This window comes from Amblyomma maculatum, chromosome 2 (assembly GCF_055883805.1).
Source record: "Amblyomma maculatum isolate TAMU_Amacu chromosome 2, ASM5588380v1, whole genome shotgun sequence".
NCBI classification, from domain to species: domain Eukaryota; kingdom Metazoa; phylum Arthropoda; class Arachnida; order Ixodida; family Ixodidae; genus Amblyomma; species Amblyomma maculatum.
This window is the reverse complement of record NC_139345.1, coordinates 223,205,750-224,344,629: the sequence shown is the minus strand read 5'-3', so window position 1 is coordinate 224,344,629 and position 1,138,880 is coordinate 223,205,750. Positions and strand designations below refer to the sequence as shown.

Here is a 1,138,880-nt window from a genome sequence, read left to right as displayed (position 1 = left end):
TGCATTGATTCTAAGTGGCTTGTGAATGGAGGGCCCAGGAGCTGCAGCTTCACGTCTGCCTCTTCGCTCAGGTACGCAGGTGCGTATTGAAGCAAAATGGCTTATGCATAGAGGGACCAGGAGCTGCTGTGTGGCGTAGTCTGCGTATTGAAGTACAATGAAAAGGGGGGGGGGAGCTCATGTGTAAAGGTACCATGAGCTGCTGCGTCATGTCGTCTGCCTCTTTACTATGGTGCGCAGGCATGCATCAAGGCAAAGGGGCTTATGCATAGAAGGACCAGGAGCTGTTGCTGCACATCTGCTATGATGCGCAGCTGCGTATTGTGGGTGGTGGTGGAAAACATTGCCATCAGGTACAAATACAGGAGGTTACTCACTAGCTGACCCTGAGGGGGCCTGTCCTGACAAAAACAAGGGGTCCCTAGTTTGGGACCCCAGTGGTGGTAGAGGGACTAGAGGCTGGTACTTCACGCTGTCTGCCTCTTCGCTACGGTGTGCAGCTGTGATGGATGCAGTGGCATCTCAAAAAGTGCATGCCACGCACTCGCATGTTCAGCCTGAGTGGACGACTGTGTACCTGCTTTAGCTTTGTTATTCATAGAATAAACCTAGGCCAAGTTGGATAAATTATAGCTCACCTCATATGTGGTCAGCAAAGAAAAGCCACTCCAGAAAATCTGATGTATTTACTGTCATAGGATTCTTATTCATATGCATGCTACTGACAAGTCAGATTCTTCACCCTCAGAAATGCCAGAAAAATAACCAAGGGTGCATCTGCAATAGTCTAGCTTGCTCTTTCTCTGCAGACTTGAGTCAGATGTGTGTTCCATTGTTGTGGGTGGGACAGGTGTGAATCTTTGATTTTAAGCTTGCAACAAGTATGTTATTGTAGTTTAAAGGCAAAATGGTACTAATAATCGCAGCCCCCCGTGGCCTTTATCCCCTTTTAATAGTGTTGCTAGACACTGTATTATTAGTTTACTCTGCACTGTTTCTTTCTAGTTAATGTGCGGAGATGTACATATATTTATATGACTTGGAGTTGTCGACTTTGCACTTAGAAACATTGTAGCGTTATCTGATGTGTTGCTTTCATTTCTTTAATGATTTCTGTAAGGGATCGGTGGGTATGCTAGGCACCATTATTAGTCTGCTCTTTTTGGGTCACCTGTTCAATGCCCAGCTGCGGCCGTCTCCCACTTGCCCTCGGACAGGAGGCGGAGAGACTCGCACAGAGAGGCAGCTACAGCAGCTACAGTGCTTAACGGAAATGTAGGCAGAGAGGGAAAGAAGTCCCCTCTTCCGAGGACTTTGCTGTCGCACTCGAAGACGCGGGGACAGGCAGTTTGTTCTCGTTGTTGTGTCATGTAGGGGGCTCATTTTTATTTAAGGAGCTTTACGAACAGTATACAACTAAGGGGTCCTTAGTACGCTGACTGGACCCATCACCCGGAGGCAGCACAGCTTTGAAACGAGCACCTCTTTTGGAAGAACTGCTTATCGTTCAAAAAAAAACACTGTCAGCTTGAAGTGTGTAAGGTCCTCTTCCTTGTTGGGGAGCCCATAAAAGTGACAATTATTCAGTGCAGGCGCGCTGAGTGGGGTCTCGTTGAGGATTCCAACCCTGGATGTCAACAATGGTGGGAGATGGCGGCGTTGAAAAAGGGCAAGTGTGTAACAGTGACGGTATGATGCGGAGCGGGAGGATGTGGGTTGGCTCTTCTGATGTGGTCCGCAATGGTGCTGACTCGGACGCCAATAATTGCAATAATTGCCCTGTAAAAGGAGCTGCCAAGGATGCAAGCTCTGGGCAACAATGGTTGCGCACGTGGGACTCTGTTTTGATGGGTTTTAATTTTTTCTTTCTTTTTTTTTCCTATGGGAGAGAGTTTGGCATGTGACCTAGTGAGCCAATCATTTCGAGGTCCATTCTCTAAATTCTGTTTGTTGTGAAACGAATTTGTTGTCCCTTTTGCATTGTTTGTATTAGGGAGAGGGTGAAGAACCTTATGAAAGTGGAAAGACATGCCAAAATGTTTGTTAGCCAGTCATGTGTGAGTTCGTTGTCATTGGGGATGAAAAATGTGGGCGGAGTCCCGAAGTTAATGAAACGGCCCCGCGGCCTGGAGAACTCGTTCTGAGCTAGATTTTGATCTTTTTCCTCTTCGGCATAGATCATGGTCATTGTTTCACCTGTTGTAAATACGTACATTCATGTATAAAATTTTCAGTTCATCTTCCTCTCCGTGTGCAAGTTGTTGTGGCCAGATGCAGTAAATTCACTATTTTCATTTCTATACAACGTGCCATTCTGAAGATGGTGAGCTCATTTGTCCAATCCTGTAAAAAAGCAGCAAAGCGCTCCCAAATCTTCCACAAAAGTGTGTGATATCTTTATTACTAACTGCGGCTTGGTGTCACTCAAAACATGTAGTTGAGGTAGATTTCGTCCCCCCCCCCCTCTTTTTGTTCTTTCGAATGAGGACCAGCGGACACTAACTCTTGCTTTTGTAATGCCCTCCAGCAGTACTCCAATGTCAATACCATTTTTATGGCTATGGCTGTCCAACAGCACTAATGTCTTTTATACACTTCTTTTACTAATCTCTTACCCAAGTGGTGGCTTATACTGTGGGGGCGAAAGTCTCTGGACAGTATGTCTAGATTTTGGACTAGAATCGCGATGTAAACGAATTGTGACCTTATTTCTTTTGCACACATGAAAGAACTAACGTTCAACTTTCACATCGACAAGTATGGTCAGAGTTTCCTGGTCGATGTGAAAGTTATGTGCTTTGATTGCAGTTTGTGTAGTCCACACACTTGTCCCCGATATTACATAGGGGCAAATTAGGCGCCTTTACAGGGGCAGTTTCTTTGGCGCCCACTACCTTCCCCATAAAAAAGCTACAATGTTTTTTGTGAACAGCTGGCTGCATTTATAAATACCATTATTCTTTTTGTAATTTGTTGTGCGTAGTTGAGAAATCCATGACATACATGCACAGCTGGTTGCCAGAATTATGCAACCATATTTCAGTAACTAACATCCATGCTGCATGCTGCCGGTAATACATCAAGAGCTTGTGGTTGTCAGCTTTTTGTGTTTTGTGTAACTATAAGCCTTGCTATTGTAATGTCACATATAGTGCTGTGGGTAAACAACTTTACTTTTAACTCTTGTAGAAGCATGAATACTGCGCAATCACTGCGGCGGGCTATGCTTCCCCATTGGGCTTTAGCCACATGTCAAATGTCTATCTTTATTCTGCTGCAGCAGCTTGCATGTTATCAGATAAATTACTTCGTCGCAGTTGCTCTAAGGAGACGCTTTCTAGACGCTTGTAGCCTAGATGTTGATGTCGATATACCCCCAACACGCCCAATGAATGTCTTCGGTAGAGGGTACATGGAAACCAGCGAAATGTGCAGTTTACAGAATAAAAAGGTAACAATTTTAAATGATGTTATTATTGATCACTTCTTTTCAGAGCAGGAACAATGACTTTAGAAATCTGCCTGTTGAACCGCTCAAAATGCAGGTTTCTGCCGCCAATGCGTACCTGTGTAATACTGCAATGCTCTGGCTGTGCTTTATGTTCATATACAGCATCCTTTATGCTTAGTTTCTCTGCATGTGCACTCCATGTCTTGGGCATTGCTGAGGGCGCATAGCAGCAAGCATAACATGCCATGTTTGGTCAGAGTGGCATGTTCAAAAAGACGACATAAAAACATTAAAATACTGAACGCCAGGTTCTGGTCAAACTACGTTTGTATCTTTTGTTGTTCTGCATGGGTTTTGCTGCAGTTATATGACCTTTCTATATAGTATGTGACAGTTCTGAATGGAGGTGCATGCGTACAGTGCCATCTGGAAAAAGCAATTGAGAGAAACTGGCAGTTGCCTTTGGAGATGTGTAATCAAAGTTCAGCACAGATAACTTGAATTTCGTTTTCCCTTCTATTGCAGGAGGAGCCCAGCCTGCTCTTTCCATCTTAGGCCTGAAAGACCAGCAACAGCTGATCGAGCAAATGCACAGAATAGTAACTGCTCCTGGAATCCCGGCCTGCAGAGGCCACCCACAGAGAACTCGCTCATCTCCTCGCTAATTCCGAAATGTTAGGTTTCAATAAATACCTTCTCCTCCACCACCTCCCCAAGGAAAGAGCTGTCACGGCCAAGGATAATTAAAATTATTCAAGTAGATTCTTAATACTCCAGTTGGCCTGCATTTTACCATGCCATTCCTTAACATCGATATTTTTTTAGTGTAGAGTATTTATGCATGCAGTTTTTGCAATAAAGCCAAAAAAATGGTTTTTTTACAACCTCGCATGCTGGTATGCCTATGCACTTAGCATGTTTTCAGGAATGGTGCATTTGTGTAAAGCTCAGCTAGCATATGTGTCTCTTTGATGGAAGTTTTAATTGCACACTACTGTTCAGTGCTTTGTGTGTGAAAGTAAAGCAGACAGCAGGAAACTTGAACATGTTGCATATTCTATTGTCTGCTTTACTCTCACGACAAAGGCATTGAGCACTAGTATGTGACTGAAATTTCCATGGCACATGCTTGCTGAGCTTTACACGAATGTTATTGGCAAGTTTTTACACCAATAGCGGGCCCTGCAAGCATGTTCCGGGAAACGTCCGAATGTCCGCCTCCGGCTGCCCGTCGGACGTCCGTGGGACGCGATCCGGATCCACGAACGATAGTCCGACGGACGTCCGCTGTACGTATATCGAACATAACCGGACTTCCGTCGGATGTCCGAAGGTCCGAAAACGGACGTCCGTCGGTCGACCGTCGGACGTCTATGGCCGTCTGGGGAAGTACTACCAGAAATAAGCTAGCCTGTGAGGCCTCCTTTGGAGGTCATCTATGCTTCGTTCTTGAGCTGTATTCGACCATAGGAACGAACCAATTAAGGTAAAATAAGAAATGAAAGCGGGTATGAAAAATAAAACGCTCTGTTTTACAGTTTCCTTGGCCCGGGTGGTTTTTCACTCTTCACAAGTTTCAGCGAGGTACTTTGACGATACCATTGCTTCCGTGCAGCTGCATCCATGCTTAAGCAACAGCGCGAAAGGAAGAGTGGAAGGAGGTACACAACGAAGGCGCTGAAAAGGACAGTGCCTTTCCTTTTGCGCTGTTGCTTAAACATGGATGAACTAGCCCCACTCTTCAGGCTGCGTGTTCTTTGGAATGGTGAAATCCCCCCGTGTTCCCCCATGCATATCCTTAACTATCTTTTTTTCACCCCAACAAGACCAGCAGCCGAATTTGTCGCTTTTTTTTGCAACGGCAGCGCTAAAACACACTGCGATGCGCCTCCCTCCTACGCCGCGTAGCGAAGCAGACGGCCAACTTTTCTCCTCCAGTATTCGACAGCAGCGCCGAGCGCGGCCAACAGCTTTTTTTTTGCCTCAGCGCTTCCGAAACGCGCCCCGCTCTTGCCACTACTAAGTCTTCTAGAACACTGTAGCTTAGCAATCAAAGCGGCTTCCACTATTTCGCGTGTAAGCTTGTTATGTGATCGGTTTAGAATGGTCGTTTTCTGAAAGACAGGGGAGCATTTTCTATTGCGGTCGCATGTGCGACAATGCACTGGCAGGTTTTTGGACGATGACCCTGAAAAATCATTGCTATGCTCCATTAAACGTTTATTAATACATCAGCCGGTTTGGCTTTGATTGCTAAGCACAAGGATGAATGCGTCACCACATCCTCAGTTTTCCTTTCGAACAAAGAAATTGATTTTCTCTCTGATTGTGCTTGATTTTATCTTTGATTTTATTTGCACTCTTTACATGCCTTCGATTTATACATTTTGAATTGCAGTCAGTCACATTATTTAATTCATTGTTGGTTTTTGTTTTGCAGTGGTAATTGTTGGCTTTCAATTTTGTTTCAACATTTGCATCTCTCTCTCTTGTTTTTTCATGTTTAACTTATTATTTTTTGTCCATCTCATATTTTTCTGCGGTTTTTAAACAAGTTCTTATATAAAAAATGTTTCTGCGCATCCACCTTTTTTAGCCATTATTGATTGTTAAGGACTGGGAATTTTTGTTGATTTTTCACGCACCTTCACTACGGCTACTATTATCATGTTATGTCATTGTTTCATGTCAATGGTGTGTTAGGCATTTAGATTTATCGATTTATTATACTCGTGTTTGATTTTGTTGCACCGCTTTTCGCCACGTGTCTAGATTTGTTCACAAGCGTTTCGGGGTAGCTCGGCTGGAAACGCTGATTGGCCCAAAATTTCTGACGTCATATATGACGTCACAAACAACGTCATGGGTCACGTGATATTTTATGATGTCATGTCCGGATGGAGGGCACACGTGTTTTCATTAGACTGTCCCTGTATTCCCCATGCTTTTCAGAGCGCCCGGACGCGACCGCGGTGACATTCCGTTTCCAGCCCAGATGAGAGCAGACGCTGACGCCATCGTCGCCGTCACGCGACGTCAGTTCCTTCGTTCTCGGTTGTCGAGGCAACAGCTACGCGTTTCAAAATGCATATGGCGTCACGCATGTTCGTCGTCTGCCTAGGACTGGAGGAATGCGGTTCACTTGGCGTCGGCGTGCCAGCAATGATGAACGACACGCACACCACGCACAACGCAGCAAACAGCGTGCTTGCAGCTGTTCATGGGTCTCACAAGGTGAGTATATTATTAAAGCGTGTGCTTTTCGGCTCGAACCGAGTTTTTGTGTCAGCGAGATTTGAGAAATGCCAGTCTGTTACGCTAACAACATAAATACATACGGAAATAACCGACTAGTGTGCGTTAGGACCTTTCTAAATCAATAACTCTGGTGGCAAACATTGTCTCGTTTCTGGGCAAGCCGCCGTCAAGGGGTCATCGCTCGATCGAGCGATGCACTAGACAGTCGTAGAGTTTTGTACTATAGTTAAACCGTTTTTCGCGGCGTTGTAATCAAGACTGCTGGTATATAATGCGGGATGAACATACAATTTCGAGAAATGCACGAAACCTTGAGGCGCAGTTTCAGCCTTTCGTGGCGCGACTATGTGTGCAACGGAATACTGCTGCGACACTGGCGTCTCATTTAATTCATATGTGCGATCCAAATTGTGAATCAGCTGCAGTGCATTGTTGCGGAGTGTTCTATAGAGAACGCGGAGCCGTTTACCGCAAGTAATGTGATTTAAAGACAGCGACTGGAAATGACACTGTGCTCTGTATTAATTGTACCACTGCTTGGTAGTAGCACTGAAGTAACTATGTATATCGCAAAAACATTACTACTATAGCAATTCATTTATTTCACCATATATACGATAGGAACTCCTGAGTAAAAATCTTTTATGGAACTTAAAATGGTGCATTCTAGATAATGACTGCATGTTTTGTGTGCATGTTAATTAATTGGGCTAAATGATCGCTGTTAACTGGGGGACTCGTGCTGGTTAGAAGTTTCTGAAACGGTTTCTTGTACGGAAGTCTTCTAATGAATGCATTAATTCATCCTAAATTACAGTGTGCCTTGCTCAGAATAGCTAGTCCATGGGATGGTAATGGTGTCGGTGACAAGACTGATCAGCCTGCTCAAGAAAATGGTGTGACACCAATGACAACAGTGACGCATTCTATTTTAGTGCTTTCAGGCATTGTACATCCCCCATTGTTCTGAACCCCAAGGCATGCTGGTAAGCTTGTTGCATAGGGCGCTCAGCTACTATAGGGCAGGCGATCTGGGTTTGATCCTGGCTGAATGCAGTGCGCATCTGTATGTATGATATCAGTGCACATGAAAGAACCTCAGTTGGTTGAAATTATACGAAGCCCTTCACTGCGGCGTGTCCCTCATAGCTTGAGTCGCTATAGGGCAATAATTAAACCCCATAATGGGGCCAACTCGTTGCCAGCTTTATGGGTATCTCACCGGAAGGTCTACTGTGGGCACCTTCAGTAGGGACATTCTGCATCCAGAGTACTATACCCAAACAGCAGAGCCTTACTTAAATAAAATATTGAAGAAAATACTCTTGAGAGGCCCCTATCAGATAACAAGTCAGTAAACCTTATGTACTGTGGAAATCCTACTATACATCATCATTTTGCTAGCATGTTAGCACTCATGGGGCAGGAATGCGCAGCTGGTAGTTACAAGTTGTCGAATATTATATAACGTTGGTATTGTTGCCGTAAAATTTGATCAGGCAGGAAGGCAAGTGCAGCTATACATTGTATACCAGGTGACTTTTTGTTATATGGTGTACAGCTCCAGTAGTGTAGGCCAGAGCAAGTGGAAGCACACTGATCGAGTGTTTTATTCAGTCTGGTTTCACCGAAAGGGGCATTTTCGAAAAGGGTGCAAGTTAGAGAATTTGTGGGCCCTGCTCTGCCACACTATCAATGTGTGTGGCTGCTCAAGGTAATGATGAAGCATACTGAACCAAGAGTGCAGGACAAATCGCAAAGGGAAGAAGACTGCTATCAACCAAGTGCATATGTTTCTTGAGCATGATTAAATGCATGTGAAATGAGCAAACACACATATAAAGCAAAATCAAGACCAAGAGCAAAACAGAGACCTGTCTTTTATGTATCAAGCTGAGCAATGTTCTGGTGAAAGAAAGGAATTGAAGGTTTGGTAATGCAAGATGCCCTTTGCATTGCCCTCAACGGTGACCTGTTTCAACAGTGTGATGTACGCTGAGGTACTACTTCAATCCATGGAAATAGAAAATTTTCTAGGTATGCGTTATTACATATGAAGGCTGAGGTGGTACCATGCATTAACAAATCTTTGGTTTCTTTGTCGTGCCATGAGATTGATTATCTTTATTCATGATTGGCAAGTGTCTGGTGTCTTACTCTCGGTAGTCATCAGTTTTTTTTTCTGAATTTCCTCTTTGATATGCATTTAATGTGCTCACACAGTAAATGGCTTTGGTTAGTATCATTTGACACCAGGTGCATTGCCTCAGATGCTATGGCTAAGCGAGTGACTTCGTTTAGCCTTTGCCTAACCTTGAATACGATGTCAGGTTTGGCTGCATGTTATTCTCTCGACTTGTTTTATTTCCTTATGTGTTGTGTGCCCATTGCAACGGTAGTCTTTAGCATGAGCAGGATTTGCGATGCAGCATTGCTGATGTTCACAGTGCTTAGCCAGAATTTAAAGCACACAGGAAAGTGAAGGAAAAAAGCTGCCCATCGGCAGTGCAGTGGATGCATCTCATGTCCTTATCGACAATTATTATCTTCATCAAGGGCTTGCAAAAAGTTTCATCGAAGTCTCAAGAGCTGCAATATTATTGTAAAGTGGTTTGAAATTATTAAAGGCCTAAATGTAAAAAAAGGCTCACTGGCCCATATGATGGGATGCCCTGGCATATCTAGTTTTGCACATCTTCTGTTGGTGTGCAGTACTAGATTTCATTTCATTAAAGGCCCTAAAAGAGATAGTAAAATTAAAAAATACATATCCACAGTTACAGGAAAGCTTTTACGTCTACAACAAAGTGATGTGAGCAAGTGATTATAGCAGCATTGTCAGGAATGCCGTTCCAGTCTGCATACAGATAGCGCACAATGTTGGTGAGGAGCATGTCTGGAACCTTACTTTCCTTAGTTTGCTTGGCTTTTGCTGTTTGCTTATAATATAAACTAGATGGAGATAGCACTCAAATATATCTAGATTTCCAGATTTGTTATAAGGTGGGAATCTCTGTGTGTTGCCTTTCTTCTCTCTTTCATCCTAGCCTTTTGCACTACCTCTGCCACGATTCTAGACTTGGTTCAAGGACTGGCACAGGAACTTTGTCTGGGTCCCTGCAACTGACGCCTCACTGCATGGCCAACCCTCGTGCTGAGATAGCGGTGAAGAAGATGGAACATTAAGGGGCTAGTCCTCCTGACTTGTTCCTGTCGGCTGAAGAAATCTAGTCATAGGGCACTTGTCCTCCAGTGCCAGCTCATGGCAGGTGCTAACACTGAGCTGTTAAGGAGCTGCCAAAGGCTCAACAGCTTGATACTTGCAGAACACGCCCCTGTAGCCTGCCCAGTAGCTGCATGCTTAGAGGTCAACTGGTACCAGGTAGCTTAGAGTCGTCCCCAGTAGCTGCATGCTTAGAGGTCAGCTGGTACCAGGTAGCTTACAGTACTGGTGGATTTGGGCATATGGTATGCTGTAACTTCATTCTGAGGCATGCTTTATTTAGAGATTTCAGGCACGCAATGAAGCAGGTGCTCGAGACCTTATTTTATGGGCTAATTCTCTATGGTGTACATATGTCTCGTTCAGCAGTTGATTTTGAAAATGGCACGCAATGAAGCATGTGCTCGAGACCTTATTTTATGGGCTAATTCTCTATGGTGTACATATGTCTCGATCAGCAGTTGATTTTGAAAATACTGCTACCAGTTATGTGTCACAAATTCGACCAGTTGTATGTTTGTGAAACATTAGGCTTATATCTTTCAATGTTCAGAATGTTGCCTCGGAATAATTAATTGATGATGAATCCTGTATGGTACATACCATGGAGTCATCATCAATTATTACATTATTAGTACGTATCTGTACTAATAATGTTTTGAATGACTGCGCCTCAACCTTGCGAACATAGCCTGAATTGGTGTATCTCTAGGAATCTCTTGTTGTATTTCTAGCTCTAGGAAGAGGTAGAGTACAGGACCTCCTTTGCTTGTTCTAATTGCTCTGTTTCCTTTGCATACAGTATATGCATATAACATGAATGACATACTTGTGAGGTCATTATGATAATCATGTATAATTAGACAACTTGTCTGACTATCCACACCGGAGAATGGACTTTTTTTTTTGCAACGAATCTAAATCCTTAGAATTACAAACCACTGGTTAAAAATACACTATTTTTGCTAAGCGTCTTTCACAGGTGTCGCACATCTCATACATGTACTGCAGTTCAACTGCTTGCTCATCATTCAACCAGAAAGAGTGAAATAAGTCTTGCATATAAGTTGTGATTTCGGCGCACACATACCGAATATTGTTTTAGTAAATTTGAGAGCTCGTATTTGTATGTAATTTTTTGAAATAAATAAACAATTTATATTATTATTATTATTATTATACCATTTTCTTTATGTCATTTTGTGAACTGCAAATTTTACGTCTCTGTTCGCTGTGGCAGTTTCTGGCCGTGAATCTACGCGGTGAATCTGGATGAGGCTGTATTATGGGCTTCATGGACGCACGGCTCTTCCATGTGGTGTATTATAGCTGAAAGTGGCAAAAAGATAACCCGTAACTAGTGGCAAGAATTTTCTTAGAGAATAATAACCAGCCAAGGGACGAGGACGAAGAAAGACTATGTACACGCTACCATGTGTACATAGTCTTTCTTCGTCCTCGTCCCTTGGCTGGTTATTATTCTCTAAGACAATGTACCAACTGACCCAGATTTCAACCCTCCAAGAATTTTCGTCACGAGCGCACGCAAGCTCAGCAGCAGTAGCAGACAGTAGCAGTAGGGCGCGCCCTCTGCGGTGGGCTTGAGCGCCAATGCCTTCACAGTTTTCGCCACCGGTATTCATATATTTAGTTGCTTTTTACTGTAAAGATAATTAGTTGAACTTATTTGAGCTTATTTTATGCTTGAAAAGTTTCAAAAAGGTTGTGTTCAAAACAAGCAAACGTTTTGTCCATAGTGATTATCATCATTAGCTCAAGTTTGTGTGTCATGGCGCTGTCCTGAGCAGTACCGTGGTCCGTAGCTTGTGCCCACTTTTAAGTGGTTCGACCGCGTACACATCTTCGCCAGAGGTTTAATGTAAAGTTGCTTCGGAATGTTTTGCGCATCATTAATTGAAAACTAAGGATTGGCATAAGTAAAGTGGTAACGGTATGTTGCGCCTTCAGGGAAGCACTCAGGTTAATTCAAGCGTTTCAGCCTCGTAGAGATCGCTGCGGTTCGGCTTTGACTAGAGTTTACTTGAATATTGTTGCTACTGTAAATGATAAAATACGGTACCGGATAGAACTTTGGTGATGTTTTGTAATGCCTGTTCCCAAGTACACTGAAGCAAGCTTACGCGGCTACTTTGGCGACAGCCGTTCCCACCCTTCTACGCACAAAGTCGCGATACTGGTGCCTTTCAATAGCAGTATTAGTAGTAAAAACGAAAAATTCTCTTAGAAAGCAATGCCTAGCGTCTAAGGGGGTGGCCAAGGAGCGATAGTGAGCGGCAGGAGCGCGATTTTGCACCTGACTATCAGAGGGACATTGTGTCAAACAAGCATCATTGTTCAAGTGAAGAGAAGAAGCACCACCTGATTTCAGCAGCCGTCTGCAGTCTTAATGCATGTACAGTTACTTCCAATATGAAAGGCAATACATTATCAGCATTCAGCAAACAAATGCCTCATATTAAAACAAGCACATTTTCTCGTGTGTTCTTTGTAATCATGCTCTCTTAGTACGGAAATAGCAGACTTTTTTTTTTGTTTTTTTGTGCCTTATGATGATACCTGTGCATTTGCAGCATTTTGAGATTTGATAACAAAATATATATAATTCATAAGCATTACAATTCTTGCCAGATGTTCACATTCTTTGCTCTAAATTTGCATAATCTAAAATTATCCCCCAAAGAAAACTGCTAGTCGTAGCCCTAACAAGCTTTTCATGTAACTGTGAAATGTGAAGGAGCAGTCGTTTCTATGCAAGGTAGAAGTGCCAATAGTTGGCTCAACGAAATTGATTTTGGCCGCAGCCACTGGCATCACTAGAATGCAATAGGCATGATCTTTGAAATTTGTGGCTGGGCAGTCACGAAATTATTTAATCTGCAAATCGTTCAGTTCAGCTATCAATGTAATGGCAGTTTAGTTAGAGCATATCCGTGGCCGTATAACGATCCCACTTATCCTCCGACAGATGTGGTCCAAAATTGAATGCCTTCCAAGACAAGTTAGAAAACAAGCATGCATGGCTTAGGAGGTGATCCTAAGGATAAGGGCTGTTAGTGTTGACCAATGTCACCTAGTTACTGCTTTTCCCACTAACTTTAATTTGTTTTAATCCTGTTTAGCAGGCAAAAATGTTCCATTGAAGGAGGTGGGGTTTTAGTGATTTGTAAGTCCTGTAGGCTTCTTTATGGGTGGTGTTTGGTGGCCATACAATTTTTGTTTAGAACAGTCGCTGTTTCTTAAAATGATATTCATTTTTGGAGGAAAAGTTTGCTGCAAGAGCATGGTCACTGCGATGTCAAGGTGGCGAATATTAGTTGCCGATTACGCCTTGAATTGGATTTTGCAGCATTTCTAATGCAATATTCTAATCTGCTTTCAAGCTTTTTGTCCGATATTACTAGAACCTGTGAAGTTTGTGCAGAAGTTTAGGAAAGGATGGCTGAAGGACGATCAAGACTAAGTACTGGAAGTTTCAAATTGAAATTTGTGCAGTTACAGAGTCGCCAGTGCCCGTAATGGAAATAGGTACACGTGAAAAAATTGCTGCCTGTCCAACTGCAATAGATACTTTCATCAGCTGAAACAGCCATGAAAGCTGAGCTTTATTATTGCGTTAGCAATACTGCGCCAGGTTTCAGCCCGTCACGTCGTCCCGGAAAGGGCCACGTTTGACCTTGAGAGACCCAACTTGGCAGTTCCTGCCAGCCCACATATAAAGCCCTTCTTTAACCAAGCCGTATGAATGTGCCTTAGTGGCCTATAGGGGTAATGTGACTGCCAGGGTCCTAGCAGGCTAATTCTGACATAATCGTCCCATGTGAAATGAGAGACCCAAGTTGGCAGCTCCGGCCAGGACCACGGACACGGACTAAAAACAAAAAAAGACAGAGAAGGAGGTACACTACATGCTGAACCATAAGCGCAGCCATGGAGGTATTGCTGACACAATTCAACCCAGTTTAACCAGATCTAAACCACAGCCAATTTTTTTAGATGAAGTGAACTAGTACAGGGATGCTTCCAACCAAAATCCCTTCTTCGAGCAGGCCGAATTTGCTTTCTCCATGCTGATGCTACTCTGGTAGAACATGACGTATGTTCAGTACCTAAAGATTTTGAAATGTAAACACAGTGAATAGATGATTCTCATCTTAATTATTCCAGCCGGACTCTGAAGGCGAAGTGTAAATGCTGCTTAAACTGCCAACTGCTCGCAAATCTGCAAAAAATTGCGGAACACCTTATAAAACTGTTGAATCAATTGACCACCTTAGAAAGCAAGCTTTTCATTGCTAAAAAAATTGGGCACTTAAAGTTCAGTTTTTGATCTCTTTAAGATGTGTTGTGCTAGGTAATGCTCAGTGTTGCCCTGCTTTCATGACAGGCCTAACTGCCTTAAATGAATAAATTGCATGCTTCCTGAGCAGAATAGTTAGATATCCTAATTGCTACCTAGTCTTTGCTAGTGCATATAGCTACACAAAATGCCGACTTATGTCTTGGAGCCGTGTGACGAATGTAGGCTAGAGATTCATTTATTTGTCCCTTAAAGGCCCGAAGGCATTACATAAGGGGGGGGCGTACATACAGGTTGGAGGGTAGTAGCAGAGAACACAAAAGAAAGAAAGGGGGAAAAATACACGGGGTACCAAAAAAAGTGTAAAATAATATACAAACTAAAAGCAAGAAATAAACATACAAAAAGAAAACAAGGAACAGTTGGCACTTCGGTGTCGCAGTATGAATATGTTTATGAGAAGTGATTAGCCAGTTTCTCGCGGAAAAGGCGGCCATTCCAGAGCACTATGGCGTCGGGAAAAAATGAACTGCTCATTGCGGAGGTGCGGGTTTTAATGCGTGCGATTGGGTTACTGTGGTTTAGGCGGGATGACGTACGTGGGGGTGGCTGCAGCAACAAATGTCTTGGTGAGCGATAAAAGAAAGCGTGAAAGAGGCATAGCCGGGACATAACAGGGCGAGTTGCTAGTGTTTGAAGGCCGAGGGATCGTTTAAGTAATGTTACGCTGGTATTTCTTGAGTACTGCGATGTAATAAAACGGGCGGCGCGATTTTGAATGGCTTCAAGGTCTGAGATGAGATACGATTGTGATGGATGCCAGACAAATGACGCGTACTCCAATTTAGGACGTACGAATGTTATGTATGCCAACTTTTTTACTTCAGGTGATGCAGATTTTAGATTGCGCCGGAGAAAACCAAGTGTGCGTGATGCTTTGGAACAGATGGTCTGAATGTGTGTTGTCCATGACAGCGATGATGTGATGTGTACTCCTAGGTATTTATAAGATGATGTTCTCGTGACGGCGACCGATTTTATGTTCTAAGTGCTATCAATAACTGTGTTTTTGCCGGAGAATGATATGTATTGGCATTTATTTAGATTAAGAGGCATGTACCATTTGTCACACCACGCTGAGATAGTGGTTAGATCCTGTTAGTCCCGCAAAGTCATACCAACTGCTTAAAAGAGTTGATTGGTCCTATGGGTGGATTGTAGTCTCACTTTTGAAGGTCACGTTGGTTCAATAATTAAGTCTATCACTTCAAAGTGGGCATCCCCTAAAATTTTTGTTGCGACTTCATGTGCAAGCCAGGCTGAATACTCGTTTTCTGATGCACATGGGTTCCTGCATTACTTTGCCGAAACATATTCGTGACTAGAACATAACCATTCTACTGGATCTGCTGTATAGACAAATACTGAATGTGTAGAAATTACATTTAAGAAGAAAAAGCTTCTTAATTGCAAAGACAGGTTAATTGCATTGGTCAGGTTGTTTCATGAAACTACAGATATCCCAGCCACAAAAAGAACTATCCATGGCAAACTATGAAAACTATAAATGCCTAGAAGGACAATGCTTCAAAGGGCAGTGCATTACCGTGGTCATTTAATTTATCGAGGGAAATGCAAAGGAAGTTTATTTGTGGGAAATAATTACTGGAATAAAAATGCAGCTGCTTTGATTTTTTTGTGCTCGTTACCCAGTCCATTACTTGAAATGGCTTCTACTTTGCTGCATTCAGCTTTCGCACAGCAGGTTATGACAAGTAATTTTTCCTTTAAGTTATGTGCTGTATCCTGTATTTTGCTTCTTTTGAATTCAGTGTCATGTGAAATGACCTAATGAAGCACTCAACACTTACACTGTTCCAGTATTATTGTTTTGATTGTGTGGCTTCATGCTGGTTTCTTTTTTTTTTTATCTTCCTGCAGGTCATTCCCTCAGACATGTGTCAGCAGATGGTCATCCTGGTTTCCCGTGCCTGTTTGAGAGTACCGGTTGGGTTCGGTGACTGTGGAGTCCCTTTCCACGGGTAACTGTAGTGAGCCCAAGTGCAGTAAACAACATATTTTAATGCAGTAGCATCAAAGGCCCTGTTATACAGAAAATCTGGTATTGGCATTGTTAGTTAAAAATCACGGGCATGGCTCTGGCTGGTGGTAGTTGCCCGGTGACATGGTCGTGCACTGATTGGTTGTTGAGTGACGTTATGAGGCGACATGACACGGCTGAAGTGGCAGGTGCTGCCAACTCTCGCTTTTGCCTTTAAGGTCGGAGGAACTACTTTGTAACTGCGTTGAGACCAGAGATTATAAAAGAGTGCCTGGGTTCCTTTTCTGCTCATTAAAAATGGAAGTTGCGCTTCTGTCCTTTTGTGTCTTTCTTCCTGTGGTGTTTCGTCAGCGCTATAAGAATCAAGATCATGTACCAACTAACCCGTCAAAAAGCCCTGCTGCAGCAAATTAGAGCGTGCCATAGTAGGATGCAACTTAACAGCAGTTGCCAACTATGCTGCGACTGCTGGCGCATGTGTGAGCCATGATGATGGTGTTTTGTACAGTAGCGTATATCATACAACACATGGCACCCAAGGTGCTGTTTTTTTAAAGAAAAGTTTGGTGCCGCCTTGGTCCAAATTGCTCAAATTTCATAATGTGGCAGCATGGGGCAAGGTAAGCTTTGTGACTCAGTTTAGCATAGCACTCTCATCACTACAGTCTACTTTCTAACATGTTGTGCAGAGCATTCAGGATTTTTAGAAAAAGTGGCTTCAGTACAGAGTCTGCACCTTTCTACCATTTGTTGAGCATTCAGATTTACGCATTATTATGGTCTTGGTACATCCGCCTAAAAAATGTCTCATGTTCACTAATTTCAAATGGCTCGGAACAATATGAATTGTATTTCTTTTTTTAATGTAGTGCAGACCCCTTTTTGTTATGTTGTGCACTTGATGCATATCATTCCTTAAAGGGGGCATGAAACGGCTAGAAAGGTCACTGACAAACGTTTTCAATATGTACAACAAATGCTTCCGAGCATTCGTTCAAAGTAAAACTCATCCGAAAAAATCCAGCGATTTATTATCAATTTTTAAAAACAGCGTTTTTTGAAATTCGCGGGCTGCGCCATTTCCGCGTGGCGGCGAGATTTGGGACTATTCTGCCGTGATTACCTACGTCACCAGTCACAGAGTGACAGGCTACGACAGGCTGCCACTGGCTGCAGCCGCGACGCCCTCTACGTCACTGACACACTTCCGGTAGCTGCGAAAGTCGTCTGCTCGAGTGCTGCAATGCATGCGTGAACCCGAGCTTGGCGCTTCGGTTCGCGATGTTAACCGAAAAGGTGGTGGCGTCCGACTGAAAGTGCGCGTCGGTGCGGGAGTGCAAAAAGAGCACTAGCTGGTCCGATTTAACACCGTACCGATTAAATAGGCAGCATCAACCTTTATGTACCGACCGACGGCGCAGCAGCGTACTGTAGTCCCGTCTCGTCTTTGCCGCATCGACCGTTTGTGCGGCGTGATAATAATTAAATGGAACGTGTGTCAAAAAAGGTGTACCCCCAGCTTCATCGCGAAAGTACACAAATTCGCACCGCTTAAGTTCAGCACCCGATGCCGCCAGGCGCGGGCGCTGCGGCCGACGGCACTCCGGTCGTGCGCTGCTCCCTGCTCGTCGCTAGGCCTTGTTTCTTTTGAAATAAAACAGCGCAACAGTGCAGTACCAACTAGCCCGGCATCTTGCACTTTGTTTCTTTTGCATCGCAGCCACGGCGGACGGCATTTTAGAATCGCTGCGTCTCTAGTGTAGTTGCTCGCGTGCTCCTGTGCACGATTCTTGGGTGTAGCTTCGGAAAACAGTGACAACCTGCGCTGCCGAACTGCATGTGGCGAGCTGCTTTGCTCATGTTTTGCGCCGTTGTTTCTGGATCGGCCGATGCGTACACATGAGATAAAACACGCGTGCACGTTACGCATTGGCACTTCCTAAACTATGTGCGTCCGACTGAAAGTGCGCGTCGATGCAGCAGTGCGAAAAAAGCACGCAGGTCCGATTCAACACCGTACCAATTAAAAAGGCAGCATCAACCTTCGTGTAAATGAGATGTGCGTCAAAAGAGGTCTGTCCTCAGCTTCATCGCGAAAGTACACAAATTCGCACCGCTTATGTGCAGCACCGGATGTCGCCAGGTTACCGCAAAGATGCAGTCCGCGGGCGCTGCGACCGACGGCACTCCGATCGTGCGCTGCTCCCTGGTCGTCGCTAGGCCTTAGTTGCGTCGAAGCCACGGCGGACGGCGTTTTGGAATCACCCGCTTCGCTGCGTCTCTAGCGTAACCGCTCGCATGCTCATGTGCGCGATTCTTGCGTGTCGGTGCGAAAATCAGTGACAACCTGCGCTGCCGAACTGAATGTGCCGAGCTGCTTTGCTGATGTTTTGCGCCGTCGATTCTGGCTCGGACGATGCGTGCACATGAGATAAACACGCGTGCACGTTGCGCATTGGCACTTTTTAAACGATGTGCGAAAGGACGTCAAAAAAAAAAAAAACACTACACTATCCTTTTTGTTAATCTCAGCGATCATCAGTCCGTGCTCTCGTCGGTGATACGTACGCGTATACATTCCATTCGTTATGCACAAGAGATGCCTCTCGCCGACCATAATGAAAGCAGCTCCGGACTAAAAGCGACGACATATGCTTGCACGCGGGCAACTCGCACGCTCGATCGTCTGCCAGCATCCATGCAGAGTCGATGCTATCGCGTCAACTAATTTGCGCTGAATAGGACAGGGATATGAAGGAAAATGCTCCCTCCGCGGCGGCCGCCGGTATGTGTGGACTCCCACCTGCAGGTATGCGCCCGCGAACGACCCGAGTCGTTCGGGCTGCTGTCGCACACAATTCCGAGAGGTCAAGAAACGGAAGACACCGGCGGCCGAGGAAGACAGCAGACAAGGTTGAAAGCTATGCAAACGCAGACGGGACGGGAAAGGCAGACCATGAATGCATGGGCGACGCTTGGGGGAAAACAGGACCAGACCTTCTTTATTGGAATGCTCCGTCGCTTCTGCGCATGCGCCAGCTGAAAGACGTGAGGAGGAATAACTTGCCGGATGTGGCGTAAAACTTGTTTTATGTTTTGTTTGTAAAATGTCTGCCGCTTCTCGTCGCTGTTTCTAGCGATAGGCCGATAGCTGGTCGCTAGTGTCACTGGCTCCGTGATCGCTCGCAAGCCGGACTTGGCTGTGGCGCTGGTGGCGGACGGGTTTCTTCGCATCGTAGTTTGAATATCGTAGCCGAGTGGCCGTGTGTGGCCGTGTTCCTTTCCACTTGTTATAATACTCCTTGAGCTTCGGCCTCGCGTACTGCTGTTCGCCAAGCGGCATGCTGTGATATTCCTATGCGTTCTCTTAGTTACAGATAGCACCGTCTCCGACCTGTGGACTCTGCGACGCTAGTTCACGGCCGGTCTCGAGGGAAATGCGCTCTCCCTCGAGACCAGCCGTGGCTAGTTCTGCAATGCGTGTCAGCCCGCCCTTGTCGATGGAACATGCCTGCAGTATGTAGCAAGTAACTGGTGTGGTCAGCATTCCATGTACTTACTTGCATTTCCCGAAATTTATACGAGTCACTTACTTTGGATCATCCTGAAGTACGTATACAATCGGACTGAGGTGTACAGCGCAAGCAGCGCAACACATGGGATGCGAAAAACTCGTCTCCGATCGAGTACTTGAATGGAATCTCGCTGTCATTTTTATCGTTGTCCTCGACTTCGACACCACTATTCAGCAGCAGTGGTAAACTTTAATCACCTCGAAAGTTTTGTTGAAGTTTTGTTAAACCACCTCGAAATACCAGTATAAAAAGGCCGGTGGGAGCCTGTAATTTGTACGAAATTGCCTCTTTATCCTGGATTTCAACAGGTCGGTTAGTGTATCCTGTTGTGTATCGTGGTACTGCCGCTCCAACTGTGTATCGCACATGCTGCCGCTCCAAGCGCCGCTTCCCGTGCTGTACTTTGTCTGGCCTGAGCATCGTATTTCGCTCAACACCTCATCCCCGCGGCTCTTCGGTCCTAGCATGTACGAAGCTACGCGAGGACACTGAACTCTCTTTACTCCCTCTCTCTCTCTGTCTGGACTGTCTACCCTGCTTGTACGCTTTCGCTGGAATAAACAGTTTTGCCTCAGACTCTGACGTGAGAACACTTCACTGGCGACGAGGATGGGATCGCCGCGATCCCGAGTGCGCAAGTTCAGTCAATACTGACCGCCTCAGGCAAAGCTCCTGGATCCGCTCCAGCCCTGCACAGCCGTCGACATGGCAGCGCTTCTGCCTTCGGTCACGATCGGAGAATTCTCGCCCGCCGAGCCTTCCTCCTGGCCAGTTTACTTAGAACGCCTCGAGTTCTACTTTCAAGCCCACGACATCCACTCCGATGAGAAGAAACGGGCTTTCCTCTGCAGCGTATGCGGTGTCGACGCGTATACCCTGCTTCGCTCGCTCTGCGCACCCAAGGCACCTTCGGAGGTTCCCTTCTCAGAAATGGTTTCCAAGCTCGACAACCACTTCATCGGGAAACCTTCCGTCACTATGGAACGCTTCCGCTTCAACAAGCGAGACCAGCACCCTGGCGAATCGGTACCGGATTATCTCGCCGCTCTTCGACTCTTGGCCCGCCACTGTGAGTTCGGGGATTGGCTGGATCGACTTCTTTGCGACCGCCTAGTCTGTGGCCTGCGTGAAGAGCCTATTCAAAGACGTCTCCTGGCTGAACCAGATCTAAAGCTCTCTAAGGCCATCCTACTGGCACGTGCTGCAGAGGAAGCGGCCGCCAAGACAGAAGAGGTTCGCCGCTCGAGGGTCCCCTCGGAAACGCATCAATTGCAAAGGAACCCCAAGCGCCCGGACGTCAAGCCAGCCAACCATCCTCCGAGTCAGCAATGTTGGCGTTGCACCGGCGAGCATGACGCTCGTACTTGCTCCTACCATTCCGCCATCTGTCACTACTGCGGAAACAAAGGACACCTCGAGAAGGCCAGCAAAAGAAAAAACTTCCAAGCCTGTTCAGCATCGAAAGGAGTTTTCCCGCAAAAACAAGCACTCTCGTGGACGCAACCACCAAATCTTGCAATCAGCTGATCCGGCTCAAGACGTAAATTCTACGACTTCGGTCAGTTTTCATCGCGAAATCCAAGACCACAGGTCTACGGGTAGTGCCAACAACGTCACTTCTCCGGCAGTCTGCGTGGACGTCTTGATAAACAGTAGGCCTCTGACTATGGAAGTTGATTCCGGGGCCGCCTGCAGCATCATCAGCCAGAACACCATGCAGAAACTTCGGCTGTCAAGGCAAGACCTAAAGCCATCTTCTCTACAGCTGCGCTCTTATACAAGGGAATGCTTAGGGATTGCGGGATCATTGGAAGTCACTGTCTCATACAGAACGAAGAACGCTCGCCTACACCTTCTCGTTGTCCGAGGAAATGGCACCAGCCTGTTAGGGAGAGACTGGTTTTCGGCGTTGGGCATTTCACTCTGCGGAATAAACCACGCGTCTCAAATCGAAGTTCCGCTAACCTTGTTGAACGCTGTCTCTGAATACCCAGAAATCTTCGCTGAAGGACTAGGGAAGAGCAAGGGACCATCCGTTCGCATCGAGCTCAAGGCTGAAATCAGTCCCATCTTCATGAAAGCTCGTCAAGTTCCGGTGGCTCTACTGCTCAGAGTGGACGAAGCCATCGACGTTCTCGTACAGGAAGGCATCTACCAGCCCGTGCGATCCTCCAGATGGGCGACACCGGTAGTCTCCGTCGTTAAGAAGAACGGCAAGATCAGGCTTTGTGGTGATTACAAAAGCACCGTTAACCAAGCAATCAAGATGGAAACTTATCCTCTTCCAACCATCGATCAGCTTTTTTCGAACCTTGCTGGATGCACTGTGTTTTCACAACTAGACCTCAATCAAGCCTATCAGCAGCTTGCCGTGGACAACGAAACAGCCGATCTCCTGACAGTCAATACGCACCGAGGACTGTTCAAAGTTACTCGCCTGCCGTTCGGAGTGTCGTCCGCCGTAGCCATATTTCAGCGCTACATGGAAGAGCTCCTCTTGGGACTACCTGGAGTTCACGTGTACTTGGACGATATTATAGTGGGAGGTCAAGATGCCTACGAGCATAACAATCGCCTGCGAGCTGTGCTGAAACGCATAAGGGACGACAACATTCGTCTGAGCCGAGAGAAATGCACCTTCGGCACGCCGGAAGTCACCTTCCTTGGATACCGCATTGACGCCGCCGGTATTCATCCGACCGAAGAAAAGGTCGAAGCACTTAAAGAAGCTCCCGGTCCAAAGAACAAGCAGCAACTTCAGTCTTTTCTCGGACTGCTAAACTTCTATAACAGATTCTTGCACGGTGCAGCTCACACCCTCGAGCCTCTATACCGCCTGCTTGCAAACGATCAGTCGTGGAGATGGCGCCAAGAAGAAGCCGACGCTTTCAAGCGCGCCAAGGAGCTCATACAGACATCCGATGTCTTAGTCCATTACGACGTGCACAAGCCGCTCACGCTTGCCTGCGACGCATCTGCCTACGGCATAGGATTTGTCCTTAGTCACGAGGACACTACCGGACACGAATCTCCTATTGCCTTCGGTTCCCGTACTCTCAGCTCGACCGAAAGGAACTATTCTCAGACAGACCGAGAAGCTCTGGCTGTCGTTTCCGGCGTCAAGAAGTTCCATCAATACCTTTATGGAAGGCATTTCAAGGTCTACACGGACCACAAACCTCTGCTGGGTCTGCTGCATCACAGTCGTCCAATACCTAGCGTGCTTTCACCGAGGATGCTTCGATGGAATTTGCTCCTTGCACAGTACGACTATGAGCTGATCTATCGACCAGGGCGTCAAATGGGCAACGCTGATTCACTCAGCCGTCTTCCGCTGCCCTCGACAAATGCTGAAAGTCCCACTATGGCAGACGTCCTGCTGCTCGAAAACCCACCAGAAGCCTTCGCGGATGCATCCAGGATTGCTCAGCTGACAAAAAAGGATCGTGTGTTGTCGCGAGTACTCAAGTGGATTCGTACTGGATGGCCAACAAAAGTAGAGGACCAGTTCCAACCTTACTTCGTGCGCCGCGACGAACTGTCCGCTTATCGTGATTGCATTCTGTGGGGCTCCCGGGTCGTGATTCCACCGCAACTCCGCATGGAAGTGCTTCAGCTACTTCACTCATCACACCCAGGAATCGTTCGCATGAAGGGACTCGCGCGAGGTTACGTGTGGTGGCCGAAACTCGACAGCGATGTGGAGAGCACCGTACGTGCGTGTGAGACCTGCCAAGAATCCAGGAACGCTCCACCACGCGCTGCAGTCCATCCCTGGGAGCAGACTACGAGACCGTGGTCTAGGCTGCACGTGGACTTCGCTGGACCAGTCCAGGGCAAGATATTTCTTATTTTCGTGGACTCGTTCTCGAAATGGCTAGAGGTCTTTGTGGTGAACACTACTTCAGCTGCAGTCGTTATCCGAGAACTCAGAAGGCTGTTCGCCACACACGGACTTCCTGACGTCGTCGTGTCCGACAACGGTTCTGCATTCACCTCAGCTGAATTCCGACAGTTCCTCGCTAGCAACAATGTTCGTCAAGCTTTAGCCGCGCCATACCATCCATCTTCTAACGGACAGGCCGAGCGCTTCGTTCAGGAAACAAAGAAAGCCCTTAAACGACTGAAAGGAGGCGACATCGAACTTCAGCTGAGTCGTTTCCTGTTCCAGCAGCACTTGCTGCCCTGCACGACTACAGGAAGAAGCCCGGCGGAGCTACTGTTCTCACGTCAGCTAAAGTCTGCCCTAGACAACTTGCACCCTGATTCCCAGGAGGGCGACCCGCGGCGTGACCAGCTGTCACAGAAGTTCCGCGCTACACCGACCCGCAAGTTCGTGCCCGGTGACTCAGTTTTCGCTAGGAATTTTTCGCCATATGGGTCTCGGTGGCTTCCCGCTATCATCTGCTCCTCCAAAGGGCCTGTGTCCTATGAAGTCAGACTCCTCTGCGGTACGTTATGGCGCAGGCACGTCGACCACCTTAGGAAGAGGGACTACAACCTACCCGATCTTCCTCGCCGTGCACCAGAACTCGAAATGCCTGAGCCGCGCTCCGAGTCGGAAGAGCAGAACGAACAACCTTCTCGCACTTCCCTGCCCGAGCCAGACGCGGACTCACCAGAACCCGAGCACAGCCGCTCCGACTCAGAGAACGCAGATGCCTCCGACGGAATTCCTCCGGCAACCGGCACCGTTCTTCGACGCTCCGCCCGTGAAAGAAGGTTTTCTTCTCACCTGCGAGACTACTACGTCTAGCAAGGGGGGAGGAGTGTTGTGTATCGTGGTACTGCCGCTCCAACTGTGTATCGCACATGCTGCCGCTCCAAGCGCCGCTTCCCGTGCTGTACTTTGTCTGGCCTGAGCATCGTATTTCGCTCAACACCTCATCCCCGCGTCCCCGCGGCTCTTCGGTCCTAGCATGTACGAAGCTACGCGAGGACACTGAACTCTCTTTACTCCCTCTCTCTCTCTGTCTGGACTGTCTACCCTGCTTGTACGCTTTCGCTGGAATAAACAGTTTTGCCTCAGACTCTGACGTGAGAACACTTCAATCCGCAGGGCAATTGTTTTGCCATTTTCGTTGCCTTTATCGGATGTACAAACAGGAATTCGGTGTCCAATTGATGCAGGCAGCTTGGCACAGCTAATCTATTATGAAGCTCCGGTGCGATAGCCAGCCCGGGACTAACCGGGAAATAGAACCTCAACCGGGAAGGCCAGCTATTCATCACAGCTCTCAAGCGACTCGCTGCCCGCCTACTGAACTAGTCATGCAACCCTGGAACCCAGGTATATTTTCAAGTAAACTTCTGTACTTAGGAGTGCCGGGAGGTAGACCGCCCGCGCAAAGAAAAAATGCTCTCCACATCACCCGACGCAGTCCTGCCTCTAGTTTTGCTCCTAAAGTTGAAGGCTCGAAGCGCAAGCTGTGAAAGTCCTGGTATTTTTGCACAGTATTTATCTTCCAGCTGCTCTAGCTCTAGACAGTTCTTGTATCGAATTCCTGTATTTTTTTTTGTCTCAGAAAACATCCCACGACGTCCTATTCGATCGATGTTATTTCTACCTGCCCTGTTGTGCTTATCATTGTAGACAAGCATCCCAGACGGCCATAGACGTCCGACGGTCGACCGACGGACGTCCGTTTGCGGACCTTCGGACATCCGACGGAGGTCCGGTTATGTTCGATATACGTACAGCGGACGTCCGTCGGACTATCGTTCGTGGATCCGGATCGCGTCCCACGGACGCCCGACGGACAGCCGGAGGCGGACATTCGGACGTTTCCCGGAACATGCTTGCAGGGCCCGCTATTGGTGTAAAAACTTGCCAATAACATTCGTGTAAAGCTCAGCAAGCATGTGCCATGGAAATTTCAGTCACGTACTAGTGCTCAAAGCCTTTGTCGTGAGAGTAAAGCAGACAATAGAATATGCAACAGGTTCAAGTTTCCTGTTGTCTGCTTTACTTTCACACACAAAGCACTGAACAGCAGTGTGTAATTAAAACTTCCATCAAAGGGGCACATATGCTAGCTGAGCTTTACACAAATGCACCATTCCTGAAAACATGCGAAGTGCATAGCATACCAGCATGCGAGGTTGTAAAAAAAAGCTTTTTTTGCTTTATTGCAAAAACTGCATGCATAAATAGTCTACACTAAAAAAATATTGATGTTAAGGAATGGCATGGTAAAATGCAGGCCAACTGGAGTATTAAGAATCTACTTGAATAATTTTTTTTAATTATCCTTGGCCGTGACAGCTCTTCCCTTGGGGAGGTGGTGGAGGAAAAGGTATTTATTGAAACCTAATATTTCGGAATTAGCGAGGAGATGATCGAGTTCTCTGTGGGCGGCCTCTGCAGGCCGGGATTCCAGGAGCAGTTACTATCCTGTGCATTTGCTCGATCAGCTGTTGCTGGTCTTTCAGGCCTCAGATGGAAAGAGCAGGCTGGGCTCCTCCTGCAATAGAAGGGAAAATGAAATTCAAGTTATCCGTGCTGAACTTTGATTACACATCTCCAAGGGCAACTGCGTTTCTCTCAATTGCTTTTTCCAGATGGCACTGTACACATGCATCTCCATTCAGAACTGTCACATACTATATAGAAAGGTCATATAACTGCAGCAAAACCCATGCAGAATAACAAAAGATACAAACGTAGTTTGACCAGAACCTGACATTCAGTATTTTAATGTTTTTATGTCGTCTCTTTGAACATGCCACTCTGACTAAACATGGCATGTTATGCTTGCTGCTATGCGCCCTCAGCAATGTCCAAGACATGAAGTGCACATGCAGAGAAACTAAGCAAAAAGGATGCTGTATATGAACATAATGCACAGCCACAGCATTGCAGTATTACACAGGTACGCATTGGCGGCAGAAACCTGCATTTTGAGCGGTTTAACAGGCAGATTTCTAAAGTCATTGTTCCTGCTCTGAAAAGAAGTGATCAATAATAACATCATTTAAAATTGTTACCTTTATGTTCTGTAAACTGCACATTTCGCTGGTTTCCATGTACCCTCTACCGAAGACATTCCCTGGGCGTGTCAGGGGTATATCGACATCAACATCTAGGCTACAAGCGTTTAGAAAGCGTCTCCTTAGAGCAGTTGCGACGAAGTAACTTATCTGATAACCTGCAAGCTGCTGCAGCAGAATAAAGATAGACATTTGACATGTGGCTAAAGCCCATGTGGAAGCATAGCCCGCCGCAGTGAATGCGCAGTGTTCATGCTTCTACAAGAGTTAAAAGTAAAATTTGTTTACCCACAGCGCTATATGTGACATTACAATAGCAAGGCTTATAGTTACACAAAACACAAAAAGCTGACAACCACAAGCTCCTGTTGTATTACTGGCAGCATACAGTATGGATGTTAGTTACTGAAATATGGTTGCATAATTCTGGCAACCAGCTGTGCATGTATGTCATGGATTTCTCAACTACGCACAACAAATTACAAAAAAAAAATAACGGTCTTTATAAATGCAGCCAGCTGTTACCAAGAAACACTGTAGCTTTTTTATGAGGAAGGTAGTGGGCGCCAAAGAAACTGCCCCTATAAAGGCGCCTAATTTGCCCCTATGTAATATCGGGGACAAAAGTGTGTGGACTACACAAACTGCAATCAAAGCACATAACTTTCACATCGACCAGGAAACTCGGACCATACTTGTCGATGTGAAAGTTGAACGTTAGTTCTTTCATGTGTGCAAGAGAAATAAGGTCACAATTCGTTTACATCGCGATTCTAGTCCAAAATCTCCAGACATACTGTCCAGAGACTTTCGCCCCCGCAGTATAAGCCACCACTTTGGTAAGAGATTAGTAAAAGTGTATAAAAGACATTAGTACTGTTGGACAGCCATAGCTATAAAAATGGTATTGACATTGGAGTACTGCCTTAAGGCGGGGCCTAGGGCATTACAAAAGCAAGAGTTAGTGTTTGCTGCTCCTCATTTGAACGAAAAAAAAAGAGAGGGGGGGGGGGAAATCTACCTCAACTACATGTTTTGAGTGACACCAAGCTGCAGTTAGCATTAAAGATATCGCACAGTTTTGTGGAAGATTTGGGAGCGCTTTGCTGCTTTCTTACAGGATTGGACAAAAGAGCTCACCATCTTCAGAAAGGCATATATGTTATATAGAAATGAAAATAGTGAATTTACTGCATCTGGCCACAACAACTTGCACACGGAGAGGAAGATGAACTGAAAATTTTATACATGAATGTACATATTTACAACAGGTGAAACAATGACCATGATCTATGCCGAAGAGGAAAGAGATCAAAATCTAGCTCAGAACGAGTTCTCCAGGCCGCGGGGCCGTTTCATTAACTTTGGGACTCCGCCCACATTTCTCATCCCCAATGACAACGAACTCACACATGACTGGCTAACAAACATTTTGGCATGTCTTTCCACTTTCATAAGGTTCTTCACCCTCTCCCTAATACAAGCAAGGGAAAACAAATTCGTTTCACAGCAAACAATTTAGAGAATGGACCTCGAAATGATTGGCTCACTAGGTCACATGCCAAACTCTCTCCCCTAGGAAATAAAAAAAAGAAAAATTAGAACCCATCAAAACGGTGTCCCACGTGCGCAACCATTGCCCAAAGCTTGCACCCTTGGCGGCTCCTTTTACAGGGCAATTATTGCAATTATTGGCGTCCGAGTCAGCACCATTGCAGACCACATCAGAAGAGCCAACCCACATCCTCCCGCTCCGCATCATACCGTCACTGTTACACACTTACCCTTTTTCAACGCCGCCATCTCCCACCATTGTTGACATCCAGGGTTGGAATCCTCAACGAGACCTCACTCAGCGCGCCTGCACTGAATAATTGTCACTTTTATGGGCTCCCCAACAAGGAAGAGGGCCTTACACCCTTCAACCTGACAGTGTTTTTTCTTTGAACGATAAGCAGTTCTTCCAAAAGAGGTGCTCGTTTCAAAGCTGTGCTGCCTCCGGGTGATGGGTCCAGTCAGCGTACTAAGGACCCCTTAGTACGCTTAGTACTAAGGACCCCTTAGTTGTATACTGTTCGTAAAGCTCCTTAAATAAAAATGAGCCCCCTACATGACACAGCAACGAGAACAAACTGCCTGTCCCCGCGTCTTCGAGTGCGACAGCAAAGTCCTCGGAAGAGGGGACTTCTTTCCCTCTCTGCCTACGTTTCCGTTAAGCACTGTAGCTGCTGTAGCTGCCTCTCTGTGCGCGTCTCTCCGCCTCCTGTCCGAGGGCAAGTGGGAGACGGCCGCAGCTGGGCATTGAACAGGTGACCCAAAAAGAGCAGACTAATAATGGTGCCTAGCATACCCAGCGATCCCTTACAAAAATCATTAAAGAAATAAAGCAACACATCAGATAACGCTACAATGTTTCTAAGTGCAAAGTCGACAACTCCAAGTCATATAAATATATGTACATTTCCGCACATTAACTAGACAGAAACAGTGCAGAGTAAACTAATAATTCAGTGTCCAGCAACACTATTAAAAGGGGATAAAGATACGGGGGGCTACGATTATTAGTACCGTTTTGCCTTTAAACTACAATAACATACTTCTTGCAAGCTTAAAATCAAAGATTCACACCTGTCCCATCCACAGCAATGGAACACACATCTGACTCAAGTCTGCAGAGAAAGAGCAAGCCAGATTGTTACAGACGCACCCTTGGTTGTTTTCCTGGCATTCCTGAGGGTGAAGAATCTGACTTGTCAGTAGCATGTATATGAATAAGAATCCTATGACAGTAAATGCATCAGATTTTCTGGAGTGGCTTTTCTTTGCTGACCACATATGAGGTGAGCTATAATTTATCCAACTTGGCCTAGGTTTATTCTATGAATAACAAAGCTATAGCAGGTACACAGTTGTCCACTCAGGCTGAACATGCGAGTGCGTGGCATGCACTTTTTGAGATGCCACTGCATCCATCGCAGCCGCACACCGTAGCGAAGAGGCAGACAGCGTGAAGTACCAGCCTCTAGTCCCTCTACCACCACTGGGGTCCCAAACTGGGGACCCCCTTGTTTTTGTCAGGACAGGCCCCCTCAGGGTCAGCTAGTGAGTAACCTCCTGTATTTGTATCTGATGGAAATGTTTTCCACCACCACCCACAATACGCAGCTGCGCATCATAGCAGATGTGAAGCAACAGCTCCTGGTTCTTCTACGCATAAGCCCCTTTGCCTTGATGCATGCCTGCGCACCATAGTAAAGAGGCAGACGACATGACACAGCAGCTCATGGTACCTTTACACATGAGCTCCCCCCCCCCTTTTCATTGTACTTCAATACGCAGACTACGCCACACAGCAGCTCCTGGTCCCTCTATGCATAAGCCATTTTGCCTCAATATGCACCTGCGTACCTTAGCGAAGAGGCAGACGTGAAGCTGCAGCTCCTGGGCCCTCCATTCACAAGCCACTTAGAATCAATGCACGGCTGTGCACTGTAGTAAAGAGGCGAAGGACGTTAAGCAGCAGCTCCTGGTCCCTCTACACATCAGCCATTTTGCCTCGATGCGCATCTGCACCCCGTAACAAACAGCCAGATGTGACAAAGAAGCTCCTGGTTTCTCTACACATAAACCACTTTGCCTCAAGGCACGTCTGCACACCGGAGCAAAGAGGCAGATGACGTGAAGCTGGAGCGGCTGGTCCCTCTACGCACAAGCCACTTAGCCTTGATGCATGGCTGTGACGGATGCATTGCTATTTTGCAAACTGCATGCCACACATTCCCATTCAAGCTAAGAGTGGACGACTGTGTAATGTAAAATACTGGATATTTACTTCAATGGACAATGACAAAAAGTAACATGGTGGACAATATAAAAAGAATTTGCTGCATAAAGTTTGTTGAAACCAGTTCTACATCCTACATGTAAACAATCTAAAATCTTTATGTCGAAGGGATGTCCTGTGTGTTTAAAATCATCACCCTCAAACAACTTAAACACTGACAATCATGATTCAATATTAATAATATAGATAATGATACAATACTCACTTTTAGCCATACCAAAGAAATGAGAATGCAAAGGGATGTTGCTGTTTTTCCCCCGTGGATGACAGTTTTCCATGCTCAAGGTGCTGCTTCCTGTTGGCCTACGAAATCGGCTTGGCGGCGCCGGCGCGAACAGAATGAACAATTCACTTCTCACCCTTCTCCAGGTGGTGGCCTATTCTGCACAAGTTCTACCGGAACATGGCCTCGTCAACGTATCGTGGAACACGGCTTTCCTTTGCGCCGCACAAGAAACAGGAGCGGCTGCAACAAGCTTTGACGAATGGCAATTGACCGGCAACCGCTGCGTCGGCACAGCACCAGGAGCATCGACATTATCAGCGGAGGCGTTTTCCTTGAACCAGCCTGTCCCTGATTTCGGCAGTGGGCTTGGCGGCACCGGCGCGAACAGAATGAACAATTCACTTCTCACCCTTCTCCAGGTTAGTGAAAAACGTTATTACAGCAGTATTAGGGACGACTGTCCTGGTTTGCTAGTGCTGCCGAGCCCACATGCCCTCTTGTCTATTGCTGTTGGGTGTTGCGATGTCATTTCTGGCATTCTGCTGTGTTGTGGCGATATTGAAACGAACCCGGGGCCCGACACGGCGGCTTTGTTACAAACTATTCTTGATGGTCAAAACGAAATCAAGGCGGATATATCAGAAATGAAGCATAAGCTGTCTAACATGGAAACGGTGGTATCTCATGTGACCGAATTGGCTAAAAGGCTTGAGGAGTCTGAGAATGGACTATCTAGTTTGCGTGCAAGCATGGATAACATGTTAAGAAAGATCGACGACCTCGAGAATCGTTCTCGTCGAAACAATGTTGTTATTCACGGTATTCGTGAGGTTCCAGATGAAACGTACGAACAGCTAAAAACCAGTGTAGTAAGCGGTGTTTTTCATGAAAAACTGGGCGTTTCCGTGGCGAGCACCGAACGTATTCATAGGATAGGACGACCAATTTGGAAAACTTTGAAAGAGCGCAAACACACACAACCACTAAAGACAAGAAACGAGACACAAGCGCCGACTGTCAACTGATTATTATTGGAGCAAGGTAACAACTATATACACAGCAGCTTACATAAGATAAGAGGTTTCAGTAACGCACGTGCGAGCAAGAGACACTGGGAAAAACTCGAAAAACTAAAAAACTTTTTAGTTTTTCGAGTTTTTCCCAGTGTCTCTTGCTCGCACGTGCGTTACTGAAACCTCTTATCTTATGTAAGCTGCTGTGTATATAGTTGTTACCTTGCTCCAATAATAATCAGTTGACAGTCGGCGCTTGTGTCTCGTTTCTTGTCTTTAGTGGTTGTGTGTGTTTGCGCTCTTTCAAAGTTTTCCAAATATGTACCAACTCGCCCAAAAAGAAGTGTTAATGGAGGACGACCAAGCACAGAGCGTCCCAGGCCTGTAATTGTGCGTTTTGGCAACTACAATGAAAAGGTAGAAGTACTAAAAAATACCAAGAAGTTGAAGGATACAAATTTTTCCGTTCACGAAGATTTCTCAAGTATCGTCAGGAACAGAAGGCAAAACCTTTGGAAGAGTGCTGCAGATAACCGAAAGAACGGACAAAAAGTGGCTTTAATTTTTGACAAGCTGGAAATAGATGGTGTCATGTATGCTTGGAATGACGTTACAAGCGAACGTTATCAGGTTCATCAGCCGCTATCAAATGCTTCCACGTCTGCCCGAGAGAGTGCTTCTACGCCTACCCGGGGGAGTGCTTCTCCATCTGTTCAAGACTGACAGACAAGCGGAAATGAATTTCATATACTAAACATAAATGCACGCAGTCTTGTTAATATGGTAGAGGAGCTTGAGCACGTTTTATTAGAACACCAACCTGATGTCGCAGTTGTCACGGAAACTTGGCTTCACCCTGATATTTTGGATACGGAGATATGCCCCCCTGGGTATGGCGTTATCAGATTTGACCGCAGCAGCCGAGGGGGAGGCGTAGCTATTTTCATTGACAATACGATACAGCACACGGTTATTTCAGGCCCTCATAACATCGAATCCGCTTTTTGCCGAGTCTATCGCGGAACACATGAAATTTTAATTGGAGCTGTGTATCGTCCTCCGGGCGCAACTTCAGACGTCATTGATGCATTGAACGACTTTCTACACCATTTGCGAATTCAAAACAAAAACGCGATAATCGCGGGGGATTTTAACGTTGCGGATGTGAAATGGGATGAAATGATGCCGGGGCAACGTGAACGAGAGGCAGCGCTCGGTCTTCTAGATTTGTGCTTTTCTCATGGGCTTCAGCAGGTAGTACGAGAGTACACAAGAGTACAGGGTAACAGCAAATCAGTCTTAGACCTTCTTTTTCTAACTCAAGGTCTTTTGTCACAGCCGGTGGAGGTAGAAGTTTTGCCTGGTCTTTCCGATCATTGTCTAGTTAGTATGAAATTGTCTTTTGCCTCTTTTCGAAAGAAAACGATTGAAGTGTCATCTTACAGAGATTTTAACAGGGCAGACGACACCGCCGTACTTGACGAGCTAGATTACTGCTGTGGCCCGTTTGAAGAACTAAGCTGTAACGAATCAGTGACTGTTAATGAACTATGGTTAGAATTCAAATCTTTAGTCCATAGGTGCATAACTCGTTATGTGCCACTGGTCACAAAAAAGAAACGTGCGTGCAGTCCGTGGATAACAAGGAACATTATTCAACTAAAAAGAAAAATCGGCAGGCGTAGGAAAAAGTACCGACGCACACTCGATCCGGCTGCGTTGAGTGACATGCTAGCTCTAAGTAGTAATATGAGGTCACACATAAAGGAATCTAAATTTAAGTTTTATAACGTTACATTGGAAAAATTTCTACGAGAATCACCTCAAAAGTTTTGGAGACACTTGGCAGTACCGAAGAAAAAAGTCGCGGAGATAAGCTCAGAGAGCGGACCTATAAGTGAAAAGACTGAAATGTGCGATCTTTTCAATAGATACTTCGCAAGTGTTTTCAGTGAAGACGATAACAAGCCAGCGGATACTAGGTTCGCTGCTGAAACACGCGCAATTGACGACATAAGCTTATCGATAGAAGGCGTACTGAATTCATTGTTGAGCCTAAAAACATCAAAATCAATGGGCCCTGATGATATTCCTAACCTGTTTTTGAAGCGATACGCAGAATGGTCAGCTAGATACCTCGTACTAGTGTTTAGGAAGTCACTATCAACAAGCACGGTTCCCGATGATTGGAAAACTAGCAAAATAGTTCCTATTCTCAAGACTGGTGATTCAAAAACGGTCAGTAATTATCGTCCCATCGCACTAACGTCAACCTGTTGTAAGCTTCTAGAGCACATTGTCTCAAAGCACATTCGACAATACTTAACAGATATTGAATTCTTGAATAGGTGTCAGCATGGTTTTCGACAGGGCATGTCAACGGTTACACAATTAATAGAAACTTTGCATGATTTTAGCGAAATCATTGACCAGAAAGGGCAAATTGACATAATATTCCTAGACTTTAGGAAAGCCTTCGATCAGGTAAATCATAGAAAACTTTTAAGCAAATTTCAATCAGTACTCAAAAACTCAAATATAGTTCGTTGGCTGGAAAGTTTTCTTGTGGGCCGCAGGCAATTTGTAAGTATTGACGGGAGCGCATCCCAAGTGTGTGACGTGACATCGGGAGTGCCACAGGGCTCGGTACTCGGACCGTTATTGTTTCTTGTTTACATAAACGACCTCATTGAAGATTCAGAAATCAAGGCCAGATTATTTGCAGACGATTGCATTATTTATACTAATGTTAATTCAGTTGAAGATCAAGTTAAGCTTAATGGTTACCTGCTCAACATTAGCGAATGGTGTAGAAAGTGGCAAATGTCTTTAAACCCCAGTAAAACAGTATGTATGACAATCACACACAAACATCAGCCACTCGAATTTGACTACTCATTACAAGAAAACAAAGTTAATCGAGTAACAGAATATACATACCTGGGAGTGACAATTACTTCAGACCTGCGTTGGAACACTCATGTACATAACGTTGTTGCTAAAGCAAATAAAAGATTAGGATTCATTAGGCGGTCACTTAAGCATGCTACACAGGATACTAAACTTACGGCATATAAGATGCTCGTACGCCCGATAATGGAATATGCGTGTGAGCCCAGATAACCATGAATATTCAGAGGATGTCCACAAATAGTCCTAATGTCCAATGTCACTTGTCGATATTGTGTGGATATTGAGAGGATTATTCGATGAAAATAATCATTTAGTGGATATTCTAAAGATATTATTTCGTGGATGTTCTTTCAGTGTATAGAAATCTGGGAAAAGTGCTTAAAAGCTTTGAGTGGATGTATATTTAACTTGGTTATAGCACAAACATATTGCGCATGTGTCGTCTCATACAGGGGACAGATGTTTACTTAATGTTTGATGCTTTTTTTTCTGAAGGAATTATTTAGGCTATCGACTGGCGCATTCCTTTTTTTTTTTTTTTCATAGATGCCAACACGTTCGGAAGGCCAAACTTGGTAGAGACTCCTCAAGTTGTGTTCACAGTCCCAAACGTCAGAGTTCCGAAACGAGCGCAGTCACAAACGCCAGAGTTCCGAAACGAGAACCAACAACAGAGCTGGCAGCTTAGTAGCCACCGTCATCGCCACCGGCCGCGCCGCTAGCGCCACCGCCAGGATTGCTGTGGCAGCCGCCTCAGTTTGCTGCGTTGTTGTGGTGGTTCGTTCGCTTGTTTCTTTTTTTTTTTCTTTCGCGTGTTTGTGTTGTTCTCGCAACGGCGGCCTTTTTGTTGTGTGCTTCACGTAGTCCCGCGCCCAAATTCGGCCAAGCATCAGACGACTGTGCGGGAGAACAGCTAAAATGGTGAGTGTTGATGTTACTGTTTGGCAAACAAAGCGTTAGGGTTCGTTTCTGGTATTGTGCAATTTTAGTGGCGGTGACTTTACCAGTCGGTTATCATTTCGGTTGAGGGCATACATTGCTAAAAATACACGACGTTTAGTTCGAGCTGGGATGATTGAACCGTCCATGTGGGCAAAATACACAGCGCTGCTTCTTTGCCTCTAGAAAGAAGCATGCGTGTTGGACTTATTCAATAGGGATGGCAGCCAAGCTAGAGGCAATCAGATGCGATTTTGGGTGTCTAGAACAGCCTGAACTTGAATAAAACACTTTGCAGGGCAGTCCAGCCGCCTACCATATACATTACCTCTTATTAGCAAAGTGGACAGCTTCCTAGCGCAGCTCTAGAAGGCAGTTCCGGCCTTGTCTTGTGATGGTGAAAGACTACCAAGAGCCCATCATTCATTGCTACTCTCGAATATATAGCAGGCATTCAAGGGCTTGGGTTTTGATAGCTATTAAAGTTCTTATCTTTAAATTTGCTATGTTTTTGCTCTTGTTTGGGAGTCAGCTGCAGTTTTCTGAATTTAATCATTTTTTAACATTATCTAAAATTTTCTTGTGTTGATTCCTTGAAATTTCCTTTCATTTAAGTTGCCATACTTAGTGAGATCCTGGTGGTCTTGTATGTTTTTTCTTACACATGTTGCTTTTTAATTTAAGCTGAATGTTGCCCCGGGAACACTGGAAGATTGCATCAAAATCCTTTCCACTGTTTGCGAGGCCCAGCATATGTTTATGTTGTATGTATGTGTATATTGTTGGTGTAATTACACCAATGAACAGTTTCCTTCCAGGATACCCACCATTTCACTTTTTTTTTCCCGTTTATATTAAAAGGGCTGTCTTTACCGCTTCTTGCAGTGTGCTTACAATATGAGCTTTTGCCATGGATTTTCAAAATATTTTGTGAAGAATAGAATGCTGTCTCCACAAGTGTGCTTGTTTAGGATATACTGCCAGTGCATTCCGACTGCTGCTGAGTTCATTTTACCAAGCTCAGATTGCATCAATGAACATGCTTCATTTGCATCATACCCACCATTCTACTTTTTTCAGTTGTGATAAATGTGCTGCCGTTACTATTGTCATGTATTTATATATGTGCATTTGTATATTTGCAGGTCGTCAATGTGACCCCCGGACCTGATATCACAGAGGCAAAATAAAACAAATGACCAAATAAACATGACTGTACAACAACAATAATTTTTCTTGGTGATTTTCAGCAGTTGCTGCAAAATATGAAATCAATTACTTAGTGCACTCTAAATGTATTTAGGGCATTGCCCCCGAAGAGAAGTATATTTGCAGGATGGTAGTAGCTGCACAGTTACGCCCATTCACCCTACTTTATAATAAGCCAGTAATTGCTCAATAATATCCACCCAGGTGGGGCCATATGGTGCTTGGGTGGACATTATTGAGCAATTACTCGCTTATTATAAAGTAGGGTACTCCTAATGCACAACTCACAGCACCAAAAAATATATTGGTTAATATCCACACAATATCATTTAATGTCTCATCAATATTGTGTGTGGACATGCTGTGGGCATTATATGGGGGTCCACAAGTGTCAAAATGGGCATTCAATGGATGTTATGTCAACATAATATGAACTTCTGTAAACATCATATGGACATCGGATATCTATTTATGGATGTTCATTGAATATCCATTGAATATGATATGGTTCTCTGGGAGGTTTGGGATCCCTACACTCAAACACTTGCAGCTGAACTGGAGCGAGTGCAGCGACGTGCACTTCGCTTTATCTATTCTCGCTTCCGAAGACAAGATCAGGCAACCCCACTTTACACTTTAGCGAACTTGCGCCCTCTTCAATGTCGCCGGAAACAAAAAAGACTCATTCTTTTCTATAAGATTATGAACAACATGGTACATATCGATAAGCAGCAATACATAAGCGAAACTACTTCACGTATCACTCGGGGTAAACATTGCAGACACGTAAAAGAACAAAAGTTTTCTAAGCACTGCTACAAGCATTCCTTCTTCCTGTCCACAGCGAGAGAATGGAACAAACTGCCAGAGAATGTGGTGCTCGCATCAGATGTGGATGTGTTCTCTGCCGGAGTTCGTGATTGTTGGTATAGTGCCTGATATAATGCGCCTTGGATTTGTGTTGGGCATGGTGTTTTCACATTGTTTTCTGTTTCGTTGCAGCGATATTTTTGCGCATTTTTATTTGTTGCTTAGAGGTCAGTTCCATTTTTGATATGTTAAAACTTGGCACCGACTGGATGGTACTGGTGTTTTGTTTGTCGTGTTCCGCCTTTGTAATCTGTACCCTGTATCGCTCCTATCTTGGTCCTGACCGGACTGATAGTATCACTAATAAATAAATAAATGGCATCTGAAAAATTTTTGGAAGCCTCATGCTAGTCTTCAACGAGAAAAGCATTGCCATACAGAAGCAGAACACAAATACTTTTACAACACACTAAAAGCACCAACTGCGGTGCTGTTTTTAGGATGACTAGGTACAGGTTTTGCTGTAGCAAGCCAAATGTTAGCCTTCAATAAGGAAAGCATTCCCATACAGAAACAGAACACAAAAACTTTTACAACACATTAAAAATATCAATTGCACAAATGCTTGTAAGATGACCAGGCACATGTTTCTGCTATAGCCCACATCATGTGACCAGCGGTTATCAGAAGCCTTGTATGTGAGCATGATGCCCTAGATTCAATTTATGGCTATCACTGTATTAACAAGCATGGGTTTAAAGCTACTTTAATATGATAATCTAAGAACATGGTAAGAGCTTTCAGTGCGAGACATAAGCTCAGTATCATGCACTATAAGGCGCTGCATGGCTCTAGTGTAGCTTTGGCATTATCTCGCTGTCAATAATGCAGTGAAGTTCTGAGGAGCCTTTGAATATCTGTAAGGCCAAAGCAACAACAATTTTGTTTTCATCTCACTTTTGCTCAGCTCGTTTTTTTTTTCTTTCTTTTTTTTTTTTGAGCCCGCGGCTTGCATGGCCTCCCAGTATGCCTGTTTTGCATAAAAGAAGGAGTTGCAGGCACCAGAGCTCACAGCCCAACTGTATCGCGGCGGCGGTATGTCAAATTCGTGCCAGAACAGCGCAGAACAACGGGTCAAGAAAAAGACAAGTGCTGACTTTTTTTTTCTCATCTCCTTGTCCGGTTGTTCTGCGCGGTTCGGTCCCACATGCATAATCAACATGCGCAAGGTGCTGCCCTGGTTTGTCAAAGCTGAAGGAGAGTACTAAACCTTTAGTTATTTAGTAGCTACAGCCGTTCCTTCTAGAAACTGTAGTTGCCGTAAAGCTCAAGAGAGAAAGATGAGCGGCTGTCCATTAAAAAAAAAAAAAAACGCGACGTTTTCACAAGTGTAGGCATGTCGCACAATAGGCTCGAGGAGTGCAAAAGTTTTCTCGTATAGTTTTTACAACTCAGCACGTTGCGCATGGTTAACAAATTAACTCCTTTAAAGCTCGGGCAGGCACTCCTTTATCAGAGACAGAGAAGTTGCGCGGCTTACTGGCTCAGCGTCCAGTAATGCCGAAAAAGATGGCCCTCAGACTTGAGGCTGCACTTTAGTTAGTCGGCGCGGAGCCATCCTGTCAGTCTCGCCTAAAACACTCGACCGTTCGGCTGCTGTACAGAGCTGTTTCCTTACCCAAAAGCTCAGCACCATCGGTGCATCGAAAAGTTGCACTAAAGAAACAAAAGTTCGGTGAAATACTTACTTTGGAATCGGCGGGTGAACAAAGTGTGCCAGCCGCACCAAGCCACAGCAAAAACAATGCTAGCAGTGCATTACAGCCGTAGGTATTTGTAACTGCGTAAAAAATGCAGAACACGGAAACGTGAAGCCATCTTCCATGACTAAACTTCAACTTGTCAGGTGGATTGGATTGGCTCATTTCATATTTTTTTGAGGATAGGTTCGGTTTCGTTCTTTTTTATCTTGCTGCTTGCTGCGTCTATTCAGCCACTGATTAAAATTTCACCGAAGCATCATGCTAGAAAAATGTTTAATGGTCATTTAACTTTTAATCAAAAATTTTTGATGGAAGAATTCAGCGATGAAACATGCGGAAAATAAAAAAAAACTGTTTAATGGAAACGCTTTCTATCGCATCGATTCGCTCTGGCATCATATAATGCAGACTTTGCGGCATTACTGATTTATACGCAGTTCAGACGAGCACGACGACTACAAACTATATCATAGCTGTGTAAAAGCAAATCCAGTGGCGGACGTACGGCGGCTGTCCGCTGGGCGAACGGATTCGACCATCCGCTTTCGTACGTACGCCGGAATTCCGGCGGACGTCCGAAATCGGCCGCCGAGTTGCGGCCGAGTTCGGTTGTCCGTCGGACGTCAGTGGCCGTCTGGGATGTAGACTAGTGTCAAAACAATAAATAAACAGTGCTGCGTTCGTGATTCCATCTTTGTCCAGTCATTGCCCTTGCGACTAGTTGTAGCATGCACCAAAAACAAAGTTTGCCAAGTAATTATTTCCTCTGTCTTAGGAAACTGCAAAGATATGGACCGATATCCCTTCATATTGTTTCACACAATCATGCTAATGATGTGTTGTATTTTCAAAGACCTGCTTGCCAGCGCAAGACGGAACATTTATTGCGGACTGCATATTGGTTGTGGTGTGTCAAAATACACACATGCATCTCGATTTCAGGACATTCAATACCCTCGGGTGGTTGCAAAATATTCCAATTGTCATGATAGCCAACTGCAGCTATGGGATAAAAAAGGTATAGGGACACAAATGATTGCAAGAGTAACAAAACTGCGTAAATTTGCACTGTTAAAAATATTAAACACTACACAGCGAAAATAGTTTTGCTAGAACCATTCCTGTGACTGACATGGCACACACTGCTTGTTGCCTTTAGTGATGTGTTGAGCACAAGGCCTGCATGGAGATTTTAATTCTTTCAGGTAGGCAGAGTTATGTCCTGTTTTTGTTGTGTTATCATACATGCAGGCCAAGGTAATGCCATATGCTCCTTGGTTCCAACACTGCAATTCTGAAAAAGTGACTGCCAACACAGGTCCGATGTACACCGTCCCACTGCTGACCGTGTATATTCCTAAGTGATGTCCAAGTCTTGCGCAGACACTAATCGACGCAGCTCACAAAGCAACATTCCTGCCAAGGTGGTTGCCTACCATAAAATCCGCATGCCATAGCTGCCATTCATGGCAGCCCAGAAGTAATGAAGTGCTGACGAAACATATTTGAGATGTTCAGCGAGTTTACACAAGAAGGAGTTGTTAATATGGTTATTTAGTCATCCAGTGAAATTTACACTGTATTTATTTTGTTAAACAAAGCTTCTTTTGTTAAGTGAAACAAGCTCCTAGTAGCCACAGGCAAAAAGTAGGCAAATGGCAATACATATTTAAATACATATTGTGAATTGTGTTTTATTGTCGGATTCCTTTGAAGGGACACTAAGGAGGATGGAAAGCAGTTTTCCTGTATCGCTAAGATACAGTGTTCTAATCTCAAAGAGACCACACCAGTCGCTTTGGGACGTTAAACCCCACAAACCATTAAAGAGACCACTTAAAATGAAAGCAGAGGTTTTAAAAGGATGGAAAGACCAAGAAACAGAACAAAGATGCTGCCATTGCTGGCCAATTTTGCAAGTAAAATGCATGCTTCCACACAGAAGTTTTGGTTCAGATTACTGCAAGATATATTGTGTCATGATCCACTCTAATGTGGCAGTGACACGTCCTTTTCAGCAAGGTCATCATGAATCGACTCATGGGAAGGCTTCTAATTTAAATTTTCTCACCAATAAATACTATATGCCACGACTGCTGCCAGACAACACAGCCATAATGAGAGAAATAATCAAATATTTACTGAGACCAATGACTCAATGGAGTTGTACTCAGTGTCCCTTTAAAAGGGTGCACTGAAGCATTCAAGCAAAGTATGCACTGATGCATGTAAGAAAATATTCTGAGGTAACACAATCTTTGCTCCAACAGAAGACTGACAAATTCACCACAAAGAGGGAAAACAGCTGCCCAGGTACACTGGTACAGCATATACAGCAATCGCAATAATTAGCAGACATGCATTGCATTTCACAGAATGTCACGAAATGTGTTCGCTATTTTAAATGTAATGGCATTAAATGTGCAAGCATATTTTGCAGATTGCAGAGATTTATTTGTGGCTCCAATTATTTATTTCATATATACGGCCACACCTTCGGTCAACAAAAAAAAGGGCGTGTAGGGGTCAGATTAGATGTGCTAGGTTTCTCTACTGGAGGAGCGAGGAGAGAATCATTCTCCTTTAACCTGTTGACGGTGGATTCATCCAAATGTGAAGGTCCGATGTTCGACGACCCAAAAGTTACCTAAACGGGCATCTCTGCCAGCCGTCGACCAGAGCATATGCAAGAGAGGTGGTCATGTGTAGCCTAAGCACGGACATCTGCACGAGAGAAGGCAAAAAAAAAGAGCTTACATTTTGGGTATCACATCAAAAATATGTGTAAGCCCACTCAGCAACCAAAAATGACGAACATTGTGCATGCATAACACACATGAATATGTCAGCGCAACTTAACAGTGTTGGCTGTTCATGTCATATCGTAATTATGGTGCAGTGAGGCTTGCTGATGAATTAAACAGGCTCTGCTCATCACAAACCTCTCAACAGCACCTTCCCACAATCACTGTCCTGACCTTTCAATAAGACAGCTTTCTCCTCCTAGCATTGCTAGAATGTATCAGAACGTTCTTGCTCATAGCATATAAATACGATCAATATGACAAATACCGGTATGAGGATACCGGTATGCTGTCTAAAGAGACGAAAGATTTGATTAAGAAACACAAGAGTATGAAAGCTTCCAATCGAACAGACCAGATCAAATTTGCTGAGATATCAAAGCTAATCAATAAGCGCAAGGTGGCTGATATAAGGAAGCATAACATGGAGAAAATTGAACATGCTGTAAAGAACGGGGGAAGCCTTAAAGCGGTAAAGAAGAAATTGGGCATAGGCAAAAACCAGATGTATGCGATAAGGGACAAGGCGGGCAACGTCATCACGATTATTATTTAAAGTCCCAAAGCGACTCGTGTGGTCTCTTTAAGATTAGAACACTGTATCTTAGCAATACAGGAAACCTGCTTTCCATCCTCCTTAGTGTCCCTTCAAAGGAATCCGACAATAAAACACAATTCACAATAAGTATTTCAATATGTATAGCCATTTGCCTACTTTTTGCCTGTGGCTACTAGGAGCTTGTTTCACTTCACAAAAGGAGCTTTGTTTAACAAAATAAATACAGTGTAAATTTTACTGGATGACTAATTAACCATATTAACAACTCCCTCTTGTGTAAACTCACTGAACATCTCAAATGTGTTTCGTCAGCACTTCATTACTTCTGGGCTGCCATGAATGGCAGCTATGGCATGTGGGTTTTATGGTAGGCAACCACTTTGGCAGGAATGTTGCTTTGTGAGCTGCGTCGATTAGTGTCTGCCCAAGACTTGGACATCACTTAGGAATGTACACGGTCAGCAGTGGGACGGTGTACATCGGACCTGTGTTGGCAGTCACTTTTTCAGAATTGCAGTGTTGGAAACAAGGACCATATGGCATTACCTTGGCCTGCATGTATGATAACACAACAAAAACAGGACATAACTCTGCCTAACTGACAGGATTAAAATCTCCATGCAGGCCTTGTGCTCAACACATCACTAAAGGCAACAAGCACTGTTTGCCATGTCAGTCACAGCAATGGTTCTAGCAAAACTAATTTCACTGTGTAGTGTTTAATATTTTTAACAGTGCAAATTTACGCAGTTTTGTTACTCTTGCAATGATTTCTGTCCCTATACCTTTTTTATCCCATAGCTGCAATTGGCTATCATGACAATTGGAGTATTTTGCAACCACCCGAGGGTATTGAATGTCCTGAAATTGAGATGCATGTGTGTATTTTGACACTACACAACCAATATGCAGTCCGCAATAAATGTTCCGCCTTGTGCATGCAAGCAGACTGCTTAAATCTTTGAAAATGCAACACATCATTAGCATGATTGTGTGAAACAATATGAAGGGATATCAGTCCCTTCATATTGTCTTCGCTGGATCATGGAAAAAGCATGGAGAGTTCCAGAAACCCATTTACTTCTGCTTTATTGATTATGCGAAAGCGTTTGACTGCGTAGATCACAGCAGATTGTGGCAAGCTCTCCAAGAGATGGGAGTTCCAATTCACCTCATCTGTCTCCTCAGGAACCTTTATGAAGGGCAAGAGGCCACAGTCAGAACTGGGCATGGTCTTACTGATTGGTTTCCGATTGAGAAAGGGGTGAGGCAAGGCTGCATACTGTCGCCCTGCCTATTTAACCTATATGCAGAGTGCATCATGAGGAAGGCCGGTCTGGACGAGTCTTCAGCTGGAGTGAAGATTGCTGGAAAACGTATCAACAACCTTAGATATGCGGATGATACCACTTTAATGGCAGAAAGTGAAGTGGAACTCAAGAGACTTCTGATGCGCGTACAAGAAGAGAGTGAGAAGTTTGGGCTTAAACTGAACATTAAAAAGACGAAGATCATGGCGTCTTGCCCTATCAAGTCCTGGAGCATCAATGGACAAGAAGTGGACGCTGTGACAGATTTTCTGTTCTTGGGCGCCAAGATTACCTCGGAAGGAGACTGCAGCCATGAAATTAGGAGACGCCTGCTTTTGGGAAAGAGAGCAATGGTTAGCCTTGACCGCCTAGTAAAGAGCAGAGACATTAGTCTGCCAACCAAGATCCGTATAATCCGTGCTATGGTCTTTCCAGTTGTGATGTATGGATGCGAGAGTTGGACTGTGAAAAAGGCTGACCGCCGAAGAATTGACGCGTTTGAATTGTGGTGCTGGCGAAGACTCTTAAGAGTTCCTTGGAGTGCCAGAAGATCAAATCAGTCGATATTGTCGACCATAAACCCTGACTGCTCATTGGAGGGTCAAATTCTAAAGTTAAAGCTCAGCTACTTTGGTCATCTGATGAGAAGAGAGGAGTCGCTGTAGAAAGATTTGATGTTGGGAAAGGTTGAGGGTCGCCGGAGAAGGGGTAGGCAGCGAACGCGATGGTTAGATGGCATTCTCGAGGCATTGCAGATGAAGCTATGTGATGTTAAGAAGATAGTGAGAGACCGGAAAGCGTGGCGTGACATGGTCCATAGGGTCACGAAGAGTCGGACACGACTGAACGCCTGAACTGAACTGATCAGTCCATATCTTTGCAGCTTGCACAGCTAGCCTGTTTTCCCTAAGACAGAGGAAATAATTACTGGCAAACTTTGTTTTGGTGCATGCTGCAACTAGTCGCAAGGGCAATGACTGGACAAAGATGGAATCAAGAATGCAGCACTGTTTATTTATTGTTTTGACACTAATCTACATGCTTGTCTACAATGATAAGCGCAACAGGGGAAGTAGAAATAATATCGATTGAATAGGATGCCGTGGAATGTTTTCTGAAAAAAAAAAAGAAAGAACAGGAATTCGACACAAGACCTGTCTAGAGCTAGAGCAGCTGGAAGATAAATATTGTGCAAAAATAGCACGAATTTCACAGCTTGCGCTTCGAGCGTTTAACTTTAGGAGCAAAACTAGAGGCAGGACTGCGTCGGGAGATGTGGAGAGCATTTTTTGTTTGCGCGGGCGTTCTACCTCCCGACACTCCTAAGTACAGAAGTACAGGTTTTTCAAACTCAGGGCCATGCTGCATATCACTGATGTCAACAGCCCAAGGGACCCTACAACAGACAAGTTTTGGAAAGTGAGGCCAATAATCAAAGCAGTACAAACCCGGTGTCTTGACCTCCACCCGTTGCCCGTTCAAAGCATCGACGAGCAGATAATGCCATTCACCGGAAGGGTTGCCGCGAAGCAATTTATCAAAGGGAAGCCAAACCCGGAGGGAGTCAAAATCTTCGTTCGTTGCAGTGCTGATGGCTTGGCGCACGACTTGGAGCTTTACCAGGGGAAGGGCACAGGCATAAGTGAGAACCATTCCCATCTTGGTCTTGGGGGTTCTGTTGTCATGCGGCTTGTACAGCATCTTCCACATGGGCACAACATGAAAGTGTACATGGACAACTATTTTTCATCTGTGCCTCTCTTCCGGGAACTAAAAGAGGTTGGAATTTTAGCCACTGGAACCATCCGATCGAACCGACTCCTCGGATGCCCTTTAAAAAGTGATAAGGATCTGAAGCGAATTGGGCGAGGCAGCTACGACCGAAAAATAAGCGAAGAAGAGGACATTGTCATTGTCAGGTGGCACGATAATGGGCCGGTGAACATGGTGTCGACTACTGTCGGCATTGGGATGATGTCAAAGGTGAAAAGGTGGAGCGACTCACAGAAGCAGCACATTGAAATTGATTGCCCTGAAGTCATTGCTCAATATAACAGCTTCATGGGGGGCGTGGACAAATTAGATTTTTTAATGTCCTTGTATCCCCTGAAAGCCAAGACAAGGAAGTGGCCCGTCCGTGCTATCTCACATTTTGTGACATTTGCTATTTGCAATGGATGGATAGAGTATGTTCGGGATGCCAATGAAGAAGGAATCCCCAAGAAGGACATAAAAGACGTCATGGCCTTTCAGACGGATGTAGCCCGCAGTCTCATCGAGGCGAACAAAAGCGAGCGGCCAAAGAGGGGCCGGCCGAGCAACGCTGCGCCTCGAAGTACTTCTCGGAAGGCACATAACTGTAGCCCAATGCCCACAAACTCCACCAGGTATGATGGCATCAACCACTGGCCAAGGCACATGTCTACTCACTTTGCACAACGCTGCAGGAATGATGGATGCAGCTCGAGATCCCGAATCTGCTGCCGCAAGTGCGATGTTTTTCTTTGTTTGTCTTCAGCAAAAGACTGCTTTTATGAATTTCATAATAGAATGTGAAATTCTGTAATGTAGGCCTCAAACCTATTACAAAATGTGCCTTGTAACCGCAAATTTGCCAAGAAGATCCATTTTTCACTGTTAAACATTGACCAAAACCAAAACCTGGAAAACTGCCATTGGGGCGCTCTGTGCACAATTGTGCACGCGAACAAATTTTTTCTGAGTTGCAATAAAATCTATTTTGTCGATTGCAATGTGTTGCAGTGACTTATAGAAACATGCTGAAATGAAATTAAATTTTTTTTTCTACTTAATTCTTAATTCGCGCCTGAAGGGGATATACACGGTTGCATGACTAGTCCAGTCGGCCGGCAGCGAGTCGCTTCAGAGCTGTGATGAACAGCTGGCCTTCCCGGTTGAGGTTCTATTTCCCGGTTAGTCCCGGGCTGGCTACCGCACCGGAGCTTCATAATAGATTAGCTGTGCCAAGCTGCCTGCATCAATTGGACATCGAATTCCGTGTTTGTACATCCGATAAAGGCAACGAAAATGGCAAAACAATTGCGCTCCGGATACAATAACCGACCTCTTGAAATCCAGGATAGAGAGGCAATTTCGTACAAATTACAGGCTCCAACCGGCCTTTTTATACAGGTATTTCCAGGTGATTAAAATTTACCACTGCTACTAAATAGTGGTGTCGAAGTCGAGAACAACGATAAAAATGACAGCGAGATTCCATTCAACTACGCACTCGATCGGAGACGAGTTTTTCTCATCCCTTGTGTTGCGCTACTTGCGCTGCACACCTCAGTATGATCCAAAGGCAGTGACTCGTATAATTTCGGGAAATGCAAATAAGTACATGGAATGCTGACCATACCAGTTACTTGCAACATGCTGAGGCATGTTCCATTGACAAGGGCGGGCTGAACTAGCGTCGCAGAGTCCGCAGGTCGGAGACTGGGAATATCACAGCATGCCGCTTGACGAACAGCAGTACGCGAGGCCGAAGCTTAAGGAGTATTATAACAAGTGGAAAGGAACACGGCCACACAAGGCCTCTCGGCTACGATATTCAAAATACGATGCCAAGAAACCCGTCCGCCACCATCGCCACAGCCAAGTCCGGCTTGCGAGCGATCACGGAGCCGGCGACACTGGCGACCAGCTATCGGCGTATCGCTAAAAACGGCGACATGAAGAAAGGAAACAACTTAACGGCGACGAGAAGCGGCAGCCAAAACATAAAACAAGTTTTACGTCACGTCCGGCAAACTATTCCTCCTCGCTCCTTTCTGCTGGCGCATGCGCAGAAGCGACAGAGCATTCCAATAAAGAAGGTCTGGTGAAAACAGGCGCGACTACCGGAAGTCTGAGAACCGAGCGTCACCCGATGACGCTCCGTGGGCGGGGCTAGCGGGGCGGAGTTCCCGAGCTGTTTTCTTCGTTTTTCTTCTGGTGTCTCGGAGTGTTGAGTTGAGGGGAACGAGGAGGAGCGCCATTTTTAATCGCCGATATCTCTGGTGTTAAAGGGCCACTGTCCAGGGAAGGCCCTTTTAAGCAAAGGAGCCCAGTGTTTCGATCAGGTACCGGAAGTAGTCTGTGCAAAATGCTACAGTGACACGCGCGCCGCAAAGCATCGAAAATACAATTCAAAGCTCTCTCATGTTCTCCTCTGGGAAGCCAGCTTCCCCGTTTCCTGCGCTGGCTCGACGGGCCACAGCAATGACGTACGTACCGGGAACGAAGTCCATTGGTCCGTCTCGCTGACTGACGGGATAAGGATGGGTGTCTACCGCTCGCAGCGCGCTTTTCCCTCGCCACGACCGGACAATCCAGCGGCGCGCGCTCCCTCGACCGTTTTTTTTTTTTTTTTGCGCTCGCGGAGAGCCACGCCCCACCTCCCGCCAAACGCGGAGGAGGAAGGGGAATTTGTATTGCGGAAGCTAGACGACCTCGGGCAGGAGAGTGAAAAACCTTTGCGAGGGAACGGAAGGAGAGGCATGAGAGAATCGGATGATTGCGGTGGCTGTAACTGCGTTATTAGTTACTCTTTTCAAAAACATTTTGCGGCCTTGCGTTCTAGGGGCGAAGTCTCACAGTCACCGGGGAAGAAAATATTTTCGACCGGAGGGTGGACAGTGGGCCTTTAATGAAGCTAGCTAAAAAATTCTTGCGGTGAATTGACCTGTGAGGGAGTACCTATCTCTCGACCGATTTGCTTTACCCCGTTTTAGGCATTACATGACCCCTTTAATGACTTGGGCCATTTCCTTGAATAAATTCATGTCAATCCATGGATTTGCTATTTTTGGTAAGTACTATACTTGTGCACAGCCGGTCTCGAGGGAGAGGGGACGCTCTTTCCTGTGGTGTTCTCAATCGCCGCAAAAGCAATTGGAGCGGTTCTCTTTTAATTACGCTCCCCGCCGCTGTAAGTTGTGCCACCAGCTCACCGTTCGCTTTGCACCTGTTGCAGCAGCAGCGGGTGGTTTTTCCCTGGTTTCACGCTGTCATTCACTGGTTTCGTAGAATGTGCAACACTGTAGTTGCTTTAGCTGCATGTCTCCAGTGTATTCCACATGTGAATGAAGTCCTTATAACAAAATCTGCCAGTTAGAATCATCAAAAAGACGAATCATTCTTAAAAAATATGACGTGCGTATATGATGGATACTCCTCTCTTAAATGCAGATCCATTCTTTGCAAATAGTCATACTGGGCTGACAAGTACTATAAGTAAGCTTCTTAATGCAAGGTTAGCTTGGTGGCATGTCTATGTGGTTTAACACTGCAAAGAAACTCTGGCTATGAGAGGCGCCGCAGTGGAGGTCTTGGAAATTTCAATCACTTCGTGTTCTTTAATTTGCACTGTGTTGTGTAGAAGATGGATGCCTTGACGATATTGCTTCCATTGAGATGTGGCCGCCGCTGCTGGAATCGAACCCGAGAGAAATGAAAACCGAAGCTTTTCAAGCTCGCACTCCTAGATATCGCCCTGTAAAAACATCTAGGACGACTACGGCTACGAAATTTCAGTTTTATTGACACCAGTCATAACTTTATATTCTCTATTATGCATGCTGGCAATTGCTGTCAGAATTGACCTAATTTTCGTGGACACCACATTTTTTGCGAGTTGCGCATAGCTCATTCAAAAATAGTTCTTTCAAATAACCTGTAGAAATTACAAATAATAATTTAGAAAATAAAGTGCCTCCGAGACTAACATGCGTCTTCTGATTAGAACTTGAAATGCGGTTTCTCCCGTGGTGGGTGTGTATATTTAGATGTTTTATGTTCAATAAATCCCTTATGCCCATATGGAGACGCTATTGGCGCATTAAAATCTCTTCAGCGCGGTCAGGTGCTCGATGAGGAGACTCGCCCCGCAGGCGAGCTGCTTTCGAAGCCCTGTGCAAATATGATTGCAACAACGCTAGAAGCGATCCCCTCCCCAAAACGCGCACACACGTGCACACATGCCGTCCTGCCACAGATCATACTTAAGTGAAATAATGGACAGAGCTATAAAGGATTGTTCAGTTTCTTGAAGTAGAATGTAATTTTCTCGTTCCTTAAATTTCCTTAAATAAGGGTCAGCTTTAAAGGAGAATGATCTTCTCATCCGCCGCTCTCCTTACTTCTGCAGACCAAATATTCATGCCCGACGTCGTGATCAAAAGTTGTGTCAGTCGCGAGGCTACATACTCTTTCAGCCGATTGATATTGTTCTGAATGTAACATATTCGGAACTTAGTGAAAATTTCACTGCATTGCACAGCCGCAATTTCAACTCTGAACAAATTTTTGCTCTTTAAGCTCAATCTGTGAAGCGCCAGGAATGATTGTTAATGCCGCTTTTTACCTAGCTAAATAAAACGGCATCGATTGAGATTCCAGGATATTATTTGAACTTCATCATCATCATCAGCAGCAGCAGCAGCAGCCTGATTATACCCACTGCAGGGCGAAGGCCTCTCCCTTATTTCTCCACTTAACCCGGTTCTGTGCTAGCTGCATCCACTTGGCCCCTGCGAACTTCTTAATCTCATCCGCCCACCTAACTTTCTGCCGCCCCCTGCTACGCTTTCCTTCCCTTGGAATCCAGTTTGTTACCCTCAGCGACCATCGGTTATCCTCTCTTCGCACTACATGTCCTGCCCATGTCCATTTCTTCTTCTTAATTTCTACTAGAATGTCGGTAACTTGAGTTATTTATCTGACCCACTCTGCACGCTTTCTATCTTTTAATGTTACCCCTACCATTTTTCGTTCCATAGCCCTCTGGGTTGTCCTCAACTTAAGTAGAACTCTCTTGGTTAGCCTCCACGTTTCAGCCCCATAGGTGAGTACAGGCAAGATGCAACTGTTGTATACTTTCCTCTTGAGCAATACTGGTAAGCTGCTAGTCATAATCTGCGAGTGCTTGCCTAAATGCCCTCCATCCCAATCTTATTCTTCTTGTTATTTCCTTTTCGTGAACTTCAGAAGCCAAGCAAATGCTTTGATGATGTAATTCAACACACTGCACATGACATATAAATTTTATGTTTGCTCAAAATGTAGGGGCAGAAAGCTGTGATGACAGTAGATCAGGAGGTTCATGCGACCATGCAGTCGCACTGAGGGGAGCGCCTTTTCACAGGATTTATCTGCATTTTATATCTCATAGATCACAAATCTCACAACGCTGGCTGCGCAGTGTTTGTATGAACTATAAAGATTGAACTGTAAAGACTTGCAGGTTGCAAGTGATGCGGGTGGGGCATGGAGTGGGGGTGCGTGCTTTCCTTGCTCGTGAACAGCGCTAGCTGAAGTGGAGCGGTGAGGTAGTGGCGACCCTCCGAGATGTGGAAACAGACCCCTTTGGGGAAGCCGTAAGAAGCACGCTTTCCCTTGAGACAGGCCATGACTTGTGTTGCTACGTGGGTAACTGGCGTGGTCTAAATAGAGAGGGCAGTGTATGCCCATTTTTTATCTTGATGAAAGCTTGAATAAATTTAATTTAAAAGTTAGCATTCATAGCAAAATTCTCCTACTTTGTCCTCCGTTTTTCACTGTGGTGTTTTCTTGAAGTGAAAGGGAGTGACAGCAGAATAGTGCCTCCACTGCCAGATTAGCTTTCAGTTAATGTGTTGCTTTTGTTGCCTTACACAAAAAGATGCTGTATATAAAATTTCCTAGGAATGATTGTGGTTTTTATAAAGTTCAGGTGTACGTGCCAGCCATATTGGTTTGTACACTATATATTACAGCCAATGCCAATGCTGCAGGTGAGTTGGCATAGCCCTACCACTGTTCTACTGCAAGAATAAATACATAGAATGGCATGCAATATTCTTGCCATGGCAGCTATGCTGGATGCATTGAAAGAGTATCATATGTGAATGAAGAATTACAAGACGCAAAAAAAAAAACATTTAGAACAGACAAGTCTTCTTTGTGCTGTGTATTCCTCCATTCACAATACACTAATTAGCATAGAACAACTAGCTTTAAGCAATATTCTAGGGATCCTACAGGTGGCACCTAATCGTAATTATGTCGCTAGGCCCACTGCTGGAGTCTACACAAGGAGTAACATTGACTGGGTGGGCCACTGGTTGCTGATGCAGAGACAGGCCGAAGATAAAACTCATTTATTAAAGCAATAGCTTACAGTCCATATGAACAGGAAAACGTGGTGTTGACAGGAAATGTCTTGCTTGATGGAGAGGTCAAGTCATGTATATAACCAAGCGCTGATTGGTTGGCGAGGAGTGTGATTTCACAAGACTGCGTCTTGATCTCCCCAGATTGGGTGCAATCTGCATTAATTCACAAAAGTTCTATGCCGGTTATGTATTATGTATTTGACTCTGCCCTTTTTTATGCATTGTGCAAAGTGGTGCAGGCAAACTGTCACCGAGTCCGTGGGTACTTCAAAGAGATAACAGCAGAATCCAAGGCAGTTTGTGTGCATTAAGGTTGTTGCTGTTCCCATCCAAAATGTGTCACCAGTTGCCTGTCAATTAAAAATAGTTAACTTTTAAACTCCACAACTTGGGCTTTCTGTTGGCAAGCAGTGGTGGAAGAGTGATTGTCAGACATTTTACTGGCAGGCATGGGCAGACTAACGGGCGAAGGTATAGGCTGACTAGCATTCTTAAAACCAATCGCTACTCCAAGTGGAGGTACCACTGATGCTGATGCGGAGGACGCCTTGTCAAAAAGAAATGGGTCTCCGCATGTTGTATCACAAAAAAAATTATAATAAAGCCCCTCCCGTCTGCTACACATTCACACTGACTGGCTATATGTGACCACCATAGTCATTAGCACATGGAAAGTGTGGCAGGAAACATGGGAAACACTTTCACTGAAAAAAGCATAACTACAGAGTAGTCTGCAATGGAATAAATCAAGCAGATATTTACACGAGAAGGAGACTTGCAGGGAGGCTGGTACAGATGGCACAAAACCGCACTGACAAATTGTACTTGAGTATGCTCTCAACTGGTGTAGAAAGTGCAACCTAATGGAGCCCTCTGGCCAAATTTACAGGTGTGCTGGTCGAGTCGTATGGCCAAGAACAGTGGCTGGCTCATAGTCACCTTCAATGCTGTCCATGTCTACTGTAGCAGAAAAACAACTCAAAGTCCCTGTCCAGAACCTACTATAAGTGGTAAAAATTTTTGAAAGTACAGCAATGAGCATGTCAAGCTGAAATGACAGAAACCTACAGCAAGCAATGTTGCTTGAATGCTGTCGCATTCTATTCTTAAGGTGACTTAAGAATCCCCATAATTTTTCGTCATGGCAGAAAATGAAGAGCTTTTATGTAGGACAGAGTACATGCTTTGTATGCTGTGCGTTGACTACAGAAGTCCTCCATTCCTTGTGGGGAACATTTCAAGATTTCGAATTGTATGCACGAAGCCTTGCCCCTTCACACGCTGACAGCTTGCGCCCTTTCAGGCCACATGTAAATCAGCTGCTCCGCGTAACTGGCGTCACACATTCCTTGGCTTCATTCTTGTCCAGCTGGTGACAGGTGAAGGCCTCAGGCCTAAAGCAGTAGCTCTCCTTTGCTCAGAAGCCCAAATTTGTGGAACTGGCTCCAGGACTTTTTTTGAGAAGTTCTAGCAGTTGACCTATGCCAATTTTTGGTGTGGCAGTTTGCTACTTTGCAGATAGGAATATGAAAAATGCAGATGTTCAACACGCTACCTTCATATAGTGCATGTGATAAAGCAGATGCTAACCTTTACCATTTTATGCGATAGCTTTAAAGCCTCGTTACCCAGAAAATCATTGTGAAGAAAACATTACGGTCATGGTGCTAACTGGCAGCTGACATGGCCGAGCACCGATACTTCCATGGTTAGTGCAACTTAAGAAGATCACTTATCAGAAAGGTGGGAGGAGCTGCCAACTCTGGTTGCTCATTTGGGGTGGGAAGGTGGAATAAGAATCAGCCTTCCACTGTTCTTGGACGGCTTGGTTAAAGCGGGGGTTTACATATTGGATGGTTGCCTACATCCAGTAGATGGATGAGGTGATAGTTTAGTACTGTAGCTAATAATAATGTGTATATTAGAGGCACAGACCAAGAGGCTGGTAAATAAGCGAGGACTACATGTATGCAAATGAACTGTAAGGGGAGCTGCAGACGCTATGTAGTCATATGCTTAAAGGAAGAGCTTACGTGTCCCCAGAATTTGCTGTCTTCTACACAGTATCAGAGATAAATTTGTTCTAGAAAAATGCGCCAAGAGACAATTCCATCCAAATTTTGGTTGAAAATGAATTTGTGGCTCTTTCTGGCTATGATGATGTTTCGCCAGCAGCAGAAAAAAAAAACAAAAAAAAAAATTACAAGGGTTCAACGCTGCTGAACCAAATATTCAGCGAAAGAATTAGCTGCGGGTGACTGAGCATTCTTCTCTTTCTTCTTCCTCAGCCCACATATAAAGCCCCGCTTTAACCAAGCCGTATGAACGTGCCTTATTGGCCTATAGGGGTAACGCGAATGCCAGGGTCCTAGCAGACTGATTCTGACATAACCGTCCCATGTGAAACGAGAGACCCAAGTTGGCAGCTCCTGCCGAACGCTTGAGTTGGTAGCCTAGCTCTCACCCTAGTGTCACGTGGGGTGCGACGCCACAGCGTCACGTGGGTAAGACATGGCTACCGGCCGTGCTACGTTGAAGTACAGTGGCTATGTAGTTGAAGGCTCGAAACCTAGAGTAGTACTGCTTTCACAATAAAGCTCATAAACTGAATTTGAAAATTTCCTTGACACTCAATTCAAGATTATGCCACCAAACTGATGACTCCGCAATCACCACATGAAAGTGAAAGGTGATGTAGCCTAGTCTCAAAGGTGTGCAAATAACGTTTTCTTCTTGTGGCCCACCTAGGCCACTGCTTTGCTAATAAATGGGCTGCACATCGACTTATACAGATTTAAATTTGAAAGTGGGACAGTATGAGGCCCTTTCCACAATCACTTCAACCCCCCCCCCCCAAAAAAAAAACGTTGTCCACTATCGTGAGGAACTCTGCACGTGAGGCAGATGCTTGAGCCACTAGGCCATCACTGTGCACCTCAGTTTGCTTACAGGAATTGTCAGTAATGTTGACAACTGTATTTCATTTGTAGACATTTTTATAGCTTATAAAACCCTTGTCTAGGAGAATATGTACCCATGAATGTGAGACTCTGAAACAAAGAACTGCTTATCTATGTTGTTGATTAAACTACTAGACAGTGCTGAGGAGCAGAATTCTGAATGGTCCATAAAAATACCATTGTGTTGTATAGTCCAGAATGAGATCTCATTACTTCAGGACCTTGATCACACCATGCATCAAATTGTGTATTCTGCAGAACAGCAGGCGTTCTCGTTACAGTTGCCATTTTTGTTGGCAAGTAGGTGATGATCACATCAATACTAATTTCATTATTGAAGTCGTACCTAAGTTTGAAACTGCCACAGTCGAAAAGACAAAAATGCAGACTGCTGCTAGGTGTGCAGCATCCCCATGAAATATTCAATGCTTCTTAAAGTATCCTATTTCACCTAGCTGGGTATGTGGGTTGGGCAACTACAGCTAATCCATCTTTAGTAGGCAACATTAAGGATGGATACAGTGAGTTTATTTATAATGACAAACCACGGCCAATACCTACCATGTTCGTGACTTGTGTTTCAAAACTTGTGCTTATATATTAAATATGTGGCAGCCATTTACTACGCCACATACCAAACTTTGCCCGCTTTATCAAGCATACTGAACCTGTGCTTTTTCGATCCTGTAAGTACAGTTTTTATAAGGACAGAACCAATGCTACCATAATAGAGTTGAACGTTGAGCTAGTTGGTCACGCATCTCTTGGAAGAAGGCAGCAGAGCAGGTAACAACACAAAACATAAGAAGCACACACAAACAAACACAAGGACAACGCTGCACTGACAACTACATTGACCAGAACCCGCATATCTTCTCCCTTCACTTCAACAGCACCAAACAGAGCTAGAGGGATGTGTGTGCGGGTTAGCAACCAGGACTTCAACTCTGGATGCAAAACTTCGCACCGGACTAGGTACTCCAAGTGTATTCAGGGGATTGTTTATCATATTCCTTTGCAATATGGTAAGAAATATATTGTACAGACAGGAAGATGTATCAATGACAGGATTAGAGAACACGCTATGGCAATATCGGACAAGTCTTGCACTAATCTCGCGGTGCACTGCAAAGACTGCGTTGTTTGTAAAGACCAAAAATGTCCAGCTGACCCTCACAATGTTAAGGTTATGAAAAGGATGAAGGATAAGTTAGCAAGAGAGATTTATGAAGCATATGCAATCAGTGACTCGGGAGACCAATGTGTCAGTATGCCTTCAGTGGCATTGTTGAAGAAGGAATTAGAATTTCTACGCAAGTCGGCAGGACGTTAAAGACAAGGAAGAAGTTGGCTGCAGACGTGAAGTGAAGGCAGAAGATGTGCGGGTTCTGGTCAATATAGTTGTCAGTGCAGTGTTGTTCTTGTGTTTGTGTGTTTTTCTTATGTTTTGTGTTGTTACTTGCTCTGCTGCCTTCTTCCAAGAGCAATGCAACCAGCATAATTTGAGTTGCCAAACTTCAGTGTTTCTCTGGCTCAGTAGAGGCTGCAAAGTGGCAGCCTCTAGAATTGATCTGTGAAGCTTACATTATTACAAGGGCACTTCAAAACATACCTCCACAGTTGAAATCGTCAATACTTCAGCACAGAAACCTAGCCCTACTTTGGCATTGTGAAGTGGCATTCATGTGGGAAAGAGTGCTCTTTAAAAATAGGCTGTGTGACATGTTGCAAAAGAAACAGTATGAAGGAAATGACTACACCCTTAGATTTTTACCCTGTTGGGGTGGTGAAGTGGTTAGGGCACTTGACTACTGTGCCCAAGGATGTGGGATCATATCCTGGCCTAGGCGGCTGCTTTTCGATAGAGGCGAAAAGCTAGGCGCCCAAGTGCTGTGCGATGTCAGTGCACGTTGAAGAACCCCACGTGATCACTATTTGCGGAGTCCTCCACTACAACGTCTCTTATAGCCTGAGCTGCTTTGGGACGTTAAACCCCACAAACCAAACCAAACCTTAGATTTTCAACAAGGATTGTGGACCACGTGCAAATTCTTTTAGAAGTCAAAATAAGACCTCGTACAACTTGCACAGTAGTGAAACAAGGGATACTAGTGTCAATGAAACATTTGAACATGGCATCACAGAAACTTGTAATGCTAAGTTTCCAATATGCAAGGATTAGGGCACAGAACAATCTTTATGCCAACAATTTCTAGTAAGATTCCTTGTATCTAGTTTTTTGTGATAACTACTACTTTGTAGTGCAACATGGAGCAAAACTGAGCACGAATGGTGATGTCATTCACTGTGTACTACATAACTTATTTTCCTGAGTACATTTCACAACTGTGTTGCCTCCAAATGTTGGAAGTCTGAGTATTTATGTTTGCATTATGTTGGTACCTAGGAGCGCTTTCGAGTAATGCGCAAGTCAGTGCGACACCCTGCAGGTGTGCTTCTGCTGTGAACTGAACAGCATTTCCTTTTTATCTAACGACCCATACACCTACATCAGTATGATTGACCAGCAGAGCTGCACTCTGGTGGTATCTGCAGAGTGGCACTGCAGGCTATATGCCAGCACAAAAGGTATTTCCGTGCATTCCACAGATTCGACGAAGTGCAAGGCTGTTCATGCTTATATGAATGCTCAAGATTATAAGCTTCAGATAGCACTGCACTATCAGACAAATGCAGCACCCTTTCTTCCCTATAATTCGCTCTACACCCCCATGGTGGAATCAAATGCAATGGAATGGATGGTAAAGTACTGCCACCAAAGTGCCCTCAGTCTCCTGCAATGAGAGAGCATGTGTCATTCATGGTGGTTTCATAGCATGAACAGCAGCAAACCACATCACACACTACTGCTATGGCATGCAATAATTAATGGCTGCATAAATTGCGTGCATTGAGAACCACGGTCCCTGCTTATTCTTACTATCTGTAGCAAAACATTGGCAGTGTTGCAGAGGCAAGCAATTAACGTTTAAAACCGACAACGTTCTCATGCGTATTAGAAAAACCGGCAATAGATACAAGTGTCGCGACCTTGAACTCTATCTACTCGTCCTTAACTGTGAGCATACACAAAGCGACCGAATCAGAGTCGACACTGACCACTGTTTCTGCAGCACCGAAGCTGTTCATTAATATGTCTTGACACCCCAACCAACGCGAGCAGAATTGTTGCGCTGCCCCTGGCCAGCAGCTATTGATAATACATAAAATACAAAGGTAGAGCAATGCTGAACTATTCGCCGCGAGGTCGACCTAGAGGTGGTGCCACCGTCACTCCGGTAGTGTGGATCGGCGGCCGGCGGCGCTCGCAGAAACGCACACTGCGTAGGTCTGCTTCCGAGTTTACGGCGGGTTTGTTGGCGATGAAAACGTGTATTCTGCAGTATTTCTGCAATATTGCAGAAAAAAATCGATGGATTTTGCCAATGCAGCAGAAGAAGAGCGGATTTTAGGAAAACAAAGCACGCAACCACCAGACTTCTAGATTTACCTTGCACGTTTCTTGCGCTGTACCGCGCTCACGCGCCTAATGCTTGGGCCTGCTTAATGACAGCTTTGTTTTTCTTATCGACTTTTAAACAGTTTGCGCGTGCCTCATGCAAGTGAGACGCAATAGATTAGTAAGAAAGAAACCCATCAACGAATTAGCGGTCAGGGGTAGGTCAGAAGAGTTCAGGATCTCGCTAAAGAATAGGTATTCAGCTCTAACTGAGGATGGCGACATTACCCTAGAGGCAATGAACAATAATTTCAGAGATATCATTACTGAGTGCGCGGTGGAAGTAGGCGGTAGGATAGTTAGAAAGGATACCGGTAAGCTGTCTAAGGAGACGAAAGATTTGATTAAGAAACGGCAGAGTATGAAAGCTTCCAATCCAACAGACCAGATCGAATTGGCCGAGATATCAAAGCTAATCAATAAGCGCAAGGTGGCCGATATAAGGAAGTATAACATGGAGAAAATTGAGCATGCTGTAAAGAACGGGGGAAGCCTTAAAGCGGTAAAGAAGAAATTGGGCATAGGCAAAAACCAGATGTATGCGATAAGGGACAAGGCGGGCAACATCATCACTAATATGGACAAGATAGTCAAAGTAGCCGAGGAGTTCTATACAGATCTCTACAGTAGCCAAAGTAGTCAGGACCGTAATGAGATTGGCGGTAGAGAAAAACAGTCAGACGTTCCACCAGTAACGAAGGACGAGGTCAAGAAAGCACTATAAACTATGAAAAGGGGGAAATCAGCTGGAGAGGATCAGATAACTATAGATTTGCTGAAGGACGGGGGGGATATCGTGCTAGAAAAACTGGCCACCCTGTATACGCAGTGCCTGGTGTCATCGACGGTACCAGAAGCATGGAAGAATGCAAACATTATCCTCATTCACAAGAAAGGGGACTCTAAGGACCTTAAAAATTACAGACCAATCAGCTTACTGTCTGTTACGTATAAGGTATTTACTAAGGTAATCGCTAATAGAATCAGGACAATTCCTTAGACTGCAATCAAGCAAAGCATCAAGCAGGGTTTCGGAAACGGTACTCTACTATCGATCATATCCATACCATCAATCAGGTGATAGAAAAATGCTCGGAATATAACCAGCCCTTATACATAGCATTCATTGATTACGAAAAAGCATTTGACTCAGTTGAAACCTCGGCGGTGATGCAGGCATTGCGAAATCAGGGGGTAGACGAGCCGTACGTGAAAGTGCTGGAAGATATATATAGTGGCTGCACAGCAACCATAGTGCTACATAAAGAGAGCAACAAAATTCCCATAAAGAAAGGTGTTAGGCAAGGAGACACAATCTCCCCAGTACTATTCACAGCTTATTTAGAGGAAGTATTCAGAGACTTGGAATGGGGGCAGTTAGGGATAATGGTAGATGGAGAATACCTCAGTAATCTGCGATTTGCTGATGACATTGCCTTGCTAAGCAACTCGGGGGATGAACTGCAAATAATGATTGATGACCTAGACAGAAAAAGTAGAAAGGTAGGCTTGAAAATCAATATGCAGAAGACTAAGGTAATGTTCAACAGCCTCGGGAAGGAACAGCAGTTTACATTAGGTAGCGAAATACTGGAAATAGTAGGCGAATATGTCTACTTAGGACAGATAGTAACCGCAGATCCGGACCATGAAAAGGAAATATCAAGAAGAATAAGATTGGGATGGAGCGCATTTGGCAAGCACTCGCAGATTATGACTAGCAGCTTACCGGTATCGCTCAAGAGGAAAGTATACAACAGTTGCATCTTGCCTGTACTCACCTATGGGGCTGAAACGTGGAGGCTAACCAAGAGAGTTCTACTTAAGTTGAGGACAACCCAGAGGGTTATGGAACGAAAAACGGTAGGGGTAACATTAAGAGATAGAAAGCGTGCAGAGTGGGTCAGAGAAATAACTCAAGTTACCGACATTCTAGTGGAAATTAAGAAGAAGAAATGGACATGGGCAGGACATATGCAGTGCGAAGAGAGGATAACCGATGGTCGCTTAGGGCAATAAACTGGATTCCAAGGGAAGGAAAGCGCAGCAGGGGGAGGCAGAAAGTTAGGTGGGCCGATGAGATTAAGAAGTTCGCAGGGGTCAAGTGGATGCAGCTAGCACAGAACCGGGTTAAGTGGAGAAATATGGGAGAGGCCTTTGCCCTGCAGTGGGTATAATCAGGCTGATGATGATGATGATGCAAGTGAGACCAGCAAATTTAGTGTCAAGCCCATGCAGATACCTGCAGTACTTTAGATTGAATCGAGAAAGCCTGGTTCATTATATCGTACTTGACTCGAGGATTAAGCAGGTTAAATGTAGCACTGGCAGCGCACTGCATGGCGAGTTGCTTTAGACTGAGTGCACATCAACTCTGGGCCAGACAACCACGCGCAAGTATTCCCCAAAAATGAGATCACGCCGACACTATACAGGAAACCTCGCCGCACAGGAAAGCTGATTGTTCACGTGTACAGCGCTGAGGGGATTGAATTTGCCGATGTGCTTTTTGCGGCCACTGTCATAGAATGTGATAGCGTATTACTGCATGCGCCACTAACTGTAAATGATTTCCTGAAACCAAGGAAAGTATAAGGGATTTCTGATGTTTGTGATGTTAATATATAACGGTAAATTAGTAGTCTAATTATTTTGTTTTGCAATGCCAATAAATTTCACCATGTGAGAGAACTTTTACACACTTGACAGAATTTACAATAATCAGCGATTAATTTTCAGTAACGTTAAAGTGCAAGCTAGGAATTACTCGCTGCGAAGACATCGTTATAAACTGCGCATGGGCACTGTCATGTTCTGGGAAGCCCTTTTACAGGCTGAAAATTTCTTTATCACTAATTATTTAGCAGTGATTAAATCTTACTCGCAAGAAGACATCGTTATAAACTGCGCATGGGCACTTTCATGTTGTGGGAAGCACTTTTACATGCTGAAAATTTATTTATCACTAATTATTTAGCAGTGATTACATCTTATACGAAGCAAAAAAAAATTAGCGTTGCTTCCAAAACAGATGCCGGATATAAAACTATTCCGAAAGAAATGGAGGTCATCTTATCATGCGACTATAAAGATGTATTTATTCCCGAACTAAACACTGATATTTAAAGGGGTCGTGATACGAAAATGTAGCTGCCCAGTTGCAATTTTCCTTGCTTCGGTAAACATCAGGCATGCCGATTCCAAAATATCTCGTCGAAATATTGCTTCTGCATTTAATAATACCATTCTGAAATCACAGCATTTTTGCGTTCCTGAAGCGACCATGCGACCCTGTAGGCCGGAATTAGAAGTACTCGCCTACGTCATGTTTAGCCGTAAGATAATAGGTTTTTGTTAAAGTTAGCAAATAAAAAAATAGTGTATCAATTATTCGCTCACGCAAACACATTTCTTTAACAATCTGTACCCGGGCAGTCTCTCGTTGCTGTCACGTGACGCGCGGTCGGCGGCGGCGGAGGAAGACGGGTGGTGTCTGCTTCTCGCTGCGCGCTGGAACAGAGCGAGAGGTGACACTCGAGTTCATTTTCGGTAACGACGACTAACCTCGCTCCGCCGGGTACTCCAAATGACCATGGTTCCAATCTTATTTGTTGTTGTTTTCTTCTTCTTTTTTTTGGTGAAGATTTATGATGGAGCACAACAACGTCTTGAGCAGTCACATACCACCGGTACAACTTGGTTGTGCGGCCGCTGCTGTAATTTTTTTTCTTTATTCTTGGCGTCATTAACGATACGATGTAAATACGGTTTCAGGTCGAAGAAATCGACAAGTGTGTTCAATCCGAGTGGTGGGTGGAGTGTTTCAGGAGCGGGCGCCACGGCGCGTACTAGTATGTACACTGCTCGCCTCCGCGCTGCATCGTTGAGAATAGCGTGTCGAGCTTCGCTTCCTTTATTTCGGCTCGATGACTTGAACTATGGCACTACACGGAAAGCGGGAAACAGGAAACACCCAGACGGCTGCTTCAACTACGTAGTCGCCGCCGGGATCTCGCCAGATGCTCTCAAGAGCAGTCGGCATCGGCACGCACCGTCCGCAGCTGCACCTGTTCGAAAGCTTCGGTTAGCGATTGCGCACTCTCGCAACGGTCGAACGTAGGCTAGGCTGCAAGACTCGGACATACATACCAATGCTATAGTGCTCTAGACCAATGCGTAGTTCCGAAACGGCTGGGATTGGGAGGCTGGCGGTCGGGGCTTCTGCAAGCCGGAGTTGTGCCGCGGTTACCGTGGCCTCTCGTCGCAAGTGTTACTGTACCGGTCGCAGGCTCCATCTTCGCCGACCTGGCACCCGAAAAGCTGCGTCGGCGTAAGGCTCAAAGCCCACGATGTAACCATGTTTTAACAGTAGCGACTATATAGCCATAGCAGCGACGCTGGAACCTGGGACGTCGGCATGGACGTCGGCCATATTAAAAAGCCTGTGTGAGCGTAGAGTAGGGCACAATTAGAACCTCTAAAATACACCGAGCTCTGTCAACTTTGGCTCGCTCCGACAACGGGAGCTTCTCATTCCCAGACGGCCATAGACGTCCGACGGGCGACCGACGGACGTCCGTTTTCGGACCTTCGGACATCCGACGGAAGTCCGGTTATGTTCGATATACGTACAGCGGACGTCCGTCGGACTATCATTCGTGGATCCGGATCGCGTCCCACGGACGTCCGACGGACAGCCGGAGGCGGACATTCGGACGTTTCCCGGAACTTGCTTGCAGGGCCCGCTATTGGTGTAAAAACTTGCCAATAATCGTGTAAAGCTCGGCAAGCATGCGCCTTGGAAATTTCAGTCACATACTAGTGCTCAATGCCTTTGTCGTGAGAGCAAAGCAGACAACAGAATATGCAACAGGTTCAAGTTTACTGTTGTCTGCTTTACTTTCACACACAAAGCACTGAACAGTAGTGTGCAATTAAAACTTCCATCAAAGACGCACATATGCTAGCTGAGCTTTACACAAATGCACCATTCCTGAAAACATGCGAAGTGCATAGGCATACCAGCATGCGAGGTTGTAAAAACAGCATTTTGTTTTTTTTTTGCTTTATTGCAAAAACTGCATGCTTAAATAGTCTACACTAAAAAATATCCATGTTAAAGCTGCATGCAAACATAGACGGAATGGCATGGTAAAATGCAAGCCAACTGGAGTATTAGGAATCTACTTGAATAATTTTTTTTAATTATCCTTGGCCGCGACAGCTCTTTCCTTGGGGAGGTGGTGGAGGAAAAGGTATTTATTGAAACCTAATATTTCGGAATTAGCGAGGAGATGATCATGTCCTCTGTGGGCGGCCTCCGCAGGCCGGGATTCCAGGAGCTGCTACTATCCTGTGCATTTGCTCGATCAGCTGTTGCTGGTCTTTCAGGCCAAAGATGGAAAGAGCAGGTTGGGCTCCTCCTGCAACAGAAGGGAAAATGAAATTCAAGTTATCTGCGCTGAACTTTGGTTACACATCTCCAAGGGCAACTGCCAGCTTCCTCAATTGCTTTTTCCAGATGGCACTGTACGCATGCATCTCCATTCAGAATTGTCACATACTATATATAAAGGTCATATAACTGCAGCAAAACCCATGCAGAATAACAAAAGATACAAACGTAGTTTGACCAGAACCTGGCATTCAGTATTTTAATGCTTTTATGTCGTATCTTTGAACATGCCACTCTGACCAAACATGGCATGTTATGCTTGCTGCTATGCGCCCTCATCAATGCCCAAGACAAGGAGTGCACATGCAGAGAAACTAAGCATAAAGGATGCTGTATATGAACATAAAGCACAGCCAGAGCATTGCAGTATTACACAGGTACGCATTGGCGGCAGAAACCTGCATTTTGAGCGGATTAACAGGCAGATTTCTAAAGTTATTGTTCCTGCTCTGAAAAAAAGTGATCAATAATAACATCATTTCAAATTGTTACCTTTTTGTTCTGTAAACTGCACGTTTCGCTGGTTTCCATGTACCCTCTACCGAAGACATTCCCTGGGCGTGTCAGGGGTATATCGACATCAACATCTAGGCTACAAGCGTCTAGAAAGCGTCTCCTTAGAGCAGCTGCGACGAAGTAACTTATCTGATAACATGCAAGCTGCTGCAGCAGAATAAAGATAGACATTTGACATGTGGCTAAAGCCCAATGTGGAAGCATAGCCCGCCGCATTGATTGCGCAGTGTTCATGCTTCTACAAGAGTTAAAAGTAAAGTTATTTGTTTACCCACAGCGCTATATGTGACATTACAATAGCAAGGCTTATAGTTACACAAAACACAAAAAGCTGACAACCACAAGCTCCTGATGTATTACCGGCAGCTTGCAGCATGGATGTTAGTTACTGAAATATGGTTGCATAATTCTGGCAACCAGCTGTGCATGCATGTCATGAATTTCTCAACTACGCACAACAAATTACAAAAAATAATGGTATTTATAAATGCAGCCAGCTGTTCACAAGAAACACTGTAGCTTTTTTAGGTGGAAGGTAGTGGCCGCCAAAGAAACTGCCTCTGTCCAAGGGCCGTAATTTTCCCTATGTAATATCGGGGACAAAAGTGTGTGGACTACACAAACAGCAATCAAAGCACATAACTTTCACGTCGACCAGGAAACTCCGACCATACTTGTCGATGTGAAAGTTCAACGTTAGTTCTTTCATGTGTACAAGAGAAATGAGGTCACAATTCGTTTACATCGCGATTCTAGTCCAAAATCTCCAGACATACTGTCCAGACTTTCGCCCCCGCAGTATAAGCCACCACTTGGGTAAGAGATTAGTAAAAGAAGTGTATAAAACACATGAGTGCTGTTGGACAGCCATAGCTATAAAAATGGTATTGACATTGGAGTACTGCCTTAAGGCGGGGCCTAGGGCATTACAAAAGCAAGAGTTAGTGTCCGCTGGTCCTCATTTGAACAAACAAAAAGAGGGGGGGGGGAGAAATCTACCTCAACTACATGTTTTGTGTGACATCAAGCGGCAGTTAGCATTAAAGATATCACACAGTTTTGTGGAAGATTTGGGAGCGCTTTGCTGCTTTCTTACAGGATTGGACAAAAGAGCTCACCATCTTCAGAAAGGCATGTTATATAGAAATGAAAATAGTGAATTTACTGCATCTGGCCACAACACCTTGCACACGGTGAGGAAGGTGAACTGAAAACTTTATACATGAATGTATATATTTACAACAGGTGAAACAATGACCATGATCTATGCCGAAGAGGCAAGAGATCAAAATCTAGCTCAGAACGAGTTCTCCAGGCCGCGGGGCCCAGTTTCATTAACTTTGGGACTCCGCCCACATTTCTCATCCCCAATAACAACGAACTCACACATGACTGGCTAACAAACATTTTGGCATGTCTTTCCACTTTCATAAGGTTCTTCACCCTCTCCCTAATACAAACAATGCAAAAGGGACAACAAATTCGTTTCACAACAAACGGAATTTAGAGAATGGACCTCGAAATAATTGGCTCACTAGGTCACACGCCAAACTCTCTCCCCTAGGAAAGAAAAAAAGAAAAAAAAATTAAAACCCATCAAAACGGAGTCCCACGTGCTCAACCATTGCCCAAAGCTTGCACCCTTGGCGGCTCCTTTTACAGGGCAATTATCGGCGTCCGAGTCAGCACCATTGCGGACCACATCAGAAGAGCCAAACCACATCCTCCCGCTCCGCATCATACCGTCACTGTTACACACTTGCCCTTTTTCAACGCCGCCATCTCCCACCATTGTTGGCATCCAGGGTTAGAATCCTCAACGAGACCCACTCAGCGCGCCTGCACTGAATAATTGTCACTTTTATGGGCTCCCCGACAAGGAAGAGGGCCTTACACCCTTCAGCCTGACAGTGTTTTTTCTTTGAACGATAAGCAGTTCTTCCAAAAGAGGTGCGCGTTTCAAAGTTGTGCTGCCTCCGGGTGATGGGTCCAGTCAGCGTACTAAGGACTCCTTAGTACGCTTAGTACTAAGGACCCCTTAGTTGGTGTATACTGTTCGTAAAGCTCCTTAAATAAAAATGAGCCCCCTACATGACGCAGCAACGAGAACTGCCTGTCCCCGCGTCTTTGAGTGCGACAGCAAAGTCCTCAGAAGAAGGGACTTCTTTCCCTCTCTGCCTACGTTTCCGTTAAGCACTGTAGCTGCTGTAGCTGCCTCTCTGTGCGCGCCTCCCCGCCTCCTGCCCGAGGGCAAGTGGGAGACGGCCGCAGCTGGGCATTGAACAAGTGACCCAAAAAGAGTAGACTGTAATAATGATGCCTAGCATGCCCACCGATCCCTTACAGAAATCATTAAAAGAATGAAAGCAACACATCAGATAACGCTACAATGTTTCTAAGTGCAAAGTCGACAACTCCAAGTATATAAATATATGTACACCTCTGCACATTAACTAGACAGAAACAGTGCAGAGTAAACTAATAACTCAGTGTCTGGCAACACTATTAAAAGGCGATAAAGGCCACGGGGGGCTACGATTATTAGTACCGTTTTGCCTTTAAACTACAATAACATACTTGTTGCAAGCTTAAAATCAGATTCACACCTGTCCCACCCACAGCAATGTAACACACATCTGACTCGTCTGCAGAGAAAGAGCAAGCTAGACTATTACAGACGCACCCTTGGTTGTTTTTCTGGCATTTTTGAGGGTGAAGAATCTGACTTGTCAGTAGCATGTATATGAATAAGAATCCTATTGCAGTAAATGCATCAGATTATCTGGAGTGGCTTTTCTTTGCTGACCACATATGAGGTGAGCTATAATTTATCCAACTTGGCCTAGCTCCTAGCTTTATTCTATGAATAACAAAGCTATAGCAGGTACACAGTCGTTCACTCTTAGGCTGAACATGCGAGTGCGTGGCATGCACTTTTCGAGATGCCACTGCATCCATCGCAGCCGCACACCGTAGCGAAGAGGCAGACAGCATGAAGTACAAGCCTCTAGTCCCTCTACCGCCACTGGGGTCCTAAACTAGAGACCCCTTGTTTTTGCCAGGACAGGCCCCCTTCAGGGTCAGCTAGTGCGTAACCTCCTGTATTTGTATCTGATGGAAATGTTTTCCACCACCACTCACAATACGCAGCTGCGCATCATAGCAGATGTGAAGCAACAACTCCTGGTCCTTCTACGCATAAGCCACTTTGCCTTGATGCATGCCTGCGCACCATAGTAAAGAGGCAGACGACATGACGCAGCAGCTCATGGTACCTTTACACATGAGCCCCCCCCCCCCCCCCCCCCCCCCATTGTACTTCGATGCGCACCATAGCAAATATACAGACTACGTCACACAGCAGCTCCTGGTCCCTCTATGCATAAGCCATTTAGCCTCAATACGCACCTGCGTACCTGAGCGAACAGGCAGACGTGAAGCTGCAGCTCCTGGGCCCTCCACGCACAAGCCACTTAGCATCAATGCACGGCTGTGCACTGTAGTAAAGAGGCGAATGACGTTAAGCAGCAGCTCCTGGTCCCTCTACACATCAGCCATTTTGCCTCGATGCGCATCTGCACACCGTAACAAACAGCCAGATGTGACAAAGAAGCTCCTGGTTTCTCTACACATAACCCACTTTGCCTCAATGCACGTCTGCACACCGGAGCAAAGAGGCAGATGACATGAATCTGGAGCGGCTGGTCCCTCTACGCACAAGCCACTTAGCCTTGATGCATGGCTGTGACGGATGCATTGCTATTTTGCAAACTGCATGTCACACATTCCCATTCAAGTTAAGAGTGGACGACTGTGTAAACGTAAAATACTGGCTATTTACTTCAATGGACAATGACAAAAAGTAACATGGTGGACAATGTAAAAAGAATTTGCTGCATGAAGTTTGTTGAAACCAGTTCTACATCCTACATGTAAACAAGCTAAAAACATTACTGTCGAAGGGATGTCCTGTGTGTTTAAAATCATCACGCTCAAACAACTTCAACACTGACAATCATGATTCAATATTAATAATATAGATAATGATACAATACTCACTTTTAGCCATACCAAAGAAATGAGAATGCAAAGGGATGTAGCTGTTTTTTCCCCGTGGATGACAGTTTTCCATGTTCAAAGTGCTGCTTCCTGTTGGCCTACGAAATCGGCTACAGCAAATGGCATCTGAAAAAATTTTGGAAGCCTCATGCTAGTCTTCAACGAGAAAAGCATTGCCATACAGAAGCAGAACACCAATACTTTTATAACACACTAAAAGCACCAACTGCGGTGCTGTTTTTAGGATGACTAGGTACAGGTTTCCGCTGTACGAAGCCAAATGTTAGCCTTCAATAAGGAAAGCATTCCCATACTGAAACAGAACACAACTTTTACAACACATTAAAAGCATCAATTGCACAAATGCTTGTAAGATGACCAGGTACAGGTTTCTGCTATAGCCCACATCATGTGGCCAGCGGTTATCAGAAGCCTTGTATGTGAGCATGATGCCATAGATTCAATTTATGGCTATCACTGTATTAACAAGCATGGGTTTAAAGCTACTTCAATACGATCATCTAAGAACATGCTAAGAGCTTTCAGTGCGAGACATAAGCTCAGTATCATGCACTATAAGGTGCTGCATGGCTCTAGTGTAGCTTTGGCATTATCTCGCTGTCAATAATGCAGTGAAGTTCTGAGGAGTCTTTGAATATCTGTACGGACAAACCCAAGCGGCAAACCTATGGTTGGCCCGCGCTCGGCCCTTGGCAATATGGCCGACTGAAACTCACCGGGCCAACCTAGGCGACCAACCTCAGCCCGAGGTCGGGGATTGACAATGGCCTAAGAATGGCCAATCATCGGCAATCGACCTCGGGCCAACGAGTATGGCCGACTTGGCCAGCCTACCGCCGCGCTAGGGTCATGCATGGGCCATGGCTTGCAGACTTGGCCAACCTACTGCCGCACTTGGGTCATGCATGGGCCATGGCTTACCCACACATGGCCCAACCTTGTTGGTGGTACCCGCTGGCAGGTGGTTTATCCACCATCGGCAGTAGACCTCGGGCCAATGAGTATTGCCGACTTGACCAGCCTACTGCCACGCTAGGGTCATGCATGGGCGCTGGCTTACCCACATGGCCCAACTACTTCGGCACTACACGCTGCCCAGTGGCCTATCCATGTGTAATTAGTGATCTACTCATCCATGGCCTATCGTTTACCCATTAAAGCGTGCGCAGTGCTATTGTTGCTGAAAATTAGCGCTGCGGCAGCATTTTGAGATGCGCATCTTCTCCTCCAAGCGGGCTCTAACTTTGTGGCATCAGCAGTGCTGTTCTCCGGGCAGGTGAAAAGCAACCCATACGTATGTAGCTTGAAAAAGCCTGTGCATCGACAAATGTAGGTTTAAACAGCACTTTTTATTGGTCTTTCTTAAATATTCGAAAGGCTCAAAGCCCTCCGAATAAAAAAATGGCACTTACAGCTTACTAAGTTTGTGAGGCTTCACAGCAATTTATTCTGGCATTCAGCTTCTAGGCTGAGTTGAAGATGTCACGTTTCCCTGCTCATTGTGCCTGCAGTCCCATTACTTCACTGTTACGAGCCATCGCTTGACTGCTGCCGCGGTCTTCCTGGAGAGGACGTCACTCAGGTACACGCTGCCTCTCCTCAGGCATCCTAGAAAATATACGAAAGAAAATATCAGCCTTCATTCCGTATTCATGTGAATTTTCTAGCCTGTTAAAGTGATAAAAGGCTGTCACTCAAGCAAATATAAGGACCTTCAGTGGGATCAGTGGTGATGTAGTCATCGGATGATATATTTTTACACATATACTGCTTGTGTAAGCAAATTTGATCCAAGGGGGAAAAAAGACATTTCTGAGGCAGGGGAAGGAAACCAGATACATATCGCTGGAAGCTACCTTGAGCGCCACAGAAAAGGTTTTCTTTGGAATCCTTAATTGACATTATTTACCTAAGTTACTGATTAATGACTTACACATTAAATGGTGTTGCTACTTTGAAGAGTACCGGCACAAACCACGTTTCATTATTTGCGATAAAGAACCCTCACGTCTGTATTTTGTTCCCCAGTACAATAGGAAACCCCGAAAATACATCCCTCGTTCCCCATTGTCCTGACGCTTCCCCTCCTTTGGTTCCAAAGTTGCAGCAGGTCATCCGCGAACAGGTCACAGTACTTCCCACGCTTCCTGAAGCTCCTGCTGTCGCTCCCTTGACATACGTCGGAGCACCACTACAATATAGCCAACCTTCTGTCCCAGCCCCTTTGACCTACGCGGCCTCCGCCTGAGCCGTTACCACCCGTGCAGCCTGTCCTACGCTATACACCGCTTCATCCTGCGACTCCGCGCTATTACAACCCGTAGCACACTTCGGACAATCGCCCAAGTTACTACTGTGGTTGCCCTGGACACGTGGCCCGTCGGCGCCGTCGCCGCATGGCTGCGCGTCCCGAGCCTGCGTCTTCGAAGTACTCCCCACCGCTGCTTCATTCTGCTCCGTCTTCACCTGCATACGCCGCCGAACAGCGTTCGTACACGACCCATCGTTCTCCTTCTCCACGTCGCAGGTCACTGTCACCAATGTGCCGGCGACCACCCCCTGCTGATGAGGGAAACTAAGTTCCGCGGTTCTTGAGGCGAGAACTGCTTGCTCTGCGAAAAGCTCAAGGCCTCATATTTCGCCCCCGAACGTTATAGTCATCTCTAGCGATGGTCTGCCTGTACATGCGCTGGTCGATACAGGTGCTGCAGTGTCTGTGATTCATGAGCGACTTTGCCGACGATTACGAAAAGTTACAACGCCATTTAACGGTTTTTCGCTCCGCACTGCCAGCGAAGAGAGGATTGCACCTTTAGCAGCATGTACAGCGCGTGTCGTCATTGAAGGTCTTTTATACAGTGTCGAGTTCGCAGTTTTGTCGTCTTGTTCTCACGATGTGATCCTTAGATGGGACTTCGTCTAAAAATAACGCCGTGATCGATTGCGCCCGAGCTGAAGTGGAATTTTCTGCACTGTGCGACGTACTGCACGACGACAACCGTTCAGTGTGTCCTCAAAAGCTTACCATCGCTGAAGATGTCGACATAGCTCCAGAAGCTTGTGCCCTTGTGCCTCTTTCGTGTCCTGCCGTGTCAGCCGTTAGTGTTCTATTTACGCCGTCTGCATCCTTCATCCACCGCAAGCACCTGCCGCTGTCGTCTGCTGTTCTCAATGTTCACGGTGGCTTCACGAAGCTACTCATCTACAATCCGTCTCCGCACCTGATTACTTTGCTACGGGGGAATCTCCCAGTTCCATTGAACCAGCCCACCTTCTGTCTGACCTGGATGCCTCCAAGACCAAATGTGGTAACTACATCGATGCTCTGCAGTCTGATCGACGCCTGATTCGTTGCCAGACGACTTCTTCCGAACCGCCATCGATGACGCCCTTCCTTCCACCTACCGAACGCAGCTTGCGGCCCTTTTACAGACGGTTTGCTCCGCGTTCGACGCCGCCCACACACCTCTCGGCCGCACTTCCACAGTCGCACATCATATTTAGACTGGCTCTAACGCCTTTTCGACAGCGCCCCTATCGTGTGTCAGCGGCAGAGCGTCGCGTGATCAATGAGCAAGTTGAGGACATGCTACAACGTGGTGTGATCCGTCCATCTCAAAGCCCCTGGTCTTCACCAGTGGTGCTAGTAAAGAAGAAAGATGGCTCAGTTCGCTTTTGTGTTGACTACCGGTGCCTGAACAAAATTACCCACAAGGACAATTACCCCCTGCCGCGTATAGACGAGCTCTTGATTCCCTCCAAGGTGCCGAGTACTTTTCACCCCTTGATTTACGTTCCGGTTACTGGCAAGTACCGATGGCCGCCTGTGACAGAGATTAAGACCGCATTTGTGATGCTGGATGGCCTTTATGAATTTAATGTGATGCCCTACGGCCTGTGCAATGTGCCCGCCACATTCGAGAGAATGATGGATAACATCTTGCGGAAGTTCAAGTGGCACATCTGCCTCTGCTACTTGGACGACATTGTTGTCTTTTCCACTGACTTCGCTACGCACCTAGAGCGCTTGCGGCAAGTTTTGGTTTGTCTTACTGACGCTGGCCTACAATTGAATCTTAAGAAGTGGCACTTCGGTGCCCAGCAGTTGACAATTTCGGGTCACATCGTCTCTAAGGAAGGTGTTCGTCCTGATCCGGCCAAGCTGCGCGCAGTCGCAGAGTTTCCTAAACCGTTCTTATTCAAGCAACTTCGAAGCTTCATAGGTCTGTGCTCGTATTTTCGACGCTTCATACGGAACTTTGCTTCTATTATTGCACCCCTGACGAAGCTACTCGGGAGAAACAGTGAGTTAAGTGATTCGTCAGCCAAGTGCGACGAAGCGTTCACCGCATTGCGCCATCTTTTGACATCGCCACCAATCCTTCGCCACTACGACCCGACAGCACCCACTGAGGTCCATAGTGATGCGAGTGGCATTGGCCTCGGAGCTGTCTTGGCTCAACGAAAAAACGGCTTTCACAAATACGTCGTCGCCTACGCGAGTCGTGTTCTCTCTAAAGCTGAATGCAACTACTCAGTTACAGAAAAAGAGTGTTTGGCAATTGTGTGGGCACTAACGAAATTCAGACCCTACCTGTACGGTCGCCAGTTTGAGTCGTCACGGACCACCACGCGTTATGTTGGCTGTCCTCTCTTAAAGACCCGTCCGGCCGCCTCGCAAGATGGGCCCTCCGCCTTCAGGAATTTGACATTCGAGTTGTATATCGTTCTGGCCGTAAACACATGGACGCCGACACTCTGTCTCGTTCTCCCCTATCCAACGAACCTGCTTGCTCCACGGCGGCTGATCCCGTCCTCTCGACTCTAACCATCGCCGATATGCCTGTGGAGCAGCGCAAAGACCCGTGGCTCGCATCTCTTATCGACATCGTGTCCACTTCTCCCAATGCTGCGCCTTCTCGGACTTTACGCCGTCAAGCACCACACTTTGCCCTACGAGACGGTCTTCTCTACCGCCGCAATGATATGACTGATGGTCGACGGTGGGTTCTCGTCATTCCCCGCCATTTACGACATGAAATTTGCGCCTCTTTCCATGCCGACCCTCAGTGTGCCCATCCTGGTGTAGTCACGACGTTTCAAAGAATTTCTCAACGCTACTATTGGCGCGGAATGTACGGTTATATTCGCGAATACGTCCGCTCCTGCATCGCCTGTCAGCGCCGCAAGCCATCCACACCTCGTGCTTCTGGCCTCTTACAACCCCTTCCATGCCCGGCCCGTCCATTTGATCGCATTGGCGTTGATCTTTACGGGCCACTTCCCCGCACGGTCTCTGGGAACCGCTGGATTATGGTCGGCATCGACCACCTCACCCGATATGCGGAGACCGCTGCCCTTCCTGCCGCTACTGCCCGTGAGGTTGCCCTGTTCTTGCTTCATCATTTTATCCTTTGCCACGGCGTGCCGCGTGAGCTGCTTAGTGACAGAGGCCGAGTCTTCCTTTCCAATGTCGTTGAAGCTCTACTGGCCGAATGTCGCATCATACATCGAACCACCACAGCCTATCACCCTCAAACTAACGGGCTGACAGCGCTTCAATCGTACTCTCGGAAATATGCTCACGATGTACGTTGCTGCCGATCAGACTAACTAGGACGCTGTTCTTCCTTTAGTGACGTACGCTTACAACACCGCCACGCAGTCAACCACTGGATTTAGCCCTTTCTTCCTCCTTTATGGGCGTGAGGCTTTGTCCACGATGGACACTATATTACCATATCGACCAGACTCCTCCGAGTGGACTCCACTTTCTGACGCTGCAAAGTATGCGGAGGAATGTCGCCAGCTGGCCCGCAGTTTAACATTGGAATCTCAAGACCACCAAAAGCATCGTCACGACAAAGATCAGACGCCACATGTTTTCCCTACAGGGTCCCTCGTTTGGCTCTGGGTTCCTGGCACCCCACCGGGATTGTCATCGAAATTTCGAACTGAATACCACGGCCCCTACCGCATCGTTCACCAAACCTCCCCTGTAAATTATATCGTGGAGCCACTCACTCCCTCTTCGGACATGCGTCATTGCGGCCGCGAAACTGTGCACGTGAGTCGCCTCAAAACATACTACGACCCGCTCGTCTTGCCCTCGCCATAGGTCGCCAGGGTGGCTCCTCTTCGCTCCCGGGGAAATTGTAGTAAACGAAGAGCAGATGTCACGAAGCACGAGGAAGAGAACAACGACGTGCCGCTGCGCTGCTCGAGCTCGCTGGTTTGTGCCTAGACGGACTGTGTTCCTGTGCTATCGCCGTGCAGCTTACAGAGGACTATATTCCGTTGAACCCTCAGTAAAACCCATTTCACACTCATTTATATCCTTACCGCTTTGTAGTCATTATCCGCATTGCAAAGTTCAGCGCGCTCACTGTAACTCGCACCTTCATGTGTGCCAAAGGGCCGACGTGAAGCGACCATTGCCAGCATATCGCCCTTACTCATGCATGGGGCCAGCCATCATAGCGGCAGGTTGTTTCGTCCGCTCAAAATCATGTTGAGAGCAGCGCAATTGAGGTGCGCGAATGGGCTGGTAACGGTTTCGGTATCTACATAACCCGGAATTTTTCTGCAGACGGAAAAAAAGGTACACATGAGGTTTCTAACCGCAAATATCAAAACGGGTTTCCGAATGTGCTCACCGACTCTAAGTCCTATTTATTGTCTAAAGTGAATATTTAGTACTTGGAGCAAATAACCTCACTTTCCTATGCAGAAAATAAAAATGTACTGCGCTGTGCAAAGTGGCTGCCAGCAATGCACCCCCGGTTTCCATCGCCTGTTTCCAATGGTTTATTTCTAACCCTTGTCTCAAGCTATCGGGCACAGCAGGTGTAATGTACTGTGCATAAAACCTGCATGAGAGCATATTAATGGGTAGATTTGTAAGCTTTACAGATTTCACTTACAAATACTACAAGAATCGCGTCACTGCAGCCTATCTTAAAATTGACATGCAACAGCGCAATATACGTGGCTAAAATAAAGTACTCAACGTATTAATTCAGCTTCGCAAGTGCAGCTGTAACAGAAAGTGAGGGCTGGAGACACCGAAGGTGCGCCTAGCTTTCAAATTTTCTTAGATGGCACAACCGTTCGAAATATGTAATTTTAAAAATAAGCCCTTGATAGCGGCTTTCCCACAGCGTATATATGGGTGCCTTAGATAAGAATTATAATCGAGGTCCCATGACCATCTTTAGTTTCCAATTAAATTTTTGTATGTGATGGGCAAATATCAGAAACAAAGGAATTAACCTTAGCTTTGCAAGATATGGCGTAGTTTCCTTGAAAACAAAAAAATTGTACGGTATATCTTTAGAGGTAGAAAATAAACGCTGTTTTTGCCATTTCAAAATGTTGCAAGTTTGGATACCACGATTTTGTCATCTACTATGTTTTACTCACTAAATATATGCAGGTTTTACATTTACAAACACTATTAGAAACCAGTCTTGTTTTTGAAGTTGAGTTATTAAAAAATCGCAAACTTTGCTTCAAGAGCAATGGGCTGCAAAAATATTCATTTTGAATCTTATATACTGGAATATGATGCTTAGGTTGGTTGCACTAAATGTTTTCACTTCCTAACACATGTTCTTAATTCCAAGCAATTTTTGGAGCTCCAGACCGCTAGGTGTGTTCTCCACAACTTATCAAAATTGCCCAAAATTCGAAAACAGCAGTAAAGTGTAAATTTGCTGCAAATAAAAAAAGGATCATATTCGATTTTCATTCAAATCTCGGTCAAGAATCTTCAGTGCCTCAAAAATATCACGGACTAAAATGTGTTGCGTTATATTGTTTAAAAATATAACGTTGAATACTAAACCGAGTGCTTGTCCTGATAATGGCCAAATTCAGTCTGCATTCTTGCAAGATCCAATAATATTGTGGCACTGAAACTATCTCTAGATTATCTAGGTTCCATTCTTTATTTCTAAAAAAATTTTAAGCTCTAGATTTGTTTTTTTCTGCATATTATATTAAAATCGGGCAAAATTTTAAAAAATGGTAAAATAAGGAAAACTGATTAGAATTGAAGAAACTGCCGCAACATCGATTTGTATCAAAATCTCTGGAAACAATGCAAACTACTTTGTTAATACGAGTCAGTAAATATATTCAATTCTGCAAAATGAATTATTAGAAACATAAAAATGCCTGTTTTTATTCTATAAATGTGCTTATATGGCTCCCTCATGGAGTAGGCATCAAATCTTCAATTTAGTATTTGCTGAATTTAGTTACATTTTACCTTAAGTAAAATTTAAAGCCTTGTCAGAGCTTATAAACCCTTTTTCTGCTTGTCGGCAAAGACTTAATATAGCTTAAAATTGAATTATTCGCTATTTCTGTCAAATTCATGACAGAACGCAAGTGAAGGCTGAACTTTTTCTCTGTCCTGCACTCTTTTTTTATTGCTAGGTGCAGTAGTATTCAATCAAGTTTATTAATATTGTATTCCATTCCTCTGCTTTGACCATAACTAACAATACTATAATCTTGAAGGGGAAATGAGGGTGCTCGTTATAATACATGAAGGAAAGAAGCCAACAGTCGGCGAGGCCGAGGAAAGCGTTGGGGATGGTACTTTTATGTATTTTTTTTTTAATGTTTACTCGGATAATCACAGAAATTATTAATGTAATCTGATTAGGGGAAAGATAATTAAACACGAAGTAGAAGAAAAAACAACGTGCCGATGGTGCGAACTGAACCCAACACCTCCAAATATTGCGTCCGGTGCTCTTCCAACTGAGCTACATCGGCCGCTGTCCCCCCTGCTACTTTCTTGGGTATTTATGTTGTCTGTATACGAACCTTGAGAGTGTTCACCAGCGCCACCCTCAACCATAGCGGCGGACGTGGAACGTCCTTTGTTACCGCCAGCGTCACATAGAACGTGATCAAGAGCGAGGGCGAAAGCTGTGCTAGAACCCTCTTACGCTACCTATGGCTTCAAGACTGCCAGAACCGAGACCCCTGTACGCTACAAGCAGATCAATTAAAGGGGAATGAGGGTGCTCGTTATAATACATGAAGGAAAGAAGCCAACAGTCGGCGAGGCCGAGGAAAGCGTTGGGGATGGTACTTTTATGTCTTCTATTTTTTTAATGTTTACTTGGATAATTGCGATATTCGGAGGTCGTGGGTTCGGTTCCCACCATCGGCACATTGTTTTTTCTTCTACTTTGTGTTTAATTATCTTTCCCCTAATCAGATTACATTAATAATTTCTGTGATTATCCAAGTAAGCATTAAAAAAAAAAAAGACATAAAAGTACCATCCCCAACGCTTTCCTCGGCCTCGCCGACTGTTGGCTTCTTTCCTTCATGTATTATAATGAGCACCCTCATTTCCCCTTAATTGATCTGCTTGTAGCGTACGGGGGTCTCGGTTCTGGCAGTCTTGAAGCCATAGGTAACGTAACAGGGTTCTAGCACAGCTTTCGCCCTTGCTCTTGATCACGTTCTATGTGACGCTGGCGGTAACAAAGGATGTTCCACGTCCACCGCTATGGTTGAGGTTGGCGCCGGTGAACACTCTCAAGGTTCGTATACAGAAAACATAAATACCCAAGAAAGTAGCAGGGGGGACAGCGGCCGATGTAGCTCAGTTGGAAGAGCACCGGACGCGATATTCGGAGGTCGTGGGTTCGGTTCCCACCATCGGCACGTTGTTTTTTCTTCTACTTTGTGTTTAATTATCTTTCCCCTAATCAGATTACATTAATAATTTCTGTGATTATCCAAGTAAACATAAAAAAAAAAAGACATAAAAGTACCAGCCCCAACGCTTTCCTCGGCCTCGCCGACTGTTGGCTTCTTTCCTTCATATAATTTTGAAGGTCATTTTTCAATGTGTAATTTTTTATAATTATAATCATAAGCAAATCTCTTTCCAGCATAATAATTTTGGAGGCGTTACAAAGAACACACATACCAGCATAGAGCTCCAGATTCTGCCTTAAATTAACAATATAACCTGCGTAATAAACACAGAATGTTTTAGTGCAAATAACGTAACGCATTACGCCAGTATGTAAGGCCGAAAATTAACATTTTTGTAGCGCGTTAGTCCTGAAGCAAAGTTTGCAATTTTTTACTAAATCAACTGAATCAATGAAACAAGCTTTTAATACTTCTTATACAAATAAAAGTTATGTTGATTTGGTGAGTAAAAAAACAATGGATGACAAAATTTTAGTGCGCAAGCAGGAGGCCTCCAAATGTGCAACTTTTTGAGATGACAAAAAACGGTGTTTTCTTTAGTGATAGGCGTTTTTTTTTTTCTTTTTTCAGGAAAACTACGCCGCATCTTGCAAACCTAAGGGCCTTTCCTTTATGTCGAGAGATTAGCCCACGACATAGGAAAACTTAATTAAAATAAAATGGTGATGGCACCACGATTACTGTTCGTGTCCGAAGACATGCATATTTGTTTTCATTTCGTCTCTTTAAACAGGCTCGTTTAGGCAATGCGGTGAATAAAAATATCATCGCATATATTAAAGATTTCTGCGCTACACGTTATACCTAAAGCCACCTATATTGTCACAACTGTTATTTGTTATTTGTAGCTGAAACAACATCATAAAAGGAATTCGATCGCAAATTGTTCGCGAGTTAAATAGATGTACAAGATGACACACGTATACTTTGTAGAATGCAATTTAAGAAAGAGCAGTTACAAACTATAGGCAAATAATGCTATGATATGGAGCATATGTATTACTCCGGTTAACAGTAAAAAAGGCGACTTTTAATATATTAATATATTCGACAAACTATTGCATGAACACAATTATGGGGTCATCCACGTATGTAATGTCTATGGGCATTAGATGTGCGGATGACTTCGTTTTAATCCAATTTGTGCGTCACTCAAAATAATTGAACAAGGAAAAATTTAGTGTCTACACAATTTTCAGCGAGTATACCACAAAATATACTAAGGTGCTTCATATACAGTCACATCACATAGCAAGTGAAGTGGGATACCAGAAGTAATCACTCACTCTGATCAGCATTTCGCTTTTGCGTCATCTTTGTAACTTTTTAGGCAGGCTTTTTCACTGATTAACCTCTTCTTTATTCCCCTTCCAACCCCAGGACACAGATCTTTTGGGGGTGCCAAACTGTCTGTTTTCGCGCCAGTCATACAACTCAATCGATTCATTTCTATGTAGAAAACACTCCCGATGCGCATCTAAAAAAAAAAAAAAGCATCTATGTATAGGCTAAATCCTTCACATGTGATAAAACAATACGATTTGAACAATGAAATCACATGATCACACCCGGAGCAACAAGAAAGTGGTGGAGATAGAAATTGAAGCAATGAAAGACGATTGCTTACTGAACAAAGCAATAGCAAGAGGTCATGTGTCCATAAGAATAGGCAATAAAATTAAGGCACGTTTAAAGGTGCATGCAGCAGTTACAGTGATGCAGTGTTACCTTTTTTTTTTCACTGCAGTAGTTGGTATAAATATTACAGCAATCGCTAGGTATCAGAGGTAACCCCATTGAAAACCTCATCCAAGGTACCAAGCAGCAGTGGCACGTTTGTACCTTAAATGAAAGCGACTGAACAGTGGGTGTTGTAAGAGGTGCAGCGTCCCTAGGAATAGGGACCAAAATTAAGTTTGCTTGTAATAACCAAGTACAAAAAGGAGCAAATATGCTTGCAATAATATCATGATGGCCTATGTTTTCATGAACAGCTGTAAGCAACCTGTCACTACCAGTCGGTTCTTTGGATAGAGTTGTCAATGCCAGAGCTTAAAGCTAAGAGCAATATGAGTAATATTTATTGCGGTCACGGCTGTAAAGAATTCTAGCACAACACTTTATTACTGTAACTATTCAACCGTCCATTTGTATACATATTGTTCATTTAAGAACCATGCACATCTTATTAAGTTGCTCTTTTCTACTCCCAAATGGTTTCCTACAGAATTAGAATACGTAGATCGCTGCTTCGGTTTCAAAATTTTTGTACGATGGCTATGATGTGCACTTCATGCATACAGTACGTTCATTATTTCCTATTCTTCTCCCATACTCATTCTATCCTTCTCGGCCGCTCAACTCTCCGCAGCTTTCTTTTTTTTTTTTCCCGCAACCACCCTAGCTAGGGACGTTCTAGGTTGGCCTTTGTGAAGCTGTGCCACACTTGAGAGGAAGGGTGTTCGCCACAAATGTTTTTTGTATTTATCTTCATTTTTACCATGTCTTTTACGGCTCGGCTGCCATCGTCTATCGACTTTCGCCAGAGCTAACAAAGGTTCCACACGTGGCTGCACTACAATAGACGCTATCTCCCTTGGTTCATTCGGGGACACGGTGCCCGATTCCCTGCCTTCTAAGTCCTCTCTGTCACTGACCTGAGCCACTCCACCAGAATCTGACACTACCTTGGTTTGCCACTGCCTGGCCCATCGCGAGAGAAAGCTCATTCTTCTTTCGGCTGAGTTCAGCTGCAATTTCGCGGGCTTTCAATCAAGTGAGCGCTTGGACGGCTCGGTCACCGAAGCTACGACCTTCCTCCTGCAGCATCTGCTCTGACCTGTTCGAAAAGAGGTACGGAAACTGCTCTGGCAGGTTCCGTGATACCGCTGCCTCTATTTCCAGAATGCCAAATGGGCCTATTCACGTGCGACCGGCACACATGGGCTATTCTTTACGGGAACCTGTTTAATACATGCACAATCCCCCGTTAAGTCAGCTGCCTTCACGTATGCTGGGTGGATTACGTCCATGATGGCCGCGGAATCTCTCAGAACCCGACAATGCTTCCCATTAACCTGCATCTTTTAGGTATGGCTCTAGCAGGCGCATACTTTTTTCATCTGCATCTGCCAAAGAGAACAAAACCAACTTCCTATGTGTTGGCAAAGTGAACGGGTTCGTTGCATCGGAAACAGACTGATTTTTCTCTCTGTTTCCTTCCCTTTGTCGGCTGTCACTTTAGGGTAGTTACTCGATACTGCCCTGTGGCTTTCGTCTCGCTCCAAGGTGCCGCTTGCTAGGTTTCCAGTCTGGGTTCGCGGAAACTTTTAGTTTGCTTTAGGGTTTCCCCGAGAACGCGATCACTCTGTTTCCCACCTAGCACGAAATTCTTCGGCCAGCTCTGCTGCACGTTCTAAGCTTTTATTTCCCAGCCTGTCTTGCACCCACACACACGTTTCTGCTCCTAGACAGCTATAGAATTGTTCCAGGAAGATCACTTCTATTAAGGAATTGAACGGCGGCACAACACGGAAACGGACACAGACAAGAAGGGGACACCACATGCGCACACTACCAACTATTTATTAAACGGAAAGGTGGCATATTTATACGTCCATCTCAAGCATCAGACTCATCGCCACAGTCCGCTCCAAACCCAACACGTGAATGCCGAGCACCACCAACAGGAAATCAGACAAGATATTTCTGACCTCAGTAGATAAACTATCAAAAACGGGGAAAAAAAAAAAACTTTTTTTTTTTTTTTAAACGGAAGGCAGGCCATATCTCATAGCAAATGCAGTGTGGACCGAAAACAGCATAGTAAGACATAAGAAGCGACCAGCCCGAACCCTAACAAATAAAAAATAAAACGATAAAACAATCGTAGCAAAAGCAGAGTCAAAACAGTTAAGCAAAAGCAGTCAGAACCCTAAGCCAACAACAAAAGACGATCGTAGCAAAAGCAGAGTCAAAACAAAAGAAGCAAAAGCAGTAAAAAAAAAAAAAACTAGGCCAACAACAACAAAAGACGATCATAGCAAAAGCCGAGTCAAACAAAGGAAGCAAAAGCAGTCAAAAACCTCAACCAACACCAACATTCGTAGCTCAAGGAGAGTCAAAGAAATGAAGCAATTCTATACCAAAGGCATAGTCAAAAAAAGGGGGAGCAAGAACAGCCAGGAACCTAAAAGCAAATAAAACGATAGTAGCAAAAGCAGAGTCAAAACAAAAGAAACAACAGCGGTCAAACCTAAAACAACAGCCTAAAACAACAATTTCCTGACTGTTTCTGCTCCCCCTTTTTTTGACTTTGGTATACGATTGTGTTTGACTGCTTTTGCTTCATTTCTTTGACTCTGCTTGAGCTACGAATGTTGGTGTTGGTTGAGGATTTTGACCGCTTTTGCTTCCTTTGTTTGACTCGGCTTTTGCTATGATCGTCTTTTGTTGTTGTTGGCCTAGTTTTTTTTTTTGACTGCTTTTGCTTCTTTTGTTTTGACTCTGCTTTTGCTACGATCGTCTTTTGTTGTTGGCTTAGGGTTCTGACTGCTTTTGCTTAACTGCTTTGACTGCTTTTGCTACGATTGTTTTATTGTTTTATTTTTTATTTGTTAAGGTTCGGGCTGGTCGCTTCTCATGTCTTACTCTGCTGTTTTCGGTCCACACTGCATTTGCTATGAGATATGGCCTGCCTTCTGTTTAAAAAAAAAAAATGTTTTTTTTTTTTTTTTTCCCCCGTTTTTGATAGTTTATCTACTGAGGTTAGAAATATCTTGTCTGATTTCCTGTTGGTGGTGCTCGGCGTTCACGTGTTGGGTTTGGAGCGGACTGTGGCGATGAGTCTGATGCTTGAGATGGACGTATAAATATGCCACCTTTCCGTTTAATAAATAGTTGGTAGTGTGCGCATGTGGTGTCCCCTTCTTGTCTGTGTCCGTTTCCGTGCTGCGCCGCCGTTCAATTCCATCATGCACCAACTCGCCCCCCAGGCCGTTATTCATTTCTATTACTTTGTCATGAGTTCCGAAAGCCTGTTCTCCTCTTTTACCATTCTGTCAGGTCTGCCTTTAGATTGTAAGCGAAATGCGGAAACAACTGATTACGTTGTTACCTGGTTTCCCTGAAACGGCGGCAAAACGCATCTGAGGGATAGGCGGTACTTTTTGAGAAGCGCTGCCTTTGCTTTATAATAGTCGGCTGCTCCTTCTTTTGTCAGCCGAGCAGGCACTTGGGCTGCCTCACATGGGATGGTCAGCAGTTTCTGGGGCCAAAACTCGGATGATAACTCAACATTTTCACACGCCCACTCGAACTTTCCGAGAAAAAGCCCTATGTCTTCTCCTAGTTTGTACGGTAGCAAGAGGTTTTTTGTTTTAACACTTGATGCTTCCTGACTCACAACGGAGTTTGGTGTGTATCTCCCAGTGTATTTTGCCTCTGCTAACTGCAGATCGAGCTGTTTTTTTCTCGATCCCCCTTTCATTCTACTCGTCTTCAAGATCCTTTTTGAGTTTCTCCTGTTCCTCAGCCTTCTTTAACTCTTCTTGAATAAGCTACCAACATTCTGCTATCTCCTCCGCGTCCGCACCGATGTCCTCAATTGCCCTAATCAGTTCTGGTTTTCTGCGGATGGGCCCACAGTCAATGCCCAATTCCCCAAAGATTAAAACCAGCTCCGGTTTGTGCAACTTTTTTCAGTCCATGACTACTGCAGCAATGGCAAGTCCCTGCACTATGTGGTTAGAGGAAACCAATCTGCCTCTAAAACCACCCTTCATTTGCCGAAGCTTACAAATATCTACAAGTTGTAAAACCTGGCAATGTTCCAAGAGAAGGACCGTGCACTTACTGTACCAGAGTCAGGACTGGAGGTGCAGACCATTACACCGCAGCCATCCACTTGATACGATCAGGTTCGGGGCCAAGGTTCTGGGTAGCGTGATCAGGCGGACAAGACATCGGACGGGGAGCAGCAGGTAGAGCTGGCAAAGAAGTTTTATATACATTATTTACATGTCAAAACAGGAAGAAAAACTCAGACGAGGAGAGCAGAGCCGAGCTGAACTCCTTAGCTACCGTGGATAGCTCCACACATTAATAAAGCGTCCGCAATCTCCAGTTCCCTAGCTGGGGAAATGAAGGTCAATTGGGCCAGTCAGGGGGAGTACAATTATGCTATATCCAGCTTTTAACACTAAACAGCATGACGTATGGTAAAACGGTGATGAATGTTTTTGTAACGCATCGCGTGTAAAAAAAAAAAAAAAAAAAAAAAAAGGTCACAGCTCAGCGGTGCGCTACTACACTGCGATGAAAGCAATGACTTCCTCTTGCTCCTTTAGAAAATTAATATGCTATTCTTTAGAAAATTAATATCTACCCACACTAGCATATTTATTTTCCTTTACTACCCTACCAAGCTTTTACTGAATTGTCTCGATGCGCTCATATATGCACGGATCAGACGAAGTGAGCGTCTGCAGGTTCTTCACTCAAATCGGACTAGGAAAACCAACTTCGCTCACAAAAAAGAAAAAAGAACTAGGACGGAAATTGAGTAGCCCAAAGCCTTCTGCAATTGGCTGCCTAGCGAGCTGCTTCTGGGTGATACGCGAAATTTTCTACAAACCCAGAACCTGAGCGCGACAGCGCGGAGCGGAATGCTTTGGCGGCCCTCGGCCTGTCACGCCTGTCAACGCTCCACTGCACTAAGGGAGCTTTTGTAATAAACGGAAAAGAACTCTCAGGAAAAACTTAACTTTATGATTTTTGAAGGAAGAACTGGGTAATGCTTGCCCGCTTCGCGTTGGCATTCTGCCCGACAAAAGCGTCCTCTAGCTGCTAAACGCATCGCATAAGCCGTTGGTTGCCGCCGCTGCATTCAACTTTGTTGCGGACACCACATATACAACAAAAATCAGTCAACGCTTCGTGAATATGGCGCAACAAAACAGAACCACACAATCACTAAATTGCTCTTGCCGGTATGCACATGCGGAGGGCAGCTGAACGAACCACGCCCAACAAGACCCATCAGCCCCCGTGTGCGATCGGTGCTTACGTGACTGCTCCCAAGGTGAAAAACGGCTGCGTCTGCGGGAATTTCGTATTCGCTCTTTAAACGTGACTGCGTTCAGCACTTAATATAAGAACAAAGCACTCGCTTGGAGCCCCTATCACTTTTCGGTAATGACCTCTGTCTTCGATCTTTGCGGTCGAAATTTCGACATATTCGCATTATGCCCGAAAAATGCTTCGATATAAACTTTTTACTCACATACCTCACAGACTCCAACTGGAGTATTATGTGAGGGGGGTTACATAAAAACCTGGGGTGCGAAAAGAAGCAAATAGAACACAGTTACTAGAAGATTATTATACAAATAGTTAAAAGCCAACCAGAAAGTTGAATGCAGTTAGAAAAGCTTCAGATCAAGAAATGAGCACCCCAAAAATCAGCCACTCAAATAACACACTAAGCAATGCATCTTTAGCAAATAGAGTCACTAGCCGCTATTTACAACACTGAAATTAAGAAGTGAAGCTCTCATTTCCTATTTCTGTTGATTTATTTGGCCGTGCAATGCAAAAGAAAATACTCTTGGTAATGATATTTTTACTTCCATGACCACAAGCTATATAAACAGGTAATAAAAGGAAGTGAAGGAAAAGCCCTATGCTTATGTGTAGCAGACTGCACAAAATATCATGCAGTGGAATGTTTACTTCATGTGCCTACACTATGTACAAAGGTACTGTCCATGTCTACCTTCTGGCTTGTTAAGTGTTACGGACAGAAGTCTGCCATCAAGGACAAAATTTACTGGACCACTCCACAGCAGCATATCATGCACACACTCATGGTAACACACCAGGTGACGAGACTGGCTCTAGGACCATGCGTGTCCTTCGTTACCAACAAGCATGCTATTTTTCTGTCACTGAGTAGCTGCTTATTGATTGCCAGGGGCATGCTGCAAGGCACTGTTGCAGCAGTGGCATTCTGCTGACTCACCAGTGCGAGCAGGTGCCTATTGTTCCCTTGCTCGGCCACTTGCACACCATTGTGATAATGCACATCTTCGGTACTGTGCATTAGCATAAATACACTGTCCCATGCAACGCATTCATTACAAAAAGTTCCAGTCTGCACGTCGCTGCTTCTTTATATTTGCACAGGCAGACAAGATGTTGCAAACTTGAGCATGCACTGGGGAGCACCTATACACAATAGCAATGAATCAGTAATATTGTAGATGAAAACAAAATATAGAAAACTAGCTGTGTGGGTATTGCTCATACTTGCTAGAGATATCAATTGCATATGTCCATGAGTTATCACTTATGCAAACACCTGGTGCCGAATTCTCTAAGGTGCTGTATGTTTGGTGACGACCCCTTAACTGATGCAATAAATATACCAACCATTTTCCTTGTTGGTAGATCATTTAATATGTAGCTCTATTGCAAAACTACATTCATGAGAACTGTGGCAGTGTCCATTCATATTGATACGCATGGAGTGTGGTGGCTCATAAAGGCACAACTGCTTTTTGCGACATTTGAATCAAATTAGCAGATAAGGAAGCTTGGGCAAGTTGGTGACAGTATTCTTGGTACCAGTGGCCTAGCCAGAAATATTTTTCGGGGGTGTTATACAACAGAATACAACAGACAAAACAGACCAACCGGAAGGGGAGAGCGGGGAAAGGAATGTGGGTGCAATGTTCAGAGAATTTCTCTATTGTTCTCCTCAACGTTACACTAACTTATGGTTTCTGCTTGTATATAGATCCCAAGTACTAAATCGAGACCACAGTTCTCACCTGGCCCTTAAAATGTAAGGAGACAGTAAATTACCATTTTAGAAATGCGCTGTTTACAGCACTGCATTTGTTGTTTTATTTCCTAATATGGCCTTTTAATAAGATGCGGTTAAAAGTGCTAAAGGCAGCATAATCATAATTGCATAAAAGCTCCCGGGTAAGTGCATGAGACGCGCCTGACCATGCCAATTAGTCAGCGGGGTGCCAGTAGTGCAACAAGAACCTAGAAGCACATTCTTGACGACCAATAAGAAGCAACCCGAAGCATGAAAATTGGCATGCTTTAAGGGAAGGATTGGGCATGCTCCCAACATTGGCCTTGTCACAAGGCGTCTCACTGTTAGAGTATGTGCAGACATCTAATTAATGAGCAGCAAGTCAAGTTTAGGAAAGTAACCAACATCTTCAATTTCTTTTCGACACTGAATATTGCTAAGGACAATGAAGATGAAGCGAGCAGTGGCACAGGCATGAGCACTTGCTCCAGGCCTGCTCCCATTATTAAAAACCATCCCATCCCATCATCGGTCATGCTCTTTCTTCACTAGCTTTCCATCCTGTAACAATGTTTTTCTAATCTTTAGAGACAGGTAAAACTCAACACTGGGGCCCCAAAAGCCCTTCAAAAGAGGTATCCCAGCTGTACAACATCATGGCTTAGCCAGCTGCCAAGCAGCTCATCTTTGGGACTGCTGCAGGTACCACTTCTTACATAACAGCAAAAGCAGAAGGCAATATTCAGATAAACACAGGGGTTTCAATCCTCAGTGCCTTTACCTCTTGCTTCTCCCTGCCCTTCCGCCATGTGCAAGGTGGGTATCCAATTCCATTTCAATATTCTCTGCGAACACATGCAAACAGAAACAAGTCAAGTAGAGTTTGCAACCTCGTTATAGGTAATTAACAAGAAGCTGATGTTTGCCAGCTTACTTCATGCACTGCACTGCATCAATGCCAAACACTTTTTACAAGTGACCAACATTTGACAACTCCTTGCATGTAAGCTACAATGAAAAACATTGTTTACAGCAAAGAGAACGCCTTAAAAGAGCTTCGAAATGCTTGTTAAGCACATTGTTCTGCCTTTTGGTTACGTAGATAGTGACACAATAACTGCTGGTTGTTTTGTGTATTATCCAGCATTTAATGCTTTAAGTTGCTCGCGAAAAATGAGTTAGGGCCACTGAGGGTGCTGGCACACAATGGCCGTTTTTGGCAGCGGATGTGTTATCACTGGGTAGGAGTTTGATGATTGGACAAACAATAAATTCACAGCTAAAAGGGCTCATAAGTAGATATATGTTCTGTCATATTTTTGTATTTTCTACAGTATCTACAAAACCAGCATGTTTGCTTTCGTCAAAGTACTCCAAAGTATTACAAAAAAGTAATTATTGCTACAGGCTCTGGCTATTGTTCTGCCTCGGGGAACTCTGCGTCTCTCTACATAAATGGCTTTGGCAAGTATAGCTACGTTCTATGCACATGCAAACTCTTGCCTAAACAGCTGGTTTCTTGTAGGTGATATCTCGTTGAATTCTGCGCTGCCATGAGAACGAAAACTAGGCAGCACCATGCTACTCGAGCAGCGAAGGCAGTGGAAAAATGTCTTTTTATATATTTCCCTCTCAGAATGAGCGAAAAAAATATGGATGGAAGCTCTTGGCATTCACGAGCCTGACGCGGCGGGTGTGCTCGGCACATTTCACTCGAGCACGCATTCGAAACTCCTGTGAAGGTTCACCAATTCGGCATTCGCTGGCTACAAGCAACGGCAGCAACGATGCGACGCGGTGCTGGCGGTGGCAGGCACTCACACAAAACAATTGAAAAAAGTAACTATCGTGCCCATTAGTTGAGCAGTGAAGGCTCGTTCCGATCGGAGCCTATCCATGTTCATACATAATAGAGTTTGCAATGTTTTCACTGCTGTTCTTTTCTCAAAAACTCACCATCACGAGTAACGTCCCTGGCAGCAGCTCACTGTGCTCTCGCCTGTCGGCTTAGTTTTCAGTCAGATTAACGCGCGTGACCACACTTATTGAGAGCTTACATCCCTCTGAATTATTTATAATATTGCGTTACCATCGGATGCATGGATTGTCAGCGCCAGGTTACAGTGGAACACAGGAAGGTCAGCGAAATTTACCGCAAGTGCACCATTCCTTTTTTTTTTTTTTTTTTTGCTTCATTGTCACTAGGAAAAAATACTGACGTATTTACATCTATGGGACATGCGTTTCCTTTTTTCTTGCCAAAGCGTCTGTTGACGCAACACAGATAAAATGTATTTTCAGCCAATCTTGCTGCTGTTTTTTTTCAATGACTTGAACTAATGCATACCAAATGGAATTGATCAAAAACTAAAATGGGAATTTATCACCTGCGTGCTGGGTGCTTTTTTTTTTTTTTTTGGAATGTGAACCTTTTGATTTTCCCTCGCAGGACGCAAATTCGGAACGCATTCACAGGAGTGAACCAGGCTGTATTCTATTTGAAGCAAGAAGTCTTTTGAATGCATCTTTGCAATAGTTTGATACCTTGCTTGAATTTGAGCAACTGATTTAAGCGTCATCCTCAGCATTACTGGAAATGTCTCACTGCCCTTTGAGGTGTGCAGGCAATTTAAATATTAAGGCCATGAAAGATGAATGTACACAGACAAAGCCTCTATTCACTGAAGATGGCCGCATCAAATGCAAAGCTGGTGGCACATCTGATGATGCCGTGGGCTGTAAATTGTTGGAGACTCCATCCTCCCTCCTTCCCTCCCCCCCCCCCCCCCCCCCCTTTACTGCTGCCTTAGCACAAACCCCGATAGGACATACAGCTGGGCGCCGTGCGCACCGCTCTGAAAAAGTCGCCACAAGCCACCAGCTGACGGCCACTTACCCCCCAGTGCTACGTAACGTACGTCCCGATACATACAACTAGGCGCCGTAAACAGCGAGCCACCAGCTGACGGCTACTTGGCTCTTCCACTAGGGTACCCCGTAACTCAGCTTCCGACAATAAAGTTTTGTTTCTCTAGTGACGCGCAACTGCCGATACTGCTACTGCTAGCCCTACTGCCATTGCAATGAGAAACAGGAATAGGGAAAAGGTACGCCCGTGTAAACATAGTTACAGCACTTACCTGCCAATTCTTCACCATTTCCATGATAAAATTTCTTCTCTTGCGGTCATCTCCTGGCATGCCAACACCAGTAAGCCTGCCTTTCGCAACATTCTTTGTAGTCTGTGGCTTGTATGCTTTCACAAGCGATACGTTCACGAAAGCTTTCCCCCGTCGTCGTATACCGCATAGGCTATTGTGGAGCTTCCATGCCACGCGACAGACTGCTTGCAGGCAGCGACTGGCAGATATGAAACAATGAATACTTGCGTACAACAAGAGCACCGCACACCGTGACCGCGCACAAACACCGCCATTAACGCAGCCTCCCAGACTCCCTTGGCTAGAGGAATGCCTAAAGCTTTGGATGGCTCTGGCTTCGTTCGTTTTGCGACGTGATATCGTCTGCTAGTAAATTATCGTCTTCAGACAGGAAAACCGGTTAGGTCAGATATTTGTCACGTAGTTTTAACAGATAGGAAGCACTTGCTGCTATTTAAAGTAAAGAAAATTACCATTTTATTACTGATGTCCACCGTGGTCATATGGCTAAAGGAAACAAATATACACTCTCATAATCAAGGAGGTTAACATGACCGCGCGTTCACATTACCCCATTTTCTATGCGCTTTGGTGGAGCAGCATAGCAGCATACATACTACCGCGGTATTGTTATATCACGTGATGCAAGTTTTGGGCTATTGGAGATTTTTTTCTTTTTTTTTTTTTGTGACCACCACATTACTGCGAAAGGCGCGGTCGCGATTCTACTGTACATTATACCATATATAGTGTATATATCTCTATTTTCTTATTTTTGCCTACCCTGTCCTTTCTCTCTGTCGCTCTTCTTTGATTTCCTCTACCGCTTCCTTACTATCCTTTTATTTTCGCCGCCTCAGCCAGGTGCTGCCGCGGGGATAACAAACATCTTTTCCTTCTTTTTTGAGATCTAATGATAAATAACCACATACTACTGTTTAATTTTTGTGGCACAGTACGTCGATCTAACGTCGTTACCAGCGTAATTTTGCAGTAAATCTAAGTGCCCCAACATATGTTAAGTTCAGTATCCCTGCATTAAATATACAGTCCAATACCATCACAGCTAAAATCGAAGGGTTGGTCCCCAGCATGGTCTTCAGAATGGCGCAAACTGTAACGAGGCCCGGAGACGAAGTGTTGTCGCGTTTCATGCCTTTAATATATAGCTTTATTTGCATGCAATGCTGCTATGTTCAAGTCCGACTTGCAGACTGCCACTTGATATACGACTTGATTCATACAGCTGCACAAAAATGAAAGTTTGAAGCCATATCAAGCCCTGTATGCCCGATTATATTAGCACACATTTTTTACCATAGGTTTCCTCTGCAATTATAATGACCATCACATTAAATGCTCCTACTTCAATTTTGTCTCATTGCATTAACTCAGGAAAACAAAGTATGCAGTTACTATACGTCCTGTTACTATACTTAATCCCTCCCTCATAACATAACGAGAGAGGTGTCCCTCACAAGGATTAGGGCCCTTACCCCGTCGGTGACGTGCCGACGAGGCTCTGAAGAGGATGCAGTGCACAGCACATGCCCTAATAAGTGTACAAGGCCAACTGCCGAGGTGGATCTTCGCCAGCTTTTATGGACATGCCCAGGAATGCAGCCGTCAAGAATAAGACAACTACAAGAAGTTGGACTGTCGGCTACAAGGGAGGAACATTTACACGCGTGGCTAATGGACAATATTAAGAGCCGGAGCTTGCTCCGGTTTCTTGAAGAAAATAGACTGCATGACTTCCTTTAAAAAACAGCCTCATTCTATGCCACATGGCAAGTCTTTGAATAAAAAAAAAATGAGTGCACTTCTGGGTGACCATTTTCCTACTAGTGAAATGCAGGACATGATTGGGGGGGGGGGGGGGGGCATGGTCAAAAATTGTCAAATTTACAACAATTTCTCAACTTTTGGTGTGAAATTTTCTCTTGCAATATTTTCACATCTGTCTTAAACAAGGCAAGGGAGCAAATAATACAAGTTGAAGTTCATATACATATATGTAAACAACACTGTTTTATACAACTCTGTTATCATTATAGTATATACTCCGACACATTATTGACCTGAGATGTACATGCCACTGCCAACCGGTGGCGAGATGTGGCTCTTATTTTACACTGTGCTGTGCTATTCAGGCATCCTTCCCTAACCGAATTTAAAGCATTTCATGCTGTTTGTTGATGCAGTATTCATACTACTTTTAGGAGAGTTGAGTGAAGAACAGCTACAGCATACTGGTAAGTTGAAAAATTTTATTCAGCTATGTTGTTTCAATATTTTAATAGTTCATTCTTTTCTAACAGTTATGCATGACATAACAGAGATTAATAAGAAAGATACATATGACATATTTCGAAATGTACAAGGATTGCAATCACTGGCTTCAATTAAACTAAGTGAGAGCTGTAAGTATTGCCATTTACACATTCCTCAGACAAAGCAGTTGCTGGATGTCACAACATAATATGTCAGAACATACGATGTCACAAAATAATAGTAGCTGTTCAAATACTATATAACAGTTGAGCTTGCACTCTTGGTGGATTTGCCCCTCTGCAAAGGATCAGTGGTTAGGGCACTTGATTGCTGTGCCCAAGGATGCAAGTTCAAACACAGGACATGACTGCTGCTTTTCATTGGAGATGAAAAGCAAGGCACCCGTGTACTGCATGACACCAGTGCGCTTTGAAGAACCCCAGGGGGTTGAAATGACCCGGAGCTGTTAACTGGTATATGTCTACCATTGTGGATATTGCGCATTAAATAATGCAGTGCATTTTACAAGGCGTGATTTCAGTTAACAAGGTATCACTTCATTTTAATAGGGATAAAAAATTTGTTAAGCCATGCAGCGTATCAAATTTGATATCTGTCGGACAATTGAACTAACCAGAATCCATGTGAGATTGTGCATGAAGATGCTGATGTATGCTTTATAGTCATATTTTAGCATATAGCTAAAATGAATAATATTTCCCAGGAAAATAAAATGGGCACCCAGTCAAATTCAGCAGATCCTATCACAACAGGCTGAACAAACCCAACTTTCCTGCCTTTGCAATTGTTTTGCTTATTGTACAGAATGTTTTGCCAGTGCTAATACATGCTTTATTTGTTCTTTTCTGTGGTGCAGGTCACTTCCTACAGGAGTTTGTTGGATGAAGACTCTATAACTGGCAAATGATGATATTCAATCTGCATCAATTGCTTCACCTTGTAACAGCTATTAGAAACTTTGGATATCTGTGGGGACATAGTTTTTTTGTTTTTGAGAATGGGAGTGGCAGGCTCGTTAAAATGATAACTGGTGCAAAATGGGTGCCAAATAAGGTGGTGGAGAAGCTAGTAATGCTGCAACAGCTGTAGCTCAACACTTCATTCCTTTGAGAGATAAGTGAAAGACCACATTAATGCCATGCTGGCTAATCCACTGACTGCTACAGCTACACACATATTGATGGAGCATGTCTTCTTGGTCATGCCAACTGCACACCTAGCCTGTCAGCAGAGGCCATCATTTTTATGGTACTAGTACTATATTTTTCTTTGTAAGAAACTGGTTTGCATTGATAGTAGACACAGGCTGCCAGGACACATTACTGAGTACTTTTTGTCTCTTGTGACGGCTCTGTCAATATTGAAATTGAATGATTTGCAGCATCATGCCTTCTCATTGAATTTCCAGCTGATGACACAGCATATATGTATGCGATTTTCCAAACCTTATTGAGCGGGATTAAGATATAATACTTTGCTTGTACTTTCAGTTTGGCTTATAGGGTTTAACATCCCAAAGTGACTTAGTCTATGAGAGATGCTGCCATGATGGGTTATGGCAATGTTCAAACATCGTTGCTCTTAAGAAAAACTGACATAAAGAATGACACGAAACACAAGAGCGCAAACTATCAACTGAAATTTTATTGCGATGAACACACATATATAGCATTACACATACTAACATCACAAAAATCGACAAGTCAGCAAAGTAGCTATCGTCTCAAGGGTGACCGTGATATCTCCATCTCAAAAAAAAAAAAAATATGCACGCTCTCATGCGGTCGTGCATTTGTGGGGCAAACAGGAAGATGCCTTTACGAAAGGCTCAGAGAGCATAGGTACAGCGGTAACCAAATTAGTGTATCTGGAAATCTGGTGCCACACTGCGCTAGATGCAAAGATTGTGCACCATTTTTCAATGAGACGGCGGTTCTTCTGAAATCTAAAGACAAGCTAACAAGGGAACTGTGGGAGGCCCACTGTATCGAATCCGGGAATGGGACATGTGTAAGCGACCCTTCGGTCCCCCTATCGAAAGAAGAAAGGGAATTCTTGGAAAATAAAGAAAAGGAGAGAAATGTTTTTTTTTTCCTTTTTTTTTGTGAAGGAGATATCACATTCACCCTTGAGACAATAGCTACTTTGCTGACTTGTCGATTTTTGTGATGTTGTTATGTGTAATGCTATATATGTATGTTCATCGCAATAAAATTTCAGTTGATAGTTTGCACTTTTGTGTTTCATGTCGTTCTTTACGTCAGTTGTTCTTAAGCGCAACGATGTTTGAACATGTCAGTCACCAACTAGCCCAACTAGAAACCCTCTCGATGGTTATGGCAATTTCAATCGCCTGTGTTTTTTATTTAAATGTGCAGTGGAATTGTACAGTAGACAGGCACCATGCTTTTCACCTCCATTGAAATGCAACCACCGTGGCTAAGATTGAATTCGTCTTTGGGTTTATATCAAGCCCCATAAGAACTGAGCAACCATAGTGAGCATGTGCTTTGTACAGTGCACTCTGACTAGATTATGGTGAAATGTCACTCAGTATGGCCCACAATTTTTAAGACGCAGCTACTGTTAATAAACGTGGGAGTGCAGTGATGGCAAAACTTTGCTGCTAGCGGCTAACAGAATATTTTCAGTGTCTTGCTGTTTTGTATTTAGGTGCATTCAACTACTCTACCGTTCAAGCTGGTTACTGTTTTCTTGAGCATGTTGTAAATCACATTATTGTCATTATACTCTACAGGGTACAGGGTGCTTCTAACTGTGGCTAAATACCAGCTGCTGCTTTCTCTTTAGTTGTACCCAGCAATAAATATGCCATAGATATTTTGAAGTGCCTGCAAAATGAAGCTTATACACTTAGCTAAACAAAACTACACTTAAGCAACTAAATTAGGTCTACTAGAAGAAATAGGGGGCGTGAGGGATTGGCAGGATGCTGGTACACAATGCTATTGCCTTGTGGGATTAGCAAAGATTCACATTGCTTTCCTATTTATGAAGTTATTGTCTGATATCAATGCTATAACTCAAAAAGCAGATGCCTCCAGGTCAATAATAAGCTTTCAAAGGAAGTCATGCAGCACCTTAGCATCAAGTTGTGCCACAGGTAGGATGTATACGTCTGTTTGAAGAACCCCTGGAGCAGGAATATGTGGACGGCTTTCGCAGGGCTTCACAACTAAATAGCAGCCAAGCCAGCTTTGCGATCAAAATATGCTTAAAGTTGCATTTCATCTATCATTAAAGTTGCTGTTTATTCATTGCTCTGTATGTGTTCAGAACCCCCTTCACTTAAGAAAGTTACATTCCTGTTTTATGTAGCCGGACTTGTGTTTTGTGATAACATGCAGAGCCATTCTGACTGTATCAGTGTGAGACAACCTGCCTTCAAACGAGCTTTTCAGAAACTTATGAGCGAGAGATGAAACTGTGAATTGACTTGCAAAAGCTAAAGAACCTGGGGGGCATCAGAGTATTGTTTAAAACAAGATTGACTTTGTTTTTGAAGAATTTTAGCACCTCCAAAATGCAAAATGCTCATCACTCACTTAATCCAGTAAGTTCAGTTCAGTCGTGTCCGACTCTTCGTGACCCTATGGACCATGTCACGCCACGCTTTCCGGTCTCTCACTATCTTCCTAACATCACGTAACTTCATCTGCAGTGCCTCGAGGATGCCATCTAACCATCGCGTTCGCTGCCTACCCCTTCTCCGGCGACCCTCAACATTTCCCAACATCAAATCTTTATCCAGCGACTCCTCTCTTCTCATCAGATGACCAAAGTAGCTGAGCTTTGACTTTAGAATTTTACCCTCCAATGAGCAGTCAGGGTTTATGGTCGACAATATTGACTGATTTGATCTTCTGGCAGTCCAAGGAACTCTCAAGAGTCTTCGCCAGCACCACAATTCAAACGCGTCAATTCTTCGGCGGTCAGCCTTTTTCACAGTCCAACTCTCGCATCCATACATCACAACTGGAAAGACCATAGCACGAGTTATACGGATCTTGGTTGGCAGACTAATGTCTCTGCTCTTTACTAGGCGGTCAAGGCTAACCATTGCTCTCTTCCCCAGAAGCAGGTGTCTCCTAATTTCATGGCTGCAGTCTCCTTCCGAAGTAATCTTGGAGCCCAAGAAGAGAAAATCTGTCAAAGCTTCAACTTCTTGTCCATTGATGCTCCAGGACTTGATAGGGCAAGTTGCCATGATCTTTGTCTTTTTAATGTTCAGTTTAAGCCCAAACTTCTCACTCTCTTCTTGTACGTGCATCAGAAGTCTTTTGAGTTCCACTTCACTTTCTGCCATTAAAGTGGTATCATCCGCATATCTAAGGTTGTTGATACGTTTTCAGCAGTCTTCACTCCAGCTGAAGACTCGTCCAGACCGGCCTTCCTCATGATGCACACTGCATATAGGTTAAATAGGCAGGGCGACAGTATGCAGCCTTGCCTCACTCCTTTCTCAATTGGAAACCAATCAGTAAGACCATGCCCAGTTCTGACTGTGGCCTCTTGTCCTTCATACAGGTTCCTGAGGAGACAGATGAGGTGAATTGGAACTCCCATCTCTTGGAGAGCTTTCCACAATCTGCTGTGATCTACGCAGTCAAACGCTTTCGCATAATCAATAAAGCAGAAGTAGATGGGTTTCTGGAACTCTCTTGCTTTTTCCATGATCCAGCGAAGGTTGGCAATTTGGTCTCTAGTTCCTCTGCCCTTGCAAAACCCAGCTTGCACGTCCGGAAGCTCCCGATCCACGTACTGCTGCAGCCTACCTTGGAGGATTTTCAACATCACTTTGCTAGCATGCGAAATAAGCGCGGTCGTGCGGTAGTTGGAACAATCTTTGGCACTGCCTTTCTTTGGAATGGGGACGTAAACTGACCTCCTCCAATCCTGTGGCCACTGCAGGGTTGCCCAAATCTTCTGACATAATGTATGCAGAATGTTAACAGCGTCATCATGGTTGAGGTTTTGGAGCAACTCAGCTGGAATGCCATCAGTTCCGCTAGCTTTGTTCTTAGCAAGGCTGGCTAAGGCCCATTCAACTTCACTCTTCAGGATGCCCGGCTCGAGATCAGTAATCACAACCGTCTTATGTTGGGTTTGCACATTCGGGTCCTTCTTGTATACAGTTCTTCTGTTATTCCTGCCACCTCTTCTTTATCTCTGAGGCTTCAGTGAGGTCCTTACCTCCAGTAAAGTTGCTACCAAATCATAGCATTGCACGTATTAACGGTTGTACCTTATTAGCACTAAATTCTTCATTTTTCCAGACGCAATATGTGGAACGCCCTGCCAAACACCATCGTATCATGTACTGATTGTAAATCATTCAGGGTAAAACTGAACGACCAACTTTTGTGAAGGCATCGATGGTGACGTCGGCGGAATTGTGGGCGCGGGGGGGGGGGGGGGGACAAGGGACAGCGCTTACATTGTCTTGCCTTTTTTCGCGTGTTTAATACTTCATGCATATAACATAGATTTGTATAACAGTTTCGGCATCATTTACTTATGGTATGTTGTTATTTTTATTTTTCATATTGTTCCGTTTAACCCGGCCATGCACTATTTCTCTAGTTTCCGTTTTCTTGTTGTTCCAATGTTTTCCCCTTCTTATTCGCATTGCATATTGAGTTTGCTCCCCCTTATGTAATGCCCTCGGGGGAAAATAAATGAAATTAAATTGCAGAAGACGAACCCTTTCAGAAGGCTCATATGCATGCCGATATTCTTGTGAATCTCCTAATAAAACACATGTAGCACTGCTTTCAAATCGCTTCGGTCACTCAGCTTTTCAGGTACAAGCACTCATCACAATTGCGCAGTGTCACCAAAAAAAAACGCTTCTAAGCGAAGATCGGCAATGACACAATCACCCGCGAGCGGATTGCGGAGAAGAATGAGTATATGAACATGCTATTTTTTTCTTCCGAAGTTCGCGGTAGTTTTCGGTACATATCTGTGCGTTCAATGAACGCTGATAACATGCAAAGTGATAGCGGCCAAGGCGTGGCGATCGTTCATGTTACCCTAGTAGCACAATATGTTTCTGTAACATTGCAGCAACATTGTCAATGTTGTACAATGTTGCGATAACATTGGACTACATTTATCCAACATAATGCGAAAACTTTCAACATTCGATAACGTTGCTGCAATGTTAACAAGTAACATACTGGCAATGTTGCTCTAAAGTGGTCTTTCCACATTGCAGCAATATTGTCAAATGATGTATAAATGTTGAACCACATACGATGACATTGCTATAACATTTACTTTATTGGCTAACTGTCGTTCTTTCAGACTATTTCTGCAGCCCAAACAGAAAAGCCGGTATTAGGTCACTCCAATGACCTTGTCACTTCCCCGCATGGCAATGTTTGTTTATTTTTTAGTTTGAGTGCAACCTTGCATGTCATGTGCATGCGATGAACAGTACAAGTGTACTGAACTTTGTTACACTTAGATAGAAATATATATATATATATATATATATATATATATATATATATATATATATATATATATATATATATATATATATTTATATGCAATATATTTAGACTGCTGAAATTGCATTATCTTTTAATTAAACATGCGGACTAAAATTATAACTGCTGAAGAAATTTAGTTTTGTTTTCATTAATGCCCCGCAGTCTAATGGTCATGAAGATCGTCGCGAATCCAAGTCAAGTCGAAATCGCGGCCGCACCGAGAGCCATTCCTGCCAAACCGCGTGTAAGCGGCGATCGCGGCAAATTCTTCATGTGCATGGAGCATTTTCCTTCCTTCATGGCTCACGTGTGTTTCCCTTATTCTAGCATAGTTTTCTTGTGGTCGCCGTGTTCTTGCTGCTGTGTTGCATTGCGGCTTCATAAGAATTCAGCTGAAATGACGGAGGCCTGCACAGAGGATAACATCAGTGGTGAGTGGTTCCTAACCTACGTTGTTGAGCTGTGACACGTGTTGCCTGGCACAAAGCCAGTAGCGCATATATGCATGTGTTACCCATGCCCTTCGTGATAGTTTGGTAAAGTGCTACATTCATTGTATCATGAAGAGAGTGAAGTGTTCGCTAAGCGAAGTGTCGATCCGGCAATGACGCCGAAGAATAGCAGAGGCTGTTAACGACGACTAGAAAACTGTTCGGCAGATGTCAGTCCTGATAATGGTCGTGACAGCAGATCATGAAGAGAGTAAAGTGTTCGCTAAGCGAAGTGTCGATCCGGCAACGACGAAGAATAGCAGAGGCTGTTAACGACGAACTAGAAAACTGTTCGGCAGAAGTCAGTCCTGATAATGGTCGTGACAGCTGTCCATGTCTGTATTCATAGAGCAGCGTAAAAATTTTGTAATTAGAGATGTGCCCACCAAGATGCTTAGCTTAGCAATTCGATCTTTTTTTTTTTCAGGGAGGCAGCTTTACTTGTGACAACATCATGATTTGGAAGAGACCCTCATCGTGACCAGCTGGAGGCTACCAGGGCACAAGCATTTTTAGACCTGCTAAATTGTTCCGTCAAATGCTGACAATACTTGTTTGTAGTTTTCCAGTGCAATGGCGCATGTCCAAAGAAGGAAGGATTAAACTAGTCGTAATGACTCTACTGTTCATAATACGTCTGCTTGTTTCTAAATACCGAACTAGGTGGTACTCCTACTTTGTATATTTGTGTCAAGTTTCTGCACAAAATAGTGCTACACTGTGCTTGCGTAAATAGTGTTTGCGTAAATAGTTTACTGAAGTGTTTTATATTTGTAAGCGCAAGTTGGGGGTGAGGGGTGGTGGGTGCATTTTCATGCTATGCTATTGTGCCCAGTAACTGTTCAAAACATTATCTCTGGTTCTTGTCCCTGAGTAGCCTGTGTGTTGTTTTGTAGCTTTGTTGCAAGTTACTTTATAAAGTAATTAAATAAAATAAATCTTGTCTGTGAAATATAGGCCCATGTGGCACATTTTTCAATCTATGCCAATGTGCCTGTGTAAATGTTCAGTATGTTATATATCTGCTTCCTTTTTCTGAATAGGCAGTACTGCTGTTTTATATTTTGTTGCAAGTTTCTGCAATTAATAATTTACTAAAGTGTCATGTTTGTAAAACTCAAGTTGAGGGACATGCACATTTTAAAGCTATGCTGGTGTGCTTAGTAACTGTTGACATTATTTGTGCTTCCTGTTCTTGAGTAGCCAAATCGACTGTGTGCTATGTATGATTGTTGCAAGTTTCTGCATAAAACGATTGTCTTGAAGTAAATGTCTTACATTTGTGAGACTAGCTGCTGTATGTCAAGCTAATGAGTATACTGGAATCAAGCTTGCTGTTAGGTTAATTGAATAAATTCTTGACGTATAAAATACCGCTAAAAAACAAATGATGGTTATTTGTAATGCACATGCATATATATAAATCATTCTAATTGCCAGAATAACCACTTTCAGTGCCATTTTCAGGTCACAGCAGCTTATAGCATCTAAATGAGCACTGGTGCAGAGCTGATGAATATTACATTTAAGGTCTCATTCAGAGCAAGCGGCTTGAAAAGTGGGGAAAAGCTGTGTTGTCCCGTGCAGCCTTTTAGGTATTCATACTCCTCCGCACCGCACTGCCGTGCGGCAACGAGTAATGTTCAGTTGCTCAGTCTTGCGACCTTAAGCTACCATAACCATTGTGGTACGACGATACCATTGCACATGGTTTAGCCTTTCACAAGATAAATTTATTGAACAGCAAGCATCGATAGCTAGTGGCCATCAATGCGGCAGAATATTTCAGTAGCTTGGAATGCTGCCTGAAAGTTTCTGAAACATTACAGTAGCTTTGCAGCAATATTGTACTAACGTTGTCATGGGAATGTTGCATGTGTGCGAATAAAATGTTGTACCAATATTAAGAAAATGTTGCAGCCATGTTGCATTAATATTGTCTTCAGAAGTGGCTTAAACATTGACTAAAGGTTGTTGTAACATTGGTGCAATGTTGCTTCAATGTTGTCTTATGTATGTTGCATCAACATGGCAAAAAGAGGACACTAGCCACGTTAAGGCAATGTTGAAAGCAAACATTGCGGCCACATTGAGGCAACAAAGTGTGCTACTAGGGATACCGCCGCGCGAGCCATTTTTTGGTGCGTCTTAATTGTCACCGCGAGCCATAGTCTTTACATGGCATATACATACGTATGATTCTCTCAATAGATATATAAAAAGTGAGCGAAACACCCTCATTAATTATTTGCAACAACTGCGTTCGGGACGTACGTGGCTCAAGCGAGTAGCTGTGGTGAAGTCCGTTTCTTCCGAATTTGCCGGCCTGTACAGCGAGGTTTCCGCTTACGCGGAACGGAGTATCCGCATTAACCGTACGCACTCCGTAGTTACCGCATCATATCAGTGAGGAATCCGAATGCTCCGCACACATCCGTCCGCAATCGCCGTACAGGCTCCGTACACTCCAAATTAGGACATCCGTATCAATCGCATGACGTCTAAATGTTCTCCGCACACGACCATCCGCATCCGCAGCATGAAATCCGTAAGTTCCGCAAGGACTTCCGGAACGAACGTATGAAATCCGCTCGTTTTCTGTAAGTGTGATGCGGAAAACGTACGGAATCCGTACATTTTCTGTACTGCTGCATACGGAGTCATTTCAATAGGGGCGCTTGTCATGCTCGCAGTCTGCGCGAAAAACTGCCATTTTTTCTTTACGACCGTGTGAAACTAAAATGGCAAACTCGACAGTCTTCCGGCTTTTCATTTTTCAGGGATTGCGTCTAGAAAGTACACACATCGTATTTGGTCCTTTCCCCAGGTAAACATACGATGCTGCGCGTAGTTCCTGCGCGCAGAAAACGGTCATTTATTCGATCAACTTGCGGCAACGTTTTCTTTCTCGGCAATGAAAAAGCTGTCTTCTAATCACTAATTTAATGTCACATGCTCGTGCTATGACCTCGCGGTTTTGTTTTGTGTGCGCGTTCTCACTGACAACTGGATTTGTACAAGAGGTTAAGTAGATCCAGGGAGGTAATCGGCGTCTACTACAGGCATATTGGGTCGTGAGTGCTAGCCGGCTTTCTGGCCAACGTGGCACGCGGCCGACCGTGAGCAGCCAAATGCCCGAGCAACCGTTGCCAAACAGGTCGGCGTTAAGTCGGGGTTACAAGCTCGGGCCATGGATGCTGGCCGACTTCTGCCCTACCTAGTACATGGCCGACCATGGGCCGCCCATTGGCCGAGCTACCGTGGCCGAATCGGTCGGCGTTCAGTCGGGTGCCCGAGCTTGGGCCTTGGTTGATGGCCGACTTCCGTCCTACCTGGTACATGGCCAACCATGGGCCGTCATTCGACCGAGCACCGAATGCCGGCAGGTCGGCTGCCGACCAGCTGCCGCTGACCGGCCATAGGTCGGCAGTCGGCCAATGCTGCCTGGGAAGCAACAACAATTTTGTTTTCATCTCACTTTTGCTCAGCTCGGTTTTTTTTTTTTTAGAGCCCGCGGCTTGCATGGCCTCCCAATGCCTCTTTTGTATAAAAGAAGGCGTTGCAGGCGCCGGAGCTCACAGCCCAACTGTATCGCGGCGGCGGTATGTCAAATTCGTGCCAGAACAGCGCAGAACAACGGGTCAAGAAAAAGACACGTGCTGACTTTTTTTTTTCTCTCATCTCCTTGTCCGGTTGTTCTGCGCGGTTCGGTCCCACATGCATAACCACCATGCGCAAGGTGCTGTCCTGGTTTGTCAAAGCTGAAGGAGAGTACTAAACCTTTAGTTATTTAGTAGCTACAGCCGTTCGTTCTACAGAGTCTTGAATATTTGGGGGCTGTAATTTTAAAAATTCCTATGCAAAATATACTACCCCATTCGAGCTGAAATAACGTTCACAAAGTAGCAAAATATCGTCTACGTTATCTGATAAGTGATTCAACGTCGGTACTTGCCTAAATTTTCCGAAATCGAGAAAAAACTGCTCTCGGCGGCGTGCACAATTTTCGCAGAAGAGAGTCGAAAAGCTATTTTGACATGGTGCGTCATCTGTCGGGCAGCGAGGCAAGCGCGCCAACGGCCGGGATGGAGCTTGTTTCAATGCTCGACAGATGACGCATCATGTCAAAATAGCTTTTCGACTTTCTTCTGCGAAAATTGTGCACGCCACCGAGAGCAGTTTTTTCTCGATTTCGGAAAATCTAGGCAAGTACCGATGCTGAATCACTTATCAGATAACGTAGACGATATTTTGCTACTTTGTGAACGTTATTTCAGCTCGAATGGGACAGTAGATTTTGCATAGGAATTTTTTAAATCCCAGCCCCCAAATATTCAAGACCCTGTAGAAACTGTAGTTGCTGTAAAGCTCAAGAGAGAAATATCAGCGGCTGTCCATAAAAAAAAAAAAAAAAAAAAAAAAACAACCACGCGACGTTTTCACAATGTAGGCATGTCGCACGATAGGCTCGAGTGCTAAAGTTTTCTCGTATAGTTTTTACAACTCAGCACGTTGCGCATGGTTAACAAAATAACTCCTTTAAAGCTCAGGCAGGCACTCCTTTATCAGAGGCAGAGAAGTTGAGCGGCTTACTGGCGCAGCGTCCAGGAATGCCGAGAAAGATGGCCCTCAGACTTGAGGCTGCACTTTAGTTAGTCGGCGCGGAGCTTTCCTGTCAGTCTCGCCTAAAACACTCGACCGTTCGGCTGCTGTACAGAGCTGTTTCCTTACCCAAAAGCGCAGCACCAACAGTGCATCGAAAAGTTCCACTAAGGAAACAAAAGTTCGGTGAAATACTTACTTTGGAATCGGCGGGTGAACAAAGTGTGCCAGCCGCACCAAGCCACAGCAAAAACAATGCTAGCAGTGCATTACAGCCGTAGGTATTTGTAACTGCGCAGAAAATGCAGAACACGGAAACGTGAAGCCATCTTCCATGACAAAACTTCAACTTGTTAGGTGGATTAGATTGGCTCATTTCAGATTTTTTTGAGGATAGGTTCGGTTTCGTTCTTTTTGAGCTTGCTGCTTGTTGCGTCTATTCAGCCACTGATTAAAATTTCACCGAAGCATCATGATAGAAAAATGTTTAATGGTCATTATCCTTTTAATCAGAAATTTTTGAAGGAAGAATTCAACGATGAAACATGCAGAAAAAAAAAACAACTGTTTAATGGAAACGCTTTCTATCGCATCGATTCGCTCTGGCATCATATAATGCAGACTTGACGGCATTACTGATTTATACGCAGTTCAGACGAGCACGACGACTACAAACTATATCATAGCTGTCTAAAAGCGAATCCAGTGGCGGACGTACGGCGGCTGTCCGCTGGGCGAACGGATTCGACCATCCGCTTTCGTACGTACGCCGGAATTCCGGCGGACGTCCGAAATCGGCCGCCGAGTTGTGGCCGAGTTCGGTTGTCCGTCGGACGTCAGTGGCCGTCTGGGTTTGCTTAGCGCTATGACGTATCTGTTGAGTTGAGAAGGACGCGCGCTAGGAAACCGAAATTCTGTTTTTGTCGCTATTAAATCAACGCGGGCGATGAAACGAATCGAGGTATATTATATGATGCAGGATAAGGATTCCATTTAGGCAAGCCGTGCAAAATTTCCGGAAAACGTTTCACGACCCCTTTAAGCTCGCATGAGGCTGTTTTACTCCCCTTGTCAGAAACGACGAGTTTGCTCGGAAGACAGCACTTAGACGAAAAGGGATTATAATAGGCTACCAGTAAAGTACATTAATCTAGGTGTATTATGCAATATTTAGGGTAACAATTAGGTGCAGTGAATATGTTTCCCAAACATTCGAGCATTTCTCTAAAGCAAAATGTGCTCACTAAAACTTTTACGGATGCACAGAAGCCAACAATGCATATTGGCCCAGGTTTAACACATGAAAGCGGCAACGGCTATGACGGATGATTGCAGAGGCTGGTTTTGGTGTCGTTTTTTTTTTCATTATTACCATGTGGGATTGTTAATTGTGCAGTCAAATCCAACAGTAGAGGAGCGCCTTTCGAAACGTATGTGATTGAATCCCTCGTTCTCGAAATCAGCAGTCGAGCGCCCTTACCATTGAGACACCGCGACAGAGGTTTAAAAGCACAAAAAAGAGACCAAAGTACTCCCACAACTCTATCGTGCACACAGACGGCATAGCAGACATAGAGTGGCCTGTTCACACGGCATTCTACTATATGAAGCAGTCTGCGGGAAATGCGATTTCTGAGCGTTTGCATTAACTTTTATTGACGGCAGCGACCTGTTTTGCTTTGACACGGCGGTAACGACAGTACCACTTCGTTTCAGACATTGCATGTCAAAGGATCTCAAGCGCCGAAGACCACTACAAGACCGCGATGGATGATGTCCTTATCGAAGCATATGACATGCTCGATATGGACAAGTATATATATATACAGTCAAAACTCGATTTAACGAAACCCGATTTAACGAAAATCTCGATTTAACGAAGGTATCCTAATTCCCCCTCAGACGCCCATAGGGTTCAATGCTTTGACTAACCCGAAATAACGAAACCGATTCCGTGATCTGTCCCGATTTAACGAACCTTTTTTCGAGAAATAAAGGTGGAAAAGTGTTAATTTTTGGTCTATTTTGTAGACAGCACCCCAGAAATCGGTGCGGCCGTTGCTCACAAAGCGCACGCAGGCAAAGATCACCGACTTCTTTGGCGGAAAATAAATTTGTAGTCCCCTCGGGCCTTTCTTGTCGAGTAAGAATTTTTGTTGTTTCTTTTCATACGCGCTAGCGGCGCCGGTCGTGGTGTTGGCGCTACCCACTCGAAAGTAGCGCGGGGGGTCATGACGATGACCATACGGACCCCCAAAGATTGCGCTAGTTGTATGATTACCAACTTTGGCGCCAATTTGTCATTAGCTGTGTGGCTTGCCGTCCCGTCGGCGGCATTTAGGGAAGATTGTCGCGCCGCTAGCCGAACCGTCCTTTGGGTCGGTGCTACCGGCGTGAATTCGTCACGCGCGAGTGCGACGAAAAGTGAAAATGGTACGTGCTAACCGATACGACCGCGATAAGCTGGTACGGTTTATGCGGATGCAAAATGCATTATGTTCAATGGGTGCTCAGTCGGGGACTTGACTTTACTACTTTTAAAACGAAAGTACTGTTTAAGCGGGTACGTTTTAACGAGGTTTTACTGTAATCGAATGTACTGAATTATGTGCCCAAGAAATGCCTCATTCAATTTAACGAAGTTCTCGATTTAACGAAATAATTCCCGGCTCCCCTCAACTTCGTTAAATCGAGTTTTAACTGTATATATATATATATATATTTTAATGAAGCGTAGGGTTATAGAGTGTTCATATTTATTTTGCTGAGGCATATAGGTAAGCAAAATCTCACAGTAACCGCGAAACAAACAATAACACTCCTGTACACGCCGCATGCGCGTGCGTAAATCACTGCAGGCTGGCATGCGACGCGAAAACGCATCCACACTGACTAGGTTTCGCCGCTGAGCTGCAAGGTGGCGACTCTCCTCGATCTCGAGGTAAACAGGGAGGTACATAAAGCAGGTTTTGGTAGGGCTTTTCAGCGAAATGGTATTCATTTCAACAGAAGGGTGGGAGCAGAGATCGGCTGGTGCCTGGCACTCAGGGCTGTAGCTTTTTTAGGGGGTCCGCGAGGACTCCGTGCACAGAGGTAGTTAGAAGTGAAGCAGAAGAAAGTGTAATAATGGAGGCTGAGCCCCCCAAAATGGCAAAGAGTAGGTCGAGAAAGAAAAGTACAAAAAAGAAATTTAGCACTAGGATCAGCTACATAACCATGCAAGGAGGTAGAAAAAGAGCGAAATGGCTAGAGATAGATCCATCCATCCATCCATCCATCCATCCATCCATCCATCCATCCATCCATCCATCCATCCATCCATCCATCCATCCATCCATCCATCCATCCATCCATCCATCCATCCATCCATCCATCCATCCCGAGGGAGTTGATAAATGACAGCCGTGTGGTGCGGACGCGTGTTCCATCGCTCCTCCGATTGCATGTGACTACCGGAAACGGACGGACTGGCGACAGCGGGAGCTTCCGAAGCGTCAAATAGATGAATTCTTTCTTTTATTAACTTTATTTCGTTTTCAGCTAGTTAGGTTAGGTGCAGCCTAAAGAATAGATTTTAGCTCTTGGTCCTAGCGGCCTGGTTTTTCGTGCCGGCAGCTAGGTTTTCTTGGCGTTCATTCTTTAACTATCTTGTTTAGATAAATACTTTTTTCTAGGCTATTGGCATTCGCAGAATTGGTTTTTAACGCGTGTTTGCTATTCGTTTCTTGTGTCTTCTTTTGGCAATTTGTATATTCTGAGAATTCGTAATAGATATAGTTCAGTTGACGACCGCTTAAGATGTGCAATCAAAAGAAGGTAAAGTTTATACTCGGTGTGAGGCGCAGGTTAATCTCAAGGAAACGCGTTTTGACTCTGTAGGTGAAGCGGAAGGCAGCGACTTTTTGTGTCGGTGTTGCGTAGCATCGAAATGGTGTGGGTGTCTTTGCAACTAAGTTATCGGAGAATAATCCTAGGCGCATGCTACCGTCCGCCAAATGCCCATCCCACATTTGTTGCCGAGCTTCACGATGCCATTAATACCGTCGTTACGCGCTACCCTTCATCTCCAATTTTTTTATTAGGTGACTTCAACTTTCCGGGTATCAATTGATCTCTAGCACAACCTTCCACGTCTTCGTCTACATGCCAGGAATTCGTTAATTTATGCTCGCTGTTTAGCCTTACCCAAATCGTCAATCAACCTACGAGAATTACTGACGTTCCCGCAAGCACACTAGACCTAGTACTAACCAATTGTCCGGAATTGTGTTCAGAAATAACCTACGTGCCCAAATGAAGCGACCATTCTTTACTAAATTTTTCTGTAAACATTCCTATTGGGAAACCTGTCACTCTAAAACCATACGTTTGTATCATCGCGCTGACTTCAACATAATTAATAACGAACTAGGCTCGTTCTTGGAAACATTTTTCGACGGATTTGACTTCCGATCGGTGAATAAAAACTGGCTGTTATTCAAGAACAAAATCTTAGATCTCGCTAATCGCTATATTCCCACTCGTGCAATATCTTATCAGCAGCACGCACCATGGTGTAGCGCAGCATCGCCATCTATGAGCCCTAACTGAAAATAAAATTATGAGGGAAGCCTGCGCTGATGTCCGACAGGTGGAGCAACAGCTCTAACTATATTCGTTGAATTTAGATGATTACATTATCTCTTAGTTTGTTGGGCGCAGCGTTTATGTAATATGAGGGTATATGAGAGCTGGCAGTTATGACGAGTAGAGTAGAGCCTCGGAGAGTAAAGAGGTTTCAGCCTGCGCTACCAAATAATGTAGCGCAATATAGGAGGACAGTTAAGTTACATGAGGCCTCGAGGAGGGATTAAGAATGAAGAGGAAGAAACTCTCACATAGAGTAAAGCAGGTTTGATAGGGAAGGGCAGCCGGGAGCCAAAGGAGTTCGTCGAGGCCCGGGGCTACCGGGAAGAGTAGGAGCAAACACCTCCCCTTCCGTCAGCTTGCCGTGGTCTACCGGAGTGAGCGTTGTGGCACTGATAGCTATCAGAAGCCCTCACTGCTCCGATGGATCGCGGCTTAGTTAGAGTAGCTTAGTGGGGCCGGCATCGCGGACCTCGGCGTAGCGCCACTGGTGTACCACCAGACGAGCCCTCGCTATATCCTCGCTTCCCTCAGTTAGCGCTCTGAGTGCAGTGGCACTGGCTTCATGCCAGACGAGCCCTCGCTTCCCTCAGCTAGCGGATCAGCCCCCTAGCGCCGTGCAGTTGTTGTCGCCCAGGCAAAAACCACGCTCCCCTATCAGACTCACGCTGCGCGCTCCTTCAAAAACATCGATCTGGGTGTTTGCGTGTTCAGTATACTTGTTCCCAGCGTGTCTGTGAAAATCGTACTCGCGACAAGTGGTGGAGGTGCGGGGTACGACTACTTCCCGACCATGAACAGCAGCTGTAGCGAAGGAAAGTCGCGTACATGGCAACGCCGCGACAGAAGGAAGCAGGCGAAGGCGGCCCAACACTCATATCGCCGATTGACCCAGAAGAGAAGTGGCAAGATGTGGAATTGGAAGATAAACCAAGGTCACTGAACGACCGCTTCGCGAAGATATTCGAAATTGCAAGCGCCGCAGCGACGTGGAAATAAAAGAGAGAGAAAAAAGTTTAATGATCGGGAATAGTGACGAGCGGGTCTTACGGAGTCGTAGCATCAAAAACACGATGGAAGGCGCCGGAAACGAGCAAGCGTCAAGGCTCTATGGCCCCCCTCCACGTTTTTCTGCAAAATCTGACGAAGACGTGGAAGACTGGGTGCGCCTATATGAGCGCTACGCAACGGCAGTGGGATGGAGCGACGCCCAAAAAGCCAGCAATTTGATTTTCGCCTTCGGCGGCGAGGCCAGTCGGTGGTACAGCGCCATCTTGAGGGATTCACCTGCACGGCAGCTGGAGACTTGGGACCAGTGGAAAGGGGCTCTTCGCGAAAGTTTTGCCGGGGAGGACGTCAGGGATTAGGCCTTCATCCAACTACACGACAGGCGGCAGCAGCCGGGTGAAACTCCTCGAGAATACGTGTCGAGCATCCTTCACCTTTGCGCTCGGGCGAACACCACCATGACAGACGCGGAGAGTGTGCGTTGCCTGCTGCGCGGGCTGCGACCGGAAATGATGGAGAGGGTGGCCATCTCAAACCCCAAAACCCCGTCAGAATTTCTACAACACCTGCAGCGATTAACACACGTAGGTGCCATATGGCGCAGCATGCTGTGGCGGCCATGCCAACGCACCCCCTCCCAGGATTTGTAGCGGCCTCTCTATTTCTAGCAGCAGACCCTTACCATGCTGCGGTAGGCCCGCCCGAACATAACTGGGAGTCGACTCCGAGGCATAACGCCTCAGCAGCACAGGTCGTAACGACCGAAATGTTTGACGCTCTACAAGAGAGCGTGAAGGCTCTGACATATGCCGTTGAACAACTTGCTCGACCAGGTCCACGCAGGTTCCCGGGCCGACAGTCCCGGAATCAGGCCGCGCAAGTTATGGCGATTTCCACTGGTCGATCGGAGCTGGGCGCCCGAGCCGACCTAAAGCGCTACAGAGCGAATCAGCCTTGGTCGACCAGCGGAACGTGTAGAGCGCGCGGCGGAAGTAAAGCTGAGCCGGTTTCAAAAGTTGTAGCCGCATCCCAGCGCCAAAATGTTTGCGGTTGATAAATAGGCAGGAGTGCGGCCCTCAACAACTTGCTTTCTCATTTTTTTAACGCTGCAGACGTTTTTCGATAGACGCACTTCGACGTATTCGCGCAAAAAAACGGTGACATCCAGCGTCCTCTGCCGATTTCGCTGAAACGGTCAAAAACAGCCAAAAGAATCCAGCAGCATCCGGAAGTGACCGCGTCAGCGACTAGGACTTCCGGCGAGATCCGACTTCGTTCGGCGGATCGAGCTGGAGCGTCCCGAGCTGCCCCAAACGACCAGCGGAATACGCGCAACCTATCTTGGTCGACCAGTGGAAATCGAAATCGTCGTCCCGGAGCAAGAAAACGTGCTCCGTAGCGACCAGTGGAAATCGCCATTAGATGCTCCCGTTGCGGCCGATCCGGACATATAATGCATCAGTGCAACATGCAGCTAGGGCCAACAGGGGCACAATTAAGGCGCCCAGCCATCGGGAAACTAGGACGGCGGGGTCCGCGAGTTCCCCCCGAAATGAAAAAAGGTAACTCCCCAGGAGAGGCGGCCTACGCATGCAGTTCTCACCTCGTCACCCTCCCTGTTTCGGTGAAAGGCCGGGAAACGACAATGATAGTAGACACCGGCGCATCGGTGAACATTGCCTCCCAGAGCTTCGTGGCCAGGATAGGTGCAGAAATGGGCAAAACTACAGCCATTGTCAGGAAAGTCAATGAAAAACTTGTCAGTGCAGCAGGCGGAGTGAAGCTCAATGTACATATCGGACCAATAGAGCTGCAAGAATCATTCCTGGTAATGGATACACTGCCGTATGACCTCCTCGGCGGAATACCACTGTGCGCGAACTCTGAAATGACAATCAGTTTCCCAAACCGAACAGTCACGCTGCGGGGACACAGCCTGAAGCTCCGTCTGGATGATTTCGACACAGACATGGTAAATCCAGAGGTCATTTACTGCCGGCAACATCTACAGATTCCACCCTCTACGGAGGTTATGGTTCCAGTTACGGTTGGCAGAAACGGACCATGCCTGGTAGAACCCTTAAGCCCTACGCCAGACAGGCCCCATCCGAGTGTAGCCCGAGCCCTGGCTAGCATCCAGAACAACATGACGTATATCCGCATCGCCAATCCGGGACCCTACCCCTGACTATTACCAAGGGAACAGCACTTGGGAAAACCACGCCCCTCCTGAACGTTGAAATCTGCGTAAGGCCTCCGACTCAGTCTAGGTCTGGAATAGACAAAGTCCAGTACGGAACCCAGTTAGACCAAGGCCAGCGTCAAGGGTTCCTGTCCTTACTGGAAGAATATGAGCACCTCTTTGTCAACGCAAATGAAGGCCTCGGCCGTACAAGCATAGTTGAGCACGAGATCAACACCGGTGATGCGAGACCAGTCCGGCAGAATCCATATCGCCATTCGGCAACAGAAAGAATCCAAGACCAGGTTTCGGAGATGTTGGAGAAGGGAGTCATAAGGGAGTCCAGCAGCCCATGGTCATCCCCCGTGGTTCTCGTTCGGAAGCGAGATGGGACTTCGCGCTTCTGCGTAGGCTACAGGAAACTCAATATGGTCACGAAGAAAGACATACATCCGCTTCCTCGGGTAGACGACGTTGTGGACCGATTGCAAGGCTCCCACTTCCTTACAACACTAGGCATGGCGTCTGGGTATTGGCAAGTCCCCATACAGGAGGCAGACAAAGAAAAAACTGTCTTTTCTACAGGGTACGGACTATACGAGTTCAATATGTTGTCCCCTTTGGCCTCTGCAATGCCCCTACCACTTTCCAGCGCATGATAAACAAAGTGCTAGCAAGCCAGCTCTGGAGAGTGTGCCTCGCATATCTTGACGACATCATTGTTTTCTGCAAGACCGCTGGCGACCACCTAGGGGACCTCAGAAATGTTTTCAACGCACTGGATTTAGCAGGCCTTCGCCTGCAGCCCAAGAAGTGCCACATCGCGACCGACAGAATTAAGTACCTGGGCCACATAATCGATGGACGTTCGGCAAGACCTGACCCTAGCAATATCCAAGCAATCGAGCAAGCGATGGCACCCAAGAACGTTAAGCAGGTACGCAACTTCTTGGGGCTCTGCAACTACTACAGACGCTTTGTAAGAGATTTCGCTCGCATCTCACGGCCATTAACCGAGCTCACCAAGACAGGCAAAGGCTGGGACTGGAGCATCGAATGCCAAAACGCCTTCGAAGAGCTGAAGCAGCGCCTTACCAATTCACCAGTGCTGCTACTCTTCAACCCCGAGTTACCTGTTGAAGTCCATACGGATGCCTGCGGGTATGGGATCGGCGCAGTACTTGTATAAAAGAACGGCGTGGAAGAATATGTGGTCAGTTACGCCAGCCGACATCTGAATAAGGCCGAAAGAAATTACAGCCTCTCCGAACAGGAATGTCTCGAGGTAATATTCGCGGTCAGGCAATTTCGTCCGTATCTATTTGGCATACCGTTTACCATCGTCACCGATCAAGCCAGCCTGACGTGGCTCATGACCACCAAGTGGACGTCTCACGCGATGTAGCTTGCTCCTTCACGAATTCAACATCAGCCTCAAGCATCGCTCAGGTATCAAGAACTCAAACGCAGACGCGCTATCTCGTCTCCCATATGACACAGAAGGCACACACCGGTTATGTGAAGATATGCCGCTCTTCCTTGCGGACGACCAGAGGGAAAGAATTGCTGAACTCCAGATGGAAGACCACTTCTTCGGACCCATCATTGAGCACCTGAGGAACCCGAGTGAACCTGTCCAGAGAAAAACCCGCCGTACAGCACGAGCCTTCAGCTTACAAGAGGAAGTCCTGTTCAAAAGAGCAAAAGGCTTCAAGGAAGACAGACTGGCCTTGGCAGTCCCTGAACCACTCCGCCGAGAGATTATGGCGTCCTGTCACGACGACATAACAGCAGGGCACCTGGGCATGAAGAGAACCCTAAGCAAGATCAGCCAATGCTATTTTTGGCCAAAAATGTTTGCCGACATAACCAAGTACGTCCGCTCCTGTCCAGACTGCCAAACTCGCAAGACCCCTCCAGCTAAGCCATCTGGCCTATTGCATCCCGTCCCGCCTGCTCGGAGGCCTTTTCAGCGGCTCGGAATGAATTTCCTGGGTCTCCTGACGCAGTCCTCAAGCGGAAATCGACATGTACTCGTACTGATCGACTATCACACTAAGTGGGCGGAAACCGTCGCCGTCCCCGAAGCCACAGCTGCAAGCTCTGCGAAAGCATTTTTGGAAGCAGTGGTTCTACGGCATGGGGCACCTGAACAGGTGATCACAGACCGAGGGCAACACTTTGTGGCCGACATGATCGAAGAGCTGTTCCGTCTCACTCAGACGAACCACACGCGCACGACGGCGTATCACCCTCAGACAAATGGCCTCTGCGAACGTTTTAACCGGACACTCGCTGAAATGATCAGCCAATACGTCTCGTCCGATCACCGCGACTGGGATCAATTTCTTCCCTTCGTGCACGTTCGCATACAACTCATCCGTGCATGAGACGACTGGATACTTTCCATTCTTTTTGCTGTACGGACACGAGCTAACATTCCCGATCGACGTAGCCGTAGGGGCAGCCCCGGGGGGCGCTATGGGCCTGACAAGCGAGGAGACGATGCGCCGATGGAATGACGCTAAGGAACTTGTACTAGAACGGGAACGAAGGTCACAGGAGGCAAATAAGCATGCGGTACGATCAAACGCGCCGCATGCTGCCACTAACCCCTGATGATCTTGTTTACGTGCGTATGCCTACATCCAAACGTGGTCACGCATCAAAATTTTTGCATCCTTACCACGGCCCCTTCCGCCTCGTGAGACAAACCGCGGAAAACGACTGGGAAATAGAAAGTCGCCGATTGTGAACATTAACAGGATTAAGCCTTATATAGACCGGGATAGTGAAGTGTTCTCACGTCAGAGTCTGAGGCAAAACTGTTTATTCCAGCGAAAGCGTACAAGCAGGGTAGACAGTCCAGACAGAGAGAGAGAGGGAGTAAAGAGAGTTCAGTGTCCTCGCGTAGCTTCGTACATGCTAGGACCGAAGAGCCGCGGGGACGCGGGGATGAGGTGTTGAGCGAAATACGATGCTCAGGCCAGACAAAGTACAGCACGGGAAGCGGCGCTTGGAGCGGCAGCATGTGCGATACACAGTTGGAGCGGCAGTACCACGATAAACAACAGATAGTAACCCAGAAGTCGGTTCAGAAGAACACCCCCCCGTCGGGGCAGAAGACACAACAGAGCCATGCCTAGAGGTCACTGAGGACGAGCAGCCATTCGGCATCAGTAACGACGAAGAATTCTTCGACGCATCCGACACGGTCCCGGACGAAGAGTTCTTTGATGCATCAGACACAGTCCCGGACGCGTATTGACAAACCATATCCCGTAGGAGCACTCGAGCAGACGACGCTCTGACGCGCAAGCACGTGACACGACGTCACTTCCTTTAAGTTGTTTTTTGCTTGTTTCAATTTTTTTTCATGCCAAAGGAAGATGGCGGCGCACACGCGCGTGCTGTTGCTTCGCCGACACTGGCGTTGGGCGTTGGTTAACCAGACAAACGCGTATCCTTCTACCATGGCTTAATGGTAGTGCCTGTGGCTTAAGGGGTGCTGCGGCCGCAGTTTTGAGGCTTTATAAATGCAGTGGCCCAAGCCGTGCCATTTGGATGCTCGATACTGTGATGTTTGCAGTTCGAAACAAGTGTCTTGGCCGTCATCTCGAAGTCTGGTGTTTGACTCTGACAGCAAGCGATTTTGTGAAGCCACGACTGCTGAACTTTTGCTGCCTAAACATGCTGGATGCCGACTGTGCTGGTGCTGGATGTGCAAGTGCGTCGATTCCAAGAAAGCTGCGCAGCGCCGTTGGAGCTCGCCTTGGAGCCACTAATCGTTGAAAGTGCCTTGGTTAGTAGCACTGCAATATTTAGATAAGCACCGCTGGAATATGGGGGGTAAAAAGGGGGGAAAAAAGAGAGAAAAAAAAACGTGGTTACGTGGTGTATTTGTGAAACATTTGCTGTGATGCTGCATCGCTGCTCGGGGGTCTTCGCTAAGGATGCTAAAGCTACTGTCCTACCCAAGGGCAAATGTAGACTACTACCGATGCTAAATTACATCTCAAAGGCCGTCTCTCATTTTATGCTACCTTGTGAGCAGCTGTTTTCACTCAGGATTTTTTTTTTTCCCAGTTTCCGGCATTTCAATGCGGAAATGTTTCTATATGGCAATATGCTGGAACAGCGAAGCCAGTTTTCTGAAATTAGCGGTAATAATCCTTGAAATGAAAACATGCTCTCGTTTTGTGAACGCACGCATGATTACGACGCCCTGGTCATAGCGGCAACCACCCTTTTCTGAAGCCCATAATCTGGCGACGTCAAACTATTGATTCTGAAAGTAGTGGGATATTAGGTGAACTCGATAACCAAGTACTCACACTTCTGTGGCTAAAAACAGCGCTGACACAAGACGAAGCAGAGGGTACACGACGCTGTTTCGTCTGCTTCGTCTCGTGTTAGCTCTGTTTTTAGCCACAGATCATGCACCAACCAGCCAGAATTTCCACCCTCTTAAAGTACTCACGCTTGTTTGAGAGCACTGCGTTGAATAGGCATTTGTTGAGCGCAATAGCTAACTTAACTGCACCTGTTAAGCAGAGGCAGTGGCATAGCATGCTGTGCAATTTGTTTTTTGTAACTCTTTATGTATGTGATTGGTATTCTGCTCAAGTGTCATGGCAAGAAGAAACAACAGTGTTTATTTTTGAAGTTGTGGGCACCCCATAACATGCTTATGCAGAATGGTGCAGTTCAATATTGAGTCAAATAAATAAGTGCTGGTTTTCACAACTGTTTATTCCTTGTATACATCTCAAAGTGACCTACCTTGGCTAACTTGAATTCCAAACTATCTTACAGCCGCTTCAAAAGCTTCTGAATTAGGTGACATGTTGTACATGCACCATTATGCCTACCAATCTTTTTAAGAAGGAATCATTGCTACAAAATTAAAGGATTAAGCTCACAAATTATAGCAACACTTGAAGAGGGGAGAACCAGAGTATTTTGACATCACTCCCTTATGGTTTGCACACTGGTCAGCTAGCAATCCAACATTTCAAAGAAACGCTTGTTAATGTCATCATCATGTGCCACAAGTGTGTTTATAGTAAATTAGGTACTACAAGGACTTGTGGCTATAGTAAATAAGGTACTACAAGGCTACCCCGATGAAAGTCGTCTAGGAAATAATATGAAACAACCAATTTTAGGCATTTAAATTTGAGGAACCTGAGTTCGATCCCAGCCATAGTGACCATGTTTTGATAGAGAAAAATGTAAGGCACCCATTTACTGTGTGATGTCAGTGCATGTTAAAAAAAAAATCATTGGTCAAAAATGAGCCGGAGACCTACACTACAGAATCCTGCAAAGCCTAAGTCAATTTGGGACACTATACTAAACAAAACTGAAATACACTGCTTCTAAATTTAGGTGAAACAATGCCTTTGCTGTTTAGTAAATGCACGGCAAGCAATACATTGTAAATCATTTATGCAGAAGCAGTTTGTTTTACTGGCAAATGCCTTCAACTTTTTGGCAGGAAAAAGTGGCAGATGTGACTTCAGTTCTACAAATGACACTGGGCAGCCATGCAGCCATCAAAGAACCTACTTTGAATTGCAAATAGCCACATTTGTGTTTGCAAGGAGGCCCAAAGCACAGTGAATAAGCAAGATAGCGATGAAAATAATTCAACGAAAAGAAAGGTGTAGAGTTCAGCCAGCAGCAATATGACCCTAGCGTGCTGCTCCACACTAGAGAAGGGAGAAAAGGGAAATAAAAGGAGAATGAGGATACAAATGGTTGATGACAATGTTGTAGTGCAGTGAATTGGTTCGAGTTATAGAGAAGACCACGCACACAGTGGATTGCACTTGTCTCGCATAGTCGACATATAACACATGAAGTGCATGTTCTCCACATGCACCAGTTGTCATTGCACACACTTTCACTCTCATATTCTGGTCCAAATGCATACACAGGCTCGCCACGCACTGATTCTGAAAAAGCTCAAACTAGACAGAAACATGATTGATCGAACTGTAAGCAGCTGTATAGCATGCGAAGCACAGCACTAACAATTTGTGGTGTGTCACATATGGAATGGTTTGACTGTTAAATTGGCAGGGTACCATGCCATCAACTAATGTCTAAAAGCTGAGATGATGGCTTTGGTTGGAAGTAATCTGAGCCCTTGGCGATGCAAGTACACAAACGTAATCCAAATGCATTGTTCTTGAATGGCTGCTTTCCAAATTGTTGATATTTAAATTAAAGTAGTGTGGTGCTGTATGTTTTTCTGAAAAAATCTTGCTGTGCAGCTAACTTCATCGCAACATCTGATTGAAGCTGGAACACCTGCAGCAGTACCACACAGCAAGACAAAAGTGTCCACGCAGATTGCAGAACTTTTGTAGACATGGAAAATAATAAAGTATGATTCATACTTATGAAACCTTTGCCCTTGTCTTCATTTTGATAGTGCGGCCCTAGGCAGCTGCTGCACCAAGATTTTCATAGGTCAACAGGCCCACCAGAACCAATGCACCCAACCGACCTTCTGCAGGGAGACCCAGCCGCTACCGATTCCAGTGGCTATGGGGAATGTGTTAATATACCAGTACTACTGGTATAGGTCCCGAATTAGCCTAAATCTGAAGAAGGAACGCAATAGATTAGTAAGAAAGAAACCCATCAACGAATTAGCGGTGAGGGGGAGGGCAGAAGAGTTCAGGATCTCGCTACAGAATAGGTATTCAGCTCTAACTGAGGATGGCGACATTACCCTAGAGGCAAGGAACAATAATTTCAGAAATATCATTACTGAGTGCGCGGTAGAAGTAGGCGGTAGGATAGTTAGAGAGGATACCGGTAAGCTGTCTAAGGAGACGAAAGATTTGATCAAGAAACGCCAGAGTATGAAAGCTTCCAATCCAACAGACCAGATCGAATTGGCTGAGATATCAAAGCTAATCAATAAGCGCAAGGTGTCCGATATAAGGAAGTATAACATGGACAAAATTGAGCATGCTGTAAAAAACGGGGGAAGCCTTAAAGCGGTAAAGAAGAAATTGGGCATAGGCAAAAACCAGATGTATGCGATAAGGGACAAGGCGGGCAACGTCATCACTAATATGGACAAGATAGTCAAAGTAGCCGAGGAGTTCTATACAGATCTATACAGTAGCCAAAGTAGTCAGGACCGTAATGAGATTGGCGGTAGGGAAAAACAGTCAGACGTTCCACCAGTAACGAAGGACGAGGTCAAGAAAGCACTAGAAACTATGAAAAGGGGGAAATCAGCTGGAGAGGATCAGATAACTACAGATTTGCTGAAGGACGGGGAGGATATCGTGCTAGAAAAACTGGCCACCCTGTACACGCAGTGCCTGGTGTCATCGACGGTACCGGAACCATGGAAGAATGCAAACATTATCCTCATTCACAAGAAAGGGGACTCTAAGGACCTTAAAAATTACAGACCAATCAGCTTACTGTCTGTTACGTATAAGGTATTTGCTAAGGTAATCACTAATAGAATCAGAACAACCTTAGACTGCAATCAAGCAAAGGATCAAGCAGGGTTTCGGAAACGGTACTCTACTATCGATCATATCCATACCATCAATCAGGTGATAGAAAAATGCTCGGCCCTTATACATAACCAGCCCTTATACATAGCATTCATTGATTACGAAAAAGCATTTGACTCAGTTGAAACCTCGGCGGTGATGCAGGCATTGCGATATCAGGGGGTAGACGAGCCGTACGTGAAAGTGCTGGAAGATATATATAGTGGCTGCACAGCAACCATAGTTCTGCATAAAGAAAGTAACAAAATTCCCATAAAGAAAGGCGTTAGGCAAGGAGACACAATCTCCCCAGTACTATTCACAGCTTGTTTAGAGGAAGTATTCAGAGAATTCAGAGACTTGGAATGGGAGCAGTTAGGGATAAGGGTAGATGGAGAATAACAATTACATACATAACGCAATAACGTACATAACAATTTCCACCAGGTTTCTGTAAAAACAGCCAAGGTCAAGCAAAGGGCGATATCCCTTCTCGAAGAAATGAAACTAGATCGTCTTTCGACTGCAGTTAAGGCAACTAAGGCATTTCATTTAGACATTTTTTTCTCTGTAAAAACACATAAGCCTGACTAACCCTTCCGCGCGATTGTGTCCGAAGCTGGTTCGTGGCAACATGTCATTTCGGGTTTCCTGCTCAGGTGCCTTTCAGCTTTAGCAATCGATGACCCTTTCCTAATTCCCAATTCAGAAAAAATTGTCCAGCATCTACAGATTTCCGACACGGAGGGGCTGCGGGCTTTCAGCATAGACGTAGAAAATCTTTATTATGACGTCCCCCACAACGCCCTTATGCAAAGTGTGAGGGCGTGCATTTCTGACTTTAATGATGAAGCACGGTTCATAAATCATTGTGGCATTCCTGTAGAATCTTTTTTAGAATTAGTTTCTTTTTACCTTAAGTCAACTTTTGTTGGGTGGAAGGGTTCTTTATACTTACAAAAATCTGGCATTTGCATCGGTTCGCGTGTAGCGCCAGTTCTTTCAGACATTTTTCTTAGCCAAATAGACAAAGCTATTCAAAAGAATCTAGATGGCTTTTCATTGAGTATTTTTCGTTACGTTGATGATTATTTAGTCCTTCTCCCTTCCAATCGGTTCAATCTTTCTGTTGTTAATATTTTAAAGGTTTTCAAAGAAAGTGCTCATGGTTTGAACTTTACTTTTGAGTTGCCCAATGATGATGTTCTACAATTTCTTGACTTATCTCTTCATTTTGGGAATAAGCATGTGTGTTGGGGTTATCACCCTAGATCATCTAAGCCTTTACTACATTTTCGCTCCGGACATTCCAAAGTGGTGAAAAACGCAATTGTCTCGTCTTGTTTGCGCTCTGCTTTAATTAAATCTTGCGAGCATAAAATTTGTGAAAGTTTTCTCGATCAAGTCAATAGATTGAGCAATTCTGGTTATCCGCTTTCTTTAATCAGTAGCAGATGCAATAAACTCCTGCTTTGGGTGAAGGGAAAGGACACAAAAAAGTCTAAGTGTTGCAGCAATAGAAGGAAACCAGTTGTTCTGCCGTACGTGCACCGTTTTTCACATGGCTTGCGGAATGTCGCCAATCGCTATGATGTAGGCACAGTAATGTCAGCCCCCACGAAATTGTCAGGTGTGTGTGCCTTGGTAAGAAGAAAGGCAGACGCGTTAAAAAGTGAGCATCGCTGCTATGTCAACCATAAATCTAGGTTTGTACAGTGCAGAACGCAGGTAATCTACAAAATTCCTCTTTCTTGTAAAAAATTCTACATAGGGCAGACTGCCCGTTGTCTGAATATCCGGCTCTTCGAACATAGAAATTCTTTAACCCCTACATCACAAGATAATTTGCCTAAACATTGCACGAAGTGTAAATGCCGCCCCATTTTCGATAAAACTATCATTCTTGGCACATCGCGCAATCAACGCACACGAGAAATTATAGAGGCATACCATATCATGAAAGGAGGGGATAAGTGTGTTAGCGAAGCTTCTATTAACTTAACAAAAGTAGAGATTACATACCTAGAATCAGTGGTCAAGTAGTTTTTTCACGTGTGTATCTTTGCAGACTTGCCTTTCTCCACATTTTTGTCAATTTCTTGTCAATCTCACCACTTTATTAGATGTATTTGATAATATCTTGTATCCTATATATTCTGTTTGCTTTTCGAATAAAAAATCAGTTGTGAGTAAGCGCTCGTGTGTGTTTCCTTCTCTTTTTTGTCCTTGTCTTCTTTGCGCTACGTTTTCCTAAAATGCGAATGCACCAACTCGCCCAATTTAGCATTCTTGTGTAGATGGAGAATACCTCAGTAATCTGCGATTTGCTGATGACATTGCCTTGCTAAGCAACTCGGGGGATGAACTGCAAATAATGATTGATGACCTAGACAGAAAAGTAGAAAGGTAGGCTTGAAAATCAAAATGCAGAAGACTAAGGTAATGTCCAACAGCCTCGGGAAGGAACAGCAGTTTACATTAGGTAGCGAAATACTGGAAGTAGTAGGCGAATATGTCTACTTAGGACAGGTAGTAACCGCAGATCCGGACCATGAAAAGGAAATAACAAGAAGAATAAGATTGGGATGGAGCGCATTTAGCAAGCACTCGCAGATTATGACTAGCAGCTTACCGGTATCGCTCAAGAGGAAAGTATACAACAGTTGCATCTTGCCTGTACTAACCTATGGGGCTGAAACTTGGAGGCTAACCAAGAGAGTTCTACTTAAGTTGAGGACAACCCAGAGGGCTATGGAACGAAAAATGGTAGGGGTAACATTAAGAGATAGAAAGCGTGCAGAGTGGGTCAGAGAAATAACTCAAGTTACCGACATTCTAGTGGAAATTAAGAAGAAGAAATGACATGGGCAGGACATGTAGTGCGAAGAGAGGATAACCGATGGTCGCTAAGGGTAACAAACTGGATTCCAAGGGAAGGAAAGCGTAGCAGGGGGCGGCAGAAAGTTAAGTGGGCGGATGAGATTAAGAAGTTCGCAGGGGTCAAGTGGATGCAGCTAGCACAGAACCGGGTTAAGTGGAGAAATATGGGAGAGGCCTTCGCCCCGCAGTGGGTATAATCAGGCTGATGATGATGATGATGACTACTGGAACTAGTAGGATCCCCGCAAGAAACCAGTAGGAAATTTTTACCTTGGATAAACAATTATCTTCTTTGGCACTTTTCAGCATTGCTCTGATCCCTAAAAAGATGTTGGCTACATATCTACAGAATATCATTTAATATCTCATCAAGAGATGTGTGGGCATATGTGAGTATTCGGTACATGTCCACTTTCTACTCTCTTCAATGTGGACATTATAATGTATACTATAATGATATATTATTAACATTTGTGGCAGATATTCACTAGATGTTCACTCAGTATAAGTTCTTTGGCTAACACTTTTTTTTCTGTAAACTGATTTTACGAACGTTTACAAGGGAAAGTTATCAGATTGACGGCATGTGACTAGCACTTTGTGTCATCATTTCTACAATTCCAATTCTACAATTGACTTCCTTCAAAAGTCTCTTCTCTCGCGCTTGCCAGCTAACTGCATTGGTCTGCATGGAAACTATCGTCTAATATATTGCGCTCGTGTACTTTCGACTCCAGCATAAGCGAGAAATGTAGCTCCACTTTTTATTAAATTGACTGAAATTCAACCCATATATAGCACTAGCCGAGTATAAATTATTTGACAATGATTGAAATATACTGCTATGAGCAATACTGGCTGATCGGCAAAGTACGTATCTTTCTCCATCCTTTTGAACCTTTTGCACAATCCAAGACTTGTTGGTTTCGACGCTGTAGGCTTCCAGCCATTCGTTGACGGCTGCCTCGTTTGTCAGGTTCGCGCGATACACTGATCCGAGCCCTTTTGACGCGAGCTTATCTTTTACGAGCTCGAGCGGCTCTGGGAGCTCGTCCATCATCTCTAGTTATCCGCAATTGACATACAAGTTCGCCAAGCACAAAATCGCCCTGGTTAGCGCAACGGATGAGCCAAGTGCACGTGCGTACAACCCAGAAGCACCGGACGAAATGCGTGGAGCTATGCGGATGGGGAGAAGTGCAAACTTCGGGGTGTAGCCGAGCCGAGCGACGATTCCAGAAAATACCAGAACAAGAACAGCCGCGCAAGTGACCCCTGGACTGAAATTTACGTAACACGTAACACGTGACCGGTAACCGACCGACGTTTACAGAACACCAGAGCAAAAAGCCCGCGCAGTGGTCACTGGACCGAAATTAACGTGATCGCGTGACCGAACTTTTAGCCGACGGCAATTCGCGTTATTTTTAAGTGAACTTCAGCCGACAGCCGTGCGAAAAAACGGGCGCTGCGCGAAAACGACACCGAAACATGAGTACCTTTGACAAACACCAGCGGGAAAAAAACGTAAATGCGAGCCCTGCGTGAAACGAAACCGAAACCATGAGTAGTCTCGTCACAAGGCGCTAGGGAGAAACAGCGTCGCTGCTACTCGCGGAAGTGACGTTGTGTCACGTGCTTTCGCATCAGAGCGTCGTCTGCTCGAGTGCTCCTACGGGATATGGTTTGTCAATACGCGTCCCGGACAACCCTCTTCCAACCAGACGCGAAAGAAGCGGCCGACGTATACTACCTCCACGAAGAGACGACTTTGTGTACTATTAGGCAAGAAGTGCGCGCGCGCGCGCGCGTGTGTGTGTGTGTGTGTGTCTGTGCCTGCCACACTGAGGGAGCCTACCTGAGGACAGCACGTTACGGGACTTAACGCATGTGCGCAGTGCGTGTGTACTAACAAGTACTTCCACAAGAGAGTGTGTGGTAACGCGTGTGCTAAGGTGAACTAGACTGTACGAGTGCAGTGTGTTTCCAGACAGCTGGAAACTGACTTTTGTGGAAAGCAGACTATGAGCCATGGAGGTGAGCTAAGGAGACGGACTACTACCGCCTTCTCCCTATAGTGACTGCTGGAACAGTGTTTCGCAGTAACGTTGGACAGTGCATCATCAAAGGAAGATCGTCGCATGTGCAGCATACAGTATTGCAAATTCTGTGTTTTCTTCTGTTATAACTTTGTATAAGTTAACTGACTCTGAGATTGTGAGTGAGGACACTCACCATTGTTGTGTACCGGGAAGGATGGATGGATGGAATATAGGAGCGTCCCCTTTGAAACGGGGTGGTAGCAGTAGCTATCATGCTCATTTTTCTCCATATATCTTAATTATTTATTTAGAATGGTTAACTAAACCATCATTCTATTTATTAAATTTTGCTCCTACATTACTAAGATTATGTCACTTCTCTGCTTTTAAGCCACCAATCTTCCAGCCGTTTTTTGCTAGTTTCCACCGCCGGTTTATTCACCCGGCCACTGTTATCTCTAAACCCCAGAGCTTCAGGAACAGTGATTGCACCTGCATCAACTTCCGGATGGATACCATTGCATTCGAGTATAATATGGTCAATTGTTTCACTGGAGTTTCTACATACAGCACATGCGTCATCTCCATTGTTAAACTTCTTTTTGTAGCTGCGTGTTCTAAGGCACCCTGATCTAGCTTCAAAAAGTAGGGCACTGCCTCTTGAGTTATCAAAGAAATCTTCCTTCCTGATCTGCATTTTCCACTTTCGGTATAATTCCACAGTTTTTTTTTCCATCGAATTTATCCAATTTTTACCTTCTGTGTTTTTCACCTGTTGCTTAATGCTCTTTATTTCTCCGTCCTTGTTACTAACATACTTACTAGTTAGATTCCTAGTTCTTTTCCTCCATTGTGAGTCAACGCTTTTTAGGTACAGGTATTTAAATACCTTAGCTGCCCATCTGTTACTGTCCAATTTCCTCAGGCGTTCCTCATATAATATTTTACTCTGAGCTTCCCGTACTTCGAAAGATGCCCAGCCCATATCTCCCTGTACCGCCTCATTTGTAGTTTTGCCGTGGGCACCTAGTGCTAATCGTCCAACGGATCTCTGATTTGTTTCTAATGTCGAATGTACCTCTGATTTTAGGCACAAAACCGCATTTCCGAAAGTAAGTCCGGGCAGCATAATTCCTTTCCAAATACCCCTCAAAACCTCGTACCTATTGTATACCCACAATGCCTTATGCTTCATTATCCCGGCATTCCTTCGCCCTTTGGCCTTAAGTGATTGCTCATGCTTTCCAATGTATGCCAATCCTTCGTTTACCCTGTGGGGCCCCACAGCCCCTTTTAGCGTTTCGAACCGCGCGCGCTTTTTTCTGTTTGTGTTGGTGTCCGCCCGGGCAGCGCGAGTACGCATGAGCGAGCTGCCCGGAGCGGGGGCGGCATGTTATCGGCGCGAGACAGAGGGTAGATAAGCGCGTCGGAAGCAGGGCTCGGGGCTTTTTCGCCGGGAGGCCGGCCACAGAAGGGCGGCGTGGCAGCGTCCCAAGCCGGCGGGATGTACAGGGTCGTCCACTTTAAGTGCGAACACGGCTCCGAGTGGCCGCGCTCCGCGGAGCGCCAGCGGATCCGGCGCGTTCGCGCATCGAAGCAAAGCCGCGCAGGCGCACAGGGGTCCGGGGGAGGAGCTTCTTGTCGTCTGCTACAGCGCTGGCGCGCAAATCGCTTGCATTGCTGGAAAGCTGACGACACGAAGCTCCTCCCCCGGGCCCCTGTGCGTCTGCGCGGCTTTGCTTCGATGCGCGAACGCGCCGGATCCGCTGGCGCTCCGCGGAGCGCGGCCACGCGGAGCCTTGTTCGCACTTGTGGACGACCCTTTACACGGACGACGGAGCGGAGTCCTGCGAGGCAGAGACTGAAGCGGCGCCTACAAGAAAGCCTTAGGAGTGTTAGCGTGAGTGCTGCCACACGAGTAGCAATGCTTTTGTACCGTAATCAACGCTTTGTACTCGCCCTATCCGCGCCGCAGTGTGTTTTGTGTTGTCGCGGTGAAGCCCTGACCCTTGTTCCGTTTTATTCTGCATAGTCCATTGTCGCGAACTTCGACGGCATGTTTCCAGCGCAGTTTTGACCAATGCTGTTTCTTTTCTATTTTATACTTTTCTGATGATGCGGAATAAACCGGCGTTTTTAAGAAAGACTTGGTTTTCACTCGTCGGGCGAGACCATCGCTCGCGGACCCGTATTCTAGAAGGCGGAGCCTTCAACCCATACCCCCAAATATTTATATTCTGCTACTCTAGGTATTTCAAGGCCTTGAATTTTAAGACCCTGATCAGTTGAGCCGTTGAAAATCATCAGACCCGACTTAACTGCGCTGAAACTGAAGCCTAGAGCGTCCCCTTCGTCTCCGCAATACTTGACTAGAGTTTGCAATTCTTCCAGACTATCAGCTAGCAGCACAATATCGTCTGCATACATCAAACCGGGGAGGCGCTGCTCTACCGCCTTTCCACCGAATCTGCATGACAGGTTAAAACCTAGGTTACTGTCTTGTATCCTACGTTCCAGGTTTATCATATAATGCATGAACAGCACCGGTGATAGAGGACAGCCTTGTCTTAATCCTTTGCATACTTTGACATCCTCCGTACTTCTTATCCCTTCCCACGTAATTTCTACTTTGTTATCCCGGTATATATCCTGTAGGAATTCTATTATCTCATAACCGATACCTTCTTCTTTTAATATGTTCCACAGGAGTTCCCTGCTTACGTTGTCGTACGCCCCGTTTATGTCCAGGAAGGCCAAATACAAAGGTCTATTTTCCACTCTAGATATTTCGATGCATTGGGTAAGCACGAACAGGCAATCATCTAAGCGCCTACCATTTCTAAAGCCGTTCTGAAGTTATTCGAGTATCTTCTTACTTTCAACCCATGCTTGCACCTTTAATTTCACCGCCTGCATGGCTAACCTGTACATTACAGATGTTATGGTAATCGGCCTGTATGATTTTATGTGCATCCTTTCTCCTTTCCCTTTATAAATAAAATTCATTTTACTCTGCCGCCAGCTGTCCGGAATTTGCTTATTCGCTATGACTGTTTCCAAAGCTTTTAACAACGTTCCCTTACTTTTTGGACCGAGTTCATTAATCAGCTTGATCGGAATTCCATCTATTCCTGTAGATGTGTTTTTAGGAATATTTTTTTCTGCCTTTTTCCAGTTTAGATTGGTCAGTTCTAAGGTGCTTTGTATTCTGCTACCTTGTGTTGCTTCCTGATTTGCGGAGATTACCCTATCGTCGTTCTTAAATGACTCGGCTCTAACTGATGCAATGTAGTTCACTGCGTTGTCTCCCTTTAAACAATTTCCCTCGTTATCTTGAATCCGATCTTGCTTTCTTTGATTCTTCTTCCCTAGCCAGCTTATATGGTTCCAGAATTTTCTTGCTCCGCCTCTAGAGGCATCGTGTATATCAGCCATCCAGCGATCGGTGGACTGTCTTATTTTACTTTGGACGAGGGCCTGCACTTGAAGTTTCTTTTGTCGATATGATTCCCATTTTTGGTCGATTTCCTCCTGAGAAGCCTGTGCTTTCTTTGCCATTCGGTGTTCCCTTGAAGCAGCCCGTCGTTTTTCAATAGCTTCCCTGATTTCCTTATTCCACCAGCTCCGTGGCTTCCTCTTTCCATTCCAGCGGTTTGCTACTTTAACCTCCTGAATTTTACTCCTTATGAGTAGTTGTACCTGTTCATAATCCCAGTCTTCCATGGGGCTTTTCTCTATTGCTTCCTCTATGTCTGCTGCTATCTGCGCTATTTGATCGTGGTTTAATTTTGCGTTTACGTTTTGTCTAAGTTCCATTTCTCTTTTCATCAAGGGCCCCATCTGCAGACTAATACGTTTATGATCACTTCCCAGACTACACTCCCCTTCTTCGTCTATTTCCATTTTTGTGACCTTGCTATAAATTTCCTGCGACATTAGACAATAGTCAATGGTCGTCTGCCTGTTGCGGAATTCCCACGTGATTTGGCCTTCACATTTTGTCTCTCTATTTACTATAACTAGATCGTGTCGCTCGCAGAAATCTAGCATTAGCTTCCCGTTACAATCCGTGTATCCATCCAGATCGTCGATGTGGCCGTTCATGTCCCCCAGCAGAATAATATTGGCCCCGTTTTCAAACTGGCTTATATCGTCACTGAGACATTTAACAAGATCCCTGTTTTCTTGCCTGCATTGATGTCCTGTTCCTAAATAAACTACCCCTAGCCATGTCCTTATGCCGGCAATGGTTCCTGAAACCCAGATATATTCTTTACAAGATGATTTGATTCTTTGCCAATTTGTTCCCTGGTGTATCAACATACCTACCCCTCCACCCTTTCTTTCCGTTCTCGTTCTGTTGCACCCTTCCCAGACGTAGCCTTCTATAAACGGCGGATCTTCTAGATCCCTGAGATGAGTCTCACAAAGAGCGTACACACCTATTTTGTCATCCTTCAACTGCTGTTCTATCTCTAGCCATTTCGCTCTTTTTCTACCTCCTTGCATGTTTATGTAGCTGATCCTAGTGTTAAATTCCTTTTTTTGTACTTTTCTTTCTCGACCTACTCTTTGCCATTTTTGGGGGCTCAGCCTCCATTTTTACACTTTCTTCTGCTTCACTTCTAACTACCTCTGTGCACGGAGTCCTCGCGGACCCCCTAAAAAAGCTACAGCCCTGCCTGCCAAGCGCCAGCCGATCTCTGCTCCGACCCTTCTGTTAAAATGAATGCCATTTCGCTGAAAAGCCCTACCAAAACCTGCTTTATGTACCTCCCTGTTTACCTCAACCACTTCGAAACGCTTCTCCAGGCTTAACTTTCTTATGTCCTGATTAACTGTCACCACATCCTTTTCCATCTTTCCGTTCAATCCTAGCACCTCTGGTACTGTGCATACAACTATCTGCGTCTGCTGTGCTATCTCCCTGATCTCGTCAACTCCCTTAGCTAAACTTTCCACCACTCCTGCAGCGTCACCATTTAGGACATCGTTTAGACCCGCGGCTACTATTACCATACTGCGCTCTGCGGAATCCTTCAACAGCCTATTTTTACTCTCTTTTAGTACAGCCCTCATTGTTCTCCCTGGGAGGGCTCCAACCAACACTCTTATCACCCCTTACACGTTCCAAGATATCTCGCTTGCACCTGTTCATGTTAGAATCTCCGGCGATAAGCACCTGGGCCTTTTCTCTCCCTCTCCCAACTGTTGAAGGAATGTAGCGCAGGAGCGCCATCTATAAGCCCTAACTGAAAATAAAATTATGAGAGAAGCCCGCGTTAATGTCCGACAGGTAGAGCAACAGCTCTAACTATATTCGTTGAATTTAGATAGTTACATTATCTCTTAGTTTGCTGGGCGCAACGATTATGTAATATGAGAGTATATGAGGACTGGCAGTTATGACGAGGCGAGTAGAGCCTCGGAGAGTAAAGAGGTTTCAGCCTGCGCTACCAAATAATGTAGCGCAATATAGGAGGACAGTTAAGTTACATGAGGCCTCGAGGAGGGATTAAGAATGAAGAGGAAGAAACTCTCACATAGAGTAAAGCAGGTTTGATAGGGAAGGGCAGCCGGGAGCCAAAGGAGTTCGTCGAGGCCCGGGGCTACCGGGAAGAGTAGGAGCAAACACCTCCCCTTCCGTCAGCTTGCCGTGGTCTACCGGAGTGAGCGTTGTGGCACTGATAGCTATCAGAAGCCCTCACTGCTCCGATGGATCGCGGCTTAGTTAGAGTAGCTTAGTGGGTCCGGCATCGCGGACCTCGGCGTAGCGGCACTGGTGTACCACCAGACGAGCCCTCGCCATATCCTCGCTTCCCTCAGTTAGCGCTCTAAGTGCAGTGGCACTGGCTTCATGCCAGACGAGCCCTCGCTTCCCTCAGCTAAAACCTCTTGATACTTCCCTCAGCTAGCGGATCAGCCCCCTAGCGCCGTGCAGTTGTTGTCGCCCAGGCAAAAACCACGCCCCCCTGTCGGACTCACGCTGCGCGCTCCCTCAAAAACATCGATCTGGGTGTTTGCGTGTTCAGTATACTTGTTCCCAGCGTGTCTGTGAAAATCGTACTCGTGACAAGCAGAGGTGGGCAACCTCATGAGGTCGACCTCAACCTTAAAATGACCTCAAGGTGAGGTCAGTGACAGCTCGAATTTTTTGAGTGAGGTCATGAAATTCGACCTCAACCTCACGCGTGAGTTTGAGGTTGAGTGAGGTCGTCATTGTGTGAGGTCGAAATTGTGAGGTCCAGGCTTTTTGCTGTTGCCGCGACTTTCTTCGAAGAGCGCCCCTTTTGACGCGGAGCTTGAGCGTACTGCCGCGGTGTGCCCGCCGGCTCTCTGTGTTTGGTTACCCTCCGTTCGGACTACCGGATGCCGCAGCCCCTGCCCAGCTTTCGGCATTCCACCGTAATGTCCGCAGCCCGAGGACGCTTCCCTCTGGTCTTCTTGGAAGGAGATTTTTTTTTTGTTTACTTCACGAACTCCACATGCCCCCTGCCCGCCACCCCCGTTTGCTCTTACTTGTTTTTGCCGATGCTTGCCGCCGGCTCAAACACCCAGGAGCGCGCAAAGCACATAACTCACGTTGACCTGCGGTGCTTTTGTCGGATGCCGCACAGAAACAAGCAAACTAAAAAGTGAAGCAAACTGTCTTTGCGCAGACGGCGCGGAGCAGAACTGTTTCTCCTGTGCATGCCCGTTTCCAGGCGCTAACGTCACGGCTGCTGCCTTAATTACATTCGATAAAGGACCCCGTTGTACATTACACGGAAACTTAACAGAAAATGGTGCAGCGAAATTGTTAGAGGACGCATACTGAGAGATAAAAAAAAGGTAAACATGAACAAACCAGGAAAACCGGCACAATACCGTCTGAGCATTTTATTGAAGTCCTCCCTTTCGAATTGTACGTAATCGTTCTATATTCCGGTCCTACAAATTTATATTCTTGTATTCTCCAAAACAACCTCTCTTTGGTCTCGTGCTGCTTGTTCCTTCTAACAGATTCACAGGTGGCCCCGAACAACTGCAATGGGATGAAGGTGCTAGCGTTCCGTATATAACCAATATAGCGGTAAAACATGCAAGAGGATGAAACGGACGGCACAGCTTATAAGACGCAGTAGTATACAGGAAAGAAGCCCGCACACGTTAACTATTTGCCGAGATAGAAGAGACAAAAAAATATATGGGGCTTGCATACAGTGAAGCCCATTGAAAAAAAAAAAATGATTTCGCTCCGCTAAGGCCCCTTGTTTCTCTCTCAAATTCTAGTGAAATCAAGCAATGCAGGAGAAAGGAGGAGAGTAAGGGATTCTTAACTTCATAATATCAGGTTTCTTTTGAAATCTCTTATTCAGGCGCAGAAAAAAAAAAGAGAAAAGCGTTCTCCTACATGTTTTTATGAGCTAGAAAGTATTGAGATGATTTCCGGCTCGACATTTTGGTGTCTAGACGGACGAATTGGTGTAGCGAACTGAGCGTGTCTCTTTTGTGCTGCCGTCTGCTCCAGACGGACAAATCAATCGGATGAAAATTTTTGTGGCCAGATGTCGGAATAATTTTTTCATACATTTGTCTTTTTCTTTAAAAATCAATTTAGATATACGTGAATGAAGCCAATTACATGCTAGCACTTAGGAATGCAGTACTAAGTCGATGTCTCAAACCTTCTATACGCTCTGGGAAGCGCAGTTCTCCTGTTTTTAGTGTGCGACATTTGTTATTACTTTCGTCAACATGGTATTTCTTCATATATATTTTCTTGTTGACAATTAAGTTCGTACACTGCCGAAAAGAGAACAGGCTTCTTCCCTCACATTAGGCTCTTTCTTTGGCATCTTTTCAGAGGCCCATAGCACAACCCTCCTTTCCACTTACCTGCGCGGTCATTTAGTTTTTCTCTTTTTGCAAGTATTGAAAAGCGCGATGCAGTCTCTGGAAGCGGAGCTGACACACATATCCCACTGCCTTTGGTGTGTATTGGTGACAGTTCGGCATTCACTGCATGAGCAAAACCAGATGCCATGGAGACGGACGGCGAAGGGAGGAGCGCGTGCACAGCAGAGGCGCGGTCCCTCCGGGCTGCTCGCTCGCCTCCTTTCTGTTGTTCTTGTCTTTATTTTACATTTATGTGCTGTAACTATACGACACTAACGGGGAAACGGTTTCTCTAGATTCACCTACGGTGCATGCGGCGAAGCAGCTTCGGAGACACCACCGTGCAATTTATTAGTTCAGTCTTGAAAGGAAAACAAGTGAATACGTCACAAAAAAGCTCGTCTCAGAGTTGTTGGCGAAATGGCATCCAGTATTCGGTTCGGACGTACAAGTATCTATATTGTGTGTGTGTGTGTGTGTGTGTGTGTGTGTGTGTGTGTGTGTGTGTGTGTGTGTGTGTGTGTGTGTGTGTGTGTGTGTGTGTGTGTGTGTGTGTGTGTGTGTGTGTGTGTGTGTGTGTGTGTGTGTGTGTGTGTGTGTGTGTGTGTGTGTGTGTGTGTGTGTGTGTGTGTGTGTGTGTGTGTGTGTGTGTGTGTGTGTGTGTGTGTGTGTGTGTGTGTGTGTGTGTGTGTGTGTGTGTGTGTGTGTGTGTGTGTGTGTGTGTGTGTGTGTGTGTGTGTGTGTGTGTGTGTGTGTGTGTGTGTGTGTGTGTGTGTGTGTGTGTGTGTGTGTGTGTGTGTGTGTGTGTGTGTGTGTGTGTGTGTGTGTGTGTGTGTGTGTGTGTGTGTGTGTGTGTGTGTGTGTGTGTGTGTGTGTGTGTGTGTGTGTGTGTGTGTGTGTGTGTGTGTGTGTGTGTGTGTGTGTGTGTGTGTGTGTGTGTGTGTGTGTGTGTGTGTGTGTGTGTGTGTGTGTGTGTGTGTGTGTGTGTGTGTGTGTGTGTGTGTGTGTGTGTGTGTGTGTGTGTGTGTGTGTGTGTGTGTGTGTGTGTGTGTGTGTGTGTGTGTGTGTGTGTGTGTGTGTGTGTGTGTGTGTGTGTGTGTGTGTGTGTGTGTGTGTGTGTGTGTGTGTGTGTGTGTGTGTGTGTGTGTGTGTGTGTGTGTGTGTGTGTGTGTGTGTGTGTGTGTGTGTGTGTGTGTGTGTGTGTGTGTGTGTGTGTGTGTGTGTGTGTGTGTGTGTGTGTGTGTGTGTGTGTGTGTGTGTGTTTTAGGCGGGTGGGAGTTGGACATTTTGCTCCGGCGAAATTTGACGGGCGAACCAATGTTCGCGGCAGCAAAGTGGTTCACGTTTAACCCTTTTTCCTAGCAGTTCCGACCCGTGTAATTTTTTAATGTAAGCGTGGTGTTCGAAGAAGCAATTTCGCCAATTCTTGCAATACGCCACGGGATCACAGAATTATAAACAAACGTCCAGCAGTGGCCGGTTGGGACCTCATAAGATAAACAGCATTCCTCTTGTTTTCTGAAGGTGTATTCGGCGTTGGCCGAGTTTTATGATTAATTGGTGTTTTGCTGTCTTTTCCTCTTTTGTTTGTTTTGTTGGCGATTTAGTTTTCACAAGTCGTTTCATGAGTGGATATTATGGAAAATTTGTGCCCCGTTAATATGACATCCGTTAATATGGAGGACCCGAATTATGGACAGTTTTCTGGGGCGAAGATTTTTCAATGTATTTATGCCTCGTTAATATAGAAACTCGCTCTCTGAACAATGGACAGGGGATGAATGCACACAGCCTATTCGGCCCACGTAGTTTTGTCTCGTTAATAGGGACATCGTTTGAAAAAACCAGGGGAGTCCGAACGCAAGTTAAAGAAGGGTGCGCAGGCCGGAAACCTATGCGAGTCCTGTGGAGTTGGAAAGAACCAAAGCGGGCGGAGGGGGAAGGGGGGAGGGGGGGGGAGGGGGGCGCAAGAACGGAAAGCAAGGGAGGAGGAGGAGGAGAAAAGGAGGGTGGATGGCAGGGATCGTACACAGCAAACCAAGGGTCAGGTAACTAAGAAAGACCCTGGGAGATTTCTGGGTGCAGCGGCAGCGCCGCAACTGAAGGCCGCAGTCGGGAAAATAGCAACATGTGGTCACAATAAATTCTGCTGAACGTGAACAGAAGAGAGGCCGGTAAAAGCGTAAGAAAGAAATAATAAGAAAGACAAGCGCCAAAATTGGGGGTGGGAATTGAAGTTTTTCTATCCCAGAACACAAAGTGTGTTCCATGAAGCCGTTAACTCTTTTCGGTCAGGGTTAAGGCACACTCACAAAGTAGAGCGACAAAAGAAAGGCGATGGGCCTCCCGTCCTGGAGGCCCTTCCTTCTCTGCTCCTGGTTTTCGTCACTGTTGCGCTGCCGAACTACCACATTTTGCAACACAGCGATCCGGCTTCGCCTTGAGTCAACGATGCGGCCTTGACAAGGTCTGAGCTCTTCGTAGTCGGCTAGCCGTCGTTCTACTTCAGCTTGCAGTGTTTGTTTCATAGGAACACATACAAACGGCACTGGAAAGGGCTGTTTGATAGCCCTCTGTATAGTAGCCTGCCAACTTGACTCCCTCGCTTCCTTATAGAAACAGTACAAGGCAAAAAAGAGAATCAGAAGAACAGAAAGTCAGGGAGGTTAACTAGGGAAAAAGAGTGCAAAGAAGAGCCTGTAACCCTCAACTTTGGTCTGACTTTTGGCATGACGGGAGTTAAACGCAAAAGAATGGAGCTGAACTTAGGCGCGAAGCGGGAAATCTGTGAATACAAGCGGCAAAAGCCATCTCAGTCAATCCAAGCCATGAAAGACTGGACCCAAGTTAAACTAGGCCTCAGCCTCACCAGGTCGACGGTATACCATCTATATATACTACCGGACTCCGATAAATGACTCAACGTCGGCATCGCAGCGAAAGCCACAGTCCGACAGCGCCAAGCACAGTTCGAAGAAATAGAGTCAGCCTTGTTAATGTGGTTCGGGAATGTGTACTCGAATGGTGCTGTCGTGAGCGACGAAATGCTTCAAAAGAAGACTCGCTGCCGCGGCAACATTATGAGTGCTTCTTCTCCTCCGTCTTGATAGGTTTTACCTGTGATGACTTACGGAATTTTTGTTCAGTAAAACAGGGGGATGTTTACTGAGGAATATTATTCTACGCTCTGTCTAGGCGTTACTGACTTCAGCTACTCAAGAGGATGGCTGACAAGGTTTAAGAACAGACATGACGTTTCGGGTCAACGGATCTATGGAGAAGAGGGTAGCATCGACATCTCGGCTGTGTTTATATACCCAAATTAATTAAAACAGCAGCCATTAATTATAAATTTTTCTCAATTATATACTTTTCGTTTTTATTCATGACTCGTTATTATGGATGACTCGCTTTATAGACAGCTTTGGTCGGAAACCAAAGCGTCCGTACTAACGAGGCACGAATGTATTCCTATTTTTTCCTAATTTAATGTATTCTATCGAAAAACAATGTACAGTGTATTAAAAAAAAAAGCTCGGCAATCATCAATTTTTTTTTTCGAATTAAGAAAAAGAGCAAGTATGGAAGCTTGGGCGAGTTGGTGTCAGTTTTTTTGCCTCATAGCGCTAAACAGACAGGGACACAACCAGACATACTGGAAGGGCGATAAAAAAAAGCGCCCGTCCCGTGTGTCTCGTTGTGTCCCTGTCTGTTTAGCGCTATGTGGCAAGAAAAGAAAAAGAGCATACCGTCATTGTTGTCGTCGTCACTAGGGTCAACAGCATTTAACTTTTCAGTTTATAGTAAGAACTGGTTTGTTTTATTTCTAATACGAATCTTATTCACGTGGGTCAGATGGGATAAACTCTTTGTATTGCATTATGGGCCTATGCGTTGTAACGTTGTACCCATATAGGCCTCAGATTGAAACCGACCACAAAAGGGTAGGCGAGGGGGGGGGGGGGGGGGGAGAGGATTGCCATTTTAGTGCAGAGTTGGACATGTCAGTACATGTCCAGTCCGGAGCTTTTCTACTTTTATCCGGGATATTAATTGTTGCATAAAGTTAGGAGTAAAATACAGCCTTCATACGACAAAATTCTGGCTAGCCTATACCCTAGGATTACCGAGAAATGTATATTAGCTTTAAGTTGCGGTTTAATTTAATGATTCTTTTTTTTTTTTTTTGAGGTCGAGCGCCCGACCTCAACCTCACATTTTGAGTTTGAGGTGAGGTTGAGTGAGGTCACCAATGGTCACCTGAAAATTGAGGTGAGGTCGAGGTATTTGAGGTCAAATGCCCACCTCTGGTGACAAGCGGTGGAGGTGCGGGGTACGACTACTTCCCGACCATGAACAGCAGCTGTAGCGAAGGAAAGTCGCGTACATGGCAACGCCGCGACCGAAGGAAGCAGGCGACGGGCAGAACACTGTAGCGACGGCGAACATGCGTGACGCCATATGCATTTTGGAGCATATCTGTTGCCACGGCAACCAGTGGCAACTGAGAACGAAGGAACTGACGTAATGTGACGTCTGTCGATGGCGACGATGATGATAGTGTCTGCTCTCATCTGGGCTGGAAACGGAATGTCGCCCTAATGTAAACTACTGTTCCTGCCCAAGGCTGTTGAACATTACCTTAGTCTTATGCCGCTCCACTTATGGGGCGGCATTTCGTGGGGAAGGCAATGAGGCAGCATATGCGACGACAGTAGTGGTGATGACCCGGTATGCCGGATAAGTCTGAGTCAATGCTGGCGCCGTTGACATATCGCTTCATGTTTGACACATGCTCCCGGAAAATGTGATGGGAAAATGTGGTCGATACTCGGGGAGGTCTTCGAGGCGGTATGTCACGGGGCCGAGCCGTTCAACGACACGGTAAGGGCCGCGGTATCGGGGCATGAGCTTTGTGGCACGGCCAGTCGCGCGGATGGTGCGGCGAACGAGGACCAAGTGACCGGACCGGAAGGAGGGAAGTGGTGGTGTTGCCGCATTGGCCACCTACACACGCGCCTGAGCCGTGAGCAGGTTGCGCTAAGCGTCGAGGCGGGCGTAACGAAGTCGTTGGGCGGAGTCAGTTGGTGACGCAGTCTAATGGGGAAGACCCAACTGCGCGTCGAGAGGGATGGAGGGTGTTCTGCCTAAAACCCCTTGATAATTTGAAAGTAGCGACACTCTCCTCCGCGCTTTCCTCCTCGATTCTCCTCGCGCGGCGGCGGCGAGCGCTGCGCACGACACGCTTTTTCTCCTTGACGCCCGCCGGCCGGCCGCAGCAGTGAGTGAAGCGCGAGCTTTTGGGCCATGTCTGCGCTCCAGGAGTGCACAAAATTTTTGAAAAATTGCGAGAAAAGCATTGAGAATGCCGAAAGTAAAGTTCATGAATAGATTGGTTTCTTCTTAGAACTGTTTGAATGGGGAATACTGATAAACAAAGCTTTCAGGCGAGTTCTGTGCTACAGACACTTTTTAAGTCACATATTAAGGTTTTACTTCGTGCACCTAATCTAGTACTGCCTCTGACTTTGTGTTTTTTTTTAGAGCGTGAAATCTGTCACCGCGGTAAAACTTCGGAAAACGATCCAGGCTGGTGCTTTGAACTTCAATATCAGAGAAGGCCAAAGCAGGACCTAGTCTATTTCGCTACTGTCAAGCTATCTAAGCATAGTATATGTCACGTGATCAACCATGAGATTGGATTATTGGTTAATTGTACATGTAGTTTGATCAATTACTGGGCCAAATTAATTGATATTTAGTAAATTGCAATTAAAATCTAAGCAACATTGAACCGTATACCGTTGGAAAGCTTGGCCAAGTGTAATGGCACTGTGCTAGTTAGCGATCCGCGATAATCTGCGTTGATTAGTTAATTTTGTATAAAACCAAGAACAGGTTTGCCACGGCAGTGAGTACGCGGCCACTCACTGACTTCACGTGTGGTTAAAAGACAGCAGGGTACACTGGGAGAAGTGTGGACCCTATTGCCGACACACTGAAGTTCTGGGGCAAGCATGCTGTGGCCTCATGCGCTATGTAAAAGAGCTGGATTTCATTGAACGCAACAATCAAATAAAAAAATTACGGGTGCACATAGGTCTTCAACGTGCGGAAATGAGAAAGCATATAACTGCCAATTCATTAACTATCGCTATCCTATCTATCACTACATCTACTAATGCCAGAGACCTATCGTAACTGTCACTATCCGCAACGAACACTATCACCTCACTATCCGGGCCTATTACTATCATTTACTATTATTATCCGTAACAGTCACCATCATTACCTATCACTATTCATAACCATCACTATTTAATCTGATGCCGTCCCATGACCCATTGATATACTTCAATTTTCATTGACTTACGTTGTCTGTCATATCTCTATTATAATATCTGACGAGACATATACATTGACTTTTAATTCTTATACTTTCTTGTTTTCTCATAAATGGAGGTGGAAAAAGAGCAAGCCATAAAAATAACTGACTACTATCAGCGCGAGGTTCATGTCTCTGTCGAGGAGGCTTCCTTTACTTCAGGACAGGTCAGTGAGAGAAAATTGATGGAACTGCGTCGGGCCTGTTTTTTTTCGAGTTCGTGTAATATTGGCGGCTCAAAGTGGTCTTCAGTGAAATGTAGCTAGAACATAGAGTGATGAGTTGATCACTCAGGCTAGGTGAAAAAAAAAATCTTGCGTACAATTGAAATGAGTAATATGTTACAGTGCTAAGAATTGTTGCTCGCAAAATGTTCCCCTATTTTTACATCATAACTATAATAATTATTGATTGTTTAAGTTTCGTAAATACAGAAAATTGATGCAATGATTCCGGCTGATTTGAAATCGATGGGAAAACGTTTCTCGCAGTAAATGAATACGCGGAATCGCGGTTTTAGAGCTCCAGCTTTCAACCTGCCAACGCCTAGTAGTCATGGTCAAAGTGTAGCGTGTGTGATCATGTGAACACCTCCTGTACATTGGCCGTATCCCTGATAAAACGAACGCATACTTTTTAACCCACGCGTGCGTCGAAGCATGGCAAGACACATTCAAGAATTGAAAAAAAAAAAACCATGCCGTACGACCTAACTAGTGCAGATTACCCGCAATACCTCGGGTTTACTTGCCAAAGAGTTTTTCAGGGCCAGCATTCATTGCTACCGAGTAACCGACGCACACTACAAGTACAAGCTGGAAAGGCTAGCTCCTCTACAATCCCGAATTTAGATTTTTAGTGAAGGAGGCCAGGGATCCTGGCATAATCGCGACAAATGCAATCGAGAGACTGTAATTTTCCAGTTATCTCTGACAGCAAAAAGCAGATTATAGCGCCCTGTTTCTGACTGTACAGAAGTCGAAGCGTGTTAAATGATGGAGCCTTGGAGCCTCGCAGAATATTCAGCATGCTGCAGAGGACAACCTTATTTTTATACAGTGAACATGCTGCCGCCGCAAAAGTATTGAGGAGCAAGCAGGAATAAAAAACGCAGCGTCAGGTGACGCGTTATTACGGGGAGTGAGAAAGGCACCCGACGTCGCAAACAACTCTGTTCTTTCTAGGAATAAACGTCTTTCGACTAATATTGTGACACCATTGAAAACACAAGGAAAACGCCGAACGCGCGTCGGTTTCCAATGGCAACGGCAGGGAGACCAATCGTCGCTCAGGAAATCGGGCGGAGAGCCGGCCTTCAGCGAAGGGGCGCGCAAGGAGCGAGGAGGAGGCGAGGAGGTAGCGCGGCGGCGGCAAAGTTCAATCGTTGGCGTAACTTTCAAAGTATCAAGGGGCTTTAGTTCTGCCATAGACGACTGAGAACGGCGTGACATGCTTTGTTTCTTGCCTCGCAGTGTTGAGTGCAAAAGCTGCCGCAGAAACAAAACGATCCCAGTATCTGTGGGACGGAGCCACATAGGAGGCGAGTATATCCGTGAGCTAGGTGCGGTTAACACGCTCCACGAGGCCATTGCACTGGGGATGATTGACGGATGTAGTGGAATGCGCAATGCCGAAGGAGTGGAGGGCTCGTTCAAATTCATGGGACATAAAGCAGCTCCCACGGTCCGTGATGAGGCGTCGGGGCCCACCATGCCGGAGAACGAGATGCTGTTCTACAAACAAAACGGCATGAGCGGAAGAGGTGTCTGGAACGGGCAGTGGTTCGACCCACTTGGAAAAGTAGTCGATCGCGACCAGAATATACCTGTTTCCGGCGGGCGTCTTCGGGAATGGGCCCAAATGGTCCAGTCCAACCAGTTCGAAAGGTGAACTCGGCGGCGAAAAAGCCTGCGGGGGTGGCTTGGTTATTCGTGTGGACGATTTCCGGTATTGGCACGTCTGGCAGGACGCAACGTGTTCCTTGACGTCTCTGGACATATTAGGCCCCCAAAAGCGCTGCGACACTCGTGCGTATAGGCCTTGCCGCGACCAAGGTGACCAGCTGTGGGAGCGTCGTGTATATATATAGGCCTCGCAAGACTTTCGAACGCAGTGTTGCTGGCATCACTGGCAACCACACGGGTGGTCGACCACGGAGCCGCCTCACATGACACAAGAGATTATCTTTAATTCGATAGATACGGCGCAGTTTACGGAGACCTGCGCCGGCGGCGGTGCCAAGGGATTGGACTATGGCCTCAATGTCGGGATCTTGCGTTTGTGCAGTCCTGAAATCCGTCAAAGCCGTCACGGGACAAGGGTGGCGAGAAAAGAAATCGGCATCTTGATGGGCAGAACAGCGCCGATGCACTATGGTGAAATCGTACTCTTGAAGTTGCAGTGACCAACGTACAATCTTGGCATTTAAGTGTATGACAGACTGCAGCCAAGTGAGAGCGCTATTGTCCGTGACTATGGTACCTGTCGCAGTACAGGTAGGGACGGAACTTCTCGACGGCGAGGCACTCGAGTTCCGAAGAGTGGCGGCGGCGCTCTACGTCGGAAAGCTGGCGGCTGGCATAAGCTAGAACTTTGTGTTCACCAGACTCGTCTTCCTGCAGGACAGCGCCGAGCCCATCTTGGCTGGCATCCGTGTGGAGGATGTTGGGGGCCAATTCGTTGTAGTGGGCTAATGTGGGAGGCTTGGGGAGGGCGTGCTTGACGTCAAGGAATGCGAGCTGTTGGACCGGCGTCCAAATCCATGCTGCATTCTTCTTCAGCAGGGCGGTCAACGGAGCGCTTCGCTTGGCAAAGTCCGGAATGAAACGACGGAAATACGAAGCAAATCCAAGGAAACTTTAGAGCTCCTTGGCGGTGGTGGGAGCTTCGTAAGCCGTAAGCACTTTTAGTTTTTCAGGGTCGGGACGGATGCCATGCCGGCTCACAACGTAACCCAAGTACGTCACCTCTGCAAAACCGAAGAAACATTTCTTTGGTTTTAAGCGAAGCCCAGCAGAGGTAAGGGCTTCGAGGACGAGAATTTGAGTCGCGTTTGGTGTTCTTCAAACGTAGCCGCGTAGACAGTTACGTCGTCGATCCAGGTAGATCAACGCCATAGTCCACTTCATATTGACTAAGACGCGGTCCATGAGGCGCTGAAAGGTAGCTGGAGCATTCGAGAGATCGAAGGGCATACGGTTGAACTGGTAAAGACCGTCGGGAGTCACGAAAGCCGTCTTTTCCGCATCATCGAGGTGAACAGGCACCTGCCAGTAGCCCGAGAGCAGATATAGGGTGGAAAAATAACGGGCCCCCTTCAGGCGATCAAGTGCATCGTCGAGGCGGGGAAGAGGGTACACGCCGAGGTGAGTAATAGCATTTAACTTGCGGTAATCAACACAGAAGCGGAGTGTTCCATCCTTCTTGCGCACAAGGGCTACAGGGGAGGACCAAGGGCTACAAGACGGGGCAATGATTCCCTGGTCAAGCATGTCGCATACGTTCTGCTGGATGCCTGTCCGTTCGGCTGGCGCTACACGGCGCCGAGGTTGGTGATGAACTGGCCCGCGGTTTTCGGTGTTGATCCGGTGTTGGGCCCAGGAAGTGCACCCGAGTTCACCGGCGCTTAGAGCAAAGCAACTGCGATGTTGGAACAGCAAGGCCTTGAGAGAGGCAAGCTCTGCGTCGGTGAGGGTGGGGCCAAAGTTGAATGTTTCCCATGGTAGCACCGCCGGCGCTGGAGGGTGCTGAGGCGGTGCTTCAGGTTGCAGAGACGCAACCGGTGATCCGGAGTTCAGGATTGAGGCTGTACCCAATCGAGTTCCAGGAGTCAGCACGAGAGCTGTGTCAAGGTCAATGCTGCGTATCAGTCGTAATGGCTAACAGATCGTCCTTGTTTGTTGCACAGGTCCTGTTTCCGCTCGTGGTGTACAGCATCGGCTTTATCAGCATTTCAGCCGGCGCCAACGTCTCCCTTCATCGAGAGAAGCAGCTGTCTACCGGTGATCTGCCTGCATTCGTCCACCAGGCGGCACCTCTGGGATTCCCGCTCGTTCCTCATCCCTCCTTGGCTACAGGATGGTCATCGACAGCAAGTGCAGCAGAGAAGCCTGTTAAATTTCGTCTTTCTCTTTTTTTCTTACTTCTTCGGACTATTTGACTGAACATTTAGCATAAAATTTTCTCTCACTCCTCAATTTTTTCTACCCGTTTCTCCTGGCCTGATCCAGAACTTTGTGATCCCCCGATACAAAGGGGAATGGCCGCATATCAGCATCAGCATCATCAGTATTTAGGCGTTGGTTCCTGCAAGACCGCTTGAGTGGGCACGAGAGCAGGGGGGGAATTCTATAACGCTCTCAATTTCGCTCTCAAGTTGTAGAGCGTGACGTCAAATTGACGCGGCTTTCACGTGACCTTAAGACGTCGATCGTGACGGATTACGGAATCGACCAATTGCCAGTGACTCGTAGCATGACTCCGCCCCTGAGGTCTCCGTTCCGCGGTCGTGCCTACTGCTACATATTTGTCGCAACGCTAGCCGAGGCCGACGAGGGACCGTCTCCTAAGTTTTTATGAAACGGCGCAGTTAATACGCAGTAAATAAAATTAATAGATATTTATTCTGCTGAGGAACTGTATTTACAACTAACTAACATGACGCATAAGAAGATACGTTTTAAGCTTCGCAATTAAATTTGCTCTTCAGTAACTTTTTGTCTCCGCGAGGGCACGCTGACGGTGTCAAAGAGTGCACATGGCGGCTTGCTGGAAAACAGCTGATTCCTCGGCTAGTTGCTATTTTTCGTGCGTCGCCTGAAATCGAGGTCCTGTGCGGATGTCGTGAGCAGCTGGAAAAATCCGATTGAAAACAATGAAGGCTACGAACCTGCAGTGGTCAGCGTGGTGAAAGCGTTGGGCATGAAAATCGACTAAGCCATCAGCTTACTGAAGAGTGTCAGCGTTGTCAAAGTGTTTACTATCGATGGCAAGAGCGACGAGTGGGAGGTATGTGGTCTGCTGTTCTGTTTGTTTAAAAGAAAATACAAGAAGATCATGAAGGCTACATTACTGTGTTTGCCGACAGAGGAACGTTTGCACTTGCAGTAAGGCAGGTGGCAGCTACTATGCAAGAGTTAGCAATTGCAGTGCGGGAAACGAGATCCGACACACGACCCTCCACCACGGACTCCTCATGCAAGCCACGGTGACAGTTACTCCTGTGCTTCGCAGCCAGTTGACTTCGTCCGCATCGGGCTCCGTTCCCGATATTCCGTTGATGTTTTGATGATTGTTTAGTCTCTATAAGGTACACAAACTGTGATGTTAATGCTTCCTTTGGTGTGTTCAGAGAAAGAAAATACTTTATTCAGAAATTTGCTATAGTGACCGAGGAGAGGACGAGCTTGTTCAGCCAGGTCTGGACAGGGATGTGTAGTATTCATGTTGAACGGTATGCCCCCCCCCCCCCTTTTTTTTTTTTTTTTTGACGGGAAAGGCAAACACATGACGCAAGCTTGGTGCGCGATGCCGGAGGCGAGCTGGTGAATCTGCTTAATTTCCCTAGTCTCATAAACAAGGGGCCCACCAGTGAGGTGTGCAGATTACCTTGAAGGCGAAGAATGTGTGCTAGTTTTGAAGTGCCATCATGGAATCTGTGTAGTGTTTCAAAAAGATGTTCATTTTACACACATTCCTCATTCTATTACCTTTCCATGTTGTGTGCATTATGTACAAACCATTTTAATTGAAAGGCCAGTTTGCACAAAAGATGCTTTTTCTGATTATTTGTTGAAAATGACTTGGAAAATAAATTCCAAGGTCAAAAGTAGGTGACAATTATGTAAAGGGGTGCTTATCACATGTTTATGGTGCATGAAAGAGCGCTGAACAAGGGTTGAGGGGAGCCTCAGTTTGCAAGCCGAACCCACATTTAGATTTTGGCTAGCAAACCAAGGTTCCTCCTCAACCCTTGTTTAGTGCTGTTTTGTATTGAGTAGCCATCTTATTTCTCTCGTTCTACCATGTTTATGGTGTACAATATTTTTGAATGCTCATGTTTTAGCTGCCTCTACTGTCTTCAAGCTGCTCAGCAGTCCCCTTGCAGTTTTACACGTTTTATTAGTGTACATAACATCTGCTCACACATTGCCTTAACAATGTATGTGTGATGCTTATTTTATTTTCACTAGAACTTTGTAATCATTCAGCAATCATTGTGGGCACTGCAGCCTAGTATTTGTACACCATTCTCCTAACAGCTGTTACAGCATTTAGCACTGCGAGCAAGATCTCTAGTAGTATACCATCCAGCTGGCATTTTTACCTCTGATATGTAAGCGTTTTGCACACTGCACCATGCATACAGTACCTATTTCTATAGGTAGCTTCAATATGTTGAAAGGGAGCGGCTTCTTTGAGCCCAATAATTATTTTGCAATATACATGTCAATGTTGTATGGTCATTGTACATCAAGGTACCTAAGTGTGTTGGTATATACGATGTCTCTTTCTCAATAAAAACACTCGAGTGAAATACAGCGGCCAAGAAATAAGTGCTTCTACTGGGATATATGTGGCAGTAAAACATCTTGGTGCCATTTTCTGATTCCAATAAGTGTCATGGTTATTTATTACCTTGCTGTAACGCTACGCTTTTCGGTTTAAGCATGTTTACCACACAGCTAGTGACCGCAGCCAACTGTGCCAGGCTGCAAGGTGATAGCAGAGAAGGGACAGCAAGTTGGGTCTGGGATGACTTGGCATTGGTGTAAGCAGCCATGACTCCAGTGGGTAGTCACTGTCTCCTGCATAACCAAACAATGACATCCACTTAAGTCCGCCTTTTGCATGTTCTAGTATACAATCAAAGATCCATACCAACTAGCCCATAGAAAGGTGGTAAACATTCACAGGAATGTTGGCAACATATCACAGGGCTGTCCAAGCAAGCATCATTGTAAGGATAGCCTTGTAGCTTGACAGTGATATAAACAAAAATGTGTTAAGATTACCTGCACAACACAAGCGCTACGGTTTCTTAGGCAGTAAAGAGATTTCAAACATTGAATATTTGGTTGCTGGTGCCATAACACTAAATTTGTACATTAACAAGCATTCATATGCATAACTATAGTCCATCTTATGCATGCAGCTTCAGCGAATTCAGACAATCGATCACTCGCCGAAATACAAGTCAGCTTCTCTGTAAGGCTCGTAATCCAACCAAAAGGTCTCGTTATCACACAACACTCTTCTAGTTCTTGCTGAAACGAAAAGAAGCAGGCGCTTTTTGCAGCGTACTCACACTTTCGAGTAGCGAACGTGTCGTAGGGAGGGAGCGTAACGAATGGAGGCAAGGCACTACAATCCCTAGTCCCTTCGTCCTGTATTTTGAGGTATATACAGGTATTGAACTTTCGTCAGGTGTCGCTGGGTAATCTCGAAGACAACAGCTGGAAAGAAAAGAGATCTTTCCTCTGTTCGTTTTTTAACATTGCGAGGGGGAACGAGTCCTTTCGGTTAGAAAACAAGACTTGCAGAGAAGCCAACTTACAGCAAGGGGTCGATTGCACATATTAATGCATATAATCAATATCGTTCGATAACCGACGCGGGTTTTTTACAGTTTACCCAAGAAAAAGTCGCAGGCGTTTAGCAGGCCTTCGTTCACCTTTCGGCGTGCAGGAGTACCGCTAGAAGAACGCGTTGTTTGGAGTCCTTGGTCCCACGGGGCAACGAGGGTGAAAAGTGCGTATGTTCGCGTCGCAGATCTGTAATAAAATAGGAACAATACAAGTTTACAATGATGTTTCGAACTCGTAACCAAGCACACACAGTCAAAACCAAAATTTACTCGCTACTGTGATGTTCACAACGTAGAACCCCTTGCCTAGCGACTTCTTTCCATATCGCACCACGGCGCCTTGACGACAATCAGCGTTCCGCCCGATGGCTTCCGCTATCAGCGTATGCACCTGCTGGTCGATGCCTATGCGATGCAAACGATGTTACGTTCCCGACGCAAGCTGGTAGCCCCCGATAGCAAAAAAACGCGGTGCGCATGCAGCCGCAGTGGCTGCGCACTCGTCCGTGAGCTGCGTGAGCCCCCGTTCATCGATGTTCGTCGGCAATCGCCGCACAGTCACTCCACTTTCTGCTGGTTTCCGAGTTGAACACAGTCGGAACAACTAGACCGATACGTCAAACGCGTCTTCGTCCTCCCTTCTACGCCGTGGATCGCACCGACACAACTGTCACACAGCCAGCGCAACGCTATAGCAACGCAAGGAACACAGCCGCCATTTTCGCTCTACTCAGTTGACTGGTTTTGGGGTTACCTCGTTTCGCTCACAATTTCAGTCAATATTCAGCTCATGGGCAACGTCACCACTTTAGTCTTGTTGATGACGTACCCACAGTCACCGGTGAGATCAGTGATGACGCAAAATTTCAATATGGCCGCCGACCAATAGGAGCAGGGCAAGTTGAGCGGTTTGAGACTGGTTTTGTATTGAGAGCGTTACAGAATTCCCCTACAGGGGCCGAATTACGGACTCCGCTCACAAGTTTGTGAGCGTGACGTCAAAATTACGAAATGTGACGCAGCCTTGAGACGTCAATCGTGACGAGTATGCGAAATCGTCCAATTACCAGCGACTTTTAGCGTGGCTCCGCCCTAAAAGTCCCGAATCCTCGGCAAACGTTGATGCCACAGTGTGGCACAAAACTGAGCAGGGACCGTCTCCTAACTTTTTCTAACACGACGCAACTAATACGCAATAAATAAAACAAACAAAGGTTTATTTTGGCAAGATACTATTTTTAGTATTGATTAACATTGAGCTCAAGTTGAAGCGTTCTTAGTTGTGTAGTTATACTTGCTATTAGGTAACTTTTGTTGCCGCGAGGGTGCGCCGGCGGCGTCATGGCGTGCACATGGCGGCCTGCAAGCAAACAGCTGATTCCCCGAGAAGGTGCTGCTTTTTTTAGTGTCGTCGGTAATCGAAGTACCGTGCAAGTGCCGTGAGCATGCTGAAAATCTAATAGAATGCAGTCGAAGTCCAGGGCCTGCAGCGATAAAATTTCATGGAGCGTTTGACACGGAAATGGACAAAGACAACTTGCGAAGGTGTTTTCGGTCGGCGCCTACTAGTATCGATGAGAAAAGTGCTTAAAGTGCAACATGCAGGCTCCGTGGTTCTATTTGTTTCTCTTTAGGAAATGCAAGACGACTGTGAAGCATGTAGTGTAGGCCAAAATGAAGCTCTGTCCTTGCATTATCATCTGTTTGTATGTAGCTGGATAGTTTAGGAAAGAACATGATCATGGGAATGCTTCCACCCCTGCCGTGATTGAACCCGAAGCCTTCATTCACTGCAGTGCCACCGTGACAGGGCTTTCGATGTAGCTTTCGTTGTAGTGTGCTCTGTACTTTTTTTCTTTGTTCTCATGAGTGAGTTGCTTTGTTTTTGAGCGATACCTTCTGCCCACACACCATTTGCTTGATGCATATGTGATGTTTTTCTGCGTACGCTACAATCACTGTGAGCACTAAAACTCGCAATATTATGCATTCAATTTGTCAGCTTTACACTGTTTAGCATTAAGCAAATGCTTTCTATGCGTCCTAACAGTATATGCAGGCCTGTAGTCCTGGAAGGTTCACTAATGGAGACTACCTTATGCAAACATTGTACATAGCACTACTTGTCATGTTTCTGCACTGTTAAGAGCCATACTTTGTTTCCTGCTTCTGAAATGTGCCAAACCTATGACAACTACTATGCAAGCCTGTAATCATTAAGCAACTATTATTTTGTGTCATGCCTCTGAGTCGCAGTTTTATGCACAATACTTTCATTTCTTGTTTCTGAAGTGTGTCAGACCTGCGATGAGTACAGTGCCAGCTTACAGGCTCTAAAAAATTATTCGTGTATGTCTTCTCTGTGTAGCACAATCGTGCAGCACGTGCAAATAACTGCCTGTGCTATTGCAGGCAGTTGGTTTCGCTGCTGCGTATTCAAGCGTGTGAAACGCTGCAGGAAAATAAAGGGGCACAGTTGATACACGTGCTTCTAAAAAACTTCTGTGAGACTTTCCCATTCCGATAGGCATCACAATTGCTGCCTCGTTGTGAAACACTTTAATGTACTCAAACACAGGCACACACACAAACACCAACATGCACGGTTGCAAGCAACAGTGAATGGGGGGGGGGGGGGGATCGAAGACAAATTTGACTTGACAGATGAGGTTCGAGAAGATTCATCATTATCACAAAGATTTCTGGCACAGACATGAAACGAGAAGGCACTGCACTTGGCTGCCTGCGATGAGTTGGTCAGCTACGTGTGGTATATCATAGCCGATTGTTGTGCTGGCATTGACGCCGCAGCTGTTGCCGTACCATGGGCAGCTGTGCCAGCCAGCTCTGGTGGCAGGTTCTGTGGAACAGGCTAACATGATTCTGTATGGCTTTTCCCTAGAGGTATGCATGGCAATAGTGATCCCACTTCCAAGTAGCCGGTACACAGATGTGACCCTTTCTTGTCCAAGCCAGCAGCACCCTCCTCGTCTGCAGGCAGGAAGACATCCAAAGAAGTTATGCAACACGGCACATGTTACACGCTCTGGCTGGTAGAGGAGCGTCTAGTATTTTTGCAAGCACTGGAAGCGGCTCTTCAGCACGCCTACGCAGTTATCCACCATTAACCTTGTGGAGGTGTATGCCTTGTTCTATAGCCGTTATGGAGAGTCCGGACCGGGATGCCATGACACTGGCAGCCATGTCTCCAACAGGTGCCCCTTTCACCAGCATAACCGAAAATGGCACGCTGTTAAGCACATTCTTCGTCGTTGTCGACCTCAACAGCCTCATAAACTTTAACAGCCTTGCTGACACAATGGAAGAGTCGCATCAAGTAGCTCATTGCCAGGTCTTGCTGACGATGACATTCACGGGAGTGCAGACAATGAATGATTGAAAGTTTCAGCAACACTGCTGTAAGGACAGCCTTGCACTTCATATCGGTATAAATGGTGCCCCATTCCTACTCAATACAGGCATCAAACACACGCATTCCCATATTCGTTTCTTACGTAGGCATTTCAAAAATGTACGACGTGTCTTACGTTTCAGCTTTTATAAAAGCCCAAGAACGGCAATACATGCGAGGCATGTGGAGCCTACCGTAACTTATCTTGCAAAGAGCAGCACGGCTCACTGTCGTGAATTCGACGCCTCGCAGAAGGCCTTCCTCGGCCTGTGTCATGCCTGTGTGCAGCCGAGAAGGCCGCCAGAAGAAAGCATCATGCCAAGATACCACGTAGGGAGGTTCATGGCCCAAATCATGTCGGCATCTCATATCTGAAAACAGGGACATGACAAGGCTACTCGTAGACGCCCGATGGGCCGTCGACAAACCCGACGACGCCCGGTATGCCGCCGTGACGAAGGAAGCCTTTCTTCGCCGCCGCCTTGCTGCATGCCGCAAACGCTTTCGAAGTGTCGGCTGCGCGAGGCCGATGTTCGCCTCGTTGCCAGTAGCGGTTTGGAAGCCACTAGGAGCTCGGAAAAAGCGCAGTGCACACATTATCTGCCGCCACACAGACAGCGCACTCGGCCGCACACACCTATCTCAGTTCGTCGCGTCGCACAGTCACTGTCCTGTATCCTTCTCGAGTAGCAACATGCGTCGAAACATCTCGCCCGGCACGTCAAACCGTCTTCGTACACCGTCCTTTGCCGATGATCGCGTCGGGGAGCCGCCGCTACCGCCTCACGAGAACGCCGGCCGCCGCATAGACCGCCGCCATTTTTCCTTTGTGAGCGCGCTCACAAACGAGTTGTGAGCGGCTCGCGTCGCTCACATCCCCCGCTCACAATTGGCCCGTAGTCGACGTCACCACTTCAAGTGTGTTCATGACGTAAACAGCAGACGTCGATGATGTAAAGGACGGCCACTCCCACCGTTTTGCCGCTGGCCAATAGGAAGATTGTGAGTGTGAGTGTGATTGTGAGTGTGAGCCGTCTGTAATACGGCCCCAGCATATCAGTCGTAATGGCTAACAGATCGTCCTTGCTTGCTGCACAGGTGCGTAACTCTATTCCTTTGTATACTAAAAGAAGTGACAATCGATGCTTGATGCTGCTCCTGTGCCCACGAGTTCTTTTGAGCGTGTGCAATGAATGCTTTGACAGCTGCCTTCTTTTGCTATTGTCGGGAGATATTGAGGAAAACCCGGGTCCTATGAACACGCGTGGCACAACCAAAGGCGATTTGCGCACAGATGGTGCAGACGAGAGCAGTAATTCTGCTACTAACGTTGTACTAACACAATCTGAGCAATACATGGAAATTCTGCGCATCTTGAAGGAATTGCAAGTACAGTCAGCCTCGCTTTCAACTAGTAGCGACGAGATAAAGAACTCAATGGAAGAGTTACGGAATGGACAGAGAAACATTGATTCAGCCCTCGCCAATATCAATACCAGACTTATGACCGTTGAAGGAAAAATTGAAGTCCGCTATAATCAGACTGTCAAGCTTGGCATACACCCACATTGCCGCACCCGGTGGCAGAGTCACGTCGTCTGGCACGTCGGGTCCTTGACTTTGGGAGCGGGTGAGCGGCATGATCCCACCGCTGCCACCAAAATGTTGCGGGACGCTAGAGATAGACACAGAAGAACGAAGGACACCAGGCAAACACCACTTGCCCCGGCGCTCTTCTTTTGTTCTCTTACCCTCGCGCTCGTCCCGCGCCTCTTCTTTTTTTGGCGCAGCGCTCCTCGTTGCGCGCCATAACAATATATATCTTCCAGCACTTTCACGTATGGCTCGTCTACCCCCTTATTTCGCATGCCTGCATCACCGTCGAGGTTTCAACTGAGTCAAATGCTTTTTCGTAATCAATAAATGCTATGTATAAGGGCTGGTTATATTCCGAGCAGCATTTTTCTATCACCTGGTTGATGGTATGGATATGATCGATAGTAGAGTACCGTTTCCGAAACCCTGCTTGATCCTTTGCTTGATTGCAGTCTAAGATTGTCCTGATTCTATTGGCGATTACCTTAGTAAACACCTTATATGTAACAGACAGTAAGCTGATTGGTCTGTAATTTTTAAGGTCCTTAGAGTCCCCTTTCTTGTGAATGAGGATAATAGAGAGTTTTAGAATAGGGGGCCCCAAGCTTTGGGGCCCCCAAGGAGCTTGGGGCGTCGAAATGCGCATGCGCAGAACGTAAGGCGCGCTTGGGGTCTTGGGTTAACGCTAGGGGCGGCCCCTATTTTTCGGAAATAGCGTTCGCCCCAAGCCGCCGTTGGGTCGCTTGGGTTACGGCAACATGGCGGCGACCGGCCAAGCGGCGGCCGCTCGCCTCGGCACACATTCGTCGTCACCGCTCCATGGTGTCACGCGTTCATGGCAAACGAAAGGCCAACGAAGCTTATGCTATGTCTCATGATGCCCGCACCACCAAATTTTAGCAATAAAACGCCCTATATTTTCTGATTGCTTCCGGATTTACCGAGCTGCTAGGCCTAGCGAGTTCGCCTCGTTCGGTTGCCATGGGGACCAGACGGCGGAAAGCGCGGAAGGTTCAAATGAGTTTTCCCGGCCTCGGCCTGGATTGACAATTGGCCGATTTCGTCTTGTATGACAAAAACAGTTTGTATAACTGGTAGTTTTAATATATTTTTGTGCAATAGTAGCACTTTTTGATTAACAAAATAGCGTTGTTGGCTCTTATATATTTAAATGCTTTTTCTTGGTTTACCGTTGTGGCGCTGCAATCGACGAACGCAAGCCCGTCTCCGCTGCGTCGGGAAAACCCCTATTCTAAAACTCGCCGCTCGGCTAGCACGTTGCGCCGCCGCACGCTATTTCCTTGGGGGCCCCAAGCCTTGGGTCCCCCTATTCTAAAACTCCCTAATGTTTGCATTCTTCCATGGTTCCGGTACCGTCGATGAAACCAGGCACTATGTACACAGTGTGGCCAGATTTTCTAGCACAATATCCCCCCCCCCCCGTCCTTTAACAAATCTGTAGTTATCTGATCCTCTCCAGCTGACTTTGACCTCGTCCTTCGTCACTGGTGGAATGTCTGACTGCTTTTCGCTACCGCCAATCTCGTTACCATCCTGACTTCTTTGGCTACTGTAGAGATCTGTATAGAATTGCTCGGCTACTTTGACTATCTTGTCCATATTCATGATGACGTTGCCTGCCTTGTCCCTTATCACATACATCTGGTTTTTGCCTATGCCCAATTTCTTCTTTACCGCTTTAAGGCTTCCCCTGTTCTTTACAGCATGCTCAATTTTCTCCATGTTACTTTCTTATATCGGCCACCTTGCGCTTATTGATTAGCTTTGATATCTCGGCCAATTTTATCTTGTCTGTTGGATTGGAAGCTTTCATACTCTGGCGTTTCTTAATGAAATCTTTCGTCTCCTTAGACAGCTTATCGATATCCTAACTATCCTACCGCCTACTTCTATAGCGCACTCAGTAATGATATCTCTGGAATTATTGTTCATTGCTTCTAGATTGCAGAGCCCACCTGCGGCTGTGCCACGTGTGCAGTGGCACAGCCGCAGGTGGGCTCTGCGGCTGTGCCACTGCACACGTCGCTAACACGCTTACCTTCGCAATGCAGGTTCTCGTCCGAATCTTCACCCGTGCTCTCTTGCCGACCTTCATGGTTGGCACGCCGGTCATCACACTTGCTGCCATGTCATCACGTCAAAATGGCGACATGGCTTCCTGTCCCCGACATCTGGCTGCACCTCGAAACGCCCCCTGTCGACAACTGGACCAACATCAGCAACCCAATCGTCATCGACAACCTGGAAATCATCGCCTATAAAACAGCGACATCCACCCCCCGCGCACTGTGGGCTCTGCGGCTGTGCCACTGCACACGTCGCTAACACGCTTACCTTCGCAATGCAGGTTAGTAACAAGTATGCCCTTTTCTCTAGAAAAACGAGCAATATTTGCCTGGTGCAACTGCCGAGCCCGCAGTGTTGCTTTTGTCTTGCTATTGAATGTGCAAGTGTCATTCGCGCATTGTTATTAATTTCTGGCGACGTGGAAATGAACCTGGGACCATCAGATACAGACAATATCTTGGCTGAACTGCAGAAGTTAACCGTGGGTCAATCGCAGCTGATCATTGAAGTACAGGGTCTCAAAAACCAACTAGCATCAACTGATAAAACGTTATCAACCTTAAGTGACCGCATTGCAGACTTAGAAATCAAATGTCAATCCTTCGGCAACATGAAAACAGAACTTGAAAACCTTCAGGTCAACACTACAGAAACCAGCCGCCAGCTTTCCGTGCTCGACTCCCGCCTTGATGACTTCGAGAACCAGTCGAGAAGGAATAACTTGATATTTTATGGCCTCCCCGATCCAAATAGATCAGAAACATACGAACAATCAGAAAAGATTATCATAGATCACTGCCTTCAAAATCTAAGCTTGGAATTAGAGCCTAAAGATATTGAGCGCGCTCATCGCCTTGGCCGACATAGCTCAGACAGTCAAAGGCCAGTAATAGGGAAGCTCTCTTCTTTAACCAAGGGAATAATTCTATCAAAAGGCCCAATGCTCAAAAACACCGATTTTAGCATAGGCGAAGACCTCTCGTCCTGTCCGAAATGCACGGAAGCAACTTACTGCATTCGCGAAAAACAAAACCGGACCTTTTTCCTTACGATATAAAACTTTGAACATGAGACCAAAGCGCTATGTTTTTGAGGAACAATCTCAAACCGTGAAAGAAGTCTTGTAGGAATCATTTCGCCGTCCGAAAACGCGCAATCAGCCAGGAACAAACACTCGAAACCTTTCATTTTCGATAATCTATGCAAATGCTCGCAGCTTTCTTCCTAAGCACGAAGTACTGTCAAATATTATATCTTCCTCTGGCAGCAACATACTAATCGTAACTGAAACGTGGCTCACACATGACGTTGCAGATGGTGAAGTTCTAGACGACATGCCGGACTTTAACCTATATCGAAACGATCGCAAAGGTGTACGAGGAGGAGGCGTTTTTATCTGCATTAACAAACAAATATCGTGTTCAACCGTAGCAATCAATTTTAACCTGGAACTAGTATGGCTCAAGTGCAGCGCTCCAAACGAAACCGTCCTTCCTGCCGTCTGCTACAGGGCCCCAAGCAGTAAACCGGGGTTCGCTGAAAAACTAAACGACGCACTTGTACAAGTTACTACCAAGAATCCTAACACGAAAATTCTCCTTTTTGGTGACTTTAACTTTCCGAGCATCGACTGGCAAAATTTAGGGCCACTGACTGCTGGAAACTCAGAAGCAAGAAACTTTGTTGAAGTATGCCTCAATTTTAATCTCAGCCAAATGGTCCTTGAACCCGGCCACTCTCGTTACTGAAGGGACATCTAACATCCTAGACCTAATCCTAACAAACCACCCTGAGAATTTAACATCACTTACCTACCTGCGCGAAATTAGTGATCATAGAGTTATTCATGCCACTTTCAACTTCTCCCCTACACCCCGCCAAACCTTCAGCAGAACTATTCGTGTTTATGATAAAGGAAACTATGATGCTTTTAATAATGAATTACATGCTTTCCTGCCGTCTTTCCAATCTACTTTTCATAGCCGATCTACTGAAGACAACTGGTTAACCTTCAAAAATAATATAAACGAACTAACTTGCAAGTTCATTCCTTCTACCAGTTTTCGGGCCAATCGCCAAAAACCTTGGTTTACTAAAACTCTCAAAAGATTGGAAAGAAAGAAAAAACGTCTTTATAGGTCAGCAAAAATGCAGTCTAATACAGAAGCATGGCAGCGATATCATGCAGCCGAGGACACATACTACATAGCACTCCGTAGCGCCAAAAAAACTTTTTTTCGAAACTGACCTACCAAAAATCCTGGTCAACAACCCTAGAAAGTTTTGGGAAATACTAAACCCACAAGCGACATGTACCATTACCCTTACTAACCCAGCAGATGAAGAGATTAGTGATGCTGACTGTGCCGACGAGTTCAATTGCTCTTTCGCTGCTGTTTTCACGACAGAAACTGACCCATCAATGCCCAGCCTACTTCCATCAGTGCTTCCAGCAATGTCACCTGTTACCATCAGTGCGCATGGCATCTCAATCCTCATTAACAAAATTAAGCTCTCATCATCTGCTGGCGTTGATATATCAATTCCAAAGTTTTAAAAAATACTAAAGACATATCTTCCGTATATCTGTCTCTTTTATTCTCACAGTCTCTTTCAACAGGAACGCTACCGAACCTGGAAGATTGGGAAGGTCATCCCGGTCCACAAATCAGGTACAAGAGAATCGCCATTAAACTACCGTCCAATCTCTCTAACTAGCGTGCCATGCAAACTCATGGAACATGTCATCTACTCCCATATCATGAACTTTCTAGATTCACACAACTTCTTTCATCTTGCGCAACATGGTTTCCGAAAGGGTTTCTCGTGCGAAACACAACTGGCAATCTTTACTTTCGATCTGCACACTAACCTTGATCGTAACCAGCAAACTGATTCAATTTTCTTAGACTTTGCAAAGGCGCCTCACAAACGCTTACTATAATGAAACTCGCCGCTCTAAATTTGCATCCCAACATTCTAAATTGGTTTAAAGAGTTTCTTGCTAACCGCTCACAGTTCGTCTATATGTTAATAACAAAAGCTCAAACACAATCCCCGTAACATCTGGCGTCCCACAGGGATCTACACTCGCCCCTCTCCTGTTTTTAATAAATGACCTACCTCTTCATGTACACTGTCAGATAAGAATCTTCGCCGACGACTGCGTAATCTATCGGAAAATTACTAACGCATCTGATCAAGTAGCACTACAGCATGACCTAACCCAAGTGCAAGAATGGTGCAACCGCTGGTTAATGACTTTAAACGCCAAGAAGTGCAAACTCATCTCTTTTACATCGTCGGCATAACCCCCTTATTTTTTCATATGAAGTTGCTAACTCTTCCATAGAACGCGTGGAATCATATAAGTACCTTGGAATCACACTTTGCAGCGACCTTTCTTGGTGTACACACATAACTAACATCATATCATCTGCAAACAGATCTTTAGGCTTCATAAAACGTCACCTACGTCATGCGCCCCAACAAGTAAAACTTCTGGCATATAAAACACTGATCAGATCAAAGCTTGAGTACGCCAGTCCGATATGGAACCCATTTCAGATATACTTAACAAATGCGATCGAATCAGTTCAAAACCGCACCATCCGTTTCGTGCATCACGCATACTCGTATTCCATCAGCGTTTCATCTCTAAAGGAAAATTCCAGTCTTGATAACCTTTTACTCCGTCGCCGCATTGCCAGTCTTTGTTTATACTGCACAAAATTCTAAACAGTTCACTAAATCAGGCACCTTACATTGTGCATCGCACCCACATACCTCATCGCGCTTCGCATCAATTTCAGATAACTCGGCCTGTTGCTCGCACCAAAACTTTTTCAGGATCTTTTTTTCCCCGAGCAATTGTGGACTGCATTGCCCTTCCCCACGAAGTCGCCGCCCTCTCATGCCAATCTTCATTTATTGATGCCTTAAAAATTTATTTTCAAACACAATGACCTTGTATTTTCTCATGCTTGTAAACCCACCCCTTATGCAATGCCTCCAAGAGAGGCCTTTAAGGAAATAAAGTGAAGTGAAGTGAAGTAGGGTAATGTCGCCATCCTCGGTTAGAGCATGAATATCTATGCTGTAGTGAGATCCTGAACTCTTCTGCCTTCCCCCTCACAGCTAATTCATTGATATGTTTCTTTCTTACTAATATGCTGCGTTCCTTCTTCAGATTTAGGCCAATTCGGGACCTCACCTCACTCATGTGGTGGGACCTCATGTGGTCACTGCATCGCACTTTCCCGATTACCTGTACATCTTGCATAATGGCAGGGGTTGAACACAGTATGAAGTCAATTTCATTTTGTTAGGACTTTTCCATGTCCATTTCCGGTTCTTCCGTTTTCTGAAGAAGGTATTCATAATTCATAAGATATTGCGCTCTGCTAACTGAACTAGTAACTCCCCCCTGCTATTCATATAGAGCCAATGCCATAGTCACTATACTGCCTGGTCTCCTGCCTGTTTTTTCCCTACCTTGGCATTGAAGTCGCCATAGTAAGGCATCGCTCACACTTGACGACGACCGGCTGTTTGTGGGGTTTGCGTCGAGTACCGCCGTTCGCTCAGCCTAGCTGCTGCTGGACATCCGACAGCGTATGTACTATGATGCACTGTGGTCGCAACGACCGTAACTAATAGTACAGTACAGCCGCAACGTATACGTATCTCGACGCGTATATGCAGCGTAAACACGGTTCGCACCGACCCTTTAGCTTCTTGGCATCGCAGCGTTGGCATTTTTGTAATCGGCGCCAAGTAGCAGACGACGGCTACCACCCCGTTTCAAAGGAGACGCTCCTATATTCCTTCCTTCCTTCCTTCCTTCCTTCCTTCCTTCCTTCCTTCCTTCCTTCCTTCCATCCATCCATCCATCCATCCATCCATCCATCCTTCCTTCCTTCCTTCCTTCCTTCCTTCCTTCCTTCCTTCCTTCCGTCCGTCCGTCCGTCCGTCCGTCCGTCCGTCCATCCATCCGCACTTGCAAGCAAACTGCTTGTAAGTGCGCGCCCGGTTCATGTCAGCGTGGGCCAGGGCCGTGCCCGGGCTTGGGGCCATACGGGCCCGGGCTGGGCTCGGTCTTCGAACAATGGGCCCGGGCCAGGCCGGAAAATTAGGCCTGTGCGGTGCTCTAGGCTCGTCACATCCCCACTTCCAGCACGAAACCGCGCTCCAACGGCCAAGCGCCTAGCTGCTTTCGTTCTTCCCGTGCACTGGACTTCACGAACACCTTGCAGACATTGTGTTTAACCAAAGCTAAATGTTAGACAGAACACACAGAAAGACTAACATTTAGCGCTGTTTTTTTCCATTGGTTAAACACACTGTCACACCAACTAGCCCAGCAAGAGATACTCTTGCAGACATCTCTCAATGAAAACCAAAAGAAAGAAAAACATTAACAGAACACACAGGAGTGACGTAAACACTACATCACTTTTGTGTCCCTTGATTGCACGCCCAGGACTTGCAAAAAAATTCTCCCGCCTTAGTATTCGAATCAGTGATGGTGGATAAAGTGATGACATTCTTTTTACAAACCAAATAGAGCTTGTGAATTAATACTTGTACCAATAGTTCCACTCAGTTTCTAGCTCCACCCAGACTTCCAAATGGAACATCGGAACTTCACTACTGGCATAGTTTAAATTGCCGAGAGAAATAAAACAAGCAGAAATTGCTAGGGGCAAAAGGAGAAATCGACTTATGGAATCATCGTTTTGCTAAGTTCAAAAACAGCTGATAACAGAGCGGTAAATTCCTTCCCTCCATCAGCGGTGGCTTATCACTCTGGTCAACCGAATTGAATCTGCAACACATACGGCTGCTATGCACGTGCCATGCGACTCATTGCGATGTTGATAGGAAAATAAAATGGATTCATTTAGTTTTTGATTTGTATATATATCTAAATGTGTAACTTATGAATTATATACTATTGTTTCACAAAGCTCTATAAGCAACACGAGCGTGTGGACTAACCTGCTCTCCTGAAAAATGTCAACTCATAGTCTTTTGCCAGCACACAACACACTTTCCTGTTTGTACCTATTCACATCGATAACCCGCTGTCGATGGTTCCACGATTAAAATTTTCCCGCTTTCGAAGCGCTCCTTGACAAGTGACAGCATCCAGTGGGAAATAAAAGAATCCTCCTTTTGAATTTTGCTTTTGGTTTTATTTTTTCCGCCGTGTCGTGCCTGTGCCGCTGGTCTCAGGATTCAGGTGATTGGGGCTTTTTTTACATCTTGGCATCAAAGTCGTGCGCTGCTGCTGCTGCTTGAAAACGGCACATTTCCATGGAAATTGAAGCATCTGAAAGCTCATTTTTGGATGCGAACAGCAGCAGTGATGATTCTGAAGATGACTTCAGCTCTTCAGAATGCGTCAAACCGACCTGGAGTGTCAACAGCCATGTCCCGATAAGTTTCACTTCTGCCCCCGAAAAATTCCCCTTTTGCTGCACGCTGATAGCAGAAGAGATCTGAAGATCACAATTGTTACCTGCAGGGTGTCAACGTCTTTCGGGTGAGATTACTTGCCGCCGCCAGAGCACAGAGTCGTGTTTTCTACTAGAAGAAAGCCAGGGATTGACCTCGGCGTAGTCGACCTCGACTACTGTTTTCTTTCCTAACTCAGCAAATACTGTACATAGAAAGCTAGAATTTGCTGCAATTAGACATTGTTTTAAAAGCTTATATGTTGAAATTTTTTAATATTTTATTTTTGTGAAGTATTTTAACGACAATTTTTGTAGCGAGAGCTACAGCGGCTACAGTCTTGCCATTCCGCCGTGTCTGTCCGAAGAGTGAAGAAAGAAGAAGTCATGGGAGGCAGTATCTGGCAACTGAGATGGCCAAGTACTAACAGGCTTTCCGACATTACATTTGGCAGTAGCTGCCAACTCTCCTTTCATATGGGAGGGTGCTTGAGCCTAGTCAGGACATAAGTCAGGAGCAACCATTCCTGATATGCGGGTCTCCGTAGGCAGGGATGGTGCAGGTCGTGTCGATACTCTGAGGTGCGGTAAAAGTGCAGACACATTAAGCGGTAACTGCATAAAGCGATCTGTCGCGCGCCGCCGCCGCTAACGCCTGTCGTTGTCGCTGGTGCATACCGCACGGAGCGACGGGGCTCAGCGACAGAGCGGCACGTTTTCATTCAGCGTTGTTACCGCCGCCTCGTCATTCAGTCAAGGGGATGTTTAATCACGCCATATCCCATTTCTAGCACTAAACAGAATAAAGTAACGATAAAACACTGATGAAATTTATGTGTAGTAGCGCAGTGGTGCGCTCCTACACAAGCAGTGACTTTCTCCTGCTCCTTTCGAAAATTAACATCTAGCCACACTAGCCTTTTTTTACAAGCTTTTACTGAATTGTCTCGATGCACTCATCAGATGAAGTCAGAGCGTGCAGGCACTAGGTTCTTCGCCCAAACCGCACTAGGAAAACCAACTTCACACGCAAAAACAAACAAAAAAAGCCAGAACGGAAGTTGAGCATCCCAAAGCCTTCTGCGATTGTCTGCCTCGCGAGCTGCTTCAGGGCGACATGCGAAATTTTCTAAAAACCCAGCAACTGAGCGACAGCGACGAGTGGCAATGCTTTGGCGTCCCTTAGCCCGTCGCGCGGCATGTCGCCGCGAATTGTCGCCTCATGCGGTTAGCACTTTAGAAGTCAGACAGTGGGGTCAGTTCGGTGATAGAAGTGCCCTCCGGAAGAACTTGTACAAAAAAGCTGAAGTTCAGGACTGGGATATAAGTGTGGTTATTTGCTACGTACACGATATTGTGAGGAAGAGCTATGCTATACTGCAGAGTCACGTGGAACAACGTACTAGTTGCTATCAGGAATGGAGGGAAAAGGTGACATGAGCACATACACAGTGGCTCCAGGTGGCAGGCGAGTAAATGCTGCCGAGCGAGGACGAAGTGTCATGAGCTTGTTCGTCAGGACAGAGTGGCAGGTTTAGATGAAGCAGTCCAGAAAAACAGTCAATGAGTGTGCAGTTAAGAAGTCGATGCCTAATATAACGTCTTGAGGGCAAATGGTGAGGACTGTAAGTAACACAGGGATGTGCAGTACACATATCAATCACAGTAGCTGTGTTGCCATCCACAACATGAACGGTGGATGAGGTGGTGGGTGTGAGGACTGTCTTGAGGCGTTGGCAGAGCGAGGAACTGAGGACAGAAATACAAGCGTCAGTGTCAATAAGTGCAGAAATTGGGACTCCATCCACAGGAATATCAATGAGGTTACGTCTAGGTGCTGGGGTCAGTACCGAGCTGGCAGGCCGGGTCAGTAATGCAGCATCACTCTCGGGCACTGCATTCGCTAGTTTCCAGAGTAGGTGCCGGCGTATGATGGGGAGGAGCTGCGATGAGGTACCGGTGAACAGAATCGACGAGTCCGGGGAGATGGAGATTGGCTGGAGCGACGAGCAGTTGAGACGGTTTTGGTGCGAGGCTCATCTGGGTGAAGAGAAGTGTCCAGGACCATCATAGGTGGGGCGGGGCTTCTCTGGATGGGCAGCAAAGCATCGAGGTCCATAGTAGTACGTAGTACTGGCGGTCAGCGTTGTCATAGGAGTGAAGGGTGGCGAAGGTACAGCTACGGCAATATTGCGAAGTGAATAACGCAATGAAACAGATTGGCCTGCCGCCACTCTGCAGGATTATGACCAAGGTAGCGACGCGGGGAGGCTGGGCTGGTAATTGCAGCAGCCACTAATGGAACAGAGTGCGATGGTGGTGGGGGCGGCACGGGGTTAAAGGAGAGGCCGATGTTTGGAAGTCGCTGGCGGACATCATGGCCACATCATGGCCACGGTGTCGGGCAGCGGAGACGGACGTGGTGCAGGAGTTAGGGCCTCGAGTTCTCTCCGGACGATCCGAGTCACGGTCGTGGGATGGGAGGACTGGTGCAAAGGGACCAGGTCATCGCAGGATGATATAGCCACCGTTTTTTGGAAGACTCTCAAAGCGATGTATGAGATGTCTTTGCTTAGCCTGCTCGAAATTTTCGGCAGACTTGAAGCACTGAGTCGACGGTGGAGCAATCTGTGCAGAATAGAATGTTGAACGCATCATCCACGATACTCTTGAAGATATGCTCAACCTTGTCACTTACTGGCATGGAGCTGTTAACCTTGCGACACAAAGCAAGCACGTCCTGAATGTAGGTGAGGTAGGACTCCGTGGGGGATTGGACACGAGAAGAAAGTTCCGTTTTTGCAGCCAGAGCCCGCGCAATGGGCTCCCGAACAAGTCCTGAAGGTTTTGCTTGCAGATGTCCCAGGTAACGAGCTCTTGTTCGTGATTTTGGAACCATGTTCGAGCTGTTCCCGCCAAATAAAAGATGTTAGCAAGCATGATGGTTGCGTCCTAGTGGTTGTTCCTGCTGCAGAGCTCATACTCATCTAGCCAATCGTCAACGTCTGGGTTGTCGTCGCCATTAAAGATGAGAGGGTGGCGAATTTTCGTGAGTACTACTGGCTGAGGCAATGTTCACGCAGTGGTAGGGGCTGCCTCGGAGGTCATCGTGGCTGTTTTTGACGTCGTCGTGATCCCAGGCAGGTGGTGGCCGCTGCGCAAATCCAGCTTTTGGCAGCGTAAATGGGCTAATCGGGGCGCACGGAGATCTTGATTCATCTCCATCAAGGCGATACGTGGCAGAAGGTTAGCTCAGGAAAGCACAACAGCTGGTGATAGACGTAGGTGTTCTGGCAAGCACCAACCGTCATTTCAGCTTCGTCATCGCTCTCTCTGTTGTCCAACGCCGTCCTCTTCAGTGGCATATACGTAACAATATCACAATCAGCCTGCCAAAACCCTGCATTCACGTTATGCCTAGGCAACACAGGCACGTTCATACGGCTGTTAAAGCCGGGCTTCATCACGCTATCGTGTCATTGCGAAGGTGGGAGGGAAAACAGAAAGAGGGCTTCGGACCACCGCGTGATAAAGGCTTTCGCCTCATCGCACTGGTCAAATGTGCCCCTTATAGCATAAATAAAGCTGAAACTAGTATGCGCAAAAGCCATGTCTCCACTTTAAAGCCGAACCCAAGCATAGCCATGCAGATAGCTTTCGCGTAACTCTAGGTTTAACCACAAACTAAACCATAGCAATTTTTTTTTTTTTTTTCATCACTTACGCAGTAAAGGCGTTGATTGAGACTAATACCATTGCAAAGAAAATTTCCTTCTCTGCAATTTGATACTATACACTCCTGTACCAAGCACGTTTTGCTAAAAAAATTTTAACGACACCATCCAAAAAGCACTACTTTTCCTGAAGACAGGACCTTGCAGAGAGCTATGGGACAGAAAATGGTAGATGTGACATTATTAATAGAAAGCTAGGTAAAAGAAATAACTGGAATGAACGACATTGTAGTAGAAATGGGCATGGGCAGGCCATATAATGCAGAGAGGTTAACCGGTTGTCTCCAAGAGAGAAAGAAAGTGTAGCAGGGGGTGAGATTAGGAAATTTGCAGGGGTCAAGTGGATGCAGCTGGCACAGTACTGGGTTACTGGAGGGATACGAGAGAGGCCTCTGCAGTTAGTGTAGCTTGGGCTGGTGGTGGTGATGACTTGCAAAGCATGCATTATCATTTTCAGGTTGGTCGTTATCATGTCATTAGCTGCGGAACATTTAAAGCACCTGCATTTTCTCTGCTGGTAGCTGCCCTGCAAAAGGCGAAGGCTGGACTATTCTTGTTATGGTAATGTCAAATGGCCCAAGCAGTATCTGTATGGCACTAGTGACCAGGAGACATTTTTATTGGATGACAGCTTGAACTTAGTGAACACACAGATGATGACAGTGAAACTGAGCACGAACGATGCTAGTGATGTGACGAAGCCTGAATCTGGTGAAGTCATGTCTGAAGAATGGGCTCTCACAGTATGCCCATGTTTCACATGGCCGCGCACTTTGAGAACTGTGTGATCCAAGGACAGATCAGAACTGCAAGCTCTGTCCCGAAGCAGCACTCATGCAAACACAGAGAAGAAGAGATGTAGACGTGACAGTCCTATCAAAGGGTAGCTTTCACCAATATTTCTTGGTCAAATGTGTCGATGCTATTTTACCACTTCTTTGTATGTTCTTGTGCTATTCCTTTTCATTTGATGCCAATATTTGTGCATCACTCCTTCATGAATTCTTTTAAAAACACCACATCAGCAGCTGAGAAAGTGCATGAGCCTTCTGCAGTGTTTGACTTAAGAGTCAGTGTTATAAAACCAGCCAAACACAAAGAAGTTGCAGACCACATATATTTTACAGGTGGATTAATCTTTACAAACATCAACCGAAACTCTTTTCTTTAGAAATATGCCTCAGAACGCTGGTCAAAACCTGTGCAAAGTGCAGCTGAAAGTTGCTATCTAGAGAAAAGCACACCTGAGAACACAGAATACCAGTAAGGATATTTTATAATGCTTCAATAAAGAAAAGGAAAATGCTTCATAGCAGCAAGGGCCACTGTGAAGCTGTTTTGCAGCTTTTTGCACAAAAGTTTCTCAAGACAGAAAACCAAATTACACTGCTAAAAGAAGCTTGCTCATCTATGTGGTACACCACATTCACACCTTCTTCTCTGCCAAAAAACAAGGCTCCTTCTCATGATACTTGCAATATTCTTTGACCATACTTTATGTGTTGCAAATATGAGTGGAAAAGATTAACATAACTTAGCAGGTTTGGGCCAGAGGGTACGCTTGATGCTCAATAGTGCGACAAGAAGATGGTGGCATAATTCAAGCACTTGTGGCTGTCCCTCATCTTGTTGCGGTATGGAATGCCAAGCAAAGGTGAAATTGGTCTATTCATGACTATCTATCATGAATGGCCTCTTGAAACTCCACCAGAAAAAGCACTGAATACCCATCCTCTTACCGTGGCCAGCACCAGTGTTTTCGAAATAGGGTAAGCAACATAACCTCTTATTTTTCATAGGCACTGGCTATAGGTTACCGAGCTCATCTATCGACTTGTTTATTTCTGTGATAAGTATGAACCAACTAGCCCAGACCAAGATCCTAATTCTGGTACAAAGGGCACAGAAATGCCAAACATTGCAGCTAAATCTAAGCATTAGAGGATGTTTCACAAAATAAGCAGAGAAACCTACTTCACACTACAAAGCACATACAAAGTAATTTCATAATCCACACATTGCTCCATCAAAGTGGGAGGACCCCATCACATGTGTATCGTTATCTACTGCGTACAACACTGACTTGCCAATTTTTATTACAGTCATGCTCTATAGTGTCTCATGTTCTCATTTTGCATCAGCTAATGAAGATATTCACAGAGAATATTAGAACACTGATTTACATGGCTCTGTAGCACAACATCTTGGGCCATGCAACAACACATGGCATGAGATGGCAGGCCTCATGACGACAAAACCAGGCATGCAGTCACTCGTCACGCACTGAGCGAGCAGTATGCACAGCAACACTGTCCAAGGCCGAGCACTTGCAGCTGCAACCAGTCACGGGGCAGTCAGCATGGTCTCTGCACAAAATTAATCCCACCGTCATAGCAACAAAAGTCCAGCCTCGTTGTGTCACACCTTTGAGTGTCGTATAAGTGAGAAATGTAGGCCACGACAATGTGTACAACCAGGATGAAACATCAAGGACACAGCACACTGCTGCTTAAGGCCCCAAAATGTAGTTTCCACACACAAAAAAAGAAATATCTCAACCCACTATCACACACTGCTTAGTATTTCCTCACAAAATGCTACAGTTAATAACTATGAATGTAATAAAACTGCATGATGGTAGCCATAAAATAATGTGTACACCCTAAAAATTTAATGAAATTCATCAAGAAAAAAATTAAGACACACTTTAATTACCATGTTTACATGCAAAAGTAATGCTACCACGAATAATGTGAGTGGCCACTTCAAAACATTGTGAAGAAAAGAAAAAAAAAATGTTATGATTATAACATGATCAAAGGTTGTTCAAGGGCTCGAAAAAAAAACAACAAATATATATATATATACTGTAATGGCTGATAGAAATACCAAAGCAATAGGTACTTCAATACATTAAATGCAATACTTCAGAAATGCATGCCGCATCATTGATGGCAGCAAGGACTCCACCGCGTTAATGTACGCCGTCTCCCACGAAGGCGCAGTCATCCTCAGGCCACCATTGAAATGAGTTGCATTTGCCTTTCTTTCCGTCCCTTACTCTAGTTAGACAGTTTCAGCGCCTACTTTCTCTGACCTGGATGAACCTGTTTCTTTCGACGTTCATTGCACCCTTTATTCTACCAGTGTGCGTCCTGCGGCCCTGGGGTCATTTTAAAGGGGCGATGACAGGGTTGTTCTATGGATTGCCGTTTTATACTTCTATGAATAATATACAGGTCTGTAATTCTACTCGCAAAGTTTTAGTGCCTAGCGCTAAGTGCATATTAAAAAAAAAAAAGCGATAGAAATCGAAACCGGGAAGCTCCTCCCACCGACAGCGACCGCCATTTTGAGATGCTCATGTGACGTCACAGAGGATACGCGACGAAGCGTCGTCTGCAATGCAGGCTGCAGTATCAAAGGACACGTCTTTTTTTTTTTTTGATCGATTGACACAGTAGTCGCCTCTCATGCAGAACTGCTTGATGAAGATGTTACCGCACGAAAGCGATATAGGGTAAGGCATGTATTCTTCAGCATAAGGCACGGACACAGTCAGTGGGCTGCACGGCTTATCTTATCGACTTATCTTGTTTTTCGCATTACACTGGCCACGATGCCAGCACAGCCAACAGTCATCTATCACTGTATTGTGAGGTTTTCTGCCCCGCGATGCCGACCGAACTGATAGTGGACTCCGATCTGTTTTGATCGAATCGGAGGCCGAGCGAGAACTTGACACTCGATGAGTGAATGGCCTGAACAGCTGCGGTTGTCTGTAGCTTAACTGTGTTAGAAAAAAGAAAACAAGAAGCTACACTTTATATGTTCCCCCTTGTCATCAGCAATGACCTTGGCCAGAAATGTTAGTCGGCGCTGAATCAACCTCATGGATGGATGGATGGATGGAATATAGGAGCGTCCCCTTTGAAACGGGGTGGTAGCAGTAGCTATCATGCTCATTTTTCTCCCTATATCTTAATTATTGATTTACAATGGTTAACTAAACCATCATTCTATTTATTAAACTTTGTTCCTACATTACTAACATTATGTCACTTCTCTGCTTTTAAGCCACCAATCTTGCAGTCGTTTTTTCCTAGTTTCCACCGCCGGTTTATTCACCCGGCCACTGTTATTATCTCTAAAGCCCAGAGCTTCAGGAACAGTGATTGCGCCTGCACCAACTTCCGGATGGATACTATTACATTCGAGTATAATATGATCAATTGTTTCACTGGAGTTTCCACATACAGCACATGCGTCATCTCCATTGTTAAATTTCTTTTTGTAGCTGCGTGTTCTAAGGCACCCTGATCTAGCTTCAAAAAGTAGGGCACTGCCTCTTGAGTTATCAAAGAAATCTTCCTTCCTGATCTGCGTTTTCCACTTTCGGTATAATTCCACACTCTGTTTCTTTTCCATCGAATTTATCCAATTTTTACCTTCTGTGTATTTCACCTGTTGCTTAATGCTCTTTATTTCTCCGTCCTTGTTACTAGCATACTTACTAGTTAGCTTCCTAGTTCTTTTCCTCCATTGTGAGTCAACGCTTTTTAGGTACAGGTATTTAAATACTTTAGCTGCCCATCTGTTACTGTCCAATTTCCTCAGGCGTTCCTCATATAATATTTTACTCTGAGCTTCCCATACTTCGAAAGATGCCCAGCCCATATCTCCCTGTACCGCCTCATTTGTAGTTTTGCCGTGGGCACCTAGTGCTAATCGTCCAACGGATCTCTGATTTGTTTCTAATGTCGACTGTACCTCTGATTTTAGGCACAAAGCCGCATTTCCGAAAGTAAGTCCGGGCACCATAATTCCTTTCCAAATACCCCTCAAAACCTCATACCTATTGTATCCCCACAATGCCTTATGCTTCATTATCCCGGCATTCCTTCGCCCTTTGGCCTTAAGTGATTGCTCATGCTTTCCAATGTATGCCAATCCTTCGTTTACCCATACCCCCAGATATTTATATTCTGTTACTCTAGGTATTTCAAGGCCTTGTATTTTAAGACCCTGATCAGTTGAGCCGTTGAAAATCATCAGACTCGACTTAACTGCGCTGAAACTGAAGCCTAGAGCGGCAGGATGTGGCGCCATCATGTGGTAGCGGCGAGAAACACATTGGACGGCAGTGTAGCAGATGACACGAAAGCGCACCATGCGAAATGGCCATGCCAATGCAGGTAGAAAGCGAAAGCTCCCCCCTTTTTTGCCTTCGGGGCAGAAAGTAGTGACAGTGATTGCAGTATCATGTTCACGTAATATGGAGGAATGTTTCAGCATTTTCGCAGTCTACTCATAACGCACGCATGTACTGTCTTCATATTGTAAGCGCGTGTAGCGCGGGCCATGGTGCAGGCTGTGTTCGACGTGACAGAATAAGACACTCTCAGCGTGCGGATTCACGACAGACTTTATTGTAAAACAAAAAAATATCGAAAGGAGAGCGCAGAGGAAGAAAGAGAGAGGCACCTCAAAGGGCAAAGCATCTATGGGTTTGTTGATGCTGCAGAGCTAGGTGGAATCATCTCCTGTGACTTATGAGCGGCACATATGCGCGGGGTGTCTTGAGTTACTGAGCACAATGCGATCACTGCGGCGCCGGCATGGTGCAATGACTTTCGCTTCCTCCTCGCGTCATCTACAAGCGTGCAGCTACAGGATTTCATCTACGAAGCTTGGCAGAGAGGCACTTATCCACACCCCCTGAACATGGCCTTGTCCTGGTCGGAATGCACAACAGAAGCCTGCAGGAAAAGCGCGGTATTTTTCTGGCAACGGATGATTCAGCACTGTAGCCGGTTTCTGCCCCCAGAACGGATGTGGTCGCAGTGGTAAAAAGGTTATCGATGCATAAAGAATGGTCATTCTGTTGTGAAAGAATCCACAACCTTTCTGCCTCCGCCACGATTTCTGCGGAATCAACAACCTGGTGACACATGCGCATCTACGTATCGGATGCACATGTCGATCAGGAACCAATGCTGTTCTACGTCCAGAGCGCTCCACTCCGCAAGTGAACGAGCATGAACCCTCCAGGAGACATTTGTGCCGGGCGGTTTCCTTGCCGTTGCAAACGGTTGGACGAAGACGACGATTATCAAGCTCCCTAACGAAGTGCAGCTGATTGCATACACCGAAGGAACAAAATCCGAATGCTTTGGCGAGAAAGAGCTGGTAAGTTCAAAAAAAGGAAATCTGTGCATCGTGCAAGAGTGTCAATTGCGTCATATGCTCTGAGCGGCAAAAACACAGATACTACAGGTATGTATGCATCTAAAGAAAATTTGCATGGTGAAAAGTACCCACTGGAGTTTGCACAATACCAGTGACAGCTGTAATGAGGATTTGTTCGGGGCGAGTTTGCTTTATATGTGACGGGGCCTGATGGCGATAAACAGTCAAACCTCGATATATCGAACACGGATATATCGAATTATTGCGTATATCGAATATTTTCTATATCACGCGGAAAATCGCATGCATTTTTAATTTTTTATTTCGAACGGGGCCGAATGTAAAATGGATATATTGAACTCCACCACCCCAGACCACGTGCGCTCTGTTTACAGGAGGCAGGCTTTCCCGCAACACCCTCGAAGATAGCGGCGACACCGAGAAGTCAGGAGTCAGTGCGCCAAATGCAATGTTTCAAAGGTTTCGAAGACGCTACTATGTTGAAATGGCGCCCTCAGGACAATTGATGTGTGCATCTATCGTGCGCAGCAATTGATGTGTGCAGCTTCGTGCGCAGCATGATAGCTGCACACATCGATTGCGCCGAGGGCGCCATTTCAACGTAGCGGCATACGCACGCGGCGTCTTTGAAACCTTTGAAACATTGCATTTGGAGCACTGACTCCTGACTCCTCGCCGCTGCCGCTTGTACTAGGCCACTCTTTGTTATCGTGCTTTCGTGTGTGATCGCTTAGGCCTGGCTTAGGCCTGTCGTACGTGGTTGGTGTTCTGTTGTGATGGCTACAAACGCGTGTTGAGAATGGTGAAAAGAAGTCAAACGTCGCCGAAGCTTTCAACATACCAAGGAGCACTTTGAGCACTCTTTTGAAAAACAAGAGTGACATAAAGGTCAAGGCGAACAAAACCAGCACTCAGGCGTGAGGCGGGTGCGCAAAGCTGCCTATGAAGATGTTGAGAAGACGCTGCACAAATGGTTTATTGACGCAAGGGCCCACAATATTTCTTTATCGTGACCGATGTTGCAACAGAAAGCCAAGGACTTTACGTTCATTCTCGGTGCTGAGAACTTCAATGCCAGCAGCGGTTGGCTGCAGCATTTTAAGGCCCGCTTTAACATTGTCAGGAAGACAGTCTCGGGGGAAAGTGAGGATGCCAATGAAGGTGAGATCAAGAAGTGGATTGAACAAGAATGGCCTCAGGTTCTCACCAAGTATGAGCCGAATCAGATATTTGGAACTTTGGGACCCGCATACTATGAAGGACACTAAAGAACTCGAGCGAGTCCAGAGAAAAGCAGTGCGATATATACAGTCGAACCCGGTTATATCGAACCCGGATATATCGAATTTTGGTTATATCGAACTCACGAAATATCCCCTTGAAAATCCCATGTAAAAGTATAGGAAAGCCGCGTCATATATCGAACTCAATTTCACCGGTCGTTCGATATATCGAACTTCGCGCCACGCACTGGAAAGTATGCCTTCCCCAAAGACGATCGCATCACCATTGGCCGTTTGCCGCGTGACGTTTTCAAGCCACGCGCGGAAGGAATGAAAGGGGACAGTTCGGCGACGCTGGTCTGGGCAGTGCCGCGCCCTTTCCCCAAAGGCGCGCGCATCTGCAGTTATCGTTTCCCGCGCGCCAACACATGACGTTTGCAAGCCATGTGCGTGGGTGTGCCCATTCTTTTGCCTAGCTATCTCTCTCCTTCAGCACGTGCTACGCATGTGCCAAGCCAGCTCAGCCCGTTTTCAGACAGACGTGGGACGCTTTCTCCAGCGTGTGTTGCGAACACTCTGCGCGCTTCGCGCGGCTGGCGTGGCTATGGCACCTGCGGAAGTTAAGAAGCGGCAGCTCTCTCTGTTTTTTTTTCTTTTTTGCGAGAGTCATCCTTTCTTATCGTTGTGCTGTAAGCACGGCGTAGTGTAAGATATGGCGGCTGCGGACGTTAAAAAGCGGCAGGTTTTTTTTGTTTTTTTTTCTGCGGGAGTCTTTTTTTATCGTTTATCCTTGCATGTATGAATCAACGAAAGCACGCGGTCAGCTGCTGCGATCATGACGCCTGCCCCAAGCGCGGCGTGATAAATCGAACCAGGCTTGTGCTATCAAGCCATTAAGCCATCACGGGCACTCTGCCAAGTTCGCTCTCCACCACCGCAGGAGCTATCAAGAGATAAACGTGCCCCGACGTTATCGCTGCGCAGCATCTTGTCACGCTGCCATTGAGCTGTGGATGAGACGACCGAAACGGACTGACGCGCGCTATCGACATGCAAGCGAAAATGCTCGCGATTTCTGCCACCGCAACAGAAACCTTGTTTTGAGCTGCTGTGGTGGCTCGAGTGGCGAGAGGGACGCAGTTCCAACAAGTTTTAAATTTTTGCTCTGTCGCTGCCGCTCGTCGCTGAGATCGCTCAGTCGCTTGCATGTGAGCGAGCTGGCCGCAACGCATTTTTTTTTTTTTTCAAATTCTCGGGTGCAAAAGTGGAGGGTGGGTTCATTATGCGAGTGGGTCGATTACGCGACAAATACGGTATCGTTTTTTCACATCGTAGGTGCCGTCACAAGGCGATTTCTGTATATCGAATTATCGATATATCGAACTTTTTCGCGATCCCCTTCGAGTTCGATATATCTGGGTCCGACTGTATTTGCTTGCACCGATCTTCATGAAAACAAACGCTTACAAGTACAGTCTTTCCCTTCGAATGGTGAACGAGTGGAATTCACTTCCCATTTGTGTATTTCAGTCCAACAATTTCATGATTGCAATGCAAAATCATTTTTGTGCAAGTTAGCGATGTTGACGTTTCATTTGTGGTTCTTTTTGTGCATTATGCTCATTTCATGCTACATTTTATACGCTTTTCTGTGGCTTCTTTTTGTTTGTGAATAGCCCCTCTTGCTTGGGCCAAAGTATTGGCCCCGCAGTATTACTAAATAATAATAAAAAAGCGTCGCCTGATCGACATTTTGCTTGTCAAGCTGCGGATGGGCCAAGAGCTAAAGATAGACCTTTTGGGTATCATCCAAATGTTCAAATCCTCTTGGGACAGCGTCAAGCAGTCGACAATAGTTCACTGCTTTCTGCATGCGGGTTTCGTGAGCCGAATTGAAGAAGCTTTGTCTTCGTGTTCGCGCTGTTTAAATTAATAATGCTTACATTGAAGCACTCACAAGTCATTTGCTGGAGAAGCCCTGAAAAAACGCAAGGTGAGGCTCGAGAGTCGGTCGCAGTCATGCACGTGGCTGCAGGGGAGGTGAGACGGAGACTGCGGCAACTGGGAGGCTCTTGTTCGGTGCGGGCATGCAGTGAAGAGCAATCGAATCGCATTGGGTTTTGCGATGACAGGACTGAAGCGGGTGCGGCAGTACATGCTTTTGTGCACTGGCCGTGGCCAGATTGAACATAGTTTTGCAAAAATGCTTTACCAGATGAAAATGATGAAGTTGACGAAATGATTAAGCACAGTAACATGTGCACTTATGTGCACATGTTACTGTACTTAATCATTTCGTCAAGTCAAGAGCTGCTTCGTTCAAAGGTACCACTTCGTTCAAAGGTTTTGTCTGCTCCTTTAATGGAGCAAGGTATGCTCTCGCGTCAAGGTATGCTTGTTTGAGATTTACTCTAGTTTTTGGACCGAAAGAGCGAGGGCAATAGCTGAAAAATCAGGAACATAACGCTAACCCCTACCCACGTTCGCGGCACATGTACACGGCTGAAGGAAACGTTGGACAAAAGCCTTTTTATATGTGGGGGTGCTTGTTGCTAAAACAAGCTCTCATTAAGAATAATATGCTTCTGACTGTATGCCTAAAGTATACAGCATGAGCCCGCCAATTTCGACCTCCTCGGCAATCGCTAGGCTATTTTCCTTAAATCTGAGCCAATTAAAATGAAATTGCACCATCTTGCTCAGTTTTTTGTGCAGATTTCAAATATGCCTTTATTTTTTTTCCACGTTAATTAGCACCAATGTTAGGCAATATTAATGAGTCATTAATTAATATCTCAGTAGAGAGAGAATGGCAAAGTAAAAATTAAATTTTTATGCGTGGCTACATAGTCTAATCAGTAGAGAATGCAATGTTCAAGGCAGTTTTTCCATTTTATCTATCTGTGTAATTTAATGGAACACTGAACATCTACATTCAAGATGTGCTTGTGAAGCATTCAAAAGTTTGCATAATCATTAATTTTTTAAGCCCGATAGAGTAATTCTGCCTTGAACATTGCTACACCTGCACCTTCAGCTTCCTTTAGCAAAGAAGATTATACCTCTATCTGCTCTAGATGCAGAGATATCAATGTCCCAAACCTGATGGGTATCCAAAATGAGAAAAACCCAAATGGGCCAAAATTTATTAATATTCGCGATAATATGTGCATATTTACATTCCCTGAGGGCTAATAAGCGCCAGGCATGTAGTCTGAGCGCTGCTTGTGGGTGGAGTGCCGCTTTTTCAGTGCCTGGTGCACACTTGCAGAAGAGGCACGTTTGTGTGTAGACTCGACAGTTCGTCGCCTGTCCTTCTCAGCCATCCTCTTCCTGGTATTGAAGCCAGGGTTGACGTCTAGCTCCCTCAATATTTGTGAGGATGATTGAAGGTTGCCCGCATTGAACCGGACAGCAGCCTCTGCAACAGCTGACTGAACAGCAAATAATGATGTATGGCGTTCTTTTGGTGCCAGTGACCATATTCATCATCATCATCATCATCATCATCAGCCTGATTATACCCACTGCAGGGCGAAGGCCTCTCCCATATTTCTCCACTTAACCCGGTTCTGTGCTAGCTGCATCCACTTGACCCCTGCGAACTTCTTAATCTCATCCGCCCACCTAACTTTCTGCCGCCCCCTGCTACGCTTTCCTTCCCTTGGAATCCAGTTTGTTACCCTCAGCGACCATCGGTTATCCTCTCTTCGCCCTACATGTCCTGCCCATGTCCATTTCTTCTTCTTAATTTCCACTAGAATGTCGGTAACTTGAGTTATTTCTCTGACCCACTCTGCACGCTTTCTATCTCTTAATGTTACCCCTACCATTTTTCGTTCCATAGCCCTCTGGGTTGTCCTCAACTTAAGTAGAACTCTCTTGGTTAGCCTCCACGTTTCAGCCCCATAGGTGAGTACAGGCAAGATGCAACTGTTGTATACTTTCCTCTTGAGCGATACCGGTAAGCTGCTAGTCATAATCTGCGAGTGCTTGCCAAATGCGCACCATCCCAATCTTATTCTTCTTGTTATTTCCTTTTCATGGTCCGGATCTGCGGTTACTACCTGTCCTAAGTAGACATATTCGCCTACTACTTCCAGTATTTCGCTACCTAATGTAAACTGCTGTTCCTTCCCGAGGCTATTGAACATTACCTTAGTCTTCTGCATATTGATTTTCAAGCCTACCTTTCTACTTTTTCTGTCTAGGTCATCAATCATTATTTGCAATTCATCCCCCGAGTTGCTTAGCAAGGCAAGGTCATCAGCAAATCGCAGATTACTGAGGTATTCTCCATCTACCCTTATCCCTAACTGCTCCCATTCCAAGTCTCTGAATACTTCCTCTAAACAAGCTGTGAATAGTACTGGGGAGATCGTGTCTCCTTGCCTAACACCTTTCTTTATGGGAATTTTGTTACTTTCTTTATGCAGAACTATGGTTGCTGTGCAGCCACTATATATATTTTCCAGCACTTTCACGTACGGCTCGTCTACCCCCTGATTTCGCAATGCCTGCATCACCGCCGAGGTTTCAACTGAGTCAAATGCTTTTTCGTAATCAATGAATGCTATGTATAAGGGCTGGTTATATTCCGAGCATTTTTCTATCACCTGGTTGATGGTATGGATATGATCGATAGTAGAGTACCGTTTCCGAAACCCTGCTTGATCCTTTGATTGATTGCAGTCTAAGGTTGTCCTGATTCTATTAGCGATTACCTTAGTAAATACCTTATACGTAACAGACAGTAAGCTGATTGGTCTGTAATTTTTAAGGTCCTTAGAGTCCCCTTTCTTGTGAATGAGGATAATGTTTGCATTCTTCCATGGTTCCGGTACCGTCGATGACACCAGGCACTGCGTATACAGGGTGGCCAGTTTTTCTAGCACGATATCCCCCCCGTCCTTCAGCAAATCTGTAGTTATCTGATCCTCTCCAGCTGATTTCCCCCTTTTCATAGTTTCTAATGCTTTCTTGACCTCGTCTTTCGTCACTGGTGGAACGTCTGACTGTTTTTCCCTACCGCCAATCTCATTACGGTCCTGACTACTTTGGCTGCTGTAGAGATCTGTATAGAACTCCTCGGCTACTTTGACTATCTTGTCCATATTAGTGATGACGTTGCCCGCCTTGTCCCTTATCGCATACATCTGGTTTTTGCCTATGCCCAATTTCTTCTTTACCGCTTTAAGGCTTCCCCCGTTCTTTACAGCATGCTCAATTTTCTCCATGTTATACTTCCTTATATCGGCCACCTTGCGCTTATTGATTAGCTTTGATATCTCGGCCAATTCGATCTGATCTGTTGGATTGGAAGCTTTCATACTCTGGCGTTTCTTAATCAAATCTTTCGTCTCCTTAGACAGCTTACCGGTATCCTCTCTAACTATCCTACCGCCTACTTCTACCGCGCACTCAGTAATGATATCTCTGAAATTATTGTTCCTTGCCTCTAGGGTAATGTCGCCATCCTCAGTTAGAGCTGAATACCTATTCTGTAGCGAGATCCTGAACTCTTCTGCCCTCCCCCTCACCGTTAATTCGTTGATGGGTTTCTTTCTTACTAATCTGTTGCGTTCCTTCTTCAGATTTAGGCTAATTCGGGACCTCACCATCCTGTGGTCACTGCATCGCACTTTCCCGATTACCTCTACGTCCTGCACAATGGCGGGGGTTGAACACATTATGAAGTCAATTTCATTTTTAGTCTCTCCGTTAGGACTTTTCCATGTCCATTTCCGGTTCTTCCGTTTGCTGAAGAAGGTATTCATGATTCGTAAGTTACTGCGCTCTGCAAACTCAACTAGTAACTCCCCCCTGCTATTCCTAGAACCAACGCCATAGTCACCTACTGCCTTGTCTCCTGCCTGTTTTTTCCCTACCTTGGCATTGAAGTCGCCCATTAGTACAGTATACTGCGTCTTTACTTTTCGCATTGCCGATTCTACATCTTCATAGAAGCTTTCAACTGCCTGGTCATCATAACTACTTGTAGGTGCATAGGCCTGTACAACCTTCAGTTTATACCGCTTATTAAGCCTAATTACGATGCCTGCAACCCTCTCATTAATACTATAGAATTCATCTATATTACCCGCTATATACTTATTGACAAGGAAACCTACTCCTAGTTGTCGCCTCTCTGGTAAACCTCGATAACACAGTACATGCCCATCCTTCAGTACAGTATATGCCTCATTCGGCCTCCTAACCTCACTAAGCCCTATGACATCCCATTTCATGCCCTCTAGTTCCTCTAACAGCACTGCTAAACTAGCTTCACTAGCTAGGGTTCTAGCATTAAACGTTGCCAGGGTCAGTTTCCAATGGCGGCCTGTCCAGCGGAGCCAGGCTTTCTTAGCACCCCCTGCTGCGTCACAGGTCTGACCGCCGCCGTGGTCAGTTGTTCCGCAGCCGCTGGTGACTGAGGGCCGGGGTTTTATGAAGCTTATCATAGGAGGTTGTGGCCAATTACTGCACCAGGGTGGCCAACTCCTGTTCTGGTGAGGGAGTGCGTTGCCGGAGGTGTTCACCGGCATCAGGTCGCACTTCAAACCTGTTTATGCAATTCCATCGACACTCGGATTTTTTTTTTTTTTTTTTTTTTTTTTTTTTTTTTTATTCATCTGGTGGAGAATTGCGCGGCACCGGGATTTGAACCCCGGTCCTCTTGCATGCGAGGCGGATGTTCTACCGCTACGCCACCGCTGCACCCATATTAGTGACCATATTAGCGAGTGCAAACTCTCGTTGCTATTTTGAGTCTTGCCACGTTGGCAACGCTCCAGCAGCTTTGGCTCTGCCAAGCGCTGGTAGATTGGCAGTAGTGCCTTGCACACATGTGGTGGCAAACTATATCTATGCTTGGGAGTGGGCTCTCCCTTTGCTGCGGCAGCATTTTGGCGGCACCACGAGTTTGGGCCTGTCGGGCACAGGCTGTGGTTCGACACGTCATCAGATGATATGTGGCCATCACTGCCTGCTGCATTGCTTGGACATCTCCGGCGTGAGACTTGAGAGTCCAGCTGTAATATGAAGTCAACCACAAGGTCGCCCATGAGCTTACCTTTGCCACTGAGGCTCTGTTTTTCCTCGCCTTTGTGCTTTGCAATCACATTGCGCAGGGCCGTGCCCATGCGCTTTTGAACGTGATTTATACAGTCTTCTTTCGTTACTTTTATGAAGCCGTACACATCAGCCTCCTGCAGTGCCAGAAATGAGCGGCTGTCTCCATCAGACAACACAGTAGTGTATCGAAGGCCATGCTTCTGCAAGGACCTTTGAAACAAAACAAGTGCAGCCTGCACTTCCATCTCGCCAGATTTTTTTTTTTCGGTGTTTTTTTGACACCTGTGGCTGGCCTTCCACACCTGATACGATGGGTCGCGTTCCGCAGGGCCGCGCTCGCACCCCGCACAAAAGTTGCTCAACACAACATAGTCAACTGCCAGTCCAGTGAACAGTTCAATCACTGCGCCCACACCAATGTGCGATGAATGTCCCCGGGTCATCCACGAACGATCAAAAGAGACAGCGATGTTTCCAGGGTGATCGAGGTGCAACTCTTGGTAAAGCTCCCGAACGGAACGGGCACTGTCCATGATCACTTTTTCGGCTGCGCGTGTAGTCGCGAGCGTCAGCTTATTTTTCAAATAGCCTTGCCAGGTTTTATTATGGAGCCCCCTATGAGAAATATTCATTATTGCGAACACGTCGTTCAGCGCAGTTTGCCGATTTCCTGTAGTTTGCATTGCCCGTGCAGCAAGAATATTTACAGTAAATGGACTTATTTTTTGGCTGCCTTGGGCGCGCGGCGAACTCCACGCTGCTGAAATGCCACCGCAGTTCACGCACATGAGAGTGAGCTTCACGGCTAGACCGTATTCACGACCTCCTTTTGAAACTTTAATGCCCTCCCCACCACAAACCTTGCACTTGACAGCCATCAACATTTCGTTGAAAGATTCCAAATCCACAACAGTGAACGCGGTATCGTCCAGACCGCCGTCCGTATCCCAAAGCGGGCGGTCATCACAGTCGTTGACGAAATCCAATTTCCTCTTGGTCGCTGCGGCCGAATCCAATTCTTGAAGCTTTTCTTGAGCTTTCGTTTCAAATTCCCGCAAGTCTGAAGGCTGAAGCATCATAGTTTCGCAGCGTACGCAGCCGCTGCGTGTAGCTGTAGCTGTCACCGTCGCCGAGCTCGTTAGGCCTACTTGGCCTACTTCGACATCCGCTGACACTCCTTCAACTGCTGCTGGCTCTTGCACGTTCTCGGAGCGTTCCGATGACACATGACGCGTAGGAAGGTTGTTAACGCGCCTATTTCTCTTCTTTTGGCCGAACTTGTGGCGCGAGTGAAATTTGCTGGGTGGCATCGCTGCGTGTCGGTCTCTCGCCTTTCAACAAAATGGCGCCGGGGACGCGTCCGCTCACCCGCCGCGGCAAGCCTAGCAGACGATGCGTGCAGGAATCCGCCAATGGAACAGCTCGTTTCAGTCACGTGCGCGTATTAGCGAATCGGACCCCATGGTTTTTCGTTGTTTACGCTTCTTTTTCTCGGTGGCCATTCCGGGCAAGCAAGCAAGAGTGGCGGGAAATTGAAGCCTAGAGAGGCCTCTTTCAAACAAGTCCAAGATGGCTGTGATCGGCGCGGTGAAACGAGAGTTCGAAGGAGTAGAAAATGTACCATTTTTATCGTCTGCTGACGCGAAAAATCAGGTGACGCGATGATTTAAATTCAGTAACACGCAAAAATATTGCTGTCTGGGAGACAAAAATTTGTAGACTTGAAGATTAATAGCTGTAGTTTGCAAAAACGCCATTTTCAAAAATTTGATTTTTGGGTCATTTTTTGGTCCCAAAGACCCGTGTCTCCCCTTAAACAAGTCCGAGGATCTCTACGGTCACATATTATAGTGAAGGCTTCTCTAAGAAAAGAGAATATATGAATAAAATATTTTTGCTGAAGAAAAAAAAATCTCACTAACCACCATCCATGGCAATGCATGCAAGAGTGCAGCCGACACCGTGAATAGCAGACGACATGGGGATGATATCTCGTGACGTCAGTGGCCAATGGTTGCCAGACCAGAAAGCTGATTCCGATATTGATAATAAAAACTAATTTTAAAACTATCTACTACACGGAATCAGCTCAAATGTCGAAGATTTATAATTTAACGTGCGAGGAGTCAAATGCAATAATCAGTTTATGCTCAGTTGGTAGCTGTCGTGACACCTTTAAAGTTGATCTTTGTAAGCGTTCAGGAGTCTTGTGGTAATAAAAAAAATTGCCGTTGCTGTATATGCAAGGTTAGTGTAAATGGTCGCATTACTTGGAAGAAAACGTGTGCAGCTGCCTATTGCCAGCGGCATCAACTCGATGATGAGGGCCTCTGCGAACTGTGTGGCCAATTACTAAAGCACAGAAAATAAGATCTGCCAGAACTCCAAAAAACTCAGTTCAGTTCAGGCGTTCAGTCGTGTCCGACTCTTCGTGACCCTATGGACCATGTCACGCCACGCTTTCCGGTCTCTCACTATCTTCTTAACATCACATAGCTTCATCTGCAGTGCCTCGAAGATGCCATCTAACCATCGCGTTCGCTGCCTACCCCTTCTCCGGCGACCCTCAACCTTTCCCAACATCAAATCTTTCTCCAGCGACTCCTCTCTTCTCATCAGATGACCAAAGTAGCTGAGCTTTAACTTTAGAATTTGACCCTCCAATGAGCAGTCAGGGTTTATGGTCGACAATATAGACTGATTTGATCTTCTGGCAGTCCAAGGAACTCTTAAGAGTCTTTGCCAGCACCACAATTCAAACGCGTCAATTCTTCGGCGGTCAGCCTTTTTCACAGTCCAACTCTCGCATCCATACATCACAACTGGAAAGACCATAGCACGGGTTATAAGGATCTTGGTTGGCAGACTAATGTCTCTGCTCTTTACTAGGCGGTCAAGGCTAACCATTGCTCTCTTTCCCAGAAGCAGGCGTCTCCTAATTTCATGGCTGCAGTCCCCTCCCGGGGTAATCTTGGAGCCTAAGAACAGAAAATCTGTCACAGCTTCCACTTCTTGTCCATTGATGCTCCAGGACTTGATAGGGCAAGACGCCATGATCTTTGTCTTTTTGATGTTCAGTTTAAGCCCAAACTTCTCACTCTCTTCTTGCACGCGCATCAGAAGTCTCTTGAGTTCCACTTCACTTTCTGCCATTAAAGTGGTATCATCCGCATATCTAAGGTTGTTGATACGTTTTCCAGCAATCTTCACTCCAGCTGAAGACTCGTCCAGACCGGCCTTCCTCATGATGCACTCTACATATAGGTTAAATAGGCAGGGCGACAGTATGCAGCCTTGCCTCACCCCTTTCTCAATCGGAAACCAATCAGTAAGACCATGCCCAGTTCTGACTGTGGCCTCTTGTCCTTCATACATGTTCCTGAGGAGACAGATGAGGTGAATTGGAACTCCCATCTCTTGGAGAGCTTGCCACAATCTGCTGTGATCTACGCAGTCAAACGCTTTCGCATAATCAATAAAGCAGAAGTAAATGGGTTTCTGGAACTCTCTTGCTTTTTCGATGATCGAGCGAAGGTTGGCAATTTGGTCTCTAGTTCCTCTGCCCTTGCGAAACCCAGCTTGCACGTCCGGAAGCTCCCGATCCACATACTGCTGCAGCCTACCTTGCAGGATTTTCAACATCAGCTTGCTAGCGTGCGAAATAAGCGCGATCGTGCGGTAGTTGCAACAATCTTTGGCACTGCCTTTCTTTGGAATGGGGATGCAAACTGACCTCCTCCAATCCTGTGGCCACTGCAGGGTTGTCCAAATCTTTTGACATAATGTATGCAGTGTGTTAACAGCGTCGTGGTTGTCCAAAAAACTAGAAAGCAAATTTATTATTCATGCTCAGGAATGAATGCAGTTTTTGTTTCTTGCGTAAGAAAAAATGTGTCGTATCTATATTAATATTTTAACTTGTTTCTAACGGCCTCTCTTGGCCATTTAGTATCCGCTGCGTAGTTGAGATATGGCTCAGACCAAAGCTTTTTCATCCGCGGTGTGGGTGAGTCATCGGCTCCGGTTCAATGTTCGTCGTTGCGTGCTGCGTACAGAGTGGGTTATCTGTACCAAGCAGTCAGTATTTCATTCTGCTGGTTGTGGCAGAGCTTTACAGCAAGGCGAAGACTGTGTGTGCCGAAGTAGAACTTGTTGCTGGGCTAGTTGGTTCATGATCGTATGGGAAAGTAAGCACAAAAAAAAATGACAAACACAAGAGAGGAGACTGGACAACGCGCTACTGGCAACTGATTCTTTTATTGAAATAAAAGAATCAGTTGCCAGTAGCGCGTTGTCCTGTCTCCTCTCTTGTGTTTGTCTTTTTTTTGCGCTTACTTTCTCGTACGATACTGTGTGTGCCCGATGAGAAACTGATTGCCGCTGCATGTGTGCATTTCCGGACGATGGGAAAATGCTGCGTCACAGCTCGGCCTCTCAGGCACGTCGCAAAAGTGGTGGCTTGTTTTACGGATACACCTTTGAATGAGCGGCGTATCGCTGCATGTTTTAATTGAACGGTGAAGGTGAGATTTTATTGCCCCCAAGACGCGTGTCGCATTGCTCAAAGCCTTCCGTTCCGCTCCCTTTGCTGCATGTTTTGCTTACTGCATCGTATTACCGCACCAACGTTCGCTGAACGTGCTTTAGGTGTTATCGCAGGGATGTTCCTATTGTCAATGAGATGTTTCTCATGAACATGTTAAATGCTTAAGTTGTAAATTTGTAGCCTTACATTGACTCCTCTCAGTAACAAATTAAGCGCGAGTAAAATAATGGAATCGTGAACAGGGCGAGATTTATTGGAGCGAAGCTATATCGCAGGTATTTTCACTTCTCAGACACATTAACTTCTAAACACTGGCAATCCCAATTCTAGCACTAGCGTTAGTTACTCCGTTTGTTTTTCTTTGTTCTTTGACACTGATATGTACCGTCTTTGCCAAAAGTAACCAGGCTGCGGGTTTTGCTTCTCGGACGAGTTGCAGAGAATTCGTACCACTTATGACGCTGGAAATATGTGAAAAGTAAAGTTGAGCTCCTGTCCTCACTTCTTAACAATTTGTGATCCTCTGGAATTCAACGTTGGCTTCAAAATACAAGTGAGAAGCAAAACATGCAGCCTGGTTACTTTTGGCACAGACGATACCTTGCTTGTTAGGAATATCTTTTACCCTTTTATAATCTCACCGCATCTCGTTTGGAGACCTACGCTCAGGTCATTTTGTTATCACGAGGATTTCATTTTGACCATGACGAATGGGCGGTGGTCGCTATCCTACACTTCAAGATTTGCATTGTCGTGAAGCGTCTATGTAAGTAATCGTGAATTAATAAAGCCAGGCTTTCTATGCAGCACAGCTTCACTCATTTATGCCCTTAGTGAAATCCCTCAAGCCATGTGATTCTATCCATGTGCTTGCCGAATTCACTTGAAGGCCCTTGTTCACAAACGTGCCCGAAGAAATAAGCCCCAGAATGCGTTTACATGACGCGCGACGAAAGACTAGGCTAACGACGATGGAGGCAGAACGATGCTATGATAAGGTGGTTAAAGATGCCGTAACATTTCAGTTAACAAAAAACTTGACAGTAGAGAGATCCATGTCAAGTAAAGTTGGCTGAACAGTTACGGTGTCCATTTATCTGCCTTATCTGAGCATCGTTCTACTTCCGTCGTTGTTGGCCTTGCTTTTCGTTCATAAGTAAAAAGACAATCAAATTCCCCACCAAAAGTATGTCACTGTGACGTCACAAGCAACATCACGAGTTTGTTTTGCCTCACAGTTTGCAGGGGCGCTGGGAAACTAAAGCCTCGCTCAAAGTCGACACGCAGGCTTCTATGGGAGTTACGCTACCATATATTCTTTCTACCATGGTATATGCGTACCCTGGTTCCGAATATAGCACGAGGTGCGTTCTGAAACTGAGGAAACAAATTCATTATATTTGTGCAATACCTAGTGAAGCAGCGCAATGGCACAAGGCCAGAGGAAGAAAGGGACAAACACGTGCTGACAATGTGAGTAACATTGAAGTCTTAAGTTCGCTCAGCCTGAGCAGCATACCTCCGTGATTGTCCTCTCTGCTTTGTGGGGGCTTCTACTACAGTCGGCACAAGTTTTTTTTCTTTTTTTATTTTTATTTGAATGTACTGCCAGCCTAATTGTAGGCCTTAGGCATTGATTCTGGCTGCATTCCAAACTGACAGCTGTCTAGACAAATCTGCCCACAACAAAGTGCAACTGATGATGCAGCATCACATATCCCTCGACCAATAAGCAAACTTATGACAGATGTCAGAGATTGCACATCGCATTGGAAAAGCTGCATCCCCCCTTAATGTGTGATGCTATTTTCTATTCTGCATCTCATGCAATAGAGAATATAAATTTCCTCAGTGGTGCCTCACCGGAACCAGTCCATGAGATGGACGGCGTGTCCCCCGTGACGGCAGCTCTGGCACCAGGTGAACCACGAGGAGAACTCGGCCAGCTTGTCATTTTCCTCGCCTTGCTCTGCGGCACATGACCATGCAGGGCATTCATATGCTCATGAAGGGCTCTGAAGCAGCACACTACTCGTGCAAAGTGCATGCTCACCCAACTGATGCACCAAAATTATGTACTCCTGAGTGGTGCTAGGTGCTCATACAGTAAATTGGGCTTCAAGAAAAAAAGTTGATATTCAATGGGCTCGAAAAAACTCTCAACAGCCATTTGCATCACAATAATTTTATCTAGAGAACACCTGTATGATGGTTGTCAGCATGCAAGATGGAACCCAGGTAAAAACGATGGTCAAGTGCTTTACTTTACGAATACTGTCAGGAATGTCGACACGCTCCAAAATCGCAAATGCCTCCGCCATGGGCAGATTACCAGTGGTGAGGGCCTGGTTCATATTCATTACGAGGGCCACCCTCCACCCATTCCCTGCCCCATGTTGCGATGCATTTTAGAATTTCCTACAGAAGAACACACACTACATTTACTCGAAGAATCTGTGGATTGTTTATAAACATAACCTGAGCCTATACTTCCCACAGGGCGTACGGACAGACTGAGCTCTTCTAGAAAATTACAGGACACACAACATCCTTCCTCAAAATTTGTGAAAAACCTATTTCTCGAGCCTGTTCGCAAATTGTTGCTGCAAATACGATACCAGTCGTCTAACAGTTTTGTGAATTCATCTAGCAAGACGAATTGAAGCTCGCCTAAGGCGATGTTTTTAGAGAAGCTGCAATATTATGTCCTATATGATCGCTTAGAATATGGCATATAATGTTTATTACTCCAAATGCAGTAATAATGCAGGGTGCGATATCTTTTGAAATGATGGCACCTGTAGAAAACGACATCGCTACTGAACTGGCACAAAATTTAAGTTTAGCTACGCTCAAAAAATCAGTATAATATTTTTATATTTTGTACACATTGTAGACATTTACAGACAGTATGTTTACATTTTGCACATAATTTGCACTTTTAATATCAAAGGAAGCTCTTTTCTGCTTTCTATTTACAGAATAAGAATACATTTTATATGATAGCATGTGCAGCTTTTTCCACCGAGAAGCTGCGGTCGGTAAAAATAGGATGGACACTTCAGCTCAGCCTTTAAGTGCACATATGACAGCTCCTAATTTTTTTACAGAAGCATTACATGTTTACACAATGAAGCACATAAGTGTAAATATTTCATGGGAGTTCAGCTTTTGAGGCCTTTCTTGGCTCACGTGTGCCGTGTACAGAAAGTGTGATCAGAAAACTGAACTGCCATAAGCAAAAAGGATATGTCGTCTCCACTGAGAGTTGTTCCTCCAAACCACAGATGAACGCGCAAACCCCTACTCAATGCTGGGCTCTTGAGAAACTGTAAGTCTTCTTATCTAGCCTAAGGATGATACCAGTGATGACAATGAGGCGGAAATTAGTGATAATGATAATATAATGACGGTACATTTAGTTGGTGATTATAATAGTAGTGATAGCGAAGATGATAGTCGCGATGACAGTGACGATGTAGCTAAAAATAATGGCAGTAGTAGTGGTAGTAGTAGTACAAAGCGTTATTGAGGCGCAACACTTAGGCACCTAATGTGGCAGTAGCGATGGCAGTGTCAATACAGATAGTAATAATAATGATTGTGTGATAGTGATGGTGATAGTGACAATGACAATGCCGATGTGATTAATGAAAAAGTTCTATAAGCTAATTTTTAGTCATTTCCACTGCTAAGCAGTCCTAAGCGCAGTCGCTTGTATTTATATAACACGTATGCTTTTTTTCATCCCATTTATAGGCAAGTGAATAAAAGTTGGTTTACCAGCGGGTACGAGCTAACTCTAAACTGAAAGCTGGCTTGAGCCCCTTTGATTCCACTTATCGCCAACTGCGACCCGCTAACTTCCTACTGGTAGGCATCTGGAACCAGTTAATGCCAGTTGAGTTCCAGCAGGAACCAGTTGAAAACCTGAAACTTGTTATAACTAGCTAAAATCATTTTGGATTTTATTTTTTCATTTATTTGGGCGAGCATAAAACTTTGACTGGCAAAATATGAGGCAAAATATGATTGCGCCCATCCACGTCCGAATTAATGAGCGTCCGGGGCAATAGACTCACATGGGCATCAGCAGGATCCACGCTCCTAGTTCTAATTAACAAGATTTCACTGTGCATCTATACAAATAAAATCTGTGTTGTGATCAAGCACCACAAAGGATTGAAAAAGCCAGGCACACTAAGGAGAAACCAGTTTCTGCGGTTCACTGCTACTGTACGGAGCATGATCTCCTTCCTGGACAGCTCAGTCAATTTTTGTACAATGCAATGCTGCACTTTCGGCAGCGAATGGTTGCTGCGAAAATTTCAGAGATACAATTACCGAGTGTGTGGTAGAAGTAGGCAGTAGGATAGTACGATACTGGAAAACTGTCTAAGTATATGAAACATTTGATTAAGGAACGCCAAGGTGTGAAAAGCCTCTAAACCAACAGACAGGATAGAACTGGCAGAGCTATCAATAGGTGCAAAGTGTTTGACAAGAGGGAGCATAGCATAAAAAATATCGAGCTTGCTCTGGTGCTAGCCTTAAGTGGTAAAGAGGAGATGAGGCATAAGCAAAAAACAGATCAGTGCATTAAGGGACAAAGCGGGCAGTGTCATTAAGCAGCCGAGGAGTTCTATACTGACCTATACAATAAGGGAGTAATTATTGACTGACCTATATAGCAGTGAAAGAAGTCAAGGTACTAATGAGACTGGCAGTAGTGAAGAGAAATCGGGCATTCCGCCAGTAACGCAGGATGAAGCAAACAAAAAAATTGCAAACACGCCTGAACCTAGTTTACAGAGCGGAAGCTTGATTAAAGGGACCATGCAATGCCTAAAATGAGGTAAAAATAAATCGGTCGAGAGATAGGTACTCCCTCAAAAGTCAATTCACCACAAGAATTTTTCAGCTAGCTTCATTAACACTGGATATATCGGCAATTAAAAATGGCGCTCCTCCTCTCCCCCCTCAACTCAGCACTCGGAGACACCAAAAAAAAACCGAAGAAAACAGCTCGGGAACTCCGCCCCGCCCACGAAGCGTCATTGGGTAACGCTCGATTCTCAGATTTCCGGTTGCTGCGCCCGTTTTCCCGAGCGTCAACACGCATTCACGGTTTCTGCCTTTCCCGTCCCGTCTGCGTTTGCATAGCTTTCAACTTTGGCGTCTTCCTTGGCCGCCAGTTCCTTCAGTTTCTTGACCTCTCGGAATTGTGTGCGACAGCAGCCCGAACGACTCTGGTCGTTTGCGAGCGCATACCTGCAGGTGGGCAGGCTGCTGTCCACACACACCAGCGGCTGCCGCGGAGGAGCACTTTCCTCATATCCCTGTCCCATTCAGCGCAAATTAGCGTGCACTCCTGCTTCTCTCACACTGCCAGGGTCAGTCTCCGGTGTCAATAGCTTAGGTACCGTCTTCTGCGGTTTAACCAACGGCGGTCGGTGACCTCTCGCGGAGTTGACGTGATAGCATAGACTCTGCATGGATGCTGGCAGACGATTCAGCATGCGAGTTGCCCGCGTGTAAACATGTGTTCGTCGTTTTTAGCAAGGAGCACTTTCATTATGGTCAGCGAGAAGCATCTCTTGTGGCGCATAATGAATGGAATGTATACACATATCACCGACGAGAGCACGGACTGATGATCGCTACAGGGTTTGAATATCGGATTACAGGTAAGCACAAATTATTCATCCGCGAATCTTAAGAATTGAGATTAACAAAAAGGGTAATGTAGTGCTTTCTTTTTTTTTTTAAAGTCCTTTTGCACATTGTTTAGGAAGTGCCAATGCGTGTCTTCAAAATTTTTCAGTTTTTCCTGTATTTCGAATAAATAATTGGTCACTTTCTCCCTCTAAATTTTCTTGATTAGTATATCAAGCATTGACTTTTTGTTTTATAAAATTTAGCCCATTTCACCCCATCTTTTTTGTTACTTTAATTTTCTTTATTAAATTATCAAACATTGGCTTTTCGTTGTGAACATTTTGACAACTTTGAAGCCCCTTTTTCTAATTTCTTATATTTTAATGAGCGCACTAAATAATTGATTAATTAAATAATCTAAAATTTCCATTAGCATCATCATGCTAATAGAAATTGGCTTGTGTTTCATTCTATTCATGAGCTTATTTGTGCATGTCCCTTTTTTTTCATAAGGAGGGGAGGGATGCCGTATTATGACAACCTGCCAAACCGGCAGGGGATGCTTTTTTAATGGCTATTAATAAATATACTGCGGCCGGCCTAGTCAGTCGGGCACCTGCACTGAACAGCTGACATTGTCGTGTCATTCCTTGGATGTGAGAGTGGTGGTCGCTGACCACTCTAAAACGGTCGACCATACAAATACGGCCGAAATTTTGTTACCGCCGACACAACTGCAAGGCACTCCTTTTCAGTAGTAGAATAATTTGCTTCGGAATGAGACAGGGTGTGGCTGGCGTAAGCAATCACCCGCTCAACATCTTGCCACTAAACGAGGTATTGTCAACATTACTGGCGTCGGTATGCAATTTTGTGTCCGCCTCCTCGTCGAAGTGCCCAATTATGGGCATTGTTTGGAGGCACTTGCGAATCTCTTCAAAGGCCCTTTGCTGCTCGTCGGCCCAGATGAAAGGCTGTTCGTTCTTTGTTCGACGAGTCAGTGGTTCGGCTATCCGGGAGAAATCGTACACAAATCATCTGTAATATGCTCAGACGCCCAAAAACCAACGAACCGAAAACTTTCGGCACCTAACCAGCTGGGGATGATATGCAAGAAGGTAAACAACGCGTTCGTTTTGGTTTCACCCACCGCGCTAACACATAGAACGACAGAAAAGACAAACACCACGGAGCACAAACTAACAACTGGTTTTAATGGAAGAAATGGAAGTAATTTTATACACAAAAACGTGATCATCATCAAACAAACATAAGCCATGAGGAAACATCAGGAAAGCAATCATCACAGGAAACAAAGGCATATAGCTAGACACACTCATCGCGATAATCTAAGCAGATCAACTTCTTTCGCAGACAACGACAGCGATACGTTGCTGATACACATATCGGCTCCGACGGATTTTATTTCGAACGCTTCTGTGATTTCTCTTTCAGTTTTATTATTAGAATGCGAAATAACAGCGTTTTTTTTTCAAATTGAGGCTGACATTTGCAGTGCTGAGAATGCGTAGCCAGCTTTTCTGGATGCACAATGAATTTGCAATTGTTGGCATCCTCATTTAGCCTTTTGTTTATGCACCGACTCGTTTGGCAGACATACTTTAATCCGCATGAGAGGGGAATGGAATAAACCACGCCTGTAAACAGCCACAGAGTTGCCTGTTCAAAAAGTATTCTGCTACGCAGCAGTCTGCGGTCGCATGCTTCAGTAGCTGTGGTATTCCAGACAGAAACGGGAATATGTGATTTCCGAGCGTTTGCATTTAGCTGTATTGATGGAAGCGACCTGTTTTGCTGGGACATGGAGCCTGACAACAGCACTGCTTCGTTTGAGATGCCATGCGCCAAAGAATTTCAAGGGCCGAAGACTGACTGATGATGTCCTTATCCAGCACGACATGCTCGATATGGACAAGTATATATTTTTTTAATGGAGCATGAGATATGATAGCCTGTTCACATTTCTTTTACGAGCTGGCACATGACACGAACACGCATCCACACTGAGTAAGGTTCGCCGCTGCGCTGCAAGGTGGCAACTCTGCTCGATCTCGAGGCCAATAGTGGCTGCACAGCAACCATAGTTCTGCATAAAGAACGTAATAAAATCCTCATACAGAAAGGCAAGGAGACAGAATATCCCCAGTGCTATTCACAGCTTGCTCAGAGGAAGTATTTATAGACTTGGAGTGGGAGCAGTTAGGGATAAGGTTTGATGGAGAATACCTCAGTAACATAATCTGTGATTGCTGATATCATTGGGTTAATTGAAGGAGTTTGGAGAGGCCTTGTAGTGATGATGGTTGGCTAGAAATTATTCTCTGCAAAAGGACGTCAGAGTGATGCTCACCACTGCTGTTCCTCCACACACTCCCGGCAGGGGTGCCCATGTTAGTCAGGCACAGAGCACACCGGGGCAGTGGCTTTCTGCAGTGCGGACAGCACGTCACCTGCAGTGCAAAGCAGTCGAACTGCCACTTGAGGCAAGCACAGGTTCTTGAATGTACAAAGGCCTGTGACATTGTATTGCAATTTCTTAACACCAGCCAGCCAATACATGTTTGTTGTCAGTGTGCACCCACAGAGCCATCCCTAATATTACTCTCAATTTGAGCAGTATCATCCATTGCACTTGTGGTCATCTATTTTTTGTTGGCTTTTTGAAACGATGAGGAAGCTCCACCAGTTGCAGCCATGCACTAGTGCTGAGGCAGTTACTTGCGATTGCCAATAAATGCCACGCTGCAAGGCCAGTCATCTTCAAACATATGCACATGCATTGCAGCAATGTGCTCCTTATTTGGGCTGCTTGACAAGAAAAAATAACAATAGCAGAGTAGTCAACATGCATGATGATCCTTAGTCTGGCCACTAAAAACACGATTGGGTTACCACTCAGGTGAGATTCAGTGACAGCACGGCCACTTGATCTGTGTGATGCAAATTTTATACCATTGCATGGAGAAGCTCTGGTGCAGTAAATGTCATAAAAACTAATTGCTTTTGTTGTACACCTTCCTCTCATTCAAGTCACAAGAACACTACAAAAATGTGGCGGACGCTTTGCCTCTCACCCTTTGCAGTGCCATTGATTACTCCACTGAACCTAGGGCCGGCATCCTATAGGGCTGTCCCTTGCTTTACTGCTCGTTACATGTGAAAGAGCCCACAAGGAGGGTTCCCATCTCGAGCCACACTAACCCAACACCATATTTGGAAAATGGACAACCTTGGTCTTGTTCTGTGAGGTGGCCGTGGCGAGGTGGGCAGGTGCCCCCTTGAGGGCCCCTGGCTGACGTCCCTGCTGCAGCAGCTGCAGGTAAGGCGAGGCAGCCAGGCTGCAGAAATTGCAGCTCACCAGCACCTGCTGGGCGGGCATGCTGGCTGCGTGCTGCCGCACCCACTGACAGTCAAACTGACACCTGCCAACAACAAGAAAGAAACAGCTGCCGTACTACTTAGCGACATACAGTGGAAGAAGCAGGCTATAATAGCACCCGGTTATATTGGACTATTGCGTCAATTTTTGAAATCTTTATTAATTGCAGTAGTTTTTACCAGCCTGCAGCCTCATCACTGCGATTGTAGAGCACAGACTAATTTTGCACCCTCTATTTGTTCATGCTCGGTATCACGGTGCTTTTATCACTTTCTTTGTAGTGCGATATGTGCCAAGATTAGTCTGGAATGGTCATAGGCAAGCACAACTATTTCTGTATCATTCCGGACATTTCCAAAATTCCTTCACTACTTTATCCAGATCCAGACAAAATTGTAAAAATACATCACAGCCACAAATTTAAATAACACCAGAGTATACAATCCTAGTTATAGCTTCACGAAACACCTTGTAATTGCTAATGCCGGGAATATATGCAGAAAGGCAATTCCAGTCACATGAGCTATGTGGTAAGAACGAGAAAAAATTTTGGTGTTACATGAATGAAACTGGCTTTGTTGGGGTCGTCACTATGATGGAATTTATAAGGCGATCGTGCAGTAGAGGATGATATCCTTGTGGAGCAATGTGATACAAGAAACTCTTCGATGAAGTAATAGCAAAGGGAGAGAAAGACTAGATCTCATAGTGAAACCTCGTTATAATGAACAGTTAAAAAATCGGAAAATAGTTCGCTCTATCCATAATTCGTAATATAAAATTTCATTGAAAATCCATGCAAGAGCAGCAAAATTCAATCAGAGAAGGCACAGCAACTCGGAGGCTGCCTTCTTGGGTCACGTCCGTTTAATTACGCGCAAAGAACTGCGTTATCGCAGCCTGCTTTTTTGTGTTGATCGCGTTCCGTATCACGTCCTATTCTACAGTTTGCAAACGCTCAACAAGGGCAAACCCACTGCTCTCAATAGCACTGTAGTGGCGGCGCAGTAAATCCAATGCAGCAAGCGCTTCTTGTGAAGTTGAAATGTTCTCATCGTTTGCACGGTCAGCCTGAGCTTCGTCTGCGGGATGTTCAGAAACTTCCACAGCGATTTCGGCGTCCGTCAGTACAGCCGTGGTCGCCGCGATGTCGTCGCCGCCTACAAAGTCCTCTACAGTCATTGTTGCAGGCATGTCACCTCATCGACCTCGCGGAGCTCTGCTTTTGCTTCGTCCCCATCGTCACTTGATGCGCGGGCCTCTGCTGGAACAAAAGCTGCGTGCCGAAAGCAGTTGGCAATCGTTTCGCCTTTCACGCTGTCCTATGCCACTCAAGCAAAGAGCAAGTCGATCTTCAAGTCCTGCTTCATAAGAAGCTTCACGAGAAGAGTGTCAATCAGTCTCCTCTTGTAAACTGCCTTTATCTTGAGCTTGGTCTTTAACGTCAGTTCTGCTCTTTTTTTCACGTTCACCGCCATCACAGCACTACGCACACCCGCGCACCACACTCGACACAACGACCGACACAGCCACCGCCGAACGCTACGACGGTCCGGCCATGCCGCTGCTAACACTAAAACCAAAAAACGCGAATGGCGCAAAAACCAAAAGAGCAAATTGTTTCCTTTCTCCGTCCAAAAAGGCAAAAAACAACATTCGATCGTGCCGCTGCCGAAGCGGCGCTGTCGGCGATTGTGAGATGCAAACGATTTCTTATGGCTTCAGAGATCACCTCCGTTTGCTTTAGTGTACTCTCTAATCCTTTCATTGAGGCATCTTCCTGTTTGTTCAATATATTTCTTTCCACAATGCAAGGGAATCTCATAAACAACCCCCTGAATACACTTAGATTAGAGAGCACGCTAAAGCAATATCGGACAAGTCTGGCACAAATCTGGCTGTGCACTGCAAAGACTGCGTTGTTTGTAGAGACCAAAAATGTCCGGCTGACCTTCACAATGTTAAGGTTATGAAAAGGATGAAGGACAAGTTAGCCAGAGAGATTTATGAAGCATATGCAATCAGTGACTTGGGAGACCAATGTGTCAGCATGCCATCGGTGGTTTTGTTGAAGAAGGAAGTAGAATTTTTGTGCAAACCAGCTGGATGTTAACGACAAGAAAGAAGTTGGCTGCAGACGTAAAGTGAAGGAAGAAGATGTGCGGTTTCCAGTTAATATAGTTGTCAGTGCAGCGTTGTCCTTGTGTGCTTGTGTGTGCCTCTTGTGCTTTGTGTTGGTGTTACCTGCTCCGCTGCCTTCTTCCAAGAGATGTGTGACCAACTAGCTCATCGTTCCGACTCTATCACTGCTGATGTCGTGGAAGAAATGCTCCGTCTTTGTGGTTCACACTACCGACACTCGACACCGTATCATCCGCAGACCAACGGTCTCATCGAGCGCACCAATCGCACCTTGACAACCATGCTGTCCATGTACGTCTCGTCTGACCATCGCAACTGGGATGCAGTGTGATGTGACATATGCTTATAACACTGCAAATCATGAAGTTACCGGCTATTCTCCATCCTCCCATTTTCCCCCAACGACGATGCGTCTGTTTCCCAGATACTATGCCGTGCCGAAGAAGCCCGTCGTATAGCCCGCTTACGCACACTGGCTTCTCAAACCCCCTCGAAGGAACACTACGATCTGCATTGTGCAGTTGCTTGCTCCCCTGGCTTTGGACGCCTATTCGCAAGTGAGGATTATATGAGAAGTTTCTTTGCAAGTACGATGGCCCCTTTGTCGTGTTGGACCAACTGAATGACGTGAATTACGTTATCGCCAAAGTGACGATGGATAACCGCCGATCCCGCAAGACTAAAGTTGTTCACGTGGCTCGCCTGAAGCGCTGCCATCTTCGATCTGCCTAATTTTCTTGAGGACGAGAATCGTTTGCCCGGGGGGAATTGCGCACTGAGAAGCAGCAGAAGCAGAAGAAGAAGCGAGGCAGACTGATCCGGGTTTTTCTGAGCCGTGCGTGTCCGTCCTTCATACGAAGTTCACCTGTATTAAAACCCTTTCATCCGTTCAAGCAACTTTGAAATTGTACTAGTGAGCGAGATCGGGCGATGATTGCTAAGAGAACTATTTCCGCTTTTATGGACTGATATAACTTTTGCTCACTTCCAGTCAATTGGGAAGCAACCGCTAGTAAAAGAAAACTGAAATATTTTGGTCAAGTGTTTAGATACCCATTCAGCGTACCTATATAAAAACTCGTTAGGAATACGATCTGGATCTTGACTTTTCTTGATGTCAATATGTAATAGCAGATTTAGAACACCTTGCTCATCAATTTGTATGTCAGTAATAGGAGGCCTTTTAGTTTCATCATTAAAAGGAGGCAGTACACCATTATCACGTATGTAAACATATAAAAAACATAAATTAAAATCTTCGGCGCGTTTATGGGCATTCTCCTCGGTCTCAGCATGGTGCAGAACCTTTGACAGATTTATATAGCGCCAAAATTTACCAGGTGACTCGCAAAGAAATTTCGTGAGCGTCACATTATAGAATCTGTCTTTTGATTCCTTAGGAAGTCTCTTTAAATCCTGGCTCATGTGGCGAATACATAGTTTATGTTCGGGGTTTGGGTTGTGTGAAAAAGCCTTATGTTTACGTTTAATTCTTCGCTTGAGATGAAGAATGTCTCTCGTTATCTAGGGGCTCGTTTTATTGGCACTCTTAAATTTCTTAGGAACAAATTGATTAAGGCACTGCTCTGCTATTTCCGAAAAGAATTCCCATAATTGGTCAGTACTAGCACCAGAGTCATACAGCTGCACAAAATCTTCAAAAGAATAATCGAGGCAGTCAATAATCGAGGCAGTCAGGTAATCACAGCAGCATCATCAGTGTCATGAAAATTAAAGAAATGTTTTTTGGACAAAGTACCTGTGGAATCTGGTGATGCCTTTAAGGATAACAAAACCATCCTATGCTCGGACAAGCCATCCAAGATTTCACATTCACAGAGAGAAGTTTGTATATGTTCAGAAACAAAAATCAAATACAGTATAGATGATGTTGTAGGACATATCCTTGTGTAATCAGATATAACTTGAACTGAATTATGACAAAAAGCCAGATCAAGTAACTGCTCACAACTAAGCACTTCTCGTGTTCCAGGTAATTTCGAACACCAGTCAATGCCGGGTAGGTTGAAATCTCCCAGTAATAACGTCCTACTATCGTGAGGCAGGTAGGAGTTTATAAATGTTCGTAGATTTACCAAAACGTCTACCGGAGCATTTGGGGCCCTGTAAACATCCCCGATGAAGACTGTTCGTTTATCTAGTTTTATTTTGACCCATAGCACTTCTACGCCATTCACACCTGGAAGTACAGAAGAGGCTATGTTGTCCTTGATAATTAATGCAACTCCATCACCTCTGTCTTCTCGGTCCTTTCTTACTATTTTATAATTAAGAGGAGTAAGTTCAATGTCGAGTATACTACTATGTCTGGTTCATATTCTATGATTATGCTGTCTAATTCGACAATTTTATTTAATATGCTTCTGGCATTAACATTTATGACTTTGAACGGTTTCGATCCTGTGTTCCTGCGTCAATCGCTACTCCCAGAAGAGGTATGACAATTGTACCTTTGTTTCCTAGTTTCGTCCCAGACGTAAAGGATTTTGTTCACCTTCATCTTATCGAATACCATCCTAACCTTGGCCCCGTTTTTCCTTTCGTTTACAGTGGAATTCCAGAGGTTCTTCCATATATCATACACACTTCTAGAATAGTCCTCTGAAATGCTTATTTGCCCTCCTTTAGGCTTGTAGCAATTATTCATAATCTTAGTTATTTCCCTAAAATCACAAATCCTAAGGATAACTGGGTGATGCTTTCCCGGAGACAGATTACCAAGACTGTGTATTCTTTCAATGGTACTTAGCTTCCATCCGAGTTTTGCTTCAAGAACTTTATCATTTACTTTTCTCAGCAATGTTTGTTCGTTTTCATTTTCTGCTTCCAGTACACCTCTTACAATCAGGTTGTTCCGCTGGGACTGATTTTCCAAGCCATCAAGTTGTTTAGTTAGTGCAGCGATTTCTGCCTGGCAATCACTCATAGTAGTTTCAGTATTAGATAGCCTTATTTGGGATTCCTCTAGGACCATGAGCTTCGATGAAATCGAGTCTTGTTTGCATTTTCACTATACCTGCCTCAGACGATGTTTGTTTTTCTTGAATTACAGTAACTGTAGCCAATATTTCTTTTTGAGTTTTAAGGATTTCATTTAGGATAGCTTCTGAAACAGGCCCAGGGTTTTCCTCTACACCCCCTCAAAGCTTCAGCAGCATGAATACCAATGAAAGATGTCGTTGACACTAGACAAAAGTGGTCGCTACAAAAACCGTATCTTTTTGCACTAACCTGCACAAACAAAGGCACTTAAGGTGACATCATCACGGCAGGGCTGCCGTGTCAACTGGTGAACGTTGGTCGGGGCAGCAGACTTATAGCCGGCAGGCTCCGTGACGTATGTCGGTGGTGTGATGTCACTGTGCTCACTGAAGGTGCGCAGAGGACGTTTTCCACAAGGCAATGATCGGCCATGCTTGGTGCATGGCGAGAGGCATCGACGATAAATCTAGGAAGCCGCCACAGCGTTTTGTTGATCGCAGCTAGGGAATAAGATTGCTGCTGTACGACGGCCTTTATAATTGTCGGTGTGTCGGAGACTGGGATCAGGAGCGATGCGCAAACCTGCACGAACAAAGGCACTTGAGGTGACATCATCACAGCAGGGCTGCTGTGTCCACTGGCGAACGTTGGTCGGGGCAGCAGATTTATAGCCGGCAGGCTCTGTGACGTATGTCGGTGGTGTGACGTCACTGTGCTCATCGAAGGTGCGCAGAGGACGTTTTCTACGAGGCGATGATCGGCCATACTTGGTGCACAGCGAGAGGCGTCGGCGATAAATCCAGGCAGCCGCCACAGCGTTTCGTTGATCGCAGCTGGGGAATAAGATTGCTGCTGTCCGACGGCCTTTATAACTGTCGGTGTGTCAGAGACTGGGATCAGGAGCGATGCGCAAACCTGCGCAAACAAAGGCACTTGAGGTGACATCATCACGGCAGGGCTGCCAGAAGCAGGCGTGCGTCATCACGCTTCTGAGTGCCATTCATATTCTGGCTCATGTGTGGGCACACACGCTAGACACTAGATTTTTGCAGTCTACCACAAGCTTGGCCTGAGTCGTCAGCCTGCTCCCCACCGAAGCGAATCTTGCTGACTACAGTTCCATCGATGACGGTGTTGTCGTTGGCCAGTTACCGTATTTACACGATTGTAAGTCAACCCCCTAATCGCATGTCCCGAAAAAAACAAAACAAAAAAAAACACACACACCGCGGTGGATGCTCTCAACAACGAAAACTTATTGCCTGGCTGTACAACTCGTCTCCACTTTGAATCGTGTATTTCGGCGATATACGTGGCAAGCTTGGCCTGGATAGCATTCGTCTGTATATCTTGGAAGCCTCTTCGCTTTGCATCAAAGTTCACAATTTTGTCTCGCTGCCCCCGCTACCACCACCACTCCCGCATGACCCGTTTAGAAGCTTCGAACTTGTGGCCCACAGCGCAGTTGTTGCTTCGGCATAAATGACAGCCGCCTCCTTGAACCTTACACGCTTGGAGGAAAGAAACAAGTTTTTTTCTTCCTCCATAGTTGCATGAAACAAGCGCCGAATGCTTCTTGGAGCGGAGAGCTCGGGACGAAGCATGTAGCCGGTCGTAAAGTCAAAAGTGCGAACGAGCAACGAGCCCGAACTCAACAAAGGATCGGTGTTGGCTCTTCCGTCAACTATCGGCACTCCCTGGAAGTGCCGCCGTGTCATGTGACCCGACCCGACGCGACTGACCAATGCCTCCTCTAGAAAGATGCCTGCTGTATGCGGCGAAAACCCGCTGCCTTAACCTTTCCACCTGAGGTGGTAGCTCGCGATCCTTACGGCGCCCGCCTGCAACACGCATTTGCGCATGTGCTTTCTGGACAGCTGCTGCCGCTTCGACACCACACCACCCTAACCCCCTTTGCGGAGATAGGGGGCTATCTGGCGCCATCTCTCATCGACGCCTGCAACTGAAGGCACAGCGACTCCAATGGGTAAGCGAGCGATGCCGCAGGCATCTTTCTAAAGGAGGCGATGGACTGACGTGCCGAAAGGGCGCGTCGCCGCGACTGGAACAGCGGCTCTTCCAGTATCGGCACTCCCGCAAGTATCGGCACTCCCGCAGTTGCAGTTTGTTCTCTGCAGTAAAAATTCTTCCCGAGAAGCACGCGCAATAACTGAATCTTGCACTTGAAGCCGTAGAACAAACAAATTAGCCGTAGCTTCCCTGATATGGTTATTGTCTTACTCTTGTTATCAGTGCCATGCTTTGGTTTTGATTGTAATCATCATCATCATCAGCCTGACTATACCCACTGCAGGGCGAAGGCCTCTCCCATATTTCTCCACTTAACCCGGTTCTGTGCTAGCTGCATCCACTTGACCCCTGCGAACTTCTTAATCTCATCCGCCCACCTAACTTTCTGCCGCCCCCTGCTACGCTTTCCTTCCCTTGGAATCCAGTTTGTTACCCTAAGCGACCATCGGTTATCCTCTCTTCGCACTACATATCCTGCCCATGTCCATTTCTTCTTCTTAATTTCCACTAGAATGTCGGTAACTTGAGTTATTTCTCTGACCCACTCTGCACGCTTCCTATCTCTTAATGTTACCCCTACCATTTTTCGTTCCATAGCCCTCTGGGTTGTCCTCAACTTAAGTAGAACTCTCTTGGTTAGCCTCCACGTTTCAGCCCCATAGGTGAGTACAGGTAGGATGCAATTGTTATATACTTTCCTCTTTAGCGATACCGGTAAGCTGCTAGACATAATCTGCGAGTGCTTGCCAAATGCGCTACATCCCAATCTTATTCTTCTTATTTCTTTTCATGGTCCGGATCTGCGGTTACTACCTGTCCTAAGTAGACATATTCGCCTACTACTTCCAGTACTTCCCTACCTAATGTAAATTGCTGTTCCTTCCCGAGGCTGTTGAACATTACCTTAGTCTTCTGCATATTGATTTTCAAGCCTACCTTTCTACTTTTCCTGTCTAGGTCATCAATCATTATTTGTAGTTCATCTCCCGAGTTGCTTAGCAAGGCAATGTCATCAGCAAATCGCAGATTACTGAGGTATTCTCCATCTACCCTTATCTCTAACTGCTCCCATTCCAAGTCTCTGAATACTTCCTCTAAGCAAGCTGTGAATAGTACTGGGGAGATTGTGTCTCCTTGCCTAACACCTTTCATTATGGGAATTTTGTTACTTTCTTTATGCAGAACTATGGTTGCTGTGCAGCCACTATATATATCTTCCAGCACTTTCACGTACGGCTCGTCTACCCCCTGATTTCGCAATGCCTGCATCACCGCCGAGGTTTCAATTGAGTCAAATGCTTTTTCGTAATCAATGAATGCTATGTATAAGGGCTGGTTATATTCCGAGCATTTTTCTATCACCTGATTGATGGTATGGATATGATCGATAGTAGAGTACCGTTTCCGAAACCCTGATTGATCCTTTGCTTGATTGAAGTCTAAGGTTGTCCTGATTCTATAAGCGATTACCTTAGTAAATACCTTATACGTAACAGACAGTAAGCTGATTGGTCTGTAATTTTTAAGGTCCTTAGAGTCCCCTTTCTTATGAATGAGGATAATGTTTGCATTCTTCCATGGTACCGCCGATGACACCAGGCACTGCGTATACAAGGTGGCCAGTTTTTCTAACACGATATCCCCCCAGTCCTTCAGCAAATCCGTAGTTATCTGATCCTCTCCAGCTGATTTCCCCCTTTTCATAGTTTCTAATGCTTTCTTGACCTCGTCCTTCGTCACTGGTGGAACGTCTGACTGTTTTTCCCTGCCGCTAATCTCGTTACGGTCCTGACTACTTTGGCTACTGTAGAGATCTGCATAGAACTCCTCGGCTACTTTGACTATCTTGTCCATATTTGTGATGACGTTGCCCGCCTTGTCCCTTATCGCATACATCTGGTTTTTGCCTATGCCCAATTTCTTCTTTACCGCTTTAAGGCTTCCCCCGTTCTTTACAGCATGCTCAATTTTCTCCATGTTATATTTCCTTATATCGGCCACCTTGCGCTTATTGATTAGCTTTGATATCTCGGCCAATTCGATCCGGTCTGTTGGATTGGAAGCTTTCATTCTTTGGCGTTTCTTAATCAAATCTTTCGTCTCCTTAGACAGCTTACTGGTATCCTCCCTAACTGTCCTACCGCCTACTTCTACCGCGCACTCAGTAATGATATCTCTGAAATTATTGTTCCTTGCCTCTAGGGTAATGTCGCCATCCTCGGTTAGAGCTGAATACCTATTCTGTAGCGAGATCCTGAACTCTTCTGCCCTCCCCATCACCGCTAATTCGTTGATGGATTTCTTTCTTACCAATCTGTTGCGTTCCTTCTTCAGATTTAGGCTAATTCGGGACCTCACCATCCTGTGGTCACTGCATTGCACTTTCCCGATTATCTCTACATCTTGCATAATGGCGGGGGTTGAACACATTATGAAGTCGATTTCATTTTTAGTCTCCCCGTTCGGACTTTTCCATGTCTATTTCCGGTTCTTCCGTTTGCTGAAGAAGGTATTCATGATTCGTAAGTTATTGCGCTCTGCAAACTCAACTAGTAACTCCCCCCCTGCTATTCCTAGAGCCAATGCCATAGTCACCTACTGCCTTGTCTCCTGCCTGTTTTTTCCCTACCTTGGCATTGAAATCGCCCATTAGTACAGTATACTGCGTCTTTACTTTTCGCATTGCCGATTCTACATCTTCGTAGAAGCTTTCAACTGCCTGGTCATCATAACTACATGTAGGTGCATAGGACTGTACAACCTTCAGTTTATACCGCTTATTAAGCCTAATTACGATGCCTGCAACCCTCTCATTAATACTATAGAATTCACCTATATTACCCGCTATATACTTATTGACAAGGAAACGTACTCCTAGTTGTCGCCTCTCTGGTAAACCTCGATAACATAGCACATGCCCATCGTTCAGTGCAGTATATGCCTCATTCGGCCGCCTAACCTCACTAAGCCCTATGACATCCCATTTCATGCCCTCTAATTCCTCTAACAGCACTGCTAAACTAGCTTCACTAGCTAGGGTTCTAGCATTAAACGTTGCCAGGGTCAGTTTCCAATGGCGGCCTGTCCAGCGGAGCCAGGCTTTCTTAGCACCCCCTGCTGCGTCATAGGTCTGACCGCCGCCGTGGTCAGTTGTTCCGCAGCCGCTGGTGACTGAGGGCCGGGGTTTTGTGGAGCTTATCATGCATGAGAGGTTGCGGCCAATTACTGCACCAGGGTGGCCAACTCCTGTTCTGGTGAGGGAGTGCGTTGCCGGAGGTGTTCACCGGCATCTGGTCGCACCCCAAACCTGTTTATGCAATTCCATCGACACGCGGATTTTTTTTCTTTTTTTTTTTTTAAATCCGGTGGAGAATTGCGCGGCACCGGGATTTGAACCCCGGTCCTCTTGCATGCGAGGCGGATGTTCTACCGCTACGTCACCGCTGCACCCTCCGTTTGGGGGTTGATTGTAAATCGACCCCCAAACTTCGAATTTTCGAATGAAAAAAATGGGTCGACTTAGAATCGTGTAAATATGTAAGCGATGATGAGATAATCAGCGGTGCTCTTGATGTGGCAGATGAGGTGTCCGGAGAAGAGGGCTCGCTCGATAATGATGAGCCCTTGGTGCGTCGTACCGCTACAGAAGTCACGAATGTTCTCGCAGGTTTAGAGGACTTCTATTATGATGCTCCTGGCAACATGCTCGCCCTGGAAGGGTTGTCCCATGTCCGCAAACTGGTCCTCATAGCCGAGGTTTCCGCGAAAAAGCAAACGAGCATTTCTGACTTCTCAACGAAGTAAAGGTATGCAATAAAAAAAATTCACATGCAGTTTTTGTTGCTCATTCGATAATTCGATATTCGGATTATTCAGAGATTTTTTTCACTCCTGTGAGATCCGAATTAACAAGGTTTTACTGTAAAATTAACAATGAGCTGTTTGAATGGGATATCGCCAGCACAAAAGGGTTCCCGTCAGCAAAGAGGCAAGCAAGCAAAGCCCCCAAAGTTTAATAGAACATCACAATAAAAGACCTATTCAATGCATCACCCTTAATGCTCGGAGCATCATCAATAAATCTGAAGACCTAGAAAGCATAGCATTAACATACAAACCCCACATAATAATCGTTATGGAAACTTGGTTAAACTGTAACATTAGCGACAGCGAGATTACACCACATAGAAAAGACAAATTCTAGAGGTGGCAAGAGGGTAGCTATTATATTTTAAGAAAATTTGAACGTAATAAGACTACCTGACACACCTACAGTCGAATGCGTCATAGTCAAAGTACATCTAAATGAGTGTAACATCATCGTAAGTGGATTCTACTGGCACCTAAACAGTGATAACAGGTTCTTCGATGAACTTAACGTCAAAAGTCATTCCTGTAACGTGCTACACTAGGCGGCGATTTCAACATTCCTTCTATCGACTGGAACAGCAATTTCCCTGATCCCCTCTTTAAGGCAGCTGAACAACTTGCGGACCTAATATTTTGCATGGCTTAACACACTGGATAAAGGAGCCTAACCACAGCCAAAACGCCACTGCATCGATATTAGATCTTTTTTTAGCCGGCAATAGTCTACTCCGCGGTGACCCAAAAATAAAGGTTGATGGCATATCTGACCACAAAATGATATGCTTATTATTTGAACAAAATCACATGCCAAAAAAACAGAAAGGAAGAACGTCCAGTCCCAATCTTCTCACGCGCTGGATGGATGGATGGATGGATGGAATATAGGAGCGTCCCCTTTGAAACGGTGTGGTAGCAGTAGCTATCATGCTCATTTTTCTCCCTATATCTTAATTATTGATTTAGATTGGTTAACTAAACCATCATTCTATTTATTAAATTTTGTTCCTACATTACTAACATTATGTCACTTCTCTGCTTTTAAGCCACCAATCTTCCAGTCGTTTTTTCCTAGTTTCCACCGCCGGTTTATTCACCCAGCCACTGTTATCTCTAAAGCCCAGAGCTTCAGGAACAGTGATTGCGCCTGCACCAACTTCCGGATGGATACTATTACATTCGAGTATAATATGGTCAATTGTTTCACTGGAGTTTCCCCATACAGCACATGCGTCATCTCCATTGTTAAATTTCTTTTTGTAGCTGCGTGTTCTAAGGCACCCTGATCTAGCTTCAAAAAGTAGGGCACTGCCTCTTGAGTTATCAAAGAAATCTTCCTTCCTGATCTGCATTTTCCACTTTCGGTATAATTCCACACTCTGTTTCTTTTCCATGGAATTTATCCAATTTTTACCTTCTGTGTTTTTCACCTGTTTCTTAATGCTCTTTATTTCTCCGTCCTTGTTACTAGCATACTTACTAGTTAGTTTCCTAGTTCTTTTCCTCCATTGTGAGTCAACGCTTTTTAGGTACAGGTATTTAAATACTTTAGCTGCCCATCTGTTACTGTCCAATTTCCTCAGGCGTTCCTCATATAATATTTTACTCTGAGCTTCCCATACTTCGAAAGATGCCCAGCCCATATCTCCCTGTACTGCCTCATTTGTAGTTTTGCCGTGGACACCTAGTGCTAATCGTCCAACGGATCTCTGATTTGTTTCTAATGTCGAGTGTACCTCTGATTTTAGGCACAAAACCGCATTTCCGAAAGTAAGTCCGGGCACCATAATTCCTTTCCAAATACCCCTCAAAACCTCATACCTATTGTATCCCCACAATGCCTTATGCTTCATTATCCCGGCATTCCTTCGCCCTTTGGCCATAAGTGATTGCTCATGCTTTCCAATGTATGCCAATCCTTCGTTTACCCATACCCCCAAATATTTATATTCAGCTACTCTAGGTATTTCATGGCCTTGTATTTTAAGACCCTGATCAGTTGAGCCGTTGAAAATCATCAGACCCGACTTAACTGCGCTGAAACTGAAGCCTAGAGCGTCCCCTTCCTCTCCGCAATACTTAACTAGAGTTTGCAATTCTTCCAGACTCTCAGCTAGCAGCACAATATCGTCTGCATACATCAAACCGGGGAGGCGCTGTTTTCCACCTAATCTATATGACAGGTTAAAACCTAGGTTACTGTCTTGTATCCTTCGTTCCAGGTTTATCATATAATGCATGAACAGCACCGGTGATAGAGGACAGCCTTGTCTTAATCCTTTGCATACTTTGACATCCTCCGTACTTCTTATCCCTTCCCACGTAATTTCTACTTTGTTATCCCGGTATATATCCTGTAGGAACTCTATTATCTCATAACCGATACCTTCTTCTTTTAATATGTTCCACAGGAGTTCCCTGCTTACGTTGTCGTACGCCCCGTTTATGTCCAGGAAGGCCAAATACAAAGGTCTATTTTCCACTCTAGATATTTCGATGCATTGGGTAAGCACGAACAAGCTATCATCTAAGCGCCTACCATTTCTAAAGCCGTTCTGAAGTTCTCCGAGTATCTTGTTACTTTCTACCCATGCTTGCACCTTAAATTTCAGCGCCTGCATGGCTAACCTGTACATAACAGATGTTATGGTAATCGGCCTGTAGGATTTTATGTGCATCCTGTCTCCTTTTCCTTTATAAATCAAATTCATATTTTACTCTGCCGCCAGCTGTCCGGAATTTGCTTATTCGTTATGACTGTTTCCAGAGCTTTTAACAACGTTTCCTTACTTTTTGGACCGAGTTCATTAATCAGCTTGATCGGAATTCCATCTATTCCTGTAGATGTGTCTTTAGGAATATTTTTTTCTGCCCTTTTCCAGTTTAGATTGGTCAGTTCTAAGGTGCTTTGTATTCTGCTACCTTGTGTTGCTTCCTGATTTGCGGAGATTACCCTATCGTCGCTCTTAAATGACTCGGCTATAACTGATGTAATGTAGTCCACTGCGTTGTCTCCCTTTAAACAATTTCTCTCGTTATCTTGAATCCGATCCTGCTTTCTTTGATTCTTCTTCCCTAGCCAGCTTATATGGTTCCAGAATTTTCTTGCTCCGCCTCTAGAGGCATCGTGTATATCAGCCATCCAGCGATCGGTGGACTACCTTATTTTACGTTGGACGAGGGCCTGCACCTCAAGTTTCTTTTGTCGATATGATTCCCATTTTTGGTCGATTTCCTCCTGAGATACCTGTGCTTTCTTTGCCATTCGGTGTTCCCTTGAGGCAGCCCGTCGTTGTTCAATAGCTTCCCTGATTTCCTTATTCCACCAGCTCCGTGGCTTCCTCTTTCCATTCCAGCGGTTTGCTACTTTAACCTCCTGAATTTTCCTCCTTATGAGTAGTTCTACCTGTTCATAATCCCAGTCTTCCATGGGGCTTTTTATGTCTGCTGCTATCTGCGCTATTTGATCGTCGTTTAATTTTGCGTTTACGTTTTGTCTAAGTTCCATTTCTCTTTTCATCAAGGGCCCCATCTGGAGACTAATACGTTTATGATCACTTCCCAGACTACACTCCCCTTCTTCGTCTATTTCCATTTTTGTGACCTTGCTATAAATTTCCTGCGACATTAGACAATAGTCAATGGTCGTCTGCCTGTTGTGGAATTCCCACGTGATTTGGCCTTCACATTTTGTTTCTCTATTTACTATAACTAGATCGTGTCGCTCGCAGAAATCTAGCATTAGCTTCCCGTTACAATCCGTGTATCCATCCAGATCGTCGATGTGGCCGTTCATGTCCCCCAGTAGAATAATATTGGCCCCGTTTCCAAACTGGCTTATATCGTCACTTAGACATTCAACAAGATCCCTGTTTTCTTGCCTGCATTGATGTCCTGTTCCTAAATAAACTACCCCTAGCCATGTCCTTATGCCGGCAATGGTTCCTGAAGCCCAGATATGTTCTTTACAAGATGATTTAATTATTTGCCAATTTCTTCCTTGTGTATCAACATACCTACCCCTCCACCCTTTCTTTCCGTTCTCGTTCTGTTGCACCCTTCCCAGACGTAGCCTTCTATAAACGGCGGATCTTCTAGATCACTGAGATGAGTCTCGCAAAGAGCGTACACACCTATTTTGTCATCCTTCAACTGCTGTTCTATCTCTAGCCATTTCGCTCTTTTTCTACCTCCTTGCATGTTTATGTAGCTGATCCTAGTGTTAAATTTCTTTTTTGTACTTTTCTTTCTCGACCTACTCTTTGCCATTTTTGGGGGCTCAGCCTCCATTATTACACTTTCTTCTGCTTCACTTCTAACTACCTCTGTGCACGGAGTCCTCGCGGACCCCCTAAAAAAGCTACAGCCCTGCCTGCCAGGCGCCAGCCAATCTCTGCTCCCACTCTTCTGTTAAAATGAATGCCATCTCGTGATGGCATTGATGGCATTGGCACGTGATATATTGATGTCACGTGCTAGTGACATCAATATATTAGATGCCTTTGATGGTTCATTTTCTGATTTTGTTTTCCTCGCTGAACAAGCTCATGCTCTGTAGGCAACTTATGGTGCTTTTTCAAGGAGTGTGTTCTAGGGTGCATCAAGCACTTCATACCTGTACGGCTTAAAAGACAGCACCAAACGAATGCGTGGAAAACAAAAAAAATAGTATGCCTAGGAAGAAATGTGCGAAAAAATGAGAAAACAGCACCGCAAGTGTCCATCAGAAAATAATGCATGCAAACTTTCCACATTGCGTGTACAGTTAAAAAAGCCAGAACATACTTCCATGCTGTGTCTATGAAGAATTTTTTCCTTTCTTCCCCGACAAAGTTCTGGCGCTATTTCTCTTCAAAAAAGGAGCCATTGCCCAGTTTTTGCATAAATGATAAAACTGTGAGCTTCAGTATCTTTCAATAAATGTTTTTTATTCTGTGTTTAGAAATGACGATGATATAAACTTCAACCTTGGCAGTAATTATTTGCCTTCCTTATCAGAAGAAGATGCTAAGAAATCTCCGGGAATAGATGCCATACCAAATGCATTTCTTGTAAAGTATGCCAAGTGGTCGGGAGCCAAGATACCAAATGATTAGAAATATGCTAAAATTGCACCAATACCCAAAACTGGAGGTCGCTCACTAATTACTTCTTACAGGCCCATTTCATTACTCTGCACGTGTGCAAAGATAGTTGAGCACATTATCTTCAAGCATATATATTTCGACATTTCTTCAACTTGTTAAACAACATCATAGATAATAGGCAGCACTGGTTCCGTAGAGGGCTGCAACACAGCTAATGAAAACTGTTCACGACCTTGCGGCAGTTCTAGATAAACAAGGACAAATAGACATAATTTTCTTGAATTTTGAAAAGACGTTTGACCGCGTGAGTCACCAAAAATTGTTTCTAAAGCTAAAACCAATATTAAAAAATGACAGTCTGCTCTCTTGGATACAAGCATGTTTCTTTCAGGAAACAGAGCGCTTCCATCAATGGAGTGTTTTCAAAACCTGAACTTGTTCGTTCTGGCATCCCACAGGTATCCGTCCTCGGGCCGTTATATATTCTTATGTGTATTAATGATATAGTCACAAATATACCGGTAAAAATCCGACTGTTTGCAGATGAGTGCATACTCTATCATAGAATATGAAGCCTAGACAAAGAGGCACACCCAGCAAGTAATAAAGGAAAGCATTTGTTACAGTTTCGGTTCGTGTTTGTTCGTGGCGCCACCCTGTGCCGGCGCGATAGAACTTGCGAGGCAGCAAGGAAATAATAAGGACACGGCTTGGGAAGTCGTTCGTTGCGCAGTGAAGCGCGGTGCATCATTGTCCGTTTTTTGGAGCCGCCTCTTGGCATTGCTCGGTCCACCAACTCTTAACAAGTGGCGACGAGGAAAAAAATTCAAGTTCAAGTTCGTCTTTCATCCGCCCCCTTCTGTGCACGTGAGTTCTTCGTTGTTCTGACGAGTCAACGCGCAAGAATTCCGTCATGCCAATGTTCGGCACCCTCGAAGTGTTCGACGGAGGAGGGGAAGATGCGTGGCCTTGCTACGTTGATCGCCTTGAAGCTTTTTTCATCACGAATGACAACGCAGAAGAGAAAATGAAGTCAGTCTTCTTTAGTTGCTGTGGACAGAAAACATATGCTCTCTTGCGGGATCTCGCGAAGCCCGCCCAACCGCAAGACAAAACCTTGCAAGAAGTTCTTTCTGTTCTTGGTGACCATTATTGCTCCAAGCCATCTGCTGTCGCGTAGCGTTTTAGGTTCAACACGCGTGTTCACGCGGACGGCGAGTCAGTCAGTAACTTTGTGGCGTTGCTCAAAAGCCTCTCGGAACATTGCAACTTCGGAGCTGAGCTTAGCAACATGTTGAGGGACCGCATCGTCTGCGGCATCAACGACACAGCCGTGCAGACGAGGCTGCTCGAGAAAGCAGACCTTACGTATGAAGACGCTGAAAAAACTGCTCTTGCCATGGAAACTGCGAAGAAAGATGCTGGCGAGATAGCGAGCTCAAGCCGAAGTGCGCTGCCCACTTATCAAGTCGCGGCATCAAAGGGGCGTGTCACATGCTACCGCTGCGGAGACGAACACCTCGCGTCCGTGTGCAAGCACATCAGTAGTTCGTGCAATTACTGCAGGAGGAAGGGACACATTGCTCGAGTGTGCAACTCGAAGAAAAAGCACGCTTCATCACAGAAGGAAAAATTTACAAAGCCACATGCATCCGGAATGGGACAAACCCATTCCAGTGCAAGCATCACTACGAGTAGTCAGATGGGCATTGAAAATTTCTGCATACAAGTACAAGCTTGTGTACAAGCCTGGTCTGGACTTAGGTCATGCGGATGCTCTCAGTAGGTTGCCGTTGCCTGCAAACAACGTGAATCTACCTGCACCTGCTGAAATGTTCATGTTTGAACAAGCATACCCAGGACTTGTCACCTGCCATTGTGGCACCAAGCTACAAAAAATGAACCATTCCTGAGCCATGTAGCTCTTGCTGTCCTGCGAGGGGAACAACTTCCAGCAGGACCAGAAGGAAATCCATTCACAGCAAGGAGCAGCGAACTCAGCCTCCACGAAGGTTGCTTGCTGTGGGGTTCCCGAGTTGTTACCCCAAAATCTTTGCAAGCCCAAGTCCTAAGGATACTTCATGCTGGGCATCCTGGCATTGAGAAAAGCAAGACAACTGCCAGAAGCCACATCTGGTGGCCGGGAATTGATGGAGACATCGCTGAGAGTGTAAAGAGCTGTGAAACCTGCCAAGCTTACCTGCGTGCACCGCAACGCACTCAGCACATGCCATGGCCGTTTCCACAGAGGCCCTGGTGAAGGCTTCATGTGTACTTTGCGCAGCATGGGCTGCCGGATCTCATCGTGTCCGACAATGGCGCTGCCTTCGCAAGTGAACAGTACTTAGAATTCTTGACACGTAATGGAATTCGTTGCATGCTTGTGCCTCCCTACCATGCAGCTTCGAATGGTGCGGCAGAGCGCGTCGTACAGATTGTCAAGAACAAGATCAAGAAGAGTGGATCCGGATCTTTCCGAACCTAGATTTCGCAGTTCTTATTTCATTACAGAACCACGCCACATGAAGTAACAGGCAGAGCACCGTGTGAAATGCTCATGGGAAGGATGTTCAAGACACTTTTGGATGTTCTTCGCCCAAATGTACACACTTCAATGCTGCTGAGACAGTTGAAGCAGAAACTACAGGCCATAAAAGGGTGCCGTTCTCCATTGCCGAATGTGGGAGACAACATACTCGCAAGGAACTTTCGTCGGGGGCCACCGTGGGTACCCGCATGTGTCACGAGCACCACAGGTCAGTCAGCAGCTACAGTCTGTCTCAGTAACGGTACTCTCTGGCATAGGCACGGCGACCACCTACGTCCTCAAGTCGAAGAAATCGCTGAGCCAACCACTGGACTATGGAGGCTTGGACCTACTGGAACACAGGGCGTTTCCAGCCACCCATCAACTGAGCGTGACACCAGCTGGGCTGTTTCTGTGGACTCTGACCCCACCGTGAGTGCTACTAGTGGCACAGAAGAGACAACTGTGAACGTGACTGGTGGTACAGAAAAGACTGCTATGAACTCTCCCAAGTCAGCGTGCAGCACGCCTCAGTTGCGAAGAAGCACGAGAAGCGGCAAGCCAGTGCAGCGCTACTCTCCATAATGCTCTTCCTGAACAAACTAATGGGGGAGGACTGTTACAGTTTTGGTTCGTGTTTGTTCGTGGCGCCACCCTGTGCCGGCGCGGTAGAACTTGCGAGGCAGCAAGGCAATAAAAAGGACACGGCTAGGGAAGCCGTTCGTAGCGCAGTGGAGCACGGTGCATCATTGTCCGTTTCTTGGAGCTTAGCTGTTGACGGCGACCGCCGAGCCGGTCTGTCTTTCGGCATTGCTCGGTCCACTAATTCGTAACACATTTCACTAGCGCAGACATGGGCGCTGAACAGCTGCAAAGCTGAAAAAAAAAAATAACAGAAGACAACTCGGAACAATCACAATAGAACAGTGTCATGTTGAAAAGGACAGCCCAACGTATGCACTAGATCACTTTGATTTATTAATTTATGCCCTAAATTTGAATAACATGTTTTGAAATCACTGAACTCATTTTTGTCAGACTGAACATTTTGCTACAGCACAACTGTTAGGAAAACTACAATTTCCAAACTCTTTCCCCAAAGGTTGCTTCAAGGTGGTTTCTGGACTAAAATATTGTTGGGAACAAGATAAGGTGCTTTCTGGATTCCTAATTATTCTCTAAGAAAAAAAAAAGGGTATCAAAATGTGACATAATGGCATTTCAAGAATGTTCGTGCTACAATATACACAGATACAAAAGAAAGCAGGAACCACGTACACAGGACAAGCGGTCGTCTCATCCACAGCTCATTTCTTGGCAGCGTGCCAAGATGCTGTGCAGTGAACGTCACGGCGTGTTTATCTTTTGATAGCTTCTGCGGTGGCGGGGAGCGAACTTGGCAGAGTGCCCGTGATGGCTTGATTGCACAAGCATGGTTCGATTTATCACGCCGTGCTTGGAGCGGGCGTAGTCCACTGCCACAAAATCATTGGAAAGCGTGATAGCTGCAAATGCTGTTTGAAGTGAAAAATGCTAAAAGCTGGTGTCACGATCGCAGCTGGCCGCGTGCTTTCGTTGATACATACATGCAAGAATAAACGACTCCTGCAAAAAAAAAAAAAAAAGAAAAATGCCGCTTCTCAACGTTCGCTGCCGCCATATCGTACGCTACGCTGCGCGTACAGCACAATAATAGAACGGACGACTCTCGCAAAAAAAAAAAAAAAAAAGAAGATAGAGAGAGAGATCTGCCGCCTCTTAACGTCCGCAGGTGCCATAGCCACATCAGCCGGCGCGCAGAGGGTTCACAACACACGCTGGAGAAAGCGTCCGACGTTCTGTCTGAAAACGGGCTGGCTTGGCGCATGCGTAGCGCGTGCTACTGCGAACGAAGGCCAGGAGAGAGGAAGGAGAGAGATAGCTTGGGCAAAAGAATGGGCACAGCCTTGCGCTTCGCTCTATCGCGTTTTCCCCCTCTTGTTCTCACCGGTTCTCTCTGGTTCATCCATGCACAGGGCTTGCAAAAGTCATATGCTGGCACGCGGGAAACGATAACCGCAGATACGTGCGCTTTTGGGGAATGGGCTCGACGCTGCTCTAGACCAGCCGTCGCCGAACTGTCCCCTCTCATTCTTTCCACACGTGGCTTGAAAACGTCACGCGGCAAGCGGCCGAGGGTGATGCGATCGTCTTTGGGGAAGGCACACATTCCAGTGCGTGGTGTGGAGTTCGATATATTGAACGACTGGTGAAATTGAGTTCGATATATGACGCGGCTTTCTTATACTTTTACATGGGATTTTCAAGGGGATGTTCTGTGAGTTCGATATAACCAAAATTCGATATATCTGGGTTCGACTGTAACTGGTTCACAGGAAGGGAAAGGTGCAGTATCTATCATACTTGTTTCTGTGGGTGCCTGAACCGCACCACAAGAGAAGGGAGGAAGGCGGGAGTGAAAGTGGAAAGAGAGAAATAGGAGCCATAGTGGAGGGCTACGGAGTAAGTTCGAAAACCTAGGGACCTTTAACGTGCACTGACATCACACAGCACCCGGATGCATCTACGTTTTGCCTTCATCGAAACGCAGTCATCAGCGGTCAGGACTGAACAGGGTGAAATTGAGGTTAATTGAAAAATTTTCAGTGTATTCAGTAGTTTTCAAATATTTTGAATGCGAATTGAATATACTTGTTATCCGATTCGTATTTGTATTCGAAAAACTGATGGTACATATTTGAAATTTTTTTTTAATATTTGAAAACTGCTGTATACACCGAAAATGTCACCAAAAGAAAAAAACATGATACAAATATGAATCGAATAACAAGCATATTCCTATTGGCATTCAAAATTTTGAATATTCACACACCCAAACTGTGATAATACAGCATGTCGGCTAAAATGCCGGCATGTATAGATGTCGCGACGATCGCTGCGTCCGACTCATGTGACGTCACACCTGAGTATATATATGAACGTCAGCACTGAATAAAGCAGTTTACTCTCTGATATGACTCCCTGCTGACGAGGTGACCTGCATAGGCAATGACCGACGGCGGATGGAACGAGCAAGCGAGTAACTGAACGGATGGCAAGGACGGACGGAAGCAAGCGAGTGGTGCCTTCGATCAGTGTTCCAGGAGGACAAACATCGCCTTGACTTTAGAATCGTTCAGCCTTCCAGGAAAAAGGAACGAACTAGTATGTGCTCACGAGGTACAACTACCGTCTGCAGACGCTTACAGATACAAGCAAGCATTCCAGAAAAAGGGAACGACGTAGTACGTGCTCTCAGTGTACGACTACCACCTGAAGGCGCTCATGGATACAAGCATCGCCTTGACCTTCGTTCAGCGTTCCAGGAGGACAGCATCGCCCAAAGCGGCCATAAGGAACACGAACAGCAGTCTCCGGAGAAAACGGATGAGTAGCAAACTTCTGTGCTTCGATAAAGATGCCGTCAGTGGGGAAGATATCAGAATTCGACCTCAAAATGCAAAACTTCGAGTCGTACTTAGAGCGCTTTGAGCAATTTTTAACGAAAAATGAGATAACCAACAAAAAGCGTCTCTCAGTCTTCTTGAGAGTAATAGACCCAGAGGCTTATGAAGTACTAAGAAGTATCACAGTATCTACATCGCCGGGAGAAAAATCATATGAAGAAGTGAAGGGTCTCCTGAAAGAGCACTACAGCCCCCAAAATTCCGTCATAGTGGAGCGGTGCAAGTTTAATCGACGCGTGCAACAGGAGGGTGAAAGAGTCGAAGGGTTCTTTGTGGAACTTAAACGCTTAGCCAGGAAGTGTGACTACGGTGACTTCTTACAAGACGCCCTCCGAGAAAAGCTGGTTGCCGGCCTACGGGATGAAGAGACTCAGCGTGCTCTGTTCGCGAAACGAGACATGACATTTTACAGCGCATGCAAAATCGCCCTTGACAGAGACCAAGCGGCGCGAGACAGTGCACAACTGCGATCAAGAGAACAAGACGCATTAGTGCACATAGTGAAAGGTCGACAGCGTCCCGAGCCGAGGCAAGCTAAGCCCATGAAAAGGCAAGTCTGCAAGAGCGAGAAGTGTGAAAGATGCGGTAGGGGACACTCATCGGAAGTTTGTTGGTACAAAAACTCGGTTTGTCATGAGTGTTCAAAAGTAGGCCACTTGAGAAAAATGTGCCAGAGAGTTAGGGCAAAAGCTAAAAGCACGCACTTCTTTTTATGGGCTGTTACAGGGTGGGAAACAAAGTGAAAATACAGAAGAAGGCACGCACATTACTACAAGAAATACAATTCTAGCTTTTTCTCGAAAGCCTCAGCTGAGCTGATGTTATGAAAAATCTGGGGGTTCAAGTTATTAAATTCAACAATGGTTTTCGGAAGAAACGAGTACTTAAACAAGTAAATTCTAGGTGTGTACGGCATAATGGCAAATGAGTGATTAGTACGGGCTGATAACCTTCCTGGGGGTCGGATATACAGAGTAGTCTAAGTTAAAATTATTTTCACGAAGCATATAAAGAAACTTGAGGTGTGCTATTTTTCTACGTGTGGCTAGTTCAGGTAGTTGAGCTTGGATGCGTAGAGCAGTGACTGACTGTGTTTTGCGGTAAGTGGAAAACATAAATCTTAAGGCTAATCTTTGCACCTTCTCGTGTTTATTGATCTGGTACTGGCAATGTGGGTCCCATATACTTAAGGCTAATCTTTGCACCTTCTCGAGTTTATTGATCTGGTACTGGCAATGTGGGTCCCATATAATACTTGCATACTCTAACTTACGTCGGACCATACCTTTAAATGCTTGAAGTTTAACATCAGGTGTTGAGTGTTTCAGATTACGTTTTAAGAAGCCAAGTTTTCGTTGAGCTGAACCACATATCTGATCAATGTGTATGCCCCAATCTAAAGTTTGAGTAGTTGTGACGCCTAAGTATGTTAATTTGTTAATACTATAGGTAAAAAGCAGGGGAGATTTCTTGCTGGTTATGGTTACGGCAACAGATTTCATTGGGTTGATTTGCATATTCCATTTTATACACCATTCATAGACCTTTTTCAAACACTGACTCAGCAAAATTTGATCATCATCAGTTCTTACGTGGCAAAACAAGAGACAATTGTCTGCAAACAACCGCACCTCCACATGACAGTCTATATCTTCAGTAATGTCGTTAATGTATATTAAAAGTAACACCGGACCTAAAACAGAACCTAGAACAGAACAGAACCTTGCTCGGTTGTTCTAACGAAGACTCTGAGCATGAACTGTATCATTTAATTAACTCAAAACAATCATGTTATGAAGTGGGCGTTAACATTGAGGGGCACACCCTCAATATGCAAATTGACACGGGAGCAGCTGTCACAATCGTGCCAGAGCAAGTGTACCAGTCCCACTTTTCGCACATAAGATGTGAGCCATGCAAAATGTCGCTTCGCACTTATACTGGGGAACAGATGCAACTTAAAGGGCGGTGTGACAAGGGTCAGAGTATGACGCTACCTGTCACTGTTGTAAAGGACAACAGAAAGAGGAAGAGGTGAAATTGGCTGGAACGTCTCAAAGTTGACTGGCTGAAAATGGGACAGGTGTCACTCGAAGACAGAGTGTCGGTTCTAAAACAGAAGTACCCTTCGAATGCAAAAGTGGCAGATGCCTTGTCAAGGTTGCCCCAGCCGGTACCCGCGGAAGACGTGGCATCTGAATGCCTATCAGTACTTCAAGGCCTTCCGCTCACATCTGAAGAGATTTCAAAGGCCTCAAAGCGAAGCTTAACACTGGGTGGCAGACTTCATATTGAGCGGGTGGCCTAGACAGTATGCAGATGATTTGAAAGCATACTATGTTCACCATGACGAGTTATCGCTGGAACAGAGTTGCGTGACGTGGGGTATGCGAGTTGTAATCCCAGAACAGCTGAGGCGACGCGTGTAAACTATGCTACACGAGGAGCACTCAGGTGCCAGCTGCATGAAAATGCTAGCGAGAAGTTTTGTCTGGTGGCCCGGGTTAGACGCAGAAATTGAACAGTATGTGCAGAGATGCAAAATCTGCCAAGCAGTTCCGCCCGCCTCCTGGCCGGTTCCTCTTCACCCATGGCCATACCCTGAGCACTGTTGGTCACGTGTCCATGTGGACTTTGCACAGAAAGAAAAGACCATGTTTCTCGTACTCGTAAACTCGTTCTCAAAATGGATTGAAGTGTGGCCAATGTCGACAACCTTGGCAGGAAAAGCCATTGGGAAATTTTGGGGTGCTTTTGCCGCTTACGGCTTCCCTGAAGTATTGGTGAGCAACAACGGGCCCCAGTTTACCTCAACTGAGTTTGCTAAATTTATGAGCACCAACAGCGTAAGGCATGCTTGTACCCCTCCTTATTACGCAGCGTCCAACGGGGCTGCTGAATGAACGGTACAAACCGTGAAAAAGGCCTTGCTGAAGCAGGTGCTTGAAAGTTAGGCATCCGATAAGAAGCTGACAGTGAAAGAAAGAATTGACAGCTTCCTCATGTCATTTCGTAACACACCTAGCAGTGTGACGGCCAAGTCACCCGCAGAACTTTTTTTAAAGCGCCAGCCGCGCATAAAGCTTTCTCTACTGAAGCCAAATTTCGCAAAGACCATGCAGCAGAAACAGGAGCAATTGAAGGCGCAGTGCGATTTGGTTCATGGGCAAGACCGCGCGTTTATGGTGGGCGACCGTGTTTTTGTGAAAACTGTGCAGGGTGAGTGTGTCGCCTGGGAAGAAGGTGTTGTGTCCCAGGTTGTGAGTGCTGTGACATACGTGGTGAAAGTGCGCGATGAACTTCATGCATGCCGATCACCTGTGTCCTTTGCACGCCGATCCCAGCGCGAATCCACAGCACTTGGATGTGGGTGTCAAGCCGACCCAACAGGAAGAGGTGTCACCATTCCGACATGACTTGAACCCATCGTCATTGTTGCCATCGGAGCCAATCAGTGGCGCAGCCCTGGTGCCTAACCCAGCCGGAGCCTGCATCGCAGGATTTGGAGGCTCCCTTGTCCAACGCCGCCCAGACAGGAGGAGCAGCCAGAGCTACTTAGAAGTGCTCGCGTGCACAGGCAGCCAGACTGGTTTCGACACGAGAACTTTGAGTGACGGCGTGTTACTTAATTGAGCGGGAGGGAGTATGATAATGCAGCATGTCTGCTAAAACGCCGGCATGTATAGATGTCGCGACGATCGTTGCGTCCGATTCATGTGACGTCACACCTGAGTATATATATGGATGCCAGCACTGAATAACGCAGTTCACTCCCTGGCATGATCTGCTGCTTTTAGAAAGCAACTCGAACTAAGGAAGAGCATTTAGAAAAGCAACTCGAACTAAGGAAGCCACAGACTGGGAAAATTACAAAGAAATTTCAAAAATAGCGGAAAAAAAATTTTATGAAGCCAGAAACAGATATTTTAATTGCACACTTCCTATTTTGATAAGAACTGATCCGAAGAAGTTTTGGAACACGGTTAATCCGAAAAGCTTCGGTGCGGCTCCTGTTCTTTTGGATGCATACGGCAATACCCTAACTATAGAGAGAGAAAAAGAGAGAGACAATTTTATTGTTGGGAGTAGTCTTAGTGGAAGAGCCAAGTGGCCGTTTGCTGGTGGCTTGCGGCGATTTCTTCAGCGCAGTTTACGGCGCCCAGTTGTATATCGGGGCTCGCGTTACGCAGCACTTCCTCCAAGGATTCAAGTGAGGGAGCTTCTATGAGAGCCTTGGGTCCTCTGAGCAATCCCACAGGATATTATTAAGGTCGGCTTTCTCTCCGCACTTAGTGCATGATGAGCATGCTGTCCGAAAATATGTGTGAGTAAACCGCAGGGTTGGGGAAGGAGTTCGTTTGTAGTTTCCTCCAAACAAGTTCTTGTTGTCTTGTTAGTGATATGTGTGGTGGTGGGTATACTCTCCTAGAGAGTTTGAAGTGTTGTGTAAGGTCGCTGTATGTGAGCAATCCTTCCATTTCAAGTTCCTCGGCATTAGGCTTCACCGCTCGGCCAACAAAACCTCGAGCGTGTTGGTGAGTAGCCTCATTGCCTCGGTTCCCTGAGTGGGCAGGTGTCCATACGAGTTCCATCTCACTGTCGAGTCTGATATCTGCGAGGATGTTTCTGGCAGTATTTGATATTCTGCCACGCGAGAAGTTATGTATGGCAGTTTTTGAATCAGGGACATTATGTCTGCATCTGTTGCAGCGATGGCTAAAGCGATTGCGGCTTCTTCCGGCTGGTTCGAGTAGCGAACTTTGACCAAAGCGGCTGATACGCATTTACTGACGTTACTGTACTGCTTAATTACACAGATGGCAAAGGCACCTTCAGCCATATTGTAGTCCGAGGCGTCGGTATACACCACCCATCGTGATTTCGGTACTTTCTGTTTAGGACCCTAGCTCTAGCTTTCCTCCTGCCTTCATGGAAGGAGGGATGCATGTTTCTGGGCAAAGGTTTGGAGATAATTTTGTCGTGCATTCCTCTTGGCAGTGGTCCTGGGTGGTTGGCTAGTGGTTCGGCATTAATTCCTATGCGGTTGAGAACTTTTCTGCCAGCTTAGTCTTTGTAGCTGTGCTGTCTTATGTGCTGTGATCAGCTCCTCTACAGTGTTGTGTATCCCAAGTTTTTCGGCTGAAGTGTTTCTGGGTAGACCCAGCCTTGTAGGTGCCTCTAATAAGTCTAATTTCTCCTTGTCAGATTGAATGAGGGACTGAGTATGTGAATCGACTTAGTAAAATGCGCAGAAAAATTTAACCACTTCACAGAAGCTTTCACAGACGAACTGCCACTTCAGGGTCACTTGCTGCTTCCTGAAGCCAACATCCGGTTCCCCACCCATTCTCGTAAGAGCACAACGCGTGTTTCGCGCAATTGAACGCTTACCCCTCAGCACCACCTGATGGCATCAACGCGAAACTTTTAAAAATAGCCTGTCAGCACTCGGCTTTACTTCTCTAATTTTTCAGTAATCACTCATTACAACATGTGCTTACATTATCCCGCTTTTTAAATCTGGAGACAGATCCGTTCCCAATAACTACAGGCCTATTTCACTGACTTCGATATGTTGCAAAATTCTTGAACACATTATCTACACTCATATTATGGCTCATCTTAACCAAAACAACTTGCTTCATATCAACCAGCATGGCTTTCGGAAACATTTATCATGTCAGACACACTTATTTGAGACCTTCATCAGGCATTCGATTCATCTCTGTATATTGACTCCATATTTATTGATTTCGCCAAAGCTTTTGATTGCACCCTCCATAATCGCTTAATGATAAAAATACGTAATCTGCAACTTGATCAATATACTACACAGTGGATAGACGCGTTTCTAACTAACCGATTTCAATCAGTAAAAATACATAACCGCTTTTCAAATCGCTCAAGAGTTGCTTCCGGTGTGCCTCAGGGTTCGGTGCTGGGTCCTTTGCTACGTCTAACATTACATCTACAATAAGATTATTTGCAGATGACTGTTTAATTTACAGAAAAATATCTAACCTTGCTGATATCATCGCTCTACAGGCTGACATTGATGAGCTGACTCTTTAGTGCGGCAGGTGGCAAATGGTAATTAACACCGATAAAATGAAACGTCTTAAATTTACTTCCGCTGCTTACTCGAGTCCAAATGCCTACACAATTAACAACTCTCTCATTGAAACTGCTGCATCGGTGAAATATCTCGGCGTGCACTTTAACTCGAATTTATGCTGGAACACACATATAGAGTACATTGCTTCCAAATGTTTTAAAAAATTTGGTCTTCTTAGGCGCCGACTGCATCTTGCCGACAAGAACACATGACTACAGGCCTTCAACTCGTTAGTCAGACCCACATTAGAATATGCATCAGTCATTTGGAATCCTTACCAAGCCTATCTTATTATTATGTTAGAATCAGTCCAAAGTAAAGCAGCGCGGTTCATTCTTTTACAGTACTCTTGGCACAAAGCGTTACAGCGATGAAAACAACACTCAATCTCCCGCCCCTAGTCATGCGCAGAAAATTCAGTCGTTTATCTAGATACTTTTTCATGCTCTCTATCACAGCAGCACACCATTTGGATGCTCACATATCTTTCAGGCACTGCACATCTCTGCTCGTGTAGATCACACCAACAAGGTTAAACCTATTTTAACGCGAACAGAAAGATTCAAGTACTCACCTTTGGTCCTCTCTATTAAGGAGTGGAACTCACTTCCTTCTAGTATCGCCATTATTCCTGAAGCATCATCTTTTCAAGCAGCTCTTCTATCGCACTTGAATTTATAAACCTATTCTGATGCGCATTTTACCTTTCTAGCTCTTCAATTTATCGTCTATGTTACGTGCCCTAAAACGCTTCCCTGTTCCATGTTCCGCAACTTCCAACTGCAATATTTTCATCTTTTTTTGAAGTGCTGTATTTCCCTGCTTTGTTAGATGTGCATTTTTATCATTATTTTTTTAAATCTCCGAAAACCTGCTCCTGTCGACTGTATAAATTGTTCATGGTTTTTTGTGCACCTATTTCTGCTTACAGCTTTTCATTTGCTTGTACTGTAAATTATTTGTGTATATTTGATGAATCTCCCCCTATGTAATGCCTGCAAGAGCCCTTAGGGTATTTGAAATAAATAAATAAATGAATAAACTGCAGGGACCCAACAGAATATTTGCAAGATGAAAGTGTAGTGTACAGAGCTGTTGTGATGGCACCTTGCGATGATTTAGTTTCCTCTCACAAGAGTGATGGTCATATCCAAAGGTTTTTTAAGCGTACTCTCACAGGAAGGCCAGGCGGCCTCAAATTTCAGAAACAGTCGGGAAATTTACAAATGATGCTGTATGTGCGGGGCATGAATTTTATTGATACAGTGCCCAGTGTAAATATAATTCTGTTCTTGCTGTGGCATGAGCACACAGAAAGAAAAGTATACCAAAAGAGAGCAGGTGGGCTGCATCATAAATGACCTAAAAGAAGATTCTGTAGGACCGTCGCTGCTAGTGTCCCACCCTGTGTGCATCATGGGAAGTGGAAAGGGCAGGAGCACTGGTTTCACAACAGCACAGCTGCATGAAGCAATGATGCAGTTTCTTTCTCCAATGCTCACAATGGCTGTAAACAAGTTTCTTTCACGTGCAACGCCTGTTAAGAAATGCTGCTCCTTTGCTTTAGTGCGGTGCAAAAGTGACTGAATTTTTTAGCAGCATGTAGCATCATTTTCTGCGATGCACTGCACCACTTCTGCCGATGCACGTGGGTAGCCCACACAGTAAAGATCCTACCTTTGGTACCACAGCTGCCACTCATCCAGCAGCTGGCGGTAGTGGTCCACCCAGAGCTGGGCACGGGGGCTCGAGCTCAGCGGGCTCGGGTGGCTCTGCAGGGCGGCCACGCTCACCGTCTGCACATCTCCAGTGCGATCCAGGTAGCGCTGAAGCAACTGCGAGCCTTCTTCGCTCATGCCTGCATGACAGCGCACCCTGTAGTGGGTGCACTTACTCGTGGGAAGAAGTGCATCACCTGTCAAAAGGACACCATCCAGGTTTCCTTGCTCGACCAGGTTCTCCTTGAGGCCTTCGATGTATTCCAACAGCTGCGTGTGCAAAAGGCTACCAGTTAGGCCTGGCTTGGCTATATTCTTGCCCAATTCGAGGGCCACAAGTTCAAATACGCTCCCAGGGACCAAAAAGACTCATACACATGCTTCCCTATTGTGCCACAATCGAGATCTTCTTTGATATGACTCCAGTCTTGCCTTCAACCAGCACTGGCCAGTGGACATCAGTAGACGAGTGCCCGTGCAGCTGCACTCATTTACAGAGTTGTTCCTTACAAATGAGACAAAAGGCGCTGCATCACTCTGTGTGCCAGCACCCTATGAAGCTCCGCGCAGCACAGCCGCGTCCTCTGCTCTGCACTACATTAAAGCGTGCGCGCGGTTGCTGCACTCCTCCTCCCACTACGTTCTGACTGCCATCGCATTCCCAGAAAGAGGAAAAAAAAGAGAATTAAATTACGGCAATCTTTTTCGTACAACTTGTGTGGTAAATGATAATAGGGTGGTTGTTGGCCCTTTTGTTAAAGTATCTCGCACTGCTGTCTGTCCATGGCGGTATCACAGCAGCCATCACGAAACCGAGTTGGCCTCAAACAGCAGATATGTATCCTGCTTTGGGAATTCACAACTGTGCACTCAGTCAAGAAGCTAACTGAACTAGGGATTGCACAGAGTAGAACTATAAAGGCAAAGGCTGCATCGAAAATCATCAAGAATTTCCTCGCTGTTCCTCTCGTGGGGATAGAACTGCCGCAAAAATGGCATGACTCGGCTTCTGGTGAATGACCCAGGTCATTAGGAACCAGTGATCGTTAAAGGTAGATAGTTGATTGATTTCGGACAGCACTGCCGCAGCTGAAAAATAACTTCTCAGGCTGCTGTCAGAAAAAAAATACCAAAGGGTAAGGTGATGTGTTTTGTGCCATTGTAAGGGACATGTCAAGAACGTGCTGAAGACAGGCACCGCGGTGCCGGTAGCATCCTGTGTAGTCGCCACCGTGCTGAAGCTAATGGGTCATTGTGGGTGGCAATGTTTACTTTTATTGCCTTTGTTCGGGGGTGCCTAAAATATCCCCTTTGAAGTGAGCAGTCACAAAGGGAAAAGAGCACTCGCCACTGTGTACACGCATATCAATGATTCTCCACAAGAAGGCTGCATCCTTAATTCTCTGAACAGCACGGAGAAAGACATTATTCTTCACTATCCCACACCTTAACAAGAAAGGAGGTCCCTCAAAATACCTGTTGCTTGTCTCTCACCTTCAAGTAGCGAATCCATGTTCAAGTTATTTTTTTGTCTCAGAGCCTTCCAACAAGTGCTTTTTAAAAACAATATACGCGGCGATCATTTTTCAGGACCTGAAGCGGCGTGCAGTTATGACAGTATATCAGTTAATCATAATTTCTCGCTTTCAAAAGCATCGATAAAAAGCATGTTTCCAACCAGCCTCGTCAGCAAAAATGAGAAACCCCACAGGCGAAGCTTTTATGCGTCTCTACGCGACTGTTCCCTCTCATTCTCCCTCTGCTTCATGTGCACTGCAGTGTGGGCACAGGCTCTGCAGTGCAGAGGTTTCTCTCCGCTCCATCAGAAACTGAGCGCTGGTATCGTGGGGCACACCCTTGGCCAAATCCCCTCTGCACTCTCCCTGCCAGTATGTGCTGGGATCATGGCAAACTGTAAGCCACCTGACAAACCCTTCCTGGAGTGGAAACCAGATTGGGCTGTGCAGGTCTCAAAAAGTTCTTCGGCACCCCCGCGTGCAGGTTTATCATTTATTTATTTTATTTTCACGTTATCACGAATATGGACATGATAGTCAAAGTAGCCGAGAAGTTTTATACTGATCTCTACAGTAGCCAAAGTAGTCGGGACAATAATGAGATTGGTAGTAGGGAAAAACAGTCAGACGTTCCACCAGTGACGAAGGATGAGGGTAAGAAAGCAATACAAACTATGAAAAGGTGGAAAGCAGCTGGAAAAGATCAGGTAACTGCAGATTTGTTAAAAGACGGGGGATATCGTGCTCCGAAAACTGGCCAACCTGTATACGCAGTGCCCGATGTCATCGACAGTACCAGAACCATAGAAGAATGCAAACCTTATCGTAATTAATAAAAAAGCAGACGCTAAGGAACTTAAAAATTACAGACCAATCAGCTTACTGTCTGTTACATGGTATATACTAAGGTAATCGCTCAGGACAACCTTAGACTGCAATCAAGCCAAAGATCAAGCAGGGTTTTGGAAATGGTATTCTACTATTGATCATATCCATACCATCAACCAGGTGATAGAAAAATGCTCGTAATATAACCAGCACTTATACATAGCATTCATTGATTACGAAAAAGTATTTGACTCAGCAGAAACCTCGGCGGTGATGCAAGCATTGCAAAATCAGGAAGTAGACGAGCCGTACGTGAAAGTGCTGGAAGATATATATAGTGGCTGCACAGCAACCATAGCTCTGCATAAAGAAAGTAACAAAATTCCCATAAAGAAAGGTGTTAGGCAAGGAGACACAATCTCCCCAGTATTGCAAGTCATTTCCTTATGTTTTCTTGTCACTCACATTCTTGTTTACCTTGATTTGTAGTGCCGACTGTACTTACTCACTCCTGCTTGGACTGCCAAGAGGCAGTTGGCAGTATCAAATAAATAAATAAATAAATAAATACTATTCACAGCTTGCTTAGAGGAAGTATTCAGAAACTTGGAATGGGAGCAGTTAGGAATAAGAGTAGATGAAGAATACCTCAGTAATCTGCGATTTGCTGATGACATTGTCTTGCTAAGCAACTCGGGGGATGAACTACAAATAATGATTGATGACCTAGACAGGAAAAGTAGAAAGGTAGGCTTGAAAATCAATATGCAGAAGACTAAGGTAATGTTCAACAGCCTCGGGAAGGAACAGCAGTTTACATTAGGTAGCGAGGTACTGAAAGTAGTAGGCGAATATGTCTACTGAGGACAGGTAGTAACCGCAGATCCGGACCATGAAAAGGAAATAAGAAGAATAAGATTGGGATAGAGCGCATTTGGCAAGCACTCGCAGATTATGTCTAGCAGCTTACCGGTATCGCTCAAGAGGAAAGTATACAACAGTTGCATCTTACCTGTACTCACCTATGGGGCTGAAACGTGGAGGCTAACCAAGAGAGTTCTACTTAAGTTGCGGACAACCCAGAGGGCTATGGAACAAAAAATGGTAGGGGTAACATTAAGAGATAGGAAGCGTGCAGAGTGGGTCAGTGGGCCAGAAAATAACTCAAGTTACCGACATTCTAGTGGAAATTAAGAAGAAGAAATGGGCATGGGCAGGACATGTAGTGAGAAGAGAGGATAACCGATGGTCGCTTAGGGTAACAAACTGGATTCCAAGGGAAGGAAAGCGTAGCAGGGGGCGGCAGAAAGTTAGGTGGGCGGATGAGATTAAGAAGTTCGCAGGGGTCAAGTGGATGCAGCTAGCACAAACCGGGTTAAGTAGAGAAATATGAGAGAGGCCTTCGCCCTGCAGTGGGTATAGTCAGGCTGATGATGATGATGACGAGTAACGGTGATGGTTGGAATGCAAGTTTGAGTTGGATCATGCATTTTGTTTTTAAACGGGAGCCAGTTAGATTAAACATCGTGATGGGAAAATACAGGTAGGAATGAGTCACCAAAATTGGCTAGTTCTTCATTAATAATGTTGTAGTTCCCTTTGTCGTAGACCTTCTTCTTCATCTTACTCGAGTAGTTGGGTGAAAATGGAATGAAGCGTGGATAATGGCGTGATGACTAATCTCTGGCAGGTGGGTTAGCGATGTAAGGCGATCAGGGTAAGGAGCAAATCACGGACGTTGGACGAATGAGTAGTCTGTCTAGTTGGTTCAGATATAAGTTGTGATAGCCCTAGCGTTAGACATGAATTTACGAAATTACTTTTGGTGTGCTGGCAGGGGCAGTGGATTATCAAACATGCAGAGACCAATTTTTCATTTTGATGGAAATAGCACGCAACACAAGAAAAACAAGGAACACAGGACAAGTGCACCTCGTTTGTTTTGTCATTCCTGTTTCCATCAAAGTGTACAATCAACCAGGCCGCATTGCTGCTCCCAATTTTTCATTTCTGCAGGAAGATGAGCATCCACGAGTGCCCAACTATGGTTGCCTTGTGATAAACACATATTACATATATTTTCAATATGTGGTTGGAAGTATATTGCCCCAACCCCCCACCCATCTTTTTCTCCCACCTCTGTAATTGTTGAGCAAAATCAGGGTTCCATTTCATTCCTTTGGTGCCAATTTTACACATCCCTTGTGGTGTGTGCACCTACGTTCATACATCCCACATGCACCTTAATTGCACAAGCGTTATCCATCTCCTTGACTAAAATTGCAGTAATCATGACGTTACTGCCTATCTTCCATGCATTCAGGCTCAAACTGAGATGATGTGGCACACCACCAAAGCGACTCGGCCAATCCTTGGTTTCACTGCGTCTGTAGGCTGTGTGGCGTTTGAGAAAGCGCCAAATGAAAGGCACCGCGTGGATGTCTGGATCGGTATGACGCGATATCGTAAGCTACCAGCCCTGCTTTATAGGGACCTTGTGCTGGAGTTTTGTTTAGGGTGGCGCCACCTCGTGGCGGCCAAGAAAAGCATGACTGGGTAGTACAACGGCGGCTCTGCCTATGCTGCAGCGCATATCCCGCAGGCGTTCTACGTTGATTTGCGCTTCTTTTTGCCCCTTCGTGAGCGTGAAAAGAGTCGTCATGTATCATGGACATCATTATAAACCAGCAGTAGCCTAAAAAAAGAAAAAAGAAGCGCTGTGGCTGCCTTCCGGCGAAATGTTCAAAGCATGCGGCATTGATCTTGCCATGCACCATCCGTCCCGAAACATCGTCACCGCTGCTATTTTCGCTTTCATCGTAGGGTGCCACGGACAAGTTAACAGTTTCATTGTTCAACTCTACTACTTTCTTTCAAGCCGGACGAAATGGGGCTACGGTCGATTGGTACGGGCGATCATGTCTATGCATGCACTGGTTAGAGAAACGTCGTTTGCTCTAAGCTGGCCCCTCCGCCGGCTTAGAGCTGAAATATGTAGAGTACAAGTATACATGTGTTTATTTGTGATCGAGAGCGATACCGTCCGTTATACTATACTGTTTTCGGCAGCTGTGTAAGTAAAAACTGCAAGTGCGTACGTCAAGCAACGAAAGGTGAGGACAATAAACTAGAGTTTACTTAAAACGTTTGCTATCTGGATGAAAGCAGCCATTCACTTTCAAGAGAAAACAATAATAGACGTCATTTCGGACATATTTATAGCAGTCGACAATAGCATTTCAGTCAGGCACCGCGCGTTCTTGATCTAATAGAGCACTTAATTCTAATATTCAATTCCCCATGCACTGCCATTAACAGGCAAAAGCTCTGGCTTGAGAGTTGCAAGCACATAAATCGAAGGCTATTAGCAGTAGAACGAGGTCAGCGTGCCTTCTGAATGACGAACACAAGCGCCTGCCGCGGTGTAATTCAAACGTTTCTGCAGCCCCAGCTTCAGCTTTCTGTGGGACTTTCCAGTACGCGGACTGTATTTCCAAACATTACGAGTGTGACTTATCAGCTAAATGGTGCGTAAAAAGTACAACCCAGCTTAGGATCAACTTACAAGCTCACATTGAACACAAACCCCAACGGCCCATGCATGGCCGGATTAAGGTGTCCGTTGGAAGGACTGATGTACCTCAGAGGGGTTGTTTACGCTGCCTATCCGTGTTGCAGTTTCGTGTATTCACTTGCTTAAGCTCAGCTGCGTGTAAAGCTTCCACAAATTTGCATGACACTCGCCTGGCTATATCGATTGGCAGTGCGCCGAAACTTGGCCTCCGATTGCTGCATGTCGTATAATGCCCGACGTTGGATTACTTATTGCCTATTTTTACGTCATGATAGCCCTATAAGAATTGTCAGCACCTTAAATTCGTTGTAATTCATACATAATAGAAATTAAAGCGGTGGATCCATACTGACTCCATACATTCGAATGCAGACGCTGGGGATTTGTACTACCCAGCAGACGCCTAGGGGGCGCTTTTTAGCACCGTTTTCGCGGCACCCCCTGGGCAGCGCTAGGCTCCTATCCAAGCCGTATGAGCGTACCTGCGTGGCCTAGGGATAACGTGAATTCAAGGGTCTTGGCAGGCTGATTGTGATATCCCATATGAAATGAGAGGCCCGAGTTGGCAGTGCCTGCCAAGTGTAATGTCAGGAAGGCCTACGCTACCGCCTCTCACGTAACATAGGTTAAGGTAGGCCACCTCCTTTCGAATGGCCTACCTTAACCTAGGGTGGCCGTCATCCTAGGTGGCATCACGTGACCTAGGGTTGCTGCAAAGTGCGACACCTTCTGCGAACGACAGCATGAGCCATTAAAGGTTTTCACTTGAATAGAACTGTCCCGTCTGCACTGCCAACTTGCACAGCAAGCATCTTATGAACACAGTATGAAAACTGACTGGCTTCCTGGAAGGAGGTAGAGTGAGAAAAACCTACTATTTCCATCATGGTGCCATAATGAGATTTTATCCATCGTGATCAAACGTCAATGTGCAGATTTTAATTAAGATGGCATTGAGCCAAGGGCAGTGCTCCAATCGATATAATAGAAGAGGTTTCAGGGGTTGCATCCTATTGAGATGCTAATATCGAGCAGCTGCTCAAAAAGCTGTCTTCTGCTGTTGGATTACTACAATTGACCTTTTTGCCACCAGCATCAAACTTAAAACCTTTCACTTCCTGCTTCAGTCACACATTAACTACTGCAAGTCAATTTGGACCATAACAACTAAAAAAGAAACAGTAACATATAGACTGTTTGCTCAATTCAAGTAAGTACACATTAAATTTAAAGTTCTTCTATTATACCTGCTGTGCTTTTAAAGCGTATATTAATAGCAATTTCTGAAGCATTTCAAACTCCTATATATCCAGCCAGGTGGCCATCTGAGGAATGGCACATGCCGCAAGCTAATTACCTTCTGCAAACACATTTAAACATGGTTGTAGTCTCACGCATGCACACACACACACACACTGCACTAATAACATCTGTCCTGATCATGTGTTGCGCTACAAGAATGTTTAAAGTCAGAACAAGCCCAACGTATCAATGTATATTAACATTTCTTCTATATAAGCTGGAAACACATTTTATTGGTTCCATGGACCTAACTTGCAGAGCCTCGCACAGCATATTTGTTACTACATAATTTTATTAGTACCTAGTTTTCATTGTGTTGTGGAAATTCTGGCAATTGATGTGTGAAGTGCATTTGTTGTATTGTATGCCTTTTATATTGTATGCCATTTCTTGTAGAATAGTATTTCTTTGTAGAGCAATTTGGTATACGCTTCTCATTTCTTGTTTTTGTTACGTAGTTATGTTGAATAGCAGACATAATGCACTTTCATGTCAACCACTGTGCTGTGTACATAAAGCTGCTGCTGCCAAAATTGGCTCCCTAGCCTAGCGAAGCTGTGTTTAGTTTTTTGACTGGGAAGTCATTAGCGTTGTACTAATGTTGATTTGATCTAAAACAGCCTAACTTTATTATCTATTGGAAATTATAATAGCAAGTATAAAGATATGCAATCCTGATACTCTTAATGCTTTCCAAGAAATATATATCATCGCAGTTTTGGCAATGGTTAAAATGAATTGAATGCTTGACCCCAGACTCAGATATCATCACCGTCATCAGCTGCAGCAGCTGGACTGTACCCACTGCCTCTCCCATATTTCTCCAATTAAACCGGTCCTGTGCTAGCTGCATCCATTTGACCCGTGCAGACTTCCTAACCTCATCCACCCACAGGACTTTCGGCAGCCCCCTGCAACGCTTTTGTTTCCTTGGAATCCAATTTGTTACCTTAAACAACCATCGGCAGTCCTCTCATCGCACTACATGCCCTGCCCCGTGCCCATTTCTTCTTGATTTCCACTGGAAGGTCACTAACTCGAGTTATATCTCTGACCAACTCTGCATGCTTATTAACTCTTAATTTTACGCCTGCCATTTTTCTTTCCATAGCACTCTGTGTTGTCCTCAACTTAGGTAGAACTTTTTGTTAGCCTCCACGCTTCAGCCCCATAGGTCAGTACAGGTAAGATGCAACTTCTCATTTCAAGAATTTTCGCGCTACAATATACACAGATACACAAGAAAGCAGGAACCACGTACACAGCGCGCTTGTCCTGTGTACGTGGTTCCTGCTTTCTTGTGTATCTGTGTATACCGTAGCGCGAAAATTCTTGAAATGGTAAACCAACTAGCCCCCATTGCTGCTTAAGATGCAACTGTTGTATACTTTCCTCTTGGGCGATACCAGTAATCTAGTCATAATCCACGAGTACTTGCCAAATGTGCTCCATCCCAATCTTATTCTCACAGTTATTTCCTTTTCATGGTCCAGATCTGCGGTTACTGCCTGTCCTAAGTAGACAAATGTGCCTACCACTTCCAATTCTTCGCTACCTATTATAAACTGCTGTTCCTTCCCGAGGCTGGTGAACACTGCCTGTATTTTGCATATTGATTTTCAGGCCTACCTTTCTGCTGTTCCTGTCTAGGATATCAATCATTCTTTGCAGTTCATCTCCAGAGTTACTTAGCAAGGCAATGTCATCAGCAAGTCACAGATTACTGATATTCTCCATCGACCCTGATACCTAACTGCCTCCATTCCATGTCTCTGAATACTTCCTCCTAAGCAAGCTTTGTAAATAGCCCCGGGGGGATTGTGTCTCCTTGCCTGGCACCTTACCTAATTGGAATCTATATCGTTTTCACAAGGAAGAAACAAAATTACGCATATTCCACACGACAACATACCCACCCTAGCACATCAGATACTACCAAACATCGCAATACACATGCCATTGCCACCTATGGCAGTGAGAGCGGCCTACTTCGAGTAGTGTGAAAGGTTTGTTTGTTTGTTTTGTAGGGTTTAACGTCCCAAAGCAATTCAGGCTATGAGAGACGCCGTAGTGGAGGACTCCAGAAATTTCGACCACCTGGGGTTCTTTATAACATGCACTGACATCGCAAAGCACACGGGCGCCTTTCTTTTCGCCTCTATCGAAAAGCAGCCGCCGAGGCTGGGATTCGATCCCGCATCCTTGGGAACAGCAGTTGAGCGCCGTAACCACTGTGCCACCCCGGCAGGGCTAGTGTGAAAGGTTGATTTACAATCTTTCACACTAGCCCCGCCGGGGTGGTTGACTTACAATGCGTAGATCGGCAGCATGGCAAGCAACGAGAAACAGCTTGAAGAACTGTGAAGAAGCGTGCGTGCTTCTTCGACAGTAGCATCTGAAAAAACAGCCGTCTCATTTTCATTATACAATCCCGGTCCATGTATTCTTCTCAGATGCAGGGCAGTGTTTGCTCAAGCTACTCCTGCCTAGCATCAACATCGAGCGATACTGCCTCGCCCATAACTGCCATGTAGACAATTCCATGTCTCTCCATGCCTCCATGCCTCTGCACATACGTGTAACTAACTGCCTTGTAGACGATTCCATGTCCCTCCATGCCTCTGCACATCCGTGCAGAAGCAGGAGAGGAGCGCTCAAAGCTCTCCCTCAGAACGGCAGTGCCTAGCAGCGTCTTACACCTTCTCCACTCCTGTGAAGAAGTGCTCCGTCCTACCCCTTGTCTCCGCGGCATGCAAGCTTCCCCGGCGCAGCTGACCAATGCATTGACTTGACACGCTCTGTCACGATTTTCACTTTTTTATTGTTTGTCTGCTGCGTCTCCGTGTACACATGCGCTTCTGTGGTTGCTGCGTTTCCGTGTTTTTGTTGACTTTCAGTGACCATATTTGATTGTTATAACTGATAATGTAATAAAACAGCATTGTAATAGGCGGTTTATTTCACCATAGAACACATGGCAAATCTTATGGTGCAGCAGCTGCCCATTGTTATAACCAATATATTGTTAAAACCGGTATTATTATAAGTGCGTTTGACTGTACTGCTTGGACACAGGCACTGAACCACTGCCGACTCCTCAAATTCATCATATCAGCTAACAGTCTTTCAGTTTAGTTTAGTTCACGGTATTCATCATATCAAGGTGACTCGGGCTATGAGAAGTGCAGGGCTCTGGATACCTTTGATCACGTGGAGTTTTTTACCGTGCATGGGCATTTTTCTCTTTTCATTTACCCCTCGTCTTTTTTATTGCATGATAGCTTTACGCCCTGATGCAATAAGCACAATAAACAGCAAAGAATTCTTCACTGCCTCTTCTTCAATGTTTCAGACAAACTAATCCGCATCCAAAATTATGCTAAAACAGTCACTGTCAGTGTGGGATGACGGCAAACTGAAAGAACTATGTGCCCTTTCTCGGCATAATGACAGAGGTCATTGCCTTGTGCCAGCAACAATGAATCATGCAATTCAGGTTTCAGCCGGCCTGGTCACGTGTCTATATGGACTGATCTTTTTCCTCCTTTATTCAGTTTTCTAGAGCAACCAAGAAACGAACTCCTATGAGTGTTTTTTTTTCCCCTTATGACCTGGGTGCTTTACTTTCACACTGTTATCTTTTTCACTATATGATATTGCAAATATCATCTTTGACACGACTGTCTATGCATTAATTGCTTTTACAAAGACTGCTCTCCCAGGGAAACAAGACAAAATTATACATACTCCAGACATGCCCTATTCATTACTGAATGTGACATAAACAGCCATGGGAAATAATATTTGTCAAAAACAATAGAAATCAAGACAAAAGGAGGAGTTGAGTCGCACATGCCGCAAGCTTGACTAGCAGTGCAACAGATGGCTGCACAAGGCGTTTTACAGCAGAGTGGAAATCATGCAACAACTAGGGATTAAGCAGTAAATACTACAGGTGTGTGAATATCTGTTTTATTAAAACACTCGCCAAGTCATACGTGCACCCGATGATGGATCAGGTCTGCATTGATCCTACTGGTATCGTGAATTTAATTGACGCAAATAAAGTTCATCTAGCCCCAGTACCGACCTAATTATTACCCAATTTTTAAAAAGCACCCGCACCTCCACATCACTCATGCTGTGCAAAAATTTTCAGCAGTCTATCAACACTGGCGCTCTTCCTACTGACTGGAAGATCGGGAAAGTAGTCCCTGTCCACAAATCAGGTACCGAAATTCCCCTCTCAATTACCGTCTGATATCATTAACAAGTGTACCATGCAAACTACTTGAACACATCCTTTAGTGAAATATAGTCAACTTTCTTGAAACTAACTCGTTCTTCACCAACTCATGTTTTCCGAAAGTCTCTCTCATGTGAAACACAACTGTTATTATTCTCTCAAAATATTCACATTATCATTGATCGGAATTCACAATCCGATTGCATATTCCTCGACTTCAAAAAGCATTTGAAAAAGTTTCTCACAGACTCCTCCTCTTTAAACTATCACAACTAAATATTAAGCCTAACCTTCTATGTTGGATAGAACACTTCCTTTTAAACTATTCCCAGTTTGTGTCTGTCAACAGTCGTAACTCCTCCTTAAGTTTCGTTGGCTCTGGTGTGCCGCAGGGCTCCGTCTTAGTTCCTTTATTTATTCCTCATTTATAATAATGACCTACCTAACTGTGTATTCTCTAACATTCCTTTGTTTGCTGATGACTGTGTTGTCTTTCGTAAAATGACAGTTCCGACGATTCTAAAGCCTTGCAACTTGATATTGACGCTACCTGTAACTGGTGCAATTTGTGGAAAATGGATCTTAATACCTCTAAATCTAAATTCTTACACGTCTCCAGAATTTCATCATTTCTTACGCTCTACTTTTTAAATAACACAGTTCTCGAATCCGTCACTTCCTACCGTTATCTAGGCATTGAAATCTCTTCAGGTCTCACTTGGTCACTTCACATTAACATGAGAATTAACAATGCTAATTGCATGCTCGGTTATCTCCGTCATAATTTTTCTTCTGCCCCTTGCTCTCTTAAACTCCTCTTGTACATTAGAATATCCTGCGTCCATCTGGGACCCGTGTTGTGCTAACCTAACCCTTGAAATGGTTCAGTTCGTTTGCTTCAACCTGCACCACTATATCATCGTACTAGTAGTATATCAGCAATGAAGCACATTTTAAACATCCCTTCATTGGCTTCTCGTCGTGCATTTATTCTTTTGATAAAATATTTCATACCTGCACCCAGGTTCGTACCGCACTCATTCCCCCGCCTTCATACATACATGCTCACAAGGTTGGGATCTCTCTGTTCAGTACTAAAACAAGCTGCGAGTCTTTCATGCCTCGTACCTCCACGCACCGATCGACAGCACTGAAGACATTGTTCATTTCTGTACTGCCATAGCTAACATTGTATATGTAGTTGACTGATTTGTCTGCATTATTTTCTTTTTTTTTTTTTTTTGCTGTTATTATGTTTTGTAATCTCCACTCCCTCTGTAATGCCTCTGGACTTGAGGGTAAAATAAATAAATAAATAAATTCCGAATTTCGAGTACGAATCAAATATGCTTGTTATTCGATTGGTATTCAAATGATTGATATTAGAGATTTCTGAATATTAAAACATTACCAAATACATGGAAAATATTTCAATTTACTGCACTTCATCGCAATGCCTGACTGTGCAGCGAAGCATACAAGGGGGTCAGTTTGTGAAGAGGGCTTTCCCAACAGGTGCGAAACGTGAAGCACTTAATGAAACCAGGAAGAAACATTGTTCGCACTTTAGTTTGATGTCAAATGCAGACAAGATATTCATCAGATAAAATTACTGTGATGCCAATGGCTCTTGGCAGTTTTTTCAAGTCCAATAATTCGAGCTTTCGATTAATTGGGAAATTTGTTTGGTCTCTTATAGGCCGAATTGATGAGAGTTTTCAGCAGGAATATGACAGCTCTAGCTGGTTTCAAGCAGGTTCTTCCTGCACACAAAAAATTGCCATATGGAATCCTTCATGAAATTTATACTCAATTTTTCAGCTCAAATTTTTCAGTTGCATGCAATCTTAGTTCAATTTTATTTTGCAAATACTGTGTGAATTCTGAAATAAACAAGGTGAACAGTGTTTGCTATTTTTTAATTTTCCATTTTTTCCCCTACTAGATATTCGATATTCAAAAGCATTTTTTCCATATTTGTATTTGATTCATATTCAAAAATTTCAATATTCACGCACCACATCCTATTAGACTGAATGCATTGTGTTGTGCCTCAAGTGGAATTACTGCAATAAAAAGCTGCGCTAATAAGACACGAACGAAGGAACGGCAGGACACACACAAACGCGTTTGTGTGCGTCCTGCCTTTTCCTTTGTCCGTGTCTTATTAGCGCAGCTTTTTATTGCATTGAACTATGAACCAACTAGCCCGACAAATTTTACTCGAATTACTGCCTGTGCTGATGCACACATGCTCTACATGGTGATGATCACCTGCCCAACACTCACCTTTGCGTCCGAGAGGTGGAGACAGGCAAAGGCCACTCTGTCTTCGATGGCCATGTTGCAGTCACGCTGCAATCAACAAGGCACTGCAAACTAGCCGCAGACAAGTCAGCACTTGGCTGTCCACTGCCCAATACAGAATGCAACATGCGATCCCCTCCAATGCATCTATGTTCTCGGACAGGCCACCAACTTGCTCATCTTGCCAGTGTGGCTTGGTCCACAAGCCTTTAAAACGCAGCAGAACCTGCTTGCCTCAAAATAGAAAAAATTCACATGTGGCTGAACTGAAGGGAAAGTTTCTTCTGAGTAGAAAAGTGGCTGCTGCCTCCTGTGAAATTTGCTAAACCGTCATGCATGGCAACTCTCCAGTTTAACCCTTTGAGGGTAAAAACATTCCTAAATTATTTTAATGCGCAAAGTTCAATATGAGTAAAGTCAAGGAAAAGTTGCAGAAAAGTATTGGAAACCGTATTTTCGAGTCAACGTTGCTCGACACTCCAAACTCGGGAACCTTGGGAAACGCACTAAATAGGGAGAGCAGAAATACCTCGTGAGCGTCGATGATAAACAAGCTAACAGGAGCCCCCAAAAAAGAAGAAAATCAGCTTCTGTGGCCCCTGCAAGGGAGTGGCCATATAGAAAAAAATCAAGTTTGTGCGCCTCCATTGCGATTACGGAGGGGGGGGGGGGGGGGGAAGGGGGTGTTGAGCCGAAGCCATGCAAGGGCGTTGCCGCAAGCTGCAGCTAGGAATCAGTTCTGTTTATCCCCTGCACAGAAGCGCCCATAAAGACACAAGTTTCTCATCTCCATTGCGATCTCGTGGCGAAACCGAAACCACAAAAGGGTCGCAGACTGGGCAACATGCTGCAGCTAGGAATCACTTCTGTTTATCTTCGCAAGAAGGCAGCGCAATAAATTTCAGTCCTAGGATTTGGCAGCACCTCGCAGTGAGCATGTATCGTCAATAGGGTGTGAAATTTCAAACGGAGGATTGAAACTGTACCGGTACAGCAAAGACCTTTCGGGACAGATAACCACCGCCATACATTTACGGCAAAAACCGTGAAGCCATTAATTCCAGCTATATCCCACTCGCAGCAATGCTCCAATGTTCTATGTTTTTAATGAGTCGCTGTCCCATGCACATGGGAGTGTCACCACGTTGGTGTTTTCCACAAAAAAAAATTTGCACAGAAAGCAAGCGGAGTGGTATGGTGAAGGCTTACATTTCCCTGTCAAGGATAAGCAGGCGCAGACTTAACAGCAGTGTTGATTTGCTGACAACAGCGACGGACAAATCCTGTGCATCTCGGGATGCGTTGTGCAGAAGAGCGACTTGAAGAAATCTAAGTTTTTAATGCTGTCATATGCGTAGTGAAATCTCATTGATTCGATTTAATATGTTTTTTGGCATAATATTGTTACTGTGTGCAGTATCGAGACGACGTGCTGGTGTGATGTGGTGAAGAAGACGATGCTCAAGCTAAGCTGGGTTCGTTCTGGTGGTGTGTGCATCTAATAGTGAACTACAGTAGAATCTCGGTGATACGAAATTCAAAGGGAGACGAAAATTTTCGTATCACTCGAAATTTCGTATCACCAAAAAACGAGCAAAATTTGTTTTCAAGCCTTCCAACAGGTGCGAAATATTTGTTTTCATTGAAAGAAATCGCGTATATCCTTCTGCACCTTCTTTTCCGCGAGATCTGATAAAAGAGAGTTTTGAAAACTGAAAAATTGGGCCGCTGTCTTCTCCCGTACAGACTCGGAGGTCACGGCGCGCCGCAGAACATCGATGGCGTGCATCGTTTCTGCTGCCGTCGGCGGTGGGTCACCAACGCTTTGGTCGTCGTCATCTTCGTCACTGCATGGAATGCCAGGCTGTGATGACGCTTCCTCCGCAATATCTTCAACCGTGCGGAGACCACAGGTGGCGAGGTCGTCGTCCGCAGTGACGAAATCGTCGACGCAACAGTTGACGTCAAGTTGATTCCAGACATCGATGGGAATCGGGTCTGGCACTTGCGAGGCAGTAGCCACAGCGGATTCGAAAACCCCACACTTCGCGAAACAAATGGCGATGGTTGTAGGAACGACGCGATCCCAAGCAATTGCAAGAAAATGCACAGCGTCCAGAAGAGTGATCTGGAGATTCGCGTCCTTCCTTTCAATCTTCGCGAGGAGGCAGCGCACCAACAAAGCTTTAAAATGGTGCTTAACATTCCTTATAATCCCAGCATCCAGTGGTTGCAAATGACTTGTTGCGTTCGGGGGCAGGAACACCACCTTAACACTCTATAGTGTCATTTGTTTTGGATGGGCGGTGCACTGGTCCAGCAGCAAAACTATTTTTCTGTTGTGGCAAGACATCTTGCGGTCTTAGATTATGACGCACCTTGAACCGGTGAATCCATCCACCGGAGGCCTGAAAGTCACCAATTCCAAGTGTGAGTGCGATGTCCGCTGCCTTCACGAAGCACTTTTCCGTCGGATGTTGACGCCGGCCGCCGTAACCTCTCTGAACCACGTTAAAGAACCTCTTCCAACTTCACATGGTGGGCAGTTTTGGCTTCTTTAGAATTCATCGCGAAGTGCTGCATATTCCGCATAATTTGGTCGCGCTGACCAACGATCGTTGACAACGTTGACAGCGGCAGGCCTAGCTCCTTGGCCATGTCAGTGCGCCTTTTCTTGGGCTCTTTGTCCACCTTATTTAAAATTTCCAATTTGTCTTTAAAGGTCAGCGCCTTTCTCTTCCGTGACATTGCAGTATGATGTACCTTTTCGCATTGCCGAGATGATCACAAAACGAAGCGCTATCAACGCGGTGTCAGCCTCAACAAACGAGAAATTGAAGCAATGTGTAGCAACATGTTGCCGCTGCAGCGCAGACTCCGGGAAGCGGAAGGGCGTGGCCTGCGGGGCGTGGCCTGCGGGGCGGCGGAGAAATGTGGAGAGGGCCGCATGGCCGTGCGCACAACTAAAAAAAAAACAAAATGCGGGGGGAGGGGAGAGAAAGAAAGAGAGCGGGAGGGGGGGGCAAGATATCACCGCCTTCCTTCGCCAACTTCGCTGTTGCCGTGGGTTGCCAAGCCGGTTTTTTCCCCGCTGTAATTTTTTTTTTCTTTCGCGCGCGTGTGCGTGATCCGTGCTATCAGTGCTGCGCCGCTGTGCACGCTTTTCTCGCTGTGCGTGTGTGCGTGGGCCTCGACCGGTCGTGATACCAAAGTTCGTATCACCCGTAGCGAAAAGAAAAGTGTTCGAAACATTCGATTTTTTGCCCACTGAACGCAATGCAATTCGGCCGGGGAATTTTATGAATTCGTATCACACCGAATTTCGTATCAGCCGAGTTCGTATCACCGAGATTCTACTGTAGGTAGAACGAGAGGGAGAAGATGGTTTACACGGTATGAAGGAGCACTGAACAAGGGCAATGGGGTACGCCTCATTTCGATAAGTCCACTTGTCGAAACGTTGGCTCGACCTGCGAACTGAGGCTTACCCCATTACCCTTGTTCAGTGCTCCTTCATAATAGTGAACTAGCGTTTACCGCTGTGTACTTTTCCTTGGTGGAGGATTGCTCGGAGTACGTAAACAGCCAAACCTGGATCTCCGTAGTGGCTGCCAGATTGGTACTCTCACTGTGCCATCCGATGCGACACCTTTTTCAGCGGCACCACCAGCTTCCATTGTCATCATGACGGAGCCTCGTGATTAGGGCACCTTCTGCGGCACCGATCACGTTAACGCAGAGGACTGGCTCACTATGTACGAGCGCGTCAGCAAGCACAACCATTGGAATGCGACCTTCATGCTCGCCAATGTCATCTATCTGGCGGGTATAGCATGCGTCTGGTTTGAGATGCATGACAACGATCTCACATTCTGGAATATGTGCAAGGAGAAGCTTCGAGATGTATTTGGCAAGCCGATCGGATGCAAGCTCAGCGCACAAAAAGACCTCGCATTCTGTGGCCAGTCTTCGACCGAATCACATTTGTCATATATTCAAGACATTCCAGCCCTATGCCGAAAAGTGGACAGCACCATGTCAGAGTCAGACAAGGTGGGCCAGATAATAAAGGGAATTGTAGATGATGCTTTCAATCTGCTGCTTTGCAAAGACTGTCCGACAGTCGACTCAGTCATTCAAGGCAGTTTGAGCAAGCAAAACACTGTCGTATTAATAACCGCTGTGACCGCTTGCCAAACACTCAGCTGCTACATCCTCGTGCAAAGATAGCCCAACACTGCAGCAGCTATCTCATACTTCCAACTTGACCAGGATTATTAACAGAGAGCTAGAAGCTATGACACCCGTTGCATTCGCTCCTCAGCCAGCAGATGCTACTATAGCCTTAATCCAATCTGTCTTTCTCCAAGAGTTTGCAAATGTGGGCTTCAACTCTGGCCAGCCTTCCACACAGCCCTCGCACCAACCTAACGTTCCAGTTGTACCTGCTGCGGCTCCTACCACGCTCTTTCCGACGCGATACCGCTACCGCAACCCGGCCGAATGGCGAACCTGGGATGACCGACCAATCTGCTTCAACTGCTCATGTATCGGCCACATTTCTCGTCATTGCAGCAGCCGTTGGGTTCTGCTACCTCAACCTTGCAATCCTGATCGCAGCGCCGACTGTGGTCCACACCCAAACTCGCCACCCCCGCGCATGTCCAGCTGCTCACCGTCTCCTCAGACCTGGCGGTCCTGCTCAGCCCAACCTCACCGTGCATCATACCCTCACATCTCTGGCTCTCTTCTGGAAAACTAACCAATGCAGCTCCTGGAGGTGACTCTGCATTGACGACCCGGCCCAAAAATCCTCTACTGACCCTCGCTCATCGCCGCAACCTTCTAGACATCTATGTGGATGGTGCCTCTGTTACTGCCCTCATTGACACTGGTGCCCAAACTTCAGTCCTCAGCTCATCTTTTCGCTGCAGTCTCAAAAAGGTTGTCACATCCACCGCTTCATCCGCCGTTTGTGTCGCTGATGGAAGCGTCACTGCCATTGTGGGGCTGTGCACTGCGCACGCGAGTTTTTCCGGTCGCACTGCCCTTCTTCTCTTCACTGTCATCGACCGCTGCCCTCATGATGTGATCCTCAGCTTCGACTTTTTAACAGCCCATTCTGCCCCGAGTGATTGCTCAAATGGACTTCTTCACTTAGACCTGCCCTTCTGCTCCAAAAACATCAATGTCAAGCCCCGCTTCTGATCCGCCAAATGTTCGTCTACCGCCCGAAGCTGCTATTTATGTTCCGCTGGCCCCGTTCTCCACAGTTCCTGACGCCACTTGTCCAATTACCGATGTTGTTCTCGCAACGTCATACTCCCTGTCGTGATTGTCACTGATAACTGCACCTATCTGCCCGCCCTTAACTTCAGCCGCTCGACCCAAATTTTACCCCATAGCATCGCACTCGCTGATCTGTTTCCTTTGGCAGACTGCAAAATTGCTGCTGTAACACCTCACCATCTGTCGGAGCAGCATATATCGGCTTCTTTCCATTCGAACATCTTTTCTGGCATGATAGCCGCAGACCTGCCAGATGACCAAGCCAAAGTTCTCTCCGACCTTTTGCTGTCGTACAGTGATATATTTGATTTCGGGGACCACCATTGGGCCAAACATCCATTGTGATCAATTGCATCAATATTATACCGAAAATAATTGACAAGATGCTGGCGCAAAACATTATTGAGCCTTCCTGCAGTTCCTGGGTGTCTCCTGTCATTTTAGTCGAAAAGAAAGACCAAAGTTCGAGATTTTGTGTCAACTATCGCCACCTTAATCAAATAACAAAGAAAGATGTTTATCCTCTTCCGCGAATTGATGACACGCTTGACTGTTTACATGGTGCCATCAACATGCCTTCAGGCTACTGGCAAATTGCTGTCGATGAACGGGATCGAGAGAAAACCATATTTGTCACCCCCGACGGACTCTATAAATTCATGGTGATGCCATTTGGCCTCTGTAACGCTCCTGCGACATTCGAGCGCATGATGGACTTGCTCCTCCGTGGCTTCAAATGGCCAGCATTTTTATGCTACTTAAATGAAGTCGTCGTTTTCTCTCCCACGTTCGCAACCCACCTTGATCAGCTTTCTACTGTCCTGGCCGTTTTTCGCCGCGCGGGTCTTCAACTGAACACCAAAAAATGCAGCTTGGGCAGGCGCCAAATCAAAGTCCTGGGGCATTTGGTTGATGCGAATAGTGTGCAGCCCGACCCTGAAAAAGTTAGAGCCGTGCGCGAGTTGCCTACCCCACGTAGTTCCAGTGACGTGTGAAGCTTCCTTAGCCTTTGCTCCTACTTCCGCCGCTTCATTCGGAACTTTGCAGACATCGCTCGTCCGCTTACCTCTCTTCTGCAGAAAAACATACTTTTCACATAACCAAGCCTATGCCTTCATAACGCTTATTTCCGCCCTCACCACTCCACCTGTTCTGGCGCACTTCCATCCTTCTGCACCTACCGAACTGCGCACCGAAGCTAGTGGCCATGGCATTGATGTTATCCTTGCCCAGTACCAGCATGGTTCCTCTCACGTAATTGCTTATGCCAGCCGCCTGCTTTCGTCCTCTGAGCGCAATTATTCAATTACAGAGCGGGAATGCCTTGCACTTGTTTGGGCGCTGACCAAATTCTGCCCTTATTTGTTTGGGCGGTCCTTCTGCGTAGTGACAGACCATCGTGCTTTGTGTTGGCTGTGCTCACCTAAAGACCCCACTGGCCGCTTAGGTCACTGGGCCTTGCGAATACAAGAGTGCACATTTACTGTGGTATACATTCCGGCCAATTACACCAAGACGCTGACTGCTTATCCCCGCCATTCTGTAGATCTTTCCGATTTGCCCGACCATATTGCTGACGACTACGTTTTGTCCATCTCGGAATTTATCAATATCGGCTTCGAACAGTGTCGTGATCCTGCCCTGCAACCAGTTATTGACCAGCTGCGAAACAACTCCGATCCTTCCACCAGCATGTTTGTGCTCTATAACGAGACATTATACCGACGCAATATGCATCCAGATGATGCGGACCTTTTACTAGTCGTTCCGGCTCATCTGTGCTCTACTGTCCTCGCCAACTTCACAACGCCCCTACAGTAGAACACTTGGGAGTATCACGCAGGTACGACAGTGTGCGACGCTGATTTTTCTGACCTGGTCTCTACTGCTCTGCCCGTTGCTACACCGCCGCTTGTGAGCTGTGTCAGCGCTGTAAGCCCTAGTGGGCCCCTGCAACCAATCCCAGTGCTGACTGAGCCGTTTTCTAGTGTGGGCCCCAACCTTCTTGGGCCTTTTCCGACGTCGACTTCTGGAAACAAATGGATTGCTGTGGCGACTGATTATACCATCCAATATGCTGTAACCAGGGCTATCCCCACCAGCTGTGCCTCTGACATTGCCAAATTTCTTCTGCATAACGTCATCTTGATTCATGGCGCTCCACGTCAACTGCTCACAGATCGTGGCCGCTGCTTCCTTTCTTAAGTAGTTCATGACCTTGTCCGCTCATGCGCTACTCGTCACAATTCACCACGGCCTACCATCCGCAAACGGTCTTACTGAGCGCCTTAATCGCACATTGACCGACACGCTGTCAATGTATGTGTCCGATCACCATCGGACACAACCTTTCTTAATGTTCGCCTATAATTCCTCACGCCATGATACCGCCTAATATTCTACCTTTTATCTACTTTTTGGCTGCGACCTTTTACTCCCCTTTGACACCTTGCTGCCTTTGACGACTCTTCCTGCAGCTACGCTTTGGATGCCATCGCCCTCGCTGATGCTGCCTGCCAAATTGCTCGAGACCGGCTTGGAGTGTCTCAGTACTCTCAAAAGCGTCGTTATGACCTTCATCAACGTGAAGTCCACTACCCTCCTGGTTCCTTTGGCTCCCGGCTCGCTGTGTGAGGATGTGCGAGGAACTTCTGCCTCGTTACGTGGGCCCTTACCGCGTCTTGTGGCGAGTCACCGATGTGACCTACGAGATCGCCCCTCTACAGCCCAAGTATCCTTCCACAACCCCTCATCCAGAACTCATGCATGTCGCCCGTCTGAAACCGTATTATTCAAGTTTTGTGTACGACGCACCGGGACGGTGCTTTTCCCGCGCGGGGGATACTGTTACGGTGTGTAGTATCGAGATGATGACGACATGCTGGTGTGGTGTAGTGGAGAAGACGACGCTCAAGCTAAGCTGGGTTCGTTCTTGTGGTGTGTGCATCTAACAGTGAACTAGCGCTGTGTACTTTTCCTTAACGATATGTTGATTTCATTTTACTTCCTGCCGACATCCCATTTTTTGTACAGCTAATGTTTACCAGCAGCTCGTAGTAGCTGTCGTCAGCGGCTGTGAGAAAGGCGAAGATGGCCTGCAGGTAGGGGTCCCCCAAGGAGAGGCGCAGCGAATGCCACACCTCCCGCCACGCCTCCCGGGTGTCCTTGGTGTAACCGGATAGAGCCAGTGCGACCATGCCCAGGCCAGTGCTGCCACCATCGGTGCCACCTGGGTCATTTGATTCACTCAACCACACTGCAGGCCATTGTAAGAGAAAAAAAAAATACAAAAAGACAAACTGGAAATGCAATGCAGACAGACGGCCTGTGTACGTAAATTGTTCAAGAATGCATGATCATCATCCTGACTATACCCGTTGCAGGGCAAAGGGCCCTCCCATTTCCTCCAATTAACCCGGTCCTTTGCTAGGTTAACCCCTGCAAACTTCTTTACCTCATCAGTCCATCTAACTTTCTACCGCCCCCTGCTACGCTTTATTTCCCTTGGAATCCAGTTTGTTTCCCTAAGCGACCATCGGTTATCCTCTCTTCGCACTACATGTCCTGCCGATGCCCATTTCTTATTGCCTTCCACTAGAATGTCAGTAACTTGAGTTATTTCTCTGACCCACTGTGCACGTTTCCTATCTCTTTACATTATCCCTACCATTTTTCTTTCCATGGCCGTCTGTGTTGTCCTCAACTTAAGTAGAACCCTCCTTGTTAGCCTCCACGTTTCAGCCCCATAGGTGAGTACAGGTAAGATGCAACTGTTATATACTTTCCTCTTTAGCGATACAGGTAAGCTGCTAGTCATAATCTGCGAGTGCTTGCCAAATGCGCTCCATCCCAGTCCTAATCTCCTTGTTATTTCCCTTTCATGGTCCGGATCTGCGGTTACTACCTGTCCTAAGTAGACATATTCGCCTACTACTTCCAGTATTTCGCTACCTAATGTAAACTGCTGTTCCTTCCCGAGGCTGTTGAACATTACCTTAGTCTTCTGCATATTTATTTTCAAGCCTACCTTTCTACTTTTCCTGTCTAGGTTATCAATCATTATTTGCAGTTCATCCCCCGAGTTGCTTAGCAAGGCAATGTCATCAGCAAATCGCAGATTACTGAGGTATTCTCCATCTACCCTTATCCCTAACTGCTCCCATTCCAAGACTCTGAATACTTCTTCTAGGAAAGCTGTGAATAGTACTGGGGAGATCGTGTCTCCTTGCCTAACACCATAGGAATTTCGGTTCTTTCTTTATGCAGAACTACAGTTGGTGTGCAGCCACTATATACGTCTTCCAGTACTTTCACGTACAGCTCATCTACACACTGATTTCGATATGCCTGCATGACTGCCAAGGTTTCTACTGAGTCAAATGCTTTTTCACAATCAATGAATGCTATGTATAAAAGCTGGTTATATTCTGAGCATTTTTCTATCATCTGGTTGATGGTATGGATATGATCAATAGTAGAGTACCCTTTCCAAAAACCTCCTTTTTTGCTTGATTGCAGCCTAAGGTTGTCCTGAGCGATTACCTTAGTAAATACGCTGGGGAAAACTGCACTACTTGATAGACAGGGAACAAGTGAAAGACGACACATGAATGAAGCGTAATCCTTTTGCGCTTAATTTTTTTGCTCACTTCACTTCTACCAACAATTATTTCTATTAGCAATATGAAACATGCATAGCTTGTTGCAGTGTGAAAGACTGGCAGTGGCAGCATAGCATGTGAAGAAACTGGATAGAAAGATGGTGCAGTGGCCAGTGATACTTGTCTCTTTGCCTCGGTTCGAGATTACCACAAGCAGCTGCTTTTAATGGCTGTTCGTTTCCAGCCGCTTTGGCAAAATCCAAGAATGCTTCTGCATTAAACAGACTGACACTGTGTGTGGTTGCAACTGCTGCTGTCCTGTTTCATAAGGAGCCACCAACCCACTGCACTTACTCTGCAGTTTGTGATGAGCATTCCCACATGTTTGGTGCAAGCTTGAGTTATTATGTGGTAAAATGGCACACGGGAGGTCAAATTAACCAATACCAAATTATCAGAGGTTTGAGCAGAAATCCCAGCTTGTCCTGTGTGGCTGCCAGGTACGCATTGTACTGCAGGCCACTACGCCTATTTGTGTTGGCAGATGCTAAGTGAAGAAGTAATGGGCATGGGCAGGACATGTAGTGCGAAGAGAGGATAACCGATGGTCGCTTAGGGTAACAAACTGGATTCCAAGGAAAGGGGGCGGCAGAAAGTTAGGTGGGCGGATGAGGTTAAGAAGTTCGCAGGGGTCAAGTGGATGCAGCTAACACAGAACCGGGTTAAGTGGAGAAATATGGGAGAGGCCTTCGCCCTGCAGTGGGTATAGTCAGGCTGATGATGATGATGAAGTGAAGTGCTGCAAAGGAAAGGCTACTTTGCACTGTTGTATTGATGCAATCATGTGAGCATCCAAAGGATGAGTTATCTGCAGTGGCGGCATACGCTTGCAAACACTTCTGCAACTCTCTTATTCAGACGGCATTCTTAGCGCTAAAAATACACATGTACACGTCTAAAGTTCTTTTAAACTCTCTTACTGTACACAAGATACGTCCGACCACATACACCCACACTTTATCAGGGGACCAGAGCGGCCGCAGTGCCCAGATGGGACCTGGATAATCAGCTGTGGCTGACTAAGATAGCAGCAGTCTCTGCTGGAGCCCTGGACTTCTGACCTTGAGTCAATTCCATAAGATTAAGCAAATGAAGATCAATGCCTGCGGTGTGTAAACAGCAGCAGATATTAAGAATTGTGAGCACAGCTGCTCACCCTGTGCAGTGGCTGCCTCCTTGAGCACAGCGATGGCGTCTCTCATACGGAGGTTGAACATGTGGATGGCTGCCTTGCGTGCATAGTTGCCCTCTTTCTCCAGCCTGCAATGCAAGGTCGGGCATATATCCTGCCCTGGGACACAGCGGTCGAACACACTCTCCCTAACCAGTGCATGGTGGGGCAGAAAGGAGACTGCAGAGTGAATGGGGAGTTACTGAGCTAGTCCATTCGCCACATAACAGGGATCAAAACCCGTCACCTTGCCTTTCCTGCTTTCGCTGCAGAGCCGTAGAAAGTTGTTCGCGAGTACTGGCCGTGAGGACATACCGTGGCGCCACATCTTGGAAGTGGGATAACTTGCATTGAACTGCTGCTCTGTGATGCTTTCCTAGGCAGTTTAGTTGTGCGGTAATGCTGAATTGCCTTATTTCTTTCATGTACACTTCAGTTTAGGCCTATTTAAGACTGCTGAGGCCTTAGACCAACTCCATTCTGTATGAAGGCATTTCATAGAGCCCATAAGCTGTCGAAGCGTAGCCCAGTGAGTTTGAACTACTGCTACGATGCCGCACACCTGCAGCATTGTTGTCACTGTTGATAAAGAAAGTGAACATGTGACAGATCCAGACAAAAATAAGTGGCCATAAATAACGGTAATCATTTTGAGAAAATTATGCGCTGCACCAATACATCACTGTTTTCCTCGGCTATTTCTCTGCTAGAGAAACGGAGCTCTCAAGTGGTGATAGATGCAGTGCACTTTGCGCAGTGCCGGCAGCAGTGGCGCCATTCGGCTGATCCTTGAATTGTGAAGCTCTACAATGAAGGCGACGCGAAAAAATTGTGTAAAGCAACTGTGCAGAGGTGTGTTCCTTCTTGCACACTGACCGTCATCTTTGCTACTCGAGCTTCGTGTGGGTGTTTGTTTTTCCACGCAGTTTTGTTGACACTTAAGTGAGCCGATCACGGTGTGCATGGTTGTTTGTTTTCTGGGTAATTTGAAATTACTGCTGAAGTTGCATAAAGCGAGCCACAATGCGTACCACTGTGTGTGGCAGCAGGAACATTGTTTCGGGCATCAATGCCTTCAGTGAGAAGAAATTTGACACTTTTGGACGAACATTCCTAGCTCTGGGTAGCTACTGCTCGGCAAAGAAGCCAGTATATGTTCTATCCCGCCAGCAATCGGACTTCACTAGCTGCACAAGTAATAAGTGCAAGAACATAAACTTTAATTAGTGCAGTCCTTCAGCCGCAAGTCACTAAACTCTCCAACTCCATATAGATGAAATCTTGCTCAATAAAACACATGTTGCACACACAACAATAACCACTCACTTCACACGATGGCAACTTGCGTACCAAGCGTCCTTCAGCTAATTTTTTTTGTAGAAATGGGGAGCATGCGCTGGGTTCCGTCACAGAGCAGTAACAGACCATGTCAACAGCTTAAATAAACTAAAGCAACAACAGTGACCACGCAAGATAAAAGTGTGTGATCCTGACACATGTCAAAAAGCAAAACTGCAGAGAAAACTGTGACTTTAGCTTTTAGAATGTACAATCCAGCGCTTGCTTCAGCAGCAGTAAGCGGAGTCATGTGATCCCACTTTCTCCCCTAGGCTGATGCTAGCACCACCCGCTCCAGTAGTGGAGCTCGCACCCAATTGTGGCTCACGCTGATCATTGTTACAATGAAGTATACAGTAGGTAGCCCTTTGATTGGCGTAACATCACCTTGCTATGCAAAAAAGTAAGAAAGCCACCGCTGTTGGCATGATCGTGCATGATGCACTGAAGATAAGGGTGTGCAAATATTGGAAATTTTTTAACAGTGAATCAAATGTCCTAGTATTCAATAGGGTCTAAAATTATTCTAAATGAATAAAACCATTTAAAAAAAACAGGGTGCACTTTAGTAGCGTGAATCATGATGCCATGACCTGTCTGTGCACGAGGATTCAGTATTGCAAGGAAAGGGCATTTTTGGAAGGGAAAAGGTGAACAAAAAAATGTGACGAGAATGAATGTTGACTATATTATCACCTGCTGTGTACAGAAATGCTTCAAGAATTAAATTCAGTTGTCAGTTCAGTGCGAAGTGGGTGCGTCTCGTCCATATCTTCTAGTGTTGTTTGAAAGAAATGACAGCACAGTAGAAATTTGTAAAAATTCAATAAATTATTTACAACCCAATCACTGAGTTTTTACTGTACTTTTTCCTATGATACCGACTCTAGCACTGCCTTCGACACTTTCATAAGCTGTATCCCTTGTCGTCGTCCTGAGCAATTGCTAAATTTGTGTGCAGTCATCCACATAGAAAACAAAATTGTCCCGTGCTAAGTGCAAGGCTGGGGGAATAGACAGAGAGAAATTTCAATGAATGCAGGAGATATTTAAAAAAATACAAAAAAGTGCAAGGCTGGCTTCACAGCTGATGAGTGTGCCAAAGGCACTCACACTTCCAAGCCAGCAGAGAGTTTGAGAACTGACAAATCTGTGTCCTGCTTGTTGTAAGCGACCGCCTGTGACGGTAGACGTTTGATGAAGAGGTGGCAGTTTACTAATGGCTTCCACAATTGACAATATTGTGCAAGCGACTGAGGAGAAAAAAAAATGGAGGGAACCAATGAAGAGTTGAGCAGTGAGAAGACAATGGAAGGAAAGCTTGGCAGTTACTATTAAAAACCACAGAGCTTTGCCGGCATTTTATCATCCTCAGAGCCCATGAGGCAACATGTTGTAGGCCTCGAATTGGTTCAGTGGTAATTGCTCACTGGATTAAAAAAAACAACATAAAGAAAACATTTATTTTTATCTGTTTATTTATTAAATTTCCTTATTTGGGAAGAAAAAAGCTTCATATCTTTCAGTATGCCTGTAATTTCTTACTATGGCAGCCTTCGGGTGTGTGGTGATTACACTGAGGTGGTGCTTATCCAGGTGGTGTACGACGCAATCATTTACACGAGTGCTTGCCACATATAATGCTTTTCTGCTCTGCAGTAACTACGTGCAACAATCTCCAGACACATCTTAACTCTTTCCCTACCGTGGGCAAAATGACTGTTTTCTGTAGGTTTGAGTATATTTTTTTTTCTGTAAAAACTATCCGGTCAAAAATTTTATGCAATACACGAAACGAAAGATAAATAGATTCGCTTTTTAGGCATATAACTTTGAATATGAAGTTTTTGGTTGTAACACACAATATAATTTCCTCAAAACCAGATTTTAGAAAAAAATTGAGCAAAACTTGACGAAATGCACTTGTAAATGAAACAAAAAAAATTTTTAAAATATTTCGAGATATACAAAATTCAGAGCATTGTATTGGCCACTTCCTGTAAAAAAAAGTAAAAGTTCCGTATTGAATAGTGTTCTTGATGCAAAATGAGCAATCAACGAGGGCCGCTGCAGAGTCCCATGCGGATGCTGTGGTCAGAACGCGGGAGGCAAGATATTGTGCCCAAATGATGTTGGCACCCTGGGAATGAGATAAATGACACCAGAAACACAAACGAAACATCCAGAGTATCTGAACTAATCCAGAGCGGTTCCAGACGCATGCAAAACAGGCCAACAAAAGTGTGGCCGCCGATGTTCCGTGCCGGTTTCCATAGTCTTCGGGGTAAGAACTGAATTCTGACGATAATTGGCAGTAAATTCAGAGTCGCTTCCGCTTGGGTCATCGATAAAATCGGTTGTAGATAGTGCGCAGTTGTCAGATTTGCGAAGCTTCAAAGCGCACGGCGTAGACGCGGATGGCGCCATTCTCGCATGCTACCGAGACGTTTCCGCGTGCTCAAAAACTTTGCGGGAAAAATGTACACAGCATCAAAATCTAAACTTCAGTCCATGAGCGACACGGAAGGGTTAAAATCATCGGTAGGGAAAGAGTTAAACTGAGGCAGTAAACTGCCTACTGACCTGTGGTTGAAGACATTGCCTTGCAAACCATCGTGTCTCTGCTTCCAGCCACACAACCAGAGCACACGTTCGCTGTGGAAAAAGTACGAGCAGTCAGTTACCATTGATGCCTAGCAACATCTTTTGCATTCAGATGTCGAACAATATAGCAGCACATCCTGAAAACGTTCACTGTGCTGAGTGCAGGCCACATTATTCGGGACATGCACATGAAAGTGCAGGCTTGCCTTTCAGTCGCTCTGTAAGCGCATCTTTGCCCACAATGCCTTCCTATCTTTCCAACCCACACCTAGACAACATACTGAAGTTCTTTTCCAGAAAAACAAAATAGTAAAAGCTGACAATATTTACAAATACAAACTCATAAGAAATTACTCTAGAGCGGTACAAGGAAAGCTCGATTCTTTTCTCACACTAGCCAATCTACAGAAACAGCATTATACTTACCCTCCCCGCCATCAACTGCCATGGAAAATTCCTTTCTCGCGAACCAACTATGGCCGTCAACGAATTGCTCACACACTTCCAAACACACTAAACGACTTCACAAAGAAAAACATAACCGTAATTAAACTGAGCAAAAAGCATATCTTAGAAATATTTCTGTAAACAGCTTGCCTCAAAGATTAAAAACGTATTTCTATCCTGTATTTTTTTTTTCTCATTGTGAATGAGCCTATAATATTTACTTTACTCATTGTATAATATTAAATGTGTTTGCGTACAATTTTGTGTTTGTGTTTGCGTAGTTTTGCGTACAATTATGTATTATTTGTATATTGCATATGTATGTGACAGTGTAATGAATTTTAATCTCTGCAATCATTGAAGAAAATGTTACGCCAAACAGTGTGTCCCTGTTGCCTGGGTGGCCGGAGCATTGTCAAGCTGCTGCTGTGCAGCTTTTTCTCCCGTCCCCCTTTTTCGCCATGCATCCCTTTCTTGGTGAAAATAAAATGTGCGTGAAAAAAAAAAAATATATATATACAACCTAACCTGCTATGCTATGCACCACTGTGAATGCAATACACACCATACAGTGCCTTCAGCACTAACACTGCCAGCCTAGAAACGAGTGCAAATGCTTGCACTATACAGAACAGCATCACTGATTTGCAGTGCTGGCTACTAGGTCACCCTTAATAAATAGAATTCCTTTTTTGTCCCACATTTGGTGACCCCCCAATGTTCCGCACTGCAAGCTTCTACCAGCTTTACATCCTGCCCTCACACACAAGTCACAAATTCTCCCAACATGTTCGGTGAGGTCTTAACCATGGCTGGCACTTGGAAATTTTCCACTATTTTATGTCCCCAGCCACAAATGGCACAGCTTTGGTTGCTGCCACTGACCAGTTTTAAAAAACACCAAGTTTGGAGGACTTCTAGTTTGACTGCAGTTGAAGCTTTTAGCAGAAACTAAATGAGAAGCTCTACTACCCAACCCAGATTCATGAGCAGCTTAGCAGAATTCACCGAAGCTGGACTTGGAAGGCCAGGCGTCCACTTTCACCGCTGCCCAGGCAAAGCCTAATAAATGAAGGCAGCCTTACTCTTTAATGGAGGTGCACCAATGCTAAGACTAACCTCCTCTTCGATTATAGGCACCCTGCACACCACCCACGACGCAATGCTGTGCCGTGCTGCAACTCTCTCTCAACACCAAATGCCACACAAAAACAGCCGGACATGTTGGCCTGATGGAACAAAATTTTAGGGCTTCCTAATGCCGCACTGGGATACACAGCATTGGATCCGAAAAGCAAGCTTTATGCATATCATGCTGTCTTAAGTTGTGCAAAAGGGACATCTGCACGAGGGGGCCTTCTTTGATGTCCAATTGAGAAGTATCAGATGTTTCCCATTTTTATAACTATATTTAATTTCATGTAGAACATCAGAAGGCAGAACCAAGTTTCACTACTGTGGCGTTAGGGGTCGCGATCAAGTTTTTGTTTCTACAGGGCAAGTCTGCAAAAGACATTCACAGTGAGATGTCACAAACACTAGGAGAGAAGTGTCCTTCCTACAGCGCTGCCAAAACCTGGATTGCTCGTTTCAAGACTCCTAGTGGGCACCTCACAACCTCCAACAGACCCAGCAACAAGCGATTCTTGAGAATCGGCGGATATCCACCAAAAAGATAGATACTGGACATCTCCCGGGAGCATGTTGGTTTTATTATTACCAATATCCTAGACATGCACAAGCTTTCAGCGAAGTGGGTGCTGAAATGTTTGAATAGTGAACAGGAGGAGCTGAGGCATCCAGAGCTCTTTTGACCCATTTTGATTCTAAAAATCTTTTTGGATAGATTAATGACCGATGATGAAACATGGCTCCACATTTATGATCCCGAAACTAAGGAGCAGTCAAAGCAATGGCGCCAAAGTGTGTCCTCGCAACCGAAAAAATTCTGGCCAAAAAGTCATGGCGTCCATTTTCTGGGACAAAGATGGTGTTCTGTTGCTGGAATACCTACCTCAGGGCTGTAGTATGAGCTGAGAATATTACCCCGGCCTCCTCGACAAGCTGAAAGAGGCAATTAAGATGGAACCCTTTTGTTGCAGGACAATGCACCTGCACACACGTCCAAAGTTGTGGCCGTCAAAGTGAAGGCCCTCGGTTTCCAATTGGTCCATCATATCCCCCATTTCACTTGAACTGGCTCTCTCTGACTACCATCTGTTCCCCAACTTGGAGAAGCATCTGAAGGGTCATCATTTTGACGACATTGCTGACGTCAAACTTGCCGCTGAAAGTTAGTTTTAGGACCTGTCACATAACTTTTTTCAAATGGAGTAGAAAAGCTGTGAGAACGATACAACAAGTGCATCATACTCAGGGGAGAATATGTTGAATAAATGTGCACTTTCAATACTCTGACTACAATCTTTCTGTCCAAAGCCAGGAACTTCTCAGCACCCCCTCGTACATGGCACTGGATAAAGGAATCGTTCATGCTGCTTATTTGTTTTTAATATGCTTACCTCTGCAGCGAAGGTGCCTTTGGAGAGGACAAGGCGGGCATCACATAAACGACCATAGCTTACATTGTGAGACTTTCTTGCTGGAATCATAGCAAGGAAACAAAACTGTACCCAGGATCCCTTGCATCTTACATGCATGGGCTACATTCAGTGACTCAGTGAAAAAGAAAAAATCCTTGCCTCAGCTTAAGATACCAAATGCAGCGGCTGGCAACATTTATTTTTAATAACCACCACAAAGAACTCGCCTGCAGTGATGAAGGAACCAAGTAGGTTCTGAAACGTAGCGTGCAAGTTCTTCCCTTTTTTTGTTGCCATTCCTGTCTATCACACTTGGGTAATCTGGATTGCATAAAGCTAGCAGCACACTAGTCAGCATGCTAAAAGCCAGCAGATAAATATTTCTTACCTTTAATTTGACAGTTTTTGATGCCGCCCTGATGCCTGTCTGCGCAACGCACCGGGCTGTTATATAGATCTCATCACTGGAAATTACCTCCTTCACGTCGTGTACATGGCCTGCTTTAAAAAGTTTTGTCCAATTTCGGATATTTGCACCTTGAAAGGATTTTGCAACCCCGTTAACAGATCCAAATATCACTTGTACAATCAGCGGCACAGCAGACGACATCCCTGCGGAAACGAGGAACCACCGCGCAGGGCGCTGAACGCAGCCTCTACGGTGGCGGCGCCTAGTGGGTGCAGGGTGCCTATAGCTCACAAATTACAGCACTGCTGCTTGTACTTTAAATTTTTTTTTGCAGCATTTCTCAATTTGTACAAATATTTTCACGAGTAGAAAACATACTTGATTCGATCTTATCAATACTTGATTTTACTATTTGGTTTGGTTTGGAAAAAGTACACTTAACTGTTATGCTGTCCCAGTGAGCGCCGCAACACAGATGAAAAAGTCTTTACTGCAGAGTTACCATAAAATGTTTCGGTCCAAATGCAGATGAAGAAATCAGCAACAAAAATAGATTTGAATGTGTCATGTCATTTTTATGACGTTTTCCATCCTCACTTATAAAAATGAGAGCAATGTGGGTGATGATGAGTCACCACATTCTTAACCACAGCCAACCAGAGCTGTAATCTGATGATCAAAGGGACTGCATTCATTGTATCTGAAGTTTGTAGTAAGAGCCCAGCTAGAACAAAGTTACGTTCAGACATTTATACCATTCAACTGCATGCCACCTTTCAGTGGCTGATGGCCATATGAAATAGTTTACCTGGTCTACGCAGCTACTTTTGAGGAACACACCTGAAAGTTATCCTCTACTGGCATTCCTTTAAAACCTATAAACTGCTTTTTCAGGTTTGCCCAAGTAACATACTTAGGTCATGTCGTCGACTGGCATGGCATTCGCCTTGATCCTGATAAGCTGAGATTCCTAATGGCTTATGAAGCCCCAACTACTCCCAAAACACTCAAAAGTTTGCTCCCTATTTCCTTCGCTTCATCTCGAACTTTAAAGGGAAGCGTACTTTGGCTGCACTACTAAAGAAGAATGCTGCTTAGACATCGACCTAACATTGCGCTTTTCTGCCTCCTACCTTGGCCCATTACGATGAATCAGTACCAACTATTTTTTACACGGGGGACGCTAGCCAAGGTTGCTTTGGAGCAGTTCTTCTGCAGGAAGATCAGTCTGGTGAACGCGGGGCTTAGGCCAGCCGCCAACCTTTCAGATGTTGAATGCCACTCTTCCGAACTAGAATGTCCCCATCCTTGTTTCATGATGCCCTTGACGGACTTGCGGGAAAGGGAACATCTGCGTCTTGATGAGCAGCAGTGCGCCGATGCATGATATTGAAATCAAACTCCTGAAGTTGCAGGGACCAGTGCACAGTCTTTGCATTCATATGTTTTGAGGACTGTAGTCAAATGCTATTGTCAGTTACTACGGTAAAGTGATGGCTCTAGAGGCAGGATCGGAACTTCTCGACCAACGGCGATACACATATATATGGCTCTTTCCTCTCCATTGACACCAATAGAAGGGGGCGGGCCAATGATATAGCTGCTTAGTTTTTCACAAAAAGTAAAGAAACTTCCCCCCATTTACTTCCCCCCATTTTACATCATTGACAGCGAAAAAAGAGAAATGTATCGCAATTTGTAGTCGCTACTTGTCTCAAGGAATCCTTGGGTTCCGCTACAAGGTATCAAAATTGTCAAATGGAGACTTGCTGAGCAGAGATCAAGAGTCCAAAATTGCAAACATTGTATCATTTGGGGACGTCCACGTGCCTGTCATTGGAAAGAGAGTAGAAATTGTGGGGCTCCGCAGCCCCTTTAGGTGTTTTAAACCACGCGCACGTCTTCCTATAATTATTTCCCAACCATGACACCTGCTAATTACCACTTTCCTAAAGCATGTTCATGTTTTTTGTGCCATGACATCTCCGGGACTCGATTTTGTGCGGATGGGATATATAATGTTTTCTCATTGACGGTAGAAGACGCAGTAATAACGGGATTAAAAATGATGGTAAACTGATGCCTTTCACACGCTTCCAAAGTAAAAAACAGGATTTTTAATAACGAGTCAAGGGGTGTTTCCTTCTACACATGGAGCAACACTCCGTTAATGAGGCCATGATTTACTCCCTCAGCTCCAATGATGAGAGAAACAACCGAAAGCTGCACCGGGTCTATCGGGTGGAGGACGGCCTCTTGTACCATGTGAAGAGGCTCTGGGGCCGACCTCCTGTAGTTGCACACAGGTGTTGTACGGCTTGCACAATTATTCCATGGCAGGTCACCTTGGTCGCAGCAAGACCAGCGCTCGCGTGGTGGAGTGCTTTTCGTGGCGTAATATGTATATATTTGGCCTCTAAAAGCAGACCATATATGGTAGCCTAATATGTATGTATTAGGCCACCATATATGACCTATGACCGTAGTTAATATGTATAGAGATGTCAAGATTCCCTTGGCATCGTGCCATACCTGCCAGTGCAGGAAGCAGTCTAAGAAGGTGCTCAAAGTAACCCTGCAGGCTTTTTCACCAGAGTTGGGCATTCGAATTGGTTGGGTTAGACCATTTTGGCCTGTTTCCGAAGACGCACTCTGGCAACAGATACATCCTTGTTGCAATCGACCACATCTCCAAATGGGTTGAAGCATTGCCCGTCCCCGATACCTCGTCTAGTTACGCAGTGTTGTTTGTGGCAATTTGTTCTTTGGCATGGTGCACCCCGCCGCCTCGTAATGGACCGTGGGAGCTGCTTCATGTTAAATGAGTTTGAGCGAGCTCTCCGCCCTTTTTGGCATTCAGCAGTGCCCAATGTCAGTCAACCATCTGCAGTGCAGCAGCTTCATAGAGCACGTCAATTGCACCCCAACAGAGATACTTGCCTCCTATGCAGCTCCATCTCAAACCAACTGGGACCTCTTTGTCACTGCTGCAGGTTTTGCCATCAACACTGCAGCCCAGGAAACGGTCGCGAATGGCCGCACACCATCCATTCCTCTCAATATGCAGTTGGGCCTGCCTCGTCCTAATGTGTCTGCACCCAACGACTTCGTATCACCTGCCTCGACGTGCAGCGCAACCTCATAAAAGCTCATGCGCGTGCTCAATTCTCCAGTAAAGCGGCTCCACCAGTTCCCTCCTTTTGACCCTTGGTCCTCGTTTGCCACACTACCTGTGCAACTGGCCATGCCGCTAAGCTTTTGCCCCAATATTGCGGCCCTTAACATGTCTCACTGCCCAGCTTGGCCCATACCATCTCGAGCGTGGTCTGCGTCGCATTTTTCCAGAGCATGTTTCAAACATGAAGCCATATGTCTCCGGTGCTGTCACGAGAGATAAAGAAAAGAGGGATGAGTAAAATACTGGACCTAAGGAAAGCCACGTTATTCGGCACATGGCACTTGAGAGAAACAGAAGAGGGAAGAAAAGAGAGTGCAGTGATATTTTTGGGAGATGGAGAAAATGACGACAAAGCCGAAAACGAGTAGAAAGAAGAAGAAAATGAGGTAGACATGTAATAAAAGGAATGGCGACATGGACAAGAGAGGAACGTTCCAGGTGCACACGTTGGCGCACGGCTATCAGCTGCTGCAGGAGTTGTTGGTCCCCAGGGTGGTCCCCATCGGCTGCTGCTCCAGTCTTGTGGATCATGACGCTGACCACGTCTTCGCAATTCGGGCTCTGCATCAACGACTCCGAAACGCCAACCCAGCCAGCAGCTGTTGCTACCTCCAAGACCTCGTCACCAGTACGAGGACGCTCTAATGCCGACATCCAGCTAAGGCGACGTGAAAGTACCAACTCTCTTCCCCTGGTCCTCCTCAGCACTCCTCTTGTGGAACAGAGGCATTTCTTGAGACAAGGTACCACCTGGATTTTTGTCCGTACTCCGCATCCGAGACAGCGTGCGAACCACTCACGCTTTGTAACAGGACGGTATGAGTGAGACTTTGTGGATTACGCATGAGGACCATTAGTGTGGTGGGACTGCAGTGTTTTCTGTAGCATTATTTACATGTATGCTTAGTGTGCTGTTTTGCTTGTTGTTTAGTTATGCATAAAGTGTGGCGTCTTGAGTTTCCAGCTGAAGTTTTTGTACAGAAGTTTTTGATGCGTACCAGCTTCAAGCCTGCAATATTTTTGAAGGAGAGAAGTTGCCGAATACTAGTTCATGGTGGCACAGGGGATTCTAGACCGTCAGCAGATTTGTCTGACAGGTGTCCAGAATGACTTAGCTACCAGGTCGTGCTTCTCTGTTCCAATGGCGTCGGTAAGCCCACAATTGAGCATATCTCGGCAGTGTGCATTGTGGACTCACAGAGCCGCTGGTGGATCGCAGAAGCCAGCGACCAGCAGCGCTGTTGATGGGCCCGCAAAATCAGGATGACCCCAACAGCCACAGGGTTAATTGTCAAGTGCCAGACAGGCGGCATCATGTGCATCGAATGGCTTCCCCAAACTTGGACTGTGATTTTGTTTGGACATTCCTGATTAGTGTGGTCTCCTGCTTGTTACCGTTCATTCCCTGTCCAGTCTTTGCGTGTGTATAGCCGGGCACATTCAGTGCGTTCCCTGTCCCTCTCCTGGGAAAAAACATCTCACTTCATCTGAAATGCATCGTGCAGGTGTTGATCAGATTAAATTACAAATGACTTTTGAGAACAGAGAACTGGGTGAATGGAATCATCGTAAAGCAGTGATGCCCAAGCAAAGAATAGGTGCATGGGTATCACACAATAAACCGTTTGCTGACACCGGAGTGGTGCATTCCATCCCGCTTTCCTGAGGTAAAACATACTGGCCAGACAGGCCACTGTATAAATGAACGGTTTGAACATGGTAGATATGTTAAAAGAGCTGTTTCCTCCTACCTTACTGCAGACTGCTATAAGTGTAAAGATTGCTTTCCCTATTTGAATAGGGAGAGTATCTTGTTCAGTCACCCACATTGGAGCTAGTTGAGGCTTTCCTGATAAGAAAAGTGTAAGACACATGCATAGCTTCACCTATTACAAATCTTGTGGAAAGAAAAAGAGATTTACGCTCTCGGTGAACCATGTGGCGACCAGGTGATAGCGGAAGCATGTCATGTAGGAGATTGCTGGCTTTCTTTGTTAGGTTGACGCGATTATTCCTCAGGATAACGACCTGAGGTACGAGTTGGTGCATGATGAAATGAACAGCTGTGCAACAAGGACATTAACAAGAACGGGACATCATATGCGTGCACATGTGGTGTCCCTTTCTTGTTAGTGTCCTTGTTGCAGTGCCATTCATTTCACGATTATTCCTCCTTCTGCGCACACGTAAGGTTTTTAAAGGGCTTCACAGTTTCATGATGAGTTTGGCTTTGTTGTGTGTGGTGGCTATTTAACTTCAGTTGTTAGAGTGCTGGTGTTGTCTCCTGTTCCTTTTTGTCTTATGTTTCATGCTAATTTACAATGAAATAGTTTCTGACAGTTTCTTCAGCCACATTCAATAATTCCAGCTTTCAAATTCGGACATGTTTTCCATTCCCTTGAAGGCTGAATAAATGAGAGTTTACTCTATTCAGCATTGTTTCATGCAGGTCCTCCCTGTACAAAAAAAAAGAAAGACAACACATGGAATCCTGCACATTACATATAACAGAATTTAGGGGATGCCCTCTTGTGCAATTCTACTTTTATTTACAAATACCCGGGGAATTCTGAAATAAACAAAGTTTGCTATTTTGTAACTCGAAGACATTTTTTTCCCTACACTTGTATTTGAAATTTCAATGTTACCTTGAATGGTAACACAGGAACTGGAACGAGGCCCTCATGCCTACCTGTGTTCCATGTGGGGGCAGATTAATTTACGGCACCTCCTTTGTTTACTATAACCGAGTGGTGCTGCCATGGTTGTTTGTTTTATCTGAGCAGCGGCTTCACAGCCTTAGCTAATACTCCAGCTTCCTATGTAATAAACAAGTGTTCATTATAAATGACTTCATTTTTTGTACGAAACTGCAAATTCATCATCGTCATCAGCCTGACTATACCTACTGCAGGGCGACGGCCTCTCCCATATTTCTCCCCTTAACCTGGTTCTGTGCTTGCTGCATCCACTTGACCCCTGCGAACTTCTTAACCTCATCCGCCCCCCTAACTTTATGCCGCCCCCTGCTACGCTTTTCTTTTCTTGGAATCCAGTTTGTTACCCTAAGCGACCATCGGTTATCCTCTCTTCACACTACATGTCCTGCCCATGCCCATTTCTTCTTCTTAATTTCCACTAGAATGTCGGTAACTTGAGTTATTTCTCTGACCCACTCTGCACGCTTCCTATCTCTTAATGTTACCCCTACCATTTTTCGTTCCATAGCCCTCTGGGTTGTCCTTAACTTAAATAGAACTCTCTTGGTTGGCCTCCACGTTCCAGCCCCATAGGTGAGTACAGGTAAGATGCAACTGTTGTATACTTTCCTCTTGAGTGATACCGGTAAGCTGCTAGACATAATATGCGAGTGCTTGCCAAATGCGCTCCATCCCAATCTTATTCTTCTTGTTATTTCCTTTTCATGGTCCGGATCTGCGGTTACTACCTGTCCTAAGTAGACATATTCGCCTACTACTTCCAGTATTTCGCTACCTAATGTAAACTGCTGTTCCTTCCCGAGGCTGTTGAACATTACCTTAGTCTTCTGCATATTGATTTTCAAGCCTACCTTTCTACTTTTCTTGTCGAGGTGCAGGCCAATTATGCATTTATGCATTAACAAAAAATGCTGGAAGGAGTGGCAATACAGGCTAGTAATATTGCGATTTCAACACAGTGGAACCAGCCAGAAATATAACTAGGAGAAAGAATGCAGCTAAGACAGCACTGGACATTAATCTTTCACTGAAGAGATTAGAAACCTCGTAACCAGTGTGCTTAGCAAACACAAAGGGACAGAAGAATAAAAAACACTGATTAATCCTTAGTCCTCCATGACACCAGCATAGGACACAAGCAGCTTCAGGATGTTGAACTCATAGTTCCCACGAAAATGCAGAGGAACACAAGGTTTTTTTTTCTTTTTTCTCCTTATTATGGAACATTTCCTTGCCACAACGGTTACATTTGCCAATAAGTGACTGTGACAGTACCACCCAGGTAAAAAATGTAACTATTCGGCAATGCGAAAAGTAAAGACGCAGTATACTGTACTAATGGGCGACTTCAATGCCAAGGTAGGGAAAAAACAGGCAGGAGACAAGGCAGTAGGTGACTATGGCATTGGCTCTAGGAATAGCAGGGGGGGAGTTACTAGTTGAGTTTGCAGAGCGCAATAACTTACGAATCATGAATACCTTCTTCAGCAAACGGAAGAACCGGAAATGGACATGGAAAAGTCCTAACGGAGAGACTAAAAATGAAATCGACTTCATAATGTGTTCAACCCCCGCCATTGTGCAGGATGTAGAGGTAATCGGGAAAGTGCGATGCAGTGACCACAGGATGATGAGGTCCCGAATTAGCCTAAATCTGAAGAAGGAACGCAACAGATTAGTAAGAAAGAAACCCATCAACGAATTAGCGGTGAGGGGGAGGGCAGAAGAGTTCAGGATCTCGCTACAGAATAGGTATTCAGCTCTAACTGAGGATGGCGACATTACCCTAGAGGCAAGGAACAATAATTTCAGAGATATCATTATGAGTGCGCTGTAGAAGTAGGCGGTAGGATAGTTATAGAGGGTACCGGTAAGCTGTCTAAGGAGACGAAAGATTTGATTAAGAAACGCCAGAGTATGAAAGCTTCCAATCCAACAGACCAGATCGAATTGGCCGAGATATCAAAGCTAATCAATAAGCGCAAGGTGGCCGATATAAGGAAGTATAACATGGAGAAAATTGAGCATGCTGTAAAGAACGGGGGAAGCCTTAAAGCGGTAAAGAAGAAATTGGGCATAGGTAAAAACCAGATGTATGCAATAAGGGACAAGGCGGGCAATGTCATCACTAATATGGACAAGATAGTCAAAGTAGCCGAGGAGTTCTATACAGATCTCTACAGTAGCCAAAGTAGTCAGGACCGTAATGAGATTGGCGGTAGGGAAAAACAGTCAGACGTTCCACCAGTGACGAAGGACGAGGTCAAGAAAGCACTAGAAACTATGAAAAGGGGGAAATCAGCTGGAGAGGATCAGATAACTACAGATTTGCTGAAGGACGGGGGGGATATCGTGCTAGAAAAACTGGCCACCCTGTATACGCAGTGCCTGGTGTCATCGACGGTACCGGAACCATGGAAGAATGCAAACATTATCCTCATTCACAAGAAAGGGGACTCTAAGGACCTTAAAAATTACAGACCAATCAGCTTACTGTCTGTTACGTATAAGGTATTTACTAAGGTAATCGCTAATAGAATCAGTACAACCTTAGACTGCAATCAAGCAAAGGTTCAAGCAGGGTTTCGGAAACGGTACTCTACTATCGATCATATCGATACCATCAATCAGGTGATAGAAAAATGCTCGGAATATAACCAGCCCTTATACATAGCATTCATTGATTACGAAAAAGCATTTGACTCAGTTGAAACCTCGGCGGTGATGCAGGCATTGCGAAATCAGGGGGTAGACGAGCCGTACGTGAAAGTGCTGGAAGATATATATAGTGGCTGCACAGCAACCATAGTTCTTCATAAAGAAAGTAACAAAATTCCCATAAAGAAAGGAGTTAGGCAAGGAGACACAATCTCCCCAATACTATCCACAGCTTGCTTAGAGGAAGTATTCAGAGACTTGGAATGGGAGCAGTTAGGCATAAGGGTAGATGGAGAATACCTCAGTAATCTGCGATTTGCTGATGACATTGCTTTGCTAAGCAACTCGGGGGATGAACTGCAAATAATGATTGACTCAGAGTAGTAGTTCTGTTGCGTATGGTATAACTGACCGCTCTCGGCTGGTGTAGGTGACCAGGTTAAGTGGTCCCTGGCCAGACCGGTATACGGGCTCTGATGGTCGGGTGGAACCCAGGTCACCAAGCATGGCACGCACACCCACCGCATAGTCACTCTTGTTGACCAGCTTGAGGCGGGAGTTCTCTTCCAGAGAGCGCTGCAGTGGACGTGCGTCAAGGACAAAAGACTGGTCAACCACACATGGGTCGTAGCACAGGGGGCACTGTGTGCGGATGAACAGTGCAAGGGTAATCCTCCCATGTTAAGATTTCATGGTGCGCTGCCTCATAATCAATGGCCTACCAACTAGCCAGTACCACTGCTGTCCAGAATTTATGAGAGGGGTATGCAGCAGGCAGTGCATCTAACAGACCGATTTCTCCACTGCCATATTAGCCGTGGTCACCACCTCGGACCAAGCATTCCACCATTTTCTGCCGTTCATCTCTCATGTTCCTCATATGCATTGCTTCCATCAGTTTCACTTTTAAAGATAAGTTGCGACTTTACCCGGTTGGGTACCATCAGTTATGGGAGTGACCCTTTATGGCTTTTTATGGCGCAATAAAAATTCTACACTGTCAAGAAATAAGAGAGAAACACTTTCCAACATGTAGAGACAGCATCCACTGCAGCAGTGGTGGCCTAGCGAAACTCCTAGTGAAATCAGTCTATTGGCTGATGATAAAAATTCAATACAACAGAAATGCTATCAAAGGTGAAAGTGTATACTTCCACAATTTGTTTTTTCACAGCTTCAGCCGGAAGACTATGCAAGATAATTAGGCAACAAATCACACCGAGATGCCCTCCTCCTGCCTGTCTTTCTACACAGCTACATGCGGCCTTATTCAGGAAAGCTGACCGTTAGCAGCAAAGATGGCGAAGGTATGTGTTGAACAAATATGGCGCCAAATGCAAACCAGCCACATGAAGCTGTCTCTAGTGTGGTGAATGGCAGACTTTGGTTCTTGGGCACATCATTGATCATGGAGGAGTCAGACCTGACCCACAGAAGACCGCAACCGTTGCATCATTTCCAACACCTTAGAATGTAAAGGAATTTCCAAGTTTCCTCGGCCTTAGCTAATATTTTCACCGCTTCATTCCCTGTTTCACTGACATCGCTCACCCGCTAACGAGCCTTTTCCGCAAAGACGCTCCCTAAGGGTGGACGTCCAATTTTGACTCTTCTTTTCACCAACTTAAGTTTCTACTCACATCACACCCGATTCTTCAGCATTTCAACCCTTCTGCCTCCACGGGAGTGCATACTGACACCATTGGTGTTGGCATCGGTGCTGTGCTGATTCAGCATTATGGCAACAAGGAACATGTTATAGCTTATGCCTGTCACTCTTTAAGCAAACTTGAGCGCAATTAAACAATTACTGAGCAAGGGTTCCTCGCCGTTGAGCAGTTTCACTGCAAGAAGGACTATTGTGGCCTCCGCTCTGGTGGTACCTGACAGCCTACGATCCTGTTTTGGGCACCATGCATGACGATCCCACTTCAGGACACCTGGGCGAGGATCGCATCCAAGAATGCTTCTGTTGGCCGCGGATGCAGGAAACCACTGAGAAGTATGTGGCTAGCTGTGCCCAGTGTGCCAGTAACAAATGTACCACTGGTGCTCTTCCTGGTCTACTCCTTATCATCCTCAAACAAATGGACTGAACGAGCGAACGAACCGGAAGCTCACCAACATGATCGCCATGTACATCGCCGCCGACCACAAGAATTGGGACACTGTGCTATCATTTATAACATATGTATACAATACCGCTCAGCAGGAAACAACGCGTTACAGTCTGTTTTTTCTTCTTTATGCCAGTTCTCCTCGATGCACCCTCGACAGCACCCTACCATTCTTCACAGATGCCGATCCTGAGGTTGCCAAGCTCTGCCGGGCAGAAGAACCCTCTGGATAGCCTGCCTCTCTCACCTCTCAACAGCACTTGAAATCCTGCTACGACAACCATCATCGCCACATTGCCTAGCTCCCTGGCGAGTCTGTCTGGCAACCAACGCAGAAACGTGGTCTAAGCCAGAAAATGCACTATACCGGTCCCTACGTAATATTGGACAAAATTAGTATCAGATTGCTTGCCTCACCAAATGCGGCCGCACACACTGAGGTTACCCACGTCGCGAGACTAAAACCTTGCCATCGTTGCCCAGACTCACCCAGAGGGCTTCGTCTGCGATGAAGGAAGTGTCAAGAAAGGAACGAAGAAGAAGAGATGCTGCCTGTGTCGCTGTTCGCTGTGTGAACAACCTGCCAGGTCACCGTGGCCATGTTAAGGGTTACGCAGTATGCTAGAGCTAAAGCTGTTGCCATTTTTACTATCAGAAAGCGAGCCAGAATAAGCATAGGATGGTTACTGATGCCTCCCGGGGCTCTGTGGATGGCTGCAAGAGAGTGTATACTGAGACAGTGAATTTACTCCACCACCTACGTGCAATGCTTCATGCATAGCACTCATGTGCCACGCCCACATGGCACATCAGATGACCAGCTGAAATGGGAAGCTCAGTTTGAGAGACACTAAAGAAATCTCAACCGCTTGCCACTCCAGGTAGGGTGCCATTTCCTGGAAGCAAAATGGAGGCTAGCACCATCAGCCTTTCTTTTTAATTCCTATCAAATGAGGCCCCAAAGTAAGCTCAATCTCTTTTGCTACAAAACATGGGCCAAAGGATATAGTCAAGCCAAGACCAGAGGCCACGTAGATGGGAATCTCCAGGACAGAGTTCTGCATTCTTGCCCAGGTCTTCTGGCTGTAGTTGAGAAGTACAAGGAAGGATACATCATAAGCAGTACACAGCAAGATACACAGTCCCCATCACCAATACGCCTCAGGATACTGGTTGCAACACAAATGGAACAAGATGCACTCTCTTGCTACACAGCAAGTCCTCTCTGTGGAAGGCATGGCAATTCATGACATGTACTGCGCGAAGGACCCGTTGCTTTTTTGGACTTCTGCCAACTCCCGTCCCCTTAGTTAGGTAGGGATCAGTACTGGACACTGATTCCCCCTGCTTGGTTTCGTAGCGTTCGCAGCCAAACTCCAAAGGGTTGCATTGCATGGTTTGGGAGACATGCATTTGTGTACCTTTGTGCAGTCGCTCTACCACTGTGCACCAATAACCTTGTGGCCAACGTTTCCAGAATATGTGAGCCTCGCAGCCACTACCGATCCGAGTGAGTGGTGCCAGACATTCCTGGTGCTGCCAGCTCACAGTGGATGCCAGCTGTGAATGTCACACCAATGCAACTTAGTGGTGCCAGACATTCCTGGTGCTGCCAGCTCACAGTGGATGCCAGCTGTGAATGTCACACCAATGCAACTTAACTTCCCTTGGAATAAATGCAAGCACTGTTGAGGATGTTCATTTTCTTGGAGAGGATCCATATGCATGCGGCAACAGCAAATCAAGCTCCTTCTGTCCGGGATGCTCGAACTATCGCAGATGAGCCCACTCTTGGGTTGCACAGAGGAAGCACTGCAAGTGTATGGACAGGTGGTGACTGCACCACCAAAACCCACCACTTGCATCAAAATGGTCCAAACAATGTTCTTCTTCCTATCAAATCCTACGACAAGGGGGGGTAGATACTGTTGTGGGACACTGTGCCCGTCTAGAGATAGACACAGAAGAACGGAGGACACCAGGCAAACACCACTTGCCCCGGCGCTCTCCTTTTGTTCTCTAACCCTCGCGCTGGCACTGCGCGCTTGTCTCGCGCTCGTCCCGCGCCTCTTCTTTTTCTGGCGCAGCGCTCCTTGGCGCGCGCCATAACATCTTTCCACCGGGGGGGGGGGGGGGGGGGGGGGAGGGGGGGAAGAAAGTGTCGGTGAGCTGCTGCAGGCGCTCCACTTATGGGGCGGCATTTCGTGGGGAAGGCAATGAAGCGGCAGGCGACGACAGTAGTGATGATGACCCGGTATTTAAGTCAGAGTCAATGCTGGCGCCGTTGACATATCGCTTCATGTTTGACACATGCTCCAGGAAAATGTGATGGGAAAATGTGGTCGATGCTCGGGGAGGTCTTCGAGGCGGTATGTCACGGGGCCGAGCCGTTCAACGACACGGTAAGGGCCGCGATATCGAGGCATGAGCTTCGTGGCACGGCCAGTCGCGCGGATGGTGCGGCAAACGAGGACCAAGTCACCGGACCGGAAGGAGGGAAGTGGTGGTGCTGCCGCATTGGCCACTTGCACACGCGCATGAGCCGTGAGCAGGTTGCGCTGAGCTTCGAAGCGGGCGTAACGAAGTCGTTGGGCGGAGTCAGTTGGTGACGCAGTCTGATGGGGAAGGCCCAACTGCGCGTCGAGAGGGATGGAGGGTGTTCTGCCATAGACGACTGAGAACGGCGTGACATGCGTTGTTTCTTGCCTCGCAGTGTTGAGTGCAAAAGCTGCCGCAGAAAAAAGACGATCCCAGTTTCTGTGGGACGCAGCCACGTAGGAGGCGAGTATATCCGTAAGGGTGCGGTTAACACGCTCCAAAAGGCCATTGCACTGGGAATGATTGACGCATGTAGTAGAATACGTAATGCCGAAGGAGTGGAGGGCTCGCTCAAATTCATGGGACATAAAGCAGCTCCCACTGTCCGTGATGAGGCGTCGGGCCACACCATGCCGAAGAACGAGATGCTGTTCTAATACCGTTTCTTGGGCTAGTTGGTTCATATTTGTACTGTGAAAAACTGCGCCGAAATAAACACACCACAAGACAGAAGACAAGACAAAGGCGCTACTCACAACTGAATTTATTGAAACCCACGAGTGATCTTATATAGGCGAAGTTTCCAAAGGGAAAGAAGGATGGGGAGAAAGATAGGGGAAATCATCAAACGACCATCGAGAACGCAAGGAAAAAAAAAAACTCGGTTAATGGATAGCAGAATCTAAAAACCTAATTTCGGAGGCGAGAAGAGATAATCAGCATCCCCTCATTATCTCTTCTGGCCTCCGAAATTAGGTTTTTAGATTCTGCTATCCATTAACCGAGTTTTTTTTTTTCCTTGCGTTCTCGATGGTCATTTGATGATTTCCCCTATCTTTCTCCCCATCCTTCTTTCCCTTTGGAAACTTCGCCTATATAAGATCACTCGTGGGTTTCAATAAATTCAGTTGTGAGTAGCGCCTTTGTCCTGTCTTCTGTCTTGTGGTGTGTTTATTTCGGCGCAGTTTTTCACAGTACAAAGAGATGCTGTTCCACAAACAAAACGGCATGAGCGGAAGAGCTGCCTGGAACGGGCAGTGCTTCGACCCACTTGGAAAAGTAGTCGATCACAACCAGAATATACCTGTTTCCAGCGGGCGTCTTCGGGAATGGGCCCAGATGGTCCAGTCCAACCAGTTCGAAAGGTGAACTCGGCAGCGAAAAAGCCTGAGGAGGTGGCTTGGTTATTCATGTGGACGATATCCGGTATTGACACGTCTGGCAGGACACAACGTGTTCCTTGACGTCTCTGGACATATTAGGCCACCAAAAGCGCTCCGACACTCGTGCGTAGGTCTTGCTAGGACCAAGGTGACCAGCTGTGGGAGCATCGTGTAGGCCGCGCAAGACTTGTGACCGCAGTGTTGCTGGCACCACTGGCAACCACACGGGTGGTCAACCACGGAGCCACCTCACATGACACAAGAGATTATCTTTAATTCGATAGACCCGGCGCAGTTTATGAAGACCTGCGTGGCGGCGGTGCCAAGGGATTGGACTATGGCCGCAATGTCGGGATCTTGCGTTTGTGCAGTCCTGAAATCCGTCAAAGCCGTCACGGGACAAGGGTGGCGAGAAAAGAAATCGGCATCTTGATGGGCAGAACCGCGCCGATGCACTATGGTGAAATCATACTCTTGAAGTTGCAGTGACCAGCGTACAATCTTGGCATTTAAGTGTATGACAGACTGCAGCCAAGTGAGAGCGCTATTGTCCGTGACTATGGTAAAATGACAGCAGTACAGGTAGGGACGGAACTTCTCGACGGCGAGGCACTCGAGTTCCGAAGAGTGGCGGCGGCACTCTACGTTGGAAAGCTGGCGGCTGGCATAAGCTAGAACTTTGTGTTCACCAGACTCGTCTTCCTGCAGGACAGCGCTGAGCCCATCTTGGCTGGCATCCGTGTGGAGGACGATGGGGGCCTATTCGTCGTAGTGGGCTAATGTGGAAGGAGGCTTGAGGAGGGCGTGCTTGACGTCAAGGAACGCGAGCTGTTGGACCGGCGTCCAACGCCACGCTGCATTCTTCTTCAGCAGGGCGGTCAACGGAGCGCTTCGCTTGGCAAGGTCCGGAATGAAACGACGAAAATACGAAGCAAATCCAAGGAAACTTTTCAGCTCCTTGGCGGTGGTGGGAGCTTCGTAAACCGTAAGGGCTTTTAGTTTTTCAGGGTTGGGACGGATGCCATGCCGGCTCACAACGTGACCCAAGTACGTCACCTCTGCAAAACCGAAGAAACATTTCTTTGGTTTTAAGCGAAGCCCAGCAGAGGTAAGGGCTTCGAGGACGAGTTTGAGTCGCGTTTGGTGTTCTTCAAACGTAGCCGCGTAGACAATTACGTCGTCCAGGTAGACCAACGCCATAGTCCACTTCATATTGCCTAAGACGCGGTCCATGAGGCGCTGAAAGGTAGCTGGAGCATTCGAGAGACCGAAGGGCATACGGTTGAACTGGTAAAGACCATCGGGAGTCACGAAAGCCGTCTTTTCCGCATCATCGGGGTGAACAGGCATCTGCCAGTAGCCCGAGAGCAGATCTAGGGTGGAAAAATAACGGGCCCCCTTCAGGCGATCAAGTGCATCGTCGAGGCGGGGAAGAGGGTACACGGCGAGGTGAGTAATAGCATTTAACTTGCGATAATCAATGCAGAAGCGGAGTGTTCCATCCTTCTTGCGCACAAGGACTACAGGGGAGGACCAAGGGCTACAAGACGGGGCAATGATTTCCTGGTCAAGCATGTCACATACGTGCTGCTGAATGACTCTCCGTTCGGCTGGCGCTACACGGCAAGGTTGGTGATGAATGGGCTCGCGGTTTTCGGTGTTGATCCGGTGTTGGGACCAGGAATTGCAAACCGAGTTCACCGGCGCTTAGAGCAAAGCAACTGCGATGTTCGAGCAGCAAGGCCTTGAGAGAGGCAAGGTCCGCGTCGGTGAGGGTGGGGCCAAAGAGTTAAATGTTTCCCATGGTAGGACCGCCGGTGCTGGAGGGTGCTGAGGCGGTGCTTCAGGTTGCAGAGACGCAACCGGTGATCCGGAGTTCAGGATTGAGGCTGTACCCAATTGAGTGCCAGGAGTTAGCACGAGAGGTGCACGGCTGATGTTAAGCATAAATATGTGCGCCTCTCCTTTGAGCACAGGCAGAAGGCTTCGAGGGAAGGTCATCTCACAGGCTGGAGCTGAACACCGGATGGGTTCGAAAAGCACGTCCGCTGTGATCGGACTGTCAAGCTTGGCATACACCCACATTGCCGCACCTGGTGACAGAGTCACGGCGGACGCTACAGTCACGGTAGTGACGTCGATCGGCTTGACTCGACGTGGCCACTTCGTTGCGAGGTAACGCACAGATTCTGAGGCACGCTTGGTCGCCGATACCAGGGACTGCCACAGGGCGACACCGAGACTGGAAATCCGGCTAAGCCAGCCCGGCCCACGCAGAGTTCAGCTCGCCCGTGGTTCTGTTGTGGTAAAATTAAGGACGACTCCGGCTTGCTGGCACCACCCGCACCCGAGGACCACTGGCCAAATAGGGCTGTCTGCTACAACAAACTCGGTGGAGGAGGTCTTTCCGAGCGCTATCAGATTGACGCTGACACGTCCGACTTGCTCCACCGAGACGCCGTTAAAAGCTAAGAGCCGGGTTTTGGCGGCTGGAAGAAGCCGGTGGGGCTCGTTAACAATAAACGATTTGTCCAGCACATTGACAGCCTCTCAGGTGTCGACCAAGGCCTCTACGTGCCGATCAAGCAGAGCGACGTCGACGAGTACGTAGGGAGCTTCAGTTGTTATCGAAGCCGACGAAAGGAGGGGACAAAGCGAACGAAGGAGTGTGGGGACGGACTTTATTCGGCGGAACGGTGCCCCCTGAGTTCCGCCAAATCGTTTTCCGACGTCGGAAGGCTAGCACAGTCCCTCGCGTAGTGCCCCCTCAGACCGCAGTAGAAGCAGGTCGTGCGGGTGTCGTTACGCCCACGTCGGTTAGAGGCCACTGTAGGGACTGGCAATCGAGGAGTCTGCACTGAGACGGTGCGCGCGGCAGACGGTGGCAACCCCCGCGTGGCCAACAAAGTCAATTCCGCCTTGATGGCGAGCGCGATGGTGGCGCGGACACTCAGGACGCCCAAAACGGACCAAGCGCTGCATCTCAGGGAGTAGGATGGCTTCGACAAACGCCTCGGTGCCGACCAGGGCCACGACGTTCTGAGGTGCCCCCGGCAGCGACTGCAGAACCAGGCGCTCAATGGCGGTGGCGAGGTCCTGGTATGTCTCCCCGGGCTCTTGACGGCGGGTTCGCAGGCGGTGGTACTGCGCACGGGGTTGACCTGAAGCACTGTAGTGGTCGGACAGGAGGCCCACCCGGACGGTGTAAGAGCCCAGCTGGTGGGGCGGCACGTTCTGCAGCAACTCAGTTGCACGGCCTCTCAGTTTGGAGACGAGCATCCATGCCTTTATTTGCTCGTCCCAGCCTCTCGCCGTCGCAATACCTTCCAGTTGGATGTGGTAAGCATCCCACGAGATAGTACCGTCAAACGTGGGTAATTCCACTACGTCCAATGATGCACACGCACTGAGCACGATATTGGCGGCTATGACAGCAGGCCCAGCGACGGCAGGGCTGGAGGCAGCGGTGGCGGTGACGCCTAAAGACTCATGACCTGTGTTCAGCTCGGCTGGCACAAGGCGACCGAAGTCGCGCAGGAGAGCTTCCATCTCCATAGCCTGGGCAGTCAGACAGGACTCCCTTGCGTCCATCCGCTGAGTAACTATATCCAGGAGGCGCTCAATACCGCCATCCAGCTGCTGCGAAGGACCGAGCCCCTCCGAGCGTCTAGGTCTAGCTGCGCTAGCCGCTGCGTCGGCGGCGGCTAGCGCAGTGTGGGGTGTGCAAAAGAGAAAAAAAGGCAGGCACTTCACTGCCAATTTCTGTCGCTATAGACTTGGGAAGGGAGCAGTTAGAGATAAGGGTAGATGGAGAATACCTCAGTAATCTGCGATTTGCTGATGACATTGCCTTGCTAAGTAACTCAGGGGATAAATTGCAAAGAATTATTGATGACCTAGACAGGAAAAGTAGAAAGGTAGAATTCAAAATCAATATGCAGAAGATTAAGGTAATGTTCAATAGCCTAGGGAAGGAACAGCAGTTTACTTTAGATAGCGAAGCACTGGAAGTAGTAGGCGAATATGTCTACTTATGATAGGTAGTAACCGCAGATCCGGAGCATGAAAGGAAAATAACAAGGAGAATAAGATTGGGATGGAGCGCATTTGGCAAGCACTCCCAGACTATGACTAGCAGCTTACCGGTTACGCTCAAGAGGAAAGTGCACAGCAGTTGCATCTTACCAGTACTCACCTATAGGGCTGAAACATGGAGGCTAGCGAAAAGGGTTCCACTTAAATGTCGAAAATGTTTGAAAAATGTTTACCCCCAGTGTCAAATTTTTTTATTCCTGATTTTATACAAACAAAATTGTGAATGTCCAGAAAAATAGGCGAACATATATAGGGAGAGTATTAGTCATGGCATCAATGAAACTAAATGGGAAAACGATGGCATGAGTGTCGATGAGCGAGAAAGCACCAACAAAGATAAAAATCGGCCTTCATGGTCCCCTACTAGCACCCCAACAAAGATAGGACCAACTTTCGCGTTTCTGTTGCAATCACCAGAGAAAACAAAACCGCGAGGACAAGTTGCCGTAAATCATGCGTAAAACCGAAGGTCACATCGGTCCTTTTTTTTATGCAGGATGGCAATTTAAACAATCCTAGAAAGTATTCACGAGCCTCTGCTAGTGTCCTAACAAAGACAGAGATCAAAGTTCATGCGTCTGTAGCTATCGTGTGGAGAAACTGAAACCGCGGTGCGCAACTCCGAACAGAGTGCGACACGACAATCACGGTCAGTGTTCTTTTCCTACAGTGGCATAGATAATTTGTAGTACTTCTTGTGCATTCTAGAAGGTGGTAGCACCTTTCAGTAAGCGCATATTTTCAATAGGGTGCAAAATTTCAAATGCGTGCTCACGGCAGTACCATATTTACCCAATTCCAACGCGCCCCCGATTCTAACGCGCTCTCCCAATTTCGGGGACCGAAAAAAAAACAACAAAAAAAACAACAACTGCGAGCTCCGCTTCTAACGTGAATGTGATATCCGCGAAGAAAAAAAAATGTGTAACCATCTATATATTTTCAGGTGGGAACAGGCAATTTATTCACTCAAACGTATCACTGTCACTCTCGGACATCTCCTTCTCACCTCCGACCACATCTAGTCTTCAGTGCCGTCCATGGCATTAAGAATTCCACATTTCTTGAATGCCTTCACAACCATAACTGATGAAATTCCAAGCCAAGCTTCAACCACTCACCTGGCCATTTCCTCGATTGAGGCACACTTCAGCCTATTGCTGGCTGTGAAAGTGTGGCAGCCATTCATTAGCCACTGACTGTACAGTGCCTGGTCTTTCACAAGCTTGTTGATACATACATCTAGTCGCTGTAGCTGGGAAGTCATCCTACCCGGTATCACCACAAGGTCAGTCTGGCAAGCTGCAAGCTTGTCTTTGACACGCTGGTCAAAGTGGCACTTGAAGGCATCCAAACCAAGCATGGTGCGGAGCCCCAAGCTAGCACCCAGTCTCTTGTGGCACACACAGTCAATCCAGTCGATGACGAGATCTGTGTCCATCCAACCTTTCCCGTTGGCACGCACTATAATGCCTTGCGGAAAGTTTGCAGACTTAGGGAGTGTTTTGAGCTTGAAAATAAGAAAAGAAGCCAATTTGCTACCATCTACAGTACAGGCCAACAATGCGGTTTCCCGAGTCTTCTCGTTGCAGGACGTAAGCACTCGACTTATTTCACCTCAGTCGACTCCAGTGTGGTATTAGCAGGCATATCAAATAGGAGTTTGGTCAAAGTTTCCGATCTGCCCAAGTTGATATGCGTTGCTATGTTGCAACGATAGAATGTATCGCTGAGAGGAAATCAGCTTCTCCTCGAATGCCTCCGGCAGCTTCTGGCACACACCAGTCTGCTACACGGTGAAAATCCTTTGCGCTTCGTGAATCTTGTTATCCGATTCCGGCTCGCTTTGAAATGGCTTCTTGAGAAGCCTTGATTACGCGCAAACTCGAGGGCCTTCACCTTGAGCACCTCGGTGGTGACTGGCATGTCATCCACATGCAGCTGCCTCGTGAAGTCAGCCAGCTCATCTTCAAGGTCGGGAAACCTCCCCGCTCGTGGACTGTGGCGACCTTTGCTTAACATTTTGCACTCAAAGATTGAAGTTCTCAGTCTTCGCCAGTCGCTACCACAATTCTCTGGCACATCAAAATGACGGGCTGCATGCCTCCTGCCGCTCTTTTCTGTGTGCAGAATAACGTTACGCTTAAAGCTATCCTCGTGGTGAACACCACGAGAATAGCTTCATGGCCGTTGCATTCATTCTCAAAAACGATATCGTACGGAGAAGCTGCCAGAGAACACCACTGTCATGCTACGGACGACGAACTCATGCCACAAACGTAGCAAAAGTGAGGCAAGGCGGTTCGTTCCATGAATTCTTTTGTACCAAGCTCGCTCGGAGGAATGACAAGTGACAAGCACCACACCAGTTGCAAGTGGCTTCTGCAACGCAGGAAACGACGTGATGATGGTGATGGTGGCCCACCAGTGGGTCGTCGGTTTAACTTCACAAAGTTAAAGACGTGGCCAAAAAGTAAAGAAAAGCCCACAAAAAATCACTGTAGCAGCGGCCGCATCACAGGAATGTTGCTCCTTGCTGCTCGTCACCAAAACTTCAACCGTCTCTTCGTAGCCTCAATCGCATCCACTGAGGCTGCCTCTCCACTTCCAAGCCTAAAGCCGAGTGCTATAGGTAGTGACATCGTACGGGCAGGCGGAGAGATAGCTGGACACTCGAGTACCACGTGGTCTGTTGACTCCTCTGCCACCCCCCAGAGGGTGCATACAGTCGTGAGGCCAGCCGTGAATCTCCATATCTACAGCGCGATAAACGGGACGAGAGAACACAATAACGACAAACACAGCGCTGTTATTGTGTTCTCTCGTCCCGTTTATCGCGCTGTAGATATGGAACATCGTCACCAACTCGCCCAACAACTGACCGTGAATCTCGCTCTCCACCTGCATGTACGTAACGCTCCCGAGTGTGCCTCTGCCAGCAGACCAATTATCACACCACAGGCCCTTCGAATGGTGTCCTTCTCTGCCCAGTACAGGTCCAATAACACTTTTTCCCCGGATGTCTTCTTCCGTTCCTCCTTCTAGACCAGCTGAACCTGGATCCGGATCTCCTGCTCTGCTCTGCAGTACAGCTCAGACACTTTTGTTGCCAATGATACCGTCGGGAGCCGGTACATGCTCCCATGGTTGCCAGCAACACGTGAGCTCCCACCTTGTATAATGGCGATGACGATGGGCAGCTATGGGGCAGTTTTGGTTTGTACCCGAATCTAACGCGCATGCAATTTTAAGACTTGTTTTCCCCGAAAAAAGGTGTGTGTTAGAATTGGGTAAATACGATATGTGTACAGCAAAAACTCTGCAAAATGGAATGCGAACGCAGTACTTGTATGGAAAACACACTCAACGCAGACAACGCAGATAGCTACGGAACGAGAAAATGGTTAAGAGATAGGAAGCATGCAGAGTGGTTCAGAGAAATAACTGGAGTTAATGACATTCCAGTGGAAATCAAGAAGAAGAAATGGGCATGTAGTGTGAAGAAAGGATAACCAATGGTCATTTAAGGTAACCAAGGGAAGGAAAGCGTAGCAGGGGCCAGCCGAAAGTCATGTGGGTGGACGAGGTTAGGAAGTCTGCACGGGTAAAATAGATGCAGCTAGCACAGAACCGGGTTATTTGGAGAAATATGGGAGAGGCCCTGCAGTGAGAACAGTCCAGCTAATAATGACAATGATGCACATCTAACTCCGGCCCCTTGGGCGTACAGAGTGGGCGGCCGTTGAATACGTTGTGGCAAAAGGGAGAGGTGGCATTCAGAGCTTAAAGGAGTTTCTTCCATGAGAAAATCTTGAAGAAGGTTATCCTTGGCACGAAGTATGTGTTTGGCGCTTTTTTCTGTCATATACTTGAAAACGCTACACGCGCGATTTCCCCATGTGCTAGGAATGCCTTTGTTAGGCGGTTACGAAGACGACCTGCACATTCATCTTGTTCTTGTCGAAACCCACCAGAAGATCACATGAAGTCAGGCCGTGAAATGATGACGCCATAGTAGTGGCAGTTGGAATGGCCTGCAGTTCATGAAAAATGAAAAAGCCGTATATGACAATGTGACAATAGGCTCAATGATTCAGAAGAAAATAACAGCTGATGACTTTCCAGCCTTGCAACGAGAGCTGGAAAAGTAGAAAAATAAACAAACAAGACAGACGTATACAGGATTACGTTTTTGGTAGGAAAAGTAAAGAAACAAATTTCCAGGACTCCCTGCAAAGTTGCGCTACAATTGCTCACTGAACATGGCCTTAAGACAATGTAACTATCATACGAGTGAAATTACTAATACCACCTCAGCACCAATGTTACATGCTCTGGTTGAATACGTCCGAGCTCCTACAAAGAACAGAGTTCAGAAATACCATAGTATGAATATAATATGAATACATTCTTCTCGACATGGTGCGAAGGTTGCGAAAAAAAAAATTTAATTTTCCCTTTAGCAACGCTTGTTTTCAGACACCTGCTATGATACATGCATTCCTAGGAACATTTTGATTTTGTTCATTGAGGCCTTCTCCCAGCAGTGATATATTAGTGGCCTCTGTCTAGAATGTTTGAAGGTGCTAGTCCAGAACTGCCAAAACTGTAAAACACATTACAAAAAAACAAAAAGAGAACATACTAAAGGGCGTTCTATTTGCAAAGGACTTACTGTGATGGCTCGCTCTCTAGATATTCTACAGTCGAACCCGGATATATCGAACTCGAAGGGGATCGCGAAATAGTTCGATATATCGATAATTCGATATAGAAAAATTGGCTTGTGACGGCACTTACGATGCGAAAAAACGATACCGTATTTGTCGCGTAATCAACCCACTCGCATAATGAACCCATCCTCCACTTTTGAACCCGAGAATTTGAAAAAAAAAAATGCGTTAAGGCCAGCTGGCTCACATGCAAGTGACTGAGTGATCTCAGCGACGAGCGGCAGCGACAGAGTGAAAATTTTCAAACTTGCTGGAACTGCGTCCCTCTCGCCCTCGAGCCACCCCGGCAGCTCAAAACACGGTTTCTGTGTCGCCGTGGCGGCAGAAATCCCGAGCATTTTCGCTTGCATGTCGATGGCGCGCGTCAGTCCATTTCAGTCGTCTCATCCACAGCTCATTGGCAGCGTGCCAAGATGCTGCGCAGCGATTACGTCAGGGCGCGTTTATCTTTTGATAGCTCCTGCGGTGGCGGGGAGCGAACTTGGCAGAGTGCCCGTGATGGCTTGATTGCACAAGCCTGGTGCGATTTTCACGCTGCGCTTGAGGCAGGCGTCATGATCGTAGCAGCTGACCGCGTGCTTTCGCTGATTCATACATGCAAGGATAAATGATAAAAAAATAAATAAAATAAACATCCCCGCAAAAAAACAAACAAACCCTGCCGCTTCTTAACGTCCGCAGCTGCCATATCTTATGCTACGCCGCGCGTACAGCACAACGATAAGAAAGGATGACTCTCGCAAAAAAAAAAAAGAAAAAGAAACAGAGAGAGCTGCCGCTTCTTTAAGTCCGTCGGCGCCATAGTCACATCAGCCACCACGCCGCCGCACGCAGAGGGTTCGCAACACACGCTGGAGAAAGCGTCCCACGTCTGTCTGAAAATGGGCTGAGCTGGCTTCGCGCATGCGTTGCGCGTGCTGAAGGAGAGAGATAGCTCAGCAAAAGAATGGGCACACCCACGCACATGGCTTGCAAACGTCATGTGTTGGCGCACGAGAAATGACAACTGCAGATGCGCGCGCCTTTGGGGAATGGGCGCAGCGCTGCCCAGACCAGCCGTCGCCGAACTATCCTCTCTTATTCCTTCCGCGAGTGGCTTGAAAACGTCACGCGGCAAACGGCCAAGGGTGATGCGATCGTCTTTGGGGAAGGCACACTTTCCAGTGCGTGGTGCGGAGTTCGATATATCGAACGACCGGTGAAATTGAGTTCGATATATGACGCGGCTTTCCTATACTTTTGCATGGGATTTTCAAGGGGATATTTAGTGAGTTCGATATAACCAAAATTCGATATATCCGGGTTCGATATAACCGGGTTCGACTGTATTTTCTCAGTGTACTACGAATTTGCGGGGCCGATACTTGGCCGCCGTAGCCGCATTTCAATGTATGTGAGGGGATACACCAATGTGGGTAGCTTTCTACAGTCGAACCCGGATATATCGAATTTTGGTTATATCGAACTCACAGAATATCCCCTTGAAAATCCCATGTAAAAGTACAGGAAAGCCGCATTATATATTGAACTCAATTTCACCGGTAGTTCGATATATCGACTTCCGCACCTCGCACTGGAAAGTGAGCCTTTCCCAAAGATGATCGCATCACCCTCGGCCGTTTGCCGCGTGACGTTTTCAAGTCAAGCGTGGAAGTCATGAGAGGGGATAGTTTGGCTAGGGAAGGTCCGCACCCATTCCCTAAAGGCGCGCGCATTTGCGATTATCGTTTCCTGCGCGCCAGCAAGTGACATTTGCAAGCCATGTGTGTGAATGAACCAGAGAGAACCGGTGGGAACGACAGGGGGAAAACACGATACAGCGAAGCGCAGGAGTGTGCCCATTCTTTTGCCGAGCTATCTCTCTCCTTCCTCTTTCGCGGCCTTCGTTCGCAGTAGCATGTGCTACGCATGCGCCAAGCCAGCTCAGCCCGTTTTCAGACAGACCTGCAGAAGTTAAGAAGCTGCATCTCTATTTCTTTTTTTTTACGGGCGTTGTTTATTCTTGCATGTATGAATCAACGAAAGCACGCGGTCAGCTGCGATCATGACACCAGCTTTTAGCATTTTTCGCTTCAAACAGCATTTGCAGCTACTGTATCACGCTTTCCAATGATTTTGTGGCAGTGGACTATGCCCGCCCCAAGCGCGGTGTGATAAACCGAACCAGGCTTGTGCAGTCAAGCCATCATGGGCAATGTGCCAAGTTCGCTCCCCGCCGCCGCAGGAGCTATCAAAAGGTAAACACGCCGTGACGTTCACTGCACAGCATCTTGGCACGCTGCCAAGAAATGAGCTGTGGATGAGACGACCGCTTGTCCTGTGTACGTGGTTCCTGCTTTCTTTTGTATCTGTGTATACCGTAGCGCGAAAATTCTTGAAATGTCATTACGTTTGAAATGTCATTACTTTTTGTTGCTGTCCTTTGTTTTTCCATGCTAGTTGCAATGTCGCAGTCATTAACAAATACACACCAACTAGCCCAACTGTCTTCTATAATCTATTTGGATGTTAAGAGTCCCGGAAGATCAAAAAGGAAGCCCTTTACATACCATGTCACTCATAATCTGTCGCTTTTTGGAATGCCGTTAAGTCTTTTGTGCAGCATATTAGTCATATGAGCAATTTCTGTAAGGTAAATAATTGACTTTTCTTACTGCGTACTAGTCAGAAAATCTTGTGTTCAATTAAAATGCTAATGATAAACACCATGCTTAGAAATTGGCACAGCTGAGAAACCAGGGTTGTGAAACCAGCGCTCGTCCTTCGTGTCGTCCTATTTGCACATAACCTTTCATGGAATTACAAAAAAAAAAGTTTTAATGCAACACGAATATGAAATAAACAACAGAGAAATATTTGTTACTTACCGTATTTAATACTCACATAATGCTCGCACTCGCATAATGCTCGCACCCTCAACAATGGGCGTCAAAAATCGAAATTTTTTTTTTCTCACATAATCATCGCACCACCACCTTTTATAACAAGTGTAAGTTCCTCTTGAAAGTAATGTTTTGGTTATATTTACAATAGCCGACCTAAGAATCCCGATTCGCACCTATTTAAATTTGCTTTTAGCGCTCCAAAACATTTTCTCAAAATGTTCCCTGCATAATTATGGCACCCCTCAACTTAGCATCAATTTTCCGCGAAAAAAGTGGAGTATTATGCGAGTAAATAGGTAAGAAGAAATGTGTGCGGGTCTATTAAAGGTCCACAAAAATGGTCACAAGAAGGGTAAACAACGCCATAACACTGATAGATATTGAACCACCCATCATTCCCCCGCAAAAATTTTCGATCTAGCTTCTGCAACACCAGAGATATCACCGATTAAAAATGATGCTTCCCATTTTCCCTCTCAACTCGTAAGCCGAAGGGAGTCATAAAAAAAATAAAGAATACAAGCAAGTTCAAAGCTCCGCCCAGAAACATGTCACTTCGACGAACTTCTGGTTGCTGCGCGCTCGCTCGCTGGCGTACTTGCTTCAACCCGTCCTCACTCGCACACGTCTCACCAGTTTGCGCAGTGCACGAGTAACCACGGCTAGCGTAACCGCGGTTACGTGAAACCGTGGTCAAACCATGGTTACACCAGTAACCGCGTTTATCGCAAACCGAGCTTGGCGGCCTTGGTTTGCGTCGTTAACCAAGGTTATGGCGGCATCTGTTGAAGGAGGCTACTCGTCGGCGCCCAAGTGCGTGAAACATACGAGCAAGTCTGCTTCACAATGTTATTCATTTGCCCACTGTATCACGTTTGAAGATCGATGTATAGAATATGCGGTGTCTACTGAGCCGCCTGACATCTTCGATTACGGCCGACAGTGCAGCGACTGTGTACTGAAGCCTTGTCCTGCCTGCAGTATCGTTTGAACGGCTTGTTGCCGAGGAGAACATAAAAAAATGTGCGGCCTTAGCTGTAATGAAAGTACACGAGTTTGCAACGCTTGCAGCATGGGATGCCGAGAGCAGGCTGAGGTACGTTACACAATTGCCGCGGGGGTGGGGCACGCGAGCGCGGCGAATGACGATGCTGTGCGTGACCGTCCCTAGTCGTCGCTAGACCTAAATTGTTTCGCTTCAAAGCCGCGGCGGTCGGCGCTTTGGAACTGGTCAATGCTGTCGTCAATCATCTACTTATGAAACTGCCTTATTGTGAATCCTATCCTGCCATAGTAAAAGAATCATAGGATTAAATCTGGCGACGCATTAATCGCAGAGCTAGTACAAGCAGATCGGATGAGCCGAAATGCACCAGCGGAAGCTGGCTTGAGCAGAAACTTGCTTGTATCACGGCTACCGCTCTTACCAGCAATTTGCTGCTGGTCAGCGATCCTCACGAGGGCTTCACAGTTGATATTCGGCTCAGTATTCCAGACGCCAACAAATTTTAGCACGCTTTATTTCGGACATCGGTGCTAACGATCCGCCGTGTCGTTCGCGAACGGTATGCGGGAGGAGGGGTCACAACGGCGGTGTTTACGGCGGTCGAGGAGGTGCTGCCATCGTGCGGCGCTTGACCGTGCTGTTGACGCCTCATCGGACGACACTCCGATACTCCTGAAACCACGTTATATAAATAAGATATTTGTAAATGCAGCTTCGTTCTACCGATCCCTGCGTCGCTTCGGTTGTTGCACTTAATGGGCAATGGCCACCTAACCGATAAGGGCGGCGAGCTGTGTAACAGCCCGCACAGAGTTCGAGCAGCGCACGAGCAGACGACTTTCGCAGGCTACCGGAAGTGTGTCCGTGACGTCATGGTTGCAGTGACCGCAGCGAATGGCAGCTTCTAGCAAGCCTTGCCAGTCAACCGACCCGTGACGTCACGGGACTAGGAAATAGTTCCATGCGACACCGCCAAGCGACAGTCTCTCTGCCCGCGAATTTCAAAAAACGCTGTTTTTAAAAATTAATAATAAATCGCTGGCTTTGTTCCAAGGAGTTATACTTTGCGTTAATGCTCAAAAGGATGTGTTTTACACACTGAACACGTTTATCAGTGGTTTCTGGGGGCCGTTTCCGTGGACCTTTAATGTGCTTTGAAGATCCCTGTGACAAATTATACATTAACATTTATAAGCCATATATTTGAAATGACATGATAAGTGTGTGTTATGAAACAGGGCATACCCTTGACAGGCACTCTGTGAGCTGGCCCTTCTCGGAACTGCACAACCTTAGTATGGTCGTTTAAACTGGGCAGCCTAGCACTGCTGGGCGCCTTAGCAGTGACTGGGATATCATCTGCACCATCGTCTAAAACGGTGCGTTTGTTTTCGTTCATTTGTCATGCTGTCTCAGGGATGCTTTTCGCGTACAGCATCTAGGCTGCCTAGTTTCAACGATCGGACAATGAACCAGTGTTGCGCACGTAACAGCATGTTGTTGGACTCCACGAGAAGACTGTGCGATTTGGAAACACCAGCTGACAGAAAGCCCGTTACGGGTGTGCCTTGCTTCACGACATACACTTTCTGTGCTGTTTTAAACATATTGTAGAAGATGAAATGGTTTTAATACAGATAATGCTATACGAATGAAAACTAGTTGCAGGCCCCTCTGAGCCCAGATCGGTCTGCACGCCTCCCGCTTCTTCCTTCACCTCCAACTTCTCAGTAAGCCGCTAAGCAGCGTAACAATTTTCCAGCGTTGTGGTGTGTGCCTTCCTTACTCTTGTCCTGTGTCTGTTTTCGATGGTTTCCTTTCTACGCAATATCAACCAACTAGCCCAGCAGTTTACTCTCCTGATCGATGAAGGCAGAGTTTCAGGTACACGAACCACTTCTGTCTTGTGGGAATGGCGGTTATCCGCTGTAACTTTAGCAATGACATAATTCACGTCATTCAGTCAGTCCAACACTACGAAGGGGCCATCGTACTTGTACAAAAACTTCTCGTACAATCCTCGCCTGTGGTTAGATGTCCAAAGTCTCCAGGAAAGTAAGTCACTGCACAATGACGCAGGTCGTAGTAGCCTTTCGTGCAGCTTTGAGAGGGCTGTATGACGGGCTTCTTTGGCACAACAAAGTATCTGGGCCTCTCAAAGCTGCGCGAAAGGCTAGTTCCATAAAACCCCAGCCCTCAGTCACCAGCGGCTGTGGAACAACTGACCACGGCGGCGGTCAGACCTGTGACGCAGCAGGGGGTGCTAAGAACTTCTGGCTCCGATGGACAGGCCGCCATTAGAAACTGACCCTGGCAACGTTTAACGCTAGAACCCTAGCTAGTGAAGCTAGTTTAGCAGTGCTGTTACAGGAACTAGAGGGTATGAAATGGGATGTCATAGGGCTTAGTGAGGTAAGGAGGCCGAATGAGGCATATACTGTACTGAAGGATGGGCATGTACTGTAGGATGGGCATGTACAACTAGGAGTAGGTTTCCTTGTCAATAAGTACATAGCGGGTAATATAGATGAATTCTATAGTATTGACGAGAGGGTGGCAGGCATCGTAATTAGGCTAAATAAGCGGTATAAACTGAAGGTTGTACAGGCCTATGCACCTACATGTAGTTATGATGACCAGGCAGTTGAAAGCTTCTACGAAGATGTAGAATCAACAATGCTAAAGGTAAAGACGCAGTATACTGTACTGATGGGCGACTTCAATGTCAAGGTAGGGAAAAACCAGGCAGGATACCAGGCAGTAGGTGACTATGGCATTGGTTCTAGGAATAGCAGGGGGGAGTTACTAGTTGAGTTTGCAGAGCGCAATAACTTAGGAATCATGAATACCTTCTTCAGCAAACGGAAGAACCGGAAATGGACATGGAAAAGTCCGAACAGGGAGACTAAAAATGAAATTGATTTCATACTGTGTTCAACACCCGCCATTATGCAAGATGTAGAGGTAATCGGGAAAGTGCGATGCAGTGACCACAGGATGGTGAGGTCCCGAATTAGCCTAAAACTGAAGAAGGAACGCAACAGATTAGTAAGAAAGAAACCCATCAACAAATTAGCGGTGAGGGGGAGGGCAGAAGGGTTCAGGATCTCGCTACAAAATAGATATTCAGCTCTAATCGAGGACGAGGACATTAACCTAGAAGCAATGAACAATAATTTCAGAGATATCATTACTGAGTGCGCTGTAGAAGTAGGCGGTAGGATAGTTAGAGAGGATACCGGTAAGCTCTCTAAGGAGACGAAAGATTTGATTAAGAAACACCAGAGTATGAAAGCTTCCAATTCAACAGACCAGATAGAATTGGCCGAGATATCAAAGCTAATCAATAAGCGCAAGGTGGCCGATATAAGGAAGTATAACATGGATAAAATTGAGCATGCTGTAAAGAACGGGGGAAGCCTTAAAGCGGTAAAGAAGAAATTGGGCATAGGCAAAAACCAGATGTATGCGATAAGGGACAAGGCGGGCAACGTCATCATGAATATGGAGAAGATAGTCAAAGTAGCCGAGGAGTTCTATACAGATCTCTACAGTAGCCAAAGTAGTCAGGACCGTAATGAGATTGCCGGTAGGGAAAAACAGTCAGATGTCCCACCAGTGACGAAGGACGAGGTCAAGAAAGCACTAGAAACTATGAAAAGGGGGAAATCAGCTGGAGAGATTTGCTGAAGGACGGGGGGGATATCGTGCTAGAAAAACTGGCCACCTGTATACGCAGTGCCTGGTGTCATCAACGGTACCGGAACCATGGAAGAATGCAAACATTATCCTCATTCATAAGAAAGGGGACACTAAGGAACTTAAAAATTACAGACCAATCAGCTTACTGTCTGTTACGTATAAGGTATTTACTAAGGTAATCGCTAATAGAATCAGGACAACCTTAGACTGCAATCAAGCAAAGGATCAAGCAGGGTTTCGGAAACGGTACTCTACTATCGATCATATCCATACCATCAATCAGGTGATAGAAAATTGCTCAGAATATAACCAGCCCTTATACATAGCATTCATTGATTACGAAAAAGCATTTGACTCAGTTGAAACCTCGGCGGTGATGCAGGCATTGCGAAATCAGGGGGTAGACGAGCCGTACGTGAAAGTGCTGGAAGATATATATAGTGGCTGCACAGCAACCATAGTTCTTCATAAAGAAAGTAACAAAATTCCCATAAAGAAAGGAGTTAGGCAAGGAGACACAATCTCCCCAATACTATCCACAGCTTGCTTAGAGGAAGTATTCAGAGACTTGGAATGGGAGCAGTTAGGCATAAGGGTAGATGGAGAATACCTCAGTAATCTGCGATTTGCTGATGACATTGCCTTGCTAAGCAACTCGGGGGAGGAACTGCAAATAACGATTGATAACCTAGACAGGAAAAGTAGAAAGGTAGGCTTGAAAATCAATATGCAGAAGACTAAGGTAATGTTCAACAGTCTCGGGAAGGAACAGCAGTTTACATTATGTAGCCAAGTACTGGAAGTAGTAGGCAAATATGTCTACTTAGGACAGGTAGTAACCGCAGACCCGGACCATGAAAAGGAAATAACAAGAAGAATAAGATTGGGATGGAGCGCATTTGGCAAGCACTCGCAGATTATGACTAGCAGCTTACCGGTATCGCTCAAGAGGAAAGTATACAACAGTTGCATCTTACCTGTACTCACCTATGGGGCTGAAATGTGGAAGCTAACCAAGAGGGTTCTACTTAAGTTGAGGACAACTCGGAGGGCTATGGAACGAAAAATGGTAGGGGTAACATTAAGAGATAGGAAGTGTGCAGAGGGGGTCAGAGAAATAACTCAAGTTACCGATATTCTAGCGTAAATTAAGAAGAAGAAATGGACATGGGCAGGACATGTAGTGCGAAGAGAGGATAACCGATGGTCGCTTAGGGTAACAAACTGGATTCCAAGGGAAGGAAAGCGTAGCAGGGGGCGGCAGAAAGTTAGGTGCGTGGATGAGGTTAAGAAGTTCTCAGGGGTCAAGTGGATGCAGCTAGCACAGGACTGGGTTAAGTGGAGAAATATGGGAGAGGCCTTCGCCTTGCAGTGGGTATAGTCAGGCTGATGATGATGATGATGAGTATCTGGGCAACCGACACATTGTCGTTTGGAGAAAATGGGAAGATGGTATTGAGCAGACTCCAGAATAACGGCCTGGGGGGCGAGTTGGTGCATGATGGAATTGAACGGCAGCACAACACGGAAACGAACACAGACAAGAAAAGGACGCCATATGCGCAAAATGCGGGGAGTTCTGGCATACAGCAAATAGAAAAGAGAATTTATTTATTTATTTATTGATACTGCAATCCCAGTGTTGGGATTTTAGCAGGGTGAGATTACAAACTAAGCAAACTAAACAGGCAAAAACAGACAATAATTACAGTGGAAGTTGAAGCTCTTCTGCACAATTAGGAATAGAACCAAACAAATACAACACAGCAGTGAAATAACAAATACAATAAAAAGAAATTAGGTCATATGTTGCGAGGAGAATGTCAGTGATGGCTGCAGCACTTCATTCTAAGCGAGGTTATTCCAATCGGAAATAGTTCGTGGAAGGAATGAGTAATTAAAGCAGTTATTTCGAATGCGAAAAGGAGTTAAAGTTAGCTGGTGTCGTCGGGTTGCGTACCCAGAAAAAACAAGCAAATTGGTGAGTTCTGATCCGTAGTGTTTTAATTGGTACAGAAATTTAAGTTGTGCACAACGTTATGAGCTCAACATGTTTATTCCAACTAAGATTGTTACTGACCCAGAGCCCTAGATATTTATATTCTGTTACTGCAGTTAGTGTCATGCCGTTAATACAATAATCGAAGGGTAAGACTTTCTTTTTGTGAGTGACAGTTTCTTCAAAGTTAATGGACATTTGCCATGCTTCACACCATGCGAAAACTGTTTGTAACACATTATTAAGTAGTTGTTGATCAGATACATTTCTTACTTCTGTATAAATAACACAGTCATCAGCCTAAGGTCGAATTTTCACAGGAATGTTAACGACAATATCATTAATATACATTAAAAACAACAGAGGACCAAGAACAGAGCCCTGAAGGATGCCAGAGTGAACTGTAAGCCTGTGAGAAGAATGATGGTTAAAGACAACGACTTGTTCTCTATTTGAAAGGTAGGCTGAAATCCATTTTACTAATTGTTTGTTATGAAGTATTGTATCCAGCTTATAAATTAACTTTTCATGAGTAATCTTATCAAAAGTTTTTGAGAAGTCCATAAATACGGCATCAATCTGCGTTCCATTGTTAATTGACGAGGCGAAATCATACCCTAAAACATCATGATTTGCTCTGTTGTAAGCGTACGTGACATACGGCAACACTACGCCCCAGCTCAGATGGTCAGACAAGACGTACATGGACAACATTGTTTTCAGGGTGCGGTTTGCTCGGCGAGACCGTTGGTCTGTGGGTGATACAGCGTGGAGTGTCGGTAGTCTGATCCACAAAGCCGGAGCATTTCTTCTACGACATCAGCTGCCATCCACGATCACTGATTATAACACAGGGTGTGCCATGGCGAAGAATATTAAAGTGTAACGAGAGCAGCGGTCTCCGCGTACCTGGTGAGATAATCTACGCAGACAATAACCAAGCGGCGGCCCTCTAAAGTCTAAGGATCAAGCAGGTCAATTTCAGCCCTTTCAAAAGGTGAAGTAGGTGGTCTGATGGGCTGCAAAAGACCGGCAGGTGTGGTGGTTGTTGGCACTGTTCACATGTTGCAATACTGCTTGGTAGTCTTATAAACTTGAGGCCAATAAAAATGCTGGCAAATTCGTTGATGTGATGTCATCGTGCACGCGGAGACTTTTCGGGAAGACCAGAAGCAGGGCAACATCGTCAACTGAGTACTTCTTGAACAAAATATCATCTTTGATGGTAAATGGCGTGGAATCTGGTCCTCCTGCCTGTTCTATAAGAGGCTGCAGTGACTGGTCAGTGTGTTGCTCTCACCTAAAGGTCGCCGTACTGGGAAACGGAGCGAACGAGGCTAAACATCCTTCAAAGCTGTCTTCATTGTTGCGGCGTGACAAGCAGTCCGCATTACTATGATGTTGCCCACTTTTGTAAGCAACATCAAAGTTATATTCTTGCAGGCGTAATGTCCGTCAGGCCAGACGACCAGATGGATCGCGAAGTCCGATGAGCCAGCATAGAAAATGATGATCGGTCACTATAGTGAAGTGGCGTCCACATAGGTACAGTCGGAACTTGTGCATCGCAAACGCAACTGTGAAGCACTCCTATTTAATGATTTCATATTACTTCACAATTCATATTTTGTTAACGTGCGGCGGTGTAGACAACCCCATACTAGCCCCGCTATGCAGCTGGACAAGCACCGCCCCAATACAGTCGAACTTCGTTATAACGAACACGGATACAGCGAATTATCGGATATAACGAAGTAAAATCAAAGTTTGGTTGGCTGTGCTTTATTTCTATGGGAGTTCTATCTGTATAACGAAATGAAAAACTGAAAATTTGACACTAAATCGGTTATAACGAAGCATATTTCGTATTCACTCGACTCAAAATCCGCAAAGAAGCAAAAAAAAAATTTTTCAAAACGCTAAATTTCGGTTTTATCAATCGCCTCCACCTAAAATGTGTTTGAATCATCCGCGATTTCGCACGCCACGCCATCTAGGGACCGCGAATGAATGTAGCATCAACGGCTGCCTGGCATGTGACCTGCACGTGATCGAACCACCGCCCGCGTGCCCCTGCCCCTACTTTTTGCCGACCCGCGCGTGTGCTCACTTTCCTCGAGATTGTGCTGTCGTCCTGCAGCATGGCGGCGCCGAAACTCAAAGCAGTTTCTCTTGAAACAAAGATAAAAATATTCAGGGCGGTCGACAGCGGGCGCAAGAAGAAAGAGATTGCCGCAGACTTCGGCGTTGCGCCTAGCACTCTGTCAATCAACCATACTGAGCGCAAGGCAGAAGATAGAAAACGTGCACTCTGCAGGCGCCGTGAAGAACGACAGGAAGCGCGTCAGGTATTGTCACCACCAGGATGTTGAAGATGCCTTGTTCACGTGGTTCAAGGACGTTAGAGCGCGCAACCTGCCTGTGTCTGGTGCCGTGCTTCAAATGAAGGCAAGAAGTCTCGCTTGCGTCTTAGGCTACGATGACTTCTATGCAAGCAGTGGCTGGCTGCAGCGACCAGATTGTTTGCCACACCTTATCGAGCGAAGAAGCAGCCGTCGATGTAGAGAACTGCGAGAAGTGGGCAGAAAGCTTCTGCATGCAACTGGATGGCTACGAGATACGCAATGTCTACAACGTGGACGAGACTGCGCTTTTTTTTAAGCTGCTCCCGGAAAGGTCACTCGTTGCGAAGAACGAACTGTGCCGAGGAGGCAAGAAAAGCAAAGACCGCGTCACCGTTGTTGTTTGTGTCAACATGGATGGGTCAGATAAAAGGCGGCTAACTGTTATTGGTAAATCTGCTCGCCCCAGGTGCCTGCGCAATGCCCGGAATGTCCAAGCGGACTATCGCTCGAACAAAAAGGCGTGGATGACGTTGTCACTCTTTGAAGCATGGCTGAAGGCCTTCGACAAAGACATGGCAGAGCAGCGCAGGAAAGTGCTCCTTATATTGGACAACTGCTCTGCCCATAAGGTGTCTGTACCACTTGAAGCGGTCCGCCTAGTTTTTTTGCCGCCAAACTCAACCTCGGTGCTGCAGCCATTAGACAGGGGCATCATTCGCTCACTAAAATGCTGCTACCGAAAGCGATTGGTTACGCAGCTCGTATTTGACATAGACAGGGGCATATTAACGGCCATAAACCTCAAAACTACGCTGGACATGCTGTACGGTGCATGGAACGAAGTGGGACAGTCGACAATAAGAAATTGCTTTGTTGATGCTGGCCTAGCCCCATCCACCAGCGAGACTGAGCCCAACGACGCCCACAATTCTGAAGGTGAAGCGGACAATTTCGACGAGACGACATGGCGTCAACTGGCGGTTCCGAATGTTACGTTCGAGGACTTTATTGCTGCCGATGACAACTTGGCTGTGGCGCCCGAATTGACCGACCAAGAAATTGTCGATCAGCTGCTTCCTACAGATGATGCTACGAGCAGCAATGAGAGTGAAGAAGAAGGCGAAGAGCGAGCTCTCAGCAGCACCGAGGCCGCCGATATGGCGAGGAAATTGAGAAGGTACCTTGAGAACCTACCTGTGGCCAAATCAGCTGACATTGGGAAAGCGCTGCACAGTGTCGATTTCGTTGAGAAATTTATTCGATCGAATAGTGTGAAGTGCCGCCAAATGAAGATTACATCGTTTTTATAAATAAATCAGTTCTGCGTGGCCTAAATCCCGATTTGTGTGCTCATTTTTGCTTGGCAGTGCAAAATGAAAGGTAAGGTTTTGCGTGCTTATACCACGCTTTAAAGAAAAAAAAAATGCAGTTTTTTTTCAGCTCTGTGCTTTCCATTTTAGGGTAGCCTTTACTTGGGTTTATGAACAGAATTATTTTTTTGTAGGAATTTGTGTGTACTTTTACAACGAATATCGGATATAACGAACAAATTTCCATGCAAAATGAGACTTCGTTATAACGAGGTTTGACTGTATTGACACCATTGGCGTCAGAGTGAATCTCTGTCACAGCTGAAGGGTCGAAGTGGTGCAGGAGTGGTGCTGAGGTCAGAGAAGACTTGAGCAGGTTGAAAGAGGATTCACACTCGAGGGTCAACGCCAACTGCGAATCCTTATGAAGGAGAGAAGTGAGGGATATTTGCGCAAAGCCCGCAATGAAGTGACAAACATAAGAAGAGAGTCTGAGCAAGCTCCGAATGCTTTTCTGGGTGCATGGAGTTTCGAAGTCTCGTACTGCAGTGACCTTCTGCAGATCCGGCCTGATAGTATCCCTGTTAACGAGGAAGCCAAGAATTAGATTTTTTCGGTCTCCAGAATGGCACTTGTTTGAATTCAAATTGAGTCCTGCTTTGTCGATGCATTCAAAAACAATATGGAGTTTCTCATTGTGCTCAGTCTTACCGAAAATGATGACATCATCCAGGTAACACATGCATATTTCTCATTTTAAACCATAAAGGATAGTGTCCATAAATGGGAGCATTGCATAATCCGAACGGCATCACATTAAATTCGTACAAACCAACTGGTGTTATGACGCAGTCTTCTCACAGTCGGATGGATACAGAAGAATTTACCAATAGCCAGATCACAAATCAACAGAGGAGAAACATGACGCCGAATGCAGGCAGTCGACTGCACCATCAATGCGAGGTAACAGGTATATGTCTTTCTTTGTTACCGCATTTAAATGACACTAGTCTAGGCACAATCGCCAAGAACTGTCTTTCTTTCGGACTAGGATCACAGGTGCAGCCCACGGACTGGAAGATTCTCGAAAGATTCCTTTCTGCAGCGTTTTGTACGCCAGTTCTTGAATCATCTTTCGTTCTGCTGGGGAAACGCTGTAAGATTTTTGGCGAATAAGGGGTGCGTTTCCTGTGTTAATTTTATGCTGTAGTCGAGAGGCGGAGAAATGATTATCCAATTCAGTTAAGGCAAAGTCTTGGGCATGAATGGTCAAAATGTCTTGCGGCTGTCACTGGACGGAAGCACAATACGCTCAAGCTCAGCAGAATATTTCGACTTCGCTTTCGCAGCTGCTCTGTAATCAGAAATAGTTCCAACGGTGTGGGTCACATGGTTTTCAATCTCGCAAGTGCCAAAACAGAAGGCTCTGCTCATACGTTCACAGTTCAGAGGTGTGTGCAACCATCCACTGCATCCACGAAGGCGCGAGGTACCAAAATATTTTTTCGCTCCGTTTGAGACATCTGGCTCGAAGAATATTTCGTTTGCCCAGATGTCCTAGTGATTTCATGGGCACAAATGTTGCCGTCATTGCAGGCAGCAGCATATCTTCCTTCCGGGAGAGAACTCCTTCATGACTCTGGGAGATGTTCTCCACTACTGAGGGGGTAACGTTTGGCTTCAAAAAATTAAACTGGCACTGAAGTCTAAAGTAGTACCACTCGGGCAAAAAGTCAACACCCAATATCACGTTATGCGTGGCATGTCTCAACACCATGAATTCTGTTCTGTAGGACTAAGCCTAACAGAAGCTGAGCACAGGCCAACTGCAATTAAAGTTTCACTCCACAAAACGTACTGTTTTTGTCCCACGCAAACATAACTTGCTGTCGAAGTGGCAGTTCTTAAATGAAAGATTCATAACTGACACAGCGGCACCAGTGTCAACCAACGCATCCCTTTTACCATTGTCCGCAAACACAATGATGCTTTATTTTTTAGCATGACGATAGGCAGGGGTATTTGTAAAACTGACCATCCGGCGACCTTACCTATATCGGTTGTACCACCTAGTTTTCCCAGTAGTGAAGAAACGAAGCGGCGACAGTGTGGGGATGGTGAACAGCCTTGTCGCTGCGGCGGGGGAGTGATGCTATGATCGGACACAGGGGAGTCATTGCATGTTGTGGGGAAGAAGGCCGATAGAAGTTAGCGGGGGGGCTGCTACCACTGGTCGCCATTCCTAAAGTGCGGTGCTCGTTGTAGAGATGGTTGAGAAATTTGGAGACGCGGGCAAAAGTGGGAGATGTGTCCGCTTTACCCACAGCCGCAACATATTGGTGGCTGGCGGCTCTGGTAGCTGACCGTAGGATCCCTTGGACGCCGAGACGAGGCGACAGACGCACGACGAGGCACTTCATCCGGATAGGATAGAAGCTGCTGAAAATAAGGGTGCGGCGTTGGTTGCTGGGTCCGCCCAACACCGCAATTGTGAGACGGTTTGCTGTTATATGGTGTTATCAATGGTGTATGCTGCTCCCATGATGGCATCGACCTCGATTTCTGGGGTAAATCAAAACTTGTATGTTGCCACTTAGTGCCCAACTCCTCGCGTACAATCCTCCTGGCCATAGAAGCGATGTCTTCAGCCTCAGGGATGTCAATGCTGGCAATGGTTGTGCCATTGGAAAGGTGGCCAAATTTGGGCGCTATCCGGTGTACTTTGAGCGCCTCAAATGCACGGCACTGATTGATGACATCTGCAGCCGTAGCAAGGCTGTCTCGCGAAATAAAAAGTTATAAATGTCCTCAGCAATCCCCTTGAGAAGGTGCCCTATTGTCTTCTTCTGATATCTGCTGGCAGACAATACGACAAAGTTTCAATAGTTCCTCGATGTATTGTGTGCACATCTCACCGGGCAGCTGGGCTCGCTGAGAAAGCTGGTGTTCAGCACATTCCTTCTTCGCAAGAATATCTCCAAAGGACTTCGTTATCTCTTTAACGAACTGGTTCCAGGTCATGAGGATTTTCTCATGGTTGTCAAACTAAGTCAGCAAGGAAGGAAACAACGTTGTACAGGTGGGCGGTTGCACTTGCTGCACATTTTGTTATGTCGGAGCCATGTCATCTTCGGACTCACTATGGAACGTACGCTGATGGGGTCGTCTCTTCTTCAGCTCGCCATTCCCGAGTCTTCCTTGGGTGTTAGCCATTGAAAGGTGATAATGATGGCAAACCTGCTACACGGCGGCTTCAACGAGGTACTGGCAAATCCAGGACCCAGTGCCTAGCATCAAATGTAGCAGATGAAATAATACAGGTGAATGCTTTATGAATAAAAACTGGTTGCAGCCACCCCAGATCGGTCTGCGTGTGCCTCCCTCTTCTTCAGGAAGCAGTGTAACAACGTAGATTCGAAATGGCACATGCCAACTATGCTGCCTACATGATGACACGATGAAACGAGAACCTCTATGCATTGTCCAGTGCTGGCCGCCAGGTGACTCCCACGCACATGTGTTTACATTGCTTTTGAAATGAGGTTTCATAATTTTGCAATCTTTTTTCGTGTGTACTGAGTTTTTCTTCATGAATGTCGTATTTGCCGTGTGAAATCAGAAAAATGAGTTTAAGACTTTTCCTATGGGGCGCCAACCGACTCGCGATACAAAAGTGGCCACCAGTGGTGCTGAACACAGCACTGACTGTTGTACGCTTGGTGGCATGCATGCAGTCACCAAGTGGTCATTCACTTCGCACAAGATAAACAAAGAAATAAAGAAAACCACTGCACTGAGTTCCTGAACCTTAAAACGATGGCCTACAAAACTGCAGCTTGAATTCAAGATATGCAGAAACATTTACAGCATTTACAGTAAAATCTTGTTGATTCAGCACCTGATATTTGAAAATTCAAATAATTCAAATAGGAGCACAGTCCTGGCCATGGTTAGGATCAATCAATCAATCAATCTGGTCAATCTGGATGGGCTATGTCATGCTGTTCTAATGCATCCACATGCTGCTTTCAGTACGCTGGATATGCACAGTTTCGTCGCACTGTTCTCTGCTCTCGGCAATGCTCCACTGCATCAACTGTGCAATGAAGCATCCTCAATATGCTGTTCTTTGAACCATTGCCACCACATTACAGTGGGAAGCAGAGGACTTTACAATTTTAGTGCACTTTCCCAGCTGTGCGCAAAGCACTTGACGAAAGCAGCAAAAAAGTCCTTCTCACTCGCGTTTCACTTTAAATGCGCATCATATCATAAGATAAAGCTACTCTCATACCAAGAGCTTTTGTCAGTTTTCTTCAGGCCCATTTAATTAGTAGAAACTTTGGTTACTTTAGTAGTAATTTTTCTCTTCCCTGGAAGTGGAATTGACGAGAGTTTACTACACTGTTTTATTTTATGCACTGAAATGAACGCAATATGCACAGCACATCTGCGTTACAAGAAAACGCTTTTATGACTGTCAAGGCATCTACAGCCGCCGACTGATTTTTCAGACCCTCAAGGGGCCAAAAAAGTGTTCGTAAAGCAGGCCAAAGAAACAAATTATGCTAAAAGCATCGCTACATTTATCGAGTGGCTTGTAAAACGGGTCAATCCGTTTCTGCAGAACACGCAACGGTCAGAGTGACACAATGTTCAAACAAGAAGGTGCCAAATCAGCTTAGACAGAGCCTTGCTGCTCTCATGCGAAAGTATGTCAGAAGCTCCCCCTTTCCCCCTTTTTTCTCCCTGCCTAAAATAATGAAAACAAAAAAGTGCCGGGGGTGGCCATGGTGGCTGTCTCTGCGGGAGTGGTGCAAGTCGTCTGCTGCGTGCGTTGGTAAAAAAAAAAATGCGACGTTGTCTCGCAAGCTTCAGCAACATTCTGCAGATGGAACGCGAGTTGGAAAGCAAATGTCTGGGGGGTATTGCAAACTGAAGTAAAACCAGCATCTGTTCCCAGTTGGCAGCAGGTGTTTCGGGGCCCAACACAGGCACGCAATATTATATATTTTTTCGTGCATCGCTGTCTGAATGCGGATTCATGCTGGTGGCTCTCTCACTCGCAGCTACACCCAAGCTGTGAGGTCACGTGATATCCTTTGTGGAGGTCCGTCATGGAACAGTCAAGCAGAGGCTCCCCATAGCCTACTGGCAAGAGCATAGGGGGCATCAAACATGGCTTCAAAGTTGTAGAAAAACAAAAGGGCAGAGATGCTGTGGCAATTTTTCGTAGCTTCTGACCTGCGGTCGATAGGAAAAATTGAACAAGAAAAGTCTGGGGTGCCTTTTTAAGGGAGCATAGCATTGCATTACAACTAGGGGTGTGCAAATATTGCAATTTTTGAATATGAATATGGAAAAATAAAAAAAAAATTAAAACAATGGCATTGCTTACATCATTTATTTCAGATTTTGCATGGTATTTGCAAATAATATTAAACTAAAATTACACAGAATGTACTGAAAATTCCACCATAAGTAGTAGTACATTTATTTATTTATTTAAAAGTACTGCCAGCCTAATTGTAGGCCTTAGGCAGGAGTGGGCGATACAATGGTACGAACAGAACACAGGATACAAAATAAAGACATTCTCAACAAAGGTTGCACATAAAAAAATGGAAAGAAATCAGTGCTACCTGTACACCATGGCTGTAACATAAAACAGTGCAGCATGGTAATGCGAGAAGCAGAGCGAAAACGTAAACAATAAAAAAAATTAGTCAATTAGTGGACAGGGTACTGTTTCATCACTGGGCAGATATATTTCACATACTTGCGTTCTGCTTAAGTGCGTCGCAAAATGACTCAACTGAGGACCTTTCCACAGTGTCCGGATTTAACGAGTTCCGATCTCGGACTGTTCGCCAGTGTTTTGTACAGAAGGACCTGCATGAAAACTGTCATATCGCTGTACTGAATGCAGTACAGTCGAACCCGGTTATTTCGAACCCGGATATATCGAATTTCAGTTATATCAAACTCACGAAATATCCCCTTGAAAATCCCATGTAAAAGTATAGGAAAGCCGCGTCATATATCGAACTCAATTTCACCGGTCCTTCAATATATCGAACTCCGCACCACGCACTGGAAAGTGTGCCTTCCCCAAAGATGATTGCATCCCCCTTGGCCGTTTGCCGAGTGACGTTTTCAAGCCAAGCGTGGAAGGAAAGAGAGGAGACAGTTCGGCAACGGCTGGTCTGGGCAGCGCCGTGCCCATTCCCAAAGGCACGCGCATCTGCAGTTATCGTTTCCCGTACGCCAGCACATGACGTTTGCAAGCCATGTGCGTGGGTGTGCCCATTCTTTTGCCGAGCTATCTCTCTTCTTCAGCACGCGCTACGCACGCGCCAAGCCAGCTCAGCCCGTTTTCAGACAGACGTCGGACGCTTTCTCCAGCGTGTGTTGCGAACCCTCTGTGCGCGGCGGCTGATGTGGCTATGGCGCCTGTGGATGTCAAGAAGCGGCAGATTTCTCTCTCTCTCTTTTTTTTGGGGGGGGAGAGTCATTCATTCTTATTGTTGTGTTGTACGCGTGGCGTAGTAAGATATGGCGGCTGCGGACGTTAAAAACAACAGGTGTTTTTTTTTTTTTTTTTTTTTGCGGGAGTCGTTTATCCTTGCATGCATGAATCAACGAAAGCACGCGGTCAGCTGCTGCGATCATGACGCCGACCCCAAGTGCGGCGCGATAAATCGAACCAGGCATGTGGAATCAAGCCATCACGGGCACTCTGCCAAGTTCGCTCCCTGCCATGGCAGAAGCTATCAAAATATAAACACGCCACGACGTCATCGCTGCGCAGCATCTTGGCACGCTGCCAAGAAATGAGCTGTGGATGAGACGCCCGAAACGGAGTGACGCGCGCCATCGACATGCAAGCGATAACGCTCGCGATTTCTGGCGACACAGAAACCCTGTTTTGAGCTGCCGCGGTGGCTTGTGGCGAGAGGGACGCAGTTCCAACAAGTTTGAAATCTTTCACTCTGTCGCTGCCGCTCGTCGCTGAGATCGCTCAATCTCTTGCATGTAAGCGAGCTGGCCTTAACGTTTTTTCTTTTTAAATTCTCGGGTGCAAAAGTGGAGGGTGGCTTCATTATGCGAGTGGGTTGATTACACGACAAATACAGTATCGTGTTTTCACATCGTAAGTGCCGTCACAAGCCGATTTCTGTATATTGAATTATTTCGCGATCCCCTTCGAGTTTGATATATCCGGGTTCGACTGTATAAGCATTTTCTAACTGGGCCTGCAAGAGACCATAAAAAATGTTCAAATTAAAAAGCCAAAAACTATTTGCATTCCAGTAATTTTATCTGATGCACAGTCTGCATTTGAAATGAAGGTCCTCTTCGCAAGAAGGACGTTTTGAAGATGCTTCACTGAACACTCAACACGGTCAAGCATTGCGGTGAATTTGAAAATTTCTGGTGTACTCAATAATTTTCCAATATTGGGAATTACAAATATCAAATTTTCGAATAGTACGAGTATGAATCGATTAACAAGCATATTTGATTCATACTCAAAGTTTAGAATTGTCGCACACCTTAATTATAACCACACAGAATTTCCTTGGTAAGATGGGAAAGGCAGTGTCTCAAAATAACAGCTTGAGGGGCCAGTTGGTGTTGTGTTTTGTCTCTTGTGATTGTTTGTTGCGCCACATTTCTGGGTACTGTGCAGTGTTGCTGTCCCCATCCTTCCACACAGACTGGCGCCACAAATATGAACGGAGCGGTTTCCTCAACAGTGAATGCATCTTTTGCTGCCAAAGAAATATAGAGCAGTAGAACTCATTTTTCACTGAGAGCAAACATCCCTTTTTTAATGCTAAAAATGCCTCCACACACACATCTTTGAGCAAAACGTGCCCACAGTGGAAACCACACAAGCTCACTGGGCCCTGCTGCTAGCACACCAAAAGCAGTGCTGCATACACTGAGGGCACTCATGTCCTCCAGAGAAATAAGCATGCTTGTTTATGTAGGAGCTTCTTTGTATCATGTGCAGCTGAATATGTTTGCAGTAATGATGTCACCATGACTGGGCGTGACATCATTACCGGATGGTGTGACGTCATCACGATGTCACATCTGGTCATGTCTAACCGGAACTGACGTCATGATGACGTCACATTGTCAGATTCGTGCTTTCGGCGGCTGTCTTTTGTGCGGCCGTCGCCCACTCCCCTTACTCCCTAAATCCTTTCCCGCCTTAGGCGGCAAAGAGGTGTCCGAAGGTGCCCCGTGAATTTTCTCATTGGCGCCTTTTGGCGAACACGACCCCACTTCGACGACTGCGCTCACGCGACTGTCCGAGCGGGGCAAGGTGCGTACGCTACTGTTCTTGTCCGCCGGCTTTTGTCCGTGCAGACCAGTGTGTACTCGAGTTCGCCCGCTCTGGGTCGTACCTGACAGCGCAGCTCGAGCCTGTCGATCATGATCCAAAGATCCGCGACAGGCGTACCTTGCGGTGGTTGCCCACTCTCTCTCAAAGGAACTTTTTGGTCACCGTGAGAGAGAGAGAGATCACAGCTCGCCGTTGCATGCTTGTGGAGCACATTCCTTGCCACTTCGTGCGTGCAGCAAAGCATTGCTCCTCACGCACTCCTGGGACGCGGTAACTGAGTGTTTGTGTACCGCTGGAGATGTTTATTATCGCGTTGAATAAATGTGTCCTGTGTGAACTAGGAGGCTTGTGTCTTTGCAGCGAAGCACTCTCCTCCCTGCGGAGGTTGAATGCGTGCTGCGTTGTGTCAGTGTGTGCGTGGTGACGGCTGATCAGGATTTCGGTTCGCGCGACGCTCGAACCCACGGTAGTTGGTGGCCTATGCCCACGCAGAAACCACAGCGTGTCTTGTTGTATGTGACGTCACCACGACCGGATGTGAAGTCATCGTGACGTCACATCCGATCATCTCTAATAACCGGAATTCACGTCATCATGACATGACATCCGGTCAGGACCGATGACTTCACCAGGCAATTCATACATGTAAGAAGCTGAACCCGTCAGGCATGCGGCGCCTTTCATTTAGCACTTTGTCGAATGCCGCACTATAGAGCATACAGAAGCAGTACAGCAGGCATCAGCGGCGTTTCAAACTGGTTTCAAGTACCTGTCATACTTCTCCGCTGACGACAACAGATAGAAATGACGAGTCTCGAAGTATTATCAAATGCACACAGCATTGCTGTGTCATCAGTCTCACATGAGAAGAGTGTAATCTGCCATAATTTTTTTTACTATATCTGCTTTTTCCCAATTTATTTTGCTTTGCTTCCAGAAGCAAGCCAAATGCAAGGACACTCACTTTTCAAGCATGATGAATTGTGACTTTGGCTCTATATTTTCTTTGCAATCCATGCCCCAACAAAAAATGACAGCTACAAATCTGCACTGGGAATAGCCTAGCATTCATTCAAAAATCCACTAACGACTCAGACCTAATGCATGCTTGCAGAGACAACTGTACTCGAGATATAAGGCCGAATTTACCTCGACCTTTTGGAGCCTTATAAGAATAATCTTGACCAAAATGTGTCAAAAAGAGTTTCTCACCTCCAGGCCGTACCCGAGGAGGGCCCGCTTGCGCATCTTGACCGCAATGTCCCCCGACAGCTCGTAGCTGTTGTCTCGGTCGTCCCAACAGTGCACCAGCTTGCGGCCCTGGGTCCACACCAGCTCCGACAATGGGCTCCAGTTCTGGGCACAAAACACACCCTTTTTGTCGAACTTCTCTCGTGAGGTGGAAGGTGCAGTGTCATAAACAAATGCAGTGCACAGTTAAATCTTTAGGCTCCGGAACGGTGAAAGACATATAGGTGGGGATACAACGAGCTGTGCCGGTGTCAAATTCCTCTAAGCGCTACAAGACAGCAGTTCACTCAGCAGCTCGTGATGTAGTGGGAGGCATGGGGAATATCCGCTTTTTGAGGGCCATTTTCTCGTAAATTGTGGCCGATGATGAGAGGCAAATATTTTTGCCGCATTGTTTTTGTCTAGGGCCATTATTAAGTGCAGTTTTGTGAATCAGTAGTGTCGTGCATGCTTAAAAACATTACAAGGGTTGAACGGAATATGGAGCGAAAGCATTAGCTGCGGGTGACCAAGCGTTCTTCTCTTTTCCTTTTTCTTCAGGTTGCGTGAAGTCAGCTTAATTGACTGATTTATTTAACTATTTAGTATTTGATACATTTCAACGTCACCCTGATTGACTGACTTAACTGTTTTAGTATTTGATACATTCAAATGTGGCGCCAAGCCATTGGCTCACGGTACACAAGCGAAATAATGAAGAGCGTTTCACAATTCGGGGCGTGGCACAGTGGCAAAGCGCTCGGGATTCAAGGAATGGAGGTACGATTCCCAGTGGAGACTAATTTTTTTTTTTTTAATGAGGAGGAGTCGCACACAGCTTTGCTAGGCAACACTGGCACAGCTTGGCGAGAGGGCTGTGCAGCTGGCCTTGGCTGTGACTGCGATAGAAACAGATGTAGAAGACGAAGAATTTTTCGCGTGTAATTTGACCTTGCTGCACGAATAAGCAACGGTGGCTTGTTGACAACAAATAATTAACATCACCCGTCTCGCTCACTTTTTACCTTTCCTCTGGTTTGCGCATCAATGTGCCCGCTCATCTCTTTGCCTGCTCCGTGCAAACTCGTTTGATTCACAGTTAGCTTGCTCCTTTACTCTTTCCTTAAATGAGGTGTTCTCCCTTCCTGCCCTCTATAGGAATTTCCATTTTGTTGGTTCCTTTTTTTCTTTTCTCCCTTTGATTCTTTTGTCCTCAGGGTAGCGTACATTACAGAGGGGAAGAGACTTTCACAACAGTGAAAAAGAACATCAATCATAATTTATACAATACAAATAATAGAGGTAAAAATTATGGTTAACAATTTTCTTAAAGGTACATTAGAGATTTGGTTAAGAAAAATGTGATGTAGTGCACCAAATCAGCATAATAAATCAGTTAATGAACACAAACACATTACTTAGCATTGCAAGGACCTTTTTAAACTGAATGAGATCATGGATGTTAGTTAATAATGTGGGTAACGAATTCCATTAGTTACAGGTTCTTAGAAAATAAGATTTTCACATGCTACAATATCACAATGATGCACAGACTTTTTCTTTGTCATTGAGATGATAAGAAATGAAGAGTGGTTGCTGCCCATACAGACCACGCATCATGCCTAGTTCTTTAAGACCTATTTTAGAGCGTTAACTTTTTTTTACCTAGCTAGTTCAACTAGGGCAAGATGCTGTGCATGACAGCTTGTTATGTTGACAGAAGCGTTGGTGGCAGCAGCCCTCCCGGTGAACTTGACCGCGTGCCATCTCACTTCGTCATTGCCTGAAATTCAACAACCCTGATCAGATGCGCAAGGGGGCACGATTGGTTAAGTGCTTTGGGGATCGTGCAGTTCGTGTATAGTTGGGGTTCTGGCAAGTATTGATGGCTGCTGGGCTCGCTTGAGGTAAAAAATCCTTTTTGCATATGCAACTCGTTTGCTTATTTGTTTCGTTTGCACTTTAGTGATTAGTGCGATACAAAAGCAGTAGGAGGCACTGCCATAATTCCTTCAGTAAATAAGTGGTTAAGAATGCCCCGAGACTTTATATGTTTCCTGCCCCTTATAGAAGACAAGATTCGCTTTCCGTGCCATATTTACGCTATCCAATGCGAGAAAACTGTGCTTCCCTTCAACTCAGTGGTTGAGTGATGTGCTCCACAGTATTTGAGCATAAACTTGAACCTTTTCTTCGCTACATTGTTATGATATAAATTGTGTGAATAGTAGTCATAGGGCTTAGTGAGCTTAGGAGGCCGAATGAAGCATATACTGTACTGAAGGATGGGCATGTACTGTGTAATCGAGGCTTACCAGAGAGGCGAGAACTAGGAGAAGGTTTCCTTGTCAATAAGTACATAGCGGGTAATATTGATGAATTTTATAGTATTAATGAGAGGGTAGCAGGCATCGTAACTAGGCTTATTAAGCGGTATAAACTGAAGGTTGTACAGGCACCCACATGTAGTTATGATGACCAGGCAGTTGAAAGCTTCTACGAAGATGTAGAATCGGCAATGCGAAAAGTAAAGACTCAGTATACTGTGCTAATGGGTGACTTCAATGCCAAGGTAGGGAAAAAACAGGCAGGAGACGAGGCAGTAGGTGACTAGGGCATTGGCTCTAGGAATAGCAGAGGGGAGTTACTAGTTGAGTTTGCAGAGCGCAACAACTTAAGAATCATGAATACCTTCTTCAGCGAAAGGAAGAACCGGAAAGGGACATGGAAATGAACATGGAAAAGTCCTAACAGTGAGACTAAAAATGGATTTGACTTCATACTGTGTTCAACCCCCGCCATTATTCAAGATGTAGAGGTAATCGGGAAAGTGCGATGCAGTGACCACAGGATGGTGGGGTCCCAAATTAGCCTAAATCTGAAGAAGGAACGCAACAGATTAGTAAGAAAGAAACCCAGCAACGAATTAGCGGTGAGGGGGAGGGCAGAAGAGTTCAGGATCTCGCTACAGAATAGATATTCAGCTCTAACCGAGGATGGCGACATTACCCTAGAAGGAATGAACAATAATTTCAGAGATATCATTACTGAGTGCACTATAGAAGTAGGTGGTAGGATAGTTAGAGACGATACCGGTAAGCTGTATTACGGAAAGTTGAGCTAGTTGGTACATGATTGCAAATTACGAGCACTGCGACGGAGAACAACAACGAGAGAGTAATGACAAGGACAGGTAAGCTGTCTAAGGAGACAAAAGATTTGATTAAAAGATGCCAGAGTATGAAAGCAATCCAACAGACCAGATAGAACTGGCAGAGATATCAAAGCTAATCAATAAGCGCAAGGTGGCCGATACAAGGAAGTATAACATGGAGAGAATTGAGCATGCTGTAAAGAACGAGGGAAGCCTTAAAGCGGGAAAAAAAATAAATAAAAAAATTGGCATATGCAAAAACCAGATGTATTTGATAAGGGACAAGGCGGGCAACGTCATCACGAATATAGATAAGATAGTCAAAGTAGCCGAGGAGTTCTATACTGATCTGTACAGTAGTCAAAGTAGTCAGGAGAGTAATGAGATTGGCGGTAGGGAAAAACAGTCAGACATTCCACAAGTGACGAAGGACGAGGTCAAGAAAGCATTAAACACTATGAAAATGGGGAAATCAGCTGGAGAGGATCAGATAATTATAGATTTGTTAAAGGACGGGGGGGATATTGTGCTAAAAAAACGGGCCACCCTGTATACACAGTGCCTGGTGTCATCGACGGTACCGGAACCATGGAAGAATGCAAACATTATCCTCATTCATAAGAAAGGGGGGCTCTATGGACCTTAAAGATTACAGACTAATCAGCCTACTGTCTGTTACGTATAAGGTATTTACTAAGATAATCGCTAATAAAATCAGGACAACCTTAGACTGCAATCAAATAAAGGATCAAGCAGGTTTTCAAAAACGGTACTCTACTATCGATCATATCCATACCATCAACCAGGTGATAAAAAAATGCTTGGAATATAACCAGCCCCAATACATAGCATTAATTGATTACGAAAAAGCATTTGACTCAGTTGAAACCTCGGCGGTGATGCAGGCATTGCGAAATCAGGGGGTAGACGAGCCGTACGTGAAAGTGCTTGAAGATATATATAGTGGCTGCACAGCAACCATAGTTCATAAAGAAAGTAACAAAATTCCCATAAAGAAAGGTGTTAGGCGAGGAGACACAATCTCCCCAGTACTATTCACAGCTTGCTTAGAGGAAGTATTCAGACTTGGAATGGGAGCAGTTAGGGATAAGGGTAGATGGAGAATACCTCAGTAATCTGCGATTTGCTGATGACATTGCCTTGCTAAGCAACTCGGGGGAGGAACTGCAAATAACGATTGATAACCTAGACAGGAAAAGTAGAAACGTAGGCTTGAAAATCAATATGCAGAAGACTAAGGTAATGTTCAACAGTCTCGGGAAGGAACAGCAGTTTACATTATGTAGCCAAGTACTGGAAGTAGTAGGCGAATATGTCTACTTAGGACAGGTAGTAACCGCAGATCCGGACCATGAAAAGGAAATAACAAGAAGAATAAGATTGGGATGGAGCGCATTTGGCAAGCACTCGCAAATTATGACTAGCAGCTTACCGGTATCGCTCAAGAGAAAAGTATACAACAGTTGCATCTTACCTGTACTCACCTATGGGGCTGAAACGTGGAGGCTAACCAAGAGAGTTCTACTTAAGTTGAGGACAACCCAGAGGGCTATGGAACGAAAAATGGTAGGGGTAACATTAAGAGATAGGAAGCGAGCAGAGTGGGTCAGAGAAATAACTCAAGTTACCGACATTCTAGTGGAAATTAAGAAGAAGAAATGGACATGGGCAGGACATGTAGTGCGAAGAGCGGATAACCGATGGTCGCTTAGGGTAACAAATTGGATTCCAAGGGAAGGAAAGCGTAGCAGGGGGTGGCAGAAAGTTAGGTGGGCGGATGAGGTTAAGAAGTTCGCAGGGGTCAAGTGGATGCAGCTAGCACAGAACCGGGTTAATTGGAGAAATATGGGAGAGGCCTTCGCCCTGCAGTGGGTATAGTCAGGTAGATGATGATGATGAAGAGTACTGACAAGCCAAAAAATTATTCTGGACTTAACTTCTGCAATGATGGAATGGGCACGACTTATGAATGAAGTACATAAAAAAAATATTAAAGAGCACTGCAGAATCTACATTGGAGTAATGCAAAAGCACGGATGCTGCTGTTGGTTGCTTCTGGGTGCTTCTAGTAGCTTAATTCACTTCTTGTTTGCCCATTTGAGTCTTTGGTACTTTCAAATTGCGTGCCAATCCCTTCCTATGCCCTTTTTTCGACTCTAGTTCCTGTTGCGTGACGTCACATCCTTAAAATCATATCCACTACGGCACCGTTTCTCCCTTTCCGCTTTCACTCCCACTTTCCTCCCTTCCCTTACGATCCGGTTCAGGTGTCCACAGAACAAGTATGACAGATACTGCGCCCTTCCTTTCCTGTGAACCAGTTATTCATATTAATTTAACTAATTATCTTATTGGCCTAATTATTTTTTCTGCAGCAACATTACGTCAGCCTCTATCGATTGACACCACTCTTTAACCTCTACCACTTCTGAATTACTAGCAACTGCTGCGGACACGATTTTGCGGACGCAGTCTGCAGATAGAAATCTGTGAACATAGGGAAGTAACGCTTTTGCGTTAAGAAGATATGTATCACCTTTTTCCTGTGGATTGGATCTAAATGAAACCAAGAAACTTTGCTTGGCTGCTAGGCTTTCCTTGCATTTTAACTGTAATCATGTTTTTTTCTCAGTTTAACTGTCTTGTACATTTCAATGATGTAGAAACAGCTTTTGAAAACCTTAAGACGAGCATCAGAAAATTAATACCAAGTATACTGATTGATTTATGGTGTTCAATGTCCCAAAGCAAATGGAGGGCTCTGGAAAATTCGACCACCTGGGAATCTCATCGTGCACTGCCATCACACAGCACATGGGCGCCTCGTTTTCGCCTCCATTGAAAAGCAGCTGCTGTGGCTGGGAACATATTGAGACTGATAAATTTGATCAACTACAAGAAATTGCCAGAGAGGCATGCTTGCAGCACAGTTTCAAAATGTCTCCTTCTTTGGCGCAAGAGAGGCTTTCTTCAGTTTCCCCATCAAAGATTTTCGGCCAAGTTCAGCTCCATTCTCCCTGATCGCATCTGAGAATAGCATTTCATCTTGTGGTTCTTTCGATGGAAGCGATCGAGATGTCTTCACAGCCATATTTTTGGAGCAAAACGACAGGACGACATACAGACAAGACGAATACGGGCACTTGTCTTTTTGCTCTAAAAATATTAAGACTAGCACAACATTTAACTCCTTTGATCAATTTGGGTGTGAAGAATCGCCAACCTTGATGCCTACGAAGGTTAGTGCAAGTTGACACATGAAAAGCACATAGCTGAACATAAAAAGGCCTTTGAGGTGTGAATGGGCTTTTATAGGCTCCAGGGATTTAATTAAGGGATGGCACAGTAGTGACAGGTGCAAAATTTTAAAAGCGTGAGTACTTACATTTGTCCGTTTCTCTGTCAATTGCAAATTCACGATGGTGGAGAGGTAACATAATCATAGCTACAGCATTAGAAATAATTTCTTAGCTACCACGTGACCACCCATACAATGGAGTCCATCACCTGGTCCACCACTTGTGGCGTCATGGTTCCCTAAAGACACATGACCTATTCCCCCCCTATTTTCTATCTATTTTTGAGGACACTGCATCGCCCTGAGGATCCAGTCTTACATTTCAGTGCAAAGCCACAATATTGTGAGAAGAAGTTTGTAAGAAATTTGAGAAATTTTCCCTCTCACTTCGTCCAGTAGCGTACAAGCTACGGAGGATGTTTTGAGGACAATGGGCTCTGATATGCATTCAAAAGTTCCTTCAAATGTCCTATTTGGGACGAGGATGTTTGCGCCATTTGAGGACGTCCTTTGAGGTATGAAAACCGGATTTACTGCTGAATATTTGCGAAAGTATGAATCAAATAACTACCCTTCAATTATTCAAAATTATATTCAGCATATGTAATATTTGCACACCCAGGATCATTATTGTCTTCTCGACTAAGCTGCTTAACGCAAGAAAATTGTAAAGGCTGAAACGTGCTAGCAATTGCCGCACTCCAGAAGCAGTGCTTCCATTGTCATGTCACAGCAACCTGCTGAATACTGAAGTGATGCACCTGTGAGCGTGTGGCAGCCAGGCATAACACGACTGCATGTGCACTTTTGAGAAGCTAACAAACATGGTAAGTGCTGAATAGAAGCTTTGCGAGTGTTTAGGCTTAGACCGTGGCCACAGCTGCCTCCAAGGCACTATCGAGAGCGACTATAGTAGTTTGACAAATTCTGAATGTGCTCCACTATACTTTTTCTTCCACATCCCCTCATCCTTCTTGCCAATCAGAAAAGTCTCCTTCTTCCTGCCCTCAATACTCTCTCTGAGTGTTTAGAAGGGCCCAATATTTTGGACCGAAAAAATGGCATGCAGGTCAAATGAAACCGTAACAACTATTTACAAACTAGTCCAACTTTCAAAGTGTGGCAGTGTGCGGGATATGCATTACCAGTGTTGTATCAGCTGGTACTCCACAAGTAATGTGCGACCCATTACCGATGCTGCAATAAATCTGATAAATTCGTCAAGTGTAAATAGTCTGATATAAATGCATTCCCTGTGTTTTAGCAAGTGAACTGCAATTGCTTTTTGATGACCACATTTCGGATAGCATGAAGATTTTTCACAATAGTGTCATGCCCCCCCAAAAAAGGGGGCACGACACCGGTCAACACACTATACTCACCGCACTCGTGATGTTTCAGGTACTGACGTATTGGCCACCTGCTTGTACGTGCTCTTTCCTGGACCATCCGAAATTTCGACTGCACCCGCCTGGAACTTTGGACCCGAAGATGCAACTCACGCCACGCTCGGGATGCCGGTCTCAGCGATAATCACCGACCCCATCTGGCAACCACCGCCGTCCGTAACGTCACCAATCACGGGACGCAACGCTACCCTATTTAACCAGCAAAGCCGCTCGGTCCACACGGGGCACAACACCGGTCAACGCACTATGCTCACCGCACTCCTGATGTTTCAGGTACTGATGTATTGGCCACCTGCTTGTACGTGCTCTTTCCTGGACTATCCGCCATCCGAAATTTCGACTGCACCCGCCTGGAACTTTGGACCCGAAGATGCAACTCACGCCACGCTCGGGATGCCGGTCTCAGCGATAATCACCGACCCCATCTGGCAACCACCGCCGTCCGTAACGTCACCAATCACGGGACGCAACGCTACCCTATTTAACCAGCAAAGCCGCTCGGTCCACACGGGGCACAACACCGGTCAACGCACTATGCTCACCGCACTCCTGATGTTTCAGGTACTGATGTATTGGCCACCTGCTTGTACGTGCTCTTTCCTGGACTATCCGCCATCCGAAATTTCGACTGCACCCGCTGGAACTTTGGACCCGAAGATGCAACTCACGCCACGCTCGGGATGCCGGTCTCAGCGATAATCACCGACCCCATCTGGCAACCACCGCCGTCCGTAACGTCACCAATCACGGGACGCAACGCTACCCTATTTAACCAGCAAAGCCGCTCGGTCCACACGGGGCACAACACCGGTCAACGCACTATGCTCACCGCACTCCTGATGTTTCAGGTACTGATGTATTGGCCACCTGCTTGTACGTGCTCTTTCCTGGACTATCCGCCATCCGAAATTTCGACTGCACCCGCCTGGAACTTTGGACCCGAAGATGCAACTCACGCCACGCTCGGGATGCCGGTCTCAGCGATAATCACCGACCCCATCTGGCAACCACCGCCGTCCGTAACGTCACCAATCACGGGACGCAACGCTACCCTATTTAACCAGCAAAGCCGCTCGGTCCACACGGGGCACAACACCGGTCAACGCACTATGCTCACCGCACTCCTGATGTTTCAGGTACTGATGTATTGGCCACCTGCTTGTACGTGCTCTTTCCTGGACTATCCGCCATCCGAAATTTCGACTGCACCCGCCTGGAACTTTGGACCCGGAGATGCAACTCACGCCACGCTCGGGATGCCGGTCTCAGCGATAATCACCGACCCCATCTGGCAACCACCGCCGTCCGTAACGTCACCAATCACGGGACGCAACGCTACCCTATTTAACCAGCAAAGCCGCTCGGTCCACACGGGGCACAACACCGGTCAACGCACTATGCTCACCGCACTCCTGATGTTTCAGGTACTGATGTATTGGCCACCTGCTTGTACGTGCTCTTTCCTGGACTATCCGCCATCCGAAATTTCGACTGCACCCGCTGGAACTTTGGACCCGAAGATGCAACTCACGCCACGCTCGGGATGCCGGTCTCAGCGATAATCACCGACCCCATCTGGCAACCACTGCTGTCCGTAACGTCACCAATCACGGGACGCAACGCTACCCTATTTAACCAGCAAAGCCGCTCGGTCCACACGGGGCATGACACCGGTCAACGCACTATGCGCACCGCACTCCTGATGTTTCAGGTCAGTTACCTAAACCATTGTAAGACATTTCGAAGTAGCAACCCTTTTTTGTTAGAGGTGTCATGCCCCTATGACTTCGAGTGGCGTAGTGCTTTTCGCATATTAATTGATGTGCTAGCATTCAAATACTTGTCGCAACTGCTGCTGTTAATATCAGGCGATGTCGAACTCAACCCTGACCCCGTTGAAACGCGCGTGCAGCGGCTAGAAGAAAGTCTTGAAGCACTGCGTGCTGAAATAGATCACCTCACCGCCACTCAAGTTTCACAGGAAAAACAAATACAGTCCTTAAGTAATCGTATAGCCAAATTAGAGTCATCAGAGTCAAAACCTAACACCGATACACCCCCCAACGAAACAGACAACATCCAACGCGAAATAGCAGTCTTAAAAGCTGCCAGCATTGATACAAAAATTCGAATGCGCTGTAACAACTTGCTTTTCTTAGGCCTCGATGACACAAGCACGGAATCATGGTCTGAATCAGAAAACAAAATTGTGGCACTCCGTGCCGATCACCTCGACTTTCATCTTGACCAAAACAGCATTGAACGTGCCCACCGCATTGGAAATCACTGCAACGACAAAAAGCGCCCCATAATTGTAAAATTCATGCAGTTTAAGACCAAAGAGAGCATTCTGTCCTGTGGGCGGAAACTTAAAGGGACCAATTACGCAATAAGAGAAGTTTTTGAATTTCCAACCCGGCAGGCACGTTCCGAACTGCTTCAGTTCATTCGCCCGCGGAAATGTGCCTTTAAACTGGCTTTTGACATGCTTTACGTAGGCAATAAATGCTATATTTACGACCCAACCACTGAAAGCGTAATAGAAAACACCAACTCTGCAACCAGCACGCGAAGAAGCGCAGGACCTTCATCTGCAAGCATTTCTGAAAGCAAAACATGACGCTCCAAAAAGCAGGTACTATCTTCTGTCACCGTCCGGCACCCATCGCCATGCCTTGATCTAAATATCGCGTTCACGAACATCCGAAGTGTAATCCCAAAACATGATCATCTTGAAAGTTTCATTACGGATGTTGACGCTGATGCTGTGCTATTAACAGAAACTTGGCTGAACGCAGATATCGGAGATTCCGAAATTTTTTCCCCTAATCTTAACTACACTATATACCGGCATGACAGGAAAAACAAAAAAGGGGGGGGGGGGGGGGGGGGGGCGTCCTCATAGCTATCAAGAACACCCTATCATCATCTCACATTAATAGCGACGACACTCTTGAACTCACGTGAGCATGCTTGAACGACAGGGCTAGAAAAATTGTTCTTGGCATTTGCTACAGGCCACCGGATAGCAATTCAACATTCTGTGATGCTCTGTATTGCTCTTTAACCAATATCAGAAATAACTTCTCAAACTCCCCCATATATTTATTTGGCGATTTCAACTTCCCAAACATTAGCTGGCCCCTACTCTCAGTGCTTAATCGAACACCTACCACCGACGCAAAACATTTCCTCCTCCTAACACTTGACTTTAACCTACGACAAGTCATCACAAGCCCAACAAGAGGAAACAACATTCTTGACCTACTCCTTACCCCCGACGACGTAAAAGGTATAACCACGTTGCCAGGCATTAGCGACCATAACTTACTTCACATCCGCCTCTCATTCCCATTAAAAAACGATCCCCAACACAAAAGGTAATAGCTGGCTACAAAAGGGCCAATTTTGACGCCATCAACCGTGCACTATTAGAATTCTACAGCTCTTTCCAGAATTTTTATCATTCTCACACGGTCAATGCCAAGTGGGAATATTTTAAGACCACTATGCTAACCCTGAAAAACATGCACATTCCATCCTTCATTGTAAAATCCGATTCTAATAACGAATGGTTCAATAGAGAACTTAAAAGGCTTCTTAACTCTTTCGCTACCGTGCCCATTCAAATCGATCAATCTGATCGACGGTTCACATTTTCGCGCTCTCACGCGCTCGCGCGGTTTACGGGCACCTAGTGCCATCTAGGTTATAAAGTGGGAAACAAACAACGTGCTCCGCCTTGTTTTGTTGGTTTTTCGCTTTGCGGCACTTCTCCACGTGCCGCGAAAGTTTCGGGTTGCCGAGCCCGCGCTTCGATCATGGCGTCGTCATCGCGCGCGGGCGCTCCTAGAAGACGTCTTGTTTCTCGCCAATTGAGCGCTTCGGGAGCTGATTTTACGGATTCAGTCAGCAGTAGTGAGCCAGAAGATGTGGACACGTCTGATTTCAGCACCGCTGAGGAGGATGTGCCAAGCCAAGCTGGAACATCCAGCGGGTGAGTATCGGCTCTATGCGCGGCGCATATTTCGGTTACTAATAAATAGTTATGAGCGGCGGAGCATGTGCTCACAGCTGTGGTATTTATTTTCAGGGTCTCAACGTCATACAGACGTGATTCCTTGCCAGCAGCTGTGAAGCGCGTGCAGTTTTTACCGAAGCGAAACCCGGGAGTCGAAGTTGGCGGCGCAGTCCGGAGTGAGGCACGGCGCTTCACGCGGGCCCTTGATGTCTTCAAACTATTCTTCACCGCTGAGCTGATCAACACGATCTGCGACAACACAAACAAATATGCATCGACGCATATTTCAGAGAGGCAGTCGTACGCAGAAAAGGACGGCTCATGGAAAAATTTTGGTCCCGACGAAGTGATGCAGTGCATAGGAATCCTGATCTACATGGGAATTGTGGAACTTCCTCGCCTCCATCTATACTGGAATACCTAAGAGTTATTTTCGGGCCTCATTCCTTCTAAGATTATGCCCAGGAGCCGATTTTTTGCGTTCCTTGCCTTTCTCAGTGTCATGGACCCTGAGAAGACCGACCCCGTCCGCGATGGCAAGCTGCACAGGATCGCACATCTACTGCAGCATATGAATGATGTCACGTCAGCATTTTCAGCCATACTGAAATTTGTGCGTGGACGAACGAATGGTTAAATCAAAAGGACGATCGGGGATTCGGCAGTATATGCGTGACAAGGGGGTCAAATGGGGGTACAAGCTGTGGGTCCTTGCAGACTCAAGCACAGGCTACACTGTGCAATTCAGTGTTTACACCAGGAAGCGAGAAACACCCAGCTCAAATAGTCTAGCTTATGACGTTGTAACCCGCCTGTGTGATGCATATTTAGATCAAGGCTACATTGTCTACCTTGACAACTTTTACACGTCCACCTCCCTCTTTGAACATCTCCTTGAGAGGAAAACTCTCTCTTGTGGAACAACACGCAAAGATCGTCGGGGATTTCCCTCCCAGTTGAAAGACACCACTTGGGAGAAAAGAGCAACGCGAGGGGACATTCGCTGGCTGCGGTGCCATGATGTGCTGTATTTGCAGTGGAAAGACAAGCGCGCTGTAAACATGATGAGCACAGCACACACTGCCAATAGTCACGTCACTGCAATGCGAAAAGTAAAGCAAGGAGACCGATGGACAAAGATCCCCATTAGGAAGCCGCTCTTGATAGAGGACTACAATAATAGCATGCTTGGTGTTGATAAGTCTGATCAGCTTATTGCTTCTTATAATGTGTTGATGAAGTGTGTCAGGTGGTGGAAGACACTGTTTTTTCACTGTATAGACATTGCTGTCGTCAACAGCTTTATCATATTCCAAGGACATAGGCAACATCACCCTGAGATAGAGGAGCTCACCAGAAAGAGTGGCTTTGACCAGCTTGCATTCCGAGTTGAGCTGGTCAACCAGATTTTTGGAATGGATGACAGATATGTTCACCCTCCCCCTCCTCCAAAGAAGTCGGAGCACAAGCCCCAGGTGCATGAAAAGCGCCGTAACTGCAAGCTTTGCTATGAAAGAAGCAAAGTTGAAAGGAAAACTGGAGTTTTCTGTCAGCCCTGTGGTGTGTATTTGTGTTTCATCCCTACGAGGGACTGCTTTGCACAATGGCACGCAACACACCCCTGCTAACTTTTTTTTTTGCCGAAAGAACACTTTTGCGCAATACCCTCCGACAATTGTACCATCTTTTTGACACATAATTAGCTACAAAATGTATATCTTCAAAACATTTTACTCTTGATATTTTTTGTTTTGCTGTTTTTTCAAGAAGAATGATACCCTCACTGTATAAAATTTTGAATTATAAACATTTTTTCACTAATTTGTGTAATAAATATATATGCAACGCTTATGTTATTGAGTAGAAGATTCTCTTAGCTACATTTTGATACTAAACAATGTAAATAAGGCATTAGTGTCTACTCGGCAAAAAATATTTCCTTGCACCCAGTAAAAACTGCCCTTTTTCCCGTGGTAGCGAAAGAGTTAATAGGAAAAAACGATTGTATCGAACAGCTAACTTGCATAAGCATCCCGAAGCATGGGAACGGTACCATCAGTGCGCAAAAGTATATAACGAAGAATTGACCTCCGCCAAGGAAAAGTTTTTTTCCTCCGATTTACATTCAATCCTCTTAACAAACCCCAATAAATTCTGGCGCATTCTCTCCCCTAAGACACGATCCAATAGAATTCAGCTTCTACACGTTAACCGTGAACCAATAAACAGTGATAAGAGCGTGACAATCCTAAATGACTATTTCTGTTCAGTGTTCTCCCCAGCAGCTGGCAGTCCAAATCCTTTTCCAGCCATCTCAACAGTAGCCATGCCCCAATTTACAGTCACTCCGGCAGGCATAGCTAATCTAATCAGTTCACTCAATACTTCTTCATCGTCTGGTTGCTACCAGATAATCAGTAAACTACTAAAGAATACCTGTGTAGTATCATGCCAGATACTGCATCTAATATTTGCCCAATCATTAGAATCCGGAGACGTCCCTGACGACTGGAAAATAGCAGAAATTGTCCCGATCTTCAAAAAAGGTGACCGCACAAATCCTTCCAACTACCACCCTATTTCTTTAACCAGCATCCCTTCCAAATTACTTGAACATGTTTATATCATCCAGCCTAATGAGCCACCTAGATTCCATAAACTTCTTTTATCCCCATCAACACGGTTTTCGAAAACACTACTCCTGCGAAACTCAACTGGCTGAATTCACTCATGACATCCTTCACTTTATGGACGAAAACTTTCAAATTGACGCCATATTTTTAGATTTCTCCAAGGCCTTCGACCGTGTTCCGCACTCACACTTGCTCGCAAAACTTTCCTCTCTAGGTATCCCTGATAATATAATAACCTGGCTCAATCAGTTTCTTCTTGAACGCAGACAATTCACATCAAGCAATGGCTACCGCTCATCCCTTTCTGATGTTACATCAGGTGTCCCCCAGGGCGCCGGCTTATCCCCGCTACTCTTCCTCATTTACATCAATGATCTCCCAGCTAATATAGATACTAAACAAAGACTATTTGCGGACGACTGTGTCATCTACAGTCCCATTCGTCATCTCACCGATAGCCACCTACTACAAAAAGACATTGATGCAATAGCCACATGGTGTGACACTTGGTTCATCCCTTTGAACCTGGACAAATGCCAACTCTTGTCGTTCTCCCGCAAACGAACAGTAATTCAGCATTAATACACCATCAACGCTACCCCGGTTGCCGAAACATCATCCTACAAGTACCTTGGATTACATCTTTCATCTTCATTATCTTGGGTCAATCACGTCCAAACAATATGCTCTGATGCCTCACGTGTTCTAGGTTATTTACTGCGAAACCTCAAATCGGCATCCGCGGAAGTGAAAAAAACTGGCTTATCAAACTTTCATCCGTCCCAAACTAGAATTTGCATCATCAATCTGGCACCCATCTCAAGCCTACCTCATCGCCGAACTCGAAGCCATCCAAAATCGTGCAACCCGCTTCATCACTTTTGAATACCCCAAAGAAATCAGCATTACTGCACTTAAACGCTTTGTCTCCCTGCCCACTCTAAAGTCGCGCCACATCATCTCCCTCTTTGCCTACTGCACAGCTTCTTTTACCACCCTGCTTCCAGACACCCTTTGCTGCAACCACCGCTTCGAACGTCCAATCGCCTAAGCCACAGCCTCCCCATAGCAGGTATCAGGAGCCGCACTTCAGCTATGAACAGTTCATTTTTCCCCAATGCGATTACTCTCTGGAATGCCCTACCTAACGACATAGTTGCATGCGACGATCGCAAAACATTTCGCACAAAACTCCAAGATGTGTAAGCATTTCATCTGTGTTACCACCAATCATTCATTGGCTTTCAAATTTGCTTGCCGCATGATCCCACGGATGCCTTGATGGTCTTTATTTTTCTTGCCTTTTACAATTTGTAGTGTTTGTGTTAATTGTGCCTGCCTTCATCAAGATTGTATTTACCCCTCGGACCCTTAAGGATGACATAAATGAAATGAAAGAGGTTGCACAGCCCTCCACTGAACCGCTCGGACGAGGAAAACATGTGTCTGAGAGAGGACACACCCACCAGTGTGATCCGGTCAAAGACCGTGTAGTCTCGAGCCAAGCTGCTTGATGTCACAGCCAGCATCCGGTTCTCGTCGTGGGGATGCCAGGCGAAGGAGCTCAGCACCACTGCACTTGGGAATGCTGGACAATGCAGAGACAAGCATGCACATGTGTGGACAAGTGCTAATTCAGTTGGTAATAGCATGCTGAAATCATTTTGTTAGTGGTAAAAGAACACGACACAAACGGGACACCCACAAGGGACACTAGCGGGTGTCCCTTGTGCGTCGTGTTCTTTGTGTCCGTGTGTTTTTTACCGCTAACAAAATGATTTCAGCATGCTACTTCAGACTGTGTGCAAATGGCACTTAAATTTTTTCTAGCCCAGCAGCTTAGTGATCTAATGAATGAAAGAAACTAAACAGCCTGCCACAGCAAACCTCAATCTTAATCGAGGGCTCTTGTTTGCTTTATGCTTAGTTTGGTTTATGGGCCTTCAATGTCCCAAAGCAACATGGCAAAGTCCACATCTATTGAAATTCCGCAGCCGTGGTTGAGATCAAGCAGCCAAGCAATCCAGCCACCCGAGCCTCCACGATGAGAGACTAGCACAAAAGAGGTGCAGGTAAAAGTGAACAACAATATAGGCGGTTGATTATTCTTCAGATAAACTTCGTTACTCTCCTATGGGCATTATTGCCAAGAACATAGAACAGTGCAAAACAAATGCAACAAAGGAGTGGCACTTCCAGGTTGTGTAGGCACAGATTAGGTGACAAAACTAGCTTGTTTACATTCTTGGCCACATATGTACCAAATGATAGGTATGACAGTAAAAATGCCTTGCCGGTGTGGCCCCTGTTAATTGGCCAAAGCCATAGCAAATGTCAGTTGGACTGCATGTTGGACTTCTCGCAATCTTGAGGGCAATAAAGAAAGATTTCTCTTCCATCCTCATTCTGATTTCACAGCCCCTTGAAACTAGCAGGCACTTTTTTGGCAGTGTCCACACTTTTCACAAGTCCATCACAGAATTTCCACTCCACATCAGCATGCAGAACGCCCTCGGGTGTATATACCTGGCAGTATACAGGTGTGATAACTGCCAGAACAGACAGGGGTATGGCTGAGACAGCTATAATCAGCATGAGTGCACATACGCTGCACTGTGCGTTCCACCATGGTGGGCTCCACATCATCCGCCACGCCCTGCGGGTGCTGCACATCATAGAGCTTCACCACGCTGCTCTCCTTGGTGAGCAGACTCAGCACATTGGACCTGCACGGCACACACTAGTTATGCAGCTAAAAAATAAAACACTTGCTTACATAAATCACGGTCAAAATTCAAGAACTTCAGGAGGGCAAGGCAGTTCTGAACGGGTGAAATAGACGACCAATGTTGCACTCGTGAAATTTAAATAATGCATCCCACTTTCAAACGGGGCTCAGTAGCTGCGTATAAAGGTACTGGTGCAAGATATTTAAATGAGTCGAACCATAAAAACATATGCCTTAAGCAATGACAGAGCACTGTGTTAATGGCTAGTGGTGTCTTATGTTTATGACGTTATTCTTCCAAAACTGTGGAAGCAAATATCATTACAGCTTTCTTTTATATACACACAAATATATATATATATATATATATATATCTTGTTGATAACAATAGCTTTGATGGTGATGCATACAGTATGCCTAATTCTTTGAATGCCTGCTCTGAGCACGTAATGTACCAACATGTTCAACAGATCAAGTAATACGACAACAAAGCATAAATCCTTGTTCATAACAGAGCAAGAGGTTTTGCCATATGCTATTGGTTGGTGAAACATACCATAAATTAATCATCTGTTCTTTTTGCCAATTTCTAAGGAGCCTTAGATTCTGTCTCAGACTGCAAACTGAGAGGCTAAATACATGATCCCAAATCGACAGCCATATGGTTGAAACCAACCAAGACAGTTCGAGGCAGGCGACGAATCAATCTTGGGACCAATCAGTAAGTTATTATATGGGGCTATGATACGGCAAACACAAGGTTAGATGATTTGCTATGCTTAGATTTATGACACTCATATTTCATTCAATCTTAAGAAACGTACAAACTAGAGAAAAATCGACAAATGCTTGTTTGCCTAAAAGCAATGCAGGATGAAATGGAATGTGTTCATTATAAAATACAGTAAAATCTAGTTTCCTAAGATCCTCACGTCACGGGCATGAGATTAAAATGTGACTGACAAAGAGCTCATCTCCGCACATTTGACACAGTGGCTTGTCTTTTTTTGTCAGGAGAAAATTATGCATGATGTGTGTGTGTCCTATGTGTAGATGACAAAGTAACTTTGATAAAACGTTCTTGGTGACGGTATATTTCCATTCTCCTACAACGGACTTGACAGAATGCAGCTTGTTCTTTACCCAAGTAGTTCAACACCCAGCTTTTAGTTTATTGCGTACTAACTTTACACAATCCTTGTGTGGCAAGTTCACGTCATATTTGCATGGTTCTAGCTTGTGCAGCTTTCTCATTTTATTTATTTATTTATTTATTGTACATACTTTCAAGGCCCGTAGGCACATCAGAAAGAAGCGGTAGAGTTACATTATTTGCATAATGAAAAAAAAAAAAAAAAAAAAATGAAGGAACTATAAGGCACTTTGAACAGTGAGCTTGAAATTGGCGCTGTCACAAATGGTGACTGAGGAGGCAGGAAGGCAGTTCCATTCAGTGGCAGTTCTTGGTAAGAAGGAAAAATGGTATAAATTAGTGCGGCAAGATGCCACTTCAGCTTTGTGTTGATGATCGAAGCGAGATAAGATGTAACTCATCATCAGCCTGACTATACCCACTGCACGAAGAAGGCCTCTCCCATATTTCTCCAATTACCCTGGTTCTGTGCTAGCTGCATCCACTTGACCCCTGCGAAATTCTTAACCTCATCCGCCCACCTAACTTTCTGCCGTCCCCTGCTATGCTTTCCTTTCTACGCTACGCTTTCCTTTCTATCCTTTTTTTCAGGAAAGGATTGAGGTAGTATATTCTATAATGAAGTAGGTGGTAGGATAGTTAGAGAGGATACCGGTAGGCTGTCTAAGGAGACCTAAGATTTGGTCAAGAAACGCCAGAGTATGAAAGCTTCCAATCCAACAGACCAGATTGAATTGGCCGAGATATCAAAGCTAATCAATAAGCGCAAGGTGGCCGATATAAGGAAGTATAACATGGAGAAAATTGAGCATGCTGTAAAAAACGGGGGAAGCCTTAAAGCGGTAAAAAAGAAATTGGGCATAGGCAAAAACCAGATGTATGCGATAAGGGACAAAGCAGGCAATGTCATCACTAATATGGACAAGATAGTCAAAGTAGCCGAGGAGTTCTATACAGATCTCTACAGTAGCCAAAGTAGTCAGGACCGTAATGAGATTGGCGGTAGGGAAAAACAGTCAGACGTTCCACCAGTGACGAAGGACGAGGTCAAGAAAGCATTAAAAACTATTGAAAGGGGGAAATCAACTGGAGAGGATCAGATAACTACAGATTTGCTGAAGGATGGGGGGGATATCGTGTTAGAAAAACTGGCCCCCGTATACGCAGTGCCTGGTGTCATCGACGGTACCGGAACCATGGAAGAATGCAAACATTATCCTCATTCATAAGAAGGGGGACTCTAAGGACCTTAAAAATTACAAACCAATCAGCTTACTGTCTGTTACGTATGAGGTATTTACTAAGATAATCGTTAATGGAATCAGGGCAACCTTAGACTGCAATCAAGCAAAGGATCAAGCAGGTTTTCGGAAACGGTACTCTACTATCGATCATATGTATGTGGTCGAAATCTCTGATAATTCTGTGTTCAAATCTGCCTTACTCAACCTATCAGTATCATAAACACATGAATTTGTTGCAATGCCATTTTTTCTTTTCTTTCAACTATTTTGAGATCAGCCAATCTTTTTTAAAAACTTATATTCTTTGTTGCGTTATTGCTTTTTGAGCGTCATTTCGTCCTTTGCAAAAGTTACTTTATGCCCTGTATACTTAAGCGCTAACCGCATGAGGCGACAATTCGCGGCGACATGCCGCGCGACGGGCTGAGGGCCGCCAAAGCATTGCCGCTCGTCGCCGTCGCTCGGTTTCTGGGTTTTTAGAAAATTTCGCGTGTCGCCCGGAAGCAGCTCGCGAGGCAGCCAATCGCAGAGGGCTTTAGGGTGCTCAACTTCCGTTCTGGCTTTCTTTTTATTGCGTGTAAAGTTAGTTTTCCTAGTCCGGTTTGGGCGAAGAACCTGGTGCCTTCACGCGCTCACATCGTCTGATCCGTGTATATATATGAGTGCATCGAGATAATTCAGTAAAAGCTTGGAATGGTAATAAAAGAAAGAAAAAGGTTAGCGTGGCTTGATATTGTTAATTTCCGAAAGGAGCAGGAGAAAGTCGCTGCTTGCAATGCAAGTCGGCATCGCAGTGTATAGTAACGCACCGCTGCCCTGTGACCCTTTAAAATACGATGCGTTACAAGAAATTTCATCAGTGTTTTATCGTACTTCATGCTGTTTAGTGTTGAAAATGGGATATAGCGTGATTGCATTCCCCTTGACCGAATGACGAGGCAGCGGTAACAGAGCAACGCTGAAAACGCGCTTCTGTCGCTGAGCGCCGTCGCTCCGTGTGGTATGCACCAGCGACAACGACAGGCGTTGGCGGCGGCGTCGCGCGACGGATCGCTAGGGGTTGTCGCCTCATGCGGTTACCGCTTTATGTGTTGTTCCTTCTCATGTGTGGGTGTGTACTCAGAATGTTTAATTGCTTATTCCTTTTATGTAACCTCTCTCTCTCTCTCTTTTTTTTTTCTTTCTCGGGAGCGTCATTTATATTGCCACCTGACGGTTCGAGGTAGCGCTTGAACGACGAAGAAGTTGGAGACTCTCGCGCGCTTCGGCTAGCTAGGACTGTGGACTCTTGAGCTTGTGTCTTCGTGTTACCATTTCCCGGGAACCTCTGTCTTGACTGTGTGTATCTGCCCCTGTTGCCGATTCTCATAAATCCCTGTCTTCGTGACAGTTTTGGTGGAGATGCTGGGTGTTTGTCCTCTCAATGTCGCACACCCCTCCGCGAACCAACGACACCAACCAACGACTCATAAATCCCTGTCTTCGTGACAATATGTTGACATGTATTTTGTTGCTGTTTTTTATGTTATAGTTTTGTAATATAACCCACTCCCCTCTGTAATGCCATCGGGCCTTGAGGGTATTGAAATAAATAAATAAATAAATAAATAAATAAATAAATAAATAAATAAATAAATAAATATCCATACCTTCAATTAGGTGATAGAAAATGCTCGAAATATAACCAGCCCTTATACAGCGCGTGTGTTGTGTTTGTGTTTGTTGCGCCACGTTTCTGAATAAGATGCAGCACCAACTAGCCCCTCAAGCCGTTATTTTGTTATACATAGCATTCATTGATTACGAAAAAGCATTTGACTCGGTTGAAACCTCGGCGGTGATGCAGGCATTGCGAAATCAGGGGGTAGACGAGCCGTACGTGAAAGTGCTGGAAGATATATATAGTGGCTGCACAGCAACCAGAGTTTTGCGTGAAGAAAGTAACAAAATTCCCATAAAAAAAGGTGTTAGGCAAGCAGACACGATCACCCCAGTACTATTCACAGCTTGCTTAGAGGAAGTATTCAGAGACTTGGAATGGGAGCAGTTAGGGATGAGGGTAGATGGAGAATACCTCAGTAATCTGCGATTTGCTGATGACATTGCCTTGCTAAGTAACTCGGGGGATGAACTGCAAATAATGGTTGGTGACCTAGACAGGAAAAGTAGAAAGGTAGGCTTGAAAATCAATATGCAGAAGACTAAGCTAATGTTCAACAGCCTCGGGAAGGAACAGCAGTTTACATTAGGTAGCGAAATACTGGAAGTAGTAGGCGAATATGTCTACTTAGGACAGGTAGTACCCGCAAATCCGGACCATGAAAAGGAAATAACAAGAAGAATAAGATTGGGATGGAGCGCATTTGGCAAGCACTCGCAGATTATGACTAGCAGCTTACCGGTATCGCTCAAGAGGAAAGTATACAACAGTTGCATCTTGCCTGTACGAGGCTAACCAAGAGAGTTCTACTTAAGTTGAGGACAACCCAGAGGGCTATGGAACGAAAAATGGTAGGGGTAACATTAAGAGATAGGAAGCGTGCAGAGTGGGTCAGAGAAATAACTCAAGTTACCGACATTCTAGTGGAAATTAAGAAGAAGAAATGGACATGGGCAGGACATGTAGTGCGAAGAGCGGATAACCGATGGTCGCTTAGGGTAACAAATTGGATTCCAAGGGAAGGAAAGCTTAGAAGGGGGCGGCAAAAAGTTAGGTGGGCGGATGAGATTAAGAAGTTCGCAGGGGTCAATTGGATGCAGCTAGCACAGGACGGGGTTAATTTGTGGCACATGAGAGAGGTTTTTGACCTGCAGTGGGTATAGCCCAGGTGATGATGGTGATGATGATGCAAATAAACATAAAAATATTCATCTTATCAGCATTACCCAAAAAAAGAATTTTTGGCGACATTCATTCCATTTGATGGGTGTGATTGAGCCAGTGAAAAATAAAAAAATAAAAAATCTGGGTCTAATATTTATACAAGCCTACACATAAACAACGGTTCCGTTCAGTTCAGTCGCTCAGTCGTGTCTGACTCTTCGTGACCCTATGGACCATATCACGCCACGCTTTCCGGTCTCTCACTATCTTCCTAACATCACATAACGTCATCTGCAGCGCCTCGAGGATGCCATCTAACCACTGCGTTCGCTGCCTACCCCTTCTCCTGTGACCCTCAACCTTTCCCAACATCAAATCTTTCTCCAGTGACTCCTCTCTTGTCATCAGATGACCAAAGTAACTTGAATTTGACTTTCCAATGAGCAGTCAGGGTTTATGGTCAACAATATAGACTGATTTGATCTGGCAGTCCAAGGAACTCTCAAGAGTCTCCGCCAGCACCACAATTCAAATGCGTCAATTCTTCGGTGGTCAGCCTTCTTCACAGTCCAACTCTCGCATCCATACATCACAACTGGAAAGACTATAGCCTGAGTTATACGGACCTTGGTTGCCAGTCTAATTTCTCTTCTCTTTACTAGGCGGTCAAGGCTAGCCATGGCTCTCTTTCCCAGAAGCAGGCGTCTCCTAATTTCATGGCTGCAGTCTCCTTCCGGGGTAATCTTGGAGCCCAAGAAGAGAAAATCTGTCACAGCTTCCACTTCTCGTCCTTTGATGCTCCAGGACTTGATAGGGCAAGACGCCATAATCTTTCTCTTTTTAATGCTCAGTTTAAGCCCAAACTTCTCACTCTCTTCTTGCACGCGCATCAGAAGTCTCTTGAGTTCCTCTTCATTTTCTGCCATTAAAGTGGTATCATCCACATATCTAAGATTGTTGATACGTTTTCCAGCCATCTTCACTCCAGCTGAAGACTCGTCCAGACTGGCCTTCCTCATGATGCACTCAGCATATAGGTTAAATAGGCAGGGCGACAGTATGCAGCCTTGTCTCACTCCTTTCTCAATCGGAAACCAATCAGTAATACCATGCCCAGTTCTGACTGTGTACTATAACACTTTGTACTATAATCACGCAGTTATACACAGAGATCAAATTATTAGCGTATAAGTTTGGTGCATACTTGAGAACATTTCTTGGTAGATGTTCTCACAACAGCTCTGCACAACCAAATGGCACACACAATTCCTTTCACCACACACAAAAAGAGGCCTTTCACACACCAATCTCAGCTTACTGCAACTGTATTGACCTGCATCCTAGCCCAAGTCAAACATCTGGAAAGCTCTCACCTTGTTGGTGACCAGGCAATTTTGACAATGTGGCTGTTTTCTGTCTGAGTTGTTACCTGGGAGCATCGTGCTAAGGACATACGGCTCTTCAGTACTCAAACCGGTAATTCGCAATATGGGTATGCAAACATTTCAAGAATCCAATACGAACTGAGTCCGCTTTTTGCTATGTCTAGAATATAAATACTAAACCAAATGCTTTCCTCTGTTGGAGTACACGGACATATGCTGGGAGTTAGTGCTGTTAGGTCTCACTTCCACATCAGCAATTCTGTTGACAACTTTCTTGCTTGCACCTAGTAATGCGTAGTCCCCTCGTTACATCTTTATTGCAGCCGCGACAACTGTACGAGTTGTGGCAATTCACTTGTGTTGTCCACTAGTGGCCTCTCAACTGAACTGTGCGCTTTGCAGAACAATTAAAACACTCAATTTGACACAAAAGTTGCACTACTCCCAAGCCTCTAGCTGACAACCATCAGAAGTGCACTTTCCTGATTGAACAATCCCACAATGAAGCATGAAAAGAAAGCAGGGAAGAAGGATACAGGCTTCTCAAAGTTCCGGGTGTCCCATAAGACAAGCTGGTTCTGAAATCAGCAAAAGAAACCATGAGGTGACTCCTTCAGACAAAAAGCAGTAGCATTCAAGTTCGCAGCTGCACTTGGTTTGTGTGCTTGCCAACATGTCACCCAACACCCATTAGTGGCTGAGGTAGATTTTTCATGTGGGCCCATTTGCGACCTGGCCTCTATGGTTCCTCGGTTGGGGCTAAAAGGGAATTGTCTCAACGGGAACTCTAATGCTATCACTTTGCCATTGCTACTCTCTGGGACAGCCACCCAAATCCAGCAATCAAAGCATCTGACTTTTTGTTTTAAAAAGCTCATCTTGGCAAGTGATGCTCTCACAAAGGTTCAAGATCAAAACTGTCCAAAATGGACATGCAACGCTCACACTACTAGGATATCTGCAGTATACACCCTTTCTGTCTCCTCCCACAGAAATCTAGACAGGACGAAGGCAGGGCTACAAGGTTCCTTGATGACATTCTCTTCTGTTATGCGCGGCAAACATTTCCACTGTTTGGTTACTTTGCCTGGGAAACATGTTTTAAACAAACCTCGTATTGCACAAAATTTTGACAACAGCAAATGCATAGACAGTAATGAAAGGGGTGTGTGAATACATATGAGAAACTGTGAACCATTTGAGCATATTTTTCGTCATCAGACTAAATAGGGTTTTTTATTTGTTTCAGCCTTATTTCTGAGACAGACATGAAGGCAGGCCGCCTCATCAAGGTAGAAGCAACAGACGACTTGTTATTTTTTTTATGTTTTTACATCTAGGTTGAAAAGATGCAGTTTTGAACAGATTAAAGTTGTATCCCTATCAACACATCAGTGCTACCAGCATGATGGCAGCTAACTCGTGAAGGTGTTTCTTCTTTTTATTAGGACCCATGCTGGCCCCTTTGCGATGGCCTTAACTGTAAATTTTTCACCTTTCAGTTGTTCACTTTTGATAGGTGCACTTAGCCGTCCCTCTGTGCTGCTGCCGACAACGTATTTCAGCTTGATTTGGCCTCCTTCACTATAGCTAGAAATTAGTAACACATCCCTCTGCCCCAATGAGATCATTTTAAATGAGAACCTCTGGGCAACAGTGAGAAAGTATAGAAATGTGATTCAGCAGAAGAAAACATTTTAGTACTAAGCCAAACTACAATAGTGCGAACTTTCAATAAGCTACACTGGTGCCATGCTATTCCTTTATGCAATGCCTGAGGGGCCTAAAGAGCAGGGATCATGACGATGATGACAAATACAATTTTAGTGTGCAAAAAAATGTATTTTCTGCATGGTTGTGTTCTGTGAAAAATCTCCTTTTTTATATTCGAGCTACCTGTATTCAAATTTTAACCTATATAATAATATTTGGCTATATGCGCAATTCATTTTTGTTATTCCAAACACGGCTTACTTGTAAAGCTTTAACAGCCCAAAAACCCCATGTCTTTCTTGGCAAGAATCTGAAAACTTGTGGCCATTAGCAAGCATTAATAAAATTATCACAGAGAGGGAGCTGCCAGCACATTAGGACAGATGAATGCAATATATGTTCATGTGACACAACCAGATTGTTCAACAAAAATTGTAGGCACAAATATTTAAGATGAGGGTGTCAAGTTGACAGCTGCCAAGTATGTGTGCCTGCAAGGCCATTAGCTTGTGTAAAGGCCAATACTGCGGCGAAATGCCGCACACTGAGGACAAGTAAACGAACAGCGTCTATGAGAATAGTTTCACCTTTACGACCTTCATGCCATTTATGGTAGCTTGCAGTGCATCAGCCAGCTGGCTGATTCATATTGGAACATGTCCTTCCTGTCCCGTCTGTTTCCATAGTTCCCTGATCATAGTGGCACAACGCGTTTTGGGTGGCCGCAGTTGTGTCTCGGGTTCTTCCCCTGCTCCGTGTGCTCGTTAAGTGCATAATGCGGTGAAGCACCCTCACAGGTGACACAGGGCACTGCCGCATCTCACTGTGCCCTTCCCAACAGTGTGCATGCGTGGGTGGAAATGTGAAAAACAGACACTGTCGAGCTGTTCTCATCTAAAAAGACCACTGCCCAGCCAGCTCTTTATCAAATAAATTTGCCATAATGCAATTGGTTCTTTTCAGTCTTTTTTTGAGGCCATTCGATAATTGCAAATTTTCTCCCGGTCCAGTCAAGTTCAAATTAACGAGCTGAATATCGTAACCAAATGCAAACAAGCCCACTGTGGCCAAATGGTGAATAAATTTCCCCCTGTGGTGATATTCTGGTGGCAGTGAAGAATAGCACTGACCATGTAGAAAGAGGCAATTCGGTGCTCGAAGAAGGGGTCCACGCTCAGCCCATTGGTCGCCTTGGTGCTGGCCACACACGACCGCGAGGGGTCTGCACCACAAGGGCACGCTTTCACTCAAGACCAACTACCATCACCAGAATTATGCACTGAGTAGCCTGCTAGACAGCTGGAACTAGCTGCACACGACAGAAAAATCAGCCTTGAGCTGGTTTCTGGTAAATTTGCACCATATGCAAAAAAATAGAAAGTGCAATCACAATCTAGGAACTCTCATTTGTTAAACCTAATCCTCCTCCTCTCCTCTTTTATAAAATGCATAAATTCTTTTTTCCAAGGGCTGGTATGAAACCACTAAAAGTGCCGGCTCAGTGAGTGTGCAGAGCGAACAGGCAGTATATCCACTACATCCAACTGTCCAAGCAAGAATTCCAAGCAGTTATTATTTTTTTTTTTTGCACAATACCAAGTAGCATCTACCGCAGCAGAGAAACAAGCACCTGGCAGCTGAAAAGCATCAGCACAGAAGGACACCTTTCGATAGGTAAAGCAACACAGAACGTAATGATGAAGACATTTCAATATTTATGTATAGAGAAGCAGTGGCTTTAAGTAAAGCCTTCTTCCTGAAGTGCATTATGTAATTGCATTTGAAATAAATAAAGTTCGAGGATGCACCAAAATCCAGTACAAATGTGCATGGGGATAAAAAGTTGAGGAAAAAACGAGCAAAAACTGGAAGTAGAGCCTGACTCCACAAAATGGTATGCAGTGGTTCATTGTTAACAAGCAAGACAATACAGTAGGGCAAGTGACACCCAGCAGCTTGATAATCTCAACCACTGTTTCATTCTCCAAATCAAGAGATTCTTGGTTGCACCCTCAGTGAAGGAGAACTCCTTTGAGCATTCACTTAGCAGCCCTGCTCAAAAAGCATAGCAAAGGAACAACAGGACAAGCGCTAACTTTCAGCAGAAGGCAGAGAGGACCCTTTGGGATCAGCATGGGAGGGGGAGGAATAAGTTGCTATCAAATAGCCATGTGCTACGCCAAAAAATCAAGCTCTTTCCTTGACAATGCCACAGACGCCTTATTTATCCCCTGCCCGAGCTATCTCCAGTGCTTCCACTATCTCCCTTGTCAGCTCGTTGCGATGTCCACACAAGATGATCGTCTGATGAAACAGGGAATGGCAAGGTGGCAATGTTACCAGCTTTTTTATTGTGCTCTACAAGACGCACCTTTGAACATCTGCCGGTTTGGCCAACGTAGTGCTTTCCACATGAAAGTGGAATTTTGTAAACACCCCCCTCCTGCAGGGCACTCTGGTTTCCGTGTTCGCATAGAACAGCTCTTCCTGCACAAACTCAAGATTTTTTTTGCGCTGTAAAGAGGACCTTGATGCCAGAATGTTGCCCTACCTTCCTTAGGTTATAACAAATCTTATGCAGGTAGAGAATGACAGCTACTTTTTCTTTCTCATCTCTTCCACTCGCTGCTCATCATTCATGCGTGACACAATTTTCTTTCTGCGATGCAGGCTTTCAGCGACTGAGACAATAACATGTTTAGGGTAGCCCGCCGCATGGAAATGCGCCACCTGCATACTGATACTTTCATCCATGGCATGATCACATGACTTGCAGAGAACGTTAGACAAAAAAGAAAGGATAATGCTTCTCTTCACCAACTTTGAGTGTACAGAGCTATACAGCAAGGGAGGCTTGTTGGCTCTAGGCTCATACAACCAACTTGGGTGATCATGGCCAAAACGCAATCGCAAATCTAAAAACCCAATGCTGTCCTGTGCGGGCAATTCACAGGTAAATGTAAGCGGCCGGAAGCATGCATTAAGAGTCTAAAACAGGCAAGACAATATGGTCAGTAAAATCAGATTTGTCTAAAACAATTAAGAAGTCGTCAACATAATGGAAAATATTTAAAATCCCAAGATCATCTAGCCACTCAAAAAGAGCATTGTCGCATCAAGCTAAAAACAAATCCCTCAAGACAGGTGCAATACATGACCCAATGAAAAGAAAATGAAAAAGAAAGAAAATTGCGGAAGAGATGAGAAAGGAGGAGGAAAGAAGGAAGATAGAAAAAGCAGCTGTCATTCCCTACCTGGTTTCTCATAACCTAAGGAAGGTGGGGAAACGTTCTGGCATCAAGGTCCTCTTTACATTAATTAACAGAGTGCACTAACTTGACAAAACAAACGGAAAAAAAATCACAGGACACGAAACACAAAGCACTTTGCGTCTCGTGTCGTGTAATTTTTGATTCCGCCTGCCTTTTGTCAAGTTAGCACACTCCTTTAATCAATATGAACAACCAACGAGTCCTCTTTACAGCGCCAAAAAAGCTTTCGAGTTTGTGCAGGAAGAGCTGTCCTATGCGAACATGGAAACCAAAGTGCCCTGCAGGAGGGGAGTTGTTTACAAAATTCCACTTTCATGTGGAAAGCACTACAATGGCCAAACCAGCAGATGTTTAAACGTGCAGCTTTTAGAGCACAATAAAAAAGTTGGTAGAATTGCAGCAGACAGCCACCTGGCTGCGCATTGTAAAAGAAGTGACCCAGAACCACCTTGCCATCCCCTGTTTGATAAGACAATCATCTTGTGTGGACACCGCAACGAGCTGACAAGGGAGATAATGGAAGCACTGGAGATAGCTTGGGCAGAGGATAAATGTGTCAGTAAGGTGTCTGTGGAATTGTCAATGAAAGAGCTTGATTTTTTTGGCGTAGCACGTGGCTGTTCGATAGCAACTTATTCGCTTTTTCCCTTGCCTTCCCTGCTGATCACGAAGGGTATATATGGTCTTTTCTGCAATAAACCCTCTGCTGAAAGTTAGCGCTTGCCCTGTCTCGTCATTGTGCTATGCTTTTTGAGTAACGATGCCTAACCAACACACCCGTTCCTATTCACTTTTGCTTTAGTAAATCTTTTGCTTTTGCCCCTCCCTTCTGTATGTTAAGGAGGCACAGTCAACAGTATCTCTTGCTGGGCTAGTTGGTCTGACATTGTGTTTAACCAAAGGAAAAACAGCGCTAAATATTAGACAGAACACACAGAAAGACGAACGGGACAGGCGATGCTTTCACCACACTGCACAAAGTGCGCTTGGGCAGCTGTACTGTTGAATGCTCCATCTCTAATTACAAGATCTGCTCTCAGAGGTGTGTCGAGTAGTGCTACACTGCAGCACCCTTTTCATGGGAGGCTTTGCATGTTACCCTCAATAAATCACTGACACCGGTTGCTTGAAGGCATTGCTGGCCCTGTCAAATTGTCAATGAATCTAAGGGGACCAGAGTTTCCGTCGCTATCTCCCTCGAGTCATCTGATTGGTGGAAACGCCAGAACCGGTTTCCACCAATCACACGACTCGAGGAAGCAGGAATGCACAACGTCTACAATATGGACGCATGAAGGAAATAAATAATGTGAAGGCTTGAGGCTACAAGCCCAATCCTTGCGAGTACACCCACTGCAATTGCTCATCAATTCCTTTACAATTTGCTGCCTCTACTCTACTCACCTCTTGTGTCGTATATCCTCAGCTGCTTGTTGTTCATGCCAGAGACGAAGGTCATCGGTGACTGGCAGAACCAGCCCAGTGACTGGGTCGAGTCAGAGTAGCCTGCACGTAGGGGTGATAGCCGAGATGTACAGAGTGCAACAAATTGCATTCTAAGGGGTACCCATAGCGAGCAGTCTGCGGCGCCACGCGGCTGGCACATCGCCGTCTCTTGTTGTGCTGTACGTGCAGCGAGAAGTTCGCGGAGGCACGCGGCCCGCACGTCACCGACGTTGACTCGACAGCCCGCTGTGTTCGCCGCGAGTGGCGAGCTGTGACCGCGTGACCATAATAAACCTTCCCAGACGTAAAAAGATATGTGCGACTGCCTTTCCTATGCTTCTGCATACTTATTTTCGTTCGTTTTGATGATACCAATTTTTTCGTATCACTTTAAATTTTCGCATCAGATTCGTATCACCGAGGTTCTTTTAAATATGGTCAAAAAAGCATGGCCTACTGGTGCATTGTTTACAAAAAGAGAACTGCCAGAGAAGCAACACATGTGAACGACACTGTAACACTACACAAAAAGAAAAAAAAAAAGACAGCCCCACACAACATGAACAAATCTGCCCACAGTCACTGCAGTTTGCCCACAGTTTTGCAGTCACTGCAGTTTGCAGTGACTGCAAAAATGACACCTTTCTCTTTAGCAATGTGAGAATCCTTGGTCGCAGCTGAACCAAACTCGAGCAGAAAATTTTGAGAGTGTTCTCAATGGGCATGATAACTGTGTGCCCATCATGCTTTGATGCACAAATTTCTGGTCACTGAATAGGCCTAGTTTGTTGGCGAGTTTCTGGAAGCAGTGTGCATGGGCTGCAGTTAGACTCGCCCACTACAGACAAAAACACCAGCAATGCCATGCTGGTGTTTGCCTTGACAGTGCAGTGAGTCCAAGAAGGCACATCCCTTAAGGGAGCACGCATGAGCACACCAGTGACGTGAAGTCTGGCATGCGAGGATGGATCAGGCACTCAAAAGGTGCCGTGCAGAGAAGTGAAATTGTAAGACGCGTTTCCTGATAATAATTGAACTCCAGCGTAGCATCAAAGTAATGATGCTAACTGCACAAACATAAGCGCATTGTCCTTAACAAAGCACCTCATTAGGATGCGACGTAATTTGCTCTGCATCATACTGCTCGTGCACTCCAGAAGAGTACGGTCAACTCTGTGCTTCCCGAGTGTCACTAGCTAAAGAGTGACAAAAAGTACAAAAGGTCCTTGAAGGTATGTGTACGTGTGTCTAGAGGTGGTGACATGAACACAATAGATTGTAATGCTTAGTTGTCATCTCTGGTTCTGAGTATTATGCGACCGTTGCTACATTTTCTTGCTGATGAAGTTGCTGTTGCTATCACATTAAAAAAAAAAAAACCAAGAGCTGTGAGCTAGTCAGTAGTCCAGCTGCAAGGTTAACATCTTTGACCCTTATCAGCACTGTGGGAAAGCACATACAACAGAATGCACATAACTAAGAAGCAGTGACTGCACAGAATGTTGACACAGGAGAAGACAACTGCTGCGTGTGCATGCATTTGAGCATTCATCAAGCCACGCACTCTCAATCAACCCTTGCTGAAGCGTGGGGTTTCATTGGCCCGTTCACATATCCCACACGCAACTCACCCTGCTCGAATGACCGGCTGCCCACATTCTGGACGTCCCAGATGTGAATCGAGTAGTCCCCCTTGTGCTTGTCCAGGCAGGCTGCCAGCTATGGGGACAGAAACAGACATGCACGCCAGCAGATAAAAGCAATGCTGCACCCAAGGTTCTCTGCGATCAACAATTGGTGCAGTTGCGGTTTAGCCCTTTGACTGTTTTTGTTGCGAAAGCAACATTACGCCAGATTTCAGCTCATCACATACGCCGTGGCCACAGCCACGAATGACCTTGAACAGCCGCGTTTAACAACTACTTAGCCGAGCTTCGCTAGATGGCACCGCAGTTGGCGCCGCGGAGAGGAGGTGACGGTTCACAGGAAAGAAAAGACGCAGTATCTGTCACGCTTTTGTTGTGAAAACAACACTATGCCAGCCAGCTCGGCTCGTCGCGTGTGCTCGTATGCCGTAGCCACAAATGGCAGGCGCATTGAAACCGTGGCAGGAGATGCCCTCTTGGGTCTCACATGGCACGCCTGGTATTCACGTCACCCGTATAGGCCCACATTCATACGGCTTGGTTAAAGCGGGGCTTTATATGTGGGCTAGTAGATAGCGTCATAACCTTAAAGGCGGAGCTTATATTTATATGCAATAACCGTATTTATGACTACCAACTAAAGCGCCGAGAACGCTCTCCAACAGATGGCGCCGCCGTTGCTATGTAAAACTGTGCTAGACGGGGGTCGTAGTAACCAGGATGTATATACCTCCCCAGGCCAGCGTTGAAACTGCGTTGAACATTCTGGGAATGCCTAGCCGAACTGAGAAGAAGTTGGTTGTCGTGATGGGGGACTTTAATAAAGACAAGAACTCCGCCTTCGTTCAAGCTGCAGAGGAGCGGTTTCTACTCGAGTTGAGCCAGCACCACCTCAAACCACCACAGATTGCGGTAGCAGTTTAGACTTGGTTTTACACAGAGCCTTGGAAGATACAGAGCACGTTGTCAGCAGAGTGGAAACCAAGTCCCACTACTTCACTGATCATCGCAGCGTCATCATTGGTATAAAGAATAAAAGCCTAGTCATTACTTCAACAGTTTATCTTGTCTATACAATAGAGCTAAACTAACAGAGCTAAACCACAAGCTTAGCCATGCAGCCGTTGCTTTCGCAATTCAACTAGGGTTAACCAGAGCTAAACCACAGCCAACTTTTTGTCAATTTTTTTAAACGCATAGTGTTTAAAAAAATTTGACACTGGGGGTGAATTTTTTTTTGAATATTCGATAGTCAAAGGGTTAACAGGGTAATAGAACACATAAAAGATGGATAAGTCTTTGACATGGACTGACCTTCAATGTACACTATAAATGGCAGAGAATTCTTCACACAATTTCCTCAGAACAATTCGCTCACTATAACCACAAGATATTGTCCAGTAGGCGGCGCGAGGACTCATCGACCGCGTCCCTCCTGTCTTCCCCGCTACTCCACAGATCGAGTACAGAGATAAATTATTCACGCACAACGAGCTCACTAAGCACTTTTATCTAGGCAGACGAGCATTTCCCCTCCCGGAAAAGAAATTAACCCGCATTCAGTCGGTCATGTTACGCTTGCTCCAAATGAACTCACACCCAAACCCCTGGTGCATGAAGCATATCGACCCAGACTACGACGGACAACATGTGCGTGAATGGTGCAGTGAACGTGTAGACTTGAACCATATGCTGTGTGGTTGTGCATAGAGCGACGCCTACGCCAAGAACAAGGAACATTGGGAGAAAGTGCTAAAAAGTGCTTCCCTACACAATCAGCTTCAGGCTGTCCAGGAGGCCTGCGCGGCGGTGGAGAGCTTCGGGCTCTCTGTGCCAATGTGGGAGCTGCCCTCTACATCTGGCGCCTAGTCGAATGTCCATCAGGACCCCTACTGTGGGAAATAAAGTTTTACCAAACCACGATCACAATTTTCTCTCCAAAATCTACCTCAGCCTGCTCAACAAACAAGAAAGCTTTGAGCTCGCCCAAGCAGGCAACATCACCCATGCTCATTTAATGATGTTCTGAGAGACTATGCATAATGGACATAAGTCAGGTGGGGTTTCCCCGATTCTGCTGTTTCTGATGCAGCTATAGAAGAATCCCTCTTGGGCCCTGAGGAAACCTCCTTTCACAAAATTGGACCTAATATTTACGAGAGCTTCCAGTTTTTGTCAGTGCCCAAATTAGCTCCGCATCACCCCCGTTCGTTGGCAAGGACATAACAAAGGCTGCCATACTTTTTCCTCATTAAAGTCCTTTTTTATTTGGGTTAAAAAGACGCCCGTTTCGTGAAATTTGCATTGTCTTCTTTGAGGATGACGTTTGGAGCTTGTTTCTGGGCCACACTTCAGAAGGCACTGTTCAGCATGTCAGTGTACCTGGCACCTCAAGGCTTTCATTTATCGCCACAAAAGAGCGTTATTATGGCTGTCCGAGAAAAGTCCATGAACCAAACTCGGAAGGTTTCTTGTGATCAACACAGCCTCCTCTCCTGACCGATTTAAGAAAGTGCACACAAATATCTGCACTGCCACAAATGTTGCAAGGCCTTGTTGCACAAATGTTGCACTGTAAGGGGTGTGATTGCTGCCATCCTTTTCTAACACAGACTGGTATTTTGGATGCCCATCCGGCACAGATTAACCTGGAAATCATTGAGGAAAGGCATATCATGCGATTGGGTGAAAAATGTGTTAGTGAACCGTCAATCGCTTTAACAGATAATGAGGTTGGGTTTCTTGAACGTGGTGTGTGTGTGGGGTCATCATGATTTGGTTTTTGTTTAATGTGTGGCTTGGTGCTGCTTGGCTGGGTTATTTATACTGTGTGTTTTCAATAAACTTCAGTTGCGAGTCAGCGCGTCCTGTTTGTTCTTCACCTCCGTCCAAGTCTGTAGCGCTGTTGTTTTCATCATGCCTTTAAAAGTCACACGTCGAGGGAGCACTCTGCTGTGCTTCTCTGCTTCTGCAGGAGAGCACTGACATTTCGACAGAACCACTTTTCGCAAGGTTGCCTTGCAACTCCCTTGCTTGGGAATCCCAGCATCCACCTCTGGCCCGAACCCGCCGCAGTAGCGACATCTCGCACCGTGGGTTGGAGGTCGCAGCTCTGTCTGTCAGGGCTGCACGATGGGGCTAGACGACTGTAGCGTCTAGCCCCCCGTGGCGCATTATTGCGAGGATAAACTAATTGCAAACTCCCTTGTAATAATGAACCATCAGAAGCTGCTAAACAAATCCTGAGAGAACCAAGGAAGGAAGATGTTCACCCACAATGACAGCATACTATGTGCAGAAAACTCCTCAATCTGTATAGCCTTCTGTTAGCAAGACAACACTAAATTTTTCCATTACAACCCCCCCAAAAAGCCCGTCAAAAGCTCAATAATTTGAGGGATAAAGTTACAGTTGAAAAATATTTTGTGACAAAGCAGAAGCTGGAGGTACCTCACTGATCCACAGATGTGTGTATCCTCCTAGAGGCATCATGCCTTACTCTTGCAGCACTGATGAATCACACCATCGTATTGCTGCAAAACCTTCAAAACTGTATTTGTTGTTTTTTAGCAGCCGCCGGCATGCGGCCTTATCACTCTGATTCTGGCACCCATATCAACTCTGCATTCTTTGTTTGTCAATGCTCGATGTCACGAGACACACTTTTATCAGTTTCTTTGTCACGCAAGATGTGCCGAGATCTGTTTCGAAGACTTCGGCCACTCACATATGTTTCTACAATGTTCCAGGTTGTGCTAGTAACAGTTTGTGACATTATCTAGATGGTTCTAAGCCGCCCTTAAATTGAGCATTGACATATGCGACAGGCATTGTTTGTTCGACGACCGCCAAGCACGAGTGTTGCGTTCGCTGCCGCCGAATCGCTTAGCAATTTTGCGGGCGCAAGTTAGCCCAATAAAGAATTTCTTCAGTGCACTCACAAACTCTTCATTTGTATCACCGACCCTGTCATCATCCCGTGACAGTATCAATAACTATTCCAGGATTTCTGCTTCCTTAGCACAAACAATTCTTTTTCACCCCCCCTTTTTTTTGTAAACTTACGTCACTCACTCTGACAAATAAAGAAATTGGCCTGAAAAAGTCATTTCAAGTCCAGAAGTTTTAGAGAAAGGTGGAGGGCTTGACACAATAAAGCAGAACAGAAAGCCAACACATGGATGCTCGCAAAAGGGGGTTGGGAAGGCGCCACTGATCAGTCATCAGCTGACGAGCAAGGACTTCCAAAAACGTGGGAAGGAAAATCGCACATCAAGACTGTTGCCACATTTCTCTCTCCCAGTGGCAGATAGGAACAGGGTGCTCATCACCAGAACATTTATGTTGTGCAATTTCGTGCAAAATTTCATAATTAACTTGCGGAGTTGATACTTTGCCCAAATCTTTGACAAATTTTTTGCAATTTCAATGCAATTTGCAAACCAGTGGCATCGCGAGGGGGGTGCGTGAGGTGCAGTCCGCGTCAGATGGGTGCAGGTGGGCCGTGAGAGGGAGGAAAGGGTGGGGGAGCGAAATGAATTATAGTGTAAAGACGCGAAAAGGCGCACAGTGGTGTCGCTGAGGGGGCCTGTGTACGTGCGTGTAGTCTGGAAGCACCAGCATTAACCAGACACCTGCCGGAAAACCGTGCACGACAGGACATCCGTAGACACTCGCCAGCGGCTGTGCTGCCACATTGCCTCTTTTTCTGTATGTGCAGTTGACTTTCCTTTCCGAAGAGAGGACCGCTGGCAGTATCTATCCAGCAGTCTTTTGTCCTGTTCGTATATCTCCCATGCCCTTCTCACTCCTCGGCCCAGCCACATATCCACCTCACACTTTCAAAATGCCGAAAGGCAAAGAATGCCTTTGCTCAGTAGAATGGCAAGTCTGATCACTACGCATCATCATCATCAGCCGGATTATATTCACTGAGAAATAGAACCCTTTTGTTAACCTCCTTATTCAGCCCCATAGGTCAGTACTGGTAGGATGCACTTTATAGACTTTCCTTTTGAGTGATACCGGTAACGCGCTGACTAGAAAAAAATAATAATGAAAAGGAGGGCATGTTGCTGGGTGAGTTGGTTATTCATTGTCAGAGAAGGAACGCTATAGTAGACGACGGACCAGGAAGCGGAGGACACACACATATGCGCTAACAACTTTATTTTGGAAAACAGCCGATCCGTGCCGTATATACACACAAAGACTAAAAATGCGCTGTGCGCATGCGCACTTTTAGTCTTTGTGTGTAAATAAGGCACGGATTGGCTGTTTTCCAAAATAAAGTTGTTTGTGAGCACATATGTGTGTGTCCTCCTCTTCCTGGTCCGTTGTCTGCTATAGCGTTCCTTCTCTGAAAAGGAGGGCACCTTTAGCAAGGCCAGGGGAACTGAGAGTGAATGTATCCAAGCGTGGTCACGTAGCACATTGTGCAGTTCTTACCTTTTTTTCTATGAGAAAGGAAAAGACATGTTAAAATGAAAAACGCAACTAAAAGCGTTAAAAAATAGCCTGGAGACGCCCACGGTCTCACAGCTCCAAAAGGCTGTTTTGCGCTTATTATTTTCTGCTGGTATGGCATCAATGCCCATTGGTAACTTTGCAGTCTGGATGCGGAAATCACCTTTTGTAGGAGAGCAGAAAAGTTAAATGTAGACAAAGTAAAAGGCATGAGAAAGGCTCTGCCTGGGACCTGGCTATAACGCGTGGCACTGAAAGTTTTGAGGAACGGGTTCGTTTACAGCGCAAGCTGAAAGAGTGTTTCTCTGTGAACTCCCACTACGCAACCTCGCTTACAACCACCGCCCTGTTGGTACTAATCAATTTAGCCGAACACTCAGGCCATTAGCTGCAGCATGACAATGATTTTCGGTTGCAACATATCAGAGGCACCTTCACGTACATCAGTTCAGTTCAGCCGTTCAGTCGTGTCCGACTCTTCGTGGCCCTATGGACCATGTCACGCCACGCTTTCCGGTCTCTCACTATCTTCCTAACATCACATAACTTCATCTGCAGCGCCTCGAGGATGTCATCTAACCATCGCGTTCGCTGCCTACCCCTTCTCCGGCGACCCTCAACCTTTCCCAACATCAAATCTTTCTCCAGCGACTCCTTCTTCTCATCAGATGACCAAAGTAGCTGAGCTTCAACTTTAGAATTTGACCCTCCAATGAGCAGTAAGGGTTTATATGGTCGACAATATCGACCGATTTGATCTCCTGGCCGTCCAAGGAACTCTCAAGAGTCTCCGCCAGCACCACAATTCAAACGCGTCAATCCGTCTTTTGCGCAAGTTTTCTGCGCATGCGCGATATCGTATCGGCGACCGATGAAAACACATTGGACAGCGTCGATGGAGTTTCTCGGCGCAGCCAGTACACAGGGTCTGGCGGCACCGGGTGGCACGGTGACCGTCACAGGCTTGGCAAAGCAATGCCAACCACATCTGCCGCGTACGGTTGCCACTCTCTAGGCGTGCCGGGATGCAAGACGCGGTTTTTCAAGTTTCCTTCGGCGAGCTGCGACCAACGACAACGTGAAGCTTGAATTAGGGCCACCAAGTATCAAGATGTGAATGGCCGACCTTAGCAACCGACTGCGTACTCTCGACTGTGCGAAAAACACTTCATTACAAGTATGTATGCATCTAAAGGAAATGTGCATGAATGAAAAGTATCTACCGGAGTTTGCACCAAGCCTGTAACCCACCAGTGATAGCCGCAATGAGCATTTGTTCGGTGCTTCTGATGGCGATGTATTTTGTCGTTTGTTTTCTTTATGTGCGAAGGGACCGGGTAGCGCAGATATCACAGGTGGCTGTGTGCGATAGACCATAATATTTAGCATGTTTTATCGCGACTGCCACCTGACTAAAAGAAAAAAAAAATAGGGCGTTTGTTGTGATGCACCGCCGTTAGCGAGCCAAGTGGTTGAGCTGGTCATGCTCGCGAACGGCAGTGCATCAAAATGCCGTATTTTTTTTCCTTGTTAGTCAGGTGGCAGTCACGATAAAACATGCTAAATATTATGGCCTAGCGCACACAGCCGCCTGTGATATCTAAGCTACTTAGCCCTTTCGCACATAAAGAAAAGAAACGACAAAATACATCGCCATCAGGCCCCAGTGCAACTTAAGCAAACACGCACCGAAGAAATCCTCATTGCAGCTATCACTGGTGCATTACAGGCTGGGTGCAAACTCTAGTACATACTTTTCATCATGCATATTTCCTTTAGATGCATACATACCTGTAGTATCTGTGTTTTTGCCGCTCGGAGCATATGACACACTTGACACTCTTGCACGACACACAGTATTTTTTTTAACTTAAAGGCTCGCCTTCGTGCACGCCAAAGCATTCGGATTGTGTTCCTTCGGTGTACGCAATCAGATGCACTTCGTTAGGGAGCTTGATAATCGTCGTCTTCGTCCAACCGTTTGCAACGGCAAGGAAACCGCCCGGCACAAATGAGTCTCCCGGAGGGTTCATGCTCGTTCACTTGCAGAGTGGATGGCTCTGGACGTAGAACAGCGTTGGTTCCTGACCGAGATGCGCATCCGATATGCAGGAGATGCACATGTGTCATCAAGTCATTGATTCCGCAGAAATCGCGACGGAGGCCGAAAGGTTGTGGATCCTTTCACAATAGAATGACCGTTCTCTGTGCACTGAGAACCTTTTCACCACTGCGACCACATTCGTTCTGACTCCTGGGGGCAGAAACCGGCTACAGCGCTGAATTATCCGTTGCCAGAAAAATGCCACGCGTTTCCTGCAGGTGTGCATTCCGGCCGGGACAATGCCCTTTTCAGGGGGTGTGTATAAGTGCCTCTCTGTCGAGATTCGTAGATGAAATCCTATAGCTGCACGCTTGTAGACGCAAGGAGGAAGCGACGCCCATTGTACTATGCCGGCGCAGCGGTGACCGCATTGTGCTCGGTAACTCAAGACACCCCGCACATATGCGCCGCTCGTAAGTCACAGGAGACGATTCCACCTAGCTCTGCAGCATCAACAAATCCCTGGCTGCTTTGCCCTTTGAGATCCCTCTCTGCCTCCACGCTCTCCTGTCTGCCGAAAACCTGCACGCTGAGAGCGTCTCATTCTGTCACGTCGAACACAGCCCGCGCTACATGCTCTTATAATACGAAGATAGTATATGCGTGCGTTATGAGTGGATTGTGAAAATGCTGTAACATTCCCCCATACTGCGTGAACATGATATGCTGTAATCACTGTCACTACTTTCTGCCCCGAGGCCAAAAAATGGGGGGCTTTCGCTTTCTACCTGCGTTGGCGCGGCCATTTCGTATGGTGCGCTTTCGCGTTGTCTGCTACACTGCCATCCAATGTGTTTCTCGCCCGCTCCCGCATGACGGCGCCACATCCTCCCGCAAAAGGCGGATTCTTCGGCGGTCAGCCTTCTTCACAGTCCAACTCTTGCATCCATACATCACAACTGGAAAGATAGCACGAATTATACGGATCTTGGTTGGCAGACTAATGTCTCTGCTCTTTACTAGGCGGTCAAGGCTAACCATCGCTCTCTTTCCCAGAAGCAGGCGTCTCCTAATTTCATGGCTGCAGTCCCCTCCCGGGGTAATCTTGGAGCCTAAGAAGAGAAAATCTGTCACAGCTTCCACTTCTTGTCCCTTGATGCTCCAGGACTTGATAGGGCAAGACGCCACGATCTTTGTCTTTTTAATGTTCAGTTTAAGTTCAAACTTCTCACTCGCTTCTTGTACGTGCATCAGAAGACTCTTGAGTTCCACTTCACTTTCTGCCATTAAAGTGGTATCATCCGCATATCTAAGGTTGTTGATACGTTTTCCAGCAATCTTCACTCCAGCTGAAGACTCGTCCTCATGATGCACTCAGCATATAGGTTAAATAGGCAGGGCGACAGTATGCAGCCTTGTCTCACTCCTTTCTCAATCGGAAACCATGCCCTTTCTCAATCGTAAGACCATGCCCAGTTCTGACTGTGGCCTCTTGCCCTTCATACAGGTTCCTGAGGTGAATTGGAACTCCCATCTCTTAGAGAGCTTGCCACAATCTGCTGTGATCTACGCAGTCAAACGCTTTTGCATAATCAATAAAGCAGAAGTAGATGGATTTCTGGAACTCTCTTGCTTTTTCCATGATCTAGCAAAGGTTGGCAATCTGGTCTCTAGTTCCTCTGCCCTTGCGAAACCCAGCTTGCACGTTCGGAAGCTCCCGATCCACATACTGCTGCAGCCTACCTTGGAGGATTTTCAACATCACCTTGCTAGCATGCGAAATAAGCGCGATCGTGCAGTAGTTGGAACAATCTTTGGCACTGCCTTTCTATGGAATGGGGATGTAAACTGACCTCCTCCAATTCTGTGGCCACTGCAGGGTTGTCCAAATTTGCTGACATAATGTGTACAGAACGTTAACAGCGTCATGGTTGAGGTTTTGAAGCAACTCAGCTGGAATGCCATCAATTCTGCTAGCTTCGTTCTCAGCAAGGCTGGCTAAGGCCCATTCAACTTCACTCTTCAGTATGCCCGGCTCGAGGTCAGTAATCACAACTGTCTTATGTTGGGTTTGCACATCCGGGTCCTTCTTGTAGAGTTCTGCTGTGTATTCCTGCCACCTCTTCTTTATCTCTGAGGCTTCAGTGAGGTCCCTGCCTCGTTCGTCCTTTATGACGCCAAGCTTAGCACAGAAGCTTCCTTTGATATCTTTGATTGTCTTATACAGAGCTCTTGTGTTCCTCAGTTGGCTGTTGTCCTCAACTGCTTGGCACTGTATGTTCAGGAAGAGATTCTTATCTCTCCTTGCTATTTTCTGAAAATCCGCATTGAGAACCTTGTATCTTTCTCTTTCCCCCATAACTTTTGCCATCCTCCTTTCCTCAGCAAAGCCTCTTCAGGTAACCAGTTTGCTTTCTTGCATTTCTTTTGCTTTGGAACTACCTTAGTAGCAACTTCTTGTATTACATCACGAACATCAGTCCACATCTCTTCGGACTCTCTGTCTTCTAGATCTAATTCTTGAAATCGATTCCTCACTTCCACAGCATATTCTGATGGAATTTGATCCAGATCATATCTGAAAGTTTTCTGCGTTTTCCTCAATTGAAGCTTAAATTTGGCAACAAGAAGCTGATGATCGGTGCCACAATCGGCCCCAGGCCTTATTTTTACTGCTTGTATAGCGCTTCTCCATCTCTGCCGGCAAATAATATAATCAATCTGATTCCTGTAAAGACCTTCCGGTGAAGTCCATGTGTACAGACGCCTCTTGCGCTGTTCAAATGAGTAGGTTGTTTTCTTGACAAAACTCTACTAGCCTCTGCCCAGCTTCATTTGGCTCACTAAGAACGAACTTGCCTGTGATTCCGGACATTTCTTTCGGATATTTCACGTGCATAGTCTGACATTATTTGTGTTCACAATTCCTTCACTCTGAATAAATATTACCGGCATAATTGCAGTTGTTTATTGCACTATAGAAACTTATTGCTAATGCTAATTCGTGTAACCAGCAAAAGAAGCACTAGCCCAAGGAGGACACAGAAAGGCGCTCTTTATACTGGTTCTCACATTTTCTTCGCTGATTCTTTTTGACAGTCTCTAAATATGCATACGAAATAGCATTGCTACTCTGTTATAGTCATTGTAGCATTCACCACTTGACATTCTTGTTATACGGCTACAGTGATTGCACAGGCTTAATGTCTACACATTGCGTAGCTCATGAGGCCCCTTTTTTCTTATGGTCTTGTATTGGGCAATCAAATGCCTATTGCTCAGTGAATTTCCTTGCAACTTACACAAACTAGGGTTTCTGCCTTCTTCGGAAATATGTGCTTTTGGTGTGATGTTTTGCTGAATTATCAATCGTGGGGCATGATTGCTGCGTCTAGGTGTTGAAAAGAAGCCACTTCACTCACACTGCATGGTTGGGTGCACAGCGAACCTAACTTAAAAGCTTAAAAGCAATCCATGAGGACAGAGTAGGCAGAAAGGAAGTTGCAATTCAGTGCTTAAAAATGGTTTCGGGGGGGGGGGGGGGGGAGTCGTGCCTTCGCACCGTGTGCGGGTGACCCTAGCGACACTGTTGCAAACAAATAAAAAAAAAAAAAAAGTAAAAATTGCGCCCAGATTAGTACCATCAGAAAGTGCCGGTGGGCTGGCCCAACCATTGTAACCAAATAAGAGCCACTACAAAAATTTAACAATGTTCTTGCATCTGTGCTAGAAAATTCTAGCTTTAAATTCAATACCTTTATTTATTTTTTTACCTTATCCTAGACACAAAATGAAAAGGCAGCAGAGACTTACAATGTTATAATTGACAGGATTCCATGCCACCATGTTACACCGGCGTGACTGCTTGGGCACTGCAATGGCAGGAACACAAATCATCAGTCTGTGCAGCCTCTTGCTTGCAGTGTGGAAACCCATTTCAATGCATGACACTGCACCTGGCTTCAGCCACCTCTGCAGCATTTCCTCTAAAATCGCAAAGCCTGGCAGCAGGAAGCGATGCTACCCACAGGAGGCTAAGGTTGATGCAAGCCAACATGGATGTATGAATGGGATATAGGAGTGCCACCTTTGAAACAGCTGCCACAATACTCAGCTTGTTTGTTCCCAAAATATCTCAAGGATTATACAAACTGGTACTGCACTTTTTTTTTTTTTTTTTTTTTCATTTCAGTTACTATGTTCTTCATTTAAAGCCTTATGTCCCCTTTCGACTTTTCAGCCACCAATTTTCCATTGGGTGTCAGGGAGGGTGAGTGCCTGCATCAATATCGGATGGATAAAACGACACTCGTTCCTTCAAATTTACCACACACTGCACATGTGTCATCTTCTTGGTTAAATCCTTATTTTTGTTGTTGTAGCTGCTTGTCCTAATACACCCTGATCTACTCATTCTTACAAAAAGGCAGCAGAGACAGAAGAAGCACACAAAGATACAAAGGCAATGCTCCGAGGCAGCATTGTCCTTGTGTCTATGTGTGCTTCTTCTGTCTTGTTGCCTGCTCTGCTGCCTTTTTGCAAGATGTTCGACCAACTTGCTCAACATTCCACTCTATTATTACCCTGGTCTAGCTTCAATAAGGAGGTCTTCAGTGTGTGTAGAACAATTCCTTCCTGATCTGCCTCTTCCGATTCCAAGACAGCTCTACACTCTGCTTCTTTTCCAATCCTTCTGGATATTTTGTTTTTAAGCCTCTTTACTTCTCTGTCTTTGTGTCCTGCATACTTACTGGTTAATTTCAGTGTTAGCAGGTAAGCAGTTAAAGGAGTATAGACACCATTTTTTGAAGTGTCGGAAGGAATACGATTGCTTTCTTGGTTATACAGAGATGCTCCCCAAGCAATCCCAACCTCGCACGTTTCCGCGAAGATATTTTAATTTGACTTTAAAAACAAGCCAGGCAAGTACTCCGTTTTTCAAAACCCATTGGCATCGACATCTCTGTGACGAAAACATGTACATAGGTAAACAACATGACGTCATCAAATAACTCTGACGTGGAGTCGGCAAAGCAAAGAGCAGTGACGACACATGGCCGGACTCGAACAGCGCCGCCGCCGCTTCCGGCCGTGCCCAGAAAAAGAACTCCGCTTCTGCTCGCTTTACTCGATGGCTTCTACGTTGGCGCATGTTACAATTACCTCACCGGTGTACGTATGGAGACTGCCTGCTAAACTCAGGCCCCAACAGCATGCCTGCACAAGTGTAGGGCTTACGGGAACGGTGCCTGTCGATGGCGCGCCAGGAACATACTGCGCCGCTCCCCGCCTATAGACGTCGCTAGCCCTAGCTGGTTTCACATCAAAGCGCCAGCGAAAGGCGCTTCGGAACGAGCTAACGCTGTAAAAAACTCCGGAGTTTAGCGCCGCTTTACTGGCAAGCCCATCTCTTAAAATAATTTCTTGCTTTGCGCGACGCCTTCAGCAGCGGAGCTAGCTGACATCAGGTGCGTCGCACCGGGCAGCAGCTGTCGGAAAAAAAAAAGTTCGCTTGTATCACTGTAATTATTTCTACAGGACCTCCGTATTGGCCGAATAATCCTCGCAATTTAATTGTGACTGATAGTCCTTTCTATAAATAGCTATGTAAGCGAATGAACAGCGATCTGCGATAGCTAGATTACCGATAGCGGATGCTGAGGCAGCTATGACTTGGGAGCCGATCGCGGCGGCCACGGCTTTACGCACCCAGATTGCCTTGACTGCGCCAGATGGCGCCACATGCTTAGACGGTGGCACGCAGGCCTGCCGCGTCGGGACCAATCAGCGCGTGAGCACGGGAGCCATCGGGAGAGCTTAAGGGTTACGGTGGCTGATCGCGTCATTACTAAAACATTTTTTTAGAACAGCGTTGGCCAACCGGACTGATAAAGCAGCATCTTTACGGTACCTTTGTTCAACATTCCTACCAGTTGACATTTCCTGCGCGTCAACCCACCAAGCTTTCGTGGCTGCTGCTGATTCCTGCTTCGTCGCTTGAGTCGCAGGCGAGCGGGTCGGGATTAAAGTGCCCGGCAATGTTAGCAACATCCACGCTATTGGGCGAAACAACGTCGCAGTAACAATTATGCTACGCTGAAGCGCTGCTCGACGACGATATTTTCGTGCACGTGCGACAGCAAGCAGACGAAAAACGCGACCCGAATGCGTCATCAGATTTTGTGTTTACGCGATCACCAACCTTGCCAGCAGGGGGCGCTCGTGTGGCATTCTCGTATCTTTGACGTCATCGCGCGCTCGTGTCCGGAGAGATCGAAACCGAAACTGGCCCTGATAAATGCACTGATAACAAATTACTTGATCTGTGCTGGGGCTTTTTGGGTCGCAGTCCCTCTGTTTTGGACCACTGTGGATCGATTAAAGCAAAAATACCGGAACAGAAAATGTACGTGTCTATACTCCTTTAATAACGCCAGCAGCAATTTACAGTAAAACCACCAAAGCAAACCATATGCAGAAAAAGCGAGGGCAATTTATTTGGGGCCTTAGCTCGTGGTGACACAACATGAATGGCTACTGCAAATTGCTCCCTCTCTGTACAGAGCTTGTGAAGTCAACAATGTGTGGGCCATGTGTAAGTCACGGTCGAGGCTCGCGCATTGGTATCATCCTTAGTGGTGGAAGAGATCATGCTAAACATATGGAAATAGACTCGGTGTGAAGAATTTTATCACTGAGATTCCGCTATATTGACAACTGCAGTATTCAAAAAGCCTAGCTTGTCGGGCCAGTTCATGCATGGTACATGGAAAAAAACCAGCGGAAGGGAAGCATTCACAAGGAGAACATGGGACTGAAATTGTCTTTACTTGGCCAACAACAGTGCACATGTGCCAACCACAACTGCAATATGGCCAACTATGCCCCATTCATGAACCTATGCACTTTTGCCATGAACCTGATAGAGCTGACGCATTCAGTGCCTCTTGATTTTAAAAACTTTCAGTGGGCTACTTACCAGTGTGAGCGCCAATTCTGCTCTTTCTGTGGACATCTGTGTGAGACCACATCGAAAGCTAAGTTCCTTTTTAGAACTTTTAACTTGTTACCTTTCTTCCACTGTGGGAGAACATGAGAAAGAAGCAAGGTGCTCCAATAGGCTCGTGTGTGGCTGACGTTTTGTGCCCCGTATTTTGATTTCCTTGTGTGACAAGCTCAATGACGACCGGGTTTTTAAGTATGTGGATGATTTCTTAATTTTCTTGAGGCTAACTTGCCGTGAGAGCGTTGAATTGTCCACAAATGACATCTTGTCCTTCCTTATCAAAACTTCTTCAGCTCATGAGGTGCCACTCAATCAGGTTCTTATATTTGATTTGGACCTTCTCTGATAGAAGCCACATTTGCTGGAGTTACTCTCCTAGCACTAAGAAAAGCCTCTTCCCATTATAAACTTGTGAAAACCTTTGCCTTGCGGAGAACATGCAGAAGAGTTTCTTGGGGCAGCTTGACAGCTACGCTGAGGAGGTTTCTATTGTCTAGCAAGGTTAGTACATACCTAAAAAAGGTGAAACATCTTGTGAAGAAACTAGACCTGCTGTAATGCCGTACTTGCATAAAGTCTCGCATAGTGCCAAAATAGTAGCCATGAAATACGGGGCTAAGGTTGCCTTTCCTGCACCCACGAAACTTTCATCACGTATCTCTAAAAATAACAGCACAAAAAAGAAATGTAAAGTCAAGCAGCATAGCATGTTCAGTAAATGCACAACAGATGTTGTATACTTGCTTCCACTGTCCTGTGGAAAGGCCTACATAACGAGTGTATAAGGCAGCACTGCTCCAGCCAGGAAACACAGCAAATCTGCCAAACATTGCAACCACTGTAAGACTCACCCATCTGTTGCATAATTTCAGAATCACTGCCCGCAGAAAAACGCAGATAGAAGAAAAATATTGGCACTGAAGGCACTGAATGCATCAGAAATAGCTATGTCAGGTTCACCACAAAAGAGTTCATGAATGGAACATATGTTATCTTCTCAATTTTTGTTCTTGGTCTTTTGGTAGTGTTCGTGGTTGCTCTCACCCATGTGCACTGTTGTTTGGCAGTTGCCTAAATAAAGAGAATTCCAGTTGTCCTGTTTATGAATACCCTTCCGCTGGTTTTTTCCAACTGCAGCTTTCTACAGTGTAGCAGGCTAGCTAGCCAGGAGCTTTCAAAGGCTCCAAGGGCTCACATGATGCACCAAAAGTGGATGGAATCGCCACTTTTTAATTCATCTTTTAATGTTTCACAACATGCCCTGAAGCAGAGCATAAACCTGTGCAGCCCAGCTTGCCACACTCCCCACATTCTTGCACATCATGAGCACAAGCCATGCACGTTTATTTATCTAATAAATACATACTGCAGCCCCTGCTGGCACTGTTGCAGGTCAGTTCAGTTCAGTCGTTCAGTCGTGTCCGACTCTTCGTGACCCTATGAACTATATCACGCCACGCTTTCCAGTCTCTCACTATCTTCCTAACATCACATAACTTCATCTGCAGCGCCTCGAGGATGCCAGCTAACCATTGCGTTCGCTGCCTACCCCTTCTCCGGAGGCCCTCAACCTTTCCCAACATCAAATCTTTCTCCAGCAACTCCTCTTCTCATCAGATGACCAAAGAAGCTTGAATTTGACCTTCCAATGAGCAGTCAGGGCTTATGGTCGACAATATCGACTGATTTGATCTCCTGGCCGTCCAAGAACTCTCAAGATTCTCCGCCAGCACCACAATTCAAACGCGTCAATTCTTCGGAGGTCAGCATTCTTCACAGTCCAACTCTCGCATCCATACATCACAAGTGGAAAGACCATAGCACGAGTTATACGGATCTTGGTTGGCAGTGTAATGTCTCTGCTCTTTACTAGGCGGTCAAGGCTAGCCATGGCTCTCTTTCCCAGAAGCAGGCGTCTCCAAATTAGGTGTCTCCTAATTTCATGGCTGCAGTCTCCTTCCGGAGTAATCTTGGAGCCCAAGAAGAGAAAATCTGTCACAGCTTCCACTTCTCGTCCTTTGATGCTCCAGGACTTGATGGGGCAAGATGCCATGATCTTTGCCTTTTTAATGTTCAGTTTAAGCCCAAACTTCTCACTCTCTTCTTGTACGCGCATCAGAAGTCTCTTGAGTTCCACTTCACTTTCTGCCATTAAAGTGGTATCATCCGCATATCTAAGGTTGTTGATACGTTATCCAGGAATCTTCACTCCAGCTGAAGACTCGTCCAGACCGGCCTTCCTCATGACGCACTCAGCATATAGGTTAAATAGGCAGGGCGACAGTAAGCACCCTTGTCTCACTCCTTTCTCCATCGGAAACCAATCAGTAAGACCATGCCCAGTTCTGACTGTGGCCTCTTGCCCTTCATAGAGGTTCCTGAGGTGAATTGGAACTCCCATCTCTTGGAGAGCTTGCCACAATCTGCTGTGATCTTCGCAGTCAAACGCTTTCGCATAATCAATAAAGCAGAAGTAGATGGGTTTCTGGAACTCTCTTGCTTTTTCCATGATCCAGCGAAGGTTGGCAATCTGGTCTCTAGTTCCTCTGCCCTTGCGAAACCCAGCTTGCACGTCCGGAAGCTCCCGATCCACATACTGCTGCAGCCTACCTTGCAGGATTTTCAACATCACCTTGCTAGCATGCAAAATAAGCGCGATCGTGCGGTAGTTGGAACAATCTTTGGCACTGCCTTTCTTTGGAATGGGGATGTAAACTGACCTCCTCCAATCCGGTGGCCACTGAAGGGTTGTCCAAATTTGCTAACATAATGTATACAGAACGTTAACAGCGTCGTCATGGTTGACGCTTTGAAGCAACTCAGCTGGAATGCCATCAATTTCGCTAGCTTTGTTCTGAGCAGGACTGGCTAAGGCCCATTCACCTTCAATCTTCAGGATGCCCGGCTCGAGATCAGTAATCACAACCATCCTATGTTGGGTTTGCACATTCGGGTCCTTCTTGCACAGTTCTGCTGTGTATTCCTGCCACCTCTTCTTTATCTCTGAGGCTTGTGAGGTCCCTGCCTCGTTTGTCCTTTATGACGCCAAGCTTAGCACAGAAGCTTCCTTTCATATCCTTGATTGTTTTATATAGAGCTCTTGTGTTCCTCAGTTGGCTGTTGTCCTCAACTGCTTGGCACTGTATGTTCAGGAAGGCATTCTTATCTCTTCTTGCTATTTTCTGAAAATCCGCATTGAGAACCTTGTATCTTTCTCTTTCCCCCATAACTTTCGCCATCCTCCTTTTTTCAGCTATTTGCAAAGCCTCTTCAGGTAACCAGTTTGCTTTCTTGCATTTCTTTTGCTTTGGAACTACCTTAGTACCAACTTCTTTTATTGTATCACAGACATAAGTCCACATCTCTTCAGGCTCGCTGTCTTCTAGATCTAATTCTTTAAATCGATTCCTCACTTTCACAGCATATTCTAATGAAAGAACGGCTGATTGGGCGAGTTGGTGAACCATGATTGACAGTAAAATAAGTGCGCAAAAAGACGAGACAAAGAGGAGAAGTGGACAACTACGGCGCAGAACTGACAACTGATTTAATCAAAGAACGGAGAGCATATATATGTACACACACTTGTTGTACCCACATGCGCATAGTCAAAATGTATAAAAATATATATCAACATATAACACAAATATATATTGTTGTCCACCTGTCCTCTTTGTGTCGTCATTTTTCGCACATATTTTACTGTCTATTCTGATGGAATTTGATCCCGATCATACCTGAAAGGCCTTCTAGTTTTCTGCGTTTTCCTCAATCGAAGCTTAAATTTGGCAACAAGAAGCTGATGATCGGTGGCATAATCGGCCCCAGGCCTTGTTTTTACTGCTTGTATAGCACTTCTCCATCTCTGCCGGCAGAGAATATAATCAATCTGACTCCTGTACAGACCGTCTGGTGAAGTCCATGTGTACAGGCGCCTCTTGTGCTGTTGAAAATGAGTATTTACTATGGTCAGGTTGTTTTCTTGACAAAACTCTACTAGCCTCTGCCCAGCTTCATTTGGCTCGCCAAGACCGAACTTGCCTATAATTCCGGATATTTCTTCACTCCCGACCTTAGCATTCCAGTCTCCTATGAGAAAAACGACGTTTGATGATGGGGTGCAGTCTAGAAGGCATTGCAGGTCAGCATAAAATCTCTCAACGTCAGCTTCTTCAGCAGTAGTGGTCGGTGCATAGACTTGGATAACTGTTATGTTGAAAGGGTGACCTTGGATCTGAAGTGAAATCATTCGGTCGTTTTGGGGGTTGTACCCTAGCACTGCTTTGCCCATTCTTCTGTTTACTATGAGAGCGACCCCATTCCTTCTCCTGGATTCGTGCCCATAATAAAAGACATAATGGTCGCAAAGACATAATGGTCGCCGGAATTAAATTCTCCCATTCCGGTCCACTTGAGCTCGCTGATACCCAAGATATCAATTTTCAATCTGTCCATTTCTCGCTTGACGACATACAGTTTACCTTGCGTCATAGATCTTACATTCCATGTTGCTATGTGATATATCTGCTTGGAACATCGGACTTTCCGGTCGCTTCCCGACACATCCACAACTGAGCGCCCTTTTGGCTTTAGCCCAGCCGCTTCATTCGTCCTGGAGCTACTAGGAATCGCCCTTTGTTCATCCCCAGTAACATGTGGGACGCCTTCCAACCTGGGGGCTCATCTTCCGGCGCCATATCATTAATGCTATTGTGACTGGCCATAGGGTTTTCTTGGCAGGAAATACTGAATTGAGTTGCCATTACCTTCTCCAGTGAATGACATTTTGTCAGAACTCTCTGCCGTGACGTGTCTATCTTGGGTGGTCCGACACAGCAGAGCTCCAACTCCATCGAGTTTCGAAAGCCCCTCCGCCACGACAAGGCAGTGATCCATGAAGGGGTACCAAAATGGTAAGGTACAAAACAAGCTTAGTTTACACACATAGCAGAGCTAATATGGTACAGACACGGTGAGATGAAAAACCCCCTCCAGTTTGTAAAGAAGCCTCATTACTCACCAAACTCCTTGCTGGCCCACTCTTGGTCTTGAAATGAGCGGCCGAAACTGCGACAAGTGGGGTCAGAAAAGCAACTCTAGCACCACGACAAAATGTCGGCCACAGAGCAGGACTCACACTCTATACACAAAGTGCATCACCTCCGTGGCGCAACATGTATACTTGGTAGGGGAGGCACAAGATTAGGCCGTGAAATATGTGAGACATATCACATTAGCAGGGAAGGTGATAAGACTTCAATTGCCTTGTCCAGAAAAGTGTAGCTAAAGAACAGTTTGCCACATTTTAATTAGTGCTTGCTCGTATGGTTTTGACCTAGTGTGTGCATGCGCCATTTTTATGTACCTATTTGTCCAAGTAAAATCTCAATTGATGTTTAGTGCCCGTCCCGTCTTCTTCTATGTCTGTGACCTTGTTACATGCGCTAGTCTTTTTATTAATGATGACACACTAACTAGCCCAGCTTTCTGCCTTGAGAGAGAGCCGTCTTACTAAAAGAACCCCCATTCACATTTAGTGAGCCGCTGCTCACCCGCTCTTTTGAAAGAGCCGCTCAAAAGATCCGGCTCGCTCCTTAGCGACCCTTCTCTACCGACCAGACTTTCCAACGCTTCATAAATGAAGTCACCCGTGATCTGCACTTTGTCGTTGCATATCCTACTAGTGGCTACTAGTGGCCTACTAGTGGCTAGTTCGTCATCCGAGCAGCACACTATCTGCGGTTGCTGCTTTTAAGACTTAAAGGGCAAGGATTGACCATCAACACAGCAAAATGTGTATTTGGCGTTGAATCCGTTGAATTCCTCGGACACCTCGAACACCTTGATGCAACCACTGGAGAGGAAAGTTCAAACCGTGCGCGATTTTCCGCTTCTCATGTGAAAGAACCGTGAATTTCTTGGACTCCTAAATTTTTGCCGTCAATTCGTACCAAATACAGCCCACATTCTTCTGCCTCTTACCAACAAAGGCGCCACCTGCATCCTTGGAGCGGAAACCCGCAGCAGAAGCCGGCTTTGTAGACACCAAAAATGCCCTTACGACTCTCCTTGTGCAACTAATCATCGATGCCTCCTCCCATGCCATTGGTGCAGCAACTTCACAACTTGCGGTGCCCACTTGGTTCCCATATACAGAAGCTGAAGCAAGCTGAAGCTCGTTACAGCACATTTGACCACGAGACCTTGCCATTCGGCACTTCCGTCATCTGCTCGAAGGCACCATGTTAAGAGATCACAAGCCACTGGCATTTGCGTTTTGCAGTAACCACAGCACGCACACGTGCCGATAAGTTCGGCACTTGCAGTTCATCTCTGGATTTATGGTTGACCCTTGGTACATCTAAGAACGTGTTAATGCAGCTGCCAACACCCTATCACGTGTCAATGCGGTTTCTGTAAGTGCTGTTGATTTCGAAATCGTCACCGAGGCACAACACACTGAAAAGCTTTGTGACTTGCGTGCCAGACCCACATCTCTCGCTTTCTGAGAAGCCACTGCCATTCTCCTATGGTATGAATGTTTGCGACACGGTTACTGGTTGTGCCCATCCTTTTGCACTGTCATTACACAGTCATCAAGTATTTGACAAACTACATGACTCAAGCTGCCCTGGCGTTTGTGCCACTCAGCATATCACCTCTCGTTTTGAGTGGCCCGGCATAAATGCAGATGGTCGCTGTTGGTCTCGAGAGTGTCAGCGCTGCCAACGTGCGAAAACTACTCGACACACCAAGTCACCACTTCAACCCTTCCGGCCGCAAAACTCGCGATTTGACCATATTCACATCGACACTGTAGGGCCGTTGCCTTCGTCATGTGGTAAACGATACATCCTCACCTCTCTTGACTGCTACACGCGCTGGCCTGAAGTGTTTCCAGTCTCTGATGTTACAGCGACACACCACCGTGGCGCCTGTTTTCGTAGCTGGTTGGATCTCTTGTTTTGGTTGCCCCAGCATCATAACAACCTACTGCAGTTGTCAGTTTGAAAGTGACCAGTTCAAAGTGTTGATAAGAATTCTCGGCATCCGCCACATCCACATAATTGCGTACCACCCACCTGCTAACGGCATGGTTGAAATGCTCCATCGGCAGTTGAAAGCCACCCTCATCGCTCGCGATGTGCAAACTTCATGGGTCAACGACCTTCCGCTCGTTCTTTTGGGTATTCAGTCAGCGGTAAAGGAAGACTTAGGGTGTACTGCTGCCGAAATGATTACGGAACCACTCTACGTTTACCCAGTGAATTCTTCACCTCACCTACAGAACCATCCATCTCGCCTCCAGTCTACATTGAGCAACTTTGGTCACTCTTTAAGTGCTTGCGGCGAACAGCACCTTGACATCCCTCAACTTACGATGTTTTCATAAGCAAGGACCTGGTTTCCTCAGTTTATGTTTTCGTCCAGCGGGAAGTTATTCGGCCCTCCCTCAATGCACCGTACAATGGCCCATTCGAAGTATTACAGCATGGAGAAAAGACTTTCACTGTGTCTGTGAATGGCCGTGAGGACGTGATTGCAATCGCCCACGTGAAACCCGCGTACATGGCTAAGTCGTATGTGTCTGTTCCAGCACCCACTTCTTTGTTGTCTGACTCTTTAGCGTCCTCCACAGAATGCCCCGTAAGCAAACACAATCTTAGGAATCAACTCTGCAAAAACAACCTTCGCGACTATGTGGGAGGGAAGCCCTGTAGAGGCTCCGCTTCCGGCGCCGCTGTTACGTCTCCGCAGCCAGTGAATGTTAGCAGTGCCATTCTCCTTAGCGCGCTGCGGACCCATGCAAAAAAAGATATTGTCAGTTTCAAGGCTGCCCTGCTGCTCGGTAATCACATGTTTCGCTCCATTCCTCGCGCACACTGTTTATAGCGAAAGCACCTCGCGTTCCTATAAATAAACTATTGTTACGGTTATATAAGTAAGGGGGTGGTTATTTACAGTGCTATGCAGCAGGACAAGGTGAAGCCTACTAGCCCCCAGGCACCAACGCTTCTTCCTTTTCTTCTGCCACACCAGCACAATCCTTCCTCGTCGTCAGTAGCGTGACATTTCCCCCCTACTCAGCCTAAACCCTCTGGGCGTGTTCGTGAGTCGTGCGAGGCTGACACGGCTTCAAGCGGGCAACATGACATAGTTCGGTTTTGGCAGACCGACGACCAGATGCTGTCAGGCGGGCTATTGCATAAGTTAAATCACTGATGCGTTTGAACCACATATGGGCCGTCATAGTGGGCTAAGAGTTTTTGATGTAGGCCACGGCGCCGAATCGGACGCCACAGCCAGACTAAATTGCCTATAGAGTATGTGACCCGCCAGTGAATGGCATCGTATCATACTTTAGAACGTTCTTGTGAAGCACCAGACCGTAATCGGGCGATTCTCCGAGCTACTTCGGCGAAACAGAGGGTCTCAGCCAGGCTGGGGTCTTCCCGGCTTGAGAAGGGCAGGATAGTATCCAGGGAGTAGCGTGGCGGTCTGGCATACAGCAGGAAGAATAGACTGTACCCAGTCGTCTCATGCGTGGCGGTATTAAACGCATACGTGATGAAGGATAGTATGGTGTCCCAGTTATTATGCCCTGCATCCACATACATGGCTAGCATGTTGACAAGCGTTCTGTAGATGCGCTCAGTCAAGCCATTTGTCTGGGGATGGTATGGCGTCGAGTGTCGGGAAGTTATGGCGCATAAGTGCATGAGCTATTCAACATCAGCAGTGAATTGTCGGCCCCGATCAGTGATGACAATTCGTGGCGGCCCGTGTCGTAAGATGACTGAGTGCAGCAAGAAAAGCGACACCTGATGCGTCGTAGCAGATGGAAAAGCGGCGGTTTTACAGTAACGTGTGAGATCGTCCACGCAGATTACAATCCAGCAATTTCCATCCACGGACTTCGGAAATGAACCTAAAAGGTCAACGCCTACTTGATCAAACGGAGCTGTCGGGGTCTTCACAGGGTGTAGCAAGCCAGATGGAGTTGCAGCGTTTGTAGCGTTGACATTGCTTGCAACTGGCAACGTATTGTTCCATCGTCGAGGGCATTCTGGGCCAGTAAAATCTTTCTTGAGCACGGTGGAGTGTTCGAACCGATCCCAAATGCCCAGAAGTTGGATCATCATGCATGACACGCAATACGTCCGTGCAAAGCGTCTTGGGAACTACGAGTAGGTATCGCTGGCCAACAGGCGAATAACTCTTTTTCCATAGGAGGCCATCACGCACACAAACACGGCTTGTAGCTGCGCTGGCTTGGGTGGTGGCAAAGAGAGGCTGCAGACTGCTATCACTTTGCTGTTCCATTTTGAAAACATTCGTGTCGGGGAACGCTGGCTCGAGGGTCGACATATAATTGTCGAAATCGTCGCTGTCAGGTCCGGTCGTGGCCATTGGCATCCTAGAAAGACAATCTGCGTCTGCATGACGCCTCCTGCTTTTGTACACCACAGCAAAGTCATATTCCTGTAACTGGAGGGCCCAGCGTGAGAGGCGACCACATGGGTCTCGATGGTTTCGCAGCCAACAGAGTAGATGATGGTCTGTTACGATAGTAAACGACCGTCCGTACAAATATGAACGGAAACGCTACACAGCGAAAACTACAGCCAGGCATTCCTGTTCGGTGACTGTGTAGTTTCGCTCCGGCTTGCTCAGCGTACGACTTGAGTACGCGATAACATGCTCTCGTTTATTGTGCCGTGCCCTGAGACCGATTCCACTAGCATCCGTGTAAACATGTCACTGCAGCAGGATCAAAGTAATGTAGGATGGGATTCGATATTAAAAGAAACTTCGGTTGACGAAATGACGCGTCGCAGTCTGGTGTCCAGTCAAAAGTGAAGTTTTTGTTGAGAAGGCACGTCAATGGGTAAGCAACGTCAGCAAAGCGATCTGTAAAGCGTCTAAAATACGAACACATCCCTAGAAAACTGCGCAACTCCCTCACTGTCTGTGGGGGTTTAAAAGACTCAACAGTGGCAGTTTTCTGGGGATCCGGCATTACACCATCACCATTGACAAGGTGTCCTAGCACCAGCGCTTGGCGCTCTTTAAAGTGGCACTTTTTCGAGTTTAGAATTAGGGCGGCGTCGTGCAGACAATTTAAGATGTGTACTAGATGGTCACTGTGTTCCTGGAAGGACTTCCCAAATATGATGGCATCGTCCAGATAGCCAAGACAAATGTCTCATTTTAAGCCGCGCAAAACTGTCCATAAAGTGTTCAAATGTGGCAGGCGCATTGCATAGCCCGAATGGCATAACTTTAAACTCATAAAGGCCATCTGGCATTACGAAGGCTGTTTTTTTCTTATCCACAGGGTCCATTGGAATTTGCCAGCAGCCAGATCTGAGATCAAGACAAGAAAAGTAGGCCGCACCAGAGAGGCAGTCGAGGGCGTCGTCTATGCGAGGAAGAGGATAGACATCCTTTTTTTGTAACAGAATTCAGATGCCGGTAATCGACGCAGGATCGGCACAAACCGTCTTTCTTGCGTACGAGAATAACAGGGGCAGCTCAGGCACTAGACGACTCCTGTATCACCTTTTTCTGTAGCATGTCCTCTACTTGTTCATGAATGACTTTGCGCTCAGATGGGGACACGCGATATGGCTTTTGACGGATGGGACAAGCCGAACCAGTGTCGATAGTATGATGGGTCCGATGTGCAGGGCGAGAGGTTGGTCCATCTGTTTGAGAAAAGTCAAACATAGGCGAAAAGGGTAGAAAAATATCCACAAGAGTACGGCGTTGAGGTGAGCTGAGATCGGCGCTGATCATGGGGAAGATCGAAGTTTCATCAGCATCAGGTACAGTGGCACTCGTAGCATCTGTGACCAAAGCAACGATGCGGGGTGCATCGGGTCCACAGGAGGCAAGCTTCAATCCCGTTTTTAAAACTGCAGGCTCGAACGATGGATTGATTGTCTATAACAAGGCACTACCGTGATGCACGGAGATCATACAGTGAGGAATATTAACATTTTTCTTCAGGCACGCTGAGTGAACTAGGTGCACCATGACCTGAAATGAAACCTGGTCAAGAAGTAGAGCAGACACGGGAACGAACATGGCAGACAAAGGAGGAACTACTGTGTCTTTGGTAATACTAAAGACAGTTTCTTCCTACGTTTCAAGAAGCGTTGGTGTCTGGGGGCTAGTAGGCCTCACCTTGGTGTGCTGCATAGCACTGTAAATAAACACCCCCTTTCTTATTTAACCATAACACTATGTATACCTAGACTGTTGGGACCCCACCTTTCATTGGAACGACTTCAAAGAACTTAATAAAAAACAGTCACCATGGGACCCGTATGGCACGCTCTTCTTCCCTGTGTCGGAGGATACATCGTGGGACCTCATGATCCTGAAAATCCACGCTGTGTGGAAAACTCGAATGCAGTTTGAACACGTGGACTTGGTCATTTGCACAGTTTGTGAAAATTTCATTGAGAGTATTCGTGCTTAATAAATGAGTATCCATCACAATGGATGTCTCTGCTGGATTAACTGGTACTGCTTAAAGTGAAGCTGACATTCTTATTTGTAACCTACTGATTTGAGCACTGAAATCAGCAAAAAAGGAAAAAAATGGTGGCTCAGTGCATGCTTGGCTACTGAACCTGAATACCCAGGTTCAAGCCCGACCAGTTCCAATCCACTTCAATGGCTTTTTACTTAGTGTGAAGGCACTGCAAGAAGTCATGGTAGGTTAATGTTCAGCAACAGACTCAATCACTCACTCTGATGGCTGGAAAACTTAAAAAAGCCCCTCGGGGAGACTTGCATGCTGGAGCCGCTATACCGAACTTAGTTTGAATTACCCACACGGGGCCACCTGACCAAACAGCTTAGTAAATCAGAGCAACGAAAGATAGGCTAAGACACTTGGTGAGCATACGAGTGCTTTCTACTAAATGAAGAGAACCACATCTGTCACACCAAAAAAAAGGTCCTTCACAGAATGGTGGCTAAGGAACTAAAAAATGGAGGTAATGGGTTTGACTCCACATAAAGGTAAACTGCAGTCCACTTATAACGCTATTGAGGAAACTGGAAAATGCGATCGTTATAACCGATTATCGTTATATCTGGACCGACTAAAAAAGAAGCCCACACATATATTTTCCCATGCATGTAGGCTTGCTACTTACCAGCGATGAGTAAATCGGGTTGAACAGTGCTAATTATCGTAAAGAGCACAAAACACTTTATTACAGGATACACCAATAGCCATAAGATAAGTTAAGCATACTTAAAAAAGTCGGACATTCACGCTCGCTTGCGTAGCTGCTGAACCTTGACAATTGCTGTGAGCATGGCTTTCAGTAGCGCATACTATACTACGCTGTCGGCAGTCCTTTTTGCGCGTCCGAAACTGATTAGCAACTGGATGAGTGGCAGGGGATTCCCAGCCTTGATGATCCTTAAAATCATAGAGCGCGAATACCCGCACTTTTTCACGAGGCTTCCAACCTTGAAACCCTGCCAGAAATACCAACGACTCTGCTTTTTCATCCCAAGAGCTATCGTGCCATCAATGTGTCAGCACCATCATCCATGGATGCACAATTGGCTATGACCATACGTCCACACCCTTTGCGCGGCAACAGGCAGTGATTACGATGATAGTCATCATCATCACCAGCCTGACTATACCCACTGCAGGGCAAAGGCCTCTCCCATATTTCTCCACTTAACCCGGTTCTGTGCTAGCTCCATCCACTTGACCCCTGCAAACTTCTTAACCTCATCCGCCCACCTAACTTTCAGCCGCCCCCTGCTACGCTTTCCTTCCCTTGGAATCCAGTTTGTTACCCTAAGCGACCATCGGTTATCGTCTCTTCACACTACATGTCCTGCCCATGCCCATTTCTTCTTCTTAATTTCCACTAGAATGTCGGTAACCTGAGTTATTTCTCTGACTCACTCTGCACGCTTTCTATTTCTTAATGTTACCCCTACCATTTTTCGTTCCATAGCCCTCTGGGTTGTCCTCAACTTAAGTAGAACTCTCTTGGTTAGCCTCCACGTTTCAGCCCCATAGGTGAGTACAGGTAAGATGCAACTGTTATATACTTTCTTCTTTAGCGATACCGGTAAGCTGTTAGTCATAATCTGTGAGTGCTTGCCAAATGCGCTCCATCCCAATATTATTCTTCTTGATATTTCCTTTTCATGGTCCGGATCTGTGGTTACTACCTGTCCTAAGTAGACATATTCGCCTACTACTTCCAGTACTTCGCTACCTAATGTAAACTGTTCTTCCTTAACGAGGCTGTTGAACATTACCTTAGTCTTCTGCATATTGATTTTCAAGCCTACCTTCTTTCTACTTTTCCTGTCTAGGTCACCAATCATTATTTGCAGTTCATCCCCCGAGTTGCTTAGCAAGGCAATGTCATCAGCAAATTGCAGATTATTGAGGTATTCTCCATCTACCCTTATCCCTAACTGCTCCCATTCCAAGTCTCTGAATACTTCCTCTAAGCAAGCTGTGAATAGTACTGAGGAGATTGTGTCTCCTTGCCTAACACCATTCTTTATGGGAATTTTGTTACTTTCTTTATGCAGAACCATGGTTGCTGTGCAGCCACTATATATATCTTCCAGCACTTTCACGTACGGCTCGTCTATCCAATGATATCGCAATGCCTGCATCACCGCCGAGGTTTCAACTGAGTCAAATGCTTTTTCGTAATCAATGAATGCTATGTATAAGGGCTGGTTATATTCCGAGCATTTTTCTATCACCTGATTGATGGTATGGATATGATCGATAGTAGAGTACCGTTTCCGAAAACCTGCTTGATCCTTTGCTTGATTGCAGTCTAAGGTTGTCCTGATTCTATTAGCGATTACCTTAGTAAATACCTTATTCGTAACAGACAGTAAGCTGATTGGTCTGTAATATTTAAGGTCCTTAGGGTCCCCTTTCTTATGAATGAGGATAATGTTTGCATTCTTCCATGGTTCCGGTACCGTCGATGACACCAGGCACTGCGTATACAGGGTGGCCAGCTTTTCTAACACTATATCCCCTCTGTCCTTCAGCAAATCTGTAGTTATCTGATCCTCACCAGCTGATTTCCCCTTTTTCATAGTTTCTAATGCTATCTTGACCTCGTCCAACTGGTGGAACGTCCGACTGTTTTTCCCTACCGCCAATCTCCGTACGGTCCTGACTACTTTGGCTACTGTAGAGATCTGTATAGAACTCCTCGGCTACTTTGACTATCTTCTCCATATTCGTGATGACGTTGCCCTCCTTGTCCCTTATCGCATATATCTGGTTTTTGCCTATGCCCAATTTCTTCTTTACCGCTTTAAGGCTTCCCCCGTTCTTTACAGCATGCTCAATTTTCTCCATGTTATACTTCCTTATATCGGCCACCTTGCGCTTATTGATTAGCTTTGATATCCCGGCCAATTCAATCTGGTCTGTTGGATTGGAAGCTTTCATACTCTGGCGTTTCTTAATCAAGTATTTCGTCTCCTTAGACAGCTTACCGGTATCGTCTCTAACTATCCTACCACCTACTTCGATAGTGCACTCAGTAATGATATCTCTGAAATTATTGTTCATTGCTTCTAGGGTAATGTCGCCATCCTCGTTTAGAGCTGAATATCTATTCTGTAGCGAGATCCTGAACTCTTCTTCCCTCCCCCTAACCGCTAATTCGTTGATGGGTTTCTTTCTTACTAATTTGTTGCATTCCTTCTTCAGATTTAGGCTAATTCGGGACCTCACCATCCTGTGGTCACTGCATCGCACTTTCCCGATTACCTCTACATCTTGCATAATGGCGGGGATTGAACACATTATGAAGTCAATTTCATTTTTAGTCTCCCGTTAGGACTTTTCCATGTCCATTTCCGGTTCTTCTGTTTGCTGAAGAAGGTATTCATGATTCTTAAGTTATTGCGCTCTGCAAACTCAACTAGTAACTCCCCCCTGCTATTCCTACAACCGGTGCCATAGTCACCTACTGCCTGGTCTCCTGCCTGCTTTTTCCTTACCTTGGCACAGAAGTCGCCCATTAGCACAGTGTACTGCGTCTTTACTTTTCTCATTGCGGATTCTACATCTTTGTAGAAGCTTTCAACTGCCTGGTCATCATAACTATATGTAGGTGCATAGGCCTGTACAACCTTCAGTTTATATCGCTTATTAAGCCTAATAACGATGCCTGCCACCCTCTCATTAATACTATAGAATTCGTCTATATTACCCGCTATATACTTATTGACAAGGAAACCTACTCCTAGTTGTCGCCTCTCTGGTAAATCTCAATAACACAGTACATGCCCATCCTTCAGTGCAGTATATGCCTCATTCGGCCTCCTAACCTCACTAAGCCCTATGACATCCCATTTCATGCCCTCTAGTTCCTCTAACAGCACTGCTAAACTAGCTTCACTAGCTAGGGTTCTAACGTTAAACGTTGCCAGGGTCAGTTTCCAATGGCGGCCTGTCCAGCGGAGCCAGGCATTCTTAGCACACCCTGCTGCGTCACAGGTCTGACCGCCGCCGTGGTCAGTTGTTCCACAGCCGCTGGTGACTGAGGGCCGGGGTTTTGTGGAGCTTATCATAGGAGGTTGTGGCCAATTACTGCACCAGGGTGGCCAACTCCTGTTCTGGCGAGGGAGTGCATTGCCGGAGGTGTTCACCGGCATCAGGTCGCGCCCCAAACCTGTTTATGCAATTCCATCGACACGGGGATTTTCTTTTTTTTTAAATCCGGTGGAGAATTGCGCGGCACCGGGATTTGAACCTCTGTCCTCTTGCATGCGAGGCGGATGTTCTACTGCTACGCCACCGCTGAACCAATGATGATAGTGCTTATTTCCTAACCGCACGAAATGGTGCTCACAGATTTCTCCACGACAGTCTATTTTTTCCGCATATGTCAAGTTTTCACGTTATTCTCTTCTGAGTATTTTATTTTTATAAAACATTTAGACAAAACAAATTTTCGTGGGAAACATCTACCAGGCAGCAATAACGCTACTGTTGTATCCTATTTACCGCCAATGATCGATTGTTATATCTGGTTTATTTTTACAATGGGCCAATGGGAAGAGTGATAAAGCCCAAGAATTTGATCGTTATATCTGGTATCGTTATAAGTGGACTGCATTGTATAGTATGTGCTGTTGGGCCAGTTGATTCCACATGACTGAAGCAACCAGTGCGGAGGCAGGGGCAAAAATTGGACACAACACACATTGCTGGTTGCTTCAATCCGCATGAAGGAATAATAAATTTCTTTTTGCTGCTTTTATTCCTCTAGACCTGCCCTCCCGCCCAGTACTGGGCACTAACGAATGAAAAAATGCGACAAAAACAGCGCATCAAGTGAGCGAGCGGCCGGTTGTCAAGCAAACTGCCTGGGTAGAGTCCAAAGTACACATAAAAAGACCAGGGGAAAAAAGGGGGACGAAGAAACAGAAAACGACATGATGAGTAAACAGTGCTAAAGATGAGGATGAAGAGCAAAGAAGCAAACAGGAATAAGGTCCCAGAAAGAAGCACGTGATATACAGGATTCTGTTATCTTGTGATAAAGTGTATGTGGGTCAAACGGGCAGCTGTATTTATGTTCGGTTACGAGAGCATAAGAGATCATTAGAGATTGGTAGAGGCTCCAATCTGGTTGCGCATTGTAAGGTGTGTGATGGCTGCCATCCTTTTCTACCACAGACAGATATTTTGGATGCCCATCTGGCACGGATTAACTGGGCAATCATTGAGGCCAGACATATCATGCGATTAGGTGAGAAAGTGTTAGTGACCCATCAATCGCTTTGACAGATAATGTGATTGGGTTTCTTGAATATGGCATGTGTGCTGGATCGTCATGACTAGGTGTTTGGAGTGTGGTTTAGTGCGGCTTGGCTGGGGTTTTTATTCTGTGTGTTTTTTCAATAAACTTCAGTTGCAAGTCAGCGCCCATCCTGTTTGCTTCTTGCTCTTCGTCCTCGTTTTTAGCACTGTTTATTTATCATGTCACCGTACCAACTTGCCCAGATGTCTCTCCTATTACAGAAAACGACAGGACGGGCGCTGACTAGCAACTGTTTATTCCCAGGAAAACCAAGCACCAAGCCCAAGAATAAACAGTTGGTAATCAGCGCCCATCCTGTCATTTTGTTCCTTTGTCGCCGTTTTTTTTTTTTTTCACGCCGGTCTTTTGTGTGGTAGTATGATGAACCAAAGAGCTATTTTGATCAAAAGGAACAGCTCTGTCGAGCCCAGATGGTGAGTGCACTGACAGTCACTCAACATTCGGATTGGTACAGTGTGACATAGCAGACTACTTAACACTGAGTCAGTACTTTAGCAAAGAATTTCCTCACATTTGTGGGGCTCTGCTCCATGGATCTTTAAAGGCAGCGGCGTGCAACATCGTATTTAAAGGGCGCACCGCTTCCCGGCATCCCCTTCCCTCAACTGCCGAAGAGAAACCGGTCCCCAATTGGTCCTCGCTGGGACCCCATAAAACGAGGTGCGTGGGCGTCTCGCTCCCTCTTCATTCTTCGGCCCGCTTGCTGCCCGCTCCCTGCCTGCTCTCCCGACCTGGCAACGGAACAACCCCCTGACCCCTCGGATCTGCCTGGATGGACCTGCCTGCCCTCAGTCCTAGCTCAGTGAGATAAAGATGTTTGTTTCATTGCCCGCTGCATGTGTGTCTTGCGTCTCACTTGGGTCGTATTTTTTTTTTTTTACCATCATACCTTTCTTCAGCAGAGACCACTCTCTTTTTGTCCTTTGCTTTCCCTCCAGCCTCTGCCCCCTTCCCCAGCATGGCTGTTGCCAACCCCATTAATTGGTGCACCATGTGCTTTCCCATCTGCTGCCAGCAATGTGCTCCAGTATGTGTTGCCATCTCCACACCATTACACACACACCCATCCGTTTAAATTTCGGCTCACAACCGTGTAACCTCTATATACCTCTCACCTCACATGGACCTTGTGCCAGGTGCTGGTCCTTGCCTCACTTGGCAACAAAACTTCACCTCGCCTATGGCACACAGACGCTCCCTGAATGGTTGCTGCCAAAGTTTGTCTTGAGAGACAGTGCACCCTAAGCTTATTTGAATGATGTTCAATTCTATGGAAATCAACCAAAATGTACTTTTCATCCAAGTCTCCACTGAGTTCGTCTTAATATGCTGCATTATGGCTCATTCTTCCACCCTTCCCCAGGGAAGGCAGTCTCTCGACAGTAGAACTGCAGATTGGGCTACTTGGTGTTGCTTCACAATGGTGGTTTAACAGCACAAAGCAAAAACAAATCAGATGCACCTACCTGATGAGGCTGACCTTCCCAGTGTCCTGGCCAACAGCAAGCAGGACATCAGTGCGAGGGTTCATGTAACAGCTGTAGCACTGTTCATCATGGAACAGAGGAAAGGGCTCATCAGCAAAACAGTCTCACACACAGCATGCTTGCTGTGTTATTCCCAGTATGTTCAACGAATTTCCAATATAGGAAGCTTTGCAGTCATTTAAAATAAAACACCTGCTTAGATATTGCCCATACATACACTAAGCAGAAGCGTATTTTTAAAGCACTGAAACATACTTTCCTCCAAACAATACATATGATCTTTTTAGCTGTTCGTTTCATGGGTGAAATAAGATTTCCTATCAATGCTAGAAGATATCATCTTAAGCACCGCAAGGCACCGAAACATGGTTGCAATCAGAAAAAAAAAAAATTGTGAATGCAATACAGCAAGAAATGTCAATTACCATTTCTAGTAATGATTTCTAGGTATGTTATGTCCGAGTCTTGCAGCCTAGACTACGTTCGACCGTTGCAAGAGTGCGCAATCGCTAACCGAAGCTTTCGAACAGGTGCAGCTGTGGGCGGTGCGTGCCGATGCTGACTGCTCTTGAGAGCATCTGGCGAGGTCCCGGCGGCGACTACGTAGTTGAAACAGCCATCCGGGTGCATTACAGATCATCCACATTTACTTCAAATGCTTCTTGATCATGGACTGCTCGTCGAGAACACAAGGCAAGAACCTTGAGCGAAAGATGACATAGCTTGAACAAGCGACCGCCTGTTTTTCATTTTCTCAAGCAAGAAACGCTGTAATGAAAACTATTGCAGAAAGCAGTGCTAATAAAAGAAGGCTTCCCCTTTAACATTACCTACATGTGGTGTCTACACAGTCTCTTAGGAAAGTGCGAAAAGAAAAAATGCTAATGTTGTGCTTGCACTGTGTTTCAGTGTCGAGTCGACACTAAGCTGCCTCAGTGCAAACAAAACATCGCTGGCTTTCTTATTTTTGTTTTCGTACAAGGTGCGCATGAGCACGAGGTTTCACCACGCAGATTACTGGTATCCTTAATTCCATGCACGGGTAAACGAGAAAACATGCATCCTCTGATAGTGTGAAATTGCTAAATGGGAAGGGCATGCACACTGATATGAAGTAATGGCAAAAAAAAAAAAAATCCTGTCCAGACACATTTGCTTTATTTATTAGCCAGGTATGACCTTCAACAAATGCAGCACTTCAAAACAGGAATGCATAAAGAAGGCCACAAGAAATACAGTAAATAGGTACAAAAACAGTCTCATTTTGGAGGAGCCTGTGCTAAGTGAAATTGTATGTCGCGAAGTAGCCTGTCCCCTGCAGAAGCCATGGGAAAATGCACTAAAAAACGACACAGAAGAGAAAACACACAGAGCAGGACGAGCTTCTGCAGACAATCACTAACTAGACCGACTACTCTTGCTATCGCCTGTCCCCACATGCTTCCAGAACAATCGCCATACCAGCACTTAAAGCTTTATTTAGTATTTTTTGCCCCCTTGCATTAGGTGGCAGTGTTGTACAGTGTGCAAATATAACTTTTAAAAAATTGTCTAACTTCATTGACTCCATCATCAACCTCCACTGATCTGTGGATGGTTTGGCAGAGCATGGTACAGACAGCCTGCAGCTGAGCAGCCACAGAGTAAACCTCTACAAAATGTTCTGACACTGACACCTTACATGTGCTGAAGTGTGGGAACAAAAAAAAAAACATTCTACCAAAGGCCAGTACAACGTAAGGAAAATTCCACAGCTTAAATGTAGGACACTTTACAGTTAGCAAATAAAGTTGACAAAACATTATGTCATAGAGTAGTTTTGCGGCACTTGTAGAAATTTGGCACCAAAAACTAACAGTTTTACCGCTGCCTCCTTATGTGCTTAGATTCGTTGACACGAATGGATTTGCCGTTTATGGCTCCTTCAAATAGAATGACTCTATGCACACGGCTGCTTAACACATAAGTTAATGCTTAATTTTTGCAATGCTTTCATGGTTGCTGACTTTGCCTGCTAAAAGTGGTCCAGAGTGATCACTGACACTTAGCGGGATGTTGTGTTCAACTAAAAACGCCGTGGTATGGCATTCTGCACGAATCACACCAAGGTCGCTAGCACTGCATACAAAACTTGTCAGGTTTGGCTGGCTGTCCGCGACTCGCACGTATCCTTGGTGCTTTTTCGAAGCGATGTGAATCTTGATGTCGGACTTGCCACCATGTGAAATGTTAACATCACAGGCACACATAGAGCAAAATCCGAACTTCTCACCCTTCTTAGACGGCACGAAGCATGGAAATTCTGACGTGTACGACTTCAAAAATACTTGGAAGTACTGTCGTGGCTTTGAGCACGCCATTGCACCGCGAAACCGCTACTGCTAAAATACCAGTCTCACTGCGTCTGATGCGGCCGCAGATCACACAAAAACGGGCCAACACCCAAGTCGTCCAAACACGTGAACAAAGGTTTGCGGAGGCCGCATGGAGGCCTGACCAGCCAGACTACCAGCCACTAGGCTGGCGGAGGCGGTATCGAGTTTTGGATATGGATTAGTGTCCCCCCCGAGTAGACGACAGAAGTCACTACAACTTTTGGAGCCGCTGATGATGATATCAGAATATGTGATGCCCTCTCGTGGCCGTGAAAGGTACCATAACAGTGTTCCGTACTTTTATTCCGAAAATTTCACGCAAGATTCGTAAAATCATAAGACTGGTGAAAATTCGTACATTTTACGGAAAATTCAGAAAACTTGGCAGGTATGGCTAATAGTGAGCTCATGGTATATTGCTGGTATTATTGTCTGCGATCATTGAGGCCTGCTTCATGAATAGGCAGAAAGCTTATAAGCATATGTCCTCTGTAGGTCCGCTAGGGATATTCGGGGAAATCACATGGACATCTGTCGGACATCCGTGGGAGATTCATCGGAGGTTGGACATCCGTATATCCAAAAACGAACGTACATCGCATGTCCACTGGACGTACGGTGGTTTATTGGGCTGCCTTCCCCTGGACTATAAGACATAGATAGGCTCACTTAGAATGCATTTTGTGTATGCAAGCCTTTTTCTTACGGCTCGGTTAAGGTGCCCACGGGATGCTTGCCCGTTTGCTTGGACTGTGAGGACGTGCCTCACATGGGCTCCTGCGACGAGAACTTTTCTGTTCGCGAGTTTAGTCCTTCAAGAATGCTGGTGACAACGGAGGGTGACTGTCAGTTGACAAGAACCGCCCTGTGGCCCATTTTTGGGCATTTTTGTGATCATCGGCTACGCAGGCGAGCTAGGCTGCCGCGTTCCAACTGCATTCCACATTAAGTTCCACACCACTGCGATCCGACACCATGGTGTACATGGTGGAGGGGGACGAGATCCCCGAGGAGGAATATAACAATCCTGCATTGTGGACCTTGGCCATCAAAGGCCACGACAGGGCCCATCCAAACCTGGGAACACATCGCCGATTCCGGCCACGGATGCCAACGCAGCTCCTAAGCATATCCCGGCCAAGAGGCAGCTACCAAGAAGGAAGCCGCAACCTCGACTACCGATAGAAAACAATAACACGGTGTTTAGGCCTCAAGGTGGTTTTAACCTCCGTGCAACCACTGCAGAGACACTCCTGCACGCCGTGTGTAAAGGAGCAGAGCAAAACTTCGAAGAAGCCCAGTACCTCGATCAGGTGAGGATCAGTCCCACCAATAATTCTTTAACCGTAAGCTCGCCTTGCACTAAAAGGACCGAAGCATACGTAACCCTGCAATACGTGCAAATCGAAGACCAGAAGCTATGCATTAATGTATACATCGCGGCACCAGACAACTTCATTAAAGGCGTCCTACGTGGAGCGCTCGATGGACAGAAGCACCAGCCGATTGCTGAGAACATCCAGTAATTGAAACCGCTATATGAGATCGCCGACACCAGACATATAGGAAAGTCAAGGTCTGTCGTGGTGACCTTCACAGACATTACGCAGGTACTCACAGGAATGCGGTTCGCTTCGGGACTTTACTGGTGCGAACCCTTTAGAAACAAGGTGGAAGTGTGCTTCAAATGCTGGAAGCCGATTGTTGAGAACATCCAGTAATTGAACCCGCAATACGAGATCGCCGACAACAGACATATAGGAAAGTCAAGGTCTGTCGTGGTGACCTTCGCAGACATCACGCAGGTACCCACAGGAATGCAGTTCGCTTCGGGACTTTACCGGTGCGAACCCTTTAGAAACAAGGTGGAAGCGTGCTTCAATTGCTGGAAGCCCGAACACTGCACCGACGTCTGCATAAAGGAGAGGAAAAGTCGCTGCAGGAGGTGCAAAATGCAGCATCCACCGAAAGACAAACCCGACTGCACGCCAAGGTGCATCGTATGTAGAGGCCAACAACTCACCTTCACCTAGAAAGTGTGAACCCCGCTTCGAGCGACAGCCGGGCAATGGCATGACTATGAAACCTGGACACCGAGCCGGGAAGCCAGACACTATGATCTAGGCCGGACCGACCAGCCTAAAGCCCGCAGCATGGACAAAGGAAGGAATGGGCCAAGCATTCCCCCTGCTTCTAAGACAAGACACCTAGGCACAGGTGAGCAGCACAGCCATTATGGCGCCTTCCATTTCTCTAAAAATGCAGCTGGCAGAAAAAACAAACTCCTGAGAGAGCAGTTAGCTTACATGACGAAAAGAATAGAAATCCTCGAAAGAAGCACTAGAGCGTCAGTTCCTGCATCAAAACAAACGGCAAGTCCTAAACCTCTCCTACCTACTGGCGTTCTTAACGCGTGTGTCGTAAACGCGACAGTGCTACAAGATATGGAGGTCGAACTATCCAATAGCATAAACGCCTGGCACCCTCGGACAGTGAGCCGAAAGTCATAACTAAAAAGCGGAAACCTCCCCCGAGGGAACCCCTCAAGAACCAATCAGGGACGAGCAGGAAGTCAAAGCCAAAAAACCTTCGGAAAGCTCCCCTGAGCGAACCCCTCAAGAACCAACCAGGGACGAAGACATCAGGAAACTCGAAGCCATAATTAATGCCAACAAAACTGACCATTACGTCACATTCAATGCCTTAAACAAAAGTCTCAATGATAGGGATAATTAGCAATGTCCGTATGGACACATGGAACGAAAAATGGTAGGGGTAACATTAAGAGATAGGAAGCGTGCAGAGTGGGTCAGAGAAATAACTCAGGTTACCGACATTCTAGTGGAAATTAAGAAGAAGAAATGGGCATGGGCAGGACATGTAGTGCGAAGAGAGGATAACTGATGGTCTCTTAGGGTAACAAACTGGATTCCAAGGGAAGGAAAGCATAGCAGGGGGCGGCAGAAAGTTAGGTGGGAGGATGAGGTTAAGAACTTCGCAGGGGTCAAGTGGATGCAGCTAGCACAGAACCGGGTTAATTGGAGAAATATGGGAGAGGCCTTCGCCCTGCAGTGGGTATAGTCAGGCTGATTATGATGTATGGACACACAGGACAAAATTTTAGGCAACGTAGCAGCCATAGAAACAGCAATTGCCAGTCAATCCACCAGACTAGATATAATTATCGACAGGTTGTCAACAACTCTGGCAATATTGCCAAACCTTCAGCACAAAGATGGCCCCTCGCCAAGAAATTGAGGTATGGCAGTGGAACTGCAGGTCATTCCACAGAAAGCGGGGCAACCTGCTGCTCCAGATTCAAAACTCAGTTAGCAAACCAGATGTAATAGCACTCCAAGAAAATAGGAGACCAATCAATTTACCAGGCTACAAATCTTTTGTACAAACAGGCGAGTCGAACAAGCAGGACCAGCAGGACTTTCATTCAGCGAAACATCACTGCCCTACAGCACATATTCGACGACACCGACGTCAATTACACTATGAGGGAAAAAAGGAAATACAAAGCTCTTCATTCTAAACTTGTACAGCTGACCCAAAAGACGCAGCCTCAGGAATACCACGTCTACTCACGGCCACGCCTCGATCGGCGCGTGCAGCGGTGCATGCTCCAGCCGCCCCAATCGCATGGAGAGAGCGTAATTGCAGAGAGGGGCCTGTGCGCTCCTGTCGCCGCACCGCGGCATGCGCTCCTCACCCCTCGCTCCCGCTCGGGCGGCCACGTGCAATGTGTATCGCAGTGCCTGGGAAGCTTGCGTGATATGCAATGGTGGAAAACCGTGATAAAAAAAAAAATATTGCAAGGGCCGGCAGTTTGCACGAGCTGCGTAAGGCAGTAATGATACCATCGAGACATGGTTAACATTTTTAATTGAGTGGCAAGAAAACGCAAAATAACAGGCATAACGTCATTCGTACTGAAAACATTGATCATGGCTATGTAGACGGTAAGTGTTAAAATGAATGAATATGTAGCTGCGTCGTGATACATGCATGCAGTGAACAAGTCGTAAGCAAACATTTTGACAGGCTCTATATTCCGACGTCCGTGCACGCGCTGCATGGTCTGCGCCGTACGGAAAAAAAAATAAGACCAGGAAACCACACAGAAAGCGCAGACCGATGTACTACAGACATAGCGATGCCACGGAGAAAAAAAAAATAAACGAAAAATATTTAGCTAGCATATGCGCGTTGCTGAATTTGTGCTCACCCACCTGATTCAAAATAATTGCATGCCTGGACGGTCTCTGCAGTGAAGTGACTCGGAGAAAAAAATCACATACACTACAATGTTTGCCATGCCCAATAGTGTAAGAGCACCCGCATAAGCCTGGAGGACTTCCCAATGTGTTTCAGACATAGCAAATAGGAGGATGCGGAGGTGGTGAAGGGTGGCAGTTCCTGGTCCTATAGGGCTGGGACGGTAGGTCAACGCCGCTTGCGGCGGGCCCCATTGGATTTTATTTGTTGTAGGCCGTCATTGCACCCGCCACTGCTTTGATGGTGGATGACGACTTTTGCGGCCCGTGTCTTTCTCTCCCTCTTTTTTTTCCTTTCTACTCTATTTTCTTCTCTGTCCGCACGAGGCAGGGGAGGTGACTCAGCTACAGAGCCAGCAGCAGGCCCGTGCATTTTCTTTCTCTTCCTTTCTTCCTACAGCCAAACAACAGCAAATGGGTCCAGGTGCACAACGTCGTCAGTGTACAGCTTTTCATTGTAGCGCTGTTTATCCGATTCCGGCATGCTTTTCACGTAGTCCGACATTGCTGCATCACACACCACATTCCCTTGCAAGCACTGAAAGTCTGACGATTTACAGGACTCTTCACAGCACGATAAACTGACTGCGGACAGTTACAAACGACCATGCACCACCAGCGCTGTCGCTAACAGACGCTCCAGATCTGGAGGCGGCTACGCCGTCGTCTGCTGCAATGCACAATTCTCGTTCGGTCAATATTGTCGTATGGCATTTGACAGCTGCGTTTGACACCTGCTTAAGCGACAGTATTATCAAGCTAACTTACCCATGGGGCATATCAGACTATAAACAAAACTGTGATTCGCTACACCCAGCTTTCTTTTTGGGGGTGTCTGCGATTCACAACACAGATTATTTGGAGAGTTTTAAAACTAGATTGCCTCCGAAATGACGCAACATACTTTGTCACACATTGCTTCAAAGCGCTGGCCAACGTTTAACGACTGGCTACCACTTCTTGTGCTCTGCGAAACGAGAAAAACTGTGTTTACATGCTTTCTACGGGTCGCCCTCCTAACTCACAGCCCCATACATTTAGCGGTATTTTTAAAAATACTTCGCCATGGTAATGAGATGTCATACTTTCGTGATCTGTTCTACGATGTTCATAGTTGCTTTGTACTGACTAACCACATCACAGGTACCCCGTGAAATGAGAAAACTGCTTTGGAACTTTTCGGTTCCATGTATTCCTATGGGCGCCAGCCCTAATTTTCACCCCAGTCAGCTGCGGCGTATCGAGTGCCTCCTTTATTTGTAAACATGGTGTTGGCTTATAGAACGACGTATCTTGACTTCCTTGTGGTTTCCTTCAACTGTCACCAAATTTTACAGCGAAGCTGTCTCCAGATGCCCACGTGCACCTTTCGAAGTATGCGCTTCTCCAGCGATATGCCATGCCGCGCCGTCATCGACTATAGTGGGAGGAGAGCTCCCCCCCCCCCCCCCCCCCCCATCGCGGCGCGCAAAAGAACTTCTCTAATTACATTTTTTCAATGCGGTGCACGCCAAATAAGACAGCCGTAGCAAGCCCTGCTGCACGAACGCCGATCAAGGCTGCCGTGGTCTACTAGAGAAAGTACTAAAGCTCACAGCCAGGGTGTAGTTACTGGAGGTAGGCGATTTTAACGCACGTCACACGGCATGGGGTTACAACAAAACCACGCCAAAGGCACCAGAATCTGGGAAGCAGCCCAAGATTTTGGCTTCTCTATTGTTAACGATCAGCAGGAAGTCACCAGAATAGGCAACAGCGCAAGTGCAGACACCTCTTCTGATTTAATCCTAAGCAAAAACATTCAGGACGCTTGCTGGAACAACACACAACACTCGCTGGGCAGTGACCACTACAACATCTCCGTCAAGTTTAACACAATGCCACATAAATGCTTAACCGCAAAATTCGCAATTACGGACTGTGACAAATTTAGACAACTGAGGGAACAAACCGCCCCCTCCAACATAACGGACCTGAAAGACTGGACCAGTGTACTTATTAATGACGTTCACAGCAGCACAGCCGAAACACAATGCGCAGGTCAGGACAACACAACCACGGACGCGCTACTACTGCACATGTGGGAGGCTCACGCTAGTTTGTTTCGCCGTTGGAAAAAGCAGTGTTTAAACAGAACGCTGCGACAGAGCACTGCACAACTAGAAAAGATTGAGGCACATGCCAGCGACCTGGAAAAACAACAGTGGGGGCAAATCTGCGACGGAATGAATGCACAGCTCGGCAGTAAGAAAACCTGGCTCTTGCTCTGACACTTGCTTGACCCAACACAAACAAAATCTGCTGCGCGGGATCACCTCGCACAAATTATACAAAAGTACAAAGTTACGGACGCGGAGCTACTAAATACATTATGCCAAATGTACCTGAACACGACACCTAGCACTATACTCGGGGACACTTTTTCTTGGCATTAGGCGCTAAGGTAGAGAGGCGGGACGTCTTTAAACATGTCGTTCCGCCATGTAGTCCGACAGCACAGCTTTCGGCCTGCATAAACGTTGCAGATCATTTCGTTCGTTTACTTCGACAGCCAGCGTCTCTTAGACTTGACTCGAATCTTGTCTCTTGAAAATGCTTCCAACCGTTGCAAAGTGGACGAACCAGAACGACCCGAACAGGCGGCAGTCGCCATCTTGTCTGCAAAGTCGGGGCGCGCCTCGGAAACCCGCGACGAACTTAGACATCAGCTCATTTTCGGCCCTAATTGCCCTCATGAACACTTATTGGAGGAAAGGAGAGGTACGACAGGAATGGAAACATGCCAAAGTGACATTCATATCGAAACCAGGGAAGAAGCTTAACATAGAAAACCTAAGAACCATTTCGTTAACGTCGTGCCTCGGCAAACTAATGGAACACATCATTCTCAGCAGGCTGCAGGGTTATGTAGAGGACAATGACATCATCCCCTCAACCATGATAGGATTCAGACCCAGCCTCTCCACGGAGGATGTCATGATCCAGCTGCCAAGGGATGTTCTGGATCGCAGGTACTGTCATGGAACGAGGGCAATACTAGGGCTTATCTCTGTAAAGCCTTCAATAATGTCTCGCACGAGGCGATATTAGAAAACCTCTCGCTTTTGAATCCTGGACAGAGTCTTCGGGTACGTCCGGTCCTTCTTTTCGAACAGGACGGCCGAGCTCACTCTCGGTGCAATCGAACCAGACAACATATTGTAACAGTCTTGAAGAAGATGAAGCTGACAGCACAAGCGAAGGAGAAAGATGTTGAAAAAGACTCTCGTGCCGGACGCGCTGCCATTGACCAGCTGAGCTCCCTGCCGTATCGACCTGTTGTTCAGCGCTCCGACGTAAAACCCCCGTCGTAACAATATCTCTGGGCGGAAAGGGAACACCACAAGGCTCTGCGATGTCGCTGTTCCTCTTCAGCACTGCACTGATAACACTGCCCCCCAGACTCGTTGCAATCGAGTGGCTACAGCATACGTTTTACGCTGATGACATTACCTGTGGGTGAACAGTAGAAGTGATGCCCTAATAGAAAGTGTGCTTCAGGAAGCAGTCGACTGTTCACACTCTAAGTCCAAACTTGTAGTTCGAGGAGGCACCAATCGAAAGAACAGACCTCCGCCTCCTGCAATCAGGGTAGAGCTCAAAGCACTACAAAACAAACAAGTAGAGCCCTCAGAATCCTAGGCATGTTCATTCAAAGTAACCACAAAAATTTAGCAACATTAGATAAACAGACCGCAACAGTCACCCAAAAAGCCAAACTAATCAAACGAATAGCCATCAAGAGGAGGGGCATGAAAGAACACGACACCTGTCGACTCATTCAGGCTTTTATCATCACCAGGCTAGTCTACACCCTGCCCTATCTGCACCTTTACCAATACGAAAAGCAAAAGGTTGAGTGTCTTATCTGTCAATCTCACAAGACAGCACGAGGAATATCGAGAAACACCTCAACCGATAGTCTCCTAGCTCTTGGAATGCACAACACACTTAATGAACTCAAGGAAGAGCATTTAATATTGCAGTACTCCAGATTGGCGCGCACCAAAGCCGGGAGGCTTGTCTTGCTGAGGCTAGGCATCAGTGCCGAACCCATGGCAGACGATCCTAGGCAAATACCCACAGCAATCAGGAAGGAGCTTGTTATAGAGCCCCTCCCAAAGAATATGCACCCCATTCACCGCAAAAGCAGGCGACTAGCACGCGCACATGCACTACACACCAAATACAAAGGAAACCAGTCAGTTGCTTATGTAGATGCGGCTGAATATGAAGAGATGGACCGAGGTTTCGCGATTTGTGCAGTGACTGGGGCTCGTGAGTCCACACCTTTCAAAATCTTAGCTTCAGCTACTGTACGCGCAAGAACCTCCGAGGTTGCAGAGGAAGCAGCCATTGCGCTAGCCGTCGCTTCTACCGAAGCAGGTGTTTAGTCAGTGACTCCAAAACAGCCGTATGGTATTTCGGGAGCGGCCATCTGTTGGCTGCCGCAAGGAATATCCTTAAAAGCTACCGTCCAGTTCCTGGTAGAACTGGTATGTATTCCGGTTCACTCGGGCAATCCCGAGAACGAGAAGGCTCCCAAATACGCCCGAGGTTTTGTCGGCCAGGCGGTGAGTACCTCGTTTCCCGCGGGCACGAGGGAGGCCTTGCTTTCGTTCCAACTACGAGCGGGTGAGCCGGTACAATCGGTGGGACGCGATTGTGAAACTAGCGAACGTAGTGTTCTTCTTGGAAGGCACTGCCCTAGTTTGGTTTGAAAATCATAAAGACTCACTTACCAGCTGGGATTGTTTCACAGAAGAGATAAAGGACTGCTTTGGCGACGGATCCGCGAAGAAGAAACGCGCAGAACAAACGTTGATGCAGTGGGCCCAGGTACCTGGCGAGACATGCACCGTATATATCGAGGATATTATGAAATTGTGCAAGGTAGTAAACCCTTGGATGTCCGAGGAAGATAAAGTGGGGCACCTGCTTAAAGGTATCGCTGTAGATGTCTATAATTTTCTTATCAGCAAAGACAATTTGAACTCTACAGCTGACTTCATCAGGCACTGCCGCACTTTCGAAACCTTGAAGTTGCGCCGTATCACTCTTAAATTTGGGTGACTGGCCAACGTCACATCTGTTGCGAGCGTTGATGTCAGTGGTCCGGAGTCCATGGCTCATCTGATACGCAGGATTGTGCGGGAAGAATTGTTGCGTGACAAAGACTCTGCGTGCCGGGACGAACACCAGTATGACGGTTGCGCGCTGCAAGCAGAACCCGCGACCCCATCAACTTCCTGGACTCCGGCTTTAAATGCATCACGCTTTAGCGAGGGCAGACAGCATAATGATTTAAACACTTCTCAGCCACGGATGGGCCGAAGAACCACCTACACACGCCAGCTGGTTCGTCAGCAACACCGTCCCGATTACTACCGCCAACCAGAACTAGTTTCCGCCCGCATTTACTCGGACCGGTGGCGCCAGCAACCCGTGTGTTATAGCTGTGGCATGACCGGACACATCTTCCGGTATTGCCGTCGGCGGGGCCTGCTACCACAAGATCATCGACCGCTGCCCAACATTTCTAATCATTTTGACACTGAATTTTATACGACACCAACTCTGGATACATACCGCCCGGCAGAGATGCGAAACGGATCGCCTGCTTCGAACCGCAGCTTGACGCCGCCAACCCAAAGACAGCGACAATCACCGTTTCCTCGGCGCCGTTCTTCCCCTTCGGGAAACTAGAAGACGCAGCCGATGGGGGTGAGTTCGCCGGAAAATCAACGTTCCCAATACCTCTGCCTGTGTTTATGTTAAAGAACAAACTCGAAGTATCCATTGATAGCATCCCCACGATGGCACTAATTGACACTGGCGCAACAGTCTCTGTTATGAGTTTAGCATTCAAGAATCGATTAGGACATAAAGTGATGTTTAGCGTGAATCAAGCTGTGGTATTCCGTGGTGTTGGCGGTGAATCATTGGTGCCTTTGGGTGTGTGCTATGCGAAAGTTGTGATTGGGGGCCAAGCGTTTCGAACCGAATTCACAGTGTTGCCTCATTCCACGCATGAAGTAATTCTAGGTATAGACTTTTTGCAACAGTGTGGTGCAACGTTAGACTGCCGTAGTGGACAGATCTCGCTTAATGCTGCGTTGATGTTGGCCCTTGTCGAAACCTCGTCGCTTGATTTAGGAGCGTTTTCTGTGTCTGAAGATACAGTTGTACCTGCGATGTCCGGAGAATTCATTCAAGTTATTTCATCTACGAATTTGTGCGAGAATTTCGACGCCGTAGTGGAACCTACAACGCTGGCCTGTGCAAAGAAGAGTGTCTTGGTGCCTCGTTGCATAGTTTCAGTCACCAGAGGCCACACCTTGCTGTGGACTGTAAACTATTCAGACGAGCCAGTCGTCGACGTCCTCATCAGATTTTCCACCAAATGTGCGCGGCTTGCGGTAGTGCTGCCAGTTGCTCACCGCAGGTGTTGTTCGGACAGCGTCGCCGTCTTGAGCCATGTCAGATGGTAGGGGTGGCAAACCAGCGAGCCGGCGGCTTCGTCGAAGACAACGGGGATCCGTGTTGATCTACACCGCAAACTCCACGACAACTGTTACGTACTCAGTACGTAACGGGGGTGTTTATAGGTAGTCTAAAGCGCTGCGAGTCACGCAAGAAACACCAGCACACACCACTGTGTCTTCTGTTTCTTCTTCTTCTCTCCAGCCTCTTCTTCCTTTCCTGATGCCCCGAAGCACGTGACAATATAACTCACCATTTTAGCCTGAGAAGGAGCATCTTCCCTCCCCTACATAATTCATTAAGCAAAGCCCAGGAGATACTCTGGCACCAGCTACAACCCGTTCCTTCCCCTGCCCCAAAGTATATTCATATATATTCAAAGAACAGGTTGACCCTAAATGCAGAGTGTGGCGTCGACACCACTTTAGACCCGACCTATTCGCCACCTGCAAATTTGCTGCCAAGAAATGGGAGGCCGTGCTGCGCTACTCGGACCCGGCCATCCAGGCTCAGGTCACTGAGTGGCCATCTGGCGCGGCCAACAATCAAACTGAGCCCTCACCTCTTAAAGCCAATGAAAATACAGTCGAACCCAGATATATCGAAGATGGATATATTGAATTTCGGTTATATTGAACTCGCGGAATATCCCCTTGAAAATCCAATATAAAAGTATAGGAAAGCCGCGTCATATATCGAACTCAATTTCACCGGTCATTCGATATATCGAACTCCGCACCACGCACTGGAAAATGTGCCTTCCCCAAAGACGATCGCATCACCCTCGGCCGTTTCCTGCGTGACGTTTTCAAGCCACGCGCAGAAGGAATGAGAGGGGACAGTTCGGTGACGGCTGGTCTGGGCAGCGCCATGCCCATTCCCCAAAGGTGAGCACATCTGTGGTTATCGTTTCCCGCATGCCAGCACGTAACGTTCGCAAGCCATGTGCGTGAATGAACCAAAGAACCGGTGGGAACGAGAGGGGAAAAACGCAAAAGAGCGAAGCGCGAGGATGAGCTCATTCTTTTGCCGAGCTGTCTCTCTCCTTCCTCTCTCCCGGCCTTCGTTCGCAGCAGCACGCATGCGCCAAGCGAGCTCAGCCTGTTTTCAGACAGAACCTCGGACGCCCTCTCCAGCGTGTGTTGCGAACCCTCTGCGCGCAACGGCTGACATGGCTATGGCGCCTGCGGATGTTAAGAAGTGGCAGATCTCTCATTTTTTTTGCGAGAGTCGTCTATTCTTATCGTTGTGCTGTACGTGTGGCGTACCGCAAGATATAGTGGCTGCGGACATTAAGAAGAACCAGTTTTTTTTTGCGGGAGTCTTTTATCCTTGCATGCATGAATCAACGAAAGCACGCGGTCAGCTGCGATCATGACACCGGCTTTTAGCATTTTTCGCTTCACACCGCATTTGCAGCTATCATGCTTTTCAATGATTTTGGGGAATGGACTACACCCGCCCCAAGCGCAGCGTGATAAATCGAACGAGGCTTGTGCAACCAAGCCATCACGGGCATCTACCAAGTTCGCTCCCCGCCACCGCAGGAGCTATAAAAAAATAAACACGCCATGACGATATCGCTGCGCAGCATCTTGGCACGCTGCCAAGAAATGAGCTGTGGGTGAGACGACCGAAACGGAGTGGCGCGCGCTATCGACTTGCAAGCAAAAACGCCCGCGATTTCTGCCGGGCAACACAGTAACCTTGTTTTGAGCTGCCGCGGTGGATAGAGCAGCGAGAGGGACTCAGTTCTAACGAGTTGGAAATTTTTTGCTCTGTCGCTGTCGCTCGTTGCTGAGATCGCTCAATCGCTAGCATGTGAGCGAGCTGGCCTAAACGCTTTTTTTTTTTTCAAACTTCTCGGGTGCAAAAGTGGAGGGTGGGTTCATTTGCGAGTGGGTTGATTACGCAACAAATACGGTATCGTTTTTTTGCATCATAAGTGCCGTCTCAAGCCGATTTCTATATATCGAATTATCGATATATCGAACTATTTCGCGATCGCCTTCTAGTTCGATAGATCCAGGTTCAACTGTAAATATTTTCCCATCCATCCATGTGTCCGCAACCCTACCTACACCTTTGATGGGTGCAATTTTTTTTAGCACTGACCGCAAATACATCATAGTTGTGTAGCTGTATATACCTGTTTGTATAAATGCCTCTCCCATATACATCCAAATAACCCGATCCTCTGCATCCATCTGATCCCCGCAAACTTCCTAATCTCATCTGCCTGACTGAGTTTCTGCGGCCCCCTGCTATACTTGCCTTCAATGGAATCTACAACACATAGGCTCAGTTAGAATGCGTTTTGTGTGTGCAATTCCTACCTATACCTTTGACGGGTATAATTTTTTTAGCACTGACTGCAAATACATCATATTTGCGTAGCTGTACACACCTGTTTATATAAATGCCTCTCTCATATTCCTCCAATTACCTGATCCTGTGCCAGGTGCATCCATCTGATTCCTGCCAGCTTCCTAATTTCATCTGCTTGCCTGAACTCATGCCGCCCTCTGCTACACTTGCCTTCCCTTGGAATCTACAAGACATAGACAGGCGCACTTAGAATGCATTTTCTGTACTCAATCCCTACCTATACCTTCGACGGGTGCAATTTTTTAGCACTGATGGCAAATACATCATAATTACACAGCTGTATAGACCTGTTTATATAAATGCCTTTCCCATATCTATCCAAATAACCCAATCCTCTGTCAGCAGCATCCATCTGATCCCCACAAACTTCCTAATTTCATCTGCCTGCCTGACTTTCTGCTGCCCCCTGCTACACTTGCCATCCCTCAGAATCTACAAAACATAGATAGGCTCACTTAGAATCAATTTTGTGTACTCAATCCCTACCTGTACCTTTGATGGGTGCACTTTTTTTTAGCACTGATTGCAAATACATCATAATTGCAAAACTGTATATAGACCTTTTCAAAATTGGCCAAAGGGAGCTGCCACATTGGAGACTGGGCTGTGCTCATAACACAGGAAAAAGCTGCAGATTCGCCCCTCACACCTGGTTCTCAGCCCAGTCAAACCGGTTTCTCCAAGGGTCGTGAAAAGGTCTATAGCTGTGTGTATAAATGCCTCTACCATATCCATTCAAATAACCCTGTCAGCTGCATCCATCTGATTCTGATCCCCGCAACCTTCCTAATCTCATCTGCCTGCCTGAGGTTCTCCCAATTTAATCACACAAGCACAGACAAGCGATACTCATACAAACTGAAATATATAAGTGAAGGAACTGAACTGCAGACTTCTCGGTTCGACAGTCCAAACTTTTGCTACATGTGCTTTAGGCTGTGTGTGCTAGCCCGCTTGGAATCTGATCCCCCGAGCCAGGAAAATGGTGCACACCCATATGTGCACCCCTCCCAGTACTCTTTAACATGCACTTTTTTGGCTTCAAGCTTTACAGCGTAGAAGTGCAGGTGCTTAGGGGAAACGTTGGCTGCTGCAATGCACCTCAAACAATGGCACGCTAGCCAGAACAGTAGCTTGGGCTTGTTGGTTTTCCATCCTGAGGTAACAATGCAAAACATGGACGGGAGCACGAGAGGACAAGACAGGTCTTGTGCTCCCATCCACATTTTGCCCTGTTACCTTAGAATGGCCCAATATCAACATACTTGTCACACGAACCACTATATGTGTATTTACGCCTACTTGCACAACACCACTGATAAAGAGCAGCTGAACAGTAGTTTTTCACATATTACCACACCCAACCTCTGTGTGTAATGACTCAACCTGTGGTTCCTTTGCATGCTCTCGGGATGCTGAAGAAATCCATGGTACCAATTAGCAACTTAAGCTATCGGTCCAAATATTCTTTATGTATTTCTTTGCGTACAAATAAAGATTGCTTTGGTTGATTGATTGATCAATTGAAATCTGACACACATCTGGTGAGAATATTAGAGCTATATATCCATGTATACACAGATGGATCTGTATCACCACAAGTGTCGCCTGGAACTGTGGTGATGCCCGCTCAGAACACGACTCTTTTTTTTTTTTTAGGGCCTGATTCTCCGCCAACTGCTGCTGAGCTTTTAGCCCCTTGGTAAGAGGTTTGCCACATCTGTGGGGAACCACTTCAGAAGTGGTGTGTATTCACAGTTTCAAAGCCAGCATTACAAATTTGTGCAAGTTTTCTACGCCACAACCCTACCAGCCACTGAGTTCCTTATAACTGCTCGTGCTCAAGGCCACAAGACAGTGCTTTAGTGGATCCATGCACACTGAAGGCTTGATGGAAATGAGCAGGCCAATGCTGAAGCAAACGGCACCCTCAGCAGTGGCCTCCAAACAGTTGTGCATTTTACTAGAACGGATACCACTTGTCTTCTTTCGAGCTTTATCAGAAGTGTGGCAGTGACTTATTGAGCCTAGCCAGACACCGGAAACATCTATCTTTGAAGGCTTGACCCGACATCGTTTTCTGTTCCGCGTGGAATTATGTGCCATAGTGCATGCTTTCTCCATAGACTGCACTTAAAACATGGCTTTCATACACATATATGTATACTTAATTGGACAGTCTGGAATGTTCCACATGTGACATTACGGAGACTGGAGCGTGTATTAGTGGTGTGTATAGGCGTGCAATCCAATAACTCGAGTTACTTCCTTGAAGTGTTTTGGCCCCTCTCAGACGACTTAACTTTTGGCCGCTTGGACAGAAACGGAAAGCTCTACAGGCAGTGCAGGCTTTCTGCTGCTTCTCGAGTGACACAGGACTCTACTCGTGACTGTGGTGCAAGTTATTATTCCTCTGTATATTTTAATCAAGTCACGACCCTCTTTGGTTTTCTCTTTCCCGTTCCCTGTACAGAGTAGTAGGCCAGATATTCAACTTTTCAGCCAACCTATCCGCATTTCCAATCAATAACTTGACTTTTTAACCCTTATGTGAACATATTTCTCCTGGATGGTTGATCTGATAATCATAGCATCATAATGCAAGGACAGGCAGTGCACGAGCTTTTGGGGTGAACAATTTTTACCCTAGGAATGTCTTGTTAAATGATGTAAAGGATTCTGAGCTGAACAATTTTTGCCCTAGGAATGAATGATGTGAAGGATTCTGAGCTCTGCTTAACATGATCCTCCTCTTTGGGGTCTAAGGCACCAGATTCTATGGGACTAGACGAGTGCTGTGGAATGAATGTTATCAAAGTGGAACCAAGGGGCCTGTTCTGAGTGGTACAGTATGCTGGTAGGGGCATCTGTTATGCTGGCCTCATGATGTGTGTGCACCTGTATATATCTGAAAGTTGATAAAATGAGAATTAAACATGTAATGACGAATGTAATTTTTTATGCAAATATAACATTACTGATAAAACAAACAATCTAAACAATGATAAAATAAGACAATATATTTCAGATAAATTTTCTCTTGGTACATTATCAATGGATGCCTCAATATCGGCTAATGATGGACATATGACTGCCAACTTGATAGTATTAGCCATACTATCATTACCTGCATCTGAAATGCATGACCGCCTTCACTGGCTCAAAAACAGGTTTGACATGCCTCCACAACATTACCACCCCAGGTTGGAAGCATTCAATTATATCACTTGAAAATAGGAAACTAATCAATTCTGCTCCCTCTTCGAGATCCTGAACATTGGAAACACCACAGAATGGGCCATTGTTAAACTATAGCCTAATTACTTGGACACAATGTATGCTCGTGACATGAGAAGAAAATGAGCATATTACTGCTATAAGGGCAGTCTGGCAGGAAATAATCAAATAGGACTGGTCGAGTAGCTCTCAAATAGGCATATCTATTAGCAACTGAAAGTTAGGGCTACAAATCACAACTACTTTCACTACTTTTATCACGCGAACTTACCTCACACCGCCTGCACTTGTTTTGCCGATTCACTGGGCCAGCGGTATGACGTCTCGTTTGAGGTGAGCTTTCTTCGTTTTCTTACCGAGGCTTCGAACTTCTAGTAGAAAGTAGTCCCAACACATGAACCCAATCTGTGTGCCCAAACTTGTGAAAGCGAACGTTATTTCCACTCAGAGAAGTCGTGCTGCAATCTCGCGATGCACACGATTGGCATAGCGAGCACTCAATTCCGCACAACACGGAGAAAGAGGCGAAGATTGAGCACGGTAGAAGTTGTAGGAAGTATAAAGGGAACAAACAAACCAAACATGAAAGAGCGCGGGCGCGGGTTCCGGACGCAGCCATTACCGCCTGAACAGCAGACGGAGTAGGCACGATCGCGGTCACATGCTACAAATGGACGGAAGACATTAGCGCAAGCAAATAATTAGTGCACTCTTTCTTACTGGCTAAGTTTAACGGAAACCTATTATTTTAGGTCCAATAAAGTTTAAAACTGTGTCTAAGTATATGTTTCTGAATGTATCAACATGACGTCATTGAGAACCGTTAACCCGGCCTACAGGGTCGAATGGTCAATCTAGGAATGCGAAAATGCAATGATTTCAAACGGTCGTTAATAAATGTAGGCTCAAAATTGCGCAGAAATATTTAGGAATCGACTGAAGGAAAAAAAAATTACGACTACATTTTCTTTTCACGATGTCTTGTTTACTTCTTGCTCTTGGTCTTATTCATCATGTCACCCAACCAACTTGTCTCCTCCTAATTCTTGCTGCTTGTCCATTAATATTTATTACAGGAAATATTGCAACTTCCTAGTCTGTTGGCTATAAAGCTGTTTCAATGTTTTTGAAATGCTGTGCACACTCAATCAGCAGTCTGTTTTCCATTCTGTGGTCACGTCATGGTAGCAGTACAGTTCACAGCCCGGCACTGGCACTCTCGAGGTAGGAAAGTATAAGCAACAAATGACTCAAAGCAGGGCTTCTCAAACTTTTACAATTGGGCGATGTCGCTGGTCAGCCCTCAGTTTATTCTGTCCTTTGGTTCAGTTTTGCAAGCATTAATTGTTTTTGGCTATCAGGTTGTTGCCCACTGCTCAGAACGAATGCTGATAACTACAGTCACAAGATCAATGTGGCTCAGCTGAGCACGAATCACGTGACGGCTTGTCAGGCTTTCACTAGTTATCTGCCGTTCCCTCTTTGGCAGCAGCGTACTTTCCTACTTCACCAGGTACTGAATTTTTGAAGCAATTGGGCTCGTTGGTGGCAGAACTCCACCCTGGTGCCGCTGATGCCATTGGAATGCCAAAAAAAAATAACCAGTGTGACGTGCCATTTTTTTATTCTGGCTTGGCTGACTTGGCTGTGTAACCCACGTCTTCAGTGTCTACACGCATAAGTGCCCGAAAACCCTACATGGGTTCTGTATCCCTTTTTGCCGACATGATAGAACATCTTGGCTCTGGTGAGCCACTGCTGCCAAAGCTTCCTTCAGAACATACACAAGCTGGTGGCTCTAAAATGGGTTTTAAGGAACTCTGTGCCTGGCCCGAAGTGGGACAGGAGTGAGCAGGAGCTCATTGGACCCAGGCCTGCTTGAGAACCCCTTACTGAAAGCAATAATTTAGGATTCTAAGCCTGAAAGCATATCACCTCACCCTGACCATGAGTTTTCACACTGTGCTAATACTGTGTGACGATTCACTCACCCGAAAGTATTCCAGGTCACTCTGGATGGCCAATAGCTCAGCACCTGGCAGGACATCCCGACCTGGTGTGCAGAGGCACAACTGGTAAGTAAATACCCCCAGGGGCAGCATCCAAACAAGATTTCTGTTCTATAGCAAAACACACAGAGGCAATTTGAAATGTTTCACTGAGTTGCGTTCAACCAATTGTGGGATATTTCTGCACAGTATAGGACACTTGAAACAATACACTTGTTGAACACATTAGCCAGATTTGTCTTGGCAGAAGGGAAAGCATGAAAGGTGGGCTCAGGTGAGAGCCAAAGGAAATTATGGGAAAAACTGGCATTATCTATATGAAAGAACTTCATTATGTTTCCTCGCACAGTCATGAAATTTGTGAATATTAAGCACGGACTGGCACTTATACAAACTACTACTTTATTAAATCAATCCCAGAATGGAATCAACTGAGGGAAGCGCAGGTGTGTTGTGTAAAGAAAATGTCTTTTTTCCATGTTGTAACTCCCCTGCTGTAATGCCATCGGGCACTGCGGGGTAACATATGAATGAACACTCAGGCTACTTTGTTGTCTTCACCGGCTGTCATATGGCAGTACCAGTGGGCATGGACTGCTTTGTAAACTGAGGTCCCATAACATCTTGTGTGTAGCACCTCATGTGAAGCGTGATAGCGTAGGGCCCAGTTTCTATTTGTGGCTTGATAAAACACTGAAACCATGGAAGAATGTGCACAGAAATATTAATGCTGACAGATGAAAGTACACACTGGTGATTTGTTGGTGACAAGGCCTGCATTTTGATTTGGCTTAGGAAGGCGGCAGTTTGGCAACATACCCAAACTGACCTGCACACCAGACAGCAAAGCAGTGACTACTCAGTTGCCACAAGAAAGCACGCATCCACTCTCTTCCAGGAGGACGACTGTGTAAGCCATCATTTCTCAAACAAGGGAGAGAGGCACTAGAAAAGCTATCACTTGAAAACATGAGAAGCAATTTTTCACACATCAAATGGTGACATCTCCCAGTCCAACCACACCAATTCGATTAAATATGCTCTATAGGCAATGATATGCTCCCAGCAATGATCAGTCCTCAGAAGCACATAGCTGTTTTGCGCATCCTGAGGCTGCAAAGTAAGAAGTGCATCTAAACACCCACAGTGTCAAAGAAAAGTGAAATGATCATAGTTTGCTGTTGACACACCATTTTCCTCTGTCTTGTGTGCACAAGGGTGCAGAGATGCTATCTAGATTAGGAGAAAACCTGACACTATGCAACACTAAAAAGGTGCAAAAGTTATTTGCTAGTAAACAACAAAGGAAGTTATATCTGTTAATTTCTCAAGGCATTACGGTTTAAAAAAGTTGTCTGCTGGGCTAGCTGGTACAGAATTGTAAAATTTGAAAGGGCTCGGAAAGGCATGCTTTTAGAGTGGCACAACTAGGGGTGTTAACCCTTTTACTGTCATTAACGTAGCAATATGTTTTTGCATGCCCCCTACCCTTTGCACAGTGTATATTCTCTAATAAGGGTGTGTAGCAAACCACTATTTTCAAAATACCTGACCAGGTTTTCCCTGATCATTTCTGTTCAACTTCCCTGACGAGTGAAGAGGCTAAAAAATGTAACTGCTGATGATAATGAGCACAGATAAATAATTCGCAAACAAAAAGCTATTTATTAATCACATTCTGCAATTTAAAACAGTGAAAGGCTGTTATTAGTGTTAATGGCCGGTAAAAACGTCAAAAGTTTGCTGAAAATTAAAACTGCACTGATGAAAGCCTCAGCACAACTCTTTGATACTTCCTATAGGGTCCATGTTTCAAAACACGCCGGTTTTGATTGGTCAAAATTCGGGTGCCTCAATGTGAGGCACACTAGGTGTATAATAGTGGCGGCGGCCATTGCAGGAAACTGCGTCTAAGCTGGAAACTTTCAGATTGTTGATAAATGTGCAGTCACGTGGAAAATAAAATTACTTGAAGACGTGCAGTAGCGAAAATTCTTAAAGATAACAGCTGCAGAGTTAATTAAGGGGAGACGCGAGTCTTACAACGGTCTAAAATGGTGTAAAAATTATTTTGAGAAAAACTCATTTTCGGAACACTTATCCTTTCGAACAGCTGCTCAAATTATTAACGCTGAATTCGGTCTGGAAATGCGATGAAATCTGCTTTTAAAACATCACTGCAGCCACGAAATGCCCTCCGAAAAGAGGAAATTTGTTTGAAAATCCCATGCATGTGTTGTGAAAGTGTTTATGATTTGAGCGAATGCCTCCTAGCAAGGAAGAGAACTGTCCACGTTTGCAAAGTTCACAGTTCATCACACACTGTGTTTTCCTAATGCTGAAATTAACTTGGTGACCGCTAGTTGGCACCCGTTCCGCTGGTAGCAGAGACTGCGACAGAAACGAGCACACGATGTGTTTCCCCGACGTCGTGTCGATCACCTGTGTTGATCGCGGTTCATGTGGGTGCTGTGCTTGACAAATGCCATGTGCACGCCGAGCACTTTGAAAACGACATTGCACAAAAAAGGACATTAGCTGCACAGCTGTTGGGCTACTTGCCACTATTCTGCGATTTGCGCTTTGTGCAGATATGGGTGCTGGACGGTACTGTGTAAACTGTGAAAATATCTGCGCACTTTCAAGGCAGCTGTCCCTTCGAGAGTACCTTCCTGTTTATTTATTTTTATTTCTTGCTAGTTATGTGAACCTATGTCTGCAATAGGTATCTGTGCGATGAATCGGTCGACTGAACACAGCTTCACCCCATCAGGTCTTTTCAAAATAAAAAAATTTTTGACGCGATGCCCAAGAAAAAAAAAAGTACAGTATGGCGGGAGCAGACAATTGAAAGGGAAATGAGGGGCTCATTATGAAAGAATTTAAAGGAGTGAACAGTCTACGTTGGTTAGATGGCATCCTTGAGGCACTGCAGAGGAAGATAGTGAGAGACTGGAAAGCGTGATAGGGTCACGAAGAGCCGATCGTCGACACGACTGCACGACTGAACTAAACTCAAGTCAGAATCGACATCATTCATTGCCGTCTCCTAGGGTGAGCATAATTTCCTGCTCAGTTTTGTTTTCCATTCCAGATGCTTCAGGGGCTCAACTGCAAAGTTTTCTTCAAATCAGTTTATTCAAACATTCTACGGTGCTTACGGACACAAAGCCGCTTGACAAGGCCCCCTACAAGACAGCGTTTGATGCGTCAATAGCAGAAATACACTAGCAGCTGCTCATAAACAGAAAAGCATACAAAAGGATAAAAGTGTGATGCCAATAACAATGACAAACTTTTAGAAAATTGCATAGCACTGGGAAACACAGCCTGATGAGTACCTATGATATAGTCAGACAAGGAAACTAACAATATTGCCACATATATGCATTTGTTCAAAAAAATACTGCGCAAATCCCTGAAACATTTAGAGCCATTTTGAGTGTGTCTTCTTTTTCCCTTCTTTGTTGTTGCGAGGAATGCGCGCCGCTACAACCCAACGTGACATTTACAAGTTCATTATATTATTTGTGCATAGCAGTATTTAAAACCACGCTTGAAACAGCCAGCACAACAAGCCATCGACCTTCCCGCGATGCCACACGTGTGCAGGCAGGTTCAGCGTGCCTGCCGAGGGGAGAGTGAAATCCCAAAACTGAGGAGGTAAGCAGCCCAAGAGAGGAGAGTGTCACAACCTTTAGGATGAAGGGGCTTTTTTACCCCTTGCCTCCCATCTATGCCCCTATAGAATTATGATTTGGAGAAAACAAAATGTGTATTCTCCGCTCCATGTCATTTCTTTCAATCAAAAATAAATGCCTATGTTCCTTCCCTGATATCCTTGAAACCAAGCCGACACTGGGGACGTGGTCAGAAACACCTGACAGCAAAGCAAACACTGGTGGCAACAGTACTAAAAGCATTCTAGAGAGGAGTGTTCACACTCACTGGCTTCCCTGCTCACCGAATCCTTTTCTGGAACTTGGAACAAACGAATGTCGGTGCCCACAAGAAGGAACCTGCAGAGAAAAATTGTGTGCTGCATGAAACGTTTCCATGCTGAAAAACTTAATGGCAAGAATGAACAGCTGCCACCTGGAAGGTGTGTCACACAGTGGTCTGGTCCCATAAACCCTTATACACTTCATGAGTAGGACTCCTGTGAGTCCGCATCCCAAAATGCAGCTGAGGTAAGACTGTCAGAAAAAGACCGGCTAAGCTTGGTTTAAATTCACTGAGAGCAGACACACCAAACGATCTCAAGTGATAACACAAGAGAGATATTTATTGGACTTTTCCAAAGTTGTCCTACTTAGTGTGCAAAACAAGGCTGGGAGAGATATTTCACACAATTACAATGCATCCTTTCTGTAGCACTGCAGCTATGGCTTGCCATAGAAATACCGTATTTACTCTCATAATGCTCGCACTTTTTTTCACGGAAAATTGATGCTAAGTTGAGGGGTGGAATAATTATGCGGGGAAAATTTTCGAGCAAATGTTTTGGAGCGCTAAAAGCAAATTTAAATAGGTGCGAATTGGGATTCTTAGGTCAGCTATTGTAAATATAACCAAAACATTACTTTCAAGCAGAACTTACCCTTGTTATAAAAGGACAGGGTCGTCAAAAGCACTTTATTTACCGCACGCAGCCTCATCATCACTCCCTGCGTTCCATGGTATAATGCTCACAGCAGACCATACAGTTCTACTCTCGATCAGAGACTTGATCCGAGTCCGTATCGACACCGCAATTGCTGTCTCCAGTAGCGCACTACGCAGAACTCGTTGACGCCCAAGTGCCTGCTAGCAGTGCAGTACAGTTGCTATGCTGTAGCCCGTACTCGAAAGCTTTCAGCTTAAAAGCAACTGTATAACTTGCGTACCGCCCCACCGCAATGCGGCGCCAAGAACACGGTAGACGGTGGAACAAAGCAAATAACATGAACGGAACGACGGAACAATGACGATATGCGGACACCTCGCAAAATGGTGACAACTACAAGCATCATGGAGGTAATAAAAAAAGACGAGCATAACTGATGATGATATACCCGAGCACGCTATCGCCGCCTGGCAGCGCATGCACACAAGGCCAGCTCACTAGCGCTCCAAAGATGGCGCTTGTTACTACTAGCAGACGACTCTCGTGTTGGTGGTGCAATGATTATGCGAGGAAAAAAAAAATTCCTATTTTTGACGCCCAATGTTGGGGGTGCGAGCATTATGTGAGTAAGTATGGTATTTGTGTTTGCAACAGCTGTGGAGTGGGGAGAAACCCTTTCTTTCTGAAGTAGCCACAAGCAAAGTGCTGCAACTACACTTCTGCAGAGCCCAAGGGCGGTGATGGAAGCGTGTCACGCAGTGTAGCTCACCAAAAAAGACACTGAGCTCCTCCAGGCTATCTCCGGAAAGGTACTGTCTCTCCCTGGCACTGGGTGCCATGCTTATTTTGGTGTGCTGCAGACTTATGCTTTGCTTCTGTCACTTCAATGAGCGCTTTTCTGAAGGACGCATGACATGCACCCTTTTTGATGGAGCCCTGTGCAACAATGCTGTTCTCAGCCCCCCTTGAGGCAAGCTGAATGCAAGTAAAGGCTACAATAAAGCTCCACCCAGATTAAGGACTGCCCCCACACAATTCCTCCGCAAATAAAAATACACAGCCCACTGTTAAAGCCTTTCTTGTCAACCAAACATACTGTTACGAGCGAGGTTCGAATTGGAAGCGTAACAGACATTGAAGACGCAACTATGTCCACTTGAGAGTCCCAGCACGAGCCACTTCTTCATCGACCTCATCTTCTCTTATTTCCATTTCTGGGTGTCACACTTCCCCCGACACAGCAGGAGCCCGCTGGGCGACTTAAACAGCGTGGCGTGATCGGTAAGCCTTTAAACAGACGACGTGCGCGACTTTACTTTTCGCTGAGCAATGGCTGCTTTTGGTGAGGCGAGCGATGCGATGGTTGAGCTCGCTAAGTTGAGCAAGGACGACAAATGGTCCGTCGTAGTGGCACAGCAGCCTTTGTGACAGACCCCGCTTCCTGATAGGCCGCCACAGCAAGACCAAATCTCCAGGATGGTAAATAATGTGGTGCTGGTGGGCATCATACCGTGCTTTTGAGCGATCCTGAAACGCTAAGATGCGAAGGCGAGCAAGTCGGAGGGCTTCTTCGGCAAAACAGGTTGCCTTGGCTGCCAAGGGATCTTCACTAGTGGCTGAAAACGGGAGGACGGTGTCTAAGGTATATCGTGGGTGGCGAGCGTAGAACAGGAAGAATGAACTAAAGGCAGTGGTCTCGTGACGGGCGGTGTTGAAAGCATAGGTAATGAACAGTAGGACACTGTCCCAGTTCTAATGATTTGCGTCGACGTACATGGACAGCACGTTGGTGATCGTACGGTTGGTGCGTTAAGCTAGACCGTTGGTTTGTGGATGATAAGGGGATGAATGGCGAAGATGACAGGCACATAAACGGAGCATCTCCTCCACGACGTCGGCAGTAAATTGGCGACCACGGTCGCTGATAAAAACTCGTGGTGGTCCGTGACAAAGAACTATCGCCTGCAACATAAAGCAGGAGACTTGATATGCGTTGGCCGAGGGTATGGCTGCCGTCTCACAGTATCGAGTGAGGTAGTCCACGCAATGATCCAACGGTTCCCATTATGGGATAGTGGAAAGGAGCCAAGTAGATCAATGCCCACTTGCTCAAATGGTGCACGGGGGGTGTGATGGGTTGAAGTTGCCCCGCTGCAATGCTTGTGGGACGTTTGTAGCGCTGACACTGGGTGCAGCTGGCGATGTACCGCTCAGTAGTAGTTCGCATTTTTGGCTAGTAGAAGCGCTCCTGGATGCGGTGGAGCGTTCTCGCAGTTCCAAGATGCCCCGGAACTAGGGTTGTCATGCATGGCCTGCAATATAGAATGGTATAAGCTCCTCGGAACAACCAGGAGGAAGCGGGGGCCGAGAGGAATAGCTTTTCTTCAAGAGGAGGCGATCACGCATACAAAATTGGTGTCCACCTAACCGATCTTGAGCCGCTGCGAAGAGAGGTACCAAGGTGGGATCCCTCCGCTGTTCTTCTATAAACGTGGGGATGTCAGGAAAAGCAGGTAATACCAACACGACACAGTTCTTGAAATCATCAGCGTCAGACTCCGTTGTAGGAAGAGGAAGGCGGAAAAGGCAGTCTGTGTCAGCGTGCTTACGGCCAGTTTTGTATGTGACTGTAAAGTCATACTCTTCTAACCGTAGAGCCCATCGTGCAAGGCGGCCACACGGGGCCCTGAGATTAACTAACCAGCAGAGGGCATGGTGATCTGTGACAGCAGTAAATGGGTGTCCATAAAGATACGAGCAAACGCGCTGTGTGCAAAAACGACAGCGAGGCATTCCTGTTCCGTGACAGAATACAGTAAAACCTCGTTAGAAGAGACACTCAAGGGACCCGAAAAGGATGTCTCTTGTAAGCAAGGTCTCTTGTAACCAAAAATTTTAAAAGCACTGTGTTGATCAGTTTATTGCACATCAGCATATAAATGCATTCCCATGCATTAACAGGGAATTGTCCAGGAAAGCTTAAAGAAGTAATTCATACTAGTGCGTATTTTTGTGAGTGCAGAGTGTGTTCCTTCCTTCCCAAATTCTTGTAGTAAAGCACTTGACTTTGCAAGCCTTCCTGTTGCTCTAATACCTTTGAAGCAATCTTACATGCTCGTCACCCTCATATGTTGACACTTTTCCTCTGAAATGACCTCGTAGTCATCCTCTATGGCACATGTGCCATTTACTTGCGTGATAATTGCATAGTCTGTAAGCTCTTCGGACGCACATAAGATCTGCATCTGCAGATACGAATTCCTCAATAGATTCTGGTACCTCAGCAGTCTCTTGGATGCTCGCCCAAGCTTCATCTGCAAGAAAGCTTTCCACAGTATCCATATATAGGCCCTCTTACATCATGTCATCGCATTTAAAGCGTGCTTGTTTTTCACAGCATCACTTCTCAGGCCACTCCAGACACCTGAAATCACCTGAACAACAAACTTCGCATGAATTATTATTGTACAGTCTTGCTGCCCGTCAAGCAACAGGTGTTCTACCAACCTTGTTTTGTACAGCAACTTGACAGAGTGCATAATGCCTTTGTCTATTGGTTGAAAGTAGGGTGTGAAGTTTGGAGGGAAAAAAATAACTTTGGTGGCTTTGAGCACGAGAACTTTGGTGCTGCAAGAAGCATTGTACACAAAGAGGAAGGCATCAGGATTCTGAGCTTTCATCTTGTGATCAAATTTTAACAGCGAGGAGTTAAATATGCTGGATGTCATTCATGCATTTCGGTTTGCTTCGAAGGTGACAGTAATGCGATGCCAGTGGTTGAAACAACAGGGTCGTTTTGACTTCCCAATAATGGGGAAGCACTCATTCTCAGTTCCTGACATATACAACAAAAAGGACGCTGATATGGAACAGAATTGAGCTAAGGAAATCCAAAATGCATCATTTATGAGTTGGTGCGCTTCAGCTGCATTGTATGAGCACACCTGGGTTGTCTCTTCTAAATAGTGAAGAATTTATTCCAGGGACCTGAAAAAGTTGTGCTTAGTAACCGAGTGTCTCTTGTAACCATGACTTTTGTATGCAATGCTGTCAACATGGCAGACATAGGAAAACCAACCAAACCATTTTTAAGTGTCTCTTATAACAGAGTGTCTCTTGTAACGAGATTTAACATTGCGCTTTGGCTTACTAAGGGAGCGACTCACGTACGCCACGACGTGCTCCTTGCTGTCACAGCACTGGACAAGAACCGCGCCAATTCCAACAACGCTGGCGTCGGTATGCACTTCTGTGGGCGCTGAAGGATCGAAGTGGCGGAGCACAGGTTGCGACGTGAGCAGAAATTTCAGGTGGCGGAAGGCGGAGTCGCACTCAGGTGTCCACTCGTAAGCTACATCTTTATGAAGTAGGCTTGTCAGGGGATGTGCGATATCAGCAAAGTGGCGAATAAATCGACGAAATTACGGGCACAAATACAGGAAACTCCATACTTCTTTGGCAGACTGGGGTGGCTTAAAAGAGGCGACCGCTGCTGTTTTTGTGGGATCCGGTCTGACGGCGTCTTTATCGACGAGATGCTCGAGAACTAGCGCTTGGCGTGCTCCAAAATGACACTTCTTGGAGTTCAGAACGAGACCAGCTTTGCGCATACAGTCCAGTATAGTAAAACACCGTTAATTTGGATTTCGTGGGACAGGAGAAAATGTCCGAATTAACCGCATGTTGAATTATCAAGAGGGGGAAAAAAAATAACACAACAAAGTGTCCCACATCAACATACCTCTATTTTTTGAAGAAATCAGTGATTGTTGACTGCTTTGTGCAGGTAACTTGCATCGCAACTACTACCTTGCACACTTCTGCCAAATGATACAGTGCGCGCACACTGTCCGCGAAACCTGCACTCTACAAGAACACTCAGGGCCTCAACAGCCGCCTTCACATTATGACGCGGCAGTTCATCACAAGCATCATCGTCATCTTCGGAACTTGGCTGTTCACTCCCTAGAGCTTCCTGAATGATTTCACTATCGGTGAGATGGCCGGCAACGTTACTGTCGATTGAGACATAATCGCACAGCCGAGCATTCGATGGCAGAATGCTTGTAAAGTCTCTCTCTTCCTCCAAGTTGGAATCCACGTCATCCGCATCAACTGTGTCAATGCTCTCAGTGAAACCACTGTGCTTGAAGCTGTTTGCAATAACTGCCACACATTCACTAGAATGTGCATTGCACTAAGAAGAGTCATGTCGTACTGGCGTCCTGCTTCCAAATATAACAACATATGTTCGAGAATGTGCTTGCGGTTTTCAGGTTCTGTATTATTCCCATGGGTTGGAGGGAGGCAGTGGTGTTAGGGGGCAAAAAAAGCATCTCCAGCCCTGACATGTTGTAGTGCGCACTGCAATTGTCGAGGACAAGCAGAATCTTGCGTTTTTTTCGCTGAAAAGCTGCGGTCCAGTTGGCGTAGCAAAGCTTGAAATATCTCTGCCGTCATCCAAGCCTTTTTGTTTGCTCGGTAGTCTACCGGCAGCTGCTTGAAACACCGCGGTTTTTGCGATTTTCCAATAACCAGCAGTGGCAGACGTTCCGTGCCAGTCATATTAGCAGCAACCAAAACCCTTTCTTTACTTTGTTTGCCGCCGACGCAAGGGTCTCCTTTAAATGAGAGTGTCCTTGTAGAAAAGTGCCGCCTCATCTGCATTAAATATATTGCAGGGCAGCAAGGCGCCTCGGAAGCTCAGTTTTTGATGCTTCTATCCACAGCTCCTTTTTCGCCACAGACGCTGCAAAAACCAAACCATGCCTCTTCTTAAAGCGGTCGAACCACCCTTCTGATGCACTGAAGGGGAGACGAGGGGTCGAAAAATCGACATTATTTTGAAATTTTTCAATTTTTTGGTTTTGCTTGAGTTATTGTCTTTGGGCTTCCTACTTTCATGAAGTATGAAAACAAGATTTGCACGAGAAGTTAGTTAAAAACGGGTCTGAATGACTCGCGGTGACCGAAAAAATCGCGAGTGCTGCCATTTTTTTGGCCCCCTTTGAGCTGCTGCCATTCAAAGCAGCCGCGCCGGCCGCCATTACGGCCACTTGCAAAAAATGGCTGAAGCCATAGAGGAAGGAAACAACTTAAACCCCTGTCAAGCGCGAAAATAAAGTGCACTTACGGCGAGTGGGAGAGCCCCTTGCCATTCCCAATGCATTGGAGAAAGTGCGGCGGAAGTGACGTCAAAATTTATGGTTAGCCAAGTCGGGCCATTAGCAACGGCGATGCTGTTGCTATGAAAACTCGGGCCTCTAGCAACAGCGTTGCTAAGGGCCCTAGCTACGTGAGCGTCGCGGAGAAAAATATGAGGAGGAGAGACGTTGGAGCATCCGGTTGCGGCGCGGCCACGCCGGCTTAAAAAAAAAATGAGGTCAGGGCCTCTCCTACGTTCTTTTCTTCCTCTACAGTGTTCTAGAAAGCTTTGTAGTGGCAAAGGCGGGGCGCGTTTCGCTGGGAGGCACCGAGGCAAAAAAAGCGGTTGGCCGCACGCGGCGCTGCTGTCGAATCAATGCAGGCAAGAAAACAAGGATCTTGTTGAATGTCTCAGTAACGATATAAGCTAGTTTGGAAACGGGGCCAATATTATTCTACTGGGGGACATGAACGGCCACATCGACGATCTGGATGGATACACGGATTGTAACGGGAAGCTAATGCTAGATTTCTGTGAGCGACACGATCTTGTTATAGTAAATAGAGAAACAAAATGTGAAGGCCAAATCACGTGGGAATTCCACAACAGGCAGACGACCATTGACTATTGTCTAATGTCGCAGGAAATGTATAGCAAGGTCACAAAAATGAAAATAGACGAAGAAGGGGTGTGTAGTCAGGGAAGTGATCATAAACGTATTAGTCTGCAGATGGGGCCCTGGATGAAAAGAAAAATGGAACTTAGACAAAACTTAAACGCAAAATTAAATGAAGATCAAATAGCGCACGCAGATAGCAGCAGACATAGAGGAAGCAATAGAAAAAAGCCCCATGGAAGACTGGGATTATGAACAGGTAGAACTACTCATAAGGAGTAAAATTCAGGAGGTTAAAGTAGCACACCTCTGGAATGGAAAGAGGAAGCCACGGAGCAGGTGGAATAAGGAAATCAGGGAAGCTATTGAACAACGACGGGCTGCTTCAAGGGAACACCGATTGGCAAAGAAAGCACAGGTATCTCAGGAGGAAATCGACCAAAAATGGGAATCATATCGACAAAAGAAACTTGAGGTACAGGCCCTCGTCCAAAGTAAAATAAAGCAGTCCATCGATCGCTGGATTGCTAACATACACGATGCCTCTAGAGGCGGAGCAAGCAAATTCTGGAACCATATAAGCTGGCTAGGGAAGAAGAATCAAAGAAAGCAGGATCGGATTCAAGATAACGAGAGAAATTGTTTAAAGGGAGACAACGCAGTGGACTACATTACATCAGTTATAGCCGAGTCATTTAAGAGCGACGATAGGGTAATCTCAGCAAATCAGGAAGTAACACAAGGTAGCAGAATACAAAGCAGCTTAGAACTGACCAATCTAAACTGGAAAAAGGCAGAAAAAAATATTCCTAAAAACCCATCTACAGGAATAGATGGAATTCCGATCAAGCTGATTAATGAACTCGGTCCACAAAGGAAGGAAACGTCGTTAAAAGCTCTGGAAACAGTCATAACGAATAAGCAAATTCCGGACAGCTGGCGGCAGAGTAAAATGAATTTGATTCATAAAGGGAAAGGAGACAGGATGCACATAAAATCCTACAGGCCGATTACCATAACATCTGTTATGTACAGGTTAGCCATGCAGGGCAGTGAAATTAAAGGTGCAAGCATGGGTTGAAAGTAACAAGATACTCGGAGAACTTCAGAACGGCTTTAGAAATGGTAGGCGCTTAGATGATAACCTGTTCGTGCTTACCCAATGCATCGAAATATCTAGAGTGGAAAATAGACCTTTGTATTTGACCTTCCTGGACATAAACGGGGCGTACGAAAACGTAAGCAGGGAACTCCTGTGGAACATATTAAAAGAAGAAGGTATCGGTTATAAGATAATAGAGTTCCTACAGGAAATATACCGGGATAACAAAGTAGAAATTACGTGGGAAGGGATAAGAAGTACAGAGGATGTCAAAGTATGCAAAGGATTAAGACAAGGCTGTCCTCTATCACCGGTGCTGTTCATGCTTTATATGATAAACCTGGAACGGAGGATACAAGACAGTAACCTAGGTTTTAACCTGGTGGAAAGGCGGTAGAGCAGCGCCTCCCCGGTTTGATGTATGCAGACGATATTGTGCTGCTAGCTGAGAGTCTGGAAGAAGTGCAAACTCTAGTTAAGTATTGCGGAGAGGAAGGGGACGCTCTAGGCTTCAGTTTCAGCGCAGTTAAGTCGGGGCTGATGATTTTCACTGGCTCAACTGATCAGGGTCTTAAAATACAAGGCCTTGATATACCTAAAGTAGCTGAATATAAATATCTGGGGGTATGGGTAAACGAAGGATTGGCATACATTGGAAAGCATGAGCAATCACTTAAGGCCAAAGGGCGAAGGAATGCCGGGATAATGAAGCATAAGGCATTGTGGGGATACAATAGGTATGAGGTTTTGAGGGGTATTTGGAAAGCAGTTATGGTGCCCGGACTTACTTTCGGAAATGCGGTTTTGTGCCTAAAATCAGAGGTACAGTCGACATTAGAAATAAATCAGAGATCCGTTGGACGATTAGCACTAGGTGCCCACGGCAAAACTACAAATGAGGCGGTACAGGGAGATATGGGCTGGGCATCTTTCGAAGTACGGGAAGCTCAGAGTAAAATATTATATGAGGAACGCCTGAGGAAATTGGACAGTAACAGATGGGCAGCTAAAGTATTTAAATACCTGTACCTAAAAAGCGTTGACTCACAATGGAGGAAAAGAACTAGGAAGCTAATTAGTAAGTATGCTAGTAACAAGGACGGAGAAATAAAGAGCATTAAGCAACAGGTGAAATACACAGAAGGTAAAAATTGGATAAATTCGATTGAAAAGAAACAGAGTGTGGAATTATACCAAAAGTGGAAAATGCAGATCAGGAAGGAAGATTTCGTTGATAACTCAAGGGGCAGTGCCCTACTTTTTGAAGCTAGATCAGGGTGCCTTAGAACACGCAGATACAAAAAGAAATTTAACAATGGAGATGACGCATGTGCTGTATGTGAAAACACCGGTGAAACAATTGCCCATATTATACTCGAGTGTAATAGTATCCATCCGGAAGTTGGTCCAGGCGCAATCACTGTTCCTGAAGCTCTGGGGTTTAGAGATAACAGTGGCCTGGTGAATAAACCGGCGGTGGAAACTAGCAAAAAATGACTGGAACATTGGTGGCTTAAAAGCAGAGAAGTGACATAATGTTAGTAATGTAAGAACAAAAATTTAATAAATACAATGATGGTTTCGTTAACCATTCTAAATAAATAATTAAGATATATGGAGAAAAATGAGCATGATAGCTACTGCTACCACCCTGTTTCAAAGGGGACGCTCCTATATTCCATCCATCCATCCATCGGAGGAGAAAAGTTGGCCGTCTGCTACGCTGCGCGGCGTAGGAGGGAGGCGCATCGCAGTGTGTTTTAGCACTGCCGTTGGAAAAAAAGCGACAAATTCGGCTGCTGGTCGTGTTGGGGTGAAAAAAAAGATAGTTTAGGATATGCATGGGGGAACACGGGGGGATTTGTTACACATGGGGGCACCATTCCAAAGAACCGCGAACACGCAGCCTGAAGAGTGGAGGTTTGGGCTAGTTGGTGGTCATCCATGTTTAAGCAACAGCGCAAAAGGACAGACACGTGTGGAAGGAGGTCTGCCCTTTTCAGCGCCTTCGTTGTGTACCTCCTTCCACTCGTATTTGTCCTTTTGTACTGTTGTTTAAACATGAATGCAGCCTTAACTGGACACCGCACGGAAGCATTGGTATCGCCAAAGTTAGGGTGCCTCGCTAAAACTTATGAAGAGTGAAAAACCACCCGGGGCAAGGAAACTGCAAAACAGAGCATTTTATTTTTCATACGTGCTTTCATTTCTTATTTTGCCTTAATTGGTTCATTCCTATGGTCGAATACAGCTCAAGAACGAAGCATAGATGACCTCCAAAGGAGGCCTCACAGGCTAGCTTATTTCTGGTAGTACTTCGCTACTAGGAAATACATGTTGATTTGAAAATCAGAGCTCGTACGTGCGACCGACGGTCTTCTGTCAGCTCGTGCTGCACTATTTTCCCGTCGCTGAAACAAACTATAGATTGCTTCACATCGTGTATTTCTGTGAAATACTGGGGTTTCCTTTTTTATTCGATCATGTTATCGCTTTCTGCGATAGAAAACAAGAAAAAAGCAGGAGTGTTCTGATCCCTCGGAATCACATGAGTACTGAGAGGATGGCATTTTATGCGATAAATTTGTACAGTTGTACATTTGCCCAGCGTAGTCGCTAAACGTAGGCCGATCGCACCTGACTTATACCTTTAATGCATTAATTACAGGGTGTTAGCCTATACCTGTCAGGGCTTAAATCTAAGTCAGGGCTCGGAGGTCTTATACCCCCCACCAATTAGTAATTGACAAGGATCTGAGGCCTTCCGCATTCGAATTGAAGGACTGCATGAATATAAAAAAAAAGGCAATAATTTTTTATCTTGTCGTCAGTGCTGGTCTGAATATTCACATTCTTTCTCTATCATTTAAAAAATTTCGCAGTGTTTTAGCAAGACTCATTAACACGTTTTCTGAATCTCAAGACTGAGAAAAATAAGTCGGTTTCGCCGCACAAAGGCTGTAACTTATTCTGCACTCGCGCCACATCTCCTCGATTTTTTAATGCATCGACTGAGCGAATTGTCGATATGCCTGCAGCTCGCGCGATATAGGTTGTATGTCGCCCGTCCAACAGACCAACTTAGCAGTTCTCATATACATATATAGAAAGAGAGAGATAGAAATTTTCTTTCACTTTTGCAGGGAAATTAGTCATATTCTGCCCAGTTTGTCATTTACTTTCTATGAAAGTGTATTTAAAGGACATTAATTTTCAGATATATAATTTACACGTATTTACTTTTCTAAGATCTCGATCGATTCCAGCTCGTCGGGACTGTTCAGACGCTCCTCGATCGATGGCAAAATAATATGACAATGGCCTCTCCAAAAATATTAAATACGTTAATTGCAAGTGCCAAAGCTTCGTTTTATTGTGAGCTACTTTATGTCACCTAATGTTAACGACATTGGCAGAGCGTATTTATCCCTTCCCTTTTTCTAGTATGTGTCATGAATTGAGCAGAAAGCCACTTTTGAATATTTCCCCCTTGAAACGGTGCGCTACCCGCTTTCTCTCTCAATTCCCCTCTTTATTCCCTCTCCATCCAAGCTCGAATTACTAGTGACTCCCTCCGAAGGAGCCAAAATCGCACCAGTACCAATTGTTTTCAAAATGTGCGATGCTTACTTACGGCTGTCATGTATGTTCTCACTGATGCGCACTGTCAAGATAAAAAATATAATCTGCCTGTGTCTGGCTATTTTACATGCGTGCATTTTTATAAGGAACAATATTTGGATTATATAACTCATTGCTGCTGCAATAAATGTTCGCGAAAATATATTTTCAGTGGGTTTTCTGTTTTCATATTTCCCGCATGTGTGCTCAGAAAATTGAGCGAAGTGCCATTACGTCAGAATTGATTCGTAGCTGTGCGTTTGCGCTTATTTCCATTACACAGAAATCAGCAATGTCATCGATCGTGTCACAGAACGCGTTTCAGGCTTGCACCTAATACCCTGGTCAGACGAGCAAGTTAAGTGTCACTTTCAACGAGTGCACTCGCCTTTAGTGTCATTCGGATCGTGTCACACGATGAACTTTAATGACACTCACTGCCGAACACACTCGGTGTGAAGTGTGTTTGGCGAACTCACCACACTTTGTCCGGCAGGCGAGTGTGTAGTCTCGACAACAGGGCACTACATATAGCTCATCCATTTTTTTAGAATTACAATGTTTTGAAATGTTTATCGTAATTTTATGAGCGTTTCTATTAATAGGCAAGATATTTAAGTTGTCACCAACTAAAAACGATGCGTACACTTGAATAGCTACCCTTGCTCTCAGTGCTTGCGCTAAGGCGAAGGCGTTCGTCTGCTGCTGCACGGTGGTATGCGGCATCTCAAGCTGCATCAACGAAGTTGGAGTTATTTGTAACCCAATCTCTAGAAAGTCGTCACTTGACACGGCAGCATTTCGCTCAAGCGCCGGCCGAAGACAGCACCGCTTCTGCTCCCGCAAGCCGCCAGCTCCAAGCCAGCACCTTTAAGGCGCATCCGGCCCCGCTGTCACCGGCGCCAGAAAAGTGTGCGAGAATTCGTTTTTCCCGTAAATAATATACCTTAGAGTAAAGAAATGTCAGAAATTAATCCTTCTTGGGGATCGGTGACCCGTACCGAGTCGCTAGCAGGAGTAATTGCTGCGATACAAGCAAATTTCTGCTCACTACTTCATATCCATCGTCGCCGGCGGCGCGGCGCAGCTCACCCTTGCAGTACACTTATACGCTAGCTACGCTACTAAGGAGTGGTCGATTTGAATTGCACATTTCTCTCACTATTCTCATTTCTCTCAAGGCAGTGCCACAAGTGAGCCATATATCCTATTAAGCTGGCCATAAGAAAGCGCCGCCCACTAATACTTTGATGCGAAACGAACTATAGGCCTATCGACGACCACGGAGGCGCGCACGGCCAAGCGCTACTTGCTCCGCGCGCTCTGCCGTGAACGGCAGAGCGCGCAGCATTACAGGCGGCATTACTGCAAAAAGCTAGTAGCATCCGGTGCTGTGAACGCTGCGAACTTCTTGCCTACTTTCGTGATGCTGCGGAAAGTGGAGATTTTTCGACACTTGTGTTACAACTACACGCCAAGCAAACGCTGTGAAAACGTGACGATGCTGCCGTGCATGGGTGCGGCGCAGCTGGACATTTTAGGCTGCATAGAAGCGCCGTAGGACATGATTTCGTGCGAAAAATGCACCCTGCTCTGAATCATACAACTCGTGCACATTTAGCGCTCGAACACCAGTGATTCCGTTCAATACGTAGGCGCTACCGGCATTTTCTCTGTTAACGATGCAAATCAAAGTCTCAAAGCTACGTTTACAATAACCGCAATTAGTAGCGTAACTATATATCATAAGCGAGGTTGGTTTTGCATGTAAACAGCAGTAACCACGCACGTTAGTGAAAAGCGCGTGCGACATCGCGATGCTTTTTTAGTGAAAACCATGTACTCAAATGCACAAATAAACTGAACATTAGCTTGGGGTAATTCTGCTTGCAATCAAATTGAATTTTAACATATTTTCGTGAAAACTAATTACTTTCCACATAGGGCTGCAGCATCCGCATCAGCACTGCCGTCATTTCAAAATAACACTTGATTTTGCCGTGTGACAGTGAGCACCGAAAGTGTCACTCTTCCTAGCGACACTTCGTGAAAGTGTCACTAAACTTGCCCGTGTGACTGGGGTATAAGCTGATCAAACACGCCCAGAGCTTTGATCTGGACAATTAACTGTTATTTTTTTTTTTGTTTCAAGAAATAAAGTTTATCTCTCTCTCTCTCCCAGTTCTGCAGTTTTACTTCACTGTCATGTCTCAAAGCAGCGATAATTGTTTGTGTAGTTGTGTCATATGTAACCATATTGGTATTGTTCCCCTTATTACACCACAGTCAGAGTTTCGGCACGCTTGTAGATTTATGTTAGCGCACAGCATAATTATACCAATTACATACACGCAATGATAATTGTGATGACCTCTACTGTTTATTTTAACGAGTGTCGGAAAGTCGTGTGTATTTTATGTAGCCACCGATCTTGAAAAAAAAAAATAAGATAAAACTATACCTACTGCAGCCAACTGAAAAAGAGTGGGAAGCAAGGACCCATTCGGTTTTATGCATCTCCATTGCCAGCCAGGCGGGAAAAAAGCAAGAGAGAAAGCTTAGGCGACGCTTGCTCAAGGGCTTTTCCTTTTTTTTTCTTTTGCTTGGGAGCGCCTTCAATCCGCAAATATTTATTTTTTTGTTAATGTTGGGTTTTGGTGAAAGGAAAGTACAGTATCTGCCTCATTTCTTGGTGGACACCTACACTTACAATCTCCAGCATGCAGTCGGAGGTGCGCACGTATATATGCCGTCAGGATCATAATCCATATCGCAGACTAGCCTTCAACTTGTCTAGCAAATGGATACTAAGTGGGAAGCAAAATGGTATGACACCACCCTGAACCCTGCGCAAAAAAAAAAAACGTTTGCGGCACAGTTTTATATGTTAAATTTTCACATCTATGTAATCGAGCCCGATTAAATGGGTCTGCAAGGCTATTTTTCTTTCTTTTTATTTTTTTTTGCTTCCCGCTGATTTTCGCGTTAAACCCACGGCAACGCCAACGCCAGATTTTCTGTGACACGGGGCCCTTACCTTATTGCGTAAAAAGATTAATGTTTATTAGATAATGCCACGAGCACCGCGATTGTCTGATCGGCCCTCGTAGCCGCGCGGCGCGCGTGCTGCACGTACCGGCGGCGGGGCAACATCTGCTCCGGATGGATGGATGGGATGGATGGAATATAGGAGCGTCCCCTTTGAAACGAGGTGGTAGCAGTAGCTATCATGCTCATTTTTCTCCTTATATCTTAATTATTGATTTAGAATGGTTAACTAAACCATCATTCTATTTATAAATTTTTGTTCCTACAATACTAACATTATGTCACTTCTCTGCTTTTAAGCCACCAATCTTCCAGTCGTTTTTTGCTAGTTTCCACCACTGGTTTATTCAACTGGCCACTGTTATCTCTAAACCCCAGAGCTTCAGGAACAGTGATTGCGCCTGCATCAACTTCCGGATGCATACCATTACATTCGAGTATAATGTAACGTGATGCCAGCGCCACGTCGCGGCAACCGCCTAAAAAGCCTCACCGGGAGGGCGCCGCTTTTGCCACTGCAAAGCCATTACAAAGCCTTCTAGAACACTGTATTTCCTCCATGGCCGAAGCCTTCCCCATGGGTGCGTTCCAATACCCCCTCGTAGACGTCTACTTAGACCATAGAACTTCTTCCATGGCCGAAGCCTCCCCCTTGGGTGCGTTCCAATACCCCCTCGTAGACGTCTACTTAGACCATAGAGTTTCTTACTCTTACCTAGAGGGAAAGCTGTGCTGCCATCTATGGGAGTTTACATGGAGTTTCCAGACGGCCAGTTCAGCCACCATGGGCGCTCAAAGCATCATGGGCCGGAGAGCTACCGAGTGCAGAACTACAACTTTTGGCCAAAACTAATGCAAAGATAAACGTTCTACCGTGAATAATGTCCTAAGATTGAATATTGTGACTGTAAATTGCAAAAAGAGAGAGAAACAGCATGTCAGTGTGATATTTATCCAATATAAGCGATGGCCCTTTCTCCATGGCTTAGTTTTGAGCAGCACAAATACCAATATTTTGCACTTAATTGGCAGAACTTGAAATAAAAAAACGTTACAAAAATATTTATTGTTGTACAATCGCTGAAGGAAGTTTTTAGGGGCATTTCGGGAAACAAAAACCATTTAATTTATTGGTGACGTCTGCTTTTGCGCCTTCGCTACTATGGCTTTCGCGGTCTATGTACGCACCTTCAGATGATGATGATGACAAAAAGAAACATCGCAGTAACGCCACTCCACGTACCCGAAAAAAAACCGACTATCCCGCAACAAGTAGCACACCGGCCCATGATTCTTAGCGCGCCCATGGTGGCTGAACTGCAGCGCCCTCAGCTTTCCCTCTAGTTAGCGTAAGGAACTCTATGACTTAGACGGCTACGCGAGCAGCCGCCATCTTGGGACACGTTCCAATTCTCGCAAAGCAGTCTCGCGAAGGGGGGAGTATTTTTGCACACCGTGAACGCGCAATCACGTGAAACAAAAGTGACGTGACTACTACGTCACTTCTGCATGTCCTGTCGACGTGCTTTTCTCTTTTTTTTTATTCTACTGGGGCACTGAGAAAAGCGCTTGGCCGTCGGAAAGCGGCTTCGAGCTGGCGGAGGGAGAGCATCTAGCCGTCCGCACGCTTTCTTCTGTATTTTTATTTGCCTGTTAGTGGGGAGAGGTTGAAAGGAGGGGTGGGTAAAGCTTCTCAATAAAGGGGCTTTGGGCGGGCAGGCTAGCCAACGTAGACAGCGTGGTTTCAAACCAGTGACAGCTTGAAGCTGCCCTCGGTAAAGCAGTATGCACGCTTGCTTCCTTTCTTCTTTTTTGCTAGCTGTGAGGTATGGGCTGGTTTGGTTTGAGAAGCAGCGGAGGGAGTGCTGAAGATTTGCTGTCGTTTACCTGGCTCAATCAGCCGCTTTTGCACATTAAAACGCTCAATTATGTACATACAACAACAACACTATATATATATATATATATATATATATATATATATATGTATACAGTCGAACCCGGATATATCGAACTCGAAGGGGATCACGAAATAGTTTGATATATCGATAATTCAATATACAGAAATCGGCTTGTGACGGCACTTACGATGCGAAAAAACGATACCGTATTTGTCGCGTAATCAACCCACTCGCATAATGAACCCACCCTCCACTTTTGCACCCGAAAATTTGAAAAAAAAAAAAAAAAAAACGTTAAGGCCAGCTCGCTCACATGCAAGCGATTGAGCGATCTAAGCGACGAGCGGCAGCGACAGAGCAAAAAATTTCCAACTTGTTGAAACTGCACCGTACGAGCCACCGCGGCAGCTCAAAACAAGGTTTCTGTGTCGCCGCGGCAGAAATCGCCAGCGTTATCGCTTGAATGTCGCACTCCGTTTCGGTCGTCTCATCCACAGCTCATTTCTTGGCAGCGTGGCAAGATGCTGCGCAGCGATAACGTCACGGCGTGTTTATCTTTTGATAGCTCCTGCGGTGGCGGGGAGCGAACGTACTTGGCAGAGTGCCCATGATGGCTTGATTGCACAAGCATGGTTCGATTTATCGCGCCGCGCTTGGGGCGGGCGTTATGATCGCAGCAGCTGACCGCGTGCTTTCGCTGATTCATACATGCAAAGATAAACGATTAAAAAAAAATAATAAACATCCCCGAAAAAAAAAAAAAATAAATAAAAACCTGCCGCTTCTAAACGTCCGCAGCCGCCATATCTTACGCTACGCCGTGCGTACAGCACAACGGTAAGAAAGGATGACTCGCAAAAAAAAAAAAGAGAGAGCTGCTTCTTAACATCCGCAGGCGCCGTAGCCACGTCAGCCGCCGCGCCGCCGCACGCAGAGGGTTCGCAACACACGCTGGATAAAGCATCCGATGTCTGTCTGAAAACGGGCTGAGCTACCTTGGCACATGCGTTGCGAGTGCTGAAGGAGAGAGATAGCTCGGCAAAAGAATGGGCACAGCCACGCACATGGCTTGCAAACGTCATGTGCTGGCGCGCGGGAAACGACAACTGCAGATGCGCGCGCCTTTGGAGAATGGGCGCGGCGCTGTCCAGACCAGCCGTCGCCGAATTGTCCCCTCTCATTCCTTCCACGCGTGGCTTGAAAACGTCACGCAGCAAACGGCCAAGGGTGATGCAATCGTTTTTGGGGAAGGCACACTTTCCAGTGCGTGGTGCGGAGTTCGATATATGACGCGGCTTTCCTACTTTTGCATGGGATTTTCAAGGGGATATTTCGTGAGTTCGATATAACCAAAATTAGATATATCCGGGTTCGATATAACCGGGTTCGACTGTATATGTAGTGACGTATCCGTAAGCTAAGCAACATCTTGTATAATTTCACAGCTTAATTCTAAACATCAACGTTACGCGCAAGATGCTGTAAAGTTATTTGCTTTTTTCCACTAAGAAACTGCGTGTGTGGGCGCACGTGTGTGCAAATAACTCATGCGCAGGTACTCAATATATTTGAGGCCCCGCATAAGGTCAGTACTCTTGCACGTTTTCATTGTAGTGAGGAAGCAATCACAATCCCTGCAGCGCGCTGCGAAGAAGCAAACACGTGACTCGAAGTCCCTGCGTCGGTCAGTACTCTTGCACGTTTTCATTGTAGTGAGGAAGCAATCACAATCCCTGCAGCGCGCTGCGAAGAAGCAGACTCGTGACTCGAAGTCCCTGCGTCGGTCAGTACTCTTGCACGTTTTCATTGTAGTGAGGAAGCAATCACAATCCCTGCAGCGCGCTGCGAAGAAGCACACTCGCGACTCGAAGTCCCTGCATCGGTCAGTACTCTTGCACGTTTCCATTGTAGTGAGGAAGCAATCACAATCCCTGCAGCGCGCTGCGAAGAAGCAGACTCGCGACTCGAAGTCCCTGCGTCGGTCAGTACTCTTGCACGTTTTCATTGTAGTGAGGAAGCAAGCACAATCCCTGCAGCGCGCTGCGAAGAAGCAGACTCGCGACTCGAAGTCCCTGCGTCGGTCAGTACTCTTGCACGTTTTCATTGTAGTGAGGAAGCAAACACAATCCCTGCAGCGCACTGCGAAGAAGCAGACTCGCGACTAGAAGTCCCTGCGTCGGTCAGTACTCTTGCACGTTTTCATTGTAGTGAGGAAGCGATCACAATCCCTGCAGCGCGCTGCGAAGAAGCAGACTCGCGACTCGAAGTCCCTGCTTCGGTCAGTACTCTTGCACGTTTTCATTGTAGTGAGGAAGCAATCACAATCCCTGCAGCGCGCTGCGAAGAAGCAGACTCGCGACTCGAAGTCCCTACGTCGGTCAGTACTCTTGCACGTTTTCATTGTAGTGAGGAAGCAATCACAATCCCTGCAGCGCGCTGCGAAGAAGCAGACTCGCGACTCGAAGTCCCTGCTTCGGTCAGTACTCTTGCACGTTTTCATTGTAGTGAGGAAGCAATCACAATCCCTGCAGCGCGCTGCGAAGAAGCAGACTCGCGACTCGAAGTCCCTGCTTCGGTCAGTACTCTTGCACGTTTTCATTGTAGTGAGGAAGCAATCACAATCCCTGCAGCGCGCTGCGAAGAAGCAGACTCGCGACTCGAAGTCCCTACGTCGGTCAGTACTCTTGCACGTTTTCATTGTAGTGAGGAAGCAATCACAATCCCTGCAGCGCGCTGCGAAGAAGCAGACTCGCGACTCGAAGTCCCTGCTTCGGTCAGTACTCTTGCACGTTTTCATTGTAGTGAGGAAGCAATCACAATCCCTGCAGCGCGCTGCGAAGAAGCAGACTCGCGACTCGAAGTCCCTGCTTCGGTCAGTACTCTTGCACGTTTTCATTGTAGTGAGGAAGCAAACACAATCCCTGCAGCGCACTGCGAAGAAGCAGACTCGCGACTAGAAGTCCCTGCTTCGGTCAGTACTCTTGCACGTTTTCATTGTAGTGAGGAAGCAATCACAATCCCTGCAGCGCGCTGCGAAGAAGCAGACTCGCGACTCGAAGTCCCTGCTTCGGTCAGTACTCTTGCACGTTTTCATTGTAGTGAGGAAGCAAACACAATCCCTGCAGCGCACTGCGAAGAAGCAGACTCGCGACTAGAAGTCTCTGCGTCGGTCAGTACTCTTGCACGTTTTCATTGTAGTGAGGAAGCGATCACAATCCCTGCAGCGCGCTGCGAAGAAGCAGACTCGCGACTCGAAGTCCCTGCTTAGGTCAGTACTCTTGCACGTTTTCATTGTGGTGAGGAAGCAATCACAATCCCTGCAGCGCGCTGCGAAGAAGCAGACTCGCGACTCGAAGTCCCTACGTCGGTCAGTACTCTTGCACGTTTTCATTGTAGTGAGGAAGCAATCACAATCCCTGCAGCGCGCTGCGAAGAAGCAGACTCGCGACTCGAAGTCCCTGCTTCGGTCAGTACTCTTGCATGTTTTCATTGTAGTGAGGAAGCAATCACAATCCCTGCAGCGCGCTGCGAAGAAGCAGACTCGCGACTCGAAGTCCCTGCTTCGGTCAGTACTCTTGCACGTTTTCATTGTAGTGAGGAAGCAATCACAATCCCTGCAACGCGCTGCGAAGAAGCAGACTCGCGACTCGAAGTCCCTGCGTCGCTTTGAATACCAGCTCTAACCTCGCCAGACCACAGGAAGAGAATGAAAGCAAAAGACTGCGAACACACAAAATCTGCGCTCACTCATTCCCCCGGGGGAGGAAAATAATGTTTACTGCTTGGAGCCATGGGGGAGGGGATAAGACTGTGTTGAGGGAGGAGCCATGGCGTGGACAAAACCAACCGCCGCGAGCGCTTCCTCTTACAAGGAAAAAAAAAAAGAAAGACTCCGCGAGATACGCGTACGTGACGTGTAGGCTACGTCACCTATGTGTCACGTGATTGCGCATCGTCGACCTGCAAAAGCATTCTCCCCCCTTCTTCATTGGGAGGGTATTTTTGCACACCGTGAACGCGCAATCACGTGACACAAGTGACGTGGGGCTACTACGTCACTTCTGCGTGTCCTGTCGACGATTTTTGTTTTTGTTTGTTTGTTTTTTATTCTACTGGGGCAGTAAGAAAAGCGCTTGGCCGTCGGAGCGCGGCTTCGAGCTGGCGGAGGGAGAGCATCTAGCCGTCCGCACTTAAAGGGCCACTGTCCAAGCACGGCCACTCGATGGAAGCGTACTAGGTGCGACCTGCTACGTCGCCCGAAACCGGCGGGAGGCGCCTACTTCCAGTCGCCACCGCCGCGGCGCCACCGTTCGGGGACAGCCGCGCGCGGAGAGTTGCGCCTGACTGCGCTTTGAGGGAGGCGTAGGCGTGGAAGAACCCTTTTATTTTAAGGACATATGAGCTCCGCTTCACACAATTTGGCAACAAGAATTAGTATATACTATCATGTCTAGTGTGACCATGTCAGCACTTAGCGCTTGCTCGGCAAGGATGTATACTGGAGTGTAGCCCGAGAAACTTATAGTGACAGTGGTTCAAGGCCACTCGATTGGAGAGCTCGCATTACCGTGATGTTGCATTTGGATCCAGTTGTTCGTCACAATAAAATGTGACCAAGCCGTGAACAATTCGAAGCTGTTCAGTTGCCATGGTAGCCTAATGCATAACCACTTAACTATGTCGTGAATTCCGTGTGTCATTTTCATACCATTTACTCATTCCTGCATACAGCTTTTATACACAAATTGATGTCAACCTGTTCTAAGCTGCCAGCGCTATCCAATAAAAAATGTCCTACTATGAGCAACCTCTATGAAAATGCGACATGTAACAAACCTTTCTATCTCATTGTGACAAATGTTACGGTGGAAATATGAAGATGTTTATTAGGTTAAATCTAGATGATAACCTGGAATCTTCGACTCAGTTGAAGATCTTAAACTTTGTATGCCAGAACGCTATCCGTCATGGCTCCCCCATTTCGTATGACCGGACAAAGTAAGCGTGCTTGATAGAGTCGGTCTGCCTCAAGGTGCTACGTATATGCGCCGAAAGTTTTTATTACTATTTTTATTGGCTGCTCGCAAACCCATACAATTTTGCTGGTTCGTAATTTTCAATGGAAGAACGCGCCTCGAGTGTTGCTGTTGTGAAACTCTTAGCTGCGATCACAAGAATGTTCACGCGTCAGAGCGCAACTGCAGCCGAGATTCAGCGAGCATGGCCACACAGCGAGATTCAGCATGTGCACACAAAAGAAGGAAGAAAATTACCAATCGCAGACGAAAAACCTTTCTTGAGAGAGGTTTATGCCATAACCATAAACATCGCTCCACTGTTGAGTTGACATTTCCAGCCCAGCTCGCTATCAGTGGGGGCAGCAACTTAACGATATCTTGCATAGCGCCTTAGCATGGGTACGATCATTGTTTTTATAGATTAGCTGCAGGTACTGTGTACACTGAGAAAACAATGATGAAACCAAGTTTACACAGCTTGCTACATCGCCGGACCTCTTCAGACTTCATCATCCTGTTAATGAAGGTGCTCGTAAGCTGAAAAAGCTTGATTACTTCCTTTGCGGGGTGCATCAAGCCCCCATTGTCCTTGGTTTTCATTAACCTGTAACTGGTCCAGTTGACTCATATTTCCTGCAACAGGCTTTTGCACGACTGACATGTCGCCTCAAAACCATTACCAAATATCGCATAAATTAAGCAACAACCTGGTAGTGATAAACAAAACTTGGGGTTCTTAAGTCTCCTTGAGGAGCCTCGTTAGAGTGCCCGCACTTTGCTACCTGCTTATCCACCGTATCCCGTAATTGCTGCCTCTGTCGCATATCATTAGAATGCAGCCTTAAGCTACCGCATTATATGAAATAGCACCCTACACATAAGTATATAAAGCACCTCTTTACCGAAGCTGTAAAACGTGCCCTATAGGAGTATAGTGTGCCTGACTTGGGATCTAAAGGTCCCGCTTTCAATAATTCTCATTTCACCCTTACATCTTATTGACTCTCTCTGGTTTGGCAGCTCCTGCCACATTGAACATGTCATGAGTTCTCATTGAGCCAAAGGTGTTTGGCCATATCACCAACTAAAGTGCCTCTTACCAGAAAGGTTTTTTTCCGACTTTCCGCCGACAGACCGGGCGCCGGATTTTCTGTGGAACGTGGCTTTTCATTTTATCGCATCGGCTCAAACAGTCTGAACAGTATAAACGAATGTTGTATGCATAGGCTCCTTTACTTTCAAGGCCACTCAGACTAGCGTGGCAAAATTTAGAACAAATTGCATGCTTATATAAAAAAAAGCCCTTCGTAGCTTTTTCTGATATGTCCTCGCAACATAACCTGCGAGAAACGCTTCTGGTGCTACCTCGTCGTGTTCATCTGCTTCACAACACATCATTAAAAATCCTAGTTCACTGGCCACCTCCCTGATAACTAAATAGGTTAAATAACGTGACGGGAACACAGGAAAAGAGGACGACACAACTAGCGCCGTTGTGCCGTCTTCTTCTCCTGTGTTCCCGTCACGTTGTTTGCACAGCTAACCTATAATTAATCACCAACAAGTCCAATCTGCTGTCCCTTGTAGCAAATTCAATGGCAGCTGATAGGGCATTATGCTTCAGCATCTGGACTTTTTAACCGCAACGCCGCTTTCATTTCAGAGGAAGCGAGTGCATTTCCACTCCTCGCTGCTGTCTTTGCCTGAAGCGAGCTCAGCAGATAAAATTAGAGGGTCTCTTAGATGTTTCTTAAGCAGAGGACGGCGAAAGCTCACCCTTCTCCTATCATTTGCCTCTCATCGTTTGCCACAGTTCGTCATTTCAAGTCATCGTTTGATATATTGGTCGTTTCTCAGTCATGATGAGTCTGCCTGCCTAGTCGTTGCAGCCCTTATCACTCATAACTAAGCAGGTTACTCATTTAGAATCAGCAGTTGTCATTACATGTCGTCGTTTCACATATTGGTCATTTCGTAGTCATTAACAGTAACGATGAGTCATGCCTAGCTATTATAGTCATTACCACACATCGCTAAGCACTTTCACTCATTTCTAATCAATTGCAGTCATTACATGTCGTAGTTTGATATACTGGTCATTACAAATCATTTTAGTCATTATTACCCATTATTAGTCATTACCTCTATCAATGTCTATTTATAACTTTTATTGATTACCTATCACCATCAATCATTTTCATTCTTAATCTCCATTTTTGCACGTCCGCTTTTGCGACTGGCACAACAGTGCACAGATGCGACGCACAGATAACAGGCACAGCTTCTGCGCATAGATTTTCGCTTCATGAGCCTAGAACGGCTTTCGCCTTAAAAAACAAACGCATCCAGTCCCAACGTTAACGTGCTTGCACACGCGCACACAAAAACGTTTGCGTTTACCACGCAGACGCGAGGCGAATGCACCCAGAAAGGAAGCAAACCTCGCTCTCAGAGCCGGCGACCCCGGCGGCAACGTGTCCCCGAACAGTGGCGCCCTCAGCAGAAATAGCGGGCGCAACTGTAAACTCCCCAAGGACGCGCTTGCCCATTGACGGCAGCGTGACGCAGCAGGCCGCACCAAGTGCGATCGAGCGGCCGTGGTACAGGGAAGGCCTTTTTAAGCAAAGGAGCCCACTGTTTCGATCAGGTACCGGAGATAGTCTGTGCAAAATGCTACAGTGACACGCGCGCCACAAAGCATCGAAAATACAATTCAAAGCTCTCTCATGCTCTCCTTGCGGAAGCCAGCTTTCCCGTTTCCTGCGCTGGCCCGTCGAGCCAAAGTAATGACGTACGTACCGCGAACGACGTCCACTGGCCCGTCTCGCTGACTGACGGGAGAAGGATGGGTGTCTACCGCTCGCTGCGCGCTTTTCCCTCGCCACGGCCAGACTGAATCCAGCGGCGCGCGCTCCCTCGGCCATTTTCTTTTCTTTTTTTTTTTTTGCGCTCGCGAAGTGCCACGCCCCCCCTCCCACCAAACGCGGAGGAAGAAGAGGAATTTGTTTTGCGGAGGCTAGACGACCTCGGGCAGGAGAGTGATAAAACCTTTGCGAGGGAACGGAAGGAGAGAAGCATGACAGAATCAGGTGATTGCGGTGGCTGTAACTGCGTTATTAAGCCGCGTTCAGACTATGTGCGCAACGCACGTATCGTCCGTAAGGATCGTAAGCGTAAGCACAAAAAACGTAACGTGTCTGTTCAGACTGCTGTCGCATTGTGCGTAAGATGTGTAACGTCCGCACCGAGCGTGGGCGTAAATGTTGGAGGACCCGCGACTTTTACGTCTAGAGCAGATACGTCTGTTACGTGCGACCAATGCGCACAGCCGTTTCGGTTTTCCCTTTCCGGTCACGGGGCTTCCGGTCCTCCCAGATTTCGTGCGTAAACCACTAGTAGGCGACATCATCCGACACTCTTACTCTGCTGCAGTGTGTCGGCTCGCCGGTGTTACTGGTGTTGTGTCGGTGATTGTGTCTGTCCGCAGCTTGATCATGTGCAGTGTGGAATCTTGGCTGAGGAATTATCAGCCTCTCATAAAAAAAGTTCGACAGAGGCCGGCTCTCTACTACGAGTAGCTGAAATCGCACAGAGAGAAGTGCAAAACGATGCCTGGCTGCTAATTGTGAGTGCGCTGAGTCAAAGCAGTAAGTGATTTATTAATCCGTTTTTTCATGTGCGAACAAGCTCTCAACAACGCAAATGTTTTCTCTAGTTTAGAAAAGTGAGGTTATGAAGGCGGGGGATGCCCGCTTCATCCCCGTGCATTCTCAAAGCCCATCGACTCCGTTGACAAGTGAGGAAACAGTTGGCCTGCAGCGAAAGGCCGATGCGGGGCGACGTTGCGGTCGGGCCGCAGAACGAAGCTGGTGCGGACTCGTCGAAGTTTGAAAGAAGCTCACCGTAAAAGAGAAAAAGAAAACAGCATTTTCTGAGGAGGGACGAGGTTCCGCGGACGTTTCCGTGTCTGCCGCGCGCCCCGGCTCATTGTTTGGTGTCACTAGTGCGGCCTTTGAGTCACCGCCCCAGCCCGTCTCCAAGATCGCTTCGGGGCGCTGGTAACATCACAAGCAGGGATGCAGGCGGACCGTACGCCTGTTTTGGTGCAAAAGAGTGCGATCATGGGACACCGAGCAGGAGTGCGCTGTACGTCGACAATGAGAGCGCGCGCGTGAAGAAATGTGCGAAGGAGTGAGTAGTGCGTCAGCACGGTGAGCGGACGTTTGAAAACTGTGTGTGAACGAGCGTGTGCGACACGAAGTGTATTTGTAATCGAGTGGTTAATTGTTAATATACCCATTGTTCTTTTTCGTATTTCATTTGTGTGTCCAGTCTTTTCTTTCACATCTCATTTTGAGCTTCAAGAGCCCAGACCTCGGCTATCAGCCGCTTGCTAACCGGCGCCATGTTGAGAGCGGTGATTGGCTGGTCGTAAAGAACGTATCCTACCGAAAGGCGACCATCGGTTATCCTCCCTTCGCACTACATGTCCTGCCCATGTCCATTTCTTCTTCTTAATTTCCACTAGAATGTCGGTAACTTGAGTTATTTCTCTGACCCACTCTGCACACTTTCTATCTCTTAATGTTATCCCTACCATTTTTCGTTCCATAGCCCTCTGAGTTGTCCTCAACTTAAGTAGAACTCTCTTGGTTAGCCTCCACGTTTCAGCACCATAGGTGAGTACAGGTAAGATGCAACTGTTATATACTTTCCTCTTTAGCAATACCGGTAAGCTGCTAGACATAATCTGCGAGTGCTTGCCAAATGCGCTCCATCCCAATCTTATTCTTCTTGTTATTTCCTTTTCATGGTCCGGATCTGTGGTTACTACCTGTCCTAAGCAGACATATTCGCCTACTACTTCCAGTATTTCGCTACCTAATGTAAACTGCTGTTCCTTCCCGAGGCTGTTGAACATTACCTTAGTCTTCTGCATATTGATTTTTCAAGCCTACCTTTCTACTTTTCCTGTCTAGGTCATCAATCATTATTTGCAGTTCATACCCCGAGTTGCTTAGCAAGGCAATGTCATCAGCAAATCGCAGATTACTAAGGTATTCTCCATCTACTCTTATCCCTAAATGCTCCCATTCCAAGTCTCTGAATACTTCCTCTAAACAAGCTGTGAATAGTACTGGGGAGATCGAGTCTCCTGACCTAACACCTTTCTTTATAGGAATTTTGTTACTTTCTTTATGCAGAACTATGGTTGCTGTACAGCCACTATATATATCTTCCAGCACTTTCACGTACGGCTCGTCTACCCCCTGATTTCGCAATGCCTGCATCACCGCCGAGGTTTCAACCGAGTCAAATGCTTTTTCGTAATCAATGAATGCTATGTATAAGGGCTGGTTATATTCCGAGCATTTTTCTATCACCTGATTGATGGTATGGATATGATCGATAGTAGAGTACCGTTTCCGAAGCCCTGCTTGATCCTTTGCTTGATTGTAGTCTAAGGTTGTCCTGATTCTATTAGCGATTACCTTAGTAAATACCTTATACGTAACAGACAGTAAGCTGATTGGTCTGTAATTTTTAAGGTTCTTAGAGTCCCCTTTCTTATGAATGAGGATAATGTATGCATTCTTCCATTGTTCCGGTACCGTCGATGACACCAGGGACTGCGTATATAGGGTGGCCAGTTTTTCTAGCACGATATCCCCCCCATCCTTCAGCAAATCTGTAGTTATCTGATCCTCTCCAGCTGATTTCCCCCTTTTCATAGCTTCTAGTGCTTTCTTGACCTCGTCCTTCGTCACTGGTGGAACGTCCGACTTTTTCCCTACCGCCAATCTCATTACGGTCCTGAACACTTTGGCTACTGTAGAGATCTGTTTAGAACTCCTCAGCTACTTTGACTATCTTGTCCATATTAGTGAAGACGTTGCCCGCCTTGTCCCTTATCGCATACATCTGGTTTTTGCCTATGCCCAATTTCTTCTTTACCACTTTAAGGCTTCCCCCGTTCTTTACAGCATGCTCAATTTTCTCCATGTTATACTTCCTTATACCGGCCACCTTGCGCTTATTGATTAGCTTTGATATCTCGGCCAATTCGATCTGGTCTGTTGGATTGGAAGCTTTCATACTCTGGCGTTTCTTAATCAAATCTTTCGTCTCCTTAGACAGCTTACCGGTATCCTCTCTAACTATCCTACCGCCTACTTCTACCACGCACTCAGTAATAATATCTCTGAAATTATTGTTCCTTGCTTCTAGGGTAATGTCGCCATCTTCGGTTAGAGCTTAATACCTATTCTGTAACAAGATCCTGAACTTTTCATCCCTCCCCCTCACCGCTAATTCATTGATGGGTTTCTTTCTTACTAATCTGTTGCGTTCCTTCTTCAGATTTAGGCTAATTCGGGACCTCACCATCCTGTGGTCACTGCATCGCACTTTCCTGATTACCTCTACATCTTGCATAATGGCGGGGGTTGAGCACATTATGTAGTCGATTTCATTTTTAGTCTCCCCGTTAGGACTTTTCCATGTCATTTCCGGTTCTTCTGTTTGCTGAAGAAGATATTCATGATTCGTAAGTTATTGCGCTCTGCAAACTCAACTAGTAAATCCCCCCTGCTATTCCTAGAACCAATGCCACAGTTACCTACTGCCTTGTCTCCTGCCTGCTTTTTCCCTACCTGTGCATTGAAGTCGCCCATTAGTACAGTATACTGCGTCTTTACTTTTCGCATTGCCGATTCTACATCTTCGTAGAAGCTTTCAACTGCCTGGTCATCATAACTACATGTAGGTGCATAGGCCTGTACAACCTTCAGTTTATACCGCTTATTAAGCCTAATTACGATGCCTGCAACCCTCTCATTAATACTATAGAATTCATCTATATTACCTGCTATATACTTATTGACAAGGAAACCTACTCCTAGTTGTCACCTCTCTGGTAAACCTCGATAACACAGAGGCATAGGCATATTGACCAGTTTTTCAAGCCGCTCGCTCAATAAAGTGACTTTTTTTGCATGAATTTGTTTTTCGGACTGCCTGATTTTCCGGACGCTATCTCGGCCCCTTGAGGGACCGAAAAATTGGTTGGCGACTGTATATCATTTGCTGCGCCCCAAGCCTCAATTATATAAAGAGAATGGAAAGAGGACAAAGAGCGCTTTCCTATGTTTAATTATGACCTTGATGGCCAGGAAGAAGAGAATGGATTTCTCAGTGGCCCTCCCACACGGCCAAAGGACTCGCCTGTTTGGGTACCTGTGGCACCAGGTGACGTCAACCTGCAGGCCAGCCATGGATTACCACACTGTTGTGCCCTCCTTGCCAGACAGGCTCTCACACCACCATGCCTTGAACAAAGAAAAGATGCACACTTAGCTGATCAAGTGGTTTTCCTTCTTCGTCTTTTATCAAATTCTCCCCACTCACACACATGTTCTTCACATGGTGCCACAAGACCTGCTTTCATTGGTCACAGTTGTTATGAGCACCCATGTTGGTTGTTCTCTTGCGAGAGTTTTTCTCAAGAGGCCACAAGAATCTCTTCGTCCCACAGAAAGATACAACAAACATCCATAAAAACAAAACTGCAAACACCCGCCTATACTCTAAAACAAACTGCAACTTGTGACACGAGAAAAGTAACACACGCTGAGGGAATAATTCACGCCACCTGCACGAGTTCTCCAGCACGTACTTTGCTTACTGTACTTTCCTCTGTCAATGCATGAGCCATCCAGCTGAGAGTGGATAATCTGCCAACATTTCACGAGCCCATTCTCAGCAATGAAAATTTCCCAATTGTAGTGATGGTTACCATTCTGGTTTCCTTTCTGCTAACTGTGCTTTTATTTATCTGGTGTTTTCCCTGTCCACACCTTCCTCCTGGGTATATTGAATAACAATTCATAATTAATACTTAATATGCAGTGCAATTAAGGAATAATCTTAGTCATGAGAGCATTAATATGTTTACATTCATGTAAGAACAGCAGTATTCTACAAAAAGAAGACCAACTCGGTAAACTGGCGGAGGTCTGATGACGGCAAAAATGATTCCCAGAACTTGCTCATCCATCATTTGGATGCAAATGAAATTATGGATTATTTTAATTATTTATTTTCCATACCTCAAATGCCCCTGTGATGCAGATGAGTTTTTCAATGAAGTGGATATGATTGCAATGACTAACAGCGGTAGTAGGAAGGTCATTCCAGTCCTTTGGTGTCTGTACAAAAAACGAGGAAAGATGGGCTGATGATCGGGCTGAAGGTGGCTATACCATCTTGTCATGGCTGAGGCAAGAGGAGTGGCGGTGGGCTGGTAGAATGGCAGAGTTTCGAGGGGATTCATAATAGAATTTATGGAAGCGGGAGAGGCGGGCAACTTTGCGACGGTGAATAAGGTTGGGGAGGTTAGCTTTTTCTTTGAGTGTACTACAGTGTATTTGAGTGTATTTCGCAGGTGTACTACACAAGTGAACCATTTTTACAAGCTTTACTCATCATTCAAAGCAAAGACAAGAACTTTGATGATGCTAGCGTGCAATGTGCGCAAAGAAATGTGCCAACCGCATGAAAAAAATCACTAGGCCTCTGCACCAATTGCAATAGGCTATACCATGGCCGGAAAAATTCTCTTTGATTCGAAGTGATTGAACTGGTTGTCTTAGTGCCTTTCCTAGCAATTTTATTTCACACTGATCATTCCAGACAGAAGATGGCTTTCCATGGTGCAGCAAAGCATGAGTCTGCTAAGTATGCTTGATGATAGTGCCTTCTGTCAAAATGAATTTGTAGGATGACCACGTCTGTGGAAGATACTACACCACACACCTGAGAGTGAATCCAGAAAGCCTACAACTGTGGTTAATTTACACAGCCCATGCTCTTGCGCCTTGTTGTATTTGCTCTTACATTTTGTTACTTGATTTGTATGCCCCAATGCACAAGGAGCCTGTGAGTAATTTGAATAAATTAAGTAAGGATATCTCACTGCTGCACAAACTCTGTAAATGGATAGGACCCACATAAGTTTGTCACAACTGCGATGTGAATGAAACCAACTTAAATGCTTAATACAGAGATGCTAGAAAAATAAGGATCTAATACGGACTGACCTTTCTTGGAAACTGGCCCTGGAGTCATTAGAGAAATAACTGCATGCGTTGTCACACGAAAGGAATAAACACAAGTAGCACCTGAAAAACTTCTCTGAACAGTGCTGCATTTGGGCTGGCACCAGCTACAAGGTGGTCATTCAATGTCAGCCACCATGGTAAGGATAAATAATTGCCACTAAACTTTTGTATCTTGCAATTTCTTTTGTATTTTTGTACCTCAAAGTTCATGCTATCTGCAGTGTTTGTACCTTATAGAATTTTCAAATAAAAAAAAACATTTGGTAAGAAAAAAACTTTCTGCAACACCTCTTGGAGCATTCTTTCATGAACCAGCAATGATATCTTGCAGCTCAAGGTATTGATAAGTCTGAGCCCTGAGGCTTGCAGGGTTTTCATGGAATAGAACAAATTTCTGCATATTTATGAATTTTAAATATCTTTTCTCTGAAATGTTGCATTTGCCACTTTTCCACCCAGCTTTCTATTAAACACACCAACTTTAAAAGTAACATAGAATATTTCGAATTGGGAAGGATACTATAAAGCAATAAGATCATTTAGCTCAGTGATTTTTTAATTAAAAAACAAAACAAAGCATAAGTTTTTCCAGTATGAGGGAGCACTGAACAAGAGTAAAGGGGGTCAAGCCAACGTTTCGACAAGTGGACTTGTCTTCGCCTGGGCGCCCAGGTGAAGACAAGTCCACTTGTTGAAGCGTTGGCCCTTGTTCAGTGCTCCTTCATCTTCATCTTCTTCCTCTTGTACTACCTCAATTTTTCCAGTGTTACATGTTGAGAGACCTGAGGTGGGAGGCAGAAAACAAACGGCCATCACAATTTTCAATTTTTCTATCCACTTCCTTTCTTCAAATATTAGTGAAACATACAGTACAAATAATGGACCTGACACACTGTGGATTCCAATGAGTTAGCACTGTCAATCCAGCATCATCCATGAATAGGAGAAATCAGAGCTTCCACCGTTGACAGCAATCCCACATTTCTGAGAAGAAAATCAAATATGAACAAGGAGGCAAAGAGAGAAAAGACCCTTTTTTTACGACTGCTATCACTCATCCCTCCGGCATTTCATAACGAATGAAAGTAAAATGATTCGGTTTCTGGCACATGAAATCAGAAAAAGTCAGAAGTGCGCCAAAGCTGTTGCTTTGTCTACGTATTACACGCTCAAAGCAATATTTGTAAAAAACATTTTCATGTCAATATGCATGAATATTGGGCATCTCAAAGTTGAATGGCCTGATAGTATCAAAGAGACTGAAATTTCTCCACTATCATAGTGAGAAGCAACCAGCTTAATATTGTCACGCGCCTTCGTAGAACGTCGACGGAAGATGAAAAAGAGCGGTCGGGTAGATCGGTGAAGAAGAAGAAAAGAGCAAGGGCAGAGGAACGTTTGTACGCTTCGCCGCAGTCCTCTTTGTACAGATCCCTGTAAATAAACCCCCCGTGCGTACAAAGCACGTAACATCTTGGTGGAGGTGCTTGGGTGGCGACCACGGAGCGTTTCATCTACCGAAGAAGCCGTAGACTTGCTGGCCTACCACCAATGCGATCAGACATGGCTGAAGACGGCAGTACCGAGCAGCCAGGACCATCCACGGCGATACCGATACCACTGACGCAAGTGGTATCGGTATCGGCGCTGTACTTATACAACGCCATGGACGCGATCAGCACGTGATAGCGTATGCCAGCCGCTCGTTGAGTAAATGTGAAAGAAATTACACGGTTACGGAGCAAGAATGTCTAGCTGTTGTTTTCGCTGTACAGCACTTTCGTTCCTATCTGTACGGGAATGCTTTCACGATTGTGACCGACCACCATTCCCTTTGCTGGCTCGTGAGTCTTCGTGACCCCAGTGGGCGGCTCGCTCGATGGGCTTTACGCCTACAAGAGTTTAATTTTACTGTGGTGCATAAAAGCGGCCATAAACACTCAGATACTGACTGTCTTTCGCGTTTGCCGCTTCAAACGACTGATAATGACTCAGACAATTTCGATGAATATTTGGCTCCAATTTCACAAACCTTTCCCGATCTCCAATTTTTCCGAACCGAGCAACGCAAAGGCAAAACATTACCTTCACTGTTTGATTCCGCCAACGATCCTATGAAGAACACATTTAGCATTCGCGAAGGAGTGCTTTACAAGAAAAATTTCGCCTCTGGGGGAGCATGTATGCTTCTTGTCGTTCAGGAAAGCCTACGTATCACAGTTCTAGAAATGACGCATGATGACGCCACGTCTGGTCACCTGGGAGTGGCCCGAACACTCCACCGCACACAGCAGCGATTTTACTGGCCGCACCTCCAACAGCCCCGTTTGAGCAAGTTGGCATTGACCTTCTTGGACCTTTTCCAAGGTCCTCTAGAGGAAACCGATGGATTCTTGTGTGCGTTGATTATTTAACCCGCTACTGTGAGACAGCCGCGATACCATCCGCTACTGCGTCTGAAGTATCAAATTTCTTACTTCGACTCGTCATTCTTCGGCACGGCCCTCCTGCAGTCATCATTAGTGACCATGGACGCCAATTCACAGCGGACATTGTCGAAGAACTTCTTCGCCTCAGCGCCATATCATCCCCAAACGAACGGTGTGGTAGAACGAACTAATAGGACGCTTACCACCATGTTGGCTATGTACGTCGCTGCAGACCATAAGGACTGGGATGGCGTTCTACTGTTCATTACACATGCATATAACACAGCGCAACATGAGACAACAGGCTACAGTCCCTTCTACCTTCTCTATGCTCGCACGCCTCGCTGTGCCCTCGACACCATACTGCCATTTTTTATTCATGACGAACCTTCTCTTGCTACCACACTCTGCAGAGCTGAAGAAGCCCACCAGCTGGCCAGAGTTCGAATTTTAGCTTCGCAAGAACGTTCTAAGAACCGCTACGATGCCCGACAATAACAAGTTTCCTATGCTCCTGGTGACTATGTGTGGTTGTGGACACCTCTCCGTAAGCGTGGTCTTTGTCAAAAACTGCTGTCACACTACACCGGACCGCTTGTTGTGTTAGAGCGCATCAATGACCTGAATTACGTCATAGCATGCATAACGGCGAATGGACGACGGTCACGGCAGTCGCAGGTGGTGCATGTAGCCCGCCTCAAGCGATTTCATTCCAGAGGATCTCTGTAACTCGCCCGACGGGCTTCGTCTGCGAGGAGGGAAATGTCACGCGCCTTCGTAGAACGTCGACGGAAGATGAAAAAGAGCGGTCGGGTAGATCGGTGAAGAAGAAGAAAAGAGCAAGGGCAGAGGAACGTTTGTACGCTTTGCCGCAGTCCTCTTTGTACAGATCCCTGTAAATAAACCCCCCGTGCGTACAAAGCATGTAACAATATAAAATGATGCATTGTGCACAACTGCTATTACACAAAGTCATACTTTCCTTATTTGCTTTTGCTTTGGTTTTCAAGTATAAATGCTGCCTTTTGAAGAAGTCCCATCATCTCTGCATTTTTGCCTTCAGTTTGCAGTGTCACTCCATTTCTTCAGTAGTAACTTAGTCTGCACCTTTGCCTAGCACGTGGCAAAAGAGCCAGGGAAAGTTTTCACAAAAAAACCAAGCTCGCCTAATTATTGCTGACCCTTAAAGATATTGAACTAAGTAATTGAATTTCTAAAAACTAACCAGGCCAAGCCACTCCGCACATTTTCCATTGACGTCTATTCCATACCTCATCGCAAGCTGTTAAAGTGAATTAGTGAAGCAAATGACAACTACGGAGCGGCCACCTTTCAGAATGCTTGTGGCATTTCTGCAGAAAGCTTTTTAGATTCAGCCTATGCATAATGGGAGGGCACTGTTTTTATTCAAAACAAGGGGACCTTCTTGCATCGCTCCATTGCTAATTCTGACATTTTTCGAAAGCGCTAAAACAACACGGATTAAGAAACAGACAGGGACGAGTGCTATTTCCAACTGCCTGTGTTGTTTTTGTTTTAGCACTTTCGAAAAATGCCAAACCTGCGCCAACTAGTCCGATCCCTTCTATTGTTAAGTGACATCTTTCCTGAAAAGGTTGACAATGTCTCATGAGCTCTACAGTTGCAAGAGTGAGTACCTTCTCTCAAGTGCTTTCACCGCTAGAAATTACACATCAAGTGGCTGCACATTAAGTGTCTTGATCTGACCTTGTATTCTAGTGATTTCCATGTATGTTGGGCATTTCAACCTATGAGTAAAAAGCCATTACTTCCGTACAGCTCAGCCGACTCGAAACTCTTGAAAAGGGGCATTGTGGCGCCATGCTTTCAAAATGCCATGAAAAAAATCTTGTCCACACATGAATGCTTATAGTTTCGCCAATCAGGCTGAAAGACTAACAGATGCAAAATACCCCTTTCATATATAAAGCAGATGGGATTCTGAAAAAGCCGAAGGTGGGCAATGCTGTCATTCATTCCAAACAAATCTGGCAGAAATACCCTATCCCTGTTTTGTCCCACAATTTGAAAAGAATAGGTAAAAAGGTTGATGTTTTTTCTGTGAGATTGAGTGGCTTGTGTGCGAGGGCAAATGACACGAAAAAAAGTTGGGAATCTAGTTTTAAGTGCAACAATGCAAAGAAAAGTGGTTTATTCAGTCCCTTCGGAAGGCACATACTTCAAAGTGGTAAGACGCCCCACTACTGTGCCCCCCGGGTTCGATCCCGACGGCTGCATTCCGATGTCCCCAGGTGGTTGAAATTACTCCGCAGCCCTCCACTACGGCTCCCCTTTCTCTCTTTCCACCTTCCTCCTTTCCCTTACAGAACGGTGTTCCTTCCTGTGAACCAATTATTATTATTCAATCCCTTTGGCGTGTGCTGGATCATACATCAGCCGATTTGGCCATTGTCTAAATGAAAGGGAGCATGGAAACAATGTTGCTGCCTGCGACATAGGTATTTACTGTCGTTCATGCTTTTCCAGAGTTCAAAGGATACAAGAGAGATGCTATCACATAACAGATATACACACGATGCATGCAACCATTTTTGACCGAGATTAACAAGAAAAATAGGCACATCCGGAATAAACATTTATTGTCCCCTCTGAATAGAGCTTCTTGAATAGATAAAAAAGTGGTTTACATTATGCTTGACTAATCAGTAGGTCCCCAAAGCTGCAAAATATTAATCACTGACCAATTCTTAAATCTCCTCAATCACAAGCTTAGTAGGACAAACCAGAGTTAGTTCGTATCGATAAGAGTACAATAATGTTTCAACGAGAGTGACGAGGAATGCCACCACCACACCACATCTTCAAAACAGAGTTCACCAAAAAATTTTTCCAGTAGAAAATGTTTAAATGATATTATCTCAGTACAAAGATCAACACAATCAGAAAGAAAAACCACAGATTAGATTTTCACTCAAAACGGGAATTGTCGGGACACCTATTTTATCAAGATTGTTTAGCACATCAATGCTACCGTCAGTATCCGAGCAAATCAAGGCATATTTAGTATTTATTTACTAATACTGTCCCCCTGGGTGGGACCTTTATAGGAGAAAAAATAAAAGTGAACAACAAGTAGCAAATCCTAAGTTGATAAAGCAGGCTGTTCGAATCCATACGGGTCAACTCCAATTTGTTGCCAGTGTCCCATAGCCCACTATATTGTCCCACTAGGCTTATGGTTGGGGAGGCATTTCTAAAAAGGATCGTAATGCTACTAAAAATAGAGCAACAGACAATACTACAGAGCAGGCTTGTGTGACTTCCAAAGCATTTTTCAAAGTAGCGAATAAGAGTGACTAAACCACGCAGCCTGCAAACTGCCAGACAGCATTACCACTGATGAGGTATTACCATTCCGAGGTACGACGCCCTATGCAGGCTGCGCTTCCCCTCCCACGGAAATTAAATATATATGGGGAGCCAGGACTCAAAAGTAACAAATTCTGTGCAGACGAGTGAATAAAAATAGGGCTGCACCATTAAGCATCATTTGTTTCCAGTGACGTGAGGGATGCTGCTGGATCAGGAAGGGTTTTTTGCAGAAGCATTCCCTAACAATTGTGGATCCCTTCCTGATCCTTAGGCAACAGAACCTGCTCTGTGCCGAGTATTGACGTGGAGGACCTCTTCTACTCACTACCACATGACAGCATGAATGCCAGCGGTGTCGCTGTTCTTGCACTGCTTTCCTTCTCTCTGGCCTCAACCTTCGTGGGTCCTACGTGCAGGAGTGTGTTCAAGGGTGGCATCATATTTCTTGAAGACAACATCAAGCTTCTAGCAATCAGGGTTATGTACCTGGTGTTCATTAGAGCAGGAAGTGACATGAGAAATCTGTGGAAAGAGAAAGGATAGGAAGTTTACCTGCGAGTTGCCCTATAATCAGCACATCCAGTTTCTCGATATTACCTTGCTCATTAAAAAAGAGCACGTGTTGGAAATATGCACCCTGATCAGAGAAGCCCCTTTTGAACCACAATTCCGGTCACTCGAGGCTTGTAAAAGATGGCCCTGCCATGTCATGCCTTGGGTCGTCGCTGGACAATTAATGCCCCCACTTGGTGGAAGGCAGCTTCAACACACAGGTTGGAAGACTAAAAGAGGCTACGTTTCTCGAACAGCGTCTGGCCCGCCTGTCGGAGAGGCTCCTGATGAATATGAAGGGGGTTGGCCGTAAAGCGCGAAAAAGTGCCGATGGAATAAGGAAAAGAATTTTACCTATCCCTTATACGCATGGCCTCTCACACAGCCTCAAAAAAGTGGCTGGAAGGTTCGGCATAGAGGTGGCCTTTACTACCAAGAACAAGGTCGGCAAGATTTGTGCCGCTGTTAGAATTTGGATCCCCGCTCCAGGCAGCTGCGGATACGTGCCGTGAGTGAATATCAATTAAGACAAAAACAAAGCTAACGTAAGTGGGCCCTTAGTCCAGAGCCACAAAAAAAATATATATATAAAAAAAAAAGAATTAAGGAAGGACGTGCAACACGGGGGTCGTGTATAAAGTATCCGCGTCTCGTGTGGGAAAGTCTATTATGGACAGACTGGAAGGTGCCTCAGCGTTCGCCTGAGGGAACACGAGAGGGGGACCTCGACTGCCTCTTCAAATCTCGTGCTTCATTGTCGCGACTGCAGCAAAAGCACCTCGCGTGTTGCTAAACCTTCGGTGGCATTACACCAGATAGAAGTGGATTATCTTCGTGGCAATCTACCAGTGCAGTGAGTTTTTGCGCATGTGTGGTTTTGCTTGTCCGTTTTTTGTGTGCGTATGTTTTTCCTGCCTTGCGCGCCTTAATCTTAATAAAAAATCTTAATCTTGCGCCTTGATCTTAAAAAAAAGCACGAGTTCTTATTAAAAAATTCAGTTGTTAGTCAGCGCTTGGTTTGTCTGTGTGTGTTTCTTCCCCGGTCTTCGTTTTTCGCGCTGTGAAAAATGCTTCACGCACGTGCGGGGTATTCCTTACCTGCACGCGCCGGACGTTGGAAATACCGAGACATCCAATGTAAACAAAACAGCGCGACTGCTCAGCACGTGTGTGCAACAGGCCGCAGTGACGATGTCTGCAGAGCCTGCATTCCTCACCTTTCAGTTCCAACTTGCTGCTTAACACCTCTCAGAAGAACGGCTGTACCAAACAACCAAACTGTCACAGTGCACGACAGCTGAGCGGCTGAGCTGAGCCGAGCTGAGGCTGAGACTGGCTGCCAGGTGGAAACGGAAACCATTTGTCGATACTTTTCGCTTCCTTTTTTTATACCTGCATTTAAAACACAATTTGCTATGCAACTTGATTTTATAAGCACAATAAACGCAGTAAACGGTAAACCTGAGGTATAATAGTTAGTACGAGTCTATCACTGCATCAACTGCGCTTAAACTGCAAAGATGGCGTGACTCACAGCATTGCGAACTCGCCCACCCAATCTAATCGCTGCCTGCGTTTTTCGCGATATGTCTTTGGAAGTGTGTTTTTGTTCAAGCATTTTTCTGTCAATAAACGCCTTCATTCGAGGACGCCCTGGAAGGCCTTCGTGGAAAGCGTGCCTCTGTTGTGAGCGGCGTATCTGAGGAGCCATGTGAACGTTGTTTTGGTTTGTCGCTGGCACCTTGCAATGGCAACTCAAGGAAGCACGGACTGGAGGGGCCAGATCCTCAAGTCGCTCCAAGACAGGAATAGCATGCAGTGCAAGCAGTTCGAAGACATCATCGTGTTCAGTGAGTGCTTTCGGCCTGCGCTATGTCCCACTGCCCTCTTCTAGAGGGAAGGGTTTTCACGCGCATTTTGTGAGCCACTGGCATTTTCCATAGCCTCATGACTGCCGAAAGCTACCTTGTTTAATGGACTCAATACTGAGAACATGCGGACTTTCTCCCTCTTTTCGTGCGACGTATCTGGGTGCTGTCAAATAAAAACAGTTTGTTGTTTCGTTGACACGTACTAGATAAAATTTCTTAACTTTATCTGATTATTCTTCCTAATCTGCATTAGTATATTTGTGCTTCAAGTGTTTAACAAAATAGCACTCTTAGAACAAGTTAAATGGCATCTTGATAAAACATTTGAGGAGTATTGTCATTGCATCAAATGTCGTAGGGTTGCATAGCCAGGAATATTTTATCTTATTTCATTCATTGCGATGCCCTTGCACTAAATATGACTCAAGAAATCGGCAGCAGCAATAATGTTGGGACAACTCGAAGGGGTTTAAATATCTATCGTTTATGCAGCCCCCGCAAGCAACCCCTACGAGGAAAACTGGGGGGTGGGCCTTGCAGTGCAGGCTGCATTTTCTGTAAATGCAAAGCAGTTCTCTCACAGTACTAGGTGACCCCTGCCGCCTCAAGTAGCATGTGTCGACCATGAGGTGAGGCTGAAAATGTAAATGGGAGTCGTTTTTCACCCTCACCATGAAAGTTGATTTCTGCTACTTGATGTGTCTGTGGCAGGAGTGGAGACAGACAGTAAGTGAAACAAAAATGCAGCAAACAAAATGTTGGTAATCCATAATGCATGCAGTAACAAGTATGAAAGAATTGTGTAAATAGTAAGCAAATAAGGATTAGGAAAAAATGGGCTTAATGTCCACCAAAGTATTAGAAAAAAAAAATGCAGCATAGAAACAAGGTCACAGATGAACAAATAATACATGAAAGATGGCTCTCGTTTCATACAAGTACAGAAAAAGGGCTCAATATCTGTACACTGTTTCCTTTGTCAGTTTCATTTCCAGCAAGAACTGATTCAGCAATACTATGTAAATCTAAAGTTATGCTCTCCCTTTTCTGGATAGAGGCCTGCCAATTTTCTAAGTGTCTAGCATCATTTAGACAACTTCTTCAGGAAATGGCAGACAGGCTGGGAATGTAACTTGACTGAAGATAAAGCTCACGGGAAGACCCACACAAGAGACGAAGACACAGGACACGCGCTAACTCACATCTGGTTTATTGCAGCAATAACAGCAAATATATGCTGAAAAGGGGTCATGCGCAGTACATAACAATCGCATAAAGACAGAAAAAAAAATGTATTATGGGAAAGCATTATGTGACAGCCACATTGTTAGAGGTGTGAGTAGCCTGTTGTATTCAGCTGTTACACACGTATGGACTGCAAATGAAAGCATGCTGTTACGTGCACTCTGACCACATACAGAAAACATGTTGCAATAGCAAGAGTAGAAAGGTATGTAGTTGATTGCAGCACATGGAACTCACTGTGGGCATTTGAAGCAGGGCATAAAAGGGCAGTGCAGTGGAAAAGCCGTGCAGAATTGCAGACGTGCATTGCCGACAGTTGCTTTAAAAAGTGAAGCAGGACCTCTATCCATGGTTGAGTTACACAAGTGGTCAGCCTTGCATTTGAAAGTATGGGCAAAAATGTGCCTTGTGTTTGAAGGGTGTGTTACAGTATTGACAAGCTACAGCATGTTTTGAAGTGTGTATTGGCGTAGATTAGTGTCCATCATGGTTCATCAACTCGCCCAATCAGCCGTTCTTCTACATGGCAAATATGTTCGTGAAGCCCACGGTACTGATTGTGTTCAGGTGGCACTTATGCTGACCTGCACATTTGTGCAGTCATCCACCACAGCACCTGTGTGTTGCATAGTTTTTTTGTTTTTTTAATAGCGAGGCAGGGCTACGAGGTATGTGACAACTGCATTGCGGGGCCATTGTTAGCCATGCATGGCTGAGCACGGTGTGAAACTAGTCTGTGCCTTTTGCCCTCAGGCGGCCAACTTCCCTTTCTTTTCATTACGTTGTGCATTTGTCCGGCTGACTTATCATTTTTTCAACACCAAGTGACGAAATCCAGCCTTCTACTTCCGGGACTTCTTTGAGTAACTGCATGATCTGGTTCATTTAACAGTTGTCAAGGGCCAGAAAATTGTTCTTTTTTTCTTACTTGAAGGAATGCAATTGGAATCGATAACTGCAGTTGACAGAGTGCAAAGGCACATTTCTGTATTGTGTGCTTGTTGGAATTGGGAGATCAGTGGCACAGTCTAGCATAACCTGTTGCTGCTCTTTGTGAAATTTATTCCTTCACAATTTTTTACAGAGTGTGAAGTTCATCAGCATTATCAGTTGTCAAAAAAACTTGTCACTTTTTGATATGAAATTTAATTAGTTTAATTACTAGTTTGTTCTTGTTTTTTTTTCTTTTTTTTACAGATATTGAATGTGCGGCAACTGTCACACTTAGTGCAGTATTTAAGAGGTCATTGGCAATAATGATTGTTTTGTTTGTTGGTGTCATAAAGGACAAGCTGCCTTTAAAAGTTTAGTATGTGGAGCAAAGTGAAAAGACAATTTCAAATTGACCTTTAACAAAGTAGTAGGTGAATATGTCTACTTAGGACAGGTAGTAACCGCAGATCCGGACCATGAAAAGGAAATAAGAAGAATAAGATTGGGATGGAGCGCATTTGGCAAGCACTCGCAGATTATGACTAGCAGCTTACCGGTATCGCTCAAGAGGAAAGTATACAACACTTGCATCTTACCTGTACTCACCTATGGGGCTGAAACGTGGAGGCTAACCAAGAGAGTTCTACTTAAGTTGAGGACAACCCAGAGGGCTATGGAACGAAAAATGGTAGGGGTAACATTAAGAGATAGGAAGCGTGCAGAGTGGGTCAGAGAAATAACTCAAGTTACCGAAATTCTAGTGGAAATTAAGAAGAAGAAATAGACATGAGCAGGACATGTAGTGCGAAGAGAGGATAACCGATGGTCGCTTAAGGTGACAAACTGGATTCCAAGGGAAGGAAAGCGTAGCAGGGGGTGGCAGAAAGTTAGGTGGGCGGATGAGATTAAGAAGTTCGCAGGGGTCAAGTGGATGCAGCTAGCACAGAACCGGGTTAAGTGGAGAAATATGGGAGAGGCCTTCGCCCTGCAGTGGGTATAATCAGGCTGATGATGATGATGATGATTGAAATTGAAGTACCCTTTCCAAAAACCTGCTTGATCTTTTGTTTGGTTGCAGTCTAAAATTGCCCTGATTCTATTAGTGATTACGTTGATAAATACCTTATACGTAACAGACAGTAAGCTGATTGGTCTGTAATTTTTGGTCTGTAAGTCCTTAGCTTCCCCTTTCTTATGAATTAAGATAATGTTTGCGTTCTTGCATGGTTCCGGGATCGTGGATTACACCAGACATTGCGTATACAGGGTGGCCAGTTTTTCCAGCACGATATCCTCGTGTCCTTCAACAAATCTATTGTTACCTGATCCCCTCCAGCTGCTCTTCCCTTTTTCATAGTTTCTAATGCTTTCCTAACTTCGTCCTTCGTTGCTGGTGGAACGTCTGACTGCATTTCCCTGCCGCCAATCTCATTATTGTTGTGACTTCATTGTCTGCTATAGAGATCGGTACAGAACTCCTCGGCTACTTTGACCTTCTTGTCCATATTTGTGATGACATTGCCCGCCTTGTCTCTTAGCGCATACATCTCATTCTTGCCTATGGCCAATTTCTTCTTCACCGCTTTAAGGCTTCCCCCGTTCTTTACAGCATGCTCAATTTCCTCCATGCTATACTTTCTTATATCGGCCACTTTGTGCTTATTGATTAGCTTTGATATCTCTGCCAATTCTATCATGTCTGTTGGGTTGGAAGCATTCAGACTGGCATTTCTCAATCAAATCTTTCATCCCTTAGATAGTTTACTGGTATCCTCTCTAACTATCCTACCGCCTACTTCTACAGCGCACTCCGCAATGATAAATTATTGTTCATTGCTTCTACACTGAGGTTGTCATCCCTGATTAACAGTTCAGTTCAGTTCAGTCGTTCAGTCGTGTCCGACTCTTCGTGACCCTATGGACCATGTCACGCCACGCTTTCCGGTCTCTCACTATCTTCCTAACATCACATAACTTCATCTGCAGTGCCTCGAGGATGCCATCTAACCATCGCGTTCGCTGCCTACCCCTTCTCCGGCGACCGTCAACCTTTCGCAACATCAAATCTTTCTCCAGCGACTCCTCTCTTCTCATCAGATGACCAAAGTAGCTGAGTTTTAACTTTAGAATTTGACCCTCCAATGAGCAGTCAGGGTTTATGGTCGACAATATCGACTGATTTGATCTTCTGGCAGTCCAAGGAACTCTCAAGAGTCTTCGCCAGCACCACAATTCAAACGCGTCAATTCTTCGGCGGTCAGCCTTTTTCACAGTCCAACTCTCGCATCCCTACATCACAACTGGAAAGACCATAGCACGAGTTATACGGATCTTGGTTGGCAGACTAATGTCTCTGCTCTTTACTAGGCGGTCAAGGCTAACCATTGCTCTCTTTCCCAGAAGCAGGCGTCTCCTAATTTCATGGCTGCAGTCTCCTTCCGAGGTAATCTTGGAGCCCAAGAAGAGAAAATCTGTCACAGCTTCCACTTCTTGTCCATTGATGCTCCAGGACTTGATAGGGCAAGGCGCCATGATCTTTGTCTTTTTGATGTTCAGTTTAAGCCCAAACTTCTCACTCTCTTCTTGTACGCGCATCAGAAGTCTCTTGAGTTCCACTTCACTTTCTGCCATTAAAGTGGTATCATCCGCATATCTAAGGTTGTTGATACGTTTTCCAGCAATCTTCACTCCATATGAAGACTCGTCCAGACCGGCGTTCCTCATGATGCACTCTGCATATAGGTTAAATAGGCAGGGCGACAGTATGCAGCCTTGCCTCACTCCTTTCTCAATCGGAAACCAATCAGTAAGACCATGCCCAGTTCTGACTGTGGCCTCTTGTCCTTCATACAGGTTCCTGAGGAGACAGATGAGGTGAATTGGAACACCCATCTCTTGGAGAGCTTGCCACAGTCTGCTGTGATCTACGCAGTCAAACGCTTTCGCATAATCAATAAAGCAGAAGTAGATGGGTTTCTGGAACTCTCTTGCTTTTTCCATGATCCAGCGAAGGTTGGCAATCTGGTCTCTAGTTCCTCTGCCCTTGCGAAACCCAGCTTGCATGTCCGGAAGTTCCCGATCCACATACTGCTGCAGCCTACCTTGGAGTATTTTCAATATCACCTTGCTAGCATGCGAAATAAGTGCGATCGTGCGGTAGTTGGAACAATCTTTGGCACTGTCTTTCTTTGGAATGGGGATGTAAACTGACCTCCTCCAATCCTGTGGCCACTGCAGAGTTGTCCAAATCTTCTGACATAATGTATGCAGCATGCTAACAGCGTCATGGTTGAGGTTTTGAAGCAACTCAGCTGGAATGCCATCACTTCCGCTAGCTTTCTTCTTAGCAAGGCTGGCTAAGGCCCATTCAACTTCACTCTTCAGGATGCCCGGCTCGAGATCAGTAATCACAACCGTCTTATGTTGGGTTTGCAGGGTCCTTCTTGTACAGTTCTTCTGTGTATTCCTGCCACCTCTTCTTTATCTCTGAGGCTTCAGTGAGGTCCTTGCCTCGTTTGTCCTTTATCACGCCCAGCTTAGCACAGAAGCTTCCTTTGATATCTTTGATTGTCTTGTACAGAGCTCTTGTGTTCCTTAATTGGCTGTTGTCCTCAACTGCTTGGCACTGTATGTTCAGGAAGGCATTCTTATCTCTCCTTGCTATTTTCTGAAAATCCGCATTGAGAACCTTGTACCTTTCTCTTTCCCTCATAACTTTTGCCATCCTCCTTTCCTCAGCTATTTGCAAAGCCTCTTCAGATGACCAGTTTGCTTTCTTGCATTTCTTTTGCTTTGGAACTACCTTAGTAGCAACTTCTTGTATTATATCACGAACATCAGTCCACATCTCTTCGGGCTCTCTTTCTTCTAGATCTAATTCTTGAAATCGATTGCTCACTTCCACAGCATATTCTAATGGAATTTGATCCAGGTCATACCTGAAAGGCCTTCTAGTTTTCTGAGTTTTCCTCAATCGAAGCTTAATTTTGGCAACAAGAAGTTGATGATCGGTGCCACAATCGGCCCCAGGCCTTGTTTTTACTGCTTGTATAGCGCTTCTCCATCTCTGCCGGCAAAGAATATAATCGATCTGATTCCTGTACAGACCGTCCGGTGAAGTCCATGTGATTAACACTGAATATCAATTTTGTAGCGAGATCCTGAATTCTTCTGTCCTCCCTCTCACTGCTCATTTGTTGATGGACTTCTTTCTAATTTGTTCTGTTCCCTATTCAGATCTAGACTAGTTTGATACCTTACCATCCTGTGATCACTGTATTAAACCTTTCCGTTTACCTCTACATGCTGCATAATGCTGGGGTTTGAAGACAGTATGTAGTCAATTTAATTTTTGTCTCCTCATTAGGACTTTTCTATGTCCATATTTTATTTTCTGTGATTATTCACGTCATACCAGTATCACAGCCTTGAAAAAATGCGCAGATTTTCATGAAATATATATTTGCCGAAAAGTTGCATGGTTATCACTTTTTCATAAACTGTGTCATCTCTCAGCACTCCATAACACCGTTTTTTGTTTGCCTTCTTCTATTTTTCACCGACGCGTGATCCTTTCAAATTCAAGTGCATGCCATGTAAATTTAACTATGTATGCACATTCATTCGTACCACATACTACGACTGACTGGAACGCTCTGCCGTTGCATATTTGTGCTACCATTGACTTTGATAAATTTTACAAACTTTTACTTCCTTGGGTTCATTGTTATTAATTCATTTGGTCTTGTTACCTTGCATTTTTATTAATATGTATTCACATTTTATTTTAATGCTTTTAATTCCCTAAAGTTGTATAGTTGGTAATAATTTTTTCAGTGTATGCTCTTCTGTTCATATATTGTTTATTTGGTTCTTGTTTTTCCTCTATGCTCGGATGTTAATTGTAACTAATTAATATTTCTCTTCCGATGTCATATGCTGTGTGATTTGTTTGTATAATTTGTGGTTCTTGTCTATTTTTATCATTTGCCATAAGGGGCCTTTAGGAATGAACAAATAAATAATTATCTCTCTGTCCCTTCACTACGTATGCACTTTGTGGAGTGCATGATGAGTCCAGCCTCTATGCCTTGTCACCAACATTGGGCAGTTGTGAAAGTTCAAGGAGGTCCCAGCCCCTTCACGTAGCCAGTGTGAAATGCACTCAGATCATAGCCACTCACCTACAAGCACACAGCAACCACCCAGTGTGGAACAAACTGTGAGCAGCAGTACAGGGACAATGACAGAAGCAGACCCCCTGCAAGTCCAGAGAAGCCTAACATGCTAAACTTTTTTACTTTTGCAGTTGGTTGCTGCAGGCATTTTTGATGTTTTTATGTTAACCAGGTTGACAAATGGGCACATTATAAACCAGGATCCATATTTGCGTCATTATCGTAACTGGAGTCATCTGATTGGTGGACACACCAGAACCGTGTGTCACCGCTTGCGATGTTTCCACCATTCAGACGGCTCCAAGTCAAGGAGATAGCAACACACTGTAAGCTTGCTTAAAAGGCACACGGAGAGAGCACTTTGTGAAACATCTGAGATTCTTTGAATGCATTGAGCACACTATGTATTGTAGCACAAGGGTTACCTGCATTCTGTTAGCTACACCTGTCTTTGAGGGGATGTCAATTTTATTGGAATGCTTCAGCTGCATAGAAGTGTTATGGCTGATGTGTGTGGCTTCATGCACAGCGTCTTTTCATAGCAGCTGGCTGAGGCTGCTACGTGCCTGGTGCTTTTTGTGGTTGTATTAGCCATATTAGAGACAGCTACACCTGCTACCAAGGTTGTTTGAATTGTGGCTATTGTCCATCTTTTGCCGAGATGTAATGTGTTTCAAAGGGTTTTGCTGTGATCTTTCCCAATTGTCACTCTTGGTGAAAGGCTCAGTTTTGGGAAGTAATTTCAGGGTGTTCCCTTTGTGTGTTTCAGGCACGCAGCTGTTTGAGCGTGTGGATGCCCTTCGCGCGGACAATGTGCAGCTGACAGTACAGAAGGAGCGCCTGCAGCAGGAGAACCTGCAGCTACAGATGAACTCCGAATCCAGGTGGATGCTGCACTTGCATGCATTCAGATGATGACACTCGTAATGGGGTTGAGAAATGGTAGGCTTATGAAATAGGGCCTACGTCAGCATGCACTTGCTCATAGCTATGAATACATTCCAAACTTGCAGCATTATTTCAGGGCATAGGAAGCCAGTGCTATGCGTGTAGAGGTGCAGCCACAATGGCCCTGAGCACGATTACCAAATGACTTCCAAGTTTACTGTAAACACACTTTCGTGGTTAACTCTTGTTTCTATTCTGAATTGTACTTTTCATTTCTCACGCGAAAATTTCATAGAAATGTGGATGTAACAAAAAATTTGGGATTTTTTCCAATTTTGTTATGACCAGGTGTAAACAAGTCTTCAATGTTGCAGTGTCATTTCTGGGATATCTGTAATTTGAAGGATGTCAGATGCAAAACTACCCAAAACACTTTTTAATTCATGGGTGGCACCCACTGAGAGTGACAGCAGAGTGACGCATTCCCCTAGCATTTAGTGGAATGTGAAACCATATAATATGCTTTTTCCATGGAAACCCTACTTTTTGTGGTATCACAATCTGAAGCTCGCCATATTTTGCTTGCAGCATGGGGAAACCTCGAGCAGCTTTAGAGACCAAAATCTACCAGCTACAAGAAGAGATGACCGAACTGCTGCGGCGCAAGTCAGAGGTGAGGAGCAGCCTGCACATCTCCTGTGCCTTATTGCCATTGTGCCTCAGCGTCAGCACTGTTTTCTAGCTAAGCTGATTAGTATGGTGGATGTTTCAATAAATAAGTCTGTGCGGTTGGCCTTTCTGTCAGCCACTGAAATTGAGTGTTCTTGATATCTTTGTGTGTTTTAATTGACTCTCAAAAAGCTTACCAAAATTGCTTACCTTTTAAAATGTAGTCGTGTACTTAAGCTGCAAAATGCGCTTTTTGTGGCCAACCCTCTAGAGTTGAAAATTGCAGCCGACACAGTTGCCGACTCCTCTTTGGTGCTGGGAACAACACGTTGGGCTGGGCGACTCTTCATCGATAGATGTGTCGTATTCTTTTGAGAATGCTCCAAGGGCTAGACACAAAAGGCACCTTCTAGCACCAGCCCTAACAATCAGAGCTGTGACTGCCAATCCGCAGTGCGGTAAGCTGTCACCATGGCAGGTTTGGGCCAAAGGAGAAAGACACTCGAAGCAGGCTTTATTTTGCCGAGTAATTTCACGGCAAAGACAGCGCTCAAAAAGAACAGCACATCGAGCGAACATCCTGCTTTCGTGAAAGAAAGCCACCAAAATAGGGAAGCACACGTGAAAAGGGAAGGAGAATAGGCTCGCACTCACAGCCTGTAGTGCGTACAGTAGCTGGTGATTCAGGTGATGCTCTCCTCGGCAAAAAGACTGAACTGCACACGTGCACCGGCCATATAGGCCAGAGGAAATGGCAGGAAGCTCCCAGGTTATGGAGGGGCGGCCTCTATGGCTATGCCAGCACTGTGGGGTACTGGGAAGGTCTGCCCTCCTCTCACCATCCTTCCTAACAGCACGCGCGTAACCTCGTAACCACCGTTACAGTGGAATGGAGGGCTCATGTGTATCCCCACTACCAGTATGACGAGCACAGTTCTCGTGGTTAAAGGGTTGGGCCAGATAACACAGTTTTGGAAGGCAAAGATTCTAATTGTAATGATAGTTGAACCAGGTATGTTTTAATGGGCTGCATGCCACAATGAGCCCCAGTCCATGTGGCTATGCGAGCACGTCTGCACAAGAGCACTGTGGTGGTCTGTGCAGTGCATCCAGCTGCTCCAAACATGTCACTGCCTTCTTAAGGTGGTCCCAAATACTACTAAGGTTTCACTGAGGTTTAACCTTGAAACCCTGAAATGCCTGACGAGAGAAGGAACAGCGCTCAACTGACAACATTCAGTGTGCCATCGCTATATATACTCTGGCACCGCAGAACGTCAAATGAACACATGTGACAGACCTCTCTGACATGCAGATATTTTTTCGTCAGATCCAGCCATTACAAAATAGCAAATAGTTGAGCTCTTTCTCTGATATGGCAACAGACACATTTCGCACCAAACTTCATAATTTCTGATGCCTCAATAACCTTTCTTGTTAGCTTATCTTTGTGGGTGGTGATAGTCTGTCTTTTATTTTTCAATAATGGATAACATGAGCAGTCGCGGCAGTGAAGCAGACAGCATTCTTGCTCCCTAAGTTTGTCATTCAGACAACAACATGTTTGGCCGATGTACGAACAACCGCAAGCCAGGGGGATTGAGTAAGCAACATTATTCATGCAAGACACATATTTACTGTTAGGATTTTTCTTGCAATTATTAACATCTTTTTTTGTCCTCTTTCCAGTTCCATTTACATGCAAGCACATGACACTTAATCTGACAGGGGCTGAAAACACCACATCAACACCGGCTCTTTTTCCTATTCTTTTCAATACATGGATACTATAGGGTATAAGTGGTATAACGGCCACATTCCTTTCGACGTTGCTATTTGACTCTGTCACCAATCCCTATCTTAACATTCTTTTCATTACTGAAGCAAAAATTTCAAGAGGGTATCCTGCTTGAACAAGCCTATCTACTGCATTGCAAAAATAGCTTGTTTTAGCATTCTGTAGTTGCTTTCTTAAATGCTATTGTGCGTAGAGATCTGATTTAATGATTGGAGTGGGAATAATTCAGCCGCCTGAGTGCTTTTGAATGGTATAATCTTGTAATAAGCCCAGATGGCTTGGCATGCTTGCTCAAGCGCACTGTGTCAGGCACTGCGGCTCCAGCGAGTGTGCTCACATGCTTGTGCAGTAAGAGGCACGATACTGTCGCCTCGCTATAGTGGCTATGCTTCAACACTTGTATTGATTGAAAGTATACAGCGTACATAAGGGCAACGTGACTTTTTCTTGCTTGTGTTTTTTCCTAAAGAGGTGATGATAGTATTAGTGTATTGCTTCGTTTTTCATCTCTCTGTGTCTGTTCTGCTGATGCCACTCTAGGTCTGTATCAGCCAGCTCAAAAACAGAACGAAGTGCCTTCCAACTAGTTTATTGCACACACGAAGCTAAGCTTGAATCGTCAGATCTGGTGACATGTCACCTGTGATCTTGTTTACCGTGTAGCACAAGAAATTTCCTTTCGCCCATGTACAGAGAAATTGTAGTAGCAAAGCTGCCTTTCTTTTCTACATCATCATCATCAGCCTGACTATACCCACTGCAAGGCAAAGGCCTCTCCCATATTCCTCCAGTTAACCCGGTCCCGTGCGAGCTGCATCCGCTTAACCTCAATTGCGCTTAACCTCAGCGTTTGTCCTTTGTCCATGTACAACTAAGCAGTGCAGCATTTGTGAGAAGATCTCAAGCACTTCTTATCCGCTTGACCCCTGCAAACCTCATCCGCCCCCTGCTATGCTTTCCTTCCGTTGGAATCCAGTTTGTTGCCCTAAGCTACCATCGGTTATCCTTTCTTCGCACTACATGTCCTGCCCATGCCCATTTCTTCTTCTTGATTTCCACTAGAATGTCAGTAACTTGAGTTATTTCTCTGACCCAGTCTGCACTCTTCCTATCTCTTAATGTTACCCCTACCATTTTTCGTTCCATAGCCCTCTGCATTGTCCTCAACTTAAGTAGAACCCTCTTTGTTAGCTTCCACGTTTCAGCCCCATAGGTAAGTACAGGTGAGCTGCAACTGTTGTATAGGCGATGCGCAAAACGCTGACAACGCCGCCTGTCGCCAATGCCGCAAAGCGTAGGCGGGCTCGGTCGGGCGCTGTTCGTGTCAGCCTCTATGCGCGCGCGTCGCGTTTTCATCTTTGGTCGTGGTTTAACTGATATAACGCCGCTGTCAATCTTTAGCAATGTCCGGGAAGAATTGCTGCGAAGTTGATTTTTCAAACAGACATAAAACCTTGCCAGGAACACGTTTGTATAAGTTTCCAGTGATGCTTCACGAGAACGACGGCGGCCGTGAATCGTGGTTTTTCGACGCAGAAAGCAAGAAATCGCACCGAATGACATTTGTTCAGGTTAATGCCATTTTTTTTCGATGCGCTGCTACACGACCAAAGCTAATGTCATTTCCAAAGTATGGTAACTGCGATTGACATGCAAATGTTGGTGCGCCTTCAATATGTTGCGAAGATCACTGCGCTGTAAATGAAAGCTACCTTTAAATTGACATTCCTGTCTTGCATGCCTTGTAACCAACCTGTTGATTAGTACTATCAATTACGAAGTTAGCGGCAGTGTCGGCGGCGTTTGTTTTCGAAAGGGCACGGAAGGTGCACACGTCTGCGCTCGACTGCGAAACGCGTACGAGTTTCAACAACGCGTACACTTTGCGCACTAAAGCAAGTGTCAAGATCAACACGTAAAATAGGCAGTATCTAGTGTACTCTCCGAAGGCGCTTCTATAGAACCTTCGAGTATCGCCATACGACGCAGCATACTACAGCACCGTTGACTCCCGTACGTTTTCGCCAGATCGTTCGCTCGGCGTATTAAGGCCCGTCGAAAAATGCCCTAGCTTGTCCTCATCAAGAAAACATATGGCAAATTCGTAACGCTTGCCACATCGGATACCGCGAGCTTACCGCAACGATGCTTCCCGCGAAAGCAGCCGACGACGGCGCTCTGGCCGCGTGCTAGGCCCTAGTCGTCTCTATGCCTAAGCGCCTAAACGGTTTCACATCAAAGCCGTAGCTGGAAGCGCTTTGGAAATAGTATTTTTTTTATTCCTTCATCAAATTAGGCGCTTATTATCCATAATCAACAGAGCATGCGTTTTGAAGGTGACGAAAGAAATTCGCCGTGTCGGCCACTCGGCGCCGACAGACCGCGGCAGCAGGAGCGACCTGTTCCGCCCGCGCTGGGTGCGGTGGCTACGGATTGGCTGGCAGCAATGGATGCCAGTTTTTTCTTTTTTTTTTTACGATGGTATTTGGCATATTTCACAATCATGACAAGCTGCACAATTATAGGATATTGCAGGTGGCACGTTTGTAGTTTATTTTGGGTGTATCTTCTCATCGAGTCTCGGCGTCGAGATAACACATTTCCTCGTTGATCGCATTCGGATGAGTACCTCACACTCATTCGATACCTAAGGTCGTTTTCATCGAATGTCATTATATTTTCTCGGGTAGCAGCAAACAAATATCATTTTGAACGAACGTCATTCGATGGAAAAGGTACTAAATTTACTGTGTGGCAGGGCTGAGTGATAACTATTGATAACTATGTTTTTAGTGTTTTCTGCTTGTCATTGCACTTTCCATGAACACTTCTTGTTTAAATTTGGTTGACTCCGCTACCGGGAATATACAATACGCATTAGATTTGTTAAATGCTTAGCCAGACAATATTTAGCGTGCATTGACATCGCACAGCACACGGTTGCATTTTGCGTTTCGCCTCCACTTAAACGCGGGTGGCGCGGTCGACTTCGGTCCCGATAACTCGATCTTCCTCAGTAGCCTGAGCCGCTGCGGCAGGTTATTGAACAGACAATTTCCAATATGCGTTTTGAAACTTGCCATGCAATTACTTTGAAGACCAGAGCCAGTGTTCCTGTTGGCTGGCAAGATTACGAAAACACAACATGTCGCTGTACTTGATATTCAATCTAAATGTTCTAGAGCTTGTTATAAAGCGCGCTGTAATTCTGCAGTTGGGCGCGAGGGTGATACAAATGAAATCAACATGATATTACAATAATAAAATAGGATATAAAGTTTAAATCTAATATGCTCTTGGCTAACCTGTGATGCGGCTTTTCAGATATGCTGATATCTCATTCCCCCATGAAATTATCTACCCGGTCTGCCTTTTTGACGACGGAATACGTGAAATCCATGCCGTACAGGCAGTGGTAAAGCGCAAGCATGAAAAATCTGAACTCTAATTACAGGAGCCCAATATGCGCTATTTATCTGATGCTCAGAATTTGCAAGCTCGCTGGCTTTTTCTGCGGTCGCACCGCTACGAAACCGCTCGCAGTTTCGAAGACGCTACCTAGTTTTCTGTAGCAATTTATTGCATGTAAACGAAGCAAGCGTGTACCATGAAGTAAAGAAAGAGCATTGGTTCATAGGTCAAGGAATGAACGAATTAGGGTGGCGTTGTAATGAAAGCGGGGCACCCAAAATGAACTGCACTTCGTATATATGCGCAACCTTGTTTACGCCAGTCTGCAGGAGACACTTGACGCATATGGAGGCGATGCAGTTTCAGACGGCCGTGATATCAAACACATGTCCGCTATTATAAAAGGCGATCCCTTTGCGCACACTGTCACCGCGGAAGTGCCCGCGAGACGCGCACAAACGGCAGATCGCACGCGCGCGCCACGGCCAGGCTTGCCGCATGAGGCCCGCCTCGGGTTCCGACGGCCGCCGCTATGCGGCTTTCAGTGGCGCCCCTATAGGCGCTGCGCATGGCGTATACTTTCCTCTTGAGCGATACCGGTAAGCTGCTAGTCATAATCTGGGAGTGCTTGCCAAATGCGCTCCATCCCAGTCTTATTCTCCTTGTTATTTCCCTTTCATGCTCTTGATCTGTCCTAAATAGACCTATTCGCCTACTACTTCCAGTGCTTCGCTGCCTAACGTAAACTGCTGTTCCTTCCCGAGGCTGTTGAACATTACCTTAGTCTTCTGCATATTGATTTTCAAGCCTACATTTTTACTTTTCCTGTCTAGGTCATCAATCATTCTTTGCAATTCATCCCCTGAGTTACTTAGCAAGGCAATGTCATGAGCAAATCGCAGATTACTAAGGTATTCTCCACCTACTCTTATCCCTAAATGCTCCCATTCCAAGTCTCTGTGCAAGCTGTGAATAGTACTGGGGAGATCGAGTCTCCTTACCTAACACCTTTCTTTATAGGAATTTTGTTACTTTCTTTATGCAGAACTATGGTGGCTGTGCAGCCACTATATATATCTTCCAACACTTTCACGTACGGCTCGCCTACCCCCTTATTTCACAATGCCTGCATCACCGCCGAGGTTTCAACTGAGTCAAATGCTTTTTCATAATCAATGAATGCTATGTATAAGGGCTGGTTATATTCTGAGCATTTTTCTATCACCTGGTTGATGGTATGGATATGATCGATAGTAGAGTAGCCTTTCCGGAAACCTGCTCGATTTTTTTCTTGATTGCAGTCTAAAGTTGCCCTGATTCTATTAGCGATTACTTTGGTAAATACCTTATACCGAACAGACAGTAAGCTGATTGGTCTGTAATGTTTCAAGTCCTTAGCATCGCCTTTCTTATGAATGAGAATAATGTTTGCGTTCTTCCATGGTTCCGGTATCGTCGATGACACCAGGCATTGCGTATACAGGATGGCCAGTTTTTCCAGCACGACATCCCCCCATCCTTAAAAAATCTATAATTACCTGATCCCCTCCAGTTGCTTTCCCCCTTTTCATAGTTTCTAATGCTTTCCTAACTTCGTCCTTCATCACTGGTGGAACGTCTGACTGCATTTCCCTGCCGCCAATCTCATTATTGTTGTGACTTCATTGTCTGCTATAGAGATCGGTACAGAACTCCTCGGCTACTTTGACTATCTTGTCCATATTCGTGATGACATCACCCACCTTGTCTCTTAGCGCATACATCTGATTTTTGCCAATTTCTTCTTCATCGCTTTAAGGCTTCCCCCATTCTTTACAGCATGCTCAATTTTCTCTAATTTTCTCCTTATATCGGCCACTTTGCGCTTATTGATTAGCTTTGATATCTCTGCCAATTTTATCTGGTCTGTTAGATTGGAAAATTTCATACTCTGTCGTTTCTTAATCAAATCGTGCGTCTCCTTAGACAGCGCACCAGTATCCTCTCTAACTATCCTACCGCCTACTAAAAAAAAAGCACTTAAAAAAAAACACATAAAGCACCTAAATAAGCTCCCTAGCTGTCTTGTCTTTGACGAGCTGATTGAAGCATTTTATAAACAAAAAAAGAAAGACAGCTGATCCATAAGTGATACTACGATTGCTCTTTACATGGCAGAAAAGAAATTCCTTGAGCATGTGCTGTCACGTTAGCTTAGGTGTCTGCATAGGTGATGATAAAAGCTACATATATACATATACGTTTCGTGTGTGCAATAAATTAGTTGGAAAAAAAAGCTGCTTCATCGCATCATCTTCATGCTTGTCCTGTTTTTTCGCCTTTAAGTATTAAAAAATGGGCTATAACCAACTAGCAGAACAGCAAGTTCTTTGATACCAAATTTTCTCACACATATCCTCCTCACCTTGGCATTGCTCTTTATTGTCCAAAAACTTCCCTTCATGCATTGCACATACTCAGGATGTCTAGCAACCAGGAAAACCGCGCATTGTCAGGGAAATTTTATGCACAGGGAAATGTCAGGGAAACCATCAAAAATTTCGCCAAGTCAGGGAAAATCGCACGATATATTCTGCAGTGCATTTTCATTTTAAGCCGGCGCAGAGAAAGTATCTTATTCATGCAGATTTTTTTTTTTTTTAGCTGTCTCGCCAGCGCGCGGCAGCCGCGGCTGCCACGTCGCAAGGCGAGGCACGATATATTACTTTGACGCTAGCGTATGGCTGAGCTGCCACAATAGAAGAACCAATACTTCCATGAGTAATAAATTATGCGCTGCGTAGAGTAGTGCACGAAAAAAGCGGGAATAACCGCACTGGCAGTGGCCAGCGCAGATGTGCTCCTCAAGCTGCGCTGCTGTGGTCGCTGGGAAATGTCAAGCGCAGCTACATTGGAATGGATTGGCTCAGCTGTTTGCGGGGTTTTGATGTTCTTAATGGCCTTTTCACTATTGTAAATTGCTGAATATGATTTATTAAATGGCTTTTTTTTTTCTTTTTTTTTTTTATTGTTATTAGGAGGGAGGTACATTTCTGAGCCTCTTCACTCTTCAGGGACAGTGAACTGAAATAATCAGGGAAAACCTGGTCAGGGATTTTGAAACTAGTGGTTTGCTAGACACCCTGATATTTCAAAGGACTGGAACTGCCTTCTCGGGTTGCTCACCTTCATTGTTGGTCTTTTTTTAGTGCCTTAGCTGACATAACCAGGAATGTAACAAACTTGTAAACTGTATATAGCTAATGTTGTAAAACCAGAAAACATTTGTGCCTGCAATACCATGTTTTTCTAACTACTGTAAGGCCTCTCGCCCTGAAAGTAATCCAAGTAAATAAATTGTCAACAGCATTCAGCATATGGTGGACAGCCACAGGTGAATTAAGCCTTATTTTAAGGTAGTAAGCTTTTGATATGTGCAGCATAAAGGGCCTTATGTTGCCACTCTTAACAGGTGCACTTGCCTTTCAGCATTCACAGCAGCTGATTGACGTCAAGAACAGCCTAGAGGAGAAGGAACGGCAACTCCAACAGAAGGAGGCAAGGCAAGCACCTCCTTCTTGCTCCCTATTGGCTGCTGCGGTCATTCGTGTGACGAGAGTGTTTGCTTTGTTTTGTTCAAGCGTCGTCAAGTCACTTTTTGCATTTAGTACAAATCTAGTTTGGCCAATCGGTTACTGGATGGCAGGAATAGATTTTCTTAGAACTCATTCTAAACAATGTTTGGGGTGTTCTTTTCTGTCTTGACACCGGGAGTTCTAATGAAAGAGCAGGGAAAGTCTCGGCAGTGAATGCTGCCCAGCACGTGACAACACAGCCAGAAAGCCACCGAGTCCACTTCTACTGCAAATGACTGATAAGAGGGCAGCCAATGTGAGTTACTGTGGGTGAGATCAGCCCATTCCCTTTCCTCCTCCCACAGCAGCAGCAGCTGGATGGCAATGAGATTGAGGCTCAAAAGTAAGGCTTTGTTATCTTCGCCACTGTTCCCAGAAATGTGGGAAGGGCACTTTGGGTCTTCTTTTTTACAGCTGTCCAACCTAAAGCCAGCCTTCTCACAAATGGCTTAGAGTAGAAACTGTGTGGCAGTTTCTGGTTGCAATCACTGCCATTCGCTGAGGGAAACAAAATTGCCCCAGGTCTTGAACTTGTCTATCATGCAGTGCTGTTTGCTTTATCGAATTGTAGGACCTTGCAAAGAAGGAGGGAAATCAGGAGGACATTGACAAAGGGATGGCATGCCATACACATGCACTGTTAATGTTAATCAGAAAATCCATCATGAGTGGATGACGTTTGGCAGCAGCTGCCTTGCATATCAGAATCCACCCCTAGGCCGCACAGCCACGTTTATGTGGTTTGGTTAAAGTGGAGCTTTATGTCCTTCATAATTTTTAAAATGTATTAAGGTCTTCTCATGGCTAATGGGGAAGATGGTCACAGTGGAGCTCATATGCTGTTGCATACAAAGGAATCTCTTCTTGTATGTGGGTGCATGAGCAGGTAACTGCAATCCTGCATTGTGTGTCTCTTCATAGTGGCCAGTTTAGTTGCGTCGGGCATAATGTTATACACAAAAGCTACTGGCAGCTGTTTTGGCAGAAATGTGCTCCGTTATGCAAACTTATGTAGTCGAAATGAATTAAAAAATGGGAAATAAAAATATAAATTGCGACTAACTAGAGCGATAAATTGAGCTACCAGGGGCGTGAAAGCAAAACCTGAATTCAAATTTTTATCTGCTTCCCATTTGCCTTTTGTCACTCTTATAACCAAGGTCTGATATTTTTTGTGTAGTTCTAAAGCGGGCTTCTGCTGTAGTATTTTTGAAAACTGACTAATAAGAATTGCAAAGTTGGTCGTGCGGGGAGCATGTAGCCAGGCATGGTGGCTTCAGATATTGGCAGTGATGATGCGAGCAGTAAAAGAAATGGCCATAGTATTTGCACATGCAAGATGAATAAGTGTGGCTTCTTGGATTTGAAGGAGGCTACTTGTCGATCAGTTATGCATAAAACACTGGTTGAAAGCACGCTGTCCAGAGCATGCTTGCACTGGAAAGGGAAATGTTGTGCATGCCACTCAGTGACACTTAGGAGCTGAAGGCATTCCAAGCGAGACAATACAAACTGAATTTTGTGCATCCAAACCAACTGCTCTGTATTGGGGTGCATGATTACTTACGGCTGTAGTGATGTCGTGAGGACTGCAGTCGATCACCGCTAAGAAGTCCAAGCTGACAAAATGAAGAATATTTTTCTCAAAGTACTTTCATGACAGCAGCTATTGTATTTTTTGCACAAAAGAGGGATGTCACCATTCCCAAGATGCACATTTACTAAAAGATGGAAAAATGATGTAAGGGGTTCTATTTCTGATACTTTCCAACAGTTGAGGTTTCATTTGTGTATTAATCACTTGACAAAATGTGATCCCTCCATGGCACGGACAGACAACTTTGGCATGTGGTCGTACTTGCTTGTTTCAAGAAAGCGGGCTTCTGTGCTTAACAACTTATGAGCCACATACACTGATTCATTCAAGAGAGCCCACTATTGTGTCACATATTGTGTGAGATCCTCGTTTTTCTGCCTGACAGCATGTATAGCTAATCTCGACACAGGGTTTGGTTTGATCATATCCGACATTGCACTCATTGCTGCCTCATCAAGGTGCCTAGTTTTGTCTAGTTGGGGGGTGCAAATTAAGTCGGCATTAAGTTCCATACCGCGCATGCATGGAGCAGCCGTGACCGACAAAGGGGGACGTGCGGATACCACCTGAGAAAGGATACGGCTGCACACCTGGGCTTCAGTTTAGCAGCGGCACGCATCAGAGGCCCATTCAAGCCCTATTTTCTCCCTATTGAAGTCCTGCAAGTGCGCTGATTCTATCTTTCGAAGCGCAAGAAGCTTTCAACTATCCATTTAAACATGCGCAGTTTAAGAAACAAGGTAGATGATTTAGTGCTATTCTTCCAGTCTCTGAAAGTAAAATTTAGAGTAATAGTTTTAACAGAAACATGGTGAACAAAGGGCGACACACCTTATCTGCCAGGAAAACGGGGAGGTGCTGTATATCTTGAGGAAAATATACCCTATGAAGTTATAGACAATTTAACGAGATGTGTCCAACATACATAAAGCTTATTTGTTAAGTTAGCTAGTATCACGATTGGAGCACTATACAGACCGCCATCTGGCAACGTGTCTGAATTTTGCGATTTCTTTGAAAATGCACTTGGCTTGATTGGATGCATCACAAAATCTTTGCTATTTTTGGAGATGTAGATATTAATACGATGTCTGACAGTCCACATGCAAATGAATTTCGTGACCTTGTCCACCTGTATGCTTGTACTAATGTTGTTACAATCCCAACAAGAGTGACCATCGACACAGCAACATGTCTTGACATCTGTGTTACAAACATGAATTGTGAGGATATTGATGCGGGTGTTGTATTATGCGACCTCAGTGATCACCTCCCTGTTTTCTGCTTGGGACCATCTCTAACTAGCAAAACTAGGCAAAGCCAAGAAAAGACTTGTTATCGCATAAGTGATCAAAACATGATTAATTTTTGTTCACTCATTGAAAACAAAAGTTGGGACAACGTATATAAGGAACAAAATGCCACAATTGCCTACAAAATATTTCTCAACAGATTTTTACAGTGCTATGATGCAGCTTTTCCCTTGAGCGAGTGTAATGTTTGTTCCGGCGTCCAACAACGAACACGCAGCATGGAAGCAGCAAGAAGAAGAGCATTTATTTGAGACAAGCGTCCTGTTTGTAAACAAAGGTGGCGCTGCGATCGGCAGCGACATGGGGTGTAGGCAAAAGCGCAGCGTGCCTACACTGCGCAAAGCGACGCTGCCTTCGAAACCAGTTCACGCGTGCGAATATTTTGAACCGTAGGCTTCGCTTATGCATAAAAATAGCTCTGGTGAGTATTTCCGCACGTGACTAGCCGATTGCAGCTTGAATTACCTTCTGCGTGGCCTCAACAGCGTGGCTACGGTACGTAGGCGACTGCCGTGAGTGATTAAGTTAAATAAAAACGAGAAAGAGCAATGTAGAAGAAGACTTATAGTCAACACTGTTGAACTTACGGGCAGATTCCTAGCGCATGCAAGGAGGACGACAATATGAATGACTGGAAGTGCGCTTTTCATATGACGACTCAATTGACTGGCTTTCTGCTGCTTCAAGCACTCACACTAAGGAACAATATTATCGGCAGCTATATATAGTAAACTAAAAATCACATTTTTAGCTCACTTTACTGGCAATTTAAGTCACAGAATTTCAAATAGAAGAACTCAATCTTTTTTTTCTTTGTAACATGGTGGCAGAGTGCGCTGCCAACTTGTTTTCGCCTGCTCGATAAAAAGACGTTTGACGTCTGTCTCATCTTACAGACGTAGCAAGGTCATTCACAGTACATTATGAATGCCAGTAAGAAAGCTCTGATTTTGTTCTCTTTGCTCTCTAGGAGACACGCATGAGTGCAGATGCAACGTTCTCCACGATCGCTTGCAGCGAAAAATGCACGATCTGCTGAGATTTTTTTAATATACTTGGAAATTTTTTATTCAAATGCGCGTCATCTTATTCTGCTTATTTTGCACCCATCATAGTCGATTCCATTTTGGGACAATAAACTCCATGTACCAACTATACTTAAAATATCCTGCTCGATCAGAGCTAGGTTGTACGTGGATATTTAATTCGTTCATCAGGATTTTTATAATGACCTTCAAAAATAAAATTTAAAAATATGAGAAATAACGCTGCGCGACTGCCGGAATTATAACAATGTTTACTATATAGAACTGGTGATGAAGAGTCACTCGTTGAAACTCGCGGAAATAAAAACAGAGAAAAGTTACTTTACAAGTCCGGGCCTGTTCTTGCCGGCAATATCGCACTGGAGTAACCGCTCAAGGTACTTGCAATTACTATCCCAGCAGCTTTTGTGTCATTTCTGTGTGAACATATGCACAGGCAGTACTGCAAGTGAATGGAACTCACAGTGCAGCTTCCCTGTGGGATTATACACATACGGAATATATCGCGTCTGATCTTCGTATGACTTGATAGTATATCAAAAGTGGCACGAGCTGCAGGCGTTTGTTCTTGCGCTATTCATCGTGCCGCTGAAAAGTAATCATGATAATTAAGGGTTGCAAATGAACTGATCTAGTTTCGGTGAAGAACTGCAAGGCATGTTAATCGCGAAGGCAATCCGTCCGAATAATAATTGGTTGAGAGGAATGGAAAGGCGCAGTATCGGTCACACTTGTTGCTGTGGACACCTGAACCGCGCCGTAAGGAAGGGAAGAAAGTGGGAATGAACGTGGAAAGAGAGAAAGAAGAGGTGTAGTGGAGGGCTACAGAGTAATTTCGACCACCTGGGGATCTTTAATGTGCACTGACATCGTACAGCACACGGACGCCTCTTCATTTCGCCTCCATCGTTTCGCCTCCATCGCTGAGGTAGGGATCGAACCCGGGTACTCCGGCACGGTAGTCGGGCGTCTTACCACTGCACCACCCCAGCGGGGCGGCAATCCGTCCGAAGAGTCTACTTTTTGTCGCGTTCAGCGCAGCTGCCCTTCGCTCTCATCTTTATCCTACCGCAAGAAACATGGTAAAACAAGTGCCAGTTTGCTTTTTGAGCCTCGAGGCGCAATGAATCGCACAACAGCTCGCAGAAATGTTGGGAATTATGCCCGAAAGCACAGCAATCGCTGCATATCCAATGCAGATGGCCCGCGCTTTTGCCTACACCACGAAAGTCACTGCTGTCGCCAGCGCTGCTGCATCTCCTCTGACATCACGGGCTGACGCTTGTATATAGCCTACAAGCGGCTACATGATAACGGCCAGAGCGCATGCACGACTGATACAATACATCTCCCTCGGTTTTAAAAGTCTGAGAGCACAATATGTGACACTTGTTGGAAATTCTCGTCGTAGTGAAGATGATTGGGCTGTCTCTTTTGTCGGGTGGATCGCCTTGGCACAAATTGCGTAGGCTGTATTGTAGACTGGGACGCTTCCAGTTTTCCTGGGAAATGTCTTCGCTGCCAGGGTCATCTTCCATTAAATCGCTTTGGAATGGCTCACGTGTGGCTAGAAGATGTCGGTTGCGTCAAAGCACTTTGTTGTCCTCTGTAAGGACACGATAGGACTTTGGTGCCACCAGGCCCATGACTCGAGCCTTGCAGTCCCATACATTCCCTCATCCTCTTACGACTGCATCTTTTTTGAGTTCGGGCAGATTTTTTCCTTTGGAGGGCCTTTGCTGTTGTGGTTGGCGTCGGGACTTCTGTTGACTGGAGCATGACACGAAGTCTGGTAGCCGAGTGCGTAACTTTCTGCCTTGAAGAAGCTCTCCAGGGGACCGGCCTTCGGCTAGTGGAGTCAAGCAATAACTGAGAAGGCCCAACCAGAAGTCCTCATTGAGTTCGCCAGTCTTCTTCATTATTCTTTTGACAATTTGGACTCCCTTCTCGGCGAGACCATTGGACTGTGGGAATCGCGGACTGGACGTCACATGCTTGGAGTCGTATATAGAGGAGAACAAAGCAAATTCATGTGATGAAAACTGAGGACCGTTTTCGGTGCAGACTTCGAACGGAATTCCATACCGTGCAAAAATTGAGCTAAGCTTAGCAATGACACTGCATGTCGTTGTGTCGGTAAGCTTTTCGACTTCAGGGAAGTGTGAAAACGCATCGAACACGCACAGGTAGGAGTTTCCGCCGTACATAAAGATGTCAACACCCACCCTGTACCAGGCATGGTCTCAGATATGCCTAAGCACCACTGGTTCGGTTTCTTGTTTGTATGTGTATTTTTGACTAACAGAACAAGTCTTCACCATGGTTTCAATGTCCGTATTCAGTCTCGGCCAGAATACTAAGCGACGGGCTCTCGCTTGCACTTATTTATGCCTAAGTGACCTTCATGAATGCGACCCAGTATCTCAGCTCTCATATTCTTCGGAATGACGATCTTTGTCCCCTTCATAATAATACCCTTAACTTCTGATAACTCAGGACCAAAAGGTTTCATCCAGCCTCCGATTTCTTCTCCATTCCTTAGTTGCCGCAACACTGTCTGCAAGTCTGGGTCAGAGGCTGTCGCTTCTGCCAGTCGATCAAACATTTTCTTGCTCACCAGCTCTAAATTCACGCTCAGTGCATGAACGTCGACATCATCAGTGAATTCATCACGTTCGCTTGGAATGGCTGGCGACGATCTTGAAAGCATATCGGCCAGGAACAGCTGTTTGCCTGGAACAAAGTGAAGAACGTAATCGTATCTTTGCAAGCGAGGAAAAATCGTTGCAGTCTTGGTGGCATGTCACCAATGGCTTTCGAAGCAATTGCTATCAATGGTCTGTGGTCTGTTTCGATGGCAATCTTGCAGCCGTAAACGAAATGAAAAAATTTTTCACAGCCAAAAGTAATCACAATTGCTTCTTTCTTGATTTGCGCGTATCTTTGTTCTGCCTCCATCATTGTGCGTGATGCAAAGGCGACAGGCCGCCAACTACCACCGTAGTTCTGAAGAAGGGCAGAACCAATCCCATTTTTCGAAGCATCAGCAACGCCCTTGGTCTCTTTAGCAGGATTGAAAATGGCTAGCAAAGGCGGACCGCTCAGTGTGTCACAGACAGCTTTCCATTCTTTACAGTGGTTTGCAGGCCATTCAAAAAGGGCGTCTTTTTTAATGAGGCTTCGTAGAAGCGTCGTCCTTTCCGCTAGATGCGGTATATATTTCCAGAAATAGTTCACTACCCCGAGCATTCTGTAAACGCCGGCTTTGTCCTTTGGCTGAGGCATTTCACCTAATGGTGCGGTCAGTGCGGGGTTAGGTCTTATTCAGCCTTTGTTTTTTGTTTGTGACGTCACCCAAAAAGTCAATTTCTATGACACTGAATTTGCATTAACCCTCATTAAGCGTCAGGCCGGCCTTTTTGGCTAGTTGCAAGGCTGTGCGGAGGCTCGTGCTCCCCCATATCAATATGTTATCGACATAGATTCGGACCCCTGGAGCCTGGTCGAATATTTCATTCATCAGTTCAGTTCAGTCGTTCAGTCGTGTCGACTCTTCGTGACTCTATGGACCATATCACGCCACGCTTTCCGGTCTCTCACTATCTTCCTAACATCACATAACTCATATGCAGCGCCTCAAGGATGCCATCTAACCATCGCGTTCGCTACCTACCCCTTCTCCGGTGACTCTCAACCTTTCCCAACATCAAATCTTTCTCCAGCGACTCCTCTCTTCTCATCAGATGACCAAAGTAGCTAAGCTTTAACTTTAGAATTTTACCCTTCAATGAGCAATCAGGGTTTATGGTCGACAATATCGACTGATTTGATCTTCTGGCCATCCAAGGAACTCTCAAGAGTCTTCGCCAGCACCACAATTCAAACGCGTCAATTCTTCGGCGGTCAGCCTTTTTCACAGTCCAACTCTCGCATCCATACATCACAACTGGAAAGACCATAGCACGAGTTATACGGATCTTGGTTGGCAGTGTAATGTCTCTGCTCTTTACTAGGCGGTCAAGGCTAGCCATGGCTTCCTTTCTCAGAAGCAGGCGTCTCCTAATTTCTTGGCTGCAGTCTCCTTCCGGGGTCATCCCCAGTAACATGTGGGATGCCTTCCAACCTGGGGGCTCATCTTCCAGTGCCCTATCATTAATGCTATTGTGACTGTTTTCTTGGCAGGAAATACTCGAGTGGATTGCCATTACCTTCTCCAGTGAATCACATTTTGTCAGAACTCTCTGCCATGACCTGTCTATCTTGGGTGGCCACAGCAGAGCTCACGGCTTCGAGTTTTGCAAGCTCCTCTGCCATAGCAAAGCAGTGATCCATGAAGGGGATTTCATTCGTAGTTCTCTGGGAAACCTCAGGCGCTGAAGCAATGCCAAAGAGAAGTCGCAAGAACCGGTAGCACCCAAAGGGTGTTCCGATTGTGCATACCTTTGTTGTAGCTTCATCTAAGGGGATTTGGTGGAACCCCGAATGCGTGTCGATGCGAGAGAAAAGGGAGGCCCCGGCAAGCTCAGCCTCAATGTCATCTCGCTTAGGCATTTGATAATGTTCTGGCTTTAGGCAGTCATCAATTTGCCTGGGGTCAATACATATGTGCAGTTTCCCATCTTTTTTTTCTTGCTGCAACAAACGGACTCACCCAATCAGTGGGTTCGGTGACTTTGGCCACGATGCCAGCCCACTCCATCCGATCCAGCTCTTCTCGCAGGGGCTCGAGCAACGCCAAGGGTGCCCGTCGCACCGGCTGGACTACCGGTGTTGCATCCTCGCACAGAACCATGTGGTAAGGGCGTGCTAGGCAGCCGATGCCCTGAAACAACTCGGGAAATTCCTTAACCACTTGGTCAGCGCTGTTCGTGAGCACAGTGTTCACAGAACGCTACAACAGACCTAACGCTTCACTTCCAGACAGTCCCAATATGGCCTGGTCGCCCTTTTTTACAACGAAGAAGTCGAAGTAGCCACTTTAGTCGTTCACAACCACTTGGAGCGTAGCCACGCCGATGTGCTTTATAATGTCACCGGTGTATGGACGGAGGGGATTGCTCTTTAACCAGACTTCGCTTTGAGCCTTTGAAAAACTGAGTCTACTTTCAGAGACAGTACTTGGGAAGCCACTCTGGCATGAATGACCCAATCAGCTCTGTTGCCTAAGCTGACGTCGAGTATTTCAAAACCTTCCTGCTCGCCGCGTACTTCGCTTACTTGGACACGTTTTTGCAACAGGCTGAAAAATGGTTAGCGCCACGGTATCGGAAGCGTGTTTTGCTGAACGCTGGGCATCTGCCGCGTTCGTGCAAGCGGTTGCACTTAGAGCATTTGAACGGCCTTTCGTCGACTCCGTGGCCTGCAGGAACAGCTCAAACCGCTGCTTGAAGAGGCTCCAGTTCTTCGCGAGGCTATGGGACAGCACCAGCTGCTGCGGTGGCTTCACTAAATCTATCGTGCAGTGCACAGTGACACCACCGCTTCGATCAGCACGTTGCTGCATATGTAAACGCGATCCCACTTCTGACACCATGTTCCGGCGTCCAACAACGAACATGCAGCATGGAAGCAACATTGCTTGCTGGTATATACAAGCGGCTGCATGATAACGGCCAGAGTGCATGCGCGACTGATACAACGCTAAGCGGAAAAGGATGCGAAAATCTTGGATGACACTGGAATTGTACAAACAAATCAGAGAGGAAAATGAGAAGTTTCATGCTTTTATTAAAACTCGTGATTCGAAATTGCTTTCCAAGTTCAAAACCTTCAGGAACAAACTGAATACAGATTTAAAGAAAGTAAAAACCAAGTATTTTCAGGCTGAAATTCTTCGGTCTCGCAATGTCTATAAAGGGCTATGAGAGGGGGTAAATAATCTAATGAACCGAAAACACTCGTGTCATTGCATACCAGATATTACAGTTGATGGTGAACGTCCCTCTGATGCACAGCTTGCAGAAGAAATGAATCTTAGCTTCATTAGCTCGGGAAGGTACACAGGTCCTCTAGCTAGGCGATACAATTTTCCACATACAAACAATCCAGTGAGTTCCATCTCACTTTTTCCAAGCTCTCCATTTACAAAATAATTTGGAGCTTAAAAAACGACGTATCACCTGGACATGACGGCATCAAGGTATTGCCAATTAAGCATGTCGCAAGCTATAATCAACCTGATGCTTCTGAATGGAGATTTTCCAGAAGATCTAAAGATTGCAAGAGTAGTTCCCATATATAAATGTGGTGGTGCATCAAATATTAATAATTATAGGCCAATTTCTGCCTTAACTATATTCTCTAAAATATCTGAGCGCATTATTTACGACAGACTCGCTGCTTTTTTTTTTGGAAACATCACATAGTAGCTGACGCCCAGTATGACTTCCAAGAAAAAAAGTCAGGCACTTCTACATATGAAAGATCAAATTATTGAAAACATAGAAAAGAAACTTCTAACTCTGGGTTTGTTTATAGACCTTAGGAAAGCATTTAATACTGTGCAACATGATATATTGATAGAAAAGCTAGAGATGTGTGGAATCAGGGGTGTTGCTAATTGAGGCATACTTAAAGGGCAGATCCCAATATGTAATTATTAACAATCATATATCGAGAAAATTGGAGATCCAATTTTCTGGAGATCCAACAGATCCAAGGATCAGTTTTGGGCCCTCTACTATTTCTGGTATATGTCAACAACATAACTATGATCCCCTCTGCTAATCATGTATGCAGATGACACTAACATATTTTTTACTGGCGCAACAAAAGAAAATCTAGAAAAATGGTTAGTGATTACTTATTAAAACTCTCCACGTGGTTGCAAACCAATCGTATAAGCCCAAATGTAACAAAATCTAAATATGTAATCTTCAAACCCATCAGTAGGCGAGACCTCAGCTCTGTTAGCATCAAATAGGAAGATACCCTGCTGGAGGAAGCAGAAATTTCTGGGGGTTTGGTTTAGCAGTGATCTTTCATGGAAAACCAACATCGATAGCCTTAAGTCTAATTTGTCACGAGGTTATCTTTACAGAATTCAACACGTAGTCCCATTGTATTACTCTCTTTTCTACTCAAGAATATTAGTCTGGGGCACAACTACTGATCACAATTACAAAAAGTTAATTACTTTACAGAAGCAGGTATTGCGTATATGTGAAAATTATCATGATGAGAAACAAACTAAGAACTCACCCACTCTTTCTGAAATACAGTATACTGAAGGCAGACAAGGTTTACTACTTTAAACTGCTGCACTGGATACATAAGAATCATTTACACAACACTCCTACAGACAGATTAAACTTGTACGTAATCAGGGATCCTAAAATAAAGATTCCTATAGCCAGAACAAATTATGGTCGCCAAACACTGGCCTTCCAGGTTAAAAAAAGGCTCAATAGAAGAGATATCGCTATAAATTACTATCAACCCTTTTCTGCATTAAGAAGATTGTAAGAGAGTTCTTTTACACAGTGATATTGCATACTCAGTAATATTACTCCGCACGCGCATGCTTTTAACGATTTGTTGGTCAGTGTTTCTTTGTTTGCCTACCAGTGCGTTATTGTACTTGAATCGTTTGTCCAGTGTAATCTGTAATTAATTTTGTATTTGTTTACATTACCTATTGTTTAAAATTAAAAAAATAATAATAATAATTCTATGATATAGGGTTTTCTACTGTGTATATTTCTTTTACTTTTATTATTTTTGCATGTCTGTGATACTCACCGTAAAATTGTACCTATAAGTGTCCTCATTCTATTCATATTCTACCTATTTTGCACACAGTGCGCACAAATGTCGCTATTGTTTTGTTTCGTCCCTTTTATGTCCTGATCAAGGATACTGTTGTGTGCCAGCCTGCCGTAATATCTATTTTCGATGCTTACTGATCATGTAGCTGAGGCCACATCAGGCGACCGAGCCTTTAGCCTCAACCACTTTCTAGGCAAATGTCTAAGAAACAAACAAAAAAAGAAAGTACAATCAGGGTCTTCTGCAGAAATACCTACTTGGCTTCTTTATCAAGATGCGAGTGTGAGGGAGTTGCAGCTTGTTGACCTTTGAGCCACTGAACTTATATCATGGGTGTAGAAAGAGGGTTCCTCGTGACTCCTGAATGTGGCATGACTCCACTATCTCCAGTACAGAGAGAGAGAAAGCACTTTATTTGCAGCCGTCAGAGAGTATGGGTGATCAGGTGAAACTCAGCTTCCCCTTTCACCGTCTATCTCCCCCCTAGACATCGGCTGGAATTAGTGGGCTTCCGGCGGCAGCCTAGGCTTGACCAATTACTTTTTTTGGGCTTGTTCTTCATATCTATTAGCAAAAATGTACCCGGATGACTTTAACTCCGCATGCAGGTTTGCGTTGATCACAGCAGATTGTGGCAAGCTCTCCAAGAGATGGGAGTTCCAATTCACCTCAGGAACCTGTATGAAGGGCAAGAGGCCACAGTCAGAACTGGGCATGGTCTTACTGATTGGTTTCCGATTGAGAAAGGAGTGAGACAAGGCTGCATACTGTCGCCCTGCCTATTTAACCTATATGCAGAGTGCATCATGAGGAAGGCCGGTCTGGACGAGTCTTCAGCTGGAGTGAAGACTGCTGGAAAACGTATCAACAACCTTAGATATGCGGATGATACCATTTTAATGGCAGAAAGTGAAGTGGAACTCAAGAGACTTCTGATGCGCGTACAAGAAGAGAGTGAGAAGTTTGGGCTTAAACTGAACATCAAAAAGGCAAAGATCATGGCATCTTGCCCCATCAAGTCCTGGAGCATCAAAGGACGAGAAGTGGAAGCTGTGACAGATTTTCTCTTCTTGGGCTCCAAGATTATCTCGGAAGGGGATTGCAGTCATGAAATTAGGAGACGCCTGCTTCTGGGAAAGAGAGCCATGGCTAGCCTTGACCGCCTAGTAAAAAGCAGAGACATTACACTGCCAACCAAGATCCGTATAACTCGTGCTATGGTCTTTCCAGTTGTGATGTATGGATGCGAGAGTTTGACTGTGAAGAAGGCTGACTGCCGAAGAATTGACGCTTTTGAATTGTAGTGCTGCCGGAGACTCTTGAGAGTTCCTTGGACTGCCAGAAGATCAAATCAGTCGATATTGTCGACCATAAACCCTGACTGCTCATTGGAGGGTCAAATTCTAAAGTTAAAGCTCAGCTACTTTGGTCATCTGATGAGAAGAGAGGAGTCGCTGGAGAAAGATTTGATGTTGGGAAAGGTTGAGGGTCACCGGAGAAAGGGTAGGCAGCGAACGCGATGGTTAGATGGCATCCTCGAGGCGCTGCAGATGAAGTTATGTGATGTTAGGAGGATAGTGAGAGACCGTGGCGTGATATGGTCCATAGGGTCACGAAGAGTTGGACACGACTGAACTGAACTGCAGGTTCTGTGGCGAAACAGCCACGTATAATCACATACTATGGCAATGTAAAGAAGAACCTCTACCAGAAGATCTTGTACAAATTCCTTCTCTTGAGTGATGGGAGGCCGTTTTGATGAACTCGGACCCGGGCATTCAAGCCTTGGCCATCGAGTGGGCCACTAAGGTCGCCGCCAATTATGGACTGGAGGCCATCTAGAGCGTGCTGTCTGCATCTGCATTTTGACAAAATAAATCCAATCCAATCCTGGCTATGTAGGGAGGATTCCCATGACTCTTTGTTTCCATGTAAACCGCTTAGCGCTGGACAAGCCCAGAGCATGTGGTTTAGGGTTGCTATGCCTTCATAGTTTTTGCATTTGGAAGAATGCACTTCAGGATGCCATTTGTGTAGGATATATGGATTTGCCTGTCTGCAGTTTTCGCCAGATTACTTCTTCCTTTTTTGTTGGAGATCAATGGAGGGGAAGGAGGGTTCTCCTAGCCATTCTGTAGTGTTCTAGAATTTCTCTGTATATGGTTATGTCTCGCTTTTTGGACAGGGAGTAATCTGCCCGTTCTGGGGCCCGGTGTGTGTCTTCAGGCGACCTCGTTCCCTGTCAGTCTACTATGGCTGGGTTTCCATATTATTTTAATTAGGTCATTGTGTACGTTCTCCTTGCTTTCTTGCAGAATTTTGCCGGCCTCTTTGGACACCTTACCAGTGTCATGGGCTTTGATTGCAGTTTTAGAATTGGTTTCGCCTCTCACATTTCCTCTAGGGTGTTTGACGCTCCTAGGTTGAGGATCATCTCGGTTGATGTGCGCTGGTAAGCCTAGGGCTGTTTTGACACCTTTCCCAATGAGGATGTCTACCTTCTCTGCATTAGTTGTCTTTAAGTACGGAATAGCATAGGTGATTTGGCTAACGATGAAAGAGTGTTTTTGTTTGCTATTCTTTTGAAAAGCCTGCAAATTTGGTTGGTTGTGGCCTCTAATCTGTTGTATCCACATACCCAGTATTCTGATCTTGTCCAGCCTTGGGACCGGGTTGCTGTTGACCAGGAGCTGGATATTGGCCTGGTGCTTGCTCATGATTAGCATCTCCGATTTTTCTGGCATTTTAGCCCTGTGGGTCTCAGATAGCTTTCCCAGCTTGCCCCTTTATAGGTTGTCTTCTATTTGGTCCCCCCTCCGTCGACCCAAAGGGTGGCAAAGGCCCTCCATCTTTCTGAATCGTTCTGGCAGCCCGATCATTGCAATGTTAAAAAGGGTAGGGGATAGCGCTGATCCCTGCGGCGTTCCTTCGTTGCCTAGCTTAATGTTATCTCTTGTTATGCCCCCTATTTCTGTGTTCACGGTTCGGTCTGTGATAAAATTTTTGATATAGTTGTATAGCTTGCTTCCTACATTTAGATGATTGAGGTCTGATAGGACCGCTTGGTGTTTGATGTTGTCAAAAGCTTTGCTGATCCCCAGTCCCACTATGACTCTCAAGCCGCTAGTCTTCCTGTTCAATACTTGTTCTTTGAGTTGTAGCATGACGTCGTTTGTGGATAGTTGTTGTCTGAATCCAAGCATGCTGTCTGGGCAGAACCTATTCTGTATGACGTGCTCCATGAGCTTGCCTACACAAAGTTAACGATATTGGCCTAAAGCCGCATTCAGACAATGTGCGCAACATACGGATCGGTCATAAGATCATAAGCGTAAGCGCAAAAAACGTAATGTGTCTGTTCAGACTGCTGTTGCATTGAGCGTAAGATGCGCAACGTCCGCAGCCAGCCTGGGCGTAAATGTCTGAACACCCACGACTTTTACAACTAGCACAGATACGCCTGTTACTGCGTGACCAATGCGCATCAGTTATCCCTTTCTGGTCACGGGGCTTCCGGTCCTCCCAGATTTTGCGTGCAAACCAGCTAGCAGGCATCATCCAACGCTCCTACACTGCTCACTGGTGTTATTGGTGTTGTGTCTGTGATTGTGTCTGTCCGCAGCCTAATCATGTGCAGTGCAAAATCCACTTCGCTGTGGAATTGTCAGCCTCTTTTAAAAAGAATTTGGCAGAGGCTGGTTCTCTACTACCAGTGGCTAAAATCGCACAGAGAGAAGTGCAAAACGATGCCTGGCTGCAAATTTCCAGTGCGCTGAGTCAAAGCAGTAAGTGCTTTCTCAATCTTTTTTTCACGTGCGAACAAGCTCTCAACTATAGTGTACTAGAATACTCTCAACAATCAAATGCTCCCTCTAGTTTAGAAAAGGGAGGTTATGGCGGCAGGAAATTCCCACTTTGTCCCAGTGCATTCTCACAGCCAATTGGCTCCGTTAACAAGTGAGGGGAAAGTTGGCGTGCAGCGAAAGGCCGATGTGGGGCGACGTTGCGGTCGGTACGCAGAACGCAGCTGACGCAGACTCATCGAAGTTTGAAGGAAGCTCAACGTAAAAGAGAAAAAGAAAACGGCGTCTTCTGAGGGGGGACGAGGTCTGCGGACGTTTCCGTGTCTGTCGCCTGCCCCGGCTGATTGGAGTCAGTAGTCCGACTTTTGAGTCACCGCCCCGGCCTGTCTCCAAGATCGCTCCGGGGCACTGGTAAACTGGATATCGCAAGCAGATATGCAGGCAGACCACACGCCGGAACTACGTGCTAGCGGGGTTTGTTAAAAAAAAAGTGCTGCCTTGCTCCTTTGACCATGTGTTATGCGGCAGCACGGCATCTGACGTTTGCCAAAAGAGTGTTGGGGAAGCGCGAGGACGGAAGCTGCCACTGTTGGACCATGTGGACAGGCGTGAGCTATCGAAGAGATTTGACAAACTCAATTTCTTCTATTATTCGTGCGTCTGCATAAGCTCATTTTGAGTTTGAAGAACCCTGACCTCCGCTATCAGCCACTTGCTAACCGGCGCCATGTTGAAAAACGCTGCAGTGGGTATAATCAGGCTGATGATGATGATGACTCGCCGGGTATCTCCCCCCCCCTTTGCAACACTTTGAATGAATGCTATTAGTTGCTGGAGGGAGTTGTCATCAAGGTTTCTAAGCATCTTATTGTTGACCCCATCTGAGCCAGCCGCGATTTTTCCGCTGAGCTTGTTTAAGGCAGCTTGGACCTCTCTTATGGTGATTGGTTGGTCTATCTCCTCATTGTTTTTGCCGCTATAAGCGGGAAATGTATCGGTGTTTGTTTCCCCTATGTACCTCTCTTTTATCTGGTTGATCAAATCCTCCTCTGACACCTGGAAATTGTGCGTTAGTCTTTGCATTTTTTCCTGGTCTCAGCTTTGGTGTTGTCTGGGCCCTGGAAGTGTCTCAATACGTAGCTTAATTGCTCATCTAGTCTATCGCAGATGTTGTTCCAGTGTTGTTCCAGTGCTTGGGCATGGCTCCTAATTTCCTTGTTGAGAGCTGCTATTCTCCTTCTCGGGTTGCGGTTGTTTTGGGCGAGCTTGGTTTCTGTCTCTTTTTCCTTTTTTCCACAGTTGTCTCATGTGGCTATCAACTCAGTTTTGTTCCTCATCTAATTCTATTTCCTCCTCGGCCTCTTTGCACGCCTGCTTGATGCCATTGGTCCATTCAGTTATGTCGGTGATCTCCCCGCAACCTCCTCCGCTGTTGCAGAAGGACTGCCAATTGATGGATTTGAGGGTTTTCCTATCACGTTTGATTTTGGCCAATTTTGGACAACAATCTATGATTCCGTGATTACTGCCTAGGTTTTTGGTCATGTTGTGTCATGTAGCCTCAATGTCCGCTCCGATCATGATCAGGTCGTGTGACACGCTGTTCCCCTCCCTGGTTGGTGCGAATGGATCGTTAAGGAGTGTTAAATTCCACTGTACGTCCCATAATTCGCTCCCCTTTATCTGGGACTTGGTGTGGCGCATTAAAATCTCCTACTATTATGAGCTGCCAGTGCTTGCGTTTTGGCAAAAAGCTCCCTGAAGCCTTTCCTTGTTGTGGACATTCAGCATTCTTTCCGCCTCTGTGGTATAATCTGCGTGATATTTCTCTTCACCAGGGCCACTCGGCTTAATGTTTTTCCCAACACCGACTGAAATAAAGACCTGCGCTGCTCCAGCGCACACCTCCTAGTTCATAGCCTTGTCGCTAGGGAAAGAACACTATAGGCAGCCTGGCGCTACTGTGAACCTGTTGATAAGAAGGGTCTATTAGATTTGTCATTTTTCTTCATTATAGTTTAATTATCTGTCCACACTGTAATGCACAAGCACCTGTTCTGCGTATGTGCAGCGTGTAACTGCAGTGCAGTCGCACAAAATAGAATCTGGTATGTCCCTGGCGAGAGAAAAACATAAAAATAAACATCATCATCATCAGCAGCAGCAGCAGCAGCAGCAGCCTGACTATACCCACTGCAAGGTGAAGGCCTCTTCCATATTTCTCCACTTAACCCGGTTCTGTGCTAGCTGCATCCACTTGACCCCCGCGAAATTCTTAACCTTATTCGCCCACCTAACTTTCTGCCGCCCCCTGCTACGCTTTCCTTCCCTTGGAATCCAGTTTGTTGCCCTAAGCGACCATCGGTTATCCTCTCTTCGCACTGCACGTCCTGCCCATGTCCATTTCTTCTTCTTAATTTCCACTAGATTGTTGGTAACTTGAGTTATTTCTCAGTTTTCTCCATGTTATACTTCCTTATTTCAGCCACCTTGCACTTATTGATTAGCTTTGATATCTTGGCCAATTCGATCTGGTCTGTTGGATTGGAAGCTTTCATACTCTGGCGTTTCTTAATCAAATCTTTCGTCTCCTTAGACAGCTTACCGGTATCCTCTCTAAATACCCTACCGCCTACTTCTACCGCGCACTCAGTAATGATATCTCTGAAATTATTGTTCTTTGCTTCTAGGGCAATGTCGCCATCCTCGGTTAGAGCTGAATATCTATTCTGTAGCGAGAGCCTGAATTCTTCGGCTCTCCCCCTCACCGCTAATTCGTTGATGGGTTTCTTTCTTACTAATCTGTTGCGTTCCTTCTTCAGATTTAGGCTGATTCGGGACCTCACCGTCCTGTGGTCACTGCGGTGGTCATTTCTGTGGTCATTTCTCTTCTTCTTTTTTTTTTTTTTTTTTTGAAGCTTCTATAGTTCCAATGCCTATGTATTTGCCCTAGCGTTGAGTCTGGCCATGATTTATTTATTTATTTATTTATTTAAAGTACTACTAATCGCATTTGGGATTGTTGTAGGTGGGCATCTGTTAGTACAAGTGTATATAGAGCATATAAGGAACACACAGCGACATGATCTTATGTACAAAGCAAATCGAGAGTATAAAATGCATAGAGTACAAAAACGATGAAAAATATTATACAAATGAAAACAAATATGAAGCAGTTGTTCCTAATAACATGAACAGACAAGAATTATACAGGTATTAGGACTACACTAAGAGAAGAAAATACAAATTACTGTTATCATATGTATACACATAAGTCACAAGGAACAAAACAAGAACAGAACCTAATGGGCGGCATACTGAGAACATGAGCAACGTTTTGCTAATAAGTTAAAGATCTTTCCACTGCGATTGCAAACTTGGTAAACAAAGATAAATTAGTAACAGATGAACTCTCTCGTAGCTAAAGGGAAGAATGAATACTTGAAGCAGTCAATGTGGAAGTGATATTCAGTTAGCTTGTTTGAATGCTTATTATGTGTCGGTCTGGTTGCAGAGAAAGCGATGTATTTAGCAGGATCAACTTTTCTGTGCCGGTAAAGTAGTTCGTACAGGAGTTTTAGGCGGGCGATTTTAGCTCGGGTTTGAAGTGTTTTTATTTTCTGTCTTTTCATTAGTTCAGTTGGTGAGTCGGTTGTACTGTATTTATTGAATATAAATCTAACTGCCTTCCTTTGTACTGCTTCAATTTTGTTTATGTCATGATTGGTAAAAGGAAACCTGATAACATTAGCATATTCGAGGACAGAGCGAATCAGTGCATTGTAAGCTAATAATTTAGTTTTACAACGAGCTATTTTGAGGTGGCACTTGATAAAATATAGTCGTTTTAGTGTAGTTGAGGTTATATAATTGATGTCGCCGTTCCATCTGAGGTAACAGGTTATGCCAAAGTATTTATGTTAATTAACTGCCACAATAGGTTTATAGTGTACCAAAATCTCCATATTCCTAGTTACTGACATGACAGCAGATTTAGTTGCAATAGATGTCCTCTGCCAGTCAGTGCACCAGTTGCTCCTAGTGCACTGTGGTCATCAACTGAGTTTATTTCTCGATATATGATCTGATTGCTGTTCTGTCATTTGGTTCATTCTAATTCCCATTGGGATGACTAATTGGTCTATCCTCTCCGCTGAGTAGCCTTTTGTACTACCTCTTTGAGTTGCTGCATGTTTACCTCAAGTTTGTCTGCCCTGCCCTTCTTTTAAATCGCTTTTTCTTTGGTTGGGTTTCAGATGACTCATCGTCCATGGCCTCCTAATGCTCTTCCTGAGTTGAGCTTTGAATTGTTCTCCTTTTGTAGCTCGATAACGCTTCCATTGCGCCTGTTACTGTTTCATCATTTCGTGTTGTTGTTTCATTTACTCTTTGAGCTCCCTTACTGTGGGAATTCCCCGCTTCTCTTTGGTGGGTGGTGCCCCTTGCTTCTTGGGTGGAGTAGCCTGCTGCAGTAGGATGTGGACCAGACTCGCTTCTTGCTCTCGTCCCGCCTGCTGCAATGTTCTGGTAGTTTCTACTCTTCCTGTCGCTGGAAATTCTCCCATTTTCGTTTCTTAATGATGTATGGGGGTTCTAAAGATGGAGGTTCTAAAGTTTGGCAGCAGTGTGCACATAGCATGCATCATATCTAACTTTTCCTGCTTTTGCAGCATTGTTACGACGCTGCTCGTACTTCGTGGAGCAAGATCGTGGCCGGCATATCGTCTACGGGTGGGAACCACCGCGTCACCGCACTGATAGGCGTATCACAGTTCCGGCTGCGACGACCTGTCTGCGTGGGACTCCCACTGTCAGCTGCCTTTAAAACGGACACCGCATTGATCTGCTCTTCAGTTTGGCAGCCGTGCGCACGTCGCATGTATCATACCTAACTTTTCCTGTTTTTGCAGCATTGTTATGACGCTGCTCGTACATCGTGGAACAAGATCATGGCCGGCATATCGTCGACAGGTGAGAACCACCGCGTCACTGCAGTGATGATAGGCGTATCACAGTTCTGGCTGCGACGACCTGTCTACGTGGGACTTCCGCTGTCAGCTGCCTTTAAAACGGACACCGCATCGATCTGCTCTTCAGTTTGGCAGCAGTGCGCACGTTGCATGCATCATGCCTAACTTTTCCTGCTTTTGCAGGTAAGCGAGTTATTCATTTATAGTGCCGTTTCACGCTGCTTTTTGCGCACTGCTGCCAAACTTGAACCTCGTTTGAGCCGTGTACATGTCTAAGGAGTTCATGAAAGCCCTTGAGGATTTTAAACGAGAAATGAGGCATGAACTGCGCAGTTTCAAGGATAGTGTCAAGTTCTGTAGGGATACATGTGACGAGACAAAAGTAATTAGCACAGACGTTAAAGCACTCAGAAAAGAAATTGCTGAGCTTTTGAAATGCAATGAAGACCTCAGAAAGGAAAACAAGCGCTTGTCCAAAAGAGGAAATGAGCTTGAACAGTATAGCCGCCTGAACAACTTAGAGATAAAAGGTGTGGACTCAGATGAAAGCCCAGTGGACATTGTGATGAAAATTGGGGAACTAATTGACGAGAGCCTGTCTCTGAAGCGGACATCGACACGTGTCGCACGGTTCCAACACAAAATTCTGAGACCAATATTCTAGTTCGATTTGTGAAAAGGGACAAGCAACATGCCTTTCTTTACAAAGCTAGGAAACAAAGGATTTCAAAAGATTAACTTGGTTTTTCTGGAAAAGAGCTAGTGTTTGTTAATGAGCACCTCACACAAGCCAACAAAAAATTGCTCGGAGCTGCTATTGCACTCAAAAGGCAAGTGAGATGGAAATTTGTTTGGACCTCTGGATGTAAGGTGTTTGCATGCCAGAATAAGACAGGTGATGTGCTGAGGATCCGTGATCTGTCTGATTTGGAGAAGATGACTGAATAATGTGTGCATCTGTAGAGATATATTGTTGCTGATATTTTTTCATCGACTTTGAACCCTCATGTCAGTATTATAATAATGATGCTTTCGACCTAATGTTTGGCCCAGACAAAACTAGATTTTCTGCAATTCTTATCAATGCTCGTAGCATGAAGAATAAAAGCGATTGCCTCAATTTGTTTTTGGAATCTTTAAAAGTAAACTTTGATGCACTTTAGTTTACTGAGACCTGGCTGATTGTAATGACGATCACGTTTCTTTTCCTGGTTATAATTACAATGGTTTACATAGGTCAAGTGGCTGAGGTGGTGGTGTTGCAATTTATGTAAAAAACTGTTATGCTCACAGCGTAATAGAAGATTTTTCAATCATGATGCCAAATGTTGAATGTTTGGTAATAGCATTGCCCCACATTATGGTTGCTACAGACCACCTGCTGGCAGCAGATCCCACTTTTTCCTGTTCTTGGAAAATCTAATTGAATTCCTGAGTTCCACCAAGCTTACTTTTGCTCTTATGGGGGATGTTAACGCAAATATAAATTCTGATGATAACATTTCATGGGAACTACAGTATCATTCATACATATGCGTGTTCTAACAACATAACCTTACCGACAAAAATAACTCCAACTACCTCTACCTTGCTAGATATCTGCATTACAAATGTGTTAGTTTCTGAAACCATGTCTGGTGTGTTGACTGACATCAGCGACCATCTACCTATTTTTTGTTTTGTTCCTCTTAGAATGAATAAGCAAAACCTTTCCGCGTTTCCTTATAAGGTAAGAGATATTAATGAAAAATCCCTCGATATATTCAAATCACTTATCGAGAGTGCTTCGTGGGATGATATATATGAGATGAGCGATGTAAACGAAGCATACGAAGGCTTCATTCACAAATTTCTTGTATATTATGACGAAGCATTTTCGTTGAAAGAAAAAAAGGTGAAAAGTAAGAAGTTTAGAAAACCATGGATCACTAAAGCACTATACGAGAAAATTAAGATAAAAAATAAGATGTACCATAGGTTTATTGAGACTAAAAATGCTGATATTTTTACTGAATACAAGAAATACAGGAACAAATTAAATAAGGAGCTAAAAAGTCCCAAATCCAATTACTATGTTGATCGCTTTTCACAGCTGAGTAATGATGCAAGGAAATTGTGGCATCAAGTAAATAATCTACTCAATAGAAAAACGTGCTCCGATTACTTGGAAGTAACTACCGTTAATGGGATAATGACTGGCACCGACTTAGCCACAGCTATGAATGAGTTCTTTGTTAACGTTGGCAACGCAGATTTCAATAATCCAGTGTCATGTACAACATACTCAAATTTGGTTAATCTATTACCAAACTCTGTTAACTTTTATTCTGCAACTACAAAAGAAGTCAATGGTTTAATTAAAAACTTGAAAGACAACGCATCAGCAGGGCATGATGATATCAAAGCATCGCCACTAAAACACGTATCAATGCTTATGTGTGATGTCCTGACGTATATCATTAACCTAATGCTTCAAACTGGAACGTTCCCTAATCAGTTAAATATAGCTAGAGTATGCCCGGTACATAAAGGTGGAAATAAGATTGAAATTTCTAATTATCATCCAATTTCCATATTGCCTGTATTATCCAAAGTGTTCGAGGGACTAATCAATACTAGGCTCAAAAAGTTCTTTCACAAATACAGCATTATAACCAGCTTTCAGTATGGGTTTGTTAAGCGAAGGTGCACTGAACAAGCATTGTTAACCATAAAAGAAAAAATAATTGATAACATTGAATGTCTGAAATATACCCTTGGTTTATTCCTGGATTTTCGAAAAGCCTTTGATTGTGTACAACATGATATTTTATTAAGTAAATTGGCTGATTATGGAGTCCGTGGTGTGCCACTAGATTTATTAAGAAGTTATCTGTGGAACAGGCTACAGTTTGTACGAGTTAATAACTGCTGCTCTACTAACATGGTTATACGGCAAGATGTTCCCCAAGGATCAATTTTGGGACCACTGTTATTTTATATTGATGATATCATAAATATTCCTAACTCACCTGATTTGACCATGTATGCGGATGATACCAATATTTTTTTTGCCTACTGTGCCTTGTCTAAATTTGAAATTATGGTCAATGAATATTTTAACAATTTAGAGATTTGGTTGACGGCAAATATGGTCAGTTTGAATCTTAATAAAACTACCTACATCATATTTAGGCCAATCAACAGCACTCTTCAATGTAGTATAGTAATTAAGTATAACAGCAACGTTATAAAGCAAGTTACGAATCACAAGTTTCTAGGCGTTTGGTTCAATGAAAACCTTTCATGGAATACGCACATTTTAAATTTAGTAAAGTACTTGAGCAGAATTGTAGGATGTCTTTACAGAATTTCTAATTTGGTACCCGTTTGGTTTAAAATTTCAATTCATTATGCTCTTTTTTATTCCAAACTAACATACTATATTCTCATATGGGGAACCACAACTTGTACAATTATTAATAAGTTGCTTGTTCTCCAAAAAAAAAGCCCTTGGAGCTATTGAAGGCTATTACGGTATACCGCGCGACTTGCGTACAGAACCCTTGTTTAAAAAATATGCCATTTTAGCCGCTAATCAGATTTACTACTTTTGTCTTCTGCAGAACATTCACCATAATAGGCTGTATACTACTCTACCTGATAGATCTACAGTAATGTATGATCTGCGAACACGAAAAATACTTGTACCTATTACTCGAACCAACTAACTTTCAGGTGCCATCAACAAGAGGGTATTTAAAGAGAACGTAAAACAATATCCCCTATAATTTCACTGTAGTTTTCTCATATGTAAATATTTTTCTGCTATCAAAATGTGAATACTGCATGTATTGATACCTTATGTAACACTAGAGGTGCCTTGAAAGAGACAGAAGTAAACTCCTCGGTTGGCCCTGCATTGCATACGTGGTAACAAGAGGGCAGTCAATGTAAGCATGATGGTCCCCTGCTTGATCTTTTGCAGTGAGCTTTTGAGTCCGTGGATGACTAGAAGTCGTTTCCCTTCAGTGTCCAGGTGTGTGAACAGCTTGCTTCTTGACCAGCTGGCTCGGTCAGGGTCACCCCTTGGGGCAGAAAAGTAATTCTCTCATGCATTTGTTTGTTTCCATGAAATTGTTTCCCAAGGTCTTTCCTTCAGAACAATAGCTTTTTGGGCATCCAATTGTCAGCTTGTGCATTTTTCGTGCCTCTTCCATGAATAGGGCCAAGGTTCTGTAAGGGCATTTGAATCTTTGCAAAATGCCTTACTCATGGATAACAGGGCAAGTTTTAAGCGGCTGTAAACATCGACATCGCAATCAAGGTGCCGCGCTAGTTGGCTGGTCACTTGAATGAAAACAGTGTGCCATAATCGGTTTTGCAGCTCTGTGAAGTGCACGCAGTGCAGCGCTCAAGCCTTATTGGCAGCTCCTCCAGTCATTGGTATCAAATGACATCGGGGCCCTTGTGGCTCAGGTTGCATATTTGTGCCAAAAGGGCTGTTGGCGCATTTTTCTGCCCAGTTTCAGTTCGAAAAATTGCTGCAATGTTCCTTAACACTGATCAAAGGAGTTGCCAACAATAGTTATAACCATGTAATGCAGTGATTCGGATTTTGCCAGTAATTGCCACAAGTGGATAAATTTATATCATTACCAAAAAGGTGATTTGAACATAATTTAGGTTAGTATCTTGATTATTTAATTATTCCAAAAAATAATACCAAGCATGAACGTGCAGGCGCATTCAGTGAATCAAGAACAAATTTACCACTGCCTAATCAGTTGCCAGTGCTGTATGTACTGTGTTGATCAAAATTCTTGGCTATCTTTCTTTGTTAGTTCACCCTAGGTTAAACGTGCGAAAATATGCATGTACACAAGGAAGGTAGGGGACCAAATGCTTAGTCCCTTCGCCTTTCTTGTGTTCCTGTGTGTTTTAACCTAAGAAGAACTGTCACCAACTAGCCCATCAACGCGTTCTTTTGTTAGGGTCAGATTTTACACGATTTTACCTCTGAAGCAGGCCAACTGTACGTTGTGGGGTTGTAATAAGGGAATAAATACATTTTCCCCGCTGACACTCCAAACCGCCGACCCCACCCAGTGATCGCGTGCGCTACCGAGCGCACGCCGACCACTACGGGCCGTGCTCTTGGGAACAAAGGAACTACATGTGCTGACAACAAACAGGCATTTATTGCTGCAATAACAACGCCAGCTAGCAATAAAACACACTAATGAATACAGGTCGTCTGACTCACCAGCAGGGCTACGGGCGAATGTTCGCCCATGCTAAGGCAGGGGATAAACTCCTGGGCCGGACAAGACGGGCAAGCGGGATAAGTCCCGCGAGGCTTCACCTCGCTGATGACTGCGGAGTGCCGCGAGGAGACATTCGCTCGTGTCCAGTTCCTGATGCCGAAGAGAGTTGGCTTTGTCCGCGAGCGCGGTGAGAAGATCAGGGGTGGCGCTCATGCTGCCATCTCTCGATAGTTAAACTACCGTGGGGGGGGGGGGGGGGGGGGGGGGGGGGAAAGTGGGAGATCGTTCCCCACAACGTCTGGACAAATTGATCGTTGCGTGTTATAGCTATGCTGTGCAACCTGTTTGCATTTACGTTCTTGTTTCATATAGTTCTGCAAAATGAACATATATGCTCACATTTTTACACTTTGTGCAAACAGAGCTCGCATATACCTGTGTGTATATCATGTAGTTCAAGAAAATTGAACAAGGGTTGAGGGGGAGCCTCAGCCCGCAAGCATACAAGAGGGCTCGTCTTCAGCTGGACATTGTTTAAGCAAGATTAATTGTAGCTGTTGATGTGGATGCCATTTGTCCACTTTGTGCAGTTAGGCCTTTCACATAAGAGCAGTGGCGGGTGTTACCATATTATGGGATTGCAGGATCCAGGAGCTTGAAGCAGAGGTGGGCACAATGAAGCAGAGTCTGAACACCACAATGAAGGAACTCCAGGACATGAGGGATGCCAATCAGGTATGTAACACTCTTGTGTCGCTTCTTTGATGCTTTTTAATATTAGTAGGGTGCGCACACTGATGGTGTTTGAATAGTATACCTTATTCAAAACGAATTGAATATGGAGGGTGTAGCTTTTGTATCATATTAAATATAGTTTGGCCAAAAAGCAAATGAGCACAAATCAAACCAATAGCTGATGCATATTCGCCACTTGTGTGGATACTTAATCAGCAGTTTTGCGAAAAATCGAAGCATGAGTGGTGGCATGGTGTTAATACTTATGCAGTTACAGCTATAGCTGTTAAAAGACACAGTACTGGTCTCCACTAAGGGATCATATCAGACTTCATTTCTACCTGAACAGTCCACTTTCTTGTGGCCGTTCGTACAATAGTCAAACAGGTCAGTGTATCAATTGCATCAACTAAGGGAGCGTGCTGCAGCTATGAGGTCTTCAGGTTCTAAGGACAGAAACAAAGACATGCCATGGTGTCCCGATTGTCAGAGCAATAGTGGAGGTGTTGACAAAGTCATCCTCGGGTGAAAAACATCCAGTCTTTCAAACAGTGATTGGTTGAAGAGGCACTGAGGCCAGCCTCTATAAGAGTAACCGCACCCCGTACTGCAGAGACAGCCAGGAGGAAACCCATTCTCTGTGGCTACAATATCTTGGAGAAAAACAGGGGTCAAGTCACAATATGCAAACAAGAGTGTTCTGTGCACAATTTTCAGTTATGCTGGACAGTTTGTTTGCACCAGCATAAGAAAGGGGCCACTAAGGGCGATCAGCTTACCATTTGTTACATATGAGGTATTTACTAAGGTAATCGCTAATAGAATCAGGACAACCTTAGACTTCAATTCAAGCAAAAGGTCAAACAGGTTTTCGGAAAGGGTACATTACTATCGATCATATTCATACTATCAGCCAGGGCCCGTATTCCGAGTTTGCGTCATTATCGAAGTGTCGCTATCTCACGTGACCTCGAGTCATCTGATTGATCGAAATGCCAGAACTGGATGTTGCCACTACGAAACCGGAAAAGGTGGCAGCATCATGTTCCGGCATTTCCACCAATCAGATGATCCGAGGTTGGGGAGATGGTGACATTTTCAATAACGACGCAAACTCGGAATACGGGCCCAGGTGACAGAAAAGGCTTGGAATAAAACCAACATAGCACTCATTGATTACGAGAAAGCATTTGACTCAGTAGAAACCTTGGCAGTCATGCATGCATTGCGAAATCAAGGGATAGACGAGCCGTACGTGAAAGTACCGAAAGATATCTGTTAATGGCTGCAGAGCAACCATACTTCATTTCATTCATTTCATTTTATTTCCTTAAAGGCCCCAGGAAGGGGTGTTACATAAGGGGTGGGAAACATTATAAAAACATTGTTATTGTACATATTGTTTTACACTTTCAAAGAACTTTGATGAGCAGGTGATAACAGCGATGTCACCTGGAAGGCCGTTCCAGTCTGCAGCTGCGCGGGGAAAAAAGGAATTCGAAAAGGTAACGGTGCGTGACAATGGACGGGTGACGTGCAGGCGATGACTGGTGCGGGGTGATATGCGTGTTGGGGGAAGAATATAAGGGGCTGCCCGCATGGGACTGTTGAATATTTTATGGAATAAAGAAAGGCTTGAAGTGCGACGACGGAGAGATAGTGATGATGAACCTGAGGCTGTTTTTAGGGCAGAGACACTAACATCATAAGAATACAGGGCATGGATGAACCTGGCAGCGCGATTTTGAACGGACTCGAGAGAATTAATGAGGTAAGCTTGATGGGGATTCCAAATGGGTGACGCGAATTCCAGTTTAGACCTGACAAATGAATTATAGGCTAAGAGTTTAACATGTTGAGGCGGCCAATGTAGATGACGTTTTAAGAATTCTAATGTTTTATTGGCCGATGATATTGTGTTAGTTACATGCAAATTCCAAGGAAGATCACTAGAAAGTGTTACGCCTAAATATTTATACGACTGAACAGGTTGTACGGGCACTCCAGAGATTAGGTAGGAAAAAATAAGAGGATTACGACGACGGTGGAAAGATAAAAGTTTACATTTACGTGGGTTCAGTTCCATTAGCCAGTTGTCACACCAGTTATATACAGCATTAAGGTCATTTTGTAGTGTTGATTGATCAGTGGGACCTGTGATAGTAGGATAAATTACACAATCGTCAGCAAACATGCATATGTTAGAGGTTACATGTGTTGGTAGGTCATTAATGTATATAAGAAAAAGTAGGGGGCCAAGTACTGATCCCTGGGGAACACCTGACGTCACCGGAAAGGAGTTAGAGAACTTATTGTTAACAGTAACAAACTGGGAGCGATTAGTTAGAAACCCTTCAATCCATTTTAAAATGTTGGGGTGCAGATTTAATAGGGAAAGTCTTATCATTAAGCGTTTATGGGGTGCTTTATCGAAGGCTTTAGCAAAATCTAAAAATATGACGTCGGACTGTTGATTAGAATGTGCAGGTCATGCACGAAAATAGCCAGTGGGTTTCACAAGAGTAGCCCCTACGAAACCCATGCTGCGCGGGGTGAAAAACATAGATAACATGCTCCATGATTTTGCAGGGTACGCTGGTTAGAGAAATAGGGCGGTAATTTAATGGCGAGTTCTTGTTACTTGATTTAAAGACTGGAACGACCTTCCCACATTTCCAATCGTTGGGTAGTTGGCCTGTGAGTAGTGACTGCGTGAACAACAATGACAATAAAGACGCACATGTGCCTTTGGTGTTTTTCAGTATTTTAGTGTTGATATTGTCGATACCAGCAGAAGATGACAGCTTCATGTTTTCTATCAATGATAAGATTCCTGCAGGAAAGAATATTAGGGGAGGCATAAGGTGGTGAATTGATGGCATTCCAGCTGAGTTGCTTCAAAACATCAACCAACCATCAACCATCAACCATCAAACATCAACATTCTGCATACATTATGTCAGAAGATTTGGACAACCCTGCAGTGGCCACAGGATTGGAGGAGGTCAGTTTACATCCCCATTCCAAAGAAAGGCAGTGCCAAAGATTGTTCCAACTACCGCACAATCGCGCTTATTTCGCATGCTAGCAAGGTGATGTTGAAAATCCTCCAAGGTAGGCTGCAGCAGTATGTGGATCGGGAGCTTCCGGACGTGCAAGCTGGGTTTCGCAAGGGCAGGGGAACTAGAGACCAGATTGCCAACCTTCGCTGGATCATGGAAAAAGCAAGAGAGTTCCAGAAACCCATCTACTTCTGCTTTATTGATTATGCGAAAGCGTTTGACTGCGTAGATCACAGCAGATTGTGGCAAGCTCTCCAAGAGATGGGAGTTCCAATTCACCTCATCTGTCTCCTCAGTAACCTGTATGAAGGACAAGAGGCCACAGTCAGAACTGGGCATGGTCTTAGTGATTGGTTTCCGATTGAGAAAGGAGTGAGACAAGGCTGCATACTGTCGCCCTGCCTATTTAACCTATATGCAGAGTGCATCATGAGGAAGGCCGGTCTGGACGAGTCTTCAGCTGGAGTGAAGACTGCTGGAAAACGTATCAACAACCTTAGATATGCGGATGATACCACTTTAATGGCCGAAAGTGAAGTGGAACTCAAGAGACTTCTGATGCGCGTACAAGAAGAGAGTGAAAAGTTTGGGCTTAAAGTGAACATCAAAAAGACAAAGATCATGGCGTCTTGCCCTATCAAGCCCTGGAGCATCAATGGACAAGAAGTGGAAGCTGTGACAGATTTTCTCTTCTTGGGCTCCAAGATTATCTCGGAAGGGGATTGCACCCATGAAATTAGGAGACGCCTGCTTCTGGGAAAGAGAGCCATGGCTAGCCTTGACCGCCTAGTAAAAAGCAGAGACATTACACTGCCAACCAAGATCCGTATAACTCGTGCTATGGTCTTTCCAGTTGTGATGTATGGATGCGAGAGTTGGACTGTGAAAAAGGCTGACCGCTGAAGAATTGACGCGTTTGAATTGTGGTGCTGGCGAAGACTCTTGAGAGTTCCTTGGACTGCCAGAAGATCAAATCAGTCGATATTGTCGACTAAACCCTGACTGCTCATTGGAGGGTCAAATTCTAAAGTTAAAGCTCAGCTACTTTGGTCATCTGATGAGAAGAGAGGAGTCACTGGAGAAAGATTTGATGTTGGGAAAGGAGGGCCGCCGGAGATGGGGTAGGCAGCGAATGCGATGGTTAGATGGCATCCTCGAGGCACTGCAGATGAAGTTATGTGATGTTAGGAAGATAGTGAGAGACCGGAAAGCTTGGCGTGACGTGGTCCATAGGGTCACGAAGAGTCGGACACGACTGAACGACTGAACTGAACTGAAGGTGGTGAATGAAAGTCTGCTGTTGTACAGGAAGAGGTGGATCACATTCGTTAATAAATACGGATGAAAACGCTTTATTAAATATATTGGCGCAGTCTGTATCGGAGATTGTTTCACCTGACTCATCAGCAATTGAAATGGTATGCGCATGTTGTGGAATAATGACTTGCCAAAATTTCCGGTGGTTAGTGGTCAGCATTTTAGGTAAATCGGAATGAAAAAAGGTGCGTTTGGCTTCACAAATTTTCCTTGGGTATACTTTCTCGGCCTCGTAATACTTATTCCATGAGTTGTCAGTGTGTTGTTTTTTAGCTGAGCGGTAAAGGCATTTCTTTTTGTTTTCCAAACGTATTAATGTGTTGGTGAACCATGGGTTTTGTTGGTTGTTTTGTACGGTCATTTTAGGAATAAATTTTTCAACCAATTCTTCAATTTTTCTTTTGAATAGTGACCAGTTGTCATGAACTGTTCTTTGGTTAAAGTTTGACTCAAAAAAAAAGTTGGAAAGCGCGAAGACCGTTATTAATGGCAGTATAGTTTCCCTTATCATATAGTTTAATTGTTTGCTTATTGATTATTCGAGAAAGGGGTTTAATGGTGAAACATGCATGTATTATTTTGTGATCACTGATACCTGGATGATATGTGACAGATTGAACATTATCAGGACGGTCCGTCAATATGAGATCGAGGGTATTAGCGCAGTCATGGGTTACACGAGTTGGTTGGGATATTATTTGTACGAGGTTGAAATTAAGGTAAATATCCAGAAATTCGTTAGCATCACTGTTACCCGTAGCTGTTAGTCTCCCAATTGATGGTAGGAAAATTGAAATCGCCAAAGAGTAGAATGGTGGCATTAGGGTGCTTTATTCTGATTTCATTCAATGCATTGTTAAATTTACGAGGGAAATCTGAACTGTTATTAGGGGGGTTGTAGCAAACGCCAATGAAAACTGAGTGTGGTAAAGAGTCAAGTAAGATCCTCAATATTTCGATATCTGATGACAAGCATGATATGATATGTGCATGATATATGCATGATAGTTCCTGCCTAGTTGCAATGAGTACTCCCCCTCCCCTCTTGTCTTTACGGTCTTTGCGGAAAAGACGAAAATTTGGCAAGTCAGCTAGGACCTCCCTGTCAGAGATGTCAGAGTGCAGCCACGTTTCTGTCAAGATTACTAAGTTGCTGGATGATGATAAGACCAGATTAGAAACAATGCCGCGCTTTGAAATAAAACTGCGGATATTCGTGAAAATCGCTGATAAAGAAAGAGTGGGTTGCGGTGCATGTTTAGAACTGTTTGCCGAATGTTGACGGAATGACTGCTATTTAATCACTTTTTTGGTTTGTGAAGCCTCGTTGTAAGTGTAACGCTTAGGACCGATCTGCAGGGTTTTAAAACGCAAGGCGAATTTATCTGTTATTGTTCGTGCATAGGTAACTAGCTGTTTTTGAATGTTACGGACCGCAGGGGAAAAGTCCTCACCAATGCTATAATTTGTGCCTTTAAGCTTTTTGCCATAAGAAAGGATGGTTTCTTTGGTCTTGGATGATGAGAACTTTACAATGATTGGCCTTATGCGATCTGTGGAATGACGGCCGAGACGGTGAGTGTGCTCGATTTGATTCGGGTCAATTTCATAATCTAGATGCGTGGATTAGTGGTGAATGATTGTTTTTTCTGAGTCCTGATAGTTTTCGCATGCATTAGTGTCAGGGATATTATAAAATATCAGATTGTTGCGCCGGGAACGATTTTCTGCGTCATCAACGCGTTCTTCTAGTTTAATGATCTGCTGGCTCAGTTCAGTTGTTAATGTTTTCAGGCTGTCTATTTCAGAGTCAAGGGCAGATAGAGTGGCGCAGTGCGATTCGAGGGTAATCATGCGTTTGTTTAAATCGGCTAAGGTTATGTCAGCTGTTTTGAGCTGTGCTTTTTTCCTGCTAGTCGGAAATTAGCGTTGCTTGTCCAGTTGTCAATTCCTGCAGTTCGGACAATATAGTCTCAGAATTCTCGGGCCCAGGGTTGGTCTCCACATCTCCCGACAAGAGTAGTAGTAAACGAATGGCACGAGAACAATCAATAACAACACTAGCGCAGCACTGCAGGCTCGGCAGCTGCATTAGGAAGTAATTACCAGTTTTTTTAGCGAAAAGGGAGAACTTTTTACCAACCTGCATTACGAAGACAAGCGGATTAGTAGTCTGTGCTATTGCACAGCTACCGAGCCCACAGAGTGGCGGCGACAGATGCGACACATTTATAGCTGCTTCAGTCGATGATGGTTGTCTCGCTGGGGATGGCCATGCACGATCCAGGATGAGGTAATCCGGCGGCGGCGCATTCAGGTCTGGTGCCGGTGACGTGTAGCAGGCAGGAAAGCTGCATTTTCATGGTGGCGAGTGGCCACGCCGAGCGGGGAACCAGGTGAAGCATGCAGTAGGGTAAGGAGCAGCAGGGGAATGGTGACTGTAAGCGCCTGCATTATGAAGACAAACGGATTAGTAGTCTGCGCTTTTGCATAGCTACCGAGCCCACAGAGTGGCGGCGACAGATGCGCCACATTTATAGCTGCTTCAGTCGATGATGGTTGTCTCGCTGGGGATGGCCGTGCACGATCCAGGATGAGGTAATCCAGCGGCGGCGCATGCAGGTCTGGTGCCGGTGACGTAGCAGGCAGGAAAGCTGCATTTTCATGGTGGCGAGTGGCCACGCGGAGCGGGGAACCAGGTGAAGCATGCAGTAGGGTAAGGAGCAGCAGGGGAATGGTGACTGTAAGCGCCTGCATTATGAAGACAAACGGATTAGTAGTCTGCGCTTTTGCATAGCTACCGAGCCCACAGAGTGGCGGCGACAGATGCGCCACATTTATAGCTGCTTCAGTCGATGATGGTTGTCTCGCTGGGGATGGCTGTGCATGATCCAGGATGAAGTAATCCAGCGGCGGCGCATGCAGGTCTGGTGCCGGTGACGTAGCAGGCAGGAAAGCTGCATTTTCGTGGTGGCGAGTGGCCACGCGGAGTGGGGAACCAGGTGAAGCATGCAGTAGGGTAATGAGCAGCAGGTGAACGGTGACTGTAAGCGCCTGCATTACGAAGACAAACGGATCAGTAGTCTGCGCTTTTGCATAGCTACTGAGCCCACCTCCATAAAGAAAGTAACAAAATTCCCCATAAGGAAAGGTGCTAGGCAAGGAGACACGGTCTCCCCAGTACTATTCACAGCTTGCTTAGAGGATGTATTCAGAGGTTTAGAGTGGGAGCAGTTTGGGATATGGGTAGATGGAGAATATCTCAGCAATCTGCAATTCATTCCTGACATTGCCTTGCTAATTAACACAGGGGATGAATCTCAAAGAATGAGTGATGACCTAGACAGGAAAAGCAGGAAGATAGGCCTAAAAATTATTATGCAGAAAACTAAGGTAATGTTCAACAGCCTCAGAAAGGAACAGCAGTTTACAGTAGGTATCGAAACACTAAAAGTGGTAGGCGAATATGTCTGCTTAGGATAGGTAGTAACTGTGGATCTGGACCATGAAAGGGAAATAGCTAGGAGAATAAGATTAGGATAAAGCGCATTTGGCAAATACTTGCAGAATATGGCTAGCATCGTACCTGTGTTGCTCAAGAGGAAAGTATACAACAGTTGCATCTTACCTGTACTCACCTGTGGGGTTGAAACCTGGAATCTAATGTAAAGGGTTCTGCTTAAGGTGCGGACAACACAGAGGGCTGCGGAACAGAGAAGGGAAGGTCTAACATTAAGAGATGGCAAGCGTGCAGAGTGGGTCGGAGAGAGTGAGAGTGGGTCACTGACATTCTAGTGGAAATAAACAAGAAGTGGGCATGGGCAGGACATGTAGTGCGAAAAGATGATAACCAATGTTTGCTTAGGGTAACAAACTGGATTCCAAGGGAAATAAAGCGTAGCAGGTGTCGGCATAGAAGTTCGGTCAAGTGGATGCAGCTAGCACAGGAGGAAACTGGGGGAGGCCTTCGCCCTGCAGTGGGTACAGTCTGGCTGATGACAATGATGTTGATGGGTGGGGTTTCATTATTGTCGGGAAAGTTGTTGTTAATTATATTCCAGCAATGATTGTGCCGCACAGTGTGAAGTAAACATGCAAGAAAGCTATGAAGTGTAGCCGCACAGATCTTTGTGCATGACTGCTGCATTTTCTGCGATTGTGGGCATTACAGTGGAGCTAACTTGCGAAAGGTATAAGTAAAGGCGTACCAAAGTGTTGCTTAATCTCGAGCCTCTGCCAAGTCTTATCCGCCTTTATGCACAGAAAATGCAGCCGCTACGCACGCCAGTTAAAATTCGGGCAGCTGTAGATATGTTGAAAATGGACGGATATAATATTGTAGGCAATCCCAGCAATACTATATCAAATTATTGTTAAAAGTTGCATGAAAGGTATAGCAGTACTGAACGCCCATAATGGGGCATTTGATGTATTGGATGGTGCAGTCCTGCCCCACAGTGGCCCTTCTTTGAGAGGCGCTCACTTTTTGAGTGCAGTGATTCCACTTGAAGATACCATAAAACTGTGTAGCTTTTGGTCTGGCATTGCCATTTTTCACGCGGTAGGCTTTCATTGCTTGCCAAAAGCATTGCAGAAACCACCTTAGCCTGAATGTAGTGCACCTTCTATGCTACAAGCCACCATCCAACATCAGCAGGGCTAGGCCTGGCAACTTTTGGCGAGCGTCGCACTGCCAGTACATCCAGCACTCTGCAGAGCACTTCCTAGTCTGCCTCTTTCATTGCCATCCACGCGTGTTTCCTGCAACAGAGTGGCACTTAGATTGTTGCACACTGTATTGGGCAAGTTGGAAATAGTTCAACTAAGGGAAGGCGCTATTTAACAGCCGGAGGTTAATTGAAAGAACACAGGGCACTTATAAGGTGAAAATATGTGGAACAGAGGAAAAACACTAAGGATTACATTGCTAGGGAAAGGCGCTTATCAAGGAATGTTATCGTGTTTTCCGGTAACGCAGCTGACAGTTTTGCCACACACCTGTCTGAATTTGCAGCACTGCAGTATGCTTCAAACGTTTCCCCGCCTGTCTTGTTACTGCAGTAGTATTCGTATTATGCAAATCTGGCAGGCAAAGGTGATTTTAGCATTTGCAGCAGTGCTGCACGAGATTAGAAGGAATTCTTGCATGCCAAGGGAAATTTTCATGCTCTTTCAGACTGATGTTAATGCACTTGGCCATAATTTATCTTTTCGCATGTGCACTGACAAACATCTTTTTTGTAAGAGGCCGGCTTCTTTGTGCCGTATGTCAGTTGATGTGAAGTATTGTTTACATAGTATGGGGTTCTGGTGTCCGTGAGGAGAAGGCATCTTCAGCTTACCCAAGAGTCTTTCTGCCAACTCTCTGGATAGCCTGCTTCATGGGGTTATGGCAACCTCCTCAATCTGGCAGGGACATTTTGGCTATCCTGCTGAGAGCCCTCAAAATCATGAGCTGTCACTATCGCAGTTTGCCTGGTTCAAATATAAAGTGGGATCATCATACTTGAAACATATTCCATGTTTGAGGCAGCTCGTTACATTTACTACACAAGCTTATGTGCAGAAGTACACTGCATGGAATTTCAGCTTCACTCCTCTTCACTTTATTACAGAATAACAGCTTGAGTTAGTGCTGCGTGGTACCCAGAAATGTGGCGCAGAATAGAAAACACAATACCAACTGAAACTGCACACGCACTTCCTCTTCACCACTTAGCTACAACACCCTCTTCTACACCCAAGTACATCTTCTTTGCCAAGCAGTTAGTAGCACACTCATACCTGTACAACACTAACGTCGTCCAATCATGACCGTCACAAATTCCACCACAAATACGCACACTAGAAAAAACCACGACACATCTGCTACCTACATCGACACATCGGCTACCACATATGACGTTCACATTCACTTCTAGCACGAATCCAGTCTTTAAAGATCCGAATTGGCCTCCATAACTCTGATTTGAAAATTTGGCAAACCCCCTTGATGACACCAAAAAAACCATTCACTTCTGCAGGAACCAGTCTCTACATAAACAAAGAAATGCATCTTGCCCGGCATGTCTAAGAAGCGGTGCGAGCAATGAGCACATGTACTTGAGTATAGGTAGGATCAAAACAGGGCCCACAGTACAAGAAAGGTATGTCAGAATAACAGCTTTAGGGGCTATAATAAACTCAAATGGATTCCTCAATAAAAGAAATTTCTTTCTTGTGTAAAGGCAGCCAGGCTTCACTAACACATGTGCCATCTTTCTTCTGAATCCAAAATTCCTCTAACATTTTGCAGGCAATCTTGTCCAGACTATTCCCTAAAATCTTAAGCCTACTAAACGACGGCTCACACTTGCACTTATGACAATGCAGGGGTAAATTTGACCGCTATTCTCTGTGGACTTCTAATGTTCCCTCGCTCCATCATTAATACATCTTCAAGTCTGGCCTATGTATACTTCTCCACACATCAGTGGAACCTTGTAAACCACACCCACCACACAGCCTATAAAACTCTTTACATGCTTCTTATCACATTGGCGTTTCTTTCTCCTCCTTATTCTTGCACACAAACCGGCCAGTTTTTTTGGCGCAGAAAACACAACCGGCACCTCATACCTGCCTGCCACCTTCTTCAGGCAATGCGCCTTTCTATGCATATAAGGAATTACTTTTCTATTCACGTGACTATTCGTTGCACCGCATTTCTAAGTCACTTTGTTTTTCTGTTGTATGTAGCGAGCGGGAGGGAAAAAATTTTTTACAGTTGAACCTCATTATAACGAAGTAGTACAGGTCGCAACAACCTGTTTGTTATATCTGATACTCGTTATTAAAGTATGCGCCCGATTTCCTGTGAATAGGTCTGCTAGATAGTGCTGTTAGAGGAACTAGAGGGTATGAAATGGGATGTCATAGGGCTTAGTGAGGTTACGAGGGCAAATGAGGCACATATTGCACTGAAGACCGGGCATGTACTGTGTTATCGAGGTTTACCGGAGAAGCGAGAACTAGGGGTAGGTTTCCTTGTCAATAAGTATATAGCTGGTAATATAGACGAATTCTGTAGCATTAATGAGAGGGTGGCAGGCCTCGTAATTAGGCTTAATAAACGGTATAAACTTAAGGTTGTACAGGCCTACGCGCCTACATGTAGTTATGATGACCAGGCACTCGAAAACTTCTATGAAGATCTAGAATTGGCAATGCGGAAAGGAAAGACGCAGTATACTATACTAATGGGCGACTTAATGCCAAAGTAGGGAAAAAGCAGGCAGCAGATCAGGCAGGGGGTGATTATGGCATTGGTTCTAGGAATAGCAGGGGGGTTACTAGTTGAGTTTGCAGAGCACAATAACTTAAGAATCATGAACACCTTCAGCAAATGGAAGAACCAGAAGTGGACATGGAAAAGCCCTAACAGGGAAACTAAAAATGAAATTGACTTCATAATGTGTTCTAACCCCGTTGTTGTGCAGGACATAAAGGTACTCGGGAAGGTGCGATGCAGTGACCACAGGATGGTAAGGTCTCGAATTAGTCTAAATCTGAAAAGAGAACGAAACAGATTAGTAAGAAAAATGTTCATCAACAAATTTGCGGTGAGGGGGAGGGCAGAAAAGTTCAGTATCTTGCTACAGAATAAATATTTAGCTCTAACCGAGGATGACGACATTAGCCTGGAAGCAATGAACAATAATTTCAAAGATATCATTACTGAGTGCGATGTAGAAGTATGTGGTAAGATAGTTAGAGAGGATACCCGTAAGCTGTCTAAGAAGACGAAGGATTTGATTAAGAAACACCAAAGTATGAAAGTTTCCAATCCAACAGACCAGATAGAATTGGCAGAGATATCAAAGCTAATCAATAAGCGCAAAGTGGCCGATATAAGTATAACATGGAGAAAATTGAGCATGCTGTAAAGAACGGGGGAAGCCTTAAAGCGATGAAGAAGAAATTGGGCATAGGCAATAACCAGATGTATGCGATAAGGGCCAAGGCGGGCAACGTCATCACAAATATGGGCAAGATAGTCAAAGTAGCCGAGGAGTTCTATACTGATCTCTACAGCAGCCAACAAAGTCATGACTATAATGAAATTGGCGGTTGGGAAATGCAGTCAGACGTCAGGTAACTATAGTCCTTCCTGTGCATTGTTGCGCTTACGTAGGAACTGGGACACAATCGGAGACGACACAGAACAGATGTGTCCGATTGTGTCCCAGTTCCTACGTAAGCGCAACATTGCACAGGAATAACAACCACCAACTAGCCCAATTTGAAACTCTCCTAAGGTAACTATAGATTTGTTGAAGGAGGGGGGGGGGGGGGGGGGGGGCATGCTGGGAAAACTGGCCACCCTGTATAAGTAATGTCTGGTGTCATCGACGATACTGGAACCATGGAAGAACGCAGACATTATCCTCATTCATAAAAAAGGGGACGCTAAGGACTTGAAAAATTACAGACCAATTAGCTTACAGTTTGTTACGGACAACCTTAGACTGCAATCAAGCAAAGGATCAAGCAGGTTTTCGGAAACGGTACTCTACTATTGATCATATCCATACCATCAACCAGGTAATAGAAAAATGTTCGGATTATAACCAGCCTTTATACATAGCATTCATTGATTACAAAAAAGCATTTGACTCAGTTGAAACATCGGCGGTGATGCAGGTATTGTGAAATCAAGGTGTAGACGAGCTGTACGTGAAAGTGCTGGAAGATATATATAGTGGCTGCACAGCAATCATAGTTCTGCATAAAGAAAGTAACAAAATTCTTATAAAGAAAGGTGTTAGGCAAGGAAACACGATCTCCCCAGTACTATTCACAGCTTGCTTAGAAGAAGTATTCAGAGGCTTGGAATGGGAGCAGTTAGGGATAAGGGTAGATGAAAAATACCTCAGTAATCTGCGATTTGCTGATGACATTGCCTTGCTAAGTAACTCGGGGGATGAATTGCAAAGAATGATTGATTGATTTATTTATTTTATTAGAACCTCAAGGGCCCCCAGGTGGGACATTACATGAGGGGTGGGCACTTGAACGGTGGTTAAAAATGGTTTTTGTGAAATGATTACAAAGATGATGAGGCTTCTTCGATGGCAGTCTTGAAATGAGCAGGGTCGGAGATTAGGGCAAGGCTGCCGGGAAGTTCATTCCAGTCGCGAGCTGTGTACACGAAAAAAGACTTCTGGAAAGTAGTAGTGCGGGATGACGCTGTTAGAATGGCCTGTGTGGGATGTTCGACGTACCGGTTGGATGAGCTGGAGGTGAACTATGAAAAACTTGCGATGAAGGCAGAGGCGTAAATTTTGGCGACGGGAAGTGAGAGAAGGCAGTTGAAGTTTTAATGCGGATATGCTGGAATATCTTGAGTAGTTTGATAGGATAAAGCGAATAGCACTGTTCTGTACAGATTCAAGAGCTGTGTTAAGGTTAGTCTGATGAGGGTCAAAGATAGCGCTGGCGTATTCAAGTTTAGGTCGCACAAGTGTTTTGTAAGTTAAGTTTTAAGGAAGAAGGAGCCATGCGTAGATTACGACGAAGGTAGCTAATTGTTCGGTTAGAAGAATTTGTTATGTGGTTGACGTGGTACGTCCAAGATAAATCTCTAGTGAGGTTAATACCAAGGTATTTAAAATAGTTAGTGGAAGTAACGGCAGAATCAATAATTTTATAAGCATGTGGGGTATAATTTCGGCGGCAATGGAAAGAAAGTAGTACGGTCTTTGTAGTGTTTAGAGACATTAGCCACGTTGAGCACCATTGGTGTATGCTATTAAGATCATATTGATGGAGAGAAATGTCATCGGTGTTAGTTATAGGGCGGTAGATTACACAATCATCCGCGAAAAGGCGTATGACCTCGACAGGAAAAGTAAAAAAGTGGGCTCAATTTGCAGAAGACTAAGGCAATGTTCAATAGCCTAGGGAAGGAACAGCAGTTTATGAAGCACTGGAAGTAGTAGGTGAATATGTCTATTTAGGACAGATCCGGACCATGAAAGGGAATCAACAAGAAGAATAAGATTGGGATGGAGCGCATTTGGCAAGCACTCGCAGATTATGACTAGCAGCTTACCGGTATCGCTAAAGAGGAAAGTATATAACAGTTGCATCTTACCTATACTCACCTATGGGGCTGAAACGTGGAGGCTAACCAAGAGAGTGCTATTTAAGTTGAGGACAACACAGTGGGCTATGGAGAGAAAAATGGTAGGGATAACGTTAAGAGAACCAGAGTGGGTCAGAGAAATAACTCAAGTTACCGACATTCTAGTAGAAATTAAGAAGAAGAAATGGACATGGGCAGGACATGTAGTGCGAAGAGAGGATAACCGATGGTCGCTTAGGGTAACAAACTGGATTCCAAGGGAAGGAAAGCATAGCAGGGGGTGGCAGAAAGTTAGGTGAGCGGATGAGGTTGAGAAGTTTGCAGGTGTCAAATGGATGCACCTTGCACAGGACCGGGTTAATTGGAGGAATATGGGAGAGGCCTTCGCCCTGCAGTGGGTATAGTCAGGATGATGATGATGATGAGGTCTGCTAATAACACCAAAGAAAATGCGCACTAATGTGGATAACCCAATAGTGCAAAAATGTACAATTTTGTTATTAAAAGCTTTGTATAACCACGGCCGCTCAATGGAGGCACACTTGGGTGCGGCCCGTCGCGTCGCCCAGAAGAGCCGTATTGCGCCTAGTTCTCATCGCCACCGCTGCGGCGCCACCGCTCCGGGACGAGTCCGGGCGGAGAGCTGCGCGCAGCGGCCGTGGCTGTGCTTTCGTTTCGGCGTCCGCGTGGTCGGCGCTTGCTGAGTTTAGGATTATGAGCGGCGTTTCACACAGTATGTGATGCTATGTGCAAGTTTGCTATTGATAAAGTGATAGCGGCAAGTTATCATCACTAGGCTTTTCCAAGTCATTCGTGGTCTTCCGTTTACAACGAGAACGGGGCAGTCGTGTGCATTTAGTTGCGTTTCAACCACTGTAATAACGTATTAGATATTGCAATCTTGAAATCGGGACATGGTTTGGGGCCATTTATTCAGCGTGCACTTTTCTGGAAACTTACTATTCAGGCCTGTTCCTCCGTTTTCACTGGAAATAATATTCAAGTGGGTACCACCACCAAAACATACTAGCTAACACAAACTGTTGCAAAAGAAACAACACAAGACAGCCAGTTCGACGACACGCCCGCAGGCTCTGGCAGTTTTTTTCTCGTTTGATTATGAAGCCGCGTGATGCACAGAAGACACGTAAGCTTATTTTACAAGCGAAGAACTTTTCTCGAAAAAGGTTTATGTGCAAGCGTGATTTTTTCCACTGTCTGATTGATGTTGCCTGTCCAGTTGGTCAGCAGTGGTCGCATTAGTTTATTTAGGTCCTTAGTGTGATTGCGGTCTTCTCTCTCGCAAATCAACTCCGTAAATTGCACAAAATAGGGAAGAAGGGATGAAATTAACATGTTGCATAGCTTGCTGCTTCTTATGACCTGCAGGAACTTCATCACCTTGCTAACAAAGGTGCATGGTGATTTTCAGATACCTTAGGCGTCCATCATCAAGAAATTTGATAAGTCCAGGGTTTTGCAGGAATCACAAGGCACAAAGTTAATAAATGGATGGGGACTAATAAAATAAAATTATTGACACTCTAAAGTAAGCACTAGAAGTTATTTAAACTTTGGTAATATATAAATAATGAAAACACGGGCAGGCACTGAAAACAGAATAAATAAAAATGTTTCATGCGGTTCTGTAAAACTATTCATACTTTCTCTTCAAATGGACGTGCAAGGTAACCAGTCAAGAATTCAATCGGTGCTAACTCTGTCAGCTGCTGGTTCACACCACACATGAATGAATCCAAGCTGACTCGAAAACTCTCTCGCAGCAGACGTGATATGGCAGTTGGCAAGGTACGACTTTCATAATCACGAATGCCAAGTTTTATAGCTGTCTATTGTTGATAGGTGCATTTGCAGACTGATGCTTGCAAGATGCCAACCTGCACAAAGCATGGCAAAATGTGTATAATCTCAGTCAATATATTTTTTTTTTCGCTAGTGGTACCATCAGTATTTTCTCCGAGGTGAAAACTGCAGCCCTTGCGTCAACTTTGTCGTTCCCGCCTTTGAATTGCCTTAGGCTGCTAAAAAGCAATACTATAGACCCGCTTTCAGAGCCTGCTTTAGGGCGTACCGGAAGCTGAAAATAAGATTCGGGTAAATGCAATGCACTAGCAAGGCACACAGAAGACACTGTTGTAAGATACTCGATGTGATCAAGAAGGTACTTAATTTGCGCCACTGTGGATCTGGTTGTCATGATTGTAACTTCGTACGTTTGTTTGGTTAGCCTTGGCTTCGACGTGCCTCCTTGGACCTGAATGTCTTCGATATGGCAAAGTCCAACTCAAACCAAGAGAGTCGCTCGTCATCTGACAAATAGAGCGGCTCCTCTTGGTATCTCCATGGCTTCACTTATGCGATGTTGGGCAAGGCATACCATTTTGATATCATCGTCATAAAAGTGATCGTGGCACAGCTATCTTGAAACACACATGCTTCAGGATGACACGGGGGGTTGTCCAGGAGGAAATGAAGTGTAGCTATAACAAGTAAGGAAAATAAAGCTATTGACCTGCGCACATTAATTTTTTCAAGGTTGTTTGGCTCAACATGAGCCCGGGTGAGTAACTTAACTTGTAATGTGGGCAGTTCGGGAACACGGAGGGGACAGCTGAAGGAAGCAGGATCTTCAGTTTTATGTTCTTCCTGTAATCGTCATTTGTGAAGTGCAGTGAGTATACCAGTGACTTGTCACTCGGCTCCCACTGGCTTCCTTTTCCGTCTTAACCTTCCCAAGATATGTTTTTCAGCCATGCTGCTCGACGTTGTGAATCACACGGGAACCCATGGTAACCGATCTTTTCTTGCTTTCGTGGTGCACAGCGGCACACAGCAGTTGCCTGGCATGTGCTGCATACGCTTAGGATGCTGTTGACACAGGCACCGATGGCAAGCATGCAGAACTATCAGAACCACGTGGTTATGCTGAGTAGTCAAAACGATAACACGCGCCAACCCAGCCAGCGCGCTCCTTCCGCGTCGTCTGCTCGTCCGTGCCGGCGGCGCCCTGTCCTGGAGTGGTGGCGCCCCCGCGGAGAATGACGGCGGAAACTGTAACTTCTCCCAATACGCGCTTCCCCAGCCATTGAGGCGCGACGTGACGGGCCGCACCAAGTGCGCCTCCATTGAGCGGCCGTGGTATAACCATGAAATCTCGCCTTTCGTTTCTTGCTGGAGAGCAAAAATGAATACTCAAGAAGGGATGTTGATTCCGCGCACAATTTGCGCGACGGAGCCAACGGACGCTGGGAGCGTAGTGTGCATGCATGAGTCGGGCACCGTGGCAAAGGCACGTCAGTTTCTCACGGCATGACTAGGCAATGGGGATGACATGCCAATCAAATGCCTGTCAACCGTTGCACTGCTCGAGTCCGGTCGTGGTGTTCATGACCTCTGAGATCGCTTGAGTCCGGCCATGGCCGTTCATGACCTCCAAGATCACCGTGCACAGGATTGTGTTCGGGAGGTGATAAGTCGTTGGTGGTATAGTTTTTGTTGCCACAGCCAGATGACGTGATATGCAAATGCGCGGATGATTTAAACACACTTCTGCGGCGGGTAATTCGATGGATAGAAAAATTTAGTTTCTCGATGTTTTTTTTAGCTCTGCGCATCTTTTGCCATTTTAATGAAAAAGCTGCTTCGTTATAACCAATCTAGCGTAAAATTTTGAATTTTTCGTTTCGTTATACGAAAGAACTTCCATAGAAATAAAGCACAGACCAATCAAACTTTTCTTTTAGTTCGTTTTATCTGATAATTCGCTATATCCGTGTTCGTTATAGTGAGGTTTGGCTGTATGTGATTGTCAAGTGAATTAATGTGCACACATATGGTTGAGCCCGGGTATTTTAAATTTGTGGCTACGTCAAACACACTGGTTATGTAATAAGGGAGCAATTACTCATTGACATTCACCCTAGCACAGCCATACGGCTACAAAGGAAAGCTACCCACCTTTCTCAGAAACTTCGTAGTTAAAGAAAAATTCGTCCTGGTCCACGAATCGAACCCGGCACCACCGCCTTTCCGGGGCAGTCGCTCTACCGACTGAGCTAACCAGGATGGCTAATAGATCAGATGGTAGGGCGAGAGTGGGAATGGTGTTAGTCAATTATTTAGAGGAATCCCCCAATGTGGAGTAGATTTCTAATAAGGGAGCAATTACTCATCGACATCCACCCAAAGCGCAGCCATACGGCTACAAAGGAAACTTCGTTCCCACTTCGAGTTACAGATCAATTCGCTCTCGTCCTACCATCTGATCTGCTGGCCGTCCTAGTTAGCCCAGTCGGTAGAGCGGCTGCCCTGAAAAGACTGTGGTGCCGGGTTCGATTCCTGGATCAGGACGAATTTTTCTTTAACTACGAAGTTTCTGAGAAAGCTGTATAGCTTTCCTTTGTAGCCGTATGGCTGCGCATTGGGTGATTGTCAATGAATAATTGCTCGCTTATTACAAATCTACTCCACCTTCGGGGATTCCCCTAAATATTTGACCAACACTGGTTATGCACTCGAACAATGCAAGTTCAGCTATAGGAAACATGCACAGTATAATGAAATGGTGCTTCCCCTAAAGGCACCCTTTAGTCACTTACAGAGGTCATTGGCGGTGAGACCATGTGATAAGGTTGAAGGGGTCCTTATACTTGCTTCCAACACCTGTAGTAGAGCCAGCCTAACCGACTGAAGCCTTATGTGCGTTGCTCAGTTCATTGTTAAAGGCATTGTAGAAAGTGATTATTCTCTGTGTACTCGTAAAAGAGGTCCTATGATGGACTTGTTCGAAAGCCATTTTGACTGCAATGTGAAGCAGGTTCAGCGTGCCTTGCGAATGGTGCGCTGCCTGCAAAGCATGCACTAGTGTAGAGGCAATGTATTCTTTCCCATAGGTAAGAGATAAGCTGTATAGATTTATCACTACTTGGAAGTATCTTGTTGGCTATATCCGGGTATGACTGTGTATAAAAATAACCTTATACAGCAGCCAGCTGATCATAGCTGTGGACACTGTGTGAACTGGCTACTCGAGGATGCGGTTTGCATGCTTGGCTCCAGACGAGACCAGAATGGCTCTGATGTGCTACCAGCAAAATAAACGTCTCCTGTCCACATGTAAAACTAAAATACTTATAGTGGTTCTTCTCCCTGGCCTCGTATCATTGCTGAGGCTTTCACTCCACGATATTGATAGTGCGATCTTTCCATCTTGCCTTTAGATTTTTGTAAGCCATGTGCAAACACAGTGCCATGCACTTGCTCCAAGGGGGCCTAGGACAATCTAACCCTGAAGCAATCTAACGCTTCAGTGCACTGCACCATTTCAGTTAATATAGATGTAGGTCCAAACCTTGCATTTGGGTTGTCCTTGCCTTATGAATATGTCCAAAATATTTTTAAAATTGAACGGGAGAGGAGGAAATTAATGTAGGCTGAATAAACTTAGTTTTCATGCTGACAAATTTCACATACTTGTGACATGTGAAATTTGTCAGCATGAAAGCATGATGAATTTCAAAGGATTTTAAGTAATGGACGTCAGACGATACATTTATGACCTCTGGAACAAGTGTTCTACTGAAATCCAAATCTACAGGAATCGTTGGCACTTCAGTCTACCACATAACAGCTGAGCCGCATGAGTGGAAGGCGTGCCATTGATCTCGGTTTGCCTCTGTCTGGGGCTCTTGCTGTTGTGTTGTTCTGCATCTACTGCTTTGAAGAGCGCACACTGTGATGAAGCCATAATTATGGCATTTACTAGATAATTTTGACCAAAATTGGGCTCCTTGTATGGCTATCTTGACTTTGTATGACTCTGGCGCCAAGTGGCACATGCCTTGCGTGATTTATTTATTTATTTATTGTAAGTACCTACAGCGCCCATGAGCCATTATTGTAGGGGGGATACAACTACATACAATAACACATGCAAAGAAGATATAGGGAAACTTGTTAGCAAGGTAACACAACACACTGATAGAACACTAAATGAATTCACAAGTAGTATAAGTGATAACATAAAATACATTAACACAGCTCTGGCAAATGCACAAGATCTGGAAGAAATATATGTGTGATGTTATGTGATGTGATGGTGCCGGTGATGGTGATGGTGATGGTGATGGTGTGATGGTGTGATGTGAATGTGCCATCGCATTAAGGAAGGAGAAGACAGGAGCGGCTTCATGTATCTCAGATGCATTGTGAGAAGTATGGTGGAAGTCACGTGCCATTCCCAAGCCTAATGCTTCATAGGGCAAATAGTGACGTCATTGTGGGGTCATCAAATGTGAACTGGAGAGGAGGGGCAGCGGTGTTGTCCTCCTTCTCCACTATATGCAATAGAGGTGTGACACACACGTGGTGCCTGTCCATGCAGCTACTGCGGGATGAGCACGAGGCCCTGCAGCTGGCCTACAACAGCCTAGAGCGCAACTTCAACGCCTTGGATCGGGAGCACCAGGACCTCATCAAACGCTGGATGGCCCTCAAGTCGCGCGACGCTGATAAGCTCAATGCCGAAAATGAGCGCATGCTGCGGTAAATGATGTCCCCTATGCTTTAGTATTATTTGTTGATGCTGCTCACAGCCAGCATGGTAGTTGCTGCAAAGTGGTCCTGCTCCACAAGCTGTGGTGACTGGCACATCTTTGTCTTAGTTGTGCATGAGCGGGAAAAGGGAAAATAAACTGCTCTTTTCTGTCTTAAGGGGGACATCACTCTTGGGACATTTTCCTTTACATTTAGACTAAATTAAATGAAAATACACAACCTTATCAATTTTTTAGGCTGATTTCAACTATGTACTCAGTACTCTGATTTATGTATTAGTTTCAAAATATTCAACTCTTTCACTCCTTTGTTTATGGGAGCAATATAGAAAAAAACTAATAATCAGAAAACTATTATTGACATTTGACTAGATAGTACAGGTTAATCTCGTTACAAGAAACACTCTGTTATAAGAGACACTTGAAAATGGTTTGGTTGGCTTTCCTATGTCTGCCATGTTGACAGCATTGCATACAAAAGTCATGGTTACAAGAGACACTCGGTTACTAAGCACAACTTTTTCAGGTCCCTGGAATAAATTCTTCACTATTTATAAGAGACAACCCAGGTGTGCTCATACAATGCAGCTGAAGCGCACCAACTCATAAATGATGCATTTTGGATTTCCTTAGCTCAATTCTGTTCCATATCAGCGTCCTTTTTGTTGTATATGTCAGGAACTGAGAATGAGTGCTTCCCCATTATTGGGAAGTCAAAACGACCCTGTTGTTTCAACCACTGGCATCGCATTACTGTCACCTTCGAAGCAAATCGAAATGCATGAATGACATCCAGCATATTTAACTCCTCGCTGTTAAAATTTGATCACAAGATGAAAGCTCAGAATCCCGATGCCTTCCTCTTTGTGTACAATGCTTCTTGCACCACCAAAGTTCTCGTGCTCAAAGCCACCAAAGTTATTTTTTCCCTTCAAACTCCACACCCTGCTTTCAACCAGTAGACAAAAGCATTATGAACTCTCTCAAGTTGCTATACAAAACAAGATTGGTAGAACGCCTGTTGCTCAGGGGGCAGCAAGACTGTACAATAGTAATTGATGCGAAGTTTGCTGTTTAGGTGATTTCAGGTGTCTAGAATTTTTTCCCTCCAAACTCCACACCCTACTTTCAACCAATAGACAAAGGCATTATGCACTCTGTCAAGTTGCTGTACAAAACAAGGTTGGTAGAGCACCTGTTGCTCAACGGGCAGCAAGACTGTACAATAGTAATTGATGCGAAGTTTGCTGTTCAGGTGACTTCAGGTGTCTAGAATTTTTTCCCTCCAAACTCCACACCCTACTTTCAACCAATAGACAAAGGCATTATGCACTCTGTCAAGTTGCTGTACAAAACAAGGTTGGTAGAACACCTGTTGCTCAACGGGCAGCAAGACTGTACAATAGTAATTAATGCGAAGTTTGCTGTTTAGGTGATTTCAGGTGTCTAGAATTTTTTCCCTCCAAACTCCACACCCTACTTTCAACCAATAGACAAAGATATTATGCACTCTGTCAAGTTGCTGTACAAAACAAGGTTGGTAGAACACCTGTTGCTCAACGGACAGCAAGACTGTACAATAGTAATTAATGCGAAGTTTGTTGTTCAGGTGATTTCAGGTGTCTGGAGTGGCCTGAGAAGTGATGCTGTGAAAAACAAGCACGCTTTAAATGCGATGACATGATGTAAGAGGGCCTATATATGGATACTGTGGAAAGCTTTCTTGCAGATGAAGCTTGGGCGAGCATCCGAGAGACTGCTGAGGTATCAGAATCTATTGAGGAATTTGTATCTGCAGATGCAGATCTTGTGTGCTTCCGAAAAGCTTACAAACTGTGCGATTCTCGCGCAAGTAAATGGCACATGTGCCATAGAAAATGACTACGAGGACATTTCAGAGGAAAAGTGTCAACATATGAGGGTGACGAGCATGTAAGATTGCTTCAAAGGTATTAGAGCAACAGGAAGACTTGCAAAGTCAAGTGCTTTACTACCAGAATTTGGGCAGGAACACACTCTGCACTCACAAAAGTACATATAACTTCTTTAAGCTTTCCTGGACAAATTCCCTGTTAATGCGTGTGAATGCATTTATATGCTGATGTGAAATAAACTGATCAGCACAGTGCTATTAGAATTTTTGGTTACAAGAGACTTTGCTTACAAGAAACATCTTTTTCGGGTCCCTTGCGTGTCTCTTGTAACGAGGTTTTACTGTATACAGTATAAGGACAATAATGTAGGAACTGCTTTTATGATTGCAGGGGTGGAAGTGCGGCTCCAATTGCTCCATTCTGCTCCAAACTGCTTTGCCTGCTTCATCCTGCTCTGAAATGCAATATTGCTCCAAAACTGCTCCAAACTGGCTGCCTTGATTTTCTGCCATCAAATTTAGCAGAACTCGGGAACAATGTCACAGCGCCAGGGGCAAAGATATAACACATCTTGCACTGGGCTTAATACAAATGAAATTTTTGTAAGGGAAGGAAGCATGGAGCATAATAAATATTTGTTCGCAAGTAAATTTAGTATGAGCCACAGGTGATTAGAGATAGTTAATTTCAAAAGAAATGCTCTATGTATGTGACGTAGCACCTCCTTCCAGCCTTTTGAATTGCCAGTGGAAAGAGTAGCAAACGAAGCAGATAGCGTAAACTACCACGAGCTGTTAGGAAACTTATCTGGCCGCAAAAAATACACAAGTCTTTGTGGTGCTTTTACTATGAAAACAAGCCAATACTTAAACCTCGAGCTCCTTTGTCCCTGAGAAGCATGTCAGGCCTACGTCAGACAAAATCATACTTGAAGCGTTATGGGTTGGAACGCCAAAGCTGTCAGTCAATAGGAAGCTTCTCAAGAGCGTAGGAAGGGCATTGCTCAAGCAAAGACTGATAAATTATTGGCAGGAGGCAGAGCTGAATTATGATATATACCCTTCAATGCTATTTGTCTATATCCCAAAGCTGCTCCAAAATGCTCAAGCCGCTTCCACTCCTGCAGACCTCCTCCCTGTTTACTAACAAACAAGGCGATCGAGGTGGCGCTGCAGTCATCTGCGATTCCACAAAAAAGTATGAGAGTGGCACCAAGCTTATCTAGTCTGAAGGCGCCTTTTTGGCAGACCAAATAACAAATTCTCTGGAATTTATCAGCTACGGCCAGACATAGGATCAAAAAAGATCATGTAATACCCCGTATTTGAAGGCTTTGAGCTGTATTCTAAATAAAATAGGTAGATATGCACAAGATGTCATGCCCATTCATCTGGACTCCAAATTAATATCACTGCTCAAGCGCATCCAAGTGGTAGACTCGGCATTTGAATCCGTCAAGTCAAAATAAGTAAATACATTAGAAGTGCACCAGCAAGCGTTACGTTTGCTACTGGTCTGTTCCAAGTGGTTGCTAAGGTCATCCTGTGTTGTATATATATATCTTTACATGCTTTGGCCGTTTGTCTTGTCAGAGATGAGTTGGAAAGGCATTGAACTTGCATAAAAAGGAATTAGGTTGTAGATTTTGTAGTTGAAAAAACGAAGACGGCAATCATCAACGGCATTTGACCTTAGAAACGTGCTCCAAAATGCTCGAGCGCTGTGATTGAGGCAATATTAGCCATTTTATGACTTGTTGAAGTTTGATGTAGGCAAAAGTGATGTATGAGCCATTTAAATTGCATTAGCAAGCACGAAATGCCAAGTCTGTTCCCAATACTGTGTAACTTAATAACACAGGAAATCGCAACACTAAAGGTTGCTCCTTTGTCTGCTCTAGGTGCTCTTGTAAACTAGTAAAACTTGACTAATTTGTTTTGAGATAACAAAAAAATGTAAACACAGGTGGGATTTATTCAGCTCATTTGCGTCTTATAAAGGGGAATTAATGACCCATGAGCTATAGATTTTCAAAATGTCATTTTCAAAAAGTAGCACTTTTTTTTGTGTGATTTTTAGGCCACCCTTAAAGGGACCCTGAAAGTGGGATTGCCTGTGGAGCAAATGGCGTCGATCATGTATGAGGCATGCAAGTCCACGCGCAATAATTTGCAGATATGGCTTTTCTATTTCTGTGCCTCTTAGCACAAAGCCACCAGGTTTCTCCTGCACTGTGTGCATGAGAGCACAAGAAACAACCACATGGGCAGAATGCAGTACATGTCTGCTTTTGCCCACTAAGTGAGTTGAAGCCTTGTTTTGGTTTGTGGGTTGTCCCAAAGTGTTTGGCCTCCTTCGCAAAGTCAATCCTTGGGTGCAGCAGTTGAGCGCTCTGTAGGGGGGAATCTAGGGAGAGTGTCATCCTTACCGTTGTGGACAACCTCTCAGTTTATGATTTGAAAACATATTAATCTTCCATTTTTGTTCTCTGGCCGCAGACTTGCTTTCAGATGTCTGCACCTAAAGAAGAGAGTCACAGCAGATAGTGTTCTGTCGATTTAGGAATGAAAGACGCCTTTTTGTCTCGGGCAACCCTTTACCCGGCTGTTAATTGTTCTTACACAAAACAACCATTTTTGAGAATGGCTAATGTTGACAGCTGGCAGTGATCCACATTTTTTTGTGTGTGTGCTATAATAAAGCATCTAAGTGAGTCTGTGCAGTAAAAGCTCGTTAATTGAACCTCAATAATTCCAACTTTTGGATAATTTTAACTACATTGCTGAGGCCGGCCAAGCTCCAAAAGCCCATTAATTCAAATGAGCCGGTTCCACTACGGATAGTTGCGCTGCACCGCGTGTCGGCGACCTGGTGACCAGCACATGGCGAAAGAAACACTGGTTAAGTGGCTACGCACTTTGACAAACATAAGAAGAGTGAGTAAAGCTGGAGGGTAGGGAGGCGGTTGCTTGCGATTTGTTCCGCATGACCTCCAAGACTTGCAACTCATGCTGGTTAATTCCACCCCTGTTAAATCAGAAATACCGATACGTATTTTGTCAGCGCGGCCCCACCCGACGCCCATGTCGCCTGACAGGCACTACGGGTTTCGCACCGGTTAGGCCGCGTGTGGTTATGATTACAAGGTACCATAAGTGATCGTCAAAATAGCACTCCTCAAACCTGAACTACATGTTGCGCAGTTGACCGTGCACCTCTGACGTGTGTGCGACGGCAAGTGTAATGAAACACGAACAGCCCCATTCAAAGCTGCCTTAATAGACCGACTATGCCTTAATAGACCTCAGCAACATCACTCATTGACCGCGCAGCGTGCAGCTAGCCGACCGCAGTTGTGCGACATTTCGGATAGTGGGCTTTTTATGCATTTCCATCGCTGTTATTCTACTTCTTTCAAAATGTGTGCCCATCAAGTGCCATTAAGCATTTAAACATACCATGCCTTACATGTGACGCAGGCTGCCCTACCGCGTCGCATCATGAAGGGCTAGTGCTGGCGAGGAGTAAGACTTAAGTTTTTGTCAAGATTGCTTGCACTCTGCCAATTCCCCCTAATATCAAAAGATACACACACTGTGATGTTGCAACAGATGTTTGGTTTGGGCTAGTTGGTAGCAGTTTCTTGAAGACATAGCGCAAAAAAGACGGGGACAACACAAATGTAGACAGGACAGGCGCTAACTGACAACTTTATTTTCGAGGGAAACCGCAGCACAATTTACGTCAAAACTCGCGTGACAATCAAGGGGCCTTATACTACGACCAAATACAGTTTGACAAAGGGCGGCCGACAATCTTGACCCGGAGAACCAAAAAAGAAACAAGGGAGGCCGGAAAGCGTTATCAACAGATTATATAAAACTCATTGTGAATTTAATACAACAGATGGGGTGCGAACAACATCGTGGCCAAGGGACGGTGCCACCCAACCACAGCAACGAGCGAGCCTAAAAGGGCTCAAAACAAGGGAAGTAAAAGCAGTCATAGGTCAAAACCAGAAAAAACGTGCGAGGCAAAAGCAGAGTCAGAACTAAAAACAGATAAAACGTGCGAAGAAAAAGCAGAGTCACTACTAAAAACAGATGACATGTGCGAAGCAAAAGCAGAGTCAAAAACTAAAGACATATGACACGTGCGAAGCAAAAGCAGAGTCAAAAACTAAAGACATATGAAACGTGCGAAGCAAAAGCGGAGTCATAAGCTAAAACAGACGATACATGGGAAGCAAAAGCAGAGTCAAAACTAAAAACAGACTCAGGAGTGTAGAAGGCTCCCCGCTAAAACATTGAAATGCTAAGCAAGAATGATCAGGATGGGCGAGTGGAAGAACAATTATCACCAATTATCAACAATCAAGGGGCCCTTGATTGTCACGTGAGTTTTGACATAAATTGTGCTGCAGTTTTCCTCGAAAATAAAGTTGTCAGTTAGCGCCTGTCCTGTCTACATTTGTGTTGTCCCCGTCTTTTTTGCGCTATGTCTTCAAGAAACTGTGATGTTATCGCTGCAGGGAATCTTGGCGCACTGCTAAGAAATGAGCTGGGGGCTGCAACAGAGGGACGTGCTAACGACTAACACTTATTTTTTTGGAATACAGCTCTTTGGTGCCCGTTCCTGTGTTTCAAGGCGTTGCCATCGGCATTGTTCCTCGTAACCAGGTTCTGCATTGCGCGCGCAAAAGGGCTGACTAAGTAGGGCAGGAAAGCGTCCACTGGCATCGCATACTCCCGGCATAAAGATCGATTCTGCCCAGAATGCGGTGAACTTTGATGCGTTCGGCGGAACGCTGGTTGTGTTTGATGCAACGCTCAATAGCCTGCACCACCCGAGCCGAAATGCATAGCCGTCGCCGTCCGTCACTGCAAACCGCTTGCCTGTATAAGTAGTTTATTCTCTGCCAGTTATTTCTAACCCATGAGTGAGGCAACCGGTAGAATTCCTTCGTCTGCCACTGCGTGCAAGTTCCTCTGCCTAGTACCGCCGCCTTTCAGTACCACCGCCTTTCCTGTTGTAGCGCAGGTCACGTATGCGTTTAGATCAAGAACTGTTAGGGAAGCGTTTCTTGAAGAAGGAATACATGTGAACATAAAAAGTTGTCTGTAATCGTACTGCATGTCTTGCTTGAGTTTTTTGCCTCAATCTTGAAAAGCTGAAAAAGGAAGAGCTGTGCTGAAATTTCGCATTAGGAAGTAACGTAATCGTCGGCAATTTTTTTCTCAAATTCTCAGTGGCAAATGGGGGGGTTAAGTTAATTATGTGTTTGGGTTCATTGCACTAGTGAATACGGTAAATTTACCATAATGCAAATGGTTCTTGTCAGGTTTTTCGAGGCATTTCGACAATGTTCGAATTAGCGAGCTTTTACTATACTTGCGCATACAGTGTTAAGTGGGGATAGGGCACCGGGCCCCTGAGGATATGTACCACTGCCAATGAGCTGACAAAGTATTTTATGTGATAATGCCAGGGTTCCATGTCTCATAAAGGCAGCATCATTGTGATCATCATTGTTAGCACCACTGGTTATGAATTAAAAATTTTAACAGGGTCATGATGTCACCGCTACATTACCTCACAGAGGGACTTGAAACACCCCACAATGCTCATGTTAATTGTGACGTCAAGCGTGGCATAAACCCACGACTCTTATAAAGGTTGCCACATGTGAAAAATGATTCAACTTTACAAAGTACTAATCGATTTTACCTTTAAAAAACTTTTGAAAAATTTTAGTCGTCATTTTAACCCACACCCTTTCTTAGTTTGTGAGCCAGACATGCTCCTGACGAGGGCACACAAGGCTTGGGAATGAGCTTGATGGATCTTTCATGTAAAGTGTAATCAGAAGGACCGCCCTTCAGCAGCGCTTAAGTATGCCTCTAATTTTTTTAATAGATGCACTGCACTTTATGTATTACTCATGAATAGAGAGCAAAAATGACTTCACATACAATCAGTGAGAAGTATGCTGCCTATATGCATAAGTGTTACTTTTCTACAGCATACTACATGATTGTGTGGTCCATCTATGGAAAGAGATACTAGTGTTCATTTCTGACTTCTTACTGCCAGTCTAGCCAGGCCGGCCTAGCCTGCTCTTAGTGCTGGGCTGGTAGGGACGAAAGCTGCACTCCGTGCTGACCAAGTGCATTTCTGTGTGTCCACCCAGTATATGCTGCGCCAGTGCATCATCCATCTCCCCGCTCCTGTCTCTCCCCAGTGCTGTGCGCATGTACATTGCTTAGGAGTAGCGTCTTGTCGTCCCTCCTCCCCTGTCGCAGCGCCGGTAAAATATGGAAAATATCGGAATAGCGTCCCTGACACGGGGTGCAAGGATCCCGATGTCTTCAATTCCCATCTGCCCATGTTGGCAGTAGGGGTGTACATGAGCCGAAATTCTGAGCCTGGATCTTTCCAATCTGAATCCAGATCATGAATCCAGCAGCGCTCAAGTTTCTTCCGCTGCTCTAACTTGTGGCTGGCACAACTAATACCTTCTTACCAAGAAGATCAAGTTTTTTTGTACACAGCTTCCTTGCTTCTCTGAAAGCACGCAGGCTCTATGAGCAAAGGGTTAATTCTATGGTGAGCTCATCTTGCCCATCGTGTGCCTTTCATGGCACAACGTGGGCACTTTGGCTGTAGGTGCTACGCCCCTCTTAAGCCAGGAGAGGCACAACAAGGCGCAAATCTCGAAATTAATGAAGTGACTTGGTTGGGGTGCGTGGTGGACGTCTGGCAAAAACTCAGAGGCTCTGGCATTGGCAGGAAACACTGTGCAGCCGACACCCCTATTGCACCATGGCTATATTTGTGCTTTTGCAAAAGTTGCGTGTAGCACTCAGAATTGCTGTGTCCTACCCGTACCGCCCAAAACAAATATACCCTTGGGGGGCCCGAGCTTGGAACAGAGGGCTTCAGAGTGGCCCATGCACACCTCTAGCCTGCCAACTTGACCGTGCCACCTGATCTCATGATGTCGCACAACGTGATAATCAGTCATGTCATCTGCCAAAGTATGCTCACGATTTTTCAAGGCTACGAAAGCTTTCAGCGGTCAATGCCACGATACCACTGTTTGATGTGGCCCCATCGGTAGCGTAGGCCTGCGGCTCCGTGGCCTGGCGGAAGGCATCAGCTGTCCCGGCGAGGCGTCTACTAACAAAAACAACGTTTAATACAGCATTACGTAAGAGCAGGCAGAGTAGCGGGCCCGGAGTGAAAATTGACATGTTCGCAAAGCAGGTGTCTAGCATTGTCTTTGCATGGTCTCCCTCGCACCGGAAATGCTCGTCAGTTCAGATGGAAAGGGATAGATGTCAGATCAGGCTCTGATGACTCAGTGGCGCGACAGAAACTCCTCCTGTTGACGGGAGGCCAATCCTCGAGGGATTGGCCAGCGTTTGCACACACACACATGACGACACGTTCCAACATGGTGGAACGGGAGGAAGCGTTGGGCGGCCGATTGCACAGCGCTGATATGGTCGAAATTCTTGCTGCTTCTGATGCACTGGCGTTTGCTGCCGCATATGCCGGTGGTGAATTGTAACACCACCGAACAGTTTTTTCAACCTATCTTCAAGCGGTACAAGAAAGTTCTGTGGACCTGTGGATTTTATTTGGGCGTTAGATAGAGATAAAGCCCAGGGGCTGACCAAGGTTCATCTGGGACAGGGTATGTTGCTGGGTGAGTTGGTTATCTATTGTCAGAGAAAGAACGCTAGCAGACGACGGACCAGGAAGAGGACATATGTATGTGTCCTCATCTTCCTGTTCTGTCGTCTGCTAGCGTTCTTTCTCTGAAAAAGTTCATCTGGGGCTGATTTCATATTATCACAGTGCAACTATTGCAGTTGTGGCATTACTTGGCCTTTTCAGGCTGAAGCAGGCCCAGGTAAAGCGGGATTTGGAGGATGCCGCCCGAGAGCCAGTCGTGGTGCCTAATGACAGGTGAGCATTTACAATTTTATTTTGTGCTGTAGTGATGCCAACAGAGCTCGCAGCGAGTGCACAATTCCCACTAGGCTAGAAGGAACAAGCTCCGTCTGTCGTTTGTTTTTCCTGGAAAAAAATGAAATTAGATTCTCCTTCTAGCTGAATCGTTATTTGCTCGACATAAAAAAGAAGAGCCAATTATTGCCCGGAAAAATTTCATTTAATAGCTTTTCTTCTATCGCTTCATCATGGCTGTATTTTTTCCAGTTTTCCCGCGGAAGCGGTTGGGGCAGACTACACACTCATTTCATTTGTCAACCTTTCTGCCCTCAGCCACATTGTCTTGCAGCGAATGAATTGTTTTCAGAGAGGGTGCAATGTGATGATCAATCCCAGTTTGATTTTCTCTGTTCCTGCAAGGATGGCATTTCACCACAGCTGTGTCTCCATTTTTTTGGCCCTGTGATTGAATTGAGCTGTGCGTTGCATTGTGAATGCGTTAAAACCAGTTTTGGGGGCAGAAATCAGGAGGCTAAATAATGCCACTGCAGTTGCTGTCACGGTGATGGACAGCTCCGCCAAGTTCCTGTTGCAGCCATGAAGGAAGTTGCCGCTCGCCACGTTTCGGTGCTACACTCCCTCTGGCTATGCTACGATTCTGGCTGTGCAGGAAAGCCGACGCAATAAGGTGCACAAAGGGCACTTGAGGCTGCTTTTATACTTTGTGCTACTCAGTGCTGCTATTGTTAGCACATTAATAGCCAGCTCTTTTCCCACACATGGTGCCATGGTTTTAGCCTTACAGCTCACGAGCCCGGTCGTGCTGCTGGTTGCTCTGAGATGTCATAGACTGCATGCAGGCTGCGATGTCAGTGTTGTGCAGGAAATGTGTCATTATAGCTCAGTAATATTTAGCATGACCATTTCTTTATCAAAATTATCTTTATTAGGTGCATAGGTCGAACACGCATTCAAATGGACTTTGGTTCAAATCCCGGTACTGCCCAATTCTCCACCAGATAAAAAACAAAGAAAAGGGACTGCATGTTGATGGAGTTGCTTGGTGACCACCACCAAAAATGCACTCCCTCACCAGAACAGAGTTTGGCTAACACCCAGACCTCAGTCCTCAGCGGTTGCAGAGCAACTGACTCCAGCAGCAGTCAGTGCTGTGATTTCACTCCAGACAGACCAGAAGCTGAACTTGGCAACGTTTAATGCTGGAGCTCTATCAAGGGAGGCTATTCTAGCAGCAAGGAATGAAAAGGGCTTGGTGGGGCTAGGAGGCCAAATGAGACATATACAGTCAAACCCGGTTATATTGAACCCGGATATATCGAATTTGGTTATATCGAACTCATGGAATATCCCCTTGAAAATCGCATGTAAAAGTATAGGAAAGCCGCGTCATATATCGAACTTAATTTAACTGGTCGTTCGATATATTCAACTCCGCACCACGCACTGGAAAGTGTGCCTTCCCCAAAAACGATTGCATCACCCTTGGCCGTTTGCCGCGTGACGTTTTCAAGCCATGTGTGGAAGGAATGAGAAGGAACAGTTCGGTGACGGCTGGTCTGGGCAACGCCGCGCCCATTCCCCAAAGGCGGGCGCATCTACAGTTATCGTTTCCCGCGCGCCAACACATGACGTTTGCAAGCCATGTGCGTGGGTGTGCCCATTCTTTTGCCGAGCTATCTCTCTCCATCAGCACGCGCTATGCATGTGCCAAGCCAGCTCAGCCAGTTTTCAGACAGACATCGGACGCTTTCTCCAGCGTATGTTGCGAACCCTCTGCACTGGGCGGCTGACGTTGCTATGGCGCCTGCGGACGTTAAGAAGCGGCAGCTCTCTCTTTGCCTTTTTTTTTGGGGGGGGGGAGTCATCCTTTCGTGTTGTGCTGTTCAAACGTTAAACGGCAACAGTTTTTTTTTTTTGTTGTTGTTCAGCTGCTGCAATCATGACGCCCGCCCCAAGCGCGGCGTGGCTTGTGCAATCAAGCCATCACGGGAACTTTGCCAAGTTCGCTCCCCGCCACCGCAGGAGCTACCAAAAGATAAACGCGCCCGGACATTATCGCTGCGCAGCATCTTGGCACGCTGCCAAGAAATGAGCTGTGGATGAGACCACGAAACGGAGTGACGCACGCCATTGACATGCAAGCGAAAACGCTCGCAATTTTTGCCCGATTTCTGCCGCGGCGACACAGAAACCTTGTTTTGAGCTGCCGTGGTGGCTCGACCAACAAGTTTGAAATTTTTCGCTCTGTCGCTGCCGCTCGTCGCTGAGATCGTTCAATCGCTTGCACGTGAGCGAGCTGGCCTTTATACATTTATTTTTTTTTTTCAAATTCTCGGGTGCAAAAGTGGAGGGTGGGGTCATTATGCGAGTAGGTTGATTACGTGACAAATACGATATCGTCTTTTCGCATCGTAAGTGCCGTCACAAGCCCATTTCTGTATATCAAATTATCTATATATCAAACTATTTCGCGATCCCATTCGAGTTTGATATACCCGGGTTCAACTGTATACTGATGTTTTTACTATACCTGAGTTTGATTAATGGGGTTCCACTGTACTGCCAAAGCTCTCGCTTGGGGACCTTTGTATATCAGCTGCATAGCTTGTTTGAACAGCTTATTGTGCCTTCGTTGCAGTGTTGAAATGTGGACACTTTATAGGCAAAGCGCCATACCTATTGAAGGCTCCTTTTGGATTGCCCACACTTGAGCACTTTCATTCACTTTTTACTCATTCTGAATGCAGCATTCCTGGTTGAGCAGCACCTGGCAGTAGTGAATAAAAGAACAGTGAAAATGCTGTGATTGGGCAAAGACACTCACCACTGTCAGATAGGTTCGGCACTCCCTATACGTGTTTATTTATCTTATTATTTGAACATACTGCAGACCATGCATATTGTCACGTGGTGGTGACAAGGTCGATGACGCAAATCAAGAGTCTTGGAGTGCAGGGAACAAATTCTTTATTGGGCTGTCTTGCGCCCGCAAAAGAACTATGCAACCCAGCGGCGGCGATAGCAACAAATGTGCTCGTCAATCGTCCAACTTTGAATGCCTGTCGCACACATCAACGCTCAATTTAAAGTCTGCTTTGAACCATCTAGATAACGTCACAAACTGTTACTAGCTCAACCTGGAACATTGCAGAAACATACGCGACTGGTCGGAGTCTTCGAGACAGATCTCGGCGCATCTTGCGCGACAAAGAAACTGATAAAGGCGTGTCTCGCGACATCAAGCATTAACAAACAAAAAATACAGAATTGATACGCGTGCCAGGATCACAGTGATAAGGCCACATGCCGGCGCCTGTTAAAAAACAACAAATACAGTTTTGAAGGTTCGCTGCAATATACATGGTCAAGGCAGGAGGGGCATCCTTGAAAAACGTAAATATACAAAGAACTAGCATATGGCTGTACAAGCAGATCACATACATATCGGATATTCATAACGAGCGAAGTGCAATCAACACAAAAATTCATGCTCCAACTCTTTGACAATGTGAAAATGTGGAAGGGCAAGGAATTCCACTCAAAAACTGTTTAAGGATGTTTGTTCTTGCAAAAAATGGAGCCAAGGAGTAACTTTTCTGGTAAAATGTGGCTTTAATCAAACCACTAAGTTTAACTTACCTGAGGTATGCAAAAGAAATGTTATGCAAAGTGTTGGGCAAACTGTTTTACAGCCTTTTGAAAAAGTGGGTTGAAAGTCATTTGGCCAGAACTTCAAGGTAAGATGTGTGGCAGAGTTAAAATTGAGTCAGGCTTTAAATGTATGCACACACACTTCCCCTGTCAGCAGTTTCCCCTTTGTAGCTTTCCTGGGTGGTCACAGTGTTTTGGGACAAGGGTCATCAAAAATGTCCCCCTCCTGGTCAGCACAGTGCCTCAGATGGTCGAGGCGGGGTCTCATCGTGCCGCTGCTCTCCCTCCTCCTCCACCTTGGGGCTCCCTCCCCCGGCGGGCTCACGCCGAAGGTCAAGGCGTGACCTCGTAAGGATGCTGCCCCCTGCACCACACACAGGGGGTGATGAGACAAAACAAGTCCGAAAATCCAATCGGTGAGTTGAGGTGGGCTGTCTCAGTTGTACCCTGGGGGGATTCTCCCAAAGCTCCTGCCATGTGTGTGACAGTCCTGTGCCTGTACTTGTGACTTCAGGACGTCAGCAACTCTCTGTTCTTCTGTGCCGTAGTCATACCACTGTTTCTGTTCTCATTTCATACTCTGGAGGGCAGGATGAAGGGTAGTGCCACTACTTGCATTGCACACTTATGCTTGGTCACACAACAAGGTGCATGCTCCAACCTCAATCCCTCAAGGGATCGATCAGTGGTCTATCAGGTTCAGTTGCAATGCATAGCGTAATTGCATTAGCAGCTAAGGTTGTGCGGTGGGCACTGCTATTTGGCAGCTTTTTCTTGTTATATGTCCTTTGAGACTGCTGGCAGGGCTGCAGTATCGACAGTCTTGGAGGTGGGTCAGCTCCGGAATTTTCGCTCGTAGCATCAGGCATTGCTGCAGCTGCACATCTGCACACAAGGGACAAGGCGGGCAATGTCATCATGAATATGGACATGATAGTCAAAGTAGCCGAGGAGTTCTTAACTGATCTATACAGTAGCCAGAGTAGTCAGGACGATCTTGAGACATCCCGCCAGCCACAGTTAACAAAGCTTTAGAAGCTATGAAAAGGGGGAAGGCAGCTGGGGAGCAACAGGAGTGTATCAATGACACCAACTAAGGGAGCATCTATGAGGTCTTCAGGTTCTAAGGACAAAGACATGCCATGGTGTCCCGGTGTTGACAAAGTCATCCTCGGGTGAAAAACATGCAGTCTTTCAAACAGTGATTGGTTGAAGAGGCACTGAGGCCAGCCTCTATAAGAGTAACCGCACCCCGTACTGCAGAGACAGCCAGGAGGAAACCCATTCTCTGTGGCTACAATATCTTGGAGAAAAACAGGGGTCAAGTCACAATATGCAAACAAGAGTGTTCTGTGCACAATTTTCAGTTATGCTGGACAGTTTGTTTGCACCAGCATAAGAAAGGGGCCACTAAGGGCGATCAGCTTACCATTTGTTATATATGAGGTATTTACTAAGGTAATCGCTAATAGAATCAGGACAACCTTAGACTTCAATTCAAGCAAAAGGTCAAACAGGTTTTCGGAAAGGGTACATTACTATCGATCATATTCATACTATCAGCCAGGGCCCGTATTCCGAGTTTGCGTCATTATCGAAGTGTCGCTATCTCACGTGACCTCGAGTCATCTGATTGATCGAAATGCCAGAACTGGATGTTGCCACTACGAAACCGGAAAAGGTGGCAGCATCATGTTCCGGCATTTCCACCAATCAGATGATCCTAGGTTGCGGAGATAGTGACACTTTCAATAACGACGCAAACTCGGAATACGGGCCCAGGTGATAGAAAAGGCTTGGAACAAAACCAACCCTTATACATAGCACTCATTGATTACGAGAAAACATTTGACTCAGTAGAAACCTTGGTAGTCATGCATGCATTGCGAAATCAAGAGATAGACGAGCCGTACGTGAAAGTACCGAAAGATATCTGTTAATGGCTGCAGAGCAACCATACTTCTCCATAAAGAAAGTAACAAAATCCCCCTTAAGGAAAGGTGTTAGGCCAGTACTATTCACTGCTTGCTTAGAGGATGTATTCAGAGTGAGAGCAGTTTGGGATAAGGGTAGATGGAGAATACCTCAGTAATCTGCGGTTCTTTCGTGACATTGCCTTGCTAATTAACACTGGGGATGAATCTCAAAGAATGAGTGATGTCCTAGACAGGAAAAGCAGGAAGATAGGCCTAAAAATTATTATGCAGAAAACTAAGGTAATATTCAACAGCCTCAGGAAGGAACAGCAGTTTACAGTAGGTATCGAAACACTAAAAGTGGTAGGCGAATATGTCTGCTTAGGATAGGTAGTAACTGTGGATCTGGACCATGAAAGGGAAATAGCTAGGAGAATAAGATTAGGATAAAGCGCATTTGGCAAATACTTGCAGAATATGGCTAGCATCGTACCTGTGTTGCTCAAGAGGAAAGTGTACAACAGTTGCATCTTACCTGTACTCACCTGTGGGGCTGAAACGTGGAGGCCAATGAAAAGAGTTCTGCTTAAAGGGCCACTGTCCAAGGAATGACCTTTTAAGCAAAGGAGCCCAGTGCTTCGATCAGGTACCGGAGATTGTCTGTGCAAAATGCTACAGCGATACGCGCTCCGCAAAGTAGCACAAGCTCTCTCATCCTCCCCGTCGGGAAACCAGCTTCCCTGTTCTCTGCAAGCCGCAAGGCTGACGTCGGAGTAGCAAACGACATACATTGGTCCGTCTCGTTGACTGACGGGTGAAGGATGGCCGTACACCAACTGTGTCCACCGCTCGCATACATGCTTTCCTCTTGCCACGGTCAAACTGAATGCAGCGGCGCGCTCTCCTGCGGCCGTTTTTTTTTTTTTTTTTGCTCACACAGAGTACCATGTCCCACCTCCCACCAAATGTGGAGAAGGGGAATTTGGCTTGCGGAGGCTAGACGACCGGTCAGGAGAGTGAAAAACCTTTGCGAGGGAATGGGTGGAGAGAAACAGCAGAATCGGATGATTGTGGTGGATGTAACTGCGTTAATAATTACTCTTTTCAAAAACATTTTGCGGCCTTGCGTTTTGGGGGCGAAGTCTCACAGTCACCGGGGAAGAACATATTTTTAACCGGAGGGTGGACAGTGGGCCTGAGGACGACGCAGAGGGCTAATGAACTGAAAATGGTAGGTGGAACATTAAGAGATAGGAAGCATGCAGAGCGGGTCAGAGAAATAACTCGAGGCAATGACATTCTAATGGCAATCAAGAAGAAGAAATTTGCATGGGGCAGGACATGTAGTGCGAAGAGAGGATAACCGATAGTCGCTGAGGGTAACAAATTGGATTCCAAGGGAAGGTAAGCATAGCAGGGGTTGGCAGAAGGTTAGGTATGTGGATGAGGTTAAGAAATGCACAGGGGTGAAGTGGAAGCAGCTCGCACAGGACCGGGTTAATTGGAGGAATATGGGAGAGGCCTGCAGTGGGTATATATAGTCCAGCTGATGATGACTCAAAAGCAGCAAATAAATTTTGGTTTCTTTTGCTAATAAGCAAAGTTATATTCCCTCTTATATTTTTACCAGTTTTATTAGGCCCATGCGAATATTTGGTTATTTTAATTATTTGATCGAAAGTAAACATTTGATATTCCATTGTCTGGTTTTTTATCTTGAGTGAACATCATTTCTCACTAATGGAATGGCGCAAAGGAAAAGAAGAGGGATCAGCCGTTAGTGTGAACCAACTGGCAAGTACTTGTACAGTTATTTCTGTCTTGGTGTGGTTTAGGTTCAGTGTCTCAGAGGGACACTTTCCAAGTGTGCCTGCGTACAGCAGCAGATGGAATCAGACATGCTGCATATGCACCAGCATATTCATTCGTAGGATGTGCTACAGCTGCTGCTCTTGGCATGGCTGGTCAAGCATGACAGGAATGAAAGTGCTCCTACCCGACACCTTACTGAGCATGGGTGCCCAGCAGGTGTCTGGAGTCAGAAGCAACAGTTGTGTAGCCATGCAGTTGAATATTGTTTAAAACTGACCTGGTGCTGCATGTACACACACAAAAAGACGAGATGACGGGCAGGCGCCTCCTCCTCCTTTTGCGTGTGTACATGTAGCACATTTTCAATTTGAACATGCAAAACCAACATACATTACTGATATTGTATTTGAGCCCAGCTATCGCAGATGCGCATTGCCGTTCCCCGAAAACTGCACCGATGGAAGTGCTGGGTTTGTCTCTCAAAAATAGCACACAACTTTACGCCGTATGGAATCTGAAATGACGTTTTAATAAAATAGCATTATGGAATAAAATTACTTACTGTAAAAAGCGTAATACATCAGTGGCGTCCGCTGAGCCATCTTTGCGACATTGATTAAGTTAACTTAAAAAATTGCCGCAGCGTAAATCCGTTAAAAAAAGTTTAAAGCATGCTGAGAGCTGTCTCTGAACGCAACCTAAAGGTAACATACACTCACTGAGCACAAAAATTGATTACGGTGAAGGTAAATTTGTACTGTAACCATTGTCATACCGTCACATCCTGGCCGCGTTCGCAGCTGGTTTCGCTGGTGTTAAGAACAAAAAAAAACATGGTGTTTTGCAACCTACAGGGTAACATACCCCAGGAAATATGGTCGTAATTTATTTAAATATATTGTGAATTTTTAAAAAAATTTTAAAAAATAAAAAATCAGGTATGTGGTGTGAATCCAATGCGCCACAGAAGCGATGGTTAGTGCGGTCTTTAAATGAGTTCTTATTCGTTTTGATTCAACATACTAAAGATGGCGCAACGGACACAACTGGCATGATCAGAGGATTACTGCAAGCAATTTTAATCCAGCAAACTATTTATTGTGTATGCATTTTAGTTTATGCTCTTCAAAGTATACTAAAACGAAACGTATACCTTTATGACTTGCTTTTTGTTGTGTTTTATTTTTAGTGACGCCACCCGGCACTTCCGTTGCTGCAGTTTTCAGGGAATGGCAATACACGTCGCAGATAGGCCTCAAATCTCACAAATGCATCTACTCTGCATATAGGTCAACTCTCCAGTTTCTGGTGGTCACTCTTACATTAGGTCGACGCAGCTTCTACGAGTGTAACAAAGCTTCAAGGCACCCTCTCCCTCTTTTTTTATGTAATAGCCTTGTGTTTGAGAAAAATATGTGATTTTGCAAATTCCCATTATGCTGTTAAAAATTTTTTTAAATGTGGCGCCAAAGTATTCGAAATATTCACTTCAATATTGCTTGCAGACATTTACTGTGTTGCTTTTTTTCTTTGGGTTCACTTCGAAGGGTAAAAACACGATTTGCACGTGCCTAGTTCCTATTAGTTCACTCGTCCTTGTTTGTGTTGTGCTTTCATCACAGTAGCTGCTAGTGCCACATCATCTAGTTTTACTAGGTAACAGTAGCAGCTGGTGGTAATAAGTGCTTAAGTGGCATCCACAGAACAAAGAAAAAGCTTTCTCATAGGGGTGTGCGAATATTCCATGTTTTCAATACAAATTGAGTATGTTTGTTTTTCGATCTGTATTAAAAAAAACTGATCTTCGAATTTTTCAAGTGTTGGAAAACTACCGCATACACTGAAATTTTCCAATTTACTGCACTCTCCCTCGCACTGCATGCTTCACCTCAAAGCTTGACCGCCTGGGTTGTGCAGTGAAGCATCCCCAAACTGTTTGTGACCTTCCCGAAAGTGTGCGAAAAGCAAGGCATTATCGAAACTTTGTTCTTACTTTGGTTTCATCTGAAATAATGACATCTATCATACAAGTGTTGATCAGATGCTGTGATGCTGTGATGCAAGCTCCTCCTCGAAAGTTTTGTCTTGAGGTTTTATTGGTGTCCTTAGGCAACATGGGAAAGGTCTAAACTTGACCCACCAATTACTGTACAATTACAAGCTGCAGTTTTTAGATGTTAACGTGACTTTATAATAAGATCACATGTGCTGGATGTGCAGTAAAACCTTACTGATAATTTTTTAATGTGGGAAAAAACATATTGTTACGTGCTTAGTACACACGGGGGGTATATTTACAGGGATCGAATGAAGCATTACTGCCCTTCCTCTACCAATCTGTCCAACCGTTCTTCCTCTTTGGTTGATGCTCTGCAAGCTCGTAACATTTCCCTGCTCGCCGACGAAGCCCATCGGGCGAGTTAGGTAAATAGAATCTCTGGGATGAAATCGCTTGAGGCGAGCTACATGCACCACCTGAGACTAGTGTGACCATCGACCACATGCAGTTAAGCATGCTATAACATAATTCAGGTCGCTTATACACTCCAACACAACAAACGGTCCAGTGTAGTGTGACAACAGTCTGACAAAGACCACGCTTACATAGAAGTGTCCACAACTGTACGATGTCACAAGGAATATAAGAAACTTGTTGGTGTCGGGCGTCGTAGCGGGTCTTACAACGCTCTTGAGAAGGTAAAATAAGCTTCTTCAGCTGTGCAGAGTGTGGTAGCAAGAGAAGGCTCATCATGAATGAAAAATGGCAGTATGGTGTCGAGGCCACAGCGAGGCGACCGAGCATAGAGCAGGTAGAAGGAGCCAGTTGTCTCATACTGCGCTGTGTTGTATTTGTTGTGTTGTTGATAATTTAAAAGTTTTCAATGAAAGTGGTCAAGGTTTGAACTTTACTTTTGAATTGCCCAATGATGATTCTCTTCAATTTCTTGACATATCCCTTCATTTTGGGAATAAGCATGTTTGCTGGGGTTGCCACGCTAGATCCTCTTAACCTTTACTTCATCTTCGCTCCGGACACACAGAAAGTAGTAAAAAATGCAATTGTCTCTTGTTTGCACCCTGCTCTAATTAAATCTTGCGAGCATAGAATTATGGTAATTTCCACTGGTCGATCGGAGCTGGGCGCCCGAGCCGACCTAAAGCGCTACAGAGCGAATCAGCCTTGGTCGACCAGCGGAACGTGTAGAGCGCGCGGCGGAAGTAAAGCTGAGCCGGTTTCGAAAGTTGTAGCCGCATCCCAGCGCCAAAATGCTTGCGGTTGATAAATAGGCAGGAGTGCGGCCCTCAACAACTTGCTTTCTCATTTTTTTAACGCTGCAGACGTTTTTCGATAGACGCACTTCGACGTATTCGCGCAAAAAAACGGTGACATCCAGCGTCCTCTGCCGATGTCGCTGAAACGGTCAAAAACAGCCAAAAGAATCCAGCAGCATCCGGAAGTGACCGCGTCAGCGACTAGGACTTCCAGCGAGATCTGACTTCGGTCGCCAGATCGAGCTGGAGCGTCCCGAGCTGCCCCAAACAAACAGCGGAAAATGCGCAACCTATCGTGGTCGACCAATGGAATTCAAAATTGTCGTCCTGGAGCAAGAAAATGTGCTCCGTAGCGACCAGTGGAAATGTTTTCTAGATCAAGTCGATTGAGTAATTTGTAGCAGATCTGATAAACTTATGCTTTGGGTGAAGGGACTCAAAAAGGTCTACGTTATGCAGCACCAAAAGGAAACCAGTGGTTCTTCCGTGCACCGTTTCTCACATGGGTTGCGAAATGTCGCCAATTGGTATGATGTAGGCACAGTAATGTTAGCCCCCACGAAATTGGTTAGAAGAAAGGCAGATGCGTTAAAAAGTGAGCACCGCTGCTATGTTAGCCATAAATCTAGGTATGTACAATTCAGAACGCAGGTAATTTACAAAATTCCCCTTTCTTGTGAAAAATACTACATAGGGCAGACTGGCCGTTGTTTGAATGTCCGCCTCTTTTTGGACATAGGAATTCTTTAACCCCAACAGCACATGACAATTTGCCTAAGCATTGCTCAAAATGTAAATGCCACTCCCAACGCACAAGAGAAATCATCGAGGCATACCATACCACAAAAGGAGGGGGCAAGTGTGTTAGCGAAGCATTCATTAACTTAACAAAAACTGAGATTACTTACCTTGAATCAAGTAGTTTTGCACACGTTTTGTGTATCCTTCCAGACTTGCTTTTTCCACATCTTCTTTTCATGTTTTTGATTTGTTTTGTCTTGCGCAGTATTTATTCTGTTAGTATTTCCAAAAAAAAAAAGTTCAGTTGGGAGAAAGCACTCATCCCTTGTATTGTGTCCTTGTCTTTTTTGCACTACGTTCCTAAAACAAAGTGAATGGTGGTCAGTGAAAGGATTCCCATGCAAACAGGAGCAGAAGCGCTCTACAGTGAAAACAACGGCGAGACATTCTTGCTCGGTAATCGTGTATTTTCTTTCTCACTCAACGAGTGGCTCGCACATGCTATCACATGCGGCCATGGCGTTGTATAAGGACAGCGCCGATACCGATATCACTTGTGTCAGTGTGTCCTTCAATTGGTGCTGATGGGCAGAAGTGGCATAGAATGGGGCCCGATCGCTGTGCTTTAGCATCTCTTGCACTTGCTCATCTATTACCTTATGTTCAGTTGCTGAGACTCTATAGGGCTTCTGACGTATCGGAGGTGCCAGCCCGTGTGTGGATCGTGTGATGAATACGACTGGTAGGCGGCAGCGGTGTTGAGTCGTCCTTGTCAAAGTTGAACACTGTCACGTGCTTCAGTAGTAGTTCCACTAAAATGCGACACTCCGTTGTGGAAAGAAACTTATTAATCATAATGTTAACTTGGGTCTCCATGCCTGGTTGCACCTGCTGCTGGATGACAGAGCTGTTTAACGCCGTGACGGAGCCTGACGAGTTCCTCAAAATGGGCAAGTTTTAGGCCCGAAGGCAACACAGTTGGCTCTTCAGAGTGTAGTTGACTGTCCACAGCTCGGTGCGGCCTCTGGTCACTGGAACGACACAACGAGGCACAAGGATACTCTTCTTAGAGCAGGTGAGTATCGTAGGTTCGACTATAGCTTCAAAAGTTTCACACTGATTGCAAATAGAGAAAACCCGCAAAAATGCTGCAGATAAAGCTGACATTCCACTCCAAATGCTCCAAAATCGGGTGTCGAGTCATCCACAAGGAGGGAAGAATTCAAAGCCTCCCGTACGACAGTCTTAAGTTGCTCCACATTCTTGCAGAAAATCAATCCCAAGAGTCACATCATGTGTTGACCAAGGCAGCACTGCGAATTCCTTCCTACATTGCGGGGTTTTATTAGAGGGATGAATGCGTTTTCCCCGCTTAATTGCGGTTGACAGTCCAAACCGCCGACACCACCCACTGATCGTGTGCAGTAGCGTACGCCGACCACTGTGGGCCTTGCTCTTGGGAATAAAGGAACAACACGTGCTGACAACAAACAGGCATTTATTGCTGCAGTAACAACAACGCCAGCTAGCAGTAAAGCACACTAATGAATCTAGGTCGTCCGAGTCACCAGCAGGGCTACGAGCGAATGTTCGCCCACGTTAGGGCAGGGGATAAACTCTGAGGCTAGACAGGGCGACAAGGCGGGAAAAGTCCCGCGAGGCTTTCGCCTCGCCGGCGACCGTGGAGACACGCGAGGATGCGTCCGCTCGCATCGAGTTCCCCAGGCTGAAGAAACTTGGCTTTGTCCGCATACGCGGTGACAAGATCAGGGGTGGCGCTTGTGCTGCCGCGACGCTGGTGCCATCACTTGATAGTTAATGTTAACAACCAGTGTTGGCGCCACTCCACGATAGCTAGAGTAACTACCGCGGAGGGAAGCCGACCTTAAAGGGGCTGATGGGAGATTGTTCTCCACAAAATTTGAGGCCACCAATAACAACATCCAAAGCACACACACCAAGTGGAGTCAAAGGTTCACCACCGACACCACAGAATAACACTACACGATTACCACAACACATTACTTTCCTGCCTAAACGGTTCTTAAACCTCAAACTCGTAACAGTTACCGTAGATCCAGTGTCTACAAGAGCCATTGTTTTCACACTATTAATAAACGCTTCCAATTTGTTCTTTAACATAAACACGGGTAGAGGTATGGATGCCATCGACTTGCCGGCAGCCTCGCCTTCATCGGCCGCACCTCGTAGTTTCTCGGAGGCTGAGGGGAAGGTGACCTGTGCTGGCGCTGGGGTGGCAGCATCACACTTAGATCAGATGCAGGGGATGAACTCAGCAAATACGTCGAAGGGCACATGTCCCAAGCGGACATAGTCAGGGATCGCTGCTGTTCAGTGTGTGGTCGTCTGTGAATGTTCGCCGGAGGTTGATAGTCTTGAGCAGTCGGGAAACGGCGCAGCAATATCTAACAATATGCCCTACAAATATGCAGCACCAACTTGCCCCTCAAGTGGTTATTCTGAGATGGCCTACAATGCCACACCTGTAACACAAAGGCGGAGGGCGCGAGCGATCAGGATAAGGGTTTTGGGTGACAGAGTCGTGACGTTGGTTGCAGCCAGGCTCTCGCAGACAAACCACGTCTCGAAGGTAGGTGGGCCTCCTTCCTGTCGGCCGGTCAGCATAACGTTTGGCAGAGTCGCTCTGATCATCCATATGCAAAGCGCCGCTAGGTTGGATCCACGGAGTGGACAGGGTGGCGACATCTGCTTGCGGTGCACAACTGCGCCGCAAATGTTCTTCATGGCAGGCAGTATCCTTGGATCCGGACAATTCCTTGCATGCAATCTCTCGTATCATGTCAGCCATAGAAAGTGGAGAACAGTCTTCAACGCTGGCTACAGAAGTGACATTGGGCAGTCTTCCGAATTTAGGGGTGATCAGACACAGCTTCAGAGCTTCAAATGTTCTACAAAGGTTTCTAACATCGGCGGTGGTGCTCAGGCTCTCTTTGCTAATCGGGAAGTTATAAACGTCTTCCGCAATTCCTTTTAGGAGGTGGCCGATTTTGTCTTCCTCAAGCATACTGGGATTCCCTAGCTTGCATAGCTTTAAGATAGGTTCGATGTATGCAGTGCAAGTTTTTCCTGCTACTTGCACTCAGTGAAGCAATGTCTGCTCTGCACGCTTCTTTGCAGCTTTGTCCCCAAAATTTTTCTTGATCTCTCTTGTAAAGGTAGCCCATGTACTTTGGTGAAACCTCATGATTCTCGAACCAGTCAAAAGCAGTGGCGGCAAGGAAGAACACCTCATTTGCCGGTTTAGTAGCAGCGTTCCAGCGATTATATTTGCTTACTCTTTCGTAATGCTTCAGCCACTCGACTACATCCTCCTCAGGTTTTCCAAAGAATGTCCAGTGCTCTCAATAATGTGGCCAGTTGTTCGCCGTGGATGGTGATGGTTGCTCGGCACTGCTGTCTTCGGTCATGTCTGATGGCACTGGCGGCAAACCACCGAATCTGCGGCTCCTTTCCATTTGGTTGCAGTGAGGAAAGTGGCCAACTGGCGTGGCGTGAGGGCCGTTTTTAGGATTCCGAATCTGCAACTGAAGAAAAGGTGGTTGCCATATAAAGCACAACTCTCCGTTTTCGAAGTGTTCTGTTGGAGTGGTCTATGCTATTCCCTTAGCGTGTGGAAAACTTAATGTTGGCCAAACTGGCTGATGCGTCAACGAGCATTTAGGAGAATTTTATCTGATTTAAAAGACAAGTACGCACATAAGATTGTGCACATAATCAAATGCAACGAATTTGAGGTGCGGTTGAATGAGATGAAGGTTCCTGGAAAGAGTAAGGATAAAATGGCACGTATTAGTTTGGAGGCATTTTACATTAAGAAGTTTAGCAGCAGGTGTGTCAGCACCCGTTCATTATCTCTTCTTGCCTCCAAATTTAAGTTTTAGATGCTGCTATCCACTAACCATTTTTTGGGGGGGCTGCTTCCTTGCCACTGCACTCCTGATGGTCGTTTTTTTTTTTTTTTGCCTCTAATTACACCCTTCTTTCCCTTGAAACTTCACCTTATATAAGCTACCTCATGGTTTCAATAAAATTTAGTTATGAGTAGCACCTGTGTCTCATGGTCTTTCTTGTGGTGTGCATGGCTTGACGCAATTTTTTCTCCAATTCAAGTATGCACCAACTAGCCCAAGAAGCAATGTTAATGCATAGTCTTTGACATAATAGTTTTATACTATGAAATATGCATCTTTTATTTAATAAAATTCAGTTTGTTCTTGCTGTTCTTGATCCTGGCTGTATGTGCGCAATACCCTTTTATTTATCATGGTTGACTGACTTCTCCAAAACGGCACTCTGGGCATGTGCGCTTGTGGCACGCAGTTCTGCAGAATATCTTGCTGCATATGTTTGGTCCACATTGTCGTGTTATCTGCACTTAGGTAATTAACCACACTTGGGGGCAGAATGTGTATTTTGTGTTGAATTTCACTGTAGCTTCGGATATCATCGGAGGTTACTGCTGTGGCCAATGGAAAAAATTGTCTGTCTCAGGAAGTGAACACAGGCCCTTGCAATGTCATATTACCTGTTATATGACACATAACTGATGATACCATATTTACTCGCATAATTGACCCACTTGCATAATGAACCCACCCCTTACTTTTGCTGCAGAGAACTGACTGACAAAAAGCCTTCAACATTAGCTCGTCCCTCAGTTCTGTGCCGTTGTCGCAGCCCAGTGGGTCAAGATGCTGTGCAGCAATAAGATCACCTCTTACAGCGTAGGTGACTCGCATGGTTAACTTGGCAGGGTGCAGAGACACTGTAAGGAGTGCCCAGTTGTGTATTGTTCAGTATGTTTGCTTTGTCATGTTACAATTGGGCTGGGTGCTGTTCACTGTCACGTAATTGTTGGGATACCAGCAAGCACCTTTTGAACTGAGGGGGGTGCATCACAATTGCAGCTGACTGCATATTTTCAGTGGTAACTGGTGGATGGATGGCCAGAAAATGAGAGATGTCTGTGAAGTTTAGGCTCCTTGAAAAATCTATGAACTTTTTCCCCACATGATGAACCCTTCCCCCAAACTGGTATCAAGTATTCTTGAAAAAAGTGGGCTCCTTGCATGAGTATATACGATACCTCAGGCTTTGCCTTAATTTTTAAAAGTGGCATGCAAAACTAATGTGTGCAGTTGTGAATTTCAGCATGATATTGATGTTTACTGAAATTTTTCTTGCCAAAATTCTGGTGGCAATGATTTTTGTGTAAATAATCTCCGATTGTTTTTTTTGCATTCTGTGAATCTCTAATCACTGTTTGAAAGGACATGCAGCCAAGCCTTGGGCACTTGTTGCACTGCTTGAGAGGCCAGCTGGCATCACTCCTGTTTTTTCTTTGTTCAATGAAAGTGCAGAGTGGCAATCTATCAATACAGGCCAAGTTCAGCCCATCCTGAGTATCCCTGTTACCCCATACCTTGCTTTATTCCTTAATTTATTCTAGTACTGTTTAATTTTTTTCTGCAAATTATTGGAATGCCTTATCAGTATATTTGGTCTTGCAAGGATTATTTTTGGCTATACCACCGTTACCTTTGTTAGTGTTTTTGTTTCCACTTTGGCATTGCAGTTGATTGGGCCTCTGATATATATTGCGACAGGAGCGGGTTCAGTTGAGTTATCGGGTCAAAAACCGGTTAGGCGCAGGTGTTTAATGCAGCTCTAAAGGCGTTGATGGAACTGAGACGACGGAGCTGAAGGAACGAACAAGTCTCTGGGAAGCCGCAGGGGTGCACCAAAGACAAGTTCGGTACCCAACAGCTAAGGTCATAACGAAGAACGGCCAAGAAGTACCATAGGAAGGTGGTTAGCCCAGCAGTCTCGACTATGCCGTTGGCACAGGGATGGTATGCTGTGGTGGGGCAGTGTTTAATGCCGCTGCAGGTGTAGCTGGAAACCCATGCTCAAACCAAGGCTTTGGTAAATGTTTCCACAGTAATGTCCGGAATGGCTACTGCTCTGGGCCAACGAGTGAAGCAGTCGAACATTGTCGGAATGTACCGGTAGCCATGGAGGTCCAACCTAGTCAGTGACAACCAGGTGGCAGGATGGTTGGTTGGTTCACAGGAAGGGAAAGGCGCAGTGTCTGTCACACTTGCTCTGTGGACACCTGAACCGCGCTGTAAGGAAGGGAGGAAGGTGGAAGTGAAAGTGGAAAGAGAGAAAGGGGAGCCGTAGTGGAGGGCTACGGAGTAATTTCGACCACCTGGGGATCTTTAACGTGCGCTGACATCGCACAACACACGGACGCCACTTCGTTTCGCCTCCATCGAAACGCAGCCTCCGAGGTCGGGTTCAAACCCGGGTACTCCGGCACAGTAGTCGGGCGTCTTACCACTGCGCCACCCCGGCGGGGCAGGAAAGACTGGGTCTTTGTATGGCGGATCACTTTAGCAGACTGGCAAGCAAGGCACGAGCGGGCCCACTGGTGAACGTCAGTGTTAATGTTTTGCCAGACGTACCTTTGGGTAATGAGCTGTTGTGGGGCTCTGATTCTGGAATGGCAGATGTGGTCAAGTGAATTGGCACGATAAAAGGCCTCCGGTATGAATGGATGCGGTAGAGCCAACGATATGTCACACCAGAGCAATCCGGGCACAAGCAAATGAGGCACGAGCTGCAAACGGATGGTCACGCAGGGCTTGCAGCTCAGGGTCTTCTAGCTGTGCCAGACAGAGTCCATTGAGGAGAGCATGCTGCCAGGCTAGTTGGTGATCCATTAAGTCAAGAATTTAGCGCAAAAAAAAAGAGCAATGGACAAATAAGGACACATAAGACGATTGACGAGCGCTAACTACCAACTGTTTATTCATGCCAAAGTACAGAGCACATATAAAGAAAAATCAAGCATACGCAGAAGAGGACAGATAAAGAAGCAGTAGTTAATGCAAAAACATGTCCAGAAGGCATATTTCGCTGAGTACATGTGAACAGAAGTATCGCTAACGCAACGATCGAATAGCTTATCTACATGATATGCCTCTAATAGAAGAAGCCTTGTCTTATAATTCCCACTTTTGCCCAGAATCATTGTCTTCTCAAACCCTGCCCTACTCTTGCATGATGCAAAGTGCCGCACGGTGTTGGTGTTTTGGTCTTTAATTTCAACATTTCGAGCATGCTTCCGTAACCGGTCATTGACACAGCGGCCAGTTTGGCCAACACATTATTACGGGGGTAGTTCAGCTTGAGGTTGCAGAGAGTGGAGGCGGGAGACAAGGCTTTCACACAACAGGCCTTTCCTGTAGGTACCAGCCGACACTGCTCGAACATCGTCGTTGTCTTCGATAAACTACCGAGATTCTTCTTTTTCCTTCTTATGCGCATATTAGTGCATGCATCGCCTAACGTAACACTACCCCGCCGGCTGAAAAGCACCATCCCGGTGCGAGGAGGAGTCTAGGAGCTGCCGCATGCTAGTGAGTAGCTGGGGAGGTGGCAATCTCCAAGCTGCTGGAGGTACGCTGTCTCATATGCCGTGGTGCAGTCCAGAATGCACTGCTTAGGTACAGAGGGTCGTCCAAGGGTCTAACAATGACATCCGCCACCTCTTCAGCCACCTCAGGTTGGATAGTGACGAAATCAAGATCCCTCCAAGGTAACATGGCTCAGATGGAAGATGCCTTCCAACTGGGCAAGCCAGATCTGCAGATGCTTGGGCCAGAATGTCAGCAGGCGGAGCTGGATAGCTGCGACGTACCGTGGGTGCAAGGTAGCGTCAGGTAGAAGGTCACTTGAGGGTGGTAGGTTGCTGGGGTCGATAATCTCATAGGCTGGAGTCACCACTGTAGGGAATTTATGGGATTGCAGCGGAGCATAAAAACAAGAGGGCCAGCATGGCAGGCATCTCAGACTGAACAGTCCATGCCGTGCGTGCACACTGAGCACTCGCCGTTCAACTTTATTTTGTTCTTTCGCCAGCTGGGGATGCCGATCTTAGCTCTTTACAGTGTCGCTGTGCGCTACAGTGTTAAAGTCCCCATTGACTGAAAATCTGGCGTTGGCAGCTACTCGCCAGCATTGGCATTGTGAGCAAAAAATGACAAGCATGGCATTTGCAGGCGGTAGCTGGCATGGACTGACTGGACGTAGGGTTTCCTGACGTTACATTTGGCAGGAGCCGGAATCTGCTCTCATATGGGAGGGTGGTCACTCCTCATCAGCCATCACTCCTAGGCCATGCAGGCTTGTTTGTAGGCCTTGGTTAAAAAGGGGCTTTATATGAGGGCTATTGCATCATACCCTTAAAGGCAGGATGGTGCTTCACTTGCACAACAAATCAACTTGTGATGAACTGGCATTTCCTGGCCCGTGAAGCACCTTGTGTTTGTGGCAATGCCTTCCCGATGCCTCACCATGTGATGCCAGGTTGACCCTACTTGGACTTTGCAAGAGGGACCTTTATTCCAGGCCTTGCAGGGTTTGGGTTAGAACCCATGTGGCAACTTGGGCCCTGCCTCTGGCCTTTATCAAGATAAACTGTAGATCTTCTCAGGAAATGAAAAAAAAACTAATTGCTTCCAAGGTGAACCTCATAGTGCCAGGTGGTGTGAGTGAAATGCATAAATGGAAAGCCAAAGGATGAGTGTGCCTTCATTCTTCTCTTTGCAGCACCCGGTCAGTGCCACCGCTGTGCCTCCAGTCGTTTGTGCCCAACCGGCTCCTGCTCAAATATGTACGTGTCAACTTTGCTGGGAAATCATACCTGAATAGCAGCTGTTTCTGGAACTTGCACTTGCTGCCTCAGCAGTCCCACAATTAAAGCCCTCTCTGGCCTTAGTCTGATCTGGAAGGGGCCAGATCAGGCAGAAACAGTGAAAATACTTGCAACGTAGTTTTGCTTGCAGGTATATTCACTGTTTCTGATATTAAGTGTCTTAGCATGCTAAGGAAAATTATCAAGATGCCTTCTTTATCATTAGGGAGAAAAACTCGTCAAAACAGGATGGATAAGGAAGTTTCGGTTGAACAGATTATTTCATCACTCTACTTACTGATGGATTCTAAATCAACTGGCTCATTGTTCCTATGTGTGAATACATTTGTCACAAGAGGTGTTTCTGCATCTAGCTTTGATTGCTTATCAGTTAGCGTTGCTTGTTGGCTGACTGAAGCAGCAGGAAACTCGTCTAGACGTGAGTACTTTGAAGTAGTGATGGCAGCAGCAACGCAGTTTCTGGGCCTAAAAACGATCACAGCAGCTGTGAGATGGGGCACTTTTCTTGCTGTGCACTGAGTCATTTGGCTATGCCCCCACTGCATATGCGTCCATTAGCATAGCAGAGGCTCCTGTGGACTGACCAAAATAACACCTAGGCCAATTGGTTATTTGCCATGTGTGCAGACAAAGTGCTGCACCATGGCATCTGCGTGCATTGGGTATATGTTCATAACACTCATGGCTGTGCATGGCTTAGTGCAGAGTCGGCCTGGCTGTGTGTGTGTGCAGGAGGCGCATGATGGGGAAGTGAATGCCGTGCAGTTTTCTCCATCTGGCCGCATCCTCTGCACGGGCGGTGGAGACCGCAAAGTGAAGATCTGGGAGTTCACCAGGGGTGAGCAGGCTTTTTAATCTCTTGTGATGCACATGGAAGGCACCATCCAAAGCATATCAAGCCACCAGCGTGAAAGAAACTTTAGATGATGGCAGTTCATATACAAAAAGGCCCTAATTTCATTTCCATTCATTTATACTTTCAGCCAGGGCTGTAACAGGAATGGAAAATACAAAACTAATCTTAACAGAAAAATGAGCAATACAGAATAACCATTAGTCAATCAAAAATCATCTCTGATTACGCACGCAAACTGTGCCTCCTAGCGGACGGACGCACAGCCGCTCCAGTTTCAATGCTGAGTCGTGCGTAACTGGACCGTCCTCGGACCATGCGCATGACCAGGGCTCGAGGAGCAACACCTCCTTTACAAGTGCTCACGCTCCCCTGTTTTCTTCTTTTCTCCTCTCTCTACCCAGCAACCGAATCAAGAGGTTCCTCGCTCAAGGGGCTTTCAACGCCCCAAACATAACACAAACAAAACAAAGATGCATCACACAGAAGTCGTTACAAAAGCCATCTTACACAACAGCCCTGGGCTAGTGCCATAGATGAAATTTTCTAAATGGCATAGAAATTCACATAATGATGATGACCGAACAGCATAATCTGCAAGAGTTGCAGTCCTTACATGTTCGCAGAAAATCACTAAACTTAAAACAATTACTTTTTATAGCTGGCAATTACTATAACGATGCCTTGATGTGTCATTAGTTTTGATCTCAAAGTAATCGAATTTATTTATTTTTAGGCGATTATTGATAATGTGGTAAAGAGCTTTTAGTCTTTCATACCTGGTTCTGCTTTCTAGCATGGCTAGTTGCGCTTGTTGGCAGAGGTCTGTTGAAGAATGGCTTGAAAGTTAGTTTTGCAGAACTTGTACAGTCAAACCCGGTCATAACGAACTGCGTAATTCAACGCAATTTGTTCGCTATATAAAGTATTTCGCTATAACCAAACCCATTTATAACGAACTTCAGTACCAAATTCGTTATACATGATGTCCAGACAGCGCAGCGAAAACGCACTAACTAAAGAAAAACCGTGCTGCTCACCATGAATCTACAAAAGAAATTTATTGCAGATAAATGCTCACTTATTTGCAGTAGGCAGTGATCTTCGCCTGAACACTGCATTTAACTCCATCAGCGAGAATCGCACTTTCCACACGCGACATCATTTCCACAAACACCAGTCCGCTTCCCTGTATTCCGGAGCAGTATCGGCGCAGCAGATCGGTAGCAGCGAGGGCTTCGTGCAACGTCGGGCGAGGGCGATCGTCCTCCGGCGGCGGCTCCTCGGTCTCCTCGTTCGCACCAGATGCCAGCATGTCGGCAACAATTTCCGAGTCCAACGGGCTCGCTGTCACGGCTACGTTGTCGTCAACAGTGAGAAAATCCTCCAGGGCAACTTCTTCGGGCACAGCGTCCGGAACATCAGCGAGTTCTTCCCACAGCGTGGCAACATCGCTGTCATCTTGCACAGTGCGCGCTTCACTAGCAGCTTCTGCATCCTCTCGACATAGTCCAGCATGGTGGAAGCAGTTGCGGATTGTGGATTGCGTCACATCTTGCCAGGCACAATTAATCATTTCTATTGCGGCCAGCAAATTATTCTTGAGCTCGTCATTAACCCGCAATTTCACCAACAGCCGCTCAACGACGCGTTTCCTGTAGCCCAGCTTGAAAGCGCGGATGATCCCCTGATCGAGGGGCTGCAAAACCGCTGTTGCGTTCGGTGGCAGGAAACAAAGCTCGATGTTCTTGACCGTGACGCCGCAGTGGTGCGCAGAACAGTTATCGAGGAGGAGGCAAATCTTTCGCCCGCTCGTTGCAAGTTCCTCGTCCCAGCCACGCAGCCACGCTTCGAACAACGTTCTGGTCATCCAGGCCTTAGAATTTGAGTTGTATGTGACTGGGAGTGAAGTGCATCCTCGCAGGCACATAGGAGACTTGAACTTGCCTATGACAAGCGGCCGCAGCTTTGATGAACTGTCCATGTTTGTCGTGAGAAGAACGGTGACTCGGGCCTTATTCAATTTGCCGCCATGGCACTTCTCATTCTTTAGCGCCAAGGTTCTGCTCGGCAGCAGTTGCCAAAACAAGGCAGTCTCGTCGGTGTTAAAAATATTGCACGGTTCGTATCTCTCCGTGACGGCACGTCACACGTCTTGCACCCACTTTTCAGCACTCTCAGCGTCCACTGCTTGGCTTTCACCTGCAACCACCTTCCCGGTGATGGAGTAGCGGTCTTTAAATCGTTGGAGCCAACCACTGCCCGCTGTAAACCCCTCGACGTCCAGGACGAAGGCAAAATCTTTTGCCTTCTGTTGTAGCATGGGGCCAGAGACCGGCAGATTTCGCGCGCGAACGTCCAAGAACCATTGGTACAGCGCTTTCTCTACTTGGTTGTAAGCCGGCTTGCGGTGGCGAAAGCCGTCACCATTTGGTCGTTCCTGTGCATTGCCTCTGATGGCCGACTGGTTTTTCAAAATGGTGCTTAACGTGCTCCGCGGAATCTTGAAATGCGCGGCAACGTCAGACTTTTTTTCGCCGCGGCCAACGCGGCGAATTATCTCCAGCTTGTCGAAAAGCGGTAGGGCACGCCGCTGCTTCGTCGTCATCTTGCAGGATGTAGCGCCGGAATGCAAGCCAGCAGCAACGTAGGCACGTCCGGAATCGTGAGGATAGCAGCAGCACGACTTGCAAACGCGAACAAAGAAAGCTCCGAGGATGCGGGAAAGTTCGCCACTGACGCGTTCGTTGTTCGGAGGCTGCCTTCCCTTCACCCAAACTTGAAACCAGTTCTGGCTGGTGTTGCTTCTTTCTCGAAGCACAATAGCTTCTTTCTCGAAGCGCAATAGGTCCGGAGCTGCTCGAACGTCTTTGATCACATGGTAGGCAGCTGCCGAATAGGAGCGCTGCAAAGAGAGGCTGGCCGATGGCACGGATTTTAAAGGCTACTCACGCTACTCCGGGCGACGGCCGCGCATGCGTACAGGAGGGTCCCTCGTGGAATATGCTGTAGAGAGCCCCTCCTGCTTTTTTACGGAAGCGTGGCATCGGCGCAGAAGCAGCAGAAGCACCCTAGCGGGCGCGTGATGACGTATGAGCTGTGTGAGACCTTGGGGAACGGAGCCGTCGCCAATCCCCCTCCCATCTGACAACGGCATGCGCTAGAAGTATTGCGGCCCGGCAGCGTGGGCTGCCCGGAGAGAACTCGGAGCCGGCACAAAGGGCCGCCCGTTGGCGGGCGTTTGGCGACCGATCGCACGCGCTGAGTTCGCTATATCCGATGTGTAGTTCGTTATAAAAAATACATTTTATATGCATAATGCTAGCGGAAATTCGAGTGTTCGATATAAAACATAATTCGCTCTATCCGAGTTCGTTATATTCGGGTTTGACTGTAGGTGTGCAAGATGCTACATAGCCCTTGAAAGGGATAATGATTCCTTTCAAAAGCTATGCACCATCTTGCTCATCTACAACTTTTGCAAACTCTTTGGGTGAACAAAATATTTGGCAGAATAATATTTTAACATCAGAAACACTCCTGATGCAGTACTCTGTTTGTTTTTTTTTTGTTTTTTTTTTAAAGTAGGATAAAAATATTCTATCACATTAACATGGAGTTTATGGCAAAACACACCTTGCTACAACATACAGGAATAGACAGTGTGGTAAACCCCACTGGCATTACTGCTTTCAAGAGTTTTTGACAGTGTGGTAAACCCCACTGGCATTACTGCTTTCAAGAGTTTTTGATAGCACTACCAGTGACAGCACAGCAGACACAGCAACATCTGCCAATTTCGTTTTTCAAGTGAACTCTGCAATTAATAAAAAATAGACAATTTTCATGGTGCCGTGCTTTGCCTTAATGGTATTCGCCGCACATTACACTGCCTCTTGTAGAGCACTGTAACCTTGCTCTGCTGTTTAACAGTTGTGCACATAAAGTGTTTTCTGGGAGTGTGCTGCCACTGACAATGATTTCTTTTTCCCAGAAGAATCTAACATCCTTCGTGATGCACATGGGATGCTTGCGTTTCTTTTTTTAATGCAAAAGCATTAATAGGAAATTAGTAGGTGCCTGAAGTGTTCATAAATTGTGTCGCCAGACATTGGTCCAATCGTGACATCACCAAGTGATGTCATCCGTCAGTGACCGGATGAAAGTCATGGTATAAAGAAGTATCGAGTAAAACAGCGCTAGGGGAGTACCATATCATCTACAAGTCATGAGTCATTAGTCACGTGACATGAAAGTGCCGAATCAGGTAATTCATGAGTCACGACCATGTGAATCATGAGCCATGAAACAAAAAAAGCGCTGAGTCACATTGCTAGGGGGGTGCATCAGAGGTTTAAAAGTGACGATCGACTAGGAGCCGCCAACATCACGCCAATGCTAATGCTCCCACTGCAGTTTCGGCAGTGAAGCATAGTTTAAAATAACGGGCACTATGCAGACAGATTTCACCAGCGATAAATGGTGTAAATATAGCGAGACTGTAGCGCAAAGCAGACAGGACACACGAGAAGAACGAACAACATATATTTTTGTAAATATTTTTTCTGAATTAAGTTTTTGGGTTAAGGTCCCGAAGCGACACATGGGCTAAGAGGGACTATGTGAGGTTCTTTCACATGCGCTGAAATTGTGCAGCATACAGGGAAGGTCTCACCTCCATCAAAACTTGGTACTGCTAGGTAGCCGAATGTTGAAACAACTGAGCGAGGGCAGCTTTTTTTCTAGCACCACATGCATCTTAAACACAGGAAGTGATTCCACTTTCTTTTTCGGGAGATGCTACAATTTCCAGTAATTGTGAAACTTTGGATAAAATTTGGTACATGCCTGTAAAATGAATAGCTTTTGGCGTTTTATGCTTTAGAGTTAACGAATTGGACTCCTTGAAGTCACTACTGTTTTAGGCATAGGTTTTTGTTTTAATAGCAATAATAAGCAGGACTTGAAAAGCATTGATCATTGCTAAAAGTGTGAATCAAGCGGTGGGCTTTTCTGCAGCAATATACGGCTGTCGCAAAACTGGTCGAATGAAGGTAGCATTTCCTGCAACGGAATTAATTTGAACAATTTTCTGCAGTGACTTTGAATGGCTGATTTGCTTTGTTGTTATGGTTTGCCCAGACCAGGCTCTGCTGAGGGGCACTTTAGGCGGGAGCAACGCCACCATCATGTCTCTCGACATGGACACTGAGGTGAGACACTGGAAGCTGAAAGAGCTCCACAATTTCATGCATTGTGCGGCTGGTTGCTGACAGTGTACTTACTGTTCATGGGTAGCTTTAAAATATGCAGAAATATGTAAAATGGCTGTGGATGGTTTACATTGCATCCTACAGCAGCCGACTGATTTTTCAAATTTGAATAAATCCAACTTTGTTGAAACCCTCTTTTTTGATGACAGTTTCGTTTTGCCCACCTGGTCACATGAGTGGGCATGTGACCAGACGGGGGAAATGTGAGGCAAGGAACCACTAGGATGGTTAGTCAAAATAGGAGTGGCTTCTGCTTCTATGTGCAATACGTTTTTTCAAGTATGCCTACAGTTGTGCTCTTTTATTTTCTGTGTCGTTGATGCTCACCGAGACAACAGTTTTTTGCCTGGGTGGCTACAAGTCTTGAAGCTGTTTGGTACTCCCAAGGATGAGGTAGGAAAACTGCATATTTTGCACTTGGATGGTACATTTGAGGAAAAGAGCGAGACCTTGTTGCTTCTGAAAGTGGTGCCTGCGCAATATACAGCCCTTCCAAATACTTATCCAAGGCAAGCAGCCAGGAAAACATGATGTAAACCTCGCCTTACTGAAATGCTCTGGGGCCATGCACATGTTGACCACTACGCCTTTGACTGTCGCAACCAGGGCAGGATGAAAACATACCAAGTGTTCTCTCAAGAAGCAAACCACGTCAAACTAAACATGTTCTTGGGGCACTGATGTTTCATCTCTTCTGAAGGATGTCGATGGAGTGGGTGCCTAGCCTCCAAAAAAAAAATGCCTGGTATACTAGGCATTGTTTCCCTGCCAGGCATTGTGTCCCTCTGGCATTTTCTGCCCCAAACAAGCTGTCTGTGCTCCCGCACGTGCGGTGATGGAAGGCATGGTTGCCAAATCAGGCTACGTCCCATACACTATTGGAGTCGTTTATTCCATGCCTCTTACTTGTGGAAAAATCCACGTCGGGCAGGCCGCGAAATGTAACAAACAAAGATGACAAAGGTTTGCATCTTGTGTCATACATTCTCGATCGCAGGTTTGCGATTTTCTAATATGCCAATTCTGGGCAGAAGCAGAAATGAATGTGCACTGGAAGCCCATCACATCTTTATGTGTTTCCAGTGCCGAGAAGGCAGAAGACTGCATTAGCGATACTTCCACTTCACTTTACACAGATAAGTTTTTGTGCTTGTGGCATTGAATGTCTTGCATTGAATTCAATGCAATAAAAAGTTGTACTAACAACAAATGCTGACTGACAACTTTATTTCGTGAAGAAAACCAAGGCATATATACGTGATCTCCGCTACTATCTAACCACAAAAAAAATTAGAAGAAAGCAGCACGCAAATGAACAAAATAAAGAAAGAAGAAAAAAAGAAACCAGCGCTCGAATTCGTGAAATAAAGTTGTCAGTCTGCGTTAGCGTGCGTCCTGCCTTCCCTACGTCCGTGTGTTGTTAGCGCAGCTTTTTATTGCATTGAACTATGAACCAACCAGCCCGACAAGTTTTACTATTGCATTGAATGAGTTGTCGATTTTTGCTTGTTCTGCTCTGCTTGTGCAGGGGTGGCCGAGGGCGTATATATGCGTTATCATGAAGAGTAATGCAGTTGTTAGTTTGCGCCTGTCCATTTGTTTGCCTCTTCTTTGTGGACTGTCTTTCATTTGCGCTTCAATTTACCTTAGGATCCACCTGTTGCCGGCAGAAGAGCAGGGAAGAGGCCCATACAGGTCGATTCCAACATGTGCAAATGGCCGAAGGGGACGCGGCAGAGGCTGCAGGGGAGCTGAAGGGCGTGGTGGGTTCTTGCGACGCTGACAGTTGATACAGAGCGGAGGTACTGGCGAACAAACGATACATGCCCTGCCAGCAGTAGTGATGACGTAGGCGAGTAAATGTTTTCAGGAATCCAGCATGGGCGCACTGTGGATCAGCATGATAGCTCGCGCAAATTACTGACCGGAGATATTGGGGAATAACAAGCAGCCATTTTCGGCCATCAGGGAGGTAGTTTATGCGATAAAGGAGGTTGTCATGCGGTAGAGGCTGCAGGGGAGCTGAAGGGCGTGGTGGGTTCTTGCGACGCTGACAGTTGATACAGAGCGGACGTACTGGCGAACAAAACGATACATGCCCTGCCAGCAGTAGCGATGACGTAGGCGAGTAAATGTTTTCAGGAATCCAGCATGGGCGCACTGTGGATCAGCATGATAGCTCGCGCAAATTACTGACCAGAGATATTGGGGAATAACAAGCAGCCATTTTCGGCCATCAGGGAGGTAGTTTATGCGATAAAGGAGGTTGTCATGCGGTAGAGGCTGCAGGGGAGCTGAAGGGTGTGGTGGGTTCTTGCGACGCTGACAGTTGATACAGAGCGGACGTACTGGCGAACAAAACGATACATGCCCTGCCAGCAGTAGCGATGACGTAGGCGAGTAAATGTTTTCAGGAATCCAGCATGGGTGCACTGTGGATCATCGTGATAGCTTGCGCAAATGACTGATAGGAGATGTCGGGGAATAACGAGCAGCCATTTTCGGCCATCGGGGAGGTAGTTTCTGCGGTAAAGGAGGTTGTCATAGATTGTAAAAAGATGAGCTTGACGTCGGAGAGCTCGAGAAGGGAGGCACTGTGATTGGTTGGCCAGAACATTCATGAGTGAAACAGTCCGTGGATCTTTTGCGCTGCTCACATGCCATATCCATGGTTTCAAGGGAGAAGAAAGTATCACCAGCGTCGAGCACCAAATTGACACTTCAAGTTTAGCTGCAAGCCTGCGCCGCTCAGACATCGAAGAACACTCTCGAGGCAAAGAAGATGAGATGGAAAGTCCGTGGAGAAGATGACACCATCATCTAGGTAGCAGAGGCATATCTGCCACTTCAGCCCACAGAGGATGTGGTCCATCATGCGCTCAGATGTGGCTGGAGCGTTGCACAAACCAAAAGGCATGACATTAGTAAATTCATATTGCTGCTGTCACTCGGTGCTCTGGACCTGCTCTCCTGTGCCTGCTAGATCAACCCCCTATTAAAAACCAAACTTCTGGTTACGGGCCTAAACGGCTACGTGACGCTGGCGGAGGTGAGGCCTTGAACTCCATGTCTCGGGGCTCTCACAGCCACTCATCTAGTCCTAACCGGCTTCCGCTCGTGTCTACACCTGTTCATCGCTGCAGCCGTCGCCTCTGGGGTCTGGCGCCGGAATTCGCTCCTCTACCTGAACCGACGCCAGCTGACAAGCAGTTCGAGACTTCTGCAATGGCCCAGGCAAGTCAACATCAGTTGCTGCTTCAGCAGCCTCGTACGCCCCCCAGTTTCCATGGCGGTACTGGGGAAGATGTCGACGACTGGATCGACCAGTTCAAGCGAGTGGCGCAATTCAATCAGTGGAGCTCGGCTTAGAAGCTGCACAATGTATATTTCGCACATGAGGACTGTGCTAAAACATGGTATGAGAATAGGGAGGCCAGTCTTCAAAACTGGGATTCCTTTCGCCAGCCACGACCGCCGTGATCGCGCATGCTGCCTCCTAGAAGCTCGTGTGCAACTACCTAACGAAAGCATGGCCATGTTCGCCGAGGACATGACCCGTCTTTGCCGACGGGCTGATCCCGACATGACAGAATCAGCGAAGTTGCGCCACCTGATGCAGGGCTTGAAAGAACCCCTCTTCGCTGGTCTGGTTCGCAGTCCACCTCAAACCGTCGCGGACTTCATCAGTGAAGCTACCCTCATTGAGCGAGCCCTGCAGCCACGATACTACCGGCACATGGAGTCTGCCTGTGGTCAGCCCATCAGCAGTGTGGCCACATTGAATGGGTCCACTGAAGATCACTCTCTGCGTGAGCTGATCCTCGAGGTAGTACGCAAGGAGCTCCTCAAGTTCAATCTTGGATCGCCTAACCCGACTGCCGCGGCTGTCACCAAAGCCGTGCGTGAAGAAATTTGTCAAACATTTTCACCGCCTGAGTCACTATCGGAGCCACGTTCTGTGAACTACGCAGCGGCTCTTCGTCGGCCTGCAGTGCCTCCTGCGCAACAGCTTCGTTTCGAAGCACAGCCGCCGCCCATTCTGCAGCCACCATTCTACCAACCTTCCTACCAGCCGCCATCCTAGCAGAGCCTCGTCATGCAGCAGTCCGTTCCTCAGCCGCTATTCTACCAGCCGCCATCCCAGCAGAGCCCCGTCATGCAGAAACCGGTTCGGAAGGCAGACGTCTGGCGCACTCCTCGCCAACGGCCGCTGTGCTACCACTGCGGAGAACCCGGCCACTTGTACCGTCGTTGTCCATACCGTGAACTCGGTCTTCGGGGTTTTGCTCGTGATTCCCCGCGTCCCCGGTTCGGCGAACGCCCTCCAGAAATTGAAGAATACCTAGCAACCCGTGCAACCTCTTCGAGCGACAGTACACAGTCTTCTCCCGTGCGCTGCTCGTCACCCGGCCGCCGTGAGTTTAATGATGTGCTGAGGCGCCGGTCGCCAAGCCCACGCCGGGGAAACTGAAGGCGGCGATTTCAGGGGGGCTGGTTGCTGACGAACGGAATCGATGTCCCGAAGACCCTCCCGTGACGACTCAGCCCGATGCTGTGACTATGATGCCTCTGCCGCCGCATGAACCCGAAACTCCCAATCAACCTCAAGTCGATCATGTTGTTAGCGCCGACCTTTCCGTTCTCGCCGACAGACACCCAGTAGCCGCTTTGGCTTTGTTAGACACCGGAGCAGACTTCTCAATAATAAGCAAGAATTTCGCAGATCGGCTCTCTAAGGTGAAAACTGAATGGCTGGGGCCGCAAATTCTTACTGCTGGCAGTCACCTTATGACGCTGATCGGACGATGCACTGCCAGAGTAACCATCGCCGATTCAGCCTTTGTAGCCGTTTTTGTTATTCTGCCTCACTGCTGCAAGGACCTCATACTCGGCATGGTCTTTTTACGTGAGCATGGGGCCATTATTAATGTTCTTCGCCGTACTGTCACGTTTTCGACGCCTGCAACGATGACCGCTGACTACGAACGATGCCACGCACCTTTACGCATCGTTGACGCGGATGTATCCATGGCGCCACGTTCGTCTGCTCTCGTCACAGTCAGGTGCGACGACCAGTCCTGTGCTGCCGGTGTTGCCGAACAGAACACAGAGCTTCTGTTACATCATGGAGTCTGTGTTGCACGCGGTATAGTTCATCTTCTGGAACGAACGGCAACGCATCGCTAAAGGCACCACGGTAGCCTACTTTGAAGGTGTCGCAGCAGCAGCCCACGACTGCTTTGTTCTTGAGACCAACACGTCTGCCAGCCAAACGCCCAACTTCGACCCTGATGTGAATCCCGCTCTATCACCGGCAGAGAAGGACAGGCTCATCGGGCCACTCTTTCAGTTTCAAGACTGCTTCTCACCCGCCTCCGCGGTTAAACAGACGCCCCTGACCAAGCACCACATAATAACCGACGACCGCACCCGACCAGTCCGACAGAACCCCTACCGAGTGTCACCGCGGGTACGCGAAGTCATTGCCCCACAGGTAGACGAGATGTTAAATGATGGTGTCATACAGCCATTGAGGAGTCCCTGGGCTTCCCCTGTTGTCCTTGTTAAGAAAAAAGACGGAAGTTTAAGGTTCTGTGTGGATTACCTTAAGCTCAATCAGGCCACGGAAAAAGACGTCTACCCGCTGCCACGCATTGATGACTCATTAGACCGGTTGCGCCACGCACGCTACTTTTCATCGCTTGATCTTAAGAGCAGTTACTGGCAGATCGAAGTCGATGAACATGATCGTGAGAAGACAGCGTTTGTCACGCCCGATGGACTTTATGAATTCAAAGTCCTACCTTTCGGATTGTGCTCCTCTCCAGCGACATTTCAGCGATAAATAGACGCAGTTCTATCTGGTCTTAAATGGCAGATGTGTCTAGTCTACCTGGACGATGTTGTTGTGTTTTTGCCAATGTTCGAGGAACACCTCCAACGTCTCTCCGCTGTGCTACGGGCCAACTGATCTGCTGGCCTCACGTTAAAGCCCAAAAAGTGTCACTTTGGCTATGAAGAGCTCCTGTTCTTGGGCCACGTCGTCAGCCATCGAGGAGTTCGTCCCGATCCCGCTAAAACAACAGTCGTCACCAAATTCCCTACTCCGTGTAACAAGAAGGCGGTTCGTCGTTTCTTGGGCCTCTGCGCCTATTACCGCAGGTTTATTGAAAACTTTTTGCGCATTGCCGCTTCGTTGACACATCTCACCCGGGATGATGTCACCTTCACCTGGACGGACGAACAGCAAAAGGCATTCGACAAGTTACGGCACCGCTTGCAGACAACACCTGTGCTTGCCCATTTCGATGCAAATGCCGAGACTCTGGTCCACACAGATGCCAGTACCGTGGGTCTAGACGCTGTACTCATCCAGTGGCAAGACTGTGCCGACCGAGTTATCGCATACGCCAGCCGGACTTTGTCCCGTGCCGAATTGAACTATTCCACAACCCGTGGCGTTCGATGAGAAGAAGCTGAAGTCGGCTGCTGCCACTCAGTGCTCTGTACCTGCTTTCCTATGCCTGCTAGATCAACCCCCTATTAAAAACCAACCTTCTGGTTACGGGCCTAAACGGCTACGTGACAGCATAGACCATCTAGCGTTATAAATGCGGTTTTCTGGCGGTCAGCTTCAGCCATTGGCACCTGCGAAGGTCTAGCGAAAAAAAGTATTCAGCTCCCTGCAAAGGGTCAAAGACATCGTCGATGCGTGGGACAGGATAAACGGCCCTTCGAGTAATCTTGTTGAGCCAACTGTAGTCGATGCAGAACTGAATGGAGGCGTTATTTTTTTTTTTTAATAGCATGATGGGTGAAGCCTATGGGCTGTGAGAAGGCTGGATCACTGCTCGCTCGAGCATGTCACTCACTTGGTCATCGATGACGTGGCATTCAGCGGCTGAGACTCTGTAGGGGCGCTGGCGCAGTGGTGCGTGGAGGCTGGTGTCGATATGATGCTGAACTGCTGTTGCATGTCCCAACAAAGTTTGGTGAGAGTCGAAGGAGGCGCTGAATCGTTGAAGCCAGGCGACAAGCTGGTCACACTGGGTAGGCAGCAAAGGTGCGTCGACAGAGCCATCAAAAATGTCAGATGGGGTCTAGTCAGTGACTCCAGTGGGAGTAGTGAGGGCGGTAATGTGATGCACTATAAGGTCTGCAATAACACCAGAGGCGCCGTCGTGATCAATGATATTGTTATGTAGTGACAAGCAAAGAGACGGCACAACATGGTGACAGGATGAACGATGATTTAATGGCTGGCCTAGCGCGAGGGCTTTTCTCGCACCAGGGCCGATCTTCTTCACAACACTTTCCAGGGCCACCGAGCGATCGTTCCGATCGGTTCATTGAAGTTGGCGGTGACGCGACGCTGAGAATGTTCAAGAAGAAATAGAAGAGAATGATGTGCTTGGCACCACAATGATGATTGGGTGCTCTGCCTCCCCTGGAGCTCCTCAGCCATCCGCCACCAAAGCATTCATGAGACCGATGATTCAAGGTCGCATCGTGCGTCTGGGCGGGGCGGGGCGGGGGTTCCGTGTTCTGGTCTTTCGGTTCTTCAGGTCCATAGGGTCTGATCTGGTCTCTGGTCAGTTCGTGTGTGCGCCTTGCCTTCAGATCCAGCCTAGGGGCTGGGCGGCGGTAGTTGCGACTGTCGGGTCTGGGCAGGAAGGGCTGGGGCGAAGCTGCACAGCAATATCCCAGGGCTCTTAGTCGATGGTCCCGGCTTACAGATGGCGTCGATGCTCCAAGGCGAGGATGACGTACGCCGCATTTCCAACCAAAATGTTACGTGGTGACAAGCAAAGACACGGCACAACATGGTGACAGGATGAACGATGATTTAATGTCTGGCCTAGCGCGAGGGCTCCTCTCGCGCCACTGCTGATCTTCTTTGCAACAATATCTAGTGCCAAGCAATTCTCCTCATAGTAAAGTCATTGGAAAAGGCATACAGACGTACAGAGCACTACGTAAAATTCCGAGCAAGCGCCCCCCCCCCCCCTCTAGCAAGTCGAATCACTGGCAAAGTAGGGGGGGGCGCTATCCCGGAACGGCACCGAAATTCAAGATGGCGGCGACATTTCCCCGCCAGAAAAAAAAAAAAACGCAGTGCACATGGATTGAAAATTTTATTTACCTTTAGGAATGTGAACTACATTGATACTGAGTGAAAGATTTATGATAACTATATCAATCACTTTGGAAACCATCAAAAGACTCCTCCGAGTCAGTCGCAAAGAAAAGTTCACAGCACTCGGCTTGAAGCCCACCCCGGTCTTCTGGCACCACGACTCCAACATCTGCCAGTCCGCCATGCAGGTCGCCGTCCTCCGAGCCATCGAGTGCATTAGAGATGCCGCATCCCTTGAAGGAGCGTGCCACAGTCTCCTCGGGTACAGCAGCCCACGCCTGGGCCACAAAATCAAGCACATGCTGGCGCGACGGCTTCTTCAGGTTTCCTTTGGGCGTCCGCTCTTCTTCATGCATATATTCTTCCCACAAACGCCGTAGGGTGGACTTGAACGGCTTGTTCCAGTACACGTCAGCTGGCTGCAGGATGCTCGTGCACCCCGCAGGCACATAGAGCACGTCGGTATCGCGCTCCTCAAAAGCATTCTTCGCAGCTTGCGTTTTGTGGATGGGCGCCTGGTCCAGTACCAGCAAACGCCGCACGTCATCGACGTTTGGTCCCCAGATTCTTGATAGCCACTCCTGCAGCTTTTCAGATGTCATCCAGCCATTCTTTGTGGCGGTGAGACGAACATTTCCTACGAGTGAAAGAAGAAGCGAAAAAAAAAAAGTCGGCGCTTTGATAGAACGAACTTTACGACATCGTGATTCCTCGCCCCACTGAAGAAAAAAAATCATTCTCACCTGGTATGCGAAGGCTCGCGAAGGCCCTGGCTGGAATTTTCCCGGTTGGCTCCTTGAAAATAACGAAGGCCGGGAGCTTGTGGCCGGTGGCGCATGCGGCTAGGCAAACCGTGAAGCCGCGTCGGGCACATCCAGTGTTTCCTATCCGTATGGTGCTTTCGCCGACCACGTTGTTCGTCCTGTTCGCTGGGTTATCTATTCGGACCATCGTCTGGTCCATATTGGCTATGTTGTACAATGTGTAGTCGTTGCGCCGTCGCAGGGAGTTTGCGGCAGATCGAAAGGCACTAGCTGCCTCCGCAAACTCTTCGGGCGTCTTCTGACTTTCGTTCGTAGAACGGCGCATTGATACGCCGAACCGCTGCTTCCATCGACTTACGTAATGGCTGGAAGCAACGAAGTTTTCCAACTGCATGTTTTTGGCTATTCACAGCCTCTTCAGAAAGAAGCCGGTTACTAACAGCACGTCCTGCCGCTCTTTCCCCCTCGAAGAACAAGAAGAGCGCATCGTCCACGTACTTGCTGAAAACTGGCGCGCCGTTACTCAACTTTCTTCGGAGTTTTGCTCTCCCATAGTTTTGTTGAAGCAACTTCTCGAAATCTTTGTCCCATTCTCGTACCCGTTTGCGGTCGAGCTTGAAATGCCGAGACGTTTGGTGCACGTTTCTTCCGTTTTCCCGATGCCATCGCACAACCTCAACTTTCTTCGCCACTGTGTACGAATGCATCGGCATCGCGAACTTCTCTAAGCAAAAACAAGTCGACAAATGGCGCGTGCGAACGAGCATATGCGGGCATGCATGCGGGTGGATTGAAAAGCAGGATTGGATTGGATTGTTGGACGGGATGTGGTAGACCAGTGTTGCTTGGGCGCGATGCGTGACAAGGGCGGCGGGTGGGAGGGGGCGCTTTCCCGAACGGCGCGGAAATTTGAAGTTGACAGTGAAATTAGGGGGGGAGCTTGCATGGGTGGGGGCGCTTGTTCGGAATTTTACGGTCATACCACCAGGAATAATGAGCACGGCATGCAAGAGCAGCACATATTGGCGATGCGCACAACGGATGGACAGTGTATACATTACAGTGATGGCATACATGTCACAAGCACAAAAACAGAACAGCAAGCAGGGATGTCATCGGCAGAGAAGATGGGCGCTGCTGGAGCAGGGCTTGTGTCTACGAGAGTGTCACAAAGCAGCAACAAATCAATGTGAGCACGTGCGCAGTCGATGATGGCATGATGCTTGGACAGAAAGTCCTATCTGAGGAAGATTTTATGAGGAGAGAGCGAGAATGATTAATTCAATAATGTAGGAGAGACCTTGTATAATGAGCCATGCGATGCACGCAGCAACTGGTCGAATCTTTTCGGCGTTCGCGGTTCGCAATGAAATGTCAGGGATCAGCGTCGTCACTTTCCTAAGTTTGCGGCACAGGTTGCAACTAATCACGGACACCGCAGCACCAGTGTCAACAAGCGCATCAACAGCAACACCTTCGATAAATCTTTACAGGGCTTGACACAGTTACTGAGGGCGCAGTTCTTGCCTTCAGAACTGCGGCATCTAGTTTTCCAGCTGAAGGGGTGGTGATAGGCGGATCTAGGAGAGCGGGACCGACGACGGGGAGATGGCGAACGGTGGGTATTTGCATTGGAACGTGTCGGAGAGTGATGCAAAGGCAGACGACCAGACTCTGGGTCTGAAAAAGGTATGTCGTATGCTGGAGCGCACCCGTAGTCATAAAAACGGGATCCACGTGCACGGCACTGCTGTGCCATTTGGCCAGCTACACCGCACACGTAGCATATAGGGCAGTTACCTTGTGTGCGTCGCGGATTCGGATTGCGGGGACCGGTGCAAGGCCAAGCAGGCTGTGTAGATGTCACTAGAGGGGCGGCCGGCAATTGAAGATGTGGTTTGGGGTGCATACGTTGACGGGACAGGTGAAAGTGGTGGGCGACTTGCGATTTCGGCTACGTCAGCGGAGCGGCGACCATAGGGGGTGGGTTGGTACTTGGCAGAATCTCGGCAACCTGCTTCTGGATGACACGCTGTAGAGGAGGTGACAGAGATGAAGAGTCGGGCCGGCAGGTAACCGAGGACAACTGTCGAGCCGCCTCTTCCCGCACAAACTGTTGTATTCTGCTGGAGAAGCGCTGATCCTGAGAGCACCGGGAAGATCCAGTTGCTTCATTCGAAGAAATGGTACGGCGCATCATGAGATGCTGTTTGTGGAGCTCGTCATAAGTCTGACATAAAGAAATGTTGTCAGAAACAGTTTGGGGGGTCATGTGGAATGCGTCCTCTTCAATTCCTTTGAGGACATGCTTGATCTTCTGTGATTCAGCCATAGGTGGGTCAAGGCCGACAATATCATCTATGTAGCTTGTGAAATTTTCGCCTTTCTGCTGGACACGGGAATCCAACCATTGTTCAGAACCACAAGCTGGCGACATCACTTAAATTGAAGACGACTTGGTGAGCTTGACGTGGTCATCCCACTTATTGTAGGCACTCAAACGCTGGTATGAAGTCAGCCAGTCCTCTACATTGCTGTCGTCCGTGCCGCTGAAGATGGGTGGGTCGGGCTGCCGCACTGGTCCCGAACAGGTGATAGCACTGGGAACAAGCAGGCCAGACTGGGTTGTGGCGTCTGTCATAATGGTAGAGCTGGGCAAGGTGCGACTTCGGAGGCAACACCTCCGGAGGCGACACCTCCACCAAGTGTAATGAGGTGGTTTAGGTAGTTTTCACGGCAATATATTTATCTTATTAGCAGCAGCTACAAAGGCCTGCACTCTGCAGTGACAGCTCGAGCTTCGTCCACTTTGTCATCTTCACAACTTCATCGTCTTCGGCGTGCGATGTCTCCGTTTTCCTCTTCTTTCTGCTGTTTCACAGGTCAGGCATCTCTTACAATATATACGTAACAAACATTCTCTCCTTCTTTAATGTACATCTGTACCCTCAGGGTATTATATATAAATAAATAAATATTAACAAATGGAGAGAGATTAACATGGAGAGATATCATAACTGAGTGCGCGGTAGAAGTAGGCGGTAGGATAGTTAGGATACCGGTAAGCTGTCTAAGGAGACGAAAGATTTGATTAAGAAACGCCAGAGTATGAAAGCTTCCAATTGAACAGACCAGATCGAATTGGCCGAGATCAAAGCTAATCAATAAGCGCAAGGTGGCCGATATAAGGAAGTATAACATGGAGAAAATTGGGCATGCTGTAAAGAACGGGGGAAGCCTTAAAGCGGTAAAGAAGAAATTGGGCATAGGCAAAAACCAGATGTATGCGATAAGGGACAAAGCGGGCAATGTCATCACTAATATGGACAAGATAGTCAAAGTAGCCGAGGAGTTCTATACAGATCTCTACAGTAGCCAAAGTAGTCAGGACCGTAATGAGATTGGCGGTAGGGAAAAACAGTCAGACGTTCCACCAGTGACAAAGGACGAGGTCAAGAAAGCACTAGAAACTATGAAAAGGGGGAAATCAGCTGGAGAGGATCAGATAACTACAGATTTGCTGAAGGACGGGGGGGATATTGTGCTAGAAAAACTGGCCACCCTGTATACGCAGTGCCTGGTGTCATCGACGGTACCGGTACCATGGAAGAATGCAAACATTATCCTCATTCACAAGAAAGGGGACTCTAAGGACCTTAAAAATTACAGACCAATCAGCTTACTGTCTGTTACGTATAAGGTATTTACTAAGGTAATCGCTAATAGAATCAGGACAACCTTAGACTGCAATCAAGCAGGGTTTCGGAAACGGTACTCTACTATCGATCATATCCATACCATCAATCAGGTGATAGAAAAATGCTCGGAATATAACCAGCCCTTATACATAGCATTCATTGATTACGAAAAAGCATTTGACTCAGTTTAAACCTCGGCGGTGATACAGGCGTTGCGAAATCGGGGTAGACGAGCCGTACGTGAAAGTGTTGGAAGATATATATAGTGGCTGCACAGCAACCATAGTTCTGCATAAAGAAAGTAACAAAATTCCCATAAAGAAAGGTGTTAGTCAAGGAGACACAATTTCCCCAGTACTATTCACAGCTTGTTTAGAGGAAGTATTCAGAGACTTGGAATGGGAGCAGTTAGGGATAAGGGTAGATGGAGAATACCTCAGTAATCTGCGATTTGCTGATGACATTGCCTTGCTAAGCAACTCGGGGGATGAACTGCAAATAATGATTGATGACCTAGACAGGAAAAGTAGAAATGTAGGCTTGAAAATCAATATGCAGAAGACTAAGGTAATGTTCAACAGCCTCGGAAAGAAACAGCAGTTTACATTAGGTAGCGAAGTACTGGAAGTAGTAGGCGAATATATCTACTTAGGACAGGTAGTAACCACAGATCCGGACCATGAAAAAGAAATAACAAGAAGAATAAGATTGGGATGGAGCGCATTTGGCAAGCACTCACAGATTATGACTAGCAGCTTACCGGTATCGCTAAAGAGGAAAATATATAACAGTTGCATCTTACCTGTACTCACCTATGGGGCTGAAACGTGGAGGCTAAGCAAGAGAGTTCTGCTTAAGTTGAGGACAACCCAGAGGGCGATGGAACGAAAAATGGTAGGGGTAACATTAAGAGATAGGAAGCGGGCAGACTGGGTCAGAGAAATAACTCAGGTTACCGACATTCTAGTGGAAATTAAGAAGTGCGAAGAGAGGATAACCGATGGTCACTGAGGGTAGCAAACTGGATTCCAAGGGAAGGAAAGCGTAGCAGGGGGCGGCAGAAAGTTAGGTGGGCGGATGAGATTAAGAAGTTCGCAGGGGTCAAGTGGATGCAGCTAGCACAGAACCGGGTTAAATGGAGAAATATGGGAGAGGCCTTCGCCCTGCAGTGGGTATAATCAGGCTGCTGATGATGATGATTAACAAATGCAAATACAGTTGATTCCGGATATACTGAACCTGGATATATCGAATTATTGCCTATATCAAACAGTTGAAAACTCCCCTTAAGAATCTCATGCAAATGGGTAGTGCTATTTTTCGCGTATATAGAAATCTTTCGCTCCGGCATATTGATAGATCGAACTCCGTGCTGCACCCCCGGCGAGCCGCCGCTTGAGTCTGGCCATCCCCTCCTCTTTCTGCATGGCGGCGACGGTGTTCTATGCAGTCACGTTATCTTGACTCTCTAGCGGCGTCAGCGGCATCCAGCGGTATCAGTCGGTCGCTGCTAGCGCTGGGGGGATGAAAGGGGGGCGGAGCTGGTTACGAGGCCGACGCCGACGCGAAACCCAGGAACGGACGCCAAAGAGCTGCGCTCTAAAACTATGTTTGGTTGGGATAGAACTGTCATATTTCGAGGTGTAGGGGGAGAATCCTTGGTTCTGCTTGGTATTTGTTATGTAAATGTCGCAATTGCTGGTCACGTGTTTAGAACTGAATTTACGGTGCTTCCTCGCTCTACGCATGAAGTTATTCTAGGTGCTGACTTTTTACAAGTGTGGGGCAACTCTCGACTTTAACAGTAGCGGGATATAAATAAGCCCTAGCCTTCGATCAGCCCTCATAGAAGAATCGCCGCCGACTCCCCAAGCATTTTCTGTCTTGGAAGATACCGTCATTCCGGTGATGTCCGCCATCTTTGGCCCAGTTGTATCCTCGGGAGCGGTTTCCAATGCCTTCGACGCTCTGGTGGAACCTGCTTCTCTTGCTGGCGCGAAACAGAACGTGTTGGTGCCCCGCAGTGTTGTTCGAGTGAATGGGGGCCGTGCCACGGTTTGGATCGTCAACCTTTCAAACGAACCTGCCGTATTGCCGCTTGGTTTGAAGCTCGCAGACTTCGAAGAAGAACACCTTTCTATGCACATTGCCGCATTCAGTGACGGCGCTGCTCGTTCAACTCGACAGCCTGATCTTGCAGATTCCCAGTTCCAGTCCATGATAAACGAATCGCTACCCACGAGCGACCGCCAGATATTGATGGAAGTTCTTAAAAAACATGTGGACGTGTTCGACTTTGCTCGAGATCAGCGACAACCGATTCCATCTTCCCACACCCATCACATGATCGACACTGGGTCTGCACACCTGATTAGATAGACACCATACCTTGTCTCACCTTCAGGAACGCAAGATAATTGACGAACAGGACCGTGATATGATGCAACGGGGAATTATTCAGGAATAGTCTAGCCCGTGGGCAGCCCCTGTGATTCTCGTGAAAAAGAAAGATGGCACATGGAGATTTTGTGTCGACTATCGCCGTCTCAACACTGTCACAAAGAAGGATGTATATCCGCTCCCACGCGTTGATGATGCCATTGACTACCTCCATTCAGCTTCCTACTTTTCTTCTATTGATTTACGGTCTGGATACTGGCAGATCCCGATGCATCCGAAAGACAAAGAGAAGACTGCGTTTGTGACTCCAGATGGGTTATATGAATTTAATGTAATGCCTTTCGGGCTATGCAACGCTCTGGCTACCTTTGAAAGATTTATGGACACCCTTTTGCATGGACTGAAGTGGCAAATTTGCATGTGTTACTTAGATGACGTGGTGATTTTCGGGAGGACATTCGCTGAGCATAATAGCCATTTAGCTGTTGTACTTAACTGCATGGAGAAAGCCGGTCTCGTGCTGAACTCTAAAAAGTGCCGCTTCGGTGAACGCCAGATCGTTGTGCTTGGGCACCTGGTTGACAAAGACGGTGTTAGGCCCGACCCACGAAAAATTGAAGCTGTCAGCTGCGTCAAAGAGCCGAAGTCTCTGAAAGAACTGACTTTGCTCTTACTTTCGGCGCTTCATCCCCAAGTTTGCTGACGTAGCCTACCCGCTCACATGCCTCTTGCAGAAAGATATTCCTTTCAAATGAACTCCCGAATGTGATTCTGCGTTTCACCAGCTCAAGCTTCTTCTTACCTCGCGGCCCATTTCAGCCCGACAGCTCCCACTGAACTCCACACTGACACCAGTGGCATCGGCGTAGGTGCTGTGCTCATACAACGGCATGGAGGGAATCAACTTGTTGTCGCTTATGCTAGTCGCACCCTCAGCAAGTCAGAACGCAATTATATCGTGACGAAGCAAAAGTGCCTTGCCATTGTTTTCGGCGTACAGCAGTTTTCGCTCGTACCTTTATGGACGTGCTTTTACAGTTATCACTGATCATCATTCGCTTTGTTTTTTTTTGCTCAAAAAACACGACTTAAAATGAACAAGGTAGACAGGACAAGCGCTTAATAACAACTCAGGTTTTTATTGACGGAACATTTGCTTAAATACAGCAGCTGCTCTTATCAACAAGGAGAAGAAAAGAAGGGACTTCGCATACATACATATCAGATCAGCACAGATCCCATCATCGCACGAGGGAATGCATGCTTCGAGTTTTAATTCTGCGCAAGATAACTGAATTCTTTTTTTGAGAGCAAAATTGAAGGATTGCTGACACATGAGTTACCCGATTTTTCTGTCTCATTAGCCTCAATTATCTCTCTTCCAAGTTGTGTCTTGCAGTCTCAAGTGAACACGTATGTTGGGCCTTCGAGTCCAGAGGCAACAAGCCCTTGCTTCCCTTCAGCACGGCACACTCCAAAGCTGTAAAACGAGGCATTGTGAGATCGTGCCTTTCCAACGCTCTGAGCAAGTCCTGCCTGCATTTGGTAGGACGCAGCTTTGACATCCAGTTGCAGCGCCTATCAAGCGCAGGTTACCTGCCGGCCTTGCTGGCATCAACTGCCGAGAACCTGCTGAAGAAACCAGCCAGCATGCCCGACCAAACTGACCGGAAGAAAGTGGCGGCTATTCCGTACATTCACGGAATCTCGCATAATATTAAGAAGATCGGTGCTATGGCTGGTGTTAGAGTGGTTTTTACCGCTCCAGAAAAACTCTCCAGGATTTGCAAGAGAGTGAATGCGGAGGATGCGGCCGTCGCTTGTTCGAAGCGTCGCCAGCAGCGCTTCGGGGCTTGTAAAAAGAGTGTTGTGTACTCGATACCGCTTGCCTGTGGTAAGCAGTATATTGGCCAGACTGGGAGGTGCCTTAATAAAAGGCTGAGGGAGCACGCAAGAGATGTCAGGAACAATTCAGGTAGCAAAATGATTGACCATATTTGGAATTGCCGCAACTGCACTCCCGCGCCCGAAAAAACGTCAGTACTGCGCCGGTGCAAGACACAACTTGGAAGAGAGATAATTGAGGCTAATGAGATAGAAAAATCGGGTAACTCGTGTGCTAGCGATCCTTCAATTCTTCTCTCAAAAAAAGAAATTAGTTATCTTGCGCAGAATTAGAGCTCGAAGCATACATTCACTCGTGCGATGATGGGATCTGTGCTGATCTGATATGTATGTATGCGAAGTCTCTTCTTCCCCTCTTCTTGTTGATAAGAGCAGCTGCTGTATTTAAGCAAATGTTCCGTCAATAAAAACCTGAGTTGTTAGTAAGTGCTTGTCCTGTCTACCTCGTTCCTTTTGTGTCGTGTTTTTTGCGCAAAAAAAACAATGTTTAGGCACCAACTAGCCTGCAAAAGCATACTCGCATCATTCGCTTTGCTGGCTTGTGAATCTGCGCAACTCCTGCGGTCGGTTGGCTCGCTGGGCATTACGCCTTCAGGAGTTCAACTTTACAGTGTCGTACAGAAGTGGTCGCCAACATGCCAACGCTGACTGCCTCTCGTGGCTACCTCTCGCTACTACCCTTTGCGATGGCAACTTTGACGACTATCTTGCTGATGTTTCCATCCAATTTCCGGATCTTGTCACATTCCAATGGGAACAACGAAAAGATCAAGATTTGGTACCACTTTTTGAAAAAGCTCGTTATCCGGCATCTGAAAACCCTTTCTGCATTCGCAATGGTTTGCTCTACCAAGAAAATTACTCATCTGGCGGTGCGCGCTTTCTGCTAGTCATTCTGGCTAGCCTCTACTCCTCTGTTCTACACGCTATGCACGATGACGCTACAGCTGGGCACTTGGGGTTTGCCAGGACACTTGCCCGCATTAAGGAACGTTTCTACTGGGCAAATATGCGTCGAACTACTCAGAGTTATGTGAACTCCTGCGTGCAGTGCCAGCGGTTCAAGCTCCCCACGACTTCTCCGCCGGGCCACTTACATTTGGTGACACCACCGACCACACTATATGAGCAAGTGGATGTTGACCTCATAGGCCCGTTTCCCCGCTCGTCCAAAGGCAATCGTTGGGTCATCGTGTGCGTTGATCACTTCACGCGTTTCTGTGAAACTGTCGCCATCTCTTCCGCCACCGCCGCTGACGTCTCTTTCTTTCTTATTCACACTGTCGTCCTTCGTCATGGGCCTCCTCGTGTCATTATCAGTGATCGAGGCTGCTAGTTTAGGCATATGTTGTGGAAGAGCTTCTGCACTATTGTGCTTGCCAGTTGCGTCACTCTACGCCGTACCATCCCCAGACAAATGGCCTCGTTGAATGTGCAAACAGGACACTGACGAACATGCTTGCGATGTATGTTGACTCGCAGCACAAGAACTGGGATGACATGCTTCCATTCATTACTTACGCCTATAACACCTCGAAGCATGAGACAACTGCTTATAGTTCATTTTTCATCCTTTACGTTCGTCCGCCTCGACGGTCTCTCAACACCATTTTGCCATTCTCTCTTGACACCAAGCCTTTTGTTTCAAGCACCCTCTGCCGTGCTGAAGAGGCTCGTCGGATCGTCCGATTACACACCCTGGCCTCGCAGGACCGCTCTAAGCTGCGCTACGATCGTCGACATCAGGATGTCTCCTACCTTCTTGGCAACGTAGTGTGGCTCTGGATACCTGTCTGCAAGCGTGGTTTGTCTCAGAAGCTGTTGTTGCTATACACAGGCCCATTTATTGTGCTCACACCCATCAATCAGTTGAATTACATCGTGTCTCGCCAGAGTTCCCAAGGCCGCCCCTCTCGGAAATCACAGGTAGTCCATGTCGCAAGAATGAAGCGCTGCCACTCTCGGGACTCTGACTGGCAGCCCAGGCAGGGGCTTCGCCTGTGAAGGGGGAAATGTCAGGCATGCGCACAGAAGAAGACAAGGAAGGGAAAAAGAGGCTCTCGAGAAGAGAGGTTGAGGAAGAGGAAACTCACTAACGGTTGGTTAGCGCACCAGGCTGTGCTCTGTAAATAAACCTTAACAATATTATATGAAAATGAAAAGCAGCGATTCATTTTTCAGCCTTCCCACTGTGGCATGAAGCATTCCCTCTGTAGCGAGGAAATAATGCCACATGTTGGATCTTCTTGTCATTTTTTGGCCCCAATCATTAGGTGTCCTTCCCATTATGTGTCATTTGATGTAGAACCCTATTTTACTCTTCTACTTTTGGCTTTAGCTCTGTACTCAAGTGACTAGCCAAGATCATAGAAAGAGCGCATTCTGTGTATACATTTAGGCTTTCATGTTTGAGAGCACTTGCTGGTTGTGCCTTTGCTGTGCGAACAGCTAGCATTCAATGGGGATGTCATGGATGAACAGCGTGGGGTTAACAAGCTGAACGATTCACATATTCAGTTACTCACAGATTGTTATCATTATTGAAATTGAAAAAGTCAAAACTCTAAGCTGCTTGCAAAAACGTTGACCGCTTTATTTAATTATACAGTAACAAAAAAATATAGAACGCTATTAGCATGTGCATCACATATATGTGTGTTTGGTTAATTGTTTTGTTACCACCAACCATACTGGTAGGTACCTCTTTGTTGTTGAAAGTGTCCCTTCCAACGAGATTCTCTCATTGTGGGTGTGTCTCAAGATAACTGTCTGGTCTCCTCTCTAGAGCGGCTTCGCAGCTCTGTGCCTGATGGTTGTGCCAACAATGACTTGCAGGAGAACCTGATCCTGGCAGCCTCCAATGACTTCTCCAGCCGGGTGTGGACGCTGAGTGACCAGCGGCTGAGGGTAAGCACCCTTTCCCCTTGTGTTCAGCACGGGAGACAAACCTGTCTGTGCCCTACTGCTTCGCGATTAGGGCGCTCGACTGCTGATCAGTCCCACATGCAGCGGCTGCTTTTTGGAAGAGGTGAAAAGCAAGGCACCCATGTACTGTGTAATGCCATCATCATCATCATCCGGACCATACCCATTGCAGGGCGAAGGCCTCTCCAATATTCCTCTGATTAACCCATCCCTGTGCTAGCTGCATCCACTTGCCTTTGCGAACTTCTTAACCTCATCCGCCCATCTAACTTTCTGCCGCCCCCTGCTAAGCTTTACTTCCCTTGGAATCCAGTTTGTTGCCCTAAGCGACCATCGGTTATCCTCTTTCTGCACTACATGCCCTGCCCATTTCTTCTTCTTGATGTCCACTAGAATGTCAGTAACTTGAGTTATTTCTCTAACTCACTCTGCACACCAAGATACTTTGTTGGGCGAGTTGGTAAACATCCATTCTTAATAAAAACAGCACGAACAGGAGGACACGAGACAAGAGAAAAGGAAGCAACAGGACAAGCGCTGAGACAATCCTTGAAGTGGCGGAGTGCCGTATATTCTTGTCTGAGATGTGGAGGCAAGCCCGCCACTTCAAGGATTGTCTCAGGGCTTGTAGTTTCCTTTTATCTTGTCTTGTGTCCTCCTGTTAGCGCTGTTTTTATTAACCACTCTGCACACTTCCTGTCTCTTAATGTTACCCCCCTACCATTTTTCTTTCCATAGCCCTCTGCATTGTCCTCAACTTAAGTAGAACCTTTTAATTAGCCTCCACGTTTTAGCACCATAGGTTAGTTGTGGTAGGATGCAACTGTTATACACTATCCTCTTGAGTGATACCGGTAAGCTGCTAGTCATGTTTGAGTGTCTTCCAAATGCGCTCCATCCCAATCTTATCCTCACAGTTATTTCCCTTTCATGGTCTGGATCTGTGGTCACTACCTGTCCTAAGTAGACATATTTGCCTACCACTTCCAATGCTTCACTACCTATTTTAACCTGCTGTTCCTTCCTGAGGCTATTGAATATTACCTTAGTCTTCAGCATATTGATTTTCAAACCTACCTTTTTACTTTTCCTGTCTATGTCATTGATCATTCTTTGCTGTTAATGCCCTGAGTTATTTAGCAAGGCAATGTCATCAGCAAATCGCATATTACTGAGGTATTCTCCATCTACCCTTATCTCTAACTGCCCCCATTCCAAGCCTCTGAATACTTCTTTAAGCAAGCTGTGAATAGTACTGGGGAGTTCATGCCTCCTTGCCTAAGGCCTTTCTTTATAGGAATTTTGTTACTTTCTTTATGCAGAACTATGGTTGCTCAAGTTACCGACATTCTAATAGAAATTAAGCAGAAAAAATGGGCATGGGCAGGACATGTAGTGCGAAGAGAGGATAACCGATGGTCGCTTAGGGTAACAAACTGGATTCCAAGGGAAGGAAAGCGTAGCAGGGGGCGGCAGAAAGTTAGGTGAGCGGATGAGGTTAAGAAGTTTGCTGGGGTCAAGTGGATGCAGCTAGCACAGAACCGGGTTAATTGGAGAAATATGGGAGAGGCCTTCGCCCTGCAGTGGGTATAGTCAGGCTGATGATGATGATGATGGTGGTGGTGGCTTTGCAGCCACTATAGATATCTTCCAGTACTTTTATATACGGTTATCCGCCTATCCCTATCCACCTTTTTACAGACGATTGCGTCCTTTACCACCGCATATCTACTGACAATGATCAGTTTCTGCTTCAACGCAACTTAGATCTCATAGTAACCTGGTGTTCTACATGGTTAATGCAACTGAACATTTTTAAATTCAAGTTCGTGCATGTATTAAGAAAGCATAACAATCTCAGATATCCGCACTCATTAAATTCTGCACCACTCTTCGAAACAGAATCATACAAATATCTTGGTATCATTATGAACAACAAACCGGGTCCGAACATATTGGAAAACTTTGTACAGATGCTTCCAAATTGCTTGGTTTTATCAGACGATCCCTCGCCTTTTCACCCCATTCCGTCCGTAAACTCGCCTACGAAACTTTCATTCATTCTAAACTCGAATATGCCTTGGTGATCTGGAATCCCTATCAGACCTATGTAATCAATCACCTTGAAGCCATCCAAAATCGTGCGGCTTGTTTTATCGCATCCCATTATGACAGACGAGATAGCATAACTAGTATCAAGAAATTTCTCGATTTTCAGCCCTTTGCACTTCGGCGCAAAATTTCACAGCTTTGCTTATTTCATAAATTGTACTGTAACTTTCCACAGCTAAGAAACTCTGTCTTCCATCTGCTGCTTCGCACTTGATGCCGACTTTTTAACTCTTTAAGCTTACAACGCATACACGGCTCCACAGTGTATTTCAGGTACTGAACTATGTTCCGCGGTTCATGTGTGTGTATGTGCGGTTCATGTGTGTGTATGTGTGTGTATGTGCAGACGAGACGTACATGGACAGCATGGTTGTCAAGGTGCGGTTGGTGCGCTCGGTGAGACCGTAGGTCTGCGGATGATACGGTGTCGAGTGTCGGTAGTGTGAACCACAAAGTCTGAGCATTTCTTCCACGATATCAGCAGTGAGTTGCCGACCACGATCACTTATAACACGGGGTGCGCCATGGCGAAGAATAACTGAATGCAAAAGAAACGACGAAACATCAGCAGCCTTTGCGGTAGCGAGAGCAGCAGTCTCCGCGTATCTGGTAAGATAGTCAATGCAGACGATAGCCCAGTGGCAGCCACCTACAGTCCTTAGAAAAGGAACGAGCAGGTCAATTCCAATCTTTTCAAAAGGTGAGTTAGGTGGCTTGACGGGTTGTAAAGGTCCAGCCAGCGTGGTGGTGCGTGCCTTAAGTCGTCGGCATTTTTCACATGTCGCAACATATTGCTTGGTGGTCTTATAAATTTGTGTCCAATAAAAACACTGGCGAATTCGGTGCAGGGTACAACAGAAGCCTAGATGTCCAGAGGTAATATCGTGCATGGCATGCAAAACTAGTGCACGGAGACTTTTTGGGACGACCAAAAGGAGGGCAGCACCGTCAACTGAGTAGTTCTTGAACAAAGCACCATCTTCGATAGTAAACTGCATTGACTCTGCTCTTCCTTCTGCCTCTTGTATAAGAGGCTGTAGTGACCGGTCGTTGCGTTGTTCTCTCCTAAAGGTCACCATACTAGGAAACGTCGACGCGATTGAGGCTAAACGCCCGTCGAGGCCGTCTTCATCGTTAACGGAAGTCGGCAATGGGTGCCGTGACAAGCAGTCTGCATCACTGTGATGTCGTCCACTCTTGTACGTGACACCAAAGTTGTATTCTTGCAGGTGTAATGCCCAGTGCGCCAGACGACCAGATGGATCGTTAAGTCCGATGAGCCAGCATAGCGAATGGTGGTCAGTAACTATGGTGAAGTAGCGTCCATATAGGTATGGTCGGAACTTGTGCACAGCAAACACAACTGCGAGGCACTTCAATTCGGTAACTCTGTAGTTCCGTTCACATTTTGTCAACGTGCGGCTGGCATATGCAACGTTAGAATAGCAGCTTGGGCATGTTGGTTATGCATCTTGAGGTAACAGCGCGGAACACAGGACGGGAGCACAAGATTAGAGGACGACACAACGAGCGCTGATTTTCAACAACATTTATTTTGGAAAAACCCTCAACTTCTTATACCCTAATGCCACAGATCGCGTACAAATGACTTGCACATATCAGCAAAGTTAAAAAAAAAAAAAACATAATAATAGATAAATAAATACACGTGCCGTATAACCTTCTCTTGCACACAGTGTGGTGCACTCTCTAAACACTCATGGAGACGATTGCACATTCAGCAGTTCGATTTCTTTTTGTGTTAACAGTAGGGACGGTTTGCTTACACATCGTTCCTGCAGTCTAGCTATCTCAGCGGCTTCAATTATCTCACGAACCAGCGCTTCATTATGTTTTGCTAACACTTTACATTGTGTGAATTGCACGCAGCAAGTTTTTGACGCGCAGTCTCTTACATGGATCCCCAAATGCCTGCTTTTTTGTTCGACGTTGTTTTTGTGTTCTTTCAGCCTGTCATTTGTGCACCTTCCAGTCTGTCCTACGTATTCCTTCCCACACTTCAAGGTTATGGAATAAACAACGCCTTCCGCGCACTCCACAAATCGACTCTGGTGTTTTGTTATGCACCCCCTCTGCCTTTGCGATCCATCAGCGTTTACACGTCGGCAGAGGCTTTTCAATTTTTCAGGAGCAGTAAGCACAACATTAACGCCTGCTCTACGACCGATCTTTTTTAAGCTATGGGAAATGTTGTGCACATACGGTATGGCCACAATCCTGCGCTTGTTTGCTGTCTCCCTGTTCTCGTCACCTTGTTGGGCACCGACACGCTCGAGTCTCAACTTCTTGTTCAAACGTTCCGCAACAGAAACAAGCAAATGTGATTGGTACTCAGCTCCTGTAAGGCGGTCAACCTGGCGATGAAAACTGGCCTCCATGGTGTGAGTGCATGACTTCTTGAGAGCATTTGACAAACAAAGGTTTGCAACTGCTCTTTTCACAAGTTTGGAATGAGCCGAGTAGAAAAGGAGTGGCGCCTTGTCACCTCTGGGTTCATAAGCCCAGCAGACCTTACCTTGCCCGAAATCAAGTCTGAGATCTAGAAATCTCATAGACCCCTGTACCGGGATTTCGTGGGTATTCGTGAGCAGCTGAAGAGCATGGTTAAAGCACGCCACTACTTCCTGAGCTACGTCTTGGGTGTTCGTGCCGCGGCCATCACAGAGCACAAAGTAGTCATCGACGTACCTAAACACTTTGCGGACGTTTGTGCCGGGGAGGGCGTTCAGAAGGATTCTGTCTTTCTGGGCGAGGTACAAGTCACTGAGGATTGGTGCAATACAAGAACCTATGCACACGCCGCTTTTTTGGAGATACATGTTACCCTCCCAGAGGACATGGGTAGACTTCAAACAGATAGCAAGCGAAGTCAAATGCTAAGAAGCTATGCAAAAACCTTAAACTTGACCACCTAGTGCGCAGAATACGACGTTCACTATATGGGAGTGATTTGTTGACCATGCCCTCAAACTCAGCACAATATTCAGACTCGTCTTTCGCGGCTCTTCTGCAATCGGAAATAATTCCAACGGTATGAGTCACATAATTCTCAAATCTCGCGAGTGTCAAACCAGAAGGAAGACGAACAGGCTCTTCTGACACGTTCACAGCCCAGACGTATGCGCGACCATCCTCCGCCTCCACGACGGAGTGTGGCACCAAAATATTTTTTTTCGCTCCATTCGAGACATCTGGCTCGACGACTATTGAATGTTTACCCATGAAGGATTCAGATGACTTCACGAGGAGAAACGTCGCTGTCATCGCAGGCAGCAGCACATCTTCCTTCAAGGCGAGAACTCCTTGATGACTCTGAGACATGTTATCTACTAATGCGGGGATAATGTTCGGCTGCAAACGAATTTTACCGGCACCAAAGTCTAAAGTTGCACCATACTCGCCCAAAAAGTCAACACCCAAGATAACGTCATGCGTGGCACGTCTCAATACAACGAATTCTGTCCTATAGCACTCGTCATCAATTACAACTGAAACTGAGCACAGGCCAACCGGAACTAAAGTTTCACCCCCAACTCCACAAAATGTAGTGTTTTTGTCCCACACAAACATAACTTTCTGTCGAAGGCGGTTCTTAAATGAAAGGCTCATAACTGACACAGCGGCACCAGTGTCAACCAAAGCATCCGTTTTAACATTGTCTACACACACTGACACATTGCTCTTCAGCATGACGATAGGTAGAGGTATGTGTGAAATTGAACGTCCGGCAACCTTACCTCCATCGGTCGCACCACCTAGTTTCCCAGCGGTGGAGAAACAAAGCGGCGACGTGGGGATGGCGAACGGGGTTGTCGCTGCGGTGAGGGAGGGATGCTACGATCGGGCACAGGGGAGTCATTCCGTCGGTGGCGTTGAGGGGAAGAGGGCCGATAGAAGGTAGCGGGTGGCTGCTGCTCCCACTTGGCACCATTCGTGAAGCACGGTGCTTGTTAGACAGGGTGTTGGGCAATTTGACGACGCGGGGAAAAGCAGAAGATATGTCCGCTGCTCCCACAGCCGTAACATACGAGTGGCTGGCGGCTCTGGTAGTTCACTTCAGGATCCCTTGGAGGCCGAGATGGGGCAACAGAAGCGCGACGAGGAGCACCACGAGGCACTTCATCCGGATGGGCTGGACGCTGCTGGAGATATGGGTGCGATGTTGGTTGCAGGGTCCGCTCCACGCCGTTGTTGTAAGATGGTTATTGGCGTATTGGGCACACTGCAAAGTATTCTACGGAGACCTGATGCGCTTCCTTCTTGGCATGACTTCACAATGACACAGCTTCAGAAGAAACATCAGCATATAATTCAGGAACACTTGGACCAAACTGCACTTTATGCAGACGGGTAAAAATTGCCATGCCTTGTTGGAGGTTCACTGATACCAAAAATAGAAATGGTAGAAAGCGATGTTGTATACTGACAACCTGCCAATCCGTCAGGGGTCGCTTGTTAAACAGCTATTAATAAATTTGTTGCGGCCGGCCAAGACAGTCGGGTGCCAGCACTGGAACAGCTAACTTGTCGTGTCATTCTTGTGGACGTGACAACTGGTGACGAGGATGAGATCCGGTGGCAAATTGGTTTAGTGTGCTGCGTGGCAAGCGCGCGCCATTAACAGGTAAAGATGACCACCGGAAAGCTGGAACCGTTTGACGCGGGCATAACCGAGTGGGCGAGGTACCAGGAGCGTGCTCAGCTGTACTTCGCTGCCAACAACGTCACCAAAGAAAGGCAGAATGCGGTATTCCTGGCAACCTGCAGGCCGACAACATATTCGCTGCTGAGAAGTTTGCTTGCACCTACGAAGCCTGCGGATGTGACGCTCACGGCAATTTTCGTAGTTTTGAGTTCCCACTTCAAGCCGAGGGTGTTTGAAGTCGTCGCAAGTTTCAAATTTTTCTCGAGGCGGAGGCATGGAAGTGCGTCTGTCAATGACTACATTGCGGCACTTAAGCTTGTGGATGACTGCAATTTCGGACAGGTGTCGCGTGACCGCATGTTGAGGGATCAGATTGTCTGTGGTACCAATGATACAGGAATGCAGACACGTCTCCTGAAGGCCGCAAATTTAACCTTGGAATCGGCCAAGCGGTTGGCGACTGCCATTGAAGCCGCGAGGAAGGATGCAAACGTACTGTGCACGCAAGCAGCGTCGACAAGCGAGATAGCGACGGCCAATTTCGTGGAATGACTGCCGAGAAGAGTTGCGGTTGAGCGGCGGGGTTGTGTCCGGTGCGGTGGCAAACACTCAGCGACACGGTGCCGGCACCGCACTAGTGTTTGTTTCAAATGTGGGCAGGTAGGGCACCTTGCAAGAGCCTGCAGCGACCCGGAGGTGGACCAGAGAAATCGGATGAGACCGCGTTCAGTGCACAAAATGGGCGAGGTTGCCAGAGACAGACGACACCGATGCATGACATGTGGACGTTACAAGCGGCCGGACCGTACCCCATGCAGGTCCAAGTCTTCGTTAATGATGTACCACTAGAGATGGAATTGGACACTGGAGCCAGTGTCTCCATCATAGGTGAGGACAAGTTCAATGTCATGTTTCCCGGAGCGCAGCTAGAGCACTCTGATGTCAAGTGAAAAGTTACTCAGGGCAGCTCTCGGCAGTTCTGGGGAAAATTACGGCCGTTGCGAAGTTAGGAGCCCGTAAGGCAACGCTGCCACTGTTCGTTGTGAAAGGATCATGTCCGACGTTGTTGGGGAGAGACTGGATGGAAGCGTTCGCGATTGCCATAACTAAACCAAAGGAGCTTAAGGCAGTCTGTTCCGTGACAAGCCTTGTCAAGGAATTCGTCGACGTTTTCTCGGAGTCGCTTGGTACGTTAAAATGCGTACAAGCCAAGATTTCACTACAGGAAGGGGCAAAACCAAAGTTTTTTTAAAGCGAGGCAGGTGCCATTTGCATTGCGAGACAGTAATAGAAGAGCTGCAACGCATGCAGAGGGAAGGCATCGTACGTCCTGTCCGGACGTCGAGGTGGGCCGCACCTGTCGTGCCTGTCGTCAAACAAGACGGCAGAGTACGTATTTGTGGTGATTTTAAGGTCACCATTAACCCAGTAACGGTGAGCGAAAGCTACCCGATTCCCAGAATTGAAGAACTGTTTGCGAAACCGAGTGGCGGTGTCAAGTTCACTAAGCTTGACCTAAAGGATGCGTATCAACAAGTACAGTTGGAACCAGAGTCACAGGAATCGGTCACAATCAATACGCTGAAAAGGCTTTTCCAATTCACCAGGCTTCCATTTGGCGTGGTGTCAGCGCCCGCATTGTTTCAGCACGAAATGGACAACTTGCTGGGTGATCTGCCGCACATTGCTGTTTACTTCGATGACATTTTGGTGACTGGCCAGACCTATGAGGATCACTGGAAGAATGTGTGCAGTGTCCTTGGACGCCTGCAGGAAGCAGGGCTTCGCCTGAAACTGGCCAAGTGCGAATTCATGAAGGAAACAGTTGAGTACTTGGGCCATGTCATTACAAACAAAGGCCTGCAGCCGAGCCCTAAAGAACATTGAAGCGGTCCTTTTGGCTCCAAAACCACGAGACTGCAAAACGCTTCAAAGCTACATCGGCCTTATTAATTTTTACAGGAAATTCATTCCTCAGCTTTCAACTGTACTTCAGCCGCTCAACCACCTGCTGAGTCCAGGCACACCGTGGTCTTGGGAGCCAGCTCAGGAAGATGCATTCTGCCAAAGTAAGGCATTACTGGCATCAGCATCGACGTTGGCACATTTCGATCCGTTGAGAGGTACAGTGTTAGTCACGGATGCGCCACCCTATGGCCTTGGCGCGGTTCTCACACAGAGGGAAGCAGACTGAGTGGAGCGACCGATAGTGTTTGCGTCGCGAAGCCTGACCTCGGCTACAGGAATGCTACAGGACCTCGGCTACAGGAACTAAAGTCAGCTGGACAAAGAGGCACTCGCTGTTGTATTCGGAGTTACGCGCTTCAAGCAGTACCTTTGGAGTCGCAAATTTGAAGTTGTGACTGATCATAAGCTGCTGCTGGGTCTTTTGGCAGCAGACAGGCCTATACCAGAGTCATGTTCTCCGCGTGTCCTCCACTGGGCATTATTCTTATCAGGATACAACTATGTATTGAGGTATAAGCCTGGTGGACAGATTCCTCACGCTGATGGCCTCAGTCGGCTGCCCCTGCTAGTGAGGAAGGCTAATGTTGAATGCCCTCCAGGGTTGTTATCCAAAAGTGCTATCAGCATCAGTCGTGGCAGCGGCCACTAACAAAGACCCATGTTTGGTACAGTTGCGAGAAGCTTTGTGGACGGGTAGAAGGCCTCCCTTGGGAGAGCCTTGGAAAGCATTTGAAGCTAGGTTCCCAGAATTGAGCGTCCAGAGTAACTGCATTTTATTAGGGAACAGAGTGGTGATTCCTGCATTGCTACAGGCTGAAGTACTGCATCTTCTACACGAAAGTCATCCCGAGATTTAAAAAATGAAAGCTGTTGCCCGCAGTCATGTTTGGTGGCCGGGACTGGATAGAGGCATTACGTCAGCGGTCCAGGCATGCCGGGTTTGTCAGGAGAACCAGCGGGTGCCTAAGCCAGCGCCTGTTAGGCCATGGCCTTTCCTTGAGAGGCCGTGGTCTCGTTTGCATGTGGATTTCACTGGTCCGGTGCGGAATGTGTATTTGTTCATTGTGGTGGACGCATTTTCAAAATAGATAGAGGTCTATCCGGTAACGACTCCGTCCGCAGCAGTGACAATCCAGAGTCTGAGACAGATTTTTGCAGGTCAGGGCTTGCCAGACGTCATCATGTCGGACAACGGCCCGGCGTTTGCGTGTGAGGAGTTCAAGGTATTTTTACAGAAGAACGGCATCCAACAGGTACTGGTGCCATCGTACCACCCAGCATCCAACGGCGCAGCGGAGCATGCCATGCAGACCATCAAGCAGAAACTGAAGAAGGCCAGATCGGGAGATATTAGTACACAGCTAGCTAGAATCCTGCTAACATATAGAACCACACCGCACGAGGTAACTGGATGCTGTCCTGCGGAGCTGTTACTGGGCAGGAAGCTGAAAACAGCCCTTGACTTACTTCGACTGGATCTCCAGAAGGCAGTCATGGTGAAGCAGCTACACAAAAATGTTCGCAGGAACCGGATGTCAGTTAGGGTGACTAACCTGGAGCCAGGAAAACAGGTATTCATGCGGAATTTCCGACCTGGGCCGAGTTGGGTGCCAGCGAAGGGTTTGCAGCAGTGGTGAGGCTTCCGGATGGCCACGTGGGGACGAGGCACCACGATCATGTACGAGCAGCACCGCACGCGGTTTTCCCGAGCACTTTGGCTGACAACGTCGTTGCTGGGGAAGAGGATGTGCTGTCACCTGACACTACGACTGCTACTGCTGCTGGAGACATCGCCTCAGGCTATTCTGAGGAGAATGCGAACTCACCGCATGAGTCTTCCTGTGCAGACGCTGGCGCCTTGGGGTGTATCGGAACAACGCAGCCAACGCAGCGGACACCTCTTCGTCGTAGCAGCCGAACCCGGAGGGCTGTGGTGCGATATTCGCCATAGACTTTTTCGTTGTGGTTCGTTTTGTTCATGAATTTTTATTGTGTATGTCCCTTTCCTGTAAAGGGGGGAGGGATATTGTATACTGACAACCTGCCAATTCGGCAGGTGGCACTTGTTAAACAGCTATTAATAAATGTGTTGCAGCCGGCCAAGACAGTTGGGCGCCAGCACTGGAACAGCTGACTTGTCGTGTCATTCTAGTGGACGTGACAGCGGTTAAGTTACCACAGTGTGCTTTCATTTTCTCTACTGCTGAGTATTACGTAGGTGATAAGTGAGAACAACTTGATTCTCTGAACATGCTCACAGCACTCTAGTCGGGAAGCACAGTTATACTATTAATCTCTCTTTAGCACTGTGGAACTTTTTCCTTAGTCTAAACACACCTGATAAGGATAATAAAAAAAACGCATCTCAGGAGAATGGAAGTCAAGCTCACACCCAGAACATTTTATTGAAGCCACTTTATGTTGCATGTGCATTGGGCATACACACAGTTTTATTCTTACGAAACAAGAGATCAGCGTATGAGCTGCGGCAGAGGTGGAAATAAATCACATTTTCAATTCTTGCACAAAACTTTCGATAAAAAAACACTGCCCACAATTCTTCGATAAGCATGTCCCGTTTTATCCTAGAGGGCAAATTCATCTTTACAGTCAAACCCAGTTATAACAATATAGAAATGCCATGGAACCGGGCTAGGCCGAAAAAACAAAGAAAGCATTATAAACTGCACATTTAAGGGATAGCTTACACTTTTTACTCTTACTCGCACTTTCAAGCCAGGTCCCGGTGGTAACCACCTTTAGACGACCCCAAGCTGGCAGGAGCTGCCAACTTGGGTCTCTCGTTTTATAGTCCGTAGGGACATCACACCGAGAGGAGGAAAGACTGGAGACCAACTCGGCTCGTCGGCGTGGCCCCGGCGGTAACCACGGCACGCCACGTGACGCTGTGACATCACACCCCACGTGACACACGAGCTGGCAGGAGCTGCCAACTTGGGCTCATAGGCGTGGTCCCGGTGGTAACCACGGCGCGCCACGCACAAGACGCTGTGACATCACACCCCACGTGACACACGGGCTGGCAGGAGCTGCCAACTTGGATCTCTCATTTCAGATGGGACGGTTATGCAAGAATTAGCCTGCTAGGACCCTGGCATTCACGTTACCCCTATAGGCCACTAAGACACGTTCATATGGGTTGGTTAAAGCGGGACTTTATATGTGGGCTGAAGAAGAAAAAGAGAAGAAGAATGCTCAGTCACCCGCAGCTAATGCTTTCGCTCAATATTTGGTTCAGCAGCGTTGAACCCTTGTAATTGTTTATTTCGTAACGGGAAGAAACTCGTAATTCATAAGCGTTGTCTGTTTCACGGCAATCTGGCCGACATCTTTCTGCAGGGCATCTGACTGCTGAACATAGTGCAGTGGAACTTTTATTCAAAAACAAAGTCCTGCAGGGAGTCTATCATTCTCAAAGGCTCCTGGTGAGATGCAACCTGCACAAGTTCCGGTTCATCGCCGATGTCACTACTGTAACCTTCTTTCGCGCCAGTGACTGCTGCGACGATAGCCTCGTCTGTCAGCTCTTCTGTTGTGACTGTATAGTCAGGATGCAAAAATACCTCGAGTCCTAACGCATCGCCGTCACTACCGCTCACTGTGGGCCAAAGTTCTGTCATCGCTTTGTCGGCAGGAGCTTCGCGACCTTCCGCATCACCGGCATCTGCAGTGAAGCCCGCTTTCCTGAAGCAGTACATGATGGGGCAGGAGCTTACTTCTTCCTATGCTCCAGAAATGAACTGCACTGCCATCAGGAGCGAGATCAAGTCTGGCACCAGTCGGCATTCTCGGAGAGAAATTTCAAGGTTCAGCGCGAGCCTGCTCAAAACACGTCGGCGATGCAGTGCCTTGAAGCAAGCAATCATGCCTGCATTCAAGGTTGCAAGCCTGCAATGGGGCAGGAAAAAAACTTCCACATGTGAGAGCTCTGAGCTGTTTGGTGCGCAGTGCAATTGTTGAGTACCAATGCCACCTTTCAGCCTTTGCGCTGCTTCCGATGATCAAACTTGACAGCCACTCGCGGAAAAGTTCATGCGTCATCCATGTTTTCCCGTTATAATGGTAGCAAACTGGGATACTCGTGGCACCACGAAAAGAGAGGGTTAGATTTCCCTAGGACAAAGTCTGGGCACTTGTCGCTGCCATTCATGTTGGCATGCAAGAAAATGGTCAAATGCAATTTGCCTTGCTTGCCACCCTTACAGGGATCACCTGTGGCAGCGTGTGTCTTCGACAGTAGCATCTTAAAATACAGCCCAGTCTCGCCTCCATTGTACAAGCCCCGGTTAGCGTATTCTCGAATGCAGTTTCCTCTAGCCACTTCTGCCTAGCGTCTGCATCGACCGATCCTGCCTCGCCCTTGACTGCCTTCCTTAAACCGTTGAATCCAACCACGCTGGAAATCGGTGTCGCGCGGGAGATGTGCGAAATGCTTTCCCTTCGCCGCTAAAATCGGGCCACTAATCGGCAGGTTTGCCGCACGGGCGTTCAAGAACCACTGGTAGAGCGCCTGTTCAACGTCTTGGTAGGCTCCGTGTCGAACCCTTTTCCAGCCTTTGTCCATTGCATGGGCAGCACTTTCATTCTCAATCTTGAGTGCATTGCAGATGGTTGTCGATACTGTCAGTTGTGTCAGGCCGTACTTACGCTCACGTACATCATCATCAGCCTGATTATACCCACTGGCTCTCCCATATTTCTCCACTTAACCCGGTTCTGTGCTAGCTGCATCCACTTGACCCCTGCGAACTTCTTAATCTCATCCGCCCACCTAACTTTCTGCCGCCCCCTGCTACGCTTTCCTTCCCTTGGAATCCAGTTTGTTACCCTCAGCGACCATCGGTTATCCTCTCTTCGCACTACATGTCCTGCACATGTCCATTTCTTCTTCTTAATTTCCACTAGAATGTCGGTAACTTGAGTTATTTCTCTGACCCACTCTGCACGCTTTCTATCTCTTAATGTTACCCCTACCATTTTTCGTTCCATAGCCCTCTGGGTTTTCCTCAACTTAAGTAAAACTCTCTTGGTTGGCCTCCACGTTTCAGCCCCATAGGTGAGTACAGGCAAGATGCAATGTACAATGTTCCGCTTAACTTCTAGCGGTATTGCTGTTCGCTTCCTTTTCTGCGCCGGTTGTGTGGCATTTCCTGAAGGAGGATTCTTCATATCTGTTCGCAGAAAATCCAGGGCCAGCAAGATCGTAGCAATGATGATGGCACACTAGGAGAACCACGCTAGAAAGACACGTGCACGAACGCTGTTGCACGCCTGCCACAAAACATGCCACTACGAAGGGACAAAGCATATGGGGGAGGATAGTGCTGCGCCCCCTCAGAAGGGACTGCTCCACCGTGCAAAGGCAGAGAGGGCGTGAGTTGCCTATGCCTTGGCCGGTCTCAAGAGGGCACTGTTCCTCAGAACAGCCATACCTGGCAGCGTCTTACGCCTTCCCTCCTCCTCCGCATGAGGAAGTGCTCCGTCCTCCCTCGCATCTCCGTGTCATGCAAACTTTCTGGCGCTCCTGACCAATGCATTGGTTGCATCGGCATTGTCGGCGTAAGCGCATGCTTTTGTGGTCTCCATGTTTCCACGTCTTTGTTGACTTTCAGTGACCATAATTAATTGTTATAACTGTGAAGAAGATGGGCCCCTTCACTGGACACTGATGAAGAGGAAGAAGTTGTGAAATTGCTATCGCGCAGATTGTGTTGGTCTTGATTGCCCTGTTTCCCCACCGTCCTCGACATTTGGTGGAGGTGCAACCTGATATCCTTGCCTCACGCTGGAGCTTCACACCCGCGCGCTCCCGGTAACTCGCATGGCTGGCGACGAACATCCCCCGGCCCCCCCAATGACCCTATCGGCTGTCTGCTATGGCTCCTTACGCCAGCGAGACCCTGCGCTCTTCAGCGGGACCGACGACACAGACTGTGATGACTGGCTTGAGTCGTATGAGCAATTGAGTTCCTACAATAAGTGAGAGGACGCCACGAAATTAGCGAACTTCATGGCGGAGGCCCTTCGATCTGCCCCTCCGCCAGCACCTATGCCTCAGACCGCACCGGCTGTAGAGCCCCTCGCATACGCCGACGTCCCTGTAGCGCATGACCAGTGTCATGCGCCCCCACTCTTGTCGCACCGCTGACGCACGCTGCCATCGCTGCCCGACCACGGCCACCTAGCTACCCTTTGGTCTATGCTACACCTCCAACGCCTGTGCAGGAATTTCTTCAGGCACCACAGCCTTTGGTTCCACCTCGTCCGCTGCGCCGCAATCCATGGCGAACCAGTGATAACCTTCTCATATGTTATTCCTGCGGATTTGCTGGCCATATTTCCCGGTACTGCCGAAATCGCTCTCCCAATGATTTTCTACCGCGCCAAATGTCAGCTTCCTGGCAGCCGCCCCGAAATCAGTACGCGGCTAGCGACCCTTCTACAAGTTCCGTCGCGGATGACAGTGCCACCTTTTCTCCTCGCCGCTCAGCCTCGCCGCATCGCCATTTTCTATCTCCTTTGTGACGTCGCTTCAACCTTGCGCAAGAGGAAAACTGAATGCCGCAGTTCCTGAGACAAGAACTGCGCAACGAGTGAACTATCAAAGGCCTCGCGTATCTCTCGCCAATCTGCTTGAAGTTTCTGTTGAGGGCGTTGCCGTACTGGCTCTGGTTGACACCGGTGCTGCTGTTTCTGCCATGATTGCAAGTCTTTGCCGTACATTGCGCAAAGTGACGACACCAATCTCAGGATTCTCGCTGTGCACGGCAAATGCCCAGCCTATAGAGCCTATAGAGGTGTGCACAGCACGAGTCGTCATTCAAGAAGTTGTGTACGCAATAGAGTTTGTCATTTTGCTTTCCTGCTCGCATGATCTTATCTTGGGCTGGGATTTCCTGTCGCGTCATAATGCGGTGATAAACTGTGCTCGTGCCGAACTGGAGATTTTTGCGCTTGACGAACCGTCGCCAGACGTTCTTTTTCCCAAAGCCGTCGTAGCCGAAGATATTGACCTCCCTGCGTGCTCTTTCGTTCTTGTGCCCTCCGCTCGTGCTGTTTTTTTTCTCGCAGTACCGATGTCCTTTTCATACCATTACCAATGGTCCTAAACCGCAAAAGCCTTCCCCTGCCTTATGCCGTACTTTCTATATCAGCTGGCCTCACCACGCTCTGGATTTCTAATCCGTTCTCATTTCCCGTATCCCTGCGTCGCGGTGAATGCCTGGGCACCATCCAGCTCATGGATTCTATTCTCACCGCTGACGAAACTCCCCCTTCGCAGTCCGCTGACTTGGCTGCAATCACACCACCTGTTCTTGCGCAGGACTAGTCTTCTGCCGATATTTTTCTCCGCTCCATCGATGCCAGATTTCCTGGGCCCCAACGCTCTGAACTCCTCGCACTGCTTCATCAGTTCCGTTCTTTATTCGACTCTCACCACACATCAACTGTTGCCCACCACATTGACACCGGTTCCCATGCTCCTCTGCGCCAGTGCCCCTATCGAGTGTCGGCCACCGAGCGCCGAGTTATTGAAGCCTAAGTTCATACTATGCTTCAGAATGGCGTGATTGAGCCGTCTAACAGTCCATGGTCCTCCCCTGTTGTCCTGGTGAGGAAGAAAGATGGTTCTATACGCTTCTGCGTCGACTACCGTTGCCTAAACAAAATCACGAGGAAAGACATCTACCATCATCAATGCATCATCGTATAGCTGATGCATTGGACTGCTTACAAGGTGCTGAACTGTTTTCTTCGCTTGATTTACTATCCAACTACTGGCAGGTGCCCTTGGCTGTGGAAGATCGCCCTGAAGCCGCATTTGTCACCCCCGATGGCCTCTTTGAATTTACCGTTCTGCCTTTTGGTCTCTGTAATGCCCCTGCTACATTCGAGTGTATGATGGATACTATACTGCGTGGCCTGAAGTGGAAGACGTGCCTCTGTTACCTTGATGACATCGTGGTGTTCTCGCCGGACTTTGCGACCCTTCTCTCTCGCCTGAAACAGGTCTCGACATGTATTGCAAACGCCTGTCTGCAGCTCAACTTGAAGAAGTGTTGTTTCGCTGCTCGTGAGCTGACCATTTTAGGCCATGTTGTGTTCAAGGAGGGTATACGTCCTGATCCCACCAAACTTTGAGCTGTGACTGAGTTTCCGAAGCCTACTACCATCAAGCAATTAAGAAGTTTTTTGTGCCTGTGCTCATACTTTCGCCGTTTTATACGGAACTTTGCTTCTATTGTCGCCCCGCTGACTCAGCTCTTCGGCAATACCTCAGATATTTCGCTGTGGTCACCAGCATGCGACGACACCTGCGACACATTGCGCCGCCTTCTCACAGCCCCGCCCATCCTGCGCTATTTTAACCCTGAGGCGCCCACCGAAATGCATGCAGACGCCAGTGCTATTGGCATCGGCTCTGTGCTTGCTCAACGCCCCTCCGGCTTCGGTGAATACGTAGTTGCTTACGCCAGCCGTACTCTCACAAAAGCCGAAGCAAGCTACTCTGTAACGAAAAAGGAGTGCTTGGCCATCGTCTGGGCCCTCACAAAGTTTTGCCCTTACCTTTACGGCCGTTCATTTGAGGTAGTCACGGACCATCATGCCATCCGCTGGCTTTCATCACTCAAGGACCCATCCGGCCGCTTGGAATGGTGGGCTCTTCATCTACAAGAATGTGACATCCGTGTCATTTACCGATCTGGTCACAAGCATACAGACACCGACGCTTTGTCTCGTTCACCGCTGCCAGCCGACCTTGCCAGCCTCTCCGTCTTGGACTCTGCGGCATCTTCGCGCGACATCAGAGACATGCCCTCCGAACAACGAAAAGATCCATGGATCGCATCCCTTATTGACTACTTTTCCAACAATTCAGCGATTACCCCTTCATGCGCCCTTCGCCGTCAAGCTTCCCACTATGAGATTCGTGATCACCTCCGTTACCGGCGCAACTACAACTCAAGTGGAAGGAAATGGCTCCTCTTGATTCCACGCCATCTACGGACTCAAATGTGTACAGCTTTGCACGCCGATCCGCAGTATCGGTTACGCCGGAGTTTTCAAGACGTATACTCGAATCCGTCTTCGCTACTATTGGCGTTGTATGTACAACTCGGTACTAAGATATGTCCGATCATGCTTGACTTGCCAACACCGCAAACCTGCCTCTCACCGTTCGTTTGGTGAGTTACAGCCTCTCACATATCCGCTTAGACCCTTCGACCGCATTGGAATTGACCTCTACGGCCCTCTTCCGTACACAGCTGATGGCAATCGCTGGGTGATTGTTGCCGTCGACCACCTGACGCGATATGCTGAAACTGCCGCGCTCCCAGCTGCAACAGCCCGAGATGTGGCCAATTTCGTACTGAAGAACTTCATTCTCTGTCATGGTGCTCCTCGGGAATTGCTCAGCGACAGAGGCCGTGCTTTCTTATCTGACGTCGTTCAAGCAATGCTCGCTCAGTGCGAAATCATTCACCGCACTTGCACCGCCTACCACCCGCAAACAAATGGCCTTACTGAACGATTTAATCGCACCCTCGGTGACATGCTCGCGAAGTACGTCGTATCCAACGACACAAACTGGGACATTGTCCTTCCTTATATCACCTACGCGTACAACACTGCTACGCAATCCAGCACGGGTTTCTCTCCATTCTTTTTGCTTTACGGTCGGCATCCGTCTGCTCCCCTTGATACTGTCCTATCCTACAACCCTGACGCATCAGAATGTACCACAGTGACCAAAGCTTTACAGCACGCAGAAGAATGCCACCAGGTTGCACGGACATTCACAACTGACTCTCAGTGGCGACAAAAATATCACCATGACACCAATCAGAAGAATGCACCACCCTTCGAGCCTGGCTCACTCGTGTGGCTATGGGTTCCATCCGGCAGCTCAGGCCTCTCAACAAAACTGATTTCCAATTATCATGGGCCCTACCGCATCGTCAAGTGCACTTCACCAGTGAATTATATTGTTGAGCCGCTTACGCCAGCTTCCGATTTGCGACGCCGGGGCCGTGAAACTGATCCCATAGTATCCCATAGTATCTTTGTCCCCTTAAGTCACCAGGATGGCTCTTTCCTGGGGGGCATTGTGAAGAAGAAGATGGGCCCCTTCACTGGACGCTGACGAAGAGGAAGAAGTTATGGAATTGCTATCGTGCAGATTGTGTTGGTCTTGATCACCCTGTTTCCCCGCCGTCCCCGTCGTACTACTTCTACATAACCGATAATATAATATAACGCCATTGTAATAAGCGGTTTATTTTACCATAGAACACATAGCAAAGCTGATGGTGCAGCAGCTGCCCATTGTTATATCCAATATATTGTCTAAACCGGTGTTGTTATAAGTGGGTTTGACTGTTCTTAAAGAAAGCAAAACTTCTAAATCAGTTAAAGTATCTTAAGATAACCTTCTAGCCTCTTCTCGCATATATGACTGATGAAAACTTGCATTTGGTGCATGATGGCCTGCGTGCCGTTAAACCCATCACAGGCTGTCGGGGTTGATGCGTCAGAATTAACCAGCTGGTTGTCATGAAAAGGTGCACGAGAAGGAGTGGCGGAGTTACTTTGGCTACCCACTTGAAAAGCTAGCTTTTTTGTTTTGAAGTTATGCTTGTCATTGTCAATAACAAGTGACTATAAATCAAAGACAGCCATTTTTATCTTGACATAGGAAAAATAGTGCATGCCAAGTTATGTCATGGTTACTCATGCTGTTGCCATTTTTGCTGACACTTAAAAAATTTAATGTTCTGTCACCTTGAAAAGTGTTCCCTGCTTTGTGGAGAGTGATGAATTCCCTTTCCAGCACACTCTGACAGGCCACAGCCGTAAGGTGCTGGCAGCCAAGTTTCTGGGAGACACTGGCCGGGTGGCATCAGGCAGCCATGACCGCACGCTCAAGATTTGGGACCTCCGAAGCAGGGCCTGTGAGTGGCCATATCTCCATCATCACCTCCCTCAGCTCACATTGCCACCAACTCTTTGTGTGCACCAAATCGTGTTCTGGTCATCTAGGGAATGCACAAGCCATTTGTTGAACAGGCAGCAGAGAAGTGAGCAGTAAATATCCAAGTCAGTTATGTCTTAGCGCCTTCTGCTAAGCCGCCTTCCAGTTTGTTCCGCCGCAGCTCCCGCGTGGCTGTGCCACATCCTTGTCTAGAAAGGCACATTTCTGGAATTTAAATTGTTATGATACACCTTTTATGGCTTACCTGTGACCTAGAAGCATTAGTACAGCACAATTACAGGCGTGCTGTAAAATGCTTCTGCCAGCTTAACCGCTGAATCCTCATAGCTCAAATTTTGTACAGAAATGCATTTGGTTTGTTAGTATTTTTTAATACCAAATTTGTTTGGGGTATTTGCCTGATTCATTCTGAAGAAGCCAGACTTTCTTATCGTAATCGGCGGTGGTGAAGCGAGAGAAGCCGCTGCCCCGACACTGCACTGGAGGCTCCATCTTGTGCTGTGTGCAACAACTCTGTCACAGCAGGAGAGGTGATGGAAGATTGCAGGGGCAATGGCAGTTTTTGCTCTTTTTTTTTTTTTTGCTTTTTTTTTCCCTTCCATGATCGTTTTTTGCTTCGTTTCAACTGAATACGATAAGAACATCTGGCTTCTCCTGATTGAATCAGGCAAGTACTCCAAATAAATTTGGTATTCAAAATACTGACGACCAAATCCCATTTCTGTGCGAAATTTGAGCTGCGATGATTCCGCGGTTTAGCTGGGAGAAGCATTCTTCTCATATATTTTCTTCTTAAGGGTCCATAAGGAAAGGCAAATTAACATTCTTGGAAAAAGGTGAAAAGTACAAAATAGGAGTGAAGCGCTTAGATTGGCTTCACCCCCAGGCCTCACCGTGGCAGTGCAGTGGTTAAGGCACTTGACTACTGTGCCCAAGATCGAATCCCGGCCGTGGCAGCCGCTTTTCCATGGAGGCTAAAAGCAAGGCGCCTGTGTGCTGTGCGATGGCAGGGCACGTTAAAGAATCGCCCTTCACTATGACGCCTCTCAATTAGCCTGAGTCGCTTTCGAACATTAAACCCCACAAAACAAACCAAACCACACCACACCCCCGCTAGCATGGATCCACTGTAGTAAAGCTGCTTATCTGTTCATGTTTTATATATCGAATTATTGATAAGTGCAAGTATTTTGTGGTTTCCTCTTAGTTTGATATAATATCCAGAACCAATTGTATTGTTTGTTTAGCAGTTGCTACATTTTTGCTTTTGTATGATGTTTTCTGACCCCCCTATGGTAATGCTGTTGGAGCTGTATATAAGTAAATAAATAAGAGACATTTAATAGGCATTGGAACAAATTTTATCTGTTTATTCTTCCTTCAGAATTTTCTGTAAGTCTTGTGAATGGGCTTATGTGTCACTCATACGGCTTTTGTGTGTAGATGTGTTTTTCTCACTCATAACCCATGTCTGGATGAGGGAGTCCTTGGCTTTGGGCGCAGGCATCCGGACAATCTTTGCTGGCTCCTCCTGCAATGATCTGGTGGCGAGTGACGGTGCGGGCACGACAATCATCAGTGGCCACTTTGACAAGCGTATCCGTTTTTGGGATTCCCGCTGTGAGAGCAGTGCCAACGAGATCGTGCTAGGTGGCCTGATCAGTTCGCTGGACCTCTCGGCCGACCGTTGCCAGCTGCTGTGCTGTGTGCGGGATGACAGTGTCAAGCTCCTCGACGTGCGCATGAACCAGGTCCTCGTCGGCTTCCAGTGCGTACTTGCTCTGCTCTGGACTCCATTCGTACTGCTCTTATTATCTTCCTCAGTTCACATTAAGTAATTGCATGTAAAATATATTATAGAATAAATGTGGCAGTTACAAAGTGTGGATGGTTTCAGCAATGTCGTGTGTTAGGATATTGCAGTCTAAGGCTGAGCGAGGAAAGAATGTTGTATAATAGGATGGGCAATTTGTAGGGGATTGCAGAATGAAATGTGTGGAATTCCAAGTGCACTGGAAAGGCACTTGTGGAACAAACACAAGGTACAGCCTGAAAGACAAGCAAGGTCTTTCAGACTGTACTTTACTTTGAAACGTGAAATGCTGTCGTTGTATGAATAGCAAAAATGAGTGAATCTAGTGGCTCTGTAAAGATGCAGTGAAGTTTAGACCAGATGGATATTCTAGGGACTTCTATCTATTCCCTTTGGTGGTGCATAAGAAAGGAAGATTATAGACCAATCAGCTTACTATCCGTTACGTACAGGGCATTCATTAAAGTATTCTCTAATAGAATCAGGACAGCCTCAGACTGCAACCAAGCAAAATATCAATTAGGTTTTCGGAAAGGGTCATATCCATACCATCAACCAGGTGATAGAAAAATGCTCTGATTAGCATTCATTGACTACAAAAAAGCATTTGACTCAATCGAAACCTCTACTGTCATGGAGGCATTGTGAAATCAGGTTGTAGAGTTATATATGAAAGTGCTGGAAGATATATATTGAAGGTGCACAGCAACCATAGTTCTGCATAAAGAAAGTAATAAAATCCCCATAAGGAAAGGCATTAGGCAAGGAGACACGATCACCTCAGTACCACGGCCGCTCGATGGAAGCGCACTGGGTGCGGCCTGCTGTGTCACGCCGCCATCAATGGGCAAGCGCGTCCTTGGGGAGTTTACAGTTGCGCCCACTATTTCTGCTGAGGGCGCCACTGTTCGGGGACACGTCGCCGCCGGGGTCGCCGGCTCTGAGCACGCGGTTTGCTTCCTTTCTGAGCGCGTTCGCCTCGTGTCTGCGTGGTAAACGCAAAAGGTTTTGTGTGCGCGTGTGCAAGCACGTTAACGTTGAGACGGGATGCGTTTGTTTTTTAAGACGAAAGCCGTTCTAGGCTCATGGAGCGAAAATCTGTGCGCAGAAGCTGTGGCTGTAATCTGTGCGTCGCATCTGTGCACTGGTGTGCCAGTCGCAAAAGCGGACGTGCAAGGAGGGAGATTAAGAATGAAAATGATTGATGGTGATAGGTAATCAATAAAAGTTATAAGTAGACATTGATAGAGGTTGTGACTAATGCTAATGACTAATAAGGGTTAATAATGACTAAAATTATTTGTAATGACAAGTATATCAAACTATGACATGTACTGACCGCAATTGATTAGAAATGAGTACAAGTGCTTAGAGATGTGTGGTATAATAGCGAGGCATGACTCATCATTACTGCTAATGACTACGAAATGACCAATATGTGAAAGGATGACATGTAATGATCACTGCTGATTCTAAATGAGTAACCTGCTTAGTTATGAATGGTAAGGGCTACAATGACTACGCAGGCAGACTCATCATGACTGGGAAATGACCAATATATCAAACGACGACCTGAAGTGACGAACTGTGGCAAACGATGAGAGGCAAATGATAGGAGAAGGGTAGGCTTTCGCCATCCTCCGCTTAAGAGACCTCTAAGAGACCCTCAAATTTTATCTGCTGAGCTCGCTTCGGACAAAGGCAGTAGCGAGGAGTAGAAATGCACTCGCTTCCTCTGAAATGAAAGCGGCGCTAAGTCCAGATGCTGAAGCACAATGCCCTATCAGCTATCAGCTGCCATTGAATTTGCTACAAGGGACAGCAGTGGACTTGTTGGTGATTAATTATAGGTTAACCGTGCAAACAACGTGACGGGAACACAGGAGAAGAAGACGGCACAACCGCGCTAGTTGTGTCGTCCTCTTTTCCTGTGTTCCCGTCATGTTGTTTAACCTATTTATTTACCAGGAAGCTGGCCAGTGAACTAGGATTTTTAACGATGTGTTGTGAAGCAGATGAACACGATGAGGTAGCACCAGAAGCTTTTCTCGCAGGTTATGTTGCGAGGACATATCAGAAAACGGTACGAACCGTTTGTTTTTTTTTTTTATTTAAGCATACAATTTGTTCTAAATTTTGCTGCGCTAGTCTGAGTGGCCTTGCAAGCAAAGGAGCCTGTGCATACAACATTTGTTTATACTCTTGAGACTGTTTGAGTCGATGCGATAAACTGAAAAGCCACGTTCCACGGAAAATCCGGCTCCCGCTCTGTCGGCGGAAAGTCGGACAAACAACTCTCTGGTATGAGGCACGTTCATTGGTGATATGGCCAGACACCTTTGGCGCAATGAGAACATAAGACATGTTCAATGTGGCAGGAGCTGCCAAATCAGAGAGAGTCAATAAGATGTAAGGGTGAAATCGGAATTATTGAAAGTGGGACCCTTAGATCCCAAGTCAGGCACACTATACTCCTATAGGACACATTCGTACGGCTTCAGTAAAGAGGGGCTTTATATAGCTGGACCGTCTGGACCTGGCCTTCTTTTACACTATGTGTAGGGTGCTATTTCACATAATGCGTGGTGGCTTAAGGCTGAATTCTAATGATATGCGACAGAGGCAGCAATTACGGGATACGGTGAATAAGCAGGTAGCAAAAAGCGGGTACTCTAACAATGCTCGGCAAGGAGATTTAAGAGCCCCAAGTTTTGTTTATCACTACCAGGTTGTTGCTTAATTTATGGAATATTTGGTAATGGTTTTGAGGCGACATGTCAGTCGTGCAAAAGCCTGTTGCAGGAAATATGAGTCAACTGGACCAGTTACAGGTTGATGAAAACCAAGGACAATGGGGGCTTGATGCACCCCGCAAAGGAAGTAATCAAGCTTTTTCAGCTTACGAGCACCTTCATTAACAGGATGATGAAGTCTGAAGAGGTCCGGCGATGTAGCGAGCTGTGTAAACTTTTGATTTCATCATTGTTTTCTCACTGTAGTCAGTACCTGCAGCTAATCTATGAAAATAATGATCGTGCCCATGCTAAGGCGCTATGCAAGATATTGTTAAGTTGCGGCACCCACTGATAGCAAGCTAGGCTGGAAATGTCAACTCAGCAGTGGAGCAACATTTATGGCTATGGCATAAACCTCTCTCATAAAAGGTTTTCGATCTGCGATTGGTAATTTTCATCCTTTTTTTTTTTTGTGTGCCCATTTAATAAGCGTACTTGGCTGCTCGCTGAATCTCGGCTGCAGTTGCGCTCTGAAGCGTGAACATTGTTCTGATTGCAGCTAAGAGTTTCACAACAGAAACATTTGATGCATGTTCTTCCATTGAAAATTACAAACCAGCAAAAATTGTACGGGTTCGCGAGCAGCCAATAAAAATAGTAATAAAAATCTTTCGGCGTATATGCGTAGCACCTTGAAGCAGACCGGCTCTATGAAGCGCGCTTAGTTCGGTTATGCAAAATGCGGGAAGCCATGCCGGATAGCCGTCTGGCGTAAAATGTTCTCCAACTGAGTCGAAGGACCCAGATTATCATGTAGATTTAACCTAATAAACATCTTTATATTTCCAACGTAAGATTTGTCAGAATGAGATAGAAAGGTTGGTTACATGTCGCATTTTCAACAGAGGTTGCTCACAGTAGGACAATATATATATTTTTTTTTGGATAGCGTTGTCAGCTTAGAACAGGTTAACATCAATTTGTGTATAAAAGCTGTATGCAGGAATGAGTAAATGGTATGAAAATGACACACGGATTTCACGGCATGGTTAATTAAGTGGTTATGCATTAGGCTACCATGGCAGCTGAACAGCTTCGAATTGTTCACAGCCGGGTGACATTTTCGTGTGACAAACAACATGATCCGAATGCAACATCACGGTAATGCGAGCTCTCCAATCGAGTGGCCTTGACCCACCGTCACATTAAGTTTTTCGGGATACACTGCAGTATAAATCGTTGCCGAGCAAGCGCTAAGTACTGACATGGTCACATTAGACATGACAGTATATACTACTAATTCGTGTTACCAAATTGTGTGAAGCGGAGCTCTTATATCCTTAAAATAAAAGGCTTCTACCACGCCGACGCCTCCCTGAAAGCGCAGCCAGGCGCAGCTCTCCACGCGCGGCTTTCCCCGAACGGTGGCGACGGGAAGTAGGCGCCTCCCGCCGGTTTCGGGCGACCTAGCAGGCCGCACCTAGTGCGCTTCTATCGAGCGGCCGCGTCAGTACTATTCACAGCTTGCTTAGAGGAAGTATTCAGAGACTTTTATTTTGTCTCCGCTCCTTGCAAACAATCTAGTGCGTCGTCAATTCGTGGTAGTGGGTAAACATCTTTGCGGGTTATCTTATTCAGACGCCGGTAGTCCACACAGAAGCGGATCGTGCCATCTTTCTTCCTCACCAACACTACGGGGGAGGCCCAAGGGCTATGAGATGGTCGTATGATGCCCGGTTGAAGCATATCGGCGACATTGTCACGAATGACGCGGCGCTCAGTGGGCGACACGCGATATGGTCGCTGCCGCAGGGGAGCATGAGGACCAGTGTCGATTGCGTGAGAAACGGTCAAGGCACGGCCCAAGGAAAGCTGGGACACGTCAAAAGATGCACTGAAGCGCTGAAGGAGGGCGACTATTTGGTCCCGTTGGGCGGACGGAAGGTCGGTCACGATAGCTCGATGAAGGGCGTCGACAGGAAGCTCATCACTTGTAGCAGCACAAGACGTCAGGGCAGCGACGTGAGGAAAAACTTCAGGTTTGGAGAACATGTAAGTGCGATCAGGGTCCAACTCTTCAATGTAGCCGAGGCACTCCCCGCGAAGAACAACCGTCGGGCAGGGAAAAGGGTTGGAAGCATAGATGACACAGCTGCCCTCAGAAATCGTTAGAACGGCGAAAGGAAGAAGGAGGCGGTTATGGTGGGCTGAGGCGAGTTTGGGCGTAAAGAGAACAGGACTAGGGAGGGCACATGTCGAAATAAGGGGAACGAGAACAGAAGAAAAGGGAGGAATGTCGGTGTCTACAGCTACAAGGAGTTTAGCAGGGCGCACAGGCGGGTCACACAGGGAAAAATTACACAGGGGAAAGCTCAACTTCAGCATGGGCACAATCAATCACAGCACTGTGAGTCGACAGAAAGTCGTAGCCGAGGATGATGTCGTGGGAGCAGGCGTAAAGCACCACCATCTCGACGAGATACGTAATGTCTTTGATGCAAACTCGTACCGTGCACGCTGCCACAGGGGTGATGCGCTCTGAACTGGCCGTACGAAGCGAAAAGGCAGAAAGCGGCGTCGTGACCTTGCGAATTTTGCGGCGAAGGGCATCACTAATTACGGAAACGGCAGCACCTGTATCCACCAGCGCAAGAACGGGAAAACCTTCTACGAACACTTCAATGACGTTGGCGGGAGGAGGCGGAGGACTTAACGAGTTCGTCAAACGCGCAGTTCTTGCCTGCGGAACTGCGGCATTTAGTTTTCCCCTTGCGTAGGGCCCTGTCGCCGGAGCATCGGCGAAATGGAACGTCGGCGAGGCGAAGGCGAACGGCGTGTCGAGTACTGAGCCCGAGGTGGAGACGATCCAGAAGAGACGTTGCTCAAGGGCGGCTCGGGATCATAGCGGTACTGACGGACTGTGTTCTCAGGATGAAGCGGGCGCTGACGGCAGAGGCGAGCGACGTGACCCGGGAGCCCGCAAGCATAGCAAATTGGGTGATTGTCGGCGGTTCGCCATGGGTTCGTAATGCGGCGTCGCGGTCGAGGGATCGGAGACTGAGGGGCCATGAAACGAGGTGGAACATAAAATGTAGGGCCGTTCTGGTAAGACGATGTAGGAAGCGGACCGCGCGTTCCAGCGGTTACTTGAGCGTAAGTGAGTGGGGCTTGCATAGGAGCGATGGGAACACTAGAAGGCAGCGCTTCGGCGACTTTCTCCTCGATAACTTGGCGGATAGCCGGCGATATGGATAGCGCGTTGGCCGGCGCTAATTGCGAAGTGCAGACGGTCGGCTGAACTAGATGGAGGAGGGACAGCTGGCGTGCAACTTCTTCGCGGATGAAGTCTTGGATATTCTGCATAAATTGAGACTGTTCCGCCGACAAAGTAGCCAGTGCCAAGCCAGCAGTGCCGGCAGGTGCGGCAGCCCGCCGCGTAGAAGCGCGTTGCTTTCGTAGCTCGTCAAACCTCTGGCACAGGGTTATAATGTCGGATACGGAAGTAGGGTCCCTGGCCGACATCATATAGTACGCATCATCAGTGAGACCTTTTAGAACATGTGTGACTCGTTCGGGCTCGGGCATGGATGGATTGACCCGCTTGCAGAGGTCAACCACGTCCTCAATGTAGCTGGTAAACGTTTCTTCGGGAAGTTGAAGCCGTGCATTGAGGCGTTGTTCGGCGCGGAGTTTGCGTACCGCAGGACGGCCGAAGACATCCGCGAAGCTCTTCTTGAAGACAGACCATGTCGAAAGATCGGCTTCGTGGTTTCGAAACCACAGATTTGCCACGTCCGTCAGGTAGAAGAGGACATTGCTCAGTTTTATGGAATCGTCCCAGCGGTTGTAAGTGCTGACGCGCTCGAAAGAGGCCAGCCAGTCGTCAACGTCGTGGTCGTCGGTACCACTGAAGAAAGGTGGGTCACAGGGGCGTTGTGCCTCGGGACAGAAGATGGTGGCAGGAGTGGCAGGGATGGGCGCCGATGGTTGGCTGGGAGCGTCCTGCATGGTTGTGACCGAAGGCGGTAGCGTGCGGTTCCAAAGTTCCAGGGTGAAATTTTCGAGGAGGACTGGGGCGACGACCGAGACACCTCCACCAAGTGTAAGGTGTTTATTGGAGCACCAAGACCGCATGCAACGTCCGCAAACCAAAGCGACGCGGGTAGCGTTCGAACCAACAGCTTGCCAACAGTGCAGTGCCAACAAGGCTCCGGCTCCACTTCGTCTACCTCTTCGGGTTGGCGCACGAGCTGATGGCGATCGGGATTACTACAATTTATTTATTTATTTATCATCATACCCACAGTGCGATTGTCTGGCATTACATTGGGGGGGAGGGGGTTGAAAAAGAACAAGTGTACAAATTCCACTGCGCATGCAGGTGGCTACAAAAAAAGATAACATTTATATAGAAAGAACACGGAATTATTATACACAAAAAATGGAAGAAAATGAATCGTTTCATAATATGGACACTACTTCGTCGGACAGCTTGTTCCATTCTGAAATCGTTTCGGGAAAAAAAGACGTTTTGAAAAGGTCAGTCCAGCATCTGTATTCTTTAACTTGAAGTGAATCATCTCTCCGTAAAGGCACATAATCAGAGTTGACTAAATATTTATTCCTGTTCTTGAATGAAATCTATTATGAAATAATTTTAAACGCAGAACTTTCCTACGTTTTTGATGTGAGTCCCAACCCAAAGCTTTTTTCGCGCTAGTTTCTGAACTCTTTCTAGCTTCTGAATGTCAGTCAAGGATTTCAGGTCCCAGACTGCGCAAGCATACTATGCTTCTATGCCTAACGTTTGTATTATACAGCACTTCTTTTGTCTTTGAAGAGAAAAGTTTAGCGTTATGTCTCAGGAAGCTCAATATACGGCTGGCTTTGGCAGTAACAAAATCCACGTGACGATGCCAAGACATTGCACTGGTTAAATGAACACCAAGATATTTAAATTCGAACACTGAAATCAATCTACTATTATTGATATTATAAGTGAAATTATGTGAAACCTTCTTTTTAGTGAAACACATACATTCGAACCCGGATATATCGAACTCGAAGGGGATCGCGAAATAGTTCGATATATCGATAATGCAATATACAGAAATCGGCTTGTGACGACACTTACGATGCGAAAAAATGATACCGTATTTGTCGCGTAATCAACCCACTCCTATAATGAACCCACCCTCCACTTTTGCACCCGAGAATTTGAAAAAAAAAAAAAAAGCGTAAAGGTCAGCTCACTCACATGCAAGCAATTGAGCGATCTCAGCGACGAGCGGCAGCGGCAGAGCGAAAAATTTCCAACTTGTTGGAACTGCGTCTCTCTCGCCGCTCCAGACACCACGGCAGCTTAAAACAAGGTTTCTGTGTCGGCGCGGCAGAAATCGCAAGCGTTTTCGCTTGCATGTCGATGGCGTGCGCCACTCCGTTTTGGTTGTCTCATTCACAGCTTATTTCTTGGCAGCGTGCCAAGATGCTGCACAGCGATGTCACGGCGTATTTATCTTTTGATAGCTCCTGCGGTGGTGGGGAGCGAACTTGGCAGAGTGCCCGTGATGGCTTGAGTGCACAAGCCTGGTTCGATTTATCACGCCACGCTTGGGGCGGGTGTGGTGGTGGTGGTAGTAGTGGTTTATTTTTAAATAATCAAAAAGAAGAAAAATAGTATTGCCGGCCGCGGCAACTGCTATCTAAAAAACTGAAGCACTTGAGCGGCGGCCGGCGGGAAAGAAAAGGGGATAAAGAGAGGATAGCGAGGGGAAGTATAGAGGGAGCGATAGGAAGAAAGGACAGGGGGAGCTTTGTACATTATTTACAAAGCACAGACGGTCAACGAGTTCACGTCACGCGCGCGCAGGTGTCCGAGCACTGTCCACAAATGCCTGTGCGCGAGCGGCCAAACGGGCGTAGTCCACTGCCACAAAATCATTAGAACGCATGATAGCTAAATGCTGTTTGAAGCGGAAAATGCTAAAAGCCAGCATCATGATCGCAGCTGACCGCGCGCTTTCTTTGATTCATACGTGCAAGGATAAACGACTCCCCTCCCCCCCCCCCCAAAAAAAAAAAACTGCCGCTTCTTAATGTTCGCAGCCGCCATATCTTTACACTACACCGCGTGTACTGCACAACGATAAGAATAGACAACTCTCGCAAAAAAAAAGAGAGAGAGAGAGAGAGATCTGCTTCTTAATGTCCGCAGGCGCCATAGCCACGTCAGCCGCCGTGCACAGAGGGTTCGAACACACGCTAGAGAAAGCGTCAGACGTTCTGTCTGAAAACAGGCTGAGCTGGCTTGGCGCATGCGTAGCGCGTGCTACTGCGAACGAAGGCCGGGAGAGAGGAAGGAGAGCGATAGCTCGGCAAAAGAATGGGCACACCCTCGCGCTTCGCTCTGTAGCATTTTTCCCCTCTCGTTCCCACCTGGTTCTCTCTGGTTCATTCACGCACATGACTTGCAAACGTCACATGCTGGCGTTCGGGAAATGATAAACGCAGATACGCGCGCCTTTGGGGAATGGGCGCGGCCCTGCCGTAGACCAGCCGTCGCCGAACTGTCCCCTCTGATTCCTTCCGCGCGTGGCTTGAAAACGTCACGCGGCAAATGGCCGAGGGTGATGCGATTGTCTTTGGGGGAAGGCACTTACCAGTGCGTGGTGCGTAGTTCGATATATTGAACGACCGGTGAAATTGAGTTCGATATATGACGAGGCTTTCCTACACTTTTACATGGGATTTTCAAGGGGATATTCCGTGAGTTCGATTTAACCAAAACTCAATATATCCGGGTTCGATATATCCGCATTTGACTGTATGTACAGATTTTTGTAAATTAACATGCATTCCCCAATTCTCACGCCACTGGGTGAAATTGGGTGAGTTGCATCGCAGTTACTTCGATCGTATACAATACACAGTCGTCCGCAAAAAGACGCATGCATGAAGAAATACCTGAAAAGATGTCATTCATGTAAATAATGAACAGTAATGGGCCCAAGACTGATCGCTGAGGCACCCTTGATGTTACAGCCACCTCATGCGACTGTTTCCCGTTGACAACAACACATTGACGCCTAAAGCTCAAATATTCCTTTATCCACCTAATAATGTTCTCATTTATGTTGTAGCAGGATAATTTTTGTATTAATAAGGAATGTCATACAACGTCAAAGGCCTTCCTGAAATCTAGAAATATAGAGTCGACAGAATATCCCTTGCACTTGACAGGTTATGTACGAATGTCGGAAAGTTGGATGACTCACGAGTAACCACTGCAAAAGCCATGCTGATGGTTATTTAATAATGAGTGTATACTTCCATAATATCAGTATAAGAAACGTGCTCTAAAGCTTTACATACTGCACTGGTCAGACACCAGTCGATAATTTGAAACAGCATTCCTAGGTCCCAATTTATATATTGGTTCAACATTAGCAAGCCTCCATTCATCAGGCAAGGAGTAATGATTTTGTGAAAAGAATTTGCAGGTACCTTGACAAAGCAAGAGCACAAGAAGAGAGCAGCACCGTGGGTAAGCCATCCGGTGGCACTGTTGTCCTCCAAGAGTGACACAATTCCTTGCTGATCAAATTCGATGGTCGCCATAGGTTCAGTACTGCTCAAGTTCAGGGCAACTGTTGACCACAGCAGAAAACACCGAGCTGAAAAATATGTTAAAGCACTTGGCTTTCTCCAGATTATCATGAACAATAATTCGGTTATGATCGACTGGTGGGATAGACAATTCATCCTTTCTGTTTATTTTAATGTACTGCCAAAATTCTTTAGAGCAATTTTGGATACGCATGTCGAAAGACTGAAAGTAGCAAATTTAGCCTCTTTAACCGAATCATTCATATCTTCTGTAATCTTCTTGAACTGATCCACGTTTTCTTGTGATAGATTCCTTTCGAAACGTGAAACGTGCTGCCTCTTTTCAATGACTCTGCGCACTGCTTTTGTAAACCAGGGCTTCCTTTTGCTGCGACACTTCGTCATCACCCATGACGGCACATATTGTTCACACTGATCAAAAAGTTTATCTTTCAGTGTACACCACAGTTCATCAACGCTGAGTGAATTCATATAAAGGGGACGCTAAGGACTTGAAAAATTACAGACCAATTAGCTTACTGTTTGTTGCGTATAAGGTATTTACCAAAGTAATCGCTAATAGAATCAGGGCACCTTTAGACTGCAACCAAGCAAGAGATCAAGCAGGTTTTCGGAAAGGATAGATACTCTACTATCGATCGTATCCATACCATCAACCAGGTGATAGAAAAATGTTCGGAATATAACCAGCCCTTTTACATAGCATTCATTGATTACAAAAAAGTATTTGACTCAGTTGAAACCTCGGCAGTTATACAGGCGTTGCGAAATCAGGGGGTAGACGAGCCGTACGTGAAAGTGCTGGAAGATATATATAGTGGCTGCACAGCAATCATAGTTCTGCATAAAGAAAGTAACAAAATTCCCATAAAGAAAGGTGTTAGGCAAGGAGACTCAATCTCGCCAGTACTATTCACAGCTTGCTTAGAGGAAATATTCAGAGACTTGGAATGGGAGCAGTTAGGGACAAAGGTAGATGGAGAATACCTAAGTAATCTGCGATTTGCTGATGACATTGCCTTGCTAAGCAACTCTGGGGATGAACTGCAAATAATGATTGATGACCTAGACAGGAAAAGTAGAAAGGTAGGCTTGAAAATCAATATGCATAAGACTAAGGTGATGTTCAACAGCAGGAACAGCAGTTTACGTTAAGTAGCGAAACACTGGAAGTGGTAGATTAATATGCATACTTAGGACAGGGAGTAACTGCAGATCCAGACCATGAAAGGGAAATAACCAGGAGAATAAGATTGGGATGGAGTGTTTTTTGCAAGTACTCGCAGATTATGACTAGCAGCTTACCAGTCAAGAGGAAAGTATGTAATAGTTGCGTCTTACCTGTACTCACCTATGGGGCTCAAACGAGGAGGCTAACGAAGAGGGTTCTAGTCAAGCTGAGGACAATGCAGAGAGCTATGGAACCAAAAATGACACATTCTAGTGGAAATAAGGAAAAAAAAAATGTGCATGGGCAGGGTATGTAGTGCGGAGAGAGGATAACTGATGCTAGGGTATGTTGTGCCCTACATGCACAATTTGTCCCATCGCCTCAAAAAGGCTGCGGGAAAGTGCGGCATTCGTGTCATCTTAACAGCCCCACAAAAGCTGTCTAGGATGTGCCGCATGGTCAACAATGCGTACCAAAAAACATGCGCAACGAAACACGCCACGCACTTTGTTTGGTGCGTGCACCATATACCCACTGACCTGTTTTAAGTGTTTTATTGGGCAAACAGGCCAGTGCCTGAATGAAAGGCTGTGAAAACACCGTACTACAGTTGCAGCTCTGATGGCCGGTGGCCGTTGGGCCACACATTGCCGCAAATGCAGAATGAAAACAACAGGCAGTAAAGAAGAAAAATGTGTTCCACTTTTTAGCCACACGAAAGTGCTGAGGCGGCTTCATAGGCAGGGTGATAGGGAGATATTTGAGGCATTTTGTATTGATAAGGCAGAGGATAAGTGCGTGAGCACACCCTCAATAGCCCTCACGAAAAAAGAGATAATCTATTTGTCAAAACACCTGCGCGTCAATTTGTTTTAAATGTTTAGTCTTTGTTATGTCAACATGCTTCTTGATAAAGGAAAAGGGAGGGGGAACAGTCTCCTGAGCATGCGCCTAATGCGAGTGTATAAATTTTGTTACGTGTGCATTAAACGTCAGTTGAAGTCTAACGTCGGTACCTTTGTCGCTGTCCTCTGTGTTTTTCCACGCTAGTTGCAATGTCGCAGTCATTAACGAATACACACCAACAAGCCCAACTGTCTTAAATGACCACATTTATAGCGTCGTCTGCACTTCTGTGAAGCGAAAGGTTGCTTCACTGCATCCCTTAACAATTGTCTTCATGATGCGGCGTCCCGTCGTGCCGTTGAGCCGATTGCGCGGGAGGTAAAAAGTAAGAAAATAAAAGGTAATTCTCGGTGACATCACGGAGCATTGATCCACTTGACCAATCGCTGTTCTTGAATTTCACTCTCTGGGGCTTCTCTCGGTTCTGGGAGAAAGCGTCACGGGAGTGAGAGAGGGAAAGAGAGGCGATAGCGTTTCCTCAGCTTTCGTGGATCTTTGCTGACGCCATTATGCCTTCCTGCCTTGTTCCGCTTCTCACCTTTGATATCTCGTGATACCTGACTTCGCCTGGCCAATTTTTAGGCGAGGGACCTACTAAGTTATCCCATTTTTCGGACCCGATCCTTCGATTTCTCGGCAATGTCGAGTCTGTCGAGTCTCGCGAGCCCAAGCACCTCAAAGGGAAAGAGAAAAGTGTTGTCGTTGAAGATGAAGTGCGCCGAAACGTGAAGGAGAGTGGTATCGCACGAAAGTATGAAACTGCACAGTCCACACACAAATGGCAGCAAGATCAACATTGTTCTTGATGACAACGATGGCAGCGGGGACCGAAAGAGGATCCGGTGCACCATGTGCGCCGACGTAGAAGCTGCACTTTACAGGTGGTTCTTGGATGCCCGATCAAAGAACATCCCGCTTAGTAGACCCATCTTGCTAGTGAAAGCTAAGGATTTTGGTTTCGCTTTGGGTCATGATGACTTCCAGCCGGGAAATGGAGCAGCAGCACGGACACGGTGCCTGCTGAGGATGAAGCTGCCATAGTTGACATCGCTGCAACACCTGGTGGTTTTGCTACGACAGCCTGCGTAGAGAAGCTATGGGAGCCTGCTAAAGAGTTGGACCTTGTGCCTCCAGGTCTGTCCCACATGGACTTCATTTCGGCCGATGACTAACTTGTTGGCACGCAGGACTTCACAACTGACAAAGTTGCCGGAAAAGTCATGGAAGGGACGGATAGTTCCTCCAAGAGTGACTGTGACGACGCTGGTTGCGCCCCTCAGCAGCGACCATCGCTATAGCTGACACATTCGGGCTGCAAACTTTTGGTAAAGGCTGTAGCCTTTATCAAAAGTTTGCAGCCCGGGGGGTCTACTTCTGAGTGATACTATGTGGCAGGTTTCCATACTTGCTTAAGGCAAGATTTTTCGTCCTACCATCTCCAATGGCTAGGGCTTCCACGATTATTGCAGAAGTCATATTATACGGCTTAAAAGCAAACCCTCTGGGCTGCAAACTTTCGATAAAGGAGTTCAGAAGCAGAACTTCAATTGGACGAGATGGAGGCCACGATCCTGAAGACCGCACTTGCAAAACGTGTTCAGGGAACACTGGACCACTTCGTCCAGCAACAATGAAACAATTTGCTCACATTTGTCGTTTTTCAATAGTCCAGGTACAACGAAATAGCGGATATAGCGAAGCAATTTCCAATTCCCGCCGACTTCGTTATAACTGGGCTAGACTGTACATACTTTTGGATAGGTTTTTTAAAGGGATACCTGACAGTTCGATATTAGCATTTAGGGGTGTGAATATCAAATATTTATGGTAAATGCAAAGCGAGTATGAATAATAAAAATTTGGTGCAAATTGAATAACTGTAGGTGTTTTTAAGGGATTTTGAATATCAGTACAAATATTTAAAAACTTTAAAAAGAAACAAGGCTGTGGCAAGTAAAATGTTTTGCCCATTATCAGCATAATTTACTATGTCTGTAAAGTCTCTCAGGCATCGGAATCGTGCGGTACAATAGAATCTCGATGATTATGGTTGATCCGAATTTCGCAATGATGCGAATTTCAGAAGTGTCCTCACGGTCTACATTGTACAGAATACGTTAAATTCGAGATTACACGAACAGTTCCTCAAGTCCACGCGGATTATACAAACGGGGGACCAACCACCCATGCAAGCGAGCGCAGCTGCGAGGAGGGCATCTCTTCACCTCTTTCCCACCACTCACGTCATCAGCCGAACTGGCTGCCGGGCTGCCAACAACAGCGAGGCCAGCTGCAACACGATCGGCAAAGTGCTGCGAGAGAAAGACGTTGGCATCGAAAAGTTTCAGCATCGCTTCAAAAAAGGCATAGGCTTGTTTACAAAAGGCAACAAAATGGACGAGACGGCTGTTGGCAACTGTACTGACTCGCTACTGGTGCTGACCTTGCGGTACACGCCACGCGACATTTTCAATGCCGGTGGTTCCAAACAAATGACACTCACCATTACTATTGGCAAGGCAACCAAGATCGACGTTAGCCCAGGCTCGGCTGATTTTTGACATCGAGCCGAGGAAAGCGCGAACCAGCATTATTGACTTCTTCAGCCAAAAAGTAATTAAGCAAAATAAACTTTGTGTTTCATTTTCATGTTAAATATTGCTGTTTTGGATGACACAAATTCAGGATAGTTAAGCAGGCAAGTTGGTGATACATCATCCAAAAAAACAGCGCGAACAAACAGGGACGACAGGAAGAAACAACAGGAACAAGCACTTTTAGGGTACATAACAGAGCCCGTAGTACTAGAAATGAAATTCAACAGGATAGTTAAGCGGGCGAGTTGGTGATACATCATCGAAAAAAACAGCACGAACAAACGGGGACGCTTGTTCCTGTTGCTTCTTCCTGTCCCCGTTTGTTTACGCTGTTTTTTTGGACAAATTCGGGATCATACGAATATTTTTCGGGGTCCCGTGGAATTTCTATCATCAAGATTTATTGTAGTAATAGTAATAAACCTTTATGTGTATTCGAAATTTCGAATGCAAGTCCAGTGTTCATTATTCGATTCGTATTCAAAAACTGATATTGGACATTTTCAAAATTTTGAAAATTATGAATACACTGAAAATTTTCGAATTCATCTCTACACACCGCGTGGGCTGTGCAGTGAAGCATCTCAAAATGCCGTTTTGTGAAGAGGGACAGAAGGAATTCTCACTTCGGTTTTATCTCTCCACCATTTGGTTTTTGTCGGTTTTCAGAACCATTCAATAATTTAAGCTTTCAGTTAATTGGGACATCTTTTCTGGTTCCTTGAAGGCTGATAACGCTGGCATTGAAAAATTTCAATATTTGCGCACCCCTACTTTAGTGGTTGCGCTCAGTGAAAAAAGCCTGCTAGTATTGAATTGACCTGCTGTCATGGCAAGGCACTTTCAAGGCAGCCCTAGTGATTAGTAAACTTCTTCCTGCAAAAGTTTGACCACTTATTAAAGAGTATAACAGGTGAACCTCAGCGATGTGCAGGCTACAGCCGTGCGCAGCTACCTTGTGCAAGTAGTAACAATGGTAGCACAGTTGGTTGGTCATATTTGGTGACATACTAGTTACACAAGGGGACGATGATATAACTGTTTAATCCTAACCAGAAAGGCGTATAAAAGCGATCAAGATATGATAACAGTGCTGATGCGGAGCGTGGTTACACGCATGAAGGACAAGCATTCTACACCTTTCCGATAAGAATTAAACACATGTGTTGTGTTTCATCCATCTCCTTATGTAGCTATAGTAGTGAACAAGTCTCCAAATAGCAACTAGCAAGCATTGGCAGTTTGCAAACCTTGTGCCACCGCTTGCTGTGATAGCGATCATGGCAGATACAGACGGCGCTTAGTGTTCAAGGGCGCAATCACAGCGTCCGTATCATACCTAGACATTCTGCACACAGTGCACTCCAAAGGGAGAGCCTCACCAATTGGCATTGTATCCTTTCACCTTGACTTGAAGTTGTTCAGTGCACATGATGCCCATTTCAGGGATGACAACTTCAAGGTGGCCTGTGACTGGACCAGGGCCAAGTTCAGCCCAGACTCCAGCTACGTGGCAGTGGGCTCCCACGATGGCACACTTTTCATCTGGAATACGCACTCGGCCAAGCTGGAAAAAAAACTCAAGGAGATGAGGTGAGATTGACATTTTATTGGTTACTAATCCACATTTCAATAAGAATCTGGTGGCTGCTGACAAAGGGAGGCCGTGCATTTATTTGCTCATATGTGTGGCTTGCTACTGTTTCGTAGCTGTGCAATCAATGCCGAGTTCAACTGATTGTTACTCAGTATTTGGTCAAGTATTTATCTCAAGCGAATAATTTTGAACCTCCTCCAGGATGGCACCACAGCACGCATTCCAGCAGCAGGTTGTATGTTTCTCTGGCCTACATGGCACCAGTTAGAGGACTCCTTTGCCTTCTGCAGGACAAGTCAGAGCTGACTGCCTCTTCTTCATGTGATAATGGCTGCCCATTTTTGATGCCGGGTGGCACTGGATACACTTGGCGCCTAGTGTGTGGAATGACCGTGTAACAGCAGAAATTGTGCAATGTGGCAGTCGCAATTAAAAACAGCATTCGGAGGTTCTACAACTATTTAAGCTCCGGGTTGGCTAATGCCAAATAGTAGAGCAACTTCAATGATTTTGGCAAAGCTTCAATGCACTCTCTCCTTTTATGTGCCTTATATTGGGAAATTGCATATTGTACACTATAAGTTGACCCTCGCAAAATCTCCTCGGCCAAAAGAAGTTTCACCCTTAATATAGGTCGACACTAACTCACACTGCAGTCATAGCTTTCCAGTAAATTATTCAGGAGACCAAGTCATTCAGAGAGGCATTTATTCGTACATGACTCACCTCTTGCAATTGGTCATTGCTTGCAAGGATGCAGTCACCGTCATCCTGTGAGCCACTGCTGCTGCTTCTTTGCTTTCTTCAATCTTTCATGAACTTCTCCAATATGTCCACCTATGAGGGGATACCCAAAAGAAACCGAACCTATTTCCTTTTGAACCTATTTATTCACATTTTATGCCCAAACCTTTAATGCACTTGTCTAACCTTTTATTCCACTTTTCAAAAAATTGTTTAAATTCATCTTTTGTGATGCTTGACAGCTCCTGCATTTTTTTTTCTTTGCCTCCGCAACATCAGCAAAACGCTTTCCTTTCATGCATTTTTTTCATTCTGGGAAACAAAAAAAGTAACACGGGGCAAGGTCCGGTGAATATAGGGGGTGAGGAACAGGGTTCATACCATTTTTGGTCAAATATTGATGATCGCACGAATTTTTTTAACATTTTCATGTCTTCAGGCCGTGGAAGGACGACCAGAGCAAGTTTGGTCATCAATTGACATTTCACCAATTTGAAAACGGGAGAACAACTTAAACACTTGTGTTTTCCCAATAACATCATCCTTGTACGCCGTTTTAACGTTTCAAGAGTTTCTGTTCCCAATAAACCCCTCTTCAGTTCCAATTTTTCCGAGCAGAAAGCACAATTTCACCGCTGCACGCTGTTCACGAAAATCAGCCATTGCAAAAACAACGCTCACAGAAAACAGTTGTCATTATAAACTCTGCCGAAGCTGGTACAGTCGAACCCGGTTATATCGAACCCGGATATATCGAATTTTGGTTATATCGAACTCACGAAATATCCCCTTGAAAATCCCATGTAAAAGTATAGGAAAGCCGCGTCATATATCGAACTTAATTTAACCGGTCGTTCGATATATTGAACTCCGCACCACGCACTAAAAAGTGTGCCTTCCCCAAAGACGATCGTACCTTCCTTGGCCGTTTGCCGCGTGACGTTTTCAAGCCATGCGCGGAAGGAATGAGAAGGAACAGTTCGGCGACGGCTGGTCTGGGCAGCGCCGCGCCCATTCCCCAAAGGCGCGCGCATCTGCAGTTATTGTTTCCCGCGCGCCAACACATGACCTTTGCAAGCCATGTGCGTGGGTGTGCCCATTCTTTTGCCGAGCTATATCTCTCTCCTTCAGCATTCAGCACGCGCTACACATGCGCCAAGCCAGCTCAGCCCGTTTCCAGACAGACGTCCGACGCTTTCTCCAGCGTGTGTTGCAAACCCTCTGCGCGCGCGGCGGCTGACGTGGCTATGGCGCCTGCGAACGTTAAGAAGGGGCAACTGTCTCGTTTTTCTTTTTTTTTTTTTTTGTCATCCTTTTTTATCGCTGTGCTGTTCGGACGTTAAGCGGCGGCAGGTGTTTTTTTTTTTTTTTTTTGCCGAAGTTGTTTATCCTGCATGTATGAATCGACGAAAGCACGCGGTCAGCTACTGCGATCATGACGCCCGCCCCAAGCGCGGCGTGGCTTGTGCAATCAAGCCATCATGGGCAGTCTGCCAAGTTTGCTCCCCGCCACCGCAGGAGCTATCAAAAGATAAACGCGCCCGGATGTTATCGCTGCGCAACATCTTGGCACGCTGCCAAGAAATGAGCTGTGGATGAGGCCACTGAAACGGAGTGACGCGCGTCATCGACATGCAAGCAAAAACGCTCGCGATTTGTGCTGCGGCGATGCAGAAACCTTGTTTTGAGCTACCGCGGTGGCTCGAGCTGCGAGAGGGATGCAATTCCAACAACTTTTAAATGTTTCGCTCTTTCGCTGCCGCTCGTCGATGAGATCGCTTGCATGTGAGCGAGCTGGCCTTTACGCAATTTTTTTTTTTTTTTTTTTTAATTCTCGGGTGCAAAAGTGGAGGGTAGGTTCATTATGAGAGTGGGTTGATTACGCGACAAATACGGTATCGTTTTTTCGCATCGTAAGTGCTTTCACAAGCCAATTTCTGTATATCGAATTATCGATATATCGAACTATTTCGCGATCCCCTTCGAGTTCGATATATCCGGGTTCTACTGTACGTCCGACCTTCAGCGATGCCATTCGGCTAACTGACTCTGGAATGTTCACTCTATGCGCTCCTAGCGGCAAAACACGGTACTATGAAAGTGCTGCCCACCAAAAAATTAGTCCGGTCTCTTTTGGGTGCCCCCTCGTATTGCAACATTGTTTTCTGATTCTGTATAGAGGATCACTTATCTCTTGAAAACTGCTCTGTATTGGTGCTGAGGCTGCAGCGGCATGGCTACGTCTCGAACACACAAGTCAACTACCCGACTTCAATGAATTGAATGGTTACTAAGCATTAAAAAAGTGCCAAGATGCTTTTGAGAGCATGTGGCTTGTCATAGGATATTGAATTGGATTGAATTGGATCTAAGGCATGATGTTGCCAGTTTTAGGTGAAATACCCACGATTCGTCAGCAGAGCATTTCAGTTTTATGAAAACAAGAATTTGGAGCATATTTCTATATAAATTCCTGTCATTCAAGGGCCTGCCTAAATGGGAGGGGGGCATCACCAAGTATAAGAAATCTAGAAATGCTGATAGATATTGAATGATCCATCACCCTCCCGCAAGAATTTTTGATCTAGCATGAACGGAACCAGTGTAAGCGGCGATTGAAAATGACTCCTGAGTTTTCCGTCTCAACTTGTACGTCGAAGCGCGCTGCAATGAAAGCAAAAAGAATAAAGATTACAGGCCGGCACTGTGCTCTTTCCACAAACACGTCACCGAGCAGTTGGTTTGTTTAGTTCCAATTGGAACGCTTGCTTTAGTTCCAATTGGAACGCTTGCTTCATCTGTTCACCTTCTGTGGCTTCTCTCAGACATGAGCCCAAACTGAAACAGCGGACGTGCAAAACACGGCGAATGGCTCTGGAGCCATCATCATCATCATCAGCCTGACTACCCACTGCATGGCGAAGGCCTTTTCCATAATCCTCCAATTAACCCATCCTGTGCTAGCTGAGTGAACTCTTAACCTCATCCGCCCACCTACCTTTCAGCCGCCCCCTGCTACGCTTTCCTTCCCTTGGAATCCAGTTTTTTACCCTAAGCGACCATCGGTTATCCTTTCTTCGCACTACATGTCCTGCCCATGCCCATTTCTTCTTAATTTCCACTAGAGCGTCGGTAACTCGAGTTATTTCTCTGACCCACTCTGCACGCTTCCTATTTCTTAATGTTACCCCTACTATTTTTCATTTTATAGCCCTCTGGGTTGTCCTCAACTTAAGTAGAACTCTCTTGGTTAGCCTCCACATTTCAGCCCCATAGGTGAGTACAGGCAAGATGCAACTGTTGTATACTTTCCTCTTGAGCGATACCGGTAAGCTGCTAGTCATAATCTGCGAGTGCTTGCCAAATGCGCTCCATCCCAATTGTACTCTTCTTGTTATTTCCTTTTCGTGATCCGGATCTGCGGCTACTACCGGTTCTATGTATACTTATTCAACTGCCACTTCCAGTGCTTCACAACCTATTATGAACTGCTGTTCCTTCCCGAGGCGGTTCAACATTACCTTAGTCTTCTGCATATTGATTTTCAAGCCTACCTTTCTACTTTTTCTGTCTAGGTCATCAATCATTATTTGCAGTTCATCCCCCGAGTTGCTTAGCAAGGCAATGTCATAAGCAAATCGCAGATTACTGAGGTATTCTCCATCTACTCTTATCCCTAACTGCTCCCATTCCAAGTCTCTGAATACTTTCTCTAAGCAAGCTGTGAATAGTACTGGGGAAATTGTGTCTCGTTGCTTAACACCTTTCTTTATGGAAATTTTGTTATTTTGTTTATACAGAATTATGGTTGCTGTGCAACCACAATATCTTCCAGTACTTTCATGTACGGCTCGTCTACACCCTGATTTTGCCATGCCTGTATGACTGCCGAGGTTTCAACTGAGTCAAATGCTTTTTCGTAATCAATTAATGCTAATTTAACAAAACTTGATGTTGGGCTAGATGGTAGCGCGTGTCCTGTGTCTTCTTCTCTTGTGTGTGTCTTCCCGTGCGCTTTATCTTCAGTCAAATTAATGCTAATCAGAGTATTTTTCTATCACCTGGTTGATGGTATGGATATGATGGATAGCAGAGTACCCTTTCCGAAAACCTAATTGATTTTTTTCTTGGTTGCAGTCTGAGGCTGTCCTGATTCTGTTAGCGATTACCTTAGTATAAATACCTTATACGTACCAGACAGTAAGCTGATTGGAATTTTTCAAGTCCTTAGCATACCCTTATGAATTAAGATAATGTTTACATCCTTCCATGGTTCTGGTACCGTCGATGGCACCAGTTTTCCTAGCACGATATCCCCTCCGCCCTTTAACAAATCTACAGTTACCTGATCCTGTCCAGCTGCTTTTCTCTTTTTCATAGTTTCTAATGCTTTCTTGACCTCGTCCTTCGTCACTGGCAGAACGTCTGACTGCTTTTTATTACCGCCAATCTCATTATTGTCCTGACTACTTTAGCTACTGTAGAGACCAGTATAGAACTCCTCGGTTACTTTGACTATCTCGTCCATAGTCATGATGGCGTAGCCTGCCTTATTCTTTAGTGCATACATCTGATTTTTGCCTATGCCCAATTTCTTCTTCATCGCTTTAAGGCTTCCCCCGTTCCTTACAGCATGCTCAATTTTCTCCATTTTAAACTTCTTTGTATCGGCCACTTAGCACTGATTGATTAGCTTTGATATCTCTACCAATTCTGTCTGGTCAAATCTTTCGTCTCCTGAGACTGGTATCTTCTCTTACTATCCTACCGCCTGCTTCTACAGCCGCTCAGTTTGATATCTCTGAAATTATTGTTCATTGCTTCTAGGCTAATGGCGTCTTCCTCGCTTAGAGCTGAATATCTATTCTGTAGCGAGATCCTGAACTCTTCTGCCCTCCCCCTCACCGCTAAATCATTAATGGATTTCTTTCTTACTAATCTGTTTTGTTCCCTCTTCAGATTTAGTCTAATTTCAGGCCTTATGATTGTATGGTCACTGCATCGCACTTTCCCGATTACCTCTACATCCTGCATAATGGCGGGGTTAGGACACAGTATGAAGTCAGTTTCATTTTTTGTCTCCCTAATAGGACTTTTCCGTGTCCACATCCGGTTCTTCCATTTACTGAAGAAAGTATTCATGATTCTTAAGTTTTGTGCTCTGGAAACTCAACTAGTAACTCCCCCCCTGCTATTCCTAGAACCAGTGCCATAGTCACCCACTGCCTGGTCTCCTGCCTACTTTTTCCCTACTTTGGCATTGAAGTCTCCCATTACAGTAAAGCTTGTTAATTTGAACTTCATGGGACAGGGCGAAAGATGCAAATTATCTGGCGTTTGAATTATTGAATGGCCTCGAAAATACTGACAAGACCAACTTACATTACGGTAAATGTACTGTATTTAGTCTCATGACGAATCCACTCGCATAATGAATCCATACAGCCCCGATTTGTGCCTCAGAATTTAAAAAAAAAAACTGCTGCTAATGACTGGCACGTTAGCGCACCAGTCGTTAGCGCGTCCTCCGTTTCGCGTCGTCACGGTCCACAACACATTTCTTGGCATTGCGCCAAGATGCTGCGCAGATAATGGCGTATTTACCTTTTGACATTAGCCCCAGCAAGGGGAGGGGTGAGGGGGCGAAGCAAACTTGGCAGAGTGCCAGCGCTTGCCCGGTTGTGCAAGCCTCGTTTCAGTATGTTCGCCTTATCATGCCATGGGCGATTGGGCCACTCAATCATTGGTAGTAAGATGTGTTGTCGGCCTAGTTGGTGCAGTACTTCAGACATCTTATAGTAGCGCGAAAAAACACACACAAGACAGGGTACAGGACGAGCGCTAACTGCCAACTGTTTATTGGAAGGAAAGAGGAACGTATATTTAATCCCTCGGCCACTCAGGTGTTCATAGCCCCAATCGCACTCACCCCACCCGGTATCAAAATTCATCAATGACAAGCCTAGGCATGTGTGAATAAACAAAACAAGGAAGCGATAAATAAACGATACAGATCTTAACAACAGTCAAACGTAGCAAAGCAGTGTGAAGACTTGAAGCAAAAGCAGACAAAACTAAACAACGTAAAAATTAGAGCTCACAACAAAGTAATAACCAAAGGTAACTAGCAAAGAGGCAATAGCAGTCAATCCCTCGTAGCAAAAGCAGTGTCCATAGCAAAGCAAAAGCAGTCTAACAAAAAGCCGTAAAAAACCCGAACAAAACACCAAGGTAACAAAAGCACTTTAACAAAAAAACCAACAAGGTAAGACCAAGGTAAAAAACCAAACCCCAAGGGTAACTAACAAAAAAAAATTGTAGCAATAGCAGTCAATATCTCGTAGCAAAGGCAGTGTCATGTATACGAAGCAAAAGCAGTCAAAATCTAAGAATTAAACAAGGTAAAAAATCTATATATTTGTGGCGTTTTTTTTTTATATTTTTATATATAGATTTTTTACCTTGTTTAATTTTTAGATTTTGACTGCTTTTTCTTCGTATACATGACACTGCCTTTGCTACGAGATATTGACTGCTATTGCTACAATTTTTTTTTGTTAGTTACCCTTGGGGTTTGGTTTTTTACCTTGGTCTTACCTTGTTGGTTTTTTTGTTAAAATGCTTTTGTTACCTTGGTGTTTTGTTCGGGTTTTTTACGGCTTTTTGTTAGACTGCTTTTGCTTTGCTATGGACACTGCTTTTGCTACGAGGGATTGACTGCTATTGCCTCTTTGCTAGTTACCTTTGGTTATTACCTTGTTGTGAGCTCTAATTTTTACGTTGTTTAGTTTTGTCTGCTTTTGCTTCAAGTCTTCACACTGCTTTGCTACGTTTGACTGTTGTTAAGATCTGTATCGTTTATTTATCGCTTCCTTGTTTTGTTTATTCACACATGCCTAGGCTTGTCATTGATGAATTTTGATACCGGGGGGGGTGAGTGCGATTGGGGCTATGAACACCTGAGTGGCCGAGGGTTTAAATATAAGTTCCTCTTTCCTTCCAATAAACAGTTGGCAGTTAGCGCTCGTCCTGTACCCTGTCTTGTGTGTGTTTTTTCGCGCTACTATAAGATATCTGAAATCATTGGTAGGCACAATAACAGCAATCATCTTTTGAAGTGAACGATCCTAAAAGCCGGCGTCATGATCACGACTGACCGTGTGCTTCCGTTGATGACTGATGGGTGGAAGGATGGATGGCTGTCACAAAAAAAAAAAAAAAAATGTTTACCACGTGCTGTCTAAGATCATAGCCTTTCATGGGCATTGGCTGGAACCGCGCCGACAGTACTTATTCGTATTTCCAAATTAACAGGGCTGGAATTAACGAGTATTTAGTTCTGCGCTTCAGAGGCTATGTGGAAAAGAGAGCAGGCAACCGCCACTGCGGCCGCCATCTCCTCCCTCCAACGCCTCTAGCCACAGCGCCGGTCATGGTGCCATTGAGATTTTACCTGGCTCCATCTTCTGTCCCCGTTTTGGACAACAGCCTCTCATCTAGCCTCCCTATCAAGTAGGTTTTTGTTGTTGTTTTTCCACGTGATGTGTGCCAAGCCACTCAGATGCGGCGGCGTGTAGTTCGAATTATCCATAACGAAACCGACTCGCGTTCGGAATAAGGGGCTTTTTTGTACACAGATCTCTATGGAGCTTGGCCGGACCAATTAGTGTAGTTCGAATTATCGAGGTTCAAATTAACGAGCTTTCACTGTAGTACAGTATCTATGTCTTTCTTTTCCGCATTGCCAATCCTACATCTTCGTACAAGCTTTCAACTGCCTGGCCATGATGAATGCATGTAGGTGCGTAGGCCTGTACAACCTTCCGTTTATACCGCTTAATAAGATTAATTACGAGGCCTGCTACCCTTTCATTAATGCTATATAACTCATCTATATTACCCGCTATGTACTTATTGACAAGGAAACCTACTCCTCGATAACACAGTACATGCCCGTCCTTCTTTACAGTATATGCCTCCTAACCTCACTAAGCCCATTTCATACCCTCTTGTTCCTCTAAGAGCACTGCTAAACTAGCTTTCACTAGCTAGGGTTCTAGCATTGCCAGTTTCCAATGGTGGCCTCTCTGGAGCAAGAAATTCTTAGTACCCCTCTCTGCGTACCAGGTCTGACTGCCGCCATGGTCAGTTGCTCCGCAACTGCTGGCGACTGAGGGCCTGGGTTTTATTGGACAAGTTCGAAAACTAAATGGCAGCTTCTCCCCTTTCACAATTCCATTTCTAACAGACCCTAGCACACAAACAAGCATAAAGGAGCAAGCAAATATTTTAGGTTAACATTTTTTCACAATTTCAAGCTCCTCGCATTATACAGAATCCTTTAAAAAGTTCAAATGCATGGCCGAAAAACAAAAGCTTCCAACAAGCGGAAGCATAGATGAACCATATAATGCTTTATTTACAGTCCAAGAAATAAATAGGGTGCTGTCCTCCGGGAAAAGGACAGCCAGACGAAATACATTATCAAATGCTTGCTCATCACCTGCAATAGAAGCACTTATGAATTTGTTTATTAAAATATGGGTAATCGGAAATATCCCTGATGCCTGGAAGAAAGCTATTATCATGCCATTCCTGAAACAAGAAAAGCCACCAACCTCCCCTGGTAGCTATAGAGCCATAGCTCTCACAAGCTGCCTTGCAAAGTCCTTTGAAAGTGTTTTAAACATCAGGCTAGCATTTGTCCTTCAGTGTCGGGAACAGTTGTAGAACATGCTTTAAGAAAGCATGTTCTACAACTGACCATTTATTCCGCCTAGAAAACACTGCCTTGCTATCTTTTTTGATATGGAAAAAGCATATGACACAGCCTGGAGGTTTGGTATTCTCTGTGACAGCAGATTTGGGCATCTGAGGCAAGATGTTGAACTACCTAAAAAACTTCCTGTCGAATTGTTTATTCCACGTGCGACTAGGCTCAACATTCTCAAGAAGCTTTGTCCAAGAGAATGGAGTTCCTCAAGGGTGCATCCTAAGTACAACTCTTTTTATTGTGAAAATGAACTCTATAAGCAAAATAATACCAAAATGTGTAATTTATTCAGTTTATGTGGATGACCTGCAGATAGCATACACATCCTCGAATATATCATCATGGGAAAGGCAACTGCAGTTCAGTTCAGTTCAGTCGTTCAGTCGTGTCCGACTCTTCGTGACCCTATGGACTATGTCACGCCACGCTTTCCGGTCTCTCACTATCTTCCTAACATCACATAACTTCATCTGCAGTGCCTCGAGGATGCCATCTAATCATCACGTTCGCTGCCTACCCCTTCTCCGGCAACCCTCAACTCTTCCCAACATCAAATCTTTCTCCAGTGACTCCTCCCTTCTCATCAGCAAAGACAACTGCAGTTGACTATAAATAGGCTTGCATCATGGGCAGAAAAAAATGGATTTCAGTTTGCTCCACAAAAAACAGTGGCCGTTTTATTCTCGTTCAAACGAGGCTTACAAACTGAACCAACCCTACGACTAAATGACACCATATTACCTTTAAAAAATGAGTTCAAATTTCTGGGAGTAACCTTTGACAGGAAACTGACATTCCTACAACACATAAATAATCTAAAGAAGTTTAAAAGAGTGCGTTGTTGGACAAGTCAGTAAGACATATCTTCAAGGTATACTGCGCACACACAAAGCAAGGACGAGAAAGATACACCAACAAGCGCAGACTCGCGACTGAAATTCATAAAAAAGGAAACACATCTTATATGCCTTCAAGCGTCATATCTAATCCCATGCGCAGTTCAGAAATCTGCCTTTTTTTTCATTAAGGTTGATTGAACGGTCGCTTAAACAATCATCCCCACGCTTACCAATGAAGAACGCCTCGGCAAGTTCACGTGCGACCTGGTCTCTGCTTCTCTTTAAAATTTGTTTTCTTCAGCAAAGGTAGGCACGGCTTGTCACGTGTAGCTCCCAGACAAGCGCCACAGCGCAAGGCTAAATTCGACCCTGTCTTAGTCCTCATAGAAAGCTGGTGTTCCCTTAAGCGGTCATTTAAACATCTGCCCATCTGACTGATGTATGCTCTTCCACAGGTTAGGGGGACCTCGTAAACAATGCCCGTCCGACAACTGACATATGGGTTGGCATGACGCTTCATGCAGTCTTGCCGAGGCGTTTTTCATTGGTAAGCGTGGGGATGATTGTATAAGCCACCATTCAATCAACCTTAATGAAAAAGAAGGCAGATTTCTGAACTGCGCATGGGATTAGATATGACGCTTGAAGGCATATAAGATGTGTTTCCTTCCTTATGAATTTCAGTCGAGAGTCTGCACTTGTTGGTGTACCTTTCTCGTCCTTGTTTTGTGTGTGCGCAGTATACCTTGAAGATAAATCTAAAGAAGAAGGCTTCTCAAGCTCTAAACATACTCAAAGTGCTGTCACGAAATCACTGGGGCTTTGACAGAACCTGGCTTATGCGCACCTATCATCTGTAGTACACTCTTCCTTAGATTATGGGTGCGTGGTGTACGGGTCGGCAGGACCGTCCTACCTACAATGTCTTGACCCAGTGCAAAACCTTGGCCTGCGACTCTCGACAGGTGCGTACAGAACATCTTCTATAAATAACCTCCATGTCGAAACCAATGAAACACCCCTCGAAGACAGATGGACAATGCTTTTGTGTACTTACGTACTAAAAATTAGATCCTTACCGAAACATCTGTGTCACCCGATTGTCACAAAATGCCCATCTAGAGCACTCTTTAACAGCAAGCCCCATGCAATAAAGCCGCTAATCCTCCGTTATGAACAGAAATGTCAACAAATGAATATATTTAATGCACTTCCAAATATTGCCTGCAGACCGGAACCACCACCCACTTGGTACAGTTTACGTTGTGTATTATGGAAAGTTTAGCTAGTTGGTACATGATTGCAAATTACGAGCGCTGCGACGGAGAACAACAATGAGAGAGTAATGACAAGTCCTTGTCATTACTCTCTCGTTGTTGTTCTCCGTCGCAGCGCCCTTCTTTTTTCTATCAGTGGCTTTGAGCCACTGATAGAAAACTTCAGCAGTGGTAATCAGATAATTGACTGTGAGTTGATATATCCAGACATGCACATGCTTACTTCAACTAGGAAGCTTTATGTTTACTAAAAATGACCCAGTGACTGTGGCTTGGCCGCCGGCATGCCCGTCAGACCAAGTCTCACCAGCGCGTCATGGGGATTGTCCTGCAATGTAAGCAGTTGTCAATTACAGCTCACTGTAACCAAAACTACACCATTTTCATTCATTAAAACTTGTGAAGACTGCCAGAGATGGCGCGCCCATGGTCGGCTGACATAGTTAATTTCGGTTGCCGCAGCCGAGAGCAAGGAGCGGCACAGCATTGAAGGGTTGCTTGGTTTGATACGTAGTACATGTTCGTATCAGAAAAGGCCAATGTTATCGTAAGGACTGCCTGCTATACTCGTGCAACAGCAGCATATGCCTGCCCAAGTGTGGAATTTTCGACGACGCCTTCCGCAGATACGTTAGGCAGTTGATTTCAGTGGACGGCACTTCAGAGTGGGTCAGTGCCCTCACCGTTGTAACAAAGGTTCATTTTCGTCATTGCATTAAAGGGAAGCCCATCTCATTACAAAATAAGCTCGACAAAACAGTCCTCAACTCAACCGGCCTAATTTGCTCTTCACAAGTATTGCCGACAACTCTTGCCAGCTGCTTGCAGTAGCGTTGAGCGGATCAGGTCACACCACCGCTTTGTGGTACACGCCTTCCGCAGTGTAAGCAGTCGTCGATTTCGGTTCACTGTTGCTATACTCGACGGCCATTCTCACTCACTAAAATTTGTGAATTTTCTCACCACTGTCACCAGATTTGCACACATGAAAGTGATGCTCTGTACGGTGCACGAAATCAGTGCCTTATCAGTGCGGTGCCCACGAGAATTTATATTCGTGCCCTCCTTCATCGTTACAGCACATTCAGACTAAAGGAAAGGCTTTTCCGCTATTTAATTTTTCACAGCCTTGCATATAGCGCAGGAACTTAGGCAAATTGTATTGATGCGAGCGGCTTCTACTAACAAGGGCGCGGCACTAAGCAACATGCTTCTGCGGTGCGGCACATTATTGCCCAACTGTCGAAGAGCAATGGCGACAGCTGTTGGCAGGCAACATGTTTCCCAATAGTTCATCTTTTCGCAGTGTGACACTGCTTGAACCATTTGCGTGAAGGCATTGACTTTTCTTGCACATCCCTTAGGGGTTCACGCAGGGCATGAGCAGATGACTTTCACGGCTACCAGGAGTGTGTTTGTGACGTTCCGGCCATCTTTGGCTACAGCGAAGGGCAAGCCGACACCAGTGACATCAGCGACGTCATGAATACTTCCAGTGTTCACCACCACGTTCCACCTCCACTGCCCGCACTTATACTTTGGGAGATTACTCAAAAGCGTTAGTGCTGCACAGTGAACATGTTCATCAGTGGCCTTACGACGTTCGCCGTGACATTTGCCAGACCACTAATTCCAGCTGGCCTCTATAGTTCCTTACACCTTCCCGATGCCCCAAAGCCCAGTCATAACGGCGAAATCGTAGCACCTAATATTTTAATCCGCTTCAATAATCAGCGTTTTGGCATCGATGTGGGCGACACACGAAGACGAAGTTCGTTAACGGATATGACGTTTCGTTCTCGCTTGGGGGTGCTGCTTCGCCGATTGGTTGGGCACGCACTTTACATTTTATATTTGAATGTTCTTCAAGTTACTATGCAGAAAACAAATAAAAGGTGTTTTAATTCTGTGTGTGTTCGTAGAGTGCTTGTAAAGATGGGGACTGTAAACTCAGGTAAATGCAGTGTTGTCAACACGCGCGATGGAGCGTCTGCTTGCTGTGATGATGGTGATGGTGGCTTTGCGCTTCGTAGCGGGTCACCACTGCCTTCTGGCGCGGCGGAGCTAAAAATTAAAAAAGAACAAAAAAAAGAAAAAAAAAAGCCAATTCGCTGTCCCGGCTCTGCGGTCACAAGCACAAAGGTCACTCTTACAGGCTCCTCAAATCCCAAGTCAGCTGACAACGTTCGGATTTCGGAGGTTGGCAAAATCGATGGACAAGCCAAAATCACGTAGTTGATCGTTTCTGCCAACGCTCCACAGATGGCACTAGTTGTATCGAAGTCTCTCGTGCCAGCACGCTCGCTTCCCTACCCTGTACAGGTACAGGGTAGGATTTGCCTTAGCTCGTGTACGCCATTCTCCCGTCTTCGCCTTTCGCACTCGTTCTCGAACTTTCACACAAGTAGCGCTCAAGTGATCTGTGACAGCAGCAGTGATGGACGCTGATGGAACACCAAAACGGTGACGCTGATTTCCTGACTGTTGGGCTCACCTCGTTGACACCCCTGCAATTGGATTGGAAAACATTTATTGTCAGCATTGAACGATATTTATTTATTTATTTTATTTATTACATACTGCAGACCCTTGGGTCCAAGCAGAGGGGCATAGCTGAGTACAAAAAAGAGCAAAGAACAACAACAAAAGTAATAAGAAATTATACAATAATAATCGAGCCATCTGTAAATTAGTGTTCCAATCTGATATTGTGCGAGGGAAAAGGGAAAACATAAACGTGTTCAAGCATAATAGGGTGTCAGTGAGTCAGGATGATGATGTCTCGTATAGCGTGTTGATGCAGGAGATATATGAGGGGACTGGTTTATTGACAGCTTGTTATTTATCAGGAGAGAAAGGAATTCTAGCCTCAGCTGTTTTCTGCGGGATTCAAGTGTGGGAATAGAATTATCTGTCATTGTTTGAGAGGGTGAGTCAAACCTAGCGAATTTATTAAATATAAACCGAACTGATTGTCTTTTCTCAAGGTGCTTGATATCTGACTTGGTGTAAGGATCCCATGCTATGCATGCATACTCTAGCTTAGGTCTAATGAAAGAGATGTAAGAGAGTAACTTTACGGAAGAGGGTGCATTTTTTAGTTTGTGTCTCAAGAAACACAGTTTGCGGAAGGCAGAGGAGCAGATAGTGTTAATATGTATATGTGGGCACTACACTTAGATGGCAAAGATGGTTGGAAGCAGCATTTGGTGGGCTAGGCTAGCTTTGAGCAGATTAAGAAGCCAGTCCTCATAGCTGTGCTTCGCCATGGTACCAAAATAAAAATGCTGCCAAAACGTGCAGCTGCAGATTGGGTTGGACAGGCAACCATGGTGGATAGCTTCCAATACATCAGCAGAAAGCTGTGTTTCTCATAGGTTCCGCCCAGGTTGAGCCCTGGGCGAGTGAATGGGAGAGGGACTCCCTTTCGTACCAGCTGAGACGCGCTGTTTTTTTTTTTTTTTCTTGTATTTAGAATGTTATAAACCGAACAACTCTCGTTTCCGTGCGCCGTCTTTTTTAATTCTTCTTTTTCTGACATCAGCATGGTGCAAAAAACCTAGAGGTTGGCTGGAATTAACCGCCTTACGCACGTCACTGCGCTCCTTTAAGCCGGCCACTTTTATACGGTGTCTGAAAATTGCAGTAGAACCTGGATATTTCGAATTTTGGTTGTATTGAACTGCACTTAAAACTCCCACATAAAAGTATAGGAAAGCTGCGTCATATATCTAACTCCAATTTAACCGGTCGTTCGATATATCGAACTCCGCACCATGCACTGGAAGGTGCGCCTTCCCCAAAGACGATCGCATCACCTTCGGCTGTTTGCTGCGTGACGTTTTCAAGCCACGCGCAGAAGGAATGAGAGAGAACAGTGCAGTGACGGCTAGTCTAGAGGAGCAGCGCGCCCTTTCCCAAAAGGCACACGCATCTGCGGTGATCGTTTTCTGCGCGCTAGCATGTGACGTTTGCAAGCTATGTGCGTGAAGGAACCAGAGGGAACCGGTTTAACAACGGCCGATGTGAAGTATATGCAGCCCATGCAGCCGTGGTGTTCGAGGTATGGGAAACAACGCGATAGAGTGCAGCGCAAGGGTGTGCCCATTCTTCTGCTGAGCTTTCTCCTTCCTCTCTTTCCCGGTCTTCGTTCGCAGCAGCAGGTACTATGCATGTGCCGATAAGCCAACTCAGCTTGTGGCAGACAGAATGTGACTTGAAAACGTGCATTAGACATGCGCCATGCCTCTTGTGTCGTGCTAAACGTGTGGTGTAGTGTAAGTTATAGCAGCTACGGACGTTAAGAACCAGCAGATTATTTTTATTATTATTTTTTTTTTGCAAGAGTTATCCATTCTTCTCGTGCTGAACATGTGGCGTAGCTTAATCTATGGCAGCTGCGGACATTAAGAAGCGGCAATTCTTTTTTTTTTTTTTTTTTTCAGGTTCGTTTGATTCACCTGCGCTATATGAATTGATTCATGTGGTGCTGCCCTTTGCCAATTGTTTCAGCAATGCAGCATGGCACCCACTGCACGATGCTGTTTATTTCAAAAAGTGCAGACGTCGTGCAGGTCGAGTTCACGAAAAGTTCAGCAAAACTGTGCACCTCTTCAGTGGTCAGTGCTGAAATGGTGCAGCTGCAGCCGCCGCATGAAAGACAGCTTGCACGACGATGGCTTGCGTGTTGTGATAAACAGTGAAGCAAGCCTAGTTATTCCACTCGTCAACGAGAACGATGCCAGTGCTCGCCAAAGAAATGGCGATGCGAACTTCAAACTATTGAATTGTGGATTTACTAGTCGATTGGAACGTCTAGCGCTGGCAGTAATTCGGGCACAGCAGGATCGGAATACCAGCCGCAGGGCACAGCTTCAGCGCGAGAGAGATGGGCGATGCCGCAGCGTTGTTTCTTCTTCGTCTTCTTTACATTTCCCCCGCGTGAAGAAGTCGGCATCCTGGCGACTCACTGAGAAGAGACAACCAGAGGGTTGTAATACGGCTTGAGGCGGCTAACATGGACAACCTCACAGCCGCGGCGGCGGTGGTTGGAAGAAGGGGTGACTGGCTCGATGACGTAGTTAACAGGGGATGTGCGTTCCAAGACGCGATAAGGTCCGTGGTATTTCGTTTCTAGTTTGCTGGTGGCAGGAACGCATAGCCAAACGAAGCTGTCGGCCAGGAACGTCGGAGTAGGGGTATCGCTATCATGCTGATCTTTGCGATAGCCTTGGGTGTTGGAGGTAAACGTGCGAGCTAGCTGACGGCATTCCTCAGCCTTCTGTACAATATCGGACAAAGCACTGTACTCAGAGGCATCTGGATGGTATGGCAAAATTGTATCCAGAGTACAAGGTGGTTCACGGCCGTATAAGAGAAAGAAGGGCGAAAAACCAGTTGTTGCTTGGGTGGCAGTGTTGTACGCGAATGTTACGAATGGCAGTACCTGGTCCCAGTTGGAGCTCCCAGATTCAGATGTAACATACATTGCGAGCATGTCCCCAAGCGTACGGTTGAAGCGCTCCGTGAGGCCGTTTGTTTGCGGGTGGCACGCAGTTGTAGCCCGATGTATCGATTTACAAGACGACATGAGCTCTTGGACTACTTCGGAAAGAAAGACACGACCTGTATCACTCAGTAGCTCGCGAGGGGCGCTGTGTCGAAGAATGAAGTGGTGCAGAAGAAAATGGGCTACCTCTCGGGCTGTCGCCGCGGGAAGTGCAGCAGTCTCCGCATAACGGGTCAGGTGGTCGACGGCGGCGATGACCCATCGATTACCAGCGGCACTGCATGGTAGTGGACCATAGGTCGATTCCCACGCGATCAAACGGGCGAGCTGGACACGGTAAAGGCTGGAGAGGACCAGCGGGGTGGCGAGAAATCTTGCGTTGTTGACAGGCTGTACAAGAGCGAATGTAACGACGAACGAAATTGTACATTCCCCGCCAGTAATACCTCTGACGAATTCGATCATAGGTTTTCAGGACGCCGGCATGAGCGCTTTGCGGGTCAGTGTGATGGTGGGCACAAACCTCGGAGCGGAGGTGGCGCGGAATGACAAGAAGCCATTTTCTGCCGTCTGAGTTGTAGTTCTTTCGGTAGAGGAGGCAGTCCCGAATGGTAAAATGGGAGGCCTGTCGGCGGAGTGCTCGAGGATGCATAGCCGGGGTCATCTAGCAGGTTAGAAACCCAAGGATCTTGTCGTTGCTCGAAAGGCATATCCTCAATGGTGAGTGCTGACAAGGAGGCTTGAGAAGGGAATGATGAGTTAGGCGAACGCACCGGTGACCGAGAAAGAGCATCGGCGTCAGAGTGCTTGCGGCCAGAGCGGTACACTACACGGATGTCGTATTCCTGAAGCCTGAGGGCCCAGCGCCCAAGATGGCCAGACGGATCCTTGAGAGACGCGAGCCAGCAGAGAGCGTGATGATCTGTAACTACCTCGAAGGAGTGGCCATATAAGTAAGGGCGGAACTTCGTTATAGCCCACACGATTGCTAAGCACTCCTTTTCGGTAACGGAGTAGTTGGACTCGGCTTTGGTAAGAGCACGGCTTGCATAGGCGACTACGTATTCGGAGAAGCCAGGCTTGCGCTGGGCGAGGACGGCGCCGAGGCCGACACCACTGGCATCGGTGTGAAGTTCTGTAGGTGCAGTAGGGTCGTAATGGCGAAGGATTGGCGGTGACGTCAGAACATTGCGCAGTGTCGCGAATGCATCATCGCAGGCTGGCGACCAAGAGGAGAGGTTAGGGGTGCCTTTCAAGAGCTGTGTAAGGGGGGGCTATGATGATTGCGAAATTGCGAACAAAACGACGAAAGTACGAGCAGAGGCCCACGAAGCTTCGCAGTTGTTTCAAAGTGGTCGGTTTCGGAAAGTCAGCAACGGCGCGGAGCTTCTCAGGATCAGGCAGAACTCCATCTTTGCACACAACATGTCCAAGTATTGTGAGCTGGCGGGCACCGAAGCGCCACTTTTTGAGGTTCAGTTGAAGACCGGTGCGGGTTAGGCAGGTGAAGACCTGGCGAAGTCGAGTCAGGTGGGTCGGGAAGTCGGTTGAAAAGACGACGATATCATCGAGATAGCATAAACAGATGTTTCATTTCAGGCCACGCAGTACAGTGTCCATCATTCTTTCAAATGTGGCTGGGGCGTTACAGAGTCCAAACGGCATAACATTAAATTCGTATAGTCCGTCTGGAGTAATAAAGGCGGTCTTAGCACGATCCGCCTCTGCCATGGGCACCTGCCAATATCCAGAGCGCAAATCGAGTGAGGAAAAGAATTCTGCGCCTTGCAAGCAGTCTAGGGCATCGTCGATTCGTGGGAGGGGATACACATCACGACGAGTAATTTTGTTGAGGCGGCGATAATCAACACAAAATCGTATGGAGCCATCCTTCTTCTTAACTAGGACCACAGGACACGACCATGGACTACATGATTCTCTAATTACTCCGCGTTGCAGCATGTCATCGACTTGTTGGGCAATAACACGGCGCTCAGTCGGGGACACCCGATACGGCCGCTGATGGAGAGGTGGGTGAGCGCCAGTGTCAATGAGGTGAGAAACAGTCTTCGTGCGGCGCAAGGAAGATTGCGGGATGTCGAAGGAGGAGCGGAATTGGTGTAGAAGGTGAAGAAGTTGCTCGCGGTGGCGCGGCTCTAGAGAGCTGTCCACAAAATGGTCAAAAAGGTCCCGCTGTAGCGGATCTGAAGCCACACGAGTTGGAGTCAAGGCGTCAACTTGGCAAACAGGGACTGACACATCATCAAAGGCGAACAGAAGGTCCACGGGCTCGATGCGGCCGAGGCACTCCCCTTCGATCAATATAACGGGCGACGCAAGAGGATTGGCTACCAGAAGTGTGCAAGCGCCGTTGTTCATGTCGAGGACGGCAAACGGCAGCGGTAAGTGGCGGCGGCTGCCGACAACGTTAGAGGGTACAAAGAGGACTGTCGTGGCAGTGGTAAAAGGGGCAGTGAGGGGAACCAGAACAGCGCTAACGGGTGGGATGGTTGTGTCATGAGCTACGAGGAGTGTGGCCGCAAAACGAGGATACGACTCGTGGAGCAGGGCATCAGATGGTGCATCACTTGGTTCAATGAGCTTTACTTGAGGATTGGCGCAGTCAATGATAGCATGATGCTGGGACAGGAAATCCCAGCCAAGAATGACGTCATGAGAACATGTGGGGAGAACGACGAATTCGATGATGTACAAGGCTGCAGCAATGACGACGCGAGCAGTGCAGACAGCTGTCGGCTGTATACTGTGAGCGGATGCGGTACGAAGCGATAGTCCCTCGAGGGGCGTAGTCACTTTTTGGAGGGAGCGGCAGAGTTTTTGGCTGATAACTGATACAGCGGCACCGGTGTCGACGAGCGCAAGAGTATAAACACCTTCAACGATGACAGCAGTAACATTCGCGGGATTAAGACGAGGACTTTGAAATTCTGTCGAATACGCAGTTCGTGCCTCGCGAACTGCGGCGGTTAGTTTTCCGACTGGGTAGCGGGTCGTCGGCGCATTGGCGAAATGGAGCGGTGACATGGTGATGGCGAACGACAAGACACGAAGTCCGGAGGATCGGGGGATGCTGTTGGAGGACCCGATGGAACAGGGAACTGGGGGCCAAATAAGATGGTGCAGGCCGTGTAGCAAAGGCCATATTTATTCGGCGCCGGCAGTAGCGTGTAGTGTGTCCAGGGATGCCGCAGTGGTAGCAAATAGGCCTGTTGTCTGAATTGCGCCATGGAGATGGTGTCTGACGCAAGGAGGGAGCAAAAGCTGTTGGTGCCGAACGGATAGGGGTCGAAGCATAGGCATATGCTGGCTCAGGAGGTGGACTTGAAGTAACTTCGGCATACGTGCGACGCAATACCTGAGGAGGAGCCGGCGCAAATGCTGGAGCATAGCTCAGTGGCGCAACGCCGGGCGATGAAATTGTGGCCGTGAGGAACGGCATTGAGGGTGCGACTGGAGCTGATTGAGGAGGAGGATTAGGGACGACTTCAGACACATGTTGCTGGATTGCGCGGTGAAGCTCCGGAACAAGGCCAGTTGGTGTCGCTCCTTAATATATGGCTGCAGAGACAGTTATCGCGCGACTTCCTGACATACAAAAGCCTTGATGTCTTCAGAGAGGCTAGATGATTCCCTCTTCGCGGCTAGTTCAGCAAGTGATGCTTGAGACTGGCGAATCAAAACACGCTCCTTGCGGAGTTCGTTGTAGCTTTGACAGAGGTCGTATATTTCCTTGACCGTAGTGGGGCTTTTGGCGACGAGCATGTTGAAAGCGCCGTCATGAACTCCTGTGAGGACATGACGTATTTTAACGGCCTCGGTCATGGTCGGGTCAACGCGGCGACACAAATCAACAATGTCCTCAATGTAACTGGTGAACGTTTCACCGGGCAGCTGTAGTCGCGATCGAAGACGCTGCTCCGCGCGGAGTTTTCGGACGGTGGGGCGGCCAAAGACATCAGAAAATTTGGTCTTGAAATGCGCGTAGGTGGTAAAGTCCGACTCGTGGTTTCGAAGCCACAGATTAGCGACGTCGCTCAAGTAAAAGATGACATTATTGAGCTTACAATTTTCGTCCCAGTTATTGTGACGGCTGACCCGTTCGTAAGTGGACAGCCAATCGTCGACGTCGTCATCGCTGCTTCCGCTGAAGGTAGCGGGGTCCCGTTGACGAAGGGCGCCTGTGCAGGTGACTGGCGGATGTAGGTGCGATGAAGTCGGCTCTGTCATTGGGGTAGTCAACGTTCTGCTGCGAAGTTCCAGGGCGAGATGGGTACAGGGAACCTCAGCTTGACCTCCACCAAGTGAAATGTGGATTTGCTAGTCGATTGGAACTTCTAGTGCTGGCAGTAATTCGGGCACAGCAGGATCGGAATACCAGCCGCAGGGCACAGCTTCAGCGCGAGAGAGATGGGCGCCGGACACCAGCGATGGTGATGGCGATGCCGCAGCGTTGTTTCTTCTTCGTCTTCTTTACACTATGTCTAACAAGTAAGCTTGTGCATGCGTTGTGGTTCATGCTGACTTCAGTTGTGATAAAGTTTGTTTGCGCTTCGATTAGAAAGGTATTTAACAGAAACCAAGGCCTTAAAGAGAACGATGCCATGCGCCTGATACGCACGTTCGTCGTGTCGCGGGGTATCTACTCTGCCCCCTATCTCCAGCTGACGAAGGCGAATAGGGACACCCTAATCATGATGCTTCGTAAGGCAACGAAGCAAGCACTGGGCATGCCCATATACTCGTCCACGCAAAGAATGCTAGACATGGGTGCCCACAACACGGTGGAGGAGCTCATTGAAGCCCACCTCTCTAATCAGAGAATCCGGCTTAGTCACATGGACGAGCCATGCTAGGATGGCAGATTGAGCCAGTACCCATCAAGGAAGCCCTTTCGGAAGACGACCATTCGGACCAAACCCCTTCCCCGGAAAGCCGGGCAAGGACGACAAGAGGCGCACCGCGCGGGCCAAAGCCATAGCCCGGAAGCTGGTAGAGAACCCCAGGGTCTTCTACACGGACGCCTCGCTCGGAAAACACAGTGACCATGCAGTGGTGGTGGTTACGTCAGTTACCCCGCAGTTGCCGAAGAAGCAGCCGTGGCCCTCGCACTCGTACAGCCGAGCGTGAACATTGTGCTCACCGACTCAAAAGCCAGCCTACAGAAGCTTCTGCAGGGGGGTAATCTCCTCCGCTGCCCGAGCCATTCTATCCAAGTGCTAGCCTCCGGGAAGAATCGGAGCTTGTGTGGGTCCTGGCTCACTCGCAGGTAGCAAGCAACACCATCGCAGGCTACCATGCCCGCGAATGTCAATCCGGATGAGCACGAGCCGGAAGAGCTACTGCATGCGGTTACCAGCTTTCGGAAGATCACCCAGATATACAGAGAGGAAGGGTGCAGACTGCCAGAACTGCACCCCATACTCACCAGGCAACAACAGACGATCCTGCGCCGAGCGCAGACAGGATCGCTTGCGCATCCCGTACTGATGAACCGCATGTACCCTGCGGAACACGGTATGCTCTATCCTTTTTGCAAAAATAAAAGGCCACCCTGTCGCACGTTTTGGCAGAATGCACAAAACTCATGACCCCCCCTCCTCCCCTTCCCGCCAATATCCCCAATCCCCAACCCCTTGAGCGATGGGAGACCTTGTTATCCAGCCCCGCCCTAACGATTCAGCTCAAAGCTGCTGGGAACATGTGGGTCCCACAACTAGGGAACCACCCTGTTTGGTGCCTGCATGCACCACCGAAATATTTCGGGCTTAATAAATGTTGATTCCTCCTCGTGCCAGTTGCCACATGTGCACATACATCGAGGCTGGTTCGTGTCATTAACGCTTCACTCCGATGTGCTATTTGAAAATTGATCTTATTCGGTATGTTGGCGCCGGTTGATGTGAATGGCAATATAATTCACAGCTTAGCCGACCACATGAATGCGGTCGGCTTTTGTACATATATGCACTGCATATTCATGAATGAATGAATCCTATCGTGTGTGTATATGCCGGTCAGATCAACGGCGCTAATCATCCCAAACATGAAGATTTTCAAATAGCATATCACATTAAGTGCAAATGCATAAATATGCACCTTTTGCGGCAGCCAGCGATCGAAGCGCAGCCATGATTGAAGTATATCAGCATGCATCACATACAACGCATGCGTGTTACTTTGTGAGTATGCGTAGCCGCTTCCTTAACGAACTCAATCGTGTTCTCCTCGACAAGTGGAATAACATCTAACATCAGGTCTTTTCGCCGTTTATTACAATGCACAGGCCAAAATGAATGAATGTTATGATCAGCCAGTGGTTAGACTGGTCTCTTTAAAACTCCCGCAGCGACAACAAAGGCCATTCGGGAGGTTCTGCAGCCACTTTTTGAATGCCAATAAACTACAGCAGGTCTGGCATCCCTGTCACAGTGATAGCCTGACGTTCCGGAGTGCCATATACAAACCCTATTCTCATTCTCTGTGCTTAAATATCGAATGCCGTGCGAGTCTAGTGGCAAATCCTTCTTTATGGTTTGTTGTAATACATCCCAACAATCTAAAAAAGCATCATCTGTTGTTTCTGGCTGCTTATCGGTAAAAAAAAAAACCCCTTCCCTCCAAAAACTTCTTTACTGGTAATGTTCCGGTATGTAATCTAAAATAAAAAAAGGTCTTGGCTCCTGGCAGCCGCGGGGCAGGGCGCCACACCCCGGATCGTGAAACGCTCTTCGTAATTCCCCTGGTCTACAGTGAAAATGATAGCAAGATTCCGCGGGTGACAAATACTGCGCCTTTCCTTTCCTTTAAACGAATTATAAAGAGCCGGTGACCTTTAATGCGTTCAATGAAATGCTGGTTGTGCTCGACAAGGGGCGCGCAATGAACCGTCACAAGGCGATTAATACATATACAAAGCTGACCCCACCGGGCATCCGATCCAAGCGTCTGTGCGCCCTTTCATTTGCCGCTTCCTCGAACGCCGCACTACACAGCAAACAGAAGCAAATCCAGATGTCTAGGAGGTGTTAGTACAGCAGGCATCAGCGGCGTTTGAAATTGATTTACAGGATAATAAAGGTGCAGCATCTGTCGCGATTCTCCACGTACACATGTACCATGCCATAAAGGAAGGTAGGAATGTGAAACAGTAGTCACCCTCTTTACTCAAAGCATCATCCACCACCCCATTCGCAACAAATTCGTATCGTAGCAGAATGCGGCACTCAGGCCTTTCACCACTTTGGTCGCCAAAGTGTCTCGTAATTTTGTGTTTCTTCCTACAATGCAGAACGTTTATTTTTGCCAATCTTTTAGTTTATATTTGTTTAAGTCAGTAGGGCTTTAGGTGGTACAGGCTGGATTACTTTATTTTTATTTCTTTTCAATTGCCCACACTAGACGACTTCACTTGTGCCAGCCAAGGAAACAGACCTGTGGGATGGTCAAACAGATAAACTTGGCATACACTGCAGAGAAGTGTTTATTTTAACCTTGGTGTTTTCTCGCTCATATCATCATCATCAGCCTGATTATACCCACTGCAGGCCCCTCGCCTATTCCTCCTGTGCTACCTGCATCCAGTTTGTTACCCTTCGCAACCATCCTCTCTTCGCACGCATGCCCATTTTTTCTTGTTTATTTCTACTAGAATGTACACGTTTCCTATCATAGGTAAGTAGTACATGTAAGACACTTTCCTCTTGAGCAATAACATCGCTATGTTCATGCACCAGCAAGCCCAAAAAGCTACGCTAGTCATAATTTGTGAGTATTTGCCAAATGCGCCCCATCCCAGTCTTATCCTCATTTTTCTTTCGTGATTTGGATTTGCGGCTACTACCTGTCCTAAGTGCGTGTAAAAAGGGTTCTGCAGCACATGCTAAATGTTTGCTTTTGATACATATAAATCATTGCACTGATTTTTTTTTTGTTTCCTGTGATGTGACAGCACAATTTTGTATCTTTATGCTCAACCACTCCTGTATTGGCCCACTCTAGGACTTGCAGTATAATAAACTAGCAAAAACATTTTTTCATCATTCTTTGCAGTTGATCCCCCCGAGTAACTTAGCAAGTCAATGTCATCAGCGAATCGCAGATTACTGAAATATTCTCCATCCACCCTTCTGCTGAATACTTCCTAAGCTGTGAATAGTCTTGTCTCTTTGCCTAACACCTTTCTTTATGCAGGGTGCTATAGATATCTACGCCCTGATTCTTCAATGACGTTTCGACTCATTCAAATGTATAGGGATTGGTTATATTGATCGATAGTAGAGTATCCTTTCAGAAAACCGGATTGATCCTTTAGTTGATTGACATTTAAGGTTGTCCTGGTTCTATTAGCAATTACCTTAATGAATACCTTGGTCTATAAATGTTAAGTCCTTAGCGTCCCCTTTCTTATGAATTAAGATAATGTATGCGTTCTTCCATTATTCTGTTACCGTCGATGTCGCCAGGTGTTGCATATTGTAACGGGTATTGCACCCTCCAGGAAACGCCCTGATCCTAGAAGGCTGCCCAAGTCCGAGAGCGGTCCGAGCACGATTCCAGGCAACCAACTTCGTCTTCTACGCCAACTAGCCACTGACTGTCTCCGCTTCGTTGTTAACTATAGTTTGTATCACTGCCCCCCTCCACTGTAGCATCGACTCGATGCAACACGGTGCTAGTAGAAAGAAGTTAGCGAAAGAGTACACAAAAGTGTCACAAGGACCCAGCGGCGTTGACGAAAAGTTCAGTCATGCACGATCGTGATAGGGCCACGTGCACAACTTCGGGATAGAGCTGGGGCTACAGGAACAACGGCGTAGGTGACGTCAATGATGCGGCGGACAATATCGTAAGGGCCGAAGTATCAGCGTAAGAAACTTTCCAGATAAGCCGCGAGGATGAACAGGCGTCCACACCCACACGAAGTCGCCCGGCTCGTAAGTGACAATTCTTCGGCCGAGGTTATACCGAGCAGCGTCATTCCCCTGTTGTCGGTGGATTCGGAGGCATGCCAGTTGCCGCGCTTCCTCAGCACACTGAACAAAGATGTCGCCGTCAAGTACGCCACGTCAGAGCCACAAGAAGGACCAACTGGCATCATGGTGTCCAACGGCGTGCTCACTTGGCGACCGAAGACAAGCTGGAACGGTGTCAGTCGCATCGTCTCTTGAGTGGCAGTATTGTACGCGAAAGTTACATACGGCAAATTGCAAAGGGTGGCCAGTTTTTCTAGCACGATATCTCTCTGTCCTACGACAAATCTGTAGTTACTTAACCCTCCTCAGCTGCTGTCCCATTTTCATAGTTTCTAAAGCATTCACAACCTCGTCCTTCATCACTGGCAAAACATACAACTGCTTTTCTACTTTATAGATAACTATAGAACTCCTCGGTTACTTTGACTATCTTGTCCATATTCTTTATGACGTTGCCATTAGTGCATACATCTGATTTTTGCCTATGCCCTGTTTCCTCTTCACCGCTTTGAAGTTGCCCCCGTCCTTTAGACCATGCTAGATTTTCTTCATGTTTACTTCCTCATGTTGGATACTTTGCACCCTTTGATAGCTGTGCCAATTCTATTCTGTCTGTTGGGTTGGAAGCTTTCATACTTTGGCATTTCTTAACCAAATCTTTTGTCTCCTTAGACAGCTTACCGGTATCCTCTCTAACTATCCGGCCTCCTACTTCTACCAAGCACTCAGTAATGATATCTCTGAAGGTATTGCTCATCCCTTCTACACTAAGGTCGTCATCCCCGATTAAAGCTGAAGATCCTGAACTCTTTTGCCCTCCCTCTCACTGCCAATTCATTGATGGACCTCTTTCTTGGTAATCTGTTGCGTTCCCTCTTCCTGTGACCATCCTGTGATCACTGCATCGCTCGCTCGCTCAGTTTTTGCATTTTTATACTTTTTTGTTTTTGGTTACCATCTTTTGTGAATGTTGGCAGATCTTCTCTGGAAGCTAGATCAGTGTGGCTGAAAGATGTTTGATTGGTGAGCTGCAGGAGCCTTTCTTGCAAACGCTGGATTGCGTCACCCAAATCTGCAACTTGAACAAGAGTCAGCAAAGCTATCAGGCGGCTTCATGGCATGATGATGCACCAGACTTCTGTCGCGGCAAAAGCTTGATCTGCTTTTTGTTCAGGAGCAGTTTATCATCGTCGTAGATTGTTGACATATAGGGATGAAACAGTGAGAACACACACGAACTACTCAGAAGAGCAAGCAGAAATCTAAAAGCTGCTTACCATAGACCACTAGTTGAAGCTCCAGTCTCATCATGGTCTAATTACCTTCAGAGCTCAAGTCAGAGCTCATGAGATCACTTTCGCACTCTTTGCTACGGTTTTCATCCAAAAAAGCCACAGCAGAAGCAGCGAAACCGCATGACTGACACTGACACCAAATTCTTAAGTGTGTTCTGATGCGAACTTTGTTGACATTTGAGACCACCATGCTCCAAAAAAATTCTTCCCGCAAATTTGCTGCCCAGTGAAAAAAAGAAAGGGAACTACTCAAACTGAAACAGAGAAATTTGAGTTATGCAGTGCATACAAAACCATTGACCATATGTGATCAATATGAATCATCCGCCTCGCATGCAAGAGGACCATGGTTCGAATCCCGGTGCCGTTTAATTCGCCACTGGATTAAAAAAAAATAAATTGCCGCATGTCGATAGATTTGCATAAAAATAAATTTGAGGTGCGACCTGATGCCGGTGAACACCTCCAGCGACGCATTCCTTCACCAGAGCAGGAGTTGGCCACCCTGGTGCAGTAATTGGCCACAACCTCTCGTGATTACTCCTACAAAACCCTGGCCCTCAGTCGCCAGCGGCTGCGGAGCAAGTGACCACAGCGGCGGTCAGACCTGTGACGCAGTGGGGGGTGCCAAGAATTTGGAATTCCGGGGACAGGCTGCCATTGGAAAACTGACCCTGGCAACGTTTAATGCTAGAACACTAGCTAGTGAGGCTAGTTCTGTTAGAGGAACTAGAGGGCTTAGCGAGGTGAGGAGGCCTATACTGAGGCATATACTGTAGTGAAGGGCAGGCATGTACTATGTTATCGAGGTTTATCGGATAGGCCAGAACTAGGGGTAGGTTTCCTTATCAGTAAGGATATAGCTGGGTGTTTCCACGTAAGATCGAACAAAGGATAGTCGGTCTACCTTTAATATTTATTTAAAAATTTTATATATTGTTACCTGATAACTGGGAAGTAGAGATCTCCAATTGGTTTTGCTGTCAAAAATTTTTTTCGAGGCACAGGGAATTAATAATGATGAAGAGGTGGAGTGCTGCGCTTATCTTTGCTGTTTTGGCCAGATTTGATTATGAGTTACACAAAGGTTAATGTTAGGCAGCCGAAAATTGTCTGACTAAATGTACGCATGTTTTATTTGTATTTGGTTAATTTTCGCTTTCCCGTGTAGTGTAGATGTTTTTATAAAATTTCTCAAAATCGACTCTAGAAACGAAATTTTACCTACTTTGCAGGCCTTTGTTTCAAAAGCAACTTATGGCAGACCAACAATAATTCCGCACTAGGTTCTCAGCATAGTTATCTGTCAAACAGCTAAAGCTTATATTTATATAACGTCTCAATAGAGAGATACAATCTCGCTAATTTCAAGAAAACACCAGACAGTGACTTCTGAGGACAATTAAAAAAAAAAAAAACATTCTTGATACTTTTTAAACTTTGTCCATCTATTCTCTACCTCAGCTTTCAAAATCAGTAATAACATATTGCATAATTTTGTTGCACTAGTAATCATGGCCACTTCAATAAGGCCCTTGTGCAAGGCATAGGCACCAAGCAGATCTGAAGATTCTACGGCATTTGTGAATTGCCCACGATTTTTAAATTTTGGCTTAATATTGTAACAGGTAGAAATATATTTACAAAAGAGAATTAAAGATATATGCATTGAGAGACAGCTAAGGAACCAGGCAATGAGGGCCCAGTGTTCGACGCACTTCTCTTCACCTTCCACAAATGAGCTCGCCACTTGGTCCTAATCGTTCTTTACCTGCAGCATTGTTGCGTCTAATCATTTTTTGTCTCGACGTTGCAAATTAGCTGTGACAGACACAGCAGTGAATGATTCATAATCAGTTTTGTATGCGTAGAGTTCCTGATGCGCTGCAGCATTGGGCAGCACAAAGGCGTTTTTTGCAATCACATTTACCATAAGGTGGATTACAAAGAAAAATAATAAAGTTCAATGAATAAGGAAGGTATTCCAAATAATTTTTAGTGAAATGTAAAAATTGTGAAGGGTATGGAGAACTGCCTAATTAAAAGAATGTTTCTGGGCTGCATTGATTTATTGGAATGATTCGACAGCGCGCATTATTTTCATTCCTGTACACACAGTTTCTTCCATCCGGCATGAAGTGTGGACAGCAGACCAAAGGCCGTCTGGATAGCTCGCTTTGGAGCGCCACTTTTATGCTTTCCACTGATCGCATCTAGTTTCTTATGCTCTCCTCTCTTCCTTCACCCCCGTGTTATCGGCGACAGGTTGGGGTGTGAACAAAGGGCACATGCGCTCAACCCAACAAGTTTCCAACTATGTCGATGGCTCTCGTTGTGCCCACTATTAAAACAAGCATCTGGGGTGAGCATGCCCCCGCACTCCGCGTCGGTTCCGTCGATATCTTTTCTGCACTGTTGAGCATTTCTTAACAACCTGAAATCCAATCCAGCTTGCATTTTCAACGCTTAGCTGGCAAAAAGTCAGATCTACAACAATTGCAAATTCTTGTGTAAGGGTCTTATTGGACTGGCCATAACTACTTTCATAATATTGAAAGCTGACGTGAAGGAGAATACCTAGGCAAAGTTTAACAATGATCAAAAATGGGTTTTTTTTTAATTGTCCTCAGAAAGGTTCATTTATGGTGAAGGTGATTGCAAAAAGCGTCTGTGTGCTGCCTGATGCTATCAGGCACTCTGTGCGTACAAAACTGATTCCGAATCATTCTGTGCTATATCTATCACAGCTAATTTGCAACGTCGAGGCAAAAAAATGACTAGATGCAATAATGCTACGGGTGCAAACGATTAGGACGAAGTGGCGCGAAGATGAGAAGTGAGTCGAACACTGGGCCCTCATTGCCAGGCTCCTTAGCTGTCTCTCAATGTATATATCTTTAACCCTCTTTTGTAAATATATTTCTCCCAAGAGGGAGAAAATGGCAAAAATTAAAAATCATGGGCGAGAATCTTCTGATCTGCGTGGTGGGTATGCCCTGCACAAGGGCGTTATTGACAAAGCCGTAATTACTACTGCAACAACATTATGCAACATATTTTTAATGATGAAAGCTGAAGTAGAAGAAAATAGGTGAACAAAGTTTAAAAAACCAAAAATGTTTCTTTTTTCTTCATAATTTTTCATTGTTCACTGTTTTCTTGAAATTAGTGCATTATATCTCTCTATTTAAACATTATATAAATATAAGTTTTAGATGTTTGATAGATAGCTATGCTGAAAACATAGTGTGGAATTATTGTTACTCTTTCATAAGCCTTTTTGAAATAAAGACCTGCAAAGTAAAGTAGGTAAAATTTTGTTTGCTGGGCCGATTTGAGAAATTTTATAAAACATCTACACTACCCAAGAAAGCAAAAATAATACAAATAAAACATGCATATATTTAGTCAGAAAAGTTTCAGCTACCTAACATAAACAAATCTTGTGTAATTCATAAATAAATTTGGCCAAACAGCAAAGAATATAAGCGCAGCACTCCACCTCTTGGTCATTATTAATTCTCTGTGCCTCGAAAAAATTTGACAGCAAAACCAATTGGAGATCTCTTCTTTCCAGTCATCAAGCAACAATATATAAAATTTTGCAATAAATAAAAAGGTAGACCAATCATCCTTTGTTTCATCTTACGTGGAAACACCCAGCTGGTAATATAGATGAATTCTGTAACATTAATGAGAGAATAGCTGACGTTGTAATTAAGCTAAATATGTGGTATTAGCTGAAGGTTGTACAAGTATACGCACCTACATGTAGTCATGATGACCAGGCAGTGGAAATGGTCTATGAAAATGTAGAATCGACAATGGGAGAAACAAAAACACATTATATTGTACTTGAATGCCAAGCAAGCTGGAGGCCACGCAGTGGCCAACATAAGAAATAGGAGTTGAGTTTGCTGAACGCAGTAATCATGAATACCTTCCTCAGCAAAAGGAAGAAGTGGACATGGAAAAGCCCTAACAGGGATTTCATACTGTGTCCTAGCCCCAGTATTATGCAGGATGTAAAGGTAATTGGAAAGGTGCAATGCAGTGACCACAATACGGTGAGGTCTCGAATTATTCTTGATTTGAAGAGGGAGCGGAACAGATTAGTGAGGAAGAATTCCATCAACAAATTAGCAGTAAAGGGAAAATTAGAAGAATTCAGGCTCTCGCAGCAGAACAGATGCTCACTGCTAACCAAGGAAGCTGACCTTAGCCTAGACGCAATGGACAATAATTTCAGAGATATCATTACTGAGTGTGCGGTAGAAGTAGGTGGTAGAATTGTTTGAGAAGATATCGGTAAACTGGATGGAATATAGGAGCGTCCCCTTTGAAACGAGGTGGTAGCAGTAGCTATCATGCTCATTTTTCTCCCTTAATTATCGTTTTAGATTGGTTAACTATACCATCGTTCTATTTATTAAATTTTTGTTTCTAGATTACTAACATTATGCCACTTCTCTGCTTTTAAGCCACCAATCTTCCAGTCGTTTTTTGCTAGTTTCCACCGCCGGTTTATTCACCCGGCCACTGGTATCTCTAAACCCCAGAGCTTCAGGAACAGTGACTGCGCCTGCATCAACTTCCGGATGGATACAATTACATTTGAGTATAATATGGTCAATTGTTTCACTGGAGTTACCACATACAGCACGTGCGTCATCTTCATTGTTAAATTTCTTTTTGTAGCTGCGTGTTCTAAGGCTGGAGTGAAGATTGCTGGAAAACGTATCAACAACCTTAGATATGCGGATGATACCACTTTAATGGCAGAAAGTGAAGTGGAACTCAAGAGACTTCTGATGCGCGTACAAGAGAGAGTGAGAACTTTTGGCTTAAACTGAACATTAAAAAGACAAAGATCATGGCATCTTGCCCTATCAAGTCCTGGAGCATCAAGGGACAAGAAGTGGAAGCTGTGACAGATTTTCTCTTCTTGGGCTCCAAGATTACCCCGGAAGGAGACTGCAGCCATGAAATTAGGAGATGCCTGCTTCTGGGAAAGAGAGCAATGGTTAGCCTTGACCGCCTAGTAAAGAGCAGAGACATTAGTCTGCCAACCAAGATCCGTATAACTCGTGCTATGGTCTTTCCAGTTGTGATGTATGGATGCGAGAGTTGGACTGTGAAAAAGGCTGACCGCCAAAGAATTGACGCGTTTGAATTGTGGTGCTGGCGAAGACTCTTGAGAGTTCCTTGGACTGCCAGAAGATCAAATCAATCGATATTGTCGACCATAAACCCTGACTGCTCATTGGAAGGTCAAATTTTAAAGTTAAAACTCGGCTACTTTGGTCATCTGATGAGAAGAGAGGAGTCGCTGGAGAAAGATTTGATGTTGGGAAAGGTTGAGGGTCGCCGGAGAAAGGGTAGGCAGCGAACGCGATGCTTAGATGGCATTCTCAAGGCACTGCAGATGAAGTTATGTGATGTTAAGAAGATAGTGAGAGACCGGAAAGCGTGGCGTGACATGGTCCATAGGGTCACGAAGAGTCGGACACGACTGAACTGAACTGAACTGTTCTAAGGCACCCTGATCTAGCTTCAAAAAGTAGGGCACTGCCTCTTGAGTTATCAAAGAAAGCTTCCTTCCTGATCTGCATTTTCCACATTCGGTATAATTTCACACACTGTTTCTTTTCCATCGAATTTATGCAATTTTTACCTTCTGTGTTTTTCACCTGTTGCTTAACGCTCTTTATTTCTCCGTTTTTATGACTAGCATACTTACTAGTTAGTTTCCTAGTTCTTTTGCTTCATTGTGAGTCAACGCTTTTTAAGTATTGATATATAAATACTTTAACTGCACATCTGTTACTGTCCAATTTCCTCAGGCGGTCCTCATAATATTTTACTCTGAGCTTCCCGTACTTCGAAAGATGCCCAGCCCATATCTCCCTGTACCGCCTCATTTGTGGTTTTGCCGTGGACACCTAGTGCTAGTCGTCCAACGGCTCTCTGATTTATTTATAATGTCGACTGTACCTCTGATTTTAGGCACAAAACCGCATTTTCGAAAGTAAGTCCGGGCACCATAGTTCCTTTCCAAATGCCCCACAAGACCTCATACCTCATACCACAATGCTCTATGCTTCATTATCCCGGCATTTCTTCGCCCTTTGGCCTTAAGTGATTGCTCATGCTTTCCAATGTATGCCAATCCTTCGTTTACCCATACCCCCAGATATTTATGTTCTGCTACTCTGGGTATTTCATGGCCTTGTATTTTAAGACCCTGATCAGTTGAGCCGTTGAAAATCATCAGACCCAACTTAACTGCACTAAAACTGAAGCCTAGAGCGTCCCCTTCATCTCCGCAATACTTAACTAGAGTTTGCAATTCTTCCAGACTCTCAGCTAGCAGCACAATATTGTCACGGTGTGAAGTCTGATCAGAAGTCACCGCGGGACACAGGACTCACAGAAGTCACAGTGCGGCAGGAAACTAGCAGGCCCGCTTCAACAGAAGAACTTCAGTTTCTTCGCCTCGAGGAGACGAACTTCGGTTTCTTCGCCTCGAGAAGGCTGACGCTCGCGATCAGCGCAGAGGGAAGACAAAGAATGCAGCGTGTCATTGCCCCCCCCCCCCCCCCCCGTACAAGAAGCATCGCCCTGATGCTGGAAGTGTGGGTAGAGATATAAAAAAACCATTGCACGAAGGGCAGTTGCTCACGCATAGAAAGAGTCAACACTATCGGTCGTAATACGGTTTCAGGCGGACCACGTGGACCACGTCCGGGAGCGTGGAGCGTTGGGACTTTTTAAATCCATCAGGAACAACCTCATAGGTTAGGTCCCCAACTTGGCTTACCACTTTGTACGGGCCAAAGTAACGGCACAGCAGTTTCTCGCTGAGGCCTCGTCGACGTACAGGAAACCAAACCCAGACACGGTCTCCAGCTGTGTACCGGGCGTCACGGTGTCGGAGGTTGTATCGTTGGGCATCGCGGCGTTGCTGATTCTGAATTCGCAGCCTGGCCAGCTGACGGGCCTCTTCGGCGAGGTGCAGAAAGGTGTGAACATCTGCTTGTTGGTTGCCGTCGTCTAGATGTGGTAACACGACATCAAGCATTGTAGTCACCTCACGGCCATGAACCAGACGGAAAGGTGTCATGTTCGTTGTTTCCTGGACCGCTGTATTGTATGCAAAGGTAACGTATGGGAGCACTTCATCCCACGTTTTGTGCTCTACGTCGACGTACATTGAGAGCATGTCAGCGAGTGTTTTGTTCAAGCGTTCGGTCAAGCCGTTTGTTTGAGGATGGTATGGTGTCGCCTTCCTGCGTTCAGTATGACTGTGAATTAAAATCTGCTGCAGCAATTCGGCTGTAAATGCGGCTCCTCTGTCAGTGATCAAAATCTCCGGTGTGCCATGGCGAAGGACAACGCAATTGATGAAAAACTTTGCAACCTCTAAGACAGTACCGTTGGGTAGAGCGGAGGTTTCCACATATCGTGTAAGGTAATCCGTAGCAATAATGACCCACCGGTTACCGGAGTGTGAAAGGGGAAATGGCCCCAGCATGTCCATGCCAATCTGCTGGAAAGGCCTCGACGGTGGGTCTATTGGCTTCAAGAGTCCGGTGGGCTTAGTCGGCGGCACCTTACGACGCTGACAGCTGCGACATGTTTTCACATAGTGTGAAACGTCTGAGTTAAGTCGAGGCCAGTAGTACTTTTTTTTTTTTGCTTGAAAAGTAGTACTTTTCCTTGAGCCTTGCAAGCGTGTGGGTGACTCCCAAATATCCAGAAGTTGGTTCATCGTGGCAAGCTTGTAAAATTTCATCACGTAGACACATAGGTACAACAATCAGGTACGGCGTTTGGCTGGCGGAAAAGTTTTTCTTCATGAGGACACCATTGCGCACACATAACGATGACAGAGCACACTTGAAAGCTCTCGGAGCGGTTGTACATGCACCGTTTAGATAGTCCATGATGTGACGAAGTTCGAGATCTGCAGATTGTCTTTCAGCGAGGCACTCTGTGCTGATGGCATTTAACAGTATGGCATCATCAGGAATTTGATCTGCGGAGGGATCTACAGGGGCCCTTGAGAGGCAGTCGGCGTCCGAGTGCTGGGGGCCAGACTTGTGCGTGACAGTTATGTCGAATTCCTGTAGTCGTAGACTCCATCTTACAAGACGGGTTGAAGGGTCTTTAGGGTTGCAAGCCAACATAGGGCATGGTGGTCAGTAACTAATTTGAATGGTTTCCCATAAAGGTATGGCCGGAATTTCGACGTCGCCCACACAATGGCTAGACATTATTTCTCTGTTGCAGAATAGTTCGATTCCGCTTTAAACAGACAGCGACTGGCGTAAGCGATCACACGTTCTTGTCCGCCCTGGATTTGAACTAGAACGGCGCCCAGGCCTATGTTGCTTGCATCGGTGTGAAGCTCCGTGTTGGCGTTTTTGTCGAAGTGAGCCAATATGGGAAGTGTTTGTAGGCGGCTTTGAAGCTCTTTGAATGCTTGTTCCTGTGGTGTGTCCCAAGTGAAAGGCGTGTCTGTCTTTGTCAGACGTGTTAGGGGCTCGGCGAGTCGAGCAAAATCTTTGACGTAGCGCCGGTAGTAGGCACATAAGCCAAGAAATCGTCGAACAGCTTTCTTGTCTTGGGGCGGAGGGAAGTTGGCAATAACTGTCGTTTTTTCTGGATCCAGCAGGACACCAGTGTGGCTTACGACGTGTCCCAAGAACTTGAGCTCCGTATAAGCAAAATGACACTTCTCGTTCTTTAACATAAGGCCAGAGGATGTTATGGCTTGCAAAACAGTTTCAAGACGCCGAAGGTGCTCCTCGAACATTGGAGCGAAGACCACAATGTCGTCAAGGTAAACGAGACGCCACTTGAGATCTGCAAGTAGAGTGTCTATAAGCCGTTGGAAAGTAGCCGGTGCAGAGCAGAGACCAAAGGGCTTAGCCTTGAACTCATAGAGCCCATCCGGAGTAATAAATGCCGTTTTCTCACGGCCCCTCTCATCTACCTCTATTTGCCAGTATCAGGATTTCAAGTCCATTGAAGAGAAATTTTCGTGGAGCAGAGACGATCCAGAGCATCGTCGATGCGTGGTAGGGGATAGACGTCTTTCTTCGTAACTTTGTTTAGCCGGTGGTAATCCACACAAAACCTCAGCGTACCATCCTTTTTCTTCACAAGAACGACAGGTGCATCCCATGGACTCCGCGAGGGCTGGATGACATCGTCGCGAAGCATCTCTTTCACTTGGCGGGTGATAGCGGCGCATTCAGTCAGAGACACTCGGTAAGGTGACTGTCTGAGAGGTGGCACGGTATCATACGTAATAATGCGATGCTTGGCAAGATCAGTTCTGCCAACACGTGAAGAGTTGGAGAAGGTCGCCCGATAGCGCTGGAGGAGCTGGTTCACTTGGCGATGCTGTAGTTGAGAAACCGCAGGGTTAATGTTGAAGTGTAAATCGGTGGTAGGCCTCTCCATCTCGGTCAGTGACAGCGTCGCAAGTTCAGAGGCTTTTCGAACATGCATGATATCGCAAATATGGGCCACTACAGTCCCAGTGCTTAAATGCTGGTGCTCGCCGCCAAAATTTGTGAGTAGGACATCTGCTTTGCCATCTTCGAGGCGAACGACTCCTCTGGCTACAGCAAGACTGCGTTCGAAAAGCAAGATCTGTTTGCTCTCCACGACACCTTCAAAGTTTCGCAGTGTATTCACAGCTACAGACGTCATCACACTGGAACGGGGCGGAATAGTGACGTGATCATCAAGGATGTGCAGGGCTGTCGGTCGCTCTGAAGTACTGTGTATTGCGTTCTCAGTCAATAAGGTCATTGACTTAGTCTGCAGGTCGATAACGGCTCTATTCTCTGCTAAGAAATCCATGCCAAGGATGACGTCGCAGGAACACTAGACAAGTACGACGAAGGTTGCTAAGTACTTCTTGCACTGTTACCCTAGAAGTGCAGGTACCGGTCGGCGTTATCAAGTGGCCTCCGGCAGTACGAATTGGTGGGCCTGTCCAGGGTGTAGTCACCTTTTTCAAAGTGGCGGCGAAAGGCCCACTCATCACAGATTAATCGGCACCGGTATCCACGAGCGCTGTCACGTCGGTTATGTCCACTGAAATGTTCAAGTCGGAGGTTACGGCTGTGGTGTTGCCGGAACGTCGCCGGATCCGGTCACGGCTGCGGTGTGGTACTAGCTGATTTCGTGTCGTCTGAGAACTAGAGCGCCGAGGCCTTCAACTACAAATTTGTTGAAGGACAGAGGGGATATCATGCTAGAAAAACTGGCCACACTCTATACGCAATGCTTGACGACACTAAAGTACCCGAATCATGGAAGAATACAAAAATTCTCTTAATTCCCCAGGTGAAAATTTCCAGTTGGGAATCAGCTGGTCCCAACTCAACTGGTTTTTTGGAAAATTCCCAATTCAGCTGGGACCAACTGCAACTGGGACCAACTGCAACTGGGACCAGCTGGTGTTGGTCCCAGGTCCCAGCTGCTGCTAGGCTCAGCAGCAGCCAGCGGAACAAGCTGTGGCCTCCCCAAATGTGCAAAAAAAATTGCACTAGCAAGAAACACACTTCACAGTGCTGCTTCTCAGGTGCAGCAATATAGAAGACACAATATAAAAGAAGCCAAGAACATTTATTTCAGTGTCGACAGGGTACATGTGCAGCTTTCAAGAACAGTGGCTTCTTCTGTCTTGTATTTTCTTCGAAGCTTTGGTATCATAAACAGCATCGCCACTCTGTCCACATCTTTCAAACAGCCCTTCGGTGGTGCGCGGCTGAAATAGAAAACCAGAAAAAGATATGTTACTCACACCAGAAGTTTAGGTAAATAATTTCGTGAAGCGGAAAGTTAAATTAGAAAATGCAAGTTTCCAGCATATCACATGCACAAAAGCCGACGTTTAGATCAGCTTAACCATAAGCTATAAGTTCAACGCACAGCTTGTGGACAATTTGATCACTGACTTCATCTTTGCTTAATGCAGTTTTTGATCGAGGACTAGCTCGGCAGGGAATTATTTTGCTTCAGTTCACGCTGTTTACCGCATATCGTAGAGATACAGCAGCGCGAAAATTTGATGTCCGCGCTAAAGCAAATAAATTGGTATTTTAACTGCATGGCAAAAATAATGCCACGGTAGAGCAACGAAAGTTGCGGAGGATGGCCTGGACACATGAATCGCAAGCCAATACGGCACTCGTGATTTGGCATGACTCGAACCATCAAAGGCGTTAAGCATGTCAACGACGTCGAATACCAGAATCATCGATCGCTCTTGGCGGCGCTCAGTTTCATGAGGACAACTCTCGAGATGAGCTCCGGAAAGCAGCGACAAAAACCTCGAACCTCATGAAAACAGCTGCGCGATTGTCATCTTTTCAGAAAAATCTTGATAGCTGATATATTTTTTTGATCGTGTGCTCTCGTTTAACTGCAGAACACATTTAACGAACAAACAAAACAACCTCTTCCGGTTACTTAACGTGCAGATATAAAGAACACAAATAAGTATCTCAATATATACACTCTTCGGGCTGCTCTGCTGATAGGTATCCGTCTTCGCCATGCGATGACATCCAAAGCGTTGTCTTCCTCTCGCCTAGAGAACAACTGATGAACTATTTCGGCTTCGGAGCAAGTTTGTGAAGAATAGGCGATAACACGAGTTTCTTCAGATAAATATAACGCTCACGCACCACATATATCAAATCAACAAGTCGCGCCATGCACGTATGTACGACCGCTCCTGGGCGCCGCCATGCTGCTGTCAATGCGGTTTACTGCGCACGAAACTAATTCGCGCAATCTTCATTTTATATCATATTATGCTGCTTATGGCAGCAGAAAAAATATAACATAATTTTACCTACTAGTTCGTTGCTAATATTAGAGCTTTCGTTGCAAATAATGAAGTACGCAACTGACCACCATACTGAATTTCAAATTGCTCAGCAGCTGGATGCCAGCTGGAACTATTGAGTGCTAATAAAATTATTCCTTCAAATTGTACCTGTGTAAACTGTTACTAAAACTAAAACCAACGATGCTACTCTTACCATCAAGCCCGGAACAAAAACAACACTTGCTAGACCAACTACTTTCACAGAAACCAATTAGTACCAACAGATGCTGTTGGGGCCAATTCCTGCCGAGACCAGCTGGCCCAGTTGAAAACCACTAGAATTCCTGTTGGGACCAACTGGCCCAGCTCAAACCAGCAGATTCCCAACTAACCCAGTTGGAAACCAGCTGGTGTTGTAGCAGATTCCCAACTGCCCCAGTTGGAAAGCAGCTGGTTTGCTTTTGGGACCAGCTGGCCCAGCTGAAACCAGCAAGGTCGCTGTTGGGACCAACTAAAACCAGCTGATTCCCAACTGGAAATTTTCACCTGGGTCATAAGAAAGGGCCCGCTAAGGACTTGAAAAATTGCAGACCAGTCAACTTACTATCAGTTACATAGAAAGCATTTACCAAAGTAATCGGCAATAAGATCAGGACAACCTTACTTTAATCAATCAAGCAGGCTTTCGGATAGGGTACTCTACCGTCGATCATATCCACACTATAAACCGGGTGATAGAAAAGTGCTCTGAATATAACCAGCCCCTATACATGGCGTTCATTGACTACGAGAAAGCATTTAATTTGGTTGAAACCTCAGCGGTCATGCAAGCATTGCGAGATCAGGATGTAGGTGAGCCATATGTGAAAGTACTTGAAGATATCTATAGTGGGTGCACAAGTTCTGCATGAAGAAAGTGATAAAATTCCCATAAAGAAAGGCAAGGAGACACAATCTCCCCAGTACTATTCACAGCTTGCTTAGAGGAAGTATTCAGAGACTTGGAATGGGAGCAGTTATGGATAAGGGTAGATGGAGAATACCTCAGTAATCTGCGATTTGCTTATGACATTGCCTTGTGAAGTAACTCAGAGGACGAACTGCAACTAATGATAAATGATCTAGACAGGAGAAGCAGAAACACAGGCTTAAATATTAATATGCAGAAGACTAAAGTAATGCTGAACAGCCTGGGAAAGGAACAGCAGTTTTAAATAGGCAGCAAGCGTTGGAAGTGGTAGGCGATGATGTCTACTTAGGACAGGTAGTGACTGCAGATCTGGACCTTGAAAGAGAAATAACTAGGAGAATAAGGGGGGATGGAGCGCATTTGGAAGGTACTCAAACATTATGACAAGCAGCTTACTGGTACCACTCAAAAGGAAAGTGTACAACAGTTGCATCCTCCCGGTATTGGCCTATGGGGCTGAAACATAGAGGTTAACGAAAAGGGTTATACTTAAGTTGAGGACAACGCAGAGGGCCATGGTACGGAAAATGGAAGTGGGTCAGAGAATTAACTCAAGTTATTGATATTCTAGTTGAAATTAAGAAGAAATGGGCATGGGCAAAACATGTAGTTCAAAGAGAGGATAACCGATGGTCTCTAAGAGTAACCAATTGGATTCCGCGGGAAGGCAAGTGTAGCAGGGGGCGGCAGAAAATTAGATAGGTGGATGAGATTCAGAAATATACAGGGGTCAAGCGGATGCAGCTAGCACATTACTGGGTTAATTGGAAGAAACTGGAAAAGGCCTTTGCCCTGCAGTGGACATAGTCCGGCTGATGATGTTGATCGATAGCCTATGGAGTGGTCCCCTTTTCGTTTCAGCCACTTTACATTTTGCTAGAGATGCATGAATGTTGAAATTTCTGAATACAAATTGAATAAGAATAAGGGAAAAAAATCTCTCCAAATATCTTATATCTGATCAATGGAAAAAAAGTTAGCTGTGGTTTAGCTTGTGATTAAACCTGGTTTGTCTTGAAAGTAAAGATATGGCCTTTGCACATAGTAATATATTCTATGGTTTCAGCTGTATTTATGCCATAGGGTTTGACCACTAAAGTGGGATGAGGCCTCTATCGCGCGGAGATCCGAAGCCTTCCACTACGGCACCTCTTTCTGTTTTCACTCCCACCTTCACGATGACGGCACAGTGTAAGCTACCAGCCAACATACAAAGCCCCGCATTAACTGAGCCGTATGAACGTGAATGCAAGGGTCTTGGCAGGTTGATTCTGATATCACCCTCCCATATGGGGCTTGAGGGGGCAGCACCTGCCAAATGTGATGTCAGGAAACCCTATGTCTATTTAGTGCTCGGCCATGTCAGCTGCCAGCCTTTCGCGACTTTCTTCTCGTTCTTCTTCTGCTTCCTCCTCTTCTATCTTTTTTCCTCTTCAGACAGGTACGGCGGACTGGTGAGACTGTGGCCAATGTAGCTCTCGCTACTAAATGAAAAATTAAAAAGTAGCAAACACTGTGCATCTCGTTTATTTTTGAATTCACATAATATTGGCAAATAAAATTGCACTAGAGCTGATAAATCCAGTAAAAACATTATACTACCAGTTCTTTTGTACAGGAAGCGCCTGCGTGAAACCGGGTGGAGCTGTCATACTGCTGCTGAATACAGTCAACTCTTGTTAATTCGACCTTCAAGGGACCAGCAAAAATGTCCGAATCAACTGAAAGCTCAAGTTATCATAGGGGCCTGCGAAAACTGTTCGCATCACACTAATTTTGTCTGACGAACACTTGTACAATGGTTTTCAGCATTTGAAATGAAACCAAAGTGGCAAGCATATTTCTTTTTTTTTTTTCTTTCCGTTTTTTTTTTTAATGCTTCGCTTTCCGTGCATTGTCGGGAAGGCTCTCTTTGCAAAACGGCTTCATCGCATTTTGAAGATGCTTCACAGCACAGACTACGAGTCAAGCATTGCAGTGAAGCGTGCAGTGCAGGAAAAGTGCGGTGAATTGGGAAAAGTTTGGTTGTTCGGTAATTTTTTGAAATTTTGAATGTCAGGCTTTCAAACACACATATGAAACGAATAATAAAATATTTGAGCTGTATGCAAAATTTCGAATATTCGCTCACTCCTACTTTTTGCTTTCATTGTTCTACTGTACAGTATGAAGGAGCACTGAACAAGGGTAAAGGGGGTACGCCTCAGTTCGCAGGTCAACAAGTGGACTTGTCTTCATCTGGGCATCATCACTGGCAGGTGTTTAAATACACTTTTGCTTCCGATGAAGAAAAGCTGGGGAGGGGGAAAGTGGGGGAGAAGTAAGTAGGTCATGAGGTGAAAAAGGAAAAAAAAAAAATCTTCAGTATGAATTTCTCAGCCTGGAACCAGGGATCCTGTAGCCTGCAAAAGAAGTAAAAGCAGCAGTACCAGGAAAAACTACAATACCGGGTAGATGATTAGTCACCACTTAAGCGGGTTTGGTGCAGATACACCTGATAAGGAGGACAATTCTTAAATCTTTGCGCAAAAGGGGGGGGAGTACAAAGTCACAGAATAAAGCTTATGCTATTGTGGAGGGGAATAGAGTGTACATGTGTTGTAAATAAACTGTACAATTAACGCTATGTGGGAATGTTTTCCCGAATAGTTATGATGCAGAGGGAATATACTTAAGGGATTATAACATTCCCTTAGATATATTTATTCCTGCTAGTTCCAGTGTTCTAAATTTATGAATTAGATATGCCTCTCTATGTTTTCGGTCCCTGGCAGAATTAAAGCTTGACTAGAGAATGTATAATTTAATTTCTTCGAACTTGTCGTCTTTCTGATTAAAATGCTGGGAAACTGCTGTCGGGAGGTTTTTGCCTGTGTCTACTTGATGTCCATTCATTAAGCCTTATGTTCATTGGTTGCCCTATCTCTCCGATGTACTCTTTATGACAAAAGGAGCATTCTAGAAGGTAGATAACGTTTGAAGATGTGCAGTTAAAGCCTTATTTTATGTGAAAAGTGAAATCGCTTGCATTACTTTTAACAGTAGTGTCTTTTTGTATATGACTGCACATCTTACATCTAGGTCAAGAGCAAGGGTATGGTTGTTTTGGATGCTTGTTGTTGAGTTTAGAATGTACTAGAATATCTCTGAGGTTTGCGTTACGTTTGTAAGTTACCCTTGGTGCCTCTGGAAATATTTTCTTCAGGCATTCATTTCAAGTTAGCATGGAATGGTATTTTCGCAAAATATTGTTTATGTTTGGAAGGGCACTGTATTTCTGGCATTCAGTGTTGACCTTTGGTCGTTTCGTGAGCACATCGTTGCGGTTTAAAGCGCTTGCTTTTTCGAGGGCCATATTAACGGAGTTACTGGGATAGTTTCTATTTTCTTCTCACTTTCCCCCTCCCCAGCTTTTCTTCTTCGGAAGCAAAAGCGTATTTAAACCCCTGCCAGTGATGATCGCTTTGCCCAGACGAAGACAAGTCCACTTGTCGAAACGTTGGCTCGACCTGTGAACTGAGGTGTACCCTCTTTGCCCTTTCCTTCATACCGTGTATACCATCTTCTTCCTCTCGTTCTACCTGGATGCTGTACAGGTAGTCATTTTGGAGGATTTGTCATTTTTTGATGGGTTACCATTGGGCTGAAACGTGGAGGCTAACCAAGAGAGTTCTACTTAAGTTGAGGACAACCCAGAGGGCTATGGAGCGAGAAATGGTCGGAGTAACATTAAGAGATAGGAAGCGTGCAGACTGGGTCAGAGAAATACCTCAAGTTACCGACATTCTAGTGGAATTTAAGAAGAAGAAATGGGCATGGGCAGGACATGTAGTGTGAAGAGAGGATAACCGATGGTCGCTTAGGGTAACAAACTGGATTCCAAGGGAAGGAAAGCATAGCAGGGGGCGGCAGAAAGTTAGGTGGGCGGATGAGGTTAAGAGTTCACTCAGCTAGCACAGGATAGGTTAATTGGAGGATTATGGAAAAGGCCTTCGCCCTGCAGTGGGTACAGTAAGGCTGATGATGATGATGATGATGATGTGGCTTCTCTTGGCAACCATGTCGGGCACAAAGGTACAAAAACTGGGTTCCTCGGCACCGTTTGTTGGTGCTCCCCGAGACTAGGAATGCCTATTTTAGTAGTGTAGTTGTTTTGTGCACCTGTGATATCACCCTGAGGCTCCACTGCTATTCTCTTTCAGCTCACCCATCATTGCATGCTCGTGGAGTCCCAATGGAGACTACATTGCCAGTTCCGACCGAGACAAGCGAGTGTCTGTCTGGTCCCAGGTCTGAATGCCAGAGTTCTCAAGAAAGGCTTTGTGTGTCTACCCCTTCTACTCTGCCAACTTCGGCTGCAGCTGAGCGATAGGAAGGAAGAAAGGGACGTTGCTGGCAATACTCATTGTCCTCTGCTGGTGCTGCACAGAGACACTGGTTCAATGCCAATGAACAGATGCTGCTCTCTTTTGTGTCTGTCTGTGCTGTTTTCTAAGCAAAAGTCTTGTTTCTAAATGTTTTGGCAGTGGTGCCCAAACTTTCAATTCTTGTTTTGTTTACTCTGCCAGAAGTTGTTCCCCTTTCTAAGGAGGAAGGGGCAGAGTGAAAGATTAGGAGGAAAAAATTAACAAAAGAAATAAATTGCAGTGGTGAGGGCAAGTATTAGATTCCCTGGTGTTGTGCAACTAAGAATGGGTATGGCCACAGTGATGGCTTCTTAAGGCCCTGCTCCATGGACACTTCCTAGGCATTTGTGCCATGGGTGTGCCGCACAAGCATGTGCGAGGACCAGGCACGAGCGCAATGCATATACCTGTACCTGACAAATATCAGCGCTTGTACTCGCACACACGCGTGCCCATAGGAAGCGCGGTCCAGTTTGCAACAGTTTGAGGAGGAGTTCATGGCTTTCCCTGACTTTTCTTCACATCGGGGTGGCGCAGTGGTTACGGCACTCGACTACTGTTTCCAAGGACGCGGGATCAAATTCCGTCCTCGGCGGCAGCTTTTGCAGACGAAAAGCAAGGCGCCCATGTGCTATGCGATGTCAGTGCACGTTACAAGAACCCCAGGTGGTTGAAATTTCCGGAGTCCTCCACTATGACGTCTCTCATAGTCTGAGTTGCTTTGGGACGTTAAACCCCGCAAACCAAACCAAACCTTAATGAATTGAGTTTTCCCAGGTCCGGAGTGGCGGTATAGCTTATACTATTGCTGCTTACCACGGCTGTTAACACTCGTGCATTCTCATAGTAAGCTATAGGCCTGGTACATGATGTTCTGAAATTCTCTGATAACTGTGGTGATCTCTGTTGTTTTTGTGCTGCTATATTTGCATTAGCCCACAGGAAAGCTTTAGCGAATGCCTTCTGCCAAGTCTGTAGCTGGCTGCAGTAACCAACCATATGGAGTGTAGAGTAGGAGTGCAGGGCAGACATGTCGCATGCAGAATGGCGTATGGGCCGTTACCTATGATAGAGAAGTTTCGGGCTGTAATTTTATGGAGACTAGTAGACTGGCATGAGCAATGACTTTCATAGTGTAGGCAAAAGCTGGAACTGTCCGCATTTATTGTAGCGCACATGCTTTTTTTTTTTTTTAACAATACGCAGTGCTGGGACAGTGGCATGAGTTGTACCATTTAATGCAAATGCGATTTCGTGCACCAAAAACAATAATTTGACCAAACTTGCATTGCATAAACTTGCACCAGAAAAAAAAGCTATTAGCGGGGCCCCATTTTTTTTTCATACCCTATGTTGCATCACAACTTTAAGAGACAAGAAGCGTGCCGATTGAGTCAAAGAACTAACTTAAGTCACTGACATTCTAGTGGAAATCAAGAAGAAATGGGTAGGGTATGTAGTGCATAGACAGGACAACCGATAATCACTAAAAGTAATCATCTGGACCCCCTACGGAAGGAAAGCGTAGCAGGGGAGACGGGTGGGCGGATTAGGTCAAGTGGTCAAGTGTATGCATAGGATAGGGCTAATTGGGGGGGACATGGGAGTGGTGTATAGTCCGGCTGATGATGATGTGGCAGTTTCTGTTTGTCCAAACGCTTGAGATGGTTTGAAACACTATTCCTTTGCACCACACTTCAAATATTTTAAGTTCTGTTCGATCCATCGGGATATTCAAGAAGTAAGGGAATTTTTGTTTATTTGCACTCGTGGCCAACCATCTCTGGCGTTGTCTATTACAGACTTTCACGTGCATCACATCAGTTGAATTGCTCGTTTTTTGTGGAATCGGCAGCTATGTCTTGACAGCATTGATGGCAGTCGAGAGCCAGCCAGTGCAGTTGCTAGGCACTAGAGCCACCTGGATTACTTTCTAGGTGATATCGGAAAACAAGGTGCCACATATAGCTTCGGGCCATTACACAGCTCTATGAGTGGTGATGACAGCAAAGAAGGCGAGCTAGTTAGTGTGAGATCATTTTTTCTCGGTGTCATGAGAGGCGCTGCTCATTTCTCATGCAAACACATCTTGGAAGATAGCGGGCAAAGCTAACATTTCATGGTGACTGCTTTAATCCTACACAGTTTTTGTTTGCGGAGCACAAGAATTGTCTCTCACGCCACTAGGAACAAGAAAAGCGGATGACAAATATTTGGCAGCACTGTTGCCATGTCAGTGCTGCAAGGCAGCTTACATCGGCACTGATTCCCGTTTCAGGGTGATGGGGTGCATTAGGACTTGTATTGCATAAGCTTCTCTCTGTGTTGCGAGAACGCATTGAAGGAATGATCGATGCCGTGCGTTAGCCGTGCCACCATTAGCAACCTTTGACGTCACTATGCAGATGTCTTGCCACATCGCAATGCATCAAGATTCAGCACATAACAATGCAAGACAGCATTCAGTGAGCTTTGCCATTTAGCCATTAGCGAGTGAAATTTTTCAGTCATGCACTTCAGTCTCCCTACATGCGGAAATGCAAATTATGAGCTCATTCCACTTTTTTTGTTTTTCCAGTGTCTACGATATTACTTTTACTTCTAATGCTTTTGCACAGCCTACGATGTCGACAAATCGAGACTCATTTGCAGCTTCGTGGCGACAACTGCACTAGATTGCTGCACTGTGGTGTTTTGTCTCAACCGCACAAGATGGGGCCATGCGTCTTTCTAATGGGATAGCTTTGTTTTGTTTTCAATTTTGCATTTGCAGATTTCGACACTTTTATTGCCTTCCATAGGCTTTTAAAATTTTCGTTATCTTTTTAAGTGCCGCTATTGTAGAGATGGAAGAAATAGCTCACTGAAATGAGCCAGTTCATTTTGACGGCTCACTTAAATCTGCAACTGTGACTGAATGAGCAGTTTCCTCAGGGGTGAGTCTGAAGTGGTTTTTTTTTATGTGCTTTGTAACTCAAGTCTGCATTAATCCCTTTCCTCTTTTCTGACTTGCGCTTCTTTGGCCCTCCTGCCTCCCCCCTTTCTTGCTTTATCTTTTTCGTTTTTCAGCCTTACAACCCTTTTGTTCAACTTTATGGCAGTTTTTCTCAAGGACCACGGCTTTCTGCAGAATCTGCACTGGAGAAATGCGTAAGCCTGAGCGTTGCTGTTTTGTCCGCGAGACGTGTCAGTGGGATTCCGCGAGTAGTAGATACTGGGGCTTTCCTTTCCTGTAAACCGCTTAATTGTCTCTAATTAACTGCCTAATTAATCTACACTAACCAGTTTGTCACTTGCACATCTTTTCTTGATGCTCTATCCGATGGTACCATTCTTTTTTCTTTTACGGCACGGTTAAGGTGTCCACAGAACAAATGTGACAGACATTGCACTTTTCCTTTTCTGTGAACCATTTACTATAGTTATAGCCTCTAATTAATTATCAAATTAAACCACATCAACCATTTTGCACATCTTACCTTTGCGCTCTATCCTATGGTACTTCTTCCCATACACCACCTAGTTCCTCTTTTACAGCTCCGACAAGGTCATGCCCGTGCGAAACCTGCCTACATAGCCGTACGTGCTTACGCATTAATAATTCATTTGAAATGCTTGTAGCATGACAACTCCTTTGTGTTTTGCTCTCGCGTTAGAAACATTTCGAATGAACAGTATGAATCAACTCATCCAACAAAAAGCTTTATTAATAAAGATAGTGAAGGTTGGTGTGGTGTTTCCGAAGGTAGAAGCAGACTCCAGCCGTCCCGAATGAACACAACCCGTTTATTCACACCACACATACACACATATATAACAACAGAAACGCCCCCTGAGGAGCAAAGAATACAAACCGAAAATGAAACTGAATACAACATACTCCCCCCCTAATTTTTAATAATTAGTTGTAAGTTAGCAAGGAAACGCACACTGTACTTATTTACACATATTTACAGACTATGTACACATCAGTTCCAACTAATTGGTCTGATAATCTTGGAGCCAGGCTGGTGGCCGGCGCTCTCGGGTCGGGCGCTTCTCGACACTGGCGACAGGCTCGTAGGCTGCTGCTGCAGTATGCCAGGAGACTGAGCCTGCGTCCTGGAGGAAGGCGGCTGCAGTATGCCAGGAGACTGGGGCTGCGGCATGGCAGGAGGCAGCACGCCAGAAGACCGGGGCTCTGGAACCCTGGAAAGCTTGGAGGTTTTCTACGTACGGCCGTCTCCAAGTCTGAAAGAAGCTGGTCCCCCCTCTCGATCACTTTTGTTGGTGAAGAAAAGGCGCAGTCTCCCTTGAACCGAACTGGTGGTTTGCTGGCATGGACAAAATCGCCTACGGCTATCTTAGTCTTCTTGGCAGCTCTCCTTTTGTCCGTGTAGTGTTTGCTGTTCTGCTGTTGACGCCGGACCCTTTGACAGAGTCACGCCAACTCCTTGGCTGGGTCTTCCGCAAATGCTGGTGCTGAAAAGCCCACAACATCTAGCCTGGTTCGGGTCATTCTACCATGCAGCAGAACCGCTGGGGCGACCCCTGTGGTGACATGTGGAGGTACTCGGTGACTGCTTGCCAGAGTCTTTCGAGGAGCGAGACTTAAATGAAGTCTTTCAATGTGCGATTGAACCGCTCTATTTGCCCATTCGCTTGAGGATAGTGCACCGACGAATGTGAAAGACTGATGCCTCTGCTTTGCAGGAAGGTGATGAATTCGTGTGAAGTGAACTGAGGTCTTTTAGATAGCCTTTACGGGCAAAAACACCTATAAAAAAAGTATTTCACGGTGCTTGCAAAAATTTCCATTTGAATGGTAGTCAACAACCGATACAGCAAATCTGCTGTTGTAAGCTGCATGCGCCAAAGGACCAACAATGTCCAAGCCAAGTTTTTGCCACGGCCACTCAGGCCATTCAACAGATTGCAATGGTGCTGTTGATGTTTTGGCGGACTTACGGCCTCCAGGCAGATGTGACAGTTTTTTATTGCCATTTCCACTTGCTGATCCATTCGTGGCCACCAGAACCGCTCACGCAGTCGCACCTTCGTGCGCGTGATACCAGGATGTGTCTCGGTTGCGGGGAGGTTAGCTGCATAGAAATATCTGTTCACAAAAACATGCTAGCAACAGCACTATTCTGTAATTTAAAAATGAACAATTCGAAAACCAGCCACTTAAGAACCATGCATTTGATGAGAATCTACATTGGAACATGTCAAGTGATACAATCATGTCCTTTAATAAAATTTTTAGTGAAGGGTGCTTCCCCTGGAACGCGTGAAAAGGTTGTAGGTGATTCAAATGTTGCATACACTCGTGCACATTGCACCAAAGCCCCTCCGCTATGTTTCATTCATTCAGCAATGAGAACTCCCTTCCTGGGAACAGCGCGAGTGCCTGGCCTTAAGGTGAAGTCTCTTCACTGCAGATATTACAGATATTATTAATGAGGTTACAGGTATACATGGTGCTGGCGAGACCTGGCTGCTCAATGTGGCAGTATTTTGTCTTATGGGATGCCACCATGGTAGGAAGACCTGCAAAAATAAACTCGCACTGAAATCTTAAGCTTGTGTTGGGAGTACTAAATGCAGTGCACTCAGTAAACATGTGATTAAATAGGTAACTTCACACTGCACCATAGTCGCAATGAATACATTTAACAAAGTTTAGAACAGTCCCACAAAGTATGCAAATGCACTGAACGTATGCACTGAAATATACTAAAATACTGCTGCTGCGCAATGCATATGCTAAAAAAAAAAAAAAAAAAACATGAATGCATGGTGACCAGATGTTCGTGAAACGCTTTGTACACTGGTTTCACGTGCCATCACAGGCTCCATAACCAAGTCCAACACACAGCTTGTACAGTGCATTTCGAAGCATGCAGTGATGAGCAGATTAAGAAAAACGGCCAGGTTTCTGCCATGCATACTTCTGGTATAGTGGCTAGAATATACTTGCTAGTGTGCCGTGCAGAGGGGTCTCTCAGTGGGAGGGGGTGACAGCACCGGCGATGCCTTCCAACTTTGGCCGCCAGGGGCGCTGTTCATCGTAAAGATGAGCAGTTGACAGTTGACAGCCGTGTGGTGCAGACGCGTGTTCCATCGCTCCTCCGATTGCATATGGCTACCGGAAACGGACGGACTGGCGACAGCGGGAGCTTCCAAAGCGTCAAATAGATGAGTTCTTTTTTTTTTCTTTATTTTATTAACTTTATTTCGTTTTCAGCTAGTTAGGTTAGGTGCAGCCTAAAGAACAGATTTTAGCTCTTGGTCCTAGAGGCCTGGTTTTTCGTGCCGGCAGCTAGGTTTTCTTGGTGTACATTCTTTAACTATCTTGTTTAGATAACTACTTTTTTTCTAGGCTATTGGCATTCGCAGAATTGGTTTTTAACGCCTGTTTGCTAGTTGTTTCTTGTGTCTTCTTTTGGCAATTTGTATATTCTGAGAATTCGTAATAGATATAGTTCAGTCGATGAGCGCTTAAGATGTGCAATCAAAAGAAGGTTAAGTGTACTCAGTGTGAGGCGCAGGTTAATCTCAAGGAAATGCGTTTTGACTCTGTGGGTGAAGCGGAAGGCAGCGACTTTTTGTGTCGGTGTTTCGTACTGAGTGCGCGTCTAGATAGATTTGATCAAGAAAGGGGCAGTTTAGTGTCTCGTGTGGATAAATTACAGACCAATAAGCTTACTGTCTTACGTATAAGGTATTTACTAAGGTAATCGCTAATAAAATCAGGACAACCTTTGACTGCAATCAAGCAAAGGATCAAGATGGTTTTCGGAAACGATACTCTACTATTGATCATATCCATGCCATCAACGAGGTGATAGAAAAATGTTCGGAATATAACCAGCCCTTATACGTAGCATTCATTGATTATGAAAAAGCATTTGACTCAATAGAAACCTCGGTGGTGATACAGGCATTGCGAAATCAGGGGGTAGACGAGCCGTACATGAAAGTGCTGGAAGATATATGTAGTGGCTGCACAGCAACCATAGTTCTGCACAAAGAAAGTAACAAAATTCCCATAAAGAAAGGTGTTAGGCAAGGAGACACGATCTCCCCAGTACTATTCACGGCTTGCTTAGAGGAAGTATTCAGAGACTTGGAATGGGAACAGTTAGGGATATGGGTAGATGGAGAATACTTCAGCAATCTGCGATTTGCTGATGACATTGCCTTGCTAAGTAACTCGGGGGATGAAGAAAATGAAGTGCGTTTGTTAAGGGCAGAAAATCAGAAACTGCTTGGACAGCTTCCTCAAATTGAAAAAAAAGGGGCCGACTTTATCCTTGGAATCAACGAGTACGAACATTCCAATGCTGGCCACATGGCTGGGGCCAGCACTGGCATGGAAGGCATAAGCAAAGTAGGTCACGCAGATCCGAAGCTAAGAAGCTGGAAAAAAAGGAAGAAGTAAGGAAGAATGAAACTCCCAGAGATAAGGACACAGATAACCGAAAGCAGGAGCCAACAGTTGGGAGAGGGAGAGAGAAGGCCCAGGTGCTTATCGCCGGAGATTCTAACATGAACAGGTGCAAGCGAGATATCTCGGAACGTGTAAAGGGTGATAAGAGAGTGTTGGTTGGAGCCTTCCCAGGGAGAACAATGAGGGCAGTGCCGAAAGAGAGTAAAAATAGGCTGTTGAAGAATTCCTCAGAGCACAGTATGGTAATAGTAGCCGGGGGGCTAAACGATGTCCGAAATGGTGACGCTGCAGGAGTGGTGGAAAGTTTAGCCAAGGGAGTTGACGAGATCAGGGAGATAGCACAACAGCAGACGCAGATAGTTGTATGCACAGTACCAGAGGTGCTAGGATTGAACGGAAAGCTGGAAAAGGACGTGGTGACAGTTAATCAGGACATAAGAAAGTTAAGCCTGGAGAAGCGTTTCGAAGTGGTTGAGGTAAACAGGGAGGTAATAAAGCAGGTTTTGGTAGGGCTTTTCAGCGAGATGGCATTCATTTTAACAGAAGGGTGGGAGCAGAGATCGGCTGGCGCTTGGCAGGCAGGGCTGTAGCTTTTTTAGGGGGTCCGTGAGGACTCCGTGCACAGAGGTAGTTAGAAGTGAAGCAGAAGAAAGTGTAATAATGGAGGCTGAGCCCCCAAAAATGGCAAAGAGTAGGTCGAGAAAGAAAAGTACAAAAAAGGAATTTAACACTAGGATCAGCTACATAAACATGCAAGGAGGTAGAAAAAGAGCGAAATGGCTAGAGATAGAACAGCAGTTGAAGGATGACAAAATAGGTGTGTACGCTCTTTGCGAGACTCATCTCAGGGATATAGAAGATCCGCCGTTTATAGAAGGCTACGTCTGGGAAGGGTGCAACAGAACGAGAACGGAAAAAAAGGGTGGAGGGGTAGGTATGTTGATACTTCACTTCACTTCACTTCACTTTATTCACCTTAAAGGCCCCCTTCCGGGGGTATTACATAAGGGGTGGGTTAATATATACAACAATAATAAATACATGTCATTGCCTTACGATAAAAGTAGTTATAGCATGTAAAAAAGAAGATGGGCACATGATAGTGGCGACGTTGGTGGGGAGGACATTCCAGCCACAGCAGTGCGGGGGAAAAAGGAACCTGAAAAAGTTGCAGTACGAGATAGGGGCCGGGCAATCTGAAACGGATGTGCAGTGCGGTGAGATATGCGGGTCGGATGAGTAATGTAAGGTGTTTGATTCAGAGTGCTGTGGTACAACTTATGGAGTAAACAAAGGCTCGCGTTGCGGCGGCGAGCTTCGAGACCGGAAATATTCTTCAGAGATGAAACGCTGATGGTATACGAATATGCAGAATGAACGAAGCGGATGGCGCAGTTTTGGACTGATTCAAGTGCATTTGTTAGGTACATTTGGTGAGGGTTCCAGATGGGACTAGCGTACTCAAGTTTAGGTCTGATAAGTGTTTTATAAGTGTTTAACGTGCTGCGGTGCATGACGAAGATGACGTTTTAGGAAACCTAGAGATCTGTTGGCAGAGGATATGATTGTGGTGATGTGTGTTCGCCAAGAAAGATCGCTAGACAGGGTTACACCGAGGTACTTGAAGGATTGAATGCTTTCTATGGGTGAATTAGCAACTGTATAGGAAAACATAAGGGGGTTGTGATGACGTTGGAATGAGACGAGTTTGCATTTTTTGGCGTTTAGTGTCATTAACCAGTTGTTACACCATTCATGGACACAGGTAAGGTCATTCTGAAGGCCATTTGATCACAAATGTTAGTAACGGTACGATAAATTACACAGTCATCGGCGAAAATGCGAATATTACATGATACTTGTAGTGCCAAATCATTAATGTAAATTAAAAACAAAAGCGGGCCGAGCACAGATCCCTGCGGAACGCCGGATGTTACAGGCAGGGTGCCTGAGCTGTGATTGTTATTAGAAACGAACTGAGATCGGTTAGCAAGGAATTCTTTAATCCACTCTAGAACATTAAGGTTTAAATTTAAAAGGGCAAGCTTTAGTAATAGGCGTTGGTGTGGTACCTTGTCAAATGCCTTTGCGAAATCTAAGAATAATGCATCGGTCTGCAGGTTGCGGTCAAGGTTACTATGCAAGTAAAAGTGAAGATTGCCAATTGGGTTTCGCAGGAGAGACCCTTGCGAAACCCATGTTGAGCCGGATGAAGGAAGTTGTGGCAATCTAGAAAATTTATTACATGAGAATAGATGACATGTTCCATGATTTTACAAGGTACGCTTGTTAAGGAGATGGGGCGATAATTTAGTGGAGAGTCCTTTGTACCTGACTTGTAGGCCGGAATGACCCTCCCCACCTTCCAGTCGGCCGGTAGGGTTCCTGTTGAAAGCGATTGAGAAAACAACAATGAAAGATAAATGGCTGAGGTGTGTTTCATGTTTTTAAGCACTTTAGAGTTTATTTCGTCCACTCCTGCGGCTGATGAAAGTTTAATTCTGTCAATATGGTTTATGATGCCTTGCACAGTAATTTCGATGGGTGACATTGCTGGTAATGATACGCTAGGCGGGGTAGGCAATGAGGAATCAGTTTCATCTGTGAAGACGGAAACAAACGCACGGTTAAATATGTCAGCACATACGTCATCAGTGGCTTCCTCGCCCGCGGCACGTGTAAGAGCGGTGGGGCACGTTGCTTGCGGGTTTATTATTTCCCAAAACCTCCTGGGGTTGTTTTTTAGGATATTTGGTAGGTCATCGTGAAAAAAAGCACGTTTGGCGGAGCAAACTGCAGCATAATAAGAGTCCTCAGCTGCGTGGTACCGTTCCCATGCTTCAGCACTTGAGTTCCGTTTTGCTGTACTATAAAGTCGTTTTTTTCTTCTTTCTAATCTTTTCAGATTGTGTGAGAACCACGGCTTCTGGCGGTTTGCGCGAAAGCTGATACAGGGAATAAATTTGTTTGTTAGTTCGTTTATCTTGTTTTTGAAAAGTGACCAGTTATCAGTAAGAGACCGGAGATGAAACGTGGATTGAAAACAGGGCAGAAAAGCTTCTAGTTCGTTGTTGATTGCTTGGTAGTTTCCTTTGTCGAACAGGCGGATGGTTTTCTTGAACGTTTGGCGGGATGCGGGCGAGAATTTGAACGTGGAATGAATAACTCTATGATCACTGATTTCACGCAAGTAAGTAATCGAGGATAAGCTTTCAGGGCTGTTGGTTAGTATTAAATCCAGGATGTTTGAAGATCCTTGGGTAACCCGAGTCGGTTCAAGCACCATTTGCCTGAAGTTGAAATTTAAGCAAACATCTACAAAGTTTCTTGCTTCAGAGTTACCAGCTGTTAATGGACCTACGTTTTGCCAATTTATACTCGGGAAGTTAAAGTCTCCAAAGAGAAGCAGTTGAGCGTTGGGGTGTTTCGTAGTAATTTGGACCAGAACATCGTTTAGTTTAGGTGCAAAACCGGGATTGCTGTTAGGGGCCCTGTAGCACACGCCAAGCAGAACGGTTTGCGGTGGAGCGTTGCATTTTAACCATAATATTTCCAGATCTGAAGTAATGTTAACAACGGAACATGCTGTTTGGTTGTTAATGGCAATAAGCACACCTCCTCCACGTGTGCCTTGACGATCTTTACGGTACACAGTAAAATTGGGTAAGTCATCTAAAACTTCATTATCACTGATGTCGCTTGTTAGCCATGTTTCCGTTAGGATTAATACGTTGCTGCCGGAAGATAAAAAGAGATTCGACAAGGCCTCGCGCTTTGGAAGGAAACTGCGAGCATTAGTGTAGATTATGGATAAGGAAAGGTTATCTCGAAGGTTAGTCCGCGGCTGCTTGCGCGCTTTCCGACGGCGAAAGGATTCCTATGTGATTTCTTTAACTGATTGTGAACCTTGGTCGAAAATAAACCGTTTGGGTCCCATGTGTAGCGTTTTGTATCGGAGGGAAAATGGTCCAGACTTAGCTCTAGCAAAAGCCACAAGGTGCTTCCGTGCATTTCGAACGGGTCGAGAAAAATCTTCTCCAATACTAAAATCAGTGTCTTTAAGCTTAGGGCCTTCGGAGAGTATGATTCCTTTTGTTTTGAAAGATGACAATTTCACTATTATTGGTCTTTGGCGGTCTGTGCTGTGGCGGCCAAGGCGGTGTGCGCGCTCTATGTCAAATTTAGGCTGGATTACCAGATTGAGGCTGTCAAGGCAGTGCTGAATGATAATTTTTTCTGATTGCTCGTAAGATTCTTTATCATTTGGGTCAGGAAGCCCATAGAACACTAAGTTATTTCTTCTCGAGCGGTTCTCGAGATGTGTATCCAACTCAGAAAGCTGCAAAGTCATTCTATCTGTGTTGGATTGAAGGGTTTCTACTTCTGTTCGCAGGGTGTTAAGACCAAGACCGACTGAAATACAGACCTGCACAGATAGCACTGCTCCAGCGCGCACCTTCTAGTTCATAGCCTTCGCCGCTAGGGAACGAACACTACGGTTAACCTAGCGCTACTGTAAACCTGTTAATAAGAAGGGTCTATTAGGTCTGTCATTTTACTTCGTCGTTATAGTTTATTTATCTGTCCACGCTGTAATGCACAAGCACCTGTTCTGCGCATGTGCAGTGAGTAACTGCAGTGCCGTCGCACAAAGCGGAATCGCGGTATGTCTTCTAGCGAGAGAAAAACATCGTAAAAATAAACACTGTCCGCTAAAATACAAAAAGGCAAAATTTTAGAAGTATAACCTGGGCAAAGATCTTTTTTTTTAATTTGGGTACAGTTTGTTTATATTAATTTGTGATTTGATGATGATGAAAATGACAGACGAACAGGTCAACCGAGCGCCCTCAACGACGAGAAAGGTAACGAAAGTTGGCGCACGAGGTCCCATAGGACCCTGTTTTTTGTGCAGGTCTGTATTTCAGTCGGTCTTGGTTAAGACATTCACATTTGGTTTCAAGATCAGCGATTCGATTGCTTAGAGCAGATATTGTTTTATCTGTTGCTACTAGTTGATTTTTGAGGTCATGTATTTCAGTGATAAGTTGTGATTGTCCGGCGGACAACTTTTGTAGTTCGCTCAAAACTGCATCAAGGCCACCTGGTCCCGGGTTGGTTTCTACATCACCCGACAGCACTAGTAAAGCGCGAATGACATCGACACATTCGGCGGCAAGACAAAAGCAACACTGCGGGCTCGGCAGCTGTACCAGGCAATAATTACTAGTTTTCTTAGTGAAAAGCGTATATGGACCACCAACCTGCATGGCGAACATAAGCGGATTAGCGGCCCGTGCGGAGGCACAGCCGCAGAGCCCACAGTGTGCCGAAGGTGGGTGTCGCTCCTTTATAGGTAAGCCGTACGGTGCTGCCGGTGACGATGGTGCTGCGGAGGTAGTTTCGTTGGTCCAGCGTTCCAGAGGTGGCGCTGCAGGGGGTTTCCAATTGTCGGTGGCGACTAGGTGTAGTGCACCAAGTTCGCTTTCTTGATGGGGCGTCCGGATGCCTGCTGTGTAGCCAGATGTCCCTACCGTCCAGGCTGGCAGAAGAACAAACGTGACGATTTGGACAATGACCTGCATGGCGAACATAAGCGGATTAGCGGCCCGTGCGGAGGCACAGCCGCAGAGCCCACAGTGTGCCGAAGGTGGGTGTCGCTCCTTTATAGGTAAGCCGTACGGTGCTGTCGGTGACGATGGTGCTGCGGAGGTAGTTTCGTTGGTCCAGCGTTCCAGAGGTGGCGCTGCCGGGGGTTTCCAATTGTCGGTGGTGACTAGGTGTAGTGCACCAAGTTCGCTTTCTTGATGGGGCGTCCGGATGCCTGCTGTGTAGCCAGATGTCCCTGCCGTCCAGGCTGGCAGAAGAACAAACGTGACGATTTGGACAATGACCTGCATGGCGAACATAAACGGAATAGCGGCCCGTGCGGAGGCACAGCCCAGAGCCCACCAATTTGTTCCACACCAGGGAACAAATTGGCAAAGAATTAAAGGTCCACGGAAACGGCCCCCAAGAAACCACTGATAAACGTGTTCAGTGTGTAGAACACATCCTTTTGAGCATTAACGCAATGTATAACTCCTTGGAACAAAGCCAGCGATTTATTAATTTTTAAAAACTGCGTTTTTTGAAATTCGCGGGCAGAGGAAATGTCGCTTGGCGGTGTCGCATGGAACTATTTCCTAATCCCGTGACGTCACGGGTCGGTTGACTGGCAAGGCTTGCTAGAAGCTGCCATTCGCTGCGGTCACTGCAATCATGACGTCACGAACACATTTCCGGTAGCTGCGAAAGTCGTCTGCTCGTGCGCTGAACTCTGTGCGGGCTTGTTACAATGGTTACAACTCGCCGCCCTTATCGGTTAGGTGGCCATTGCCCATTAAGTGCAACAACCGAAGCGACGCAGGGATTGGCAGAACGAAGCTGCATTTACAAATATCTTATTTATTTGTGGTTTCAGGAGTATCGGAGTGTCGTCCGACGAGGCGTCAACAGCACGGTCAAGCACCGCACGATGGCAGCACCTCCTTGACCGCCGTAAACATCGCCGCTGTGGCCCCTCCTCCAGCATACCGTTCGCGAACCACACGGCGGATCGTTAGCACCGATGTCCGAAATAAAGCGTGCTAAAATTTGTTGGCGTCTGGAATACTGAGCCGAATATCAAGTATGAAGCCCTCGTGAGGATCGCTGACCAGCAGCAAATTGCTGGTAAGAGCGATAGCCGTGATACAAGCTAGTTTCTGCTCAAGCCAGCAGCCGCTGGTGCATTTCGGCTGATCCGATCTGCTCGTACTAGCTCTGCGATTAATGCGTCGGCAGAGTTAATCCTATAATTATTTTACTGTGGCAGGATAGGAATCACTATAAGGCAGTTTCATAAGTAGACGATTTACGACAGCCTTGATCATGTTCCAAAGCGTCGACCGCCGCGGCTTCGAAGCGAAACAATAGGCCTAGCGACGACTAGGGACGGTCACGCACAGCGCCGGCGTTCGCCGCGCTCGCACGTTCCACCCCCGCGGTAATTGTGTAACGTGCCTCAGCCTGCTCGCGGCATCCCGTGCTGCAAGCGTTGCAAACTCGTGTACTTTCATAGCTAAGGCCGCGTATTTTTTGGCGTTCTGCTCAGCAACAAGCCGTTCAAACGATACTGTAGGCACGACAAGGCTTCAGTACGCAGTCGCTGCGCTGTCGGCCGTAATCGAAGTCGTCGGGCGGCACCATAATCTATACATCGATCTTTAAACGTGATACAGTGGGCTAATGAATAACCTTGTGAAGCAGACCCGCTCGTACGTTTCGCGCACTCGGGCGCCGATGAGTAGCTTTCGTCAACAGACGCCGTCATAACCTCGGTTAACGACGCAAACCGAGGTCGTCAAGCTCGGTTTGCGGTAACCGCGGTTAGTGGTGCAACCATGCTTTGGTCCGCCGTGTAACATAGGATAGCCACGGGTTCGCGGTTACACTAACCGTCCCTGCGCGAACTGACGAGCTCCTCAGGCGTGTGCGAGCGAGGACGGGTTGGCATAGAGAAAGATTGGTAAAGAGCGGACACTCTCATAGGGCCCAGCGGCCCATTTGACTGTAGTGCACCAAGCGGCCGGCGGCAACTACTTCAGGTCTTGCTGAAAGGCGCGCGATTTGAATGCTAGCCATGCGCTGCGCCCTTCCCTGCCCTTTTGGCGCATTATTTTCGTTTTAAATAATCTGCTAGTGTTTCTATTTATTTTCAGCATGCATAACAACAGGAAAAATAGATATCCAGTGCTCTAAACTGGCCATAAACGCAGCTGCGCCACAGCCTTTTCAAAACCGTATTGCAGAAAAGACGCCAAGTGCTTTGTGAAATTAATTTATTTTGCTGCATATAAAACACGAGATGCAACAGATGTAGACGGATGCATTGACAATACTTGACACACATTAGGCGATGTGCACAATACAGAAAAATAAAAATACACAAGGTGAAAAACAGCACTTAGGTAGAGACAAAAATAGCATAACTGATTTCCAAATTATTGCAAATGATATGTAACAAAACAGGCATTATACATAAACTACACAGTCCCAGTAGTGGCTACCTTAGCAAGGGTAACTTGTATTGTCCAGGGCAGAGAGGAGTACTGACGCTTGAGGGAAGGCCACACCATTCACTCGTCGCATCTGCCGTGCTTCGGCTGCAGTCCGTGGGTCCATGCAGTGCTGTTGGAAAAGGAATGAACATGATGCAGAAGGTTGCAATGAAATGTAAGGCCACTGCACCGCGCACACATCTGTGCATGTGGGTGGGTACTGAAAACTTAGTGAGCAGCAGTTATGGTCCAGAACAGAAAAGCTGTCATTCGTAAAATTGATACAAAAGCTACTCTTGCAACGTAGAGGTCAGGCTAACCTAACCTATCTGAAAATGCATTTCTACAGAGCGTGAAATAACAGCCACTAATCTAACAATATTCCTCAAGAGCACTGAACAGCTGAAGCAATGAAGCTTGCCGCATAATAAAACATTTTTCACTTTAACGTTGTCCCGTTAAATGTAACACGACACCACGCAAAACTAGCCGTTCGCAAAACCGCGGCCTGGCCTCACCGCGGCCGGCGAGCACGCCATGTTGGTTTGCATTTCATACGCGACTTTGTGAAGCGCAGACCACCGCGCTGAGCTAAACTGCCCGAAATGCCTCGCAGTTTTACAAGAATGAAACATTTTTCACCTTGCGGTTGCCCTGTTAAACGCGACACCACGCAAAACTAGCCGTTCGCAAAACCTCACGCCATGTCACATGTCATCGCGGCCGGCGAGCCATATTGGCGAGCGCCTTGTCATGCCTGTTGGCTGCCCTTCACGTGCGTCTTTGTGAAGCGCAGACCGCCGCACTGAGCTACACTGCCTGAAATGCTGCGTAGTTTAACAAGAAAGTCAAGAATGAAACGTTTCTCACTTTACCGTTGCTCTGCTAAACGCGACACTTAGCAAAACTATAGCCGTTCGGCAAACTGCGTCAGCATGGCCGCACCGGCCGGCGAACACGCCATTTTGGCGCTACGGCGTGCCTTCACATGCCACTTTGTCAAGCGTGACGAGCTACCCAGGTGAAAAATTCCAGTTGGGAATCAGCTGGTTTCAGTTGGTCCCAACAGCGACCTTGCTGGTTTCAGCTGGGCCAGCTGGTCCCAACAGCAACACCAGCAGCTTTCCAACTGGGGTTAGTTGGGAATCTGCTGGTTTCAGCTGGGCCAGTTGGTCCCAACAGGAACTCTAGTGGTTTTCAGTTGGTCCCAACAGCGACCTTGCTGGTTCCAACTGGGCCAGCTGGTCCCAGCAGAAATTGGTCCCAACAGCATCTGTTGGTTTCTGTGAAGGTAGTTAGTTTAGCAAGTGTTGTTTTTGTTCCGGGCTTGATGGTAACAGTAGCATCGTTGGTTTTAGTTTTAGTAACAGTTTACACAGGTACAAGTTGAAGGAATAATTTTGTTAGCATTCAATAGTCTCCGCTGGCACCCGGCCAGTGAGCAATTTGGCATTCAGTGTGGTGGTCAGTTGCGTACTTTATGCCAGTGAGCAATTTGGCATTCAGTGTGGTGGTCAGTTGCGTACTTTATTATTTGCAACAAAAGCACTAATATTAGCAGCGAACTAGTAGGTAAAATTATGTTATATTTTTTCCGCTGCCGTAAGCAACATAATGTTATATAAAATTAAGATTGCGTGAGTTAGTTTCGTACGCAGTAAACAGCATTGACAGCAGCATGGCGACCATGGCGGCGGCTAGGAGCGGCCGTACACACGTGCACGGCGTGACTTGTCGATTTAATATGTGTGGTGCGTGAGCGTAATTTTTTGTTTGAAGAAACTCGTGTTAGCGCCTATTCTTCACAAATTTGCTCTGAGGTCGAAATAGTTCATCAGTTGTTCTCTAGGAGAGAGGAAGACAACACTTTGGATGTCATCGCATGGCGAAGACTGATACCGATCAGCAGAGCTGCCCGAAGAGTGTATATATTGAGGTATACTTATTTGTGTTCTTTATATCTGCACGTTAAGTAACCGAAGAGGTTGTTTTATTTATTCGTTAAATGTGTTCTGCAGTTAAACGGGAGCACGCGACCATATCAGCTACAAAATACGCAGTCAAGATTTCTCTGAAAAGATGGCAATCGCACAACTGTTTTCATGACGTTCGAGGTTTTTGTCGCTGCTTTCCGGAGCTCATCTCGAGTGTTGTCCCCATGAAACTGAGCGCGGCCAAGAGCGGTTCGATGATTCTGGTACGGCTCGAGTTATGCCAAATCACGAGTGCCGTATTGGCCTGCGATTCATCATCCGCAACTTTCGTTGCTCTACCGTGGCATTATTTTTGCCGTGCAGTTAAAATATCAGTTTAGTTGCTTTAGCGCGGACATTAAATTTTCGCGCTGCTGTATCTCCACGATATGCGGTAAACAGCGTGAACTGAAGCAAAATAATTTTTTGCCGCGCTAGTCCTCGATCAAAAACTGCATTAAATAAAGATTAAGTCAGGGATCAAATTGTCCACAGGCTGTGCGTTGAACTTACAGCTTATGGTTAGGCTGATCTAAACGTCGGCTTTTTGTGCATGTGATATGCTGGAAACCTGCATTTTCTAATTTAGCTTTCCGCTTCACGAAATCGACCATTTGCGGAAAAGCGAGCGCCACCTGTCGTCCAAAATGGAAAGCTTCGCCGGCACTTTTGGTTGGAAAGGGCTTCTCGAACTGGCATGCGCAAGGCGGCGTTCGGCGTTTCACGTGCGCTTAAATCGTTGTTTTAGTGTTGCTCATTTGCTGAAAACGTGCATATGCTGAAGAAAGAGGATGACATAGAAGTAGAACGATGTAGAGCGCCGACTTTTCGGGTTTTAGCCAGAATAATGACCCCGTATGAGCAATACGTGCAGTTTGCGTCCTCAACTGTTCGCCAGGCGCATCGTGGCCGATGCTTAAAGAAGGAAGGCCATGTCAGGAACTTGAATGTTCATACCACTAATCAGTTCTGATGAGAGTGAGCACCATCCATGAAGACCGCAGTGTTTATGCGGCAATGCCGTGGTTCGCTGTTGATTCGGGCGACATCGTTTGAACTCACTGCGGTTGCGTTGCGGGGTGAAATATTTTGGTTAGAAACATGTGTATCTCCCTTGTGCAGAATGCTGATACACAAAATGAACGTGTATTGCATGGGCGCTAATGGGCCGACGAGTGTTACAGTGACTTGGGATGCACTATTTTGTAACACGCGCAAATGTTTGTCTGGGTTTTCTGATGTAGGGCAAGAGTTTCTGCTGACTTCGTCCCTGCAGCTTCTGATGTAGGTCAGGCTTTACTGATTAGTAAACGACTTGTATTATCTCAACCACGCTCGCGCTCATACGCGAGAGCTTCGTTTACTGACGGACCGCGAATTCCTGCTAGGCTGCACTCAGTCGTGCTCCCGCTGTTCAGATATAGCGCACCTTGCTATTTTATTTTTGAATTTACGGTGGATGTTCATACAAGAATATAAAAATTCATTTCCCACCGAATCTGTCGATGCAAGAACTCTTATAAAACTGATATGTGTTCATTTGGCAGCAAGCGCCAAATACAGCAAGAACGCCCAGCTACTACTGAACGGGCCGGTTGGGCACAACCGACCCCACGGCTTCGTCTTTCGCACCTTGTATGTCGTCGTGGCCCTCGTTATATATACGTACAAGTGTCGCTGTTGCATGGCGCATGCTTAGCTTAGATAGAAGGCGTTCCAGTCAAATGGCTGTCTTTAGACGTCATGCAATAGTGAACAATGCTGCGTTTCTTTACTCCTTATTGAAGGCTCAGCGAAACCTGTCAGCATGTAGCAGGGCTGCTGTTGAGTGTTTCTGTGAGGGCACTGGGATGCTTCTTCTTGCACGGGCGTACTCTGCAAGTCGATAGTTCTTGGTGAAGGTATAGAATTCACTCCAGCAATTTACGTGTCAAAGGCAACCTCTACACTACCTTGTCTCAAAGCAGAGATGGCCCCTTTTCCGTAAATGGTGCGGCTGTAGAAGGAAACAAAACTCATAACAATAGATTATGGCACCGACATAAAAAAAGAAAAACATGGGAGAACAAAAGCGCCTCCGCAAAGCAGCAGCGGAAGAGGACACCGAGCACACTACTTCGTTAGCAGACGACGCGCGCTCGGGGACCAGTCATGAAATATCCAGGCAGCCTTTTTTCACGTGTCCGACTTTTTTTTTTAAATGCGTGATAAGTTTTGCCGAGCCACGGGCACACACACACGGCGAAAGCGAGACAAGCAACTCAAATCATCCACTGCTCTACAGCGCAAGAATACGCAGCTAGGCAGCGCTGGCGCGTCATGTTTTCCAACCAAAACCAAATCGCCTACAGAGGGCGATAGTTGCACCTTTGTCGCGCATGCGCAGGAGCTTTTCCGCAAATGGTCCATTATTTAGCTAAACTTCTGGTGTGAGTAACATATTTTTTTCCGGTTTTCTATTTCAGCCGCGCACCACCGAAGGGCTGTTTGAAAGATGTGGACGGAGTGGCGATGCTGTTTATAATACCGAAGCTTCGAAGAAAATACAAGACAGAAGCCACTGGTCTTGAAAGCTGCACATGTACCCCGTCGGCACTGAAATAAATGTTTTTGGCTTCTTTTATATTGCGGCTTCTATATTGCTGCACCTGAGAAGCAGCACTGTGAAGTGTGTTTCTTGCTGGTGCAACACAGCTTGTTCCGCTGCCTGCTGCTGAGCCCAGCAGCAGCTGGGACCAACACCAGCTGGTCCCAGTTGTAGTTGGTCCCAACTGCAGCTGGTCCCAACACCAGCTGGTCCCAACTGCAGTTGGGAATTGTCCAAAAAACCAGTTGAGTTGGGACCAGCTGATTCCCAACTGGAAATTTTCACCTGGGTAAACTGTTCGAAATGAAGCTGCTTCCCGGAAACACAACATATTACACCTCGCCGTGGTTGGGAACCGCCAGAGTTACGGCGTAATGAACTGCGCCTGAACAGCCGGCGCGCCTGTTCACGAGCTGCGAAACTTATTGGCACCGGCCAGCATGGTCAGCGTAAACTGCTTGAAATGCAGCGTAGTTAAGCAAAAAACGTTGCTCACCTTGCCGTCGTTTCCAACCGCTGTCGTTCTGCGCAGCAGTCCACGAGAGGTCTGTGCCGCACAAGCGCGGCGAGGCACGAGCACACAACCGCTCCCTTTGACAACACAACTTCTTGTCGTCTGCTCCGGCGGGCTACCGCTGCAGCGAGTACCGTCGCGCGCGTGTCCGCGCATGCGCACGTTGGTGCCGCCATCCATCAATCGGCGGCAGCGCAAAAAGTCGCGCGTCATTTCCTGGGGCCAGTTTTCGCCGAGTGACCGCTCTTTACCAATCTCTTTCTCTATGGGGTTGGCGCGAGTACGCCAGCGGACGAGCGCGCGGCAACCGGAAGTTCGTCGAAGTGACGTATGTCTGGGCGGAGCTTTGAACTTGCTTGTATTCTTTGTTTTTTTATGGCTCCCTTCGGCGTACGAGTTGAGAGGGAAAATTGGAAGGGTCATTTTTAATCGCCGATATCTCTGGTGTTGCAGAAGCTAGATCGAAAATTTTTGCGGGAGAATGATGGGTGGTTCAATAACTATCAGTGTTATGGCGTTGTTTACCCTTCTTGGTGACCCCTTTCTGGGGACCTTTACATCATCTTGTAAAGAACATATCTGAGTTTCAGCGACAATTGCCGGCATAAGGGCATGGCTAGGGGTAGTTTATTTAGGAACAGGACATCAATGCAGGCAAGAAAACAGGGATCTTGTTGAATGTCTCAGTGACGATATAAGCCAGTTTGGAAACGGGGCCAATAATATTCTACTGGGGGACATGAACTGCCATATCGACGATCTGGATGGATACACGGATTGCAACGGGAAGCTAATGCTAGATTTCTGTGAACGACACGATCTGGTTATAGTAAATAGAGAAACAAAATGTGAAGGCCAAATCACGTGGGAATTCCGCAACAGGCAGACGACCATTGACTATTGTCTAACGTCGCAGGAAATTTATAGCAAGGTCACAAAAATGGAAATAGACGAAGAAGGGGAGTGTAGTCTGGGAAGTGATCATAAACGTATTAGTCTGCAGATGGGGCCCTTGATGAAAAGAGAAATGGAACTTAGACAAAACGTAAACACAAAATTAAACGACGATCAAATAGCGCAGATAGCAGCAGACATAGAGGAAGCAATAGAGAAAAGCCCCATGGAAGACTGGGATTATGAACAGGTAGAACTAATCATAAGGAGGAAAATTCAGGAGGTTAAAGTAGCAAACCGCTGGAATGGAAAGAGGAAGCCACGGAGCTGGTGGAATAAGGAAATCAGGGAAGCTATTGAACAACGACGGGCTGCTTCAAGGGAACACCGAATGGCAAAGAAAGCACAGGTATCTCAGGAGGACATCGACCAAAACTGGGAATCATATCGGCAAAAGAAACTTCAGGTGCAGGCCCTCGTCCAACGTAAAATAAGGTAGTCCACCAATCGCTGGATGGCTAATATACACGATGCCTCTAGAGGCGGAGCAAGAAAATTCTGGAACCATGTAAGCTGACTAGGGAAGAAGAATCAAAGAAAGCAGGATCGGATTCAAGATAACGAAGGAAATTGTTTAAAGGGAGACAACGCAGTGAACTACATTACATCAGTTATAGCCAAGTCATTTAAGAGCGACGATAGGGTAATCTTCGCAAATCAGGAAGCAACACAAGAAGAATACAAAGCAGCTTAGAACTGACCAATCTAAACTGGAAAAAGGCAGAAAAAAAATATTCCTAAAAACACGTCTACAGGAATAGATGGAATTCCGAAAAAGCTGATTAATGAACTCGGTCCAAAAAGTAAGGAAACGCTGTTAAAAGCTCTGGAAACAGTCATAACGAATAAGCAAATTCCGGACAGCTGGCGGCTGAGTAAAATGAATTTGATTTATAAAGGGAAAGGAGACAGGATGCACATAAAATCCTACAGGCCGATTACCATAACATCTGTTATGTACAGGTTAGCCATGCAGGCGGTGAAATTAAAGGTGCAAGCATGGGTAGAAAGTAACAAGATACTCGGAGAACTTCAGAATGGCTTTAGAAATGGTAGGCGCTTAGGTGATAGCTTGTTCGTGCTTACCCAATGCATCGAAATATCTAGAGTGAAAAATAGACCTTTGTATTTGGCCTTCCTGGACATAAACGGGGCGTACGACAACGTAAGCAAGGAACTCCTGTGGAACATATTAAAAGAAGAAGATATCGTTTATGAGATAATAGAGTTCCTACAGGAAATATACCGGGATAACAAAGTAAAAATTACGTGGGAAGGGATAAGAAGTACGGAAGATGTCAAAGTATGCAAAGGATTAAGACAATTGGCTGTCCTCTATCACCGGTGCTGTTCATGCTTTATATGATAAACCTGCAACGGAGGATACAAGACAGTAACCTAGGTTTTAACCTGTCATATAGATTAGGTCATATAGATTAGAGCCTCCAGATTAGGTCATATGTCATATAGATTAGAGCCTCCACGTTTCAGCCCCATAGGGGCTGAAACGTGGAGGCTAACCAAGAGAGTTCTACTTAAGTTGAGGACAACCCAGAGGGCTATGGAATGAAAAATGGTAGGGGTAACGTTAAGAGATAGAAAGCGTGCAGAGTGGGTCAGAGAAATAACTCAAGTTACCGACATTCTAGTAGAAATTAAGAAGAAGAAATGGACATGGGCAGGACATGTAGTGCGAAGAGAGGATAACCGATGGTCGCTGAGGGTAACAAATTGGATTCCAAGGGAAGGAAAGCGTCAGAGGGCGGCAGAAAGTTAGGTGGGCGAATGAGATTAAAAAGTTCGCAGGGGTCAAGTGGATGCAGCTAGCACAGGACCGAGTTAAGTGGAGAAATATGGGAGAGGCCTTCGCCCTGCAGTGGGTATAGTTAGGCTGATGATGATGATGATGATGATAGATTGGGTGGAAAGGCGGTAGAGCAGCGCCTCCCCGGTTTGATGTATGCAGGCGATATTGTGCTGCTAGCTGAGAGTCTGGAAGAATTGCAAACTCTAGTTAAGTATTGCGGAGACGAAGGGGACGCACTAGGCTTCAGTTTCAGCGCAGTTAAGTCGGGGCTGATGATTTTCAACGGCTCAACTGATCAGGGTCTTAAAATACAAGGCCATGAAATATCTTGGGTAGCTGAATATAAATATTTGGGGGTATGGGTAAACGAAGGATTGGCATACATTGGAAAGTATGAGCAATCACTTAAGGCCAAAGGGAGAAGGAATGCCGGGATAATGAAGCATAAGGCATTGTGGGGATACAATAGGTATGAGCTTTTGAGGGTTATTTGGAAAGGAATTATGGTGCCCGGACTTACTTTCGGAAATGCGGTTTTGTGCCTAAAATCAGAGGTACAGTCGACATTAGAAATAAATCAGAGATCCGTTGGACGATTAGCACTAGGTGCCCACGGCAAAACTACAAATGAGGCGGTACAGGGAGATATGGGCTGGGCATCTTTGGAAGTACGGGAAGCTCAGAGTAAAATATTATATGAGGAACGCCTGAGGAAATTGGACAGTAACAGATGAGCAGCTAAAGTATTTAAATACCTGCACTTAAAAAGCGTTGACTCACAATGGAGGAAAAGAACTAGGAAACTAACTAGTAAGTATGCTAGTCACAAGGAGGAAGAAATAAAGAGCATTAAGCAACAGGTGGAAACGCAGAAGGTAAACATTGGATAAATTCGATGGAACAGAAACAGAGTGTGGAATTATACCGAAAGTAGAAAATGCAGATCAGGAAGGAAGATTTCTTTGATAACTCAAGAGGCAGTGGCCTACTTTTTGAAGCTAGATCAGGGTGCCTTAGAACACGCAGCTACAAAAAGAAATTTAACAATGGAGATGACGCATGTGCTGTATGTGGAAACTCCAGTGAAACAATTGACCATATTATACTCGAAGGAAGTTGATGCAGGCGCAATCACTGTTCCTGAAGCTCTGGAATTTAGAGATAACAGTGGCCTGGTGAATAAACCGGTGTGGAAACTAGCAAAAAACAACTGGAAGATTGGTGACTTAAAAGCAGAGAAGTGACATAATGTTAGTAATGTAGGATGGATGGATGGACTAAACTTTAATGTCCAACAGATAAGGTGATCTACCCACCCCCCGACACGCAGGTCAAGGGGCGGGTGCCGCCGCCTCAAAGGCAGGCCGGGAGGTCTTGGGTCCCAGCAGCCTCTTCAGCCAGTTGGACGAGTAGGAGCTGGAGCTCAGGGTCCGAGCTGCGCAGCAGGGTCTCCCAGGTGTCTCTACAGCCTATATTGTTCGTCCTCCTGGGAGAATACGGGCATTCCCATATTATGTGGTCGAGGGTCCCTCTCGCCCCACAAAGATTGCACTTGTCACTCCTAGCCTCAGGGAACATGTGGTTCGCCATAACCGGGTGCGGATATGTATAAGTTTGCAGTCGCCTCCACGCCACTGCTTGTCTGCTCTTTAATTTCGGGTCTGGTGGGGGTACCAGTCTACGATCCAATCTGTAGTGCTGCGTGATCTCCCCATATTTTAGCAAGCGCTCTCCGCTTCCTCGGTCATCACGTGGCCCTGTAGCGGCTCGGCGGTAGAGATCTCGAGCCAGCTTGTGGGCCGCCTCGTTGCCGGGGACGGCTTCGTGCGCAGGAGTCCAAATTATTTGAATTTTCCTATCCAACTTTTTCTGGCCTAGGATTCTGGCTGCTAAGGGCGAGATCCTGCCCTTGCTAAAATTTTGTATGGCAGTTTTGCTGTCACTGATGACAAACTTCGCTTCCGTTCCGACGCAAGCTAAAGCAATCGCAGTTTCCTCGGCTATTTCTATGTTCCGCCACAAAAATTTAATAAATAGAGTGATGGTTTAGTTAGCCATTCTAAATCAATAATTAAGATATAGGGAGAAAAATGAGCATGATAGCTACTGCTACCACCCCGTTTCAAAGGGGACGCTCCTATATTCCATCCATCCATTCATCCATATCCATCCATGAGCAATCACTTAAGGCCAAAGGGCGAAGGAATGCCGGAATAAGGCATTGTGGGGATACAATAGGTATGAGGTTTTGAGGGGTATTTGGAAAGGAATTATGGTGCCTGGACTTACTTTCGGAAATGCAGTTTTGCGCCTATAATCAAAGGTACAGCCGACATTAGAAATAAATCAGAGATCCGTTGGACGATTAGCACTAGGTGCCCCCGGCAAAACTGCAAACGGGACGGTATAGGGAGATATTTGCTGGGCATCTTTAGAAGTACGGGAAGCTCAGAGTAAAATACAGAAGGTAAAAGTTGGATAAATTTGATGGAAAAGAAACAGTGTGGAATTATACCGAAAGTGGAAAATGCAGATCACGAGGGAAGATTTTTATAAAGAAATACTGGCCAAAATATGTCAAATATATAGAGATGAAAAGATCTTGCCTCATACAGTACAGACCGAGCACTACAATATCAAAGAAAATAGGCTTTACAATCTTAATTTGCCATTTATGATATATGTGACCACGTGAAAACATCCACTGGGTCCCAATTGGGATTGAATAAACCCATTGAGCTAATGGGAAGCCCAATGGGTTACTTCAATCCCAATTGGGATTCCTTCGCTCCCAATTGGGATGCCCATTCGAAATCAATTGGGCTTCCAACTGGGCTTCCCATTGGTTCTAATTGGTCCCAAGCAAACATTCCCAATTGGGAAAGTCAAGTCAGTGATATCCTTGACAGATGTACACAGATATACATACCTCTATTAAGCCTGAGACAAAAGTGAAAAATTAAGTTGTTATAAAACGTTTATGCCGCTTAATCTTTTTAATTGATTATATCATGTTCACTCTAAGCGCAGGCATAATTAAATAAGTTAACTCTGAATAACAAAAATGTGTCACTGGTCCCAGCAGCACTGTTCAAAGAATGGAGTATATAAGTCTGCAACCTGTGGATATATACATTGAATCTGTATTAGTTCCGTGTGTGTAATGCTTGCTTGTCTCATATATGATTTCTGTAAAAAATTGTAATTTCATTCCACTTGTATAAAAGTCGGCTCCCCTATAACTTCTGGACACAAAACATTGAAATTGCATTTCCGTTCTTTTTTTTTTTCAGCTATGTGAGTTCAAACCATTTGGGCTCAATGGGCATGCCTTTGAGTTCAATTGGTGAACCATTTGGTCTTCATGGGTGACCTATTACTTCCTTTTGGGAGCACCAATTCATATCAAATGGTCAAGCCCAATGGGTGGCGAAAGCACAATCGGTTTTTGACCCATTCATTTCAATTTTTTACTTTACTTTTGACCCGTTTACTTTTTTTGACTGGGGAGAGATAAGCGACACAGCACTTATAAATAAGCAAAATGCGAGACAATTTTGCGCAATTTATACTTACCTTGACGGTGCTTGCGATCTCCCAGGTCGTCGCCATTATCAACGTCATTCCGCCCAACGTACAGCACGGATCGGCGTGCCGAAAGCGCATTCACGTAAACGCGCAGGCCCGCCATCGTCGAGCACCTCGGTTAAAGTGAGCTAGAATCCGCCTTTTGCGCGAGTTTTCTGCGCATGCGCGAAGCCCCAGCGGCGACTGATGAAAACACATTGAGAGGCGTCGACGGCGCTTCTCGTCGCCGCACTCATAGCCAACGCACGGGGGCTGGAGGCGCGGTACGTTCACAGCCTCGGTAAAACGATACCAACCACCTGTGCCGCTTACGGCTGCCACTCTCGAGGCGTGCCGGGATGCAAGACGCGTTTTGTTAGGTTTCCTTCGGCGAGCCGCGACCTGCAACGGCGTGAAGCTTGGATTAGGGCAACCAAGCGTCAAGACGTGAATGGGCGACCTTGGCAGCCGACTGCGTGCTCTCGACTGTGCGAAAAACACTTCGTTACAGGTATGTATACATCTAAAGGAAATGTGCATGATGAAAAGTATCTACCGGAGTTTGCACCAAGCCTGTAACCCACCAGTGATAGCCGAAATGAGCACTTGTTCGGCGCGTCTGATGGCGATGTATTTTGTCGTTTATTTTTTTTATGTGCGAAGGGGCCGGGTAGTACAGATATCACAGGTGGCTGTGTGCTCTAGACCGTAATATTTAGCATGTTTTATCGCGACTGCCGTCTGACTAAAAAGAAAAAATTGGACGTTTGTTGTGATGCACCGCCGTTCGCGAGCCGAGTGGTTGAGCTGGTCATGAGGCTCGCGAACGGTAGTGCATTAAAACGCCGTATTTTTTTTTTCTTGTTAGTGAGGTGGCAGTCACGATAAAACATGCTAAATATTACGGCCTAGCGCACACAGCCGCCTGTGATATCTAAGCTACCTAGCCCTTTCGCACATAAAGATAAGAAGGGACAAAATACATCGCCTTCAGGCCCCGGTGCAACTGAAGCAATCACGCACCGAAGAAATCCTCATTGCAGCTATCACTGGTGCGCTAAAGCCTGGGTGAAAACTCCAGTAGGTACTTTTCATCATGTCTATTTCGCTTAGATGCATACATACCTGTAGTATCTGTGTTTTTGCCGCTCGGAGCATATGACGCACTTGACACTTGCAGGACGCACAGTATTTTTTTTTTAATTAAAGGCTCGCCTTCGTGCACGCCAAAGCATCCGGATTTTGTTCCTTTGGTGTACGAATTATCAGATGCACTTCGTTAGGGAGCTTGATAATCGTCGTCTTCGTCCAACCGTTTGCAACGTCAAGGAAACCGCCCGGCACAATAAATTAGTCTCCTGGAGGGTTCATGCTCGTTCACTTGCAGAATGGATCGCTCTGGACGTAGAACAGGGTTGGTGCCTGACCGAGATGCGCATCAGATATGTAGGAGATTCACATGTGTCACCAAGTTGTTGATTCCGCAGAAATCGCGGCGGAGGCAGAAATGAACGTTGGAGATCCTTTCACAACAGAATGACCATTCTCTGCGCACCGAGAACCTTTTCACCACTGCGACCACATCCGTTCAGACTCCTGAGAGACCGGCTACAGCTCTGAATCATCCATTGCCAGAAAAATGCAGCGCGTTTCCTGCAGGTGTGCATTCCGGCCGGGACAATGCCCTTTTCACGGGGTGTGTATATTGTTACGACCAAGCATCCGCATTTGCGCGCTCTATTGTTCGCCTGTGGGCATGGAAAAGTTTTGTGAATATGTGGTGATGGTCCATTGGCTCTAAGTGAGCCTGTTTCCAGGAATCCTGTTTTGTAAGCATGTTTTGCTTTGTGGACAACCTGCAAATGCCAAATTGGCCCTGTCAAGAGAACGTCTGGAAAAACACAAAGAAACGTCCCCCTGCGGGAAATAGCAGGAAGTGCTTTCTTTTGTTCACCCTTCCAGTCGAGAAGTGCTATCCTCCAGTGATGAATGCCTCCTATCCAAAGGAGACGACAGAGTGACATGTCCGCTGACGTGCAGGACAAGAGAAGAGCATGACTCATACGGCCATTAAGTGATTTCCCGGGAATGCAGGAAAGATTTGCAATTGTCGAAAAGGGACCATGTTGGGAGCCCTATGCGGCGCCACGTGCACTCGGGTTTCTGAGAAGTAAAACCCCCAGAACCAGCCTGTGGTTTCTTTGCTGAAGAATAGAAATGTACCTCCTCTCCTCGCCGTTCCCAAGCTTTTCCCGCCAACAAGTGATCACGCCCAACGAATGAATGCCGGACCAGTCAGTGCTTCAGACCATCAGTGCAGTGATGTGTTCGATTGGATGCCGATACCTGAGGGGCGTGCCCTGGATTTGGTTGGTCAGCATCTTCAGAGAGGGGCTGGACATAGGGGGTTTTTAAGGACGCTGCAGAGCACGAAATGTCGCTCTGGGCCCTGGGTAAACGGCTCATCCAGTCGCTTCTCGCTATGAACTCTTAACGCTTGTCATTTTGCTGATGTACCCTTCTTCTTCATGTAAATATTCTTGTAAATACGTTTTCTCAAAGTGCCAGTAAACCTGCTTGTACATATTTTACCAACTTCGAAGATTCAGTCCTTCTTCAACCCGGAGTCTCTGCACGCTACCAAGTGAAGGCCGGGTCGCCATAGCCCCAGCGTCACGACAACTGGTGGCAGCGGTGAGATCTGAATCTACAAGCCACAACATCTGGTGATTGGAGGTGGATCTGAAGCTACAAGCCACAACACCTTGTGATCGGAGGTGGCATCTCAAGCAACAAGCAGGAGCAACAATCGGCCAACAAGAGGGCAGCTCGGAACATCGATCGCATGTGTGGGTGAGTGCTTGGCTTTTCTTCTGATGTGGACCAGGTTCTAGAACAGGGTTAGATTTTAGAACTGGTAAAGAGAGTGTGGAAACGCCTTTAGGTTTGGTAGTTTGCACTGTTGTTTTGGAAGTAGCCGACACTCGGAGCGATCATGGACCTACAAAAGCTGCAGAAACCGGAACTGTTGCAATTGTGTGAGGAATTGGGAATTGATACAAGTGGTTTGGCACGAAAACCTTTGATTATAAAGGCAATCACAGATTTGGGAGCCGATGATGAGGAGCTCAGTGAAGCATGGAACCTCATCGGTCAAAAAAAGGAACAGCTCAGACAGCAGAAGGAGCGGGAAAAAGAGCAGAAAGAGCGGGAAAAAGAGGAAAAGAGGCGTGAGCGTGAACTTGAGAGGGAAAAAGAGGAAAGGGAGCGCGAACGTGAGTGGGAAAAAGAGGAAAAGAAGCGTGAAAGAGAAGCAAAAAAGCTGGACCAAGAAATTGAGCTCCGGAAATTAGAACTAGAGTTGAGCAAGAGGTCGGGCAATTGTCCCCAGCTAGCGGTACCTCTTCTCAACAAGGAGGCAGATTTCAAGATGTCAAAGTACATGCAGCCATATGTGATATCAGGGGATATCGGTCTGTATCTGGCTAACTTTGAGCGAACCTGCGAAAAACTGTCCTTCCAGCGAGACACTTGGTCTCAGAGATTATTGACGGTTCTGCCCTGCGAGGCAGCGGAGGTTGTCGCGCGGCTAAGCAAGGAGGACGCGGACAACTACGAGAAGGTCAAAGCTTGCCTTCTGAGAAAGTATAGGCTTAGCGCCGAGGCGTTCAGACAACGTTTTCGGAAAGCTACTAAGTCCAGGGACGAGAGTTACCCTGAATTCCTGTACAATTTAAGAGTTAATTTGGGCGAGTGGCTAAAGAGCACAGATTCCTACAGTGATAGGGACGCTGTAGTCGAGCAAATTCTTTTGGAGCAGTTTTATAACTGCCTCCCAGAAAAAGAAAGAAATTGGTTACAGGACCGAGGCGAAATTAAGTCGGCAACTGAAGCTGCCGAACTTATTGAGGAGTATGCTTCGCGCCGACAATTCAGCAACCCAGCAGTGGATAGGCCCCGCAATCCCAAGTTCAGTATGAAAAACCGTCAGGAAAGGCACTTTGCTAGAGTTGGAAACGAAGAAATGAAGGTTTCTTCAGGCAAATTCCCTAGAAAGGACGGCAGTGAGAAAAGTGGGGAAGTGACCAACGTGCAGAACACAAAGAATAAGCTTGAGGCTAGGAAGCCGCTCACATGCTTTAGGTGTAATGAGCAGGGTCACATTGCCGTCAACTGCCGGAAAGAAAAGATTGCTTTCTCGTATGTCAGGGACTGCGATGAAAATATGCAGCTTTTAGAACCCTACCTGCATGACCTAGTAGTCAACGGGAAGCCTTGCAAGGTACTGCGCGATTCGGCCGCAACGATGGATGTTGTCCATCCGGCGTATGTATCGCCTTCCGACTATACAGGACAGTGTGCATGGATCCGACAGGTAGTTGAGGAACAGAGTGTGTGCTTGCCGATCGCGAACGTGGTCATCGAGGGCCCTTTCGGCGAATTAACAACCGAGGCTGCCGTTTCAGGAAAGCTTCCTAAGTGCTATCCGTATTTGTTCTCCAACAAATCGGACATGCTGCTGCGAAAGAGGGGCATCCTTTTCGGAGACAGAGTTGTGCAAGCCTTAACACGTTCAAAGGCGCGAGAACTAGCTACACTGCTCATTCCAGAAAAATCCACAGCGGAGGAAACGGCAGTTAAAACAATGGTAAATGCGGAAGATAGCAGGTCAGAAAACTTTGAGAGCGAGGCATCTCAGATAAGTCAACTTGAAAGTGAGCTTGATGAGACGCGGAATGAGGACGTTCTTGAGAGTAACCTCTTGCCGCCAGTGTCTAGTAATCTCACGAGACTTTTAAGTGGAACCCGAGAGGACTTAGCTATAGAGCAAGCCAATGATCCCAATATACAGGAGATAAGGGAGCGCCACCGCGCCACTAAGACAGCAAACAATATTTCTTTCGAGATGAGAAAGGGAGTGCTGTATCGCTTATTCAAGGATAAGCGCGGAGTAGAGCGGGACCAATTAGTCGTTCCCCAAAAGTACCGCGGAGACTTACTGCGACTTTCCCATGGCAGCTCGTGGTCATGTCACCTTGGAATAAAGAAAACAAAGCAGAGGCTGTTGCAAGAATACTATTGGCCTGGATGTTTTAAGGACACGGAAAATTTTGTACGGTCATGCGACACGTGCCAGCGGGTTGGAAAGGCGCAAGATAAGTGGAAAGCTCCGATGGTGTTAGTACCAATCATTACCGAGCCGTTTCACCGGTTAGTAATAGATATAGTTGGGCCACTTCCTGTGACCGAGTCAGGGTACCGTTATATCCTCACTATGTTATGCCCAGCCACAAAGTTTCCAGAGGCTGTTCCGCTGCGCGAGGTGACGTCCGAGAGTGTAGTGGATTCGCTGCTGTCAGTGTTTGCACGAGTTGGATTCCCTTCCGAGGTACAAAGTGATCAGGGTAGCGTTTTCACGAGTGTCCTCACCACCTCATTTCTCGAGCGATGCGGCATTAAGGTAGTGCATAGCTCGATCCATCATCCGCAGAGCAACAGCGTAGAAAGATGGCACTCTGTTCTCAAACGAGTCCTGAGGGGACTGTGCTATGAAAACAAGCGCGAATGGGATACCTGCCTGCCTGCAGCGCTTTTCGCTTTGCGGTCAGTGCCGCACGAATCCACTGGATTTAGCCCAGCCGAGTTGGTGTACGGAAGGTCACTGCGCTCACCTTTGCGAATGGTGCGCGAAGCCTGGGAGGGGCGCGGAGAAGACCCAACAGTAGTAGAATTCATTCTGAACCTCTTGAATCGCTTACATAACACTAAGGAACTCGTTGAGGCCAGCATGAAGTCAGCCCAGGCTCGTTCCAAGGTGTACTATGATAAGTCAGCCCGTCAAAGGACGTTTTGTATCGGGGACCAGGTGATGTTGCTGAGAAGTTCAAGGCAGAATAAGCTCGAAGTACAGTGGGAAGGACCGGCTGAAGTCGTTGCAAAGCTTTCTAACACTAACTACGCAGTGAAAATTCCCGGTAGGCGTAAAGAAGTGCGCATTTATCATTGCAATCTTATGAAGCCTTATGTGCAGAGGGAAGCCGTGGTAAATCTAACGTTAAACCTTCCCGAGGAGATGGGGGACAACTTGATTTGCCTCAGCGGAAAAGGAAGCAACGCTCAGGAGCTTCTCAAAAAGACGGAGCAGAGAGGAGAACTAAAGAAATCCCAGCTGTCCGATCTGGGCGAGATAATAACAGAGTTTGAGGCCTGCTTCGTGGACAGGCCAGGCAGAACTGATTTGACTGAGCACGATATTGAGCTGACTTCAGACGTGCCAGTGCGATCAAGGTGCTACCGATTTTCTCCAAGGCAAAGAGAAATTCTGGATAGGGAAGTAACTCGCATGCTGGAATTGGGAGTAATAAAACCCTCGGAAAGCGATTATGCTTCGCCTATGATCTTAGTAGAAGCTCCAGGTAAAGACCCTAGGCCTGTGGTAGACTACCGACAGCTAAATTCTCTCACCAGGGATCAAGTGTATCCTATTCCGAATATTGAGGAGAGAGTAGAACAGGTCAGTAGAGCGGCATATGTGACTACGCTGGACCTTACTCGAGGATACTGGCAAGTACCGCTCACTGAACGCGCCAGCAGATACGCGGCTTTCGTCACTCCGACGGGCAGCTACCAGCCAACAATGATGAGTTTCGGGCTCAAAAATGCTCCATTTTGTTTTTCCCGACTCATGGATAGGGTTTTAAAGGGGTGTGAAACATTCGCGGTGCCTTATTTAGACGACATTGCGGTTTTTTCCGACTCATGGGCGGACCATATGGTACATCTAAGAGCTGTACTGAGCCTTTTGCGTCAAGCTGGACTAACCGTAAAGGCCGAGAAATGTTGCCTGGCAAGGGCGACCGTGGACTACTTGGGTCACAATGTAGGTCAAGGTTTCAGGAAACCCAGCGAGATTAAGATTTCTGCGGTAGCAGACTACCCGCGGCCGAGCACGAAGACGGAAATTCGAGCATTCCTGGGTCTGACTGGGTACTACAATCACAACATCCCTAACTATTCAGCTTTGGCTAGCCCTCTGACCGACGCTCTCCGCAAGACAGAACCGACAAATGTAGTCTGGGACGAACAAAAGGAAGCCTCCTTCGTAAACCTGAAGGCTGTGCTGATTAGCCGTCCGGTATTGCGAGCTCCAGACTATGGCCGAGAATTCACGGTCCAGTGTGATGCCAGTGATCGAGGGTTAGGTGCTGTTCTCTGCCAGAGAGATGACGACGGTAATGAGCACCCCGTGCTCTACTTGAGCAGAAAACTGAGTTCTAGAGAGAGGGCTTATTGCGCGTCAGAGAAGGAATGCGCTTGCATTGTATGGGCCATTCAAAAATTGCAGTGCTATCTTGGAGGGGCCAAATTCACCGTAGAGACGGACCATTGTCCCCTGGCTTGGCTGCAAACTGCGACATCGAAGAACAGTCGCCTTCTTAGGTGGAGCTTGATTTTACAGCAGTACAATTTTGAAATAAGATACAAAAAGGGGAAGTTAAATGGGAATGCGGACGCGCTTAGCCGCTCTTTCTAAGCGGTCCGAGATGTTCCTCACCATGTATCCAAATTGATAATCAGGTTTTTTTTTTTTTCGTGCGCTTGAATATAGATGACTATGTAAAGCAGCACGTTTGGTTTTCGAGGCATACGTGGGTCCTGAACGTCTTGAGAGTGGGCTTTTCTCGAACAACAATGGCAGTTTTCTTTTGACCTGGTCTCTTCAGACGGGAGCCGAGTGCTTGCTTCGACATGTGGTTGAGTTTCAGATAGCTCAAGCAATTTGGCCTACAACAATCAAGACAACGCGACATGCAACAGCGAGCTTCAAGCGTTCACGTGCAGGCCATTAAGTCGTCTCTTCATGCAGCAGCTGCGGCTGCTGCCCTCCGAGTCTCTTCTGGCGGGGGAGGAGGCTGTTACGACCAAGCATCCGCATTTGCGCGCTCTATTGTTCGCCTGTGGGCATGGAAAAGTTTTGTGAATATGTGGTGATGGTCCATTGGCTCTAAGTGAGCCTGTTTCCAGGAATCCTGTTTTGTAAGCATGTTTTGCTTTGTGGACAACCTGCAAATGCCAAATTGGCCCTGTCAAGAGAACGTCTGGAAAAACACAAAGAAACGTCCCCCTGCGGGAAATAGCAGGAAGTGCTTTCTTTTGTTCACCCTTCCAGTCGAGAAGTGCTATCCTCCAGTGATGAATGCCTCCTATCCAAAGGAGACGACAGAGTGACATGTCCGCTGACGTGCAGGACAAGAGAAGAGCATGACTCATACGGCCATTAAGTGATTTCCCGGGAATGCAGGAAAGATTTGCAATTGTCGAAAAGGGACCATGTTGGGAGCCCTATGCGGCGCCACGTGCACTCGGGTTTCTGAGAAGTAAAACCCCCAGAACCAGCCTGTGGTTTCTTTGCTGAAGAATAGAAATGTACCTCCTCTCCTCGCCGTTCCCAAGCTTTTCCCGCCAACAAGTGATCACGCCCAACGAATGAATGCCGGACCAGTCAGTGCTTCAGACCATCAGTGCAGTGATGTGTTCGATTGGATGCCGATACCTGAGGGGCGTGCCCTGGATTTGGTTGGTCAGCATCTTCAGAGAGGGGCTGGACATAGGGGGTTTTTAAGGACGCTGCAGAGCACGAAATGTCGCTCTGGGCCCTGGGTAAACGGCTCATCCAGTCGCTTCTCGCTATGAACTCTTAACGCTTGTCATTTTGCTGATGTACCCTTCTTCTTCATGTAAATATTCTTGTAAATACGTTTTCTCAAAGTGCCAGTAAACCTGCTTGTACATATTTTACCAACTTCGAAGATTCAGTCCTTCTTCAACCCGGAGTCTCTGCACGCTACCAAGTGAAGGCCGGGTCGCCATAGCCCCAGCGTCACGACAATATGTGACTCTCTGCCGATCTTCGTGGATGAAATCCTATAGCTGCACGGTTGTAGATGACGCGAGGAGGAAGCGACGCCCATTGCACCATGCCGGCGCCGCGGTGACCGCATTGTGCTCGGTAACTCAAGACACCCCGCGCATATGCGCCGCTCAAAGTCACAGGAGACGATTCCACCTAGCTCTGCAGCATCAACAAACCCCTGGCTGCTTTGCCCTTTGAGATCACTCTCTCTCTCTCTGCCCCCACGCTCTCCTGTCTGCCGAAAACCTGCACGCTGAGAGCGTCTCATTCTGTCACGTCGAACACGGCCCGCGCTACACGCTCTTACAATACGAAGACAGTATATGCGTACGTGCGTTATGAGTGGGTTGTGAAAACGCTCTACCTTCCCCCATACTGCGTGAACATGATATGCTGCAATCACTGTCACTACTTTCCGCTACGAGGCCAAAAAGGGGGGAAGCTTTCGCTTTCTACCAGCGTTGGCGTGGCCATTTCGTATGGTGTGCTCTCGCGTCGTCTGCTACACTGCCGCTCAATGTGTTTCCCGCCCGCTCCCGCATGATGGCGCCACATCCTCCCGCAAAAGGCGGATTGGGTAGTAGTGGGCTCACTCCTCAGCCGGCGCCATAGGGACCGCACAGCTGTACGGGTGGCGCCGCCTCTCGGCGCATCGCTAAAACGCCGGAATGCGCCTGCCGGTGCATTGCCAGCGCATTGGAGCGTACTGTTTGTCGTTGGTTTGTGTGAAAATTAGAAATCCTAAGGTTTAGATGACGTTGTGCGTGAATATACTATCCTCAAGAGAACAGAAAGTTGGGCTTGTTATGTGAATATGTCCAGTGAAATGAAGTCTGGCCAAACAAGGCTGGCGAAACGTGGTGCGTTGTTGGCTCCACTGGCAGCTGTGCAAACTCGTCGGACGTTTTTAAGTCGATTCATTTCTACGGGTTTCCACAGAAGCATGAGTGGCGGGTGACCTAAGCATGGTTCTTTGAAAGGCAAAGGCACGAATCTATGTATTTAGTTACTGTGTGGTCATGGAAAGTGCCGAATGTTTAAAATTCTGCTTGCTACCGGATGCTCTGTGCCTTCTGTTCCCCAGGAGTGACGGCACGAGAGTCTCGGAGTCGAAGCCGCACTCCTTCATCTGTAGTCACTTTATTGACAATTGGGAATCGAAGTAACCCAACAGCGTAAGTTACAACGCTAGCATTGCCCCGCCTGTGTACAAGAAAACCCCAGCCCTAAAAAAGAAAAGGCAGCTCCACCATCGTCGTTCGGGCTGCGTTACGATCTTCAGTGATGGGCAGAGACATTGTTTGTACAGATACTTTCGCTGGCATAGTCAAAGATAATTTACTTTTTTCTCTTAACAGAAAGGGCAGCTAGGAGACATGAACAATTTCTATTGCCATGATCTTGTCATTTTTCCTCTTTTCGTTTGTCAACCAATGAAAATGCGCTGAGAGCTCTGCGTTGATACTCTTAGAATGTGTTAACATTTGTTTGTGGCATGTCCATTTCGCCTAATAAAATCACTCATTTCACAGCTCAATCAATACCGCATGGTCACAAAATCTGCTATCGGCTTCATATAAAAGTCGAACAAGAAAAAAAATACAATTTAATGTGTGGAAACGAGCATAAACGCAGCATTTTTTTTTAGTTTCGAAGGCCGTGTAGCAGTTTCTTTTTTTTTTCGCATTCACGTTGCACCTGACACGGCTTTACGTATTTTCTTAGCAGCCTCCATTTTCTGGCCCGCCTAAATACATGTCTTTCTCATCGGCGTTTTAGTGAACGTGAGATTTCCTGATTGTGGCGTAGTATGACAAGACCATTTTACCTCTCTCAGAAATTGCTTCCATGGCCAATGTAAACAGATTTAGCAGCAGTCCGGTAAGCTGCAGTGACAAAGTTGTAAAAGGAATGGCTTTCAGTTATCCGGATTCCTTTACGTGTAAATAGAAAACTACATACATGGTCGTGTACCCTCACTCATCAGGCATCGAGGTCAGCTAGGTATCGGCCCCGCAAGTTCGTGGTACACTGAGAAAGTAGACCACCTTAGCGAACGAGCCATCAGAGGGATTCATTTAACAATAGAACGCTCTCATAGTTGTCGGTGGCTTATCTTACAACACATCACACTCTGTGTTTTTTTTTTTTTCAATTGTATTTAACAGTTTGACAGTATTGGACTATTGCCTTCAGATGTTCAAGGCAGGTGCGGTCAATGGCATTGAACTTCCTGCGCTGAGAGAACCCTAGCAGGAAATTTAATTTTTTTTTCTTTTCACAACCTCCGCAGCATGTCGGGAGAAAGGCATGTATAGTATATTTTCTAAGTCAATTATATGTAGCAGCTCCGACGTGTTCAACAAGAGCATTGTCGTATATGTAAAAATGATGCTGAGGTGGTTATACTCATTTGGCTTATATTATGATTAAGTTTGATAGTCTCAAGGCCGGGTTCAGTGAGCTATTGTAGCGTAATTGTGCAGGAAGTCCCGGAAGTATATGTGTGTTTGCTATTCCAACCATAAATAGGATCCTACTTTTGTCTTGCTTGTTTATTTGTCTCCTTTTATAGCTCTTGTTGCAAGGTTGAAACTGGAATGTCATTTGCTATTATTCTACTCTGAATCGTTTGAGCCTAGCTATTACCAAAAAAGACAGGTGCAGCATCTTTTTCATTTTACATGAACGCTGACTATTACAACTACCACTACTACGGCGCCACGGCTACACGGCTCGGTGGTATTTGATCTTCAGGTAGGTTTCGACTAGACCTAATATAAGATGGACGCGCAGTGCAGGCGCAATTCCAGTCTTCGAAGTCGCCTAACAAAGGTGTTCCTAGCGTATGGTGAAATCACGCGGGCGGCATTTTCGAGTATATAACAGAAAAACCATGCGCCGGGCGGTTTCAAAAAAAAAAAACGCACGCCCTGCCGAGAACGGCCCTTTTCTTTTTCAAGATTTCCCGGTCAAAAAATACTTGCGATTACTCAACGCAGCTCAAAGCTCTCAAAGCCACACCGCAAAACGACTGGTAGGAACAGGCTCAAAAATGCCTCGCAGAACGGAAACGACTGCGCCGCTCAGCTGCCTCGGCATTCCGCTGTTTCGGCACTCCGCCGCGGGCGGCGCTGTTCCACCGAGGCGACGGTGGCGCCATACAACGGGCGTCCGGTCTCTATACATTGCGATGACGCCGCCTATGTGAGCAGATTCTAGTTCTGCGCGCTTCCGCAGAGGGCCGCCACCGCCGCCTTCAATGTAGCAGCGCGCGGCACCGCGCGCTGCGCGCTGTTTGCCTTTGCCTACATGTCTTCCCTTTCGCTGCTGTATTCTTGCCATTGAGGAGGTTTTGTTTTGCGGTGGGCGATGTGACTTCTGATAGGAATAAGCCACCCCGATGACAAAACCATTGTGCTATAGTGCCCAATCTTCTAGAGCACTATAATTGTGCTAGGCTGCCGGACATGCTTACGGGAAAGGCGCCACGAATCGAAAGATATCTGGCTCTTGGAAAATAATGGGGGCGAATATAAATACTCCCTAAAGGATATAAATACACGATGACCTGATCACATCAATGACACGTACACCAGCCAGTTTTTCAGTTGTATTTCATTCTATGGCCTTGTGGAAACAATAAGCAAGGGCAAGCAGGGCCAGCTAGCCGGATTGTCGACATGCTGCATCAAGGAAGCACAAAGCCATGTGAATAAAAAGGAGGACCAGTAGTTAGGAAACAACTTTATTCAATGCGCGGCAAGAATACGCTGGTATATCTGTTGACCACAGCCGGCATATATTATAGCTGAAGTGGCGTGATTATAGGCTAATATTTCACACTACTGGGTATATGTTGCTAAATAGAGTCTAATGAAATTGAATTGCGAAGCTTGTACAAGCCTGCTAACCGCTTACTCGGCACAAACTTCCGCGACAATGGGAACTCAGCTATTGTCAGTTCAGCTTTTGCTTCTTGAACAAACTCGAAAAATGACGGCCTGTGGGGCGATCATTCATGACTTGAAAACCACTGTACACGGCGCAAAGACGACAACACAAGAAATAAAAGAACGCCATGTAAGCATGTGCTGTCCTTTTCTTTCTTGTGTTGTCTTCTTAGATTTGCGCCGTATACATGCAGTGGTTCTCGAAAATATATGATCACGGAGTTTTTTTTTTTTTTCGGGCCATAAACTGCATTCGGGCAGCAAATTAATTGATGCACTCGAAGTAGTAAAAGACACGTTCCCGCGAGAAATCGGATGCTTACAACATATACGCCTCGCCTCTCTCATCAGTTATGATTAACATGGGTGTACTTTTTGTCAAGGAAGCTAGCAGTGGAGCCGCCGTTCATCAACCCGAGATGCCTATAAATGCTTGTTTTCACACTCCTAGAGCTCCTGTCAGGTCCTTCCCTATCGATCAGAACACTGTCTACACGAATATAGCTAATTCGCAATTGCGCAGTTATCTGATAATTTTCAGATTAAACTGCTGATAACGGCCGGAGGATGCGCAACTCCAAGCTTTTAAGATGTGTTCAATAATGACTTGTGGCAATTTTTATGCACCTTTCTTCCATAAACAGCGTCGACATTAAATTCAAATTCACGATCCAGAAGGCAGGCGCGAAAGGTGCTGACAGCTGCGCTCTTAGGAATACAGATACAGCTTTACACGTTCCACACGTAAACCTACGTGTCTCTGTACTCTTTATCATCGCGGCCGTGAATCACAGACCTCAGAAAATTGGGCAATCGAGCGCCGAAGTCATTTTAATAAAGCGCCTCCCAAGGACTCCGGAGAGAAATCGGACAAGTGTTTGCAGTTAGAAACCTCTTAGTTCATCGTATAGCACGAGTAGTAGCACAACTCGCTAATATATCCAACCTCTGCATAGCTGCCACATGCAAATCTAAATGTGTGGACGAAGACGGTGCGTTTTTGAAGGCCGCGGTCGCACGAACGCAACCCCTCAACCAGCAGAGCGCTACATTGAAGTCTTCGGTGGCGCCACCTAGTGCATGTAACACAGACTGCGTCAGGGAAGGAGCCCCCGTGAGCCCACTACCCCATTCTAGCTCACTTTACCTCGGTGACCGAACGCGCCGCCGCAGTGCAGCAGCGAGATCCACGAACCAAATGCCGGAATCGCGTGCGTTGCAGAGCGGACAAGGTAGATATACCATGGTATAGTGCTCTAGAATATTGGGCAGTGTGACGACCGGCGGCGGAGAGCGGGCCGCTTTTGCGATGACAAGAACCGACTCCCGCGAGAGGGCGCGACGTGCAACAGGGGTGCCACGTTCGCCGCTCGGCGCGTAGCGGCCGCGGGATAGCGGGGGTACAGAGGAGGGTTGCGGTTCTCTTTGGAGCGATTTTCAGACGCTACGCAATTAGTGAGATAATTTATAAAGAGGCTACTTATTCCAGGTGCTTAAACTGATCCCTGCCATTCTTTTACGTCTATCGGGAGACATCGTGCACTCTTGGGTAGTCCTTCGGAGCAGCGCGCGATGTTTGAATCGCTATCTGAAACTCTCAACATTTCTTCCTGCGGACAGTTACAAATCGTCCAAATGAGCAATTTGTACTGAACGTTTGCAATGAAGCGTGGTGTTTTGCATTCGTTCTTCCCGTAAGGGAATAACGGCTGCTGCCTAGGAGCGCTATTAACGCGCGGAGGAAAACAGTGTACATGCGAATCAAAGCTTGTGCTGCTTAAGGCCTCTTTAGGAACACCTATTTTTTACAAACCTTATTTACGAACACCTGCTTACATTTTACAGCTTGCGCTTATTAATACATAACAACGTTTATCCTAAATCGTCAGTAATCTGTAATATATCTCTTTAATCGGTGTTCTTTATGTGCCCTAATCACCGCGTATAGAAATTACAAATACAGTGTGCGAGCAAAACACATTTATTCACTACCGTACTAATTTAAAGCACTGTGGTATTTACCGGCAAAAAAAATAAAATAAACAAGGTATACGCGACTCAAGCATTTATTCTTTGTTCGTGATTAACAATTACGTATATCACGGACATTTGTTTGCGACGTGCCACTAACCAAAGGGTGAACAAAAAAAAAATGTCAAGTACAGCTAGGGCATTACTTCAAATAAAATATGAAAAATTAAACCCGTCACATACGTAATACGTTCATAGTGGGCACTTGAGTGTGGACGCTTTACTGGCATCAAATGGTAAAGAGGAAACAAACAAAAAACAAAAATAAAAGCACTGATAATTACGCGTTGAATTGGCAGGTATGATGCAGTTCTTGGCGCGCACCGAGAGAAAGCGGAAAAATGCGAAAAAGATGACGAGCACCTAATACGCAAGCAATTAATATAATGCCGAAATCAAATGCGGACATAATGCGCGTGATTATTCTTTGAGTGTGTGGTATGAAATATGAGTAATCGACCGGATATACTTGCAACTACTGCTTACCGGACTATATATAATCGGGCTACTTGCCGCGGGTACTCTTTGCAGTACTAACCAGACTATAATTGTTAACAAGGTTGATATTACACGTGAAATACTTTCAAGGGAATTTAATTATTTTCCCTTTGGGAACTCTTGTCGTGATTCGCTTACTTCGCAAAGAGCGAAGCCGCAAAAACGTATTAAATTTCATTGCTTCAAGTGGGAGCTTTTCTGGTGCTCCAAGTAGGTAAACTTTTTGAATCTTCACATTAACAGGAAGTTTGCAAAATCTGAAGTGCAAAGCAGTCGAAAAGGACCGTGCATCCGAGCCAAATTTTTGAGCAAATTGCGACCTAGCTTCGAACCTATGGCGCTATTTTTGTTCGTGGTGAGAAACCGTGCCGGCCTCACAACCTCTCTTTCGCAGAAGGATGAGCTAGCGGAAGCGAATTAAGCGTACCCTATAGCCTCTGCGTCCTCTATTTTCCGTCGTTATTTCTTTTTCAGAGCTATTCATTTCTTTTTATTTTGTATGTACATAAAACAGGACTAGAGCGATCTTCTGGAGGCATTGACTTGCATATTACCGGTGGCTTGCGCACCCTAGAATGGAAACATTTTCTGGAACAATTAGGTCATTGTTAAACTATAACGCATTGAGATTAAATGTTTTAAGTATAGCGCACATCTCTGGGTATTTATAAAGCTACCCGTTACAACAATGTTTCAGCTTATGGAGAGAAAAGAAAATGGTGTGTGTTCTTAGATTAGTGTACAGTTTCACAAATTGTCTCTTAAATTTTGACGCTTATATCTTAATACGCGTTCGATTGCAGCCTGTTTGTGCACTGCTTTCCTCTTCCCGGGCCTTCATTTGGTTCTTATGCTCGGTTGTTTCCGCTTTTTTTATTGTTTTTAATATATCTCCATTTTTCTTCGTCTTTAGCTGCCTTTCTTCGTCGTGCGTTTGCCGTGCCGCACGAAAATTCTGAACCTTTATTCACATTCGCGATAGCTCTTTTCACGGCGCTGCGTGCCTTCCACCAACCCCTTTCACCCTCCCTGGTAGGCGACACGTTTCTTTTTATTTTCCTGTGAAACCTTTACCTCCCACTTCCACCTTTCCTGACCCACTGTGTTCCGTTATTCAGTAGCCAGTTGGCGTGGTGTCGTTCGTTTTTCATGTCCTTACTTTACTATATCTCTACCTCCATGCGGGGTCAGTTCAGTTCAGGCGTTCAGTCGTGTCCGACTCTTCGTGACCCTATGGACCATGTCACGCCACGCTTTCCGGTCTCTCACTATCTCCTTAACATCACATAGCTTCATCTGCAATGCCTCGAGAATGCCATTTAACCATGCGGGGTAGTCCACATTTAATTCATTCCAACTGAATGCCGACTTTTCTTGTGGCTTCAGTGACGTATTGTAGTCAGCATAGTTGGTGTGAAAAACAACGGAATATACCATTTTGGACCGTTTTGATAATGGGGTTACTGTGACCAGTTTTAGTCAGCGCTCGAACGCTCGTGTTGTATGTTTCACTTCTTCATACATCCTGCCTCCACACAGCCCTCTTTTCAAAACGACTACATTTCTGGACGTGAATTAGGTGCTTTAGGAATGCTAAAGCAAGCTGTACGGCGAGTGAAGCGTGCTGTGCGAGTCGTACGCCGGCCCTCTCCAAGCTGTTTTCTTCGGAGCCAACTCCTGTCATGTTACTTCCCCGAGGTGTGGGTGTTACCGACGGCCAAAATGGAAAATAAATTAGGTGGTTGCTAACAGTACTGAGCACCGTTAACCGGCATATTTGTGTCGCGAACAGCTCGAGACGACGCACAAGCAAACAAGAACGTACACTGTGAACTGCGCTCGTGAACTGTTTTGTGTGTTTCTTCCTGTGTCCTGTTGAAGTTGTTGCGCATTTCTCTTATATACTATGAAGAACGTACAGTCCGCGCGATATCCGCCCCGCCGCACAGCGGGCATACGCGGGCGCCCGGGCGGCTGACACACCAGTTGCTGGTGGCGCCCTCTGCGCTGCGGCGCCTCCGTCATCGCAAAAGCGGCCCCTCGCTCCCATGTATTTCGCGGCGCGGTCGACACACTGCCCAATCTTCTAGAGCACTATAACCATGGTAGCGAAGGCTCCATAGACTCCCATTGGTCCAAAAAATGGCGGCTCATGGGCACCGTCATATTGGGGGCAACTACGTATAAGTGACGTCAAATGACGTCACGCATACGTATGTTTTTAGCGCGAATTTTAAAGTGGTCTTTTTATAGAACCCGCATTTTCAAGCCGGTATCTCATGAAGGTTGCCTTTCAGTGCGCACCAACCTTTGCCAGTCAAATGTGCTCGAGTTATGGCCTTGTTAATGTGCAATTCGGAACCCAATGAAAGTTACTGGCAAAGAAGGCAGCATAAAAAGGCAGCAACACTTTCAGACGCTGGCTTACCTTGGCTGGCTAAGAATACAATCATGCATGATTCGTAGTGAAAATCTTGGTGGAAATACTGGTACTAGTACTTTTGAGTACAAGGTATGATGCACAAAGCACAGGCTCAAGTGCACAGTTTGCAATACAGTGTACGGCAAGTATGGTTTTCATATTCATGGTTTATTACAGCAACCAAACAAATACAGTGATAAAGCACACCAACAAAAAATACACGTCACAGGCAGCTCAAGCAGTACTTTCTTTAAGCTGGCTATTCATCTCAATGGTCACAGTGAGGATAGAAAAAAGCCCTGCAGTTCCACGAACGTTGCCAGGTAGGAAATTGAAAAGCATAGAAGACAGTGCTAAGACAGCTTCAATTGAGGCAAACATGACATGTCATAAGTAGGCGCATCAACACGGGTCGCAGCCTTCTTGACGACATATACGCAGATGGTTCGAAGGGCTTGGAACAAACCCGCAAGTCTCGCAGCTGGCATGGTGTCTTCTTCTCCAGGCTGACGTTGTGGCAGAACTGCACCCACGCTCGGCACCTGGACGTGATGCAAGTGCACGTTATTCACAATTGCGCCTTAAGGAATACTGCATACTCCAAACGCCAATGCGTCATTATTCCTGTCAATGCTAACTGTAGTACAATATACTTCCATTATATCTCGCTCGTCCTCATGCCATGCGGGTAGCTATACTTTTCCATGGTTAAGATTGACGAGAATGAAGTGCGTTTAAAGTTACCCTAACGGTCATGCATATGCAGAATAGCAATAACAAGACAGGCAGTAACTCCTGCTCAGTGAATTCAGTTAAAGCACCCTCAAGGCCGCGCATACACGTGGCTGAATTTCGATACTACCAGTTGCGAGGGTCAAATTGGCTTCGCGGTGTTGGAAAACTAAACAGTGTTGTGCTCAGACTTGTCAGGCAGCACAATTGGTCTTAAATTGGCCTTCCGGTCAGTGGCATGCGCGTGGTTGCTCCTGAGAGCCCGGTATCAAGTTGACGCTGGTGATAGCCGGCTGCATGAAACTCACCATAAATCAGACAAATGGTGGGCCTCTTTCGCACAGCTCAGCACTTAAAGTGTGTGCCCTGTAGTGTAGTCCATAAATATCCCCGCAAAAATGAAGCCACGTGCGCACGAACTGGTTACAGAAACAGAAGCGAACAGCCCAACGAAAGCATTCGGAGCATACCTAGAGGAGCCGCCTTGTAGCAGACGACACTGACAAGAGCTCACCTGTGAAAGTCCAGCGGGAAGCGGTGTAGCTTGACACCGGCGGTACTGTCCATGCTGTCGCAATGTGCCACGGCGCATCGTTTCTTCACACGCCGCAAGCTCATCTTGAAATAAAGCGCTAAGCGCTTCAAAAGAACAGCGCGAAGCGTGCAAAGACGGAAAAAGACTTCGCACTGGCCGCACGTCGAAGGAAAAGACAAAACCGAGAAAACTGCCGCAGCGGTGCGGCGGGGTGCAAATTTTACAAAACGGTGACAGAGAAGCGACGCGAAAGGACGATGAAAACTTCGCAAAAGGGGCATTTCGAGACCGGCGAGCTAAATTTATAAGCTTTACCAGGCGCGCTGTTGCAGACAGCTGGCGATAAGAAACCGCTTCGTGAGCTCCCGCGGCCACTGTGGCCGGGTGCATAGACTCCAAGGTATATATACTATGGTAGCGAGGGCTCCATAGACGCCCATACGTACAAAACATGGCGGCTTATGGGCTCCAGCGACGAATAAAAATTGGGGGGCCATGATGTCAAATGACGTCACGTATTTAGTTGAGGATTCGACGGAAACCCGTCCGGCAAGGGAAATTCAGCATGTTGACGAAAACAGCACTCGCCGAAGTCACAGACGAAACAGAAAAAACTCTGTTTTTTCTGTTTCGTCTGTGACTTCGGCGAGTGCTGTTTTCGTCAACATACGTCACGTATTTGTTCACTTTGGCGCGAATTTTAAACAAGTTTAAAAAAAAACAAAAAAAAAAAACAACCGCCGCGTTGCATTGACGAGCCTGCATCTTTTGAAGGTTGTTGCCTTTCAGCGCGCGCCAACCTTTGCCATCTAAAAGAACTCGAGTTTCTGTTGTTTACGCCTTTGTTTATAAGCAGTTGCTCCGGCACAGTGAACGTGGTTGGCAAAGGTGGCGGCATAGAAAGGCAGCAACCGTTACAAATAGAGACCACGCATGCAAATTCACAATACAAATACTGCTGCAAGTCATGCAAGTACTTTGGCCATTTACTTTGTCCCTCAGCACAGTAAGGTGCGGTCCAGAAACACTGGTGCAACGGGGCAGTCGTGCCCAGTTCGCAACAATGTATACCAAGTAAACGATTATGGTTTTCATATTCATGGTTTATTGCATCAACCAATAAAATACAGCAACAAATCACAACGATAAAAATGCATGTCGCGAACAGCACAAACAGTCGCGCTGTTTAAGTGGGCTAATCATCTCAATGATCACAACCGAGGCATGGAAAAGGCTTGAAGTGCCTCCCACAAAACATCACCAGATAAGAGACATGCATGTACAGAAAACAAAGCTATAACAGCTGCAATTGAAATAAAAATGTCATGAAAGTAGGCGCATTAAAACATACGTGGAGCATAGAGCACTGGGATTACTCTTCACATTTAAATTCTTCGGCAGAAAGTATACAGCAGTTTTCAAGGCAATTTCAAGGTTGCACCATTCCAGACAGCTTTAGCATCAAGAAACGTGCTTAACACAGGAGCATTAGAGCATACATTGAGTCTGTGTGCAACCTCCAGATCTGCTCACCAGTGAAAGTCAGCCGGGAAGCGGTAAGACACCGACGGTTGAGTCCACGCTGTCGCAACGTGCCACAGAGCATCGCTTCCTGACTTTGTTCGGGATCATCTTGCGATAAAACACTAAGCGCAATACAATGCTGCAAAACGACTTCGCACTGCCCGCACCACGAAGGGGGACGAAAGCAGAAAAAACACGGCTGCAGGGGGATATTAAATCTCACCAAAACGGCGACAGAGCAGCGACCAGCAAGGATGTCGAAATCTTCGCAAAAGGGACATTTTCAGACTTGCGAACTAAATTACACTTTCCCGGGCGCACCAAGGCCCGCACCACAGCAGACGAGCAGCAGACAGCGACAAGAAACCGTTTCGTGCTTCGTCAGCTTCGTTATCTCCGTTGCCTTGGTTACCTCTCGTTGCCTACTTCGCAAGAACCTAGCAAGGCCCGAAAAGTTTCGTCACGACCGATGCAACATCAAGGGGGCGCGATAAGAGTGTTGCAAGATTTCATTTTTTAATTATCAACGTCTTAATAAAATCCCTTACCTCATTCACAAGCGAATTTATCAAAATATCTATTCTTTTTATGTTGATTTATACTTTTTAATTTGTATAATTTCTTAATCTGAGTGGTTGGCCCCCCGACCTGTGGCTATGCTGCGGTACCGCTGAACCGCTTTTGGGCCCAGCCTTCGCCACCATTCTACTATAGTGCCTAGAATATACTGACTAGTGTGTCGAGCGCGCCGGCTGGGATGGCTCGCATAGCAATGAAAGCCGCCGGCGGCCGCATAACGGCGCTGTGGTGCGAGAGGGTGCGAGCCGGTTTCTCGCGCACATTCGCCGCGCTGCTGAGAGTTGGAAAGGGAGCTGCGCGCTGCTTTGGCTCACGTTTAATACTTTGTTTTTAACGCTCTTTCAGGAGCTTAGGATTGATATAACGTTTTAACATGCTAATGTTAATATCGAATTGCTTTGTGCAGATTGCTCGAACTTGAAAGCTCAATCGGTACGTGAGCCACACGCTAACCCGGTAAACGCACATGAGAGCTTTCGCGTTTGGAGGAATTCAAACTCAAAGAATACAAGTCACGAAACACAGATTCGGATTAATAGAACGAAGGCAGCATGTTTAATCAAAGGTGACAATGCGAGTGAAAAGCAATGCTGGCATGTTCTTCCCACTTGTCCAGATATCCTAAAAAGTCTTCCAAGAAACGCATGGGCTACCCGGCTTAAGTGCACGCTTGGTTATCCTGGAGTTCATTACTCGTATCAGGCGATTGATTAGCTTGACGAAGTCTTCTGTTGGTTGCACCCGAGTGTATATAGTCTCCACATCCCGCCGGTGCAAAAAAAGTCCTTTAATAACCTCATCTCCAAAAAGTTGGAATGCAAGGTCAACCTTCATCTTTTCAAAGTTATTGGGTCTTAAGCATAAGCTAGGCTGTCATCCACGGAAGGTATCCGCCTCCATGTAACCGGAATGAGAATGTCCTCAAACGGATGACGGCCTCCGTGGTGGTTAGGTGTCTGCAGTGTAGCCTGGCTGCCACTCTGTTCACCCACAATGTCCGCTTCACTGGAGCCGGAGGAGTCGTTGCAGTCTTGAAAGCCAGCTTCGAGAAAACAGGAGCCCTCGTTGATTTCCGAGCCCGAATCGCCGGGTCCAGTCCCTGCGTCCCGCTTATGGCGTTTACGAGCTGGTTGCTGCTCGCATATGTTTCTTTCCTTCCTTTTTGGTGCCGTCTTGGGCACAAGGTGTGGAGGGTATAATGTTAATGTTTTGAAAATAACGATGTTCAAATAACCATCTTCTACATGCTTCTGTTTCGCACCCCAGTTATGTAATACCCCTCACATAATACTCCAATCGGAGCCCGTGAGGTATTTGAATAAAAAAAAATTAACAAAAAAAAAACAGCAGAACACAAACGAGGAACCTTTACTTACAGCGGCTAATTAAGGTACATCGCGGCCTGCGATTGCACAAGGTTTTGCTGAAGTCACCATCTTTTGAATGAAGAAGCTGACGAGTTTTTTTTTTTTTTTTTTCTCAGATACACAATATGCACGAGATGCGGCAGGTTAATCGCGATGAAGCTCGTTGGTAATGCCGAGCTTACGGTTAAACATGCGCCTAATATATAACTGCATCCATATGACATATGTGTAGCGCAAAAGGACAATCGAGGGACACAGAAAAGGTACACAACACAGGTGCTGTCTGTAGCGCCTGATTGTGTACACTCTTTGTGCTACACACTGCCATGGAGCACCGTTACCGACTCGCCCAGGTTTGCATCCTTGTGAATATAAATGCATGCTCTAAAAATGTTTCTCGCCAACAAGAGCAGTTGCCGTTTACCTTCCGTCATTTCTATCGATGCTTCGTTCCCATTGTACAGAATGCGTACTTACGTAGCATCAGATAGCGCAGTAATACGTACGCTCCTTGTTCTAGCGGTAGCCCCGTTTGCCAAAAAAGCAAGTCTTCTCTGTGCACCACCGCTTTCTCTTTGGCATTTTACTCTGCAGTCTAGTGAGAGGCACTGGGGAAACAACAATCGGGAACCGCGCTTCTCCACTGGCGGCACAGTAAAAAAAGAAGGGATACAGGCGAGCACAGAACGCGCGCACAAAACGAGAAAAAAAAACCGATGCAATCGTCGCCGAGCAGGTAGAAGTGCGGAACGACTCGCATGAGCAAACACCTACACCGTAAATAAACTACTGCACCTTCGTGAAAGCAAAAGACGCGCAGAAGCAGGTTTAACACGCACGCACAACACCAACAGGTTGCCGTATTCTGAAGAGAGAAAACTGCGTCGTCTGCTCAGGCGGCACCCTCCCGACAAGCAGCGCCCTCTGCCGCTAACGATTGGCTTTCATTGCAAATAACGCCATCCTCGCCCATAGGGAAGCGCGGGCGCTCGTCACACTAGCCAGTATATTCTAGGCACTATAATTCTACTTCCGCCATGGAGGAAGGAAACAACTTAGGAGAGGCCCTTGCCATTCCCAATGCATTGGAGAAAGTGTGGCGGAAGTGACGTCAAAATTTAGGGTTAGCCAAGTCGGGCCATTAGCAACGGCGACGCTGTTGCTATGAAAACTCGGGCCACTAGCAACAGCGTTGCTAAGGGCCCTAGGTACGTGAGCGTCGCGGAGAAAGAGAATGCGCAGGGTAAACGAGGAGGAGAGACGTTGCAGCGTCCGGTCGCGGCGCGGCCGCGCCGGCTTCAAAAAAATGACGTCAGGGCCTCTCCTAAGTTCTTTCCTTCCTCCATGACTTCCGCCATGTAGACTTTATGGCCGGGTGCCGAAACAAGGCCTGCAAAGTCAAGCTGCAAATGCACCGCACACTCATCAACAGGGGTCGTAACAAGACCGTTGCAAAAAATTAAAAATGCGGCGTAATGTTTTGCTGAAATAGTTTACCTATTTTATAAAACGTGGCATTAAAACATTTATTTCTTTACGTTGTTTTATAGCGTTTTTATTTGTGCTTCTGAATTTCATTATCTAAGTGTTTCGCCCCCCCCCCCCCCCAAAAAAAAAAAAATTGGCTGTGCTGCTGTCGCGCTAGACCGTTTTTGGCATAGAGTTAATAAAAACACTCTAGAGGGAAAGCTGGGCAGGGAAACGAGCTTCTCACTGGTTCGCCGCCATCATCAAATTTATCATTGTGGCCAACACAGTTTCTGCTCACTGCGTCAAAAATGAACAAAGGTTTGAACAAAAGTTTTAAAAACCGCTGCCGATAACACAACTGTAGGAAAATTCTATACATTATTTTCAAGTTTCAAGCATATTATATAATCTTTCAGGCACCTTCTTGACCATAAAGGAATGATGTAGAACAATTGGAAACCATGTTTGCGAGCAGCAGATCAACAGTAAACACACACGAGCAGCCTTTGACATTTACTGTATGCAGCACTAGCCATCCCGGATAGACCAAGGGCCGTTGCTGTGGAACTTGTCACTGTTTTTTTTTAATATACTGTGGTCGTCGTCTTGCGCCAAAGCAAATTTCTGACATATTTTCAGGTGATCGGGCACAGAGGAGATGCATGTGCGCTCGACGGACGAAATGCATGCGAAGCGCGAAACAATCGCAGGGATAGCCGGCCTTGCGATAACAACTCAGAAGAATCAGGAGACCTATAGTGATGTTACAGTAGGTACGCGACGCAACATATCAAAAGAAATGCTCCACACGCGACGATTCTGCCGTTCTTTACAGCACCTACTGAACAGTAACCGCCCGCCGTCGGTTAGTGGTTAGCTGCACGCCGCCATCTTCCCACGATCCAAGTTGCCAGCTTCAAACCATCTTCATGTGCCAGATTTAGCAAGTAAAATTCATCTGGCAACCAATGAACAGTGTGATAATGGCGGCAATCACGCGGTCACCCCTCGTAGGGTCCCTAGAAATTATAGTGCCTAGAATATACTGGCTAGTTTGCCGTGCGGAGGGCTCTCTCAATGGGAGGAGGTGCCCGCGCCGGCGATGCCTTCCAACTTTGGCCGCCAGGGGCGCTGCTCATCGTAAAGGTGCCAGAGGTGCTAGGATTGAACGGAAAGATGGAAAAGGACGTGGTGACAGTTAATCAGGACATAAGAAAGTTAAGCCTGGAGAAGCGGTTCGAAGTGGTTGAGGTAAACAGGGAGGTACATAAAGCAGGTTTTGGTAGGGCTTTTCAGCGAGATGGCATTCATTTTAACAGAAGGGTCGGAGCAGAGATCGGCTGGCGCTTGGCAGGCAGGGCTGTAGCTTTTTTAGGGGGTCCGCGAGGACTCCGTGCACAGAGGTAGTTAGAAGTGAAGCAGAAGAAAGTGTAATAATGGAGGCTGAGCCCCCAAAAATGTCAGAGTAGGTCGAGAAAGAAAAGTACAAAAAAGAAATTTAACACTAGGATCAGCTACATAAACATGCAAGGAGGTAGAAAAAGAGCGAAATGGCTAGAGATAGAACACCAGTTGAAGGATGACAAAATAGGTGTGTACGCTCTTTGCGAGACTCATCTCAGGGATCTAGAAGATCCGCCGTTTATAGAAGGCTACGTCTGGGAAGGGTGCAACAGAACGAGAACGGAAAGAAAAGGTGGAGGCGTAGGTATATTGATACACCAGGGAACAAATTGGCAAAGAATTAAATCATCTTGTAAAGAACATATCTGGGTTTCAGGAACCATTGCCGGCATAAGGACATGGCTAGGGGTAGTTTATTTAGGAGTGAGTGAGTGAGTGAGTGAACTTTATTAACTGCACGGGGATCTTTTTCTTCTCCTCTTCAACCGAGGCTGACGAGCGGTTGGCGCCCCCAGTCCAGGGCACCACTGGCTTTCGCCAGTTTGCGAGCTCTTGTGACCAGGTAGAGCTGAGCCTCCGGGTCAGAGCTGGCCAGCAAAGCCTCCCACTGTCTTTCATTTGGGTTTTCAATTTTTTTTGTAGTTGATGTGAGCTGCATTCCCATGTTATGTGGTACAGGGTAGGGGTCTTCCCGCACCACGGGCACTCGTCTCTGAATGTCGTGGGATGCATCATGTGTAATATGTGTAAATTAATGAAGGTGCCCGTCTGTAGCCGCCTCAGATCTATGGCCTCCTCGTTGCTGAGCTTTTTATGCGGCTCCGGATATACTTTCCGCAAGCCTCTATAGTGTTGTAGTATTGTGGTGTAGTCAGGGTCAAGCGGAATCAGGTCCTCTGTCCCGAGACTGTTGGGCGCACGGTAGGTTGCATGTCCTCGTGCTACCCTGTCTGCGTACAAATTCCCCGTGATCCCTGCATGCCCCGGAATCCACACTAGTGTTTGAGTGTATTGTTTTGTTGGCTCGCTTGTGGAAGAAAGGATTTGGTGCGCTACCTTAGATAATTTACCCCGTTGAAAATTTCTGCATGCGGATTGAGAGTCTGACAGTATCGTCAGACTCTCTCCCGTTTCTCTTCCTTGCCTAATGGCCAGTGCGATAGCCACTTCTTCTGCCTCCGTGACTGTACAGTTTTGGATCGAGGCGCTAACTACCTCCCGGCCTTCGCAGTCTGTGACCGTGGCTATCGCCCTCTTTGCGTTGGTTTCGTATAAGGCTGCGTCGGTGAACCTTGACGTGTCTTGTTGGCCAAATGTTTTTTCATAATACTCTGCCCTTGCCTGCCTTCTTCCCGGGTGTAGGCGGGGGTCCATGTTTCTTGGTATGGGCCGAACTCGGTACCAATTTCTGACTTCCCGCGATACCTCTCTTGTCTTGTTATAAACCTGTAGGTGAGTGCTATATCCCAGTCTTTCCAACACCCGTCTTCCCGTCCTCGTTTGTAGAAGTCTGTTTAGCTGTGACTTGATTTGGGCTTCTGCTAATTCTTGTATTGTATTGTGCAGACCCAGAGCTGCTAGTTTGTGGTTCGGTGTGTTCTTGGGGAGCTTGAGTGCGGTCTTGATAGCCATTTTGATGATGGCGTCCGCTCTGTCTTCCTCTCCTTTGGTCATATTGAAGTAGGGTAGAGCATACGCTACTCTGCTAATAACGAGGCTCCGGACAAGTTTGAGTGTGTCGGGCTCCTTCATCCCCATCTTTTTGCTGGTCACCCGTGCTATCATTCGGGCGACCTGCTGGGTCGAGGTCTTGAGCAGATTAAGCGTGTGTTGACACCTTTGATTCGATTGGAGCCACAATCTCGCCTTGGTCATCCTCCTGCGCTTCTCTGAACTTGTGCCAGTTGGTAATCCTGGCTGCGCCAACCTGTCGCCTGATCTTGTAGGTGTGGATGGTCGTGCTCACTATATAGTGATCACTGCCGAGATCGTTAAGCGTGTTTATCCACTCAACATCGCCACAGTTCTTGACCATCGTAAGGTCCGGGGTAGTGTCCTTGCTCACACTGTTGCCCGTTCTCGTGGGCACTCCCGGGTCCGTTACCAGTGTTAATTCATGTATGTCTATTAGCTCTCTAATAATGCGGCCTCTCTTGTCCTGTCGCGTGTATCCCCAGGCCAGGTCTTTTGCATTAAAGTCGCCTAATATAATTAGCTGATTTCCTCTTACCAAGTTTAATGTTTCTCCGAACAGGACATCAATGCAGCCAAGAAAACAGGGATCTTGTTGAATGTCTCAGTGACGATATAAGCCAGTTTGGAAACGGGGCCAATATTATTCTGCTGGGGGACATGAACGGCCACATCGACGATCTGGATGGATACACGGATTGTAACGGGAAGCTAATGCTAGATTTCTGCGAGCGACACGATCTAGTTATAGTAAATAGAGAAACAAAATTTGAAGGCCAAATCACGTGGGAATTCCGCAACAGGCAGACGACCATTGACTATTGTCTAATGTCGCAGGAAATTTATAGCAAGGTCACAAAAATGGAAATAGACCAAGAAGGGGAGTGTAGTCTGGGAAGTGATCATAAACGTATTAGTCTGCAGATGGGGCCCTTGATGAAAAGAGAAATGGAACTTAGACAAAACGTAAACGCAAAATTAAACGACGATCAAATAGCGCAGATAGCAGCAGACATAGAGGAAGCAATAGAGAAAAGCCCCATGGAAGACTGGGATTATGAACAGGTAGAACTACTCATAAGGAGTAAAATTAAGGAGGTTAAAGCAGCAAACCGCTGGAATGGAAAGAGGAAGCCACGGAGCTGGTGGAATAAGGAAATCAGGGAAGCTATTGAACAACTACGGGCTGCTTCAAGGGAACACCGAATGGCAAAGAAAGCACAGGCTTCTCAGGAGGAAATCGACCAAAAATGGGAATCATATCGACAAAAGAAACTTCAAGTGCAGGCCCTCGTCCAAAGTAAAATAAGACAGTCCACCGATCGCTGGATGGCTGATATACACGATGCCTCTAGAGGCGGAGCAAGAAAATTCTGGAACCATATAAGCTGGCTAGGGAAGAAGAATCAAAGAAAGCAAGATCGGATTCAAGATAACGAGGGAAATTGTTTAAAGGGGGACAACGCAGTGAACTATATTACGTCAGTTATAGCCGAGTCATTTAAGAACGACGATAGGGTAATCTCCGCAAATCGGGAAGCAACACAAGGTAGCAGAATACAAAGCACCTTAGAACTGACCAATCTAAACTGGAAAAAGGCAGAAAAAATATTCCTGAAAAACACATCTACAGGAATAGATGGAATTCCGATCAAGCTGATTAATCAACTCGGTCCAAAAAGTAAGGAAACGTTGTTAAAAGCTTTGGAAACAGTCATAGCGAACAAGCAAATTCCGGACAGCTGGCGGCAGAGTAAAATGAATTTGATTTATAAGGGGAAAGGAGAAAGGATGCATATAAAATCCTACAGGCCGATTACCATAACATGTGTAATGTACAGGTTAGCCATGCAGGCGGTGAAATTAAAGGTGCAAGCATGGGTTGAAAGTAACAAGATACTCGGAGAACTTCAGAACGGCTTTAGAAATGGTAGGCGCTTAGATGACAGCCTGTTCGTGCTTACCCAATGCATCGAAATATCTAGAGTGGAAAATAGACCTTTGTATTTGGCCTTCCTGGACATAAACGGGGCGTACGACAACGTAAGCAGGGAACTCCTGTGGAACATATTAAAAGAAGAAGGTATCGGTTATGAGATAATAGAGTTCCTACAGGAAATATACCGGGATAACAAAGTAGAAATTACGTGGGAAGGGATAAGAAGTACGGAGGATGTCAGAGTATGCAAAGGATTAAGACAAGGCTGTCCTCTATCACCGGTGCTGTTCATGCTTTATATGATAAACCTGGAACGGAGGATACAAGACAGTAACCTAGGTTTTAACCTGTCATACAGATTAGGTGGAAAGGCGATAGAGCAACGCCTCCCCGGTTTGATGTATGCAGACGATATTGTGCTGCTAGCTGAGAGTCTGGAAGAATTGCAAACTCTAGTTAAATATTGCGGAGACGAAGGGGAGGCTTCAGTTTCAGCGCAGTTAAGTCGGGTCTGATGATTTTCAACGGCTCAACTGATCAGGGTCTTAAAATTCAATGCCTTGAAATACCTAGAGTAGCAGAATATAAATATTTCGGGGTATGGATAAACGAAGGATTGGCATACATTGGAAAGCATGAGCAATCACTTAAGGCCAAAGGGCGAAGGAATGCCGGGATAATGAAGCATAAGGCATTGTGGGCATACAATAGGTATGAGGTATTGAGGGGTATTTGGAAAGGAATTATGGTGCCCGGACTTACTTTCGGAAATGCGGTTTTGTGCCTAAAATCAGAGGTACAGTCGACATTAGAAACAAATCAGAGATCCGTTGGACGATTAGCACTAGGTGCCCACGGCAAAACTACAAATGAGGCGGTACAGGGAGATATGGGCTGGGCATCTTTCGAAGTACGGGAAGCTCAGAGTAAAATATTATTTGAGGAACGCCTGAGGAAATTGGACAGTAACAGATGGGCAGCTAAGGTATTTAAATACCTGTACCTAAAAATCGTTGACTCACAATGGAGGAAAAGAACTAGGAAACTAACTAGTAAGTATGTTAGTAACAAGGACGGAGAAATAAAGAGCATTAAGCAACAGGTGAAAAACACAGAAGGTAAAAATTGGATAAATTCGATGGAAAAAAAAAACAGAGTGTGGAATTATACCGAAAGTGGAAAATGCAGATCAGGAAGGAAGATTTCTTTGATAACTCAAGAGGCAGTGCCCTACTTTTTGAAGCTAGATCAGGGTGCCTTAGAACACGCAGCTACAAAAAGAAGTTTAACAATGGAGATGACGCATGAGCTGTATGTGGAAACTCCAGTGAAACAATTGACCATATTATACTCGAATGCAATGGTATCCATCCGGAAGTTGATGCAGGTGCAATCACTGTTCCTGAAGCTCTGGAGTTTAGAGATAACAGTGGCCGGGTGAATAAGCCGGCGGTGGAAACTAGCAAAAAACGGCTGGAAGATTGGTGGCTTACAAGCAGAGAAGTGACATAATGTTAGTAATGTAGGAGCAAAATTTAATAAATAGAATGATGGTTTAGTTAACAATTCTAAATCAATAATTAAGATATATGGAGAAAAATGAGCAAGATAGCTACTGCTACCACCCCGTTTCAAAGGGGACGCTCCTGTATTCCATCCCATCCATCCATCCATCCGTGCCGTCGACGCCGTCGGCCGCCGGCGCGCCCTTGATTTGCCGCAGCTGCGCTGGCCGAGCCATCAGTGGGTTCGAGCGCTTTGGACGCGTCTACGCTGTTCTTTTGTTTTAGTCGTTCTGTTTCTTGCATTCATATGAGATAATTAAATTTGCAACGACTAATGATGCTAAAAATAAAGCATCAGGGCAGGGAAAAGACATGTTTCGTGTCGCTCTGTCGGAGTGGCTACCGCTCAGGACTAGGTTTCTATGTTCGGTGTGCCATCGGACCCTGCGCAGCTTGCGTAGTGGAAGCGGCTGATTAAAAGACAGGACCGCAAGTTGACTTCAACGTGTGTTGTCTGCGAAAAATATTTTGAGGAGAGCTACATCAAGAGAACGTTCAAAGTGGCAGTAAACGGCATCGTCAACGAGCTCGCTAGAGATAGACCACGAATTAAGCCCGAAACCGTGCCAACGCTATTCGACCATTATCCGAACCATCTTCTGCCTAAGAAGACATAGAAAAGAAAGTTGAGGAACCTCTGAGACCGACCGGCCGCTAAACGACAAAAACGCAGTGCCGTAATGCCAGTGGTGCAGACGACAGCCATGCACGCACCGTCAAGGATGTTTGACAATGCTTCCAAGGAGCTGGCAGCAGAAGAGCCGAGCGAGAACTCATGCCCGCAGCAGCAGACGTGCAGCTTTGAGCCTCGGGATCCGTTTGACTCAATTTACATACCTGCAACTTGGACCAAATTAACCGAAGCACCTGCTGGATCTGTAGCCTACGCGCGTTATCGAGCCTAAAAAAAGAAAAAAAAACTTTGTCACTTTGTACATAGAAAAAGTGATAACTTTTGGAAGCCTGAACGCAGTTCTGTGGACACTACAGTGTATATTCTCGGAAAAGAAAAAGACAAGCGCGTACAATACAACAATATCTAAAGCTGAAGATAGAGCTATATAGGTAGAGTGCACTGGAGGGTCTTTGTTCCGAATGTGGCCTGCAACCAGCTGATTCAGGAAGCACATATCATTCATGGGAATATATTTTGCAGAAAAAGTGTCGCTTGACCGTCAACTCTGAAGGGGTTAGCTGCGCTGAATGCAAATACCAGCGAAGGCTTACACAAGATGCGCAGAAAGAAGGAAAAAGCATGCAACTAGCCAAATAAATGCTGCAACATTTCTCGCGCTCTGAGAAGAGCTAAGAGAAAACTGGCATGGAGCGCAGAACAAGTGGCTCTATTGAAAGCGCAAAATGAGGAGCTAATAAGTGAGTCTGTGGTTAAAGCTTGTTTTTTTTTTTTTTTTAATCACGCGCGTGACCTAGACAATTGTGACCGTACAACAACCGCTCGGCTGCTGAAACCGCGAAGCCGAAACTGGTAAAGAAAGTAAAATTATATATAAATTACTTAGCGGTGGTAAGCGAGAAACCACGTGGAGAATTATACAGGAATATCTAGCGCATCATTAGCAAGTGAAAAAAAAAAATACCACCAAAAATTGGTATCAGACTACTTTATTTAAAATTATTGCGGTGTCATATGTGCGGCCTTTCTCCAAAACCTTTAGCGGTACATTTCTATATTTTTACTTGTTTATCGTTGCTGCGCCTTTTTGCTCAAATTTTACTATATTGTAGACTTTGTAAAAAAAAAAAGAATCAGTGATACAATCACCACTTTTGTTTCTTGCCTTTCCTTCTGTTACAAAAGAAAGCACACCGCATAATAATCATTTATGTATGAAGCAACAATTGAGTGACTTCCTAATAAAACAAATGAATAAAGAGTAAGAACAAAAACTGAAGTCAGATTCAGACTGCTTGTGTTTATTGTCGCATGCGATCTTTGAAAACATGCGCGCGTGCAATACGAAAAAGCAAGATCGCCCTTCTTTTCTGTAGCATATATGTGACGCTATAAAACGTCACTAACCTGATATATATCACCTTAGCAATAAGCATGACTGAATTGCAGAAACGTCGACGTAACCTATCCGAAAGCATGACGTATTGACATTCGTAGCACTTGACTGCAGCACCGCGATATACCATATGGACCATAAGAAAAGACCGAAGAGTAAATAAAATTCAAAGTTGGATTAATGAACAGTGTAAAATATTAAGGGTATTTTCTGATACCTGTGTCACACGGACAATAACAGTCGTCGTCGATCCGTTCCGGGTTAGATCGCGATTGAGAATATATAGTTCCCATAATTCGGGACAACCACCTGGGCTGACTGAGCGCTCACTCAGAAGGAAGATGCATACGATACCTTACATCCGCAATCGCGATGCGTGGATCGCAATCGAGTGGCTCTAGATCAAATAAAATCGTCATCGGATTATTTCATAGCAATATATTGAATCTGGCCCGGACTCGATCGTTTAATCAAAGATTAACAAACTATTGCAACCAATGTGTCAACTTTAGGTAGTTTTCTCAAATTTCTTCTCTCGCTGGATATCAGGAAGTCAATATGTGTTCTGCTTAAGACCTTATCCGGTTCAGCTGAATAAATAAAACAGATATATAGCAGACATGGACCAGACAGTATTTGTTAAACGCTTCCTCGAGCGCTATTTGAGCGTATGATTTTCTCCGCACAGTACTAGGACGGTATGAATGTCTTCCACCAAGACTGTTTTTAGACACAAAGTGCGCTTAAACCGTCAAGAGACAGGTTTCGCAGTGAAAAGCGCAGCGCGCTATCCGGACCTATATGCCGCCTATGCTGCCGAGGCCGCGAACGCGGAGCGATAGCACCTTAGCTATTGGTAGCGCCGCCCCGCGGTGGCGGCGGGAAGGCATCACCGCGGCGGACACGCCAGCGCGCGCCCTCGGCACACTAGCCAGTATATTCTAGGCACTATACTAGAAATATTGCTAGTCTGTCTTCCGCCGGCCGCGGCGGGGGCTGCCGCTGAATGATCGCCGCGGTGGCGCTGCGGTGAACCGGAGTGCGCCACTACTGACGGAGCAGACGACGCGCGCGCCCGTGCGCTTCGAAATGCATTTGCTGCATGCTCATTGTCAGGTGCCTTGTACATGCGATGCCGCTCTTTAGTTTTTGATTTCAGTTTAGTCGTAATATTGAATTCGCAGCCGAGTTGTTGGCATAACCACGGATGCGACGGTTTTTTTTTTTTTTTTTTTTTTTTTTTTTTTTTTTTTTTTTTTTTTTTGTGAGCGAAGTTTTGCGCACATGCAGCCGATGTAGAAACGAAGCTGCTTTTTATACCCTATTATCCTGCTGAAGCTACCGCCGTGCCGTATTGTAATGAAGACTTCTGAGGATTTTGTGCAAACAATTGCGCTTGCATGGAGAACTATACTAGACGCACATTCTAGGCTCCAAGGTCCATGTGTGCGAGCAACAGAGCGCTGTCGCCGGCGTTTTCATTCACGCTATAGTTTCATCCTAACTTCTTCGGACGTTTAGCTAAGTTATAACACGTATGTAAAACTAGAAACTTTCGGATGCATGCACAAATAAAGCACGCAAGATGGGAACCAGAGCCCTTCAAATCGCGCCGCGCTTCAGGCAAACTGCTGATAGGCATTCTTTGGTGCTTAGGAAGCCTAGTAGCCACTCATCAGAATATGCCATCCCGTGTGTTGACTTCCGTTTTGCAACCTCTAAAACATATTTTAACAGTCAGCTGTTAGTTGAGAGGAAGGGCACTAACACTTCTTTCAAACTCTGTCCTTGAAGGTGTTCATTTTCATTTTTCATTTCACCGAGAGCTTTTACCAGCTTTGCCACCTTGTCCTTCGTACGACAAACTGCTCGAGACTTAGAAGTCTGTTTCTTAATTTTTTTCTTCTTCTTGACAGGGCGTTCTGAGTTAACTTTCGCAAGTATTTGCAGGCTATATGCATGCTGCATTAGAAATAATGGTACAGTTCGTCGCAAATTAAGTAACGCTCATTGTAGGTGGGAAAGGTCTTGGTAATAGGCTTCAATCCGCTGCCAGGACACAAGCTGAGTTTCGCAATGTCCTGAATAAGATTAATTACCTCTTCTGTCGACTTTACAGCTATCTCCTTGACTAATTGTTTCCTCGAATGCATACAGCAGCATTCATGGCAGCTTCACCACTGCAATGGAACAGAACTCGCAGATGGCAATTTCCTCCGGAGATTCGTCCTCGCTTGAGTGGCACTATGCGAATGTTAATTGCTCAACATCAGAAATATCGACATTTGTCCCCAGTGGCGGTGGCATGCAGCTTTCTGCATTCCTGGAGAAGGCTCGCGTCACACGATCCACCACCGCTGTATTATTCGACTGGCTCCACTGATGCTTCAGAATCAGTGCGCTTTTTTTCTTTCTCTGCAGGTCTTCCTGCTGACTGTTTTTGCTCGTACAAGTTGCGCTCCTTTCTCTTGAGAGGAAGGGGTTTCAACAAGTATTTTGGAGTGTCAGGAAACAGCGTTGAGATGGCATCCTTCGTGAGTTGCGTAACATCCCGTGGAATCTCAATTACCTTTACCTGTCTTAAAATTTTGCTCAATAAAGCAGGGTTTGAAGTGTCGCTCACAAACGTCTACACTATCTAAGCTTATTTGTGTTACAGTAATGTGAGGGCAACCCCTATCCGGATCATTCGATATTTATATATATCGATATTTATATTTTCTGAATTTAGAAATAACCCGTCCAAGGCTTGGTCCGTGGTTAACGAATTAAGGGGTCGTCCCCGGAAAGGCGCATACCAAACTATTTTGCCAAGAATTTCGGCCCACCATCTATAACGTTAGCAGACCAATTTAATTCCTTTTTCTCGTCTACTGCAGCAAGTTTGTCCGGTAATACGGCTAGTTATTGTATGCCACAATCGGTAGTTGAGTCTGCCTGAGTGTACCGAGGATGATATTCGCTATATTTTATTTAACTTAAAACAGCACAAGTCGGTTGGATTAGATGGTGTGTCTGTGGACGTCCTTCGCAGAGATTTCGAGGCCCTGAAGAATGTTCTTTTAGCAATTATAAATAACATTATAACCACGCAAGAAATTCCACCTGGCCTCAAGGAAGCGCTTGTAGTTCCTATCTTCAAAAGCGGACAGGTCAATGTTGTCACAAACTACAGGCCAATTTCGATACTTTCGTGCATTGCTCTTATACTTGAAAAGCATATTTTTCACGTAATGCAGAGCTTTATTGATGCGCACAACATACTGTCGCCTAATCAGTACGGATTTACTTGTGGGCGTGGCACTAAATTAGCATTAGATGAATTAACCGATTACCTTAACAGTACTCTTGAAATTAGTGCATTCGCTTGTGCATTATTTCTAGATGTATGAAAAGCTTTTGACTCCGTAAACCATAAAATTTTACTTCGTAAACTTCATAGCTATGGCTTCCGAGGGCCTTTCCTAACTTTCCTTGAGAATTATTTGCACGGTCGAATCCATTTAGTAGTTCTCGGAAATATTAAAAGCAAACCTAGGCAGTTGAGCGCTGGAGTACCCCAGGGGTCGATTTTAGCTCCCCTTTTATTCAACTTGTACGTTAATGATCTCAGTCAAGCAATTTTTCACTGTCGGGTGTTTCAATACGCAGATGACACGCTTTTAGTATCTCGTCATACTAATTACCATCAAGCCGTGGCTGAATTACAAACTGACACTACAAATGTTATCAGTTGGTACCGTAATAACTTAATTTCTATTAACCAAAATAAAACTAAATTAGTATGTTTTCACGATGCGCTGAAATTTATTCCTGTCATCACTCCAGTGTTTCTTCATTCTCCTCTGTGTAACAATTGTCCTTGCTCTCCTATTCCATACCTCTCAAGTGTCAATTATCTCGGTATTCATTTCGATTCTAACATGTCTTGGAACACTCACTTGGCTAACGTTTGTGAAAGGCTGCGCAAAATAGCCTGCCTGCTGTATTCTATTAAAGCACTATGCCCAATTTACGTAAGGAAAACAATAGCACATGCATTGGCGTACAGTGTGCTGAGATATGGAATTTGTTCTTTTTATTTCTGTTCAGTGTTTTGGCGCAATAAAGTTGATTCTTTACTAAAATCCATAATTCGGGCGGTGATGTACGGTGTACACATTACTAACAATCCCGGTCTTTTTTTCATGCCCTCGTTCAGGCTGTTATTCAAAGAAACAGTAATCCTTTCCTATATATGGAACAATGAGTTCTGCCTCCCGTATGTCCCCGCCAGAACATTATGTCCACGCGACCGCTTTTCCTTACCAAGAGTACGGACAAGATACGGGAAACGTGTCCGTGCCTTCTATGTACCTGATGTGTTAAACGACCTGCCAGATAATGTTTTATCTTCCAGCACGCGGAAAGAAGTAAAATCTTATATCTTTGATCTGTATGTGTAATTTTTGTTTTTTTCTTTCTTTGTTTTTTTATTTTTTTATTTTTTTCTTCCCCGTCATTTCTTACTGCCTTTCTTTAGTTTTTAGTTTGAGTCTTGCGCAATTGACTTACTGTGCCGCTCCTGGACTTGCTCCATTCTGCCGAGCGCTGCCCCACAAGCCCATTGTTGGCTTGGGCAGGCTCGTATTTGTATGTAATTTTTTTGAAATAAATAAATAATTTATATATATTGTGAGCTCTCCGCGGATCTTCTTTCATTTGTACATACCATGATCTTCTTCTTCCTCTTGTAATTACCATCATCATCGTCCCGCGGCGCCGGCTCTGGCGCGCGCTTGGGTTTTCTCCATCAGATTAAACGCTGACACGGCATACCTTGCCTTGCCTTCACGACCCTGCCGTCAAGTCCTGGCCTTCTTTCACAAGTGGTGGAGGTGAAATTTGATCCCCTTGCTGCCTTGTGTCCTGCCTCTCGCTGGAGCTACGTTCCGGTCGCCGTTTAACAACTACCATCGTCATGTCAACCGAGAGCAGTCCCGACCTGGCCGGACCCTCTACCTCGGCTACACCGCCGTCTCCGATGGTGCCCACACGACAACGCGACCCGCCGCTGTTCGCTGGTCGTCGCGACGAAGACGTCGATGACTGGCTTGACACTTATGAACGCTGCAGTGCCTACAACCGGTGGGATGATGCTTTGAAATTTTTGAACGTATCTTTCTACCTTATTGAGGTCGCCAGAAATTGGTTTATTAACCGCGAGCCCCACACCACAAACTGGCCCACCTTCAAGCAGCAGTTCCGACAGTACTTCGCCGACCCGGCTGTTCGGACGGAGATCGCAAGGAAAAAGCTCGCTACCCGCCGTCAAGGTCCCAATGAGTCCTATGCGTCATACATAGAGGCCGTGCTGGCACTCTGTCGGCGTATCAGTCCCACCATGCCGGAATCTGAACGTGTACACCATGTCTTGAAGGGAATCAATTCAATGGCTTATACCATCCTAGTTGCCCAAAATCCATCAAGTGTTGATTCCATTATAACGACCTGCCAACGCCTAGACCAGCTACAGTCCTCCCGATTGCAGCCCGGCTTCACTACTGCCCCGACCTCTACTGACCTCGATCTACGAGCCATGATTCGAGCGATAATCCGCGAGGAGCTCCAAGCCCTCAGCCCTTTCTGCCGGCACGGGTGCGATCATTCGTCTCCTCCTTCTAACGACGCCGGCCTCCGCCACATCATTAAAGAAGAGTTGGCCACTATCAACCACCCTGTCACACCTGATCCTCCTGCACCTCGCCCAGCACCGACTTATGCTCACGTCGCTGCATCCCCTCCTCCTTTTGTTCCCCCACCCCAAGCACCACCTTACAACCACATCAACGCCATGACGACGGCTCAACCGACGCCACCCTAATACGCACCTTGGCGCCCCTCTCGCCCAGTGTGCTATTATTGTGGAATTCGAGGACATATATCTCGCTTTTGTCGCCGACGCATTCAGAACGAGCGACGTGGTTATGACGCCTTCGAAAGTGACATACCTGCATATTATCAGCGACGACCAATTAACCTCGTCGATTCTCTCCACCGCCGGTATCCTCGTCTGAACCAAGTGGGGCTCATGTATCCCGACGCCGGTCCCCTTCCCCATACCGCCGCTCTATTTCGCCACTTCGACCAGCAACAACTGTTCCTGTCCGTAATTCGGAAAACTAAGCGATGCAGTTTCCGGAGGAGAAACTGCACTTTGCGAACTTACAAAAAGTCCTCCTTATCGCCCGTACAATATGATTTCCGTTTTAGCTGAAGGATTACCGGTCGAAGCTTTGATTGACACAGGAGCTGCACTTTCTGTTATTCATGCTGATTTGTACCACCGTTTGCGGAAAGTAACGACACCATATGATGGACCTGAACTTCGTGGAGCAAATGGCGTCCCTCTGCACCCTTCAGCAAAATGTACAGTTCGAGTTGTTATAGACGGCGTCCGCCACCATGTGCAGTTTGCTGTGCTTTCACCGTGTGCGCATTTGATGATTTTAGGATGGGATTTTTTATCAACCACTTCAGCGTTAATTTCTTGTGGCGACCGTGTCATCCATATGACAGACAGTGATTTTTCATCTGACATATCTGCACGGCATCATTTCCTCATTACCGCAGTTGATAGTGTATTGCCTCCACAGTGCGAAACATTTATTACCGTTGTTTCCGAACATATCAGTGACGGGGATGTACTCATCGCACCATCTCATCGTCATCTTGCACGTGGAACCGCCTTCCCATCAAGTCTTGTACGATTCCAAAGCAGCTCAGCAATAGTAGCTGCCACGAACACTTCCCGTGAATCCCTCGTGCTGACTAAAGGAACTTCCCTGCCATGCATAGTCGATGCTCACCCTATATCTATGATGGTGCTCACTGCCCCGCTACCTCCGCAACGTGATTCATCGCAAGTCTCTCTTTCCATGCTGTCGAAGACAATCAATCCGAACCTCATGCCACACCAACGACAAGAATTGCTGCAATTGCTTCAAGCCCACCAAGCCATTTTTGATGCCACTTCCCCACCACTGGGACGGACTAGTGTTGCACATCACCGCATCCTTACCGAAGGTAACTCAATTGTACGCCGACGACCTTATCGGGTTTCTCTCTCGGAACGAAAAGTAATTGAAGAAAATGTCAATGACATGCTCCGTCGCGATATTATTCGTCCATCAACAAGCCCATGGTCCTCCCCAATAGTATTAGTAAAAAAAAAGGACGGATCGGTACGATTTTGTGTTGATTATCGCGCACTCAACAAAATTACCCGCAAAGACGTCTACCCGATGCCGCGTATTGATGATGCCCTTGACTCTCTCCAAGGTGCCGAATATTTCTCGACATTGGACCTCCGCTCAGGTTATTGGCAAATACCTATGCATGAGGACGACAAAGAAAAAACCGCTTTCGCAACTCCCGACGGACTTTACGAGTTTAATGTTATGCCCTTCGGCCTTTGTAACGCACCCGCAACATTTGAAAGAATGATCGATACTGTACTTCGTGGTCTCAAATGGAGAACCTGTTTATGTTACTTGGATGACATTGTTATCTTTTCGTCAACTTTTATTGACCATCTCACGCGCCTGAATGAAGTCCTCACGTGTCTTGCTTCAGCGGGCCTTCAGCTCAACACCAAGAAGTGCCACTTTGCAGAGAAGGAAATTAAAATATTAGGACATCTGGTTAGCCATGACGGCATTCGCCCAGACCCTGAAAAAATAACCGCGGTCTTGAACTTTCCTCGTCCGCAACGGACTACAGATTTGCGCAGTTTCCTCGGCCTGGCGTCCTATTTCCGGCGATTTATAAGACATTTTGCAACCATTGCTGCGCCACTTCATGAACTACTTAAAGCGCGCAGCCCTTTCGTGTGGACTGAACAGTGCAACACTGCTTTTAACGACCTAAAGCACGCCCTTACATCAGATCCAGTCCTTGGCCACTTCAGCGACAGCGCTCCTACCATCCTGCACACTGATGCCAGTGGTCACGGTCTTGGCGCTGTACTTCTGCAGCGCGATGCAACTTCACGTGAGAAAGTGATTGCCTTCGCCAGTCGGACCATGACTCCAGCTGAGAAAAACTACACCATTACCGAGCAGGAATGTCTCGCCGTCGTCTGGGCTGTTCAAAAGTTTCGCCCTTATCTATATGGTCGGCATTTCACAGTTGTGACCGATCACCATGCTCTTTGCTGGTTATCTTCGCAAAAAAATTTGACAGGCAGACTTGGCCGCTGGATTCTACGCCTGCAAGAATACCATTTCGACGTCGTTTATAAATCGGGCCGCCAACACCAAGACGCCGACGCTCTTTCTCGCTGCCCGGTTTCGGAATCAGCCTGCTGTTTTTCTTCACAATGCATTTCCACCTCTGACCACAGCCGATCATCGCTTCCACCGACGCATATTACGGCAGTTTCTTTTGACGACTCTGAGAACAAGCACGCTCTCCGCTCACAGCAATTAGCTGATGCCTACTGTCGGCCCATCATCGACCGCCTTATCGGCGCTTCGAGCCAACCCAACGCTAGGCTTCGCCGACAGCTTCACAATTTCAAGCTTGAAGATGGCATACTACGCCGCTACGTGTATTATCCTGATGGAACTCGCTGGCTCCCAGTCGTACCGCGTGTGCTTCGCCCACGTATACTAGCAGCTTTCCACGATGAACCTACCGCAGGTCACCTTGGTTTTAACAAAAGATACGACCGCGTAAAAAGACGATTCTTTTGGCCTGGCCTGTCTACCACCGTAGCTAAATACGTTGCTTCCTGCCACCTGTGCCAACGTCGCAAGCGGCCGACTTCTTCCCCCGCTGGTCTTCTACAGCCCCTTCCCTGTCCCGCCACACCATTCGACGTAGTCGGCCTCGACTTATATGGTCCCCTAACTCTCTCCAGTGGTGGTAACGATTGGATTATAACAGCTGTCGACCACCTTACACGCTGATGCTGAGACGGCCCCTGTACCGACTGGTTCCGCTGAAGAGGTAGCTAATTTCTTTTTGCGGTCAATTGTATTGCGTCATGGCGCTCCTCGGGTGCTTCTAAGCGACCGCGGGACGGCCTTCTTATCGACAGTCGTATCCGAAGTTCTTCGTGCGTCATCGACCCTCCATAAGACAACCTCAAGCTACCATCCCCAGACTAACGGTCTGACTGAGCGATTTCACCGCACCCTATCGGATATACCTCGGCTACGGGAGGTAGTGGGTTCGACTCCCACTGCCGGCCGGACACCCACCGGTTTTCTCAAATGGGTACAAGCCACGGCCCGGCCTGGTGCTCGGCTTACCAGGGCTCGTGACTTGGAAAAGGAGCCCGCGCCTTCTAAGCCCAACTCTGTGAGCAGTAAAAAAGGGCCACATAATGGGCTGTTGCCGCGGAAGGCGGACTTATTGTTGTCCGATGGCGGAACGAATCACTGCCACATCGGCGCAACTATTTGGGCCGTGACCCCTTTTCCCAAGCATTTCACCCCAGAAGAGCCGAGCACCAGGCCGGGGGAAAGCTTGTACCCATTTGAAAACCGGTGGGTAACCGGCGGCACTGGGGATCGAACCCGGTACCTCCCGAATGCGAGGCGGATGCTCTACCACAAGGCCACCGCTTCGGGAGGTGGTTAGTTCGAAACCCACCGCCGGACACCCACCGGTAAAAATGGGTACAAGCGTCCCCCGGCCTGGCGCTCGGCTTTTCCAGGGGTGTGCGTTTGGGAGAAGCTCCGTAAACCGAAGCGGTGGCCTTGTGGTAGAGCATCCGCCTCGCATTCGGGAGGTACTGGGTTCGATCCCTGGTGTCGCCGGTTACCCACCGGTTTTTAAATGGCCGTCTGGGATCGTTCCGTCTGTAGCCGTCGTCGACGCGGGCTCAGACCGTTGCTGGGCTGGACGTCTCCACGGCTGGCTGTACATGCTTTGTGCCATTTGAACATTCGCAGTAAACACACCGCATCATTGCCTTGATCACAACAATAATTAGTGCCTCGATAGGCAGCCAGTTCGTCCCTGTAGGTGACCTGTCGTCTGCTCGAAAATGCACACCGAAAACGTATCAGCCCTCGAGGGCGTCTTGTGCGCATGCGCGACGCGGCACCGGGCACGCCAGCCGCGCCAGACTGTAGAAGCGGCAGTTTTTTGACGCGCCCGTCCTAGCCGACGTGCCGTGGCCGACGTCGCCGACTCAGCGAGTCGCGTCGAAAACGTCGGACTATATTGGGGCCTTTAAAGGCCCACTGTCCACCCTCCGGTCGAAAAGATTCTCTTCCCCGGTAACTGTGAGACTTCGCCCCTAGAACGCAAGGCCGCAAAATGTTTTTGAAAAGAGTAACTAATAACGCAGTTACAGCCACCGCAATCACCCGATTCTATCATGCTTCTCTCCTTCCGTTCCCTCGCAAAGGATTTCCACTTTCCTGCCCGATGTCGTCTAGCCTCCGCAACAAAAATTCCCTCTCCTCCTCCGCGTTTGGCGGGAGGTGGGGCGTGGCACTCCGCGAGCGGGAAAAAAGAAAAAAAAAACGGCCGAGGGAGCGCGCGCCGCTGGGTTCAGTCTGGCCGTGGCGAGGGAAAAGCGCGCAGCGAGCGGTAGACACCCATCCTTCTCCCGTCAGTCAGCGAGACGGACCACTGGACGTCGTTCGCGGTATGTACGTCATTACTGTGGCCCGTCGGGCCAGCGCAGGAAACGGGGAAGCTGGCTTCCCAAAGGAGAGCATGAGTGAGCTTTGAATTGTATTTTCGATGCTTTGCGGCGCGCGTGTCACTGTAGCATTTTGCACAGACTATCTCCGGTACCTGCTCGAAACACTGGGCTCCTTTGCTTAAAAGGGCCTTCCCTGGACAGTGGCCCTTTAAAGCAACTGCGGCTCGACGAGAATGCTCGCCGAATGGTGGAGTGCAGTTCGCCAACTGTGATGAAGTTTGGGCCAGGTGTGGGGGTGTGAGTGTGTGGTGAGGGTAGGCGCGGTTGTGGGGTGTGTCCAGGTGAAGTGACCTTCTTGTGAAGGTCACTTCATGCAGGTGAAGTGACCAGGTGAAATGACGTGTGACCTTCTTAGTTGATGTCTCTTTAGACAATTGTGTGTGTGTGTGTGTGTGTGCGCGTGCGTGCGTGTGTGCGTGCGTGTGTGTGTGTGTTTAGCTGGGACACCATGGAGGAAGAAAAAAACTAGGAGGGAGCGCCGCGGCGGAAAAGTGAAGCCTAGTCATAAAAATATAATGGAAAGAATCTTGGGAAATTAGCCGTCACGTGATACGGCAAGCGGTAACCGGTTGCGGTTTCTCACGCTTCGCTCTGAAGGAATGCCTTCGCGTGGCCTTCTCTACGCGACGCCTGCGCTAGAAACCTGAGGCGCGCGCTGCGAGCAGGCGGTGGATGGAACTTTGGACTTTTAGACAGGCTGATCCCGTGGGGGCTGCCGCCGCCGCGAAATGCACCCGTGTATTTCGCGAAGTATGGCTAGGTCCCCTCAGCTGCGCCATACAAAATGCTTGCGGGGCTCGGCGCACAAAGACGATGCTCGCGAGAACAAGAAGGTCGAGGGAACGAAGCGCTGATCATCGCTTCATCCTTTCGTCCGTTGTGTTCTTGTGCTCTGTCTTTGTGCGCCGAGTCCCGCAAGCATGGAATCAAACCAACTAGCCCAACAAAAAGTACTGCCATATGAAATGCTGCGTGCCGCAATGCAAGAACTACACTGATATACCTCTCGGTGTTGTCGCTCCAACAGCGAGTATCCTGTTATGCGCACTCCTCGAGAAATTCATTTAGGTCCAATACACATTGTGACGCTGAAGCCAGTTCCCCAGGCATGCAATGTTATGTAGAATTCGTAGTCTCCCTGACGAAACCAAAGATGAAAAGGCCACCTGCAGTTCTCACTAGTGTGCCTATAAATACGGAGTACAATGCAACAATTGTAAACAAATAAACTTGTGTGTTACGACGAGACGCACAACTTTCGGCAGACCACTCCGGTAGGCTTTCCGCGGGGACATCCAGTCACTAAAAAATACCATGTACCCTACTGCTTTTGAGTCTGGCAACTATGTTGGCTAAATTCCCAAGAATCATTGCGCGAGAGAGAAAGGAGCGGCGTCAGAGGAGGTTGGCTTGCGGATGCTGCGCGCGCTCCCTTCTAGTTTTTTTCTTCCTCCATGTGGGACACCAATCTGGTGTCCACCCGCTACAAAGGGACTGGCTAACACTATCATCATCATCATCATTATCACCACCTGAGCAGACGACGTAGTTTTCTCGCTTCAGAATGCGGCAATCTGTTGGTGTTGTGCGTGCGTGTTAAACCTGCTTCTGCGCTTCTTTTGCTTTCACGAAGGTGCAGCAGTTTATTTACGGTGTAGGTGTTTGCTCATGCGAGTCGTTCCGCACTTCTACCTGCTCGGCGACGATTGCATCGGATTTTTTTCGCGTTTTGTGCGCGCGTTCTGTGCTCGCCTGTATCCCTTCTTTTTTTACTGTGTCGCCAGTGAAGCGCGGTTCCCGATTGTTGTTTCCCCAGTGCCTCTCACTAAACTGCAGAGAAAAATCCAAAGAGAAAGCGGTGGTGCACAGAGAAGACTTGCTTTTTTGGCAAAAGGGGCTACCGCTAGAAAAAGGAGCGTACGTATTACTGCGCTATCTGATGCTACGTAAGTACGCATTCTGTACAATGGGAACGAAGCATCGATAGAAATGACGGAAGGTAAACGGCAACTGCTAATTTGTTGGCGAGAAACATTTTTAGAGCATTGACAAGGATGGAAACTTGGGCGAGTCGGTAACGGTGCTCCATGACAGTGTGTAGCACAAAGAGTGCACACAATCAGGCGCTACAGACAGCACCTGTGTTGTGTACCTTTTCTGTGTCCCTCGATTGTCCTTTTGCGCTACACATATGTCATATGGATGCAGTTATATATTAGGCGCATGTTTCACCGTAAGCGCGGCATTACCAACGAGCTTCCTCGCGATGAACCGGCCGCGTCTCGTGCATATTGTGTATCTGAGAAAAAAAAAAGAAACTTCGTCAGCTTCTTTATTCAAAAGATGGTGACTTCGGCAAAACCTTGTGTGTAATCACAGGCCGCGATGTACCTTAGCCGCTGTAAGCAAAGGTTCCTCGTTTGTGCTCTGCTGTTCATGCAATTCTGCCACATGTGCCTGTGTTTGTTATTACATACATAAGAGAAGTGCTGCGTGACTTTGTTTCCTGTGTTGTTCGCATATACAATATATAAATAAAACTGCGCGTACGTCAGCAAGTGTACAGTGCGCAGAAAGAACCATATATGCATGTCAATAAAAATGAAGCATTTCACATATTGTTCCAGAGATTACAAATATATTTTATATCAATAAATGCCTATGCTTTAGTTGTTGTTAGAATAGAAATTCTGGGTTTCCCTTTGTGAGCACGGGATGTCCGGGACTAAGATGCTCAAACTTCGCAGAAGCCTTCGCAAGCAAGAAGCGTTAAATACGTGCACCGCTTCCAGTCCAAGAAAAAACACACACCCTGAAACTTGTAGTCAGTGGCTTCAGTTATAGCTGAGGTCTGTTGCGACTTAATGAGAGCTGAAATGCAGTGCAAGCAGCCCTCTTGCCGAATATGTGAGAGCGCAGTTAAAGTGAGCTTTAGCGCGGTAGGCAGCAGACAGCGCGGCTGGTACGGATGGATGGATTGAATACAGGAGCGTCCCCTTTGAAACGGGGTGGTAGCAGTAGCTATCATGCTGATTTTTCTCCCTATATCTTAATTATTGATTTACAATGGTTAACTAAACCATCATTCTATTTATTTAATTTTTGTTCCTGCATTACTAACATTATGTCACTTCTCTGCTTTTAAGCCACCAATCTTCCAGTCGTTTTTTGCTAGTTTCCACCGCCGGTTTATTCACCCGGCCACTGTTATCTCTAAACCCCAGAGCTTCAGGAAAAGTGATTGCGCCTGCACCAACTTCCGGATGGATACCATTACATTCGAGTATAATATGGTCAATTGTTTCACTGGAGTTTCCACATACAGCACATGCGTCATCTCCATTGTTAAATTTCTTTTTGTAGCTGCGTGTTCTAGGCACCCTGATCTAGCTTCAAAAAGTAGGGCACTGCCTCTTGAGTTATCAAAGAAATCTTCCTTCCTGATGTGCATTTTCCACTTACGGTATAATTCCACTCTGTTTCTTTTCCATCGAATTTATCCAATTTTCACCTTCTGTGTTGTTCACCTGTTGCTTAATGCTCTTTATTTCTCCGTCCTAGTGACTAGCATACTTACTAATTAGTTTCCTTGTTCTTTTCTCCATTGTGAGTCAACTTTTTTTTTAAAGGGGCCCAAAACAGCCATAGCAATACAGTTTCCCTATGCCTAGTATGTGAAAGAATGTCGATGTAAGATAACCTTCCCGCAAAAATTTTTTAAATGCGGCATTTGGAAGCAGAGTTATTTGCAATCAAATTTTGAATATCTGCGCCTTCGCGGCTTTCCTCCTCTTTTCAACTTTTTAGCGCGCGCAAAGGCTGGCCCTCCTCCAAGGCCTCGCCCACTGACACGTCACAACTGACGCATCTGCGCTTTTACGTTTTTTGCTTAGCGCCGCACGCCGCAACTTCCGTTTTGTCGCGCTTGTTGCCGACGCGCCGCGGCGCCGCCGGGGGCCTGAAATAGCAACAAAGAGACTAAGTTAAATCATGTGTGCAGTAAGTGCGGAATATGCTGCGGCTTGCATGGAATTGTAATGAAGAGTGCTTATAGCAGCAAATTACAAGCTCTTTGACAGGATTACGAGGTAGTACATGCAACAGTGCCTCACTCTCCTCAACAAAACATACCACCTCAGGTTAATTATTGCTTTGTTTTCAAATAAGCTGTCAATGGCCTTGACAGCAGCTTGAAGCGAAGCACTGCCCACTATTTATGGGGGCATTATTTCTGCTATCATTTCCAGTTTTCTCAAAGTGATGACGCTGTTGGAGCAGGCAAAAGATATATATTAGGGAACTCGGCGGTAGCTACATGCATTCGAAGTGTTAAGTCTATATAAACAAGCTCAGCGAGTTCTACCAATGCAGTTAATGTGGTAGTAAAAGGGCAGATACTCTCATGGGCAAGAACCTATGATAGCCGAAGAGTCACCCTCATTGCTGCATGCACCGATGTGAGTACTCGACAGTGGAACGTGTGAGCATATAAGCACAATAAATTCGTGCGGGTATACGCCCGTAGCTTGTAACCATTTCGTGCTGAGCAGTAGGCACATTTCACTCCGAGGCTCATTTCGCACTGGGCCAGTTTACATTTATACTGTCTCTCAGCTGGCCAGCAACTCCCCTTCTTTAGCGCTTCGTCGACACTGCAAAGAAGCTGACCTCTTGCACTGCAGCACCACGTATGGGCCGCATGTATGAATACCTTAGGAGTTTTTTGACAGAAGCACGACCGTTTCTATGGGCCCAGTCACTATCTGCTGAAGCTGCGAGGAAGGCAATAAAACCTCCTGATCATAAACCAGCGCGTTCACGCTGGCGCACACCAAAATGCCTGCTACTGCCCAAACAAACTAGGCCACAAACGAAGAACCTTAAAAAAAAAAAGGCAAATTACAAACTTCCGTGACTGTCGACTCACAAATAGTTTCACATCATCTGTAAGTCGCCGCGTACGTCCCAATACCCCAGTGCACCCCGAAGACAACAGCAACCGGCGACCAATCGGTGCACAGCAGCAGGTATGCAACGGTTGTTTCAAGCGCGAAGAAACGGGATCGACGCCATTATGCAGTCTCCACATGCCTTCGCCCGGAGACTGTCGCGTGATTACGCCGCGTCAGTAATAGTGACTACCGCATAGCTGCACTGCCGTGTAAAAACTCGTTAAAAAAGCTGCAAGACGGTAGCAGAACGCCGACAAGTGCTTTACCTAGAAGTCGCGGGCATGTACGAAACACCATCATTCGCGTACGACTCACCGTAGTCGGAGGCTGCAGACAGGCCAGGGACAGGACCGAAGGCTGCGCTGTTGAATTTAGGGCAACAATCCACGAACTGAATCAGATTTTCACCGAATTTGCATCTATCGGGATGATGCCCCGCAAACTACAACAAGCCGACGCATGAAAAGCGACCTATGGCTCGCAAAGCACGAGCACCCGTTGCCCGAAAAGCGCGTCAGCTTTTGTTCGAAAGCTAAACATTTCGACAGATTCGGCAACACAAGAACGATGTACGAAATTTTTCAAGAGAACGCAACCCCGTAGCTGAACATTCAGAAGATTCCGACCACAGAATAAATTTCGAAGAAACGTTCATCTTGGAGACCGAGACCAATTACCGCAAAAGAAACGTTCATCTTGGAGACCGAGACCAATTACCGCAAAAGACGCCTCCTCGAGTCATGGCACATACAGTCTACCGCAAATAACATCAACCGGACAATAGGCAACCTCCCTGCTGTATACTTGCAAGGTCTTCGCTCTCTCCTGGCCACTTCACAGAAGAAAAGAAAAAAGTCGCCAGCGAGCACACCTGCACCTGCGGCACCCTCACTCGTCTAACCCCCCCCCCTTCCTTCCCATTCCTTTCACACACATCTCACCCCCTCCCCATTCTCCCCCCCCCACCTTCTTCTCCCCCTCGACCATTCCTTTACTTATAGCTGCACGCAGCCCCGCGTCATGCACCCCTGAAGAAGGAGCCGAGCCGGCTCCGAAACGTCGGGTTTTATAAAATAAAAGTGTTGGTTGGAGAAATTTCAAGTTTTATTCAGCTTTTGTTCGGGTGGCTCGGGCGCTGTGAAACGGGGTAATTGGCATCTGAGTTTGAGGCTTATTTCCAGAAAAAAGCAAATACTAAAAGTTATTTGACGTCACATCCGTCGAGAGAATCAACGCATCCTCCTTTCCACTTTGGTTCTGGGCGCGCATGCGCAGTTCACGGAGCCGGCTCTCTGCAAGTTCAGGGGTGTGGGGGGGATGCTGCCACAGGCGTGACTCCAGCCTCGACCTTTCTAAAACACATCTCCTTATGCTTGATGTTATTTAGTTGTAAATGCAGTTACTCAGCAGAATAAATGTTTACTGATTTTATTTACTGCGTATTAACTACGCCGTTTCATATACACGAGAAAAACTTCGTCTGCAACTGTATGTCACAATCAAGCGCGTCCAAACCTCCAAACTCCGTGCTTGATTGAGCAACCAAGCGCGGATTTCTCAAATCCTCCTCGCTAATCCAGAGATTAGCAAGGAGATTAGCGAGGAGGATTTGATATATGAGTACGCGAAACGCTTCGACTAAAATAGGCATGGAAATAAACCATGAGTACAAGCAGGCCGCGGAAAGTCAGGGGCACTTCCGTCCCGTCTAATTCTCCCAAGCGGGGGCGAAAGGAGGAAAGAAAAAGCTGAGAGGAGGACTTTTCCCTCGCGCCTAAATTTTCCCCTCGCACTGACGGCGCCGCCGACTGCGCTGCGTGGCTTGCTTCGTCGCGTGAACCGCTGCAACCGTTACGACTCCGCTCGTTTTGAATTAGAACTGTCGTCTGCGTCGGTCGTCTGCGTAGCCTAGCGCTGTGAATTCTCTGCGTGTTGGCTTATCGGCCAAAGTCGCGATTTTTCGTCGCGGTTCTTTTACTCTGTGCATCTCATTCCTGCTGGCTCTTCGCCCCTTCGTGAGACGAGAGACTTGTCTGCGTGCACCTCCAGTTCCGTGGACCCATCTCGTCTGCTCATTGTGCTGGCCATTACAGTCGGCGATATCCGCTGTGTTTCGTGTTGTTGAACTTGTTACCTTCATGTACTGTGGGGAGACGTGCGTTTCGAAGAAGACGGTTCTTCCAGGAAGGGTAGTGTAAATTTTTAATCATGCATTTTGGTTATGTATAGCGCAGTGACATGTGATTACTTGCATCAAATACCAACCACTAGGTAACTAGAACGCAGGTATTTGCTCATGTTTCTACATTGCTTTGATGGTATGGAATGCGTAGAATGAATATGTGCATCATTTATTTAATTTCATATCAACTGTACACATGCTGACAGAAGCAGTGCCGGCAAACTGGGTTCTTTTGTAGTGATAAAGCAAGCATGCAAGATTACAATGTTAGCGCAGAACACATAACACTACTGTAAACTGTTAGCTATGTAAAGTGCGCGTGTGTGAGGGATACCTTGTCGCATCTTTTCATTTGTTTCACGTGCAGCTAATAAAAAAGAGAAACGGTATCTGCTGTTCTCTGTGCTATTTCTTGCTGCGGTCGGGTACGCTTGCTCGCGAGCGCCTGCGCCCTCGAGAGCGCTATGTTTGTGGTTTTTCTTTCCATCACACTGTTCCTGCCGCGAGCCGGTCGCATGGTCGCGCCGCGGCAGAACGATGATGCGGTAGAAAATCCACGGGCAGAGCGTTTTCCCGGGCGCACGCGAGCGCGCGACCCGCGCTGCTTGCAGCAGCCTACCGACACCCCCTTCAGCGCACCGTTTTTTTGGACCAGTCCGCTATACGGCCTCCCCCGTCAAGTCCATTTTTTACGCGCCCCTGCCCGCTATAATCCTATAATGGGGAGTTTGGCGCTAGCGCCTGTAATTCGTGGCCGCTGGGAGGTATAGGGAGTTTCACACCCCTGGTACAAGTGCGCGACCAACGCCATGACCAACGCGCCAACGCCGCCGATACCTACTTAAGTTAAATTTATAAAGAAAATGAACAATAACCTATTTTAAGCCACAATTTTAAGTTATAAATTATAAATTAGTATTATAAATGTTTCACGTGCTGTTGTGCACATTTTTTTTCTTTTGCTTAGTTTATGATGACGTAGGGTGACGTATTTTGTGCGTAGCAGCAGCATTTTGTGTCACGGTGCGTGTCAGCAGTCTCCGCCTTTTAGAAATTGCAATTAAATTCGCTCCTCAGTAACGTTTTGTCTCCGCGAGGGCACGCTGATGGCGTCAAAGAGTGCACCTGGCGGCTTGCCAGAAAACAGCTGATTCGTCGGCTAGTTGCTATTTTTCGTGCGTCGCCTAAAATCGAGGTCCTATGCGGATGTCGTGAGCAGCTGGAAAAATCCGATTGAAAACAATGAAGGCTACGAACCTGCAGTGATCAGCGTGGTGAAAGCGAATGGCACGAAAATCGACTAAGTCATCAGGGGGGGAATTCTATAACGCTCTCAATTTCGCTCTCAAGTTGTAGAGCGTGACGTCAAATTGACGCGGCTTTCACGTGACCTTAAGACGTCGATCGTGATGGATTACGGAATCGACCAATTGCCAGCGACTCGCAGCATGACTCCGCCCCTGAGGTCCCCGTTCCGCGGTCGTGCCTACTGCTACACATTTGTCGCAACGCTAGCCGAGTCCAACGAGGGACCGTCTCCTAAGTTTTTATGAAATGGCGCAGTTAATACGCAGTAAATAAAATTAATAAATATTTATTCTGCTGAGGAACTGTATTTACAACTAGCTAACATGAAGCATAACGAGATACGTTTTAGGCTTCGCAATTAAATTTGCTCTTTAGTAACTTTTTGTCTCCGCGAGGGCACGCTGACGGTGTCAAAGAGTGCACATGGCGGCTTGCCAGAAAACAGCGGATTCCTCGGCTAGTTGCTATTTTCCGTGCGTCGCCTGAAATCGAGGTCCTGTGCGGATGTCGTGAGCAGCTGGAAAAATCCGATTGAAAACAATGAAGGCTCCGAACCTGCAGTGATCAGCGTGGTGAAAGCGTTGGGCATGAAAGTCGACTAAGTCATCAGCTTACTGAAGAGTGTCAGCGTTGTCAAACAGTGTTTACTATCGATAGCAATAGCGACGAGTGGGAGGTATTTGGTCTGCTGTTCTGTTTGTTTAAAAGAAAATACAAGAAGATCATGAAAGCTACATTACTGTGTTTGCCGACAGAGGAACGTTTGCACTTGCAGTAAGGCAGGTGGCAAAACGAGATCCGACACACGACCCTCCACCACGGACTCCTCATGCAAGCCACGGTGACAGTCACTCCTCCAGTTGACTTCGGCCACATCGGGCTCCGTTCCCGATATTCCGTTGATGTTTTGATGTTGATTGTTTAGTCTCTATAAGGTACACAAACTGTGATGTTAATGCTTCCTTTGGTGTGTTCAGAGAAAGAAAATACTTTATTCAGAAATTTGATATAGTGACCGAGGAGAGGACGAGCTTGTTCAGCCAGGTCTGGACAGGGATGTGCAGTATGTTGTATTTCGCGCAGCAGGCTGTGTTTGTTAGTGGCACATTGTTGAAACGTTGTCAGTGTCTGTTCATGTTGAACGGTATCCCCCCCCCCCCCTTTTCGTCGGGAAAGGCAAACACATCACGCAAGCTTGGTGCGCGATGCCGGAGGCGAGCTGGTGAATCTGCTAAATTTCCCTAGTCTTATAAACAAGGGGCCCACCAGTGAGGTGTGCAGATTACCTCGAAGGCGAAGAATGTGTGCTAGTTTTGAAGTGTCATCATGGAGTCTGTGCAGTGTTTCAAAAAGATGTTCATTTTACACACATTCCTCATTCTACTACCTTTCCGTGTTGTGTGCATTATGTACAAACCATTTCAATTGAAAAGCCAGTTTGCTCAAAAGATGCTTTTTCTGATTATTTGGTGAAAACAACTTGGAAAATAAATTCCAAGGTCAAAAGTAGGTGACAATTATGTAAAGAGGTGCTTATCACATATTTATGGTGTATGAAAGAGCGCTGAACAAGGGTTGAGGGGAGCCTCAGTTTGCAAGCCGTGCCCACATTTCGATTTTGGTTGGTTGGTTGGTTGGTTGGTTGGTTGGTTGGTTGGTTGGTTGGTTGGTTGGTTGGTTGGTTTGTGGGGTTTAACGTCCCAAAGCAACTCGGGCTATGAGAGACGCCGTAGTGGAAGACTCCGGAAATTTCGACCACCTGGGGTTCTTTAACGTGCACGGACATCGCACAGCACACGGGCGTCTTGCTTTTCGCCTCCATCGAAAAGCTGCCGCCGAGGCATTTTGCCTAGCAAACCAAGGTTCCTCCTCAACCCTTGTTTAGTGCTGTTTTGTATTGAGTAACCATCTTATTTCCCTCGTTCTACCATGTTTACGGTGTAAAATATTTTTGAACGTTCATGTTTTAGCTGCCTCTACTGTCTTAGAGCTGCTCAGCAGTCCCCTTGCAGTTTTACACGTTTTATTAGTGTACATAACATCTGCTCACACATTGCCTTAACAATGTATGTGTGATGCTTATTTTATTTTCACTAGAATTTTGTAATCATTCAGCAATCAATGTGGGCACTGCAGCCTAGTATTTGTACACCATTCTCCTAACAGCTGTTACAGCATTTAGCACTGCGAGCAAGATCTCTAGTAGTATACCATCCAGCTGGCATTTTTACCTCTGATATGTAAGCGTTTTGCACACTGCACCATGCATACAGTACCTATTTGTATAGGTAGCTTCAATATGTTGAAAGGGAGCGGCTTCTTTGAGCCCGATAATTATTCTGCAATATACATGTCAATGTTGTATGGTCATTGTACATCAAGGTAAGTGTGCTGGTATGTATGATGTCTCTTTCTCAATAAAAACACTCGAGTGAAATACAGCGGCCAAGAAATAAGTGCTTCTACTGAGTATATGTGGCAGTAAAAAATCTTTGGTGCCATTTTCTGATTCCAATAAGCGTCATGGATATTTATTACATTGCTGTAACGCTACACTTTTCGGTTTAAGCATGTTTACCACACAGCTAGTGACCACAGCCAACTGTGCCAGGCTGCAGGGTGATAGAAGGGACAGCAAGTTGGGTCTGGGATGACTTGGCATTGGTGTAAGCAGCCATGACTCCAGTGGGTAGTCACTGTCTCCTGCATAACCAAACAATGACATCCACTTAAGTCCGCCTTTTGCATGTTCTAGTATACAATCAAAGATCCATACCAACTAGCCCGCAGTGAGGTGGTAAACATTCACAGGAATGTTGGCAACGTGTCACAGGGCTGTCCAAGCAAGCATCATTGTAAGGATAGCCTTGTAGCTTCACAGTGATATAAACAAAAATGTGTTAAGATTACCTGCACAACACAAGCGCTACGGTTTCTTAGGCAGTAAAGAGATTTCAAACATTGAATATTTGGTTCCTGGTGCCATAACACTAAATTTGTACATTAACAAGCATTCATATGTATAACTAGTCCGTCTTATGCATGCAGCTTCAGCGAATTCAGACAATCGATCACTCGCCGAAATACAAGTCAGCTTCTCTGTAAGGCTCGTAATCCAACCAAAAGGTCTCGTTATCACACAACAGTCTTCTAGTTCTTGCTGAAACGAAAAGAAGCAGGCGCTTTTTGCAGCGTACTCACACTTTCGAGTAGCGAACGTGTCGTAGGGAGGGAGCGTAACGAATGGGGGCAAGGCACTACAATCCCTAGTCCCTTCGTCCTGTATTTTGAGGTATATACAGGTATTGAACTTTCGTCAGGTGTCGCTGGGTAATCTCGAAGACAACAGCTGGAAAGAAAAGAGATCTTTCCTCTTTTCGTTTTTTAACATTGCGAGGGGGAACGAGTCCTTTTGGTTAGAAAACAAGACTTGCAGAGAAGCCAACTTACAGCAAGTGGTCGATTGCACATATTAATGCATATAATCAATATCGTTTAATAACCGACGCGGGTTTTTTACAGCTTACCCAAGAAAAAGTCGCAGGCGTTTAGCAGGCCTTCGTTCACCTTTCGGCGTGCAGGAGTACCGCTAGACGAACGCGTTGTTTGGAGTCCTTGGTCCCACGGGGCAACGAGGGTCAAAAGTGCGTATGTTCGCGTCGCAGATCTGTAATAAAATAGGCACAATACAAGTTTACAAGGACGTTTCGAAGTCGTAACCAAACGCACACAGTCAAAACCAACATTTACTCACTACTGTGATGTTCACAACGTAGAACCCCTTGCCTAGCGACTTCTTTCCATATCGCACCGCGGCGCCTTGACGACAATCAGCGTTCCGCCCGATGGCTTCCGCTATCAGCGCACGCACTTGCTGATCGATGCCTATGCGATGCAAACGATGTTACGTTCCCGACGCAAGCTGGTAGCCCCCGATAGCAAAAAAACGCGGTGCGCATGCAGCCGCAGTGGCTGCGCACTCGTCCGTGAGCTGCGTGAGCCCCCGTTCATCGATGTTCGTCGGCAATCGCCGCACAGTCACTCCACTTTCTGCTGGTTTCCGAGTTGAACACAGTCGGAACAACTAGACCGGTACCTCAAACGCGTCTTCGTCCTCCCTTCTACGCCGTGTATCGCACCGACACAACTGTCACACAGCCAGCGCAACGCTATAGCAACGCAAGGAACACAGCCGCCATTTTCGCTCTACTCAGTTGACTGGTTTTGGGGTTACCTCGTTTCGCTCACAATTTCAGTCAATATTCAGCTCATGGGCAACGTCACCACTTTAGTCTTGTTGATGACGTAGGCGCAGTCACCGGTGAGATCAGTGATGACGCAAAATTTCAATATGGCCGCCGACCAATAGGAGCAGGGCAAGTTGAGCGGTTTGAGACTGGTTTTGTATTGAGAGCGTTACAGAATTCCCCCCCAGTTTGCTAAAGAGAGTCAGCGTTGTCAAACAGTGCTTACTATCGATGGCAAGAGCGACGAGTGGGAGGTATGTGGTCTGCTGTTCTGTTTGTTTAAAAGAAAATACAAGAAGATCATGAAGGCTCTCCGATTGAAAACAACTGTGTCTGCCGACAGAGGAACGTTTGCACTTGCAGTAAGGCAGGTGGCAGCTACTATGCAAGAGTTGGCAATTGCAGTGCGGGAAACTAGATCCGACACACGACCCTCCACCGGGGACTCCTCGTGCAAGCCACGGTGACAGTCATTCCTGTGTTTCGCAGCCAGTTGGCTTCGGCCACATCGGGCTTCGTTCCCGATATTCCTTTGATGTTTTGATGTTGATTGTTTAGTCTCTATAAGGTACACAAACTGTGATGTTAATGCTTCCTTTGGTGTGTTCAGAGAAAGAAAATACTTTATTCAGAAATTTGTTGTAGTGACCGAGGAGAGGACGAGCTTGTTCAGCCAGGTCTGGACAGGGATGTGTAGTATGTTGTATTTCGCGCAACAGGCTGTGTTTGTTAGTGGCACATTGTTTGAACGTTGTCAGTGTCTGTTCATGTTGAACGGTATCCCCCCCTCCCTTTTCGACGGGAAAGGCAAACACATCACGCAAGCTTGGTGCGCGATGCCGGAGGCGAGCTGGTGAATCTGCTTAATCTCCCTAGTCTTGGGCCCACCAGTGAGGTGTGCAGATTAGCTCGAAGGCGAAGAATGTGTGCTAGTTTTGAAGTGCCATCATGGAGTCTGTGTAGTGTTTCAAAGAGATGTTCATTTTACACACATTCCTCATTCTATTACCTTTCCATGTTGTGTGCATTATGTACAAACCATTTCAATCGAAAGGCCAGTTTGCACAAAAGATGCTTTTTCTGATTATTTGGTGAAAACGACTTGGAAAATAAATTGCAAGGTCAAAAGTAGGTGACAATTATGTAAAGGGGTGCTTATCACGTGTTTATGGTGTATGAAAGAGCGCTGAACAAGGGTTGAGGGAAGCAGTCTGCAAGCCGAGCCCACATTTCGATTTTGGCTAGCAAACCAAGGTTCCTCCTCAACCCTTGTTTAGTGCTGTTTTGTATTGAGTAGCCATCTTATTTCTCTCGTTCTACCATGTTTATGGTGTAAAATATTTTTGAATGCTCATGTTTTAGCTGCCTCTACTGTCTTCAAGCTGCTCAGCTGTCCTCTTGCAGTTTTGCACGTTTTATTAGTGTACATAACATCTGCTCACACATTGCCTTAAAAATGTATGTGTGATGCTTATTTTATTTTCACTAGAGTTTTGTAATCATTCAGCAATCATTGTGGGCACCGCAGCCTAGTATTTGTACACCATTCTCCTAACAGCTGTTACAGCATTTAGCACTGCGAGCAAGATCTCTAGTAGTATACCATCCAGCTGGCATTTTTACCTCTGATATGTAAGCGTTTTGCACACTGCACCATGCATACAGTACCTATTTGTATAGGTAGCTTCAATATGTTGAAAGGGAGCGGCTTCTTTGAGCCCAATAATTATTCTGCAATATACATGTCAATGTTGTATGGTCATTGTACATCAAGGTAACTGTGCTGGTATGTATGATGTCTCTTTCTCAATAAAATCACTCGAGTGAAATACAGCGGCCACGAAATAAGTGCTTCTACTGAGTATATGTGGCAGTAAAAAATCTTTGGTGCCATTTTCTGATTCGAATAAGGGTCATGGACATTTATTACCTTGCTGTAATGCTACGCTTTTCGGTTTAAGCATGTTTACCACACAGCTAGTGACCACAGCCAACTGTGCCAGGCTGCAAGGTGATAGCAGAGAAGGGACAGCAAGTTGGGTCTGGGATGACTTGGCATTGATGTAAGCAACCATGACTCCAGTGGGTAGTCACTGTCTCCTGCATAACCAAACAATGACATCCACTTAAGTCCGCCTTCTGCATGTTCTAGTATACAATCAAAGATCCATACCAACTAGCCCACAGTGAGGTGGTAAACATTCACAGGAATGTTGGCAACGTGTCACAGGGCTGTCCAAGCAAGCATCATTGTAAGGATAGCCTTGTAGCTTCACAGTGATATAAACAAAAATGTGTTAAGATTACCTGTACAACACAAGCGCTACGGTTTCTTAGGCAGTAAAGAGATTTCAAACATTGAATATTTGGTTGCTGTAGCCATAACACTAAATTTGTACTTTAACATGCATTCATATGCATAACTAGCGCGTCCTATGCATGCAGCTTCAGCGAATTCAGACAATCGATCACTCGCCGGAATACAAGTCAGTTTCTCTGTAAGGCTCGTATTCCAAACAAAAGGTCTCATTATCACACAACACTCTTCTAGTTCTTGCTGAAACGAAAAGAAGCAGGCGCTTTTTGCAGCGTACTCACACTTTCGAGTAGCGAACGTGTCGTAGGAAGGGAGCGTAACGAATGGGGGCAAGGCACTACAATCCCTAGTCCCTTTGTCCTGTATTTTGAGGTGTATACAGGTTGAAATGTGGATTTAATAGTTGATTCGAATGTCTAGCGCTGGCAGTAATTCGGGCACAGCAGGATCGGAATACCAGCCGCAGGGCACAGCTTCAGCGCGAGAGAGATGGGCGCCGGAGATGGTGATGGCGATGTCGCAGCGTTGTTTCTTCTTCATCTTCTTTACATTTCCCCCGCGTGAAGAAGTCGCCATCCTGGCGACTCACGGAGAAGAGACAACCATAGGGTTGTAATACGGCTTGAGGCGGCTAACATGGACAACCTCACGGCCGCGGTGGTCGGAAGAAGGGGTGACTGGCTCGATGATGTAGTTAACAGGGGATGTGCGTTCCAAGACGCGATAAGGTCCGTGGTATTTCGTTTCTAGTTTGCTGGTGGCAGGAACGCATAGCCAAACGAAGCTGTCGGCCAGGAGCGTCGGAGCAGGGGTATCGCTATCATGCTGATCTTTGCGATAGCCTTGAGTGTTGGAGGTAAACGTGCGAGCTAGCTGACGGCATTCCTCAGCCTTCTGTACAATATCGGACAAAGCACTGTACTCAGAGGCATCTGGTTGGTATGGCAAAATTGTGTCCAGAGTACAAGATGGTTCACGGCCGTATAAGAGAAAGAAGGGCGAAAAACCAGTTGTTGCCTGGGTGGCAGTGTTGTACGCGAATGTTACGAATGGCAGTACCTGGTCCCAGTTGGAGCTCCCAGATTCAGATGTAACATACATTGCGAGCATGTCCCCAAGCGTACGGTTCAAACGCTCCGTGAGGCCGTTGGTTTGCGGGTGGTACGCGGTTGTAGCCCGATGTATCGATTTGCAAGACGACAGAAGCTCTTGGACTACTTCGGAAATAAAGACACGACCTCTATCGCTCAGTAGTTCGCGAGGGGCGCCGTGTCGAAGAATGAAGTGGTGTAGGAGAAAATGGGCTACCTCTCGGCTGTCGCCGCGGGAAGTGCAGCAGTCTCTGCATAACGGGTCAGGTGGTCGACGGCGCAGATGACCCATCGATTCCCGGCGGCACTGCATGGTAGCGGACCATAGAGGTCGATTCCCACGCAATCAAACGGGCGAGCTGGACACGGTAAAGGCTGGAGAGGGCCAGCGGGGTGGCGAGGAATCTTGCGTTGTTGACAGGCGGTACAAGAGCAAACGTAACGACGTACGAAATTGTACATTCCCCGCCAGTAATACCTCTGACGAATTCGATCATAGGTTTTCAGGACACCGGCATGAGCGCTTTGCGGGTCAGTGTGATGGTGGGCACTAACCTCGTAGCGGAGGTGGCGCGGAATGACAAGAAGCCATTTTCTGCCATCTGAGTTGTAGTTCTTTCGGTAGAGCAGGCCGTCCCGAATGGTAAAGTGGGAGGCCTGTCGGCGGAGTGCCCGAGGATGCATAGCCGCGGAAGTAGTGCCAAGGACATCTAGCAGGTTAGAAACCCAAGGATCTTGTCGTTGCTCGAAAGGCATATCCTCAATGGTACGTGAGTGCTGACAAAGAGGCTTGAGGAGGGGATGATGAGTTAGGCGAACGCACCGGTGACCGAGAAAGAGCATCGGCGTCAGAGTGCTTGCGGCCAGAGCGGTACACTACACGGATGTCGTATTCCTGAAGCCTGAGAGCCCAGCGCCCGAGACAGCCAGACGGATCCTTGAGAGACGCGAGCCAGCAGAGCGCGTGATGATCTGTAACTACATCGAAGGAGTGGCCATATAAGCAAGGGCGGAACTTCGTTATAGCCCACACGATTGCTAAGCACTCCTTTTCGGTAACGGAGTAGTTGGTCTCGGCTTTGGTAAGAGCACGGCTTGCGTAGGCGACAACGTATTCGGAGAAGCCAGGCTTGCGCTGGGCGAGGACGGCGCCGAGGCCGACACCGCTGGCATCGGTGTGAAGTTCTGTACGTGCAGTGGGTCATAATGGCGAAGGATTGGCGGTGACGTCAGAACATTGCGCAACGTCTCGAATGCATCATCGCAGGCTGAAGCTCCGGTAATTCAAACATAAAATTCCAACCCATACCCACAGTCTACAAATGTTTTTAAAACCATATCCACTTGATTATTGAAGTCCTGGGCTTCAACAAAAACCAGATAATCGTCTACATATCGGAAGACTTTTTTTACATAGTTACCTAATTTGTCATTAATGGATCTGTCCACGTAAGAAAGAAATATGTTGCTAAGAACTGGAGCCACTTTTGAGCCAATGCACACCACAGATTTTTGTATAAATAGTCTACGTTTGAATTACCCGAGGGAAATCAGCTTCAATTTTTGGATAAAACATTGGAAAAAAAGTTGGGTCATGTTTGTTGGTCTTTTCTACAGCGGTCAGAGAAGCCCTTGCTTAGTTATCATTCAGGTCATTCAAAGATAGTAAAATGTGGCATTCCAGTGTCTTGTTTAAGTTCTGCTGTTACAAAATCATGTGTTCACGCCATAGATAGCAGTTTCAAACAACAGGTCCAAAGGTTAAGGTTAGCGGGCTTTCCGATGGATGTGATAATTCTAGCTAGCAATAAAATCATAAAGAAGATTAAGGCTTTTGGTAGAGAAGATACACAGGTCCATATCAATAGCGATAGAAAGAAGTATGCAGTGATCCCGTATATCCATCGGTTATCCCACAGGCTTAAGCAAATCGGCAGTAGATATGGAGTTAAAGTGTTGTTTTCGGTTCCTAATAAGCTGGGCAAAATTTGTGCGGTTGTCGACAGAAGGGCTAGAGATCAGAAACAAAAAAGTAGAACAAGAAAAGGCGCGTGCCATGATTCGCGTTTTGTCGCATGTGAAGAAGGGGTTGTGTATCAAGCACCTTTTAAATGTGGGAAAAATTATATAGGGCAAACCGGCAAATGTATTAATACGCGCCTGCGACAACATAACACTTCTTTGAATAGTGCCCCTTCATCCAATTTGGCCCTTCATTATAGAGACTGTCATTTGAATAATCCTAGTGGGTCAAATGTGCCTAGTAGGAACAAATATGCCTACCGCTTTTTAACAAAACCAAGATTAAGTTCAGACACAAAGATCAAATGACTAGAGAACTGTCAGAATCATATCACATCCATAAGAACAGTGACACGTGCGTGAGCTCACCATCTGTAAGCATCCAAGAATGTGAGATTGTATATCTGGATACCTAGGCAAAATCTGTGAAGCGCATGTGCCTTTGGTTGTCTTCTGCGAGTATTTAATCTGTGTTCTTCGAATAAACGTTCAGTTGATAGTAGCGCCTGTCCTTGTCTTTACTCTCTCGTTGTTGTTCTCCGTCGCAGCGCTCGTAATTTGCAACCATGTACCAACTAGCTCAACTTTCCGTATTACTGCCATATAGAAACATTTCCGTATTTAAATGCCGGAAACTGAAAAAAAGAAAAATCCTGAGTGCAAACAGCTGCTCACAAGGTAGCATAAAATGAGACACGGCCTTTGAGATGTAATTTAGCATCGGTAGTAGTCTACATACGCCCTTGGGTAGGCCAGTAGCTTTAGCATCCCTAGCGAAGATCCCCTCGAGCAGCGATGTAGAATCACAGCAAATGTTTCACAAATACACCACGTAACCACGTTTTTTTCTCTCTTTTTTCCCCCCTTTTTAACCCCCTTATTCCAGCGGTGCTTATCCAAACATTGCAGTGCTACTAACTAAGGCGGCACTTTCAGCGACTAGTGGCTCCAAGGCGAGCATCCAACGGCGCTGCGCAGCTTTCTTGGAATCGACGCACTTGCACATCCAGCACCAGCACAGTCAGCATCCAGCATGCTTAGGCAGCAAAGGTTCACCAGTCGTGGCTTCACAAAATCGCTTGCTGTCAGAGTCAAACATGACGGCCAAAAACTTGTTTCGAACTGCAAGCATCACAGTATCCAGCTACCAAATGGCACGGCTTGGGCCACTGCGTTTATAAAGCCTCAAAACTGCAGCCGCAGCACCCCTTAAGCCACAGGCACTACCACTAAGCCATGGTAGAAGGATACGCGCTTGTCTGGCTAACCAACGACCCAACGCCAGCGTCGGCCAAGCGTTTAACTATAGTGCCTAGAATATACTGGCTAGTGTGCCGTGCGGAGGGCTCTCTCAATGGGAGGAGGTGTCCGCGCCGGCGATGCCTTCCAACTTTGGTCGCCAGGGGCGCTGCTCATCGTAAAGGTGCCGTCGACGCCGTCGGCCGCCGGCGCGCCCTTGATTTGCCGCAGCTGCGCTGGCCGAGCCATCAGTGGGTTCGAGCGCTTTGGACGCGTCTACGCTGTTCTTTTGTTTTAGTCGTTCTGTTTCTTGCATTCATATGAGATAATTAAATTTGCAACGACTAATGATGCTAAAAATAAAGCATCAGGGCAGGGAAAGACATGTTTCGTGTCGCTCTGTCGGAGTGACTACCGCTCGAATCAGGACTAGGTTTCTATGTTCGGTGTGCCATCGGACCCTGCGCAGCTTGCTGAGTGGAAGTGGCTGATTAAAAGACAGGACCGCAAGTTGACTTCAACGTGTGTTGTCTGCGAAAAATATTTTGAGGAGAGCTACATCGAGAGAACGTTCAAAGTGACAGTAAACGGCATCGTCAATGAGCTCGCTAGAGATAGACCACGAATTAGGCCCGAAACCGTGCCAACGCTATTCGACCATTATCCGAACCATCTTCTGCCTAAGAAGACATAGAAAAGAAAGTTGAGGAACCTCTGAGACCGACCGGCCGCTAAACGACAAAAACGCAGTGCCGTAATGCCAGTGGTGCAGACGACAGCCATGCACGCACCGTCAAGGATGTTTGACAATGCTTCCAAGGAGCTGGCAGCAGAAGAGCCGAGCGAGAACTCATGCCCGCAGCAGCAGACGTGCAGCTTTGAGCCTCGGGATCCGTTTGACTCAATTTACATACCTGCAACTTGGACCAAATTAACCGAAGCACCTGCCGGATCTGTAGCCTACGCGCGTTATCGAGCAAAAAAAAAAAAAAAAAAAGAACTTTGTCACTTTGTACATAGAAAAAGTGATAACTTTTGGAAGCCTGAACGCAGTTCTGTGGACACAATAGTGTATATTCTCGGAAAAGAAAAAAACAAGCGCGTACAATACAACAATATCTAAAGCTGAAGATAGAGCTATATAGGTAGAGTGCACTGGAGGGTCTTTGTTCCGAATGTGGCCTGCAACCAGCTGATTCAGGAAGCACATATCCTTCATGGGAATATATTTTGCAGAAAAAGTGTCGCTTGACCGTCAACTCTGAAGGGGTTAGCTGCGCTTAATGCAAATACCAGCGGAGGCTTACACAAGATGCGCAGAAAGAAGGAAAAAGCATGCAACTAGCCAAATATATGCTGCAACATTTCTCGCGCTCTGAGAAGAGCTAAGAGAAAACTGGCATGGAGCGCAGAACAAGTGGCTCTATTGACAGCGCAAAATGAGGAGCTAATAAGTGAGTCTGCGGTTGAAGCTTTTTTTTTTAATCCCGCGCGTGACCTAGACAATTGTGACCGTACAACAACCGCTCGGCTGCTGAAACTGCGAAGCCGAAACTGGTGAAGAAAGTAAAATTAATTATAAATTACTTAGCGGTGGTAAGCGAGAAACCACGTGGAGAATTATACAGGAATATCTAGCGCATCATTAGCAAGTGAAAAAAAAAAATACCACCAAAAATTGGTATCAGACTACTTTAAAATTATTGCGGTGTCATATGTGCGGCCTTTCTCCAAAACCTTTAGCGGTGCATTTCTATATTTTTACTTGTTTATTGTTGCTGGGCCTTTTTGCTCAAATTTTACTATATTGTAGACTTTGTAAAAAAAAAAAAAAGAATCAGTGATACAATCACCACTTTTGTTTCTTGCCTTTCCTTCTGTTACAAAAGAAAGCACACCGCATAATAATCATTTATGTATGAAGCAACAATTAAGTGACTTCCTAATAAAGCAAATGTATAAAGAGTAAGAACAAAAACTGAAGTCAGATTCAGACTGCAATTGTGTTTATTGTCGCATATGCGATCTTTGAAAACATGCGCGCGTGCAATATATGTTACGAAAAAGCAAGATCGCCCTTCTTTTCTGTAGCATAAATGTGACGCTATAAAACGTCACTAACCTGATATATATCACCTTAGCAATAAGCATGACTGAATTGCAGGAACGTCGACGTAACCTATCCGAAAGCACGGGGCCCGTATTGACGTTCGTAGCACTTGACTGCGGCATCGCGATATATCATGGACCATAAGAAAAGACCGAAGAGTAAATAAAATTCAAAGTTAGATTAATGAACAGTGTAAAATATTAAGGGTATTTTCTGATACTAGCTGTGTCACACGGACAATAACAGTCGTCGTCGATCCGTTCCGGGTTAGATCGCGATTGAGAATATAGTTCCCATAATTCGGGACAACCACCTGGGCTGACTGAGCGCTCACTCAGAAGGAAGATGCATACGATACCTTACATCCGCAATCGCGATGCGTGGATCGCAATCGAGTGGCTCTAGATCAAATAAAATCGTCATCGGAATATTTCATAGCAATATATTGAATCCGGCCCGGACTCGATCGTTTAATCAAAGATTAACAAACTATATTGCAACCAACGTGTCAACTTTAGGTGGTTTTCTCAAATTTCTTCTCTCGCTGGATATCAGGAAGTCAATATGTGTTCTGCTTAAGACCTTATCCGGTTCAGCTGAATAAATAAAACAGATATATAACAGACATGGACCAGACAGTATTTGTTAAACGCTTCCTCGAGCGCTATTTGAGCGTATGATTTTCTCCGCACAGTACTAGGACGGTATGAATGTCTTCCACCAAGACTGTTTTTAGACACAAAGTGCGCTTAAACCGTCAAGAGACAGGTTTCGCAGTGGAAAGCGCAGCGTGCTATCCGGACCTATATGCCGCCTATGCTGCCGAGGCCGCGAACGCGGAGCGATAGCACCTTAGCTATTGGTAGCGCCGCCCCGCGGTGGCGGCGGGAAGGCATCACCGCGGCGGACACGCCAGCGCGCGCCCTCGGCACACTAGCCAGTATATTCTAGGCACTATAGTTTAACGGCGCGCGCATGTGCGCCGCCATCTTTCTTTGGCGTAAAAAAAATAGAAACAAGCAAAAAATAACTTAAAGGTCCACGGAAACGGCCCCCAAGAAACCACTGATAAACGTGTTCAGTGTGTAGAACACATCCTTTTGAGCATTAACGCAAAGTATAACTCCTTGGAACAAAGCCAGCGATTTATTATTAATTTTTAAAAACAGCGTTTTTTGAAATTCGCGGGCAGAGAGATTGTCGCTTGGCGGTGTCGCATGGAACTATTTCCTAAAACCCCTTGATACTTTGAAAGTTACGCCAATGATTGATCTTTGCCGCCGCCGCGCTACCTCCTCACCTCTTCCTCTCCCCTTGCGCACCCCTTCGCTGAAGGCCGGCTCTCCGCCCGATTTCCTGAGCGACGATTGGCCTCCCTGCCGTTGCCCTTGGAGACCGACGCGCGTCCGGCGTTTTCCTTCTGTTTTCTTTTTCCTTCGCGCCATTTTTCTCCTAGTCTCGGCGAGCAAATATTGCGCGCTGTGCTTTTATTGCAGCGTGCAAGCTCTATGCCGTGCTGTTGCGCGTACAACTGCAGCAAGCGGCCTGAAGATGGTTATGCGGTATTCTTGATATCTCAAAGCAGGCGTGACGGCTTGCGCACGAGTCAATGGATTCACAAGATTAGTCGAAAGAAGTTTATTCCTAGAAATAACAGAGTTGTTTGCGACGTAAGGTGCCTTTCTCACTTCCCGTAATAACACGTCACCTGACGCTGCGTTTTTTATTCCTGCTTGCTCCTCAATATTTTTGCGGCGGCAACATGTTCATTGTATAAAAATAAGGTTGTCCTTTGCAGCATGCTGAAGATTCTGCGATGCTCCAAGGCTCCATCCTTTAACACGCTGTCGACTTGAAATAGGGCACTATAATCTGCTTTTTGCTGTCAGAGATAACTGGAAACTTACAGTCTCACGATTGCATTTTTCGCGATTATGCTAGGATCCCTGGCCTCCTTCACTAAAAATCAAAATTCGGGCTTGTAGAGGAGCTAGTCTTTCCAGCTAGTACTTGTAGTGTGCGTCGGTTACTCGGGAGCAATGAATGCTGGCCCTGAAAACTCTTTGGCAAGTAAACCCGAGGCATTGCGGGTAATCTGCACGAGTTAGGTCGTAAGGCATTTTTTTTTCAATTCTTGAATGTGCCTTGCCATGCTTCGACGCACGCGTGGGTTAAAAAGTATGCGTTCGTTTTATCAGGGATACGGCCAATGTGCAGGAGGTGTTCATATGATCACACACACTTCACTTTAACCATGACTACTAGGCGTTGGCAGGTTAAATTCGCTTTGAAAGCTGGAGCTCTTTAACCGCGATTCCGCGTATTCATTTACTGCGAGAAAAGTTTTACAAAAACCATCGATTTAAAATCAGCCGTAATCATTGCAGCAATTTTCTGTATTTACGAAATTTAAACAATCGATAATGAATATAGTTATGATGTAAAAAATAGGGGAACATTTTGCGAGCAACAATTCTTAGCACTGTAACATATTACTCATTTCAATTGTATGCAAGAAGATTTTTTTTTCACCTTGCCTGAGTGATTAACTCATCGCTCTCTATGTTCTAGCTACATTTCACTGAAGACCAGTTTGAGTCGCCAATATTACACGAAATCGAAAAAAAAACTGAGCCCAACGCAGTTTCATCAATTTTCTCTCACCGACCTATCCTGAAGTAAAGGAAGCCTCCTCGACAGAGACATGAACCTCGCGCTGATAGTAGTCATTTATTTCAATGGCTTGCTCTTTTCCCACCTCCATTTATGCGAAAACAAGAAAGTATAAGACTTAAAAGTCAATGTATAGTTGTCTCGTCAGATATTATGAGATAATAGAGATATGACTGATAACGTAAGTCAATGAGAATTTAAGTATATCAATGGGTCATGGGACGGCATCAGAATAAATAGTGATGGTTATGAATAGTGATAGGTAATGATGGTGGCTGTTACGGATAATAATAGTAAATGATAGTAATAGGCCCGGATAGTGAGGTGATAGTGTTCGTTGCGGATAGTGACAGTTACGATAGGTCGCTGGCATTAGTAGATATAGTGATAGATAGGATAGCGATAGTTAATGAATTGGCAGTTATGTGCTTTCTCATTTCCGCACGTTGAAGACTTATGTGCACCCTGTCATTTTTTATTTGATTGTTGCGTTCAATGAAATCACTCTTTTACATAGCGCATGAGGTCGCAGCATGCTTGCCCCAGAACTTCAGTGCGTCGGCAATAGGGCCCACCACTTCTCTCAGTGTGCCCTGCTGTCTTTTACCCACACGCGAAGTCAGTGAGTGGCCGCGTACTCATAAATTATTTAATTCCTACATCAGCGTCATATCAAGACTGCCGTGGCAAACCTGTTCTTTACCTCGAAGCGGCAAAGAACAGCTCAAAATTTGGTTTTATACAAAATTAACTAATTAACGCAGGTTATCGCGGATCGCTAACTAGCACAGTGCCATTACACTTGGCCTAAGCTTGCCAACGGTATACGGTTCGATGTTGCAGCTAAAATTTAGGTTTTAATTGCAATTTACTAAGTATCAATTAATTTGGCGCAGTAATTGATCAAAATACATGTACAATTAACCAATAATCAAATCTCATGGTTGATCACGTGACATATACTATGCTTAGAGAGATAGCTTGACAGTAGCGAAATAGACTAAGTCCTGCTTTGATCTTCTCTGATCTTGAAGTTCAAAGCACCAGCCTGGATCGTTTTCCGAAGTTTTACCGCTGTGAAAGATTTCACGCTCTAAAAAAAACACAGTCAGAGGCAGTACTAGATTAGGTGTACAAAGTAAAACCTTATCATGTGATTTAAAAAGTGTCTGCAGCTCAGAACTCGCCCGAAAGCTTTGTTTATCAGTATTCCCCATTCAAACAGTTTAAAGAAGAAACCAATCAATTCATGAACTTTACTATCGGCATTCTCAATGCTTTTCTCGCAATTTTTCAAAAATTTTGTGCACTCCTGGAGCGCAGACCTGGCCCAAAAGCTCGCGCTTCACTCACTGCTGCGGCCGGCCGGCGGGCGACAAGGAGAAAAAGCGTGTCGTGCGCAGCGCTTGCCGCCGCCGCGCGAGGAGAATCGAGGAGGAAAGCGCGGCGCGGAGGAGAGTGTCGCTATTTCAAATTATCAAGGGACTTTACTATTTCCTATTCCCGTGACGTCACGGGTCGGTTGACTGGCAAGGCTTGCTAGAAGCTGCCATTCTCTGCGGTCACTGCAACCATGACGTCACGGACACGCTTCCGGTAGCCTGCGAAAGTCGTCTGCTCGTGCGCTGCTCGAACTCTGTGCGGGCTGTTACACAGCTCGCCGCCCTTATCGGTTAGGTGGCCATTTCCCATTAAGTGCAACAACCGAAGCGACGCAGGGATCGGTAGAACGAAGCTGCATTTACAAATATCTTATTTATATAACGTGGTTTCAGGAGTATCGGAGTGTCGTCCGACGAGGCGTCAACAGCACGGTCAAGCACCGCACGATGGCAGCACTTCCTCGACCGCCGTAAACGGATGGATGGATGGATGATAGTGGCTCTGCCCTTTGTATCGGACGGCAGCTTGCGCCGCCTAGCCAAAAATTAAAAGAAATATATTTATCTCTTCCCCATTTTTAGCTTCTAATTCGCCCGTATCTGCCCCCCTCCCTTTTTTTCCTCTTTTTATTCTCTTGACTTTTTCCACCAATCCTCTAACCTCACTTTTGTTATCAGAACGCGTTCCTCATCCATTCGTCCATCTTCCCCAGCAAATCCCAGCGCTCTCTCCAGATCTGCCGCTTTTTCCGCGGGAAGGGCAGGACGAAGTTTTTGGCACCTTAGAACAACATGTCCCGTTGTTTCCTCCTCAGTTCCGCACGCCGCGCATAATATATCTACTTCCTGAAATTTTTCCTGTACTTTTTTGTTCTGAGGGCCCCTGCCCTAGCCTCAAACAGCAATGAGCTCCCTCGTGAGTTGTCGAATAAACTTTCTTCCTTTATATCCTGTTTTCGAGTTCTATACATACCCAATGCTGATTTTCCTTGCATTCTTTCCTCCCACATTTTCCTTTCTGCCTCCTTTACCTGCTTTTCAATGCTGCTATTTTGCTGCGGTGTATCTCCAAACTCTAGGTACTTAAATCTGAGCTTTCGGGTTCTGTTAGTCCATTTCGTATTCAGGCTTTTCATGAAGAGGTGCTTGTACATTTTTCGTGCCCACCTTGATTCCTCCATTTCGGTTAGTCTCTGATCATATTTTAGTTTGTCATTGCCTCTCTAACCTCAAATGATGCCCAGCCCATATCTCCCTGGACTCCTTCATTAGGTGTGTTGCCATGTGCTCCCAATGCCAATCTACCTACCTTTCTCTGTCTGATTTCAAGGCCTGACTGTACTTCTGATTTCATGCACAGGACTGCATTTCCAAAAGTGAGTCCTGTTACCATAACACCCTTCCATACCCCTCTAACAACCTCATACCTGTTATAATTCCAGAGGGCCCTGTGTTTCATAATATCCGAACTCCTTTTCCCTTTGTCTATCGTAATTCTTTCATGCTTTTCTAGGTAATTTTTTCCTTCATTGATCCATATGCCCAGGTATTTATAGCTCTCCACATGTTCAACCTTGGTGCCTTGTATTTCCAGCACGTCCCCCCTTTCATCATTAAATACCATTATTCCTGATTTTTCGCTGCTAAATTGCAGTCCCAGCTTTTCGCCCTCTTCTCCACAGATCTTAAGCAGCTCCTGCAACCCATCCCTCTTATCTGCCAGCAGTACAATGTCATCCGCGTACATCAATCCTGGTAGAACTTGCGTTACTTTCTGTCCTCCCTGCATATAGCTTGCATCGAATCCCATATTACTTTCCTCCAGGCGCCTTTCCATTTGGCTCATGTATATCATGAAAAGCAGCGGTGACAGTGGGCACCCTTGCCTAAGCCCCCTTTTTATTTTTGCTGGTTTTGTTGTTTCCGTCTCCCATACTATCACTGCCTCATTATCTGCATACACTTCTTGTATGAACTGAACCAGGTTTTTATTCAGGCCATATTCCTTCAACTGGTCCCACAGTTTTTTCTGATCTACACTGTCGTATGCCCCTTTAATATCTAAAAACGCTATCCATAATGGTCTCTGACTTGCAGCTGCTGTTTCTATACACTGGGTAACCACAAATAAATTATCCTCTAGTCTTCTGTCCTTGCGGAAACCATTTTGTAGTTCTCCGAGGATATTCCCTCCTTCTGCCCATTCCTCCATCATTACTTTTACTAACTGCATTGCTACCCTGTATATAACTGATGTAACTGTGATTGGCCGATAGGACTTTATGTTATCTCTGCTTCCCTTGCCTTTGTATATTAGTCTCATCCTGCTTAATTTCCAATCTTTTGGTACTTGTCCGCCTTTTATTGTTTGTTCAATCAACTGTCGCAATTTTACTTTGCTTTTTTGTCCTAATCTGGTAATCAATCCCATGGGTATGCTATCTGGTCCTGTCGCTGTTCCCAAGGGGACCTTCTGTTCTATTGTTTCCCATTCTCTTGCTGTCATCTTCTTGTATTCTTGCTCCTCGTCCCTGTGGTCCTCATTATTCTCCATTTCTTCTGCGGCATTCACTTCCAGACTGGCAAAGGCTGTTTCTATTGTGCGCCTAACATATTCCTGTGCTTCCTCTCCCTCCAATCTTTTTCCTTCCTGTGTGGTCAGTGAGTGTTGGACCCCTTCCGTCTTTTTTGCTTGTAGCCTTATGTGGTTCCAAAACCTCTTTGAAGCATTTTTATCTTTTTTACTTATGTCCATCATCCACTGGACCCCAGCTTTTCCTATTTTGATTTGGATTAAGGTTGACGCCTCCCTTTTCCTCTCAAGGTACTCCTCCCATTTGGATTCTACTTCCCTTGGTGTGGCTCCCCTCTTCTTTGCTAATCTGTGCTCTCTGGATGCCTCTTGACGCCTCGTTATGGCTGCTTTAACTTCAGCATCCCACCAGCCTTTTGGTTTATATTTTCTCTTTCCTCTTCTAATCTTGCCCTTTTTTAGCTCTCTTTTAAATACTTCTACTAGGTCATCGTATGTCCATTCTCTATTTGGTTGTTGGTTTACTATGTCCTCAATGCGCTTTGACCCTTTTTCCAACTGCATATCATTGAGTTTCTGGTTGCTTTCACATACCTGCATTTTTGTTGCTGCCGCTGTCCCGCCAAATTGGAGTTTAATTCTTTTGTGATCGCTTCCTAAGCTCTTCGCCCCTTCTTCATCAATTTCCATACCTACTAACCTGTCATACAGCTTGTGGGACATCAGACAATAGTCGATTGTGGAATGAGAGTTATTTCTTTCCCATGTTATTTTTCCCTCACACTTTATCTCTGAATTAACTATTGTGAGATCCTGGGTTTCACAAAATGTTCCTAACATTTTGCCTGTCGTATCGGTAGCTCCATCAAAAAATTCCATATGGGCATTCATATCCCCTAAGATTATCACTTCCTTATTCTGGCCAAATTCCTCTATGTCTTTAGCTAAACATCTGAAATGTTCTGAATTTTCCTCATTCGAGTCATTTCCTGTTTTTAGGTAAACAAACCCTAGTACTGTATCTAGGTTTCCCACTCTACACTGGAGCCATATATGTTCTCTGCAGCTTTCTGTTATCCTTTTCCAATCTTGGCCTTTGATTAGCGCCCCCAGGCCACCTCCTTTTCGGTCCTTCCCTTTTCTATTGCACCCCAGCCATGAGTATCCTTCAATGTGTGGAGGTTCTTCACTGTCTCTAAGGTGGGTTTCTGCTACACCATATACTACAAAATTTCCAGTTTGCAGCTGCTCCTGAATTTCATCCCATTTAATTCTACTTCTACCCCCTTGCATATTAATGAAAGCCAAATTTACGGGTTGTTTCTTTTTCCTCCTCCGTGCCTTCGTCCTGCCCTTTCTCCCTCCATCTTTGTCTCCTACTTCTCGGTATGCAGGGGCAATCTGCTCGCCTGTAAAAAAGCTAGCGCCCTTCGCCCCATCCGCAGCCCAAGCTGCCATCCCGCTGGTGCGGTGTAATGGATGCCATCAGGCGTGAAGGGGAGGTAGTTCCTATCCCCATGTATCACCCTGTTCACATCCATGACATCGCACCTGAGGGCCTTCCCTACCTCCCAGATCATCTCATTAGCCCTCAGTACTTGGTTTGCTACATACGGGCCCTGTCCCTTGACTGCCGGCACTGTGCACAGCACTATGTGCACATTCTCAGCTGTAGCCCGTAGCTTCGCCACCCCTGTTCTTATCTGCCTGCCTAGGTTTTGTCCCCTGTTCTTCAGCACGCCGTTTACTCCGGCATGGATGACTACCAGATTGTCTCCTTCTCTATTTTCCCACAGCATATCCCTTGTCCTCTCTACTACCTGCCCAAAACACTCGCCCGGCCTACTTTCCACTTGTACTTTCTCAGTGAACTTCACTGTCTTTAAGACTGCCTTTTTAATTCTCGTGACATTAGAGCTCCCTACCACCCATACCCTCTTGCTGCCGGCTCCTGTCTCTTCCCTGTCAGTGGTATCCAGTCCCTGCTGTCTCGACCCCTGTGTCCCCTCTTCCCTCCGGTTACATCGGGGCTCGTGTCCCCCATAATCGCTACATTCTCCCTGCGCGCCCCCTGTGACGCGTCCGCCCCCCCCCCCCCCGTCGTCCAGGGTGGCATTACTGCCTGCATTCTTGTGGAGTGCTTTCCGTCCCTCTGCCTGTCTCTGTCCACTCTTCCACCTGATCACCTGATCTTCAAACCTGCTTGCCTTATCGCGCACCTCTCTCAACTCGCGCTGTAGGCTCTCCACCCTGACGCCCCACTCCTTCTCGACTCTTGTCTCAAACTCCGCCCTTCTCTTCCTTTCCTCCTGAAGCTCCTTCCTCATCCGTTCTACCTCCTTGGTCAGCTCCCCCTCTACTTTCTCCACCGCCGTGCATATTTTGCATTTCAAGCTGGCCTCCTCAGCTTCCATCATGCTCTCAAACCCTGTCTCGTCCAGGAAGCACCAGCGCTCACACGTTCCGCACTGGACGAGATCCCCAGGATCCCCACCCTTTGCTTTCCTGGCCGGCCGCCCCATAGCCTCAACTCTGCGACAGAATTCGCGTTGCTCAGAAAATTTTTCCGGACTAGGCCTAAATACTTTTTCCTAGCGCTGTTCTGTGTTATTTAAGTCCTATATGTTTTCACTTCCCTGTCTCTGATCTTAAGCTAAATTATAATCTAAATTTGCCGCCACTATACGATTACATATAAAAACTGGTAAAAGAAAAGTACTCAGCTTCGGCTTCGGTCGTCCTTCGGCATGGCTGCTGCTGCTGTTCCTGTGCATGCATGGGCGCTAATCCATGTGATTTAAACGCCGCCGTTGAGAGTCGTGACCCCTCCTCCCGCATACCGTTCGCGAACGACACGGCGGGTCGATAGCACCGATGTCCGAAATAAAGCGTGCTAAAATTTGTTGACGTCTGGAATACTGAGCCGAATATCAAGTATGAAGCCCTCGTGAGGATCGCTGACCAGCAGCAAATTGCTGGTAAGAGCGATAGCCGTGATACAAGCTAGTTTCTGCTCAAGCCAGCTGCCGCTGGTGCATTTCGGCTGATCCGATCTGCTCGTACTAGCTCTGCGATTAATGCGTCGGCAGAGTTAATCCTATAATTATTTTACTATGGCAGGATAGGAATGACTATAAGGCAGTTTCTTAAGTAGACGATTTACGACAGCGTTGATCATGTTCCAAAGCGTCGACCGCCGCGGCTTCGAAGCGAAACAATGTAGGCCTAGCGACGACTAGGGACGGTCACGCACGGTGCCGGCGTTCGCCGCGCTCGCACGTTCCACCCCCGCGGTAATTGTGTAACGTACCTCAGCCTGCTCGCGGCATCCCGTGCTGCAAGAGTTGCAAACTCGTGTACTTTCATAGGTAAGGCCGCGTATTTTTTGACGTTCTGCTCAGCAGCAAGCCGTTCAAACGATACTGTAGGCAAGACAAGGCTTGTCGCTGCGCTGTCGGCCGTAATCGAAGACGTCGGGCGACACCATAATCTATACATCGATCTTTAAACGTGATACAGTGGGCAAATGAATAACTTTGTGAAGCAGACCCGCTCGTACGTTTCGCGCACTCGGGCGCCGACGAGCAGCTTCCGTCAACAGACGCCGTCATAACCTCGGTTAACACCGCAAACCGAGGTCGTCAAGCTCGGTTTGCGGTAACCGCGGTTAGTGGTGCAACCATGGTTTGGTCCGCCGTGTAACATAGGATAACCACGGGTTCGCGGTTACACTAACCGTCGCTGCGCGAACTGGCGAACTCCTCAGGCGTGTGCGAGCGAGGACGGGTTGGCGCGAGTACGCCAGCGAGCGAGCGCGCGGCAACCGGAAGTTCGTCGAAGTGACGTATGTCTGGGCGGAGCTTTGAACTTGCTTGTATTCTTTGTTTTTTTATGGCTCCCTTCGGCGTACGAGTTGAGAGGGAAAATTGGAAGGGTCATTTTTAATCGCCAATATCTCTGGTGTTGCAGAAGCTAGATCGAAAATTTTTGCGGGATAAAGATGGGTGGTTCAATAACTATCAGTTTTATGGCGTTGTTCACCCTTCTTTGTCTCTCATAGCCTGAGTCGCTTTGGGACGTTAAACCCCACAAACCAATCCAAACCTTCTTTGTGACCCCTTTCTGGGGACCTTTAAAGGAAGTGACGTCGTGTCACGTGCTTTCGCGGCAGAGCGTCGTCTGCTCGAGTGCTCCTACGGGATATGGTTTGTCAATACGCTGCCGGGAGCGTGGAGGTGGGGGTATTGGATTCCTATGGCGGCGGGGCCTTGAATGGCGTCGCCTGGAGGGAGAATGTATGGACCACCTGTGGATTGAAGGCACCATCTCGGGAGTGCCGACAGCTGTGTGCGTGGTGTACCTTGGCGTGCATCACACACAGCAATCCGAAAATGCACAGCTGCTGCAATGCGTGCGGGCCGACGCCCACAGGTGGGCTACTGGCAGGCAGATAATCATCCTCGGCGATTTCAAAGCCACATAAGTGCCTTGGATGGATACACCGACGCCAATGGCCGATTGCTTCTAGGGCTGATGGAACAACTTGATCTGTCGGTGATGAATCTGGACCCACAGTGCAAAGGACAATTTACGTGGTGCGCTCGCGGTAGTGGTGCCACATGCATTGATTATGTGTTGGTTTCTGCCCATCTCCATGCCCTTTCCCAAAAGCTCCACATTGATGGAGATGGGGCGGCCAGTATTGGGAGTGACCGCAACCGCCTTCTACTAGAGCTTTCGCGCTCAGGAAGATATAATACACAGCCGGCGCGAGGTACACGGAATGCGTGGTGGGACGCGGAAGTAGAGGCAGCATGGTGAGCACGCCGTCAGGCTAACAAAGTATACCGCCAAGCCGTCAAGTCACAAGACCCCAAGGCCTCTGAGGCGTGGACGCAATACAATGTACTCAAACAAAGAGTACAAGCTCTGGTGCAGGTGAAAGTGGCCGACCATAGCTTGCGCCTGACGAAATCTTTGCACCAAGACGGTAGGTCAGCGACGCAGAAGTTTTGGAGTCAAGCATAATGCAACCAGCGTAAAAAACGGAACACAAGAGGAAGGGGTACTCAGGACAGCGCTGGACTAACAACTGAAGTTTTATTGGAGAATGGTAAACCCAGGAAGCCAAACGACACATGCGTATCAGCGCGTTACACCCACGTGATGAGACCCCTTTACACGCTCGACCAACAGCCTCCCCCCCCCCCCCCAACCAAAATGCATCGACACAGGGAAACTTCTATTTTCTTTTTCCGCCTACACGCCGTACACTGTTTTTTATCAACCTAAATTATTTATCCGTAAGGAACAGAGATGGAGCGCTAACGCACTTATCACTGCCTTGCAACCTAATGTGAAAGGCTTCAACTATTTCCCTTTCCTCCTTCCTTTGCCTAGTATGGAAATCTTGTCTAAAGCCGGCACACAGTATTTACATTGTCTACAGTGACGCGAAAGGTTATTTGGGTCTGACACACTTTTCAAGGAATTATTGTGTTCGCGTGCCCGGTCATTCACACATCTACCGGTCTGGCCGGTGTAAACCTGGCCTCAAGAGAGGGGTATCTGGTACACGACACGTGTCGAACACCCGACAAACTTGTTCAGATGCTTGACAGTGCAGCTGTTGGTAGCTTTCCTTTCTCTGCCTTTCGCAATTCTTGAGCAAAGACCAGAAAGCATACTGGGTGCAAAGAATACCACAGTCACGCCGTGCCGTTGTGCCACTTTCTTGAGATTATGTGAGATGCCATGCAAATAAGGCACTACCTCGACTTTCTTCTTTTCAAGCCTAGCATTTTCCACCCCTCCCCCCCCCTCCCATTTTTTTTTGCAGCATGGACTCGGCAACTGCACGCAGAATGTCAGCCGGATAGCCTGCGTCACTTAGGCGAAGTACCTATTCACGAAAACTATTGTTCATCACATGAGGGCAGCTTTTCTGCAGGGCGTTGCTCAAGCAAAGTCTGGCTTGACTAATTTAGAGTGCGAGGAGGCATAAGGCAAAAGCGCCTTCTTACTTCTGGGTGAATAGCTCCAGCAGATGTGGCCTTCGTTAAACGTGAGTTTTAAGTCTAAAAAACGAATAGAATTGTCACTTGGCAGTTCATGTGTAAAATTCAGAGCCCCACCACACGCATAAAAGACATTCAACACATTACTAACAGTAGTTTGGAGCGAGTCACCAGGTGCCAGCTCCAGGATGATTAGAAAATCGTCGACGTACCTAAACACACGAAGAACGCGCTTGTCTGTTAGTCTGCCTCGAAGAGAGTTGTCAAACTTAGCTAAAAATATTTGGCACAAAACCGGAGCTACACTAGAACCAATGCAAATGCCACTCTTTTGCAAAAATTTCTTCCCCTGGAAGTCAACAATGGTGGACGACAAATAGAACCCCAAAAGTTCGAGGAAAGAGTCCACATTCAGTCCACTCGCGTTCTGGAAAGGAATGACTCCTGTCTCTTCTATGAGCTCGCGCACTGTACCAAACAGTTCACCATGGGGTATAGAATAAAAAAGGTCCTCTACGTCGACAGAAAACGCCGAGGTAGCACCAGCCAGACCATCGTTGATGCCATCTATAACACCGGTAGAGTTGCACACGACATAAGGGTCATCCAAGGCGAGCACGTTCAACTGGCACTGCAAAAATTGACCAACCAACTTCTGCCAAGAACCATTCTCTAACGATGGCCCGAAACGGAGAATCAACCTTGTGGGTTTTGACCGAGAAAAATACCTCCAGCCTATCCCGCTCCGCCTTATTTACTGCCTTCTCCAACCTTGGGAGGTTGAAGTCCTTGAGTAGCTGGATAGATTTCTTCTTTAGGCGCGGTAGTCTTTCCTTCGTCAACGCGAAGTATTTGGAGACAGCTTCAGCCGCTTTTTGATCAAACACACCTTTGGGTAGTACAACAAATCTACATTCCTTATCAGATTGGAGCAGGCTAAGGTCGTTGTCAACAAAGTGTTTAACCACTTTTTCCAACTGTCTCCCGCCCCTATTAGACACAGACTCAAACCTCAAGAGGCTGTCAACCTCCTCAGAAAGGCATCTTGACTTTTCTTCTGTGGGAGCCTTGTCAGCAATTCTCCTTTCTGAGGAGGTTGACTGCCTCTTGAGGTTTGAGCCTGTGTCTAATAGGGGCGGGAGACAGTTGGAAAAAGTGGTTAAACACTTTGTTGACAACGACCTTAGCCTGCTCTTGCGGCCGGTTTACACCGGCCAGACCGGTAGATGTGTGAATGACCGGGCACGCGAACACAATAATTCCTTGAAAAGTGTGTCAGACCCAAATAACCTTTCGCGTCACTGTAGACAATGTAAAGACTGTGTGCCGGCTTTAGGCAAGATTTCCATACTAGGTAAAGGAAAGAGGAAATACTTGAAGCCTTTCACATTAGGTTGCAAGGCAGTGATAAGTGCGTTAGCGCTCCATCTCTGTTCCTTACGGATAAAGAATTTAGGTTGATAAAGAACAGTGTACGCGTGTAGGCGGAAAAAGAAAAAAGAAGTTTCCCTGTGTCGATGCATTTTGGTTGGGGGGGGGGGGAGGCTGTTGGTCGAGCGTGTAAGGAGGTCTCGGCACGTGAGTGTAACGCGCTGATACGCATGTGTCGTTTGGCTTCTTTGGTTTACCACTCTCCAATAAAACTTCAGTTGTTAGTCCAGCGCTGTCCTGTGTACTCCTTCCTCTCGTGTTCCGTTTTGCTCGCTGGTTGCATTATGCTTGATCCGAACCAACTAGCCCGCATGACCACCCTGTTGAAGTTTTGGAGGTATATCAGCTAGTTGGACAGAAGCATCCAACCCTCAGTTCAGGTCACGGACTCTGCAACGGGACTGCCAGTGACGAACATGACGGAATGCCTCACCGCCCATTTTGCCAAGCTGTACGGACGTATAACTACTCTGGAAGACAAAGCCCTGAGTGGGTTGTCACCGTCGTGTATTGACCCTATCGCAGACCTACCGGAAACGAGGGAGCCGGAGTGGACCATCTCCGGGCGTACGCTAGATCGGGCCTTGGCGCGTCTGAGTGCCAGCACTGCTACGGGGCCAGACGGACTGCCAGCCCGGGTGGTCAAGATCCTCGGTCCTGAGGCTAAGGAACAACTAGCTGAGCTGCTGACGAGTGTCATTGCAGGGGCGCAAATTCCTGATGACTGGCGGGCAGGGAATGTCATCCTTATCCCAAAACGAGGTGGGGACGCTGATCAACTCAAATCGTACAGGCCCCTTACAGTCACCATCGTGGTGTACAGAGTGTTTGAGCGCATCCTGAAGGATTGGCTGAGTGGCTGGGTAGAATCGGCTGGACTCCTGACCGAGCTCCAAAACGGTTTTCGCCCCGGTCGCTGCTTGGATGACAATCTGTTCATACTAACGGAGTGCGCGGAGATAGTGAGGAAGGAGGGGCGATCGCTGTGGTGTTGCTTTCTTGACGTTGAGCAGACTTACGACGACGTGCCTCATGAGGAGGTGTTCAGCCGCTTAGTGGAACTGAAGCTTCCGGAGCGGCTGGTGCAGACCATCCGACGCCTCTACGAGGACAATAGGGTCGTCGTTCAGTTCGGTCCCGCTGTATCGGAGCCCATTACCGTGATGAGGGGCTTGAGGCAGGGGTGTCCCCTATCACCCCTCCTGTACATCCTGTACGCAGCAATCATCGAGCAAGAATTATTCAGGTCAGGCATCGGATTCCAGCTAAAGTACTCTTCTCCCCTTGACATGGAAGACAATGCGCCGGTGTATCGTACCGCTGCCACCAGTTGTCACTTGCGGCTCGCGGCCCCTCGGTAGCGTTGGCCTGGCGGCTGCGTGGCTCGGCGGACGGCATCAACGGTCCCAGCAAAGACGAGGCGTCTTCTAACGAAACAACCTTTACTACAACATCATGAGGAAACGGGCAGAGAAGCTGACCCGGAGAGAATACAGACACTCTCACACAGCTGGTGTCTAGCGTCGTGTCAGCGGCGCATCAAAGTAGTCTCTGTCTCAGCGGAGTCTGCCGCTGCTTTTTATAGGTTTGCCAGTTCACAGGGAAAGGGAAAGCACTCACAGGAAATGGAGAAACAAACACGTTTGGACACGACGGGATGACTGAATCGCAGGTGGTCCGACCGCATCTCCTCCACCTCCTGCAGACGGGCGAGGGCGACGCACTCTCCCTCGAGCTCCAGGCTCGGCCAACTTTTGCACACACACGCACGCACACACATTTGGCGCGTGGCAGGATCACGACGATACTTGCCCGCGGGAGGAAGCGTTGCGCGGCCGATGAACGGCGCCGAAATGGCCGATCCGCTCGCGGTTCTGCCTGTTGCTATGCGGTGGCCGCATCAGCTGTCCCACTTGTCGGTGGAGACACGTAACAGACTGCCCCGTCGGGGAAGGGAGATCCCGAAGGGCAGGGGACTGCATCCGCTGTCCGGAGGGATCGGGATGTTCCTGCTAGCCGGGGTCGTCCGATTCTGCTTCTCTTGAGCCAGTCAGCCTGAAGAAGTCCTTGGAAAGTCCGGTTTTCCAAGGCACTCTGCAACTTGTCTTCGGGAGAGTTTTCTGACAACCCACAACGTCACAACCACGCTAAAAACTTGTGGGATTCGGGCTTGCTGCGGCTGCTCTTTGCGCGGCCGCCGCCCGCTTCCCAGTTGTTCTCCTCGTTCCCTTTCTCCCGCCTGAGGCGGCGGAGAGAGGCTCGGACGACTTGTGACTGTCGTTCGGGCCACAGCTCCGCCCTGGCGTCCCAGTGGCTGTTCCCATTGCGCCCTTTGGCGGCAACATGGCACCGCTTCGACGGCCGCGCTCGCGCGACCCTCCGAGCGGGGCCCAAGGAGAGACCCCTCCGAGACATCGCAAGGTGCGTACGCAACTGTTCTTGTCTGCCGGCCTTTGTCCGCGCAGACCAGTGTGTACTCGAGTTCGTCTGTTCCGGGTCGTACCTGAGAGCGAAGCTCGAGCCGGTCGATCGTGATCCAACGATCCGCGACAGGCGTACCTTGCGGTGGTTGCCCACTCTCTCTCAAAGGTACCCTCTGGTCACTGCGAGAGAGATCACAGCACGCCCTTGCGTGCTTGCGGCGCCCACTCCGTGTGACTTCGTGCGCGCAAGGGAGCTTTGCTCCTCGCGCGCTCCCGGAACACGGTGACTGAGTATGTGTGTGTATATGTGCGTTTATAATATGTGTATGTGCGTGTGTGTGTGCCGCTGGAGGATGGCGTTTAAATAAACGTCTCCTTTGTGAACTTGGAGGCTTGTGTCTTTGCAGCGAAGTGCTCTCCTCCCGGTGGAGGTTGAGTGCGCGCTGCGGTGTTTCAGTGTGCGCGTGGTGACGGCTGATCGGGGTTCCGGATCGCGCGACGCACGAACCCGCGGTGGTTGGTGGCCTATGTCCACGTAGAAAACCACAACTGGCGCCCAACGTGAATTGTCCCTGGCCCCATGAGTCGTTGGACAGCACATCGGCCGAGCCGGTCGCCTTGACGATCAAGCTCATGCGCCATGCCTGCCGCCCCCTGCGCGGCACTCGGCAAAGGCACTGAAACAGGCTACATGGTTCTTCGGACCACCCTGCGGTGCGACCGTTGACCACATGCCTCCGCTGTTTCAGCTTTACGCCGTTGCGGAAGCAATGTGCGCGACGCCGCCGCTGCCGGCATCTCCGCACAACAACACCCGTACCCCGCTTGCAGTAATTTCTGTTCGGGGAACGGCGAGGCGTCGGCCGGGCTCCCTCTGGAAACCGCGCCGACAGCGCGCTCAGTTGGCTGATGCGGCTCCGTGAACTTGCGAGCCGGCTGGCGCGCCATTCTCTCCTGGTACAGCATTTCGACTTTTCGATGCAGTAGCTACTGGGGAGAACGAACGTGGTAGCTGACGCGCTATCCCGTGCCCCACTCGCCCACGGCGGCGTCTTTACACCGGCGGGCGAAGGGGGCGAAACAGCGGACGAGCCGCAGATCGGCACGGAGGGGACGCCCGCAGACGGGTTCCCTATTCCGCTATCCGGGTAAGCAGCGCTTCGCAAAGCAGGCGAGGGTGAAAGCTCTTTGTGAGCACATCTGAGACGCCGATGCCAGCGGAAGTTTTGCTGCGAACCTGCGGGGGGGGGGGGGGGGACGAAACCAGGCTCTCCTTTGGGATGACTGGGATCGTTTTCGGCCATGAAGAGCTACGACGGTCCAGCAGAATGACCCGTTTTGTCGCGATATCAGCGACGGTCTCTGGGAGACGAAGCGCCGTTACGCTGCTTGTATTACAGCGGGCGCAGCGCCGTTACGCTACTTGTATTGAACGGGCGCAGGGGGGCACGAGCCAGCGTGTGTCGCGGCGTGCCCCGGGGATTCATATTTGCTGGGCCACGACGGGCTCGCGCTGAAATACATAGCCACGGATGATGAGTCCATGAACCATTTGAAGTGGCTATTCCCCAATGTCTGAGCGGCGCTCTGTTGCGTTTCTCTCATGACAAACCATTGGCTGGTCATCTGAGTAGCTCCAAGGTCTCAAGCAACTGAGTCAATCGGTGACTGCAGCCCGGCATGAAGCGCGACATTTTCCGCTGTTGCCGTTCCTGCCATGTCTGTCAAATGGAGAAGTCAAGGGGTGGCAAGCCACCGGGCATGACGACACCAACTGACAGTGTGCGTCCGTGGCAGATGGCCACCTGCGATTTCATGGGGCATTTCCTCAGTAACAAGCAGGGGCTCATTGCTGGAGAATTCCCCTATGGGAAATGCCAGCCGTGCCTACATTGCAGACCTGAAGGCCTATGCGTAACGGTCTGACGAGCTTGCGCTGGTGCCCATTGTCACCACAGGCAAGCGCCAAGGCACACCCGATGCGGTGGAACGCAGCCGTGCCCCGCACCGGTACAAGGTGAGGCGACGTTCACCTGTGTGATTGATGCCGGACGGCGGACCTTTTCCGCAACCGAAGGCATACCGCTTCACCGAGCGAGCTTGCTCGTCGAACCCTACCCGGAAGCAAGGTTGGTCTCCCCCTTTACTGGCTCGCTCAGTTCCAGCCTGTGTGCTTTATTTTTTTTGTGTGTGTTTGTGCCTCTGTTCCTATTTTTCGCTTTCTTCTGTTTCCGTTCTTGCTTCTTATCTTGTAAATATTGTACAATGAGTGCCTTCTTTTGTACTGCGCATCTTCTATCATCTTTCTTCTTGAAATTGCGAGGATTGCTCATTAAGCAGCCCCGACGCGCGGCCTTTCCGGTGTGTGTGGAAAGGCCGTTAGGGACGGGGAGCATGGACGATGCCCCTTTCAGCCAAGGCCGCCGCGGTTGCGAAGGTGCTTGGGACAGGTTCGCCGCGGAAGGTCGGCATCACCCTTTGTTTGGTGTGTGAGTGGCTGTGCGTGGGCGTGGAGGCGACGACGTCGCGCCATGTGTGTTTGCCGGCGTGTGCGGAGCGCGGTGGAAAGGAAGCCCCGCGCGGTCTTCCCATGTGCGCCTTCGATCGCCACGGAGTCACGGACTTTCCACGCCTGGGGTGCCTTCTGTGTGTTCGCTGTTCCTGCACTTAACCTGCACCACCACTGGCTGAGATCGTTTGCAGCCAACGATGAACGTTGGCCACCCAGAAGTCACCGAGCGGTGAGTCACCGCAGGCTCGCTGAGGTGCACCGACAAACTTTAGAACTTCTGTCCATAGTTGTGTTTGTACATAGTTGTTCTGTACATAGTTGTGTTCTGTACATGATTTTGTTCTGTACATAGTTGTTGTTACTTAGCCTCCGGAACTTTGTACATTATTCTTCATGCCATCTTGTTCTTGTTTTTTTTTTGTGCGCCTTGCTGGTGTTTGTCTTTCTAGAGTGTCTGTCTTTTCGAGATCTTTTTGGCTGGAGCTGAAGCGTAGTTGACTTGTTGCGTGAGGATAGCATTCTTTTCTTCATGCTGGGGACCTGCCGCGTGCTTTCGCTGATGGGTAGGGGGGCAATTAAGGAGAGGAGGATGTGGGATTCGGGCTTGCTGCGGCTGCTCTTTGCGCGGCCACCGCCCGCTTCCCAGTTGTTCTCCTCGTTCCCTTTCTCCCGCCTGAGGCGGCGGAGAGAGGCTCGGACGACTTGTCACTGTCGTTCGGGCCACAGCTCCGCCCCGGCGTCCCAGTGGCTGTTCCCATTGGCGCCTTTTGGCGGGAACATGGCACCGCTTCGACGGCCACGCTCGCGCGACCCTCCGAGCGGGGCCCAAGGAGAGACCCCTCCGAGACATCGCAAGGTGCGTACGCAACTGTTCTTGTCTGCCGGCGTTTGCCCGCGCAGACCAGCGTGTACTCGAGTTCGTCTGCTCCGGGTCGTACCTGAGAGCGAAGCTCGAGCCTGTCGATCGCCATCCAACGATCCGCGACAGGCGTACCTTGCGGTGGTTGCCCACTCTCTCTCAAAGGAACCCTCTCGTCACTGCGAGAGATCACAGCACGCCCTTGCGTGCTTGCGGCGCGCACTCCGTGTGACTTCGTGCGCGCCGGGGAGCCTTGCTCCTCGCGCGCTCCCGGAACACGGTGACTAAGTATGTGTGTGTATATGTGCGTTTATATATATGTGTATGTGCGTGTGTGTGTGTGCCGGTGGAGGATGGCGTTTCAATAAACGTCTCCTTTGTGAACTTGGGGGCTTGTGTCCTTGCAGCGAAGTGCTCTCCTCCCGGTGGAGGTTGAGTGCGCGCTGCGGTGTTTCAGTGTGCGCGTGGTGACAGCTGATCGGGGTTCCGGCTCGCGCGACGCTCGAAACCGCGGTGGTTGGTGGCCTATGTCCACGTAGAAAACCACAAACTCAACCGGTCAGCCAGCAAGCACGGCACAATCTTCACTAAGTTATGCCAGACTATTTCCCTCTTATGCCCCCATCGGGCAGCTCAGCAGCACTTGGAACGCGTCCACAAATTTGAAAATCGCGCTTTCAAAAACACCGTTCTCAAACAAAGATAATACAATGAAAATGTTCAAAATCCTATGTCAGGAAGAAAAACACCAACAAGTGGAAACAGGATTTTTCTCACATTAGGGGCTACGACTTAAGCCATCGGTGTTACCGTTGAGATCACTTTTTTCACTAAAGCTTCGGCTGTCCGTTTCACGGAACAACCTTACCTTCCTGTTTCTGTGCAAAGAAACGCATGCGCATGAGTCGCTCACTTTTCTAAACAACCTATCCCTCTTCTTACGCTTTGCGCAACAGTCACACATTTTCTTTGCACGGGCGCATTTGTGCCGCTCCTATGATAAGCTCCATAAAACCCCGGCCCTCAGTCACCAGCGGCTGCGGAACAACTGACCACGGCGGCGGGCAGACCTGTGACGCAGCAGGGGGTGCTAAGAATGCCTGGCTCCGCTGGACAGGCCGCCATTGCAAACTGACCCTGGCAACGTTTAATGCTAGAACCCTAGCTAGTGAAGCTAGTTTAGCAGTGCTGTTAGAGGAACTAGAGGGCATGAAATGGGATGTCATAGGGCTTAGTCAGGTTAGGAGGCCGAATGAGGCATATACTGTACTGAAGCATGGGCATGTACTGTGTTATCGAGGTTTACCAGAGAGGCGACAACTAGGAGTAGGTTTCCTTGTCAATAAGTATATAGCGGGTAATATAGATGAATTCTATAGTATTAATGAGAGGGTTGCAGGCATCGTAATTAGGCTTAATAAGCGGTATAAACTGAAGGTTGTACAGGCCTATGCACCTACATGTAGTTATGATGACCAGGCAGTTGAAAGCTTCTATGAAGATGTAGAATCAATAATGCGAAAAGTAAAGACGCAGTATACTGTACTAATGGGCGACTTCAGTGCCAAGGTAGGGAAAAAGCAGGCAGGAGACAAGGCAGTGTGACTATGGCATTGGTTCTAGGAATAGCAGGGGGGAGTTACTAGTTGAGTTTGCAGAGCGCAATAACTTACGAATCATGAATACCTTCTTCAGCAAACGGAAGAACCGCTAATGGACATGGAAAAGTCCTAACGGAGAGACTAAAAATGAAATCGACTTCATAATGTGTTTAACCCCCGCCATTATGCAAGATGTAGAGGTAATCGGCAAAGTGCGATGCAGTGACCACAGGATGATGAGGTCCCGAATTAGCCTAAATCTGAAGAAGGAACGCAACAGATTAGTAAGAAAGAAACCCATCAACGAATTAGCGGTGAGGGGGAGGGCAGAAGAGTTCAGGATCTCGCTACAGAATAGGTATTCAGCTATAACCGAGGATGGCACCCTAGAAGCACGCGAACGTGTGGGGGATATGCTATCCGAGGTGATGACGGAAGCCCGGATTCCTGCAGATTGGAAGTTGAGCAGAGTCCGCCCACTCTACAAATGGAGTGGAGACAAACGAGATCTGACCAACTACAGGCCCATTGCCGTCACGCCCGTCCTTTACCGGATGGCGATGCAAATTGTCAGGACGCGACTCCAGAGCTGGGCAGAAAAGAAGAAGATTCTCGGGGAGCTGCAGACGGGTTTCCGAGTCGGCCGACGCATTGAGGACAATTTATTTGTCCTCACTCAATGCATCGAGATAGCCCTGCAGACAAGGAGCCCGTTATATGTGGCTTTTCTGGACATCTCGAAAGCATATGACCGCGTAAATCGCGAGCTGCTATGGGAACTACTGCAGGAGTACGGGCTGACCGATCAAGACGTGAACCTGTTACGACAGCTGTACACAGGAGTAGTGGCATGTGTCGAATGGGACGGGGGGAGTACGGCACCGATAGGAGTTCCGCGAGGTCTCCGACAGGGTTGCCCCCTTTCGCCGCTCCTGTTTATGATTTACGTGGCAAACGTGACGCGCCTGTTGGAAGTGTCGGGACTGGGTTTCAGCATGGAACATCGGGAGGCTGGCCTGCGAGTTGTTCGGCGTATACCTGCGCTTGTGTATGCGGATGATTTTGCGGTCATGGCGGACTCACCCGCTGAACTGCAGAGCTTGCTGGACATCTGCGGCAGGGGGATGTCTAGGCTTCAACTGAGGTTTAGTCCTGCGAAGTGCTCTGTGCTGGTGTGGGGTGCGGAAGAGCTCGACCAGGCACAGACGTGGACTCTCCAGGGAGGCGCGGTGAGCATCGCTTCAGCCGCTAAATACTTGGGAGTGCGTCTATGCTGTGACTCTGACTACATGACAGCGCAGGAAAAGGCCCTCAAAGCCAAAGCGGTGCGAGATAGAGGGATCCTGGGCCGACAGGCGCTGTGGGCGTACAACAAGTATGAGGTGGTACGTGCATTGTGGAAGATTTTTGTTGTTGTTGAAAAACCTTTATTTCCACCGAGAAGAAGCTCCGTTTCGGACTCCCCGGCACGCAGGCCTGATGGAGCCTTACTCAGGAGCCTCGCGAACTAAGGTCTGGTGAAGATACATTGTTGCTTCACGGCCTCAGCCGCCAGGCGGATGGCTTGCTGCTGCTGAGCGGGGTCCTCGCTTCGCAGCAGGGTCTCCCAGGCGTCTCTATCTATATTTTCTTTAGCTCCTGGGCTGCTGTTACATTCCCAAATAATATGATCTAGAGTGCCCCATCTCCCACATGTTATGCAATGTAGATCCTTTTCATCTTTTGAAATTGTTGCATATACCCAAAAGGGACTAATATGATTGCCCCCTTGTAGCCTCCTCCATGCAATTGCCTCCCCGTTTCCGAGGGAACGGTCTGGCGCGGATAGACCCTTCTGCTTAGTTTATAGTGCTCTGTAACCTCTTTATACGAGATTAGGCTATCTTTTACATCCATGCAAGAAGGGCTGCTCGGCAGCCGCCCGGTGATAGAGAGCTCGGGCAAACTCGTGAGCAGCCTCATTCCCTGCGATGGATTCATGTGCTGGTATCCATATAATTTCCACGTTGCGCTCAAGCGGCCTCGATTCGAGGACTCGTTTAGCTTCTTCCGATATTCTTCCTTTCCCAAAATTTCTGACCGCATTTTTGCTATCGCATAGTATGAATTTAGCCTTGGTACCGACACAAGCAAGCGCTACTGCCAATTCCTCCGCCGCGTTGGCGTCCCTCGTGCGGCTTGAAGCCGATACTACAGGTGCTCCTGTTCCATCGACTACTGCGGATACGGCTGCTCCTTGCCGTCCACATGCAGCATCTACGTAGGCCACTTGTTCTGCTGGTTGTTCTCCCATTCTTTTCTCGTAGGCTCTGGCTCTATGCCCGCGCCTCTCTTTGTTATATTCGGGGTGCATATTTTTTGGCATAGGCGGGACGCGTATCCTGGCTCTTATCTCTTCCGGGATATCCACTGTCTTATGAGCAGTGTATCCCGGTTGGATGTCTCTCCATTCTAGTATTTTTCTTCCTGTTTCAGATTGGCTAAGTCGCTCCAGCTGAGCTATTCTAACTCCCTCAGCTAGCTCGGCCCATCTGTTGTGGATACCCATTTTCTCAAGACGTTCCGTTGATGTGGATATGGGAAGTCCCAGAGCCCTCTTGGCACATTTCCTCAGTATCCTGTCTAGTTTATCTATGTTCTCTTTGTTCATATTTAAGTACGGCGTTGCATAGCAGATTCTGCTTGTTATGTACGCCTGTGATATTCTTAGGAGGCTTCTCTCTTTTAGGCCTCTCCCTTTTACTGCTATCCTTCTGAATATGCCTTGCACTTGATCCGCATATGTTGCTAATTTCTTTATGGTATTGGTATTGTTGCCTTTATGATTGATAACCATACCCAGGACCCTCATCTCTTCGACCTGCGGCACCTCTAGGCCCTCTACTACCACTTTGATGTTTATTGGCTTTTTGTCTCTGCTATTGGTGTTGTACCTAAAGAGCTCCGACTTCTGCGGTGAGCATGTTAGTCCTCTGTCGGCTGCATACTTCACCACGGCGTCTGCAGCTCTCTGCAGGCTCCACTCAATTTCTGCAGCACTTCCATTGTTCATCCAGATGTTTATATCGTCAGCATACATACTGAACTTTATTCCAGAGATCTCATTCAGCTTAGCTGGGAGGCCTCTCATTGCTATGTTGAATAGAAATGGAGATAACACGGCACCTTGAGGGGTTCCTTTGCTGCCTAGCCTTATGCTGGGAGACTCTGCGTCCTGAAATTTAATCACCGCCCTTCTGCCCTGAAGAAAGTTCTTAATGTAATTGTATGTTCTTTTGCCTACGTTTACCTCCTCAAGACCTTTTAGTACCGCGTCATGTCTGATATTATCGAAGGCCTTCGTGAGGTCTAGGCCTAGGATCACCTTAGTGTCTAGCCCTTTCTTGTCTATGATATCATGTCTTAGTCTGAGCATTATGTCCTGCGTGCTGAGCTTAGGTCTGAACCCTACCATCTCATGCGGCCATAGGTTTTCATCCTCCATGTATTTTGTTAATCTCGCTTGCACTACGTGTTCCATGAGCTTCCCCACACACGATGTCAGAGAGATTGGTCTTAGGTTTTCTAACTTTGGTTCTTTCCCCGGCTTAGGAATGAGAATCACTTCTGCCTTTTTCCATTCGTCCGGTAATTTACTTTCTTTCCATACTTTGTTTATGTATCGTGTGATTGCTTCCACCGATCCTTCATCTAGATTTCTAAGCATGACATTTGATATCTTATCTGGTCCAGAAGCCGAGCGAGTTCTTAACCCCGCAATAGCTGCTCTGACTTCTGCTACCGTGATATCTGCATCTAGTTTGCCATTCTCTGGACCCCCATATTCCGCTTGTTTAATGGTGGCTGTGCCGGGGCTCACGTACGCCAACGCAACACTGTGTTTATCTGCCGGCACAAGGGAGTTCTTGGAAAGACGGCAGAGGGATGCAGAGCGAATGGCGCTAGGAGTCCACAGGAGCTCACCGGTGGAGGGTGTACAGGGAGATCTTGGCTGGTCCTCATTTGCAGCTCGTGAAGCTGTAGCGAAGCTGAGCTATGAGGCTAGGCTCCTTCGGTTGCCGGACACGAATCTGGCGCACCAAACGTTGGTGCACATCATATACGCGGGACTATCGACGCGATGGACCAGACGGACGGCTAATTTACAGCGTCGTTTCAAGGTGGCACCCTCCTCCATGGCGTCGGCGCCTGCTAAGCCCAGCAACGCAACGAACGCGAAAATCCGGTAGCAGGTGCAAAAGACGGAGACGCGAGAGTGGATGAGTGGAATGATGGCGAAGCCCACCTTGGCTCTCTACCGGGCGGCGAAGACAGCTATCGGCCGTGAGCACTGTTTTGACAATTCGTGCGGTAGCGGCTTGCTGGCGGAGGCCCGCTGCGGAGTGCTCCGCACGCGCGTATGGCGCGCAAAATTCGTAAGCGGTCTGGGCACCGCTTGCGGCACCTGTGGAGGGGCGGAGGAAACGATAGGGCATGTGGTCCTAGAGTGCCCCGGTATAACACCGATCTCGGAGGCCTCAGCCCTCCCTGCTGCCCTGGGTTTCGGCCAGACGGAGCGAAGTGTAGTGGAGACCACTAAACGACGCCTGGAATACTGGTGGCGGAATGGGGCGGTGCAACAGAAGAGCATTCCGGCCGTGAACGTGCCAGAGTGAACTAAGTGGTCACGTGGAACAGATATTGTGTGTGTGTGTGTGTGTTTTGCATTATTATGTTGTTTTTTTGTTTTTGTTCTTTTGGCTCCGCCACGCCGACAGGCGGAAGCGACCCGTTAAAAACGGGACAGCCATCATCACCATCACCATCACCATCAAAGAACAATAATTTCAGAGATATCATTACTGAGTGCGCGGAAAAAGTAGGCGGTAGGATAGTTAGAGAGGATACCGGTAAGCTGTCTAAGGAGACGAAAGATTTGATTAAGAAACGCCAGAGTATGAAAGCTTCCAATCCAAAAGACCAGATCGAATTGGCCAAGATATCAAAGCTAATCAATAAGCGCAAGGTGGCCGATATAAGGAAGTATAACATGGAGAAAATTGAACATGCTGTAAAGAACGGGGGAAGCCTTAAAGCGGTAAAGAAGAAATTGGGCATAGGCAAAAACCAGATGTATGCGATAAGGGACAAGGCGGGCAACGTCATCACTAATATGGAAAAGATAGTCAAAGTAGCCGAGGAGTTCTATACAGATCTCTACAGTAGCCAAAGTAGTCAGGACCGTAATGAGATTGGCGGTAGGGAAAAACAGTCAGACGTTCCACCAGTGACGAAGGACGAGGCCAAGACAGCAATAGAAACTATGAAAAGGGGGAAATCAGCTGGAGAGGATCAGATAACTACGGATTTGCTGAAGGACGGGTGGGATATCGTGCTAGAAAAACTGGCCACCCTGTATACGCAGTGCCTGGTGTCATCGACGGTACCGGAACCATGGAAGAATGCAAACATTATCCTCATTCACAAGAAAGGGGACTCTAAGGACCTTAAAAATTACAGACCAATCAGCTTACTGTCTGTTACGTATAAGGTATTTACTGAGGTAATCGCTAATAGAATCAGGACAACCTTAGACTGCAATCAAGCCAAGGATCAAGCAGGGTTTCGGAAACGGTACTCTACTATCGATCATATCCATACCATCAATCAGGTGATAGAAAAATGCTCGGAATATAACCAGCCCTTATACATAGCATTCATTGATTACAAAAAAGCATTTGACTCAGTTGAAACCTCGGCGGTGATGCAGGCATTGCGAAATTAGGGGGTAGACGAGCCGTACGTGAAAGTGCTGGAAGATATATAGTGGCTGCACAGCAACCATAGTTCTGCATAAAGAAAGTGACAAAATTTCCATAAAGAAAGGTGTTAGGCAAGGAGACACAATCTCCCCAGTACAGCTTGTTTAGAGGAAGTATTCAGAGACTTGGAATGGGAGCAGTTAGGGATAAGTGTAGATGGAGAATACCGCAGTAGTCTGCGATTTGCTGATGACATTGCCTTGCTAAGCAACTCGGGGGATGAACTGCAAATAATGATTGATGACCTAGACAGGAAAAGTAGAAAGGTAGGCTTGAAAATCAATATGCAGAAGACTAAGGTAATGTTCAACAGCCTCGGGAAGGAACAGCAGTTTACGTTAGGTAGCGAAGTACTGGAAGTAGTAGGCGATTATGTCTACTTAGGACAGGTAGTAACCGCATATCCGGACCATGAAAAGGAAATAACAAGAAGGATAAGATTGGGATGGAGCGCATTTGGCAAGCACTCGCAGATTATGACTAGCAGCTTACCGGTATCGCTCAATAGGAAAGTATACAACAGTTGCATCTTGCCTGTACTCACCTATGGAGCTGAAACGTGGAGGCTAACCAAGAGAGGTCTACTTAAGTTGAGGACAGCCCAGAGGGCTATGGAACGAAAAATGGTAGGGGTAACATTAAGAGATAGAAAGCGTGCAGAGTGGGTCAGAGAAATAATTGAAGTTACCGACATTCTAGTGGAAATTAAGAAGAAATGGACATGTAGTGCGAAGAGAGGATAACCGATGGTCGCTGAGGGTAACAAACTGGATTCCAAGGGAAGGAAAGCGTAGCAGGGGGCGGCAGAAAGTTAGGTGGGCGGATGAGATTAAGAAGTTCGCAGGGGTCAAGTGGATGCAGCTAGCACAGAACCGGGTTAAGGGGAGAATTATGGGAGAGGCTTTCGCCCAGCAGTGGGTATAATCAGGCTGATGATGATGATGATGATTTGTGCCGCTGGGATAGTCGCTTTCGTTTTCGCGATAGCTTCAATTTGCTCCAATCTTTCTCGCGCCTGCCTTTCCGTTTTTTTCTACGGCAGCGCTGGAACACAGGCTTCCTGCTTTCTTTTGGCAGAGAGAGAGAAAAAAAAAAACTTTATTTCAAAAAGAAAAAGAAAACAGAAAGGAAAGAAAAAAAAAGGGGGGGGGGGCAGTGAGTATAGTCTTTGGAAATAGTTTGAGTTTGCTCTCCTTACGATAGCATTCATTCTCGCGCCTGCCCTTTCGCGTTTTTCGTCGGCAGCACTGGAATACAAGCTTTCTGCTTTCTTTTTGCAATCGTTTGAGTTTGCTGTCCTTACGGTGGCAGCAGTCTTTCTCGCGCCTGCCTTTCCGCGTTTTTCGGTGGCGGCACTTGAATACTAGCTTTCTGCTTTCGTTTGGCTCCATCTCTGACAAGCTGGCGGTAACCGAAGCTAGTAGGTCACCGGTGTCGTCAAAGTGGCCAAAGTGCGGCGCCGCGGCTGCATCGCATGACTTACTTTCAGTCAAATCCGAACAACAACCCCTCATGCCAGCCCCTAAGCTAGGCATTTCCTCTGGCGGCTCGGCACTCACGTGACACGGGTCCTCCGACAATCCGCATCGCTCAGCGCTAACCGGCGCACGATCAAGCTCCTTCGACAGCTGGGGCGCTTCGGATTGTGTAAGGGCCATGTGAGCCGCATCCGCGTTCGCGCTGAGGTTGCTGCTCTCGTGAATACAACCTAACGTGGTATCGGGGCACGAACTATTCTGACTCTGCTCTGGTAGTTCGCTGTCGCCTTCGCAAGTCTCGCTCTCTACAGCGGACGCGCACTCCTCGTCGGTCTGCCCTGGCTGATCACGACTCGCGGGCTGCGCAGTTTCCGTGATCGGCACTTCGTTTTTCTGCGTGCCCTGCTCTACGACACAGCTGATTTCGGAAACCGAAATTTTGTCCTTTCCTAGCTCGTTTCCATCTCCGTCACGCTCTACACAAGCTTCTGCATTTAAATCGAGAGGCGTTTCAGTTACTACCAGTTCCCCACACTCATTTGATGGAACTGTATCTCCTACAGCTACTTGGGTCGGCATGCAGTTCACCTCGCTTAACGGCGTCACTTCGGACTTCTCACCGATTAAGCCTGTGCTAACCGTTTCAGCTAGTGGCTCGACCAAGGTAACACGATGCTCTTCTGTTCGAGGATCGGTCGGCTCACTACTTCACGGTTCACGCATCTCTTTCTGGTGAAGTTCTCTACGTTCACGATCCTCTTTCTCGTGACGTTCTCTACGTTCACGATCCTCTTGACGTTCGTCAATGATCTCAAGGCATTCCAAAAGCTCGTCATCTTCAGCTTCCAACGCAAGAATAGCCTTTAACACTTCTTGTTTTCTGAGTTTGTCTGACAAATTCAGACCCAACTCCTCTGCAAGCTCCAGCAATTTCGGTTTACGCAACGACTTCAAATCCATGGCTGTTCCGAGTGCTGCCTTCTCTACTGTCCACTATTGCCTTGCTGCAATTAACCCAGCAACAACGACAACACAATTACCAGCCCTGTTCTCTACTTAACAAAAGCCTGGCAAAACTCAGTAGAAGAAAGTCCCGCACTCACCAAACCTCGCAGCCAAGAATCCAACGCAGTCGTTCCGCTGCAGGCAACCAGTCATCACACAGGGCTCGTTGCACTGCTCCCGGCTTTCCGCTAAGCTGCTTGTTGCACGGGTCAAGCCTGGGACATCTCCTCTCTTCCCACCAGATGTTGCACCTCGGTCAGGCTTGGCTCGTTTCACCGACCACGGTCACGGCTTGGTCGTCCTCGTCCCTCCGCTGTTCACTAGTTGTTGGACGACGGTATCGCCTGGCTCGTCCCTCCGACCACCGTTACGGCTTGGTCGTCCCACCGATCACGGTTACGGCTTGGATGTCCCACCGTTGCCTACCAGTTGTTGGACGACGGTACCGCCTGGCTCGTCCCTTCGACCACGGTTACGGCTTGGTCGTCCCACCACTGTTCACCAGTTATTACATTCTGGTCCGCATGCGCCGGTGTATCGTACCGCTGCCACCAGTTGTTACGTGCGGCTCGCGGCCCCTCGGTAGCGTTGGCCTGGCGGCTCCGTGGCTCGGCGGACGGCATCAACGGTCCCAGCAAAGACGAGGCGTCTTCTAACGAAACAACCTTTACTACAACATCATGAGGAAACGGGCAGAGAAGCTGACCCGGAGAGAATACAGACACTCTCACACAGCTGGTGTCTAGCGCCGTTGTAGTCTCTGTCTCAGCGGAGTCTGCCGCTGCTTTTTATAGGCTTGTCAGTTCACAGGGAAAGGGAAAGCCCTCACAGGAAATTGAGAGCCAAACACGTTTGGACACGACGGGATGACTCAATCGCAGGTGGTCCGACCGCATCTCCTCCACCTCCTGCAGACGGGCGAGGGCGACGCACTCTCCCTCGAGCTCCAGGCTTGGCCAGCTTTTGCACACACACGCACGCACACACATTTGGAGCGCGGCAGGGTCACGTCGAGACTTGCCCGCGGGAGGAAGCGTTGCGCGGCCGATGAACGGCGCCGAAATGGCCGATCCGCTCGCAGTTCTGCCTGTTGCTATGCGGTGGCCGCGTCAGCTGTCCCACTTGTCGGTGGAGAAACGTAACACCGACTACCGGGCTTAGCCTTCGCGGACGACCTTGTCTTGATGGCGGAGACACCCCAGGATCTGCAGTCTTTTTGATATCTGCCAAAATGAGAACGGTCGCCTGGGTTTGCGGTTCAACGCTAGGAAGACCACGGTTGTCCAGCTGGCAGGACTTGACGGGGCGGAGACTGAGCTGACGCTTGGAGGAGAGGTCCTTATCCGAAGCTCGGGAACCAAATACTTGGGAGTGGAGCTCTGCGACTCTGCAGCCATGTATTCCCGGCACGAGGCTAAGTTCCGACAGACTGCACAGCGAGCACAATGCGTCCTGCGTCGTCGGTGCCTCTGGGGCTGCAACCGATTTGTGATGGTACGCGACCTGTGCAAGATGGTCCATCTCCCAGGTCTAACGTTTGCGAATGCGGTTGTGTGCTTGACAGCGGATACCCGTAAATCGCTGGAGCGACAACAGCGAGAGGTTGGCAGCATGGCACTTGGATGCCATGGCCAGGTGGCGAACGAGGCAGTATAGGGAGACATACCGGTTTCCATTGGGAGAGCAGGATCAAGAGCAACGAGCAGCCAGGGCAGCGCACGAAGCACTGGGGACGCGCGTTCTCGTCTCCCCAACGGAACATTCACGCTGCTCGGAGAGCAGCGTAGCGAGGGGGTGCGTGTGACGTCAGGCGTCGTGTTATCATTTTTCCCGCGCTCGCGTTCACGCTGCTCAGCCTAGCGAGGGGGAGCGGGTTGCGTCAGGCGTGACCTGGCGTCAGGCGTCGTGTGATCACTTTTCCCGCGCTCGCGTTCACGCTGCTCAGCCTAGCGAGGGGGAGCGGGTTGCGTCAGGCGTGACCTGGCGTCAGGCGTCGTGTGATCACTTTTCCCGCGCTCGCGTTCACGCTGCTCAGCCTAGCGAGGGGGAGCGGGTTGCGTCAGGCGTGACCTGGCGTCAGGCGTCGTGTGATCACTTTTCCCGCGCTCGCGTTCACGCTGCTCAGCCTAGCGAGGGGGAGCGGGTTGCGTCAGGCGTCGTGTGATCACTTTTCCCGCGCTCGCGTTCACGCTGCTCAGCCTAGCGAGGGGGAGCGGGTTGCGTCAGGCGTGACCTGGCGTCAGGCGTCGTGTGATCACTTTTCCCGCGCTCGCGTTCACGCTGCTCAGCCTAGCGAGGGGGAGCGGGTTGCGTCAGGCGTGACCTGGCGTTAGGCGTCGTGTGATCACTTTTCCCGCGCTCGCGTTCACGCTGCTCAGCCTAGCGAGGGGGAGCGGGTTGCGTCAGGCGTGACCTGGCGTCAGGCGTCGTGTGATCACTTTTCCCGCGCTCGCGTTCACGCTGCTCAGCCTAGCGAGGGGGAGCGGGTTGCGTCAGGCGTCGTGTGATCACTTTTCCCGCGCTCGCGTTCACGCTGCTCAGCCTAGCGAGGGGGAGCGGGTTGCGTCAGGCGTGACCTGGCGTCAGGCGTCGTGTGATCACTTTTCCCGCGCTCGCGTTCACGCTGCTCAGCCTAGCGAGGGCGAGCGGGTTGCGTCAGGCGTGACCTTCCTCCCCGGAGCCCGGGCTCCGGGCGAATAACCAGAAGTGACGTCAAAAAGTTCATGTGACTTCCTCCGTTCTCCCTGTCCGGACCGCTGGCGACGGAGCACCGAGGACTGCTCTCGGCTGCTCTCGTGACCATAGAGTTTCTTACCTTACCTAGAGGGAAAGCTGTGCTGCCGTCTATGGGAGTTTACATGGAGTTTCCAGACGGCCAGTTCAGCCACCATGGGCGCTCAAGGCATCATGGGCCGGAGAGCTACCGAGTGCAGAACTACAACTTTTGGCCAAAACTAATGCAAAGATAAACATTGTTCTACCGTAAATAATGTCCTAAGATTGAATATTGTGCCTCTAAATTGCAAAAAGAGAGAGGAACAGCATGTCAGTGTGAGATTTATCTAATAGAAGCGATGGCTCTTTCTCCTATTGGCTTAGTTTTGAGCAGCACAAATACCAATATTTCGCACTTAATAGGCAAAATTTGAAACAGAAAAACGTTATAAAAATATTTATGGTTGTGCAATCACTTAAGGAAGTTTTTAGTGGCATTTCGGAAAACAGAAAACATTTATTGGCGACGTCTGCTTTTGCGCCTTCGCTACTATGGCTTTCGCGGTCTATGTACGCACCTTCAAATGATGATGATGACGAAAAAGAAACATCGCAGTAACGCCACTCCACGTACCCGAGAAAAACCGACTGTCCCGCAAAAAGTAGCACACCGGCCCATGATTCTTAGCGCGCCCATGGTGGCTGAAGTGCAGCGCCCTCAGCTTTCCCTCTAGTTAGTGTAAGGAACTCTATGCTCGTGACCCCAAAAGTGCGCTTCCTCTGCCAATAGAACACAACGCTACTGCTCCTGTTCGACCACTGGTAGGCGCCGAAACTCGCAAGAGCACTTTTAGTGCAGCTAAAAGTACTCCTGTTCTCCCAATGGAAACCGGTATTAGGTTGGTCCACCTTTGAGGCTCGAGAGGCGTACAGTAAGCTGGCGTTCTACGGGCGTCTTCGCTGCATGCCTCGAGCGCGTTGGGCTCGCCAGGTGTTTGACTACCTGGCTGCCACCTGTCTCCGCACGCAGTGGACTAAGCGCTTGTACCAACTGGAAAAGAAGTACTGCTCTTTCCAGAACCATATTGACACCAATTCCACTACAAAATGGGCAGCGGAGGTCCGTCGGCGTGTCGGGGCAGCAGAGAGTGAAATGTGGCGGGACGCAATGAGCAAAAAGACCACGCTCGCGTTGTACAGCCGCCACAAATTAGCTCCCAAGCCCGCAACACTGATGACAACAGTGTCGGGAGTAGCCTCCTATTCGAGGCAAGAGCAGGGGCTTTGCGGACCCTGGTGTACAGAAGCCGGTTCGACAAAACTATACACGACACGGCGTGCAGAGTGTGTGGTGCGGCGGACGAAAGCACAGAGCACTTGGTTCTGCCAGGGCCTCCAGCCGCCACAACGAGGGGGAGCCACGTTCTTGAAAGCGCTTGGCTTCTCGACCCCATCTACCAAGCAGCCGCAGGAAGAGGACGCGGGCGGCAGCGTGAGAGTGGGAGCAGTGGAGACCACCAAGAAGCGCCTAGCCGAGTGGTGGTAAATTATCAAGGGACTTTAAGTGGTGGAAGACTGTGCGCCGCCAATAGGGGGTGTTTGGTGGCAGCTACTGCTTGTGTGTGTGTGTGTGTGTGTGTGTGTGTGTGTGTGTGTGTGTGTGTCTGCGCAACTCAGTGTATGCGTAACTGTGTAACTCTGCACTCTGGCTGGATACTGTGCGAGTGTCCACCCGATTCAAACGGCATGGCCACCAGTTCATCATCATCATCATCATGTAGCGCTCTACTGGTTGATGGGTTGCGTTCGTGCAATCGCGGCCTTCTCGCTTTAGAAAGACGCACCGTCTTCGTCCACACTTTTTAGATTTGCATGTGGCAGCTATGCAGAGGTTGGATATATTAGCAAGTTGTGCTACTACTGGTGCTATACGATGTAATAAGAGGTTTCTAACTGCAAACGCGTGTCCGATTTCTATCCGGAGTCCTTGGCGAAAAGTGAATTAAGGCGCTTGTGTGAAAATGACTGCGGCGCTCGATAACCCCATTTTCTGAGGTTGTGATTCCGCGATAATAAAGAGTACAGAGACACATAGGTTTGCGCGGGTAACGTGTAAAGCTGTATTCGTATTCCTAATAGGCCGCAGCTGTCAGCATCTTTTTGTCGCCCCTGCCTTCTGGATCGTGAATTTACTGTCGACGCTGTTTATGGAAGAAAGGTGCATAAGAATTGCCACAAGTCATTATTGAGTTAAAAGCTTGCAGTTGCGCATCCTCCGTCCATTATCAGCAGTTTAATATCTGAAAATTTTCAGATAACTGCACAATTGCAAATTAGCTGTATTTGTGTAGACAGTGTTCAGATCGATAGAGAAGGACCTGACAGGAGCTCTAGGAGTGTGAAAACAAGCATTTAGTAGGCATTTCGGGTTGATGAACGGCGGCTCAACTGCTTCCTTGACAAAAAGCTAGTACACCCACGTGTTAATCTTAACTGAGAGAGGCGAGGCGTATATATATTTTAAGCATCCGATTTCTCGCTGGAGCGTGTCTTTTACAACTCCGAGGACATCAGTTTATTTGCTGCCCGAATACAGTTCATGGCACGAAAAAAAAAAACAAAAAAACTGTGAACATATATTTTCGAGAACCACTGTATACGGCGCAAATTTAAAAAGACGACACAAGAAAAAAAAGGACAGCACATGCTCACATGGTATCCTTTTATTTCTTGTGTTGTCTTCTTTGCGCCGTATACAGTGTTTCTCGAAAATATGCATGTTCACAGTGTTTTTCTTTCGTGCCATATGAACTGCATTACGAACACAAAAAGAAAAGGACACAACATATGTGTCGTGTCCGTTTTTTGTTTTCTTGTGTTGTCATCTTAGCGCCGTGTTATGAATGATCGCCCCACAGGCCTTCATATATTTTCGAGCTTGCTCAAGAAGCAGTAAAGCTGAGCTGAGTCCCCATTGTCACGGAAGTTTGTGCCGAGTAAGCTGTTTGCTTCCGGCGATGCCGCGGTTAGCAGGCTTTACAAGATTCGCAATTCAATTTCATTAGACTCTATTTAGCAACATACCCAGTACTGTGAAATATTAGCCTATAATAATTTCAGCTATAATATGCTGGCTGTGGTCAACAGATATACCAGCGCATTCTTGACGCCTAGTAATGCGTTGAATAAAGTTATTTCCTAACTAGTGGTCCTCCTTTTTGTTCACATTCGTATTTGGCTTTGTGCTTTCTTGATGCAGCATGTCGACAATCCGCGGCTAGCTGGCCCTGCTTGCACGAATTCCCCTGGCTTATTGTTTCCACAAGGAATAAAATACAACTGAAAACCTAGGCTGGTATACGTGTAATTATTGTGATCAGGTCATCGTATATTTATATCCATTAGGGAGGATTTATATTTGCTCCCATTATTTTCCAAGAGCCACATATCTTTCGATTCGTGCTGGCGCCTTTCCCGTGTAAGCGTGTCCGGCAGCCTAGCACAATGGTTTTGTCATCGGTGTGGCATCTTCGTATCAGAAGTCACAATTCGTTGGGTCACATTGCCCACTGCAAAACAAAACCTCCGCAATGGCGAGGATACAGCAACGAAGGGGAAGGCAGGCAAAGGCAAACGGCGCGCGGCTACATTGAAGGCGGCGGTGGCGCCCCCCTGCGGAGGCGCGCAGAACTAGAATCTGCTGACATAGGAGGCGCCATCGCAATGTATGCTGAGGAATGAGCCCACCACCCAATTCTAGCTCACTTAACCCGGTTGCACCAGCTTCTAGCATATTCCAACCGGTCGCAGCAAGATGGATGGAACCTCCTTGGGTGGGACAGGTAGGTCACCGCCGCTTGCAGCGGTGGCTTGTAAGCCGTCATTGCATCCACCACAATTTCGGTGGGGGCGGCTATTGTTGCGGCGCGCGCGTCTTTCTCTCCCTCTTCCTTTTCTTCTGTATTTTCTCTTCTGTCTGCACGAGGCAGCGGAGGTGGTCAGCTACAGAGCCAGTAGCAGGCCCGTGCATTTTCTTTTCCTTCTTCCTACAGCCACAACAACGCCGGCCCTCAAAAAAAAATATGAAATGAGCCAATCCAATCCACCTGACAAGTTTTGTCATGGAAGATACCTTCTTCTGCGTTCTGCATTTTCTGAGCAGTTACAAATAACTACGGCTGTTATATATACGCACTGCTATCATTAGAAAGATTTAGCACACCGTGATCCGCGATCCCCTACCGTGATCCGCCACCGCGCGTTTCATTGCGCATGCCCAGATCACTTTGATGCCGATAGATGGCGCCACATGCGTGATGTCGGCACATTGACCTGCGTAACCAATCAGCTTGTGCACCCCGCCCACGAGCTGCAGAGAGTCACGGTGGCGGATCGCGGTATGCTAAATCTTTCTATTGTTTTTGTTGTGGCTTGGTGCGGCTAGCACACTTTGTTCACACGCCGATTCCAAAGTAAGTATTTCACCGAACTTTTGTTTCTTTGGTGGAACTTTTCGATGCACCGACACATTACAAATCATGCTGCTTAAACTTGGTGCGCTTTCGGGTAAGAAAACAGCTCTGTACAGCAGCCGAACGGTCGAGTGTTTTAGGCGAGACAGAAAGGATGGCTGCCCGCCAACTAACTAGTGCAGCCTCATGTCTCAGGGCCATCCTTCTCGGCATTGCTGGACGCTGCGTCAGTAAGCCACAGAGAAAGACATTAGTAAGCCGCGCAGCTTCTCAGTCTTTGATAAAGGAGTGCCTGCCTGAGTTTTAAATCGGGAGTTAATTTGTTAACCATGCGAAACGTACTGAGTTGTAAAAACTATATGGGAAAACGTTTGCACTCGAGCCTATCGTGCGACATGCCTACACTTGCGGAAACGTCGCGAGGGATTTTTTTTTAATGGGCAGCCGCTGATCTTTCTCTCTTGAGTTTTACGGAAACTACAGCTTATAGACGGAATGGCTGTGTGCACTGTGCAGTAGCTGCTGAATAACTGCAAGTTTAGTGCTCTCCTTCAGCTTTGTCAAACCAGGACACCACCTTGGGCATGTTGGTTATGCATATGTGACCGAACAGAGCAGAACAACCGGACAAGAAGATAAGACAAAAAAAAAAAAAACAGTCAGCATTTGTCTTTTTCTTGACCCGTTGTTGTGCGCTGTTCTGGCACAAATTTGACATGCCGCCGTGAAACAGTTGGGCTGTGAGCTCTGGTGACTGCAACGCCTTCTTTTATTCAAAACAGGCATACTGGCAGGTCATGCAAGCCACAGGCTCTAAAAAAAAAGAATCGAGGTAAGTAAAAGTAAGATGAAAACAAAATTGTTATTGCTGTGTCCTTACAGATATTCAAAGGCTCCTTAGAACTTCTCTGCATTATTGACAGCAAGATAATGCCAAAGCTACACTAGAGCTATGCAGCACCTTATAGTGCATGATACTGAGCTTATGTCTCGCACTGAAAGCTCTTATCATGCTCTTAGATCATCATATTGAAGTAGCTTTAAACCCATGCTTGTTAATACAGTGATAGCCATAAATTGAATCTATGGCATCATGCTCACATGCAAGTCTTCTGATAGCCACTGGGCACATGATGTGGAGTACAGCAGAAACCTGTACCTGGTCATCCTACAAGAATTTGTGCAATTGATACTTTTAGTGTGTTGTGAAAGTTTTTGTGTTGTTTCTGTATAACAATGCTTCTCTTATTGAAGGCTAAAATTTGGGTTCATTAAATTGTTTCAGATGCCATTTGCTGCAGCCGACTTCGTAGGCCAACATGAAGCAGCATTTTGAGCATGTGGGCAAAACTTCCTTTGGATAAACTGTCATCCATGGGGAAAAACAGCAACATCCCTTTGCATTCTCATTTATTTGGTATGGCTAAAAGGAGTATTGTATTATTATCTATATTATTAATATTGAATCATGATTGTCAATGTTGAAGCTGATTTTAAACACACAGGAGATCCCTTGTACAGTAATATTTCTTGCTTGTTTACATGTAGGATGTAGAACTTGTTTAAACAATCTTTATACAGTAAATTCTTTTCACATTGTCCACCATGTTACTTTTTGGCATTGTTCTTTGAAGTAAATAGCTAGTATTTTAAGCTTACATGGTAGTCCACTCTTAGCTTGAATGGAAATGTGTGGCATATGCAGTTTGCGAAATGGCATTGCGTCAGTCACAGCCGTGCATCAAGGCTAAGCGGCTTGTGCGTAGAGGGACCAGCAGCTCCAGCTTCACCTCATCTGCCTCTTTGCTCCGGTGTGCAGGTGCGCATCCAGGCAAAGTGGTTTATGTGTAGAGAAACCTGAAGCTTCTGTCACATCTGGCTGTTTGTTACAGTGTGCAGATGCGCATCGAGGCAAAATGGCTTATGTGTAGAGTGACCAGGAGCTGCTGCTTAACGTCCTTTGCCTCTTTATTAGGGTGCACAGCCGTGCATTGATGCTAAGTGGCTTGTGCATGGAGGGCCCAGGAGCTGCAGCTTCACGTCTGCCTCTTCGCTCAGGTACGCAGGTGCGTATTGAGGCAAAATGGCTTATGCATAGAGGGACCAGGAGCTGCTTTGTGGCGTAGTCTGTATATTTGCTATGGTGCGTATCGAAGTACAAAGGGGGGGGGGGGGGGGGGGCTCATGTGTAAAGGTACCATGAGCTGCTGCGTCATGCCGTCTGCCTCTTTACTACGATGCGCAGGCACGCATCAGGGCAAAGTGGCTTATGCATAGAGGGACCAGGAGCTGTTGCTTCATATCTGCTATGATGCGCAGCTGCGTATCGAGGGTGGTGGTGGAAAACATTTATATCAGATACAAATACAGGAGGTTACGCACTAGCTGACCCTGAGGGGGCCTGTCCTGACAAATACAAGGGGTCCCTAGTTCGGGACCCCAGTGACGGTAGAGAGACTAGAGGCTGCTACTTCACGCTGTCTGCCACTTCTACGGTGTGCGGCTGCGATGGACGCAGTGGCATCTCGAAAAGCGCATGCCACGCACTCGCGTGTTCAGCCTAAGAGTGGGTGTACCTGCTATAGCTCTTTTATTCATAAAATAAAGGTAGGCCAAGTTGGATAAATTATAGCTCACCTCATATGTGGCCAGCAAAGAAAAGCCACTCCAGAAAATCAGATGCATCCAGTGTCATAGGATCCTTATTCATATACATGCTACTGACAAGTCAGGTTCTTCGCCCTCAGAAATGCCAGACAAACAACCAAGGGTTCGTCTGTATAGTCTAGCTTGATCTTTTTCTGCAGACTTGAGTCAGATGTGTGTTCCATTGCTGTGGGTGGGACAGGTGCGAATCTTGATTCTAAGCTTGCAACAAGTATGGTATTGTAGTTTAAAGGTAAAATGGTGCTAATAATCGTAGCCCCCCTAGCCTTTATCCCCTTTTAATAGTGTTGCCAGACATTGAAGTATTAGTTTACTCTGCATTGTTTCTGTCTAGTTGATGTGCAGAGATGTACACATATTCATATGACTTGGAGTTGTAGACTTTGTACTTAAAAACATTGTAGCGTGCTGCTTTCATTCCTTTAATGATTTTTGTAAGGGTTGGTGGGTATGCTAGGCACCATTAGGACCGTCTACTCTTTTTGGATCACTTGTTCAACGCCTAGCTGCGGCCGTCTCCCACTTGCCCTCAGGCAGGAAGACACGCACAGAGAGGCAGCTACAGCAGGGTCCGGCTTAATGGAAACATAGAGATGGAAAGCAGTCCCTTCTTCCGAGGACTTTGGTCGCGTTCGAAGACGCGGGGGCAGGCAGTTTGTTCTCATCGCTGCATCATACAGGGGGCTCTTTTTTTAAGGAGCTTTACGAACAGTATGCACCGACGACCCCTTAATACGCTGACTGGACCCATTGCCCGGAGGCAGCGCAGCTTTGAAAAGCGCCTCTTTTGGAAGGGCGGCATATTGTTCAAAGAACAAACACTGCCAGGCTGAAGGGTGTAATTCCCTCTTCCTTGACGGGGAGCCCATAAAAGTAACAATTATTCGGTGCAGGCGTGCTGAGTGGGTTTCGGGGATGGTTATAACCTTGGATGCCAACAATGGTGGGAGACGGCGGCGTTGAACGGATGTTTGGGTAAGTGTGTCAGTGATGGTAAGATGCGGAGCGGGAGGACGCGGTTTGGCTCTTCTGATGTAGTCCGCAATGGTGCTGACTCGGACGCCGATTTGGGCAATGGGCAGCGCACGTGGGACTCCGTTTTGATGTGTTTTTTTTCCTAGCGGAGAGAGAGTTTGTATAACACTGAAGGCATGGGGCATGACATGTGACCTAGTGAGCCAATCATTTTGAGCTCCATTCTCTAAATTCCGTTTGTTGTGAAACGAATTTGTTGTCCCTTTTGCATTGTTTGTTTTAAGGAGAGGGTGAGGAACCTTATGGAAATGAAAAGACATGCCAAAATGTTTGTAAGCCAGTCATATGTGAGTGCGTTGTTATAGGGGGGTGAAAAATGTGGGCCGGGTTCCGAAGTTAATGAAACTGGGCCCCGCGGCCTGGAGTCGTTCTGAGCTTGATTTTGATCCTTTGCCTCTTCGGCACAGATCATGCTCGTTGTTTCAATACGTACATTATAAAGTTTTCACTTCTTTTTCCTCTCAGAGTGCAAGTTGTGGCCAGATGCAGTAAATTCACTATTTTTATTTCTATATAACCAGGTGTTGGAGTTTCCGGTTTTTATTTTCTGAGAATTCGGCTGACTTGTTTTCGGTGTTTATTTTCAAACGCAATTTCCGTTTTTTTTTTCGGTTAATATTATTTTCTTCCGAAGAAATATCGTTTTTCGGTGAGATAAGTGAATATGTGTACAGTTACGATTGACGTAGTGTTCATTTTGACCTTTTTTTCTTGCATGTTGTTTTATGCACTGTTATTTAATGTACAGTTGGTCACATATACAGTTAGTCTTGGAAGAAAATGCTATTGCCACGATGAAAATTAGCGTTATGACAAAACGTATATGTAAAATCTAAATTCACACGTTAGACAAAGGAGTAACTGAAATATTTATTACGATCAAATGTTTGCATAAATCAAATCACTTAAAAAACAAATGCGCTTCTCTCGGCTTGTATCTGAGAAATGTAAAGTGGCAATAAACTGGCGGGCTTTGGTCTTCGCAATCTTCTGGAAGCACTTGCGCTGCAAATGCTCTGTCCTTCGTTTCTCGAAGTGGCTGCCTTACTGTAGGCGCCCCTCCTCGGACGCTTGACGTGTTTATGAGGGTCGGGAAGCACGACTGCCATTTTTTTCCCATTTGTGAGGCCATGAACAATGCCTTAAAATCCTCATCCGCTGTACTTAAACCAACGATCCCACTGTCTCACATCATGTCCCTGGATTGAACACTTGTAATTTTCTCCCGTCATCGAGAGTTCGCGGTGTGCATGAAAAGATACGGACCTTTTTCGCTTTAAACCGAACCTTTTAAAATTGTTTCGGTGCACCTTCAGTTGAAACCGAAAAGTCCAACCCCTGCATGCCTTTCTGAATATGGCCCAATCCTGCAAAAAGCAGCAAAGGGCTCCCAAATCTTCCACAAAACTGCATATCTTTAATGCTAACTGAGGCTTGATATCACAAAAAACATGTAGTGCTGTCTGTTGAGGTAGCTTTCTATTGCCCCCCCCCCCCTTTTTTTTGTTCGTTCAAATGAGGTCTTGCGGACACTAACTCTTGCTTTTGTAATGCCCTTGGCGCTGCCTTAAGGCAGTACTCCAGTGTCAATACCATTTTTATAGCTATGGCTGTTGTACGGCACTCATGTCTTGTATACACTTCTTATTACTAATCTCTTACCCAAGTGGTGGCCTATACCGCAGGGGCGAAAGTCTCTGACTGTATGTCTGGAGATTTTGGACTAGAATCGCGATGTAAGCGAATTGTGACCTTATTTCTGTAGCACACATGAAAGAACTAATGTTCAACTTTCACATCGAAAAGTATGGTCTGAGACGAAAGTTATGCGCTTTGATTGCAGTTTGTGTGGTCCACACGCTTTTGTCCTCGATATTACACAGGGGCAAATTATGGGCCGTCCTTGGACAGGGGCAGTTTATTCGGCCACCACTACCCCCCCCCTTAAAATAGGCAGTGTTTCTTGTGAACAGCTGTCAGCATCTATACATACCATAATTTTTTTTTTTGTAATTTATGGTGCGTAGTTGAAAAATCCATGACATACATGCACAACTGGTTGCAAAATTTGAGAAACTATTTAGCATCGGGAGCTTATGGTTGTCAGCTTTCTTTTTGTTTTCTGTGTAACTGCAAGCCTTGCTATTGTAGTTGAGGATTCAGGTAGAACGAAAGAAAGAAGATGGTTTGCACGGTATAAAAAAGAAGAACCGAACAAGGGTAAATAGGGTACGCCTGAGGTCGCAGATGAGCCAACGTTTCGACAAGTGGACTTGTCTTCGTCTGGGCATGCCCAGACGAAGACAAGTCCACTTGTCGAAACGTTGGCTCATCTGCGACCTAAGGCGTACCCTATTTACCCTTGTTCGGCTCTTCTTTTTTTTATACATTGCTACTGTAATGTCACATATAGCACTGTGGTTTGTGAGGTGTAACGTCCCAAAGCGACTCAGGCTATGAGAGACGCCGTAGCGGAGGACTGCGGAAATTTCGACCACCTGGGGTTCTTTAACGTGCACTGACATCGCGCAGCACACGGGCGCCTAGCTTTTCGCCTCTATCAAAAAGCGGGCCGGGATTCGATCCCGCGTCCTCGGGAACAGTAGTCGAGCGCCGCAACCACTGCGCCCCCCTGGCGGGCACATATATAGCACTGTGGGTAAGCAAGTATATAGCTTTGCTTTTAACTCCTGTGGAAGCAATAAAACTATACAATCACTGCGGCGGGCTATGCTTCCACATTTGGCACATGTTAAATATCTATCGTTATTCTGCTGCTGCAGCTTGCATGGTACCAGTTACACTAACATAAATTACTTCGTCACAGCTGCTCTAAGACGTTTTCTAGACGCTTGTAGCCTAGATGCTGATGTCGATATACCCGACACGCCGAGGAAGTGTCTTCGGGAAGGGTACATGGAAACCAGCGAAACGTTGTGCAGTTTACAGAATAAAAAGATAAAAATTTTAATGATGTTATTATTGATTATTTCTTTTCAGAGCAGGAACAATAACTAGAAATTCGCCTGTTAAGCCACTCAAAATGCAGGTTTCTGCCACCAATGTGTACCTGTGTAATACTGCAATGCTCTGGCTGTGCTTTGTGTTAATCAGGTTGTCTACCAACCGGGAAAACCGGTAATTCTCAGGGAATCTGGATAATCTGGAAAAACTCGGAATTCGTGCCTCTAACAGGGAAAATTAGCAGCCGTTCTACCGAAAGGGAACTAAAGTCGCGATAACGCTGGCTCGTGTAAACAAAGGGGGCTGGTGTTGCAAGAATGTACACTACGGCCTTACGCGTCCTTCCCTCTGCTACCGCCGGCCTCCCGCGTTGTGCCAAATGGACCATCTCAGCAAGGCGGCATAAAGCATTGCGGCACATCGAATTTCGAAGAGCGCCGAAAGCGGACTCTCCCCCGGCGCTGTGGCCGACGGCAGAACAAGCGCTTTCTACGGTTCGCACGTGCGCCGTTCAACGGCCACCGGCCTCCCCTTGTTTTTCGATAGACAGCTCCTTTCTCCCTTCTCACCGCCTTGATGGAAGCGTCCATTTTTACTCCAGGGGGTGCACGCACGCGGTAGCACCAATAGCACCCGCGATGCAGTGTGAGCGCAGAGGCGGACTTTGGCCGAACTATGACTTCGTGACGGCGTAAAACGCGGAAAATTCACTTTCTAGCTTATATTGGTCTAAAAGGCAAAGAAAGGAGAGGCGCGACGGAAACGCGACAACGGGCCCTCATGTTATCAGCAATCAGTGATGAAGCGCCTATGGGCCGATAACGGCGTTGCCGATGGTGCTCGGCACGAGCGAACGGTTTCCTTTTGCGTACGAGCATCGTAATCATGACGATGCAGATGAAAGCAGTTTTCATGGACGCGACAGGTCGAACGCTCAGAAAAGGTGGCGACAGCTGCGTTGGCGAAACGGCATCACGCACGGCATGCGGAATCGCAAACCTTTCCAAAATACATTTTCTTCCGAGTTGCAGGGGCAAATTATCTCGACGGGAAACAGTGCATTCACACCAAAAACCAGTCATAACTCATTTTATCGACTTGCTGTTATCCTTGATAATTAAAAAATATGACATTTTTCGCCGGTATTCCTCAAAATTTCTCAAATCTTGGACACAGTCACCATTTTGGAGGAGCAATATCTCGGCTTATGTAGCAGCTATTGCTATAATTATTATTTTTTGCCAGAAAGATAAACTCGTAAGTTCTGCAGCAAAACTGCTTTTTAACCACTGCGTTTTCCCCCAAAAATTATCAAAATAAATCTTTTGTCCAAGTCGCCAAAAGGAGTTTTTGCCACGTTTGACAAGCTTGCTTAGAGATAATCGGGAAAGTGCGATGCAGTGACCACGTGATGGTGAGGTCCCGAATTAGCCTAAATCTGAAGAAGGAACGCAACAGATTAGTAAGAACGAAACCCATCAACGAATTAGCGGTGAGGGGGAGGGCAGAAGAGTTCAGGATCTCGCTACAGAATAGGTATTCAGCTCTAACCGAGGATGCCGACATTACCCTAGAAGCAAGGAACAATAATTTCAGAGATATCATTACTGAGTGCGCGGTAGAAGTAGGCGGTAGGACAGTTAGAGAGGATACCGGTAAGCTGTCTAAGGAGACGAAAGATTTGATTAAGAAACGCCAGAGAATGAAAGCTTCCAATCCAACAGACCGGATCGAATTGGCCGAGATATCAAAGCTAATCAATAAGCGCAAGGTGTCCGATATAAGGAAGTATAACATGGAGAAAATTGAGCATGCTGTAAAGAACGGGGGAAACCTTAAAGCGGTAAAGAAGAAATTGGGCATAGGCAAAAACCAGATGTATGCGATAAGGGACAAGGCGGGCAACGTCATCACGAATAAGGATAAGATAGTCAAAGTAGCTGAGGAGTTCTATACAAAACTCTACAGTAGCCAAAGTAGTCAGGACCGTAATGAGATTGGCGGTAGGGACAAACATTCAGACGTTCCACCAGTGACGAAGGACGAGGTCAAGAAAGCATTAGAAACTATGAAAAGGGGGAAATCAGCTGGAGAGGATCAGATAACTACGGATTTGCTGAAGGACGGGGGGGGGGGGGGGATATCGTGTTAGAAAAACTGGCCACCTTGTATACGCAGTGCCTGGTGTCATCGACGGTACCGGAACCATGGAAGAATGCAAACATTATCCTCATTCATAAGAAAGGGGACTCTAAGGACCTTAAAAATTACAGACCAATCAGCTTACTGTCTGTTACGTATAAGGTATTTACTAAGGTAATCGCTAATAGAATCAGGACAACCTTAGACTTCAATCAAGCAAAGGATCAAGCAGGGTTTCGGAAACGGTACTCTACTATCGATCATATCCATACCATCAATCAGGTGATAGAAAAATGCTCGGAATATAACCAGCCCTTATACATAGCATTCATTGATTACGAAAAAGCATTTGACTCAGTTGAAACCTCGGCATTGCGAAATCAGAGGGCAGACGAGCCGTACGTGAAAGTGCTGGAAGATATATATAGTGGCTGCACAGCAACCATAGTTCTACATAAAGAAAGCAACAAAATTCCCATAAACCATAAAGAAAGGTGTTAGGCAAGGAGACACAATCTCCCCAGTACAGCTTGTTTAGAGGAAGTATTCAGAGACTTGGAATGGGAGCAGTTAGGGATAAGTGTAGATGGAGAATACCGCAGTAGTCTGCGATTTGCTGATGACATTGCCTTGCTAAGCAACTCGGGGGATGAACTGCAAATAATGATTGATGACCTAGACAGGAAAAGTAGAAAGGTAGGCTTGAAAATCAATATGCAGAAGACTAAGGTAATGTTCAACAGCCTCGGGAAGGAACAGCAGTTTACGTTAGGTAGCGAAGTACTGGAAGTAGTAGGCGATTATGTCTACTTAGGACAGGTAGTAACCGCATATCCGGACCATGAAAAGGAAATAACAAGAAGTATAAGATTGGGATGGAGCGCATTTGGCAAGCACTCGCAGATTATGACTAGCAGCTTACCGGTATCGCTCAATAGGAAAGTATACAACAGTTGCATCTTGCCTGTACTCACCTATGGAGCTGAAACGTGGAGGCTAACCAAGAGAGGTCTACTTAAGTTGAGGACAACCCAGAGGGCTATGGAACGAAAAATGGTAGGGTAACATTAAGAGATAGGAAGCGTGCAGAGTGGGTCAGAGAAATAACTCAAGTTACCGACATTCTAGTGGACATTAAGAAGATGAAATGGGCATGGGCAGGACATGTAGTGCGAAGAGAGGATAACCGATGGTCGCTGAGGGTAACAAACTGGATTCCAAGGGAAGGAAAGCGTAGCAGGGGGCGGCAGAAAGTTAGGTGGGCGGATGAGATTAAGAAGTTCGCAGGGGTCAAGTGGATGCAGCTAGCACAGAACCGGGTTAAGTGGAGAATTATGGGAGAGGCTTTCGCCCAGCAGTGGGTATAATCAGGCTGATGATGATGATGATGATTTGTGCCGCTGGGATAGTCGCTTTCGTTTTCGCGATAGCTTCAACTTGCTCCAATCTTTCTCGCGCCTGCCTTTCCGTTTTTTTCTACGGCAGCGCTGGAACACAGGCTTCCTGCTTTCTTTTGGCAGAGAGAGAGAAAAAAAACTTTATTTCAAAAAGGAAAAGAAAAGAGAAAGGAAAGAAAAAAAAGGGGGGGGGGCAGTGAGTATAGTCTTTGGCAATAGTTTGAGTTTGCTCTCCTTACGATAGCATTCATTCTCGCGCCTGCCCTTTCGCGTTTTTCGTCGGCAGCACTGGAATACAAGCTTTCTGCTTTCTTTTTGCAATCGTTTGAGTTTGCTGTCCTTACGGTGGCAGCAGTCTTTCTCGCGCCTGCCTTTCCGCGTTTTTCGGTGGCGGCACTTGAATACTAGCTTTCTGCTTTCGTTTGGCTCCATCTCTGACAAGCTGGCGGTAACCGGAGCTAGTAGGTCACCGGTGTCCCTAGCAAAAAAGACCAATAGGGTGCGTTATTGGTTTTATAAGAATCGGTATTGGTTCTGTAGGTATTCTATGTGTTTTATCTGCATTTCTATGAGACTTATTCAGAAACTCATAAATCTTATAGACTGGTACATATTTGTCCTATAGGCAATAGTATTGGTTTCATAGGTTTATCGGTGGGTTGTATAAGAAAAGTATCAGACCAGTGCAGAAGCCCATACATCTTATAGGCTGATACATGCTTGTCTTGTAGACCACTACATATTGGTTCATGTGTCTGATACATCAGTATGCCTTTGTTTATGGGTCTTGCATGCAGGATCAGTACGTTGGAGATTTTAGGTCTTTGTCATTGTTTCCTTTTCCATCTCGGACACATTCCCAAAACTCACGCATTCATCCCGTTTATTGAGTGTTGCCGTAACGTACAATATTAGCCGCAATAACAATTGAGAACGCTGCGCGCGGTCTCAACAAACTACGTACGGTTGGAGCCGCAAGACGCGCGACGCTGTTGCTACTGGGATGGAGATGGGAAAGCACGCGGATATAGCACGGTTCTGTCCGGGCCCAGCTCAGTCACAATCACCTACATGTGCAGAGCAGGACGGTGAAATGGATTGAGAGGCGCGCGTCCAAGCAACTGCAACGCTGCAACCGCCGCCGAAGCGAGAGGAGTCGACATCGGGCACGCGACGAGTACGGCTCGAGCTGCCGACGCGGTAGCGCGATGCCGGCGGCGCTTCGCAGCGGAGAGGTAGGTTTCCTTTCTCTCACTCCCACTCCCGCGCAAGCGTTCCCGTGCTGGCCTCTCTCATCCTCCTTTCCACCTCTCCTCTGGGCGCGCATGCGCAGCTCCGTAGAGGCATTGGCGCTGGCGCGATCGCTGATCGGGCGGCAGTTCGGTCGGTGCCCTGTGTTTATAAGTTTTCGCCGATTTTCGGGGTGCTTCTCGAGGATATCAACGTTCCAGCGCACGTTCAGCCTTTGATCAGGTGCGTGTGCATCACTTGCAACTTCGGGCTGACGTTTATACTTTGTCAGTGTATGATGTGGCTTTGCGTTGCAGAATGCCGTTGCCTGCACGCCAACAAAGGAATTTGAATCGCGCGGTGTGATATAATGCAGCGTCGAGTTTTAAAGTTGTCGGCACGATTTCTTGAAAGTATTGCTGAAACTTTTTAGCGTTAATCTGTTTTCGAATATCGTGCGCACTGTGTTTAAGTGGCAGAACCTGTGGTGAGGCGCAAGGCGGAATGTTGGTTCAGCAGCTACCTCGGCGTTCAGTAATGGCGGCGCCTCTCCTAACTGACGCGCGCAATCGCGGTTGCCGGTATATGTGTGGACCGATTTTTTTGAAGTCATGGTGGTGTCGCGTTCTTGAAATCGCTTATTTTTCAAGCTGTAACGCAATTTTTTATTTCTTTCAGGTGCCTTAGCATTCGAGAGACTACATCATCGGGCCGAAATCCGCAATCTTGGAATCGAGGGCTACCTGGATGCAGTCAATGTTTGGATTATGTGCCAGTATGCGTTGCCGCTGTCATTGTGGATTAAAATGTGTATACATGCACCTGCTGCGTAACTCATCCCTAGAAAATGGAACATAGCTGCCCTCTCCTTTCAGGTGTCCGGAGAGGTAAAACAACCGCAGCTACTCGATGAGACCAATATTCCATAGGGCCTACAAAACCAATAGGAAGCCTACTGGTTTTGTAGGTCTATCAGATTATTGACAGCTATGGGTGTACTAGCATTACAGACCTATCAGTTTATCAGATGCCATAGGACCGATAAAACCATAGCCTATACGATCAGTAAACAATTGACCTATAAAACCAATACTCCAGTAGACCTGTAAAACCAATCGGCTAGGATACCCATAAGACCAATACTCTGGCAGACCTATAAAACCAATATCAATAATCTGATAGGCTATTAGTTTTCTATCGGATTTTTTTGCTAGGGACGTCGTCAAAGTGGCCAAAGTGCGGCGCCGCGGCTGCATCGCATGACTTACTTTCAGTCAAATCCGAACAACAACCGCTCATGCCAGCCCCTAAGCTAGGCATTTCCTCTGGCGGCTCGGCACTCACGTGACACGGGTCCTCCGACAATCCGCATCGCTCAGCGCTAACCGGCGCACGATCAAGCTCCTTCGACAGCTGGGGCGCTTCGGATTGTGTAAGGGCCATGTGAGCCGCATCCGCGTTCGCGCTGAGGTTGCTGCTCTCGTGAATACAACCTAACGTGGTATCGGGGCACGAACTATTCTGACTCTGCTCTGGTAGTTCGCTGTCGCCTTCGCAAGTCTCGCTCTCTACAGCGGACGCGCACTCCTCGTCGGTCTGCCCTGGCTGATCACGACTCGCGGGCTGCGCAGTTTCCGTGATCGGCACTTCGTTTTTCTGCGTGCCCTGCTCTACGACACAGCTGATTTCGGAAACCGAAATTTTGTCCTTTCCTAGCTCGTTTCCATCTCCGCCACGCTCTACACAAGCTTCTGCATTTAAATCGAGAGGCGTTTCAGTTACTACCAGTTCCCCACACTCATTTGATGGAACTGTATCTCCTACAGCTACTTGGGCCGGCATGCAGTTCACCTTGCTTAACGGCGTCACTTCGGACTTCTCACCGATTAAGCCTGTGCTAACCGTTTCAGCTAGTGGCTTGACCAAGGTAACACGATGCTCTTCTGTTCGAGGATCGGTCGGCTCACTACTTCACGGTTCACGCATCTCTTTCTGGTGAAGTTCTCTACGTTCACGATCCTCTTGACGTTCGTCAATGATCTCAAGGCATTCCAAAAGCTCGTCATCTTCAGCTTCCAACGCAAGAATAGCCTTTAACACTTCTTGTTTTCTGAGTTTGTCTGACAAATTCAGACCCAACTCCTCTGCAAGCTCCAGCAATTTCGGTTTACGCAACGACTTCAAATCCATGGCTGTTCCGAGTGCTGCCTTCTGTATACTGTCCACTATTGCCTTGCTGCAATTAACCCAGCAACAACGACAACACAATTACCAGCCCTGTTCTCTACTTAACAAAAGCCTGGCAAAACTGAGTAGAAGAAAGTCCCGCACTCACCAAACCTCGCAGCCAAGAATCCAACGCAGTCGTTCCGCTGCAGGCAACCAGTCATCACACAGGGCTCGTTGCACTGCTCCCGGCTTTCCGCTAAGCTGCTTGTTGCACGGGTCAAGCCTGGGACATCTCCTCTCTTCCCACCAGATGTTGCACCTCGGTCAGGCTTGGCTCGTTTCACCGACCACGGTCACGGCTTGGTCGTCCTCGTCTCTCCGCTGTTCACTAGTTGTTGGACGACGGTATCGCCTGGCTCGTCCCTCCGACCACCGTTACGGCTTGGTCGTCCCACCGATCACGGTTACGGCTTGGATGTCCCACCGTTGCCTACCAGTTGTTGGACGACGGTACCGCCTGGCTCGTCCCTTCGACCACGGTTACGGCTTGGTCGTCCCACCGCTGTTCACCAGTTATTACATTCTGGTCCGCATGCGCCGGTGTATCGTACCCAGCGCCCTCCATGGAGATCCGCGTCGTCTGCTCCCCGCCGCCACGGCCGGTCTCGAGGGAGAGAGCGCGCGCTCTTTAGAAGCGAGAAACGCGCTCTCCCTCGAGACCGGCCGTCGTCTGCTCCGCGCTGCTCTCCAGCACGTGTTTGTGCGCGCGCGCTCGGTTGTTTCTCTCCTCCTCCGGCCGCATTCTGGCCGCCGTCGCGCTCCAACAAAGGGGGCAAGAAAAAAAAACTGGAATGAAAAAGTGACGGCGCGCTTTTTCGCAAAACTCGTGAAAGTGTTTTCTCTCTTCTCTCTTTCGTGTTGAAACTATGGTTGTCGGTTTTTTTTTAGGTATCTCGTACCGCTCGTATCTCGCACCTCTGTTTGTAACTGGCGGTGCCGCAGCAGCCATCGCAGAACCAAGTCGGCCTCAAGAAACAGATATATGTCATTAATGCCATCACTCGGCGCTTATAAAGGGAAAACACATACGTTAATCGTTCTATCCTCATACGCGATCCTGCTTCGAGAGCTCAAAACTGCGCATTCGCTAGAGGAGATAACTGAACTAATGATTGCACAGCGTAGCTGTGGAATTAAGAAGACAAAGGTTTACTTGGAGAGATGTCCCCGCCTACATGAAAAGTCGTCAGGCATTTCCTCGCTCTTCGTCTCACGGAGAGAGGAAACTGCCGAAAGAATGGCATGCCTCGGCTTCTCGTCAGTGATCCACGTCGTTAAGAAACCTCTCATCGTTAAAGGCAGATAAGTCTTTGATTTCGGATGGCAGCGTCACAGCAGCGAACTCCCCCTGACCGCTGTCAGCAGGAACCAAAGGGTAAGGCGGCATGCTTTGTGCCTTTGTAGGGAACGCGTACTAAACGCGCCGAAAGCAGGCACCAAGGCGCCGGCAGCATCGCCTAAAACGTCTGTCCCCAAAGAGTTGAATAGGCCCCCTTTCAAGTGAGCAGTCACAAATGGAAAGGAAGCTCCCCAACCAGCGCCAGGAGCACTCGTCGCTGTGTACACGCGTATCAATTCTCAACGAGAAGGCTGGACCCTTCATTCTCTGAACAACATGGAAGAGACATCAAGAGGTGCCGCCTCAAGTCCTTCAAAATACCTGTCGCTTGCCTCTGCCTTCGAGTACCGAATTCGCGTTCATGTTTTTTTTTTTTTGTCTGAGCCTGCCAACAAGCGCTCTTTGAAAACAATGTCCGCGGCGATCAATTAATCATAATTTCTCACTTTCGAAAGCACCGATAAAAAGCGTGCCTCCAGCCAGCCTCTATGTCAGCCGGGGTACAGAAAAAAGCAAAAATAAGAAACACCATTGGCAAAAAGCGCCGGCTTTGCGCGCACAGACGCACGACCATCCCCCCTCGTCCTCACTCTCCTTCTCCCGCTCCGCTTGCACGTGCGGCTGCCTGTAGCACGCGCTCCCGAGCGAGCAGGCTGCGCAAACTCCGCAGACAGCCGCGCGCAGCGCGGGCGCGGATGCGCGTAGGTTTTGTAGTTCCTCTCCGCTCCGCTGGAAACCGAGTGCTGGCGTCGCGGAGCAAACTCCAGCTTTGGTTCCCTATGCCTGGGCACGGCCGGTCTCGAGGGAGAGCGCGTTTCTCTCTTCTCTTACGGCCTCTCCAATGGGGTCTGTTTCCACCGCCCGCCGCGCCTCGGTGGGGTCGCCACCGCCCCACTGCTGCTCCTCCGCTACAGCTGTTAACGCGCAAGGGAAACGCGCTCTCGCTCTTCGCTCCGCCCGCATCGGTTGCAACCGGCAGGTCCTGATATTTCACCCCTTATGGCTCATAGGAAGAAGCCGTAATCAGCGTCTGATTTATCGTGTATGAGCAATAAAATAGTCAATAATGCGCGTGCGCGCGAGAGCGCGCGCGCCTTCGTCAGTGCTGTCGCGCACGGTCGAATGAAGTTTCGGGTGCACTTACATCAACACTTTTTGCCCCTAAATGTTTCACAAAACTATATGTACCATTTTATGCAGTGTGCCTTTGAAAGCTATAAGCAGGTATAGCGCGACCTGACGCTAGTGCATGGCAAACTGTTCAGTGGATATTCTGTCAACCGCTGCTGTTTTCGTTTAGAACGAAAGAGGCACGACGAAAATTCATAGCACGTCTCAGACTCAGAGTAAGGAAGAAAAATTTACGCATACAGTTAAAATTTCAGTTGTCTAGTGAAGTGGGCTGTTCTAGCTTCGTTTAAAACAAATCAGTAGGTTGAAAGACAGCAGATGTATACGTAGTCTCGCGACTGACGCACACGTAGACAGTCGTAGTCAGATTAATACAGTGATAAAAAAATAAAAACATTTATTCAAGGAAATGGGCATAAAAACAGATATGCATAATTGAAAAGAGCAGCAAGCAATAAAAAAAAAAATGTCCTTCAAAGTTAGCACATTGCACTCATTCATCAAAACGGTACATGCGGCTAGAAAATTCGTCTCAAAATCTTTCTGGACGGTTTGTGCTCATAAGGAACTGGCCTTCGTTCCTGTCTGTCACCTTCTTAGCATAATTGACAAGAAGGATTCTGAGAAATTTCTCACATATTAAAGAAGCGGACCTTATAGCATGGCTATTGTCAATGCCTTCTAGGCAACTCAGCAAAGGTGAGTTCTCAAGTGCTGGCTGTATTAAGATTTGAAGGACTTCAAGGACATTTGTGTATGGAAGGTGCACGACAGCTTTTTCAAAAAAAGACACAACCTTGTCCAAGAGAGCTACAAACTCTGGTTTTGGATAATGCAGTCCGCTAGAATCTTGTCCTCGCAGAATAGTGTACATGGAGCTGCTTCTTTCGCTGGTTTCAAGAAGGATAGCACAAGCGTCACACCCGAAGTCACTGATTAACTTCACAATTAATGTATCCAGCGACGTAAGCTAAACCAGAATACGTGACAATGGGTAATGGGATGACAGGAGATACCATCACTTCTTTCAGTTCCTCGGTTACTGATTGCGGCAGAGCTGAAATGATTTCGTCGGTGTCGACACTAGGTGCCTTGGCGCGCAATACAGCGCGACATACAACTCCTATAGTCACCTCTGAATAAATAGCACAGAGAAAAGCTTTTATATCCATTATTGAAGAGTGTCCCTTGAGTAACAGTGGCGAATGTGTATAAGCAAAGCATTCTACCAAAATAATGGGGCAGTGATTGCTCTCTAAGCCAGGCATTACTGCACAAGTAGTTAAGGAACTATTAGTTCAAAAACATACTAGAAAAAGAAAGAAAATATTGCTAGGAATTAGTGCTTGAAATAGATTTCCTGTTTTTTGATGAAATAATCATTATATCATGTAAACATTTCATTAAACCAACATTTATTTGCAAAATTAAAATAATGTTTATAATACAACATAAAACATTTGCTGGTCTATAAATTATAGCAAAATTGAAAACAAAACTTAAAAGCGTTAACTCTGACGTTATACGACTAATACTTTATGTCATGTAAGCATTGTGCAACTTACATTTTTATAAAATTATTTTCATCTTCGGTGTTACCTCGGTGGTTTCTCATCTAGCGCTGAAAGACGGTTTTGCCATTGTTGCTGTTATGTTTGCCTTGAAGAAGCTTCGATGTGATCACTGCTCATTCACTTTTTTTATTCATCTTCTTGTACAGGCTTGGGCAAAAATTCAGATTAAAATGAACAAAAGTAGATACCATGCCGCAATACATGTCATATGCTTGTCGAGCGTTTGCTGAGCGACAGTGTTTTTTAATATAAAGACTCCATTCACGTGTGTAGCACGCTGACAGGATGCCGCTGCAGCATCTACCTTCTGTAATCGTTCATTTAGGGGCTGTACTCACCATGAAACCCGCGGGCGACAGCGCGAAACCAGGCAAAAGCCACCCGCCGCCACTGAAGCAGATGCGGAGCGAACAGTGAGCAGGTCGCGCCCCTTGCGGCGGCGGAGAGCGTGACTCAAGGAGAAAAGTTCCCATTGTTCACGCGGCGATTGAGAAGGCCGTAAGAAAGAGCGCGCGCTCTCTCCCTCGAGACCGGCCGTGGCCTGGGTTACAGTGCCTAGAATACCTGGGTGGTGCCGCCGCGTGTATCCCCAGTTTCTATTTTTCTGTCACAGGTGGCGCTCCCTGTCAGGAGCAGCAGCGCCGCTCGACGGTGCTTTGGAAGCCTGTAGACTATCGTGTCTTTGCAGCCTCTGCACGCGGGAGCAACTCGCTTTGCGCGCGCTCGCGTTCTTTGTCGCTCGCGTTGTTGAAAGCTGCTTGCGCGCGCGCGCGCGAGCCCTGACCGCAGTCTACTCGCTTTGCGCGCGCTTGCATATCCGTGCTGAAAGAAAGCTGTCTTGTGCGCGCGCGATTCTGCTTTTCAAACTCGCGCTTGGACGAAGTGGCGTTTAAAGCGAGTGTGCAGCAATGTACACGCTTCGACGTGGTTTAAGAAAATAGCCGACAGCGGTGGCTATTTTCACAGCACAAATGTCAAAAAAGGAGAGCTGTTAGTCAGCCATGTGCATTCTGTTGAGCAGATTATAGAAGATAAGCTGTTATCGTGAAGGCTAAGTGTGTGTCGTAGGTCAGCGGCCACATCGCGTACAACGTGGGATTTGAGGCAAATATTTAATTTTTATTATACTCATTTCATTAAGGCCCAGATTGTAAGGCGCATGCAACCATTCGATGCGCTGTTTGCTTTAATTTCTGAAGAGCTTGCAGATGTAATCTAGTTGGTGCCTATGAACTTAATAAAAGATACGTGGGTTCGTTCGAATCTTAGGCGTGCTTTTCGGTATATGCCGATATGTTAATTTTGATGCCGATTGTCGTGCAATTGCATACTCAGAACATTTTATACATAGCTTCCACCTGAATAGAATGTGCATTCACATGTATACAAAGAAACATCAACCCTTCTGCTGCAAACTAAATATTTTCGCGCTTTCATATTCGTGAATTGCATTCAGCTCCTAATAACTGGTCCCGAAATTGATAGAGTAATTTAAATTCCATAGAGTAAATGAGACAGTTCTGGACAATATCTAGAAAAACAACTTTTCGCTGCGTGGTTATTACTTCATTGTTCCTATAGCTTTTATAATGGCATATAACTGTTTTATTCAGTCACTCGCCCCGCCGCGGTGGCTCCCGCATTAGGGATTGCTGGTCATGGCGACGCGGGTTTGATCTCTGCCGCCGCTCGCTGGAGGCTAACTGCAAGGAGGTCTTTAGAAATATACGTTCCCGTTAACTAACCACGGAAGGGAGGGGGGGGGGGGGGTGAAATTTTTACAGGTCTCCAATACAGCGCCCCTCGTAGCCTTGTCGCGCTGAAATGTACGTTAAACACTACAAAACTAAACGAACATGTTCACTCAATTGTATCCTTGCTTACAGGTCATTTTATATATCCTGCCTTGGAGCTTCAGTGTCTGCTTTCTAAAGAAGAAACAATCTGCGTCTGAGCATGAGTTGCGAGGCAGCATATCCTTGTTCTCTTTTGTCGTGGGTTCGAAATGAACCAAACGGCCCGTCTCTGTTATGTGGAGCTAGCATGGACATGCCCTGAAAGGCGCCAGCTTGCGATTTCCCGTGCTAAGTGTACCTGCAAGGCAGGAATTCAGGGGCGCTGCAAGCATGTTGCTGCTGCGTGCTGTTTCATAAACTCCCACGAAGATTAGTCCTGCACATGCCAGGCACAACAGTGGGGCAAACCCAGCGGCAAAAATCCGAAGCCCTCTTTAAGAGCATCTGGGCCTTAATGAAATGGGTATAATAAAAATGAAATACTTCCTCAAATCCCACGTCGTACACGATGTGGTCGCTGACCTGCGACACACACTTAGCATTTCACGGTAACAGCGTTGTCTCCTACAATCTGCTCAACAGAATGCACATGGCTAACAGCTCCCCCTTTTTGACGTTTGCGCTGCGAAAATGGCCACCCCTGTCGGCTATTTTCTGAAAACCCTATCGAAGGAGCGCGCCCAAAGCGAGTAGACTGCAGTCAGGGCGCGCGCGCGCGAGCAAGCAGCTTTCAACAACGCAAGCGGCAAAGAACGCGAGCTGCTTCCGCGTGCAGAAGCCGCAAAGACACGAAAGTCTACAGGCGAGCTGTTGCGACAGCCAGCAACACAACAATACACTTCCCCACATTTCGAGCGTCGCGGAACCACTCCAGCCATGTTTTAAACTCAGCTGTGACACCTGTTTGCATGCCTGCGAAACCACGGCGGCGGGCCGGCGCGAGCACTCACAAACAGAGGTAACGCGAGCAGCACACACAGCCACCCGAACACGTTCGGTCAAGCTATCTAGACACCATAGTCAAGCGCCGCACCCAACCAATGCTTCAAAATTTTGCCGCTTGCGGAGGAGCGCGCGCTGCAGTCGCGCAGCCAAACTTGAGGTTGGGTTCTCTATAAAAGGCGGTTCTTGATTATTGTAATTAAGAAAATATAGAGCGTGCAATTGATTAATTATTTACTTGAAAGAACTGGAAAAAGAGAAATTGGAAAAACGGGATCGAAGGTGTTGAAATTTTGAGAATGAAAAGCCAAGTGTTTATGATGTTAATAAAGGAAATTTGGAGTGCATAATTGATCAAATAATTAAAACAGTCGCAAAAATGAAAAATTGAAAAAACGGGGCTTCAAAGATGTCAAACTGCTCGGAAAGAAAAGTCAATGCTTGATGATGCTAATTAAGAAAATTTAGACTGTGTAATTGATGAACCAATTAATTCAAATCGAAAAATTAAAATATGAAAAGGGGGCCTAAAGGCGCCTGTATGATAGGAATCAGAATCCAATGCTTGATTATGCTAATTAAGGGAAGTTAGTGCGTGTAATTGATTAAATAATGAATTGAAAAAATTAAAAGGTAAAAGAGGGTTCAAAGGTTTCAAAATACTGAGAATCAAGTCAATGCGTCAAGATGCTAATAAAGAAATTTCAGAGTGTGTTATGAATTTATTATTTTAAATAATTGAACAAAATGAAAAATGCTTTAAACATATAAAGCTGCTTAGAATGGAAAATCAATTTTTGCTGATGCTAAGTATTAATGTATAAAGAGAAATGAAAATAAATTAGAAATAAAAAGCTGGAAAATAAATATAACACAACATAAAAAAATGAAAGGAAAAACATCTGTGTGAAACGCTGTCGAGTCACAGCCGTAGGGGCGGAGCTGAAGTGATAGCTTAATTTTGTTGTTACCGAGTGATTATGAAGTGCTATCCTATCTTTGAGCCATGTATGAATAGTTTGATGGAAAACGATTGTTTGGAGGTTTTGTTTTAGCACGCGCATGCTTTGCGATGCGCGTTATATTATTTTAGCTTAGTCACGAACGCCATAGGGATGCAATGGAGGTTGGCGCCAGTCCTTCGTGCCTTAATTGTCATCTGGATTTTGCACAAAGCCGATATTTGCTAACAGACCTTTGCAACAGTGATATCTAGTGACTTCTAGTAGACTAGGTGACGTGTCTTATTGTCCGCGCGAAAACGGTGAGATTTCAGATACCGCTGACAGTGGAATTGTGAAAGTTTACCTTAGTTTTGGCCAGAGTGACCTGGGTAAGCTGTTGCAAGTGTCCTGTGTAGCACGTTAATTTATTGATCAACTGCACCCTTTCATAATTTTCGTAATTAGCGTCATGCATTGTATTTCTATTCCGAGCACTTTTACACCTACCACGCCCTTTTCCGTATTTAGCATTTTTCATTTATTTCAATTGACTATTGATCAATTGCATTTTCTAAAAATTTAATAGCATCACTTTTCATTCTGAGTATTTTGACACCTTTGAACCCCCTCTTCAAATTTTTTCTCTCCCCGATTCACCAAATATTCAATTATATGTATTTTATTAACCCGTCATCGCCAATCACACACCAATATGTGATCAATCACTACAGCCAAAAATCAGCATAAAATTTTTTTCCGCAGCCCCCGAATATTTTCGACACGCGTTGTCGACTACTACCACTATTACGACGATGACTGTCCGAGGGTCGACTCAGTTATCCAAGTTCGCCGGCAGTTTGAGCAAGCAAAACACCGTCGCATTACTCCCCGCTTGCAAACACAGCTGCTACGTCTTCGTGCGAAGATAGTTCAACACTGCAGCAGCTATCTCATCCCCCAACTTGACCAGGACTGTTCGCCGAGCGATAGAAGCTATGGCGCCCGTTGCGCTCGCTCCTCAGCCGGCAGATGCTACTATAACCTTAATACAATCTGTCGTTCGTCAAGAGTTCGCAAATGTGGGCTTCAACTCTGGCCAGTTGTCCCCACAGTCCTCGTTCCAACCTAGCGCACAGCCATCTGTCCAGCCAACAGTTCCGGTGGTAGACTCTGCGGCTACGACTGCGCCCTTGCCGACGCTATAGCGCTACAGCAACCCGGACGAATGGCGAACCTCGGATGACCGACCCATCTGCTTAAACTGTTCACGTGTCGGCCACATTTCTCGTCATTGCCGCAGCCGTTGGATTCCGCCACCTTGACCCCGCTACTTTCCTGATCGTAGCGCCGAATATGGTCCACACCCAAACTATTTCCGTGATATGCGCTCTCGCGACTTTCACTTTTTTGACAACTTTTTTACCACGCTTTTAGCGAGCATAGTTGTTGTTCCAGCAAGTTTTTATCGTGAACCTGATAGAGCAGGACTGCTAGGAAAATTTGCACTTGTTGGTAGCTAGCAGAGCAAAACAGCGCAAACTTCACAATGGACAGAGAAGGGCAGACGAGACACAAGCGCTGTCCATTGTGAAGTTTGCGCTGTTTTGCTCTGTGATGAACCAACTAGCTCGAGATGTTTTCTTCAAGGTAGCTAGCACATGGTAGTACCAAGGGTCAAGTGTGACATCGTCTTTCAGTTCAGTAACTCGACAGCCCCCGCGCATGTCCAGCCGCTCACCGTCGCCTCAGACCCGGAGGTCCCGCTCGCCCCTACCTCGCCGTGCATCATCTCCCCACTTCTCTGGCCCTCTTCCGGAAAACTAACCAATGCAGCTCCCGGAGATGATGCTGCATTGACGACCCGGCCCGAAAATCCTCTGCTGACCCTCGCTCATCGCAGCAACCTTCTAGACATCTGTGTGGATGGTGCCCCTGTTACTGCCTTCATTGACACTGGTGCCCAAATTTCAGTCCTCAGCTCATCCTTTCGCCGCTGTCTCAAAAAGGTTGTCCTACCCGCCGTTCGTGTCGCAGATGGAAGCGGCGCTGCCGTCGTGAGACTGTGCACTGCGCGCGTGAGTATTTCCGGTCGCACTACCTGTCCTCTTCACTGTAATCGACCACTGCCCTCACGACGTGATCCTTAGCATCGACTTTTTAACGGCCCATTCTGCCCTGGTTGATCGTTCAACTGGCCTTCTTCGCTTAGACCTGCCCTACTGCTCCGAAAACACCGATGTCAAGCCCCGCCTCTGTTCCGCCGAATTTGTTCAGTCTACCGCTCGAAGCTGCTATTTATGTTCCACTGGCCCCATTCCCCGCAGTTCCTGACGGCACGTACGTCACTTGCCCAATTACCGATGTTGTTCTCCGTCGCAAAATCATACTCCCTCATACCGTTGTGACTGTCACTGCTAGCCGCACCTATCTTCCCGTCCTTAACTTCAGCCGCTCGACCCAAGTTTTACCCCATGGCATCGCACTTGATCTGTTTCCTTTGGCGGACTGCGAAGTTGCTGCTCTAACGCCTCTGCATCTGTCGGCGCAGCATATATCAGCTACTTCCCATTCGAACCTCTTTTCAAGCATGATATCTGCGGATCTGCCAGATGACCAAGCCAGAGCTCTCTCCGACCTTTCGCTGTTGTACACTGATATATTTGATTTCGGGGACCGACCATTGCGCCAAACATCCGTTGTGACCCATCGAATCAATACGGGTGATGCCAGCCCCATCCACAGACGGCCTTATCGTGTTTCCCTTACTAAGCGGCATGCTATACAGAAAAAAAGTTGACTAATGCTGGCGCAAAACATTACTGCGCCTTCCTACAGTCCCTGGGCGTCCCCTGTCGTATTGGTGAAAAAGAAAGACCAACGTTGGAGATTTTGTGTCGACTATCGCCACCTTAATTAAATAACAAAGAAAGATGTTTACCCTCTTCCGCGAATTGACGACGCGCTTGACTGCTTGCATGGCGCCAGCTATTTTTCTTTAATTTAGGCTACTGGCAAATTGCTGTCGACGAACGGGATCGCGAGAAAACCGCATTTGTCACCCCCGACGGATGCCATTTGGACTCTGTAACGCTCCTGCGACACTCGAAAGCATGAGGGACTCGCTCCTCCGTGGCTTCAAGTGGACATGTTTATGCTACTTAGATGACGTCGTCATTTTCTCTTCCACGTTCGCAACCCACCTTGATCGACTTTCCACAGTCCTGGCCGTTTTTCGCCGCGCCGGTCTTCAACTGAACGCCAAATGCAGCTTCGGTCGGCGCCAAATCAGTCCTAGGTCGTATCTCCACCCCACACGTGGATGAGTTGCGGAGACTTTACCTACACAGCGCGAACTGTGCCGGCAGAAAATAATGTGCGCAATGGCTTCACTAATTTCACGATCATAGTGACTATTTCCAAGGTTCCAAGCTTAACATGATCGCCTAGCGAAACAGGGACAAACGAAGTGTGGCGGAAGTGACGCCAAATTTTAGGGTTAACCAAGTCGGTCCATTAGCAACGGCATCGCCGTTGCTATGAAAACTCGGGCCACTAGCAACGGCGTTGCTACGTGAGCGTCGTGGAGAAAGAAAATGCGGAGAGTAAAGGAGGAGGAGAGACATTGCAGCATTGCAGCGTCCGATGACGGCGCGGCCATGCCAGCTTCAAAAAATGAGCCCAACTAGACTGCACGCTATTGGCAGACACTCCTGTTTAGCTAATTGCAAGTTTTGGGGCATAAATGCAGACCTTTATACCAGCTGGCCAAAAAAATCAAGTCCATACTCCGTAAAAAACAAAAAAATACATCAGAAAAATGTGCGCATTTCATATTGTTATGTCAATGCGGTATGGCCAGGAAGCCATATGCTTATAATCATATATCATTTGTTGTTGTTTTTCAATTAACCATGTGCACGTGGTGATGAATCAGAATAAACTAAAGCTGAACGACAGCCATAACAAACAGCTGCGCGCGCGAAGAAATATAGGCGGTATAATAATGAGAGAAATAGATCTCTTTTGCAAGTCCGCCTTAAAGGGGCGATGACAGGGTCGTTCGATGTATTGCCGTTTTATAGTTTTGTGAATAGATTCTACTCGCAAAGTTTCAGTGCCTAGCGCGCGGCGAATATTACAAAAAAACAAAACAAAAAACGCGATAGAAATCGGAAGCTCCTCTCACCGAGAGCGACCGCCATTTTGGAATGCTCGAATAAGTCTTTTTTTTTTTTCTTGTGACGATTGACACAGTGGTCGTCCTTCATGCAGAAGTGCTTTATGAAGTTGTTACCGCACGAAAACGATATAGAGTGAGGCATGTTTTCTTCAGCATAAGGCACGCTCACAGTCCGTGGGCTCCACGGTTAGGTTCCTTATCGATGCACTGGTCTGTCGCATTACACCGGCGACGACGCCAGCACGGCCAACGGTCGCCCGTCACCGTATTGTGAGGTTTGCGGCCCCGCGACGTCGACGGAACTGATCTGCGGACGGTCGTCCGATCTGTTTTGGTCGGATCGGAGGCCCAGCGAGAACCAATTGACATCCGATACTCGAGTGAACGGCCTGATCGAACAGCTGCGCTTGTCTGTAGCTTAACCGAGTTAGAAAAAGGAAAACAAGAAGCTACACTTCATATGTTCCCCCTTGTCATCAGCAATGATGGATGCAAATGGTGTACGCAGCCCGACCCTGACAAAGTTCGAGCCGTGCGCGAGTTCCCTACCCCGCGTAGCTCAATAAGTGACGTGCGAAGCTTCCTTGGCCTTTGCTCCTACTTCCGCCGCTTCATTCGGAACTTCGCAAACATCGCTCGTCCGCTCTCTTCTGGAAAAAAAAAAAGGGGGGGGGGGTGGGGGGGTGACCAAGCCTATGCCTTCACGATGCTTATTTCCGCCCTCACTACACCACCTGTTCTGGCGCACTTCGATTTTTCTGCACCTACCGAACTGCGCACCGACGCTAGCGGCCATGGTATTGGTGCTATCCTTGCCCAGACCCAGCATGGGTCCTGCCGCGTCATTGCTTATGCCAGCCGCCTGCTTTCATCCTCTGAGCGCAATTATTCAATTACAGAGCGGGAATGCCTCGCACTTGTTTGGGCGCTGACCAAATTCCGCCCTTATTTGTTTGGGCGGTCCTTCTGTGTAGTGACAGACCATCATGCTTTGTGTTGGCTGTCCTCCCTTAAGGACCCCACTGGCCGTTTAGGTCGCTGGGCCTTGCGAATACAAGAGTATGAATTTACTGTGGTATACAAGTCCGGCCACTTACACTAAGACTGACTGCTTGTCCCGCCATCCCGTAGATCCTCCCAATTTGTCCGACTATACTGCTGACGACTACATTTTGTCCATCTCGGACTTTATAAATATCGCCTCCGAATAGCGTTGTGAGCCTGCCCTGCGACCTATTATAAACCAGCTGCGCAACAACCCCGATTCTTCCGCCAGCATGTTAGTGTTCCATAACTAGACATCACACAGACGCAATATGCGTCCAAATGGCGCGGACCTTTTACTGGTTGTTCCGGCTCATCTGCGCTCTACTGTCCTCGCCCAAATTCACGACGCCCCTACAGCAGGACACTTGGGAGTATCACGCACGTACGACCGTGTGCGACGCAGATTTTTCTGGCCTGGTCTCTACCGCTCTGTCCGTCGCCGCTTGTGAGCTATGTCAGCGCCGTAAGACACTCTCGCTTCAACCTAGTGGGCCCCTGCAACCAATCTCAGTGCCGACTGAGCCGTTTTCTCGTGTGGGCGTCGACCTTCTTGGGCCTTTTTCGACGTCGACTTCTGGAAACAAATGGATTGCTGTGGCGACTGATACTACCCGATCTGCTGTATCCAGAGCCATCCTCACCCGGGTGGCCCCGGGTCCTGTTACGGACAAAGGAGGAAGAAGAGGGCAGTGGTATGGGCAGGAGCGTGCGCGCTAGGCCCACTCACAGATTCATTAAACGTCATCTCACAACCATTGAGCATCTTCTTTCTGTCCTCTGTTCTCGTCACTTGCCGCCACGTAGCATTTGGTTGGAGGAGCGGCGTACATCATCCCCATCCTCGCCTTGGAGCATCGACGCCATCTGTCAATGCTTTTAACTGGGCTAGTAGGTGAACGAATTCAGGCATGGTGCTAGCGCACAAGGAGGACACACACGGCGGGTAGGCGGACAGGACAAACGCTAGACTTACAACTGAAGTTTATTCCGGGCAAAACACATTTATACTTTTTTTTTCGCCATCTGTAAGCCGGGACCATCAACCGAGGGCCCAGGGACATCTCCGAGCAGCTTCGCCCCAGCCCTTCCAAGCCCAGACCTGACCAACTACTACCGCCCAGCCCGGACTTGAAGACAAGAACACGTAGACCAATCAGAACCGAGACGAAGGACCCGAAGGAACCAATGGACACGAACACGCAACCCCGCCCAAGCTGCCCGACGTGACCTCGAGCCATCGGTCCCATGGACTCTGGTGACGGATGGTTGACAGCTTCAGGAGAGGCGGATCACCCACGCGTCAGAGGTCGTACTGGCAAGCCGTTCTATTCTTACTTCTTCCTCTTCTTCAAGCATCTAGACACGCCCATCATCATGCCATGGAATCATCACCGATCGGGACGATCGCTCGGTGGCCCCGGGTAATGTTACGGACGAAGAGGGCAGTGGTGTGGGCAGGAGCGCACGCGCTAGGCCCGCTCACAGGTTCATTAAACGTCATCTCACGACCATCGAGCATCTTCTTTCTGTCCTCTGTTGTCTGCGCTTGCCGCCACGTAACATTATTTTATCCAAACTTGAGCTTGGGTTATATAATTCTAGTCAAAGCATGCAATCACGCACGTGCAGGCATGGAAATAAGCAAATCATTGAACAGCTTTTTTTCTACTTTGGGAAGCATAGCGTGGGAGGGATGGCAACGGAACGAGACTTGGCGCTTGTCCCGTTGTAGTCATCCTTACTGCACTATGCTTCCAGAGTTACAATCGCCATCCTGCCCTTCTGCAGCTTTTTTGTTCTGGATAATCGCGCCTTCCGCGTCGGAGATGAGCACTAATATTTGTGAGAAAGCGCAACACATGAGAAATTAATATTCAAGGGCAACAGCTTACTCGATTTAATTACAAAGGTGTGAGAGATGCAGTTACTATAATCAGAGACCTTACTGCATTTGTGCTGTCAGCTAAGAAAAATGACAAGAATCAGAATCGCGAGGCACATTTATTGTGGAACATCACTCCCACAAACCTGCACTACACATAGGGATGTTATCAAGACTGAAATGAACATAAAGAATAACCAGTTCACTTTTGAAACACTAAAAATCTTCCATGCCACCTGGAAAGATGTAACGGCAATAAATTTTGGCCCATCATTCCCAAGCCAGATTTGAACAATTTGATGGGGTTTGCATGGTGCATATACTATTAGTTACAAACAGAATCATAGTTTGAAACATGCTGCCCTAAACAGGTCAGAGCAGTATCTTTAAAAGGCCACTTCAGGCAATCATGAACATTGCAGTGACTCAGGTCAGCACTAAAGCTCTTTTTAAGGATGTTTCGCCAAGAGATTCCAGTAACACTTGCCAGGGCCTAAGGTTGTGTTTGTGAACAGTCGAATCAGGTCCACTAGAGAAGAAAAAACATTAGTCCATACTAGAGCAATGAGCACTCAGAGCTATGAAGAAGGCAACGAAATCATGAATTAAATCAGAAAAAGTAGAAGTGAACTCCAAATAGCAAACACAAAGGCCAAAGAGCATGACATGGTCCTTTCAGTTTGGGTTTTCTGTTTACATGCCATTGCCACAGAACAAAGAAGAATGCATTAGGTATAAATAACTTCCAAGTTTCAACCTAACCTCTCAGGTTCATTTGTTTCCAGTTGCCAACTAACTTTTCAGACCATGTGGGACCAGGAAACAATTGTCTAAACAATTAATGATTTTTGCAAAAAAAAAAGAAAATTCTGCAGAAAATTCCTTTTCAAAATTACAAAATTCGCTGTTCCCCCCATGCCGTTTGAGAGCAGTAATATGAGACCAGAGTATGATGCCAGAGTTGTGCCTTCATCATGCCTACACCAGCTTACAGCACAATATTAGACAGTGCGACAAGGTTACTGGTCATGCTGAGGGAAAATGCAAGCGCTGTGCAAGACAGAGGTACTATAACCCATCAAAAAACGGTTTACAATACAATCACATGCTCAGGCGTTACATTGATAGCAATGAAGAATCACATGCTCAGGCGTTACATTGATAGGAATGAAGAGCACAGAATTATTGCTATTATCTCAAGTGGTAAAAATGAACCACTGCCAAAGCCGGTGCATAGTTCCAATGGGAGCAAACTGATGCCTCTAAATTTGCCTCGTGGTGACAGAACCTGCAGTGCATTAATTAACGGGGAATACAGACTGCATTGCAAACTGAAAAAAACCTCTCTCATTCTGAAATTGCAATATGGTGTGCTTGTGTACCTTGTCTCTCTTTGGGAGGGTCACACATAGCGCTGATTTTGAGATTCACCAAAAAGATTGTATGAATATGTGCTCCCAATACATCAACCAAAGGTGAGCATGTTATGCTTTGCATTTGTTAAGAGCAACAAAGCTGAACAAATTACAAATGTGGTCTTTCATCCAAAGGTTCAACCAGGAAGCATTCTACCCTAGCTGCCAAACTATAACTGTTTTCCCTGGTACTCTAAACAGCAACCAATGCAGGGGTGGTGCAAGCACCAAATAACATGGGCTTCTCTGTTTTTGATTGACAGTACACAACTTCCAACCAATCGCAGTAACAGCTTCAACCGCGTCAACTGGGCAAAGTTCAGTCTCTGCATAGAACACAAAGCGTGCACTCACTAGACGTATGGCGGATGCCGGGCAACAAAGGTGCCATTGAGAGGACAAAAAACTAAACCCAACCATTCTTCATGCTACCTTCACTGTGTTTCCCAACAACATGTTTATGAGAACACTGAAATAGGATGGGGAGCACAGAAAGGACTCCTTGGAAACACAATGCTTTCTGAATGGAAAGCGCAGTTCTTATGGCGATTTCCACTGGTCGCTCCGGACCACCTTTTCTTGCTCTGGGATGACGATTTCGAATTCCACTGGTCGACCAAGATAGGTTGCGCGTAATCCGCTGGTCGTTTGGAGCAGCTCGGACGCTCTAGCTCGATCCGCCGACCAGAGTCGGATCTCGTCGAAGTCCTTGTCGCTGATGCGGTCACTTCCGGAGGCTGCTGGATTCTTTTGGCTGTTCTTGGCCGTTTCAGAGACATTGGCAGAGGACACTGGACATCATCATTTTTGCGTGAATATGTCGAAGTGCGTCTATCGGAAACTGTCTGCAGCACGAAAGCAAATTGTTGGGGGCCGCACTCCTGCCTATTTACCAACCACAAAAGTTTTGGCGCTGGGATGCAGCTACAACTTTCGAAACCGGCTCAGCACTACTTCCGCCGTGTGCTCTACACGTTCCACTGGTCGTCCAAGGCTGATTCGCTCTGTAGCGCCTTAGGTCGGTTCGGGCGCCCAGCTCCGATCGACCAGTGGAAATCACCATTAGTTTCTTGTCCAACACTGAAACAAGAATGGTGTCCAGCTTGGACATGGCAAACAACAAACTACGACCAAATATTGAGTAACAGACTAGAAAAGCTCCGTTTGCTGGCCTCCTACTTTAGTCTTCCAGCCATCAAAGGCTTTCACAGAGCAACAATATTCTGAAGATGTACAATTAGCTGCCAAGATCTGTGAGGCTCACAAACTACCCAGAACATGACTGCACTGCACACCAGGGGTGTAGCCAGGGGGAGGGCTTATGTAAAGTCCCTTGATAATTTGAAAGTAGCGACACTCTCCTCCGCGCCGCGCTTTCCTCCTCGATTCTCCTCGCGCGGCGGCGGCGAGCGCTGCGCACGACACGCTTTTTCTCCTTGACGCCCGCCGGCCGGCCGCAGCAGTGAGTGAAAGCGCGAGCTTTTGGGCCAGGTCTGCGCTTCAGGAGTGCACAAAATTTTTGAAAAAAATGCGAGAAAAGCATTGAGAATGCCGAAAGTAAAGTTCATGAATTTGTTGGTTTCTTCTTAGAACTGTTTGAATGGGGAATACTGATAAACAAAGCTTTCAGGAGAGTTCTGTGCTACAGACACTTTTTAAGTCCCATGATAAGGTTTTACTTTGTGCACTTAATCTAGTACTGCCTCCGACTTTGTGTTTGTTTTTCTTAAAGCGTGAAATCTGTCACCGCGGTAAAACTTCGGAAAACGATCCAGGCTGGTGCTTTGAACTTCAAGATCAGAGAAGGTCAAAGCAGGACTATTTTGCTATTGTCAAGCTATCTCTCTAAGCATAGTATATGTCACGTGATCAACCATGAGATTGGATTATTGGTTAATTGTACATGTATTTCGATCAATTACTGAGCCAAATTAATTGATATTTAGTAAATTGCAATTAAAATCTAAATTTTAGCTGCAACATCGAACCGTATACCATTGGAAAGCTTAGGCCAAGTGTAATGCCACTGTGCTAGTTAGCGATCCGCGATAATCTGCGTTAATTAGTTAATTTTGTATAAAACCAAATTTTGAGCTGTTCCTTGCTGCTTCGAGGCAAGGAACAGGTTTGCCACGGCAGTCTTGATATGATGCTGATGGAGGAATTAAATAATTTTATGAGTACGCGGCCCCTCACCGACTTCGCGTGTGATTAAAAGACAGCAGGGTACACTGGGAGAAGTGGTGGGCCCTATTGCCGATACACTGAAGTTCTGGGGCAAGCATGCTGTGGTCTCATGCGCTATGTAAAAGAGCTTGATTTCATTGAACGCAACATCAAATAAAAAAATTACAAGGTGCACATAGGTCTTCAACGTGCGGAAATGAGAAAGCATATAACTGCCAATTCATTAACTATTGCTATCCTATCTATCACTATATCTACTAATGCCAGAGACCTACCGTAACTGTCACTATCCGCAACGAACACTATCACCTCACTATCCGGGCCTATTACTATCATTTACTATTATTATCCATAACAGTCACCATCATTAACTATCACTATTTATTCTGATGCCGCCCCATGACCCATTGATATACTTCAATTTTCATTGACTTACGTTGTCAGTCATATCTCTATTATCTCATAATATCTGACAAGACAACTATACATTGACTTTTAATTCTTATACTTTCTTGTTTTCTCATAAATGGAGGTGGGAAAAGAGCAAGCCACAGAAATAACTGACTACTATCAGAGCGATGTCCATGTCTCTGTCGAGGAGATCTCCTTTACTTCAGGACAGGTCGGTGAGAGAAAATTGATGGAACTGCGTTTGACCTGTTTCTTTTTTTTTTCGAGTTCGTGTAATATTGGCGGCTCAAGCTGGTCTTCAGTGAAATGTAGCTAGAACATAGAGCGATGAGTTAATCACTCAGGCTAAGTGAAAAAAAAATCTTCTTGCATACAATTGAAATGAGTAATATGGTACAGTGTTAAGAATTGTTGCTCGCAAAATGTTCCCCTATTTTTACATCATAACTGTAATCATTATTGATTGTTTAAGTTTCGTAAATACAGAAAGTTGATGCAATGATTCCGGCTGATTTGACATCGATGGGATAACTTTTCTCGCAATAAATGAATACGCGGAATCGCGGTTTTAGAGCTCCAGCTTTCAAAGCGAAGTTAACCTGCCAACGCCTAGTAGTCATGGTCAAAGTGAAGCGTGTGTGATCATATGAACACCTCCTGCACTTTGGCCGTATCCCTGATAAAACGAACGCATATTTTTTAACCCACGCGTGCGTCGAAGCATGGCAACATATTCAATAATTGAAAAAAAAAAAAAAAAAAATGCCGTACGACCGAACTAGTGCAGATTACCCGCAATACCTTGGGTTTACTTGCCAAAGAGTTTTTCAGGGCCAGCATTCATTGCTCCCGAGTAACCGACGCACACTACAAGTACAAGCTGGAAAGGCTAGCTCCTCTACAAGCCCGAATTTTGATTTTTAGTGAAGGAGGCCAGGGATCCTAGCATAATCGCGACAAATGCAATCGAGAGACTGTAATTTTCCAGTTATCTCTGACAGCAAAAAGCAGATTATAGCGCCCTGTTTCTGACTGTACAGAAGTCGAAGCGTGTTAAATGATGGAGCCTTGGAGCCTCGCAGAATATTCAGCATGCTGCAGAGGACAACCTTATTTTTATACAATGAACATGCTGCCGCCGCAAAAATATTGAGGAGCAAGCAGGAATAAAAAATGGAGCGTCAGGTGACGCGTTATTACGGGGAGTGAGAAAGGCACCTGACGTTGCGAACAACTCTGTTCTTTCTAGGAATAAACGTCTTTCGACTAATCTTGTGAATCCATTGACTCGTGCGCAAGCCCTCACGCTTGCCTTGAGATATCATGAATACCGCATAACCATCTTCAGGCCGCTTGCTGCAGTTGTACACGCAACAGCACGGCATAGAGCTTGCACGCTGCAATAAAAACACAGCGCGCAATATTCGTTCGCCGAGACTAGGAGAAAAATGGCGCGAAGGAAAAAGAAAACACAAGGAAAACGCCGGACGCGCGTCGGTTTCCAAGGGCAACGGCGGGGAGACCAATCGCCTCTCAGGAATTCGGGCGGAGAGCCGGCCTTCAGAGAAGGGGCGCGCAAGGGGCGAGGAGGAGGCGAGGAGGTAGCGCGGCGGCGGCGGCAAAGTTCAATCGTTGGCGCAACTTTCAAAGTATCAAGGGGCTTTAGGCTTATGGGGCATCAGCCGCCCACAAAATTTTTTCGTACTGTCATATACTGTTTTCGTACTGTCATGTCGGAAATCAATCTGGGCTTTGTCTCCAGTACGTCTTTTTCACGCTCAAAAAGAGATTTCGGTCGGAATAAAAAAAGCGAAAGGTGCATTTAGTTTTCTGAAATCGTTCTTCGGACCATACAAAGGTCACAAGCCATACTATCAGACAAGCTGACAAAGCACGTAGAGACGGAATGCGTGGTGAAATAATACTAAAAGGGAGCGTGACGCCACATGCGCAGCCTCCGCAGGCCAAACTCGATCTTCTGGCGCTGCACTGTCTTCTCCCTCTTGTTCGTACTGATTCTTGGGTGTTTTTAGCCGCTGTGTGTGCTCCGTTGGTAAGTATGTGGTAAGTGGTCTGCTGAGAGTCCTCGTCAGTTCCTAACACTTCAGTTTGTTAGAGTGCAGATGTTGCATTATAATCAAAGTTATTAACACACTTTAGAGTGCAGGCAACAATTTCATCGGCGGGTTTGTCAGGAAGACTTCGTATTCGGACTAATGTTATTGTATGGCTGCAAAACTGTCTATGATGAATTTTCAGTTCTTCATTTGCTAAATTAAACAAATAATTTTCGCCTGAAACAATACATGCGCAGCACACTCGATAGAACGAAAGCCCCGGACGGTGCTATTCTTCCATGCAATCTTTGCATCCCAGCATGCAGAATTTATGGCGCACTTGAGAGGTGACAGGTATCTCGATACGGAGGAGGCTGGGCAGCAACGTCAGCCCCCCTCGAAAAGAATTTCTGGCTACGCCACTGCTGCACACAATGCGATGTAAACCCACTTTGGCGGCCTGGAAAAAAATTTATAAGCCACACAATGAATGTGGTCAGTACAGAGTAGGTCATCCATATTGCAACTTCTTTAACGACCTCAGCACCAGAAGATGTGAAGCTAGCCAACTACACAAGTCCTTGACCATACTTTTTGCGCAGGCTCTGATAAAGTAAAATCTCGTTAATTCAGAAATTCGGATAATTCCAACTATGGTCTGGCTGATGCCCTTGTAAGTTTATGGAGCTGGACACTCATTAATTTGGATATGGCCCCGTTCTGGTTAATTTGATCAGGCGATCGCATAACGACTATTTAAAGATATAGCTCAGTCGCACAGACGCCATTCTGCGGCTGCAATCGGGCATGCACATAGACCGGTTGCGCCGTTTTGGACACAGCTTGGTGCACCACTGTTATTTGGAATGGCGCCACACTGGTCTCCCTCGTATACATCCACATCAGAAAATGTGCACTGGACACACACAGTGTTCTCAAAATGCGGCTGTTTTGTGGCATCACTGTTACTGCATTGCGCTGCGAAAAAGGCAGCGCAAATGCCTTTGAAATTTCAGAGCACTTTTTCTTCAACATTCCCGACATTGTGCATAAAGCGCTTGAGTGGAAAACCACCTTCTCACTTATCTGAAGTGCAGAGAATCATTACCTTACTGTGATGTAAATGGTTCTTGGCAGAAAAATTCAACACAAACTGTTGGAACATTTCTCCTCGTTCCTTGATGAACGACAGTTTACTGTAGCACACAAGCGTAACACAGTCCCATATCAGTTCACAAATGCTTAGCCCACAACTTAAGACTAAGGTGGTGACTTTGTGAGCCCAAAAAACTTCAGTGGTTTATAAAACTGCACCACTATTGCTCTCAAATGAGAGCACTGCACTGGGTTGCCTACCAGTCTTTGCAACATTAAGTGGAATGCACTGGCTCACCTCAAAGACTGCCTAATCTAAGCATGCTGCTAATTTCCACAACATTAGCATGCACCAACCAAGACCTGTTTACAGAGGGCCCGAGGAGAATGATACAGTCGAACCCGGATATATCGAATTTTGGTTATATCAAACTCACGGAATATCCCTTTGAAAATCCCATGTAAAAGTATAGGAAAGCCGCGTCATATATCGAACTCAATTTAACCGGTCGTTCAATACATCGAACTCCGCACCACGAACTGGAAAGTGTGCCTTCCCCAAAGACGATCGCATCACCCTCGGTCGTTTGCCACGTGACGTTTTCAAGCCACGCGCGGAAGGAATGAGAGGGGACAGTTCAGCTAGGGCAGCGCCACGCCCTATCCCCAAAGGCGTGTGCATCTGTGGTTATCATTTCCCGCGCGCCAGCACGTGACGTTTGCAAGCCACGTGCGTGAATGAACCAGAGAGAACCGGTGGGCATGAGAGGGGGAAAATGCGATAGAGCGAAGCGTAAGGGTGTGCCCATCCTTTTGCCGAGCTATCCCTCTCCTTCCTCTTTCCCTGCCTTCGTTCGCAGTAGCACGCGCTACGCATGCGCCAAGCCAGCTCAGCCCGTTTTCAGACAGAACGTCGAACGCTTTCTCCAGCGTGTGTTGCGAACCCTCTGCGCGCGGCAGCTGACATGGCTATGGCGCCTGCGGAAGTTAAGAAGCGCAGATCTTTTTTTTTTTTTTTGCTAGAGTCGTTTGTTCTTATCGTTGTGCTGTGCGCGCGGCGTAGCGTAAGATATGGCGTTACGAAGTGTTCTTCTTTTTTTTTTTTTTGCGGGAGTCGTTTATTTTTGCATGTATGAATCAACGAAAGCACGCGGTCAGCTGCGATCATGACACCGACTTTTAGCACTTTTCGCTTCAAACAGCATTTGCAGTATAGGTTGTATTCACTGTCGGCTGCCGCGCGGGGGACAACGAGAAAAAGGAAGCATTTCCGCTTTCGGTCCGCCATAGCCTTGGTCATCGTCATCGTCTGCTGTTTCGTTTGGGTAGTTCGGAAGATCCAAGGTGCTGTGAACTCTGTAATTTGCTACAATAATGGTCAATTGCGCTGTCTACGGATGCGGCAATAGGTCCTGCAGGTGTAAAAACTCAGAGAACAGCACAGCTGTCAAGTTGTTGGGGTAGACGCCTGCTGTGGTGGGTCTTGCACTCTTGCTTCTGCAGCGTCATTTTGCTAAAGCATTGCCGTGCTGACTGTCCCACTCGATGTGATATAAACGTGATTGTGTATGTGCAAGTGATCGCACTTACTCAATGACACTTCATAAATATGCTACTTTGAACCCTTGAAGGAGAACCTTTCAGACTGCTGCCCTTGTGCTCCCGGTACGTGTATGCAGCGCAAGCACGCTAAAGCGCTAGAGGAAAGCGAAGAATACCTTCAAGCCGTTGCACGTTACTAATTAGCTCACGCTAGCTTTTCCCTGTGACTGTGGGTACCAGACCAGGCGCTGACCAGAGATACCGCTGCGCGCACTACAAGCGTCGGGCTAAGATCGGGATACAGAACAGTGCGATGCCCGTTCGTGCCTGCTTTCCGGCCGTACCAGTCAGTCCCTCAAAGCCCGCTTTCCTCCGGCGTTTTAGTAGAATACATCTTACGCTGTGCATGCTTGGGCTCCAGGGTGTGGCTGGAATGCTTTCCGCTACAAAAAATAAAAGCAAAAGGAAAGTGTCGTTCGTGCATGAATCCGAACTGCGAAAACGCTTCTCGCGGACAGAAGCAAAGCGGTGGAAATCGCTGACCTAAGGGTCACGTCTACAGTATGCTAGATTATTCTAGCTCACTATAGTCACACAATGCCAGATTGTGATAGTGCTTCACGATTTTGTCTTTCGTGTGACTCCCCCACACGTCAACTTTGGTATGAGACGACCGGGCCCGTGTCGCGCACGTGACCAAAAAAATGGCGGACGGCGCTCGTGCGAAGACGTCATGTGAAATGAACCTATACTTTATCACGCTTTCCAATGATTTTGTTGCAGTAGACTACGCCCGCCCCAAGCGCGGCGTGATAAATCGAACCAGGCTTGTGCAATCAAGCCATCACGGGCAGTCTGCCAAGTTCACTCCCCGGCGCAGCAGGAGCTATCAAAAGATAAACACGCGCGACATTAACGTTATCGCTGCACAGCATCTTGGCATGCTGCCAAGAAATGAGCTGTGGATGAGACGATCGAAACGGAGTGCGACATGCAAGCGATAACGCTGGCGATTTCTGCGGCGGCGACACAGAAACCTTGTTTTCAGCTGCCGCGGTGGCTCGTACGATGCAGTTTCAACAAGTGGAAAATGTTTGCTTTGTCGCTGCCGCTCGTCGCTGAGATCACTTAGCGCTTGCATGTGAGCAAGCTGTCCTTAACGCTTTTTTTTTTTTTTTTTCAAAATTCTCGAGTGCGAAAGTGGAGGGTGGGTTCATTATGCGAGTGAGTTGATTATGCGACAAATACAGTATCGTTTTTTCGCATCGTAAGGGCCGTCCCAAGCCGATTTCTGTATATCAAATTATCCATATATCGAAATATTTCGCGATCCCTTTCGAGTTCGATATATCCGGGTTCAGCTGTAATGGCAGTTTCCATTCTTACGGCTCACAGAGTTGTTGTGCTGTACAAGTGACTTCCAGAAAGCGGTCGGTGCAACCCCAGCTGACAAGCTGCCTGCCAAGTGAGCGGAAAGTGCCTCTCCACTGCTAGAGTACCACTCAGGCCATCTGTGATAACCTCCTCGCTGGACCAAGCTTCACACTGCTGGTGAATTGTTGCATAGATCATGTTAAAAAAAAAAAAGATTTTCAAACGAAAAGGTTTTGCCACCAGATGTTGCTCAAAGCCTGACTGATTGAAGTTTAGCCCTTATAAGAACTTCACAGGACCACCGTATGTATTATGCAAGATACAACAGCTGCTAGCAGTGGCAGATAGAATAACTGTGTGTTCATTACTGCCACACATAAGAAGGCAGCAAATATAACGAAACCCTCCACTTGCAGCCTTCGTTGGCAAAAAACCTAACCCAAATACAAGCCCACGATACTTTGCAGCCATCACAGCACTTTGTATGCAGCTCCTCAAAATAGGTCCCAATTCACACTTGCTCAGCCGACACGCCCGCAATTAATTGGCCTGCATTGCACTGCAGGTTGTATGCGCATCCAGAGAAGTGACTGACAGCCATGCACACAATTCAAACTTAGTAAGCAGTTTGCATTGGAATCAAGATTTCATTTTTTTTTTTACAAGGCATCCTGCCGGGAATGGCCACCGGCAAAGGGCACATGCTAGACCCTGTAAATTGTTCTAGACCCTGTAAACAAGTCGGCTTTAAGTATAGGCCAAGGCCGTAGTTTCTAATGTTATTGTGCATGAAAAGAAAAGAAACAAAATTAGAGATACGTAGCAATATGCTGCGTATGTCATACAAGTATGTTTTAGCTTTATAGGGCATGGGCCAGGAACGGAAAAAAAGTATCATGCCAAAAAACGTGTTAAGTGGGATCATATCAATGGGATTTCACTGTACACAGGGTGCTTCTTTTACCGTTCACAGCTTATTACGTTAAACTCTGTGAGAGACAGACGTGTCAGTGCAGTTTATGCAGGTGGATTGTACAGCAAGGCAGACATTATGTATGTGATAAAGCTCAGTAATTAAGCAATTAATTATCTAAAGTCAACTAATGAACTTGCTAATTTTGATTTTATGGGCCAACATTATATAAAGAAAATGAAGTAAAAGCTGAGCCCAGTTTTTAAAATTTCTCTGTAGTTCAAAATGCACATTTTTAAAATGGCCATTGTCACAGAAATCATGTTCACTGCTGCTACAGCCTCGTAAAATGTTCACCCCTAAAACAAAAAAATGTTCACCCCTAAATTAACTGGTGAATTATCGACCGCTATCAGATAACATAATAATCCACTGATGCAACTCTCGCAGGGTTTCAAATCTGTAAATAAAGCGCCCGGTCTGTCAATACTGCATGCAAAGTGAGCCAATACAATAAAATTTTAATGGAACAGTGGTGCTTGATTGAGCTGCATGGCCGCTCGAGGTGTCAGCTCCTGTGAAATGTGCAGAGCAAGGCCAACCAGATGTGCAGTTGGTGCCACAGTCTCCTCCTTCCCAGCTCCATGGGGGAAAACCACTTGCGTACTACAACAAGACTGGAAACACAGTGGGGCTGCTTACTTTGTATGCACAAAATAATTACATGGCCTCCCAGGCAAAAGCCTACACTGCCTCTCATCGGCATTCGTTATAATTGGTTTACAGGAAAGGAAAGGCACAGTATCTGTCACACTTTCTCCATTGCTCCTGTCACGTGGTGTTCCTAAGCGCGCTTTCAAGTGTGGCATCGCAGATGGCACGAATGCTAAAGAACTAATCTCATGGAATCTCGCGGAACATGACAGATCTTGCGCACAAATCACGTGCACAAGATTTCGTTCCATGAGACTAGAAAGGCTTGCACCTTAAGTTTATTCGCAGCTTGGTTACACAACATAAAACTGAGCAGGGGACAGGAGAGAAGCAAACAATTTATGTCATATCAACTAGCTTACTCTTGGTTTTGTAGCTCTTTCCACTGATCCTGGCAAAGCTGCGGAGGCATTAAAACTAAGCAAATCACTTAAAGATGGCTATTTTTGGTCTTACTTTCACAAAAATCAGGAAGGGACAATTGCTTGGCCAACTTTTTTAACCCTTCCACATGAAATTTTTTTCTTTCCATGAAAGCGCGCTATTTTTCCTCCAAAACACTACATGGAGGCCCAGCAGTTTCCAGAGCAAAATACTGTTGGTTAATTCCTTGCTTGATTGCGCCAAATTTCATACAAGGTGCCATATCTGATGGAAATGGCAACAACGAAATGTCATGACTAATTTATTTATTTATTTATTACATTACCCTCAGGGCCTGTGGGCATTACAGAGGGGTGGGAATTATAATAAAAAAACAGAATGAAACAATGTGCAAGAATGACAAATGTAATAAAAGAACACAAGACAAGTCAAACAATGAAATGCATACCACGCTCAGGAACAAAAACAAACAAAAACAAACATTGCTACATAGTCACGTAAAAATGGTTACAAATGGCAGACTTGAACGACAATGTGTCTTCAATTGATATGATGGAATAGAGAAGGCGGTTCCACTCTGCACTTGTCTTGGGCAAAAATGAATGAAAAAGGACATTTGTTCGACAACAAGGAACAAAAAATTTATGGCAGTGATCTATGTGAGATGATACATACGTTGGTTGCGATATAAGTTCGCGTTTCAGGGAAGAATTATGAAAGAACACTTTATGGAAAAGACATAGGACGGGAAATTTTTCTTCCAACTTTCAAATCGGGTAAATTAAGGTTAGACTTCAGAAGAGAAACACTGGTTGTACGAGAGTAATTGAAGGCTATAAAACGAGCAGATCTATTCTAAACAGCTTCAGTGGCATTGATAAGAGACTGTTGTGATGGGTCCCAAATAGCCAACGCGTTTCCCAACTTAGGACGTACAAGGGACTGATACAATTTTAGTTTGAGATGTAACGGAGATTGAGAAAAATTTCGCCTTAGGCAGCCAAGAGTTCGGTTTGTACTGCTTATGATGTAGTTAATGTGAATATTCCAGGACAAATTGCAGGTTATGTAGACACCCAGGTACTTATATGAAGTAATGTGCTCTAAAAGACTATCATTTATTTTGTATTCTGAAAATTGGGCAGGACTTGAACGGCATGAGATTGTCATGTGCTTACATTTGTTAATATTAAGAGTCTTTAACCATGTGCTACACCAGTTAGAAATATTATTAAGGTCGGTCTGTAGAAGAAGACTGTCAGAGGGTGTAGTTATTGTACAATAAAAGACGCAGTCGTCAGCAAAGAAATTAGCGCATGCAGGGAGGTCATTTATATATATTAGAAAAAAGTAAGGGATCTAATACAGAGCCTTGAGGGACACCAGATTTCACAAAACAAGGTGGTGAAGCACAGTCGTTAGCTATTACATACTGAGAACGGTTTGTTAAGCGGAAGACGCTTCCAGCTGGAGAAGTTTTCCCTAAAAACGTCTTTGTGCGCGTCCATGAGAATGGATGGATGAGTATTGCCCTTGTCGAAGACTGGGTGAAGACCGTTTGGCAACGCCTTTCCGGGGCCCTGTTGTTCAAGAAGTCGCTCCTGGTTCTCGACTCCTACCGCGGCCACTTGACAGATGCCGTAAAGTCCGTGCTTTCGGATGGCGGTACGGACATTGCGATAATCCCCGGAGGTAGGACGAGCCAGCTACAGCCGCTCGACGTAGCCATCAACAAGCCATTTAAGGATAGGCTGCGGAAGCACTACAACGACTGGCTGACAATGCAAGATCACCAGCTCACACCAACCGGGCGCATCAAGCGTGCTTCGCTTAGCCAAGTGGTGAACTGGGTCGCCGCGGCGTGGGAGGAGATTCCGGCCGAACTGATTGTGCGGGCCTTCCGAAAGTGCAGTATTTCCAACGCGCTGGACGGAAGCGAAGACAGTGCGCTGTGGGAGGAAACCAGCGACAAAGAGGACAGCGACGGCGACGAAGACAGCGAGTGAGCATTGGACGTGCTACAATGAGCGTCGCAAGCACAATAAAATGCATGTTCTAGTTCCAGTCAATGCCTTTTTTCATTCGGCTTACATTCGAGTAAACTTTTTTTTTTTTTTTTTTTCTGCCCGTCTGAATTTAGGGGGTCGGCCTAGAATCGAGGCCTGCCTAGATTCGAGTAAATACGGTACGTCTAGGTGCGAGGGTCAGTTCCGAGTTGACAGTCCGGGTCGGGAATGCAGCGTCACTCCAGGGCGCTGCACTCGCTAGTTTCCCGAGTAGGTACCGGCGTATGAAGGGGAGGACTTGCGGCGAGATACCGGTGAACGGGATCGACGAGCCAGTGGGGATGGAGATCGGCTGGTGCGATGGGCAGGGGGGACAGTTTCGTTTCGAGTCTCATCTTGTTGAGAAAGATGCGGCGCGGAGCTCCACTGGTTGGGCAGGGAAGCGTCGAGGTCCTTGGTAGTATCGGCGGTCGGCGTTGTAATAGGAGCGAGGAGCGAAGAAGGTACGGCTACGGCAATAACGCGATGTGTGACCGGCGTGACAGCAAATTGGCCTGTCGTCTGAGGTGCGGCACTCTGCAGGATTGCGACTAAGGTAGCGATGTGGGGAAGGTGGGCTGGCAGTGGCAGCAGCCACTACAGGAACAGAGTGGGATGGTGGTGTGGGCGACACGGGGCTGGAGGAGAGGCCGACGTTTGCAAGTTCTTGGCGAACTACGGCCTGTATCATGGCCACGGTGTCGGGTAGCGGAGACATGAGTGGTGTAGGAGCTAAGGCCTTGAGTTCTCTCCGGACGATACGAGTCATGTTTGTGGGATGAGAAGGCTGTTGCAAAGGGGCCAGATCATCACAGGATGATGTAGCTGCGGTGTTTGGAAGGCACTGAAAGCGATGTACGAGGCATCGTTGTTTAGCCTACTCGAATTTTCGACAGACTTGAAGCACTGAGTTGACGGTGGAGCAATCCATGCAGAACAGAATGTTGAACGCATCATCCGCAATGCCCTTGAGGATATGGCCTACCTTGTCATTTTCCGTCATTGAGCAGTTGACCTTGCGACACAACGCAAGCACGTCTTGAATATACGTAAGGTAGGACTCTGTGGAGGATTGGATGCGAGATGAAAGTTCTGTTTTTGCTGCGACAGCTCGACCAATGGGCTTCCCGAACAGGTCCTGAAGCTTTTGCTTACAGATTGCCCACGTCACCAGCTCTTGCTCGTGATTTTGGAACCACGTGCGAGCTGTTCCCTTTAAATAGAAAATGATGTTGGCCAGCATAATGGTCGCGTCCCAGTGGTTGTTCTTGCTGCAGCGCTCGTACTCATCCAGCCAATCTTCCACGTCTGTCTAGTCTTCGCCATTAAATATGGGAGGGTGGCGGATTTTTGTGAGCACGACTGGCTAAGCCGAAGTTGCCGCGGTGGTAGGGGCTGCCTCAGAGGTCATAGTGGTAGTTGTTGACGTCGTTGAAAGCCCAGGTAGATGACGGCCACTGTGCAAATCCAGCTTTTGCCAGCGCAAGGGGTAATCTGTGCGCACGGGGATCTTTGGTCCCCTCCACCAAGATGATACGGTGCAGAAGGCTAGCACAGGAAACCACAGCAGGTGATGGGCAAGTGTTCACAGCACAGTAGAACAGAACACAGCGAGTGTTCAGGCAAGTCCCAACGGTTTCTTCAGCTTCATCTTCCTTTCGCGTCACTACAGTTGATCGTCCTCTTTTTCAACATCCAGCGACGCAGGGCATATATATAACAATATGTTCTAAAATTCTACACGGAATGCTAGTTAGCAAGATTGGTCGGTAATTAAGCGGTAGTTGCGGTTTGCCTGATTTAAATAGCGGAACCACCTTCCCCACTTTCCAGTCGTGCGGCAAAGTGGAACACTGAATTGATTGTGTGAAAATATGCGATAATAAATGAATGAATACACTTCTGTGTTTTTCAGAAATTTCAATCAATTTCGTCGATGCCAGAACAGGATGAGAGCTTTAACTTACGAATTAAGTTCATTATCCCAACAGAGTCAACAACTATCGGGCCCATAGGAAAAAAATCGCTATTGCACAAACCAGGCACAGCAGTAGTTGAAGAATCAGAAAACACATTTCCAAAAATGGCATTCAAAACAGAACAGCAGTCTTCATTGCGCACGGGATGGTCGTCAGAATCTACCAGCGATATGACAGTTTTTGCTGAGGCTTTGATAATGTGCCAAAACTTCGATGGGTTACTTGAAAGAAGTGAGGGAAGTGTCTCGTGAAAGAAAGCATACTTGGCCGCCCTGACAGCTACACGATAAGAATTAAGAGCTTCGCGATAAGCTTGCCAGCGATCAGGTTTATTCACTGTTTTTGCTGACTGAAAAAGACGCTTTTTTTTTGTTGAGCAGCCTTTTCAGTGTAACGGTAAACCACGGTGATCGCTGTTTTCCAGAGATTACTTGCAATGGAACGTATCTGGCAATAAGAGATGCAACTTTATTATTAAATAATACCCAATTGTTTTCAACTGAGCGATCAAACAAACCAGGCAAGTATGTTTCAAAAAACAATTCCAGCTCTCTATTGATTGAAGTGAAGTCGGCCTTACGGTAATTTCTGATTGTCGTAGAGTAAGAAATTCGAGGACAATGGGACTTTCTATATTGAAAAGCATGAAACAATGATCGCTTAAGCCCGGAAAATACCTTACCGAATCGAAAAAGTCTGGCGTGTTTGAAAAACGTAAATCTAGCACGTCAGCTGAAGTAGGACGTATTCTGGTAGGCCTATCAACCAGCTGCGTTAAGGCTGAAGTTGCTGCATAAATTAATAAATGATTCACATTCAGATGACGGTTCAGTGACAGTTGGACAGCAAGATGTCCAGTTTATTTTCGAAAAATTAAAGTCACCTAATAATATTATTGGAGTTTGTGGAAACCTCAGAGTTAAACTGTTCAAAACGTCATGTAAATAATCATTAAATGTAGATGCAGAATTCGGTGAACGATAGCATGCAACCAGCAACAAATTGTGATGACTGTAACATACATTCACACAAATTAATTCCAAGGGAGTGCTAATTTCAACCAAATTACACAGAAAAGTATTAGCCACGCCAATCAATACACCTCCTCCAGACCTAATGTCCTAATCGTAATGGTAAACAGCGTAATTCTTTTCACAGCTGAATAATTCTGAGTTGTCAATTTTTGCAGACAACCAGGTTTCTGTAAATACAACAATATCAGCTGAATCGTCGCAAACCAAGGATAAGGCATCGCGTTTATTCATGATGCTTCTAATGTTTGAATATAACAATGACAATTCATGACGACTGGTACCGATGGGCGCTGTTAAGATAACGACGTGTTTAGGTCAGTATCCTTATCAACATTGTTAGGCTCAGTGGCACTTGAACAGTTGAATGTCAAGTTCACAAACACTGTCAGTAGTTGATGAATATACAAAGCACTTGTTGTTCATGTACAACTTGTTGTAATGCACTGAATATGAGTTGCCGCTATTTTTTCCAAAGGCGTATAGCTTCTTTCTGAAAGCCCTTGTTGCTTTACTGAAGTCCTCATTTACTGCTATTTCTTGGTCCTTAAATTTTCTACGGGAAGTAAACACTCAAAGGGTCGCAGATATTATAAACTGCACTTGAGGTGTCTGCACCAAATGGCTGATGATGTCCTAATCACCTCATTGTAAGGTCAAGTGTTATCTACTGAGCTCGTTGCATAAGAATCCTGAAGCCCCCGCTACAAGCAACAACACACTCTCAGAGAAGGCTGTGACAATCCGCCTTTTTGCACGAGGCGCTGCCAGGATGGCATTTTGGAGCACACTCTGCAGCCCAATACTGACAAATAATACAAAACTGCAGGCATGTTTTCTTTTCTTTACATTTACTTGTTTACAGAGAATGTCGATTTCAGTTTTTTTTTTCACTTTGGCCTAGATATCAAACATGCTTGTGACTAGGCTCCTGCAATAGCGCTGTTAAATGCTTCAAACAAAGGAGCCAGGCTCCCAGTCAAAGCCACTTCCCTTCCTTAGAAATGCTGCACATTCTGGCCTTTCACGACAAAGCACAGATACGTGATGAAGCGCTCTACGGCGCATGAGCGATCCCATTTTACTTGACTGACAAGTTTGGCACTGCCACGTGCATTTGTTGGCTGACTCTTCTTCGAGAGTTTATGACAAAGATCCGGTTTGGACTTCTCTGCTCTGTGACACCCTGTACATATTATTTGAACCCTCTTCTGAAAATTTAAACGCAAGTGTCATTAATTGCAGTCCTGAGCATGCTTGCTTGGCAGGAAGCCTGAGTACACCCGGCTCCTGGTGTTCACTTTATCCTGCCGTGATTGGGTCCACTGCCACAAAACCATTTGAGCTCATGATAGCAGCAAACACTGCTAAATATGTGTCATGACTGCGGCTGACCGTGCGTGTTTTCGTTCATGACTGATGGATGGAAGGCAATTAACATACATAAAATTTCGGGTCTCACACACACTAAAAAAAAATTTGTTAACTTTACTTCTCGTGTAATGAACCCTCCCATTAAACTGTGGTCAATTTTTCCTGAAGAACGTTTAATTATGTGAGTTCGTACGGTAACTCAAACTCATATGACTGAGGCTCAAGATCACACACGGCTCAGTTTTGTTAGGTTTATACAAACTCAATTTCTACTATGCACCAGGTGAAATTAATGTTCTGTGCAAACATGTTGACGGTCCTGCCTGACTTAGGTCCGTGCAATGAAGCTATCAGCCTGAGCCCACCCGAAACCTTTCTCCCGGTGTACAACTTTTGGCGCACGCGATGCTGTTGCACAAAATTTTATCCACTTAATGTGGCACTACTTGAGCCTTGGCAATCTTTTCTTTGCAAGTGCATATCCTGTGCCAAAGTGAACCAGTGCTGCCGAAGAAAATTTGCAAAGCACAGGCACATTGTGTGTAGGTGGCAAAGGGTTATTGAAATGTGATGATTCCATTGGCCATCTTATTTGTCGGGTGAAGGAGCCATCAGTAGAAATTGTCGGGCTAATTGGTTCATTACAGATGCAACTGCACAAACAGGAAAACATGTGTTGCCTCTTGGCTGTCCGTGTTTCTTTCCAGAGTCATGCCTGGGTAATAGAATGCCTTAGGGCATCAAGAACCACTCACCAGCATGGGTAGAGGACAGTGCATTATGCTAAGGATGCACCCCAATGCTTTTGCTGCCACTCGTCACGAAGAAGCACTTACACATTGGTCTCTGTTGTGCGAATGCTGTTTTTGCTGGTTCTCATGCATTTCCTACAGGAGTGGTTCTGTTATGCACCACTTGTGCAAAAAGTGGCAAATGGAGAGAAAGCAGAAGAATACAAAAATTGTCATTTTGCTGCACACTGCGCTCGGCAGAAGCTTTGCTGCAAGCTGGGTTCACGCAATGGTGTCAGTTCACATGACATACCTCTTCTCCTGCTAGCTGGGTCCCCGTTCCTCGAGGCGTCGCAGCCGCTCGTCCATCAGCTTGCGGGCATACTCGTACAGCTGTATGTCCAGGTGGTTCAGCCTGCAACCGCAGTAAGACACCAAAGGCAGCCAAGGTGGGCCTTGAGAACAGGCATCAAATGCCCCAAACTCTGTAAATTCAAGCTTGATGAAAGCAGGAAACACAGCACTGGTCTCTGATTCACTCACAGGCTTCCTATTCTGGTGGAACCTGAGTTGGTCAACAACAGAGCTGCATTTGGCCGTCAAGCAACCTGGGGACAAGCCCAAAAATACAGTCGGATAGAAAATTTGTGCAAGCAGGCTAGGTGTGCCCAAATATATTGCTGCAAACCACTGAAAGCTTTAATTGTTGTTGTTTGCACCAGCCGCCAGCACGAAGCATTCAACTCAATGCAGATCGAGGTTGTCACACGGCAACTTTCAAGTGCAATCGCGCTCGAGCCTGCTTGATTACAAGCTGCTTCCTCAAGCGCTCTTGAGATTTCAAGCACACTCGAAAGCGGTCGTCGACACCCTTGTCATCAGTGAGCTCTAAAGCGCACACGAGGAAAATTTCTCAATGCTGATTGAAAATGCCCGTGTAGCACGGGACGCTTCAATCTTTCTTGAAAACCTCAATGCAGATCGAGTTCAATGAGGATCGAAACTGTCCGTGAGACAGGGGTATTAATGTGGCCAGCGATGCAGTGGGCTCTTAAGTACGGGTTATCAGAGGGAAAAGAATAGAAAAATTTGAGAAAAAGTATAACTATTCTGCAGCGTAATTTTATTTCTGATTTCGAAAAACAGCAATAAAAATAACACACTTGTAGGAAGATTATCTTGGCAAGGATCTGGCAGCATGTAGCACTAACGCGATGCCAGGATGGGCAGCCAGTGGCTTTTTCCGCATGTTTTTTTGTGCGCAAAACAAGCTTGCTTTTTTCGCTTCCTTGACAGTGCTGCTGGATTTTGCTACATGCAAGGTGGCAGGAATGAGAGCACCTAATGCAGGACACGGGTTTGTGGAGTAAGGGGCAACCACCCTGTAATCCTCACTTTGTATGGGAATATTGCGGGAGGAATAGGGGTATCCATCCATAAAAGTAAGAATGCAAGGAGCATTTATGGCTGAAAGAAAAAGTGGCAGGGGAGCAAACACCCCTTGGCTCTGTATACCTATGGACAGGCGCAACCGCCAATGAGGAAAACAAAAAATGGTATAGCAAGTAATGCGCTAGGAAAAGGGCATCAGATAATTGAGTTAGGGGACATGAATAGAAGATATAATACAGATTCGACATGCTGCTAAATATGTGTGAAAGGCGCAACTTAGTTTTCTGGTACTGTCTGCAGCAGTGGCGTAGAGGTAGAACATCCGCCTCACATGCAAGAGGCCCGTGGTTCAAAACCCATTGCCGCGCAATTCGCCAACGGATAAAAAAAAAAGTCCGCGTGTCGATGGAATTGCCTAAACAGGTTTGGGGTGCGACCTGATGCCAGTGAACACCTCCGGCAACGCACTCCCTCACCAGGACAGGAGTTGGCCACCCTGGTGCAGTAATTGGCCACAACCTCCGATGATTAGTCCCATAAAACCCCAACAGCTGCTGGGGAGCAACTGACCATGGCGGCGGTCAGACCTGTGACGCAGCAGGGGGTGCTAAGAATGCCTGGCTCCGCTGGATAGGCCGCCATTGCAAACTGACCCTGGCAACGTTTAATGCTAGAACCCTGCCTAGTGAAGCTAGTTTAGCAGTGCTGTCAGAGGAACTAGAGGGCATGAAATGGGATATCACAGGGCTTAGTGAGGCTAGGAGGCCGAATGAGGCATACACTGTACTGAAGGACGGGCATGCATTGTGTTATCGAGGTTTACCTACAGAGACTACAGGCAAAGCTGCAGAAACTACTGGCAAGACTGTTCAATTTGGTCCCTCCGCACCATAAAGGCCTTTACCACCGGTTGCTCTGCACTAATGGCTCAGCTCCTGCAATTTACGGCCTGCCTAAAGTCCACAATCCTGGTGCTCCGCTCCGGCCCATTGCAGACTTCACCAGATCATCGCTCTACAGATTATCAGGCTATCTTCACCATGTGTTGAGTCCTCTAGCCGGTAAGACCTCGACGCATGCCAAAGATTCGTCCGCATTTGTCGCGATGCTGCAAGACACCTCGCTCAGTGAAGATGACATCATGGTGTCATTCAACATCACATCGCTTTTCACTAGCTTTCCGATGGAGTTGGCAGTAAATATGTGCGAAGAAGCCCGAAAAGATGACGCAGCTCTTTCTGGCCGCACACCTTTCGATGTTCCCGAATTCAGTGAGCTGCTGAAATTTTGCCTTGCCAACACATATTTTCCTTATCGTGGCAGTTTCTATCAGCAGACACATGGCACGGCAATGGGAGCGTTTATATCGTTTACAATGGCCAATTTAGTATTAGAAGCCTTGGAAAACAAAGTATTGACTACCTTTAATCCTACCACGAAAGTTTTCTACAGCTACGTAGACGACTGTTTCTGTATTCTGAAGACACAAGACGTCTCACGCTTCCTGGACAGCCTAACTGCCCAAAACACGCATATTCAGTTCACCCTGGAACTTGAGAAAGACAGCTTGTTACCCTTCTCGGTATACAGAAAGCCTACGCACACAGTTTGCTACCTCAGTTTTAGTACTTGTGATTCGGCCGGCCACAAGATGTCAGTGGCATCACCCTTGATAGCACACGCCATACGCATCTGCTTAGATGGCGATGTATTGAAAAACGAATTAAGGACGATCCACCGTGAGCTCACTAATAACGGCTACCCTAATCGCTTTATCTGCAAGATTGAGAAGCGGATATTAAAGCCGGAAACACATAGGAACAGGACCTTCCACGCACCTGCAGCCATTCCTTACGTGCAAGGGGTCAGCGAGGCACTATCGCGCGTTTTGAAAATCACCATCATCAGCCTGACTATACCCACTGCAGGGCGAAGGCCTCTCCCATATTTCTCCACTTAACCCGGTTCTGTGCTAGTTGCATCCACTTGACCCCTGCGAACTTCTTAATCTCATCCGCCCACCTAACTTTCTGCCGCCCCCTGCTACGCTTTCCTTCCCTTGCAATCCAGTTTGTTACCCTAAGCGACCATCGGTTATCCTCTCCGCACTACATGTCCTGCCCAAGTCCATTGCTTCTTCTTAATTTCCACTAGAATGTCAGTAACTTGAGTTATTTCTCTAACCCACTCTGCATGCTTCCTATCTCTTAATGTTACTCCTACCATTTTTCGCTCCATAGCCCTCTGAGTTGTCCTCAACTTAAGTAGAACTCTCTTCGTTAGCCTCCACGTTTCAGCCCCATAGGTGAGTACAGGTAAGGTGCAACTGTTGTATACTTTCCTCTTGAGGGATACCGGTAAGCTGCCAGACATAATCTGCGAGTGCTTGCCAAATGCGCTCCATCCCAATCTTATTACTTCTTGTTATTTCCTTTTCATGGTCCAGATCTGCGGTTACTACCTGTCTTAAGTAGACATATTCGCATACTACTTCCAGTACTTCGCTACCTAATGTAAACTGCTGTTCCTTCCCGAGGTTGTTGAACATTACCTTAGTTTTCTGCATATCGATTTTCAAGCCTACCTTTCTACTTTTCCTGTCTAGGTCATCAATCATTATTTGCAGTTCATCCCCCAAGTTGCTTAGCGAGGCAATGTCATCAGCAAATCGCAGATTACTGAGGTACTCTCCATCTACCCTTATCTCTAACTGTTCCCATTCCAAGTCTCTGAATACTTCCTCTAAGCAAGCTGTGAATACTACTGGGGAGATTGTGTCTCCTTGCCTAACACCTTTCTTTATCGGAATTTTGTTACTTTCTTTATGCAGAACTATGATTGCTGTGCAGCCACTTCCAGCACTTTCACGTACGGCTCGTCTACCCCCTGATTTCACAATGCCTGCATCACCGCCGAGGTTTAAACTGAGTCAAATGCTTTTTCGTAATCAATGAATGCTATGTATAAGGGCTGGTTATATTCCGAGAATTTTTCTATCACCTGGATATGGTTATGGATATCATGGATCATGGATATTTTTCTATCACCTGATTGATGGTATGGATATGATCGATAGTAGAGTACCGTTTCCGAAACCCTGCTTGATCCTTGGCTTGATTGCAGTCTAAGGTTGTCCTGATTCTATTCGCGATTACCTTAGTAAATACCTTATACGTAACAGACAGTAAGCTGATTGGTCTGTAATTTTTAAGGTCCTTAGAGTCCCCTTTCTTATGAATGAGGATAATGTTTGCATTCTTCCATGGTTCTGGTACCGTCGATGACACCAGGCACTGCGTATAGGCGATGCGCAAAACGCCGACAACGCCGCCTGTCGCCAAAGCCGCAAAGCGTAGGCGGGCTCGGTCGGGCGCTGTTCATGTCAGCCTCTATGCGCGCGCGTCGCGTTTTCGTCTTTGGTCGTGGTTTAACTGATATAACGCCGCTGTCAATCTTTAGCAATGTCCGGGAAGAATTTCTGCGTAGTTGATTTTTCAAACAGACATAAAACCTTGCCAGGAACACGTTTGTATAAGTTTCCAGTGATGCTTCACGAGAACGACGGCGGCCGTGTATCGTGGTTTTTCGACGCAGAAAGCAAGAAATCGCACCGAATGACCTTTGTTCAGGTTAATGCCATTTTTTTCGACGTGCTGCTACACGACCAAAGCTAATGTCATTTCCAAAGTATGGTAACTGCGATTGACATGCAAATGTTGGTGCGCCTTCAATATGTTGCGAAGATCACTGCGCTGTAAACGAAAGCAGCCTTTAAATTGACATTCCTGTCTTGCATGCCTTGTAACCTACCTGTTGATTAGGACTATCAATTACGAAGTCAGCGGCAATGTCGGCGGCGTTTGTTTTCGAAAGGGCACGGAAGGTGCGCACGTCTGCGCTCGACTGCGAAACGCGTACGAGTTTCAACAACGCGTACACTTTGCGCACTAAAGCAAGTGTCAAGATCAACACGTAAAATAGGCAGTATCTAGTGTACTCTCAGAAGGCGCTTCTATAGAACCTTCGAGTATCGCCCTATGGCGCAGCATACTACGGCCCCGTTGACTCTCGTACGTTTTCGCCAGATCGATCGCTCGGCGTATTAAGGCCCGTCGAAAAATGCCCTAGCTTGTCCTCATCAAGAAAACATATGGGAAATTCGTAACGCTTGCCACATCGGATACCGCGAGCTTACCGCAACGACGCTTCCCGCGAAAGCAGCCGACGACGGCGCTCTGGCCGCGTGCTATATGCCCTAGTCGTCACTATGCCTAAACGCCTAAACGGTTTCACATCAAAGCCGTAGCTGGAAGCGCTTTGGAAATAGTAATTTTTTTATTCCTTCATCAAATTAGGCGCTTATTATCCATAATCAACAGAGCATGCGTTTCTAAAGGTGGCGAAAGAAATTCGCCGTGTCGGCAACTCGGCGCCGACAGACAGCGGCAGCAGGAGCGACCTGTTCCGCCCGCGCTGGGTGCGGTGGCTACGGATTGGCTGGCAGCAATGGGTGCCAGTTTTGTCCTTTTTTTTTACGATGATATTTGGCATGTTTCACAAACATGACAAGCTGCACAATTATAGGAGCACAGTAGGATTTATTGCAGGTGGCACGTTTGTAGTTTATTTTGGGTGTATCTTCTCATCGAGCCTCTGGCGTCGAGATGACACATTTCCTCGTTGATCGCATTCGGATGAGTACCTCAAACTCATTCGATACCTAAGGCCGTTTTCATCGAATGTCATTATATTTTATCGTGTAGCAGCAAACAAACATCATTTTGAACGAACGCCATTCGATGGAAAAGGTATTAAATGTACCGTGTGGCAGGGCTGACTGATAACTATTGATAACTACGCTTTTAATGTTTTCTGCTTGTCATTGCACGTTCCATGAACACTTCTTGTTTAAACTTCGTTGCCTCCGCTGCTGGGAATATACAATACGCATTAGATTTATGAAATGCTTAGCCAGACAATCTTTAGCGTGCATTGACATCGCACAGCACACGGTTGCATTTTGCGTTTACGTGGGCGGCGCGGTCGACTTCGGTCCTGATAACTCGATCTTCCTCAGTAGCCTGAGCCGCTGCGGCAGGTTATTGAACAGACAATTTCCAATAGGCGTTTTGAAACTTGCCATGCAATTACTTTGAAGACCAGAGCCAGTGTTCCTGTTGGCTGGCAAGATTACGAAAACATAACATGTCGCTGTACTTGATATTCAGTCTAAATGTTCTAGAGCTTGTTATAAATCGCACTGTAATTCTGCAGTTGGGCGCGAGGGTGATACAAATGAAATGAACATAATATTACAATAATAAAATAGGATATAAAGTTTAAATCTAATATGCTCTTGGCTAACCTGTGATGCTTCTTTTCAGATATGCTAATATCTCATTCCCCCATGAAATTATCTACCTGATCTGCCTTTCTGACGACGGAATACGTGAAATCCATGCTGTACAGGCAGTGGTAAAGCGCAAGCATGAAAAGTCTGAACTCTTGCTACAGGAGCCCAATATGCGCTATTTATCTGAAGCTCAGAATGCTGGTTTGCTAGCTCACTGGCTTTTCCTGCGGTCGCACCACTACGAAACCGCTCGCAGTTTCGAAGACGCTACCTAGTTTGCTGTAGCAATTTATTGCATGTAAACGAAGCAAGCGTGTACCATGAATCAAAGAAAGAACATTGGTTCATAGGTCAAGGAATGAACGAATTAGGGTGGCACCCAAAATGAGCTGCACTTCGTATATATACGCAACCTTGTTTACGCCAGTCTGCAGGAGACACGATGCATATGGTGGAGATGCAGTTTTAGACGGCCGTGATATGAAACACATGTCCACTATTATAAAGGGCGATCCCCTTGCGCACACTGTCACCGCGGAAGTGCCCGCGAGACGCGCACAAACGGCAGATCGCACGCGCGCACCCCGGCCAGGCTTGCCGCATGAGGCCCGCCTCGGGTTCCGACGGCCGCCGCTAGGCGGCTTTCAGTGGCGCCCCTATAGGCGCTGCGCATGGCGTATACAGGGTGGCCAGTTTTTCTAGCACGATCTCCCCCCGTCCTACAGCAAATCTGTAGTTATCTGATCCTCTCCAGTTGATTTCCCCCTTTTCATAGTTTCTAGTGCTTTCTTGACCTCGTCCTTCGTCACTGATGGAACGTCGGACTGTTTTTCCCTACCACCAATCTCACGCTCCTGACTACTTTGGCTACTGTAGAGATCTGTATAGAACTCCTCGGCTACTTTGACTATCTTGTCCATATTCGTGATGACGTTGCCCGCCTTGTCCCTTATCGCATACATCTGGTTTTTGCCAATGCCCAATTTCTTCTTTACCGCTTTAAGGCTTCCCCTGTTCTTTACAGCATGCTCAATTTTCTCCATGTTATACTTCCTTATATCGGTCACCTTGTGCTTATTGATTAGCTTTGATATCTCGGCCAATTCGATCTGGTCTGTTGGATTGGAAGCTTTCATACTTTGGCGTTTCTTAATCAAATCTTTCGTCTCCTTAGACAGCTTACTGGTATCCTCTCTAACTATCCTACCGCCTACTTCTACCGTGCACTCAGTAATGATATCTCTGAAATTATTGTTCCTTGCTTCTAGGGTAATGTCGCCATCCTCAGTTAGAGCTGAATACCTATTCTGTAACGACATCCTGAACTCTTCTGCCCTCCCCCTCACTGCTAATTCGTTGATGGGTTTCTTTCTTACTAATCTGTTGCGTTCCTTCTTCAGATTTAGGCTAATTCGGGACCTCACCATCCCGTGGTCACTGCATCGCACTTTCCCGATTACCTCTACATCTTGCATAATGGCGGGGGTTGAACACATTATGAAGTCGATTTCATTTTTTTAGTCTCCCCGTTAGGACTTTTCCATGTCCATTTCTGGTTCTTCCGTTTGCTGAAGAAGGTATTCATGATTCGTAAGTTATTGCGCTCTCCAAACTCAACTAGTAACTCCCTCCTGCTATTCCTAGAACTAATGCCATAGTCACCTACTGCCTTGTCTCCTGCCTGCTTTTTCCCTACCTTGGCAGTGAAGTCGCCCATTAGTACAGTATACTGCGTCTTTACTTTTCGCATTGCCGATTCTACATCTTCATAGAAGCTTTCAACTGCCTGGTCATCATAACTACATGTAGGTGCATAGGCCTGTACAAGCTTCAGTTTATACCGCTTATTAAGCCTAATTACGATGCCTGCCACCCTCTGATTAATACTATAGAATTCATCTATATTACCTGCTATATACTTATTGACAAGGAAACCTACTCCTAGTTGTCACCTCTCTGGTAAACCTCGATAACACAGTACATGCCCATCCTTCAGTACAGTATATGCCTCATTTGGCCTCCTAACCTCACTAAGCCCTATGACATCCTATTCCATACCCTCTAGTTCCTCTAACAGCACTGCTAAACTAGCTTCACTAGCTAGGGTTCTAGCATTAAACGTTGCCAGAGTCAGTTTCCAATGGCGGCCTGTCCAGCGGAGCCAGAGATTCTTAGCACCCCCTGCTGCGTCACAGGCCTGACCGCCGCCGTGGTCAGTTGTTCAGCAGCTGCTTGTGACTGAGGGCCGGGGTTTTGTGGAGCTTATCATGAGAGGTTGCGGTCAATTACTGCATCAGGGTGGCCAACTCCTGTTCTGGTGAGGGAGTGCGTTGCCGGAGGTGTTCACTGGCATCAGGTCGCACCCCAAACCTGTTTATGCAATTCCATCAATTTTTTTTTTCTTTTTTATCCGGTGGAGAATTGCGCGGCACCGGGATTTGAACCCCGGTCCTCTTGCATGCGAGGCAGATGTTCTACCGTTACGCCACTGCTGCTTGAAAATACGACATGCCCATTGCCCACATTCCGACCAGCATGCTCAGGAACGAACTCATGAACGTGAAAGAAAGGCTGCCGATTGAGGCGTTTCCGGGCGTTGTCTACCAGATTCCATGTGCTGATTGGCCCCAAGTGTACATTGGCGAAACAGGAAAGTTTTCAAGATGACTCACGACCACAAACGTGACGTGAGAAATAATAATCCCACGAAGAACGCCATTGCCGACCACGTGCGAGAACATATTCACGAGATTGACTGGGGCAACGCCACTATTGTTGCCAAGGAAAGAAACACATCATCTCGGCGGCTGCTGGAATCACTAATCATTCAATCAACACCAGATACCATGAACCGGACGCAAGGGACTATGCCAGCCATCTATGCACGCTCGTTACGTCATGTGCTGCGTACATTAGTGGTGACGACTGTTTGTCAAGCTCAGTGAACAAGGAACCCGTATGCAGTTCCGAAACGTCTAGAATTTTTTCTGACTTGGTCAGTGACCGTGATCCACTTCATTCAAATGCCTGACTGGATGAAATTTCGTCAAACCATTGATTATATGAAGTATTTACTAAGGTAATCGCTAATAGAGTCAGGAAAACCTTAGAATGCAATCAAGCAAAGGATCAAGCAGGTTTTCAGAAAGGGTACTTCACTATTGATCATATCCATGATCCATGATATCCATAACCATAACCAGGTGATAGAAAAATTCTCGGAATATAACCAGCCCTTATACATAGCATTCATTGATTATGAAAAGCATTTGACTCGACAGAAACCTCGGAGGTGATGCAGGCATTGCGAAATCAGGGGGTAGACGAGCCGTACGTGAAAGTACTGGAAGATATATATAGCGGCTGCACAGCAACCACAGTTCTGCATAAAGAAAGTAACAAAATTCCTATAAAGAAAGGGGTTAGGCAAAGAGACATGATCTCCCGAGTAGTATTCACAGCTTGCTGATAGGAAGTATTCAGAGACTTGGAATGGGAGCAGTTAGGGATAAGGGTAGATGGAGAATACCTCAGTAATCTGCGATTTGCTGATGACATTGCCTTGCTAAGTAACTCAGGGGGTGAACTGCAAATAATCATTGGTGACCTGGACAGGTAAAGTAGAAAGGTAGGCTTGAAAATCAATATGCAGAAGACTAAGGTAATGTTCAACAGCCTCGGGAAGGAACAGCAGTTTAAGATAGGTAGCGAAGCACTGGAAGTAGTAGGCGAATATGTCTACTTAGGACAGGTAGTAACCGCAGATCCGGACCATGAAAAGGAAATAACAAGAAGAATAAGATTGGGATGGAGCGCATTTGGCAAGCACTTGCAGATTATGACAACCAGCTTACCCGTATCGCTCAAGAGGAAAGTGCACAATAGTTGCATCTTACCTGTACTCACCTATGGGGCTGAAACGTGGAGGCTAACCAAGAGGGTTCTACTTAAGTTGAGGACAACGCAGAGGGCTATGGAACGAAAAATGGTAGGGGTAACATTAAGAGATAGGAAGCGTGCAGAGTGGGTCAGAGAAATAACTCAAGTTACTGACATTCTAGTGGAAATTAAGAAGAAAAAAGAAATGAGCATGGGCAAGACATGTAGTGCGAAGAGAGGATAGCAGATGGTCGCTTAGGGTAACAAAATGGATTCCAAGGGAAGGAAAGTGTAGCAGGGGGCAGCAGGAAATTATGTGAGTGGATAAGTTAAGGAGGTAAGATAGGGTAAACCTCCAAAAAATCGAATTTGCAATTTTGGCCCAAAAAAAATCGAGTGCACTATGAAGAATAAACCTGCGGAAGCGCGGCCTCGAGCGCCCGCTCAAAACGGCTTAAATGCCGCGCCAAAATGTACCGCGCGCTCTGGTGTTTAAAAATGGCGGACGGAGTTCGGAGGCCGGTTTGTTTATCGTTGCCTTTCGCAGTTTTCTTCATTATGGCGCGGTTTTTGTTTGCTTGGGTATGTGTGGCAAATAAATGTTGTGCATTAAAAGATCATATTGTATTAAAAATATTTACTTTGATAGCAGATTCTGTTTCGCTAGTGGTGCTCTTGTAGCGTGTTTCGTGTTTGTTACTGTTGGCATCATTACGGTTACGGTCGTGTCTGTTTCGTGTTTCAAACGTATTGCTTGCCCAGAAGATGGCAAGATCGTCCAGCAAATGGAGCAGAAAGAGAACTTTCAAAGGTAATCGGTTCACTAGCAAGAAGGGCAGTGAGAAACCGGCATGACGCGCAAGCTTCACAAAACTTGGTGAGAGGATCAGTAGTGATCCCTTTGATGTAGACGGGGCAAGTAAGACTGGCTATCGTCTAATCGACTTCGCTCTTCTCCGCAGTTTCTTGCAAGATGTTGCTGTGTGTAAAAAGTGCAACAAGGGTGCAATAATACTGGAAGAAGCTATTGACAGGCGAAACGGTTTGGCATCTTCCATAAATTTCACCTGCAGCGAGTGCGATGCTCTCAGTGTGCTTGAGACATCAAGGCGCATTGCTGGCAACGTCTTTGAAGTAAATCAAAGGTTCGTTTATGCCCTTCGCACCAGCGGCAAACGTTTGGCATCTGGTCGCATCATGTGTGCTCTGCTCAATCTTCCGCCACCGCCAACAAAGTTTGCATTGTACAACGCGAGGCTTCTTTGTGCATCTACGACCGCTGTGAGTAATAGTATGGCAAAAGCTGCCGAAGAACTGAAGAAAGAGGCCTTCGCCTTTGATGGAGAGTTGGAAACTGCGGTCACAGTGGATGGGACGTGGATGAAGCGGGGTTATTCTTCACTACATGGCATCGTAGCAGCGATATAAGCCGACACTGGAAAAGTGCTCGACTTTGAAGTAGAGTCTAAGTTTTGCCACATGTGTGCCCGCAATGTTCACACAGATGACAACTTGAATGAATGTAAAGTTACCTACGATGGGCCATCTGGTGGAATGGAATCTGCTGGAGCAGTAAAAATCTTTGGGCGCTCTGTTGAAAAGCACCAACTAATGTACACAAGTTACATTGGTGATGGAGACAGTAAGGCGTACATTTCTGTAAGAGACTCGCAGCCATACGAGAAGGCCATAGAAAAACATGAATGCGTAGGACATGTTCAGAAGCGAATGGGCACAAGGCTCAGGAACATCAAGAAGAATGAGAAGGGGAAAAAGCTTGTCGATGGTCTACCACTTTCCGGGAAAGGGCGCCTCACAGAAAAGGACATTGGCTTCCTTCAGGTTTACTATGGCAAAGCTATTCGAGGAAATCCAGACAGTCTGGATAATATGAGACAAGCGGTGTGGGCGATATACTTTCATAAGTTATCCACAGATATCAAGCCCCACCATGGACTCTGCCCAAAGGGACCCTCTTCATGGTGTGGGTATAACCGCAGCCTTGTTGAGGGAAGCCTTGAGACCTACTCCCACAAAAGCTACCTTCCTGAGGCCGTGATGGACGTCATCAAGCCAGTGTTCAAGCCGTTGTCAGATCCAGGTCTTCTGAGCAGATGTCTTCACGGACGAACACAGAAACCAATGAGTCGCTGAACCTACTCATCTGGTGTCGTTGCCCTAAGACATTTGTCAGTGCTGACACCTTGAGGACAGCAGCTAACGATGCTGTAGCCTACTACAATGATGGTAACTCTGCAAGAAAAGCTGTTCTAGAGGCTCTTGGAATTGTTCGTTCTAGGTGTTTTTCGTGATGTTGCCCTCGACAGAATGGACAAAGAGCGTGTTGACAGGGCAGAATTGTATGACTTTGCAGAGAGAAAGGAAACACGACGGGTAAAAAGGAACTCTAAGAAGGGTTTTGGAGACACCTGCAAGAATGTCAGCCGTGAAATGTATTCTCCTGGGGCATTTTGAGCATGCATGAGAAGTATGCAAACATAAAGCTTCATTTTTCTCAAATTGTGTTTTTTGCAAGTTCCTCAAATTCAATGTACCTTTTCTCAGAAAGTATTCATCGGATTTCAGTGAAACTTTGGCCACATGTACATTAGCCAGTCCTAAATACAGTAGAATCTCGGTGATACCAACTCGGCTGATACAAAATTCGGTGTGATACGAATTCTTAAAATTCCCCGGCTGAATTGCATTGCGTTCAGTGGGCAAAAAATCGGATGTTCCGAACACCTTTTCTTTTCGCTACGGGTGATACGAACTTCGGTATTACGATCGGTCGAGGCCCACGCACACACGCACAGCGAGAAAAGCGTGCGCAGCACTGATAGCACGGATCGCGCACACGCGCGCGAAAGAAGAAAAAAAAATTACAGCGGGAAAAAACCGGCTTGGCAACCTGCGGCAGCAGCGAAGTTGGCGAAGGAAGGCGGCGATATCTTGCCCCCCCCCCCCCTCCAGCTCTATCTCTCCCCTCCCCCCGCATTTTGTTTTTTGTTTTTAGTTGTGCACACTGCCTTGCGGCCTTCTCCACATTTCTCCGCCGCCCCGCAGGCCACCCTCTTCCGCTTTCCGGAGTCTCCGCTGCAGCGGCAACACGTTGCTACACGTTGCTTCGTTTTCTCGTTTGTTTAGGCTGACACCGCGTTGATAGCGCGTCGTTTTGTGATCATCTCGGCAATGCGAAAAGGTACATCATACTGCAATGTCACGGAAGAGAAAGGGGCCGACCTTTAAAGACAAATTGGAAATATTAAATAAGGTGGACAAAGAGCCCAAGAAAAGGTGCACTGACATGGCCAAGGAGCTAGGCCATGTCAGTGCGATGAATTCTAAAGAAGCCAAAACTGCCCACCATGTGAAGTTGGAAGAGGTTCTTCTAACGTGGTTCAGAGAGGTCACGGCGGCCGGCGTCAACATAGACGGAAACATGCTTCGTGAGAAGGCAGCGGACATCGCACTCACACTTGGAATTGGTGACTTTCAGGCCTCCGGTGGATGGATTCACCGGTTCAAGGTGCGTCATAATCTTTCCTACAAGACCGTTTGTGGCGAAGGAAAAAAAGTCGACACCTCCGCCGTGGAAGACTGGATGAAAACTACACTGCCGTCTTACATGAGGCACGTGATGTTTTTAATGTAGATGAAGCAGGGCTGTTTTACAATCTCCAGCCCGAACTGATTGGTTTCCGATCGAGAAAGGAGTGAGGCAAGGCTGCATACTGTCGCCCTGCCTATTTAACCTATATGCAGAGTGCATCATGAGGAAGGCCGGTCTGGACGAGTCTTCAACTGGAGTGAAGATTGCTGGAAAACGTATCAACAACCTTAGATATGCGGATGATACCACTTTAATGGCAGAAAGTGAAGTGGAACTCAAGAGACTTCTGATCTGCGTACAAGAAGAGAGTGAGAAGTTTGGGCTTAAACTGAACATTAAAAAGATAAAGATCATGGCGTCTTGCCCTATCGAGTCCTGGAGCATCAATGGACAAGAAGTGGAAGCTGCGACAGATTTTCTGTTCTTGGGCTCCAAGATTACCTCGGAAGGAGACTGCAGCCATGAAATTAGGAGACGCCTGCTTCTGGGAAAGAGAGCAATGGTTAGCCTTGACCGCCTAGTAAAGAGCAGAGACATTAGTCTACCAACCAAGATCCGTATAACTCGTGCTATGGTCTTTCCAGTTGTGATGTATGGATGCGAGAGTTGGACTGTGAAAAAGGCTGACCGCCGAAGAATTGACGCGTTTGAATTGTGGTGCTGGCGAAGACTCTTGAGAGTTCCTTGGACTGCCAGAAGATCAAATCAGTCGATATTGTCGACCATAAACCCTGACTGCTCATTGGAGGGTCAAATTTTAAAGTTAAAGCTCAGCTACTTTGGTCATCTGATGAGAAGAGAGGAGTCGCTGGAGAAAGATTTGATGTTGGGAAAGGTTGAGGGTCGCCGGAGAAGGGGTAGGCAGCGAACGCGCTGGCTAGATGGCATCCTCGAGGCACTGCAGATGAAGTTATGTGATGTTAGGAAGATAGTGAGAGACCGGAAAGCGTGGCGTGACATGGTCCATAGGGTCACGAAGAGTCGGACACGACTGAACGACTAAACTGAGCCCGAAAAAAGTTTGTGCTTTATGTTGAGGAAGACGAAAATACGCTGAGGAACACGATAAATGGGGAGCAAGTGTGCAAGTTTAACGTAAAAAGAAAGTGTGCTCGTATATGCAAATAAAAGACTTGTACAGAGCGGCGATGAATAGTGAAATGAAATGCTCATACCTGCTTTTTAATTATCTGAAACAGTGGTCGCAGCCACAGTGTGTTAACGTGCAGCTATAGGCCTGATTCACCTCAGAAAATTTGATAAAAAGGTGTGGCTTCTAGAGAAGTGTCATGCTTGTAAACAAAGGTGGCACTGCGATTGGCAGCAATGTGGAGTGTAGGCGTGCGCCAAGTGACACTGCTTTCAAAACAAACTCTCGCATGCAAATATTTTGACATATTTTTGTTCATGCCTGAAGAGTAGTTTTTCTGCCTGGATGGAATTACCAGGCAGAGTGCTGTATCAGCTTACTTGTCCAAGACATTGTGGTGGGTGATTAAAGGAAATGCAAACAAGAAAGGTATGGTCCGACTGCATGCAAGCTGGAGGAATGCTGTTAACGACCAGAAGCATCTTTTTCATACTGTTATGTGGTGTACCATGCTGGCATTCAGCAAGTGAAGTGTCTGGGTGTGTGGACGACGTTGAGTGTCGAGGTTAAGCGGTTAAGCGGTGCCCATCGATTCCAGAGTGATGTTGCCCACTGGTGCGTGATTTCCACTCGTAACAATACGACAACCTTCAAAGGGGCTTCTCCAAGCACAGAGAGAGTAGGCCAACTTAATTCATATTGAAGAGATCTTTGGTAACCTCACAGCTTGTTTTACTCTGCCTGATGTATTATGCATGTCTACAAAAATGCCCATTTTGGCTTTATAGAAGACAAGCGGAAATGCATGTGTTTTCCACGAGCTTCTAACAAAAATTACGCACCTTGTTCTACTTATTTTGCCTCCATTTCACTTTAAAACTTTAAACTCCATGTGCCATAAATACCATTCTGATTGATCAAAGTGTGTGGAACATTGTGTGTGTTGGTTAGGCTATGAACGACTAGCTCCCATAAGCGAATAATCTCAGAAATAACATTGCTCATGACTTCGTAGAGATCCTCTCTCGACCAATGATGAGAGTCACTTGTTGAAGCTCGCAAAACTGAAAATACAGAAAGGCTGCGTCTAGTGCTGTTTCGATCGTTAACATCGGTGCAACGGCTCAAAATGACTGCGCAGGCGAATGTAGACAGTGCCTGTAAACTTTTGTGAGAGCAAAACAAAATTATCACACACGCGAGCCACAAAGGAGATCTGTCGCTGAAGGGTCTACTTGTCGCACACCGCTCTTCGCTTATCATTTCTATCCAACCAGAAGACACTTGTGAAAACCGTTTTCTTTTTTGTGCCTTATGGAGCTGCCCCACAGCTTGCTGGAATATTGCGAATTATGCTGAAAAATGCAGCAAGCATCGTCTATCCAATGCTGCAGACTCAGACAAAACCACTCTCTGTTGAGGGCGAAACAAATATGAGATGCAGCCATGGGATTTCAGGAACAGTCATGCCGTGAGGGTAAGCGGTTGAAATTTTTTTAGGGCCAGCTTTTAAGCGCTCGTTCTTGGCTTGAGCGGTGTCAGCATAGCAGGTCAGCAGAAACGACATTAAAAGAATTCAACAAAATCAGTGAACTTAGGCGAGCAAAGTTGGCATATTATGAGAACCTTTTTGCTGATTCAGCAGTGACCAAAGGCTGCTTGGAGAGATAATGTTCTAGGTTGCAAAAGAAAGAGCTCTATGCCAGATGCAGTAACAGTCAATGGAAATTAATTGCATGACAAAGAACTAGCAGAATACTTCAACAGTCATTTTGCAAACGCTGTAGATTGGTTAATAATCCTCCTTGTATAAAGAAACCCTCTTGTAATACTACAGAAACCATATGCCTCCTGCCAATTGATCAATCGGAAGTGTGTAGTACTGTTATGTGCCTTCGATATAGACAACTTGCAGATACTAATACCAGTGAAATATGTTCTACCGATAATAGGCTCCGTTCTTACTCATATTTATAATTTAATATTAGAATCCGGAAACTTTCCTGACAAAACAAAACATCCCGAGTATCTGTAATTTTCAAAGGAGGTGACCGAAGCATGGCCATGAATTATCGACTGATACCTGTTCTTCCAGCACTTTCTAAGGGGATTGAAAAATATTTTTACACGCATAACTAAGTTTTGCGATGAAAGAAACATTATCACAGATGCACAATATGAGTTTAGAAAAGGTAGGCCAGCACTAAAAGACCACACCTTACTGAATATTGAAATGCATATACTTGCTTTTTTTGTGGATTTTAACAAGGATTACCTTCAGCCTTCTTAAGTATTCGAGGAAATTGTTTATCCCTGCTTGAATCTTAACCACAATTTATCAGTTCAGTTCAGTCGTTCAGTCGTGTCCGACTCTTCGTGACCCTATGGACCATATCATGCCACGCTTTCCAATCTCTCACTATCTTCCTAACACCACATAACTTCATCTGCAGCGCCTCGAGGATGCCATCTAACCACCGCGTTCGCTGCCTACCTCTTCTCCGGTGACCCTCAACCTTTCCCAACATCAAATCTTTCTCCAGCGACTCCTCTCTTCTCATCAGATGACCAAAGTAGCTGAGCTTTAAATTTAGAATTTGACCCTCCAATGAGCAGTCTGGGTTTATGGTCGACAATATCGACTGGTTTTGATATTTTGGCAGTCCAAGGAACTCTCAAGAGTCTCCGCCAGCACCACAATTCAAACGCTGAGCGGCCAAATAATCTGGAATGTAAAATACCATTTAGGAGCTTTTAATGAGAAGACTTTGAAGATTGAACAAAAAGATGAAAATTGTAATTTAGTCAGCTATTAGCCATGCCTTGGAAAAGTGTAACTCTAAACACAGTCTTGAACTGTTTTCAGAAATATGCACTTGAGCCACACAAGAGACTCGTTAACAGTCTGACGGAATTCGACCTTTGAAAGCTGGGAGACACTGGACGTTCAACCTGTGCTAGTGACACTGTCATGGCAGACAACACTGTGACTTGCGGGAAGAGGACCACTGAAGGTATGCTTGATGAAGCTGATCACCATTTGACAGCGGTGACAGAAAAAGAGTGTGACCCATTATGGCAGAAACGTGCCGCGATGCAGCAAGGCCAAAATACCTGCGCACTGCCTCGAGGTCAGTGGGGGGCACCCGCCCCTGGGCAGCTGCACTGCGTGTCTCGTTGAGCTGCTCAAAGGGGCGCACGAAGCGCAGGCCGAAGGTGCCCTCAAACAAGCGCTGGGAGCGCAGCTGCTCCTCGGTCAGCCCAAAGAAAGCCGTACGCCGCAGGTTCTCCCGGGCACTGGCTAGCAGCAGTAGGTCCCGCTGGTGCTCACTCAGCCCCGACCGGTTGTAGCAGCCCACCAGGGTGAGGTCGGCAAGCATGCGCGTCTGCCGGTTCACTGCCAGGTTCCACGGGCACGACAGAAATTCCTGCATCAATAGGACAAGTGAGCCATCAATCGTAAACAATCAATAATATTCTACAGGAAACCTCTCAGTAAAAGACCTGGTGAATTCTTTGATATTACAAAGTTTTTCAATTCCCAACACTGTTTAAAAACTCCGTGTAGAGAACATGTTGCAGCAGTTGGCCTTGGTATAACAAACACACGGCGTCAACTATTTCTTAGCTAGTGCTGAATTACAGAAAACTTCATAGAGCCCTCTATGTTTCACGACAATAAAGTATCAAGTGACATTAGGAAAACGTTTATAGTTGTAACAAGTGATCACAGTTGATACCAAAAGTGACCGCAGCGTTTCAGAGCCGATGATGCACATATGGCAAGCGCTGCAGTCTTTGATGGTTTCACTTTTGGAACTTGACACTACAATACCATATTTACCCAAGTCTTCTAACATGCACCAAATTTACATAACCAAAAAAGAAAAAGCTGGGAACCCTGATTCTAGCACGCACCCATCTGATTGCCATAAACAAGAAAAAAATTGCAAGACCTGATTCCAATGGGATTTCCGCGAAAGAAAAAAAGCGTGTAAACATTTTTACATTTTCAAGTACAAATAGGCTCTATATTCATGTGAACTTAATCAATCTCACTTCCAGAGGAGGAGGAAAGGCAGGGAGGTTAACCAGTAAAAGAAACTGGTTTGCTACCCTGCAGTGGGGGAATGGGGTGAGTGGATATAAAAGTTGTGGGTAAGAGACGGATGGGTGAAGTCAGTACAGTCACATCACAGACATATAACATCTAGTCACAGTCATATTACGTAACATATCTCACTTCCATATCTCATCATATCTCACTTCCTTTGAGATATTTTTGAGATATCTAGTCAAATTTCGCTTCCATCTAGTCAAATTTCGCTTCCGGACAGTTCCTTGTTGCTCTCTGACCACATCTCATGTTCACTGCTGTCCACGTCATTAAAATTCCGCATTTCTTAAATGCCGTCACAACCTTGACTGAAGAAATCTCAAGCTTCGGCCACCCACCTGGCCATGTCTTCAATTGAAGCCTCTTGCTAGCAGTGAATCCTTTAGCCACTCACTGCACAGCACCCAAATGCTGAAAGGTCATTCCACCCGGTATCAGCACAAGTTGCCCTTGTCATAACAGCGGCACTAGAAGGCGTCCAGAACAAGCATTGGAGCGGAGCCCTGAGCCTCTTGCGCCATACACAGTTTATCCTGTCAATCCATTCAACCTTTCTCGTTGGCATGCACTACAACACCCTGCAGAAAGTTCACAGACTTGGGGAGTGCATCTGAACACAAGAAAAAAAAAAAAGCCAACTTCATTCGAGTCTCCTCATTGCACACGAACCTGTTTCGCCCTTGTCAATTCCAATGTAGTACAGGTGGGCATATCAAAATAAACAGAAGTTTGGTCGGTCTTGCCGCCCCAAAAGCGTCCAGTAGCTTTGAAAGGAAAATCCTTTGCGCTTTATGAATCATGACATCCAATTCTAGCTTGTTTTGAATTAGCTTCTGGACAGGCCTCGATTACTCGCAAGCTCAGGAGCCTTCACCTTGAGCACCTCGGTGGCGAGCATGTGATTCCCCCGCCTCATGAAATCAGCTGGCTCATCTTGAAGATCTCCCGACCGTTGTGACTTTGCTTGATGCATCACTCAAAAGGTACAGAAGTCATGCCAAAATGATGGGCTGCATCTCTACTGCAACTCTCTTCAGCACATAGAATAACTATTCTCGCGGCAGACACGTCTTTACCATCGCTGCATTCATTCTCAGACAAGAGAGAATAACGACAGCACTGCAGAGGGCTCCTGCGACACAAAAAGAGCGACGACCACACACACACTACTATGGTTGCCAAGGTCAAAATAGAGAAGGATAAGTTCCAGGGCATCATATACAAAATTCCTTGCGCTGATTGTGAGCACATCTACATTGGTGAAAAGAGCAATTGGAGAAAAAGATTGCAGCAGCACCACAATGATGTCAAGAATCAATACTGTGGCTGAGCATGCTGTCGCCAAAGGCCATGCCATTGACTGGGATAGCCTGAAGATAATTGGAAAAGAAAAGAAGTTGAGAAGGCTTTACCTGCAATCTTCATATTCAAACGACAGCAAACACGCTTAATCACAACAAAGGAGATTTATCCCCGATATACTCCCGCTGCTTACGTCAAACCATGAAACATATATAACCAACCTTCAGTTAATTTTTCTTTCATTGTGAACAAGGCCCCCGTAGCGGGGCCGAAATGTCATTGTTGTTTTAACGATTCGTCGGTGCTCAATGCTTTCCACCATGAATACACCTTGTTGACCAGATGGGTTTCCGTCAAACCCTGGATTTCACGTCTTGAACAATATACAACAGCGCAAAGAGATAAGGCGATGACGTAAGCGCCATCCTTGTAGTCTCGCCTTGTCCTTGTCTCTTTGCGCTGTTATATATTTGTTCAATACTCAGATGCGTCACGTTGGTAAGGAATAATAGTATTTAATGGAGCAGAAGGGTGACGGCCGTGAAGAAAATAGAACGGAGAGAAACCATACAATCTGTTGAGTTAGTTGTGATCCATTTGTATAAGTAGCATGCACGCAATTAATAAAAAAGGAGACAGAATAGAGCGCCTTCTTTTTTCTTAATTGTGCTGCTGATACAAATGGAGAGAAACCAGGGTCCATATTCTAAGTTTGCATAGTCATCGAAAGTGTCCCTATATCCCTGACCTTGAAGCACCTGATTGGTGGAAATGCCGGATGGGAGTTTGATTGCCACCACTTCATCATCATCGTCATCAACCTGACTATACTCACTGCAGGGCAAAGGCCTCTCCCATATTTCTCCAATTAACTCGGTTCTGTGCTAGCTGCATCCCCTTGACCTCTGCGAATTTCTTAACCTCATCCGCCCACCTAACTTTCTGCCGCCCCCTGCTACGCTTTCCTTCTCTTGGAATCCAGTTTGTTACCTTAAGCGACCATTAGTTATCCTCTCTTCGCACTACATGTCCTGCCCATGCCCGTTTCTTCTTCTTAATTTCCGCTAGAATGTCGGTAACGAGTTATTTCTCTGACCCACTCTGCACGCTTCCTACCTCTTAATATTGTTAAGGTTTATTTATAAAGTGGTTCTGCCCCTTAGCCTGATGTGCTAACCAAGATATAGTGAGCTTCTTCTTCCACTCCTATTCCGGAGAGCCTCTTTTGGCACTTCCTTGTTCTCTTCTGTTCGCATGCCTGACATTTCCCCCTTCGCAGACGAAGCAACTGGGCTGTCAGTCAGAGTCCCGAGCGAGAGTGGCAACTTCATTCTTGCGACATGAACTACCTGTGTTTTCCGAGAGGGGCGACCTTGGGAACATTGGCGAGACGTAGTTCAACTCATTGATGCGTTTGAGCACAATAAATGGGCCTGTGTAGTGCGACAACAGCATCTGGGACAAACCACGCTTGTAGAGAGGTGTCCAGAGCGACACTAAGTCGCCGGGAAGGTAGGAGACATCCTGATGCCGACGATCGTAGCGCTGCTTAGAGCGGTCCTGCGAGGCCAGAGTGCGTAATCGGGCGACCCGACGAGCCTCTTCAGCGCGGCAGAGGGTGCTCGGAAACAGACGGCTCGGTGTCGAGAGAGAACGGCAAAATGGTGTCGAGAGAACGTCAACGCGGACGGGCGTAGAGGAGGAAAAATGGACTATAGGAAGTTGTCTCATGCTTCGAGGTGTTATAGGCGTAAGTAATGAAAGGAAGCACGTCATCCCAGTTCTTGTGCCGCGAGTCAACATACATCGCAAGCATGTTCGTCAGTGTCCGGTTTGTACGTTCGACGAGGCCATTTGTCTGGGGATGGTACGGCGTAGAATGACGCAACTGGCAAGTACAATAGCGCAGAAGCTGCTCCACAACATCTGCCGTAAACTGGTGGCCTCGGTCACTGATAATTACACGAGGAGGCCCATGACGGAGGACGACAGCGTGAAGAAGAAAGAACGAGACGTCAGCGGCGGTGGTGGAAGGGATGGCGGCAGTTTCACAGTAATGCGCGAGATGATCAACGCACACGATGACCCAGCGATTGCCTTTGAACGAGCGGGGAAATGGGCCTATGAGGTCAACACCCACTTGCTCATATGGTATGGTCGGTGGTGTCACTGGATGTAAGTGGCCCGGCGGAGAAGTCGTGGGGAGCTTGAACCGCTGGCACTGCACGGAGGAGTTCACGTAACGCTGAGTCGTTCGACGCAAATTTGGCCAGTAGAAACGTTCCTTAATGCGCGTAAGAGTCCTGGCAAACCCCAAGTGCCCAGCTGTAACGTCATTGTGCATAGAGTGTAGAACAGAGGAGTAGAGGCTAGCCGGAATGACTAGCAGAAAGCGTACACCGCCAGACGAGTAATTTTTTCGATACAGCAAACCATCGCGAATGCAGAAAGGGTTCGCAGATGCCGGATCACGAGCTTTTTCAAAAAGTGATACCAAGTCTTGATCTTTTCGTTGTTTTCGCTGGAAAGTGGCAAGATCCGGAAATTGTATGGAAACGGCGGCAAGATAGTCGTCAAAGTTGTCATCGCAGAGGGTAGTTGCGAGAGGCAGTCAGCGTCAGCGTGTTGGCGGCCACTTTTGTACGACACTGTAAAGTTGAACTCCTGAAGGCGTAATGCCCAGCGGGCCAACCGACCACAGGGGTCGCGTAGATTCACCAGCCAGCAAAGCGAATGATGATCGGTGATGACTGTAAAGGAACGTCCATAAAGGTACGAGCGAAACCGCTGTACGCCAAAAGCGACAGCAAGGCACTCTTGCTCCGTCACGGTATTGTTGCGTTCAGACTTGCTAAGGGTGCGACTTGGGTAAGCGACAACGTGTTGGTTTCAGTCATGCCGTTGTATGAGCACAGCACCCCCGCCGATGCCACTTGCGTCAGTGTGGAGTTCAGTGGGAGCTGTCGGGCTGAAATGACGCAGTATGGGCCGCGAGGTAAGAAGAAACTTGAGCTGGCGAAACGCAGAATCACATTCAGGAGTCCATTTGAAAGGAATATCTTTCTGCAAGAGGCATGTGAGGGGGTAGGCTACGTCAGCAAACTTAAGGATGAAGCGTCGAAAGTAAGAACAAAGTCCCAGGAAGCTCCTGAGTTCTTTCACAGACTTGGGCTCTTTGACGCAGCTGACATCTTCAATCTTCTGTGGGTCAGGCCTAACACCGAACGCCCAAGCACAACGATCTGGCATTTCACCGAAGCGGCACTTCTTAGAGTTCAGCACGAGACCCGCTTTCTCCATGCAGTTAAGGACCACAGCTAAACGGCTGTTATGCTCGGCGAAGGTCTTCCCGAAAATCACAACGTCATCTAGGTAACACATGCAAATTTGCCATTTCAGTCCACGCAAAAGAGTGTCCATAAATCTTTCAAAGGTAGCCGGAGCGTTGCATAGGCCGAAAGGCATCACGTTAAATTCATATAACCCATCGGGAGTCACGAATGCCGTCCTCTCCTTGTCTTTCGGATGCATCGGTATCTGCCAGTATCCGGATCGTAAATCAACAGATGAAAAGTAGGAAGCTGAATAGAGGCAGTCAATGGCATCATCAACACGTGGGAGCGGGTAAACATCCTTCTTGGTGACAGTATTGAGGCGGCGATAGTCGACACAAAATGGCCAGGTGCCATCTTTCTTTTTCACGAGAATCACAGGGGCGGCCCATGGGCTAGATGATTCCTGAATGATTCCTCTTTGCATCATATCACAGACCTGTTTGTCAATTATCTTACGTTCTGAAGGTGAAACACGGTATGGTGCCTGTCTAATCGGGTGTGCAGATCCAGTTTCGATCATGTGATGGGTGCGGGAAGGCGGAATCGGTGGTGGCTGATCTCGAGCAAAGTCGAACACGTCCGCATGTTTCATAAGAACCTCCATCAATATTCGGCGGTCGTTGGTGGGTAGCGATTCATTTATCATAGACTGAAACTGGGAATCAGCATGATCGGGACGTCTAGTTGAACGAGCAACGCCGTCACTGAACGCGGCGATGTGCATAGAAAGGTGTTCTTCAAAGTCGGCGAGTTTGAAACCACGCGGCAATACGGCAGGTTCATTGGTATGGTTGACAGTCCAAAGCGTGGCACGGCCCTCGTTCACTCGAACAACGCTGTGGGGCACCAACACACTCTTTTTGGCACCGGAAAGGGAAGTGGGTTCCACTAGAGCGTCGAAGGCATTGGGAACCGCACCCGAAGACACAACTGGGACGAAAATGGCGGACATCGCCGGAACGACGGTATCCTCGAAGACAGAAAACACTTGGACCGCCCGCGGCGATTCTTCTATGAGGGCATAGCCTCCTTTATACACTCTGTGCCTGTCAACTCCGCGCTCCGCGGCTGTCACCGCCGCTCCTCCTCCGTTGACAAGTTACGCCGCTGGCTGCTGAGAGATGGTGACAGCGACGTAGGATCACCTTCGCCAGGCGAGTGCCGGGTGCGCCAAGTTGCAAAGCGGTCCGGATAGCCACGCGCTGCCGCTGTCTTGCTGTTTCGTGGACTGTTCTGCTGTGTGCAAGGTCATGCTTCTACTTTTCTCTGCCTTCGGGTGCTGCAGGAATACAGCACTGCACCAACTGGTAAGTGCCAGCTTTGCTTTGTCCTTCCGGCGATCGCTGCGTAATATTCAGCTGCTTTGAGGCTTGTAAAAAATAGTAACAGCCCCAATGTGTTTATTAAGCGTCAATATTGCAATAGTAATGTTAGATGCGCACCTGTTCTTTCTGGACTGCAATGCTAATTGCTTCCCTGCCTAGCTCGTCTGCGTAGTGTGTTAGTGTGCTCCTGCGAAGCTTTTTTTTTTTTTTTGCAGTATACGCTAATTACAAAAATTTGTGATAAAATAAAAACACAAGATTTACCTATTGTGAAGGTGACTACTTTAAAGTGAGTTAAACCAAATCTTGCAAAGCCTATATTAGTTTCCCTTCTCGCACTCAACCGCATTAAGGCCTGTGAGAAATAATGACAGCACCAGAAGTGTGTTTATTACGCGTCAGTAAGGTAATAATAATATTAAATGTGCACGTGTATTTTCTGGACTGCGATGCAAACTTCCTCCCTGGTTAGCTCGTCTGTGTGGTATGTTACATGTGCTCCAGCGCAGTATTTTTTGTTTCGCTAACTGCGCAATTCCGTGGAAAAAAAAAAAACACGAGCTTTGCCTATTGTGACGATTATTTTGGAGTGATCGAAACAGAAAGATGCAACGCGCATATTTGTCTTCATTGAAAGTAACAGCTGATACAAAAATTGTTCTCCTTACAGATCTCAATGGCATACTGCGATGTAGTTGTTCTAATCATCTGTAAATCAAGCTGGCTTCTGAAGTGCTATCAGTGACAGCGGTCACCGTGAACTTTTTTCCCTACTTGTGGCAGGTATTCATCACACCACTTCTACAAGGCACTCTTGAAGCACATTTGCTGTTGTGAAATGTGTAAATAAATGCTGGTGCCTTTCTTCTTAAATTTTGTTTTATTGCAGCATAGACTAGCATTGTAATGTTTCTATTACCAATTGCGCTAGCGGAGCAGTCATGCAGTTTTTCGAGCCATGTGCAATTTCTAGAAACAGCCTGACATAAAATGTCATATAGCGTTGGTGTTATTGCCTAACAAGTATCATGATCACTTGTTATGCTTAGTGGATGTCGGCCTTACAAGTAAATATGCTGAATATGCACGACTCATGCTTGGGAACAGTTATCCCGCTAGCGAATAACAGCGCTCCCGCCCCGCGCCGACATTCGTACCTGTGCAACCCGTGTGCCTCAACCCCTATGTGCGCCTCAACCCCAGCGAGGGGACCGCGCAACTTTACTCGACGGCGCCGCTCTATTGTTCGCGCGGCGCGTTGACAGGCACAGAATATAAAGGAGGCTATGATGAGGGCCGATCGAAGGCTAGGGCTTATTGATATCTCGCCACTGTTGAAGTCGAGAGTTGCGCCACACTGCTGTAAAAAGTCAACTCCTAGAATAACATTGTGCATAGAGCGAAGGAGCACCGTAAATTCAGTTCTAAACTCGCGTCCAGCGATCGCTACATTTACATAACAAATACCAAGCGGAAGCAACGATTCTCCCCCTACACCTCGAAATATGACAGTTCTATTCCAGCCAAACATAATTTTGCGGCCGAGACGGTTCTTAAAATCTAAGCTCATCATGGAAACTGTAGCACCCGTATCCACTAAGGCCATAACACAAACACCATCTACTAACACTTCCAAGCGGTTCTTCAGCATAACGACCGGTAGAGGAATTGGCAATACCGATGACCTGGCGACCGCACCTCCATCGGCCGCACACGCTAGTTTCCCGGTGGCGGAGAAGAACGGCGGGGAGAAGGCGATTGTCGGGAGCAGCGGGCAGGAGGAGTCAGGCTGCGATCAGAAACTGGTGAGTCGTTGCGTGGTGGTACGCAGCGGTAGGAGCCCAAAGGAGGGGGATAGGTCGGGTCACGGACTTCTGGACTCACGGTAGAACGGCGATTCCATCATTGGCGCTGGTAGCGTGGTGCCGGGTTCCGGCGGCGGCAGAATCTGGATATGTGGCCAAGCATACCACAGCGGTAACAGATGGGTGGTTCACGAGCACGGTCCAAATAATAGCCCTCGGTAACAGGATCGAAGCGATCAGCAAAGTCCAGCCGCTGGGGTTGTTGCGGAGGGGTGGCGCCCTGTAGTGGGTACGAGCTGGGGGAGCAGGGCCATATGAGTCGTTTCGGTGGTGACGGACGGGAGGGCGAGCGGTAGAACGCCAAGAAGAGCGCTGGATGGGAGCTGCCTGCAGGGAGCAGCTATCACAGGGGATTGCACTGCGGTTCACATCTTGATGGCAGGAGAGCTCATCACGGACAATTTGGCGAATCATGTCGGCCAAATGCGGAGGCTCATGTGAATGCTCGTGAGAATCCACGCTTGCAACAGTGGTCACGTTAGGCAGACGGCCGAATTTCGGGGTTATGCGACGCAGCTTTAAAGTTTCGAACGTACGACAGTGCTTGATTACGGCCATGGGAGAATCTAAGTTTTCTTTTGTAATTAAAAAGTTATATACGTCCACCGCGATGCCCTTTAAGAGGTGGCCAACTCTGTCTTCATCAAACATGCTCGGATTCACCGCTTTGCAGAGTTTTAGGACCTCTTCTATGTACATTGTACATGTTTCACCAGGCCCTTGGGCTCGCTGGAATAAAGTCTGCTCAACGCATTTCCGTTTTGCCGTGGTATCCCCGAAACAATTTCGAATCTCCTCTTCAAAACGATCACAGCTCGTTAAGGACGCTTCATGGTTCTCAAACCATGCCAGGGCTGTGGAGTCCAAGAAAAAAACAACATTTGCCAGCATTACAGTGGCATCCCAGTGATTGTACTTGCTCACCCGCTGGTAATTGGTGAGCCAGTCGTCCACGTCTTCGCCAGCCTTGCCAGAAAAGGTCCGCGGCTCATGGTAATGCTGCCATGCGGGTGCCGCTGGACCTGGCTGCCGTGCATCGCCGTCTTGGATCATTGTGGGTATCAAAGGGGGGAGCCCAGCGAGTCGTCAGCTCGAACGAGGTAGAGAGGAAAACGTGGTGATCTTTGCAGCACCTTCCACCACACTGTTAAGGTTTATTTACAAAGTGGTTCTGCCCCTTAGCCTGATGTGCTAACCAAGATATAGTGAGCTTCTTCTTCCACTTCTATTCCAGAGAGCCTCTTTTTGCACTTCCTTGTTCTCTTCTGTTCGCATGCCTGACAATATTATCTCTACCATTTTTCGTTCCATAGCCCTCTGGGTTGTCCTCAACTTAAGTAGAACCCTCTTCGTTAGCCTCCACGTTTCAGCCACATAGGTGAGTACAGGTAAGATGCAACTGTTATATACTTTCCTCTTTAGCGATACCGATAAGCTGCTAGTCATAATCTGTGAGTAGTCAAGGGTTTGACGAAGGTTCGTCTGGTCAGGCATGGTAGTTGAGTAAAAAGAGTTTCAGTCACTGACCAAGTCAACATGAAAAAAGAAGACGTTTCGGAACCCCTACGGGTTCCTTGATCACAATGAGGCGGACAAGGCGAGGGAGTGGAAATTTAAAGGCGAAGCTGGTGACGTAATGATTGTGAATAGATTAATGGCATGTTTCCTGTTGTGCGATTCATGATTCCGGTTGTTGTCTGGATGAAAGACGACTCAAGCAGCAGCCGCGTTGTCAGATTCTTTTCTTTAGCTAAGATCGTAGCATCATCCCAGGCAATTTGGTGCCCCGTCTTGTGCGCGTGTTCTGCCAGTGCACTTGAAGCAATCTTATTGTTCCGGACGTCACGCTGGTGTTCTTTCAATCTTCGTGTGAATTTCCCAGTTTCACAGATATAAACTTCACTGCATTCGCCACAGGGTATCTTATAAACCACACCAGGGAATTGAACTGAAGGCAGGGGGTCCTTAACATTAACAAGCATATTGCGAAGCTTGCAGGTCGGCACGTGTCCAATGCGCAAGTCATATTTTGAAAATACGCGGGAAAGAGCTTCGCTAACACCACGCATATAAGGGATCCTTGCGCTGGCCGAAAAAGTCTTGGGAGTGGTTATCCTTGGTTGCGAAACAGTTTTCTCAATCCTCGAAATAAAATGCGTGGGATATCCATTCTTGCAAAGCTCGTGCCGTACCTTCTTAAGCTCGGACTCCCTGTTTTGGTCGTTGCAGATTGTTCTGGCCCGAGTTACAAGTGAAGAAACGACCAACTTCTTGTGAGCCATTGGATGGTTCGAGTTAAAATCCAGATAACGTCCAGTGTGTGTGGGCTTGCGGTACACGGTGAACGAAAGGTCATGGTTTTTTCGGGTCACAAGCACGTCGAGAAATGGTAGGCAGTTTTGCTTTTCGAACTCGACAGTGAACTGCAGAACCGGTTCCACTGAATTTAAAGCATGTAGAAATCGAGAGGTGTCTTCTCTTCGCAGGATGCAAAAACAGTCATCCACATAACGGTAGAATAGTTTTGGGGCTGGCGTAAAATTGGCGAGAACTTTTTCTTCCAGAGCCTCCATAACAAGGTTAGCGGTGGTGACAGATATTGAAGCACCCATTGCCGTACCCTCTGTTTGCTTGTAGAACTTCGAGTGGTAGGTAAAATAAGTGTTGCTTAGGCAGAATCGCAACAATGTGCACAGGTCGGCGACATCAAAGGGTGTGCGTTCAGCGAGAGCACTGTCGCTTCGGAGCACTTCTTCGCACGTGCTGATGGCTAGAGCGATAGGCACACTGGTGAACAGGGACACTACGTCAAAGGACACCATCACGTCAGCTGCGTCTAACTTCAAGCTACAAAGTTTTTCAACAAAATCCGAAGAATTCGTTACGTGTGTCCTAGATTTTCCTGCTAAGGGGCTCAGTACTTTTTTTTTTTTCAACGGACAATAAGTGTGTCAGCAAGACTTCTCTTGCTCTTTCAAGCAAAGAGATGTCTTATTTGAGTGACTTTTTGTGCAGCAGGTGAACCCAGAGGTTGTTTCATGTGATTGTTTCAATTTCGTCATATTTGTTTTTATCTGGGCCTTGGAGTAAACGCTTAGGCATAGTTGTGAGTCAGCGCTTGTACTGTGGCTTCCTTTTATCTTGTCCTGTGTCTTTTGGTTCGCGCTGTTTAAATTAATAATGGATCTATACTAACTCGCCCAACAACGTATGTTGGACTACCGCTCTGATGACCATTCTTTGCTGCTGCTGCCATGCCTACTGTCCGTGAGGTGTATAATGAGTTTTTTACTCTGCAGAGATATAGAGAAAACCCTGGGTCAACAGAAAAGGAAATGTTGTGGTGGTAACTAGCGTCACCGAGGCGTTGTGTCGGTAACCAGCGGCACGGAGTGGACATCCAGGTGGCATGCAGAAGGGAGACTGGACGGGGGCGTCAACTGGACTAGACGCGGTGTCTCATGCGGTGTCTGGTGATCTGTGTTCCGTGTGCTTGGGTTAGGGCTAGGGCTGGTTGGACAACCGCCATGCTGACCGCATGTAGTTGGGGATAATAAAAGTGTATTAACACTTGTAACAACTGGCGACGAGGAGTAACCGGAGTAATATCGACCGTGATGTCGAAGTTAGAGGCGTTTGCAGGCGAAGGACAGGAATGGGAGGAGTACGTGGAGATTCTTGAACAGCACTTCATCATCAACAGCGTCCCGGAGGACAAGAAGCGTGCTGTGTTTCTCAGCTCATGCGGAAAGCCGATGTATTCACTGCTTCGTCACTTACTGGCACCCCAACAGCCAAGTGACGTTCCCTTCACCGAGAACATTCAGTTGCTGACCGACCATTACGTGCCTAAACTGTCAATAATCGTACAACGCTATCGTTTTCACTGCCGAGCCCAACAGGACGGAGAACCAGTCAAGGAGTTCGTTGCCGAACTGCATAAGTTGGCGGATTTGTGTGATTTTGCATGGTATTCGGGATGGTGCAATGCGACGGCTGCTGGAAGGGTCGGAGCCAACGCTGGACCACACGGTCAAAATCATCACTAGCATGGAAGCTGCCGTTTCGGGCGCCAAAATGATGACCGAGCAGACTGAGGAGGTGAACATTCACCGCATGTCGAAAGGCGGCGAGGCAGACAGTGATTGTCATCGCTGCGGCGGAAGGCACCACGAGCATTCGTGCAGGTTCAGGAATTTACGGTGTTTTGCTTGCCAGAAGGAAGGTCACATTGCAAAAAAATGCATGGGCGGACAGGAACCTGGGACAAGTCTGCGAGGCGCGGAACAGAAAAGGCAGCAAGGAGCAGGACCGGCCAGATATCGACCTCGCCGCAGGGTGATGGCCGTAGATCTGGTAGATATGCCACCCGGAGACGAGAACGGAGAAACGGACATCGGTAATCTGTGGTTACTGGAGAGCAGACCAGCGAACACCGCCGTCATGCCACAGCCAGACAGTGTGAACGTCCTCGAGCCGAGAGTCCCACCTATTTACGCTATGGTTAGTGTTAATGGTCAATCGATACGCATGGAAGTTGACACAGGAGCAACCTACTCGGTGATGGAAGAAGTGGAATTCACGAGACATTTTCATAGGATGGCTATGAAGAAGTCTGATCTCAAGTTAAGAGGCTACTTCGGACACCAGTCAGTGGTCGCGGGGAAAGCGTCAGTGCTTGCAAAGTTTGGAGGAAAGGGTGCACAACTGCCATCGTTCATCGTCAGAGGTGGTTCACAGGCCCTATTAGCCAGAAACTGGGCAAAAGCTTTTGGAATGCTGCTTGAGAACCCGCTCAATGTTAACACAGTCGAAGATATACAGGACTGGATAGGTCGGTTCCCTAATGCGTTCGCCGAAGGTCTCGGACAATTTTCAGGAGTGAAAGCCAAGATAAGAGTACCCGAGGATGCGCAGCCACAGTTCTTCAGGCCAAGGCCAGTACCCTTTGCCCTACAAGACATGGTGACCCAGGAGCTACAAAGGCTACAGAGAGAAGATATTATCAAACCAGTGCAGACATCAGAATGGGCGGCACCGTTGGTGCCCGTTTTGAAGAAGGACGGGAAAATTAGGCTGTGCGGAGACTTCAAGGTCACAGTGAACCGAGCAGCCGATATTGAGACATATTCAGTGCCATGGGTCGAGGAAATCTGGGCGCAGCTGGCAGAAGGTGTGTTTTCGAAATTGGACCTTCAAGACGCATACCAGCAAGTGGAGCTGGACGAGGATTCTAAGAAGTATGTGAATATTAATACCCAGCAGGGACTGTTTCAGTATAACAGACTGCCATTTGGAGTGGCATCAGCACCGGCAATTTTCCAACGCGAAATGGAGAATTCGCTTCACGGCTGCCGAAAGACTGTTGTGTACTTCGATGACATACTAGTTGCTGGTGTGTCGGCAAAGGACCACCGTAAGAATGTGGAGGAAGTGTTGAAACGACTGAGTGATGAAGGGTTAAAGCTGAAGGCCCAGAAATGTGTATTCACCGCAGCAAGCGTAGCGTACCTGGGATATGTCATTGACAAGGATGGTCTGCATCAAGCACCAGAGAAAGTTGAAGCCATTGTTCGAGCACCGGCACCGACTGGAACGCGTGAGTTGCAGAGCTTCCTGGGTCTGCTTAATTTTTACTGGAGGTTCCTACCACAGTTGTCAACAGTACTGCACCCCCAGCACCAATTGCTTAAGAACGGAGTCCCATGGCACTGGGGACCTGAACAGGAAGCAGCATTTGCACAAAGCAAGCAGTTGCTGGTATCAGCGAGTGTTGGTTTATTACGACCCAAGGTTGCCCTTGTTGCTGTGTTGCGATGCGTCACCGTATGGCATTGAGTTGTACTAGCACATCGGCTGCCGTCCGGAGAGGAGAAGCCAATAGCCTTTGCTTCTCGGAGACTAACAGCTGCTGAGAAGAATGACAGTCAGTTGGATAAAGAGGCACTGGCAGTTATTTTTGGCGTGTTAAAGTTCCATAAGTTTGTGTGGGGAAGGCCATTTGAAATTATCACCGACCACAAGCCATTATTGGGACTGTTTGGTCATGAGAACCGAATTCCACTTCAAAGTTCACCGAAAGTGTTGCGTTGGGTCCTAACTCTGAGTGGATATAACTACCGGTTGTGCTTCAGACCAGGGGCGAGCTTGGAAAATGCTGATGCTTTGAGTCACCTGCCACTTGCTAAGGCACCACCAGAGGAGCCCAGGATCCAGGACGTCTTCATGTTGGAAGGTGCATACCCACATCCTGTCAGCCTCGGCAGTGGAGTCAGCAACTGATCGTGACCCGTGTTGGACCCCCAGCGCAGTGTGTTGTGGTCGGGAGGGCACTTGCCACCCAGACAGGATTTTCGGCCATTTGCAAATCGAATGGAGAAGTTCTCAGTGATGGAAGGCTGCATACTTCAGGGAAATCGGGTGGTAGTACCCGAGTCGCTATGGGCAGCAGTGCTGAATCTGCTGCATGAGTGCCATCCGGGTGTTGAAAAAATGAAGTTAGTGGCCCGCAGTCAAGTGTGGTGGCCAGGGATTGATGCGGACATCACTATGAAAGTGGGCCGGTGCACAGTTTGTCAGGTGCATCCTAAGGCTCCCAAGGCAATGCAACTGGCACCATGGCCATTCCCGGAGCGGGCGTGGTCCCGTTTTTTTTTTGTAGGGAGTTTTAGCGCAAACAAAGACAAAGACAAGAAAGGCGAGACGTACACACACAAGCGGTAACTATCAATGAGTTTATTCGTGGAAGGCAGCATCATATATAGGCTGAAGAAGTGCAAACGTGGACCGGAACAAGCAACGACTGGCGCTCAACATAAGGCCCCTAGGCCTGAGGTTATACCATACATTCACAAAATGTCGCGCAACCTCAAAAAAGTCGCTGGCAGGCATGGTGTACGTGTATTGTTCTCGGCACCCAAAAAGCTGGGAAAGCTTTGCCCACGCATTTGTAATGCCAAAAAATGTGAGTGCCTGAAGAAGCATGATAAGCCGTTTGTTAAATGTTCCACTGGAGTGGTTTATTCCATACCCATGTCATGTGGAAAGTATTACGTTGGCCAAACTGGACGTTGTGTCAATGACCGCCTAGGGGAACATGCCCGAAAATTTAAAAAAATAAAAAATAAAATAATAATGACGACAATTATAAGCATCTTGTTGCTCACGTCAGTAAATGTCATGCATGTGTGGCCCAGCTTGAGGAGACGAAGGTTCTTGGCAAAAGTAAAGACAGGACGGCACGGATTAGCCTAGAAGTCTATCACATTAAGAAACTTGGGAACGAATGTATCAGCGAACTCTCGTTATCTCTGTTCGCGGCTGAGATTGACTTTTTAAACGCCACTACCTGTTGACTTTGGCAAAAGTGTCTTTTCAAGTGCAACACATGCCCACCCGCTCATGCGTCTTGATTTCCTGGCTTTTACCTAGTGATTTTTTATTTATTTCTTTTTTCATTGTTATTAGCTTACAATTTATTATCTTCCACCCTTCGGCCTATATATGATGCTGCCTTCCACGAATAAACTCAATTGATAGTTAGCGCTTGTGTGTGCGTCTCGCCTTTCTTGTCTTTGTCTTTGTTTGCGCTAAAAAAACCCTACATCAAGATGAACTACCAACTCGCCCAGCAGGAAGTTTTAATGTGGTCCCGGTTACACATAGATTTTGGGGGACCTTTTCAAGGCGTGTACTTTTTGGTACTTGTGGATGCATATTCGAAGTGGGTAGAGGTGGTTCGGGTACCGTTGCCATTGACGGAGACCACAATTGCATGCCTACGCACTATCTTCACCAGCCATGGATTGCCTAATGTCGTGGTGAGCGACAATGGTCCAGCATTCGCAAGCGCACAATACAAGGCATTCTTGGCTAGGAATAGCGTCCGGCCTATCCTAATTCCACCATACCATCCTGCGTCAAATGGGGCCGCAGAGCGGGTTGTGCAAATCATAAAGGACAAGCTTAAGAGGGGGATTTCAAGTGGCGAGGATTTTGCTGACATACCGAACGACACCTCATGCCCTCACTGGCCGTTCCCCTGGCTCATGGGTCAGCGTTTTAAGACTGCAATAGATCTGCTGAAGCCAGACTTGCGCACCAGAGTGGGCTTGCAGCATCTACAGCAAAAAATGCGTGGCGATGCTGAAGCCAGGAGGAAGCCAGTGCCCGTGGCTGGGGACACACTTTGGGCCAGGAATTTCAGACCAGAGCCCCGATGGGTACCAGCAATCGCCAAAGCATCGACCAGTTCGTCATCAGCCGAGGTAGTACTGGAGGATGGCACTGTGTGGCACCGCCATGGAGACCCCTTGCGGCGCCGGCTCGGAGGCCCAGAAGAGGGGTCAGACGTCAACTGCGGGGACGAGCAAATCATGCAAGGGCCAGAAAGGTGCCAAGCATCCCAACGCCAGTCTCCACATTGCAGTCGCTGGGGAGTGAGGCACAACAGCGTGTGCCAGCCGCAGTGAAGCCAAACGTCATGAGTCCTGCTACCCCCCCACTTGCAAGTGATCCCCCCGCTTTACAAACACCAGTGCGTCGACAGTCATCCAGAGTTCGCCGCCCCGTGCAACGGTATACACCGTAGTTTCAACTTGGGACAGAAGGAGAATTGTGGTGGTAACTAGCGCCGCCAAGGTGTTGTGTCTGTAACCAGCGGCACGGAGTGGACATCCAGGTGGCGTGCAGAAGGCAGACTGGACGAGGGCGTTGACTGGACTAGACGCGGTGTCTCATGCGGTGTCTGGTGATCTGTGTTCCGTGTGCTTGGGTCAGGGCTAGGGCTGGTTGGACAATCGCCATGCTGACTGCATGTAGTTGCGGATAATAAAAGTGTATTAACACCTGTAACAGGAAATGCTGCAGGAATTGCTTGCTGGTCAAGGCAAATTGCAGTCTACTATTGAGGAAATTAAGGCTTTTCAGATAAATATGAAACAAACCATTTCCTCCCTCACAAGCAGAATAGAAAATGTTGAAAAGAAATTATCTACTCTTGCTTCGCTCGGCAGAAAGGTAAATTATTTTGACATGACCGCATCTGGACTAAACAGATAGCTCATTTCGTTAATCAAAAAGGTTCAGTCTTGAAAACAGGAGACATAGAAATAATTTGAATAATTTGATAATCTGATACAGAGAATGCCGAGCTACTTGAAAAGGCAGTAGAGAACAAGTACAGTAAAACCTCGTTGATACGTTTTTTAAAAAATGCCGGAAAAAAAGTATAATATATAAAAAAAAAACTATGATCCGAACTGCCTCATATTAAAAAAGAAACAATAACCGCTCAATGAGGTACAAAGGCATCTAGAAGTGAAGATTAGCCTTCATAGACGTGAAGTATGCACAGGTCCTTTTTTAGCTCTCGCAGAATTCAGTCCATATTTGCGTTGTCCTAAGCACGGAAGAGATTTAGCAACAGATCTGGTTCGTAGAAGGAATGACAAGACAGAAGCGCTTCTTTTGTTTCAGGATGCTTCACCCCCTTACACCAGTGACATGTGGAGAAGCCATGCAATAGCTTACAGTCGCTGCGCTTTTGCTCATGCCCCTTGAACACCTCTCCCCACTTTTGCCAGTGAGAATCTGAGAAAGAAAGGAAAATAGAAAGCGCTTATTGGCCCAACCCTCCATTTTGCGCCGTCACTGTCGCATTCACCGCGAATTTCTTGGCCTCATTTTCGATGCCACACAATTCCTGGAATGCATGATAGTGCAAATGCATTTTGAAGCGAACGGTGAGCTAAAAGCCGGCATCATGATTGCGACTGACTGCGTGCTTTCGTTGACGACTCATAAGTGGAAGTATGGACGACTGTTGCAAAAAAAAAATCCCACATAATGATTTGGTTTTTTCTTTGGAAACGTGTAGCGCCCGTCCGGCATCATAGCCTTTCTTGAGCGTTGGCTGGGACCGTGCCGACAGAAATACTTATCCCTACTTCCGAATTAACAGTGGTCGAATTAGCGAGTACTTAGTTGCAGGCTTAAGAGGGTGCGCAGAAGAGGAGAGCAGACAGCTGCCGCCACCAACCCCTACCCTCCAGTGCTGCCGGCTTTGGCTTTATCCTCTCTTCCATGGTTTTATTTGGTTTCATCTTCCATCCCCGTTTTGGACGTCCGCAGCCTGTAACTATGCCTCCCTATCGCGGAGGCCTTTATTTGGTCATGAACTGGGCGCCAGGCCACCCGGGCATGGCAATGCATAGTTCGAATGATCTACAACCGAACCAACTCGCTTTTGAATTGAAGGTCTTTTTATACACCTCTATAGAGCTTGACCAGACAAAGTAGTGCAGCTTGAATTATCGAGGTTCAAATTAACAAGCTTTCACCGAGTTGTAGTTATCAAATGGTTCATCCATATGCCCCTAAGGCATCACAAAAGGCACAAGTTTGCCCAAGAGACAACATGAAGGAAGTAGACAACACGAGCGCCACTAACAACTGCACATATTCAAAGCGTGAGCTTCATGTGAGGGGCTTCATGCGCAAGCATACTTCTGTTACGCGCCACGAGCTTGCCTACCTTAACTGTCAATGATGAGCATGGCACTTTTTCGTGTTGACGTTGTGGCCCTTCTTCTTTTCCTTCCTGGGCATCTGTCGCTCAGTGTATTTATACGCTCACGCTTTAAATACATGCAGTTGTTAGTGGCGCTCGTGTTGTCTACTTCCTTGTCTCGTTTCCTGCGCTATTTTTTCAAATATGCTCAGTCACCAACTTGCCCAGCAGCACACTTTAATACAAGTTTGGCCTTGTCTGGAGAAACTCCTTCCTTGGAGACGTGATCTAAAATTGTCATTTGACAAGCGGCAAAACGACATTTTAAGCTGAGCTGCGAGCCGGCATCAGAGAGGCAGGTCAGCATGTGCTGCAGGCGGTAAAGGTGAGTGTCAAAGTCAGCACAAAGGAGGCAGGTCTTCCATTTTAGTCCCTGCAAAATGGTGCCCATCATTCTCTTAAATGTAGCGGGAGCCCAACTCATACAGGCTGTTGGGAGTGACGATTACTGCCTGTACCCGGAAAGCAAATCTCAGGGCCCAAGAAAAATCCTTGAGGCACTTCTGAAGAGCGATAAGGTGCTAGTTCTACTTGGGGCTAGTTCTACTTCAGTGTTTAAAGTATACAACAGTTGCATCTTACCTGTACTCACCTATGGGGCTGAAACGTGGAGGCTAACCAAAAGAGTTCTACTTAAGTTGAGGACAACCCAGAGGGCTATGGAACGAAAAATGGTAGCGGTAACATTAAGAGATAGGAAGCGTGCAGAGTGGGTCAGAGAAATAACTCAAGTTACATTCTAGTGGAAATTAAGAAGAAGAAATGGACTTGGGCAGGACATGTAGTGCGAAGAGAGGATAACCAATAGTCGCTTAGGGTAACAAACTGGATTCCAAGGGAAGGAAAGCGTAGCAGGGGGCGGCAGAAAGTTAGGTGGGCGGATGAGGTTAAGAAGTTCGCAGGGGTCAAGTGGATGCAGCTAGCACAGAACCGGGTTATTTGGAGAAATATGGGAGAGGCCTTCGCCCTGCAGTGGGTATAGTCAGGCTGATGATGATGATGATGTTTACTTGACAGAACCTTGCCGATGACAAATGGCAGGAGAGGTACTCCACTTGGCAGCAGTGGCATGCAACATACTCCCACCTGAAGACGGGGGTGAAGCCACGGCCCTTACACTGCCATGAAGACGGCAGGAATGCTAGACAAGGAGGATCAAGATATGCTTCTCACGTGTCCGACATGGTATAGTTAGTGCGTCTGGCTGGCAACCAGAAGGGTAGGATCTCGATTCCTGGCAGAGAACAATTTTTTTTTTTCTTCAAGGTTAAACAGCCCAAGTCCACAGTACGGTATTCAGTAGTTGTGTTAATATAACCTAGATGGTGCTAAGCACATGCCTTATCACGTCAGCTGAAGCATGTATTTGTATACTGTTACGCAGTGGTGACGGTGACGTAGGCCAAAAATGAACAACAGGTAGGTGCAGCACTGGAATCAACTCTTTATTGGGCTGACTTGCACCCGCAAAGGAACTAAGAAATTCGGCGTCGGTGATAGCAAGAAGTGCGCTCATCGAAGTATGAATGCCAGTTTCCCTAGTCAGCGCTCAATTTGAAGGCGGCAAAGATCTAGATAAAATTGACGGTGACTAGCATACCCTGGAACATTGTAAAAGCGCACGTGCACAGCTGGAATCTTTCGAGATACATCTCGAAGCACCTTCTGCAACAAAGGAAATGATAAAGCCGCGTCTCATGATGAGCATGAACAAACTAAGAGTACATAATAGATTCATGCATTGGTAAAAAAATGACAAATTGAGCTTTGAATGGTTCGCGGCATTACAGCCCCCCCCCCCCCCCCCCTTTGGAAACACATTGCCTCAATGTTCCAAAACAAAGCAAGAAAAGTAAACATAAACATTGGAAAGTTTAAACATCACGCATTCTTTAACGTGCGTAATACGGCTTCAGCCGTACAGCATGTACAATTTCTGGGTGCCCGCATCATCGTTTTGATGCTGTCGTACCGTTGAGAATGACGTTATTGTCCAGTTGTCTGAAGCTACGAAGATTTTGTATGGCCCGAAGTATCGCCGTAACAACTTTTCAATTAGTCAGCGATGGCAAATCAGCGTCTATACCCAAGCTTAGTCTCCTTGCTTGTCATCAGCGTCATGTCGCACATTGTATCATCAGGCGTCAGTGCGTTGTTGGTCTTTTAAGGTGGTATCAAATGACTAGAAAGGTCACTGATAAACATTTTGAATGTGTAGAATGAATGCTTCCGAGCGTACCCCCAAGGTACAACTCTTTGCAACAAAGGCAGTGAGTTATTATTATTATCTAAAAACTGTGTTTTCTAAAATTCGCGGCCTGCTCAGTTCTTGCGTGGCAGTGAGATTTGGAAATATTCTGCCGTGAGTTCCTACATCACGAGTACCAAGAGTGACAGGTCACGACAGGCTGCCATTGGCTGCAGCCGTGACGGCCACTATGTCACGGACACACTTCCGGTAGCTGCGAAAGCCGTCTGCTTGAGTGCTGCATGCACTTTTAATTTCAATTTAGTTCATTTTATTCCAGCATGAAAAAAAAGGAACAATACAAGATGACATTGCCTTGCTAAGCAACTCGGGGGATGAACTGCAAATAATGATTGATGACCTAGACAGGAAAAGTAGAAAGGTAGGCTTGAAAATCGATATGCAGAAGACTAGGGTAATGTTCAACGGCCTCGGGAAGGAACAGCAGTTTACATTATGTAGTGAAATACTGGAAGTAGTAGGCGAATATGTCTACTTAGGACAGGTAGTAACCGCAGATCCGGACCATGAAAAGGAAATAACAAGAAGAATAAGATTGGGATGGAGCGCATTTGGCAAGCACTCGCAGATTATGACTAGCAGCTTACCGGTATCGCTCAAGAGGAAAGTATACAACAGTTGCATCTTACCTGTACTCACCTATGTAGCTGAAACGTGGAGGCTAACCAAGAGAGTTCTACTTAAGTTGAGGACAACCCAGTGGGCTATGGAACGAAAAATGGTAGGGGTAACATTAAGAGATAGGAAGCGTGCAGAATGGGTCAGAGAAATAACTCAAGTTACCGACATTCTAGTGGAAATTAAGAAGATGAAATGGGCATGGGCAGGACATGTAGTGCGAAGAGAGGATAACCGATGGTCGCTGAGGGTAACAAACTGGATTCCAAGGGAAGGAAAGCGTAGCAGGGGGCGGCAGAAAGTTAGGTGGGCGGATGAGATTAAGAAGTTCGCAGGGGTCAAGTGGATGCAGCTAGCACAGAACCGGGTTAAGTGGAGAGATATGGGAGAGGCCTTCGCCCTGCAGTGGGTATAATCAGGCTGATGATGATGATGACATCTGATGCTGCGGGGGTACTGGCAAAAAGCCAACAATGGTTTGACAATGGCCAGCACCCCATTCACAGGGTAGCAGGTCTCAGCAATAAAAAAGTTAATAGAAAGCATCTATAAACAATCTTTATTAGTTTAATGAAGACATGTTAGTATGAAAAACATTGAAATACAGGTGTCAGTTATAGTGAGTCTGCGGTGGAGTTAAGTACTTGTGGAAGTAAATATGCTAACATTTGTTTTCCATAATTAGTGCGAGTGTGCGGAATCTCCCAAAGGTGCTCACTTCGAGTGTTATATATTTTTGTATGTGTAGTTAGCGCTGCCATTGTTTCCAGGAAGGGGTCATCATTTTTGCGACATGTATTAATAGCGCTTCAATAAAAGTGAGTTATAGAAGTCAGGTAATGGTTGAAGGTTAAGGCAATGAAAAATAGGTTTTGTGTGGGTATCATAGGCTGCGTTAGCCACAATTCTTATGCCTTTCTTTTGAAGCCGGCATATTTTAGATAAATTAGTGCCAGTTGTCGTTCCCCACATCAAATAGCCATAGGTTAATGTGGATACAAAAAGTGAATTGTACAGGAGTAATTTAATGTGTTGGGGTAAAACAAACCGAAATCGCATTAAAATACCATCTGTTTGAGACAGTTTAGCGTGAACTAGGTCAGTGTTTGAATTCCATAGCATATTTTCATGAAACACAACACCCAAACTTTTAAATACTGGTACCAACTCAATGGGTGAAGAACCAAGATGAAAGATGATGGTTGAACTTATTCAGAGCGAAAAAGGACCAATTTAGTTTTCAAAGCGTTAATAGTTAAAGAATTAACTATGCTCCAAGCCTTTAGTACCTCATGCATTTCATTGGCCTTTTGTACCAGGTGGGTTAGATCTTGATTTGAGAAATATAGGCTAGTGTTACCGGCGTAAATGATAAAAGATGTATTGTTATCAATGTTCATCAGATCATTAGTATATATGCTAAAAAGCAGTCGTCCAAGAATGCTCCCTTGCAGAACCCCATGCAGTAATGGTTTAAATTTGGACTGAAAGTTGTTTATTTGAAACTTTTGTTGGCAATGATGCAAGTATGATTGTATAAGAGCCAGAAAATTGCCTCGGAAACCATAGTGTCCCAACTTTTTAGTGGTGTTGCCTGATTTATTCTATCAAATTCTTTAGAGTAGTCAATAAAAATTCCGAGCGCATAAAGTGCATGTTCACAGGCATCTAAAATAATTTCTTCTTGGGTTAGTAGCACACTTTCTGTTGAACGTTTCTTGGTAAAACCAAACTGAACAGGAGTCACGATGTTACGCTAGTCAGGAATGAGTTCATTCTTTAATGTATTAGTTTTTCAATAGCTTTGGAAGATATAGGTAATATAGAAATAGGTCTACAGTTAGACATGTTATCTTTTCCACCACCTTTATACAGGGCAGAAATTTTGGGCATTTGAAGACGACGTGGAAATTTGCCAGATGAAGAGATTGTTAATGATGTGTTCTAATACTGGAGCCACGATCGCAGCAACATGTCTGACTGGACGAATTTGCAAACCATCAATATCACTACAATTGCTATTGCTTAAAGGCCCACTGTCCACCCTCTGGTCGAAAATATTTTCTTCTCCAGTGACTGTGAGACTTTGCCCCCAGAATGCAAGGCCGCAAAATGTTTCTGAAAAGAGTAATGAAAAGAGTAATTAAATAACACAGTTACAGCCACCGCAATCACCCGATTATGTCGTGCTTCTCTCCTTCCGTTCCTTCGCAAAGATTTTTCACCCTCCTGCCCGAAGTCGTCTAGGCTCCGCAAGACAAATTCCCCTTCCTCCTCCGCGTTTGGCGGGAGGTGGGCGTGGCACTCCGCGTGCACGAAAAAAAAAAAAAAAAAAAAAAAAAAAAAACGGGCGAGGGAGCGTGCGCCGCTGGATTCAGTCTGGCCGTGGCAAGGGAAAAGCACGCAGCGAGCGGTAGACACCCATCTTTCACCCTCAGACAGCGAGATGGACCAATGGACGTCATTCTCGACAAATACGTCATAGCTGCAGCTCGACGGGCCAGCACAGGGAACGGGAAAGCTGGCTTCCCAGAGGAGAGCATGAGAGAGCTTTGATTTGTATTTTCGTTGCTTTGCAGCGAGTGTGTCACTGTAGCATTTTGCACAAACTATCTCCGGTACCTGATCAAAACACTGGACTCCTTCGCTTAAAATGTCCTTCCATAGACAGTGGCCCTTTAAAGACAGAAGTGTTGAGGTAATTTCCCATAGTTTATGTAGTTTGTGTTGTGACAGCTGTGGTGAAATACTCATTAAAGGCTGTGGCTAAACCTTGTCCTGAAAAAATTTTGCCATTTATCGTTATCTCAGTGGGGCTGTTATTTGAGTTAGTGTGGATTGAGGAGTGTATTTAATTTTTTCCATATGACCTCTGGAGTTTGAGTGTGCACAGTATCTCGCATAAAAAGGTTTTCGAAAAGGTTTTTTGTAGCAGGGTGTTCGTTTTGTTTTTATGCATTTTAAATGCATCGAGGTCATTTTCGTCTTCGGATTTCAAAAATGTTTTGTAAAGAACGGTCTTCAGCATTATAGCTTCAAGGCATTCAGATGTAACCCACGGTTTACGTGCCTTGCGTGGTCGCTTCCTCATTTTGTAGGGAAAGCAATCGTTGTACAGGCTTGTGAATGTGTCTATGAAAATGCTATAGGCTTCATCAGCATCACGGCTGTCAAGAACGCTTTGCCAGCTTATTTTAGACAGTAGGTTATAAAAGAGGGCAAGTGTACTTTCGTTTATCTGCCAGAATGTGCTTGCAATCAGCAGCATATCTTTTAGCTTGAACTTTTTACGGTTCAAGACTAAATAGATCGGCAAGTGATTGCTAATGTGGGCTTTGAGGACACCGGAACAAATAGGCATGCTAGTAGTGTTTGCAACGAAGACATCAATAAGGGTGGAAGTGTCGTGCTGCATACGAGTGGGCTCACTTATGAAATTAGTGAATGCATTACTTTCCAAAATGCCAAAAAGTTCTTCACAATTTGAGGAAGTGCGCAGAATGTCAATGTTTATGTCGCCACCAAGAATCATTTTGTAGTCATTTTCACTAGTCTATGCTAACAATTAGTCAAGGAAATGTAGAAACACAGAAACACTACCTTTAGGGGGGCGATATGCAACAGAAAAAATGGTTCTGTTACATCGTAGTCGGGAATTCATAATCATTTGTTATCGCCCAGAAAGTGTAAATAATCTCGCAGTTGAATACATTTTTCACCAATAGCAGCACTCCGCCGCCAGTCTTCCCACTTCGGTTTAAATAGTGCGTTTCATAGCCAGATATTCGAAGTACTTCCACTTCATCACGACACCAGGTCTCAGTTACCATGATCACATCAAAGCTCAAGTTAAAATTATCAAGCAGTGTTTTTACTTCGTCTTCTTTGTTTCTAGCAGACTGGGCGTTAATGTGGAGGCAAGAAATATTACATCGTTTGGCAAGGAGCGATCTAATATTGGCGAGAAGAAATTAGTGCGTGAACCCTTGAGCTTGGCAGTTCGGTTTGCCATGTTAACAGAGAAGGTGGTGGCGTCCAACTGAAAGTGTGTGTCGGCACCAGAATGCGAAAAGAGCACGAGCTGGTCCGATTCAATACCGCACCGATTAAATAGGCAGCATCAACCTTCGTGTACCGACCGTCAGCGCAGCAGCGTACTGTACGTAGTCCCGTCTCATCTTTGCGGCATCGACTATTTGTGCGGCGTGTTGATAATTAAATGGAATGTGCGTCAGAAAAGGTCTGCCCTCAGCTTCATCGCAAAAGTAGACAAATTCGCACCACTTAAGTGCAGCATCGGATGCCGCCAGGTTACCGCAGAGATGCCATCCGTGAGCGCTGCGGCCGACTGAACTCCGTCGTGCACAGCTCCCTGGTCATCGCTAGGCCTTGTTTCTTTTGCACCGAAGCCACGGCGGACGGCATTTTGGAATCGCACGCTTCGCTGCATCTCTAGCATAGCCGCTCGCATGCTCCTGTGCGCGATTCTTGCGTGTAGCTGCAAAAATCGGTAACAACCTGCGCTGTCGAACAGCATGTGCCGAGCTGCTTTGCTGATGTTTAGCACCGTCGATTCTGGCTTGGACGATGAGTACACAAGATAAAACACTTCCTAAACGATGTGCGAAAGGACTTCAAAAGCAAAAAACAAAAAAATAAAACACTACACTATCCTTTTTGTTGATCTCAATTTTCAAGATTTGCGGACGAATAATTCATGCTCACCTGTAATCCGATATCCAAACTCTGTAGCGATCATCAGTCCATGCTCTCGCCGGTGATACGTGTATACATCCCATTCGTTATGGACCACAAGAGATGCCTCTTGCTGACCATAATGAAAGCGCATCTGGCTAAAAACAATGTTTGCATGCATGCAATTTGCAGGCTCGATCATTTGCCAGCATCCATGCAGAGTCAATGCTATCGCATCAACTGCGCGAGGAGACCGGCCGCCGTTGGTCAAACCACAGAAGCTTCCGACACCGGAGACCGACCCCAGCAGCACGACAGAAGAAAGGGGTCTTGTAGGAAAGCCGTGCTCGGCAGGAGTGCACACTAATTTGCGCTGAATGGGACAGGGATATGAGGGAAGTGCTCCTCCGCGGCGGCCGCCGGCGTGTGTGGACAGCAGCCTGCCCACCTGCAGGTATGCGCTCGTAAAGACCCGAGTCGTTCGGGCTGCTGTCGCACATAATTCCGAGAGGTCAAAAAACTGAAGAAACCGACGGCCTAGGAAGACACAACACAAGGTTGAAAGCTATGCAAACGCAGACCGAACGGGAAAGGCAAAGACCGATGAATATGTGGGCGACGCTTGGGAAAACAGGCGCGGCAACCGGAAGTCTGAAAGCCGAGCGTCACGCAATGACACTTCGTGGGTGGGACAGAGTTCCCAAGCTGTTTTCTTCGTTTTTTTTTTCTGGTTTCTTCGAGTGATGAGTTGAGGAGGGAGAGGAGGAGCGCCATTTTTAATCGCTGATATCTTCGGTGTTAATGAAGCTAGCTGAAAAATTCTTGTGATGAATTGACTTGTGAGGGAGTACCTATCTCTCGACTAATTTGTTTACCTAATTTTAGGCATTTCATAGTCCCTTTAATGTGCAGCCGTGTGAGTCGTTGAGTTTCCTATGCACGCTGAAGGTAGGCGGCGACGTCCAGGTTCTCTGCGTTAGTTACGTGCAGCAATATTCCATAGAGCGTGGCCGTCGGATTCCTGCCATATACATGCTGGAACGGGGTCACCCAGGTCGTCTCCTGGACATATATTATGGTGAGGCTACCAAAAAAAACATTATATAATATGCCACTGCCCGTGCCACAGTAGTTTTACACGCAAAAAGCTTGTAAGGCAGGATGGTGTCCCATGTCTTGTGTTCAGCATCGATGCACACAGCAATCATGTCCGCAATCGCTTTGTTTAGATGCTCCGTAAGACCGTTTGTCTGGGGGGGGGCATGTCATTGTATGTTGGTGGTTTGTAAGACTATTGGGCGCGAGCGCCACCACTGGAGCGAACGGCGCTACTGTCGACCTAGGAGAGAAAGTGGGATCACGTGACTCCTCTTACTGCTGTTGAAGCAGACACTTGATTGAATTAGTGCGTTTTAAAAGCTAATAGTCACTGTAGTGTGGTAATCTTCGTCTTCATTGCCACTGCCATGCATCGCGTGCTGGCACACTCGAGGACGAAGAAGTTGGTCGCTGCCTTACTGATTCGCCACGCCTGACGCTCCACAGCAAGTTCCTCCTGAGCGGCTGGATCCATCTCGGTTTACCGAATACACACACCCCTACAATTGGTGCAGGTGCTGCTGGGTATGTTCCCGTCCACCCTGGAACTAAGAAGCCGCACATTGCCATCTGCTTCCACCATGCCAGACGATACTGCCTCAACATCGCCGCCCCTCCCAACCACGGTCCTGTGTTCTGGAGCTCTACGGCAGCGTGACCCATGCCTCTTCAGTGGCACGGCCGATCAAGACGTCGACGATTGGTTCTTGGCGTACGAGCGTGTCAGTACTTACAACCGATGGGACGACACTACCAAATTAGGTAACGTAATCTTTTACCTGACTGACGTGGCGAACCTCTGGTTTCGCAAACCAGAAGAATTTTGCGGAAGTGTTTGGCCGCCCTGCAGTTTGCAAGCTCCGAGCAGAACAACGCTTGCGCGAGCGCACTCAGCAGGCCGAAGAGTCGTTCACCAGTTACATAGAAGACATCGTTGACCTGTGCAAGCGTGTCGACCCCTTAATGTCCGAAGCGGATAAGATAGAAAACATCATGAAAGGCATCTCTGACGACGCATGTCAGATGCTATGGGTGAAAAATCCTGCCATGGTCAGTGACGTTATCAAACTTTGCCAGAGCTACGACGTGCTTCGTAAGAAGCGCGCTTCTAAGCGGCGGTCCGGTGTTAGAGACGACACCATCTCTGCACTAGCTCTGGGCAGTTCTACTCCATCAGAGGACAGCCCTTTGATTCAACAAATCAAAGCCTTCGTTCGAGAAGAGGTCGCCCGCCAGCTATCACTGGTCCCTCAGTTACAAGATACTGGCCGCCTTGTTCCTGACATGGCTCTGTCTTTGGCCCCTACCATACGGCGTGCCGTGCAAGACCACATCGCTGATGTCCTTCCACCCAGTGCTGCCGACCAGACCCGTGCCAGCGCAAGTAACGGCTCCACTAAGTTGCGGCCAGGCCGCTAATGCCATCAGGACCTCTTTCCTACCAGGCCGCTCCTTCTAACTTTCCTTCGCCTTTGGCTGGGTCTGCATTCAATGTCCCTATTCGGAGGATACGCCAACACCCTACGAACCGCGGACAACCGGCCAATCTGCTACTCTTGTGGGCTGCCGGGTCATGTCGCACGCCTTTACCGCCAACGCCTTCCACCTTCTCGCCCTAACCTTTGGAACTACTCTTACGATACCGACCAGCCCTCGCCGAAAACTCCGCCCGGTTTCGACTTTGTATTTCGCGACAATCAAACATATACCACTCGCCGATCATCTTCCCCTAGTCGCCGTCGCCATCTCCGCTACGACGTTCTACCGGCACTGTTGAGGGAAACTAGCAGTCGCAGTTCCCGGGGCAAGAACTGCGCTTGGTTCGAACTCTTCAAGTCCTCCGTGTTCTCCCGCTAACGTAATACAAGTGTTTGTCGACGGCGTCGCAATACTCACTCTTGTCGACACAGGCGCTGCCGTATCCGTCATCAGTGAAGGTCTTTGCCGTCATCTTCGCAAGGTGACCACCGCACTTTCCGACTTTTCGCTCCGCACCGTGCACGGCGTGCACGGCCCGTGTTCTCATCGAAGACGTCTTATACACCATCGAGTTTATTGTACTGGATCACTGCTCACACGACATCATCCTGGGCTACGATTTCCTTTCCACTCGTCGTGCCGTTATTGACTGCACCCGCGCGGAAGTTTACTTTTTACCTCTTTGTGATACCGTCTTGTGTGACGTCCCTACCTGGTCTGCAAAACTCCTTGTCGCCAATGACACAGACACTCCTCCATTTTCTGCTGCCCTCGTTCCACTCTCCTGTGAAAGCGTTACTACTTCGACTGTCTTCTTCCCACCTTCCGACGCCGCTTCACGCCATCCCTGCCTCCTGCTCCCATTTGCTGTACTGAAGTCCGAAGATGGCCTTGGTGCAATGTACGTCTCAAATCCATTTTCGTGCCCGTCCGTCCTGCTACGCGGCGAGTGTCTCGGTCGTATTGAAGAACTTGATCCTGCGCTTGTAAATACTCTTCCTGCCACGCCTACTTCATTAGACGTTGATGTTCTCAGCTCTTGCAATATAGCGACCGCTTCGACACCACCCGATGTTCTTCAACAAGCTATTGACGCAGATCTTCCACCCACACAATGCGATCAACTCGCCGCTCTTCTACAGAACTTCACTTCTGCCTTCGACCTTCCTCACACCGCGCTGGGTCGCAAGTCTGTCGTTACGCACACAATCGACACTGGTAAAACGCACCTTTACAACAGCGTCTTTATCGCGTGTCGGCCTCTGACCGCCAAGTAATTGCTGATAACGTGGACGACATGCTCCGCCGGGGCGTCATACAGCCATCTAACAGTCCATGGGCTTCTCCGGTTGTTTTGATCATCAAGAAAGATGGTTCCATCCGGTTTTGCATCGATTACTGTAGGCTAAACAAAATCACGCGCAAAGATGTCTATCCTCTGCCGCGAATCGACGACGCCTTGGACTGTTTACAGAAGCAGAGTATTTCTCCTCTTTGGATTTGCGCTCCGGCTACTGGCAGGTACCGATGGCTGATGATGACCGCTTGAAAACTGCCTTTATAACACCGGACCGGACGGCTTATATGATTTCAACGTTTCAACGATTTCAGCCCCAGCTACTTTCGAGCGCCTGATGGACACTGTTCTTCGTGGACTCAAGTGGCAGACCTGTCTTTGTTATCTAGATGACATTGTAGTTTTCTCTACCGACTTTTCTTCTCACCTTCTCCGCCTAAAGCATGTCCTGCATGTCGCATGTCTGCTCCTACTTTCGACGCTTCATCTTGAACTTCGCCTCTATCATTGCTCCTCTGACCCAGCTTCTTGCCAGCAGCTCCGACCTTTCCGCCTGGACTCCAGCCTGCGATAAAGCCTTCGACACTTTACGCCGCCTTTTGGTTTCGCCTCCCATCCTACGCCACTTTGATCCGACTGCGCCTAAGGAGATCCACACTGATGCCAGCGGTATCGGGCTTGGTGCCATCCTTACACAACGTAAGCCTGGTTACAACGAGTATGTTGTGGCATACGCCAGCCAAACATTGATGAAAGCAGAGTCCAATTATTCAGTCACAGAAAGGGAATGTTCGGCCATTATTTGGGCCATCGGAAAATTTCGTCCCTATGTGTATGGCCGACCGTTTTATGTTGTGACCGATCCCCACGCTTTGTGCTGGCTGGCCTCTCTGAAAGACCCATCCGGTCGCCTTGCTCGCTGGGCTCTCCGCCTCCAGGAGTATGACATCCATGTCATTTATCGATCAGGTCTGAAGCATACGGACGCGGATGCTCTTTCCCGCTCGCCATTGCCTAGTGATACCTCGTCTGACCACGTCTGTGCTTACGATTTGTCGACCCTTGCCACTATCAACACGGCTAGCGAGCAACGGAATGACCCCTGGATCAATGCACTTTTGGATTTTTTCTCAAGTCCTACTCCTGGTCATTCATCCAAAGCGCTCGTCCGGCAAGCCCATCACTTCTCCATTCGTGACGGTCTTCTCTATGGCTGCAATTATTTGCTGGATGGACGGAAGTGGCTTCTAGCCATCCCGCGTCATCTCCATGCCGACATTTGTGCTGCGTACCATGGTGACCCACAATGTGCTCACGGTGGCGTATTGAAAACCTACACGCACCTACGTCTGCGATTTTACTGGTGTGGAATGTACCGCTTTGTGCGACATTTCGTGCGCACTTGCGAATCTTGTCAACGCCGAAAAACTCCTCAGACGTCCCCTGTTTCGTTGCAGCCGTTACCCTGTCCTGCTCGTCCGTTTGACCACGTTGGCATAGATCTCTATGGCCCTCTTCCTACTACTCCCGCTGGAAACCGGTGGATTATTGTGGCAGTAGACCATCTTACTCGTTACACTGAAACACCACCGTTACCCTCTGCCACAGCAAGAGACGTTGCTTTGTTCCTTCTCCACAACTTGATTCTTCGCCACGGGACTCCGCAGGAACTGCTCAGTGACCGCAGACGCGTTTTCTTGTCCGACGCTCTTGAGGCCCTACTGAAAGAATGCCGCATCATTCATCGCACCGCTACTTCTTACCACCCTCAGACGAATGGCCTGACAGAATGTTTCAATCGTACTCTGAGTGACATGCTGGCCATGTACGTCAACGACACTCATTCCAACTGGGACCAGGTTTTTCCCTTCGTAACCTACGCGTACAACACTGCGATACAGACTACCACTGGATTCTCTTCCTTCTATACGGGCGCGAGCCAACCTGCACAATGGACGCGCTTTTTCCCTACCGCCCTGATGCTTCTGAATCGACGCCACTCTCGGACGCCGCCCAGTACGCAGAAGAATGCCGTCAGCTCGCTCGTTCGCTTACAAAGGAAAATAAGTGGCAACAAAAACACCATCGTGACACTGGCGAGGCGCCTTCATATGCACCCAACTCCCTGGTGTGGCTGTGGGTTCCTACCACAATTCAAAGAAGCTTCTTGCTCATATATCACGGTCCATACCGAGTCCTTCAAAAAACATCTCCTGTCAACTACGTAGTTTTGTCTTTTACGCCCTCTGTGGACTTGCGTCGCCGTGGATGCGAAACAGTTCATGTGAACCGACTCAAGCCCTACTACAATACGTCTGGAGGAAGACCTCCAGCCATACTTTGGGCGACACATCTTTACTTGTGGGCATTGCACAGGACTTCATTTTTTGCTTTAAAGTTTGAAAATTTGATAATGATTGGGCGGTGGGTGTCAGCTTGTTTCCCTATATGGTGTGCACGTTCAATTTCGCCCATGTCGACTTCAAGGTGAGATGAGAGCACGTCTCAAATAACTCACTCTGTTTCCGTATAGTCTTCCTTATCAAGTTCCGGTATACCTGTGACAAGCACGTCCCGCCTTAGTCAATTATTTAAATCATCAACGACGTTAGTCAGTTTTCTGTGCATTCGCGATAATGAGCACTTAACATCTTCAACAGTACTGCTGACAGGGCAAACACCATTATTAATTTTTTGGTACACTACTCGCGCTTCTTTCGATGACACTAACCCTGTCCCTCATGTCTTTAATGTCCTCCCTTATTCATTCATTCATTTATTGTACCCTTAAAGGCCTTTTTGGGGCATTACATAAGGGTAGGGGGGGGGGGAGAACAGTTCAAATACAATGAGAAGAGAATGACGCAGTGTTACCACAATAAAATACATCACACTACAATAAAAAAAAGATTAAATACAGTATGAAATGGTTACGATGCAGTTCTAATCAATACATAGTAATATTATAGTAATATCATCAAATACATACTTCTAATCAATACATAGGCTAAAGGGGGCAGGAGTAACAAGAAAAATAAACTGGTACAAGTCAAAGCACTGGGTTGATCTTTCATTTTCTGTAATGTTCAATTAGTGCGTCTCAAAATTTAGTAGCGTCATGCTTATTTACAATATAGTCTGGCAGCTGGTTCCAATATTCTATTGCTGTAGGTCGAAATGGTTTATTGAAGGCTGTTGTAGAACACTCAAGGATAAAGAGGCGACCTGATGTTCTGATGGGAGGTAGAAGTAGTCACGGAGGTCAGGAAAATTGTAATATAATTTATGAAAGAGGCAGAGTCGTGAGACTTTTCAACGGTTTGCAAGTGGTAAAAGGTTGAGTGTTGATTTAATCCTGGTGACACTGTAGTTTCTATCATAATTTGAGGTGACATAACGTGCTGTGCAGTTCTGAATAGCTTATAGGGTGTTAACTAAGTACGCTTGTTGAGGGTTCCATATAGAAGATAGGTGCAGCGGTGGCGCAGTGGTAGAACCTCCGCCTCGCATGCAAAAGGACCGGGGTTCAAATCCCCGTGTCACGCAATTTTCCACCGGATGAAAAAAAAACAAAAACCGCGTGTCGATGGAATTGCATACACAGGTTTGGGGTGCGACCTGATTCCGGTGATCACCTCCGGCAACGCACTCCCTCACCAGAACAGGAGTTGGCCACCCTGGTGCAGTAATTGGCCACAACCTCCTATGATAAGCTCCATAAAACCCCGGCCCTCAGTCACCAGCGGCTGCGGAACAACTGACCACGGCGGCGGTCAGACCTGTGACGCAGCAGGGGGTGCTAAGAAAGCCTGGCTCCGCTGGACAGGCCGCCAATGGAAACTGACCCTGGCAACATTTAATGCTAGAACCCTAGCTAGTGAAGCTAGTTTAGCAGTGCTGTTAGAGGAACTACAGGGCATGAAATGGGATGTCATAGGGCTTAGTGAGGTTAGGAGGCCGAATGAGGCATATACTGTACTGAAGGATGGGAATGTACTGTGTTATCGAGGTTTACCAGAGAGGCGACAACTAGGAGTAGGTTTCCTTGTCAATAAGTATATAGCGGGTAATATAGATGAATTCTATAGTATTAATGAGAGGGTTGCAGGCATCGTGATTAGGCTTAATAAGCGGTATAAACTGAAGGTTGTACAGGCATATGCACCTACATGTAGCTATGATGACCAGGCAGTTGAAAGCTTCTATGAAGATGTAAAATCGGCAATGCAAAAAGTAAAGACGCAGTATACTGTACTAATGGGCGACTTCAATGAGGTAGGGAAAAAACAGGCAGGAGACAAGGCAGTAGGTGACTATGGCATTGGTTCTAGGAATAGCAGGGGGGAGTTACTAGTTGAGCTTGCAGAGCACAATAACTTACGAATCATGAATACCTTCTTCAGCAAACGGAAGAACTGGAAATGGACATGGAAAAGCCCTAACGAAGAGACTAAAAATGAAATCGACTTCATAATGTGTTCAACCCCCGCCATTGTGCAGGATGTAGAGGTAATCGGGAAAGTGCGATGCAGTGACCACAGGATGGTGAGGTCCCGAATTAGCCTGAATCTGAAGAAGGAACGCAATAGATTAGTAAGAAAGAAACCCATCAACGAATTAGCGGTGAGGGGGAGGGCAGAAGAGTTCAAGATCGCGCTGCAGAATAGGTATTCAGCTCTAACTGAGGATAGCAACATTACCCTAGAGGCAAGGAACAATAATTTCAGAGATATCATTACTGAGTGCACGGTAGAAGTAGGCGGTAGGATAGTTAGAGAGGATACCGGTAAGCTGTCTAAGGAGACGAAAGATTTGATAAGAAACGCCAGAGTATGAAAGCTTCCAATCCAACAGACCAGATCGAATTGGCCGAGATATCAAAGCTAATCAATAAGCGCAAGGTGGCCGATATAAGGAAGTATAACATGGAGAAAATAGAGCATGCTGTAAAGAACGGGGGAAGCCTTAAAGCGGTAAAGAAGAAATTGGGCATAGGCAAAAACCAGATGTATGCAATAAGGGACAAGGCGGGCAACGTCATCACTAATATGGACAAGATAGTCAAAGTAGCCGAGGAGTTCTATACAGATCTCTACAGTAGCCAAAGTAGTCAGGACCGTAATGAGATTGGCGGTAGGGAAAAACAGTCAGACGTTCCTCCAGTGACGAAGGACGAGGTCGAGAAAGCACTAGAAACTATGAAAAGGGGGAAATCAGCTGGAGAGGATCAGATAACTACGGATTTGCTGAAGGACGGGGGGGATATCGTGCTAGAAAAACTGGCCACCCTGTATACGCAGTGCCTGGTGTCATCGACGGTACCGGAACCATGGAAGAATGCAAACATTATCCTCATTCACAAGAAAGGGGACTCTAAGGACCTTAAAAATTACAGACCAATCAGCTTACTGTCTGTTACGTATAAGGTATTTACTAAGGTAATCACTAATAGAATCAGGACCGCCTTAGACTGCAATCAAGCAAAGGACCAAGCAGGGTTTCGGAAACGGTACTCTACTATCGATCATATCCATACCATCAATCAGGTGATAGAAAAATGCTCGGAATATAACCAGCCCTTATACATAGCATTCATTGATTACGAAAAAGCATTTGACTCAGTTGAAACCTCGGCAGTGATGCAGTCATTGCGAAATCAGGGGGTAGACGAGCCGTACGTGAAAGTGCTGGAAGGTATATATAGTGGCTGCACAGCAACCATAGTTCTGCATAAAGAAAGTAACAAAATTCCCATAAAGAAAGGAGTCAGGCAAGGAGACACAATCTCCCCAGTACTATTCACAGCTTGTTTAGAGGAAGTATTCAGAGCTGCATCCACTTGACCCCTGCAAACTTCTTAATCTCATCCGCCCACCTAACTTTCTGCCGCCCCCTGCTACGCTTTCCTTCCCTTGGAATCCAGTTTGTTACCCTAAGCGACCATCGGTTATCCTCTCCGCACTGCATGTCCTTCCCAAGTCCATTTCTTCTTAATTTCCACTAGAATGTCAGTAACTTGAGTTATTTCTCTGACCCACTCTGCACGCTTCCTATCTCTTAATGTTACTCCTACCATTTTTCGCTCCATAGTCCTCTCAGTTGTCCTCAACTTAAGTAGAACTCTCTTGGTTAGCCTCCACGTTTCAGCCCCATAGGTGAGTACAGGTAAGGTGCAACTGTTGTATACTTTCCTCTTGAGGGATACTGGTAAGCTGCCAGTCATAATCTGCGAGTGCTTGCCAAATGCGCTCCATCCCAATCTTATTACTTCTTGTTATTTCCTTTTCATGGTCCGGATCTGCGGTTACTACCTGTCCTAAGTAGCCATATTCGCTTACTACTTCCAATACTTCGCTACCTAACGTAAACTGCTGTTCCTTCCCGAGGCTGTTGAACATTACCTTAGTCTTCTGCATATTGATTTTTAAGCCTACCTCTCTACTTTTCCTGTCTAAGTCATCAATCATTATTTGCAGTTCATCCCCCGAGTTACTTAGCAAGGCAATGTCATCAGAAAATCGCAGATTTCTGAGATTCTCCATCTACCCTTATCCCTAACTGCTCCCATTCCAAGTCTCTGAATACTTCCTCTAAGCAAGCTTTGAGTAGTACTGGGGAGATTGTGTCTCCTTGCCTAACACCTTTCTTTATGGGGATTTTGTTACTTTCTTTATGCAGAACTATGGTTGCTGTGCAGCCACTATATATATCTTCCAGCACTTTCACGTACGGCTCGTCTACCCCCTGATTTCGCAATGTCTGCATCACTGCCGAGGTTTCAACTGAGTCAAATGGTTTTTCGTAATCAATGGAGGCTATGTATAAGGGCTGGTTATATTCCGAGCATTTCTCTATCACCTGATTGATGGTATATATATGATCGATAGTAGAGTACCGTTTCCGAAACCCTGCTTGATTGCAGTCTAAGGTTGTCCTGATTCTATTAGCAATTACCTTAGTAAATACCTTATACGTAACAGACAGTAAGCTGATTGGTCTGTAATTTGTAAGGTCCTTAGAGTCCCCTTTCTTGTGAATGAGGATAATGTTTGCATTCTTCCATGATTCCGGTACCGTCGATGACACCAGGCACTGCGTATACAAGGTGGCCAATTTTTCTAGCACGATATCCCCCCCGTCCTTCAGCAAATCTGTAGTTATCTGATCCTCTCCAGCTGATTTCCCCCTTTTCATAGTTTCTAGTGCTTTCTTGACCTCGTTCTTCGTCACTGGTGGAACGTCTGACTGTTTTTCCCTACCGCTAATCTCATTACGGTCCTGACTACTTTGGCTACTGTAGAGACCTGTATAGAACTCCTCGGCTACTTTGACTATCTTGTCCATATTCGTGATGACGTTGCCCACCTTGTCCTTGATCGCATACATCTGGTTTTTGCCTTTGCCCACTTTCTTCTTTACCGCTTTGAGGCTTCCCCCGTTCTTTACAGCATGCTCAATTTTCTCTATGTTATACTTCCTTATATCGGCCACTTTGAGCTTATTGATTAGCTTTGATATCTCGGCCAATTCGATCTGGTCTGTTGGATTGGAAGCTTTCATATTCTGGCGCTTCTTAATAAAATCTTTCGTCTCCTTAGACAGCTTACCGGCATCCTCTCTAACTATCCTACCGCCTACTTCTACCGCGCAATCAGTAATGATATCTCTGAAATTATTGTTCCTTGCCTCTAGGGTAATGTTGCTATCCTCAGTTAGAGCTGAATACCTATTCTGCAGCGAGATCCTGAACTCTTCTGCCCTCCCCCTCACCGCTAATTCGTTGATGGGTTTCTTTCTTACTAATCTATTGCGTTCCTTCTTCAGATTCAGGCTAATTCGGGACCTCACCATCCTGTGGTCACTGCATCGCACTTTCCCGATTACCTCTACATCCTGCACAATGGCGGGGGTTGAACACATTATGAAGTCGATTTCATTTTTAGTCTCTCCGTTAGGGCTTTTCCATGTCCATTTCCAGTTCTTCCGTTTGCTGAAGAAGGTATTCATGATTCGTAAGTTATTGCGCTCTGCAAACTCAACTAGTAACTCCCCTCTGCTATTCCTAGAACCAATGCCATAGTCACCTACTGCCTTGTCTCCTGCCTGTTTTTTCCCTACCTTGGCATTGAAGTCGCCCATTAGTACAGTATACTGCGTCTTTACTTTTCGCATTGCCGATTCTACATCTTCATAGAAGCTTTCAACTGCCTGGTCATCATAGCTACATGTAGGTGCATATGCCTGTACAACCTTCAGTTTATACCGCTTATTAAGCCTAATCACGATGCCTGCAACCCTCTCATTAATACTATAGAATTCATCTATATTACCCGCTATATACTTATTGACAAGGAAACCTACTCCTAGTTGTCGCCTCTCTGGTAAACCTCGATAACACAGTACATGCCCATCCTTCAGTACAGTATATGCCTCATTCGGCCTCCTAACCTCACTAAGCCCTATGACATCCCATTTCATGCCCTGTAGTTCCTCTAACAGCACTGCTAAACTAGCTTCACTAGCTAAGGTTCTAGCATTAAACGTTGCCAGGGTCAGTTTCCATTGGCGGCCTGTCCAGCGGAGCCAGGCTTTCTTAGCACCCCCTGCTGCGTCACAGGTCTGACCGCTGCCGTGGTCAGTTGTTCCGCAGCCGCTGGTGACTGAGGGCCGGGGTTTTATGGAGCTTATCATAGGAGGTTGTGGCCAATTACTGCACCAGGGTGGCCAACTCCTGTTCTGGTGAGGGAGTGCGTTGCCGGAGGTGATCACCGGAATCAGGTCGCACCCCAAACCTGTGTATGCAATTCCATCGACACGCGGTTTTTTTTTTTTTTTCATCCGGTGGAAAATTGCGTGGCACGGGGATTTGAACCCCGGTCCTTTTGCATGCGAGGCGGATGTTCTACCACTGCGCCACCGCTGCACCTATCTTCTATATGGAACCCTCAACAAGCGTACTTAGTTAACACCCTATAAGCTATTCAGAACTGCACAGCATGTTATGTCACCTCAAATTATGATAGAAACTACAGTGTCACCAGGATTAAATCAACACTCAACCTTTTACCACTTGCAAACCGTTGAAAAGTCTCACGACTCTGCCTCTTTCATAAATTATATTACAACTTTCCTGACCTCCGTGACTACTTCTACCTCCCATCAGAACATCAGGTCGCCTCTTTATCCTTGAGTGTTCTACAACAGCCTTCAATAAACCATTTCGACCTACAGCAATAGAATATTGGAACCAGCTGCCAGACTATATTGTAAATAAGCATGACGCTACTAAATTTTGAGACGCACTAATTGAACATTACAGAAAATGAAAGATCAACCCAGTGCTTTGACTTGTACCAGTTTATTTTTCTTGTTACTCCTGCCCCCTTTAGCCGATGTATTGATTAGAAGTATGTATTTGATGATATTACTATAATATTACTATGTATTGATTAGAACTGCATCGTAACCATTTCATACTGTATTTCATCTTTTTTTTTTATTGTAGTGTGATGTATTTTATTGTGGTAACACTGCGTCATTCTCTTCTCATTGTATTTGAAGTGTTCTCCCCACCCCCCCCCCCTCCCCTTATGTAATGCCCCAAAAAGGCCTTTAAGGGTACAATAAATGAATGAATGAATGAATAAGGGAGGACATTAAAGACATGAGGGACAGGGTTAGTGTCATCGAAAGAAGCGCGAGTAGTGTACCAAAAAATTAATAATGGTGTTTGCCCTGTCAGCAGTACTGTTGAAGATGTTAAGTGCTTATTATCGCGAATGCACAGAAAACTGACTAACGTTGTTGATGATTTAAATAATTGACTAAGGCGGGGCGTGCTTGTCACAGGTATACCGGAACTTGATAAGGAAGACTATACGGAAACAGAGTGAGTTATTTGAGACGTGCTCTCATCTCACCTTGAAGTCGACATGGGCGAAATTGAACGTGCACACCATATAGGGAAACAAGCTGACACCCACCGCCCAATCATTATCAAATTTTCAAACTTTAAAGCAAAAAATGAAGTCCTGTGCAATGCCCACAAGTAAAGATGTGTCGCCCAAAGTATGGCTGGAGGTCTTCCTCCATATTCCCCGCAAGTTCAGTTGGAGCGTAAAAAGCTGTGAGACTTCACTAAAAGCAACAAAATTGAAAATGAGCGCTATGCCGTCCACTTCAATAAGCTCAAATTTCGTGGCAATTTGTACCGTCACGCCGCTGTGACTGGTCAGGTTATACTGATTTCCGAGCTAGTTTCTACGCATAACAGCACGTCGATGTGACAAGCAGGTTGTCATGAACACAAACAAAAAGCTGCATGCAAAGTATCTATCCTTATAGCCTACTTCCCAAACTTGATGTGACAAAAGCAATGATGCACACGTGTGCAGCTGATATTGTAACGAAAACAAGGCAGCGAACACTCGACCGATCAGTTCCACACACTGCACTGTTTCGTTCTCTTCTTTCTCGGTTCCGCGAGGCACCCGGCATTACCCCCCCCTCTTCGAAAGCGGCGACTCGACGCTGGGAGTATCCTCAAGCTATATGCACACAGGAGAAGCAGGGAACACTGCATACGCGCAGAAGATCACTGCCTCTCATAATACGGTTTCATTCACGCTACATGAACAGTTTCAGCACTTGAGCACCGCCGTGAGGGCTGTTGACCCCGAGGAACAACTTCGTAGGTCACGTTACTAAGACGTCGAATGACCTCATATGGCCCAAAGTAACGGCGAAGTAGCTTCTCGGAGAGTCCTCGACGGCGCACTGGTGTCCACACCCATACAAGGTCGCCAGGCTGGTAGTGAACGTCTTGGTGTCGGAGGTTGTACCAACTGGCATCGCGGTGTTGTTGATGTTGAATATGGCACCGTGCGAGCTGGCGCGCTTCTTCGGCCCGCTGCAGAAATATGTCGACGTCCGCATAGGCGTTGGTGGCATCGTTGCCGTGACTTATGGGTAGCATAGCATCCAACCTTGTTGTGACGGGGCGACGTAGACTAGCTGGAATGGCGCAAGGCGGGTTGTCTCCTGTTCAGCCGTATTGTATGCAAAAGTTGCATACGGAAGGACTTCATCCCACGTGCGATGCTCAACATCGACGTACATAGAAATCATGTCTGCAAATGTTCTATTGAGGCGTTCAGTCAGTCCGCTTGTTTGTGGATGGTAAGCAGTAGTCCTACGATGACTTGTGCGGGTAAGACTGAAGAGAGCCTGCATTAGTTCAGCCGTAAAGGCTGTACCGCGGTCAGTAATAATAACCGATGGGGCACCGTGGTGCAGTACGATGGTCTTAAGAAAAAACTGGGCTACTTCTGCAGCAGTTGCACGGGAAAGTGCCTGTGTCTCGGCATATCGCGTTAAGTAGTCCGTCGCCACTACAATCCATCTGTGCCCTGATGTGGACGTTGGGAAAGGGCCCAGAAGATCCATACCCACTTGCTGGAAAGGGGCTGTTGGCGGAGGTATCGGCTGAAGGAGCCCTGCAGGCTTCAGCGGAGGTGTCTTTCGCCGCTAGCAATCTCGGCATGTTCTCACGTAGTGCTGGACTGAAGGCAGCAACTTAGGCCAATAGTACTCTTGTCGAATGCGTGCTAATGTTCGCATGACTCCTAAATGACCAGCCAAAGGCTCATCGTGGCAAGCGTGCAAGATTTCTGGCCAGAGGTCGGACGGCACAACGAGAAGAAAAGTTTCCTTGTTGTGCTGAAAGTTTCTCTTATATAGGATGCGATTGCGAATGCTGTAGGAGGATAAACCCAGTGCGAAAGCACGTGGGACAGCTACATCAAGGCCTTCGAGGTGCTCAATAAGCGGGCGTAAACCGAGGTTAGCCCGTTGACGCTGGGCCATGTCGGTGGTCGTGACTACAGCAAGAAACGAGAAGTCGTTGTCTTCGCTGTCGGGAGGGGCAGTATCAACTGGTGCACGCGACAAGCAATTGGCGTTGTTGTGCTTACGGCCGCACTTGTATACAACCGTAATGTCGTACTCTTGGAGACGGAGGCTCCACCTTGCAAGTCGTCAAGAGGGGTCTTTGAGGTTGGCTAGCCAGCATAACGAATGGTGGTCGCTCACAGCCCTAAAAGGTTGGCCGTAAATATAGGGTCGGAACTTAGTTATGACCCAAACTACCGCGAGACAATCCTTTTCCGTGGTTGAGTAGTTTTTCTTTGCTTTTGAGAGAGAGCAACTTGCGTAAGCGATAACTTTCTCAGTTCCATTTTGCCACTGAATCAGAACGGCACTGAGTCCAAAATTACTGGCATTGGTATGAATACCCGTAGCAGCGTTTTCGTCAAAATGGGCAAGTATCGGGGCGGCCTGCAGTCCCCGGCGCAACTCGTTGAAAGCATCCTCTTGATCGTCTTGCCACGCAAAAGGAACATTGTCTCGGGTAAGACGCGTAAGAGGCTCGGCAATCACTGAAAAATTCTCTACGAAACGCCTATAGGCACAAAGCCCCCAAAACCTTCTAACGGACTTCTTGTCGGTTGGGTACGGAAAATTTTTCACAGCAGCAGTCTTGTCGGGATCTGGTTTCACGCCCTCAGAACTAATAACATGGCCAAGAAAGCGGAGCTCCTGGAATCCGAAATGGCATTTCTGTGGTTTTATCATCAGTTGGGCTGAACGCAGCGCCTGTAGTACCATTCGCAGCCGGTCAAGGTGCTCCTCAAAACTAGCCGCGAAAATGACAACATCGTCGAGATACACTAGGCACGCTTGCCACTTCAGTCCAGAGAGAATGGTATCCATCATTCGCTGGAAGGTTGCTGGCGCAAAACAGAGACCGAAAGGAAGCACTTTAAATTCATAAAGGCCGTCGGGGGTGACGCTTCTCTCTGTCCCTTTCGTCCACTTCTATCTGAAAGTAGCCATTCTTGAGGTCAAGCGACGAGAAATATTTGGCACTGCGTAACCGGTCTAATACGTCATCGATACGTGGGAGCGGGTATACGTCCCGTTTCATTACCTGATTTAACTTATGATAATCGACGCAGAAACGCAAGGTGTTATCTTTTTTCTTCACCAGCACTACAGGCGAAGCCCAGGGGCAAGTAGACGGCTGCACCATGTCGTCAGTAAGCATTTCCTGTATCTGGCTTCTAACAGCCTCTCGCTCCGTTGACGACACTCGGTATGGGTGTTGAGAAATCGGCTTGGTCTCCACGTCAACCATAATGCGGTGTTTGGCTACTGGGGTACGCCCAACTTTCGAAGACATTGCAAAGCATCCAGCAAATTCCTGAAAGAAGTCTAGGAGTCGCCGCCACTCAATCACCGACAGATTGGGATTAATGTTCACAGTTGATAGAATGTCAGGTGCATTACATCTGGCTGGCGACGGCGGCGCCAGAGTACAGATGTTCGCTGGCTTAATAAAGTCGGCAACATATGCGATGGCCGTTTCTTTTGCAATGTGCTGAAACTCGGTCCCGAAATTCGTAATCCAGAGCTTCGCACAACCGTCCCGCAAGCGAACAAGTCCCCTTGCAGCGCAGATCCCTTTCTCAAGAAGCAGGCCCACGTTCGTCTCTGCCAGTATGTCTCGGTCGCATACTGAGTCGCTTTCTACCAAGACCATAATGCTGCACCGTGGCAGGACCGTAACGTCAGCAGCTGTAATACGTAAGGCGGGCGTTGATGAACCGTCGACACTAGATCTCGCAATGGCTTGGCTCGGCGAAAACGTCACTCGTGATTCTTGCAAATTAATTATCGCACCATTAGCCTGTAAGAAGTCCAAGCAGAGTATGACGTCTCGCGAACAGTGGGTAAGAACAACGAAGTTGCAAACATAAATAAATCCGTCAATAGCAACTCTCGCAACGTATCTTCCAGCCAGGGTAATAAGGTGTCCCCCTGCAGTGCGGATCTGAGGCCTAGTCCACTCGGTTAAAACTTTCTTCAATTTCCTGGCTAACCCACTGCTCATAATTGAGGCCTGCCCCTGTATCAACTAAAGCTGTAATGAGAAAATCGTCGATAGAAACCGGTATGTCCGAAACTGCGCACTCAGGTTCATCGTTACGTGACGCCGTCTGATAGCCGTTATCTTGTACTAAACTTGATGGAGGATGTTCAGCACTTCGCTCGTCAGCGGCCTCACCTCTGCAGGTCGCTGTTCCTAGTTTTCCCGATGGCTCTGGGAGCGGGGGCTCGGCGAGCGGCCAGTGCGATATGTAGAGGGCCGTGGACTTGGAGAATGATAACGGGAAGAGGTAATGATGCGGGACCCGTATTGTGGGACGTCTGGAGGATTCGTATACGTCGACAGGTACTCCTCGATTTCGGGTGGTCGTTCACCACTCCGAGGACATTGTGCACGTGGATGGAAGCCACGAAGTTCGACACGGCGGTACGGACAGAACCTTAACATGTGACCGGCCTCACCACAGTGGTAACAAAGGGGCCGATTGTCAGGGGCACACCAGACGTCAGTCCTCCAAAACCGTGCCTCGGCTAGACGAGGATGGCGTGGGCTTGGATCAAGAGTAGGGGTATTCACTCTGGCTCTGGGAGAGTCGTACCCAATATGGTGCTGGTTTGGATGAGGCACAGTGGGGTTCTCTCTTGGAGGATCACAGAGGTTATGCTGCTGAAGCACGGATGCGTACGTTAGCACACTTGGTGGCGGTGGCTGCACACCAGGCAGACGGTTCCGGGACGGCTCGCCTAACTTCTTCGCGAACGACCTCTGCGAGTGATGGAAGCCTCGACGAAGACGTTAGATCCTGTAGCTGAATGTGTCTCAGCTCTTCTCTGACCACAGATCGAATAAGCTCCCTTAAGGCATCATCAGAACCGTTGAAGCCGGAACTACAGACGACTGGTGACATAGCGGACACGTTACGGTTAAAGTGCTGAGCCCTGTGTCGAAGTGTTTGTTCTATCGCGGTGGCCTCCGTTAGAAAATCTGATGCCGTGCCAGGTGGATTGCGCACAAGCCCAGCAAACAGTTCTTGTTTCACCCCGCGCATTAGGTGGCGCACTTTCTTCTCCTCTGAAATATTTGGATCAGCCCGCCTAAAAAGGCGGATCATGTCCTCGTAGTACATTCCAATACTCTCGTCAGGGGCTTTGATGCGAGATTGCAGCACCGACTCCGCACGCTCTCTTCGGTCGTTGCCGGTGTAGGTCGCCAACAGCTGGCGATGACAGAAGTCCCATGTTGATAGTGTCGTTTCGTGGTTCACGAACCACGTCCGCGCTGAATCTTGGAGGGCAAAGTACACATTATAGAGCTTCCTTTGCTCATTCCAGCCGTTGTAATTGGCGATGCGTTCGAATTGGTCCAGCCGTCTTCAGCGTCCTCATAAAGCTCGCCATGGAAGGATGGTGGCGTTCGAGACTGGAGGACGGCAAACTGGGGTGAAGACTCTCCGTTAGCCGCAATGTTCGTATTGGATCTATGCATGTTGGCCACAGGCGTGCAGGAAAGAGGCCCGAACTCTGGCGACTGACCTCGAAGGCGGCGGCTGCAACTGCGATGCACCGGTGTCAGATCCGTGGTGGCTATCAGCTGCCCTTGAGGGGCTGAACTCAGCAAGAAGGGAAATCGTACCTGGCTGCTCCACCAGAAAATGTAACGAGTACAAGACAGCGAACACTGAACCGATCAGTTCCACACACTGCACTGTTTCGTTCTCTTCTTTCTCGGTTCCGTGAGGCACGTGGCAATATTGTCCTAGGCACGGAAACCTGGCTGACAGGAGACGTAGCAAATAGTGAACTATCGTTCCCAAGCCACTTCAATTTTTAGTAAAGACAGACTCACTTTGCGTGGAGGAGGCATCATGATCGTGGTAAGAAGAGACTATCAGCCGCCTCTGTTTCCTCCTGACGCGCCCCTTGCACTACTGTTTGTGACGTTATGGTTTAGTGGTATCACTTACGTAATCGGTGCTTGCTATCGGCCGCCAGACGGCGGGCCTAATTTTGCTGATTCTTTTCACTGGGCCATTGAGTGCATCTCTAATAAATTCTCAAACAGCATCCTTATTTTAGGAGGAGATTTTAACTATCCTGCCATTGACTGGCGTACATCATTTGGTGCTTCCCAGGGAAGCCGGTCTCACTGCAGACAACTTTCACAGTGCTCTTGACTTGTTCAATCTTACTCAGCTGGTGCATGAGCCAACATATGGGAAACATATCTTGGATCTCATTCTTACTAATAAACCTCATGATACAGAAGTGCCCATGTTGGAAGATGTAAGCGACCATAGCTTTGTACACTGTTTACACCCCATACAGGTTCACAATAAAACAGCCACTAATAAAAAAATATATCTTGAACTACGCCAGAGTGGACCAAGAGAAAATGCGCCAAATGCAGGCTAACTTCGAAACCGCATTCCATCATAATTTCGAAGGACGCAACTGGTCAATGCTTTGCGACAAGCTGAACAAAACTGAAGAAACCTGCGTACCAAAACTTCAAATCAAGACAAGAGTTGATGCTCCATGGTTCACGAAGGAAATCAAGAAGCATCTGTACAGAAAGAATAGGGCATATAGAAAGGCTACTCAGGCAAACACAACCCGTGATTGGCAAAGGTATAAGGTCAGCTGTTGCAGAAAAAAGCATAAAAGAAACAAAGAATTACTTTTTCAATCATACGCTTTCAAACCTGTTAAAAACAAACCCCAAGAAACAAGCGAGTTAGCGATGCTAAAAGATGTAAATGAAATTTTGGTCCCCGTAGAAGCTTGCGTGGAACATTTAAATAATCATTTCAGGAAAGTATTTACAGACGAGTCACCTATCCCCAGGTACATTCAGCTTCCTGATTCATTCATTGCTTATCATTGTAATCCTATCACTATACAGTGAAACCTCGTTAATATGTACCCACTTACCAAATAGTTGCGGTTAAAACGTAGTTGTGATGGTTCCCCGGCTGAGCCGCTATTGAAACCCATGTATTGGTTGACCGCTTAAGGCGTAGTGGCTCGTGAAGTGCCTACCTGTTAATACGCACTTTTTTTTGCAGTTCGGCTGACGCCATGCTGCGACGCAAAACATACTCACCTTTCCAAAAAGCGTTATGAACGTACGGACTACCGGTGATACAACTATAGTGTACTAGAAAGTATTCTAGAGAAAGCAAGCGGTTATTTTGACCATGTTCCAACGAATGCTGTTCGCCGCGGTGATGTCCTTGTCAATAGGCAGTCCAGGAATCGGCGGCGGCTTTGACATTGTTGGCAGCCCTATCCCAGTAACCATCACAGTTATCCCAACCTGCCCATGTGCCCATTCGTTCAGTGAAGCATCCCTATAGGAAGAATCTCCTGCGTAGAATGCAATGGAAATAAGAAGGTGTACTTAATCAGTCTGCTAGGCGCGGTGCACCTCCTAGCATTCTCGTGGCAGCAGGTTCATCCGCTGACAGTGAAGAAATGCTTCGCGAGGGCGAAATTCATTGTGCGCTCAAGTGATGCCGAGGTCAGCAACGGCACCGATGACTGTGACACCCTACTAGCGGAAGTGTTAGAGTGACAGGGCGGTGCTGAGACTGTGGACTTTGAAATGTTCCGGACGGCAAGGTTGCAACGTCTCTAGACTGGTTGGAGAGCGAAATTGTTGCCGCTGTTGCCCCTCCTCAAAGCGATGAGGATATCGAGAATGAGGACAGCGGCGATTACTTGAAAAGAGCCAATTCAGGCCCTACTGTGACGGAAGCCGCTCAGGCATTAACTGTTATGAGAGTGTTTGCTGAGAAGATGGGCCTTATGGACAAGCTTGCTCGCGGTCTCGCTGATTTTGAGACGGCTGTTGTCGCCACGCGACCGCCACGGCGGCAGCTGAAAATGACCGACTTCTAGTCGGCAGGACAGGAATAAAGTGCACGTACGTGTATTCACGTGAAATTTACAGTGCCTGGTTTTTTCTTCACTTTTGGAGGGTGAGTAATGGCAAATTTCTTGTAATTGGTTAAGCTGTACTGCCATATAGTACATACTTTTGCCGCGTCCCCACCAATTACGTATTAACGGGGTTTTACTGTAACAACAAATGGGGTTCTTCGTGCGATTGATAGGCTTCCATAAAACTCTAGCCCCTGTCCTGATGGCATAAGTACTAAACTTCTGAAGCTAACCTTTCACATGTCAGCATTACTGTTATCAATTTTATTTATTTATTTATTTCAGAATACTGTCAATGACGATTGGGATCATTACATGAGTGGGAACATGGTACAATGCAGGCCAGACAACATACAGGAGCCAAACATACATAAAACACGACAGTTACAATACATGGTATTTTACATCAGTTTCCACAGCGGTTCTTCACAGGTGTTGATTGTAAGCAACAAGTTTCGGTCACTCTGTTTCTTCCCGAGCATTGGCAAATTTTCTGATTGTAGACTGGGCAGTAATAGCAGGGATTTATCAAATTCCATTCCCGGACAACTCGTGGAGAGTAAGAAAAGCGAAAAGTATTACAAAAGAATTCTTGTAGTGTGAAGTCGTGTCATGTTGGTCTGGTGTTTTTGTATCTCACGATTCAGCGGTAGAGCATCCCAGCAATCTCTGAGCTGCATTTCAGACGACTGGCAAACAGTAAACTGATATCCAAGTCTGGGGATATTACTGATCCTAACAACTATCGACCCATTTCTCTGACATCAGTGTGCTGCAAACTACTGGAACATATAATATTTATCCACAGCATGGAACACTTAAATACAAATGACCTGCTACTTGAAAATCAGCATGGCATTCGGCATTCATGTTAAACCCAATTATTTGAATCCGTCTCCAATCCACAGCGCCTTGTTCACTGATGCAATTTTTATTGACTTTTCTAAAGCCTTTCATCAGCTAGCCCACAAGTGCCTCCTCAAAAAGGTACATAACTTGCAACTTGATCATAGAAGAATTTTTAGCTAACAGGCAACATTCTGTATCTGCGAATAACATCATATCTGAATCTAAACATGTTAAATCAGGTGTACCGCAAGGATCTGTTTTAGGCCCACTTTTGTTCTTAACTTATATTATAGGCATCGCGACAGACATTAGCTCCTCCATACATCGTTTTGCTGATGATTGTATCATTTATAGGGAAATCCTAACGATGTTGTTGCCTTGCAAACAGATCTAGATAGGCTAAAGATTGGTGCAGTGTTTGGTAGATGGAAATGAACACCGATAAAACCAAACAGATGACTTTCTCTGCACTTTGGAAAACTCCAGTAAACCACTACATTATAAATAACAGTGTAATTTGAGCACTCATCAACTTTCAAATATTTAGGTTTTGTTATTTCCCCAGACCTCAATTGGCATAGCCACATAAAATATATTACTAGCAAATCTTTGAAAAAATTAGGCCTTCTCAAACGTAGTCTATCTTTAGCTAACCATGATACCAAGCTACAGGCCTACACATCTCTAATTCGGGCATCTTCAGATTATTGTTCGGTAGTATGGCATCCTCACCAAGGTACAGTCGTGAGCAAAAGTGGTATACAACACTCAGCCGGTGGCAGAGCTCGAGAAAACTGCATCCCAACTTTATCTAGCAACAGCTATCTAAGATCGAGACAATAGTGGCGGTGCCCCATTTTATGCACATACAAGTGTTGACGTCGCTTTCTCTTACGCCGTCGTTAGATAGCATTTCGGCACAGTTTTCCCGAGCTCTGTCACTGCCTGAGTGTTGTATACCACTTTTGCTCACAACTGTACATTACCCTACTCTATAGAATCTGTGCAAAATAAGGCAGCCCGCTTTATTCTACAGTCATACTCCCTGCACCAGAGCGTCTCTGCAATAAAGCAGACCTTAAATCTTCTGGACCTCGATATACGTCGAAAATCATTTCGCCTATCGTTGTTCCACTCCCTCTATTACAACAATTGATCTTTCACAAGCAGGCATATCAGAGCAGCACATCACATATCTCGTAATTAAAACAGTTTTTGCTTGCACAAACAAGTATCAGAATTCCCCAATGGCTTTGGCTATAGAGGAGCGGAATGCTTTACCATATTTTTGTTTTTGGCATACTTCACCATGACCAAAATGTACAATTCTGAGCTACTTTTATAAATCACACTGTGTTCTTTCATTGTTTTTCCTGTAATTGTATTATGTATGACATGAACCCATGTGCATGTTATGTAACCTTTTTTCTTTATATGCTTATCCCCCCCCCCCCCCCCCCCCTTCCCGCCACTAGTAATGCCCTGCTGGTCTTTAGAGTACCTGTATAAATACAGTCGAGTACCGATTTTTTAGACACCCACTTTTTCGGACATGCTTGATTATTCGGACTTTTTCCCGGCCCCAGGACATACCTTATAAAGTCAATGTATTACGCTGCTTAAAATTTCGGACATTCTAAGGAGGACTATTCGATTTTTCGGACATTCCAAGTGTCAGCCGGGCCAACTGCCACACATTTTGAGCGGTGTCGCCGCCATCTTGTTTGTTTACTTTTTCCTTCGATAGCCTCGAAACCGGTACCGGCCTTGCGAGTCGCTCCTTAGCTAAGCACGCTGGATCGAGGCTATAATATTTGCCTAGCAGCTTCCGTTTCCGGGACAACGTCGCTGCCGGAGTGCTTTTTTTTTTTTTTTTTCTTTTAGCGTGATCGCTTCTACTGCCTGTTCCTCTGTGTTTGCCGTGTAGGCCTAGCCGTGGTCATGCTGATGCGAGAACTACGTTCTGTCACTACTGTGGCTCGCATTTTATTGAATCGGCTTCAGTTCTGTTTCCGGATTTTATAAGATTGTCTCTTTTTTTGTGCAACGTGACTGCTAGAAGGCACTCAACGGAGTCTGTGTTGTGATTCAGTGGTTGGTGGTTGTGGTGTGTCTCGACAGTGGGAAAACCTACTCTGTCGATTTGCTTGGAGCACTTAGTACCCTCGCCGATACGTGGAAGTCTGTAGCACCCACAACGCTGCACCCTGCGACGCGGGATTTGTGCTGAATGACGAGTCGGCTGCTTTGGACGAGGAGAGCGTCGTCGAGCAGCTGTCAGGCAGTGAGCAGTTCATTCACGACCTTCGCACTGCTGGTGTCGAAATTCCATCGGCCGTCTCATTTTCAAAGCTCACAGACGTGGACCACCAGTTGGAACTGTGCTCTGGGCTCGTAGATACAGGAATTATTCGCCAAGTGCTTGTGGAGTCTGAGAGCGAGGACGACGATGACTCACCTGCAGCAGCGCAGCCGATGCAAGCTGAGCTGATGCAAAGCCACCTAGACTAGACAAAGCCTGCGCGCTCCTCCTCTCCACGGGGGCCTACGTCACACTAGTTGCCCGACCGCGAACGATAGTAGGAGTTCTGTGAAGCGCAGGGGGAGGCGAAGCTTGCAGGTGAATCGCACCTGGGAGGCAGTATAGGTGGATCTTTCCGCTCTATCTCCCTATGGTTAGATTAGCAGCGAACGTGCTGGCATTTCTCTTTTCTGACGTCTAGGTTTTCGAGCTTCAGGACTTCAAACTGTTTTCCCTTGGCTCAATTGTGCGCGTTGATACCATAAGAAACGTGGTGCTGAAGAAAAGCACGTGCATTTTGCAACCGCCACGACATGGGACTATACTGTGAGCCTAGATTACGACGGGGACCCAAAAGAGCTTTCGGTTTTTCGAACAATGTAGCTCACAGAATAACTTGGATGAGAGAAGTTCCTCGCAAGGATTTTACTAGAACCCTATACATTCCAAGGTAACTAAATAACATTTAACTACTTTCGATAGATTTATTTTTGGCACGCAACATAAAACCCAACACACAATAAAAACTTGTTGGATAGCGGCTTCAGAGGATGATATTACAATGAAGTGTCGTCATGCCGGCATCCGCACTCAATTTCCATGAGCAAGTCTTCATCACCAAGCTATCATATCCTAATAAACAAATGGGAAGAACCATATCGCTCAAGCGCGATTGTGTTCGAATTCAAAAGGTCGCAGTGTCTTCAAAGTTCCCCAATTAGTCATCGTACATTTCTTCTACACCTTCGTTTGCAAGTCCCCAGCCAGAAACAGGGTGCGTCGGGAAAATGACACCATCCAGGAAGCCCTTAACGATTCCTGCAGAGGTAAGCGAGGAAGAAAAACGCGAAAATTCACTATATTCGTTTCAAGAATGGCAATGCAAGCTAGTATATGTTTACGACACCAAGTTTTCGACAGTCACTGGAAACGAAAAGTAAGTTTTTCGGAAGGCAGCTGCCATGAATTCGGAAAAATTAAAGAATTGAAATATTTTAATGCAAAGCACCGATCAATATAATCTTCATTATGGCTTCATGCATGTTTTGTAAGGCTTCATGAGTTTTGTATATTTTGATATTGAGCAAGGCATCCACTTTAGAAATTGGCAAAAGAAAATAACATACGCCTCCTTAAAAAGCAGCAAAATACATATGTACATTGATCTCATATATTCTTGTGCTATATGCTACCTAATAAATAATGCATGCTTGTGTTATTGTGATCTGCAATGAACTCAAGAGCAGTAACTATAGCTGTGTAATGGTTTGTCACAAGTTTTAACATGAAACTATAAAAACGAAGTACTTAGCTGCAATAGGAAGTGTATCGCGAGGGCTACGAAAGAAAGCACAAATTATAAATTAATGCAGAAAATATACAGAGAAACTATACACGTTGCTAAAAATCCATTCCTTAGTCGCCCATTTATGTTCATTGCTACATTGCTACAACCATTGTAACTCGAATAGTAAAATAATGCGCCGAACACTACCAGCGAACCCTCCCAGCCGCGAGCGGAGTCCAGCGGCGGACGGGCAACTAGCGTGACGTCACGCAGCAAGCGGAGAGGCCTTGAGTAGTCTAGGTGGCTTTGGCTGATGCAAGCGAAATTCAGGTGGACCTGTTAGCACGGAAGCGGAGCGTGGTGCGGAAAAGCATTCATGACTTTTTCCGGCCTCAAAGTGAATACAGTCGAACCCGGTTATATCGAACCCGGATATATCGAATTTTGGTTATATCGAACTCGCGGAATATCCCCTTGAAAATCCCATGTAAAAGTATAGGAAAGCCGCGTCATATATCAAACTCAGTTTCACCGTTCGTTCGATATATCGAACTTCGCACCACGCACTCGAAAGTGCGCCTTCCCCAAGGACGACTGCATCACCCTTGGCCGTTTGCCGCGTGACGTTTTCAAGCCACGCGCGGAAGGAATGATGGAACAGTTCGGCGACGGCTGCTGTGGGCAGCGCTGCGCCCATTCCCCAAAGGCGCGCGCATCTGCAGTTATCGTTTCCCGCGCGCCAGCACATGACGTTTGCAAGCCATGTGCGTGGGTGTGCCCATTCTTTTGCCGAGATATTTCTTTCCTTCAGCACGCGCTACGCATGCGCCAAGCCAGCTCAGCCCGTTTTCAGACACACATCCGACGCTTTAGCGTGTGTTGCGAACCCCCTGCGCGGCGGCTGACGTGCTCTCTCTCTCTCTTTTTTTTTTTTTTGCGAGAGTCATTCATTTTTATCGGTGTGCTGTACGCGCGGCGTAGCGTAAGACATGGCGGCTGCGGACGTTAAGAAGCGGCAGGGCTTTTTTTTTTTGGCGGGAGTTGTTTATCCTTGCATGTATGAATCAAAGAAAGCACACGGTTAGCTGCTGCGATCATGATGCCCGTTCCAAGCGCGGCGTGATAAATCGAACCAGGCTTGTGCAATCAAGCCATCACGGGCACTCTGCCAAGTTCGCTCGCCGTCACCACAGGAGCTATCAAAAGATAAACGTGCCCTGACGTTATCCCTGCGCAGCATCTTGGCACGCTGCCAAGAAATGAGCTGTGGATGAGAGCACCGAAACGGAGTGACGCGCACTATCGACATGCAAGCGAATACGCTCGCTATTTCTGATTTCTGCTGCGGCGACATAGAAACCTTGTTTTGAGCTGCCGCGGTGGCTCGAGCGGCGAGAGGGACGCAGTTCCAAGTTCGAAAATTTTCGCTCTGTCGCTGCCACATCGTCGCTGATATCGCTCAATCGCTCGCATGTGAGCGAGCTGGCCTTAACGCTTTTCTTTTTTTTTTTCAAATTCTCGGGTGCAAAAGTGGAGGGTGGGTATATTATGCGAGTGGGTTGATTACGCGACAAATTCAGTATCGTTTTTTTCGCATCATAAGTGCCGTCACAAGCCGATTTCTGTATATCGAATTATCGATATATCGAACTATTTCGCGATCCCCTTCGAGTTCGATATATCCGGGTTCGACTGTAATAGGCAATAAATTGAGCTTTTTTGGTGCACATTTGTTTTTTCGGACTGCCCGATTTCTCGGACATTTTCATGGTCCGTTGAGAGTCCGAAAAACCGGTCGTCGACGGTCAAATAAAATAAATAAAAACATATCAAAATAAGGTTTGGTTTGAAAAACTGAATACGGTACCCTGCTTATAAGGAACCTCTCATATAAGAGACGAGAACTGCTTCCCAGTGCACGTCCTTAATAAAGGGGCTTAGCTGCAACAGTTGCACCTTACCGGCACTCACTTACAGGACTGAAACGTCGGGGCTAATGAGAAGGGTTCTAGTAGCATGGGAGCAGCAAATGACAACCAGGTGATTATGATTAGAAATAGAAGAGAGGCATACCATATCTGCACAGGACATGGACAAGCATGCTGTGGAGAACTTATCACAGAACTTAGCAAGTCATAGAAAAGATGGTTTGGTTAGTGGGGTTTAACATCCTAAAAGCGACTCAGGCTATGAGAGATGTCGCAGAGAAAGACTGTAAATTTCGACGACGTGGAGCTCTTTAATGTGCACTGGCATCACAAAGAACATGGGTGCCTTGCTTTTTGCCCCAGCAAAAAGCGGCCGCCGAGGCCGGGATTTGATCCCGCATCCTTGGGCACAGTAGTCGAGCAACCTAACCATTGCACCACCCAGGTGGGGTACATACAAAAAACACATATAACTGACAAGTGCTTGCCAATCGTCGTATGTGTCTGATTATCAGTGCTAACTTCTATACTATGCAGAATCAACCAGCCTGACAACATGTATGCAGACAAAACCTGCAAAAGAAAGGGCCCACCTCTCCTGTGTTGCCATTGCTGGTTGATAAGTGCTTGTCAATCACTGTATATGTCTCTTCTGTGTCTTTGTCTAATTATCTGTGCTAACTTCTATACTATGCAGAATCAACCAGCCTGACAACATGTATACAGACAAAACCTGCAAAAGAAAGGGCCCACCTCTCCTGTGTTGCCATTGCTGGTTGATAAGTGCTTGTCAATCACTGTATATGTCTCTTCTGTGTCTTTGTCTAATTATCTGTGCTAACTTCTATACTATGCAGAATCAACCAGCCTGACAACATGTATACAGACAAAACCTGCAAAAGAAAGGGCCCACCTCTCCTGTGTTGCCATTGCTGGTTGATAAGTGCTTGTCAATCACTGTATATGTCTCTTCTGTGTCTTTGTCTAATTATCTGTGCTAACTTCTATACTATGCAGAATCAACCAGCCTGACAACATGTATACAGACAAAACCTGCAAAAGAAAGGGCCCACCTCTCCTGTGTTGCCATTGCTGGTTGATAAGTGCTTGTCAATCACTGTATATGTCTCTTCTGTGTCTTTGTCTAATTATCTGTGCTAACTTCTATACTATGCAGAATCAACCAGCCTGACAACATGTATACAGACAAAACCTGCAAAAGAAAGGGCCCACCTCTCCTGTGTTGCCATTGCTGGTTGCTAAGTGCTTGTCAATCACTGTATATGTCTCTTCTGTGTCTTTGTCCAATTATCTGTGGTGACTTCTATACTATGCAGAATCAACCAGCCTGACAACATGTATACAGATAAAACCTGCAAAAGAAAGGGCCCACCTAACCTGTGTTGCCATTGCTAGTTGATAAGTGCTTGTCAATCATTGTATATGTCTCTTCCGTGTCTTTGTCCAATTACCTGTGCTAACTTCTATACTATGCAGAATCAACCAGCCTGACAACATGTATACAGATAAAACCTGCATAAGAAAGGGCCCACCTCTCCTGTTTTTCCATTGCTGGTTGATAAGTGCTTGTCAATCATTGTATATGTCGCTTCTGTGTCTGTCCAATTATCTGTGCTAATTTCTACACTATGTAGAACCAACTAGCCTGACAACATGCACACAGACAAAACCTGCAAACCTCTCTACCTGCTTTTCAGTGCTACAGATCTGAAGGGGACCTGTAAAGATGCCCCAACACATGTGCTAGCACACCTGGAAGGTGACGTCTCGCCAGTCTGAGCCATTGAAACAAGGCGGCAGTTCCTCAGCTGTTGGAGCACGGCCTCCGCACAGGTGGCGCGAACCCCTCCAAGTGGCCCCACGCTGAACATGCCGGAACTCACTCAGGAACCGAGCCACAGGCTCACGCAGCAGCGTCACATAAAAGTACCTGCACAACATTCAAGTCAGTCACTGGTCGTGCAAGATGGGTGCAAGTTTCTTCATACTATCAGCCCACCCTTCCCTTTTTCAGTCACAACCGCGTTTAGGAGTTTTGCAACTACTGTCAGGTACAACTGAGACTGAGTTTTGAGAGTAACCACCACACAATTCCTCTGGGTCAAAAATTAGTCTGTTGCTTAAGCTTTTCTGGTTACCAAATTTAAAGCTCAAGAATTTTCCTGCATCTGACTTGTTCGGTACAGTGAAATTTACAAAACTAATTTTGTTCACTATTCAGCACAGCAATATACACGCTGTGTACTATGACCCATAATTAGCAACTACTGTTTTTTTTTTCTTTTTTTAAGCGAAAGCTTTACTAGCCACCATACACCAATATCCGGTTGCTGGCATGTGGTCTTGACTGTACCCCAATACAACTGAAGAAGTCCACAGAAATAAGTGTGATAGATACTGTGCCTTTCCTTTTCTGCGAACCAATTATTAAAGGGGTCGTGAAACGAAAATGTAACTGCCCAGTTGCAATTTTCCTTGCTTCAGTAAACATTAGGCATGCAGATTCCAAAATATCTCGTCGAAATATTGCTTCTGCATTTAATAATACCATTCTGAAATCACAGCATTTTTGCGATCCTGAAGCGACCCTGCGACCCTGTAGGCCGGAATTAGAAGTACTCGCCTACGTCATGTTTAGCCGTTTGGAAACGCAAACATAATCATTATTTCCCATAAAATAATAGGTTCCTGTTAAAGTTAGCAAATAAAAATATAGTATATCAATTATTCGCACACGCAAACGCATTTCTTCAACAATCTGTACCAGGGCAATTCTCGTTACTGTCACGTGACGCGCGGTCGGCGGCGGCGGCGGAGGAGGACGGGTGGTGTCTGCTTCTCGCTGCGCGCTGCGCTGTGCAGAGCGAGAGGTGACGCTCAAGTTCAGGTTTTCGGTAATGACGACTATACCTCGCACCGCCGGGTACTCCAAATGACAACGGTTCCAATCTTATTTGTTGTTGTTGTTTTTTTGTTTTTTTTTGTGAACATTCGTGATGGAGCACAACGTCTTGAGCAGTCTCATACCACCGGTACAACTTGGTTGTGCGGCCGCTGCTGCTAATTTTTTTTTTTTATTCTTGGCGTCATTAAAGATACGATGTAAATACGGTTTCAGGTCAAAGAAATCGACAAGTGTGTTCAATCCGAGTGGTGGGTGGAGTGTTTCAGGAGCGGGCGCCGCGGCACGTACTCGTATATTAATTGCTCGCCTCCGCGCTGCATCATTGAGAATAGCGTGTCGAGCTTCGCTTCCTTTATTTCGGCTGGATGACCTGAACTATGGCACTACACGGAAAGCCGGAAACAGAAAAAAAAAAAAAAGGTTGGTACAATACACTTGGGTGGCCCTTTCACCCAACGCGTTGTCGCAGCTTTGCTCTCCCACCTTCCCGACGCCTCTTTCGTAACCTTTCTCAAAAGAAAAAAAAAAAAAGAAGAAGGAAGCATACTTCTTACAACGTCTACAGTGCTCTGACTTCGCCTATTTTTTCTAACAACGTTAGGTTCTGGGTTTAGGCGTGTTGTGCGGGTTTGAGTGCTCGCTATGCCAACCGTGTGCGTCGAGAGATTGCAGCACGGCTTCTCCGAGTGGAAGTAATGTTCGCTTTCACAAGTTTTGGCACACCGATCGGGTTCATGTGTTCGTAGTACTTTCTACTGGAAGTCCTAAATGAACCTCGGCGTCATTCGAAGCCTAGGCATGGACCGGAAACGAAGAAAGCTCACCTCAAACGATGCGTTGTACCGACGCAAAACAGCTGGCCCAGTGCATTGGCAAAAAAAGTGTAGGTCGCGTGATAAAGGCAGTAAAAGTAGGTGTGCTTACAGATATGCCTATTTGAGAACTACTCGACTCGCAGAAGCCACCAGTTCTATTTGATTGTTTCCTGCCAGACTGCCCTCATAGCAGTAATATGCGCATTTTGGATTTTTTTTTTTTTGAACGATACCGTGAGGCCAGCACAACAGGTGCCCCTACCAGCATATCGTACCACCCAGAACAGGTCCCTTGGTTCCACTTTGATCACGTTCTTTTCACAGCACTCATCTAGTCTCATAGAACCTGATGAAGACTCCAAAGAGGAGGATCATGTTGAGCAGAGCTCAGAATCCTTCACATCATTTAAAAGACATTTCTAGGGTAAAAATTGTTCACCTCAAAAGCTCATACTCCCCATGTCCTTGCATTACGGTGGTGTGATTACCAGATCAACCATCCAGGAGAAATGCATTCACGCAAGTGTTATTGATTGGAAAGGCGAATAGATTATTGGCTTAAAAGTTTAATATCTGACCTGCTACTCTGTACAGGGAAAGAGAAAGAGAAGAAGAAAGAGGGTCGTGACTTGATTAAAATATATACAGAAATACAGAACTTGCACCACAGTCACGAGTCAAGTCCTGTGTCATGCAAGAAGCAGCAGAAAGCCTGCACTGCCTGTAGAGCTTTCCATTTCTGGCCAACCGGCCAATAGGTCCTCTGAGAGAGGCCTGTTGCCAAAACACTTCAAAGAAGTAACTCAAGTTATTGTTTTGCACGCATATACTGGGACACATCACTAGCACACGCTCCACAGTCTTCGTAATGTCACATGTGGAACAGTTCTGGGCAGTCCGCCTGTCCAATTAAGTATAAATATTTGTGTGAAACCACATTTAGATGCAGTCTATGGAGAAAGCATGCATTATGGCATATAATTGGCAAGTGGGTATGGATCCACTAAAGCACTACCTTGTGGCCTTGAGCACAAGCAGATATAAGGAACTCAGTGATGTGTAGTGCCAAAGGCCAAAGGCTGGTAAGGGTGTGGTGTTGAAAAACTTCCAAAAATTTGTAATGCAGGCTTTGAAACTGTGAATGCACACCACTTCTGAAGTGGTTTCCCACAGATGTGGAAAGCCTCTTACCAAGGGGCCACAAGCTCAGCAGCGGTTTGTGGAGAATTATGCCCTAGAAAAAAAAAAGTCATGTTCTGAGCGGCATCACCACAATTGTAGGTGACGCTTGTGGTGATACAGATCTGTGTATACATGGATAGAGTTGTAATATTCTCACCAGATGTATGTCAGATTAAGTTGCTTGAATCTACTAATTGGTACCATGGATTTCTTCAGTATCCCGAGAACATGCAAACGCACCAAAGATTGAGTCATTACACACAGAGGTTGGGTGGGGTGGTATGGGAAGTCGTAGCGTGATAGCATTTGTAATTAATGGCAGCGGAGTGTACGTGAAAAACTGCTGTTCAGCTGCTCGTCATCAGTGGGTGGCAACGGTGTTGTGCAAGTAGTCGTAAATACACACAAAGTGGTTTGTGTGACAATTATGTAGATATTGCGCAGGCACGTGACATTCTGAAGTAACAGCACAAAACGTGGATGGGAGCACAAGACGAGAAGACGACACAATGTCTCATCGTCTTCTCGTCTCGTGCTCCCGTCCACATTTTGCGCTGTTACCTCAGGATGGAAAACCAACAAGCCCAACCTGCTATTCTGGCTAACATGCCATTGTTTGAGGTGCATTGCGGTATCCAAGGTTTATCCCAAGCACCTGCACTTCTATGTACATGTTAAAGAGTACTGGGAGTGGTGCTCCTATGGGTGTGTACCAGGGGCGTAGCCAGGAGGAGGGCTTATGGGGCTTCAGCCCCCACGAAATTTTTTCGTACTGTCATATACCGCAGACCAAAACAACCACCGGAGCCGGAAATCAAACTGGACTTTGTCTCGAGTATGTCGTTTTCACGATCGAAAAGAGATTTCAGCTGGAATAAAAAAAGCGAAAGGTGCCTTTAGTGTTCTGAAATCGTTCATCGGACCATACAACGGAGACAAGCCACACTATCAAACAAGGTGACAAAGCACGCAGAGATGAAATGTGTGGAGAAATGAAAAAAAAATCTAGGAGGGAGCGTGACGCCACATGCTCAACTTCCGCAGATCGAACTTGATCTTCTGACGCCGCGCTGTCTTCTCCCTCTCGGGCCTCTTGTTCGCACTGAATCTCGATGTTTTTAGCCGCTATGTATACTCCGGTGGAAAGTCTGTCGAAGTGGTCTGCTTAGAGTCCTCGTCTGTCCGTAACACTACAGTTTGTTAGAGTGCAGGTACTGTATTACAATCACAGTTATAGGCACACTGGAGAGAGTGCAGGCAACCATGTCATCTGCTAGTCCGTCAGGAAGACTGCGTATTCGAACTAATGTTAATTGTATGGCTGAAAAACTGACTGATGAATTTTTAGTTCTGCATTTGTTAAATTAAACAAATGAGTTTCGCCTGAAACAATACATGCGCAGGATACTCGATAGAACGAAAGCCCCGGACGGTACTATCCTTCCGTGCAATCTTTGCATCCCAGCATACAGAATATATGGCGCAGTTTATTGTTGACAAATTGGTGACAGGTATCTCGATAAGGAGGAGGCTGAGACACTGAATTCGTCAGCCCCCCTCGAAAAACATTTCTGGCTACGCCACTGGTGTGTACCATTTTCCTGGCTCGGGCGATCAGATTGCAAGCGGGCTAGCACACACAGCCCAAAGCACATGTAGCAGAAGTTTGGACTGTCGAACCGCGAAGTCTTCAGTTCAATTCCTTCCCTTATATTTTTCAATTTGTATGAGTATCACACAGTCTGTGCTTGTATGGTTAAATTGCGAAGGTGTACATATCACCTGCTCTCCTGACCAACCTCACTCTGCATAAGTATTCACCAAGCAGTTTTCGTTCCATCAAAAGGCTTTCACAATATTCAGCGACACAAGCAGCTACTCAGACAGCTTCAGTGTAGCATTCTTGGAGCTTCGCAAATCTGTGGTTACATTGTTTACTAGCAAAACATGCACGGTATGTAGAAATGTGCACTAGGACGCATAAGATGCCGTGACAATGTGGGCTGCCCTTACGTCTACAGCTGCCCTTTAATCCTGTTACATTCTAGCCTGCAGTGAATTCAGCAGCAAAAGATTTCACAATTAAATCATCCCAACTTTATATTTCCAGACTTGACCCCAGCACCGACGAAGTTCATTGTATTACCAGCATTTTGGTGGCATAATCAACCAGCAGGCCAATTAACTCAACGTCATTCAGGTTCTAGTGCAGATGTTTCCATGCAAACTATGGGTATCATCAACGAAGGAGGCTTTGCTATACATACCTTTTCAGCACGCTGTTTTATGACTGGTTAAAGTCTGGTACATTTCAAAGTATAAGGCACATATTATTGTATGCATGTCTACAGATTGCAGATTATGTTGGCTTGCTTCTGAATGAGACTGCAAAATGCTGAAAACAGTGGCCACCTTTCAAAGCAGCTTTTGCAGAAAACCGTTTGATTTTTCTATTCCCCATAAGCCACTATTTTTCGAGGCCATGTAAAGGTGAACGCAGCAACTAGAAAATCTAGGTTTGTCAGTGCCACAAGGACCACCACCTTGTAGTACATTTGGGCATTATCTAATGTTACCAAATGAGTGTTAAAGAGAGACATGTTGCTTTCAAAATAATTTATTGGTTGGCCGCAGGTTCATCAGTGCATACAAAATATTTAGGCTAGAATGAAGTTGACCTAGAGCAAGACATCTTTTATTCATGCTTCTTCACTGTCTTCCTCTCTCCTAAGTATACAAATGTGTATATACAGCTTCACAATCATGATGTGTTGAGGTCAGTGCTAAATAAAAAAAAATGCATCCGACAAAGGTATAGTTAGAGATTGAGTACACAAAATTCATTCTAAGTGAGCCTATATATGTCTTGTAAATTCCAAGGGAAGGCAAATATAGCAGGGGGCAGCAGAAACTCAGGCAGGCAGGTGAGATTAAAAAGTTTGCGGGGATCAGATGGATGCAGCTGACAGAGGATCGGGTTATTTGGATAGATATGGGAGAGGCATCTATAAAAGCAGGTATATACACAACTGCACAATTATGATGCATTTGCGGTCAGTGCTAAAAATATTCCACCCATCAAAGGTATAGGTGGGGAGTGAGCACACAAAATTCATTCTAAGTGAGCCTATATATGTCTTGCAGATTCCAAGGGAAGGCAAGCGTAGCAGGGGGCGGCAGAAATTCGGGCAGACAGATGAGATTAGGAAGTCTGCGGGGATCATATGGATGCAGCTGACAGAGGATCGGGTTATTTGAATGGATATGCGAGAGGCATCTATTATGATGCCTCCCCCATTATGATGTATCTGCAGTCAGTTCCAAAAAAAGAAAAATTCTACCCGTCAAAGGTAAAGGAAGGGAGTGAGTACACAAAATTCATTCTAAGTGAGCCTATATATGTCTTTTAGATTGCAAGGGAAGGCAAGTGTAGCAGGGGGCGGCAGAAACTCGGGCAAGCAGATGAAATTAGGAAGTTTGCGAGAATCATACGCCTGGCACAGGATCGGGTTATTCGGATGGATATGGGAGAGGCATTTGCCCAGCAGTGGGTGCAGTCAGGCTAGTGATATCAACAAGACTAACAACTGGATGAGTTGGTACTGATTCATCTTAAAACCAGCCAGAAGACGAAACACGTGAGAGGAGCACAAGACAAAGTTTGACTAACGACTGAAATGTTACTGAAGGAAAGAGGCAAAAGAAGATTCGCACAGAAATGCACGTGCACGAAAAACCCCCAAAGCAGTGAAAGCGTGGAAAGCAGAAAGGGCCTAAAAAATCATCTAAAAAAAGCAAATTTCTTATGGTCAAGAACCACGCGTTGCAAAAGGGAAGCCACAGATCCAAATTCAAAGGCACACTATACTGCAAAGGCTAAGGACGCGTGTGTGGCTAAGAAATCAGTCAGCAGTCTTTTGGGGCCTTTTTTACATGTGCATCTCTGTGCAAGTCTTCTTTTGCCCCTATCCTTTAGTAAAATTCCAGTTATTAGTCCAGCTGTCCTGCAATTCTCTCTTCTCATGTTTTCCGGCTTGTTTCAGAATGAATAAGGTGATGACTCTACAAACCTTGTGCAAACTGGAAACCAATGTAACTGTCAGATGGAAACCTTTCCCTTATTTGGCTTGCATCACAAATAGGGAGGACTTTACTGTGATGTCTGCCGAGGCATCCCCAAAGCCAGTGCGCAAGCTGGCTGTAGCAGATGTAGTGGTGCCTCCTGTTGACAAGAGAAAAAGCAATATTCACTTTTCAGCATAGCAAAATGAAAATATGGTTTAGGTCTTTTACAAATTTGAAAGTTATTCATGCATCTGTACAATTAATTCCTGTCTAACAGAAGCTGTACAGTGTAACTTTCACTGTCAATCTATTCTCCCTGGAAGTATGGCAAACTTTGAATTCTGCTGCAGGTGATTGAGAGAGAATGAGACCCACCCAATATTAGAACTCCAGTGCAATCACAATTTGCTACTGCAGCAAAATAATGCCTGAAGGCAATGCAGCTTTTGACTGACAAAACCTGGTAGTCGTCTTACACCCTCTATACTAGTGTTGTGGCCTATGTCAATGTCCACGCTGATATCATCCGCATAGCACGAAGATGTTAAGTATGCGACTTATGCATTAAGCAGCTCTGTGCATGGAGTCATTCTATTCGAAGGAGCCATAAACTACAAGTCCACTTCTGTCAACGGCTCTCAGTTGTTTTCCCACAACACGCTACGTGCCAAACTTTCTGCAAGTGCCGCAAAACTACTCTATAACTTCATTTGCTAACTGTAAAATTTCCAACACTTACTCAAGCTGTGGAAGTTTCGGTGTACTGGCCTTTGGAAGAACGTCTTTCTTTTTTTTTGTTGTTGTTGTTGTCACATTTCAGCACATGTAAAATGTCAGTGTCAAAGCATTTTGGAGAGGTTTACTGTGTGGAGGTGTTGATGATGGTATCAGTGAAGTCAGACAATTTTTTTAATTATAATTGCACACTATACAACACTCACCTAATGCAAGTGGGTGAAAAAAAAACTATCAAATAAAACTTTGAGTGCTGGTATGGTGATTGTTCTGGCAGCAAGTGGGGACAGGCTATAACAAGAGTTGTCGGGCTAGTTAGTGATCGTCTGCAGAAGCCAGTCCTGCTCTGTGTGTTTTTCTCTTCTGTGTCGTTTTTTAGTGCATTTTCCCACGGTTTCTGCAGGAGACAGGCTACTTCACTGCATGCAATTTCACTTAGCACAGAGTCCTCCGAAGTGAGATTGCTTTTGTACTTATTTACTGCATTTCTTGTGGCATTCCTTAAGTATTCATGTTTTGAAGTGCTGCACTTGCTGAAGGTCATACCTGGCTAATAAAACAAGCAAATGTGTCCGGACAGCGTTTTTTTTTTTTTTTTTTTGCCGTTACTTTACATCAATGTGCATTCCCTTTCCATTTAGCAAGTTCACACTATCAGACGATGCGTGTTTTCTCATTTACTCGTGCATGGAATTAAGCAAACCAGTAATTTGCATGGTGAAACGTCATGCTCATGCGCACCTTCTACGAAAGCAAGAAAAATATGAAAACCAGCGATGTTGTGTTCGCGCTACCGTGGCGCAATATCAACACTGTAGACAGTGTAGATGATCGCAGGTAAGTAACGTTAAAGGGGAAGCTTTCTTTTATTAGCACTGCCTTCCGCAATAGATTTCATTACAGCATTTCTTGCTCGAGAAAATGAAAAACAGATGGCCGCTTGTTTAAGTTATGTCGCCTTTCGCTCAAGGTTCTTACCTTGTGTTCTCGACTAGCAGTCCATGATCTAGAAGCATTTGGAGTAAATGCGGATGATCTGTAACGCCCAGAGTCGCCGCCGAGATCTCGCCAGATGCTCTCAAGAGCAGTCGGCATCAGTACGCACCGCCCGCAGCTGCACCTGTTCGAAAGCTTCAGTTAGCGATTGCGCACTCTCGAAACGGTCAAACGTAGGCTAGGCTGCAAGACTCGGACATACATACCAATGCGTAGTTCCGAAACGGCTGGGATCGGGAGGCTGACGGTCGGGGCTTCTGCAAGCCGGAGTTGCGCCGCGGTTACCGCGGCCTCTCGACACAAGTGTTACTGCACCGGTCGCTCGCAGGCTCCATCTTCGCCGACCTGGCACCCGAAAAGTTGCGTCGGCGTAAGGCTCAAAGCCCACAATGTAACCATGTTTTAACAGTAGCGACTATATTCTAGTTCACTATAGCAGCACAGCGACGCTGGAACCCACGGAAGAACCTAGGCGTCAGCCATATTAAAAAAACCCTGTGTGAGCGTAGAGTAGGGCACAATTAGAACCTCTAAAATACACCGAGCTCGGTCAACTTTGGCTCAGCAGGCTCCGGCAACGGGAGCTTCTCATTGGCTTAGCGCTATGACGTATCTGTTGAGTTGAGGAGGACGCGCGCTAGGAAACCGAAATTCTGTTTTTGTTGCTATTAAATCAACGTGGGCGATGAAACGAATCGAGGTATACTATATGATGCAGGACAAGGATTCCATTTAACCAAGCCGTGCAAAATTTCCGGAAAACGTTTCACGACCCCTTTAAGGCGAAATCCTTCTAGGCTCATGGTGTAAAATCTCGCATCGGCGTGGTTTGGTCGCGAGTGACAGACACTGCCCCTTTCCTTTCCTGTAAGCCAACTATAGTTGAGGAGAGCATGTTGCCGGGCTAGTTGGTGATCCATTAAGTAAAAAATTTAGCGCAAAAAATGAACACAAAGAACAAAGAAGAACACATAAGACGTTTGACGAGCGCTCGTCAAACGTCTTATGTGTTCTTCTTTGTCCTTTGTGTTCTTTTTTTGCGCTAAATTTTTTACTTAAAGCCAACTATAAAATGACGGTTCGACAAGCAGCAGCAACGCTCAGGCTTTTGCATTTCTCCACTGCTCTCAAAACTTTTTAAATTTGCATCGTACAGTGCTTGCTTTTCTTCAACTTCACACTGTAAATGGCTGCTTACTCTCCTGTTCCTCAAGTGCCATTTTTGGATTTTGTGACATCTCAGACTTTGCCAACCCTACCCACACGAGTGCACTATATGTGCTTGCACAACAGCTCAATCATGCTGAAGGTGTACTCACAATTCATCATTACTCATTAATTATTCATCACACAAAGAAAAAACGAACGCGTTGCTGCCTTACGTTACCTGCAAAAAACTACCCCAAGCTACTCTGCTATTATTTTATGGCCATAAATATTAATCAGTGTGTCTTCAGTGCAAGAACTAACAATTACAATTTTACAAAGCTCATATTTTACAAAAAACTTCCAGCCCAAACAACGATTTTACCCGAAATCTTGATTTAGCTCTAACCAGTTCTTGGCGCCCCGCGGCTGCAAGATTCCAGAGCTCCCAAATCCAGCGAAAAACCGGCAGCGGGCCGCGTAGGGCACTCGGGCGCAGGAACTGGGCCCGGGTGGGAGTCCGCAGGAGTAATGCTTACCTGCGTTTGGCAAGCGTTACTCCTGCGTTGTTTGGTAAAACAAGAATACTTGACACAAATGTGCAGAAACTTAGCAATGCCTAAAGTTCCCTGTAGCATTAAATGTGATGGCTTCAGACGCTATGGCACATAGTGAAGCCATTTTGTGAATGTGACGTTAAACATACAATGACACTTGGTCACTTCACAAAGAAAACATCGCTGAACTCTAAAAAATTGTTTCTCTTGAAATTCACAATACATGAGAAAAATGTGATATTCCAAAATGCACAGTCAGCCTTGTTCACTCAGGAATTCAATAAGCAGAAATGTAGCCATTGTTGCAGATAGAAAAAAAAATTATATTGAAAACAAAGTTGATAAATGGTGCTAGAGTATTGCACCACAACTTTCACGTAACTACAGCTTACTGTTGAATATACAAGACAAGGGTGTGTGTTCATGCACGAGGTATTCTTTCTTTTTAGTTGGGTCAAGGGCAGATGTGAGCCGCAACAAGGGTCATCAAAAGCACCTGCACATTTTGCTTATTCGCAGCATCACTTTAGATGCTCTGCGCTTTTTTTTCTGAAAGGGGGAGGAGAAGGGGAATTAGAATGCAAAGTAACTGGTAACATGGCACCTCACGTTACTGAAACATGTTAACATAGGTACGCCACCCGTCACAGTTCCGAAATGGTAACAGGTATGTTAATAAGTTCGCCAATGACGAAGGACGTGGTTAAGAAAGCTATAGAAACAATGAAAAGCAGCAGCTGGAGAGGATCAGGTAACTGCAGATTAGTTGAAGGACGGGAGAGATATCATGCCAGAAAAACTGGCCGCCCTGTATACGCAATGCCTGGTGTCAACGACAGTACTAGAGTCAGAAAAACGCTAAAATTATCTTGATTCATAAGAAAGAGGACGCTAAGGACTTGAAAAATTACAGACCAATCAGCTTACTGTCCTTTACGTATAGGGTATTTATCAAAGTAATTGCTAATAGAATCAGGACACTTAGACTTCAATCAAGCAAAAGATCAAGCAGGTTTTTTTATCGATCATATCTATACCACTAACCAGGTGATAGAAAAATGCTCGGAATATAACAAGCCGTTATACATAGCATTCATTGGTTACAAAAAAAGCATTTGACACTGTAGAAACCTTGGCGGTCATGCAGGCATTGCGAAATCAGGGTGTAGACGAGCCATATGATATATATAGAGGGTGCACAGCAACCATAGTTCTGCATAAAGAAAGTGACGAAATTCCTATAAAGAAAGTCGTTAGGCAAGCAGACACGATCTCCCCAGTACTATTCACAGCTTGCTTAGAAGAAGTACTCAAGAGACTTGGAATGGGAGCAGTTAAGCTCAGTTCACACTGCAGGAACACAACAGCGGCATGGACAAGACACGTCTGCCCGTCAAGCCGGAGACTTGTTTTCCAAAACACTTGTTTCCAAACAGCTTGTCACACTGCGCAAGCAACTGAGAAACAAGGCAGGTTGCGGAGTGTTACCTCAGTATGACAGAATTGGGCAATGAACACAAAATGCAAACAGCGTCCAACAGCAGTGTTCGGCTTGTTCGCTGGCCGAGCGAAAATCCCAGCGACGACACACCACCCCACTTACCGTGATTGATCGTTTTTTAATGATTTTCGTGCTCACAAACACTTGAAAAAAAAAAAAAACTCCCCTTCATCGCTTTGTTGTCTCCCGCGTTATGGCCTCTTGAAATCAGTCGGGCAGGGGGTTGTAATTGAAACCAGTTGTAGTGGAGCTGCCGCGAATCACTTCCTATCTCCCGCCCGTTCTTGTGCAAAAGAACCCTCCTCGTAGTGGGGCTGTCGTGGCTCTCCTCCTCTTTCGTGCAGCGGAGTCGCCAGTGGCTACGCTAGAGAGGAAGCAGAGGAGCATCGCCGAAAGGAGCCCGCCAGGGGTTCCCGCAGAAGTATCCTTTCCGTGTAGCCGGGCGACAAAGACTTGCTTCCGGAGAGTTCGTGTTGAAGCAGTGTGACAGGGTAGCTGACATTACGCGAAAATGTTGTTGCCAGACAGAGTCGACCGAATGCTTCCGCAGTGGGAACCGGGCTTTAGGGATAAGGGTAGATGGAGAATACCTCATTAAACTGCAGTTCGCTAATGACATTGCCTTGCTGAGTAACTCGGGGGGTGAACTGCAAAGAATGATTGATGACCTAAACCAGCAAAAGCCGAAAGGTAGGCTTGAAAATCAATACGCAGAAGACAAAGGTAATTTTCAATAGCCTAGGCAAGGAACGGCACTTTACAATAGGTAGCGAAAAACTGGAAATGGTAGACAAATATGTCTACTTAGGACCGGTAGTTACCGCAGATCCCTACCATGAAAGGGAAATAACTAGGAGAATAAGATTGGGATGGTGCGCTAGAGGTGTGCACGGGCCGAAATTTTGAGCCCGAGCCCGGCCCGACTCTGAAAAGGACTGAGCCCGGCCCAGCACTCAGATTTAAAACCTAGGCCCGGCCCGTCGTGCTATAATTACAGCTGAAGCTATGAAAAAGAAAAAAAATAGATTCAGGATGATAAGTTTATCCAAGATCTTAGATTGTTGAGTTCTCACGTTTGAAATGGCAAATTTGGTGAATATGTAGATGCACAGCACGTACATATATTTAAATTACCGTGCAAAAACAGCAAGTTATTCATTTATTTGAGGCATTTGCGGCGCTCCCGGATAATGAACCCCGACGGTAGCGCTGATGTTTCTTTCAGTGCTACAACTTGTGGCTAGAATCACTAAAGCATTCTATGATAGGAAAGCAAGTTTTCGGTAAGCAGCTTGCTTGCTTCTCGAGAAGTGCACTAGCCCTGAATTTAAACAAGTGGTTGGTTTTGTGGTCAAGTACTCGGTGAGCTCGCCTGGCTCACCATCAGCTTTTCACGTGAACTTTACGCAACAAGAGAAAAGGGGAAACTCTTGCACCGCAGATGCTTTTAATCTTTTAGTTGTGTCCTGCTTCAAATGAGGCCATGTCGAGGTAGGAGTAAGCCACAACAGAGACATTTGATAGGCGACAGCATGGCGCGAATATTGAAACGGATACCTAAACATCAGTGCCGATACTACCTTTGAAAGTCGAGCTAGTTGGCCAGGCGACATGATGCATTGTCCTTGTTTATGTGTGTGTGTGTGTATTGTGTGCCTCTCCTGTGTTTCGTCACCTACTCTGCTACGTGGTGCATCATGTCAGTGCCGATAGTACCAAAGCGAAGATGCGAAACTCGAAACTAAATAGCCCACAAGCGGTTACTGCTTATGGTCGGTCACTGATGGCTACCAAATGCCTGATTGCTGCAAGGAGGCGGGAAGGAAAGCGGGTTAACTCCGGGAAAACTCGAAAGCTCTTGCGTGGTGAAGATGCGGGAAAATGCTGTTCATTCTAGACACTTATCGCACTATGGCCATATTCGCGCTTTCGCAAAGGTTGCATGTGTTTGTGACCGTGCTGTCTAACCTGGCCGGCCCGAGCCCGTGCACAGCTCTATGGTGCGCATTTGGCGTGTACTCCCAGATTATGACTAGTAGCTTACCGGTATCGCTCAAGAGAAAAGTATATAACAGTTGCATCTTACTTGTACTCACCTATGGGGCTGAAATGTGGAGGCTAACAAAAAGGGTTCTACTTAAGTTGAGGACAACGCAGAGGGCTATGGAACGAAAAATGGTAGCTGTAATGTTAAGAGATGGGAAGCGTGCAGTGTGGATGAGAAATGTAACTCAGGTTATTGATATTCTAGTCGAAATCAAGAAGAGAGGATAACCGATGGTCACTAAGAATGACCAATTTTCCAAGGAAAGGAAAGCGTAACAGGGGGCAGCAGAAAATTAGGTGGGTCAATAAGGTTAAGGAGTTCACAAAGGTCAAGTTGATGCAGCTAGCACAAGACCGGGTTATTTGGAGAAAAATGGGAGATGCCTTCACCCTACAGTGAGTATAGTATGGCTGATGATGAAATATAGCTCTCCTATCCGTATGGTCTAAGCCAACACTGTTGTGGAATAGACAATCTAATATGTTTGATCATGTATAGAGATTTGGGTCTGGGTTTCACATATCTGCTTTTCCTCCTCATTTTATTATCTTCCAGCTTTCCATTCATGTCTGGCCATCGCATTTGTGGTTGAACAGTGTGCATCGGTGGCGTAGCGGTAGAACATCCGCCTCGCATGCAAGAGGACCGGGGTTCAAATCCCGGTGCCGCGCAATTCTCCACCGGATGAAAAAAAAAAAGAAAAAAAAAAAATCCGCGTGTCGATGGAATTGCATACACAGGTTTGGGGTGCGACCTGATGCCAGTGAACACCTCCGGCAACGCACTCCCTCACCAGAACAGGAGTTGGCCACCCTGGTGCAGTAATTGGCCCCAACCTCCTATGATAAGCTCCATAAAACCCCGGCCCTCAGTCACCAGCGGCTGCGGAACAACTGACCACGGCGGCGGTCAGACCTGTGACGCAGCAGGGGGTGCTAAGAAAGCCTGGCTCCGCTGGACAGGCCGCCATTGGAAACTGACCCTGGCAACGTTTAATGCTAGAACCCTAGCTAGTGAAGCTAGTTTAGCAGTGCTGTTAGAGGAACTACAGGGCATGAAATGGGATGTCATAGGGCTTAGTGAGGTTAGGAGGCCGAATGAGGCATATACTGTACTGAAGGATGGGCATGTACTGTGTTATCGAGGTTTACCAGAGAGGCGACAACTAGGAGTAGGTTTCCTTGTCAATAAGTATATAGCGGGTAATATAGATGAATTCTATATCATTAATGAGAGGGTTGCAGGCATCGTAATTAGGCCTAATAAGCGGTATAAACTGAAGGTTGTACAGGCCTATGCACCTACATGTAGTTATGATGACCAGGCCGTTGAAAGCTTCTATGAAGATGTAGAATCGGCAATGCGAAAAGTAAAGACGCAGTATACTGTACTAATGGGCGACTTCAATGCCAAGGTAGGAAAAAAACAGGCAGGAGACAAGGCAGTAGGTGACTATGGCATTGGTTCTAGGAATAGCAGGGGGGAGTTACTAGTTGAGTTTGCAGAGCGCAATAACTTACGAATCATGAATACCTTCTTCAGCAAACGGAAGAACTGGAAATGGACATGGAAAAGCCCTAACGGAGAGACTAAAAATGAAATCGACTTCATAATGTGTTCAACCCCCGCCATTGTGCAGGATGTAGAGGTAATCGGGAAAGTGCGATGCAGTGACCACAGGATGGTGAGGTCCCGGATTTGCCTAAATCTGAAGAAGGAACGCAACAGATTAGTACGAAAGAAACCCATCAACGAATTAGCGGTGAGGGGAAGGGCAGAAGAGTTCAGGATCTCGCTACAGAATAGGTATTCAGCTCTAACTGAGGATGGCGACATTACCCTAGAGGCAAGGAACAATAATTTCAGAGATATCATTACTGAGTGCGCGGTAGAAGTAGGCGGTAGGATAGTAAGAGAGGATACCGGTAAGCTCTCTAAGGAGACGAAAGATTTGATTAAGAAACGCCAGAGTATGAAAGCTTCCAATCCAACAGACCGGATCGAATTGGCCGAGATATCAAAGCTAATTAATAAGCGCAAGGTGGCCGATATAAGGAAGTATAACATGGAGAAAATTGAGCATGCTGTGAAGAACGGGGGAAGCCTTAAAGCGGTAAAGAAGAAATTGGGCATAGGCAAAAACCAGATGTATGTGATAAGGGATAAGGCGGGCAACGTCATCACTAATATGCAAAAAAAAAGTCAAAGTAGCCGAGGAGTTGTATACAGATCTCTACAGTAGCCAAAATAGTCAGGACCGTAATGAGATTGGCGGTAGGGAAAAACAGTCAGACGTTCCACCAGTGACGAAGGACGAGGTCAAGAAAGCACTAGAAACTATGAAAAGGGGGATATCAGCTGGAGAAGATCAGATTACTACAGATTTGCTGAAGGACGGGGGGGATATCGTGCTAGAAAAACTGGCCACCCTGTATACGCAGTGCCTGGTGTCATCGACGGTACCGGAACCATGGAAGAATGCAAACATTATCCTCATTCACAAGAAAGGGGACTCTAAGGACCTTAAAAATTACAGACCAATCAGCTTACTGTCTGTTACATATAAAGTATTTACTAAGGTAATCGCTAATAGAATCAGGACAACCTTAGACTGCAATCAAGCAAAGGATCAAGCAGGGTTTCGGAAACGGTACTCTACTATCGATCATATCCATACCATCAATCAGGTGATAGAAAAATGCTCGGAATATAACCAACCCTTATACATAGCATTCATTGATTACGAAAAAGCATTTGACTCAGTTGAAACCTCGGCGGTGATGCAGGCATTGCGAAATCAGGGGGTAGACGAGCCGTACGTGAAAGTGCTGGAAGATATATATAGTGGCTGCACAGCAACCATAGTTCTGCATAAAGAAAGTAACAAAATCCCCATAAAGAAAGGTGTTAGGCAAGGAGACACAATCTCCCCAGTACTATTCACAGCTTGTTTAGAGGAAGTATTCAGAGACTTGGAATGGGAGCAGTTAGGGATAAGGGTAGATGGAGAATACCTCAGTAATCTGCGATTTGCTGATGACATTGCCTTGCTAAGCAACTCGGGGGATGAACTGCAAATAATGATTGATGACCTAGACAGGAAAAGTAGAAAGGTAGGCTTGAAAATCAATATGCAGAAGACTAAGGTAATGTTCAACAGCCTCGGGAAGGAACAGCAGTTTACATTAGGTAGCGAAGTACTGGAAGTAGTAGGCGAATATGTCTACTTAGGACAGGTAGTAACCGCAGATCCGGACCATGAAAAGGAAATAACAAGAAGAATAAGATTGGGATGGAGCGCATTTGGCAAGCACTCGCAGATTATGACTAGCAGCTTACCGGTATCGCTCAAGAGAAAAGTATACAACAGTTGCATCTTGCCTGTACTCACCTATGGGGCTGAAACGTGGAGGCTAACCAAGAGAGTTCTACTTAAGTTGAGGACAACCCAGAGGGCTATGGAACGAAAAATGGTAGGGGTAACATTAAGAGATAGAAAGCGTGCAGAGTGGGTCAGAGAAATAACTCAAGTTACCGACATTCTAGTAGAAATTAAGAAGAAGAAATGGACATGGGCAGGACATGTAGTACGAAGAGAGGATAACCGATGGTCGCTGAGGGTAACAAACTGGATTCCAAGGGAAGGAAAGCGTAGCAGGGGGCGGCAGAAGGTGAGGTGGGCGGATGAGATTAAGAAGTTCGCAGGGGTCAAGTGGATTCAGCTAGCACAAACGGGTTAGGTGGAGAAATATGGGAGAGGCCTTCACCCTGCAGTGGGTATAATCAGACTGATGATGATGATGATGAGTATGCGCATGTTCAGATCACTCATCACAGTATATTGGTGTTGGCTTATGTGCAAACAGACTGATTATGTCTGATTGCCTGCTTGTGATTCGAACCTTGTGACGCGTTTTTTTTTCTGCTGTGTACCGTGTGTTGTGTTGTGTTTTATGGCACATAGACAACTAAGGCCATCATGCGCCAAAAGCAAAGTTTAAAATCTGGACTCTGTTAAAGGACTTTAAAAAGTTATTATAGGTTCTATAACTTACTTAGATACTTTGCTTCTTTTAGGAATGAAAATATGCAGAAAATGTCAATGAATGACCTTTCTCCTAAAAGTAAGCTTGGGTGGAATGGTACATGTTCATTGTAAAGTTGTGGGAAGTGCTTCCGTCGTAGATCTTCAAGTCTTGTACAACTGATAAGGATATGGTTGATTGTAAGCATGTCTCCACATTCTTCACAAGTAGGCTGATCGTGTTTCGTTACTAAAAAGTTATGTGTAAGATGTGTGTGACCGATACGAAGATGACATGTTTCGTTAGTAAAAAGTTATGTGTAAGGTATGTGTGACCGATACGAAGATGACATAGAACCACTTCAATGAAACGCTCTTGGTGGCTACATGTTTTTCATTCCTCTACCACGGGCTTCCATATAACTTATTGTTGATTTGTTTGTCCCATGAATCCTGCCATTTCTCTTTCAATTTTCTTTGTATATATTTTATGACATCTCTATGAGGTACATTTACTCGTTCTATTTTTGCATTCTGGGCGGCTGCAGCACACGCACCAGCTCTTTCATTTCCATTTATACCTACGTGACTTGGCACCCAGTAGAATTTAATTTCGTTTCAGCTGTTTTTATGCAATGAATTACATTTCCTAATAAGGGTTGTGTTGCATTTCTGGCGTGTAGTGCTGTGATCACACTAAGTGAGTCTATGCAGATTACACTTTTTTCGATGTTGTACTTTACTACCTTTTCCCCAGCTAAGGAGATGACATAACATTGGACAGTAAAACCTGTTGCACACAGAGGTAGCCTAACTGTTTTTTCAAGTTTTTCTTCTACTACACCATTACCAACAAAAAAGTTGTTTTAGAACCGTTTGTATAAAATGCAGTGTGGTTTTTGTACCTTTCCTCCAAGGCCAGGAACTCTTGTATTATATGATCAGGTGGTGTCTGCTTTACCAAACTGTGTTAGTGAGAGGTCGCATACAGAAGGGAAGCTGTACCAAGGGGCAATTTGTTCGGGACTATGGACAACGTTTGGAAGTGTATCATGTATGTTTAGTTCCTGGCATATCTGTTCATAACGGAGAATTAGGGGTCTTATTGCTAGCGGTTTATTATTAAAAAGTGTTCTAGATGGGCACTTTGTGACTACAGAGTGACAAAGGTGTTTTGGGTGGACCTTATTTTTAGTACGTAAGCACACGTAAGCATTGTTCTTCTGTCTGCGAAGGGTGGTTCATTTGTTTCGACATGGAGGCTATTTACGGGGGATGTTCTGTATGCACCAGTTGTAAGCCGCAGGCCAAGGTTTTGCACAGGATCTAGACGTTTTAAGTAAGAGGGTCTTGCTGACCCATACAGAACACATCCATAGTCCAGGGAAGAGTGTACTACTGAGCGATAAACATGCATAAGACATGTTCTGCCAGAGCCCCAGCGTTTGTGTGATAGCACTTTCAGTATGTTCAGGAATCGGGAAGCTTTCTTTTTGAGGTTGTTGATATGTGGTAGAAAAGTTTCTTGTCAAAAGTTACACCAAGAAATTTGTGCTCGTTTTTATTGGCAGTATTGTTTCATTTAGGTGCAGGTTAGGGTCGGTTTGTAACCCTCGTCGCAGAGAGAATAGAACAGCCACTGTTTTTTGTGGTGAAAACTGAAATCCATTTTGATCTGCCCATGTCGCCAGCTTGTTTATAGTAAGCTGCACTTGTCTTTCACATGTTGATACATTGGAGAATGTCTATGCTATCTGTAGGTCGTCGACATATAGTGAATACATTAGAGATTTCGGGATTATTTTATTTAAAGAAATCATTTTTACCACAAAGAGTTGTACTTAATATACAGCCTTGTGGCACCCCATTCTCCTGCATAAAGTTCCTTGAAAAAGTTGAGCCTAGGCGCACATGAAATGTACGATTCGAAAGGAAGTCTTTTAAACAGTTCAGCATTCTACCGCGGACGCCCAAATCTGCCAGGTTGTGAAGGATGCCGAATCTCCATGTCGTATGGTATGCTTTCTCCATACGAAGAAGACTGCAAGACAGTGCTGCTTATGTATAAATGCTTCACAGACCGTGTTTTCAAGGTGGACTAAATGGTCCGTTGTAGAGCATGCTTTTTTGAAACCACACTGGTGGATGTCTAGAAGTTCCCGAGATTGAAGGAAGAAGGTTAGCAAATAGCAAATATTTAAAACACTTTCAAAAGATTTTGCAAGGCAACTTGTAATGGCTATAGGTCTATAATTACCGGGGGCAGTGGTTGGCTTTCCGGGTTTAGGAAAGGCACAATAAATGCTTTCTTCCATGCCTCTGGGATCTTTCCATATACCCATATCTTATTGAAAAAATTCACAATGGCTCCTATCGCAGGTGTGGAAAGATGTGCTAGCATTTCCTAGTGTATTTCGTCCGGGCCAGGCGTCGTCGTTTTACCAGCAGCTAAAACGGTATTTATTTCTTGTACTGTGAGCAAAGAGTTGCAAGGTTCATTTCCACTCCCACTTGTTGGAAGTCTGTTTTTCAGCTGAAGTTTTTAAGAAGGATTTTGTGTAGTGTAATGAACTTGATACTGAAGAAAAGTGTTCGTCTAAAATGTCTGCCTGTTCTTCTATGCTCGTTTGCATGCTAGGATCTGTAATAAATGGAATTGTGAAAGGAGAGAAGCTTCCGTCAAGTTTACGAATTTGCTCCCACATTTTTTTTGATGTGATTGAACTATTTATAGAAAATATATATTTTTGCTAGGAAGACCTTTCGGCACTGCGGCGGACATATCGTACTTTGGCTCTTGCCTGAGAATTTATGAGATTTTCATCCATGGGGTGCCTGCGAAAAATTTCCCGTGCTTTGTTTTGTTTTCTTTTTGCTTCTTTACATTCTCGCGAATACCAGACCTTGTGATTTTTTTGCACAGCTCCTGAGGACTGTGGGATAGCTAAGTATGCCGCAGCTATGATGTAAGTTGTAATTTTTTCATTCAGCTCATCTACACTGAGGTGATCTAAATAAATGTTTTCAAGGTTAGCTTTTGATTGAAATAATGGCCAGTTAGCTAGGTGAAGCTTCCACCATCATGGTTTGTTAGGTGTGATGGCTGGCGAAGGTGTTAAGCTGATTATGACAGGGAAATGATCACTCCTCTGTGGGTTGTCCTGAACATCCCATTTAAAATCTGTAAAAATTGATGGTGAACTAAAAGACAGATCTAAGAAACTCATTGCTCCAGTACTTGGCGAGCAGCAAGTAGGTTTGCCAGTATTGAGCAGGCAAACATCATTGCACAAAATAAAATCTTCTAAAATACAGCCCCTGCTATCAGTTTGTTTACTGCCCCAAAAAATGGAATGTGCATTAAAATCTCCAACTACCAGATATGGCTCTGGTAGCTGTTTAAAAAGTGATTCCAGGTCATGAAGTGTAACATTAGAATGGGGTTCAATGTATACAGAACATAATGTTATTGTTTTGTAGTGCAGGATAGTGACCGCAACAGCCTAATAATTAGTTTTGAGGTCAATTTGATGAGTTGCAACTGAATTCTCCTCCTGATAACCTATTTGCTTGCTGTCGTTCACAGCGAAAGACTTTCTACTTTTTTAGAATGTTTGTGTGCTTAGGCCCTAGGTTTGTCTCCTGTAAACATAGAGCAACCGGGGCAAGTGAATTTATAAGATCGGTTACATCACTGTAATTTCTAATGAGCCCACGGCAGTTCCAGTGGACCAGAAATGCCATGTTCAACGATTTGTGAGGATGGAGCTAAAAACTTAGGTTTCCAGATTATCCAATCCTATTATTTTATTTCGCTCTCTTTTTTTTTTCCGTTCAAGAGAGTGCCGCCGCTGGAGCGGGGGCGAGTGAGGGATAGTATCCATCGCCTGTTCGGAGGTTTGCACACGAGCTGCGGGAGAAGAGATTTCAGGCTTTTCCTTCCGCGAAGAAGCCTTTTGGGCAGCCGGTTGAGGGGCCGGCTGGCCCCGTTTCTCAGCTGACAGGGCAGCTTTTGCTGTCCCTGTTTGAGATGGTCCTGCTTGCGGAATAACAGGAATCAGATCCAAGTGTGGCGCGTTGCCACCTTGGAGTAGTTTGTTTTCGCTGCGATAACAAACGGGTTTTTATCTTTGATTCGTTGACGTGCTTCTTTGAAGCTGATGTTTTCACTGTTATAATTTCTTTTTTCCATAACTGGCATGACCTAGAGTATGCGAGGTGGTTTGCACAATGCGGCGCAGCAGCACAGTCATCGGTACATGGTCCTTTGCAGCACATCTAGCACATGTTTTGCGGCCGCGGCAACTCTGTGAGCCATGGCCGAAACGTTGGCAGTTAAAGCAGCGTTTGGGGTTGGGTATGTAGTGTCGAACATTTACTTTGATGTACCCTACTTCAATTTATTCAGGAAGTTTGGAGGTTTCAAAAGTCAGGACAATATGTTTGGTAGGTATTTCCTTGTTGTCTTTCCTTATTTTAATCCAGTGCATGTTAGTCACTTTTTGTTCTTGTAGTCCCTCCAGCATTTCTTCCTCTGTGAGGTTCAAGAAGTTTCTTTCGGATATCACTCCACGGACAAAGTTCAGGGAGCTGTGTGCAGAAACTGTAATGGGGATTTCCCCAAAGTTCTCAAGCTGTGAAACTTTCGAGCATTGGACATGGTCCCGGACTTCCAGTAGAAGGTCTACACTGGCTAGTTTAGATACTTTGTATCCTCGTCCTAGTGTTTGGGTAAGAATCTTAGACAAGGAATGGGGATATCGTACGGGCTGGTTTTTCACTGTGGATTATGTGGAACTTGATGAACACTTCTGTTTTTTGTTGCAGAAAAAGTCAGATGCTGCTTCGGTCTGCCTTTTATTAAGGCGATCATTTGGTTTTGGGGAGGAATCAATAAAAAGGTATGCTGTTCGGCCATGGTGCCAGCCACCCACCATGGAGCCCAACAAGGGGATGGGACAGGAAACTCCTAACAAGTCCTGCCTCTGCCAGCTGTACACCATAACTATAACCTAATATGGGGTAACACAGGGTAGTTACTCCACACACGGTTAATCCTTGCCGCCAGGAAGTAAGGAAAAACAAGAAGAGAGTAGAGAACAGGAGTTGTAGGATGGAAGATAGGAAAGTGAAAGATGGAGGGGAGGTTAGGAAAAGGCGACTGCCGATTTCCCCCGGGTGGGTCAGCCTGGAGGTGCCGTCTGTAGGAAGCGTGAGCCAAAGTGGTGTGTTGTCTCCGCCGAGGGGCCTTAAAGGTCCAAACACTCAGCATCGGCTCAACCACCAGGATCCCCTTTTCCCCAGACACGACGATGCCACACACGGCTAAGCGTGGGTGCCCGGGGTCCGTGGTGTCGCACAAAACACACAAAACACACGAACACCCGTTTTAAAAGGTGCCCCCTCTGGGGTTCTGCTGTGTATCTTTTTCTTTAATACTGTATGTCCCCCTCCTTCTTGATGGCTGGCAGTAACTTTGAAAGAAACAAAGATAAATGTCCACAACCACCAGGCATACTGGAAAGTAAAAATAAACTACCAGTTCCCTGTAGCATAGCTACTGAATTGGACACAATTACGTGAATAGCAGGCTAATTTGCATAAACAGCCACAATTATAATCCAAAACAGCAAAAAACAGGTAGTAAGTAAAAGTGGTAAGGCACACACTCTTGCAGGCCAAGATGCGCCTGTCTGCGAAGCGTCAGCACTGCACAAGCTGACATATACCAGACGGAATTCACTCAACAAGCTTTCGTAAGTGCACACGATATGACGCAAACCGGACCGCATAAGCCCAGCATGTTACAGCAGACGCTGGAGAAGCGCGCCCAACACCACTCACCGACGCTTGGCTGGCGCCTTTTCGGCGCGATCCATGGCCCCGTCGACACAGGCCGTCAGCTCGGTCCAGTCGGCGTGCAGGCCACACTTCCAGCCCGTCGAGTAGCGGCTGAACAGCCACCAGCGCTGTCCGCCGCTGCCCGGGGGCCGCGCGCAGCGGCAGCGCTTACGGCCACGCATGCATTGGCAGGGGCGCTCGAGCTCCAGGTCGTGCACCAGATGCCGTCCGAACACGGTGCCGCCCGTCTTCTGGATGTGCAGGAACACCATCACATCCGCGCCGCGCATGTCGAACTCGAAGTCGTCGCGCAACATGTCCTCGAACGACAGCTTGCTAGGGCGGCCCTCGCGCGTCACGTATCGCGGAGGTCCCAGTCCCAGCACAGGGCCCTCAGGGCTGGACGGCAGCCGCGGGCACAGGTAGGCAGCCGCCAGGAGCAGGAACACGGCGAGCGCGCACAGCAGGGCCACGCTGCGGGCCATGCCAGCGCGCCGCCGCCAACATCAACGGGCGCGGCACGCCAGCGAGTGCAGCATCAACAAAGGCGCCCGATTACGCGCGAGAGGACGCGCGAGATGGTACGAGATGCGCTTGGCGCCAATTTCAAATTTCCCACCCCCAATTTGGGGTATTTCCTACAGCAGAATAGGAAAAACGCCACCATCCTGAAAAAGCTGCAGACGTATGTCGACCAGGTAACGGGGATATTCAGGCGAATCTCTCTCAGGAACAAAGGCCTCAGAGAACACTGCCTAATAAGTAGAGTGCATATTCAACTGCTGCTTGAAGCTGCGCAGCACACGTGGTCACTCAACGCAGGGGTGCATGATGGACTGGTAGGGCTAGGGCAACGGCTGCAGTGCAAGGCTAAATGAAGGGATCCTACTGCTCTTCGGTGCTCTCGCAATCTGTCGTTTATGCACCTGCCCGTCTGTCCGACGTAGGTTTTCCCACATGACAGAGGAATCTTGTAGACTACTTGTAATTCTCTACGTGCTGCTCTCGCAAAGTCGTGTGCACACTTTATGACCATCAGCGTGCAGGGCCAGATCGAACGCCTGAAAGCCGCCGGCTACCCGAATGAACTCCTGGCTTCGGTAGCGAATAAGCTGTTGCGGGAAGCGGAGAGTGAGGAACGAGGGCGATCACAACAATCCAGACGCCAGGAAGAAGGCCTGTTGCCGTTCCTTACATTCATGGTTTCTCCCACCGTCTGAAGAAGGTGGCAGGGAAGTGCGGCGTCCCTGTCGTCTTCTCTGCTCCTGAAAAGTTGTCGCGGCTTTGCCCTAAAGTGAATGGGCAAAAGAGTGGCATTGATGCATGCACGAAGAAGCATGACACCTGCTTCGTCTCCTGTAGAACGGGGGTAGTCTACAAGATTCCTCTGTCATGTGGGAAAACCTACGTCGGACAGACGGGCAGGTGCATAAACGACAGATTGCGAGAGCACCGAAGAGCAGTAGAATCCCTTGTAAAGAGTAGTCATTTAGCCTTGCCCTGCAGCCGTTGCCCTAGCCCTACCAGTCCATCATGCACCCCTGCGTTGAGCGACACACGTGTGCTGCGCAGCTTCAAGCAGCAATTGAGCAGGGAGATATTTGAGGCCCTTGAGATTCACAATCAAGGTGATAATTGTGTTAGCAGTAGCTCGGTTGTGCTGTCACCCAAAGAGCTGGAATTTTTAAAGAGGAGAATGACACGTGGCCATAGGTGATGAGGCTCTAATCTGTACGATAATGCAGAGGCGAAGGTTCGGGAGCATGCGTTCAAGGGATGGTGTTGTACAATTTTTGTATATATTGATGTTACGTCCATTAAACTATCAGATGAAGTTCAGCGTTTGTCCCTTGTCTTTCTCCTTTAGTCCTGTCTTTAATTTTACGCTGACAAAATATGCACTCTACTTATCAAGACCAACTAGCCCGTCTTTCTACGTTAACTTCCTAATAAAACTGCTTCGTGTCTTTGTAATCAGCAGGATAGCTTATGCCTTATGCCACCCCCTTTCTCAATCTCGCTCCTGGCGAAGTACAGAAGTTAGAGAAAATGATCAGAACGTAATTCGAAAGGGCTTTAGGCATCCCCCCCCCCCCCCCCAACTCGTCGACAGAGAAACTTCTAGCTATGGGAATGCATAATACCTGGGAAGAGATTGTTAGGATTGTTGTGCGGCTGTTAGGAACTTCGGCAAAGGCCTAATTTCCAAGCAGGCGGCGAGTCTACTGGGAAAGCACCCGCTAAACCGGGAGGTGTCAGTCATCTGGGTTCCAGCTCACGAGGGTCTACCAGGCAATGAGGCATCGCCTCGCTCGAGATGTATACACCCGAGCGGCCAGACTCCGCTACCCGGAGACAAAGACCCCCTTATCACCTACAAGGAGCTCTCTGAGACTCCCAGACTAAACAGAAGGATCTATCCACCACCAGATAGATCGAATACCCTCAGAATGCAGGGTCTGGCGAAAAATTCAGGCCAATCGTTTCTTTCCTCATGTTACTCTGCATAATGAGTTGACAGGGGACCCAGAGGCTTGCAATCTCTGCAACGTACCTCTGAGTCAAAATCACCTAATCTGACAATGCCCCGATTCTCCGGGAGCAAAAAAAACTGATCCCCTTGATCAAATTACCTGGGAGTCCTACATCCGCAGCCCAAACGTGGATGAACAAAAATCGTCCTACGCCTGGCGGAGGAGGCTTACTCCAAGACCTTCTCTGCGGCCACGGCGGAGGAAAGCCGGCAAGGACACCCTCCCCTTGGCCGAGCCCCTGCCCCGAGGTCCATGTCGGTGCAAATAAAGAATTCTCACTCACTCACTCAGAAGAGAGGGAGGCGAAGCGTGTTAGGCGGCCGGCGAAAGGACTTATGTCTCTGTGCTCCGACTAATCCGCTTACATCGGCGACCTGCTTCATCATACTCACCTGCTTTTCACCCTCGTGAACCATTGGTGTGTGCCCGAACTGCATCCACTCGGATATTATGTGCTGCAAAGGATTTTCGTGATTGTTTTTACGTGTTTTGTGCCGGACCTGAACCGCGGCCGCACAGTGCACGTGGACGGCCTGCGGCTCCGCCATGTCGGAGACGCCGGCCTCGGAAGAAGCCGGCTCCTCGCCTCGCAACCAAGCAAATAACGCTTCTATGGACGCACAAGAATTTTTGGCCGGGATAGGCGAAAATGGCTCCGCCATGTCGGAGACGCCGGCCTCGGAAGACGCCGGCTCCTCGCCTCGCAACCAAGCATGCAAGCTTCTATGGACGCACAAGAATTTTTGGCCGGGATAGGCGAAAATGGCTCCGCCATGCCGGAGACGCCGGCTCCTGGCCTCGCAACCAAGCAAGTAACGCTTCTATGGAGGAGGAGGAGGAAGCAACTTTATTTAACGCATTGCATTAAGCGTTAAGAATGTCCTGGGCCAGGGTCACCAAGGCCAACTGATCTTGCAGCTGGTCAGAGGCTAACCAAGCCCGCCACGTTGGGGGAGGAGGGTGTGGAAAGTGAGGAGATTGCAGGGCGACAGGGCATGAAAAGATGCAATGCTCCAAGTTTGCATAGTGTTCTGGGCAATTTAGGCATGCAGGGGAATGTATGATTCTGTATAGAAAAGATCGGGCAGGAGTAAGCAGTGTATTTAGTTGTATGCGTCTAAGAATGCGGATTTGCGTGGTAGTGAGAGATTTATCAGGAAGAGGAAGTGTACGGAGTGTTTCTCTAATGTTGTCGTAGTGAACGTTGATTTCTTTTTTGTAGTGAAGAGTAGTGTCCCACGGTGGTGGATAAGGCCAGGGAATCCCAGGCGCCCGGTGTTGAAGTTCGCGGGCGAGGCGATGCACTACCTCATTGCCTGGGATTCCAGCGTGACCAGGAATCCACCTCAGTGTTACAGTGTGGGGACGTAGTTTGGTAAGAGCTCTGTGTAGATCATCGTGTAGTTCTTCAGGAATGCGACCCGTGTGAATGGCGCGTATAGCTTGTATTGAATCAGTGTATATGGTATATCCTGAAGGGTTAGGGGGTGCTTGTGCGAGGTCTTGAATACTGATAACTATTGGTAGGGTCTCGAGAGTCGCTGTAGGAGGAGGATCTATGTAAGGACCGAGGGTATGCGTCACTACATCGCTACAGCTCTGAATTGAGTAAGCAGCCGCTTCGACGTTAGTTCGTGATGCATCTGTGTAGATGATCGTGGAATCTGTCGGGTGAACATGGTTGGAAACGCGAGCGGAACGTCTGCCTGTGTTAGTGTCGGGTGCAACGTTTTTTGGAATGGGGATTATTCTGAGGTTATCCGGGAGCGAAGAAGGAGGGGTAATTATAGGAAGGTCTATAGGTTTGAGTGCAACCTGCTGTAGTATCCAATGTCCTTGTTTGGTGCTAGAAAGACGTGCCATTTGCCGGTCGCGATGTTGTTGTATGAGGTCTCCCAGGGGCAAGAACAGCCCCGTAGAGTATAGGCGCTCCGTGGACGTATGTACAGGGACGTTAAGGGCGGCCTTGTACAATATGTGAAGCGCAACCTCAATCTGATGTCTTTGGCGACAAGTTAGTGTAAGGTAAGGAATCGTATATAAAATTTTGCTAAGTGCTAATGCGTGGACAAGCTGCCTGACTTGACCCTCGCGTAGCCCGGCGTGCTTATTGACTATATGCGGCGAACTATATGCGTAAGCTGATTGCAAACTTTAACGGTTGTAGATACATTGGCCTGATTGGTTGACTCATGGATATGAAGTCCGAGGATCCGGCAGGATGATACACGAGGGATGGGGTGACCTGCCATTGTGAGATTGATCAGCTGGTTATGTTGGCGTTGATAGCGAGTTTTTGCAATCAGCAGCAATACGGATTTTTCAGGTGCGGGAGATAGCCCTACTTTATCAAGGTAACTAACGACTGCATCGATACCTTGCTGTAGGGTCTCCTCTACTGCTCCAGGAGACCCAGAAGTGCACCAAAGAGTAAGGTCGTCTGCATAGAATGTGTGTTTTAGGTTTGGGATAGACGCTAAAGTACGAGATAGGGGAGCCATTGCAAGGTTAAAAAGGGTGGGTGACAGAATAGCGCCCTGAGGAGTACCACGTGTGAGGGGGAAAGGATCAGATATCGAATCGGGGAGACGGAACTTGGCCGTACGGTCGCGGAGAAATGCTACATCCATACATCTTTGGACCACAGCCAGTAGAGGCAAGGATGTTTAATAGAGGATCGTGGGCAAGGTTATCAAAAGCTTTTCGCACATCAAGGGGCACTATGGCTTGGATCTGGGAAGTGGGCGGAGGGTCTAATTCGTGCATGAGGAGAAAAAATAGGTCCTGAGTAGACACACCTTTTCGGAAGCCAATTTGTTGAGGGGGAAAGAAATCTATGGATTCAAGATGAGTCTCGAGCCGATTGAGCACCATCCGCTCCATGGTTTTTCCCAGACATGATGTTAAAGAAACTGGGCGGAGGTTTTCAAGCGCAGGTTTTTTGCCTGGCTTTGGAAGTAGGGTTATAAGTGATTGTTTCCAAGATGCTGGGAGTGTGCTTTCTTCCCAATGTAAGTTTATAATGCTGAGAAAATGTTCTTTGTCCTTGTCAGAGAGATTTCGAATGAGTGAGTATGTAATCTGGTCTTCACCTGGGACTGACTTCCGCTTTAGCTGTTCTAGCGCCCAGTCGAGATCCCAGAGGGTAAACGGCTGATCGAGTTCTACATTGGAAGCACCAGTGTACGGAGTATAAAGGCTGGGTAGGGGAGGAGGAATGTAGAGATCGCGGAGTGTGGCTGTTAAGGCATCCGCGCCTAGTTGATAGTGCTTCTCGAGAGTGGGAACAGGCGCCGGTTGAGGCCCGAGTAGTTCTCTGAGTAAATGCCAGGTTCTTTTTTGATTTAGTGTGCCGTTAATGGTGTTACAAATTTTGTTCCATTGATTGGTGTCAAGTGTAAAGCAGTGTTCTTTAACCTGTCGCGTCAATTCGGTGACTCGGTCGGAGAGGCGAGCATTGTTGGGCTGAGTGCGAAGAGTGCGCAAGAGTCGTTTCCGCCTCTTCCAGATGCGTACAAGGTAAGGGTCTGGATTATCTGACGGGGCTGAAGTGGAACTCTCCTGCGTAGCTTGTTTCTGAGCATGTTTGAGTGCTTTTGTCCAGCTCTGAAGACTGCCAGTAGTATGAGAGGTGTCGCGTATAGTGCGAAAGGTATTCCAGTTTGTGTGGGAAATTTTACGTTTACGCGGACGGGTACGGCTAGGGACAGTGATGTTAATAATGTAATGGTCGCTGAGCAATTTTTCATCTGTAACTTGCCAGGTGACCTCTCGCAGTCCGCGGCCCACTGTGAGGTCTGGCATGGTGGATTGTTGGTTCCTGTAACCTTCCCGGGTAATGGAGTTTGGGGTGTTATAAACAGTTAATTGAGCTCCGTTTAATGCGTCGTTGAGTATACGGCCAGGTCGGAAGGTGTGTGGGGAGCCCCAGATAACGTGCGGGGCTTTAAAATCCCCACCTATCAAGAAGTCGGAGTCTCGAAACAATCTTGAAGTAAAGTGCATTAGTGGTTTGAAAAGCGTGTACTCTGTAGGAGGGTTATAAAAATTTAGAATGGACAAAGGGCGAGATAAGTGATCAGAATACAGTGTAAATGCAATAAGGTGATGTTCAAGACGACTGGGGACTTCAATGGCCTCAAATCGGATGTCCCGACGAATATAAGTGCTCACTAATGGGGCACAGTCGCTGTCATGCGCTGCATGCAGGGCACGGTATCCCGGAATACCTTTAAGAGCACGCGATTCTTGAATGAGAATGACTTGGGGCTGCGAGGGTAAAGTCAGGAGCCATTGGATAAAGTGTTCGCTTGGTACGCAGGTTTCTGCTATTCCACTGTACAATGTGTATGTGATTGTTCCCTGCCATTCTTAAGCTACGTTAGCGCGCTTCTCGGGAGGGACAGAAGAGGATGCAGCAGTTGCTTCAGGGGGTGTAGATGGACGGGGCCGTTTAAGAGAATGATTTAGGAAATCCATGCGTTCGTCATCCTGCAGGAGATTGCTAAGGAGGGTATGCATGAGTTCGAATGCTTGGCGAATGGCGGAAATTTCTTCTGCAAGGTACCAGATAATAGGGTCATTTCGATCTTTTATGTGGCGCATATAATTCTCAGATGTGATAACTGGTGTGGAATCGGAAGATGTATAAGAGAAAGGTTTGGGAGGGGAAATGGGAAGTGGCGGGGTCGGCTTACCCGGTGGTGGGAGCGTAGCTGGCTTGAGAAGCGGACGTGGGACAGCTGGCAGTTCTTGAACTTCTTGATGCCAGACATTGGTCCGAGGGGGTAGTGCCGTCTCTTGATTTGCATGTGACAGAGGGGGGAAGTCCTCGCGAGTCGGAGGATGAAGGGGTTGCGTGTTCTTCTTGCCAGGGTGACCAGACATTTTCTGTCGCGTAGTCAATAATCGCTTTGTAGTGGGACGCTGGGAATTAGATGGCTTTTTCTGGTCTTGGACAGAAGGTTCCAGCTGTTCCCTGAGACTCTTCCTTCGGTCATATGCAGCCTTGTGACTCTTTTGGTCTTGTTGTTTCTGTACAGGGCAGGTGAGGTCAAAAGTTGGGTGGGTTCCACCGCAGTGGAAGCAATAGGCGGAGCAACGATGTGGTTCATCTTGTTGGCTGAGCTGGGCTGAGCAGGTGGGGCAGCGTTGATATGTCGGAGGGTGAGGGCAGTTCAGCAGCCGATGACCATATTCACGGCACCTGCTGCACTTCAAAGCATTTGGTCTTTCAGGCTTGCATCTGTACAAGACGCGGCGGAACAGAATTTGTCGAGGTACATGGGTGCCTTCAAAAGTTATTAATACAGACTCGGTCTTTCCCATCATACGAGCGGACAGGATCGTCGCATGCCACGATTCAAGGCTTTCTAAAAGTTCGGCTTCTGAAAGACCTTTCTCGATTCCATGAATTACGCCCCGGCACGATGCCACCGGGGCCGTCATGTAAGATTGGATGTTATGAGTTTTGGCTCGGATGGATAACGAGGAAAGTGCTGCTACCTTTCGGGCGGTCAATTCGTTGGTGGTCTTCAGAAGGATGACATTCTGGTGGTATTTGATTTGTAGAGTCAGAGCCTGTCGCTCATGTGGCGCCAAGTCTGCTGCTGAGGAAATTTCTTGAAGAATTTCGTAGGGTTTAACCTGGGAGATATTGAGTGTACTTGGTGCCCTGATTACGACAGTTTTCAGCGTTGAGAAATGTGTCGCCGGAATCTTTTGTTTGCCTTTCCTCTTTGGGGTAATCCAGTCAGACGCATCGAAATCTTCAGAGGTATGAGCGCGTTCTTCTCTGCCGTCTGAGGCATTGGCGCGTGCTTCGGCAGCGTGGGCACGTGTTTCTCCAGGAAATTCATCGACGGCACGTGGCGGCGGCGGTGCCGTTGCCATGGTAACACAATCGAGATCCGTGGCAAGGCTTAGCGAGCCTCGGGCATCATCTTTTCGTCTGGGATAGGTGCAGATTACCGGAAAATCAGGCTCAGAAGGAAATATGTTTCTGAGGAACAAGCGGAAAAAGTTAAAGCGGCGAATGACGCGAGAGCGACGAAGCTGCTAGCGAAAAAGACGCTCAAGGAAGCGAAAACTTCAATTGTCCGGACTTTCGGTCGGTTCCTAGCCAAAAAGCTACCCAGACGGCCACTGACGTCCGACGGACAACCGAACTCGGCCGCAACTCGGCGGCCGATTTCGGACGTCCGCCGGAATTCCGGCGTACGTACGAAAGCGGATGGTCGAATCCGTTCGCCCAGCGGACAGCCGCCGTTCGTCCGCCACTGGATTTGGTTTTACACAGCTATGATATAGTTTGTAGTCGTCGTGCTCGTCTGAACTGCATATAAATCAGTAATGCCGTCAAGTCTGCATTATATGATGCCAGAGCGAATAGATGCGATAGAAAGCGTTTCCATTAAACAGTTGTTTTTTTTATTTTCCGCATGTTTCATCGTTGAATTCTTCCATCAAAACTTTTTTAATAAACGTTAAATGAACATTAAACATTTTTCTATCATGATGCTTCGGTGAAATTTTAATCAGTGGCTGAATAGACGCAGCAAGCAGCAAGCTCAAAAAGAACGAAACCGAACCTATCCTCAAAAATATCTGAAATGAGCCAATCCAATCCACCTGACAAGTTGAAGTTTAGTCATGGAAGATCGCTTCACGTTTCCGTGTTCTGCATTTTCTGCGCAGTTACAAATACCTACGGCTGTAATGCACTGCTAGCATTGTTTTTGCTGTGGCTTGGTGCGGCTGGCACACTTTGTTCACCCGCCGATTCCAAAGTAAGTATTTCACCGAACTTTTGTTTCTTTAGTGGAACTTTTCGATGCACCGATGGTGCTGAGCTTTTGGGTAAGGAAACAGCTCTGTACAGCAGCCGAACGGTCGAGTGTTTTAGGCGAGACTGACAGGATGGCTCCGCGCCGACTAACTAAAGTGCAGCCTCAAGTCTGAGGGCCATCTTTCTCGGCATTACTGGACGCTGCGCCAGTAAGCCGCGCAACTTCTCGTGTCTCTGATAAAGGAGTGCCTGCCTGAGCTTTAAAGGAGTTACTTTGTTAACCATGCGCTACGTGCTGAGTTGTAAAAACTATACGAGAAAACTTTTGCACTCGAGCCTATCGTGCGACATGCCTACACTTGTGAAAACGTCGCGAGCTTTTTTTTTTTTTTTTTTTTTTTTTTTTTTTTTTTTTTTTTTGACAGCCGCTGATTTTTCTCTCTTGAGCTTTACGGCAACTACAGTTTCTAGAGGGAACGGCTGTAGCTGCTAAACTAAAGGATTAGTACTCTCCTTCAGCTTTGACAAACCAGGACAGCACCTTGCGCATGTTGGTTATGCATGTGGGACCGAACCGCGCAGAACAACCGGACAAGGAGATGAGAGAAAAAAAAAAGTCAGCACTTGTCTTTTTCTTGCCCCTTTGTTCTGCGCTGTTCTGGCATGAATTTGACATACCGCCGCCGCGATACAGTTGGGCTGTGAGCTCTGGTGCCTGCAACGCCTTCTTTTATGCAAAACAGGCATACTGGGAGGCCATGCAAGCCGCGGGCTCTATTAAAAAAAAAAAAAAAATAGAAAAAAAAAAAACCCGAGATGAGCAAAAGTGAGATGAAAACAAAATTGTTGTTGCCTTGTCCTTACAGATATTCAAAGGCTCCTCAGAACTTCACTGCATTATTGACAGCGAGATAATGCCAAAGCTACACTAGAGCCATGCAGCACCTTATAGTGCATGATACTGAGCTTGTCTCGCACTGAAAGCTCTTACCATGTTCTTAGATTATCATATTAAAGTAGCTTTAAACCCATGCTTGTTAATACAGTGATAGCCATAAATTGAATCTAGGGCATCATGCTCACATCATCATCATCAGCCTGATTATACCCACTGCAGGGCGAAGGCCTCTCCCATATCTCTCCACTTAACCCGGTTCTGTGCTAGCTGCATCCACTTGACCCCTGCGAACTTCTTAATCTCATCCGCCCACCTAACTTTCTGCCGCCCCCTGCTACGCTTTCCTTCCCTTGGAATCCAGTTTGTTACCCTCAGCGACCATCGGTTATCCTCTCTTCGCACTACATGTCCTGCCCATGTCCATTTCTTCTTCTTAATTTCCACTAGAATGTTGTTAACTTGAGTTATTTCTCTGACCCACTCTGCACGCTTTCTATCTCTTAATGTTACCCCTACCATTTTTCGTTCCATAGCCCTCTGGGTTGTCCTCAACTTAAGTAGAACTCTCTTGGTTAGCCTCCACGTTTCAGCCCCATAGGTGAGTACAGGCAAGATGCAACTGTTGTATACTTTCCTCTTGAGCGATACCGGTAAGCTGCTAGTCATAATCTGCGAGTGCTTGCCAAATGCGCTCCATCCCAATCTTATTCTTCTTGTTATTTCCTTTTCATGATCCGGATCTGCGGTTACTACCTGTCCTAAGTAGATATATTCGCCTACTACTTCCAGTATTTCGCTACCTAATGTAAACTCCTGTTCCTTCCCGAGGCTGTTGAACATTACCTTAGTCTTCTGCATATTGATTTTCAAGCCTACCTTTCTACTTTTCCTGTCTAGGTCATCAATCATTATTTGCAGTTCATCTCCCGAGTTGCTTAGCAAGGCAATGTCATCAGCAAATCGCAGATTACTGAGGTATTCTCCATCTACCCTTATCCCTAACTGCTCCCATTCCAAGTCTCTGAATACTTCCTCTAAACAAGCTGTGAATAGTACTGGGGAGATTGTGTCTCCTTGCCTAACACCTTTCTTTATGGGAATTTTGTTGCTTTCTTTATGTAGAACTATGGTTGCTGTGCAGCCACTATATATATCTTCCAGCACTTTCACGTACGGCTCGTCTACCCCCTGATTTCGCAATGCCTGCATCACCGCCGAGGTTTCAACTGAGTCAAATGCTTTTTCGTAATCAATGAATGCTATGTATAAGGGCTGGTTATATTCCGAGCATTTTTCTATCACCTGATTGATGGTATGGATATGATCGATAGTAGAGTACCGTTTCCGAAACCCTGCTTGATCCTTTGCTTGATTGCAGTCTAAGGTTGTCCTGATTCTATTAGCGATTACCTTAGTAAATACCTTATACGTAACAGACAGTAAGCTGATTGGTCTGTAATTTTTAAGGTCCTTAGAGTCCCCTTTCTTGTGAATGAGGATAATGTTTGCATTCTTCCATGCTTCCGGTACCGTCGATGACACCAGGCACTGCGTATACAGGGTGGCCAGTTTTTCTAGCACGATATCCCCCCCGTTCTTCAGCAAATCTGTAGTTATCTGATCCTCTCCAGCTGATTTCCCCCTTTTCATAGTTTCTAGTGCTTTCTTGACCTCGTCCTTCGTCACTGGTGGAACGTCTGACTGTTTTTCCCTACCGCCAATCTCATTACGGTCCTGACTACTTTGGCTACTGTAGAGATCTGTATAGAACTCCTCGGCTACTTTGACTATCTTGTCCATATTAGTGATGACGTTGCCCGCCTTGTCCCTTATCGCATACATCTGGTTTTTGCCTATGCCCAATTTCTTCTTTACCGCTTTAAGGCTTCCCCCGTTCTTTACAGCATGCTCAATTTTCTCCATGTTATACTTCCTTATATCGGCCACCTTGCGCTTATTGATTATCTTTGATATCTCGGCCAATTCGATCTGGTCTGTTGGATTGGAAGCTTTCATACTCTGCCGTTTCTTAATCAAATCTTTCGTCTCCTTAGACAGCTTACCGGTATCCTCTCTAACTATCCTACCGCCTACTTCTACCGCGCACTCAGTAATGATATCTCTGAAATTATTGTTCCTTGCCTCTAGGGTAATGTCGCCATCCTCAGTTAGAGCTGAATACCTATTCTGTAGCGAGATCCTGAATTCTTCTGCCCTCCCCCTCACCGCTAATTCGTTGATGGGTTTCTTTCTTACTAATCTATTGCGTTCCTTCTTCAGATTTAGGTTAATTCGGGACCTCACCATCCTGTGGTCACTACATCGAACTTTCCCGATTACCTCTACATCCTGCACAATGGCGGGGGTTGAACACATTATGAAGTCGATTTCATTTTTAGTCTCTCCGTTAGGACTTTTCCATGTCCATTTTCGGTTCTTCCTTTTGCTGAAGAAGGTATTCATGATTCGTAAGTTATTGCGCTCTGCAAACTCAACTAGTAACTCCCCTCTGCTATTCCTAGAACTAATGCCATAGTCACCTACTGCCTTGTCTCCTGCCTGTTTTTTCCCTACCTTGGCATTGAAGTCGCCCATTAGTACAGTATACTGCGTCTTTACTTTTCGCATTGCCGATTCTACATCTTCATAGAAGCTTTCAACTGCCTGGTCATCATAACTACATGTAGGTGCATAGGCCTGTACAACCTTCAGTTTATACCGTTTATTAAGTCTAATTACGATGCCTGCAACCCTCTCATTAATACTATAGAATTCATCTATATTACCCGCTATATACTTATTGACAAGGAAACCTACTCCTAGTTGTCGCCTTTCTGGTAAACCTCGATAACACAGTACATGCCCATCCTTCAGTACAGTATATGCCTCATTCGGCCTCCTAACCTCACTAAGCCCTATGCTCACATACAAGGCTTCTGATAACCGCTGGTCACATGATGTGGGCTATAGCAGAAACCTGTACCTGATCATCTTACAAGCATTTGTGCAATTGATGCTTTTAATGTGTTGTAAAAGTTTTTGTGTTCTGTTTCTGTATGGGAATGCTTTCCTTATTCAAGGCTAACATTTGGCTTGCTACAGCAAAACCTGTACCTAGTCATCCTAAAAACAACACCGCAGTTGGTGCTTTTAGTGTGTTGTAAAAGTATTTGTGTTCTGCTTCTGTATGGCAATGCTTTTCTCGTTGAAGACTAGCATGAGGCTTCCAAAAATTTTTCAGATGCCATTTGCTGTAGCCGATTTCGTAGGCCAACAGGAAGCAGCACTTCATGGAAAACTGTCATCCACGGGGAAAAAACAGCAACATCTTTTTGCATTCTCATTTCTTTGGTATGGCTAAAAGTGAGTATTGTATCATTATCTATATTATTAATATTGAATCATGATTGTCAGTGTTGAAGTTGTTTGAGCGTGATGATTTTAAACACGCAGGACATCCCTTCGACATTAAGGTTTTAGCTTGTTTACATGTAGGATGTAGAACTGGTTTCAACAAACTTTATGCAGCAAATTCTTTTTACATTGTCCACCATGTTACTTTTTGTCATTGTCCATTGAAGTAAATAACCAGTATTTTACGTTTACACAGTCGTCCACTCTTAGCTTGAATGGGAATGTGTGGCATGCAGTTTGCAAAATAGCAATGCATCCGTCACAGCCATGCATCAAGGCTAAGTGGCTTGTGCGTAGAGGGACCAGCCGCTCCAGCTTCACGTCATCCGCCTCTTTGCTCCGGTGTGCAGACGTGCATTGAGGCAAAGTGGTTTATGTGTAGAGAAACCAGGAGCTTCTTTGTCACATCTGGCTGTTTGTTACGGTGTGCAGATGCGCATCGAGGCAAGGCTGATGTGTAGAGGGACCAGGAGCTGCTGCTTAACGTCCTTCGCCTCTTTACTACAGTGCACAGCCGTGCATTGATGCTAAGTGGCTTGTGCATGGAGGGCCCAGGAGCTGCAGCCTCACGTCTGCCTCTTCGCTCAGGTACGTAGGTGCGTATTGAGGCAAAATGGCTTATGCATAGAGGGACCAGGAGCAGCTGTGTGGCGTAGTGTGTATATTTGCTATGGTGCGTATCGAAGTACAATGGGGGGCTCATGTGTAAAGTACCATGAGCTGCTGCGTCATGTCGTCTGCCTCTTTACTATGGTGCGCAGGCATGCATCAAGGCAAAGTGGCTTATGCGTAGAAGGACCAGGAGCTGTTGCTTCACATCTGCTATGATGCGCAGCTGCGTAATGTGGGTGGTGGTGGAAAACATTTCCATCAGATACAAATACAGGAGGTTACTCACTAGCTGACCCTGAGGGGGCCTGTCCTGACAAAAACAAGGGGTCCCTAGTTTGGGACCCCAGGGGTGGTAGAGGGACTAGAGGCTGGTACTTCACGCTGTCTGCCTCTTCGCTACGGTGTGCGGCTGCGATGGATGCAGTGGCATCTCAAAAAGTGCATGCCACGCACTCGCATGTTCAGCCTGAGTGGACGACTGTGTACCTGCTATAGCTTTGTTATTCATAGAATAAACCTAGGCCAAGTTGGATAAATTATAGCTCACCTCATATGTGGTCAGCAAAGAAAAGCCACTCCAGAAAATCTGATGCATTTACTGTCATAGGATTCTTATTCATATACATGCTACTGACAAGTCAGATTCTTCACCCTCAGAAATGCCAGAAAAACAACCAAGGGTGCGTCTGTAATAGTCTAGCTTGCTCTTTCTCTGCAGACTTGAGTCAGATGTGTGTTCCATTGCTGTGGGTGTGACAGGTGTGAATCTGTGATTTTAAGCTTGCAACAAGTATGTTATTGTAGTTTAAAGGCAAAACGGTACTAATAATCGTAGCCCCCCGTGGCCTTTATCCCCTTTTAATAGTGTTGCTAGACACTGAATTATTAGTTTACTCTGCACTGTTTCTGTCTAGTTAATGTGCGGAGATGTACATATATTTATATGACTTGGAGTTGTCGACTTTGCACTTAGAAACATTGTAGCGTTATCTGATGTGTTGCTTTCATTTCTTTAATGATTTCTGTAAGGGATCGGTGGGTATGCTAGGCACCATTATTAGTCTGCTCTTTTTGGGTCACCTGTTCAATGCCCAGCTGCGGCCGTCTCCCACTTGCCCTCGGACAGGAGGCGGAGAGACGCGCACAGAGAGGCAGCTACAGCAGCTACAGTGCTTAACGGAAACGTAGGCAGAGAGGGAAAGAAGTCCCCTCTTCCGAGGACTTTGCTGTCGCACTCGAAGACGCGGGGACAGGCAGTTTGTTCTCGTTGCTGTGTCATGTAGGGGGCTCATGTTTATTTAAGGAGCTTTACAAACAGTATACAACTAAGGGGTCCTTAGTACTAAGCGTACTAAGGGGTCCTTAGTACGCTGACTAGACCCATCACCCGCAGGCAGCACAGCTTTGAAACGAGTACCTCTTTTGGAAGAACTGCTTATTGTTCAAAGAAAAAACACTGTCAGGTTGAAGGGTGTAAAGGCCCTCTTCCTTGTTGGGGAGCCCATAAAAGTGACAATTATTCAGTGTAGGCGCGCTGAGTGGGGTCTCGTTGAGGATTCCAACCCTGGATGTCAACAATGGTGGGAGATGGCGGCGTTGAAAAAGGGCAAGTGTGTAACAGTGACGGTATGATGCGGAGCGGGAGGATGTGGGTTGGCTCTTCTGATGTGGTCCGCAATGGTGCTGACTCGGACGCCAATAATTGCAATAATTGCCCTGTAAAAGGAGCCGCCAAGGGTGCAAGCTTTGGGCAATGGTTGCGCACGTGGGACACCGTTTTTATGGGTTCTAATTTTTTTTCTTTTTTTATTTCCTAGGGGAGAGAGTTTGGCATGTGACCTAGTGAGCCAATCATTTCGAGGTCCATTCTCTAAATTCCGTTTGTTGTGAAACGAATTTGTTGTCCCTTTTGCATTGCTTGTATTAGGGAGAGAGTGAAGAACCTTATGAAAGTGGAAAGACATGCCAAAATGTTTGTTAGCCAGTCATGTGTGAGTTCGTTGTCATTGGGGATAAGAAATGTGGGCGGAGTCCTGAAGTTAATGAAACAGCCCCGCGGCCTGGAGAACTCTCCGTGTGCAAGTTGTTGTGGCCAGATGCAGTAAATTCACTATTTTCATTTCTATATAACATGCCTTTCTGAAGATGGTGAGCTCTTTTGTCCAATCCTATAAGAAAGCAGCAAAGCGCTCCCAAATCTTCCACAAAACTGTGTGATATCTTTAATGCTAACTGCGGCTTGGTGTCACTCAAAGCATGTAGTTGAGGTAGATTTCTTCCCCCCCCCCCCCCCTCTTTTTGTTCGTTCAAATGAGGACCAGCGGACACTAACTCTTGCTTTTGTAATGGCCTAGGTCCCGCCTTAAGGCAGTACTCCAATGTCAATACCATTTTTATAGCTATGGCTGTCCAGCAGCACTAATGTCTTTTATACACTTCTTTTACTAATCTCTTACCCAAATGGTGGCTTATACTGCGAGGGCGTAAGTCTCTGGACAGTATGTCTGGAGATTTTGGACTAGAATCGCAATGTAAACGAATTGTGACCTTATTTCTCTTGCACACATGAAAGAACTAACGTTCAACTTTCACATAGACAAGTATGGTCAGAGTTTCCTGGTCGATGTGAAAGTTATGTGCTTTGATTGCAGTTTGTGTAGTCCACGCACTTTTGTCCCCGATATTACATAGGGGCAAATTAGGCGCCTTTACAGGGGCAGTTTCGTTACCTTCCCCATAAAAAAGCTACAGTGTTTCTTGTAAACAGCTGGCTGCATTTATAAAGACCATTATTTTTTTGTAATTTGTTGTATGTATGTATGTATAACTTTATCAGGGAGCCGGCAAACGACGGGTCAAAGCGTCGTGACGCTGGCCAAGCGTCTACCCGGGGTTAATGCGTAGTTGAGAAATCCATGACATACATGCACAGCTGGTTGCCAGAATTATGCAACCATATTTCAGTAACTAACATCCATGCTGCATGCTGCCGGTAATACATCAGGAGCTTGTGGTTGTCAGCTTTTTGTGTTTTGTGTAACTATAAGCCTTGCTATTGTAATGTCACATATCGCGCTGTGGGTAAACAAATAACTTTACTTTTAACTCTTGTAGAAGCATGAACACTGCGCAATCACTGCGGCGGGCTATGCTTCCACATTGGGCTTTAGCCACATGTCAAATGTCTATCTTTATTCTGCTGCAGCAGCTTGCATGTTATCAGATAAGTTACTTCGTCGCAGCTGCTCTAAGGAGACGCTTTCTAGACGCTTGTAGCCTAGATGTTGATGTCGATATACCCCTGACACGCCCAGGGAATGTCTTCGGTAGAGGGTACATGGAAACCAGCGAAATGTGCAGCTTACAGAACAAAAAGGTAACAATTTTAAATGATGTTATTGTTGATCACTTCTTTTCAGAGCAGGAACAATGACTTTAGAAATCTGCCTGTTAAACCGCTCAAAATGCAGGTTTCTGCCGCCAATGCGTACCTGTGTAATACTGCAATGCTCTGGCTGTGCTTTATACAGGGGTGTGAAACTCCCTATACCTCCCAGCGGCCACGAATTACAGACGCTAGCGCCAAACTCCCCATTATAGGATTATAGCGGGAGGGGGCGCGTAAAAAATGGACATGACGGGGGAGGCCGTATAGCGGACTGGTCCAAAAAAACGGTGCGCTGAAGGGGGTGTCGGTAGGTTGCTTCAAGCAGCGCGGATCGCGCGCTCGCGTGCGCCCGCTCCCGGGAAAACGCTCTGCCCGTGGATTTTCTACCGCATCATCGTTCTGCCTCGGCGCGACCGGCTCGCGGCAGGAACAGTGTGATGGAAAGAAAAACCACAAGCATAGCGCTCTCGAGGGCACAGGCGCTCGCGAGCAAGCGTACCCGACCGCAGCAAGAAATAGCACTTAGAACAGCAGATATTGTTTCTCTTTTTTATTAACTGCATGTGAAACAGAAAATGAAAAGATGCGACAAGGTATCCCTCACACACACGCACTTTACATAGCTAACAGTTTACAGTAGTGTTATGTGTTCTGCGCTAACATTGTAATCTTGCATGCTTGCTTTATCACTACAAAAGAACCCGGTTTGCCGGCACTGTTTCTGTCAGCATGTGTACAGTTGATATGAAATTAAATAAATGATGCAACATATTCATTCTACGCATTCCATACCATCAAAGCAATGTAGAAACATGAGCAAATAGCTGCTTTCTAGTTACCTAGTGGTTGGTATTTGATGCAAGTAATCACATGTCACTGTGCTATACATAACCAAAATGCATGATTAAAAATTTACACTACCCTTCCTGGAAGAACCGTCTTCTTCGAAACGCACGTCTCTCCACAGTACATGAAGGTAACAAGTTCAACAACACGAAACACAGCAGATATCGCCGACTGTAATGGCCAGCACAATCAGCAGACGAGATGGGTCCACGCAACTGGAGGTGCACGCCGATAAGTCTCTCGTCTCACGAAGGGGCGAAGAGCCAGCAGGAATGAGATGCACAGAGTAAAAGAACCGCGACGAAAAATCGCGACTTTGGCCAACACACAGAGAATTCACAGCGCCAGGCTACGCAGACGACGGTTCTAATTCAAAACGAGCGGAGTAGTAACGGTTGCAGCGGTTCACACGAGGACGAAGCCACGCAGCGCAGTCGGCGGCGCCGTCAGTGCGAGGGGAAAATTTAGGCGCGAGGGAGAAGTCCTCCTCCCAGCTTTTTCTTTCCTCCTTTCGCCCCCGCTTGGGAGAATTAGACGGGACGGAAGTGCCCCTGAGTTTCCGCGGCCTGCTTTATATTCATATACAGCATCCTTTATGCTTAGTTTCTTTGCATGTGCACTCCATGTCTTGGGCATTGCTGAGGGCGCATAGCAGCAAGCATAACATGCCATGTTTGGTCAGAGTGGCATGTTCAAAGAGACGACATAAAAACATTAAAATACTGAATGCCAGGTTCTGGTCAAACTACGTTTGTATCTTGTTAGTCTGTATGGGTTTTGCTGGAGTTATATGACCTTTCTATATAGTATGTGACAGTTCTGAATGGAGATGCATGCATACAGTGCCATCTGGAAAAAGCAATTGAGAGAAACTGGCAGTTGCCCTTGGAGATGTGTAATCAAAGTTCAGCACAGATAACGTGAATTTCATTTTCCCTTCTATTGCAGGAGGAGCCCAACCTGCTCTTTCCATCTTAGGCCTGAAAGACCAGCAACAGCTGATCGAGCAAATGCACAGGATAGTAACTGCTCCTGGAATCCCGGCCTGCGGAGGCCGCCCACAGAGAACTCGATCATCTCCTCGCTAATTCCGAAATATTAGGTTTCAATAAATACCCTTTCCTCCACCACCTCCCCAAGAGAAGAGCTGTCACGGCCCAGGATAATTAAAAAAAATGATTCAAGTAGATTCTTAATACTCCAGTTAGCCTGCATTTTACCATGCCATTAACATTGATATTTTTTTAGTGTAGACTATTTATGCATGCAGTTTTTGCAATAAAGCCAAAAAAAAATGCTTTTTTTACAACCCCGTATGCTGGTATGCACTTCGCATGTTTTCAGGAATGATGCATTTGTGTAAAGCTCAGCTAGCATATGTGCCTCTTTGATGGAAGTTTTAATTGCACACTGCTGTTCAGTGCTTTGTGTGTGAAAGTAAAGCAGACAACAGGATACTTGAACCTGTTGCATATTGTCTGCTTTACTCTCACGACAAAGGCATTGAGCATTAGTATGTGACTGAAATTTCCATGGCACATGCTTGCTGAGCTTTACACAAATGTTATTGGCAAATTTTTACACCAATAGCGGGCCCTGCAAGCAAGTTCCGGGAAACGTCCGAATGTCCGCCTCCGGCTGTCCGTCGGCCGTCCGTGGGACGCGATCCGGATCCACGAACGATAGTCCGACGGACGTCCGCTGTACGTATATCGAACATAACCGGACTTCCGTCGGATGTCCGAAGGTCCGAAAACGGACGTCCGTCGGTCGACCGTCGGACGTCTATGGCCGTCTGGGTATCAAATTCAGCACATGAGGAGTCAGAATGATCCTAGGTACTTGCCGAATGACGTGAGTTGGGCGATGGAGGTCCCAGGGTTGATGGTCTGGCAAAAAGACGGTAAATTCCGGAGCTCGATGTTCCGCCGTCTGTTCTAGTCGACGCCACCTAGCGTCGGTCCCGAACAGATCCTTCTATGGACGCACAAGAAGTTTTGGCCGGGATAGGCGAAAATGGCTCCGCCATGTCGGAGACGCCGGCCTCGGAAGACGCCGGCTCCTCGCCTCGCAACCAAGCAAGTAGCGCTTCTATGGACGCACAAGAATTTTTGGCCGGGATAGGCGAAAATGGCTCCGCCATGTCGGAGACGCCGGCCTCGGAAGACGCCGGCTTCTCGCCTCGCAACCAAGCAAGTAACGCTTCTATGAACGCACAAGAATTTTTGGCCGGGATAGGCGAAAATGGCTCCGCCATGTCGGAGACTGCCGGCCTCGGAAGAAGCCGGCTCCTCGCCTCGCAACCAAGCAAGTAACGCTTCTATGGACGCACAAGAATTTTTGGCCGGGATAGGCGAAAATGGCTCCGCCATGTCGGAGACGCCGGCCCCGGAAGACGCCGGCTTCTCGCCTCGCAACCAAGCAAGTAACGCTTCTATGGACGCACAAGAATTTTTGACCGGGACAGGCGAAAATGGCTCCGCCATGTCGGTGACGCCGGCCTCGGAAGACGCCGGCTCCTCGCCTCGCAACCAAGCAAGTAACGCTTCTATGGACGCACAATAATTTTTGGCCGGGATAGGCGAAAATGGCTCCGCCATGTCGGAGACGCCGGCCTCGCAAGAAGCCGGCTCCTCGCCTCGCAACCAAGCAAGTAACGCTTCTATGGACGCACAAGAATTTTTGGCCGGGTTAGGCGAAAATGGCTCCGCCATGTCGGAGACGCCGGCCTCGGAAGACGCCGGCTCCTTGCCTCGCAACCAAGTAAGTGACGCTCCTATTAGGCACTATACTCATATGGACGCACAAGAATTTTCGTCTGGGATAGGTGCAGATTACCGGAAAATCAGGCTCAGAAGGAAATATGTTTCTGAGGAACAAGCGGAAAAAGTTAAAGCGGCGAATGACGCGAGAGCGACGAAGCTGCTAGCGAAGAAGACGCTCAAGGAAGCGAAAATTTCAATTGTCCGGACTTTCCCGGTACCAAAAGAGTGGACGAAGATCTTACTTAGACGTCAGGGAGGCATATAAAAGATAATCAAAGGCTACGGGTTGGCGGAGCTCACCGATGTCATCGCTAGAGCCGCGGCTATGCGCGAAGAGGAAATGCAAGGTGATCAAAGAACGACCAATTCTAAGAATCAAACTATTCTGATCGCCACGGCGTCGGAGGAAAGGGCAAGAAGGTACCAAGGCATCGTGGCCCTCCGGCATAAAGAAGGCACATCCCCAGTTACAGCCTACCTTGTGACGCCGGATACATTCGGAAAGGGGGTTATCTACGGAATCCCACTGGACCTCTCGGACCAAGAAATCTTGCATATCCTGAACAGACCAGGAAATCTGGTCATTGCGTCAGCTAGGCGGCTGGGAGAGAGCACAGGCACTGTGTTGCTGTGTTTCGTAGAAGACACGGTACCCTGTACGGTCATCTTCAAGGCAACGCCACTCAAGTGCAAACTATTCAAAAAGAAATACCAGGTGTGCGTCACATGCGGGCAATTCGGGCATAGGGCTGACGTCTGTCCAAATCCCGAGACGCGCAAATGCCGAGGATGCGGGGTTAAAAATCCCCTACCGGATCATACGTGCACCCCCAAATGTGCACTTTGTCAGGGGCAGCACCCCCTCGGGGACAAAAGCTGCATCAAGATCATACATAGTCAAAAGGAAACTCTGGGAAAAGAAACTGAGAAATAAAGATATCGCCCCTAAACAGGGGCACATTCCTCCAAAGAACAAGTTCGAGACCCTCAGAACTAAGGAGGCATGCTCCATCTCCCGCTTCCGCAGCCGCTCCAAGTCTGCCACCAGGCCAGGGCCAGCAGTCAAGATCGCCATACCGGGGAAGGAGGACGCTACACCCGGGCCGGAACATAGCGCCGGAGCAGGGGACCGACCACGCAAAACACCACAGCAAGCCAAGGCGAACCTCGGATCACTCATACGTGACCCGGCGGACCCATGGGGCCTCAAGCAGAAAAGTACCTTGGCAGGAGGTAAGGACACGCAGGTAACTGATCAAGGGAGTCTTGAAAGTAAAATAGAAAGACTAATCAGGGAGACTCGGGCACTCGTGCAGAAATTAGAAAAAATTGAGCAAGAAAATGCAGAGTTGAGGAAAGGATTGAATAAGCTCGAAAATCGTGAGGTGAGGGAACCTCCCCCATTCGAGAGTGAAAACGAACCAGAATGCGAAAGTGGGCCCCCCAGTAGAAAGAAGGCCAAGCCTGAGGACACGCATCTCGGCAAACTTGCCGTAGACATAAGGTCTCTTAAGAAACTAATGGAGAGGTCCAACTATAGGCAAGAAAATCTGCAAGTTAGAATGCTACACATGGAGGGCAGCCTAGGTAGAATGGAGCAAACCCTTCTCGCCGCAGGCATAATCGCTACCAACTGCTGGCAAAATGGGCAGGGTACACAATATATTTCAAGGAGGAAAGATGGCGTAATCTGGCAGTGAAACTGCGGGGGATTCGTAGCTAGGAAAAAGGGGGTCCTTCAGCAGATAATACAGTCGAGCGAGGAACCATCCTTACATTACAAGAGGCCAACGCCAGGCATGTTGGCCTCAAAGGATACAAATGTTTCCGCAGCTCGCTGGGGTACTCGGCTCGGGTGGCTACTCTGGTTGAGCACAATACGGCGGTTACTCAACACGAGGTTGATGGGGACATTGAAGCAGTTTTGATTCAAGTCCATATTCAGGAAATAAGAAAGAGAATCTCTTTGTGCTCAATGTATACAGCCCACCGAGACAAATCAATGCGAAATTCTCGCTCTGCTTCAAAAGCACTAAAGGTTGCTGGCTGCGAACCACTTCTAATCTGCGGAGACTTCAATGCATGCTAAACACCAGGAATGGGGATATGATACACAATGCCGGAAGGGGAAGGGTCTGCTTGAATTCATATTGTCCAATGGGCTATCTCTAATAACGGATTCGGCGACACCGACGGGCATGGATAGCAGTGTCTGTAAAGACACCACGCCCGATCTTACACTAACTCACAGGCGTGGCCCAGTTGAATGGTGCAACACGGGAAAAAACTACGGCAGCGACCATATATGGTTATAGAAATTCGGCTCAGATTTAATCTTTGCGATACCGTGTTACGAGCCAAAATTATAGATTGGGATAAATTTCGCTCCATCAGAGGGGCTGCAGGTAATAAGACCTGGTCTTCTCTGACTGAGTGGCAACAAGAATTTAATCGGCATGTAAAGGAGGCCATATGGAAGAACAGGCGACGAATCTCCAAGTCCCAAAATTAGACAAACACCTCCTACCTCTCCTTAAATCCAAGAGAGAATTGGAGAGAAGGTGGAAAACTAAAAAATGGAACAGAAATCTCAGAAGAGGGGTTGCTAACCTCAATAAGGAAATTGAGCGGTATGCAGCCAAGCTGTCCGAAAGGAGCTGGGCCGAGGTGTGTGATGAGATGAACTTCAACATGAGCCTTCCCAAGACCTGGGCTATCCTCCGCTACCTCAGAGACGGACCAGACTAGACCAGATTAAGATCAAGCGTAAGTTCCAAGGGAGAAACAAGGAGCTGCTAGATGCAATCAGGACAACATATACATGTCAAGATCCCGGCCGCCCTCTACCCTGCTATACCAGGCCCGAGAATAAGGCCATAGATGCTCCAATTGAATTGGCAAAAGATCTCAAAAAGAGATCTGCTCTAGGGCCAGACAATATCCAAACACTATGCTTAAGAATCTCGACGAAGACTCTTTACACTTGATTTGCGAAGTAATGAATAAAATTTGGGAAGGGGTCGAAATCTCAGAGGAGTGGAAAATCTCCAGATTGGTCCTTATTCCTAAACCGGGCAAGAAACTTGAACTATACAATTAAAAACATGAGACCCATATATAGCTCTCACCTCTTGTCTGGGAAAGCTAATTAAAAAAGTGGTCCAAATCAGAATCTCTAGGCATATAGAAACCAAGGAACTCTGGCCAGTGGAGATGGTAGGGTACAGGCCGGGATTAAGCGCACAGGATGTCATGCTCAGATTAAAGCACGACATCATGGACGCTCCCGAGGACGATGCATCATATAGAGCCATCCCACACGGCATTTGACATCCGACGGACGACCGTCGGTACGCCCGCTTCGGACGTTCGGACCTCCGTCGGTCATCCGGTTTTTGTCCTGAAGCCACCTCTCGGAAGTCCTACGGACCATCCGATGCAAGACCGCATAACATGTACAGTTAATCCAGCGGACGTCCGAGCGCGGACATACGGACTATTCTCGGACGTTTCATAGTAGCATGCATACCTAGCAAATCCGCGTGGTTTCTACCATGCATTTGTTTATAAAACGGTGGCAGGCCGCTGTTTTTATTAAAAGAAGTAGTCGCAAGTGAAATGAAAGTTTTATTTCACGATATGTACTATCGGTCGGAAAATAAAATGGACCACCGCTCAGGGTAGCGGAGCGGCTGCGGGGCCGCACAGGGGCGCTGTTATCTCGCGCCGCTCGCTGCCAGCCAGAGTGCCCCGAGTGACGACAAACTTCGCCCTCACCCTCACGCGGGTGCTTGTCGCGCTTATTAAATATCTAGTGTTGCGTTCAGCTGCTCTGCTGTTGACGGTCCCGACGAAGGGGAGCGCACATCGCCTATTCATCGAGCACATCGGGCTGTGGCAGATCAGTTGGACAGCCGCAGTCCGTAAAACCGCACTTGTGTGAAGAAACGAGTCGGAATTTTGTTTTTCGTTGTCCTTTTATATTGCCCTCATGTTAGATGTTACACGCTAATCCCCTGCATCCACCATAGCCGGATTTTAGGCAACGCGGTCAAAGACGCCGCATCGGCAGCCACCGTGACGGGCGCTTTTTCGATAACAGAGACGGCGAACTTCTCTGCGGGCGCTGCTTCTCTTTCGAAGCTGTCGTATTGCCACTGTCTTCGCAATAAGCTTGATATTCTGTTCAGCATAACATCTGCAATATTTTTTTCTTTAATTGGGGTCTACGATAATTTGACGATAATTTCGATATGACGATGACGATATTGACGATAATTTCTTTACAATAGTTTAGTCCCGAAGAGATTCTTAGGAAGACGAATCACAAAAATTATTGCCAGTGATGAAATGTATTTGCGAAAGCAGATTAAAAATCTCATTGGCATTCTTCAGTTACCTTAGTGAGGCGAAAAGTTGCCGTCTGCTGCGATGACTTGACTTAGTCGTCTTGGCAAAGAGTCATATAGTGCCGCCACTAGGTCTGGACGTCGGCGCAGGGCTTCCCATTACTCTTTGACGGCCTGCCAGAGCTAGTCACCTGTGCCACCACAAAGGTGCCGTGAGGAAAGTTCCTTCTTCATGACTCCCCAGATGTTTTCGATGGGGTTGAGGTCAGCCCCGTTAGGCGGCCACGAGAGCTGACGCACGGCGCAGCACTCAAGAAGGTCGCTTACAGCACGCGCCTTGTGTACGGGGCTGCGGTCGTGCTGGAACACGTAGCAACCATCCGGGAACGGTCCGTCCAGGATGTAGGGAACCATGTGACCGGTACTCGGTCTGATGTTCAAGCCCTCAGTCCGCACGAGTGTGCCGACGGCGTCGTTACTAATGGCGCCCCAAACATACTGAGCAGTGGCCACTGCCGTGCACGCTGTAGGTGTACCCAGGGAGATACCTGAGCATAAGAGAGCAAACATATGTGTCAGCAAACATTATCTTATGTCGGGTCCCGAACTAAAACCCGTTTTGCTTCGGAAAAATAAGGCTTATTGCTAAAACATAACAAATCCAACATTCTGTTGAAGCTTCTAGGCGGCAAAATAAAATAATCAGCTTCGTTTTCGATGCTGTATCTATGTCGAATCAAACAGAAGCGAGGCCGCACTACACTTTCAAGATGTGTTTCAAACCATAGTTCGCTTTTGGAACTGATAAGTTAGACCAACCTTAGCCGCGTTTTTCGTTCGCTCTAAGAATGACAGATCATACCTGCGGTTAAACTACTGCCACACAAGCTACTGTCGGTCCCAGCGTGTGCACAACGTGGACGCCTCCGTGAAAATCGCCTCCCGCTACTCCTCTGTACACAACTGCTCGAAAGCTCCGGAGAACTCGAGTCGCTCTTCCCATCTCGTTTGTTGTGAGGTGCGGCCTTTGAGCAGTCACTCAGTTCATTACACTCATCTCTTGCTACCAGCACTTGATGGTTTCGCTGGAGAAACTGAGACCAAGTGCGTCGCGAACCTCCCTGGCGTTAAAGAAGGGGTCTTCAAGCACGGCAGCAACAATTAATTATCCTCTTCAAGTATTGTGCTCCTTGGGCGCCCGCGGCACTCAGCATCGAAAATTTCGCTCTCTTCGTCCCTATTTACTCCAATAACACGGCTCACCTCTGTTCTCGCCCTTGAGATGCGGCGACATACTTCACGATGCAGAGTCGTTCATTGGGCCTTCTCTCCTCGATTTGAGCCCTAGTTAGCATTTTTGCGAAGTACCAAACCCAATGCGACCATTCTCGTTTTTATACATTCTGCGCTTTCCCGTTATCCAATGGTGAACCTGGATTGAATGTTCGTATTTTACTTTTATCAACGTTATAGGCCAGAGCTTTTGCGGTGCGCGGTGCTATCCTGATAACATTCTGTCTGGCCATTGGTCACTGAGGGACCACTGAACCTATAAAACCGAGAACGGTTGCATCGGCTTCGGTACTTCGCAAGAATGCCACCAAGGATTCCAATCGAGGAAAGAAGGCGTCCCTCACCGTGAAATCTGTCGCCGTACCGGAAGGACAAGAACAGCGGTGAGCCGTATGCTTAGAGCATACAGGGACGAACACGGCAGAATTTCCGATGCTGAGTGCAGTGGACGGCTAAGGAGTACTACGCTTGAAGAAGATGAGTTAATCGTTGCTGCAGTAGCTGTAGACCCCTTCTTGAACGCCCGGGAGGTTCGTGACGAACTTGGGATGAGCTGCTCCTACGACACTATTAGATCAAGGTGGCGAGAAGCAGGTCTGATGAACTGCGTTGCAGCTCGAGCCGCACCTCACAAGAAACCAAAGAGAAGAGAGACTCGGTTTTGCCAGAGCCTTCCAGCAGTGGTCTCCAGAGGAGTGGCGGGAAGTGATTTTCTCGGATGAGTCCACATTCTGCACGCGCTGGGACCAGCAGCAACGTGTGTGGCGCCCGCTCAACAGCAGGTATGACCTGTAATTCTTACAGCTAATGAAGTATGCTTTGCAACACATCGTAGTATTGAGAATATAGTGCAGCCTCGTTTTCCCCTTTTGTTTGATTTGACGTAGATTCAGTATCGAATACGAAGTAGCTATTCTCTCCTGTCTAACAGAAGCTTCAGCAGAGTGTTGGATTTGTTATGTTAGCGCTACTTGAATTAAGTTTGGGAGACGACATATGCTTATATTTGTTGGAACATCTTTGCTATCCTATGCACAGGTATCTCCCTGACTACACCCACAACGTGCTCAGCAGTGGCCAGTGTTGTCAGCGTCTGGGGCGCCATTAGTAGGGACGGCCTCTGCCCACTCGTGCAGATCGAGGGCTCTTTCACAGCGCCAAGGTACTGCGAGATCCTTACCGGTCACATGATTCCCTACGTCCTGGACGGACCGTTCCCGGATGGCTGCTACATGTTCCAGCACGACCGCAGCCCCGTGCACAAGGCGGGTGCTGTAACGACCTTCTTGAGGGCTGCGCCGTGCGTCAGCTCCCGTGGCCACCTAACGGGGCTGACCTCAACCCCATCGAAAACATCTGGGGACTCATGAAGAAGGAACTTTCCTCACGGCGCCTTTGTGGTGGCACAGCTGACCAGCTCTGACATGCCGTCAAAGAGGAATGGGAAGCCCTGCGCCGACGCGACAACTTTTTTTTTGGCACCGCTAGCGAAGCTACGGGGAAGGAGCATCTGTAAATGTGTCCCTCCGCCATGTAGTTCGGAGAGTCGGCCTCCACGGAGCCTCTCACTGCAGTTTCAGTTTCGTTTCCGCGGCCAGAGAGAAGCGCTTTCCGCAGCTTACTTGTTGGAGTCCGATATCTTTTTTTTTAATAGGTTCACGCGCGCTTTATAGCCGCCATTAATGACGAGGAGCCAGACGAGAACGTACAGACATTGCTGTTTTCTTTTATACGTGCAATCAACCGTGCGCAGCAACTTTCAGTAAGGCATTTTAACTCTTGGCTCGCACATTTTTCACTAACAAAGTAAAATAGATAGCTTACCTATTTTTGAGCACTAGGAGCCAACACTAACGTGCGGTAATGCGCGATATATTGTTACGTTTCCGTGAGAAATAAAAAGTAAATTGCGAAGAAGAGACAGCGCCTAAAATGATCTTTGCTAATGCTCGTTGAAACTATATATCTGTTGTATGTTTGTCTAAGTAAGCATCAATAAATGCTTGTACCAGTAGATCACACCACGTATTTTCATATAGCACAGAAAGCTACAGCAGGTAGTTTTTCTGCGTAAACACAGCGCTGTAGTCGAATAAATTAACAAACATATATGGATGCTCCACAACACTGTCATCACACAACGTGACAATAGTTTTCAGCGGAAATAATAAGAAATTCCTCTGAATCAGCAATCTTGATGTCGCCCTTCCAATTCTTCCACACCACTCATTTCGCTGCTTTCGCTGGATGAGCTAGCTTCCGACTCCAGAGAAATTATAATGGCATCCAGCTGCGTGTCAATTATCCATCATGTTTCCATGCTTCTTCTTCAAGGCGTACAACATGGGCACAGTCCCGTGACCAATTCTCTCTTGTAACGCGGGAGACCCCTTCGTTCACGAGTTTTTCTACTGCGGACAGAGTGAACGTAGTGTTGTTGCCAGCGACGTAGCCTTTCACTTGACTCCACACCAGCTCAATTGGATTAAATTCACAATGATAAGGAAGCAGCCGGACTACGTCGTGGCCAGCACTCTTTGCCAGAGCATCAATGCGGTATCCAGAATATCGATGCTTGTGTTGGTTTACAACCTGCAACAGTTCCGCCTTTAGCTGGTCGCCCGAAAACTGAATGTTTATTTCTGTCAACCAATTGGTTCAATGTCGCTTTTTCGAGTACGCGAAGTTGGTACTCTTTCCAGTTGCACACTATGGTACGGAGCGTTATCCATCACTATTACACTGTTTTGATCAATGTTCGGCACTAATTGTTCCATGAACCACTTTTCGAATTGAGCACCGTCCATTTCGGTATGGTAATCGGCAGTTCCTTTTGTAGCGCGAAAGATCAGGCACGCGTTTTCGATGAATCCATTCTCACTGCCGGCGTGAACCACGATCAATCTGCTGCCTTTGCCGCTTGGTGCACGAAGTCCAGTTGTTAGGCCTTGGCGAAAGGCATCTTCCCTTGACGCCACTGTGGTGTCTGTCCAAACTTTATCTTTAACGTGGCCTGCATTAACCCAGGTCTCATCAAGGTAGTAAACGGTCCTGCTAAAGGAAGTGAATTTATGTGGCACGCGGTTTTCTGCATCCATTGCTTGTTGAAAGCTAAATACTACTACTACTACTACTAATAGTAATAATAATAATAGTAATAAACAACGAGCCCAAAGCGATTTTGACGCGATCTTCGATTTAGGACGGACAGAGGTTTAAAAAAAAAGCATACAGACTCATATATGCCGCTCCGAAGCGGGCCCGTCGCTATAAGTGATCGCAGGGTACGCGAGACGATGCACCTGGACGGTTTTCATCGCGATCACATGACACGAAGCCGGCAGCGCAAGACACTCAACTTACGTATGACTGTATCACTTCGTCTATTAGGCGCCGGCCTCTCCAGGTTCATCCGAACCGCTTCCGACACTGCACTGCGCTTTTCCATTGTAATTGTCTTACAGTTCTGCAATTACAAAACAATACATGTTTCATCCTTGCCTTCTCACATAATTCATGCAGTTACATGTCCAAAAATACCTAACAAAAAGCGTACTCGCCTCTGCTTCTTTCTCATTTCCTGGATCGTCCGGAGGTACTTTCGACGCCACACGACGATCTCTTTCCGGAAGGGTAGAGTTCCGCTTGCGCTTCCGGAACGCAAACCCGATATCGTTTAGTATCCTCTGCAACGTACGGACACTTATATTCGGCATATCCATATTGTGATCATTTACTACGTCCTCCCGTAGTTTTGCGGCAGTCGGCACTTCGTTGCGTGCGCATATAATACTGATGCACTTTGCGCCTCAGAGCAGCGAGAGTGAAAGTGTCGTATACCTTTCAAGCCGCGTCTTCCCGTTTTTTTTTTTTAAACAAGCCCAGGTGACGACTTCAGCCTTCTTCGCTTTGGAGATTTAAGACTGCCAGAGAGGGCCTCTGCTTTATTACGGGAGACGGCACGCTCACTCACACCGGTGACCTCGCTGACTTTGCGGCGCACGGGTGATATTGAAAGCTGAGGCTGACTGCTCCTTACGCCAGCGTACACGTTGCACACCATTTCTTTTGCCTGCTTGGACAACCATCGGGTCTTCAGTCTCACTTGCATCTTCTTTGGCGAAAGAAGAGGTATAGTTTCGGAAGAACCCGACGCGGCGCAAAGAGCAGACGCCATCCGCTTTCAGCGCGCTCGGTGTTTTGAAGACCCGCGACGGAACTCAAGCGAACCCAGAAAACCCGGAAAAGAAAACAAAACGCTTCGCAGTCACCTTCCAACGCTAGCGAATCGTAGTTTTGTTAGAAATGTGCTTAAAATCACAAGTTTTATGATTTCTATTTTCTTCAAGGCTAAACACTAATTTTAACTTGCGAAATATATTCACTCGCGCAGGGAGACAATGCGTTTCGGCCCCGCAGCCTTCCCAGCGGTGCCAAGAAAAGTTGACGCTGAGTATAGTGGCGGCACTATACGACTCTATGCAAAGACGACTAAGTCAAGTCATTGCGGCAGGCGGCAACGTTTCGTCTCACTAAGGTCACGCTAAAGAATTGCAATGAGATTCTTAATCTGCCTTCGCAAATAAATTTCATCACTGGCAATAATTTTTGTGATTCGTCTTCCTAGGAATCTCTTGGGGACTGAACCATTGTAAAGAAATTATCGTCAAAGACTACGTACCGTAGACCCCAATTAAAAAAAAATGCAGATGTTTTGCTCAACAGAATATCAAGCTTATGGCGAAGACAATGCCAATACGACAGCTTCGAAAGAGAAGCAGCGCCCGCAGAGAAGTTCGCCGTCTCTGTTATCCCAGACGGCCACTGACGTCCGACGGACACCCGAACTCGGCCGTAACTCGGCGGCCGATTTCGGACGTCCGCCGGAATTCCGGCGTACGTACGAAAGCGGATGGTCGAATCCGTTCGCCCAGCGGACAGCCGCCGTACGTCCGCCACTGGATTTGCTTTTACACAGCTATGATATAGTTTGTAGTAGTCGTGCTCGTTTGAACTGCGTATAAATCAGTAATACCGTCAAGTCTGCATTATATGATGCCAGAGCGAATCGATGCGATAGAAAGCGTTTCCATTAAACAGTTTTTTTTTATTTTCCGCATGTTTCATCGTTGAATTCTTCCATCAAAAATTTTTGATTAAAAGGTTAATGACCATTAAACATTTTTCTATCATGATGCTTCGGTGAAATTTTAATCAGTGGCTGAATAGACGCAGCAAGCCGCAAGCTCAAAAAGAACGAAACCGAACCTATCCTAAAAAAAAATCTGAAATGAGCCAATCCAATCCACCTGACAAGTTGAAGTTTAGTCATGGAAGATGGCTTCACGTTTTCGTGTTCTGCATTTTCTGCGCAGTTACAAATACCTACGGCTGTAATGCACTGCTAGCATTGTTTTTGCTGTGGCTTGGTGCGGCTGGCACACTTTGTTCACCCGCCGATTCCAAAGTAAGTATTTCACCGTACTTTTGTTTCTTCAGTGGAACTTTTCGATGCACCGATAGTGGTGAGCTTTTGGGTAAGGAAACAGCTCTGTACAGCAGCCGAACGGTCGAGTGTTGACTGACAGGATGGCTCCGCGCCGACTAACTAAAGTGCAGCCTCAAGTCTGAGGGCCATCTTTCTCGGCATTACTGGACGCTGCGCCAGTAAGCCGCGCAACTTCTCTGTCTCTGATAAAGGAGTGCCTGCCCGAGCTTTAAAGGAGTTAATTTGTTAACCATGTGCAACGTACTGAGTTGTAAAAACTATACGAGAAAACTTTTGCACTCCTCGAGCCTATCGTGCGACATGCCTACACTTGTGAAAACGTCGCGACTTTTTTTTTTTTAATGGACAGCCGCTGATCTTTCTCTCTCGAGCTTTACGGCAACTACAGTTTCTAGAAGGAACGGCTGTAGCTACTAAATAACTAAAGGTTTAGTACTCTCCTTCAGCTTTGACAAACCAGGACAGCACCTTGCGCATGTTGGTTATGCATGTGGGACCGAACCGCGCAGAACAACCGGACAAGGAGATAAGAGAAAAAAAAAAGTCAGCACTTGTCTTTTTCTTGACCCGTTGTTCTGCGCTGTTCTGGCACGAATTTGACATACCGCCGCCGCGATACAGTTGGGCTGTGAGCTCTGGTGCCTGCAACGCCTTCTTTTATGCAAAACAGGCATACTGAAAGGCCATGCAAGCCGCGGGCTCAAAAAAAAAAAAAAAAAAAAAAGAAAAGAAAAGAGCACGAGTTGAGCAAAAGTGAGATGAAAACAAAATTGTTGCTGCTGTGTCCTTACAGATATTCAAAGGCTGCTCAGAACTTCACTGCATTATTGACAGCGAGATAATGCCAAAGCTACACTAGAGCCATGCAGCACCTTATAGTGCATGATACTGAGCTTATGTCTCGCACTGAAAGCTCTTAACATGTTCTTAGATTGTCATATTAAAGTAGCTTTAAACCCATGCTTGTTAATACAGTGATAGCCATAAATTGAATCTAGGGCATCATGCTCACATACAAGGCTTCTGATAACCGCTGGTCACATGATTTGGGCTATAGCAGAAACCTGTACCTGGTCATCTTACAAGCATTTGTGCAATTGATGCTTTTAATGTGTTGTAAAAGTTTTTGTGTTCTATTTCTGTATGGGAATGCTTTCCTTATTGAAGGCTAACATTTGGCTTGCTACAGCAAAACCTCTACCTAGTCATCCTAAAAACAGCACCGCAGTTAGTGCTTTTAGTGTGTTGTAAAAGTATTTTGTTCCGATTCTGTATGGCAATGCTTTTCTCGTTGAAGACTAGCATGAGGCTTCCAAAATTTTTCAGATGCCATTTGCTGTAGTCGATTTCGTAGGCCAACAGGAAGCAGCACTTTGAACATGGAAAACTGTCATCCACGGGGGAAAAACAGCAACATTCCTTTGCATTCTCATTTCTTTGGTATGGCTAAAAGTGAGTATTGTATCATTATCTATATTATTAAAATATTGAATCATGATTGTCAGTGTTGAAGTTGTTTGAGCGTGATGATTTTAAACACACAGGACATCCCTCCGACATTAAGGTTTTAGCTTGTTTACATGTAGGATGTAGAGCTGGTTTCAACAAACTTTATGCAGCAAATTCTTTTTACATTGTCCACCATGTTACTTTTTGTCATTGTCCATTGAAGTAAATAACCAGTATTTTACGTTTACACAGTCGTCCACTCTTAGCTTGAATGGGAATGTGTGGCATGCAGTTTGCAAAATAGCAATGCATCCGTCACAGCCATGCATCAAGGCTAAGTGGCTTGTGCGTAGAGGGACCAGCCGCTCCAGCTTCACGTCATCTGCCTCTTTGCTCCGGTGTGCAGACGTGCATTGAGGCAAAGTGGTTTATGTGTAGAGAAACTAGGAGCTTCTTTGTCACATCTGGCTGTTTGTTACGGTGTGCAGATGCGCATCGAGGCAAAATGGCTGATGTGTAGAGGGACCAGGAGCTGCTGCTTAACGTCCTTCGCCTCTTTACTACAGTGCACAGCCGTGCATTGATGCTAAGTGGCTTGTGCATGGAGGGCTCAGGAGCTGCAGCTTCACGTCTGCCTCTTCGCTCAGGTACGCAGGTGCGTATTGAGGCAAAATGGCTTATGCATAGAGGGACCAGGAGCTGCTGTGTGGCGTAGTCTGTATATTTGCTATGGTGCGTATCGAAGTACAATGGGGGGGCTCATGTGTAAAGGTACCATGAGCTGCTGCGTCATGTCGTCTGCCTCTTTACTATGGTGCGCAGGCATGCATCAAGGCAAAGTGGCTTATGCATAGAAGGACCAGGAGCTGTTGCTGCACATCTGCTATGATGCGCAGCTGCGTATTGTGGGTGGTGGTGGAAAACATTGCCATCAGATACAAATACAGGAGGTTACTCACTAGCTGACTCTGAGGGGGCCTGTCCTGACAAAAACAAGGGGTCCCTAGTTTGGGACCCCAGTGGTGGTAGAGGGACTAGAGGCTGGTACTTCACGCTGTCTGCCTCTTCGCTACGGTGTGCAGCTGCGATGGATGCAGTGGCATCTCAAAAAGTGCATGCCACGCATTCGCATGTTCAGCCTGAGTGGACGACTGTGTACCTGCTATAGCTTTGTTATTCATAGAATAAACCTAGGCCAAGTTGGATAAATTATAGCTCACCTCATATGTGGTCAGCAAAGAAAAGCCACTCCAGAAAATCTGATGCATTTACTGTCATGGGATTCTTATTCATATGCATGCTACTGACAAGTCAGATTATTCACCCTCAGAAATGCCAGAAAAATAACCAAGGGTGCGTCTGCAATAGTCTAGCTTGCTCTTTCTCTGCAGACTTGAGTCAGATGTGTGTTCCATTGTTGTGGGTGGGACAGGTGTGCATCTTTGATTTTAAGCTTGCAACAAGTATGTTATTGTAGTTTAAAGGCAAAACGGTACTAATAATCGCAGCTCCCCGTGGCCTTTATCCCCTTTTAATAGTGTTGCTAGACACTGAATTATTAGTTTACTCTGCACTGTTTCTGTCTGGTTAATGTGCGGAGATGTACATATATTTATATGACTTGGAGTTGTCGACTTTGCACTTAGAAACATTGTAGCGTTATCTGATGTGTTGCTTTCATTTCTTTAATGATTTCTGTAAGGGATCGGTGGGTATGCTAGGCACCATTATTAGTCTGCTCTTTTTGGGTCACCTGTTCAATGCCCAGCTGCGGCCGTCTCCCACTTGCCCTCGGACAGGAGGCGGAGAGACGCGCAGAGAGGCAGCTACAGTAGCTACAGTGCTTAATGGAAACGTAGGCAGAGAGGGAAAGAAGTCCCCTCTTCCGAGGACTTTGCTGTCGCACTCGAAGACGCGGGGGACAGGCAGTTTGTTCTCGTTGCTGTGTCATGTAGGGGGCTCATTTTTATTTAAGGAGCTTTACGAACAGTATACAACTAAGGGGTCCTTAGTACACTGACTGGACCCATCACCCGGAGGCAGCACAGCTTTGAAACCAGCACCTCTTTTGGAAGAACTGCTTATCGTCCAAAGAAAAAACACTGTCAGCTTGAAGTGTGTAAGGCCCTCTTCCTTGTTGGGGAGCCCATAAAAGTGACAATTATGCAGTGCAGGCGCGCTGAGTGGGGTCTCGTTGAGGATTCCAACCCTGGATGTCAACAATGGTGGGAGATGGCGGCGTTGAAAAAGGGCAAGTGTGTAACAGTGACGGTATGATGCGGAGCGGGAGGATGTGGGTTGGCTCTTCTGATGTGGTCCGCAATGGTGCTGACTCAGACGCCAATAATTGCAATAATTGCCCTGTAAAAGGAGCCGCCAAGGATGCAAGCTTTGGGCAAAAATGGTTGCGCACGTGGGACACCGTTTTGATGGGTTCTAATTTTTTTTTTTTTTCCTAGGGGAGAGAGTTTGGCATGTGACCTAGTGAACCAATCATTTCGAGGTCCATTCTCTAAATTCCGTTTGTTGTGAAACGAATTTGTTGTCCCTTTTGCATTGCTTGTATTAGGGAGAGGGTGAAGAACTTATGAAAGTGGAAAGACATGCCAAAATGTTTGTTAGCCAGTCATGTGTGAGTTCGTTGTCATTGGGGATGAGAAATGTGGGCGGAGTCCCGAAGTTAATGAAACGGCCCCGCGGCCTGGAGAACTCGTTCTGAGCTAGATTTTGATCTCTTTCCTCTTCGGCATAGATCATGGTCATTGTTTCACCTGTTGTAAATACGTACATTCATGTATAAAATTTTCAGTTCATCTTCCTCTCCGTGTGCAAGTTGTTGTGGCCAGATGCAGTAAATTCACTATTTTCATTTCTATATAACGTGCCTTTCTGAAGATGGTGAGCTCTTTTGTCCAATCCTGTAAAAAAGCAGCAAAGCGCTCCCAAATCTTCCACAAAACTGTGTGATATCTTTAATACTAACTGCGGCTTGGTGTCACTTAAAACATGTAGTTGAGGTAGATTTCTTCCCCCCCCCCCCCTCTTTTTGTTCATTCAAATGAGGACCAGCGGACACTAACTCTTACATTTGTAATGCCCTAGGCCCCGCCTTAAGGCAGTACTCCAATGTCAATACCATTTTTATAGCTATGGCTGTCCAACAGCACTAATGTCTTTTATACACTTCTTTTACTAATCTCTTACCCAAGTGGTGGCTTATACTGTGGGGGCGAAAGTCTCTGGACAGTATGTCTAGATTTTGGACTAGAATCGCGATGTAAACGAATTGTGACCTTATTTCTCTTGCACACATGAAAGAACTAACGTTCAACTTTCACATCGACAAGTATGGTCCGAGTTTCCTGGTCGATGTGAAAGTTATGTGCTTTGATTGCAGTTTGTGTAGTCCACACACTTGTCCCCGATATTACATAGGGGAAAATTAGGCGCTTTTACAGGGGCAGTTTCTTTGGCGCCCACTACCTTCCCCATAAAAAAGCTACAATGTTTCTTGTGAACAGCTGGCTGCATTTATATATACCATTATTTTTTTTGTAATTTGTTGTGCGTAGTTGAGAAATCCATGACATACATGCACAGCTGGTTGCCAGAATTATGCAACCATATTTCAGTAACTAACATCCATGCTGCATGCTGCCGGTAATACATCAAGAGCTTGTGGTTGTCAGCTTTTTGTGTTTTGTGTAACTATAAGCCTTGCTATTGTAATGTCACATATAGCGCTGTGGGTAAACAAATAACTTTACTTTTAACTCTTGTAGAAGCATGAACACTGCGCAATCACTGCGGCGGGCTATGCTTCCACATTGGGCTTTAGCCACATGTCAAATGTCTATCTTTATTCTGCTGCAGCAGCTTGCATGTTATCAGATAAGTTACTTCGTCGCAGCTGCTCTAAGGAGACGCTTTCTAGACGCTTGTAGCCTAGATGTTCGATATACCCCCGACACGCCCAGGGAATGTCTTCGGTAGAGGGTACATGGAAACCAGCGAAATGTGCAGTTTACAGAATAAAAAGGTAACAATTTTAAATGATGTTATTATTGATCACTTCTTTTCAGAGCAGGAACAATGACTTTAGAAATCTGCCTGTTAAACTGCTCAAAATGCAGGTTTCTACCGCCAATGCGTACCTGTGTAATACTGCAATGCTCTGGCTGTGCTTTATGTTCATATACAGCATCCTTTATGCTTAGTTTCTCTGCATGTGCACTCCATGTCTTGGGCATTGCTGAGGGCGCATAGCAGCAAGCATAACATGCCATGTTTGGTCAGAGTGGCATGTTCAAAAAGACGACATAAAGACATTAAAATACTGAATGCCAGGTTCTGGTCAAACTACGTTTGTATCTTTTGTTGTTCTGCATGGGTTTTGCTGCAGTTATATGACCTTTCTATATAGTATGTGACAGTTCTGAATAGAGATGCATGCGTACAGTGCCATCTGGAAAAAGCAATTGAGAGAAACTGGCAGTTGCCCTTGGAGATGTGTAATCAAAGTTCAGCACAGATAACTTGAATTTCATTTTCCCTTCTATTGCAGGAGGAGCCCAGCCTGCTCTTTACATCTTAGGCCTGAAAGACCAGCAACAGCTGATCGAGCAAATGCACAGGATAGTAACTGCTCCTGGAATCCCGGCCTGCGGAGGCCGCCCACAGAGAACTCGCTCATCTCCTCGCTAATTCCGAAATATTAGGTTTCAATAAATACCTTTTCCTACACCACCTCCCCAAGGGAAGAGCTGTCACGGCCAAGGATAATTAAAATTATTCAAGTAGATTCTTAATACTCCAGTTGGCCTGCATTTCACCATGCCATTCCTTAACATCGATATTTTTGTAGTGTAGACTATTTATGCATGCAGTTTTTGCAATAAAGCCAAAAAAAATGCTTTTTTTACAACCTCGCATGCTGGTATGCCTATGCACTTAGCATGTTTTCAGGAATGGTGCATTTGTGTAAAGCTCAGCTAGCATATGTGCCTCTTTGGTAGAAGTTTTAATTGCACACTACTGTTCAGTGCTTTGTGTGTGAAAGTAAAGCAGACAACAGGAAACTTGAACCTGTTACATATTCTACTGTCTGCTTTACTCTCACGACAAAGGCATTGAGCACTAGTATGTGACTGAAATTTCCATGGCACATGCTTGCTGAGCTTTACACGAATGTTATTGGCAAGTTTTTACACCAATAGCGGGCCCTGCAAGCATGTTCCGGGAAACGTCCGAATGTCCGCCTCCGGCTGCCCGTCGGACGTCCGTGGGACGCGATCCGGATCCACGAACGATAGTCCGACGGACGTCCGCTGTACGTATATCGAACTTAACCGGACTTCCAACGGATGTCCGAAGGTCCGAAAACGGACGTCCGTCGGTCGACCGTCGGACGTCTGTGGCCGTCTGGGATCTCACTGGCGTGAAAAAGCGCCCGTCACGGTGGCTGCCGATGCGGCGTCTTGGACCGCGTTGCCTAAAATCCGGCTATGGTGGATGCAGGGGATTAGCAGTAACATCTACAATGAGGGCAATATAAAAGGACAGCCAAAAACAAAACTCCGACTCGTTTTTTACACAGCCGCGGTTTTACGGACTGCGGCTGTCCAATCTGATCTGCCACAGCCCGATGTGCTCGATGAATAGGCGATGTGCGTTCCCCTTCGTCGGGACCGTCAACAGCAGAGCAGCTGAACGCAACACTAGATATTTACAAAGCGCGACAAGCCCCCGCGCGAGGGCGAGTGAGTGAGTGAAAAAACTTTATTGAGGTCTTTTGGTTAGTCTCGGAGAGTCTTCCTGCAGCCGCTTCTTCGCCACCGTTGGAGACTCCTTAGCACGGGTGGTTCCCTCATTCCAGGGCTCCACTGGTCCTGGCTACCTCGCATGCGTGCTGCACCAATGCCCTTTGGGCGGTGAGCTCGCAGCTGGTTAGCAGGCCCTCCCATTGCTCCGCACTCGGGTTAGTTTGTTTGTGGAAAGTGTAGTTGTGTTTACATTCCCATGTGACGTGGTATAGGGTCGGACTGTCTCCGCACCAGGGGCAGCTATCTCTATACTGTGTGGGAAACATTTTGTTTAGAATGTATAAGTTGTGGAAGGTGCCAGTCTGCAGTCTTCTCCAGCTGGTCGCTTCTTCTTGTGTGAGTCGCTTGTGGGGCGGAGGGTATTTTAACCTGCTGCCTCTGTAGTGATTTAAAATATCTGCGTACGTCGGGTCCGCCATCACGGGGTCCGCGAGGTCTTCTGTCAGCAAGGCTCGGTGCGTGATTTCGCGAACCAGGCTGTCTGCCCTCATGTTGCCCTCTACGTTGGTGTGCGCCGGTGCCCAGAAAACTACTTGTGTTGCTTTATAGCCCGAGGCTCCTGCGCCGAGGAGAATGCGTAGGGCCTCCCTGCAGATCCTTCCTTGTTGGAACCTTCTGCAGGCTGTCTTGGAGAGCTGTTATTATAACCTGTGATTCGTTTCTTCGATAGCCCTCGGCCGCTGCGAGTGCCACAGCGATCTCCTCTCCGTCTACTACCGATCTTCCTCTCGCGGATGCGCAGCTGATCGTGTTGCCTGAGCAGTCAACCACCGCTGCTGCTATCCTCGTTTTGGTGCTGTATCTGTCTCTCGGGTATAGCCCTGCGTCTGTATATACTGTATATGCCTTTTTAGCTAGGTGGTTCTCCACGTATTCTGCTCTTGCCTGTCTTCTGGTCGCGTGTAGGTTGGGATCCATATTTCGTGGTATCGGGCGAATTCTGAGGGTTCGCCGGATTTCGTCTGGAATGTTTTCGTTTGGGTCTGGCGTGTTTTCCGCCTGGTAGCCTAGTCTTCTCAGTAGTCTTCTGCCTGTTTCCGTGAGTTCTAGCCTTTCTAGCTGTGCTTCCAGTTGGGCCGTCGCCAGCTCCTCAAAGGTGTTGTGAACTCCCAGTTCTAGTAGCTTGTTGTTTGGGGTGTTTCTTGGTAGGTTTAGGGCCGTTTTGTAGGCTTTCCTTATCAGAGCTTCGGCCTGTTCTTTTTCTTTCTTGATTGCCGGGTGGTAGGGAAGGGAGTATGTCACCCTGCTGACTACCAGGCTTCTGACTAGTTTAAGGGTGTCGTCTTCCTTCATGCCATGCCTTCTATTGGAGACTCTTTTAATCATTCTGCTGACTTGTTCGGTTGATTTTTGCAGTTGGCGAAGTTTGTCGTCACTCGGGGCACTCTGGCTGCCAGCGAGCGGCGCGAGATAACAGCGCCCCTGTGCGGCCCCGTAGCTGCTCCGCTACCCTGAGCGGTGGTCCATTTTATTTTCCGGCCGATAGTACATACATCAAGAAGAACGTGCTTAGTCAGATGTGCTCTTGCGGGTTGAGCTGAGCGTTCCGGTGAATGCCTCGGCCACGATTTCGCGACAGCCTCAGAGGTGCCACTTGAGTCCGAGTGTAGGCTCCTCATGCGGCTAGAAAAAAATGCAGTTCAAAATACCACAATGAGAACTCGAAATTGTTTGGTCGCGCAAAACATTTGCACAGCGAATGACAATCATGGGATGAGATTACTACTACTATTATCTAAAAAGATAAAAGCAGTGTCTCTGGGAGCAAACAATGCGATTTTAACCAGAGCTGCGTTCTAACTGTTGCAACTTGTAACGCGAATCGTAACATCTTTCTATCGGTTAATCCGCTGGCTTATTCGGCTGTTATATGCCAGATAGTAGATAACTGTATCGTTTTTAATATCAGTTTCGGCAATTTACTTGCCTGATACGATTAGAATCAAGCTGAAACCTCTGCCTGCAGCATCGGCGGTCGGCGACCCAGATAACGAGGCTTGGCTGCTTATGGGACGCCGCGGCAACGATGCTGCAGAAGGATTTCGAATGATTTGTGGTCGAATCAGGCAAGTACGTAATCTAAACTGGTATTAAAAAAGACAGACGGTTGTATGCTATACGTGTGCCAAATTTCAGCGTTTTGAAGTTGGCGCCTTTCTTCACGCAAGAAGCTTCTTTACCATTCGTGGCATCCCTGGACGACAGCGGCGACATATCTTTGCCTTGTCGGCTTCGTCTACTGTGTGCGTTTTTTTGCTCGCATTTGGCAGCAGCGGCAGCTCGTGTGGCGCACCTCGCCTAAAGCCGCGTTCAGACTACGTGCGCAACGCACGTAATCGTAAGCGTAAGCGCAAAAAACGTAACGTGTCTGTTCAGACTGCTGTCGTATTGAGCGTAAAATGCGCAACGTACGCAGCCAGCATGGGCGTAAATGTCGGAGGACCCGCGACTTTTACGACTAGCACAGATACGTCTGTTACGCGCGACCAATGCATAGAGTTTCTTACCTTACCTAGAGGGAAAGCTGTGCTGCCGTCTATGGGAGTTTACATGAAGTTTCCAGACGGCCAGTTCAGCTGCCATGGACGCTCAAAGCATCATGGGCCGGAGAGCTACCGAGTGCAGAACTACAACTTTTGGCCAAAACTAATGCAAAGATAAACATTGTTCTACCGTAAATAATGCCCGAAGACTGAATATTATGACTATAAATTGCAAAAAGAGAGAGAAACAGCATGTCATTCTGAGATTTATCCAGTATAAGCGATGGCTCTTTCTCCTATTGGCTTAGTTTTGAGCAGCACAAATACCAATATTTCGCACTTAATAGGCAAACTTTGAAATATAAAAACGTTATGAAAATATTCCAAGGTCAATGTACAACTGGTCGCGCAACTTAGAAGAAAACGCGTGCAGCTGCCTACTGCCAGCGGCATCAACTCGATGATGAGACCTGAACTTGCAGAGAGCCGGCTCCGTGAACTGCGCATGCGCGCCCAGGACCAAAGTGGAAAGGAGGATATGTTGCTCTTCTGGACGGATGTGACGTCAAATAGCTTTTAGTGCTTGTTTTTTTCTAGAAGTAAGCCTCAAACCCAGATGTTCACTGAGCCGCCCAAAGTATGGCCCAAAGAAGGAAGGCTGGCGCGCTTTTCAGACAACGAGCATTTGCGCTTTGCGAGCCCTAGGCACCCTAGGTTGTCTTTCATGCGTCGGTCTGCTGCAGTTTGCGGGCCATCATCCCGGTAGATGCAAGCTCGGTGAAATGCGGATTCAGTTCGTGGATTATAGCCTTAAATTCAAGGGCGCAGTCCTCGGTGCAGTCCTACTGACTGCGGTGAGTCGTACATACATGCCCGCGAACTCTAAGTAAAGTATTTGTCGTTTTTCTGCCATCGCCTTCCTTGCAGCTTCTTTAACGAGTTTTTGCACGGCAGCGCAAGCATGCGTTATCCTCAATTATTGACGTGGCGTAATCGCGCTATCGCGCGACAGTCTCCGGGCGAAGGCGTGAGGAGACGACGAGACTGCGTAATGGCGTCCACGATCTCGTTTCATTGCGCTTGGAACAACTTCCATTCCTGCTGCTGTGCACCGATCGGTCGCCGGTTGCTGTTGTCTTCCGGATGCACTGGAGTATTGGGACATATGAGGCGACTGAAAGATAACGTGAAACTATTTCTGAGTTCGCTTATATTTTTTTTGGCAGTATAAGGCATTTTTGCGTGCGCCAGCGTGAACGCGCTGGTTTATAATCGGGGTTTTATTGCCTTCCTCGCAGCTTCAACCGATGGAGCGACTCGGCCCATAGAAAATGTCGGGCTTCTTTCGGAAAACTGTTGGAAGGTAAGTGGCACTCAACTGTACAGACCATACGTGGTAGTGCTGCAATACATGAGTAATATCTGCGGACTGCTAAAAGGGGGTTTGCTGGCCAGCTGAGAGATAGTTTAAACGTAAGTAGGCCCTGTGCGGACTGAGCCTCGAAGTGCAACAAGCCTACTGCACAGCATGAAATGGCTACAAAAGTATGGTTATATACATGGCCGAATTCATGTGCTTATTTTCTCAGACCTTCCACTGTCAAGTACACTTATTTCGGTGTATGCAGCAATGAGGGTGACTTCATTACTCCTCAGCTAGCATAGGTTCATGCCTGTGACAATATCTGTCCTTTTACTGCCGAAATAACTGCATTGGTGGAACTCGCCGAGCTTTTTTATTAGATTTAACACTTTGGATGTATGTTGCTACCGCAGAGTTCCCTAATATATATATCTTTTGCCTGCTCCAACATAAATAGTTGGCAGTGCTTGGCTTCAAGCTGCTGCCAAGGCCATTGACAGCTTATTTGAAAAGAGAGCAATAATTAATCTGAGCTGGCAAGTTTTGCGGGAGAGTGAGGCACCATTGAGAGTACCTCGTAATCCTGTCAAAGAGCTTGGCAGTTGCTGCTATAAGCACTCTCCATTGCAGTTCCATGCAAGTCGCAGCATATTGGGCACTTACTGCACAAGTGATTTAACTTAGATTCTCTTTGTTGCTATTTCAGTGTTTTGTAAGTGTGCTAAATATTTGTATTTGTGCTAGCATTGACAGCCAGTCTCGTTGCTACCTTTTTCCTTCTGCAGCAGGCACTCTCACTTGCTTTACTCGAACCAAATTCTATTGTGAGTGAGTTTGCTGAATTTATGCAAACTAAATGTAATTCCAGTATTACTCTCATTTATTTACATCTGCAGAGGCAACGAATTCTTGGTGGTGACGAACAAGTTCCCTCTGCCTGTTCGATTACACCGCCACCTCGGTAGTGCAGTGAGCTGCGACTGGTGTGACCAAATGGATACTCTCACTGCTTCCACAGGTTTAGAGCGTGCTCCCAGTTAAGTTTAAAACACCTTGCTTGCAATGTATTTAATCTTGTTGTGTAATATTGTCACCCTTGCCGGTATGCTATTATTTGAAAATCATTCTGGGTGGTTTGGAACACATGATTTGCAGTGGGGGGAGGTGGGAAGCACAAATGTGTGACTGCAATTTTTTGCCAGTCTAGCTTCTAGTCTTGCGAATTAAAGTAACAGATTAATACCTGAACAGGCCTGACATTTATTGGAGAGTTTGTCATATAAAAGAAAACTTGATCCCTTGTGGAGGTAACACAGCTGTGGTTCTCCGAGAAAATGTTATCCGTGTGTGATGGTGTCTAAAACATGGCATTGTCTTAGGTAACATGGCATGGAATCGGCCACTTCTTGTACTCTCTTGACAGCATCTATTGTACTATGTGCTAGGTGATATGCCTTCAGGGATAAGAGCAGATGGAGAATACCTCAGTAATCTGCAATTTGCTGATGACATTGCCCTGAAGCAGTCAGGATGACGGGCAGCAATGTGAGCAGTTTGTACGTCATGCTGGTCATGGAGGAAGTAAAAAGCCTTAGAAGCAATGTAAAGGGTTCCGGAAATCGGCTGGTATGGATAGGCAACTGCAGATCTTTGAAGAGTGGTAGGGAGATTGTGCTAGAAAAACTGCTTGCTTTGTGTGTGTAGTGCCTCACGACCTCAAGCGTACTAAAATCTTGGAAGGATCCTAACAGTACCATAATCTATAAAAAAGGGGCTGTCAAGCACTTGCAAACTTAAACTGATCGGGTTACTGTCCATTGCCTACAAGATAATAGAATTGGGAAAATCTTGGACTTTCTATCAGCTGAAAAAGCAGCTGGCTTTCGTAAGGGCTGCCATGTTTTTTAATGTGTCTGCCCTGCCGCTGTTGTGTGCTGGATTGTAGCCTGCATCCACATCGGATAGGAGGCTGTGCAAACAAACTGCTCTTTACAGAAGGGACATAATTTGAACTGCCCATATCATACAATGCAGCAGCAGTAGTGAAAAGTGCTCCACAAGAAGTGACTTATTGTAGAATGGTTGCTTTATTGCGGTAGCGTAAAAGGCGTCACCCTTGAGAAAAATCACAACCATGCCTTTGGCAGGTGACATGGCCATGCACTGATTGGTTGTCTGGTTCTGCGATGTCATGAGCCCACATGATATGGCCGAACTGGCTGGAGCTCATATTGTGGAAAAGCGCAAAAGAGACAAAGAATCGAGAAAAGAGAGGACGACGCTATCTGGAGCTGCTAACTCAGGCAGCTCCTTTGAGGTGAGAGGGTGAGGTGGAATAGAACCCTCCGAGACCCTTGAATCTAGTATCAGACATGCTACTCCACATTCATACAGCTTGGTTAAAACAGAGCTTTATACCCATGTTGGGTGGTCTTGGGCACAATGTGGTAGATTATGGTTGCATGCTGATGATTATGTGTGACATAATACCGACACAAATTAAGGGATTAGGGCTTATACCTTTCAGGACCGCTTTAAGCCAATCGTTCATATATGAATGATGGTTCTCACACACTGGCAGATGTAAATTTTCGTGTTTGGAACATGTAGCCCCATTTAGGCAGATAGTATGACAAAAGTAGTTATAGTAACTAGTTCACAGGAATGGAAAGGCACAGAATCTGTCACTTGTTTCTGTGTCGTAAGGGAAGGGAGGAGGGAGTCAAAGTGGAAAGACAGAAATGGGTGCCGTAGTGGAGGTCTATGGAGTAATTTTGACCACCTAGGGGTCTTTAACGCGCGCTGACATCACATAGCACACGGGTGCCACTTCGTTTGCATCGAAAGCAGCCGCCAGCGATCGGGTTCGGACATGGGTACTCCGGCACAGTAATCTAGCATCTTAACCACTGCACTACCGCAGTGGGGCTATTGTGACAACCATAGTTTCTGTTTGTGTGCAGCTTGTTTATTTTTTTTATTTTATTTTTTGTTCTTTCTGGCACAGTGTGACATTTAAAAAATTATTCGAAATAAAGAGGTCTTTGGCGCCATTCACACGATTCTGCTGCTTCTACTATAGCTTTCTTTTTATGAGAGCAGTAGGGAAGTCTCTTGAAGACAATTTTACTAGCTCTCAGTTCAGCTCAGATGATGAATCAGTCAAATGCCATCCTCGAACTTCAGCTAGTGGCCAAGAAAAGCTTAGTTTCAATCTCTGATCACTCTTGGTTAGTTACATGTGCTCATTTTGTGTTCCCACTGTCCTGTTTCCATTCGCTGGGTTTCAGCAGCAATGAAAGCTTGGTACTACTTGATATGGCTTCTCCAGAACTTCAAGTGTGGAACTTCTACAAGCAAATCGAGTGAAGTTTGAACGCCGAGCTCCTATTGCAGATTTTCAAATTTGATGGCAAACTCTCCCACCTTCTGGAAAACGTCACCAAATAATCCAGTCATAAATCCTGAAAGGTTTGGAAATGCCACTGCTATAAACTGTAAAATGAGTAGAGGAAGGCCGAGCTTAAAAATGGGTGTTTTCAGCAACTTAGCTATATTTCTGAGAGAACAGCACACCTTCAAAATGAACTTCAGAACGTAAATTATTACTTCTTTGGCAGTTGGGCTTCGCTGCATTTTGTTAGTGTGATTTGGAGAATAGGTACATGAGACTCAACAACTGCTTCAGGAAGTCAAGAATGACCACTGCTTCCGAACAGCCCTACGAAAAAAAGAAATCTGTCGATAGGTGCACCATATCTTTACTAGTAATAAAAGAGGCAGTGTAGCATATTTTTAGTATTCTGAATTATTTTTCTTGCTGTCTTATTTTGATATTCATGCCCCCTTTTCTTTCACTTTTTGGATGTTTTCTGCAAATTGCGGAGAAAAAGGTTTTTATGTTATGTATAAAGCCAAACACATAACATAAAACTTAGGACATAACTTAGGACAGGTAGTAACCGCAGATCCGGACCATGAAAAGGAAATAACAAGAAGAATAAGATTGCGATGGAGCGCATTTGGCAAGCACTCGCAGATTATGACTAGCAGCTTACCAGTATCGCTCAAGAGGAAAGTATACAACAGTTGCATTTTGCCTGTACTCACCTATGGGGCTGAAACGTGGAGGCTAACCAAAAGAGTTCTACTTAAGTTGAGGACAACCCAGAGGGCTGTGGAACGAAAAATGGTAGGGGTAACATTAAGAGATAGAAAGCGTGCAGAGTGGGTCAGAGAAATAACTCAAGTTACCGACATTCTAGTGGAAATTAAGAAGAAGAAATGGACATGGGCAGGACATGTAGTGCGAAGAGGGGATAACCGATGGTCGCTGAGGGTAACAAACTGGATTCCAAGGGAAGGAAAGCGTAGCAGGGGGCGGCAGACAGTTAGGTGGGCGGATGAGATTAAGAAGTTCGCAGGGGTCAAGTGGATGCAGCTAGCACAGAACCGGGTTAAGTGGAGAAATATGGGAGAGGCCTTCGCCCTGCAGTGGGTATAATCAGGCTGATGATGATGATGATAAAGCCAAAACAAAAACATGGGCATTTATTTAATTGAGGATCTAAATACCTGCATTTTAGTATTATCTAATAGCAAGATTGTGTAAATATTTTATTTAATAAACAAATTACATGGTGCTGAAGGAGTTGAGGCAACAAAAAAATCTTCATTTTCAAGCTGTAGTTTAAGAAATGAGCATTTTTCTGCCTTTTGTATATCCTCAAGATTTTATTACAATTTCTTGTTTTTATATTCATGTTTGACAATACTTTGTGAATATTTTACCCATTTTAATTGGCTCATGTGCGTCATGTACAGAAAGTGTGATCAGAAATTGTCATCAAAAAACGTCCTTCATACTGGAACTTGCGTGTAAAGAGCTCTGGCAGGTGCGTGCTCTGTTGCCGCGTTGCAGAGAGGAGGAAAGGAGGCATCCTGGCTGTGCAAACCGCCGCAGAGAGGTGACAAAGAGGCTAATGGCAACCCCATGCATACTCGGGCCACTTATGCGCTTATACACAGGACCTCGGAGGATGGGCGTGTGGTATTCGATCTGTCATTTGACGTGTGTAACTAGAAGGCTGCATTCCCTGCACCGTACCTATTAGTCACATATTCTAATTCTGGTGCCGGGTTGTGTTCGCCTTAGCGATCTTAGAGCTCTTACGCACTTCCTACATTTTTTTTTCTTTGTAGGTTGCAGCAAAGTTCTTTAAAGACTTCATTCGTAAAATAGCAAGGTGCATGTATGCGATCAAGGATCTTTGAGGGAAGCTGCAGACGGGAGCTGTTGACGCTACCATGCTATACCCTTAAAGACAGATCTCAAGTGTCTCCTAAATTTTTATAACAAAACGAACATCCGCACAGTGTTTGCTGGAGATGCTTACAACCCTGCTGTCCTGTCCGAAGACAGGGGTGCATGCATTACTGCCTGCCATATGCAAGGCCAGCCACAATTAAACATTCGTTACCAGAGTAACATGATTGCCTGGCTTTTTTGTGTGTTCACTTCCTTAGCATACTGTAGCATAGTCATAGTAGTGTGCACCTTTCCAATAAGTGGTCACGGGGTGTCACCATATTACCTGCTGGACTGCTTTGTGCATTTGGTGCTAGCACAGTGGAAGCAGAGCCGGTTTGCAGCAGTCCAGAGAGGAGGAGCGAACAATGTGGTGGCATCGAGTAACTTATTGGAAAGGTGTATATAGATTGCTTGTTCCTGCAAGATGCGAGTTAAACTGCTCTCATACAAACAGTTTCGATCCTCATTGAACTGGATCTACATTCAACTCATTGTAGATTGAGGTTGTCACACGGCAACTGTCAAGTTCAGTTGAGCTCGAGCCTGCTTGGCTCAAGGTTGCTTCCTCAATCGCTCTCGAGATTTCAAGCACACTCAAAAGCGGTCATTGACACCCTTGTCATCAACGAGCTCTAAAACTTGAAAACGAATAAATGCAATAGAACTGCACATAATAACACATAAATGTATTAAAAGGCATGATAGAACATTCGTAAAACGGCTAATTTTATAATATTGACACCGTAGTCTACTGCCAGTGGAAGCTAAGGTGGCGTTCTCTTCTACTGCGTCAGTGTGGAAACTGTGGAGTGGAAGAGAAACTGCACTGTAGCACTTGACCGCTGGGAAGATAGGTTAGATGACCTGAGGCGCCAAAAGCGGAATGCTGCTGTGTACACTGAAATCGTGCAATCATTACCCCAATCTTAAATTTCCTTTTGAGACTCATTGCGACTGACAGCAGACGACGAACCACGTAGGAAATTTCTCAATGCTCACTGAAAACGCCCGTGTAGCACCGGATGCTTCAATCCTTCTTGAAAGCCTGAATGCAGATTGAGTTCAATGAGGATCGGAAGTGTTTGTGTGACAGAGGGATTAGTGTAGTGCAGCTAAAGCTTTGTGTTAGCTGGTGTGCACAAGTTGGGTGGCCAAGCTGTGTTAAATGGTATTACAATGCATATTTAGAAAACAAAACAGGGCACCCCAAACGGTTTATTCAACTTCTCAGATTATTTGGCATTACACACATTGTCTTGAAAGCAGTCCACAATATGGCCAGCACAACTTATGTCCTTGCTTATTTCAGATTGTTCATTTAAGAGAGCTAACATATTCAAGGGCTACTGACCAGGCTGACATTTTAACCAAGCCCGATAAGGCGTTGGACATGGTCTCTGCGAAATACTGCAGCGATGCACACACTGGAAAGCAACAAAATGCAAACCAAAGCTCTCATGGTCCTTTTCAGACAGCCAAACCTCCTCATCTTTTGCGCTGGCCATCGAACTTTGTCGATGAGGTACCAACAGATACTGCATCCATTGGTTTCTCTCTGACTGATGGGCGAGGGGTGTCACTTGGTCTGCTGATGTCACGCACTTTTTTGTCTTGCATTTCGTTTTCACTCATGCATACTCTCACACAAGAAAGAAGGCTTTTAGTTTCTTGCCCTTGTCTATGCATGCTTCAGAGTGTTCTGTGCACTGTGCTATTCATACACCAACGGCTGGACTCAAGTGGCAGCGGCGCGCACTTTCATACAGCCTGCGCATTCGCCGCAGATATAATGGCAGCTCTTCTAGGCAAGCAGTGCTCTCTTCCCCGTGAAGTGTGTGCAGGATTTACCCAACCCTGGTCACTCGCTTCTGTGGCGGCGCCCGGTGTGCACCTGCGTTCGCGCCTTCAAGCGTTCAAGTGTTCAGTTTACGGAGTGAGCGAAATACTTAGAGAAATTATGTAGTCTCTATTTTGTGTGCGCAAAATAGGTGCAGTGTAGGCTCAGGCAACAGTATTATTTAGCACATTTTGATCGTAGTAATACTTACTTTGTCTTATTTCTTACAGTGCGCAACATGTGCTAATTACCATCTGAATACAACAGTGATTTGGGTTATCAGTCTGCAGTAAGGCAAGTAGCAGCATACTCTTGTAAGGTCAGTCCCATTATGCTGCACAAAAGCTGATTTTTTTCTTCCTGCTGTAACTTTGTTTCCTTCATGATATGAGGGGAACTGTCAAAAATGCATTGACATGGCTACAGAAGCACGGAATTTATCACATGAACATTTTTGGCCTCTCGGGCCTGTTCTGCCAGGCCTGTTAAAATTAGTGGCCGAGCAAGGAGGAGTACCTGTTTTGCCTACATGCATTATTTCAAATGATATGCCAGTGTGACAGCATCTTTTCGCTTTTGGGCACATTTCTGTCTGCTTCTGCACATGTATCAAAATTTCGGGCGCCTTCACGTGTCTCCAAGTCAGGCTGGTCGTTGACCTGTTTTAAGTTGTTAGTGCAAATTAAAAAAAAAGGGTAACCTGCTCTTATTGCACTTTTTGTGCACTTTGAACAGCGCATTCACTGTAACTGCTTTTCCTGTTCTGAGGCGTGCGCAACATCACCTCGAAATAACAGGAGACATTCATCACCATCCTCATATAAGGATAGTAGGAAAGCCTTCCGACCCTTGTCTTTGCCTGCCACCTATGTTGCTAAACTCTGCGGCTAGTTTGTAACGAAGCTAACTTCATGACAATAGTTGAGCATCTCGGCCGCAGTGTGCTTTTGGTATTTCCTTCGGTCCGGACCCATACGTATGTTTTCTGCCACACATTTGAACTTTATTTCCTCTGAACGACGTGCCCACGCCTGCAAGTTTGAAAAACTTGCGGTGTTTCCTTTCATCAATTTCCGAGTGATAGAGAACTCTGTTCCAATAATTTAGCTATATTTTATGCGAGTTTTTCCCTGGTTTTGGCTCTTCGGCAAGATGCTGATACACAGCCAGAGCCTGTAAGGATGGCTCACGGCCGGCACACCTATCATCTATAACTCTCAGTACAGCGGCAAAAATCACTGCAGGTCGCTCTGAACGCTCAAGTTTGACATCTCGTTGGCAAGAATCACAACCGGGTGAAAGTGCAGGCTTGCAGCCGCAGGCTTGGCCAGCCTCCGCTTTTTTTTTTTCCAGCTTGTTGCACACCAAATGACGGCATCACTGAGTAGACGCGTCAATGCCACACAGTGCCATGATTTCGCAGCTGTAGCAGACAGGAAGCACCCTCCATGCGTAGGTCGTAAAGAGCGCACCGTCGCCACTCGAATCCAGCCATGGTACACCATGCATAACCATGAATACAGAAAACATGGAACATCCATACATGCACGGGCTTGGTTTCCTAAGAAAGGCCAGAGGCCTTGCACCTATGCTTCGGCCACCCGTTGAGCTCAGCCTCTCCCCCTCCTCCTTCTTATTGGCATTGTAGCTGGATGAGCCAAAGCTCACTTCTCAACCTTTAAACAAAGGTCACTGGTGCTGCTTGGGTAGCAGAAAGCAAGAAAAAAAAAAAAGCTGCGGCAGTAGCTTTTTTGATGGAAGGCAAAAAGCAAGGCACCAGTGTTTGTGCAATGTCAGTGCACCTTAAAGAAAGAACTCCAGGTGGTCGGAATTGTCGGGGACTTCACTATGGCGTCTCTCATACCTGAGTCGTTTTTGGACGTTAAACCCCACAAACCAACCAGCAAGAAAAAAAAAAGAATGCCTGTAAAAGTCGGGGCCATAATGACTGCATTTGATGCGTTCTTGTAGCTGTTTTTACCCAGCACAGGGCAGCGTTTTCATTTTGTTGACCGAATCAACATGGCGGGCATAGTTTCTCAAAGCACTAAAAGATGGCGCTCCACATTTCGCGTATTTAGGGAGCCTACATGTACCAGCCCTACGCGTATTGTCTCTTGTGGAGGCTAGTCAACCAGGGAGGAGGGAGAGACTCTTTGGTGATGGAAGGGAAGGAGAGAAACATACCGGTTTTGATGGTTGTAGCTCTGTTATTAACGAGTCTGCCGCAGAAGTATTTTTGGCCATCGCGCATTCTGAAGGCGCTACCTCATAGACAGCAGGTTTGAACACATTTTCGAATTTAGGGTGGTTCATAAACAAGTTCAGTTCATGGAATCGCACCTGAAAACGAAAGGAATGATTGAAGCAGGAGAAATGATAGCACCTTAAAATAGAAACAAAAGGTGGACGGGTTTTAAGATGCTTTGCAGCTGTTTTCCACTTGCCCAAAGGCAGTGCAGAGTTTTGGCCGGTGTGCAATGAGCAGTTGGGCGCATGGTTTTGCTGATGGCATGGCAGCTGCGTGCTGGTTGGTGACATTTTATACACAAGGTCGTGTAGACTTTGCATCTAGTTGGAAAAAAAGAGGATTGTAGCAAATGAGCACTTATGCTGAAATAATTTTGTGAGCAGCTTCAAAGAGCAGCCTTTTTTGAAAAATGGCTGCTTTCCGTGAAAACATGGCATTAGATTTTTGCTTTTCTAGATGGGGTTTTAAATTTTGTTTTGATGGTTTCTTGCAATCTTTTGCTTGTTCTTCACGACAAATGTATTTACTTCATAGCTTGCAATAAAATGCTTCCATTGCGAATAAGCATTCCTTGTGTGTCGTGCTCTTTGGTCTCATTATTTTGAACTGTAGTAGCCATGACAATCGGAAAACATTTGGGTGAACAGCATTGCATCATGTCTACATTATATTCGTGTAGAAAAAGAGAACGGGCATTGCAGTTGATGTCGATGAGACTGAAATCGACATTTGTTTCAGCTAAACTGTTTCCTCGATTTCGAATCCGGTTTGGACTATTGCACGTCTAAGGCCCCAGCCAAATATTGCCCACTGCCTCAATAACAGCACATGCTCAAGGACCTAAAGAAACTACAAGATGAGAGTTTATTTTTCAACCCTTCGTGATGAGAGCAACACTTTACAACAGGTAGAGGTATTGACATGGCACACAGGGGTCGGGAATGCCAAAACCTAATGCGGTCTATGAAAGACGGCAAGCATGGGAAAGAGCTAATTAATTTTGACTGCTTGGTGTCCTTTAATATGCACTGACATTGTATAGCCCACAGGTGTCTTTACATCATGCCTCTGCCGAAATGTAGCCATGTATTTAATCTTAAAACCTTAGGATTAGCAGTCGAATGCATAGCCACAAAGTCACTGCTGCACATAGGTAGGAAGGTTTCAGACGTAGGAAGGGAGTAATGTTTTTAAGCCAGGTAGTCACTCTGAATCTGAACCATGAGAAACATTTCTCCAAGAGCAAAAAGAGGTGAATGTAAATTTGGAAGGTGCTGTACATAATATAATAAAAGGCAGCTTGCTATCATATGATCATTTGAAAGGCTGAAAAGTGGATATTAAAGCATTAGTTTAAAATACCTAAGCAAAGGACAGTGCAGCAGGTTATAGAAAGTAAAATAATTTGGAAAACCTTCACAAACACAGATGTGGATTAAAGTACAGTATCAAGGTAATCATAACAAGGAAGTAGTAATCAGCTATTATTGAAATGAGCAGGCCCTATTTGCCCTGGGCAGGTGGCGTCCTTGGTCCAAAAAGGTGAGGGCATAAGCAGGTCCTCATCTGATGGTTTGTGTGGGTGGTACTTCTATGCTGCCGCAACACCATACCATATGACACACGGTGCTGGGCATCTTGCAGTAGAGTACCTGCAGTTGAGATTGCAGCACATGGTGCACATCTTTGAGTATGAAGATGCAGAAAACTGTAAAGAAGCATTAGAGTGGGACATGTAATCCAGGAAAAAGGGATTTTCAGCTAATCGATTAGGTTTCGAGGGAGTGAAACAAGCAAGGGATACCAGACACTGGGATGAAGAGATAATGTCGGCAAATGAGCCAAGGTTGGCGGCTGCAGCTAACGCATGAAGCAGCGATGATTGCAGACCATTAATTCCCTTCAGCATACCTAATGCAGGCAGTGATGATGAATCAAAACTCTGTTGCCAATTTATGAAATAACTATAGATATGTAACTGCACTGTGGGAAGCCCACTTAGCCACTTGATTTTTCTTCCAAGTTTTTGTTATGAATGGACAGAGTGAAAATGCGCAAAGGAAATAAATGCCAGACTAGGAATAAGTGTAGTCCTTCATTGAACGGCTCTAGTGTCGCATTGCTGAACTTTGGTTTAAAAGTTACTTGTGGCGAGATAAATGAGTCATACAGCCTCTGGGAGGCTTGCAGAGAGAGCTGAACTGAGAAGAGAGAACTCAGAGAACAGCAGAGACTTGTGCGAGCACCGTACAACCAGCCGGTTCAAATGGCGCGCCTTTGCAACGGTCGAGTGACAGCGCTGCAGGTGGCGAAAACGTCCAATACCAACAAAAATTAATTCAGTAAAAGGAAACCTTTAGATAATTAAAATTCGCACTTATAGTTTATGCGTCACCACCTCCTTTGTTTAACTGAAACTGTATAGTTTCATTTGCAACAATTTCAGATACGATGGTGCGTGCGCCATTATCATTATCATCGCCCCCTCCGCTAAATTATTTGAGTTGCGGCGCGTTACATGAAACGTTTTAAAAAAATGTTTGACGCGTTATTGACTCTGGTTATTCTCCTTCCAGTGCTTTACGGAGCCTGTGTTGCGCTTTATCTATTTGTTGCTAATGCTAACGAACCACTAAATTGCCGGCAGGCGACGCACTCCGCACGCACGGTGAGCATCACTTTGGTAAGTCGAATAGAAAGCCAGCTGATTGCTCTTTGGAAGGAAATGAGTTAATATATTGATTTGTGGAACATTAACGTACTCGAGTGCCCTGTTGGTAAGCATGGTGCCTTCGCTAGAGCCGCGATTCTTCCGCGAATCGCTGTGTGAAATTAGCTGGGAAAGATTTGTTTCGGGACGTTTAACTGTGTATAACTTGCCCAACATTGCAGCAAGGTTACTTACTGTAGTGCACAACGTAGATGTAATGTGGGATCGCTTGGTTCTTTCCTAGTGTATTCTTGTAAAACAAATAAACTGGTCAGAACAGCATAGAGATGTGGCTTTAGGGAATGCATCGAAACAGGCTTGCCAAATGGCTTGCCTCTGTTCTCATTCTTGCTCAGATCCAAAGGCAGTAAATTTCATTTATCAACTTAATTTTTTTTTTTGTAAGTTCAGTGTTTGACTTTACAGTAGTTGTCTGCATGTTAGGTAATCTGCCCAAGTATAGATGACTTGCAGCACTGTCACATTGTTGGTGGACCAGAGCCATGAACGAACCCTGTTTGCCTGCCTAGCCTGCTACTAGCTACCTGCCCCATGGAAGATACCTATACCTGATTTGCTATCATGGAGTATGTGCAACAGCCACCTGATAGCTCGCAGCTGCAGCCATGTTGTTTTTATGTTCTACACCTGTGCACTGCAGTGTAACGCTCTATCACGCATTTTAAAAGGACAGTATTTAATGGCTACATTTTCATCTACAATAATCTGTCACGGTTCCATCCACCAAGGCTGCACGACATTCATAGGTGCCCTAGTGAGGCTCAGAGGAGTTTTGAAAATTCTTGTGCAGTACTGTTGAATTATTACTTACAAAATATTGTCCAGTGAACCAGTTATAACTGTGAATGTATTTATTTTTTTCTAAATTACTATCCACGCAATGTTATTATGGCATTGCGAATGCACAAGATTGTTAGTCTGCTAGAGTTTCCAGTTTGTACAACCCATAGCCATTTAAACAAGAATTGCAATGGTGGCGCTGAATGGCAGCACTTATCTGCGAGATGGCTGATGCATTGTGAGGGCACCAGACATTCCCCTCATCATCTGCGGCGACTGTCATCGATACTACGAAATCACAGTGGTTGCCAGTGTTCACGTGCGAACTGCTCGGGGTCGCAGTCGTCAACAATTTCAAGCCACTACAAAAAGTGTGAATTGCATTGATTACATCTTTGCATGACAGCCGATGTAACCAGCATGAACTATGTCTTATTACAGGTACCATATGCCGTTACTTGCTGTACTGTACGACAGCACAGAGCACATGTGTGATTAATGGGGTAAATAAAATAAATAAATCCTGTCTCCTCTGGGAATCAAACCTCCATCCCTTGTATTCCTCACATACTGTACTTTGTTTATGGCAACAGAACATGAGTCAGCACATATGCATTCTTGCAGTGGAATTATCTAGGCACAGCACTGCTAATTTTTGTTCTAATGTGGCACATTTTATGGAGTTCACCGATTTTTTTTTTGCATTGTTCATATAATAAACACACAAAAACCCTGCAGCACTATGAAAATTTACCCGGAGCATTCAACTCGTGTTACAGTATGTGCAGTAAAGCTACCTTTGTCTTTGTGTGCAAAATGAAAATTTTTACGAAAGATTTACATTTTGCATGTTGATTTTATCAGAATATGTTGGTTTTGAACATGATTGGAAGATGCTTTTCAATACCTGAGCTGTTTCATGTGTATGGTTAACTACCATGCTGAACTTTGTAGTCAGGTAAAATATGTGCATAGTGCCTATATGCGTACAATATATGCATAGAGGCAGGTAGAGTGATTGTTTAGGTGTACTGTAATTATCAGGCTGTACTAGTATCGTTACAGCTATGATATAAAAATTCGCATCAGGTTTGTAGAACTTGTATTGTGAACAGTGGTTATATGGTGTCTGTGTATTTTATTTTAGCATAGCCGTGATATTGGTGCAAGTTCTGTCAAGTTTGGTTTTGTTTTGATTTTAACAACTCTGTTTATTGCCACTTGTGGACAGCGCTATTCAGGTTCTACTAGTGTCGAAGATCATTGATTTCACTTCTTTAATAGACACTGAGGGTTCACTGATACATACGCTACCAAATTTTTTTGTTTCAACTGCTTCAATTGTTTTCCTTCCCAGTGGTGTTGTACATTTTCACAAAAATTTGCTTTCAAAGTGCAGTTGTCGACTTTCTTCCAAGTTGTGTGATATGCTGTGAAAAATGGCATGCGTGTCGTAAAACTTGTTCCAGATTTTTTGATCGCATTCTGCATGTACGAGTTTTTTCAACCTTCTATGAATGCTTTGTCTCAAAAATATTAAGTATGCAGGCTAACATAGGATTAGGTTGCATTCTGGGTTCTGTTGTGCCGGGTAGCAGCTCAGCAGTCAGATTCTTTTACTGGACTTGCCTGAGGGTACGAGTTGTGTGAAGCCTGCACACAGACCCATATCATGCCATTTGACGCAAACTTTACGTTCGACCGCCTTCAGTTCAGTAAAGGACTGTATTGGGTTACTACAACAAACATTACCCCAGCTTGTTTTAGGCGGAAAAAAAAAAGTTTGTGCCATGGTCGCCATCTTGCATGTTCTCATACACTTTAATTTCAAATTTGTAAAATTTGTTATTCTCATCGTAGTTGTTCCAATAATATCCCAAGTTTTGTAGAAGTAAAGGAACCCAAGAAAATTGTTTTGGAGATTAGAGAATATAAGCCATGCCAGAATAAAATTCTCAAGTTTAGAAAATTTGCTTTTTGCAGCATTTACAGCTGTCAAATACAGAGTAAGGTTGTTCTAGTAAATGTATGACCTGTATTAAGAAAAAAGTACCACTCGGTGGCATTTATTTTGGGAAGTTAAATCACAGCACTCAGTTCCTTGCTCGTGTACAGCCGCCCAAATCTTCAACTAGACTGCACAACGCCCACTTTCAACAGTGATGCTGTTTAAGCTGGAGGTTGTTTCATCTATTCTGCGCAGCTTAATGTGTTCGCAGTAATGTCACCATGACCGGATGTGACATCATCATGACGTCACATCCAGTCATGTCTAATAACCAGAACTGAGGTCACCACATGACCATGTCCAGTCATGACCGATGACTTCACCGTGCGATTCACGCATATATGAAGCTAACCTTGCCAGGCATCCAATCCAGGCATCCGTGCTGCGCCTTTCATTTGTCGCTTCCTCAAACGCCGTACCACACAGGAATCAGCAGTGTTTTAAATTGGTTTACAGGAAAGAAAAGGCATAATATCTGTCACACTTGTCCGCCGACAACAGATAGCCACGATGAGTCTCAAAGTATATGTGCTCAAAGTATAATCACGGATAACTTGAGGCAAACAGAAACAGCATCATTGTGTCATCAGTCTTATACACGACTGCAATCTGCCTTAATTTTTTTCTGTACCACTGTTCCTTGGCAGGGATCGAACTTGCAGAGAGGTAAAAATAAGGCAAGGCCTCGGTGAGCCTCTGGTTAGACTTAATCTTTACGCAAGTTAGCTCTTCTTCAATGAGCAGAAGAGAAAAGGCGGCCATCGTGCACATTAGTAAAGAGTTCGGCAGCTTTACATTCACTCTCCTAATCACTAATCCCTTAGTTTGTACAATCTTTGCCAAAAGTAACCAGGCTGCATGTTTAGCTTTTAGCTTGTATACTAAGGTCAACATGAATTCCTAAAGGATCACAACTTGAGAAGTGAGGACTGCAGCTTGCCTTTACTACTTTGCACAGATTTACAGTTTCAGAAGTGGTACGAATTATCTGCTACTTGGTTGAAAAGCGGAGCATGCAGCCTGGTTATTTTCGGCAAAGGTAGTACCTCCATTATCTTATACATACTCTTTAGCATAGAGTCATGAACTACCACATTATGTGAAAGACTGCCTGACACAAATGTAAAGCCTCCCGTAACCTAGCCGTATGAAGTGCCTTTGTGGCCTACGGGTAGCATGTCTGACTTGAAATGCAAGTCCTGGAGGGTTCGATTCCTTTCACCTACCCATCTGATTCGAGAAGCTTGAGTTGGCAGCTCCTGCCAAATCTGCCATATCATATGATCAAGTGACTTTGCACAACCCTGCCACCAATCAATTCCCGGCTATCACCACAATTTTTCATTCACAACCCCGATACCAAATTTTCTGGTGAATGGCAGCCTTTAACGCTGTCATATTAACATGTAACCAAAATTTGGTGTCCTTGAAGTGCTGGCTTTAGACAGCTTGTGTTGTTCGTCCCTTTGAGACCTTGATTGGCAGGTGGCAAAGTAGAGACAAGAGGGATGATGAAGAGAAGGTAGGAAGAGGGTGGAGAACGGGTACAATGTGTCGCACTGTGATTGTAGATTAGGTGGCACAACCTGCTTGCATGGTCGCAACCCATCAGCGGCATTGAGAACAGCAATGCTAACTCCTAGCACATACTCCCCTGCACAGATCGTATTCATTGTCTATACTTTTTCTTGGACAAGTTCTTCTGAATATCTCGTAGGATGTCAATGCTAAGATTTTTGCACGGCCCCTGAAGGCTAGGTATTGCTGCAAAGCACCTTGTCCAGAAAACGGAAACATAGAATGACCATCTTGTTCAGCTTGTTTCTGCAATGGGCACAAAACTGGACTTCATTCCACTCGTGAAATATGGAGGAGTCTCTATGACCGGTTATCATTGTACAGTAGAACCCTGCTATAGTAAAGTGAAACTGAAGTCCCATCATAGTAAAGGTGCTTTTGGTAAAACTAGGTTATACTAAACAACGTCTGGCCGCGGCGTCGACTTCCCATGAAATGACATTGCTGCACACGCATTACTTACAATCGCGAGGAAATTTTTTTCTTAAAAAAAAAAAATAAGTAGTGCATTTTTTTTATTGTTTTACCGCTAGGCTCATCAGCACTGAGAAGAAGCCAACTTTAAGGCCTTGGAGCCGTGAGGGAAAGCATGCAGCGCGTAGGGGGAAGACTACAAACACAAAAAGAAGACGGCCGGTCACTTAAAAATAGAAATAGAGTAAAAGGGAAGCGAAGAAACGGCCGAACATTCACACAACACTGTTCAGCACGAAGGAGTGCTGGACTGTCGCGCATTTTTCATCTATTGCCTCTTAAAAGATGGAAACAGCGGAAGATGATGCCACGCTCACGCAATGCTTTGGTTCTCAGCTGAAATCAAGCTCGGCTATATTCGTATCCATGTTGCATTCATGCTAAACAGGTACTTCTACAAGCGGTAAAAAAAAAAATGAAAAAGGAAATGGCACAGAGACGATAAGAAAGACATGGAAGGCATTTTAGAGTGTTCTTTTCATAAAGCAACAAGATGTGCTTAGTAAGCAGACTTTAATTACAAGATAGTATCTTCAGGTCCATGTCATCACTAACAACTGATATAGTAAGATTTTAGCCGGTCCCGGTGACTTTACTATAATGGGGTTCTACTGTACTTATCAGATCGCAAAGAGCACTTCCTGGCAGAAGGGCAGCTCAACACTGTTAATGTGGAAAACTCTGCTTATGCTCAGACTGAAACCCACATCTGAATTTGATTATGCTTCCTGCAGGAACGACCTTTAGTCTGCATCTCAAGTGAGCATGGGGGTATCTTGATGCTTATTTTTATTTTTTGTAACCACAACCTCGAGCAGAATAATTCGGCAAAGCTGGCAGCGCTGGTTATGTATACGTTTGCCGCTGGCTCAAGCCTGCACTGCAGTGAAGTGCAGGCACAGAGCAACGCTGGAGAAGAGCATAGGCGTTCAAATTGCAAAACTTTTCTGCCCTAGTCAAAAAGAATTCCATTTAAGCTTCCGGAAAAAAAAAAAAGAAAATGCTACAGTGGCCCTGCGCAATATAATACCATATACCAGCTAGTACCACATCACTACTCTCTACAGTGACTTTCTGTTAGCTAGTGCCAAGTTACTGTATATCTGGCAGAACCACATGAATGGTTTGTGGGGTTTAACGTCCCAAAGCGACTCGGGCTATGAGAGACGCTGTAGTGGAGGACTCCAGAAATTTAGACCACCTGGGGTTCTTTAACGTGCACCGACATTCCACAGCACACGGTCGCCTTGCTTTTTGCCTCCATCGAAAAGCAGTCGCCGAGGCCAGGATTCGATCCCACATCCTTAGGAAGCGTCCTAGCCACTGCGCCACCCCGGCGGGGTAACACATTAATGTGTCATGACAAACACAAAATAACATAAAAGGAACAGCCAAGGTCGTAATGAGCGACTGCATGTGACAAATGCATCGGTCCCTGGTACTCGTGCTTTTTTAACATTACACTATGCAGCACTGAACTGAATGCTCATACGAGCAAAAAGTAAAAATTCTAGGGGCACTTTGGACCACTAAAGAGCAATGAGGTGAAAGCCTTTATTGCACGGTGGTCTGATGCCCTCCACTATGGCACCTCCTTCCTCGTTTTCCTTATGGCTCGATTCAGGTGTTCGCGGAGAAGTGTGAGATACGCCTTTTCTTTCCGGTAAACCAATTTGAAATGCTGCTGATGCTTGCTGTACTGCATTTGTATGCTGTGTCATGTGGTGTTTGAGCTAACGCCAAATGAAAGGCGCTGCACTGACGACTGGATCGGGTTAACCTTCACATGTGCTCGAGTCGCCTGGTAACGTCATGACTGAATGTGATGTCATCATGGTGTAAGTTTCGGCCATGACATCATAGTAATCTCTGTCATTATCATCACTGTCACTAACTATCATTATCAATCAGCATCTATCAGTATCTATCACTAAGTTCTTCACTGACAGATTTAAAGGTAAACAGCACAACCATGCAACTGCTCGCAAGATTCTAATGACAGCTTTCGCACGTTCGAATGGGGACGAAGGAAAGCAGTGGCAATGTGAGTGGCAAGTATGTATTTCCTGGGGCGGCTGTGCTGGGCAGACAGAGCGGGAACATACGTGAAGACACAGGTGCCTTCACGGCCAGTCAAGCTCAAGCAGTGGTGGCATGACTGCACAATTTCCCAGGCAAGGTGTCTCTGGCCACCCTCCTCACACCTCTCATAACCATGTTGCGCGAACTGCAGCGGAGATGGTGGAGGCTGCTGCCACAGTTGCCCTATCAGTGCAATTGCAAAATGTTTTTTCCCAAGTTTATGACTACGAGAAATAGGGGTTTGCTGTAAACATTCCCACGGTGATTTCACTTATATGTACTCCTTATTTTGGTTTCCACTCTTCTTCACGCAAAAATTTCACATTACCAAGAAATAAAACTGCAGACCTGTCGTAGTTAGGTTATAACTGGGTTTAAATGTATTCAATGAGGTAATCACCGCTAGATTAAGAGGAAACCTAGACTTTAGTGAACAAAAAGGCCAGGCTGGATTTCAGGCACACCACTTGACCACAGCCGATGTTCACGGCATCAATCAGATGAAAGAGGAACCACAGAATATACCGTATCTACAGGTAAACAATTCCGTAATGAATATATGATGTGAGGGAAGAGTTTGTGTCGAGAATAAAAAGAAAAATATTGTCACGATTCCAACACAAGCTCACGATTATAACATGAAATCGTAACATTAAAGGCAACCATAGCTGGGGATGTGACAATAAAGGAGACTGCATTTAAAAATCCAAAGAAAAGTATCCGAGTGGTTTATTCACTGTCACTACTCAGTTACTTATCGCTGTTCATGAACATGCCCCCACTCGTTTCCCCCTTCTTGATTAGACACGATTTGCTAAGCACTACATGCTTTCTTCTCTCGCTTAGAATCCCGCATCGCTCCCTGCATGTTTTGCCCATTGGCCATGATCTAATGATATTAAACAGGAGAATTCGAACCCTCAATAACTACACCTTTTTATTATTTTCTTTTTCACTTCCACCTTCTGGTCTTTCTCCATGGTTACCTTTTTTTTAACCTTGCCTCATTTTACAGCCTCGAAGTTGCCAGAAATTTGCCTTCTCCTCGCAACTGGCTTACCTGGTGGTAAAGCTATCTTGATGACCAGCAAAAAAAGAAAAGTGTTAAATTCAGATATTGCTTCTAAACATAGCATGAAGTGCTGTTTCAGTGATGCAATTTCAAAAAACGTAACTCGTGCTATAATCTTATAAATACGGTAAGCAACCCCAACATACAACCTGCTTATATTACAAGCATTTGATTCAGTCTATGCATCAATCATGCATGCATTACATAACCATGGCATAGGAAAGGCATATGTAGAAACGCTGTTAATAGTATATGGAAACCGCACAGCAGCCACAAGTCTTCTGCAGAAAAAGCTAATCCTGATCAGGAATGGTGGTAGTTCCCCCCACCCCCCATAGTTCATCCTGTGTTTTGTGCACCCCTAATCCCACGAATTTAGCGGTGAGGGGGAGGGCAGAAGAGTTCAGGATTTCGTTACAGAATGGGTATTCAGCTCTAACGGAGGATGGCGACATTACCCTAGAAGCAAGGAACAATAATTTCAGAGATATCATTACTGAGTGCGCATTAGAAGTAGGCGGTAGGATAAGAGAGGATACCGGTAAGCTGTCTAAGGAGACGAAAGATTTGATTAAGAAACGCCAGAGTATGAAAGCTTTCAATCCAACAGACCAGATCGAATTGGCTGAGATATCAAAGCTAATCAATAAGCGCAAGGTGGCCGATATAAGGAAGTATAACATGGAGAAAATTGAGCATGCTGTAAAGAACGGGGGAAGCCTTAAAGCGGTAAAGAAGAAATTGGGCATAGGCAAAAACCAAATGTATGCGATAAGGGACAAGGCGGGCAACGTCATCACGAATATGGACAAGATATTCAAAGTAGCCGAGGTGTTCTATACAGATCTCTACAGTAGCCAAAGTAGTCAGGACCGTAATGAGATTGGTGGTAGGGAAAAACAGTTGGACGTTCCATCAGTGACGAAGGTCGAGGTCAAGAAAGCACTAAAAACTATGAAAAGGGGGAAATCGGCCAGACAGGATCAGATAACTACAGATTTGCTGAAGGACGGGGGGGAATATTGTGCTAGAAAAACTGGCCACCCTGTATACGCAGTGCCTGGTGACATCGACGGTACCGGAACCATGGAAGAATGCAAACATTATCCTCATTCATAAGAAAGAGGAAGGACCTTAAAAATTACAGACCAATCAGCTTTCTGTCTGTTACGTATAAGGTGTTTACTAAGGTAATCGCTAATAGAATCAGGGCAACCTTAGACTGCAATCAAGCAAAGGATCAAGCAGGGTTTCGGAAACGGTACTCTACTATCAATCATATCCATACCATCAATCAGGTGATAGAAAAATGCTCGGAATATAACCAGCCCTTGTACATAGCATTCATTGATTACGAAAAAGCATTTGACTCAGTTGAAACCTCGGCGGTGATGCAGGCATTGCGAAATCAGGGGCTGGACGAGCCGTACGTGAAAGTGCTGGAAGATATAATGGCTGCACAGCAACCATAGTTCTGCATAAAGTAACAAAATTCCGATAAAGAAAGGTGTTAGGCAAGGAGACACAATCTCCCCAGTACTATTCACAGCTTGCTTAGAGGAAGTATTCAGAGACGGGAGCAGTTATGGATAAGGGAGAATACCTCAGTAATCTGCAATTTGCTGATGACATTGCCTTGCTAAGCAACTCTGGGATGAACTGCAAATAATGATGACCTAGACAGGAAAAGTAGAAAGGTAAGCTTGAAAATCAATATGCAGATGACTCCTAAGTGCAGCTGCCGACTATAGCTGTTAACAATGTTGAGTCATACGCTTAAACGCAGAGCTTATGTGTATCCCCGACATATATCGCACCAAGTAGTGACACACAAGCGATCTTTATCTGAAGAATGGTGGCAACTTAGATGGAGAAATGTTCATGTCAGGCCGCACAACAAAAAAACACTGAAATTGTGAGATTCAGCAACTTCAGCTACAGAATTTTTTTTATCGCACTAGCAGCAAAGAAGCCAGAAGAGTCCGAAGAAGCTCTGATTTCAGCTTTTAGCGATTCAGGTACTACAATTACAGTGGCCAAAGGTGCACACAGTTTCCGTACCCACTTGCTTTTGAGTATGTACACGATCGCTGCATGTTCTGTTTTATCTCTGTTTAGGAGGGTGTCCACAATCGTTAGCAACGATCTGCTGATACTGGCACACAAGCCTGTAGTTTTCACGTAGATAGGAACCTAGTGTATACTTGAGCGAAGGCTCTCCAGCTTATGATACAAACTATTTGTAAAAATAAAAATAATTATATGATTGTACAGGGATTTTGGGGAAACTCAACAGGTTGCTTGTTTTGATGGATGTTTGGAAGGAATTACTAAGTGAAATGCTCAAGTTCATAGGTCTCTTGTTCGTCCAACACGGGCATTATGAAACTTCACTGGCTGAAGCTGCATTGGAATGAGGGCAACATCTGCAGTGGTTTGCTTCCACCAGGAACAATGCTGTGAATCTGCTTCATAGTAGTGCTGGTGGAGATGGAGAAATGTTCATGTCAGGCTGCACAGTATCAGCTTGTGTGCTGATACTGGCACACAAGCGTGTAGTTTTCACGTAGATAGGAACCTAGTGTATACTTGAGTGAAGGCTCTCCAGCTTATGATACAAACTATTTGTAAAAATATAAATATATGATTGTACAGGGATTTTGGGGAAACCCAACAGGTTGCTTGTTTTGATGGATGTTTGGAAGGAATGACTAAGTGAAATGCTCAAGTTCATAGGCCTCTTGTTCGTCCAACACGGGCATTATGAAACTTCACTGGCTGAAGCTGCATTGGAATGAGGGCAACATCTGCAGTGGTTTGCTTCCACCAGGAACAATGCTGTGAATCTGCTTCATAGCAGTGCTGGTGCTCCTCAAAGTGGCAGTCCTGTACAATGTAGACCAGCTGCCACAAGTAAAGCGCCGGTACATCAATCAAGTGCGAAGCCCTCACAGCCACATTAGGCAGGATTTGCATGTAGCTTCCCGAGAAGAGCTCAATAAGCAGATATTTAACCTTCGTGGCACACCAGCTCAAATTTTGTCACCCTCTGCAAAATGTGCCAACCATAACAAAAAGTTGACAAATGCACGAAATGAGTTGTGCTATGAGCAAAAGAAGACCGGGCTTAAAAATAATGTTTCTAGCAATTTGGCAAAGTTACGAGAATGGCAAGCCTTCACAATGAACCACATAACACATTGGTTCCTGGTATTTGGCTTCACTGCATTTTATTGGTGTAGTCGGGAGTATAGGAATTTCCAACTCGCAACAACCACCCCATCTTGATACATCAAGGCAACTGCTGCAGACATACAACAGATCCGAAGGCATGTCGCCTAGCACACATTACAATAGATGCTGTCAAGAGAGTGCAAGAAGTGGCCGATTCCATGCCAAGTTACTTAAGACAATGCCATGTTTCGGACACCATCACATACAGAGAACTTTTGCTCAGATAACCACAGCTGTGTTATCCCCGCAAGGGTCAAGTGTTGTTGTATATGACAAACTCTTTAATCCATGCCAGGCCTGTTCACATATCAATCTGTTGCTTTAATTCTAAAGGCTGAAAACTAGAGAGGCAAAAAATTGCAGTCACACATTTGTGCTTCTCCACCTCCCGCCACGGCAAATCATGCGTCCAAAATCACTCTGAATGCTTTCCAAATAATAACATATCAGCAAATGCAAGGGTGACAATATTCCACAACAAGATTAAATACATTGCAAGCAAGGTATTTTAAACTTAACTAGGAGCACGCTCTAAACCAGTAGAAGGAGTGAGAGTATCCATTTGGTCACACCAGTTACAGCGCACTGCACTACCGAGGTAGCAGAGGAATCCAACTGGTGGAAGAAACTCGTATGTCGGCCCCGAGTATTCCTTGCCTCTGCAAACGTAAATAAATGAGAGCAATACTGCAATTACATTTAGTTTGCATAAATTCAGCAAACTCACTCACAGTAGAATTTGATTCGAGTAAAGCAAGTGAGAGTGCCTGCCGCAGAAGGAAAAAGGCAGCAACGAGACTGGCAGTCAATGCTAGCACAAATACAAATATTTAGCACACTTGCAAAACACTGAAATAGCAACAAAGAGACTAAGTTAAATCATGTGTGCAGTAAGTGCGGAATATGCTGCGGCTTGCATGGAATTGTAATGAAGAGTGCTTATAGCAGCAAATTACAAGCTCTTTGACAGGATTACGAGGTAGTACATGCAACGGTGCCTCACTCTCCTCAACAAAACATACCACCTCAGGTTAATTATTGCTTTGTTTTCAAATAAGCTGTCAATGGCCTTGACAGCAGCTTGAAGCGAAGCACTGCCCACTATTTATGGGGGCATTATTTCTGCTATCATTCCCAGTTTTCTCAAAGTGATGACGCAGTTGGAGCAAGCAAAAGATATATATTAGGGAACTCTGCGGTAGCGACATGCATCTGAAGTGTTAAATCTATATAAACAAGCTCAGTGAGTTCTACCAATGCAGTTATTTTCGTAGTAAAAGGGGCAAATACTCTCATGGGCAGGAGCCTATGATAGCCGAAGAGTCACCCTCATTGCTGCATGCACCGATGTGAGTACTCGACAGTGGAACGTGTGAGCATACAAGCACAATAAATTCGTGCGGGTATACGCCCGTATCTTGTAACCATTTCGTGCTGAGCAGTAGGCACATTTCACTCCGGGGCTCATTTCGCACTGGGCCAGTTTACATTTATACTGTCTCTCAGCTGGCCAGCAACTCCCCTTCTTTAGCGCTTCGTCGACACTGCAAAGAAGCTGACCTCTTGCACTGCAGCACCACGTATGGGCCGCATAGATGAATACCTTACGAGTTTTTTGACGGAAGCACGACCGTTTCTATGGGCCCAGTCACTATCTGCTGAAGCTGCGAGGAAGGCAATAAAACCTCCTGATCATAAACCAGCGCGTTCACGCTGGCGCACACCAAAATGCCTGCTACTGCCCAAACAAACTAGGCCACAAACGAAGAATCTTAAAAAAAAAAAAACAACAAAAAAAAAAAGCAAATTACAAACTTCCGTGACTGTCGACTCACAAATAGTTTCACATCATCTGTAAGTCGCCGCGTACGTCCCAATACCCCAGTGCACCCCGAAGACAACAGCAACCGGCGACCAATCGGTGCACATCAGCAGGTATGCAACGGTTGTTTCAAGCGCGAAGAAACGGGATCGACGCCATTATGCAGTCTCCACATGCCTTCGCCCGGAGACTGTCGCGTGATTACGCCGCGTCAGTAATAGTGACTACCGCATAGCTGCACTGCCGTGTAAAAACTCGTTAAAAAAGCTGCAAGACGGTAGCAGAACGCCGACAAGTGCTTTACCTAGAGGTTGCGGGCATGTACGAAACACCATCATTCGCGTACGACTCACCGTAGTCGGAGGCTGCAGACAGGCCAGGGACAGGACCGAAGGCTGCGCTGTTGAATTTAGGGCAACAATCCACGAACTGAATCAGATTTTCACCGAATTTGCATCTATCGGGATGATGCCCCGCAAACTACAACAAGCCGACGCATGAAACGCGACCTAGGGCTCGCAAAGCGCGAGCACCCGTTGCCCGAAAAGCGCGCCAGCTTTTGTTCGGGTGGCTCGGGCGCATCTGAGTTTGAGGCTTATTTCCAGAAAAAAAGCAAATACTAAAAGTTATTTGACGTCACATCCGTCGAGAGAATCAACGCATCCTCCTTTCCACTTTGGTTCTGGGCGCGCATGCGCAGTTCACGGAGCCGGCTCTCTGCAAGTTCAGGTGATGATGAGGGCTCCTGCGAACTGTGAGGCAAATTACTAGCACACAGAAAATAAGATCTGCCAGAACTCCAAAGAACTAGAAAGTAAACATAATATTCGCGCTCAGGAATGAATGCAGTTTTTGTTTCTTGCGTAAGAAAAAAACGTGTCACATTTTTAATAATATTTTAACTTGTTTCTAACGGCCTCTCTCGGCCACTTATTATCCGCTGCGTAGTTGCCCAAAGCACGGACCAAAGCTTTTTTCATCCGCGGAATGGGTGCGTCGTCGGCCCCAGTTCAACGTTCATCGTTGCGTGTTGCGTACAGAGTGGGTTATCTGTAACAAACAGTCAGTATTTAATTCTGCTGGTTGTGGTAGAGCTTTACAGCAAGGCGAAGACTGTGTGTGCTCGATGAGAAACTGATTGCCGCTGCATGTGCGCATTTCCGGACAATGGGACAATGCTGCGTCACAGCTCGGCGGCTCGGCTCGGCCTCCCAGGCACGTCGCAAAAGTGGTGGCTTGTTTTACGGATACACGTCTGCATGAGCGGCGTATATCTGCATGTTTTAGTTGAGTGGTGAAGGTGAGATTTTATTGCCCCCAAGACGCGTGTCGCATTGCTCAGAGCCTTCCGTTCCGCTCCCTTTGCTGCGTGTTTTGCTTACTGCGTCGTATTACCGCACCAACGTTCGCTGAACGTGCTTTAGCTGTTATTACAGTGATGTTCCTATTGTCAATGGGATCTTTCTCATGAACATGTTAAATGCTTAAGTTGTAAATTTGTAACCTCACATTGACTCCTTTCAGTGGCAAATGAAGCGCGAGTAAAATTTGGGAATCGTGAACAGGGCGAGATTTATTGGAGCGAAGCTATATCGTAGATATTTTCACTTCTCAGACGCATTAACTTCTAAATACTAGCAATCCCAATTTGAATTGCTTACCTAAGCTCTTAGAGGTTGGCGTTCTAGCGCTAGCGTTAGTTATTCCGTTCGTTTGTTTTTGTTGTTCTTTGACGCTGATGTGTACTTTGTTTGTTAGCAAGATCTTTCACCCTTTTATAATCTCACCGCGTCTCGTTTGGAGACCTACGCTCAGGAAATTTTGTTATCACGAGGATTTCATGAAGACCATGACGAATGAGCGGTGGTCGCTCTCCTACACTTAAAGATTTCATTGTCGTAAAGCGTCTATGTAAGTAATCGTGAATTAATAAAGCCTGGCTTTCTATGCAGCACAGCTTCACTCATTTATGCCCTTAGTGAAATGCCTCAAGCCATGTGGTTCTATCCATGTGCTTGCCGAATTCACTTGAAGGCCCTTGTTCACAAACGTGCCCGAAGAAATAAGCCCCAGAATGCGTTTACATGACGCGCGACGAAAGACTAGGCTAACGACGGCGGGGGCAGAACGATGCTATGATAAGGTGGTTAAAGATGCCGTAACATTTCAGTTAACGTAAAACTTGACAGTAGAAATCCATGTCAAGTAAAGTTGGCTGAACAGTTACGGTGTCCATTTTTCTGCCTTATCCGAGCATCGTTCTGCCTCCGTCGTTGTTGGCCTTGTTTTTCGTTCATAAGTAAAAAGACAATCAAATTCCCCGCCAAAAGTACGTTACTGTGACGTCACAAGCAACGTCACGTGTTTGTTGTGCCTCACAGTTCGCAGGGGGCACTGGGAAACTAAAGCCTCGCTCAGAGTCGACACGCAGGCTTCTATGGGAGTTACGCTACCATTTGTTGTTCTACCATGAATATTCGTCGTTATGCAATCACTAAGGAAATTTTTAGTGCCATTTCGGGAAACAGAAACTATTTATTGTCGACGTCTGGTTTTGCGCCTTCGCTACTATGTCTATCACGGTCTATGTACGCGCCTTCAGATGATGATGATGATGAAAAAGAAACATCGCAGTAACGCCACTCCACGTACCCGAGAAAAACCGACTGTCCTGGGGCCCGATCCTCGACATTCGCCTTTTCGGCCATGTTGTGACGTACCCGTGACGTACAAATTGGGGCGGCGCTAAAACGCGTATAAACAGAAATTGATGACGAAATTTAAAAAACAAGGAAGAAAGTTACAAAAAATAACGCCGTCGTCTGCTACTTGGCGCCGATTACAAAAATGCCAACGCTGCGATGCCAAGAAGCTGGAGGGTCGGTGCGAACAGTGTTTACGCTGCATACACGCGTCGCGCGGCAGGGCAAGGCTGAGGAGATAGTGAGATACTTACGTATACGTTGCGGCTGTACTGTACTATTATAGTAACGGTAGTTGCGACCACAGTGCATCATAGTACACACGCTGTCGGACGTCCAGCAGCAGCTAGGCTGAGCGAACGGCGGTACTCGACGCAAACCCCACAAACAGCCGGTCGTCAGGTGTGAGCGATGCCTCACTTGAGATGCCTGCATGTGGCTAGCTGTGCGTGTTTCATTTATGGACTTAGTCCTGATACTCGCGAGTATCAGGATTAAAGAATTTGTTCACGAATACTGAGAATTGGAAGCGCCCAACAGATTTTCGGGCTGCAGTTGCCTCTAGAGAAGAGACGCACCTGTCCGACGACAACGCTGGCCTTCTCAGGGTATCACTGCTGTTGGAAACTGCCTGCGGCAGCCCACCGTTTCCATCGTGTTAGCAAGTCTGCTACGGGTATACGTGTCGGCTTCAGTGGCGTCCAGTTCCAGTTCAGGCGTTCAGTCGTGTCCGACTCTTCGTGACCCTATGGACCATGTCACGCCACGCGGATATCGGCCCGGTGGAGCGGCGTAGTGAAAACACGCATAGTGGAGAGCTCGATTAGGCCATATATCTGGCGATCTTAGCATGCGCTGACATCGGACCACCTTTACCGTGTCCATCGAAATGCGATCGTCGTAGCTGGGCTACGCACATATTGCGGGTCAGAGAGCCGAGCGTCTATAATCATTACTGAGCCATCGCGGCGGGGACGTTTTCACGCTGCCGCAAAAATAAGAAGATTTTCTGGCAGCAATGAAAATGCAATAAAAAGCGTATCCAGATGCCCACTGGCAGCAACAGGTTAGCTTTCACGCTGATGGCATTTAATGTGTCCTGAATTAGACATAGCACGCTGTATGCACATTTCACCGCATGCAGAGTGTCACTGTGTTGTGGCAGATGTATTAATTACCTCGTTAAAATAAAAAAAATAAAAAACTGTCGGTATTATTCTGCTTGGTTTCTGAGCATGTTGCATAAAAACACTTTATAAAAGTAGCAACGCTGCTCGTCTGATGCAGGTGCACATCACACCACAATGTCCCAAGAGAAACAAAATTTGTCAGGTACAGCCTATCTTTGCTACTGTTTACCAGTTTTGCACTTGCAATAGCATCCGGCACTTTCTTTAAGTGCAGCAAGATTCCTCAGAGGAGAGAAGGGTGATGAGGTCGGCTAGAGAAATGCCTTCACATATACTATTTGACGATCAGGAAGTGACGGAACAGACATGAAGAGTGAATATGATATATGATGCCTAATTACAATGAGCTAGATGCAGTATGGAAACCATTTTCTTGAAGCAATTGTCAATTGAATGTAGCATTCATGCACACATTAACCAGTGCACATGCTACACAAAACCCGAACCTGTCTCTGAGTGAAGCAAGGGAGCCAAAGGGGAAAACAAGCGTGACTTTAAGGACACCGTAAGTAAAAAGTAACAGCAACAAAAAAGAAAAACAGAAGCATGCACAGGGACAATATTAGACAAAAAGAGGCATGAATTGCAAGGCTGATGTGGCCTGCAGCACATCAGGGTGGTGTTCTGGATTTTTTGGCAAAGGTTCATTAATGCCAGGTGATAATACTGTATGATTTGTATTGGCTTTGCCATCCCCTGTGTGCTCTTCCAGCAATGCATAATGTCCAACGTGCAACTGCCTAACATCCACTCTCTACACTCTGACTCAAAAACATGCTCAAATGAGCCTCACCTGAATACAGGCATAAATATGGGAATAAAGCATTAAAATTAACTTTTTCGACATTCTGATTGCATATCATTGGAAAACTAAACATGATTTAAATGAGCGTATGATTTGCAGCTAGTGTGTCTTGTATGCATGGTTTTTCCAACAGGTTGCAGTATAGCTTCTGTCCTTTATTTTGGTAAAACATGCACACTTTAAGAGACCTGCTACTCACGTAACACATTCCCTGTAGCTTCAACAGCTCGTCGTTGACTAACAATTGGTGTATCATTTGCTTTCGGGACTTTTTGGCATTTTTTTTTTTACATGCACCTGACATGAAGCCTTGCTTATAAGAAAACTGAAAATTACAATATACAAAACAATACAAAATTTATTTACAGCACTCCACACTCTACAATACACAGCCTAAAAAATGAAAGGCTGTCACACATTCAAGTAATTACAGTATTGTACTTGTACAGCTCATCGCCATATCTGAAAGGTGGCACGGCCTTGGAGACCAAAGAAGAGAAATTAGTTATACAAAGCAAGGGAACACAAGATAGGGTCAAAAACCCATTCTCCAAGTGTTTGGCCCAAGATAACCCCAGCACCAGCAAAGCAAGCACCCACTGTTTTACCAAAGAGTACCCAACACCACTGAGGATTGGTCCCCAAATGCTCAAACCACTAGGCTGCAACTACAGTCAAGGGATGCTATGCGTTCCGCAGTATTACCAGTATCAAAGATTATGGAACTCAACGTCATTTAAATGGTAGTCGGCACTTTGGACAGAGCAAGTATTCCGATTCTGTTATGGACAGGGCAAAGGTAGTTATAGTGTGTGTAAGAATGATTTTACCTGTGCATAAATGCCTGCCACACCTAGAATGTTCCCTTTATGCAGTCTACCAAAAAGCAGAAATGTTTGTCTCAGGAAGACAAGCCTTAAGCATTATTTCAGCAAGTCCCTCAATGTGACGGCTATCAGGCAAACCAGCACAGCACTTGAAAACTTCATGCTCTAAAAACAATTGTGGGGACACGCAAGCTCAGCATTTACCGCTATGACACAACAGCTTTTATGGCTCCTGTCTGCAGACTCTCATTCGTGTGAATCGACTTTGCTACTGCTAACACCTAGTATTTATTCTATGATACATATCAGTAGCGTATACCTGTAAGTTTTCCAATTATGTGAAAGACCACTTGTCTAGATACCTATAAAGCCCACTCTAACCAAGCTGTACGGATGCGGTTCCATGGCCTAAGGGTTGCCTGTCTTTTACCCAAAGATCCTGCAAGGTTTATCACCTCACACAGTCATCTCAAAGGTGAAGCCAGAGACATCACATTGAGTACTCGACCATGCCACCTGTCTGAAATGTGCCCAAGATTTTTCACTCACAATGTCGCGTTTTGTGCAGAAAAGAGGCTTTAATGTTGCTGCATCAAAAAAAAAAAAAAAAGCAAGAAGCCAATAGCTGAACATCTACGCTACATTAGGCTCTGCTGGCTCGCAAGACATTTGACCACAGTGCCAACAGCTAAGTTATAGATGCAGCTGTGGCAGAGGCTGTACCACAGAAACAACAGATGAATGTGGTCAAGATAAAATGAAATCGCTTTGTTCACAAATTCTTCAATACATCATGAAAAAGAATGGCTCACTTATGGATAGTATGACGTCTACTGTGTTCAATAGGATTGTACCTTCAGGAAGTTACCTTTTGAATGCAATCTTAAGAATATATTGTGGTGTTCAATTTAGGCTGTACAAATAGCAGACGTGCAAAATATGGAACACATTCTGAGGGTTAAATGCAGAGAGGATTGCTGAAGCTGATATAATAGGAAAGCATAGGGATACTAGATAACGTAGAAAACACATGTGACAATAGGATAGGTGTAAGTGAAACTAGTGCAGCTGTCACTTATGAGAGCAAAAAGTTATACAACTCAGTACTAGCACAATGGTACAAAATGTTGAAAAGTGATGATGAAACACAAGTTTCCTTGAAAGTGCTTCTACATAAATGAAATGAAAGTGATTGGCATAAAATTTATGCCCCTTCCTTAAAATTCTCAATTTAAAGCTCACAAAGAACAATGAAGATAAGGCTACAAAAGCAACTAACAGAAAAAAAAATAATGAAGCAGTTATACACAGCTGCAATCATTCGATAAACATCTCGAGTGATGAAGCCATGCTCCAGTGGCTTAGAGCATGAATATGTGAGCTTTACCAACCCTCTTTTAACATATGTGAGTGCCGGAGGGCATGTGGCAGCAGCAAGAATGTGTCAAGAAGCAACTGGCCCAGATAGCAGCCTCATAATAGGGGTATGGAAGGACTACACACAACACTATCATGGAGGGAGATATTTTATGGAACAAGATATGTAGCAATGCACAAAAGGAGCAAAGCATTTTGTAGAGCTGCAGTCAAAAATTTATGAAGGACAATCTTATCAAAATTTTTCATTTCATTCCTACACTTGTGCATCATTATTGTGACTATGGGTTATATAGTGAAACATGAAATGTCAAGCAATTTATCTCGTGCACAAATGAATGCATTCTTTCCCCTGCGAAGCCACCTTCAAGAACTTTTGCCAGTGGGTGCACATGCACTTCAATATCACCTAGTTACAAAACAGAGAAGTCAATAGTTGCCTTTGTGAAAAAACTGAAGAATACAAAAATGTTCATTGATAGCCGAGCCACACAAATGATGCAGAGGTTAAACAGGTTATCTGGGATCTTGATTAACATTACTACAAAGCATCAGTAATTGCAGTGCAAAATGAAACTGGCAAATTTTGCAAAAGTGGAATCTAAAATTGCCAAATTGGGTTGACAAGTTGGCGGGGGCCTCATTTTCCGTGCATACAACAATGAAAGACAATGACCACCAAATAGATGCACAAATTATCCTTGGGAAAACTAGTTGATTGCTGTTCATCTACATTCAGCATATGAAGAAAGCAATAGAAAACAAGCATAAAGGCAACCAAATACAAAGAAGCACAGCTCGCTTCACTCTGCAGTTTGTGGAAAAATACAGTGGGCACCTTACGTTTCACCCTAGTAGCACACAAGATAGATGTAACGAAATGGACTCTGCTATGGTAAACGACTGCAGACACATCCACCAGGGTGCACGTATGTCAAATATTCTCACTGAAGTAGTACATCGCAGGCTGCCTGCTTGCCACAAACACCAAAGTGAATTGTGAACTGTTGCTGCCCGCATGTCCTACTCAGAATGGCACTTCTGGAGGTAGAAGGAGAACGTTTTTGTACCTTCCTGTGTTTCATTGACATGAAGCACTTAATAAAATACACACTGAGTTTAAGCAGAACACAAAAAAGCAAAGTATACAACAAAGAATGACAGCTCTCAGCAAGGGCCACAGCACTTGTAGAAGAATACACTCAGTATGTCTACAGATGGTAGACAAAAAATTATAGCACCAAGGAAAGGTTTGGTTTGGTTTGTGGGGTTTAACGTCCCAAAGCGACTCAGACTATGAGAGATGCCGTCGTGGAGGGCTCCGGAAATTTCGACCACCTGGGGTTCTAACATCGCACTAATGTGCACCAACATCGCACAGCACACGGGCGCCTTGCTTTTCGCCTCCATTGAAAAGCGGCCGCCGAGGCCGGGATTCGATCCCGCGTCTTTGGCAACAATAGTCGAGCGCTGTAACCACTGCGCCACCCCAAAGCTGAACTTGGTTCTTGCACATGCTATCAACAAAATGTACACCAAAGAGATGGTTATATCTCAAAACCACAGAAAAAATTAAGACTTGGACGGCTTTTCAGCAGTATGCTATCGAACATGAAGCAGTAAGAATGTGCACATTGATCACTTGTGGCATATATCAAAATCATGACAGCGAGTGAAAATCTCAAGTGCAGGTGATCAAGTTGTTCCTGTCCGAGTTAATATAAATGTTGCACGTCCTCTTCCTTGTACTTGTTGATGTTCCTGCTGCGATTACCATTTGCAGGTGGCGTCAATGTCATGTGATCTGCACACACTACAAGCTGTAACGATCTTCAACAAGAGCTGTCCATCTGCATAGCACTTCACATCTGATGTGGCCGTCCAGGGACAAGGCGTGGCCTCCCAGATTACACAAGCCTAGCAGAGAGGTTAATGATGTTGAATATGGCCCCAGGACTTCTCGCCCACATGATGACTCGGATCGGAAGTGCTGCAACGGCTGCACAAGGTCCACACGATCACCTGCAAATGTTTAGTGCCTAAATTATATGCAAATAAAATATCAAACACGCATGGCACAGGAACATTCAAAATCATCAAAGCTGCAAGCTATGCTGCGGTAAAGTGTAATCTATGAATGCAAGAAATCGTCAGTGCAAAACCTATACCTAAGTGAACCATTTCCGTAACAGGTAAAGACGGGTTGGTGGCGGAAATTGTAGTGCGAAGGTTAACTTTTTCTATTTTGCAACTAAAGGAACGACTTATATCAGGCGATTTCACATGTTTTTCCTTTATCGGTCGTCGAAACCATTAACCAAGAAATCTTGACAACTACGAGCACACTCAGTTTCTTTTTTTTTTTTTTTTTTTTTAAGTTTGTGCAGTGTAGAGGAGTTGAAGAAAATTATAATGCGTCGTAGAAATAGGCAGCTAAAAGCAACGCAAAGTGCTGATTAAAAATATCGGATTCGCCGCATGCGTCCTGTAAGTATTCCTTTAATCTTCAGTCATTTCCCGCCTGTGTAGAACTTGAATGCGAATGACGCTGTATGAACAGTCACCTTTGCAGGTTTTCCTATTGCGCTTACCTCTGTGATGCTCGACGTGCTGCAGCATTTCCAGCAGATTGACTGCGTTGCCTTGCTGGTCGACACCCATCGAGAAGCCCGACACATTCCAGGAGCTCGTTGCTCGGCCGAACGAATACATTTCGTGCCATCCTACATCAGAGGCGTTCACCACTGGCGATTCCACCCGAAACACCAGTAGCTCAACAGTTCAACACTCCGAGCGCAGGGCGATTCTCGCCTCGGAGCTTGCAAAGCCGCCACACTACACTCCTCAGATCTGACTGTACTGACGAGCTATCTTTCAAGACAATTTGACAGCATTGCTGTGCTGCAGCAAATCCTCGATCACTACTTGCAGACGACGAACGGCACGAAGACCACTCGTAAGCGTACAAGTTCTTTCCTTCCTCTATGTAAGCGTACCGCCCTCCATGGCCGCCGCCATTGCTGGGTTATTATAACCGCGCAGACCAATAATTTCTTACCATGGGAAGAAAGGGTTTGAAATAAGAAAGCAGTTAGCGTCGTCACGCGGCCGCACGCTTCTGCCCCCATTAAAGATTGTCTCAAACGTCCTTTATTTCATACGCGCTCATAATTTGCCTTTCTATTCCGTTTAAAAAGCCATACAATGTGTATATAAAGTTATCATTTTACTTTTAATAACAAGCTAAGAAACTACGGTAGGCTAACGGCTGCGTAAATCAGCTTGCCTGTCGCCATAGTCTCATTAGCATAATTCGGGCACCTCGCCACTCGGCGAAATTATGGCGGCCAAACGTCAGCATTTTTGGTAATGGCGGCACATCAGTTACGTCATGACGCGTCAATTTGACGTAATCTAAATATGCTTGCGTATCACGTGTTTCACGTGACATAGCTCCAGCCAATCAAATTTGAGCATCCGCTCCTTCCCAGTATGCCATTATTTTCATCACATTGGTTAATCGAGCGTAAGTGTTCTCCAAACCACCATCAGTAACTTTGCTTCCACTCCAAAATCATTCGTATTTGTCATCCAGGCAACAAGGATAGCTCCGGTTGAAATAAATTTTCACGGCTACGTCATTTTGACGTAACCGCTAAAAGTGCTTGCCTCAACTGATGGTTTCGCGCCACAAGTTTGAAGCACGTGACTCTTTTCTGAGCCAATCAGAAAGACAATATGGCGCCGCCAGGGGAAGGCGAATATCGAGGATCGGGCCACCATAATCGGGCTATAGTGCTCTAGAATATTGGGCAGTGTGACGACCGGCGCCGGAGAGCGGGCCGCTTTTGCGATGACAAGAACCGACTTCCGCGAGAGGGCGCGACCTGCAACAGGGGTGCCACGTTCGGCGCTCGGCGCGTAGCGGCTGCGGGGACAGCGGAGGTACAGATGAGCGGTGCAGTTCTGTTTGGAGTTATTTTCCAACGCTACGCCATTGGTGCAGTATTTAATAAAGAGACTACTTATTCCAGGGGCTTAAACTGATCCATGCAATTCCTTTACATCTCTGTGGAGACGCCTTGCACGCTTTGGTATTCCTTCAGAGCTGCGTGCAATGTTTGAATCGTTATTTGAATCTCTTTCAACGTTTTTTTATTCCTGCGGACAGTCACAAATCGTCAGATGAGATATTTGTACGCATTGTTTCCAACGAAGCGTGGACTTTTGTATTCGTTCTTCCCGTAAGGAGCGGTATTATACGCGGAGGAAAACAGTATACGTGAGAATCAATGCTTAATTGAGCTTTATGAGGGCTCTTTGCGAATCTTTTACGAACACCTGCTTATATTTTGCAGCTTGCGCTTATCAATATATGACTGAACGTTTATCTTAAATCATCAGCAATTTGTAATTTATCTCCTTAATTGGTGTTCTTTCTGCACCTTAATCACCGCTTACACAAATTACAATGCGCGAGCAAAATTTATTTATTCTTAACCATATAAATTGAAGCATTGCACTGGGTACCGGCGAAAATAAATGAACATATACGCCACTCAAGGATTTATTTTTTGTTAGCGATTAACAAATACATGTGTCACGGACAACTGTTTACGTGCTGCTCACGAAAGGGTGAAACAGTTGTACAGATGAAAAAAAAAAAAAAAAAAAGTCAAGTACAGCTAGGGCAATGCTTCAAATAAAATACGAAAAATTAAACCATTCACTTACGAAGGAATGCGATTATAGTGGGCACTTGAGTGTGGACGTTTAATAGCATATCAATGGTAGATGTACAGAGCAAATAAAAAAAAAAACACTTATAATTTCGTGTCACCTTGGCAAGTACTGCGGTTCTTGTCGCGCACCGAGAAACGGAAAAATGCGAAACAAATGAGGAGCACCTAATAAGCAAGTAATAATTATAAGGTTAAATTCAAATTCGGACACTAATGCGTGTTTATTTTCGAGTGTGTGGTACGAAATATGAGTCACATACCTGTCACATACGTTCATAGTGGGCATTTGAGTGCGGACGCTTTACTGGCATCAAATGGTACAGAGCAAACAAACAAAAATAAAAGTGCTGATAATTGCGCGTCGAATTGGCAGGTATGATGCAGTTCTTGGCGCGCACCGAGAGAAAGAGGAAAAATGCGAAAAAGATGACGAGCACCTAATAAGCAAGCAATTAATATAATGCCGAAATCGAATGCGGACATAATACGTGCTTATTCTTTGAGTGTGTGGTAAGGGGGGGGGGGGATATGAGTAATCGACTGGATACACTTGCAACTACTGCTTAGCGGACTATATGTTATCGGGCTGCTTGCCGCGGGTGCTCTTTGCAGTGCTATAACCAGACTATAATTGTTAACAAGGTTGATATTACACGTGAAATACTTCCAAGGGAATTTAATTATTTTCCCTTTGGGAACTCTTGCCGTGATTCGCTTACTTCGCAAAGAGCGAAGCCGCAAAAACACATTAAATTTCATTGCTTCAAGTGGGAGCTTTTCTGGTGCTCCAAGTAGGTAAACTTTTTGAACCTTCAAATTTTACAGGAAGTTTGCAAAATCTGAAGTGCAAAGCAATCGAAAAGGACCATACATCCGAGCCAAATTTTTGAGTAAATTGCGACCTAGCTTCGAACCTATAGCTCTATTTTTGTTCGTGGTGAGAAACCGTGCCGGCCTCACAGCCTCTCTTTCGCAGAAGGATGATCTAGCGGAAGCGAATAAGCGTATACCTCTGCGTCCTCTATTTTCCGTCGTTATTTCTTTTTCAAAGCTATTCATTTTTTTTTAATTTTGTATGTACATAAAACAGGACTAGAGCGATCTTCTGGAGGCAATGATTTGCATATTACCGGTGGCTTTCGTACCCTAGAATGGAAACTTTTTCTTGAACAATTTGATCATCTCTACCTCCATGCGGGGTAGTCCACATTTAATTCATTCCAACTGAATGCCGACTTCTCTTGTGGCTTCAGTGACGTACTGTAGTCGGCATAGTTGGCGTGGGAAACAACGGAATATACTATTTTGGACTGTTTTGATAATGGCGTTACTGTGACCAGTTTTTGTCAACGCTCGAACGCACGTGTATGTTTCACTTCTTCATACATCCTGCCTCCACACTGCCCTCTTTTCAAAACGACTACATTTCTGGACGTGAATTAGGTGATTTAGGAATGCTAAAGCAAGCTGTACGGCGAGTGAAGCGTGCTGTGCGAGTCGTACGCCGGCCCTCTCCAATCTGTTTTCTTCGGAGCCAACTCCTGTCATGTTACTTCCCCGAGGTCTTGCCGACGGCCAAAATGGAAAATAAATTAGGTGATTACTAACAGTACTGAGCACCGTTAACCGGCATATTTGTAAAATCTTGTCGCGAACAGATCGAGACGACGCACAAGCATACAAGAACGTACAGGCCGCGCGGTATCCGCCCCGCAGCACAGCGCGCATACGCGGGCGCTCGGACGGCTGACACACCAGTTGCTGGTGGCGCCCTCTGCGCTGCGGCGCCTCCGTCATCGCAAAAGCGGCCCCTCGCTCCCATGCATTTCGCGGCGCGGTCGACACACTGCCCAATCTTCTAGAGCACTATAATCGGGCCGCTGCAACAAGTAGCACACCGGCCCATGATTCATAGCGCGCCCATGGTGGCTGAAGTGCAGCGCCCTCAGCTTTCCCCCTTTCCCTTTCCGGTCACGGGGCTTCCGGTCCTCCCAGATTTCGCGCGCAAACCCTTGTAGGCGACATCATCCAACGCTACTACTCTGCTGCAGTGTCTCGACTCGCCGGTGTTGTGTCGTGTCGGTGATTGTGTCTTTGTCGGTGATTGTATCTGTCCGCAGCTTGATCACGTCCAGTGCGGAATCTTCGCTGTGGAATTATCAGCCTCTCATAAAAAACGTTCGGCAGAGGCCGGCTCTCTACTACGAGTAGCTGAAATCGCACACAGAGAAGTGCAAAACGATGCCTGGCTGCAAATTGCCAGTGCGCTGAGTCAAAGTAGTAAGTGGTTTATCAATCCGTTTTTTCATGTGCGAACAAGCTCTCAACAAGCAAATGTTTTCTCTAGTTTAGAAAAGTGAGGTTATGGACGCAGGGGATGCCCGCTTCATCCCCGTGCATTCTCGCAGCCCATCGACTCCGTTGACAAGTGAGGAAACAGTTGGCCGGCAGCGAAAGGCCGATGCGGGGCGACGTTGCGGTCGGGCCGCAGAACGGAGCTGGTGCGCACTCGTCGAAGTTTGAAAGAAGCTCACCGTAAAAGAGAAAAAGAAAACAGCATTTGCTGAGGGAGGACGAGGTTCCGCGGACGTTTCCGTGTCTGCCGCGCGCCCCGGCTCATTGTTTGGTGTCAGTAGTACAGCCTTTGAGTCACCGCCCCGGCCCGTCTCCAAGATCGCTCCGGGGCACTGGTAAAATCGCAAGCAGGGATGCAGGCGGACCGTACGCCTGTTTTGGTGCGAGAGAGTGCGATCACGGGACACCGACCAGGAGTGCGCGGTACGTCGACAATGAGAGCGGGCGCGGGAAGAAATGTGCGGAGTGTGCGTCAGCACGCTGAGCGGACGTTTAAAAACTGTGTGCGAACGCGCGTGTGCGAAACGAAGTGTATTTGTAATCGAGTGGTTAATTGTTAATATACCCATTGTTCTTTTTCGTATTTTATTTGTGTGTCCAGTCTTTTCTTTCACATCTCATTTTGAGCTTGAAGAGCCCCGACCTCCGCTATCAGCACCAGACCTTCTTTATTGGAATGCTCCGTCGCTTCTGCGCATGCGCCAGCTGAAAGAAGTGAGGAGGAATAACTTGCGGGATGTGAAGGAGCCTTGTTTTGTTTTGTTTGTAAAATGTCTGCTGCTTCTCGTCGCCGTTTCAAGCGATAGGCCGATAGCTGGTCGCCAGTGTCGCCGGCTCCGTGATCGCTCGCAAGCCGGACATGACTGTGGCGATGGTGGCGGACGGGTTTCTTGGCATTGTAGTTTGAATATCGTAGCCGTGTGGCCGTACGTGTTCCTTTCCACTTGTTATAATACTCCTTGAGCTTCGGCCTCGCGTACTGCTGTTCGTCAAGCAGCAAGCTGTGATATTCCCATGCGTTCTCTTAGTTACAGATAGCACCATCTCCGACCTGTGGACTCTGCGACGCTAGTTCTGCAATGCGTGTCAGCCCGCTCTTGTCGATGGAAGATGCCTGCAGTATGTCGCAAGTCAAGTACTTACTTGCATTTCCCGAAATTTACACGAGTCACTGCCTTTGGATCATCCGGAAGTAAGGTGTACAGCGCAAGTAGCGCAACACATGGGATGCGACAAACTCGTCTCCGGTCGAGCGCGTAGTCGAATGGAATCTCGCTGTCATTTTTATCGTTGTCCTCGACTTCGACACCACTATTTAGTAGCAGTGGTAAACTTTAATCACCTCGAAATACCAGTATAAAAAGGGGCGTCGTTCCGGTTGGTGTTCCTTCAGGAAGAACGTTATCAATACTTGACTAACGTTCTTCCTGAAGGAACGACTCTTCATGTCAGTTCTAAATCCCGGATCCTAAGACGTGTGTATCGTAGAAGCTGCCCACCTGCCGATAAGGCTCAATGTATACATATGGCTGGACCTTGTTTGCAACATTTCTAAAACGTTTTGTTCGTTGTAAAGTTCTGCATGAAATATATGTGTATAACCTTTCTTGTATTTAAAACAGCATTTCGTGCACCAAGATCATCTACTACAGGTCAGTGCTCCATAGATTCAAAATAACAATTCTCTCACCTTTTAGAACACTGCAGTGCCGTACATTTATGACCTGATTTATCTGCTGCTATGAAAATAACTGCTTTGAAAGGGCTCGTGTTGTTTTATACCATTCGCGTAGGCCTGTGCAACTTTGATGTCACAGTTCCTTATTGCACATTTTCTTGACTCCTCCTTCAGTTTAAAGCATCTGAGCAGTTAGTGGCGATGTATGTACCGAACCATCGCGACCCGCCAAAGCTTATTAAGACGAATAAATGACTGAACCTCATTTTCAGTGAGTAGGATTGTTTTATTTTCTCTCAAATAGTCTGTCTGGTAAAAAAAAAAAAAAAAAAAAATGCACACCTCATTCTCCACTTACCAGAACTACGAACTAAGAAGAGAAAACATTCTCCTCAACATTGTTTAGTCACAGTGGCTGTTGGCTACATAAAGAGCTGCTGATTTCCTTTCTGTTGTCTGGCCAGTAACTTAATGACAGCTTCTGTTCTGGTAGTCTTGATGCCATTGGCACTATAAGGAGGTTCTCACACTGCTTCACTGTTTCATCACATTCCACATGACAGATACGGTAATGCTGGTAATTCTGCATCCGTTGCTGTAGTCAAGGGTGGCACTGATGAATACGCTCAGTGTTAAGATAGATGTCTCCATAGCTCAGTTGGACGATCCATGTCTGCACTTTGGACTTGGATGTAGGACAAACTGTTTCTCAGGCACGAATGCAGTCGGTACTCAGGCATACTGCCTTTGGCAGCATTGCATGTTGTGTATGAAATGGCATAGTGTGCAGAAGTCCAAAGCATTTTCTGTACAATGTAGCAAATGCTTCACATCTGAAGGACAGTCTGCTGACTTTTTTCGACTATATTTTCTTTGTGGCAGTCGAACACTCTGCGTCCAGATAAAAAAAGTATACCTAGCTTTAGGGGTAAGAAACACGGCAGGACATTTTAAAATGTAAATTTTCAAAATAGGAATGTTGCTCTGAATATCTTTGAAACTTGACAGTAAAAGATGATGTAACTGCCCGCTGCCTAGATAGCGGGCAGTAACGAGCCCACCATTAAAATGAAGGTCAGTGATGCAGTGATGCCAAACACACAATCTAAGGGGTATGTACAGCCCCCTTGTTTTTCTAAGATATTTTGTTATTTTTTTTTGCACACTACTGATAATTTTATTAATAGCGCTGGGAGACGAGCATGTATGCAAAGGGACACATTGTCTTTAGCTGGCTTATGGTGGAAGAAACTATGACTTCCTCATGAAAGACAGTACGGCGAATACAATAACAATCCTAGCTTCAAAGCGACAGAGCCACGGTGCAAGTATAACAATCATGCCACAAGATGGAAGCGACGCTATGTGATCCCCTGCGGAAGCCTATGCCTTGCTGTTTCACGGCGGCATAAGGCAGTATGTTTGCAGTTGTAAGGATTTCGCAATACAATATTGCATCGTTGGATGCTCAATGCACCTGCGTGAAGTGCCCACCAGGGGTGAAATTCTACCGTTTATTCCAATAGCAGCAGGAGCACTGGGAATTTCTGTGTGCATTGCATAAAAGGCTGCACGTGTATAGATTTATGTTGATCTGTTATATCATGGTGCAAAGGTGCACATGTTTTGCAGCATTCTTAGGTTTGCTAGTAACCTGAAATGCCATATAGTTTCTCAACACATTTTATGTAGTCCTTGTTCTTTAGTTTTTTTTTCATAAGTATGACCTCTACCCTTGTGTAAAGTGTTCATTTGCAATTTCTCATCAATGTCGGAGTCATAAATATTGCTTGTCCTGCGACACATCAACAAAAAATAAATGTAACAACTGCTTCCCCTCTATAGTCTCGGATACAACTTAAGTCTGCAGTAACTGCCATGCACAATTTCTTCGTCACAGAAAATAGTCTGTTTAAGGTCTTTCTGGTTACCTAAATAAGAAGCTAACCATCAGACAAAATTACCAGCTGAAGAATACTCTCAATGCTTCTTGCTTGTTTGGTGTACTTACACATCAAAAACTGACTGTTTACCGTTCAGTGGAGTAACACACATGCCGGGAAACATTCATTGGTCATTGTTAGCAACTGCTGTTTTCTTTAAGTTCTATCCTACTTATACCATCAATGTCATGCCCCCAAACCTAGATATTTAAAATAAAAAAAAAATAAAAAAAGAAATAACAGGCGGCCGACACCACAGCTTCGAGAACTGCTCGCTAAAGAGGCGTCATGCCCGCTCCAGGTGGAACCAGACCTCCGTCCATACTCTTGCAAGCACTTCGTGAATTCCCAGGTTTTGACACCTCTCCTCTCCTCTAATGTTAGTGCGTGGGGGAGCCCCTGAAGGTGATTTAAATAAGACGAATAATGTTTCATTACAGCTATAGTTTAAAGCACTCAGTTACTAATTTAAAAATAGCTATTAGTTAAATAAGGCTGGTCATATCTACCACAGCTAAGAAAAATATTTTGCCCATAGCAATGCCGCCACCGTCCCCAGCTTAGAGAAAATATAAATTCCTGCAAAACAGATATTCTGTTACTATTGTCATCACAGGGAAAGATCTACAGAAATATGCCAGTATTTTTACTCTTCTCCAGCAGCAAACTTCCCCTTGTTGTATGGCTAAGTACTATTAGAAATTTCATATGTTTAGTAAGAAAGCAGACAGCATTAGAGAAAACACACCCACAGTTGCATTTCTTGAGAAATTGTAATGAAAGGAATGCCTTCACTCAGTTCCTTGGCTGGGCTGTACACAGCTGAGAAATTTCGATGGGCAGTATGTAAAAAAAAAAAAAGAAAAAGAAAGAAAGAAAGTAGTAAACTTCGGAGGTTCACCGAAGTACAGATGCCTATGGGACTAATGTGCAGCAACTCAATTTTTTTGTCTAAGTTATCGATTAGATATAGAATAGCTTCTCAGCTTTTACATCCTTCCAGTTATTTAAGTTTTGCACTGCTGCTTCCCTAAAGGGACGCTGCAGTCAGCTTCATCCTACTCATCTAAAAAAAATCGTTATGTGGATTCTTCCAGGTAGGTTGATATTTTTTTGGCAGCAAGAGGTGCATTTATTACCCCGAAAACAATCAAAATGCAACATTTGATTTGCACCTGTGGTGTCATGACCAAACAAACTACTTGTAGAGTAAAATCCATTCGCAGCACGAATAAAACAACGACAAGAAGGCAGTAAGCTTTGCTCTCACAGAAATGGCGTAGAACAGTCTGAAAAATTGTTGTGGCCTGTAGCACAGCATGGCTGCCCAAGAAGATACAGTTACGGACTCGGCCGATGGAAGCCCCCCAGCGTTACCAAACTACCCCCTTCCCCTCTGACCTACAAGACTAGTGGAATAAGGGAGTAATTATAAGCATCCACCAAAGCACAGCGATAAGGCTGCAAAGGAAAGCTATGCAGCTTTATCAAAACCTCTTTGGTTGAAAAAGCTGCATATCTTTTCTTGTAGCAATAGGGCTGCCATCGGTTGGATGGCAGTGAGTAATCACTTTTTATTGCAAGTCTGCTTAACCTTGGAGGGTTTCCCTAAGGCATATGAAATGAGCATTAGACGATTTTTTTTTTTTCAGTAACCACATGTTGAAATGTTTTCTGTCTGCATGGTCTTGCTTTGTGACTAAACTGTGCACAAGTGGAAGTTGATGAAGACAGTGATGCGCAGCATGAGAAAGTTGCTGTATAATGCGTGCAATGTCAAGGTGAAGCTATAGCTTAGTCATTCTACTTCCGGCCACCGGCGTGTTCGGGCGCAGGATCATGGGCTCCACCGGAGCAGCGATAGCGGCCCAGGCTGGCCGCGGTAACAGGTCCGATGTAAGTGAAGATAGTGAATATCAGATTGTTTTGCCGCAGCTGCCCACAGGACGTGTTGCTTTAAACACGGTTTTTTGCATGGTGACGTTCGAGCTAGGCCCTACCGCGTAGAAGATTTTCGGGATGCACTCGCCGAGACCGACGCGCTCGCCGAGGTTGTAGCCTTGGGGGCGTATCAAGTTAATCACGTGTGGGCTGTCACCTTCAAGACTGCTGAAGCCACGAAGCGTATTGTGACTTTGAAAGAGCTGGAAGTGAAGGGACGACGGTGTGTTATTATCGACCCTCAAGACCAGCAAGTCCGACTCAGACTACATTGGATGATACACGGTGTCGCAGATGAGGACATTCGCACGGCTTTCGCCGCATTCGGGAAGGTGACGGAGGTCACTCGAGAACGGTGGCGCGTCCAGGGCGTCAGCGAGAAAGGCTCGACAACGAGGTCAGTACTTCTCAAGTTGAAGGCCGGGATGAAGGCGGATGACCTGCCCCATAAAATAAGGGTAGCAGGTGAGCTGGCCCTCGTCGTCGTTCCCGGAAGGCCTATGCAGTGCCTACGTTGCCATGGTTGTGGCCATGTACGACGCGAGTGCAAAGTACCGCGTTGTTCTCGCTGCCGACGCTTTGGACACACGGAAGTTGATTGTGTCCGCACCTACGCTGCAGCAACAGTGCCCGCTCTCAGAGAGGAGACGCCTGAAGATGTAATTGATGTTGTCGAGGCATAGGAAGCAGCAAAGGGAAGCGAAGACGTTGGAACCTCTGCGGCATCCGTCAATGTGGAAGCACCGAACATCACCGGCAAAGAGGCGGGTGATGACACAGGAAAACAACAAGAGTCGGCAACCTGGGTGCCAGCGGCGTCTGCGAACGCGAACGCACCCCTTCAAGACGCAGGTTCTTTGGAGCCTGCGACGAAGGTGACCATTGCTACGGGAAACGGCGTTCGGTCAACGAGCGCCGGCAGCGCACCTAAACGCCCCCATACAAAGGCAGCAGACGGGAGCGAACAGCAGACCCTAAAGAACGACGATGAGCCGCCTATGAAAGCGACCCTGAACAGGAGACCTCCTTTCAAGCCACGGCCCAACATCGCGGCGGACAGGAGGGCCGAGGAAAAGCCACTCTCGCAGCAAGTCGAGCCCGTAAAAGATGATGGAGGTGGGCATTCTGGAAACGTCTAGCGCCATGCTAGACGTGAAAGGTAAGCGTCATGCTCCCGGCCTCCTTCTAATGCATGATTATGGCGATGGATCAGAGTCTGAACGTTGCAACGCTCAACGTACGAGGGTTGGCTGGTAGAAGGAAGCAAAGCCAAGTACTTCGCCTTTTAACAGAGCAAAACATAGACGTGCTAGCAGTACAAGAAACTAAAGTGGAGGGAGAGGAGGAGACAGGGAGCATGGCGCAGCGTTTCACGTCGCGGTACGAAGGCGCTGTTAGTCACGAAGTGGGCACGTCGGCTGGGTGCCTTCTTCTTGTCAAACGGTTGCCAGGACTTATAGTGCAGGCCGTGATTTCGTCTAAGTGCGGAAGGTTGATTGTTTGTGACCTGGTTTTGCATAACAGTGAATGGCGCATTCTCTGCGTTTATGCACCAAATGCAGCTGAAGACAGGCTCATTTTCTTTAAAAACATCGAACGATACTTAGATTCAACAAGGCAGCTAATAATTATGGGTGACTTCAACTGTGTTTTAAGCGCCCGAGACAAAACCTCTAACCGAGCCTTTAAAGATGCAAGCACCCAGACGGCCACTGACGTCCGACGGACAACCGAACTCGGCCGCAACTCGGCGGCCGATTTCGGACGTCCGCCGGAATTCCGGCGTACGTACGAAAGCGGATGGTCGAATCCGTTCGCCCAGCGGACAGCCGCCGTACGTCCGCCACTGGATTTGCTTTTACACAGCTATGATATAGTTTGTAGTCGTCGTGCTCGTCTGAACTGCGTATAAATCAGTAATGCCGTCAAGTCTGCATTATATGATGCCAGAGCGAATCGATGCGATAGAAAGCGTTTCCATTAAACAGTTCTTTTTATTTTCCGCATGTTTCATCGTTGAATTCTTCCATCCAAAATTTTTGATTAAAAGTTAAATGACCATTAAACATGTTTCTATCATGATGCTTCGGTGAAATTTTAATCAGTGGCTGAATAGACGCAGCAAGCTGCAAGCTCAGAAAGAACGAAACCGAACCTATCCTCAAAAAAATCTGAAATGAGCCAATCCAATCCACCTGACAAGTTGAAGTTTAGTCATGGAAGATGGCTTCACGTTTCCGTGTTCTGCGTTTTCTGCGCAGTTACAAATACCTACGGCTGTAATGCACTGCTAGCATTGTTTTTGCTGTGGCTTGGTGCGGCTGGCACACTTTGTTCACCCGCTGATTCCAAAGTAAGTATTTCACCGAACTTTTGTTTCTTTAGTTGAACTTTTCGATGCACCGATAGTGGTGAGCTTTTGCGTAAGGAAACAGCTCTGTACAGCAGCCGAACGGTCGAGTGTTATAGGCGAGACTGACAGGATGGCTCCGCGCCGACTAACTAAAGTGCAGCCTCAAGTCTGAGGGCCATCTTTTCGGCATTACTGGACGCTGCGCCAGTAAGCAGCGCAACTTCTCTGTCTCTGATAAAGGAGTGCCGGCCCGAGCTTTAAAGGAGTTAATTTGTTAACCATGCGCAACGTGCTGAGTTGTAAAAACTATACGAGAAAACTTTTGCACTCCTCGAGCCTATCGTGCGACATGCCTACACTTGTGAAAACGTCGCGAGTTTTTTTTTTTTTTTTTTTTTTTAATGGACAGCCGCTGATCTTTCTCTCTCGAGCTTTACGGCAACTACAGTTTCTAGAAGGAACGGCTGTAGCTACTAAATAACTAAAGGTTTAGTACTCTCCTTCAGCTTTGACAAACTAGGACAGCACCTTGCGCATGTTGGTTATGCATGTGGGACCGAACCGCGCAGAACAACCGCACAAGGAGATGAGAGAAAAAAAAAAAAAAGTCAGCACTTGTCTTTTTCTTGACCCGTTGTTCTGCGCTGTTCTGGCACGAATTTGACATACCGCCGCCGCGATACAGTTGGGCTGTGAGCTCTGGTGCCTGCAACGCCTTCTTTTATGCAAAACAGGCGTACTGGGAGGCCATGCAAGCCGCGGGCTCAAAAAAAAAAAAAAAAAAAAAAATTGAGCAAAAGTGAGATGAAAACAAAATTGTTGTTGCTTTGACCTTACAGATATTCAAAGGCTCCTCAGAACTTCACTGCATTATTGACTGCGAGATAATGCCAAAGCTGCACTAGAGCCATGCAGCACCTTATAGTGCATGATACTGAGCTTATGTGTCGCACTGAAAGCTCTTACCATGTTCTTAGATTATCATATTAAAGTAGCTTTAAACCCATGCTTGTTAATACAGTGATAGCCATAAATTGAATCTAGGGCATCATGCTCACATACAAGGCTTCTGATAACCGCTGGTCACATGATGCGGGCTATAGCAGAAACCTGTACGTGGTCATCTTACAAGCATTTGTGCAATTGATGCTTTTAATGTGTTGTAAAAGATTTTGTGTTCTGTTTCTGTATGGGAATGCTTTCCTTATTGAAGGCTAACATTTGGCTTGCTACAGCAAAACCTCTACCTACTCATCCTAAAAACAGCACCGCAGTTGGTGCTTTTAATGTATTGTAAAAGTATTTGTGTTCTGCTTCTGTATGGCAATGCTTTTCTCGTTGAAGACTAGCATGAGGCTTCCAAAAATTTTTCAGATGCCATTTGCTGTAGCCGATTTCGTAGGCCAACAGGAAGCAGCACTTTGAACATGGAAAACTGTCATCCACGGGGGAAAAACAGCAACATCCCTTTGCATTCTCATTTCTTTGGTATGGCTAAAAGTGAGTATTGTATCATTATCTATATTATTAATATTGAATCATGATTGTCAGTGTTGAAGTTGTTTGAGCGTGATGATTTTAAACACACAGGACATCCCTTCGACATTAAGGTTTTAGCTTGTTTACATGTAGGATGTAGAACTGGTTTCAACAAACTTTATGCAGCAAATTCTTTTTACATTGTCCACCATGTTACTTTTTGTCATTGGACACAGTCGTCCACTCTTAGCTTGAATGGGAATGTGTGGCATGCAGTTTGCAAAATAGCAATGCATCCGTCACAGCCATGCATCAAGGCTAAGTGGCTTGTGCGTAGAGGGACCAGCCGCTCCAGCTTCACGTCATCTGCCTCTTTGCTCCGGTGTGCAGACGTGCATTGAGGCAAAGTGGTTTATTTGTAGAGAAACCAGGAGCTTCTTTGTCACATCTGGCTGTTTGTTACGGTGTGCAGATGCGCATTGAGGCAAAATGGCTGATGTGTAGAGGGACCAGGAGCTGCTGCTTAACGTCCTTCGCCTCTTTACTACAGTGCACAGCCGTGCATTGATGCTAAGTGGCTTGTGCATGTAGGGTCCAGGAGCTGCAGCTTCACGTCTGCCTCTTCGCTCAGGTACGCAGGTGCGTATTGAGGCAAAATGGCTTATGCATAGAGGGACCAGGAGCAGCTGTGTGGCGTAGTGTGTATATTTGCTATGGTGCGTATCGAAGTACAATGGGGGGCTCATGTGTAAAGGTACCATGAGCTGCTGTGTCATGTCGTCTGCCTCTTTACTATGGTGCGCAGGCATGCATCAAGGCAAAGTGGCTTATGCACAGAAGGACCAGGAGCTGTTGCTTCACATCTGCTATGATGCGCAGCTGCGTATTGTGGGTGGTGGTGGAAAACATTGCCATCAGATACAAATACAGGAGGTTACTAGCTGACCCTGAGGGGGCCTGTCCTGACAAAAACAAGGGGTCCCTAGTTTGGGACCCCAGTGGTGGTAGAGGGACTAGAGGCTGGTACTTCACGCTGTCTGCCTCTTCGCTACGGTGTGCAGCTGCGATGGATGCAGTGGCATCTCAAAAAGTGGATGCCACGCACTCGCATGTTCAGCCTGAGTAGACGACTGTGTACCTGCTATAGCTTTGTTATTCATAGAATAAACCTAGGCCAAGTTGGATAAATTATAGCTCACCTCATATGTGGTCAGCAAAGAAAAGCCACTTCAGAAAATTTGATGCATTTACTGTCATAGGGTTCTTATTCGTATACATGGTACTGACAAGTCAGATTCTTCACCCTCAGAAATGCCAGAAAAATAACCAAGGGTGCGTCTGCAATAGTCTAGCTTGCTCTTTCTCTGCAGACTTGAGTCAGATGTGTGTTCCATTGCTGTGGGTGGGACAGGCGTGAATCTTTGATTTTAAGCTTGCAACAAGTATATTATTGTAGTTTAAAGGCAAAACGGTACTAATAATCATAGCCCCCCGTGGCCTTTATCCCCTTTTAATAGTGTTGCTAGACACTGAATTACTAGTTTACTCTGCACTGTTTCTGTCTAGTTAATGTGCGGAGATGTACATATATTTATATGACTTGGAGTTGTCGACTTTGTACTTAGAAACATTGTAGTGTTATCTGATGTGTTGCTTTCATTTCTTTAATGATTTCTGTAAGGGATCGGTGGGTATGCTAGGCACCATTATTAGTCTGCTCTTTTTTGGGTCACCTGTTCAATGCCCAGCTGCGGCCGTCTCCCACTTGCCCTTGGACAGGAGGCGGAGAGACGCGCACAGATAGGCAGCTACAGCAGCTACAGTGCTTAACGGAAACGTAGGCAGAGAAGGAAAGAAGTCCCCTCTTCCGAGGACTTTGCTGTCGCACTCGAAGACGCGGGGACAGGCAGTTTGTTCTCGTTGCTGTCTCATGTAGGGGGCTCATTTTTATTTAAGGAGCTTTACGAACAGTATACAACTAAGGGGTCCTTAGTACTAAGCGTACTAAGGGATCCTTAGTACGCTGACTGGACCCATCACCCGGAGGCAGCACAGCTTTGAAACGAGCACCTCTTTTGGAAGAACTGCTTATCGTTCAAAGAAAAAACACTGTCAGGTTGAAGGGTGTAAGGCCCTCTTCCTTGTTGGGGAGCCCATAAAAGTGACAATTATTCAGTGCAGGCGCGCTGAGTGGGGTCTCGTTGAGGATTCCAACCCTGGATGTTAACAATGGTGGGAGATAGCGGCTTTGAAAAAGGGCAAGTGTGTAACAGTGACGGTATGATGTGGGTTGGCTCTTCTGATGTGGTCCGCAATGGTGCTGACTCGGACGCCAATAATTGCAATAATTACCCTGTAAAAGGAGCCGCCAAGGATGCAAGCTTTGGGCAATGGTTGCGCACGTGGGACACCGTTTTGATGGGTTCTAATTATTTATTTTCTTTTTTTTTTTTCCTAGGGGAGAGAGTTTGGCATGTGACCTAGTGAGCCAATCATTTCGAGGTCCATTCTCTAAATTCCGTTTGTTGTGAAACGAATTTGTTGTCCCTTTTGCATTGCTTGTATTAGGGAGAGGGTGAAGAACTTATGAAAGTGGAAAGACATGCCAAAATGTTTGTTAGCCAGTCATGTGTGAGTTCGTTGTCATCGGGGAGAAGAAATGTGGGCGAAGTCCCGAAGTTAATGAAACGGCCCCGCGGCCTGGAGAACTCGTTCTGAGCTAGATTTTGATCTCTTTACTCTTCGGCATAGATCATAGTCATTGTTTCACCTGTTGTAAATACGTACATTCATGTATAAAATTTTCAGTTCATCTTCCTCTCCGTGTGCAAGTTGTTGTGGCCAGATGCAGTAAATTCACTATTTTCATTTCTATATAATGTGCCTTTCTGAAGATGGTGAGCTCTTTTGTTCAATCCTGTAAGAAAGCTGCAAAGCGCTCCCAAATTTTCCACAAAACTGTGTGATATCTTTAATACTAACTGCGGCTTGGTGTCACTCAAAACATGTAATTGAGGTAGATTTCTTCCCCCCCCTCTTTTTGTTCGTTCAAATGAGGATCAGCGGACACTAACTCTTGCTTTTGTAATGCCCTAGGCCCTGCCTTAAGGTAGTAGTCCAATGTCGATGCCATTTTTATAGCTATGGCTGTCCAACAGCACTAATGTCTTTTATACACTTCTTTTACTAATCTCTTACCCAAGTGGTGACTTATACTGCGGGGGCGAAAGTCTGGACAGTATGTCTGTAGATTTTGGACTAGAATCGCGATGTAAACGAATTGTGACCTTATTTCTCTTGCACACATGAAAGAACTAACGTTCAACTTTCACATCGACAAGTATGGTCCCTGGTCGATGTGAAAGTTATGTGCTTTGATTGCAGTTTGTGTAGTCCACACGCTTGTCCCCGATATTACATAGGGGCAAATTAGGCGCCTTTACAGGGGCAGTTTCTTTGGCGCCCACTACCTTCCCCATAAAAAAGCTACAGTGTTTCTTGTGAACAGCTGGCTGCATTTATAAATACCATTATTTTTTTTTGTAATTTGTTGTGCATAGTTGAGAAATCCATGACATACATCCATGCTGCATGCTGCCGGTAATACATCAGGAGCTTGTGGTTATCAGCTTTTTGTGTTTTGTGTAACTATAAGCCTTGCTATTGTAATGTCACATATAGCGCTGTGGGTAAACAAATAACTTTATTTTTAACTCTTGTAGAAGCATGAACACTGCGCAATCACTGCGGCGGGCTATGCTTCCACATTGGGCTTTAGCCACATGTCAAATGTCTATCTTTATTCTGCTGCAGCAGCTTGCATGTTATCAGATAAGTTAATTCGTCGCAGCTGCTCTAAGGAGACGCTTTCTAGACGCTTGTAGCCTAGATGTTGATGTCGATATACCCCCGACACGCCCAGGGAATGTCTTCAGTAGAGGGTACATGGAAACCAGCGAAATGTGCAGTTTACAGAACAAAAAGGTAACAATTTTAAATGATGTTATTATTGATCACTTCTTTTCAGAGCAGGAACAATGACTAGAAATCTGCCTGTTAAACCGCTCAAAATGCAGGTTTCTGCCGCCAATGCGTACCTGTGTAATACTGCAATGCTCTGGCTGTGCTTTATGTTCATATACAGCATCCTTTATGCTTAATATCTCTGCATGTGCACTCCATGTCTTGGGCATTGCTGAGGGCGCATAGCAGCAAGCATAACATGCCATGTTTGTTCAGAGTGGCATGTTCAAAGAGACGACATAAAAACATTAAAATACTGAATGCCAGGTTCTGGTCAAACTACGTTTGTATCTTTTGTTATTCTGCATGGGTTTTGCTGCAGTTATATGACCTTTCTATATAGTATGTGACAGTTCTGAATGGAGATGCATGCGTACAGTGCCATCTGGAAAAAGCAATTGAGAGAAACTGGCAGTTGCCCTTGGAGATGTGTAATCAAAGTTCAGCACAGATAACTTGAATTTCATTTTCCCTTCTATTGCAGGAGGAGCCCAGCCTGCTCTTTCCATCTTAGGCCTGAAAGACTAGCAACAGCTGATCGAGCAAATGCACAGGATAGTAACTGCTCCTGGAATCCCGGCCTGCGGAGGCCGCCCACACAGAACTCGATCATCTCGCTAATTCCGAAATATTAGGTTTCAATAAATACCTTTTCCTCCACCACCTCCCCAAGGGAAGAGCTGTCACAACCAAGGATAATTAAAAAAATTATTCAAGTAGATTCTTAATACTCCAGTTGGCCTGCATTTTACCATGCCATTCCTTAACATCGATATTTTTTTTAGTGTAGACTATTTATTCATGCAGTTTTTGCAATAAAGGCAAAAAAAATGCTTTTTTTACAACCTTGCATGCTGGTATGCCTATGCACTTAGCATGTTTTCAGGAATGGTGCATTTGTGTAAAGCTCAGCTAGCATATGTGCCTCTTTGATGGAAGTTTTATTTGCACACTACTGTTCAGTGCTTTGTGTGTGAAAGTAAAGCAGACAACAGGAAACTTGAACCTGTTGCATATTCTATTGTCTGCTTTACTCTCACGACAAAGGCATTGAGCACTAGTATGTGACTGAAATTTCCATGGCACATGCTTGCTGAGCTTTACACGAATGTTATTGGCAAGTTTTTACACTAATAGCGGGCCCTGCAAGCATGTTCCGGGAAACGTCCGAATGTCCGCCTCCGGCTGCCCGTCGGACGTCCGTGGGACGCGATCCGGATCCACGAACGATAGTCCGACGGACGTCCGCTGTACGTATATCGAACATAACCGGACTTCCGTCGGATGTCCGAAGGTCCGAGAACGGACGTCCGTCGGTCGACCGTCGGACGTCTATGGCCGTCTGGGCACTGATTGTTTGTTGCAGATGATTGCAGAGTTTTCATTAGAGGATGTTGCTGAGTGCTTGGAGGGAGCACGCAGCGTGCAATACACCCATTTTCAGAGTTCTAGTCATGCTCGACTTGACCGAATTTATTTATCGTTGGATGTGATACCGAAGTGTAAAAATTATTCTGTTATCCCAATGTCCTCCTCCGATCATTGTCTGGTAAAATGCACTATAGGAGCTAGAAGCCCAAGCAAACGTTTTGTGTGGGACCTTTGGAAGCTGAATTCCAAACTTTTAGAAGACGATAACTTAATCGAAATTATTGTACAGAAGCTAAATGAAATAAATAAACGACCTAACAGCAGCATTGGGGAGCAATGGGAACTGTGCAAGCAAGAAATTAAAATGAAAGCAATAGAAAGAGCCAGCTGTATTCGCCATAACGAAAAGCGAGAAGAAGCAGGCCTAAGATCAACATTAAAGAAGTTAATAGCGCAGGAGTGTAAGGAGCCGGGGGTTTACAAAGAGGACAGCATAAAGATAAAGAAGAAAATAGAATTATTAGACGAGGACCGATATCGAGGCGCGCTCGTTCGCGCCAGGGCCGAAAGATGGGTCGCCGGCGAGATGCCCACTAAGCGCGCTCTGGGTCTTGAAAAAGCACAGGCTCATCGAAATGACATAACTGAAGTAGAATGGAATGGAAGCCTCGTGACAGATAAGAACGACATTGCACGTGCGTTCTTCGACTATTATCAGGAGCTGTTTGCTTTTCGGGACATGAAGTTGGAGACGTTTAAGCAGGTGTTTCTTTCCTCCTTGCCACGACTGGATGCCACCACAAAAGAAAAGTTAGAGCAGCCGATTTCCGAGGACGAGGTTGAAAGCGCCATTGATAATCTGAACCCAGGAAAGTCGCCTGGTCCGGATGGTTTGAGCGCAGCCTTTTATAAAGCATTCAAGCTAGATCTGTCCCCATTGTTAACCGCAGTATTTAACGATGCCTATGAACTTGGTGCACTCCCTCCTTCGTTCGCATCCTCACATACAGTGTTAATTCCTAAGTCAAACCAAACAGAGAAACTAATATTTGTGACGTCATACAGGCCTATTTCTTTAAAAAATGTGGATTACAAAATACTGATGAAAGTTCTGGCAGCCAGGCTACAGACAGTGATAAAACATATCGTTGGTTCCCACCAGACGTGTGGTATAAAGGGCCGGTCCATTATAACAAACATTCATAAGGCGAGGTGCGTGCTGGAATGTTGTGACGTTGCTTGCGCGAGGGTCGCGCTTCTTCAGCTCGACCTAGAAAAGGCGTTTGACTGTGTTCCACATGATGCATTGTTTGCAATATTGGATTATATCAATGTCGGTTCTATTATCAGAGAGGGCGTAGCCCTGGCGTACCGAAACTGCACAACGCGATTGATTGTTAATAAAGTATTAGGGGAACCCATAAATGTGCGGCGTTCGTTACGTCAGGGTTGTCCCCTCAGCCCTCTTCTATTCTGCATTTATATCGAAACTTTATGCCTGTCTATTATGCAAAATCCATCTGTTCAGGGCTTTCAACTGTACAAGTCTGAGGTCAAACTTTTGGCGTACGCTGATGATGTGGCAGTGTTTTGTGCGAACAAAGAAAGTATTTGCGCTGCAGTTGAAGTTGTGAAAGATTTTAGTGCGACCACAGGAAGTCCAGTAAACTGGGGAAAGTGTCTTGGCTTCTGGCACGGGGCGTGGACATCAACGCCTGACTTTTTTGCCAACGTTAAATGGGTGAAGTATTTGGGTGTACCTCTAGAATTCTATGAAGACAGCAAGCCATTTTGGCGCGCCCAAGTTCAGGAAATACGGGAGAAGGCTGACAAGTGGAAAGGAGTGCCGCTGTCTATCTTTGCACGAGCTACAGTGTGTAATCTATTTTTTGTTGCCAAGGTGTGGTACGTCATGCAAGCACTTCATTGTTCTAGGTTGAGTGTTCAAAAGCTACACCGAATCTTTGCTGTGTTTGTATGGGCATCAAGCTGGGAAAGATGTAGTCGGGATAACCTGTTCCGGCCAATTAAAGACGGAGGTCTCGGGCTTGCTCACTTATTTGTGCGCCAGCTTGTAAACAGATTTATTTTTTTTTTCGCGACGTTACCGACCCCTTTTTGCGGACTGTGTGCCAAGTGAGGCTCGCGCGGGCGTTGCCCAATTTCGTTGTTGCTACGGAAAGCATGCCAGGGCGTCTTTCTAGTTTTTTCAAAGAGGTTGTCAGCAGTGTTCGAATTCTGTCAGCTCGCTTCTCGACAGAATACCTAAGTTCAGTAAAAAAGAAGAACCTGTATAAAGCTGTTTGTGACGACTTCTTCCATGTTCCTGTGTACAGAGCCTTGTATAGCGGCCGTCTAGGTCAAGACGTACTGAAGCGTGTCAAAAGAATGCCAGTTTCTCCTGGGGTAAAGACGTTTTTCTTTAAGTTACATACAGGAACATTATCAGTACAAACGTTTTTTGAAAGCAAGGGCTTTTATCTGCCATGGGGTTCACTTTGCTTAATATGAAAACAGCCAGAGACAATAGACCATGTATTTCTGCACTGTTGGGAGGGCGTCTACTTTTGGGATGTGCTGCAACGAACTGTTAAAAAAGAATTACCATTAGACTCATACGGGATTAGATTCCTGCCAACTGAAAATAATGATGGGATTCCACTTGATACGGTTATGCTAATAGGCCTGCACATTCTATGGCGGTCCAGAATGGCGGGTTTTCACTGTGACCCTGACGCCCGCCCTGCAAGGCTCTACTTCCGCGAGAGTATACACGCATTGGTTGAAATGCACAAATTGAAGACCACGGTGCCAGACCGGATTTCAAGAGTCGAACCACTATGCGAGCTGAAGGAATTTTAACTTGACAAAGGCAACTCGTATGAGTATGCCGGCTTCTGTATTAAGTGCCATGATTGTGGTAACCGCTCTGCTGTGAGCATTCTGTTTGTAGCGCGTTTTTGTTGGTTTTGTGGTGTGGTGGTGATGACCGGAAATAAATAAATAAAAAAAAAGAAGCTATAGCTTAGTTGTTTAATGCAGCGCCCAGAGAATCTGACCTGTGTAGCTTGCCATGGATTCAAATCACATTCGTAGCCGTGTGCCATTTATATGCTTTTTATTATGCACCCATCACATGGTGCGTGGCGTCACACTCCGACGACAAGAGAGTGGCTTTAGTGCCTCAGGGCTTCAGACCAGAAATTTGCTTGCAGGCAATTTTTATTTCTGCGCATGCACCATACTGTTGTACATGCACAGACCACATGGTCACAATTCAGAAAATGTCATGTAGCCATCACAAATTTCTCCAGGAGAGTCCCCTTAATCCTTACGAGATGCAGCTCATGCTGCAAAACACACTTATCATCAATCAGTAGTGAACGGCTGTGTAGTCGTGCGTTGGAGATCTGCCGGAGTAAACATTAAGTAACGTCACCGCGGTTTACTTACAGAAGTGATCATTGGTGGCTTAGCTGTATTTTAGTTTCCATACTTTTGTAATCTATAAAGCTTTTACCATAGAAAAAGCCTGTGTTTCATTATTAGAACACAGTAATTTATTGGTATAGACCAAGTTCATTTTGCCCTCACTATTCCCTTAAGTTGTTCTCATTTGGATGTGGATAGGTCAAGAGAGCTGTGCATACAGTACAGGCAGATGATAAGGGGGGAGGGGAAGAAACCGTAATGACATTCATGGTGAGCTTTATCACATTGATCGTATTTATATGCTGTGAGCAAGAACGTTCTGATGCATTCTAGCAATGCGAGGAGGAGAAAGCTGTCTTATTGAAAGGTCAGGACACTGATTGTGGGAAGGTGCTGCTGAGAGGTTTGTGATGAGCAGAGCCTGTTTAATTCATCAGCAAGCCTCACTGCACCATAATTACGATATGATATAAACGGCCAACACTGTTAAGTTGCGCTGACATATTCATGCGTTGTATGCATGCACAATGTCCGTCATTTTTGGTTGCTGAGTGGGCTTACACATATTTTTGATGTGATACCCAAAGTGTGAGCTCTTTTTTTTCGCCTTCTCTCGTGCAAATGTCCATGCTTAGGCTACACATGACCACCTCTCTTGCATATGCTCTGGTCGACGGCTGGCAGTGATGCCCGTTTAGGTAACTTTTGAGTCGTCGAACATCGGACCTTCACATTTGGATGAATCCACCGTCAACTGGTTACAGGAGAATGATTCTCTCCTTGCTCCTCCAGGAGAGAAGCCTAGCACATCTAATCTGACTTCTTTCCTGGCACCTGAACGCCTTTGTTTTGTTGACCAAAGGTGCGGCCGTATATATGAAATAAATAATTGAAGCAACAAATAAATCTCGGCAATCTGCAAAATACGCTTGCACATTGATGCCAGTACACTTAACCTAGCGATCACATTTCTTGACATTCTGTGAAATGCAATGCATGTCTGCTAATTATTACGATTGCTGTATGTGCTGTACCAGTATATCTGGGCAGCTGTTTTCCCTCTTTGTGGTGAAGTTGCCAGTCTTCTGTTGGAGCAAAGATTGTGTTACCTCAGAATATTTTCTCACATGCATCAGTGCATACTTTGCTTGAATGCTTCAGTTCACCCTTTTAAAGTGACACTGAGGACAACTCCATTGAGTCATTGGTCTCAGTAAATATTTGATTATTTCTCTCATTATGGCTGTGTTGTCCGGCAGCAATTTTGGCATATAGTATTTATTGGTGAGAAAATTTAAATTGGAAGCCTTCCCATGAGTCGATTCATGATGACCTTGCTGAAAAGGACGTGTCACTGCCACATTAGAGTGGCTTACGACACAATATATCTTGCAGTAATCTGCACCAAAACTTCTGTGTGGAAGCATGCATTTTACTTGCAAAATTGGCCGGTAATGGCAGCATCTTTGTTCTGTTTCTTGGTCTTTCCATCCTTTTAAAACCTCTGCTTTCATTTTAAGTGGTCTCTTTAATGGTTTGTGGGGTTTAATGTCCCAAAGCGACTCGTGTGGTCTCTTTAAGATTAGAACACTGTATCTTAGCGATACAGGAAAACTGCTTTCCATCCTTCTTAGTGTCCCTTCAATGGAATCCGACAATAAAACAATTCACAATAAGTATTTCAATATGTATTGCCATTTGCCTACTTTGTGCCTGTGGCTAATTTTGGCTTGTTTTACTCCACAAAAGGAGCTTTGTTTAACAAAATAAATACAGGGTAAATTTCACTGGTGACTAATTAACCATATTAACAACTCCCTCTTGTGTAAACTCACTGAACATCTGAAATATGTTTCGTCAGCACTTCATTACTTCTGGGCTGCCATGAATGGCAGCTATGGCATGTGGTTTTTATGGTAAGCAACCACCTTGGCAGGAATGTTGCTTTGTGAGCTGCGTCGATTAGTGTCTGCCCAAGACTTGGACATCACTTAGGAATATACACGGTCAGCAGTAGGACGGTGTACATCGGACCTGTGTTGGCAGTCACTTTTTCAGAATTGCAGCGTTGGAACCAAGGACCATATGGCATTACCTTGGCCTGCATGCATGACAACACAACAAAAACAGGACATAACTCCACCTAACAGACAGGATTAAAATCTCCATGCAGGCCTTGTGCTCAACACATCACTAAAGGCAACAAGCACTGTTTGCCATGTCAGTCACAGCAATGGTTCTAGCAAAACTACTTTCGCTGTGTAGTGTTTAATATTTTTAACAGTGCAAATTTACGCAGTTTTGTTACTCTTGCAATGATTTATGTCCATATACCTTTTTTATCCCATAGCTGCAGTTGGCTATCATGACATATGGAGTATTTTGTGACCACCCGAGGGTATTGTATGACCTGAAATCGAGATGCATGTGTGCATTTTGACACTACACAACTAATATGCAGTCCGAAATAAATGTTCCGTCTTGCGCTGGCAAGCAGACTGCTTAGATCTTTGAAGATGCAACACATCATTAGCATGATTGTGTGAAACGATATGAAGGGATATCAGTCCATATTGTTGCAGCTTTCACAGCTGGCCTGTTTTCCCTAAGGCAGAGGAAATAATTACTTGGCAAACTTTGTTTTTGGTGCATGCTGCAACTAGTCGCAAGGGCAATGACTGGACAAAGATGGAATCACGAACGCAGCACTGTTTATTTATTGTTTTAACACTAGTCTACATGCTTGTCTACAATGATAAGCACAACAGGGCAGGTAGAAATAACATCGATGGAATAGGACGTCGTGGGATGTTTTCTGAGACAAAAAAAAAATACAGGAATTAGATACAAGAACTGTCTAGAGCTAGAGCAGCTGGAAGATAAATACTGTGCAAAAATACCAGGACTTTCACAGCTTGCGCTTCGAGCCTTTAACTTTAGGAGCAAAACTAGAGGCAGGACTGCGTCGGGAGATGTCGAGAGCATTTTTTCTTTACGCGGACGGTCTACCTCCTGGCACTCCTAAGTACAGAAGTTTACTTGAAAATATACCTGGATTCCACGGTTGCATGACTAGTCCAGTAGGCCGGCAGCAAGTCGCTTGAGAGCTGTGATGAATAGCTGGCCTTCCCGGTTGAGGTTCTACTTCCCGGTCAGTCCCGGGCTGGCTACCGCACCGGAGCTTCATAATAGATTAGCTGTGCCAAGCTGCCTGCATCAATTGGACACCGAATTCCGTGTTTGTACATCCGATAAAGGCAACGAAAATGGCAAAACAATTGCCCTGCGGATACACTGACCGACCTCTTGAAATCCAGGATAGAGAGGCAATTTCGTACAAATTACAGGCTCCAACCGGCCTTTTTATACTGGTATTTCCAGGTGATTAAAGTTTACGACTGCTACTAAATAGTGGTGTCGAAGTCGAGGACAACGATAAAAATGACAGCGAGATTCCATGTTTTTTCGCATCCCATGTGTTGCGTAACTTGCGCTGTACACCTCAGTCCGATTGTATACGTACTTTCGGATGATCCAAAGGCAGTGACTGGTATAAATTTCGGGAAATGCAAGTAAGTACATGGAATGCTGACCACACCAGTTACTTGCAGCATACTGCAGGCATGTTCCATCGACAAGGGCGGGCTGACACGCATTGCAGAACTAGCGTCGCAGAGTCCACAGGTCGGAGACGGTGCTATCTGTAACTAAGAGAACGCATGGAAATATCACAGCATGCCGCTTGACGAACAGCAGTACGCGAGGCCGAAGCTCAAGGAGTATTATAACAAGTGGAAAGGAACGCCTGGGAACACGGCCACACGGCTACGATATTCAAACTACGATGCCAAGAAACCCGTCCGCCACCATCGCCACAGTCAAGTCCGGCTTGCGAGCGATCACGGACTCGGAGCCGGCGACACATGGCGAGCATCTGTCGGCCTATCGCTAGAAACGGCGACGAGAAGCGGCAGACATTTTACAAACAAAACATAAAACAAGTTTTACGTCACGTCCGGCAAGTTATTCCTCCTCACTTCTTTCAGCTGGCGCATGCGCAGAAGCGACGGAGCATTCCAATAAAGAAGGTCTGGTCGCTATCAGCCGCTCGCTAACCGGCGCCATGTTGAGAGCGCTGATTGGCCGGTCGTAAAGAACGCATCTTACCGAACGGCCCAGTGTGAACATGCGCGGTCGCAAGCCACGTAAACGGGAGTTCCAGCCGCTATGCGCACTGCGATAAATACGATACTTACGACGGATGCGCACGTAGTCTGAACGCGGCTTAACGCTCCTCTGTGATTTCCCAGGTTGGTCACTTTTCTTATACCTTCAGTCCAAACCTGCCGCTGCTGCCAAAAAACAAAAATTCTTGTTGATGCATTTCTGTTTTTACCGGTCTAGTTTTTGATATGTCCCGTTGTTGTGCGTGTAGAGGAGTGCTGTCTGAAGAGCACTCACAACTGACATGCGGCGCGTGCGACTTTTCCTTCCACTCGGGCGCTTGCTCGGGTGTGACTGATGAAACCCTCAAGGGGAAACGAGAATCGTTTAGAAAAACATGGAAGTGTGGGTCTTGCAGACCGAATACAAGTAATGGCGCTGTCACAGGGAAAGCCGACCAAGCAGAAGTTAATATACCTACAATTCTCTTAGACATAAATAGAAAGCTTAGCTCTCTCCTTTGCCTCCCTGAAAAAGTGGACGGAATCGAAAAGGCAATTGACTTGCTTTCGGGTGAGTTCGACAAGTTCAAAGAACGACTCGATGCCCAAGAGAAGGAAACAAAAGAGCTCAAAGTTCGAGTTACAGCTAGTGCTGGAAAGCAACTCTGCTGGGTCTGATTTGACCGAGATCAAGTGTAGTGTCAATGACCTGGAATGGCGTAGTCGGCGTTTAAACCTAGAATTTCATGGTGTTATTCAGAGCGAACAGGAAGACCTACTGGCTAAAATTAATGGAGTGGGGGCCGAGGTTTCTCTTGAACCACTACTGCAACATCATGTCATGACCATGCATAGACTGCCCGCGAAAAAGGACAGAACTCCCATCATTCTTGTCCGATTTTCTCGTCAGGAGCTAAGGGACAAATGGTTCGCCAAAAGGAGCGCCTTCCGTGATGTAGACAGCTCTGTCTTTGTCAAAGAGAACATGACCAAGTATTCGCGAGACCTCCTTGGAATCGTGAAAGAGCAGGCGGAACGATTTGGCTTCAAATTTGCTTGACATGTCAATGACAAAATATTGGTTAGAAGGAAGGAAGGGGACTCCGCCTTTGCCATTCGGTCAGAGAGTGACCTTGTTCTGCTAGCCCAATAACTCGCCGTAAAATGAAAACTAAATATGGAGTATCACGAATTACTATTTCCCCATAAAGTAAACGGTTGCCTCGACCTAAATAATTTCTCTGCTTTACATATTAATGTCCGGTCTCTGCGTAACAAGTTTGATGACTTCTCATATTTTGTTGACAGTCTGCAACACAATTTTGATGCAATTCTGCTAACTGAAACGTGGGCCGTATGCGATGCTGACTTGGTGAAACTGCCCGGCTATGATCCTTGTTTCCTGAATCGCCCCTCTCGTGGAGGGGGTGTTGCCATTTACGTAAAGAACAGTGGCCTTCATAGCGAAGTATTACCTGAGTTCTCTATAATGACTCCTGACTGTGAAATGCTCGCGCTGAAGACTGCTGACAAAATGGTTTCTGTCGTTTACAGGCCGCCGTCAGGTGACCCAGATAAGTTCTTAACACATCTCGAGAAATTTCTTGATTTTGCCGCTGAAGTTCAATACTCTACTATTATTGGTGGTGACCTCAACATTAATACACTTGCACCTTCTAGTATAAATCGCCATTTGAATTACACAATTGCTTCCAATAGTTTTATAAATCTTATCACTACACTCACAAGGATAACAACGACGTCAATCAGTGCAATTGACCTTTTTATAGTAGACATTGTCTCCCCCGTCATTTCTGCTGGTACTATTGCTTGTGACCTTAGTGACCACTGTGCCATTTTCGTATCCGTGCCACATGGCTGCTCACCAAGTTACGCACAACCAAATAGTTTTGCTTATCAATGTATAACTGATGTGACACTTGCCCGATTTCGCGAATCTGTACGCGTTGCAGATTGGAACTGTTTTTGCCTGTTCTTCCGTTGATGAATCTTATGAGCTCTTTTTAAGTACTTTGAAAGACATTTACAATAGGTGTTTTCCCTGGAAAACAAAGAAATCAAACACGAAACTCCGTAAACCTTGGGTGACTCCAACACACGTCAAAATGATGAAACATAAGTCTAGGCTCTTCAAACGCTTTATGTCCACTCGGAACCCTGATCACCTTACAGCTTTCAAAAAACACCGCAACAAGTTAACCAACGAATTGCGAAGATCTAAATATGCCTATCAATCGCGTATCCTCACTAGCAGGGAAGGTCTGAAAGCATTCTGGAAACTTTTAAATGAATCGTTTCTAAACAAGAATAAAAATACGCACTTAGGTCAGCTTGTGATCGATGGCTTGCCCTATTCCCGCTCTTTGCTGGCAGAAAAATTCAATGACTTCTTCACAAGCTTTAGACCGAGTGGTTCCACGGTCGAAGCCCTTCGGTATCTCCAAAATACAGGTTTAGAGACTTTTGCGTTTCATTTAACGACCAGCGAGGAAGTTTTTAGCGTTATAATGAACCTAAAAGCTACAAGTTGCACCGATTTCGATGGCTGCCAAATTAAACCAGTTAAATTTGTTTCGGATCTCTTAGCACCATGCTTAAGCTACATCTTTAACTTGTCGCTCACATCAGGAATTTTTCCTGCACGAATGAAATATGCAAGCGTAACTGTTATTTTCAAAGGAGGCGATAGAAATAAGATGACCAACTATAGGCCAACTTCTATTCTCCCTGTTTTTTCAAAGGCTCTTGAAAAAGTAATGCTCAAGAGAATCGATGGGTTCTTTTCTAAACATGCCTTAATAAATGCCAGTCAGTTTGGATTTCGAAAGGGCAAGTCCACGGAATCTGCTTTACTCTTGCAAAAGGAAATTATTTTAAATAATATCGAAGCTAAAAGTTTGACCCTTGGTATTTTCATCGACTTTACCAAAGCTTTTGACCTTCTTAATCATGAAATACTACTCTGTAAACTAGAAAGCTATGGTGATCGTGGTCTTTCCCTCCAACTCTTTCGTTCTTATTTAAACATGCGCCAGCAGGTCGCTCCGGTCGATAATCATAAGTCTAGCTCCCTTCTCATTGAATGTGGTGTCCCGCAAGGTAGCCTTCTTGGGCTGTTCCTCTTTAATGTATATGCTAACGACATTCCGAGCATAGCTTATCATACAAGTTGTATTCAGTACGCTAACGACACAAGTTTTTTTCTTAGGGGATCTTCTGCCGATGAACTAATCGATAGTGCAAATCTGGTTCTTTGTGCTCTCCACAAATGGTCCACAGCTAATGGTTTGGTAGTTAATTCTAACAAGACCAAAGCAGTCCTTTTTCGTCCCCTTAGCCAGGATATTACAGTAAACAGTACTCTACATCTAGAAAATAACATTATTGAAATTGTAGACAAGTTCAAATCACTCGGTGTTGTATTCGACTCTCGCATGAGGTGGTCTGACCATATAATGTATATTGAAAGCAAGCTCACTAGATCTGTTGGTTTCCTCTCGAAACTGCGCAACGAATTTTCCCCAAAGCATAAGCTCCTTATTTATCACGCTTTAATTCAATCTCACATAAACTACTGTCACCTCGTTTGGGGTACAACATCCAAAACAAATCTAAACATCATACTGGGTCTTCAAAAGAAGGCAATTAGACTGATCGCTGGTGCATGCTACACTGCCCATACAGAAACATTATTTCCGAAATATAGGATTCATCGTGTGCATGCCATGTTTGAGTATCGTCTACTTCACTGCTTAACTGACTTCTTGAAGAATACATCTGGACTTAAGCCTTATGAGAAACCCTTTCACACCAGAAGTAAACAAATATGGGACGTTCCTCGAACGAGGACGTTATACGGTAACCAGAGCCTTCGTTTTACTTTACCATGCATATTAAATCATTATAGCATACACAACCCAAACATCTTTACCGCATCAATTAAGGACTTTAAGCTATATTTTATCAATTCCGCACTGCCTCTCTGTACTTTCCGTTCCTTGCCTTAAACATTATTACAAGAATAGTCACTTCATTTTCATTATGTTTTGCCATATTTCGTGCGTCGTTAATTTACTGTGCTGTTTTTTAACTTGCTGTTTCATTTGTATATATGTGCTCTTTCTGTGCTTCATAATTTTCATGGTATATATGTATATCTTCGCCTTAACGTCACACGTCCTGTTGCTCTGCCATTACTGGGCCTCGGGCATCTCTGAAGCTATCGCTGTAGCTTTTCGCCCGAGGCCCATTTCCTGTATATAACTGGAAATAATCTTTTTTTTTTCAAATTTTTCAAAAAAAAAAAAAATAAGCGAGCGGTTTAACCGATAGAAGCATTTTGCGGTCCGTGTTGACCGTTGGAACACTCGTACCAAATGAACCACTCCCAGAACCAAAATTTGCGCTGTTAATTACTGGACAGATTGAAGAGCACTTAAAAAACTCTGATTGGTGCATTAAAAGATGTTTACTTACTACGGCACAGCTAGATGCACCGGATTGTGAATTGCACGCCGACGAGCAAAGCTACGGTGAGAACACACCAGGGGGGAATTCTGTAACTGACTGAGTGATTCTTAAATTTAGGGGGTGGACGCGTTCTAGGGAGGGGGGGGATTGAAAAGTGGGGTGGTTTGGCCCCCTATTGCCTCCTCATGAGAGGGACACTGTTGGGGGGCTATGCCTGGGGGAGGGGAATATTAATAATAATAATAAAAAAGGATAATAATAATAAAAAATAATAATAATTTTGAAAGGATAGGGGGAGGGAGGCGGGTCTGTTTGAGACAGGGGGCACCTGAGCAAGGAGATGGAGGGGGGCGAGGTCGATGAGTGGGAGCGGTACAGCGCCCACAGCGCGGAAAGTCAATCGGCGGCGGCACCCGAAGCGGTAGTCCGCGTGCCCGTTCCCAGGGTGAGGCGGTGAACTCCAGCAGTATCCAGGGTTTTTTAAGGACGGGTGGTTCAGCAGGATACCTCGCCGCTCACTTGGCACCCCGGCAATCCTTTCCCCTCCCCGATGCCGGAATCCTGCAGCCAGCCCCGAGCACAGACACCACGCCACCACAGTTGCAGCGTCCGCCGGTCGATTCTCACTCCCCCCAGCCTCACCACAGAGTGTATCTATCTATCTATCTGTTGCTGGAGGAAGGAGGGAGCAAAAGCGCATTCTTTTGCAGTCCTGTCGGAGTGCACTGCTCTGCGCCCGAAAGGTCTGGGAGGGGATTATAGGGGGAATTAAAGTTTGTATGAAAGAGGAGAAAGACAAGGTGGAGAGGAGAGGACGTGGGTCTAGACCAGGGTCATTAGGCTGGTTTCCTCGATGAAGGTGAGGAGACCCTGGAGGGCGGCGAGATGGTGGGATGCGGGAAAGAGGAGATGTTGCTGCGTGGAACAAGGCAAGCCTAACTCGCTGAAGGTAACGTTGTAAGGAGGCGTGGAAAAGGAAGGACAGGTGCAGAGGAGATGCTCCAATGTTTCTGGTTGACCGCATCGGGCACAAGATGGGGGGAATTCTGCCGTGACGATGCTTCCTGGCCGCAGGCCAGCAGGCTCCCACCCGGAGGCGAAGAAGGATTGACCTGTCCTCCCTACTTAGTTTGTTGGGAAGAGGTCTGGGAGGTCTTCCAGAGGCAACTCGGGAGTCCGGATGGAGAGAGAGAATGTTGTTGAATAGAATGTGACGAGAGGCGTCGAATTTAGTGAGGGAGGTGGTGAAGGGGCATTGAAGTGAGCTGCCTTAGCTGCGGAGTCAGCAGCTTCATTGCCCTCGATTTCGGAATGAGATGGGATCCAGTGGAAGTTGATGTCGTGCCCCATGTCAACGAGTGAGTGAAATCTAAGTACAAGGGAGGTTATGCCTTCAGTGGAGACCTTTGTGGTCTTAAGGAGGAGGAGAGCTGCCTTGGAGGCAGTGAGAATCGAGATTGGACGGGAGGGTTGAAGATCCTGGATAAGGTCCGCGGCCAGGCGTAGCCCTGCGATTTCTGCGAGGGTGGAGGAGGTGGGGAATGGGAGGCGGCATTGTTTTACGATGCCGAGGGAGGGAATGACGCATGACGGAGCGGAGGAACCGGAATCAGGGAGGACAGATCCATCAGTGTAGAGAAGCAGGTGATTTCCCAGACGCTCAAATATGAGCTCACGAGAGCTGGATAGAATGGCGCAATGAGGTGAGGTTCTTTTTGAAATGCGGTCTAGGCCATTTGAGATGTTCAGGGGAGGAATGTCAGGAGGAGGGGGAAGGAGTTGATAGGAGGGCGGAACTTCTATGATGTCTTCATACAGATGGGCTATGGATCCCATGCTGGAGGAGGGGCGAGAGCGAAGGTTGTCGACGAGCGGATGACCATCAGGGGCTTTGAGCAACCGGTCAATATGGAATAGGGAGAGGGGCCAGAGCTTGGCTTCTGCGAGGGTGGGTCCGATGGGCGATTAGCGAGGGAGGGCAAGGAAGGAGCGTATAGCCCTGCGATGTGAGATATCAAGTTTTTGGCGAGCTGCGGTGGAAAGCTTTAGGAGTGGGAGGGCATATGTAAGTCGGGATGTGGCTGCGGCCTCGAAGAGCCTCACCGCCCAGGCTGGGGAGCATCCGTTGCCGCGCGCCAGGAGGAGGCGAATGGCTCTCGCTATTTGTGCTGTCTGAGCCAGTTGGGACATGACCTCTGGTCTCCAAGTCAGGCGGCGATCGATTGTGAGACCAAGGTATGTAACCTGCCGTTGTCATGGTAGAGGGATGCCATTGAGGGTGAGGGGTATGGTGGTTCGTCTGGCGGCTGCTCTAGGATGGTAAAGAAGAGCAAGGTTTTGGATGCCAAGGCGGTGAGGCCCATGGATGCCAAGTCCGCAATGATGGCGTTTAGGGTCAGCTGGAGTGAGGAGCGCAGGGCAGACATTCTACGTGTGGGACCAGTAACCCACAATGAAATGTCGTCCGCATAGAAGGCAAGAGAGACGGGGAATGGAAGGGATAATGATGAGGCGTGGGATATGCCGGCCATGCATAGGTTAAAGAGGAAAGGACAAAGGACGGACCCCTGAGGGACACCGTTGGGGAGAGATCTGGGAGAGCTCAGGGATGTGCCAACACGGACTTGGAAGGTGCGGTCTTTTATAGAAAGGAAGTAATGAAGAGGCGAAGCTTGCCAGTGATAGAGATATGATCAAGGACCCCGTGTATGGCTGAATGCTGGATGAGATCAAAGGCGCTCTGCACATCGAGAAGAAGTAGGAGGGCTGCTTGGCGTTTGGTGCGGGCCTCTTCGAGTGAACTGACGACGTCAGATATGGAGTTCGCTGTGGCCCGGTGTCTGCGGAAGCCGGATTGCGTAGGTTTGAAAAATTTTAGGATGGAAGTGATACACTCCAGGCGCTTAAGTGCAATGAATTCAATCACCTTGCACGCAGCTGAGGTGAGGGAGATGGGCCGGTATGAGGAGAGAGCAGTTGCAGTTTTCTTTGGTTTTAGTATGGGAACAATGAGTGCGTTTTTCCATGACTCTGGTAAGATTCCTGAGTGCCATATGCGGTTGAAGGACTCGAGGAGGCGTTCTTTCTCCGGTGCATCAAGGTTCCGGAGCATTTGAGTGGTTATACCGTCCTCCTCTGGAGCGCTTCTGTGGCGGTTGTGGGTGAGGGCTAGATTGAGCTCGTGAAGGGAGATTTCTTTATTGCAGAGTTCAATGATACGATCTGCGAGTGGAGGGAACGACGGAAGGAGTGGAGCTTGAGGGGAGGAGGCTGTGAGTGAAGCGAGTTGAGGGGGGTTGGTGGGAGCGAAGCGGTCTGCAAAGAGTTCCGCCAGTGCTGCATTGTCGATTTGAAGAGTGATGGCTACGGCGAGGACGGGACGGAGAAGGCGGATGGGATGGAGAAGTGCGTCAAGCAAGCGCCAGACGCGCGATGAACTTCTGGAGCTCTCCAGGCTGCTGCATAAATTGCCCCAGCTCTCTGAGCGACGGTGGCTGGCGTGCCGGCGGCACTGCGCATCAGAACGGTTATATTCAGTCTTGTGTTCAGGACGCGACGTGCGTATGACGCGGCGCTCAGCCCGTCGCCGTTTGGCGCGTAGGTTGAGCATCATGAGGTCAGGTACGGGGGCTGTGATTCGGGCGGTGCATAATTTAGAGGAGATCTCCGCGCAGGAGACAACAACTTGGAGGATATGTCCTGATCAGCGGGTATGCTCTTTATGGCGGTTCGGTAATTAGTCCAGTTTGTAATTTTGTAGGATCTTGTTGGCTGTTTATTTATTTTATTTGAACATACTGCAGGCCCTTTTCGGGCCCATGCAGGAGTGTTTACAATGCATCACTGTGCTCAAACAGAGTAAAAACAAAAAATACAGAGATGTTCTCTGATCCACACACAAAGAAAGTGTAGGAGAGAATTAAACAGAAAAGTCAATTTTTTCGATATAATTAAGAAAAATTTCCACGGACGTACACTTCACCGCATCTTCAGGTAATTTATTCCAATATGATGTAGCATCTGGAAACAGGGAGTACTTGTGGATATTTACACGGCTGACTGGTTGACGAAGTGCTTTACTATGGTTAGTTCTAGACGAGTGTTTGAAAGGCGGGTGTAAGTATTGTGAATTGGTTATTTTGAAGTGGCCGTGAAGAAGTTGGAACAAAAACTTTAATCTTGAAATGATTCTTCGCTGTGACAGGCTTTGTAAATTTGACTGAATTATTAGACTGGTAGCGCTAATTTGGCGTGAATACTTTGAATAGACAAACCTCACTGCTAGTTTTTGGATGCGCTCTAATTTGTTGATTAAATTTTTTTGATGGGGGCTCCAGACTATATCTGCATATTCTAGGGTTGGTCTTATAAGAGTTTTATAGGCATTGAGTTTAATATGGGCCGGCGTGTTACGGAGCTTTCTCCTTAAATAATGTAGTTTACCTTCAGCTTTAGAACAAATAGATTTGATGTAGGGCTCCCAGCGCAGGTTAGATGTTAGGATGAGTCCCAGATACTTCACCTGATCATATTTTTTAACCTGTGTGTCACCAAGTGTGTATGTAAAACTTAGAGGCTGCTTCTTATTAGTGAATGTGATGCTTTTGGTCTTATCTGCGTTAAGTTTCATTCCCCAGGTCATACACCAAGCGTGGATTGATTGTAGGGAATTGTTGAGGAGAATTTGATCGTCTGATTTTTTTACAGCTATATATACGACACAATCGTCTGCAAAAAGGCGAAGTTGGATCGATGAACTAACACAGGAATTAATATCATTTATATAAATGAGGAACAAAAGAGGCGCGAGAACTGATCCCTGGGGTACACCCGAATACACATCCAGGTTCTGCGAAACGTATTCACCTATTTTAACACATTGTTTTCTGTTCTGCAAATAGCCGGATATCCATGAAATAATGTTGCGATCAATGCCAAAAGATAGTAATTTTGTTATAAGGTCATCGTGAGGAACAACATCAAACGCTTTAGAGAAGTCTAAGAATATAGCATCTATCTGGTTGCCTTCATTAATTGTGTTAGCAATGTCATTAGTAATTTCGGCAAGCTGCGTTACTGTTGAAAGCCCTGTTCTGAAACCATGCTGTTTTTCATAAATGAGGTTATTATTTTAAAGATATGAGATTATGGCTTTAAAAATAATGTGTTCCATCATTTTACAACTTGTGCTTGTTAATGATATCGGACGATAATTATTCAGTTCAGTTTTAGAACCTGATTTGTGTATGGGAATTATTTTGGCACAGCGCCAGTCATCGGGAACTACGAGTGTTTGTAAAGATGTTGCGTAAATTTTATGCAGGTATTTAGACACCCAGTCAGCGTATCGGGCTAAAAATGTGTTCGAGATGGAATCAGGACCCGGAGATTTTTTTGTGTCAAGTGTTTGTAAAAGAGAAAGGATTCCTGCTTCACTAATGATTATTTCTGTCATGGGTTCCTTGATTGTGTATGCAGGTAGAGAAGCGTGAGAGGCTCTTCTGGTGAAAACGGACTGAAAAAACTTATTGAATTCATTTGCAATATCATCAGGTTTACTTATGGTGTCGCCGAAATCTGTAATGATGGAACTAGTTGACTGCTCTTCAGATAAGTACCGCCAAAACTTATGAGGGTTGTGGGCCATGAAGGAAGGCAGGGTGAAATCAAAGAAGCGAGTTTTTGCATCTCGGACTTTGATCTTTAAGCAGTTAACAAGACTTGCAATGTCAGTTTTGTTTCCTTTTTTTCGCCGTCGTTTTATTTTTCTTTTAAGTTGAATTATCTCGCGCGTTATCCACGGGTACTCCCTGTTTATGCGTTTTTTTTTAAGCGGAACATATCTATTTTCGCAAGTATTTACAATGTTCTTGAAACAGGACCACAGTTCACGCACATCGGTCAGTGCGCTGAATTCGGCAAAGCTATTCTCAAGTGCACTTAGAATTGCAGGATCATCTGCACGCTCATAGTCTTTGACAAAGGTTGGCAGTGTTTTCTTCTTTTTGCGAGTGACTGATATGGGGCATGACAGTACTAGCAGTTTGTGGTCAGATATGCCGTCTTCAATACGCACTGAACACCCTGGAAGTGTACTGCTAACAAAAATTAAATCAAGGAGTGAAGAGGAAGACGACAGAACTCGGGTGTTCTCGGTAACCAGCTGATCTAAGGAAAAACTAAATGCTGTAAATAAAAGTGTTTCATCCTCATGGAAAAGCAGCTGTTTAGCCGCCACCGCCGATAAACTGTCTTCCAACGGCACATGCGCGTCCGTGCTGGTGATGAGGCTGGACGGCCACAGAGCAACCTGTACGACAAAAACGTAGTGTATGAGCATTGGTATCCGGTCGGTGCCACCAAGTCCATCTTGTTGGCTGTTTTTGGCCGCATTCCGGCGTGAGAAAGATGGAGAGGTGATCGGAGCCCCAGGTGTCCGGGGAGGTCGCCCAGCTGTAGGAGCACCTCTCAGATGCTAGGGAGAGGTCAATACTTGTGGGGATGGTATCGGGCTTTGGAAAGTTGGTGCGTCGCTGTTCAGAATCTTCAGGGCAGAGGTATGTATGGTGTCCAGCAAATGCCGGCCTCTGCTCGTGCAGCGGCGGCTGCCCCAGTCCCTATGGTGAGCATTAAAATCTCCACATATGACGGTATCCCTTCCAAGACTACTACGAAGCGAAGCTAGTGAGGAGGCATCCCAGGGTCTCCCTGGGCGAACGTAGATGCTAGCGACTGTGGTGTCCAGGCCGCCTAGACGCACCGTCACTGCGCAGCACTCTAGAGGGGCTCTGGTGTGATGAGCAAGAGGAACTGCGCAGTACGGGAGGGATCGTCTTACGTAGATAGATGCCCTGGGATTGCCCTGAGGGTGAGAAAGGTTGGAACAGGGGGAATCGGGGCAGGAGCTGACTGTGCAGTCAGTGAGGCTCGCGTATCTTATGTAGCTGGGGAGGCGTAATGCGGACGGTTGTACATATGATTCTTGGAGGGGGTGTGGGGAAGAATATGGGCGAGCTCCACGTGCCTCCTATACGGAGGGATCGGATGTTCCACTGGAGGATGGTGGGGCGATAAGGCTTTCTTTTCTTGTCTTTAGCCATTATGGGCTGCCTGGTTGGCTACCACTGCCTCGCAGGTGGCTCGCGCTGGGGAATTAGGTGAGAGGAGAGGGAGGAGGGCAGTAACTGCCATTAGGAGGGCGGCGGTGAGAGGATCCTCATCTTTCTTGCTGTGCGGGATCTCAGTAGGGGAGGAGGAGACAGGGAGGATGCAGGAGAAACCCCAGGACGAGGGGCAGGTGGAGGAGATTGAGGGGTTACAGGTGCATCTGCTATACGTGGGGAGGTCGTGGGGGATCGTGTCACTCCCGTGCGGTCATTATTCAAAGTGATGTTATGGGTGGTGACGGGACCTGAGACTTGGTCGGGAGCAGCGGCCTTGCCCCGGTGGGAGGCTATAATTTGTTTGCGGATTAGGGGATCAATGACCCCCCGCAGTGCGGCTGTAATTCTGCTCTCAGATTGCCGGCAAGGGCATACGGGATCAGTAACATGATGCGACCCTTTGCAATGAATGCAGGATAGTGTGGAGGAGGAACGTTCTCGCTGACAGTGAGGTCCTCCACACCTGATGCACCGCGAGGGAGAGAGGCAGCTAGCTGCCTTGGTTGTATGCCCCACAGTCAAAACAGATGGTAGGCCTCTCCAGTGTGGGGCGGACTCTAAGCGGATACCAATAACCATAGATGTGGACATACGCGGGAGGGGAGGCCGCGGCGGAGCACACTATTACTGAGTTCCTCTGCTTCCGTATGGACAGAACCTCGATGCTGGACTCCATTGGTTCCGCTACATCTGCTGCTGTTATCTCGTCGTCAAGGCCATATATGGACCCCACACAGCCCAGGTTGGGAACGGCCTCAAAGGCAGACACCGGTGTGGATCTTAGGGTGGTGAGGAAGAGTAGCGGAGGGAGGAAAGACCTGGATGTAATGTCGGCCGATATTATGTTCTTCTGCCTGTTTACCCTCACCTCCATGACCCCTGGCTGGGAATAGAGGTAGCCCGAGTAGTCCTCCTTCACTGCGCTCCTGAAGGAGAGCTTTGGGGACGCGGGGCGAAAGAGTACGGTGGCTGCTCTAGTGGCAGCTAGTGGAGGTGAGTGGCATTGTGCCTTGCGTGTTACATGTACCCAGCCGGAGACATCAGGGGCGGAGGGTTGCAAAGGCGCTACGTGTGCCTGCGGGCTGGCAATGAGGCGAGCTGCAGCATCTTCAGATGGAGGGGCCACCATTGATGCAGTGGGAGGAGCTGCTGTGAGTTGAGGGAGCTGTGAGCTATTGGATATGGCTGGAGAATCAGCTGCCGTCGAGCTCGAGGAGGCTGCCGCTGGTAATAGTGATCCTGGAGGGGCTGGGCTCTTAGCCCGCTCTTTGGAGGGAGGGGGTTTCCTTGTACGGGAGTTTCTGCCTTGACAGGAGGTCTGGGAGTCACAGGGGGCATGGTTTCAAGTAAGGCTGGGAACTCAGTGTGGTCAGAAGTATCAGGGTGTTTTTGGTCTTGTGAGCTAACTATGCATGGGAGGTGCTTTTTGGATTTTTTGGATGAGGGGGAGGCTTGGAGGAGGAGGGAGGGGGACTCGGGTCTTTGAGGAAGTGGGCGCGGCTTCTTGTAACTGGGGGTGAGGGGTCCAAGAGAGGGTATGCGCCAGATTTACTGGAAGGAAGGCTATCAGGTGGGTCCGATGGAGGAGGCATGACGGGGGGAACAGTATCGAGAGTCTCAGGGGACTTGGCGAGTGGGGTGATATCCTTGGAGGAGGAAGACTTAGCGATAGGAACACTCTTATGGGTGATCTGTCTGGAGGAGGGGGGGTGACATGTGGAATCAGACTGAGTTAGATAGACGAGAGGGAGGGACGAATCGCGTATGGAGGAAGCTGCCTTAATGACCCGAAGGCCTGCCAAATGCTCGCGGAGCAAATAGTCGACTCTATGGACAAGGTTATGCATAGCGGGAAAAGTATCGGTGCCGATACTCACGCTTCGACGCCGATCGGGATCTAGCGACAGGCGACGACTGCGGTGGGATAAGTAAAAAGGGTAATCCAAAGGATAACCCATGTCCGCGGTGGTTATATCCATGGTGGTTAAGACTTATCCGTTTGGTGCGGCGCACATGATGCGAGGGGTAATCCGGGAGAGTTGAACTGACACACCACAGCACTGCACCACTGGAAGCGAGTGAAGATGAAGAAAATGTAGATCGTTGGAAAGTCCAGGCTGTTGTAGGAGGTGGGGCTGGGTGGTGTGCTAGCGATGCGGAATGGACCGGTGATGGTGAGGGTAATCCCAGCAATGGAGAGTCTAGGGCGGGGAAGTGGCTCCGAGTGGAACAAGGAGCAAAGGAGTAAGAGGAAAAGAATCAGTGAGTGCTGGGTGGATGGGTGAAGCAAGATAGAGATGGGAGGCTGCGCGAGTGGGAGCGCGGAGGCAGAGGACGGGACGAGTCGAAGGGTGAAGCGAAGAAGAGCTCCGCGGCACATCCGCTCCCGCGGAGCGCTGAGAGGCGACTGACGAGAAAAAGGGGCGTGGCCTGGCGGCGGGCGGACCCTCGGAGCGCAGGGCGGCAGGCGAATCGGAGAGCGCGGAGAGGAGGGCAGTTGGAGCGGTGTTGGAAGTGTGGTTGCCCAGACGGCCATAGACGTCCGACGGTCGACCGACGGACGTCCGTTCTCGGACCTTCGGACATCCGACGGAAGTCCGGTTATGTTCGATATACGTACAGCGGACGTCCGTCGGACTATCGTTCGTGGATCCGGATCGCGTCCCACGGACGTCCGACGGGCAGCCGGAGGCGGACATTCGGACGTTTCCCGGAACATGCTTGCAGGGCCCGCTATTCGTGTAAAAACTTGCCAATAACATTCGTGTAAAGCTCAGCAAGCATGCGCCATGGAAATTTCAGTCACATACTAGTGCTCAATGCCTTTGTCGTGAGAGTAAAGCAGACAATAGAATATGCAACAGGTTCAAGTTTCCTGTTGTCTGCTTTACTTTCACACACAAAGCACTGAACAGTAGTGTGCAATTAAAACTTCCATCAAAGAGGCACATATGCTAGCTGAGCTTTACACAAATGCACCATTCCTGAAAACATGCTAAGTGCATAGGCATACCAGCATGCGAGGTTGTAAAAAAAGCATTTTTTTGCCTTTATTGCAAAAACTGCATGCATAAATAGTCTACACTAAAAAAATATCGATGTTAAGGAGTGGCATGGTAAAATGCAGGCCAACTGGAGTATTAAGAATCTACTTGAATAATTTTTTTTTAAATTATCCTTGGCCGTGACAGCTCTTCCCTTGGGGAGGTGGTGGAGGAAAAGGTATTTATTGAAACCTAATATTTTGGAATTAGCGAGATGATCGAGTTCTGTGTGGGCGGCCTCCGCAGGCCGGGATTCCAGGAGTAGTTACTATCCTGTGCATTTGCTCGATCAGCTGTTGCTAGTCTTTCAGGCCTAAGATGGAAAGAGCAGGTCGGGCTCCTCCTGCAATAGAAGGGAAAATGAAATTCAAGTTATCTGTGCTGAACTTTGATTACACATCTCCAAGGGCAACTGCCAGTTTCTCTCAATTGCTTTTTCCAGATGGCACTGTACGCATGCATCTCCATTCAGAACTGTCACATACTATATAGAAAGGTCATATAACTGCAGCAAAACCCATGCAGAATAACAAAAGATACAAACGTAGTTTGACCAGAACCTGGCATTCAGTATTTTAATGTTTTTATGTCGTCTCTTTGAACATGCCACTCTGAACAAACATGGCATGTTATGCTTGCTGCTATGCGCCCTCAGCAATGCCCAAGACATGGAGTGCACATGCAGAGAAACTAAGCATAAAGGATGCTGTATATGAACATAAAGCACAGCCAGAGCATTGCAGTATTACACAGGTACGCATTGGCGGCAGAAACCTGCATTTTGAGCGGTTTAACAGGCAGATTTCTAAAGTCATTGTTCCTGCTCTGAAAAGAAGTGATCAATAATAACATCATTTAAAATTGTTACCTTTTTGTTCTGTAAACTGCACATTTCGCTGGTTTCCATGTACCCTCTACTAAAGACATTCCCTGGGCGTGTCGGGGGTATATCGACATCAACATCTAGGCTACAAGCGTCTAGAAAGCGTCTCCTTAGAGCAGCTGCGACGAATTAACTTATCTGATAACATGCAAGCTGCTGCAGGAGAATAAAGATAGACATTTGACATGTGGCTAAAGCCCAATGTGGAAGCATAGCCCGCCGCAGTGATTGCGCAGTGTTCATGCTTCTACAAGAGTTAAAAGTAAAGTTATTTGTTTACCCACAGCGCTATATGTGACATTACAATAGCAAGGCTTATAGTTACACAAAACACAAAAAGCTGATAACCACAAGCTCCTGATGTATTACCGGCAGCATGCAGCATGGATGTATGTCATGGATTTCTCAACTACGCACAACAAATTACAAAAAAAAATAATGGTATTTATAAATGCAGGCAGCTGTTCACAAGAAACACTGTAGCTTTTTTATGGGGAAGGTAGTGGGCGCCAAAGAAACTGCCCCTGTAAAGGCGCCTAATTTGCCCCTATGTAATATCAGGGACAAGTGTGTGGACTACACAAAATGCAATCAATGCACATAACTTTCACATCGACCAGGAAACTCGGACCATACTTGTCGATGTGAAAGTTGAACGTTAGTTCTTTCATGTGTGCAAGAGAAATAAGGTCACAATTCGTTTACATCGCGATTCTAGTCCAAAATCTACAGACATACTGTCCAGACTTTCGCCCCCGCAGTATAAGCCACCACTTGGGTAAGAGATTAGTAAAAGAAGTGTATAAAAGACATTAGTGCTGTTGGACAGCCATAGCTATAAAAATGGTATCGACATTGGAGTACTACCTTAAGGCGGGGCCTAGGGCATTACAAAAGCAAGAGTTAGTGTCCGCTGATCCTCACTTGAACGAACAAAAAGGGGGGGGGGGAAAGAAATCTACCTCAATTACATGTTTTGAGTGACACCAAGCCGCAGTTAGTATTAAAGATATCACACAGTTTTGTGGAAGATTTGGGAGCGCTTTGCAGCTTTCTTACAGGATTGGACAAAAGAGCTCACCATCTTCAGAAAGGCACATTATATAGAAATGAAAATAGTGAATTTACTGCATCTGGCCACAACAACTTGCACACGGAGAGGAAGATGAACTGAAAATTTTATACATGAATGTACGTATTTACAACAGGTGAAACAATGACCATGATCTATGCCGAAGAGTAAAGAGATCAAAATCTAGCTCAGAACGAGTTCTCCAGGCCGCGGGGCCGTTTCATTAACTTCGGGACTCCGCCCACATTTCTTCTCCCCGATGACAACGAACTCACACATGACTGGCTAACAAACATTTTGGCATGTCTTTCCACTTTCATAAGTTCTTCACCCTCTCCCTAATACAAGCAATGCAAAAGGGACAACAAATTCGTTTCACAACAAACGGAATTTAGAGAATGGACCTCGAAATGATTGACTCACAAGGTCACATGCCAAACTCTCTCCCCTAGGAAAAAAAAAAGAAAATAAATAATTAGAACCCATCAAAACGGTGTCCCACGTGCGCAACCATTGCCCAAAGCTTGCATCCTTGGCGGCTCCTTTTACACGGCAATTATTGCAATTATTGGCGTCCGAGTCAGCACCATTGCGGACCACATCAGAAGAGCCAACCCACATCATACCGTCACTGTTACACACTTGCCTTTTTTCAACGCCGCTATCTCCCACCATTGTTAACATCCAGGGTTGGAATCCTCAACGAGACCCCACTCAGCGCGCCTGCACTGAATAATTGTCACTTTTATGGGCTCCCCAACAAGGAAGAGGGCCTTACACCCTTCAACCTGACAGTGTTTTTTCTTTGAACGATAAGCAGTTCTTCCAAAAGAGGTGCTCGTTTCAAAGCTGTGCTGCCTCCGGGTGCTGGGTCCAGTCCGCGTACTAAGGATCCCTTAGTACGCTTAGTACTAAGGACCCCTTAGTTGTATACTGTTCGTAAAGCTCCTTAAATAAAAATGAGCCCCCTACATGACACAGCAACGAGAACAAACTGCCTGTCCCCGCGTCTTCGAGTGCGACAGCAAAGTCCTCGGAAGAGGGGACTTCTTTCCCTCTCTGCCTACGTTTCCGTTAAGCACTGTAGCTGCTGTAGCTGCCTATCTGTGCGCGTCTCTCCGCCTCCTGTCCGAGGGCAAGTGGGAGACGGCCGCAGCTGGGCATTGAACAGGTGACCCAAAAAGAGCAGACTAATAATGGTGCCTAGCATACCCACCGATCCCTTACAGAAATCATTAAAGAAATGAAAGCAACACATCAGATAACACTACAATGTTTCTAAGTACAAAGTCGACAACTCCAAGTCATATAAATATATGTACATCTCCGCACATTAACTAGACAGAAACAGTGCAGAGTAAACTAGTAATTCAGTGTCTAGCAACACTATTAAAAGGGGATAAAGGCCACGGGGGCTACGATTATTAGTACCGTTTTGCCTTTAAACTACAATAACATACTTGTTGCAAGCTTAAAATCAAAGATTCACACCTGTCCCACCCACAGCAATGGAACACACATCTGACTCAAGCCTGCAAAGAAAGAGCAAGCTAGACTATTACAGACGCACCCTTGGTTATTTTTCTGGCATTTCTGAGGGTGAAGAATCTGACTTGTCAGTAGCATGTATATGAATAAGAACCCTATGACAGTAAATGCATCAGATTTTCTGGAGTGGCTTTTCTTTGCTGACCACATATGAGGTGAGCTATAATTTATCCAACTTGGCCTAGGTTTATTCTATGAATAACAAAGCTATAGCAGGTACACAGTCGTCCACTCAGGCTGAACATGCGAGTGCGTGGCATCCACTTTTTGAGATGCCACTGCATCCATCGCAGCTGCACACCGTAGCGAGGAGGCAGACAGCGTGAAGTACCAGCCTCTAGTCCCTCTACCACCACTGGGGTCCCAAACTAGGGACCCCTTGTTTTTGTCAGGACAGGCCCCCTCAGGGTCAGCTAGTAACCTCCTGTATTTGTATCTGATGGCAATGTTTTCCACCACCACCCACAATACGCAGCTGCGCATCATAGCAGATGTGAAGCAACAGCTCCTGGTCCTTCTATGCATAAGCCACTTTGCCTTGATGCATGCCTGCGCACCATAGTAAAGAGGCAGACGACATGACGCAGCAGCTCATGGTACCTTTACACATGAGCCCCCCATTGTACTTCGATACGCACCATAGCAAATATACACACTACGCCACACAGCTGCTCCTGGTCCCTCTATGCATAAGCCATTTTGCCTCAATACGCACCTGCGTGCCTGAGCGAAGAGGCAGACGTGAAGCTGCAGCTCCTGGGCCCTCCATGCACAAGCCACTTAGCTTCAATGCACGGCTGTGCACTGTAGTAAAGAGGCGAAGGACGTTAAGCAGCAGCTCCTGGTCCCTCTACACATCAGCCATTTTGCCTCAATGCGCATCTGCACACCGTAACAAACAGCCAGATGTGACAAAGAAGCTCCTGGTTTCTCTACAAATAAACCACTTTGCCTCAATGCACGTCTGCACACCGGAGCAAAGAGGCAGATGACGTGAAGCTGGAGCGGCTGGTCCCTCTACGCACAAGCCACTTAGCCTTGATGCATGGCTGTGACGGATGCATTGCTATTTTGCAAACTGCATGCCACACATTCCCATTCAAGCTAAGAGTGGACGACTGTGTCCAATGACAAAAAGTAACATGGTGGACAATGTAAAAAGAATTTGCTGCATAAAGTTTGTTGAAAGCAGTTCAACATCCTACATGTAAACAAGCTAAAACCTTAATGTCGAAGGGATGTCCTGTGTGTTTAAAATCATCACGCTCAAACAACTTCAACACTGACAATCATGATTCAATATTAATAATATAGATAATGATACAATACTCACTTTTAGCCATACCAAAGAAATGAGAATGCAAAGGGATGTTGCTGTTTTTCCTCCGTGGATTACAGTTTTCCATGTTCAAAGTGCTGCTTCCTGTTGGCCTACGAAATCGGCTACAGCAAATGGCATCTGAAAAATTTTTGGAAGCCTCATGCTAGTCTTCAACGAGAAAAGCATTGCCATACAGAAGCAGAACACAAATACTTTTACAATACACTAAAAGCACCAACTGCGGTGCTGTTTTTAGGATGACTAGGTAGAGGTTTTGCTGTAGCAAGCCAAACGTTAGCCTTCAATAAGGAAAGCATTCCCATACAGAAACAGAACACAAAATCTTTTACAACACATTAAAAGCATCAATTGCACAAATGCTTGTAAGATGACCAGGTACGGGTTTCTGCTTTAGCCCACATCATGTGACCAGCGGTAATCAGAAGCCTTGTATGTGAGCATGATGCCCTAGATTCAATTTATGGCTATCACTGTATTAACAAGCATGGGTTTAAAGCTACTTTAATATGATAATCTAAGAACATGGTAAGAGCTTTCAGTGCGACACATAAGCTCAGTATCATGCACTATAAGGTGCTGCATGGCTCTAGTGCAGCTTTGGCATTATCTCGCTGTCAATAATGCAGTGAAGTTCTGAGGAGCCTTTGAATATCTGTAAGGACAAAGCAACAATAATTTTGTTTTCATCTCACTTTTGCTCTACTCGTTTTTTTTTTTAGCCCGCGGCTTGCATGGCCTCCCAGTACGCCTGTTTTGCATAAAAGAAGGCGTTGCAGGCACCAGAGCTCACAGCCCAACTGTATCGCGGCGGCGGTATGTCAAATTCGTGCCAGAACAGCGCAGAACAACGGGTCAAGAAAAAGACAAGTGCTGACTTTTTTTTTTCTCTCATCTCCTTGTCCGGTTGTTCTGCGCGGTTCGGTCCCACATGCATAACCAACATGCGCAAGGTGCTGTCCTGGTTTGTCAAAGCTGAAGGAGAGTACTAAACATTTAGTTATTTAGTAGCTACAGCCGTTCCTTCTAGAAACTGTAGTTGCCGTAAAGCTCGAGAGAGAGAGATCAGCGGCTGTCCATTAAAAAACAAAACAAAAAAACTCGCGACGTTTTCACAAGTGTAGGCATGTCGCACGATAGGCTCGAGGAGTGCAAAAGTTTTCTCGTATAGTTTTTACGACTCAGCACGTTGCGCACGGTTAATAAATTAACTCCTTTAAAGCTCGGGCAGGCACTCCTTTATCAGAGACAGAGAAGTTGCGCTGCTTACTGGCGCAGCGTCCAGTAATGCCGAAAAGATGGCCCTCTGACTTAAGGCTGCACTTTAGTTAGTCGGCGCGGAGCCATCCTGTCAGTCTCGCCTAAAACACTCGACCGTTCGGCTGCTGTACAGAGCTGTTTCCTTACGCAAAAGCTCACCACTATCGGTGCATCGAAAAGTTCAACTAAAGAAACAAAAGTTCGGTGAAATACTTACTTTGGAATCAGCGGGTGAACAAAGTGTGCCAGCCGCACCAAGCCACAGCAAAAACAATGCTAGCAGTGCATTACAGCAGTAGGTATTTGTAACTGCGCAGAAAATGCAGAACACGGAAACGTGAAGCCATCTTCCATGACTAAACTACTTCAACTTGTCAGGTGGATTGGATTGGCTCATTTCAGATTTTTTTGAGGATAGGTTCGGTTTCATTCTTTTTGAGCTTGCTGCTTGCTGCGTCTATTCAGCCACTGATTAAATTTTCACCGAAGCATCATGATAGAAACATGTTTAATGGTCATTTAACTTTCAATCAAAAATTTTGGATGGAAGAATTCAACGATGAAACATGCGGAAAATAAAAAAAAACTGTTTAATGGAAACGCTTTCTATCGCATCGATTCGCTCTGGCATCATATAATGCACACTTGACGGCATTACTGATTTATACGCAGCTCAGACGAGCACGACGACTACAAACTATATCATAGCTGTGTAAAAGCAAATCCAGTGGCGGACGTACGGCGGCTGTCCGCTGGGCGAACGGATTCGACCATCCGCTTTCGTACGTACGCCGGAATTCCGGCGGACGTCCGAAATCGGCCGCCGAGTTGCGGCCGAGTTCGGTTGTCCGTCGGACGTCAGTGGCCGTCTGGGTGGAAGTCGGGCTACACTGGCTACTCTGGCCTGTCCTGCTGTGCCCTCGGTTCATGTGCAGATGCCCCCTGCCTGGACCCGTCCCACCCTCCGGACCGACCCCGCACCGCCATCTATGTGCGTAACACCATCCCGAACACGGTGCTAGATGTCGCTGTGAAGGACCTGGGCCTAAGGCTCCTCTATTTTTTTAAAGGTAGCGACAACTACCCGAGCGCCCTCTCGAGGGGTCCAGGGGCAGCGCTAGCAGACGACGCGTGGCACTCTTTCGAGCGTATACCGCGTACTCATGAAGCCGCGCTCGGTGCACACATAAACCGATGAATTCAACAGATTTGTGTCCTCTGCTGCTCAGGCAACTGCAAAAGACAGGAATAATAACTTAAACATGCGTGTGCAGCATAAACGCCAAAGAAAAAAGAAACGCGTGCGGTAACACGCCAGCTCATTCTTCTGAACCATTCTCGACTTAGTAAAGCGGCTAGGAAACTGTTTAATAATTATGCTTTGAAATTAGTAGCGAACTTTAAGTAGAAACGATATTTCAGTAAACGTATTGGGCTCGTTTCCTTACCAAAAAAAATAAGTAGACAGCGAGTTTGCAACTTTTGGGAACGTCGTTGCGCACAGAGCTCTGATGAAAGAAGGGCGTCATTGCGTTTGTAACTGTTCGGGTATACTCCGTTGTGCACACTTTTTTGGCTCGAGTTTATTTCGTTTACTCTATTCCAATTGCTTTATTTTGGAGAAAAAGTCAGTTTCTTTGCAGCTGTGCATTACCAAGGCATGTATATCTTCCAACAAATAAAAAAAAAATCGGGTATGATGTGATACAAAGCTCGCGGAGAATGTTTTCTGACCTTCTATACTTTATTTGCTTTATATTCTTTTCCTTATAGCCTGTCGGACAATAATGTCACCAGTAAGCTTGGATGCCGCCTCTTGAAACTTGACGAGTCACTGTGCGCGTTCAGCGGAACATGTTTGCATTCGATGCACCGCCGCGAGACTCCTCCGTTAAAACAATGGCTCTATAGCGTTTCACACTCGCGGTTGTTTTTCCACTTTTTATGGTACAAATTTTGTTTTTATTTTTTAACTTTATACACCGATATTTAGCATAGGCAAATTTTGACTTTCCATTTCGATCACTTTGACACATTCGCACCCTCCTTTTTTTCCAATGTTTCATTTTTCATTTATATCAATTAACTGATCAATTGTACGGACTAAATTTTAGTAATAAGCATAATCAAGCATTGGCTTTTCATTCTGAGCATTTTGGCAGCATTGACTCCACGCGTAATATTGCAGTCCTGATATGTTCGGGAAAGTAAGGGGGCTCTAAACGGCAGTGACTTTTCACTAGACATCCACAGTACAAGTAATGACTACATAGTCATAGCGTTCTTGATATTTTGCTCATGAAATAGCATATGCCCAAACAAAGGCCACCCCGGGTAAGCGAACGGCTTTTTAAGCAGACAGAAATCCCTTCGCATAGTCGGGTGTTTTCCGTGGCCATGAAAATTTTACGCCCGATTTCATGAGGCCATAGCTTTCTTCTGTTGCTATTATCGTCTCCGCGATGAATGTTTTTTGCGTCTTCCGCACTGTTCCGGCAGGCGAAAGCACAACAGCCCGACGCAGCCGCATGTCACGCGCACTCTTCAAGATTTGAGTTCAGTGATGTAATTCTTGCGTCCGCTTAAACATTAAGTACTGCATATACACTCCTAAAGATGCAATAGACGCATGTGAAGTACTTTTTGCTTAACTAATAGGCCAATATCACGCTGGCAAGCGCAGACCGCCATGCATATCAGCGGCGCAGCGAGCTCCGCTGGACCCTTTGGGCGGAGCTTGGCGGCGAATAGGTCACGTGCAGCCAACCGGCCTATCGGAGGGAGGGGCGGCTGGATCAAGACCTGTCGCTACCTTTAAAAAATAGAGGAGCCTTACCTGGGCCACCTCGAGATCTGTGCCATCCGTGTCCGTCTGGGCAACACAGACACCTCGGTGGCCTCGGTCTACGTGCCCCCGGGCGTCCCATGGGATCCTTCCTGCCTCACGGCCCTGCACTGCTGCCTAGGTCATGATGCCGTAATCTGTGGCGATTTCAACTCTCACCACAGGGCCTGGGGCAGCCAGACATCCTCAGCCAGGGGCAAGAAGCTGCTGGATTCCATTTCAGCCGCTGGCATGCGGTTCCTGAGGCCCACGGCCCCAACCTTCATCAGGCCTCGATGCTCGTCCATCCTTGACCTGGCCCTGCTGACGGAGGCCTGCTTCTACACCTGGGAGCGAGCGGCAGACTCCCTGGGCTCCGACCACTTCCCCATCTACCTGACACCTACCAAGCAGCGTCGACAACGAGACAGGGTGTATCGGGTAACGAGGTGGTCTCAGTTCAGGGAGCTGACCAAGGGTATTCCGCACGCAGGTGACTTCCTGACCCTCCTGGGAGAATGCGCTCAGAGTGCCACCGTGACTGGCCATGTCCCCAGACTGACCCCGGTGCCTGACTTCCGGCTACTGGGTCTTCGAGCAGCTAGGCGAAGAGCGGAACGCACAGCCAAGCGGACGGAGCTCCCCAAGGACTGGTCCAAATGGAGGAAGGTCGATGCCTGCTGCCGCCGGCAAGCCAACCGGCGGGGTCGAGAAGGCTGGGCCAGCGTCTGCCACAAGCTTCAAACCGCCCGACAGTCATCGACAGCATGGCGTCTCTTCCGATCTCTCCTGCAGGTGACCGTCAACCGCCATCCTGTCCTGGGCGCCGCCATTGCCAGAGGGGTGTCCTACCAGTTGTTAGCCGAGGAGCTGGCAGACCACCTGTCCAAGGCCGCCCGCCCTGCCCTCGGCCCTCTACCAAGCCCTTCGCTACGTGAGCCTCAGACCCGCCACTCCCTTCCTGCCGCAGCAACCTCCATGGTCGCTGCTCAGTGCTCGGATCCCATCACCACCCACGAGCTTCTTCGGGCCCTCAACCGGTCCAAGAAAAAGACGGCTCCAGGTGCAGATGGGATCACCCTCCAAATGCTGCGCAACCTAGACACCCCAGAAAAGGCCTGCCTCCTGCAGGTGTTCAACGGGATCTGGGAAAGCGGCATCCTTCCCGAGAGTTGGACTACGGCCATCGTGATCCCCATCCTCAAGGGGAAGAAGCCCCCCAGCAGCTCTCGTCCTACCGCCCCGTGTCCCTGACATCCGCTGCTTGCAAGGCCATGGAGTCCGTGGTCCTGGAGCGCCTCTCTTGGATTGCACGGCTGAAGAACTTTCTCCCTGAAAGCCAGTCCGGGTCCCGGAGACACAGGTGCACAGCGGACTCCATCGCGGACGTGGTGTCCACCCTGGAAGAGGCACAGTACATGGGCGACGTCGCCTTTCTCGCCCTTGTGGACATCGAGTCTGCCTTCGACCATCTACCACACCAGGCCATCCAACCGGCTCTGGATGACCTGGGAGTCACAGGTAACCTGCGGCGTTTTATAACAGCCTTTCTTTCCAATCGTACCTTGCAGGTCCGGGTTGGACAGACCCTGAGCTCGCCTCGCCCCATCAACACCGGAGCGCCCCAGGGGTCTGTTCTCAGCCCCTCCTTGTTCAACCTGGTCCTGGCCGGTCTCCCGAGCGCCATCGAACAGGGTCGGGACCACAGAGTGCTGACCTCGATCTACGCCGACGACGTGGCGCTCTGTGTCCGGGCCCCAAGGAGGAGGATGATCTCTGCTAGGAAAGCCCTGCAACAAGCCCTCGACTCCGTGCAGCAGTTTCTCCTCGACAGGGGGCTCAAGCTCTCTGCCGCAAAGTCGGAGGCCCTCATGGTGCACCCTTTGGGAGCACGAGCGTCAGCCCATGCAACCACCCTGATGATCGATGGCACCAGCCTGCCCTGGAGACGCCAGGTCAAGTACCTGGGGCTGGTGATCGATCACCGCCTCACATGGATCCCTTCAGACAAGGCCTACCTGGGTCATCTGAACCGGGTTGGCCGAGCAGCCCAACGTCTTCTTGCAGGGGGCTGTTTGAGGCGGCCGCCACCTCTTCCATACTTTATGCCCTCCCTTTTGTTTCCCTCAGGCCCACCAGAGGGAACATCCTGGACGGAGCACGCAGGAAATGAATCCGACGCCTGCTGGGAGCAACGCAGAGCTCTAGGATTGCGGCAACAGTGGCGGAAGCCGGTGTCTACCCCCTGACCCTGCAGCTCCTCCAGAGGGGCCTCACTCACGTGGACCGCCTTCACCACGCCCCTGACGGAGCTTCCCTCCTGGCACGGCTGCGCAGCGCCCGCCATTCACGGATGGGACAACTGACGGCTGTATACAAGGACTTCATCGGAAACGCCCCAGGGTATTCCATCCTCCCTCCTTCACCAACACGTCCTCCTTTACTGGTCACCCTTGACCTGGAGGGGGTCAGCAAGCGCCGCTCCCCATTTGCTGCCCTCGGCCAGGCCGCCACAGCCCTGATTGAAGAGTGCAAAGGGAGCACCCTCCTCTTCACCGACGGCTCGGTCCTGCCTTCCACGGGCCAGGCTGCAGCGGCTATGACGGCCCCACAGGTGGGGGTGTCCAGCTCTTGCAGGCTCTCCTTTCCAGGTAGCTCTACTGCAGCTGAGCTGGCGGGCCTCCACTTGGCAGCGGACTACCTCGAGACTGGTCAGCCTCCAGGCTTCTACACCATCCTGTGCGACTCGAGGCCGGCACTGCAGCTCCTGCGCAAGCCGTCCTGCTTCCAGCTATCGGCTTGCCACCTACGAGCGCGGGAGGATGCCGGCTTCGTCCTCTCACTGCACTGGATCCCGGGCCATGCGGGCATCCAGGGCAACGACGAGGCCGACGCACTTGCCAAAGCGGCCCACTGCGACCAGGTAAGTATGACTTTGAGTAAGTATGACTCACCATGTATCTGCCTTTGTCTTTTCCAGGCATCCCCTCAAGAAGGCGGTGAGGGCCCTGCACCCTGATTGGCGCATCGCCGAGGGGAGAACATTCCACCGCCTGTCTGACAAGCTCGCCCGCAGGGAGCGAGCTCTCCTCCTACGCCTCCGCACCGGAGGTTCCTGGACGCCCACGGAGCTGTATGTCCGTGGCCGGGCCCCCTCCCCAGCATGCCCCTCCTGCGGTGATGCAGGAACGCTGGGGCACCTCCTCTGTGTGTGCCCAGCACACGCCCACCACCGTCGCAAGATTGAGGCAGGCTACCGGGCCCTTGGACTTCCTGCTGCCACCGAGGACCATCTGCTCTTCCCGACCAGGAGCCCCCTGGCAGCCCACCGGCTCCTGCTGACCTTCCTGGAGGAGTCCGGCCTGGCTGCACGACTGTAGCCTACCACCGGGCCTGCTGACCTGCTGGCCACAGCGTTGGCGACGGAGCCGATGACGAGGACGACGACGAGAGCGACTCCACTATGATGACCCACCCTCCCCTCCCAACATCCCACCTCCCCTTCCCCCCGGACACCAAGAGTGCCGCCGCGAATTAAGGCCGTCATAACCCGTGTCCGGTATCCCCCCCCCCCTTCCGAGAATAACCCAAAGACCCCTATCTACCTACCTAAGTCGGTACGAGGTCGGTGGGGCGGGTGGTGAGCGCGGAGACAGCGGCCGATGGATGCAGCGACGCGATCGAGAGGAGACGCGAACCTCTCTCCTCGGTAGCGACAGAGTGTGAGCGCGTGCAAGGCGCACTCTCGCCGCCTCCGCGCGCCGCGCGGGGGCCAATGATAGTTGCCGCTGCAATGCGCGGACGGCACAGAGCAAGGCTCCTGTGAGCCAATCCCCTTTGAGGAGCGCCCCAGTCTATGCTTGGTCTCCGCCGCGCGCGGTCGCCGCCAAGAGCCGATGGAAGAGCCCCGCGGATCTTGGGCGCTGGCGAAGCAGGGGCGACATATTCCAGAGTTGTTGTGAGGGGGGTACAGCTGGCCACTCTGGCGCCCACTATGTGACCAGGCGTCCCTACCCTTCCCTGGGTCACGCCCGCTCGGCCAAGTCCCGCATACACACACACATCGGCACAGGTCCATGCGGCCGCGCGCACAGCGGCCCCTTAGGCGCTCACATCGGGGATGCCCGCGCTCTGTCCGCGGACCTCTGTCAGCGGCTGGTCGCGCCCGCGTTAAAGGCGGGGCGGAGGTTACTGGCTCCCACGTAAGCCAGCAGGTTTTTGAGAGCTGAAGTTCTGGAGCTGGCTGATCCGGCCGGGAAAAGGATGTCATCCAGCGTGGCGCTGGGCAGGCCGAGGTCGCGGTAGCTCCGCTGCATATGCGCACGCCACTGCGCGGTGGCTGGGCACGTACACAGGATGTGTTCAAGTGTGTCCTCGTCACCGCACGACGCACACAACGCGGGGGCACCGGCTACTACTGAGTGATTCTTGAATTTAGGGGGTGGACGCGTTCTAGGGGGGGGGATTGAAGGGTGGGGTGGTTTGCCCCCCTATTGCCTCCTCATGAGAGGGACACTGTTGGGGGGCTATAAGCTGCGCTCTCAATACAAAACCAGTCTCAAACCGCTCAACTTACCCTGCTCCTATTGGTTGGTGGCCATATTGAAATTTTGCGTCATCACTGATCTCACCGGTGACTGCGGTTACGTCATCAACAAGACTAAAGTGGTGACGTTGCCCATGAGCTGATTATTGACTGAAATTGTGAGCGAAACGAGGTAACCCCAAAACCAGTCAACTTGAGTAGAGCGAAAATGGCGGCTGTGTTCTTTGCGTTGCGCTGGCTGTGTGACAGTTGTATCGGTGCGATCCACGGCGTAGGAGGGAGGACGAAGTCGCCTTTGACGTACCGGACTAGTTGTTCCGACTCTGTTCAACTCGGAAACCAGCAGAAAGTGGAGTGACAGTGCGGCGATTGCCGACGAACATCGATGAACGGGGGCTCACGCAGCTCACGGACGAGTGCGCAGCCACTGCGGCTGCATGCGCAGCGCGTTTTCTTGCTATCGGGGGCTGCCAGCTTGCGTCGGGAACGTAACATCGTTTGCATCGCATAGGCATCGATCAACAGGTGCGTGCGCTGATAGCGGAAGCCATCGGGCGGAACGCTGATTCTCGTCAAGGCGCCGCGGTGCGATATGGAAAGAAGTCGCTAGGCAAGGGGTTCTACGTTGTGAACATCACAGTAGTGAGTAAATTATGGTTTTCACTGTGTGTGTTTGGCTACGAGTTCGAAACGTCATTGTAAACTTGTATTGTGCCTATTTTATTACAGATCTGCGACGCGAACATACGCACGTTTGACCCTCGCTGCCCCGTGGGACCAAGGACTCCAAACAACGCGTTAGTCTAGCGGTACTCCTGCGCGCAGAAAGGTGAACGAAGGCCTGCTAAACGCCTGCGGCTTTTTCTTGGGTAAGCTGTAAAAAACACGCGTCGGTTATCGAACGATATTTATTATATGCATTAATATGTGCAATCGACCACTTGCTGTAAGTTGGCTTCTCTGCAAGTCTTGTTTTCTAACCAAAAGGACTCGTCCCCCTCGCAATGTTAAGAAACGAACAGAGGAAATATCTCTTTTCTTTCCAGCTGTTGCCTTCGAGATTACCCAGCGACACCTGACGAAAATTCAATACCTATATATACCTCGAAATACAGGACGAAGGGACTAGGGATTGTAGTGCCTTGCCCCCATTCGTTACGCTCCCTCCCTACGGCACGTTCGCTACTCGAAAGTGTGAGTACGCTGCAAAAAGCGCCTGCTTCTTTTCATTTCAGCAAGAACTAGAAGAGTGTTGTGTGATAACGAGACCTTTTGGTTGGATTACGAGCCTTACAGAGAAGCTGACTTGTATTTCTGCGAGTGATCGATTGTCTGAATTCGCTGAAGCTGCATGCATAAGACGGACTAGTTATGCATATGAATGCTTGTTAATGTACAAATTTAGTGTTATGGCACCAGGAGCCAAATATTCAATGTTTGAAATCTCTTTACTGCCTAAGAAATCGTAGCGCTTGTGTTGTGCAGGTAATCTTAACACATTTTTGTTTATATCACTGTGAAGCTACAAGGCTATCCTTACAATGATGCTTGCTTGGACAGCCCTGTGACACGTTGCCAACATTCCTGTGAATGTTTACCACCTCACTGTGGGCTAGTTGGTATGGATCTTTGATTGTATACTAGAACATGCAAAAGGCGGACTTAAGTGGATGTCATTGTTTGGTTATGCAGGAGACAGTGACTACCCACTGGAGTCATGGCTGCTTACACCAATGCCAAGTCATCCCAGACCCAACTTGCTGTCCCTTCTCTGCTATCACCTTGCAGCCTGGCACAGTTGGCTGTGGTCACTAGCTGTGTGGTAGACATGCTTAAACCGAAAAGCGTAGCGTTACAGCAAGGTAATAAATATCCATGACGCTTATTGGAATCAGAAAATGGCACCAAAGATTTTTTACTGCCACATATACTCAGTAGCAGCACTTATTTCTTGGCCGCTGTATTTCACTCGAGTGTTTTTATCGAGAAAGAGACATCATACATACCAGCACAGTTACCTTGATGTACAATGACCATACGACATTGACATGTATATTGCAGAATAATTATTGGGCTCAAAGAAGCCGCTCCCTTTCAACATATTGAAGCTACCTATACAAATAGGTACTGTATGCATGGTGCAGTGTGCAAAACGCTTACATATCAGAGGTAAAAATGCCAGCTGGATGGTATACTACTAGAGATCTTGCTCGCAGTGCTAAATGCTGTAACAGCTGTTAGGAGAATGGTGTACAAATACTAGGCTGCGGTGCCCACAATGATTGCTGAATGATTACAAAACTCTAGTGAAAATAAAATAAGCATCACACATACATTGTTAAGGCAATGTGTGAGCAGATGTTATGTACACTAATAAAACGTGCAAAACTGCAAGAGGACAGCTGAGCAGCTTGAAGACAGTAGAGGCAGCTAAAACATGAGCATTCAAAAATATTTTACACCATAAACATGGTAGAACGAGAGAAATAAGATGGCTACTCAATACAAAACAGCACTAAACAAGGGTTGAGGAGGAACCTTGGTTTGCTAGCCAAAATCGAAATGTGGGCTCGGCTTGCAAACTGAGGCTCCCCTCAACCCTTGTTCAGCGCTCTTTCATACACCATAAACATGTGATAAGCACCTCTTTACATAATTGTCACCTACTTTTGACCTTGGAATTTATTTTCCAAGTTATTTTCACCAAATAATCAGAAAAAGCATCTTTTGTGCAAACTGGCTTTTCAATTCAAATGGTTTGTACATAATGGTGTAAAATGAACATCTTTTTGAAACACTGCACAGACTCCATGATGACACTTCAAAACTAGCACACATTGTTCGCCTTCGAGGTAATCTGCACACCTCACTGGTGGGCCCCTTGTTTATAAGACTAGGGAAATTAAGCAGATTCACCAGCTCGCCTCCGGCATCGCGCACCAAGCTTGCGTGATGTGTTTGCCTTTCCCGTCGAAAAAGGGGGGGGGGATACCGTTCAACATGATCAGACATTGACAACGTTCCAACAATGTGCCACTAACAAACACAGCCTGCTGCGCGAAATACAACATGCTACACATCCCTGTCCAGACCTGGCTGAACAAGCTCGTCCTCTCCTCGGTCACTATAACAAATTTCTGAATAAAGTATTTCCTTTCTCTGAACACACCAAAGGAAGCATTAACAACACAGTTTGTGTACCTTATAGAGACTAAACAATCAACATCAAAACATCAACGAAATATCGGGAACGGAGCCCGATGTGGCCGAAGTCAACTGACTGCGAAGCACAGGAGTGACTGTCACCGTGGCTTGCACGAGGAGTCCGTGGTGGAGGGTCGTGTGTCGGGTCTCGTTTCCCGCATTGCAATTGCCAACTCTTGCATAGTAGCTGCCACCTGCCTTACTGCAAGTGCAAACGTTCCTCTGTCGGCAGACACAGTAGTGTAGCCTTCATGATCTTCTTGTATTTTCTTTTAAACAAACAGAACAGCAGACCACATACCTCCCACTCGTCGCTCTTGCCATCGATAGTAAACACTGTTTGACAACGCTGACACTCTTTAGCAAACTGATGACTTAGTCGATTTTCATGCCTAACGCTTTCACCACGCTGATCACTGCAGGTTCGTAGCCTTCATTGTTTTCAATCGGATTTTTCCAGCTGCTCACGACATCCGCATAGGACCTCGATTTTAGGCGACGCACGAAAAATAGCAACTAGCCGAGGAATCAGCTGTTTTCTGGCAAGCCGACATGTGCACTCTTTGACGCCATCAGCGTGCCCTCGCGGAGACAAAACGTTATTGAGGAGCAAATTTAATTGCAATTCCTAAAACACATCTTCTTATGCTTGATGTAGTTAGTTGTAAATGCGGTTCCTCAGCAGAATAAATATTTATTAATTTTATTTACTGCGTAATAACTGCGCCGTTTCATAAAAACTTAGGAGACGGTCCCTCGTCGGCCTCGGCTATTGTTGCGACAAATGTGTAGCAGTAGGCGCGACCATGGAACGGGGACCTCAGGGGCGGCGTCATGCTACGAGTCACTGGCAATTGGTCGATTCTGTAATCCGTCACAATTGACGTCTTAAGGTCACGTGAAAGCCGCGTCAATGTGACGTCACGCTCTACAACTTGAGAGCGAAATTGAGAGCATTCTGTAACGCTCTCAATTTCGCTCTCAAGTTGTAGAGCGTGACGTCAAATTGACGCGGCTTTCACGTGACCTTAAGACGTCAATCGTGACGGATTACGGAATCGACCAATTGCCAGTGACTCGTAGCATGACGCCGCCCCTGAGGTCCCCGTTCCATGGTCACGCCTACTGCTACACATTTGTCGCAACAATAGCCGAGGCCGACGAGGGACCGTCTCCTAAGTTTTTATGAAACGGCGCAGTTAATACGCAGTAAATAAAATTAATAAATATTTATTCTGCTGAGGAACTGTATTTACAATGAAGTATAAGGAGATACGTTTTAGGCTTCGCAATAAATTTGCTCTTCAGTAACTTTTTGTCTCCGCGAGGGCGCGCTGACGGTGTCAAAGAAGCACATGGCGGCATGGTAGCAAACAGCTGATTCTCCGGCTGGTTGTTTCTTTTCACGTTTCGTCTAAAATCGAGGTCCTGCGCGGATGCCGTTTCTAGCCGCAGGAATTAGATTGAAGGCAGTGAAGGCAGTGGGCCTGCATCGGTCAACTTGCAAGTAGCTTTGGGCTGAAACTCAACGGAAATAGCATGCTAAGGTAAGTGCGTGTTGTCGTTCGGCGCTTACCATCAATGGTGTTAGCGGTGAACGGTTGACACTCGACTGTTGCGCAGTGTGGGATTATGTTTACTTTTCTATGGGAAACACAATATGACCGGGAAGCATATAATGCAGGAAAAGGTAAAGTTCTCTGGCTGCATGATCGTCTTCGTATGCAGTTGGGGCGCATAAATTACAGGCTTGCTAGGATAAAGATCGCGGGAAGAAGGACGAGCAGACGTCTAGTTTTTAATATGTGCTGTAAGTTGTTGCGCTGCGCTGAAACCGCATGTATATGCGGTGCACATTGGGTAAACTGAACGAGAGGTGGAGATTTCCTACTATTCCCTGACTGTATAAAGAAATTCCCTGGACGATATTTTCATAGCGACCAGGGAAAATCTGTTATATACTATTGTCATTCGAAATGGCGAGTGCAAAGAAGAAGCCACGCATGTCCTACAAGCAGGAAGAGATGCTTGTGGAGATGCTGGAGCAGCAGCCGGCGTTGCGCAGCATCCGAGCTGACGCCAAGTTTGACGGCGGCTCACCGGCGCGAGCTATGGGAGGTGATCGCCACTGCTCTGAACAACGAGGGTCCGGTTGTTAAGACACCGGACCAGTGGTGACACACCTGGCACGTGCTGGCGAGCCGGCGACGATCTGAGGCGGCACGGCTCCGTCAAGCGTGCGGGTGAGCCTGTCAGCATCGCTCTGTGAGTGTGTGTGCCGCTTGAACTTTCCTTTGCATATTCTATTGCAGTGACACCGGTGGCGGCGAGCTCCCGGGCCTGGGCGGCCGTGTGCTGTCACTGGTCGGCGTGGTCAGTGCGACAGGCACTGGACCAACAATGTTCCGGAAGCAGGTGTGTAAACTCCCATTAAAAAAAAAAAAAAAGGTGGTTTAATTGGGACGACCAGTCAGATTAAATTGGTTCTGCCAATTCCAAATGGTTTGTCCAATGGATCCTGTCCAATCCAACTGGTTTCTTCACTCCCAATTGGGAACCCCAAAAGATTTCTTCAATTGCACTTGGGATCCCCAGTTGGTTTCTTCACTCCCAGTCGGGACGCCCATAATTCACTCCCAGTTGGGAGTCACGAAGGTAATTGGGCTTCCAAATTGGGAGTGAAAACAAATTGGGCTTCCCATTGGTTCCAATTGGTCCAAAGGAAACATTCCGAATTGGGAAAGTCAAGTCAGTGATACCCTATGTGCATTTATACATATCTCTATGAAGAGGTATGTCAGGCATAAATAAATAACTCTGCATAACAGAGATGTGTCACTGCTGTACTTGATAGCCATAGTGCCGTTTCTGACAAGTGAAAAGTTTACTGCTTGCTGATACTTGAGTAATGCGCTGTGTAACACGCACAGGATGAACTTCATGTTAGCGCCTGCGGCGCCATTCTTTCGTGCAGAAGCAGCTTCGCCCACCACCTCGTGTGTCGGTAGGCAGCCAGCCAGGAACGAGCGGCCTGCCTGCGGAGACAAGTTCGCCTGGCGGTAGGTGGACTATTTAACCGTTTGATGTTTGACGTATACTTGGGAACTTGTGTGTACTACTGACCTCATCCTAGTGTAGTGTTTCGTACCCTCTGCTGCTTTGTGGACTATGTAAACAAATAGCAATACCACTCATGCACAGCAACACATCAGAATAGTGAGAGGTCGCGCAGTCTTGATGTGCATTTTTTTATGAGTATTACTATTATTTTTTTTTACAGTCTATTACAGTGTGGGTTTGCTCCTGTACCAGATATAAGTTCGTCTGTGTGTATATAGTTTAGTTTGAATACACGTTGGCACGAGTTAATCTGCACCAATGTCCGGTTGGGCATCTTCTTCATGTTCAGTTTTTTTGTATGGATGCATATTGCATATTGTAATTACTGCAAAAGTAACCTGCAGTTCCGCATGTGTTCCTAAATTTTTGTTGGTGTCTCTTCTGTCTGTATTATTCCTTAGTACAGACTAGACATTCTCTTTACCATGGAACAGTATGTACTTTACTGAAATTGTCCACTAAACACCTGTGCCGCCACTGATTACTTAATGCAGATGACAGTTGCGAGGCACTGCTCCTTGAGCCCTACTCGGAGCTGATTCCTCGAGACGATGACATAGGAGCAGAGATAGAGGTGGGAGAAGACGCGGAAGAAGCAGCTGAAGCTACACAGAGTGTGAGTTTGTCTGCTAATATAGAGGCTCCAGGGTGCATGGTTTGCGAAATGCTTGGAAATAATAGTATTTGCAAGAACATCCATACTGAAGCAATCATTTCACATTGGTCACAAAAGTTCTATTCATGTTTGCCATTATGGCATGCCTTTTGAAATTTTTTTTAATCTTGCTACAAGGCCAGTGATGTCTCCTTATGATTTGCTTAATGTCCTACATTGCATATACTTCAGCAATTTTTCAATCGTCATATCACTTACTATGAGTCCTTCTATGTGGTAATTCGCCTGTGTACATTAATAATCATTACATTAATAAGTCCTATAAGAATTTCACCACTTTCTTGCACAGCGTACTGCATCGTATGATGAGTCTACATTCAGCCTGTTTTGCTTTCATAGGTGCCTGGCTCTTCCCTCCCTCTACCTGGTGCACCCGCTGGGTCTCGTCCGCCGTCTCAACCAAGCAGGCAACCATCCAGGCAGCAGCAGCCGGACGAGGTGCAGGAACTGCTGCTGGAGACGCGGCTCTCGCGTGTCGCTCATATATGTTATATGCTTTGCTTTCTCGTGATAACATCTACTCACATACTATCTGTGATGTTTACTCATTTGTATAACTGATGATTTCTAACCACTCTACACTGACTGCGCACAACTCGTCATATGTTATGCATTGTTTAGCAGCAATATCTTTGAATTGCTATGCTGTTTACCATTGACGAAAACTTCGTCACATGACAGCATATTGATGTCTTTATCTGTGATATTTACATATTTTATACATTGTGGAGGTTTTCAAGCTTTACGAAATCTATTGTAGACAATGAAAACTTTATGAAGACGAATAATTTCTTTGTTAAAGGACGCTACTTAGCACAGCATTCGAGGGGAGTTCCTCTCTGCTGCGTGGAAACAGGGTATGTAGGTTTTAGAAAGTGTGTATGGACATGTACAGTGCTGAACCGCACTCAACTTCCCTTAACACAGAGATATGTAATGAAATGAGGTAAACATATTGAATGTTCGAATACCACATTTGAATATGTATGAGTTATAAAATTTCTATAACACTGCCTCAAGCTGTCCTAAATATCATATTGGGTTTAGTTTTGTCATATTGTTTTATGTGTCTGCATGACAGAGGATCTTTGTAATTTGTTTCCGGTGTCGTTGTATGACATATGTGGTCAGAAATGTTGCGATAAAATAAATTTGTACTGCAGTACAGTGAAGCTCTATGAAATACTTCATCGGTACTTTGATTAAAATGAGTGTTACAAACATGTGCTGCCCTCTTGAAACTGTTTTATCCATAAACTTGGCATGGACACACACACACACATTCATGTGCACACATCGTAGGACACACGGCTGGCGAGCCAGGTGGGTCATCGCGAGCATCGGCGTCGGAGAGTGCACGAAGACGTGTTTGAATTGCCGGACGACCAGTTTCGACGACTGTTTCGATTAGAGAAGGATACTGCTGTGTGGCTGTGTGAAAAAACTTGCTGATGAACTGGGAGGCTTGCAAATGAGTGCGTTGTCAGTGAAGTGGTAGCTGGTGTGAGCATTTGCTTCAGAAGCTAGCAGGCACGCAAAGATGGTCCAGTGGTCTACATGGGTATGGTTCGCTGTTGGAGACGCCGAAGCTGCCGACGGTGGTGCTGTGGCCTTCGGAATAGCTCTATGATGTTCCTGCTCACAGCTTGCCCCTGCACGTAGGTCAGCCGGGCGCCAGTTCCTGGCAGGTAACCATCGGGTAGCGGCCGACCATTGCTGTCGTACCCAGTGGCGTCCTCGTCTGCTGGCAGGGGGGCCCCCAGGCAGAGGTTGTGCAGTGCGACACACGCTCCATTGATGAAGGCTGCACGCTCCGGCTGGTAATTAATGGAGCGTCCGGTACCTTTGCAGGCACCGGAAGCGGCTCTTGAGCACGCCAATGCAGCGCTCCACCACAGATCGCATAGAAGCGTGTGCAGCATTGTACATGCCCTCTGCCGAGGTTGCGCTTGGGTGTCCTGCCACTGGGGTGAGCAGCCATGGCTCCAGTGGGTAGCAGCTGTCTCCTGCATAACAAAGTAGCTTAGTTAGCCATGCTCTCAGCATGCCTTAATTATTCAGGTTCTTACTAAGTAGCCCAAAGCCAGGCTATGTCAACCATGACATTTAAGGATATGGAAGCAATGCCTGAATGCCAAGTTTAAACGAGAACCGTAGTAATGTAAGCGTAGGAACTTCGTTCTGTCATAGTGGCATGAAGACATCAACAGACAGTGACACTGCCCTATGTCTGGATGCCGGCCGAGAATAAATTACATTTGTCACTGGAGTGTGTGCGGCAGTTCGCTTGCTCGCATTCCCCTGTTCCATGCGGGAAAGAAACGTTACACTACTATTGTGAATAGTTTGGTATTTCATACTCAACACAAGCGCCGCACACAGGTCTGTCGTCTAGATTTCTCGGTAAGTGATTAACATGCATTTCAACAATGTTTTGTACGCTATGTGTGTGTTCATGCTGCAGTAACAAAAGCAAAGAAGGCAAAATACACGAGGCGAGTGTATTCTACTATAACGAGCCTTCATTACTATCACGAGTCATTCACGTACCCGTAGTACATTACGGCCGGTGAACAGTGATTTGGCTCGATGTACAGGTGTAACCTAAAGGCCGATAACGGTTGTTACTGTTTACCGAGGAGAAATTCCCCTCCGTCCAGCAGGCCATCTTCAATGTCCTGGTGGAGCCAGCCATACCGCCACACAAAAGCGTCGTGGCACGAGCCGGGGCAGCGTGTGTCGATGGCGAGGATTCGCATGTTGGCATCGCAGACCTGAGAGAAAACAGGTAAACCACAATATTACTTGTGAACATCCGCTGTCAAATTGCGGTCAATAACAAAGTAGTAGTATACTCACAATCATGGCGTTCACAGCGTAGTAGCCCTTGCGGCTCCAGAAAGCTGCCTTGTGACCAGCATTACCCCGCGGCGCCGCGATGGCAACGAGCGTGCCGTCAACACACCCAACGACGCCGGGGATACTGCCAAGGCGAAGGTAGCCCTCTTTCGCCGCCGCCTTTTCTTGGGGGCCTTGTGGGAATCCCACCCAGCCGCGCTCAGTGGCAACCTTCAGTATCGCCTCCGCCACCCGATGCACACAACGGCTAACCTGTGGCTGGGACAGCCCAATGTAGACCTCGTTGCCGGTGGCTGCTTGAAAACCGCCGGTAGCAAAAAAACGCAATGCGCACAACACCTGCCGCCGCACTGACACCGCGCTCGCTCGCAATCCTCCTAGTTCATCAGCAAGTTCGCCGCACAACCACACAGCAGTATCCTTCTCTAATCGAAACAGTCGTCGAATCTGATCGTCCGGCAATTCAAACGCGTCTTCGTGCACTTTCCGACGCCGGTGATCGCGATGGCCCAACTGTCTCAGCCGGCGTATAGCGAAATACACTGCCGCCATTTTCGCTCTACTCAGTTGACAGGTTTTAGGGTTACCTCGTTTCGCTCACAATTTCAGTCAATATTCAGCTCATGGGCAACGTCACCACTTTAGTCTTGTTGATGACGTGACCGCAGTCACCGGCGAGATCAATGATGACGCAAAATTTCAATATGGCCGCCGACCAATAGGAGCAGGGCAAGTTGAGCGGTTTGAGACTGGTTTTGTATTGAGAGCGTTACAGAATTCCCCCCCCCCCCCCCCAGACCTTCTTTATTAGAATGCTCTGTCGCTTCTGCGCATGCGGCAGCAGAAAAGAGCGAGGAGGAATAATTTGCCGGACGTGACGTAAAACTTGTTTTACGTTTTGTCTGCCACTTCTCGTCGCCGTTATGGTGGCTAGAAGGGGGAGGTGGCGCCATAGTCGCCGTTTCTAGCGATAGGCCGTCGCCGGCTCCGTGATCGCTCGCAAGCCGGACTTGGCTGTGGCGATGGTGGCGGACGGGTTTCTTGGCATCGTATTTTGAATATCGTAGCCGAGTGGCCGTGTGTGACCGTGTTCCTTTCCACTTGCTATAATACTCTTTAAGCTTCGGCCTCGCGTACTGCTGTTCGTCAAGCGGCATGCTGTGATATTCCCAGTCTCCGACCTGTGGACTCTGCGACGCTAGTTCAGTCCGCCTTTGTCGATGGAACACAAGTAAGTGGTATGGTCAGCATTCCATGTACTTACTTGCATTTCCCGAAATTATACGAGTCACTGCCTTTGGATCATACTGAGGTGTACAGCGCAAGTAGTGCAACACAAGGGATGAGGAAAACTCGCCTCCGATCGAGTGCGTAGTTGAATGGAATCTCGCTGTCATTTTTATCGTTGTCGAGTCGACTTCGACACCACTATTTAGTAGCAGTGGTAAATTTTAATCACCTGGAAATACCAGTATAAAAAGGCCGGTTGGAGCCTGTAATTTGTACGAAATTGCCTCTCTATCCTGGATTTCAAGAGGTCGGTTATTGTATCCGGAGCGCAATTGTTTTGCCATTTTCGTTGCCTTTATCGGATGTACAAACCGGAATTCGGTGTCGAATTGATGCAGGAAGCTTGGCACAGCTAATCTATTATGAAGCTTCGGTGCGATAGCCAGCCCGGGACTAACCGGGAAATAGAACCTCAACCGGGAAGGCCAGCTATTCATCACAGCTCTCAAGCGACTCGTTGTCGGCCTACTGGACTAGTCATGCAACCGTGTATATTTTCAAGTAAACTTCTGTACTTAGGAGTGCCGGGAGGTAGAACGCCCGCGCAAAGAAAGAAATGCTCTCCACATCACCCGACGCAGTCCTGCCTCTAGTTTTGCTCCTAAAGTTAAACGCTCGAAGCGCAAGCTGTGAAATTCCTATTTTTGCACAATATTTATCTTCCAGCTGCTCTAGCTCTAGACAGGTCTTGTGTCGAATTCCTGTTCTTTTTTTTTTCAGAAAACATCCCTCGGCATTCTATTCAATCGATGTTATTTCTACTTCCCCTGTTGCGCTTATCAAAACAATAAATAAACAGTGCTGCTTACTTGAGTCCATCTTTGTCCAGTCATTGCCCTTGCGACTAGTTGCAGCATGCACCAAAAACAAAGTTAGCCAAGTAATTATTTCCTCTGCCTTAGGGAAAACAGGCCAGCTGTGAAAGCTGCAAAGATATAGACTGATATCCCTTCATATTGTTTCACACAATCATGCTAATGATGTGTTGCATTTTCAAAGATTTAAGCAGCCTGCTTGGCAGCGCAAGAGGAACATTTATTGCGGACTGCATATTAGTTGTGTAGTGTCAAAATACACACATGCATCTCGATTTCAGGACATTCAATACCCTCGGGTGGTCACAGAATACTCCATATGTCATGATAGCCAACTGCAGCTATGGGATAAAAATGGTATATGGACATAAATCATTGCAAGAGTAACAAAACTGCGTATATTTGCACTGTTAAAATATTAAACACTACATAGTGAAAGTAGTTTTGCTAGAACCATTGCTATGACTGACATGGCAAACAGTGCTTGTTGCCTTTAGTGATGTGTTGAGCACAAGGCTTGCATGGAGATTTTAATCCTGTCAGTTAGGCGGAGTTATGTCCTGTTTCTGTTGTTTTATCATACATGCAGGCCAAGGTAATGCCATATGGTCCTTGGTTCCAACGCTGCAATTTTGAAAAAGTGACTGCCAACACAGGTCCGATGTACACCATCCTATTGCTGACTGGGTATATTCCTAAGTGATGTCCAAGTCTTGGGGCGACACCAATCGACGCAGCTCACAAAGCAACATTCCTGCCAAGGTGGTTGCCTACCATAAAAACCACATCCCATAGCTGCCATTCATGGCAGCCCAGAAGTAATGAAGTGCTGACGAAACACATTTGAGATGTTGAGTGAGTTTACACAAGAGGGAGTTGTTAATTAATATGGTTAATTAGTCATCCATTGAAATTTACACTCTATATATTTTGTTAAACAAAGCTTTCTTTTGTGAAGTAAAACAAGCTCCAAGTAGCATAAATACTTATAGTGAATTGTGCTTTATTGTCGGATTCCTTTGAAGGGACACTAAGGATGGAAAGCACTTTTTCTGTATCGCTAAGATACAGTGTTCTAATCTTAAAGTGACCACACGAGTCGCTTTGGGACATTAAACCCCACAAAGCATTAAAGAGACCACTCAAAATGAAAGCAGAGGTTTTAAAAGGATGGAAAGACCAAGAAACAGAACAAAGATGCTGCCATTACCGGCCAATTTTGCAAGTAAAATGCATGCTTCCACACAGAAGTTTTGATGCAGATTACTGCAGATTACTCTGTTACACAGAACACATCCTCACGGACGTGTGGCTTCTCTAAGAGTCCAGAAGGAAGGGAACCATCAACGCAGAGTTCCCCAGACCGGCAGTCGACCGTAGCGCCACACATTCTCAAAAAGTCAATACCTAGAATTATGTCATGCGTGCATCGCGAAAGCACTGCAAACTCCGCTGCGAATACCGTTCCACCCAGGGACACCGAAGCACTACACATTCCCAGGGGACACAACACCTCACCACCCGCACCATGAAAATTCACATTTCTGTCCCAGACAAACATAACTTTGCGTCCTAACCGCTTCTTAAACGATAAACTCATTATTGAAATGGTTGCCCCGGTATCCACTAAAGCCATTGTCGCCACACCATCCACAAGCACATAGACCGTGTTCTTTAACATAACAACAGATGGAGGAATTTCTTCAGGCAGCGCACACTCTCCAGCGGCCTGACCTCCAGCAGCCGCGCTGACTAGTTTTCCGGCAAAGGCGATGCCGACCGCCTTCGTGGCCGTGGTGACGGAAAGCGGCGCGCAGAAGAGGCAGGTGGTGGTGAGACACTTCGTTCGGAAGCAGGAGAGTGGTTGCGCGGTCCATTGGTCTGGGGATATTCATACGAAGATGGGGGCCATTGCCAATTAGAGTCGTAGAAACGGTTACGTGGCGGAGCATTTTGGACAGGCCGATCGTAACGGGTGAGTGGGCGGCTGCGGCAGTATCGAGCTATGTGCCCCTCAATGCCGCAGCGCCGGCACACGGGGGCTGTGCGACGAAAAACGTGTTCCCTGGAGGGCTCCGAGGAGACAGGGTGCATTGGGTAGCGAAACTCATCTTCAGGTCTTCGGGTTGGACGCCGGAAATAGCGAGCAGGTGGTGGTTGAGGATGGTACTCATAGTGCTGATCATAGTGCGACAAGTTAGTCGGGCGCGAGTCGTAGCGAGGCGGGTGACCAGGGCTATCGAACCTTGGCGTCGGGCTGTTGGAGCAAGCGTCTGCGTGTGCCGTATTGATCGAATTCACAACGGGCATCGAAGGGAGCAAGGAGGGAGGCCCTCGAGAGCCGACAACGTCATAGGGCAAAGATGATGGAAACCGTACAGGGGGCTCAAACCGCTGCAGTTCCTCGCGAACTATTTGCCGGATCGTCGACGACAAGTCCATGAAGTTGTCTTCAATGCTCGCCACAGATGGAAGGTTGGCGAGCCGCCCAAATTTTGGCGTTATGCGACGAGTCTTCAATGTCTCGAATGTGCGAACATGCCGAATTACATCACAGACGGCGTTCAGGTCCCCTTTGGCAATTAGAAAATTATAAACATCATCTGCGATGCCCTTCAGAAGATGTCCTACTTTATCTTCCTCGGTCATATTAGCGCTTGCAGTTTTGCATAGCTTCAGGACCTCCTCTATGTAAGTTGTGCATCTTTCCCCAGGTAGCTGAGCTCTGTGCGTAAGCGTGTGTTCAGCTCGCATCCTTCGTGCAAGACAGTCGCCGAAGCACTGCCGCAATTCAGTAACGAAACGGTCCCAGGTGGTAAGAGAGTCTTCGTGGTTTTCGAACCAAACAAGAGCGGTATGGGTTAGGAAGAAAACCACGTTTGCGAGCGTAGCGGCGGCGTCCCATCGATTGTAGCGGTTCACCCGTTGGTAGTGGGTCAACCACTCGTCAACGTCCTCGCCTGCCGCTCCCGCGAAAGTCCGGGGCTCCCGATAGTGGTGTGAAGAACTGTTTGCTGCGCCCGCAGACCGGTCTTCAGCCTGGATCACCGCGTCACCACGGGCTGCTTGCGGGCCATCGGCCGATTGCATGGCGCTGGTTTGCGGTTCGAGGCCCGCAAGGCGACGACTCCGGCGAGGCTCCAGTTGTGTCGGTGCTCTCTGTAGCGCCAGGGATCGTTACCCCGCACCTCCACCACAATGTTACGACCTTAGCGTCGCGACGGAGACGTTCTAGTCGGTTCAGTACGCTAAGTACACACGGCTAGCGGGAACGACACAAGTGCCACAAGACAAAGGTCGAACGGGCGCGCACACTTCTTCTTCCTCCTCCTTCTTTCTTCCTCCGTGCTCTGTTTGAGAACAAGTCCGTAACAATATATTGTGTCCTGAGCCACTCTAATGTGGCAGTGACACGTCCTTTTCAGCAAGGTCATCATGAATCGATTCATGGGAAGACTTCCAATTTAAATTTTCTCACCAATAAATACTATATGCCAAAATTGCTGCAAGACAACACAGCCATAATGAGAGAAATAATCAAATATTTACTGAGACCAATGACTCAATGGAGTTGTCCTCAGTTTCCCTTTAAAAGGGTGCGCTGAAGCATTCAAGCAAAGTATGCACTGATGCATGTGAGAAAATATTCTGAGGTAACACAATCTTTGCTCCAACAGAAGACTGGCAATTTCACCACAAAGAGGGAAAACAGCTGCCCAGATACACTGGTACAGCACATACAGCAATCGTAATAATTAGCAGACATGCATTGCATTTCACAGAATGTCAAGAAATGTGATCGCTAGGTTAAGTGTACTGGCATCAATGTGCAAGCGTATTTTGCAGATTGCCGAGATTTATTTGTTGCTTCAATTATTTATTTCATATATACGGCCGCACCTTTGGTCAACAAAACAAAGGCGTTCAGGTGCCAGGAAAGGGGTCAGATTAGATGCGCTAGGCTTCTCTCCTGGAGGAGCAAGGAGAGAACCATTCTCCTGTAACCAGTTGACGGTGGATTCATCCAAATGTGAAGGTCCGATGTTCGACGACTCAAAAGTTACCTAAACGGGCATCACTACCAGCCGTCGACCAGAGCATATGCAAGAGAGGTGGTCATGTGTAGCCTAAGCATGGACATTTGCACGAGAGAAGGCAAAAAAAAAAAAGAGCTCCCACTTTGGGTATCACATCAAAAATATGTGTAAGCCCACTCAGCAACCAAAAATGACGGACATTGTGCATGCATACAACGCATGAATATGTCAGCGCAACTTAACAGTGTTGGCCGTTCGTGTCATATTGTAATTATGGTGCAGTGAGGCTTGCTGATGAATTAAACAGGCTCTGGTCATCACAAACCTCTCAGCAGCACCTTCCCACAATCAGTGTCCTGACCTTTCAATAAGACAGCTTTCTCCTCCTCGCATTGCTAGAATGCATCAGAACGTTCTTGCTCACAGCATATAAATACGATCAATATGATAAAGCTCACCATGAATGTCATTACGGGTTCTTCCCCTCCCCCCTTGTCATCTTCCTGTACTGTATGTACAGCGTTCTTGACCTATCCACATCCAAGGGCGAGCAACTCAGAGTTGCTCGCCCAGAGCAAAGCATCAGAGAGGGCACTAGAAATTTTCCTTTGGTGTATTGTAGGACGCAGCCTAGCTGACAGGTGGTGTTGGCGGTATTATAGACTAGAGAACTAGGAAACTAACTAGTAAGTATGCTCGTAACAAGGACGGAGAAATAAAGAGCATTAAGCAACAGGTGAAAGACACAGAAGGTAAAAATTGGATAAATTCGATGGAAAAGAAACAGAGTGTGGAGTTATACCGAAAGTGGAAAATGCAGATCAGGAAGGAAGATTTCTTTGATAACTCAAGAGGCAGTGCCCTACTTTTTGAAGCTAAATCAGGGTGGCTTAGAACACGCAGCTACAGAAAGAAATTTAACAATGGAGATGATGCATGTGCTGTATGTGGAAACTCCAGTGAAACAATTGCCCATATTATACTCGAATGTAATGGTATCCATCCGGAAGTTGGTGCAGGCGCAATCACTGTTCCTGAAGCTCTGTGGTTTAGAGATAACAGTGGCCGGGTGAATAAACCGGCGGTGGAAACTAGCAAAAAACGACTGGAAGATTGGTGGCTTAAAAGCAGAGAAGTGTCATAATGTTAGTAATGTAGGAACAAAATTTAATAAATAGAATGAAAACAATAGCACATGCATTGGCGTACAGTGTGCTGAGATATGGAATTTGTTCTTTTTATTTCTGTTCAGTATTTTGGCGCAATAAAGTTGATTCTTTACTAAAATCCATAATTCGGGCGGTGATGTATGGTGTGCACATTACTAACAATCCCGGTCTTTTTTCATGCTCGCACATGCCCTCGTTCAGGCTATTATTCAAAGAAACAGTAATCCTTTCCTATATATGGAACAATGAGTTCTGCCTCCCGTATGTACCCGCCAGAACATTACGTCCACGCGACCGCTTTTCCTTACCAAGAGTACGGACAAGATACGGGAAACGTGTCCGTGCCTTCTATGTACCTGATGTGTTGAACGACCTGCCAGATAATGTTTTATCTTCCAGCACGCGGAAAGAAGTAAAATCTTATATCTTTGATCTGTATGTGTAAATTTGTTTCTTTTCTTTTTTTCTTTGTTTTTTATTTTTTTTTAAATTTTTTTCTTCCCCGTCATTTCTTACTGCCTTTCTTTAGTTTTTAGTTTGAGTCTTGTGCAATTGACTTACTGTGCCGCCCCTGGGCTTGCTCCATTCTGCCGAGCGCTGCCCCACAAGCCCATTGTTGGCTTGGGCAGGCTCGTATTTATATGTAATTTTTTCGAAATAAATAAATAATTTATATATATATATATATATATATATATATATATATATATATATATATATATATATATATATATATATATATATATATATATATATATAATTAAGATATAGGGAGAAAAATCAGCATGATAGCTACTGCTACCACCCCGTTTCAAAGGGGACGCTCCCATCCATCCATCCATCCATCCATCCATCCATCCATCCATCCATCCATCCATCCATCCATCCATCCATCCATCCATCCATCCATCCATCCATCCATCCATCCATCCATCCACGCTGCCATTTGCAAAGCTATCAGGACGAGCAGCAAAACACGGGACCAAGATGAGAAGACGTCAACAGCATGACAGACCACACTAGTATCGCGACTAACGACGGACACAAAGATAACTGGGAAAGGGGGGCTAATTGGTGGTTAATACTTTAACGCATATTGCAACCGCACGAAGGACAAAGAAGAAAACAGACAGGACGGAGCGCGTGAGTAGGTATGTGCCATCAACGTAGAGAACGATGACAACTGCAATAATAAATTTCCGCGCCGCTTGCTGTACCATTTCTTTCTGTCCCTTGTCCTTTTCCGCGGTTGCAATAGCTCAAGGCCACAAAGATGAAACCAACAAACGACTATATGAACTCATAAACGTACAGCTAGGTTGGGACTCGCATTGAGGCATGTTATCGTCATTTTTAAATCGAAACGGAACAAATAATTAGGCCCAGAAGAACCTGGCAGAGGAAGAAAACCGCAAACCGTCACAATGCATTTAAACAAATTGAGAAATAAAAACCAGAGTGCATTTTCAAAATACTAACCGCGACGCTGTTGCTATGAAAACTCGGGCCACTAGCCACCTCAGTCCTATTGTATACGTACTTCCGGATGATCCAAAGGCAGTGACTCGTATAATTTCGGGAAATGCAAGTAAGTACATGGAATGCTGACCCTACCAGTTACTTACAACATACTGCATGTTCCATCGATAAGGGCGGACTGAACTAGCGTCGCAGAGTCCACAGGTCGGAGACTGGGAATATCACAGCATGCCGCTTGACGAACAGCAGTACGCGAGGCCGAAGCTTAAGGAGTATTATAACGAGCGAAAAGGAACACGGCCACACACGGCCACTCGGCTACGATATTCAAACTACGATGCCAAGAAAACCCGTCCGCCACCATCGCCACAGCCAAGTCCGGCTTGCGAGCGATCACTGAGCCGATGACCCTGGCGACCAGCTATGGACCTATCGCTAGAAACGGCGACGAGAAGCGACAGACGTTTTACAAAGAAAACATAAACAAGTTTTACGTCACGTCCGGCAAGTTATTCCTCCTCGCTCCTTTCAGCTGGCGCATGCGCAGAAGCGACGGAGCATTCCAATCGACGAGAAGCGACAGACGTTTTACAAAGAAAACATAAAACAAGTTTTACGTCACGTCCGGCAAGTTATTCCTCCTCGCTCCTTTCAGCTGGCGCATGCGCAGAAGCGACGGAGCATTCCAATAAAGAAGGTTTTGTGTGAGGACACGGCCACTCGTGCTGGGCGAGACTAAAACCCGCCATGAATAGGGCTTTTTCGGCTAAAATTTTGTCCCTAGATTTCCCCAAACGCATTGAACGCCATGTTTTTACAAAATACCTAAATGCTGACTATTATGTGCCTAGTTGAGTCTGAATTTGTCCCCAGATTCGTGGCGGGCTGGCGGGCTTTTCGGCTCTTTCCTCGTTGACGGCGTGCAGAGCTTTTGGATTGACGAGCTCTGGACGACGCCGTCGTTGGCGCATTCGGGCAGTGTTTGTAAAGTCTCTCAGTTGATTGGCGTGGTTTTGCTGCAGCGGAGGTAGTGCAACGCACCCTTAGCATTAAAACATTCAACTGCAAAAGTCGGATGTTCGATTCATGGGTACCGAGCAAATTTGCGATGTCTGCGTCAACGATCTGACATCGGCCGTCGCTTCTCACGTAAGCCATTGTCATTGCTGTTGTTTTTTGACATAGTGCGCTGAGTGCAGTGGTAGGTGGGTGTCGTGTCCATTTTTGTCCGCGAAATCAATGCGAGAGGTGTCATTCAGCAGTAAATTAAGCTAAACAGCAACCTGGTACTTAATTGTTTTTGAGCTTGCAGATATGACAGATCGAAATTAGCGTGAAATTTGTCAATTACTTATATCTCTGTGGCATGGATGCCACCTTCTAGCTTCTAGCTTTGGAAAACAATCTGAAGACGGTGCAAAACTCGTGTGTTTTGTCATAACATGTATCGATATATAAGCAGTATAACAAAAATGACTTTGGAAGGAATTAAATTGTTTCCAACAAAGCTTTGCGCAAATACATTTTTTTTCTATCAGGAACTTGCGACAGCGCAACACGACAACGTGGGCACTATACTGTGTCAGCTTGCTGCTTATCTGCTTATCTGATTCTAATTTAAGATGATTAGCATTAGCAGCATTTGTTGTTTTAGTGGTTATTTTATTACACATACAAAAGGAAAGAAAAGATGTTTGCCAGCCCCGGTATCTGATATCTGAAGCACCTGAACAGGGGAGATGGAATTAAAGGGATAGCGAGGAAGGGGTAGAGGAAATCAAAGAGGTGAACGATAGGGAGAAAGGACAGGGTAGGTAAAAAATATATATATATATATACTATGACAAAATATCTAATTGATGACTCCAAAAAACATATATGAGACGTCTTTGAAAAGGCGTCTTAGTATAGACGTGCTAACGAAGTTTTCCAGGAAACTTCCTTCCGTCGACGTCTGCGAGAGGTTTTGTTCTAGAACAAGATATTTGTAGCCTTCCAGAGCTGTTTAAAGAAGTTTATTAGAAGTTATGTGTTTCGTGGGATGTAGCGCGAGGAAAGGATAAGTGATGGTCGCTTAGGGCAACAAACTGGATTCCAAGGGGAGGAAAGCGTAGCAGGGGCGGCAGAAAATTAGGTGGGTGGATGAGATTTAAGAAGTTTGCAGGGGTCAAGTGGATGCAGCTCGCACAGGACCGGGTTAATTGGAGGAATATGGGAGAGGCCTTCGCCCTGCAGTGGGTATAGTCAGGCTGAGGAGGATGATGATGATCTAGATGCTTAAATTAGCATTACCTCATGGTATAGACATCCGCTCACTTGTCCTTGTTGTCATCCATGGCTTGGGCTTGCAACCTCCGACTGCTTGCTCCTTCACACCCTCGTAGGATAGTCGTGCATGGCGTGTGAGTGCCGTAGATATAAACCAGTATCCTTCAATGCCCTAACCTCACCCAGTATTACTGAGCACTATACTGGCTTCAGCATTTTGCGCTGCCCTAGCTTAAGCATCTGTTGCGAAATTAAATATTAGCAGCCACATTCTCCTGATTTTATTCTTGCTTTAAATGGACATCAGTATACAGAACAACAGAATGATGATATGGGAAATCGTATTTCCACAGATACAACACAAATGGAGTTTTAGGCCTCAGGAAAGCTTTAGATAAATATTTAACTTGATCTCAAACAGTTCAGGCTTGCCATAGTCAAGCCCCCACTTCGCTAAAAAAAGAAAAGCAAACAAACAGCAACTGCACTCTAAAATACAAATGCATATGGATACATTGACGTCATTTGAGAGGCTGCATATTTCGCATTCATGCGACGCAATCGTGCGCAGCCACTGTCACTTCCTTGATACTGTCCAGACCTGTACCTGCTCATTGCGCCTTACGTCCCCTATTCCTGTAAACTGTTTCAAAGCTTTCTCCTTGTCAGCGGCTTGTGTCACCTTCTTCCCACGCTTACAGCTGCCTTTGCATGCATCATGCTTGATTCCATGATCTTGAAAAGGCTATAACAAGTTCCTGGAAGCAAATTTGTAAATATGTTATAAGGCACAATGCTTTGGTGTTATACTGCTACACTTGTCTGTTTATTTGTTTATGTGTTATGTCTGGGCAAGTTCTGTTATGTCTTTTTTTGTCCAGCTGTTATATGTGCTTGGTTTTTTCATAACCACTTCTCTTGATGTCATACAACTCGAGATGCTTGGGGCATTAAACCCCATAAACCAGTTACTAACCAACCGTCTCTTGGCACTAGCCTGATTTCTTTTATTCCACAGTTTTTCAGTGGCAAGAAAGCACGCTGTCATCAGTCTCTCCTTCCTCCATCCTTTTGATCGCTATGTGGTTATTTATTTCCCTGTATCATATAAGGGGGACACTCTCCTATGTATAGATAAATCAGCAACCGTGCGGTACCCGCTTATTGCAACATTCTTAACAAAACATATTCACTGCAGCTTAAATGTGCTGCTGTCATTATATCATAAGCAGAACAGGCCTCTCGGCACCCCTGCTCCTGACCTGAAGCTCCGGATTCTACACGGCCTACCCCGACGTGAAGCAACTTTGCTGTGCTGCCTGTGGGTTGGTGTAGCGTTCACAAATTCTCATTCGTTTGTGATAGGTATGGCTAATAGCCCTGAATGTGCAACCTGTGGGTCTGACGAGACTATAGGCCACATTCTTTGCGAGTGGACCACATACAATGCGGAAAGACAGTTTCTCTGCCCTGCACTAGAGTGTCTATATGGACACCCGCTGACAGAAATGAAGATTATATGCCATTGGCTGCGGCGATCGTCTGCGGTGAAGGTCTCCCAGGCACTGCTCTGCTTCAAGAAAACCACGGGCCTGATTGGTAGACTGATTTTGCTGCGATGCGACGTGATATGGCTGTGATGTGACAGTACTGACTTCATATTTCTGGAACTTTCTTTTACACATCACTTTTATATCCACTTACCCCCTTCCCCCAGTGCAGAGTAGCAAACCGGTTTCTTCTTTGGTTAACCTCCCTGCCTTTCCTCCTCTTCCAACACCCCTGCCTATAGTTACTCAGAACTTGCCTGTGCAATGAACCTAAACCTGAAGTTGCAAACCAAGATGAGGTGAAAAGCAACATAAAGTACTGCAGTTCATGGTCAAGACTTTTATAGAGACTCCAATTAAAGTTTGATTCAACGGCAAGTATCCGAAGGCTATTTGCTATGCAGCACGCAAGGTATGGATGTTCTTGGTTGCATACAGCTTCCAAATTTATTAAACTGTCACCACATAGAAACGAAAGATTGCGCCATTCCAAGCATTTAGTCGAGTTTTGAGCACGCTGTGATACGTTCATGTTCTCCTTTCCCCTGGCGGTCTGCGGATGGAATGGTTTAGCCCAACGTTTATAGATATACTTGAGTTTCGAAACTCCCCGCAGCGCCCATAGGGAGAAGCCGGCCCGCCGCTGTTCCTGCCACCGCGGCGCTACGGTCGAAGGTTGAGCTATGGAAGCAGGCGTCGTATGCTAGTACCCAGCCTTTCGCTAGCACAGAGAGCTCCTAGATCGCTTGTAGAACTGAATTTTGTTTACTAACCTTTTCGATTTGCGGTAATTTTATCATGCGGCGAAAAGTTCGAACTTTGCTGTCTTCGTTGGAAGAAGTACACAATCATGCTTACCAGCTTTCGTCGTAGTGGAGTGCGCTCGGTGCGTTTTTCAGCGCGGTGGCTTTCGAAACAGCACTTCGATACCACCATGCGATAATACGCATTGTGGCATCTTGTAGAACAATTCTGCTTCAAACAGCGGCTTCAAAGCCGCGGGACGCTTATGTTTTATCGGCGCAAAAAACCGTGCGACTCATTAAGCGCGTCACGCCTTTGTAGGATGGCGGACGACTGCGTCCGTTTTCGTTCCTATAATTAAAGTTCCGCTCTTGTGGCTAGCGACGCGCCTCAAATTATATTATTTTCAAATGCGGTAGTTGTTATATCCATTCCCACATGACAAAATGCACAACGAGAATTTCATATTAACATCTAGGGTGCCGGTTGCGGTCGTTTGCGCTTACCGCAAGCGCGCACCTCGAGGCGAGGTAGAAGTCGGAGGTGAAATGCTTTGCAGCTGACGCTCTCCGCAGCCCACCTTCGTTCTGTAGCCTTTACTGTGCAGCCTTTTCCATGCTTTACAACACTAATATAATGTGCGCAATGCACCAAGAAGCGTGACACCAAGAACAGGGTGAATTATGTTCGAAATGAAAAGCAGTTTATTGAAATCCTTGAAGAAAAAAAAAAAGAGCCTTCGAGAACTGTCACACAAGCTTCGCCTTCTTTCTTTCACGTTGTGCCTTCACTGCACAGTCATTCTCTTGGCACTTTTCACGTGCAAAAAAGTGCATGCGAGTGACTAAATAAAAATGTATTACTTCGGCAGTAAATTCATCACAGTGCTCTGAGCAGCCAACGGTATTCGTTCCAGTTTCAATTAGCCTGTCCAATACCTTCCAAGAAAGGTCACCAAATGCAGCTAGTTTGCTGGCTTTGCTTATGGTATTCTCTACAGTGTTCACACACGCAAACAATTTTTTAGACGGATATACCATACAACCTGCCACATGTGCACGCTCAATTACGAGGAGTGCCTCAAGAGGAAGGGCATCTTGAGAGCCCACTGCATCTTTCTTGCAGTCCATGCAACGTGCAGTTTTGTTTATCTTAAAAGCAACGTAACCAGCTAAGTAGTACAGTGCTGTCGTCTCTGGAGCTGGCACATTGTAGACGTGGTCACTGGGTATATTGCTCAAGTCCTTGAATGGTATGGATGTGAGTCGATTCCACACCTCTTCTTTCACCATGTTTTTTCGAGTAAGTGCCTCACGGCGCTTTTCAGCAAGGCTTGAAAATGCACTTAGCAAAACGCGGTCATCGCCTCCCTCACAGTTACCCTTGACAGCCAACTTCACTGGTGTGTACAGCGAAAGCAGGCGGAACAGTTGGCCGAAATTCGTAACTGTCGGGTGATCCTCATCACCTCCAAACGACCTCACAAGTCCAAAGAACCTCTGCAAAAGAAAAAAATGGTGTCAGCACTGCCCTGATAAGACGGGGGAAATAGCACAATTACCTCAAGTGGATCTTGGTTCAAGCTTGCCGTAAGCACGTAGCTGACACCACGGCTGAGCAGAAACTCGATTAAGGATAGGACCGACATTAACGTGACACGAAAAGACTCCATGGTCTGGTAGGATGCAAAAAGCTTCAAATTTGGGACTGATTCTGAGTCATTCATCATTTGCAGGAAGTCTTCTAAGACCTGCAAGCATACAGAACCATACAGAACATCATGATGAAACCGTTCACAAGAAAAAAAATTAAGCGTAATTTACTCCTCACTTCACTTTGATTCGCTAGTTGACCAAGTAATGACAAGTTCACAATGGTTCAGAGAGCTTACCTTAATCTTTGGAGAGTCACGTCTGATTCCAGCTGCAGGAACTTTAGCATTCAGGATGTCAAAAACATCATTCAAAAGTTTTGTAAAGGTCTCTGTTCCAGCGCTGTCACTGAAGCCAGGAACTTTAAGTTGCCTATACACCTTGAGGCCAATAGCGACACTTCGGCTGAAAAGCTGAAAAAGAATCAAACCAACAAATGATGAACTCAATAAAACAATTGTATTTAAGACCAATGAATCAAGCTGAAAACAATGAAGTATCTTTCATTGTTGTCGAGCCTGATCGCTTCATGAAAGTATGCGAATGAAGAAACATTTTCTGAGCAGAGCTTTGACAAAGTCAGAAACATGGAACAAAGGTTACAATTTGCATATTTGTCAAAGGAGATAGGCATGCAGTAAAGAAGTTTGCAAATGACTCACATGCACGTGGCAAACTTGAAAGTGATATAAGATTAAAAAATGCTGTTCAAAACTCTATACCTGAGTAGCTAGACGAACGTTCATCTTCTGAAGTGCCATAGGGTTCACATGGTATGCAGTTAATTTTGGAACCACTTTTATGGGGACTTTCTTTTCAGCCTCAAACAGCCGCACATAATGCTCATAATTTACTTGGCAGTCTCCTATCTGAAATGAAATCATTGCATATTGAGAAAACAAGGTATGGCAGCACAGTACAGTTGTAAGAAAACACCGAGACGCTGAGTGGTAAACTTTGTTGTAACATACCTGAGCATACTTATGTTTCATCAGATGATTCCTAATGCACTTCATTATATCAGGAACATCACATATGAAATGAAGTGATGCATCTGGAAGGCAAGGATGTTCTATCTTGCACTTGGCACTTTTCAGTTTGCCGCTGACTCCAAGATGTGTCCACATAGATTTATTGCTTCCTGCACCGTCACTGATAACTGCTATCACATTGGCACCATACTCAAATAGCTGTAAAACTGACTCAAAACTATCTTCGCTAAAATCCATCCTGGCGCGGCCTTTTTCGTTGCATATGTAGCTACTGGTTGAATCCAGGACTGGAACATAGGATTAAACATCACTACTAACGCATGGTCTGCCAGCACGTTAGAGTCTTCATTGGAAATGTCCCCATAGTTGACGAAGCCATCAAATTTGCAAGAAGCTCTGTTGAACTCGGTTGTTTCCCTCAACTTGATTTCATCAATGATGATTGAGCCATATGTAAGATGCTCTGGCTTTCCATTCATGTGTAGCTTAATACTTTCCAGTGCAAATTTATTCATACCATACTCGCATGGGAGGCCCCTGAGAAGCTGTACGAGGCGGTTAGTGCTTGGAAGAGGGAGGATATTCATATCAGAGAGCGTCCTGTAATATTTCGGGCTTGTTAGCCTCAGGAGCAGACACACCATGAGCCACTGTTGTGTACCGGCGTCCACGAGGTGACTTAGCTGCTTGCTGCATGACAGCGGCACGAATGGCCATCTTCTGAGGCGCAGGCAAATCTTTCACAATGTCATCTAAGGCAGTTGTGAAAGCATTTTTTAGCTTAACACTAAGCCGACTTACTTCTGCTTTCTTGCATTATCGTGCAGCAGTGGCTCGAATTAGACGTTTCCTTAGCACACTGGCAGCTACAGGCACTTTCTTCCTGGGCTGTTTTGATGCAGTCTTTCTCTTTAATGTCTTCTTCATGCTGACACACATGGCACATACTCCTTTGTCAGCATTTGTCAGAACTGTACAATCCTTGTGGTACACAGTTCCAGTTCTGTTTGACGAGTTTTTGGCACCCCTGACATCACTCTGGGCACATCCAAGGCAAAACTTCATGTTGTGAACAATTTGCACTATCGCTTCCACGTCTTTTAGCGCGCGCATCGGCACTTCGACAAGCGATCTTTGTAGCAGTTTTCCATTTCCTGAAATTAGGTATGTAAGGTCCTCCCTTATCACGACGCTTTTGAGGATGGAGAACACACCTGTTTTCATGCCTGCTTCATAAAAAACCACTTGCCGAGGGTCTTCAGGCTTCTCTTGCACAACTAAAAATTGCAAGTTTTGAGGCAGTTGCAACGACGTACCATTCTCGACAATGCTTGCAATGTCAGTCGTATCAATATCATTAGGAAGCTCCCGTGGCTCTTAGTGAGGGGACTGACAAGCCACAGGCTCTGCACGTACCGCAGCTCTGCACCTCTTCTTCGGTGATCGCCGCCTTTTGGGTGCTGAAGACAGGTAACTGGGCAAATTGGGAAATAGCGTAGGAATGGCCCCACTTTTCAGCGCCCACGAACCGCGCTATATCTCCACAACCTCACCGTTTATTACGTGCTTATACGTTTTGTCTGTATCTGACGGCTGGATATGAACGTCGCACACTTTGCATGATTTGCCGAGTAGCTTGTCAGCGCGGGGGATCACTCTAGCCCACCTCTCAAGAAGCTGCGGGTCCGATGGTGGAGAAAAAAAAGCGCCTCTTCTCGTGGTTACTTCGGTAACCGCTCGTACAGCCAGGCACGAAGCAGGTCCGCATGCTGGAAAACCGGAGCTCTTGGTGTCAAGAAACCAACACAAGAAACGGCTGGCCCGCGGCAGCCGGCTGGGAAGGCTGACGACTTCACAGGAAAACGGCCGACGTCAAGCGAAAGTCACGAAGTATTCTTACATCCACAGGCATGAAATAAAATGAAAACAAAGCTGGGACAGCTGTACTACTAGAAAAAAACTCGGCAACGCAACCACCCGCACACACTGCACACACGACGCAAGTAACGCAAGCCAAACGTTGGCGCAAACGTCGACTGCAGCGCCCTCACACCCCCTAGGAGCAAGTCGCGCCCGGCTCCTGCGGGGGAGTTTCGAAACTCAAGTATATCTATAAACGTTGCCCCATAACCTCGTCAGCCATGGCGGCCATGTTGACAGCGGCCGCTCAGACCGGAAATGCCAGCTTTCCGCGCTCCTATTGGCTCGCGTCGACAGTAGTTTCCGGTTCGAGAGGACGCCGCGCCGCCCGCGCGTCAAATATCTGGCAGGGCCAGATCGGTGGCGGCGCGCGTTTTTTCTGACGCGGGGCGTCGAGTGCGCGCCGTTGGGCGTAAAACGCCGGTTTGACGCGGCAAAGACGCTCCATGTATTCCGGCCTTTAAGGAGCTCGTGTCGCAGAAAAGCCGGTGTCGTCGGCGGCGTTGGCCGTGAGCGATAAATCCCGGCGTGCACTTCATAAATAAAAAGCAACTTTCAAGATGGGCTGGGTGGGAATCGAACCAGCGTCTCTGGAGTGTGAGACGGAGACGCTACCACTCAGCCACGAGTTCGATGCTTGAAAGCAGTACAAAAGCGCTTCTAATGAATGCGGTGTTGCCTTAGAAACGTGCCGTAAAACCTTATACTGCGGTGCATGTGTTTTGTGCGAACAAAGAAAGTATTTGCGCCGCAGTTGAAGTTGTGAAAGATTTTAGTGCGACCACAGGAAGTCCAGTAAACTGGGGAAAGTGTCTTGGCTTCTGGCACGGGGCGTGGACATCAACGCCTGACTTTTTTGCCAACGTTACATGGGTTACAACACCCGTGAAGTATTTGGGTGTACCTCTAGAATTCTATGAAGACAGCAAGCCATTTTGGCGCGCCCAAGTTCAGGAAATACGGGAGAAGGCTGACAAGTGGAAAGGAGTGCCGCTGTCTATCTTTGCACGAGCTACAGTGTGTAATCTATTTTTTGTTGCCAAGGTGTGGTACGTCATGCAAGCACTTCATTGTTCTAGGTTGAGTGTTCAAAAGCTACACCGAATCTTTGCTGTGTTTGTATGGGCATCAAGCTGGGAAAGATGTAGTCGGGATAACCTGTTCCGGCCAATTAAAGACGGAGGTCTCGGGCTTGCTCACTTATTTGTGCGCCAGCTTGTAAACAGATTTATTTTCTTTCGCGACGTCACCGACCCCTTTTTGCGCACTGTGTGCCAAGTGAGGCTCGCGCGGGCGTTGCCCAATTTTGTTGTTGCTACGGAAAGCATGCCAGGGCGTCTTTCTAGTTTTTTCAAAGAGGTTGTCAGCAGTGTTCGAATTCTGTCAGCTCGCTTCTCGACAGAATACTTAAGTTCAGTGAAAAAGAAGAACCTGTATAAAGCTGTTTGTGACGACTTCTTCCCTGTTCCTGTGTACAGAGCCTTGTATAGCGGACGTCTAGGTCAAGACGTACTAAAGCGCGTCAAAAGAATGCCAGTTTCTCCTGGGGTAAAGACGTTTTTCTTTAAGTTACATACAGGAACATTATCGGTACAAACGTTTTTTGAAAGCAAGGGCTTTTATCTGCCATGGGGTTCACTTTGCTTAATATGTAAACAGCCAGAGACAATAGACCATGTATTTCTGCACTGTTGGGAGGGCGTCTATTTTTGGGATGTGCTGCAACGAACTGTTAAAAAAGAATTACCATTAGACTCATACGGGATTAGATTCCTGCCAACTGAAAATAATGATGGGATTCCCCTTGATACGGTTATGCTAATAGGCCTGCACAGTCTATGGCGGTCCAGAATGGCGGGTTTTCACTGTGACCCTGACGCCCGCCCTGCAAGGCTCTACTTCCGCGAGAGTATACACGCATTGGTTGAAATGTATAAATTGAAGACCACGGTGCCAGACTGGATTTCAAGAGTCGAACCACTATGCGAGCTGAAGGAATTTTAACTTGACAAAGGCAACTCGTATGAGCCTGCCGGCTTCTGTATTAAGTGTCATGCTTGTGGTAACCGCTCTGCTGTGAGCATTCTGTTTGTAGCGCGTTTTTGTTGGTTTTGTTGTGTGGTGGTGATGACCGGCAAAAAAAAAAAGTGTATATCGGTAATTATGAGCATGTTACTTACAGAAGTCGCACTTACACGAGTAGCGAAGTACGTTTCCGCTACATTTCTTCTGCTCTGCGCACATGCAGAGCCATCTTGCGGCAAACATAGAAGAACCCTTCCTCGCAATGTGCGGCGCTGCACCGACACGTGGCGCGCCACTCGCCCCTGATGTTTCGTCGTGCACCCTCATGGGTTGTAGAATCAAGCGCCTTTCCTTTCTTTAGATCACTATCTTCGCTCACCCGCTTCTCCCCTTCGGGCCGCACTTAGAAGAGTTGAGTATGAAAACTATGTCTTTGTGTGACTCAAGAGCATACCGAGCGAATGAGTGGGCGGTGCGAACGAGGTGCAATAACGCTATCGCGTTCCACTCTTGAAGGCGGAGCTTAAGCGTCCTCCAAATTTTTGCTGTAGTAAACGAGACTGTGCATGTTGCACGGACGGGTGCGATCGAACTGACTGGTGTGCGCGCCATGAACAACCCTGGCACATCTTCTGCGGCTTCGGTACAGAAAGGTTAGTGCCCGTTCTGTGAAAAGATTTGTTTAGTTGTGGACAAAGCATGCCAATGAAGGTGCCGCCATGTTCAAATTTTAGCTGCCCCTTTTGCGTGCAATGTTCGTGGTTATATGCTGTCCGCTTACCGTTCTTATTTGTCACATACTGCAGGGATTTGTGCCAAGGTATGCACTTGCAGCACGCGCCAATTTAGCACGGTTGAAGGCGAGCACTGCACTGTCTTATGATGCTGCTAACTGGCGCTTGATGCTTTGTCTTCTATCAACCAGATACTCACGGCACTCGTCAGTGATTAGCTGCTTAGGGCGACGAAGCTCATTTTATGCTTTTTTCGTTCTTGACCCCGATTCTTCATACGCTGTTCGTTTTGATCACATCCGGGTGAAGTACTTGCCTATGATATCGCTCGAGCATCACTAGCTTGAAACTAGTGATACATATTGAGCACCAAAAGCTCGAAACTAGCACTGAACCTTTTACAGCCAAAAGCGGGAGCTATATGAATGATATTCTGCGTACCCTTGATGAAATTTTACCTAGTTTGCGTCGGGCACGACAAAAGGATAAGCTCTGTTGAGACAACAGAAATGATAACGTAAATACCGTTTAGACAACTCCATTGTAGCACGGAGACCACGTAGTGATGCTTCGAAGTAATGAACTCGCTACTGAACTCCCCTTATGTGTGTGTGATTTTTCTTTCCTGTATGTACCTTTAGTTTCTTACACTCCTTACTAGAGCCCTGCACGGGTTGGATTTTCCAGCCCCTTCCCTGGCCCACGTTTGAACACCATCCCGGGCCCATGGTTCCAAGCCCATCAGCAATGATTACATGGCCCGGACCCGGCCTGCGCTTCCACGACAGGGCCCGTGCCAAACCTGCAAAGTAAGTCTGAGCAGACGCCTTAAAAATGTATTGCTTAACTAGCACATAACAATAAATCAAAATGAGAGACAAACCTTGGAAAATATTCTTGGTAGAGATGGGCACAGTTAAAGCACCGACAGAAGCAAAGGCATGGTGAAGAATATTTTGAAAAGACATTTTATGTAAAGCTATCTAGCACAATGTACATTTAAAAGGTATGGATTACGGGCATTTTAACTATGACTCCTTATAAGCAATTGGCTCTTGGTGCAAGTTCTTTGCTTAATCACCTACAAAAAGACTGCCCCTGGCAATCTTTGCCCCAGGAACATGAGTGGGCAAGGGCAGAAAAAAACAAAATTTACATATTCATTGAAGAAATCACAGCCACATTGCCACATCTCTGTGGAGACGAAAAGCGGTAGTGTCTGTTCATTGTGCATGTATATGTTATTGGATATGTAAAGATTCCTAAAGCAATAAGCTCTTATCCTACAGCATTTATTGTAGCGTAGAGACATTCTTTGGGGGGGGGGGGGGGGGCAAAGCAGACAGTCAGAATTTTTATGAACAGATGGCTGCCTGCCGAGCAGTCAATTGAAGGTCCTTGTCCAGGGGCTGTTATGAGGCTGCAAATGTCCAGCCGTTAGCGGTAAAACAAAGGTTAGAAGCTACCCTCTTGCTCACTGATTGCTGAGAAATCCTAAGCAGATGGTGTTGAGTACTTCAGTAGGCACGTGCTTATGCAAACGGGCTGTGTCATGCATGACAGGTTACAGCACTTCATAACACCTCCATTGTAGTACAGTTCGCTATCGAGTTTTGAGCCTTTCCTTTTTAACTTTTTTCACTTGTGTCATTGAATGCAGCCCGGCATGTTCGTACTAAATTACTTGGACAAAACACCGAGTGGCACTTATTAAACTCTGTTTACAAATGAGCTTTCTCTCATTCTCTGTCAACATATGTACTAGTAGTGGTTTATTCATAAACCACTAGAATGATTTTAGTGCTGGAATTCCATCTCCAAATGAAGCCATACACAGCTTTACCCAGCCTGGCCTGGTTCCGCCACTGCAAGCTGCAAGCCCAGGCCTGCATGTCAAGCCCGAGCCAGGTCCAGACCCATAAAAACGGCAATTTTCCAGCCCGGCCCAGGTTTTCGTGCTGCCCGAATTCATGCTCTGCTCCATACACTGTTGAAATTATTTGCCGAGAATAAGTTCTCAGCAGGCAGTACTTTGGTAATCTTTGTTAGGAAGAAATTACATGCCATAATTTTTTTGCCCTGGAAACTTGGGTGATATCTGACTTACACGACTATCTCAAAAATATCACCCAGACGTGTCCCTTGCCTGCAGTCGCTTGCTGTACAAACAGCATTGCAATTTATTTGCTGACACTATGGCGCATGCAGTGCGAAACAAAAGGAGGTCATTATTTGCTAAAAGATGATTGTGAAAGTATGAAAAATTTCAGTCACTGCTATTTTCATGGGAAAATGTCGCATGGCCTTGTATAGCCAATTAGGGCCAATTGATGAGAAATTTTTGCTCAAGATTTCTGCCAGCAGAGTAGGCACTGCTGTCATTTCTAATAGCTATTTCGTTGTTCATTCATTTGCAGCGGCACCAACATGTTCTGTTGTCTGTGTTTTGTGCACCCATATTCTGTTCGTTGCTTTAAAACATTTCTGGGTAAGTGCAGTCGAGACCGCGAGCATAGTGTTGGGTGAATTCACCAGGCGGCATCACAAAAGGAGGCAGTGTGGTGTAGAGGAATCCACTTGTGCCAAAGACAGAGACTGCAACCATGCCAGACAGCTTGCCAAGACATAGAACTAGAAGCCAGACTAGACTATTGCCGAGAAGCTTACCAAATGCAGAATCAAGCCAAGACTGAAGCGGCAGCTACAAATGCGGTACCGGCCGATGGCTAATGCTCTCCACTTGGTTCAAAGAGAGCTGAACCTCTACAATTTTTATTATTTCATAACAAAGGCTTCAAGGATTTGCCTCAAGTGATTCCAGGTAGCCCTGCATGCACAAACCTTTGTCACGGATACACCTGCAAGAAACAAATAGTGGCGAGTAATTGCTCCAAGCGATGTTCTCTTTGTTTTCCTTTTTAACTTGATACCATAAAAAGCACTCTGTGTGGCAGCACCTGCTGACTTGGTCATGTCATGTGGCCTTGTGATGTCACGCAACCTGACGGACATTGCAGTGCTGCGTCACCTTCCTGCCACTTGCCAGATACATGCCCATAATTTTTCATGGATGCCAGATTTTCTGCAGTATGGGACCCATCACAATATTTTTTGTTGCCAGAATCAAATAGTGCAGTGTTTCGTGACTTTTTTGTCGCTTGTCCGGCAGCAAGACACATTTATTGCCGAGATATTTCGATTTGAAGTTGAAGAGGTCTGTTTTCCTTCCAAGGGATTTAGACTTGGGAAAATGACGCAAACGATGGTGTAAACATAGACTCCGTGATTCTTGATGCATAGCGAGCAGTGCAATCTAGCAGCAGCTGAAATTAAAGCTACAGTTCGCCAAAGCCGTCTATTTGTTTGCACCAGGCATAGATCCTGAGCTTGACTGCAAAGTTCTCGCAGTGAATCTTGACCTTGGCACCCAGAGAGCATGCGGTGCTTTTTAGAGTTGAGGTCATTTGACTAACAGGATAGAATGTACGAGCGCCGACGTGGCGGCAAAGTTTGTAGCTAGCGAAGCTATGGATGCGGCCACTAACATTGCCGAGCTACCATCACGAGTGACGAGTAAAGACTGCTACAGATGGTCTTTTTTGAATAACTGCAAGGGGTGAACAATGCATTGTGGCAGAAAGTTAAAAGAAAAAAGGGGTACACAGGGCCTGTTTTGCTCAATTTATTTCGTTTCCTTCACTATTGTATTTCTTAATATGAACCAACTGAGCTCCCTTTCGTTCAATGCTTCCTTGAGTGTCTACACCTTATGTGGTGTACTCTAGCGTCGCTGCCCTGCAGATGGCAAACTGATGTGCCAGTAAGGTCTTTGCATGCACGCTGGGACAGCAGAAAATAGAGAAATAGAAATAATACGAGATAGTTTGGCAAACTCCTATGCTTATCATAGATGTGAGACATTGGTGACACTATTAACAGCCAGCAAAAGCATTCAGCACACTTGGGATGCAATTGTTTAGGGGTGAGTGAAAAATATGTGTAAAAAATGCAATTGCACTACACAAGTAATGTAATGCGAGAGGTCTCAGCTGTTCGTGTGGCGCAATGGCTAAGACATTCAGTTAAAACTCCAAAGGACTTAGGATTAAATCCCGTTCGAGGCTGTTTTTTTTTGTTTTTTTTTGTCGCTTTTTTTTTCTTAAGCACCCATGCCATTTTAAATCTTACTTTTTCCAGCCTTTCTTTTCTTTCCCAGCTCCACTCGGGTTTGTGCAGGTTTATTCTGCCCAGTAAGTTATAACTTAATCCGGTGTGCATTTCATACCAGATTTTTCAATAGAGAAGCGCTTACTGAGGCATGAACTTCATCAGAGGAAAACTTTGCTGCTCCGCACTTGTAAACCAAAGCATGTATATCAAAAATGAAACTATGTGGTGATGCCAAATGCATAGCTGTGACTTCAAAGAACCAAAACTAAACTGACTGCCTGTGGCACTGCCAAGCGCAAATTTATTTTTGGCTTCATATTTAGCCTGTATTTTTGCCATTTTTGAAACAAAAGTTACCAATTGAAACATGTAACCATAATACATGTTAGGCAGCCTCCGGGATCCCTCGCATGTCATTGTGCATGCATTTGCAATTTCTGTATTTCTGCAATGCCTGCATTTCTGTTCTCTTTTTTCTACCTTATAAGAGTTTTGTTTTCAGTGAAAGTGGTGTTTTTGTGATTAGGAGCCAGTATACCATCGCTGCAAGCCTACTTTTTCTTTCAGTGTTCCTTTAGCACTACTTGCAGGTCTACTGCAGGTCTTTCGTATTGCACTCTGAACAATTTTTCACCCATGCTTTTCATTAAGATTTTCGCAGCATGATGGGTTGTAGCGAATGGGTTTGATTGCACCTGAAAACTTCGAACACAAATTGAGAGCCTGTAATTTCTCTTTTTTTTTTGCTCACTGCGTGTTCTTTGCGAATGATGAATTTGACCACCTGCTTCACGAGGGAAAGCTCGAGGACGTTGAAGCTACATTGATTGCCCGTCACTAGGCACAGTTATAGCAGTCTCGTAGCTCACTGGGTGCATGAGGTATTTGAGGTTACTACTCCTTATCGCCATAGACACCAGCAGGCTCAACATATGTATCTAGGAATGCGGCTTCTTGTTGGTTGACCCCTTATCATTTATATTGCGCAGTTTGTTGAATAATGGAAGCGTACAAGTTGACGCAGGAAATGAAACGCCATGCAGTCCTCATCGCACTGGCCGTGCGCCACAGCGACTTGGAAATTGCCAACTTTCTGAATGTTGCGAAGCCTTTCGTTAACAAAGTGCGGACAGAACTGGTGTGCTGTGACAGTGACGTGGCATCTGTGGCGAAAAGGAAAAAACACAGTCAGCGGTCAGACGTCGTCAGAACACCTGATTTTCTTCAGAGGCTGCAAGTCATCGTGAGTGACAACCCAGAAAAGTCAATGCGGGCCATTGCAAAGGAGCTCGATGTCGCAGAGTCAGCTGTCAGACTTGCTGTGCACGAGGACGTGAGGTACCATTTCTGTGTCATGAGGAGGGCGCAATTCTTTTCTGGTAAAGCTCGGGAGAATCGTCTGCTCTGGTCCAAGTGCTTGCTAGGCAAGCTGAAGAGCCTGGAATGCTCTTTTTTTTTCTTTCAGATGAAAAGAACTTCGATCAAGACCAAAAAGCTAATTGCCATAATGAAAGATGGCTTTACGGAAGCGCTAATGAGGTGCCGACAGCATTGCACACAAAATTTCTGTCTGTGATGGTGTCAGCAGCCGTCAGCAACAAGGGTGATGTCATGCTGCGACACTGTTTTGCAGAAGGACTCCGCGTTAATGCTGCCGAGTACGCAGAGGTGCTTGCCACCGTTGTGAAGCCCTGGACTGATACTGTTTCGAAAGGAAAGCCTTGTGTCTTTCAGCAACAGTCACCCACGAGTGGCTGGCCAACAACTTCCAATAACCACATCACTCCCAACTTGTGGCCTCCTAGTTGTCCAGATTTGAATCCACTCGGCGTTGTTGAGAGAGAAGCCGACAAAAGGCCACATAATACAAAAAACTCTGAAGGTCGCTCGCCACTGCGAACTCAATGGGCAGTACCTCTAAGAACCACCTGATCCGTGCATGCAGCCATTTTCGAAGCCGAATTGAATTGGTTATTGCTGCAAGTGGCGCATTCATTGAGTAATGTAAAAATAAACAGTAAGAGAAATATCTCCTAAAGTTTGGTGAAAATATATATATATATATATTTGCTGGAGATATTCTCTGCCTGAAGCCAACATTGCATCCTGAAATGCCTCGCGCACCCGGTATATTGCAGGATATGTGGCTCGAAAGTTCAGGCACAAATCAAAATGCAGTACTTATTCTGTATTTAATTTTGAGCAAATTATGTGTGCAGAAAAAAAGAAAACAAATTCATCTCAAATTTTGACCACCGAGGTCTTCTTTATACGTCTGCAGAGCTTGCAAAGCTCGTAAACACGCTGGAAAATTCGATTTTTTAAAATTATTTATTTCATTTCAATAATTGAGATTAAGACAAGCAGCATTCATAATTTTGCGATGTTTTTGAAAAGCCCAGAGGTTCCCGAGCCTGGATATTCTGCCCATGAAAGAAAAATTACTCTTCGCATAGAGAAGTTCTACGTCCAGATGAGGTTCTGTTTTTATGTGAAGTCACTAAACTAAGAGCAGAGCTCTAAACCAGAGCAGATAATGCACCTGAAGGTGAGGAGATGGAAAAAATTATGTTCTAGGGCTCTATTTAATGACTCTGCCCGCGTCTTGTGTATTTTGAAATTTAGCAGCTTAATTCATTCACGTGCTCGTAGTTCAGTGACATTTTCATATAATTCTGTAGTGTTCCTTATGTTGGTACCATATGCTTGAACTATTTATATTCACTTAAAGGGTCATGACAGCTAAAATTTGAGCATAAACTGATTATTGCATTTCACTCCATTCACGTTAATTATAAATCCTCGGAATTTGAGATTTCAGTGCAGTAGATAGTTTATAATGATTTTTTATTATTAATAGCGAAAGCAGCTTTATGGTTTGGCAACCTTGGGCGCTGACGTCACACGATATCATCCCCATGTTTTCTGCTATTCATGGTGACTGCGGCACTCTTGCATGCATGCCGTGGATTGTGGTCACTGAGAGCCTTTTTCTTTCTTCAGCAAAAATATTTCATTCGCATATTTTTTTTTTACTTTGGCAAGCCTTCACTATAGTGTGCAACCTTAGCGATCCTTGGACTTGTTTTGGGCTTCATCTAGAGATTGTCGAGAAGGCCAAAATAGATTTGCTCATGCTGTATTATTTAAGCATACAATCTGAAGCACATTATTCTTACGTTTTGAGAGTTAGCTTGTTTAGCAACAAGCGCTCCCATTTATAAAAAGGCACATGTCCAACGTTTCCTTCCTGGTCTCAAATCGGTAACCAATCAGCAACACAGTTGATATGAATCGAAGTTCGGTTTACATCCGGCTTCTGTTTTGGTGAGCAGTCAAGGTCGACAAGTCTCGTTCTGAATGAGGCCAATTTGGGAAAGCGACCCACGGTTTGCCTTTTCAAGTGTGAACATCGGTCAATCTGAGCGGTTCCTTAATCGCACACCCTTTGCAATCCTCAATCGTGAATGGGTCTTTAAACTGCACGCTGGTCACATGTTGGTTGCAGTCAGTCCGCAGTAAAACATCTTCAGAACACAGCGGGCCTGTTTGTAAGCAGCACAATTTCTGCTGCCAAGAAGGGTAGAAAGGCCTTTATAACTTTTTGGAGATTTAATTGACCACATGCTCTGAAGTTTCTTCAAAAAGCCAATATTTCTGCTATAAAACATTAACATTTCTGCTTCATAGCTGTTTCAGAACGGCTGTCCTGCTTTCTGCTTCATTTAGCTGCTCCAAAAAGCATATTTGCTTGCTCCAAGAGCTGCTCTAAACACCTATTTTGGCCACGCACACATGGTACTGCTTTTCACGAGCCCCTGTCCAAAAGTGCTGGAAGAAGACAATAACGATGCTATTTTGGGGCCTACTTCACGCAACTTCAGCACTCAGACTTCGACTACCTTGAAGGAAAGTCATCCTTGCCACTTAAGAGTGTTCAAACGTGGACTAGCCTCCCTTGCGCTTTATAATGGCGTTCGCACCCTGACCGCCTACTTACTTGACCCTGTGGGCCTTCTTGATGAAATCCTACAGGCACCTCATGATGAGCCCACAGCTGGGCGTCTAAACTTTATTTTACTCTGAGTCGCATTCAGGTTAAATAATATTGGCCCATATTGGCCTCGTCTATCTGCTAATGTCACGCACTATGTGAGGAGTTGCTGCGACTGCTAACGCCACCGAACACTGCTAACAAGACTGCAGGATATACAACCAAACCAATCACTTGCGAGGCCATTCCAACAGATTGGCATGGACTTACTAGGTCATTTCCCGACATTGACATATAGCAACAAGTGGATAATAGTAGCAACTAACTACCTGACTCGCAACGCCGAAGCTTGTGAGGTATTACCACGAAACGTAATGTTGATGGTATACCATTCATTGTTCAGTTGTCGTCTGAACTATTGTCATTTAACATGGGGTACAACAACAGCAGGAAATCTTCAGATGCTGCAAGTGTTGCAGAAAAAATTCCTAAGGATTCTTGAAAATGTTCCGCCAACTTACCACATGACACCTCTTTTCTTAAAGTACAGTATACTTCCAATAACCAAGCTTTATGACTACTGCTTAAGCAAGGCTATAAAAAACGAGGTCTCAGCAACCCTTCTTTCCTTTGTAAATTAGTTGGGCAAGAAAAACGAGAGTCATTATACAATATAAGAAAGGCTGAGCAGTGGAGTGTAAAAACTTACAGAACTTCGTTTGGTGAACAAACATTAGCTAATAGACTACCCCGACTGCTTAACAACTTACTGCTTAGCACAAAGCAATATCTTTCTTCCCAGGGCTGCACGTCGGAATTTGTTTCAGTACTTTTTGCATTCAATAGAACGGTTTTGTTCATGTATAATTTAACCTGTTTTTTTTTTTGTTTTTTGTTTTTTTTACTCGCCGTAAGTGTGGGCTTCTATCTGCTTGTTTTCATTGTGTACCTTGCGTTGATAACTGTAAACTGACACGAGCTGTATTTATTATCTCAATGTTTCCTCACCTTTTTTTTTCTCACCATAAGTGTGGGCTTCTATCTGCTTGTTTTCATTGTGTACTTTGCGTTCATAACTGTACACTGACAAGAGCTGTATTTATTATTTCAACGTTTCCTTACCTTGTGTTTAAATTCACATGACATATGCTTTTCATATATGCCTGACTACTGTGGTGCTGCCAAAGTGGGGCCCCGTGGCTCTGTCAAGCTGTCAAACGGCAGCTTTTACCTCGGGCTCCCGCCATCATTTGTACCAGGATGGCAAATAAATTGAATTGAATTGAATTGAAAAAGGGCCAAAGGCTTCTTAGACTAATTATCGTTGCAGAAAGCGAGAGGCGCATCATAATATCCGTCGTGTAAAAAACCCACTTCTCATTGTCCGTGGCATTGTCCTCCTTGCGTGCATTAGCAGTCAGTCGGCCTGAAAGTTAAGCCGATGAAACTAGTTTCTCGCTTTAATGTCAGCACAGTAGCCCGCCGCGCTGTTGCTGCCGGCTAGGAGCGGAGAAGCAGGTCAACTCCATTCCACCTTGTGTATGGCAGGGAGCCCGAAAATTCCGAGAGCACTGTGGAATCTACACTGCAGAAGTGCGAAAGGCTGAACGTTGCTGGTGCACACGGTGTTCTTATTATCATTATCAACTAAATGCACTGTTATCATTGTTAATGCCGTCATTGTCATTATCACTAATTGCAGCGTCATTGTCAGCGCTACTATCGTCGCATGTGAGACAACCGCCAAGCTTGCCTTGCAGCGCCGGCTGAGCACTTTGCCATAGATGGTCCAGCGAGGTATACAAGTACATCGTACTCAAGTGCTCCAACACCAGATGGATGCTTTGAACGCGAAGGTTGGCAGAGGAGTACGGAATTCCACAAGCCGGCCTGTTGGATGAAGTAAGACTAACCGGCCAAGAAGACGCACACAGGAAAAATCGACACAGAAAGAAAGAGGAAAGCCAGCCTCTTTCTTTCTGTGTCGATTTTTCCTGCGTGCGTCTTCTTGGCCGGTTAGTCTTACTTCATGCAATGCACCAACTAGCCCAACAACGTGTTTTACTGTTTTACCGGCCTGTTGGAGATATTCCAGCTTGCGTGGAGAGAGCAGATCCATAACCAGGTTTGAGAAGCAGAGATAAAGCGATGGCACAGCGAAGCACGGGCAAAGTCATCTCTGGCGGTGGACTCCAGCACAAAACACACGATCGCTAATGAGAACATCTATGACAACACATGAGGCAGCGGACAGCGGCGGGTTACTCTGCGAGGCACGGAGTGGTTTTCTGCGCACAAGTGCTCCAAGTGCGACGCAGCCGATAAAACCATACAGCATGTTGTGATCGAGTGCCCGAAACTGTGGCCTTCCCCCCCTACAACTGCGACATCAGCACTGATGGAGACTCTTTCGACAGCACTTGGTCTGCAGTCGATGTCACCACCCAAAGAGCACACCATGGGTAGGGCAGTAGAGGTGACAAAGCACCGCCTTGACTGGTGGCGTAAACGAGAAGATTGTTGAAGGACTCCCCCCTTCTTTTCCTTCCTCTTTTCTTTTCTCTGGACTTTTGACCAATGCACAGCAGTTGGTATAGTTTTTCTTCTTTTTCTACTCCTTTATTTATTGGCCTAATGAAGAACTCTGTGATCCCTCGCTACAAAGGCAAGTGGCCGCATCAGCATCATGAAGACAAGGAGAATTATGATGCGTGTTTCAACTCATCCTCACGATAGACAAGGGCCCGCCGGGGTGGCGCAGTGGTTACGGCGGCCTACTACTGTTCCCAAGAATGCGGGATCGTAACCGGGCTTCGGCGGCCGCTTTTCGATGGAGACGAAAGCAAGGCCGCCTGTGTTCTATGCGACGTCAGTGCACGTTAAAGAACCCCAGGTGGTCGAAATTTCCGGAGTCCTCCACTACGGCATCTATCATAGCCTGAGTCGGTTTGGGATGTTAAACCCCGCAAACCAAACCAAACCAAATCACTGTAGACAAGATATATGTGCAGTTCACGATCCTGACGTGGCGCAGTTGGTTAAAGCTTAGATGCGAGGGATGCAGGTTCGATTACCGGTGGATGCAGGATTTTTATCTTTCCGGTGACATTAGTTTTGATTTCAGGTGATGTCATTTGAAAGTTATATTGTGACCGAACGAACGCCGACAGTATGAGCCATTAAAGCGCAGCTGCATCACTTTTCGAGAATTCTGCGACATTCAAGAATTTGACTCTCCATAAGCTGTCGGTAATGCTTGCAAAGTGTTTGTGTGCTATCTTTAAAACTGATGAAGTAATCAACGATTACAATTCGAGCTTCTCCTCACAGCACTGAAGGACTGCGTAGAAGCTCGATGATGACATCACGGACGGTAATATTTTTTCTTTTCGTTACCTTCGCCCACATCCTGCGGTGCCTTTTTTGATGCCATCAAACAATGTTTCTGGGCCTTCAATTTTGGTAGCCTTGTTTTTACTTCTTCCAACCAAGCCATTCTATGCGGGAAGCATACCGGTGCCGTCAATGATGTCATTACGTGCCCCCCACGCGTCGCTGTGTGGTGAGGAGAAGCTCGATAGCTGAAGCGGTTTAAATCGCTATTTGCGCCATTGTTTGAAATGCTAGAGGGAAGATATCTTGCATGCTTAACCTGGAAGCTGTAATCATTTGATTCCTTGAAACTCATCAAAATCTACAACCGGTGCAGTTTCCCTTTAAAGGCTTTCGCCTTAATACAGCGCTCGATGTCATGCTGATGCCACATGTAACGGAAAAGGACAGCCTCAGTGTCACTGCCTACCTTCAGCGTGCAGAAGCAGCCTGACGACTTGCCCAGCTGCGCATAAAAAGCCAGCAAGGCACCAATGCCTAACGTAACCTACAATGACAATGAAAATTACAAGCCAGCAGACAGACTCTAGGTTTGGATGCTGAATCACCATCGTGGATTTAATGAAAACCATAAATTTTATGCTGCTGTTTCCGCAAATCAAGTTCGCTCATCTAAATGAAATGGGCTATGGAATTGTCCCCAGATGCTGCTGACAGCACCCCAGGGGTGATACATGTCCAGAAATTGTATGTTGTGTGCATAAAGCCCTATTATAACTGATGGACACTATTTATATTTTGCTTGATGTTTATTTTTGCCTACCTTTCTATTCAATGTATAGCATTGGGCCGATGCTTCTTTGAGGGGGAAGTCATACCGCAAAGCTTTTTTTTTCACGCTTTACACCACCTGGACGCAGCTTTTGCTCTTTTTGTTGTACAATGATGATGCACAGAGATTTACCTCGAATAATTGCCACAACACAACACTGCTTCTACATTGTTCTTGATCATTGTACTTGGCAGGTTTACCTCTGTTTCCTTGCTGCCTTTAAACTGAGCACTGGGCATTCTGTTGTTTGATGACCAGTGCCTTTGTCGTGATTGGCACCTTGTTGCAACGAAATAAACTCTGAAAGTGAATCCAGTGTGCAGATAATGCTGTCAAACAGAGTGCTGAGTTCTTTTTGGCTGATAGTAAATGATGGAATAAGAACACATGGTTGCAAAGAGTATATGTAGACTCTTGAAGAACTTACCCGTGCTCCTTCTGCCATTAGCTTGTTAATCGGTGTGATGAACCACTAGTTTAAGAAACACTATCATCAACCAAATTATTTATTAGAACCCAACATTTCGCGACCAACTAGGTCCCTTCCTCAGGAGCGACTAAAGTTCGAGGCCCGCAGTAGCAGGCAGCGGCTTATGCTTAGCCGATCTGAAGAAGAATGGCTATACACGCGCCTTTATTCCAATGTGCTTCCCGCCGCCGAGCTAGCAGGACAAGAGGGTCGGTCAGCACGGAAACGACGAAGCGCCCTCGCATTGTGCTCCCATACGTGACGGGCACCAGTGAGGCGCTTGCACGCATCCTGCGCAAACACGTCTGTGTGTCGCACAAACCTACCTCAACAGTCTGCCGTTTTGTGCCGCTACCAAAAGACCGTATTCCCAGATAAAACAAACAGGCGTTATTTATAAAATCTCGTGCTCCGAGTGCTCTGCCTCGTATATCGGCGCAACAAAAAATCTCTGTCGGCGCATATTGCAGCACAAAAATGACGCCCGGCAATTGAACTCGAAAAGCAACCCCCCTCGCCGAGCACTACGAATGCGCCGACCACAAAATCGCTTTTGCAAGGTGAACATACTTGATGTGGAGACCAATCCTTTCAAAAGACGTCACGTCTTTTTTCGGTTCCTCCGGCTGACAGCTGCAGCAGTGAACAGGAATCCGGGGACGCTACCCTGGCTCTGCTACACAATTGGACTTCGCCACGTGTGCCTGCTACTGCGGGCCTCAAACTTTAGTCGCCCCTAATTACCACGTCGGGTTCTAAAAAAAAATTTGGTTGGTGATTGTGTTTCTGAAAATTTTGTTTCAAGTACCCAACCAGGCGGAGTTACACCGAAGATGTTCTCGTTCAAGTCAATGAACCAATAGGAAAAGCTTTAGGCCTTTCCAGTGACAGGCATCGTAAAGAACCAATGAGTGCGGAGGACAAGTCTATTTGCCATGTTTGAGCCTAGTCAGAGCCTCTATGAAGGCGCACAAAGGACAACTTGATGAGAAGTTATCTAGCTCATTTTGGATATGTTGACATTCATCCAGCAGCAGTTATGGCTGGCTTCATGGCAGTGTAGCCTAGCCTCTGATATCTGCTTACAAATATTAATGTCAACATACGCAGTTTACTTGTGCAATCCGCTAATGTTGGCAATACCTGTATTTTTTTTGTATTTTGTATTTTCCAGTCTACAAGAGTTCTGTTTCTTGCTGTCTTTTTTTGAGACTCACTTTTGACAACTCGGAAAATCTCTTTTTGCAGAGTTCAAAGCCTGGAAGGACCATATGGAAATCTGTGAAGTGGCTCACTTTGTTAGTGGCAGGAATGGCTCATCTGCATACCATGCAGGTTTTTGCAAATGCACATCTGTTTGTTAGCCGACTTTGAAAAATATGAGGGCTAAGGAACCTGTTCCACATCATGTTCAAAATAGGCTGTGCGTATATGCCTAAGCTGCTTCTGACATTGCCATGGTGCTTTTGATTTTGTATACAAATGCTATCCGAATAAAAGGTACCTACTTATTTTGTATGTTTAATGAACTGAAGCATGTGATGGGCTCACATGCATGACATTGTTAATGATGGTTCCCAAGATAACCAGCATTTAATTGATGCTAATTATATGGAGTTAGCTGCATGTTAACCCTGTAACCGCCAAATTAACTCCCGAAAAACATACTAACATCACCAGGTTTAGTTGTAATGTTCTTCATACCATTCTAATTCTAAAAAGCTTCCTTCATTAGTAAAGCATGCTGTCACTTCGCCATCTTTGTTTTGTTTTTGTTTTTTACCAGTGTATGCACATCGCAAACGGGGTCAGAGTAACTGTCAGGTACAAATTCTAGATTGTCAGTGAAGCTGCTGTCTGAACTACTTTACGAAAGAGCTCTTTTTTGTTGAGGCATCACCGCCACCGGCACTCTTTGTGTGTGGCACTATCATAAAATGACTTTTGTCATGCCAAAAATGTGTGCTAAAGACTGAAATGCGCATTTTTTTCCATGGATATCTATGGCTCTGTAGAGTTGAAAATGCAATAAATGTATTTACCAAATCTATTCCTTTATCATTGGCAGTGCAAGCAATGTAAGAGCAGGTTGGACATGTGCCACTTGCCACTGGCAATACTGGCACAATTGCCAATGACAAATGAAGCTCTGAGATAAAGGACTAAGCCAGCATGTGGTTTTGTGGATACAGAAAGTTATGTGTAGTTAGTCAAGTTTGTACACAGTCGTCTGAAATATTCTCAACATTTTTACAATGATTATTGCAGACCAGCAATGAGACACTAGAATATTCACTTTTACCTAGAAAAGTGATGCAGCTTCAATAGAGGCAATATGCGAAAATGCCCATATGATATGCAGCAGTGTTAGTAGTGCACAATAAAGGTTCCCAAGAGGCTGAAATTGTGGCCCTCCTAGAGCCTGGAAATAAGACCCCATATACTTTGCTGATATGCACAGAAATACTGCCTTTTGATAACTAGACATACGCTGCACCTACCTCCACCATCTGTGCTTGCCTTGGATTGCAATGCCTTATGTAACGTGCACAAAGGGATTCTACTTTATATTGCAATTAATTTGGCATGTACATTTTGGTGAACTGTCTGCAGCCACAGGGCCTGCTTTTGAGCTGCATAGATTGTTTTCTCCTCATGGAAATTTACAGTTGACAAGTGTTCTGTTTGGTTTATGGGGTTTAATGTCTATTGGCTATGAGGGATGCTGTAGTGGACAGCTCCATAAAATTCTGACCACCTGGGTTTTTTATGTGCACTGACATCGCAAAGTACAAAGCCGCCTTGCATTTCGCCTCCATCAGCTGCCACCGCAGCTGAGAGTAAACCTGTATCCTTGGGATCAGCAATCAAGCTCTCTTATCACTGAGCCACCGCAGCAGGGTACAAGTGAACATGGCTGAAAACAGATCCACGGCATGAAAAGTTTTCCCGGCTGGTGTACCTGTAGGCGTAAGTTCAGGTGCAGAAACATTTTCTACAAGATTTTGGCCCCGCCGGGGTGGCGCAGTGGTTACGGCGCTCGACTACTGTTCCCAAGGACGCGGGATCGAATCCCGGCCTCGGCGGCCGCTTTTCGATGGAGGCGAACAGCAAGGCGCCCGTGTGCTGTGCGATGTCAGTGCACGTTAAAGAACCCCAGGTGGTCGAAATTTCTGGAGTCCTCCACAACGGCGTCTCTCATAGCCTGAGTCGCTTTGGGACGTTAAACCCCACAAACCAACCAACCAACAAGATTTTGCCTTGTAAACAAGCAACATTTGTGCACAACCTGCGCTGTGTGCAAGGAGGCTGCAGTGACAAAGCCGGCACCTGTTTCCAAAGCTAAGGTAAAGCTTGGCCACAAAGCTGCACATGCAAAAAATGAAATGATGCATTTTGAAAAGCCCAATGCTCAGTTTCATTCAAAAATGTGTACAAAGCCAAAATTCCTTCCGCCAAACATGAAATCCATGTTTCCTGCACAGCTGTTGTGCATAAGATGCCCATCTGAAAACCGATAACCAAAAGTTTCGCACCTTGCTTAACTGTGAGGAATCCATTTTTATTGCATGCTTCAAGCTTACTCAAGCTGTTGGGCTGTTCCTTATTCGTTGGCATTGTGCAAATTATTGCAGTGCAAGTTTGCCAGCTGGCTAATGTGCATCATTTAAAATGATGCACTCTAGCCCGCAACCAAGCTTGAACAAAACTAGCCAGGGTTCTTCAATAAATTTGCATTTCGGAAACACCCTGGAGCCTGAACGTTGCAAGGAATGGCGATTGCTAAATGTCTTTTTTCAGCTGCACAGGGCCTTCAATAAGCTCAAGCTTATGACACTATTTGGCAGTAAAGTCTTCTATTGTCTGATTGGTGCACTATCCACAAAAAAGCATTGGCACTCATGCTGAGCAGGTCTAGAATAGGAGATGTTAAATGGTTCACAGGGCAGAGCACAAGCTGCTTTATTCTAGGTGTAGGAAATTACCAACATTACAAAATAGAGAGAGGGTACGTACACAGGACAGGAAAGGAAATGGCTAAATATTATCAGCCTGTGGAGTCATCTGTCTGACTGTTGGGTCAAACGCTATGCAACCACTAGATAATTCCATTCTTAAAAGCTTGGGCTCGCCTCATCACAATGGCATTAATATTTTTCTATTTTGCTGCATTAAATAGCCGTATTTCTGACACAAGCTGCAAGTCTGTGAAGTGTTCACTAGACAAACTGCTTTCAAGCAATGTAAACCGTGAACGCCACTACTTATACCGTTCCACTAGCACCAGCAGCAAGCATCGGTGCCGGAGAGCTTCTAGCAAAGAACACTCAGAAGCATAACAGTCGCACAAAAAAGTGCCTCGGTAGTAGTTATAACGCTTGCGTTTTTCATTCCATAAGGTAAATGAAAATGCGGTGCCGTTTCGAATGTCATCAACAGAGCGAGGGGTGCAGACAACAGTAGTAGCCAAAGGAGAAATCTTCCCTACCGTGGTGGCATTCTATGCCATCAAGAGCAGTTCTTTCGAATACCGCGCGATGGGCCCTACGTAGCCGCAGTGCTCATCAATGTGCTGGGCAAGGAAAAAAAGGTTAATAAATTATATTAAAAGCGATGGAATTCGGGCAAAAACAGCGGTAAGCAGATCAGAATAGAGTTTGGACAGCCAGAGAAAAGCCTACATTTTTTGTCCTGATTCAACCTCCTTAGTCCCGGTGTCACCCATTACTTGGCACTTAGGTGCACACTTCTGAATCTAAGCACAAAGATATAACTTTCATAAAGCACAAAACAACCGGCGCAACAAAACGCAACATCTCGTATAGCGGGAACGATCGCGCCATCGCGAGGACGTGCGGCGGCCCTTTGACGTCTTATGCCCTTACCTGCAAGAAAAAGCAGCACCTTGGATGCGGGACGTGTTATTTATTAGCGAGGACGAGAAATCTTCAAAAAAGACGGTCACTTATGCGTCTCAGCGCAAAACATGGAGGCAGCCATCTTGAATGTTTTGGCTTTTTTTCTCTCTTTTTGGTATACATACACAACAGATGGCGCGAGACGCCACAAAAACGATAATGATGATAATGGCCGCGAATTTTTAAAATTTAATTTGCGCAGAAAGGTGGCGTTTTTCGCTTAAATTAGGCGCAAGTTCGAAAAGTTTATAGGCAGACGCCAGGCATGAAAGGGAGATTCAGTTTGGTTACGAAAAAAAATTTACGCCATACATAGCATAAAAACAAATCCCACTAATAGTAATTTTCGACTTAAATTACACTCGGAGACAACCTATGGCAGTGTGGCCAAGGCTAGGCAGAAAAGGTAAGATAGGCCACTGTTCCCTAGCCTTGGAAAAGGAGCCAACTCACCCCTAGTGACCTTACACTTTCTCTTCAATTTATCCCTTTCACCCGTCCCCTCGCCTTCCACAAGGCAAGAGGACCATGGCCTGTCCTCTTTCCTTTCCTGTCTGGCCTTGGCCACAGTGAGAACAAAAAAGGGGTATCCTTAGTATATACATAAAATATACTGACAATGAAACATGAACTGATCGGGCAGCGCCTAGCTTGTCCGTGCGACCCTCCATAGCAGTTGCAGGTCCTGTATAGCCCGAGAACTTGTGCGTCCAAAAAGTAAGGAAAGGCACAAGCTTTCTAAACTGGTTTATTTTATTTCATACATACTGCTAGCCTCCTTTTGGAGGCTGTTGCAGGTTGGGGCATAATATAGAAACAGCAAACGACAGGAATACTGACAATCCACACTTGTCTAATTTTTATATAATTCTATATGGCAGTGTGGAACAAGAAATGGAAAAGAAGAATATGATACAATACAATCACGCTGAAGACACATGTTTCACTATATTTGTACAGAGGTCAGGCTACACATATATAGGGTACTCAAGGAACAATTGCCAGCTGTGAACTGAACCCATCTAGTGATGAGCAATTAACCACTTCATCGGCTAAACCAACGTTTATAGATACATGGCTTGCACGTGACGTCACGTCGCCTGCTTTTTCAGCCAGCGGCCATGTTTGCGACCCGATCGCATGCCCGGTGGTCATTTGCTCGTGTATGTCGGATATGGTCGAATTTTATGGCATAGTTCTCGGCAGTTTGTTGGATGACATTCATGTAAAATGGCTGCAAATGAACAGTTTAATGCGAGCTATTACTCAGACCTCATCTGGAGCACTCGCCTCCGCTACGACGAAAAGATCAAACTTTGCGATCACGTCGATCCGTACATGTTGCGGCCCGGAACGGATTGCAGTGCCGATGTAAGCTTGTTCCCTGAGGTGACACACGGTGACATCGTAACATACTTGGTTTTTTCCTCGAGCTTTGTTACACTGGAGCACATGAAAGCATTCAAGTCTTTGGAATCGCACAATTACTTCACCAGCGGTTGGGTGAAACACCTTTCTGCCAAGCCACTTCAAGATGACAAAGTGCTCCTGCTTGGCGAGGTAAGCCCTATGATTTATGACTTTTGACAACATTTCTGAACATGTTGTGGTGATGCATGATTTTTATGAGCTGTACCCAGCTTCGCGAGGTGTATGCCCATTGGACCAAAGAAATCCGTTGAGCATCCAGCGGATGTCCGACAACGGATACTCAACGTCCGTCGGACGTCTCCAAAGGTCCGCCGAAAGTCCGGTAGACATGCGGCGGTCGTCCGAGGGACGTCCGGTGCAAAGAAAATGGCGGTCCGTGGAAAATCCAGTGGACATCAAAACCCGGACGCTCGGACGTCCGTGAATTGTCCAGAAACGGACGTGCATTTTTAAAACAGCCACAGGACGTCCACCGGAAAATTCTGTTCCATCGAGGGACGTCCAGTGGATGTGAGAAGTTGATCGTCGCATGCTGGACGTCCAAGCACTGTCCCGCGGACCAACCTTTATGATCGGTGGACGTCCGCAGGACACTTGACCCAAGTACTGATACAGCCTGTAGTGCAGCATATCTTTGACCTCCTAATCAAGAAAGCTCATTTTGGAGTGTAAACCTGATTCACATCCTACTGGTTCAGCTCATGCTTTGCTCAATTCCACAGACACTCTCTGCAAACAGTGAAAGCAGAAGCATGTCATGCCTGCTGCATGCACTGCAAACATAGGCATTGCAGTTACTGCTTTACTAAAAGCGCCCTTGGCATCCAACAAAACATTAGTAAAAGAGAACCAGACAGGATGCAAAACTGTCTATACACTGAAGCAAGCTCTCTCAAACCAAAAGGCCAATGGTACGTATGCAGGTCATGTCTAGATCCAGACAATATTTTGGAGTGGCGTGGCATGTATCAGTGACATGATTGGCTTTTAAGCTTGCGACAGCTGGTTCTACACGTAGACAATGTTTTGCGACTTCCTGGTTCTGTTTCTTTGATTTGCTAGATGACAGGGGTGCTCTTAAAAGAGCAGTAACATGCAATTCCTACCACCTTGCAAATACGTGCAGCAGGCATGGCTTGTTTCCACTTATGCCTTTTGCAAACAGCGCTCGTGACATTGAAAGCACAAACCGAGCCAGCAGAATGTAAATAGTGTTGACAATGACAAATCGGCTTTCTTGATCAGGAAGCCAACTGTATACACTTCTGCACTACAGGCTGCATCAGGACATGAAAACTGACTTCCTAGATAGGAGCACAAGATGTAACTGCAATGAGGGATCCTATTTTGAAATTGCTTCCTGCTGATTTAGCAGCTTTCAGTTCCTGGGCCCCAAGGAACATAGAGCCAAATTGACACTTCATTTCACTTTAGAAATGATAGTACCTGACGCAGGAAATGTTTTAAAGTAAAACAAGGAATTTATTGAATCACGCCAAAAGCTGGGTGCAGAAGCATACGCAGAATTGCTACATATTTTGCTCAAGCAAGTACTCAAACTGTGCTTTATTTCAAAGTACCAAAGCTAAAATTAGAGCTGCACTTTGAGCTCAGCTACTATATTATTGCAACGGTTACCCAAAAAAGTAACATTTAGAAAAAGGCTCAAAATAATTCACATAGCAATAAAAAAAAACACATTTGCCAAGCAAATGCCTGCAATGCACTGCACGTAACATCTGTTCTCAGAATACTAATTTGCACAAAAAAAAAACTAGAACTTAGCTTCTAGACTTCCTTGCTGAAAGCAATAGCAGTCTAAACATTGAATTAGATCCAAGTGAACCGACATACATAACATTAGGAATACAAACTGGTACAAAAAGGAACAAAATATAAGATCTTTGCTTCCAGACTTCATTACTGAAAACAAGAACAGTGGTCTATCATTAAATTAGACGCAAGTGAACCCACACGTGACAAGGAGACAGCGTCCACCAGTTGGCAGTGTTCTGTAACGCAGCAAGAATACGAGGGACAAGACAAGCACTTACTGCCACAATTGCTCTTTATTTGGCGCTCACAGAATTTACACAGGAATGAACAAGGTGAAACATTATAACTGTGATATGTGAAATTCAACTAAAGACTTCATGTCACCGTTTCAATCTTTCCCCTTCTTGACTTCTGCATTTAAATTCTGTGAGTGCCAAATAAAAAGTTAATGAAAGGAAGTGGTTGCGTCTTGTCCCTCGTCATCTTGTCGGGCTATGGAACATCAAGTACACCCACTAGCTCTCGATCTCATCCTGACAGTGTTCCTTATCTACGAAGCACAAAATGAAAGAACAAGAAAGAACAAGAGGTCCGCGTAGATTAAATGACTAATATTACCAGTGTTGAATACAGGCCTTGATATTGAAAGAACACTCAAATAAAAGCACTTAACTAGATGCACTTGGAAGAAATCAGGTAGCAGCAAAAACATTAAAACAGACTGTATTAAATAAATATTAAAAACTAAAACTAGACTAAAAACCATGACTAGTATTTTGTTAATCACAAGCCCATCAGAGCTGGTTGAATATAGTATGTAAGCAGTGACTGGTTGCGCACAAGCACTACAAAAAAATTAATGCACTTCAGAAATACAACCTCAAAGTAACACACAATGTCATGAGACCATCATGATGCAGCTAAAAAATTAGGCCATTGCAAACAAAACCTGCCAAACTAAACGTAAAGTAGATCACATATGGAAAACAAATGCAAACGTAAAACTGAAATGAAATGTACAGAGAGGGAATGGTTCTCTAGAATGGCCAAACTTTGTTCTCTGGTCCACACCCACTGGGCTACGCACACATCTTGAGATAACACCTGGTTCAAGATGGATGACTAGGCGGTGAGCAAACCTTTAAAAGGACAGCATTGCTATAAGTTTCACCTTGCAGGCTTAATCAGAGCTGGTTGAGTATAGTATGTAAGCAGTGACTGATCGTGCATAAGCACTACAAAAAATTAATGCACTTCAGACATACAATCTCAAAGTAACACACAATGTCATGAGACTATCATGATGCAGCTAAAAAATTAGGCCATTGCAAACAAAACCTGCCAAACTGAACGTAAAATAGATCACATATGGAAAACAAATACAAACATAAAACTGAAGTTAAATGTACAAAGGGGGAATGGTTCTCTAGAATGGCCAAACTTTGTTCTCTAGTCCACACCCACCGGGCTACGCACACATCTTGAGATAACACCTGGTTCGAGATGGATGACTAGGCGGTGAGCAAACCTTTAAAAGGACAGCATTGCTATAAGTTTCACCTTGCAGGCTTAATCAGAGCTGGTTGAGTATAGTATGTAAGCAGTGACTGATCGTGCATAAGCACTACAAAAAATTAATGCACTTCAGAAATACAACCTCAAAGTAACACACAATGTCATGAGACTATCATGATGCAGCTAAAAAATTAGGCCATTGCAAGCAAAACCTGCCAAACTAAACGTAAAATAGATCACATATGGAAAACAAATGCAGACATAAAACAAATGAAATGCACAGAGGGGGAATGGTTCTCTAGAATGGCCAAACTTTGTTCTCTGGTCTGCACCGGGCTAAGCGCACATCTTGAGATAACACCTGGTTCAAGATGGATGACTAGGCGGTGAGCAAACCTTTAAAAGGACAGCATTGCTATTAGTTTCCCCTTGAAGGCATAAGCAGTGACTGGTCGTGCATGAGCCCCCCCCCCCCCCCCCCACTACAAGAAATTAATGCACTTCAGGAATACAACCTCAAAGTAACACACAATGTCATGAGACCATCATGATGCAGCTAAAAAATTAGGCCATTGCAAACAAAACCTGCCAAACTAAACGTAAAATAGATCACATAGAAAACAAATGCAAACATAAAACTGAAATTAAATGTACAGAGGGGGAATGGTTCTCTAGAATGGCCAAACTTTGTTCTCTGGTCTGCACCGGGCTAAGCGCACATCTTGAGATAACACCTGGTTCGAGATGGATGACTATGATCAAGCATGTGTGCTCTCTTGCCTACTTTCACCACCGTCAAAGTACTGTCTGCACAACCCGCTGAGAAACCAAGTCAGTAACTGGGAGACCTATATATCGTGACGACCTTGGCATCTGATGGCAATGGAACTTTAACTCTTGGTCAAAAGTTGCTGTGGCATATGTGAAAACAAGAGAAACACGGGTCACGTCTCATTCAGCACCTGAAAAACAAGAAAAACAAAACAAGTTTATTATGCTTTATTTTTGCAAGGGAACATAAATAGCATATTTTCTAGAAAAAAAAAAATCATCACAAAAACAATGCATGCTATGACAAAGTAACATTAAGCTCTACCAAGAGCTGTAAGCCCTTTACCTTCATTTTTCTTTAACTATCAAACAGCCTTAACCACACTCGCCAGCCAGCATTCAGGTGACAGCCTTGTTTTATTTTGCCTTTGCCAACTCATACTTCAAGTGGAAATTTATCGAATGATCTCAGCAGCAACAAAGCAGAAAAATTTAATCTATGCTTAAGCTATCATTGAGAGTACAACATTACAGCAATAGAGATCCCTTCAGGACAAACACGCCAAGAATGCTCCTCACCGGTAGCGTGCCTGACGACTATTCTCGCTCAGTTACCTTTTCCCAACAAAAGTGGTCTGGTTTATGTTTGTAGATTTAAACTCCCAAGGCAAAATTGGCTATGGATTATGGCAAATTAGGAGGCTCTAGATATTTCGACACCCTTTGATTTTCTAGCATGCATTCATGTTGCACACTAAACAGGCACATCATTCCATTTTGCGTCAGTTGAAACGCAACTACCGTTTTATCTTTTTAGCAAGTGTTTGCTTTCTTTGGCAACACTTTGCAATGATGGCTGGATGATATCACAACCCTGTCAAGCAATGATTATTTCATGATGCCACTGGCTTTTCTTGTAAACAAGACCTCTAATGCTTAGCATATTGATTATTGCATATCTAAATTACCAGTCTGAAAGTAAAAGAAAAATATGGTACCTGCTAAAGTGTTTTGCAACACAAAGTAGCAATTGAGTAAACAAGTTGCACATCCAGCAATAAAAAGAACAGTAAACTAGCATGAGGAAAATCACTGGAAATATAAGAAGCCCGCAGAATCAGACAAATAACTGCAGTATCGAGATCGTTTAACAGGGGGTAATTTACTGACAGCCAAACGCTTTGTACCGTGTGGCCGAAAAATGCAAAGCATCCATGCCCTGTGCCATGACACTACACATTAAAAAGCCCTAGGTAATCAAAATTAAACAGCAGCCCTCCATTACAGTGTCTCTCATAGCTACGTTTCTCTTGGATGTTAAATCTCGTGTATCATGCAAAGACAATCAGGCTAATCCCCATAATGTTTGGTCAACAAAAAGCTGCTCATAAAGTGCACTTAATCTAAACCTTAACTGTAAACTCACATTTTTTTAACAGCTTGAATGTTTCAAAACTTTTTGACAAAAACCTCCACTGTATAGTCATAACGATACAATGGCTAAGGATAGCTTGCTTTGTTTTTGCCTACAAGACTAGAAGTTGATATCGTGAAGTACAAGCATGCTGCAATGGCAAATGGCACTGGTTTTGCCTAATCAAATTATTGCAGCTAGTGATTACAACTAGCATAAGAAACAGACCTGCACATGGATCAGCAGACAGTACTGGTTTCTTCTGTCTTTGAATTCCAGAAAGCCTTTCAGGTGCATGCCTCAACCATGATTTGATGACGTCCTCAACATTGGCCATGTTCCCTTGCGGAAATTCTCCTGCAGCAGCTAAAGATAAGATATTAGAGTGTTGTGTTCAAACTGAATGCAGACACATCAACGTACACTGAAGCATTGTTTGCTTATTTGGGCGAAATTTTGTGCAGAGGTGGAATTTAACAGTAATTTTTATTTTATACCAGGTTTAAATGGGGACTTACTAGGTTTTGTCAGGCCTGTTTTGGAAAAATAGGAAAAATTCTCCTGCCTCAACAGGAGGCTTTCTTGCAAAGAAACCATGCACAATCTTCCACATGTATCTGTCTTACCTATAATTGCATTTGATGTTTTCAAGCTTGAAAAATTCAGCTTGTTTTTCCTTCCAACCCAGGAGAACTTTGCTGCCACCTGGTCGCTTACAACATAGGCCAGCATGCGTTTAGCGGCCACGTTCGCATTCTTGCCACCAAGCTGCACAAGCTCGCGTACCTGCAAAAAAATCATGTACTGTTTTAAGATATGCACCTCTAGGCACACAAGACACATATCATTTTACAAAATACTTTCTTCCTTGCCAAGCTGATTTGCACAAATGTCAAGAGTGCACCACATTTAAAAAATTATGGTAGACACTTAAGCCCTGCCTTTTAACGGTATGATGCAATAGCATAGGCGATGACCCAACACGTAAAGCCCCGACTTAACTAAGCTATATGAATGTGGCTGCATCGTCTAGGTATAGCATGCCTGACTCTGCATCTAAGAGCACTGCAAGGTTGACACTCAATTCACTGTCCTGCCTCAAATCGGCAACCCAAGCTGGTAGCTCCTCCCAACCTTCTAAATCATTTGGTCTCGTTAAGTCGTACAACCCATCAAACAATTAAAGCCCGGCCATGCCAGCTACCATCTGCCAGTGCCATGCCCTTGATTTTTCACTCACAACACCAATACCAGATTTTCTGAGTAACGGGACTTTTAAGGTACTATGTTAAAATAAAGCCGATGCTCAAATAGCATAATTAAAAGCGTACTACATAGCTCACACAAGAAATAGCACAAAAATAGCCCATTTGCACTACAAGTACAAGTATAGAGTTCTGCAGTTTAAAATATTTTGCAATATTAACCATGTATATATTTATTTTAGTTTAGAATTTAGAGTTTACCACTGGAGACAGCCAGCGATGATCGGGTCACACAACTTCAAGACAAATTTTATTACTCAGATACAAAATTTTCTATGCTTCACATGAATATAAATAGCAAAACTGTACTAACAACAACTCTACAAAGTGAATGACATAGCTTTCAAGTTATTTCACCCCTTGATATAAAAATAAAAAGGTGCAGTACATATTTGTACTTGTAGCTTTGTAAAAAAACCTCAAATATGGTTCATACTGCAGCTGCTTCAACTTATAGAAAATGAGCATTAAAGCTTGAAATTGCTTCAAAAAGTATTATGTGGCAACTCTTAATGAGAAAGGCATAAAAGCGCTTTTCCCTCCAGCTATTTGGCGTGCGCTGAGTTGGGGGTCACGTAAAATGGGGGTGGTGCGCGCCGATGGATGCGCGGTCTCCTCCTCTCATGGCTCTCTCTCAACTTTTTCTTTTTGGTCTGTGCCATTAGAACTGAAGACCAACCATCTGTATCCTTAATGGCTTCTTGTTAGCCCACCTCTCATGTAATATCCCTAGAGGACCTTTAAAATAAAAATAAATAAATTTCAATATGCCTCCTTTAGAGCTCTCCTGGTTCATTATATGAACACTTACCAGAAGTGCAAATTTTTCTTTATCCAACTGCTCGTTGAACTTGAGCAGATCATCCACCGAAGTGAATGGCTCAGTGATAAGAAGGGACTTGGTGATAACTGCTTGGCTTGGAAGAACTTCACATAGTTTGTTTAACATATCTCCATGCTGCTGCTGTGTAAAGCGCAAGATATTGAGTAGCCGGATAACGTGCTGCTTGAAGTCTGGAAGTAGTGAAAGAGACGCAAGAAAAAATATATAATTGAGAAACGCAAAAAATATTTTGTTGACGAGTAGTCAAGGGTTCGACGAAGGTTCGTCTGGTCAGGCATGGTAGTTGAGTAAAAAGAGTTTCAGTCACTGACCAAGTCAACATGAAAAAAGAAGACGTTTCGGAACGCCCACGGGTTCCTTGGTCACAACCTTTTATTTTGTTGATGCTGCCCTTCTCCTTAATATAGTCTTAAAAATGCTGGAATGCCTAGCACCATATACCCTGCAGCAAAAAATGATGCAAGTGGCAAAATTTAATGGAAAGTTGACAGTAATTTACCATCCTAATACCTAGTAACACTATTATTTTTACTCTTCAATCATAATGTTGTATCTAACCTATGTTACTTAATGCCCATATAGGAGTCTATAAGGCAAGTTTTAAAAAAAGTCTCACTTTATACCTGCACAAACAGTTGTAAATAACCCTTGGTTAAATTATTGTCTACGAAAAGCAGAAGTAAGTTTTTTAAGAGCCAAATGTATTCATAGTTAGATTGCTTTTCAACCGCACAAATTACTGACCAAGCAAGGAATGTCCCATCAATGACAAAGAAAACATCACATGAAGGAAAGCCACTGTGCTCACATTACCACACACTAGAGATAAAGGTGGAAAAGAGAACAGCAAATTCAGGCAAAGAGCACAAAAGCATCAATGAGAAAAAAGAAAAGGAATGTGTCAACTGCCAGCAACCCAGACTTTAGGTCACCAGTACAAAAACGGCGAAGGTACAGAAGAAAAGCAACAACCCAGCTAAGTGCTACATACAAATGCTACCATGCCAGGTAGCCATACAGGGGCCACTGTGCACTTTGAGCTAAACTTAACCCCTTCAGGCACGAACAAAATATCTAAGAGCCATTTTTGGTTCTCCAAGCTTCAAATGATGTGCCCTGAATAAACTGAAAGAAATCATTTTATTTTTTATAGTCATTTGCGATGTCCCCATTCGAGGACAGGTCATCTCAATACAGAAAAAGTAATGCATACTACCAGGAGAAAGTGCGCGAGCGCCCTTAGCAAGTATCGAGCTGAAAAGATGGTTAACGGATTATTGCTCAAATTTTTAATTAAATCAGTCACTTCAGAGTACGCTTATTAAAAGGTCAAAGCAATTACTATGAGCAGGCATGCACAGAAAGATGGCACTTTGAATCCGACACTTCACTGTGCATCCTTCACGACGGCAGCGCTGTGACTTCAGTGTGTTGACATGGTCCGGCAAGTGGTTGTAGCCATTGTACCTAATGGTCGCGTCAGTATTAAATGCGGTTTAGGCTCCATTGCGACAGGCACTGGGCATTCACTACATTGTCGACCGCGCTATTTCTGAGGTGTCCTACTGCACGCAATTAGGCTGTTTGCGACGTCGGTTTGGAAGGCCGCCATGCCCAAAATAATTTTCTGTGCAAGCTCCTCAGCACTTCCGTCTCATAGGTACTCTATCCAGCTGTTGCACAGCGCAAGATAGAAAGTGAAAAAAAATACCTTCACCGCCTACTTTCTAGTTCTTGACCGAATAGGGTACAGCGACATAAGGAAGTTGAGCTTGGAGTGTTTTGAAAAATCCAAAATAGCACTTTTATTGCCTTTTTGCATAGCAGGGAGCACAAAGTAAGAGTCACGCCCAACCCTCAGAAAAAGGAGTATGCTGGCAGAGGCAGCGTTGAAGTGCCCTGTCCCCGTTGGAAGTGCATGCAAAGTTGAATACGCTCGTAACAAGGATGATAGCCATTATTTCACAGTCACGGGCCCTTTCTTCGATAAACAAATGCTAATATTTTGGTCAGCGAAGATTCTTAAGGCCAAAATGACAAAAGCAAGAAGCAATTGCTGTCAGCTCCATAGAACATAGCCGTGTCCATTTTTTCCGCGCTTTTCAGGCACGATTTTTTTAGTGCCAGTTCAATAAAGTCGATTTCCCGAATAAGATAAATACCAAACCAGAACAGTTTGTTGGTTACCATAACATTTAAAATGTATCTCTTTGGACAGCTCACAAAGTACAGAAATCTCACCGTGAGGCTTATTTGGATGTGCTGACGAATGGAACAAAGGCTTCTCCATACTAAGCGCTTAACCACATATACTACTAAGTGGAAACAGTAAATTTTTACCAGAAGTGCAAAGACTAAAATCTGAACTTACCTTCATCAACAGAAAAGCTGCTAGAAGCCTTATCTGCAAATGGAAGAACGAGCAGCCGAACCTTAGCATTGAATGTATAAATTTCTTGATAAAATAAAAAACTGAAGCAAAATCCATCACTTCTAACATTTCACAGTGTAACTATGCAAACTGCCAGCATTATGAGTGCATGTTTTTTGTTTCATTTTCAACTTTTTTTGACTGAATTGTCCTAACTGTGCTAATATGCTCATCTAAGATTTCAATAAATGGGCAGAAATGCGACTACATTGCAGTGCCTTTTATGCCAAAGTATGCAGTTAAACATGGGTATAACACTAGACTGGCCACGAAAACACCTGCTTTTTCATACATGTTTCCGTTGTCAGGCTTCCCGTCACCAGTGCCTTTAGGAACGGACTTCTTTCTTTGCATCATCAGTGCTGTCGGCCATCCCCGCTGCCCTTGCGTTAGGTTTCTGCACTGGATTCTCAGGATCAAATGTGCAGTGAAGATGGGTGCACAGGCTCACATCTTTTTGTCACATTTTTGCTGCTTTTGAGCATGAACAGTAATAATTATTGCTAGTGTAAAGGGGAAAGCAGTGGAGACCACTGCATCTGCCATATAGATATGGAAACCGTGCTGGAATGCAGTGCATTGGAACGATTGCAGTCCCTCCTTGATATTGCAGATGTTCCTCTCATTTCAATTCACGTCGTACAGTGATGAAACTTCCACGTGGTTCGGCTAAATTTCCAGCAACTCAGTACTAGCTAACAGATAGTTGGTACACCAAATTTTTTATATCAGTCAAACACTGCAACACCTTCACTATTTGGAGCTCTCAAATAAACATGCTTGAATAGAAGTGGTTATGGGAGATTTAGAAACATCATAATATCAAAGAATTTGCTAAATGGAGGTTCATTAAATCCAGGTTTAACTGTAGTTCACTGAAACATAGTGTCCAACTAGAGCAGTATGATGACACCACAGCATCTGAAAAAGTACTCCAATAAACACTTCTGAAAAATCCTGAAACAGCGGTATTAACTCACCTTTATCTAAAAGATCACGGTCGCCAAGAGATACCAGCTCCAGGCAATCATCTGGACAGTGAAAAAACAACCAGACATTACACCACTGTTTGGCTACACAACACCAGAAATTCGCCAAATTTTACCCCTATTCGGCACAATGGTGAAGTCTTGACCAAAACAATTTGCACACTCTTTATGTCGGATTCATAATTGTTACCCACAACAATGAAATTGCTACATGCATTTCAAAAGCTGAAAAAATTCAAACTTCTTAATGCTTATTGCCCAGGTGCAAATGAAATGCAAGCATGGCCACGAATCATACAAAACTAAGCAAAGCAAAGTAATCTAATCTGTCCGAACCTTAGCCACACTCTTTTGCCACGTTCACTTTGCTTTGCCACATCGACCTTTTCCATCTGCCTCAGATGAAGAGTGAAAGGACCAATTTTTGAAGTTATCTTAGCTAATAAATCTGTGTAAAACTTTCATCTATGTCTTTCACATTAAGTTCTACAATTATGCAAAAACAATAGGGCCTTGCTAAAGACAAAAAGTTACTTAAGCAAATTAGCCTATCATATCATGATGCTGGTGTAAAAGTTTCACACATAGATACGTCTATTTCTGTTGACGAAACTTACTGATTTGTATGTAATACGAGGTTTAACACCCCAAGCAATATGAAACATGCAGCATGCTATAGTGGAGTGCTCGGGATTAATATGAGCCATCTGGGGTTCTTCAATGTCTGCTAACATTGCACAATGCATGGGCACCTTGCATTTCGCCTCCATCGACATGCATCCACTGCAGCCTGGATCACAGTTATGTATCACTGTTATTTATTAGAATCCAGGAGTTAGGTGCCCTAACCTTCAAGCCATCACATCAGGATGCTATGTTTCAAGTGGCAAATTCTTCATGGGCTTAACCCTTCATTCATTAAAAAACAGAAGCCCAGGAAAGTACATACAAGTAGTTTCTGCCATATGTGTGGTTGTTTCATCACCTGGATTAGTACAGAAAGAGTGTGTTCTTTTAGGTGGCTAACTATAATTTACTCGTTTCTGCCCTTATGCGAGTTGAGTAGGACAAATCAGAAAGGAAATAAACATGACAATGAAAGCAGATTCCCCACTTGCTTACCCTCACTTTCCAGTGGTCCGACGCGGCGAATGATTTTGTACGGCCCAAAGTATCGACGCAACAACTTTTCACTAAGTCCACGACGGCGAATTGGTGTCCAAACCCACACTTGGTCCCCTGGATTGTACTCTGCGTGGCGTCGTCGTAAGTTGTATCGTCGGCTGTCGGTGCGCTGTTGGTCTTTAATACGCAGCCGTGCGAGTCGTCGAGCTTCCTCTGCACGCTGCAGGTAGGCGGCGACGTCGAGGTTGTCCTCGTTGGTTACGAGCGGTAGCATTGCGTCGAGCGTCGTCGTGGGCTCCCTACCGTACACAAGCTTGAACGGGGTCGCTCTGGTCGTCTCCTGGATTGCCGTGTTATACGCGAAGATCACGTACGGCACAAGGGCGTCCCAGGTCTTGTGTTCAGCGTCGACGTACATAGCGATCATGTCCGCGATCGTTTTGTTCAGGCGCTCCGTAAGGCCATTGGTCTGGGGATGGTACGCAGTTGTTCGTCGATGGCTTGTGTGACTGTATTCCAGGATGGCGTGCGTCAACTCTGCCGTAAACGCCGTTCCCCGGTTCGTGATGAGCACAAGAGAATTTGTTCGACAAAAATTTGGCGACTTCTGCCGCGGTACCATTGGGCAGTGCTTTTGCTTCGGCGTAACGGGTAAGGTAGTCAGTGGCCACGATGATCCACTTGTTACCCATAGACGAAGATGGAAAGGGGCCGAGGAGATCCATCCCAATTTGTTGAAAGGGCAGGATTGGGGGCGGAATCGGGTTTAGTATCCCTGCTGGTCTGATCGGCGGCGTCTTGCGTCGTTGGCACTCACGACACCTCTTCACGTAGTGGGCAACTTCGGCAGGCAGTCGCGGCCAGTAGTACTTCTCCTGGATTCGATGCAACGTGCGCGCAAATCCCAGGTGGCCTGCTGTGGGCTCATCGTGTAACGCCTGCAGAATCTCTTGCCGGAGGGTTGTAGGCACTACGAGAAGCTGCGCGGTCTTGTTGGGCGCGAAGTTCTTCTTCACGAGGAGGCCATTGCTTAACGTGAAGGATGATAAATGTCGCCTGAACACACCAGGAGGGGAAGCGGTCTTTCCTTCCAAGTAATCGGCTAGCGCTTTCAGCTCAGGGTCTGATCGCTGTTGTTCTGCGAAACTGCTGGCGCTTACCGGTCCCAAAAAGGCGTCGTCGTCATCGTCCTTCTGGGGAGCATCGACGGGAGCGCGGGATAAGCAGTCTGCGTCGCAATGCTTTCGGCCCGACTTATAGACTACAGTAATGTCAAATTCTTGAAGTCGTAGGCTCCATCTGGCAAGGCGGTCGGAGGGATCTTTCAAGTTAGCCAGCCAGCAGAGCGCGTGATGGTCGCTTACCACCTTGAATGGTCGGCCCTATAGGTATGGACGAAACTTAGAAGTGGCCCAGATGATTGCAAGGCACTCCTTCTCGGTCGTCGAGTAATTGGCTTCGGCTTTTGTGAGTGACCTGCTAGCGTAGGCGATTACTTTCTCCTGTCCGGCACTCTTATGGACGAGAACGGCTCCTAGGCCCACACTGCTCGCGTCGGTGTGAATTTCGGTCTCGGCGTTTTCATCAAAGTGGCTAAGTACAGGAGGGCATTGCAGGCGGCGCTTCAGTTCGTCGAAGGCTTCTCCTTGCGGCGCTTCCCATTTAAAAGGTACGTCAGCCTTTGTAAGCTGCGTCAACGGTTCGGCGATTCGCGAAAAGTTTCTGACAAATCGTCGATAATAAGCGCACATCCCAAGAAATCGGCGCACAGCTTTCTTGTCGGCAGGCGGTGGGAATTGTGCGATTGCAGCTGTTTTCTCCGGGTCTGGGCGAATACCGTCCTTGCTAACTATGTGACCTAGGAACCGGAGTTCTTCGTAGGCGAAGTGACACTTCTCTGCTTTTAGCGTTAGTCCCGATGACTTGATGGCTTCCAACACTGTCTGTAGTCGTTTTAGGTGGTCTTCAAAGGTTGACGAGAAGACAACAACGTCGTCCAAATATACCAAACAAATTTGCCACTTCAAGCCTGCCAGGACTGTGTCCATTACTCGTTGAAACGTGGCTGGTGCGGAGCAGAGGCCAAATGGCATCACCTTGAACTCATAAAGGCCGTCCGATGTGATGAATGCGGTCTTCTCGCGATCTCTTTCGTCGACCTCAATTTGCAAATATCCGCTCTTCAGGTCCATCGATGAGAAGTACCTTGCATTGCAGAGCCGGTCGAGAGTATCGTCGATGCGGGGAAGCGGGTAGACATCCTTCTTCGTTATGCTATTCAAGCGGCGGTAATCAACGCAGAAGCGAAGTGTGCTGTCTTTCTTCTTGACCAAAACGACTGGTGCCGCCCAGGGGCTGTTCGATGGCTGGATTACGTCATCACGCAGCATTTCCTCAACTTGATCGCGAATGGCCTGCCGTTCTCGCGGCAATACACGATAAGGGCTTTGGCGCAGAGGTCGGTCGTGTTCGTCCGTTATAATGCGGTGCTTGGCCAGTGGTGTTTGTCGTACCTTCGATGATGACGAGAAGCACTCCCTGTAGTTTCGAAGAAGACTGCGAATCTGGTTTTTCTTGCTGTGGGTCAATACTGGGTTGATGTCAAATGTGGGCTGACGGAATTGGTCCGGTGCGTCTTCCAGTGGTTGGTCGTGGAGGGCGAATACGTCTTTGAGGTCCGCTAATTCGTCGAGAAAAGCGATGGTCGTGCCCTTGTTGAGATGCCGGTATTCTTCAGTGAAGTTTGTTACCAGCACTTGAGCTTGTCCTCTCCGGAATTTCGCGATGCCTCTTGCGATGCCGATACCTCGTTCCAAGAGCAATTGGATATTTCCTTCGACGATGCCTTCAGCGGTTTCGATGTCTGTGCTACCTACACTGACGGCCACGCTTGATCGGGGCGGCACGGTCAATTCTCCGTCGAGGACGTTTAGAGCGACGTGTTGCGTCGAAGTCGTCGTAGCAGGTATGGCTTTGTCTGCAGAGAGCTTGATGAGCTTGGATCGGAGGTCGACGATAGCCCTATTTTCATTTAGGAAGTCCATGCCTAAAATCACGTCGCGGGAGCACTGCTGCAAGACCACAAAACTTGTGGGATAAGTACGCCCATTTACGGTTATTCTTGCAGTGCATCGTCCCGATGGAGTAATCAGGTTGCCACCTGCGGTGCGAATCAGCGGGCCATCCCAAGCAGTGGTAACTTTTCTGAGCTGAGAGGCTAACGGTCCACTAATGACTGAATAGTCAGCTCCGGTGTCTACTAGGGCAGTGACTCTGCGACCGTCGATATCAACTTCAAGGTCACTTGTTCGCGTCCTCGCATTGCACGTGGGCCTTGGTGTCCGATCTCGGCTGCGTCGTTTCTTCAGGTCATGGCCGGGGCATACCGTTGTTACTTCGCTGGGCGGCGGTGTCTGCTTGCACTCTGGTCGTGTTGTCGTCGATGTAGTCGTGTGGAGCGGCGAAGAAATGGTTGCGTCGTCGTTAGTGGTCGTCGGCGGCGGAGGATCTTCGTCCTTTCGCCGTTGAGCAACCTCACCTCCAAAGGTTGCTGCCTTTAGTTTCCCCTACGGGGACTAGGAGACCGTCCTTGCACGTAACCGCGGCCCGGCGACGCAAATCGGGCATTGTACGGTGATGGGGATCGTGATAGACGCCTTGGCGACGAGTGCTCTCCGCTGCGCAGGAAGTCGTTGATTTCCTGTGGTCGCTCGCCAGGACGGGGACGTGGGGCGTCGACAGCGAAACCACGGAGGCCGATCCGCCTGTACGGGCAGTGACGGAGGATGTGTCCTGCCTCACCACAATGGAAGCAGAGCGGTCGGTTGTTTGCTGTCCTCCAGGCGTCGCACTTTCTGGGGCTTGGGGGTCGTTGGTAGGCTTGGCGGGCGGGGGCCAAGGGGCGGCTTTCGGGAACAGGATGGTTGCGGCGAGGGCTCGGAAAGTCATCACGTCGGGGCGGAGGGCGACGTAATGCACCAGCGTAGTTCATCGCTGTTGCCTCGTGTGCTGGAACAGTCGCAGCCGTCGCTTGAGGAACGCCCAGCGCCTGCTGGACTTCTTCACGGATGACGTCCGCGAGCGTCGCCACCTGCGGTTGCTGCGATGATGGCATCAGTCGGCGGAGCTCCTCTCGCACGATCTCCCGGATGAGGTCCCGAAGGTTCTCTCCGCTTGTAGATGCGCTGGGGTAGTGGATTGAGCAGTCCGGCTGAAGTGGTCGCTCGTAGTGGCGCGTTCGGGTGACCAACGTCTTCTCAATAGTAGACGCCTCCGTTTCAAATTCCGCCACAGTTCTTGGCGGATTTCGCACAAGACCCGCAAAGAGCGACTCTTTAACGCCTCGCAATAGAAGTTTGACTTGCTCACCTTCGGTCATATTAGGGTCGGCGCGGCGAAAGAGGCGCTTCATCTCCTCAACATACGCCAAGACAGGCTCGTCAGGGAGTTGAAGTCTTGACTGAAGGAGGGCCTGGGCTCTTTCCTTTCGGACGGCGCTTGAAAAGGCAGTCAGAAACGCTTCCTTGAAAATCTCCCAATCCTTCATAGCTGCCTCATGATTTTCGAACCAAACTCGGGCATGTCCTTGAAGAACAAAGTAGACTTGCCTAAGTTTCGCGGCGTCGTTCCAGCCATTGAACTCTGCAACACGGTCGAAAAGGTCCATCCAGTCTTCTGCATCTTCGTCCGGTCGTCCATGGAAGCAGGGGGGCTCACGGGGTTGAACGAAAACAACCGGTGCTGTAGGCTGGGCCATTGTCAGCGTCGATGTCTTCCGGAATCGAATGGGGTCAGGTAGCAGACCGTGCTCTGGCTGTAGGCCTTGAAGTCGGCGGCTGGCTCGGTGACCTGTAGGCTGGTCTTCCAGGGCGACAGGAACACGGCTTGGGTCTTCGCTTGAAGGATAAAAGGCAGCACCTCCACCAGATGTCACGTAGTGGTGACGAGGTTGGCGACACAAATGAAGGGGTCGATGATTGCACTAAAGAAACTCTTTATTTGGGCTGACTTGTGCCCGCAAAATAACTAAGCAGCTCGGCGGCGGCGATAGAAACAAACGTGCTCGTCGATCGTCGAACAAAGAATGCTCGTCACACTCGGCAACGCTCAATTTAAAGGCTGCACAGAACAATCTAGATAACGTCGCAAACAGCTACCAGCACGGGCTGGAACATTGTGGAAAGACCCCCGAGTGGCCGGAACCTTCGAGACAGATCTCGGTGCATCTTGTGCTACAACAAAACTGATAAAGGTGTTACTCGCGACATCGAGCATTAACAAACAAAGATTACGGAACTGATACGCGGTCCAGAATCAGAGTGATAAGCCTGTATGCCGGCGGCCGTTAAAAAACAACAAATACTGTTTTGAAGGTTTCGCGGCAATATCTTCCTCATTATTTTGTGAGTTGCAGACAGGAAATCCTGGACGTTGATATAAATATCGGTATATATAAATATCGGAGGATCCAGATCGGGGTTGTCCTTGCTGTAACACGAATAAGCTAGTGTCGACGTTTGTGAGCGACACTTCAAACCCTGCTTTATTGAGCGAAGTTTTAAGACAGGTAAAGGTAATTGAGATTCCACGGGATGTTACGCAACTCACGAAGGATGCCATCTCAACGCTGTTTCCTGACACTCCAAAATACTTGTTGCAACCCCTGCCTCTCAAGAGAAAGGAGCGCAACTTGTACGAGCAAAAACAGTCAGCAGGGAGACCTGCAGAGAAAGAAGAAAAGTGCACTGATCTTGAAGCATCAATGGAGCCAGTTGAAGAATACAGCGGTGGTGGATCGTGTGACGTGAGCCTGATCCAGGAATGCAGAAAGCTGCATGCCACCGCCACTGGGGACAAATGTCGATCTTTCTGATGTTGAACAATGAACATTCGCATAGTGCCACTCAAGCGAGGACGAATCTCCGGAGGCAATTGCCATCGGCGAGTTCTGTTCCATCGCAGTGGTGAAGCTGCCATGAATGCTGCTGTGTGCATTCGAGGAAACAAAGTCAAGGAGATAGCTGTAAAGTCGACAGAAGAGGTAATTAATCTTATTCAGGACATTGCGAAACTCAGCTTGTGTCCTGGCAGCGGATTGAAGCCTATTACCAAGACCTTTCCCACCTACAATGGGCGTTGCTTAATTTGCGACGAACTGTACCATTATTTCTGATGCAACATGCATATAGCCTGCAAATACTTGCGAAAGGTAACTCAGAACACCCTGTCAAGAAGAAGAAAAAATTAAGAAACAGACTTCTATGTATCGAGCAGTTTGTCGTACGAAGGACAAGGTGGCAAAGCTGGTAAAAGCTCTCGGTGAAATGAAAAATGAAAATGAACACCTTCAAGGACAGAGTTTGAAAGAAGTGTTAGTGCCCTTCCTCTCAACTAACAGCTGGCTGTTAAAATATGTTTTAGAGGTTGCAAAACGGAAGTCAACAAAAGTGATGGCATATTCTGATGAGTGGCTACTAGGCTTCCTAAGTACCAAAGAATGCCTATCAGCAGTTTGCCTGAAGCGCGGTGCGATTTGAAGGGCTCGGGTTCCCATCTTGCGTGCTTTAATTGTGCATGCATCCGAAAGTTTCTAGTTCTACATACGTGTTATAACTTAGCTAAACGTCCGAAGAAGTTAAGATGAAACTATAGCGTGAATGAAAACGCCGGCGACAGCGCTCTGTTGCTCGCACACATGGTCCTTGGAGCCAAGAATGTGCGTCTAGTATAGTTCTCCATGCAAGCGCAATTGCTTGCACAAAATCCTCAGAAGTCTTCATTACAATACGGCACGTCGGTAGCTTGAGCAGGATAATAGGGTATAAAAAGCAGCTTCGTTTCTCCATCGGCTCAGGGGCATGCGCGCAAAACTTCGCTCACGAAAAAAAAAAGTCGCATCCGTGGTTATGCCAACAACCCGGCTGCGAATTCAATATTACGACTAACTTAAGACTAAAGAGCGGCATCGCGTGTACAAGGCACCTGACAATGAGCATGCAGCGAATGCATTTCGAAGCGCACGGGCGCGCGCGTCGTCTGCTCCGTCAGCAGTGGCGCACTCCGCTTCACCGCAACGCCAGGACACAAGCTGAGTTTCGCAATGTCCTGAATAAGATTAATTACCTCTTCTGTCGACTTTACAGCTATCTCCTTGACTTTGTTTCCTCGAATGCACACAGCAGCATTCATGGCAGCTTCACCACTGCGATGGAACAGAACTCGCCGATGGCAATTGCCTCCGGAGATTCGTCCTCGCTTGAGTGGCACTATGCGAATGTTCATTGTTCAACATCAGAAAGATCGACATTTGTCCCCAGTGGCGGTGGCATGCAGCTTTCTGCATTCCTGGATCAGGCTCACGTCACACGATCCACCACCGCTGTATTCTTCAACTGGCTCCACTGATGCTTCAGGATCAGTGCACTTTTCTTCTTTCTCTGCAGGTCTCCCTGCTGACTGTTTTTGCTCGTACAAGTTGCGCTCCTTTCTCTTGAGAGGCAGGGGTTGCAACAAGTATTTTGGAGTGTCAGGAAACAGCGTTGAGATGGCATCCTTCGTGAGTTGCGTAACATCCCGTGGAATCTCAATTACCTTTACCTGTCTTAAAACTTCGTTCAATAAAGCAGGGTTTGAAGTGTCGCTCACAAACGTCGACACTAGCTTATTCGTGTTACAACAACGGCAACCCCGATCTGGATCATCCGATATTTATATATACCGATATTTATATCAACTTCCAGGATTTCCTGTCTGCAACTCACAAAATAATGAGGAAGATATTCACCACTTGTGGGTTTGCCCGCCACTGAAGCCGACAATATCGGCACCTGGCGGCAGTGGGCCTTTCACCGAGCAACCCATCTTCGTACATTGCTTGCACGCAAGGGCCGTATCATCGTTCTCTCTTGAATTTTATTAGAACACAGCCAGCCTATTCTCTTTCATTTATTACGCCTTTTAATTTTCGTTTTGCATATTCCTTTATGCCCTAGCTGAGACAATAAACAATGTTATTGCCTTTGCCGCCGCGCTTAATGTTGCGCTCCCACTCTGCCTCTTCCCTGCGTCTTTCGGTGTCCTGAAGAGAGAAAATTTCACCTTGCACGAGCGCTACCCGGTCTTGCACCCGGGCAAGAAACACGTGCTACCACGCTTACCCCGTTTTCTGAACATGACGCGATCACATATCCATAAAAAAGGCACACTTGCACACATCCCTATTGCAAAAATCAGCGTCTCCAGGTCAGAATTCCCTTGGTAGCCCATTCTACTAATGAGTGCCCACCAGTGTCCACACATGAACTGATGAGCACGGGTTCTGTTGAGGTCTGTATCGAGAGACTATTTTTCTGAAATAATTGAATGTTGATCCGAGAAAGATGATCCCTCGTAAATCCTACGGACACCCTAATACGGATGTCCGCTTTCGGCTGTGTTTCGTTCCTACCGGTCTATGTCCAATTCGGATGATCCGTTTTCGGATGTGTTTCGTTCTTCCGGCGGTCGTCCCGCTCCGGCTTCGGACGTGCGGATTTTAACCGGACGTCCGACGGACAATATTGGCCGTGTGGGATCCTGGGACTTGATCTCACTAAGGCATTTGATAAAGTTGAGCACAGCCAGAGCGGTTCTGAAGGCCTCAACTCGGCTGGAGTGGGACAACTATGTCAAAGATTTCCTCACCTGCAGGAAAACTGAAGTAGCTTCGTGGGACTTAGGTCCGAGCCCATCAGTACCGGGGGTAGAGGAACGCCCCAGGGATCTGTCCTCTCCCCGGTACTCTTCAATTTTGCAATGAAAGATCTCCCGTCCCATCTTAATAAGATAGAAGGCATTAAACATAGCATCTGTGCAGACGGTATAACAATCTGGACCAATGGAGGCACCAGCGCCGATATATCGCATAGGCTGCAAGAAGCGGCGTATATAGTTGAAAACTACGCCCTAGATAGAGGACTATCTTGCTCTCCTCACAAATCTGAACTTTTCTCAATGTGCAGCAAATCACAACTAACCAGAGAATCCCATCCTACCGCACCTACACAAACCAGTGGAGGTATAGGGAGCCTGCATGAAGCGACGCATGCTGGGTAATCTGCCATGATGTTGTCGTTGGCAGCAGACGACGCAGCATGGCACTGCCGCGTAGTGCGCGCACACGATGCTGGCGCGGTCGAACAGGACGACTGCGGGTTCTTCACGACTTCAAAAATATGTCTGCACGAGGGCGAGAATGCAAATGATTCATCGACGCCGACGCGAATGGCCGCACGGGCCAACGAAGCCAATCCGGGCAAGTATCAAACTATCGCAAGAACTGAAACCATGAATGTTGGCGATGTCGATGGGCGGCCGCGACCAGACGCATAGTGCAGTCATTCGTTCGCGCTTGAAGAGGCGTAGCTTAATTGAACAGGTCCGCGACGCACTGCTTTGCGCATTCCTCCATAGCGCGCCCGATTTTTCGGGCACAACGTCGACGCGTATATTTGATCGGTGGACCGCCGAAAACGACAAGGTACTTGCTCAACTCAGCCTGGCTGAACTGCCTACCGTCTGCTGCCAGCGACAACATAATGGCGGATTACCCAGCATGCATCGCTTCATGCAAGCTCCCTATACGTGGGAGGGAGCAAGGTACCGAGAGTCAGCGCCATTAGGATCCTGGGGTATTTCCTACAACAGAATAGGAAAAACACCACCATCCTGAAAAAGCTGCAGACGTATGTCGACCAGGTAACGGGGATATTCAGGCGAATCTCTCTCAGGAACAAAGGCCTCAGAGAACACTGCCTAATAAAACTGCTTCGTGCCTTTAATTGTAATCAGCAGGATAGCTTATGCCATCCCCTTTCTCAATCTCCCTCCTGGTGAACTAGAGAAGTTAGAGAAAATGATCAGAACGTCATTCAAAAGGGCTCTGTCCTTGGACCCCTTCTTTTTCTCATTTTTATTAATTAAAGACTCTAAATACATAGAAAGAGAAGGGCTCTGGCCAGGCGAAATGGTTGGCCGGGTCTCAGCAGGATGTCATGCTTCAGTTGAAACACACAGTCCTAGATAAGGGAGAACAGACAGGCACAAGAGCGATACTCGGGCTGGACCTGATGAATGCTTTCTATAATGTGGAACACAGGGCAGTACTTGAAGATCTGAACAAATCCAACGTAGGAGTGAAATGTTTCAGGTATGTTAAGAATTTTCTTTCCGGCAAACAGACTACCATCAAATTCTTAGATCTCAAGTCCGAATCTATGGCGATGGGGGATAGAGGAACGCCACAATTAGGATCTGTTCTCTCCCCCGTGTTGTTCAATTTCACTCTGAGGAAACTCTCCCCTCTCCTAAGACAAATAGAGGGGATCCAACATAGCATATATGCTGACGATACCACTCTTTGGACGAGTGGCGGCTCCAATGCCAATATCTCGCATAGACTTCAGATAGCAGCGGAGACGGTAGAAGAATACGTCCTTGCCTTAGTGTTCCCGGAGACTGTGATGGGGTCCGATTGATTAGATTGGGCGAGACACTGATGAAGCGAGCCTGTTAGTACAGTGAACTAGAATATTGGGTAGTGTGCTCACAGGCGCCGCTCGAGGTGTCCCCGCCGGTGTCGACGGGGAGCGGCGGTGCGCGGCGGCGCGCGGTGGCGCTGCGCGCATCTCCACGGTAAGGCTCCTCTACTCCACGGTAGGTGCCTCGAAGCGCGCGCGCTTCACGGGTAAAAGCCAGTGCCGCGCTCGGCCGGTGTCGCAGTAGCCGTGTCGACAAATTGAAATATTACCGCGACATTTGCGTGGGTTTTGCTGAAATGGCTACGCAGACCTTGAATTGAAGTTTACATCTGCGCTGCGCATGTTCAAACAACGTTAATCAATGCACTTGGCTCGTTGGGACTTTCACGTAGTGTATGTCACTCGTGCCAGCATTGTTTCGCTGGAAAGAAATTATAATGCACTGCATATTCGGGGGTAATACAGCTCTTTCCATTAGTGCTTAACGTCAATAGTAATAGCTTGGGATTCATGCCAGGGATAAACGAGGAATGAAGGAGTGTCGGCCGCAACAACTGTTTATTCACAAACACCCAAGCTGCAGCACACAAAAACAAATGGGACATGGAGATGACAGGTAGAATGAATGCATGTAATTCTGACAAAGTAAAAGGGAAGATGCATTATTTACAATTCGCGTTTTTCGCAGAACAGGAGGCGCCCCACAAGGTTTTCAAACAGCATTAACAGCTACTGCATACTTCTTTGGAGAGACATAAAGTCACTGCTTTATGAAACATATGACCAGATTTGTCACTTCTGCATATATTTATGTTCACGCATTTTGCCACTTATTTCCTTCACTTGGTCCAGCACTTCACAGCAGCGTTAGCAACGGCTTATATGTGAGGTGTTTCGCCCGTTCTCGTTTTCCTGCCTTTTTTGAATTAACCCTTTTCACATAAAAGTGCAGTCTGGTGATTAAATGAAACCTTATTACTTCTTCAGATCGGCCTTTTGCGTGAGCGGGGCAACCAACCTCTTTATGCAGTCTATTTCTGACCACTTCCAAAATATCAAGGATACTTTCAGAATCTGTTCGTGTGGGGCCGATTCCTACTCTTCTGTTGTTATGGGTATATCGCGCAGACTTTTTTGTTTTCGAGGGCCCATGAGTTACAACACCAGTGGGTTTCCTCTTTCTTTGTTGTCTTTCTTTCGGTATCTTTTTTGAAAGATAGGCCGGCAGATTCGGCAGTAGCGTCGGTGCGGCATCGGGGGATGATGCTGGCTTCCCAGGAGGGATGCGGACTTCTTCCCCGTTCACAATACGAACATAGTCCTGTAGAACGAAACGAGGTTCGAAATGAAGCTCACAAACAGCACGGCTACACAGCTCTCATCCAGCCGCTTGTCCGAGTGATGGAGGTTGATCTCTCACTGCTTCCTTAGAGCGTCATCTTTGGGAACGCCGAACAGGCTATTTTTGGGCCACCTTTAGTATGCACATTGCCAGTCTTGTTTTTGACGACGGGCCGCCATATTTTGGTTTGGGCCTATCTGCAGTGACGCGGTAAGTTTGTTGTGCGGTTATATGTGAATGATATATGTGACCACGTGAAAGCATCCACTATATTCCTTTACGCCGATGACACTTTACTAGCATCAGGAAACCCTGAGTTTTCATATGCCCTGGCTAACATTCAGGAGGCGCTATTAAATTTAGTGATTGGTTTGTCTCAAACTTAATACAAGTAAATAGCACCAAATCCCAACTTGTCTGTTTTCGTAACCCGCAGAAAGATGTGCGGGATTCTACATATTTACACCCCTCATATTGTTCTCTGTGTTCTTGTCAACCTATAGCTGGCGTCCCGTCTGTTACGTATCTTGGTGTACCTGACATGGAATACTCAGTTGACCAACATTTGTAAGAAACTTAGACGTGTTGAATGTTTGTCGTTTAATTTGAAAATCGTGATGCCTTTTTCTGTCAGAAAACTAATCACCCATGCTCTGGGTGTGTTTAAAGAGACGGTATGTGTCGTTTTTTTAACTGTTCTTTCACATGGAGTTAATAGGATTTTGTAAAACATCGCTACAAGCGTCTTCTACATGCCACAGGAGAATTTGCCTAGCAGTGTCTTTAGAACAGCCGGTTTGCCTTCTTTTGACAATCTTTTTAAACAAATTGTAGTACTAAAATATTTTTAGAGCAGTGCATGCAGGCACATAAACACGAAACCGGTACCGTTGAGACATGTTCCTCGTTATCTTAGACCGAGAGTCCGCATTCATTACGGTAAAGCAACAAGACGCTATTATGTTCCAGCCATCCTCAACAAACTAACGGACGACGTATTTTCTTTGACCACCCGCAAAACATTGAGAGTTACTGTTCAAGCGTTAGAGAACATATAATATGTACTGATATTATCAGTGCATTTTTGATAATTTGTTGTGCTAAATGTTTCTTTTTTTTTTCCCCTGATGGAGTTCTGATGTGGCGCGAAGATTGCAGCGGCTGCCGGTTGTCGCCGCACAAGCCCGCTTGTGGCTTCGGCGCTTCCGTATGTGTATGTTGTTCTAACTATACTAAATAAATAAAGATTGTTATTATTATTATTACTAGCAGTCTGTCCCAGTGAAGTAGCCGGTTAGTACAGGCCACATGTCCTCTTACCCAATCATGTGCGAAAGAAAAGCACGAAGAGTTATGATCTCCAGGCAGAACACGCATACACCGACGCACGTGGTGTAGTCAACACTCACTTTAGACGGGAGCTTAAACAAGAGCCCGAACTGGCCTTTACTGAACAAACGCTTGAAGTGACCTCCGATAAGCGCTAAAAAAACATGCGCACAGCAGGGCAACAACGAAGCCACAAATGACGCAGTGACAAATTGAACCGGCTGACAGCGACGGGCGCAGCAAAATCCTACCGGATGGATGGATGGATGGATGGATGGATGGATGGAATATAGGAGCGTCCGCTTCGAAACGGGGTGGTAGCAGTAGCTATCATGCTCATTTTTCTCCATATATCTTAATTATTGATTTAGATTGGTTAACTAAACCATCATTCTATTTATTATATTTTTGTTCCTACATTACTAGCATTACGGCACTTCTCTGCTTTTAAGCCACCAATCTTCCAGTCGTTTTTTGCTAGTTTCCACCGCCGGTTTATTCACCCGGCCACTGGTATCTCTAAACCCCAGAGCTTCAGGAACAGTGATTGCGTCTGCATCAACTTCCGGATGGATAGCATTACATTCGAGTATAATATGGTCAATTGTTTCACTGGAGTTTCCACATATAGCACGTGCGTCATCTCTATTGTTAAATTTCTTTTTGTAGCTGCGTTAGCTGCGTGTTCTAAGGCACCCTGATCTAGCTTCAAAAAGTAGGGCACTGTCTCTTGAGTTATCAAGGAAATCTTCCTTCCTGATCTGCATTTTCCACTTTCGGTATAATTCTACACTCCGTTTCTTTTCCATCGAATTTATACAATTTTTACCTTCTGTGTTTTTCACCTGTTGCTTAATGCTCTTTATTTCTCCGTCCTTGTGACTAGCATACTTACTAGCTAGTTTCCTAGTTCTTTACCTCCATTGTGAGTCAACGCTTTTTATGTACAGGTATTTAAATACCCTAGCTGCCCATCTGTTACTGTCCAATTTCCTCAGGCGTTCCTCATATAATATTTTACTCGGAGCTTCCCGAACTTCGAAAGATGCCCAGCCCATATCTCCCTGTACCGCCTCATTTGTAGTTTTGCCGTTGGCACCTAGTGCTAATCGTCCAACGGATCTCAGATTTGTTTCTAATGTCGACTGTACCTCTGATTTTAGGCACAAAACCGCATTTCCGAAAGTAAGTCCGGGCACCATAATTCCTTTCCAAATACCCCTCAAAACCTCATACCTCATTATCCCGGCATTCCTTCTCCCTTTGGCCTTAAGTGATGGCACATGCTTTCCAATGTATGCCAATCCTTCATTTACCCATACCTCCAGATATTTATATTCAGCTACTCTAGGTATTTCATGGCCTTGTATTTTAAGACCCTGATCAGTTGAGCCGTTGAAAATATTCAGACCCGACTTAACTGCGCTGAAACTGAAGCCTAGAGCGTCCCCTTCGTCTCCGCAATACTTAACTAGAGTTTGCAATTCTTCCAGACTCTCAGCTAGCAGCACAATATCGTCTGCATACATCAAACCGGGGAGGCGCTGCTCTACCGGCTTTCCACCTAATCTATATGACAGGTTAAAACCTAGGTTACTATCTTGTATCCTCCGTTCCAGGTTTATCATATAAAGCATGAACAGCACCGGTGATAGAGGACAGCCTTGTCATAATCCTTTGCATACTTTGACATCCTCCGTACTTCTAATCCCTTCCCACGTAATTTCTACTTTGTTATCCCGGTATATTTCCTGTAGGAACTCTATTATCTCATAACCGATACCTTCTTCTTTTAATATGTTCCACAGGAGTTCCCTGCTTACGTTTTCGTACGCCCCGTTTATGTCCAGGAAGGCCAAATACAAAGGTCTATTTTCCACTCTAGATATTTCGATGCATTGGGTAAGCACGAACAGGCTATCATCTAAGCGCCTACCATTTTTAAAGCCGTTCTGAAGTTCTCCGAGTATCTTGTTACTTTCAACCCACGCTTGCACCTTTAATTTCACCGCCTGCATGGCTAACCTGTACATAACAGATGTTATGGTAATCGGCCTGTAGGATTTTATGTGCATCCTGTCTCCTTTCCCTTTATAAATCAAATTCATTTTACTCTGCCGCCAGCTGTCCGGAATTTGCTTATTCGTTATTACTGTTTCCAGAGCTTCTAACAACGTTTCCTTACTTTTTGGACCGAGTTCATTAATCAGCTTGATCGGAATTCCATCTATTCCGGTAGATGTGTTTTTAGGAATATTTTTTTCGGCCTTTTTCCAGTTTAGATTAGTCAGTTCTAAGCTGCTTTGTATTCGGCTACCTTGTGTTGCTTCCTGATGTGCGGAGATTACCCTATCGTCGCTCTTAAATGACTCGGTTATAACTGATGTAATGTAGTTCACTGCGTTATCTCCCTTTAAACAATTTCCCTCGTTATCTTGAATCCGATCCTGCTTTTTATGATTCTTCTTCCCTAGCCAGCTTATATGGTTCCAGAATTTTCTTGCTCCGCCTCTAGAGGCATCATGTATATCAGCCATCCAGCGATCGGTGGACTGTCTTATTTTACTTTGAACGAGGGCCTGCACTTGAAGTTTCTTTTGTCGATATGATTCCCATTTTTGGTCGATTTCCTCCTGAGATACCTGTGCCTTCTTTGCTATTCGGTGTTCCCTTGAAGCAGCGCGTCGTTGTTCAATAGCTTCCCTGATTTCCTTATTCCACCAGCTCCGTGGCTTCCTCTTTCCATTCCAGCGGTTTGCTACTTTAACCTCCTAAATTTTACTCCTTATGAGTAGTTCTACCTGTTCAAAATTCCAGTCTTTCATGGGGCTTTTCTCTATTGCTTCCTCTATGTCTGCTGCTATCTGCGCAATTTGATCGTCGTTTAATTTTGCGTTTACGTTTTGTCTAAGTTCCATTTCTCTTTTCATCAAGGGCCCCATCTGCAGACTAATACGTTTATGATCACTTCCCAGACTACACTCCCCTTCTTCGTCTATTTCCATTTTTGTGACCTTGCTAGAAATTTCCTGTGACATTAGACAATAATCAATGGTCGTCTGCCTGTTGCGGAATTTCCATGTGATTTGGCCTTCACATTTTGTTTCTCTATTTACTATAACTAGATCGTGTCGCTCATAGAAATCTAGCATTAGCTTGCCGTTACAATCCGTGTATCCATCCAGATCGTCGATGTGGCCATTCATGTCCCCCAGTAGAATAATATTGGCCCCGTTTCGAAACTGGCTTATATCGTCACTGAGACATTCAACAAGATCCCTGTTTTCTTGCCTGCATTGATGTCCTGTTCCTAAATAAACTACCCCTAGCCATGTCCTTATGCCGGCAATTGTTCCTGAAACCCAGATATGTTCTTTACAAGATGATTTAATTCTTTGCCAATTTGTTCCCTGGTGTATCAACATACCTACCCCTCCACCCTTTTTTTCCGTTCTCGTTCTGTTGCACCCTTCCCAGACGTAGCCTTCTATAAACGGCGGATCTTCTAGATCCCTAAGATGAGTCTCGCAAAGAGCGTACACACCTATTTTGTCATCCTTCAACTGCTGTTCTATCTCTAGCCATTTCGGTCTTTTTCTACCTCCTTGCATGTTTATATAGCTGATCCTAGTGTTAAATTTCTTTTTTGTACTTTTCTTTCTCGACCTACTCTTTGCCATTTTTGGGGGCTCAGCCTCCATTGTTGCACTTTCTTCTGCTTCACTTCTAACTACCTCTGTGCACGGAGTCCTCGCGGACCCCCTAAAAAAGCTACAGCCCTGCCTGCCAGGCGCCAGCCGATCTCTGCTCCCACCCTTCTGTTAAAATGAATGCCATCTAGCTGAAAAGCCCTACCAAAACCTGCTTTATGTACCTCCCTGTTTACCTCAACCACTTCGAAACGCTTCTCCAGGCTTAACTTTATGTCCTGATTAACTGTCACCACGTCCTTTTCCAGCTTTCCGTTCAATCCTAGCACCTCTGGTACTGTGCATACAACTATCTGCGTCTGCTGTGCTATCTCCCTGATCTCGTCAACTCCCTTAGCTAAACTTTCCACCACTGCTTCAGCGTCACCATTTAGGACATCGTTTAGCTCCGCGGCTACTATTACCATACTGCGCTCTGTGGAATTCTTCAACAGCCTATTTTTACTCTCTTTTAGCACTGCCCTGATTGTTCTCCATGGGAAGGCTCCAACCAACACTCTCTTATCACCCCTTACACGTTCCAAGATATCTCGCTTGCACCTGTCCATGTTAGAATCTCCGGCGATAAGCACCTGGGCCTTCTCTCTCCCTCTCCCAACTGTTGGCTCCTGCTTTGGTTCCAAGGACAAAGTCGACCCCTTTTTTTTCAATTTGAGTAAGCTGTCCAAGCAGTTTCTGATTTTCCGCTCTTAACAAACGTACTTCATTTTCTAAATCATCCACACGAGACACTAAACTGCCCCTTTCTTGATCAAATCTATCTAGACGCGCATTCAGTACGCAACACCGACACAAAAAGTCGCTGCCTTCCGCTTCACCTACAGAATCAAAACGCGTTTCTTTGAGATTAACCAGCGCCTCACACTGAGTACACTTTACCTTCTTTTGATTGCACATCTTAAGCGCTCATCGACTGAGCTATAACTGTTACGAATTCTTAGAATATACAAATTGCCGAAAGAAGACACAAGAAACGACTAGCAAACACGCGTTAAAAACCAAATCTGCGAATGCCAATAGCCTAGAAAGAAAAATATTTATCTAAACAAGATAGCTAAACAATGAACGCCAAGAAAACCTAGCTGCCGGCACGAAAAACCAGGCCGCTAGGACCAATAGCTAAAATCTATTCTTTAGGCTGCACCTATCCTAACTAGCTGAAAAGAAATAAAGTTAATAAAAGTAAGAACTCATCTATTTGACGCTTCGGAAGCTCCCGCTGTCGCCAGTCCGTCCGTTTCGGGTAGCCACGTGCAATCGGAGGAGCGATGGAACACGCGTCCGCACCACACGGCTGTCACCACACGGCGAGGCTTTAGTTTCCCGGCGCCCCCTGCGAACTGTGAGGCTAAACAAACACGTGACGTTGTTTGTGACGTCACAGTGACGTAATTTTGGCGGGGAATTTGATTGTCTTTTTACTTATGAACGAAAAACAAGGCCAACAACGACGGAGGCAGAACGATGCTCGGATAAGGCAGAAAAATGGACACCGTAACTGTTCAGCGAACTTTACTTGACATGGATTTGTACTGTCAAGTTTTACGTTAACTTAAATGTTACGGCATCTTTAACCACCTTATCTTAGCATCGTTCTGCCTCCGTCGTCGTCAGCCTAGTCTTTCGTCGCGCGTCATGTAAACGCATTCTGGGGCTTATTTCTTCGGGCACGTTTGTGAACAAGGGCCTTCAAGTGAATTCGGCAAGCACATGGATAGACTCACATGGCTTGAGGCATTTCAGTAAGGGCATAAATGAGTGAAGCTGTGCTGTATAAAAAGCCAGGCTTTATTAATTCACGATTACTTACATAGACGCTTCACGACAATGAGTGAATGAATGAGCGACCACCGCTCATTCGTCACGGTCTTCATGAAATCCTCGTGATAACAAAATGACCTGAGCGTAGGTCTCCAAACGAGACGCGGTGAGATTATAAAAGGGTAAAAGATCTTGCTAACAAACAAAGTACATATCAGTGTAAAAGAACAAAAACAAACGAACGGAATAACTAACGCTAGCGCTAGAACACCAACCTGTAAGAGCTTAGGTAAGCAATTCAAATTGGGATTGCTAGTATTTAGAAGTTAAAATGCGTTAGAAGTGAAAATATCTACGATATAGCTTCGCTTCAATAAATCTCGCCCTGTTCACGATTCCATTATTTTACTCGCGCTTCATTTGCCACTGAGAGGAGTCAATGTGAGGTTACAAATTTACAACTTAAGCATTTAACATCTTCATGAGAAAGATCCCATTGACAATAGGAACATCACTGTAATAACAGCTAAAGCACGTTCAGCGAACGTTGGTGCGGTAATACGACGCAGTAAGCAAAACACGCAGCAAAGGGAGCGGAACGAAAGGCTGTGAGCAATGGGACACGCGTCTTGGGGGGCAATAAAATCTCACCTCCACCGTTCAATTAAGACATGCAGCGATACGCCGCTCATGCAGACGTGTATCCGTAAAACAAGCCACCACTTTTGCGACGTGCCTGGGAGGCCGAGCCGAGCCGCCGAGCTGTGACGCAGCATTGTCCCATCGTCCGGAAATGCGCACATGCAGCGGCAATCAGTTTCTCATCGAGCACACACAGTGTTCGCCTTGCTGTAAAGCTCTACCAAAACCAACAGAATGAAATACTGACTGTTTGTTACAGATAACCCACTCTGTACGCAGCATGCAACGATGAACGTTTAACCGGGGCCGATGACGCACCCATTCCGCGGATTAAAAAAGCTTTGGTCTGAGCCATTTCTGAGCTTTGGGCAACTACGCAGCGGATAATAAATGGCCGAAAGAGGCCTTTAAAAAGAAGTTAAAATATTATTATAAATGTGACACGTTTTTTACGCAAGAAACAGAAACTGCATTCATTCTTGAGCGCGAATATTATGTTTACTTTATATTTCTTTGGAGTTCTGGCAGCTCTTACTTTCTGTGCGCTAGTAATTTGCCTCACAGTTCGCAGGAGCCCTCATTATAGTGCTCTAGAATATTGGGCAGTGTGACGACCGGCGCCGGAGAGCGGGCCGCTTTTGCGATGACAGGAACCGACTACCGCTAGAGGGCGCGACGTGCAACAGGGGTGAGTTGACAGTTGACACGTTGACAGCCGTGTAGTGCGGACGCGTGTTCCATCACTCCTCCGATTGCACGTGGCTACCGGAAACGGACGGACTGGCGACAGCGGGAGCTTCCGAAGCGTCAAATAGATGAGTTGTTTCTTTTATTAACTTTATTTCTTTTTCAGCTAGTTAGGTTAGGTGCAGCCTAAAGAATAGATTTTAGCTATTGGTCCTAGCGGCCTGGTTTTTCGTGCCGGCAGCTAGGTTTTCTTGGCGTTCATTGTTTAGCTATCTTGTTTAGATAAATATTTTTCTTTCTAGGCTATTGGCATTCGCAGATTTAATTTTTAACGCGTGTTTGCTAGTCGTTTCTTGTGTCTTCTTTTGGCAATTTGTATATTCTAAGAATTCGTAACAGTTATAGTTCAGTCGATGAGCGCTTAAGATGTGCAATCAAAAGAAGGTAAAGTGTACTCAGTGTGAGGCGCAGGTTAATCTCAAAGAAACGCGTTTTGATTCTGTAGGTGAAGCGGAAGGCAGCGATTTTTTGTGTCGGTGTTGCGTACTGAATGCACGTCTAGATAGATTTGATCAAGAAAGGGCCAGTTTAGTGTCTCGTGTGGAGGATTTAGAAAATGAAGTACGTTTGCTAAGGACGGAAAATCAGAAACTGCTTGGACAGCTTACTCAGATTGAAAAGAAAGGGGCCGACTTTGTCCTTGGAACCAACAAGGACCAACATTCCAATGCGGGCCACGTGGCTGGGGCCAGCACTGGCATGGAAGGCATAAGCAAAGTAGGTCAGGCAGATCCGAACCGTCAGAGTTATTTAGAAGCAGCTAGGCGGAAAAAAGGAAGAAGTAAGGAAGAATGAAAATCCCAGAGATAAGGACACAGATAACCGAAAGCAGGAGCCAACAGTTGGGAGAGGGAGAGAGAAGGCCCAGGTGCTTATCGCCGGAGATTCTAACATAAACAGGTGCAAGCGAGATATCTTGGAAGGTGTAAGGGGTGATAAGAGAGTGTTGGTTGGAGCCTTCCCAGGGAGAACAATGAGGGCTGTACTAAAAGAGAGTAAAAATAGGCTGTTGAAGGATTCCGCAGAGCGCAGTATGGTAATAGTAGCCGCGGGTCTAAACGATGTCCTAAATGGTGACGCTGCAGGAGTGGTGGAAAGTTTATCTAAGGGAGTTGACGAGATCAGGGAGATAGCACAGCAGACGCAGATGCACAGTTGTATGCACAGTACCAGAGGTGCTAGGATTGAACGGAAAGATGGAAAAGGACGTGGTGACAGTTAATCAGGACATAAGAAAGTTAAGCCTGGAGAAGCGTTTCGAAGTGGTTGAGGTAAACAGGGAGGTACATAAAGCAGGTTTTGGTAGGGCTTTTCAGCGAGATGGCATTCATTTTAACAGAAGGGTCGGAGCAGAGATCGGCTGGCGCTTGGCAGGCAGAGCTGTAGCTTCTTTAGGGGGTCCGCGAGGACTCCGTGCACAGAGGTAGTTAGAAGTGAAGCAGAAGAAAGTGTAATAATGGAGGCTGAGCCCCCAAAAATGGCAAAGAGTAGGTCGAGAAAGAAAAGTACAAAAAAGAAATTTAACATTAGGATCAGCTACATAAACATGCAAGGAGGTAGAAAAAGAGCGAAATGGCTAGAGATAGAACAGCAGTTGAAGGATGACAAAATAGGTGTGTACGCTCTTTGCGAGACTCATCTCAGGGATCTAGAAGATCCGCAGTTTATAGAAGGCTACGTCTGGGAAGGGTGCAACAGAACGAGAACGGAAAGAAAGGTGGAGGGGTAGGTATGTTGATACACCAGGGAACAAATTGGCAAAGAATTAAATCATCTTGTAAAGAACATATCTGGGTTTCAGGAACCATTGCCGGCATAAGGACATGGCTCAGTTCAGTTCAGTCGTGTCCGACTCTTCGTGACCCTATGGACCATTTCACGCCACGCTTTCCGGTCTCTCAATATCTTCCTAACATCACATAACTTCATCTGCAGTGCCTCGAGGATGCCATCTAACCATCACGTTCGCTGCCTACCCCTTCTCCGGCGACCGTCAACCTTTCCCAACATCAAATCTTTCTCCAGCGACTCCTCTCTTCCCATCAGATGACCAAAGTAGCTGAGTTTTAACTTTAGAATTTGACCCTCCAATGAGCAATCCGGGTTTATGGTCGACAAAATCGACTGATTTGATCTTTGGCAGTCCAAGGAACTCTCAAGAGTCTTCGCCAGCACCACAATTCAAACGCGTCAATTCTTCGGCGGTCATCCTTTTTCACAGTTCAACTCTCGCATCCATACATCACAACTGGAAAGACCATAGCACGAGTTATACGGATCTTGGTTGGCAGACTAATGTCTCTGCTCTTTACTAGGCTGTCAAGGCTAACCATTGCTCTCTTTCCCAGAAGCAGGCGTCTCCTAATTTCATGGCTGCAGTCTCCTTCCGAGGTAATCTTGGAGCCCAAGAAGAGGAAATCTGTCACAGCTTCCACTTCTTGTCCATTGATGCTCCAGGACTTGATAGGGCAAGACGCCATGATCTTTGTCTTTTTGATGTTCAGTTTAAGCCCAAACTTCTCACTCTCTTCTTATACGCGCGTCAGAAGTCTCTTGAGTTCCACTTCACTTTCTGCCATTAAAGTGGTATCATCCGCATATCTAAGGTTGTTGATACATTTTCCAGCAATCTTCACTCCATATGAAGACTCGTCCAGACCGGCCTTCCTCATGATGCACTCTGCATATAGGTTAAATAGGCAGGGCGACAGTATGCAGCCTTGCCTCACTCCTTTCTCAATCGGAAACCAATCGGTAAGACCATGCCCAGTTCTGACTGTGGCCTCTTGTCCTTCATACAGGTTCCTGAGGAGACAGATGAGGTGAATTGGAACACCCATCTCTTGGAGAGCTTGCCACAATCTGCTGTGATCTACGCAGTCAAACGCTTTCGCATAATCAATAAAGCAGAAGTAGATGGGTTTCTGGAACTCTCTTGCTTTTTCCATGATCCAGCGGAGGTTGGAAATTTGGTCTCTAGTTCCTCTGCCCTTGCGAAACCCAGCTTGCACGTCCGGAAGCTCCCGATCCACATACTGCTGCAGCCTACCTTGGAGGATTTTCAACATCACCTTGCTAGCATGCGAAATAAGTGCGATCGTGCGGTAGTTGGAACAATCTTTGGCACTGCCTTTCTTTGGAATGGGGATGTAAACTGACCTCCTCCAATCCTGTGGCCACTGCAGAGTTGTCCAAATCTTCTCACATAATGTATGCAGAATGCTAACAGCGTCATGGTTGAGGTTTTGAAGCAACTGAGCTGGAATGACATCACTTCCGCTGGCTTTCTTCTTAGCAAGACTGGCTAAGGCCCATTCAACTTCACTCTTCAGGATGCCCGGCTCGAGATCAGTAATCACAACCGTCTTATGTTGGGTTTGCACATTCGAGTCCTTCTTGTACAGTTCTTCTGTGTATTCCTGCCACCTCTTCTTTATCTCTGAGGCTTCAGTGAGGTCCTTGCCTCGTTTGTCCTTTATGACGCCCAGCTTAGCACAGAAGCTTCCCAGACGGCCATAGACGTCCGACGGTCGACCGACGGACGTCCGTTTTCGGACCTTCGGACATTCGACGGAAGTCCGGTTATGTTCGATATACGTACAACGGACGTCCGTCGGACTATCGTTCGTGGATCCGGATCGCGTCCCACGGACGTCCGACGGGCAGCCGGAGGCGGACATTCGGACGTTTCCCGGAACATGCTTGCAGGGCCCGCTATTCGTGTAAAAACTTGCCAATAACATTCGTGTAAAGCTCAGCAAGCATGTGCCATGGAAATTTCAGTCACATACTAGTGCTCAATGCCTTTGTCGTGAGAGTAAAGCAGACAATAGAATATGCAACAGGTTCAAGTTTCCTGTTGTCTGCTTTACTTTCACACACAAAGCACTGAACAGTAGTGTGCAATTAAAACTTCCATCAAAGAGGCACATATGCTAGCTGAGCTTTACACAAATGCACCATTCCTGAAAACATGCTAAGTGCATAGGCATACCAGCATGCGAGGTTGTAAAAAAAGCATTTTTTTTGCCTTTATTGCAAAAACTGCATGGATAAATAGTCTACACTAAAAAAATATCGATGTTAAGGAGTGGCATGGTAAAATGCAGGCCAACTGGAGTATTAAGAATCTACTTGAATAATTTTTTTTAATTATCCTTGGCCGTGACAGCTCTTCCCTTGGGGAGGTGGTGGAGGAAAAGGTATTTATTGAAACCTAATATTTCGGAATTAGCGAGATGATCGAGTTCTGTGTGGGCGGCCTCCGCAGGCCGGGATTCCAGGAGCAGTTACTATCCTGTGCATTTGCTCGATCAGCTGTTGCTAGTCTTTCAGGCCTAAGATGGAAAGAGCAGGCTGGGCTCCTCCTGCAATAGAAGGGAAAATGAAATTCAAGTTATCTGTGCTGAACTTTGATTACACATCTCCAAGGGCAACTGCCAGTTTCTCTCAATTGCTTTTTCCAGATGGCACTGTACGCATGCATCTCCATTCAGAACTGTCACATACTATATAGGAAGATCATATAACTGCAGCAAAACCCATGCAGAATAACAAAAGATACAAAGTAGTTTGACCAGAACCTGGCATTCAGTATTTTAATGTTTTTATGTCGTCTCTTTGAACATGCCACTCTGAACAAACATGGCATGTTATGCTTGCTGCTATGCGCCCTCAGCAATGCCCAAGACATGGAGTGCACATGCAGAGAAACTAAGCATAAATGATGCTGTATATGAACATAAAGCACAGCCAGAGCATTGCAGTATTACACAGGTACGCATTGGCGGCAGAAACCTGCATTTTGAGCGGTTTAACAGGCAGATTTCTAAAGTCATTGTTCCTGCTCTGAAAAGAAGTGATCAATAATAACATCATTTAAAATTGTTACCTTTTTGTTCTGTAAACTGCACATTTCGCTGGTTTCCATGTACCCTCTACTGAAGACATTCCCTGGGCGTGTCGGGGGTATATCGACATCAACATCTAGGCTACAAGCGTCTAGAAAGCGTCTCCTTAGAGCAGCTGCGACGAATTAACTTATCTGATAACATGCAAGCTGCTGCAGGAGAATAAAGATAGACATTTGACATGTGGCTAAAGCCCAATGTGGAAGCATAGCCCGCCGCAGTGATTGCGCAGTGTTCATGCTTCTACAAGAGTTAAAACTAAAGTTATTTGTTTACCCACAGCGCTATATGTGACATTACAATAGCAAGGCTTATAGTTACACAAAACACAAAAAGCTGATAACCACAAGCTCCTGATGTATTACCGGCAGCATGCAGCATGGATGTATGTCATGGATTTCTCAACTACGCACAACAAATTACAAAAAAATAATGGTATTTATAAATGCGGCCAGCTGTTCACAAGAAACACTGTAGCTTTTTTATGGGGAAGGTAGTGGGCGCCAAAGAAACTGCCCCTGTAAAGGCGCCTAATTTGCCCCTATGTAATATCAGGGACAAGTGTGTGGACTACACAAAATGCAATCAAAGCACATAACTTTCACATCGACCAGGAAACTCGGACCATACTTGTCGATGTGAAAGTTGAACGTTAGTTCTTTCATGTGTGCAAGAGAAATAAGGTCCCAATTCGTTTACATCGCGATTCTAGTCCAAAATCTACAGACATACTGTCCAGACTTTCGCCCCCGCAGTATAAGCCGCCACTTGGGTAAGAGATTAGTAAAAGAAGTGTATAAAAGACATTAGTGCTGTTGGACAGCCATAGCTATAAAAATGGTATCGACATTGGAGTACTACCTTAAGGCGGGGCCTAGGGCATTACAAAAGCAAGAGTTAGTGTCCGCTGATCCTCATTTGAACGAACAAAAAGGGGGGTGGGAAAGAAATCTACCTCAATTACATGTTTTGAGTGACACCAAGCCGCAGTTAGTATTAAAGATATCACACAGTTTTGTGGAAGATTTGGGAGCGCTTTGCAGCTTTCTTACAGGATTGGACAAAAGAGCTCGCCATCTTCAGAAAGGCACATTATATAGAAATGAAAATAGTGAATTTACTGCATCTGGCCACAACAACTTGCACACGGAGAGGAAGATGAACTGAAAATTTTATACATGAATGTACGTATTTACAACAGGTGAAACAATGACCATGATCTATGCCGAAGAGTAAAGAGATCAAAATCTAGCTCAGAACGAGTTCTCCAGGCCGCGGCGTCGTTTCATTAACTTCGGGACTCCGCCCACATTTCTTCTCCCCGATGACAACGAACTCACACATGACTGGCTAACAAACATTTTGGCATGTCTTTCCACTTTCATAAGTTCTTCACCCTCTCCCTAATACAAGCAATGCAAAAGGGGCAACAAATTCGTTTCACAACAAACGGAATTTAGAGAATGGACCTCGAAATGATTGGCTCACAAGGTCACATGTCAAACTCTCTCCCCTAGGAAAAAAAAAAGAAAATAAATAATTAGAACCCATCAAAACGGTATCCCACGTGCGCAACCATTGCCCAAAGCTTGCATCCTTGGCGGCTCCTTTTACAGGGCAATTATTGCAATTATTGGCGTCCGAGTCAGCACCATTGCGGACCACATCAGAAAGCCAACCCACATCATACCGTCACTGTTACACACTTGCCCTTTTTCAACGCCGCTATCTCCCACCATTGTTAACATCAAGGGTTGGAATCCTCAACGAGACCCCACTCAGCGCGCCTGCACTGAATAATTGTCACTTTTATGGGCTCCCCAACAAGGAAGAGGGCCTTACACCCTTCAACCTGACAGTGTTTTTTCTTTGAACGATAAGCAGTTCTTCCAAAAGAGGTGCTCGTTTCAAAGCTGTGCTGCCTCCGGGTGCTGGGTCCAGTCCGCGTACTAAGGATCCCTTAGTACGCTTAGTACTAAGGACCCCTTAGTTGTATACTGTTCGTAAAGCTCCTTAAATAAAAATGAGCCCCCTACATGACACAGCAACGAGAACAAACTGCCTGTCCCCGCGTCTTCGAGTGCGACAGCAAAGTCCTCGGAAGAGGGGACTTCTTTCCCTCTCTGCCTACGTTTCCGTTAAGCACTGTAGCTGCTGTAGCTGCCTATCTGTGCGCGTCTCTCCGCCTCCTGTCCGAGGGCAAGTGGGAGACGGCCGCAGCTGGGCATTGAACAGGTGACCCAAAAAGAGCAGACTAATAATGGTGCCTAGCATACCCACCGATCCCTTACAGAAATCATTAAAGAAATGAAAGCAACACATCAGATAACACTACAATGTTTCTAAGTACAAAGTCGACAACTCCAAGTCATATAAATATATGTACATCTCCGCACATTAACTAGACAGAAACAGTGCAGAGTAAACTAGTAATTCAGTGTCTAGCAACACTATTAAAAGGGGATAAAGGCCACGGGGGCTACGATTATTAGTACCGTTTTGCCTTTAAACTACAATAACATACTTGTTGCAAGCTTAAAATCAAAGATTCACACCTGTCCCACCCACAGCAATGGAACACACATCTGACTCAAGTCTGCAAAGAAAGAGCAAGCTAGACTATTACAGACGCACCCTTGGTTATTTTTCTGGCATTTCTGAGGGTGAAGAATCTGACTTGTCAGTAGCATGTATATGAATAAGAACCCTATGACAATAAATGCATCAGATTTTCTGGAGTGGCTTTTCTTTGCTGACCACATATGAGGTGAGCTATAATTTATCCAACTTGGCCTAGGTTTATTCTATGAATAACAAAGCTATAGCAGGTACACAGTCGTCCACTCAGGATGAACATGCGAGTGCGTGGCATCCACTTTTTGAGATGCCACTGCATCCATCGCAGCTGCACACCGTAGCGAGGAGGCAGACAGCGTGAAGTACCATCCTCTAGTCCCTCTACCACCACTGGGGTCCCAAACTAGGGACCCCTTGTTTTTGTCAGGACAGGCCCCCTCAGGGTCAGCTAGTAGTAACCTCTTGTATTTGTATCTGATGGCAATGTTTTCCACCACCACCCACAATACGCAGCTGCGCATCATAGCAGATGTGAAGCAACAGCTCCTGGTCCTTCTATGCATAAGCCACTTTGCCTTGATGCATGCCTGCGCACCATAGTAAAGAGGCAGACGACATGACGCAGCAGCTCATGGTACCTTTACACATGAGCCCCCCATTGTACTTCGATACGCACCATAGCAAATATACACACTACGCCACACAGCTGCTCCTGGTCCCTCTATGCATAAGCCATTTTGCCTCAATACGCACCTGCGTGCCTGAGCGAAGAGGCAGACGTGAAGCTGCAGCTCCTGGGCCCTCCATGCACAAGCCACTTAGCTTCAATGCACGGCTGTGCACTGTAGTAAAGAGGCGAAGGACGTTAAGCAGCAGCTCCTGGTCCCTCTACACATCAGCCATTTTGCCTCAATGCGCATCTGCACACCGTAACAAACAGCCAGATGTGACAAAGAAGCTCCTGGTTTCTCTACAAATAAACCACTTTGCCTCAATGCACGTCTGCACACCGGAGCAAAGAGGCAGATGACGTGAAGCTGGAGCGGCTGGTCCCTCTACGCACAAGCCACTTAGCCTTGATGCATGGCTGTGACGGATGCATTGCTATTTTGCAAACTGCATGCCACACATTCCCATTCAAGCTAAGAGTGGACGACTGTGTCCAATGACAAAAAGTAACATGGTGGACAATGTAAAAAGAATTTGCTGCATAAAGTTTGTTGAAACCAATTCAACATCCTACATGTAAACAAGCTAAAACCTTAATGTCGAAGGGATGTCCTGTGTGTTTAAAATCATCACGCTCAAACAACTTCAACACTGACAATCATGATCCAATATTAATAATATAGATAATGATACAATACTCACTTTTAGCCATACCAAAGAAATGAGAATGCAAAGGGATGTTGCTGTTTTTCCCCCGTGGATGACAGTTTTCCATGTTCAAAGTGCTGCTTCCTGTTGGCCTACGAAATCGGCTACAGCAAATGGCATCTGAAAAATTTTTGGAAGCCTCATGCTAGTCTTCAACGAGAAAAGCATTGCCATACAGAAGCAGAACACAAATACTTTTACAATACACTAAAAGCACCAACTGCGGTGCTGTTTTTAGGATGACTAGGTAGAGGTTTTGCTGTAGCAAGCCAAATGTTGGCCTTCAATAAGGAAAGCATTCCCATACAGAAACAGAACACAAAATCTTTTACAACACATTAAAAGCATCAATTGCACAAATGCTTGTAAGATGACCAGGTACAGGTTTCTGCTTTAGCCCACATCATGTGACCAGCGGTTATCAGAAGCCTTGTATGTGAGCATGATGCCCTAGATTCAATTTATGGCTATCACTGTATTAACAAGCATGGGTTTAAAGCTACTTTAATATGATAATCTAAGAACATGGTAAGAGCTTTCAGTGCGACACATAAGCTCAGTATCATGCACTATAAGGTGCTGCATGGCTCTAGTGCAGCTTTGGCATTATCTCGCTGTCAATAATGCAGTGAAGTTCTGAGGAGCCTTTGAATATCTGTAAGGAAAAAGCAACAATAATTTTGTTTTCATCTCACTTTTGCTCAACTCGTTTTTTTTTTTTTTTTTTTTTAGCCCGCGGCTTGCATGGCCTCCCAGTACGCCTGTTTTGCATAAAAGAAGGCGTTGCAGGCACCAGAGCTCACAGCCCAACTGTATCGCGGCGGCGGTATGTCAAATTCGTGCCAGAACAGTGCAGAACAACGGGTCAGGAAAAAGACAAGTGGTGACTTTTTTTTTTCTCTGATCTCCTTGTCCGGTTGTTCTGCGCGGTTCGGTCCCACATGCATAACCAACATGCGCAAGGTGCTGTCCTGGTTTGTCAAAGCTGAAGGAGAGTACTAAACATTTAGTTATTTAGTAGCTACAGCCGTTCCTTCTAGAAACTGTAGTTGCCGTAAAGCTCGAGAGAGAAAGATCAGCGGCTGTCCATTAAGAACAAAAAACAAAAAAAACTCGCGACGTTTTCACAAGTGTAGGCATGTCGCACGATAGGCTCGAGGAGTGCAAAAGTTTTCTCGTATAGTTTTTACGACTCAGCACGTTGCGCATGGTTAATAAATTAACTCCTTTAAAGCTCGGGCAGGCACTCCTTTATCAGAGACAGAGAAGTTGCGCTGCTTACTGGCGCAGCGTCCAGTAATGCCGAAAAGATGGCCCTCAGACTTGAGGCTGCACTTTAGTTAGTCGGCGCGGAGCCATCCTGTCAGTCTCGCCTAAAACACTCGACCGTTCGGCTGCTGTACAGAGCTGTTTCCTTACGCAAAAGCTCACCACTATCGGTGCATCGAAAAGTTCAACTAAAGAAACAAAAGTTCGGTGAAATACTTACTTTGGAATCAGCGGGTGAACAAAGTGTGCCAGCCGCACCAAGCCACAGCAAAAACAATGCTAGCAGTGCATTACAGCAGTAGGTATTTGTAACTGCGCAGAAAATGCAGAACACGGAAACGTGAAGCCATCTTCCATGACTAAACTACTTCAACTTGTCAGGTGGATTGGATTGGCTCATTTCAGATTTTTTTGAGGATAGGTTCGGTTTCGTTCTTTTTGAGCTTGCTGCTTGCTGCGTCTATTCAGCCACTGATTAAATTTTCACCGAAGAATCATGATAGAAACATGTTTAATGGTCATTTAACTTTTAATCAAAAATTTTGGATGGAAGAATTCAACGATGAAACATGCGGAAAATAAAAAAAACTGTTTAATGGAAACGCTTTCTATCGCATCGATTCGCTCTGGCATCATATAATGCACACTTGACGGCATTACTGATTTATACGCAGTTCAGACGAGCACGACGACTACAAACTATATCATAGCTGTGTAAAAGCAAATCCAGTGGCGGACGTACGGCGGCTGTCCGCTGGGCGAACGGATTCGACCATCCGCTTTCGTACGTACGCCGGAATTCCGGCGGACGTCCGAAATCGGCCGCCGAGTTGCGGCCGAGTTCGGTTGTCCGTCGGACGTCAGTGGCCGTCTGGGTTCCTTTGATATCTGTGATTGTCTTGTACAGAGCTCTTGTGTTCCTCAATTGGCTGTTGTCCTCAACTGCTTGGCACTGTATGTTCAGGAAGGCATTCTTATCTCTCCTTGCTATTTTCTGAAAATCCGCATTGAGAACCTTGTATCTTTCTCTTTCCCCTATAACTTTTGCCATCCTCCTTTCCTCAGCTATTTGCAAAGCCTCTTCAGATAACCAGTTTGCTTTCTTGCATTTCTTTTGCTTTGGAACTACCTTAGGGGTAGTTTATTTAGGAGCAGGACATCAATGCAGGCAAGAAAACAAGGATCTTGTTGGTCTCAGTGACGATATAAGCCAGTTTGGAAACGGGGCCAATATTATTCTTCTGGGGGACATGAACGGCCACATCGACGATCTGGATGGATAGACGGATTGTAACGGGAAGCTAATGCTAGATTTCTGCGAGCGACACGATCTAGTTATAGTAAATAGAGAAACACAATGTGAGGGCCAAATCACGCTGGAATTCCGCAACAGGCAGACGACCATTGACTATTGTCTAATGTCGCAGGAAATTTATAGCAAGGTCACAAAAATGGAAATAGACGAAGAAGGGGAGTGTAGTCTGGGAAGTGATCATAAACGTATTAGTCTGCAGATGGGGCCCTTGATGAAAAGAGAAATGGAACTTAGACAAAACTTAAACGCAAAATTAAACGACGATTAAATAGCGCAGATAGCAGCAGACATAGAGGAAGCAATAGAGAAAAGCCCCATGGAAGACTGGGATTATGAATAGGTAGAACTACTCATAAGGAGTAAAATTCAGGAGGTTAAAGTAGCAAACCGCTGGAATGGAAAGAGGAAGCCACGGAGCTGGTGGAATAAGGAAATCAGGGAAGCTATTGAACAACGACGGGCTGCTTCAAGGGAACACCGAATGGCAAAGAAAGCACAGGCTTCTCAGGAGGAAATCGACCAAAAATGGGAATCATATCGACAAAAGAAACTTCAAGTGCAGGCCCTCGTCCAAAGTAAAATAAGACAGTCCACCGATCGCTGGATGGCTGATATACATGATGCCTCTAGAGGCGGAGCAAGAAAATTCTGGAACCATATAAGCTGGCTAGGGAAGAAGAATCATAGAAAGCCGGGTCGGATTCAAGATAACGAGGGAAATTGTTTAAAGGGAGATAACGCAGTGAACTACATTACATCAGTTATAACCGAGTCATTTAAGAGCGACGATAGGGTAATCTCCGCACATCAGGAAGCAACACAAGGTAGCAGAATACAAAGCAGCTTAGAACTGACTAATCTAAACTGGAAAAAGGCCGAAAAAAATATTCCTAAAAACACATCTACCGGAATATATGGAATTCCGATCAAGCTGATTAATGAACTCGGTCCAAAAAGTAAGGAAACGTTGTTAGAAGCTCTGGAAACAGTAATAACGAATAAGCAAATTCCGGACAGCTGGCGGCAGAGTAAAATGAATTTGATTTATAAAGGGAAAGGAGACAGGATGCACATAAAATCCTACAGGCCGATTACCATAACATCTGTAATGTACATGTTAGCCATGCAGGCGGTGAAATTAAAGGTGCAAGCATGGGTTGAAAGTATCAAGATACTCGGAGAACTTCAGAACGGCTTTAGAAATGGTAGGCGCTTAGATGATAGCCTGTTCGTGCTTGCCAGGGCCATTGGAAACTGACCCTGGCAACGTTTAATGCTAGAACCCTAGCTAGTGAAGCTAGTTTAGCAGTGCTCTTGCAGGAACTAGAAGGTATGAAATGGGATGTCATAGGGTTTAGTGAGGCTAGGAGGCCGAATGAGGCATATACTGTACTGAAGGATGGGCATGTACTGTGTTATCGAGGTTTACCGGAGAGGCGAGAACTAGGAGTAGGTTTCCTTGTCAATAAGTATATAGAGGGTAATATCGATGAATTCTATAGTATTAATGAGAGGGTGGCAGGCATCGTAATTAGGCTTAATAAGCGGTATAAACTGAAGGTTGTACAGGCCTATGCACGTACATGTAGTTATGATGACCAGGCTTCTACGAAGATGTAGAATCGGCAATGCGAAAAGTAAAGACGCAGTATACTGTACTAATGGGCGACTTCAATGCCAAGGTAGGGAAAAAGCAGGCAGGAGACAAGGCAGTAGGTGACTACGGCATTAGTTCTAGGAATAGCAGGGGGGAGTTACTAGTTGAGTTTGCAGAGCGCAATAACTTACGAATCATGAATACCTTCTTCAGCAAACGGAAGAACCGGAAATGGACGTGGAAAAGTCCGAACGGGGAGACTAAAAATGAAATCGACTTCATAATGTGTTCAACCCCCGCCATTATGCAAGATGTAGAGGTAATCGGGAAAGTGCGATGCAGTGACCACAGGATGGTGAGGTTCCGAATTAGCCTAAATCTGAAGAAGGAACGCAACAGATTAGTAAGAAAGAAACCCATCAACGAATTAGCGGTGAGGGGGAGGGCAGAAGAGTTCAGGATCTCGCTACAGAATAGGTATTCAGCTCTAACCGAGGATGGCGACATTATCCTAGAAGCAAGGAACAATAATTTCAGAGATATCATTACTGAGTGCGCGGTAGAAGTAGGCGGTAGGACAGTTAGAGAGGATACCGGTAAGCTGTCTAAGGAGACGAAAGATTTGATAAAGAAACGCCAGAGAATGAAAGCTTCGAATCCAACAGACCGGATCGAATTGGCCGAGATATCAAAGCTAATCAATAAGCGCAAGGTGGCCGATATAAGGAAGTATAACATGGAGAAAATTGAGCATGCTGTAAAGAACGGGGGAAGCCTTAAAGCGGTAAAGAAGAAATTGGGCATAGGCAAAAACCAGATGTATGCGATAAGGGACAAGGCGGGCAACGTCATCACTAATATGGAAAAGATAGTCAAAGCAGCTGAGGAGTTCTATACAAATCTCTACAGTAGCCAAAGTAGTCAGGACCGTAATGAGATTGGCGGTAGGGACAAACATTGAGACGTTCCACCAGTGACGAAGGACGAGGTCAAGAAAGCATTAGAAACTATGAAAAGGGGGAAATCAGCTGGAGAGGATCAGATAACTACGGATTTGCTGTAGGACGGGGGGGATATCGTGTTAGAAAAACTGGCCACCTTGTATACGCAGTGCCTGGTGTCATCGACGGTACCGGAACCATGGAAGAATGCAAACATTATCCTCATTCATAAGAAAGGAGACTCTAAGGAC

At 46.3% G+C, this 1,138,880-nt stretch overlaps 8 protein-coding genes, 11 long non-coding RNA genes and 4 pseudogenes across 29 annotated transcripts; 11 read left to right on the top strand and 12 right to left on the bottom strand.

The window, feature by feature from the left end:
- Positions 1-64,146: 64,146 nt before the first annotated feature.
- Positions 64,147-104,934, bottom strand: LOC146201381 (uncharacterized). Of its 2 annotated transcripts, XR_014704877.1 has the most exons (4): positions 104,804-104,934; positions 68,937-69,062; positions 68,294-68,452; positions 64,147-64,329 (listed from the first exon to the last, which is right to left on the bottom strand). It is a non-coding gene; the product is annotated as an uncharacterized LOC146201381 (long non-coding RNA). The 2 variants fall into 2 exon arrangements; XR_014704878.1 differs by lacking the exon at positions 68,294-68,452.
- Positions 104,935-145,736: 40,802 nt separating this feature from the next.
- LOC146201380 (uncharacterized) lies at positions 145,737-147,542 on the bottom strand. The gene is made up of 3 exons (XR_014705328.1): positions 146,993-147,542; positions 146,770-146,909; positions 145,737-145,943 (listed from the first exon to the last, which is right to left on the bottom strand). It is a non-coding gene; the product is annotated as an uncharacterized LOC146201380 (long non-coding RNA).
- A 17,079-nt stretch (positions 147,543-164,621) lies between these two features.
- Positions 164,622-428,871, bottom strand: LOC146201376 (GATOR2 complex protein MIOS-like). Of its 3 annotated transcripts, XM_084595804.1 has the most exons (28): positions 428,752-428,871; positions 419,317-419,408; positions 389,972-390,042; positions 386,006-386,067; positions 365,189-365,268; positions 351,875-351,921; positions 343,662-343,720; positions 332,324-332,411; positions 330,651-330,752; positions 327,105-327,196; positions 324,798-324,839; positions 324,250-324,305; positions 317,535-317,653; positions 316,394-316,515; positions 300,374-300,517; positions 276,794-276,856; positions 266,034-266,109; positions 263,322-263,490; positions 250,934-251,005; positions 246,998-247,101; positions 244,225-244,409; positions 235,874-235,939; positions 222,315-222,387; positions 222,077-222,257; positions 191,972-192,164; positions 191,093-191,192; positions 184,927-185,032; positions 164,622-166,376 (listed from the first exon to the last, which is right to left on the bottom strand). In XM_084595804.1, the coding sequence occupies exons 2-28, from the start codon at positions 419,352-419,354 to the stop codon at positions 166,280-166,282; spliced, it is 2,607 nt and encodes an 868-aa protein (XP_084451930.1). In that variant the 5' UTR covers positions 419,355-419,408; positions 428,752-428,871; the 3' UTR covers positions 164,622-166,279. The 3 variants fall into 3 exon arrangements, with proteins under 3 accessions (XP_084451930.1, XP_084451931.1, XP_084451932.1); XM_084595805.1 differs by lacking the exon at positions 276,794-276,856; XM_084595806.1 differs by lacking the exons at positions 351,875-351,921; positions 419,317-419,408; positions 428,752-428,871 and having other exon boundaries at positions 389,972-390,039.
- Positions 196,698-197,698, bottom strand: LOC146201379 (uncharacterized; annotated as a pseudogene).
- LOC146201378 (uncharacterized) lies at positions 214,236-217,548 on the top strand. Its single transcript, XM_084591806.1, has 2 exons — positions 214,236-214,834; positions 217,503-217,548. The coding sequence occupies exons 1-2, from the start codon at positions 214,236-214,238 to the stop codon at positions 217,546-217,548; spliced, it is 645 nt and encodes a 214-aa protein (XP_084447932.1).
- LOC146201377 (uncharacterized) lies at positions 312,040-312,869 on the top strand. The gene is made up of 3 exons (XM_084593016.1): positions 312,040-312,270; positions 312,367-312,545; positions 312,793-312,869. Exons 1-3 carry the CDS (start codon positions 312,095-312,097, stop codon positions 312,867-312,869), a joined length of 432 nt encoding a protein of 143 aa, XP_084449142.1. The 5' UTR covers positions 312,040-312,094.
- Positions 428,872-429,052: 181 nt separating the features above from the next.
- On the top strand, positions 429,053-633,805 carry LOC146201375 (autophagy-related protein 16-1-like). 3 transcript variants are annotated; one of them, XM_084595800.1, is made up of 16 exons: positions 429,053-429,384; positions 437,530-437,644; positions 438,237-438,321; positions 446,995-447,068; positions 473,527-473,617; positions 494,526-494,686; positions 504,474-504,545; positions 508,442-508,618; positions 524,603-524,666; positions 525,441-525,546; positions 530,704-530,774; positions 550,574-550,645; positions 570,265-570,385; positions 571,930-572,194; positions 588,721-588,867; positions 633,331-633,805. In XM_084595800.1, exons 1-16 carry the CDS (start codon positions 429,282-429,284, stop codon positions 633,422-633,424), a joined length of 1,818 nt encoding a protein of 605 aa, XP_084451926.1. In that variant the 5' UTR covers positions 429,053-429,281; the 3' UTR covers positions 633,425-633,805. The 3 variants fall into 3 exon arrangements, with proteins under 3 accessions (XP_084451926.1, XP_084451927.1, XP_084451929.1); XM_084595801.1 differs by lacking the exon at positions 633,331-633,805 and adding an exon at positions 601,869-602,359; XM_084595803.1 differs by lacking the exon at positions 508,442-508,618 and having other exon boundaries at positions 633,331-633,804.
- LOC146201362 (uncharacterized) lies at positions 627,062-1,035,763 on the bottom strand. Of its 2 annotated transcripts, XR_014705327.1 has the most exons (4): positions 1,035,631-1,035,763; positions 1,034,148-1,034,273; positions 1,029,504-1,029,654; positions 627,062-627,090 (listed from the first exon to the last, which is right to left on the bottom strand). It is a non-coding gene; the product is annotated as an uncharacterized LOC146201362 (long non-coding RNA). The 2 variants fall into 2 exon arrangements; XR_014705326.1 differs by lacking the exon at positions 627,062-627,090 and having other exon boundaries at positions 1,028,796-1,029,654.
- On the bottom strand, positions 644,567-646,857 carry LOC146201374 (uncharacterized). Its single transcript, XM_084593015.1, has 2 exons — positions 645,918-646,857; positions 644,567-645,379 (listed from the first exon to the last, which is right to left on the bottom strand). Exons 1-2 carry the CDS (start codon positions 646,558-646,560, stop codon positions 644,844-644,846), a joined length of 1,179 nt encoding a protein of 392 aa, XP_084449141.1. The 5' UTR covers positions 646,561-646,857; the 3' UTR covers positions 644,567-644,843.
- Positions 714,876-716,544, bottom strand: LOC146201373 (uncharacterized). Its single transcript, XR_014705325.1, has 3 exons — positions 716,006-716,544; positions 715,779-715,918; positions 714,876-714,954 (listed from the first exon to the last, which is right to left on the bottom strand). It is a non-coding gene; the product is annotated as an uncharacterized LOC146201373 (long non-coding RNA).
- LOC146201372 (uncharacterized) lies at positions 773,562-774,435 on the top strand. The gene is made up of 2 exons (XR_014704876.1): positions 773,562-773,857; positions 774,293-774,435. It is a non-coding gene; the product is annotated as an uncharacterized LOC146201372 (long non-coding RNA).
- LOC146201370 (heparan-sulfate 6-O-sulfotransferase 1-like) lies at positions 790,779-910,079 on the bottom strand. 5 transcript variants are annotated; one of them, XM_084595795.1, is made up of 5 exons: positions 909,541-910,079; positions 885,476-885,653; positions 828,372-828,685; positions 810,244-810,345; positions 790,779-793,173 (listed from the first exon to the last, which is right to left on the bottom strand). In XM_084595795.1, exons 1-4 carry the CDS (start codon positions 910,020-910,022, stop codon positions 810,255-810,257), a joined length of 1,065 nt encoding a protein of 354 aa, XP_084451921.1. In that variant the 5' UTR covers positions 910,023-910,079; the 3' UTR covers positions 790,779-793,173; positions 810,244-810,254. The 5 variants fall into 5 exon arrangements, with proteins under 5 accessions (XP_084451921.1, XP_084451922.1, XP_084451923.1 ...); XM_084595796.1 differs by having other exon boundaries at positions 790,779-792,884; XM_084595797.1 differs by having other exon boundaries at positions 790,779-791,207.
- LOC146201371 (uncharacterized) lies at positions 821,752-823,173 on the top strand (annotated as a pseudogene).
- On the top strand, positions 918,705-929,819 carry LOC146201369 (uncharacterized). The gene is made up of 4 exons (XR_014705324.1): positions 918,705-918,859; positions 922,998-923,119; positions 923,603-923,758; positions 928,965-929,819. It is a non-coding gene; the product is annotated as an uncharacterized LOC146201369 (long non-coding RNA).
- LOC146201368 (uncharacterized) lies at positions 930,044-938,830 on the top strand. Its single transcript, XM_084591805.1, has 3 exons — positions 930,044-930,212; positions 931,529-932,014; positions 937,462-938,830. Exons 1-3 carry the CDS (start codon positions 930,044-930,046, stop codon positions 937,791-937,793), a joined length of 987 nt encoding a protein of 328 aa, XP_084447931.1. The 3' UTR covers positions 937,794-938,830.
- LOC146201367 (uncharacterized) lies at positions 938,725-940,193 on the bottom strand (annotated as a pseudogene).
- Positions 941,756-948,719, top strand: LOC146201366 (uncharacterized). Its single transcript, XR_014705323.1, has 3 exons — positions 941,756-941,890; positions 943,259-943,384; positions 947,946-948,719. It is a non-coding gene; the product is annotated as an uncharacterized LOC146201366 (long non-coding RNA).
- LOC146201365 (uncharacterized) lies at positions 976,668-978,895 on the bottom strand. The gene is made up of 2 exons (XR_014705322.1): positions 978,583-978,895; positions 976,668-977,066 (listed from the first exon to the last, which is right to left on the bottom strand). It is a non-coding gene; the product is annotated as an uncharacterized LOC146201365 (long non-coding RNA).
- LOC146201364 (uncharacterized) lies at positions 997,663-999,485 on the top strand (annotated as a pseudogene).
- On the top strand, positions 999,986-1,006,304 carry LOC146201363 (uncharacterized). The gene is made up of 3 exons (XR_014705321.1): positions 999,986-1,000,142; positions 1,001,517-1,001,642; positions 1,006,129-1,006,304. It is a non-coding gene; the product is annotated as an uncharacterized LOC146201363 (long non-coding RNA).
- Positions 1,035,764-1,043,336: 7,573 nt separating the features above from the next.
- On the top strand, positions 1,043,337-1,044,748 carry LOC146201361 (uncharacterized). Its single transcript, XR_014705318.1, has 3 exons — positions 1,043,337-1,043,425; positions 1,043,513-1,043,652; positions 1,044,476-1,044,748. It is a non-coding gene; the product is annotated as an uncharacterized LOC146201361 (long non-coding RNA).
- A 51,511-nt stretch (positions 1,044,749-1,096,259) lies between these two features.
- LOC146201360 (uncharacterized) lies at positions 1,096,260-1,100,338 on the bottom strand. The gene is made up of 4 exons (XM_084595790.1): positions 1,100,018-1,100,338; positions 1,098,568-1,098,727; positions 1,098,170-1,098,307; positions 1,096,260-1,096,718 (listed from the first exon to the last, which is right to left on the bottom strand). Exons 1-4 carry the CDS (start codon positions 1,100,153-1,100,155, stop codon positions 1,096,708-1,096,710), a joined length of 447 nt encoding a protein of 148 aa, XP_084451916.1. The 5' UTR covers positions 1,100,156-1,100,338; the 3' UTR covers positions 1,096,260-1,096,707.
- Positions 1,100,339-1,128,834: 28,496 nt separating this feature from the next.
- On the bottom strand, positions 1,128,835-1,135,129 carry LOC146201359 (uncharacterized). The gene is made up of 3 exons (XR_014705317.1): positions 1,134,997-1,135,129; positions 1,133,502-1,133,627; positions 1,128,835-1,129,010 (listed from the first exon to the last, which is right to left on the bottom strand). It is a non-coding gene; the product is annotated as an uncharacterized LOC146201359 (long non-coding RNA).
- Between the last annotated feature and the right edge of the window lie 3,751 nt (positions 1,135,130-1,138,880).

Excerpts from the sequence above, each read along its gene's own strand:
- LOC146201378 (XM_084591806.1), top strand. The coding sequence starts at position 214,236 with ATGCCGTCAGTGGGGAAGATATCAGAATTCGACCTCAAAATGCAAAAC. Across the intron at positions 214,835-217,502 it reads CAAGCTAAGCCCATGAAAAG|GGTGAGTGTGTCGCCTGGGA; the intron begins GCAAGTCTGCAA and ends AAAACTGTGCAG.
- LOC146201375 (XM_084595800.1), top strand. The coding sequence starts at position 429,282 with ATGGCAACTCAAGGAAGCACGGACTGGAGGGGCCAGATCCTCAAGTCG. Across the intron at positions 447,069-473,526 it reads CTCCAACAGAAGGAGGCAAG|GATCCAGGAGCTTGAAGCAG; the intron begins GCAAGCACCTCC and ends ATGGGATTGCAG. Across the intron at positions 570,386-571,929 it reads GGACCTCCGAAGCAGGGCCT|GCATCCGGACAATCTTTGCT; the intron begins GTGAGTGGCCAT and ends CTTTGGGCGCAG.
- LOC146201376 (XM_084595804.1), bottom strand. The coding sequence starts at position 419,354 with ATGGCTGGCCTGCAGGTTGACGTCACCTGGTGCCACAG. Across the intron at positions 324,840-327,104 it reads GAATTGCCTCTTTCTACATG|AACCAGCTTGTCTTATGGGA; the intron begins GTCAGTGCTATT and ends TGCTGATTTCAG. Across the intron at positions 317,654-324,249 it reads ATTGCCTGGTCACCAACAAG|GTCCAATGTGCTGAGTCTGC; the intron begins GTGAGAGCTTTC and ends TGTGCCGTGCAG.
- LOC146201370 (XM_084595795.1), bottom strand. The coding sequence starts at position 910,022 with ATGGCCCGCAGCGTGGCCCTGCTGTGCGCGCTCGCCGTGTTCCTGCTC. Across the intron at positions 828,686-885,475 it reads GGCGAGACGTCACCTTCCAG|GAATTTCTGTCGTGCCCGTG; the intron begins GTGTGCTAGCAC and ends CTATTGATGCAG. Across the intron at positions 810,346-828,371 it reads GACCTCGAGGCAGTGCGCAG|GCTGAACCACCTGGACATAC; the intron begins GTATTTTGGCCT and ends CTGCGGTTGCAG.
- LOC146201368 (XM_084591805.1), top strand. The coding sequence starts at position 930,044 with ATGTCGGAGACGCCGGCCTCGGAAGACGCCGGCTCCTCGCCTCGCAAC. Across the intron at positions 930,213-931,528 it reads CTCGCCTCGCAACCAAGCAA|GGCTGACGTCTGTCCAAATC; the intron begins GTAACGCTTCTA and ends ATTCGGGCATAG. Across the intron at positions 932,015-937,461 it reads GAAAAGTACCTTGGCAGGAG|GTATCTCCCTGACTACACCC; the intron begins GTAAGGACACGC and ends TCCTATGCACAG.
- LOC146201377 (XM_084593016.1), top strand. The coding sequence starts at position 312,095 with ATGGCGTCGTCATCGCGCGCGGGCGCTCCTAGAAGACGTCTTGTTTCT. Across the intron at positions 312,271-312,366 it reads CAAGCTGGAACATCCAGCGG|GGTCTCAACGTCATACAGAC; the intron begins GTGAGTATCGGC and ends ATTTATTTTCAG. Across the intron at positions 312,546-312,792 it reads TGAGCTGATCAACACGATCT|TGTCATGGACCCTGAGAAGA; the intron begins GCGACAACACAA and ends TGCCTTTCTCAG.
- LOC146201360 (XM_084595790.1), bottom strand. The coding sequence starts at position 1,100,155 with ATGTTAAACAAACTATGTGAAGTTCTTCCAAGCCAAGCAGTTATCACC. Across the intron at positions 1,098,728-1,100,017 it reads AAGAAAAATTTGCACTTCTG|GTACGCGAGCTTGTGCAGCT; the intron begins GTAAGTGTTCAT and ends ATTTTTTTGCAG. Across the intron at positions 1,098,308-1,098,567 it reads AACATCAAATGCAATTATAG|CTGCTGCAGGAGAATTTCCG; the intron begins GTAAGACAGATA and ends TCTTATCTTTAG.
- LOC146201374 (XM_084593015.1), bottom strand. The coding sequence starts at position 646,560 with ATGTTCGCCATGCAGGTCATTGTCCAAATCGTCACGTTTGTTCTTCTG. Across the intron at positions 645,380-645,917 it reads CGCTGATCTTGAAACCAAAT|TCGGTCTTGGTCTTAACACC; the intron begins GTGAATGTCTTA and ends TCTGTATTTCAG.